This window comes from Macaca thibetana, chromosome 19 (genome assembly GCF_024542745.1).
Source record: "Macaca thibetana thibetana isolate TM-01 chromosome 19, ASM2454274v1, whole genome shotgun sequence".
Classification (NCBI taxonomy): Eukaryota; Metazoa; Chordata; class Mammalia; order Primates; family Cercopithecidae; genus Macaca; species Macaca thibetana.
This window is the reverse complement of record NC_065596.1, coordinates 45,411,472-46,367,416: the sequence shown is the minus strand read 5'-3', so window position 1 is coordinate 46,367,416 and position 955,945 is coordinate 45,411,472. Positions and strand designations below refer to the sequence as shown.

The 955,945-nt window shown below is 50.2% G+C and overlaps 27 protein-coding genes, 3 long non-coding RNA genes and 2 pseudogenes across 107 annotated transcripts; 15 read left to right on the top strand and 17 right to left on the bottom strand.

The window, feature by feature from the left end:
- The first annotated feature begins 38,659 nt into the window (after positions 1-38,659).
- POU2F2 (POU class 2 homeobox 2) lies at positions 38,660-114,481 on the top strand. Of its 19 annotated transcripts, XM_050768451.1 has the most exons (16): positions 68,153-68,236; positions 78,089-78,154; positions 78,287-78,321; positions 78,482-78,538; positions 83,239-83,421; positions 83,666-83,962; positions 100,114-100,219; positions 100,318-100,409; positions 104,386-104,499; positions 104,652-104,793; positions 104,888-105,036; positions 105,116-105,292; positions 106,688-106,754; positions 108,338-108,539; positions 108,668-108,741; positions 109,017-109,528. In XM_050768451.1, exons 1-16 carry the CDS (start codon positions 68,209-68,211, stop codon positions 109,346-109,348), a joined length of 2,121 nt encoding a protein of 706 aa, XP_050624408.1. In that variant the 5' UTR covers positions 68,153-68,208; the 3' UTR covers positions 109,349-109,528. The 19 variants fall into 19 exon arrangements, with proteins under 19 accessions (XP_050624392.1, XP_050624395.1, XP_050624408.1 ...); XM_050768442.1 differs by lacking the exon at positions 83,666-83,962 and having other exon boundaries at positions 83,305-83,421; positions 109,017-114,481; XM_050768440.1 differs by lacking the exon at positions 83,666-83,962 and having other exon boundaries at positions 109,017-114,481.
- ATP1A3 (ATPase Na+/K+ transporting subunit alpha 3) lies at positions 50,154-243,709 on the top strand. Of its 3 annotated transcripts, XM_050768413.1 has the most exons (24): positions 50,154-50,164; positions 213,286-213,443; positions 219,143-219,268; positions 219,367-219,426; positions 220,224-220,427; positions 222,133-222,246; positions 222,364-222,498; positions 223,512-223,629; positions 223,750-224,018; positions 228,479-228,677; positions 228,754-228,863; positions 228,949-229,083; positions 231,805-231,997; positions 232,265-232,440; positions 232,519-232,655; positions 234,293-234,443; positions 235,476-235,644; positions 239,962-240,116; positions 240,196-240,319; positions 240,924-241,069; positions 241,566-241,696; positions 242,799-242,900; positions 243,233-243,324; positions 243,608-243,709. In XM_050768413.1, exons 2-24 carry the CDS (start codon positions 213,438-213,440, stop codon positions 243,634-243,636), a joined length of 3,081 nt encoding a protein of 1,026 aa, XP_050624370.1. In that variant the 5' UTR covers positions 50,154-50,164; positions 213,286-213,437; the 3' UTR covers positions 243,637-243,709. The 3 variants fall into 3 exon arrangements, with proteins under 3 accessions (XP_050624370.1, XP_050624371.1, XP_050624372.1); XM_050768414.1 differs by lacking the exon at positions 50,154-50,164 and having other exon boundaries at positions 213,238-213,443; positions 219,182-219,268; XM_050768415.1 differs by lacking the exons at positions 50,154-50,164; positions 213,286-213,443 and adding an exon at positions 213,484-213,503 and having other exon boundaries at positions 219,182-219,268.
- LOC126941818 (uncharacterized) lies at positions 65,767-68,065 on the bottom strand. Its single transcript, XR_007721441.1, has 3 exons — positions 67,862-68,065; positions 67,595-67,718; positions 65,767-66,362 (listed from the first exon to the last, which is right to left on the bottom strand). It is a non-coding gene; the product is annotated as an uncharacterized LOC126941818 (long non-coding RNA).
- On the top strand, positions 111,239-114,481 carry LOC126941791 (uncharacterized; annotated as a pseudogene). Its single transcript, XR_007721429.1, has one exon. The product of XR_007721429.1 is annotated as an uncharacterized LOC126941791 (transcript).
- On the bottom strand, positions 119,675-125,128 carry ZNF574 (zinc finger protein 574). 4 transcript variants are annotated; one of them, XM_050768420.1, is made up of 2 exons: positions 124,963-125,128; positions 119,675-122,637 (listed from the first exon to the last, which is right to left on the bottom strand). In XM_050768420.1, the coding sequence occupies exon 2, from the start codon at positions 122,615-122,617 to the stop codon at positions 119,927-119,929; it is 2,691 nt and encodes an 896-aa protein (XP_050624377.1). In that variant the 5' UTR covers positions 122,618-122,637; positions 124,963-125,128; the 3' UTR covers positions 119,675-119,926. The 4 variants fall into 4 exon arrangements, with proteins under 4 accessions (XP_050624377.1, XP_050624378.1, XP_050624380.1 ...); XM_050768421.1 differs by lacking the exon at positions 124,963-125,128 and adding an exon at positions 124,780-124,842; XM_050768423.1 differs by lacking the exon at positions 124,963-125,128 and adding an exon at positions 124,639-124,704.
- On the top strand, positions 131,603-209,208 carry GRIK5 (glutamate ionotropic receptor kainate type subunit 5). Its single transcript, XM_050768403.1, has 20 exons — positions 131,603-132,567; positions 135,986-136,114; positions 136,434-136,598; positions 138,965-139,062; positions 139,168-139,333; positions 142,021-142,199; positions 144,445-144,498; positions 144,600-144,761; positions 146,968-147,120; positions 147,515-147,619; positions 147,735-147,842; positions 158,960-159,163; positions 181,582-181,695; positions 181,880-181,989; positions 182,469-182,642; positions 200,356-200,521; positions 201,204-201,429; positions 203,695-203,823; positions 203,924-204,045; positions 208,234-209,208. Exons 2-20 carry the CDS (start codon positions 136,036-136,038, stop codon positions 208,660-208,662), a joined length of 2,943 nt encoding a protein of 980 aa, XP_050624360.1. The 5' UTR covers positions 131,603-132,567; positions 135,986-136,035; the 3' UTR covers positions 208,663-209,208.
- A 7,523-nt stretch (positions 243,710-251,232) lies between the features above and the next one.
- RABAC1 (Rab acceptor 1) lies at positions 251,233-253,967 on the top strand. The gene is made up of 5 exons (XM_050768554.1): positions 251,233-251,410; positions 251,692-251,904; positions 252,301-252,398; positions 253,531-253,632; positions 253,716-253,967. Exons 1-5 carry the CDS (start codon positions 251,355-251,357, stop codon positions 253,802-253,804), a joined length of 558 nt encoding a protein of 185 aa, XP_050624511.1. The 5' UTR covers positions 251,233-251,354; the 3' UTR covers positions 253,805-253,967.
- Positions 253,968-254,360: 393 nt separating this feature from the next.
- On the top strand, positions 254,361-256,170 carry LOC126941813 (uncharacterized). Of its 2 annotated transcripts, none has more exons than XR_007721434.1 (3): positions 254,361-254,466; positions 254,508-254,843; positions 254,885-256,170. It is a non-coding gene; the product is annotated as an uncharacterized LOC126941813 (long non-coding RNA). The 2 variants fall into 2 exon arrangements; XR_007721435.1 differs by having other exon boundaries at positions 254,363-254,423.
- A 25,639-nt stretch (positions 256,171-281,809) lies between these two features.
- Positions 281,810-283,442, bottom strand: LOC126941819 (uncharacterized). Its single transcript, XR_007721442.1, has 3 exons — positions 283,224-283,442; positions 282,961-283,093; positions 281,810-282,294 (listed from the first exon to the last, which is right to left on the bottom strand). It is a non-coding gene; the product is annotated as an uncharacterized LOC126941819 (long non-coding RNA).
- Positions 283,443-283,502: 60 nt separating this feature from the next.
- On the top strand, positions 283,503-303,331 carry ERFL (ETS repressor factor like). The gene is made up of 6 exons (XM_050768521.1): positions 283,503-283,912; positions 298,041-298,120; positions 300,910-301,144; positions 301,535-301,730; positions 301,829-301,946; positions 302,353-303,331. The coding sequence occupies exons 2-6, from the start codon at positions 298,054-298,056 to the stop codon at positions 302,799-302,801; spliced, it is 1,065 nt and encodes a 354-aa protein (XP_050624478.1). The 5' UTR covers positions 283,503-283,912; positions 298,041-298,053; the 3' UTR covers positions 302,802-303,331.
- A 229-nt stretch (positions 303,332-303,560) lies between these two features.
- Positions 303,561-328,678, bottom strand: ARHGEF1 (Rho guanine nucleotide exchange factor 1). The gene is given in 30 exon segments (XM_050768416.1): positions 303,561-303,909; positions 304,209-304,263; positions 304,265-304,309; positions 304,397-304,560; positions 304,991-305,077; positions 305,189-305,256; positions 305,754-305,840; positions 305,979-306,066; positions 306,629-306,796; positions 306,900-306,975; positions 307,233-307,310; positions 307,614-307,714; positions 308,121-308,235; positions 308,363-308,488; positions 308,662-308,744; positions 308,985-309,131; positions 312,730-312,875; positions 314,686-314,791; positions 315,688-315,825; positions 316,876-316,911; positions 316,990-317,086; positions 317,228-317,327; positions 317,895-317,924; positions 318,349-318,595; positions 318,823-318,865; positions 319,073-319,171; positions 322,324-322,437; positions 322,923-323,009; positions 323,095-323,137; positions 328,555-328,678. Coding segments are annotated over 29 exon segments (2,841 nt in total). The 5' UTR covers positions 323,119-323,137; positions 328,555-328,678; the 3' UTR covers positions 303,561-303,823.
- A 1,777-nt stretch (positions 328,679-330,455) lies between these two features.
- On the bottom strand, positions 330,456-335,636 carry CD79A (CD79a molecule). Of its 2 annotated transcripts, none has more exons than XM_050768551.1 (5): positions 335,332-335,636; positions 332,809-333,105; positions 332,446-332,564; positions 331,110-331,178; positions 330,456-330,982 (listed from the first exon to the last, which is right to left on the bottom strand). In XM_050768551.1, exons 1-5 carry the CDS (start codon positions 335,408-335,410, stop codon positions 330,869-330,871), a joined length of 678 nt encoding a protein of 225 aa, XP_050624508.1. In that variant the 5' UTR covers positions 335,411-335,636; the 3' UTR covers positions 330,456-330,868. The 2 variants fall into 2 exon arrangements, with proteins under 2 accessions (XP_050624508.1, XP_050624509.1); XM_050768552.1 differs by having other exon boundaries at positions 332,923-333,105; positions 335,332-335,613.
- Positions 335,637-342,384: 6,748 nt separating this feature from the next.
- On the bottom strand, positions 342,385-789,347 carry BCKDHA (branched chain keto acid dehydrogenase E1 subunit alpha). Of its 25 annotated transcripts, XM_050768473.1 has the most exons (10): positions 789,344-789,347; positions 711,653-711,770; positions 698,395-698,574; positions 698,204-698,290; positions 692,486-692,594; positions 687,021-687,182; positions 684,015-684,221; positions 683,615-683,756; positions 683,216-683,387; positions 681,357-681,925 (listed from the first exon to the last, which is right to left on the bottom strand). In XM_050768473.1, exons 2-10 carry the CDS (start codon positions 711,758-711,760, stop codon positions 681,755-681,757), a joined length of 1,338 nt encoding a protein of 445 aa, XP_050624430.1. In that variant the 5' UTR covers positions 711,761-711,770; positions 789,344-789,347; the 3' UTR covers positions 681,357-681,754. The 25 variants fall into 25 exon arrangements, with proteins under 25 accessions (XP_050624444.1, XP_050624431.1, XP_050624453.1 ...); XM_050768487.1 differs by lacking the exons at positions 681,357-681,925; positions 683,216-683,387; positions 683,615-683,756; ... (5 more) ...; positions 711,653-711,770; positions 789,344-789,347 and adding exons at positions 342,385-342,450; positions 343,871-343,925; positions 344,410-344,593; ... (2 more) ...; positions 352,926-352,960; positions 680,279-680,282; XM_050768474.1 differs by lacking the exons at positions 681,357-681,925; positions 683,216-683,387; positions 683,615-683,756; ... (5 more) ...; positions 711,653-711,770; positions 789,344-789,347 and adding exons at positions 342,385-342,450; positions 343,871-343,925; positions 344,410-344,593; ... (2 more) ...; positions 352,926-352,960; positions 670,520-670,538.
- Positions 361,038-368,704, bottom strand: DMRTC2 (DMRT like family C2). 2 transcript variants are annotated; one of them, XM_050768516.1, is made up of 9 exons: positions 368,571-368,704; positions 366,073-366,300; positions 365,844-365,989; positions 364,878-364,954; positions 364,431-364,611; positions 364,150-364,276; positions 362,990-363,050; positions 362,662-362,836; positions 361,038-361,772 (listed from the first exon to the last, which is right to left on the bottom strand). In XM_050768516.1, exons 2-9 carry the CDS (start codon positions 366,294-366,296, stop codon positions 361,660-361,662), a joined length of 1,104 nt encoding a protein of 367 aa, XP_050624473.1. In that variant the 5' UTR covers positions 366,297-366,300; positions 368,571-368,704; the 3' UTR covers positions 361,038-361,659. The 2 variants fall into 2 exon arrangements, with proteins under 2 accessions (XP_050624473.1, XP_050624472.1); XM_050768515.1 differs by having other exon boundaries at positions 361,209-361,772; positions 362,662-363,050.
- On the top strand, positions 368,970-376,411 carry LYPD4 (LY6/PLAUR domain containing 4). Of its 2 annotated transcripts, XM_050768548.1 has the most exons (5): positions 368,970-370,049; positions 374,095-374,281; positions 374,476-374,619; positions 375,214-375,540; positions 376,140-376,411. In XM_050768548.1, the coding sequence occupies exons 2-5, from the start codon at positions 374,215-374,217 to the stop codon at positions 376,340-376,342; spliced, it is 741 nt and encodes a 246-aa protein (XP_050624505.1). In that variant the 5' UTR covers positions 368,970-370,049; positions 374,095-374,214; the 3' UTR covers positions 376,343-376,411. The 2 variants fall into 2 exon arrangements, with proteins under 2 accessions (XP_050624505.1, XP_050624507.1); XM_050768550.1 differs by lacking the exon at positions 374,476-374,619 and having other exon boundaries at positions 374,095-374,320.
- On the bottom strand, positions 382,188-383,485 carry LOC126943302 (heterogeneous nuclear ribonucleoprotein A1-like; annotated as a pseudogene).
- CEACAM3 (CEA cell adhesion molecule 3) lies at positions 388,811-400,748 on the bottom strand. 5 transcript variants are annotated; one of them, XM_050768504.1, is made up of 9 exons: positions 400,444-400,610; positions 399,028-399,177; positions 392,906-393,184; positions 392,262-392,516; positions 391,382-391,499; positions 390,337-390,407; positions 390,001-390,032; positions 389,459-389,524; positions 388,811-389,195 (listed from the first exon to the last, which is right to left on the bottom strand). In XM_050768504.1, exons 1-9 carry the CDS (start codon positions 400,505-400,507, stop codon positions 389,130-389,132), a joined length of 1,101 nt encoding a protein of 366 aa, XP_050624461.1. In that variant the 5' UTR covers positions 400,508-400,610; the 3' UTR covers positions 388,811-389,129. The 5 variants fall into 5 exon arrangements, with proteins under 5 accessions (XP_050624461.1, XP_050624459.1, XP_050624462.1 ...); XM_050768502.1 differs by having other exon boundaries at positions 388,812-389,195; positions 399,028-399,387; positions 400,444-400,748; XM_050768505.1 differs by lacking the exon at positions 392,906-393,184 and having other exon boundaries at positions 388,812-389,195; positions 399,028-399,387.
- On the bottom strand, positions 426,492-442,928 carry CEACAM6 (CEA cell adhesion molecule 6). Of its 2 annotated transcripts, XM_050768525.1 has the most exons (6): positions 442,731-442,928; positions 441,506-441,865; positions 436,631-436,909; positions 435,936-436,190; positions 431,940-432,056; positions 426,492-427,949 (listed from the first exon to the last, which is right to left on the bottom strand). In XM_050768525.1, exons 1-5 carry the CDS (start codon positions 442,792-442,794, stop codon positions 431,980-431,982), a joined length of 1,035 nt encoding a protein of 344 aa, XP_050624482.1. In that variant the 5' UTR covers positions 442,795-442,928; the 3' UTR covers positions 426,492-427,949; positions 431,940-431,979. The 2 variants fall into 2 exon arrangements, with proteins under 2 accessions (XP_050624482.1, XP_050624483.1); XM_050768526.1 differs by lacking the exon at positions 431,940-432,056.
- CEACAM5 (CEA cell adhesion molecule 5) lies at positions 469,796-489,923 on the bottom strand. Its single transcript, XM_050768572.1, has 10 exons — positions 489,759-489,923; positions 488,514-488,873; positions 483,322-483,600; positions 482,667-482,921; positions 480,834-481,112; positions 480,179-480,433; positions 478,351-478,629; positions 477,688-477,945; positions 471,849-471,973; positions 469,796-470,329 (listed from the first exon to the last, which is right to left on the bottom strand). Exons 1-9 carry the CDS (start codon positions 489,820-489,822, stop codon positions 471,885-471,887), a joined length of 2,118 nt encoding a protein of 705 aa, XP_050624529.1. The 5' UTR covers positions 489,823-489,923; the 3' UTR covers positions 469,796-470,329; positions 471,849-471,884.
- Positions 486,869-675,042, top strand: DMAC2 (distal membrane arm assembly component 2). 3 transcript variants are annotated; one of them, XM_050768538.1, is made up of 7 exons: positions 486,869-486,872; positions 666,294-666,341; positions 668,099-668,292; positions 670,685-670,765; positions 673,145-673,281; positions 673,384-673,546; positions 673,961-675,042. In XM_050768538.1, the coding sequence occupies exons 2-7, from the start codon at positions 666,324-666,326 to the stop codon at positions 674,136-674,138; spliced, it is 771 nt and encodes a 256-aa protein (XP_050624495.1). In that variant the 5' UTR covers positions 486,869-486,872; positions 666,294-666,323; the 3' UTR covers positions 674,139-675,042. The 3 variants fall into 3 exon arrangements, with proteins under 3 accessions (XP_050624495.1, XP_050624494.1, XP_050624496.1); XM_050768537.1 differs by lacking the exons at positions 486,869-486,872; positions 666,294-666,341 and adding an exon at positions 666,353-666,734; XM_050768539.1 differs by lacking the exons at positions 486,869-486,872; positions 666,294-666,341; positions 670,685-670,765 and adding an exon at positions 666,353-666,734.
- CEACAM7 (CEA cell adhesion molecule 7) lies at positions 506,311-521,494 on the top strand. 2 transcript variants are annotated; one of them, XM_050768536.1, is made up of 5 exons: positions 506,311-506,479; positions 507,359-507,718; positions 510,820-511,098; positions 517,320-517,447; positions 520,063-521,494. In XM_050768536.1, exons 1-4 carry the CDS (start codon positions 506,416-506,418, stop codon positions 517,409-517,411), a joined length of 795 nt encoding a protein of 264 aa, XP_050624493.1. In that variant the 5' UTR covers positions 506,311-506,415; the 3' UTR covers positions 517,412-517,447; positions 520,063-521,494. The 2 variants fall into 2 exon arrangements, with proteins under 2 accessions (XP_050624493.1, XP_050624492.1); XM_050768535.1 differs by having other exon boundaries at positions 520,043-521,494.
- Positions 553,355-561,390, top strand: CEACAM4 (CEA cell adhesion molecule 4). 3 transcript variants are annotated; one of them, XM_050768546.1, is made up of 7 exons: positions 553,355-553,509; positions 554,426-554,785; positions 558,610-558,727; positions 559,763-559,815; positions 560,148-560,179; positions 560,654-560,695; positions 560,971-561,390. In XM_050768546.1, exons 1-7 carry the CDS (start codon positions 553,446-553,448, stop codon positions 561,034-561,036), a joined length of 735 nt encoding a protein of 244 aa, XP_050624503.1. In that variant the 5' UTR covers positions 553,355-553,445; the 3' UTR covers positions 561,037-561,390. The 3 variants fall into 3 exon arrangements, with proteins under 3 accessions (XP_050624503.1, XP_050624504.1, XP_050624502.1); XM_050768547.1 differs by lacking the exon at positions 558,610-558,727 and having other exon boundaries at positions 560,971-561,349; XM_050768545.1 differs by having other exon boundaries at positions 560,654-561,349.
- Positions 659,804-661,574, bottom strand: ERICH4 (glutamate rich 4). The gene is made up of 2 exons (XM_050768571.1): positions 661,251-661,574; positions 659,804-660,567 (listed from the first exon to the last, which is right to left on the bottom strand). Exons 1-2 carry the CDS (start codon positions 661,422-661,424, stop codon positions 660,349-660,351), a joined length of 393 nt encoding a protein of 130 aa, XP_050624528.1. The 5' UTR covers positions 661,425-661,574; the 3' UTR covers positions 659,804-660,348.
- Positions 678,060-681,001, top strand: B3GNT8 (UDP-GlcNAc:betaGal beta-1,3-N-acetylglucosaminyltransferase 8). Its single transcript, XM_050768517.1, has 2 exons — positions 678,060-679,066; positions 679,540-681,001. The coding sequence occupies exon 2, from the start codon at positions 679,572-679,574 to the stop codon at positions 680,763-680,765; it is 1,194 nt and encodes a 397-aa protein (XP_050624474.1). The 5' UTR covers positions 678,060-679,066; positions 679,540-679,571; the 3' UTR covers positions 680,766-681,001.
- EXOSC5 (exosome component 5) lies at positions 711,997-723,570 on the top strand. The gene is made up of 6 exons (XM_050768541.1): positions 711,997-712,405; positions 716,658-716,771; positions 717,971-718,092; positions 720,034-720,174; positions 722,373-722,462; positions 723,242-723,570. The coding sequence occupies exons 1-6, from the start codon at positions 712,183-712,185 to the stop codon at positions 723,332-723,334; spliced, it is 783 nt and encodes a 260-aa protein (XP_050624498.1). The 5' UTR covers positions 711,997-712,182; the 3' UTR covers positions 723,335-723,570.
- TMEM91 (transmembrane protein 91) lies at positions 725,789-733,581 on the bottom strand. 5 transcript variants are annotated; one of them, XM_050768560.1, is made up of 5 exons: positions 732,957-733,337; positions 731,306-731,544; positions 726,906-727,055; positions 726,234-726,305; positions 725,789-726,006 (listed from the first exon to the last, which is right to left on the bottom strand). In XM_050768560.1, the coding sequence occupies exons 2-4, from the start codon at positions 731,513-731,515 to the stop codon at positions 726,246-726,248; spliced, it is 420 nt and encodes a 139-aa protein (XP_050624517.1). In that variant the 5' UTR covers positions 731,516-731,544; positions 732,957-733,337; the 3' UTR covers positions 725,789-726,006; positions 726,234-726,245. The 5 variants fall into 5 exon arrangements, with proteins under 5 accessions (XP_050624517.1, XP_050624515.1, XP_050624516.1 ...); XM_050768558.1 differs by lacking the exon at positions 726,234-726,305 and having other exon boundaries at positions 725,789-726,154; positions 732,957-733,581; XM_050768559.1 differs by having other exon boundaries at positions 725,789-726,305.
- B9D2 (B9 domain containing 2) lies at positions 745,550-756,452 on the top strand. 2 transcript variants are annotated; one of them, XM_050768555.1, is made up of 4 exons: positions 745,550-746,518; positions 746,931-747,022; positions 752,561-752,686; positions 755,875-756,452. In XM_050768555.1, the coding sequence occupies exons 2-4, from the start codon at positions 746,935-746,937 to the stop codon at positions 756,186-756,188; spliced, it is 528 nt and encodes a 175-aa protein (XP_050624512.1). In that variant the 5' UTR covers positions 745,550-746,518; positions 746,931-746,934; the 3' UTR covers positions 756,189-756,452. The 2 variants fall into 2 exon arrangements, with proteins under 2 accessions (XP_050624512.1, XP_050624513.1); XM_050768556.1 differs by lacking the exon at positions 745,550-746,518 and adding an exon at positions 746,537-746,689.
- TGFB1 (transforming growth factor beta 1) lies at positions 756,915-780,411 on the top strand. 2 transcript variants are annotated; one of them, XM_050768501.1, is made up of 7 exons: positions 756,915-758,176; positions 762,364-762,524; positions 765,645-765,762; positions 768,559-768,636; positions 768,773-768,923; positions 779,055-779,208; positions 780,115-780,411. In XM_050768501.1, the coding sequence occupies exons 1-7, from the start codon at positions 757,822-757,824 to the stop codon at positions 780,271-780,273; spliced, it is 1,176 nt and encodes a 391-aa protein (XP_050624458.1). In that variant the 5' UTR covers positions 756,915-757,821; the 3' UTR covers positions 780,274-780,411. The 2 variants fall into 2 exon arrangements, with proteins under 2 accessions (XP_050624458.1, XP_050624457.1); XM_050768500.1 differs by having other exon boundaries at positions 757,088-758,176; positions 768,776-768,923.
- CCDC97 (coiled-coil domain containing 97) lies at positions 785,609-803,047 on the bottom strand. 3 transcript variants are annotated; one of them, XM_050768511.1, is made up of 5 exons: positions 800,454-803,047; positions 794,483-794,938; positions 791,278-791,556; positions 790,671-790,800; positions 785,609-788,551 (listed from the first exon to the last, which is right to left on the bottom strand). In XM_050768511.1, exons 1-5 carry the CDS (start codon positions 800,659-800,661, stop codon positions 788,431-788,433), a joined length of 1,194 nt encoding a protein of 397 aa, XP_050624468.1. In that variant the 5' UTR covers positions 800,662-803,047; the 3' UTR covers positions 785,609-788,430. The 3 variants fall into 3 exon arrangements, with proteins under 3 accessions (XP_050624468.1, XP_050624469.1, XP_050624467.1); XM_050768512.1 differs by having other exon boundaries at positions 788,408-788,546; XM_050768510.1 differs by lacking the exon at positions 785,609-788,551 and having other exon boundaries at positions 789,450-790,800.
- Positions 803,048-803,223: 176 nt separating this feature from the next.
- On the bottom strand, positions 803,224-851,196 carry HNRNPUL1 (heterogeneous nuclear ribonucleoprotein U like 1). 6 transcript variants are annotated; one of them, XM_050768429.1, is made up of 15 exons: positions 851,110-851,196; positions 845,344-845,466; positions 840,210-840,363; positions 838,251-838,324; positions 836,362-836,501; positions 833,570-833,669; positions 831,517-831,629; positions 819,662-819,928; positions 817,715-817,837; positions 817,489-817,617; positions 809,808-809,976; positions 808,232-808,516; positions 806,927-807,216; positions 804,976-805,197; positions 803,224-804,395 (listed from the first exon to the last, which is right to left on the bottom strand). In XM_050768429.1, exons 2-15 carry the CDS (start codon positions 845,459-845,461, stop codon positions 804,279-804,281), a joined length of 2,301 nt encoding a protein of 766 aa, XP_050624386.1. In that variant the 5' UTR covers positions 845,462-845,466; positions 851,110-851,196; the 3' UTR covers positions 803,224-804,278. The 6 variants fall into 6 exon arrangements, with proteins under 6 accessions (XP_050624386.1, XP_050624385.1, XP_050624381.1 ...); XM_050768428.1 differs by having other exon boundaries at positions 804,976-805,167; positions 851,110-851,194; XM_050768424.1 differs by lacking the exon at positions 851,110-851,196 and adding an exon at positions 848,909-849,532.
- A 716-nt stretch (positions 851,197-851,912) lies between these two features.
- On the bottom strand, positions 851,913-896,280 carry AXL (AXL receptor tyrosine kinase). Of its 3 annotated transcripts, none has more exons than XM_050768417.1 (20): positions 895,750-896,280; positions 894,376-894,598; positions 893,988-894,088; positions 893,186-893,362; positions 884,008-884,088; positions 883,757-883,872; positions 876,702-876,912; positions 876,247-876,386; positions 875,536-875,686; positions 875,257-875,283; positions 871,838-872,021; positions 871,145-871,236; positions 865,872-865,967; positions 865,661-865,738; positions 861,616-861,708; positions 861,091-861,212; positions 860,352-860,461; positions 857,403-857,562; positions 856,375-856,511; positions 851,913-854,115 (listed from the first exon to the last, which is right to left on the bottom strand). In XM_050768417.1, exons 1-20 carry the CDS (start codon positions 895,832-895,834, stop codon positions 853,764-853,766), a joined length of 2,736 nt encoding a protein of 911 aa, XP_050624374.1. In that variant the 5' UTR covers positions 895,835-896,280; the 3' UTR covers positions 851,913-853,763. The 3 variants fall into 3 exon arrangements, with proteins under 3 accessions (XP_050624374.1, XP_050624375.1, XP_050624376.1); XM_050768418.1 differs by having other exon boundaries at positions 871,838-871,970; XM_050768419.1 differs by lacking the exon at positions 875,257-875,283 and having other exon boundaries at positions 871,838-871,970.
- An 11,561-nt stretch (positions 896,281-907,841) lies between these two features.
- Positions 907,842-923,447, bottom strand: LOC126942144 (cytochrome P450 2S1). The gene is made up of 9 exons (XM_050769395.1): positions 923,248-923,447; positions 921,980-922,145; positions 918,795-918,944; positions 918,095-918,255; positions 917,829-918,008; positions 913,828-913,969; positions 911,595-911,782; positions 909,271-909,412; positions 907,842-909,099 (listed from the first exon to the last, which is right to left on the bottom strand). The coding sequence occupies exons 1-9, from the start codon at positions 923,422-923,424 to the stop codon at positions 908,891-908,893; spliced, it is 1,515 nt and encodes a 504-aa protein (XP_050625352.1). The 5' UTR covers positions 923,425-923,447; the 3' UTR covers positions 907,842-908,890.
- Positions 923,448-955,945: the final 32,498 nt, after the last annotated feature.

Genomic DNA, 955,945 nt, shown 5'->3' with positions numbered 1-955,945 from the left:
TCCCAGAATTTTTTTTTTTTTTTTTTTTTTTTTTGAGACGGAGTCTCGCTCTGTCGCCTAGGCTAGTGTGCAGTGATGCGATCTCGGCTCACTGCAAACTCCGCCTCCCGGGTTCACGCCATTCTTCTGCCTCAGCCTCCTGAGTAGCTGGGACTACAGGTGCCTGCCACCACACCTGGCTAATTTTTTGTATTTTTAGTAGAGACAGGGTTTCACTGTGTTAGCCAGGATGGTCTCGATCTCCTTACCTTGTAATCCGCCCACTTTGGCCTCCCAAAGCGCTGGGATTACAGGCATGAGCCACCGCGCCCAGCTGCTCCCAGGATTTTTAATTTGTTCCGTGAGGTAGGCCAGCTACACCCAAAGCTGATGGAGCCCCTAAGTTTGGAAATGGAAAAGATAGGCAGCCAGGTGTTCTCTGCCTGGAATTCATCTCCACGTGGCTCCCTACTGGTCACACCTTCTGGACGTTGACCTTCTCTTCACCTGGGTCTCTTCTTTCGGAGGCCAAACACTTCCTCCTGCTGTTCCGTGGCTCCAGCTGAGGTTGTGGCCTCTTGCCCTTCCCCCACCCCTCGTGTAAGGGCTCAGGAACTCAAGTTTCTCTTACTCAATACTCAGGGTTTTCCTTCCTGAGGGGGAAGGGACTCAGGGGTGGGGAGTGGGGGGTAGGGTGGCAGGGATTTCCAAGGCTGCATTTCCTGCAGGGAGGGATACCACTGCCCACATCTTGGAGCCTGTCCTGGAACTTCAACCTGTCTTAATGTGCAGGAGGGGAGTGGCAAAGACTAGTCCTGAGTCCCATCCAGGAGCCAAGGCCTGGCCCAGCCAGCTGCTATGTGATCCCAGGTTCTGCCTTGACCCTCTGTGGGAGGAAGCTGAGTTCCACCGGACACCTACTCAAGGTCTATTTAGCCCTCAGCCACGCTGTGGGATTTTAAAGCCATGTTTGATGTGAAATGAACTGAGAGAGGGCAGATGATTTACCTGAGAGGTGGGAGCATTGAGATGGAGAGTACCTTAGTGACTGCAGTTAGGTGAGGCATGAGGTGGGGATTCCACTCCCTTGCCCTGACCCTTCCATTTTCATGACCTAAGGCTGAGGCTGTCCTCTAGGTGGGGTTACCTGTGTTTGGGCTCTCAACTACTGGGCTAAATTCTAGGACCTGCCATTCCCTTGAGCCCCTAGCTCCTGGCTTTTCTCCTGGCCTCATTTGAATACGGCTCCCACCTCAAGGCTGGACACATTTCCGGCTCTGCCCCCTGCTTCCGTTCCACGTTGTTGGCCCCACCCCATTCTCTGGGCCACCTCCCCCCAGCCCTGTTCAGCCCCGGACCCACCCAGCACGTGCCTGCCGGAAGTCAGGAGGGCCAACCTTGAAGCTGAAGGGATCTGCGCTGGGGAAGTGCATTTGGCGGGAACTGCGAGGCAGAGGCTCGGGCCTCCAGAGCGCAAGCGCCGTGGAGCTCGCCTGAGTGAGTCAGAGTGCCGGCGAGGCGCGCGGGGGTGAGGGACAGACCCTCGGGGCTCAGAAGTGGGTCAGATCTGAGCCCGGAGAACAACCCAGGGAGCTTCGGGGGTAGAGAAACAGGATCGTGTGGAGACAGGGCGTGCAGCCACGGGAGATCGGAGCCCACGGGAGATGTGGGAGGCCGGCGTGGCCCCACAGAGGAGCGGAACCTTGAGCTGGCCCATGCGGGCTGAGCGGGAGTTCCGCAGAGTGACGGGGCATTCCGGGCACGGGACAGCCTTTGCTGGAATTTCTCGGCCCTTGCAAAGGTCTCGGGATGTGCCTGAATGGGATATAGTCAGACGGACAGAGTAAACGGTAAGTGGGAACGTGCCACCATCACCCATTCGAGGGTCAGCAGCCATGGTCTCCACGTTTTTCCACGTGGGGAGCAGGCACAGGTGGGGACACAGGCCTGGAACCCGACAGTTACCACACAAGGAGGTCACGTGAGACAGGCCCAGCATGCCTGGGCCGGCAGCAAATGGCCCACAGGTCCCTGAGGAGACTCTGGCCTGGGCGCTGGCTCTGGAGGGTGCCTGCGATGATGCAGACACAGCGGGTCAGAGCCCAGAGGACGCTGAGGGCACCGGGAAGCTCCCTGTGCGTTCTGTTAGGAATCACCACCGCCACCGCCCAGATATATTTAGTTGTGAAATAATATTCCTAAAAGCGCAGGACAGAAACAGTTCATATTACCTGAGTTCAGGAGTTCAAGACCAGCCTGGCCAACGTGGTGAAACCCCATCTCTGCTGAAAATATAAAAACCAGCCGCGCATGGTGGCACATGCCTGTAATCCCAACTACCAGGGAGGCTGAAGCAGAAGGATCTCTTCAACCTGAGAGGCGGAGGTTGCAGTGAGCCAAGATTGTGCCACCGAACTCCAGCCTGGGCAACAGAGTGAGACCATGTCTTTAAAAAAAAAAAAAAAAGAAAAGAAAGGCGTGGGAGGGAAGAAGAAGGGGAGGAAGGGAGGGAGGGAGGGAAGGTAGAAGGAAGGAAAAAAGGAAGGAAGGAAGAAAGGGAGGGAGGGAAGAAAGGGAGGGAGGGAGGGAAGGGAGGGAAGAAAATGAAGGAGGGAACCTCCCTCCTTTCCTGTGTCACCCATGCCAAGAAATACATTAGCAGCAGGGACTCTGGGGTACATCAGGGAGCCACCTGCCTACCTTTCTGTCATGCTCTCCTTCTCTCTCTCCCTTCCTCCCTCCCTTCCTTCTTTCCTTCCTCCCTCTTTTTCTCCCTCCCTCCCTCCCTTCTTTCCTTCCTCCCTCTTGTTCTCCCTCCCTCCCTCCCTTCCTCCCTCCGTTCCTCCCTCCCTTCCTTCCTCCCTCCCTCCATTTCCTTCCCTTCCTTCCTCCCTCCCTCCATTTCCTTCCCTTCCTTCCCTCCCTCCCTTTCTTCCTTCCCTTCCTCCCTCCCTCCTCCCTCCCTCCCTCCCTCCCTCCCTCCCTTCCTTCCTTCCTTCCTTCCTTCCTTCCTTCCTTCCTTCCTTCCTTCCTTCCTTCCTTCCTTCCTTCCTTCCTTCCTTCTTTCCTTCTTTCCACCTTCCCTTCCTCCCTTCCTGCCTTTCTTCCTCCCTCCCTCTCCTTCCTTTTTTTTTTCCTTCAAGACAAGGCCTCACTCTGTTGCCCAGGCTGGAGTTCAATGGCACAATCTCCGCTCACTGCAATTTCTGCCTCCCAGTTTCAAGAGATCCTTCTGCTTCAGCCTCCCTGGTAGTTAGGATTACAGGCTCATGCCACCATACCTGGCTAAGTTTTATATTTTTAGTGAGAGACGGGGTTTCACCATGTTAGCTAGGCTGGTCTCAAACTCCTGACCTAAGGTGATCCTCCAGCCTCAGCCTCCCAAAGTATTGGGATTACAGGCATGAGACACGGCACCCAACCTCTTCCTTTCTTTCTTCCTTCCTTCTTTTCTTCCTTCTTTCTTCTCTCCCTCACCTTCTTACTTCGTTTCTTTCTTTCTCTTTTTCTTTTGCTTCTTTCAACAGGGTCTTGCTCTGTCACCCAGAATGGAGTGTAGCAGCACGATCACGACTCATTGTAACCTCAAACTCCTGGGCTCAAGCAATCCACCTCAGCCTCTTAAGTAGCTGAGACTACAGGCACACACCACCACACCTGGCTAATTTTTTTCTTTTTAGTAGGGACGGGGTCTCACTATGTTGCCCAGGCTGGTCTTGAACTCCTGGGCTCAAGCAATCCCCCTCAGCCTCCTACAGTGCTGGAATTACAGGCATGAGCCACTGCCTTGTTTTTCTTCAATTTTCTAGTTTTTCATCACTCAGTGATAGAGTTAATTTTATCTCTTCTTGAACATAATATAAATGGAATCATACCATATGTTTGCTGTTGTGTCTGGTTTCATTTGCCCAGCATTTGTGAGATTCTTTTATGTTTTCCTTGTCTGTAGTTGACTCATTTATTGGTGTATCATGGTACTCCATTGTATGAATATACACAATGAGTTCATGCACTGAACTGCTGATGGACATTTGGGTTGTTTCCAGTTTGAGGCTGTTATGAATAATGCTGCTATGAACATTCCTGTGCATGGTTTTTGGTGAACAAATGCTTGTGTTTCTGTAGGGATATACCTGGAAGTAGAATTGCTGGACATAGGTATGGGTATGCATGAGTTTGGCTGTCTATACTATTTCCTGTAACTGCTACAACAAATTACCATAAACATGGTGGCTTAACAGAATATAAATGTATTTTCTCACAGTTCAGGAAGCCAGAAATCTACAACCAGTTCCATTAGACTGAAATCAAGGTGCCAGCAGGACTGCACTCCCTCCTGAGGCTTAGGGGAGAATGTGTTCCTTGCCTATCCCAGCTTCTGGTAGCCACCACCATCCCTTGGCTTGTGGCAGCATCACTCCAAGCTCTGCTTCTGTGGTGCCTTCTCCTCTTCTGTCTGTGTCAAATGTTCCTCTGCTTCCCTCTTAGAAGGATATATATGATTGCTTTAAGGGCCCACCCAAATAATCCAGTATAATCTCTTCATTTCACAATCTTTAATTACATCTGCAAAATCCTTTTTGCCATTTAAGGTAACATTCACAGGTTCCAGCACTTCAGTCTGGACATCTTTTGCAGGAAATTTTTCTGTACACTACACTCTCCAATTATTTTTCTGAAGTGTCCGTACCAGTTTACTCTCCCACCAGCACTGAATGAGAGCTCTCTTTGCTTCACATCGTCACCAATACTATGTGTTGTCAGATGCTTTAGTTTTGCTGATCTGATGAATGTGTAGCGGTTTATCGTTGTGGTTTACTTTTCTTCTTCCTAATGATTAAATTCTGCTTTTTCTTGAATGAGGAGTAGGAGGTCTTTGAGTGTATAGAGTGGGTGAGGGTATTCCAGGTAGATGGAATAGCATGTATGAAGGTCTCAGGAAATACTTGTTTAAATTGAATAAGAGGTTTAAAAGATGCATTAGGGGCCGGGCGCGGTGGCTCACGCCTGTAATCCTAGCACTTTGGGAGGCCGAGGCGGGCGGATCACAAGGTCAGGAGATTGAGACCACGGTGAAACCCTGTCTCTACTAAAAATACAAAAAAAAATTAGCCGGGCGCAGTTGTGGGCGCCTGTAGTCCCAGCTACTCGGGAGGCTGAGGCAGGAGAATGGCGTGAACCCGGGAGGCGGAGCTTGCAGTGAGCCGAGATCACGCCACTGCACTCCAGCCTGGGCGACAGAGCGAGACTCCGTCTCAAAAAAAAAAAAAAAAAAAAAAAAGATGCATTAGGTTACTTAAAGAGAATTATTATTACCAAGGGTAAATAAGATGCAGAGGTAGACTTTTCTGTTTCCCTCAAACACCAAGTCATTCAACAAACATTTACCAGCTTAAACACCTGTCCTAGGTACTACAAGATGAGTTAGATACAACCCCTCCCTTGATAAACTCTGGCTTAGTAGGGAACATGATCACTGGGGACATCTCAAAGGGATGTAAGAGGGACTGTGGCGGTCAGATGAGGAAGACACCAACTCTAACCTGGCTTCACAGGACCTGGATTTCCTTGAGACTTATGTCCTCAGGTTCCACCAATCTCTGTCCTACTTCCCTGTTGACATCCATTGACTCCGTGGTCACTTCACCTTGTTCCTGAAGAGTAGCACCTGCACACAGACTTCCTCTCCACCCCAACCCATGTTCTCCTGCTGGGATATTTAACTGTCCCTGATAATCCATCCTTGTAATGTTCTAGCCTCACAGTCTCTTTCCACTTCATTTCTGGTGACCTTCATACCACTTTAGTCATCCACTCGCATGACCACACCTTGGATTTAGTCATTACCGGGAAGTGTAACATACATAGTGAACATTTACAGAGCAGTTATACCACATGCCAGGCACTTTGCCGAATACTTTACGTGTGTTTACCGCTGAGACAAACCTGGAAGACTGGTGTTATTATCCTCATTTTACAGATGAGGATAGACACTCAGGAAGGTGAAGTCACTTGCCTGGGTGACACATTTAGGAAAATGGCAGAGCGGGATTCTAACACATGACTTTCTGAGTTCCAAATAAAAAATCCCTGATTTTAACCACAACCCAGTACTCTTTTCCATGTTTAGAATCCAGCATCCTGCTCTCTGATCCCAGCACCTGCCTTTCAGGTCTGACAGCCCCTCACTGCCATCACACCTGTGGCGTCAACTCAAAGAGAGCTCTACTCCCTTGATCCCTCTGTTTTCTGCCAGTCTGTCAGACCCCTCCTGGCTTCTCTCCCTTCCTTGCCCAGCCAGAGTCTCATACTGGACCATCTGAGCTCTTTCACTAGCTCTCTTAATAGTCAAGGTCCCAGCAGGAAACAGAAGGCACCACAGCTGGGATTTTGAAGATAATTTAATGAAGGGACTATTTGCAGAGGTGTGGGCAGGGTTGAGGTAACCAACAAGGGAGGTGAAGGCAGCAGGAAGCTGTGACCACCCTTAGGTCTGAAGGAGTGAGGAAAGGAATGGTATTACTGGAGTGCTGTGAGAGTCATAGAACATGCCTGAGAGGAGCTGGAGTTGTGGAGGGGCACAACCACTGCCAGAACCAAGGTGCTGACACAGAGCTGGGAGTTGGAGAAGAAGTATCCAGAATGCTTTCTTTTTCTGTTCTCTGATGTCCTGCTGATGCTTCTCTTAGGGAGGAACCTAATTAGAAGTCAGAGAGCAAGGGAGGTCAGATGATGCCACCTATATGGATAGAGAAGGATGGAGGGTGGACCTGGAGGGCAAATGGAAAATGACCAGCATACGCTCTCAATTCCCCTACAACCCTAGCCACCGCCGCCGCCTTCTCCTCCTCCTCCTCCTCCTCCTCCTTCCTTTTCTTCTTTCTTCTTCTATTTATTTGTTTATTTATTTATTTGAGGCTGGAGTGTGGAGTGCCGTGGCGCAAACTCAGTTCACCGCAACCTCCACCTCTTGGGTTCAAGCGATTCTTGTGCCTCAGCCTCCCAAGTAGCTGGGATCACAGGAGGTATCCACTGGTTCCCCCTTTTTTCAGGTTACAGACTTTGCCAGACCTACGCTAAAATCCACCTCACCATTGTATTTATAAGTGTTAATTTAACCTTTTTTCCCACAGTACTTCCTTGGCCTACCCGGTACGCCTCGACATTACTCCGACTATCCTGATGCATATACCGCGTGAAATATTATCTCATCTGTAGGCTCATTTATCTCACTAACAGCAGTCATACGAATAATCTTTATAATTTTTGTATTTTTAGTAGAGACCGGGTTTCACCATCTTGTGCAGGCTGGTCTCCAATTCCTGACCTCGAGTGATCAGCCTGCCTCGGCCTCACAAAGTGCTGGGATTACAGGTGTGAGCCATCGTGCCCAGCCCCTTATACCTCCAGCCTCTGCCTCATCTGCCAGCATATCCCTGACTGTGGTCCAGGTGGTAGAACTTGGCTCAGGGAAAAATGGTGGCAGAGTAGCACATACAAGTGTCACTCAAACTTCTTAGCTAGCCCCCTCTCTCACTTACCCTTCTCCCTTGAGTATCCTTACAACCCTACCCTTTCAGTCTCAACAAATAAAATTGAGGCAAACGGACCATGATTTCCTTCAGCTTGTTATCAAACCTATATATATATATATATATATATAGGTTTTTATACATATATATAGATAGATTTTTTTAAACGAATGAAACAACCCTTCATGTAGCCACACCCATATTTATTTCACTTCTCCAGGCTCTGTTCTGGTCCCCCTCTCCACCTGTGTATTGCTCATCCCAGCATGACTCCCAGACTCTTACTCCATCTTTCTTCCCTTCCCTGTTTTCAGACCTTCCCTCTTCTCTGTCCTCCTTCTCAACCTATAGATACATTCACATTTCTACTACCTTAGAAACTAACTAAAAGAAAAAAACTCACCAGGTGCAGAGTGGCTCATGCCCATAATCCCAGCACTTTGGGAGGCTGAGGTGGGAGGATTGCTTGAGCCAAGAGTTGGAGACCAGAATGGGCAATATAGTGAGACCTTGTCTCTGCTAAAAATAAAAAAAATTAGCCAAGTGTGGTGGTGTGCACCTGTTGTAGTCCCAGCTACTCAGGAGGCTGAGGGAGGAGGATTGCTGAAACCTGGGAGATTGAGGCTACAGTGAGCTATGATCCCACCACTGCACTCCAGCCTGGGTGACAGAGTGAGACCCTCTCTCAAAAACAAAGAAACAAAACAAACTCCCTCCCACTCAAAAAAACCTCTACTTTCCTCCAGGCTTTGCTGCCCTCGTGCTTGTCCTTCGTTGTCCTCCTCATCTCATCCCAAATTCTTGAAAGGACAAGTATGAGTTAGGGTTCTTTGGCTGCAACAGCAGAGACCGACTCTTGCTAACTTAAGCAAGAAAGATATTTATTAGAAGGAGATTAAGGTGGCACTCACAACAGGGAGAGACTAAAGAAGCAGGCTTCAGAAAAGACTAGAACCAGGGCGGTAGCAGGGATTGAAGTAGCAGGAAGGAATGGCAGCTTCCTCAGGGCCCTGGGTGCAGCATGAATCAGCTCCATTCAGATTTGGGACTCCTGTCACATAAGCTTATGATTCAGATTCCAGGGAGAGCTTCTGACTGGTGCAGCTTGAGTCATGCGGCCTCCCATGACTCCCCTTGGCCTTTGGACAGCTGGGTGCCCTGACAGTCTCATGGAAACATATCCAGTAGGACATGGGTAATGGGTACTCAGTGAAAAGTCAGGGAGCCATTACAGAGGATGGCGAAATGGATGCTGGGCAGGCAGAAACATTGGTATCCATTCCTGCTTACCAGTCCTGGCCTTCACCTCGCATTTGAGTCACAGCTCACTGAAACCATTCACATTGAGCTTGTTAAGGACTTTCTCTTGCCAAATCCAGGGATATTTTTCATCTTTTTCTAAAGCTTTAACTCCATCGACCAGTACCTCTCTTTTAGAAATCTTTCCTCCCTTGGCTTCTGCATATTAAATCAACCCAAGGCCCTGCCTGCCTGCCTGCCTGCCTGCCTTCCTTCCTTCCTTCCTTCCTTCCTTCCTTCCTTCCTTCCTTCCTTCCTTCCTTCCTTCCTCCCTCCCTCCCTCCCTCCCTCCCTCCCTCCCTCCCTCTCTGTCTTTCTTTCATCTTCTTTTCTTTTTCTTTCTTTTTTTTTTTCTTGAGACAAACTCTGGCTGTTGTACCCCAGGCTGGAGTGCAATGGCGCGATCTCGGCTCACTGCAACCTCCACCTCCCGGGTTCAAGTGATTCTCCTGCCTCAGCCTCCCAAGTAGCTGGGATTACAGGTGCCTGCCACCATGCCCGGCTAATTTTTGTATTTTTAGTAGAGATGGGGTTTCACCATGTTGGCCAGGCTGGTCTCGAACTCCTGACCTCAGGTGATACACCTGCCTTGGCCTCCTAAAGTGCTGGGATTATAGGCTTGAGCCACTGCGCCCGGCCTCTTTCATTTTCTTTCTCTTTCTTTCATCTCTCTCTCCTTCCTCCGTTCCTCCCTTACTTCCTTCCCTTTCTTTCTTTCTCTTTCTTTTCTTTCTTTTTCTTTCTTTCTTTTTCCTTCCTTCCTTCCTTTCTCTTTCTCTCCTTTCTTTCTTTCTTTCTTTCTTTCTTTCTTTCTTTCTTTCTTTCTTTCTTTCTTTCTTTCTTTCTTTTCTCTTTCCTTCCTTCCTCCCTCCCTGCGTCCTTTCCTTTCCTTTTTCCTTCCTTCCTCCTTCCTTCCTTTCTCCTTCCTTCCTTGTTCCTTCCTTCCTTCCTCCTTCCTTTCTTCCTTCTTCCTTCTTTCCCTCCTTCCTTCCTTTCTCCTTCCTTCCTTCCTTCCTCCTTCCTTCCTCCCCTTCCTTCCTTTCTTTCTCCTTCCTTCCTTCTTTCCTTCTTTCTTTCTTTTCTTTCTTTTTTCTTTCTTTCTTTCTCTCACTCTGTCACCCAGGCTGGAGTACAGTGGTGCAATCTCAGCTCAACCTCCACCTCCCAGGTTCCAGCGATTCTCACCTCAGTCTCCTGACTAGCTGAGACTACTGGTGTGTGATAACACCCTTAGCTAATGTTTGTATTTTTTGTAGAGATGGAGTTTCACCATGTTGGCCAGGCTGGTCTTGAACTCCTGACATCAAGTGATCTGCTTGCCTTGGCCTCCCAAAGTGCTGGGATTACAGGCGTGAGCCACCACACCCAGCCCTGTTTTTTTTTTTTTTTTTTTTTTTTTTTTTTGAGACAGGGTCTCACTCTGTCAACCAGGTTGGAGTGCAGTGGCACCATTTCAGCTCACTGCAACCTCTGCCTCCCAGGCTTAAGTGATCCTCCCACCTCAGCCTCCTGAATAGCTGGGACCACAGGCACGCACCACCATGTCTGGCTAATTTTTTGTATTTTTGGTAGAGACGGGGTTTCACCATGTTGCCCAGGCTGATCTCGAACTCCTGAGCTCAAGCGATCCACCTGCCTTGGTCTCTGAAAGTGCTGGGATTATAGGCATGAGCCAGTGCGCCAGGCCATAGTCTTTTATAACCTAATCTCAGAAGTATCCCGTCACTTTTGCCACATTCTATTCATGAGAAGTGAGTCACTTTTGAAATGAAATATAGAATGATTTAAAAAAATAAGTGAGTCAAAAGGTTCAGCCCACGTTCAAGCAGAGGGCACCACACAAGGGTATGAGTGTCAGGAGGCAGGGGTCACTGGGGCCTCTTAAGGACTGCCTACCACAGCTTCCATAATGAAGCAGGCTCACGGTTCTCTTCTCTTCTCCCTGACAGCTTCTTCTCTGGTCCATTTAGGGACTCCAGTCCTCTGCCCACCATTTTTTTTTTTTTTCCGTGATGGAGTCTCGCTCTGTTATCCAGGCTGGAATGCAGCGGCATGATCTCTGCTCCCACTGCAATCTCTGCCTCCAGATTCAAGCAATTCTTCCTACCTCAGCCTCCCAAGTAGCTGGGATTACAGGCACCCACGACCACGCCCAGCTAATTTTTGTAGTTTTAGTAGAGATGGGATTTCGCCATGTTTTCCAGGCTGATCTCAAACTCCTGATCTCAGGTGATCTGCCCTCCTCAGCCTCCCAAAGTGCTAGGATTACAGGCGTGAGCCACCGCACCTAGCCTCTGCCCACCTTTGAAATGTGGCGCTTCTCCTGGGCTCTTTCCTGGGCTTAGAGCTCTTCACATTCGGCGTATTCTTCCTGAGGGACATCATCGACTCTTGGTTTCAGCTATCAACTCTATGCTAATAATGTCCAAATCTTCAGCCCAGAGACCTCTCTCCATGACACTACACACAACTGTATTCTAATATAACTCTTTGCTGGATCCAGGGCATGTCCCATAGGTACCTCAGATATAAAAGGTTCAAGAAAGAACTTTGTTGAATAAGTTCTGTGCCTCTATTTTTTCCTGTCTCAATGAATGGCACCTCCAGGCATCCAAGTGAGAAACGTGGGCATCATCCTTGACACAACCCTCTCCCTGACCCTCATATCCAAACATAAAGCCCTGCTGACTTGAGTTACTTCCGGGTTTTTTAAACCTGTTGCCTCCTTCATGTCCCTGATACCAATGTCAATACTGGCCATTAGCATCTCTTGCCTAGGCTATTGCAGTAGCTTCCTGGCTTTTCCTGCCTTCATTCTTGTTCCCTCAGATTCATATTCTCAAAAATGCAAAGCTGCTCTTGATGAAAACCCATCAGCCGCTCCCCATGGCCTCCTAGATCAAAAGATACTTAATGATTGGGCCCCATCTAGTCTCTCCAGCTGCATTTTTCTCTTATGGTTTATGCTTTAGCAATCCCAGCTGCCTCCCTGCACACAACCTACTCTTCCTCACTTGTGTGCTTTTGTGCATGCTTCCCTCCAATTTTAATGACCCCTTCAGAAGGACTATTTCCTCTTTAAAAGTCTTTTTTTTTTTTTTTTTTTTTTTTTTTTTTTTTTTTTTGAGACAGAATCTCTCTCTCTCACCCAGGCTGGAGTGCAGTGGCACGATCTTGGCTCACTGCAAGCTCCACGTCCCAGGTTCACGCCATTCTCCTGCCTCAGCCTCCCGAGTAGCTGGGACTACAGACGCCCACCACCACGCCTAGCCAATTTTTATTTTATTTTTATTTTTAGTAGAGACGGAGTTTCACTTTGTTAGCCAGGATGGTCTCAATCTCCTGACCTCGTGATCCACCTGCCTCAGCCTCCCAATCCCCTTTAAAATTCAAGAAAATGCCTGGTGTAGTTGTGCACACCTACAGTTCCAGCTACCGGGGTGGGCGAGGCAGTAGGATAACGAGCCCAGGAGTTCAAGTTTGCAGTGAGCCATGATAGTGCCACTGCACTCCAACCTGGGCAACAGAGTGAGACATCATCTCAAAAATAAGTAAAATTCAATTTTCCCGGTCTAGTTTTGTGTCCTAGCACACTATACTGTTGTGATTTATATATGCATTTGTGTCTCCTACTGGACCATGAGCTTTCTTGATGGCAGGAATTGCGTCCTGTTCTGCTTTGTGTCCCCAGTACCTTCTATGGAGATCATACAAGTATAGGTACTCAAGCTATGTGTATTGAATGGATGAATGGATGAACTGGAGGTCTACATTAACATATGATTTATATTAGTTGGTTCTTCAAGTCAAGTAGAAGTTAGCCAGGGTAAGAAGAGTGAGAAAGGCATTCCAGTTATAGGGAACTGCAAGTACAAAGGCCAGAAGGTTAAGGGAGGTGAATTCAAGGAAGTGGCAGTGGTTTGGTGTGGTTGGAGTATAGGGTGCATAGTGGTGCTCCCAGGAGCCAGTTACTGTGAAGGTCTGAAAAGCTGAGTAAGGAGTTTGGCTTCTGTCGTGTGTGCAACAGGGAATAAGAGTTTGAAGCAGGGGAGTGATTTGATCAGAGCCATATTGTAGAAAGATTAATTACCTCAGTAGCCAGTGTGGAGGATAGACTAGAAAGGGGGCAAGACGGGAGACTGGGAGGCCAGGTAGGAAGGACATCCATGGGCCAAGCAGGAGATGTGGAGGCCTGAACTAGGACACTGGGTGCAGGGAAGAGAAGAGGAGATGGATTTGAGAAATACTCAGTTGAACTCTATGAAATTCCCGTTTTGTAAGAAAAAGCTAGGTGATATTGTCAATTTCATATATTCATAATTTTTCATATTAATATTAATGAAGTAAATGAACTGGATGGGATTTCAAGCCTTTGATTGGATGTGAATATGAGGAAGAGGAAGGTGTCAAGGACAGGGACCGTTTTTCTGACTTGAATGCCAGAACGGATGGAGTGTCACCATGGGGAGCGGGAACCAAGGTCTGGGGGCATGGTAGGGTAGATGACATGTTTAGATTAGACATGTTGATTTTGAGGTATTTTTAGAACCTCTAGGAGGTGGCTGGGTATCCTGATGTGAAGCTTAGGAGAGAGGGCTAAACTGGAGACAAATTTAGTGATTACCAGCATAGAGAAAGCAGTTGTGGGAGGAGATGATTCACCCTGGGAGAGCAGCCAGACAGAGCTGGAGAACCAAGAGAGTAAGGTTTCTTAGACACCAAGAAGATTTTGAAAAGATATCTGTGGCTACATGCTGCAGAGGAGAGTCAGATAGGACTGGAAAATGTTTGTTGGATTTAGCAAGGAGGAGACTGTCAGGAACAGGGGTGTGTCTTGGGGGACAGTAGTGGGAGTGGCTTGGACTGGCCTCTAGAAGGGCAGGCTGGGCCTGGACTTGGAGGTGTCCCTTCATCCTTAGTAATGCATCACTTCAGCCACCAGGGGGCAGTGGCCACATGGAATCCAGGTTGGAGGGATTCACTGGGGCCCACAAGCTGTTGGAGATGTGGACAGCGTTGGGGGACAGGTCCAGAGCAGAGGATGTTTCCTAATGGAGAGAGACATCCCCATGTGAAAAGAGCAGGGAGGAAGTTCTGGGAAGGGCAGCGGGAAGGAGACCTTTCTGTGGGGCAGACAGGAGGACAAATGGAAATCCCCAGTCCTGGCTGGGTGCGGTGGCTTACGCCTGTAATCCCAGCACTTTGGGAGGCCGAGGCGGGCGGATCACAAGGTCAGGAGATCAAGACCATCCTGGCTAACACGGTGAAACCCCGTCTCCACTAAACATGCAAAAAAAAAAAAAAAAAAAAAAAAAAAAATTAGCCGGGCCTGGTGGCGGGTGCCTGTAGTCCCAGCTACTTGGGAGGCTGAGGCAGGAGAATGGCATGAACCCGGGAGGCAGAGCTTGCAGTGAGCCGAGATTGCGCCACTGCACTCCAGCCTGGGTGACAGAGCTAGACTCTGTTTCAAAAAAAAAAAAGAGAAATCCCCAGTCCTGGCCCAGTGCGATGGCTCATGCCTGTAATCTCGGCACTTTGGGAGATCAAGGCCAGTAGATCACCTGAGCCGAGGAGTTCGAGACCAGGCCATGCAACATGGCAAAAACCTGTCTCTACCACAAAATGCAAAAATTACCAGGGTGTGGTGGCGCACGCCTGTCGTCCCAGCTACTCAGGAGGCTGAGGCAGGAGAAGGTTGAGGCGGCAGTGAGTTGTGATTGCGCCACTGCACTCCAGCCTGGATGACAGAGGGAGACCCTGTCTCAAAAAAAAAAAAAAAAAAAAAAAAAAAAAAAATTCCCCAATTGTGTCTTGCACTTTCCTTCTCTCTGGGCCTTTCCAGGTGCAGGTGGGTTTTATTCAACATGGTACTTCCAATAGCCATGGGTTTGTATTTTGAACGTTAATTTTCTTTGCTCTCACTTCTTGATAGTCTTATTCTGCATTCTGTGTTCAAAACATAATGAACTTTTTTCAGTTCTCACCTGCTTCCATGTGAAAGCTCTTCTTCCATGGGAACGTCTCCTCCATCCTGACTCCTCTTTATCCTTCAGGTCTTATCTCAGGCATCACCTCCTCTCAGAAGCCTTCCCTCACTGCCCCATCCACCTCCTCTTGGCTCCCATAGAACTTTATCTTGAGTCTTAAATATTCTGGCTGGTAATAATTTATTTATTTATTTGCAATCAGCTTTATTGTGATACAATTTGCATGCGATAAAATTCACCAGTTTTAAGTATACAGTTTGATGAGTTTACACGCACACGCAGTTGTGTCACCACCACCACGATCATGTTACAAAACATTTCCATTACCCCAAAAAGTTCCCTCCGGCGCCTTTGCTGTCAGGTCCCCTCCTTCCACTCCAACCCTTTTCAACCACTCATTTGCTTTTCTGTCACAGTAGTTTTGCTGTCTAGAATTTCATGTAAATGGAATCCTACAGTGTGTGGTCTTCTGCATTTCTCACTTTGGTTGTGAGGTACATCTGTGTTGCTGTGTGTATCAATAACTGTGTATTTATTGTTCATTCCCCCCCCGGCAACAACTTCAGATGAGGGTCTCTATGAGGGCAGAGTTGTGTATCATTTGCATTTGTTTCTTCAGCTTGCAACATAGTGCTAGCCCGTGATGGTATTCGGTACGCATGTCTTAAATGGAACCAAACTGAATGCTCAGGAAGAGTCAGCCTGGGAGAGCTTCTGAACCCAGGTGTGCATAAGGCAGGACCCATCTGCAAGATGCCTCATGGCCTTTGCATCCCACTCCAGCTGCTCCTCCATTTACCCTGGCTGGTTCTGTTCAGCAGGCCCTCACTTCTCTGGCCTTCTCTAACCCGCTTCTCTTCACCTGGTCTTCGATTCCCCGCTTGTGGTCTCAGGGCCTGCTCCATTGCCTGCTCCATTGCCTGCTCCAACCTCCTCCTGGTCTTTGGAAGTCTCCACACCACTGAGCCCTGGCCTCCCTGAGTCTGCCAGTCTCTCCACTCCTCCTGCCTGTCCCAGGACCCTACCCACTTCAGATGACTCCACATGTCAGTCCAGCTCTGCGTACCTCTCTCTTTGTGCCTCCGGGTCCCTCTCTCTGGGCCCTTTCTAGGATGATGGAGACAGCTGGCTGCCCCATTCTAGGGAGCTAGGTGGTGATTCCTCTTCCTTTATCTCTTTTGCTTCACCTTCATCCTCCGACTCAAACACCTCCCCATAGGAGATCACTGGGGCAACCTCTAAATTTCATTCGACCAGAAAAGCCTTTGTCTGTTTCTTATTTCTTTCCCTTGGGTCTTTATCTCCTTCTCCCATCTTCTTTCTCCTCTCCCCAGTCCCCTTCACTCTTCCTGATACCCTCACTCCACTCTGCTCACCATTCACCTCCCTTCCTCCTTTTCCTAGCTTCCTCTTTTCTCTCCCACCCATTCTCCTCCTGTCCTTGTTCTCCTCCTTCCTCACCCACCACATCTCCCTCTGCCTGTGTCCTCAGGGCCTCCTCCCTTCCTTCTATACATCCAGTTCCAGGTCCAGGTTTGTCTCTCTCTCTCTCTCTTTTTTTTTTTTTGAGACAGTCTTGCTGTATTGTCCAGGCTGGAGTGCAGTGGCACAATCTCGGCTCACTGCAACCTCCGCCTCCTGGGTTCAAGTGTTTCTTGTGCCTCAGCCTCCCGAATAACAGGTCTCTTCTTTTTGCCCCTTCTCCTTGCACCACTTTTTTTCCTTCTCTCCAGTTTCTTCCCTTCCTGCTTTGTGCGCCTTCGTTTCCCTCATCTCATACCCTTTATCCTCAGAGGTTGGAAGGGAGCCCCAAGACTCGTAACCAAGACACCAAGATGTACACACACACACACACAGCCACAGATGTGTGAACAAATGTTTCATTAATGAGCAAATGCATCTATCTAAAGGTATGTTCAAGGCTGGGCGTGTTGGTTCACACCTGTAATCCCAGTACTTCGGGAGGCTGAGGTGGGTGGACCACCAGCTCAGGAGTTTGAGACCAACTTGACCAACATGGTGAAACCCTGTCTCTACCAAAAATACAAAAATTAGCTGGGCGTGGTGGCATGCGTCTGTAATCCCAGCTACTTGGGAGGCTGAGGCAGGAGAATAGCTTGAACTTGGGAGGTGGAGGTTGCAGAGAGCTGAGATTGTGCCACTGTAGTCCACCCTGAGTGACAAAGCAAGGCTCTGTCTCGAAAACAAAAAACAAATAAATAAATGTATGTTCAGACGCACACACGCAGTTAAAGGCATCCATAGCTTACAATGTTTTGTACTTAGTATACATCAGGTACTATTATTTGTATACATATTTCCGAAAGATGAACAGGCAGAACGAGGAGGGAATAAGAGCTGAGCTCCCTTGTACAGGAAGAGCCATGTACATGCACACCTGTACCCAGAGATGGCCCTCACTCAGACATGCACACACACATATTCCTCAAAGGAGTCTAGTACTTCTGGAATTGGGCTATTTCAGAAGCCAAGAAAGCACACATGTTTTTGCTGTGTTGTATGCAGTGTATGGTGTACATCTTTGCATGTGCCTGGTGTGTATACATATGCTGCATCAGCCTTCGTGGGATCATGACTCAGGGCTGCGCGGAGCCCTAGAAATCAGTTAGGGCAACCTGCATGTGGGGATTGCTTGAGTCTCTTATTGGATCTGACTTTTGTAAGTCCGTGAGGGATGTCAGCTTCTGCTTAATATGGATATTCTGGATAATTAAGATACCAATCATGCATAGGCTGTGGACCACAGACTCTTAACATGCTGGCAAGTAAGCACATGATATGGACTTAGCACATATCAAACGAAGTTTTTTGGATCCTTAAAATTGGTTCTTTAGCCTGGGGGAACATATGGAGACCTCATCTCTGCTAAAAAAAAAATAATACTAGGTGGGTGTGGTGGTCATGCCTATAGTCCCAGCTACTTGGGTGGCTGAGGCAAGAGGGGATTGCTTAAGTCCAGGAGTGTGAGGCTGCGGTGAGCCATGATCACGCTGCTGCACTCCAGCCTAGTTGACAGAGGGAGACCCTGTCTCAGAACAAATAAACAAACAAAAATTGGCGCTGTGTGCTTAGTGTATACTCACTGCACACACAATTATTATGTACTTGGTCATTCTTAGAAAAGATGAGCCCTCCCACCCCATCCATGTACTGGTCCTTGTAGGAGCCAGGGCCAAGAGAGGGAACAGGACATCCCTGGCCTCTGCCCTGTCCCTGCTTCCCTTCTAGTAGGTACTCAGGTTGTCCATAGCTCCTCTTGGGTCTATTGTACACGTACAGACAGAGGGACCTGGGAGTCTTCTGGGTAGCTTCATTGCAGGGTCCGGTATTCCTTTTTGCTCTTTCCAGAGTGGATAGTATGTGAGCTTTCATTATACACATCATTTTTTGAGTTCCCTCCTCACTAGTGGGACCCTATGTGCCTTTGCATGCAAGCGGAGTGGGTGTTTCTTATGTTCAGTTTTGTTATGTGCCTTCTGTGGGTCACCAGAACCTGCTCATGGGTGTCTCTTATGTTCACACTAGCTAAGTCTATTAGGTTGGTGTGCCTGCTTTGTAGGCACGGGGGATGGGGTACTTCCTGCATTCGTTTGTGTTGTGATCACACAGTATAGGTCCCAGGGAGGCTGCTTGGTAGGTGGCTATGGGGTGGTTCCGTATCCACTGTGTTCATGCCCTGTAGGCCCATGTGCCTAGTTTGTGTGCAGGTGGAGTGGGCGTTTCCTGTATTTATTTGTGTTGTGAACACACCGTGTGTATCCCAGGAGTCTGCTCTGTATGGGGGGTATTAAGTGGTCCCATGTCCATTATGTACTTGCTGCATAAGACCCATATACCTACTTTGTATGGACAGAGGGTGTTTCCTTGCATTTATTTGTGTTGCGCACACAGTGCGGGTCCCAGGAGGCTGCTCTGTACAGGGAGTAGTAGGTAGTTCTGTGTCTATTATGCACAGGCTGCACAGGTCCTGGGTACTTACTTTGTACGCCCACGGGGTAGGTGTTTCCTATATTTATTTATGTTACGCACTTCCAGTGTAGGTCTCGGGAGCATTCTCCATACACGTGGGCAGTTGGTGATTCTCGTGTTTCACACACACACACGAGGGTCCCGCATGCCCACTCAGTACGCACGGGGTAGCCTTGCTGGTAACAAAGCGAAGGGCGGCTGCAGCTGCTAAGCCAAGACCGCGCAGCGCGTGCCTGCGTCCTCCTCCTCCTCCTCCTCCCTTTCCCTCCCTGCCTTCCCCTTCCTTTTTCCTCCCTCTCACACCCCCTCCCAGGTCTGGGTACCACTTGCAACCCTATCCTCCTCTTTGCACCACTGCGCCCCTGCCAGCAGGGGGCAGGAGCCATGCACCCTCCCAAGACCCTATGCCCACCTTCCTCTGGTCGGAGCCCCTTCACCCTTGGCCTTCCTTTCCTTCCTCCCTGTCCCCAAGCCATAATGTGCCTGGCACAGGGGAGGTGCTTGGTGACTGGGCACTGCCCTCCTCTCTTTCCTCCCCTCCCCTCCCTTCCCCACTCCTCTCCTTTCTGCTATTCTTCTCTCCCCTCCTATCTGCCCTTTCCCCCTTGGTGCTTCCCTGGACCCTCTTGTCACCTTCCTACTTTCTGCTGTCACCCCAGCCTGTCCCTTCCTCCTTTACCTGGGCTCTGTCTCTTTGCCCCCCATCCCCAACCTCGTCTACCAGATCTCATTCTCTATTTCTCACTCTCCGTTTGTCTCTTCTTGTCTCTGTCTCGCATCTCTCTGTGGATCTCTGTCCAACAGAAAGCCTCTTCCAGTGCCTTTCTCCATCTCACTGTGTGTCTCTCTGTGTGTCCCCTGAGGTTCCTCTGTTCCTGTCACTTTCTTGCAGTCTCTGTCCATGTCTCTGCATTTCTCTGCCTCACTTTGACTCTCTGGGTCTCTGCCTTTGCTTTCTTTCTCTCACCATCTCTGTACTTCTTTTCATCTCTTTTTATGTCTTGATCTCTGTTTCTCTCTTTGCACATTTCTTTCTGTCTCTGTTTCTTAGGTTCTCTGTCAGAATCCCTATGTATATTTCTCTGTGTTTCTGTCTACACCTCCTTGTTTGACTCTGTCTCCTTGTTTGACTCTGTGTGCCTTTTTCTCTCTCAGTCTCAGTCTCTGTATCTTTTGGTCTCTGTCAGTGTCTGTCTTTCTGGCTTTGCATCTCTCTGTCTCTCTTTCTCTGTGTCTTTCAATGGCTCTTTCTTAATCTCTGCTTCCTCAGGTCTATCTCTCTTACCTCTGTGTGTGTCTGCCTCTGTCTCTATGTCTCCCTATCTCTGTATCTCTGCAACACTGCCTTGCATCTTCATTTGTCTCTCTTTGCATGTAGCTTTCTTCTATCTCTGATTTGTGCATATCTATCTCTTATTTCTGTGACTCTCTCTTTGTGAATTAGTCTCTTTCTCTCTTCATATATATTTTTTCACTATTTCCCTATCTCTGTGTGTCTACTTCTCTGTGGCTATCTTTCTGACTCTGCATCTCTCTCTCTGCATGGACCTCTTCTCCTTATCTCTTTGTCCCTGGGTGTCTCTGTGGTTCTTGGTACCCCTTTGTGTCCCCATCTGCTCCCTCCTCCTTCCTCTCCCCCTACTCTGTCCCTGTGTCTCTATGTTTCTGTGTGTCTCTGGACATCTCTCTGCCTCTATGAGTCTCTCTCTCTGCCTCCATGTCCCCTATACTTCCTGCCCTCTCCCTTCTCCTTTTCCTCTTTGTCTCTGGGTGTCTCTTTGAGTCTCTGGCTTTTAGGGCCTCTCCCTGCCTTTGAGTCCCCTGTGCTCCCCACCCTTCTCTGTCTCTTTTCTCTCTGTGTGTCCCTGTGTCTATTTGTTTCTATGTGTCTCTGTGTCTCTGAGCATCTCTCTACCTCTAGGAGTGTTTCTCTGCCTCTGCATCTTCTGTGCTCCCTGTCCTGTCCCCTCTCTTTTTTTCCTCTGTCTCTGTCTCTGGGCGTCTCTGTGTCTCTGAGTATCTCTGTGAGTCTCTGGACCTCAGGGTCTCCCCATACCTTTGAATCCCTCTCTGCTCCCTGCCCCTCTCCCTTTCCCCTCTGTCTCTTACTGTGTGTCCGTGTGTCTCTGTGTCTCTCAGTATCTCTGTGAGTCTCTGTGGGTCTCAAGGATTCTCCTTGTCTCGGTGTTCCCTTCTATTCCTACCCCTCTCCTCTATCTCTGTGTCTCTGTTTCTGCATATCTCTGCATCTCTCCGTCTCTGTGTCTCTCTGTGTCTCTGTGGGTCTCGGGCCTCTCCCTGCCTCCGTGTCCCCTGCGCTCCCCGCCCTCTCCCTCTCCCTCTCTCCCCCCTCGCTCTCTCACTCGCGCTCTCTCTCTGAGCATCCTTGGGCCCGGGGTTGCCATGGGGACAAGGTGGGAGCCGGGGATGGCGCGCGCCTGGGCTCGCGCCGGCAGCTCAGGCGAGGAGCAGCGGCCAGAGCAGCGCCAGCAGCAGGCAGCGAGCGGGCGCGGGAGCGGGAGCGGGAGCGGGGGTAGCGTTGGCGGCGGCGGCTCCTCCTCGGCCATCCCCTCGGAGCCGTGCAGCTGACGCGCATGGCGAAGACAGCGGCGCCTACCGATGGGAGCAGCGGTAAGGCAAGGCGGCGCGGCGCAGCCGGGCGGGCGGGCGGCGGGCAGCCTCCTCCTCTCCCCAGCTCGCCTGCGCGCCCGCCCGCCCGCCCTCCCTTCCTCCCTCTCCCCTCGCAGCCCCTGCCCGCCCGCCCGCCCGCGCCGCGCTCGCCCTTCCATTTAAAAATCTTTAAAACTTTGCATATTAATATCTGCGCTTTGCATAATCTGACCCGCGCTTTATTGATTGCAAGAAGCTTAATGCAGCCGGCTCGGCCTATTGCAGAGAGCTCTCCGGGCGGGAGCCGGGCGGGCGCCGCTCACTCCGCACCGCGCTCCGGCTGCCCGCCGCCGCCGCCGCGGCCCCGGCCCTCTCGCCTCCCTCTCGGCGCCCGGCGCCGGGGCTTTGCCCCCTGGCTGGGTATTTTTATTATTTGGGGATGGGGTGGGGGTCAGCTTGCTCTCAGTGGCAGTGAGGGAACCAAAGGAGAGGTGTACGTGGGGGCGGGGGGAAGGGATGGGAAGAAATGGGGACGGAGAGGAGGTGAAGAGGGAGAGGAAAAAGGGAGAAGGGGCAAGAAGGATGGAGAAAGGAGAGGCGTGGAGGGGGAAGCAGTAGAGAGAGGAGAGGGCAGTCGGCTGAGGACGGACCTGAAAGGACGGAGGAGCGGAGGAGCGAGAGCCGAGGCAGAGGAGAAAGGAGGGAGGCAAGAGCGCAGACTAGAGAAAGAGCCTGACGGCCGCAGAGCTGAGGAAAGAGGCAGGCAGTGGGCGCTTCGCCGCTGCTGCCCCCAGGCCAAAAAATAAAGAAAAGAAAAGAAAAAAAAATACCAATAAAAAGACGATGAAAATAAAACAAATCGCAACCGGGGCCACTGAACACAAAAACGAGCGAGGACGGAGAAGAGAGGCGAGGTGGCATCTGCTCCCGGCTGGCTGCGGCGCTTCGGAGAGGCTCCCCGGGCTGGGCGGGACCCCATTTTGACCCTGCATTTGAGGAAGGGGCGACTGTGGAGAAAATGAGGCGAGAGGGGGTCAGGGCTGGTGGCGGTTCCGCCTGTTTTTTTTTTTTTTTCCTCTCTCCTTTCCTGGGGGTGTGGGGGCCGGTTTAGTATGATGATGGTGAGGATATTGGTCGGTGATGCTCTCTGAAGCTCCGAAGCAAGCAGGGTGCATGGGGGGGAGAGGTAAGAGGGCACAGGGAACGAGAAAGGGCTGGGGGGTGGGAATGAGGGGTGAGAGAAAGGAACAGGGTGCCTTGGACAGCAGAAACGGTGAGAAATAGGAAAAAGCAGCCGGGATGGGGCACTCAGAGGCGGTGGCATCTCAGGCAGGAGGAGAGGTAGCAAACGGAGCTCCAGGGCCCCAGAGTGATGTTGGGGAGCCACGGTGCACCCCTCAGCTCTCTGGACAAAGTCTGTAACTTGGGGAACCCCTTCGATTGCCTGCTGCCTCTTTGCTCTCTTTTCTTTCCCTTTTCATGTCCTTTCTCGGCTCCTTTATTTCTATCTCCTTTACTGTTTTTTCTTTCTCCCTGTTTTCCAGTTTCTCTGTCTCTTCCTCCTCTCAATAAAAGCTTTCCCCTCCTCCCCACCCCTTAGTTTTTCTTTTTCTACCTCCCTTATCTGCACCTCCTTCTTTTTTCTCCCCCTTTTCCCTTCCCCTTTCCCCCTTTCTTTTATTCTTCCCTTCCTGCCACTCATTTCCCCTGTTGCCAGCTCTTTCTATTTCCTCCCTCAGTTTCATTTATTCATCACTCTTGCTGCTCTGGCCTTCAACAGGGTGCCAGGGAAAGGGGCTCCATGCAAAGGCAGGAATCCCCAACTTCCTACCAGAGCCTAACCCCTGTTCTGAAACCTCATATATTTCTACTCTCTTTTTTACCCTGAGTGGGGGTTTGGGTCTGTCCCCTGGGTTCCAGCGCCACCCCCTACTTCCTTGTGGCCTCCTGGAGAAGTCTTGCTCCATGCTCACTGGGGCTCTGGGAGGGGGAGGGGAAGATCTTAAGTGAGGGCTCATGGCTGTGGACTCAGCCCCACTGAGAAGGGTGTGGACAGAGAAGAAAATGACATGGATGCCTAGCGGGAAGTGAAAACGGGAGGAAATTGGGGCGGAGGTCCATTTGAGAGAGTCCTTAGAGCTTTCGAGTCCAGGTAAAAGATCCTGAGAGAAAGCCTTTGGCCTGATGACCACTCCCCACTTTCTGCCTCCTTCCTGGGGCCCCTGGAGTTGGGGAGTAGGTCCTGGATTTAGAGAAAGATTCAACCAGCCGCTTTGCTCAGTAGCTTTTAGTTCTCTTGCCATCTTGTCAGGTGGATTTGTTCTTCCACCCCCCAGGATATAAGTGGAGGGTACAGAGTCAGTGCGCAGTGGGGGGCTGGTGTGTACAGAGTCAGACCATGACGGCAGCATGCATGTGTACAAGGCCTGCATGTGTGGCGAGATGTGTTCAGGAAGGACTAACTGTGTGCTGGGCCTGGAAGCCTTGGTAGACTGAGGAGCCAAAGGTGTAGAATCGTGACATGCATTTTCTGTGAGGGGTCGGGTACTGGGGGTCCCCATCATGGGTGACATATGTGCACGAAGGAGTCAGTGCGAATTTGTACTGATGTCTCCCTCGTCTTGATGTTTATGTACCACTCGCTATGCGTGCACTCAGGAGGCCCTCTTTGCCTCCGTGCATGGAAGCCGTCCACGCGCTTGCAGGCCCGTGTACCGAGTCTGGCTTCAGCAGTGGACACGTGACACTTTGTATGTGCAGCGTGTTTGGAGTAGAGGCTCTGTGTATGGGTACTAGGTCTGAATGTAGTGTGTGCACACAAGGGTGCACATCAAAGAAAGTCACATATGTGAAAGTACGATTTCTGCATGGAGATAATATTGTTATTGCTCAGGGTCTCTGTGTGTCCCAGGTAAAAGGGAGGGTGGGTTTGTGAAGCAGGGTTGGGGTAGAGTGATGAGAGATGTGTGAGTGCACAGAGGTCATGGGCGTATGGCTGAGTTTGACAGCATGCTTGCACAGCAACCTTGAAGCTGGGTTCAAGAAAACAAAACAAGAAAAGATCCCCTCTCCCCGCAGTCTACCAGCCCATGAAAACCTTCCCTGGACCTTCTGTAGTAACAAAGCGTCCCATGTCAGGGGGTGACAGGCAGACCAGGAGTAAAGCTGATCAGGGCCATAGGCAGCATCTCCAGTTGCTGATAATGCGATTCCATATCTACTTCCTGATTTATGGGTAATGCTGGACAGAGGCCCATCCTTGCCGTTGGAGAGGTCCAGACCCCCATTTCCCTGAGGCTGCTGGTGAACCCTGTGGCAGGTTGCAGTGTCATCTTTGGGGGTCTTGGTTGCCCTCACTTCCCTCTGCTAGTCTTTGCAGGGAAAATGGAAAGTGTCTGTGTCAGGGCCATGTATGCACACACCCCTGTACCCATGCTGTGTGCGTAGAGGTTGTTAGCCTATATGTCCTAGACAACATGCTGGCCAGGTTTTTTTTTTTTTTTTTTTTCCAGCAAGTCCATCAGTGGCCACTCCAGGCCACCTCCATTCTGGTTCATATATACTCCCTTCTTGTATGCAGGGCCCATAGGCCAGAACTTGTTCCTCCACCAATGTGACAGCCAAGCAAGGGCCCCAACCTTAGCACCCCACTGGGTAGAGCTTTTCATAGCCCTGGTACATAATCATAATGTGTAGAGGCATGACTTGCAACGAGGGGAGCAGGGACAGATGGCCACACCAGGGGCTACTTGGACATCAGTGGGGGCAAGGGAGAAGTTTCCATCTCTGGCATGTGCTGGTTAATTTCCAAGATATTTCAGGATGGAGGTGGTTGAGAAGCCCAAGTGTGAAGAGTTGTTAGAAGACAGAGTGGGTGTAAGGCCTCCTCAGACTGATGTCTATTCCTCCTTCTGAATATATGTCACTTACCATTTTTCCCTTGGGCTCAACATCTCCTGATCTAGTAATAATAATGACAATGATGTCTCTTACACTCACCTCACTCTCACAGCAGCCCCAATGGTGCCCCTCTCACAGATGAGAATTCTGAGGCCCACATTATTTGCTCAGCCTGTCAGCAGCCATGCTGGCGCTAGAACCAAGGTCCTCCTCATACCGAGCCTTTTCTGTCCTTATAGGTCTGCCCTCTCCCATTAACTGCCCCAGCGCCATTTCTTTTCACTGGCTCTGCCTCTTCCCCCACTTCCTCCCTGCCCCCTGAGATGTCCATCCACAGACCTGTCTCCCAGGACTTGTCGGGTGGATGGATGCCTTATGTGGTTCAGTGAGGGCTCTGAGGACCTGGGTCTCACTTTATATCCTGAAGGGAGAGCCAGCAAATGAGCATCGTTGAGCTCATTCTGTCAGTGATGGTTTGGGGCTGGGCCTGTTCAAAGACGGGTTTGCATGAGCTTATGGTCCCCCCTACCCCTTCTAATGAGCCCTGTGTCACCTTTGCAAATCCACATGGTGGCCTTGGGAGGCAGGTGCATTTTCCCTCACTCAATCACCACCCCAACTTCATTAGATCCTCAGGACAGGCAGCTTTCCCAGCTCTGACGCATTCGGAAGGAGGCTGAAGGTGGTGGCTCCACATGCAAGGTCCCTGCATTCAATAGGTATTTATTGAGTGGTGTGAATCACTGAACAAATAAAGTCCAGTGAGTTCCCTGAGGTAATCGGGCAATGGTGGTATGATCACTCCTTAACCTAAAAATGATCTCTAGGCATGGACCATGGGCCAACACAGGCCTGGACTCTGAAGCAGAACCAATCCCAGCCTTAGGATTCTGGGCGCCTGGACTGTCAGCACAAAGGGAGTTTCCAGGTCATTAGGAATGTGGGGAATGAGGATGGCGTGGGTTTAGACAGGGAGGTGAGTCTTTGAGAATGCTCAGACATTGAGAAAAGCAGGCTGGTCGGAGGGCATAAAGATGGCAGAGGGAAGTGAGGAGGAAGCAGCCCAGATTGGAGGTGTAGTCTAAGAGTAGAGGTTGGCACAATGTTGCAAGGCCCTGTCTGTGGATGCTCAGCTGCTGCTCTGAGAAGTTTGAACTTGATCTGGCTGGCAGCGGGGAGCTGTCATGCCTGCAATCACACACACATACACATATACAAGTGCATCTCGTGACAATGTACTTTGGATAATACAGACTTGTGTGTGAGCATGAGTGTGCTTGTGCACACACACAAGGACCTTTCTCCTGGCATCCATTCACAGAAACCAACAAGGTTAGGGGGCTACTTTAGTCCTCACTCTCAGGATCCTGTAGTGTACAGGGCTGTGGCCCACACACGCAAGTATAAGAGCAGACTGGGGACCCTCCCCCATCCGGGGTGCAGACTCATGTGGCATTCACAGACTTAATCCGCCGCAGTGAGGCCAGGGAGGCAGCATCTGTCACTTTCACAAACACAAGCAACGGAGTCTGAGAGAGACACATTCCACTTGCTCACAACTGCTTCAGAAACAGACGCCTGTACTGCACTGCCCCCCATGCCCAAAACAGGCACGGCCCCTCATGGCCCCCCACACCAAGCCCAGGCCGATACACCAAGTCACTCCTGCATTAAAGTGCACACACACACACACACACACACACACACGAAGCTCAGCCCCTGACATTCCATCTCCCCATATGCACAACCGTATACTCAGGCACTCTGACTTTAAGCTAAGCTGCTGACTTCCTATCCCCTTATTCACACACAGACACACACACACACAGAGGCACAGACACAGGCACACATGCATACACACACACACACTCGTTTTGACTTAAAACATAGCTATAGCCATCCCACCACCGATACACATATACCTACAAGCGGACTTCCACACATACTCAAACACACAGCCTCACAATCCACCAGAACCACTGTGGCCAGCGGTCATTGAAGAATGACAGTCTGAGCAGTTTGCTGAGGGGAGGGTCGCCCTGAGGCATGGGCTGAGGGTCATACAACAGGGTACATCGGAATCCCTTGAGGAAAAGGTCAGGCCAACCCCAAGAGGGTTCCATTGGTCCGGACGGTTCTGCCAGGTAAGGGAGATTCAACAAATACAGGCCAGAGGCAGGAGCCGACTAATGGCCGAGGCCGCCGATGGCCGAGATGGCTGGCCAGCGAGGAGGGGAGGCTCGACAATTGATGTGACTCAGAGCTGGACAAATGATGGCGCATTTGGCTGAAGCTGGCTGGGGGCCCATGACCAGAGACCAGGCAGCCATTCTCGCCTCAGCGGGGAAGGGGCCAGATTGAGCTCTGTTGCAGCAGGGTGGGTTTCCCAGCCTGGCTCCACGGTGCATCCCGCCTGCCGTGTGTGTCTTGGGGTCTTTGTATGTGTGTGTGTTTGTGTGCATGTGTGTTCATACATTTATCTGCAGTTGTCAGCGTGTGCCTACCTTTGTAGAACTTTGTGTCTTTGGGACTCTTGGTGTGCATCTATGTATGTGCCTTTGTGTGTGTGTGCGCTTATGCGTATATGTGTACATGCCCACCCACAAAGTGTTCGGGGACCTTTCTTGTTGGACTCTGTGCATTTTTGTGTCCATGTGTGCATTTGTGTCTATTGAATGTGTAGAAACCTTTCTTACTATGAGACGCTATGCACTCTTGAGCATTTGTATTTTTTTTTTTTTTTGACGTTGGGTTGAAGGTTAGGGTGGGGAAGAAGCGATGGGTCTGGCTCTGCACTCTGAGCCGTCCATGCATCTGGTGGCCCATGAGGCCGTCTTTGTGCATCTGTTTGAGCCTCTGTCTAGGTGTCGGCGGGTGTGGGCTTGTGTGCTTGCCTGTTTCAGAGTTTGAATATCTGTGTATCCACAGCAGCATCTCCCTCTGAGCATGGATGTGGGTGGAGTGGGCCAGACCAGGATGAGGGGGGCATCTCCCTGAATCTCATCAGACCTCTGGAGGGGGTCACACAACTCATGCTGAGCCCGGCTGGGACCCAGCAGCACGGCACAGTGCAGACCACCCCTCCTCCTCCTTTTCCCCCCATGACCTTTGAGCACAGCAGCCCCAAATACATATTTATCAGAGAGGCTATGGGGACCAGCCCCTCCCCCACCACTCCCCTCAGGGCCCAGCCTGCCTGGCTGTGGAGAAATTAACCTTGTGACACAGGAGCTCGCTGACACCCCGACCCCCTCCCCATCTGCAAGGCACATATGAGCAAGAGTGTGTGTGTGTGAGAGAGAGAGATAGAGAAAAGGTACTCATCCAGACTGGGAAGGCAGCAGCAGCTAGGGGAAGAAAGACACAGGTACACACACACGTGTTTGTATCACCCCTGGCGCGCGCGCGCACACACACACACACACACACACACACACACGCACTCACTCGCCAAACTAGAGAGGCCACATAAGTCTTTAACAGATGCACAAGGCAAATACTGAAATACATAAGCATGCAGACACATGCAATGATCCTGCAAGAGACATACACAGATTCTGAAACACATGATAGCCATGTGCACCCCTGGGTCCTGAGACCCAGGTACCCATACTTTTGGTCAGAGATTCTCTAAGAAAATTCATAGATGCTAAACCCTGCAAATGCACATAGACATGTGTGTGTTTGTCCACAGAGTTGCCAAAATGGACACACCAGGTTTGGAAACAAGGATAAACACATACTCAGGCACAGGTGTGAAAATCCAGATATCTGTGCAGGCACGTAGGTGCTGAGACCTCTCAGGGCAAAACAGACACCAAAACACCAGGGTGCTCCTCGTGTGGAGGTTTGTTTTTCAATAGAAAATGTATATATAGAAATACTAAAACATGGCAGCATCCCAGCCTGTATGCCCATGGGTGCACACCGGCCATGTTCAGAAATCCCACAGGGAGGCCACACGTGGTGACCGAAAGGGCCATGCCCTGAGTTATAGCACACAAACACCCCCCAGGCTAGCCTCATCCCCTTAAAGTGAAACAAAATAGGTAGATGTTCAAGTGTGAAAATGTGCATGGAATTAACGAACTCATCACATAGGTACTGAGCCCCTATAGGAGTCAGGCTCTATCTTAGAAGCTGAGGAAACAGTGGTTTACAAGACAGACCTGGGCCTTGCTCTCTAAGAGCTCCAAGCCAACAGGACCGGCACTGATCAGACCTCAGTGTATAGTTCGTTATAAATGGAGATAGCATCTGGTACGGAGAGGAAAAAGGGGCTACAGGAGGGCATCATGGGAGCACCTGGTTTAGATTGGTGGGCTAGGTGTAACATCTCTGAGGAAGTGACATTTAAGCTTGACATCAGACACAACATACAGATTCTAAATGTGTACACATATCCCTTCTGAAACTCACAGAGGCCACACAGGCATAAATAATGCAGCACTCAGATGCCCCTACCCTCACCCTACTATGCTGCACCTTTCCCTCTAGAAACTCCTCTGGCCTGTCCCTAGGTGGGAAATGGGATCCCTTCGCCTGGGGCTCAGATTCTGGGCTCTGGATGAGGTGCAAAAAGCATTCGGGGGCAGTGCTGAGTAGGGAGCCCAGGAGGATTCACCAAGGAGGAGGCGTGGAGAGGGTGATAAGGTTATGAGAAGAAGGAAGGCAGACGATTCTCTAAATGGAGGTGCTTGCCTGGGCAAGGGCATGGACATGTGAACCAGCATAGACTGTTCCCAACAATCACGTGAGGCCCAGGGTCACGGGACCTTCAGGAGGACTGAGAGGAGACGTTACATGACTGGGAAGGGCTGTGAGGCTTGGGATTTATTCTGGGCGAGCCACATAACCACAAAAGAGTTTTAAGAAGGGACTAGACAGGGTGTGTGAGCCAGGTACCAAGTCTGGTCTCTCTGAGCCTCATGTGGGGGTGGGACAGGATGGGTAGCCCCTGGAGGAAGGGATCCAGTGAGCAGGCCACCAGTCACAAGGACTTCTGCTCTACCTGTCCAGTATGGGAACTCTGGTCAAGGCCTGGTGAGGGAGGTGGTACAGAACCACTTTCCCCTTGCTCCCAGCCCCATATCTTGGCCACTGCTACGATTTGCCCCCAAATGGAGATTTGCTAGGGAATGGGGGTCAGGAGCTATAGTCCCCCTTAGTTTCTACTGATGTTCTATTGATTTCTGAGCCTCCTGTGGCCAGGCCTGAGCTGCATGTCCGGTCACCCAGATGAGGCAGATCTTTCCATGTTCTAGAGGAGTCCTCAGTCTGGGGAGGTTGACCCTGACACAGCCCTGTCAAGGGACTCTGAGGGCTTACTGAGGGCTTCTTGGGCTTGTTCTTGGAGAATGAATGGGTCAGAAGGCTCCATAGGCTATATGGGCAATGGGTGAGGATGGAGCCTGGTTTTGTGAGGGTGAGACCAACCCATACCTGCCACAGAGAAAGCCTGTCATTTCTCCCATCATGCTTAGAACATCTTTCTTGGCCTGCAAACCCTGCATGAGCTAGCACCTGTCTGTCTATTCAACTTTTACTCCCTCCCTCCTGGCTCTGGAAGCTTAAGCCATTCTGGCCTTCTTGCTGTTCCTTAAACCTTGTTCCTGACCCAGGGCCTTTGCACTTGCTGTTTCCTTTGCCAGGAAAGCTCTCAAAACCTACCTTTTCTGATAGACCTTTCCTTTATGTTTAAAATAGCAGCTTTTTTTTTGGGAGGGGGGTGGACAGAGTCTTGCTCTGTTGTCCAGGCTGGAGTGCAGTGGTGCGATCTCAGCCCACTGCAACTTCTGCCTCCCAGGTTCAAGCAATTCTTGTGCCTCAGCCTCTTGAGTAGCTGGGACTACAGGTGCGCACCAACACACCCACCTAAATTTTGTATTTTTGTAGAGCCGGGGTTTCACCATGTTGGCCAGGCTGGTCTCGAACTCCTGACTTCAGGTGATCTGCCTGCCTTGGCCTCCCAAAGTGTTGTGATTACAGGCATGAGCCACCACACCTGGCCAACAGCAGCATCTTTTTTTTTTTTTTGAGACGGAGTCTCACTCTGTCACCCAGGCTGGAGTGCAGTGGCCGGATCTCAGCTCACTGCAAGCTCCGCCTCCCGGGTTCACGCCATTCTCCTGCCTTAGCCTCCCGAGTAGCTGGGACTACAGGCGCCCGCCGCCTCGCCCAGCTAGTTTTTTGTATTTTTTTTTTTTTTTTTTTTGAGACAGAGTCTTGCTCTGTCGCCCAGGCTGGGGTGCAGTGGCCGGATCTCAGCTCACTGCAAGCTCCGCCTCCCGGGTTTAGACCATTCTCCTGCCTCAGCCTCCCGAGTAGCTGGGACTACAGGCGCCCGCCACCTCTCCCGGCTAGTTTTTTGTATTTTTTAGTAGAGACGGGGTTTCACTGGGTTAGCCAGGATGGTCTCGATCTCCTGACCTCGTGATCCACCCGTCTCGGCCTCCCAAAGTGCTGGGATTACAGGCTTGAGCCACTGCGCCCGGCCAATAGCAGCATCTTGTAAGCCACTTTCTCCCTGCTTTATTTTCCTTCTTAGCTCTTAAATATATTTTCTTGTCTATCATATCCCTTCCTCCACTAGAAGGTGGATTCCACGATGGCAGGGACTTTGTCTTGTTCGTAGTTGTATCTCTAGTGTGTAGCACAGTGCCCAGAACACGATAAATGCTCATTGGATGTTTTGTCAAATGAACTGAAGCCGGATCCCCTGTCACCTACTTGCCCAATATATCACCTACTTGCCCAATATAATGGTGGAGGTATGTTGTCATACCTCCACCTGTGTCAGACAAGGGTGGCAGAGCTCACCTTCGGGGGCTGCACCTATCAGTGCTGGAGGGGTACATTGGCAAGTGAGTCCACCTCCTACCTGAGCCTCAGAGCAGCCAGACTACAAAACCATCATCATCCTGGGCCTGTATGCTCCCATCCTGCACCCTCATCTCCCTCACGACACTCCCCTCACTCCAACCAACTCCTCCTTACTCCCATTGTCAGATCTGCTCACCCCCCCCATGCATGCTGCTGCCCTTCCCCTCCTTCACCTCCAGCATACACTCTGATGGCCCCCGCCCCCAGACACAAAGGAGGGGAGACCACAGACTGTGGAGTCAGACACACCCGGCTTTGAGTCACATCACTCCTTTTAAGCCTCGAGTTGCCTTGCCGGCAAAATAAGGTTTTTGTCGGGATGAAGAGCAGTGGCACGTGTGATGATGACGCTAATAATAGCTGCTATTTATTGAGTACCTGCCAGGTGTTAAGCATTGTGCGAGGTGCTTTGAACTTTTTTTTTGTTGTTCATTTTTTAAAATGGAGGAAAAAAAAAAAAAAAAGACTCTGAGCATGGAGTGTCCCCAGAGCATGAGACCTGGTGTCCGGTGCTGTGAATGACAAAAGTGAACATAGTCCATCTGCAGAGCTTACTGTTCCAGTGTGTGCACACACATACCCAAAGTGTCACACAAGTCAGGTGATGGGGAGCTTGTGCTCCTGTACTCGATGCTTTTCTGCAGAAGCCCCAAGAGATAGTTTGGGGGCCATTGCAGCAGCAACTCTCAGAGATAAGGGGCCATCCCCAGCCATCCTTAATTCCCCTTTACCAACCCATTGGGAGCTTTCATTGTTCATATCTGGATTGCAGGGCCCAGCATGGGATCTGGCCTAGAATTGGCCTCAGGAAATGCTTACTGAATGAATGAATGAATGAACAAAGGAATATTTTTAGCTGAGTATCTTCATTGCATTTGTTCATTTGCTCAGGTTACCAAGACATACCTTCTCCCTTCCCTACCCACCACCTTCACTTACTACCCACAGCATTTGTGGCTGCTGACGGTAGTACTGTTAATTTCTCCCACTCATTGACCCTTTTTTGTGTGTCAGGCCTTTTGCTAAGTTCCCTATAAGCATGGGCTTGTTGGCTTCTCACACCAGCAAAATGAGGCAGCTGTTACTATTATCTTCATGCTATGTTTGAGCAAACTGAGGCTCAGAGAGGTGAAGTGACTTTTGCCCAGGGCCACACAGTGAGGAAGCGGCTGACCCCGTGTTTACCCACTGTGCTCTTCTGCCCCACAGAAGCGCACATTATCTCAGGAGTCTGCATGCACACTTGTTCTTGCAGTTGTCCCTCTCCCAGTAGTTGGATGGCACTACCCAGATCCAGGAGCCCAGAGCCCCAGCTTCTGGTCCCAGCTGTGTCATGACCAGTTGAGTAGCTCTGGGAAAATCCCTTCCCTCCCTCTGGGTCTTCGTTTTCCCTCCAGCAGTTCCTCCTGTCTGTAAGCCCTCAGCCAGTTTCCTGAAGAGGGGACAGGGGACTGTATTTGGCTTGGTGCTACCCTGCCCACTCTATTGAGAGCAGAAGTCAGAAGAGCCAGCTCTTCTCCATTCAGCAGACTTCAAATTCATTCACATTCTTGAGGGCACTGAACTCTGCTGGGTTTGGACATAAGGGAGGACATAAGACAAGCCTGGCTGGGAAAGGGAGAGGGGAGCGGAGAAACAGCACTCGTGGTGCCTCCACTGAGCACCAGGCCACAGTCTACCAATTACAGACAAACAATGTGAACGATGTGAACAAACGATGTGAACGATGTTCATTGTAGAAATAACAGAAAACACAGAAATTCAATGAGATGAGAAGAAAATGACCATGATAATCCAGTTAAACGAACAACAAAAAGGACATTACCTTTTGCTGTCTTTTTTTTTTTTTTTTTTTTTTTTTTTTGAGATAGCCTGTCACCCAGGCTGGAGTGCAGTGGAGAGATCTCGGCTCACTGCAACCTCTACCTCTGAGGTTTAAGCGATCCTCCCACCTCAGCCTCCCGAGTAGCTGAGACTATAGGTACATGCCACCACACCCAGCTAATTTTTGTATTTTTTTTTGTAGCGATGGAGTCTTGCTATGCTGCCCAGGCTGGTCTTGGACTCCTGGGCTCAAGTCCGCCCACCTCGGCCTCCTAAAGTGCTAGGATTACAGACATGAACCATTGCACCCTGACTGTCTGTCCTAGATAGCTTCCCCCACCCCCAAAGGGGATTATGCCTATGACTTTACCCAAAGAATTTATTAAAATTTAGATACCTGGTACCCAAACTCAGATTTTTTTTTTTTTTGAGACAGAGGCTCACACTGTCACCCGAGCTGAAGTGCAATGGCATGATCTCAGCTCACTGCAACCTCTGCCTCCCAGGTTCAAGCGATTCTCCTGCCTCAGCCTCCTGAGTAGCAGGGATTACAGGTGTCTGCCACCACGTCTAGCTATTTTTTTATATCTTTAGTAGAGATGAGGTTTCGAACTCCTGACCTCAGGTGATCCGCCTGCCTTGGCCTCCCAAAGTGTTGGGATTACAGGCATAAGCCACTGTGCCTGGCCTTTTTTTTTTTTTTTTTTTTTTTTTTTTTTGAGACAGAGTGTCACTCTGTCGCCCAGGCTGGAGTACAGTGGTACGATCTCAGCTCACTGCAACCTCTACCTCCTGGGTTCAAGAGATTCTCCTGCCTCAACCTCCTGAGTAGCTGGGATTACAGGCGCCCGCCACCACACCTGGCTAATTTTTGTATTTTTAGTAGAGATGGGTTTCACCATGTTGGCCAGACTGGTCCAAACTCAGAATTCTGATTTCTGTTCCAAATTTATTTATTTTTGGTGAGGGGAACCATCTGTATGTGTATTTTGTAAAAACGGAATGATATGCTACCTACTTGCTTATAACTTGCCTTTTCCTCTTCCTAACAACAGATTATGAACACAGTTTCCTTGTCAATAATTTTATTTCATGGTGTGAGCTGAGAGGAGTGTAAAAAAAAATTTATTTCAACCATGTTTTCAACAACTCTGCAGTCCTTCTTTGTATGGCCACTATACCATCATTTATTGTACCAGTCCCCACTCATAGGATATCTAGGTTGGTTTTATAATTATCCCCAGTTAACAGATGAATTATAATTATAATATAATTATCCCCAGTTAACAGATGAAGACATTGAGTCTCGAATGTGAAGCCTCTCACATGTGTGAAAAGCTAAGGCACAGTCAGAGGGGAGCTGGGGACCGCTTGGGTGCCAGCAACAGTCCCTGGCCTCCCTCAGGGAGGGTCTGAGGGACCCTGAGAGGAGAGAGAAGCCTGGGTAGAGGAAGCCCCCAAGACATAAGACATGTGACGTGTCAGAGGGGAGGCAGGGGCCCTTGAGAAGGAGACCACCCTCTTCCAGGCCCCAGAACCAGGCGCGATGCTGGCCTCAGTCCTGCCCACTCAGGCTTCCCTCATCCTTCCGCTGCCCCCCTCCTTGAGCCCACTCATCGCCTGCTCCATCTTTGCCAGCTTATCAATAGGTTAAGTGGTCAGGTCAGCGATATTGACCATTTGATTAGGACCTTGTCAGATCAATCCCTGGCTCATCTTGTGGGCCTCCTCCCCTGCCCACACACTCCCTCCTGTTCTTCTGCTCCAGGGAGCAGGTGGCCACAGAAGCCTCTGCTCTCCCAACACAGCACCCCAGAACCGGGAGCCCCATGGCCCTTTGTGGGCCATTCCTGGTCCTCTGTTCAGGTACCCAGTTCCCATACCTTCTCCTTGCATCCACCTCTCTTACTCAGAGTCATTAGATCTTGTTTGCTGTATGTCCCCTGCTCCTCGGAGTCCAATCAGATAGAGCTGTCCCCACTTGGCTGTGTGACCTTGAGCAAGTGACTTTACCTCTCTGAGCCTCCATTTTTCACAGCAGTGTCATGGGATGACACTCACCGAACAAATGTGAGATGCCGAGAGATCACACCTGCAGAGCAATGACCCAACCCTGGTGCATGACCAGCACTCAGGAAATGCCAGTACCGATGTGTCTGTGAGTGCCAGTGTTTCCATCTGTCCATCAGTGGGGTTGTATATGGGTATTCTGTGTCTGTGGGGGCAAGTGGCATCATCATTCTTAGGCCTGTCCCAAGCCCTAGCTTGGGACCACTCCCTGTGCTGGGCAATGCTTCGGACCCCCAAAGGAGCCAGGCCCTGCCCTGCCCTCAAGGAGCTCACAGTCTGCCACGTACGTGGCAAACTGACCCCGGGACACGGCAAACCATTATATACACCAGCTGAGAGGAGACTTGGGCCAGGACCAAACCCTGAGCTTGCTTTCCTTCTGTGAACACTGGAATCTACCCTTTATGTGGCACAGCTGCAGGAAATGTAGGCTTTGGAGTCAGACACATCAGGTTCAAATTCTGGCTCCCCCTCTTCCTGTGCCTGCTAACTGTGGGCCAGCTGCTGCCCCTCTCTGTTCCTCAGAGTCCCCATCTGTACAATGGGAGAAGACATCTTGTAAATAGCTCCCAGTCTTAAGGCACTGCTGGGAATACAGCTCCCAGATCCTATGGACTGTCTCTCTACTTGGAGGTGTTGTGTGCTTGGGAGAGGGGTCCTCTCCCCTCTGTCAGAGGGCATATTGGGGTTTGGGAACCCGGGAGATGGGATGAGAGTTGGAAGCAGATATGCCAGGGATGGTGCTGCCTATGAGCTTCACAGCCCCAGGTAGCAGAGGGCAGGGAGACTGAAGTGTGGGCCCTGCTGCAGGGAAGCCCAAGGTGGGGGTACTGCCTGGGGGAAGACCCCAGCCCTAAGGCGCTGTCTGACTCTGGCCCCCCCGAGGCCTGGGGATTCCCTCACCCGCCCCACCCACCATCACTTACACCAATATTGACGGTTAATGCCGTGTCGCCACCGTGTTCAACACTCAGCGCGGCTAATTGTTTTGACTGGGAATCGGCAAGGCGATTAAACGCCATCGATTTTGCCCTGCGCGCTGCATCGATTTTTAAATTTCCTATTGATCCTGGCCCTAAATCTCCTTAACCAAGACCTCACCGTGGAGATGACAGCCGCTGATTAGCTCCAGGGCGGGGGCTGGGGGGAAGCAGCCCCTGGGCGGGGAGCAACCCCAGCTCCTCCCTCCCTCCAGGGCCCAGGGGTTCTGGTCCCCTTCTGCCCCTGAAGATGAAGGCCCAGGGAGAGACAGGACAGATGGAAGAGGAAGTGGGGAGACCCTTGGCCCTTTTTACTCCCCTTTTGCTTCTTGTTTGGGCTTTTCCCTGGTCTCTCTGCCCCAGCTTCTTTCATTCCTCTCTGTCTATGTCTCCCCATCTCTTCTCTTTCTCTCTCCCCTTCCTTCTCAGTCCATCTTTTTCTCTGTCCTCCTCCACCTCTTGAACTCTGGTGCCTCCCTTAATTCCTCACTCCTCCTTCCTGCAGGGCTGTGGAGAGGCTCAGCAAACCCTCTTTGGGGATGGGCCTCCTGACCTCTTGCCTACCTCTCTGTTCTCTCCATCTTGTACACAGGAGGTAGAAGGACCTTTCCAAAGGCAAACTGGATTGTATCCGTCTCCCTCTCCCTCTCCAACGAAGCCCTGGCTGCTTGGACCAGGCACTTGAGGCCCTGCAAGGAGCAGCCCCTGCAATCTAGAAGCCTCGTCTGTCCCCAGTTCTCTTACTGAACCCTGGACAGGCAAAGTCCTGGCATTCTCGTTCCTTGCACTTGGTTCTTTCTCTGACTAAAATTTGTCTTCCAGGTTTGGCTTGGGTGTTATTTCCTCCCTAAGTCTTCTGTGATCTCATCCAGGATGCCCGCAGCACCCTCTGCTTATTCCAGCGTGTTGGCATTGGCTCTTCCTTCTGTCTCCTCAACTTGCCTGTGAGCCCCATAATAGAACAGAGACCTTGTCTAATTCATCTCTGTCCCCTGCCACCCTTGATTCAGAGCCAGAGAAGCCTCGATATTTGTTGATGAACTAAATGCACAAATGAATGGACAAATGTACAAGTCAGAAATATCATTATGACTTTTATTTTTAATCTCCCCACAGCACAGAGGAACTTAATAATGAGTAACCCTTTCAAATTTCTGTCTCATTTTATCCTCCTAGCAGTCCTTTGAGATACACAGTTTAATCAATTAATTCCTCCATCCACCCACCCATTCACTCTGTCATCCGTTATGCACTAATTGAGCATCTCAAATTTGCCAGGCCCTCTGCCAACCACAAAAGCTACAAGACACAGTCCCTGCACTTTAAGAAGCTTCCAGTCTGATGGGAAAAACGATGTTCCACAGTGGCAGGTACCAGTATGCCCATCTATGAGATGGGGACACTGAGACTCAGATGCCAGAAGTGACCACTGAAGGCAACAAGTGGCTCACTGGACCTGAGTCCCAGGCACCTGACTCCACAGTTCGCCAACTGCAGCTCCTGATGATGTGACAGGAGGAGGGTTCCTCCACTGGAGGAATGCGGAATCCCGCATGAGGATGAGACGAATTCTCCAGGATGTTGACTGCATTCTCCTCTCTCTCCAGGTTCTCGACTGGACCGGGTTGGTGGCCTGAATGTATTAGCTTCGCTGCGTCTGCCCAAGAGGTAAGGACCACGGCCTCAGAGTTTTGCTTATTGATGCACCTTCTGTTTTCTCACAGAAGTCTCTGCTTTCCCATTCTCGTCTCTGGACTCACCCTGGGTGTGTTGCTGTTCTTCTCCACTCTGCCCACCCAGAGGTTAGAATGTGACTGCTCTGTTTTCACGCTCCACGCATCCTGTGGCTTTCGGGCCAAACCAGTGGTTCTTGGTGTTGGTAACTGTGGGTGTTTCTGCTGATGAGTGTTAGGGCTCAGTAGGAGAGAGATAGGGGTAACTCGGTGGCTCAGATCACAGCTTTGGGGTCAAACCTATGTTCGAATCTCTTTTCCTGACTTCGTGGGACTTGGGAAAGTTGGAGCCTCCATTTCCTTATCTGTAAGTAGGAATACTAATAGAACCCACCTGAAGTGCCATCCTGAGAGCAAAAGGAGATAGAGGAAGAAGAACAGGTGGCTGAGTGATCCTGGGCATGGCTCAGTTTCCCCATATGTCAAAGGAAGGTAATTAATAGCATTTGCCACATGGAGGTGACGTGAAGATGAAAGTACTTATTCACTGGAATCGTGTAGCTGGAGAAGTGGGAGCTCAAAATATGGCTGGAAGCGTTCCCCTGAACAAAGAAGATTTTATGAAGCCCCTCCCTGAAGCCTACTGAGACTCCCAGGTAGAAGCCGTAGTTCTGCTGCTCACCTCTGTGGGAAGCAGGAGCTCTGGCCATTTGCCCTGGTGTTTGCTCCAGCTGGCTTGGTGAGGTCTTGGCAATGAGCATCTAGGGAGGAGGGTGGACAGGTCTTCTGGGGTGGGACAGCCCTCTTCTGCCACCCCTGTTCCCACCAGAGAAGTTTAACCCACAGGTCTCAGGACCCTGGGGAGGCCTCTGGGTGCCCTTGAAGGACTCCTACCCAGGAGTCCTCTGCTGTACCAGGAATCACAGACCTATTTTAAGAAGCAGATGGAAGCTGTAGCCCAGGGTTTACAACCCAGTATTGTAGGGACTGTGATGGACTGAAAAATGCATGAGGTCGGGGACTGCTTTTTAGCTCCTCTGACTGTTCTCATGCACAGATGCAACCTTGACTTGCCAGGGTTTCTGATTTTTCAAAAGAAGCCAGAATCCCAGACTTGTGTGTGAAGTCTTCCAACCTTTAAATGTTGGCAACTAATGCAAAACTTCCAAAATCTCCTTGTGGTCCAAACCACATGTTTCAGGCAACCTTTGGCCCATAGATACCAAGTTTCGCAACAGTATAGAGCTTCTCCTAGGAAAACACATCCCTACATATACCCAGTTGTGCTACACTTTGGGATGATCACAGACCCCCTGAAGCTCATTCATGGACCCCTGTTATCGCTGAGAGTATTCGTTCCAGGATGTGTCATTTCTCTAGTGTGCTTTCTCCAGGGAACTGAAGTTGCAGCTTTTCCAGGAATCCTCACATCCTTGAAAAGAGAGTCAAGGAGTTTCCAGGTTGCAGAATTAGTTTGGGAGCTAGAGACTGGCTTTGAGGAATGTCTGAAAGTTAGGCTGAAGTAACAGAGGGGTTTAATTATGTTTCCAGTTGGTAGAGGTTACAGTTAGGTCTATGATTTCAGTTATTTGTCTTCAAATAGGTGTTCATTAAATATCCATGATTTCACGGACATGTGGGTGACTGATTGGTAACTAGTAACAGGGCCGGTACATTCCAGTGAGGAAACTGATATTTATTAGAGGCCACCTTTGTGCGAGGGCCTGTTTTGGGCACTTTGCTTTTAATCCTCACTGCAACCCTGTGAAGTGGGCGTTGGCACCTGTTACAAGAGAAAGAAACTGAGGCACAGAGCGTGAAGGCAACTTGCCTAAGGCCACCCAACATGTAAGCAGTAGAGTCAGAATTTGAACCTGGGTTTGCCTGACCTTAAAACTCTCATTCTTTTACCTCACCAAAACCCACCCTAGTTTTTGGTATCTCCACAGTGCGGCAAATTTTTGTACTTTGGGAGTGAATTTGATTTCGGACACCACCTGAAGTCTGATTTAGCAGCAGCTCTGATGAATTTAGCAATGATAATACTGGGGCCACTTGTTGGTCTTTCAGTAGAAACTGGAGACAATTATACACTAGAGAGACGCTTTGCTGATGGAGTTTGTAAACTGGCCTTGAAGGCTGTTGCCAAAATATCAGATGGTTCAAGAAAAAGTTCAGCCTCCTGAGGAGACATCTTTGAAGGAAGCCATACTCTTTTAGGTGTATAGTTTTGTTACGAAACAACTACAATAAACATCGCCCCCACCTGCTCTGTCTTTCCTTTATAGCCACACTTGGAAGGTGAGTGATGCCCCAAACATGTCTGGAGGCCCTCAATGCTCTGTGTGGGAGCTGGAGCTCCAGGATGAGCGAGAGATCCCCTCCCAGCCCTGGGGTCGTGGTTGCCTCTGCTGCCCGCACTCCCATGTGACTCCCCCTCCTCCTCTCCCTTCTGGCCCTTCCTCCAAATCTCTTCCCACCCATGCCAGGGCCTTCTCTCCACTCTGGGTTGACTTTACTTCTCTACCTCCTCAGCTCTCCATCTAAGGCTCCTCAACTCTGAGGGCCTTTCCTGACCCCTGGGCCGGATGACGCCTCCTTTTCCCTCCTGAGCACTATCACCATATCTGATTATATTCTGTATGTTTAATGTCTGCCCCCAGAAGCCACTGGGCAAAAGGACCTCTCTGTTTGTCTAACACGTCTGTCTACACTCAGTCCCTGGCACAGTGTAAGTGCTCAGCAAGCGTGAGTTGAATGAATAAATAAGTGAGCAAACAGACACATCAGCGCAGATCCATCCATTTATTCCTTCAACCAACATTTTCTGGGATTCCTTGTGTACTAGGCCTCGTGCCACCATCTGGAGATACAGAGAGGCGGCAGACCCATGTGGCCTTTGAGGGGCTTTCAGGCTGGTGGGGGCTCAGGCACAGACACCACCAACCTGAACCAGGGGACTGCAGGATGCTGGGTTAGGGGAGAGAGGGATAGACTGGTCGGCCTAGGGGGTCCTCAGGAAGTCTTTGGGGGTAAGGAGAGAACTCCTGAAAGGTAAGGAGAAGCCGAGGGCTAAATTATGTTTCGGGTGGATGGGAAGGGGTGTGGACTGACTGGGTTCCTACTCACTATTGGGGACTGTGGATGCTGACCTGGCCTCAGAGTCCTCACAGCCAGCTACAGTCCCCTGGGCATCTGGTGCCCTCCAAGTGCCAGGGCAGGAGCAGGGCTGTGGTACTACTTTGTCTCTCCTTCCCTTCTGTCCTTCCATCCTTCCATAAAAAGACACAACGGACTTCAATGTGGAGTGGTCCCAGGGCTACAGAGGTAACTCAGACATAAGCAGCAGGGATGTGCCCCAGGGTGCTGGCACACCCCGAGGGGAGTCCTGAATGCCTCGGAAGCAGAAGCTTCGCTCTAGGTGAGCGGCTTTCATCCTGGGCTGGTGAGGTGATGTGGAAGGAACAGAACTCAGGGCTGCATGAGGAGGATGTTTAGCCGCACATGAGGACATTCTCCCACGGCCAAGAGTGTAGGTGTGGCAGGGGGCTGCCCTGGGGTCGGAGGCGCAGGCCTTAAGGGCAGTTCAGGTTCCGCAGACAAGCCGAAGAAGCCAGGGGGTGACGTCAGGGACTTGTCCGCATGCCCCAGGCCCAGTCTGCCTCCTTCTGAATTGCACCCCTGGGAGCTTTGGCTAGGGGAATAGGGTGTGTGCTGTTCCAGATGTGGCTTGAAGGATGACTGGGCTGGGACAGAGCTTCAGTGTAGAGGCCGCTCTGGGATGCTGGTGGGCTATGACTGTGGGGTGGGACCCATAGGGTGGTCTGTAAATGGCAGCTGTGTGATCTGGGTAGTGGGCAGGGGCACTACTCGCTGGATGTGGAGTCCAGATGTGAGGGTCTGTTTACCACTCTGGGGTGCTGGGAGGTGGCAAGAGATTGCTTGATCCTTTTGGCTGCCTGTGCTCTGTCACTGGGTGGGTGGAGACAGCTGTGGACTGGGAATATTTGTCAGCCATGGGGTGGGGATTATAGATGCGTAGGAGGTAAAAATGGCTTGCATCTCTGAGCTAGTTCGGGGACCAGTGGGTCCCTGGAATCCCTGACAGTCCCACAGCAAATGAAGGTCAAGTAGCCACCATCCTAGTAAGCATGGAGCCCCAGGTGCCGAGAGCAGGCACTTGGCTCTGACTTCAAATAGAGAGACATTCCTCGGGGCTCTTCGAAGCACTGGTGAGGGCTGGTAGGCAGAGAGAAGGCCTCAGAGAACAGCCCTGGATGTTTTCAGCTGTGCTTGTTAGAAATCTTGATGCGTGCCCCACCCCCACCCTGCAGTTGTTGGGCTCACGCTGCCCTACCGGGTCTCTGCTCCTGGCTTTCCTTCCTTTCCTCTTCCTCTCCCTTTGGCTCCAGCCCCAGCATCATCTTTCTTCTTTTTCTCGGTCTTCATTATAGGTCTTGGCCTCTCCATTCCTCCCTGGTCACCTCCTTTTTCTCTGAGCTGGATCTCTGTGTTGAGTGTTGCCTGTGGGCTGAGCCTTAGCTTTTGTCTCCAGAGAGAGCCACACTGAGATCTGGAGATTGGGGAGATCCAGAGATCGGGCCTGGTATGGGTACGAGGCAGGGGAGGAAAGAGAGGAGGAAAAAAGGTGATTGAGGGAAAAACAAGAAAGGAAGTATTTACCCACTCCTGGCACTCCAGGACAGCTTGAGGTCCTTTACACAGTGATCCACCTTTGCGTTTCTCAGACTCTCAAGCAATCCTCCTGCCCCAGCCTCCCATGTAGCTGGGACTACAGGCTAGGACCACTGTGCCCAACCTTGCTTTTCTTGGGGATGAGGTGGATAGGAGGGCCAGAGGGATTGTCTAAGAAAGGGGAATCCAGAATACACCAGATGGGAGTGGAGGGAGAGGAAGACCCAGAGAGCAAGCACAGAGAAACACAGAGAGGGGAATGGAACAATGGAGAGGAGCAAAGAGGAAGAGGGAACAGCAGAAAAGTCAGAGGCAGGAAAGCAGAGTGAGGGACTCAGAGACAGAAAGGAACAGAGAGAAAGAGGGAGCGTGCTTGTGAGCTGAGTGAGTGAGAGTGCTTCAGAGAAAGATGAAGGCAGCTGGGATGAAGGCAGGGGACAATAAGAAAGAAAAAAACAGTTCGGGGCAGCTGCAGCTGAGGCAGGTGGGCAGGACTGTGGGGCAGGAAGGAAGGACCTCACACCTGGCCCCTACCCCCCAAGCTGGCCATGCCTGGCAGAGTACGAGGAAATTGGCCAAGGCTCTGGTGTGTGTGGACTGTGTGTGGAGGGTGAGGTGGTGGTGTGTGGTAAGGAGGAATGTACTGCTCTCTCTGCCCCTGTGATCAGGTCCCAGTTGGCTCTGGCTGGTCCCTGAAGCTACCTGAGATCATCCCTGTCCATTCATCCTGTCCCCTCCCCACCCTGGCTCACAGGGACTCAGAGGAACATGGAAAAGGCTTGAGCATCCCTGACTTCTGGCCTGGGGAATGGGGAGAAAGGGGTGTGTGTGTGTGTGTGTGTGTGTGTGTGTGTGTGTGTGTGAGAGAGAGAGAGAGAGAGAGAGAGGTCACTTTGGACATGGTCCCCTTTCAGCTTCTCTCTAGCTTTGCCATCTCAGAGTCTCTAGTGCGTTACCAACTCCCCTCCACCACTATCTGCCGTCTGCCTTTTATCTCTCTGGTCTCCTTTCTGTCTCTCACTCTCACTCAGCCTTTCTGTTCCTCTCTGTGCATTGCCCCCTTTCTAGTTCTCCCTGCCTCTGGCCCCCGTTCTCTCTTTATCTGCATCTTCTCTCTGTGTGGCTCCATCACTGGGTTTTCCGCTCTGTTGTGTGCTCTTTCTCTGTTTCTCTCTCTGTCTCTCCAGTCTCTGTCTCTGTGTCTCTCTGTCGTGCTCTCTGCCTTTGCCCTTCCTCTGCTCTTTTTCTCTGCCTTTGCCTCCTGGTTTTGGTGTCTGTGTCCCTTCTAGTCTCTTTCATCTTCTGTCTCTGCTTCTCTGTGCGTCTCTCTGTGTGTCCCTCTGTCTCTCACTCTGCCATTCTCTTTCTCTTGTCGTCTCTCGGGGTCTCTGGCTGTCCATCCCTGCCTCTGTGTGTGTCTCTCTCGCTCCCCCTCCCTGCCCCCCCTTTTTTTCCTGTTTCTAACACCCACACTCACATCCTACCTCTGGAGTAATTGCTTTTGTCTGGGTTGGACTGGACTTGTGGTGGGGGGAGGGCGGGGGGAGCGGCTGGCGCTGGGGGGGTTGGGAGGGACGGAGGTCGCTTGGTGGAGTTGAGGTGGCATCCACCAAAGCAGGGGTGTTGAGGAGCAGAGCTACAGCCTGCCCAAGGTGTGGGGGGGTGGGGGCCTGGGCCCATCCTGGCAGGGGTCTGGGGTCTCTGGCAGGGAAGGGAAAGAAGGCAGGCAGGCCCTGACATTGGGATTTGGAGATGATGTAGTGATAAAACAGGCTAGCCAGTGTCTCCGTGGCAGCCCCTGCTGCCTCGCCACCCTCCCCCACTCAGAGACTCAGAGTTGTAGCCTCTACACACACACACCCTGCCATGTACACCGAGTCACCATGACACACACAGGGACACACCCAGAGCCTCCAGCCCACTTGTGGAAACACAGTCGACCATCGGCACACAGGGACACACAACATCACATAGACACACAGAGAAACCACATGGACTCTCCGACATTCATGAGGAGAATGCGCTTCCAGTACACACAGAGACCACCGCGCAGATCCCTGAAGCACACACAGCTGCCCACAGGCACAGGCACGGGTCCACACGGGACCCATGGAGGCTCGCGCATAGCAGCATCGGTGCTCAGACACACTCTGGCAGGGGCACGTGCACGCCAACACACACAGGCTTCCAAGAGCACATGGGAACACACAGCTACCCCATTAACTGGGGACAGAGGAGACAGATCCCTGAGGTGCTCCTGGGATACATCCCCAAGGGACAGACAGAGACATAGGGATACCCAGGGTCAAGGAAACACTCATGGAAGTGCATACACAGCCACCCAGTGCTCCTGGGACACATCCATGAACTCATGGTCACACACAGACATGACTCAAGGGCCAAGACGCTCGGGTATGTGCAGTCCCAGAGTCTCCCAGCAGAGCCTGAGGACACATGCACACCCTGCGTCCATGGCAGCTTGCACACCACAGACCTCTCGCTGGAACCTCCTGTCCGAAGCCACACAAGCCTCCCACCCCCACCACACATGTGCAGGCCAGACCCTGGGGTGAGGCCAAGGCAGCTTCTACCCATAGGGACCCAAAGGCGGGGCAGCCGGCAGCTCTGTGGGTAGGCGCAGGCTGGCCTGAGGGGTCGCCCCACTGTTCTTTGCGTCCATTCACCGTAGGCTACTCCAGCACCCCCCAGACTTTCCCCTGCCTCACGGACTCAGGACAGTGTCTCTCTGGACCCGCAGGTGCCCCCTGCCCACCTCCCAGAGCTCTGTCCGTCACACACCTTCAAAGGGCCCCATCTACCTGAGCTGCTCCCAATTGAGGGGATGCCTGCTTTCTCCCAGGGGGCTTGTCCCTCAATTTATCCCAGCCCCCTACCTGAAACTGTGGCCCCCATCCCCATCTGCTTCCTTGCCCACTCCCATACTCACCCCCTCTCCCGGCTGTCCAAGCTCTCAGCCTCCCTAAGCTCTCCTGCTGTAGGGGAGTGGTGGGGGGTGCCTGGCCCCTCAGAGGCCTGGGTAAGGGGTACATGATGGTGGGGGACCTGGGTGCGGCTCCAGGAAAAGGAAGCAAGGCAAGCAAGGGAGAGAGAGAGAGGCAGAGGCAGGCAGCCAGCCAGCCGGCTTTATATCCCTGCCGTATTGATCCACCATGTCACAGCCCCGGTCGATAGCCAGCCGAGAAAGAGAGAGGGAGAGAAGGGAGGGGAGGTTTGGGGGAGGGCAGCCGGGACCCCTATAGTCCTTGGCCCATCTGGGGCCTTCTTGGCAGGCTGTGGGGGCATGTGTGAGCCCATCCCACCCCCTCCAAAAGAGGCCCGCCTTATCCTCCCCCTCTTCCTCTTGGCTGCGGCCCGCTCAGCCAAGAGCCACCTCAGCCTTCATAGGAGAATTTAAGTACAGAAGATCTGCCTGTTTCCTTCTGTCTCTTTGGAGGCTCCTTATCCCTGTGGGCATGGGGGCTCACAGCTGTTCATTGCCTCAGCTACCCTTTGCGCCCCACAGTTGGGCTTTGTGGATGGGAGGCCCTGACGCAGTGTTATGGGTGGATTGTGACCAACCAGAGTGTGAATCCTCCTCCTTCCCTGTGGCCATGGGCCACATTTTCCCAAAGGGGAAAACTGAAGGCTTCTTCCCCAGCCACCACGAGCCAGGTACTCAGGAGCACCCTGTCTATGTTGGTTTCCCGCCCTTTCCGACGGACGTTAAGTTTCTTCCCACAGCTGTGCCAGGCCAGTGCTCGAGGTCACATTTAGACATTTTTTCTGGCTTCCTCCCCTGCCCACTGGCTTAAGAGAGGAGAACACTTAGCCGCATTTTTTCCTCAGCCTCCTCTTCCCTCTCCATAGAACCTTCTACCATCTGCCCCCACCAAACCTCCCCTGACCTGGGTGGGGAACGGCAGGAAAGGAAGACGTCTTCTCTTAGTAGGAAGAGAAGTGAGGGGCGAGACTCTGGGACAGCGCTGAGAACCCTGGGCCTGGGCTGTCTCGCCTCTCTGGGCCTCAGTTTCCCCCCACCCCCATCCGACCCTGCCCAAGCTGGAAGGTCTGTATGGCTCTGAGATCCGTAGGGATTGGTGCAGATGGGAGGCAGGGCCATCCAGAGGGTGAGCACAGGGCCAGAGGGGTGCCTGTTGCCCCTCCCTCAGCCAGGACTGCCCGGGTCCCAGGTGCGTCCCCCCAGCCCCCAACTCCCCAGGGCTCCAGTTCTTTGTCTGTCCAGATCCTCCTCTCCTCCCAGCCCAGCCTCCGAGAGGTTGAGGAATCACCTTAGCCTTGACCCGAAGGGGAGGGCAGAGGAGGGGCAGGCGGCCCCCACCCCCGCCTTCTGCCCATGGCCATCCCCACAGCCCCTCTCCTCCCCGCTTCCCTGAGTACCAGGCCATCCCGCCAGCATCAGGCCGATGCTCCCTTTGTTAGGAAGGGGGAGGGGAAAGAGACAAGCTGAGGGGACGTGGCCTGACCCCCGACCTCTCCCCCTCCCTCCTCCCATCTGGGTCCCCAGGGGCTCAGAGCCCCCTTGACGGACAGTTCTGACCATCAGCCAAATGGCTCCAGGACTGAGCAGGGGGCCAGGTAGGGGGGAGGGGAGGAAGGCCTGGCCAGGGCCCTCAGCCCACCACGGATATTTGTGTGTGGGTGCTCTGAGGTTGGAAGGAGGCCCCTAGGAGGGGTGGCAGGGGGAGATGGGCACCCACAGAAGACAGGCTTTAGGAGGAACCTGGTTGGATTGGGGGATACAGAAGCAAAGTGGGACTCATCCCAGAGCCAGCAGTTCTGGGCACCCTGTGGATAGGGGCCTGGCCCAGGCAGATGCCCCCACCCCGCCCCCACCCGGCCTGCGGCATTGGGAGTGCAGTGAGTTTTAAAAAAAATTAAAAGAAAGAAAAAAAAAACAGGAGCAGGAGAAGCTGGGGGAAAAAATATATAAGAAAAAATATAATAAGAACTAAGCGGTGGCTGCAGGAGAGAGAAAGGGCAGGAGGCGGGGAGGGGGGTGCAGGGGGGAGGGCGGCTCGGGCCCTGGTCGCTGCGAAGGCCGGCCGCCGGCCTCTGCGCTGAGCCCTCCGCGTCCCCCCTGCCGGCCCCCTCCAGCCCCGATCGATCCAGTTTCTTGGCAATAAAGCATTTTTATTGTCAGCTGCCCTGAATGCCAAATGTGAGCCTGGTCCTGCTCCCCCCCACAACCTGCTTCCTCGCCACCCCTCCCCCAGCCCTCTCTACCCCCTCCCCTGCCATTCCCCCCACCGCAGGATCAGCATCGTCCATCACCAAGACCCCCTCCTCTTCCTCCTCATCCATGTCAGCTGCAGTGCCCGCACATCTTCAATAATCCACTAAGCCCTCCACCCCCCATCTAGGCCTCTGTGCTCCCTTCCCTAACCCCAAACCTGCAGAGGAGCAGAAAGGTGGTCACGGGATGGGTGGTCTTGGGGGGCACAAGGATGGGTAGGAGGAGGTATGGGAGGGTGTTGGGGTCGCCAGGCAGGGAGACGATGGCCACAGGTTGAGGGAGGCATTGGCCAAAGTCAGGATAGCCAAAGCCTGTCCCTTAGCAGCCAGCAAGGGACAAGAACAGTAGGGTGTCTGTGGGGACCAGTGCCTGGAGAGGGGAGACAGGCTGCAGCCCCTCTGCCCCTGGTTACAGCACTTCAGCTCTCAGTCCCCCAGGACCTGTCTCTGCTCCTTCCACACTGAACTTGGCCCTTTTCTTTGGGAGGCAGCTGGGTGTAGGAGAAGAGAGAGGGCCGGGAGCTGGACACCTTCCCATGCATCAGTCTCAGCTCTGCCCAGAGCAGTCCCTTCAGGGATGGGGATGACACCACACACCCTGCTGGACTGCTAGTGTGAGGGGCAGAGGAGAGGGTGTTGGGAAGCAATTTACAGAAGGCCCTGGTGGCCCCATGTCAGCTTGCTCTTTCCCCTCCCTCCCTTTTTCTTTTCTCTCCTGTTTTCTTTGTCTCTCTTTCTGCTGTTCTCTGTCTCTGCCTCTTTATCTGCATCTTCCTGTCTCTGTCTCTCTGTTTCACTCTGACTCTCTTTCCTTTATTGCTGCCTCTCCCTCCAGGGATTTAAAAACCTCCATATACTTCTCTGTTCTACCTTGATAGTCCCCAGTTACTCTTTCCCTGCACCCCTCTTTTCTCTGTCCTGCTGCATGCTTTTCACTCTGTCTTTTTCTACCCTGCTTGCGCCCCACATCCCTTGTCTGGCTCCATCTCTCTTGGTTCATCTCCCCTCCCACAGCCATAGAAAGAAGCGGAGGCTCAGGTCCTTGGAACATCAGCAGAACATGCAGAAAAAGGGTCTTAAGCCCCTCTTCTTTCTCTTGGCAGTGTCAGTGCCTAGGGGAGTTCAAACAAGTCTACTGGGAACTGAGGGGTGGGGCCTGTCTGTCTGCCACAGACGAGCTGTGTGGCTTTGCTCAAGTCATGCCGGCCCTGAGCCTTGGTTTCCCCTGAAAAGCGAGCTGCTCCAAGGGTGTTTACAGCCTCCCCTGTGGATTATATTGCCTCGAAAGCCCAGGGTCCTCTGTATCCTAGGGAGGGAGTTCAGGGCAGGATCTTCACGCTGGGAAACATGGTTGCCCCTCTTCTCACCTTCTCATGGTGTCTTGGGAAGGTGAAGCTGCAGACGTGGGCAGGTCTAGGGTGCCGAGATTTTTCCTGTCGGTCTGGGCGGGAGAGAGGCCCGACCAGGTCATGCTTTAAGGAATATGGGGCGTGGATTCAATACGCCTGGGTCCATGTCCATTGTCAGCTCCCCAGAGCAGGGGCCGTGACATCACTGGTCCCTGATACATTGCTTGCCACACATATGGGGTTCAAGGGACATTTGTGGAGCAAGTGAGGAAGAACCCGTGCAACAGTATGGGCTGGGGCGGGGCCGGGCCGGTTGGGGAGGAGTAAGTCCTGAGTAGGAGGCACAGTGGGAGGAGCAGAGGGGTTCAGACATCTTTGGGTTGAATTGAGGAGAAGTTGACAGATGGAGGCATTTGGAGGAGGAGGAGGATCTCAGGATGACCCTGGGTGTCCTTTCCAAGCCTCTCTCCTTCACCTAGGACCAGTCACCTCCACCTCACACCAACAAGCTCTGCATTAGTGCAGCTTTCACAGTTCCCCACCTCTGGCCTCACAGCTACCTGGTTTGCGGAGGGCAGTGAGGATCTCTGTGTTAGAGAGATCCCTCTGACATAGGAGATCAGCATTTGTGTTTCAAAGGTGTGTGCAGACCCACGTATTTACCCACATGCTATGTGCTTGCTTATGCCTGAAACAGTGCTTACTTTTCACCAGTTATGAATTTTTTGGCATTACCATCAAACAAAAGTTTTCCAAGTAGTACAAGGCCTTCCTAATAGAAGACAGAAAGGCCCCTCTGGGCCATGTGGGAAAGGCCAGGGTGTGAGCATAAGAACTAGGCGTCAGCTGGGCCAGGGCTGGGTGGGTCTTGGGTTGGAGATGAGGTTGGCAGAATCAGCTGAGGAGTATAGGATTCGGGCCAAAGCCAGGAAACCTGGAAAGAGGTGAGGGCTTTGGGGGTGAAGGATGAAGAAGGGGGCAAGAGATCAGGGGATGCTTCTCCTGCAATGACCATTTCACCACCTCCCTGGCTGCCTGAGGAAGGGCCACCTGGACAGGGGCTGCTCTTTGGAGTTCAGAACATGTACAGGTTTCCCACTGCCTGCCTTGAGAAGGCAACTGGGCACAGATTTGGGAGTCCCTTTCCATCTGGCTCCGGCTGCCCCTCCTGTGAGTCCTCTCTGACTGACCGCTAGCCTCTTATCATCCTTCGCTCATGCTGTTCCCTCACTGGAAGCGGAACCATTCTGGCAGCTGCTTATGGACTGCCTTCTGTGTGCCCGGCTCTCAACCTGTGCTCCTGCTGACCTCCGACCACCCTAGGCTGTAGGCATTTTCATTATTCCCACTTTGCAGATGGGGACATTGAGCCTCAGAGAAGGGAAGTGACTTGCCCAAGGTCTCTAGACAGTGAGAGGCAGAGCCAGGACTGTGATTCTGGCTGGCCCTCTGCATTGATTCCATTCATGTTTGTCAACAGCCCACTGCTAGGGGTCAAGCTCTGTTGGAGATGCTCGGGAAACTTGCCTGCCTTGGTGTGAGGGGTACAAATCCCGGCTCTTCCACGGACCCACCATGACACCCCGGGAAGGGGGCTCCTCATGTCTGAGCCTTATTTCCTCCTCTGGGTCATAACTACTACCTCATAGGGGTCAGGGAAAGGGGAAATACAAAACGCAGTGTCACCTGACAAATGGCCATGCCCCTTCCTGTTGTTCTTCTCCTCTCTGACTCCTGCCCATCCTCTAGGTTCCAGGTCTTTTAAACTTTTATATTTGTAGAGCACTTTTTCCCAACGCACTGTCAATATTCATTGACTATTTGGATCCTCACCACTAACTTTTAAAGGAGGAATTATTATCTTTTTTTTTTTTTTTTTTTTTGAGACGGAGTCTCGCTCTGTCGCCCAGGCTGGAGTGCAGTGGCCGGATCTCAGCTCACTGCAAGCTCCGCCTCCCGGGTTCGGGCCATTCTCCTGTCTCAGCCTCCTGAGTAGCTGGGACTACAGGCGCCCGCCACCTCGCCCGGCTAGTTTTTTGTATTTTTTAGTAGAGATGGGGTTTCACCGTGTTAGCCAGGATGGTCTCGATCTCCTGACCTAGTGATCCGCCCGTCTCGGCCTCCCAAAGTGCTGGGATTACAGGCTTGAGCCACCGCGCCCGGCCGGAATTATTATCTTGATTTTATAGAAGTGGAAACTGAGGCTTTGAAGACTTAAGTACTCTGCCTCAGGTGCTTGTCCCTATGCAGGATCCACTTAATTCATTCATTCCACGTGTCTGTTGAGCACCCACTATGTGCCCGGCATTTGTTGGGCACTAAATATGTAGCAGGAAGCAGAACCAGCACAGCGTATTTTCATGGAGTTGACAACTAGAGAAGATGCAGATCTTTCAGTGTAAACATCAATCAAATACAAAATCAGAAACTGATAAGTCTGTCCCAAAGAATAGACTAGAATAGGGAGCCAGGAGAGAGGGCAAGGTATTTAAGCCAAACCTTAAAAGACGGGTAGGATTTAACGGGGCAAAGAACACAGGAGAAGTGTTCCAGGCAGAGGGAATGGCACATGCAAAGGGCCTGGGGTTGCAAAGAGTGTGGTTTAAAGAACAGAGAGGAGACAGCACGGCTTGGAGCAGGGTAGGCAAAGAGGAGAGTGATGGGGGAAGAGATGAGAGGTGTCAGCAGGGGTGGGATGACATAGGACTTTATAGGTCGGGTTAAAGCGATTGAGTTTTATTCCCAAATGCATGGGAAGCCCCTGGAGAATCTTAAGCAAGGGAGTGACACCACCTAAATTACGTTTTAGAAGGGCCCTCTCTGGGGGCCGGTGGGGGAGATGAGACTATCTGAGACAGTCATGGAAGAAGGGATACCTTCGGGGAGGAGACCACTGAAGTCACTCAGGCCAGGGGGGGTGGTGGCCTGGACTGCAGTGGGAGGAGTGGAGGAACCAGAGAGAGCTTTTGCTTTTGGAATTGGTGACAATATCAAGGCTCGAAGAAGTGGAGAGCAGAGAGTAAGAGTCTGACCCTTCCAAACCTGAGCTTTTCCTCTTACCAGGTCAGGTGCTACTTTTTCCCTAGGAGGCTGCGGGAAGCCTCCATGAGGCAGGTGCCTGCATTGCTTCTATTTAGTGTTCTCCATGTGAACCCTAAAGTGCCTGGTTGGCACTGAGAAGTTTGTTGCCAGACGGGGATCTTGCACAGATGTGAATGAGGGGCCTTCCCTGAGGAGACTTCATGGAGGAGGTGAGCTCTGAGTAAGGTGGTGTAGGGAGCGAGTAGATTTGAAGGTGTTGGCTCCTCTCACAGCTGGTCTTTCTGTGTGAGCTTGGAGAATCTGCTAGGGCCCCACAAAGTAGGGCTGGGGAGCATTGTGCAATCTGCATCCCAGAGTTGTCGTGACTCAAGGTGGGCAGGTGACGTGAAGGCACTCAGTGAATGGTTCAATATGAACCATATTGGCAGAAGGCCGTAACTGGGGACAGGGATGGGAGACGCATAAATGTCTCAGACAGCAAAGCCCAGGTCCAAGTCCAGTGTTTCCTGCTGAGCCAATGGGGCAAAGTGGGCAAGGGTTTGAGGGAGAGGAAGAGAACAGTGGATGGCAATGTGAACTTTGGAGTCCGACTGCCTGGGTGCCAATCTCAGTTCCATCTGTGTCTCCAGCCAAATGATTTAACTTTGCTAGGCATCAGTGTTTTCCTCTGTAAAATGGGGATGTTAACGATGCTTTTTTGTAGAGTATTGAGAAGATTCAGTGAGAAAATGCTTCTAAATATTAATGTAGGTGGAGGGCTTCTCTTTAACTTGTCTAAAGCCGAACTCTTTTTTTTTTTAGACAGAGTCTCGCTTTGTCACCCAGGCTGGAGTGCAGTGGTACAATCTTAGCTCACTGCAACCCCCACCTCCCGGGTTTAAGTGATTCTCCTGCCTCAGCCTCCCGAGTAGCTGGAATTACAGGTGTGTGCCACCATGCCCAGCTAATTTTGGTATTTTTAGTAGAGACGGGTTTCACTATGTTGGTAAGGCTGGTCTTGGACTCCTGACCTCAAGCAATCCACCCACCTCGGCCTCCCAAAGTGTTGGGATTACAGGCATGAGTCACTGTGCCCGGCCTAAAGCAGGACTCTTGATTCCCTTTTCCAAGTTTCTCCAGGAGCTTGTGTCCATCTCAGTAAATGGTTGTCACACCAACAACCTAGACTTCCTCCTTGATCCCTCACTTTCCTTCAAATGTCCAGAGCTCAGAGTTTGCGTCAATGATGACAGGCACTGTATCTCATGTGATCTGGGCCAATACAGTTCTGTTAAGTTAAACTCCTCTGAATCAATGTAGAGCACGTTCTGTAGGCAGGGCCCTCTGTGGATGCTGTTCAGGGTCCACACAGTTCTGAGAAAGGCACAGAGAGGTTGAGTGGCTTGCTCAAAGTCACACAGCTAGGACTCAGAAGTCTTTGCAGAGGCTGAAAGAGGCCAAGGCCACTTCTAATTCTTGAGCCTCCTAGTGTACTAAGGATGGAGGAATACTGAAATGGAATTACAGACCTGTGCTTTTATCAATGACAACAATAAAATACCACATTAACTAATATTTATAAGATCATTTCAGGATTTATTAAAACAAAATTCATAGTATCTTACAGGTGGTGTGGTCTGTCAGTGTCACTCAACTGTAAAGTAGAAAATACACATCTTGTTTTAATTTCATCCCCTTAGGAATGTGACACACGGGCCAAGTGACACATAGGCCACACCTAGCCCTGCAGCTGGGACCTAACTACCTATTTATGTGACTCCAAATTTGACACCTTTTCAGCCATCCTCAGTTGCTTTTGCAGAGAGGCAAGAGACCCAGGACCTCACAGACTTTGGAGGAAGAGAAACATGCATGTGATCAGTGTAACAGCAAGGCCTGGGGCAAGGGGAGCTGGGCTCTGGAATCGGCCTGCCCATGACTGACTCTGGGCAACTCTTTGCCCTCTCTGACCCACCTTGGGGTGCTCCTCTGAAAAGGGGGCGGATAATAACAGCCCCTGCTTTAGTGGATTGTTGGGAAGATGCCAAAAGATGATGCAAAGAATGCACGTAACACATGCCTGCACAGAGCAGGTGCCATGTAGCTGCTCTTGTTACTTAGTAGAATAGTGGGATGGTCTAGGGGCCCGGGGCATCGAGGCTTGAGAGCTCCCCAGGAGCATGGCCAAGCTGAGCCACCCTGTGTCCCCAGCTCCTGGCACAAGGTCTGGAACAGTGGGCCCTCCCTAAAGATGTGGAACTGAATGGTGTGGAAGAGGCTGTTGCCCAGGCTGAGCAGGAGTGGAGCACCAGGGGAGGACCAGGGAGCTGAGTGGAGTACCTGGCCTTTGCCTTCTTCTCCTGCCTTGTGAGGCCAGGCGGGTGCTCCCATTAGCTCCCTTTTGCAGGGTGTGGAGGTCATTGCCCCTTTGTCAGCTTCTTCTTCAACGAATCAATACCAAACACCTCCTGGGTTGCAGGTGCTGGAGACACAGCAGTGAACAGGACAGACACAGGCTAGTATGATTATTATCATGGTTCTAATCGGAATGGTGAATGTGGATTCACATTAACTCATTATTAAAAAGAAGTAAAACAATAAGTGAATGGATAGAGAAAGAGGGCTCTGTCCAGCCCAGTGACGGGAGTATGCCATGAACCAAGGATTATGATTAATCCAATTTTGTGCACCTGGGATCCTTCTAAAAGACAGGATGAGACATAACGGGACACACGTGCTCCCTGTGCTGGCATAAACATTCAGGTTGGGGGAAAAGAGGTGATAAACAAGCGTGTGAGATGAAGCTTGAAGGTGAGACAGCAAAAAGTGTTAGAAAAAAGTGCAGCCTGGTAGAGGACATAGTGATGAGAAGTGCCATGTGAGGCAGGATATCAAAAGGCCTCTCTGTGGAGGGGGTGTTTAAGTGTAATTCTGGAATAAGTAAGGGGATGAGCTATAGGAACACCTGGGGAAGGACTGCACCAGGCAGGAGGAAGGGCAAGAGCAAAAGTCCTGAGGCAAGAAGAAGTGCAAGTGTGGATTGCAGGAACAGAAAGGCAGCCAGCTTGGAGGAAGTGAGTGAAGAGGGTGGGGAGAGAGGAGTTGAGGCAGGCAGGGGCCATTCAGAATGAGGCATCTTGAAGCCGGCTCGCTTTGCTGGCCATCTCTGTGGCCTCCCAGGCTTGGGTCGTTAGTACCCTGGACAGCGGCCTTGGCCCTTCTGAGCGCTTGCCAAGATGGGCGCTCCCTACTGAACACACAACTTATATTAAGTCTGTTTCTGGGCAGTGAAATGGGGATAGGGAAACATGATATCGCAGTGATCAGCCCCTGCCCACAGGAAGCATACAGTCATTGGACAAGACGTTAATGTACAGTTTAATGAATTTTTTCTTTTTTTTTGAGGCAGAGTCTTGCTTTGTTGCCCAGGGTGGAATGCAGCAGTGTGATCTCGGCTCACTGCAACCTCTGACCCCCGGGTTCAAGCCTCAGCCTCCCAAGTAGCTGGGATTACAGGCATGCACCACCACACCCAGCTAATTTTTTGTATTTTTAGCAGAGACAGGATTTCACCATGTTGGCCAGGCTGGTCTCAAACTCCTGGCTTCAAGTGACCCAGCCTCATCCTCCCAAAGTACTGGCATTACAGGCGTGAGCCACCACACCTGGTCAGTTTAATGAATCTTGATCGAGTGAACATCTGTGCATTCACCACTTGGGTGGAGATGTCAAGAGCACCCAGAAACCCCACCCCGTGTGACCCTTTCCAAACATACTGCTTCCTCCCTGCTGGAGGTAACTACAATTCTCACTTTTGGGATCATGATTTATTTGATTTTCTGCATGTGTATCATTTGATATGTTCTAATTTTAATAATTAAAAAAAATGAGTACAGGCCAGGCACAGTGGCTCATGCCTGAAACCCTAGCAGGTAGGGAGGCTGAAGGAGGAGGAGCACTTGAGCCCAGGAGTTCAAGACCAGCCCATGCAACATGTTGAAATCCCGTCTCTACCAAAAAGTACAAAAATTAGCCGGGTGTGGTAGCATGTGCCTGTAGTCCGAGCTACTCAGGAGGCTGAGGTGAGAGGATTGCTTGCTGGGAGGTGGCGGTTGCAGTGAGCTGAGATTGCACCACTGCACTCCAGCCTGGTTGACAAAGTGAGATGACCCTGTCTCAAAAACAAAAACAAACAAAAAACCCCCAAACCCCAACCCCCCCACCAAAAAACAAGTACAATCTCATTATAAAAACTAAAGTGATGGCCGGGCATGGTGGTTCACACCTGGAATCCCAGCACTTTGGGAGGCCGAGGCAGGAGGATCACGAGGTCAGGAAATTGAGACCATCCTGGCTAACACGGTGAAACCCCATCTCTACTGAAAATACAAAAAATTAGCCAGGTGTGGTGGCATGCGCCTATAATCCCAGCTATTCGGGAGGCTGAGGCAGGAGAATCCCTTGAACCTGGGAGGCAGAGGTTGCAGTGAGCTGAGATCACGCCACTACGCTCCAGCCTGGGCGACAGAGTGAGACTCCATCTCAAAACAAACAAACAAGCAAAAACTGAATTTATTACAGAAGAGGTTATAATTAATTACCTTCCAGACCATTTTTTCTGCATTGGCTTAATACTTGTGCACCCATAGAAAAGATATAGTTTTTAAAAATAGATGTATGTGTTTCACATCAATGATATAAAATTGGATAAATTGTTCTGCAACTTGCCTTTTCACTCAACCGTGTCTTGGAGAACTTTTCATGTCCGCACCCATAGATCAGTCTCATTGTCTTTCATAACTGCAAAGTATTCCTGAGTATGAATGTATTATAATTTACTTAGCCACTGTCCTATTGGTGGCATCTAGACTGTTTGTTATTTTTCTCAACCTCAAATCATGATGTAGTTAGTGAACATGTTTGTTCTTAGGGCATGGTGGCAAGTATTTAAGATTAATTAAGTTCCTGGCCAGGCATGGTGGCTCTTGCCTGTAATCCCAGCACTTCGGGAGGCCAAGGCAGGCGGATCACTTGAGGTTGGGAGTTCGAGACCAGCCTGACCAACATGGAGAAACTCCATCTCTACTAAAAATACAAAATTAGCCAGGCGTGGTGGTGCATGCCTGTAATCCCAGCTACTCGGGAGGCTGAGGCAGGAGAATCGCTTGAACCCAGGAGGCAGAGGTTGCAGTGAGCCAAGATTGTGCCATTGTACTCCAGCCTGGGCAACAAGAGCAAGACTCCGTCTCAAAAAAAAAAAAAAAAAAAAGTGAATTAAGTTCCCGTCAGCCAGTGTTACTGCCTCCATTTCACAGATGAGGAGCCTGAGGCTTAGAGAGGGAAGTCACTTGCCCAGGGTCACACAGCAAGTGAATGGAGTAACCAGATTCCAAACCCTCGTTTGATTGACTCCCAAACTATTCATTATGTGCACCTGTATAGATGGTTAACCATCTGCAGGGCAGTTGTCCTTACCCAACAAACATTCCTGGAGCCTTGGCTAAATGCAGGCCCAGTGCTGGGCTCTGAGTCTACAAGAACATGTCAAACTGAGCCCTGTTATCAAGGAGCTCACAGTCTGTAGGGACAGCCTCACTGGGGGTGATTCAGTGCAGTACCATTAGTGCTAAAGCCCAGGGGTGCTGCCTGGAGCTGTGGCAAGACTGAGGTCAGGGAAGGCTTCCAGAGAGAGGAGATCTGAGCAGAGGCTGGTGTGTACAGAATTTGTGTCAGACAAAGCAGGCATGAGGGATGGGACACATAAGGGAGCCCAAGTTATTGAACAGAGGAGAAAGGTGAGCTCTGAGGGTGAGATAGCTGAGGAGGTTGAGAGGCACCATATCCATTTGGGTTTGGAGAGCCAGCCTTAGATTTTATTCTGTGGACCATGGGTGCCTGGAAGGATTTATTCATTCAACAAGTAAGGTTCAAGCATCAACTATATGCCAGGCACTGTTAAAGCACCAAGAATACCACAGTGAACAAGACAGAAAAGGACACCTGTCTTCAGAGAGCTTACATTTTAGAGGGTGAAAGAGACAGTAAAGCAAATAGGCGGCAATTGAATTTCAGAGTGCTCTGAAGGAAATAAAACTGGGAATGGAGCGGAGCATGACTAGGGAGGGTTTCTCTGAGGATTGGCGGAGTCTTGAGGGATGAGAGGAAGGGGAGGAGGTGGGGAACAGCGTTCACAGGGGCTGGCAAGGTTGAAGGCCCCATGCTGGGGACAAAATTAGCTTCCTCCAGTGTGTCTGGGGTGTGGTACTGCCGTGGCCAGAGGGGAAGTCCTGTAGGGCCCTGGAGGCCACAGTAAGGGGACTGGGTTTGTCCTGGGGGCAGCATGGCTGGAGGGCTATGGACCAAGGCCATGGGCTCTTGCTTTTCAGCCTTTGGACAGCTCCCTGTGCTGGGGTGACAGCAGCGGCCTCTGAGCCTGCAGAGTTGGTGCTAGGCGAGTGGGAGCTAGAGAACAGAAAGTGTGCACATGGGTTGTGGAAAGCCTGTGGGTCTGGGGGCTCCTGGGCCAAGAGTGGAGCCTCGTTGAGGAAGACCCAGGGCCAGGCGCCTGCTCCCACAGGTCATTCGGAGACCCTGGTGAGCACATGGCAGTGGATGCCAAGGGACCCTGGGGGATCTACAGTCTAAGTGAGACTCGCACAAGCCAGGTTGAGGAGCAGCGAGCTCAACACAGCAGCTGAAGCACAAACTTTGGGGTCAGCAAGCCTCTGGGTTCACCGCAGCCTCATTGTGTGACTGTGGGCCTCAGCTTCTTCATCTTTAAAGTGGGGATGATAATGGTCTCTCCATCATAAGATGACAGTGAGAAGTAAATGGGTTGCTGAGTATACCCAGCCAGGGCATCCTTAGAGTAGGCTGGCCATGCTTTACCTCCCTATTGGCAGTGGCTGGTTGAGCCATCAGTCCATCTCACCTGTTCTTGTTTCTTTCAAGCTATATAGAATGTTAGATCTGGGGCCGAGCACCATGGCTCATGCCTGTAATCCCAGCACTTCGAGAGGCTGAGTTGGGTGGATCACTTGAGGTCAGGAGTTTGAGATCAGCCTGGCCAACATGGTGAAACCCTATCTCTACTAAAAATACAAAAATTAGCTGGACATGGTGGCGCATGGTTGTAGTGCCAGCTGCTTGAAAGGCTGAGGCAAGAGAATCACTTGAACCCAGGAGGTGGAGGTTGCAGTTAGTCAATAAATAAATAAATAAATAAATAAAATGAATAAAAGAATGTTTTAGCTGGAAGCAGTCTTAGAGTGCTTCTCCAGCCCAGCTCAGACATATATCTGGGGAAACTGAAGTCCAGGGAGTTCAGGGGGCTGGCCCTAGGTCACTAGAGGGGGAATTTCAGAACAGAGATTGGTTGGTCTTCTTTTGTTTGTTTGTTTGTTTGTTTTTGAGAGACAGAGTCTTGCTCTGTCGCCCAGGCTGGAGTAGAGTGGCGTGATCTTGGCTCACTGCAACCTCTACCTTCCGGGTTCAAGTGAGTCTCCTGCCTCAGTTTCCCAAGTAGCTGGGACTACAGGGATGCGCCACCATGCCCAGCTAATTTTTGTATTTTTTAGTAGAGATGGGGTTTCACTATATGTTGGCCAGGCTGGTCTTGAGTACCTGACCTCAGATGATCCGCCCTCGTTGACCTCGCAAAGTGCTGGGATTACGGGTGTGAGCCACCACGCCTGGCCAGTTAGTCTTCTTTTATCTTCCTTGAGCCACATCACAGTGCTTCTTTTCTTACATGAGGAGAACTGGGAATTCTGGTGGATGTGGAAAATTGGCTGTGGTGGGGAGATATGATGGGGAATGTTTGTGTCCATGTGAATTTGTTAAGCATCTGCTGGCTTCCTGGTCCACAGACCTTGCTTCTTGGAAGATGCTGCTTCCTGACTTTCCCCCGGGAACTGACCCAAGTGTCGTCCCCATTCTGCTTCCCTTCTCACTGTCTTAAAGTGATGGCCTCGCATCCACCCAGCCACCCCAGCCCAGCACCCACTTCCCATATCCTGTTCCTGTAGACTCCAGCTTGAATGTCATCCTAATCCTCATCCTAATCCTCATGACTCCATTCTCCCCTCCCGCCTTGGACCACTTTCCCAGCCTCCCCACTGGTCATCCTGCTTCCAGATTCCATGCTACCAGCCTGTCCCCACATTTGTCCCCAGTAGAACTTCGTTACACAGAATGCTTCTGCACAGAAGCCTTCCACCTGCAACTTCAAATCCAACCTCAAAGCAATTTGGGAAAGCCAAATTTTGTAGTTTTAGTAGAGATAGGATTTCACCATGTTGACCAGGCTGATCTCAAACTCCTGACCTCAAGTGATCCACCCACCTCAGCCTCCCAAAGTGCTGGGATTAAAGGCATGAGCCACCGTGCCCAGCCCCAGCTCTAACTTTCTATAGCTTGAAAGAAACAAGAATAGGTGAGATGGACTGATGGCTCAACTGGCCACTGACAAAGTTTGTCCCCACCTTGGGGTATTCAACCTTGGCAACCCCCTTGAATGCTGCTTCCCACCTCCTGCCCTTCCTTTCATCCTTCAGGACCTCAGGTCCTACCCTGATCTTTCTTACCTGAGCTTAAGCTCTTCCACTTGCCCCAATCTTCTGTGGCTGGAAAGATACTTTAACGTACCTGGACCTCATTCTTGACTTCTCTGTGACTCCCATGCCCCACATTCAGCCAATCACCAATTCTTGCTTCTTGTCACCATCACCGAATGGTGATGTGGAACTCATCAGCTTCCTCACACTGACCCCCACACCCCATCCTCTGGTTCTTCACTGCGGCCTCCAAAGCAGCCAGGATTGTCACAAAAGTGTTCACAGAACCACGCCACTCCCCTGCTTGAAACCTTCTCAGGTGTCCCACTGTTCTTGAAGTCGCAAATTCTTACCTGCGTGGTCTGGCCCTGGCCACCTCACCACCTCACACCTCATCTCCTATCTTCTCTTCTTTGTTCACTCTGCTCCAGCTCTATAGGCCTCCTTTCTGGTCTTGGAATTGCCACCCTGTTTACTGCCATGGGGCTGTCGCCTCCTCTGTTCCCATTGCCTGGAGTGTCTTCCTTCACATTCTTTGCCTCAAGAATGCTGTGTCCAATTGCTATGTAAATGTCACTTCCTTGGGACAGTTTTCTGCAACATGCCACCCTTTGTTTACATCAGGTATCCTCCTTCTACTTTTTTTTTAAGAGTCAGGGTCTCTCTCTGTCACCCAGGCTGGAGTGCAGTGGCATGATCGTAGCTCACTGCAGCCTTGACCTCAAACAATCTTCCCACCTCAGCCTCTCGAGTAGCTGGGACTATAGATGCACACCACCACACCCAGCTAAGTTAAAACAATTTTTTTTTTGTAGAGATGGGGTCTCGATATGTTGTCCAGACTGGTCTGAAACCCTTGGTGTCAAGCAACTCTTCCACCTCAGCCTCTCAAAGCGCCAGGATTACAGGTGTGAGCCACCATGCCCAGGCCCTTCTCTACCTATTCTTGAAATCACTTTTCCTAACTTAGAATTACATATTTATTTGATGGCTTTTTATTTTTTTATTTGATTTGTTTATTTATTTATTTTAGAGATTGGGTCTTGCTCTGTCACCCAGGGTGGAGTGCAGTGGCGCCGTCATAGCTCATTGCAGCCTTGAACTCCTGGGCTCAAGTGATCCTCTTGCTTTACCCTCCACAGGAGCTGGGACTACAGGGATATGCCACCACGCCGGGCTAGTTGATAACTTTTAAAAATTGTTTATCCCCCAAAGTCTATAAGCTCTATGGGGTGCTTTTAACCACTGTATTCTCTGAGCTTAGCAATGGCTTAGCACATAATAGCATTTATTGGATACTTATTGAGTGATAAATTACCAAGGTATTTTTATCCACTCCAGTCTTCCTCTCAGACTGTTAGCTCCTTGAGGTCAGATTTTAGGTCTAGCTCACCTCTGGGTCCTCAGCTCCTGGCACGGGGCTTGGCACTGAGGGATATGAGGAAATGTTTGAACTGAAGGAAATGGGGAAGGGTTGGCCCACCTTCAGCCAGGAGCTGATGGGATCAGGATTACCGAATATCAAGAAACTGACTTGAAGGCTGTGGGCATTGGGCTGTGAGCTGCAGAGGTATTCCAGCATTGCTGACTGGACAAGGAGTGGCTGACTGTTACGGTTGTCTCCTGAAGGATGGGGAGCATTTCACGCCTCCAAGAAGGAGCTCCATGGCTCAATACAAAGTGATCAAGCTGTTAGGGAAACAGACCTGGGCTTAAATCCTGACTCCACCACTCACGCTGTGTGATTTGGGGCAGGAGACTTCACCTTTCTGAGGCTCAATTTGTTAGTAAAATGAGGATGATAGCAGACCTTACCTCCTCAGACTGTCATAAAGACTTAGAAGTAGGGCCGGGCGCAGTGGCTCAAGCCTGTAATCCCAGCACTTTGGGAGGCCGAGACGGGCGGATCGCGAGGTCAGGAGATCGAGACCATCCTGGCTAACACGGTGAAACCCCGTCTCTACTGAAAAATACGAAAAACTAGCCGGGCGAGGTGGCGGGCGCCTGTAGTCCCAGCTACTCGGGAGGCTGAGGCAGGAGAATGGCGTGAACCCGGGAGGCGGAGCTTGCAGTGAGCTGAGATCCAGTCACTGCACTCCAGCCTGGGCGGCAGAGCGAGACTCCGTCTCAAAAAAAAAAAAAAAAAAAAAAAAAAAAAAAAAAAAAAAAAAAAGACTTAGAAGTAATGTATTGGTTCAAATAGCACAGAGTAGGCCGGATGCAGTGGCTCACGACTATAATCTTAGCACTTTGGGAGGCTGAGGCGGGTGGATGGCTTTGAGCCCAGGAGTTCCGAGACCAGCCTGGGCAACATGGCAAAACCATGTCTCTACTAAAAGTATAAAACTAGCTGGCTGTGGTGGTGCACGCCTGTGGTCCCAGCTATCTGGGAGGCTGAGGTGGGAGGATGGCATGAGCCTGGGAGGCAGAGGTTGCAGTGAGCCGAGATTGTGCCACTGCACTCCAGCCCCAGCCTGGGTGACAGAGCCAGACAGTCTAAAAAAAAAAAAAAAAAAAAAAGGAAAGGATAGACAGCAATGCTGTGGTGGCTGCTGCTCCTAATGAAGACAAAGAGGAAGATACATTTTAAGTCTCGGAATGCTGGATATTCCTAAACAGAACTTGACTTTGACTTAGGGCTGCCGGGGAAGCAAAGGGGCTCTTCGGGTCTAGAGGGCAAAGCAGGTGTGTAAACAGAAAATAGGCTTGAGGCTGGGCGTGGTGGCTCATGTCTGTAATCCCACCACTTTGGGAGGCCGAGGTGGGTGGATCACATGATCTCAGGAGTTTGAGACCAGTTTGGCCAATGTGGTAAAACCCCATCTCTCCTAAAAATACAAAAATTAGCTTGGCCTAGTGGCGCGCACATGTAATCCCGGCTACTCGGGAGGCTGAGGAGGCATGAGACTTGCTTAAACCCAGGAGGTGGAGGTTGCAGTGATCTGGGATCGTGCCATTGCACTCTAGCCTGGGCAACAGAGTGAGACTCTGTCTCAAAAAAAAAAAAAAAAAAAAAAGCTGGGCGCGGTGGCTCAAGCCTGTAATCCCAGCACTTTGGGAGGCCGAGACGGGCGGATCACGACGTCAGGAGATCGAGACCATCCTGGCTAACACGGTGAAACCCCGCCTCTACTAAAAAATACAAAAAACTAGCCGGGCAAGGTGGCGGGCGCCTGTAGTCCCAGCTACTCGGGAGGCTGAGAAAGGAGAATGGTGTAAACTCGGGAGGCGGAGCTTGCAGTGAGCTGAGATCCGGCCACTGCACTCCAGCCTGGGCGACAGAGCGAGACTCCGTCTCAAAAAAAAAAAAAAAAAGAAAAGAAAAGAAAAAAAAGAGCCTGGACTTTAAAAATAAAGCTAAAGCTTAATTTAATTTTTTTAAGAAAGGGAAATAGACTTGAGTCCAGAAGCCAGGAAAGTGGGCAAGAGTGGCAAGCAGTGTCTAGGGTGGGCCAGAGCTGAAGCTGGGCATGGTTTGAGGGTATCTGAGGCCCACTGGGGGACCACATGGCCCTGCAGCAGGAGGAGACACACATCTCTTTGTGTATGTGTTTGTCTGCCACCCCTGTCATCCTGTTTTCCTGCTTGTTTGGGTCTCTAAGTTAGCTTTCCCTAACCCCCAGAGGTTGCCCCTGGCCTGGGTGCTGCTGAAGCCCTGTGTGCTTAGATGCAGCAAGGAGACTGGGCAGAGGGAGGTGGGTGTCATTGAGTCTTGGGCCCAAGTTCATCTCTTGGCCCAGCCATGGACTCGGAGTGTGGCCTGAGGCTTGGTCTCTCTGTCTCCTGACAAGCTAGGGGTCTGAGGGGCCTCTCTGAGCTCCCACATGCTATAGCCTTACAGATGAGGGCAGTGCCTATGGGAAAAGAACCCTTGGGTCCCTTCACAGAACAAGGATGATGCTGGGGGCTGAGTAGAGAGATCGCCAAAGCAGCAGGCATTTAGAGAGAGGCTGGGGAACTGAGCCACAGAGAGGATCCCCAGGGGTGGCCAAGAGGAAGAGGCCATGGCTGGGGGGCCCTGAGGGGTGAAGAATCTCACTCTGCTGTCCCCGGTGGGCTGGCTGCTCCCCCCCACCACTCCCCGCCGGGCCCCCGGGGGACCTCGCTCTAATAATGTATTTGATCGACTCGCCGGCCGCGTACAAGCGATTATTGTCTTGTCGGGAGTCAAACGTATCGATCCAGCGAGAAATATGAGCGGAGCAATGGGGCCCGCGTGTCAGTTACCAGCCCCGCTGGCCCTGGGGAGCCCCCTACGTCTCCTTTAATTACCGCTCAGCCCTGAGCCCAGCCTGGCCTCCCCTGTGCTGTCTCCCTCCTAGCTCCCTGCACCTCAAGTGGCCCCCACTGCTTCCCAGCTCCCATGCCCTACCTGCCTCGCTCAGCATGGCTTGAGGACTCTTCTGTGGCAACGAGGCCACCATCTCCCCCTGCCTGAGTCTCCCTGTTCCAGCTGCCAGGTTATACCCACCCAGTGTGTTCCAAACTCCGTCCCTCTATCCTCTCTCAGGCAGGCCCATCCTCCTTCAGGATGCCCTCACCAGGCCTAGCTCTGGTCTGAGGCACTGAGAATGGAGCCAGCATAGGAGGCGAGAGGTATGGGGTTGTTTCATCTTTCAGGGAGCGTATACAGCCTTCCCCGGCTCCAGGACTGAACTGCAGACCTGGCCATACTGGAAGTGGGTGGTCCTTCTCTGCCGGCTCTAGGGGGCTGGAATGGGGTCACATCCAAAACCGTGCTCCTGACATGGATGATGTTGAATCTGTCCAGGGTGGAGCTGGTGAGGTTTTGCCTGCCCCCCCCCCACAATGTCCTATAGCCCCATTTCTAAGCCCCCCAAAACAAATCCTAACTGAAAACAAAGCTTACTGCGTAAATGTCGCTTTGAGACAAGGCTCCAGTACCCACCGCCATTAGGCTGCTGTCGGGAAGACCCTCATGTATAGAAATCCTGTGGCCAGTTTCTGTGTGGTCTGTGGATCTCCTCTGTGAAATGGCCTTTACAATACGGGATGTTGTGGATTGTAGATGCCTGGAAACAGTCCCCTCTCGTGTGCATATATGAGAACTGCCAGTCCTTCCTGTTGTGCCCACCTGCCTGCCTGGGCGTGTCTGGGTGCATGGGGCACGTGTGCAGTCAGGGGAGGGCACTCCTGTAGTTCTGCCTGTAGTATGCCCTTTCCGAGTGTGCCTGTGTGTGAGTGGGTGCGAGTGGCCAGGATGCATGCCTGGGCATATATGTGTAGAAGTGCCCTTGTGCCCATGGGTCCATGTGAGGGAGTAGAGCGGGTATCAGTATATGGGAGTGACCATCGTCAGCAGGGAGGGCTGGTGTTAGGGCCTGTGCACATAGATGTGTTCATGCACGTCTGTGTGTGTACGTGTGTGTGTGTGAAGTGCTGTGCTCCATCTGTAGAAATATTTGTGTGTGGGTGGGTGAGTCTAGGCGTCTGTGCATGCACCTGTGGTTTAGGGGCTCCCCCAGCCACGGCGCGCAGCATGTCTTGCGGAGCCCAGGCGGGCAGGTGGGGTGTCTGGAGACGCCAGGCAGCCCCACAGCCTCAGACCTCAGGACCAAGAGGAGGATGAGGGCAGCGGACTCGGGCGCGCCTTTGTCTGAGCTGCGGTGCGCTGGGAGTCCTGCGCCTTTGTGTGACCCTCGCAGGTGTGCGCGCGGGGGTGTTGGGGGGGTGTTGGGGAGGGGAGTGGAGGGAGGGGTTCCCTCCTCCGCAGCCGGCCCCGCCCTCCGGGCCATTGGCTGGGCGCTGCCGCCCTCTGGCGGGCTCGGAGGGAAGCGCTGACCTGGGAGCATCGCAGCGCGAAGAGCCAGCTGGCAGCCCGGGGACCTGGTGCTCCCCTCCACCGGAGCCGCCTCGGGCGCCCGCATTTGGCCGGCGATTTATTGTAGCTCCAGGCCAAGTCCCCTATCCACCATTCCCACTACCACTGCCCACGGGCACCACTTCCTCCCAATGGTGACACCCAACAGCTCACCTGCAGATAGGCGCAGGGCTTGCTTGATCTTCCCTGCCGTGGCGTGCTTTTAAGCTTCAACGCTTCTTGGCTCTGGGCCCTTGGGAAAGCTGCTGCTCACCTCTCTGATCCTCAGTCTTTTCATCTGTAAAATGGAGCAAATAACAGTGACCACCTCATTGGAGATAGCACCTGTCAAAAGTGAGGCACAGGGTCAGGCATCGGCAAAGCCCTGTCTCCAGTGAGCTGCTGGCTAGTGTTCTAATGTTGTTACTATTGTGGACCCACCTTCTCTCTCAGACCCATTCCCTGTCCCAGATTTGTTTGCCTCCATGGGGGCGATAGAAGCCGGGGGCAACAGTTTCAGGCACCTCCCGGATCGCAGCTGTAGGAGTCGGCTCTTCTAGCCTGCTTATCCTCTGCCCCACTAGCCCCCACCCCCCAACACACACACATGATTTGGGGTGGGCCAGGCTGCCGGGGCGGGTCTGTGGGCCAGGGTATTTTCCCTTCCGAAGGGGGCGGACCGGCCCTGTGGTTTCCTCCCTGAGTGACTTCCGGCAGGGAGGGCTCGGCCCCCAGAGAGGGTGGGGAGATGACACAGTTGTTCCCCCAGCCCTGGCGGGGCGGGCAGCATGGTTCACTCCAGCATGGGGGCTCCAGGTAAGGGGGCTGGTGCCTGCGCCACTGCTCAGAGGACAGGCAGCACATTTAGGTTTGCTCTGCGGGCCCTCCCTGCCCCTCCTCCTCAGCTGTCTCCATTGTCCTTCTCTGTACTCTAGCAACTCCCTCTCTCCCATGCCTGGTCTCCTCCAACCCCCACAGCTCCTCTTTGCCCTCCCGTTCCACATCAGGCACTGGAACTTCCAACCTCTTCTCTTCTCTGTTGCCCTGTTCGGAAGGGTCTGGGGACAGGAGGGAGGGAGCTGGGTGTTGGTAGCGGGCCCTCATGTGGAGAACCAGTGGGGTGGGTGACATGGGCGATCCGTGGATAAGGGCTGCAAAGGGATTGGAATGCCAAGTTGCTGGACTTGGGGGATGTCATTCCCTTTTGAGTGTGTGTGTGCACATCTGGTATGGGTGTGTGTGTGCATGTGTGTGTGCAGTAGTTCTGAGTGCTCTGAGTGGGACTGCTCTGTGCTTGTGAGTGTGGGGGGCTGTTGTGTGTGGCATTGTGGGGTGATGATCGCCTGGCTCACTTCTTCACCTCATTCACCTCAGACGTCACCTCCTCAGGGCAGCCTTCCCTGACCTCCCCATCTAAATTGGCACTGATCCTGTCACTCTCAGTTCCCTCACCCTGCTTTATCTTTTCTTCACGGCACTTATCACTGTTGGGAATTTCATTATGTGTTTGTTTGTGTGCTTATTAAATGCCTTCTCCACCAAATGTCAGTTGACTGAGTGAATATTGCGCGCCAGGCACGGTACAAGGTGGTGATGGCTGTTACTCAGCAGTGTTGATGGGAGTCTTAAATGAGATAATACATGTAGCATGCTTAGCACAGTGCCTGGAACATGGCAAGCACTCAGCCCTACATGCCTGTTTCATTTGTGGCTGTGTAGGCATGACCATGGGCATGAGTCTTGGTTTGGTGGTATGTGCTGTCCTATATGTGCCATTGTGTGCGGGTATCCCCGTGTCCTCCACCAACATGTATCTATTGAGCAGTTCTGTCTTGGGTGTTGGAAATACAGTGGAAAGGGTAGCTCAGGTCTGTTCGCCTGGAGCTCCCAGTTTATTGGAGAAGACAGACCTGTCACCAGTGACAACACAGACAGGTCAGGGCTGGGATGGGGGAGGTCCAGACAGAGGGGTCAGGGCTGGGGTGGGGGAGGCTCAGGCAGAAGGGTCAGGGTTGGGGTGGGGGGCAGAGGCAGAGGGGTCAGGGATGGGATGGGGGGACAAAGAGGGGTTGCGGCTGGGTTGAGGGAGGCCCAGACAGAGGGGTCGGTGCTGGGGTGGGGGAGGCCCAGGTAGAGGGGTCAGGACTGGGGTGGGGGAAGCTCAGGCAGAGGGATCAAGGCTGGGATGGGGGGATGTCAGTAGAGGGGTTGGGGCTGGTATGGGGGAGGCCCACACAGAGGGGTCAGGGCCAGGATAGGGGAACATAGGTAGAGGGATTGGGCCAGGACAGGGAGGTATTAGGGGATTGTAGGAGCCCTGAAAACATGTGATTTAGTTGGTGGAATATCAAGGAGAGCTTCCTGGAGGAAGAGGGTGTCTGAGCAGGGATATGAAGGATGAGTGGGTATGAGCAAGCAAAGGTGGTGAGGAGGGGGGTGGGATGAAAAGAAGACTATTTGCAGGGTGACATGTGTTTATTTGTTGAGGTGACTGTGTATGCAACTGTGTGTATGTATGTGTGTCCATACCGTGTAGACACAGAGATCCTGGGTATCTGCTCCCACTGACTCATTCCTCTCTGGGGTTAAATGGGGACCTCAGAGGTGCTGAGCAGTAGGCTAAACTCTTTACTTGGGATTTCTCACAGAACAGCCCTGCCTGGGAAGACTGGGGTGGATTTTCCCTGCCTGGACATGAATTAATACACTGTGTGACTGTGGGCAGATCATTCACCCTGCCTGTTCTCAGACTCCACACCTGTGAACTGGGTTCAGAGGTCAGCCCTGGCCATCTTCCAGGATGAGGTGACTCTGGGTGTATGTGTGTGCACTTGTGTGTGTGCGTGTGTGTGACTCTGTGTGAACATGTGCATGTCTGGGTGTGTACCTCTGGCTGGACTGGTGTGACTTGGTGTGAGAACGTGTGTAAGTACATGTGTGTAAGTACATGTGTGCGTACACATGTCTGAGTCTATGAGTGACTGGGTATAGTATATAAGGGGGGTGTCTGTGTGTCTATCTGTATTCGACTCTGGGTGTGTGAGTTTTGTGTACTTCTTGTGTGTGTCTGGCTGGCTGTGTGTCACTCAGTGTGACAGTGTGTGTAAGTGCATGTGTGTACACACATCTGGGTGTGTGTTTTGCATATATTCCCGTGGCATCATGTATGGGCATGTGTCGTATCTGCAAACCTGTTCACATTCCTGTCTGGAATCTGTGCACATCAGTTTCTTGTAGTGTGTTGGCCAGGGCCTTGCCTGGCTGTGGCCATGGGGTGTGTACTGTTGGCAGCTCTTGCCTGCTGTCAGCGCAGCTGTGGGGCCACCTCTCTTGTTGTGTCTGCTGCCCGTATCTCCATCCCTCCCTTCTGACAGCTCAGAAATGTTCACTCCCTTGAGGCCACCCAGGGACAGCTGTGGGGTGGGGAGGGGTGAGGTGCTGCTTCTGGGGAGGACGGGGACTCGGCCAGCTGGGCCCACAGAGGTTCCCGGCAGCACCAGCCTGCCCACAGGGGCTCCCAGGCCGTACCCTTAATTGAAGCGGGCTGCGGAGGCAGGGGACCCAGGGGACAGGACAAGTGGGGCCAGGAGGGGTGAGGGGCAGTCCTTGGGTCCTCTATATTTAGCCCCATTTTCGGTAAGTGCTAACGAGAAGCTGGTCTAAGTCTGCTAAAACTGGCGGGGGGAAATGCAGAGGAGAAGTGAAAGTCCGGGGAGGGAGGAGTGGGAGGGCGGAGAGGACCCAGAGTCCTAGGCCTGGGGCAGTCGGGCAAGCGAGTGTGAGCTCAGGGCTGGGCAGCCCTAGTTGTGGAGGGTGGGGGGCTCTGACCTGAGGAAGGTGGGATTCAAGGGGCAACATGGCTCCAAGGGACCTAGTAGGGCTATGCATTGCTTTTTCTCTTCCAGTTCCCTTAAAATATTACACATTACCTATGATGAGGGGTGGAAATGGCCATACATAACCAACCAATTTTTTATGTGTGAATGAGGCTTTGAGAGGAGCTTCTGAAGGTGCCAGGGGATGGAGCACATTAGAATCACCTGGAGGGGGCTTATGCCTGTAATCCCAGCAGTTTGGGAGGCCGAGGTGGGCGGATCACTTGAGGTCAGGAGTTTGAGACCAGCCTGCCCAACATGGCGAAACTCTGTCTCTACTAAAAATACAAAAATTAGCCAGACATGGTGGTGCATGCCTGTAATTGCAGCTACTCAGGAGGCTGAGGCAAGAGAATCGCTTGAACCCAGGAGGCAGAGGTTGCAGTGAGCCGAGATCATACCATTGCACTCCAGCCTGGGCAACAGTGAGACTCCATCTAAAAAAAGAATCACCTGGAGGGACTTTTAAATATCTGGATGCCCAAGTCACACCCTGTACCACTGAAATCAGAGAGTCTAGGGTGGGAACAGGCATCAATATTTCTGTAGAGTTGAGTGACAGGCAATGGGCTTCTCTGCCTGGGCTGAGGCTAAAGCTGAGCCATTTGACGGACCCTCCAAGTCCATGGTTGCTGGTGCCCTGGAGTCCCTGTTAAGGCATCATTTGGCTTTTAGTCCACGGTGGAAATGGAGCTCCTTGTTCATTTCTGGTGGAAATAATCTGACCCTTCTCTCAGATTGAGCTCTGATAGGGGAGGTGGAAAGAGAAAGGACAAAGGGTAGCAGTTGGCCATTTTGTTGTGGCCCAACCAAGTGTAGGGCAGTGGGTATGCAGGGATATGTAGGAGTGGTTGGAAGAATTTGGGGAGAATAAGGGTAACAGAATGGTGAAAAATTTTCCCTCAAACCATTCTTGTCTTTCCAGCCACTGTCCCTGCAGAGGAAATCTTACCTTAAAGATTTAAGTTAAGATTTCTTGGGGATGTTGGGTGACAGTAGCAATAGGGGTTTGTTTTAGACAGGATTGGGCCCTGGTCAGTTAGGGGATTCTTTAATGCATTCATTCATTCCAAAGACATACTCCTAGGCCTGTGCAGCAATGACTCCAGCCTGGGCTCCTGTGGAGCCGACAGTTGGGGTGGAGGTCTCTGCCCGGGATGATCAGGATGTGATGGAGAACAGTACAGGGGCAGTGAAGCCCAGAGGAGACAGACACTGACCATCTGGGGAATCAGGGAGTACTTCACAGAGGAGGTGACATGTGAGCTGGACCTTCAAGAGGAGCAAGAGTTTGCCAGTAGAGAAGGAAAGGGTCAACCAAGTGGGAGAGGAGCAGAGGCAAAGGCCTGGGGGAGGGAGATCAGGACCTTGGGGCCACTGATCCACATGTCTTCTGCTGGGCAGTATTTAAGAAGCTGAGATCAGACCTGCCCTTGAAAAATTCCCGGTCTGATAGGGGAGACATACTGGGGCCCGGCTAGCTACAGTCAGCGTCTAAGACAGTGACAAGGGGAGGTGCTAGGGTAGGGGGAGCTGGAGAGAGACCTGGCTGGTAGCTGGAGGCATCAAGGTGGTTGTTTCATAGAAAACAGAGCTTATGGCCGGGCGCAGTGGCTCACGCCTGTAATCCCAGCACTTTGGGAGGCTGAGGCGGGCGGATCATGAGGTCAGGAGATTGAGAACATCCTGGCTAACACAGTGAAACCCCTTCTCTACTAAATATACAAAAATTAGCTGGTTGTGGTGGCACACACCTGTAATCCCAGCTACTTGGGAGGCTGAGGCAGGGAACTGCTTGAACCCGGGAGACCTCCGGAGCTTGCAGTGAGCCGAGATCGCACCACTGCACTTCAGCCTGGGCAGCACAGTGAGACTCTATCTCAAAAAAAAAAAAGAAAAAAAAGAAAGAAAAGAAAACAGAGCTTATGCTGGGTTCTGAAGGATGAGTTGGGGGTCACCATGTAGACAGATTGGGGAACAGTGTTCCAGGCAGAGGGAACAGCCCATGCCAAGGCCTCAGGAAATGTTTTAAATGGCAGAGTGCGGCTTGGTGCCTCACACCTGTAATCCCAGCACTTTGGGAGGACATGGCAGGAAGATCATTTGAGCCCAGGAGTCTGAGACCAGCCTGGACAACATAGAGACCCATCTCTACAAAAAAAAAAAAAAAATTTTTTTTAATTAACTGGATGTGGTGGTGCACACCTGTGGTCCCAGCTACTCAGGAGGCTGGGGCAGGAGGATAGCTTGACCCCAGTAGGTCGAGGCTGCAGTGAGCCGTAATTGTGCCACTGCGTTCCAGCCTGGCTGACAGAGCAAGACTCTTGTCTTAAAAAATAAATACAATAAAATAAATAGCAGGGAGACAGTAGGACAGGGATGGGGAGTAGTAGGAGACAGAGACTGCTGCAGAGAGGGACATTGAGCAAACAGTTACAACCCGTTCTGGGCTTGTGATGCTGGGGACCCAGTGATGAGTCAGACCAGGCCTGTTGCCTTGGTCTTGTGGGGAAGGAACCTGGACACAGACGGTCACAGCTGGGGGCTCAGGGATGGGACAGCAGGAGGGCAGGGGCTGTGAGGGGCTGTCTTAGTTTGCTAGGGCTTCCACAGCAAAGTACCACAGACTAGGTGACTGAAATAAGAGAAATTCATTCTCACAATTATGGAGGCTGTAAGTTAGAGAAGAGGAGAGGATATCAGCAGGGTTGGCCTCTTCCAAGGCCTCTCTTCTTGGCTTGTGGTCAGCTAGTCTTCTCCTGGGTCTTCATATGGTCTTCCCTCTGTTCCCATCTGTGACCTAATTCCCTCTTCTTCTTCTTCTTCTTCTTCTTTCTATTCTTTTTTTTTTTTTTTTTTTTTTTTTGAGACGGAGTCTTGCTTTGCCACTCAGGCTGTAGTGCAGTGGTGCGATCTCGGCTAACTGCCACCTGCCACCTCCGCCTCCCGGGCTCAAGCGATTCTCCTACCTCAGCCTCCTGAGTAGCTGGGATTACAGGTGCACACTACCACACCCGGCTAATTTTTGTATTTTTAGTAGAGATAGGATTTCACCATGTTGGTCAGGCTGGTCTTGAACTCCTGAACTGGTGATCTGCCCACCTCGGCCTCCCAAAGTGCTGGGATTACAGGCATGAGCCACTGCTCCCGGCCCCCTCTTCTTAAAAGGATGCCAGTCAGATTTCAGTAAGTCCACCCTAATGACCTTATTTTACCTTAAGTGTGTCTTTAAAGACCCTATCTCCAAATACAATTACATTCTGAGGTACCAGGAATTAGGACTTTAGTGTATGAATTTTGGGAGATGCAACTCAGCCCATAGCAGAGGCTAAGGATGAGTGTGGACTTGCTGGGCTGGCAGTGGGGTCTGAGCCTGGCCTGATCTGTGGGTGGGAGAGGGATGCCCAGCTAGCTGGGAGTGTGGAACCTGCACAGTCTGCTGTCTGTCAAGCAGAACCCCCAAGCAGGGGGAGATGCTCAACGTGGTTGAAGAGCACGGTGCATGAGCTGCAAGAGAAAAGCAGTACAGGGTGGTGGGCCAACCCCTGGAGGCCAGGCCCATCAGCCTGGTTGTTTCTCCAGGAGATAGGGAGGAGCCAGGAAAGGATTGCCCTGAGGCAATGTGGAGCTCCGCCTGAGGGAAGGGGGCCAGAGGAGGCTGGGGCTGCAGTTTTAGGAATGCTAGCAGGGGTGGGATTTAGGACCAGGTTAGAGTTAGTGGTTGTCTGAAGTAGGGCTAAGGTCTGGGTGAATTAGAGCTAGGATCAGGCAGGATTCCCTCCTTTACTGCTCCAGAGTCAGGATACATTTGCCGCCCAGCTCCCTTCTTGTCCTTCTTATATCTTGTATCAGTAGCCATTTAATGCCCTGTCCCCAGGGCCAGGAAACAGGACCTGAGCTCTGGTAGCATCCTGGGCACCCACTCCCCACCCCCACCCTCAGCAGGCTGCATCTTTTTTTTTTTTTTTTTTTTTTTTTTTTTTTTTTTTTGAGACAGAGTCTCGCTCTGTTATCCAAGCTGGAGTGCAGTGGTGCAATCACGGCTCCCTGTAGCCTCAACATCCTGGGCTCAAGCGATCTTCCCATCTTAGCCTACTGAGTAGCTGGGACTGCAGGTGCCCACCACCATCATGCCCGGCTAACTTTTTTATTTTTTGGAGAGACGGGGATTTCACTATGTTGCCCAGGCTGGTCTCAGACTCCTGGCCTCAAGTTATCTACCTGCCTTGGTGCAGTGTGCATTTAATGGGACTGTGTGCTGGCTTTTTTGCTTTTTAGCTTTTAAATGTTTTCTTGCTGTTAAAACATAATGTATATAGAGTAAAGTGTTCAAATTTTAAGTGTACAGCTTGATGAATTTTTGCATATGTAAGGACCCTGTAACCACCAAACAAGATCCTTTCTCACCTGCTGCAGGCTCATGCCCTTTCCCAGTCAGTACCCCCAAGGTGCTCACTCATCTGACCGTGATCATCTGCTATCAGCTTGCCTGTTTTTGAATTTCCTGTAATTGGAATCATAAATTACGTCTGCCTTTGTGTTTGGCATCTTTCATTCAGCCTCATGTCTCCAAGCTTCGGCCATGTGTATGAAGCAGGAGTTTGTTCTTTTTCATTACTGTGGCGTATTTCATTGTATGGACATACCACATTTTGTTTATCCATTCACCTGTTGATGGCCCCTTGGGCTGTTTCCAGTTTGGGGCTGTTATGAAAAGACTGCAGAAGCATTTCTGCCTATGTCCTTTGATGGGCAGGACACGTGTTTCTTTTGGGCAGATGTCCAGGAGTGGACGTGCTGCATCTTAGGGAGAGGGCATCTTTTCAACTTTTCTGAATGGAGCTTGTATCGATTTACACTCCTACCAGCAATGCACGACCTGTCTTTTTAATTAGGAATTTAAAACTCAAGCAGCATTTCACATTGAATAATCCTCAATTGCAAGATTTCTAGACTTTTTTTTTTTTTTTTTTTTTTGCAGTTGCTGAGTTCTTCCTATTTCCTATCCCTCACTTTAGCTCCATTCTTTTTTTTTTTTTTTTTTTTGAGACAGGGTCTCACTCTGTCACCTACGCTGGAGTGCAGTGGTGCAGTCACAGCTCACTGTAGCCTTCACCTCCTGGGTTCAAGCAATTCTCCTGCCTCAGCCTCCCCAGTAGCTGGGACTACAGGTGCATGCCACCGTGCCCAGCTAATTTTTGTATTTTTAGTAGAGATGGGGTTTCTCCATGTTGCCTAGGCTGATCTTGAACGCCTGGGCTCAAGAGGTCTGGCCACCTCAGTCTCCCAAAGTGCTGGGATTGCAGGCGTGAACCACTGTGCCTGGCCTAGCTGTCTTCTTTAAGTATCTTGGTGCAGAGCACACTAGAGCTGGACAGCTCCTTTAGTAGGGGTGGGGTCATGGTTTAGGTAGGGATTTTGGAGTGAGTTGTGGGAAGAGTTTGGATCAGGGACAGGGTCTCAGTACAGTTGGGAATCAAGGTCAGATGAAGGACTTGAACCATCTGGGCACAACTTGGGATTCAAGGTGAGTAAGTGGAGTAAGTGAACTAAGGATGGGTCAGGCTGAAGCCCAGATTTGTCCTGGGGTCGAGGACCAGGAAGGGTTGCATTCAGTTTCAGGATGAGCTTGGGCGAGGGGACTGTTGGAGATGAGATGGCTGGAAGTCAGGACTGGGGCCATTAGACTACAGTGGATCTGATTACAAGTAGGAGCCCTGGAGTCATGAAGACCAGGGGTCCAGTCAGGGCATGTCTACTGTCTTGCCGTGCTTTTGGGGAGGTGACATCCTTTCTTGGAGCCTCAGTTTCCTCCTCTGTAAAACATGGTAATATTAGCACTAACCACTAATGTGAGCTGTGAGTCATATCTAGCTCTGTGCTTGGCACTGGTGAGCACTCGCCTTTCTGTGAAAAGTATCGGAGCATTTTGAGGACAGGCATTTGTCTACGTGGGTTTATGTCTCCTGGTGCCCAGCTTGCTGCCTGCCACCCTCCCTTGGCTGCCTCCTTTCATTTCCTGGGCCTAGGGAGCTATAGAATGGGGTTGTATTACAGGGGTGGACTTAAGGCTTGAGGGTTCAAGCCTGAAGTCCCAGATCAGGTTTCGATTGGAGGACAAGCTCAGGGGTAGAGCTGAATGGGGCTGGGGTTACAGAGGATCAGGGTGGATCTGCTAGGCGGGTGTGCTTAAACATAAGAAGAAAGGCCAGGTGGGAGTGAGATGTGGACGGGGAAAGTGGTGGGGTGGGGAGAGGGCCAGAGGGTGGCTGAATCACACACACTCAGAGATCTGACAACTGCCTCCTTTGGGGACGCTGCAGCCCCATCACATCTCTGAGGCCCCACTCAGAGTGGAAAACATGTCTCACCCGAAACCTGGTAGGGCAGGACGGGAGCCTGGGCGGCCCGCCGCAGGAGGAGGCCCAAGGCTGCTCTCCCTCCTTTGGGACGTCACCAGCCTCCTCCTGGGCAGCTGATACCTTCTCACGACCACCTTCCACCTCCTGCCCTGCCCTATGCTGCACTGTGGATAACACCCCTCTGTCACTTTCTGGAGGAGTGAAAGGATAAGGCCAGATCCCCCAAGGCTTGAGGGCTGTGTCTCATCTTGCCAGAGGAGGGCAGAGGCCCAGAACGGAGGACATGTCTCTTGGGAAGAGACACTTCCAAGGTGGCTGGGGGTAAGGGGGGAATTTGGGGGAAAGGCTCGGGGAGTGTGGTGGAACGGGGGTCCGAGAGCCCTCCTGGCTTCCCCTCCTTCACCCCACTTCCATTCCTCCTCTGTCCCCAGAAATAAGAATGTCTAAGCCCCTGGAGGCCGAGAAGCAAGGTCTGGACTCCCCATCAGAGCACACAGGTGGGTGGGCAGGGAGCAGGGGGGCAGGGGTCACCATGGGCAGGGGAAGTGGGGCAGATGGGAAGAGGGCTGGGAGGGGATAGGTGTGGTGGGGGTGGCTGATGACAGCACATCCTTTCCCTCTCTTTGCAGACACTGAAAGAAATGGACCAGACACTAATCATCAGGTTAGGAGGGAGTGGATAAGCGGGAGGGGATGGGGAGGAATGGGGAGAGGGGTCAGAGGGGGCTGTGTGCCACCTGTGGTAGGAGGACAGGGAGCTGGGGTGGTCAGAAGCTGCTTCACTGCACTATTCCCATCCCCTTGCCCCTACTTTCTCTTTGCAGAACCCCCAGAATAAGACCTCCCCATTCTCTGTGTCCCCAACTGGCCCCAGCACAAAGGTAAGCACCTGTCGGAACAGCCAGGGAAGCGGGCAGCGCTTGGAAGAGGGTCCTCAGGAGGCCTGCCTCAGTCCCAGGGCTGAGAGAGCACTGAGCCTTGGTACCTTGGTAACGAGGTTCCTCCCGCCCCTTCTCACTCTTGGGCTCCCACCCCAGGCCTGTGACTCACGCAGGCTCCTTCCCCTTCCCTAGGGGGTGGGGGTGGCCAGGGAAATCCCCCCCAGAGCCCCAGGGCGATGAACAACAGGAAGCCAAAGGCCCGCCCCCATCCCAACTTCCCTGACCCAACAGGGGCCTGCACCACCCCCTGTCCCCCAATATACACATTTAGTGGCCAGCTGAGGTGGGGGTGGGGGGCTGGCACCAGTTGAGGATAGCTGTAGGGATGCAGGAGGAGAGAATGACAGGGAGGCCGGAAGCAGCCAGGCAGTGCAAATTCCACATCCAGATGGGGCCCTGTGCCTGGCATTCTGGGCTTCTTGGGGTTTGCTTGGGCCCCGGGCTCCACCCTCCATCCTGGTCCAGGGGTATCAGGCAGGTCCAGAGGCTTGAAGGTAGCACTGGATGTGCGGGCAGAGAAGGTGTGAGCAAGACTCCAGACCCTGACCAGCGGTGGCTGAGGGATGGGGTGGGAGGCTGGGAACTGCTCCCCACCCTGCTACAGCTTTGCTCTGTGACCATGGGAAAGTCACTTCCCCTCTCTGGGCCTCTCAGTTTCCTCTTTGGTATCATTGGTCAGGGGGGAGGGGGCAGTCGGATGGGATGGCCTCTGTGGTTGCCTCCATGTCTGGTGTACCCCCCTGCCGCCGTGAGAGGGGAGGACAAAAGTGCTTTGTGAATGGGTGTCCTGCTTCTGTGCTGAGCACTTTGAACGGCATCCAGTGGAGACGGGCTCTCGATCTTGACCTCCTTGACCCTCTGATGGCAGGTTTGGCTCTTGCCTTAGCCCTCAGAGCACAGCGTCTATCCATTGCCCCCACCCTGTCCTCAGTTGAATCAGATATTTCCACTCTGTTCTCAGACTGGCAGCAGGCTTTCTTCTTTTGGGGATGCCAGTGGGACCAAGGGAAAGAAGGTTTCTCCCTCCCCTTCCTGGCCTCGGGCTCTGTCCACAACTCGCCCTGTTTCTCTGGCCTTTGCCGCTCAGCTTCTCTCCATCTCTTCTGTCTCAGTCTTTCCCTAACTGAAGTGATTCATGTGCTCCTGTCACGGTCTCAGGCATAAGACCACTGTGTGCAACTATTTACATATAATTTTGTTAATTGGCTCGATTTTTTAAAAAAACACCTTATTATGGAAAATGTGAAGTGGATACAGAAATAGGGAGAAGGGTATAATGAAAATAAACCCCCTAGATAGCCATCAATCAGCTTCAACAATTACCAGCTCATGAACTGGCTTGCTTTTCAACAGCTTTTTAAATAAATGTTTTTTAAATGGAAATTTCACAAATGGAAAACCAGAATCACTTGCCACGGAAATAAATACGATGATTATTAAAATTTACCCAGAGTCTCTTGTGTGCCGAAGGGTCTAAACCTCAGAGGCCTGTTCTCTGCTTATTAAAAGAGGAGATTAGGGCTGGGTACGGTGGCTCATGCCTGTATTCCCAACACTTTGGGAGACAAAGCAGGCGGACTGAGGTCAGGAGCTTGAGACCAGCCTGGCCAACAAGATGAAACTTCAACTCTACTAAAAATACAAAAATTAGCTGGGCATGGTGGTGAGTGCCCGTAATCCCAGCTACTTGGGAGGCTGAGGCATTTTGGAGAATTGCTTGTGCCCAGGAGGTAGAGGTTGCAGTGAGCCGAGATCGCACCACTGCACTCCAGCCTGGGCAACAGAGGGAGACTCCAGCTCAAAAAAAAAAAAAAAAGAAACGGTGATTAGGCCAGGTGCAGTGGCTCAAGCCTGTAGTCCTAACACTTTGGGAGGCCAAGGTGGGTAGACTGCTTGAGCTCAGGAGTTCTCAAGACCAGCCTGGTCAACATAGTGAGACCCTGTCTCTACAGAAAATACAAAAATTAGCTGGGTGTGCACACCTGTAGTCCCAGCTACTTGAGACTGAGGCAGGAGGATCGCTTGAGTCTGGGAAGTCGAGGCTGCAGTGAGCCATGATGGTGCCAGTGCACTCCAGCTTGGGTGACACAGCAAGACCCTGTCTCAAAAAAAATTAAATTAAAATAAAAGTGGAGATTAGCTAGTATTGGAGAGATGGTAAAGACATTCAAGCACTAGTCAGAGACTGTAAGATAACCAGAAACAATGAAAAAGCACTGAAAAGGGAATAGTGTACTTACCATGGCATTCAACATTATTTTTAAAAAGCTTTTTTTTTTTTTTGAGATGGAGTCTCACAGTGTCGCTCAGGCTGGAGTGCAATGGCATGATCTCGGCTCACTGCAACCTCCACCTCCTGGGTTCAAGCGATTTTTGAGTCGGAGTCTCGCTCTGTTGCCCAGGCTGGAATGCAGTGGCGCAATCTCGGCTCACTGCACCTCCACTTCCCGGGTTCAAGTGATTCTCTTGCCTCAGCCTCCCGAGTTACTGGGATTACAGGTGTGTGCCACCATGCCTGGCTAATTTTTGTATTTTCAGTAGAGACAGGGTTTCACCATGTTGGCCAGGCTGGTCTTGAACTCCTGACCTCAAGTGACGCTCCCGCCTCAGCCTCCTAAAGTGCTGGGATTAAGGGGTGAGCCACCATGCTCAGCCTGTTTTTTAAAAAACTTTGTATTAAAATATGATACACATTAAAAACACACATAGATCTTCAATGTATGACTGCGAACTTTCAGAAACTTAGCACACCCATGTCACTAGCACCAGATCAAGAAGCAGAGCACGACCAACCTTCCAGAGGCCCTTAATACCCTTGCCAGGGATAGCCACTACCCTGACTTCTCATACTCAGTGTCATTTCATGCTGCATCTCTACAGCACTTTCTTTTTCTTTCTTTTTTTTTTTTAACCTCTCTCTCTCTCTCTCTTTTTTTTTTAAGAGACAGTGTCTTGCTCTGTTGCCCAGGCTAGTCTCAAACTCCTGGCCTCAAGCAATCCTCCTGCCTCGGCTTTCCAAAATGCTGGGATTACACCACACTTGGCCTCTGTAGCTCTTAAACTTTCTAATGCTTATATTCCATAATTTGGGACATGCCATTTACTGTCTATTATTTGGCCTTTCCTTGGCCTCTGTGTCCCCATTTCAAATATCACCCCCCTGCCAACACGCTGTGTCATTTTGCCCAAGTTGCTTTCCCTCTCTGGGCTTCCTTTTACAAAATGGTGTTGGGCTATCAGGCTGAAGGATGATCCCACTGTCCACTTTAGGCCTGAGGGTATGTAATCCATCAGGCCATGCCTTCTCCCACCACTGTGTGTGCTTCAGCCAATAGGCCTTTCGGCCAACAGCTGCTGTTGTCTGGCTTTTTACCTAGGAGCGGAAGAGGCCAGGGTGGCTCCATGCTGGTGGTCTGTTCTGTGTGTATGGTGCAGATGTGTCCATATCATATTCAGAGAGACATGGAGAGGCTTTGCGGACCTCAGGGGCGGAGGCTGAAGCCTGGCATTTCCTGGGCGACATCTGGCTTGTCCACAGTGCAGGACAAACGCTGTGCTTTGCTTATTCTGCCAGTATTTTTGTTCTAGATTTTGAAAAGAGTGGCCAGCAGGAGCTGAGTAGGAGCCAGATAAGACTTCCACTCAGGCAGGCACTCTCTCTAGCCCACCTCCATCCACCCCTACTCCTGTCGTTCATTTGTGCTCATTTCTGTGAGCTTCTGAGTTTGTAGCCCAGATTCCAAGGTGGTGGTTTTTCTTATACCCAAAAACCTTTTCTTCCAACAAAGTCTTACTTCATTGGACAAATAAGAGATGCACCTGGCTAGGTGCAGTGGCTTATGCCTGTTATCCCAACATTTTGGGAGGCCAAGGCAGGAGGATCGCTTGAGCCTAGGAGTTCAAGACCAGCCTGGGCAACATAATGATACCCTGTCTCTACAGAAACATTTAAAAATTAGCCAGGTATGGTGGCAGGCACCTGTAGTCTCAGCTACTCGGGAGGCTGAGGTGGGAGGATTGCTTGAACCTGGGAGGTAGAAGCTGCAGTGAGCTGTGATCATGCCACTGCACTCCAGCTTGGGCAACAGACCAAGATCTTGTCTCAAAAAAAAAAAAAAAAAAAAAAAAGGAAAAGAAAAGCAAGAGAGATGCACCTCTGTGTGATACAGATGAAGGGTGTAGGACCCAGAACCCGCTTATTTGACCTCCCAGGTGCCCAGTGGGACTATTTTCCTTTTTTTCTATTTTTTTTTTTAGAGATGGGGTTTCACCATGTTGGCCAGGCTGGTTTTGAACTCCTGACCTTAAGTGATCTACCCACCTCGACCTCCCAAAGTGCTAAGGTTACAGGTGTGAGCCACCATGCCCGGCCACTATTTTCCATTTTACAGACAGGGAAACTGACTCTCAGGAGTGGAAAAGCGCTCTGCAAAGGGGACTTCTCCTGTAGGGAGTTTGGGTGCAGGTGTTGTGTTAGCCCTATCTGATTGATGAGGAAACTGAGGCCAGAGGAGTGGTTTGAAGCTCCCAGCGGTCAGTGCAGGACCACAGGCCACACCCTCATATCCACACCCCAGTCTGCTCCTCCTGTGCCAGCCTGATTGCCATTGCCACACATGTGCCCTCTCTTTGGTTCACAGGTGGGCATTCTCTCTGGCCTCCACTTAACATTCTGGGGTCCCGGACCCTGCCTCTCTCCCCCCCAGATCAAGGCTGAAGACCCCAGTGGCGATTCAGCCCCAGCAGCACCCCTGCCCCCGCAGCCGACCCAGCCTCATTTGCCCCAGGCCCAACTCATGTTGACGGGCAGCCAGCTAGCTGGGGTAAGTACTCAGGGAAGGATGGGGACGAGGGGACAAACCAGCCACCCCTCATCTGTTACAGGGCTAGTGGATGAACTGTTCCACCAAGGCCATAGCCACTCTCTCACGCCTGCCTCTTGCCCTCTTCTGTCCTCCAGGAGGTCTTGTCCCCTTACTTGCTTGGCTTAGGCACTAACCCCTCTCTGCCTTCTCTGCTCCTCTTCAACCCGCTGCTCCGACTCCTGCTGTCCCCGACACCCCACAGCTCACGGCACTGATGCCAGCTCAGCAGCAGCTCCTCCTGCAGCAAGCCCAGGCCCAGCTCCTGGCCGCCGCCGTGCAGCAGTCCAGTGCCGCCGCTGCTGCTAACGCCGCTGCCGCCGCCGCCGCCTCCGCCTCCGCCTCCTCTACTTCCTCCTCCTCCTCCTCCTCTGCCTCCTCCTCGACCTCGCAGCCTCCAGCTTCCTCTGGGGGGGGTGACCTGCCACCACCACAGCCTGCCAGCCAGCCCCCTGGGACCCCACAGCTCACCTTGTCCCAACCCATCCAGCTCACAGCACAGGTAAGGGCAGCCACTGGGGACCAGGCTCCCTGCAGCGAAGGACATGCAGAAACAGTGAGTGTGCGGGAAGGGGCTGACTGGTCCACATGGACTGTTCTGACCACCAGCCACATGCCAGGCAGTTCCTAGCAACCCTAGGAAGCTTTGGGAGATGTTGCTATCCCATCTTACAGTAGGGTAAAGTGAGGCTCACAGAAAGGAATATCCCACATCATAATCCTTCCTCTGGTGGTGTGTTGGGGGCAGTGCTTGCTATGCATCTCGCTGGGAGTTCACAGCCTCCTGGGAGGTTGAGATTGTTGTCCTCAACTTACAGGTAAGGAAACCAGGAGTCACTCCCGTGAATGGTACCATGTGGATACAAAACAAAAGGCTGAGAATAAGAATGAGTGCCCTACCCTCATCGTGTCCCCTGGCTCATCCAACAAGATGCTCTTTCCAAAAAAGGGGCCTGTGATCTATGAGTTAGGAGGTTCTGCATCACCTGCCCGACTCTGGAGCTTTTGCTAGTCCATAGTTAATCATGAATTAGTGGCTGTCTCAGTTTCCTAGGGCTGCCATAACGTAATACCACCAACTGGGTGGCTTAAGACAACAGAAACATTGTCTCCAACCACAAGTCCAAACTCAAAGTGTCGGCAGGGCCATGCTCTCTCTGAAGGCTTCCAGGGAGAATCCATCCTTGACTCTTCTGGCTTCCGATGATGCTGTCAATCCTTGGTGTTCCGTAGCTTAGTAGATGGCTGACTCTGATCTCTGCCTCCTCTGTTGTCACATGGCCATCTTCTCTCTGTGCACCTGTCTCTGTATTCAAATTTTTCTTTCTTGTAGGGACACTAGTCATTAGTTTAGGGCCCACTCCGATGACCTCATTTTAACTTGGTTACATCTGCAACCCTATTTCCAAATAAAGTCACATTTACAGGCACCAGGAGTGAAGACTTCCACATATCTTTTTGGGGACACAATTTAACCCCTAACAGTGGCCAATAGAGTTCCCATAAGGACAGCCAGGGGAGCAGAGTGGGAGCTGAGTAGGCTTCCTCTTCCGAAGGGCAGCTGTCTCCAGCCCACTCCTGTCCACCCCTTCCCACGTCACCCATTCATGTTGTCTGTCTGGTTTCCACAAGCCTTAGAGTTGTGGCCACATTTCAGGGCAGTGAAGGTCCTAGGAAGCCCTACAGCAAAGCCACCTGTTAAACTTCCCTTAGCCTAGCATTTCCCTCAGTGAGTGCTCCACAAAAGGCTTTTCTCTTACTCCATCCAACTGCTTCCACAGAACCCTAGATATAGATGCTGTCCATGCAGGGAGCTGTCCAGCCCTGGTGAGGCTGTTCCCTTGATACGATTCACCCCAATAATGGCCTGTTCCATTCTTGACCAATGCTTCTATTTGGGACTTTCCTTAAAGCTGAGCTGATACCTGCCTCCTTAGAACTTCCTTCCACTGGGCCTGGTTCTTTGGAGACACTCTGTAAACTGGGCCCACGGCTCCATGATGGCTCTCGTAGATGTAGCCTTTTTTTTTTTTTAATGAGATGAGGTCTTGCTTTGTTGCCCAGGCTGGAGTGCAGTGGTGTGATTATGGCTCACTGCAGCCTCATCCTCTTTGGGCTCAAGTAATCCTCCCACCTCAGCCTCCTGAGTAGTTGGGACTACAAGTGCATGCCACCACGCCCAACTGATTTTTTTATATATACATATTTTTTTTGTAGAGACAGGGTTTTGCCATGTTGCCCAGGCTGGTCTTAAACTCCTGAGCTCAAGCGATCTGCCCGCCTTGACTTCTCAAAGTGCTGGGATTACAGGCATGAGCCACGGTGCCCGGCCCAAACGTAGCCTTTCAATACCTGACTCTCCAAGTAACAGTAACTTAGTCTGTTGGGTGCCACCTTTGTTCCAAGCACCATGCCAGTGATGGCCTCTTTGCACCCATGAATACTCCCCACAGCTGAGGCTCCAAGGGGCAAAGTGACCTGCCCCAGATTATAATGTGAGCAGGAGTGGCAGAGCCGGCCTGGAAGTCCAGGGCTCTAACCACATGATCCGCGGCTGCTGCTTTTAGCTGTCCTTCACGGAACATGGTTTCTAGCCCCTCCCACCCCGGCCACCAGAGACTCCAGCAGCAGGTGTTCCATTTGCCTCGTAGCATAGACACCCCTTTACTGAGCAACGCCAAGGGCTTGGGGCTCTTCACTGGGGCTAGGCTCTTTCACATCTCAGTGGCCCTGCTCTTGTTCTCTCTTTTCTGTGGAAGTCTGCTCCCTTCCTTTACCTGGACAGTTCCTCTTCATCTAAGCCCCAGCCCAGGAGTCCACACCTCTGGGAAGTCATGATGACTTCCCTCCCTCCAGCTGTGCCTGAATCTGTCCGAGGAAATATCAGTTGAAGGAACAAAGACTAGAGGATAGAAGGCGGAACAGGGCAGCCTAGCACAGACCCAGCCAGGCCACCACCTCTGTAAGCAGCAGACGTTCTTGCCTATGCACTCCTAGAGCCACCTCCCCCAGCTCCCCAGGGACCCAGCAGCAGCACGCTGAGCCTCTACCACCTGCCGTCCAGCCCAGGCCCTGATTGTCAAGGTCTCCTTAAACCCCTCCTCCTTTCCTCTCACTCCTCCTTCCCCAGCTCCCCTCAGCTGGGATCTTTCCCTTTCTGTCCTCAACAAGTGCGAAGCTGGGCCAAGTTTGTTTTCTGGGAATTCTTTCTCACAAACTGAGTTGCCCTTTGACATCATTTCTACAACGGCACCTCCTATGGGCACCATGCTGGGCCTAGGCTTCAGAGGGACCAGCTCTTCCTGACTTACCTACCCACTGCTCCAGCCTTCCCTGGCTCCTAGGCTTGGATGGCTCTCCCGGGCTGCATCTCATGCCCTCCACCCCCTAGTCCACTTCTCATGCCTGCTAAGCTCTGATCCTGCAGTCACTCCACAAACATTTCCTGGCCTCCTGTGTGTCAGGCCATGGCAGGAAGCTGAAGACTTAGGAGTGAGTCACAGCCATCCTTGCCCCTGAGGGGCTCCCCGTCCTGCAGTAGAGCAAGCACATCAGTGAGCCACCAAGAAATGTTCCACTTGAAAGATACTAAGAAGCCCAGGAAAGAGAGTAAAAACCACTCATAAATGCTGTCCCTTTGAAATAATATAAAGTACCAAGGAAAAGTCCCCCTTCCATCCCTCTGATGTCAGCTTCCAGAGTAATGCTGATTAAACAGTTTGGCAGGATCCTTCCCTGCAATCTCCTAGCTTGTACAGATGAAGGGGCAATTATAATACAGTTTTATAATTTGCTGTCCATTGCTCAGTATGACGTCTTCTACCGAGGGGGCTGTGTGGATATTTACCGAATCAATGAGGGGTGTTTTGCAGCAGATTTTCAGTCAAGGGTAGGAAAGATACCTCTCCAGGGAAGTATTTCAGAATGTCTGGGGTAAGGGCAGGCATTGATTGAAAACTTATGTTAACAGTTAAAACATCATTTTTTTATTGGAGAGTAGGGGGAAAAATCCTATTTTCCTAATAGGACAATGGCAAAGAAAGCTTGACAAAATCTTTTAGGCTGCTAGGACCTAGCAAGTAAAAGTTTCCCAAAGAAACCAACAAAGTGTGATGGGAATGTGGGAAAAGAAATGGGATGTGTGTCTGAGGGAATCAGGACCCACATCTGTCCAGGCTTTCAGGACGAGGTGGGATCTGAATTCAGGGGAATGGGAAAGAGTTTGCTGGGAAGGGGCTTCCAGGCCGTGGGAATGGCAAGTGCAAAGTGAGAAAGCAGGGCAGGCTGCAGCGGCACAAATAGGGATGGATGAACTGGGAAGGAGGAGCCAAAGCCCAAGTCCAGGTGGCTGAAGAAGACTCAGGAATATTTGGCTCAGGTCACTGAAAAGGCCTGGCCTGGAATATCAGGCCCAGCTCCAGGGGTCTGTCTCCCTGTTTCATTATAGGGCAGGCATAATCGGTGTCAGCATTTCCAGATTTGTAGCTATCCTGCCCAGGGAGATAAAACACATCCCCTGGGTTGGGTGGGGTGGTTCAGGCCTGTAATCCCAGCACTCTGGGAGGCCAAGGTGGGCGGATCACTTGAGGTCAGGAGTTCAAGACCAGTCTGGCCAACATGGTAAAACCCTGTCTCTACTAAAAGTACAAAAATTAGCCAGCCATGGTGGCATGCACCTGTAATCCTAGCTACTTGGGTGGCTGAGGCAAGAGAATTGCTTGAACCCAGGAGGTGGAGGCTGCAGTGGGCCAAGATCGTGCCACTGTGCTCCAGCCTGGGCAACAGAGTGAGCCTCTGTCTCAATAAAACAAACAAACAAAAACACGTCCCCTGGCTAGGTTTGAGTCCTTGCCCTCAACCCCAGAGAAGGCAAGTTCAGCCCTATCTGGACGTCGTGACTTGAAGATGGGAAAGTGTAACCCCCGAAAGAGATGGGTTCTGTTGCTTGAGTAAGTTGAAGAAAGGGCAGTGGATACCAGGCCAGCCAAAACTGCCCGCCTGGAGGTGTGTGGTCAGTTCATCCACAGGGCTTTGGAGTACAGGAGCCTGGCCCAGGCATGCCAGTTGCTCCCACTGGTTCTGGGGTTGGGATCTGCTGTTGCCTGTCTGTCCTGGAATTTTAGCATAAGGTAGCATGTGATATAACATGCAGTCCATATGTAGGTATTTTTTTTTCTCCCTGTTGAATCATTCTCCATTTGTGGTGTTCTGCCCTGATCTCCACAACTTCCTGGGTTCCATGTCACAGGGCCAACCTCTGGGGGTCCAGAGAAGAACCCACACTGGAGAATGGCCACCTCCTCGACCCCTACTCCCATCTTTAGAGCTTGCCCTAGTGGAGTGACTGTACTAATCATAGAATGGACTGCAGGGGATAGGAGTAGAAATGAGAGCCCAGTAGGAAGTCCTTGAAGGCATACAGATGGGACATGAGGGTGGCTTGAGCCAGGAGGGTGAGGATGGGTGTCCTGGTTGCTATTTTGTATTGATTGGATAGGTCAAGGATGACTCCTAGGATTTTGGCTTCAGCAGCTGGGTGGTGATGACGTGGTTTCCTGAGTTGGGGAAGACGGGAGGAGTGGGATGTTTTGGAAGGCTGGGGTAGGGAGCCAGCAGTTTCATTTTGGACATGTTAGTGTTTGGAGAGTCTATTAAACATCCACATGGGGACACTAACTAAGCAGATGCATATTTGAGGCTGAAGCTCAGCAGAGTATCGGGGCAGGAGCTGAAAGTCGTTAGTTGTCTGGAAGAGAATGAACTTGGCCAGGCACAGTGGCTTATGCCTATAATGCCAACACTTTAGGAGGCCAAAGCAGGAGGATGGCTTGAGGCGAGTTCGAGACCAGCCTGGGCAACATAGTGAGACCCCATCTCTAAAAAAAAATAAATAAATAACCAGGTGTGGTGATGCATGCCCATAGCCCCCAGGCTACTTGAGAGGGTGAGGCAGGAGGATCGCTTGAGCATGGGAGGTCAAGATGGCAGTGAGCTATGATTGCAACATGACACTCCAGCCTGGGAGACAGAATAAGACTCTGTCTCCAAAAAAAGAAAGAAAAGGAAGGACAGATGGACAGATGGAAGGAAGGAAGGACTCAGCCAGATTGGGTTCCCACTCTCAAGAGCTCACAGTCAGGTGTGGTGACATGAGGTGGGCAATGGTAGCAAATGCTCATTTTGAGGGATATGTTGTAATTTCCAAAATGCTTTCTAGATATTATTACTCAGGCCTCAGAACAACCCATTGAAGCATTAGACATTATTATCCCCATTTTACAGATAAGAAAACTGAGGCCCTGAGAAATGACTCAGTCATAATGACTGCCATTTATGAAGGACCAATTAAGTGAACAGGAATCAGGCTAAACATTCTACACATATTGTCTCAGTTAATTCCTTTAACAGCTCCATGAAGTAAGATTTATTGTGGTGTCACCTGAGGAAACTGAGGCTTAAAGAGGGTAAGGAACTGCCTGAGGCGTGTGAGGGGCAGTCAGGATTCTGGGCTCCAAGGCCCACGTCTCTGCATAACACCTTGCATTGTGATCCTATACATTTAAGGAGGCTGAGACCTAGAAAGTGGCTTCCCCCAGGCACACAGCAAGAAGCAGGTGACAGGGCCAAGGCTTAAACCCCTGAGTTTCCAAGCTGAAAGGGACCCTTGCACCCCACTAGTCTAATCTTCCCCTAGGTTAGGCGTTTCCTTGTCACTGTTGTTGCCAGGTGAGGATTTTCACCCAGGTGGCTTCCATGGCAGGCACCCCTCCCTTCCCAGGCAGTGCGTCCCACCATCCGACAGACTGAGATTACTCAGAGTGTCAGAAAGCCTGACCTCATTTTAATTTTAAGTTTTATTTTATCTATGCAGTTAATTTTTTTTTAGAGACGAGGTCTTGCTCTATTGCCATCATAACTCACTGCAACCTCGACCTCCTGGCTGAAGCAATCCTCCCACCTCAGCCTCCCGAGTAGCTGAGACTACAGGCATGCACCATCATATCTGGATAAGTTAAAAAAATTTTTTTTTTTGTTTGTGGAGATGGGGTTTCACTATGTTGCCCAGCTGGTCTTGAACTTGGGGCCTCAAGTGATCCTCCCACCTCAGCCTCCCAAAGTACAGACATTATAAGCGTGAGTCACTGCACCTGGCTGAGTTTTAGTTTATTTTTTAATTAGCAAATAATCATTGTATATATTTATGGGGTACAATATGATGTTTTGAGACATGTATACATTGTGGAATGATCAAATCAGGCTAATTAGCATACCTATCACCTCAAATATTTATCATTTCTTCGTGGCGAAAACATTTAAAATACACTTCTTGCCAGACACAGTGGCGCACTGTAATCCCAGCTACTTGGGAGTCTGAAGTGGGAGGATGGCCTGAGCCCAGGAGTTCAAGGCTGCAGCTATAATCATGTACTGCACTCCAGCCTGGGTGACAGAGCAAGACCCTGTCTCTTAAAAAACAAAAACTAAAACAAAAACTAAAACTCTCTCTTTGATATTTTGAAATATACAGTACATTATTAGCAGTAGTCACTGTGCAATAGAACACAACGGAAACTCCGTGTCCGTTGTCCTTCTTCCCTTTCCCCATCCATCCTCCCCTCCTCATTTTGAACACAATCTATCACGATATAGTTTACATAGTTCCCAGACCCCACTCATTCCTGTTCTCCCCTACTCTGGACTTAACTTGTCCTAGAGAGGGAAGGTCCAGAACTGGTCACAATTTGCCATATCAGGGATGGGAAAGGAATGTCAACTCGTGCACCAACACCATTCCAGTCATGGTGACTGCCAAAGCTTGTGTGGAGGCCCCTAATGGGGGTGCGAGAGGCCACGGGGGATGGGCCGTCTGCCTTGTGCACTGGAGTGAGGTGCAGCACCTGGGCCGTTGCAGCCGGCCGGCTCTGGGGCCCAGCCTCCTCAAGTTCACTGTTATGGCTTTCTCTTCCCCCCCTAGGTGGAACAGAGCCCAGGTGGGAAAGTGGGCAATTCACCCATGTATCCTGTAATCCACATATCCATCTTTCTGCCCCCATTCATAGCCAAAGTCCCAGCTATGGCAAAGTACTGCCAGTCTGTCCTGAGGTTTCATCTCATTCATTCATTGAAATGTATTGATCACCTATGAGGCTCCTGCACTGGGAGGGTGATCAAAATACAGCAATGAGTAAGAATCGGTACCGTCCCTTCTCAGCTTTCACGGACATGCTAGCTCTTGTGCTAGGCTTCCTTAAAGCTTAGGGACAGAGCAGCTGATCCACGAAATAAGCCAGCCAGGGTCTTTTCTCTGGCCTATCTCCACTTACTATAACTTCTCCACCATCTGACTCGGACTTAACACGCCCCCAAGTGGCTTCAGATGGCCATGCTGCCGCTAGATTGTAGAGAAATGGCGCCTCCTACCGGCTTACCCCAGTCCTGAGCCAACTTACTGTTCCTGTTCACCCAGAATCTTATCTTCTCTCTTCCTTTCTTCCTTTCTTCCTTCCTTCCTTCCTTTCTTCCTTTCTTTTTCTTTCTTTCTTTCTTTCTTTCTTTCTTTCTTTCTTTCTTTCTTTCTTTCTCTCTTTCTCTCTTTCTCTCTTTCTCTCTTTCTTTTCTTTCTTTTCTTTCTTTTCTTTCTTTTCTTTCTTTTTTTCTTTGTTTTGTTTTGAGACAGGGTCTCGCTGTGTCACCCAGGCTGGAGTGCAGTGGCATGACCATGACTCACTGCAGCCTCGACCTCCCAGGCTCAGGCCATCCTCCCACCTCAGTCTCCCGAGTAGCTGGGACTACAGGCACGTGTCCCCATGCCTGGATTTTTTGTAGAGACCCCGTCATGTTGCCCAGGCTGGTCTGGAACTCCTGGGCTCAAGCAATCCACCTGTCTCAGCCTCCCAAAGTGCTGGGACTACAGGTGTGAGCCACCTTGCCCCACCAGCTTTCTCCCCTTCTTTCATTCCTTTAGTTGGCAAATATTTAGTGAATATCACCATGCCCAAGCGCCTTTCTGGGTGAGGATATAGTGGAGAATGAGGTAGATAAGTTTGTGCCCTCTTGGAGCTGACCCCGCTGTAGTTGGGGATATAGGCAGGAAGCAGGTAATTGCTATGAAGGAAAGAAAAGAGCGTAATAGAGAGTGTTGGAGGAAAAGGAAGACTTCATCAGAGTGTGTGGCCAGAGAGGGCCTCTCTGAGGAGGGGGGCATTTGATGGAGACTTAAATGATGAGGAGGGACCACCTCTGTGTAGATCTAGAAAGGGTATAGCAAAGGTACTGAGGTGGGGACTTCTTTGTGGGTTCAGTAACAGGAAGGAGACCAGTGGGCTGGATCAGAGTTAGGGAGTTAGAGTCATGTGAGGCAAGGAAGGAGAGACAAGAGGGGGTGCCAGGCCACGCAGGGCCATGGCCTGGAGCTGGATTATACCACAAATGTGATGAAAGTCAGTAGAGACCTTGTGGCTCAATTTATATTTTAGAACAAGGACTTGGAGTCCATAGACCACCCCTAGAGGAGTCTGTGCATAGAATTCAGAGTCCAAGAACTTGGATGGGAAAAAAAATTACATCTCAATTTTTACTATCTTCTGACCAAACCATAGCATGTCCCTCTATCATGTATGTAGACAACAGACCACAGTACTCAGACTTTGTCACCAAGAGAATGTGCGCAGATTTTCTTATACTTGTTGCAGATCTCTCCAAATACTGTTTTCACTCATGATTACTTTGAAATGACAGTAGTCATCAGATCTATTGCTGGATCTTGTTGCTTAATGTGCTAATAAAGAAATGCATAAATGATTATATGATAATTCAAAATATGATGACTATATTTTTTTAAATTTTAATTAATTTTTTGGAGACAGAGTCTCACTCTGTTGCTTGAGCTGGAGTGCAGTGGCACAGTCGCAGCTCACTGCAACCTCTGCCTCCTGGGTTCAAGTGATTCTTCATCCTCAGCCTCCCGTGTAGCTGCAACTACAGGTGCCCGCCACCACACCTGGCTAATTTTTTTCTGTACTTTTTGGTAGCAGGGAGTTTCACCATGTTGGCCAGGCTGGTCTCGCACTCCTGACCTCAGGTGATTCACCCGCCTTGGCCTCCCAAAATGCTGGGATTACAGGCATGAGCCACTACACCCAGCCAAATTTTAATTAATTAATTTTTATTTTATTTTATTTTGTTTTTTGGAGACAGGTGTCTCCCTTTGTTGCCTAGGCTGCAGTGCCATGGTATGATCATAGCTTACTGCCACCTCAAACTCCTGGATTCAAAGGATCCTCCCACCTCAGCATCCTGAGTAGCTGGGACCACAGGCACTCACCACCATGCCTGGCTTATTTTCCTTCTCCTCCTCCTTTCCTTCTCCTGCTCCTCCTCCTCCTCCTCCTTCTCCTCCTCCTCTTCCTCCTCCTCCTTCTCCTTCTTCTTTTTTTTTTTTTTTTCCTGTAGAGACAGGGTCTTGCCATCTTGCCCAGGCTGGTCTCAAACTCCTGGGCTCAAAAAGATTCTCACATCTAGCCTCCCAAAGTGTTGGGATTATAGGCATGAGCCACTGTGCCCAGCCAGTTTTTATTTTAGATTCAGGGATACATGTGTAGGTATGTCACAAGGGTTATATTGCATGATGCTGAGGTTTGGGGAATAATTGTTCCTGTCACTCAGATAGTGAACATAGTACCCAGTAGGAAGTTTTTCAGGCCTTGCCCTTCTCCCTCCCTTTGGAGTCCCTAGTGATGATGACTATAATTCTATGTGATTGATTTCATTTGAAACTCTATATATCTGGCTGGGCATGGTGGCTCACACCTGTGACCCCAGCACTTTGAGAGGATGAGGTGGGTGGATCATCTGAGGTCAGGAGTTTGAGAACAGCCTGGCCAACATGGTGAAACCCCTTCTCTACTAAAAATACAAAAATTAGGTGGGCATGGGCATGGTGGGCGCACCTGTAATCTCAGCTACTTGGAAGTCTGAGGCAGGAGAATCACTTGAACCCGGGAGGCAGAGGTTGCAGTGAGCCAAGACTGAGCCACTGTACTCCAGCCTGGGTGACAGAGAGACTCCATCTTGTCTCAAAAAAAGAAAGAAATAAAGAGAGACAGAAGGGAAAGAAAGAGAGAGAGAGAGAAAAGGCAGGAAAGAAAGAGAGAGAGAGAGAAAGGAAGGAAGGAAGGAAAGAAAGATTCTATATATCTTATGTGTTTTTAATTCTGAGAAAAGGGCAATAGGGTTTTTTATTTTTTTCAGATGCTAAAGAATTCAGGGCACAAAAAAGTTTAGAACTCTATTGTTTTAGACCCCTCTCTGCCTGCCTGGGGGTGAATGGATGGTCTGGGGTAGAAGGATGGTGGTTTGGACCAGGACAGTGACTGTGGACAGGAAGAGATGTAGAGGGAACTGGGAGGACTTGCAGATGGATTGGGTGGATGGGGAGAGGAAGGGAGGTGGAATTAAGGTTGACCTCTAAGTCTCTGGTCTGAGAAACTGGACAGGGATGTGGTTAAATGTTTCCCATCTGAACTTCTCACCATGAGACCTTCTGCAAACTGGGATGCACTTTCCCCATTCTTTCCTCTCTCTGGTGATTCAGAATGAAACCCACAGACACCTCTCTAGGCTTCTGGAGGAAAGGGGAATTTTCACTGAGAGTCATGCTGAGGAGGAACAGGAGTTAACAAATACTTTAATCAGCAAGCTAAGGGTTATAGGAAATCAGAAAAACACTGGTAATAAGACTTGATTTCTGGTCTTATTCATTAGATTCAATTCAGTGGGCATTTAATGGGGGCTTACCAGGTTCCAATATGAGTTAGGGATACAAGAAGAATAAGATATGCCTCTGGTCTGCTAGAATTTCAGTCTAGCAGAGGAAAGGTACACATAGGCAAATGCATTGACTTGGGAGACGTGCAGCACAGGGCAGGTGGGTCTCGTTTTGTGGGGCCAAAAGATTATGCAACTTGGAGTCCCTTTGAAAGAAAAAGACAATGTTTGAAACAAAAATTAGGTATGGGGTCTTGAAAGGGTTCACTGTAAATGGGGGGCCATGAAGCATAAGTGTTGCGCACTTCACAGTTCAGGTGAAGCGGAGGTGGAGGTATTCCTGGGCTGGGGTAGCTGGGAAAGGGAAGGCAGGGTGGACATTGTTTCACAGGATAGAGTGCTAGGACTTCAGAACCCTTAAACTGGATTCTGAGATGATTAGCAGCAAGAGTGAGAGAGGTCAGGAGCACAGGAGTACCCAGTCCACTGCCATACACGGAATAAGCAGAGGCACCCCCAGGGGGTCAGGGAATAGCGTTGAGCCGTCGAAAAGCAGGGATATTGATCAGCAGTGACTGTTTGGGTGTGTGGGGGTGAGACACTGGGATATTTATTTACTCAGACCAGGTACGTGTTTCAAATCCCAGAGGTGTGGATGGACTTACAGTGTGGCCTTCTAGTATGGTTTTCCAGACATCAACTATGCATACCCTAGCAAATATCCAGATATACTCCTTTTTTTTTTTTTGACACAAACAGTACCACATCATATCCTCTGTTCTGCCTCTTGAGCTTTCCACTCAACAAGACATCCTGCAGATTGTTCCATATCAGGACACAAAGGAGACTCCTCATTCTTGTTGATGACTGTATAGTATTCCACTGTAGAGCTCTACCCTCATTCATCCAACCCGTCCTCTCTTGCTGCATGCCCAGCTACCTTCTACTGTTTTACCAAAATGCCACTTGCTGCTGGGAACAGCCTTCTAGAGAGGTGCAGCCTTCTAGAGTGAGAATAGATAAATTTCTAGCAGTGGAATGGCTGAGTTGAAGGCTGTGTGCAATTGTAATTTTGATAGACATTGCCAAATCACCCTCTCACCAGCAGGTACAAGAATGTGTGTTTCCCCACACTCCCCAGTGTAGTATTACACACTATTTTTATATTTGGTGATCTGAGAGGTAAAAATGATATCTCAGTGCAATTGCAGTTGTGTTTATCTTATTGTGAGTGAATCTGAGTGTATTTCCATCCAGAGCTGTTCACATTTATTTCACTGGACACTCTCCAGGCCTGTCTGTCAGCCACATTACTACTGGGTTGTCGGTTTTTTACTTACGGATTCGTAATCACTATTTTTTTCTTCTTCTTTTTTAATTATATAGAGTTATTTGCAAAATCACTCTGTATATTAAAGAAATGAGCCCCTTCTGTTGAATTGCTTATATATTTTCCCAATTTGTTCACTTCCTGGCACATCAAATTGGTCTTTGGAATAATAATAGCATTGGGAAGAATTGAGGGGCATGTCCCAACCCCCACAATTTCCCAGAAGGAAAAAAACTGTAAGTAACACGTTATAGCTTTCAACTCTACATAAAATTTGCCAAGTAAATGATGAAGCATCAGTCTCGGTTCATTAACGTATCTATGTGGAACACCTACTGGGTGCCAGGTGCTGTTCTAGGTGCTGAGGATACAGTGGTGACTGAAACAGTCAAGATCACATTTTCATGGAGCTGACGTCCCAGTGAGAGGGGCATGTCATGAATGAGTAAACGGAATAGCGATGCCTGGAGATGGTGATAAGCCTTGTGAGGGAGATGAAATGGGGTGATAAGGGGAGGCCGGGTCAGGGGCTGGTATAGACTGGGTGGTCAAAGAGGGCACCTCTGAGAGGGTGACTTTGTGTTAGGACCCAGGCATAAGTGTCAGAATTAGAACTGCCCAGTAGAGGGAACAGCATGTGTAAAGGGCCAGAGCAGGAACAGGAACAAGCTTGATGCATTTGAAAAAAACAGAAAAGGGCTGAATGGCTGGAGCACAGCCAGGGAGGGAGAGGGCGGTGGGAGATGAGCAGGGAGACAAGCACAGGCCTCAGTATAAAGGGACTTGTAGGCAGGTGAGGGGTTTTGTTTGCGTTGTTGAGGGCTATGAGAAGCCACTGGACTGTGTGTGTAAGGCGGTTTTGCTTTTTCTTTCAGAAATGTTTAAACATAAACGTAGAGAGAATTATGTCATGAACCCCATATACTCTTCACCAAGCTCAATAGATATCAACATTTTGCCAGTCCTGTTGGCAAATAGGGTTTCATCTAAACTCCTTACTTTTTTTGGTGGGTGGAGGATTGAATTTTTTTTCCTCTCCCTCTCTCCCTACCTCATCCCCCCTTTTTTCTCTTTATTTTACTTTATTTTTTACTTACCACTATACAAACAATATTTTTTTTTGACATAGGGGGTCTCACTATGTTGCCCAGGCTGGTCTTGAACTCATGGACTCAAGCATTCCTCCTGCCTCAACCACCCAAGGTGCTGGGATTACAGGCACACACCACTGTGCCTGGCCCTGTCTTTAAAAATACTTTTATTAAAATATAATACATATATAAAGGTGCACAAATCATAGGTATACAGCTATGAGCACTCCCATGGAACTGGTACCCAGATCTAGAAACAATGTGGCCAGCCCCCAGAAACCCCCTGGTGTCCCTTTTCAGTCTTTACTCCCCAGACTTCAACCATTAGAATCATACAGGATGTTCTCTGTCATAACTAGCTCTCTCACTGATGATGTTTGGGAAGTCTATGTTGTGGCACGTAACTGTGACTTGTAGGACTGCTCATTCTTGTTGCCGTAGCTTCCACTGAAACAGTTTCTTTACCCATTCTACTGTTGTGGGCACTTGGGCTATCTTCAAGTCCTGCCTATTTCAAATGGTCCACGTGAACATTGTAGTACATGTCTTGTGGTAAACACATACACATGTATGGTGGGTTACATGCAGGAGTGGAGTTGCTGGGTCATAAGGGTGGTGTATGTTTAGCTTTCTTAGATAGTGTCTATATTAGTTTGCTAGGGCTGCCAAAACAAAGAACCACAAACTGGGTGACTTGAGAGAAATGTATTGTCTCACAGTTCTGGAGGCTGGAAGTCAGAAATCAGGGTGTCAGCAGGGTTATGAGGGAAGGATCTGTCCCTTCTGAGGGCTGTGAGGGAGGGATCTGTTCCAGGCCTCTCTCTTTGGCTTGTAGGTGGCTGTCTTTTCCCTGTGTCTCTTCACATCATCTTCCCTTTATCCATGTCTATGTCCAAATTTGCCCTTTTTATAAGGACACAAGTCATATAGGATTAGAGCCCACCCTAATGACCTCATTTTAACTTGATCATCTGCCAAAGACCCTATCTCCAAATAAGGTTAATCTCTGAGGTTCTGGGGGTTAGGATTCCAACATATCTTTTTGGGGGGTGGCAGGGAGTGGGGGGAGACACTGCAACCTATAACAGTGCTAAAGAGCTTGCGAAAGTGGTTGTACTAATTTACACTGTTTGCTGGAGCATTTTAAAGCTAATTCCAGACATGATATTATTTGCCTTGGGAGTGTTTTTTTGTTTTGTTTTGCTTTTTGTTTTTTTTGTAGACAGAGTCTTGCTCTGTCGCCCAGGCTGGAGTGCAGAGAGGTACAGTGGCATGATCTCGGCTCATTGCAATCTTCGCCTCCAGGTTCAAGCGATTCTCCTGCCTCAGCCTCCCGAGTAGCTGGGACTACAAGTGTGTGCCACCATGCCTGGCTAATTGTTTGTATTTTTAGTAGAGACAGGGTTTCACTGTGTTAGCCAGGATGGTCTTGATCTCCTGACCTCATGATCCGCCTGCCTTCACCTCCCAAATTGCTGGGATTTCAGGCGTGAGCCACTGTGCCCAGCTGGGGATGTTTTTGAAGGAGGAAAGACCTGGTCTGGTTTACAGTTTATTTATTTATTTTTGTCAGCCAGGTTGGAGTGAATAGGCGTGATCTCGGCTCACTGTAACCTATGCCTCCCAGGTTCAAGCAATTCTTCTGCATCAGCCTCCAGAATAGCTGGGACTACAGGCATGTACCACCACACCTGGCTAATATTGTATTTTTAGTAGAGATGGGATTTTGCCATGTTGGCCAGGCTGGTCTTAAACTCCTGGCCTCAGGTGATCCACCCACCTTGGCCTCCCAAATTGCTGGGATTACAGGCATGAGTCACTGCACCCGGCCTGGCTTACATTTTTAAATAATTCTATTTTTTCTGTGGAAATGTTTAAACAAGGCAAATATTTCATCAAGAAAGGGTGGCTGGGCACGGTGACTCCCAAAGTAATCCCAGCACTTTGGGAGACCGAGGCGGGCGGATCACGAGGTCAGGAGATCGAGACCATCCTGGCTAACAGTTGAAACCCCTAAAAGTCTCTACTAAAAATACAAAAAATTAGCCAGGAGTGGTGGCGGGCACCTGTATCCCAGCTACTCAGGAGGCTGAGGCAGGAGAATGGCATGAACCCGGGAGGCGGAGCTTGCAGTAAGCTGAGATCCGGCCTCCGCACTCCAGCCTGAGCGAGACTCCATCTCAAAAAAAAAAAAGAAAGAAAGAAAGAAGGGGTAAATAAAGAGTGAGCCCTCCCACAACTGCCCAGTTGGGACTCTCTGGTACCCCATGGTAGAGAGAAGCCTCTGGGTGCCCTTAGCTCAGGGATGCCATTCAAAGATCGAGTGGACCATCCCTCACTGCCCAGTGCCAGATTGCCATGTGGAGCAGCTTCCTGGTTTCAGCCCCTCAGGGTTCAGTTGATGCAGAGAGGATGAAACCCAGCCAGGACTCAGTCTGTCTTTCTGTCCATCCCACTCCCTGCCAGGACATACAGCAGCTCCTCCAGCTCCAGCAGCTGGTGCTTGTGCCAGGCCACCACCTCCAGCCACCTGCTCAGTTCCTGCTACCGCAGGCCCAGCAGAGCCAGCCAGGTAAGGCCCCCCACCCCAGATGGCCTCCCTGACACCTCCACAGAACTTCCTCACCTTCCTCTCCCCCTCACCCTGTGTATTTCCCCTTGTCCCTCCAGGCCTGCTACCGACACCAAATCTATTCCAGCTACCTCAGCAAACCCAGGGAGCTCTTCTGACCTCCCAGCCCCGGGCCGGGCTTCCCACACAGGTGAGACTGTCCATTGAGTGCACCAGGCCGGGCCAGCAGCAAGGCCTGCTGAAAGCAGGGTAAACGGGGGTGTGGAGCGAGTGAGAGTCTCCTCTCCATTTAACCCAGCCACACTCTGCCAGTGATTTGCTGTGAGACCTCAGGCAAGCCCATCTCCCTGTCTGAGTTAGCCTCTTCCTCTATAGAATGAGGGGAGCTGGCCCAGACGAGTGGTTCTTAACCCTTTCAGGTACATGGGCTCCTTTGAGAATGTGATGAAAGATTTAGATCTGATCTCCATTCCCCCCAAATGCTCATGTGCAAAAACACACAAAATTGTAGGGTGTTGCGAGCCTTTAGGCTACAAATGCCTGGGGCCTCTTCCAGCACTGCGATGGAGGATTCTCTGAAGAAGGCCTTCATTAGGTGATTATTTCACATCCACTTCCCAGACTGGAGACTGAAAACAAGGCCCACAGGTGTCTTTTATTTGGCCATTGTCAACTAAATTCCCAGAAAGCACCAGATTTTCAGTTCCTCTTGATAAACCAGAAAATCTGGCAGGGCCGTACCTGTGTCTATGTGGTGGCTTGGCGCAGTGAGCAGTTGGCCTGACCACTAGCAGGAGCAGAGGCCCCTTAGCGTGCCAGCTCTCCAGACCACCTTGGCACCTGGACCCCAAGGCCTTTCGTTCAGTTTGCTGCCTGAGTTATAGACTTTAATGATCATTTTCACCACCTTTTATGAATTTCAACGTTTTTTTCCACCCATTTTTTATAGCCCTTTAAAAAAATATACGTTAACTATTTCAGAAGGACTGAAAAGATTAGAGACTAGGCCGGGCGTGGTGGCTCACGCCTGTAATCCCAGCACTTTGGGAGGCCGAGGTGGGCGGATCACAAGGTCAGGAGATCGAGACCATGGTGAAACCCCGTCTCTACTAAAAAAAAAAAATAGAAAAAATTAGCCGGGCGCAGGGGCGGGCGCCTGTAGTCCCAGCTACTCGGGAGGCTGAGGCAGGAGAATGGCGTGAACCCGGGAGGCGGAGCTTGCAGTGAGCCGAGATTGCGCCACTGCACTCCAGCCTGGGCGACAGAGTGAGACTCCGTCTCAAAAAAAAAAAAAAAAAAAAAAAGATTAGAGACTAATACAGGTCTTAGCTGCAGTTCTGAAATCCCAAACACTCTGAAAGTCAAGTTGTTCTTGCACCATTGGTATGAGAACTCATTTGACTGCAAAACCTGCCCTGCCATGATATAAGGCAGTGTGTGACTTTTCTTTGCCCCTCTTGGTATGGCATTTTTGCTGCTGCAAAACTGTTACTGTATCTGATTATGTAGTAATATCCTTGACCCCAGTGGGGGTGGGAGCTGTGCCACATTATCTATGATATACATCCTATGTTGGCTTTCTTTCTTTTTTTTTTTTTTTTTTTTTTTTTGAGATGGAGTCTCGCTCTGTTGCCCAGGCTAGAATGCAGTGGCTCAATCTCAGCTCACTGCACCCTCTGCTCCCGGGTTCAAGCAAGCGATTCTCCTGCCTCAGCCTCCTAAGTAGCTGGGATTACAGACATGCGCCACCACACCCAGCTAATTTCTGTATTTTTAGTAGAGACGGGGGTTTCACCATGTTGGCCAGGCTGGTCTCGAACTCCTGACTTCAGGTGATCCACCTGCCTCGGCCTCCTAAAGTGCTGGGATTACAGGCATGAGCCACCGTGCCTGGTTGCCTATGCAGGTTTTCTGAAAACTGAAACAGGCATGGTGGTGCATGCCTATAGTCTCAGCTACTTGTGAGCCTGAGGAAGGAGGATCACTTGAGCCCAAGAGTTTGAGGCCAGCCTGGGCAACATAGTGAGACTGGTCTCTAATACAACAGCAAAACCTGAGAGGGGTGAGAGTGGGTGGATGATGAGAAGTTACTTAATGGGTACAATGTACACTGTTGGGGTGATGGATACACTAAAAGCCTAGGCTTCATCACTACACAATACATTTGCGTAACAAAATTGCACTTGTACCCCTTAACATTTTGTTTTTTGTTTGAAACAGGGTCTTACTCTGTCACCCAGGCTTGGAGTGCAGTGGTGCGATCACAGCTTACTGCAGCCTCAGCCTCCTGGGCTCAAGTGAAGCAGTCCCCAGCCCTCCTGAGTAGCTGGTACTACAGTCACGCCCCACATGCTCGATTAATTTTTTAAAGTTTTGTAGAGATATGGCTGGATGCTTTGGCTCACGCCTGTAATCCCAGCACTTTGGGAGGCCGAGGCGGGCAGATCACAAGGTCAGGAGATCGAGACCATCCTGGCTAACACAGTGAAACCCTGTCTCTACTAAAAATACAAAAAATTGGCCGGGCATGGTGGTAGGCGCCTGTAGTCCCAGCTACTCGGGAAGCTGAGGCAGGAGAATGGCGTCAACCCCAGAGGCGGAGGTTGCAGTGAGCCGAGATCACGCGACTGCACTCCAGCCTGGGCGACAGCGCGAGACTTCGTCTAAAAAAAAAAAAAAAATTTGTAGAGACAGGGTTTCGCCATGTTTCCCAGGCTGGTCTCAAATTCCTGTGCCCAAGCGATCCTCCCACTTTGGCTTCCTAAAGTATTGGGATTACAGGTGTGAGCCACTGCACCTGTTGTCCTTAAATTTATACAAAAAGAAAAAAAAAAGAAAAAGAAAAAAAAAAGAAAAAGAAAAAGAAAAAAAAAAAAAAAAAAAAAAGGACCGGGCACGGTGGTCTCACCCCTGTAATCCCAGCACTTTGGGAGGCCAAGGTGGGTGGATCACCTGAGGTCGGGAGTTCAAGACCAGCCTGACCAACATGAAAAAACCCCATCTCTACTAAAAATACAAAATTAGCCGGGTGTGGTGGCGTATGCCTATAATCCCAGCTACTCAGGAGGCTGAGGCAGGAGAATCACTTGAATCCGGGAGGCAGAGGTTGTAGTGAGCCAAGATCGCACCATTGCACTCCAGCCTAGGCAACAAGGGTGAAACTCCGTCTCAGAAAAAAAATAAAAATAAAAATAAAATTAACAACAACAACAAAAATCTGAAAAATTCCTAAACATCTGGCCCCAGCATTTTGGAGAATAATGGATCAAGGACCTGAGTGACGGACATCCCTGCACCCACCACTTGCTTCAGATCCTTTATTTTTAGGGCAATGAATCATCCCAGATAGAGCTGTTGCTTTTTTGTAAATCTCCCTAATTGCCTCCCAGTCCTTTTTTTTTTATTTTTTTTTTATTTTATTTGCAATCTACTCATTGCTTAGGACTTAATTTCTTAAGAGCTGTCTTAGATTCACAGCAAAACTGAGTGGTAGATATAGAGATATCCCATCTATCTCTGCCCTTGCACATGCACAGCTTCCCACATATCTATATCCCCAACCAGAGTGGTACAAGTGTAACAGCTGATGAACCTACATTGACACATCACTATTACCCAAAGTTCATAGTTGACATTAGGGTTCACTCTTGGCGTTGTACAGTCCATGGGTCTGCACGACCTACTCATCTTTAACCCGGTTCTCTCAACAGCCCCGTTGGGTAGACAGAACAGCAGTGATTGTTTCCATCCCGCAGAGGGGGAAAGTGAGGCCTGGGCTAAGCAGTGACTTGGTGGCAGGGCCAGTCCTTGATTCCCCGGTTGAGATGAGGATGAACCACTGCCTCCAGCTCCAGGGAAAGAGCCCTGGCTGCTCCTACTGGGAGTTCGCAGGCGTGAAGGGACAGTGCAGAGAGTCCCAGGCAATGAGGAAACCCATGTAGGGCAGCAGAGTCCAACCTTTAAAGGGATTGACAGTACGTGTGGAGGAAGGCGGGGGGAGTCTGCAAGCGGCGGATGGAACGCAGGGGCGAAGAGGGCGGGAGGGGGACTGTGCATCCATCGCTGAGCCCACTCCTGGTCCTCCGCCCTACATCCCACCCACCTGCCCACCCCACCAGGCCGTGACCCGCCCTACGCTGCCCGACCCGCACCTCTCGCACCCGCAGCCCCCCAAATGCTTGGAGCCACCATCCCACCCCGAGGAGCCCAGTGATCTGGAGGAGCTGGAGCAGTTCGCCCGCACCTTCAAGCAACGCCGCATCAAGCTGGGCTTCACGCAGGTCTGGAGCCACCTTGCAGGCTGGGCGGTGGGCGTGGGGGCGTGGTCAGTTGATGAATGCCGCGAGGGGCGTGGCCAGCCGGTGGGCGGAGCGGGCCCAGTGCCGGAAGGCCCCGCCCTGACCTCCGCCCCTTCCACGCCGCACTGGCCCAGGGTGATGTGGGCCTGGCCATGGGCAAGCTCTACGGCAACGACTTCAGCCAGACGACCATTTCCCGCTTCGAGGCCCTCAACCTGAGCTTCAAGAACATGTGCAAACTCAAGCCCCTCCTGGAGAAGTGGCTCAACGACGCAGGTGGGACTAGGCTGGGACTCCCGCGTAGGGGGCGGGCGGTGGCCAGTGGCCGCGGGAGGCGCCTTCTAATGCTCACGTCTCCCCCGGGGCACAGAGACTATGTCTGTGGACTCAAGCCTGCCCAGCCCCAACCAGCTGAGCAGCCCCAGCCTGGGTTTCGACGGGCTGCCCGGCCGGAGACGCAAGAAGAGGACCAGCATCGAGACAAACGTCCGCTTCGCCTTAGAGAAGAGTTTTCTAGCGGTGAGGCCCTCTCCTGGGTGGCCCTCACCTGAGGGGTGGCGGGCGGTGGGCCCCAGGCTAACAAGCCCTCTGCCTGCAGAACCAGAAGCCTACCTCAGAGGAGATCCTGCTGATCGCCGAGCAGCTGCACATGGAGAAAGAAGTGATCCGCGTCTGGTTCTGCAACCGGCGCCAGAAGGAGAAACGCATCAACCCCTGCAGTGCGGCCCCCATGCTGCCCAGCCCGGGGAAGCCGGCCAGCTACAGCCCCCATATGGTACCAAGAGCCCGCCTGGGGGGTGGGAGACCACAGAACTCCGCAGGCACCTGTGTGAAGCCCACCCTACCTGGTTGTCCACAGAGCCTAGAACAGAGGCAACGAGAGTCACTCTTGGGGACAGGCCATCACGTAGATGGGCACAGTCACACAGGGGCAGTTTCCAGGGAACTGTGGTTTTACCTGGGGGATACAAGCACCCCTAGATACACACCGACATAGCCAGACACAGAGTTATTACAGTGGCATAGTCACACAGGGAGGGATATATGTCCAAGGACGTGGTCCAGGTTAGAACACACAGGCTCACAGCCACAGGGAGGCAGGGAGAGGCATTTATTGGCCATTCAGGGACATTGTCACACCCATGGGTGTACTCTCAGGTCCATAGCTACACACAGGCCCACTTGATCTCAGACACAGCTGGGACATCCTTTATCCCATCCCTTTATTTCCATTCCTGGAAAAAGCTGTGATGTTCCAGAGAGGAGCCCCCACCCCCAGTGGGGTGAAGGAGGCACTGTCTGAACTGAGTTCTAAAGGACAAGGGAGAGTTAGCCAGCCACGAGAAGGCAAAGGGCCTTCCTGGACCAGTGTGCACTAAGGCCTAGAAACCAGGGTGTGCCCAGCCCAATTTGAGAAACTCCAGTGCAATTTAGTGTGGTTGGCGCTGCAGTTTATATGAATGAGGTTGGGGAAGGGGTGGGGGCATGTACCCTAAGTTTTACAGTGAAGAGCTGGAACTTGAACCATGGGCAGTGAGGAGGTAAGGAGGGGTTTTAAGCTGGGGAAGGAGAGAAACCACACATTTAGTGAGGTTTCTAGGGCTGATGCAAAGGTGAGACTGGAGGTGGGGTGGCCAAGAAGGAAGCTGGTGATGGTCCCAGAAAATCAAGTAATACGACATCTCAACACCCTGATGCAAAGATATGCATCCATTTAGCCTCACACTTCAGATCTGCTCTTTCCCTGCCTGGGTCACTTTGATCAGTCTCTGCTGCATTGCTTGCCAACCCTACTGGTAAAAGGGTGGTGTTTGCTTGTCCAGGGAAAAGAATTTTAGTTTTGTAGAACCAACAATAGTAGGAGCATGTAGAGCAGCCACTCTTCCGGTGTAGTCACTTCAGACAGGATGCAACCCTGCAGAGACTAGCCAGACAGGGTGGTGTCAGAAGAGAGGTTCGGGGTGCTCTTAATGGAGAATTAGCCCTTCATGCTTGTGGCTCAGGATCAGCTAGGGCAAGTGTGAAGAAAGCATGTGGAATAATACAAATGCAGCATTGTGCCAAAGCCCCCTGCCCCCATCCTGGGACAGAGGAGTGGGGTCCTGCAGGGAGCATCACGGGGGCTGCTGGCAGACAGTGGCTAACCATACCTCCTTTCTTCTCTCCTCAGGTCACACCCCAAGGGGGCGCGGGAACCTTACCGTTGTCCCAAGCTTCCAGCAGTCTGAGCACAACAGGTCAGGGAGGGCAGAAGATGATGAGGGGGGCCTGGGAGGATGTGGCACAGGCTGGAGCCTGAGGTTCCCAAGTGGCTCTGGGTGTCCATGGTCCTCAAGACTGAGCCCGGGGAGTGTGGGTGGGGGAATGGGAGAGACAGTGGGAAGAGGGCAGGACTCACCCCTCCTCTACAGGAGCAACTCAGCTTTAATCTGCTTCACGATTTCATATGAGAAAAGCATGGGCCTGGTAAAAGGTGAGGCACTTGGGTTTTGTGCCTGGCCTCTGTCATTTTTAGGCTGTGTGAATTCAAGTGCTTATTTTATCCTTCTAAGCCTCAGTTTTTATAAAATTATTATAAATCTGTAATACATACAAAAGATATAAATACATGTATGTAAGAGTGTATGTATGTATACACACATACATGCATACATACATACTCTTGTACCCAGAGTTCCCCTCCCTATTCCTGGGACACGGCAGGTTTAGATGTATGGTTATACACCATATATATAAGAATAATATAAAATTGGCCTGGTGTGGTGGTTCATGCCTATAATCCCAGCTCTTTGGGAGGCCAAGGCAGGCAGATCACCTGAGGTCAGGAGTTCAAGACTAGCCTGGCCAACGTGAGAAACCCTGTCTCTACTAAAAATACAAAAATTAGCTGGGTGTGGTGGTGTGTGTCTGTAATCCCAGCTGCCTGGGAGGCTGAGGCAGGAGAATCGCTTGAACCCGGGAGGAGGAGTTTGCAGTGAACTGAGATCACACCACTGCACTCGAGCTTGGGCAACAGAGTTAGATTCCATCTCAAAAAAAATATATATATATATACACACACACACACACATATGTACACACATAATATATATACACATAATATATATGCACATAATATATACGTAATAGATATATATACACATAGATATATATATACACACATACACACACAGAACAACATACTGCCCGTCCCCAGGCTAGAAAATAGTAAGTGGAGATTTATAAAGTAGTGCTTGCCTGGCACTGTACTAAGCTCTTTGTAAACTGCATTGACTGACTTAATTCTCAAACTCATTTTATGAGATAGGTTCTATTATTATCCCCATTTTCCAGACAAGGGATCTGAAGGTCAGAGGTTAAGGCACTCGCCCCAGGGCACCCCTGGGATGAGACAGAGCCAGGAGTTTCTACCCCAGCAGTCTGGCTGAGTCTGGGCCCTCAGTCCCTGCCAGGTTGCCCATCCCTCAGCTGTGGCAATGTGCCTGGCATCCCTCGCCCCTCCCCTAGAGGGAGCCATAGGGTTCTGACTCCTGGGAGCCCCCGTTTCTAGTCAGTAAAAAAGTGGTTCAGGGCGGGGAGTGCAGAGTGCCAGGGCTCAGCAGGAAGCAGCTGCTCTGACTTCCATTGTTATGATAGGGGTCACTATGGCAGAGGCACAGGGAAATCACTCTGGGAAGAGAGGGCAGGGAGGTCTAAGGCTGTTCTGACTGAGGAGATGCTTCGTGAGCTGGGTGGGAGGACAAGTAGGAGTTGACCCCAGGTTCCTCAGTGGGGGATGAGTGGAAGCTGAAGACCCCATCTCTCTGTCTCTCTCTGGCAGTTACTACCTTATCCTCAGCTGTGGGGACGCTCCACCCCAGCCGGACAGCTGGAGGGGGTGGGGGCGGGGGCGGGGCTGTGCCCCCCCTCAATTCCATCCCCTCTGTCACTCCCCCACCCCCGGCCACCACCAACAGCACAAACCCCAGCCCTCAAGGCAGCCACTCGGCTATCGGCTTGTCGGGCCTGAACCCCAGCACGGGGTAAGTGGGTGCAGGTGGGAGGCTGTGGGGAGAAGCAGGGTCGCTGCTGCTTCTAGGGTGGGGAGCTGCACCCCAGTTATGTTGGCAGGTCCCTGCCCCTGCTAATGCCTCTGCTTTGCCTCTTGCAGAAGCACAATGGTGGGGTTGAGCTCCGGGCTGAGTCCAGCCCTCATGAGCAACAACCCTTTGGCCACTATCCAAGGTGCGTGCTGCCTCATGTCACACCCATCGTCACCAGCCCTATCCTCTGGGGCCTCGAGCCCTGCCATTGTTGCTCCAGCCATGCCATCCTGCCCCTGCTCACTGCATCGCTCGCCTCTTCATACCCATCTCACCTTTGGGGAAGATGTGAGGGGTGCTGATGGGGGTCAGCGGGACCGATGGGGAGATGGGGGGCACTCTGGGCAGGACGCTGGAAGGCAAAGGTCTCCCCTGGCCCGGCGTGCCCCCAGCCCAGCCTCTCTCTCTCCCCGCCAGCCCTGGCCTCTGGTGGAACCCTGCCCCTTACCAGCCTTGATGGCAGCGGGAACCTGGTGCTGGGGGCAGCTGGCGCAACCCCGGGGAGCCCCGGCCTGGTGACCTCGCCGCTCTTCTTGAACCATGCTGGGCTGCCCCTGCTCAGCACCCCGCCTGGCGTGGGCCTGGTCTCAGCAGCAGCTGCGGCCGTGGCAGCCTCCATCTCCAGCAAGTCTCCTGGCCTCTCCTCATCCTCTTCATCCTCCTCCTCCTCCTCCTCCACTTGCAGCGAGGTGGCCGCACAGACCCCTGGAGGCCCAGGGGGGCCCGAGGCAGGGTCCAAACCTGAGTGAGGGCCAGCCATGCCTCCCTTCCCATTCCTCTGATCCCTGCCTTGGTCCCTCACCTGGGAAGAGGGCGAGGAGGCCAGTGGTGGGGACACAGAGGGTCCTCAGAGCAGAGTGACAAGGGAGGAAAGACCAAAAAAACCAACCAACCAAAAAAAAAAAAAAAAAAAAAAAAAAGGAAATAAACTAACCAACAAAAGAGAAAACCAAAAATAATCACAACAGAAACCAGCTGCCCCAAAGGAACCAGAGGTGAAAAACAAAAAAAAAAAAAAAAAAAAAACTAACCAAAAAAAAAAAAAACCCACAAAATCAAACAAACCAAAAAACCAGTCGCGAGCCAGACCTCAGCGTGCTCACCCTCACTGCTACAACGCCAAATAAGAACCCCAGCCAGGGGCGGAGAAGCCTCCAGCAGGTCAGACCTCATGCCACCGAGCCCTGGCTGTGGGACCAACCCCCAACCCTGCCTCCCCGCATGGGGGCTACAGATGGAAAAAGAAGATGCCAGCTTCCTAGTCCCGGCCCCCAGCCCTGGACCAGCGAAGACAGGGCACAGCCTGGGCAGATGGGCTGATGGGCTGGGGCTCAGCACCACCCACCAAATGTTCTTTTCCAGAAGGTGAAAGAGAAAGGGCCTGAACAACCTTACACCAAATATTCAGTAGCTTCATCCAAAGGATGTACAGAATTTTTAGCATTGTGCTCAACAGAATGTGTCCCTACCATGTGTCCCCCTCTCCCCTGGCCCCCAGCTCTCCCCACCTGGGCAGGGGGGCTCGCTTTAACCTCCTGCCTCCCCCCAGCCAGGGGAGAGTTCAAGAGAAGGCCTGGGGACAACTTTTCATCCCCTGTTCCTCCCTCTTTTCCCCTTTGAAAGGTGGGCTAGGCCATTTTGCCAAGTTCTAGCTCTCACAAGTCCCTCCTCAACCCTGTCACCCTCCTCTGCTCTGGAATCGACCCCCTCCCCATCTTATGGGAAGGTGGAAGTTTCAGGCTAGAGGGGATGAAGGCATTCAGTTGAGGGCATTCAGTTGTCTTTTTCCATCCTGTCTGTTTCCCTGAAAAAAAAAAATTCATATTCCAGTGCCTATCCGTGGGATCCTTCACGTTCTTTGACATTAACCAGAAACCAAAAAGAGAACTCACCTTGCTTTTCCCACCCCGTGCCCCTCTGGTACTGGCGAATGCCTCTCCCTCCCCCCCACATGCACACACGCACACACCCCAGTGGTGGGGTTCCTCGAGATGGCATCCCCATCAGGGTCCATGTGGTGGGACAGTGCCACAGCCTGTGGTCCCCATCTGAGAGGGTGCGGTGGTGGCCACCAATCCCACAAGACCTCCACAAGTCTTGGCTGGACCCTGTGTTTGACCAGCCCTGGACACATCTCCACTGACGACGGACAGAGGAGAGACGCCACTGGGAGCCACCCTGCCCTCCTGCTATTGTGGAGGCCAACAAAGTTTTGAACCAAAAACCAAAAAACCAGAAACAAACAATAAATTTAAACTAGAAAAAAAGAATTTATATATATATATACGTATATATATATATAAAAGGGAAAGAAGATGAGGACTCTTCAAGAATAAGACGGAACCGCGAGGCGGAGCCAAGCCCCTGCACCGGTGGCCCTTGTTCCCCGAGGCGGACAGAAGGACGGATGCTTCTTTCTCTTCACAAATACCTCATGGACGTCGTCTTTGGGAAAGCCGGAGGGGGCGGCTGGGGCAGGGCCTGTCCCTCGGCCAGGGCAGATAGAAGCAGGTGGGTGGGGCTGAGAGAGGGTGTCAGGGACAGGGGTGAAGAACCCCAAACTCCCCCCCCAAATCAACTGAAAAAGCTTTAAAAAAAGAAAGACAGGAAAAAAGGGAGTAAGAAAGCAAAAAGAACAGATGAAGGAAAACTTAACTTTCCGGTGGTTTGATTCCTCCTTTGATTTCTTTTTCGGTTCTCTTTTGTCTGTCCTCTCTCCTCTCCTTCCTCTCTTCTCCCTCCTTCCTCTCTCCTCCGTCTCCCTTTGCTCTCCTCTCTCAATCTTGTTCTTTCTGTGTCTCTCCTCAAACCAAAGTGTTGCAGTGAAGGACACGAGCCATTGAAATCAGGGTGGGGCCTGACAGCCACAGTGTGGCCCCCGCCCCTCGCTGGGCAGGAGCAGAGAGAGGGGAGAGCCCTGAGACCACAGGGCTTTGGCCTGGGCAGCTTCCACGTTCTGCCGGACACTTTGAGGAGAGGCAGATGGAGCCCCAGGCCTCAGCGTTCTCTTTTTTCTTGTCTCCCTTCTCCCACCCGGGAAATGAAACTGTTGGGCTGGGCCACGGAGGCAGCAGAGACTCGGCCATTGCAGGGGCCTCCGGGTGCCTTGTCCGGGCAGTGGTGGAGTAGCCGCCCCTCCCACCCCTGGCACGATGGGGCCTGGCACCTTGTTGACCCATCCTCGCCGGAATGTAAGCATCTCCGCTGAATGACTCCCTGCCCTTACCCTACCTCTGAGTTTGTCCATGTTTATTTCCTGAAGAGAGAAGGGACTGGCAAGAGGGCCTGGGCCCCAGCCCAAGGGTGGAGAGGGGGCCAAGGGCTCCTGACCAAATAGGAAGGACATTTGAGCAGAGCAAAATGAAAGGAATTACAACCAAAAACCCCCTCCGAGAAGACAGGCAGCATGGAAGGCATGGTGGAGATGACTCAAACAAAAACTATGATTCTAGACCAAAAAGGAAAAAAAAAAAAAAAAAAAAAAAGGAAAGAAAATCCAGGACTCACCACCACCCACTTCATCCTGCTTCCTCCCCATCAAGTCCCACCACCTGGGACCTCTCCCCACCCCAGTATGGGGTAGTGGGGCAAACAGACGAGGAGGTGCAGGGGGCAGGGATGGGGCAGATGCCCTGACGTTGGTGGAGGGAACCCTGTGCAGCCAGGGGTGCTGGGGACCCTCCCCATCCAACCCTCACACCTAGGAAAAGAAAAACAAGAAAAAAGAAAATTCCTGGGAGGGGGAAAAATAACCAAATCCCAAGCTTTAACTACAGCTGTGAAACCAAATATTGGGAAGGGGGTAGGAGGGAAGGAGGGGCAGGTGAGCCCCAGGTCTCCCCCCTGGGCCCCCCTCCCCCGAGGACTCGAGATAAGGCACCAAATACCTCATAGAACTTTAATGTTAAAAAAAGGAAACCAAATATCGTTGGCTGGGGGCCAGCCAGGGCAAGGGGCTGGGGGGCTGGAGGGAGCCAGGGTTGGGAAGGTGATGGGGGAATTCATGCCCCCCACCCCCATCTGCCCCTTCCACTCTGGTCCCCCGTCTCGACTCCGGGAAACAAAACTATCTCATCGTTTTTATTTTGTGGTCTGTACAGAGCCTGTGTCCGTGTGTCTGTGTGTGAGCGAGAGAGTTGGAGGGCTGGGGAGCTTTATGTGGGGGATGGGGAGGGAAACCCCAGGCTAGGCTATGGGCTAGGTTAGGTGTCCGAGGTTGGGAGCTGAGGGCCTGGGCTAGAAAGAGAGGAGAGATGAGTGGATTGGAGCAGTGGGGAGCCCTCTGAATTTCTCTTCTCCCCAACCTTGACCTCCTACTTAAGGGAGGGACAGAGACTGGGTCTACCCTAACGGTGGGCCTTTTCATTGTGCCAAAAAAAAAAACAAAAACTGATGCCAGTAACTAAACCACCTCTCTCTGTTCTCTTCTGGGGGGTGGGGTGGGTGTGTGTGTGTTGGGGTGGGTAGGGATGGGGAACCCAAGCCCCAGTAGGAGTTGGGGCTGAGATCAGGAGGAGGGGAAGGATATGAGTTTTCTACCCATCTCCCCGGAGAAGGCCATGATGGGCTCTCCAAGCCCTGGGGAGATTTGGCGAGGGACTAGCCAAGTCAGGGTGACCTCTTGACCTGACTAGTTTTTCTAACCCACCCGAATACCAGGGTGCCTCTCTCTTCCTCTAGCCCAGGGTAGGGGGACCTGAGTGAGAGAGTGAGACAGACAGCAAGATTGAGACACGCGGGCCCCCACTGGTCTCTGAGTGGGAAAGGCAAGTGCGAGAGATAAAGGCCTCCAAGAGAAAAAAGAAACAAACCAAAGATTTAACCATTAAAAAAAAAAAAAAAACCCACAGACAACTCCGCTACCTTTTTATACGTTGGAAAAAAAAGTGAAAAAAATTTAAAAATAAAAATTAAAAAAAAATACACAAAAACTCCAAGCCGCAGGTCCTTCATGCGGTTTAAACTTTGACCTCAGCAGTCTCCAAAGCAAGACGACGATGACAAAGGCGGAAACAAAGAAAAAATAATGTATATTTTTAAGTATTTGTCCTTGAATTGTTAGCTCCTTGTTAAACAAACAAGAAAAGGAGAGAAAAATCCAGAGAGAAGTGTTGCTGGGATGGAGACGACTATTTACTATGTCTGTGACCCCTCCCTTTTGCCTCCCTCCCCTTCCTCTCTTTCCTGTCCTCTATCCTTGCTGCCCCTCCCCCAACCTGTCCCCCAAACCCAGGGGCTCAGTATTTATTTATTTATATAATTGCAGGGTGACTGGGGGCCTCTCTCGGCAACTCATAGAGGGCCTTTGGATCATGGTGGGGTGGGGAAAGAGTGAGGAGTCTTTGGGAAGAGCAGGGGCCTGAACTTTGATCAACTCCTTTCTGGCCTCTTGTCCCACTGCTGCCACCATCACCTTCCAAATCCAGGGCTGCACTAGGGCAAGGTGACCACCCTACCTCGTAAAGACCTGATTGGCGCAACCCGTTCTGGTGTGGGTGTCTCTCACCGCCCAGAATGACTAGGTTGGAATGGAGATGGGTGAAGTTGGAGGGGGTGGCAAGTACAAGGCAAGGGTGCCCAAGAACTGGCATCCAGAAATCAGCCCCAGAGTAGACCTGTCTTTCCTCCATCCTCACCAAGTTAGCCTCCCTTTCAGTTCCGTCTGACCCCTGTGTTGGTAGCCCCTTCCTTCCCTTCCTGTACCCCCTCCCTGTCTCTTCTCGTGGTAGCGGGTTAGCGTTTCAGTGTTCTTAACTCCAATCTGCTTGTTCATTGTACAATGTGCTTCTTTTAAGGCCCCATTTTTGTAACTTGAGTGTGTCATTCATCTGGACAACAAACATCAAAAAATAAAAAATTAAAAACTGTACAGAGAGAAATGATGCCTGCTCTCCCTTGGTCTCCTCTCTGTCCTGGGAAGAGTGGTGAAGACATCAGGGTGTGGGGTTGGAGATCTGTATGCTGGGGAGGGGAGGGCTTTACTTCTGTTCCAATAGTGAATGTTCACAGTCTGGGCAACAGAGTGAGAACTCTTCTCTACAAAAGCCCCAAAAACTCAACTAGGCGTCATGGTGTGTGCCTGTTGTCTAGTCCTAGCTACTTGGGAGACTGAGGTGGGAGGATGGCTTGAGCCCGGGATGTCGAGGCCGCAATGAACCGTGATCATGCCACTGCACTCCAGTCTGAGTAACAGAGAGAGACCTTGTTTAAAAAATAATAATAAATAAATGTTTAAAAATAGTGAATGTTTGTTTGGAAGTAAAACCTGCACAAATGTTCTTGCCAAAGAACCGTCTTTGAATTCAGGATGAATTCACATTTCCGAATTCAAATCTCAATTCTGCCGTTCTATGACCTTCAATATGTGAGTTTCTGTGTCCTCACTGTAAATTAGGGACAATACCTACCTCACAAGGTTGTAGGATGATGGTCTAAGTAAAGTGCTTAGGACTGGGCTCCAGCACACTGTCTTCAATAAATGAGAACTATGAGAAAGGCAGGAAACCAGCAAGTACCTCCCCATTTCCATCCCTGGATGCTTCCCTAGAGGACTAAAGAGACTCTTCAAAACCAGAGTTTCAATTAACACATTAAAAAGTTTCAGCCTCACAAATTGTCAAATAAATTAACAGAAGAGTTATACGTCATTTTTTCACATCACCAAAAAAATGCAAAAAACAAAACAAAACGCCAGGCGTGGTAGCTCACGCCTGTAATCCCAACACTTTGGGAGGCTGAGGCAGGCGGATCACCTGAGGTCAGGAATTCGAGATCAGCCTGGCTAACACGGTGAAACCCCATCTCTACTAAAAATACAAAAATGCTTGTAATCCTAGCTACTCAGGAGGCTGAGGCTAGAGAATAGCTTGAATCCGGGAGGTGGAAGTTGCAGTGAGCCAAGATTGCGTCATTGCACTCCAGATCAGGCGACAGAGCGAGATTCCATCTCAAAAAAACAAACAAACAAAAACCAGGCCATGTGCGGTGGCTCCTGCCTGTAACCCTAGAATTGAGGAGGCCAAGGCAAGAAGAACCCTTGAGCCCAGGAGTTCACCACCAGCCTGGGCAACATGGTGAGACCCCCTCTCTACAAAAATTGAACAAAATTGGGCCAGGTGTGGTGGCTCATGCCTGGAATCCCAGCACTTTGGGAGGCTGAGGTGGGTGGATCATTAGGTCAGGAGTTCAAGACCAGCCTAGCCAATATGGTAAAACCGCGTCTGTACTAAAAATACAAAAATTAGCCGGGCGTGGTGGTGCGTGCCTGTAGTCCCAGCTACTTGGGAGGCTGAGGCAGAAGAATCGCTTGAACCTAGGAGGTGGAGGTTGCAGTGAGCAGAGATTGTGCCACTGCACTCCAGCCTGGATGACAGAGTGAGACTCCATTTCAAAAAAAAAAAAAAAAAATTGAACAAAATTAACTGGGCATAATGGGGTACATCTGTGGTCCCAGCTACTTGGGAGGCTGAGGTGGAGGTCTTTTGAGACGGAGTCTCGCGCTGTCACCCAGGCTGGAGTGCAGTGGCCGGATCTCAGCTCACTGCAAGCTCCGCCTCCCGGGTTCACACCATTCTCCTGCCTCAGCCTCCCGAGTAGCTGGGACTACAGGCGCCCGCCACCTCACCCGGCTAATTTTTTGTATTTTTTAGTAGAGACGGGGTTTCACCGTGTTAACCAGCATGGTCTCGATCTCCTGACCTTGTGATCCACCCGTCTCGGCCTCCCAAAGTGCTGGGATTACAGGCTTGAGCCACCGCGCCCGGCGGAGGTGGAGCTCTTGAGCCCGGGAGGCCAAGGCTGCAGTGAGCTATGATAGTACCACTGCACTCCAGCCTGGGTGGTGACAGAGCGAGACCCTGTCTCAAACCAACCAACCAGAGTTGATTTTGAAGTTTTCTGGTGGTACAATGTACACACCAACCCCCTTCCTTTTTAGAGCAACATTAACTCTTACTCAAATTATTGTGCCCATCTGTCATTCGGCAATAGCAACAGCTTCTGCAGGCCATCAGGCCATGGACTGATCCCTAAGACCTCACCACTGAAAGGTAGAAGTGGTATTAATGAAAATGCAGTTAAGACTGGGCGCGGTGGCTCACGCCTATACTCCCAGCATTTTGGGAGGACCAGGCTGGCGAATCACTTGAGGCCAGGAGTTCAAGACTAGCCTGCCCAACATGGTGAAGCCCCATTCTGCTAAAAATACAAAAATTAGCCGGGCGTGGTGGTGCACGCCTGTAATCCCAGCTACTCAGGCAGCTGAGGCACAAGAATCACTTGAAGTTGGGAGGTAGAGGTTGCAGTGAGCCGAGATCATGCCACTACACTCTAGTCTGGGTGACAGAGTGAGACTCTATCTCAGGGGGGGAAAAAAAGAGCTGTTGGGTTTCCTCAACACTGTTCCATCCTCTAATGTATGCTTGGCACACAGGTGCTGGGATCCTGCAAATTCAATGGTGAGGGCTGTGGGAATCGAGGCACAGGAAAAGTATGAGTGAAAGATAGGTTTCATATGTAGTAAGACAAGAAGTGTTAGCATTGCAGTGTTTTGGCAAGACTGAAAAAACGCAAAGCTCCTCAACTCTCCAAACAAGTCAGCAGGGATGAGGCATAATAGTACACGGAGGAAGATCATTGGCTTCAGGCCCATCTTCAAGGTGGCACAGTCAGAACCACACAGAACCCAAGACCCCATCTCTACAAAATAAATTAGGCAGAAGTGGTGGTGCTCGCCTGTAGTTCCAGCAACTTGGGAGGCTGAGGCAGAAGGATCACTTGAGCCCAGGAGGTTGAGGCTGCAGTGAGCCGTGATCGTGCAACTGCATTCCAGCCTGGGTGACAAAGCAAGACTCTGAAAAATAGAAAAAAAAAAAAAACAAAAAAAAACAACAGGCCAGGTGTTGTGCCTCATGCCTCTAATCCCAGCACTTTCGGAGGCCAAAATGGGATGATCCCTTGAGGCCAGGAGTTTGAGACCAGCCTGGCCAACATAGCAAGACCCCATTTCTAATAAAAATATAAAAATAAAACCTAACACAGTAACAGAAAACCAAACACCACATGTTCTCACTCATAAGTGGGTTGAACAATAAGAACACATGGACACAGGGAGGTGAGCATCACACACTAGGGCCTGTCAGAGGGCAGGGGGCTAGGGAGGGATAACATTCGGGGAAATACCTAATGTAGATGACGGGTTGATGGGTGCAGCAAACTACCATGGCATGTGTATACCTATGTAACAAACCTGCACGTTCTGCACATGTATCCCAGAACTTAATTTAAAAAAAATCCTAGGATTTGGAACTCTATGTATATAAACATTAAAATGTATGTTTATATATGTCTATAAAGAGTGAAATAGGCCGGGCGCGGTGGCTCAAGCCTGTAATCCCAGCACTTTGGGAGGCCGAGACGGGCGGATCATGAGGTCAGGAGATCGAGACCATCCTGGCTAACACGGTGAAACCCCGTCTCTACTAAAAATACAAGAAAATTAGCCGGGCGAGGTGGCGGGCGCCTGTAGTCCCAGCTACTCGGGAGGCTGAGGCAGGAGAATGGCGTGAACCCGGGGGAGCGGAGCTTGCAGTGAGCCGAGATCGCGCCACTGCACTCCAGCCTGGGGCACAGAGCAAGACTCCGCGTCAAAAAAAAAAAAAAAAAAAAAAAAAAAAAAAAAAAAAAAAAGAGTGAAACAATAAAAATCTCTTTATATATATATCAATATTTACTATATCTATTGTATAATTTATATACATGTAACAGGTAGGATACACATACACATAACCTACTATGTATTTTTTTGTATAAACAGAACCCTAATACATTAACTTTTCAAATGTTATGTCATTTATTTTATAAGATTATTAGAATTTGTTTTGTTTTAGGCCAGACACGGTGGCTCATGCCTAGAATCCCAGCACTTTGGGAGGCTGAGGCGGGTGGATCACCTGAGGTGGGGAGTTGGAAACCAGTCTGACCAACATGGTGAAACCCCGCCTCTACTAAAAATACAAAAATTAGCCAGGTGTGGTGGCATGTGCCTGTAACCCGAGCCACTTGGGAGGCTGCGGCAGGAGAAACACTTGAACCTGGGAGGTGGAGGTTGCAGTGAGCCAAGACCACACCATTGCACTCCAGCCTGGGCAGCAGAGCAGACTCCATCTCGAAAAAACAAATAAATAAATAAAAGGAAAAAGAGTTCAACAGAAGGATTTGGAATAATCTCTGGGGAGAGGGGGTCTCAGAAGCAAGGCTAGCACAGCAGCCTAGCATCCCCCCAGTCACATACTCCTATTTTGTCTCCACCACCCTCCCCGACGTATGCAGAAGGCAGCAGAATGGAGAGAAAAGCATATGGGTGATTAAACCAAATGAAATGAAATCAGGCTTGAATTCAAGCTCTGCCCTGCCTGGATTGAATCTGACCTTGGGCAAGTCATCTCAATGCTTTTGACTGGAGATTCCTTCCCTGCAAAATGTTCTCACCTAATCAGTGTGAATATTACTGTTATATAGTACTTGAGACTAACTAGATGTTCAAACATTGGCCAGCCATTCCAACAATCCATCTCTCACAATAAAAATCTGTTGGCTGAGCCAAAGTCCAACTCCAGGGGGATTCAAGTCACCACCCCTATGTCCAGACACATATTATTCAGAATCTCCTTTAATTCCACAGCCCCAGAGATCATGCCTACCTGCATTTGCTCTTGGGGATCAATGAGAAAATCAGATGGCCTTGGGAGACAAGGCCCATATCAGGCCAGGAGTCAGGGACAGGGGTGTCAGAATCTGATTTCTCTGAAAGTTCCTGCCGCCAGCACAAGCACCCTTGAGCTTTTCCACAGAGCCAGGGACCTCTAGTGGCAAGAGTCATGCTACCTCCATCTAGCAGTAAAGTGAAGGCCCTGCTTGAGAGCCATGCCCATGAACAGCAGGTCATTCTCTTCAGCCCAGCAAATGTTTACTGGGCTTGTACTATCCCTGCTACCTGCCAGGCCCACTTCTGGGTGCTGGTGACGCAGCCATGAGAGGTAAGACCCGTGACTCCCAAATTCCACTCTATACACTGCTGGCAACTTGGTCTTTATTGATGGTTTCATTTTTGGGGTCACCAGTGCTAAGATGTGGAAGGTGGGGGGGCACCTTTTTGTGTGTCAAGGACCCCAAAGCACCCACCTCAGGAGAGAATAAATCCAATTTAGAACTTACAAGGTGGTAGGGATGGGAAGAGGAAGGGACACAGTATGTACAGATGCTTAAGGGGATGCTGGAGGGCCTTCAGCAACAGGGCATGGAAGTGCTGAAGAGGAAGTCAGGCAGAGTCAGCCACTGATCTGGACCCCCTCGGCCTCGGCCAGAGGGTAGATCTCAATGGCTTCCACAAGGGGCAGCGCCTCCACAGCAGTCTCCATCACGGCCAGGCCAACGGCAGCCTCCGCCTCTGCCAGCTGCTGCCGCACAGCTGCCTGATGCTGCTGCTGATGGGTCTTGCGGTGCTTCCAGAGGTTGGAGAAGGAGCGGTAGCTCTTGCCACAGTCAGGGCAGGAGTAGGGTCGTTCGCCTGTGTGGATGCGGCGATGCTCTGCCAGGCGCATGGAGATGGCAAAGGCCTTGCCACATACTTCACAGGCAAAGGGCCGCTCACCTGTGTGCAGGCGCCGGTGGTCTTTCAGGTGGGTACTCTGACGGAACGCCTTGCCACAGTCTGGACATGGGTACGGCCGCTCACCTGTGTGGATACGCCGGTGCACCTGCAGTGATGTCTCTGTGCTGAACAGCTTCTTGCACTCGCTGCACTCTAGACCCCGGCGGCGGGCAGGGGCTGCAGGGGCTGCTGTAGCAGTGCCTCCAAGGCCTGCTGGAGAGGCAACTGGTGCACGAGTGGCCCGTGGGGCTCGAGGGGCAGGAGGCTCCTTAGCCAGGACCTCTCCAGGCCCAGCAGCAGCATGGGCCGCCTCGTGTGCCTGCAGCCGAGCAGCTGAGCCCACTTTCTTGCCACAGGTGCCACACTCAAAGCGCCGTGGGGCCTGGGCAGCAGCGGCTGCACAGCGGTGCTCCCGGAGCCGCAGTGAGGAGGGGAAGGCAGCCCCACAGGATGGGCAGCGGTGGGGCTGGCGTCCGGCATGGACCACGAGCTGGTGCACCTCCAGCAGCCGGCGCAACAAGAAAGAGCGGGGGCATTCACGACACTTGTAGGGGTATTCACCTGTGTGATGGTAGCGGTGCATGAGCAGGCGGTAAGGGCGGTGAAAACGCACCCCACATTCCTGGCAGCGGTAGGGGAAGTGCTGGGCATGCACCAAGCGGTGCTGCCTCAGTGTGGAGCTCTGTGTGAAAGCCTTGCCACAGTCCCCACACCGATAGGGCCGCTCTCCTGTGTGTGTGAGCCGGTGGCGGGCCAGGTTGGCAGGCGAGTTGAAGGGCTTGGAACAGTCAGGGCAGGGGAAGGGCCGCTCCCCTGTGTGCGTGCGCAGGTGATTACGCACATGAGACTTCTTCTTGAACATCTTGCCACAAATGCTGCATTTATGGCGCCGCTCCAGCCGGTGCACAAAACGTTGGTGCCGGGTCAGCTGCAAGGCCTTTCCAAATTCACGGCTGCACAGGAGGCAGCGGTAGGTGCCTGGGGCAGCGGGCCCTGCTGAAGTCTCCTCAGACACAGGGGGCTCAGGGGCCTCTGGCTCTCCAGTCTCTGCAGGGGCTGGCTCAGGGAAACCAATGACAGGTTCCTCTGGTGGGACTGGTGTTGTGGGCAGAGGGACACCCCCTACCCCATGAGTACGCCGGTGATAAAGGAACTTGGTAAGGTTGACAAAGGTCTTTCCACACGGACATGAATGCAGAGGATTTGGGGTGTGGGCTCGCCGGTGGGCCAGGAGGAGGGCCTCTGTGCCAAAGGCCAGGCCACAGTCTACACACAGGAAGTGTGACTCGCTGCTGTGGTCTCCAAGGTGCTGGTCCAGACTGGAAGGGCTGGGGAAGACACGACTGCACAGGGGGCACTTAAAGACGCCCTCCCGGTGACTCCGCAGGTGCTGCTGTAGCTGGTGGGGTGAGAGAAACAGCTGGTCACAGGCTGAGCAGAAGAGTTCCTGTGTGGCTGCCCCGCCTGCTTCTCCACTGTTGTTCCTCCGGGCCCTGCGCCCCCGGCGATCCCGCCCAATGGCTTCACCATTGCGCAGCTCATAACTATGGTCAGAAGCTGGCACGGGGTCAGGCTGAGACACAGGCACCTCTGCAGGTGACGAAGCCTGCACCTCCTGCTGTAGGGCAGGCTCCTGAGACTCGGGGACAGGAGCAGGGAAGTGAGTGGCCTGGTGCTCCAGGAAATCCGCTGGCAGCTGGAAGAGCTGGGAGCACTCAGAGCACTTGTAGAGGAGCAGCTCCACCTCGGTCACCACCTCAGTGGTGGTGGCAGCGGCAGATGGGACAGTCGCCCCTTCCCCACCTTCTTCTGCCTTTCGATATGAGTGCTCCACAGCCACTCGGGCCTGGCCCACAGGAGGCCCTAGAACAACTGGGGACCCCAGGACAACAGGGGCAGGAGCCTTGGTGGGTGTAGCCCGGAGATGTGTCTGCCGGTGGTTCAGCCAGAGCTCCTGGCTGGCAAAGAGAGCCTTGCAATCCACACATTCGTAGTGGATGGTGCTGGAGCTCAGGGGTGGTGCCTTGGGTGGTGGCTCAGCTGGCACTGCCTCCTGGGGTGTCATCATCTTCAGGTGCAGCTCCTGGTGCTCCAGGAGCTGGCTGGGCGACATCAGCAGTTGACCGCACTCCAGGCACTGGTACTGGCTCTCCTGCACAAGGGTCTGATAGAGGCCCGTGCCTGAAGCTGTGTCTGTGGCAACAGTGACTCCGGGGTCAGCCACGCCCACCAGCTCAAAGTGCTGCTGGGGCACGTGGGAGTTTTGGTGCATGAGCACCTCTTCCAGGGATCCATAGAGCTGGTTGCACTCAGAGCAGACATAGCGGTGCTCAATGTACAGGACTGTCTCCTCTGATTCCTCAGTCATGGCGGCAGCAAGGCCCTGGGCTGGAAGAGGGGACAGTGGGGACAAACCAGTTAGGTCACCGATTCCTCAGCTCTTCCCTTTATCACTCTCCACTACCAATACCTTAGATCTATGCCCCCTCTAAGTTCTTCCTTCGATTTTTAAAATTCTGCTTCCCTCCTAATAATCCTTCCTCCCCTCAACATAACAAACACCAAACACAAAATCTCCCAGGCAGTCCCTTCCCCAGGAATTTACCCAGTCTCACCTCTACATCAACTTGCATCAAATTCCACCCACCAGATCCTTGTAACCTGTTCAGTCCCCTCATCTCCCACACCTCACAGTGGGCCCCACAGTTACACCCAGCACATGGGAACCTCCACTCAGACCTCCTTCCACTGACTCCTTTTCTTACCAACTCACATCACCCCATTCCTCTCCAAGGTACCCAACTGAAACCCCATATAGGCCTTCCCCAACTGTTTCTCCCAGCCACACCCCTCCCATGACCTCTGCTCCTTCTCCCAGGTTCTCAGACTTCTTTTTACACCCAGACCAAACTGCCCAACGCCCCACCACTCCACTTTCAGCACTGTACACGGTGCCACCCCTCCCCTTCACACGCAACTCCCCTGCTACCCACCAACTCTTCCTCGGGTGCCTGGATTCCTCACGTCAAACTATATCCCTTCCCCACAATCAGATTTTCTCACATTGGCCTAACTTATCTCCACACCCAGACTTTGCCCACCTTAACCACTTCATGATACCCAGCCCTGTTTAATTACTTAAACTCTTCTACAAATCAAGGCTCTCTCCAACCCTAATCCCCTATCCAGAATACCCAGACCCATTTTCACAAAGGCCTACTCCTCCCTGTTTCAGACGTAGACCCTTCCACCACCCTAACTCCTGTCTCCAGGGTATCTTTCCACTCTTTACATTCATCACCTCTTCTTTGTACCAAGACCAAATAGACAATTCTAATCCCCTTTGGGATACCCAGGTCCCCTCTTCCCATTGATTAAAACCCTTCCTATTCATACACAGCCACTCATTCAGGGACGCCCATACCCTCACTTCGTATCAACCTATGCCTCTCTTGCAAACAGACCTCCCCCTGCCCCGGCAAATCCATCTCAGGAATATCCAGATCCTCCTTCACATTATTAACCCAATCTTTTTTAATTTGCGAGAAGACCCAACCCACCCTAACACATTCTAGGGATGCTCAGACCCTCCTCTTCGTAGCAACATAACTCCTTTGTGTAAAGATCCACACACACTCAACCCATTCCAGGGATATCCAGACCGTCTTTCACAACGGCTTAAGCTCCTTCTACACACACCCCTCCTGCTGCCCAAATCCCCTTTAGGGATACCCGGACCTCCTATTCTCATACAGAACCCCCATCACCACCCTACTCCAGCAGACAGACCCCTTTTCCTCACACTCAAGCCCCTCTCACTAGCCTACTACTTTGGGGGTACTCAGACCCCCAACGTCTTAGCAACCTCTCAGTCTCATTCCAGGAATTCCCAGGCACTCGTCACTTTAGCACACAGATCTCTCCCACCCTACTTCCTCCCCTTCCAATAACCAAATCCCATCTTCACCTTGGCCTAATTACCTGTACTTAAAAAAGACTACCTTTCCCGGCTCATTCTAGGAACACCCAAACATCCTTTTAAAATACACATAACCCTTCTTTGTACAGAGACCTCTCTCCACGTATTCCAAGGGTACCCAACCTCCTGATACATGGTTTAAGGCCTCTTCACATTATTTTAACCCCATCCGTTACAACTGGACCCCTCCTTAGCTCTAAACCGCTCCCTTGGGGATATCGATTTCCTAATATTTTTTCACACCAAAACCCCTCTCACTGCCCCAGTTCTTTCCAGGAAGAACTAGATATTTTCCCCCTCCATTAACTTAATTATCTTTCTCACGCCCTAAGCCCCTCACTGGGCACCCAAGTGCCTCTAACCGGCCCAGCCCCTTCGTCCTGGACTTGCCACACCACCAAGTCCTTTACCCCAAACCCTGGGGAGCGGCGGAGCCCTTCTGGGACAGCTCTGAGGCCTCCCCTTCCCGCCCAGGTGCCCCGCCAAAGCCCCAGCCCAAGCTCCGCCCCTCCTCACTCAGCCCCGCACGCGACTCCAGGCCCCTTCCCCACCTGCCGCTCGGGCCCGGCCCCCGCCTTGCTGCCCGCGCGCCCGGTCGGCCGTTGGTGCCGCTCCGCCCTAACTGCCCGGCGCGCACCCCCTCAGGCCCTCAGTGCGCAGGCGGCCTGGCGAGAGGAGGCCGCGGCGGCAGGGAGGGCAGCCCGGCTAGGCTTTGCGCGCCCGCTCGCGCTCACCTGCTTCAGCCGTCTCGCACGCCCCGGGCCCGGGCCACGGCTCCCCTTGCACGGCCACCCTAACGCTGCGCCCGCTCTAGCTCTCGCGTCGCCTCTCGCCTGCTCCGTAGCCTCACTCTCGCCCCCAGCTACTCTCAGCAACGCCCCTCCCACCTTCCTCCTCGGCCGCCGCACGGACGGCCGGACGCAACCAATCATCGCCCGCTCGGGCCCTGCCGTTCAGCCAATCGAAGTTCATGTCTCTGAGGCTTGGGCCAATAGTGAGGAGCATCGAGATTTCCCTCAGCGCCCAACCAATCCTTTAGCGACGTTCCCTCACCGGTCAGCCCTCGGGTGGGTAGTGCCCGCCCCTTTAATCCTCCCTAGAGGATGCTCCTCCTCCTCCTTGACTCCGCCTCCGACGGCTCCAGTGGGCAACTCTGAGCGGAGGGCGGTGCGATGACGTCAGGCGGCGGAGCGCCGCCGCGGGCGCCATCTTGGGGACGCCATGAGGGAGTCAGCGTTGGGGTCAGGGAGAGGGAGGGAAAGATCCTGGGAAATTGAGGCACGCGTCACCCCGAGGGCTGGAACCGGGAAATGGAGGCACAGGAACGTTTGTGGTTTCCCCGAGGGTCAGAGGGAGAAAGTGAAACCACTTAGCGTGATGGGGCGAGGGTAAACTGCATTCAGTGCCAGTCACTGAGAAAAGAAACCAAGGCTCCAGACTCACTTTATTAAAAGGAGGGAAATGAAGGCGACAGGAAGAAACAGGGTAAAGACCGAGGGGACTTTTGGGAACTGGAGAGAGGAGAAATGTCAGAGGGGAAGCAAGGAAAGCGAGGATATCGAGAAAAAGAAGAAGCAAGGACAGACAATTTCACTGGAAGAAACAGGGAATGTGGCGGGTAGAGGACCTGAAGGACAATCGGGGTGAGAGCCTGAAGGAAGTGAGCCATTAGCGGGCGGACTCCACTCCACGTCCTTCCGGGGTGACTCTGACCCTTACACCTCGAGAGCGGGGCCCCATGTGTCCAAGGGGCTCTGGCCATTCCTACTCACCTCGTTCCTGCGCCCCTCAGGGCCTTGGGAGGGAGTTGCCCCAGTACTGTTAGAAACGTTTCCAGGCAGGGCGCCGTGGCTCACGCCTGTAATCCCAACAATTTGGGAGGCTGAGGAGGGTTCATCACTTGAAGTCAGGCGTTCGAGACCCACCTGGCCGGCCGGGCGCGGTGGCTCAAGCCTGTAATCCCAGCACTTTGGGAGGCCGAGACGGGCGGATCACGACGTCAGGAGTTCGAGACCATCCTGGCTAACACGGTGAAACCCCGTCTCTACTAAAAAATACAAAAAACTAGCCGGGCGAGGTGGTGGGCGCCTGTAGTCCCAGCTACTCGGGAGGCTGAGGCAGGAGAATGGCGTAAAAACCCGGGAGGCGGAGCTTGCAATGAGCTGAGATCCGGCCACTGCACTCCAGCCTGGGCGACACAGCAAGACTCCGTCTCAAAAAAAAAAAAAAGAGAGACCCACCTGGCCAACCTAGTGAAACTACCATCTTTGCTAAAAATACAAAAAATTAGCTGGGTGTGCTGCCTTGTGCCTGTAACCCCAGCAACTCGGGAGACTGAGGCACAAGATTTGATTGCACCCAGGAGGCTGAGGTTGCAGTGAGCCGAAATCGTGCCACTGCACTCCAGCCTGGGCGACAGAGCGAGGCTCCATCTAAAAAAAAAAGAAACGTTTCCAGACCTACTCCCTGAACCCAAGCACAGAGGAGTTTCAGTTTCTCGGATGAGGAAACTCACTCTCAGAACTCTTATTTATTTACCTACCTGATGACAAAAGCCACTATGGGATGCGTCTCACGGTGAGACCCGGGACCAATTCATCAGCTTTGCTATGGTCATTTAGTCATTAGATGTCCTAACCTCATGGATTAAATTATCTAACAGCAGGCCTGTGTAGTTAAAACAGATTGCCGGATTGGAATCCTGGTTTTAGGGCAAGTCAACTATCTTGAGCCTAAGTTTCTAATCTGTGAAATGGGGCTAATCACAACCCATCTCATGGTGGTTGTGAGGCACAGAGTAAAAGACATCTAGGAGTTACTCTTTATTTTATTTTATTTTATTTATTTTTGAGACGGCAGAGTCTTGCTCTGTCACCCAGGCTGGAGTACAATGGCGCAATCTCGGCTCACTGCAACCTCCACCTCCCGGGTTCAAGCGATTCTCCTGCCTCAGCCTCCTGAGTAGCTGTGACTACAGGTACTTGCCACCATGCCTGGCTAATTTTTTTATTTTTAGTAGAGACGGGGTTTCACCATGTTGGCCAGGGTGGTCTCAATCTCCTGACCTCATGATCCACCTGCCTTGGCCTCCCAAAGTGCTGGAATTGTAGGCGTGAGCCACTGCACCTGGCCTATTTTTTTAATTTAATTTTTTGTTTTGCTTTGTTGTTTTCTGGAGAGGGATCCTGTCGCTCATCGCCCAGGCTGGAGTACAGTGGCATGATCTCAGCTTACTGCAACCTTCGCCTCCTGGGTTCAAGTGATTCTCCTGCCTAAGCCTCCCGAGTAGGTGGGACTACAGGCACACACCACCACTCCCGGCTAATTTTTGTATTTTTAGTAAAGACGGGATTTTGCCATGTTGGCCAGGCTGGTCTCAAACTCCTGACCTAAGATGATCCACCCCCAACTCGGCCTCCCAAAGTGTTGGGATTACAGATGTGAGCCACTGTGCCCAGCTCCTAATTTTTTTTTTTTTTTTGAGACAGTGTAGCTCTGTCACCCAGGCTGGAGTGCAGTGGTGTGATCTCAGCTGACTGCAACCTCTGCCTCCCAGGCTCAAGCAATTTTCAGCCTCCTGAGTAGCTGGGATTACAGGCATGTGCTGCCATGCCCGGCTAATTTTTCATATTTTTTGGTAGGGACGGGTTTTTGCCATGTTGGCCAGGCTGGTCTTGAACGCCTGGCCTCAAGTGGATCTGTCTACCTTGACCTCCGAAAGTGCTGGGATTACAGGCATGAGCCACCGTGCCCGTTTTTTGTTTTTTTGTTTTTTGTTTTTGTAGAGATAGAGTCTTACCATGTTGCCCAGGCTGTCTCAGAACTCCTGGGCTCAAACCATCCTCCTGCCTTGGCCTCCCAAAATAGTGGGATTACATGTGTGAGCCACTGTGTCTGGCCAGTTGTGATTTTTATTAGTATCTCTAGGAGCCTAATAACTAACATCTCTTGAGTGTATTATGACGTGCTAGGTATTATGCTCAATGTTTACATGCATTATTCAGTTTAATCCTCTCAACAATCATGTAAGGGAGAAACTGTCATACTGACTTTACAAAACATCGAAGCCCAGAGAAGTAACTAGTCGTGGTTCCCATAGTTAGGAAGAGTCAGGATTCCAACCCAGGAGTTGACCTTAAGGTCTCCATTCTTGGCCCCCAGGCTCACCTGCCTGGCAGGTGGGAAGTTCAAGTGGTTCGATGTTGAAGGGATGAATGCAAGAAGTAAAGGAAAGAGCTGATGGAAATTAGTGAGCTAAAGCTAGGCTTGGCCTGCTTTGAAGCAGTCTGGGTTTGCCCTTAGGGCAAAATCACCTGGGATAGGTGCCAGAGAAGTGGAAGCCATGCTCAGTTTTTGACAGGCTGTGTGATGTTGGGCAGATTCTTGCTCCTGCTGAAACTTCCTTTTCCCCACTTGAAAATCTGAGGATCGGGCTGGGTGCGGTGGGTCACACCTGTAATCCCAACACTTTGGGAGACCCAGGCAGGCTGATCACCCGAGGTCAGGAGTTCAAGACCAGCCTGACCAACATTGAGAAACTCCGTCTGTACTAAAAATACAGAATTAGTCGGGCATGGTAGTGCATGCCTATAATCCCAGCTACTCGGGAGGCTGAGGCAATAGAATCACTTGAACCCCGGAGGCAGAGGTTGCAGTGAGCCAAGATGGCGCCGTTGCACTCCAACCTGGGCAACAAGAGCAAAACCCCATCTCAAAAAAAAAAAAAAAAAAAAGAAGAAAGAGGGCCGGGCGCGGTGGCTCAAGCCTGTAATCCCAGCACTTTGGGAGGCCGAGACGGGCGGATCACGAGGTCAGGAGATCGAGACCATCCTGGCTAACACGGTGAAACCCCGTCTCTACTAAAAAATACAAAAAACTAGCCGGGCGAGGTGGCGGGCGCCTGTGGTCCCAGCTACTCGGGAGGCTGAGGCAGGAGAATGGCGTGAACCCGGGAGGCGGAGCTTGCAGTGAGCTGAGATCTGGCCACTGCACTCCCACCTGGGCGACAGAGTGAGACTCCGTCTCAAAAAAAAAAAAAAAGAAAAGAAAATCTGGCCGGGTGTGGTGGCTCACACCTGTAATCCCAGTACTTTGGGAGGCCGAGGCAGGCAGATCACGAATCAGGAGATCAAGACCATCCTGGCTAACATGGTGAAACCCCATCTCTACTAAAAATACAAAAAAATTAGCGGGGCGTGGTGGGGGGCACCTATAGTCCCAGCTACTCGGGAGCCTGAGGCAGGAAAATGGCGTGAACCCGGGAGGTGGAGCTTGCAGTGAGCTGAGATCGCGCCACTGCACTCGTTTGGGCAACAGAGCGAGACTCCATCTCAAAAAAAAGAAAGAAGAAAAGAAAATCTGAGGATCCAGGTAACTTCTCAGGCCTTTTGCTTGGACTTCCCAACTTGATTTGGGTTGTGTAGGTCTCTCTTCTCTCCAGATGATATAGGAATAAGCTGAGGCCTGGACTGGTCTTTCTGGAGGTGGTAGCACAGGACTGGCTAGGATTTCGGGGACAGGTTAAATTTAGAGTGGATGGTGGTCATTATTATTTTTTGTGTGTGTGTGAGATAGAGTCTCGCTCTGTCTCCCATGCTGGAGCGCAGTCGCATGATCATGGCTCACAGCAACCTCTGCCTCCTAGGTTCAAGCGATTCTCGTGCCTCAGCCTCCCAAGTAGCTAGGACTAAAGGAGCATGCCACCAGGCCTGGCTAATTTTTGTATTTTTAGTAGTGACGGGGTTTTGCCATGTTGGCCAGGCTGGTCTTGAACTCCCAACCTCAGGTGGTCCACTTGCCTCAGCCTTCCAAAGTGCTGGGATTACAGGAATGAGCAACCGCCCCGGTTGAAAGGATGGTGTTCTGTGTTGAAGTCCTGCATAAGCAAAGTCCCAGAGGCAGGTGTGAGTCTGGGCTTTTAGGCCTGGCTGAAGCTGAGTGTGGTGTTTGAGGGGTGGGTGTAGATGTTGACCAAGTGGGGTAAGGAGGTGTGTGCAAAGTTGGTGGTCCTTCAGTGTCAGATATATGTGTCAGATGTGTGTCCAGGATGCCCCACATGCCAGCTTGCAGAGGGCTTCCCGTGCTAGGCTGGCATGTGGTCCAGGAGTTGCCATGTGCCAGCTGTGTGTTCGAGGCATGCGGTCACATGTGCTGTGGGCTGCACGTGAGTGTGTCAGTGTCTCCTCCCCATCACGAGCATCGGGGGTGGTGGTGAGTCACGGGCTCAGCCTTCAGTGCCAACTGTCATGTTTCTTCCCCCCAAATTTCACCCCCCCAGCCAGCCATGCACCACCCACCCCCACTCCAAGATCTGTGTCGCTTCTCTCTTCCATCCCCCTACCCTGCTCAGCTCCTTCTGAGAGGCTTAGAGTGTTCCCTGAGAAGGAGTCTCCCACTTCTCCTGGCTCTGCCCTCCAGCTCCCTGTCCTTCTCCTATCCACCTTTCCCACTGCCTCTCTGCTCCTGCGACTAGATAGTGAGGGCCCCTTCTCTCCACCCACTCATCTCTGTGGGTCCCAAGGATTTCTCTGTGCACCACAGGGAATTCCCATACTCACCACCCATCCCCTCACCTCTATAGGAGCTATTTCTATTGGGAGAAGCTTGCCCCGCATCTCCAGGCTGGCAGCTCCTGCCTCAGTGGCTCTCTTGTGTCTATGAGCCACATCCTTGTCTTTGTGGTCCCCTGGTGTCTGTAGGCCTCCCTTGTTTCTGTGACCTTCTTCGGCTCTCCTTGGCTCTCTCCCTGCCCTGTGGACCGCTCCCCATATCCGAGGAGTGGTTTCTGTTTCCAGGGGCCTCTCTCGTGTCTCTGGCTTCTCCCCTGTTTTCCTTCACGGGAGGTCTCTGTGTCCACATACTGCCCCTTGTCTCCGAGGTCCTTTTGCTTGTCTGTGCAGGCTGCTCCCTTGTGTCCATGGGCCTTTCTTTCTTATCCCTGGGCTTTTCCTGTCCTTGTGGGGTTTATGGGCCTCAGCCCACTTCTCTGGACAGTCTTGATGGCTGTCTCTCTTCTCTTCATTTCTCTTCATCTCTGTAGCCCTCTCCCCTCATCTCAGTGGCCTTCTACCCAGGTCTCCTTGCCTCCCATCTGTGTGGGCTCCTGTGCCCAGGGCTGTCTGGGCAGGGCGGTGGCATGGGGTGGTAGAGGGGGTGGCTCGGGGGTGGGCCCTCCATCCAATGCAGCTCCGTCTTCTCATCAGCATTCTCCTCGCGGGGGGGCCCCCATCCCCAACCAATACGGGCTCCCCCTCCCCCGACTCCCCTCCCTACTCGCTCACTGCCTGCCTCCCTCCCTTCCTCCTGCCCGCCCTCCTCCCTGCCTCCCTCCCTCCCTCTTCTCTCTCCCCACAACCCCCCCAACCCTACCCCCCCGCGCTCCAGGACCCAGCGCGGGCGGCAGGCGGGCAGGCAGGCGGGCAGGCAGGCGGCGGCCTCAGAGGGGAGACTGAGCGGTGGCGGCAGCAGTGGCGGCAGCCAGCGGCGGGGAGGCAGGCCCAGCCGGGGACTGGAGCCGGCGGCTTCTCCTCACAGGGGACCAGGAGTCTGTGACCAGGCCCTCCCACTGAGGCCCAGCACCGGGAGCCCCTGGGACACCCCACCCTCCTCCGCCTTTCTCTTCCACCTGCTCCTCTCCATCCTCCTCTCTCTCCTCCCTTTCTCTCCACCTCATTTGCCCCCTTCTCGGCCTCTCTGGGTCTCCCAGCTCTCCATCCTCCCCAGCCCTCCACTCCCGGGCTCTCCTCGCCCCCAGCATGCTTTTCCCGTGGGGGCTGAGGGCTTGAGGACTCCGGGCCCTTGCCTCAACCAGGGCAGGGCCCAGGCTCCAGGGGGGAGGGGGGAAGGGGGCGGCCCCCTCCCCCAGCAGGCCCTCCCCTCCCCCACTTCTCCTGATGGCCGGCTTCCTTTTCTCCACCCAGTCCTCGCCCCCTGTGGCCCCCCCAGGTCGGCCCGGCTAGGGGAGGGGGCGGGGGCCCTTTCCTGGGCCAGCTTCCCCCTCCCCCGGCTTTGCCTGTGCCCCCCCTTCCGTTTTCACCTTCCTCTCCTCCTTTCCTCTCTCCTTCCCCTCCATTTGCTCCTTCCCCTTCTCTCCTCCATTTTCTCCTTTCCCCTTCCTCCCCCTCCCTGGCCCGCCCTCTCCTCTTCCACCTGTCCTTCCTCCCTGCTTCTGTGGAGCCACCGTTTTGGATTAGTTGGGGGCCACCGCCAGCGGCGGGGGAGGGGGCCCTGTGGACTGCCCTCTCCCCCCGCCCAGCCCCACCGCCACCCAGCGCCGGAGCACCTCCCGCTGTCGGTCCTCGGGCCTCGAGGGAGCCCAGCCCTCCGTCCCACCAGGATCCGTGAGTGTCTGCAGGGCGGGGATTGGGCTGGGTTCTGGGTCCTGGAAGGCTGGGCTTGGTGCTGCCTGGCAGGGGGGCACCACATTCTCCCCGTTCTCCGGACTGGCAAGTACCCTCCCCCACTAGGGGCCTGCTCTGCGCCCTCCATCTCCTCAGTGTCCATTCACCTCCACCTCTTCTCACCCCTTATTCTGGGTACATGCTCACTGCCACCCCCAGCTTTCCAGCTTTGTGGGTCCTACTGGGCTGACTGCTCTTACTCGGGCTCTGACTTACCCCGGGCCCCTGGCATGTCTGTGCCCCTGCTGTCTCCAAGCCTCCGTCCTGGTCCCAGACTGGCTCTTTCTGTTCCTCTGAGCCTCATCCTCTGCCTGCCTTCGGTGGGCCCTGGCCCTGTCCCCATCCCATCCAGTCTCTGTCTCCTGGAGATGTCTTTCCGCTTTTGAGCCCCCATTTTCTGTGTCTCTTGGGCCCCTCTCTGACTCTGTCCAACTTCTCTCTTCGCTGTTAACCCAGGCTGCTCTCAGCATGTCTCTGTTTAGATCCCTGTCTCTGTCAGAACTCCTCCACCCTGGCTTCCCTCTCTCCGAGTCTCCCTTGGCAGGTCTCTTTCCACTTCTCTTTCCATTCTGTGCCTCCGCTCACCTGTCCTCCTCCCTCTCTCTGCCTCTGGGCTTGGAGGCTGTCTTCCCTCTGTCACTTTTCCACCTCTTTCCCCCAGATCCACTCTGGGTGCCCGGCTCCTCCGTCCCTCCCTCCTCAGCTGCTGCCCCACTGCTCCATGGTCCATGCTGACTTTTCCTGGCTGGTCCAACTCTTTCCACTCCCATTCTCTCTCCCCACTTTTGTGTTACCTCACTTGGCCTTTCTGTTCCCTTTTCTCTCCATATCTGGGGGCTTTCGGGCCCCGGGATCTCCTGCTCCCCTGCACGGCTTTCCTGAGTGTCTTGGGGTGGCTGTGCCTCTGTGTGGGTCTAGCCCCTCCTGCAGGCGCTTGCCCTGTCCCTGCCTGTGCCCCTCTAGTGCACTCACTCCATCTCCCCACCTCTGTTGCTCTCCCTGACTCCCCCTTTCTGTCTCCCAGTTGCTTTTCCCCCTTGCCCCTTCCTCTTCTATGGGCCTGCTATGCAGCTGTGACATACTGTCTTTCTTTCCGACTGGCCATCTCTCTTTGCGGAGTTTGGCCGTTTCTCTCCTTCTCCCAAGTCTTGTACCTGCTGCTATTTCTTTATCTCCCTTTGCCTTCTCCCTCACCCCGTGTGCCTTTGCTGGCCCTCCTTGCCTCTCACCTTTGCTGATGTCTCTCCTGTGCCCCCTGTTGCTCAGCTCTCTGCTGGGTTTTGACCTTTATCTGGCTTTGCCCAGTCTCTGGGGCTATGAGTCCTGGGCCTGCCTGACACCCTGCCTGCCCTGTCTCTGTCTCCTTTGATGTCTCGCTTCTAGGCCGTGTCTGTCTCTTGCTCTCTCACTTAGCCTCAGTTCCTACCTCTTGGGCTGTCTTTCTGTGTATCTGTGTCCACCTGCTGCCCCTCAACCCTGTCGTGTAGTCTTTTTCTCTGTCCACTCCCACCTTTGGCTGCCACCTGTGGGTTCCTGTCCTTCTGCCCCATCTTTCCTTCAGTCTTTCTGTCCTTTGTCCTCTACTCCCTGATTTTCTTCAGGAGTCCCTGGTGTCTCAGGATGACCCACTCCCCTCCTGCCTCTCTCCTAGCCCCGCCCTTCACACTCCTCCCACTGTGAGCGCCTCTTCCCGGTCTCCCAGCATCCCTTGCGCTTCCATCCTTGACAAGCCTTCACCGTAATCCACATTATAGTTTGCAGTCCCCAGCCTGTCCATCATGCCTTCCCACCCGGCACTCTCTCCTTCTCAGAGGCCCAGAGGGTGGTGACTTGCTCAAGATCACGCAGTGAGTCTGGGGCAGAGCTGAGACTGATCCCTGGCCTGGGTTTTCCAGGCCACTTGAGATGGTCAGAAGGACTTGTGCCTCTATCCTTCCCTCGAAGTTCTCATTCCAGTTTCACCAGCTCAAGCTGTCCTTCCATGGGGACTGAGTGGGGTCCGGTGTCCAGGCCCACCTCACAGCATTCTGGGCCCCCCACAGTAACCCTACTCCATGGAAACCCAAGCATCCCTTCCCTTGGGGCACAGCCCTCAGCCAGAGGGAGCGGAGCTGTGCGTCTGGCCGAACTGGTTGCCCTGCAGAAGGCCGGGGTGCCTAGAGGAATCCCTGACTCCATAGGAGTGGAGAGTTGTGAAGAGCAAAAATGTACCATCTTCCCCTTTACTTCTGCTCCCCAGCAGGGTGGGGGGCAGCGGTTTGGCACCAACTTCTGGCAGGCAGCTCACTCTCTGCCTTGCTAACTCCTCCCTTCCAGCTCTTCCTGTTTGTATCCAAGTCGGTTCATATCTTTTCTCCATCCTCTGTCTCCGTCTTCCTGTGTCTCACCTGTGACTTGGTTTCCACCTCTCCAGCCTGTCCCTCTCTCTTCCTCTCCCTGCTCTGTCCTTTCTTTATCTTGCCTCCTCATCCTCCTGTCTCTCCCCTCTTTCTCCCTTCTTGTCCTCTTCCTAGCTCCTTGTAACTCTCTTCTTTTCTCTCCATTTCTACCCCCATTTTCCTATTGTCTTGTCTTTGTCTTCCCTTGTATTTCTATTTATTTTGTCCTTTCTCTTTTTCTGAGTCTCTGTCTTTCACTTCTCTAAGCCTCTCTTTCACTTTCTCTGTTTCCTCCTCTCTCTTTGCTTATTTATTTATTTATTTATTTATTTATTTATTTTTTAGCTCTTTTACTGCTCTGGGTCCATTCATCTATGGGGCTCTGTGTGTGCCTCTCTCTCTTTTTCTCCATCTCTCCCGAAGTTTCTTAACTCCTGGATACTCTCCCCTCCAGACCTCGGATGTCCAGGCCTCTCTCCCCATGGGATTGTGGGAACCAGGGACGTCAGGAAGTGGCAAGTGAGGCCTGGGATGGGGTTGCCTAGCAACCACCGCATCCTCTCCAGCCGGTTTCTGTTGCCTAGTAACGGCTGCCTGCCCAGAGACAGGGGCGGGACTGGGTGGGGGGTGGCACTTCCTGGTTTCCTATTAGGGTGGGGCTGGTCCCAGGAATTCACTCCTACCTGAGAACCTTGTACGCCTCCCTCCTGTTTTGGTAGCTGGGCCCATCCTCTCTCTTGCAGCCTGTCCCACTCAGCACCTGAGCACTGTGACCTCCGCTCTCCTCTCTGAGCTGAGCTTCCCTTCTCGCAATGCCCTCAGTATTGCCAGCTTCTGAACAGAGCAGGGCTCTGCAGAGCTGTGAACTGCTTGCCAACAATGTCCCCAAGGCTTCTGTGATCACCCCATCCAGCAGGCCTCCAAGGGGTTCCATCCCACCACATAGTAATCTCCCCCTGGGCTGGGGGGTCTCCCTGTAGGTGGCGAGTGGGGGCCGCGGCAGCTGCGTCCCCATGAGGAGGGGAGGAAGATGCCGGCTGAGCTGCTGCTGCTGCTGATTGTTGCCTTCGCCAGCCCCAGCTGCCAGGTGCTCTCATCACTGCGCATGGGTGAGGCCCTCCCGCACCCTGCCCCTGTGTCCTCAGAGACCCTCCCGTCAGGCCCTGGGGTTCCTCTGGGGACCCATGCATGCCAGTCCCTCAGGACCTGGGTCTCAACTCTCTTCAGCAGCAAGGAGTCCCAGCCTCCAGTTCCTCCTTCCCCCAGGACCCAGGAGTCCAGACCCCTAGCTCCTACCAACCTCAGATCCAGGTGTCTAGACCCCTGGTCCCTACACCTACCTCACCCTAGAGCCCAGGAGTCCAAGACCCCAGCCCCCTCCTTCCTCATGACTCAGGAGTCTGGTCCCCAACCCCTGTGTCCCCTCAGCTGCAATCCTGGATGATCAGACAGTGTGTGGCCGCGGTGAGCGTCTGGCCTTAGCCCTGGCCCGGGAGCAGATCAACGGGATCATCGAGGTCCCAGCCAAGGCCCGAGTGGAAGTAGACATCTTTGAGCTGCAGCGGGACAGCCAGTACGAGACCACGGACACCAGTGAGCGGGGCCTTGGGGGCATGGGGTGAGGCAGGGCAGGCCGGTGGCCCTCAGTCCATCCCTTTGCCCCTGGCTTCTGGCCTGGTCTTGTCCTCTTCTAGCTCCATCTTCCCCCTTCCTTTGTGTTTGTCTCTGCCTTCTTCCGAGACATGGCTGCTGCTGGGCCTGGAGGTTGGAGAAGAGGGAGAGCATAAGCCCCAGGTCTGCTCTGGAGGAGCGCAGGGTGGCATTGGAAAGATAAGCCCTGTCATCCCAGCTGGCCATGGATGCTTGTTAGCCCCCAGAGCTTAATAACAAGCCCCAGGCATGGAGGGCAGGAGGCTTGCGCGAGGGTCAGCAAAGGCATTCTGGAGAAAGCTAGTCTGAAGCTGGGCTCTGAAAGGTGAACAGGATGTAGAAGGAGTGGCATGGCTCCAAGCACAGCCGGCCACATGACGGGGGTGTGGAAGTGTCTATGGAATACTAATGGGCTGAATGTTCGAAGGTGTCACTTGAACAGATGTGCTGCAGTTAGACCTTCGGAAGATGCTGCCTTAAAACATGTTTTAGACAGGTTTCTTTCCTGCAGGCCTTATCAGAGGCTTTATGGTGTTACTGCATGTTTCAGATCACTAAGAGGGAGAATGGGGTATGGCGTTTCCCAGGCTTTTTTGGCTGGTGTGGCACAGAGTATAATTTGGGAGAAGCTGGGATGGAGGGTGAGGAGGCAGATGGCATTCCAGGCATGTGCCTAGAGTCTGGAGATGGGGTGGGGATCAGGGTGGGAGCAGAGGGAAATATTTGGAGCCAAGGAATGAGGGTGTGTGGGGTTGAGCCCATCCTGAATCCACCTGGATTCAGGGCATATTTGGAGAGATTGTGAGAGATTTCAGAGCTAAGTGTGAGGCAGTAGGAAGCGAGGCTGTGCAGGCTGTCAGGCCGGCTCAAGGAGGCTAGAGTGCTGGGGTGAAAGATGCCGCCTTCACCCACAAGCACTGAGAAGCCATTGATAGGTCTATACCAGGGAGCAAGGCTTCTGGAAAGAGAATCTGGAGGCTGGATTTGGGTAATGAGTGAGAACTCTGGTATATGTCTGAGTTGAGAGTCCTAAACTAGGGCAGGGACCAAGGGGTTGAAGAGAAGGGGACAGATGTGAGATATTTGAGGACAAAGAAGAGACAGGACGTGGTGACTAATTGGCTGTCAGGAGAGAAATTGAAGGCAAGGACCATTTCCAGGCATCTGGTCTGTGTGGATGGTGGGGCCCTCACCAGTGTGGAAGGTCCAGAAGGAGCCAATTTGGAGGAAATGAGGTGTTCAGTTATGACACCTTTAGTTAGAGGTGGCAGAAACCAAACTCAGCCTGGTTTAAGGAAAAAAGAGAACATATTAGCAAATGTCACTAAAAGACCTACAGACACATTTTAGGCATGGTCGAATCCAGGTGTTCAAACGATGGCCTAGGATTGTTTCAGGCATGGCTGGATTCAGGTATTCAAATGACATCCTGGAGAATCTCTCTCTGTCTTTACTTTTGAGGCCTGCTTTCCTCTGAGTTGGCTTTATTTTCAGAAATGCTCTCTCAGCTGGTGGTGAGATGGCCCCAGCAGCACCAAGCTTACATCTCACCAGTTTAGCAAACCCAGTGATAATTGTAGCAAAAGACCTGGGGAAGGTGCTCCATGGTCTGATTTGCGCGCATACGTATCTCTGAACCAGTTGCCAGGGCTAGAAGAATGGAGTTCTGTGACTCCCCAAGGCCTGCATCAGGTGCCAGTCAATCCTGGGAACACTGGACTGAAGGGTGGGGATAGTTCCCCCAGGAGAAGTTAGGGTTCTGCCATGAAAACAGGCACTGGACAAGCAAAAACAGCAGCTTTCCACCTCCCAGTCTCGAGACACACGTGTCTAAGAAGGAAGAGAGCAGAAGAAAGAGGAGGAAGTAGGTAAAGCAGGAGAGTGGTGTTTGGAATATGAGGAGGCTCCAGGGGACCTGGGCTGCGGGGTCAGGGGAGGAGGTAGTGAGTGCACCGTGGGTTGTGGCATGGCTGAAAAGATTGAGAACAACAGCGGCTGAGGGACTAGGCACAGGCTTTGCAGGCAGAGGAGGCCCCTGGTGTCTCTTTCTCTTTATCCCTTCCTTTGATCTCCCTTGGCCTGACCTGTCCCTCTGTTGCTGTGTCCTCATCTCTCTCTGTCTCATGCCCCGTCATGTTCACTTGTTGGGTGGGGTCAGAGACTGTCCTTCTGGGTCCCGGATGGCAGAAGAGGATCAGGCAGTTGCCAGTGTCTGATCCTCTCCTGGGCCATGGGGGCTCCCTGAGAGATGGGGAAGGAGAGGAGGCAGGGGGTCCCTGACTCTGTGGTCTCTTCCCCTTCCCTTGCAGTGTGTCAGATCTTGCCCAAAGGGGTTGTGTCTGTCCTCGGGCCCTCCTCCAGCCCAGCATCTGCCTCCACTGTGAGCCATATCTGTGGAGAGAAGGAGGTGAGGTGGGGAGCATGGGCCCAGGGCTTTGCGGGGAGTGGGTCCCTGGGAGGCAAGGGCTGGGCGGAGAAGCAGGATGGAGGCCAAAGTTTCCTCTCTGTCCAGATCCCCCACATCAAGGTGGGTCCCGAGGAGACACCCCGCCTTCAGTACCTTCGCTTCGCATCTGTCAGCCTGTACCCCAGTAACGAGGACGTCAGCTTGGCAGTCTCCCGAATCCTCAAGTCCTTCAACTACCCCTCGGCCAGCCTTATCTGCGCCAAGGCTGAGTGTGAGGGAGAACTGGATGTTTTGTTTTCTGTTCCCCAGACACCCCTTCCCAAGAGATCTGGTGTCCCACATAGTGGTTCACTGCCCGCTAGTTAGAACCCTGGGGCACCCAGACACCAGGCTCTTCTCCCATCTTCAGAAACTGAGGCCTCTGGTTCCACAGACCCCTTCTCTCCTCAAAGAGATCCATTTAGTCCCCAGATGGTGACTAAGCACCTGTCATGTCAAGGCCCTCTGCTAGGCCTGGGTGTGGTCCCTGGGTGCTTGGAACTCCAGTTCTAGTGGAGGTCATTGGTCATTGAGCTGTTGTGATACAGAGTGGTACGTGTGCTGCCAAGAGGCATGTGGAGCCTCTGGTATCACATAGGAGGGATCCTAATCCATCTGGGAGGTTCAGAGCCTGTGCCTATGAGAAAGAGACATCCAAGCTGAACCTGAAGGGTGTGGGAAGAAAGAGGGAACAGGTTCTAAGCAGAGTGTGGCAAGGGCAGAGGTAGAGGGCCCAGGGAGCATGGCCCTTCAAGAGGCTTACAGATGCTCCCAGTGGCTGAAATATGGGAACAACGAAGCAAGAGATGATGGGAGCCATGGGAGGTCCCCATGCAGGGCAGGGCGAGGGGACAGGGTCAGATTCGTGTTCTAGGAAGAGTGCTTAGGCTGCAGTGTAGAGAACAGGCTGGAGAGTGACAAGAGGGGTGGCAAGGAGACAAGCGAAAGGCAGGGAGAGGCAACACTGGTCTGGGCCCAGGTGGTGGCAGTTGGAATGAGGGGGCCAGGGTGATGTGAGAGGCAGTGACGGAAGGAAGAGGGTGGGGCTAGGGATGGTGTGAGGCCTCTGCCAAGGAGGAACACTATTCATCAGGGGCACACGTTGGGCATGGTGTGTCTTTGAGACATTCATGTGAGATGTCTGGTAGACTGGTGGATTTGTGGGTATGGAGCTTGAGGCAGGGAGGGACTGTGCTCCGTAGCCTCTAGAAGGAATTCCTCCTTCAAGAAGTATTTACTGGGCCAGGCGTGGTGGCTCACACCTATAATCCTAGCACTTTGGGAGGCCAAGGTGGGAGGATGGCTTGAGGCCAGGAGTTCAAGGCCAGCCTGGGCAACATGGTGAGACCCCATCTCTTAAAAAAATTTTATTGAGCACCTGCTCTGTGCCAGGCGCTGCTCTTGGTATTAGGGGTCAGCCGTGGGTGAAGTAGTCCAAGTACATTCTGATGAGAGGACTTGGGCAAAAAACACCACAAATAAGTGTATTACATGGTTAGAAATAGTGAGTTCTATGGAAAAGTAGAAATGACTTATGAAGAAGGGTGTGGGCGTGGGGTGCAACTTTAAATGAAATGGTGGGCGAGGGCCTCATTGAGAAGGTGACGTTGGAGTAGAGACCTGGAGGAGGGGAAGGAGGGAGCCATGTTAGGATATGAAAGAAGAGGGTTCCAGGCCAAGGGAATAGCCAGCGTAAAGGCTCCAGGACAGGAGCAAGACTGTGGTGTGTGCAGAACAGCAAGGAGGCGGTGTGGCTCAAGCCCAGAGAGTGAGTGGTAGGGAGAGGAAGGGCTGTGGGCTGGGTGGTTTAAAAAAAAAGTATTTATGGAGCAGCTGCTATGTGCCAGGCCCGGCTCTTGGTATTAGGCTATTAGGGATCAGTCTGTACTCTAGTGTCTCAATGAGTCCCCCGCCCACCATTTCATTTAAAGTTGTACCCCACACCCACACTAGACTCCCAGTCTTCATAACTCACTTCTGCTTTAACGTAGAACTCATTACTTCTAACCATGTAATGCACTTATTTGCGGTATTTGTTGCCCCACTCATCTCCTCATCCTGTACCCGGTCTGCTTCACTCACGGCTGACCCCCAATACTAAGAGCAGAGCCTGGCTCAGAGCACATGCTCAACAAGCACCTTTTTTTTTTTTTTTTTTTTTTTAAAGAGATGGTGTCTCACTATATTGGCCAGGCTGGTCTTGAACTCTTGCAGTCTGGGCAGTAACAAGGGGGTGAGGTGGGCAGATTGTGTGGGGCCTTGGAGGCTGTGAGGACTTCGGCCTCAATGACTCTGACTGAACTGAGAAGTCATTCGAGGGTTTGGGGCAGAGGAGGAGCACATCTGACCCGCATCATTCTGGCTGCTGTGTATGGAACAGACTCAGGGGCAGGCTTGGGGATTGCAGCAGGCAGGAATTGGTGGTGGCTCAGGGCAGGGTGGTGACAGTGGCATGGGGTAAGGGGATCTGATGTGTTTGGAAGGTAGGGCCTTGATGGATTGGGTGTGAAAGAGAGGAAGCCAGAGTTTTGGCCTGAGCGACTGGCACACTGGAGATGCTGTTCACCAACACGGGAAAGCCGTGGTGGTTGAGCAAGGAGATTAAGCATGAGATGCCTGTCAGACCCCCAGTGAGGGGTCAGGAAGGTGGCAGAGACAGGAATCTGGAGTTCTAGGAAGAGGTCTAGGTTGGGATTTTAATTGGGGAGGGCCCAGGCTTCGAGTCCCCAAGCCCATTACCCCATGGGATCCAGCTGCCCCATGTCCTTGCACACCCTCCAGTCCTCTGCCCAGCTGCCCCATGTCCTTGCACACCCTCCAGTCCTCTGCCCAGCTGCCCCATGTTGAGGAAGAGTGAGTGTCTGTGCCATGCCTGGGTACCTAGAAGGGCTCCAACCCAAGGCCCCACCCCTCCCTCAGGCCTGCTGCGATTGGAGGAACTGGTGCGTGGCTTCCTCATCTCCAAGGAGACGCTGTCAGTGAGGATGCTGGACGACAGCCGGGACCCCACGCCACTGCTCAAGGAGATCCGTGATGACAAGGTGTCCACCATCATCATCGATGCCAACGCCTCCATCTCCCACCTCATCCTCCGTAAGGTGAGCCCCCCACCTCTAATTTCCCAAAGGACTGGGGCCAGAAACTTGGGGTGACTGAGCAAGTCACCCAATGCCATGGGCCTCAGGAGTCAAAAGGGGGCTTCAAGACCTTCTTCTTCCGTGAAGATGATAATTGTAAAGTTTGTCTCTCAGCCTGCCTGCTTCCTGGTTGTGTGGTCCTGGGCAGTCACCCCATCTGCCTGTGTATAGTCACTGTTCAGTGGGTTGTGAGGATAATGAATGAGTGGCAAGTAAAGTATGTAGGGCAGTGCCTGGCCCAGAGTCAGATCTGGCTACATCGTAGCACTGAAGGATTTTTAAACATTTTTTATTGAGCTCTGTGTTAAGGTGTTTTTGCATGTATTTTTTTTCTTTTTCTTTTTTTTTTTTTTTTTTTTGAGACGGAGTCTTGCTTTGTCGCCCAGGCTGGAGTGCAGTGGCGAAATCTCAGCTCACTGCAACCTCCGTCTCCTGGGTTCAAGCGATTCTCCTGCATCAGCCTCCCAAGTAGCTGGGACTATAGGCACCTGCCACCACACCTGGCTAATTTTTGTATTTTAGTAGAGATAGGGTTTCACCATATTGGCCAGGATGGTCTTGAACTCCTAGTAACCTAGTGATCTGCCTGCTTTGGTCTCCCAAAGTGCTGGAATTACAGGCGTGAGCCACCGCACCCGGCCAGTAACCAAATTTGTATTATTTATTTTTCTCTACTTTTTTTTTTTTTTAAATTAAAACCGTATGTCAGCCAGGTGCAGTGGCTCATGCCTATAATCCCAGCACTTTGGGAGGCCGAGGCGGGCAGATCACGAGGTCAGGAGATCAAGATCATCCTGGGTAACACGGTGAAACCCCATCTCTACTAAAAATACAAAAAAATTAGCCGGGCATGGTGGCAGGTGCTTGTAGTTCTACCTACTCAGGAGGCTGAGGCAGGAGAATCGCTTGAACCTGAGAGGTGGAGGTTGCAGTGAGCTGAGATTGCACCACTGGACTCCATCCTGGGTGACAGAGCAAGAGTTGGTCTCAAAAAAAAACAAAAACAAAAACAAAAAACCCACATATCACTGCTGGCTGTAGCCCACAGGAAGTGCGAACAGAATCCACTGGGTTCTTGAGACAGGATGACTTAAGGAAGAGGTTTCAGGTTTGGGAGCCAGGCAGGCCTGGGCTGGGATCCTGTCCCCTCCTGTGCCAGCCGTGTGAACAGTTGTCTCTTCCCTTTCCAAGCCTGCCCTTCCCTGACACCCACGTGATGAGAGCCCAACTCCTGCCACCCAGGAAATGCAAGCTGGTGCCCTTTAATTTTATAATTCTCGTGGGGGGACAGACTTGGGTGCTTCTGGCAGGAAGAATTTTTCCAGCTTTGTTTTCCTTGAGGACTATGAGAAAAGGGGCTCAAGAATGAATCTTGACATTCAAACTGGCTGCTATTATTGCAAAGCACTCTTAAAGATTGCAGGGAATCGATTTTCTGACCTTATGCCTGGGCTGAGCCCTACACATTAGCAGCCCAACCTTGGCTTTTGGAGAGTGTAGGGCTTAAAATTAAGGCTCTCCTCTCCGCTGGGCCTGGTGGCTCACACCTGTAATCCCAGCACGATGGGAGGCCAAGGCAGGAGGATTGCTTGAGGCCAGGAGCTTGGGACCATAGCAAGACCCCATCTCCACAAAAAAAAAAAAAAAAAAAAAAAAAAAAAAAAAAAAAAAAAAAAATTTTCAATTAGCTGGGCATTGTGGTGCATGCCTATGATTCCAGGTACTCAGGAGCTGAGGTGGGAGGATCACTTAAGCCTGAGAGGTCAAGGTTTCAGTGAGCTATGATCCACTGTACTCCAGCCTAAGTAACAGAGCAAGATCCTATCTTTATAAAAATAATAATTCCCCTTCCTGCCCTATTTCTGAGACTTCTTCTTACCTGTCTTCAGAAGGAAATCTTGTAAGTGCCTTCATGAGAGATGGGGGCGTTTGGGGACCCTATTCTCTCCTCTAGCAAAATCTCCATCCCACCTGGGACAGCAGTCAGCATGGCAGGACACCAGGGACTAAGGCCTCCCTCTGCCCCCACTTGTCTCCTCCTCCCTGTCTGTCTATCTCTGAGCATTTCTTACTTTACTGTGTTTCCCATGGGATGTCTTCTCACCAGGTCTGTCTCTAAATCTCTCTTCCTCTCTTGAGTCCTCCCCATCTCTGCCTGTGGGTCTCTGTCTCTCACTCTGCCTCTTTGCCTCCCTGTGTTTTCCAGGCCTCAGAACTGGGAATGACTTCAGCGTTTTACAAGTACATCCTCACCACCATGGTGCGTAGGCCTTCTGGCCCCTCTCTGCCCCCACTTCCCTCCCACCACAGCTGTCCCACTTAGGTCTCGGCCCCAGGCCTCACCACCTCTTCTGGTCCCAGGACTTCCCCATCCTGCATCTGGACGGTATTGTGGAGGACTCCTCCAACATCCTGGGCTTCTCCATGTTCAACACATCCCACCCCTTCTACCCTGAGTTTGTCCGCAGCCTCAACATGTCCTGGAGGGAGAACTGTGAAGCCAGCACCTACCCAGGCCCTGCGGTGAGCACACAGATACCCAGTCACACCCAGAGACACTCTGTGCACAGATACTTCTGGGACCCCCTTTCAGACCTCGCTCAGATCATGCTCAGAACCCTCTCGCCTCCCTGAGGCCTCGTGGTGTGGCCTTGTGATGCACTGGGGCCATGTCCTCCTCTCCCTCTACCTCCCACACCACTCTGGCCATACCAGCTCCTCGAGGTGCCTCTGATGCCCCAAGCACAGGTGCACCTCAGGGCCTCTCCACACCCTCTTCCCCCTGCTTCCCGTGAACTTTCTGAGAGAAGCAGTGGGTCGCTCCCCATCACTAGGACATTGCTCCAGTGTCCCCTCAGGTATAAGATTTTTCCTTCCTCCTACTGTTTAAAAAATGGTAAACTTGGCCTGGCGTGGTGCCTCACGCCTGTAATCCCAGCACTTTGGGAGGCCAAGGCAGGCAGATCACCTGAGGTCAGGAGTTCAAGACCAGCCTGGCCAACATGGTGAAACCCCACCTCTACAAAAGTATAAAAATTAGCCGGGCGTGATGGCAGGTGCCTGTAATCCAGCTACTTGGGAGGCTGAGGCGGAAGAATCACTTGAACCCAGGAGGCGGAAGTTGCAGTGTGCTGAGATCGTGCCATTGCACTCCAGCCTGGGTGAGAGAGTGAGACTCTGTCTCAAAAAAAAAAAAAAAAAAAAAAAAAAAAAAAAAGGGTAAACTGACCAGGCATGGTGACTTACACTTGTAATCCCAGCACTTTGGGAGGCTGAGGCAGGAGGCTCACTTCAGGTCAGGAGTTCAAGATCAGCCTGGCCAACATGGCGAAATCCTGTCTCTACTGAAAACACAAACATTAGCTGGGTGTGGTAGCACGTGCCCGTAATCCCAGCTACTTGGGTGGCTGAGACACAACAGTTGCTTGAACCTGGGAGGTAGAAGAGGTTGCAGTGAGCCAAGATTGTGCCACTGCACTCCAGCCTGGGTGACAGAGCAAGACTCTGTCTCAAAAGAAAAAATAAAAAAGGTAAAGTATCTACTTTTTCACTCCTCCCTGCCTTGTCTTTTTCCATAGCACTTATATTTGCTTATTCCATCACGATGTGGCTTACTGTATATTAGACTTACATAGAGATATGGATTTGAGGACTGTAAGTTCCATGAGGGCAGGGGGTTCTGTTTATTTTGTTCACCATTGTATCCCCAGTACTTAAAACAGCATAACTCATAACAGGTGTCTGATAATAGATGTTGAATAAATACCAGCATACAGAAGATGCATATTTATATGTATTTGTTCACTGACATCTACTCAGATACCAAGACACCAAGACACTTCTACGCAGAGTGCACATGGACACCAAGCTGTCTAGTCAGTTGGGTCCACACAGGGACATCACACGCCCCAACACAGAGGCACATTTGTGTGTACTCCTGTGCACATCTACACAACACAGATACTCAGACCTTCACACTAACACAGCTAGGGCACACCCTAACAAGCACACACACTGGTTGTGTCACAGCTTGGTGGCCAGAGTGTATGGAACGCTCACTGTGTGCCAGGTGCTGTTCTGAGTGCTTTACAGGCATTATGTCACCAGATCCCCACAACAGCACATGAAGGTAGAGATTACTATTATCCTCATTTTACAGAAACGGAAGCTAAGGTTCAGGGAGGAATGAGGACTTAGCCCTGTCACAGAATGAGAAAATAGCAGAGCCGGGCCTCTAGCTCTGAGCCACCTGCCTCCCAGGCCTGGGACCAACCATTAAATGCTCCTACCTTTCTGACACCACCCCCACCCTTCGTATAGATGAATGGGCATGGTCATCCAGCCCCACTCATGTAAACATGTCCCAGACACACTCAGATGGGGACTGTGGCCATCTTCCCTGGCCTGCATCACCCAGATTGCCGGACATACCTGCCCATGCAGGTGACACAGCTGGCTATCCAGGCACCCTCTGAGAGACACATGGCCACACAGTCTGGGAGACCTACTCCCACCAAGACACGGGAAGCACACACACCTTCCCCGCTGTCAATTCCACTTCCCAAAAAAGACACTGGAGCCACTTGCTCACTCCTGACCCACCCAGTTTCCCATTCCTGGGGAGAGGGAAGTTATTTGAGGGCTTGAGGGTGGCAGCTCAGGGGCCTTTGGGGCTCCCCTGGCTAAGCAGCCTCTTATCCATCCCACCCCCACCTCTGTCCCACCACAGCTGTCAGCTGCACTGATGTTTGATGCCGTGCACGTGGTGGTGAGCGCTGTCCGAGAGCTGAACCGCAGCCAGGAGATCGGTGTGAAGCCGCTGGCCTGTACGTCAGCCAACATTTGGCCCCATGGGACCAGCCTCATGAACTACCTGCGCATGGTGAGCCTGAGCAGGGGTGGGTGGAGGAGGCAGGGCATGGCCACCTCAGGTGGGAGCACTCACTGTGTCCACCCTGTGGCCCTCTGCCCTCCCCGCTCCTCCCACCGTACCCACTGCCTCCCCTGTCCACTCCCGGCTGCTGCTGCCTGTCTGGGTTGCTCTCTCTCTCTCTTTCCGAGTCTTGCCTTCTTCATGCCTTTTGTCCCATCTCCCCTTGCTTCCTTGCATGTTATCTTGCTGTTTTGACTGTGATCTTCCTCTTTCTTCTCTCTCTTGTCCCCTCCACCCTGGTCTGTCTGTGCCTTTCTCTGTGGATGTCTCATCACGCTGGGCCTTCCCTGCCCATCTCTGGGCCCCTGCATCCTCCCTCTGCCCTGCCTCCCCACCCTGCCAGGTAGAGTATGATGGGCTGACCGGGCGGGTCGAGTTCAACAGCAAAGGGCAGAGAACCAACTACACCCTGCGCATCCTAGAAAAGTCCCGGCAGGGCCACCGTGAGGTGAGCAGACCCAGGGCGACGCCAGAGCCCTGCTGGGGTGAGGGTGGGGGCAGGCCCAGAGGCTGCCATGACCTTGGGCAGGGCCTGAGCTGACAGTACCCTCTCTGCCCCCTAGATTGGGGTGTGGTACTCTAACCGCACCCTGGCCATGAATGCCACCACCCTGGACATCAACCTGTCGCAGACACTGGCCAACAAGACGCTGGTGGTCACAACCATCCTGGTGAGTGGCCCTAGACGGGGGCCTGGGAGTGGTAAGTGAAGGGGCCTGAATGCTGGGCCTTCCCTGACGCTGCCCTGAGCCCAGTCCTAGCTCCCACCGTGAGGTAGAGGGATGCATTGGCTGGCACAGCGCACAGGCCAGTGGGGGCCGGGATTCCTGCACCCAGCAACTCCAGGTTGTGAATAAGGCACTACCATCCAAAACGCTGCCAGAGCAGGGAGGGAGCAGACTGCCCTCAGGGCCAACTTTAACCCAGCTCTTTGCACAGTGTCTGGCCCTGGTCAATCCTGGTGAATCATGATTGCCAGAACAGTTGTTTTGCCACCTTTGATGACAACATGTATCAACAATGCCAACTCAGTGTCCATCTTGAAGTTGTAGAAACTGAGGCTTAGAGAGGGAGGCAACTTGCCCAGGGTCACACAGCAAGTACCCAGCACAGGCCAGGACTGAAAGCTATGTCTCTAATCCTTCAGAGCCCGAGTCTTGACCACTGTGTTCTGAAGCTCCAGACGTCTCAGTACCCAAGCACCAGCGAGGGGCATTGTCCTGTGGCCCTGAGAGTGCCACTCCTGCATTTCGCCAGATCAGGGGCAGAGGGGCCTTTGTACGTCAAGTATTTATTGAGCACCTGTTCTGCACCAGGCACTGTGCTAGGCCCTTTCCAAGCGTCATTCTTTAGACCTCATGGCTACCGTTGTGAGCTTCGTCTTATTTCCCCGTTTTGAGGATAAGGAAGCAGGTCACACGGTGAGTTCCCGGCAGAGCTGAGTGTCCAGCTCAGAGCTAGTGCCCTCTCTGCTGCACCATGCTGCCTCCTGCCAGGCACAATGGGCTTCCTCCGTGGCCTTAGGAGGTCAGGGAGGGGGTGATGCACAGGCCTGGCGAGCAGGAGGCTTCCCCAAGCAGCTGGCCTGGAGGCTGGACACGCCAGGCAGCCACGCTCTTCAGAGCGGCCAAGTCTGCAGCCTGTCAGCATTTGTTGTTACTGAGGGAGCTGCTCAGTAACTCTGAGCTGTGTCAGCTATTAGCTGTGGATGCTGACATTCAGAGAGGGTTACAAGAGGGTTTTACAGGATGTTAGAGGGCCCCCTAAAGCAGTGAGTCGCAGAGCAGTTCCCTCGGTCCCTAGGGAACTCCTGATCTAAAATGGACCTTGAGTCCCTCTGGAGCAAGGCCAGTGATCCTGTTGTGGAGGGACAGATGGCCTGCAGATGGGAAACCAGACACCTCCTAACAGCCTCCCCAGGGGACCATGGAGGCTTGGCTAGGAGCAGTCAGACCCTCTGTGCTGTGGTATGCGGTCAATCCTTGAAGCCTGTGGAGGCAGAAAATTTGGGGGCCTTGGTGGGGAACAGGGTGCAGAGGTCAGGGAGGGGAGGTCAGGAGAGCTGAGTCATGACCCTGGGAGCTTCGAGTGTCTTCTTCACTCTCCTCCCCGCTTCTTCTCAAGGCCTGGGAGCTTGTATTTTTCTTCCCTTCGTGATGTTCACCCATCTCTTGATGGGTTGATTCACTTATTCATTTGGTCCATAAATATTTACCAAAGCTGTATGGTGCTGGCCCTTACATTCTAGAAGCACAGAAATGAGTCAGGTGCTCTCGGGTGGCACTGGGAGGTGGTCCCAGTCTGATGGAAGAGACAGACCTGGACACAGTCATTGCCACAATGAGGGCCTCCCAAAGAAAGGAGGGACTGAGTCAGCTTTAAGAGGCTGGAAGAAGGCTTCCTGGCAGAGGTGACCTTAGATGGGGTTGCATAGGAGTTGGGTGTGCGGAAAATATCCCAGGCAGCAGGAGCGGCAGGAGGGGCAGGAGCCAGGGTTTTAGGAGGTGTTTGTCAGTTTGAACAGGGAGGCAACAGCCTCTGTGTACACAGTCAGACAAGCCCTGTTCATTCGCTGGTATTGCCTGACATGGGTTTCTTGGCAAGACCTGTGTCAGGTACTTGGAGATTCAGATGTGACTCAAACTGGGTGCCTAGGGCAAGATGTGGGTTAGAACTTGTCTCATTCGCTGCTCTATTGCCAGGGCCTAGAGCCGTGACTGACACCTAGCAAGTACAGAGGGTTGTGGTGAGTGATGGGACAGAGGCAGCCTAGGGGCTGTGGGGCAGCAGGTGGGGAAGGGGCTCTGAAGGACCTAGTTGTCCTGTGCTTTACCTTGGAGAGAGAGTGTTGAGCAGGAAGGGGCGGGGCCAGATCTGGAGTCAGGAAAGCTCCTTGTTGGCCCTTGAGGGATGCTGCTGGGATTAGAGGTGGTCCAGGTGTGGGAGCGAGGGGCTCTGGTGATGGGAGTGCAGGCTAGCGCTGCCCCTGGGGCAGGCTCAGGGATCTCGTGCGGAGACAGGATGGGCTGGCACTGAGATGGAGAGAGGCCCCAGCTGGGGTACAGAAGTCCCATGGAGTTGAGACAGTGCAGGGGCCTGCCCTCCTCAGCCCCTGGTCTTGCCCCAGTCTTGGAGAATTTCTCAGGGCCCCCAGGTGGTCCTGAGGATTCCCTTCATTGAGCTGAGACATCTCACCCTGCCCTTTGGTGACTAGTGTGGCAGTTAAGAGTAGTCTCTCTGCTGCGGACAGAGGGACCTCAGTCCCATTCCTCTGCTCTTATTAGTTCAAGTCCCTTAACTCTCCAGTCTCCTTTGCTTTATCTGTAAAACGGGTCTGCATCTCACCTTGAGGGGCAGTGAGAGGATCACATGAACTAAGAAGGCCCTTGCAGTGCCTAAGGTACGTGTGAGAGAACCTCCCTCCCTCCCTCTCCCGAGCTTGTGGTTCATGGCTTTGAGCGTTGTGCCAAGCCCTGTGCTCATGTGACTCAATCTTCACAGAAGCACTGATTTTCAGATAAAGAAACTCAGGCATGGGAGGGTTAAATGACATGCCTGAGGTTGCCCAGCTAGAAGGCAGCAGAGCCCACATGCCTGTCTTTTGCACCACGTTGCTTCTAATATTTTTTATTTTTATTTTTTTGAGATGGAGTCTCACTCTGTCACTGAGGTTGGAGTGCAGTGGCACGATCTCGGCTCACTGCAAGCTCTGCCTCCCAGTTCACGCCATCCTCCTGCCTCAGCCTCCCGAGTAGCTGGGACTCCAGGCGCCTGCCACCATGCCCAGCTAATTTTTTTGTATTTTTAGTGGAGACGGGGTTTCACCGTGTTAGCCAGGATGGTCTCAATCTCCTGACCTTGTGATCTGCCTGCCTCGGCCTCCCAAAATGCTGGGATTACAGGCATGAGCCACTGCGCCCGGCCACGTTGCCTCTATTATTTCTACTTCTTTCTGAGCCCTCAGGGCTGTGTCCTGGGCCTGGCACTGCCATCCACACACTGTGTGACCCTAGCAGGTCTCTTCTCTCTAGCCTCGGTTTCCTCCTTTAAAGTGAGGGGATTAAAGTATTCCTAGCAGTCTGAGCATGGTGGTTCACACCAGTAACCCCAGCACTATGGGAGACCGAGGCGGGAGGATCACTTGGGCCCATGAGTTCGATACCAGCCTGGGCAACATGGCGAAACCCCATCTCTACTAAAAATACAAAAATTAGCTGGGCGTGGTGGCAGGCGCCTGGAGTCCCAGCTACTCGGGAGGCTGAGGCAGGAGGATTGCTTGAACCTGGGAGGTTGAGGCTGCAGTGAGCCCAGATCATACCACTGCCAGGGTGACAGAGTGAGACCCTGTCTAAAAATAATAATAATTAATAAATACGTAAATAAAATATTCATAGCAGAGTGAGGAGGTTGGACTAGATCATTGTTGTTTAAACTACACTCCAGGAAATCCTGGACAAGCATTTGGATCCCAGGTTCATGAAAGCATCCAAGCAATCAGCTTGTAAGGAATGTCCTGGAACCTACCCTACTTTAATTTTTTGTTTTTACTTTCCAGAGATTTTCATTGAAGTGTAACACACATACAGAAATGTGCACAAATTGTGTTACTTCTCACTGAAGTTTCAAAAACTGAACACACCTGTGTAATCAACTAGCTGTCCCCAACCCAAAGCCACCCCATGCCCTTCCAATCATTAACCCTCCAAGGCTAACCCCCATCTCAGCTTCTGTCACCACAGATCAGCTTTGCCCACCCTTGAACCTCATATAAATGGCATCGTACTATGTGTTCTCTCTTGAGACTGGCTTCTTCTGGCAACATTATGAGATTCATCTGTGGCATTGCAGGAGGTATAGTCTCATTGTTGTATGTTTAATGTACTGCAATTTCCTGATTTGTCAACTCTGGATGGATGTTTGTTTCTGGCTTTTTGCTGTTAGGTATAGTACTGCTAGGAAGGTTCTCTTCCATGTCTTTTGGTGAACGTGTATTGGTGTTTCTGTTGGGTGTGTTCTAGTTGCTGAGTTGCAGGGTGTTTGTCTCAGCTTTAGCAGTTATTGTAAAAGTGTTTTCCAAAGTGGTTGAACCACTTTCACTTTCATTCCCAGCAGCAGCAAATGAATGAGAATTCCACTTGCTCCTTGTTTTGTCAGTGGTGAGTGTATAAAGGTACCAACCATATATGGTGGTTTTCATTTGCATTTCCCTGATGATCAGGGAGGTAGAACACCTTTTTGTGTTTATCGGCTACTTGATTTTTCTTTGTTTTTGTTTTTTGAGAGAGGGCCTTGCTCTGTTACCCAGGCTGGAGTGCAGTGGCCCGATCGTAGCTCACTGCAGCTTCAACCTCCAGGCTCAGGCGCTTCTCCCATCTCAGCCTCCTGAGTAGCTGGGACCACAGTCGTACACCACCACACCCAGCTAATTAAAAACAAAATTTTTTTTAATTGACAGGGTTTTACCATGTTGCCAAGCCTGGTCTCGGACTCCTGGGTTCAAGGGATCCACCCACCTTGGCCTCCTAAAGTGCTGGAATTACAGGCATGAGCCACCACACCTGGCCCTTTATTGGCTATTTGGAAACCCTCATTTGTGAGGTTCCTATTCATGTCTTTTTCTATTTTAAAAAAATTGGGATATATGACCTTTTTATTGATTTGTGAGTTATTTATACATTCTTGAGTACAAGTCATTTGTCTGGTGTATGTATTGCAAATGTCCTGTCCCCCTTTGTGGCTTACCTTTTCATTCTCAGTAGTATATTTTGGATAAAAGGATTTGATATTTAACTTTACTAAAGTTCACTCCATCAGCTTTTTTCCTTTATGGTTAATGCTTTTAGAATTTAAGAATTCCGTGGATACCCCTATATCATGAAGATATTCTAGTATTTGTGTTCTAAAAACTTAATAATTTTGCCTTTTACATTTGGGTCTGCCATCCGATTTTTACGTAGGGTAGGGGAGTCAAAATACATTTTGTTCTTGTTTGTTTTTTTTTTTCTTTTTTGTTTTCTTTTATTTACTTATTTTTTTGAGACAGAGTCTCACTCTGTTGCCCAGGCTGGAGTGTAGTAGCGTGCGATCTCGGTTCACTGCAACCTCCGTCTGCTGGGTTCAAGTGATTCTCCTGTCTCAGCCTCCCGAGTAGCTGGGATTACAGACACCCACCACCATGCCTGGCTGATTTTTGTATTTTTAATAGAGGTAGGGGTTTCACCATATTGGCCAGGCTGGTCTTGAACTCCTGACCTCAAGTGATCCACCTGCCTTAGCCTCCCAAAGTGCTGGGATTATAGGCATGAGCCACAGCGCCTAGGCCAGAATACATTTTTTTTTCCATATGGGTATTTAATTCAGCAGCATAGGCCGGGCGCGGTGGCTCAAGCCTGTAATCCCAGCACTTTGGGAGGCCGAGATGGGAGGATCACGAGGTCAGGAGATCGAGACCATCCTGGCTAACACGGTGAAACCCCGTCTCTACTAAAAACACAAAAAAATTAGCCGGGCGTGGTGGCGGGCGCCTGTAGTCCCAGCTACTCGGGAGGCTGAGGCAGGAGAATGGCGTGAACCCAGGAGGCGGAGCTTGCAGTGAGCTGAGATCCGGCCACTGCACTCTAGCCTGGGCGACAGAGCGAGACTCCATCTCAAAAAAAATAAATTAATTAATTAATTCAGCAGCACCATTTATTATAACAATCATTCTTCCCCCTTCAGGACAGTTTTACCTTTGTCACAAATCAATATCCATTTATATGTGGGTTTCCAAACACTCCATTCTACTGTCTATTGGTCTATCTTTGTTCTAGTACTACAATGTCTTAAATACCATAGCTTTAAATTAAGTGTTAATATTTGACAGGGTAAACCCCCAGTTTTGCTTTTCTTCTTTAGGATTACTTTGGTTCTTCTTGACTCTTTGCATTTCTTTTTATTTTTTGTAAGTTATTTTTATTGAGACGGGGTCTTCCTATGTTGCCTAGGCTGGTCTTGAACTCCTGGGCTCAAGTGATCCTCCCTCCTTGGCCTCTCAAAGTGCTGGGACTATAGGCATGAACCACCAAGCCCAGCCAACCCTGCATTTTCATACACACTTAAATCTCATACTTCAATTAAAAAAAAATTGTTACACTGAGCGTGGGGGCTGAGCGTGGTGGCTCACGCCTATAATCCCAGCACTTTGGGAGGCTGGGGTGGGCAGATCAGTTGAGCTCAGGAGTTCGAGACCAGCCCGGGCAACATGATGAAACCCTGTGTCTACAAAAAATACAAAAATTAGCTGGGCTTAGTGGCACGTGCCTGTGGTCCCAGTTACTCTGGAGGCTGAAGTGGGAGAATCACTTGAGCGCAGGAGGCGGAGGTTCTAGTGAGCCGAGATCGCACCACTACATTCCAGCCTGGGTGACAGAGCGAGACCTTGTCTCAAAAATAAATAAATAAAATTGGGGAAGGGACAGAAGTTAATACAAACCTATGTAAAATAGAATTCAAAGAGTACACAGCAGGTGAGGAGTGAAAAATCATTTTCCTTCCTTCCCTGGGTCTTTCATTTTCTTTTTTCAGAGGCCACCATCCTTCCAGAAATGTCTACGCGTATACAAGCACATCCTTGCTCTTTCTTTAACAAAGAGTAGCATATTGTACACGTTGTTCCGTAGCTTGTTTTTTTCCTCCTAATATATCTTGTAGACCTTGCTATTTTAGTGGTTGCCTGGGATTCTTTTATGACACCGATAATCTTTTTAACTTGGCCCAAATTAGGTTGTTTCAGTCTTTGTTCTCACTACAAGCAATGCTGCGCTGACTTTCTTGGACCTGCGTTTTTGATGCACAGCCATTTGTAGGGTAAATTCTTAGAACTGGACTTAGCAATATCTCATTGTCTGGCTGCAGTGTTGGGCTTCTGCATACAATTCTTTTTGAAGTCTGAAGACCCTGGATTTGAGGCTCCTTGAGGACCCTTCTGTTCTAATAGTCTGTGGCTCTAAGTTGAGTCCTAGATTATGGTTATCTAATTTTGAGTTCTATTCACAGACCCTAGACTCTTTTTGTCTTTCTAAGCTCAGACCCCAGTCCTGAGACCCTGAAGCCAAGTTCCTCAGTCTTGAAATTAGAGATCAGCTTGGCATAGTGAAGGAACAGGGTTCAGAGTGCACAGTGACTGGGTTGTGAAGCCCAGCTCTGCCCCGTCTCCCTTCCCACTGCCCTGCTTCAGCTGGGTGGCCTTGGGCTAGATTCTTTACCTCTCTGAGCCTTGGTTCTATCTTCTGTATGTCAAGGGGACTGTATGGGAGCCAGGCCCTTGTCTCTAGGATTCTCGATTTCTGATTCTCCAGCTTTGATACCCAGCCTGGGTCCCTCACCTCTGTCTGGCTTCTCCCATATCCACTGTCTGATTCTGTCCACTTGAGCTCAGTCTAGCACAGCGTTTAAGAGGGGAGCTTTGGAATCAGACCAACTTGTCCTTCTCAGACACTTACTACTTCACTTCTCTGGACCTCAGCATCCTCATCTCTAAAAGAGAGGTAATAATACTGCCCTCCCACGCTGACAGAATTGCTGTCACACAGCAAGCCCACAAGAAATGCTGGCTGCTGCCGCTATTATTAGTATTATCTCACATTCTTGTTCCCAGTTCCACAGTTTTGGTTCTGGAAAGGCAGCTTGATAGAGAATCACTGACTGCCCTCCATCCCATCATCGTGTAGCTGTAGGGCTCTGTGGGGTCCTGGAGTCCAGAGCCTATGACCTGGCCACATAGTAGGAGATTCCATCACTGTGTGACAAACCACCCAGAACCCAGAAACTGAAAGAATAGCAGTTGATTATTTTGCATGATTCCATGGGTCAACTCAGTGGTTCTTTGGCTGTTCTCGCTTGGGCACACTGTGGCAGCATTCAGCTGCTGTCCAGACTGGACTGGTAAGTGAAGAATGGCTGTGGATGCTGGCTGTTGGCTGGCACGCCTTGGTTCACTCACCCTCCAGCAGGCCAGCCTGGGCTTCCTTAAATGGGGGCTGCTCTGAAGGCTGAGGCTCTGGAATTCACACAGCATCACTTCTGCCATATCCAATTGGCCAAAACAAGTCATAAGGCCAGCTCAGACCAAGGAGTCTGGACTCAGGGATAAATGGACCCCATCTGCTGATGAAGAAGCAGCACAATATTGTGGCCACATCTACCATGGAGCTCAGTAATTGTGTGTTGAATGAATGAGAGGTGACAGAGGTCACTTGACCACTTTGAGCCTCCGTGTCCACATGTGTAAAAGGAATCTACTCATGCCCATTTCAATGTAAGGTCACCATGAGGAATTAAAATGATGTAATTGAGAGAATGCACAGCACAGGTTCTCAATATACAATAACCATTGTGGATATTTTATTTTATTTATTTGTTTGAGAGAGTCTCACTCCATCACCCAGGCTGGCCGGCAGTGGCACAATCTTGGCTCACCGTAACCTGAGCCTCTGGGACTCTACCGTAGCCTCCCGAGTAGCTGAGACTACAGGTGCACACCGGCACGCCCAGCTAATTTTTGTATTTTTTATAGAGACGGGGTTTTGCCACGTTGCCTAGGCTGGTCTTGAACTCCTGGGCTCAAGCCATCCACCTGCCTTGGCCTCCCAAAGTGTTAGAATTACAGGCTTGAGGCACTACACCTGGCTCATTGTGGATATTTTAACCAAAGCTCTTTCCTGGGTCTTCCCTAAGTCCTAAGTCCTTTTGTTCATTAGTCCAAAGTGACATTGTACAACCAGCCATTTAGACAATAACTGTGTCCAGATAAGTTTCCCACTTGTTACCATCTTTACATGCCTTGTCTTCCTAGCACTTAGACCATCCTTGCTGCTTTTGTGTTTCTTTTTTTTTTTTTTTTTTTTGTATTTTTTAGTAGAGACGGGGTTTCACCGGGTTAGCCAGGATGGTCTTGACCTCCTGACCTTGTGATCCGCCCGTCTCAGCCTCCCAAAGTGCTGGGATTACAGGCTTGAGCCACCGCGCCCGGCCCGCTTTTGTGTTTCTTTGGCACAATGGGGTCAGTAAAGTTTGCTCAAACCCCTCAGAAATAAGCATCAACGTGGCAAACTGACTGTAGGTCAGAGAGTGCAAACTAGAAACTGTTTGTTTTGGCCTGCAGAACATTTAATAATAATCGGTATTAGAATTTGAATTGGTTGCTGTATTAGTTCGTTTTCATACTGCTGTAAAGATCTGCCCGAGACTAGGTAGTTTATAAAGGGAAGAGGTTTAGTTGACTCACAGGTTCAGCATGGCTGGGAAGGCCTCGCGAAATTTACAATCATGGTGGAAGGCGAAGGGGAAGCAAGGCACCTTCTTCACAAGGCAGCAGGAGAGAGATGTGCTGAGTGAAGGGGGAAGAGCCCCTTATAAAACTATCAGATCTTGTGAGAACTCACTATCACGAGAAGAGCATGGGGGAAACCGCCCTCATGGTTCAGTTACCTCCACCTGGTCTCTTCCTTGACACGTAGGGATTATGGGGATTACAATTCAAGGTGAGATTTGGGTGGGGACACAAAGCCTAACCATATCAGTTGCTAACATTTATTTTATATTATATTATATTATATTATATTATTTTATTTTATTTTAGAGACAGAATCTTGCTCAGTTGCCCAGGCTAGAGTACAGTGGTACAGTCATAGCTCACGGCAGCCTCAAACTTGGGCTGAAGCAATCCTCCTACCTCAGCCTCCCAAAGCACTGGGATTTCAGGCATGAGAGTTACTAACATTTATAATCAGGAGATTTTACAAAACAATCTTAGGTTTCCAAATTCTCTTGAAATTGCACCATCTGGGTCAGGTGTGGTGGCTCACGCCTGTAATCCCAGCACTTTGGGAGGCTGAGGCGGGCAGATCACTTGAGGTCAGGAGTTCAAGACCAGCCTGACCAACATGGTGAAACCCCGTCTCTACTAAAAATATGAAAAAAAAAAAAAAAAAATTAGCCGGGCGTGGTGGCAGGTACCTGTAATCCAAGCTACTTGGGAGGGTGAGGCAGGAGAGTCACTTAAACCCAGGAGGTGGAGGTTGCAGTGAACTGAGATTGCACCACTGCACTCCTGCCTGGGTGACAGAGTGAGATTCTGTCTCAAAAAAAAAAAAAAAAAAAAATTGCACCATCTGTCATCTTCAGCCTCCCTCCCTCATGGGGCACTGGGCTGGAGCTAAACCCTGGTGAAGGATACTCTCTTGGACCCATTGGTGGCTCATGAAGTTGGTTTGGTGAGTCATTACCGGACATGTGGAAAGGTGAAGTATAGCAGAACAGAAAATATCAGTGTATTGCCCATAGTTACTAGGGCAAGGACTGTTCTGTGGAATTAAGTCTAGTTATGTGTGTTCATGTGTGGGTGACTTGGGTTGCAGGGTAAAATGTATCTTTTACTGCGAGTTGTAATACGAAATCTGAAAGCCCCTGATCCACTTTGGCACAAGCTCTACCTAGTCTGACTCACTCTAAAGTTACCTCCTCCCTCGTACGCATTTGAGCTTGGGACCAATGAGTGTCAGGTTGGCTGCTGGAGATTAAAATGGCTCCCTGCAATCTGCTAGGGACTGGCAGTGCCCATGTGTTTTTCCCTGGCTTTCAGGTCTATTCCCCACTCTGAGCATTTGTAAGTGAGAAATGTGTACTATGAATAAATCATCCCTGCTCAGCAAGCAGATTCCTGCTCTACCTGCCTGGTCCGGGCTCTAGGATCCCCAACCCAGCTCCTAGACACCCAGTCTCTGACCCTTGCTCTCTTCTGCCCACCCAGGAGAACCCGTACGTCATGCGGCGGCCCAACTTCCAGGCCTTGTCAGGGAATGAACGCTTCGAGGGCTTCTGCGTGGACATGCTGCGGGAGCTGGCCGAGCTGCTGCGCTTCCGCTACCGCCTGCGGTTGGTGGAGGATGGGCTGTACGGGGCACCCGAGCCCAACGGCTCCTGGACAGGCATGGTTGGCGAGCTCATCAACCGGGTACGGCTGGGCTGGGGCTGGGGAAGAGGCATGGACCCGGCGAGTGAGGGAGGGCAGGCAGCTGGGCAGCCAGTCGAACCTTAGAAGCAGTCAAACCTTAGAACCTTAGAAGTCAAACCTTAGAATTTGGCCGGTGGCAGAAGTGGAAGGAGCCATGAAGGGCTCCTCAGACCACCTCACTGATGTTGTGCTGTATGCCTGTGCCTGGCGGGTGCCATGGGATGGGACAGAGGAGGAGAGGTGGTACATGCATCGAGAGGTGGTACATGCATCACCACCTGTGTCCTGCTTTGCCAAATGCCCCTGTCGTGCCACCTTGGATTAGTCGGTGTGCAAAGATTTGTTAAGTGAATGAAAGAGACATGGAGTGGCGAACAGGAAAAGGTCTGAGGTGGTCAAAGACTTCCTGCAGGAGGCAGGGCTGAGAGCAGGAAGTGCACCTCACCTGTGTGCTATGCCCAGCACCTGCCAGGGAGGGCCTGGCACGTTATGGACCTGGAGGGTTGCATGTAGAACTCACACATTCACCCGTTCAGTGGGTGTTTATTGAGCACCTACTATGTTCCTTGCTCCTTGCTGGACATGGGATCCCACTATTAGTACAGTGGATCTGGACCCCGCCCCCAGGAGCTTAGAGTCTCTTTGGGGTGCAAGACAGCAAATGACCACAGCACAGAGCCATCTGGGCTTTGATGGGGGAGCTCAGAGGAGGAGCCCAGAGAAGGTTCCTGACCCAGTCAGGCATCCTGGGGGGCTTCCCAGAAGAGATGATACCCAAAGTGATTCCCAAAGGGCATGAAGGAGTCAGCAAGGTGAAGGGGGTGTGGAAGGGGAGCATATTTGGAGCAGAGGAAATAGCATCTACAAAGGTGGGGTGATACGAGGGAGTGGGGTACACTGGATAAACCAGCAAGGCCTGAGCATGGACAGGATTTGGTTGCAGCTGAGGAGGGATGGAAGGCAGGGCCATGGGAGGTGGCAGGCAAGGGTGCAGTGGAAAGGATCTTTGGGCATCAGACAATCCTGGATTTGAATCCTTAAGTGTCATTTCTCTTCTCTGAACCTCAGTTTTCCCCTCCCTAAGATGGGGATAATAATACCTTGCAGGTCTATAGTGAGGGTTACGGGACATGGGGACAAGTACCTCACACATTGCTTGGCAGATACTAGGGGACTGAAATGTAGTTCCTCTTTTTTTTTTTTTTTGAGACGGAGTCTCGCTCTGTCGCCCAGGCTGGAGTGCAGTGGCCGGATCTCAGCTCACTGCAAGCTCCGCCTCCCGGGTTTACGCCATTCTCCTGCCTCAGCCTCCCGAGTAGCTGGGACTACAGGTGCCCGCCACCTCGCCCGGCTAGTTTTTTGTATTTTTTAGTAGAGACGGGGTTTCACCGTGTTCACCAGGATGGTCTCGATCTCCTGACCTTGTGATCCGCCCGTCTCGGCCTCCCAAAGTGCTGGGATTACAGGCTTGAGCCACCGCGCCCGGCCAGTTCCTCTTTTTATTCCAGGTGGGAGAAACTATGGGCGCAACTGCCCAGAGGCAGGACTGTGTCCTGGGAGATAAGTAGGCCCCTGGTTAGGACACGCCTAGAGCTGGTGTGCAGAGCAAGAGACTGTGGCCAGAGATGGCCAGGGCGACCTTGACGTTAGACTTTACTGAGCTCATCAGAGATTCTCACCCTCCTCTCTCTCATGCCAGAATTTACAGCATCCAACCCCCTGAACATCACCAGGAAAGACACGAGAGGGCCACTTTGCTTGACAAGGACGTTTATCCCTTAGGGCACTGACTTTCAAAAGTTATTTTGATAGCAGAACTTTTTTTCCAATTGCAAGCTCCCTCAGAACCCTGGGCAAGAGCAGAGCTGCTCTGGTGGAGGCAGAGATAGGGGGGCCTCCCGCCCCACCCCACAGGCAGGCCCCGGGGCGCTGCCCCATAAAGCTGCCAGCTGGCTTGAAAACTTCTGCCCCAGGGTGAGTTTTAAGGTCAGGGTGAATTTTATTGTTATTATTATTTTATTTATTTATTTATTTTGGAGACAGAGTCTCCTCTGTTGCCCAGGCTGGAGTGCAGTGGCACGATCTCTGCTCATAGCAAGCTCTGCCTCTCTGCAACCTCCACCTCCCAGGTTCAAGCGATTCTCCTGCCTTGGCCTCTTCTGAGTAGCTGGGATTACAGGTGCACCACCATGCCTGGCTGCTTTTTGTATTTTTTGGAGCAACAGGATTTCGTCATGTTGGCCAGGTTGGTCTTGAACTCCTGGCCCCAAGTGATCTGCCCACCTCACCTCCAAAGTGCTAGGATTACAAGTGTGAGCCACTGTACCCAGCTCAGGGTGAATTTTAAAGCCTGAAGCCCAAAGAGGCCCCTGGTGAGACAGGAGATGAGTAGCCCCAGAGCTGACAGCTCTATGCCCACCTGAGGGTGTAGGCTTTCTCGTGACCTGTTTCCACAGCCTGATCTTTAGTCACGTAGGCTCAGAAATATTCTTTCATCTGGTATCCCAGAAATAAGCAGGGTCCAAGGGAGTAGCCCTGCACCTGAAGTCACTCTGAACTGGATGCCCTTTTTTCACCAACACAGAAGTCTGGAACAGTCCTTATTTACAGCTGTCTGACCTTTGTGTCTCAGGGCCTACTCAGTAGTGTGGGGTGAGAGGATTTGGGGCCTGGGGCCAGCAAAGTGTGGCAGCCAGGAGTGTTTCTGGTTGGCTGTTTGAATCTTAGCTCTGCTGTGCACTGGTTGTGTGGCTTTGGGCAAGTGCTTAACATTTCTTTAGGTTGTAGTTTGTTCTACTGTAAAATTGGGGAATTACAGTCCTTTAGCACATAGGATTGTTCTGAAGAACAACATGCAATGAAGAACTTAGAACAGGGCTTGGTGCATAGTGGGTGCTGTATGCATGTGTCCTTTTTTTTTTTTCCTTTGAGACTGGATCTCTCTCTGTCACCCAGGCTGGAGCACAGTAGTACAATCACAGCTCACTGAGGCCTCAACCTGCTGGGCTCAAGTGATCCTCCCACCTCAGCCTCCCGAGTTGCTGGGACTATAGGCATATGCCACCATGCCCAGCTAATTTTTGTGGTTTTTGTAGAGATGGGGTCTGGCCCTGTTGCCTAGGCTGGTCTTGAACTCCTGGGCTTAAGCAATCCTCCCACCTCAGCCTTCCAAAGTGCTGGGATTATACTATTTTTATTATTGTTATTATTCATACTGGCATAGCCAGCACATACATAGATTTGTGTGTTCATCCATTTTCCATTCAGCCAGTATTTGTTGGGTGTCTACTGTATACCAAGCCCTGTGCTATACCCCGGGGATACCATGGTGAACAAGCGCGATGTGCTCTTATTGAGTGGGCTAAAGGGTGTGGGCCTCAGCAGAAAGCCCATGGGATGCCCTTGAAGAGTTTTTGGGTTTTGTTGTTGTTGTTGTTTGTTTGTTTGTTTTGTTTGTTTTTCTGAGACGGACTCTTGCTCTGCTGCCCAGGCAGGCTGGGGTGCCGTGGGGTAATCTTGGCTCACTGCAACCTCTGCCTCCTGCGTTCAAATGATTCTCCTGCCTCAGCCTCCTGAGTAGCTGGGACTACAGGCGCATGCCACCACACCTGGCTAATTTTTGTATTTTTAGTAGAGATGGGTTTCACCATGTTGGCCAGGCTGGTCTCAAACTCCTGAATTCAGGTGATCCACCTGCCTCAGCCTCCCAGAGTGCTGGGATTACAGGTGTGAGCCACCGTGCCCGGCCACCCTTGAAGGGTTTTGATCTGGCTCAAGTGAATTGGCCCTGGGGTTGGGGGAAGCAGTGGTAACAGGAAGACCAGTGAGGAGATGAGGAATGAGCTGGTGGGCCTCAGGCGGGAGGAAGTCAGAGCTAGAGACTAGGGGAAGGGCTAAAGAGCACCAGGGCTTGGTAACTGCCTAGGGTGGGAGATGCAGGAGAGGACAGAAGGGAGAGTGTTCCTCCTGTGTCTGGCTTGGGCATCTGGGTGATGGCAGTGACATTTATGGGGAGAACACTGGAGGAGGAGCTGGAGCATGAAGGATAGGCGGGGCTTGGCCTTGCCCTGCTGTGCCGAGCTGCACAGGAATAGTCACCACCGTCATCACAACAGCAGCAGCTGTCATTTGTTGATTTCACACCATGTGCGAGGAACTTTTCAAGTGTTACTTAACATAATTCTCATAACAGTCCTTCATGGCCTGAGGATCACTGCCCAGTGTGAGACCTGGAGTCCCTAACACACAGGGCTGCAGCCAGGTGTGTATGACTTAAGGCCCGTGCCCTTTCCAGCCCTCCAGCCAGGAACTTGGGAAGCCTGGAGTACATTGATGGAGTGGCATGCTGTGCCAGGGCCTTGTCCGAGCTTTCTGACTATCTCCATCCTTGACTCCTCATGGCCACCCAATGAGGAAGGGACTGGTAGCCCCGTTTTCTCAAATGTACGATGAGACACCAGGGTTTCATGTCCAGGCCACATGGCTAGAGACTGGGAGAGCCAAGGTGGGCACCCCATCAGGGTGGCCCAGAGCTGATGAGGGACTTCCAGATGGAAGACAGCCTGGGGCACCAGCATCCCGCCAGTCATCCCCGGGGCCAGGCACAGGGCTCCTTGGCCAGTCTTGAATTATGACCCATTTATTCCACCCAGTGGCCATGGCTGGCATTGGCCTTCTCCCTACCATCACTGCCATGGTGTGAATTCAGGTCCCACCCCTCTCATCAGCCTCCTTACTGGCCTCCTGGCTTCCAGTCTCTCCACTCTCCAGCTTGTCCTCCAGCAGAACCTTTCTACAGTGCGAGTCTGATCTGTCACTTGTATGCTTTCACGGAAGCCCCTGAGGCCATCAGGATAAAGCTTAGCCTTCAAGGACAGAGAAGATCTTAGGTCGGGGTCCCAGGAAGCTGACTCTGAGATGGAGACGTACAGGCAGGAGGTGTGATGGCGAGCCCCTGGAAACCTGCCCCATGCGGGAGGGAAGGAAGCAGGCTTGGGCAGAGGAATTGAGCTGTGCTGCAGTCACAACTGGGCCTTAGCCGCCCCACAGGCAGCTCTGGAGCTGGACTGGCCGTCAAGGACCTCCCCCTGTGGTAAGGGTGCCAGGCCTTTAAGCACCCACTGATACGTCACTGGACGTGGGCTGCTTTTGGGGAGTCAGGACTTTGGGTGAAGGGACACTCTTCTACTGACAGAGCTGAGAGCCGTCAGCCACCTACACCCTGAGTAGCTGAGGCAATGAGTGCCCCACTCCTGAAACAGAGTCTGGGTAGCCACCATGGTGTCCACTGTAGCAATGCACTGGTTAGGAGCCAGAAGGAGCCAGCTTCAGGTCCCCAGTGCTCCCACATGATCCCTGGAAAGCCACTTATCTCTGAACCTCAGTCACTCCTCTTGGAAAGGGGCTAATGTTACCTCCCTCACTGAGGGTTTTTTTGTTTTTGTTTTTTTTGAGGCAGCGTCTCACTCTGTCACCCAGACTGGAGTGCAGTGGCGTGATCTCGGCTCACTGCAACCTCTGCCTCCGGGGTTCAAGCGATTTTCCTGCCTCAGCCTCCTAAGTAGCTGGGATTATAGGCACGCACCACAATGCTCGGCTATTTTTGTATTTTTAGTACAGATGGGGTTTCACCATGTTGGCCAGACTGGTCTTGAACTCCTGACCTCAAGTGATCTGTCCGCCTTGGCCTCCCAAAGTGCTAGGATTACAGGCATGAGCCACTGTACCCAGACAGTGAGTTTTGATGAGTTTAAATGAGAGCATATTTGCACGGAGCCTGGCACATGCCTGGCTCACTTGTGGTCACTACTGCTAGATATCTTTCTTGAGGCGGTCTGTATGTGAGTGTGGTTAGAAGCATGGGCTTTGGAGTTGGCTAACCCTGGGTTCAAATCTGGACTTACTCCTTACTGGCTTTGTGACCTGCAGGCAGGTGGCTGCCCCCTCTGAGCCTCAGTGTCCCCTCAAATGGGGAGTGGTGACCCCTAACTTGGAGGGGTATCACAGGGGACAGATGAGATCAACACAGGTCATAGATGCTGTCATGACCAAGACGATACCCACCCACCTCACCTGTGGCCTCCACACCCTGGGGATGGGAGCCTTGTCTACTTTGCTGTGTCCTCAGCTCAGGGCCTGGCACATGGCAGGTTTCCAGTAAGTTAGTGTTGAATGGGCAATTGACTGATTCTGTCAAGGAGTCTTTAGAAATGCTGTCCCCAGTTCTCTTCATCTGATAGAAGATGTACACACACGCCAGGCGTGGTGGCTCACGCCTGTAATCCCAGTACTTTGAGAGACTGAGGCATGTGGATCACTTGAGGTCAGGAGTTCGAGGCCAGCCTGGCCAACATGGTGACACCCCATCTCTACTAAAAATACAAAAATTAGCTGGGCGTGGTGGCGCATGCCTGTAATTCCAGCTACTCAGGAGGCTGAGGCAGGAGAATCGCTTGAACCTGGAAGGCAGAGGTTGCAAAGAGCCAAGATCACACCACTGCACTCCAACCTGGGCGAGAGAGTGAGACTCAGTCTCAAAAAAAAAAGGAATTAAAAAGAGAAGATGCACACACACACACACACACACACGCACACACACACACACTCAGCAGTTTTTCTTCAGCTGAGCACATAGTGGTGGATTTCAACTTTCCTGCTTACGTTCCTTATCCAACCCTGTCTCCTGGGGGGTTGCATCGTCTTCTAGATTGCATTTTCAAATGACATGTAGTATTTGTCTTCCAATTCTAAAATGGTTACTCATTGTGAAAAACACACGTCCAGGCATGGTGGCTCACACCTGTAGTTCTAGTGCTTTGGGAAGCTGAGGCGGGAGGGTCACTTGAGGCCAGGAGTTTGAGACCAGCCTGGGCAACATGGTGAAACCCTGTCTCTACAAAAAATTAGCCAGGCATAGTGGCACACACCTGTATTCCCAGCTACTTGGGAGGAGGCTTGAGATGAGAGGATTGCTTGAGCCCAGGAGTTCAAGGCTGCAGTGAGCTATGATTGTGCCACTGCATTCCAACCTGGGTAACAGAGCGAGACCTCATTTCTGAAACAAAACCAAACAAACAAACAAACAAACAAAAAACATAGGTTGGTACAGAGAAGGAAGATATTGCAGAATACTTGTTTTTTTTTTTTTTTTTTTTTTTTTTTTTTGAGATGGAGTCTCGCTCTGTCGCCCAAGCTGGAGTGCAGTGGCCGGATCTCAGCTCACTGCAAGCTCCGCCGCCCGAGTTTACACCATTCTCCTGCCTCAGCCTCCCGAGTAGCTGGGACTACAGGCGCCTGCCACCTCGCCCGGCTAGTTTTTTGTATTTTTTAGTAGAGACGGGGTTTCACCGTGTTAGCCAGGATGGTCTTGATCTCCTGACCTCATGATCCGCCCGTCTCGGCCTCCCAAAGTGCTGGGATTACAGGCTTGAGCCACCGCGCCCGGCCCAGAATACTTGTTTTTATGCTTATTTGTTATTTGGAAATTTTACATATGTTGTGTTTCAGGTTATAAAACACTATTTATACTAATTATAATCCCATTTTGCACAAAAAATAGTGGGTATATATGCATCAAAAAATTATAAACAGGTCAGATGCAGTGGCTCATGCCTGTAATCCCAGCACTTTAGGAGGCCGAAGTGGGAGGAGCTTGAGCCCAGGAGTTCAAGACCAACCTTGGCAACATGGTGAAACCCTGTCTCTACAAAAATTGAAAAAAATTAGCCAAGTGTGGTGGCATGTGCCTGTAGTCCCAGCTACTCAGGAGGCTGAGGTGGGAGGGTTACTTGAGCCTGGGAGGTTGAGGCTGCAGTGAGCCATGATTGCACCACTGCACTCCAGCCTGGGCGACAGAGTGAGACCCTGTTTTAAAAAAATAGGCTGGGCACGGTGGCTCACGCCTGTAATCCCAGCCCTTTAGGAGGCCACGGCAGGCAGATCACCCAAGATCAGCCTGGCCAACATGGTGAAACCCCATCTCTACTACAAGTACAAAAAAATTAGCCAGGCATAGTGGTGTGCACCTGTAATCCCAGCTACTCAGGAGGCTGAGGCAGGAGAATCGCTTGAACCTGGGAGGTGGAGGTTACAGTGAGCCAAGCTTGTGCTGCATTCCAACCTGGGCAACAAGAGCGAGACTCTGTCTCAAAAATAAAAATAACTAACTAAATAAAGTCCATCTCACTAAAAAAATTTTACATTATACTGTGTTTCCGGTTATAAAACATATTTGTACTAAGTATAATCCCATTTTGCACAACAATAGCAAGTATTTATGCATTAAAAAAGCATTTTTGCATACCATCAAATTTTCATAAGCAATTATTTGAGAAGGAACTCCTTTATTTTCTGTTTATATATGTAATACCAAACGATAAAACATCAAATGGTACGAATAGCAGAAACACTGGATATACATGATGGTCTCACACCTCAGAGACCATATTCATCCAATTCATTTTCTACAAATTTATTAATACAGGTACATTTTTAAATTTCTTAATTTTTTTGAGACAGAGTCTTGTTCTGTTGCCCAGGCTGGAGTGCAGTGGCACGATCTTGGCTCACTGCAAACTCCACGTCCCAGGTTCAAGCAATTCTTTTTTTTTTTTTTTTTTTTTTTTTTTTGAGACGGAGTCTTGCTCTGTCACCCAGGCTGGAGTGCAGTGGCCGGATCTCAGCTCACTGCAAGCTCCGCCTCCCGGGTTCACGCCATTCTCCTGCCTCAGCCTCCCGAGTAGCTGGGACTACAGGCGCCCGCCACCTCGCCCGGCTAGTTTTTTTGTATTTTTTAGTAGAGACGGGGTTTCACCGTGTTAGCCGGGACCGTCTCTCGATCTCCTGGCCTGGTGATCCGCCCGTCTCAGCCTCCCAAAGTGCTGGGATTACAGGCTTGAGCCACCGCGCCCGGCCTCAAGCAATTCTTCTGCCTCAGCCTCCTGAGTAGCTGGGATTACAGGCGCCCACCATCATGCCCGGCCAATTTTTTTGTATTGTTTAGTAGAGACAGGGGTTTCACCATGTTGGCCAGGCTGGTCTCGACTCCTGACCTCAGGTGATCTGCTCACCTTGGCCTCCCAAAGTGTTGGGATTGCATGCGTGAGCCACCATGCCTGGCCTAAATTTCTTAAATTTTTATTTTTGTAAAAATGATATCCTGCTATACTTACTGCTGTGTAGTTTGCTTTTTTTTACTTATGACTTGGCCATCTTCCCATGTTAGTACACACAGATCTGCCTCGTCTTTAAAAGCAGCTACCTTTAGGCCAGGCGCAGTGATTCACGCCTATAATCCCAGCACTTTGGGAGGCCGAGGAAGGCGGATCACCTGAGGTTGGGAATTCAAGACTAGCCTGACCAACATGGAGAAACACCGTCTCTACTGAAAATACAAAAAAAAAAAATAAGCTGGATGTGGTGGCACATGCCTGTAATCCCAGCTACTCGGGAAGCTGAGGCAGGAGAGTTGCTTGAACCTGGGAGGCAGAGGTTGCGGTGAGCCAAGATCGCGCCATTGCACTCCAGCCTGGGCAACAAGAGCGAAACTTCGTCTCAAACAAAAACAAAAACAAAAACAAACCAGCTACTGAAAAACAAAATCACTTACTGAATAACTATTGAGAGACTCTTCTGCGCCCACTCCATTTCGGCCACTAGGGGGCAGCAGTGTAATGAGCAGATGTGCTCCTTGTCCCCCCTCTTCCCGCCCCCCACCCGCACTGCTGATGTTCTAGTGGGGGAAACTGACAGGGGATATATTAATATCGTGTTAGGTGAAGCGAGGTAAGGAGATAAAAGTGTCTGGTGCGTGGATGCTGTTTTAGACAAGGTGGTTGGGTAGCGTTTGAGAACAGACCTAAAAGGGGTGGGGAATACAGTCCTGAGAAGACCCACCAGGGAGGGTTTCACAAGGGCAGAAGTTTGACTATTTTCCTCACTTCTGCATCCCCAGCGCCTAGAACCATCTGACACCCAGCTGGTGCACAGTAAATAATTGCTGAGTGAAAGGATGGATCTGGGGGAAGAGTGTTTTCCAAGTAGAGAGCCCATGTGTATAAAGACTTGAGGGGAAAAGTTGGTTAAGGGGAAAGAGTGAGGGGCAGAGAGATCTGAGAGCAGGGCCCACATCACAGGGCCTCACAGTCACTGCTAAGGAGTGTGGCTGTTATTTTTTATTATTTTTTAGTTTTTGAAACAGGGTCTTGCTCTGTCACCCAGGCTGGAGTGCGGTGGTGCAGTGCGGTGGTGCCATCTTGGCTCACTGCAACCTCAACCTCCCAGGCTCAAGCGATCCTCCCACCTCAGCTTTCCCAGTAGCTGGGATTACAGGCACGCTCTACCATGCCTGGCTAATTTTTGTATTTTTTGTAGAGGCATGGTTTTGCCACGTTGGCCAGGCTGGTCTTGAACTCCTCGGCTCAAGCAAGCTACCTGCCTCGACCTCCCGAAGTGCTGAGGTTACAGGTGTGAGCCACCGTGCCTGGCCTTGGCTGTTATTTTTATTGTGCTGCAAAGCCATTGAAAAGTTTTATATCCTGGCAAACACGGTGAAACCCTGTCTCTACTAAAAAGTACAAAAAAACTAGCCGGGCGAGGTGGCGGGCGCCTGTAGTCCCAGCTACTCGGGAGGCTGAGGCAGGAGAATGGCGTAAACCCGGGAGGCGGAGCTTACAGTGAGCTGAGATCCGGCCACTGCACTCCAGCCTGCACAACAGAGCGAGACTCCGTCTCAAAAAAAAAAAAAAAAAAAAAAAAAAAGAAAAGTTTTAAGCAAGGAATGTACCATGATATTTTATTTTATTTATTTTATTTTGAGACAGAGTCTCACTCTGTAGCCCAGGCTGGAGTGTAGTGGCACGATCATGGCTCACTGCGACCTCCACCTCCTGGGTTCAAGCAATTCTTGTGCCTCAGCCACCCACGTAGCTGGGATTACAGGCATACATCACCATGCCCGGCTAATTTTTATATGTTTAATAGAGACAGCATTTTGCCTTGTTGGCCATGCTAGTCTTGAACTCCTTGCCTCAAATGATCCATCTGCCTTGGCCCCCCAAAGTGCTGGGATTACAGGCATTAGCCGCCTGATCAATTTTTTTCTCCTTTTTATCGAGGTGAAATTTATGTCACATAAAAATAACTACTTTAATGAGTGCAATTCAGTGGCATTTAGTACATTCACAGTGTTGTGCAATCACTACTGCCATCCAGCTCCAAAACATTTTCATAACCTCCCAGAAAACTCATACCCATTAAGCAGTCGCTCCCCATTCCCTCCCCGCTACCCCAACCCCTGGCAACCACCCATCTTTCTGTCTCCATGGGTTTACCTATTGCAAATATTTCACGTAAATTGAATCATCCAATGTGTGGGCTACATCCAATATATGGTCTTTCACCTGGCATGATGTTTCCAACTTTTCAAAGTTCATCCACATCATGGCATATACCAGTACTGCATTCCCCGCACCTTTTTTTTTTTTTTTTTTTGAGACGGACTCTTGCTCTCTCGCCCAGGCTGGAGTACAGTGGTATGATCTCGTCTCACTGCTGCAGCCTCCGCCTTCTGAGTTCAAGCAATTTTCTCCTGCCTCAGCCTCCTGAGTAGCTGCGACTATGGGCGCACGCCACCACACCTGGCTAATTTTTGTATTTTTAGTAGAGACAGGGTTTCACCATGTTGGCCAGGATGGTCTCGACCTCCTGACCTCGTGATCCACCCACCTTGGCCTCCCAAAGTGCTGGGTTTACATGCGTGAGCCACTGTGCCTGACCTGCATTCCTTTTTACAGCTGAATAATATTCCATTGTATACAAGACCAGCAGTATCTAATTTTTAAATCATTTAAAAATGATTGCACTGGCTGCTGTCTCGAGGAACACCTTAGTGAGACAAGAGTAGAAACACAATGGTCCATTTAGGAAGCTGTTGGAGGGCGTGGATGAGAGAAGATGTTGCCTTTGTTTGAGTGGCAGCTGTGTCAGGCATGCAGCAAGCTTGGATGTGCCTAAGAGGAAAAGAGGAATTGGGGTGACTGTGGGGTTTGGCCAGGGCACCTGGCGAACGGCGAGGCCGGTTTCCACTCTAAGGAGGACATGGGAGGAGCAGTTTGCTGGGGCCAAGAAACGAGAGTTTTCTCTGGGCACGGATCATTTGAGATGCCTGCTTAAAATTCAAGTGAGGATATAAGGATTCCATTGTGTGGCTCAGCATGAATTATTTACCATATCCCATATTGATGGCTATTTGGATGGCTTCCAGTTTTGCTAGCATAGCCAGTGTTACGATAAACTTGGCCTATGGATTTGTGGGAGTGTTCCGGAGGGATACATTCCAAGAAGTGAAAGTGCTGGGTCAAAGGGTATGAATTTTTTCTAAGTGTATACTGCCAAATAGCTGTTCCAAAAGACTTCACCAATTTATATTCCTATCAAAAGTGCATGAGAATGTGAAATTTCCCATACTCTTGCTAACAGTCAGTGTCATCAGTCTTTAAAATAAAAGCTTTGCCCATCTCGAAGGCCAAATATAATATTATTGTTTTAACCTAAACAGAATGTTACCTGGCTGCATACTAGTAATCCCATGTGGATGTACCATAATTTATTTAGCCATTTTTCATAACTAGTTGTTTCCAGGTATTTTTTATTGTTTGTGCTCTTATAAATAACCATTAACAGACATTTTTTTTATTTTTGAGATTGGGGTCTCACTCAGTTGCCCAGACTGGAGTGCCGTGATGCCATCACAGCTCACTGCAGCCTCAACCTTCCCAGGCTCAGTGCTCCTTCCACCTCAGCCTCCTGAGTAGCTGGAATTACAGGTGTGCACCACCATGCCTGGCTAATGGTTTTGTATTTTGTTGCCCAGGCTGGTCTTGAGTTCCTGGGCTCAAGTGGTTAACCCATTTTGGCCTCCCAAAGTGCTAGGATTACAGGCATGGGTCGTTGCACCCGGCCAACAAGCATCTTTATGCACAAAAGCTTTGCCTGCATTGTAGCCTATTTTCTTAGGATTGGTTCTCTGGATAGAATAACCCGGGGGAAGAAGAAGACCCTTTTTGTGGCTTTTGTGATATTTTGTTGAATTATTTTCCAGAAAGACTACAACAGTTTCTATACAGGCTCCTCAGCATTGAGTGTTTTTATTGGCTTTTAGCTATTTAGACAACTCCCTGTCATTTTCATGGATGACATATCATTTTGATTTTTCCTGCTTTGACTGGTAGGCCACACAGTGGGGCTTATGTGGTCAAGTGATTGATGGAATCTGAACCCAGGTTAACTCAGAAGGGGCCTGATGGGGCCACGGTACCACTCTGTGTTTTCCCAGGTCCTGGTTGTATAACTGGAATAGACACACATGGTAGCTGGCAGAATCTGTCATTGGCGCACTGACCCATGGAGTCAGGGCCATTATGGTAGAAAAAGCCACGTGGAAGCTCCTGGAACTCCCTGTCTTTCCCAGAATAGTAATTCAAAAGCAATTCTCTAACCTTTGTGGAAATTGTGGAGATTGGTGTCACCATTAACAGCTTGGAAGAAGCAGGGGTAGTGATCCCATCCCCATTCAGCTGGTCCGTTTGGCCTGTACAGAAGGCAGATGGATTTTGGAAGAATGACTTTGGATTATTGTCAACGTGATCGGGGTGACTCCAATTGCAGTTCCTGTCCCAAATGAAGTTTCTCTACTGGAGCAAGTCAGCACAGCCGTTGGCAGCTGGTGTGAGTTACTAACCTGGCAGATGCTTTTTTCTTCATACCAGTTTCCAAGGGCTACCAGAAGGCAAGGGTTCACATCTTCACAGTCTTGCTCAGTGCAACATCAATTTTCCCACTTTCTGTCCTGATTTAGGCTGCAAAGAACTTGAACTCTGCAGTCCACATAGCCTCACACTGGTCCCCTACATTGACAACATTATGCTGATCAGATCTGATGAGCAGGAAGTAGTTGAGTAAGTACAGTTGGCATTAAACCTGGTGGATGGCAGTCTGGCAGGGTCCAGTCTGGCAGGGTCCAGAATGGATACAAAACAGCACCGGTTGCCAGGCGCAGTGGTTCACGCCTGTAATCCCAGCACTTTGGAAGGCTGAGGCAGGAGGACTGTTTGAGCTCAGGAGTTCAAGACCAGCCTGGGCAACATAGCAGGACCTTGTCTCTACTAAATATTAAAAAAAAAATAGCTGAGCATGGTGCATGCCTATAGTCACAGCTACTTGGAAGGCTGAAGTGGGAGGATCACTTGAGCCTGGGAGTTCGAGACTACAGTGAGCTATGATCACGCTGCTGGATTCCAGCGTGGGTGACAGGGCGAGACCCTGTTTCAAAAACAAAAACAAAACCTGGGCTGGGCGCAGTGGCTCGCGCCTGTAATACCAGCACTTTGGGAGGCTGAGGTGGGTGGATCACCTGAGGTCAGGTGTTCGAGACCAGCCCGGCCAACACAGTGAAACCCCGTCTCTACTAAGAATACAAAAATCCCAGCTACTCAGGAAACTGAGGCACAAGAATCGCTTGAACCCAGGAAGCGGAGGTTGCAGTGAGCCGAGATCATGCCACTGCACTCCAGTCTGGGCGACAGCGAGACTCTGTCTCAAAACAAAAACAAAAACAAAACAAAACCCAGCCCCATTTACTTGAATAGAATCATATCAGTTATTTGAACAGACAGCATTTAGTATAAAGAATTGTTAACTAAATGTAAAATTGTTAACAGCTAACTTAAAGGGTAAAAAGAAAACTAAGAGGTCATGGCAGTAGCAACGGCAGAAAGCAGCTACCACCCTTAGTCCTTAAGGGACAAGGGGAAGAGTTAGAAAGATGAAAACTTAGAAGCTCAGAGGAGGGGCCCCACAGAGCTGAGACTTAGACTGCTGAGGAGGGGTGCTGTTGGGTTGATGCTGTGACATTTCGTGGACTTTTTGGATTTTGGTGACATCTTGTACCACATTGGGATGTGCTACTTCAATCCATTTACTTTCCATACACCCCATAAGGCTTTTCATTTGGAGTGAGGTCCAGAGCATCAGAGACTCTGCAGCCAATCCAGGCTGCGTGCGAGCTGATCTGCCACCTGGGCCAGATGTAACCAGCAGATCCGGAGATTCACTCACAAAGTGTTGATGGCAAATAGGAATGCTGTATGGAGCCTTGAGCAGGCACCAGTGGCTAGCTCATTGTGCAGACCTCTAGGGGTTTTTTGTTTGCTTGTTTGTTTGTTTTAAGAAGAAGTCTTGCTCTTGTCCCCCAGGCTGGAGTGCAGTGGCACAATCTCGGCTCACTGAACCTCAGCCTCCCGAGTAGCTGGGATTACAGGCGTCTGCCACCGGGCCTGGCTAATTTTTGTATTTTTAGTAGAGACGGGGTTTCACCATGTTGGCTAAGCTGGTCTCAAACGCCTATGCTCAGCTAATTCTTAAAAGCTTTTGTAGCAGCCAGGCGCAGTGGCTCACACCTGTAATCCCAGCACTGTGGGAGGCTGAGGTGGGTGGATCACAAGGTCAGGAGATTGAGACCATCCTGGCCAACATGGTGAAATACCGTCTCTACTGAAAATACAAAAATTAGCTGGGCATGGTGGCACACACACGCCTGTAGTCCCAGCTACTCGGAAGACTGAGGCAGGAGAATCGTATGAACCTGGGAGGCGGAGATGCAGTGAGCCGCGATCATGCCACTGCACTCCAGCCTGGTGACAGAGCAAGACTCCATCTCAAAAAAAAAAAAAAAGTTTTTGTAGAGATGGGATCTCACTGTGTTGCCCAAGCTAGTCTCGAATTCCTTCTTTGGCCTCTCAAAATGCTGAGATTATAGGCATGAGCCACTGCACCGACCTAGCCAGCTTTTTCTGGCCAGAGTGTAAATATTTTCAGCTTTAAGGCCTTATTGTCACAACTCCTCAGCTCTTCTGTTGTATGGAAAGTAGTCATGGACAATACAGTGGGCCTGGCTGTGTTCCAATAAAACTTTATGTACAAAGGCAGACAGATGGGCTGGACTTGGCCCAAGGGTCATAGCTTTCCCACCCCTCACTCTCAGGTGTCATGGAAGTATCATGGCAGGAAGTGGCCACATCTCTAGTTCTGAAGGAAGAAAGGGAAGAGCTGAAACTCTTGGAAACTTAGAGGAGGGGCTCCATGGAGCTGAAAGTCAGACCCTGGGAGAGGTGCTCGCAGCTGGCGCTGGGTTCTGGAGAGAGGCTGGATGAGATGGGTTTGTAGATGTTGGGAAGCTGCACACCGGATTCATCTGCTGCCAGGAGAAGAAACGATGCTGCCAGGGAGAGGGCGGAAGACGGCTGGGGTGGGAGAGGAGACAGGAAGGAGCAATCCCTCCTCCCTCCTCAGTCTGGCAACTTCCCTCTAGCGCCCCCTATTGGCAGAGCCTGGCAGAGCGCAGCGGGCAAAGCAGGAATATGGTTTGCACAGAACAGGGTATACAGGATGGGTTGGGAGCTGGGGGACTATCACAAGTGCTTTGATTGGCTTTGGGCATTTAGATGACACCCCCCCGTCATTATGGATGACTTGTCATTCAAATTCTTCCTGATTTCATTTCAGAGATTAAATAACTGTGAGGGGGCCCATCAGGGTAGGGGCTAGAGGGTCAGGGTGGGGAAGTCATCTCTAAGAAATAGGTCTTTTACCATACATGGTGGCTTACACTTGTAATCCTAGCACTTTGAGAAGCCGAGGTGGAAGGATTGCTTGAGCCAAGGAGTTCAAGACCAGCCTGGGCAGCATAGTGAGACCCCCATCTCTACAAAAAATGAAAAAATTAGCCAGGCGAGGTGGCACATACCTGTAGTCCCAGCTACTCAGGAGGTTGAGGTATAGGAGAATCGCTTGAGCCCAAGAGTTTGAGGCTGCAGTGAACCATTTTCACACCACTGTACTCCAGCCTGGGTGACAGAGCAAAACTCTGTTTCAAAAACAAAAACAAATAAGCCTTTCTTTTAGAAATGAAAAGTGAGTAGGAGGAGGGAAGGGGGCTCCAAAGACTTTAGGAGGAGCCTAGGAGGAACTTGCAGCATTTAGGATCCTTCCATCCCACCTTCAGATGAAACCCAAATCTCACCATCTCTCTCCACCACCACTGCTGCCACTCAGTCCTGCCCCCAACACCACCATGGGCATCTGCAGTTGGCTCCCTGGTTCCCACATCCACTCTTGTGCCTGTGGTCTGATAATGTCACTCTCTTTTCACACCTTCCTATATGACATCCTCATGCAATGTCCTCCATTGCCTAAGGTGCAGAATCCAGTTCCCTTACTGTGGCCTGCAAGGCCCTGCCAGGCTCTGGGCCCCATTCTGTTGCCTTCCCTGCCCCTTCTATTCTGCTCCAGCCTTACTGGCTGCTGAAAGTCTCTTCCCACCTCAGGGACTGAAGCCACTGATCCCTCAGCCTGGAATCTTCCCCCTAGGTCTTCTCCTGCCTTTTCTGTACTTCCTTCATGTTGCTATTCAAATAAGACCCCCCTTGCAACAGTGGGGAGCAGATCTAAAACGTCATCTTCCCCCAGTCTCTCTCTAGCTGCCTGCTTGATTTTTCATCACAGCACTTGTCGCTACCTGACACTGTATGTTTCTATTCACCGCTGTATCCCCAAAGCTAGAATTGTGCTGGGCTAGTGGAGGGTGCTCTGCAAATATTTGTCAAGCAGGTAAATAAATGAAAGAATGAACAAATGGAAAGGGCAATGTGGCTGCAATGTGGGACACAGGGCAAGATGGTAGAGGGTGAGGCTGTGGGGGTTGGATGGTGCAGGACGTTTTGGGGCCAGGTGTAAGGCAGGGTGTCATAAGGGGAACAGGTGTGGGGCACAGTCTTATTGGGGTGATAGGTGTGGTCAGGGCCTCGTCGGGTTGGGTGGGGCGTTTGGATGATAGTTTAAGAACAAGATGGGGTGCGGTGGCTCATGCCTGTAATCCCAGCACTTTGGGAGGCTGAGGCAGGTGGATCACCTGAAGTCAGGAGTTCAAGACCAGCCTGGGCAACATGGCAAAACCCTGTCTCTACTAAAATACAAAAATTAGCTGGGCATGGTGGCATTCACCTGTAATCCCAGCTACTCAGGAGGCTGAGGCAGGATAATTGCTTGAGCCTGGGAGGTTGCACTGAACCAAGATTGTACCCCTGCACTCCAGCCTGGGTGATAAGACTCCGTCTCAAAAAAAAAAAAAATAATAATAATAATAATAAAAAATAGGGCCGGGCGCAGTGGCTCATGCCTGTAATCCCAGCACTTTGGGAGGCTGAGGCAGGCGGATTACCTGAGGTCAGGAGTTTGAGACCAACCTGGCCATCGTGGTGAAACCCCATCTCTACTAAAAATAAAAAATTAGCTAGGCATGGTGGCACACGCCTGTAGTCCCAGCTACTCGGGAGGCTGAGGCAGGGGAATCCCTGAAACCCAGGAGGCAGAGATTGGGCTACAGAGCAAGACTTGGTCTCAAAAATAATAATAATCATCATAGTAATAATAAAAAGAACAAGGCGCCATGTCTTATACCAGTAATCCAAGCACTTTGGCTGAGGCAGAAGGATCACTTGAGCCCAGCAGTTCGAGACCAGCCTGGGGAACATAGCCATATCCTGGTCTTTCTAAGAAATAAAATTAGTCAGGCGTAGTGGCTCGCACCTGTAGTTCCAGCTACTCAGGAGGCTGACGTGGGAGGATCACTTGAGGAGTTCAAGGTTGCAATGACTTATGATTGCACCACTGCATTCCAGCCTGGTTAACAAAGCGAGACACTGTCTCTAAAAATAAAAATATGAACAAGCAGAGTCATTGCAGAATTTATTTATTTATTTTTAGTTTTAGTAGAGATGGAGTCTTGCTACATTACCTAGGCTGGTCTCTTGGACTCTTGGCTCAAGCATTCCTCCTGATTCAGCCTCCCAAAGTGCTGGGTTAACAGACATGAGCCACTGTGCCCGGCCCATTGCAGAATCTAAGCAGGGGAATACTGTGACCAGACTGTCATATGTTGGGATCTCTGGGGCTGCAGGCTGTATGTCCTGGGAGGCAGAGACCAGCTATTCAGTCAGAGATGGTGGCGTGGGCGGGTGTGAGTGGCGGAGGCAGAAAGCAGTGACTCTGTTCCAGAGGTGTTTAGGGGTCAAAATCAGGGGGCTTGAGGATGGATGCAGTGAGGGGTGAGGGAGAGGCTGTGTACAGGACAACCCCCATGCTTCTGCCTGGGATGGTGCTGGATGGAAGACTGGATGTGGAACAGTGTCAGGGAGAGGTGGAGGCTGCTGCTGCCACCATATTGGCCAGAGGTTCAAGGACTCGCTGACTCCTCCCATCAGTAAGCCCTCATTTCTTGAACTCCCTGGGATCCAGGGAGGAGTCACCCACCTGGGCCTGACCTCAGGCACCCCCAGCCATGGAGGGACCAGGGCTGCAGGCAGATAAAGCCCCTAGGCGGGGAGTGGTTCTGAATCCAGGGGTTGACTGTGGCAAGAGGCTTAGTCTCTGTGCCTCAGTTTCTTCATGTGTAGAATGGTAGAAATGGAGGTCCCTCTGCATTGGGTTGCTCTGGGGACCAAACAGGCTACTCTGAGGAAAACCCTGGGACAGTGGCTGCACGGGGTAAGTGCTGTGTGCATGCGAGTGTCTGACTGCGTGAGGTTTTATTGTGGTACCAGGGAAGAAGAGGTCTCTGCATCTGGGAGGGCCCCAGAGGAAGCAGCAACATTCCTGGGTTTCAGCGGAGGAGGATGGGACATGAGACACAGCAGATCCTGCTCTAAGCTGGCCCCGAGCAGTGCCAGAAACACATGACATGTCCAACTGGCCTTGCTTCTGAAATGTTTGTGGTTTAGCAGCACAGGCAGAGAAGAAACAGATATTTTCCAAAATGAGCGATGTGTTGAGATCAAGTGGTGTCCAGGGAGTGGGGGTCCATGAATGGCATCCCAGAGGAGCAAAGGCATGAGGGGCCCTGGAGGGATGGATAGGATCCAGCTCTACAGGGTGGACAGGCGCCTCAGACAGAGCCAGAAAGAAGCTGGCACGAGAGAGAGGGGTGGCGAGTGGCCCAGGAATGCGGTGGGGGAGCCATCGGCTGCCTGGAATGCCAGTCAGAGAGGCTGTACTCGGTCAAACCCAAGCAGGGTCTGTTGGGAACCTGCCATCTGTGGGCTCTGGGCTGCCCCACTGAGCCAGACAGGCAAGGAACCTGTAATGGAGTGAAGACAGCCTATTACCAAGCATCTGAGCAAGGCCATCTCCAGTCGTGCTAAGAACAGGGTGATGGGGCCTGGCGTGGTGCTCATGCCTGTCATCCCAACACTTTGGGAGGCTGAGGTGGGCAGGTCACCTGAGGTCAGGAGTTCGAGACGAGCCTGACCAATTTGATGAAACCCTGTCTCTACAAAATATGCAAAAATTAGCTGGGCATGGTGGCATGCCCCTGTAATCCCAGCTACTCGGGAGGCTGAGGCAGGAGAATCACTTGAACCCAGGAGACGGAAGTTGCAGTGACCTGAGATTGCGCCTTTGCACTCCAGCCTGGGTGATAGAGCAAGACTCCATCTTAAAAAAAAAAAAAAAAAGGCCTGGGGAATGTGAGAGGACCCTAGGGTAGGAGTGAGGTGGGGTCTGGAGGCTGCTTTGGTGAGGGCTGAAGGGGTGGGTGTGATGGGAGCCTGGAATGGGGAAGAAGAGCTTGGGGGAGAGCATGTGCAAAGGCCCTGAGGCGGGCACGAGCCTGCTGCGTTGAGGAAAGAACAGGCCATCGTGGCTGGAGCAGAGCTGGCAAGACAGAAGATATGAGGGGAGGCTGGCAGGGCAGCTGAGCCCCAGGTCGCCAGGGCCTCTTGGCCATGAGAGGGTTTTGTCTTAGGTGCTGGGGGAAGCCATGACAGGTTTTAAACAGGAGACTGTCCCCTTGGCTTATATGTGAGGAATGGATTGGGAGGTTATGAGTGGCGACGGGGCGCCAGGGAGGCAGCCAGTGCTGTAGTCAGGAGTGAGATACCAGTGGCCCAGGCCCAGGCAGTAGAGTTGTAGAGAAATGGACAGATCCAAGGAGTGTTTCAGGAGCAGAGTCGCTGTCCTTGCCCGGCCAGCAAGAGGCAGGTGTCTGGCCTGAGGCATGGCCCCAGGAGTGAGTGAGGAGAAGGCCAGTGTGGGAACAAAGGATGGGGGGCCCTTAGGCTTTCAGGAGGAAGTGGGATCTTGAGCGTCTGGCCCCAGGACCGGAGCCCACCTGAAAGGCCGTTGCTTCCTCCTCTCTGAAATGAGGATGTGGCCATCAAGCAGGGCCTTGCTGGGACAGACCCCCAGTGGGTGCTTAAAATAATTAGAGTCCTATATTAGTTGTGATGATTCCCACAACGACTAACGTATTAGTCATAAAAGTGGCAAGTGTACGAGAAAGGGGAGAGAAGTTCCCTATGCTCAACACCCAGGAATTCCCAGAGAGATTCTCCAAATCCACATTCTGGGCCCCTGCCACACCGCCGCCTCTGGATGATGCTTCAGGGCTGTGCTGTCTCACTCTGCTCCTCGGTTATATCGAGGCTGGTGCCATCTCTCCCGTACCTGGCTTTAGCTGTTTAGCCTGGGCCATCTCCCTCTCTGCTTGGGGTCATCTTTGGGGTCTGTGTCCTTTCTCCCCAACCCTGGATTTCACGGTGGGCCTGTCTGCTCTCTCTTTGACCATGGGTTTTGTTTTTAGCCTGTGCCACCTCTCTCTACCTCGTGGTTATCTTTTGTGCCTGTGCCATCTCTCACCGACCTTGGGTTTGTATCTGGGTCCTGTGCCATCTATTTCTGACTCCAGGTGAAGTTTTGGGCCTGGGCCACCTCTCCTTCATCCAGGGTTGTGCTTTGGTACTGGTGTCATCTCCTGACCAGGATGCTGTTTGGGACTTGTGCCCTATCTCCCTGACTATACGCTGGGCCGGGGCCTGGGTTATGTCTCCACTGGCTGTGGACACATGCTGACCTGCACCCTTCCTCCCTACCCAGGGTCATTTCTGGGCCCTGCATCCTCTCTCCCTGCTCTGTGTTCTGTCTGGGCCTGTATTATCTCGAGTTCTGCCAGTCTCAGCCCCTTCAGGACCTTGGCTCTTTTATGGCCCTAGGGAGAAGTTGGTGCTTGAATTGGAGTTTGGGGAGAGCCCCCATCCCCAGCCCTTGATGCTGGGGCACAGTTGAGGCCTAGGGGACGGAGTCAGTGTGCCTGGAGACGTGAGATGATGAGGATGGATATGTGATGAGAGTCCGATTTCAGGCCCAAGGTGGACTCCTGCAGTCAGTCCAGGCTCCTGGCCCATTCTGCTCCCTACCTCTCTCTCTCTTACCTCCCTCAGTTGCTCACTCTCCATGCATTTCTCTCTAACTGTCTACTTCTGTCTTCCCCTCTGCCCCCCTCCGCCCCCGCCTGGCTTCCCCTCCAGCAGAAGGCAGACCTGGCTGTGGCCGCCTTCACCATCACAGCTGAGCGGGAGAAGGTCATCGACTTTTCCAAGCCCTTCATGACCCTGGGGATCAGCATCCTCTACCGAGTGCACATGGTATGGTTCCCCTGGAGACCGTGGGCTGCTTGCCTGGCATGGAGGCTCGGAGGCTGCGAGTGGGAGCCAGACTTCCCCAGGACCTCAGATGGGCCGGTCAGGCTCCCAAGTCCCTGGTGGGGCAGGGGCTGGGTGTGAGGCTCAGGCCAGGGGTGGCTCTGGGTCTCACTCCCTCTCCCCACAGGGCCGCAAGCCTGGCTACTTCTCCTTCCTGGACCCCTTCTCCCCTGCCGTGTGGCTCTTCATGCTTCTTGCCTACTTGGCTGTCAGCTGTGTCCTGTTTCTGGCTGCCAGGTGAGTCCACTGCTTACTGGGAAGGAAGGGGCTGGAGGAGGCACGAGCCGGGGCCTCTGGGACTGACCTGCCCCTTCTCTCTCGGAACTGTCCTTGGCCTCCCCTTTGGGGCCTTGGATTCCCTGCATCCTCCTTTCTCAATTTTGTACCTTGTGTCTGAGTCTCATTCTTCCCCTTGTGGCTCTGACTGCTCTGTGATTCTGTGTTTGGGTCTCTCCCCTTCCCTCCTCTCCCTTTTTTACCGCCTCCTTTCTCTATTTCTCTCTGTGCATCTCTGTGTCTGTCTCTGCCTCTTCTGTCTCCATCTCTGTGCATCTCTCTCTGCCTCTTTTCTGTGTGTCTCTGTCCATCTCGCTCCTTTTTCCATCTCTCCCCTTTTTCTTCTGATCACTGTGACTTCATCTTTTTCCTTTGCTTCTCTCCTTTTCCTCCCCACCTGGGCCCTGGGCTCCATCCACCCGCTGCACATCTCTCCACAGGCTGAGCCCCTACGAGTGGTATAACCCGCACCCATGCCTGCGCGCACGCCCCCACATCCTGGAGAACCAGTACACGCTGGGCAACAGCCTGTGGTTTCCCGTGGGGGGCTTCATGCAGCAGGGCTCGGAGATCATGCCCCGGGCGCTGTCCACGCGCTGTGTCAGCGGAGTCTGGTGAGAAGCTTTCTATCTGCCTCTGCCCGGGGAAGGGGAGGGACCCATCTGAGGCCTGGGTGGGGTTGGGGCTGTGGCATCTCCTGGCAGATTTGATTCCCTGTTTCCCCCTGCAGAGCTGAAAGACGAGGAATGGGGTGGGGAGAGCTGAGCTCTAGCTCTGCCGCTCACTGGCTGTGTGAGTTTGGCTAGGTCGCACCCCTCCCCTTGCCTCAGTGGCCTTCCCTGAAAGATGGGGAGAAAGATGCCTACGTCTCAGGGTTGTGAGGATTCAGTGAGGCTGCTATGGAAGAGTGCTCTGTGAGCCCTACAGCCTTGTGTGGGCAGGAGGGGTACAATTGTAACAGGATCAGTGTCACTGTCTTGGACGTTGCCCTGGTCATCACAGGGACATAGAATCTCCAAGCCAAGACAGCTGTCACTGCCTAGATGTTTTCTCAAAGTCCCACAGGGACCCAGTATCTCAGACAGAACTTCTTTGCCCCCGTCCCAAGCCCCAAGAAACTACATGTCAGACGGCAAACACCCACAGCTTGTGGTGTCTGGCCCACAGGTTTGATATTGTTGTTGCTGTTGTTATTTTGAGAGAGTCTCCCTCTGTCACCCAGGCTGGAGTGTGGTGGCACAATCTCGGCTCACTGCAGCCTCCACCTCCCAGGTTCAAGCAATTCTTTTTTTTTTTGAGACAGAGCCTTGCTTTGTTGCCAGGCTGGAGTGCAGTGGCGTGATCTTGGCTCACTGCAACCTCTACCTCCCGGGTTCAAGAGATTTCCCTGCCTCAGCCTCCTGAGTAGCTGGGACTATAGGCATGCACTACCACACTCGGCTAGCTTTTTGTATTTTAGTAGAGACGGGTTTCACCACGTTGGCCAGGATGGTCTCGAACTCCTGACCTCGTGATCCACCTGCCTTGGCCTCTCAAAGTGTTGGAATTACAGGCGTGAGCCACCGCGCCTGGCACACCTGGCTAATTTTTGTATTTTTAGTAGAGACAGGGTTTCACCGTGTTGGCCAGGCTGGTCTTGAACTCCTGACATCAAGCGATCTGCCTGCCTCAGCCTCCCAAAGTGCTGGGATCACAGGTGTGAGCTACCGTGCCCAGCCTTGGCTCACAGTTTTAAGAAACTGGGAATTGAATGCCAACACTTGGAGCACATTCACTCACAAATTTAGATTTCTTGCTTTCCTTGAAAATCTGGGAGATCTGGAAGCGCTTGGCTGGCATTCCTGCCTGGTGTCACCGTCTGCTCCCATCCACCCCCGTTCCCACTGCCCACTGCAGTCGCCTGCTGGCCTGGCCTCCGTAAGCATCCACGTTTGCTACCCTGGGCCTTAAATAGCAGCTGGACTTGGTTGCTGTTCCTGCAATTCTTCTCACCTCCTGTTCCTCACAAGAACCACGGAGAGCCGAGGAGAATGCTTGGAACAGGGAATATGCTCCCTGTTTATGGATTAGGAGACTGAGACCCAGAGAGAAGGAATAGCTTGCTAAAGACTGTGTAGTCAGCTAGAGGCAGGGCCGGGCTGGGGCCAGGACCAGGCTCCTTCCCCCATGCCAGTGGGCCCTCAGCACTGTCCAAGCTCAGCCTAGCCCTCAAGGCCCTTGGGAGCCTCTCCAGGGCAACCCCAGGTATCTGGCCTTCTTGAGGAACACTTCTTCCTCACCTCCCCACCACAGAATTCACTCACCCATGGTCATTCTTTTACAGGAAAAGGGTCTCGATCCAGACCCCAAGAGAGGGGTCTTGGATCTCTCACAAGGAAAAATTTCAGGGCGAGTCCATAAAGTGAAAGCATGTTTATTAAGAAAGTAAAGGAATAAAAGAATGGCTACTCCAATTGCTTGAACTCAGGAGGCGGAGGCTGTAGTGAGCTGAGATCTCGCCACTGCACTCCAGCCTGGGTGACCAAGCAAGACTCTGTCTCATAAAATATATAAATAAATAAATAAATAAATAAATAAATAAAAGAATGACTACTCCATAGACAGAGTAGCCCCGAGGGCTGCTGGTTGCCCATTTTCATGGTTATTTCTTGATGACATGCTAAACAAGGGGTGGATTATTCATGCCTCCCACTTTTAGACCATATAGCGTAACTTCCTGACGTTGCCATGGCATTTGTAAACTGTCATGGCTCCAGTGGGAGTGTAGCAGTGAGGACGACCAGAGGTCACTCTCGTGGCCATCTTAGTTTTGGTGGGTTTTAGCTGGCTTCTTTACTGCAACCCCTTTTATCAGCAAGGTCTTTATGACCTGTATCTTGTGCCAACCTCCTGTCTCATCCTGTGACTTAGAATACCTTAACTGTCTGGGAATGTAGCCCAGTAGGTTTCAGCCTCATTTTACTCAGTTCCTATTCAAGATGGAGTTGCTCTGGTTCACATGCCTCTAACAATTTCACAGATGCCTATTGAGCCTGTCCATGTGCCACGCACTCAGGTGAGGAATCAGCCCCATCCCTGCCCTGGAGAGGCAGAGGAGCTGATAATAAACTAGTAAACAGATAAATCGACACTGGACATCCTATTTTATTCAAAGAATAGGTCCCAAAGATATTATCTAATTTGTGCCTTTTTCAATTCAAGACTAACCTTAATAGGTGGCAGTTTTTTCCCTTCTCCTAAGTGGAACTAACTGCAGTATGGCAGGCATTAGCAATTCACTTGGCTTGGACACTTGCAAGTCTTGATGGTTTTTTAAAACGGTTTTGGATGGGCATCATTTCCGATGATACCCCTGTAGAGGATTGCTTGAGTCCAGGATGTTGAGGCTACAGTGAGCTGTGATCGCGCCATGGCACTCCAGCCTGGATGACAGAGCGAGACCGTCTCAAAAAAAAAAAAAAAAAAAAAGGCACAAAACCCAAAAAAATCCAATGAAAGCCCTATAGCCGTATTTGTTTCCTATTGCTACTGCAAAAAATTACCACAAATTTAGTGGCTTAAAACAATACACATTTATTCTCCTATAGTTCTGGAGGTCAGAAGTCTGAAATAGATCTCAATGGGGTAAAATCAAGTTCTTGGCAGGGCCGGTTCCTTGTGGAGGCTCTATGGTAAGAACCCGTTTCCTTACCTTTTCTAACGTTTCGAAGCCACTTGCATTCCTTGGTTCATGGCCCCTTCCTCCATCTTCAGAACCAGCAGCATAGGATCCACAAATCTCTCTCTCTAACTTCCTTCTTCCATTCATAAGGATCCTTGTGATTCCTTTGGGCCTTCCTGGATAATCCAGAGTAATCCCCCCCATATCCAGATCCTTAACTTAATCACAGCTGCAAAGTCCCTTTTGCCGAGTAAGGTCACATCTTCACGTATTCTGGGGATTATAATAGAGACTTCTTTGGTGCTGGTGGGCGGGGCCTATTCTGCCAGCCACACAGTCCAGGTGAAATGTACTAATATTTTCTATATAATGATGTTGCAGATGCACATAAAATGTGCTATTGAGGAACCAAACAGGATACAGTAACAGAACAGTAGAGCATGGGGGCTGTCAGAGGAGGGTCCCCTGAGGAGGTGAAGTGGGCTGAGTCCTAAAGGCAGAAACAGAGTCGTCCATGCCAAGGAGAGGGAGGAGCATTTTAGAGAGGGAGAGGGCCAGGTGTGTGAGGTGCTGAGAGGGCACCCAGGAGACCTGCCGTGACAAATATGGTGGCGTCCGGGTTGGGGGAGACCAGTGGCCTCCTCTCTGCTGGTCACTGCTTCTGCCGCCCGGCCAGGGGCCCTTTTCCTGAGGGTCACACTCTCTAGCCAGCTGTTTTCTGCCCCTTCCCATCGCTGTCACCCGGACAGCTCCCACTCATGTTCCCTCCCTCATCGGAGCCTTTGGCCCTGGGGCCCACTCTCTTCTGCACCCAAAGTCCTCCCACACATTCACTCATTCAGCAGATGTTTGAGAATCTTCAGATGTGACGTAGCACCATGACTCAGCAGGCCAGTCCCTGCCCTTGTGGGACTCAGGGTCCAGTGTAGGGGGTGGGATTTGGTGCCATCACCCTTGAGGACTTGGCTGGTAGCTGACCTGCAGCAGCCTGGCCAGAACCCACCAACTGGGCCCCTCCTCTCCAAGGCCCCCTCAGCCCACAGCCTCCTGCAGCCACACCCGAGGTCTTGTCACTATTCAGGGCGACTCTGCCTCCAGAGTTAACGTTTCTTTTTTTTTTTACCCCTTTTTTTTTGAGATGGAGTCTTGCTCTGTCGCTCAGACTGGAGTGCTGTGGCATGATCTCAGCTCACTGCAACCTCCGCCTCCCAGGTTCAAGTGATTCACCTGCCACAGCCTCCCAAGTAGCTGGGATTACAGGTGTGCACCACCTTACTTGGCTAATTTTTGTAGTTTTAGTAAAGATGGGGTGTTTCCATATTGGCCAGGATGATCTCTAACTCCTGACCTCAAGTGATCCACCCACCTGGGTTGGCCTCCCAAAGTGCTGGAATTACAGGTGTAAGCCATGGCACCTGGCTGGAAGTCATCTTTTCTTTTCTCTCCTTCCCTTTCCCTTTCCCTTTCCCTTTCCCTTTCCCTTTCCCTTTCCCTTCCTTTCCTTTCCTTGTCTTGCTCTGTCACCCAGCGTGGAGTACAGTGGCGCGATCTCGGCTCACTGCAAGCTCCACCTCCCAGGTCCACGCCATTCTCCTGCCTCAGCCTCCCAAGTAGCTGGGACTACAAGCACCTGCCACCACACCCGGCTAATTTTTTTTTTTTTTTGTATTTTTAGTAGAGATGGGGTTTCACCATGTTAGCCAGGATGGTCTTGATCTCCTGACCTCGTGATCCACCCACCTTGGCCTCCCAAAGTGCAGGGATGTTACAGGCGTGAGCCACTGCGCCCGGCCGGGAGTCAACATTTCTAAGGTTTCACTCTGACCGTGGACCCCATCCCTCCCGACTCTCCCTTGGTCACTTGGTGCGATGAGTCCTCTGACCTCCCTCTTCCCATTCTCTGAGCCCTTCCTGCTTTCACTCATCCATCTCTAGGTGGCTCCTAGGCTGTCTCTGCAGCCATTGTCCTCAACTTTTCCCAAGGTCCTCCTTTCCTCACGCCCTCCTGGCGAGAAAACCACAAAACCTCAGATCTAGCCAGTAGTTGGGCTTTGCCCACCTTCCCCCAACCCCAGTTGCACCAGGGGCACGTATGACCCCTTATCCATGCCTCCAGTCTCTGTCTTACCTCCAGGCAGCATTCACCAGGTTAGCCACCCTACTAGAAACTCTCTCATTGCTTCTAGGCTCTGTGTCCTCCTGGTTTCCTCCAACTTCTCTGGTCCTGTTTCATTTGCTGTGGGTTCCTTCTGCCCTTGCCATCCCTCAAATGGGGCTTCTTGCTCACACCAGTGAGTTTTCAGTGCTTGCAGACCCAACACCCTCTTTTTATAACAAATATTTTTTAATACATCCTTTTCCACCCCGAGCTGAAATTCAAGGGTAATATATCTTCCTACACGCATAATTTGTAAACAAATCAATATAACGCCCTAATTGCAATATGAAGGAGAAAAAGCAGGGAAGTGACTTCTAATAAAGTAATATTATGGCAATACACAAATGCCTGGGTGTGGCTACACCAGAAGACAGAATACAACAGTCGGCGCCTGCTTAGAATGAGTAAGTGGCATGATGAGAAGTAAGATAATTTAACAGAATTTTGTTGCCACTTGATATCTGACACATCGAAATAGTTGATGAATAAGTATGTTTGTGCAAATACAAGTCACTGTGAACGTGATTTGCTAATGCAGCTAGTGCAAGGGTCTTGACTTGGGTCTCAAGTTTGAGTGGAGTTGCTGTCAGAGACATGATTTCCCCCAACAGTGAGCAGCTCTCAGCAAAGTTCCAAACAAAACAACACCCAGTCATCCCTCAATTAAAACAAGAGGTGCATTTCTGGTGTGTACTAGGCACTGAGTAATATTTGTTGTTGTTGTTTTGTTTTGTTTTTATTTTTTTATTTTTGAGACGGAGTTTTGCTCTTGTTGCCCAAGCTAGAGTGCAATGGGACGATCTCGGCTTACTGCAACCTCCACCTTCCAGGTTCAAGCGATTCTCCTGGCTCAGCCTCCCAAGTAGCAGGGATTACAGGTGCCAGCCACCACGCCTGGCTAATTTTTTGTATTTTTAGTAGAGACGGGGTTTCATCATGTTGGCCAGGCTGGTCTCGGACTTCTGACCTCAGATGATCCACCCGCCTCGGCCTTCCGAAGTGCTGGGATACAGGCGTGAGCCACTGCACCTGAGCAAACAGTTTTGTTTTGCATGAATGACAGCATTGACCAGTAAGATGGGTTTGGAGAGACTTGGTTTCTGGAGAGGCTGAGTCAAACCCTGGGTCTTTGTGCCTTGGGGTTTTGGTTTTATTTTGCAGGAGGCTGTATAATTCATCTCTCTCTATCAAGCCCTCACTCCATCCCCATCCCAGTGCCTAGTGTAGCACTTTGCACGTGTGTTCTGCAGAGGACAGCTGCTGTTTTCATTATCACATGCTGGGAATGTGAGGGTGGGAAGTCTGGGAGGCCCTTTTCAGCATCTCCTGCCTTCAGGCCCCTCAGATCTATATGACCTACAGGGACCCTGGCCATTCTTACTTGCCAGCAGGGAGGACAGAGGGGGCCACGGTAAGACAAGCGGTTGCTCTGGGGTCCTGCAGCCAGGCTGGTGGGACCCTGTTCTCCCGGGCCGGTCCTGTGTCACCAAGACAATGAGAGCAAACACTTGCATACCACTTGCTGTGTGCCAGATGAACGCAGTCACTCTTCGCAAAACCCAGTGAGGAAGGGCCTACAATTGTACTAACTTCGCAGGTGAGGAAGCTGCAGCACAATTCCAAGGTCACCCGCAAGGCAGTGATGGAGACAGGATCTGGGGATTTTCCAGAGATCTTTCTATGATTGATTTCTAATTTAGCTCCATCATGGTCAGAGAACATTCTCTAGAAGACTTTAATCCTTTTAAATTTATTGAGACTTGCTTTAGAGCTCAGCATATGGTCTGTCCTGGTAAATGTTCTATGTGGAGTTGCATTGAATGTGTTTCTGCTGTTGGTGGGTGCAGTGTTCTATAAGGGTCAATTGGGGCCAGTAGGTTGATCACGTTATTCAAGTTTTTTCTATCGTTACTGATTTTCTACTTGTTCCATCAGTTATTGAGAGGAGTTTTGAAATCTAACCCTGTAATTGCAGGAAATTTATCCATTTCTCTTCAATTCTATCCATTTTTGCCTTATGCATTTTGAAGCTTTGTAATTAGGCACACAAATGTTTAGGACTGTTATGTCCTCTAGATGAATTGATGCGTGTCATTATATAATGTCTCTCCTTATTCCTGGTAACATTCTTTGTTCTGAAGTTAACTTTATTTGATACTAATATAGGCACTCTGCCTTTCTGATGCTTAATGTTTGCATAGCATATCTTTTCCCATTCTTTTACTCTCGACCCATCTAGATTATTATATTTAAAGAGCATTCCTTTTCTTTTCTTTTAAATAGAGATAGGGTCTCACTTTGTTGCCCAGGCAGGTCACGAGCTCCTGGGCTCAAGTGATCCTCCCATCTTGGCCTCCCAAAGTGCTGGGATTACAGCTATGAGCCACCACACCTGACCAAGTGTGTGGTGAGTATCGGGGAGTGCAATGGTGTGATCTCAGCTCACTGCAACCTCTACTTCCTGGGTTCAAGTGGTTCTCCTGCCTCAGCCTCCGGACTAGCTGGGACTACAGGTACATGCCACCATCCTGAGTAGCTGGGATTACAGGTACATGCCACCATACCCAGCTAATTTTTATATTTTTAGTAGAGGCAGGGTTTCACCATGTTGGCGAGGCTGGTCTTGAACTCCTGACCTCAAGTGATCTACCCGCCTCTGCCTCCCAAAGTGCTGGGATTATAGGCATGAACCGCCATGCCCCACCCCAAGTGTGTTTCTTATAAACAATGTACGCTTAGGCCTTAGAGCAAGGTTTGGCCAACTTTTTCTGCATTGGGCCAGATGGTAAATTTTTTTTTTGGAGATGAACTCTTGATCTGTCGCCTAGGCTGGAGTGCAATGGCACAATCTCAGCTCACTGCAACCTCTGCCTCCTGGGTTCAAGCAATTCTCCTGCCTTAGCCTCCCAAGTAGCTGGGACTACAAGCGCACGCCAGCATGCCTGGCTAATTTTTTGTATTTTAGTAGAGACAGGATTTCACCATGTTGCCCAGGCTGGTCTCAAACTCTGGAGCTCAGGCAATCCACCCGCCTCAGCCTCCTTAAGTGCTGGGATTACAGGCGTGAGCCACCGTGTCTGGCCAGTAATTTTTCTTTTAAATTTTATTTCTATGCAATAGTTGTACATATTTTTGGGAGTACAGGTGACTTTTTTTTTTTTTTTTTTTTGAGATGGAGTCTTGCTCTGTCACTCAGGCTGGCGTGCAGTAGTGTGATCACAGGTCACTGCAGCCTCAACCTCCCAGACTCAAGTGACCCTCCCACTTTAGCCTCCTGAGTATCTGGAATCACAATCACAGGCGTGCACCACCACACCCGGCTAAATTTTTTTGTTTTTGGTAGAGATGAAGTCTCACTATGTTGCCCAGGCTGGTCTCAAACTCTTGGGCTCAAGCAGTCTTCCCACCTCAGCATCCTGAAATGCTGGGATCAGGGTAATTGGGAGATCCATCACCTCAAACATTTATATTTTCTCTAAGTAAAGATGTTTTTAAATCTTTATCTTTATCCCTATTTTTTTAGAGACAGGGTCTTGCTCTGTCTTCAGGCTGGAGTGCAGTGTGACTATAGCTCACTAGAGCCTCAAACTCCTGGGCTCAAGGGATCTTCCTGCCTCAGCCTACTGAGTAGCTAGGACTATGTGCCTGACTAATTTATTATTATTATTATTACTTGTGTGTGTGTGTGTGTGTGTGTAGAGAGAGTTCTTACTTTGTTGCCCAGGCTGGTCTTGAACTCCTGGGCCTCAAGCGATCTTCCTGCCTCGGCCTCCCAAAGTGCTGGAATTACAGGCATGAGCCACTGCTCTGGCCCTAAGTAAAATATTTTGGACTTTGTTTGTCATGTGGTCTTTGTTCCAGCTACTCAGTCTTCCATTGTAGTATAAAAGCTGTTGTAGATGATACATTAAATGAATGAGTGTGGCTGTGTTCCAATAAAACTTTATTTATGGATACTGACACTGAAATTTGAATTTTATATAAGTCATGTGTCATAAAATATTCCTTTTTTTTTTTTTTTTTTTTCTGAAGCAAGATCTCTCTCTGTTGCCCAGGCTGGAATACAGTGGTACAATCTTGGCTCACCGCAGCCTCAACCTCCCAGGTTTAAGGAATCCTCCCACCTCAGCCTCTTGAGTAGCTGGAACCACAGGCACGTGCCACCAAATCTGGCTTTTTGTAGAGATAGAGTTTTGCCATGTTGCCTAGGCTGGTCTCAATTCCTGGGCCCAAGCGATCCACCCACCTTGGCCTCCCAAAGTGCTGGGATTATAGGTGTGAGCCACTGCACCCAGCCTGTTCTTTTGATTTCATTTTAACCATTTAAAAATGTGAAAACCGGCCGGGTGTGGTGGCTCACGCCTGTAATCCTAGCACTTTGGGAGGCCAACGTGGGCAGATTGCCTGAGCTCAGGGGTTCTAGACCAGCCTGGGCATCAAGGTGAAACCCCATCTCTACCAAAATACAAAAAATTAGCCTGGCGTGGTAGTGTGTGCCTGTAGTCCCAGCTACTTGGGAGGCTGAGGCAGGAGAATTGCTTGAACCTGGGAGGCAGAGGTTGCAGTGAACTGAGATCGTGCTACTGCACTCCAGCCTGGGCGACAGAGCGAGACTCCGATTTGGAGACGAAGTCTCGCTCTGTCGTCCGGGCTGGAGTGATTATACATACAGGTTTTTACATATATATAGTATATGTATATGTGTATATATACGTATATGTATATATGTATGTATATATACGTATATGTATATATGTATGTACATATACATATACTATATATATGTAAAAACTATTCTTAGCTTATGGGGCTGTACAAAAATAGACAGCAGGCCAGATTTGGCCTGTGGGCCATAGTTAGCCAACCCTTGGTTCAAACCATTTACCCTTAATGTAATTACTGATATGGTTAGGTTTAAATCTGCCAATCTGCTATTTGTCCCATCTGTTCTTTGTTCCCCTTTTTCTCTTTTTCTATGTTTGAGGGTTTAGTGGGACTTTTTATTTCCTTTTCTTTCGAGACAGGGTCTCACTCTGTCACCCAGGCTGGAGTGCAGTGGCACGAATACAACTCCTCGGCTCAAGCCATCCTCCTGCCTCAGCCTCCTGTGCAGCTAGGACCATACGTGCGCTCTACCATGCCCAGCTAATTTTTTTATTTTTTGTAGAGACGGGATCTCACTTCATTGCTCAGGCTGCTCAAACTCCTGAGTTCAAGCAATTTGCCTACCTTGGCCTCCCAAAGTGCTGGAATTACAGCATGAGCCACTGTGCCTGGCCTGTTGGGATTTTTAAGATTCTGTTGCCGGGCGCAGTGGCTCAAGCCTGTAATCCCAGCACTTTGGGAGGCCAAGACGGGTGGATCACAAGGTCAGGAGATCGAGACCATCCTGGCTAACCTGATGAAACCCCGTCTCTACTAAAAAAATACAAAAAACTAGCTGGGCGAGGTGGCGGGCACCTGTAGTCCCAGCTACTCGGGAGGCTGAGGCAGGAGAATGGCGTAAACCTGGGAGGCGGAGCTTGCAGTGAGCTGAGATCCAGCCATTGCACTCCAGCCTGGGTGACAAAGCAAGACTCCGTCTCAAAAAAAAAAAAAAATTCTGGCCGGGCGCGGTGGCTCAAGCCTGTAATCCCAGCACTTTGGGAGGCCGAGACGGGCGGATCACGAGGTCAGGAGATCGAGACCATCCTGGCTAACACGGTGAAACCCCGTCTCTACTAAAAGATACAAAAAATTAGCCGGGCGAAACCCCGTCTCTACTAAAAGATACAAAAAATTAGCCGGGCGAGGTGGCGGGCGCCTGTAGTCCCAGCTACTCTGGAGGCTGAGGCAGGAGAATGGCGTGAACCCGGGAGGCGGAGCCTGCAGTGAGCCGAGATCGCACCACTGCACTCCAGCCTGGGCTACAGAGCAAGACTCCGTCTCAAAAAAAAAAAAAAAAAATTCTGTTTATCTCTACTCTTGACTTGTTAACTATGCTTCTTTGTTCTATTTTTCTTAGTGGTTTTCTGGATTTACAATATGCATCTTTATTACAAAATATTTTCAAGTAACATTATACCATTTCACATAAGATATAAGACCTTGACAACATATGTTCCTCTCACCCTCCCATCTTTTGAGCTCTGCATATCTTATGAACCCCATAATACATTAGGTTTGTGTGTATGTGTGTGTGTGTGTTAAACAGTAAATGCAGCTGGGTGTGGTGCACCGCTCACGCCTATAATCCCAACACTTTGGGAGGCTGAGGTGGGAGGATTGCTTGAACCCAGGAGTCCAACACCAGCCTGGGCAACATAGCGAGACCTCACCTCTACAAAAAAATAAGAAACATTAGCCAGGCATGGTGATGTGTGCCTGTGGTCCCAGCTACATGGGAGGCTGAGGTGGGAGAATTGCTTGGGTCCAGGAGGCTGAGGCTACAGTGAGCTATGTTCATGTCTTTCCACCCCAGAGCGAGACCCTGTCTCAGAAACAAAACAAAATCACTAAATGCTTCATAAGGAAATTTGAAAGTGAGGAATATATCTTTTTTATTTACCCACAAACCTACCATTTGAAGAGGGTACCCTTCACCCCTTCTGGTACATCCACATTTCTATCTGGTGTTGTGTTTCTTTTAGCTGCAGAACTTCCTTTAATATTTCTTGCTGTGCAGGTCTGCTGGCAATTAATTCTCCCAGCTTTGGTTTTGTATGAAAAATGTGTTAGTGTGTCTTCTTTGAGGGATATTTTTGCCTGCTGTGGAATTCTAGGTTGACAGCTTGTTTTGATTTTTCTTTCAGCATGTTGCATCGTCTTTGGGCTTGCACACTCTCTGACAAGAAGTCGACTGGCACCCATGTTATCTTTGATTATCTGAATGTAATATGTTTCCACCCTTCTAGCTGCTTTTAAGATGTTTCTCTTTATTGCTGGTTTTCAGCAATTGATTAGAATGTGTCTTAGTGCGTTTTATAAATATGTGTGTTTAGCCTACCTGGGGTTTATGGAGCTTAGATCTGCAAGTTTATGGTTTTCATCAAATTTGAAAAGTTGTAGGCCATTACTTCATCAGATTTTTTTGCCATTGAGGCTCTGCGCTCATTTTCAGTCACTTTTTCCTTTCTGTGCTTTATTTTGGATAGATTCTATTGCAGTCTTCAAATTCTCTAATCTTTTTTTTTTTTTTTGAGATGGATTTCCACTCTTGTCGCCTAGGCTGGAGTGCAGTGGCGCGATCTCAGCTCACCGCATCCTCCACCTCCTGGGTTCAAGCGGTTCTCCTGCCTCAACCTCGCAAGTAGCTGGGATTACAGGCATGCACCACCACGCCCGACTAATTTTATATTTTTAGTAGAGACAGGGTTTCTCCATGTTGGTCAGGCTGGTCTAGAACCCCTGAGCTCAGGCAACCCATCCGCGTCGGCCTCCCAAAGTGCTAGGATTACAGGCGTGAGCCACCGTTCTTTTCTTTTTCTTTCTTTCTTTTTTTTTTTTTTTTTTTTTTGAGACGGAGTCTTGCTGTGTCGCCCAGGCTGGAGTGCAGTGGCCGGATCTCAGCTCATTGCAAGCTCCGCCTCCCGGGTTTTTACGCCATTCTCCTGCCTCAGCCTCCCGAGTAGCTGGGACTACAGGCGCCCACCACCTCGCCCGGCTAGTTTTTTGTATTTTTTAGTAGAGACGGGGTTTCACCGTGTTAGCCAGGATGGTCTCGAACTCCTGACGTCGTGATCCGCCCGTCTCGGCCTCCCAAAGTGCTGGGATTACAGGCTTGAGCCACCGCGCCCGGCCTCTTTTTTTTTTTTTTTTTTGAGACAAAGTCTTACTCCATCGCCCAGGCTGGAGCACGGTGGCACAATCTCAGCTTACTGCAACCTCCGCCTCCCAGGTTCAGGCAATTCTCCTCCCTCAGCCTCCTGAGTAACTGGGATCACAGGCATGCACCACCACACTTGGCTAAGTTTTGTATTTCTGGTAGAGACGGGTTTTCGCCATGTTAGTCAGGCTGTTCGCAAACTCCTGAACTCAGCTTATCCTCCCACCTTGGCCTCCCAAAGTGCTGGGATTTTTTTTTTTTCTTTTTAAAGATAGGGTCTCACTCAGTCATCCAGACTAGAGTGCAGTGACGATCAGGCTCACTGCAGCCTTAAACTCCTGGCCTCGAGTGATCCTCCCACCTCAGCCTCCCACGTTGCTGGGACTATAGGCAGGCACCACCACACCCATCTAATTTTTTTATTTTTTTGCAGAGACAGGGTCTGGCTATGTTGACCAGGCTTATCTCAAAGTCCCAGCCTCAAGTGATGCTCCCGCCTCGGCCTCCCAGTGTGCTAGGATTACAGGCATGAGCCACTGTGCCTGCCCAAATTCCCTCAGCTTTTCTGCTACCGTGTCTAATCTGTGTAATCCCTTTCAGTAAAATTTTTCTTTCAGATGTGTGTATTTCATTCTCTAAAAGTTCTGTTCACTTCTTTTTTATGTCTTCTGTTCCTTTCATTATGTTCATGTTTTTCTCTAGACTCCTGAGCATTCTGAACATATTTATAATAGCTGTTTTCATGTCCTTGTCTGCTAATTCCATCATCATCTATGTTAATTCTGGGTCTGTTTCAATTGAGTGATTTTTCTCTTGGTTATAGGTTATAGGTCACATTTTCCTGCACCTTTGTTTACCTGGTCTTTTTTTTTTTTTTTTTTTTTTTGAGACATGAGTCTTGCTTTGTGGCCCAGGCCAGAGTGCAGTGGTGATCTTGGTTCACTGCAACCTCCACCTCCTGGATTCCAGCGATTCTCGTGCCTCTGCCTCCCAAGTAGCTGGGATCACAGGCGTGCACTATCACACCCAGCTAATTTTTGTATTTTTAGTAGAGACGGGGTATTGCCATGTTGACCAGGTTGTCCTTGAACTCCTGGCCTCAAGCAATCCGCCCACCTCGGCCTCCTAAAATGCTGGGATTACAGGTGTGAGCCACCGTGCCCAACCTGGTCTTTTTTTAAAAAAAATTACATAATAGGCTGGGTGCGGTGGCTCATGCCTGTAATCCCAGCACTTTGGGAGGCCGAGACGGGCGGATCACGAGGTCAGGAGATCGAGACCATCCTGGCTAACACAGTGAAACCCCGTCTCTACTAAAAACACAAAAAATTAGCTGGGCGTGGTGGCGGGCGCCTGTAGTCCCAGCTACATGGGAGGCTGAGGCAGGAGAATGGCGTGAACCCAGGAGGCGGAGCTTGTAGTGGCGAGATCGCGCCACTGCACTCCAGCCTGGGTGACAGAGCGAGACTCCATCTCAAAAAAAACAAACAAACAAAATTACATAATAGGCCAAGCTTGGTGGCTCATGCCTGTAATCCCAGCACCTTGGGCGGCCGAGGCGGGCAGATCACCCGAGGTCAGGAGTTCAAGGCCAACCTGCCAACATGGTGAAACCCCATCTCTGCTAAAAATACAAACATTAGCCAAGTGTGCTGGCGAGTGCCTGTAATCCCAACTATTCAGGAAGCTGAAGCAGGAGAATCGCTTGAACCTGGAAGGCGGAGGTTGCAGTGAGCTGAGATCATGCCACTGCACTCCAGCCTGGGCGACAGAGTGAGACTCCATCTCAAAAAAGAAAAATTACATAACAGACATTGTTTACATTGCTGAATATATTTCTCTAAAGGGTATTAGAGACTTTTCCTGGAATCTAGTTAAGTTACTTGTGAATTACTTTGATCCTTCTAGGCCTGTTTTTAAACTCTTTTAGGACAACTTTAGCATTGCCTTTATTCTAGGGCTAACTTAATCCTATTTCTAGTATGTTACACTTTTGGGTCTCTACTGAATGTCTCATGTATTCAGTGAAATCTTTCTACTCTGGCTGGAGGGAACTCAAAAGGCTCTCAGCCCTGTGTGAACTCTTAAGAATTATTCTCTCCTTGAAAGTTGCTCATGTCCAGCCCCACAGAGTTTCACCCCATGCATGCACAGATTGATATTCAGTCAAAGACTCAAGGGGACCACCGGTTTCTGAACCCTCTCTCTCTTCACAGCTCCCTCCTCTCAGGCACTCTGTCCCCCAGATTCCAGCCATCTTGGCCTGCCTGATCGCCAGTCTCCATCTCTGCAACTCAGCAGGATTGCTGGGCTGTTTGGGCTTCCCTTCCTATAAATTAAATCCAGCCAAACAGCCTGGACAATGATAAGACTCATTTTGTTTCTCTTCTCAGGAATCACAGTTCTACAATGTCTGTTGTCCTATGTCTTTATTTTTATTTTTATTTTTTTAAATTACAATAATGTTTATATATCTTTGATCATTTTTATAAAGTTCTTTGAACATGTTAGCAAACTTTATCCTATCTTTTAAATTTTCTTTAAGCATTGAAAACTTTACAAACCATCAGTTATCTTAAAATGGTTGAGATTCTTTTTCCTTTTTTCCCTTAACGAGTCTACACCAGGGTGGGTCTTTTAGACACCCCTATTTTCTAAGGGCATGTAATTGATTCTCAAATCAACTTTTTCCAAATAGAAATTCCTGTACGAACAGGGCCAGTCTATGGTAAATTAATTTAGATGATGGTGTTAGTTTTCAAAACGCTTTTAATAAGTAAATAAAGGGGCGATATAAAATGTGGCAGTTTGCTTGGTAAATCTTAATTGCGAAATTTCTTCTTCTTTCGGAACTTTTTTCCTGCTGCATTTGCTGCTTTTTCAGCCATGATCTCTAAGTACTTCCTTCGGCTGTATCTTCTGAACTCAGAATCAGCCAGCAGTTCTTCCACAATAGTTCTTTTCCTATGCTTCTTGGGAATTCGTGAATGGTAGAAATCAGCTGGATTGTCAACAATGGTTCCAATCTGGAAGTACTTGGGGAAGCCATCTCTATCATTTTTCTTGTAAAATCTTTGGGTCCATGCTGGCTCTCATCTTCAGTGCTTTGAGATCATTTTTCAGTTCATTTGTCATTTCTGGAGCTTTCATACCAAACCAGCCATCCCCTGCTGTTTTTTGTCGTTCTTCTCTGCGTTTTTTCTGAAGTTCATACTTTGATTCACTATATGGTGGAACACAGTGGTTTTTTTCAAAATCAGGTGTAATGACAGCTTTCTGCAGAAGCTCATTTTTCTTTTTCTCCTTGATCTGTGTTAGGGTTCTCTTGTTAGACTGTAGTTTATCTGCATTGAAATTAATATACAAACCACCCAACTGCTTGATACTCAGACCAGGGTCTATGCTGCTGCTTGTCAACTTTAGAAGTTTAGCCTTTGTGCTATTTAGTAAGTCTTCTTCATCACTACACTCATCTTCATTTTCGTCATGGTCTGATGAATCTTCTTCACTTTTTTCACCCTCTTCCTCTTCTTTTTCTTCCTCAGTGGCAACCTCACTTGCTTTGTCTTCCTCTTCCAAGTAAAAATTTTTATCAGCACTCATTCCAGGAGTTGTGTCAATTACAAACAATGCATTGTCACATGACAGACTTTCTGTGTCTCCACTTAATGACTCCCTTTCGCCACTATTTTCAACAAAACATAAAGTATCCTCTTCATTCTCACTGTTTTCAGACTGTTGGCTTTCATCACTGCTGAGAACTAATAATATGTCTTTAAATAGTTTCCTGGTCGGGCATGGTCGCTCACGCTTGTAATCCCAGCACTTTAGGAGGCTGAGGCAGGTGGATCACCTGAGGTCAGGAGTTTGAGACCAGCCTGGCCAACATGGCGAAACCCCGTCTCTGCTAAAAATACAAAAATTAGCCGGGTGTGATGGAGGGCACCTGTAATCCCAGCTACTCAGGAGGCTGAGGCAGGAGAATGGTATGAACCTAGGAGGCAGAGCTTGCAGTGAGCTGAGATTGTGCCACTGCACTCCAGCCTGGGTGACAGAGCAAGACTCCGTCTCAAAAAAACAAAAACAAAAAACAAAAAACAAACCAAAAAAACAAAACAGGCCGGGCACAGTGGCTCATGGCTGTAATCCCAGCACTTTGGGAGGCCAAGGCAGGCGGATCACAAGGTCAGGAGATCAAGACCAGCCTGGCTAACACGGTGAAACCCCATCTCTACTAAAAAATACAAAAAATTAGCAGGGCGTGGTGGCGGGCGCCTGTAGTCCCAGCTACTCAGGAGGCTGAGGCAGGAGAATGGCGTGAACCCGGGAGGCGGAGCTTGCAGTGAGCCAAGATCGCACCACTGCACTCCAGCCTGGGTGACACAGCGAGACTCCGTCTCAAAACAAACAAACAAACAAAAAAAGTTTCGTGTATTCTATCCAGCTCTTTAGCTGTTTATGGTGGGAAGGTATTTCCAGACCATCTTACTCTTTTATATCTGGAAGTAGAAATCTCCAGATGCAATATTTACAACCAGGGAGTCTGGCTTCAGAATCCACACTCCCTGCTTCTGCACCCAGCAATCACTGAGCCTTCTGGATGCTGGGGTCACTTGGGAGGGGCACCACCAATGGGGGGCATGGCCACGGGGGCAGGGTGGCAGGGGTGGCTCCAGCCCATGGCTCACCCCTCCCACCCCTCAGGTGGGCCTTCACCTTGATCATCATCTCCTCCTACACGGCCAACCTGGCCGCCTTCCTCACCGTGCAGCGCATGGAGGTGCCTGTGGAGTCGGCCGATGACCTGGCAGATCAGACCAACATCGAGTACGGCACCATCCATGCTGGCTCCACCATGACCTTCTTCCAGGTAGGGCTACCAGAACCTCTTGGGCATGGTATTGGGATCCCTGCCATGCAGAGCAGCTCAGGATAGGTCTGGGCAGGGTCTCCTGGGTCAGAGGGACTGACTATCAGTAGCAGCTTTGGAGGCTGGGGAGCAGAAAACGTTCTGTCATGGGGATCACAGCTGGCTGGCTAGGGAACTGGGGAATGAGGGCAGGGAGGCATATGTGGTATCAAATGTCAATGTCATATGGGCCAAATGGGATCAAGGAGGCTGCTGGAAGGTTGGGACCAGGAATATGGGCTGACAGAGAGAAGGGAAGGCCCTTCAAGGTGAAAAGTGCTTGATCCTTTTTATTTTGGGGTGGTGGGAAAGAAAGAAAAGGAAAGCAAGCTTGGCAGGGAGGTCCTAGTGGTCTAAAGGAGGCCTGAGTTGGGCAGGGGTCACTGGCTGCAGGATTAAGGGGGAGGAGGTGGAGGTGCACTCACCGGGCCCCCAGATGGGTGGTGGGCACAGTGGCTGTGGGGATGCCTTGGACTTGGCCTGGACAGTTTGTCCGTCTCATCTCTCTCCTCTGCTTTGGCTCTTTCTGTCTTCCTTTGATCACCTTGAACTCTCCTGGGTTGAGGGAGACTTCCTGGAGGACGGGAAGGGCTCGGGGAAAGGAAGCGGCTGGAAAGACCCTCCCCTGTCTTCCCCTGCCCAGAATTCACGGTACCAAACGTACCAGCGCATGTGGAACTACATGCAGTCGAAGCAGCCCAGCGTGTTCGTCAAGAGCACAGAAGAGGGCATCGCCCGCGTCCTCAACTCCCGCTATGCCTTCCTGCTTGAGTCCACCATGAACGAGTACCACCGGCGCCTCAACTGCAACCTTACCCAGATTGGGGGACTCCTCGACACCAAGGGCTACGGCATCGGCATGCCGCTGGGTACGGCACAGCGTGGTGTGGAACACAGCGGGGCCATGGGCATCCGAAACCACCTGTGAGCAGGCCCAGGACCGGGCCAGGCACCCCCGAGGCAGGCTGGGTGTGTTGCATGTGGCCTCCTGGCTGTATGGTCTTGGACAGGTGACACCACCATCCTGAGCCTTTGTGCCCCCAACCTACAAAACCAGGCCTAGCAGCAATCCAGCCCTCGCAGAGCTATTGGGAGAATTCAGTGAGACTGTGTGTACAATTCAGTATATGTGGGTGGTGGAGCTTGCTGTCTTCCCTCAAGGGCCCCTTGAGGGGGTGAGGACCTGGTCTTATTTGTTTCCTATTTCCTGCATAAAACCTATAGCCTGGCTCAGAGCAGGTGCTTGAAAAATGCTTGTAAGATGGATGGGAAGGATGGAGGGATCTGGTAGGGAGACTTGTATTGCCTATTTACATTTCAGGACACTTTTTTTTTTTTTTTTGAGACGGAGTCTTGCTCTGTCACCCAGGCTGGAGTGCAGTGGCACGATCTCGGCTCACTGCAAGCTCTGCTTCCTGGGTTCACACCATTCTCCTGCCTCAGCCTCCCGAGTAGCTGGGATTACAGGCCCCCGCCACCACGCCCAGCTAATTTTTGTATTTTTAGTAGAGACGGGGTTTCACTATGTTGGCTAGGCTGGTCTCAAACTCCTGACCTCAGGTAATCCGCCCGCCTCGGCCTCCCAAAGTGTTGGGATTACAGACATGAGCCACGTCGTGTGGCCCAGGACATGTTTTTCCAGGACTCAGTGCTGGAAATCATGACCAAATTGTCATCAAATTTTGGCATTTTGACTTTTAAAATCATCCACGTACTGATGACACCTGTATTAGTTATCTATTACTGCATAGCAAATTGCCCCAGATCTTAGCAGCTTTGTAGGTGAGTCGGTGCCAGGGAAGCAGTGTAGATTAGTGCTTGGAGGACAGGCCCAGGAGTCATACCGACCTGGATTCAAATCCCAGTTCCATCTGGTCACTGTGATTTATGCCTATAATTCCAGTGCTTTGGGAGGCCAAGCCAGAAGGATCACTTGAGCCTAAGAGTTTGAGACCAGCATGGGCAACATAGCAAGACCCTGTCTCTACAAAAAATTAAAAAGTTAGCCAGGTGTGGTATGCACCTGTAGTCTCAGCTACAGGCTGAGGTAGGAGGATCACTTGAGCCCAGGAAGTGGAGGTGGCAGTGAACAATGATCATGCCACTGTATGCAAGCCTGGGTAACCAAGTGAGACTCTGTCTCAAAAAAAAAAAAAGAAATCCCAGTTTCCTCCCTGACCCAGCGCACAGCCTTAAGCAAGTGTATCGCTTTCCTCATTCAGAAACACTTGCCTCAGGTGGGAATACCTGCCCCACAGGATCATCATAAGACCTGAGTAAACCCAGGGTCTGGCACACAGTTGGTGCCTGGTAGATATTAATCACCTTCACCTGCCCATGTCTCTGATTCTGTGGTAGATGGTCAGGAAGTATCTTAGTCAATGAAGAAATAAGTATAGAATAGGGTGTGTGGGGTGTTGAAACCCAAGGATAGCTTAAGGGCAGGACTTGAGGGTGGGGAGGAGAGGTGGTCCAGGGAGAGGTGTGGATGGGGATTCGTCTGGTGTCCTACTGCATACCAAGTCCCGCACTGGATGCTGTGATACCCTGACAGGGCTGCAGATGACAGATGATAAACACATAGCCACATAATACAGTGTTAGGTGGTAACAGCTGCTCCAAAGTAAATTAAGGGGAAGACACTGACAGGGAGTGGGGTGCTTGGTGCCATTTTAAATAAAGTCGTCAGAATAGACTCCCTGGGGAGCCAGCATGTGGGCAGAGACCTGGATGAAGTGCGGAGAGGAACATTCCAGGCAGAGGCAGAGATCCTAAGACAGAACTGTGTGTGATGGATTTGGGGAGCATCCAGGAGGCTGGTGGGGCTGGAGCTGAGAGCTGTGGGGATGAGGGTGTCTGAGAGTGGCTGAGGGGAGGAGCTTGCAACAGGAAGCCACGGAGAGTCCTGAGCACAGGAAAGGCGTGGCCTGTGACTCTTCCTAACACTGTCTCTCTGGCTGCTGGGTTGAGAGGAGACTGGGCGGGGTGGGGGTGGGTGAGGGGAGGCCACAGGGAAGACCCCAGGCACGTGGTGGAAGCGGGGGAAGGCTGTGGTGAGGGCACAGTTTGGGGTTTGGGGCGGGCAGGGCTGCGGGGCTCCGATGGCTGGTCCAGCCCCTCATGTGCCCACCCAGGCTCCCCGTTCCGGGATGAGATCACACTGGCCATCCTGCAGCTTCAGGAGAACAACCGGCTGGAGATCCTGAAGCGCAAATGGTGGGAGGGGGGCCGGTGCCCCAAGGAGGAGGACCATCGAGCTAAAGGTCAGCTTCTGCGTGTGGTGTCCCCTTCCCACAGCCCCCTCCCAGCCCCCTTCCCACACGGCCCCGACACCATGACTCCCCAACTCCGTTTGCCCCCCAGGTTTGGGCATGGAGAACATTGGTGGCATTTTTGTCGTACTCATCTGTGGCCTCATCATTGCTGTCTTCGTGGCGGTCATGGAATTCATATGGTCCACACGGAGGTCAGCAGAGTCCGAGGAGGTGAGGAGGCTGGGGGCAGGGATGGGCAGGAACAGGGACCCCCAGGGGCTGAGGTGCGTGAAGATCGTGGCATTGGGAGCCATACGTGGAGGGTGGTGGGAGCCTTCGTGAGAAGGGCGGAGGAATGCAGGAGGTGGGGAAGTAAGAGAGCTGATGGGGCCAGAGAATCAGCGCGTGAGGAAGAACAGGAGGGAAAGTAGGTACAGGGAACGATGAGGATGCAGGGAGAGGAGGTGAGGGACAGGATGTGGGGAGCCACAGAGGCAGAAAAGCAAGAAGAAATAAGAGAAGAAACAGGGCCAGGTGCAGTGACTCACGCCTGTAATCCCAGCACTTTGGGAGGCTGAGGCGGGCAGATCAACTGAGGTCAGGAGTTCAAGATCAGCCTGGCCAACATGGTGAAACCCCGTCTCTACTAAAAATACAAAAATTAGCTGGGCGTGGTGGCGCACACCTGTAATCCCAGCTACTCGGGAGGCTGAGGTGGGAGGATCGCTCGAACCCGGGAGGTGGAGACTGAAGTAAGCTGAGATCGTGCCACTGCACTCCAGCCTGGGTGACAGAGGGAAACTCCGTCTCAAATTAAAAAAAAAAAAAAAAGAAGAAGAGGATAAACAGGTGAGGAAACAGTAGACGATGGAACCTGAAGGGGACACAGCCCTGGTCTGGTCCCACACCATGTTCAGGAGGGCTGCTTCCGTGTCCCTGGGGGCCGCCCAGCCACACCCCTGCATTTTCAGACCCATTTGTGCTCTTGCACCCCTGGACTGCTGGTTCCCCACTTCCCCTCTCTCTGTCAGCCTCCAGCCCTTCCTCCCCTCCTCACATCCAGCGGCTGACCTTACATCTACTCCCCAGACCCTGGCTCTGCATCCAGCTGCCTGCCAGTGTTCTGCACTTGGCTCGAGGACTCCTCTGAAGGAGCTGTCCATGCAGCTAGTAAAGGTGCCCTCCCCCTGTGTCCAGGTTGCCTTCCCAAGGACATCCCTCCAGCAAGTCTCTCCTTTCCTCCTGCAGCATCAGTTATCCTCTCTTTATTGGATTCAGGCCACCGACATACAAATGTGCTGTCATTTCTCCAGTCTTAAAGAAACCCTCTCCCGACCTCACTTTCCCTCCCAGCCACCACCCACTTTCTCCCCTTCTCTTTACAGCCTTGGCAGCAGTGGGGGGTCTCCCTGATGTTTCCAGTTTCTTCTTTCCTCCCATTTCCTCTTGCCCCCACTCCAGTCTGGCATCTGTCCCCGCCACTCCACTGAAGCCACTCTTGTCACCAACACTTCCACGTCTGAAATTCCCGGTCTCAGGCCTCATCTATATGAGGTAGCAATGGGCTTCGGCACAGCCAGTCACTCTCAGTCCTCAAAGCCCCTTCTTCCCCTTCTCCCACCTCTCTGGTCACTCCTTCCCAGACTCCCTCGTTGGGTTTCTCTTTCTCCCCAGCCTCTGTTGTGGGGCTCCAGGGCTCAGTCCTTATACTGCTTCTCTTCTCGGTCTTTCTCTACTCCTTCGGTGATCCCACCAGCCAAATGGCTCTTAAGACCCGCTATGTGCTGGTGACTCTTGTGTTATTTATTGCTATCATAAAAATGACCTTAACAGCTTTAAAAAGCCAGCTTCCATTGGTTCACAGTTTCTGTGGGTCCAGAGCCTGGGAGCAGCTTAGTTGAATGTTTCTGGCTGCCGTGGGTCTCTGGTGAGATCATAGTCATGTTTTTTGACCAGACTGCTGTGGTCTGAAGGCTCAACAAGGGGTGGAGGGTTCCCTTCTAAGATGGCTCACTGTCCCAAATGTCCCCATGGGATTTTAGTTTCTGGAAGTAGCCAAGTGACAACATGGAGAGACCAGTTTCATTGAAAGATGATTTTTGCCCAGGTGTAGTGGCTCATGCCTGTAATCCAAGCACTTTGGGAGGGCATATCGCCTGAGGCCAGGAGTTCAAGACCAGCATGGCCAACATGGTGAAACCTTGTCTCTACTAAAAATACAAAAATTAGCCAGGCATGGTGGTGCACACCTATAATCCCAACTACTCAGGAGGCTGAGACAGGAGAATTACTTAAATCTGGGAGGCGGAGGTTGCAGTGAGTCGAGATCGCACCACTGCCTCCAGCCTGGGCAACAGAGTGAGACTGTCTCAAAAAGAAAAAGAAAGAAAAATGGTTTTTATTCCTTAACATTTCCCAGGAGAAGGGGACACAAGGGAAACACTAGAAGCAGGAGCCAGCAGCCCACACCCTTTATTGGGGTTTCCTCGGGAAAGGCAAGGCAGGGCAGGGGAAACAGCTTACAACTGACCAGTTTGAATAATGTCAGTGGACTCTGGGCTATAGGGGCTGGCCCTAGTTATCTGGTACCTGGCCCCTGGGTTGATTTAGGGCAGGAAGAATATTGGCTTGGTATGTGAGAGTTAGGTAAAAGGGGAGGTTGGGGGTATAGACTCAGGATTGGTTGGTTTGCACATGAAAGGCAGCTGAGCCCTCTGCTATCTCTAAGGCTTGGCTAGTTCTGGGAGGGGTAGTCTCTCCCCAGCCTGCAAGATGTTTAAAGTGTCAAAACATCCTAAGACACAGAAAATAAAAAACACGATGAATACAGTCACATGGCAGTTGGCAGGAGGCCTCAGTTCCTCAAACAAGGGCCTCTCCAAGGACTGTTTGAGTGTCCTCATACCATGGCAGCTGAGATCCCCCAGGGTGAGTAATCAGAGAGAGCAAGGTGGAACAGAATGTGCAATTGCCAAGCCTAATTCTGTTGGTCACACAGACCAGCTCTGATACGCTGTCAGAGGGGATTACACAGGGGTATGGATGCAGGAGGTGGGATCTTGAGGGCTGCCTGCCTTAACCCACAAATATGTGTCTCCCCTGAAGCCAAGGTCTGCAACTTCACCTCCACACTTGGCATCTCCACTTGGATGTCTGATAGGTGTGCACGTGATGCGATGTGTCCAATATTGGGCTTCTGCCCACCCGTGAGGCAACTTGGTCCTTCCAGTTGCTCAGGCCAAAATATTGGACTTTTGTTTCACTATTCCCTCTCTTCCATGCCCCGTATCTGATCTCTTAGCAGATCCTATTGGCTTCACCTTCAGAATATGTCCAGAATCCAGCCCCTTCTCAGGTCGCTCTGGTCCAGCCACCCCCATCTCCTGCCCGAGTTATTGTCATAGCTTCCTCCATGGACTCCCTGCTCTTACCCTTGGCCTCCCTACAATCTGTTCTCAACACAGCTCCAGAGTGATCCTGTGAAAACACAGCAGTCCTGTATCTAAAGTTCTCCAATGGCTCCCATCTGACTCTTCCATTCTGATTGTCAGAATGAAAGCCAAAAATCCTTCCAATGGTTTATGGGCCTTAGCAGAGCCAGCCGCCTTTGAGCTCATTTCCCTGTCTTCCCTGTGCACGCCCCCCTCCAGCCAGACTGACCTGCTTGCAGTGCCTCAGACGTGCCAAGTCGCTCCCACCTGGACACTCCAGCCCTGCCTGGTTATCTGTCCAGCATGCTGGCCTCCCAGGTCTCCACGTGGCTCACCCTGTCTTTATTTAAGGATCCTTCCCTCAGTGAGGTCTTCCTTGACTGCCCTGTCTCAGAATTCATCATCACTCCCTACCCATACACCTTAGGCCTCTTCCTGATTTTCTTTCCCAAGCACTCATTGCGCCTAACATACTACATGAATGTTTGTTATCTTCTGTCTGCACACTTGAGTATAACCTCCACGAAGGCTGGGACTTCTGTCTGTTTCGTTCTCTGCCATATATCCCCAGTGCCCAGAACAGTGCCAGGCACACAGCAGGCCACGGGTAAATATGCCTTGCAATAATGAACGCATGGATGGGGGCAGAGGATGGGAAATCAGGAGGGAAGAACTGGAGAAAATTTAGAGTGAAAAGACCAGAGGAAAGAGAGGAGCGTAGGTGGAAGGTGAAGGGCAGATTCAGGAACAAACGCAGAGAAGAATGGAGACATTGGAGATAAGTGGGGAGACAGGAAGGGAGAGGTGGAGAGGGGAGGCAGAAAACACGGGGGGGGGGATAAAGGGAAGAGAAGTGGGAAGGGAAGCGAGGGCAGAAGGAAGAAAGACCCGGCCGAAGAAAGGAGGAGGAGGAGTGGGGTGTGGAGAGGAGCTGGGGGAGGCGGGAGGCGGACTGCGCCGGGACGGTGACCGCCCGCGCCGCCCCCAGGTGTCGGTGTGCCAGGAGATGCTGCAGGAGCTGCGCCACGCCGTGTCTTGCCGCAAGACGTCGCGTTCCCGCCGGCGCCGGCGCCCGGGCGGCCCGAGCCGGGCCCTGCTGTCGCTGCGCGCAGTCCGCGAGATGCGCCTCAGCAACGGCAAGCTGTACTCGGCCGGCGCGGGCGGGGATGCGGGCGGCGCGCACGGGGGCCCGCAGCGCCTCCTGGACGACCCGGGACCCCCCAGCGGAGCCCGACCCGCTGCCCCCACCCCCTGCACCCACGTGCGCGTCTGCCAGGAGTGCCGGCGCATCCAGGCGCTGCGGGCCTCGGGGGCCGGCGCGCCCCCGCGTAGCCTGGGCGCCCCCACCGAAGCCACCAGCCCGCCCCGGCCGCGGCCTGGCCCCGCCGGTTCCCGGGAGCTGGCGGAGCACGAGTGACCACGGGCGGGGCCGTTCTGGCGCCCGAACTGACCGCAGGGACGGGGTCTGCCCCAGGCCCCAGCAGTCCCCGCTCCCCCAGCGGGCGCGGGACAGGACTTGTGCGCCGGCGCCCCGGACGCCGCGATTTTGCCTTTGGTTCCCGGTGAAGTACGAGGCCCGGCTCTGGAGCCCGCCTGCGCCCCCCAGTGGACTCGCAAGAGGGTGCCGCGGGCGAGAAGGGCGCAGGAACCGAGGACTCCAGGGGCTGGGGACTTCGGGGGCCGCTCTGGGAAGCGGAAAGCAGTCAGCGGGGAGGACCCCATTCTGGAACTGCTCAGACTTCCCAAGACTTGACGCAGCCCCCCACGCTTCTGGAGGTGGGGAGGGCCTCTGGACAGATGGGTGTCCCCTGGTGCCCCTCCACTCTTCTCTTCCTCTCTTTTCTGGGGGGAGAAACCTCGGAATTTCTATGAGACCCCCCCAGGGAGGGGGTCAGTTGGGCCCCCATCCCTCCCCTTGCCACATCTCAGCCCCTGTTGGAATAAAAAAAAGAACAAAACCCCAGAACTGGGGATACCGGCTCTCATTTCCTGGGGGTGTGAGGGCATTGGAGGCTTGGGTCCCTGGGGCACCTGCCGAGAACCGGAGTGAGCCTCGATGGTTACTTCTATGCTCTCTCCACCCTCGGCCCTGCCTACAGGCTGCAGGCCAGCCGGGGTTCCAGCACCTGGCCCCTCTCCACTGACCTTCTCTCAGGACAGAGGGAGGCTGCGACAGAGACCCTGAGACAGATGGAGAGATGCAGGGATCTGGAGACGCGGAGACACCGGAAGCGGAGACACAGAAAGAAAGCAGATGGGGCTGGGGGAGGGGAGGGCCAGTGAGCTGTTGAGTGTGGCCGTGCCTGGGGTGGCGAGTGTGTGCCTGGGCCGGGGTGATTCAGTGACGTTGTGATCGTGTGTGCACGTATCCGCGAGGCCATCTTCAACTGTCTGTGACTGTGACCCCCGTGTTTCTGTTGAAAATGTACTTCCCCAGCCCCCAAGTCTAGAGGAAGTGAGGAATCCCAGTAGACTGGGGGGGTGGGCGGGCTGGCAGGGGTGGGAGAGGCTGAAGGGCTGATGGCGCAGGAGAAAGGTGGGTCCGCCTTCTGTCCCCGCCCTCCCTCGCCCCGCCGGAGGTTTCTGTGGAAACTGCAGCTGAGGAAGGACGAGTGAAGGTCACACAGCAAGAGTCAAAACGAGGCCGAGCAGAAAGGGAGAGATGGAGGGATGGCGAGAGACAGAGATGGGGAGAGACAACGAAGGGGGCAGAGTGGGCGGGAGAGGGATGGGGAGAGAGAGCTGGGGGACACAGAGCCGGCGAGACAGGGAGAGAGGCTGGGTGAGGTGGAGAAGGAATAGAGGGCTGAGACCAGAGGTGAAGCGGGAGGGTAAGAGACACCTGGAATTGAGGCAAGAGACAGGAAGCCATAAAAAACTAAATGGAGCCTGGAGGGGGCTGGAACGGAGAGGAAAACCTGACTGGAAGGGTCCCAGAGAAAGCGAGGCTGGGCCGATCCCTGGGCGGCGGCCCGGGGCTTGGGAGCTGTCCGTTCAGCACCCAGTTGGCCTGCCTCAGCCCAGCGCTCCCGACTGTCCTCCAGGGCCTGCCTGTCCTTCGCAGTCCTGGCAGGCCGGCCACACCTCGGGAGACCCCTCCCCACACACAGCGCCCCCCGTCGCCACCCGTCCCCTTCTGCGTCTCAGACCCTGGTTGCCTGTGTGCCCCTCGGACAGGTGTGGGGGCGGGCACCAGCCTCTCTTTGTTGTCTTACATCTCTGTCTCTTACACACTCCAATCAATGTTTCTGCCCTTGGCCTGGACTGTCGAGGTGACTAGAAGAACATGATTACAGACATTTTTTGTTTCTCCCCTTCTCTGTCCCAATGCCTCGAGGCCAGTTCCCTCTGGGGTCTCTCCCCCATTTCTGAGTCCCCCATCCCCTACCAGGTTTCTGCTTAGAGTCTCCCCCTGGCCTTTATCTCTGAGTCTCCCTAGTTTACCAAGCCTGTCTCTGCCTGGCTCTCTACCTCCCTCTGTCTCTGTCACCTTCACTGAACTCTTCCGTTGCTCTGTCTCCGTGTTCTCATCTCTGCATCTGCCAATCTCTCTGTCTTTTTCAATCTGTCTGTATCTGCCTCTCTCTGGTTCTGGGCTGCCTGTCTGTTTCTCCCCCTGTGTCTCTCCTTCCGCCTCTCACATCTATCTCCCCTATCTCCCTTTATCCCTGTGACCTTCCCAGTCTTTCCTCCTCACCGCCCCCCCCTCACTTCTGCAGAGCCTCACCGGGAGCATGATGCACAGTCATCAGTCTCATCAGGCTCGTGCCTGAGGAGGAAGTGCATGAGGGGGGACGTGAGCTTGTGTCTGAGGTGGGATGGGAAGGACTTGAGGCCTCCCCCGGCCCAGCTGGAGAGCAAGAGTAGAGAGAGCCTAGAATCTCCTGGAATCCAGGCCTCTCCCACCTCCCCAGGCTTCTCCATCTCCCCAATCCCATTCTCGATGGTCCAGGCCCATGCCTCTAGGCCAAGGTGTCAAGAGAAGGAACGGAGGATGTTGATAGGCTCTCCCTCCCCCAGGAAGAGGGCAGAGTTGGGGAGGGGGCATCTGGGGGCGAGGCATCTGGGTTAAAAGATGTGGCTCCTCCCCCTTTCCCAGTCTCCATGGCAACAGCCCAGTCTGCAGGCCCAACCTCCTTTGCTGCAGAGGCAGCCTCCCTGTTACCATGGCAACAAAGGACAGCGAGAAAGATGGGGACGGGTCAGAGGACGGGATTGGGATGGGGCTCTGGGCACTGGGGAAAGTCTCCATTCACTCTCTGGCCCTATCTCTGTTCATATGCTGTGGCTCTGAATCTCTGTCTCTGTTTTTGTACCTCTCTCTGGCCTTCAGCCTTTCACACATTTCCTTGCACCAGGTCCTCAACCTTCACCCACCCACCCTCACACACCAAGCTCACTCCCCATCCCTTGCCTGTGTCTCCTACATCTCCTTTCCCATAGGTGGAGAGGATACCCACATTCTGAGAAAGCTACAAGGTCAAATGCTCTCTGTGTCTCTCTCTCTTCCTCTTCTACAATCCCCAGGGAGAGTCTGGGGTGTTCCTCCTAGAACAAAGTGGTGTTGGAGTGAGTGGGGAGGCCTCAACTTCTTGGGCTCCAGTGGGGTGACTGATGGGGTGTTGTGTGTCGGCGGCAGGCCTGGGGTGTGGGTGCCGGCTGTGCGTCTGTGTGTGTACATATACTGTGATGAGGGCTGTGTGTCATGTGGGTGAGGGCGTTGGGGTGTGTTTGGAGGTGCAACAAAGATGTCTGCGATAATGCTGCAATAACGTGATGTGTGTATGTGTGGGAGATGTGTGGGTGTCGTGTGACTTGTGTTTGAATTATTGTGCTGTGTGTAAGTGTGTGCACCTTTTTGTCTGTCATTCACAGTTAGCATTGGCAATTTTGCACTGTGGGCTGTTGCTCATGCCCAGACACACTAGGGAGCAGTGTGTGTGAGGATGTGTACAACATTGTGGGATCATGCAACGATGTCCACAAAGGCTGATGTAATGTGTCTGGAGGCAGTGTGAGGCCTGTGTGTGTGTGATGGTGCTGAGTGCAGGTGTGTTTTGGTTTCTGGGTTGCACGGTGTGGGTCTCTATGTGAAATGGTGGGAGGTCAGGTGTGGTAGAGTGTGTGATGTGTGAGTCTGTGATTTTCGGAGTGTCCATGTTAGTCTGCACAGCACTTTGTGACTGTGATTGTGATTATCTTGTGGTATGATGGGTGTGTAAGGTGTGTGCCTTGTGTGTGTTTCACTCCTATATGTTTGAGACTCTGTGTGTGATGGGGTGGTATGTGTGTGAGGGCACATGCTGGCATGTGATGGAATGTGAGTGCAACCCTGTGGTGTGTGCATGTCCCTAGCGTCTGGGCTATGAGTGTGATGGTCCTGTGTAACTGTGACACTGGGCATTTTCTGGGTCTCCTGGGGCCATCCTCCACCGTGTTGTGTCTCCCGTATACCCTGTGTGGTTGTGGCTCATTGGATAGCTCAGGCGTAGTGGGGGGGCACCCACAGTGAAGGAATCTCCGGGCTCCTCCCCCCATCTCCCCTCCTCAATTGCCTTTCTTGCTCTCTTGTGTTCCCCTCCAACTTCACCTCCTGCAGGGCCCGCTCCCTGAACAGCACCACCCCCCACCGTCTCCAGGGGCCCTGGTGCCACACTGCAGTGATTCACCGGGTTTTCCTCCCACCCCGTGTCACCACCCGCCCCCCCACAGCGTACCCTTCTCGGTGATGGCACACCCCCACAATGAGAGGATTTCCGGGGTTCTCTTTCCCTGAGCGCCCCTCCTTGGAGGCCCTACCCCGTATTGAGGGGGTCTCCAGGTCCCCTATTGCGGGGGTCTCCGGGAATCCCCCCACCCCCGCAGCGCTCCTCTTTCGCGGCCGCGCCGCCACTTTGCGGAGCCCAGGGGGAGGACAGCTGCAGTACCGGGGGTGGGGCCGCCGGCCGTCCGTCTGCACGGCGGCGCCCCTGATTGGCCAGCGCCGCCCCCCTCCCGTGGACGCGGGCATATGAGGAGGCGGAGGCGGCGGCCGCCGCAGCCTCTGTGCGGTGGGACCAACGGACGGACGGACGGACGCGCGCACCGACCGAGGCGCGGGCGCTGCAGAGGCCCCCAGCCCAAGCCTGCGCCTGAGCCCTCCCAGAGGCCCCCGCCCCGCCCGCCCGGCTCTCTCCCAGCGGAGCCGCCAAGATGGGGGTAGGTGCTGGGCCGGCTGCGCGCCGCTTCCGTGTGACATTGTGGGGCCGGTGACATTGGGTGTGCGCGGGGGGCGGGGGCGCCGGAACCCTTGCCCTCCGGGGCCAGGCCTGCGAGACCCGGGAAGCCGGCTGACCCGGCCAATGCATGTGGTCGTGGGGCTGCTGCGAATGTGTGCGCGGGGCCGCAGGGAGCGGCGGGGGGTCTGTGGCGCACGTTGACATGGCTTTGTGTGCGGGGATCAGCGAGGTCGTGGGCCAGCCCTCAGCATCTCCGCCTGACCTTGTGAGGTTGCATGTGCACGGTTGCATGTGTGTATGAGAGCTGCTGGCTCGGTCAGGCCCTGGCAGCGAGTGTGTGGGGCCCGTAGTGTCTGAAAGTCTGCAGTCGCATCTGGGTGTGTCTGTGAGAGCTCATGTTGGTGCGTCTGGGGTTATTGAGGCCCTCCTGCTTCCCTGGCAGGGTGCAGATAGGTCCAGGCTTTGGGATGGACACCAGATGACCTCTCTTTCTCCTTCCAGGCCTGGATGGGGGAGCTCTGCAGTGTGTGTGTGTGTGTGTGTGTGTGTGTGTGTGTGTGTGTGCAGGCTCCGCAGTGTCGCAGCGTGGGGCTGCAGTGTGTGTGTGTGTACAGCCCCTCATGTAGAGGAGCAGGCATGGGAGGCTGGGAGGAGGAGAGGAACAAGAGAGCCAAGGTGGGGAGACTGAGTGCACAGATGAGGGTGTGCGTGTGCAACTGTGTAGTGGGGAGCGTGCATGCCTGGCTGTGTCCTTGCTTCTGTGTCCGTGTGTCCTTGTCTGTCTGTGAGTCTCTCCAGCAGATGCCGCCTCCCTCCCTGGCTGACCACCTGACCCTTGCTGCAGCCCTGAATTCCTCCCTGTGTGTCTGGGGCGGGGCTGAAGGGAGGGGGAATCAGGAGAGGAGGGGGTGGGTGGAGGTAGGTGGGATGAAGAGGGCGGGAGAGGCCAGTGGAGGGAGAATATGAGGACTAGGGAGAAAGATGGCGGATAAAAGGCTGATGGGCCCAGAGATGGAGGCGGGGGATGGGGGTGCAGCTCTGTGGGGTGGGGCAGGGTGGGCCAGGGGGGCTGGGAAGGAGGATTGGGTTGGGCCAGGACTAGGGGAGAGAAGGGAGAAAGGGGTAGTCAGTGATGGCTGTCAGGTAAGTGGGATGGAGTGAGGGAAACTGTGGATGGATTGGGAGAAGACTGATGCTAAAAGCCCTAGAGAAGGAAGTGGTGGGAGGGTGGTCTTAGGAAAAGGAGTGGGGACGAGAGGAGAAATGAAGGCAGCTTAGACATGGGAAGGAAAGACAGAGACACATGGAAAGACAGAGATGCTCTGAAAGAGACAGAGAAAGAGACATGGACATAGAGAGAAAGAGACAGAGAAGCAGAGAGACATGTCTGAGACACATGGAGAGACACTGAGAGAGAAAATGAGAAACTGAGGCTCAGAGAAAGAGACACAAGGACAGATATTTCCTATCTAGCGGCAACCACAGTCAGTCTGAGGGAAAGGAAGAAGAGGCAGAGGGCAAAGGGGGAGGTCAAGGGAGAGACAGCCAGAGATGTGGGCCAGGTCCCCTGCGAGGGGGAGGGGAGGCTGGCCCAGGCGCAGAGAGGCTGCGGGAGCTGGCGCCAGATCAGGGAGAGGCGGACAGCACGGAAAATGGCAAGGAGCTGCAGAGGCGGCCACAGCGAGACAGGCGTGGCCCCCACCCTTGGAGGTGCTCCCGCCCCACAGTGCGCCCATCTGGGCCTCCTGCCTTGACTGGGAAAGCCTCAGCTCTGCACTCCAACAGATGGGAGCCCGCTGGGGTCTGATCATGGCAAGGGCGAGCAGGAGCCAAGGCCAGGGCCAGGGTGAGCCAGGAGTCCAGGCTCCCAGTCCCTCCTCCCTCAGACCAGGAGTCCAGGCCCCAGCCCCTCCTCCCCCAGATCCAGGAGTCCAGGCCCCAGCCCCTCTTCCCTCAGACCCAGGAGTCCAGGCCCCAGCCCCTCCTCCCTCAGACCCAGGAGTCCAGGCCCCCGGCCCCTCCTCCCTCAGACCCAGGAGTCCAGGCCCCCGGCCCCTCCTCCCTCAGACCCAGGAGTCCAGGCCCCAAGTCCCTCCTCCCTCCGACCAGGAGTCCAGGCCCCCAGACCCCTCCTCCCTCCAACCAGGAGTCCAGGCCCATCCCCTCCTCCCTCAGACTCAGGATTCCAGGCCCCAGTCCCTCCTCCCTCAGACCCAGGAGTCCAGGCCCGCAGCCCCTCCTCCCTCAGATCCAGGAGTCCAGGCCCCCAGACCTCCCTCCCTCAGACCCAGGAGTCTAGGCCCCGAGCCCCTCCTCCCTCAGACCAGGAGTCCAGGCCCCCAGACCTTCCTCTCCCAGACCCAGGAGTCCAGGTCCCCAGCTCCTCCTCCCTCAGACCCAGGAGTCCAGGCCCCCAGCCCCTCCTCCCTCAGACCAGGAGTCCAGCCCCCCAGACCTCTCCTCCCTCCAACCAGGAGTCCAGGCCCATCCCCTCCTCCCTCAGACCCAGGAGTCCAGGCCCCCAGCCCCTCCTCCCTCAGACCAGGAGTCCAGGCCCCCAGCCCTTCCTCCCTCTTACCCAGGAGTCCTGGCCCCCAGCCCTCCCTCCTCCCTCAGACCCAGGGGTCCAGGCCCCCAGCCCTCCCTACTCCCTCAGACCCAGGGGTCCTGGCCCCCAGCCCTCCCTCCTCCCTCAGACCCAGGGGTCCTGGCCCCCAGCCCTCCCTCCTCCCTCAGACCCAGAGGTCCAGGCCCCCAGCCCTCCCTCCTCCCTCAGACCCAGGGGTCCTGGCCCCCAGCCCTCCCTCCTCCTCCCTCAGACCCAGATGTCCTGGCCCCCAGCCCTCCCTCCTCCCTCAGACCCAGGGGTCCAGGCCCCCAGCCCCTCCTCCCTCAGACTAGGAGTCCAGCCCCCCAGACCCCTCCTCCCTCCGACCAGGAGTCCAGGCCCATCCCCTCCTCCCTCAATCCAGGAGTCCAGGCCCCTGCCCCTCCTCCCTCAGACCCAGGGGTCCAGGCCCCCAGCCCCTCCTCCCTCAGACCCAGGGGTCCAGGACCCCAGCCTCTCTCAGGATCTGAAAGTCCGGCCCTGGCCTTAGCTTTTATGGGGCCCCAAGCATCAGCTCCCAGCCTTCACTAAGGTTTCTGGGTAGGCAGCTGATTTTCTCCCTCTCTCTCTCTCCTGACCCCCATCTCACCCCTCTCCTGGCCTCCTGCACAGGACTTGACCCCAGGCCTTTGTAGCTCCACAACTCTCCATCTCTCCATGTCTCTCCATCCCTGGGTCTACCCTGTCTGGCAAAGCTGAGACCACCCCTGGCACTGCAGGGGAGTATGAAAGATGGTCTCCCCGTCCCCCAAGCCTCTGTGCCTCCTCATCTGAGACGCAGTGCTGCTGCAGGGCTGGCATGGGGCCAAGCCTCCCTCCCACCCCCTGCACCCCTTCTTGAGGCTCCCAGATCTCCAGCCTGCTGCCCCTCCCTGCACACCCCCACCCTCCGACTCAGCGTCTGGGTCTGGGGGCAGACAGCAGGCAGCTCAGGCCCTCTGCAAGGTCACGAGGAGATTAGTGCTGAGCCGCGCTGAGCCTCGGATCCCAGCTTGGCCCTGGGCCTGCAGGACCTGTCAGCAGCCCTCGCAGCACCCAGCCTCGCCCCACCCCTCCCACCAGCCTCGGACACTGCCCTCCCCATCCGCCCAGGCTCCCAAACTGGAACTTCAGGCACTCACACCATGCGCAGTTCAAGCCAGGACTAGGGCTTCTGCCTCTCGCTCTCCTGCTGTGTCCTCCAGGGACCTGGCCATGCCCAGCCTCTGTTAAGGACGCTCCATGGGCGTCCTTAACAGAGATCCCAGAGAGAGACAGAGACAGGGAGATAGAGACAGAGATAGAGGAAGGTCCCAGAGGGAGACAGTGAGAGAGACAGAGACGGAGATACAGACAGACAGAGAGAGAGAGGCAGATCCCAGAGACAGAGAGGAGATCTCAGAGAAGCAGAAATAGAGAATAAGATCCCAGAGAGAAAGTGAGAGAAAGAGACAGAGAGAGAAAGATCCTATATATATATATATATATATATGGGGAGAGAGAGAGGGGAAGGTCTCAGAGAGAGACATTAAGAGAGAGAGGTATTGAGGAGATCCCAGAGAGAGAGACAGTGGGAGAAAGAGACAGAGATAGAGAGGAAAATCCCAGGATGAGACAGTGAGAGAGAGAAAAAGAATGAGAGATATATGGGGAAGGAGAGAGAGACAGAAAGGAAAATTCCAAAGAGAGACACACAGAGAGAGAGAGAGAAGAGATCTTAGTGATAGTGAGAGAGGAGAGATTCAGAGATAGAGAGGAGATCCCAGAGAGAGTGGGAGAGAGACAGAGATAGGCAGATCCCAGAGAGAGAGATATCAGAGAGACAGAGAGGTTGAAACAGGAGAAGAGACAGGTAGGGAGAGATGTGAGCGTCCCAGAGGAGACAGCTTGAGAGAGGAAGATAGAGACACAATGACAGAGGGAGACAGACCGAAAGGTGGAAAAAGACAGACAGAAAGTACTGATCCTTGAAACGCCAACTCAGAGGGAAATAAGAACCCAGAGAGACAGAAACTCAGCCAGACCTGGGGAGAGACAGCCAAGAGATGGAGACAGACATCATGCAAGACAGAGAGACAGAAAGAACCAGAGATCAGAGAGAGACAAAATCATAGAAAGACATATGCAGAGAGACCCAGAGACTGGGATCGGGATAGAGAATGACAGAGACAACATAAAGAGATCAGAGTGATAGAGAGAGAGAGAGCTATCGAGGGAGAGAAACAGCCTTGCAGAGATAGAGATACAGAGATGGAGAGATAAAGAGACAGGAGACAGAGAGATGATGAAACAAAACAATAAGACCAAGAGCCACAAACAGACCTGGAGAGACACATCAAGGGAGACAGACAGAGGAGAAAGAGATAGAGAGAGATACAGATGGAGACATAGAAAAGACAGATATGTAGGAAGATTGGACAGGGCCAGGGAGAGGGAAGAAGAGACAGAAGCAGAGTTAAAATGTCACATAGAGGCGGGGCACAGTGGCTCACGCCTGTAATTCCAATACTTTGGGAGGCTAAAGCAGGAGGATCGCTTGAGTCCAGGAGTTAGAGACCAGCCTGGGCAGCATAGTGAGACCCTATCTCTAGAAAAAAATTAAAAATTAGCACACACCTGTAGTCCCAACTACACAGGAGGCCGAGGTGGGAGGATCACTGAGCCTCAGAAGTTGAGGCTGCAATGAGCTGTGATCGCTGCACTCCAGCCTGGGCATCAGAGTGAGACACTGTTTCAAAAAACAAAAACAAAGTCACATAGACACAGAACACAGAAGGGGAGAGACCCGCAAAGATGGGCACAGAAACAGAGAGAGACAGAAACATAGGCAGAAGCCAGACAGGGACCTTCGGGGACAGAGACTCAGAGACACACAGAACCAGAGACAGGGAAGCCGATCGGAGCAGACGAGACTCACCGAGGCCTGAGAGTCACCAGAGGCAGAAAGGAAGTGAAGTCATCCAGAGGTGCCAGGAGACACAGGGAGACTCCGAGAGGCAGAGACCCCCACCCAGAGATGCAGGGGCACCGGCCAGGAGGATAGCCGGGGCACGGAGGGCCGGTGTCCCCCTGGAACCCCTTCTCGCCCGCAGTCTGGTGACTCTGACAGCTATCGTATCGCCACCTCGCAGGACAAGAAAGATGACAAGGACTCGCCCAAGAAGAACAAGGGCAAGGAGCGCCGGGACCTGGATGACCTCAAGAAGGAGGTGGCTATGGTAAGCCTTGCCCTCTGCCCGCACACCCTCCCAGAGAGCCTCACCAGTTCCTGGCTGGCCTAGGCACTCATCGTCTTCCCCAAACTCCTGTTCCTCAGACAGAGCACAAGATGTCAGTGGAAGAGGTCTGCCGGAAGTACAACACAGACTGTGTGCAGGTGCGGCCAGGCTGCGGGCTGGGACCATGGGAATTAGGGAGGAGGAGCTGGGGGCTGGGACTCCTGGGTCTGAGGGAGGAGGGGCTGGGGTCTGGACCACTGGATCTGAGGGAGGAGGGGCTGGGGGCCAGGATCCCTGGGTCTGAGGGAGGAGGAGCTGGGACCTGGACTCCTGGAACTGAGGGAGGAGGGACTGGGGCCTGGACCCCTGGAACTGAGGGAGGAGGGACTGGGGCCTGGACCCCTGGGTCTGAGGGAGGAGGGGCTGGGGGCCTGGACTCCTGGGTCTGAGGGAAGAGGGGCTGGGGACCTGGACCCCTGGGTCTGAGGGAGAAGGGGCTGGGGGCCTGGACCCCTGGGTCTGAGGGAGAAGGGGCTGGGGGCCTGGACCCCTGGGTCTGAGGGAGAAGGGGCTTGGGGCTGGACCCCTGGAACTGAGGGAGGAGGGGCTGGGGGCCTGGATTCCTGGGTCTGAGGGAAGAGGGGCTGGGGACCTGGACCCCTGGGTCTGAGGGAGGCAGGGTGGGGGCCTGGACCCCTGGGTCTGAGGGAGGAGGGGCTGGGGCCTGGACCCCTGGGTCTGAGGGAGGCAGGGTGGGGGCCTGGACCCCTGGGTCTGAGGGAGGAGGGGCTGGGGCCTGGACCCCTGGGTCTGAGGGAGAAGGGGCTGGGGCCTGGACCCCTGGGTCTGAGGGAGGAGGGGCTGGGGCTGGTGTCTTAAATTCTGGGGGTCTGGTGAAGGCCTGGGGTGCCAGGGTTGCCCAGGGAGGGTTCTGTGTGAGTCCTCTGTCCCTCAGGGTTTGACCCACAGCAAAGCCCAGGAGATCCTGGCCCGGGACGGGCCGAACGCACTCACGCCACCGCCTACCACCCCAGAGTGGGTCAAGTTTTGCCGGCAGCTCTTTGGGGGCTTCTCCATCCTGCTGTGGATTGGGGCTATCCTCTGCTTCCTGGCCTACGGTATCCAGGCAGGCACCGAGGACGACCCCTCTGGTGACAACGTGAGTGCCTGGACCCTGCCCTGCGCAAGGCCCTACACATTTATTTATGGATACCACCCCCCAACTTCTTCCCATCCCTCCAGGCTTTTCACAGCCCACCCTCTCCCTTTTTCCCATCTAACTCACAATCACCCAGCAGGAGAACCAAATCAAATACAAGGCAAACTGAGGCTCAGAAAAGCCAGGTAACTTGTCCAAGGCCCCGCAGCAGAATGTGTGACCCGGGGCTATGTCCCAAGGCTGTGTGACCTCAGTGGCCTTGAGAACAGGCACCAGCAGGTGGTCATGGCCTGACAGATACCCAGAGTGAGTATTACATAGAGACCCAGGCACACCCAGCTGCTGATACATCAGGGCCCATCCCCATAACACAGGGACACATTCGAGATGCAGCCTCAGATCCCATGCACGTAACACAGACCCACACACCAGCCACACAGAGATGCTCACCTGCGTAGGTGCACACACATGCATGCACGTGGAGGGTCAACACAGACACCACACCAGGATATGGATTCAAACACGGCCACCTAATTCAGAAACACAGACACAGACTCAGACATACATTGACGGAGAAGCTCACACACACACACACAGTAATGCAGGCATAACCTCATGACGGAGAGATGTGAGAGTCAGGCACAGACAGTGTCCTCAGATATTCAAATCTAAACAGTCTCAGACATAAGCTCTCACAGAGAGGCAAAGCTGGAGACACAGAGACAGAGAGCCACACACAGAGAACCGAAGAAGCTGCCTTGTAGAATGTAAAGTCAGGCATGCAGCCAGTCATACAGACACACGGACAGATAGCCGCATCCTAGACTCTTTAACATGTGCAGGAGGACAGACACACACACAAAATAGATGGACAAGTCGGGCATGGTGGCTCATGCCTGTCACCCCAGCTCCTTGGGAGGCCAAGGCAGGAGGCTTACTTGAGGCCAGGAGTTCCAGAAACCTGAGTTTCCCAGACAGACCCAGTCTCTAAAAAAATACAAAAAAATACAAAAAACAGCCAGGCCTGGTGGCGCACACCTGTAGTGCTAGCTATTCTGGAGGCTGAGGTGGGAGGATTGCTTGAACCTGGGGAGGTTGAGGCTACAATGAGCTGAGACTGCGCCACTGTACTCCAGGCTGGGTAGCAGAGCGAGACCTGTCTCAAAAAAAAAAAAAAAAAAAAAAAAAAAAGGCCAGGAATGGTGGCTCACGCCTGTAATCCCAGCACTTTTGGAGGCCAAGGCGGCGGATCACAAGGTCAGGAGATCAAGACCATCCTAGCCAATGTGGTGAAACCCCATCTCTACTAAAAATACAAAAAATTAGCCGGGTGTGGTGGTACACGCCTGTAGTCCCAGCTTACTCAGGAGGCTGAGGCAGGAGGATCGCTTGAACTAGGAAGAGGAGCTTATAGTGAGCCGAGATCATGCCACTGCACTCCAGCCTGGGCGACAGAGCAAGACTCTGTCTCAAAAAAAAAAACCAAAAAAATCGACAGACCCTTAGATTCAAACACAACTGTTACAGAAAGAGGGACTCAAGCACAGACAGGGGAGACTCAGACACACCAACCCTCATAACCAGTCTGGGGTCAGACACACAAATACAGACCCCCATTGACACAAAGCTCCCTTCCCAGGCATGCAGGGACTGGTGGGGAGCGGCGTGGGCGGCCCCTGATCAACATCCCCACATCTCCCCACAGCTGTACCTGGGCATCGTGCTGGCGGCCGTGGTGATCATCACTGGCTGCTTCTCGTACTACCAGGAGGCCAAGAGCTCCAAGATCATGGAGTCCTTCAAGAACATGGTGCCGCAGGTGAAGGGTGCCCGGCAAGGGGCCAGAGAGGGGTGTTAGTGTATGGGCTGGGGGCTGGGCCCAGTGACCCCCAGGCAGAGGGAGTCTTGGAGGTCACATTACTCCATCCCACCCCAGCAAGCCCTGGTGATCCGGGAAGGTGAGAAGATGCAGGTGAACGCTGAGGAGGTGGTGGTCGGGGACCTGGTGGAGATCAAGGGCGGAGACCGAGTGCCAGCTGACCTGCGGATCATCTCAGCCCACGGCTGCAAGGTGGGCCTGGGCCTGGGACTGGGCTTTACCCTCCCTCAGGCTGCCCCAGAGTCCATGCCCAGCCCCTCCTCCCTCAGACCCAGGAGCCCAGGCCCCAACTCCTCCTCCCTCAGACCCAGGGGTCTAGACCTAGCCCCTTCTCCCTCAGACTCAGAAGTCCATGCCCAGCCCCTCCTCCCTCAGACCCAGGAGCCCAGGCCCAGCCCCTCCTCCCTCAGACCCAGGAGCCCAGGCCCAGTCCCTCCTCCCTCAGACCCAGGAGCCCAGGCCCAGTCCCTCCTCCCTCAGACCCAGGGGTCCAGACCTAGCCCCTTCTCCCTCAGTCTCAGAAGTCCAGGTCCCAGCCCCTCCTCCTTCAGACCCGAGTCCAGGCCCCAACCCCCTCCTCCCTCAGACCCAGGAGCCCAGGCCCCAAACCCTCCTCCCTCAGACCCAAGAGTCCAGGCCCCCAGCCCCTCCTCCCTCAGACCCAGGAGTCCAGGCCCCTAAGCCCTCCTCCCTCAGGCCCAGGGGTCCAGGCCCCAACCCCTCCTCCCTCAGACCCAGGAGTCCAGGCCCCAACCCCTCCTCACTCAGACCCAGGAGTCCAGGCCCCAACCCCTCCTCCCTCAGACCCAAGAGTCCAGGCCCCCAGCCCCTCCTCCCTCAGACCCAGGAGTCCAGGCCCCCAGCCCCTCCTCCCTCAGACCCAGGAGTCCAGGCCCCTAGGCCCTCCTCCTTCAGACCTAGGAGTTTAGACCCTGGGACCCCTCCTTACCCAACAGTCAGGAGTCCAGGCCTAGCCCTCACCCTTCGGAGATCCTTAGGGACCCTAGACCTTGGCCAGCAGCCCTGTGTCCTCCCTACCTTCAAGATTCCAGCCTCTGGCCTCCCACACAGCACTCGCCCACTGGGCACCCAGGCTTCTAGCTTTGATCTCCAGGCACACAGCCTTCAGCCCCAAGCCCTCTGCACAAACACCCTCCTGTCCCAGGCCCTGGACTGAACCCTGTCTCTGTTGCACCTACCCCCAGGTGGACAACTCCTCCCTGACTGGCGAATCCGAGCCCCAGACTCGCTCTCCCGACTGCACACACGACAATCCCTTGGAGACTCGGAACATCACCTTCTTCTCCACCAACTGTGTGGAAGGTGAGGCGGGTGCAGAGAAGACACACAGCTGGGGCAGACACAGGGACGTGTCCCAAGGGGTCAGGACCTCTGGAACCTCCCTGAGCCACCCCACCTCAGCCTAACCCCTCTGGCCTGCAGGCACGGCTCGGGGCGTGGTGGTGGCCACGGGCGACCGTACTGTCATGGGCCGCATTGCCACCCTGGCCTCAGGGCTGGAGGTGGGCAAGACGCCCATCGCCATCGAGATTGAGCACTTCATCCAGCTCATCACTGGCGTGGCTGTCTTCCTGGGCGTTTCCTTCTTCATCCTCTCCCTCATTCTTGGATACACCTGGCTCGAGGCTGTGATCTTCCTCATCGGCATCATCGTGGCCAATGTCCCAGAGGGTCTGCTGGCCACTGTCACTGTAAGGCCGGGCTCCTGCGTCTGCGCGGGGAGGGCCTGGGGGCCTGGGCCCCTGAGTCTGAGGGAGGAGGGGCTGGAGGCCTGGACCCATGTGTCTGGGGGAGGTGGGACTGGGGTCTGGACCCCTGGGGCTGGGAAACAAGGGGCTGGGGGCCTCGGCCTCTGAGTCTGAGGGAGGAGGGGCTGGAGGCCTGGACCCATGTGTCTAGGGGAGGTGGGGCTGGGAAAGAAGGGGCTGGGGACCTGGATCACAGTGTTCTTGTGAAAGACAACCTGGGCCTGACTCAGAGGGCCTCATTAACAAAGCAAACAAAGAAACAAACAAAAATCTGGAAAAACACTGGCAAGCCGTAAAGAGCCAACAATCCTATCGCTTGTTAAGTTTACTTACAAAATTAAGAAGTGCACGCTCATGATGAAAAGTTCGAAGAGTACATCAAGTTAAAAAATAAAATAGGGCCGGGTGCGGTGGCTCACGCCTGTAATCCCAGCACTCTGGGAGGCTGAGGCGGGTGGATCGTGAGGTCAGGAGATCAAGACCATCCTGGCTAACATGGTGAAACCTTATCTCTACAAAAAATACAAAAAATTAGCTGGGTGTGGTGGCAGGCGCCTGTAGTTCCAGCTATCGGGAGGCTGAGGCAGGAGAATGGCGTGAACCCGGGAGGCGGAGCTCGCAGTGAGCCGAGATCACGCCACTGCACTCCAGCCTGGGCCACAGAGCGAGACTCCGTCTCCAAAAAATAAATAAATAAAAATGAATAAATAAATAAATAAAATAAAATAATGAGGCTGGGCACAGTGGCTCACTCTGTAATCCCAGCACTTTGGGAGGCCGAGGCAGGCAGATCACCTAAGGTCAGGAGTTCAAGACCAGCCTGGCCAACATGGTGAAACCCTGTCTCTACTGAAAATACAAAATTAGCTGGGCGTGGTGGTGCATGCCTGTAATCCCAGCTACTTGGGAGGCTGAGGCAGGAGAATCACTTGATCCCAGGAGGCGGAGGTTGCAGTGAGCCGAGATCACGCCATTGCACTCCAGCCTGTGCAACAAGAGTGAAACTCCATCTCAAAAATAAATAAATAAATAAATATAAAATACATAAAATAGGCTGGGCACGGTGGCTCACGCCTGTAATCCCAGCACTTTGGGAGGCCGAGGCAGGCGGATCACGAGGTCAAGAGATCAAGACCATCCTGGCCAACATGGTGAAACCCTGTGTCTATTAAAAATATAAAAATTAGCTGGGCATGGTGCTTGACACCTGTAGTCCCAGCTACTTGGGAGGCTGAGGCAGGAGAATCACTTGAACCCGGGAGGCGGAGGTTGCAGTGAGCCGAGATCATGCCATTGCACTCCAGCCTGGGTGACAGAGCAAGATGCCATCTCAAAAAATAAATAAATAAGTAAATAAATAAAATAAAATAATAAGCCTGGTGCAGTGGCTCACGCCTGTAATCCCAACAGTTTGGGAGGCCCAGGCAGGAGGACTGCTTGAGGTCAGGAGTTTGAGACCAGCCGGGACAACAGAGTGAGACCCCATCTCTACAAAAAAATGTAAAGGCTGGTGCGGTGGCTCACGCCTGTAGTCCCAGCACTTTGGGAGGCTGAGGCGGGAGGATCACCTGAGGTCAGGAGTTCGAGACCAGCCTGGCCAACATGGCAAAACCCCATCTTTACTAAAAATACAAAAATTAGCTGGGCGTGGCCAACCCCGGTGGCTCACACTTGTAGTCCCGGCACTTTGGGAGGCTGAGGCGGGCAGATCACAAGATCAGGAGATCGAGACCATCCTGGCTAACACAGTGAAACTCCGTCTCTACTAAAAATACAAAAAAATTAGCCGGGCGTGGTGGCGGGCACCTGTAGTCCCAGCTACTTGGGAGGCTGAGTTAGGAGAATGGCGTGAATCCAGGAGGTGGAGCTTGCAGTGGGCCGAGATCGTGCCACTGCACTCCAGCCTGGGTGACAGAGCGAGGCTCCGTCTCAAAAAAAGAAAAAAAAGAAAAAAAATTAGCCGGGCTTGGTGGCAGGTGCCTGTAATCCCAGCTACTCAGGAGACTAAGGCAGGAGAATAGCTTGAATCCAGGAGTCAGAGGTTGCAGTGAGCCAAGATCACGCCACTGTACTCCAGCCCGGATGACAAGAGCCAGACTCTGTCCCCCCAAAAAAATAAATAAATAAAATAAAATTTAAAAATTAGCCAGGCGTGTTGATACATGCCTGTAGTCCTAGCTACTCGGGAGGCTGACCCAGGAGGTTGAGGCTGTAGTGAGCCATGATTGCACTACTGCGCTCCAGCCTGTTTATCAGAGGGAGAATCCATCTCAAGAAAAAAATACTAATACTAATACTAATAATAATTTAAAAGTTTTCCTCTGGCTTCTTTGCTGCCTGCTTCACCCCAGAAGTCCGTTCTCTGTGAGGTCCCCCTGACAGCTGTGAGCATATTGACTAAATGCTGTCTTCAAGGTGCATGCCAGGGACTATCCTGGAAATACCATTTTCCTCTTTCATTGTTTGACTTAATGTTTTATGCAAAGTTTTACATATCAAGGCTGGACAGGGTGGCTCACGCCTGTAATCCCAGCACTTTGGGAATCCGAGGTGGGTGGATCACTTGAGATCAGGAGTTCAAGACCAGCCTGGCCAACATGACAAAACCCCATCTCTACTAAAAATACAAAAATTAGCCAGGCATGGTGGTGGGTGCCTGTGATCCCAGCTACTGAGGAGGCTGAGGCACGAGAATCGTTTGAACCTGGGAGGCGGAGTTTGCAGTGAACTGAGACTGAGCCACTGCACTCCAGCCTGGCCGACAGAGCGAGACTGTGTCCAAAAACAAAAACACAAAACGAAACAACAAAAAAAACAAGTTTACTGTTTTCCGTATTAGCTATGTTAAATGCTACCTTATGTCAAAGAGATTTTTATATGCAAAGGATTAAGCATATTGTGAACATATAGTCTGATGATTTGGGGCAAACTGAACACAATCACGTCAGCTGCATCGAGATTGCATCTCCCTGAAGCCCCCTCAAGACCTTATTTAGCCACTACACCCCCAAGCCAAGGGTAACCGCTAATCTGGCTGCTAACAGCATAGATTAACTTTGCCTGTATTGAAACTTTGTATTAATGGAATAATTCAGTATGAACTCATTTCTGGCTCTTTTTGGCTGAACATGTTTTTGACCTTCACCCATGCGGGTGCAGGCAGCGGTAATGTATTTGTTTTTATCAATGTATAGCATTCCATTGTCCACAATTTATCTTTTCTGCTGTTAGTGGACATCTGAGTTGTTTGCAGTTTTGGACAATTTTTCTTTTCTTTTCTTTTTTTTTTTTTGCTCTGTCACCTAGGCTGGAGTGCAGTGGCACGATCTCGGCTCACTGCAAGCTTCGCTTCCCGGGTTCACGCCATTCTCCTGCCTCAGCCTCCCAAGTAGCTGGGACTACAGGCACCCACCACCACGCCTGGTTAATTTTTTGTATTTTTTAGTAGAGACGGGGTTTCACCTTGTTAGCCAGGATGGTCTCGATCTCCTGACCTCATGATCCACCCGCCTCGGCCTCCCAGAGTGCTGGGATTACAAGCGTGAGCCACTGTGCCTGGCCAATATTTTTTTTTTTTTTTTTTTTTTTGAGTCAGAGTCTCACTCTATTGCCCAGGCTGGTGTGTAGCGTCACGATCTCGGATCACTGCAACCTCCGCCTCCTGGATTCAAGGGATTCTTGTGCCTCAGCTTCCCAAGTAGCTGGGATTACAGGTGTTCACCACCATGCCCGGCTAACTTCTGTATTTTTAGTAGGGACAGGGTTTCACCATGTTAGCCAGGCTGGTCTCAAACTCCTGATCTAAAGTGATGTGCCTACCTCGGTCTCCCAAAGTGCTGGGATTACAGGGCTGAGCCACCCCGTCTGGCCTGGACAATATTTTAAGACAGAGTCTCACTCTGTCGCCAAGGCTGGAGTGCAGTGATGCCATCGTAGCTTACTGCAGCCTTGAACTCCTGGGCTCAAGCGATCCTCCTGCCTCAGCTTCCCAAGTAGCTAAGACTACTGGTGCGTGCCGCCATGCCTGGCTAACTGAAAAAACAAAAAAATCTCTAGAGTTGAGGTCTCACTGTGTTGCCCAGGCTAGTCTTAAACTCCTGGGCTCACACAATCCTTGCACCTCGGCCTCCCAAAGTGCTGGGATTACAGGCGTGAGCCACTGCGCCTGGCCATTTTGCACTATTATGCATGTGGCTGCTATGAGCATTCTTGTCCCTGTCTTTGGGTATCTCTGCCCTGTTTCTGTTGGTCTGAACTTGAGGGTGGCGTTGCTGCCTCGTTCTTTTCCAGGCCTTCAGGATTCTCCGGGGGCCGGGCTGCTGGGCTATGGCCCTGGTGTCATTCATCCAACCCTGCCTGCCGGGCTTGTCCCTGTAACTTGCCTGCCCTTGCTCGTCCTCCAGGTGTGTCTGACGCTGACTGCCAAGCGCATGGCCCGGAAGAACTGCCTGGTGAAGAACTTGGAGGCTGTAGAAACCCTGGGCTCCACGTCCACCATCTGCTCGGACAAGACAGGGACCCTCACTCAGAACCGCATGACGGTCGCCCACATGTGGTTTGACAACCAGATCCACGAGGCTGACACCACTGAGGACCAGTCAGGTGAGCGCAGGCCCCGGGTGAGGACCATGGGCGCCTGGCTCCAGGAGCCCCTGGCCCTCACACATGCCTCCCCCAGGAACCTCATTCGACAAGAGCTCACACACCTGGGTGGCCCTGTCTCACATCGCCGGGCTCTGCAATCGCGCCGTCTTCAAGGGTGGTCAGGACAACATCCCTGTGCTCAAGGTGGGCTCAGCTGCTGGCCTCACCTCAGCCCCGCCTGTGTCCTGCCCTCCGCTGCCCCTGCTCTGACGACTCTCTCTCCCTGCAGAGGGATGTGGCCGGGGATGCCTCTGAGTCTGCCCTGCTCAAGTGCATCGAGCTGTCCTCTGGCTCCGTGAAGCTGATGCGTGAACGCAACAAGAAAGTGGCTGAGATTCCCTTCAATTCCACCAACAAATACCAGGTACTCTGGGCTTTCCGGGAGAGCCAGCCTGGACCTCAGGCTCCCTATGATGCCCGTAAAGGGGTGTCACAGAACCTTGATTTTCCCATCTGTAAAATGGGAATGATAATACCCACCTGGTGGGGAGAGGAACGGGGAGAACCTGGGAGTAGGAGCCAGATCTCTGTTGGAGTGAGACGCTGAGGAGTAAAGATCTTCCTGCAGGCCGAGCGTGGTGGCTCACACCTGTAACACCAGCACTTTAGGAGGCTGAGGCAGGAGGATCACTTGAGGCCAGGAGTTTGAGACCAGCCTGGGCAAGATGGCAAAACCCCATCTGTATGAATCTTTTTTTTTTTTTTTTTTTTAGTTAGCCAGGTGTGGTGGTATGTGCCCGTGATCTCAGCGATTTGGGAGTCTGAGGCAGGAGGATTGCCTGAGCCAGGGAGGTTGGGGCTGCAGAGAGCCTACATCACGCACTGCACTCCAGCCTGGGTGACAGAGCAAGACCCTGACTCAAAAAAAAAAAAAGAAAAAGAAAAAAAGTTTTCCTACAGCAGAGAGTGGGAACAAGCAGGAGACCTCTTGGGGCCGAACAGCAACTTTCAATTATTCAGCAAACTTTTTTTTTTTGAGACAGAGTCTCACTCTGTCGCTCAGGCTGGAGTGCAGTGGCGCCATCTCGGCTCACTGCAAGCTCCACCCCCCGGGTTCACACCATTCTCCTGCCTCAGCCTCCCAAGTAGCTGGGACTACAGGCGCCCGTCACAACGCCCGGCTAATTTTTTGTATTTTTAGTGGAGACAAGGTTTCACCGTGTTAGCCAGGATGGTGTCGATCTCCTGACCTCGTGATCTGCCCGCCTCAGCCTCCCAAAGTGCTGGGATTACAGGCGTCAGCCACTGTGCCCGGCCTCAGCAAACTTTTTTTTGAGACGGAGTCTCGCTCTGTCGCCCAGGCTGGAATGCAGTGGTGTGATCTCAGCTCACTGCAACCTCCGCCTCTGGGTTCAAGTGATTCTCGTATCTCAGCCTCCCAAGTAGCTGGAATTAGAGGCGTGCACCACCATGCCCAGCTAATTTTTGTATTTTTAGTATTGATGGGGTTTCACCATGTTGGCCAGGCTGGTCTTGAACCCCTGACCTCAAGTGATCCACCCACCTCGGCCTCCCAAAGTGCTGGGATTACAGGCATAAGCCACCATGCCTGGCCCATTCAGTATACATTTTTTGAGCAGCCACCACGTTAGGCGCTGTTTTGGGTGCTGGGTGTACACACAGTAGTGAGTGAAACGGTGAAGTCCCCCACTCTCTGGGACTTACGCTCTGGCTCCAGAAGACAGGCAATAACAAAGGCATGAGGAGGTAATCATAGCGGTTGTGGTGCTGAGGGAGGGAGCCCTTCAGGTGTCTGGGGGAAGAGCACTTGGGTAGCAGGCACAGCCTGTGCAAAGGCACAGAGGCGGGAGTGTGCTGGCGCATCTGAACGCCAGCCAGCCAGCCAGCCAGTGCAGAGGGGCTGGGAGCCAGGGAGCTTGGTGGGAGTGGTGGGTGCTGGCTAGATCCTGTCAGACCTCATGGGCATGGAGAGGACTTGGCTGTGACTCTGAGGAGCACACAAGCCTCCAGGGGCTTCTGAGCCAAAGAGACACAGGAGTTGACTCAGAGCTTTTAAAATAACTTTATTAAGATATAATTAACATACCGTAGCTCGTCCCTCTAAATGTATAATAGTTTTAGTATATTTGCAGATATAGGCAGTCATCCACATAGTCAATTTTAGAGCATTTTCATCACCTCCAAAAAGAAACCCCGCATCGCTCAGCTGTCACCCGCCCCCTCCTCCCCCACACTCCCAGCCCTAAGCAACCACTAACCTACTTTCTGTCTGTATGGATTTGCCTATTCTGGACATTTCATAAAAATGGAAGCATATGGCCGGGCGTGGTGGCTCACGCCTGTAATTCCAGCACTTTGGGAGACCGAGGCAGGAGGATTGCTTGAACTCAGGAAATTGAGACCAGCGTGGGCAACATAGGGACAGCACATCTCTACAAAAAATTAGCCAGGCATGGTGGTGCAGACCTGTGGTCCCAGCTACGTGGGAGACTGAAGTGGGAGGATCGCATGAGCCCGGGAGGTCAAGGCTGCAGTGAGCTGTGATCTCGCCACTGTTCTCCAGCCTGGGTGACAGAATAAGACCCTGTCTTTAAAAAACAAAACAAAACAAAACAAAAAATGGTGGGGGGAGGGGAGCACGGGTGTGGTGGATCACGCCTGTTGTCCCACCACTTTGAGGGGCTGAGGAGGGCAGATCACTTGAGGCCAGGAGTTCAAGACCAGTCTGGCCAACATGGCAAAATCCCGTCTGTACTAAAAATGCAAAAGTTAGCTGGGTGTGGTGGTGGTGCCTGTAATCCCAGCTACTCGGGAGGCTGAGGCAGGAGAATCGCTTGAACCCAGGAGGCGGAGGTTGCAGTGAGCTGAGATCGCACCACTGCACTCCAACCTGGGCAACAGAGTGAGACTCCATCTCCAAAAAAAAAAAAAGAGAAAGAAATATCCATGAGATAGACAGAAGCGGACAGGAATGAGCAGAGGTCTCTGTGAGAGTGTCCCCTCTGGGGGAGCCCCTGTGTGGGTCTGTCCTGGCACCCTTGGCTCTGGACCAGGGACAGGATGGGGCAGGGAGGTTCCTGGTGTCTGCGTGGCTCAGGCACGCCACCCTCTGCTCGGTCCCCAGCTCTCCATCCATGAGACCGAGGACCCCAATGACAACCGATACCTCCTGGTGATGAAGGGTGCCCCCGAGCGCATCCTGGACCGCTGCTCCACCATCCTGCTGCAGGGCAAGGAGCAGCCTCTGGATGAGGAGATGAAAGAGGCCTTCCAGAACGCCTACCTCGAGCTCGGCGGCCTGGGCGAGCGCGTGCTTGGTGCGAGGATGCCGGGCGGGCTCTGGGGTCCCTAGAGGGCAAGGAGGGTTGTGATGCTGCCCAAAGCCTGGCTCAGTCCAGGGCCTCCCAGAATGTAGTGTGAATGAATGAATGAATGAATGAGAGGGGAAGGCATCCTAGGAAATGAATGCTGACCGGCCGTCTTGCCGATGGGGAGATGGAATGCGGGCGATGCAGACATCTAGGGGCATGGGGCAGGGGCCCCGAGGCTGGAACCCTCACACCCCAACCCTTCCCTGCCGCCAGGTTTCTGCCATTATTACCTGCCCGAGGAGCAGTTCCCCAAGGGCTTTGCCTTCGACTGTGATGACGTGAACTTCACCACAGACAACCTCTGCTTTGTGGGCCTCATGTCCATGATCGACCCGCCCCGGGCAGCCGTCCCTGACGCGGTGGGCAAGTGTCGCAGCGCAGGCATCAAGGTGTGGCTTGGGGTGGCTGGGGAAGGCGAAGCCAGACATGGGGCGGGGGAGGCCATCCCTAAAAATCAATGCCTGCAGGTCATCATGGTCACCGGCGATCACCCCATCACGGCCAAGGCCATTGCCAAGGGCGTGGGCATCATCTCTGAGGGCAACGAGACTGTGGAGGACATCGCCGCCCGTCTCAACATTCCCGTCAGCCAGGTTAACCCCCGGTGAGCCACCCATCCCAACCAGGACCCTGGACATCCCTCTAGGGTGTTGACACAGGGGCACTGCCTCCCCGCAACTTCCCTCTGCACTGCCCGTCCTGTTCTTTCTGGGACTTCTCCATGGACCAGGCCCTGGGTCCGGCCCTCCGTCCGGTGTGGGGACATTGCAGCCACAGAGGTAGCCAGGCATAGGTTTGCTTCCCAGTCTTTTTTTTTTTTTTGAGACAGAGGCTCACTCTGTCATCCAGACTGGAGTGCAGTGGCGCAATCATGTCTCACTGCAACCTCTGCCTCCCAGGTTCAAGCAATTCTGTGCCTCAGCCTCAGCCTCCCAAGTAACTGGGATTACAGGGGCCCTCCACCACACCTGGCTAATTTTTTTTTTTTTTTTTTTTTTTGAGACGGAGTCTCGCTCTGTCGCCCAGGCTGGAGTGCAGTGGCGCGATCTCGGCTCACTGCAAGCTCCGCCTCCTGGGTTTACGCCATTCTCCTGCCTCAGCCTCCTGAGTAGCTGGGACTACAGGCGCCCGCCACCGCGCCCGGCTAATTTTTTGTATTTTTAGTAGAGACGGGGTTTCACCGTGGTCTCGATCTCCTGACCTTGTGATCCGCCCGCCTCGGCCTCCCAAAGTGCTGGGATTACAGGCGTGAGCCACCGCGCCCGGCCATAATTTTTTTTTGTACTTTTAGTAGAGATGGGGTTTCACTATGTTGGCCAGGCTGGTCTCGAACTCCTGACCTCAGGTGATCCACCTGCCTCGGCCTCCCAAAATGCTGGGATTACAGGCGTGAACCACCGTGCCCCGCCTGCATCCCAGCTTTTACTGCTCACAAACTGTGTGACATTGGGCAAGTCCTTTAGCATCCATGAACTTCAGTTGGCCCATCTCTAAAATGGGCTACTAATAATTCCTATCTCAGAGGATTCAGTAGAATCCAGTACTTCTGTGTCTGTCTCTCTTTTTTCCTGTCTGTCTCTCTTTGTCTCTCTCTTTTCTGTTCTGTTTTTCTGACTTCTTCAATTTTTCCATCCTCATGCCTATCTCTGACTCTGCCTCCCTTCCGTTTGTCCATATATCTCCATTCCTCTGAATCCGCTGCCCCTTGTCCGGGCGCAGTGGTTCATGCCTGTAATCCCAGCACCCCGGAGGCCGAGTCAGGTGGATCACTTGAGGTCAGGAGTTCGAGAGCAGCCTGGCCAACATGGCAAAACCCCAACTCCACTAAAAAATTAAAAAATTAGCCAGGCGTGGTGGTGGGCACCTGTAATCCCAGCTACTAGGGAGGCTGAGATGGGAGAATTGCTTGAACCCAGGAAGCAGAGGTTGCAGTGAGCTGAGATTGCACCACTGTGCTTCAGCCTGTGTGACAGAGCAAGACTCCATCTCAAAAATAATACATACATACATACATACATACATAAATGCACTGCCTGGAAGTCCCTCCTCAGGTCTGCCTGCATGCCCTGCTGCAGTAGCCCCCTTCTCCCCTGCTTCCCCCAGAGGCCCCTTCCCGCAGCCCCTGGTCCTCTGGCTCTCCTATTTGTGGAGCTGGCCCCTCTGTTTCTCTGTGCTTCAGGGCTCACTGTGCCACTCCTCACACACCCTGACCTCAGCCATCACCCTCTCTGCTCTTCCCAGGGATGCCAAGGCCTGTGTGATCCACGGCACCGACCTCAAGGACTTCACCTCCGAGCAAATTGACGAGATCCTGCAGAATCACACCGAGATCGTCTTCGCCCGCACATCCCCCCAGCAGAAGCTCATCATTGTGGAGGGCTGTCAGAGACAGGTGTGCTGCGCTCCCGCAGAGAGAGGGACGGGGCCTTGACTCCTGGGTCCTCACTGAGGCCGGGGCCTGGATTCCTGGGTCTGAGGGAGGAGGGGCTGGGGGCCTGGACCCTTGGGTCTGAGGGAGGAGAGCTGGGGCCCTGGACTCCTGGGTCTGAAAGAGGTGGGGCTTGGGGCCTGGACTCCTGGGTCTGAGGGAGGAGGGGCTGGGAGCCCGGAATCCTGGGTCTCAGGGAGGAGGGGCTGGGGGCCCGGACTCCTGGGTCTCAGGGAGGCGGTGGCTGGGGACCTGGACCCTTGGGTCTGAAAGAGGAGGGCTTGGGGCCTGGATTCCTGGGTCTGAGGGAGAAGGGGGTGGGGGCCTGGACCCTTCCATCTGAGGGAGGAGGGCCTGGGAGCTTGGACCCTTGGGTCTGAGGGAGGAGGGACTGGGGGCCTGGACTCCTGGGTCTGAGGGAGGAGGGACTGGGGGTCTGGACCCTTGGGTCTGAGGGAGGAGGGACTGGGGGCCTGGATTCCTGGGTCTGAGGGAGGAGGGGCTGAGGGCTTGGACCCTTGGGTCTGAGGGAGGAGAGGCTGGGGGCCAGGATTCCTGGGTCTGAGGAAGGAGGGGCTGGGGGCTTGGACCCTTGGGTCTGAGGGAGGAGGGGCTGAGGGCTTGGACCCTTGGGTCTGAGGGAGGAGAGGCTGGGGGCCTGGACTCCTGGGTCTGAGGGAGGAGGGACTGGGGGTCTGGACCCTTGGGTCTGAGGGAGGACAGGCTGGGGGCCTGGACTCCTGGGTCTGAAGGAGAAGGAGGCTGGGGGCCTAGACCCCTGGGTCTGAGGGAAGAGAGTCTGGGGGTCTGGACGACCAGGTCTGAGGGAGGAAGGTCTGGGGGCCTGAACTCCTAGGTCTGAGGGGAAGAGGAGGTTGGGGACCTGAACTCCTGGGTCTGAAGGAGGACGGGGCTGGGGTCTTGGGCTTCTGGATCTGAGGGAGGAGACTCTGGGGCCTGGCCTCTGGGTGTCATCCTTACCCTCTCTCCCTCCAGGGTGCAATTGTGGCTGTGACCGGGGATGGTGTGAACGACTCCCCCGCTCTGAAGAAGGCCGACATTGGGGTGGCCATGGGCATCGCTGGCTCTGATGTCTCCAAGCAGGCAGCCGACATGATCCTGTTGGACGACAACTTTGCCTCCATTGTCACGGGGGTAGAGGAGGGTGAGTTGGCCAGGGCTGGCCCTGGAGACCAGGGTCACTGCCAGAGGCCTGAGACCAGCAAGGGGAACTGGCCAGGGCTGCAGGGGGATGTGTGGCAGAGACCACAGCCCCCTTGGCCCTGGAGGAGCTTGAGACTGTCCTTATCTGTCTTCCTTCCCTGTGGGGTCAGAAGCTCCCCTGGGCAGGACTGAGCTGACGTATTTCAGGGTCCCCACATCATCCAGCCCAGGTCCCATCTGGTGGGTGAAGCTGACTTGGAGACTTTTAAAAAATATTATCGGCTGGGCGCAGTGGCTCACACCTGTAATCCCAACACTTTGGGAGGCTGAGGCAGGTGAATCACAAGGTCAGGAGATCGAGAACATCCTGGCTAACACCCCTGGTGAAACCCCGTCTCTACTAAAAATACAAAAAATTAGCCAGGCGTGGTGGCGTGTGCCTGTAATCCCAGTTACTCGGGAGGCTGAGGCAGGAGAATGGTGTGAACCCAGGAGGCAGAACTTGCAGTGAGCCAAGATTGCGCCACTGAACTCCAGCCTGGGCAACAGAGCAAGACTCCATCTCAAAAAAAAAAAAAAAAAAAAGAAAAAAAAATTCTCAAGCCAAACCAGAGGGAAGTCAGGGACCCTGGGGGAGGCCTCAGGGGGCCCCTCTGCCAGCCTGGGCTGCAGGTCAAGGGAGCTTCCCAGAGTGTACAGGGATGGCTGAGCCAAGTCAGGGGCCATGCTGTGGCGTCCACATAGACTAGTGCCAGGGAGTCATAGGCAGAGGAACCGGTACACAGGCAAGGCAGTGTGAGGGGCTGGGTCTGAGGCTGGTGTTGCTGCTGAGGTGGGGGCACTGGGAGCCCAGGCCACAGAGCCCACAGGCACCACCTCCTGACAGGCCCGGACGAGGCCACAGAAGGGCTGGTTCACATTCACATTTATTCTGATCATCAAATTAATTCATGATAATTATAAACAAATGCAAAAAGGCATTCAGGAAAAAATTGGAATCAAATTACCCATAACCTCGCCATCCAGAAATAATCACGATTCATGCCTTGGTGGATTTTCTTGCAATTTCTCTCTCCTATTTGAAATGTCTCTAGTGTAAAAAGCAGTTCATGGTAAAAGAGAATTCAAACAGCAAAGCTGAGCCCAGAGTAACAGATTAAATGTCCTTAGCCCTTGTTTCCTATGTCCCAGAGGAAACCATGGTTAACATCTTCTTATCCCCCCAAGAGACATCTTTTTGCGGGGAGTGGGGGCAGGGATAGGGTCTCAATCTGTCGCCCAGGATGAAGTGCAGTGGCACAATCACGGCTCACTGCAGCCTCCACCTCCTGGACTTAATCGATCCTCCTGCCTCAGGCCCCTAAGTAGCTGAGACTACAGGTATGCACCACCACACCTGGCTGATTTTTAAGGTTTTGTAGAGATGGGGTTTCGCCATGTTGCCCAGGCTAGTGTTTTATTTTTTGAGACAGAGTCTTGCTCTGTTACCCAGGCTGGAGTACAGGCGCACAATCTAGGCTCACTGTAACCTCCACTTCCTGGGTTCAAGCGATTCTCCTGCTTCAGCCTCCCGAGTAGCTAGAATTACAGGTGCATGCCACCACACCAAGCTAATTTTTGTATTTTTAGTAGAGATGGGGTTTCACCATATTAGCCAGGCTGGTCTTGATCTGCTGACCTGAAGTGATCCCGACACCTCGGCCTCCCAAAGTGCTGGGATTGCAGGCATGAGCCACCTTGCCCAGCCAGGACTTCAACTCCTGGGCTTAGGCAATCCTCCCACCTTGGCCTCCCAATTTGCTGGGATTACAGGTGTAAGCCACCATGCCTGGCCTCCCCAAGGCATCTTATGCATACACAATACACACACTGTCTCAGATACAGCCATCCGCTCCTTCCGAATCTTGTGCATCATGCTGGAAGCTGGGAGGCAGCTGTGAGCAGAGCAGGCACCATCCCTGTTCTCATGGGGCTGGAGAGACAGCCTTAAACAAGTTAACAGATACGTAATTACAAATTGTGATATATGCCCAGAAGAAAGCAGGTCGCTGCAATAGATAATAATGAGAGTCCTGCCCAGATGGGGTGGACATGGAAGGCCTCTCTGAAGGGAGGGAAGAAATGTCTAACTTCCGTCAGGGGCCAGGCACGGGGGCTCACGCCTGTAATCCCAGCATTTTGGGAGACCAAGGCGGGAGGATTGCTTGAGCCCAAGAGTTCAAGACCTGCCTGTACAACAAATTAAGACCTGGTCTCTACAGAAAATTTAAAAAATTAGCAGGGCATGGTGGCACACACCTGTGGTCTCAGCAACTTGGGGGGCTGAAGCAGGAGGATCACTTGAGCCTGGGTGGTCAAGGCTGCCATGAGCCATGATGGTGCCACTGCCCTCCAGCCTGGGAGATAGAGATCCGAGACCCTGTCTCAAACAAACAAACAAACAAAATAACTTCCATCAGAGGGCATTCCAGATATACCCAAAAGTAGAGCAAAGGCACAGTGGGCCCCTGCGCCTCCCTCCCAGCTGCAGCGGCCATCAGCGCACGGCACACCTTGTTTCTTCCCCACCCCCTGGAACACACACTGGATTATGCTGATGCACATTTAAGTCATCATTTCATCCATAAATATTTTAGGACGAGAAACCACTAGTTTGTGGAGAAGAGCACAATGCAGGGAACGAGAATATCAGGCGGGAGTGGCTCAGGCTCTTATTGCTACGCAAGAGCCATCAAAGCAATCAAAGCAGCCACACCGCAGGCAGCCTACCCCTCCCTCCCTCCCTCCCTCCCCCCTTCCTTCCTTCCTTCCTTCCTTCCTTCCTTCCTTCCTTCCTTCCTTCCTTCCTTCCTTCCTTCTTCCCTCCCTCCCTTCCTTCCTTCTTCCCTCCCTCCCTTCCTTCCTTCCTTCCTCCTTTCCTTTCTTTCTTTTTTTTTTTTGACAAAGTCTTGCTCTGTTGCCAGGCTGGAGTGCAATGGCATGATCTCAGCTCACTGCAACCTCCGCCTCCCAGCTTCAAGCAATTCTTCTGCCTCAGCCTCCCACATAGCTGGAACTACAGGCGCACGCCACCACGCCCAGCTAATATTTTGTGTTTTGGTAGAGATGGGGTTTCACCATGTTGGCCAGGATGGTCTCGATCTCCTGACCTCATGATCCACCCGCCTCAGCCTCCCAAAGTGCTGGGATTATAGGCGTGAGCCACCTCGCCTGGCCTGTTCTTTCTTAATGATTGACCTCTTTAGTTATGGGCTAATCTTTTTACTTGTTCATTTATTTAGAGACAAGGTCTCACTCTGTTGCCCAGGCTGGAGTGCAACAGTGGTTTATTCATCCCTCACCTGTTGATGGACGTGAGATTGACTCTGGGTTTTGGCTGTGATGAGTGGTGCTATGATGAACATTCTTGTACTTGCTTTTTGCTGGGCATAAACAGTCCTCCTGTCTCTCGGGTATAAAACCTAAGAGTCAGATTACTGGGTCGGTGGGGTGGGGGTTGTTTAATAGAAACTCCCAAACCATCTTCCAGAGTGGTTATTTCCAGAATGTTTCGACAAAGGTGATGTGGTTGGATGTTTACGTGGAAAGGTGGGTGGGTGAGAGGCCTGGTGTGGAGATTCGCACCTGTAATCCCAGCACTTTGGGAGGCTGAGGTGGAATCACGGCCCAGAAATTAGAGACAAGCCTGGGCAAAGTGGAGAGACCCTGTCTCTACTAAAAATACAAAAATTGGCCGGGCGCGGTGGCTCAAGCCTGTAATCCCAGCACTTTGGGAGGCCGAGACGGGCGGATCATGAGGTCAGGAGATCGAGACCATCCTGGCTAACACGGTGAAACCCCGTCTCTACTAAAAAATACAATAAACTAGCCGGGCGAGGTGGCGGGCGCCTGTAGTCCCAGCTACTCGGGAGGCTGAGGCAGGAGAATGGCGTAAACCCGGGAGGCGGAGCTTGCAGTGAGCTGAGATCCGGCCACTGCACTCCAGCCTGGGCGGCAGAGCGAGACTCCGTCTCAAAAAAAAAAAAAAAAAAAAAAAAAAAACAAAAATTAGCTGGACGTGGTGGCGCGTGCCTGTAGTTTCAGCTACACGGGAGGCTGAGGTGGGAGGATCACTTGAGCCTGGGAGTCGAGGTTGTAGTGAGCCCTGATCGTGCCACTGCCCTGCAGCCTGGGCAACAGAGTAAGACCCTGTCCCAAAAAGAAAAAAATGGTGGGTAGGCTAGGAGGTAGAAAAGGACGCTAGACGGGGGCGGAGGAGGAGCAGAGGGAGTGGAGCTCCCTGGCATGGGTGCCTGCTCTGAGCCCGCCCGTGCCACAGGCCGCCTGATCTTCGACAACCTGAAGAAGTCCATCGCCTACACCCTGACCAGCAACATCCCAGAGATCACGCCCTTCCTGCTGTTCATCATGGCCAACATCCCGCTGCCCCTGGGCACCATCACCATCCTCTGCATCGACCTGGGCACCGACATGGTGAGTCCTGGCGGCCACCCTTGGGGCCCAGGAGGGTGGAGTCCTCCCCTTCCCGGCTCACCTGGCCTCCTCCACCCAGGTCCCTGCCATCTCACTGGCATACGAGGCTGCTGAAAGTGACATCATGAAGAGACAGCCCAGGAACCCACGGACGGACAAGTTGGTCAATGAGAGACTCATCAGCATGGCCTATGGGCAGATCGGTGAGGCACTGGGGACTCCATCTCCTTACGGCCCAATGCCAGGCCTAGAGCAGTGCCTGGCCCACCGTGGGTGCTTGGGACCCTGGCGTTGACTCAGGGGAGCAGACGTGGACAGGACCAGCCAGTGAGCTATCTGAGGGCGGGGTCTGCACCCCATCCTTCTCCACCTCCTCCTCTCTGCTGCCGATGTGTGCAGAGCCCCAGAGGTGTGAAGCAGCCACACTTGGGGGCTGTCCCAGCAAGCAGTGGCTTCATGGCGGTGGTCCTAGGCCCAGGGAGGTCATTCCTGTGTTGGGAGCTCAAGCTGGGGATCCCCCAAGAATTCATGATGTTTAGGTGGCCTGGGTCGGGTGGGAGAGGGGCTCCGGGTTATCCCTCTGGGAGAGCCCCCTCTCCAAAGCCCCTGTCCCAGGTGGCCCACCCATCTCAGGGCCTCACCACCAAGTGAGACCTCAGGTCGCCCTCTGGGAACCGGTGTCCAGATAACAGGGCCAGAGGGGCACACTTCCCTCTCCAAGGGGGCTGCTGGGCCCTCCGAGGTGCCCTGGGCTGGCTGCTGGCCCCGACCTGAGCCTCTCCTCTGCTTCCTCTCTCCTCCTTCCAGGAATGATCCAGGCTCTCGGTGGTTTCTTCTCTTACTTTGTGATCCTGGCAGAAAATGGCTTCTTGCCTGGCAACCTAGTGGGCATCCGGCTAAACTGGGATGACCGCACTGTCAACGACCTGGAGGACAGTTACGGGCAGCAGTGGGTGAGTGGGGCAGGGTGCTGTGTTCCTGCCCGGGGCGAGCTGTCCCAGCCATGCATGGCCACTTCCTACGATGGCTCCTCAGTCCCCCATGGCAGTGTCAAGGCCTTTGCTGGGCACTTGGGGCTTCCTGGATGCCCCTGCCCAGCCCATCTGGAGCCTTGTCTCCCACTGCCTGAGCTCTCTGCCCTGCCAGGCCTTCTTCCCTGCCTCTGTCTGTCCCTTCAAAGTCCAGCTGCTGTCTATCCTTGGGAGGACCACAGGGTCCTCATCCTCCTGGCCCCTGGTGGACGGTGAGGTCACCATTAACCTTTCTCCTTTCTTGTACATCTCCTGCCTCCTCCCTTGGGACCATGAGCCCGCAGAAGGAAGACACACCGGAGGCCCTGGGGACCCCATGCAGGATGGGGTGGGTCAAAGAGCACCAGAACGTCGGGGTGGCGGCTAGGGCTGCAGTGCCACTGACTGATGTCCCATGCCCCGGTCACCACTCCTGCAGACATACGAGCAGAGGAAGGTGGTGGAGTTCACCTGCCACACAGCCTTCTTTGTGAGCATCGTAGTCGTCCAGTGGGCAGATCTGATCATCTGCAAGACCCGGAGGAACTCGGTCTTCCAGCAGGGCATGAAGTGAGGGCTGGGGGCACACGGCGGCTGTACAGCCATCCGTCCTGTCCAAGTGTCTGTCTGTCTGTCTGTGTACTTCCTCTTGTGTCCTTGCTTTGGATTTTTGTTGTTTTGTTGAGGCAGGGTCTCATTCTGTCACCCAGACTGGAGTTCAGTGGTGCAATCATACATAGGTCACTGCAGCCTCGACCTCCTGGGCTCAAGTGAGCCTCCCACCTCAGACTTCTGAGTAGCTGAGACTACAGGCGTGCACCATCATATATGGCTAATTTTTATTTATTTATTTATTTATTTGTTTGTTTGCTTATTTATTTAGAGACAGAGTCTTGCTCTGTTGCCCAGGCTGGAGTGCAGTGGCACGATCTCGGCTCACTGCAACCTCCACCTCCCGGGTTCAAGCGATTCTCGTGCCTCAGCCTCCCAAGTAACTGGGATTACAGGTGTGCACCACCAGGCTCGGCTAATTTTTTGTATGTTTAGTAGAGTTTTGCCATGTTGCCCAGGCTGGTCTCAAACTCCTGAGCTCAGGCAATCCACCCGCCCCAGCCTCCCAGAGTGTTAGGATTACAAATGTGAGCCACCATGCCCAGCCCATTTTGGGTTTTGCCACTGCACTGATTTTCTCTCAAGGGATCCTGTGTGTCCTTGATTCTCTCTCAGCCTCTGTGTGTGGTGGAGGTGCTCCTGTCCTTTTCTTTTTATACCAGTGCTTCTCTGTGTCTGTCCCTGTCTGTCTGTATCTGTCCCTGTCTTTGTGTCTGTCCCTGTCTGTGTCTGTCTCTGTGTCTGTCCCTATCTCTGTGTCTGTCCTGATCTCTGTGTCTGTCCACCTCTGTGTCTGTCTCTGTGTCTGTCCCTGTCTCTGTGTCTGTCTCTGTGTCCCTGTCTTTCTGTCTCTTTCTGTGTCACCATTGCTCTGCCTCTTTGTCTCTCTCTGTCGGGGCATGTCTCCCCATCTCCGTCTCTCTTCCTGTGTTTCTGCCTCTGTCTGTGTGTCTGTGCTGCTGTCTCTGGGCGTCTGCACTGTGCCTCTCCCTGTCTCTGCGGGGTGGCGTGTGCAGGGTGGGTGCTCTCTGGGCCCAGCCCTGCCCTTCTGTGCCTCCAGGAACAAGATCCTGATCTTCGGACTGTTTGAGGAGACGGCCCTGGCTGCCTTCCTGTCCTACTGCCCTGGCATGGATGTGGCCCTGCGCATGTACCCTCTCAAGTGAGTGCCCCGCTGCCCCCAGCCCTGCCCACACCAGCACCTGCCACGGAGCCTTCCCTTAGACTCAGTCTGAACCTCAGGCCCCACCTCCCCTGGTGTCCCCACTGCAGTCCCCGTTCTGATGCCCCCAAGTCTCCCCCATGGGCTGCTCCTACCACGGGTTACTCCGCAGACCCCAGGCCCCAGCCCTACCCAGGGCACCCTCCACCTGTGAGCACGAAGGGTCCTGGGAGACTGCCCCACCGCGTCCCCGCCACGTGCCCTCCTGTCCCCTGAAGCTCTGCCTCTCGTTAGAGCCCCGCACTCAAGCCCTCCTGCTCTCCCCTCCACAGGCCCAGCTGGTGGTTCTGTGCCTTCCCCTACAGTTTCCTCATCTTCGTCTACGACGAAATCCGCAAACTCATCCTGCGCAGGAACCCAGGGGGTGAGGGGGCTCGGCAAAGCGGCCAAGGGGGGCGGGGGACAGCAGGGTCTCAGGCGGCTGGTCCCAGGCTCCCCTCGCCCTGCTGGATGGCTCTGCCGCCCAGTTGCCACTCTTCTCTCTCTTCCCATCTCTCCAGGCCTCCGCTCTGTCTTCTCACGGGTCTCTGTCTGTGTGGTTTCCTTGTCTCTCTCCCTCTCTGTCCCTCTCTCTGTTGGGTGGCTCACCTTGCCTATCTCTCTCCATCTCTTACTCTGTCTCTTTCTTTCCTTCTTTGTCTCTCCAGGTTGGGTGGAGAAGGAAACCTACTACTGACCTCAGCCCCACCACATCGCCCGTCTCTTCCCTGTCCCCCAAGCCCAGGACCACCCCTGCCAGTCCCCCCCCATTTTGTATTCTGTGGGGAGGAGCCCTCTCTCCCCATGGCCCCACCTTGGCCCCCACCCCCTCCACTATCTCCTGACACCCCTACTCTGGCTGGCATCTCTCCCCTGCCCCCTGCCTCTCTCCTCTCTCTTTTCTGTGTCAGTTTCTCTCCCTTTCCTCACCCCTCTATCCATTTCTCCGGCCCCAGCCACCTCCCTGGGCTCTTTTTTACTCCCTTTCAGCCCCTCGGCTGATGCTGTCTCTGGTTCTGGACAATTATCAAATATATCAGTGGGGAGAGAGAAGCAGTGTGTGTGTCGTGCCTGCTTTCTGGACAGGGACTGTGGCCGGGATGGCCGGGATGGCATCCCCTCTGCTGGGGCGCATTGCCAGGCGATTCTCAAAACCTCAGGAAATTAGCCTGGCACTGGCTTGAAAGTCACCGAATCTCAGAGCCATCTAATCACGGAGTTTTCAACTCCACGAAACTCAGAGCAGCTTGAATTCGCCCGGCGATGGGATTGTGGAATCAGAACAGGGGAAAGGGAGGGGAAGCAGATGTGGGATGGTGACTGGGAGCCTCTCCTATAGGAGTAGGACCCAGGGGACACAATGCTGATGATGATGGTGATGACAGTGATTCACTGAGTGCCCGCTATGTGCTCTGCCCACTTCTAAGCACTCTGCACAAGGTGCACATTAAATATGCACAGAGAGGCCGGGCGCGGTGGCTCAAGCCTGTAATCCCAGCACTTTGGGAGGCCGAGACGGGTGGATCACGAGGTCAGGAGATCAAGACCATCCTGGCTAACACGGTGAAACCCCGTCTCTACTAAAAAATACAAAAAACTAGCCGGGCGAGGTGGCGGGGGCCTGTAGTCCCAGCTACTCTGGAGGCTGAGGCAGGAGAATGGTGTGAACCCGGGAGGCGGAGCTTGCAGTGAGCTGAGATCCGGCCACTGCACTCCAGCCTGGGCGACAGAGCCAGACTCCGTCTCAAAAAAAAATAATAAAAATAAATAAATAAATAAATATGCACAGAGAGGAGAAGTAATTTGCACACAGCTAAGAAGAGACACATCTGGGATTTGAACCAAGGCTGTCCAAAGTTCTAGGTCGCTACGCTATTCTCTCATTTTATTGAGATAAACTTTCATACAGTGCAGTGCACACATCTTAAGGCTACAGCTCAATGATTTTAAAGTTGCATCTGCAGGCCAGGTGCCGTGGCTCCCGCCTGTAATCCCAGCCCTTTGGGAGGCCCAGGAGGGCAGGTCACTTGAGGTCAGGAGTACGAGACCAGCCTGGCCAACATGGTGAAACCCCGTCTCTACTACAAATACAAAATATAGCCGGGCATGGTGGCACTCACCTATAATCCCAGCTACTTGGGAGGCTGAGGCAGGAGAATGGTGTGAACCTGAGAGGCGGAGTTTGCAGTGAGCCGAGATCACGCTACTGCACTCCAGCCTGGGCGACAAAGCGAGACTCTGTCTCAAAAAAAATAAAAAATAAAAATAAAAATTGCTGGGCATGGTGGTGCATGCCTGTAATCCCAGCTACTCGGGAGGCAAAGGCAGGTGAATTGCTTGAACCCGGGAGGCAGAGGTTGAGTGAGACTCCGTCTCAGGAAAAAAAAAGAAAAAAAAAAGTTGCATCTGCAAAGCTACCACCCAGATCAAGGCATAGAACCTTTCCCTCCACCCAGAAAGTTCACCGGAGCCCTCCAGTCGCCTCCCCTCCAGAGGCAAGAGCTGATCTGGTTTCTGTCACCACACGTCAGTTGTGCCTGTTCTTGAGCTTCATACAAACGAAACCTTACAGCATGTCATCTCTGTGTCTGGCTCCTTGTTCTCAGCATTATGTCTATAGGAGTCATCCATATTGTCACCTGTATCTGTGGCCCCTTCCTTATCATTCCATAACACAACTTGTCTATTCTCCTGTTGAGGGACTTTGGGGTTTCCAGTTCGGGGCTATTACAATTGGTGCTGCTAGGGACAGGAACATTCTAGTCATGTCGTTTTTTGTTTTTTGTTTTTTTTGAAACGGAGTCTTGCTTTGTCGCCCAGGCTGGAGTGCAGTAGCACCATCTCAGCTCACTGCAGCCTTCACCTCCTGGGTTCAAGCGATTCTCCTGCCTCAGCCTCCCAAGTAGCTGGGACTACAGGTGCCTGCCACCACGCCTGGCTAGTTTTTGCATTTTTAGTAGAGACTGGGTTTTGCCATGTTGGCCAGGCTGGTCTCAAACTCCTGACCTCAAGTGATCCACCCACCAACACGGTGAAACCGTCTCTACTAAAAATGCAAAAACTAGCCGGGCGTGGTGGCAGGCACCTGTAATCCCAGCTACTCAGGAGGCTGAGGCAGGAGAATCACTGGAACCTGGGAGGTGGAGGTTGCAGTGAGCCGAGGTCACGCCCCTGCACTTCAGCCTGGGTGACAGAGTGAGACCCCATCTAAAAAGAAAAAAACAAAACAGACTGGGTGCGGTGGTTCATGCCTGTAATCACAGCACTTTGGGAGGCTGAGGCAGGCAGATCACCTCAGGTTGGGAGTTCGAGACCAGCCTGACCAATATAGAGAAACCCTGTCTCTACTAAAAATACAAAATTAGCTGAGCATGGTGGCACATGCCTGTAATCCCAGCTACTTGGGAGGCTGGGGCAGAAGAATTGCTTGAACCTGGGAAGCGGAGGTTCCAGCAAGCTGAGATGGCGCCATTGCACTCCAGCCTGGGCAAGAATGAAACTCTGTCTCAAAAAAAAAACAAAAGTGGGCCGGGCGCGGTGGCTCAAGCCTGTAATCCCAGCACTTTGGGAGGCCGAGACGGGCGGATCACTAGGTCAGGAGATCGAGACCATCCTGGCGAACACGGTGAAACCCCGTCTCTACTAAAAAATACAAAAAACTAGCCGGGCGAGGCGGCGGGCGCCTGTAGTCCCAGCTACTCGGGAGGCTGAGGCAGGAGAATGGCGTAAACCCGGGGGGCGGAGCTTGCAGTGAGCTGAGATCTGGCCACTGCACTCCAGTCCGGGCGACAGAGCCAGACTCCGTCTCAAAAAAAAAAAAAAAAAAAAAAAAACAAAAGTGATCCACCCACCTCAGCCTCCTAAAGTGCTGAGATCACAGGCACGAGCCACCGCATCCAGCCCTCTAGTTGTGTCTTTTTTTTTTTTTTTTTTTTTTTGAGATGGAGTCTGGCTCTGTGGCCCAGGGTGGAGTGCAGTGGCCGGATCTCAGCTCACTGCAAGCTCCGCCTCCCGGGTTTACGCCATTCTCCTGCCTCAGCCTCCCGAGTAGCTGGGACTACAGGCGCCCGCCACCTCGCCCGGCTAGTTTTTTTTTTTTTTTTTTTTTTTGAGACGGAATCCCACTCTGTGGCCCAGGCTGGAGTGCAGTGGCCGGATCTCAGCTCACTGCAAGCTCCGCCTCCCGGATTCACGCCATTCTCCTGCCTCAGCCTCCCGAGTAGCTGGGACTACAGGCGCCCACCACCTCACCTGGCTAGTTTTTTGTATTTTTTAGTAGAGACGGGGTTTCACCGGGTTAGCCAGGACGGTCTCGATCTCCTGACCTCGTGATCCGCCCGTCTCGGCCTCCCAAAGTGCTGGGATTACAGGCTTAAGCCACCGCGCCCGGCCTTTTTTTTTTTTTTTTTTTTTTTTTTGAGACAGAATCTTGTTCTGTCGCCAGGCTGGAGTGCAGTGGCACGATCTCGGCTCACTGAAATCTCTGCCTCCTGGGTTCAAGTGATTTCCCTGCCTCAGCCTCCCGAGTAGCTGGGACTATAGGCACGCACCACCACGCCCAGCTAATTTTTGTGTTTTTAATAGAGATGGGGTTTCACCACGTTGGTCAGGCTGGTTTTGAACTCCTGACCTTGTGATCTGCCCGCCTTGGCCTCCCAAAGTGCTGGGATTACAGGCGTGAGCCACCGCGCCCGGCCCTCTAGTTGTGTCTTTTAATGACAGATGTGCATTCTGTTGGGTACGCACGTGCCTGGAAGTGGAATCGCTGGTTCATGGGATAGACTATGTTTAGCTTTCATGGACGCTGCCAGACCTTTTCCAAAGTTCGAGTGCCATTCTGCGTCCAACAGCGTAAGGAAGCAGCAGCTGCTCCACATCCCCTCTCCACTGGGAATTGTCAGTCCTTTTCATCTTCATTTTCGCCACCTTGGTGGGGCAGCGAATCCATTTCTCTCGAGGCAGTCTTCCTAACACAGCCCAGGGAGGCAAATCAGAGGAGGGGCTGGGGCCAGGCCTGGGCCTACCTGCCTTCCAATGCCAGTGTCTGGGTGGCCGGGATGCTGAGCGCAAGTGTGAGTGGGTGAGTGTGCAAGTGCATGTACACACCCACCGCACAAGACAATGGCTGAGGGAGAAGCTTCCAAATCTGAGGGGGAAAGGCAGTTGGAGGGCAGCGGCCACGTGCGCTGGACACCCCTCATGACCCCAGGGTACAGTCTGATCCCGGTAGGGGCTACATGAGCCCAGACCTCTCCTAGGAAACCCACAAATACTGCTTTATCTATCTGGTGCAAGGGAAGAGACGCTCCCATAGACAGGTGGGGAGACTGAGGCCCAGAGAGGGGAGGGCCTTCCTTGAGGTCACACAGCAGGGACAGTGACCCCAGGTTTCTGGCTGAATGCACTAAGGTCTTTCTGCTCTCCCAGCACCACTTCCTTGGGGATCCCAGGAGGCAGGGAGGAGACCTCAGGCTGGAGGGATCCATTTTTTTTTTTTTTTTTTTTTTTGAGACAGGGTCTCATTCTGTCACCCAGGCTGGAGTACAGTGGCACAGTCACAGCTCACTGCAACCTCTGCCTCCTGGGTTCAAGTGACTCTCCTGACTCAGCCTTCCCAGTAGCTGGGATTACAGGCGCGCACCATCACGCGCAGCTAATTTTTTTTTTTTTTTTTGTATGTTTAGTAAAGATGGGGTTTCACCATGTCGGGCAGGCTGCTCTCGAACTCCTGGCCTTAAGTGATCCGCCCACCTTGGCCTCCCAAAGTGCTGGGATTACAGGCGTGAGCCACCACACCCTGCCTGGAACTCACAATCTTCTTGGGTGTTCCCTCATCTCCCAGCACACCACCCGCCTACTCCCCTAATTCAGGGCCCATCTGCCAAAGGCCCCTTCTCTCAGGGACCCCATCTCTCACCATCTCTCATGATGTATCTGCCTTAGGCCCTCCTCTCCCACATTGCCCCTGTGTCCAGGCCCCATCTCCTGAAATTCCCTTATTCAAAGTCCCCCCCCCGACCCTCCCACTCCTAGGGCCCCTCCTGCAATGTCCTTGCCCCTCAGACTCCACTGTCCCCCACCCCATCTCCCACCATGGCCCATGCTGTTCGATACCTCCAGGCCTCTGCCGCTATGTTCTCTGCTCAGAACAAAGACCAGTGGGTTTTGGAATGAAATTGCTTTCATTCCGTTCCTATAAGGAAACCCAATAGCTCTCATATCAAAAGTTAATCCTGGATCTCCCACAGCCGGCCATGGAAGAGGCAGCTGGAGCTCTGTCCCAATTCTATTCTCCAAGCTCTGTCTTTCCATGGAGGTTCTTCCAAGGGCTACCTCTGTTGCTCTGGCCCTTTGAATTCAGATGCTGCTCCCCTATTCCTGCTCGGGGGTAATCGTGCAATTGCACTCCTCATTTGGCGTTTTGTTTTGAGATAGGGTCTCACTCTGTCGCCCAGGTTGAAGTGCAGTGGCACGCTCTTGGCTCACTGCAACCTCCGCCTCCTGGGTTCAAATGATTCTCCTGCCTCAGCCTCCCAAGTAGCTGGGATTACAGGCATGTATATTTTTTTTAGTGGAGATGGGCTTTCGCCATGTTGGCCAGGCTGGTCTTGAACTCCTGACCTCAAGTGATCCACCCGCCTGGGCCTCCCATAATTGCTGGGATTACAGGTGTGAGACACCACACCCGGCCCCGCAGTCAAAGGAGTAGGATTTTCAAGTTTGAATCCTAGTTAGAAAACCTGATTCCAGGCCAGGTGCGATGGCTCACGCGTGTAATCCCAGCACTTTGGGAGGCTGAGGCTTAGGTGGGCGAATCACGAGGTCGGAGTTCAAGACCAGCCTGACCAACGTGGTGAAACCCCGTCTCTACTGAAAATACAAAAATTAGCCAGGCATGGTGGCACGCACCTGTAATCCCAGCTACTTAGGAGGCCGAGGCAGCAGAATCGCTTGAACCCAGGAGGCGGAGGTTGCAATGAGCAGACATTGTGCCACTGCACTCCAGCTGGAACAACAGAGCGAAACTCCGTCTCAAAAATGAAAAAGAAAACCCGATTCCACTAAAAGCCTGGGGGTGACAAAGAGGAAATAAATAGTAACTAGCCAATCTGATCTTCAAAGTGTAACTCTTCCATCTTCAGTGTGGGGCCCTTGCAAAGGGCTTCCCTGCCTATTGCGCCACCAGCCCCTTGGACAGGGCCATCTTCCCCCCACCTCCTGGGAACGCCTTCCAGCAGGCTTCCAAGCACAAACCCTGAAGTGCCGTAGATCTTGGAAGACAAGACCTGGGCCTAAAAGAGTCACTTGGGGCCAGGCACAGTGGCTCATGCCTGTAATCCCAGCACATTGGGAGGCTGAGGTGGACGAATCCCAAGGTCAGGAGTTCGAGACCAACCTAGCCAACATGGTGAAACCCCGTCTTTACTAAAAATACAAAAAATTAGCTGGGCATAGTGGTGCACGCCTGTAATCCCAGCTAGTTGGGAGGCTGAGGCAGGAAAATCGCTTGAACTCAGGAGGCAGAGGTTGCAGTGAGCTGAGATTGTGCCATTGTACTCCAGCCTGGGCAACAAGAGTGAGACTCCATCCCAGAAAAACCCACAAAACTTCCCAACCTTTTCTCTTTCCCAATTTCACTCCCTCCTGTCCAAAGGTGTGTGTGTTTGCAGGTGGGGGGGGGGGGGGGGGGGTGGCGGTGCGGAGGTGTCCCTAGTCCCAACTCATTCATCTTTGGGACTCCACAAAGTGGGGCAGGGGGCAACCTCAGATACCCCTCCAGCAACCATGACCCACTCACTAGCCTCAATCTCTTGAGGAAGGAATCAATTCCCACAAACTCTCTAAATCTTTCTACTCAAAATGTGGTCCATGGACCAGCGGCATCAGCATCACCTGGGAACTCAGAAATGCGAATTATGGGCTCCACCCCAGACTTGCTGAATGAGAACATCTGGGGTGGGGCCCAGGAGTCTGCTTTAGCAAGCCCTCTAGTTGTTTTTTTATGCCCTCTAGAGTCAGAACGACAGCTCTGCACGGTCCCCATTGTGCCCTGCCTGGGATAGTACACAACACCCTCTTCTGCCATTAGAGCTCCCATAACGCCCTCTTTCCTGACAGCGCACCTGCACCCTCCTGAAACTACAGGTCCCACAATGCCCAGAGGTGCGCGCCGTCACTTTCTGGGATTGTATCTCCCAAGGTGTCTTGCGAGTCAGACCGCCATCATGGCGCCCACCCTCCCAGCCACCGTCAGGACTACAACTCCCACAATGATCGGCGGCAGAACTACAGTCCCCAGCTGCTCCCGAGCGGCGCCACGTCGACTCCGCTGGGTGGGGCCGGCCTCGGGCGGGGCCGGCGGGGTCTGCAGGGTACCCGGCTGGTTACAGCAGCTCTACCCCTCACGACGCAGACATGGCAGCCCAGAAGGACCAGCAGAAAGATGTCGAGGCGGAAGGGCTGAGCGCCACGTGAGCGAGCCGGCTCTAGGCCCTCGGACCCGAGGCCCGGGAGTCCGGGACCCTGGCCCCCTCCTCCCTCGAGTGCCCGGAGTCCCAGCCCCGAGACGCACAAGCGCTGGCCCCGGTCTCCTCTAATGGGACCCTGGCGTCTGGGCCCCTACCCCCCTCCCCGCCTGCGATTCAGTAATCTGGGGTCCCGGGAGGGAGTCCAAGCCCCCTTAAACCCCTTCTTTTGCGGGGGTCTGAGGCTCCATCCCGGTCCACCACTGACCCGGCCCCACCCCTCGCAGGACCCTGCTGCCGAAGCTGATTCCCTCCGGTGCAGGCCGGGAGTGGCTGGAGCGGCGCCGCGCGACTATCCGGCCGTGGGGCACCTTCGTGGACCAGCAGCGTTTCTCACGGCCCCGCAACCTGGGCGAGCTGTGCCAGCGCCTCGTACGCAACGTGGAGTACTACCAGAGCAACTATGTGTTCGTGTTCCTGGGCCTCATCCTGTACTGCGTGTGAGTGCATCCCGGGCCCTGCACCCGCACTAGCCCCGACCGGGTGGACCCCTCCTCTCACAGCTCAGGCCCCGCCCTTCAGCGCCCGGGCCCTCCTCTCACCACCCAGGCCCCCCTCCTACTGCCCAGGCCCCTCCCCTCACCGCCCAGGCCCCTCCTCTCACCGCCCAGGCCGGCCCCGCCCCCAAGGATTGGCTCTGCTAGACCTACTTTGTCACCAAAGGGCCAGGTCCCTACCCCACCATCACCCTGGCCAGGATGCAGTGTGACTGAATGTCACCTGGCCCTCCCTGGTCTCCAGAATGTAGCTTGCCTCCCGCCGGTGGAGAAGGCCAGGGCTCCCTGGCTGACCAGCCCCAGCTGCCTAACCGCTGCCTCCCTGCACTCCTCCTCCAGGGTGACGTCCCCTATGTTGCTGGTGGCTCTGGCTGTCTTTTTCGGCGCCTGTTACATTCTCTATCTGCGCACCTTGCAGTCCAAGCTTGTGCTTTTTGGTGAGAAACCCCCTGCCCAGATGAATCCTTGGTCCCTCGAATCTTGGTCTTTTGGGATGCAAACCTCAGACCCCAAATCCAAGTCCTTCAAAACCCAAGTCCGCCGAAGCCTAGATGTACACTAGATCTCCCAAACCTGATCCTTTAAAAATCTCAGACACAACCGATGCTCCCATCGAGTCTCAGCCCCCTCAAATTGCTATTCCTCAAACCTAGGCTCCACCTGGCTGCTGTGCCTTAAACCTACTCCTCTTCAAACCACATGACTCCTCCCCTCTCTCCTCCCCTTGCCGCTTTCTGCGGCAAGCATCAGCTGCAGGTGCCCACACTGGACACCAGGTGGCGAACTTACACTGGCCTAGATCTGTTCCCGTTTCTTTTCCTGCTTTCTGGGATGTGACCAGAAAGAACTTGGAACTTGGGGAAGCTGAGGAGTGTGTTTCATGTGGTTCCCAGACTAGTACCAAGGACCACTGGGAGAACAAAATGCCAGGGGAAATTCCCCCCAGGGGAAAATCAAGGTTTGGAGTGGGGTCAGGGAGTTGGGATTGGGCTGTCAGGTAGACCTGAAGGCCAGGCTCTTCAGGGGCCTGCAAGTTATGTGCATGACGGGCTTAGGGGGAGGGAGCGCCTGCAGCACAGGCACCAGAGCATGCAGACCCCATCCCTGAGACTTCTATGGGAAGCGTGAAGTTGGTATTTTTATGTGAAATCATTCACTTTGCCAGCCACAAATCACATCCTTGTAAAACATCTCAAAACAAACACACATCCACAGGTCAGATTTGGCCCTTGGGCCACCAGTTTGAGACCCCTGGTCTGCGTGAGGGTTGCAGCAGGAGAGCCCTAGTCTAGGGAGCAGGAAGCTGGGATCCCAGGAACTTCCTGGAGGATGTGGGGCAGAGGGCAGAGCGTGGGGCTGAGGCAGGCGAGGATGGTGTGCTGTGTTCTGGAGGGCAGTGAGGACACCAGGGGAGCAGGGTGACCCCAGGACCTGGAGGGCCTTGGCATGAGGAGTTTGGATTTGATCCTGAGGACCTGAAGCTTATACAGATTGTTGGGGGGCAGCAGGGGTTACTCTGGGAGAGGGCATGAAGGGTCGGAACAGCGCCCCAATGCCATCTGCTTTCAGGCCGAGAGGTGAGCCCAGCGCATCAGTACGCTCTGGCTGGAGGCATCTCCTTCCCCTTCTTCTGGCTGGCTGGTGCGGGCTCGGCCGTCTTCTGGGTGCTGGGTGAGTACAGGGTCTGAGCAGCTGGGGTGGATGGTGGGGGCCAGGTACAGGAGCATGGCCCTGAGCTGCCGGCTTTCCTGCAGGAGCCACCCTGGTGGTCATCGGCTCCCATGCTGCCTTCCACCAGATTGAGGCTGTGGACGGGGAGGAGCTGCAGATGGAACCCGTGTGAGGTGTCTTCTGGGACCTGCCAGCCTCCCGGGCCAGCTGCCCCGCCCCTGCCTACTCCTGTCCTGCACAGCTCTGCTGCTCGGGCCCATAGCGCCGTCCCATCACAAGCCCGGGGAGGGATCCCGCCTTTGAAAATAAAGCTGTTACGGGTGTCATTCAGGAAATACTCCCCTAGCATCTTCTGTGGGTCTCTATGGGTGCAGCTGGGAATACTGTGCAGATCAGGGTTGGGGTGGAACCTGGGGTGTGGGCAAGATGATAAGGTAAACAGGTAAAATATTAATGGGATGCCCAATGGTGGTGAGTGCTGAGGAGGAGAAAAGAGTTGAGAAGGACAGTGTGCCGGGGGTCCCCGAGACCACCCCCGGGTTTGATGGTTCTCTAGGACTCGGGAATCAGAGAGCACCCCAGGTTTGATGGTTCTCTAGGACTTGAGAATCAGAGAGCACCCCAGGTTTGATGGTTCTCTAGGACTTGGGAATCAGAGCACCCCAGGTTTGATGGTTTTCTAGGACTCGGGAATCAGAGAGCACCCCAGGTTTGATGGTTCTCTAGGGCTTGGGAATCAGAGCACCCCAGGTTTGATGGTTCTCTAGGACTTGGGAATCAGAGCACCCCAGGTTTGATGGTTCTCTAGGACTCGGGAATCAGAGAGCACCCCAGGTTTGATGGTTCTGTAGGACTTGGGAATCAGAGCACCCCAGGTTTGATGGTTCTCTAGGACTTGGGAATCAGAGCACCCCAGGTTTGATGGTTCTCTAGGACTCGGGAATCAGAGAGCACCCCAGGTTTGATGGTTCTCTAGGACTCGGGAATCAGAGAGCACCCCAGGTTTGATGGTTCTCTAGGACTCGGGAATCAGAGCACCCCAGGTTTGATGGTTCTCTAGGACTCGGGAATCAGAGAGCACCCCAGGTTTGATGGTTCTCTAGGACTCGGGAATCAGAGCACCCCAGGTTTGATGGTTCTCTAGGACTCGGGAATCAGAGAGCACCCCAGGTTTGATGGTTCTCTAGGACTTGGGAATCAGAGCACCCCAGGTTTGATGGTTCTCTAGGGCTTGGGAATCAGAGCACCCCAGGTTTGATGGTTCTCTAGGACTTGGGAATCAGAGCACCCCAGGTTTGATGGTTCTCTAGGACTTGGGAATCAGAGCACCCCAGGTTTGATGGTTCTCTAGGACTTGGGAATCAGAGCACCCCAGGTTTGATGGTTCTCTAGGACTTGGGAATCAGAGCACCCCAGGTTTGATGGTTCTCTAGGACTTGGGAATCAGAGCACCCCAGGTTTGATGGTTCTCTAGGACTTGGGAATCAGAGCACCCCAGGTTTGATGGTTCTCTAGGACTTGGGAATCAGTATGCAATTGCACTGATAGCTCTGATTTACTCTCATCAAAGGATATGGAGCCAAGTCAGCCAAAAGAAAAGGTACATGGAGTGAACTCAGGAAACCAGGCATGCACTTCCAGAGGCCACACCTGATTCCTCCAGCAGTGGATCATGGTGACATGTGTGAAATGTCAGCCAGGGATACTCTGATCCTAGCCTCGGCACCCTCGGTTTCATGGGGGCAGCTACAAGAGCACCTTTTCTCCAACACATACCAAAATGCCAGGCTCCCAGAAGGAAGGCCTGGGCCTGCACAAACAGCCTAGATAGACACAGCGAGCCACTCTATCAGGAAGTGATAAGACCCCTCCTGACACCCAAGTTCCCAGCCAAGGACCAGCTGTGCACCCAGGCCTGTCTAAAGACAGCAGTCTGGGGTAGAACCTGCCAGGTTAACTCTTTTCTGCACAGAGAAAGTTCTGGAGTGAGTTGCAAGTTAAAGAGGGTGACCAGAAAAGGCCTCCCTGATGTGACATTCACCAAAGACCTAAATTGAGAGAGGGAGCAGCCCAGATCCTTTGGAGGAAGAATAATTGGGGCAGAGGAAGCCACAGGGGCATAGCCCAGGAGATGGCAGCAGCCGGGAGGCTCAAGGGCAGCCAGGAGGCGGGTGTGGCTGGGGCAGATAAGCGAGAGGGACAGAGGGGGAGGCCAGGGAGCCTTGTGGGCCACGGTGAGGGCTCTGGGTTTACTCTGCATAAGATGAAAGACATACAGTTTGCTTTTGTGAGACGGGTTTTGCTTTGTTTCCCAGGCTGGTCTCAAATTCCTGGGCTCAAGTGATTCTCCCCCTGCAGCCTCCCAAAGTTCTGGGAGTACTGGTGTGAGCCACTATGTTCAGCCCAGTTTGCTTCTTGCCTTTTCTTTTTTGAGACAGAGTCTCACTTTATGGCCCAGGATGGAGTGCAGTGGCGTGACCACCACTCACTGCAACATCTACCTCTTGGGCTCAAGTGATCCTCCCGCCTCAGCCTCCTGAGCAGCTGGGACCACAGGTGCACGCCACCACGCCCAGCTAATTTTTTAAAAAGTTTTCGTTAGACAAGAGTCTCACTAAGTTGCCTGGCCTGGTTTCAAACTCCTGGGCTGAAGCAATCCTCCTGCCTCAGCCTCTCAAAGTGCTGGGATTACAGGCATGAGCCACCGTGCTGGGTCCAGTTTGCCTTTCATCATGAGGTGAAGACTGCCACGTGGTAGCAGTAACAAAAGAGAAACACACTTGGGAGGGAAAGTGCCAGGCAGATGAATACAACGGAGGTGGCTGAGAGGGCCTGAGAAGTGATTTTATTTTTTATTTTTATTTATTTTTTTGAGATGGAGTCTGTCTGTGTTTCCCAGGCTGGAGTACAATGGCACAATCTCGGCTCACTGTAACCTCCACCTCCCAGATTCAAGCTGTTCTGCCTCAGTCTCCCGAGTAGCTGGGATTACAGGTGCCCACCAACAGGCCTGGCTAATTTTTGCATTTTTATGTTTTAATTTTTTTGAGATGGAGTTTCGCTCTTGTTGCCCAGGCTGGAGTGCAATGGTGCGATCTCGGCTCACTGCAACCTCCGCCTCCTGGGTTCAAGTGATTCTCCTGCCTCAGCCTCCCGAGTAGCTGGGATTACAGGCGCCCACCACCGCGACTGGCTAATTTTTTTGTATTTTTACTAGAAATGGGGTTTCACTATGTTGCCCAGGCTGGTCTCGAACTCCTGACCTCAGGTGATCCACCCACCTTGGCCTCCCAAAGTGCTGGGATTATAGGCCTGACCCACCGTGCCTGACCAATGACTTTAGATAGGGGTGGTCTGGGAGGGCTTTCTGAGGAAATGCAAGAAGAGCTGTGGGTGGAGTTTCCCAAGAAGAGGGCCAGCAAATGCCAAGGCCTCTGGGATGCAGCCCCCCAGCCTCTCCAACCTCGTGTCTCCTCAGCGAAACCCACCTACTCATCGTTGATGCAGCACATTGGTGCTCACCCAGGGCCCGCTGATGCCCAATGTTGTTCTGGAATTCTCCTGTCAGATATGGTGGCCAGCCACACGCGGCTGCCTCAAACACAGCTGATCCAAACTGACACATGCTATGAGTGTGAAATGCGCACCAGACTTCAAAGATTTAGTGTGAAAATGGAGTAAAATATCTCATTAAGAATTTTTATAGGCTGGGCATGGGGGCTCACACCTATAATCCCAGCACTTTTGGGAGGCTGAGGCAGGCAGATCACTTGAGGCCAGGAGTTTTAGACCAGCCTGGCCAATATGGTGAAACCCTGTGTCTACTAAAAGTACAAAAATTGACCAGGCACGGTGGCTCACACCTGTAATCCTAGCACTTTGGGAGACTGAGACAGGTGGATCATGAGGTCAGGAGTTCAAGACCAGCCTGGCCAAGATGGTGAAGCCCCGTCTCTACTAAAAATACAAAAAAAATTGGCCGGGCATGGTGGCGGTCGACTGTAATCCCAGCTACTTGGGAGGCTGAGGCAGAGAATTGCTTGAACCCAGGGGCAGAGGTTTCAGTGAGCCGAGATTGCGCCACTGCACTCCAGCCTAAGCAACAGAACAGGAATCCATCTCAAAAAAAAAGGACGAAAATTAACCGGGCGTGGTGGCACCCGCCTGTAATCCCAGCTGCTTGGGAGGTTAAGGAAGGAGAATTGTTTCAACCTGGGAGGCAGAGGTTGCAGTGAGCCAAGATTGTGCCACTGCACTCCAGCCTGGGTAACAGAGAAAGACTCTGTCTCAATAATAATAATTTTTATGTTGATTATGTTGGAAGGATAATTTATTGATATAGTGGATTAAATTATTATTCATTTCACCTTTTGTTTTTTACTTTTAAAAACATGATTAAAGAGCCGGGCACAGTGGCTCACGCCTGTAATCTCAGCACTTTGGGAGGCTGAGGCAGGTGGATCATGAGGTCAGGAGATCGAGACTATCCTGGGTAACACGGTGAAACCCCGTCTCTACTAAAAAATACAAAAAGTTAGCCGGGCATGGTGGCAGGCGCCTGTAGTCCCAGCTACTCGGCGGGAGAATGGCGTGAACACGGGAGGCGGAGCTTGCAGTGAGCCGAGATCGTGCCACTGCACTCCAGCCTGGGCGACAGAGCAAGACTCCGGCTCAAAACAAACAAACAAAAAAACCATTATTAAGCCTGGGCACCATGGCTCACGCCAGTATAATCCTAACACCTTGGGAAGCGTAGGTGGGAGGATTGCATGAGCCCAAGAGTTTGAGACCAGCCTGGATAACACAACGAGACCTCCATCTCTGCCAAAAAGTTGAACAGTTATTTGGGCATGGTACTGTGGGCCTGTAGTCCCAACTACTTGGGAGGCTGAGGTGGGAGGATCACTTGAGCCCAGGAGTTCAATCCTACAGTGAGCCATGACTGTGCCATTGCACTCAGCCTGGGCAACATAGAGAGACCCCATCTCTTCAAAAAAACAAACAAGAGTTGCTGGGTGTGGTGGCTCATGCCTATAATCCCAGCACTCTGGGAAGCCAAGGTGGGTGGACTGCATGAGCTCAGAACTTCAAGACCAGCCTGGGCAACATGGCAACACCCAGGCAACACCCTATCTCTACAAAAAATACAAAAACTAGCCAGGCATGGTGGCGCATGCCTGTGGTCCCAGCTACTGGGGAGGCAGAGGTGGGAGGATTGCTTGAGCCCAGAAGGTCAAGGCTACAGTGGGCCGAGACTGCACCACCACTGCACTCCAGCCTGGGTGACAGAGCGAGACCCTATCTCAAAAAAAAGGCGGGGGCGGGGGCGGGGCGGGGTGCAGATTAAATAGAAAATTGCGGCCGGGCGCCGTGGCTTACACCTGTAATCCCAGCACTTTGGGAGGCCGAGACGGGTGGATCATGGGGTCAGGAAATCGAGACCATCCTGGCTAACACGGTGAAACCCCATCTCTACTAAAAATGCAAAAACTAGCTGGGCGTGTGGTGGGCGCCTGTAATCCCAGCTGTTCGGGAGGCTGAGGCGGGAGAATGGCGTGAACCCAGGAGGTGGAGCTTGCAGTGAGCTGAGATCGCGCCACTGCACTCCAGCCTGGGCTACAGAGCGAGACTCCGTCTCAAAAAAAAAAAAAAAAAGAAAATTGCAAGTTAGCCTGGGCTTGATGGCTCACTCCTGTAATCCTAGCACTTTGCAAGGTGGATCACGAGGTCAGGAGATCGAGACTATCCTGGCTAACATGGTGAAACCCTGTCTCTACTAAAAAATACAAAAAATTAGCCAGGTGTAGTGGCAGGCGCCTGTAGTCCCAGCTACTCGGTGGGAGAATGGCGTCAACCTGGGAGGCCGAGGTGGGCGGATCACCTGAGGTCAGGAGTTTGAAACCAGCCTGGCCAACATGGCGAAATGCTGTCTCTACTAAAAATACAAAAATTAGCCCGGTATGGTGGCATGTACCTATAATCCCAGCTACTCGGGAGGCTGAGGCGGGAGAATCGCTTGAACCTGGGGGGCAGAGGTTGCAGTGAGCCAAGGTCGTGCCACTGCACTCCAATCTGGGTGACAGAGGGAGACTCCCTAGAAAAAAAAAATTGTAAGTCACCTCTATGGCTTATATTCTGTTTTATTGGACACACTGGCTTGCTTAGATGCTGGGGAAATGGCAGTGCCGGAAACAGACAAGGCCCTGCCATCTGGGAGCTCACATTCAGTGGGAGACGTGCAGGAAACACAAATAGAACCACCAACAATCAGGACACTCAGAGAGGGGTAAACGCTCCAGAGCCAAACAAACTGGAGAGCTGCTCAGCGCGCAGGGCCTTGCTGGGGACTGAGGGGCCGCTTGCCCCCTGGTGCAGGTCTGTCTCGGGGAAGAGTGTTGGAGCCAGAGGGAACAGCAAGTGCAGAGGCCCTGAGGTCAGATCTGCTCAATAACAGGGCGGTGCCCCTGGTCAGCCCCAGAGACCATGCTGGGGAGGATACTGGGGGCCAGATCACATAGGACCTGTGGGCCATGGTAAGGTCTTTGGATTTTGCCTTAAAATGTGAAACTATAGAAGGACATTGAATAGGGAAGAGGCAGGGTCTGGTGAGAATGTTAGAAATATCCCTCTGGAGGCTGGGCGCGGTGGCTCACACCGGTAATCCCAGCACTTTGGGAGGCTGAGGCTGGAGGATTGCTTTGGCCCAGGAGTTTGAGACGAGCCTGAGTAACATGGCGAAACCCCGTCTCTACTAAAAATACAAAAATTAGTGGGGCGTGGTGGCACACACCTGTGGTCCCAGCTACTGAGGAGGCTGAGGTGGGAGAATCGCCTAAGCACAGAAGGCAGAGGCTGCATTGAGCAGAGATCACGCCACTGCACTCCAGCCTGGGCAACCAGAGTGAGATCTTGTCTCAAAAAGAAAAAAAAGAGGCCGGGCGTGGTGGCTCATGCCTGTAATCCCAGCACTTTGGGAGGCCGAGGCGGGCGGATCACAAGGTCAGGAGATTGAGACCACGGTGAAACCCCGTCTCTACTAAAAATACAAAAAATTAGCAGGGCGTGGCGGGCGCCTGTAGTCCCAGCTACTCGGGAGGCTGAGGCAGGAGAATGGCGTGAACCCAGGAGGCGGAGCTTGCAGTGAGCCGAGATCGCGCCACTGCACTCCAGCCTGGGGGACAGAGCCAGACTCCGTCTCAAAAAAAAAAGAAAAAAAGAAAAAAAAAAGAAAGAAAGAGAGAGAGAAAAGGAGGAGGAGGAGGAGGAGGAGGAGGAGGAGGAGAGGAAAGGAGAGGGGAAAAGGGAAGGGAAAAAGAAAAGGAAAAGAGGGGAAGGGAGAGGAAAGGAGGGAAGGGGAGGGGAGGGGAGGGGCGGAGAAGGGAGGAGAGGGGAAGGGAAGGGTAAGGGAAGGGTGGGGAGGAGAGGGTTATCCCTCTGAGGTTGTGTGGCGGATGGGCTGGAGGGAGGGAGACCAGGGAGGGTGATCCTAACTGGGGAAGATGGGGCAGGGAATGGGGTGGAGAGGCGGGACAGGGAAGAGTGATTCAGGAGGTTGAAGGACAGGCCTTGGTGGCAGACCTGCGTGGGAGGTGAGTGGAAGGAAGCAGGAAGACCCCCAGGCTTCAGACTTCCCACAATGGAAAGACCAGGGGGAGCCCAGGTGTCTTGACTCCACACAGGAGTGCACTTCCAGAATCTGCCACCAGAGGGCGGTCAAGTGCTTCTGTCAGGGAGGGAGCTAGAGATGGACTCCTGGGGGACCAGGCAGGGTGGGGACCTGGAGTGCCCCCAGCCAAGTCAGGTCACCTGGGTAGGTGGCCAGGGTTCCAATCCCAATTTTGGAGCAGCAGAGGGTGTTTGTTGACCTCAATGCCAGTATTCCCTGGGGGAGACTGCGTGTCCGTGCCAATGTTGGTGGGTGGATGCTAGGTCCAGTCTACATCACTGGGTTTGCAGTGAATATGGTCGAGATGCTTTGCTTGGAGGCTACTGATGCCAAGGACCCAAGGACCCAGCTCTGAGATCACGGAGGCAGCAGGCTAGAGCTGCGGGTCAGGGGGAGGTTGATACTCAGGTCAAAGGCTTATTCTGAAGGCAACTGGCTACAGGTCTCAAATTCTGGTGTTGAGTTATTGAGATGCTGAGACCAGAAGCTTCCATCTGGGGTGATCAAGATTAGGGTCCCAGGGTCAGATGTGGTGGTTCATGCAATGTTGTTCATGTAATTCCAACATTTTGGAAGGCCAAGACCAGAAGCTTCCATCTGGGGGGATCAAGACTAGGGTCCTGGGGCAGGACGTGGTGGTTCATGCCTGTAATTCCAGCACTTTGGAAGTCTAAGACACTTGAACCCAGGAGTTCAAGATCAGCCTGGGCGACATAGTGAGACTCCATCAAAAAAATGAAAACCTGCCAGACGCAGTGGCTCACGCCTGTAATCCCAGCCTGGCCAACATGGTAAAACCTGTCTCTACTCAAAATGAAAAAATATATATATATATCCGGGCATGGTGGCGCACGCTTGTAATCCCAGCTACTCGGGAGACTGAGGCAGGAGAATCACCTGAACCCAGGAGATGGAGGTTGCAGTGATCTGAGATTGTGCCATTGCACTCCAGCCTAGGCGAAAGAGTGAGACTCCATCTCCAGAAAAAATAATAAATAAACTAAATAAAAATAAACTAGCTGGGCATGGTGGCATATACCTCTAGTCCCAGCTAGTCCCGCTAAGGCAGGAGGATCCCTTGAGGGCAGGGGTTCAAAACTAGCCTGGGCAACATAGTGAGACCCCATCTCTACAACAAAAAACAAAAAAATTAGCTGGGCACGGTGGCAACTGCCTGCAGTCCCAGCTATTCAAAAGGCTGAGGGAGGACCTCTTGAGCCCAGGAGTTTGAGGCTGAAGCGAGCCATGATCGCACCACTGCACTCCAGCCTAGGTGACAGAGCAAGACCCTGTCTTAAAAAACAAAAAACAAAACAAAACAAAAACCTAGTTTGGGGGCAAATGGTTGGTTGTGGTAGTCAAGATGCATTGTTTATGGGTGACTAACACTGAGGACTCAGATTCTCACTTTGACAAGATGGATGCTGGGGCTCAAGATCCTGACAGAGCAAGACTCTGTCTCGAGGAAAAATACATTAATTAATTAATAAAAATAAAAACCAAAACACTAGGGTACCATTTCTCTGTCTCTCCTGAACAACCTTGAGATTCGAGGTTTGGTTTGGGGTAGGAGAAATTGGAGGGCTTGGTGTTTCATCAAGGGGACAGAGACCAAAGGTCTTGTCTATTTTGGTGACAATCTGGGATCCAGCTGGCTGGTTGGAAGTGACAGATTGGGAATCTGGTTGTCTTGTTTGGTGGCATAGCTTGGGGTCCAGTTTCTGATTTGGGGTAACAGTAATTGGAGATCTGTTTGGGAGGCTGAGGTGAGAGGATTGCTTGAAGCCAGGAGTTTGAAAGCAGCTTGGGTAAAGTAAATGAGGTCCCATCTCTACAAAAAAAATGAAAAATTAGCTGGGCATGGTGGTGCATGCCTGTCGTCCCAGCTACTTGGGAGGCTGAGACGGGAGGATCACTTGAGTCCAAGAGTTTGATGCTGCAGTGAGCTAGGATCATGACACTTCACTCCAGCTTTGGAGACCCTGTCTTTTTTTTTTTTTTTTTTTTTTTTTTTTTTTTTTTTTTTTTTGAGACGGGGTCTCGCTCTGTCACCCAGGCAGGAGTGCAGTGGCCGGATCTCAGCTCACTGCAAGCTCCGCCTCCCGGGTTCACGCCATTCTCCTGCCTCAGCCTCCCGAGTAGCTGGGACTACAGGCGCCCGCCACCTCGCCCGGCTAGTTTTTTTTTTGTGTTTTTTAGTAGAGACAGGGTTTCACCGGGTTAGCCAGGATGGTCTCGATCTCCTGACCTTGTGATCCACCCGTCTCGGCCTCCCAAAGTGCTGGGATTACAGGCTTGAGCCACCGCGCCCGGCCTGGAGACCCTGTCTTTAAAAAAGAAAATGAGGTGAGTTCTCAAAAAAATAAATTTTTTTTGAAACAGACTCTCGCTCCGTCACTCAGGCTGCAGTGCAATGGCGCAATCTCTGCTCATTGCAACCGCCGCCTCCCGGGTTCAAGCGATTCTCCTGCCTTGGCCTCCCAAGTAGCTGGGACTACAGGCGCCCGCCACCATGCCCGGCTAATTTTTTGTATTTTTAGTAGAGACGGGGTTTCACCATGTTGGCCAGAATGGAGTCAGTCTTCTGACCTCGTGATCCGCCTGCCTCGGCCTCCCAAAGTGCTGGGATTACAGGTGTGAGCCACCGTGTTCGGCCTTATTTTATTTTTTTAGACAGAGTCTAACTGTGTCACCCAGGCTGGAGTGCAGTGGTGCGATCTCAGCTCACTGCAACCTCCACCTTCTGGGTTCAAGCGATTCTCCTGCCTCAACTTCTCAAGTAGCTGGGATTACAGGCACCCGCCATAACACCTGGCTAATTTTGTACTTTTAGCAGAGAAAAGGTTTCACCATGTTGATCAGGCTGGTCTCAAAATCCTAACCTCAAGTGACCTGCCTGCCTTGGTCTCCCAAAGTGCGGGAATTACAGGCCCGAACCACCACACCCAGCCTATTTTATTTATTTTTATTTTATTTTTATTTTATTTTTGAGGCAGGGTCGTACTCTGTTGCCCAAGCTGGAGTGAGGTAGCATGATCATGGCTCACTGTGGCCTTGACCTCCCTGGGCTCAGATCCCACCTAGGCCTCCTGGCACGTGCCGCCATGCCCAGCTAATTTGTTTTGTTTTGTTTTGATAGAGACAGGGTCCCACTATGTTGCCTAAACTGATCTCGAACTCCTGGGCTCATCCACTTGCCAATTTGTGGTGACAGTTTAGATCTCGTTGTCTATTTTGATGTGCCAGACATTACTTATCCATGTCATGTTTGGGGTGACAGAGACTACTGGTCTTGCTTTCTAGTTTGGGGTGACAGTGACTGGGGTCCTTTTGTCCAGTTTGGACTGACAGTGATTGGGGTTCAGTTGTACATCTGGGGGAGGCAGAGACTCAGATCAGTCATCTAGTTTTGGGTGATGAGACCAGAAGTCAAGGCCTGCCTTGGGGTAACAGAGATGGGGATACAGTTTCCCGGTTCTGGGTGGCAGAGACTGCCTGGTTTGGGGAACTGAGACTCAGGGCGTAGTTGTGCAGCTGGAGGGATGAGACTGAGAGGTGCCTGTTTTGGTTTGGGGCGGCAGGAGCTGTCATTTCAGTCCTCTAGCCTGGGGCGCAGAGTCCAGGGTGCTGGTCCCTTCTAAACATGGCTGACCCTGAGAGTGCTGATGCCTGAATGTTCCTGGGACAACTGAGTCAAGGGTTTCCTGCACTCAGGTGTAGGCTCTCTGAGTGAGTGTGGCCAGAGGTGTGGAGCTTCGTGTGCAGGTCACTGAAGCTGGGAGTCTGGGCATTTGGAATGGAGGTGTCAAGAGGTCAGGGCCCCAGGACTCAGAACCCACTTGAAGGGTGCTTCATGTCTATGACATGGAGGGCCAGTGTTTTCAAGGTACCTCCACAACTGTGGGTGGCAGTGATAGAGACCCCTGGGGGAAGATGGAGACTGAGGCTCTAATGTCTGACCTAGGGGTCGCTATGGCCAGGGTACACGTAACCTTGGGATTTCTGGCCCTGGAGACCCAGCTGCCCTTTACTGGACACAAGAGGATCCTGTGGGTCTAAAGCCTAGTCTGGGCCGGGTGCAGTGGCTCACGCCTGTGATCCCAGCACTTTGGGAGGCTGAGGCAGGTAGATCGCCTGAGGTTAGGAGTTTGAGACCAGCCTGGCCAACATGGTGAGACCCCATCTCTACTAAAAATACAAAAATTAGCTGGGGTGGTGGTGTGCGCCTGTAATCCCAGCTACTTGGGAGGCTGAGGCAGGAGAATCGCTTGAACCCAGGAGGTGGAGGTTGCAGTGAACCAACATTGCGCCACTGCACTCTAGCCTGGGCAACAGAGTGAGACTCCATCTTCAAATAAATAAATAAATAAATAAACTAAATAAAAATAAACTAGCTGGGCATGGTGGCACATACCTGTAGTCCCAGCTAGTCCCACCAAGGTAGGAGGATCCCTTGAGGGCAGGAGTTCAAGACCAGCCTGGGCAACATAGTGAGACCCCATCTCTACAACAAAAAACAAAAAAATTAGCTGGGCACGGTGGCAACTGCCTGCAGTCCTAGCTATTCAAGAGGTTAAGGGAGGACCTCTTGAGCCCAAGAATTTGAGGTTGCAGCGAGCCATGATTACACCACTGCACTCCAACCTGGGTGACAGAGCAAGACCCTGTCTTAAAAAACAAAAAACAAAACAAAACAAAAACCTAGTTTGGGGGCAAATGGTTGGTTGTGGTAGTCAAGATGCATTGTTTATGGGTGACTAACACTGAGGACTCAGATTCTCACTTTGACAAGATGGATGCTAGGGCTCAAGATCCTGAATTTGAGGCACCTGGAGTTTTTCTTGCCCAGTTCTGGGTGTGTGTGAGCCCTTGTTACTGTTTTGGGACACCTAACACCCGGCTCTAGATGTCCGCAGTTGTGTGGCTTCGTTACTGAGGGTGGGGACAGGGGCTACTGACACCCACGTTAGTGACGACAGTGGGGGCCTACTGTCTGGATTAGAAGTGACTTCCTGTGGCATTTCACCTGTCATGTTTGGGGCGAGTCAGTTCAGAGACTCAGGTGTTAAGTCTAGGGTGACTGGTTTTGAGGTTTAGCGGTGACCGAGGTTGGCAGCCCACATGTTGATTTGGGGGTCCTACTGATTACCTTAGGGCTGACTGAGGTTTGGAGCTCACTTGCCTAGTTTGGGGGTCACTGAGCCTGGGTGCCCCAGGCCCTCGTTTTGGGGACATCTGATACTGGGAGGCTATATGCAAAGTATGTGGGTGGCTGGCTGTGGAGCTCAGATGCCTATTTTGAGAGTGACTCGCTGTGGTTTTGCTGACCTTGAGCCCCTGAAGGTTAATTTAGGTGTAAGGGAAACTGTGGGTATTCTTTTTTTTTTTTTTTTTTTTGGAGATGGAGTCTCGCTCTGTCGCCCAGGCTGGAGTGCAGTGGTGCAATCTCGGCTCACTGCAACCTCTGCCTCCCTGGTTCAAACAATTCTGCCTCAGCCTCCTGAGTAGCTGGGACTACAGGTGCACGCCACTACACCCAGTTAATATTTTGTATTTTAGTACAGACGGGGTTTCACCGTGTTGCCCAGGCTGGTCTCAAACTCTTGAGCTCAGGCAATCCACCTGCCTTGGCCTCCCAAAGTGCTAGGATTACAGGCGTGAGCCACCACGCCCGGCCTGTGGGCCTGTATTCTAATTTGGGGACAGATTAAGGCTGGGGCCCTAAATCCAAAATAGAGGTGACTTACCATGATGTTCAGTTAGGGTGTTCTGAACCTGGGGGCGTGGTTCAGAGCCCAAGTTTGGGGCTCAAATCCAAAATGCCTTAGTTTGTGGGCAGCTGTGGCAAAACATTCAGATGTCTAGTTTAGGGGTGTGTAATGCTGCCTGCCCAGATGTTGAGGTTGGGATGACCATCTGAGACCCCAAACACCAATATGGGGTGACAGCTGGGGCCCAGATGTCCCTCGGCAGATCCAGTGCCAAGCTAGGTTGTGTCGCCAGATGCCTCCAGAGGGTGTGACTCTTGTGTATGAGAAGCCCATCTTTGGGGGGTTAAGAGAAGGCAACTAGATGTCTGGTTTGAGGGCTACTAGTTATGAATTTCTAACATTTATATACAATTTGGGGCTCACTGGGCCTCAAGACCTAGTTGCCAGGGTTTGTGGTTCTTTGTACCTAGTTTGGGGTGTTGTTCCTTTTTTTTTTTTTTTTGAGACAGAGTCTTGCTCTGTCGCCCACGCTGGAAAGCAGTGGCAAGATCTTGGCTCACTGCAACCTCCGCCTCCTGGTTCAAGCCATTCCCATGCCTCAGCCTCCCGAGTCGCTGGGATTACAGGCGGCCGCCACAATGCCCAACTAATTTTTGTATTTTTACTAGAGACAAGGTTTTACCATGTTGGCCAGGCTGGCCTTGAACTCCTGACCTCAGGTGATCCGCCCGCCTGGCCTCCCAAAGTGCTGGGATTACAGGCGTGAGCCACTGTGCCGGTCCCAGGTGTTGTTCCTTAGTGTGGGAGTGTCTGAGGCTAACACCCAGATACCTAGTTAGGGGTGACTGACACAGAGACTCAGACCCTGGGGGGGGCCTCAATGCCTGGATTAGGAGTGGCTTAAATTGTTTCCTTTGTTTTGTTTTGTTTTTTAGACAGAGTCTTGCTCTGTCACCCAGGCTGGAGTGCAGTGGCATGATCTCAGCTCACTGCAAGGTCTGCCTCACTGGTTCATGCCATTCTCCTGCCTCAGCCTCCCCAGTAGCTAGGACTACAGGCGCCTGCCACCATGTCTGGCTTTTTTTTTTTTTTTTTTTTTTTTTTGTATTTTTAGTAGAGACGGGGTTTCACCATGTTAGCCAGGATGTTCTCAATCTCCCGACCTCATGATCTGCCCGCCTCGGCCTCCCAAAGTGCTGAGATTACAGGTATGAGCCACCATGCCTGGCCCCCTTTTTTTTTACTTTTGAGATGAGGTCTCACTGTCGCCCAGACTGGAGTGTAGTGGTATCATCATAGTTCACTGCAGCCTTGATCTCCCAGGCTCAAGTGATCCTCCCGCTTCAGCCTCCCAAGTAGCTGGGCACTACCATGCCTGGCTAATTTTATTTTTTGTAGAGATGAGGTCTCAGTATGCTACTCAGGCTGGCCTCCAACTCCTGGGCTGAAGGGATCCTCTTGCCTCGGCCTCCCAAAGTGCTGGGATTACAGGCGTAAGCCACCACATCTGGCCTCTTCTTGTCTGTTATCAGGTCTCTTAACGGATTGAGAGCGCACCCCGGAAACCCAGGATAATCCCATCTCAAGATCCTTCATTTAATGCATCTGAATAGACTCTTCCTGTAAGGTCACATTAGCAGGTTCTGGGGTTAGGATGTGGACATACCTTATTAGGGGGCCACCATCCAACCTCCTATGAGGGTGTTTGAGGCAGGCACCCTAAATCCCAAGTCTGATTATGGACTTCTTGGTGTTTGGATTAGGAAGATTGACCTTGAGGGTCAGCTCCATACACCTGATTTGGGGGTTCTTGACTTGCCTACTTCTGGGGGTAACAGCCTATGGGGTGCTTAGTGTAGGGTGACTGAAGTTTGGGGCACCTGTAATCCCGGCTACTCGGGGGGCTGAGGCAGGAGAATCGCTTCTACTGGGAGGCAGAGGCAGAGGTTGCAGTGAGCCAAGATGGCACCATTGCACTCCAGCCTGGGCGACAAAGTGAGACTGTCTAAAAATAAATAAAATATTTTAAATTAAAAAAATTTAAATTAAAAAAAATTTAAATTAAAAAAATTAAAAAGGCCGGGCGCGGTGGCTCACGCCTGTAATCCCAGCGCTTTGGGAGGCCGAGGCGGGCGGATCACAAGGTCAGGAGATCAAGACCACGGTGAAACCCCGTCTCTACTAAAAATACAAAAAATTAGCCGGGCGCGGTTGTGGGCGCCTGTAGTCCCAGCTACTCGGGAGGCTGAGGCAGGAGAATGGCGTGAACCCGGGAGGCGGAGCTTGCAGTGAGCCGAGATCGCGCCACTGCACTCCAGCCTGCGCGACAAGAGCGAGACTCCGTCTCAAAAAAAAAAAAAAAAAAAAAAAAAAAAAAAAAAAAAATAATTTAGTAGTTTGGAGATCTGAGCTTCAATGCCACAGAGCCCTCCTAACGTTGGGGGTGTCTGAAGTTGGGAGGCTAGCTGCTGAGTTTGTGGGGTAACTTAGAGGGGTCTCTAACTCTTATGAGTGGGGGTGAAAGCTCAGATGTGTATTGTAAGGGCAGGTGATACTGGAATTCCAGGTGCCAAGTTGGGGGGCTTCTAAAGCTGGTTGTTGACTGGGCGTGGTGGCTCATGCCTGTTGTCCCAGTTACTTGGGAGGCAGAGGCAGGAGGATCACTTGAGCCTGGGAGGTCGAGGCTACAGTAAGCCGAGATCACACCACTCCAGCTCCAGCCTGGGAAACAGAGTAAGACCCTGTCTTTTTAAAAAAAAAAAAAAAAAAAAAAAAAAAAAAAAAAGGGCCGGGCACAGTGGCTCACACCTGTAATCCCAGCACTTTGGGAGGCCGAGGCAGGTGGATCACGCACGAGGTCAGCAGATCGAGACCATCCTGGCTAACACGGTGAAACCTCGTCTCTACTAAATTAGCTGGGCGTGGTGGCGGGCGCCTCTAGTCCCAGCTACTCGGGAGACTGAAGCAGGAGAATGGCGTGAACCCGGGAGGCAGAGCTTGCAGTGAGCCGAGATCGCGCCACTGCACTCCAGCCTGGGCGACAGAGCGAGACTCCGTCTCAAAAAAGAAAAGAAAAGAAAAGAAAAAAGTTGGTTGTCCACATGCACAGGTTAGGGTGACCAATGATTGGGTCTGGATGCAAGGTTTGGGGGTAATGCTACATAGAGACGTACATGACTAGTGTTAAGGTGACTTGCTGGGGCATTTCTGAGGTTCCTTGGTTTAGTGGAAACTGAGTCTGGGGAGCCAGATGTCTAGTTTGGGGGAGTCTTAGGGTGGGTGGGACCCAGATCCTCATTTTGACTTGAGTCTGAGGATCCAGTTGTCAAGTTTGGGGTTGCCCAGTTTAAGGGTGTCTGAATTTCAGTCCCATTTTCTAGTTTGTATGTGTTGAGAATGCGGTCACATGCTTAGTGGGGTGATAGCAGCTGGGGGGTGATAGCAGCCTATTTTTGTAGATTGTGGGTGATGTATCTGGGGGTCCTGATGAGGTTCAATGAGGAAAGTCTAGTTTAGGTGTGCCAAATTTGGGGCCCCAACGTCTAATTTGGGGGTGACAGTATGCGGGAATAAATGCCTAGTTTGGGGGGGCTTGTGGTTACTTATGCTTATTTTGGGGAGACTGAGCTAAGGTCAATTTCCCTTATGGAGGACTTGTTTGGGGGTGAATGGACCTGGGCCCCAGAATCTTCATCTTGGGGTGTCTGGGGCTAGGCTGGGTTACCACCTTCTGTGTTTGTGAGTCCAGGTAGCTGTTCACTTGGCCTCGGGTGATCCAGGTCCATGTCTAGGTCTGATCCCAGGGGTCTTCAGTCAATGTGAGGGCTTCAGAGGGAGGGTAGGCGTTCGAAGGCCTGGTTTGTGGGTATCTAGATGCCTCCTTTAGAGGAATCTCAGACTAGGGTCCTGAGGTCCTAGGGGTCTAGTCCCAGGAGCTGGGGGAGCCAACCCTGGTGCTACCCCCCAAGGCTGGGCCTCTCCTGGGGGTGTTCGGGGGGGGCAGTCCATTTGTGGGTGACCGACTTGGGGGAATAGGTGGCCCTGGTGGGGACTGAGCAGGGCCAGGCGTGGTGGGGGTGGGGGCGCTGCTACGCTGAGATGGCTGAGCCCCCGGGCTGGCTGCAGCGGGGGTTCCCGCGGGAAGCGGAGCGCGGCGGGGCGGCCGGCGGCGGGAGGGCGAGCGCCGGAGTGACAGGAGAGGAAGAAAAATGGGCCGAGAAATCAGAGTGGACGCGCGGGGGGCGAGAGTCCGGGAGCGGGCGGCGGCGGTGGCGACGGGCGGGGGCCGCGTTCTCTGCCTCGGGGGACGCCGCCCGCTCGCCTTCCCAGATCCACGCCCTTGGAGGCTGGGCCGGCGATCCGACCCCCTCCCCTAATTCCAATCCTGCACCCTCTCCCGGTCACTCCCGCCTTGTTCCAGTCCCCGCCACTCCCATATTCCAGGTCCCCTCTCGCGTCCCCGACGGCCCCCTCCCGCGTTCTCTTTTCCTTCCAGGACTTCACTTCACTTTCTCCGCGTTCCGAGCCCTCCCCACCGCGTTCTCCTGCCCACTCCGCCTGCGTTCTAGCTGATCCACCCACGTTCTAAACTGGCTCTGCGACCGAACCCCTGTCCCCTCCATGCCCTGGGCCCCTTCCCCTTTCCTGAATCTGTCCCTTTCTTCCAGTCGCCTCTTTTTCAGCAGCCCCCGGGATCCCCCCCACGTCCCCTCCAAACGTTTGAAGCGGAAATGGGGCGCGCGGCGGCGGGGGGGAGGGGCGGGGCGGGGCGGGGGCGGCGGCCAATGGAGCGGGAAGCAGGACAAATGAGGCCCGGCCCGCGCGGCCGACAGGCCCCTCCATCTTCCCATTAGCGCCTAATGGCCCCCCCGCCGCCGCCTGATGAAGATTTATCGGCCCCGGAACCCCCGCCCCTCCGCCCCCGGGCTCCCCGCGCCCGCCAGGCCTCGCCCCGCCCCCGCCCGCGCGGACACCTGATGAAGCCGTCACCGCTGGGGAAGAGGGCGAGACGTCTCTCGGCCGAGACCCGACGAGACAGGCGCGCAGAGACGCCGAGGGGCGGCAAGGAGAAAGTTTCGGGGCCGCGGAGTCAGAGTCCTCGAGAGGGAGTGGAGGGGAGGGTCTGACCCGCAGCCGAAGGAGCCCCCAACTGTCAATCCGACCCTAGTGTTGCGTCCGAGTCCGGCGCGGGTGGGAGAGGGGGCGGCTGCACCGGAGGACCGGGCAGGGTTTTCAGGCATCCTAGGGAGGCTAGAGGTGGGGGCCCGGAAGCTGGGGCCTGCGACAGAAGTGGACTCCGGACCAAGCTGGGACCAGGAGGGGCGGGGACCTGGACTCAGGGGTCAGAGGAAGGAAGCTGCGGGGTGGCCAGGACTCCTGGGTCTGAGGGAGGAGGGCGGGCTGGGGGCCAGGACTCCTGGGTCTGAGGGAGGAGGGAGGGCTGGGGGCCAGGACTCCTGGGTCTGAGGGAGGAGGGAGGGCTGGGGGCCAGGACTCCTGGGTCTGAGGGAGGAGGGAGGGCTGGGGGCCTGGACTCCTGGGTCTGAGGGAGGAGGCTGCAGGGGTGCCTGGACTCCTGGGTCTGAGGGAGGAGGGAGGGCTGGGGGCCAGGACTCCTGGGTCTGAGGGAGGAGGGAGGGCTGGGGGCCAGGACTCCTGGGTCTGAGGGAGGAGGGAGGGCTGGGGGCCTGGACTCCTGGGTCTGAGGGAGGAGGCTGCAGGGGTGCCTGGACTCCTGGGTCTGAGGGAGGAGGGAGGGCTGGGGGCCAGGACTCTTGGGTCTGAGGGAGGAGGGAGGGCTGGGGGCCAGGACTCCTGGGTCTGAGGGAGGAGGGAGGGCTGGGGGCCAGGACTCCTGGGTCTGAGGGAGGAGGGAGGGCTGGGGGCCTGGACTCCTGGGTCTGAGGGAGGAGGCTGCAGGGGTGCCTGGACTCCTGAGTCTGAGGGAGGAGACTGCTGGGGGCCTGGACTCCTGGGTCTGAGGGAGGAGGGGCTGGGGGCCTGGACTCCTGGGTCTGAGGGAGGAGGGAGGGCTGGGGGCCTCGACCCCTGGGTCTGAGGGAGGAGGGAGGGCTGGGGGCCTGGACTCCTGGGTCTGAGGGAGGAGGCTGCAGGGGTGCCTGGACTCCTGAGTCTGAGGGAGGAGACTGCTGGGGGCCTGGATTCCTGGGCCTACTGGAGGAGGGGCTGGGAGCCTGGACTCCTGGGTCTGAGGGAGGAGGGGCTGGGGGCCTGGATTCCTCGGTCTGGGAGAGGAAGGTCTGGGGGCCTGGACTCCTGGGTCTGAGGCAGGGAGGGCTGGGGGCCTGGATTCCTGGGTCTGAGGGAGGAGACTGCTGGGGGCCTGGATTCCTGGGCCTACAGGAGGAGGGGCTGGGAGCCTGGACTCCTAGGTCCGGGGGAAGCAGCAGCTGGGGTTTTAGACTCCTGGGTCTGAAGGAGGGGCTGGGGCCTGGAATCTGGGACCTGGAGTCTGGGGCCTGGGGGAAGGAGGAGGCTGGGAGCCTCCACTCCTGGGCCCTAGGCAGGGAGCTTGGCTCTGGGGGGGCTGGGTTGGGAGGCCCCTGATTGATTTCTGTTTACCGGCTGTCCCCGCAGGCGGAAGAGCGAATCGCGCCCCATCCATCAACAGGCTCGCAGCCTCCCTAATAAAAACATTTTACTCCTAAATGATCTCGAACTAATTAACTCAAAGTGTTAATTAAAGTTTGCGCAGACAGCATTGTCATCAGGGAGGGCGGTGGATCCATCTTCCTGAGAGAGAGACAGTGTTTGGGGGGGCTCCCATCCCCCTCACTGCTGAGCCCTGTCCACTGCTCCACCCTGTGGCCTCCAACCTCCCCTGGGGGCTCTCCCGCCTCTGTCCCCACCCTCAAGCTCTTCTCTGAGCTCTTCACTGGTCTGTCTCTGAGTTTCTGTGTCTCTGTCTCTTGCCAGAATGCTGTGTCCCCAGGGTTCCCACCTCCGGTTCATGTGGTGCTTTTGTGTGTGTGTGTGTTGGGGTTATGTGTGTGGAGCACATATGTGTGTCAGAGTTTGTATGTGGACACGTGCATGTCAGAGGAGATGCATGGCGGTTTGTGTGTGCACATGTGTGTTTGAACCCGGGGTGTATGTGTTAAAGTTTGCATGGGCACAGGCATATATGAGCCCAGAGCTATGTGTGTGTCTGAACATGTGGTCCATGCGGACAGGTAGGCTGTGGGACCTGACCAGGTGTCCCTGAGACAGTGTTTGAGGACCTCTAGGGGCCCCTTGCTCGGCAGGCCAGGCAGGAGCAGGGGCCGTAGGTGCACTGGGTGGGCGAGGGACCAAGCTCAGGTTCACTGGGCCCCTATCCCCTTCTCCCATCTCCCACAGCCCATCGCCAGCAGGGCCAGGGAGCCCAGGCCAGGACAGGCCACCAGGCCATGGGCACTGGTGGGGTGGCTGGCTGGGCGGCCCCAGTGTGAGCTCATACATCAGGGCTGACAGGCTCCGAAAGCCCCGGAATTAAAACCTAAATCGAATATTGATCACCCGCTCCGGCCGTGGCGCCCACGACGGCCCCCCCACCTCCCTCGCGCTTGCTCCCTGCTCCCTGGTTCTCAGGCGTCACCGCTGTCCTGTCTTTCCGTCTTTCTTGCCTCCTCTCTCCCCGGCTTCTCTGCACCCAGGCCTTCCTCTAGTGGCCCCAGCAGGTGCCCCCTCAGGCAGAGACAGAGACAGAGGCTGAAAGAGACACAGGGACATGCAGGCACAGAAAAGAGACCCAGACACGGAAACAGTTCAACACAGACCTGCAGACAGACCCAGAGCAGGCAACACACAGACAGACAGACACGGCACACAGTCACCCACAGACTTATGCACGGGGAGTCACGCACAGCCACACCTCAAAAGTCACACTGATATACCATTGCACAAAAATGCTGCCCACAGGACACACATACAGAAAGTGCCAGACACAGACAGGCAGACAGACAGACACCCACAGGCCCACAGAGTTACTGCCACACTCAGGATCACTGAGACTTGAGTGTAGTGATACAGGGACAGTCGCAAAGCAAGTTACACCAACATGGGCAGAGTGAGACAGAAGATACGCAGTCATGGATGCAGGTAGATACACAGACACACTGAGCTCCCCAATGGCAGGGAACACACTGCCTGTTTGCCCGACTGCACTCATCCTGACACAGCAGCCACCTCCCTCTGACTCAGCCCCCAGACACCACCCCCACTCTTGGATCGAGAACCCAGAAAGGCCCCGCTGCACAGGGAGGAGCCTCTCAGACCTCATCCCCCAACTCTGAGCAGTCCCCTCCATGCCCCAAAGTTCCGGGCTGATCCAGGAAGGTAGCTGGAGAGATGGACCCCAGAGAGGGCAAGAAGGATTCTCCGGCCAGAGACGGGCAGGGACAGGGCCAAGGTCATGCTGTCCAGGGAAGGCCCAGGGATCCAGGGTTCTAGTCTCTGAGACCACCTGTAGGATTGAGGTGAGACAGCGGGAAGAACTTCCCGAGACCACTAGGGCTGGGGCTCCCCAGAGCGGGCAGGGGTGCTGCCCCACTCCCACCCCCACCCTGAGGCTTCCCGGCTAGGGCGGGCAGCATCGGAGGCAGGCGGTGGTGGCTGCCTGGGAGAAGATGAATCTTTCATGAGTGATTTGCGGCCGCCTCTTCTCGTCCCGTGTTGTTTAATGTTTCAATTTGGGCGAAAGCAAAACATTCAATCAGGCGGATTAAGTGCGTAATGCGTCTCATCGCTCAATCTGTCGCCTCCGCCGGGCAGCCCGCCGGGTGGGGGGGCAGGCTGGGAGGGGGTGGCGGGCAGAGACCCCGGCCAGGGGAGCCCGTTCCCCAGCAACTCTCCAACGCTTTGCCACAGGGAGCCCCTCAGCCTGGAATCCCTGCCGGGCTCCAGGCTCCCCCCACATACCGATCTCTGCTTCATCTCCGGGTGTCCACTTGGCTTGGGGAGCCCTGATTTCTCCGCAGCCCTCTGTCTGTCTGTGTGTGTCCACCTGTCTCTCTGTCCACCTCTGTCTTCTGGGTGTGTCCGCTGTTCCCTCTGATATCCGTCTGTCTCTCCATGAGTGCCTGCCCTTGTCCCTGTCCACCTGTCCTCTCGCTGCCTGTTCTCTGGGTTTTCTCCCTTTAGACCTAGCCCCCATCCCTCTGTCGCTGTCCATCTGTCCATATGGCTCCCGTCCTGTCTCTTGTATTGTCCGTACCCAGGTCTCGCCAGCCCAACCTCTGTCTGTTCAAGAGTCTCTCTGTTGCCCTCACCCTCTGCCTGCCATCTGCTGCAGACCCCCTCTGTCCTCCATATTTCCCTATCTCCAGTTCTAGCCCTGAACTCACGCCCCGGTCTCTTTCTTCTCCACCAAGGTCTCAGTCCTCAATCCTGTCAGCCTGACCCCAGCCCATTTCTCTATTCATCTTTGTCCCTGTCTGTGTCCACCTGTCTGTTCGCCCATCTCCATCCTTCTTTCTCTCTCCCTCTCCCCTGTCTCTGCTCCCACTTGGGTCAGTGCCTCTGGCTTCCCTCCTTGACCTGTCAGTTCCCTGTCCCTGGTCTGGCCTAATCTCCATGTCCACTAGGGGGCAGCAGGCACAGGCTTTTCTGGAGGGGAGGCTGGCGATGGCTCAGGGGCTTCCCAGCCAGCCCTGTTACTTACTTGTCTGCTGACCATCCTGCCCATGGGGTGTCCCAGCCCCACCCCTTCCTCCCTCAGACCCAGAAGTCCAGGCCCCCACCCTCCTCCTCCCTCAGACCCAGGAGTCCAGGCCCCCAGCCCCTCCTCCCTCAGACCCAGGAGTCCAGGCCCCCAGGCCCTCCTCCCTCAGACCCAGGAGTCCAGGCCCCCAGCCCCTCTTCCCTCAGACCCAGGGGTCCAGCCCCTCAGCCCCTCCTCCCTCAGACCCAGGGGTCCAGCCCCCCAGCCTCTCCTCCCTCAGACCCCGGAGTCCAGGCCCCCAGCCTCTCCTCCCTCAGACCCCGGAGTCCAGGCCTCAGCCCCTCCTCCCTCAGACCCAGGGGTCCAGGCCTCAGCCCCTCCTCCCTCAGACCCAGGGGTCCAGGCCTCAGCCCCTCCTCCCTCAGACCCAGGGGTCCAGGCCTCAGCCCCTCCTCCCTCAGACCCAGGGGTCCAGGCCTCAGCCCCTCCTCCCTCAGACCCAGGGGTCCAGGCCTCAGCAGCCCCTCCTCCCTCAGACCCAGGGGTCCAGGCCTCAGCCCCTCCTCCCTCAGACCCAGGGGTCCAGGCCTCAGCCCCTCCTCCCTCAGACCCAGGGGTCCAGGCCTCAGCCCCTCCTCCCTCAGACCCAGGGGTCCAGGCCTCAGCCCCTCCTCCCTCAGACCCAGGATTCCAGGCTCCCAGCTCCTCCTCCCTCAGACCCAGTGGGTCCAGGCCCCAGCCCCTCCTCCCTCAGACCCAGGAGCCCAGGATCTGAGACCATCCTCCATCAGACCCAGGAGTACAGGTCCTGGGCCATCTTCTCTCTCACAACCCAGGGGTCCTATCCTCTACCCACTTCCTCTCTCTTCCTCCCAGAGAGCCTGTGACCTGCTCAGGGATAAATGGAGATTTCAGCTGGGGACTGACAGGCACTAACCAGAAATGTTGTCACCATTGCGCACGAACAGGGACACAAACAGATTGTGTGTGTGTGTGTGTGTGCGTGCGTGCACATGTCCAGGAAACACAAACATAATGGGATATAGGATTCAGTCAACACACAAGGACACACACAGACACCAGCTAACATGCATGCACACCAGAACTCAGGGACACACGCCGAGCTTCTGCCCATTCAGGGCAACTGACTTTGGGGACAGCAGGGTAGGACAGGAGGGTCTCCCCAAAATCTCATCTCCAGATCTGCCCTCAGCCCCAATCCCTCAGCCTCTGCCCTTCTCCTGGCACCCTTGCCCTTCCTCCCCGCTTCCTAGCAGGTTCTCAGCCTTTTGGCCCCACTCCTACCCTCTGCCCCCGACCCCTCCATTCTGCCTCTCTGGCCTCTCCTCTGCCAGGCTCGCTTTTCTCTGTTGCTCATGTTCCCCACACCCCTCAGCCCCTCTCCCCAATTCCCTAAGTTCCTGTTTCTCAGCCTCTCACTTCTGTGTGTCTCTCTGTGTGTCATCAGTTTCTCCTGCCCCCTCCTCCATCTGTCTTTTTCTCTGAATTGTCTTTGTCCATTTCTTTGCTCCTCTGTAGCCAGTTAGTAACATCTGGGGCTTTCTCTCTGAGCCACTCTCAATCTGTCTCTCTGTCGCCCTTTCTTAGGGTGTCTCTGCTCTCTGAGTCTCTCGGAATGTCTCTGTCAGTCCCTGTCTCTCTCTATAACTCTAGGCTTTGCAGTCTCCAAGTTTCTCTCCGTGTCTCTGCATCTCTGCATCTCTCTTCTCTCTCCCATCTCTCTCACTGTCTGTTCTTCTCTGTCTCCCTGTCTCTGTCTCTCTGTCCATCCATCTCTCTCTCCCCCAGCCCCTCCCTCCCTCCCCCTCTCTCCCTCTCTGTCTCACTCTTCGCCTCTCTCTTTTCTCTCTCAAGTGTTTTCAATTTTATTCTGAGTGGAATTAACTACCCCTGATGTCAAATTGCCGCCGAAATCGATAATAATATCTTTACAAAAGAGGATATTCTTCTCTCGGAGAACGGCCTCTGAAAAATGGAAAATTTAGTCGAAATTGATTCATTACTTGACACTTTATAGAACGGCTGCGTATTGATCGCACCTGTCATGTCCCATCTCCCCTAATCGAAGCTGAAGGCCGGCTCCGATGCCTGCTATTTTTCATAATTCCACCGCAGCCGACAGCTCCACAAACACCGCCGCTCGCTCAGCCTCCGCCTCCCCGGGCCGGCCGCCACCGAGCGCCCTCGGCCTGGCCCTGGCCCTGCCGGCCGCACTGCACGGCTGTCCCTCCGTCCATCTGCCCACCAATTCTGCAGATGCCCTCTGTCCGTCCTCCCCTCCCTCCTTCTGTCTGTCTGTCCCTCCTGCCCCAGCCCCAAGCCCTAAGTCTGTCTGTCTGTCCTTTTCCTGGACCAGCCCCCACATCTGTCCCCAGTCTTCCAACACCCTTGCCGCCCATCCTTTCTCTCACCCTTGTCTGTCTGTCTGAATTCCCACTCCCAGGCACACGCCCTGGCTGGCTGCCTCCCCCTGCTCTCCTGGCTCCCATCTGTCTTGTGTCTGTCCGTCTGCCCTCCTTGCACCTCGTTCATCCTGGGCCTTCATCCTTCCACCCACCAGGCCCCTCTCGGTCCATCCTCTCCCACCCGGGATAGGCGGTGGGGTGAGGGAGGGGTGGCCATACTGTTTGTTTGCACCCCTTTCCCAGCTGACTGGACTCCCCCATTCCCTCTGCTCTCCCAACATCCACAGCAGCGTGGCTTGGCCCAGCTCCAGCCCCGTCTCCCCTGGGACTCCCCGTCCTTCTCCCCAGCCCCTCTCTGCCCAGCTTCTCCTCGCCTCCCTCCCTGCTCTCTTTAGTGTCCTCTCCGTGCCTCCCTCCTCCCCTTTCCCTCCCTCCCTGCCTCCTCCCCAGGCCCTGTGGGCTTGGCTTTGCCCTCAGCAGGGACCCAGAGATGAATCAGGCACAGGTCCTGCCCACAGGGAGCCTCAAGCCCCGAGGGATGGGGGATGGCCGGCGGTCATACTGAGCCAGAGGACACAGTGGTAGGGTGGGCCCTGCTCTGGGAGGACGCAGAGCCGTGTAGGCAGGGCGCTTGTCTGCACAAGCTCCTAGTCTAATATGGGGGCAGGGGGGAGGGCAGGGCAGCCTGGTGGTTAAGAACACAGACCCCTTGGCCAGGCTGCTTGGCTCCAGGTCCCCTTCTAATACTAACTAGCTGTGTGCCAATCGGCAAGTGATTCTGTGGCTCAGTTTCCTCATCAGTAAAGTGGGGGTGACACTTATAAGAGCACCTACCTCTTAAGAGTTGTGCCGTGAGACTTGCTTGAGTTAATCTGTGTATAGAGTTTAGGCAGTGCCGGGCACCAGGCAAATCCCATTAAAGGGTCATTGTCATGACTACTGACATGCTGGGATTTGGGCCCCATTCAGCCTCCCCCGCCCACACCACCCCCACCTCCCCTTTTGCTCTTGTGGTTCTGGGAGGGCTGCAGTGGTGGGGAGGGAGTTAAGGAGATGGAAACTTGGGGTGGGGGCTCCTGGTTTCACCCTCTGTCACCTTTAGTGCTGTCACTGCACCAGCAGGCATCTTTGTTAAAAGCAATCTCGAGACAGCCAACAGCCCTCACGGAGGGGTCCTCTTGCTCCTGGGGCTTTCGAGAGTCTAGCGGATATTACAGACCCCAGAGGTATGCTCTCTCCTTCATGGGTAATAAATTCAGTCCACTGGGTGTTACAGGCTGGTGAGGGTATTCTCCTGCTCCCTCTCTCCCAGTCTCCCCCTCTCCTAGGGGGCATTAAACACCCTGAGGGCGTCCTCTCTCAGTGGGGTATTAACTACAGTCTTCTGCTGCTGCAGCCTCCCTGGGGATGTTAAGTACAGCTTAATGATCCCCCTCCTGTGAGACGCTTCCTTCAGCCAAGTAGGCAGTGTTGGCAACACTGCTAACGAGGGAACGTGTGCCCCTGCCGGCCGCGGGGATGCTGTGCAGCGAGGGGTCTCTTTCACTGAGCACCTACTATGTGCCTTACGTGGTGCTGCACGCTCTGACATCTTCTTCTCATGAATCCTCCCGAACCCTAGGACTCAGAGAGAGAGCATCAATTTTCCAAAATGCACAGCTCCAAAAGGTGTTCCAGAAATCAAGACGATGTCTTCTGGGGGTGGGGGATGCTGAGGGTGTTCTGAACAGTCAGATGGTGCTGTTCCCATTCCCACCGGTGTGTAGGATGCACAGGGCAATGGGTCCTGGCCCCTCCCCTCCCAGAGCATCAGAGCTCTCCTTGCGGGGTCCTCCCCACCCTCTGATTGGGACTGCCAGCCCCTCAAAGGTGTTAACATTACAGTCTGGGACATTTTCCTGTCTCCCAGAGGGGTGTGGTTTAGAGATAAAGTCTTAAAGCCCTCTTGACTGATGGTCTTCGCTATCTTAAGGGTGTCCCTCACATTCCAAAGATGTTCTGTTTTCCAATAGGGTGTCGTGTATGGTGTGATAAACTGTATCTCTCCAGAGGGTGTCCAATCTTACTGAAGGGTGTTATCTACAGTCAATTGAGCTCTTTCTGCTTAGGTGTTCCGTCCCTCTTCACAGGGGTTTAATGGTCATGAAATGCATTCCAGTTGGTGGACGTGAAGCCTTGATGGTGTCCCAGCTCTCTTGAAGGGTGTAGCCAAGGAGTCATATCTACCTAGAGGGTGTCACCTTTCTCCCAAAGGGGTCCTGTGTGGGAGGAGTCCTGCCCCACAGAGGGTGTTCTAGAACCTCTTCCTTGGCATTCAGAGCCAGGCACTGGGCAGGTAGAGGAGGAATGCTCTCTGTAGTATGCTGGGTGTTACACACACACTCAGAGACAGACACAGATACACATACACAGACTTGCCATCTGCACACGCGGCACACACGTGCGTACCATAATACAGGAAGTGGGAACACACGACCCGTACATGGAGACATTCAGGCACATGCACAGAAACATATGCACAAACACTGTAGCTGGGGAGCTGTGTTCAAGTAGGCTGTGGACAGTCCCAGGGCTGTTGTGGACACGCAGAGGACCATGGCCCTGAGGGAAAGGGTCGTAAATGGAGCCCAGTGAAGCCTGTTGGCTCCTTGAAAGAATGTTCCCTACAGTCCAACTGCAGAAAAGGTACAGACAAGTGAAGGAATTCTTGTTTTCTGGTAAAATTCTTAGTATTTTAATGGGATTATTCAGAAGCAGCAAGTTCACAGCAAATGTGTGTTTATTTGGTACTTGGTGCGGTACCAGCTGTGCTCCATGCGCCCTGCGGTTTAACCCTCCCAACCACTCTAGGAGGGAGGTCATTATTGTCCCATTTTGCAGATGAGGAAACTTGAGGCTGGGGATGTTTAGCGACTTGCCTGAGTGAGTGGTGAGTGGGAGTGAGGCTGAACCCTGTCTGTCAGGCAGGGCTGAAGTTCTCTTCTAGCCTCTCAGCACCTTGGTCTCAGCACCTGGGCGCTGGTGGGGTTGGTGAGATCCCACAGAGCTGTCCTGGCCCCCACATATCCACCTGGAGACTGCTGTCTTGCTGTGAGACCTACTTTCTCCTCTGGGGGTAGGAGCCTCCAGGGGCTGCCCTGGTGAGAGCTGCCTTTCTCCAGAGAAACTGGTGTGGGGCTTGGCGGGGTGGAGCCTGACCTGGGAATGGGACGTAAAAGTGGTTGCGGGGCAGTGGCAGTGGGAGAGAGGGCAGGGTGAGGGGCAAGGGGCAAGGGAGGAGATAGGAAGGTTGACAGTGAGGGTGAGGGTCAGGTTGGGCCAGGAGGAGGAGGTCCGGCCAGGAGCTGAACTGTGGGTCTGACCTGCCCTGAGGCTGGTCGATATTGACTTGTTATTTCAATGGGAACAGATCTGGCTGGGCGGGGCCGTTCCCTGTCACTGCAGGTGTGCATGTGTGTGCAGGTGACCTTGTGGGCGTGTGAAGGGGAGTGTCAGTGTGCCAGCCCTGGGTTCTGCCTATGTGTCAGTGAGGGCTTGTGTGTCCAGGCTGTGTTTTGGGAGTGGAGTGTGGCTGTGTGTCACCGTGCATCTGGGTGTCTTTGTGTCCAGTTTGTGGGTCAGTGGATCAGGGAGTGGCTGTGGGTTGGAGAAGGTGTGGTGTGCAGGCTGTGTTTGTGCATATGTTTCTCTGTGTGTGCCTGAATGTCTCCGTGTACGGGTTGTGTTTCCACTTCCTGTATTACGGTAGGCATGTGTGTGCTGCGTGTACAGAGGGCAGGTCTGTGTATGTGTGTATGTGTGTCTGTGTCCGTCTCTCTGTAGGGCTGTGTGTCCCTGAGTGTGTGTTTGCACTGTCTGTCTTACTGTATCCATATGTCCCTCTGTCCGTGTGTCTCCTATCCAGGCTGCCTGTGTGCGGGTCCGTGTTCCAGGCCGGGGCCAGGTTTGCGTGTCCAGCAGAGGTCCTGGCCGCATCGTCCCCACCTCCACCTCGCGCCTGTCCGTTTGTCCGCGCGTCCTCCTAGGGAGGAGCGGGGCGGAGGGGAAGGAAAGGGGAGAGGAGGGGGTCTCTCTACCTCTCCACCCACCCCCGCCCCACCCCCACTCCCTCAGTCCCGGGATCGAACCTTATTTAGAGTCGCGATTCGACATCTGTTTTCAAATTTGATCAGCTCTGAACTTTATTTTCCGAGTTTGAGGAAAATTATATTCCATCGATCGCGCCCCCGCCCCCTCCCCCGCGCCGCCGCCGCCGCCTCCATATATCTGCGCGCCGAGCCCGGCCGGGCGGCCGCGAGGGCGGGAGGCGCGCGGCGCGCAGAGGAGGAGTGGAGGGAGGAGGAGGAAGAGGACGAGGAGGAGGAGGAGCAGGAGGAAGAGGAGGACGAGGAGAAGGCGCAGGAGGCAGGGCCGCCCCGCGCCCCCAGCCGGCCAGGCTGTCCCCGGCGCGCGCCCACCCGCGCTCGCTGCGCGGCGCTCCCGCCCGGAGCTCCGTCCTCAGCTCTCCGCGTCTCTGCTCTCTTTGCGCGTCTGTCTCGCTGTCTCTCTCCCTCTCTGCATGTCCCCGTCTCTGCTCGTCTCCCCGTCTCTGTTTCCCTGGCTGTCTCTCCGTCTCTGAGTCTCTCCAGTCCTGGCGTCTCAGAGACTACCTCTCCTCGTCCTCTGGGTCTCTGCCTCCCCGGGGCTCTGGGCATCTCCCCCTATCCCGCCCTTCGCCCCGGTGCCCCCTCCCCAGGACGCCGCGGGGGCCATGGCTGCGGGATCCGAACTTTAAACACTTCTCCCTGGACCGGAGCGGATGCGCAAAGCCCAGAAAGTGAGTGAGCGCGGCGGCCGGCGCAAGGGCGGGGAGGGGGCGGGGATTCCCGCCAGAGGAGGGGGCGGGCGCGGGGGTGGTCCTGGGAGGCCTGCGAAGCTGGGCCTCCGAGCCCGTGGAGGGGCAGGCTGATGGGGTCATCCGCCCCAGCTGTGGGAGGCAGGTGGGGCTGCGCCCAACTCTGGGAAGGTGGGAGGCGGGTAGCACTGAAGGTGCGGCCTAGGGACAGGGGTGCGAGATTTGGGGGCGGGGATGGAGAGCGAGTGAGAGCCACGGAGATGGGGTCTGCGAGAGACTGGACTGAAAATCTGGGAACGGGGGTTGGTGTCCGACCTGAAGGTGGATTTGGATGTTTGGGGCTGAGGAGTCTGGATATTTGGGGCTAGATTCTGAGTGGGGTTTAGAGGTCAGGGCTGAGGGCTTGAATATTTGGGACCTAGGGGCTCAAAGCCAAGAGACTGGACGCTTGGGGCCGAAGATCTAGATATTTGAGGTTGGGAGCTGACGGGGGCTGGGAGTCAGGACTGGGGGTGTGGATATCTGGGACTGGGGATCAGCACAGGAGTTTGGACTGGAGGGGGCCAGAAGTCTGGATTTGGAATTGGAGTTCAAGGCTGAGGGCCTGGTAATTTGGATCTGGATATCTGGGGTCTGGATATTTGGTGTGAAGGGTCACAGGGTCTGTGGGAAGGACATTTGGGCCAGTTCTGGGGTCTGCACACTTCGGGGCAGGGAGTAGTGGCCTGGCCTTGACCTTCGTGGGGCTGGGGCCCTCTGGGACACCTTTTCTATCTATCATTCCACCACTGTCGCAGGGCCCTGCTGGGCCACTTCTGTCATCTCTCCCCTGGCTGGGTCTCTCCTCACGGTCTCTCTGTCTCTGTCTCTCACAGCATCTCTGTGTCCACTTCTAACTCTCCCAGGATCTGTCTCTCTATCTCTGTCTCTCCCAGCATCTCTCTCTTCCTTTTTGGGTCCAACTCTTAGCCTATCTCTCTCTAAATCTCTGCTTATCTCTCCCTGTGTCTCTCTGTCTCTCAGCATCTCTGTCTGTCTCTCTCTGTCTCTTACTGTCTCTCCATCTCTGTCTCTCCCAGCATCTCTGTCTCTGTCTCCCCCTCACTGGTTTCCGCTCAGATTAAGCCGGGGACCTAATTCCAGGCCCAGGATCGAATTTTCTGGCAACAAAGGGAAATAGCGAATCGATCGGTCGCTCCGGAGATTAAGAGACAAGCGGCGCGCGGATCTATCACGGCTAAACGGCCCCCCCCCCCCCCCGCCCCCGCTCCCCCCGCCCCGCCGGCCCGCCGAGGCCCAGACGCGCTCCGCATCGCCAAGCAGCCTCAGGAGCCCTGGCAGGCCGGGCCTCGACCAGCCCAGAGCTAACTGTGTGCCCCGCCAGGGCCAGAGCCATGGGAGGGACCCAAGAGCCAGAACTGGCTCCCCAGGGAGGGGAGGACAGGGGAGCGAGAGAAATCGAGGCAGCAAACCATCTGGCAGAGTCATACTGCACCCACCTGTGGCCTCAGGTAACTAACCTTTCACTCACACCTGTCTATCAATGCACCTGTCACACGCATGTTCCCCCTTCAACTCCCCAAATCTGGACTTCCAGGTAACATCTATCTCCTCATAGCTGCCTGCGCGCAATACCTGTCCTCCATACCTGTTCCCTTCATCTGCCCTGGAGGTAACACCTATTTCCTCTCACCTGCCCCTCCAGGTAACACTTGTCCCCCTCACACCTGCCCTTAAGATGTCTGATTTCTCGGGGGAGCATATGTCCCTTCTTACCTGCCCCTCCAGGTAACACCTGTTCTCTAAAATCTGCCCCTTCCACTGGAATCCCTGCATTCTATCTCATTTCATGCCACACTGGCCCCTTCCTACCTGTAAATGAGCCATCCCACCTGTCCCCTAAAGCTCTAAACTCACCTGTTCCTCACACATTCGTATTTCTTCACCTCTTCCTCCTCTCAAGCAGTACCGAGCCACCACACGTGCACACACTCAAACACACATTCCTTCCTTTGCAAACAAGCACTCACACGTGCAACCTGCTAACCTGTCCCCTCAGGTAAGGCCTGCCCCCGCCAGTCCCCAGCCTCCTGGCCCTCACCCATCCTCCTCCGTGACAGTGCTGCACCTGCCCAACACCCCAACACCTGCCCTTCCAGAAAAGCTGGCCACAGACAGGTCACCTGAGAGCACAACTGCCGCTCACACCCCTCTCTACCTGTACCTGACACCGTCACTGACTTCCAAGGACTCCCCCGTACCTGTCTTTCCTACTTGTCATTTCAGGTTACTCATCACAGACAACAGAAGCACCTCACCTTCCCCACCTGTGTCCTAACCCCAAGCACCACCTGATCTCCAACTCACACACTGGTACCCTCCTCATGGCCTTCCCTGCCATCATGCCTTCCTCCAAGCCCTTGTCCCCTCAGAGTTTCCCTGTCTCACCTGCACACTTGCTCACCGGTGTCTCACTCCTAGCGCTGTCTCTGCCTCTCTTGGTCTCTCACTGTCTCTCACTATACACACCACTACTTCACACAGACACACGTTTGGGGCAAGAATCTGTCCTTGGCCACAGGTATCTGCGTCACCTGTATACCTGTTTTCCCACACCTGTCCCTCAGGTACTCTCTATCCACTTCTCTTCTTTCCTACATACCTAATGTCTCATGTTTCTCTCTCTCTCTCTCTCTTTTGCTGCACAAGGTCACACCAGTAACCCCCTACACCTGCTGTTCCTCACCTGTTTATCCTGGGGAATCCTCTGCCCCTGGTAACACATTCAATCATTTCCTCAGCAAACAGGTACCGAGGCCTCCACACCCCCTACGCATACCCCCACCTAATCTCTCTTTGCTTCACATCTCTTCAGCTGGGTCTAGGGGACACCTTCTCCTGGACACAGCCCTGTCCCGTGGACATGCACCTGGCTCCCCACACTCAAGCCACCTCTCTCCTTTTCCTCCCCCCAAACATCCATGTGACCGGAGTCCCTTTGCACCTTTTGCAAGCATTGTGAACCCACTGCACACCGCTGCCTCATTCTCTGCTACGTTCACTTTCGCTACCTGTCCCTGCAGCCTATCACCCCCACATCTTTAGGAACAAACTTTCAGATCCCTCACACCTGTCTCCAACCTGCTTCTCTCCAGAAACACCGGTCCCCTTTGTTAGCACATGTCTCTAACCAGCTCTCTCCTCGAGGAGCGCCTTCCTCCGTGTGCATAACACCTGTAGCATGTGTTAGACACGTGTCGCCTGTTCCCAGCCACCCCCACACCTGCTCCCCGCACTGCACAGCATCTTAAGTCCGAGGCTCTCTGACTTCAGTGTGCATCAGAAACACCTGGTCCAGGTATCACTGTCTGAGTAGCAGGTGCTTGTAATATGTGCCCCACCTGTTCCACCACGTAACACCTGCCCTCCCCATATATACTGATGGCAACACGAGGATGAGGATGAGGGTGATGGTGATGACAAATCCCGATTACTAAGGCCACCATCCATCTCTGTGGCAGACACTAACTTCTTCACACCCATTGTCTCATTTGTCCTCACAGGGCCCTCATGAGGCAGGTACTTGCCTCTTGTCCCCATTTTACAGAGAAGGAAACTGAGTCTACAGAGTTTCTTTGAGGTCCCAGAAACAGGTAGATGTTAGAGATTTGAGTCAAATCAAGGCTGTCTGACTTCAGAGACTGCCCTCCTAGCCATCCAGGTGTCCTTGCCTCTCCCATCTGCCCCTAAGGTGACCTCCTCCCTCCACAGACACACCTGTCCACCTAGTGACTTTGGTGACACTTGCTTCTCCATTACCTCCCAACCCCATCTCCCCTATACTCCAGGCTCACTTTCTCACCCTCCATTGACTCCTGGGGCTAAGGCTGTCATTCCACATGCTCACCCCCACCTCCCCCACAAGCTGTTTGGGGCCAGCACAGCCCCCTCCCAGCGCACCCCCACCTCCCCAGACATACCCCCAGCACAGCCCCCTCCCAGCACCCTTGCCTCCCCAGACACACCCCTGCCTCCCAAACCGCCCCTCCCTGCATGCTGGCCTTTCCTTTCCGCACACCCTCACTTTCATTTCCTTTCTCCATTTCCACCTTTGCCACCACCTGCCCCTATCTCCTTGTCCCTGTCCATGTCTGCCAGTCTGATTCTGAGTCTCTCTGTCGCTTTTGGTTTCTGGCCTCTCCACCCCTCTGTCCCGCCCTGTCTTTGTCTCTGTCTGTCTCCCAGTCTCTCTTTGTTCTCTGTATTTCTCTGGTTGTCTATGTCTGTTTCTCTCCGTACAGGGTCTTTACAGCTCTCTCTCAGTTTCTCCATATCCTGGACTCTGTGTCTGTCTTCTTGTCTCGTCTCTTTCCTCCTTTTCTGTCTCTGGCCCTTGCCCTGTCCTCTGACAGTACAAATATTGGGGGGCGGTGTCATACTGACCTGCATTCAAGTCCAGGCTAACTTCACCCCTGTGGGACTTTGGCCAAGTTACTTTTCCTGTCAGAGCCTCAGTTTCCACATCTGTGAAATGGGCATCCATCATGGCAGTTCCTACCTCACAGGTGGTGGCGAGGATGGGGTGCTGAGGGAAGCAAAAGACCTGGGTCAGAGGGGGCGCTGAACTTCCTTCTGTGGGTTCCCCCTGGCCCCTCCTGCCTCTCCCCTAGGCTGCTCCTCACATTCCCTTCACCTGGCTGTCAGTGGGAGTGAGTGTGCACAGGGTGGAGAATGGAGGGAGAGGTGGGCAGAGGCATCCCCGCCAGCCCAGGCCTGGGCATGGGACCCGGTGTGGGGCTGGGGACAGGGATCGATCCGCCTCGGCGGCAGTGCGCGGGCCAGGATTGCATCTTGTCACAATAATTTATTGCTCTCATCCCGTCTGATCGATGGCGTTGAATTAGCGCCGCGCCTGATGCCCCTGGAGCCCTAAGTCCCCCCGCAGCCCGGCTGGACCCCGGCCCTTGTGGGATCCCCGGTGGCCTGGCACCCAGCTCCAGCCTCAGCCCGCCCAGGCCCCGCCCCTCGCCCGGGCCCTCAGGCCTGCCCCACTGCCTCCGGTCCCTTGTCCCTCGGTCTCTCCGGTTCCCAGTTCTCTGCCCCTCATGTTTGCCCTCCTGGGTCTTTGACCCCATTTCTCTGTTCCTCCTTTTCTCTGACCCAGGATCACCCACTTCTCCCCATTTTTGTCCTCAGTTCCTTGTCATCTGATTCCCTGTCCCTGTCTGCTCCCGCGTCTCAGTCCCATCCATCTGCCCCTCTAGCTCTCGGCTCCATCCCTATTTCCCCAGCCCTCTGACCCTGCCTCTTTGCCCTCCTCATTTCTGTGCCTTGATCTCCTGCTTTCTGTCCCTTTGATCTGCTATCTCTGCCTCTCTGATTCCCTGCTGAGCACAGTTTCATCTGGATTCCACCTCAACACCATTTCCTCAGTACTCTTGGTGCCAAGCCCCAGCCTCTGTTGGGATGCCTGAGCCCTGGTTCTTGGTGGTTGCCGTCTAGAAGGATTCTGGGTCTCTGGGCTCCCTGAGTAGCTGGTTCTGGTGTACACCACACCCCACTTCAGCTCTCTGCCCACACCCCTCCAGCATCACCAAATAACGGTCATTTCCCTCCTGTCTGTCACTCTGATACAGGGGTGGGGCCCGTGTGGAGTGAGGCTGGGGGTGGAGGTAGAATGAAGGCAAGGGTGGGGAAGGGGCGGGAGTTGGGGATGAGGACCAGGAGGAGAGGTAGAAGATGGAGCTGGGGTCTGGGTGGGGTGGGACCTGGTGGAGGTGAGGAGGAGGGGTAGGGTGGGCTTTGGAGTTGGGGTGGGTCGGAATCCCAGGGGACACCAACCTCCCAGGACTGAAGAAGGGTGAGGTAGGGCAGAGGACAAGGAATCCACACCTTAGGTCTGCCCACCGCCAGGCCCACACCTGAACCTTCTGCTCCTACCTCCAGGGCCGGGCTCGCTTGCATCCCTCTCCTGCCTCTGCCCTAATCCCTCAATTTTCCGCATCTCTGCCCCCTCCTCTCCTTCCTCCCAACCCGGGGTCTCGGGTGCAGCCCTCGCTCTCCCGTGACCTCCAGCTTTCTAATCGACTTTGTTTCAGACTCTCTGGTTCGCTCCTTCTGCCGTGTTTCCCCACCTCGATCTCCCCTGCCTGTCTCTCTGTCTCTGTCTGTCTCTTCTCTCTGCGTGTGCATGTGGCTCCCAGTCCACTTCCTGTTTCTGTGGGACCTGTCCTCGTCCTCTGTCCCTTTCCGTCTCTGTGCCTCCCCCGTGGGGTTCCCGACTATCCCCCTCCATCTCCCTCCGAGTCTCGCTCCTGCTTCCTCTCTGTTCTCCATGTATCACGCTCCACCCCCTCGGTCTCTCTTCCTCCCTGCATGTCTCCCCTTCTCTGTGCCCCCCACCCCAGCCTCCAGCTCCTCCATCTCTCTGGGTCTCTGAGGGGAGGCAGGGTCCATGGGTGGGGTCGGGGAGCAGCCAGAGCTCCCTCCGCCTGGCGGTGGTGCCTCTGCCCTCCCTCTCCCCTCCCCCAGAGCTGTTTGGTAGGCGGGGTGCGTGGCACTGCGGCTCCCACCTCCCCGGGGACGCTCCCTCACCACCCCCCAACTGACACCGTTCGGAGCGCTGTCCGCAGCCCCAGGGACATCAGGCAGAGACAGATTCAGGGAGAGAGACAGAGATGCAGAGACACACACACAGGGCCCGAGGCAGAGACAGAGACAGAGAGGGAGAGAGAGAGGGAGTGGGGTGTGGGTCTCTGCCCTTGCCCTCACCCACAGGCCTCTCTGTCTCTGGCCTGGAGCCTCCTCACCTCTCAAGTGAGGGTCACAGACACACCTTCCCCAGCCTGGGAAGCCAGCCCTGTCTGCCATTCTGTCCCTCTGTGTGTCCTGCACAGTGCAGTCGAGGCAGAAGACCGTCTGTCTGTGTGTGTGTGTGTGCGTGCGCGCGCGCAGGTGCACGTGACTGTGTGACTTGTGTCACAGTGTCTGTGAATGTGACCTGTGTAGACATGCATGTTCCTGGGCACAGGTGACTAAGTATGGGTGCTGAGTGGAGCCACACATGTCCTGTCTGTGAGCGTGTCATGTCTGTGTGACGTGTGTCATGTCTGTGTGACATGTCTGTGTGACACGTGTGTGGTGTTCAGCTGTGTCTGGTGCGACTGTCCAAAGCTCTGGAGTTGTGCCGTGTCTGGTGTTTTCACGTGGTGTGGCTGTGCAGGATGGGCCCCAGGGACCTGGGGCAGCTCTCATCTCTGAGGGCAAGATGAGGAGGTTCAGTCCCAGAGAAACAGGGTGGAAGGACCGAGCGCGCGCGCCCCTGAGAGGACCCTGGCAGCTGGGCTGGTGAGTGTGGGTGTGAGGGATGCAGCTAAGAGCCCCCCAGATCTTATGTGTCACAGACCAGCTGTGTGTTTGTGTGGCGCTGTGTTGGTGTTCAGGGGTTGCTGTTGCGTCTGAACTTGTGGGCTTGTGTCTGAGTCTGGATTCAGATGTGGACGTGTGTGTGTGCGTGTGTGTGTGCGCGTGCGTGTGCGTGCCTGCGTGGCAATTTTCGGGAGCTGAATGTACCAGCTTGAGTGTTGGTTCATAACAATTGATACTGTGTGTCCAGCCCTGAAGAGCACTGATGACTGTTTGTGTATGTTTGTGTATGTTTGTGTGGTTGCATGTTTCTGTGTGGCTGTTGGATGGCGCATGTGTGTGCAACTTGTATGAACTTGAATCCAAGTCTGTGTGTGAAGCTGTTTCTGGTGTCACCCTGTCTGCTGTGTGTTTTCTGTGGGTCTCTGTGTTAAGGGTGACTGTGGTTTTGTGTGTGTCCAGGTGGGGATTACAATGTGTGGTATTGAGAGAAGTAGTAAGCTGCGAGTGGTGTGTGAGTGTGGTGTGTGGTATGTGGGTGATGTGTGTGGTATGTGTGTTGTGTGTGGCATGTGGTGTGGTGTGATGTGTGCGGGTGTGTGTGTTGTGTATGTGGTGTGATGTATAATAGTGTCTGTGGTATGGTGTGTATGTGATGTGTGTGGTGTGTATGGTGTGTGTGTGTGTGGTGTGTGGTGTGCATGTGGTATGTGGTGTGTATGATGTGTGTGTTGTGTATGTGTGTATGTGGTGTGTGGTGGATATGTGGTGTGTGGTATGTCTGATGGGTAGTGTATGTAGTGTGTGTGGTGTATGTGAGACTGATGTGGTGTGTGTGAGGTGTGTATGCAGTGTGTGGCATGTGTGTGGTGGACGTGGTATATATGGTGTGGATGTGTATAGTGTGTATATGTGTGGGGTGTGTGTGTGATGTGTATGTGGTGTGTGGTGTGTATGTGATGGGTAGTGTATGTAGTATATGTCAGGTATGTGAGGGGTAGTGATGTGTGTGTGTATGGTGAGTATATGGTGTGTGTGGGGTGTGTGTGGTGTGTATGTGGTGCATGTGCATATTTATGTGTGTGTGTGATATGGTGTGCGTGGTGTATGTCGTGTATACTGTGTGTGTGTATGTGGTGTGTGGTGTATGTGGTGGGTATGTGTGTGGCGGGGGTGTGTATGTATGGTGTGTTTGTGGTGTGTGTATGTGGTATGTGTGGTGTATATGTGGTGTATACGTGTGGGGTGTGTGTACACCCCAGGCACAAAGTCACCCCCAACCAGGGTCAGGCCAGAGTATTTGATGTGGGCAGTGTGGGAATGGGGTGGCGTCCGGGATGAGGGGGGCATGCCCATGCAGGAAACCCCACATCACCCCTGAACCCCCTCCTCTCCAGGACAGGCACAGGGTCTCCTGGTACCTGTCGAGGGCCGGCCCCTGAGCCTGCTCTGTGTTCACGTGGACGTGGCCACAGTCAGGACGGACGGGTGTGTGAGCACACACACAGTCTGTGACCACAGAGAGCCGGCTTCGTGCACCCAGATGGGACGGTGTTGGGGGCTCGTTTGTGTGGCAAGAGATGGGTGGGGCTGGCAGCGGGCCCATGGCTGGGGCTGTGCATGGTGTGTGTGTGCCTACTAGAGGGTGTCGCTGTGGGTCTCTACTATGTGCACAGATGTGTCCTACATGGGTGTGTGGCGTAAGGAGGGACATGTCCCCAGATTGTGCCTGAACATGTGGCCATGGGTGGGTGCAGTCGGGGTGTGTGCGTGCGTGCGCGTGTGTGTCAGGGCATGGTGTGTGCATGCGGGGGCGGCGGTGGGAGAAGGGTCTTGGGCCGCGTCTCTCTCCTCTTTAGACAGAGCCCCGGAGAAGATATGAAATTTAAAAAAAAAATCAATTTTCATTCCACTTGTGCAGATTGTGTTAAGGGGAGGTGGGGATGGGGGGCCTGGGTGAGGGATGAAGGGGCTGGGGGGCGGTGCGAGGCCCGAGGCGGCTCCCGAGGCCGCAGGCGCAGCTTAGAGAAATCAAAACAACTGGTTAAACCCCAGCCCGGGGGGCCAGGGTGATGGGGGGTTAGGAGACAGAGGCAGAGAGAGATGACAGAGAGCCCAGAGACAGAGGGACAGAGACAGACAGAGACAGAGAGAGGCACCCAGAGAGAGAGATGGGGGAAACAGAGACACTCAGAGATGGAGATATTTAGAAAGAGAGGCAGGCCAAGATGAGCAGCAAAGACCCTCAGTTACAGAGACAGACAGAGACTCTCAGTGACAGAGACAGAGACCCTCAGTGACAGAGACAGACAGAAAGACACGCCAACACCCGAAGGAGTTGAGAGAGACCGGGAGACCTTTGTCTCGAGAGACAGCCACAGAAGCGGGTCTGAGACAAGGGCACGTGTCACATACACGCACACACACACACAGATCACGGACCCATGCAGAGACATGCTTGGGAAGTCCACAGACGGAGAGACAGGCAGACAGATGGGGATGGTGGGAGCAGGAGTGGCAGGGGCCTTGGGTTGGGGTCACCGCTGAGTGCCCACCCTACCCAGTGTGTCTGGGTGTGTCTGTGTGTACCTCTGCAGGGGCCGCTGTGTCGGTCGTGGGTTTGGGTCCGTGATCTTGGTGTGATTGTGACTGTGTCTGTGAATGGCTGTGTGTGTGGCCGTGTGCGTTGGCTCTCTGGGTTGGTGCTGGTGTGTGTATCTCTACGGCTCCATGCATGACCAAGTACATATGTATGCGCTGGAGGGTCGGTGGCGCTTGTTTGTGTGACTCTGTGTCTGTTTCTGTGTGCTGTTGTCTCAGTGTGTGATTGTGTGCTTGGGAATCTGGGTTTCCATATTTGATTGCGAGCCTCAGTGTGGGTTTATGTGTCTACACAGTGTGTCTAGGATTTGTGATTGTGTGTCTTTGTTTCTGTGTGAGTTTGAATTGGTGTGTGTCGTATTTGTGTAAAATTGTGTGTCTGTTTCTGTGTGTCTGTGACTATGCTGTGTGTGACTGTGTGATAATGTTGGTGTGTGACTTTACTGACACATGCAACTGTGATGTGGGTTGTGTGTGGCAATGGTGGTGTGTGTCTCTGTGATGTGTGGGATGTGATGCTGTGTGTGACTTTGTTGACATGTGGGCTCCTGCGGTGTGTGATGGGGTGTGTGTGTGCTGGTGTGTGCATCTGTGCGATATGTGCTGTGTGGGACGTGGCGGTGTTCGTGCCTGGGTTGGTGTGTGGGTCTGTGTGGTTGTGCTTGGCAGGGAGAGAAGGGAGGAGGGCCCTCGCCTGCCCAGCGCCTCTGCACACCGCTTCGCTCACATGCGCACACACATTCGGTGCCATGGCTGCGGGCGGTAGAGATGGGGGGTGAAGGGGGGGTGGAGGAAGCAAAATAAAATTAAAAATTAAAGCTTGCCTGGAGTCCCCATCCGCACCGCGCCGGCCGGCAGGGAGGGGCGGGGGGTTGTGGCTGCTCCCCCTCCACAGCCACTGGGGCTGGGGCCGTTTGTCCATCTGTCTGGCCGTCCTACCAGGCCCTGTTCGGCCCTGCAGCCCCAGGCCCCGCAGGCCCTGCTCCCTCCATCGGTCGATCAGCGATCAATGGGGCCAGGGGGGCGCCAGGGGCAGGGTGAGATCAAAGGGACCCCAAGAGACGGACACCGGGACAGAAACAGAGACAGAGACATGGAGATGGAGACATGGAGACAGAGACACAGAGACAGGAAGATGGGGCATGGAGACAGATGAGACAGAGATGGGGGACATGGGGACAGGACAGGGACTTGAGGAGGAGGAGATATGGAGACATGGAGACAGAGATGGGGTGTGGAGACTCTAGATATCAAAACAGAGCCATGCGGAGACCCAGAGACGTGGGGACCCAGAGACGTGAGGACACAGAAGTGGAGACGACGTGGGAACCGAGAGACAGGGAGGCATGGAGACCCAGAGACGGGAGGGACAGACGGACGGGGACAGGGCGGCAGAGGTGATGGACATGGGCAAGAGGTCCAGGTCCCTGTGGAGCCTGACACAGGACCAAGGCTGGGCACAGAGACGGGGAGAAGTGGCCACAGAGACCGCGAGATGGCAGAGATGCGTGTGAGACACGGCGGGGGGAGCGTGGGAGCAGGGCCCGGAGCGCCGATCCCACGGCTCCTCGTTATAACGTGTCCGGAGGAGGCGGCGGGGAGTTGAAAGCGTCGGGAAGAGAAATCAAAACCAACACGGAAATGAGAGGGGCCAATAGGGGGTGGGGGCGGGGGGAGGAAGGAGGGGACCCTGAGAGGCAGAGAGAGCGGGGAGGTGGGAGAGCGATGGGTGGGGGAGAGGTGTGGGGGAGCGGGGCTGCTGGAGAGACGACGCGGGACAGGGAAAGGGTGGGGGCAGAGACAGGAGAGAGAGAGATGGTGGAGGGGGAGGGAGAGACAGAGACAGAGACAGAGATAGTGGAAAGGGAGGGAGAGACAGAGACAGAGATGGTGGAGGGGGAGGGAGAGACAGAGACAGAGATGGTGGAAGGGGAGGGAGAGACAGAGACAGAGATGGTGGAAGGGGAGGGAGAGACAGAGACAGAGATGGTGGAAGGGGAGGGAGAGACAGAGACAGAGATGGTGGAAGGGGAGGGAGAGACAGAGACAGAGATGGTGGAAAGGGAGGGAGAGACAGAGACAGAGATGGTGGAAGGGGAGGGAGAGACAGAGACAGAGATGGTGGAAGGGGAGGGAGAGACAGAGACAGAGATGGTGGAAGGGGAGGGAGAGACAGAGACAGAGATGGTGGAAAGGGAGGGAGAGACAGAGACAGAGATGGTGGAAGGGGAGGGAGAGACAGAGACAGAGATGGTGGAAGGGGAGGGAGAGACAGAGACAGAGATGGTGGAAAGGGAGGGAGAGACAGAGACAGAGATAGTGGAAGGGGAGGGAGAGACAGAGACAGAGATGGTGGAAGGGGAGGGAGAGACAGAGACAGAGATGGTGGAAAGGGAGGGAGAGACAGAGACAGAGATGGTGGAAGGGGAGGGAGAGACAGAGACAGAGATGGTGGAAGGGGAGGGAGAGACAGAGACAGAGATGGTGGAAGGGGAGGGAGAGACAGAGACAGAGATGGTGGAAGGGGAGGGAGAGATGGACAGCAGAGATGGGGAGAAAGTAAGAGAGAGACAGAGATGGACACCCTGGGAAGACGGAGAGACAGACGGGAAAGAAGCAGGGGTGGGAGACGTAGAAACAGGGAAGAGACTGAGTGGTGGAGGAGGAGATGGAGAGAGGGGGAGAGGGCAGTGAGGTGGGGAGAGAGACCCCCTAGGTGGAGGAGAGAGTCAGAAATGGAAGGGAGATGGTGGGGGGAGACCGAAGGCAGAAGAGACCAAGTGATGGGGAGAGACAGAGATGGAGAGGGAGAGATACCGAGAGACGGGGCAGATGGAGAAAGATGGGGAGACAGGTGTGAGAACAGAGGGGGCCTGGGACAGGGGAGGCTCCAGGAGGCAGATGGGAGGTGGGGGCATCTGGGGTTGGGGCCTCTGTGGGGAGACCGGGCGAGTCTGAGGGGACATGGGGTGTCTGAAAAGTCTTGTCGTGTCCAGGGGGTAGGTGGGGCTCATGGGGGAACACAGTGTGGGCTGCCAGGGTCTGAGGGGTTTGGGGGGGGCATGGGAGCAGTGGGGAGTATCAGGGTGTCTAAGAGGAGTGGGTTTTTGAGAGCATCTGGGGGGTCTCCAGGAAGAAGGTGCTCCAGAGGTGGGGTCTGAGGGTGGCAGTGAGGGGCTGAAGTGCCTGGGGGGAGGGGTCTCGGGAGCGCGAGGGCAGCGTGTGTCTGCGGAGGGGTGTGAGAGGGAGTGGATTCCAAGGGTGTGTGTGTGGAGGGGAGGCGCCGCATGAGGGGGAAAGGTGCGGGGAGACTGGAGTGAGGAGGGGACGGAGTATCTTAGGGGCGTAAGATATCTAGGGAGAGGGAGTGTCTGAGCGAGGGGGTCTGAGGGGGAGGCAGATGCGAGGGGAAGGGGTGTCTGAGGAGGGAGGCAGATCCAAGTGGCAGGGGTCTTCAGGGTGAGCAGCAGGTCTGGGGTCTGTGGAGGCCTCCTGCGGGGCGCTGGGGGCTGCCCTGTGGGGTAGGGGACTGGAGGAGGCGGGGCTGGGCCTGCCCCCTGCAGCCTGTCCTGGGCCGCTGCGGGTCGGAGCTGCGCAAGGGCTGGAAGAGTCCGCCTGCGGGTCGTCCGGGTGGGGCCGGTGTGGGGGCAAGTTTCAGAGCAAGATAAATCTGGGGCAGCCAGAGAGAGAGACAGAGGGAGACCCAGAGACGCAGGGACCGACCGACCCGGGAGGTCAGGCGGGAGAGCGGGGACGGGAGACGGCAGCAGAGACTGTGCGGGGCGCGAGCGAGCGGGCGGGCGGGCGTGAGAGCCAGCGAGTGTGAGAGCGTGAGCGAGTGGCGGGGAGCGGGGAGGGAGGCTGGGAGCGGCGTGGTTAGTGATGGAGGCACCGAGTGAGGAGGAGGATGCGGGAGGAGAGGCTGGGAGGGAAGGAACGGGGTGCTGGGGGCTCGGGGCTTGGAGCGGCTGGTGACAGAGCGGTGCCTGCGGGAGGGAGTGGGCAGAAAGGATTGCGGGGAGAGGGCAGAGGGCTGGGGTGGGGACATGGGAGAGGGGGAGGCCCCGGGCAGCGCCCCGCTGGCTGACCTGTGTCTGTCTCTCCTGCCCACCCCGTCCCCGTGTGTCCGTCCCGGCCTCTGCAGGGCCGGCTCCGCCATGGACTGTAGCTGCGTCTCCGACCTTCTCTTCGCCCCGCCCGCCCTGCCGGCTCTCTGGACCCCTGGTAACTGGCCCGGACCTCCCCCATTCCTTCCCCCACCCCTCAGGCCTCCCCAGTGAGCCGCACCCCCTTCTCTCCGTGTCTCCACGTGTCTCACTCTAGTCCGTGGGTCCTTCTCTCTCAGTCTTGGTCAGAGTCCCCCAAATCAAACCCCTTCGGAGAAAGTTGGCTAAAAACTTCGCAGCCAGATTACCCTGCCACCTGCCTGCTGCGATATGTGGGTCTTCTGGGAGGGTGGGCAAGGTAAGGAGGTGAGTGAGGGGTGAGGACAGAGGGGCCCGAGGCCCGGGCATCCCTGCCATGCACCTCTCAGCCTGCTCCCACGCAAGTCCTGCGCGGAAAGAGAGCAGGGACTGGGCTGGAGCGGGCACTGAGGGGTTTCCGGGGAGGGGGAGCATGGATGGACAGATGGACAGATGGCCCTGCCCAGTCAGGGGGACGTGCAGGCATGACCCAGCCAGCCCGAGACCCAGGAGAGAGGACAGCTTGCTCAGAGTGGAGGTTTGGAACTGGGGGTGGTGGCCGGTGAGGCTGGTCAGACACCATGCCCATGTGCAGCGGGAGGGGTGTGTGTGTGAGAGAGAGAGCAGAGACTCTGTGCTTGGTTATTTGGGGTCTCATTTCAGAGTGTGTCCCTGTGTCACACTTCAGTGTTTTTAGAAGGGGTCACACTGGGAGAATGTGTCTGCACAGCCTGTCTTTGTGTGAGCTTGTGTATTTGCTTGTACGTGCCCATCTGAGGCTACTTGAGTGTCTCTGGGCTGGGCGTGTCTGCATTTTGGGATGGGGGTGTCTGCCGGCTCGTGACTGTACCTCTGACTGAGTGGGGTGAGGAGGCTTTGCCTGTTTCTTGCGGTCTGTCTCGTGGTGTATGGCGTTCCGAATGGATGTCTTGGTGCATTTGGTGCTGTGGGGGGATGCGTCCATGGGCCTGTGTTGGGGGCTGTGTCTGGTTCTCAGTGTAGGGTCCATGTGTGCATGAGTGAATTCTGGGGGTTTGTCTGTCACATGTGTGTGTCTGCCTACTGAGTTTGGGGGTCTTCTCTCTAGTGTGCCTGTGCCTCATAGGTACGACATATTTGAGGGTGTGCATTCAGAGACAGATGGAGTGTCCGGGTTGGGTGTCCCGTTGTCACCTTGGGGTCCTGTGGGTGTGTCTGTGATATAGTTGCATCCCCAATAGGATGTGTTCTGGGTGTGGAATGGGTCAGAGCTGGAGTCTGGATCCAGCCCTGTCATGGGAGGTGAGAAAGACCCAAAAATGAATTCAGATAAAAATTATCCCTCAAGAAGGAGACTACCTGGAGCTCCCCGGGAGGAACAAGCACCCACTTTTATACACCAGGCAGCCTGCGTGTGACCCTGCGCCCCCTTGCCTTCCACCTCTGAAGTTCTAAACCAGAGAGGGTAAGGACCTGCCCGTAATCACACAGCAAGTGGACACGGCGATGCTGGTCTCCCCTGCCCTGGCGCGCCGCAGCCTCCCCTCTCCTGCACTGCTGCCAGCTTTGTATGGACTCACTCTGCCTTCTATTTTCATGCCTGGGTCTGGGGTCTCTAAGGAGGGGGAAGGGGGCATAGGATGTGGCACAGGAGTGAGCACAGAATTTGGACCCAGGGCTTGGGGCCTTCTGCATGGGAGGCGAGATTTCAGGGTGCCCAGTTCCTGGGGGTATGTGGACAGTGGGGTACCCCCCTCTGCATGGAGACATGATGTGAGCCGTGGGTGTCAGTGCTGACACATGGGTACCTCTGTGTGCGGGTTTGGGAAGTTGCTCTATTGACACGCTGTCACCCTCTGTGTCTGGGGACATGAATATCTTGGTGCTGTGTTCACCGTCTCCATTGTACAGTGTGTTCTTTGGGTATTTGGGGTCCTGTGTGTGTCTTTTCATGCATCTGTGTTGTTAGCAGGTTCCAGTCTTGAGATGTGTAATTGTGTGTTGTGCTGGGTGTGCACTGTGGGGTTGTTGAGATGACGTGACCTTGTCTTGGGCAGCCCATGTCTGCCATGTCAGCCTTGGTGGCCCCCAGCATGCGTATGGCACTCCGGTGTGCCTGTGTCCCAGTGTGGCTGTGTGTTTCAGGCAAGTGAACTGATGTCTGTGTGACATGTCCTCCGTGGGCATATGTGTGTGCATGCGCGCACACACACCCTGTTCTGGACTGTTCTTGGACAGACATGGGCATGGATATGGGGTGGAGGGGACACAGGGATGGGAAAGGTACAAATACACAGGCAGGTACAGACATGCACACAGCCCCAGCCTGGATATGCCTGGATATGCCAGGGTGGGTCAGTGGGGGGCTCTGGGGAATGCCAGAAGGTGGAGCAGGGGACAGGGAATGGGGAACAGAGACAGCAAAAGCTGGGGGCAGTGCAGGGTACAAGAGGGACCAGAGACCTCCTGGGGCTGGCTGGGGGCAGTGGGAAGACTAACGCTGTTGGGGAGGGGGTGCCCCTCTCTCCCATTCCTCCTAACTGTCATGGGTGCAGGAAGCCAATCCCTCCTACCTCCACCTCTGGATGCTGAGCCTGGGGGAGCTATGCTAAGGTAGGGGATCAGACTGGTACCAACACAGCGTCCCTGGATGACTGGGTTCTTGCCCATATTTGGATAATTTGGGGACCAGACACCAGGGGAGGAGGTTTGGAGAGTGGAAACCAGGTCCCTAAAGATGCCTGAGGCTGGAGGAGAACTAGATGCCTCTCAGGTTACTGAGTCCAGCAGGACCCAGAGCCCTGGACTTGGCATCCTGACTCCAGGCCACTCCCTCTCTCCCGTCCCCAGGGTTTGCCTTCCCGGATTGGGCCTACAAGCCAGAGTCATCCCCTGGCTCGAGGCAGATCCAGCTGTGGCACTTTATCCTGGAGCTGCTGCAGAAGGAGGAGTACCAGGGTGTCATCGCCTGGCAGGGGGACTACGGGGAATTTGTCATCAAAGACCCTGACGAGGTGGCCCGGCTGTGGGGCATTCGCAAATGCAAGCCCCACATGAATTACGACAAGCTGAGCCGGGCCCTGCGGTGAGGAAGGGCTGGGGGCTGGATCCCAACTTGTCCTTTTCCCCCCCGCTGTCCCTCTGGTGGCCCCTCTGCATCCTGGGGCAGGTTCCTGCTGGATCCCACAAGGCACAGGGCTGTGCGTGAGTAGCCACCATAGCTACTTGTGAGTGGAAGGGAGGCAAGGAGGAAGGACCCCTAAACCTGGGCTTTGGAGTCTCGCAGGGCAGGGTCCCCGCTCCTGCCTCATCCCTTCCTTGCCTTGTGATCCCTGTTAAGGGACTTGTGAGCCTCAGTTTCCCCAAGTTCTAGTGCTCTGTGCATCGTGCCTGGGACAGCACACGCATTAAGAAACCCCAGATCCCTCCCCAAGGCTCCCCCTGCACCTCCCCAGCACCACCGCTCTCCCCACAGTTACTACTACAACAAGCGGATTCTCCACAAGACCAAAGGGAAGAGGTTCACCTACAAGTTCAACTTCAGCAAAGTTGTGCTTGTCAATTACCCGCTGCTGGACATGGCGGCAGCTGCCACCGGCTCCCCACTCTTGCTGACCCCCAGTCCCTTCGGGGGGGCCCCAGGGCCAGATGCTCCTCCCCTCACCCCTGAGGTGAGTCTGGGTATTGGGGTCCTGGAACTGAGGCACTTGGTGCCCACTCTGGGGAGGGGACAGTCTGAGCAGGGCGGCTTCCCCCACTCCCTCTCTAGACCCTGCAAACCCTGTTCTCTGCCCCACGCCTGGGAGAGCCAGGGACCCGGACGCCCCTGTTCACCTCCGAGACAGATAAACTGCGTCTGGACAGCCCTTTCCCGTTCCTGGGCTCTGGTAAGAGCCTGGAGGTTGTGGGGTGCTGGGGGCATGGTGGGAGAAGCTGCAGGCTTGAGGGAAGAGGATGAGAAAAGACAAGAGAAGGGATGGGGAAGGGGGCCCAGAGCCAGGCTGTAGGATGTGTGTGTGTGCATGCGTGTGTGTGTGTGTGCGCGTGTGTAAAACCCAGAAAAGGATGTGAGGTGAGGGAGGGGAAATGAGAGGGGGACAAGGGCTTTCAGGGGTGCTTAAGGAATGGGAAGACAAGTGGGGGAGATGGAGTTGGGGGAAGCTGTGTGAGGGGGTGAGATGCCATGTAGGAGGGACGCAGGGAGATGGGGTGGGATATGGCAGGGAGACAGCCCCCTTTGCTGGTCCCCAGGTAGGCAGGCGCCCCAGCCTGACCTACCTCTGTGCCCCCCAGGTGCCACCAGCTATTCCAAGCCCCCTGGCCTGCTGGGTCCTTATGGCCGCGCCTTCCCTGAGTACCCCTGGAACTTCAACCCGTACCTCACGGGCCCCTTCCCCAAGCTGCCTCCCTCTCTCTACCCCCCGCACTTCTACCCCAACCCTCTGGCCAGTTCCCTGAGCCACCTGCCCTCGGCAGGGGCAGGGGGAGGCCCCACAGCCGTGCCCCTGCTGGCCTCGACAGGGGAGGGCCTGGGCCCCGAGCGCCCCTCGGGCCTGGCAGCGGCCCCTCGCCTGGCACTGCCGGGGGCTGGGGGTCCAGAGGCTGCCCTTGGTGGGAAGGAGGACAGCGACTCGGAGCTGGAGATTACCGACGTCAGCGGCTGCAGCTCTGACAGCGAGGGCGATGAGGGTCTCCTGGTGCCCCCCAAGGCAAAGGCAGGCAAAGGGGGGACTGGCAGCTGAGCCAGCAGGGGGCAATGGATTCCGCTGAGGCGGGGACCAGGGCAGCCGCCCGTCTGCCCTTGATGCCTGGCCCAAGGCCCAGGACCAGCCCTCAGCACCTCCCGGGTCTGGGCATGTTGCTGCACCAGTCTCCTTCCCCAGCCCCAGAGTTGGGGTCTCACTTCCCCCTCCACAGAGGACAGAGGGAACGTGATGGCCTCCAGCCTCCTCCCCAGGCTCCAGTTTGAGGGGGGTCCCCGCCTGGACCCACTCCCAAAGTGCAATATGGCGCCCAGCCTTCCCCACCCGCCCACCCCTGTGCTGTGCCCCAAGTGTTTGTGTGGCCATGTCTCCAACCCCCCTGTGCTGGCCCCAGTCCTGACACCCCCCACATAGGCCCCCCTGGGGACAGGGAGCTCAGAGCAATAACCCCGCCCCCAGCCCCCACCCAGGAGGGGCCCCCTTCCCACCAGCTCCCCATGATCCCGACAGTCACCTCCAGAGAGTTTACTACAGAAATAAAAGAACAGAGAGTGAGACTCGGGGTGCCCAGTGCTGAGCATGGGGGATTGGGGGTGGGAGCTGGAGGGCGGTGTCAGGGGGATGCCTCATACCCAGTGTGTGTGCAGAGCGCCTGGGGAGTAACGGTTCAAACAAAGGAATGAATGAATGAATGAACAACTAGAGGCAGGCGCAGAGGCACAGACCCAGGAAGTCGACGCCAGACAGAGAGTTCCAGATGCCACGCCAGGCCCCACCACACCCTCACACACACAGATCTCTTCTTAGATAATATATATTAAAAAATAAACCTCCAATTCAGGGTATAAAAACAGAGCGAAGGCACTTGGGGGTGGGGAGTGGAGGGGTGGCCCCCACAGGCAATACTGAGATGGCCCGGGTCACCGTGGTGCCCTCCGGAATGAAGCCCTGAGTCCCCCAAGCAGAGGGCAGGAGGGAGAGATGGCCGAGGCTCATGCAGGGCCAGTGACCCCAGCTGGGCCCCTCCCAGGCGTGGCCCACAGCTCCCTCTCCTCAGGCCCTCAGGGTGTGAGATGCTGCGGCAGCTGTGTGGGTGGGGGTGGTCCCTCACGTCCTCTCCCCCATTCCTCTCCTTCTTGCAAAAGGCCTGGGGGATGTAGGAGAAGACGGGAGATGGGGAGAGATGGAGAGAGAGACAGGGAGAGACAGACACACAGACAAGACAGGGAGAGCGGACAGAGAAGGGGAGGTGGGGAGAGGCAGGCAGGCACAGAGACAAACAGAGATTATCAGAAAGAGAGACACAGAGATGAGAAACACGAGGTGGAGTGGGGAGATTCAGAAAAGACAAAGAGGGAGATGGACAGAAGGGGCTGTAGGGATGCGAGCTCTGGAGGGGGACCCTCCTTTCAGGACAGTGCCCTGGCCCCCAGATCCCCCACTCACCTTCCTGGACAGGGACCTCAAGTGCAGCCAGGCTGGGAGACAGAGTTCCCCCCAAGCTGAGACAGGAGGGGTCGCAGGCGGCAAAATTCCTCCTCCAGCTCCTGGTGGCATGGGGGTCATGGATGAGGGGGGCCCCCTCCTTCCCCGGCCCATTCAGGGCACTCCTGGTCCGCCCTGCCCCGCCCCACCTCCAGCTGCTTCATGGTCTCCTCCAAGCTGAGCAGATTCTCCTGGATTTCCTGGGTCCGTGCTGGGCTCAGGGGGCCGCCCCCTGGGACCCCATCCCCATCTCGAGGAGGCCCCGCCCCATTGTCTTCCTCCGCCGGAAACAGAAGCTGCTTCAGGGACAGCACTGGCCAGGGGCAAGGGGGGCGGAGTCAGGAGACCAGGGGGCCAGGATGGGATCTGGGATGGGGGATTCCGAATGGCATGTGTAGGGGCTGGAGGTGAGGGTGGGTCCCAGGCAAGGCTGAGCGGATGGGGTTGGGGGATCCAAAGGGAGGTGAAGAAGTGAGGCTGGGTTTAGGGTTGGGACAGGGCAGGAAGGCACTGAAGACAGAGATATGATCAGGGAGAGGGTGAATATAGAGTCAAGGAAGGGATGGCGGCTGCAGAAGAAGGACATGGGCACCCAGGACAGTGGTGCAGGCCGGGTGGGTTTGGAGCATTTGTTTTCTGGCAGCTGGGCGTAAGGAAATTTTTGACAGGGAGAGCCTTGTTCTAGTTGGAACAGAGGCACTGTTTGGGCCGCTGGCCACCCTGGAGGGGCAGGGCTGGGCTACCTTTCCGAAGGGCCGTGGCAGCGAGCTGGCCCTCGGGGCCTGGTCTGCAGAAGGGCAGGAGGTCACTGAGGATTCTCTCGGTCCGGGCTGGGTGGGGGAACAGGGAGGGCGCTCAGATCCTGCCGGGCCTCCTGTGGATGCCCCTCTTCACCCGTGAGCCCCAACCTGGCCCCTCACCCAGCATCCCTCTGGTCTCACCATCAGCCGGAGACGTCTCTCGGCCACCATTGCCGTTCTCAGAGCTGCTGAGGAGGGGTTCTCGGGTGCTGAGGGGAGGAAGTGCTGGGTGACCCCACACTCCTGGCCCTGGGGGGCCACGGGGGCAGGGAGACAGAGAGCTGGAGGTGGGGAGGCAGGGAGGTCCGGAGAGAGAGACAGAGGTCGAGGCCGGGAGACAGGGAGACAGAGAGGCCCAGACAATGGAAGACACAGAGGCCTGGAGACAGGAGACAGACGGGGCAGTGGTGGGGTCGGCACACACACACGCACACACATGCATGCACATGCTCACACGCACACACACCATACATGCACACACGTACACACACACATGCATGCATACATATACTACACATGCACGCACAGTCACATGCTTGCGTACAGGCACACATGTATGTACACACATGCATTCACACATGTGCACGCTCACACACATGCACACTCAACAGGACTGGGGTTTGCATTCTGGAGCTGTGGAGGGAAGCCAGCCCTGCCTTCCGGCCCCCCTCCCTGAACCTCCAGCTCTCTCCATGGCCCCCCTCACCTGCTCGGGCTGGGCCGGGGCTTAGGGCGAGAGGCAGGGGCAGGGACTTTCAGGGATCCGGCAGTCTCGGTGATGAGGGCACACCAGCTGGGGAGAAAGGCCAAACCCCTGGGCAGTCAGAGACCCCAGACCCTATGCCGGGGCCTCCCCACAGCCCTCCTGTACCCGGGAACCCAGAGGCTTGGGCCTCCTCAACCCACACTCAGAACTCAGAACCCCCCTCACTTCTTCCGCTCCGACACAGTCTGTGCCACCAGCTCGTATATCTGGGCCTCCTGGTCCCAGGTAAAAAGGACGTAGAAGGCTTTGTGATCTGCAGAGAGAGGGGGAGATGGGACTCAGAGCCCAGGTCCCCCCAGTGCATGCCCCTTCGTGAGCACAAGCTGGGGAAGTCACTCACAGTAGCGCTGCTCTCAGGGCTCCCATGACTCAACTCACAACTCACTGTCCACTAATATCCAGGGCCTGATGTGTCCTCCTGAGCTCCCCCCTCACACCTCCTTAGGGAACCAGGCAAGTCCCCTGGCCTACCTAACAAAACCCTGCCAGCCACTCCCACCCTCCAGCTTCTCCCAGTGTTTGTGGCCCTGGTGCAACTTCCCAACTGTGTGTTTACAAATTCCCCCTCACTGGGCTCCTGGCCTTTCTTCTCATTTATACAAGACACGCCTCTGTGCAAACACCTGCAGCAGCTCCTACCTCACTTATAAAACCTACTAGGCCTAGCCCCGTCCTGCCCACCTCCACCCACTTCCCAACCTCTTTGCCAGAATGCTGACTCCCTGGCTCTGTAGAGGGTTCTGCTCCCCACTCCACAGGCAGCTCTGCCCAAAAGAGACACCCTTTGCCCTGGGCCATACAGTGGCTGTGCTCACCGGTGGCCACCTCGCGGGTCATGGCAGAGGTGAGCCGCAGCACAGGCCGCAGCATGGTCTTGCCGTCGGGCGTGGGCGTCAGCGTCCGGCTATGGGACTTGAGCAGCAGCCGCTCATCCTGGCGCTGGAGCAGCAGCAGCAGGTCATCCAGCAGCAGCACATGCACCTCTACGGGGCGAGCAGTGCTCACACAGCGCCCCCATGCAACCCCGTCCCCGCCCTTGGCTCACTGCCCCCACACCCTGCACTAGGTGGCTGCCCTGGCACTCACCCACAGCCTTGTCCTTTGTCACCCGCCACGTCAGTGGGCCCTCGTGGACCAATTTCTTCTTGGTGATGTCCAGGTTCTGAGGCAGGAGGGGGTGATGGTTCGTGCAGGTTGGCGGGGGGTGATTGGGGTTGGTGGGGAAGGGAAGGGAAGGGCAGGGCAGTGACCAGGGATGACCACAGGCTGGGGATCATGGGATTGGCATGAGGTGGGGGCCAAAGCTCTCAATCCCTGCGTATAGTATGGGATGGGGAGGACAGGCTGGGGACTGTATCACAGAATCGCCTGGGCCAAGTAGAGTAGCGGGGCAGGGGAGGCAGGAGGGTAACGTCACACCTTGAACTCGCTTAGCATGGGGTCGCTGCTCTGCCGAAGGTGGGACAAGTCCAGGCGCCGCTGATAGTCCTTGAGCCTCTGGGGCAGAGACGGGAGCGTTATGGGGACAAGCTAAGTGCTGGGGCTGACCCGCAGTGACCTACATTGGTAAGGCGAGAGCCAAGACCAACTTCTGATGGGAGCAAGCTGAGGGTCGGGCCTGACCTCCAATGACCCTCAGAGGGAGGTGCTGAGGGCCAAGCCAACCCCCAGACACACAGTGACCCTTGAGGGAGACAAGCCAAGGGGTAGGGTGTGACTTCTGGACAGGCTGAGGTAGGGTCCACGCCCTGCTCTCATACCACCCACACTGTCCCAGGTGTGGGGTCAGCCCAGGCTCACCAGCAGGTCCTCCATGTCACGCACGGCTTGGTTGACGTGGTGCAGAATTTCCCGGCAGCACTCAGCTGCCAGCTCTACTTTCTCCCGTTCCGTGGGCTCTTCTGCAGGCAAGGGAGAGAGCAGCTCTGGTGAACCCCTGCCCTGGAGGCTCCAGATTCAGCAGCCAAGGTTAGACAAAGGACAGCTGGCTGGGCATGGTGGCTCATGCCTGTAATCCAAGCACTTTGGGAGGCTGAGGCAGGAGGATCGCTTGAGACCAGGAGTTCAAAGCCAGCCTGGGCAACATGGCGAGACCCTGTCACTACAAAAAAATAAAAAAAATTAGCCAGGCACGGTGGTGTGCCCCTGGGGTCCCAGTTACTCGGGAAGCTGAGGTGGGAGGATGGCTAGAGCCTGGGAGGTCGAGGCTGCAGTGAGCCGTGATGGTATCACTGATGAAAATGAGTGAGAAAAAAAATTAAAAAAAAAAAAGGAGAGCCGAGGCCCAGAGAGGCGGGCCTGCGGTACCTGTGTTCTGCCCGATGCTCTGCAGAAGCAGGGGGTACTTGGTCAGCCGCTGCATCTCCGTGGGAATCATGTCCTTCAGCTGCAGACGGCGGCACCGTGGGCGGCTCTCAGCTTCCTGCAGGAAACTGGTGCTGGCGCTGTGATGGCCCAGGCTTCGGGCTCACCCCAGGGCGCAGGCACCTAGGAGTCTGGGTTTCCAGGCCCCTCCTCCCCAGGAAGCTGGAGTCCAGACCCCGCCTCACCTGCACGAAGGCACAGAACCGAGGCTCCTTGCGTTGCTTGGCTTTGAGCTGCTCTAAGGCAAACGACTGGCGGCTGCAGAAGCGGGAGGAGATTTTCTGGAACCAGGAGCCCTCAGCACCATCAAACTACAGTAAGATTCAGGCCAGGCAGGTGTCTCAGTGGGGATGGGCAAGAACAGGGCCTAAAGTACGACACGCTGGAAGCCCAGACCCTGGGACTCGATTAGGGTGGGCTCAGGACCCGCTCCGGGCTTGGATTCCAAGTGTCTAGCTGGGAGGGGGAGGGCTGGGCATCTCACCCGGGCCAGCAGCACGTCTCCAATCTCCTCGATGAGGTAGCCACTCTCCTGCCTCCGCTTCATCAGGCGATCGAGGAACAGGGCTGTGGGGGCAGGAGGAAAGGGATCCTCCATCAGGGCGTGGAATATGCTGTGCGTGGCCTGCTGCGGCATGGTGGGAATAGGGCTGCAGGTGTATCTGTGTCTGCTCTTCAGGGCCGGATGGCGTATCTGCCCCCACCTCATGTGAACCCTGGGGTTCCCGAGCAGGTTGAACCCAGGGCTAGAACAGAGCTGCCCGTGGGGCAGTGGGGTACACAGAGGGACCCTGGCCCTGCACTCACAATGCACCTCGATGAGCTCGTCCAGGCTGGGGAAGATGTTCTGCAGCTCCTCCAGGGAGAAGAAGAGGCCGTCCGCCATGGGCTGGAAGAAGAGGTCGTGCAGCACCCGCAGCATGCGCACGTGGGCCGCTTCTGTCACCAGCAGCTCTGCAGGGCCACCAAAGCAGGAAGCACGTTGGGGAGGGTGCAGACTAGGGGGCATGACCTCAGGGGCAGGCTAGAGGAATGAGGCAGAGCAGGGAGGAACGCTTCCTAGGTTGGTGGGAAAAAACTCTCTCTGGCTAGCCACGGTGGTTCACACTTGTAATCCCAGCACTTTGGGAGGCCAAGGCAGGAGGACTGCTTGAACCCAGGAGTCCAAGATCAGCCTGGGCAACATGGTGAAACCCTGTTTCTACCAAAAATTAAAAAAAAAAAAAAAAAAAAAAAGCCCGAGTGTGGTGGTGTGTGCCTGTGGTCCCAGCTACTTGGGAGGCTCAAATGGGAAGATCCCTTGAGCCCAGGAGGTTGAGGCTGCAGTGAGCTATAATGGCATTACTGCACTCCAGCCTGGGCAACAGAGCGAGACCCTGTCTCAAAACAAAACGGCTGGGCACAGTGGCTCACGCCTATAATCCCAGCATTTTGGGAGGCTGAGGAGGGTGGATCACAAGGTCAGGAGTTCGAGACCAGCCTGGCCAATATGGTGAAAACCCGTCTCTACTGAAAAAACACAAAAATTAGCTGGGTGTGGGGGCAGGCTCCTGTAGTCCCAGCAACTTGGGAGGCTGAGGCAGGAGAATCACTTGAACCCGGGAGGTGGAGGTTGCAGTGACCCAAGATCATGCCACTGCACTCCAGCCTGGTGACAGAGCGAGACTCCATCTCAAAAAAACAAAAGAAAACAAACAAATAAAAAAAACTTCTCTTGGTGGAGTCATTTGCCCTCTTAAAAGCCATTGAGGAGCCAGGTGCGGTGGCTCATGCCTATAATTCTAGCACTTTGGGAGGCCGAGGCGGTCAGATCACGAGATCAAGAGATCGAGACCATCCTGGCCAACATGGTGAAACCCCATCTCTACTAAAAATGCAAAAATTAGCCGGGCGTGGTGGCAGGCGCCTGTAGTCCCAGCTACTCAGGAGGCTGAGGCAGGACAATCGCTTGAACCTGGGAGGCAGAGGTTGCAGTGTGCCGAGATCGCGCCACTGCACTCCAACCTGGCGACAGAGCGAGACTCCGTCTCAAAAAAAAAAAAAAGGCCACTGAGGAGTCCTCAACCCACCGTCTTGCCTTTCCCTTTTTGCTGTGCCAGCCAGCCAGAACGACCAATGGTCCCCGTTTGCCTGCGTGGGCTTTCAGTAATAAAACTGGGAATATCCTTAGCAAATGGGGACAAGCTGGTCATCCCACCCACCAGCAAGCTTGCAGCTGTGTTTAGTGTCTAACCATCAAGCCACATTATACAGTGGTTGACAGCCTCAGATCCAGGGACCCCCGCAGAGGGCGTATGTGTGAGTTTCAGGGGTCCTAGAAATCCCCTGAGTCTAAGTGCACAATTTTGTATGTTACGCATATTCTTTCTGGGGAGAGAAACTGCTATCCTGTCCGACATGATAGTCACCAGCCACGTACAACTCTTTACATTTTCGTTAATTGAAACGAAATTTTTAGTGCTTTTTTTGCTTTTTTTTTTTGAGACAGAGTCTTGCTCTGTCACCCAGATTGGAGTGTGGTGGAGTGATCTGGGCTCACTGCAACCTCCGCCTCCTGCTTCCTGGGTTCAAGCAATTCTCCTGCCTTACCCTCCCGAGTATCTGGGATTAGAGGCATGTGCCACTACGCTTGATTAATTTTTTTTTTTTTTTTGAGACGGAGTCTTGCTCTGTTGCCCAGGCTGGAGCGCAGTGGCCGGATCTCAGCTCACTGCAAGCTCCGCCTCCCAGGTTCACGCCATTCTCCTGCCTCAGCCTCCCGAGTAGCTGGGACTACAGGCGCCCACCACCTCGCCCGGCTAGTTTTTTGTATTTTTTTAGTAGAGACGAGGTTTCACCGTGTTAGCCAGGATGGTCTCGATCTCCTGACCTTGTGATCCACCCGTCTCGGCCTCCCAAAGTGCTGGGATTACAGGCTTGAGCCACCGCACCCGGCCCGCTTGACTAATTTTTGTATGTTTAGTAGACATGGGGTTTCACCATGTTGGCCAGGCTGGTTTTGAACTCCTGACCTCAAGTGATCTGCCCACGACTTCCCAAAGTGCTGGGATTACAGGCGTGAGCCACTGTGCCCGGCCTAGTGCATTTCGAGTGCTCACCAGCCACAGGTGGCCGGTGGTCCCCATGGTGAGCAGCACAAATACAGCACATTTCCATCTTCCGGAAAGTCCTAATGGATAGCACATGGCTCATGTGGTTTTTTTTTTAATTTTTATCATGTCCTTAGAAGGATCTGTGACTCAAAAAGTACTCAACCACTCCCCTAAAATTTTTGAGTAAGTACCTTTTTTACTAGGAAGTAATCTGTAAATAAGCTTTCAATCAAGTCCAAAAGCTTTCTCTTGGGCCGGGCAGTAATCCCAGCACTTTGGGAGGCTGAGGCGGGCAGATCACCTGAGGTCGGGAGTTCGAGACCAGCCTGACCAACATGGAGAAACCCCGTCTCTACTAAAAATACAAAATTAGCCGGGCATGGTGGCGCATGCCTGTAATCCCAGCTACTCAGGAGGCTGAGGCAGGAGAATCACTTGAACCTGGGAGGTGGAGGTTGCGGTGAGCTGAGATTGTGCCATTGCACTCCAGCATGGGCAACAAGAGCAAAACTCTGTCTCAAAAAAAAAAAAAGCTTTCTCTTTTTGCCACCAGCCTCCCCAGCCACCGCACAATTAGCACAGGAAAAAAGGAAAAAGACAAAAATGATACACTCATCATCTCTCCATGCAGAAGCAAGCACTGTGAATATACTGATCATTCTCCTAAACTTTCCCCCGTGGGGATCTTTTCTCCCCTAAGCAATTAAGATCAAACAAATAACAACTATCTCATTAAAATGCTCTTCCTTGACTGGGCCTGCTGGCTCATACTTGTAATGCCAAGCCTTTGGGAGGCTGAGGTAGGAGGATCACTTGAGCCCAAGAGTTCGAGACCAGCCTGGCCAACATGGCGAAACCCCATCTCTACAAAGAATACAAAATTAGAATACAAAGAGTACAAAAATTAGCCAGGCATGGTGGTACATGCCTGTGGTCTCAGCTGCTCGGGAGGCTGAGGTGGGAGAATCAGTTGAGCCTGGGAGGGTAAGGCTGCAGTGAGCTGTGACTGCACCACTGCACTCCAGCCTGGAGACCAACTGAGACCCTGCCCAAATAAAAATGAAAAAAAAAAAAATGCTCTTCCTCTGTGCCCAGCACTATGCTAAACATTTCACACAAATTGTCTCATCTTCATGACAATATCTGAGGTAGGAACTATTAGTACCCACATTTTGCAAGTAAGCAAATAAAGGCTTGCACCAGAAATGCAGTGTTCTTAACATCAGCACTGTCTTGCACTACTCGAAATTTTTGGAAACGTCCCTTCCACAGTGGCATTCACATTCCATCGAAGTGGTCTCTGTTGGAACAATCTGAACTTGGAACAAGAGGGAATTTGAAGCTGCCTTCAAGTGCTGCCTATGGTAAATAACACCAAGATGAACATGTCTCTGCACCTGCCTTGGCCAGAGCTGGACTGTGTCCTTGGTCACAGTGGGGCAGACCGGGGCGGTACTCACCGCTGATGACCTCCTGCCGCTTCACCTGGCTCTTGGGCAGGCTATGCAGGGTGTCTGGTGGGACAAGTTCCCGCCAGCCAGGAGGCTCTTCTGGTTCAAGCTCCAGTCCTGACCGCCCCGGCTCCCCCTCATCTCCAGGCTCAGGGCTGTGGACGGAGGCCTTGTTAGGGCCCCAGCTTGGGCCATCCCAGGAAGCAGCCTTCAACCTCTTAGAGCATTCAACCCCGGTCAGTGGCCTTGGCATTCGATGCCCCCAGGGTGGCCCGTGCAGCAGACCAGGTCTCTAGATCTGACTACACTACAGTCCCCAGATCTCTAGAAGCATTCTACCCCTCCTCCTCCAAGGTCTGTGACCACAGTTGGCCTCAATGACCTCAGCCTCCAACGCCCATTCCTGTGACTCTGATAACAATCCCTCCCTGATTCTCCAGGCTGCCTTAGTGGATGGGGGAAGGGAGAGGGTTGACATACGTGGCTCGTCGGGCAGGGCCAAGCACTGCCGTGGCGGAACTGGGGTCCATGTCCACGTCGCTCCGGGAGCGGCCCCCACCCCGGCCCTTAGCCCCGAGGCTGCCCCGGGAAGGCCGGCGGCGGTCACTCACCCGCAGGCTCTCTGAGCGCCCCAGACGCCCTGATAGCCTGGACCCCGAGGCCAAGGATAGAGTCAGGCAGAGGCCGGGTACAGAGACAAGGAGAGACCAAGACAAGGACAGAGACGAAGAGAAACCAGGACAGGGACAGAGACGGGGAGAGACCAGGGTAGGGACAGAGATGGGGAGAGGCCAGGACAGGGACAGAGATTGGGGAGAGAAGAAGACAGGGACAGAGACAGGGAGAGACCAGGACAGGGAGAGACAAGGAGAGACCAGGACAGGGACAGAGACGGGGAGAGACCAGGACAGGGACAGAGACGGGGAGAGACCAGGATGGGAGCAGGGGTGACCAGGACAGGGATCAAACATGCAACAGAAGAGAGAGGAGAGAGTCAGAGGAGTGGTGGGATTTTAGGGGCACTGGGGTAGTGGGGGGTGTCGGTGGGGGGATACTGAAATTTGATAGGGGAAGGGATGGGGAACCCAGGATGGAGAGTAGGACTGACCCCCTCCCTTCCCTGAGGCAGAGGGATGGCAACAGAGGGGCGTTTATGGGGTGGGGAGGATTTCCATACTTAGCTCTTCAACTGGGAGGGTGATGTCCCCACCCACCCCTCACAGGGAGTGAAGGGGAGGGAGTGGCCATGGGGAGAGGGGAGGGGCTGGGAGAAATGGGGGAGGGGCTAGCCCTTCCCCCACCCAGGGCCCAGGCACCCACCTCTTCCACCTTCTGGGGAGAGAGGGGCACAGGGTCAGAGGTGGGCCCAGATGGCACCCGACCCACCTCCCCACACCCACCAAAGGGTCCCCAAAGCAGCGGCACAAGGACGGGCAGGGGGCAGAGCCTGCCCCCCAGCTGTAAGGGGGACAGGGCCCCCGGGGCACAGAGCAGAGGGGTGGGGGGTTGAGGGACGGGTACCAGGAGGCAGGAGCGAGGCGGGGTGGGGTGGGGGGGCTTGAAAGAGAAGGGGAAGAAGGGCTGAAAAAATGGAAAGTGGCAGGGAGATCGGAGGGGGATGGAAAGTGGGGAAAGAAAACCCAGGTGAGAAAGGAGGGGGGAAATAAAGGAGATGGAAGGAGAGGTGGAGAGGAAGGGAGGAGGAGAAAGATCAGTGAAAAAAGGAAGGAGAGGAAGGAGGAGAGGAAAAAGTAAGGATAAAGGAAAGGGGGGCAATGAGGAAGCAGGAGGGAGATGAGAAAAGGAAAGAAGAAGGGAGAGGAATGGCGAGACCCAGAGAGCAGCAGAGGAGCAGGCGGAGCGAGAGGCTGGGACAGGCAGGCGCAGATGGCAGCGGCGACCCTGCACCCACCCACCAGTGCCCAGTAAGCCACGGCCCCCACCCCTGCACCCCAGCCTGGGCACCTCTCGGTTTCGGCCCCCTCATCGGTACTCTCTGGGGGCGCCGGGGGCTCCAGGCTCATTGGGCCCTGCGGGGATAAGTCCCCCAGCTCCAGGGGGGCGTCGGCACCTGTGGGGTGGAGGGAGCAGGGCTGGCTGGAAGGCCTCTGAGGCCCGGAGACCCACACTCTGGGGGCCTGGAAATGTGGGGGCTAAAGCTACCCAGTGCCTGGCAGACACCACGAGGCTGCAATGGACTTCAGCATGGGACAGAAAGATGTTAAGACCTCTGAGAACACGACCGTGGGCCACTAGGGGCAGGGGCGTGAAGATGCAACAGAAGTGGGTGCCCCTGTGTGTCCTGGGGGGATGGGGACCCCAGGCCTAGCATGTAAGTCACAAACATCTCTCCCACCCAACCAGACTGCAGCCCCCTGAGGTCAGGAGGGCCTGAGTTCTGTGCTGCCTCCATGTCCATTCATCCTCCCCACCCTCTCATACTCCTTTAGAGACAAGGAAACGGAGGCTAATAAACGGGAGTCATATCCAAAACACTAAATAAACACGAGGAGTCAGCAGAGCCGGTGTGTGAGCCTGGGCCTGGCCATGCAGAGATCCAAGGGCCTGAGGCCACAGAGGTGTAAGGACGGTGAGGGATGAAGCTCATGGGGCTGGTGGGCTTCCCACCTAGGGGGCTAGCAATGCAGCTCAGAGGGTAGATTGGTCATGTACGCAGGGAAGGTTCTGGAAAATGAAGGGCTGATGGAAAACGTAGTCCAAGGGGGTGGGAGACACGGCACCAGCAGAGAGGTCAGAGCCTGGGAGGAAAGTCGTGGAAAGGGCAAACTGAGGGAAGGGGAAAGTTACGAATGACAGTGGTGACCAGGAGCAGGGAGGAGCGGATGCTAAGAGCAAAGGGGAGGTGTTGCTGAGGAGTGGCTTCCATCTGGGGGTGCCAAGGGGGCAGGCAGCACCCCCGCCCTGGATCCCTGGGCCTCACAGAGCCCTGGCCCAGGAAACTCTCACCTGGTTCCCGGTCTGGGCTGTCCAGGGACAGAGGGTGCAGAGAGACTCCAGGGGTGTCCTGCCCAGGAGCCCCAACATTCCGGTCCCGAGAGGGCATCCCCAGGCCTCCCTTCCGGTCTGTAGTACCTGGCTTCTCAGCTGGGGAGATAGTGAGGGAGAAAGAGGGAGATGAGAGAACAGTAACTCAAATCTACAACAACCGGGGGATGCAAGAGGCTGTGCTCAGGCCCTTCCCCACCATGACTAGGAGGCCCTCCTGCCTCAGACCCAGGAGCCCCCATCCCCTCCTCCCTCAGACCCAGGAGTCCCCCATACCCTCTGCCCTCAGACCCAGGAGTCCAGGCCCCCAGCCCCTCCTCCCTCAGACCCAGGAGTCCCCCATACCCTCTGCCCTCAGACCCAGGAGTCCAGGCCCCCAGCCCCTCCTCCCTCAGACCCAGGAGTCCCCCATACCCTCTGCCCTCAGACCCAGGAGTCCAGGCCCCCAGCCCCTCCTCCTCCCTCAGACCCAGGAGTCCCCCATACCCTCTGCCCTCAGACCCAGGAGTCCAGGCCCCCAGCCCCTCCTCCCTCAGACCCAGAGGTCCAGGCCCCAGGCCTTTCTCCCTCAGACCTAGGAACTCTCCCAGCCCCTCCTCCCTCAGAACCAGGGGTCCAGGCCCCAGCCCCTCTTCCCTCAGACCCAGGGGTTCAGGCCCAGCCCCTCCTCCCTCACACCCAGGGGTCTAGGCCCAGCCCTTCCTCCCTCAGACCCAAGAGTCCCAGCCCCCAGCCCCTCCTCCCTCAGACCCAGGGGTCCAGGCCCAATCCTCCTCCCTCAGACCCAGGGGTCCAGGCCCCAGGCCTCCCTCCCTCAGACCCAGGAGCTCCCCCAGCCCCTCTTCCCTCAGACTCAGGGGTCCAGGCCCCCAGCCCTTCCTCCCTCAGAACCAGGAGTCTGAGCCCCCAGCCCCTCCTTCCTCAGACCCAGGAACTCCCCCAGCCAAGTGCAGGCCCAGTCCCTCTTCCCTCAGACCCAGGGGTTCAGGACCAGCCTTTCCTCCCTCAGACCCAGGAACTCCCCCAGCCCCTCCTCCCTCAGAGCCAGGGTCCAGGCCCAGCTCCTCCTCCCTCAGACCCAGGAATCCAGGCCCCAGCCCCCTCCCCCACAGGCCCCAGGGATGGATGCTCTGGCTACAGGTCCATTACCATCAACCTCTGCTTTGAGGTGTCGAAAATCTGGAATTGAAATGAGAGAGAGTGAGACAGTGAGTGGGAAGAACTGGGGAAGACAGGGGAGGGCAGAGGCCAGAGCCGCTTTACCCTGGGGCTCTCCCCGGTTCCAGCGGGCGGCATCCAGGATGCTGCTCAGCCCCTTCTTGGTCTTGGCAGGCTCGTCCGACCGCCGGTTCCCCATCACCTGCAAGACGGCAGGGAGGAAGACCAGGCTGAGCATCTCTGAGACAACCAAGCAGAATTTGACGCCAGGTGTCCAGAGTCATGGGGCTCCCAGGGGGTCTCTGGAGAGGAAAGGGTCAGGACAGGGCACTGAGGGAAGCACCTTTTTCCGGAAGAAGTTCCTCCCTGACTTCTTGTCCCCACTCTTGGTCCGCACCCCAAGGTGGCGCATGTACACGCCAATGGCGTTGACCACGGCAGCACTGTAGGGAGGAGACAGTGAGGGCTCAACACACACAAAGACACACACACACACACACACACACACACACACACACACACACACACACACAGAGCCACTAGAGGCAGAGGCCCGGCCTTCCCATCCTGACTCCACAACTACTTCCCGTGAGACTCTGAGGAGAGATGAGAGGGTTCAAAAGGACGGGGGCAAGGGCTGTTACCCAATACCCAGGACCCAGGTGTCCAGGTCCCCAGCCTCCTCCTTCCTCAGACCCAGGAGTCCAGGCCCCCAGCCTCCTCCTCCCTCAGACCCAGGAGTCCAGGCCCCCAGCCTCCTCCTCCCTCAGACCCAGGAGTCCAGGCCCCCAGCCTCCTCCTCCCTCGGACCCAGGAGTCCAGGGCTCCAGCCTCTTCCTCCTCCCTCAGACCCAGGAGTCCAGGCCCCAGGCCCTCCTCCCTCAGACCCAGAAGTCCAAGTCCCCAGCCCTCTCCTCCCATAGACCCAGGAATCCAGACCCCCAGCCCCCTCCTCCTTCAAACCCAGGAGGCTGCACACCTCTCCCTGCCGCCCTCCCTGCCCCCCTCACCTCTTTTCTTCATCGGTAGAGATGGTATGTCTGTAGGAGGAAGAGAGATGTTTGTGACATATTTGCTAGGTCTGGGGTCCCCGTCCACCCAGGACACATCTCAGGGTTGCTGTCCTGGGATAGGCAGGGGGAAGAGAGACAGAGAGGGGACACTGCGGAAGGGATCGGGAAGGACCGTCACAAGAGGGAGGGAGGTCTCTCATCCAGGAGGACGGGATCCAAGTGCCAGATCATGGACAAGACCCAGAAATGACAAGGGAACCCCAAAGTTGGAAAGGGAAGACTCAGGTCCAAGGTGAGTTAAAACGCCAGGGCAGAGGAAGAGCCCCAGTGCCAAGAAATGAACCCTGACGCTGAAGAGGGAACCCGCAAACGGGATGGAACATGCCAGAGGTAGCAGGGGTGCCCCGGCGCTAGGGAGGGGCAACGCTCCCACCAGGGCTGGCCCACTCACTGCATCTCCTCCAGGTGCATGAGCAGTCGCTCTGCCACGTGCCGCTCCCGGGCCTCGTAGCTGGCTCGGTCTCGCCCAACCCAAGCCTCCAGCTGGGCCAGCTCCTGCTCCCAGGGCGTCATGCCCATGAGCCGCTTGGAGCGGAAGTCCTCCAGCTGCCGGCCCACGGCTGTCTGCTGGCTTTGCACCACCTCCTGCACGAACCGCCGCTGGACATCCTCAGAGATGAGGTCAGCCCGAGTGCGGTCTGCAGGGACACACGTGGGGGCTAGGGTCCACTTCCTGGTGGCTTGGACCACGGCCCCCACCCACCTTTGGCTCCAACAGCCACTCTTCCTGAGGCCGCTGCCAGTAAGGAATGAATGAATCTCGGCTGTCCGAGCAGAGCATGGGAGTGCGGCCTCCCTCCCCTTGGCCTCCTGGGAGGTGTAGTCCCTGCTAGACACCTCTCCCCCATCCCATCCTTCTCCTTACCAAGTTCAAAGGCGACATTGGGAGGGACCGGCACCCGCAGAACCTGCTCAAGAGAGAGAATGGGGTGAAGAGGAGGACTTGGTGTGCTGAGATGCAGGCCGGGAGGACTGCCAGGAACCCTGACATAAGTGAGGGTGCTGGGGAAGGCCTGGGTCAGCAGCTGCCCTCAGGGCAGAGGTTGGGGACCTCATGGTGACTCTGCAGGCCCAAACAGGGATTGCGGGGTTGGGGCAGCTTGAAGATCTCTCACCGCTGTCTTCTCCAGGAAGCTGTGATAGAAGTCCAGGAAGGCCTTCTTGGCCTCCTTGGGGCCCAGTGAGCCCAGCATGTCGGCATGCAGACAGCAAAGCTAGGGGAGACACACAGTGTGACTCTCCGCTCCCCCACCCTGCCTCAAACCACAGTCTCCCTTTGAAGAGGGCCTTCCCTGCCTCCTGACCACCCCATGGTTAAGGGACTCAACTGCCACCTCCTCCGGGAAAAACTCCCTGACCTCCACCCCTAACACCAGGCCCTGGGTTCCCCTGCAGGCTCCCTGGGGCCGCCATTCACATTCTCTAATTTTCCATTCTGTGCTGTGGTCCTTTGTGGTTCTTCATCATGGTCTCCTCCTGGCAATAATGATACCTACTACTACTGTCTATACTGAGGGCTTACTGTATACCAGACGCTGCTCTACACCCTCTACGTGCATTAACATGTTCAAGTGTAGGGACCGTGAGTATCCCCATTTTACAGATGAGAAAACGGAGCTCGACAAGTTTATTCAAGCTTAGTGACACAGCTAGGCCGGGCATGGTGGCTCACACCTGCAATCCCAGCACTTTGGGAGGCCGAGGCAGGTGGCTCACATGAGGTCAGGAATTTGTGACCAGCCTGGCCAACATGGCAAAACCCTGTCTTTTTTATTTTTAGTAAAATAAAACAATTAAAAAATTAGCCACGTGTGGTGGTGGGCACCTGTAATCCCAGCTGCTTGGGAGGCTGAGGCAGGGAGAACTGCTTGAACCCAGGAGATGGAGGTTGCAGTGAGTGGAGATTGTACCACTGCACTCCAGCCTGGGTGACAGAGCGAGACTGTTTCAAAAATAAATAAATAAATAAAACCCAAAATCACACAGCTACTAAGTGGCAAAGTTAGGATTCGAATCCAGGCAGCCTGTCTCCACTACACTCTGCTGCCTAGAAAGACTGAGCAGCTCAAGGGTTTGTGTGTGTTGAGGGGTGTTGTAGGTTGATCCATCTGTGTCCCAGATGGTGCCCTGTGCCTACTGAGGGCTTGTAAAGAACAGGTGGACAAGCGGGGCTCACTGTGTCATTCGTCACGCATTTCCTGAGTGCCAGCCCCTGTGCTGGGTGACAGTGGGGACTCCAGCCTGCCCTGGCTCCTGGGCGCTCTCATCTGGGAAATGGACTCACTCCAATGGGAGTGGGACTTTTTCTCCTTTTTCTTTTTTGAGATGGAGTCTGGCTGTGTCACCCAGGCTGGAGTGCAGTGGTGCGATCTTGGCTCACTGCAACCTCCTCCTGGGTTCAAGCAATTCTCCTGCCTCAGCCTCTGGAGTAGCTTGGATTACAGGTGCCTACCACCATGTCTGGCTAATTTTTTTTTTTTTTTCGCCTAGGCTGGAGTGCAGTGGTGCAATCTTGGCTCATTGCAACCTCCATCTCCCAAGATCAAGTGATTCTCCTGCCTCAGCCTCCCGAGTAGCTGGCATTACAGGCGTGTACCACTGTGCCCGGCTAATTTTTGTATTTTAGTACAGATGGGATTTCACCATGAGGCTGGTTTTGAACTCCTGACATCAGGTGATCCACCTGCCTCGGCCTCCCAAAGTGCTGGGATTATAGGCGTGAGCCACTATGCCTGCCCCATTTTCATATTTTTAGTAGAGACAGGGTTTTACCATGTTGGCCAGGCTGGTCTCGAACTCCTGATCTCAAGTGATCTACCCTCCTCGGCCTCCCAAAGTTCTGGGATTACAGGCATGAGCCACCGTGCCCGGCCCCACCTTTTATTTATTTATTTCAAGACAGGGTCTCACTCTGTCGCCCAGGCTGGAGTGCAGTGGTGCAGTCACTGTAACCTCGACCTCCCGGGCTCAAGCCATCCTCCTGCCTCAGCCTCCCAAAGCATTGGGACTACAGTCATGAACCACCAGGCCTGGTCCTCCTTCTCCACTTTAAACAGTTTTAACAAATCTATATCCACTCTCCACACTCCCCAAATATAGCAAAATTCTAAGAGAGGCCAACAGGAAGCTGCCCAGGGGACCATAGCTATCTCCGATCGGCTCCCCACAAGCTGATGAGGTGAGGGAGCTGTGTGAGGATAAACCTCAAAATGCTCAGAGGCTGCTGGGGTCACCTCAGGCTAGTCCCTGACCCTCTCTAGGCCTCAGTTTCCACATCTGTAAAAGAACATAGTAGTCAGCACGATCCCTGGGCTGATGTCCATGATCTGGTGGTCTAGAAACCCCAAGGCTTGAATGGGGGACCCCCTTGCTCAGAGGGCCAGAGTCTCCATGCATGTGGTTGTGCGGGGAGCCACTCTTCTGGAAAGAGAATGCAGACGGCGGAAAGACTGCAATTTCCTAAATTTCTGCATATCTGATGCTTTGGTGTCAGGATGACCAGCCTCTGGTCTTGCAGCTGACGTATTCTTCTTTCCGCATGCCTTGGGCGCTTCTCCCCACTCTATCGATTTTCTCGTTTTCTGGAGGGGTCTACTACGCATGTCCACATGGTGCAGTGCCCTGGCTGTCCCCAACTCCTATGCTGTGCTGGGCTGGACCGGGTTTTCTTGGGACGAGACCCTTGTCTACAGATCCACTGCCAGCCAGCACTGTGGCCTCTCCCTTTCTAAATCACCTGCTGGTTTTTCTAGACTCTGCAGGTGTTTCTGGATGGCACGGTTGTCCATCCACACCTCCCAGGTATCTTCTGCCTCATACGGAGGCTTCTGGATCCACAATTTTGTGGTCTCCTTTGTGAGCTGTGTGTGGTAGTTTTCTTGTTTCTGGATCAGGGCCCGCTGTGCCCCCTACACCTGGGATGGCTAACAGCCTTCTCTCAAGCACCAACCCTGAATGACTGCGTGCTGGCATCTGCCGAGAAGGCTTTGGAGAGAAGGATTCGGTACCCCAGAGTCCACGGAAGGGCGCTGCCACAGGCTGATGGGGAGCGCTGCCACAGGCACAAAGTGGGACGGGATGTGGTTTCTGCCAGGCTGCTGGACTCTCTGTGGCTCTGCGGGGTCCTGCCATGTGTACCCTGCCCGCTGCGCACTGAGATCTACCCTGGGCACCTGTAAGCCTGTTGAGGTCACGTGGCGTGCTTTCTGGCTCTTGTCTAAGGCATTCTCTCTTTCTAGATTTGGCACTCTGTTTTCTAGATCTGCTTTTCCAGACCCTCCCAGCACTAGCTCACTGGTTTAATTCGCCAAAAGCTGTGCCTGTCCCAGCCCCACCCCTCCCTGTGCCCACCCAGCCCTGCCCTCACCAGGGGTCCTGGCTCAAACTGCAGGGCCACGTGCTGCAGGAGGGCCATGAGGTGGGCTGGGCGCCGCTTCACCTGCTCCAGGCTCTGGAACTGGCTGTTTTGCTCTTCTGAGTTCTGGGGGTTCAGGCAGGGGTGAGTACAATGGGGAGAAGAGGAGGGGCCTTGGGGTTGACCCTACCCATTCCTGATACTTCACAAGGGATCCAAGTCAGGGTTAGCTCCTGGGAAGTGGGGAGTGGTGACAGTGTCCATGAAATAATGATGACAGCAAGGGCAGGTGGTCAGGGAGAATGGATGAGACTTAATATTATAATGGTGGATGATGAGGACAGAAATTAGGAGAGAAGAAATTGGGGTCCCTGCTGGGAGAGGAGAGAGCAATGATAAGAAATGGGGTTAAGAGTAAGAAGGGTGGGCGTCCATGCTGCTGTGTGGGCTCCGAGTATGGGGTCGGCGAGGTGAGGAGGGAGGTACCACAGAGATGAGAGGATGGGACAGACCGTGGGAAGAGGCCGAGAAGACACATCTACAGGTGGGAGGGGACCCGGGGCGGGATGCTGAGCCTGGGACAGAGCTTTTCCACCCTATCTCCCACTCACCGTCTCCAGCTCGTTCTCAAAATCCTCATCCTCTGCCCCGATGATGCTGACGGGAACCAGGCCAGGCCGGGAGGGGCCTGGGGAGGCCTGTGGAAGGGGAGGGCGGCTTCAGTCCACAGAACTCCCCACCCACAGCCCCAGAGTCCCCTCACCCCTTGCTCTGTCCACTCACCGCCCCTCGGGCAACGTCTTCCATCTCCCTGGGCTCTGCAGGGCTGGGGGAAGAGGAGGGGCTGCGGTTAGGAGGGTGGGAGGAGGCGGCCCAGGGTGGTTACTCACAGATTCCTGGCCCAGGTGTGAAGGTGAGTAAACAGCCTCCCCCATCCCGGCCTCCGCAGCTCAATGGGGCCTCTGTGTGGCCACAAAGAGCCCTTCAGAGACCCGCCAGGGGGCGGGAGCCCAAGGACGGGAGCCTTGCGGGGGCAGGCATTGGAGGCTCAGGAGCCTGGGTCCATGGGAAGGCTGAGTCTGAGAGCCTGCAATCTGGAGTCCCTAACGCTCTCATGGAAGAGGGGGCTGGGGGACTGGACTCCCAGGTTGGAGGGATCAGAGGCCTGGGGGCTAATTCCTGAGAGCACAGCCTAGAGGCAAGCTGGGATGGGAGCGTTAGAGGAGAGGCGGGAGAGAAGTGGGGTGCAGGGGTCTCCTCTGGTCTGTGACAGGCCTGGGGCAGGATGTTGCTTGGAACCCACCAGCCCCACTTCCTGTGACAGGAAGTCACAATGACAAACCCCCAACCCCCAACTCTCCACATAAGAAAACAAAACTCAGAACTCTCCTCCCTCAGGGACCAGGAGTCCCCAAACCCAGTTCTTCTTTCCCCCAGGGACCTCATCGCTTCCAGTCCTGGAAAATAAGTGATGGGACCTCAGACAGCCCATCTCCAAGGTGCGTCTGTCTCCTCCACCCTACGTGCACCTTGGTCTGTCTGCAGCCGGCTCTCCTTGGCTGTCTGTCCCTCGAATCTGTCTCATGTCTTGGTCTCTCTTCACCCTGTTTCCTGATTTTTCTCCTTGCCTTCCTCCAGAACTGTCTCATTTTCCCCACCGTCCCTGCCTCCCCTCCTTCCATCTGTCCTTCTCAGAGGTGACACCCCCTTCCTGCTTCTGTAGCTCTGTCTGTCCTGTCCCCGTCTCTGTGCCTCTGTCCTCCCGCATCTGGTTTCTGCAGCCACCATCCCCACACCTCTCTGAGTCACGGTCTCAAGAGATGTCTCTCATCTCTCTCCATCCCTTTTCCTCCCCCATTTCTTGCTGTCTTTCCCATCTTTGTCTCTCCTTGAGTCTCCACTTCTCTCTGAGTCTTTCCACCGACATCTTCTGTGTCCTTAATTAGTCTGACTAATGCCACGGAGCCCGTGTCAGGCGGGAAGGAGCTGTGGAAAGAGGGGTGGGGTGGACCAGTGGGGGGGGCTCCCCACAGCCCAAAGCTATTTATAACCCTAGCTGGCAGAGACCCGCCCTTCTCCTGCTTTATGGGCCTCCTCCCTAGCTCCCCAGTAAATGGTAACCAGGATTTTGATGATTAAACAATGATGCTTTCTGGAGTGTCCAAATGCCACCTTGAGGGTCCACCTGGGGAAGGCATCATTTTTACTCTTTCCCATAAAGAGTATTTGTCCAATATCTAAGCTCGGGCAATTCAAGATTCAAGCACTGCTAAACATTCACTTTAATAAATTTGCAAACTGGCCAGGCGAGGTGGTTCATGCCTGTAACCCCAGAACTTTGGGAGGCCAAGGTGGGAAGATCGCTTGAGCTCAGGAGTTCGAGACCAGCCTGGGCAACACAGTGAGACCCTGTCTCACTATGAAACATGACCACGGACGTGGAGGGTGCATGCTCATCCCACTCACAGGCAGAAATGCTCAACTGAGGCAGGGAGATTTAAAAAAGGCAAAGGAGGCTGGGCGCGGTGGCTCACGCCTGTAATCCCAGCACTTTGGGAGGCTGAGGTGGGCGGATCACGAGGTCAGGAGATCGAAACCATCCTGGGTAACATGGTGAAACCCCGTCTCTACTAAAAAAAATACAAAAAATTAGCTGGGCATGGTGGCGGGTGCCTGTAGTCCCAGCTACTTGGGAGGCTGAGGCAGGAGAATGGCGTGAACCCGGGAGGCGGAGCTTGCAGTGAGCAGAGACCATGCGCCACTGCACTCCAGCCTGGGTGACAGAGCAAGACTTGTTCTCAAAAACAAAACAAAACAAAACAAAAGGCAAAGGAGGGGATGCTCATTATCTCTGCAAGTGCTCGGTGCCAGGTCTGGAACTGTGTGCTTGCCAAGTTCTTATCTCCTTATTCCTTTCTTTTTTTTTTTTTGAGACGGAGTCTCGCTCTGTCCCCCAGGCTGGAGTGCAGTGGTGGCTGGATCTCAGCTCACTGCAAGCTCCGCCTCCCAGGTTTACGCCATTCTCCTGCCTCAGCCTCCCGAGTAGCTGGGACTACAGACGCCCGCCACCTCGCCTGGCTAGTTTTTTGTATTTTTTTTTTTTTTAGTAGAGACGGGGTTTCACCGTGTCAGCCAGGATGGTTTCAATCTCCTGACCTCGTAATCCGCCCGTCTCGGCCTCCCAAAGTGCTGGGATTACAGGCTTGAGCCACCGGGCCCGGCCTCCTTATTCCTTATCACAATGATAATGAAATGATAGCTGACACATAAGAGACACTTAGTAAGTGCCAGGCATGGCATCGCTGGTTTACAGGTAATAACTCATTTAATCCTCTCAGTGACTCCAAGAGATTATTATTATTCTCATCTCCATTTAGCAAAGAAGGAAACTGAGGCACAGCTCATATGAAGCAGAACCAGGACTCAGACCTAGGCAATTGGGCTACAGAGTTTATGCATTTAAAATAAACTGCATTTGGTGGGCCCAGTAGCTCACATCTGTAATCCCAGCAGTTTGGAAGACCAAGGCAGGTGGATCACTTGAGCTCAGGAGTTCGAAACCAGTCTGGCTAATATGGTGAAACCCTGTCTCTACAAAAGATAGCCAGGTGTGGTGGCTCATGCCTGTAGTCCCAGCTACTTGGGAGGCTAAGGTGAGAGGATCGCTTGAGCCCAGGAGGCAGACGTTGCATAGAGCCAAGATTGTGCCACTGCCCTCCAGCCTGGGCAACAGAGTGAGACTTTGTCTTAAAATAAAACAGGCCGGGCATGGTGGCTCTCGCCTGTAATCCCAGCACTTTGGGAGACCGAAGCAGGCGGATCACGAAGTCAAGAGATCAACACCATCCTGGCCAACACAGTGAAACCCTGTCTCTACTAAAAATACAAAAATTAGCTGGGCATGGTGGCGCGAGGCTGTAGTCCCAGCTACTCGGGAGGCTGAGGCAGGAGAATCGCTTGAACCCGGGAGGTGAGCTGAGATCGCGCCACTGCACTCCAGCCTGGTGACAGAAGTGAGACTTCGTCTCAATGAATAAATAAAATAAGACAAAATAAAACAAAACAGAGGGCATTGCTTCAGAGCATGGGGAGCCCCCACCCTACCCTTCACAAACTAAAATGTGAATCAAAGCTCTGAGACACATCACATCTTCTTATGGATGCCTGGAAAAGCCACCGGTATGTGGTCACTGTGGCCTAGGCAGGAGTGCAAGTTGGATACGGCTGCTCCACAGAGGCCTGGGGGCTGGAGATGATGGAGGCGAAGAGTGTTGCTTGTTTAGGACGAGGGGTTGGGGGGCGTCCCACAAAGGCTGGAGAATTATAGGTGAAGCTGTCAGAGAATAGATGGATCTCTACAGGCAACTGACAAGGCCTGGGGGTGGGGGGTGGCGGGTCCAGCAGAGGGAGCACTACGTGCATTGGGCGCTGGGGGGTTAGGACTGGTTTAGAAGGTCCCTGGGTTGGGGGGCTACATGGGTGCTTGAGTTCTATGGAAGGCTCAGGGTCTATAAGGTATTGAGCAGGTGACTCGGGGTCTCCAAGAACTTCTGGGAGCCTTAAAGAACCTAAAAGGAGTCATTGGAATGTGTAACTCCCCAGATTCTATTTGACACACAGTGGGTCTAAAGGATCCAGGGATCATACAGGATCATGATTCTACAGGGACAGCTGCCAGTCTGTGGAACCTCCGGAGACTTAAAAGGGGCTCAGAATTCCATAGGGGTGCGTGGTGGGTCCCGAGACCCATGGTCTGTAGAGCCCCGGATTCCAGGGGATGCTCCTTATCTATGAGGACCCCACGTCTATGAGAAACCAGTTATCCATGGGGCGCTGGCAGGAACCTGGAGGGTCTGAAAGACTTTGTAATCTATACGGAATGTGGCTGGTCTACACGAGCCCCAAATCTTACATGGACGTGGCCGGTCTTACGCGGGCCCTAAATCCTACGGGGGACGTGGCAGTGTGCACGGCTAGGGATGCCGGGGAGGACGTGCAGAGTCAGGGTCTGACGCCCGCTGAGGACCGCGTCCCTCACCTGCTCCAGGTGGAAAGAAAAGCCACCACCGCCACCGGAACCGAAGCCTCCGCGCGCCGGCTCCGCACTCTCCCCACCCCTGCCGCCGCGTCGCTCTAGCCGCCCTGAGTCCACCTTTGCGCCCAGCTCCACTCCTCCTGCCCGCCGCTCTAGCCCGGCTCCTGCCAGGCTCCGGCCCCGACGACTCTACTCCTCCCGCCGGCCGCTCTAGCGCTGCATTGCGCCACGCAGGCCAGATACGGCCGCTCTGGCCTGTCTTGGAGGGCCGGCGTTTCCGTATCTCGACTGCCCCCGTCACTCCCCGGGCCCCGCCCCGCGCCCGGAGGTGCAGATGGGTGCAACTCCTCCCGAGTTCGATCCGAGATCTCCGAGTCACCCCGGCGCTGAGCACTCGGACCGCGGATTGGGGCTCCCCGTCCTATTAGTCTCCCCACTTAGGGAAATTTAGCGCTGAATTTCCAACGCTCGTACATCAATCCCCTCCGTCCCCCACCCCACCCCCCTTCCTTTGGAACTGGAAAAGCAAAAGTCTTGAGTTCCAGCACATCTTTCCCTGTGACATGCAGTGTAATCTGCAAAAAGTAATGACTACTCTGCAGGCCTCAGTCTTCCCATCTGTACAATGGGAGAAGGCCTCCAGCTCTCTCCCTACACTTGTCTCCCACGGTATAATTAATGACCTAGAAAAGAGCTTTCCTAAAACTCTTTCAAATGCACTCTGCAACTTTCAGCTTCACAGCGGCCCTCGTCGCTGTTATTGTTGTTTTTCTTTTTTAGGTGGCCCTAAAGCATGCGGAGGTTGGAGGATGGCGCTTTGCGGAAAGCACGTGCGAGTTCAAATCCCAACTCCACACTGTCTCATGATGTGCGTTCCCTGGGACGAGTCGGTTTGGCTCCCCGGGCCTCGGTTTCCCCACCCGTACAATGGGAGTGATCGTCTGTCCTCCACTGAGCAGGTGGGAGGCCTTGGCCCCGGCCTTGCACCGTTCGTCCCCACCTACGGGGTACTCGTCAAGTGTGAGTTCTCCCCTCTTTGCTCCCTTTAACAGATGGGAAAACTGAGGCCCGAGGAGGTGCGGCCGCTGGCTCCGTGGGGTCCGAAGGAGGCCCCTCCGCTGGCGGCAGCGCCCCAGCCCCTCCCTCCTCCTCCCCACTTCCCCCAGCAGCCGAGGGGAGGAAGCCGGGCGGGGCCGGGGACCGAGTACCTGGTGTCCGCGCGGAGGTGACCGGCGGGGCGCCCGAGGTTGGGCTCGGCAATCCCGGGCCCTGGGTCCCGGCTCCCGCTTCCTGGCTCTGGCGGGGCAGGAAGTCGGGGCGTTTTTCCGGAGGCCCCCGCCCCGCCGCCCCTCCCCGCTTCCTGCCCGCGCCCCGCGCCCGCCCGGCACCTCCGCTTCCTTCCCCTTCTCGCCGCTTGCCCGCCCCTCCTTTCCCCGCTGCGCCCGGGTCCCCGCGGGCACCGGCCCCGCCCCGGCCGCGCCCGGGCTCTCCCCGGCTTTGTCCATCGGTCCGTCCGCCGGGCGCGGGCTCCGCGGGGCTCGCATCTCCTGGCTGCGGTCACCTCCCCGGAGGTGCTGGGAGGCAAGCCCTGCTCCCCGTGCGCCCCACACCGAGCCACGACCTCCCCGGCTTTCCGCGTCTGTGGTTCTCTTGGTCTTGCGCCCTTCCTTCTGTGGGTATGCTCCCGCCTGCGTCTGCGTCCCCTTCTCTGTCCCTCTGTCTTTCTCTATTGGGGTCTTTCCCTCCTTGGCCTCCACCTCTCCTCTGTCCCTCCATCACTTTCTCCCCGAGAGCTCTTCTCTATCCTCTCCGGGTCTCTCTGTTACCTTTCTGCATCTCCGTCTCAGTCTCTGTCATTTCCCCAGCTGTTGCTGTGCCTGGGCCTCTTCGTGCCCTTTTTCGGTTGCTCCTTCTCCCTTGTGTTGCTTCTTTTCCTTCTCGCTCTGTCTCTGTCCCTCTTTCTCTCCACGTCCCTGTCTCTCTGCCGGATTCCCAGAGTCTCATCCTCTTTTCCTTCACTTGCTCGTCCCCTTCACAATCCCTGGGTCTCAACCTCTCTCCTCTTCCTTTCTCAGGAAATCCGTGTCCCTGTGCCTCTCTGTCGTTGCCCCTGGATCTCCCTGCTCTCCCCAAGTTAGGACTACAGACCCTCCAGAATGCCCCTTCTGTAAGTCAACCCATCGGGAAAAGGCTGCAGTCTGAATTCTGTACTAGCCCCACAAGATAGTCCCTGTGTTTCCAAGGCTTAAATACGCATAAAGTGCCTCACGCCTGTAGTCCCAGCACTTTGGGAGACCGAAGCGTGGTGGATCACTTGAGGTCAGGAGTTCGAGACCAGCCTGGTCAACATGGCGAAACCCTGTCACTACTAAAAAATTAGCTGGGCGTGGTGGCACATGCCTGTCATCCCAGCTATTCAGGAACCTGAGGTACAAGAATCGCTTGAGCTTGAGAGGTGGAGGATGAAGTGGGCTGAGATTGCGCCACTGCACTCCAGCCTGGGCGACAGAGTCAGACTCTGTCTCAAAAAAAGAAGAAAAAAAAAAAAAAAAAAAAAGCGGCCAGGCGCAGTGGCTCACGCCTGTAATCTCAGCATTTTGGGAGGCTAAGGCGGGCAGATAACCTGAGGTCAGGAGTTCAAGACCTGCCTGGCCAACATGGTGAAACCCCACCTCTACTAAAAATACAAAAATTAGCTGGGCATGGTGGCAGGTGCCTATAATCCCAGCTACTTGGGAGGCTGAGGCGGAATTGCTTGAACCCAGGAGGTGGAGGTTGCAGTGAGCATATCAACCTGGGTGACAGAGTGAGACTCTATCTCAAAAAAAAGCATAAATAATTTGGTAGTCACACCTATGTTGATCTTGTCCCCTTCTTGCTTAAGGACATGACCCTAGGGTGAGGCCTTGCAAAGAGGGCCAAACCAGTCCTTCAGCTGGGCTGGGGACCTTCCCAAGAGACATCCTGTTCTCCCAGGAAGGCAGCCCAGACTGGCTGCCTGGTTTCAGGTGTGGGGAGTGGGTAGGGGGTGGCTTGGGCTGGGACTCCTGGGTCTGAGGGGCAGGTGGGAGAGGCAGTTCCCATAAGATCCACGACTCCTTCCAAGGTCTGCAGTTGGGAAGAATTTATTATTACTAAGTGGCCCTGACAGATCATGGAGAAGGGGGTGACACTGACAGATCATGGAGGAGGGGGTGACAGGGGAGCTGCTACAATCAGCTCCCCTGGAGGCAGTGATTAAGGGCTCATTACCCACTGGGGTGAGGGGAGCCTGGGAAAGGCAGCAGGGGGGGATTAGGTTAGGAGATGGGGCAGTTTAGAGGGAAGAAGAGTGGGACACCCCCGGGGGAGTCCAAGGAGGCCTGGCCTGGAGAAGAGTGAGATTACCCCCCACTCCCCACCGAGGGAAGATGACTAAGGAAGCCCCCAGAAGGGCTGAAGGGAGAATGTCCCAGGGAAGCGAACTGAGACACTGGAGCTGGGTCCACAGCAGGCAGGGGCAGCCTGGCAGGAGTAGGGGTGTCATGGCTTCTCCAGCTGGACATCTCCTATGTTGAGGCTGCCCACATCCTGGTAGGTGCCCTGGAGGCCCCGGGAGATGTCCTCATACATGGAGCAGTCGTCCAGGTTCAGGCCCTGGGGTGGAAACAAGGCAGCGAACATCAGCACCCTGACACCTGGGGTCCCTGTCCCCAGCCACCCCCAGAGGGAACGCCCCCACCCCTAACACAACTGCCCCCCCCCGTTGCCACCCTTCACTCACTTCATAAAGGTTTTCGTCTTCATATTCATCCCCAGCATCCAACCCGAGCTTCTCATTCTGCCATCGTTTCTGTGGGGGTGTGTGGGGTGGGTGCCTCAGTGAGCGGGGGGAGGTGAATATTTCAGACCCTCCTAGATGCCAGGAAGTGCTTTTCCAGAAAGGGTAAGAGATGTCCCCAAGGCCACATACTGGTAGCAGTTCTCTGTGAATCTACAACCAGTGTCCTTCCCTCCTTCCTTCCTTCCTTCCTTCCTTCCTTCCTTCCTTCCTTCCTTCCTTCCTTCCATTCCTTCCTTCCTTCCTTCCCTCCTTCCTTCCTTCCTTCCTTCCTTCCTTCCTTCCTTCCTTCCTTCCTTCCTCTTTCTCTCTTTCTTTTCTTTCCTCTTTCTCCCTTCCCTTCTCCTTCCCTTCCCTTTTCTTTCCCTTCCTTCCTTCCCTTCCTTCCATTCCTTCCTTCCTTCCTTCCCTCCCTCCCTCCCTCCCTCCTCCCTCCCTCCCTCCCTCCCTCCCTCCCTCCCTCCCTCCTCCTTCCTTCCTTCCTTCCTTCCTTCCTTCCTTCCTTCCTTCCTTCCTTCCATCCCTTCCTCCCTCTCTCTTTCTCTCTTTCTTTCTTCTCCCTCAGCTGCCCAGGCTGGAGTGCTGTGGCAACATCATATTTCACTGCAGCCTTGAACTTCTAGGTTCAAGCGATCCTCCCACCTCAGCCTCCTGAGTAGCTGGGACTAGAGGTTAGCCATACCTGGCTAACTTTTTTTTAAGACTTTTTTTTTTTTTTTTTGATAGAGATAGGGTCTTGCTGTGTTGCCCAGACTGGTCTCAAACTTGTGGCCTCAAGTGATCCTCTTGCCTCGGCCTCCCAAGTTAGCGTCGTCTTGACTCTCCACTCCCTTACTATTCTCCATGAATAATAACAGTAACAGTCACACTTTCTGTGGGGGCTAAGGAGAGGCCGGTATAGATCACAGATTCTGGGAGGACCCCCAGGCCCCACCTTCCCTGGTCTTGGCTATACCTGGAGGGTAACCACACTCTGGGGTGAGGGCAGGAGGAGAGTGAGGACACTCTTAGGGGGAAGAATGAGACTCTTTTTGCAGGGAGGTGGACGTGAGGACAGCCCAGGAGGGGAACTAAATTGAAGACACCCCCTGGGTCCAGCGCCAGTTCAGGTCCCTTCTTTATATTCTTTCATTTAACTTCTGCAGCCCCTATGTGGTGGGTGCTTTCATTCTCCCAAGTTTTGGATGGGAACCTCAGGCTCTAGAGGGCTACCTGGGCATCGGGGGGTCCCTCAGTCCAGGCCCTCGCCCGGTTGACTCGGGGGTCCGAGGAGGCTCACCCTGAACAGCAGCAGCGTCCCAGGCACCACTGCGCAGAACAGGAGGATGATGCCCTCGGCTGTGATGATTCGGTTCTTGGTGCCCTCCCCCATATCCAGGAAGGGCCTGGGGGGCGGATCTGCAAGGGGGTGGTGTGGCTCAGAGCCCTGGCACCTCCTGTTCTCCCTAGCCTCCTGGACCCGCCACCCCCTGCAAGGCCCCAGACCCCTCAGAGCCCCGACTCTGCAGAGGAGAACTTCAGTCCCTCTGTCCAAGCCGGTTTGAAACCCACAATGAAAGTACTGGCTCTATCCCCACTTCAAAGAGAAACCGAGTGTCCCCAGTGGGAAAGTGGGAGTAGGGACCAGGGCTGGGCCACTCACGGCGCACACGGAGGTAGGTGCCGCAGGACTGCTGGTGTGGCTTATTGCCCTCCTGGACCCGGCACAGGTATATGCCCCCGTGGCTCTTGTTCACGTTCTGGATGGTCAGCGTACCATTGTAGCCCTGGCCCTTGCCCACAAACTGAGGGGGCCACGTGTAGTTGCCATGGAGGACGCGCCACCAGGTGACGTTGGCGTTGCTGCCATTGTGCAGGCATTGGAAGTGGGCCTCTTCCCCCAGGCTCACCATCAATGATGTTGGGCCCCCATCTACCCACAGGGCCTGGCACCCAGGACCTGTGGAGAGGCAGGGTGGGTGGGTCAGGGACTAGGGATGGCGACACATGCCCCCAGCCCTGGCCCCTGCAGCTCCAGCACTCCTGGGAAGAGGGTGAGGACATGCCTGGGTGAGGAGGGGAGGAGGGTGAGGACATGCCTGGGTGGGGGGGGAGGAGGGTGAGGACTCTCCTGGGTGGGGGGGGAGGAGGGTGAGGACTCTCCTGGGTGGGGAGGGGAGGAGGGTGAGGACTCTCCTGGGTGGGGGGGGAGGAGGGTGAGGACTATTCTGGGTGGGGAGGGGAGGAGGGTGAGGACTCTCCTGGGTGGGGGGGGGGGGAGGGTGAGGACTCTCCTGGGTGGGGGGGAGGAGGGTGAGGACTCTCCTGGGTGGGGGGGGAGGAGGGTGAGGACTATTCTGGGTGGGGGGGGAGGAGGGTGAGGACTATTCTGGGTGGGGGGGGGGGGAGGAGGGTGAGAACTCTCCTGGGTGGGGGGGGGAGGAGGGTGAGGACTCTCCTGGGTGGGGAGGGGAGGAGGGTGAGGACTATTCTGGGTGGGGAGGGGAGGAGGGTGAGAAACTCTCCTGGGTTGGGGGGGAGGAGGGTGAGGACATGCCTGGGTGGGGAGGGGAGGAGGGTGAGAACTCTCCTGGGTGGGGGGGGAGGAGGGTGAGGACTCTCCTGGGTGGGGGGGGGAGGAGGGTGAGGACTATTCTGGGTGGGGAGGGGAGGAGGGTGAGAACTCTCCTGGGTGGGGGGGGAGAGGGACAGCCCCTGACAGGGGCTGATGCATCCTGGGGAGAGGGGGATGCGGGAAAGTGAAGAGGCCCCTGGGGAGGGAGAGAGGACAGAACTGGTTGGGGTGGGTGAGGACATCCTGGGGGAGGAGAATGAGACTCCCTGGGATGGTGAGACCCCTGGGAGGCCCTTCTCACCTCTGCAGCGCCATCTCTTGCCCCCCTCCCACATACCCACTTTGTGCTCTGGGCCCTGTGAACTCTCTGGATTTTGGATGTTTGTTCAAGGCACTGGAGGACCGCTGTCCAGACAGCTCCTTCCAGAAGCAGTGCAGGCATCCCCTCCTCCCGCAGCCTTCCCGGTCTATTTTTGCACCCCAGCCTCAGCCAGGCCCTGCACCTGGCGCTTTTTCTTGTGTAATCATTCACAGAACCCTAGAAGTAGGTTATCTCCTTAGCCCCATTTTACAGGAGGGATGGCTGAGGCCCTGGGAGGGCTGACGGTTTGCCAGCATCACCAGGCAGTCAGGAGTGGCACTGGGTTCAAACTCATGGCTCCCTGGCCTCTCCCTGCCTGGGCTGAGGAGCCAGTCTGTGGCCTGCCCTGGCCTGTGACCCTGTGCCTGGCCCTCATTCTCTGTAAGTTGTATGTGTCAACCTAGGGGTCAGGGGTGAGTTCAGTCCTCGGGCTGGATTGCTGGTGAGCGAAGGGGGTCAGAGCGGGGTGGAGACTGGGGGTGTCTCTGAGTGAGACCGGGCTGCTCAGGCTGGCTGCAGTGTCCAATCTGGGCTCCTCTGGGAAGTCCCAGCTCTCAGCCAGGCCTCCCACATGGCCGGCCCCCTCTTCTGGAGGTAGGCGGAGGAGGGAAGTGAGGAAGAGAGAAGGAGGAAGAGGTGGGGAGAGGGGCCGAGCACCCTTATCATCATGGGCTTAAGACTCAGACGTGAACTCCAATCCTTGCTCCCAGTGTCCGCTTGGGTGGGGAACCTTTTACTCTGAACTCCTGGGTTAGCGTGGCCACAGCCCCTGCCAGCTGTCCTTGAGCGGGTGAGGAGGAATCTATGAGACATCTGTTCCCCCAGTGCTCAGAAGGGACTCCCAACACAGAGAGGCACCTGAGGTTTAAGGCAGATAAAGCTTTTTCTCCCCTTGACAGACGCTGAATGCTACTACCCTCAAGTCCCCTTCCTGTCCCCAGCCCTCGTGCTCAGTCAAGAGCAACTTTAGTTCCTTATTTTGGCCTGTGGGGAGCAGGAGGTGGGGGAGGTGACTCTTGCTCCTGCCTGCCTCCGTGAGGCTGTGGACGCCCCTTCTTCACTGGGCTCCCTCCAGCCCCACATTGGCCCAGCTTGGCACAGATACGATTTCTATAGGCATCTTCCCTGGCTCCCCTACCCGCTGCCTCCTCTTCCCCTTTCCCTGAGCCCCCTTCCCTCTGCCTGTGCCCTCTCTGCAGCCTCCACATCTTCCCCCACCTCCCACCAGTTCCTGCCCTTTGGCCACATACCCAGGTAGGCAGCAGACAGCAGGAAGAAGAGGAAGATGGTGGCAGGCAGAGCTTGGAGGACTCCTGGACCCCCAGGCATCTTCTCCTAGTGGGTTGGTTAGTTTGAGTTGCAGCAGTCCCCGGGTACCAGATCCCTACCCCAAACCCCACCCTACTTCCTGCCCAGCCCCCCGGAGATGGGCTCCAGTGGCCCTCGCTGCTGGGCCCTTTACTTGTTGGGCCTGGGGACAGCCCCTGCCGGGTAGGCTTCAGGCTGTGAGTGGAGAGGAACTGCTCCCTGCACCTGTGGTGGCCACAATTCCCCTGAGAGGTGGCTGCTTGGGTGGGGGAAGAGGCTGGTTCAAGGGCTGGCTCGTCACTGCTGAGCCTTTGGAAGGAAGCCTAGGGAACCTGAGTCCTGGGCATGTGCTGTGGGCAGGTGATGGTTCTGAGCTTGACCTCTGCCCCTGCCTGGACTTGGGGAAACCTTGTCCCTTCCCTGACCCCATTTCCTTGCTTCTTGATTAGAAACAAGGACTTAAAAGGGGTTGTTGCATGCACAGAAATGGCCCATAGTAGGCGCTCAGTAAATGTTAGTCACTATAAATGCTCATGAAGAATAAATAAGGCAGGCTGACCTGTGGCTGAGTACCCGTGTGACTAGGTGGGCACTTTTATCCTTTGAACCTTGACATTTTTCATCTGTGAGATGAGGACCAGAATGTCTCCCTGTCTCATTATGTGATATGAGATGGTGTTTCTGGTATTCCAGGAGTTAGAGCCACGATCAGCTCTTTACTGGAATTCTTTGTTAAAAAACAGGCCAGGTATGGTGGCTCACGCTCAGGCCAGGTATGGTGGCGGGAGGTGGGGAGAGATGTGGAGGCTGCAGAGAGGGCACAGGCAGAGGGAAGGGGGCTCAGGGAAAGGGAAGAGGAGGCAGAGGGTAGGGGAGCCAGGAAAGATGCCTATAGAAATCGTATCTGTGCCAAGCTGGGCCAATGTGGGGCTGTAGGGAGCCCAGCGAAGGAGAAGGGGCGTCTACAGCCTCACGGAGGCAGGTAGGAGCAAGAGTCACTTTGAGAGGCTGAGGTGGGAGAATCACCTGAAGTCAAGAGTTTGAGACCAGCCTGGCCAACATGGTGAAACCCCATCTCTATTAAAAATACAAAAATTGGCTGGGCGCGGTGGCTCAAGCCTGTAATACCAGCACTTTGGGAGGCCGAGACGGGTGGATCACGAGGTCAGGAGATCGAGACCATCCTGGCTAACACAGTGAAACCCCGTCTCTACTAAAAAATACAAAAAAAAACTAGCCGGGCGAGGTGGCGGGCGCCTGTAGTCCCAGCTACTCGGGAGGCTGAGGCAGGAGAATGGCGTGAACCCGGGAGACGGAGCTTGCAGTGAGCCGAGATCCGGCCACTGCACTCCAGCCTGGGCGACAGAGCGAGACTCCGTCTCCAGGAAAAAAAAAAAAATTAGCTGGATGTAGTGGCACATGCCTGTTATCCCAGCTACTCAGGAGGTTGAGGCAGGAGAATCAGTTGAACCCAGGAGGGGGAGGTTGCAGTGAGCTGAGATCACACCATTGCACTCCAGCCTGGGTGACAAGAGTGAAACTCCATCTCAAATAATAATAATAATAACATATATTTTTCTTCTTTTTTTTTTTAGAGAGATGGGATCTTGCTATATTGCTCAGGCTGGTCTTGAACTCCTGTCCTCAAGCAATCCTCCTGCCTTGGCTTCCCAAAGTGCTGGGATTACAGGCATGTGCCACTGCACACAGCCAGAAGTTGTTTTATATTGACCTGCCATGACTGGGCAAGGTAGGCCATCCCCCATTTTACAGATGGGGAAACTGAGGCCAGAGAGGGGAGGTTGTTACTTGCTGGTGTCATACAGTCTAAGGGTGGTGAACAGAGATTCAAAGTCGTCTTTGTGTTGCTCCCAGTTTCCTTTGAGCATGTCTGGTAGGAGGGAAATGAGGTCTGAGTGGGGAGGGCGGAGTTGCTGAGATATTTGTGAGCAGTTAGGGGACCCTCACACACACATACGAGGGATATATAAAATAAATTCATTGCAGGGAGATTTTTGGTAGCAAACATTGAGAAACAAATGAAAAGTCCATTCATGGGAGAATGGGTGCATACACTGTGGCAAAATGAGCCAACAGAATGCTACAGAATAGGGGAAGGCGTCATAAGGCTGTCTCAGAAACAGCACAAACATCAGAAAAATATTGTAGCATGATACAGTTGACTTGTTTTCAAAAGGCATGCGCTGCTTAGGGACACACGTTTGTAGTAGAGGTGTAGACCCGTGCAGGGGAGTGGCAAACGCCCATTTCCTGGGAGGGGTTACCTCTGGGGGACGCCAGGGTTGGGTCTGGGGAGGGACACACAGAGAGCTCATCTTGTCTTGGTTTTATTTCCTGTGTTACTTTTTTTTTTTTTTTGAGATGGAGTCTCACTCTGTCACCCAGGGTAAAGTGCAGTGGTGTGATCTTGGTTCACCGCAACCTCCGCCTCCCGGGTTCAAGCGATTCTCCTGCCTCAGCCTGAGTAACTGGGATTACAGGTGGCCACTACCACGCCTGGCTAAATTTTGTAGAGACCGGGTTTCACCATGTTGGGCAGGCTGGTCTCGAACTCCTGACCTCAGGTAATCCATCCACCTCAGCCTCCCAAAGTGCTGGGATTACAGGCGGGAGCCACTGTGGCTGGCCACTTTTTTTTTTTTTTTTTGAGACAGAGTCTCGCTCTGTTGCCCAGGCTGGAGTGCAGTGGCGCAATCTCGGCTCACTGCAAGCTCTGCCTCCCGGGTTCACACCAGTCTCCTTCCTCAGCTTCTCAAGTAGCTGGGACTACAGGCGCCCGCCACCACGCCCGGCTAATTTTTTGTATTTTTAATAGAGACAGGGTTTCACCGTGTTAGCCAGGATGGTCTCTATCTCCTGACCTAGCGATCCACCCGCCTCAGCCTCCCAAAGTGCTGGGATTACAGGCGTGAGCCACCGCCCCCGGCCTTTTTTTTTTTTTTTTTTTAAGAGATAGGGCCTCTCTCTGTCACTAAGGCTGGTGTGCAGTGGCACAATCATAACCTTAAACTCCTGTGCTCAAGTGATTCTCTTGCCTCAGCTTCCCAAGTAGCTGGGATTACAGGTGCACACCAACCACGATGCCCGGCTATTTTTTTGATTTTTTTTTCTTTTGAGACAGAGTCTCACTGTGTAGCCCAGGCTGGAGTGCGATGGCACGATCTTGGCTCACTGCAACCTCCGCCTCCCGGGTTCAAGCGATTCTCCTGCCTCAGCCTCCTGAGTAGCTGGGACTACAGGCACATGCCACCACGCTCGGCTGATTTTTGTATTTTTAGTAGAGACGGGGTTTCACTTTGTTAGCCAGGATGGTCTCGATCTCTGATCTCATGATCCGCTCACCTTGGCCTCCCAAAGTGCTGGGATTACAGGCATGATCCACTGCGCCCAGACTATTTTTTAAATTTTTTGTAAAGATGGGGTCTGTGTTGCCCAGGTTGGCCTGGAACTCCTAACCTCAAGTGATTCTCCTGGCTTGGCCTCCCAAAGTGCTGGGATTATGGGCACTGCACCCTGCCCTGCCGGTGTTACTTAAACTGGGTGGTGCTTCATAGGTTTTTGTTACATTATGAATACTGAATGCTGAATACTTGCATGCCTGAAGTATTTCAGATTTTTTTTTTTTTGAGACGGAGTCTTGCTGTGTTGCCCAGGCTGAAGTGCAGTGGCAGTGCAATCTTGGCTCACTGCAACTTCTGCCTCCTGGGTTCAAGCTGTTCTCCTGCCTCAGCCTCCCAAGTAGCTGGGATTACAGGTATGCACCACCATGCCCAGCCAATTTTTTTTTTTTTTTTTTTTATAGACACAGGATTTCACCATGTTGGCCAGGCTGGTCTCGAACTCTTTTTTTTTTTTTTTTTTTTTTGAGATGGTATTTCACTCTTGTTGTCCAGACTGGAGTGTGATGGTGCACTCTCTCTGTGACCTCCGCCTCCTGTATTCAAGCGATTCTCCTGCCTCACCCTCTGAAGTAGCTGGGATTACAGGCACCTGCCACTACACCCGGCTAATTTTTGTATTTTTTAGTAGAGACGGGTTTCACCACGTTGGCCAGGCTGGTCTCGAACTTCTGACCTCAGGTGATCCACCTGCCTCGGCCTCTCCAAGTGTTGGGATTGCAGGTGTGGGTCACCGCTCCAGGCCAAGGTCTCGAACTCTTGACCTCAAATGATCTGCCCACCTCGGCCTCCTAGAGTGCAGAATTTTAAAAAAGTGCAATTGCCACCCACGCAGAAGAGCCTGGGCCTCAAGATTCCAGGATTCTTTTACATCTCAGCTCTGCCAACTGACTGATCATCTGAAACTCAGTTTATTCTCCTGTAACGTGGGTACAAACCCCCCACTTGGTAAGACTGTAAGAATATTCTGCAGTGCATTTGGCACAGTATCTAGGACAGTTCTGTAGCCCTGGGGACCAGGACCCCAGGTGTTCTGCTGGGGTCAGTAGACCCTCTGCACTTCAATTCCCCGTTACCACCCCCTCCCAGGAATAAGCCTGGCTCCAGACCTGGAAGCCCTAGGAATTCACCTTCAAGAGCCGTAGGTGGCTGAGCCTCTTTCTAGGCCCTCGACTGCCCCCCAGTGGCTGGAGCGGTGCGGCTGCGGGATTGCAGGCCTGCTCTGGACACCTCCACCCTGCTACCTACCTACCTGGGATGCGCAATGCCCGCTGCTGCGCAAATCGGACGCTTGGCATTGAGTTCTCATGTCAATTCTGGGAAATGTTTTCATCCTTAATGGTCAAAAGAGGAAACTAGAGCCCAGAAAGAGGAGTGACTGGCCTGCAGCTACAGTGCAACCCTTTGGGCCTCTTTTCTGAGGCACAGAGCCCTGGAGTGGCTAGGTCCAGGCTGCAGCTGCGTTGCTTGGGTTCAAACGATGGCTGTAGCTGTGGGACATCTGGCAAGCTACCCACCCTATGGCTTACTTTACCTACCTCCAAAGCACTTTTAGGCACTTACTTCACAGAGTTGCTGAGTGTAAACAACGATGCTTTTAACATTTGTGTTTCTTTTTTTGAAATGGAGTTTCGCTCTGTTGCCCAGGCTGGAGTGCAGTGGCGTGATCTCTGCTCACTGCAACTTCCACCTCCCAGATTCAATTGATTCTCCTGCCCTCAGCCTCTTGAGTAGCTGGGACTACAGGCGTGCACCACCATACCCAGCTAATTTATTTTTTGTATTTTTTTTTTATTTGGAGACAAGTTTCACTCTTGTTGCCCAGGCTGGGGTGCAATTGCACGATCTCAGCCCAACGCAACCTCCGCCTCAAGGGTTCAAGCGATTCTCCTGCCTCAGCCTCCTGAGTAACTGGGATTACAGGCGCGCACCACCATGCCCAACTAATTTTGTATTTTTAGTAGAGACAGGGTTTCTCCATGTTGTTCAGGCTGTTCTCAAGCTCCCAACCTCAGGCGATTGGCCCGTCGCAGCATCCCAAAGTGGTGGGATTACAGGTGTGAGCCACTGCCTGGCCAATACCTTTTTTTTTTTTTTTTTTTTTTGAGACGGAGTCTCCTCTGTCGCCCAGGCTGGAGTGCAGTGGCCGGATCTCAGCTCACTGCAAGCTCCGCCTCCCGGGTTCACGCCATTCTCCTGCCTCAGCCTCCTGAGTAGCTGGGACTACAGGCGCCCGCCACCTCGCCCGGCTAGTTTTTTGTATTTTTTTAGTAGAGACGGGGTTTCACCGTGTTCGCCAGGATGGTCTCGATCTCCTGACCTCGTGATCCGCCCGTCTCAGCCTCCCAAAGTGCTGGGATTACAGGCTTGAGCCACCGCGCCCGGCTCAGGCCAATACTTCTTAAACTCTTATGCCTTACATTTGGGGACTGCCAACTGACTGTCCAGCAGCAGAGCTACTCAGAGCCAAGGCTCTCCATGGCATCTTGTCCAGTCTCTCAGGAGTTAGCAGAGTTACACACGAGAGGAAGGCTTAGCGGGGAGTAAGGTGCACAGGGTTACATGGGATTAGGGGCAGAGTTGTGATTTAAACTCAAGTAGTTTCAACTTTAAAACCCAGGCTCGGCCCTTTTCAGGAAATGGGTCAGATCCCAGGAATAATTTGGACAGGGGAATCCTGGGAGGTATTGGCCAAACCAGTTTAGTCTTCCCAGCTGGGAGGGACATCTGGTCACAGCGGGCCCTAAGAGGTTCTTTCCTGGCTTGCCCCCCCAGGGGTTGGACAGCTAGCTGCCCACTGGGCACCATTTGGATCTGCCAGCCTGACCAGGTGCCCAATCACGGGCAGAGACCACATCCTACTTGTGTGCAGGACTGCCAAGGTTGGGCAGCCCCCATGTGGCCACCCTAGGAACTCAACTGATGCAGAGGGATCCGCTTCCACCAGCTTCCTACTACTGCCACTCTCAGTGGGCTGGAAGACTGCCCAGATGCGGAGTGAAGGCTCAAGGAACATCCAGCCAGTGCAGGCAGCGAAGGTCAGTTTGCAGTGGAGGCTCCCTGGTGGTCTGTCCTTTTCCACCTTCCAGGGAATAACATGAACCCTGGGCCCTCTTGCTTTACTCCAGCGGAAGCCACCTCTGCAGCCCAGGCCCAGCTGAGGTCACAGCTTACACAGCCATCCTTTCGTTTCTCACTTTCTGAGAATTGCAAAGACAGGATGTGGGGGGAGTGAGCCGCAAGGGCCCCTGGGTCCTTCCTTCAAACCCAGATGGGAACTGTTTGACCTGGGAAGGCCCTACTGGCTGCCGGGTACACAGCCACCCAATCACCCTGCACCCTCTCACCCAAGGGAAGGGAGGAGGCGCCTCTTCCTCATGCCCCTAAAGAAAATCAAAAGACCCAAACCAGACCAGGCGCAGTGGCTCACACCTGTAATCCCAGCACTTTGGGAGGCTGAGGCAGGAGTTATCACTTGAACCCAGAAACCGGATATTGCAGTGAGCTGAGATGGCGTCACTGCACTCCAGCCTGGGCAATAGAGCAAGAGACTCAAAAAAGAGACCCAGACCAGGATTACGAATGAGGCAATTTATTAATCCAGCATGGTTTGTTCTAATGCTTCTTGTTGGCAGCTGCCACCTGTGGGAAAAGATGGAAGAATAAAAGTTAGTCAAGGGGGTCTCTGCTGGGGCACACTGTAACAGCTACCTACTACCCACCAGAAGTGGGCACCCTGATTTGTGGTTTCAAATGCATCTATGCCATCTAATTCTCACTGTGGGTATTTCCCCATTTCACAGACGCGGAAACTGGGTCTCAAGGGAGTGGCTGGGCACAGTGGCTCACACCTTTAATCCCAGCACTCTGGAAGGCTGAGGCAGGTGGATCACCTGAGGTCTAGGGTTCAAGACCAGCCTGACCAATATGGTGAAACCCTCTCTGCTAAAAATATAAAAACTAGCTGGGTGTGGTGGCATGTGCCTGTAGTCCCAGCTACTCGGGAAGCTGAGACAGGAGAACTGCTTGAACCCGGGTGGCAGAGGTTGCAGTGAGCTGAGATCGCGCCACCGCACTCCAGCCTGGGCGACAGAGCAAGATTCTGTCTCAAAAGAGAAGGGAGTGGCGGAGTGGAGTCCACTGGGAGAGCTTCTCCTCCTTCCAGGCCACCCCCAACTCCTAGAGAGCTGACACCTTCCATTCTTTTGTGACACCTGACTAAAATACTCCAAGGCTCATAGCATGCCTGAGTCAGTGATACAGAATTGAGCTCATGCCAGGCTCTGGGTACTCCTGCTGTACTATAGCTCGCTGACTCCTCACTACCATGCTTGAGGCGGCCAAGGGTAGATTTTGGCCGCAGGGAGGCCAAGACAGGAGACTGTGGCACCGGGGTGTGGCCGCTCTGCCCCAGGGTGTCAGCCAGCCAGGATCTGAATGGAGACCTGGGTTCTGAACCTGCCCCACTATCTCCACCTCTCCCAAGCAGCCCATGTGATGCTCAGTATGCACGAGGACTAAGGGGAAACAGCGCAGGCTGACCCGGGGAGGGGGAGTCATCTGCGGGTACAGCTATGCCCAGTGGCACCTAGGCTGGAGTTCCCTCCGAGTTTTTTTTTTTTGAGACTGAGTTTCGCTCTTGTTGCCCAGGCTGGGGAGCAATGGCGTGATCTTGGCTCACCGCAACCTCCGCCTCCTGGGTTCAAGCGATTCTTGTGCCTCAGCCTCCCAAGTAGCTGGGATTACAGGCGTGTGCCATCATGTCTGGCTAATTTTGTATTTTTACTAGAGGCGGGGTTTCTCCATGTTGGTCAGAATGGTCTTGAACTCCTGACCTCAGATAAATCACCTGCCTCGTCCTCCCAAAGTGCTGGGATTATAGGGGTGAGACACCGCAGCCAGCCTGCCTCCAAGTTTCTAAGCAGCACCAGCAGGGAAGTCAGAACTCTCCTTTCTCCTGTCTTTGGGCAGTGCCCTCCGGAGGAGTCTGACAAAGCATGGGCTTTGGAAATGCTTGGGCAGCGACTAAGGGACCCAACCCCGCCCCAAACGTAAGCCTCACCTGTCCGGCGATTCTGTCCAGATCTCTCTGTCCCTGAGGTGTCAGTTTGCGGCCCCTGTGGGGAGGGAAGGGTCATGCAGGCCCCCGTGAGCACAGGTCCTGTTTTCAGCCCTCTCCCTCCTGGTTGTGAGCCAGGCTTCTCAAGAAGCCACCTGCCGCCAGCCAAGTCCCAGTGAGGGCCCTAGTCAGGTGCATTCTAACGAGGTGGGGGCAGTAGTGGGAGCCCCCCTGGGAGCTGACGGGGTGTCGTTTGTGCAAGCATTAGATCAAAAGCCCCGAAAAATCAATTGGGAAAAGTTAACGAGCAGGCTAATGAAAGCAGACAGTCGCTAAATTACCTTCCTGGAGCCTGGGCTAGTGAGCCAGAGAGGTCGGGGTGAGGCCCCTCGCTGTTCGCTTTTCTGCAGAATCCCCTGCTGCCAGCCTCTGATAGGAGAGGCCTGAGGGGCTGGGCAGACTATGCAGGACCAATTCGTTGGGGAAGTGATGACTGGGCCCCAAGGCTGCTTCATCAATGTAGCCCTCCCCACCCTGCTTACCCATCTTGGTCCTTTTCCACCATTTTCAGCCCCTCCAGGGCTTGGAGGACCCGACGAGCCACACTCTTGGAGCCTCGGCTGAAGTGGCTGGGCATGACGCCGTTTCTCTGACGTCCCCCATAGATCTTGGTCATGGAGCCAACCCCAGCGCCACCCCGGAGGTACAGGTGCCGCGCTGTGGAAGCTGGGGGTAGTGTGAGAGACAGATCTGAGTTAAGGGTCTTGATCAAGGTCTCAAGTAAACAATTACTTGTGTATAAACAGCTAATTCTCACTGTTTTATAAGCGAAACTGAAAACACACACTAACACCCAGAAACTGACAGCTCCCTCTCCTCACCCACCCCCCAGCTAGTTCTTCCTTGACAAGCAGCCCTGCACCCTGGGCGGGCACTCCCACCATCTCCAGGACCAATTTCTTTAGTGGTTACTGTCCCAGCAGCACTGCTATTGAATTGAACCTGAGGTTATGTAGGGGTGGAGCCTAGCTGTGACCATCTCCATGGGCCCCAGAGAAGCAGGAGTGAAGGGATCTATGGCCACTCTCTGGGCCACCTCAGTCTGGAGAGCTCAGGATAACAAGGGCAGGGCAGACACTCCGTGCAGTGGATATCCCCAGCTTGGAATGTGTACCAGCCCCTCTGCGGACACAGGGAAGGCTGGCTTGGGCAAGTCCCTGGTCCACCCCAGCCAGCCTCCTTGCCTGCAAAAAAAGCTCTGTAAAATCCAGTTGAGACACCAGCCTCCCCAGAAATGCTTGCACGCTTCTATTAACTGGAGCACACATCTGCCAGGCCCCGTGCCAAGTGCTTTTCAATCTCTCCACCCCGCTTCACCTGAGGGCCAGGAGGTTACTGTGAGGACTCAACGGGTGTGTCAACTGCTACTCTCCTTTAAAGACGGAAACCAAGGCGCCAGAGGGTACTCACTGGCTCCATGTCACACAGCTCTGGAGGCACTGCCCTGTCCTGCCACTGTGATGGCACTGGGGCCCACATGCAGGAAGCATCCAGATTTCAGCCACCACATGGTCCTACCTAGGTCTGGAGCTCAGAGCAGTCTGGTTTGTTCCTGGGACCCAGAGATCAGGCAAGTTGGTCTGAGTCTGCTCAAGTGACTTCTGTCCTCTAGTTCTAAAGATCAAGTGGGGGGAATTGGGGGTGCTTCCGTAATTGCCAAGTGCCAGGCAGTATTCTGTGTGGGGTGGGCTGCTCCTGCCCAGAAATGGTTCTTGCACACCGCTTGTTACCAGCCCCCTCCTGCCCTAAGATCAAGTCTAGATATGGCCAGCCCTCCATATCCACAGACTCAACCAAGGGTGGATCAAAAATATTCAGGGGAAAAACACTACAATTAAAAACAGTGTAACAATTATTTACATGGCATTAGTGCTTTTTATTTCTTAAATAAAAAAAAAAAAGGGCCTCATTCTGTCACCCAGGCTGGAGTGTTATGGTGTGATCATAGCTCACTGCAGCCTCGAACTCCTGGGCTTAAGCAATCCTCTTGCCTCAGCCTCCTAAGTAGCTGGGACTACAAGTGTGTGCCATGTCTGGCCTGTATTAATCTATAAGTAATCTACACATGATTTAAAATATATGGGATCAGGCCAGGCGCAGTGGCTCACGCCTGTAATCCCACCACTTTGGGAGGCTGAGGTGGGAGAATCACTCGAGGTCAGGAATTCGAGACCAGCCTGGCCAACATGGTGAAACCCCATCTCTACTGAAATTACAAGAAATTAGCCAGGTGTGGTGGCACACCCCCTGTAACCCCAGCTACTTGGGAGGCCGAGGCAGGAGAATCACTTGGACCTGAGAGGCAAAGGTTGCAGTTAGCCAAGATCATGCCACTGCACTCCAGCCTGGGCGACAGAGTGAGATTCTGTCTCAAAAGTAAAACATCTACATAGGATATATGCAAATATTATACATTTTTTTTTTTTTTTTTGAGACAGAGCATTATTCTGTCACCCAGGCTGGAGTGCAGTGATAATAGCTCACTGCAGTTTTGACCTCCTGAATAGTCGGGACTACAGGCGCCGCCACCATGCGCAGCTAATTTGTGAAGAGACCCGGTTCTGCCATGTTGCTCTGGCTGAACTCCTGGAGTCAAGTGATCTGCCCATCTTGGCCTCCCAAAGTGCTGGGATTACAGGTGTCACTGTGCCGGCCCCGATATCATTTTTTTGAGATGGAGTCTCTCTCTCTTGCCCAGGCTGGAGTGCAGTGGTGCCATCTCAGCTCACTGCAAGCTCCGCCTCCTGGGTTCACGCCATTCTCCTGCCTCAGCCTCCAGAGTAGCTGGCGCCTGCCACCACGCCTGGCTAATTTTTTTGTATTTTTAGTAGAGACGGGATTTCACCGTGTTAGCCAGGATGGTCTCTATCTCCTGGACTCGTGATCCGCCCACCTCAGCCTCCCAAAGTGCTGGTTATATAGGCTTGAGCCACCGCACCCGGCCTCCAGCCCTGATATTATACCATTTTATATTAAGAATGAGCATCTGTGGACTTGGGTATTAGGGTTCATCCTGGAACCAATCCCCAGCTGAGACAGTACAACCATGCTCTGCCGGGGGCCAAGAGCACAGCCCTGCTGCTGTCTCACTACCTCTGGCATCTGCTCACTTTAAAATCCCCACCTCACTCCAGGACCTACTCCCTACGCCACTGCCTGGTAATAAGTGCCCATAACCAGGACCAATAGACAGACTCACTTGGCATAAGCCACCCCCCACAATCTTTCTGCCACAGAGTGACATCACTGGAAACCTCCACCCTTTCAGACCAGCTCAAATGCCCAGCAGCTGCTGCCATCCCTCTGGGCCCTATAGTTGGTTGGCTGTGCCCTGGGGCTCTGGGCGGAGAGCTGCTCTCCCATTTGAACTACAGTACCCAGGACTGGGGAAAGCAGAATAGCTTTTCCTGTTATCTTGCCTTTTTTTTTTTTTTTTTTTGGAGACGGAGTCTTGCTCTGCCCAGGCTGGAGTGCAGTGGCATGATCTAGGCTCACTGCAAGTTCCGCCTCCCGGGTTCACATCATTCTCTTGCCTCAGCCTCCTGAGTAGCTGGGACTACAGGCACCCGCCACCACGCCCGGCTGATTTCTTTTTTTTTTGTAGTTTTAGTAGAGATGGGGTTTCACCATGTTAGCCAGGATGGTCTCGATCTCCTGACCTCATGATCTTCCTGCCTTGGTCTCCCAAAGTGCTGGGATTACAGGCATGAACCACCGCACCTGGCCCGTTATCTTGCTTTTTAAGAGTAAGGCACACACTCCTAAACACAGAGATGCCCAAAGAAGCTGTGCACCAGAAATGGGACACTCACCCTCAGTCTTGTTGGGTTGGGACCAGCATCCAGAGCTGTCAGACAGGGGCTTGAATCCTAACACTGTTCTTCCTCAGGAGGGACACAGGACCCACCCATCCTCCAGGTGGTTTGTGTTGTGGTACTAAAGGAGACACTTAAAGCTTGAGCATAGTGACTGGCAGAGAACAAGCTCTCATAAAGCCTATTAGGTTTTTTTTTTTTTTGAGACAGAGTCTGGCTCTGTTGCCCAGGCTGGAGTGCAGTGGTGTGATCTCAGGCTTACTGCAACCTCTACCTCCGGGGTTCAAGCAATTCTTCTTCTGTCTCAGCCTCCCGAGTAGCTGGGGCTAGAGGCACCTGCCACCACACCCGGCTAAATTTTGTATTTTTAGCAGAGATGGGCTTTCACCATGTTGTCCAGGAGGGTCTTGATCTCCTGACCTCAAGTGCTCCGCCGGCCTCGGCCTCCCAAAGGCCTATTAGGTTCTTTAATGGAGGTTTAAATTTTTCTTAAGGCTGTATAAAAACCTTTTAGCACGGAGAACCTTGGTCAGATAGTACAAGCGCCTCCCTTGCTATCCCAGTTCATGCTAATTATTTTTTTCTGACCCACTAGAAGGGAGAGGGTTATTAACTTCACAAATTGGAAAATGTAAGAGTTGAAATGCTGCGTTCTATTAAAACACTGACCTTTTTCCTCAACCCCTAGAGACCCAGGTTCCAGCATCACCTTTTGAAGTGGAGCTGCACAAATCCAGGCCACCCTAGCTGGTACTCATGAGGGCCAATTGCGAGCAAGGTGCTGTCACAAATAGGCTCTCCTCCAGTTCCTTCACACTAGAGGCCTTCTGCTCCTCTGCAGTGTGCATTCTTGGGATGGCAACCCACGCCTCTCAGGAACCCCTGTCCAGGAATCACCCCGTACCTGGAACTGTAACGGAGGCTGCCCCTCTCCACTCTACTGTGAGTTCACAGTCAAGGGAGAGCAGTTGTGTTCCTGCTACACCAAGAGGGAGGGTCCCTCTGGACTTGAGCATGGGGCAACCACCAAGCACAGCGTCTCAGGAGTCATCACAGCTCAGCAAAGTCCAGACCGTGGTCCCATCCCGACCTACTGAGTCAAACGCAGGGAAGAACTCCTCCCCCAGCACAGTCTAGCTGACCCTTCTCTGCCGAACTTGTAAGAAACCACTTTCCTGACCTTGATTCACCTCTTAACTCACTTCTGCGATGCCTCCCAGATCTCATTATTTCTACTATCACAGCACAAGTGGGTGCCCAGCTCCACGAAGGAGCCAGAGATGGACCAGCCTCCAACCTACAAGAAATATTTTCAGGCATCCCAATTCAGTGGCTGCTCTCAGACGCACACCAGGACACCAAACGTCCCCATCTTCAGCAGGTCCTTCAGAGAATTAAGACAGCAAGAGGCTTGTCCAGACAGATGTGGGAGCTCATGCCTGTAATCCCAGCACTTTGGGACGCTGAGGCAGGCAGATCACAAGGTCAAGAGATCGAGAGCATCCTGGCCAACATGGTGAAACCCCGCCTCTACTAAAAATACAAAAATTAGTTGGGTGTGGTGGTGGGCGCCTGTAGTCCCAGCTACTTAGGAGGCTGAGGCAGGAGAATTGCTTGAACCTGGGAGGAAGAGGTTGCAGTGATCCAAGACGGCGCCACTGTACTCTAGTCTGGTGACAGAGCAAGACCCTCTCTCAAAAAAGGCTGTCCCAGGGCTACACTGCACCACCCCCTTCACAAAGACCCATGGCGGCCATCCCTTGAACGTCCAGTGAGAGCAAGTCTTTGCGGTTCTTCCTCTACCTTGCCCTGCCCCTACAGCTCTGCTCCATTTCCAGACCACCCTCAGGAGGGCCCCATCTTCTGCCATGGGCCTCTTTACCCCTAAACCCCAGGATTAAGACCTGTCTACCTCACACTCATTCCTACAGGTCTACATAATTTGGCCCTGCTCAGCAGGGCCACAGCTTTAGCACACTGTAGCCTCAAATCTGACGGAGCCAGACTCTGTGAGTAGAAAAAAAGGGAATATAGCAGGGAACCTAGTTTTGGACAGAGCCGCCCTGCCAAGCCCTCCCAGGGTGACTTGCTGCAAGTCACTTTGCCTGTCTGCACCTCACCTTCCTCTTTGGTAAAACAGATCACTCCCATGACTAGTATAAGCTGATTGCCAAACTGGGTGGAACATGTTAAACTCTAGAATAGAGGCTGGTAAACTTTGCCTGTAATCCCGGTGCTTTGGGAGGCTGAGGCAGGAGGACTACTTGAGCTTGGGAGTTCAACATACCGAGACTCCATCTCTACAAATAAAAAAAATTAGCTAGGCATGGTGACTGGTAGGCACCTATAGTCCCAGCTACTTAGGAGGGTGGGGCAGGAGGATCACTTGAGCCCAGGAGGCTGCAGTGAGCTATAATTGTGCCACTGCACTCCAACCTGGGTGACAGGGCTAGACCCTGTCCCTGAAAATAAATAATAAAGGGTCAGGTAGGAAATATTTCAGGCTTGGTAGGCTACAGCTTCTGCCACAACTACAATTCTACCCTTGTGTATGTAAATACACGGGGGTGGCTATATCCCAAACATGATAAGCCTCTGGTCTACCACACAACCATCCTATGCTGCAAGGCCAGCTTGGGCAAGTGAGGTGAAAAAGGGGCTTTTGGGGTACTCCAAGTAACAGAGACCAGTAGGCAGGCAGAAGATGCACATCCTGCCTGAAGTTTCCAGGCAGGGCCACTGTGGGCTGCAACCGACCACAGCAACTCTACCATGACCAGCAGATGCAACTATGTTTATTATCCAAGGTCTTAATCCCTCCCCAGGTTAACATATACAGTCCTACTTTGGAGGTATTTGGTATGTGCAAAATATGTGTCTTCATCCCAGCAAATGAGAAATGCTATGAGATTATTTTTCCTAATCCTAGATCCAAAGCTGCTTTGACCTACTGACCCTTGAGGCACTGCCAAAGCAAGATGGGGGGACAGGTGGAAGGGATATGTCTCTTCCAGGCCTTGTCACTGCTGTGCGCCCAGGAAAATCAGCTTCTCTCCATCAGCCCCATCTTTTGTCTAAAAAGAACGGTGGGTAGGTGAGATGCCAGCAACCCTACCCACCGCAGCAAGTTCATCTTTCAGTCCTCAGAGACCGTGGCTTGAGTTATGCTGGTCCTCTGTGCCCTCTCCATGGCCTGAAAGACTGGGCTGCATGGCCATTTGAGGCACAAGTGTACCACCGATCTACAAAATGCTTCATATTCTGAAGGGCCAAGCAACCTGTACCAAGGCCAACTCTTCAGGGTCACTGAGGACTTCCAAACCCTGCTTCTCACCTACTCCTGCTTCCAAACCCTGCTTCCACCTATCTGGAGACAAGCCGCGGTCAGGATGGAGCCCCCACTTCACAGAGAGAGGTTTAAGATTGGAGAGGTGGAGGCCCCTCAGTGGAGGTCCGCGCTGAAGCTGTCACCTTGACATAACACAGTACTACCACCGCCCACCCTGTTGGGTCTTCCTGACAGTTAAGATTTAGTGAGTACTGAAACGTCAAGACACGTGAGAACTAACACTAGTCAAGGACTAGTGTTGTTACTGGAAGATCGAAAAGAGATGGGGCTGGCACGAGGTCGCAGAGTGTCCATAAGGTCAGAAGTCAAGATTTAAAGTGAAGACTGACCTGACCAGATGTCCAACCATTTAGTTAGCAACAACCTGTTCGAGACATGGAGAAGGCCATGTCTGAGCAATAGTAAAGATAACTGACTTTTTCCTGAATAACTGTTATGCAACAAACACGTTCTAAACACTCTGTTTTAAATTCATTCAATCCTCGCAATACTCTCATACTGGTACAATAATTGGTCCCATTTTGGGGATGCGAAAGTGGAGGCACAGGCAGGTTAACCAACTTGCCAAAGGTCACACAGCCAGATGTAAAAGACGGACCCACACCCACGGGAGTCTGACTCCATGTATATAGGAAGGATTAAACCTTCTGTAAGCAAAATATGAACACTCATCTGTCTCTGGATTTCCCTGAAGCTCAAAGCCACAGGTCCTCCTCTAACAAAGCTCTTAGAATGTAATAAAAACTTGGAGTCATCAAGTTATTGAATGTCATATCACACAAAGCAAGTGACGACCCAACCAAGGGTTTCTCTCCCTCCTGGGGCAGGAAAGAACAGAGGAGACGGGGAAGTACGGTTGGTGCCAGGGGTCACCCAGTTCCCCACTCTCCAGCCAAAGACCCAAGTTCCTCACCAGCTCGTGTGTAGAACCAGTTCTCATCGTAGGGAGCAAGCTCTTTGTGCTTGGCTAGCTTGACGGTGTCGACCCATTCGGGGACTTTCAGCTTCCCGGACCTAAGACCAAAACAGCCAGAAAAGCAAGATTCAGTCATCTCCACAAACTACCCCATATCTCAAACGCCCTCCCCTCAACACAGCTATGGTGTGTCCAGAGTACAGAGAGAGGCTGGAACCGGAACACAAGCCAGGCCTGATACTGAAATGAGCCACGGAGGCCCCAAACAAGCCTCCCCTGCCAGGACCGGCAAACACTGGGGCCCGACGGGCAGGGCCAAGGCGATAGCCTCCACCCGCTTTGAACCTCAATCCCCAAACTCACTTTTTGAGGAAGGCTGCCAGAGCTCTGACGAACTCCTGCTGGTTCACGTCTTTTACAGTAACTCCAGGCATCTGCGGGAGAAGGTCAAGCATGTGAACACAAGCCTGGCGGAGACGACTGCCAAGGACCCGGACCCCACCCCACTTCTTTCGCTCCAAGGCATCCTAAACCGGGTTACCCCCGTTACTTCCCACAGCCCCCTCAATGCCGGGCCCCAGCTCCTGCGGGTCCGAAGGAGCTCACCGACGTCCACGGCCGCTTTGGATCGTACTAACAAAGCCCAGCCCCCACGTGTGAGGATCCTGCGCGAACCCACTCTTCAGCCCTTGGACTCCGCACGCCTCACGCACCCCGCCGCTGCCCCCCAAGGCCCACGCTCGGTTCCCGGACGGCGCTGACCGGGCATGTCCGGGCCTGCCGCTCGCACGTGGCCGCGGCTCCAGGGGGCGGGACGGGCCCGCGCCGGGCGCCTCCGGGCCCTCAGGCACGCGCTCTGAGACTGCGGCGTCCGACCCTGACGCCTCGCACCCGGTCCAACTCGGAGCACCCGCTTACCGTGCGGCCTCCGCGCTGCCAGCCAGGGGAAAGGGAGCGACGGGGTTTCCCGGGCGCACAAGTCGGGCGTCGGATCTCGCGAGAGTTCCGAAAGCTCGCGAGAGCGGGGGTGGTGGGCGTAGAAGCTGAGGCTCCGCCTCTCTCAGGGCGAATGTGGATTCGTCCCCGCCTAGAGGAGAGGGTGTGTAGTGAGAGGTGGAGAGGTAAAGGGGAGGGCCAAGGGGTCGGGCGTGGAGGCCTGGGTTTCCTCCCGCCTTTCCTTCTCCAGGAGTGTAATAGAGAGAGGATAGAGAGCTCCTGTTCGGAGCTGGGGGAACTTGGCTTCGTTTGTGTCGTTCGTAGCTGGAAGGAACAATGGTGGAGAAGACTATGAAGGCGAAAATACGGCCCAGGTTGGGTGGGCCACAGCCGGCGCCCCCAGAGGAACAACCCCTTTTCCGGGTGGAAGTGGCTGTTCCCCGGCCGGAAGTGGGAGTAGTAAGGGCGGAACTGTGACAAGGAACCTAGGGAAAGGGCGAGGAAGAAATGTGGCTGTTATCTTCCGTCCTTCACCTCCAGGAGTCGCGAGAGCGGGAGACGGAAGCCCCACCCTTCTCAGGGCGGAAGTTGCTTCAGCACGGCCGAGGCGAGCGAAAGGGGAATGAGGCGCTGGACGGGGCGGGCAGATAAGGGCGGGACAAAGTGGCAGAGGCGGGACCTTAGCAGAAGTTAGTTCAGCTCTGCCTTCTAGTGTCGGAGTCTGTTTGCTCAGCCGTTAGTCTAACTTTGCCAATTTAGATTTACCTGCCCTGCTGCTGACCTGTGTAGCTTTAGGTGGTCCATTTGCCCTCTCAGGGCTTGTCTCACCATTAAAAAAAAAAAAAAAGAGGGAGATCCCCATTTGCTCATTTAAAGTCGCTGCTCTGGTTCATGGCGCATCACATGCTCTAACAAATATTTTTTGAGTGCCTGCTCAGTGCCAGGCACAGGTACATATTATTGGGACATATATCATGTGGCTGTTCCCGTAGTGCTACATGCATGATCTCATTTAATCCTTACAAGGCCCAACAAATAAATAACATGTAGTCCAATAAAATTATGCTAACTTGTTGCACGAAGGAAACACTGAAATGTGTGTAGCTATTTTCTTATGTTGGAAAGACTTTGAGAATTTAAAACAGAGCAAATATTAGAATTTTCCCCCACACTGATACTGTGGCTGCAAAATGTGTTAATTATTAATAAGCCAATACTCATATCTATTAGAAAAATTAAAACCGGCCGGGCGCGGTGGCTCAAGCCTGTAATCCCAGCACTTTGGGAGGCCGAGACGGGCGGATCACGAGGTCAGGAGATCGAGACCATCCTGGCGAACACGGTGAAACCCCGTCTCTACTAAAAAAATACAAAAAACTAGCCGGGCGAGGTGGCGGGCGCCTGTAGTCCCAGCTACACAGGAGGCTGAGGCAGGAGAATGGCGTAAACCCGGGAGGCGGAGCTTGCAGTGAGCTGAGATCCGGCCACTGCGCTCCAGCCCCGGCGACAGAGCGAGACTCCGTCTCAAAAAAAAAAAAAAAAAAAGAAAAATTAAAACCAACCATGCTTCTAGCATAAGATCATATATTTAAATCAGAGTTTTACATTCATGTAGACTGTTGTTGAAACCTATCACATACTGTTTCTAAAACCGAGAAAATATTTTCATTATCTCAATTATTTTTCCAGAACCAGCACATACGTATTTGCATATGTATTCAAAGTGGGTAATATATGCATGTCTAACTAGAAATCTCCATGTACTTGGGTAATTTATATTCACTTTTTATAATTTAATTAATTATTATTTAATTTTTTTTGGAGATGGCGTCTTGCTCTGTCGCCCAGGCCAGAGTGCAATGATGTGATCTTGGTTCACTGCAACCTCCGCCTCCCAGGTTCAAGCGATTCTCTGGTCTCAGGCTCCCAAGTAGCTGGGATTACAGGTGCCTGCCACCACACCTAGCTAATTTTTGTATTTTTATAGAGACTGTTTTTCATCGTGTTGGCCAGGCTGGTCTAGAACTCCTGACCTCAGGTGATCCAGGCCTCCCAAAGTGCTGGGATGACAGGTGTGAGCCACTGTGCCTGGCCCCCACTTTTAATAATTTCTAATGTCAGTTCTGAATCATTTACACATAATTCATTTGAGTCATTTCATTAATTTTTTTTTTTTTTTTTTTTTTTTTGAGACGGAGTCTTGCTTTGTCGCCCAGGCTGGAGTGCGGTGGCTGGACCTCAGCTCACTGCAAGCTCCACCTCCCGGGTTTACGCCATTCTCCTGCCTCAGCCTCCCGAGTAGCTGGGACTACAGGCGCCCGCCACCTCGCCCGGCTAGTTTTTTGTATTTTTTTTAGTAGAGACGGGGTTTCACCGTGTTCGCCAGGATGGTCTCGATCTCCTGACCTCGTGATCCGCCCGTCTCAGCCTCCCAAAGTGCTGGGATTACAGGCTTGAGCCACCGTGCCCAGCCTTTTTTTTTTTTTTTTTTAAAGCTCTCCAGAGGAACTCTGGAGTGCCTGACCAAGGGAAGAGACGGTGAATACAAGATTTTGGGAAGAGTGAAGTAAAATTTATATAAAGCAGAGTTTTGATGGACATAAGGCAAAGCAGGCATGTACTTATGCAATGGAGTTAACATCATGCCTGGGCTAGGAGCAGACCCAGGATTCTGTTTCCTTGGACATTAGAAAGTTTAGATAAACGTACAATGTCGTTTCCAAAAACCACTTCTCTGAAGCTCTCACCCAAGTTAGAGATCATGATTGCTTCTCTGTGTCAAAGTGACTTAGACTTTCCAGGTAAGAATGAGATGTCCCATTCTCACCATTGTTATGATTTTAAAGAGCAAAATTCTGGCAGTCTGTGATTTTAGAGAACACAGTTTCTTAGCACTGTGTCCCTGGTATTAATTTTTGTACGTTAGTTTTTACAGGTTCATAATTTGACAACTCTGTGAGGTGGTTATAGACCAGTCAACTGAGCCTTAGAGTCAAGTCATTTGTCCAGGGTCACATAAGGTTAAAGCCTGAGCTCGAATTTGAAGCCACAGCTGAAGATGCTCAAGCTCTTTCAATAAACTTTTATTTTTTTTTTTTTAATTTTTTATTTTTTTTTAGACAGAGTCTCGCTCTGTCGCCTAGGCTGGAGTGCAGTGGCGTGATCTCAGCTCACTGCAAGCTCTGCCTCCTGGTTTCATGCCATTCTCCTGCCTCAGCCTCCCTAGTAGCTGGCACCACAGGCGCCTGCCACCATGCCCGGTTAATTTTTTGTATTTTTAGTAGAGACGGGGTTTCACCGTGTTAGCCAGAATGGTCTTGATCTCCTGACCTTGTGATCCACCCACCTTGGCCTCTCAAAGTGCTGGGATTACAGGTGTGAGCCACCGCACCTGGTCTCAATAAACTCTTTAAACACAGTTTTAAAAATGGGTTGAGGCTGTAGTACCTACAAACAGTGGGATATCATTCAGCACTAAAAAGAAATGAGCTGGTCGGGAGCAGTGGTTTACGCCTGTAATCCCAGCACTTTCGGAGACTGAGACGGGTGGATTGCCTGAGCTTAGGAGTTCTTGAACAGCCTGGGTGACACGGTGAAACCCTGTCTCCACTAAAACACAAAAAATCAGCCAGGCGTGGCTGCCTGTGCCTGCAGTCCCAGCTACTCCAGAGACTGAGGCAGAAGAATCGCTTAAACCCAGGAGGCGGAGGTTGCAGTGAGCTGAGATCGCGCCACGGCACTGCAGCCTGGGTGACAGAGTGAGACTCCATTTCAAAAAAGAAAAAAAGAAAAAAGAAAAAAAAGAAACTATTAAGCCATGAAATGATATGGTGGATTTGGGAGGCCGAGGTGGGCAGATCACTTGAGGTCAGGAGTTAGAGACCATCCTGGCCAACATGATGAAATCCCGTCTCTACTAAAAGATACAAAAATTAGCTAGGTGTGGTGGTGCATGCCTGAAATCCCGGCTACTCAGGAAGATGAGGCACGAGAATTGCTTGAACCTGGGAGGCAGAGGTTGCAGTGAGCCAAGTACACTGTACTCCAGAGCAGGACCCTGTCCGCCTTGCCTCCCCACCACCCCGCCAAAAAAAAGATATGGTGGAACCTCAAATGCCTTACTAAGTGAAAGAAGCCAATCCAAATGTATGATTCCAACTATATGACATTCTGGAAACAGGCAAAATTGTGATGACAATAAAATGATAAAATGATAATTGGTTGTCGGGTTGGAGGGATGGAGGGATGAATGGGTGTTGTTTAGGGCAATGAAACTATTCTCTATGAAACTGTAATGGTGGCTATGTGTCATTACATATATGCCAAAACTTGCAGAACATACAACAAGAGTGAACACTGATGTACACTGCGGACTTTGGGTGATAAATATTGTGTTCCTTGATTGTAGCAAAGGTACCACTCTGGTGTGGAATGTTGATAGAAAGGGAGGCCATCCCTGTGTGTCGGCATGGGGAATATGGAAATTCTGTACTTTCCACTAAATTTTGCTATGAACATATGTAATATATATATATACACACACACAAACACACATAGGTATATGTGTGTGTGTTTATATGTTCTCCACACATATACACACACACACATATATATGAGACAGTCTTGCTCTGTCACCCAGGCTGGAGTGCGGTGGTGTAATCATGGCTCACTGCATCCTTGACCTCCTGGGCTCAAGCTATTCTCCCACCTCAGCCTCCTGAGTAGCTGGGACTACAGGTGCACGCCACCATGCCTGGCTAAGTTTTGTATTATTTGCAGAGAGGGGTTTCGCCACGTTGCCCACGCTGGTCTCGAACTCCTGAGCTCAAGCAATCCTCCCACTTTGGCCTCCCAAAAGTTCTGCGATTAGAGGTGTGAGCCACTGCATCTGGCCCCCGTTGTTTTTAATAAAGTTTTTTTTTTTTTTTTTGGTTGGGTACGGTGGCTCACAACTCTAATCCTAATATAACAACAAGAAACAAAAATACACACACACAAACAAAACAACTCTAATCCCAGCACTTTGGGAGGCTGAGGCAGGCGGATCGCTTGAGCTCAGATATTCAAGACCAGCCTGGGCAACATAGTGAGACACTGTCTCTACAAAAAATAAAAATTAGCCTCACATAGAGGTGTATGCCTGTAGTCGCAGCTACTCAGGAGGTTGAGGCTGGAGGGTCACTTGAGCCTGGGAGGTTGAGGCTGCAGTGAGCCATGACTGTGCCACTGTACTCCAGCCTGGGTGACAGAGACTGTCTTAGAAAAAATGGTTTGAGGTCAGAAAGTTCATATTTTGATGAGCAGAGGGGCAGCATTGGAGTGTGTTAACTCAGGAGGAAAAAAACAATTCCTAAGGAATCAGGCAGAATGTATTTTACTCAATCATTTATTCTGAGCTCCCAGGGAGGAGCTGCAGGCAGGCCCTCTGATCTGAGAGTGCTTATTCTCTGAGGGGGAGACATAGATAGACATAGATAGGTACAGCTCAGGGTGATCAGGGCTATGAAGTAGGGACCAGTGGCCTCTTGGGAACATAGGGAACTCTCCCTGAGAGGCTTAACATATTATTTTGAGTTGGATGAAAAGGATGAACCTTGCTTTTGTGAAGAGTTCAGGATCTTGTGAAGGCCCATGCAGGGTAGGGGTTATAGGACTGTATTTATGCAAACGTGTCAGGGCTGCAAAGCCAGCTACGCAATGGAACAGGGGTGCAGAATGAGGCCTATGTGGACCAAGCAATGAGGGTCTACGTATAGGCTGGATGGGGATAAGTGTATGATGTCAGTTCGATGTTGGACTAGAATTGAGGTCAGGAATGGAGCAAGTTAACATAGGGCTGAAGTGAAAGGAGCATGGACTCCCAAAGGGCAGAATGTGAAATAAGCTCCTGAAATAAAACCTGGGTGGCTGTGGGGAGGAGTCTTGTGAGGAGAGAGAGCAACAGGGACGGTGCTTCATATTTGGGACCTCATTGGTTAAGTCTGCAGAGTGCCAAGAGGGTACACAAAGAAAGCTTAGGAGGCAGACGATTTACTCAGTACTTTATTGGACCATGGCAATACCTTTCCCTGCCTGGCACTGGGAAGTGGGAAAGGGGGCGATATAGGAAACAGTGCTCACAGTCTATTATATTTAATCCCTCAGAGCTGAGAAGAGGCCAGGAGCCTACTGGCTCCCTACAACCACAGGTGAAGAGTGCTGCACTTGAACAGGCAACAGCTTAGAAGCATGAGCAACTCTTAAATCTGCCCCTTTCCCTAAGACTGACATCTGCAGAAGCTCTGGCCCTTTCCCTCGGGCACTAATGGGGGACCCTAACAATTTGAAAGACAAAGCTGGCCTGGCCAGTGGTGTGAAAAGCCTTGCCCAGGCCAGGTACTGAAGGAGAGGTGGACTGCAGAGAAATGAGAAGGGCCTGTAAAGAGGGGCCTGCTCTCTAGTCTACTCCTTCCCACAATCTCCATCACTTCCTCTTTTCCTCCCCTTTTCATGCCATCCTTTAACCCCAAATTATACTTTCTCTTTTACCCTTCTCAGCTGTGTGACCTTGGTGTACAGAGGACCCTTGGTCAGTGCTGAGTAGCAGAGTCTCAACCATGTTGCATGTTCCAGTGCTTCCTTTCTCTGTGACTTTGTGGCCTTGGTCATCTGTCACTAGGAAAGCATGGGACACCGAGTCTTAGGCAGGTCTATTAAGGAGCAATCATATGTCTAAGTTGTAGCTAAGGGGAGTGAAGACGACTTTGGTCTCCTGATATCTCAGTACCTTCTGAGAAGCGCTGCAGGTTACTCTGTAATCTATTAGGGAGAAGAAGAAACCCATCCTCTCAAAATCCCAAACAAGAAAGAATAAGTTGTAATTGGATGTCATCACCATCAATCATCTTGAGTAAAACAAGGGGTGTAGATAACATCAGGAAAAAGAATCAGTGATCAAGCACATCCCTTGAGCCCCTTCTAAGGGTGGGAAGGGGGTCTCCAGGTCTTCACATCTTTCGAATAGCTCAACCGGTTTTCCTGTGTACGGAATGGTTCAAGGAGAAGGACTTGATACCAGAGGACTAAGAAACAAATGCAGGTAAGATCTTATTCTTCATATATCCTTGAGGAGAAAAATAAAAGACTTTTTTGAAAAACTCTTGACTTGTATCTGTCTTCTGGAGTCCTGATTGGGGAAAGGAGTGGTGTATCTTTCACTCTATGCTTTTATTTATTTTTTTATAGAGACACGGTCTCCCTGTGTTACTCAGGCCGGTCTCAAACTCCTGGGCTCAAGCGATCCTCGGGCTTCAGCCTCCCAAAGTGCTGGGATTACAGGTGTGAACTACCACACCTGGCCCAATGCTTTATAAACATTATTAACTAATTTGGAGCCTGGCAAAGAGAAGGAACACTCCTCTAATCTCTGCCTAGAAATTTCCCCTAAAACGCTTGGGCAAGTCACTTTACCTCTTTAAGCTTGTTTCTTCACTTGTAAAATGGGAACATCATGCATAGCTTCCAGGGTTGCTGTGAGGATATGTGAATCAAATAGAGTGGGTGCTCAATAAATGGTAGTAAGTGTTTCTTAACCTTTTATGGATCCTTCGAAACTTAGACACATGAACCTCCCTAGTTGAGGAAAAACTTGTGATAAAGACTAACTTGATTCTTTCTCTTCTGGTTAGCCTCAATTTCCCCATCCGGAAAATGTCATGTTAGATTAGTATCAAGTTGGTATTCCACTGGCCAAAGCTAGCCTGAAAATATGTTTTATTTGGCACGTATAGAATTTAAAGAAGAAAACTGAGCCAACATTTGAAAATTAAGATGTTTTACATGGAAATCTAGTTTTCCGGTTTCTCTTGAAAAAATCAGAAGATGAAGCAACACTGAGTCCACATTCCCACCTGGCAGTAATCTGCTAGGGCCAAATGGAGGCTGCTCCTTAGTCAGGGCATCCATTCTCAGTTTGCCAGGGTCCATCTGGCCTTCTTTACTCATTTATTTGATCTGCTCAGCCCTGTAGGCATTTCGATTTGTAGCCCCTCTAGACAGCTGGAAACTGTCTATGCCTGGCACAGAACTAGAAATTAATCAGTGAATCCCCCGCTATTTCTTTACATCATTTTTTCTTATTTGGACAAAGAAAAAAATCCAAGTTTGTGTTTATCTATGGTAGCTATTGGATAACTGATTTTTCACTTTGAGAAGTGAATTGAACAAGTCCTTTCTGTCAGTCCGGATAGACTAGGTTAGGCTGTGGTAACAATCCCCAAATCTCAGTGGCTTAAAACAACAAAGGTTTATTTCTTGCTTACTCACACAAACCTAGACACAAAATGAAAACACTCTACTGTTTTCACATGCATGGAGACAGACATGAGTGCATAGGTACGTACAGAATCATGGAATCCTGGGATGTAAACTCATGCAAACACGTTTATAGATACTGGTCAGCCTAAATAGCACAACTCTCTCTTTATTGGGGATTTCAAGAGATCCCAGGACCCAAGAAGGGTACAAGAATATCCACCGTCAGCCAAGGAAATACCCACACTACCAAAGGAACTGAAAACTAATGAAGCACCTGAAAGCTTAAACAAACAAACAAAAAAGCCCAAAGCTTGTACTACATTAAATTCCATGCATAAATCCCTAAGTAAAACACTAAATATACAGTGCCAGCAGGCTGTCACCTCCCTGCCACAGCAAGGCAGCCTCCATCTCCAGGTTTCTAGCTCAGGAGGGAGATGGACCCCAGACGGCCAATATGCAGAGCAACGGAGGGGGCTGGGCTGGGTCGAAGACAGGGGCCAACAGGCTGGAATCCTCTTCCTCCAGCAGGAGCTACAGGCAAGAAGGAACGGGCAGGATCAGGTCACATCCGTTTTTCCTCCTAGCAACCCCCTCTTTTTACCGAATCTAATCCAGGCCTCATCATTGTTCTCCTGGATGATTTCACAGACCTCCTTGCTAATTTTTCCACCTCTAGTCTTGCCTCCTCCAAACCCTTCATCAAAGCCATCTACTTGTCTTTCTAAAGCTCAGGGTCTCTGAGTTTGTCCTTGCTTAGTTCAGAAATGTTCCCTGGCTCCCCTTCATGTACAGTTGCTGGTCTAGACACCTAAGCCTGGCATGCCGGGTCTCCAATATCAGAAGCCTCTCCAGCCTCCTTTCCCTCTGTTCTGGCAGTTGCTCCAAGCCAGTTTGTCCGATTCACTATTTGGACAGGAGAATTCGCAGCTTTCCCTGTCTGTCCCCCTAGGTGTTTCTCACTCTTCAAGGTTCCTCCAGTCTTCTCCAGGTTTGTCACTGAGCCTTGTGAAGGCATCCAGGTTCCCCAACTAGAACGGAAGCTCCTTGAAGGCACTTATCAGACCTCCTCCCAGGCCAGACCCCACTCCAGACTTCAGCAGGCAGCCTGGGTCCAGAGACAGAGTGTTGGGTTCCCTACCACTGTCTTGCTATATGCCCTTAGGCAAGTCCCTGCCTTTCTCAGGGCCCCACTTTCCTTGATATCAAGAAATTTGCTGTCAAGTGCCAAACTGATAAAAGTGATTCACTGAATAACTCTCAACTGCAATCCCAGGGGCCACGCTGAGGAGCTTGGGGTCCTGGGCCTGAAGATGTTCAACCTGCTGACCCCCTCATCTCCTTGGTTAGTCCCTGTGTACTTCAGTGACCTCCATTTCCCAGCCATCCCTATCCCATCCTCTCCTTTCATGGAACACGTTACCTGGTGGGCCACAGGGGTGAAGCAGGGAGATCCAGGCAGGGTTAGGGGGCACAGAAGGGGTCACACGAGGAGCCTGGGATGAATCTTTCAGCCCCACGAGGGCTTCAGCTGCCTCTTGCTGCAGCTGCCGCTCTGAGGGGGCAGATGTCCGGGCCAGGCGAGAGGCTCCAGAGGCCTGCAAGGGAAAGGGAGACAAGCAGACTGGGAACCCCACCTTCTGCCTACCCTCTAAGTGTTCCTCAGCCCCTGCTTCCTTCAGTTTCCTGCTTTTCCCTTCCCCAGGCTCAACCTCCTCCCAGGACCCTAGATCCCACTTCTTTCCCAGGACCTGTGGCTGTAGCTGAAGAGGGTCTGGGGTGCCACAGGGCTGGAGTATCAGAGTTGAGTGTCTAGAAACAAGGATAGAAGATGCCAGGGTGATTAAACACATGAACAGACATGCACACATTGAAAGAGGGGCAGGATTTTGCCATGTTTTTATCTGGGAATCTGAGAGCCTGCTGGGCCATTAAGCTGTGTCTTGATTTATTTTGTTTTCAGTAAAGTAAAAATCCTTGCCAGCTTTTTCCTCCCAGGGCTACTGTGAGGATTATGGGAAATCACTGGTGTCTTTTTTTCTTTTTTTTTTTTTGAGACAAGGTCTTGCTCTGTCACCTAGGCTGGAGTGCAGTGGCGGTGTGATCATAGCTCACCATAAGCTTGAATTCCTGGGCCTACACCATCTTCCCACCTCAGCCTCCTAAGTAGCTAGGAAAACAGGTGTGTACCACCATTCCTGGCTGTTTTTTTGGTAGAGACGAGGTCTCACTCAGGTGGTCTCAAACTCTTGGTGCGCCCCCATATCAGCAGGCAATCTTACCCCATCAAATCTGTCTAAGCAGATATAACAGCTACCATTAAAGGGTCTATTCCATACATTATTGCTAATTCTTTTGTTTGTTTGTTTTTTGAGATGGAGTCTTGCTCTGTCGCCCACCCTGGAGTGCAGGTGGCAATCTCAGCTCACTATAAGCTCCACCTCCCGGGTTCACGCTATTCTCCTGCCTCAGCCTCCCGAGCAGCTGGGACTACAGGCACCCGCCACCACGCCTGGCTAATTTTTTGTATTTTTAGTAGAGACAGGGTTTCATCGTGTTAGCCACGATGGTCTGGATCTCCTGACCTCGTGATCTGCCCACCTCAGCCTCCCAAAGTGCTGGGATTACAGGCTTGAGCCACCGAGCCCGGTCCATTACTGCTAATTCTTACAACAACCAGAAAGGTAAGTAATAGTGTCTCCAATTTACTGATAGAAAAACAGGCTCAGAGAGGTAAAGATAATTGTCCAAAGCATCACAGCTAGGAAATGGCAGTACTAGGAGAGCTCTGCCTTGCCTATTAGTCAGAAACCTTTTCATTTTTATTATCCACTGTGGTTGGACACCAGCACTGTGGTTGGACACAGCACAGGCTTAGGCTCATGATAAACATCCTTCTCTCCCTACTCACGTGCGGGGTTGGCTAGGGGGCCCTTGGGGCTCTCCAGAAAGAGGAGCTGTCAGTACTGGGTGAGATCCTGGGCAGGTGGTGAAGGGCCCATGAGTGGGCAGCTGGAGGGAGGTGCCAGGGTCAAAGCCTAATGACAATAAAAGAATGCAGAGTGTATAGGGGTCACGGTCATAGTTTCTTTCCTCCCTCTCCCCATGTGTGCTTTCTTCCTCTTCCCTCTCCAATATGTGGCAGATTGGCACTCAAATATCTGTTGAATGAATGTTGAATTATCATCTTACCAGGGAAGGGAGGCAGAGAGAGAGCAGGTTCTTGGTACAGCAAGCGGCACACCACTGGTGGTGGCATGGAGAGGCCTGGAGGCAGCCAGTGTCCAGGAACCCAAGGGCCAGGAGGCACCGGAGTCCAGGACAAGGGCAAGGCTTCCGGGGGACGGCTGAGCAGCAGAGGCCCACAGGAGTTCTGTAGGGGCAGAGGGCACATGCTGGAGTTGGGTACAAGGCTGAAGAAGGATTGAGTGTATTCTGGGATGCGGGCAGAACCCCAAAACTTTAGAGCTGGGAGGCCCTCATTTTCCCCTCATTTTGCCTAGAGAAGAGCAGTGATTTGACCAGATTACACAGCAAACCAGGGCTGGGGCTAGAACCCAGGTGTTGAGGGCACAGAAGAAAGGGTCCGGGTAGGAACTAGGGTGGGAGATACTTTCTCAGGCCCCAGCCTCTCCTTACCTTCCCAGGAGGTGTTGGTGCCAGCAGGACTGCCCCATGGGGGGTCTGAGGCTGGGGTGCTATGTTCTCCTTTCCAGCTGTGAAGGACCAGGGAGAGCTCTAATAAGCCCTTTCTCCTGACTCCTATCCTACCCCAACCCCAGACAGTTCTCATCTTCCCCATTAAGCCCTTTTTTTTTTTTTTGAGATGGAGTCTTGCTCTGTTGCCCAGGCTGGAGTGCAGTGGCGTGATCTTGGTTCACTACAACTTCCACCTCCCAGGTTCAACTGATTCTCCTGCTTCAGCCTTCTGAGCAGCTGGGACTACAGGCATGCGCCACCAAGCCCAGCTAAGTTTTGTATTTTTTTTTTTTTTTTGAGACGGAGTCTCGCTCTGTGCCCAGACTGGAGTGCAGTGGCCGGATCTCAGCTCACTGCAAGCTCTGCCTCCCGGGTTTACGCCATTCTCCTGCCTCAGCCTCCCGAGTAGCTGGGATTACAGGCGCCCGCCACCTCGCCTGACTAGTTTTTTTTTTTTTTTGTATTTTTTAGTAGAGATGGGGTTTCACCGGGTTAGCCAGGATAGTCTCGATCTCCTGACCTCGTGATCCGCCCGTCTCGGCCTCCCAAAGTGCTGGGATTACAGGCTTGAGCCACCGCGCCCGGCCCAAGTTTTGTATTTTTAGTAGAGACGGGGTTTCACCATATTGGCCAGGATCTCGATCTCTTGACCTCGTGGTCTGCTTGCCTTAGCCTCCCAAAGTGCTGGGATTACAGGCGTGAGCCACTGCGCCTGGCCTCTAGCCCATTTTTGACACATAGAACTTGCTGCAGAACTTCTCTCAACGCTGGGACAGCCGAGGCTGAGGGAGTAGAAACCCTTAGTTCAAGGTCGCACACCAATTCAGCAGCAGGGCTGGGCCTCTTTTCCCCACATCTGCCTCCTACACCCAAACCCCTGCCCCGTCGCTGGTCAGAGACACTCACAGGGGACCTGTGGTCGAGCGGTTCCCTTTCTGAAGTGGTTGGGAGCTTTGGGAGAGGCTTCCCCTCTCCTCATCAGGTGCTTCTTTAGCTGCGCCTCCTGCTGCCTACGCAAGGCCACCTGGGCAGCCATGACCCTGCGGCGCTCCCTAAAAGTGGGGAGTTGCGAGTCAAAGGTCAGCCACTCGTTGGAGGAGGCCCATCCTCCTCCCCTCCCAGACCTCATACTCACAGGATGAGGACACATTTGTGACACTCGCAAGCCTGGAAGAGGCAGAGGCGCTTGTGGCCCTTGAGGTGGGCGGTGACACCGTGGTTGCGGCAGCGGGCGCAGGTTGGAGAGCGGCTGATGGCTCTCCTGGGGATGAGCTCTGTGCCCTGGGGGTCTCTGGTCTCATTCTGGGGGGCAGAGTCTGACGGGCAGTGGTAGCCAGCAGGCATGTCACTGGGTTCCATGGATCTAGGGGCAGGAGTGGAGGGTGAGCATAGCCAGGTGGGCCCGCCCCTAACAACCCTCCTGCCTTGGAGACTACACCTGCAGGTCTCCATTCTGCCCCTCTTTAGACCCCGCCCTGATCCTGGCTTCTTCCCCGGCTTTCTCCCCTCTTTACCCCATGACCTTTCTCAGGTATCTTCCTTCTTCAGAAACCCCTCTCCTCTTCCTCTTTTTTTTTTTTTTGAGATGGAGTCTCACTCTGTCTCCCAGGCTGGAGTGCCATGGCACCATCATCTTGGCTTGCTGCAACCTCCACCACCCAGGTTCAAGCGATTCTCTTGCCTCAGCCTCCTAAGTAGCTGGGATTACAGGCATGAGCCACCATGCCTGGCTATTTTTTTCTTTTTTTTGTATGTTTAGTAGAGATGGTGTTTCACCATGTCGGCCAGGCTGGTCTTGAATTCCTGGCCTCAAGTGATCTGCCTCTCGGCCTCCCAAAGTGCTGGAATTACAGCCACTGCGCTCTCCTCCCCCTTTTTTAAATTAAAAATTTTTTAGGCCGGGAGCAGTGGCTCAAGCCTGTAATCCCAGCACTTTGGGAGGCGGATCACGAGGTCAGGAGATCGAGATCATCCTGGTTAACACGGTGAAACCCCGTCTCTACTAAAAATACAAAAAATTAGCTGGGCGTGGCAGTGGGCGCCTGTAGTCCCAGCTACTTGGGAGGCTGAGGCAGGAGAATGGCATGAACCCGGGAGGCGGAGCTGGCAGTGAGCTGTGATCGTGCCACTGCACTCTAGCCTCAGTGACAGAGCAAGACTCCGTGTCAAAAAAAATTTATTTTAAAAAATTGTTTATTTTTATTTTCATAGAGACAAGGTCTCACTATGTTTCCCAGGCTGGTCTTGAACTCCTGGGCTCAAGCGATCCTCCTGCCTTGGCCTCACACAGTGCTAGGATCACAGGCATGAGCTGCCGTGCCTGGCCTTCTGTATTCTTTCAATTCAAACATTCTTTTCTTTCAGTCCAAACACCTTCCCACCCACACACACATCCCAGGTTCTGGCCTACTCATGTCCTCCCACACCGCTTCAGCGAGTACTACACCCCCTTTTCACAAGCACCCTGTTCCATCCCAACAGTGTTTCCTGGCATCCTCTTCAATAACACTCACCCCACTGTCATGCATTTATCCAATGCCTACCAGTAGTTTTATGCCCTTTTCAATTCTTAGTTCAATTTCAATTCTTAGTCTCATCTATGCCCTGCAAAGCAACTGCCTCCTTGCATTCCTTCAGTCTTTTGTTCTTGTACCCCTTTAAATCAGAACCCTCTCTTACACCCCCAATAATTACGTTCTTCTCATGGATTCCCTGCTCCACTTTTTTTTTTTTTATTGACAGGGTCTCGCTCTGTTGCCCAGGCTGGAGCGCAGTGGCCCGATCATGGCTCACTGCAGCCTGCACCTCCTGAGCTCAAGCAATCCTCCCGCCGCAGCCTCCCGAGTAGCTGGGACCACAGGCTGGAGCCACTGCGCTCGGCTCCCCTGTCCCACTTTCTTTTTTTTTTGTTTTGAGATGGAGTCTTGCTCTGTAGCCCAGGCTGGAGTGCAGTGGTGTGATCCCGGCTCACTGCAACCTCCACCTCCTGGGTTCAAGCAATTCTCCTGCCTCAGCCTCCCAAGTATCTGGGATTACAGGCCTGGGCCACCATGCCCATCTAATTTTTGTATTTTTAGTAGAGACAGGTTTCACCATGTTGGCCAGGCTGATCTTGAATTACTGACCTCAAGTGACCTGCCTGCTTCGGCCTCCCAAAGTGTTGGGATTACAGGCGTGAGCCACCACACCCGCCACCTGCCCCACTTTCAAGTTATTTTCCTTCATTCCTTCATTCATTCCACAAATGGTTACTGAGCCCCTGTCATGTGCTAGGCCCTGATCTGGGCCAAAAACCTTCTCCTCGGGGAACTAATGGCTCTCTTGCGCCCACACATTATTCAGGTTTTTGCGTAAACCCGTGCAGTTGCTGTGTCCAGCACTTCCTGCTCCTGTGCCCACTCCTAACAATTAATTTCATGCATTCCCCCCTCCCCCCTTCCTGTGCCCCAGGGAACGAGTGGAGCACGGGGAACGCGCCAAGGGGCCCGCGAGGCGGGGAAGGGGAGAGGGGGCGCGAGGGCGGGAGCGGCGCGAGGGGGAGGCGAGGGGATGTCTGGGGTAGGGAGTCCAGCTAAGAGGGAGGAGGACGGAAAGGCAGGAGGGGCCGTGTTCGTGCAGCTGGTTCACGGTTACCACAGCCTCCAATGGAGTCAGATTCAGTCAAGAAGACGCCAAGGACACTGCGAGAAAGTGGCCAGAGGAACGGCCAAGCTCGCGCTGCTTTTCTTGCCCTGTCTCACAAGGACCAATGAACTTCAAGCATCGCCTCTGTCCGCCCAGGCAGACGACCAATGCGGTTTGAGATCCTGAACTGATGTCCCGCCCCTTCCCTTCTGCCAGCTTCTTGGCGCGCAAGACTATCAGTCCTGCCAATAGCGCTTCGAGTTGAGCCTCGCACCACCCCTGCCCCTCCCTCCGCGCGTCATGCCTGGCCAGACTGTCTTTCCTCTTTCAAGGCAGGTGGCCAATGGGGCGTCGAGTACCCCCTCTTGGACCGAGGCTGGCCCCGCCCCCCAGGAACGGCCCGCCTGGCCCCGCCCCTGGGGCGTTGACTAAGCCCGGTCTGCCCAGTAGCCTCGCTTCTGGCCTTCGCTTGCCTTCTACCTAAACTTCGCGAGTGGCTTGTTTTTGCTGCGTGGACGCCCGCGTTTTCTATTATTTCTATTCCGGTGCCCCACAACTCCTGAGCTACCCTTCTTTTATGCGTTCTCTCCCAGCCCTGTGATTTCCCTGCTTGCTTAGCGGGCCCTCCTTCCTCAGATTGCACTCCTTTCCTTGTGTCTCCCCAGCTGCCTTTGTGTCGGTTGTGATTTTCCTACTCTCTGATTTTCCCTTTCTCTCGGACCTATTTTCTGCCGTGCTTCATTCCCTGATAGCCTGGCCCCTTCCCTGCTTCCTTCGCTAGGGACGCCTCTAGTTTTTCTGAATTTCCGGCTAGCTCCACCCTCCGCGTTCATCTTCCTCAAGAGTTCACCCCTCTGGGGGCTCCTCTGTGTAATCGTCACCTTCTCTGGGTATCTATGTGAGCTCCGCCTCACGCCATCCCGCCATCTTCTCTGCCTTGGCCCCTTTTCTCTGTGCAGCCCGCTGTGTCCCTTTTTCCCCCCTCTGAGATCGACTCCTCTTCTCCCTGAGAACCCCGCCTTTGTGCCCCACTCCTCATTTTCCTACGCCTCCCTCTCTCTGCTGGTCCTCTGTTTCCCTGCAAGGTTCCATTCCATCAATTTGTCTTTTGTAGGGGTGGCATCCCCTCTTGACTACTGCTCCATCCTTTTTTTTTTTTTTTTTTTTTGCTTGAGAATTTCATTTCAGTCTTTTCTGGTTGCGTCTCCACTTGTACTCAGCTCGTTGAGTCCAGTTGTTCTGCATCTCAGGCTGGCGTGTGCCATCTTCTCTGATTGGCCTAGTCCCCGCCGCCCTGAGATCCTTTGTCAGCCTTCGTTTCTCTTACCTGTGTCCCAGCTTTTCTGTGGGTCTTAGCACCTTTCTTGGCCACAGATTTATGGGTTACAGAGCATGTGTGTCTGAGGCACTGCAGACAGAAAAGGGTGGCCGACGTGACCTCTAGCTGGACTGCTGGGCAGGGGAGCTGTCCTAGATAAAATTGGAAAGGTTGGGTGGCGCTGATCTGGGGTGGGGTGGCGTCGGGGGAGGCTTAAAGGCCAGCTAAAGAGGATGAACTTGATCCTTTAGGTAGTGGAGAGAGAGAGTGAGAGGAAGTGGGTGTGGGAGGGAGGGATGGTGGTGGAGGAACAGGGTAACTAACAATTATAAAGAGCTTAGCATTTGCCTAACACTTATGATAATAATTTTATTGATCTTCACAATGACCCTATGAGATGTATTATACTCCATTTTATAAACAAGGTAGTAGGCTCTGAGTTCAACAAATTGGACAGCTAGTAAGGGAAGGGGTAAAGATTCCAACCTGGGTCTCCGAGGCCAAGGTGTGTGATCGTTGTACCCCTCCTACGCTGTTATTTTCCACCAATTCCCCACTTTCATTCCCTAACCTTCTTATAGGCAGTTCTCATTCTTAAGTGGTTAATAATATGTATCTTTTGGTTTATGTGTGTGTTCTCCCAGGATGCGTGTAGTGTTTTTTTTTTTTTTTTTTTTTTTAAAGAGATGGGGTTTTCCCATATTGGCCAGTCTGGCCCCAAACTCCTGGCCTGAAGTGAACTGCCTGCCTCGGCCTCCCAAAGTGCTGGGATCACAGGCATGAACCACCACACCCAACCTGTGTTTGAGTTTTTAATTTATGCAAGTGATACTGTGTTATCTACTATTTAAAATAATCAACATTCTGCTTTTACAATCTATCCATGTATACACTCTGTCATTCTGTCATCATGCGTACATTTTTTTTTTTTTTTTTTGAGACGGAGTCTCGCTCTGTCGCCCAGGCTTGAGTGCAGTGGCCGGATCTCAGCTCACTGCAAGCTCCGCCTCCCGGGTTTACGCCATTCTCCTGCCTCAGCGTCCTGAGTAGCTGGGACTACAGGCGCCCGCCACCTCGCCCGGCTAGTTTTTTGTATATTTTTAGTAGAGACGGGGTTTCACCGGGTCAGCCAGGATGGTCTCGATCTCCTGACTTGGTGATCCGCCCGTCTCGGCCTCCTTACTGCCCAGGCTGGGGTGCGATGGTGTGATCTTGGCTCACTGCACCCTCCACCTCCCGGGTTCAAGTGATTCTCCTGCTGCCACAGCCTCTTGAGTAGCTGGGATTACAGGCTCCCACCACCACACTCGACTAATTTTTGTATTTTTAGTAGAGTCGGGGTTTTGCCATGTTGACCAGGCTGGTCTTGAACTCCTGACCTCAAGTGATCGGCCCGCCTCAGCCTCCCAAAGTGCTGGGATTACAGGCGTGAGCCACTGCGCCCTGCCTCACATCCTATGTACGTCTAATCAACTGCTTCCAACTCCTGTGTGATATTCCATAGTGTACATCCGCAGCATGTTTTGCATTCACTTGGTCTCAGAGAGGGAAGCTCCCATTGTCTCAACCTACCATCACCACAATAATGCTGCATTCACTGGGCACGGGAGCTCATGCCTGTAATCCCAGCACTTTGGGAGGCCTAGGTGAGTAGATTGCTTGAGCCCAGGAGTTTGATAACAGCTGGGGCAACTTGGAAAAACCCCATCTCTACAAAGCTAGGTGTGTTGGCGCAGACCTGTAGTCCTAGCTATTTGGGTGGCTGATGTGAGAGGATTGCTTGAGCCTGGCAGGTGGGGGCTGCAGTGAGCACAACTGCTCTCCAGCTTGGGCAACAGAGTGAGACCCTGTCTCAGAAAAAAGAAAATTCTGCATTATTGTGCATGTTCCTTTGTAGATGAAGGTGGAAATTTTTGTAATACCTATGTAGGGCACACTAGAAATGGGTATTCATAAACCCAATTTGATCATGTAGTGTCAGACCCCTGCAATGCTGCTTTGGGCCCGAGATCCTGGTCAGAACTCTAAGCTCCTGTGTTTCTCAGAGTCCAGAAATAGTGTCTTATTCCCCAAACCTCCACATAATCCCATGAGCAGCAGGGGCCAAGGATTGCTTTATCCCCACATTCCTGCCAACACTTGTCTTTTCCCAGCTTTCTGATCCTTAGCAGTATGATAGATGTACAACTTGATAGATTGCATTTCTCTGGTTATTGTTGGGTTTGTGCATTTCTTCACTGTTTTTGTTTGTTTGCTTGTTTTGTTTTTTTTTTTGAGACAGGGCCTTGTTCCGTTGCCTGGGCTGGAGTGCAGTGGCATGATCTCGGCTCACTGCAACCTCCAGCTTCCGGGTTCAAGCGATCCTCCCGCCTCAGCCTCCGTAGTAGCTGGGACTACAGGCATGCGCCACCATGCCTGGCTAATTTTTGTATTTTTAGTAGAGACAGTGTTTCACCTTGTTGGCCAGGCTGGTCTCGAACTCCTGACCTTGTGTTCTGAGGCTAAAGCGATCCTTCAACATTAGCCTCCTGAGTAGCTGGGACTACAGGTACCTCCATGCTTGGCTAATTTTTAAACTTTTTTTTTTTGTATAGACAGGGTGTTGCCCAGGCTGGTCTCAAACTACTGACCTTGAGCAATCCTTCTGGCTCAGCCTCCCAAAGCACTGGAATTACCGGCATGAGCCACTGTGTTGCCCAGGCTGGTCTTGAACTCCTGACCTCAAGGGATCCTCCTGGCTCAGCCTCCCAAAGCACTGGGATTAGAGGCATGAGCCACTGTGCCGGCCTGCATCATCTCCCTTGATCAGATTTGCCAGGGAACTAACTCAATCTTTTCATAAAATGGATCTTTTTTGTAATGATGTTTGTTGTTGTTTACTATTTCATTGATTTCTGCTATCATCTTTATTTCCATTTTTTATTGGCTAGGAGAGATTTGTTTTGTTGCTCCTTATACAATTTCTCGAACTAATTCGTGAACATATTTATTTTTTAATGCTTCGTATTTCCTGATACATGTATTTAAAAGTATAAATTTACTCCTAAATACTGCATTAGCTGTGTCTCAAATTTCGATGTATATATTTTAAAAACCCTTTAATTTTGAAATGATTATTGGTTTACAGGAAGTTGCAAAAGTGGTACATAGAGTCCCTTGAATCCTTCCTCCAGCTTCCCTATAGGGGCATCTTATATAACCATAGTATACAAGCAGGAAATTGACATTTGTACAATACTGTTTGTACAATCTCTACTCACTGCAACCTCCATCCCCGGGGCTTGAGTCCTCCCACCTCAGCCTCCCAAGTGGCTGGGACCACAGGTGCATGCCACCACGCCTGGCCAATTTTTGTGTATTTTGTAGAGATGGCGTTTTGTTGTGATGCCTGGGCTGGTGTACAGTACTCTTTAACTAGACTTCAGACCTTATTTAGTTTTCAGCAGATTTTACATGCACTTATGTGTGTGTGTGTGTGTGTGTGTCTGTGTCTATGTCTGTGTGTGAATGTGTGTGTTGTGTAGTATGTTTATTATTATTAAGTTCTAAATACTTTTTTTAAAAAATGGAGTCCCTGTCTGTTGCCCAGGCTGGAGTGCAGTGGCACGATCTTGGTTCACTGCAACCCCCGCCTCCTAGGTTCAAGCGATTCTCGTGCTTCAGCCTCCTGAGTAGCTGGCACTATAGGCTCGTGCCACCACCCCTGGCTAATTTATATTTTTTAGTAGAGACAGGGTTTTACCATGTTGGCAGGCTGGTCTTGGACTCCTGACCTCAGGTGATCCGCCTGCCTCAGCCTCCCAAAGTGACGGGATTACAGGCGTGAGCCACCACTCCTGACCTCAGTTCTAAATACTTTTAAATTTCCATATTGAACCAAGGGTTATTTAGTGGTATGTTAACTTACACACACACACACACACACACCCCCACCCACCCACACACACGAGTTTGAAGCATCTATTTGTTGCTCTGATCTCATTGCCTCTGGCTGGAGAACAGCCTGCATTATCAATAAGCCAGGATTCTCTGCTCAGCACCTTGTCCAATGGGAGGACGTAAGTGGGAGAGTGAGAGTCCTGCTTTGAGAAGCTAACATGGTGGGTGGTGCAGGTTAGACTGGAGGGCAGATAGTGGAGATGGGAAGACCTGTGATCCAGAAGGTCTGAGGGAGCCGATGTCCCAGAAGCTGACGCAATCAACTTTCTGCTCCAGAAACAGTGACCCAGAGACAGGTGGACAAAGAATTTGGGGACTGACAGGAACTGAGCTTGGGATCCAGACTGAAACTGATTTCAGACTGACCTCTAGCACCCAGGACCCAGACACAGGACCATGGGACCCCAGCATTTGAGACTTGTGCAGCTGTTCTGCCTTCTGGGGGCCATCTCCACTCTGCCTCGTATGTCCTGTGGGGCTGGATGCTATAAGACCCAGAAAGGTGGGAGGCTGGATTCATGTCACTGGTGGAAGGAGGGCTGGGTATCTAGGTTTCGCTGGGGACAGGACCTATGGGGACTGAACTCTTGGTTGGCAGTTCAAGGGCTCAGAAGGTGATGTGAGGGGCCAATGATTGGGAGAGCATTCTCTTTTTAGGGGTTGGAGCTCTTTTGTGCTATGAAGCAACAGCCTCAAGATTCAGAGCTGTTGCTTTCCATAACTGGAAGTGGCTTCTGATGAGGAACATGGTGTGTAAGCTGCAAGAGGGCTGCGAGGAGACGCTAGTGTTCATTGAGACAGGTGAAGCAGGTTAAGTTTGATCCATTTCCTTTTGCTTGCTCTTCTGACCCCCAGCTCTCCTCCCAGCACCCAGGGACTCTAGACTGGAATTCCACATAGTTACTAAATATATAAACAATTTTTTTTTTGAGATGGGGAGTCTTACTATGTTGCCCAGGCTGGTCTCAAACTCCTGAGCTCAAGTGATCTGCCCACCTTGGCCTCCCAAAGTGTCAGGATTACAGGCATGAGCCACTGTGCCTGGCCATTATTTATGTTCTGGATAATGTCAGACACTGGCAGGAGCGGAGCACAGCTCCACTGGTTGTGGTGTGGGCTGGATAAGTGGGTAGAATGGAGGTGGACAGATCCTTGGAGGAGGGCACAAGGGAGAGAGGAGTGGGGGCGGGGGTTGTCCTGCACAGGAAGAATGAGGAGATCAAGATGGAGACCCCAGCATCTGAGCCCTGTGCAGCTGCACTGAGTGGACACGGGTTGGGGAGGGAGGCAAAGATTGTGACAGGCAGGGTGGGTGCAGAAAGAGCTAGGGGGAGGGAGGACTCTGGATGAGGCCAGTGACACTGATCCGAGCTCTCTCAATCCTCTGCTCCTCAGGGACTGCAAGGGGAGTTGTGGGCTTTAAAGGCTGCAGCTCATCTTCATCTTACCCCGCGCAAATCTCCTACCTTGTCTCCCCACCGGGAGTGTCCATTGCCTCCTACAGTCGCGTCTGCCGGTCTTATCTCTGCAACAACCTCACCAGTTTGGAGCCTTTTGTGAAACTCAAGGCCAGCGCTCCTAAGTCTATCATATCTGCTTCCCGTAGCTGCCCGACCTGTGTGGGCGAGCACACGAGGGATTGCCTCCCAAATTTTGTCACCACTGATTCTTGCCCCTTGGCTGCCTCTACGTGTTACAGTTCCACCTTAAAACTTCAGGCAGGTGAGAAGAAAGGAATTTTATTTATCAAATGCCTACTCTGCCAGGTGCTGTCCAGCACCTTCACATCTCAGAGAGGCTGGTGGGATCCGGAGATGGGATTGGGGTTGCAAGGGACAGGGCGCATGAATTCCAAGGAAGAAGGGGAAGGTGCCTGGTGCCTAAGTCTCTGATGGGAGAGCAGGTGTTCTGGTTTGTGAGGGGCCTCTGGGAAGAAGGCAGGGGTCTTTATTTATTTATTTATTTATTTATTTTGAGATGAAGTCTTGCTCTGTTGCTCAGGCTGGAGTGCAGTGGTCCGATCTCAGCTCACTGCAACCTCTGCCTCCCAGGTTCAAGTGATTCTTATACCCCAGCCTCCTAAGTAGCTGGGATTATAGGCATGTGCCACCATGCCTGGCTAATTTTTGTATTTTTAAGGGAGATGGGGTTTTGCCATGTTGGCCAGGCTAGTCTGGACCTCCTGGCCTCAAGTCCTCTAGTGATCCACCTGCCTCGGCCTCCCAAGGTGCTGGGATTACGGGGTGAGCCACTGCGCCTGGCTAAAGGCAGGGCTCTTGAGTCTTGAAAGTGTTCCTGACTTCTCCCTGTCTTCCTTACAGGGTTTCTCAATACCACCTTTCTCCTCATGGGCTGTGCTCGTGAACATAACCAGCTTTTAGCGGATTTTCATCATATTGGGAGCATCAAAGTGACCGAGGTCCTCAACATCTTAGAAAAGTCTCAGATTGTTGGTGCAGCATCCTCCAGGCAAGGTCCTGCTTGGGGTGTCCTCTTAGGCCTCCTGTTTGCCTTCAGGGACTGACCATCTAGCTGCACCCGACAAGCACCCAGACTCTTTCACATAACAAATAAAATAGCAGAGTTCCCTTTCTGCGTTGTCCTGTGGTCCATGAGAGTGCAGAGGTGAGGAAGGTGTGAGGAAGGCCAAGCATGTCCAGGGAGGTGGGGACCCAGGAAGAGGAGCCTGGCAAAGTGACAGTGTCCTGCCCAGCAGCTAGGGGAGCTGAAATATTCCTTTTCTCCCTCCCCTTCCTCTGGAGGCTTGAGCTCCAGTCTGGGTTCAGCTACTGATCAGGGTCTGATTTCCGAGACCCTGGCCAAATCTCTCCCTTTTTATGGGCCTCAGTTTCCTCCTCTTTAAAAGAAAGGGTCTTATGAGTTAGATAAGAGTCTCCTCAGGCCAATTCTTTTTTTTTTTTTTCCTTTTTTTGAGGTGGGGGTCTGTCTCACTATGTTGCCTGGTCCGGTCTCGAATCTTTGGCCTCAAGTGATCCTCCTGCCTCAGCCTCCCCAGTAGCTGGGATTTCACATGGGAGCTACTGTGTTTGGCCACCAGGGTGATTATTATCTGGGATTACTTATTGAGTAGCTACTCTGTATGCCAGACACTGTGCTAGTATCTGTGCTAGTGTTTTACATACAGGATATCATTTAATCCTCACAAGACCTCAGTGAGGCAGCTTTTATCTCTATTTTGCAAAGAAGAAACTGGCTCTAGGAGGTGAAACCTGCTCAAAGTAGCATCTCCCTTACCTCCCCTGCAGATCTGCAGATTTCTGTCCCTGCTGAGGGAATTTCGTTGAGAGATTGGAGAACTGAGATGATATTATCTGCTCAGTAGTTTTTTTTTTTTTTGGTAAGTTGGGAAATATGGAAGAGAGAAGAAAGAGCAGGGCTAGCGTGGTGGTTTTTCACCCGGAGTTCAGGTTCTGGGCTCCTAGGAAAGGAGAACAGTGTGATTCTTGTCTCTGGCCGTAAGGGGGCAGCAGATACACTCACCCTGCAACTTCATGCCTTTTAATGAGTGTGTGAGTGTGTGTGTGTGTGAGTTTGTGTGTTTAGGGGTGGGAAGTAGGGAATGGAGAGTCTCTGTGTCAGGCCATTTATGTGCGGAAACTCAGTTTATTTCTGTCTACTATCTTGTGAGGTTTAAAGGCGGTGACTTAGGGTACCTTTACCGTGGGTTAGGCATTTTCTGTGCATTACCTCATTCATCCTTACTACAACCTTATTAAATAGATGTCGTCGCTTCTGTGTTTGCATTTTACAGGCGAGGACACAGGCTTAACTCCTCAAGGCCACGAAGCCCACCTTTGTTAGTGGCTTGAGCAAGTGGGGTCTGAAGCACAGGTGGCCTGCACCTGGCCTCAGAAGTGGAACTGGCATGAGGTTTTGGTTACCATGGACCTCCATGACCCCCATGACCAATCTAGGTTCTGGAAGGGGTGATTAGGAAGCCAGAATAGTCACAGCAAGTGGGACAGGGCTGGGTGGAGACCAGTGAGCCTGTGACAAGAGGCCTTAGGTCACAGAGGGAGGTTTTAGTAGATGAGTTTTATCAGCAGGCTTCGCCCACCTCTTCCTAACATCTGACCAACTGGCCTGTTAGTTTTAGAAGGCTGAGCTGAGGCCTGGGTGGGCCGAGGTATACTTTCACAGATTGTCTTCAACCCACTAGCCAAGGTGGTTGAAGACATCAATGACCTTCAAAGGGAATTGACAAGTCAAAGGAAATGGTGTCCTAGGTGTCCCAAATGGATGGCTTAATCCTGATACCAGGGACAGGACATATTAACTACATACAAAGGGTTATATGTAACAAAAATATTGGATATAGAGTGTGATTTAACAAACCCCAAGGACTCATCACCTAGTCCAAGAAATGGAGCATCAGGAGTAACTTGCTTTTTACCTGTGTTCTTTTCCCCATCCACTCCTTTGCCTCCTCCCACAAGGAGGCAATATTTTATTTAGTTTGACTTGGATTGGATTTTCATATACTTTGATCATGTATGTATTATACATTTAAATAATAAATATTGTTTAGATTTGCCTGGCTTTGAGTTCTGTAAAAATGGTATCATAGGTAGTTTTCTGAAACTTGCTTTTTATTTTTTTTATTGTTATTTTTTGAGACAGGGTCTTGCTATATCACCCAGGCTGGAACTTAGTGGCAGGATCATGGCTCACTGCAGCCTTGACCTCTCAGGTTCAAGTGATCCTCTCACTTCAGCCTCCCGAGTAGCTGGGACTACATGCATGTGCCACCACACTCTACTAATTTTTTAAATTTTTAGTAGAGACAAGGTCTTGCTATGTTGTCCAGGCTTGGAACTTGCTTTTAAACAACTCATCATTAAGTTTCTAACATTCACCCATGTTCTCGTGTGGGACTTTGTTCTTCCATTTCACTGTTGTATTACATCCTACTGTGCTATTGTATCACAATTGATCTATTCTTTGTCAATTGTGTGTGGATTTCTTCCCCAGTTTTTGGATACCCTGGCTATTGCTGCTATGAATATTCTTATGCATGTCCTCTTGTACATGTCTTGTACATATGTGTAAGAGATTCTCATAGGTATACACCCAGGAGTACAATTGCTTGCTGTAGAGTTTGTTCAACTTTGGGAGTAAATGCCAAATTGTTTTCCAAAATGGTTGTAAAAGTTATACATTACTGGTGAAAGAGTAAAGAATTTTTGTTGATATACATGCCCTTCAACTTTTCACACTTAAACATTTTTGCCACTCTGTTGGGTATGAAATGATATCTCACTATGGTCTGAATTTGTATTTCCCTGGTTACTAAGTAGATTGAGCTTCTTTTCATGTATGCATTGACTGTGCTGCTTTTGTAAAATGCCACTTTGGCAGGGGCTCTTATTATGCTATAGGGTTGTTTATCTTTTTCTTCTTGATATGTAGGCTTTCTTTTATATTTTATATATTATATACTAACTCTTTGTTAGATTATTTGTCTTCATTCCTTGTGGGTTTTTTTTTTTTTTTTTTTTTTTTTTTTTTGAGGCAGAGTTTCCCTCTTGTTGCCCAGGCTGGAGTGCAATGGCAAGGTCTCGGCTCACTGCAACCTCCGCCTCCTGGGTTCAAGCGATTCTCCTGCGTCAGCCTCCCGAGTAGCTGGGATTAACAGGCATGTGCCACCACGCCTGGTGAATTTTGTATTTTTAGTAGAGATGGGGTTTCTCCATGTTGGTCAGGCTGTTCTCTAACTCCTGACCTCAGGTGATCCGCCCACCTAGGCCTCCCAAAGTGCTGGGATTACAGGCATGAGCCACTGCGCCTGGCCTGTCTCTCAATTTTTTAAGGTCTTTAATATTTTTCAATAAAGTTAAAAAGTTTTCTGTATTAGGATTTGGCACAACTTGTGTTATATTTAGTCTAAAATAATCTGTAGTATTCATTGTTATTATAATGATGTCTCTTAAAAGTTGTATTTTCTATTTGTTTCTAACTTACAGACTTGCAATTTTTTTTTTTTTTTTGAGAGTCTCACTCTGTCACCTAGGCTGGAGTGCAGTGGCATGATCTCGGCTCACTGCAACCTCTGCTTCCCAGGTTCAAGCAATTTTCGTGCCTCAGCCTTCCTAGTAGCTGGACTACAGGCATGAGCCACCATGCCTGGCTAATTTTTTGTATTTTAGTAGAGATGGGGTTTTACCATGTTGACTAGGCTGGTCTCGAACTCCTGAGCTCAGGTAATCCACGCACTTTGGCTTCCCAGAATGCTAGGATTACAGGCGTAAGCCACCATGCCTGGTCACAATTGATTTTTGTACAGTATATTGATCTTAAAGCCAGACATCTTTCTAGACTGTTTTATGACTTCTAATAGTTTGTTTGTAGGCTTTATTGGGGTTTTCTGGGCAGATAATAATAACCGGTTAATAACAACAGCTGGCCTGGGGTGGTGGCTTACACCTGTAGAAAAATAAAAATTAGCTCAGTGTGGTGGTGTGTGCCTGTACTCCCAGCTATTTGGAAGGCTGAGGTGAGAGGAGCTATGATCATGCCAGTGCATTCCAGCATGGGTGACAGAGCAAGGACCTGTTTCTAAAAATTAAAAAAAAAGTACTGACAGCTGATCTGTGTTGGCTGGGCCATCTCGGTACAATATTGACAATGCTGGGCATCCTTGGATTATTCTTTTTTCAAAAAATATATTTTGTAGAGCTGGTATCTTGCTATGTTGCCCAGGCTGGTCTTGAACTCTTGTTCTCAAGTGATTCTCCTGCCTTGGCCTCCCAAAGTACTGAGATTACAGGTGCCTGGCCCGCCCCTTGAATTATTTTATTTTATTTTATTTATTTATTTGTTTATTTTTTTTTAGACAGAGTCTCTCTGTTGCCCAGGCTGGAGTGCAATGGTGTGATCTCAGCTCACTGCAACCTCTGCTTTCTGGGTTCAAGCAATTCCCATGCCTCAGCCTCCTAAGTACCTGGGACTACAGGCACCTGCCACCACACCTGGCTAATTTCTGTTTATTTATTTATTTATTTGAGATGGAGTCTTACTCTGTGGCCCAGGCTGGAGCGCAGTGGCACAATCTTGGCTCACTGCAGCCTCTGCCTCCTGGGTTCCAACAATTCTTGTGTCTCAGTCTCCCGAGTAGCTGGGATTACAGGTGTGTGCCACCAAGCCTGGCTGATTTTTGTCTTTTTAGTAGAGACGGGGTTTCACCATGTTGGCTGGGCTGGTCTCGAACTCCTGACCTCAAGTGATCTGCCCACGTTGGCCTCCCAAAGTGCTGGGATTACATGCATGAGCCATCACACCCGGCCTTAATTTTTGCATTTTTAGTAGTGATGATGTTTCGCCATGTTGGCCAGGCATGTCTTGAACTTCTGACCTTAAGTGATCCACTCACCTCAGCCTCCCAAAGTGTTGGGATTACAGGCATGAACCATTGTGCTTGGCCCTCTTGGATTATCCTTGATTTTCCGTGGAATGTTGCCATTTTCCTATTAACAATGATTTTTTTTGGTGTGTTTTTTTTTTTTTTTTTTTTTTTTTTTTTGCTCTCTTTTTTGGGGGTTGGGGAGTAGGTGTGCTTTAGCGGAGTAAGGAAGTTCTCTTCTATCCTAGTATAATATTTTTAAGAAATGGACGGCAAAAGTTATTTGTTGTTTTTGGATTTTTTTTTTTGTAGAGACAGAGTCTTGCTATGTTGCCCAGGCTGGTCTCAAACTTTTGGCCTCAAGCAGTCCTCCTGCCTCAGACTCCCCAAATGCTGGAATTATAGTCATTAGGCCCCACGCCCAGCTCAGGAAATATTACATGATTTTTCTGCGTGTATTGAGATAGTCACGAGTTTTCCCTTTATTCTCTTAATATGGCAAGTAATATGTACTTTACTTAAAAATGGACACATTATATATAGAAAAGTGCATAAATTATAAATGTATTGTTGGATGCCTTTTCAAAAATTGAACACACCCATGTAAATAGTAGCTAGATCAGGAAACAAAACCTTCCTAGCACCCTAGAAGCTCCCTCATGCCTCCTTCCACTTATAGATTTCTTTTTTTTAAAAAAAAAAGACATTTATTCAGCATCAAAATCAGACTATTACATTTAGCAATCAACAGCATGGATGCAAAAAAAAAAAATTGACATTAAAACCCTTTGTTGGAATGCTTTACACTTTCCACAGAAGAGAGACTAAAATAACCCGTCATACAATTAGTTGCAAATACAGTCCTCGAGTTTTTTGCCCATACACATGAGTATTTGTCTAAAACATGTCTTCTTTGTAGCAGCTAGGTCCTGCCACCTGTGCTTGGCTGAGTTCACAAATCTGTTGTAACCTGTAGCTTCCCTGTCACTTCTCTGGCTCTCCTCTCCTGCTAAGCTTTGTTTCCTAATGAAAATCTTCTGGCACTGCCATAGCTACTGCTGCTACTGGAACTGCCTTAGCCACCTTGGTTTTGTGGTTTGGCAAATATTGGCGTCCACCACTATAGGGGCCAGAGCTTCTGCCTCCAAAGTTTCCTCTCTTCATGGGTCCAAAATTTGAAGACTGATTGTTGTAATTGCCAAAACCATTGTAGCTTCCACTACCTCCAAAGTTGCTTCCATCATTACAAAATCCATTATAGCCACCCCCACTGCCACCATGTCCACCACCAACACAGCTGCCACCAAAGCCACCACGACCACTGTAGTTTCCTCCATGACCAAAGTTGTCATTCCCACCGAAACTACCTCCATGACCACCACCAAAGTTTCCAGAACCTCTTCAATATCTTTGGCTGGATGAAGCACTAGGCATCTTTTGCTTTGATAGGGCTTTTCTAATTTCACAGTTGTGACCATTCACAGTATGATATTTCTGAATGATAATCTTATCCACGGAGTCATAGTCATCAAAGGTTACAAAGGCGAAGCCCCTTTTCTTGCCACTGCCTTGGTCAGTCATGGTTTCAATCACTTCAATTTTTCCATACTGTTCAAAATAATCTCTTAGGTGATGTTCTTCAGTGTCTTCCTCCTTTTCTTTTTCTTTTTTTTTCCTTTTAGATGGAGTCTCACTCCGTCGTCCAGGCTGGAGTGCAATGGTGCAATCTTGGCTCACCGCAACCTCCGCCTCTCAGGATCAAGCAATTCTCCTGCCTCAGCCTCCCGAGTAGCTGGGATTACAGGCATGCGCCACCACGCCCAGCTAATTGTGCATTTTCAGTAAAGACGGTGTTTCTCATGTTGGTCAGGCTGGTCTCGAACTCCTGATCCTCGGGTAATTCGCCCACCTCGGCCTCCCAAAGTGCTGGGATTACAGGCGTGAGCCACTGCACCCGGCCTTCAGTGTCTTCTTTAATGCCACCAACAAATATCTTTTTCACAGTTAAATGGGCACCTGGTCTTTGAGAATCTTCTCTTGAGACAGCTTTCTTTGGTACAACTCTTTCATCCACCTTGTGTGGCCTTGCATTCATGGTGCATCCGCCTCCTTCACAGTGGCATACATGACAAACCCGAAGCTCCTGGAACGCTTGCTGTTTGGATCTCTCATTACCACACAGTCCGTGAGCATTCTCCATTGCTCAAAATGGCTTCTCAGGCTCTTATCAGTTGTTTCAAAGCTCAACCCTCCAATGAAGAGCTTCCTCAGCTGTTCGGGCTCTTTAGGACACTCTGACTTAGACATGGCAGGGAGAAGAGAGACTTTAACAATGCTTCTTTGGCGGCGTCCATGGGCAGAAATGCCCACTTACAGATTTATAATGTTAAATCACCTTTGCTTTTCCTGGAACAAACAAAACCCAGTCGTAGAGTTTCATTTTTTAATATACTCTTGATTTGATTTCCTAATGCCTTTTTTAGGTTTTTATGTATCTCCGTTCGTGAATGTGATTGACCTGATAATCTCCTCTTTCGTACCTTTTTTTGGTTCTGGTTTCAATGTGAAGTTTATGCTAACCTAATAGAATGAGTTGGGGAAATAGTCCTTCTTTTTCTTCCCTATGGAAGAGTTTGTATAAGATTGAGACGATCCATCATGAAAGTTCTGTAGAAACCACTGATAAAACTTCTGGGCTGCACGAAGTCAAGGCTATAGTGAGATGTGATCATGCTACTGCACTCCAGCCCGGACAACAGAGTGAGACCCTGTCTCAAAAACACAAAACCAAAACTAAAACCAAAAACTTTGGGGCTATGTTTTTTTCTCTCCTCTGGGCTAGATATTTTTTTTTCTCTCTTTTAAAAAACTTTTCATATAGAAAATTTCAAATTGTATACAAAGAGAGTTTGTACACAAACATATACACACAAACTTTAGTTTATTTATTTATTTTTATTTTTTGAGATGGAGTCTCGCTCTGTTGTCCAGCATACATACTGTACAATTCTGTTGTATGTAAAAAAAGCATACATACTTTGTATGTAAAAAAAGCATACATACTGTATGATTCTGTTTATGTAACATTCTTGAAATAACATAACTATAGAGATGTAGACTAGATTAGTGCTTGCCAGAAGTAGGTATGGGAGAGGGAGGGTATTGTGGTTATGTAGGGGTAGCAACATATAGTGCTGTGATTGTGGTAGCGGCACAGCATAGAGACACACACTTGCACATGCACACCCACACACAAATGCACACATGCATGCATGCACACATACGCATGTATAACTGGTGAAATCTGAAAAAAGCTCTGTGGATTGTACCAATGTCACTTTCCTGGTTTTGACATTGAATTATAGTTATGCTAGATGTGAACATTGGTGGAGGCTGGGTGAAGGGTGATGGGCCTCCAGGTACATTTTATTTTTTCAAGTTTCTGTGAATCTACAATTATTTCAAAATTCAAAGTTAAAACAAATGTAGTTAGTTTGCGGACCTCTGACACTGATCCTGTGAATGTTCACTGAAGTGCTCTTTGAATGTGCGTCTTTGCATGTATGGTTTTACATTGATATTTCGTGACTGCTCATAGCAAGGAAATTAAGGAAATTAGCAGTAACACAGTTTTTGGTTTGTACTTTTTTCCACATCAGTGTCCAAGACCACAAACTGTATTTTTTTGATGTCTGGAAACAAAGTGGGTTAGGAGAACTGTACCCTACCTTAGTCTTTTTCTTTCTCAGTTAGGCTATGGCCCCTCCCCCTTTAGGTGTTTGAAAGGAATATATTGGTTTTGTCTTTTTCTCTGCACCACGTAAAGTCCAGAAGTGTCTTTAGAGGCCTGGAACTTGCTGCTGTTTCAAAAAAGAGCTTTCTCACTGGTCTCCAGGGTTTCTGCCTTTCTCTCCTATACATTAGGAGTTTCAGTCTGGTCACATAAGTGAGGGAAGTGGGCAGGGTGTAAGAGGATCTCGTTCATTCAACATGTATTTATGAAGCATGCTTGTGCCAGACTGGGTGCTTGTCACTGGACTTAGCAGATACCAGGACAGGCCTCCTTAGAACTCACGGTTCAGGATAGGCTCTTCTTAATGTGACTAATTCATGATCAAAGGGTGTGCACATTAAAATTATGAGGTAGGCCGGGTGCGGTGGCTCAAGCCTGTAATCCCAGCACTTTGGGAGGCTGAGGCGGGTGGATCACGAGGTCAGGAGATTGAGACTATCCTGGCTAACATGGTGAAACCCTGTCTCTACTAAAAATACAAAAAACTAGCCGGGCGTGGTGGCGGGCGCCTGTAGTCTCAGCTACTTGGGAGGCTGAGGCGGGAGAATGGCGTGAACCCGGGAGGCGGAGCTTGCAGTGAGCCGAGATCACGCCACTGCACTCCAGCCTGGGAGACACAGCGAGACTCCGTCTCAAAAAAAAAAAAAAAAAAAAAAAAAAAAAAAAAAAAAATTATGAGGTAAACATACAAATTGTATGCTAATTTCACATAACAGGCAAGACCTGAGAAGCCCCCAGAATCATGGTCCTATGTCTTAACTCTATCTGTCAGGAGCCTTAACCCCACCCGTTAGGAGCTGTGGCTGTGCTCAGAAAAGATGACGAGGATGACCAGGACAGACAGTAGGTGCGAGGACAGGGCAGAGAGGACCTTGGTGACTGCCCAGATGTGGGATGTGATGAGGATTCTGATCCATCCAAAGCAGGGGAGACTCTCGGTGGGGACCTGGGTGACCCTTCCACTGAGCACTCTGAGTGGTGTGTGTGTGTGCCCTGCAGGGACACTGACTGACTGGACCTGAGCTCTTGGGAAGGGCAGGGGTGGGTCTGTAGGACCAGACTTGCCTCTGTGGGTGGGAAGTGGTGGGAATGAGGAGGGTGAGGGTGACTGGGAGGACTCTGGTCTGTTTTTGTCTCCTGGGGAATTTGGGCCCTACCCTGGGAGACAGATGTTCAGGCCCCCACTTGTCCCTCAGGAGGATTGTGTGTGAACGACTAGCAGATGGCAAAGGCCTCTGATATGTGGCATGAGGCTTGGCCTGGAGTCACTGAGAGGATTGTTTAGGGGCTCAGCACAGCTCAGCTTTCCAGGGGCTTAGCTGAGCTCAGGGAACAGGATGGTGTCCTCAAGGGGTGCTCCAGGCTGGGTGATGGTAGTGGTTCCAAGGTCAGGCACTGGGGTCGGAAGTTAATCATGAAAAGTTCCCACTGTGTTGTAGGCAGAGACGATGGCTTGAGTCTCAGAGGTAGGGACATTCACTGTGAAGCTGGAGCAGACTCAGCCTCTCCAAGGTCATACTTTGGCTACAGAAATCAGCCCTGCCAGGGGTGTCAACAACCCTTGCCAACAACCCTAACATTTAGTCATGTGCACAGGGCTCATGACAAACACATTATAAAAGAATCAGGTTCTCCCTCATTGCGTCTTTCTCAGGCAGAACAGATGGGGCGGCTTTTTCCGGTAGTTTCTTCTTCCCATCTGTGTGCTCCCTGCAGCAGTGTTTGCAGATGACCCTTCCAGGGTCACTATCCATGGTGCTGATGTCCATGAACTATTGAAGGGCTGGTGAGTTGTGATCTTCCAGTCACATCTCTTTTATTGTTTGTTTTTCTTTTCTTTTTTCTTTTCCTTTCTTTTTTCTTTTTCTTTTTTCTTCTGAGATGGAGTCTCACTCTGTCAACCAGGTTGAAGTGTAGTGGCATGATTTTGGCTCACCGCAACCTCCACCTCCCGGGTTCAAGTGATTCTCTTGCCTCAGCCTCCCGAGTAGCTGGGATTACAGGCATGTGCCACCACCCCTGGCTAATTTTTGTATTTTTAGTAGAGCCAGAGTTTCGGCATGTTGGTCAGGCTGGTCTCAAACTCGTGACCTCAGGTGATCCACTCCCGTCGGCCTCCCAAAGTGCTGGGATTACAGGTGTGAGACATCACACCCGGCCACATCTCTCATTCTTAACAACTGAGCTTGTCACTGAGGAGAAGGTGGAGAGGTACTAGGGGCATGGAGAGCCCTCCGTCTCCCTCTCTCAGGACTTGGATGATGCTGGGGATGTCACTACAAAAACTGACGCAACAGTCAGGATAACCCTATCCAGGTGCCCATGTGTAGTTTGTAGTGAACAATCATGATAAAATGGCTTTGAGAGGAGTGATGGATAGAACAAGCACCTCTCAAAGATGCACACATCCTCATCCCAAGATGTGTGAATACAGCACATGGTAAAAGACACTTAGCAGATAAATGAAGGATAATGACATGGAGAGATTATTGCGGTTTATCCAGGTGGGTCCAAAATAACCACAGGTCCCTTCCTTACAAGAGAGGGAGGCAGGGAAGTCAGTGAGGATGGAGGCACAGCACAGAGACGTTTCAAGATGCTGTACTTCTCGCTTTGAAGATGGAGGAAGGGGCCAAAGTTAAGGATGCAGGCAGCCTCTAGTAATTGGAAAAGGTGAGGGAGCAGACTTTTCCCTGGAGCTGCCAGGAAGAACACAGCCAAGTGGACACATTGTTGTTGTTTTATGCCACTAAGTTTAGCAATGGAGTTGTCATCTCTGTTGCCCAGGCCGGCATGCAGTGGTGTGATCAGAGCTCACTGCAGCCTCAACCTCCTGGGCTCAAGCGATCCTCCCGCTTCAGCCTCCTGAGTAGTTGGGACCAAGGCACACACCAACATGCCTGGCCTGTGGGAATTTGTCACAGCATCAACAGGAAACTGACACAAGAGATGTCACCTTGTCTCATCTGACGACGTGTGCAGGCGGGCTAAGGAGTCATTTAGAGCTAAATCCTGATGTAAATTTACAGGTTGTTTTTCCTTTTCCCATCTCATGGCAAACAACCCTGGGCAGTGGCAGAACATCCTCAGGAACCATGGCTCTGTGCTTTAGTGCAGGGACCAGCCTGATTGTGGGAAGGTGGCATCTGGTCTGAGTGAACCTCCATGAGATCATTACACTCCCCGGGGCCCTCAGGAAGGACAGAGAACCTCTGGCCCAGGTATGTGGTGGAGCTGCAGGTGAGGCCTGAGTGGAGGGCCCTGCAGGCCAAGGAGAAGAGGAGACAGGTGGTCCCATTGCCACGGGAGACTGCGTGAGCTTTAGGTGAGACAGCCCTGTGTCTCTGACCTGGAAGCCCCTGTGTGGAGAGGAGGATTGCAGTGAGATCCATGCCAGGGGGTAAAGTGGGAACCGATGGGAAATGATGGGCTAGAGTCCCAGGTAGTGTCTGGGAGGATCTTACTCCAGGACTAAATTCTGGGTCTGTCCTCCCCTTGATTACTCTGACAGCCCCTCTGTGTATCCCCTAAAATGAGTAAAGATGTCCTGAGCTCTGGCCTTTTGGACAGAGAGTAAACCCAGTGGCCAGGGCTAGGCACTGTAGGTCCCTGGGGCAGTGTGAGGACAGCCGAGAGCTCGGCTGGCTGGGCAGTGCTCCTGTGAATCCCGCCCTTTCCTGTGTAGGGTCCCCCCCATTCTGACTCCCAACCCCCTATTTCTGCCTCCTAGGGAAAGAGAGACTGGGGTTGAAATAAGTTGGAGATGACATTTTCCCTGTGTGACCAGGAGAGAATAGATATGGAGTTTCAGGTGAATTTTTGCAAAGTTCCCATGAGCAGAAAAAGAGCCAATGAGAGGAAGGGTCTTGTTTATTGAGATCCTTTCCAGGTGACCCTGGGTGACATTCACTTACTCTGCAAGCCTCTGCTTCCTGTGGTGATGGGAGGCCTTTGTCCTGGCCCACCCAGAGCCCAGGGCAGCCTGTCGGGGTCCTCGGATATTCAACAGGGACCCTCCATCCCTCCCTATCCCCAGGCCCCAGTGTCTTTTCAGGACTCAGAGCTGGTTCTCTGGCTCAGGCTCCATGTCCTTCCCCATCCCCAGGGCTGGGGGGTCGGGATGCTCCATCAACCCACAGGAGCAGCTCCCAAAGGAACCTAAGAAGCCACATCTCCTTTGCGGTCCATCCGGCAGTAAACATTTGTGTCATGTTTTAGCATTTCCTGCAAAAACAGAGAAGAGGCCTAAACCCCTGTAGCCTTCTCAGAACAGGGTCTGGTGTCTCCCAGGCTCTGGGCCCAGCCATGGGGCCCATGGCTGTGCTCAGGGGGTTCCTGCTCCCAGGCCCCTCCCTCTTATGCTCACCACCCCCTGTTCTTATTTTCACAGCAATTTCCTAGATCTCAGAGCTCAGCCGGTGCCAGTCGGGACAGATCCTGGGTCCCCTGGGGCCTGTGGGACCAGAACATCCGTGGCCCACACTCACCTCATAGATGGGAGCAGCTGTCCTGGGGCCAGGTCGGGGGGCCTGGGCAGCGGAGAGGGAGGACATCTGTGGACAGGGATGGAGGGTCATGGAGGCCAAGCCTGCAAGTTTCCTGTCTCTGATTGACCAGGATTTACTTCCCTGTGTCTATTTCTGGTCATTTCCCCTCAGGAGTGACCAGCTCTGCCCCTGAGCTCAGCCTCCCAGTGTGGACACAGCACCCTGACCCTTTTCCTGGCTGGGCCCACCCCGCACCCTTGTTAATGTGGGCCCCTGACTGACGGTCCCAGTGTCCACTCTGCACCTGCCAGACTCCAGGGGTCTCCTCAGGCGATGGAGGGTCCCAAGGAGGGGTCAGCACAGGGCGTGGGTGGTCCCGGCCCTATAGGGAGGCCGAGCTCCTGGGCAGGGCAGGGCTAGCCTTGTCCTGTGTGTTCTGGGGAAGGTGGGTCTGTGCTGTGCTCGGGGGCTGATGGTCCCTCTGCCCAGAGCCTGCACAGCTGGGACCCCAGTAGAAAGGGGCTGGGAGGGGACAGGCTTACCAAGAAGGCAGAGCTGTGGGAGGGACCACGGCCTGGAAACAGAGACAGGAGTGAGCAGCAGGGTGGGAGGAGAGCCTTTCCCCCTCTCCAGGAAGGTGTGGGGTGTCCTCAGCTCTAAGATACCTGAGCAGCTGAGGTTGGGGAGGTGACCCCTGACCCAGAGCCCACAGGTCAGGGTGACCCAGCCAGTTGGGGCCCCCTGTTTGATGTTTTATGAGATCCTCTTTGCAGCCCCCGGGAAAGGATCAGAGCCTCCCTGGGAGTGACTGGCAGGAGCGGACACTGTGGGGTTGGCCTAGGGGTTCCCAGACACACCTGGGCTGAGAGGACACTCACCAGGGGCAAGGACTTGGGGCTGCTGCTCCTTGAGGTCATGCTGGATGCTGGTTCTAGGAAAGGTCAGGGTCCTTTGGGAGGGTACCGGGTTAAAAGCCACAATTTTGGAGTTAGAACAGGGGACAAGAAGGGAACCCCATTTTCAAGGACGGGCATGGAGACCTCCTGTCTCCCTCAGGTTTGTGTTAGGGGGAGCCCAGCAGAGGGTAGCTGAGGAGAGGCTTTAGGAAGCCACATCTGTCCTGAGCAGAGGGGAAGGACCCTCAGGCAGATGCTGGGCCAGGAGAACATTGACCCAGGGACCCAGGAAAGGGACTGAGGACCCAAGGAAGGAACCAGACCACGCGGGTTTGCCTGAGAGGAAGGGTCAAGGCCCCAGAGGGAAAACAGGGCCACTTGTGCAGGACACGGAGGGGACTGCAAGTGTCTTGAATTCTCCTGGAACTCAGTGTCCTGAGTGGTGATGCTGAAATGGGACAGTGTCCTTGTCCTCTCTCTCAACCGCTTGGCAAGAGACACAAAGGATGCTCCAGGACATGCTGGTGTGAGGCCCAGGTTCTCCCATCTCACACCTCAGGGCCTATGGTTACTACATCAGCCATGGGGGGCACTGACCCCACCCAGCCTGTCCAGGCTGGTCCACTCCCCATTGTGTGACGATGCCCAGGATCTGGAACCAGGAAATCCCCATCACTGTGTGGGTGGATTCAATGAACAGCGGGAGGTACCAATTACAGACCCCCCCTTCCTCCCTCCCTCCTTCTCTCCCTCCCTCCAGGCAGCTGTGGCTTTGCTGTGTGAGGGAACTAGGGCCACACTCAGGGGTGGGGCCTTAACTAGGCCAAATTCACAGAGGAGGAAGCTGTTGAGACAGCAACCTAGGGTCAGGAGCTGACGAGGGGGGAGCTGTGGAATAACAGGGAAGGATCCCTGGGGACTTGGGAGGCCATGGAGAGCCTGGTCGTGAATACGGGACAAGGTCTCCTTTCTCCTGGCCTAGAGTCAGCCTAGGGGGTGGGAGGAGGATGGGAAAAAGCTACGGTACCTTCTAGTTTTGGCAAGGAGCAGGAAACACACCAAGGCGGCCACCAGCGCCACTCCGACCAGGACCCCGGTCACCATGCTGGCGACGGCCCCCACAGGAAGGCCTGGGGCATTTTCTTCTGCAGAAAGAAGGCGGCAAAGTCTATCCCAGAGGAAACCACCGGGGCCTTGCGGGGAAGGTGTGCGGTCAGGGGAGAAGGAGATGCCACGGGGCCTGAGTGCGGTCTGTTGTGTTGTCCTCATCACGGATTCCCTTGCTTTCCACAGTGGCACAATTTTCAGTGGGCTTCCCACACTGGGCAGCACCAACTCATACATTCTCCCAGATGTGCTTACATCTCACCCTGTTCTTGTGCCTTTTAGTCCCTCCTTCTTCTCGCATCATGCCTCTTCCCTCTGTTTTTCCTTTTCCATCCCGTAACACTCACAAAGGGCAGGCCCTCGCCATCAACTCAATGCTGATGAGTGGGGATGCTGTTCATTGACTGTTTTTGGGGGAATTCCATGTACCAGGCACAGTGGGTACCAACGTACCTACAGCTCATCTCATCTTCCCATCACCTTGAGGGAGAGGAGCATCACCCCCAGCTGCAGAGTTAGCATCTAAGACTTATAGCACCTCAGTAAGTCAAGGAAGGTCACAGAACTTGTGATACAACAAAATTTGTACAGCATTCCAGGCTGGCCCCAAGGTCAGCTGTGAGAAATCAGAACAACAAGGGGAGGAGGGGTCCTGCAGAGATGGAGTGAGAGGGCTCAGGGTAGAGTTTGGAATTTGCTTGTGTCCAAGACATGGGCTGGGAAATAAGCTTCCAGGCTCTTTCAGAAAACTGACTGTCTCTACCAAGGGCCTAGGGCCTGTGCCCCAGGGATCCACTTACCAGGGACTGTGATTGTCTTGACTGTGATTGTACTGAGGCCAGTGGCTGAGTTATGGGCGAGGCAAGCATAGGATCCACTATTATCCACTGTGATGTTGGCGATAAGGAGATTTTGTGTGTGTTGCTGGAGCATTCCACTGACAAACCAGGAATACTGTGTGGGTGGGTTAGAGGCCACGTGGCAGGAGAGGTTGAGATTTGCCCCTGGGTGATAATAGGAGTCTGGGGGGGAAATGGTGGGAATGCCTGGTCCATCTGGAGCAAAGAGAATAAAGCCATAGATGATATCATCAGAGGGAAGGGGAAGCTGCTGGTCTGTGGAAGAGCCACAGTGTCCCTCTAAGCCAAGTCACAACCTTGAAGTCCTAATGAAACCCACTCTATCCACTGAATCTGGGTCTGAGACATTCACCTGTTTCTCCCATCACAGGCTGTGGACCCTGAGCCTCCCAGGACAGGAGCAGCCCCTCCTCTCCTATTCTTGGTCAAGGCTGGGTCTGCCCAGGTTTGCTCGGGACAGGAAGTCATGGCCAACCTGGGTGAGAGTCTGAGTCCTTGGAGCTGAGAGGGACTGAGAGGCCTGGCCTCTGGCTGTGTGGATTTGGGCTGGTGGCCCGGGCCACAGAGGAACAGAAGATGCTCACAGAGGACATCCAGGGTGACTGGGTCACTGAAGTTCACACTTGCTGGGTTCTGTATTTCACACTCATAGGGTCCTGTGTCATTCCTTGTGACACTGAGTAGAGTGAGGGTCCTGTTGCCATTGGAGAGCTGCAGCCTGGGACTGACCGGGAGGCTCTGACCATTTACCCACCACAGGTAGGTTGGGTCCTGAGCCTCAGATCCACAGGTGAAGGCTACAGCATCCTTGTCCTCCACAGGGTTGGAGTTGTTGCTGGTGATGGAGGGCTTGGGCAACTCCGCTGTGCAGATAACAGAGAGAAGATTGCCCTGTGTGGCACCTGTGATTCCTCCACAGGCATATTTTAATCAGAATCAACATCTCCTATTTTTTGGCCAACCCCACTCCTTAAAAGACTAAGACAGGGCTGGGTCGGTGGCTCACGTCTGTAATCCCAGGACTTTGGGAGGCCGAGGCGGGTGGATCACGAGGTCAGGAGATTGAGACCATCCTGGCTAACATGCTGAAATCCCGTCTTTCCTAAAAATACAAAAAATTAGCCAGGCGTGGTGGCGGGTACCTGTAGTCCCAGCTACTTAGGAGGCTGAGGCAGGAGAATGGTGTGAACCCAGGAGGCAGAGCTTGCAGTGAGATGCGGTTGCATCACTGCACTCCAGCCTGGGCGACAGAGCGAGACTCCATCTCTCAAAACAAACAAAACAAAGAAACAACAACAAAAAAGACCAAGACAGACATGTGTGTCACAGACAGATGCATGACCATCTGAGGGCTCAGAGCCTGTGAGGCTGCCTGGCTGTGAAAGAAGCAGAGACTTTCCCAATTGTGAATTGAACAGCAGCATTGGGTGGTGGACAGACAAGGACCAGGAGTCACATCCCCTGGCACCTCTCCTGTTCCTTCCCTGATGGCTGACTGCCTGGCTGACCTTAGGGTCCTCACCTAGAACACGCAGGTGCTGAGGTCTCAGAATTACAAGGTGAGGTTGTTCCTTCCAGGTGTGTCATGGTGACTGATATGATACAGTGAGTAAATAAAAGTTATAGTAGAAGGCTGGGCACGGTGGCTCACGCCTGTAATCCCAGCACTTTGGGAGGCTGAGGTGGGCAGATCACCTGAGGTCAGGAGTTCGAGACCAGCCTAGCCAACATGGAGAAACCCCGTCTCTACTAAAAATACAAAAATTGCCTGGGTGTGGTGGCACGCCTATAATCCCAGCTACTTAAGAGGCTAGGGAGAATTGCTTGAACCTGGGAGGCGGAGGTTGCAGTGAGCCTAGATCACACCATTGTGCTCCAGCCTGGGTGACAAGAGTAAAACTCTATCTCAAAAAAAAAAAAAAAAAAAAAAAAAGAAAAGAGAAAAAAATAAAAGAGCAGAATGGTGATTTCCAAGGGCTGGGCGGAAGTTGTTCCTTGGGTGTGCAGTTTCAGTTATGTAAGATATGGAGGTTCTAGAGATCTGCTGTACACCTTGGTGTCTATAGTTAATAGAGTTTGGGTATCTCTTATGCATAAGAGCAGAAGTGTTTTGGATTTCTGATTATTTTTTATTTTGGAATATTTGTATTACAAGTATCAGCTTATCATCCCAAATCTGAAAATCCAAAATTTCAAAATGCTCCAGTGAGCACTTCCTTTGAACATCATGCCAGTGGTCAAAAAGTTTTGGATATTGGAGCATTTTGCATTTTGGATTTTTGGATTTGGGATTCCCCATCTGTAATAGTCCATTTTGCCCTTAAAAATTTGTCAGGAGTTTAAACAAAGGAGTTATGTTCTTACTGTAGTGAGAAAAAAGAAATTTGGGGGAAATATTAAACCTTTTTCTATCAGTGGAAATTATTATTAACGGTCTAAAGATCTAAGGCAATTGCTGGCTGTAGTATTTCTCTTGATAACACAATAAGGTTTTGGCCTGCTAAACGCTGAAGACCAGCATAATCATGTTAAGCTCAAAGAAAGATGCTGACTTTGGTTTGAAATCAGTGACTCTCTGGGTAGAGAGAGAATTGTGAGTCCTGTTAGGAAGACAGAACTGGTCAGAGGGAACGTCTGAGATGTCTCAATAATACATAGAGAAGAATAATCCCAAATTAGGAGATGTGATGTGTGTTATGTCAGTAAATTTAGAAAGAACACTCATCTCAGTTTCCTGTGCAGAGTTAGGCAAAATGGGAAGGGGTCCAAAACAGTCATATGAAACGCCTTCTTCCTTTTCTCTAGACCTCAGGAAACACAACTAGAGTTTGATTAAATTATCTCGAATTGGGCAGAGTCTAAGTGCGATGCCAGCGGCTTGTGCATCTCCCCACCTGAAGACCCCATCTTATGATAATGGCATCATTACGAGGGACACAGGTGTGTGTGGAACAGGCAGTGAGTCCATCAGACAGCACAGGGCTGGCCAGCTCCACCTGGTCCCAGGAACCACCAGTATCCCATTACATGTATGTTACAGCTTTTATAGTTGTCCCACAACTACAAAATATAAAACATGCCATTGTCAATACAAAATATTGAATATGAAGTTGGATATGCTGTTCCACATTTTTTCCCCACTCTTTTTTTTTTTTTTTGGGAGACAGAGTTTCGCTTTTGCTGCCCAGGCTGGAGTGAAATCGCACTATCTTGGCTCACTGCAACCTCTACCTCCTGGTTTCAAGCGATTCTCCTGCCTCAGCCTCCTGAGTAGCTGGGATTACATGCGCCTGCCATCATGCCTGGCTAATTTTTTGTATTTTTTGTAGAGACGGGGTATCATCATGTTGGCCAGGCTGGTCTCAAACTTCCAACCTCAGGTGATCCACCTGCCTCAGCCTCCCAAAGTGCAGGGATTACAGACATGAGCCACCACGCCTGGCCTTTTCCCACTGTTTTAAAACTTTGCTGTTTCAGGCCGGGCCTGGTGGCTCATGCCTGTAACCCCAGCACTTTGGGAGGCCGAGGTGGGTGGATCATGAGGTTAGGAGATCAAGATCATCCTGGCTAACACGGTGAAACTTTGAAGCAAGGATGATTATAGTCCCTCCCTAAAACTAACTCCCTCTTTGTCAGGGATTGCCTTTGTAAAACTAATGAAACATTACGAGATTAGCATTATGGGAGGGGCCCGAATTGTGCTAAAATGTAGGCATAGTTTCTGCAGTCCCTGACTCCTCAGGACGCATGTGTCCAGAAGTCACAAGATTTGTGACTTCCCTAATTGCTCCCATAGATAACATCACTATTGTAGAACCTGAGATTGGTCTTTTGAGATGTTTCTCAGACTTTTGCATTCTGGCAACTGACTGACTCCACCTGGACCAAGACCCATGATTCAGTCAGTGGTCTTGTGGCCCCCACTCAGAGGCAGTTTCAGCACACCAGGATCAGTTGCCACATCCCTATGATTTTATCCCCAACCAATCAGCATTCCCCATTCCCTAGTCCCCTGCCATCAGACTAGCCATGAAAAACTCTAACCTCAAGCCTCCAGGGAGGCTGATTTAAGTAATAATAAACTCCTGTCTTGCTGTTTGGCTCACTTAGCATTAATTAAACTCGATCTTGACTGCAATATCGTGGTCTCGGTGAATTGGTTTTGTCAGTGCAGTGGCAGGAAGAACCTACTGGGCAATTACAAGAGTAGGTGGAGGAGTCACTCGTCCCTGTCCTGTGGCCTGTTCCATGTGTTGGCCTCATGGAGCCCTGGGTGGGGACACAGTGGAAGCTCGTTCTCCTGGTGACCTGGGGACACTGGCTCATGATGAAGCCTGGCAGGGGCTCTGATCCAGCTGATTTCTGTGCCTTTTTTTTTTTATTGTCCCGGAGTTGGGCCAGGCCACAGTGTGAGTGGGAAGGGAACAGAAGAGGGAGTTACTGGGGAATACCTAATGGTGGAGGAAGCGGTGCAGGGCAGGGGTATCCTCACTGTTGTGAAGGGGGATGAAGATAAGGGACAAGGGGGAGCAGAGATAGTCAGAGATTACATGGCAGTGAGCTGTGGGGACTACAGTGACCTCATGGACCCCAGGGGCCAGGAGACCCCTGGTTATTCTGGAACCAGGACCAGGGAGCCCTGAAAACCTTCCCACAGATGAGCTGTGCCAGAGTCCCATGAGATGTGGTTCTTGGGGTAGCTTTAGGGGCAGGGGTTAGAGGAAAGCAACAAGGATCCTGGCCCCTGGAGGGACAGGAAACAGGTGTGGCCAGAACCTTCTAGGATTCTGCATCCAAGATCCGGTCTCTGAAGAGTTTATGAATTATTCATCATTCATTCCTTCCCTCCTTCATCAGAGAACTACTGAGTGTGTGTCTCTCACTGGGCCCTGCGCTGGTGCAGGGTGTGAGTGGGGAGTGAAAGCAAGGTTGTTTCTTTATCCTCTCGTAGGGGTGACACTGACACACCAGGAAACACAGGATTTCGGGTCGAGTGAGGGCAGTGGTGCGCATCTGAGAGGGAGGCCCGGACATTCCTGGCACTGACTCTGTTGACACAAGGGATTTAGTTCCAGGTTAGGCTAATGTGTTAGGCTACTTTTCGTTACTATAAGGAAATGTCTGAGGCTGGGTAATTTATAAGGAAAAGATATTTAATTGGGGCAGGGATCTGCAGGCTGTACAGGCATGGCACCAGCATCTGCTTGGCTTCTGGTGAGGCCCAGCAAGCTTGCAATCATGGTGGAAGGAGAAGGGGGAGCAGGTGGTGTCATGTGGCAAAAGCAGGAGCAAGAGAGAGTGTGGAGGTGCCACACACTTTTAAAGAACCAGATCTGTGAACTCAGAGTGAGAACTGACTTGTCACCAAGGGGATGGTGAGAAACGGCCCCCATGATCTGAGTGCCTCCCACCAGGCCTCACCTCCAACGCTGGGGATCACATTTCAACGTGAGACTTGGAGGAGATAAACATCCTCACCTCCAATGTTGGGGATCACATTTCAATGTGAGATTTGGAGGGGATAAACATCCAAACTATATCAGGAAAAATTGATTAATTTTCCACTTGCCCCTCACTCTCCAGACCAAAATCTCCCCTTCTGAGTTGTGGATGCCCAAGAAAAAAGAAAGAGGACTTACGACAGGTCTCAGGTCTGCAGATGTCTAATGATAGCCCCAGCCATCCCCTGGTGGAGAAGAGGCAGCTGTGGCTGCAGAGACCTCGTATGACTCTAATCTGACACCTATGACTTGTGTGACCCTAGTTGGTGGCTGTGTCTCCCTGTTCCTCAATTTTTTTTCAATAAGTAGGATAAGTGCTATTTGACTGTGAGGTTGTTTGTGAATTAATCTCAAAATATTTAGAATTACTTGACCTCAGCTGTGTATAGAGGAGCTGCCCAAATGAACAGCATCTGTGCTTATTTGCCTCCAAAAGAGAGGTCCCTGGGCCTGATCCCTTGTGGAAAAGGAGCTGCCGGGAGCATCTTCTCTCTTCTTTTTCTCCCCCTGGGGATATTGAACTTCCCATGGAGTCATCTAAGTTCCCCTGGGCAGTGGGCTCATGCCCTAGTCATCTCGTCCATCTGTTCACTCCATGCTGAGTCTAAGGTGAAGGATGAGGCCCTGTCCTTGCCCAGAAGAGGTTCTTGGGGCTGGACCCTGGCTGGTGACCAACTCCAGGAGCCACGACCCTCAGACAGCTGGTAAAATCTTGCTCCCAGTCAGCCCTGTCCAGGAGGTCTCACCCAGCCCTGGCACAGGATCCCTAAGGTCCCCAGGGTCACCTGGAGTCAGGAATCTGGGACAGGGATTTGCACAGGGGCTCAGCTCTGGGAAGAGCTGAGCTTCTCTGTGACGATCCTAGGGGGCCCCGTAGGCCAGGCCCTGACCCAGTTCTCCAGGGTCTTTCCTAGGGTCAGGTCCATGGAGAGGGCACGGGGTGCTTGGCTGACACTGACCTCCCCCTGCTGAGTGCCCCCATCAGACTGTCCTTCTTCTGCCCTGAGTGTCTGTAGGGTCTGGATGCAGGAAAATAATTCTGATCTGTTGAAGTTTATCTCCCCTGTGTGTGTCCTGCACTAAATGCCCAAACCCCAACACAAGATGTAATGCAGAGGGGACACAGGCACAGCCCAGGCCTGACAATCCCGTATGTGGGAAGTAGAACTGACCCCAACACCCAGAGGTCATGGGGAATCACTCACGGTATACCCGGAACTGGCCAGTTGCTTCTTCATTCTCAAGATCTCCCTTTATGACTTGTAGGGTGTAGGATCCTGTGTCATTCTGGGTGACGTTCTGGATCAGCAGGGATGCATTGGAGTATATCATCTCTCGACCGCTGTGTGCGGGCCCTGGGGTAGTTTGTTGAGTTTCTATTACATATGCTACAATTAGACGTTTGGCATCCACTCTTTCCCCTTTGTACCAGTTGAAGCCAATTAGATTCTGGGGCAGATTGTGGGCGAGTAGAAGAACCTCCTTCCCCTCTGCGACATTGAACGGCCTGGATTCAATAGTGAGCTGGGCAGTGGTGGGCGGGCTCCAGAAGGTTAGAAGTGAGGCTAGGAGAGAGAAGAGAGCATCGGTCAGTATTAGGACCTACGTATTGGGGTGGAAAGATGGGGCCCTGGGTCCTGAGAGAGTCTCTTCACCCCTCAGCCTTGGAGAGTGTATGTGTGTCCACTTGGTCAAGGTCGGTAGTGTGACCTTTCTCCCTTCAGCACCTCTGACCTTGGCATTTTCCTGTTTGGAATCCCCTTCCCCAGAGGTCTGCACGGCTCCCTCCCCGCTGGCCTCAGGTCCTGCTCACATCAGGGCATCTTAGGGAGACCCCTCCCCTGACACCTCCTCTAGAGACCCTGGGTCTTCCCTTTCTGACCTTTTTCTGCTCTGTTCCCTCCGGGGCTCTTGTCAACACCTGATCTCACATTCTAGATCTCTTTGGGTGTCTGTCTTCATCCTCGCGAGAGTGTGAGCTCTTTGAACACAGAGACTTGTCTGATATTTGTTGTATGCCAGTGCCTAAAATTTGATTGCAAATACTCGTGGGTGAGTTAATGAGTGGTGGTTATTTTGCAACTTGTGGTTGGTGGTTGAGGATCTCAGCAGTGGCCGGATCTCAGCTCACTGCAAGCTCCGCCTCCCGGGTTGACGCCATTCTCCTGCCTCAGCCTCCGGAGTAACTGGGACTACAGGCGCCCGCCACATCGCCCGGCTAGTTTTTTTGTATTTTTTTAGTAGAGACGGGGTTTCACCGTGTTAGCCAGGATGGTCTCGATCTCCTGACCTTGTGATCCACCCGTCTCGGCCTCCCAAAGTGCTGGGATTACAGGCTTGAGCCACCGCGCCCGGCGATTAATTCTTATTCTTATCATTTTCTACTTGTAGTGACCAGTAATGATTAACTTGGAAAACATGATGAACTGATTTTCCTCCGTCTTATCAATCCCAGCTCAATGTGATTGTCTTGTTGTGACCCGTGTCCCTCTCTGATGTTCTCTCCCCTGAGGCTCCAGCAGAAGCCCTCTGTCCCCTTTCAGAGCCTCGTCCTCCCCAGGAGACCCCAGCCATTCTCTGTGATCCCTCCTCCTGCCCACTCCCAGGAATCCTCCACTCACCTGCGAGCAGAAGCCCCTGCCAGGGGATGCATTCTCTGTGGGGAGCAGCCAAGGGGGGCCCCATGGTCTTTGCTGCCTGCTCTTTCCTCCTCTGTGGAAAAGAGCCTGGGCTCCAGGAATGCTCCGTCAGGGCTGCTGTGACTGTAGGCTCTGCTTTCCTTCCTCTTTCTGTGCTGAGCTTCCTCCCAGGGCAGGAGCACTTTCCAGGGTCATGGGTGAAGCTCTGCCCCGGTCACTTCTCTGTCCCCTCCCGTCTCAGTTTTGCCTCCTTTTCTGTTCTTCCTTTTTCCCTTCTGTCTACATTTGATTGCCCCAGACCAGGCTCTGAGAAGCAAGGCTTATTTGGACCCCTGTCTCGTAGCAGGACGATCCTCCCTCCCCAGCGTGGACCTCTGCTATGCCTTGACTGTGGGTCTGTCAGCACCATGGAGAGTCCCTGGGGGTCCCTGAACGTGGTGTTATTTTCTCAGTGACAGAGAAACCCCTTTGTGTGTGCAGGGTCTTCTCACATGTCTGGGAAGATTGGATTTACTCCCAGCAAGGAGGTCACAGAGACGTCCGGGGTCCTAGAAATGGACACATCTAGGGCTAACGTCCGAGTCTAAGATTCTGAGTTGTTCTTTCTGCAGAGCTATGTGACTCTAATTTCTTTGGAGTAACTGAGAATGAAGCTGCATGGTGCTGTAGCTTTATGTCATCCACACACCAGACATTTCTAGGCTGACTTTATGATTTTCTCTCCAGCTTGTACCACCTTTATTATTATATATTTCATCATTTTTTCTAAATACATTTAGTTTACAAAACCTCCTGTCCTAGTAGGGATCGGTGACTCAGATCTGTGATCGCAGCTACTCAAGAGGCTGAGGTGGGAGGATGGCTTGAGGCCAGGAGTTGGAGACAAAACATCCTTGTCTTATGCAATATTGTCCATGAAGTTACAGATTTGATCTGTGCTTAATTTTTTTCTCAACGTGTATTAAAATAAGCACATAAGTATTAAAGGTTTTAAAAAGCTCACTTACATTTCGCCTAAAATCAGTTTTTGGAGATGCTGACACAGTGGCATAAGCATGGACTTTATGTCCAGATGTACCTGGGGACAGCTAATGGTTCTGTCACTTAACTATGTCGACTTGGACAAGTCATTTGGCTTCTATGATCCTCGATTCCCTGATTTGTAAAAGGAGGATGGTAAAATCCTCCTTGCAGAGTTGTTGGGAATAAGTGAGCTGCTGTGGGAGCCCAGTGCCCAGGCGGATGTTGAGTACATGATGGTTATCATTGTGATTATTGCTGTGGAATTCTAGTTTTCAAAGAGAGTGTCTACGCTGGAATATTGGGCTTGTGGCTTTCTGCTGATGTGGATGTGTGAAAAAGCTACTTTTGCTTGTTAGGATTTGTGGTGCATCTGTCATTATTTTCATTTCCCAGTTCCGCTACCTATTTTCTCTGTGATGTTAGTCAAGTTGCCTAAGTTTTCTTTTGCCTCATTTACCTAATTTGTGAAATGTGGGTAACAATACACTAGTGTGTGTGTGTTATTTCCCACCTCTGACCACTAGAGGGCATAGAAGGACCGGCACCTACTAGCAATGGGCATATAGGTGCCTATGGTCTGTAAACATCATTCTCCCATGAAAGGAACCAGGGTTCCCCAGAGAAATGGCCGATTCCAGGGCTAGGGCAGGAAAGCACAAGAGGAGACTGGAGCATCTTGCGGGGCCTGAGAGTAAGGCACAGCTTGAAAAATGATGGGGATGTGTGGAAAATATCACAAATGCCAACTAGAAGAAGCTCCCAATGGCCAATTTGGGGACAATACAGCAATATAATCAATAATAATAGTAATGTAGTCCAACCAATAAATACTTCAGAGTCCATGCTGATATATATAAATAAGTGAATACATACATAAATGAGAAAGAAAAAATAGCTCTTTCCTACAGCAGCTTTCCAGTTAATCAATGTAGAAGCAATGATGGAAATAGAAAATCACTGTTTGGCTAACACCACAGTAAGAATTGTTTATCGGCTACAATTATCTCTGGATTCTAGAAATTAATTGGTAAAAGTATGCTGAGAACAAACAGGCTGTTTGTGTATTTCCAAAGCATCTGTCCACAAGATGCTTATTAATTACAATGAGATGAATAGTAACTTTACAGTAGAGAAACCTGGCAGACACCACCTGAACCAAGGGCTTAAAGTGAACCCCATCAGTAATGAGAGATACCGACATCCTGGGGCTCTGGCTGGGATGTCCTGAGAAAGACACATCACTTCTGTGCCAATCTTGCCCAAAATACACAACCTGAAACATCCCAAGGGAATATGAGACAAACACAAATTGAGGGGCATTCTATGAAACAACGGACCAGACCTCCTTAAAAGCGTCAAGGTCCTGAGAGAGGGAAAGAGTGGGAACCTCCCCGAGGCTGGAGGGACCTGGGAGATGTGATAATGTTACTCAGTGTGGGATCCAGGGTTGGACTCTGGAGCGGAAAAAGGACAGGACTAGGATGATTAGCAAAATTTTATTTTATTTTTTTTATTTATTTTTTTGGAGACAGAGTCTCATTCTCACTACAACCCCTGCCTCCCGTGTTCAAGCGATTCTCCTGCCTCAGCCTCCCGAGTAGCTGGGATTACAGGTCCTCACCACCACGCCTGGCTAATTTTTGTATTTTTAGTAGAGATGGGGTTTCATCATGTTGGCCAGGCTGATCTCCAACTCCTGACCTCAGGTGATCTGCCTGCCTGGGCCTCCCAAAGTACTGGGATTACAGGCGTGAGCCACCATGCCCGGTCCAAAATTTTAATATTACTCTCTCTCTCTCTCTCTATATATATATATATACACACACACACACACACACACATATGTATGTATAAATATGTGTGTTTTTTTTTTTTTGAGACAGAGTCTCGCTCTGTCGCCCAGGCTGGAGTGCAGTGGCATGATCTCCGCTCACTGCAAGCTCCGCCTCCCGGGTTCATGCCATTCTCCTGCCTCAGTCTCCCGAGTACCTGGGTCTACAGGTGCCCGCCACCACGCCCGGATAATTTTTTGTATTTTTAGTAGAGACGGGGTTTCATCGTGTTAGCCAGGATGGTCTCGATCTCCTCACCTTGTGATCCGCCTGCTTTAGCCTCCCAAAGTGCTAGATTAAAGGCGTAAGCCACCATGCCCGGCCCCATATTTCTATATTTTTAAATTTATTGTATCAACGCTAGTTGACTGATTTTGATAATTGCATTAGAGTTCAGGTTATTTGAAAAAGCTGGATGAAGGATATACTGAAACTCTGACTGTTTTTACAGTATTTTTGAACATTTGAAAAATGAAAACTAAAAAAATGTAAAATGCATAAGATTTTTGTGAGGATAAGATGAGATAAATGTGAAGTGCTTAGAACAATGCCTGAGACACAAGAGTTCTTAAAACATATCAGCTATTATTATAAGTAATTTTATGATAAGTAATATTATAAGTAATGAGTCATCTATTATAAATCATATAAAATACGATTTATTTCATAATATCCTCATATATTTTCACCCATTTCTTTTTTTCCCTCTCCCCTTTGAAAAGCATATTGAGCATGTATGTCATGAAAAGATAAAATAGGATTCGATTTTATTTTCAGAATTATTGTCGGAGATGAGGAGGAGCTATTATTTCCTCCAGCCACTGAGTAGCTCAGACTCAGGCCCGCATTGCAAACTTTTGCTTGGCTGGGAAACAAGGCTTGAGCCTGGCCGCCGCCCACCGACATGGTTTGTGTTGGCGCCCCCTGGCGGCACAGTGAGCTTTCCCCAGTTCCTCACCCTGGTGCTTTAGGAGCCACTTAGAAATTCTACACAGTTTATTTATTAAACCCTTTCTAGGTCACGCTGCGGATCATTTAATCTTCACAACAAGTCGGTGTGAGAAGGGGCATTTATTCATCTTAAGACGATAAAACAGGATGAAAAAAGTGAAGCGACTTGTCCAGGGTTGCAAAGGGAATGACAGGGCCAGGATTTGGATCTAGGTCCCCCTGGCTTCCAGGCTGATTGTAAATGTTCAGATGAGTCTGAATGTGTGGCCAGGTGAAGAACTGTTGGTATAGAGTAGTGGTTGTCGACAGAGGGTGGTTTCCCCGCAGGGGACATTTGGCAACGTTTGGAGATATTTTTGGTTTTCATACCGGGGTGGGGACGGGAGAGAGGGAAGGCTGCTATTGGCATCTAGTGGAAAGAGGCCACGTGGATGCTGCTGAACGTCTCACAATGCACAGAACAGCCCCCACCACAAGGAACTGTTCAGCCCCAATGTCAATAGAACTGCTATGAAGCCCTGGTCTGACTTAGAAACATGAGGATGCATTCTTGCGGTTAGCTAATGTTTGCCAAGTGCTGAGTGGATAGCATGAGGGATGTGGAAACAGTGCACCAGTCTGTGCTGCCAAGGAGTGTGAAGTTTAGAAGGGCAGGGGGTGGAGGCAGGAGAGGCATATGAAAGCCTTCAATATAAGGCAGCAGACGATAAGTGCAACAAGACAGCGTCCAGTAGGGCTAAGCAGGCTCTCAGGAGGGAGAGCGCTCATCTGGCTGTGGGAAGAACTGAGCAGTTGTCTGGCCTGTGGGAAGGTGGTTTTGAGCTGGGTGTGTGAGCAAAGTTGAGCTGATGGGAAAACACAAACCCCATTCAGGGAAGGGCAAACAGGCTAGTTTGAGTGGAGAGAGAGTGATTTTTAGTGAGTAGAAGGGCTTGCACTGGAAAAAGAGGTTGCAGTTAGAGCTTTGAGTTCAATCTGAGGACTCTAGCCTGGGTGTCTGTCAAAGTGATGGAAGAGTCTTCCCTTTTGGAAGAGTGGTCTGGGCCCTAGGGCTGTGGGGCTCAGCAGCTTCCAGAGTGCTCTTTCTACAAAGGAGGGAATTTTGGAAATTGGGGTGGAGAAGGGTGAATGTCTCCTGATTTTAGGACCAAATTGATGCAGAGTATGTAAGAAAGCCATTTCACCTCAAAGTGGCCTTTGGGGAGATGGTGCTCCCAAGTGGAAATATACATGGAGCTCTCTCTCTCTCTCTCTCTTTGAGATGGAGTCTTGCTGTGTTGCCCAGGCTGAAGTACAGTGGCACGCGATCTTGGCTCACTGCAATCTCTGCCTCATGGATTCAAGCTATTCTCCTGACTCAGCCTCCCACGTAACTGGGACTACAGGCATGCGCCACCATGCCTGGCTAATTTTTTTGTATTTTTAGTAGAGATGTGGTTTCACCACGTTAATCAGGTTAGTCCCGAATTCCTGACCTCAAATCGTCTGCCTGTCTTGGCCTCCCAAAGTGCTGGGATTACAGGTGTGAGCCTCTGCACCTGGCGGGCTGAGCTCTCTTTTAGGTGGTTTCTTTGCAAAGGTCTGGGTCACTTTGCTTGTAGTGAAAACTGGAGTAGATTCAAAACCTTTTACCAAAGGTCTGCTTCCCAAAGGGTGCGCTGTTGCAGCAGGGCTTGGTGTGGCTAAAGCTTTAAATATGGACACTATCTGGTGATAGGATTTTCTTCAGTTTATTACATTACCTTCAAATAGCATTAAAATGTGTGCGTGCTTGGTACACTCTAAAGAATTCAAGTGGGCCGGGCGCTGTGGCTCATGCCTGTAATCCCAGCTGGGAGGCCGAGGCAGGTGGATCACAAGGTCAGGAGTTTTAGACCAGCCAGACCAACATGATGAAACCCTGTCTCTACTAAAAATACAAAAATTAGCTGGGCATGGTGGCCCATACCTGTAATCCCAGCTACTCAGGAGGCTGAAGCAGGAGAATCACTTGAACTTGGGAGGCGGAGGTTGTGGTGAGCCGAGATTGCACCACTGTAATTTAGCCTGGGCGACAGAACGAGACTCTGTCTCAAAAAAAAAAAAAAAAAAAAAAAAAAAAAATATAAGCAAAGTTTGAGATCTGCCTGAGCAACTTAGTGAGACCCCATCTCTACAGAAAAAAAATATTAGCCAAGCATGTGGGGTACACTTCTAATTATACATACTTGCGAGACTGAGGCAGGAAGGCTGTTTGAGGCTGCAGTGAGCTGTGATGGCACCACTGTACTCCTACCTGGGTGACAGACTGAGGTCCTGTCTTTACAAAAAGGGAATGAAAGCAAAGAGTTCCTTATCTTTAATGAATGTGCAGTTGCCTTTAACATCCTCCCACAACTGCCACCAAGTTTGACCCTGGGGAAATGCATTACTCTTCTGGGAAAAGCTGGGGAGAGAAGGCAAGGAAGCAAATCTTTGTTGAACCAGTATGTACATATATATATTTGCCAGCTATAGTTGCAGACACTGTCACATACAATATCTCATTCAACCCTCGCAACCCTGGATGTAAGTACAGTTTGCTTCTTTTAGTAAGTGAGGAAACTGGCACTGAGAGAGGCTCACTTGCCCCAGATCCCTGTAGCTGAAAGGGCTACATTTTGGTGCACATGTGGCCTGTTTTGCCCCATTTTCTCCCCCAGTTTCCCCTTCACAGACAGTCTTATTTCCCTGGATTCAGGCTGCTAGAGACCATGGATATCAGCATTAGTAGCAGCAACAGAAGGAGAGAAGAGATTAGAACTTTATTTTTTTATTTTTATTTTACTTTTTTTGAGACAGAGTCTCACTCTGTTGCCCAGGCTGGAGTGCAGTGGTGCGATCTCAGCTCACTGCATCCTCCGCCTCCTGGGTTCAAGCGATTCTCCTGCCTCAGCCCCTGAGTAGCTGGGATTACAAGCACGCGCCACCATGCCCGGCTAATGTTTGTATTTTTAGTAGAGATAGAGTTTCACCACTTTGGTCAGGCTGGTCTCGAGCTCCTGACCTCATGATCTGCCCACCTCAGCCTCCCAAAGTGCTGGTATTATAGGCGTAAGCCACCATGCCTGGCCGAGATTAGAACTTTAATTGTGACTGTTGGTGCAGCTGTACGTCGCTTGGAGATTGTATGGAAGCTGTCCCGTTGGAGGCTCCTGATCTCTGGGGATGGCTGAAGCCAGTGTACATGGCCTGGTAGTCTGTGCTTTAGTCCCACAACACTGTTTTCATGTGAGGGCAAAAGCAGTGAAGTGACACTGTCTTGCTGTTAGGTAACAGGTTAGACTGTGTACTTTATGAAAATCTGGGAGGTGAAACTTGTTAAACAAAAGAAATGAAGCATTCTTAAGAAATAAGGTGACTAACTTGGCAGCCGTGCCAGTTTCATCCCTGTACTCCTTCCCACCTCCCCACACCCCGGTGCTTCATGATTTCTTCCTCAAGTCTTTTTTCTCATTTGGATTTCCTTCCTTCCTCCTTTCCTCCCTTCCTCCCTTCCTCCTGTCTTTCTTTCTCTTCCTTCCTTCCTTCCTTCCTTCCTTCCTTCCTTCCTTCCTTCCTTCCCTCCCTCCCTCCCTCCCGTCTTTCTTTCTTTCTTTCTTTCTTTCTTTCTTTCTTTCTTTCTTTCTTTCTCTCTCTCTCTTTCTTCCTTTCTTTCCTTTCTTTCCTTTCTTTCTTTCTTTCTTTCTTTCTTTCCTTTCTTTCCTTTCTTTCCTTTCTTTCCTTTCTTTCTTTTCTTTCCTTTCTTTCCTTTCTTTCCTTTCTTTCCTTTCTTTCCTTTCTTTCCTTTCTTTCCTTTCCTTTCTTTCCTTTCTTTCCTTTCTTTCCTTTCTTTCCTTTCTTTCCTTTCTTTCCTTTCTTTCCTTTCTTTCCTTTCTTTCCTTTCTTTCTTTCTTTCTTTCTTTCTTTCTTTCTTTCTTTCTTTCTTTCTTTCTTTCTTTCTTTCTTTCTTTCTTTCTTTCTTTCTTTCTTTCTTTCTTTCCGAGAGAGAGTCTTGCTCTGTCGCCCAGGCTGGAGTGCCATGGTGCCATGTTGGCTCACTGCAACCTCCTCCTCCTGGGTTCAAGCAATTCTCCTACCTTGGCCTCCCGAGTAGCTGGGATTACAGGTACAGGCCCCCACGCCTGGCTAATTTTTGTATTTTTAGTAGACACAGGGTTTCACCATATTGGCCAGGCTGCTCTTGAACTCCTGACCTCATGATCCGCCCACCTCGGCCTCTCAAAGTGCTGGGTACAGGCATGAGCCCCTGTGTCCGGTCCCACCTTATACCTTTCAATGACCCTTTCTAGCTGAGTATTTGGCAGGAAAGTGATGCTATGTATTGGTAGAAGAGACATTGACAAGGTCTGTTTCCCCTCTATGCTCCTGCTCCCATCTTTGGCAAAATATTGGCAATAGTAGTGTTGTTGCCTGGAAAGTTGCCTTGTTCTGGCTCTGTTCACAATTCCTTTCCGTTGTCTGGCTTAGTCGTTCTGGTCCAAGGGAGAGGGAACTGAGTTAGGGGAAGAGACCCAGAGCTGCAGGTCCCAGAGGTTCTGAGAAACAGGAGCGACAGGAGGGAAGGAGCCCTGAAGGGTGTTTGCCCAGCTGCTGGGGTGCCTGGCTCCAGCCCTTGTTTGGAAATGGCCCCAGGGAAAAGAAGAAAGGTAATAATACTTTAAGTAAACATTGGGGCATAGAATATCAGCATTCACTAAACTTGACATTTATTTGAGACTTCAGGAAATGTGCTCAAAGGGAGAGGAGACGCTGGGCTTGAACGCTGGATGATATTCGTGGGTGCTGAAGGGAAGGCTAACAAGGGAGCCCTTTTTTGGAAGCCTCCAGGCAGGAGTGAGAACAGGTGATATGACTGTTTCCCTGAGAAAAGGGAAGAGGCAAGGCATGAGTCAAAGCCCTTTGATTTTTGTTTGACTGTTCTTCTCTGCATTTTCAAATTATCCCAGCCTGTTGACTGACACAGAGTTGATTGTGGACTTTGCTACTGCAGGGTTTATAAAGGGACTGTGCTAGGCAGTGGAGCCTGTGTCTAAGTTGAAGGTTCAAGCAGAGTCTAAACTTTTTCTGATGCAAATTACTGATGTGGCTTTTTTTCTGGAAAATTCTAAAAATGGTCTCTGCCTTCAGGAGGCTTATGTCTAACCAGGGAGATGACATCCACTTCATAAAGCCTAGAAACATGAGTGCAGTCATCTCTCAAAGTGGCAGGTGTGCAGGGGGACTGAGAGGAACTTGGTCGGGTGGAACTTGAGCTGGAGATGGGGGAGGATTTGGGTTGGTGGAGGGCAGAGTGGAGGGCCGTGCAGAGCAGGGGCGTGTTGTAGGAGAGGTGCCCCCCGGAGCTCAGTGGATGGGGATCTTAGAGGACAGGAGCTGTTTGTGTTCATTTTTGTATTCCTGAACTCACACAGGGCCTGGCACTTTGGGGTATTCTATAAATGACTGTTGCATGGAATGATCGTTTGTAACCTGTTAACTTGTCCTGATGTGTTAGAAAGTGTACAAAAGCGCAGCCCATTAGCATAAAGAAAATCTTACTGAAAAATGATCCCATGTATGCATAGAGCCTGGTGCGGCCACTTTACTTATGCTGCTGAGTTCTCATGAGTCCACACTGAGGCCACCGCGGGGCCGGGAGCTCCTCCTCAGACCTTCCTCCGGGTGCCTCAGTCTCTTTACCCCTCTGTTCTCCCAAGTCCTGCTCCCTGTCAGTTCACTCCATCTAGTTTCCCCTCCATGCACTTGGGGTGGGTGTCACATCCTGTGTCTCATCGAGGAGGGGGGGCTTCGGGTCCGCAGGTCCATTGATTAAAACATCCTCAAGACAAGTGGACTTTCCTCTTGTTAACGTGACTACTTATAATGCATCCTGAGAACATTATTTGTGTCAAGAGTCTCTCTGATGTACAGAGGCCCTCCCTCCCCCAGGAAGGAGGTGAGGGGAAGTTGGGAGAAAACACCATTCTGCCTGGGTTACTTATTTCCCTATTCTACTGTGTACTTGGTAGACATTCAAAAATATTTGTTGACTTTGTCCATGATCCACATGGCTCGCATATAGTCATTTATTCACACATATATTCAGTGAGGCTTTGAGCGCCTAGTGTGTGCCTGGTATTTGCCAGACGGTGGATGCTGAGATCAGGTGTGCTGCTGCCTCTGAGGAGCTCTCACTATACAGCTGCACCTAGGGTGACTGAATCCACCTTCCCCACTTTACAGACGTGGAAATTAAAGTTCAGGGAAATTATAGGATTAGTTCAATGTCACAAGGTCACCAGCCTCAAAGTTAAGGGAGTAAAGCAAGTTTCCTGACTTGCTGGATTTTCTGTTAGTGTACAGCCACCTGGCTACTGCAGGTGCAGACGTGGTGAGCTCCCATAGGAGAGAGGACGTTCAGAGTGAAGTGGGAGCCCTGAGCACCCTGGATTAGCCAGGAGGACATGCTGGGTCCAGCTGTGACCGCACAAAGGACCATCGGGGACATTTGCATTCTCTTTTTCACTTTGAGCTTGAAATGACGAAATCTCAGCTCAGAAATGATCCCATGTATGCATGGAACCTGGTGAGAAAACCAAGAGTGGGAGATTTTTCACAGGGCATTGGTGAGGTGGGTCAGAGAAGCCTGTGCTGATGTCTGTCACGGTGTTTCTCACTGAATGGTAATGGTCTGGCTTTGAGTGGGTTCTGTCCACAGCCTGGAGCTCTGTGAGGCAGGACCAGGTGTGATTCACCTTTGTCTCTCCAGTGACAGTGCACAGCAGGCTCCGATAAATATTCCTTACAAAATAAAACTGAATAAAAAGTAGACACCTGCACACATGTGGGATGATTGAGCAGCAGCAGAGGCAGGAGAAGTCAAGTGTCCCCAGATCAGCTGATACGGGGTTCGGCTTCTAAATAGGGGTGAGGTGCCAGGACGGGGATGGGGGTCCTGTGGCTCTGCTGCTCTGGGGAACACCCCTGTGATTTGGAGTGTCTGCTGTGGTTGCTGCACTTCACTTGCCAGTGGGAAAGGGACTGGAGGGTGTGGGGCTTCAGGTGACTCCACGTGGGAAACCACCAAGGGAATCTGGGATGAGAGGCACATTTTTTTTAACCCAATATTTCAAGGTGGGTTGTACAAAGAAGTGTTAGACTTATTTCAGCCAATGGAGGACATAGGACAAGGATTGGTGAGTGTGAATCAGACATATTTTGGCTCAGGATGAAAAAGAACTGTCAGAGTAAAGTAAGTTTCCTTGGGGAATTAACTGTTTACTGGTGGAATTTAGGCTAAGGCTGATGTTGAAAATACCCATTACAGTGGCTGGGAGTGGTGGCTCACGCCTGTAATCCAGCATTTTGGAAGACTGAGGTGGGCAGATCACTTGAGGTCAGGAGTTCAAGTCCAGCCTGGCCAACATGGTGAAACCCTGTCTCTACTAAAATTACAAAAATTAGCCAGGCATGGTGGAATGCACCTGTAATCCAAGCTACTCGGATGGCTGTGGCAGGAGAATCGCTTAAACCCAGGAGGCGGAAGTTGCAGTGAGCCAAGATCGCGCCAAGATCGTGCCACTGCACTCCAGCCTGGGTGACAGAATGAGACTCCGTCTCCGGAAAAAAGAAAAGAAAAGAAAAGAAAAGAAAAGAAAAGAAAAGAAAAGAAAAGAAAGAAAAGAAAAGAAAAGAGAAAAGAAAAGAAAAGGAAAGAGCCATTATAATGATTTTTAAGGTTACAAAGGCAGAACTTGGCTTGGAACCGTTTCTCACTGATCACATATTGTTATAACAACTGTTTTTTGCAATAGGTTATTGCTCTGTGATGCAGGCTGAGCTCTCTCTGACAGTTACTTCCAGTCTTTGTGGGCAGTTATGATTCTTTTACCTCATCTGTGACTTGGACTTCATCTCCTACACCCTGCCGCTCCAGCCCCATCCCCTCCATGACTGGTGAGACCGGTAAGAGTTAAGTGCATTTGCTGATGATCGTCACAAGGTGGCAGCACAGACATTCGGGTGTTTTCTAAATCTCTACCTGGGTGTGGGCGCGTCTAAGAGGCTGTTTTAAGAAAAGGTCAGGAATGAGGCGAAGGTCAATGTTATTTTCCTTCTTTCTCCTGTGAGGTGATGGAGTCCAGATGACTGTGAAATCATTGCATTTTAGAACTGGAAGACACTTCAGTAAACTGTGCTCACAGATCCCCCAAAGATCTTGTTTAAATACAGATTCTGATCCTTCTGGTGGGGTCTGAGATTCTACATTTCTTTTTTTTTTTTTTTTTTTTTTTTTTTTTTTTTTTTTTTTTTTTTTTTTGAGACGGAGTCTCACGCTGTTGCCCAGGCTGGAGTGCAGTGGCGTGATCTCGGCTCACTGCAAGCTCCACCTCCTGGGCTCACGCCATTCTCCTGCCTCAGCCTCCTGAGTAGCTAGGACTACAGGCGCCCGCCACCACGCCCAGCTAATTTTTTTTTGTATTTTTAGTAGAGACGGGTTTCACTGTGGTCTCGATCTCCTGACCTTGTGATCCGCCCGCCTCGGCCTCCCAAAGTGCTGGGATTACAGGCTTGAGCCACCGCGCCCGGCCGAGATTCTACATTTCTAAGGTGCTTTTGGACATGTCATTGCTGTTGGCTGGTGGGTCACACTTTGAGTAGCAAGGGTTGAGGGTCATTTAAACATTAATTCTCACTGCACCTCATTATAGATGAAGAGAGACCGAACTGCAGAGAAAGAATGTAACTTGCCCCACCCTGCCATGCCCTTACTGCATGACTTTTTGTATTTAAACCCACAGCTTTAGCCTCTCTGACTGGTTCTTACTCCATACATCATGTGGTCCTGTCACTGTTGTTGGCGGCATCTCTCTAGCTTAGGAATCCAGAATCCCCTTTTCAACACCTTCTTTGGTCTTGGCTCAAGGTTTCACTTTGGCCGGTTCTGTCCTCTCAAAACCTTCAGTGACTTTTCTGTAATCAGATCAAGTTTGAACGTCTGTCTAGTGTTCATTTCTCTGCAGCATATTATCCTCCTTTAGCAAGCTTACCTAATTCTCTGTTTTAAAATGGTTTCTTTCTGCTTCAGCTCTCCCTGCTCCTTCCTATTCTCTACACATACCCTGTTCAGGTCTCTCGGTGGCGGTGGTGGTGGCATGGGCTTCGGTGTTAGACTCACTGAGGTTCTAATCCCACATCCACCAACAGCCTTGGCAAGTTACTTCCCCTTTCTGAGGATCAGTATCCTCCTTGTGAAATATCCCCATATCCTGTGTGAGAAGAGTAAATAAAATAACATCTGCAAACACACTCTTATTCCTGGGAGGCTCTTCAAAACTAGCATCTCTGGTGGGGCCTGTGTGCATCTTTGTGCATCTAGAGTGGTGCAAAGTGTGCATCTTTGCATGCTTTGTGTATTTCTATCACACGATTCATCATTTCCTTCACATCGGTGGCAATTAGGAGCTCATCTCAGGCTTAGGATAGTAAAATTATATGGCATGTGTTTTCACTACAATAAAGGTCTCTCTGAGATCTGAGGAGGAAATCGGCCAGGAGGGTTGGATGCTTTACTCAGGTTCCCTTGGCTTCTGTTTCTCTTTGTGTCTGCTTTCCTAAGCCCGAGTCTTTCAGGGCCTAACCCAAATCCTTCCTGTTTTGTGAAATTTTCAACCATTTTTGACCCAGTCGATCCCACCCTTCTGTAACTTATTTCATCTATGTATTGGCATTTAATTATGTGCCAGCCCTCCCAGTGAGACCTCCATAGAGAGGCTGGAAGGGTACTGGCTGTGTGAGAATTGAAGGTTGAGTGAGTTCTTTTCTTACTACGCCCTGAGTGTTAGAGCGGCCTTCTATTTTTTTTGTTTTTTTTTTTGAGACAGGGTCTCACTCTATCGCCCAGGTCGGAATGCAGTGGCATGATCTTGGCTAACTGCAAACTCCACCTCCAGGGTTCAAGTGATTCTCTTGCCTCAGCCTCCCAAGTAGCTGGGATTACAGGCGCCTGCCACCATGCCGGGCTAATTTTTGTATTTTTACAAAATACGGGGTTTCACCGTGTGGGCCAGGCTGGTCTCGAACTCCTGACCTCAGATGATCTTTCTGTCTCAGCCTCCCAAAGTGCTGGGATTACAGGCGTGAGCCACTGCGCCTGACCCTGCCTTCTCTTTTTTTCCAGCTATTGCCAGTAGCAGTTCCTCCTGCACCAGCAGCACCAGACCCTGGCAGGCATGTGAATACCCTAGGGATTGCTCTTGTCAGGGTCCTTCCTGCCTCTGGGTTTTGGTTACAGTGGCATGTTTTTTTTGCATGTTATCAGATGGCCCCTCTGATGAGGGCACTGATGATATCTTTTAATAAAAACCTCAGGGTAATAACTCGGGAAGTTGAACACAGTATCCTCTTGCTTAAACAGCCGGTAAACAGGAGATGTGTACATTTTCCTATTTTGTGAAATTTATAACAGTCTTTATTCTCTTACTTCAAAAGAGATTAAGGACAAAGGACCAAGTGGGGAGGACAGGGTTGTTTAGGGAAGGTTTGTGAATTTTTCCTTCAATTATACCCGGAAGTGTGCATCTTGGCACATGTGGTCATATATTTCCATGACATAATTCATAATTCCCTTCCTGTCAGTGGCAATCAGGAGCTCACATCAGGCTTGTGATAGTAAAATTTTATGGTGTGGGCCAGGCGCCGTGGCTCATGCCTGTAATCCCAGCACTTTGGGAGGCTGAGGTGGACGGATCACGAGGTCAGGAGACTGAGACCATCCTGGCTAACACGGTGAAACCCCGTCTCTACTAAAAATACAAAAAAATTGGCCAGGCATGGATGCGGGAGCCTGTAGTCGGAGCTTGCCAAGATCGAGCCAAGATCGTGCCACTACACTGCAGCCTGGGCGACGCAGCGAGACTCCTTCTCAAAAAAAAAAAAAATTATATGGTGTGTGCTTTCATTACAATACATGTTTCTCTGAGATCTGGAGAGAAAATAGTCCGAAGGGCTGGACACTTTACTTGGTATCCTGCCTCTCTCTCTCTCTTGTTTTTCTTTTTTTTTGAGACAGGGTCTTTCTCTGTCACCCAGGCTGGAGCACCGTGGTGCAGTCATGGCTCACTGCAGCCTCAGCCTCCTGGGTTTGAGTGATCCCCCCACCCCAGCCTCCCAAGTAACTGGGACTACAGGCGTGTACTACCATGCTTGGCCATTTTTTTTTTTTTCGTAAAGATGGGGTTTCACCATGTTGCCCAGGCTGGTCTTGAACATCTGAGCTCAGTTATTTGCCTGCCTTGACCTCCCAAAGTGTTGGGATTACAGGCATGAGCCGCCACACCTGGTGCTGCCTTCTCTTTTTATTGGGTAGCAGTCTACTCACCCATCATTTTCCCAGTTAGGAGATTTCTGGCCTTCCATTCCCCTTCCATGGGTCCATGCCAAATATTGTGTCTGGAACTGGATGTTGGGCCCAAGGAATGGTTTCCTGACTGATTTCCAGGATTCTAATCTTCACGCTGTAAGCTTTAGGTTTCCTACCCTGGAAGCTGGTTAGAGTCACCTGTAGGGCATTTAAAACCTACCAGTGCCTGTGTCTTCCCCCAGGAGAGTCTGATCTGATTGGTTCATCATGTGGCCCGAGTATTGGTCACTTACAAATGCTTCTGCTATTTTACAGTGGAGGAACTTTAGCCCAGTGCTCAAAGTTAACATCTCCAGTAATCAGAGATATCGACATCTTAGGAAATATGATCGATGGAGAAGGTGCAGCATCACCTTTGTGGTATTCTTGTCTAATGTGTACAGCCTAAGTTTAATCATGAGAAAAATAATAGATGCCCAAACTGAGGGTTATTCTACAAAATGACTCCAATACTCTTCAAAAATGTTAAGGTCATGAAGGCAAAAGAAATTCTGAGGAACTCTCCCAGTTCAAAGGAGACTGACAGGACAAAAAATGAGATGCAATGTGTGATCTTGGATTGGATTCTGGTCTAGAAAGAGGACATTAGTGGGGAGATAGAGGAGATTTAATAAGGTCTGCAGATTCATTCATTGTACAATGTCAGTGATTAATTTATTTATTTAAATTTAAATTTAAATTTAATTTAATTTATTTTTTGAGACAGAGTTTTGCTCTTGTTGCTCAGGCTGGAGTGCAACGGCATGATCTTGGCTCAACACAACCTCCACCTCCCAGGTTCAAGTGATTCTCCTGCCTTAGCCTCCCAAGTAGCTGGGATTACAGGCATGCACCACCACACCTGGCTAATTTTGTATTTTTAGTAGACACAGGTTTCTCCATGTTGGTCAGGTTGGTCTCAAACTCCTGACCTCAAGTGATCCTCCCACCTTGGCCTCCCAAGGTACTGGGATTACAGACATGAGCCACCGCACCTGGCCCATGTATTGATTTTAATGATTACACTGTGGTTATCTAAAACAATATTTTGGGAAATTAAGTGAAAAGTATATGGGAACTCTGACTATTTTTGGAACATTTTTGAAAGTGTGAAATTGTTTCAAAATGAAAAGTTTAGAAAAAGAAAAACGATTCCAGATAATTCTATTAAGTTGCCAGAGTTCAGAACTACTTCTCTAAGTTATCTTGCCTGACACTGTTGTAACCAAGTACCCCTGTTTTTCTAGAGGTGGCTTAATTTTTTTATTGTTTTAACAGAAATAATTATTTCATTTCTCATAACCCCACATGATTGCTGACCAATGGTTAGCATCCTGATTTGGGTCAGGACCATCCTAGGAGCAAAAGCTGCTTGTAACATTGGCCCTGCTTGCAAGGATAGGCATATCCCTCTGGTGTGGAGCTTCCTGACATTACAACCTGTGTATAAAAATACAAGGCACGCTTTCCCGGAGACCTTCTAGACCTCACACCATAATGCTCCAACCAATATAATCTATAAGTCTGGGTACTCATAAGTATTTCCAACTCCAGGTAGACCAGTTTCATTCTGATACTCAATGACTACGCCCCTTCTCAGCAAAAAGTACTCAGAACAAATATGGCAGCCAGATCCCACAAAGATAACAATAAAGCTTGGCAGTGGAAAATGGTAACTGAGTACCCCCATTTTTCTAGAGGTGGTTTAACTATTTTTTTTCTCCCTCTATCTCTTTTCTAATTTCCCTGGCTACCAGTTTCCTACTTAGTCCTTCAGAAATGCACACATAACCTTCCACCTCCACCATCACCAGACATTCCTTACAGGGCAAGTTCCTCTAGCTATATGCTCCATGATTAATCTCTCAAGAGTTGACAGTTCATTAGTGGAGCAAAGAATACCTGCCATGGAACTTTCACCTCCAGAGGGTTGCCTCAGAGCTTCCATCCTGGGTCACCTCAGAACTTACACCCATTAGGGGGACATGTCAGAAGCATGCCCGCTTGGCCATTTTTACAACTTACCTCTGTCCAGGAAGGCACCATCTCAACTGTCCAGTAGCGGGAGGACCCTTGTTCTTGCTCATTTTCTCCTTTACTTATAAAAAAATGCCTGCTTTCTGCTCCAAAGGTGAAGCAGCACATTTAAAGGGAGAATGCTTTGTGCCCCTTCCTCCAAGCTATCTTTCGAATAAGTTCACTTTGTTTTGTATCAGACCTCGCTCATGTTAATGGGACTCTACATGCAGCATGCGACTAACCTGGTTTTCATTACACAGGTTTTTGGTTACACTGTCAGAGTAATCTTCCTGAAAAATGCTGTTTGTTATGTTACTGAGCTTTCTCAAAGCTTTCCAGTGACTTCTATCATCCATAGGATGAAATTCCAATTCCTTAGGCTGCCATTCAAAGCCCCCATAACACAGCCCCAGTCTACTTCCTTGGTCTGTGTAGAAAGACTTGACCCACATTTTATGTTTTCATGTCTGAACTTATTCTAATTCTTTCACTCCTTCCCACAATACCTTCAACTGTCTTCTTAGCCTCCTGAGCTGTTCTTTGTCTAAGGCTCATTTCAGACCCTGACTCTTCATTGAAGCCCGTGTGGTTATTTCTATTAGAAGCAGTCATCCTGTCTTTCTTTGAATTCATGTAGGCTTTCATCTGCAGTGAAACATGACCTTTAGATTCAGAAATATGTGAGTCGGAATCCTGGTTCCACCTTTGACCAATTCTGAGATAAAGGACAAGTTAATTGATGTCTTGGGATAGGGAGATAATAGTGACTACTTAAAGTGTCATTGGGGGCATTAGATAAGGTGGAAATATAAAGGTCCCTAGCACATAGCAGGTTCCTTCCCCAACATTTTTGTAGCTCCATGCTCCCCAAAGCTACTGTGGGTTGTGCAAAGGCTCTTATCAACATTTTCTGGAGAGCCTTTAAAAAATATTTGTGCCTGGTCATCATTAAAATGAGAGACACTCTTGAACTGTATTGAATGCTTGGGGCTTTAAGGAGTTCAACTGAGATTTTTTTTTCCCCTGGAAAACAACTCAATAAATACGTGATCTATGGACAGAGGAATGTAACCCAATAGGGGGAGAAGGAAGGGACAATGGGCTTCTAAATGGGAGAAAGCTGCGATGCCTTCCACACCCATCCCTTTGACCTCAGTTGAACAGCATTGAGGAAGTATGGCTCTTTTTTTTTGAGATGGAGTCTCGCTCTGACGCCCAGGCTGGAGTGCTGTGGCGTGATCTCGGCTCATGCAAACTCCACCTCCCGGGTTCATGCCATTCTCCTGCCTCAGCCTGTTGAGTAGCTAGGACTACAGGCACCTGCCACCACACCCGGCTAATTTTCTGTATTTTTAGTAAAGACCGGGTTTCATCGTGTTAGCCAGGATGGTCTTGATCTCCTGACCTTGTGATCCACCCGCCTCGGCCTCCCAAAGTGTTGGGATTACAGGCGTGAGCCACCGCACCTGGCCCCTTGACTCTTAAAATTATGTAAAGGAAAGTAAAAATCTCAGGACTGTCAAATTCATTACACCAAAGGGATAGTTCAGGCTGGAGACGGAGTCACGTGACTCCACCATCTTTTCCCCAGATGAACAACGGTTATTACACAACCTGTGTCAAAGCATTGTACATTAGCCAGACCCCCACAGGAAGGTGAAAAGACCTCTGACATCTGTGGATGACTGCCCTCACAAATTGTTCTTTGCTGGCCTTGGAACTTTTCAAGATGTATATGCTCCCATAAAACAAAGACAAAGCAATTGTAACTATAGGTGTGCAAGCTAAATCTAGCTTCTAAAACTAAAGCCTGTTAGATTTCACAATGATAATGCTTATATTTCCAAGTACAGAAGAAAGACTAGATGAGACCAATTATTCTTCCCTCTATTTGTCTCTTCCTATCTCCCTTCTCCACTTTAAGCAGATGTATAAGTATCAGGCCTCCTGAAAACCTCTTCAAAGATGAGACAAGCTATGGAGGATTTCTATGACTTACGTTTTTCTAGGGCGTGTCCTCAAGCTCTGGCTTAATAAACCTCAATGGACTCAGTCACTTAACCCCAGTCACTCATTTTGGTTAACATTCTGGTGACCATGAAGGAACCTTCTGAGTGGAGCTTAGCCCTTTAGGCCTGCAGCGATTTTCCTGTTTATGCTCGGTACCAACTAATGAGCTTTAGCTTTGACTGATTTTGTGACTTTCTGAGGATCAGATGCTACTCTGTCTTGAGGTCCCTGCTCTCCCCAATTGATTGTTTGAGATCTCAGTTTTGTTTTGCCGTGAAACTCCTTTACTCTTGGAGTTTTGCTCACGTCCTATAAGGAAGGTGAGTTTTCTTCTGCTGTGCCAATGGAGAGCAGCCTTCCGCTTGGTCCCCTCCCAGGTAAGGAGCTGGGTTGGGGTTTTGTTTTAGAATTTGATAGCTGCAGGTTAAGGTTTATTGCTAGTTGGCTTTAACCTCTCTCTCTCTCTTTTTTTTTTGAGACGGAGTCTGGCACTGTCGCCCAGGCTGGAGTGCAGTGGGCGGATCTCGGCTCACTGCAAGCTCCGCCTCCTGGGTTCACGCCATTCTCCTGCCTCAGCCTCCCAGGTAGCTGGGACTACAGGCGCCCACCTCTCTTTTTTTTGAGATGGAGTTTCACTCTGTGGCCCAGGCTGGAGTGCAGTGGTGCAATCTCGGCTCATTGCAACCTCCGCCTCCCGGGCTCACACCATTCTCCTGCCTCAGCCCTCAGCCTCCCGAGTAGCTGGGACTACAGGCGCCTGCCACCACGCCCGGCTAATTTTTTGTATTTTTATTAGAGACGGAGTTTCACTATGTTAGCCAGGATGGTCTTGATCTCCTGACCTCATGATCTGCCAGCCTTGGCCTCCCAAAGTGCTGGGATTACAGACGTGAGCCACCGTGCCCGGCTGGCTTTAACCTCTCTTTATGCTTAGAGTGTTCAACAGTACATCATTTGTGTGATCACTTGTGTTTTTGATTTTTGTCACTCTTCCTTTGGGTTTGACCAACTCTTGACCCTGCATAGTGTCCAAAACACTTTCCAACTTGGTCAAATCCAGCAGAAGCTCTACATTATGGTGAACCATCCTTAAAATTAACTAAAACTCCAGCAACTGCAGAACACCAAGTTCAACCTCTAGAAACATGTGTCAGTTGAAGGAAATAAGATGTTTAACCCAAAATATATCTTTTTGACATATTTTGAGATGTCTGTCGGAGGGCCAGCGAGCAGAAGTGGCCCTGCAAAGCTGTCTTTCATGAGAAAATTGGCATCTGTAGATAATCCCCCATTAATACAGGCAGGCTTTCTCTTGTCTGGATCCAGGAAAAATGAACTGAGCCTGATACCTTAAAATCTGAAATAAATATTTACCATCTACTCTCTCTGAGAGTCGCTACCTGTGAAGTTTCGACTATATAACAAGACCATCTTTGTTAGCCGAGCCTCCTCCTTTCTCCCTCCCATAACCTGTCTTGCTACTAAAACCCGACGTACAACCATAACCTGTTTTGGGCCATGACGGAATCCAGGAAGATGATCATCTAGCAACAGGGTAAGAATTTATTTCCAGTGAGGCTCCTGGCTTCTCTTTCTCTGTGCAACCTAGTCAAGCAGACAATAAAAATCACCATTTCCTCTGGAAAATTTTGGTTAATGAGAGAAGATTTGTGTATGACTAGTCTTGATGTAGTGACTCTGTTGTACTTTTTGGTACATTTTAGTGTATCAAAACTAACATTTTCAAAATTTTCTTCCATTTTTCTGACTCGGAATCATTAGAAATTAAAATGGTGCTTTTTCTTGAAGCCTTGCAACCTGAAGCTAGACAATTTAAGTAAACTTCAGGAGAAAACACAGCAAATTATATATCAACAACCTTCATGCCTACAGATATGTGGACTACTGAAAAGGTTCAGTTGTACACCTGATTCAGACTACAATCCAGAGGAATCTGCCACTGGAATTTGAAGATGCTTCGGAGACTCTAAAAATACAAAAGCTAGCCTATAGTCTGCTCCACAAATTACAAGTGAGCCAACATATAACTGAAAGGGTTAGAGTGATGATTGCCCAAATAATTGCTTTAGTTGAAGAAGCAATTATTCAGCTGTGTAGCCTGAATGGGGTTCCAGGACTACTTTCCCTTTGTTCCTGTAACTTGACTTTGGTCTTTTTCTAATGAACTTCATGCCCTTCTCCATGAACACAATGTCCTAAGAATGAACCTTCCTAGTGATGTAGGATCAGACAAAACATACAGCCCCAAACTCATGTTTTCTACAATGCTTTCTGTGAAAGATTTTGAAGAATAGGTGCTGGCCAGGTGCAGTGGCTCACGCCTGTAATCCTAGAACTTTGGGATGCCAAGGCGGATTGACTACTTGAGCTCAGGAGTTCAAGACTAGCTTGAGCAATGTGGTGAAACCTCATCTCCACAAAAAATAATAATAAAAAAAATGTAGACAGGTGTGGTGGCATGGACCTGGAGTCCCAGCTGCTTGGGAGGCTGAGGTGGGAGGATTGCTTGGAAAGTGGAGTTTGCAGTGAGCTGAAATTGTGCCACTGCACTCCAGCTGCCTGGGTGACAGAGCAAGACACTGTCTCAAAAAAAAAAAAAAAAAAAAAGAAAAAGAAAAGAATAGAAAAAAAAAGGGTGGGGGTGGGGATAAATGTAAAGGGAAAAAAAAATCTCAAAACTCCCAAACTCTTTATACCAAAGGGAAGTTCAACCTGGAGACTGAGTCATGCAACACCATGATCATTTCCTAAAATGAATAGCTGTTACTACGAGACCTTGTGGCAAGGCATTGTACATTATCCAGACCTCCATGGGAAGGTGCAAAGGCCTCAGGCATCTCTGGATGAGTGCCTTCACACAGTGTTCTTTGCTGATCTCAAAACCTTTTTTTTTTTTTTTTTTTTGAGACAAAATCTCTCTCTGTCGCCCAGCCTGGAGTGCAGTGATGAGATCTTGGCTCACTGCAAGCTCCGCCTCCCGGGTTCATGCCATTCTCCTGCCTCAGACTCCTGAGTAACTGGGACTACAGGCCCCTGCCACCACACCCGGCTGTTTTTTTTTTTTTTTTTTTGGTATTTTTAGTAGAGATGGGATTTCACCGTGTTAGCAAGGATGGTCTCAATCTCCTGACCTTGTGATCCACACGCCTCGGCCTCCCAAAGTGCTGGGATTACAGGTGTGAGCCACCGCGTCCGGCTTCAAAATCTTTTAAGATGTATATTCTCCCATAAAACAAGAACATGTCGATTGTAACTTTAGTTCTGCAATCTAAGTCTAGCTCCTAAGAATAAAGTCTGTTATATTTCAGACTGATAATGCTTACCTTTCCAGGTACAGAACAAAGGCAAAGTTAATCATTCTTCTGCCTACCCCACCTCTTCCTATCTACCTTCCCTGCTTTAAGGAAATGTATAAACACCTGGCATCGGCCAGGTGCGGTGACTCATGCTTGTAATCCCAGCACTTTGGGAGGCCAAGGTGGGTGGATCACTTGAAGTGAGGAGTTCGAGACCAGCCTGGCCAAGGTGGTGAAACCCTGTCTCTACTAAAATACAAAAATTAGCTGGGTGTTGTGACACGTGCCTGTCATCCCAGCTACTTGGAAGGCTGAGGCAGGAAAATTGCTTGAACCCAGGAGTTGGAGCTTTCAGTGAGCTGAGATCATGCCACTGCACTGCAGCCTAAGAGACAGAGTGAGACTCCATCTCAAAAAAAAAAAAAAGAAAAAAAAAAAGAAAACGTGGTCTCTTGAAAACCACTTCAGAGAGAATGCAAGCCACAGAGGTTTTCTAGGACTCGTGTTTTCCCAGGGTGGGCCCTCAAGCTCTGGCTAAATAAACTTCAATTGAGTCAGACCCTTGCCTCAGCCACTCATTTTGATTAATCACCATGAGTCCTGCACAGGTCTTCACTAATCCACTTCCTGCCCAGGTGATGTGTACCTAGATGAGTCAGACGCCCGTAAGTTAAACACGCTTCTCCCTTTTCAGTTCCTCCACCCTGACCACTCAGTGCTATGTGCTCTGGTATGGCCCCAGCTCCCAGGTGGTTAGTATTGGTGTAAGAAAGCAAGGGCAGGAGGGGCAGTCTGAGAAGGAAGATAGAGGCCACCAGGCATGGAAAGAGACAGGTGGGGCTGTCATTATTCAAAGGCCATACTCTGGGTGTGTTTTGTGACTGCTTCTGGATTTGAAATCTTCTCCTCTTTGGGACCATTCCAGGAAGTCACCCTCCTCCTACTTCCCTCTCATTACACTTTCTGTCCCTAGCGTCCCTCATTTGTGGCCAAGGAATGGCTGTGCAAGTAGTTGACAGTGGAGTAAAAATGACTTTTTATGTGACTGGGAACCTGGTCCTGTTTTCTTCCAAAAGAGATTGAGGTTCATAAAAGCCAGGTTTTATGCAGGTCTGCGCAGTTGTGAGTGTGGTGTTAGGGAACAGGTGCATAAGTGGAGGGTGAGACAGAAAACAAAATGCTGGCTGTTTGTCAAATCCTGAGAGTAAAGGGGGCAAAAATCATTCTGAAAGGTGGATGTCATTCAGGAGACCTTGGAAATCTTAGGGTGTCCTCTGCCCCATGGGGAGGAGAATGAGGTTAAATTATGGGGCTGGGTGACAATGGGTGCAGTACTTCACTTCTCTGCCTCAGTTTTAAAAGTCTGTAAAAATGGGGATGGTGGCACTCAGCATGTTTTGTGAGGATTGTAGCTAGCTGGAGAGCTCTTAGGATAGTGCCTGGTACATAGTGAGGGCTGCATCAGTCTGAGCTATTATAATTATGGGAATAGGCAAAGGTGCCACCCTGGCCATCCAGCGTGGGAGGTATTTTCCAGCCAGAGTCCTGGCAGTCCACCTGGAGATGAAGATGGTTAAGGAGGAAGTTTAACTTCCAGGAAGGACTGGGGAGGAGTAACTTGTGCTCAACATTCTGTGAAAATACATTTATCCAACAGCAGGAATACACGGAGTGAATGTGGCTTCTGTGGTAATTATTATCTCCTGGTTGGGGAACACCTAAAAGTGTGTTGTAGGCGCAAATGATTTTCCCAAAAGCCAAGCCTAAAAACAGCCTTCAGGGGTGCCTTGCAAATTAGCATTCCTTTTGCCGAAAAAAAGCATTAATTTTTTAAATGGAAAGCATTCATCTTGCTAAAAACATCCCCTCTTGTGGCTTAGGTCATTAGCTTTGTCTCTGTGCTATCCTACATTACAAGGTATAAAGGGAAAGACTAAAGAAGAATGATTAAGGAAGGGCACATACAAATTAACAGGGCAGAATTGGGATGGGTATATGTAACTTAAGGGGAAGTATGTATAAATATTTTTTTTTTTTGAGACAGAATTTCACTCTTTGTTATCCAGGCTGGAGCGTGGTGGTGTGATCTTGGCTCACTGCAACCTCTGCCTCCTGGGCTCAAGCAATTCTCCTGTCTCAGCCTCCCGAGTAGCTGGGATTATAGGTACCTGCCACCATGCCCAGCTAATTTTTGTATTTTTAGTAGAGATGGGGTTTTACCATGTTGATCAGGCTGTTCTCAAACTCCTGACCTCAGGTCATCCACCCACCTCAGCCTCCCAAAGTGCTGGGATTACAGGCGTGAGCCATTGCATCTGGCCATATGTATACATTTTATGTGAACATAAAAAGGACCTCTTGTTCTTTTTTTTTTTTTTTTTTTTTGAGACGGAGTCTCGCTCTGTCCCCCAGGCTGGAGTGCAGTGGCGCGATCTGGGCTCACTGCAAGCTCTGCCTCCTCGCCTCCTGGGTTCATGCCATTCTCCTGCCTCAGCCTCCGGAGTAGCTGGGACTATAGGCACCCGCCACCACGCCTGGCTAATTTTTTGTATTTTTAGTAGAGACGGGGTTTCACTGTGTTAGCCAGGATGGTCTCGATCTCCTGACCTCATGATCCACCCGCCTCAGCCTCCCAAAGTGCTGGGATTACAGGCGTGAGCCACCGTGCCCAGCCAAGGACCTCTTGTTCTAAACAGACCTCTCCATATAAATAATGTGGGCTTTCTTGAGTGGATAGCAGACTCCATCACAAGACCATTCCAGCAGAATCATGAGAAAATGGGTAGTTGGCTTCTTTGCTAACTGGTAGGGTAGACTGTGTAAGTCGTTGAAGAGAAAGAAGATGAAGGAGCAGATGGGTGAGGATGAAAGAAACGGGATGTTAAAAGGAAGGGACTGAAAGGAGTGTTTACCGAGGGCTCATCGGGTACAGGCTGTGTGACTAATACCTTACACATCTTAATTTACTCTTGCACTGTCATTTTCTGATACAGTAAGAATCATCCTTGTGCTGCAAATGAGAAGAGGCTGTGGGAGGTGAAGTGAGTGGTCCAGGATCATCCAGGCAGTTCACAGCAGAGCTGGTGTGTTTCACCTTGAAGTTTGTGCTCTGGCCTGTGATTCAGACAGCAAAGTAAGACGTAGAAGGCAGGCCAAGCAAATTTTTGTTGTGGGTGATGTTTATGAAAGTTACTTGTGTTAGGCAGAATAATGACCTCCTAAAAATGTCCACATCCTGATCCCTGGAACATGTGCATGTTACTTTATTTGGCAAAAAGACTTTGCAGATAAGATAAAGTTAAGAATCTTGAGATGGGAAGTTATTCTGGATAATCTGGGCGGGCTCAGTGTAATCAGAAGGGCCCTTGTAAGAGAAAGAGGAAGGCAGGAGGGTTAGGGAGAGAATGATGCAGCCTGAGAGACTCCACTGGCCATCGCTGGCTGTGAACCCACGTCAGGAGACATAATTACAACAAATTTAGTTATAGATCTAATTGGCTTTTATTTGTGACTTATGAATTAAGGCAGCTCCACTCTACAAGTACAGTAATCGCTCCCCCTGGGCAATACAATAAAAGAACAGTGGATTTTGTCAAATCGGAACAAGGAAACAGAACCACAGAAATAAATACGTTGGTTAACATCACATTACTTCACATTACTTTTTTGTAAAAGTTAAAGTAGAGGGGACCCCCATAGTATGCTAACTCAAGTAAACTGGAATCTCTGTTTTTTTTTTTTTTTTTTTTTTTTTTTTTTTAAATTGATGTGTTTTGGATCTGCTTCCTCAAAATTTCAGTTGGAGTATGTAGCATTTAGCATGACTGGCTCTATGCGCTCACCTAGGTGACAGTGGGACCAAACCTTAAAGCATTAGTGCTATTATAAGTTACCACCATTTGGGGCTTTTATCCTTCATAGGTTTTTTTTAATTATTATTATACTTTAAGCTCTAGGGTACCTTCATAGGTTAGGATGTTCTCCTGATGACGCATTTCTTTGAGGTTTGTAATTCCAGCCAAAGAGACCATTCACTCTTCGATGGCTGGCTGCATGCAAACATTTAAAGCTTTTAGAGATTACACTACACCAGGGAGTATGACTACTAGTATGACTATTAGGAGGGTAATACCAAGAGTTGGATAGGCAAGATGCAAACCAACTAAAATAGAATAAAGAACGATCCTGACGAGTCTAGCCATTTTAACCAAGCAGCACATTTGTTAATTTCTACAACTTAGTCTCAGTGATACCCGTTGTATTTAGCCATGTTCAACAAGAAGTGTCAGAAACTGCACAGACTCCTCCCTGTTCAGTTGGTAGGGAGCAATTCCATTATTTGGCATTGCATGGCTGGGTTAAACTAAAACAGGGAGTGAGAACAGGTGAGTCTAGAAGTCCAACTCTGAAAAGGACCCCACTGTACATTTGAACAAACAGTTGTGTTAAAGATGCTGCTAATGTCAGCCATTGGGTGGACTAAAGGATCTCTCATGTAAAACACTGGGATTGACAAGGTAGATCTGACACTCTGTTAAGTCACCCTCTGAAGCTACTTCTTGTGAAATACTAATGACAGCATTATCCTGACAAGTAAAAGAGGCAGGCATAAGCAAGGACAAATTAAAAGGAGTAAGAGCCTTATCATGATGGGGAGTCTTGTTTGACATCTTGGGAAAAGCTGTCCACAGCATGAAGTTGTCAATTTCTTGTCATGGTTTGCAGTTTGAGTGTCTCTAGTTACGTGAAGTCTCTGAGTGGTCCACACCTCAAGCATGAAGGTTTTCCCTTTAAATTTCCATTGAGTTGTCCATCTCCAGCATATAGGGCTTCAGGAACAGAGCAGACCTTGTTCTTAGTGGTTCGATGGGATAAAATGGGATTGGAGGAGCTAGAAGAATTCAGGGTCCAGTCCAATCTATGGGATAATAAAAACTAAAAAACAATAAGCAGAGCTGTGATGTCATAACAGATGTACTATAGTTTTTTTCAACATATTTTTTCTCTTTGTAGGCATCTCTATTTCTACCAAAGATAATCCCAGTAAGACATATTTGTTTTCCAAATAAGTTTAGTCTAATCAAACTTGGCCTCATTATTTTTATTATTATTATTATTTTTGAGATGGAGTCTCACTCTGTTGCCCAGGCTGGAGTGCAGTGGCGCGATCTCGGCTCACTGCAAGCTCTGCCTCCCGGGTTCACGCCATTCTCCTGCCTCAGCCTCCCAAGTAGCTGGGACTACAGGCGCCCGCCACTTTGCCCGGCTAGTTTTTTGTATATTTTTAGTAGAGACGGGGTTTCACCGTGTTAGCCAGGATGGTCTCGATCTCCTGACCTCGTGATCCGCCCGTCTTGGCCTCCCAAAGTGCTGGGATTACAGGCTTGAGCCACCGCACCCGGCCGCCTCGTTCTTTATATAAGTGCAGCAAGAGTAGCAGTTGACCGCGTCGTCTTTCTTTTTTTTGAGACGGAGTCTCACCCTGTTGCCCAGGTTGGAGTGCAGCTCACTGCAACCTCTGCCTCCCAGGTTCAAGCAATTCTCCTTGAATGGGAGTATAGGCCTATGTATGGGCCTATTTGCGCACATGAATGGTACAGGCCTATGTATGCACTTCCAGGCTGGAGTGCAGCTCACTGCAACCTCCACCTCCTGAATTCAAGCAATTCTCCTACCTCAGCCTCCTGAGTAACTGGGATTACAGGCGCCCGCCACCACGCCCAGCTTTTTTTCTTTTTTTTTTTTTTTTTTTTGTATTTTTAGTAGAGATGAGATTTCACCATGTTGGCCAGGCTAGTCTTAAACTCCTGATCTCATGATTCACCCACCTTGGCCTCCCAAAGTGCTGGGATTACAGGCGTGAGCCACTGCGCCCAGCCTGGAGTCTTTTTAAGTTTGCTTTACTAGAAGTTTTTATAAGGAATTTCAGATTAAACTTTTAGAAACCTCTTGACACGAGGAAGCCAAACCAAGGGCGACTTCAGACTTCGCCAGCAGTGCCTATGGGTTCATTTGTGTATATTCCCAAATATAACATCCCAATCAAAGGCTGGGTAATATAACCAGTGATTTCAAATGTATCCTGTTATAAAAGGAGCAGATTTTTGTTGAGCAAATAACTATATTATTATATTTATTATTTAATATAAATATTGATTAACAATTATAATTAATCATTAAATAATCATTATTAATAAAATCAATTAAGCAATCCTTAAATAATAATAATTAATAAATATTAATTAATAATAATATTTTATAACAATTAACATTAATAACTATATTTATTGTGCAAATAAAGATACTATTACAAAAATATAAATGTTCATGAATAATTTCCAAATTCTGGAGCAGTCAGGTAGGGAGAAAATGTAGATGTTTCAATTTTTGTTCACAAAAATCTACTTTACCAAATTGCTGAACACTGTAGATAGCTTAAAAGAAAGTGTTTCCTGAAATCTGGGAAACAAAACACTTAAAGAATCCACAAAAGTTCAAATAAAAAATCATAAAAATATTATTTTCATTGCTATCATTTAGTCCCATGAAATTAATTCTTTTCTCTGCTTGCTCTTGGCTGGCAGTTTCATGAAGCTATCAGTTTGTTAAAATTTTGGAAATTCTTAAATCGTCCAATGATATGATTTTAATGTTATCAGAAACTTGTATTCAAGACTACGTGTCAGAGTCTTTTCTGTAAATACCCTCAATGAAGAAGAAAGTTTGGATGGTAGCTGATTGCAAATGCTTTAAGCAAGAATCAAAACAATTGTCAGGGCCTGGGCGCGGTGGTTCATGCCTATAATCCCAGCACTTTGGGAGGCTGAGGCGGGCGGATCACTGAGGTTGGGAGTTTGAGATCAGCCTTATCACCATGGAGAAACCCCATCTCTACTAAAAATACAAAATTAGCCAGGCATGGTGGCCCATGCCTATAATCCCAGCTACTCGGGAGGCTGAGGCAGGAGAATCGCTCGAACACAGGAGGCAGAGGTTGTGATGAGCCGAAATCATGCCATTGCATTTCAGCCTGGGCAACAAGAGTGAAACTCCATCTCAAAACACAAACAAAAACAACCCCCCCCAAACAAAACAAAACAAAAAACAATTGTTGTGAATGACAAAGATTGAAAATGAGTATGGTTAAACATCTGATGCTGATAAGAGTTCATTATGATAAGAATGCATCTCCCATAGACATTTAATTACTTCTGTGGCATATGACATTATGGCTTATAACCTATTAGATTTCTGGGAATCTCTTATAATTTTTGGAACACTCACATCAATAACATATCCATAAATATAACTTAGAGAAGGTTTAGCATCACTTATCATTTGATAGTGCTTCCCATATAATGGAACATATCAAATAAGGCGGCTTTTCCATTTAGTTTCTGTTTCCCAGTTAGATGACTGAGTTCTTGGTGGAGCCCATTAATGGATAAGGCCAACAAAGTATAGGCCTATGTATGTTGAAAAAGCTCCAGAGGCAATTCTAATCCTCCTAGCTAAAAACCATGAGTTTAGCCCCAAGTCCTACCTATTAGAACAGGGGTCCTCCATCCTGGCTACACATTAGTAGCATCTGGAGAGGCTTAAAAATTACCAATGCCTGGGTCCCACTCCAGACCAGTAGATCAGAAATGATGGTTGGGGCTTGAGCATCCATTTTTAAAAATGTTTCTAAGTGATTCCAATGTGTAGCTATATTTCCTATCAGATTTCTCTGATTTCTTGTGGCCTTCACTCCTTTCTACTTTGGTATCATGAATCTTTTTCAGGTCTTATCTCCTGTCTTGGGCTTTCTGTTCCCTGGGGGTAGGGACCTTGCCTTCTTCATTTCTGTATCTGTTATGAACACATGATTTGATCGTCAGGAAAAGGTTCTCAGCCACATGCAGGATGTGTCCAAAGTTCACATGCTAATACGACACAGTGTTTGTTTTCCATGAAATAAGAGGTTGCCTGTGATGAAGGGTGTGGGTAAGTCCACAGTGCGGGTGGTGGAGGGGAGATCACCCTGTTTTTAGGTGTAACATTGAAACTAAGAATTCTATGTGCATCCGGGGTAAAGGGGCAGGGATGTGTAGAGAGTCAGATTCTAGTTAAGATGGAGGAATTATACTAGGAAGTAGAGGTAAAGAGAAGGAATTTGAACTTATCTAGCAGGCCAGAGCAGGCCCCTTTGGCTTCTTCTTCTTTTTTTTTTTTTTGAGACAGAGTCATGCTCTGTGCAGTGGTGAGATCTTGGCTCACTGCAAGCTCTGCCTCCCAGGTTCACGCCATTCTCCTGCCTCATGCCCGGCTAATTTTTGTGTGTATGTATGTGTGTATGTGTGTATATATATATATATATATATATATTTTTTTTTTTTTAGTAGAGACAGGGTTTCACCGTATTAGCCAGGATGGTCTCGATCTCTTGACCTCATGATCCACCCGCCTCGGCCTCCCGAAGTGCTGGGATTACAGGCGTGAGCCACTGCGCCCGGCCCCCTTTGGCTTCTTAAGTAGGCGAGTGAACTAGATTTTAGGAAGGTAATGAGGCAGTCATATGCCAGAAAGATTCCAACCTTACAACAAGGGATCAAGCAGGATGTTGAACAGTTATTGGAGTTTATGGGATTGGAGAGAACGACACAAGTGAGCGATGTTAAAAAAAGGATGAAGAGGCTTTGACAATGTATTGACTCTAGGAAGCAAATGAACAGAGGCTGGAGATAATTATGTCTAAGAGACAGTGGGGTCCAGGGAGCATGCAGACCAGGAAAAAAGAGACCTGCAGGAATTAGTGGGAGACGCAGAAATTTAGGGGTAGAAGGAGGAGATCCAGTCCCAGATATAAGTGAAGAATTTTCTTCCTTTTCCCAAGCATGGTGGTCAACCCTGCAGGAAACATGACAAGAGGAAAGGACATCATACCTGCCAGTCTTCCTAAAACACCGAAAATACACCAGGGCTGCTATATTAGAGCCACCCTGGCCAGCACTCCAATCATGATGCCGACAGTGGCCACAGCTGAGAGGCCAGGAGCACTTCCTTGTGGGAAGAAAAGAGAAGGAATGAAGGTGATGTTATTCTACAGTGGGGTGCCCCAAGAACCAGCTGTCAACATGAAGTAGTCTCGACTTGTTCCTTCAAGGAATACACTAGTTTTGTGGGAAGGTTGCAATTTTTTCTCTCTCACCATGTTTCTAGGTTGGTGATCAGTCTTCTGTTAATTTCATCCTGGTCTTTCTGCACTTGGACATTTTTGAAGGCTTTGAAAATTTGAGAAAGTCTTATTGCTGTTTTTGCATGTCATGAATAAGAGTCTGTTGGATCTCTATGGCAGGGACTTGACTGACAGAAGGCCCAGGCTAGTGCATTCTGAATTTACCATGTTCTTTTGCCCAGATAACTCACTTCTCATGGGCTCCCACCAGGGGAAAGAAAGCAAGCCCAGGCCTGTGAGACCCTGCTTCACTCTCATGGATGAGGGGTTCAAGGACTCCCCAGCGGTCTTGAGGAAACTCAAAACTGCACCGCTATCTGAAACTTCCCTCCTTCTCTTTCTCCTTCTCAGGAATCAGATCTGCATCGTTGTCTAGGGGCTCTCTTAGGCTCTGCTCTCACTGCTGCTCCACTTTCCCTCATGGCTGTTTTCCCTGGTGAATTATCTTGCACCTCTAATCCCATCTTGGCTGCAGCTCAGTGGATGAAAGCTAACATACTAGGCTTGATTTTTTGCAGGGTTTTTCCTCTCTCTCATGTTTAGCCAGTAACCATGTCCTAGTGGGTTTCCACTTGGTGCTTAGCCCTCACCAGTCAATAAGGGTGATGATTAATGCTATGTTAGCTGCTGTTGAGGGGCACGTCCTAGGTGCCAGGCCGTGTGCTAAATACTTAACCTGTATCTCATTTGATTTATACAATAACCCTCTTGGGTAGACATTATTTTCATTTTACAGATGAAAAGACAGAGGCTTAGAGTGATGAGAAAACTTATCCAAAGTCATACGGTTAGTGACAAGTGGATTTAGAATTTGACTCTAGGACTACCTGACTTCAAGGTTAATGGTAACAGTAGTAGTAATAATAGCTAATATTTATGAAGCTTTTCTCTGTGTGTGGCATTTTGCTGAAGGCTTAATCAAATATTACATTAAATCTTCAAAACAATACTATGAAACAGGCACTGTTATTTCAATTTTCATTTTTTCCATCCATTTCCTAGTGATGAAAATTATTGTAATTTTCAGTTAAAGAATTGAAGGCTCAGAGAAGTTAAGAATCTTGTACAAGAAACTGATAGTGGTAAATACCTACATGAAAATAAAGAGAGACCTCAAATTAACAACCTAACTTTACAAATTCAGGATATAGAAAAAGAACAAAATCGACCCAAAGATAGTGAATGAAGGAAACAATAAGAATTAGAATTGAAATAAATAAAACGGAGGCTAGAAAAACAATAAAGAGAGTCGATGAAACCAAAAGTTGGTTCTTCAAAACAGATCAACAAAATTGACAGTCATTTACTAGGTTGATTAAGAAAGCAGAAATGAAAATGGGGGCATGGTGGCTCACACCTTTAATTCCAGCACCCTGGTAGGTCAAAGGAAGAGGGTTGCTTGAGGTCAGAAGGTCATGACCAGCCTATGCAACATAGGGTGACACAATCTCTACAAATTTTTTTTTTTTTTAAACTAGCCAAGCATGATGGGACATGCCTGTAGTCCCAGCTACTCAGGAGGCTGAGGTAGCAGGATCACTTGAGCCCAGGGGGTTAAGCCTGCAAGTAAGCTATCATCAAGCCACTGCACTCCAGCCTGGGTTGGGTTACAGAGTGAGACCTACTCTCAAAAAATTGATGACATTGCTACCAATTCTACAGAAATAATAAAGATTAAAAGAGTGCGATAAAGAATTGAATGCCAACAAATTGGATAACCTAGATGAAATGGGCAAATTCCTGGGAACAAAAAAAAATCTATAATTAGTAATAAGATTTAGCCAGTAAAAACATTTGACAAAATTCAACATTCTTTTATAAATAAAAACACTTTGGGAATGGAGGGAAACCACCTCAACATAATAGAGGCATACTCAATGGAGAAAGACTGAAAGCTTTCCCTGTAAGACCAGGAACAAGACAAGGATGCCTGCTTTCACCACTTCTCTTCAACATAATATTTAAAGTCCTAGCTGGAGAAATTAGGCAAAAAACAAACAAACAAACAAACAAACATCCAAATCAGAAAGAAGAGGTAAAATTATTTCTGTTCACAGATAACTTAAACTTCTATGTAGAAAACTCTACAGGGTTGGAGTTGTTGCTGGTGATGTAGAGCTTGGGCAGCTCCGCTGTGCAGACAACAGAGAGAAGATTGCCCTGTGTGGCACCTTTGATTCCTCTGCAGGCATCTTTCAATCAGAGTTGGCATCTCCCATCCCTCAGCCCACCCGAGTCCTTAAGATCCCAGGGCAGGTGTGTGTGTCAGAAGATGGATGCATGACGATCTGAGGGCTCAGAGATCATGAGGCCACCTGCTTTGTGTGGGAGAAGCACAGACTTTCTCAACTGTGAATAGAGCAGAAGCATTGAGTCATGGGTAGACACAGGACTGAGAGCCACAGCCTCTGGCACCTCTCCTGTTTCCTCCCTGACTGGCTGACTGCGTGGTCTTTTGGGGTGCTCACCTGGAACATGCAGGTGCTGTTTCTTTCAGCTGTACAGTCCCACACCACCCAGCCAAGATGTGTTTTTTTCTGAGGCTTTGCTATTTAAGGACATCCTGGAGATGGGTGATGATGGGGATGGGGGTTTGAGCAGGAGATCAGAAGCAAGTCTAGAGATGAGTTCAGGGGTCGGCTGTGGGTCACAGGTGGGCAGCTCTGTCCAGGAGTTTGATGGGAACAGAGTTTCATTTTGGGAGGAAGAAAAGAGTTCTGTGGGTGGATGGTGGTGATGGTAGCAGAACAATGGGAATGTGCTTAATACTATGGATCTGCACATGTGGAAGTGTTAAAATGGTAAGTCCTACATTAGATATATACAGTGGCTGGTAGTCTTACCCTCCCTATAAATACACACTTTTTGGCACTGTCCCTTCCCTGCCATGCAGAGTCCCCAAGGCTGAATCTCCCTATGTCTCCAAGTGTGCATCACTTGCTGTCCTCTGTGCTGTGTCCCATGTGCTGTGCCCACAGCCTTATACAGCCAGTGACTTCAGAGCCAGGACACAGCTCAGCAGTTTGCCATGAGGCTCCTTGTCTTCCCATTTTCCTGCAGCCTGATCCAGGGGAGGCTTTGGTGTTGATTAGCAGCTTTATTTAGCCTGATTCAGGACAGACACCTGGGCACCTTCTCCATATGCCCTGGTTTCACCTTAGGTGGCTTCAGGGCAGGGTCAGTCAGTCACTGGGGGCGCTGGGAGCAGAGATGGGGGCAGAGTTTGAGCTGCTCCTCCATCATCCAAGGGGCTTCCTCTTCTCATTTAAGGAAAAAGTGTGAGCTCATTTCAAAGCCTCCTTGTCCCTTATAGCTTATAGAGTAGGTAAAAGAACACAAAGAAGTGACAGAAAGGGAACTGTTGGTGACAGAGAGCAGCAACTTGACTCTGAGGACTCTTCCTCTTTTTTCCTCTGTGAATCCCCTTTCACTACACAGGACTCAGGGCTGAGGGAGCCCCCTCCTCTCATTGCAGGATGGACCCAAAGTCAGACATGAGAAATCAGAAAGCAAAAACAACAAAAACCAAAAGTAGACAAGGGGAAGAGAGTCTGCAGAGGTGAACTGGGAGGGTTCAGGGGAGAATTTGGGATTTGCTTGTGCCCCTTGGACACAGGTTGGGAAAGAAAATTTCTTCCTGGCTCTTCTCTGAGAGCCACACTCCACCTGAAAATGTGATGCCAGTGCTTCGTGGATCCACTTACCAGAGACTGTGATCATCATGACTGTGGTCCTATTGAGGCCAGTGGCTGAGTTATAGGCTTGGCACATATAGGATCCGCTATTATTCACAGTGATGTTGGGGATAAAGAGCTCTTGTGTGGATTGCTGGAACGTCCCATTGACAAACCAAGAGTACTGTGCAGTTGGGTTAGAGGCTGCGTGGCAGAAGAGGTTCAGATTTTCCCCTGGACGGTAATTGGAGTTTGAGGGGGAAATGGTGGGGACATCTGGGCCATCTGGAGGAAAAAGAATAAAGCCACAGATGATGTCGTCAGAGAGAAGCGTAAGTTCCTGGTCTGTGGAGGGGCAACCGTGTCCCCTGAGCCATGTCACAACCCTGAAGTCTCAACCAAACCCCCGCTATGTCCCCTGAGCCAACGTCTGAGACATTCACCTGTTTCTCCCATCAGAAAATGTGAACCCTGAGCCTTAAGGACATCATGGAGATGAGTGATGATGGGAATGGGTGTTTGAGTAGAAGTAGCACAGGAGACAGCCCCTCGCCTCCTATTCTTGGTCAAGGCCTGGTCTGCCCACGTTTACTCAGGGCAGGAAGTCACGGCAAGCTTGGGTGAGGGTCTGAGTGCTTGGACCTGAGAGGGACCGAGAGGCCTGGACTCTGGCTGTATGGATTTGGGCTGGGGGCCCGGGCCACAGAGGAACAGAAGATACTCACAGAGGACATTCAGGATGACTGGGTCACTGAGGTTGGCACTCACTGGGTTCTGTATTTCACATTCGTAGGCTCCTGCATCATTCCTTTTGACGCTGAGTAGAGTGAGGGTCCTGTTACCATTGGACAGCTGCAGCCTGGGACTGACTGGGAGGCTCTGACCATTTACCCACCACAGGTAGGTTGTGCTATGAATGTCAGGTTCACAGGTGAAGTCTACAGCATCCTTGTCCTCCACGGGGTTGGAGTTGTTGCTGGTGATGTAGGGCTTGGGCAGCTCCGCTGTGCAGAGAACAGAGAGAAGATTGCCCTGTGTGGCACCTGTGATTCCTCCGCAGACATCTTTCAATCAGAGTTGGCATCTCTCATCTCTCAGCCCCTTGGAGTCCTTAAAAGCCCATGGCAGGTGTATGTGTCACATGACAGATGCATGATGATCTGAGGGCTGAGATTGTGTGAGACTGCCTGCTCTGTGTGGGAGAAGCACAGTCTTTCTCAAGTGTGAATTGAGCAGCAGCACTGGGTCATGGACAGACACAGGACCCGGGGTCACAGCCCCTTGTGCTTCTTCTGGTTTCTCCCTGACCAACTGCCTGCCTGGCTTCCCTTGGGGTCTTCACCTGAAACATTCAGGTGCTGGGTCTTTTCAAGCTTTAGTCCTGCTTTGCCCCCCCGGCTGTATTTTCTGTGTGGCTTCCTTTTCTTTTCTTTTTTTTTTTTTTTTTTGAGACGGAGTCTCGCTGTGTCACCCAGGCTGGAGTGCAGTGGCGCGATCTCGGCTCACTGCAAGCTCCGCCTCCCGGGTTTACGCCATTCTCCTGCCTCAGCCTCCGAGTAGCTGGGACTACAGGCGCCTGCCACCGCGCCCGGCTAGTTTTTTGTATTTTTAGTAGAGACGGGGTTTCACCATGTTAGCCAGGATGGTCTCGATCTCCTGACTTCGTGATCCACCCGCCTCGGCCTCCCAAAGTACTGGGATTACAGGCTTGAGCCACCGCGCCCGGCCTGTGGCTTCCTTTTCTAAGGACATTCTAGAGATGGGTGATGATGGGACTTCTTATTGTTCTTAAACCCCGAGGATACTGTTCAGCCTGGCCTGGGATTGGATGTTTCAGCAGAATTAACACAGGGGACACCAGGGGCAAGCCTGGAGGTCAGTTCAGTCATCAGGCAGTGGAACCACAAGGTGGGCAGTGTTTCCCAGGTGTTTAATAACGACTGACTTGAGCCTGTGACCCCTAAAGATAGAGCAGAATTCAGAGAACGATCTAGAAGACAGTGAGGGGGACAGGTAGGAGCTGCCTGAATTTAATAGCAGAACCATGTTCCTTTTCTTTGACCTTTAATGTTTCTTCTCCCTCTGCGGAGGGCAGGTGAGGACTCCGTGGATCTCTCCATAAATACATGTGGATGTTTGCAAATGCAGAGCTGAGTGGTGGAAACGGGGAGCATGAACTGCTGCAAATCTGACCCTCAAGGACCATGTGTTGTTTGACAGATATGAGACAGAAATTTGGGAAGAAGTTTTGGAAATATTTTCTCCCATTGGACATTACGTTAAATGAAATGAGTCACTCACAGGACAGATACTTCAGGATTCCAGTTATATGAGGTCCCTAGAGTAGTCACACTCATGGAATCAGAGTAGAATGGTGATTGCCAGGGGTTGCGAGAGGCAGAATGGGGAGTTGGTCAATGGATGTGAACTTTCAGTTTACACAGGATGAGGTTCTAGAGATTTGCTGTTCAGCTTGGTACCTATAGTTCATACGGACTGAGTATCACTTATGCATAAGGCTTAGGACCAAAAGTGTTTTGGATTTCTGACTGTTTTTGGATTCTTGAACATTTGCAGTAGACTTACCCGTTTAGCATCCTACATCTGAAAACCCAGAATCCAAAATGCTCCAGTGAGCATTTCTTTTCAGCATCGCTTTAGTGGTCAAAAAGTGTTGGATTTGGGAGCATTTCAGATTTTGGATTATTAGATTTAGGATGCTTGACCTGTAGTGCCGTAATTTGCTTTGAAAAATTTGCCAGGAGTTTAGACCTCATGTTATGTTCTGAATACAGTAAAAAATGAAAGAAATTTGGGGGAAACATTTAATTTTTTCCATAAGTGGAGATTGTTACTAATGGCCTAAAGATCGAAGATCAATTGCTGGAAGTAGTACTTTTCTTGATAACATACTAAGGGTTAGGTGTGCTGTAAATTCCAGTAGGATCACATTGTCCTCAAATGAAGATGCTGAAGTTGGTTTGAAATTAGCAACTCCCTGAGTAGAGAGAGGCACATGAGTCCTCTTAGGAGGATAGAACCAGTCAGTTAGGAAGTCTTAGGTGTGTCAGTTACATAAAGGAAGGAACGATGCCAAATTAGAAGCAACGTGTGTTATGCTAGTAAATTTAGAAAGAGCTCCCTGCCCCTAGTTCCTGTGCAGAGTTAGGCAAATAGGGAAGGAGCCCAAAACAGGCATGTGAAATGCTTTCTTCATCTCCTCTTAACCTCAGAAAACACAATGAGAGTTTAAGTTCATCTAAACTGGGCAGAGTCTATGTGAGACTCCAGTGACTGATGCACTTCTCAGTCCAAGAGATCCCACCTTATGACAATGGCATCATCACGAGGACACAGGTGTATGTGGAATGGGCAGCAAACCCATCAGACAGCACCTGCCTGGCCGGCTTCCCCTGGGGAAGGTCCTGGGGAATGACTGGAGGGTGTGAGCCTCACATCAAGATGAGTCTGGGAGTCAATGGGTGAAATTAGCCTCTGGGCCTTGGGGAAAGCGGACCTGTCATCCTGCCTCTGAGCCCCTGGTGAGTCAGTAGAGTCGCTGAGTCGCTCATCCCTGTCCCGTGGCCTGTTCCACATGTCAGCCTCACCAGAGGAAAGAGCCCTGTTATGGGGACACAGTGGAAGCTCGTTCCCCTGGTGACCTGGGGACAGTGGCTTGCAAGGGACCTGGCAGGGGTGGCTGCTCCAGCTGATTTCTGTGCCTTCCCTGTTGCCTGGGAGGTGGGCCAGGACTCAGTGTGAGCAGGAAGGGAACAGGACCGTCGGCCTTGTTAGAGGGGCTTTCTGGAGAAGGCCTAAGAGTGGAGGAAGCTGTGCAGGGCAGGGCATCCCAGCTAGAATGAAAGGGGAGGAAAATGAGGGACATAGAGGGGCAGAAAGAGCCAGAGATACCTATGGCAGTGAGCAGTGGGGGCTACAGTGACCTCAGAGACCCCAGGGATCAGGAGCCTCTTGGCTGCCCCAGGCCAGGACCAGAGAGACCTGAAAACCCTCTAATGACCAAGGAACCCCAGAGTCACATGAGATGGGGTAGGTTTAGGGACAGGGGTTCAGAGGGATGGAATATGGGTTTCAGCCCCTGAGGGACAAGAAACAGGTGTGGCCAGAACCTCATAGGATTCTGCATCCAGGAACTGGTCTCTAAAGAGGTTATGGGTCCTTTTTTCATTCCTTCTTCCTTTCTTCCCTTCTTCATGAGAGAACTCCTAAGTGAGCGTGTGTCTCACTTTGGGCCTGTGCTGGTGTAGGGTGTGAGTGGGGAGAAAAAACAAAGTCCTCTCCTTTATCCTCCCGTGTGAATGACACCAACACATCGGGAAACACAGGATTTCAGGTGCAGTGAGGGGACTGTGGGTCGGAGGGAGAGACCTGGACAATTCCAGCACTGACTCTGTTATTTGAGGCAGGTGATTCAGTTCTAGAGTAAAACTGAGTAATTCTCTGTTTGCTTCTTACTTTCCAGACCAGAATCTCCACTTCCGAGCTGTGGATGCACAAGACAAAAGGAAGTGAACCCATGACTGGTCTCAGGTCTGCAAATGCCTGACAACAAACAGCCCCGCCCACCCCGGGTTGAGGAGAGGAGGCGGTTCCGGCTGCAGACAGACCTCATATGTCTCTAATCTGCCATCTATGGCCTGTGTGACCCTTGTTAGTGACTGTCTCCCTGTCCCTCAATTTCCTTTCAATAAGTAGGATAAGTGCTATTTGGCTGTGAGGTTGTGAGTTAACCTCAAAATATTTACAGTCATTTGGTCTCAGCTCTGCACAGAGGAACTGCCCAAGTGAACAGCATCTATGATTATTTGCTTCTGAGAGAGGGCCCTGGGCCGGATCCGTGGTGGACATGGAGCTTCCGGGAGCATCCTCTCTTCTCTGTTCCTCTCCCTGGGGACTCTGAACTTCCCAGGGAGTAACCTATGTCCTCTAGGGCAGTGGGCTCATGCCCTAGTAATTTTTTCCATTCTGTCCTTTCCATGCTGAGCCTCAAGTGAAGGAGGAGGCCCTATCCTTGGCTAGATGAGGCTCTGGGTGCTCGGCCCTGGCTGGTGACCAACTCCAGGAGTCATGGCCCTTGGATAGCTCACATCCTTGCTCCCAGCCAGCCCTGCCCAAGAGGCCACCACACAGCCCTAGCACAGACTCCCTAGGATTACCTGGGAAGCAGGAACTAGGGACAGGGCTTTGCGCAGGGGCTCAGTTCTGGGAAGAGTTGAGCTTCTCATGAGGATCCCAGGGGTCCCCCCTCAGGCCAGGCCCTGACCCAGTTCTCCAGGGTCTTTCTCAGGGTCAGGTCCATGGGGAGACCATGGGGTGCTTGGCTGACACTGACCTGCCCCTGCTGAGTCCCCCCATCAGACTGTCCTTCCTCTGCAGTGAGTGTCTGCAGGGTCTGGATGCAGGAAAAGAATTCTGATCTGTGGAAGTTTGTCTCCCCCATGTGTGTCCTGCACTAAATGTCCAAACCCCAACACAGGATGTAATGCAGAGGGGACACAGGCACAGCCCAGGCCTGACAATCCCGTATGTGGGAAGTAGAACTGAACCCCAACACCCAGAGGTCATGGGGAATCACTCACGGTATACCCAGAACCGGCCAGTTGCTTCTTCAGTCACAAGATCTTCCTTTATGGCTTGTAGGGTGTAGGATCCTGTGTCATTCTGGGTGACGTTCTGGATCAGCAGGGATGCATTGGAGTATATCATCTCTCGACCGCTGTGTGCGGGCCCTGGGGTAGTTTGTTGAGTTCCTATTACATATGCTACAATTAGACGTTTGGCATCCACTCTTTCCCCTTTGTACCAGCTGAAGCCTAAAGTATTCTGGGGCAGATTGTGGGCGAGTAGAAGAACCTCCTTCCCCTCTGCGACATTGAACGGCCTGGATTCAATAGTGAGCTGGGCAGTGGTAGGCGGGTTCCAGAAGGTTAGAAGTGAGGCTAGGAGAGAGGAGAGAGCATCGGTCAATATTGGGACCTATGCATTAGGGTGGAAAAACGGGGCCCTGGGTCCTGAGCAGGTCTCTTCACCCCTCCACCTTGGAGCACGTGTGTGTGTGTCCTACTGGGTCAAAGTCAGCAGTGTGACCCCCACCCATTCCTTCAGCACCTCTGACCTTGGCATTCCCCTGTTTGGAATCCTCTTCCCCAGAGGTCTGCATGGCTCCCTCCCCGCTGGCCTCAGGTCCTGCTCACATCAGGGCATCTTAGGGAGACCCCTCCCCTGACACTTCCTCTAGAGACCCCGGGTCTTTTCCTTCTGACCTTTCCCTGCTCTGTTCCCTCCAGGGCTCTTGTCAACACCTGACCTCACATTCCAGATCTCTTTGCCTGTGTTTTTTCCTCTTCATGACAGTATGAGCTCTGTGATGACTGAGACTTGTCTGATGCTTGCTGTATGCCATTGACTAAAATTCATTGCAAATACTTGTGAATGAGTTAATGAGTGTACCTGGTGGTTATTTTTCAACCTCTGATTGGTGAGTAAGGGCAGTGTTTAGTGCCCTGGTTATATTTTTATTTGGAGTGTAACCCTGATGCAGTTCTGATTTCTGTCATTTTTCAAATTGTAGTGACCAATGATGATTAACTTGGAAAACATGATCAATTGATTTTCCTCCTTTTTTATCAATCCCAGTTTAGTGCGACTTTCCTGTTGTGACCTCTGTCCCTCTCTGGTGTTCTGTTTCCTCAGGCTTCAACAGAAGCCCTCTGTCCCCTCTCAGAGCCCCGTCCTCCCCCAGGAGACCCCAGCCAGTCTCTGTGCTCCCTCCTCCCATCCACTCCCAGGGAGTCCTCCCCTCACCTGTGAGCAGGACCTCCTTCCAGGGGACACATATGCTGCAGGGAGGGGCTGAGGGGGGCCCCATGGTCTCTGCTGTCTTCTCTGTCCTCCTCTGTGTAGGGGAGCTTGAACTCCAGGAATGCTGTAGTCAGGGCTGCTGTGACTGTTGCCTCTGCTGCCCTTCCTCCTTCTGTGCTGAGCCTCTTCTCAGGGTAGGAGCATTTCCCAGGGTCACGTGGGTCATGGGTGCGGTCTCTGTTCAGGAATCCTCTATCCCCTCCCCTCTCATTTCTGTCTCTTTTGTCCCTCCTCCTCTTCCCCTTCTGTTTATATTCAGTTCTCCAGTAGACGCTCTGAGAAGCAAGCATGTTTGGACCCCTGTTCCATAACACGACGACCCGCCCTCCCCAGCGCAGACCTCTGCTGTGTCTGGGCCTTGGGTCTGTCAGTACCACACAGAGAGTCCCCAGGGTCCTCAAACCTGGTGTTATTTTTTCTGTAACAGAGAAACCCTTCTATGTGTGCAGGATGTTGCTAGTGTTCTCACACATCTGGGAAGGTTGGATTTACTCCAAGCAAGGAGGTCACAGGGATGTTTGGGGTCCTAGAAATGGACACATCTAGGGCTAAAGCCCAGGTCTAAGATTCTGAGTCATTCTTTTTGCAGCGCGGTGTGACCCTAATTTCCTGGGAGTAACTGAGAATGAAGCTGCATGGTGCTGTAGTATTATGTCATCCAGACCCCAGACGTTTCTAGACCAACTTTATGATTTTCTCTACAGCGTTACCACCTTTATTATTATTTACTTCGTACTTTTTTTGTAATTAAATTTAGTTTACAAAACATCCTTGTCTTAGCAGGGCTCAGTGGCTCACACCTGTGATCCCAGCTACTCAAGAGGTTGAGGTGAGAGGATGACCTGAGGCCAGGAGCTGAAGACAAAGTATTTTTGTCTTACACAATACTGTCCATGAAATTAGAGATTTGATGTGTGCTTATTTTTTTTTTTCCTATCATGTATTAAAATAAACACAGTTAAACAAAGTTTATGTTTCACCTAAAATCAGTTTTGGGAAATGCTTATATAGTGACATAAGCATGGAATTTATATCCAGATAGACTTGGGCTCAGCTACTGGCTCTGTCACTTAACTACGTTGACTTGAACAAGTCACTTGGCTTCTTTGATTCTTGAAACCCCGATTTGTAAAAGGAGGATGGTAAAATCCACCCTCCAGAGTTGTTGGGAGTAAGTGAGCTGCTGTGGCATCCCAGTGCCCAGGCGGGTGTTGAGTACATGATGGTTATCCTTGCAATTATTGCTGTAGAATTCTGGTTGTTTTCCAAAGACAGTATCTATGCTGGAATATTGGGATGTGGCTTTCTGCTAATGTGCATGTGTGAAGATGTTACTTTTACTTGTTAGGACTTGTGGTGCATCTGTCATTATTTTTATTTCCCAGTTGTACTACCTATTTTCTCTGTGATATTGGTCAAGTTGCCTAACTTTTCTGTGCCTCATTTACCTAATTTGTGAAATGTGGGTAACAGTAAACTAGTGTGCGTGTGTGTTATTTCCCAGCTCCGACCACTAGAGGGCATAGAAGCACTGGCACCTACTAGCAGTAGGCATATTGGTGACCATGGTCTGCAAACATCTTTTTCCCATGAAAGGAACCAGGGGTCCCTGGAGAAATAGCTGATCCAGGGCTGGGCAAGAAAGCACAAGAGGAGCCTTGTGGGGCCAGAAGTAAGCATCTTGTGGGGCCAGAAGTAAGGAACTGCTTGAAAAATGATGGGGTTGTGTCAAAAGTCACAGAAACCAACTAGAAGGAGCTCCCAATGGCCAAACTGTGGACAATATCAGCGACATAATAAATAACGCCAGCCCCTGGGGGCGGTGGTTTATGCTTTGGCACTTTGGCAGGCCGAGGTGGGCGGATCACTTGAGGTCAGGAGTTCAAGACCAGCCTGGCCAACACAGCGAAACCACGTCTCTACTAAAAGCACGAAAATTAGCTGGGTGTGGTGGCGGGGACCAGTAGTCCCAGCTACTAGGGAGGCTAAAGCAGGACAGTCGCTTGAATCCAGGAGGCGGAGGTTGCAGTGAGCCGAGATAGTGCCACTGCACTCCAGCCTGGACAACAGAGCAAGACTCCATCTCAAAAAAAAAGAAAAAAAAAGATATAAAATAAGATTAGATTTTACTTTGAGATTTATTTTGGGAATGGAGGAGCTATTATTTCTTCCAGCCACTAAGTAGCTCAGACTCAGGCCCGCATTACAAACTTTGCTTGGCTGGGAAACAAGGCTCCAGCCCGGCGCCACCCACCAACGTGGCTTGTGATGGCGCCCCCTGGCGGCGCAGCGAGCTTTCCCCCAGTTCCTCACCCTAGTGCTTTAGGAGCGACTTTAGAGATTCCACTCGGTCCATTTATTGAACCTTTTCTAGGTCACTCTGCGGTTCATCTAATCTTCACAACAAGTCGGTGTGAGCAGTGGTATTTATTCATCTTAAGACGATAAAAAGGCTAAAACAAGTGAAGCGACTTGCCCAGGGTTGCAAAGGGAGTGACAGAACCAGAATTTGGATTTAGGCCCCCGTGACTTCCAGCCTGAGGGTAAATGCCTAGATGAGTGTAAATGTATGGCCAGGTGGAGAACTATCGGTATAGAGCAACGGTTGTCGACTGGGGGTGGTTTCCCCTAAGGAGACATTTGGCAATATCTAGAAATGGTTTTTGCTTTCACAAAGGAAGAGGGTGCTTGGGGGAGGGGGGAGGCTGCTATTGGCGTGTAGTGGAGAGAGCCACGCGGATGCTGCTGAACATCTCACAGTGCACAGAACAGCCCTCACCACAAGGAATCGTTCAGCCCGGATGTCAGTAGAGCTGCTATGAAGCCCTGGTTTGATTTAGAAACCTGAGGGTGCATTCTTGCGATTAGCTAATGTTTGCTGAGTGCTGAGCTAGATAGCGTGAGGGATATGGCAACAGTGCACCAGTCCGTGCGGCCAAGGAAGCTGCAGCCTCGAAGGGCAGTGGGTGGAGGCGGGAGAGACACAGGAAGGTCTTCAGTATAAGGCAGCAGATGATAAGTGCAGGAAGAGAGTGTCCAGTAGGGCTAAGCCGGCTCTCAGGAGGGAGAGTGATTGGGTGTGGGAGGAGCTGAGCACTTGTCTGGCCTGTGGGAAGATGGTTTTTGAGTTGAGTGTATCAGCAAAGTTGAACTGGTGGGAAAACACAAACTCTGTTCAGGGAAGGGCAAACAGTCTAGTTTGGGTGGAGAGAGAGTAATTTTTAGTGAGTGGAGGGGGTTGCAATGGAAACGGAGGTTGGGGCTAGAGCTTTGAGTCCAGGCTGAGGACACTAGCCTGGGTGTCTGTCACAGTGATGGAAAAACCTTCCCTTCCTGAATGGGGGTTTAGGTCCCAGGGCTATGGGGCTCAGCAGCTTCTAGAGCGCTCTCTCTACAAAGCTAGGAACTTGGAGTGGAGAAGGGTGGAAATTGGAGTGGAGAAGGGTGAACATCTCCTGATTTTAAGAGACACTAAATATGTAATAAAGCTGTTTCGCCTCAATGTGGCCCTTGGGGAGATGGTGCTCCCAGGTGGAAATATACATGGGGCTAACCTCTCTTCTGCATTGTTTCTTTGCAAAGGGCTTGGCCACTTTGGTTGTAGTGAAAACTGGAGCAGATTAGAAAGCCTTAGCCAAAGGTCTGCTACCCGAATGGTGCACTGTTGCAGCAGGGCTTGGTGTGGCTAAAGCTTCAAGTATGGACACCACCTGGTGACAGGATTTTCTTCCGTTTATTAGCTACCATTAAATAGCATTAAAATATGTGCATGCTTGGTGCATTCTAAAGAATGTAAAGAATACAAGCAAAGTTTGAGATCTGACTGAGCAACATAGTGAGACTTTGACTCTAAAAAAAAAAAGAAAAAGAAAAAAAGAAAAACTAGGCAGGCAGAGTGGTGCACACTTCTAGCCCTACTTGCTTGGAAGACTGAGGCAGGATGACTGCTTCAGCCCAGGAGTTTGAGCTGTAATGAGCTATGATTGCACCATTGTACTCCAAGCTTGGGTGACAGAGTAAGATCCTATCTTAAAACAAACAAACAAACAAAGAATATAAGCAAAGAGTTCCTTATCTTTTATGAACATATGGTTGCCTTCAATACCCTCCCACTACTGCCACCAAGTTTGACCCCGGGGAAATGCATTACTCTTCTGGAAAAGGCTTAGAGGCAAAGGCATGGGAGCAAATATCTGTTGAACCAATATGTACATATGTATATATTTGCCAGCTGTAGTTGCAGACATTTTCACATACAATATTTCATTTAACCCTCACAACACTGGATGTAAGTACAGTTTACTCCTTTCAGTAAATGAGGAAACTGGCACTGAGAAAGGCTCAATTGCTCCCAGTCCAGTAGCTGAAAGGGCTACATTTTGATGCCCCTGTGGCCTGTTTGGCTCCATTTCCTCCCCACGTTTTCCCCTTCATAGACAGTCTTATTTACCTGGATTCGGGCTGCTAGAGACCATGGACATCAGCATTAGTGGTAGCAACAGGAGGAGGGAAGAGATTGTAATTTTTATTGTGACTGTCGGTGGAGCTGTGTGTTGCTTGAAGAGTGTATGAAAGGTTCCCAGTTGGGGGCTCCTGATCTCCGGGGATGGCTCATCCTGGTGGTCTGCGGTATAGTCCCAGGGCAGTGTTCCTATTCGAGGGCAAGAACAGGTGAGATCATGCTTTCCTGCTGTTAGGTAACAGATTAGACCATGTGCTTTACGGGAATCTGGGAGGTGAAACTGGTCAAACAAAAGAAATGCAGCATTCTTAAGAACATGAGAAGGTGACTGATAACTTGGCAGCCGTGCCAGTTCTCTCCTGTACTCCTTTGCAGCCTCCTCACACCCCAGTGCCTCATGGTTTCTTCCTCAAGTCTTTTTTCTCATTTGAATTTTCTTGGACCTTTCAATGACCTTCTCTATCTGAGTATTTGGCAGGAAAGTGGGTGTTACGTGTTGGTGGAGGAGACATTGACAAGGTCTCTTTCCCCTCCTACTCCCATCTTTGGCAAAATATCAGCAATAGTAGTGTTGTTGCCTGGGAAGTTGCTCTGTCCTCTCTCTCTTCACAATTCCCTTCAATTCTGTAGCCACATAAGGTAGCAGCAGAGCAGGATCCCGGACAAGAGGCAGCTCCCCTGCCCAGAACACCGCCCCGGAGCAGTGGGTGACACCGGGCCTCCTTGTGTGTCCATCAGGAAGGTGGCCATGGCTTAGCTGTTCTGGTCCAAAGGAGAGGGAACTGGATTGGGGGAAGAGACCCCCAGAGCTGCAGGTCCCAGAGGGTTTGAGAAATAGGAGCCACAGAAGGGAAGGAGCCAGCTGCTGGGGCGCCTGGCTCCAGCCCTTGTTTGAAAATGGCCCCGGGCAAAAGAAGAAAGGTAATAATACTTTAAGTAAACATTAGGGGCATAGAATATCAGCACTCACTAAACTTGACATTTATTTGAGACTTTAGGAAACGTGCGCAAAGGGAGAGGAGAGGCTGGGCTTGAATGCTGGGTGATATTCATGGGGGCTGAAGGGAAGGCAAACAAGGGAGCCCTCCCTGGAAGCCTCCAGGCAGGAGCGAGAACAGGTGGCATGACTTTGTTTCCCTGAAAAGAGGGAAGAGGGAAGGCATAAGTCAAAGCCCTTTGATTTTTGTTTGACTGTTCTTCTCTCTCTGTGTTTTCAACTTGTCCCAGCCTGTTGACTGATGCAGAGTTGATTGTGGACTTTGCTACTGCAGGGTTTATAAAGCACTGCAGGGGCCAGGGACTGTGCTAGGCAGTGGAGACTGTGTCCAAGCTGAAGACTCAGGCTGGGCCTAAGATTGTTCTGATGCAAATCACGGATGTGGCTTTGTTCTGGAACTCTAAAAATGGTCTCTGCCTTCAGGAGGCTCAAGTCTAAGCAGGGAGATGACATCCATTTTATAAAGCCTAGAGATATGAGTGCAGTCATCTCTCAAAGTGGCAGGAGTGCATGGGGACTGAGAGGAACTTGGTCGGGTGGAACTTGAGCTGGAGATGGGGGAGGATTTGTGTTGGTGGAGGGCAGAGAGGAGGGCCGTGCAGAGCAGGGGTGTGTTGTAGGAGAGGTGCCCCCTGGAGCTCAGTGGATGGGGATCTTAGAGGACAGGAGCTGTTTGTGTTCATTTTTGTATTCCCTGAACTCACACAGGGCCTGGCATTTTGGGAGTATTCTATAAATGACTGTTGAATGGAATGATGGTTTTGTAACCCATTAACTGGGCCTGATGTATTAGAAAGTGTGTGAAAATGCAGCCCATTAGCAGAAAGAAAATCTTACTGAAAAAATGATCCCATGTATGCATAGAGCCTGGTGCGGCCACTTTACTTATGCTGCTGAGTTCTGCATCAGTCCACACTGAGGTCACTGCAGGGGCCAGGAACTCCTCCTCAGACCTTCCTCCGGGTGCCTCAGTCTCTTTACCCCTCTGTTCTCCCAGGTCCTGCTCCCTGTCAGTTCACTCCATCTGGTTTCCCCTCCATGCACTTGGGGTGGGTGTTGCACCCTGTGTGTCATCAGAGGGGGCTTCGGGTCCTTCAGATCCATTGACTAAAACATCCCCAACACGAATGGAGTTTCCTCTTGTTAATATGATAGCTTCTTACAATGCATCTTGAGAACATTATTTGTGTTAAGAGTCTGTCTGACATACAGAGGCCCTTCTTTCCCCATGAAGGAGGTAAGGGGAAGTTGGGAGAAAACACTACCCTGCCTGGGTTACTTATTTCCCCTTGTACAGTGTACTTGGTAGACGTTCAAAATATTTGTTGACTTTGAACATGATCCACATGGCTCTCATATAGTCATTTATTCACACATATATTCAGTGAGGCTTTGAGTGCCTAGTGTGTGCCTGGTATTTGCTAGACGGTGGATGCTGAGATCAGGTGTGCTGCTGCCTCTGAGGAGCTCTCACTATACAGCTGCACCTAGGGTGACCGAATCCACCTGCCCTGCTTTACAGACGTGGAAATTAAAGTGCAGGGAAGTTACAGGATTAGTTCAATGTCACAAGGTCACCAGCCTCAAAGTTACAGGAATAAAGTAAGTTTCCTGACTTGCTGGATTTTCTGTTAGTGTGCAGCTACCTGGCTACTGCAGGTGCAGATGTGGTGAGCTCTGATGGGAGAGAGGACGTTCAGAGTGAAGTGGGAGCCCTGAGCACCCTGGATTAGCCAGGAGGACATGCCGGGTCCCCCTGACTGCACAAAGGACCATCAGGGACATTTGCATTCTCTTTTTCACTCTGAGCTTGAAATGAGAAAAACTGATCCCAGAAAACCAACAGCAGATTTTTCACAGGGCACTGGTGAGACACATCAGAGAAGCCTGTGCTGATGTCTGTCACGGTGTTTCTCACTGAATGGTAATGGTCTGGCTTTGAGTGGGTTCCGTCCATAGCCTGGAGCTCTGTGAGGCAGGGACCAGGTGTGATTCACCTTTGTCTCTCCAGTGACAGTACACAGCAGGCTCCGATAAATATTCCTTCCTTCCTTCCTTCCTTCCTTCCTTCCTTCCTTCCTTCCTCCTTCCTTCCTTCCTCCTTCCTTCCTTCCTTTCCTTCCTTCCTTCCTTCCTTCCTTCCTTCCTTCCTTCCTTCCTTCCTCCTTCCTTCCTTCCTTCCTCCTTCCTTCCTTCCTTCCTTCCTTCCTTCCTTCCTTCCTTCCTTCCTTCCTTCCTTCCTTCCTTCCTTCCTTCCTTCCTTCCTTCCTTCCTTCCTTCCTTCCTTCCTCCTTCCTTCCTTCCTTCCTTCCTTGCTTGCTTTTTTTCTTTCTTCTTTCTTTTTTGATGGAGTCTTGCTCTGTCACCTGGCTGGAGTGCAGTGGCCCGATCTCAACTCACTGTAACCTGGGATTCAAGTGAACCCTACCTGCTGGGTCCAAGCGATTCTTCTGCCTCAGACTCCCGAGTAGCCGGGACTACAGGCGTGCGCCACCATGCCCAGCTAATTTTTGTATTTTTAGTAAAGATGGGGTTTCACCATGTTGGCCAGGATGGTCTCGATCTCTTGACCTCGTGATCCACCCGCCTCAGCCTCCCAAAGTGCTGGGACTACAGGTGTGAGCCACAGTGCCAAGCCTCCAATAAATATTTCTTACAAATAAAAAGGAATAAAAAGTAGACACCTGCACAGGTGTGGGATGACTGAGCAGTGGCATAAGCAGGAAAAGTCAGCGTCCCCAGGATCAGCTGATGTGGCATTTGGCTTCTAGGTAGGGGTGAGGCACCAGGACAGGGACGGGGGTCCTGTGGCTCTGCTGCTCTGGGGAACACTCCTAGGATTCATAGTGTCTGTTGTTGTTACTGCGCTTCACTTGCCCATGGGAACGTGATCAGAGGGTGTGGGGCTTCAGGTGACCCCACATGGGAAACGGCCGAGGAATGGTGGTATGGGCGGCACATGGTTTTTTTTTAAATTTTTTAAACCAATATTTGAAGGTCGGTTGTATGAAAAGCTGTTAGACTTATACAGCCTACAGAGAGTAGGATGAGGTTCAGTGACTGTGAATCAGACACGTTTTGTCTCAGGATGAAAAAGAACTGTCACAGTACAGTAAGTTTCCTTGGAAAATTACGAGTTTACTGGCGGAGTTCAGGCTGAGGCTGACGTTGAAAATACCTGTTAGGGTAAGTTTTAAGGTTACAACGGCAGAGCTTGGCCGGGAACCATTTCCTACTGATATCACATAGTAAGTATTATAAAAACTGTCCTTTGCAATGGGACATTTCTTTATGATGCAGGCTGAACCCCCTCTGACAGTTACTTCCGGTTTTTGTGGGTGGTTATAACTCTCTCATCTCATCTGTGACTTGGAGTTCATCCCCTAAACCCTCCCTGCTCCAGCCCCATCCCGTCCTTGACTGGTGAGACCGGTTAAGAGTTAGGTGCATTTTCTGATGATGGTCACAAGGTGGCAGTACTGCCTCTCTGGCTTTTCCTGAAGCCTCTACCCGGATGTGGGCGAGTCTAAGAGGCTGTTAGGATTAAGAGAAAGTCACGAATGAGGTAATATGTATATGCTATTTTCCTTCTTTCTCCTGTGAGGTAACAAAGTTCAGATGAGAGTGAAATCATTGCATTTTAGAACTGGAAGACATTTCAGAGAACTGCTTCACAATCTTTAATGTGCTCACAGGCCCCCCCAAGTTCTTGTTAAAATACAGATTGTGATCCTTCTGGTGGGGTCTGAGATTCTGCATTTCAAAGGAGTTTTTGGACATGTCGTTGCTGCTGGTTGGTGGGCCACACTTTGAGTAGCAAGGCTTGAGGGTCATTTAGAGATTAATTCTCACTCCATGTGATTTATGGAGGAAGAGAGACCAAACTGCAGAGAGAGAATGTAACTTGCGCTCCATAGCCATGTCCTTACTTTATGACTTTTTCCATTTAAACCAGGGCTTCAGCTTCTCCATCCAGTTCTTTCTCCACGCATCTCATGGCTCCTTCACTGTCGTTGGTGGCATCTCTTTAGCTTAGGAACCCAGAACCCCATTTTCACACCCTCTTTTGTCTTGGCTCAAGGTTTCACTTTGACTGGTTTTGCCCTTACTCAAAACCTTCAGTGGCTTTTCCGTAATCCAAAAATCAAGTTTGTATGTCTGTCTGGTGTTCATGCCTCTGCAACATATGATCCCCCTTTAGCAAGTTTACCTAACTTCCCTGTTTTAAAATCAGTTCTTTCTGTTTTAGCTCTCTCCACTCCTACCTGTTCCCTACACATACCCTGTTCAGGTCTACGGCGGTGGCACGGGCTCCGGTGTTACACTCACTGAGGTTCTAATCCCACATCCACTAACAACTGTGGCAAGTTACTTCCCCTTTCTGAAGATGAGCGTCCTCCTGTGAAATATCCTCATATGATGTTTGAGAAGAGTAAATAAAATAACATCTGCAAACCCACTCTTATTCCGGGGGCCCTCTTCAAAACTGGCATCTCCGGTGGGGCCTGTGTGCATCTTTGTGCATCTAGAGTGGTGCAAAGTGTGCATCTTTGCATGTGTTGTGTATTTTTATCACACGATTCGTCATTTCCTTCCCATCAGTGGCAATTAGGAGCTCATCTCAGGCTTAGGATAGTAACATTATATGACATTTGTTTTCACTATGATAAAGGTCTCTCTGAAGTCTGAATAGAAAATCCGCCAGGAGGGTTGGATGCTTTTCTTAGGCTTCTGTTTCTCTTTGTCTCTGCTTTCCTAAGGCTGAGGCTTTCGGGGCCTAACCCAGATCCTTCCCGTTTTGTGAAATCTTCAACCATTTCTGACCCAGTTGATCCCACCCTTCTGTAAATTGTTTTACCCATGTATTGGCATTTAATTATGTGCCAGTCCTCCCAGTGAGGCCCCACAGGGAGGATGGAAGGCTGTTGGCCTTGTGAGAATTGAAGGTGAATTGAGTGAGTTCTTTTCTTACTACCCCCTGAGTGTTAGAGCTGCTGTCTCTTTTTTTTTCAGCTAGTGCCAACAGCAGTCCCCTCTGCACCAGCAGCACCAGACCCTGGCAGGCATGTGAATGCCTTAGGGATTGCTCTTGTCAGGGTCCTTCCTGCCTCTGGGTTTTGGTGAAATTGGCATTTCCTTTTGCATGTTATTAGATGGTCCCTCGTAGGAGGGGATTTATGATATTCCTTTACGGAGAACCCAAGGTAATAACTCTAGGGAGGCTCAGCACACTATCCTCTTGCTTAAACAGCCAGGTGACAGGAGATTTGTACACATTCCTAGTTTGTAAAATTTACAACCGTCTTTATTCTCTTACTTCAGAAGAGATTAAGGACAAAGGACCAAGTGGGGAGGGCAGGGTGGTTTAGGGGAGGTCATGTACCTCTGACACGGATTCCGTGAATTTTTCATGCAACTATACCCGGAAGTGTACATCTCTGCATATGTGGTCATATATTTCTATCACATGGTTTATAATTTCCTTCTTCTCAGTGACAATTAGGAGTTTACATCAGGCTTATGATAGTAAAATTATATGGGTGTGTGCTTTCTCTACAATGCAGGTTTCTCTGAGGTCTGGAGAGAAAATACTCCAGAAGGGCTGGACACCTTACTCAGCATTTTGCCTCTCTCTCTCTCTCTCTCTCTTTCTCTCTCTTTCTCTCTCTCTTTTTGAGACAGGATCTTGCTCTGTTGCCCAGCCTGGAGCACAGTGGTGCAATCTTGGCTCACTGCAGCCTCAACCTTCTGGACCCAAGCAATCTTCCCACCTCAGCCTCCCAAGTAACTAGGAGTACAGGCACGTACTACACATGCCTGGCTATTTTTTTTTTTTTTTTTTTTTTTTTTTTTTTGTAGAAATGAGGTTTCACCATGTTGCCCAGGCTGGTCTTGAACACCTGAGCTCAAGTTATCTGGCTGCCTTGATCTCTCAAAGTGCTGGGATTACAGTTGTGAGCACCTGGCGCTGCCTTCTCTTTTTATTGGACAACAGTCTACTCCCCATCATTTTCCCAATCAGGAGATTTCTGGCCTTCCATTCCCCTACCATGGGCCCATGCCAAATATTGTGTCTGGAACTGGATGTTGGGCCCAGGGAATGGCTTCCTGACTGATTTCCAGGATTCTAATCTTCGCTGTCTAAGCTGTGGGTTTCCAATCCTGGATGCTGGTTAGTCACCTGTAGGGCATTTAAAACCTACCAATGCCTGTGCCTTTTCCCAGGAATGTCTGATTTGATTGGTCCATAGTGTGGCCCGGAGTATTGGTCACTTAAAAATGCTTCCAAAGAAAATAGCCATTTTACAGTGGAGGAACTTTAGCCCAGTGCTCAAAGTTAACATCTCCAGTAATCAGAGATATCGACATCTTAGGGCATCTTAATATGATGCATGGAGAAGGCGCAGCATCACATCTGTGCTATTCTTGTCTAAAGTGCATCATCTGAGTTTAATCAGGAGAAAATATTAGAAAAGCCCAAACTGAGGGCCATGCTACAAAATAACTCCAGTACTCTCCATAAATGCGAAGGTCATGAAGGCAAAAGAAATTCTGAGGAACTGTCCCAGATTAAGGGAGACTGAGAGGACAGAACAATGAGATGCAATGTGTCATCCCGGATTGGATCCTGGTCTAGAAAGAGGACATCACTGGGAAGACAGAAGGGATTTGAATAAGGTCTGCAATGTATTTACTGTACAATGTCAGTGATCATTTATTGATTTTAATGTTTGCACTGTGGTTATCTAAAACAATATTTGGGAAAGTTGAGTGAAAAGTATATGGGGACTCTATGGGGACTCTATTTTTGGAAAACTTTTGAAAGTCTGAAATTATTTCAAAATAAGAAGTTAAAAAAAAGAAAAGAAAAGATGAAAGCTTCCAGATAATTCTATTAAGTTGCCAGAGTTCAGAACCACTTCTTTAAGTTATCTTGCCTATGACCATTGTAATCGAGTACCCCTATTTTTCTAGAGGTGGCCTACTTTTTAAAATTATTTTAACAGAAACAATTATTTTATTTCTCATAGCCCCACATTGTTGCTAGACCAATGGGTAGTGTCCTGATTTGGGTTAGAACCATCCTGGTGGCAAAAACTGCTTGTAACATTGGCCCTGCTTGAGGGATAGGAATATACCTCTGTTTTGGAGCTTCCTGCTTTTACATCCTCTATATGAAAATACAAGGCAGGCTTTCCCAGAGATCTTCTAGACCTTATATCATAATGCTCCAAACTGTATCACCTATAAGCCTGGGTACTCATAAATATTTTTAACTCCAAATAAATCGGTTCCATTCTGCTGTCCAATGACTATGCCCCCTTTCAGCAAAAAGTAGGCAGAACATATGTGACACCCATATCCCATAAAGATAAAATAAAACTTGGCAGTGGAAAATTGTAACTGAGTACCCCCATTTTTCTAGAGATGGTTTAATTATTTCCCTCTGTCTCTTTTCTCATTTTTCCAGCACCCCGTTTCCTATTTAACCCTTCAGAAATGTATATATACAACCTTCCCCATCACCAGACACTCCCTAAAGGGCAAGTTCTTCTACATAGGTGCTCCGTGACGGGTCTGTCCTCAAGAGTTGACAGTTGATCAGCAGACCATAGCATACCTGCCATGAACCTTTCATCTTTAGGGAATTGCCTCAGAACTTCCATCCTGGGCTGCCTCAGAACTCAGACACTTTCAGAGGGCGCGTCGGAAGCATATCCAGTTGACCATTTTTGTAACTTACTTCTGTCCAGGAAAGTGCCAACTCAGCTGCCCAGGAGATAACTGCCTGGTAGCAGGAGGACCAGACAGTTATCTACTTCTCATTTCCTCTCTTCCTCATTTGTTAGTCATTCTTGCTCATTTCCTCTCTTACCTCATAAAAATACCTGCTTTTTGCTCCAAAGGTGAAGCAGCACATTTAAAGGCAGAATGCTGTGTGCCCCTTCCTCCAAGCTAGCTTTGGAATAAAGTTACTTTTTTTGTATCAGACCCTGCTTTTTTTTTTTTTTCAGACGGAGTCTCGCTCTGTCGCCCGGGCTGGAGTGCAGAGGCGCGATCTTGGCTCACTGCGAGCTGTGCCTCCCAGGTTCACGCCATTCTCCTGCCTCAGCCTCCTGAGTAGCTGGGACTACAGGCGCCCGCCACCACGCCCAGCTAATTTTTTGTATTTTTAGTAGAGACGGGGTTTCACCGTGTTAGCCAGGATGGTCTCGATCTCCTGACCTCGTGATCTGCCCGCCTCATCCTCCCAAAGTGCTGCGATTACAGGCGTGAGCCACCGCGCTCGGCCCAGACCTTGCTTTTGTTAGTGGGACTCTACATGCAGCCTGCAACTAATCTGTTTTTGGTTTCACTGTCAGAGTAATCTTCCTGGAAATGCTCTTTGTCATGTTTCTGACCTTCTCAAATATTTCCAGTGACTCCTATCATCCATAGGATGAAGTTCCAGTTCCTTAGGCTGCCGTTCAAAGCCCCCATAACACAGCCCCAGTCTACTCTCTTGGTCTGTGTAGAAAGACTTGACCCACATTTTATGTTTTCATGTCTGAACTTATTCTAATTCTTTCACTCCTTCCCACAATACCTTCAACTGTCTTCTCAGCCTCCTGAGCTGTTCTTTGTCTAAGGCTCATTTCAGACCCTGACTCTTCATTGAAGCCCGTGTGGTTATTTCTGTTAGAAGCAGTCATCCTGTCTTTCTTTGAATTCATGTAGGCTCAATCACTCTGCAGTGAAACATGACCTTTAGATTCAGAAATATGTGAGTCGGAATCCTGGTTCCACCTTTGACCAATTCTGAGGTAAAGGACGAGTTAATTGATGTCTTGGGATAGAGGCATAATAGTGCCTACTTAAAGTGTCATTGGGGGCATTAGATAAGATGGAAATATAAAGGTCCCAGCACGTTGCAGGTTCCTTCCCCAATACTTTTGTAGCTCAGTGCTCCCCAAAGCTACTGTGGGTTGTGCAGAGGCTCTTATCAACATTTTCTGGAGAGCCTTTAAAAGATATTTGTGCCTGGTCATCATTAAAATGAGAGACACTCTTGAACTGGACTGAATGCCTGGGGCTTTAAAGAGTTCAATTGAGATTTTTTTTTTTCCCCTGGAAAACAACTCGGTAAATAAGTGAACTGTGGACAGAGGAATGTAACCCAATAGGGGAGAAGGAAGGGACAATGGGTTTCTAAATGGGAGAAAGCTGCGATGCCTTCCACACCCATGTCTTTGACCTCAGTCAGACAGCATCGAGGAAGTACAACTCCTAAAATTATGTAAGGGAAAATAAAAATCTCGGGAGTGTCACACTCATTACACCAAAGGGATAGTTCAATCTGGAGGCTGAGTCATATAATGCCACCATCTTTTTTTTCCAGACGAACAACTGTTACTACACGACCTTGTGTCAAAGCATTGAACATTAACCAAACCTCCACAAGAAGGTGAAAAGGCCTCAGGCAACTCTAGATGACTGCCTTCACAAATTGTTCTTTGCTGGGCTTGAAACCTTTCAAGATGTATATCCTTCCACAAAACAAGGACATGTCCATTGTAACTTTAGGTTTGCAATCTAAGATTTCACACTGATAATGCTTATCTATCCAAGAAGAAAGACAAGATGAGACCAATCATTCTTTCCTCTACTTGTATCTTCCTACCTGCCTTCCCCCCTTTGAGGAGATGTATAAATACCAGGCCTCCTGAAAACCTCTTCAAAGACAACACAAGCCACAGATGGTTTCTATGACTTATGTTTTTCCAGGATGCACCCTCAAGCTCTGGCTCAGTAAACCTCAATGAACTAAGACACCTGCTTGCCTCAGTCACTCATTTTGGTTAACATTTTGGTGACCATGAAGGGATCCTCTGAATGCAGCTTAGCCCCTGAGGCTTGCAGTGATTCTCCTGTTTACGCTCAGTATCAACTATTGAGCGTTAGCTCTGACCAAATATGTGACTTTCCAAGGACTGGATCCTCTCCCTCTTGAGGTTCCTGCTCCCCCCAATTTTTCGTGTGAGATCTGAGTTTTGTTTTGCCATGGAACTCCTCTACTCATGGAGCTCTGCTCACTTCCTATAAGGAAGGTGAGTTTCCTTCTTCTGTGGCAATGGAGAGCAGCCTTCAGCTTGGTCCCCTCTCAGATAAAGAGCTGGGTTGGGATTTTAAAATGTGGTAGCTGCAGGTTAAAGTTTATGGCTAGTTGGCTTTAACATCTCCTCGTGCTTACAGTGTTTACTAGGATGTAATATGTAAAGTGCAATTGCTTTTTGTGTTTTTGGATTTTGTCATTCCTCTTTTGAGTTTGACCAACTCTTGGCCCTGTCTAGTGTCCAAAACACCTTCCAACTTGGTCAAACCCAGCAGGAGCTCTACATTATGGTGAGCGGGCCTCAAAATTGGCTAACACCCCTACAACTGCAGAACATCAAGTTCAACCTCTAGGAATCACCTGTCAGTTGAAGGAAATAAGAATATTTTACCCAAAATTATATTTCTTTGACACATTTTGAGATGTCTGTCGGAGGGCCAGCAAGCGGAAATGGCCCTGCAAAGCTGTCTTTCATGGGAAAATTGGCATCTCTAGAGAATACCCATTAATACAGGCAGGCTTTCTCTTGTCTGGATCTGGGAAAAAAGAATGGAGCCTGAGACCTTAAAGACCTGAATGAAATATTTACCATCTATTCTCTCTGAGGGCTGCTACCTGTGAGGTTTCATCTATATAACAAGACCCTCTTTGTTAGCCAAACTTCCTCCTTTCTCCCTCCCATAACCTGTCTTGCTACTTAAACCTGATTTACCACCATACCACCAGCATGTTTTTGGCCATGCAGGAATCCAGGAAATCAACCACCAAAAGGGTAAGACTTTATATCAGCGAGGCTCCTGGCTTCTCTCTCCCTGTGCAATTTGGTCAAGCAGACAGGAAAAATCAGTTTTCTCTGCAAACTTTTGGTTAACAGGAGAAGATTTGTGTATGACTAACCTGGGTGTAGTGATTCTGGTGTAGTATTTGGTGCATTTTTCCATATGAATATTTATATTGCCGAATCCCTTTCCTTCCAGAAACAGTCTTTTCCTTTATCTCTTTCCTTCTGTGTTGTTCACAAAGAAGGTACCAAGTAAAATTCCCTCTCATCTTGTTTTATGTCATCGACGGTTTGATTTGTGACCAAGTGGCCAAGTGGGAGCACTTGCTCTTGGTCCCCACCATCTGGGAGGTGTGATTTTTGAGTCACATTCAGGTGGTCAGCCTGAAAATGACTGGGACCTGAGATGTTTTTGTTTTGCTTTGTTTGTTCCAAATAAGTTGAACTCCCAGGAGGATTTGTTATAAGAAGTCCCATCTATAAGGGGTTTTTGTTGTCCCAACCCTTGTTGCCTGGTTAGTGCTGTAGAAACAAGAGTCTTTTGCTGTCCTGTTCTATTCCTGGGAGGGAATCTTTTATTCTGTTGGGGGGCAGATCTTTGGGATTGCTTCATCACTGAAGAAACTGCTGGATTGAGTCATGATTGGGATCAGTACACCACTGGAAATTCTAATTGCTAACGGCCAGACGATGGATCCTTTAAATTGGACTCCTACATTAAAAAAAGATTTTGGAGATCTTTTATTTCAAATAAGTGATGGAAAGATAAAACTAAAAGAAAAAGACACATCATAGTGTTATGGCTAGCTTTAAAAATTCCTCTTGAGTAAATTACAAAAATTTGACCTAAAACAAAGTTAAAATCCTTTGTGAGCTCAAACTACTTGCTATAGATCTTCTGAGAGAATATGAATAAAAGCCACTCCACGTTCTCTTCTAATAGTTAAAAATCTATGATTTAACTACTGCAGCCTGGGTTTAATTCTAGGTCAGGAAACTAGTCCCTTTTAGTTTTATATTTGTGTGATTTTTTACTTTTTTTGGGGGGTACTCATTCATCTCTTTGGATATGCCTTGCACATCTGTGGTTAAGTCACAACCCTGGCTAAGGCTTATTAGTTTTAATTGGGAGTGTGGCTTTGGTAAAACAAAATTCAAAAAATCAGAAATACCAGTTGTTTGTCCCAGCTAAAATCTGATAACAAGGAACCTAAAGGAATTTTTTTAAAAAAGAGATCTATGGTTAAAAGTCAGCTTAATTAAAAACCAACACTCAAGACCTTCTCACTTTTTCTTTTTTGTGTCCTTTTAAAAAATTCTGTCTCCAGTTGACTGAAATATTTTGAATTATGTGTTTTCGCCTTTCTTTTTGCTTCCTTTCTTAAAAATTATTCTTCCATTGATTTCTATGTGCCCCTCCTTCCTGTTGCTACCCTGGATGCCACATGAGTGGACCTAAACAATTTCTAACAACTTGAGACCCCTTAGGGAAAACAGAAAAGATGCCACAGGCTCCTAGTTTTGGGAGAAACCTCTGTTTTCCCTCATGGAGCCTCAGGAATTTTAAATAAACAGATTTCTGTTAGATCTCACACTCTTTTCTGTTGTGTTATCTGATGTTTTTTGGCTTCTGGAGGCATCAGAGATTACTTCATACTGTAAAAATATTTGAGCTTGAGTGTGTGATGGTTGCTGGGTCAGGGGTGAGAGCTACAGTTTTGGAGATGACTGACAGTGGTTACAATAAATATGATTACTTCAGAGGGCTACTCATTTCTTTGCATGTTTAGATAAGAAAGACACGGTTTAAACAATTAGAAAAATGCCTTTGCAGCAAAGTACACTGTGGAAGCATTGTACAGCATGGTCATTTTTGCATTTTACTTTTTTGAGGGGGACCTGGGATTCAGTGGAATCCTTAATGTTTAAAGATCTAAATACTCTGCTTTCCAACTGTGCCCACTTTTCCCATATTTAAATTATTAGGCCCCACAAACTGCAAGTACTTTTTTGGCCCTTCTCCTTAATGGGCTCCATCCTGAGCTCAGTGGTCCAGCTGGAAAACACACACCTATCTAAAGAAAATAAATCTCCTCGTAAAATCCTAACGTAAATATCTATCATTTTGTGTTACCTTGGTGTCTATTTTTTTCTAAGCTAATTAACACAGGTGGCATCTATTTTTAATGTTCCTTTAACACACCTTAATTCCTTGAAGAGGCTTAAATTCTCTCTCAGTGCTTTGAGGTGTAAATTTGTTACCCATTTTATCTTAAAACTTGGTGAGGACTTCTCCAGATAAATGTTAACTATTTCCATTTCCAAAGGTACTATCTGAATCCAACTGCTCTTTTAAACCAGTGAGTTCTACTGGTCCCATGGCTAAAGAAAAGCAAAACTCTGAAGTCTTTGTGTCTGTCTCTGTCTTTATGTGTGTATGTGTATGTTAAATGTTGTGTCAGACATATAAACATATGTCCGTACATATGTTTATACATTGTCTACACATGGTATCAAATTAATATAAAGATAAATGAGTACTCATAAATTAAACAAGACCAAATGCTTTTCAAGTTCATGCGATTTTAGCAATCTTTGGTAAACAAGAATAGTTTCAGAATTGTTGGTAAAAGAAAGTAGAAATGTCTTCAGAATTTAATGTAGACACTTTTGCCTGGGTCTATTGGACAGACAGGCCTATACTCTCTCTAATAGATGTTTTAAAGTCATAAAATTGTTGCTTCTATTATGTTTATATACATATATACATAAAGCAAAATATATATAAAACAACAATTATATATAAATTAAGCAACAGTTACATATATTACATATTTATATAATAAATTGCTTAATTTGTCTGTGAGTGTACGTATTCGGATACAAAGGACCGTGATGAGGTCTGCGGGCAATACCGGGCCTATCTCCCAGCTGTGCCTCTTGCCCATGCTGAAAGAAATTAGACCCTCCAGGCATGATCATCAGAGGTCTGACATTTGTCCTGCATTCATTCTACATCTGGTACATGACTAAGATTGCTTACTTCCTATGTTTTTCACTGAAAATAAGGGTGTCTAAGAGTTAACAATGTAATGTAGGTATTTAAGACTGTTAGATATAAGAGAAACAATTCTATAGCAGTGTATAAGGAAAGTTAGGATGTGTTTTTGGTCAAACAAAATGTATAAGAAGTGATAAAAGTATAATATTTGTTAAAGGAAGAGTAATTTTGCCTAGTTTAGAGCTTTTTAAGGATTATTTTAAATTGAAGGAATAAAAAGAATGGTGGGTAATACTGAGTGGAGTCAGAAAGTTGGAGAAAGAAAGAGAATGAACAAAATTATAAAGGCTATAAAATGTCTTATGGAAATCTTACATTGTAGTCAAAACTGATACAAATTAAATAGACTTGTTTATAAGGTTTTATTAAAATTAGCTTCAGCATTAATGATACATTAAAACAAAGGTAACACTTGTTTTTTTTCTTTTGAACAAGATTTTCATGTAGCATTAATAGGAGATAGTAAATTCTTTTTGTTTACCTTTTGAGAAAAAAGCGGGGGCAGAGACAGATTCAGTTTGCCTCGTGATGTCTTTATTAAGCCTTATGATTATTTGGGAAATAAAATCTCCTGTCAGAGTACATTTTCCTCAAAGAATGAAAGTTTTTGCCGGTCAGGCATGGTGGTTCAATGCTTATAATCCTAGAACTTTGGGAGGCCAAGGCAAGGAGATGGTTGGAGTGCAGGAGTTTAAGATCAGCCTGGGCCACAAATAGAGACTCTGTCTCTAGAAAAAACAACAATAACAAAATTAACAAGGTGTGGTAGCATGCACCTGTAGTCTCATCTACTCAGGTGTCTGGGTTGGGAGAATTGCGTAAGCTCTGAAGGTCAAGGCTGCAGTGAGGTATGATGGTGCCACTGCGCTCCAGCCTGGGTGACAGAGCGAGACCCTGTCTCAAAAAATAAACATAAATAAATAAATAAATAAAATAAAGATTTTTCCCTCTTAAAATTTTTGAACTATCACTTTGACTAAATTAATAACTATTATTTTACAGTGACCTATGACCAATTTTGAACAGGTGTCTTAAACCTTTGATATTTGACAAACTTTCCAAAATCAAAATTTCAGGCCAAGTATAAGACTAAAACTTATTTTGCAAATAATTTGGGTCCTACTACAATTTGCCTTTGGTACAAATGGGGAACTGGCGAGAGAAAACATTATGTTTCAGAAGAAACTACAGTACAGCTGTTATTAAATTCTGGTGTTGCTCATTGTTTTTGAGTTTTGTTATTTCCTTACAATTTGTACTGAATCCTGAATTCTTTCCTGGATACAAGTCTTGAAACTAACATTTTCTTTTTTCTTTTCCTTTTTCTTTTCTTTTCTTTTTTTTTTGTGAGACGGAGTCTCGCTCTATCGCCCAGGCTGGAGTGCAGTGGTGCGATCTCAGCTCACTGCAAGCTCTGCCTTCCGGGTTCATGCCATTCTTCTGCCTCAGGAGCCCGCCACCACGCCTGGCTAAGTTTTTGTATTTTTAGTAGAGACGGGATTTCACCGTGTTAGCCAGGATGGTCTCGATCTCCTGACCTGTGACCCGCCCGCCTTAGCCTCCCAAAGTGCTGGGTTTACAGGCGTGAGCCACCACGCCTGGCCGAAACTAACATTTTCAAGTTTTTCTTCCATTTTTCTGACTTGGAATCATTAGAAATTAAAACTGTGCTTTTTCCTAAAGCCATGCAACCTGAAGCTAGACAACTTAAGTGAATTTCAGGAGAAATTACAACTTATATAGCAAGAACCTTCGTGCCTGCTAATATATGGATTACTCAAAAGGTTCACTTGACATCTCATTCAGACTACAATCCAGAGCAACCTGCCACTGCAATCTGAAGGTGCTTCAGAGGCTCTAGAAAAACTAGTCTGTAGGCTGCTCCAGATATTACAATTGAGCCAACATACAACTGAAACGGTTAGGGTGATGATTGCTCAAAGAATTGCTTTAATCGAAGAGGCAGCTGTGTAGCCTGAATAGGGCTCCACAATTACTTTCCCTTTGTTCCTGTAACTTGGCTTTGGTCCTTTTCTGAGGCGACTTCACTCCCTTCTCCATGAGACACAACTTCCTAGGAATGAGCCTTCCTAGTGATGTGGGATCAGATGAAACATACAACCACAAACTCATATTTTCCATAATGCGTTCTCTGAAAGATTTTGAGGAATAGGGGTTGGCCAGGTGCAGTGGCTCACGCCTGTAATCCTAGCACTTTGGGAGGCTGCAGTGGGTGGATCACTTGAGCTCAGGAGTTCAAGACTGGCATGGGCCTGTAGTCCCAGCTTCTACTTGGGAGGCTGAGGTAGGAGGATTGCTTGAGCCTGGGAAGTGGAAGTTACAGTGAGCCATGATTGCACCACTGCACTCTGGCCTGGGTGACAGAGTGAGACCCTGTCTCAACAACAACAACAACAAGAAAAAAAAAAAAAAAAAGAAAAGAAAAGAGAGAGAGAGAGAATAGCAGATCAGGGAGCGGGTAAATGTAAAGGGAAAGAAAAACTTCAGGACCCTCTTCAGGTCACAGGGAAAGTTAAGCTTTGAGACTGAGTCGTGAAACACCATCATCATTTCCGCAGATGGATCGCTGTTACTACAAAACCTTTTGTAAAAATGTTGTGCATTAGCCAGACCTCCATAGGAAGGCAAAAGGCCTTAGGTATTTCTGGATGACCGCCCTCACAAATTGCTCTTTGCTGGCCTTAAAACTTTCAAGATGTATATCCTCCCATATAACAAGGACATGTCGATTGTATCTTCGGTTCTAAAATCTAAGTCTGGTTCCTGAGGCTTCAGTCTTAGTCCTTAGGATTTCAGGCTGATAATGCTTATCTTTCTAGGCACAGAACAAGGACAAGAGCAATCATTCTTCCACCTACCTGCCTCTTCCTACCTGCCTCCCCCACTTTAAGGCCTCCTGAAAACTTCTTCAGAGAGAACACAAGCCACAGAGGTTTTCTGTGACTTGTGTTTTCCTAGGGCGTACCCTCAAGGTCTGGCTCAGTAAACAATTCATTTAGACGCTTGCCTCAGTCACTTATTTTGGGTAACCACCATTAGTTCTGCACAGCCCTTCAATAAACCATTCCCTGCCCAGGTGATGTGTACCTAGGTGACTCAGGTCTCCATAAGTCAAACACGCTTCTCCCTTTTCAGCTCCTCCACCCCACCACTCAGTGCTGTGTGCACTGGTCTGGCCCCGATTCCAAGCTGATAGTATTGGCTTAAGAAAGCAAGGCCGGGTGGGGCGGGTTGAGAAGGAAGTCAGAGGCCACCAGCCATGGAAAGAGGCAGGTGGGGCTGTCACTGCTTAAAGATCTCACACTCTAGGTGTGTTTTATGACTGTTTCTGGATTTGAAATCTCCTCTTTGTGACCATTCCAGTGACTCATGCTTTTCCTACTTCCTTCTCATTACACTTACTGTTCCTAGTACACCTCATTTATGGACAGGAATGGCTGGGCAAATAGTTGACAGTGGAGTAAAAATGACTTTATGATGACTGGGAACCTGGACCTATTTTTTCTCCAAAGAGACTGAGGTTCATAAAAGCTAGTTCTTATTCAGGGCTGTGCAGTTGTGAGTGTGGCGTTAGGGAACAGCTGCATAAGTGAAGGGTGAGACAGAAAACAAAATGCTGGCTGTTTGTCAAATCCTGAGAGTAGAGGGGGCAAAAATCACTCTGGAAGGTGGATGTCATTCAGGAGACCTTGGAAATCTTAGGATGTCCTCTGCCCCATGGGGAGGGGAATGAGGTTAAATTATGGGGCTGGGTGACAATGGGTACACTACTTCACGTCTCTGCCTCAGTTTTAAAAATCTGTAAAAAACGGGGATGGTGGCACTCAGGATGTTTTGTGAGGACTGTGCTAGCTGGAAAGCTCTTAGGATAGTGCCTGGTGCATAGTGAGGGCTGCATCAGTCTGAGCTATTATAATAATGGGAATAGGCAAAGGTACCACCCTGGGCATGGAGGATGGGGAGGTATTTCCCAGCCATAGTCCTGGCAGGCCAGCTGGAGATGAAGATGGTGAAGGGGGAGGCTTAACCTCCAGGAATGGAAGGATTGGGAAACAGTAACTCATGCACAACATTCTGTGAAAATGCAGCAGGTATACTTGGAGTGGGTGTGGCTTCTGTCACAGTTATTACCTCCTGGGGTCTAGAATGTGTCCTAGAGTCAAATGATTTTTCTAAAAGCCAAGCCTAGAAACAGGTTTCTGGGGTGCCTTGCAAATTAGCATTCTTTACGCCAAAAGAAAGCATTCATCTTTTTAAAGGGAAGCATTCATCTTGCTAAAGGAATCCCCTCTTTTGGCCCAGCTCGTTATTTTTGTACTATCCAAATGTATAAGGTGTTAAGAGAAAGACTGAAGAAGAGTGAAATAAGAAAGTGCATGTATAAATTAACAGGGCAGAATTGGGACTGGTATGTGTAAATTAAGAGGAAACATGTATAGGTTTTACATGAACATAAAAAGGACTTGTTTTAACCAGACATCTCCATATAAATAATGTGGGCTCTCTCTCATGGATAACAGACTTCATCACGAGAACATTCCAGCAGAATCATGAGAGAATGGGAAGTGTGGCTTCTTTCCCAACTGGCAGCTTAGACTGAGTAAGTCACTGAAGAGAACGGAGATGAAGGAGTAGATGGATGAGGGTGACAGAAATAGGGTGGTGAAAGTAAAGAACTGCAAAGAATGTTTACCAAGGGCTCATCAGGTACCAGGCTCTGTGTCTAATGCCTTACACATCTTAGTTTACCCTTTCATGTAAATTTTCTGATGCAGTAAGAATCACTCTTGTGCTTCAGATGAGAAGAGGCTGAGAGAGGTGGAGTGAGTGGTCCAGGGTCATCCAGCCAGTTCATAGCAGAGCTGGTGTGTTTCACCCTCAACTTTGTGCACAGACAGAAAAGTGAGACACAGAAGGCAGGCAAAGCAAATTTTTGTTGTGGGTGAAGTTTATAAAAGGTACCTGTGTTGGGCAGAATAATGACCTCCTAAAAATGTCCACATCCTAATCCCTGGAGCCAAGGCATAATACTTTTATTTGGCAAAAAGACTTTCCAGATGTGATGAGGTTAAGAATCTTGAGATGGGAGGTTATTCTGGATTATCTGCGTGGGCTCAGTGTAATCAGAAGGGTCCTTGTAAGGGAAAGAGGAAGGCAGGAGGGTCAGGGTGAGAATGATGCAGCCTGAGAGACTCCACTGGCCATTGCTGGCTGTGAACTCATATCAAAAGACAAAATTACAGCAGCTTTAGTTATAAATCTAATTGGCTTTTATTTGGGATTTATAATTTGGGGCAGGTCCCACTTTACAAAAACAGTGATAGTTCCCCTTTGGCAATACAATAAACAGAACAGTGGGTTTTGTCAAATTTGAACAAGAAAAGAGAGCAGTAGAAATAAATGTATTGGTTAACATCAGGTTAATTCAGGTTACTTTTTTATAAAAATTAAAGTAAGGGGGACCTCAAGTAGATTGGAATCTCTTTTTTTTTTTTTTTTTTTTTCTGAGGTGGAGTCTCACTCTGTCATCCAGGCTGGAGTGCGGTGGCGCAATCTTGGCTCACTGCAATCTTTGCCTCCCAAGTTCAAGCAATTCTCCTGCCTCAGCCTCCTGAATAGCTGGGATTACAGGTGTGTGCCACCACACCCAGCTAATTTTTGTATTTCTAGTAGAGACGGAATTTCACCACGTTGGTCAGGCTGGTCTCAAACTCCTGTCCTCGTTATCCGCCTGCTTCGCCCTCCCAAAGTGCTGGGATTATAGGCGTTAGCCACTGTGCCTGGCCATTTTTTTTTTTATTGGTCTGTTTTGGGATCTATCTGCTTTCTTAAAATTTCAGTTGGAGTATGTAACATTTAACATCAGTGGCCCTATTTTGGAGTCTTTATACACTCACTTAGGTGAGAGTGTGACCGAAACTTAAAGCATTGACATTACTCTCAGCTACCATCATTTTGGGCTTCCATCATTCATAGGTTGTGATGTCTTCCTGATCACACATTCCTTTGAGTTTTGTCACCAGCCAAAGAGAGACCATTTGACATTTGATGGATAGCTGCATGCAAACATTTAAAGCTTTTAGAGATTACAGCACACCAGGGAGACTACTAGTGTGACTATCAGGAGAATAATACCAAGAGTTTGGAGTATGCACCTTAGGCAAGATGCAAACCAACTAAAATGGAATAAAGAATGAGCCAGATGAATCTACCCATTTTAACCAAGCAGGATGTTTGTTAATTTCTGCAACTGAGTCTCTGTATACCCATTGTATTTATTTATGTGCAACAAGAAGTGTCAGAAACAGCACAGGCTCTTTCCTGTTCAGCTAGTAGGTAGCAATTCTATTATCTAGCATCTCATGCCTGGGTTACATTAAAACAGGGAGTGAGAACAGGTGAGTCTAGAAGTGTAACTCTAAAAGGGACCACCATACATTTGAACCAACAGTTGTATTAAAGATGCTGCTAATGTCAGCCATTGAGTGGACTAAAGGATCTCTTATGTAAAAATTTGGGAGTGATATGAGAGATCTGATACTCTGTTAAGCTACCCTCAGAAGATACTTCCTGTGAAATTCTAATGACAGCATTATCCTGCCAAGTGAAAGAGGCAGCAATGAGCAAAGACAAATTAAGAGGGGTAGGAGCCTCATCATGGTGGGAAGCCTTGTTCTGACATCTTGAGAAAAGCTGTCCACAGTGTGAAGTTGTCAATTTCTTGTCCTGGTTTGCAGTTTCAGTGTCTCTAGTTATGGTGTTGAACATATTGGTGAGCTCTGAGTGGCCCACACCTTAGGCATGAGCGTTTTCTCATGAAATTTACATTGAGTTATCCATCTGTAGCTTATAGAGCTTCAGGAACAGAGCAGACTTTGTTCTTAGTGATTCCATGACAGAAAATGGGATTGAAGAAAGTGAAAGAACGCAGGGTCCACTCTAGCCTACAGGTGGATAATAAAAACTCAGTAACAATGTACAAAGTGACAGCCTCATAACAGGTGTACTATAGTTTTTCTTTTCAACATAATTTCTCTCCATAGGCATCTCTATTTCTACCAAAGATAATCCCAATAAGACAAATTTGTTTTCTTTTAAATAAGTTTATTTTCATCAAACTTGGCCTCATTCTTTTCATAACTGCGGCAAGAGTAGCGACTGACCACATAGACTTTTTAAAAGTTGCTTCGCTGGAAGTTTTAATAGGGAATCTCAGATTAAACTTTTAGAAGTTTAGTTGACACTAGGAAGCCAAACCAAGGCTGACTTCAGACTTTGTCTGCAGTACCTATGGGTTTATTACCTATGGGTTTATATCCTCAAATAATGACATTATAGTCAAAGTCTTAGTAATATAATCAATGTTTTCAAATGTATTCTGTTATACAAAGAGCAGAGTTATTGAACTTGTACAATAAACATATTACCATACAATATAAATATTCATGAATAGTTTCCCAAGTCTGGAGCGATCACATAGGGAGAAAATGTAAATGTCTCAATGTTTATTCACAAAAGTATATTTTATCAAATTGTTGTAAGCTGTAGATAGCGCAAAGGAAAAAAAGTTTCCTGAAATCTGGGAAACAAGACATTTAAAGAATCAGCAAAATTTCAAAAAAAATTTATGAAAATATTATCCTCATTAGTTCATTTGGTCCCATGAAATTAATTATTTTCTCTGCTTGATCTTGGTCGGCAGTTTCATGAAGCTGTCAGTTTGTTCATTACGTTTTGGAAATTCTCAGACAGTCCAGTGGTATCAGAAACTTTCATTCAAGAGTACAGGTCAGAGTCTTTTCTTTCATATATATATATACTTTTTTTTTTTTTTTTTGATATGGAGTCTTGCTCTGTCGCCAGGCTGGAGTGCAGTGGCGCGATCTCGGCTCACTGCAATCTCTGCTTCCCAGGTTCAAGCGATTCTCCTGCCTCAGCCTCCCGAGTAGCTGGGACTACAGGAGCACACCACCACGCCCAGCTAATTCCGTAGAGATGGGGTTTCACCATATTGGCTAGGATGGTCTCGATCTCTGGTCAGAGTCTTTTCTATAAATATCCTTGGTAAAGAGGCAATTTTAGACTGTAGCTGTTGCAAATGCTTTAAGGAAGAATCAAAACAACTGTCTGTGAATGACAAAGATTTAAAATGAGTATGGTTAAAAATCTGATGAGAATTTATTATAGTAAGAACACAACTCACATAGAAATTTAGTTACTTCTGTGGCATATGACATTATGGCTGACAACCTGTTAGATTTCTAGAATTTCTTATATAACTTTTGGAACACTCACATCAATAACATACCCATAAATATAACTTAAAGAAGGTTTAGCATCACTTATCATTTGACAGTGCTTCCCATATAATTTAACATGTCAAATAAGATGGCCTTTCCATTTAGCTTCTGTTTCTCAACTGGATTCCTGAGTTCCTGATGGAGCCCATTAATGAACAGGGCCAACAAAGTATAGGCTTATGTATGTTGAAAAACTCCATAGGCAATTCTAATACTCCTAGCTGAAAGTCATGGGTTTAGCCCCAAGTCCTACCTATTTAGAACAGGGTTTCTCCACCCTGGCTACACATTAGTAGCATCTGGGGAGGCTTAAAAACTATAAATGCCTGGGTCCCACTCCAGATCAGTAAATCAGAATTTAGGAGTGGGGCTTAAGTATCCATTTTATAAAATGTTTCTGAGTGATTCCCACGTGTAGCTATATTTTCCATCAGATTTCTCTGATTTCTCGTGACGTTCACTCCTTTCTATTTTGGTATTACGATTATTTTTCCGGTTTTGTCTCCTGTCATAGAATTAAGGACCTTGCCTTCTTCATTTCTGTATCTGCTATGAACACATGAATTGGTTATCAGGAAAAGGTTCTCAGCCACAGGTAGATTGTGTCCTGAGCTTAAGACTCATATGTTAATGCTACAGTCTTTGTTCTTCATGAGGTCAGAAGTTGCTTGTGATGAAGGGTGTGGGTAACTCCACAGTGCAGGTGGTGGAAGGAGGTCACCCTGTTTGACATGTTTTTAGGTGTAACATTGGAACTAAGAATTCTATGTTCATATGGGGTGGAGAGGCAGGGATGTGTAGGGAGATAGATCTAATTCGGATGACGGAATTATACAAGGGAGTGGTGGTAAAGGAATTGAGAAAGCTTAGTAAAGAGAAGAAATGTGAACTTATCTAATAGACCACAGTAGGTCCCTGTGTCTTCTTGAGTAGGCGAGTGAACTAGATTTTAGGAAGGTAATGAGGCAGTCATATGCAAGAAACATTTCAAAGACTGGCAACAAGGGGTCAAGCAGGACTTTGAGCAGTTGTTGAGGTTTATGGGAATGGAGAGAATGACACAAGTGAGAGATGTTAAAAAAGGACCCAGAGGCTTTGACAATGTATTGAATTTGGGAAACAAATGAGCAGAGGCTGGGGATAATTATGTCTAAGAGACAGTGGGGTACAGGGAGCATGAAGACCAGGGAAGAAGAGACCTGCAGGAATTAGTGCTGAGAAGCAGGAGCTTGGGGGTAGGAGGAGGAGATCCAGTCCCAGATACAGGCGAAGAAGTCCTTTCTCTCTCCCAAGCATGGCAGTCGCACTGCAGGAAACCGAACAAGAGGAAAGGCTGTCATACCTACCAGTCTTTCTTAATTGCAGAAACTACACCACGGCTGCTACATCAGAGCAACCCCAACCAGCATTCCAATTATGATGCCGACAGTAGCCCTAGCTGAGAGACCAGAACTTCCAGGTGCTGAATCGCCTGTCATGGAAAGAAAAGAGAAGGAATGAATGTGATGTTATTTTGCAGTGGAGTGCCCCAGGTTCCAGCTCTCAGCATGAAGTAGCCTCTACTTGTTCCTTCAAGGAATGCATTCGTTTTGTGGGAAGGTTGCAACTTTTTTTCTCTCTCACTGTGTTTCCAGTTGGTGATCAGTCTTCTGTCAATTCCACCCTGGCCTTTCTGCACTCAGATATTTCCGAAGGCTTTGAAATTTGAGAAAGACTGATTGCTATTTTTGCGTGGCATTGGAACTTTCTATCTTTTCATGGTTGCATCTTTTTCTCAGTGTCTCAGTTGTGGTAGACAAAAATAAGAGTCTGTTGGGTCTCCATGGCAGAGACTTGATTGACAGAAAGCCCAGGCTAGTGCATTCTGTATTTACTGAGTCCGTTGCACAGAGAACTCGCTTCTCATGGGTTCCCAGCAGGGGAATGAAAAGCCCAGTTTTGGGAAACTCTGCTTCTCTCTCATGGGTGAGGGGCTTGAGGATGCCCCACCAGCCTTGTGGAAACTCTGAGAACTGCATCACTATCTAAAACTCTCTCCTCTTTCTCCTTTTCAGGAATCAGATCTGCATCGTGGTCTGAGGTCTCTCTTAGGCTCCTCCCACTTCCCACTTTTCCTCATGGTGGTTTTCTCCAGTAAATTATCTTGCATCTCTAATTCCATCTTGGTTGCATCTCAGTGGATGAAAACTAACATACCAGGCTTGATTCTTTGCACTTAACTTTTTTTCTCTCCCCCATTTTTAGCCAGTAACCATGTCCTAGTGGGTTTTCATTTGGGGCTTAGCTCTCACCAGTCAACTCAAGCTGGTGATTAATGCTATGTTAGCTACTTTAAATGTTTTTCTGGTATCTCATTTGATCCATACAATAACCCTGTTGGGTAGGCATGATTTCCATTTTACAGATGAAATGACAGAGGCTTGGAGTAGTGAAAAAACTTATCCAAAGTCAAATGATTAGTGAGAAGTGGATCTAGGATTTGGCTCTAGAACTGCCTGACTTCAAGCTAATAATACCAGTAGTGATAATAGCAGCTAATATTTATGAAGTTTCCCTCGGTGTGTGGCATTTTGCTGAAGGCTTAATCGAATATTACGTTAAATCTTTAAAACAATACTATTGAACAGTCACTCTTATTGCAATTTTCCTTTTTCCCTCCATTTCCTGGTGATGAGAATTATTACAATTTTCAGTTGAAGAATTGAAGGCTCAGAGAAGTTAAGAATCTTGTGTGAGAAATTTAAAATGGTAAATACGTTAAAAATAAAGAGAGATCTCATATTAACAACCTAACTTTACAACTTCAGGATATAGAAAAAGAACCACCTCAAACCACAGATAGTACATGAAGGAAATAAGGATTAGAGTTGAAATAAATAAAATGGAAAATGGAAAACAATAGAAGGAATCAATGAAACCAAAAGTTGGTTCTTCAAAAAAGATCAACAAAATTGACAGTCATTTATTAGACTGGCTAAGAAAAAAGAGAGAAGATTCGAATTACTAAAATCAGAAATGAAAATGGAGGTATGGTGGCTTACATAATTAATCCCAGCACCTTGGGAGACTCAAACAGGAAGATTGCTGGAGGTCAGGAGGGCGAGACCAGCCTAGGCAACATAGGGAGACAGTCTCTACAAAATTTCTTAGAAAACTATCCAGACATGGTGGCACATGTCTGTAGTACCAGCCTCTCAAGAGACGGGGATAGGAGGATCACTTGAGCGCAGGAGTTGAGGCTGCAGTAAGTTGTGATGGTACTACTGCACTCTAGCTTGGGCTGGGCTACAGAGTGAGACCCTGTCTCTTGAAAAAAAAAAAAAAAGAAAAAATATTGAGATATTGCCAGCAATGCTACAAATTCTACAGAAATATTAAGGACTACAAGAGTGCTATGAATAATTGCATGCCATCAAACTGTTGAATGACCAAGATGAAATGGACAAATTCCTGGAAACACACAAAAAATTTAATTTTAATAGACCTATAATTAGATAGAACCAATAAAAGCATTTGACAAAATTCACCACTCTTTCATAACAAAAACACTCCAATTATGAATGGAAAGAAACCACCTCAGCATAATAAAGGCAATATGTGGAAAGCCCAATGCTAACATGATGCTCAGTGGAGAAAGACTGAAAGCTTTCCCTGTAAGACCAGGAACAAGACAAGAATGCCTGCTTTTGCCACATCTATCCAACATAGTATTAGAAATCCTAGCCAGAGAAATTAGGCAAGAAAAAAAAAGACATCCAAATTGGAAAGAAGAAGTAAAATGATCTCTGTTATCAGATAACTTGAACTTACATATAGAAAACCCTAAAGATTAAAAGAACCTGTCAGAGTTAATAAATAAATTTGGTAATGTTGCAGGATACAAAATCAACATGCAAACATCAGTTGTACTTCTATATATTAACAATGAACAATCTAAAAGGAAATTAAGAAAAAATTTCCAATTTACATTAACATAAAATAGTATAAAATAGTTAGAAATAAGTTTAACCAAGGAGGTGAAAGGATTGTACCCTGAAAACTATAAAACATTGCTGAAAGAAATTAAAGACAACATCAATAAATGGAAAGACATTTTTTTCATGAATGTGAAAACTCAATATTGTTAGGAGGACAATACTGCCCACAGTGAGCTGCAGGTTCAATGCAATTCCTACCAGAGTCCCACTGACATTTTTTGCAGAAACAGAAAAACCTATCCTAAAATTCATATGGACTCTCAGGACTCTAAATTGCCAAACAACCTGGAAAATAAAGAACGAAGCTGGAGGACTCACACTTCCTGATTTCAGCATTTGCTATAAAGCCACAGTAATCAATACAGTGTGGTACTGGCATAAAGGAAGATATTGAAACCAATGGAATAGAATATAGAGCCCAGAAAGAAACGCTTGCATATATGGCCAAATTATTTTTGACAAGGGTGCCAAGACCATTTAATGGGGAAAGGATATTTGTTTCAATAAATGATATGGGGAAAGCTGAATACCCACGCACAAGAACAAGTTGAATCTTTGCCTGACACCATATATGAAAATTAACCTAAAATGGATCAAAGACCTAAATGTAAGAGTGAAAAGTATAAAACTCTGAGAAGAAAACAGGGAAAAAAGCTTAATGACATTTAATTTCATGGTGATATCTTGGTTATAACAAGTAGGCACCAAAAGAAAAACATGGATAAACTGGACTTCATGAAAATTAAAAACTTTTTTTTTTTTTAATTGGAGTCTCGCTCTGTTGCCCAGGCTGGAGTGCAGTGGCGTGATCTTGGCTCACTGCAAGCTCCGCCTCCCGGGTTCATGCCATTCTCCTGCCTCAGCCTCCCGAGTAACTGGAACTATAGGCACCTGACACCACACTGGGCTAATTTTTTTTTGTATTTTTGGTAGAGATGGAGTTTCACCATGTTAGCCAGGAGGGTCTTGATCTCCTGACCTGATGATCCACCCACCTTGGCCTCCCAAAGTGCTGGGATTTACAGGCATGAGCCACTGTGCCCAGCCTAGAAAATTGAAAACTTTTATATATCGAAGAACATTATCGAGAAAGTGAAAAGGCAACCTATGAAATGGGAAAAATATTTGCAAATCATATATCTGATAGGGAATTAATTTCCAGAATATATGAAGAACTATTACAAATCAACAACCACAAAAATCCAAAAACCCAATTAATAAATGGACGAAGGACTAAAGTAGAGATTTCTCCAAGGAAGAGATACAAGTGGCCAACAAGTACATGCAAATATGCTCAACATCACTAACACTTAGAGATATGCAAATCAAAGCCACAATGACACTCCACCTCACACACATCAGGATGGCTACAAAACAGTAAGTGTTTTCAAGGAGGTTGAAAAATTGGAACTCTAGTGCATTGCTGAGAGAAATGTGAAATATTAGCACCTATGGAAAATGGTATGGTGGTTCCTCAAAAGATTAAAAAAATAATTAACATTTGATCCACCAATTCCACTTCTGGACATACACCAAAAAGAATTGAAAGCAGCAATTTGAACCGACATTTGTATACTGATGTTCACAGCAGCATTACTCACAATAGCCAAAAGATGGGAACAACTGAAAAGTCCATTGAAAGATAAGTGGATAGAAAAATGAGGTATGTCCATACAATGGAATGTTATTCAGTCTTAACAAGGAATAAAATTGTGATACATGGTGCAAAATGGATGAACCTTGAAGACATTATACTAAGTGAAATACAGCAGATACAAAAGGACAACTATTATATAATTCCATGTATGTAAGCTCATTAGAATAGTTGATTACCTAGAGACAGAAAGTAGAATGGAGGTTACCAGGGTTTAGGGGGAGAAGGAGTGAGAGTTACTGTTTATCGGGTACAGAGGTTTAGTATGTTTAGATGAAAAAGTTCTGGAAATGGATAGTGTGGTTACACAAGAGTATAAAGATACTTGATTTATTTTTCCTTTTTTTTTGTGACAAGAGTATCACTCTGTCACCCAGCCTGGAGTGCAGTGGCACAATCTTGGCTCACTGCAACCTCCGCCACCCAGGTTCAAGCAATTCTCCTGCCTCAGCCTCCCTAGTAGCTGGTATTACAGGCATCTGCCACCATGCCTAGCTTTTTTTTTTTTTTTTTTTTTTTTTTTTGTATCTTGAACTCCTGACCTCAAGTGATCCACTTGCCTTGGCTTCCCAAAGTGCTGGGATTACAGGCATGAACCACCACACCGGGCAATATACTTGATTGATATTTATGCTGTGTCACTTAACTGTACACTTAGAAATGGTTAATGGTAAGTTTTATGTTAGATATATATACTGGCTGGTAGACTTACCCTCTCTATAAATCCACACTTTCTGGCACTGCCCCTTCCCTCCCATGCAGAGCCCCTGTGGCTGAATCTCCCTATTTCTCCAAGTGTGTGCCACTCACTGTCCTCTGTGCTGTGTCCCATGTGCTGGGTCCACAGCCTTATACAGCCAGTGACTTCAGAGCCAGGACACAGCTCAGGAGTCTGTCCCGAGGCTCCCTCTTTTCCCATTTCCCTGCAACCTGACCCAAGGGAGGCTGTGCTGTGGATTGGCAGCTCGATTTAACCAGATTCAGAACAGGCCACCTTTACACCTTCTCCACATGCCCCGGTCCCACACCAAGTGGAGCCAAGGCAGAGCCAGTCACCAGGTGAGCCGGGCGCAGAGCAGGGAGCAGAGTCTGAGTTGCTCCACCTTCATCCAAGGGGCTTCCTCCTCTCATTTGGGGAAAAAGTGTGAGCTTGTTTCAAAACCTCCTTGTTCCTTGTAGCTCGTAGAGTAGGTTAAAAAAACACAAAGAGGTGACAGAAAGGGACATATTGGTAATAGAGAGGAGAAACTCGACCTTAAGAACGCTTCTTTCTCCTGGACTATGAAGCCCCTTTCACTATAGGGGGCCTTCTGGGGCTAAGGGAGCCCCCTCCCCACATTCCAGGCTGGACCCGAGGTCAGCCATGAGATATCAGAGAAGCCGGGGAGGAAAGAGTCAGCCGAGATGGAGTGAGAGGGCTCAGGGTAGAATTTGGGATTTCCTTGTGCCCATGGAACACAGACTGGGCAAGAAAATGTCTTCTTGGCTCTTTTGTGAGAACCAGATAGACTCCACCCCAAAACGTGATGCTGGTGCTCTAGAGAAGCCACTTACCAGAGGAGACTGAGATGTTCTTGACTATGGAGTTATTGCGACCAGTAGCCAAGTTAGAGACAAAACAGGCATAGGCCCCGTTATTGTTTGATGTGATTTTGGAGATAAAGAGAACTTGTGTGTGTTGCCGCAGTGTCCCATTGATAAGCCAAGAATACTGCGGGGATGGGTTAGAGTCCGAGTGGCAGGAGAGGTTGAGGTTTGCTCCCGAACGGTAAGACAAGTCTGGGGGGGATATGATGGGGGTGTCTGGGCCATCTGGAACAAAGAGAACAAAACCACAGGTGATGTCATCAGAGGAAAGGGGAAGCTCCTGATTGTAGAAGGGCCACAGTGTCCTTCTGAGTCCTGTCCCAATCCTGTGTTAAAAAGTCCAAACCATAACCCTCATGTTCCCTGAGTCTGGGTCTGAGACATTCACTTGTTTCTCCCATCACAGGCTGTGGACCCTGAGCCTCCCAAGACAGGAGCAGCTCCTCCCCTCTTATTCTTGGTCCAGGCTGGGTTTGCCCTAGTTTTCCCAGGGCAGGAAGTTATGGCCAGCCTGGGTGTCCAGGAGTGGCGGTCTGAATCTTTGGACCTGAGGAGAACTGAGAGTCCTAACCTCTGGCTGTATGGATTTGGATTGGAAACCAGGGCCACAGAGGAACAGAAGATACTCACAGGTGACATTCAGGGTGACTGGGTCACTGCGTTTTGCACTCTCTGAGTTCTGGATTCCACATTCATAGGGTCCTGTGTCATTCCGTGTGACACTGAGTAGAGTGAGGATCCTGTTGCCATTGGAGAGCTGCAGCCTGGGACTGACCGAGAGGCTCTGATTGTTTACCCACCACAGGTAGGTTGTGTTCTCAGCCACAGGTTCACAGGTTAAGGTCACAGCATCCTTGTCCTCTATGGGGTTGGAGTTGTTGCTGGAGATGTAGGGCTTGGGCAGCTCCACTGTGTAGATAACAGAGAAGATTGCCCTGTGTGGCACCTTTGATTCCTCACAGGCATCTTTCAATCAGAGTTGGCATCTCCCACCCCTCAGCCCACCTGAGTCCTTAAAAGCTCAGGGCAGGTGTGTCACAAGACAGATGCACAATGATCTGAGGGCTCAGAGACTGTAAGGCCGGCTGCTTTGTGTGGGAGAAGCACAGACTTTTCTCAAGTGTGAATTGGGCAGTAGCGTTGGGTTGTGGACAGACACAGGACCGGGGGTCACAGCCCCCAGCACTTCTGGTCCTTTCCTGACTGGCTGGCTGCCTGGCCCATTGGGGTCCTCACCTGGAATTGGAAGGAGCTGAGTTTCTTCCAGCTGCACAGTCCCGCACCACCCACCCAAGGTGTGTTCTCTCTGAGGCTTTGCTATTTAAGGACATCCTAGAGATGGGTGATGATGGGGATGGGTGTTTGAGCAGAAATAGTGCAGGAGACTAGGAGCAAGTCTAAAGGTGACAAGTCAAGGGTCAGACTGTGGGCCACAGGTGGGGCAGCTCTGCCCAGGAGTTTGATGGGAACAGAGTTTCATTTTGGGAGGAAGAAGAGTTGTGTGGACAGATGGTGGTGATGGTAGCAGAACAAGGGGAATAGATTTAATACCACTGAACTGCACGTGTAGAAAGGTTAAGATGGTAAGTCTGTGATAGATATGCACTGTTACCTTCTGTATAAATACACAATTTTTGACACTGCCCATTCCCTGCCATGCAGAGCCCCTGTGGTGCATCTCCTGATTTCTCCAAGTGTGGGTCGCTCGCTGTCCCCTGTGCTGTGTCCCATGTGCTGTGCCCACAGCCTCATATACCTGGTGACGTCAGAGCCAGGACACAGCTCAGGAGCCTGCCCTGAGGATCCCTTTCTTTCCATTTTCCTGCAGCCTGACTGGGACGACGGGAGGCTTTGGTGTTGATTGGCAGCTTGATTTAGCCTAATTCAGGACAGACCACCCGGGCTCCTTCTCCACACACGCGGGTCCCACCCCAGGTGGAGTCAGACAAGGCCAGTCACGGCGGGGGGGAGCCCAGAGCAGAGCAGGGAGCAAAGTCTGAGCTCTTTCTCCCTTACCCAAGGGGCTTCCTTCTCTCATTTAGGAAAAAAGTATGAGCTTGTTTCAAAGCCTCAAATGTTCCTTGCAGTTCACCGAGTAGGCAAAAGAACACAAAGAGGTGATAGAAAGGGACAGATTGGTGACAGAGAGAAGCAACTTGACCTTGAGAACCCTTGCTCCTTCCCACTCTGTGAAGCTTCCTCCACTATACAGGGCTCGGGGGCTGAGGGAGCCTCCTCCCCACATTCCAGGCTGGACCCGGGGTCAGCCATGAGAAATCAGAACAACACAGAGAAGAGAGTCTGTAGAGACACACTGGGGAGGTCCAGCGGGAGAATCTGGGATTTGCTTGTGCCCATTGGACACAGGCTGGGATAGAGAATTTCTTCCTGGCTCTTCTCTGAAAACCAGACAGACTCCACCTCAAAACGTGATGTCAGCGCTCGTGGATCCACTTACCGTAGACTGTGATCGCCGTGACTGTGGTCCTATTGAGGCCAGTGGCTGAGTTATGGGCTTGGCACATATAGGATCCGCTATTATTCACGGTGATGTTGGGGATAAAGAGCTCTTGTGTGGATTGCTGGAACGTCCCATTGACAAACCAAGAGTACTGTGCAGCTGGGTTAGAGGCTGCGTGGCAGGAGAGGTTCAGATTTTCCCCTGCTCTGTAAGGTGTGTTTAGAGGGGAAATGGTGGGCGCATCCGGGCCATCTGGAGCAAAGAGAATAAAGTCACAGGTGATGTTGTCAGAGGGAAGTGGAAGTTCCTGGTCTGTGGAAGGACCATGGTGTCCCTCTAAGCTGAGTCACAACCCTAAAGTCTCAATCAAATCCCTCTTGTATCTACTGAGCCTGAGTCTGAGACATTCACCTGTTTCTCCCATCACAGGGTGTGGACCCCGAGCCTCCCCGGACAGGAGCAGCCCCTCCCCTCCTATTCTTGATCAAGACTTGGTCTGCCCAGGTTTTTCTGGGGCAGAAAGTCACAGACAGTCTGGATGTCCAGGGGTGACGGTCTGTGTACTTGAACCTGAGAGGGACTGAGAGGCCCGGCCTCTGATCCTGTGGATTTGGGCCGGCAGCCTGGGCCAGAGAGGAGCAGAGATACTCACAGAGGACATTCAGGGTGACTGGGTCGCTGCGTCTGACACTCACTGGGTTCTGGGTTTCACATTCGTAGAACGTTGTGTCGTTTCTTGGAATATTGAATAGAGTGAGGGTCCTGTTGTCATTGGACAGCTCCAGCCTGGAACTGACCGAGAGGCTCTGATTGTTTACCCACCACAGGTAGGTTGTGTCCTGAGTCTCAGGTTCACAGGTTAAGGTCACAGCATCCTTGTCCTCTATGGGGTTGGAGTTGTTGCTGGTGATGTAGGGCTTGGGCAGCTCCGCTGTGAAGATAACAGAGAGAAGATTGCCCTGTGTGGCACCTTTGATTCCTCACAGGCATCTTTCAATCAGAGTTGGCATCTCCCACCCCTCAGCCCATCTGAGTCCTTAAAAGCCCAGGGCAGGTGTGTGTGTGTCACAAGACAGATGCACAATGATCTGAGGGCTCAGAGACTGTAAGGCCGGCTGCTTTGTGTGGGAGAAGCACAGACTTTTCTCAAGTGTGAATTGGGCAGTAGCGTTGGGTTGTGGACAGACACAGGACCGGGGGTCACAGCCCCCAGCACTTCTGGTCCTTTCCTGACTAGCTGGCTGCCTGGCCCATTGGGGTCCTCACCTGGAATTGGAAGGAGCTGAGTTTCTTCCAGCTGCACAGTCCCGCACCACCCAGCCAAGGTATGTTCTCTCTGAGGCTTTGCTATTTAAGGACATCCGAGAGATGGGTGATGATGGGGATGGGTGTTTGAGCAGAAATAGTGCAGGAGACTAGGAGCAAGTCTAAAGGTGACCAGTCAGGGGTCAGACTGTGGGCCACAGGTGGGGCAGCTCTGCCCAGGAGTTTGATGGGAACAGAGTTTCATTTTGGGAGGAAGAAGAGTTGTGTGGACAGATGGTGGTGATGGTAGCAGAACAAGGGGAATAGATTTAATACCACTGAACTGCACGTGTAGAAAGGTTAAGATGGTAAGTCTGTGTTAGATATGCACTGTTACCCTCTGTATAAATACACAATTTTTGACACTGCCCGTTCCCTGCCATACAGAGCCCCTGTGGTGCATCTCCTGATTTCTCCAAGTGTGGGTCGCTCGCTGTCCCCTGTGCTGTGTCCCATGTGCTGTGCCCACAGCCTCATATACCTGGTGACGTCAGAGCCAGGACACAGCTCAGGAGCCTGCCCTGAGGATCCCTTTCTTTCCATTTTCCTGCAGCCTGACTGGGACGACGGGAGGCTTTGGTGTTGATTGGCAGCTTGATTTAGCCTAATTCAGGACAGACCACCCGGGCTCCTTCTCCACACACGTGGGTCCCATCCCAGGTGGAGTCAGACAAGGCCAGCCACGGGGGGGAGCCCAGAGCAGAGCAGGGAGCAAAGTCTGAGCTCTTTCTCCCTTACCCAAGGGGCTTCCTTCTCTCATTTAGGAAAAAAGTATGAGCTTGTTTCAAAGCCTCAAATGTTCCTTGCAGTTCACGGAGTAGGCAAAAGAACACAAAGAGGTGATAGAAAGGGACAGATTGGTGACAGAGAGAAGCAACTTGACCTTGAGAACCCTTGCTCCTTCCCACTCTGTGAAGCTTCCTCCACTATACAGGGCTCGGGGGCTGAGGGAGCCTCCTCCCCACATTCCAGGCTGGACCCGGGGTCAGCCATGAGAAATCAGAACAACACAGAGAAGAGAGTCTGTAGAGACACACTGGGGAGGTCCAGCGGGAGAATCTGGGATTTGCTTGTGCCCATTGGACACAGGCTGGGATAGAAAATTTCTTCCTGGTTCTTCTCTGAAAACCAGACAGACTCCACCTCAAAACGTGATGTCAGCGCTCGTGGATCCACTTACCGTAGACTGTGATCGCCGTGACTGTGGTCCTATTGAGGCCAGTGGCTGAGTTATGGGCTTGGCACATATAGGATCCGCTATTATTCACGGTGATGTTGGGGATAAAGAGCTCTTGTGTGGATTGCTGGAACGTCCCATTGACAAACCAAAAGTACTGTGCAGTTGGGTTAGAGGCTGCGTGGCAGGAGAGGTTCAGATTTTCCCCTGCTCTGTAAGGTGTGTTTAGAGGGGAAATGGTGGGCGCATCCGGGCCATCTGGAGCAAAGAGAATAAAGTCACAGGTGATGTTGTCAGAGGGAAGTGGAAGTTCCTGGTCTGTGGAAGGACCATGGTGTCCCTCTAAGCTGAGTCACAACCCTAAAGTCTCAACCAAACCCCTCTTGTATCTACTGAGCCTGAGTCTGAGACATTCACCTGTTTCTCCCATCACAGGGTGTGGACCCTGAGCCTCCCCGGACAGGAGCAGCCCCTCCCCTCCTATTCTTGATCAAGACTTGGTCTGCCCAGGTTTTTCTGGGGCAGAAAGTCACAGACAGTCTGGATGTCCAGGGGTGACGGTCTGTGTACTTGAACCTGAGAGGGACTGAGAGGCCCGGCCTCTGATCCTGTGGATTTGGGCCGGCAGCCTGGGCCAGAGAGGAGCAGAGATACTCACAGAGGACATTCAGGGTGACTGGGTCGCTGCGTCTGACACTCACTGGGTTCTGGGTTTCACATTTGTAGGATGTTGTGTCATTTCTTGGAATATTGAATACAGTGAGGGTCCTGTTGTCATTGGACAGCTCCAGCCTGGGACTGACCGGGAGGCTCTGATTGTTTACCCACCACAGGTAGGTTGTGTCCTGAGTCTCAGGTTCACAGGTTAAGGCCACAGCATCCTTGTCCTCCACGGGGTTGGAGTTGTTGCTGGAGATGTAGGGCTTGGGCAGCTCCGCTGTGCAGGTAACAGAGAGAAGATTGCCCTGTGTGGCACCTTTGATTCCTCCACAGGCATCTTTCAATCAGAGTTGGCTCTCCCAACTCCCACCCCTCAGCCCACCTGAGTCCTTAAAAGCCCACGGCAGGTGTGTGTGTCACAAGACAGATGCATGATGATCTGAGAGCTCTGTGTGGGAGAATCACAGACTTTCTGTGAATTGAGCGGCAGCACTGGGCTGTGGACAGACACAGGACTGGGGGGAGTCACAGCTCCTGGTGCCTCTCCTGGTCCCTCCCTGACAAGCTGACTGCCTGGCCCACCTTGGGGTCCTCACCTGGAACGTTCAGGTGCTGAGTCCCTTCCACCTTCAGTTCTGCTTTGTTTCCCTAGGTGTATTTTTTCTGCAACTTCCCTGTCTAAGGACATCCTAGAAATGGATGGCGATAGGACTTCCCATTGTCCTTAAACCCTGTAGATATTGTACAGGCTGGCCTGGGACTGGATGTTTCAGCAGAAATAAGACAGGGGACACCAGAGGCAAGCCTGGAGGTCAGCTCAGTTGTCAGGCAGTGGAGGCACAAGGTGGGGCAGTTTTCCCCAGGTGTTTGATGATGACTGACTTGAGCCAGTGACCCCTAAAGATAGAGTGGAGTCCAGGGAATGATCTAGAAAAGAGTGAGGTGACAGGCAGGAGCTGCCTGGATTTAACAGCAGAACCATATGTATGTTCTTTGTCTTTGGTCTTTTTTTGTTTGTTTATTTTTCAAGACGGAGCCTTGCTGTGTCGGCCAGGCACGATCTTGGCTCACTGCAACCTCTGCCTCCCGGGTTCAAGCAATTCTCCTGTCTCAGCCTCCCAAGTAGCTGGGACTACAGGCGCCCACCACCATGCCTGGCTAAATTTCATACTTTTAGTAGAGATTGGGTTTCACCATCTTGGTCAGGCTGGTCTTGAACTTCTGACCTCAGGTGGTCTGCCCACCTCAGCCTCCCAAAAGGCTGGGATTATAGGCATGAGCCACTATGCCCAGCCTGTCTTCAGTCTTTAATGTCCCTTCTCCCCTTGCAGAGGGCAGGCGAGGACCTGTGGATCTCTCCATAAATACATGTAGACATTTGCAAATGCAGAACTGACTGGTGGAAAAGAGAAAGCATGAACTGCTGGAAATCTGGCCCTCAAGGACCACGTGTCTTTGACAGTTATGAGATAGAACTTTGAGAAGAAATTCTGCAATTATTTTCTCCCATTCGACATTATGCTAAATGAAGTAAGCCACTCACAGGGCAGATACTGTAGGATTCCACTTATATGAGGTCCCTAGAGTAGCCACACTCGTGGAATCAGAGAGTAGAATGGTGGTTATCAGGGCCTGGGAGGTGGGGGAATGGAGAGTTGTTCATGGCTCTGCAGTTTCAGTTACTCAGGATGAAGAGGTGCTAGAGATCTGCTGTTCAGCTTGGTGCCTATAGTTCATACAGATTGAGTATCTCTTATGCGTAAGGCTTAGGACTAAAAGTGTTTTGGATTTTTGACTGTTTTTGAGTTTTGAAAATATTTGCAGTATACTTACCAGTTTAGCATCCCAAATCTGAAAATACAGAATCCAAAGTGCTCCAGTGAGCTTTTCTTTTTTTCTTTTCTCTTCTTTTCTATCTCTCTCTCCCCTCCCCCCACCTTTTTTAAAATTTGAGATGGAGTCTCGCTCTATTGCCAGGCTAGAGTGCAGTGGCACGATCTCAGCTCACTGCAACCTCCACCTCCTGGGTTCAAGCTATTCTCCTGCCTCAGCCTCCCAAGTAGCTGAGACTACAGGCACACGCCACCACACCCAGAAAATTTTTGTATTTTTAGTAGAGATGGGATTTCACCATGTTGGCCAGGATGGTCTTGATCTCTTGACTTCATGATCCTCCTGCCTCGGCCTCCCAAAGTGCTGGGATTACAGGCGTGAGCTACCACTCCCAGCCTCCAGTGAGCATTTCTTTTGAGCATCATGTCAGTGGTCAAAAAATGTTGGATTTTGGAGCATTTTAGATTTTGGATTTTTGGATTTGGGATACTCAACCTGTAATACTATAATTTGCCCTTAAAAATTTGTCAGTAGTTTTGATCTCATGTTATTTTCTGACTATAGTTAAAAAAAATGAAAGACATTTGGGGGAAACATTAAATTTTTTCCAGAAGTGGAAATTGTTGTTAATGGCCTAAAGATCTAAGATCAGTTGCTGGAAGTAGTACTTCTCTTGATATTATACGAAGGTTTAGGTCTGCTCTCAATTCCAGTGGGATCACATTATGCTCAAAGGCAGATGCTGAAGGTGGTTTGAAATCAGTGACTCCCTGAGTAGAGAGAAGAGTATGAGTCCTGTTAGGAGGACAGAACTGGTCAGAGAGGAAGTCTTAGGTGTGTCAATTACATAAAGGGAGAAATGATGCCAAATTAGGAGAAGCGATGTGTGTTATGTTAGTAAGTTTAGAAAGCGCTCCCTGCCCCTGGTTCCTGTGCAGAGTTAGGCAAAAAGAGGAGAAGCCCCAAATCAGGCATGTGAAAGATTTTCTTCCTCTCCTATCAACCTCAGAAAGCACAACTAGAGTTTAAGTTTGTATAACTGGGCAAAGTCTAAGTGAGACGCCAGTGGCTGGTGCACTTCTCAGTCCAAGGGACCCCACCTTATGACAATGGCATCATCACGAGGACACAGGTATATGTAGAATGGACAGCAAACCCATCAGACAGCACCTGCTTGGCCAGCTGCACCTGGGGGAGGCCCCAGGATCCACTGGAGGATGTGAGCCCCACACCAGGATGAAGATGGAGTAGGTAGTGAAATGGGTGGAATAAGCATGTGGGCTTTGGGGACTGCAGACCTGTCCTTCTGCCTCTGACCTCCTGGTGAGTCAGTGTAGGAAGTGGATGGAGGAGTTGCTCATCCTTGTCCTGCTGCCTGTTCTGCGTGTTGGCCTCATGGAGGTAAAGAGCCCTGGGCGGGGACACAGCGGAAGCTCATTCTCCTGGTGACCTGTTGACATTGGCTTGTGATGGAGCCTGGCAGGAGCGGCTGCTCCAGCTGATTTCTGTGCCTTCCCTATTGCCTGGGAAGTGGGCCAGGCCACAGTGTGAGCGGGAAGAAAACAGGACAGCCAGCCTTGTTCGAGGGAGTGTCTGGGGAAGGCCTAAGAGTGGAGGGAGATGTTCAGGGATAGGCATCTCAGCTGGAATGAAGAGGGAGGAGCACGGAGGAACAGGAGACAGTCAGAAATGCCCATGGCAATGAGACATGCGGGGTATAGTGACCTCAGAGACCCCAGGAGCAGGAGTCCCTTGGCTGTCCTGACCAGGACCAGGGAGCCTTGAAAACCCTCCCATGGCCAAGGAACCCCAGAGTCACATGAGATAGGGTTACTTTCAGAACAGGGAGTCAGAGGAATGGTACATGGATCTTAGCCCCTGATGGACAGGCAACCGGCCAGAACTTCCTAGGATTCTGCATCCAGGATCCAGTCTCTATAGAGATTATGGATCATTCCTTCATTCATTCCCTCCTTCATGAGAGAGCTACTGAGCAAGAGTGTGTCTCACTTTGGGCCTGTGTTGGCGCAGGGATGTGAGTGCGGAGAGAAAGCGAAATCCTTTCCTTTATCCTCCCATGGGAGTGACACTGACAAATCGGGAAACACAGGATTTCAGGTCCAGTGAGGGAGCTGTGGATCTAAGGGAGAGGCCTGGACAATCCTGGCACTGACCCTGACAGTTGAGGTGATTTAGTTCTAGAGTAAAACTGATTAGCTCTCCATTTACTTCTCACTCTCCAGACCAGAATCTCCACTTCTGAGCTGTGGATGCACAAGACAAAAGGAAGTGAACCCATGACTGGTCTCAGGTCTGCAAATGCCTGACAACAAACAGCCCCGCCCACCCCGGGTTGAGGAGAGGAGGCGGTTCTGGCTGCAGACAGACCTCATATGTCTCTAATCTGCCATCTATGGCCTGTGTGACCCTTTTTCGTGACTGTCTCCCTGTGCCTCAATTTCCTTTCAATAAGTAGGATAAGTGTTATTTGGCTGTGAGATTGTTTGTGAATTAACCTCAAAATATTTACGATCACTTGATCTCAGCTCTGCACAGAGGAACTGCCCAAATGAAGAGCATTTATGTTGATTTGCCTCCAAGAGAGAGGGCCCTGGGCCTGATCCCTGGTGGACAAGGAGCTGCCGGGAGCATCTTCTCTCCTCTGTTCCTCCTTCTGAGGACACTGAACTTCCCATGGAGTCACCTATGTCCCCAGGGCAATGGACTGATGCCCTAGTAACCTTGTCTATCTATCCTCCCCACATTGAGTCTCAAGTAAAGGACAAGGCTCTGTCCTTGCCCAGATGAGACTCTGGGGACAGGGAACAGGTGTGGCCAGAAACTCCAATTCTGCATCCAGAATCCAGCTCCAGGAGCCACGGCCCTTGGACAAGCTGGTAAGTCCTTCCTCCCAGTCAGCCCTGCCCAGGAGGCCACAACCTAGCCCTGGCACAGGCTCCCCTGGGTCACCTGGAGTCAGGAGCCCTGGGGCTGAGCTTCTCTGTGAAGATCCCAGGAAGTCCTTCAGGCCAGGCCCTGATCCAGTTCTCCAGGGTCTTTCTCAGGGTCAGGTTTATGGGGAAGGCATGGGGTGCTAGGCTGAGACTGACCTCCCCCTGCTGAGTCCCCCCATCAGACTGTCCTTCCTCTGCAGTGAGTGTCTGTAGGATCTGGATGCCAGAAAGGAATTCTGATCTGTGGAAGTTTGTCTCTTCTGTGTGTGTCCTGCACTAAATGTCCAAACCCTAACACGGCACGTAATACAGAGAGGGCACAGGCACAGCCCAGGCCTGAGAATCCCGTATGTGGGAAGTAGAACTGAACCCCAACACCCAGAGGTCATGGGGAATCACTCACGGTATACCCGGAACTGGCCAGTTGCTTCTTCATTCACAAGATCTTCCTTTATGACTTGTATGGTGTAGGATCCTGTGTCACTCTGGGTGACATTGTGGATCAGCAGGGATGCATTGAAGTCTATTGTCTCTCGACCGCTGTGTGCGGGCCCTGGGGTAATTTGTTGAGTTCTTATTACACATGATCCAATTCGACGGCTGGCATCCACTCTTTCTCCCTTGTACCAGATGTAGCCAAAAAGATTCTGGGACACATTGTGGGCAAGTAGAAGAACCTCCTTCCCCTCTGCAACATTGAACGGCCTGGATTCAATAGTGAGCTGGGCAGTGGTGGGCGGGTTCCAGAAGGTTAGAAGTGAGGCTAAGAGAGAGGAGAGAGCATCGGTCAATATTGAGACCTATGCATTAGGGTGGAAAAACGGGGCCCTGGGTCCTGAGCAGGTCTCTTCATCCCCCAGCCCCGGAGTGAGTGAGTGTGTGTGTATATGTGTGTCCTACTGGATCAAGGTCAGCAGCATGACTCCTATTTCCTTAGCACCTCCGACCTTGGCATTTCCCTCTGTGGAATGCTGCTCCCCAGGGGTCTGCGCGACTGCCTCCCCACTGGCCTCAGGTCCTGCTCACATCAGGGCATTCTTGGGAGACTCCGTCCCTGACACCTCCTCTAGAGACCCTGGTTCTTTTCTTTCTGACCTTTCCCTGCTCTGTTCCCACCAGGGCTCTTGTCAACACCTGACCTCACATTCTAGATCTCTTTGCCTGTCTGCCTTCCTCCCCATGAGAGCATGAGCTTCATGAGGGCAGGGACTTGTGTGATCTTGGGTGCACCTCAGTGCCTGGGACAGGCTGCAGACTCCTGTGATGAGCTCATGAGCCTTCTTAGGGCCCTCAACGGCCTGGGGTTTATTTTCCAATGTCTGCGGTAGGCAGGTGAGGACAATGTTTCATGCCCTGGTTATGTTTTTATTTAAAGTGTCATCTGATGCAGTTATTACGACTTTTAAAAATGTAGTGGCCAGTGACAATTAACTAGGAAAATAGAACGCTTGAGATTTTCCTGCCCCGTTCCAATTCCAGTTCAATTTGATTTTTCTGGTGTGACTCCTGTCCCTCTCTGATGTCCTCTTCCCTATTCAGGCTCCAACAGGAGCCCTCTGTCCGTCTCAGAGCCCTGTCCTCCCCGGGAGACCCCAACCAGTCTCTGTGCCGCCTCCTCCCACCCTCTCCCAGGTTGTCCTCCCCTCACCTGTGAGCAGGAGCGTCTGCCAGGGGATGCACCATCTGTGAAGAGGGGCTGAGGGAGGCCCCATGGTCTCTGCTGTCTGCTCTGTCCTCTTCTGTGGAGAAGATCCTGAGTTCTAGGAACGCTCTTGTCAGGGCAGCTGTGACTGCCTGGTCTGCTGTCCTTCCTCCCTCTGTCCTGAGTCTCCTCCTACAGCAGGAGTACTTCTCGGCATCATGTGGGTCATGGGTGTGGTCTCTATTCAGGTGTCCTCTGTCCCCTCCCCTCTCATTTCTGCCTCTTTTGTCCCTCCTCCTTTTTCCCTTCTATTTTCAGTTCCCCAGACAAAGCTTTTTGGCAAGGTGGATGGACTCCCATCCCCTGGGAGGACAACCTGCCTTCCCCAGTGCTGAACTCTACTGTGTTCTGGCCTTGGGTCTGTCACACCAGGGGGATTATTTTCCTTTGTCACAGAGAAACCCAGCTGGGCTCCGGGTCTCCCCACGCTCTCCAGTGCTCTGGGAAGGTGGGATTGATGTTCAGTAGGAAGGTGACGGAGGTGGCTCTGGGAGATAGAAAAGGGCTCACTGGGTGGTGACTGGGGAGGGACCAGCCCTCTGTCTCTAGTACCACCAGCCCGGCCTCTGACCCAGGGATGGAGACCCAGGCCCAGAGGTCTCAGGAGTCCCCAGCTCTGGCGTGTGGAGAGGGAGGTGTCTTGTGTGTCCTGGAAAGAGAGGACTGTGGTGGAGGGAGATGGGTGGCTCTGAGCTCTGCTGTCCTTGGGGAAGGCTCCAGGGGGACCCTCCCTCTCCGTATCTGTGGGCTGAGCTGTGACTTAGGGCCTGTCCGTGTTCTCCCTGACTGTCCTGGGTGGTCTCCGTCCTCTGCGAGGCTGACTGTCCTGTGGTCACCCCACGTTCCCCATGGTGGTACCAGGAGGGAGTCGGGAGTTGCACAGGGACCCCTGGCAGAACATGGTACTCATAGAACCCAGAAAGGTACGAGAGAGAGATCAGAAGGGTCTGTTGGAGCAAGGGATGGAAACCAGGCTCCACCTACACTTCCTTAGCAAAGCCAGGTTCCTGTCCAGGGGAATCCATTTTCTGAGTGTTGTCTGTCTGCGATGTCGCCCCCTGGAGACCTGCGGCCTTGTCTGGAACTGCCCTAGGGATGCTGACCAGGGTCCACGTGGTGTGAGCTGACCCTGAACCCTGGATTAGGCTGCAGGGTCGGGGCGGCCCAGGTTCTATTCCATGCAGGCCTCTGTCCTCCCTTCTGAAGCTCCGGGAGTTGAGGACTCGTCCCTGGGGCAGCCGTGGGCACTTGCTGGCCTCCTCCCGAGCTGGTGCCAGTGCCCCTGTGTCCACAAGGAACAGACTCTGACTTCCGGGGGCCACACGGAGGTGATATGCTTCTTTTTAGATATCTCCCACACAGTTAACCAGTATTTATTGAGCATCTGTCTCATGTCAGGCACTGGACTGGGCCCTGGGATTCCACAGAGAGCAGGACAGGCGTGGACCCTGCATCCACAGAGTTTTCCTGTAACAGGGAAGCAGGCGCTCAGTGAACTTCGTGGGGCTGAGGAGTTAATGGTAATGAGAGAAGGGCTGTGAGATGACAGCATTGGGGGCGTCGGAGCCTGTGAGAGACTGAGCTGTCCGGACATCACAGGGAGCTGCCCTGGGAAATGCCCTTTCAGCTGAGCCTTGGGAAGAAGGGGGTGTCGGGGACAGGAGCTGCCTGCAGAGGGAGCGGCCTCAGGTGGGCGGCCGCCGGGCTGCAGGGAGGAGCTGACAGAGTCTGTGTGGGGAGCTCGGAGGGCGAGGAGGACGTGGGCCGAGGTGACCCTGGTGAGGGTGGACCCTGCTGGGCTGTGGGACCGGTTGAAGGAGGTCAGCAGCCTCTGGGGAGGCTCCAGGTTGGGAGGAACTCTGCCGCCCTCTGGTGGACGGGGAGGGAAGTGGGGACAGCAGCGACCCCAGACCAGGCTGTTTTACTCAACACTGATCTGTAGACGTTGAACACGGGTCATGCACGTGTTGTGACTTTGTTTTTGTCTGCAGGAAGCTGCACTGTGCATGCCCCCAGGGGCAGTGATGTCTGGGGCTGAGCGCTGTGCGGGGATCTGGGAGTAGAAGATTGTATTAGTCTGTCCACGCATTGCTATCAAGAAATACCTGAGACTGGGTAATTTATAAAGAAAAGTGGTTTAATTTGCTCATCATTCTGCAGTTGTACAGGAAGCATAGTGGCTTCTGCTCCTGGGGAGGCCTCAGGAAACTTACAATCATTCTGAACGGTGAAGGGGAAATAGGAACGTCTTACATGGCAGAGCATGAGTAAGAGAGAGAGAGAGAGAGGGGAGAGGTGCTACACATTTTTAAAGAACCAGATCACGTGAAACCTCTATCACAGAAACAGTGTCAAAGCAGAAAATCCACCCACATGATCCAATCACTTCTCACAAGGCCCCACCTCCAACACTGGGGTTTACAATTTGACATGAGATTTGGGCGGGGACATAGATCCAAATCATATTAGAGAGGGAAGGGCATGAGGGGAAGGTGAATGTCAGGGGAGCAGAGAGGAGCAGGGGCAAGTCAATCTCACTTCTTATTCCCTGGGGACCAGAACAGGGGATCCCGACTCTGGGGGCACAGCACCACACACTCTCTGTGTCCCTGCATCAGGGGAGGTGAGAGTTTGTTCCCTGTTCATGGGACCTGGCCTCACCTGCTGAGTTGTCTTCACACTTACAGTCCCACCCTGGGCTGCAGCCACAGACTGGCCTGTGTCCTCCTCTCCTCTCCTGCCCATTCCTGGGGTTTTCTTCCTGCGCCATCTTCTCCCATCTGTGGCTTCATCTGCCCCTGTTCCAGGCAGCTACCCCTGGATCATTGCCCTGTCACCATATCTGGGCTCACTGGCCTCTGCCATTTGTTCTGAGCCATGTGCCCTGAGCCCTGTGAGCGAGGAAGGGTGAAGCTGGGGGGGTGGGAGCTGTCCAAGGTGCTGCCCTCTCTGGATAGCCTGAGTAAGGGACCCTGATGTGTCAGCAGGGAGGAGGCTCCGGGAGGGAGCTGTGTCAGGGATGCCTGGATCAGGGGGTGGGGGCACCTACGCCAGGGTGAGCTGGACCTGTGAACTGCAGGGACCCCGTTCTGTGTCATCCATCAGCTCCTCCAGCCCATCTTCCTCTCTGTAGCTGATTCTCTGGTGTGATCCCTGAGCCCATGCTAGAGTCCTCCTCACAATGCCTGATGGTTAGAGCTGTGTGTGGAGACTTAATGGGGCGGGGGGTCTCGTGTGCTCACACAGAATGCCCCGGGAACAGGCTTCATGACCTTCCTTGTCCCAACCCCACAACAAGATCTGGACAGTGGGCTGGGTCAGATAAAGTCAGAATCCATGAGAAGGGGGTATGTCCTGGCAGTGCTGAGGTTTGTGCCTCAGTCTCTTTGCAGATATATTTGTGTTGTGCATCTGCAGTTGGCTGGGAAGCCTCATGTCCTTACATCCTCGGTTATTGCTGTGCAGAAGGTCATGAGGGGCCTGTACATGGGTACAATGAGGACCGTCTGATTAAGACGGATGTATTTTACATGGTGGACTTTCCCTCTCCCAGTGTTTTTTAGATGTAGTAAAATATATAAGATAAAATATGCCACATTAATCACGTTAAGTGTACAATTAAATGCCATTAATTACATTCACAATATTCTACTTTCTCACCGCTATATTTTTTTCCAGAAAATTTTCATCATCTCACATAGAAACTTCATACTATTAATCAATAACTCCCCACTTTCCCCTGCCCCTAGTCCTTGGTAGCCACTGATGCTACCTCTATTTTTTTTTTCTTGAGGCAGAATCTCATTCTGTCACCCAGGCTGGAGGGCAGTGGTATGATCTCGGCTCACTGCAACCTCTGCCTCCCAGGTTCCGGCAATTCCCCTGCCTCAGCCTCCAGTGTAGCCAGGATTACAGGCATGTGCCACCATGGCTGGCTAATTTTTGTGTTTTTAGTAGAGACGGGGTTTCACCATGTTGGCCAGGCTGGTCTCGAACTCCTGACCTCAAGTGATCCACCCACCTCCGCCTCCCAAACTGCTCGAATTACAGGTATAAGCCACCGCGCCCAGCCATTGATGCTATCTCTATGAATCTGCATAGTCTACATGTTTCATATAAGTGAAATCATACACAGGTATCATTTTGCTTCTTGGCTATTTCTCTGAGCATAATGACTTTAAGGTTCACCCACATTATAGCTTCATTCCTCTCTATGGGTGAGTAATATTCCAACGTACCTCATTTCTTTACCCATTAATCAGTTGAAGGACATGTTTTTTTTTTTTTTTCCTACATTTTTGCTACTGTGAATAGTGCTGCAATAAACATATACCTAGAAGTATCTTTTTGAATCTTTGTGATTATTTCTTTGGGGTATACTTAGGAGCAGAATTGCTGGGTCATATAATTCAATGTTTAATTTTTTTGAGAAACAGCCAAATTGTTTTCCACAGCTTGCTGCGCAATTTTATCTTCCCACCAGTAATGTACAAGAGTTCCATTTTCTCCACATCCTTGTCAACACTTGTTATTTAACATCTTAAAAAAGTACAGCTGTCCTTGTAGATGTGAAGTGGTATCCCACTGTGAGTTGGATTTTGATTTCCCTGATGGCTAATCAAGTTGAACATGTTTTTGTGTGTTTATTGGCTATTTTCATATCTTTTGTTGGATAACTGTTTATTCCAGTTGTTCACTCATTTAAAAAACTGGTTGGCCAGGTGCGATGGCTCACACCTGTAATCCCAACACTTTGGGAGGCCAAGGCGGGTGGTCTGGAGTTCAAGACCAGCCTGGGCAAGATGGTGAAACCCCTCTTTACTAAAAATACAAAAAATTAGCCAGGCATGGTGGTGGGCGCCTGTAATCCCAGCTACTCGGGAGGCTGAGGCAGAGAATTGCTTGAACCTGGCAGGCAGAGGTTGCAATGAGTTGAGATCATGCCACTGCACTCCAGCCTGGGCGACAGAGTATAACTCTGTCTCAAAAACAAACAAACAAGCAAAAAAAAAAAACCCACAAAAAACAAAAACAAAAACAAACCAACAACAAAAAAACTGGTTATCCTTTTATTATTGAGTTGGGGTAATTCTTTATATATACTTGATACAAATCTCTTATGAGATATATGATTTGCAGATTTTTCTTATTCTGTGGCTTTTCTTTCCACTTTATGATATCCTTTGAAGCACAACACATTTTTAACTTTGATGAATTTCATTTATCTATTTTTTCTTTTGTTAGTTGTGCTTTCGATGCAATATCTAAGAAATCATTGCCTTATCCAAGGTCATGAAATTTTACCCTTATTTATCTGTTCTTCTAAAAGCTCAATACATGTTTCTATTACATTTTCATATTTGATACAGTTTGAGTTAATTTTTGTATGGGCTGCAAGGGAAGTGTCCAATGTCATGACTTTGCATGTGGTTATCCACTTGTCCCAGCACCATTTGAAGGGAGTATTCTGTCCCCATCGAGTAACCTTGCCACTCATGTCAAAGATCAATTGACAGCAGTTGTAAGGGTTTATTTCTCGTCCCTTAAGTCAATTCCATTGGTCTATATGCCCAGGCTTATGCCAGCACCCACACTGTTTTAATTAGTATAGATTAGTAGTCAGATTTGAAACTGGGAAGTGTGAGTCCATCGCTTTTGTTTTTTTCTCCCCAAGATTATTTCAGTTATTTTGTTTTTTTTAAAAAAATTGTGTAGCTCAAGTTTAATGGTTTTTAATAAGGGGCCATTTCCCCCTTTCAGGAGAATTTGGCAGTGCCTGGAGACAATTTAAGAAACCTTTATCTAAGTAGATAAAATATCTTCCGTTTATTTGCTGAGTTGCTAGGTGAAAGCGTGCATTGCCTCCCATGGAAGAATTGAGAGACCCTGGAAGCACTTGTCCACATGGTGAGGGACAGTCAGTTTCATGATGATGGGCACAGAGGACATTGTTTGGGACACAATGTTGTTGGTGGAGCTGTACGCATCTCTACCCCTTTGTTTCTCCTTATTGCCTGTGTCTCCACTAGACATAGTAGATGCTGAAATCCTTGTTTATCTTCTGGAGTCTGGGTTTTGTTCGATCTGTCAGCTGGAGCTGGAGGAGGCACCTGGCAGGGCAGTGACCCCTGTAGGGAGAAGGGCTCTGTGGTGTGAAAGTAGCTGGGACCCAGAGGCACCTAGATGGCCTAACTGTTAAGAGCCTTGGCCAGCAGGTAGGTGTCCTAGGCACAAATGTGCCCACTGGACTGGAGGAAGGTGAGAGGCCATGGGTATTCCATGTCCTCTCCCAGCTTCCCAGCTCCTGGGTTGGTGCTGTCCTGCAGTAGGCAGGGGGTAGATGGGAATGGCCGCACATTAGGCTGGAAAACATGTGGTTCTCTCAGGCACTGTCACTGCAGAGGCCCGGTATGGGCACATGGGAGAGACCACCCTGTTCTCATCAGGGGCTTAGACACTGGTGTTCCCGCTCCTGGTGCTGCCTGGCCCTCAAGGAAGAGTGGCTCCTGGTCAAAGCTCCATCTCTCTCTCTGAGGCCTCAGCATGGTTTCACTGGTGCAGGGGTCTGGATACACCTCAGAGAGAGAGGCTCTGCAAAGCTTAGACACTGGTGTTCCCGCTCCTGGTGCAGGGGTCTGGATACGCCTCAGAGAGAGAGGCTCTGCAGAGCTGGACACCTGCTGGGGATGCAGAGGGGCCCCCACCACGCTCAGGGGGAGTAATCCTGAGGGTCCCAAGGCTCCTCACCACTACCAGGTGCCAAGAAACTCCCAGCAAATTGGGGCTGCCTTGTGGCAAAGCACCTCCAAGCCTCGCTGCCTGCCATGTGCAGTGATTGGTGGATCCCAGTTGGGGGCTTCTTAGCAGGTGGTCACAGATTCAGGGCTGGACCAGGTGCTCACAGTCTCTGTGTAAAATATGTGTTGTAGACCCCAGGCAGGGTTCTGTGGTGCGGTTTCAGATGTTCACGGATATCTGCCCCAGAGGAGTGGGCAGTAATTTGACTTCCAGAAATTCCTGACGTCTGCAGATCTGGGCGACAGCCAAGTGTTCAAGATTCCAGCGACCATTGGTGTGAGGGCACAACGTAAGCATCAGGGGCACTGCTGAGGCTCACCACCCTCCAGGTTGGTGCCCCTGGGAACAGGAGCGACATTCTGGGAACACAGCTCTACTAAGGTTAGGCTCCCTAGCCCCCTACTTTAACCAGGGAAGTTCAGGCCTCTGCTCTTCGTGATGCTGGTTGCAGACAGCTAACTTTGGGGAGAGGGCCCAGGAGCTGCCTTTAGTTTTGCATTTAAGATTTAAAGGGAGAAAGGACAATACATTCTGCCAGGGAACAAAAATTACAGGCAGCATATTGACTGAAGGGCACTCCTGTCATCACTGCAACACACATGGAATGCTTTTTCTAAGAAAAAAAATATCTGATTTAGTTTTACCAGCAACTGTGATACATGCTTTACTATTCTGGCTTGCTGTTAATGTAACTTTTGTAGTTTTAGCACTGGTAATAATTTTTTGTGGGCTGTCTTAGGATTTTAGACTCTCATTCATTCACATAAAGGTCTTCTTCTCTCTGAATAGTAATGCAGAGTCTCTTTTTCTATTTTCTCTGCTTATTCCTATACACAGATTACAGTCACATTTTCCCCAAGAGGTGGAAAGCATCTGACTACCAGAAAAAGGGTCCAAATGCCGGTAAGGTAACGATGATGGGGCCACAGGTGGAGGTAATTCAAAGAGGTGTGACAAAATTTATCTTGAGAACCTTCTCCTCAAAGTCACATGCAGAAGGCACCTCTTAGGCCTGTCACATTGTTGGAACGGATAAGGGACAGAAATTCAAGGATCAAATCCAAGAGTAGGCAACAGATTCTTCTCAGTGTCTAAGAGGTGGACGGGTGAATGGTGAGAATGTTAAAAACACCCTTCTTCTCTTCCTCCTAATGAGGGAGCACCCAAGGCTCTCAGGAAACAGAGAGGGACCAGGGCTGGGGACGCAGGACACTGTCACCACACAGGGGCTGGGAGTGAGATGCCAACACTGTCCAGTCAGTGATTACATTTATTTAGGGGGATAGATTCCTCTTTAAGGAACAATATAAAAGTATATGAATTTGAACTTAAAGAGAAAAAAAGCATAAAGCATTTCTAGCCTATATTTTTCCTCTTAATAAGACATGTTTTCTAATGACAGATGTGGTTATGTTCATGTCTGAGATGTCTCCTAGATGGTGAGAGCATCAAAGTGGACAGTCCACTGCCTTGGACTGTGGGCTCATGTCACACATTTCTCTTTCCAAAGTCTACAGAATTCCCCACATCCCACTTTGTAATGTAACCCAGTGAGTGTCATTCCAGTTTGTGGTTACAGGCCCTTGGAAAACCCACTCTGTTCCTGTTGTGAGGTACAGGCAGCTGCGTGGCATCAACTCTAAATATGTCTTCTCCTGGGACACCAAACTGCTGATTAAGTAAAACTGTTTTGAAAGATGTTGAAGTCTTCAGTTTCTACCCCTCTCACACTTGTGATTCTTCTCCCAAGAGGTGAAGGATTTTGCTGGTGAGTCACTTTTAGAGACTGATGTAGATCGGTGATTCCGCCAGAGGCAATTTCGCCCTCTAGGGGACATTTGGCAAAGTCTGGAGACATTGTTGGTTGTTAGAGCTTGGGGAGAAAGTCTTGCTGGCATTCAATGGGTAGAGTCCCCAGATGGTGCTGAACACCCTACAACTTACAGAACCCCACTAGCACGACCACCCCAAATGTCAATGCTGAGGAGTGGAGAGCTCTGCCGTACCCTCTCCCGGCCTCCCTAGGGCTTCCCCTTACTTGCTCCTCCCATCTCTCCAGACCACTCCCCTACCTCAGCCCCCTCTTTGCACCTCAGTCCTCTCCACCTGAGCCTTAGTACAAGGCCAGCCCTGATCTCTCAGCTCTCCAGGTCCCTTTTTGCTCATTAACAGGAGGCGCCCACTAGAGGGCGCCCTGGCCCTTCTTGGAGCACACGTCCTCCCTTTCCTTCCTGAGACAAATGTGGCTGCTTTTACTGCCACAATCCCAGCCCTCCACACTCTAGATTTGCTCAGGGGGCAGCTCCTGGACAGGCATCAGGGACTCAAGGGAGGACCCTCAATCTGGAGATTTTGGTGGCATGGACTGGAGACCCGGAGCCACCCCAGAGCTCATGTCATTGGGGGAGGGGCTGGAGCTACACACTCAGGGTCCAGATGCCCCTGCTCTGTGTGGGCACTGCAGACATAGCCGTGCGCCTGTGTCCCTAAAAATTCTGTCACTCAGGATCTGTGTCCAATGGCTTTAGCTAGGCTGCTGTGGAAACCTTCACACTGGGACTTTCCCAGTGGGAGATGAGTCTTCCCTGGGATTTCAAGGTGGGCCCTCAGCTGGAAGAATCAGGAGGTATGTGGCAGCCTCCAGGGTGCAGGATCCCCTCAGGGACAGAGGGAACCGGTGGCCTCCAGGCCAATCCGTTACCCCGAGAGTCAGGCTCCTGGGCATGGGGGCCGTGTGATCCTCCCGACCCCACCTCCACAGGACCCCGTTGCTGGGTGGTCTGTGGGAATGTGACCTCCACTCCTTGCAATGCAGGAGAGGGACCCCAGAGGCCCTTTTGTGTGGAGTGAGACAGGAAGGATGCACTCTGGGGCAACAGTTGTGTCCCTGGAGGTGGGAGCTGTGAGAGGATGGGCAGCAGGGAGGCGCACAGCCCACCTAGTGCTGCAGGCTTCATCAGGGGTGGGAGCATTTCCTTGAAGCACTCAGCCTTGTCCAGAACATTCCAGAACTTCCCACTTCAGTACTTCTTTCCCACTGAGGCTCCTCAGGTCTGTCCCTGAACTCTCAGCTGAGCCTCCTGACCCGTCTGAAGCCCTGAGCCCTGTGTCACCCTCTGCCCCCGTCATCTTGTGAGGCTCTGTGGGACTCCCAGCTCTCCTGACACCCCTAGTCTTCAGAATGGAGGCCGAGTCCTGCCTTCCTGTCAGTCATGGCGCCAGCTCTAGGCTCCCTCGTCCTGACCATCAGTCACCCCCAGAAGGGGCGACAGTTGTGCTGAGGGGAGGAGCAGGGACAGATGTCAGCCACCCTGTGCACCTGCAAGTCAGAGTGGGGGAGTGGGAGGACCCCAGGAGTGACTGAACTTCCTGATTTAGAGGGTGCTAGCCTGTGCTTAGGGAATTTGAGATTTAGTAGAAAAAGGAGGGTTATTTCCTATTTCGTAGGCACAGTAGTTTAAGTTTGGAATCACAGATTCCCCTTGTATGTCACTGTCAACCGCAGTCCCACCCACTGGGGCACGAAATTCGGAATCCACACCCTGGCCCAGGGCGGGCACAGGGGCTCCTGTGTCTGTGCAGCTGCTGCAGGAAGATGTGCTCTCTGTTGGGAAGAGTGCTCTTGCCTCCCTGGAGGGCAGTACCCAGCTCCCTGCAGCCCCCTCCCTGGAGGCCCCACCTTCTCTGAGTTTACCCCCTGCCTAGCCCCATCTCAGCCCACCCAGGGTCTCTGAGTTGATGGGGCCCAGGGCACTGTGTGGGTCATTCACGCTGTTTGCTCTGCCCGTGAAGCCTGCCTGGTGCTGTCCAGGATCCTGCACTTTCCCTGAGTGTGTGTGTGTGTGTGTGTGTGTGTGTGTGTGTGTATGTGTGATGGGCCTACACACAGGTGAGCTCTCAGGGTGAGGGAATTTGAGTCATTTAACAAACATTTATGTAAATGCAGGAATCATGGAGCAGGGCTTCTTCTTATGATAGACGATAGTTTGTGCTGTAGGTTGGACCACCCTTCCTAACTGCTCATGGCCTCTCTTTGCACCGACTTTGGGTCCCATCACTAAAGGGGATGCTGTTCCCCTCCTTCCACATTGGTCTTGGGCTTGGCCACGTGACTTACCGAGGCTGATGCATGCAGAGGAATGGTCTGGGTCAGTCACAGCCTTGCCATGGGGGCCTGGCATGGTGTCCCCACTCTCTCATGATCTGCCACGAGAACAGGGTCCCCTGGTGGCCCCTTCATCTCGGGTGCATTCAGGGATCCTGCTGTGTGTCACATCCCTGAGGTCCCCTCAGAGTCACCCTAGGAAAGGCCTAGAGTGCCGGCTCTTCCCATGCGGGCTCTGAGGTCGGAGCCTGGTTGCCCCCATTCAGGGAGCCGCCTTCCCTTAGGCCTAGGTGTCCTCAGGAAACTCTGACCCCAGCAGCTCTGCTCTCCAGCCCCCATGTCTCTGGCCTCAGCTCCTGCCATGTGTGGGCATCACAGGGCTCTGTCCTGACCTCATGCTCTCCCCACGTGGTGGCCAAAGGAGAGCCTCTGCGGGAGGTTGAGGCCCATGGGTTGGAGCCTGTGTGGCCATCACAGGCAGCCTTGCCTGGGGCTGACTAAAGGGACGTTATGGTGATTCACTGGGAAGATGGGTGCTTGCTGGAGCTGTATGGACATGTTTACCAGGTGACAGAGGTCCCTGTTTTCATTACTTGCCATTGGCGCCTGCACTGTCTCCGTCATGATGGAATGATGTGGAATTTCAGGCAAGGCCAAATTGCTTCCGTTCTGCTAGTTGTATTTTTTTCTAGCTAATCTGTCTATGTAGTAAAGGCAATGACTGATTTTCCGGTGTTAAAATCATCTTGCATACCTGGGGAATAAACTCAACGCAGTAAATCCTGGCTCCTTTTGGTCATGTTTTGTTTGTGGATTTTCCCTCTGTTCCCAGGTAGGGCCTGCAATTTTACTTCCTCATTGTGTCCTGGTCTGCTTTTGACATGAAGGTTTTACTGCCACAAAAGTGAGTTAATGAGTATTTGTGTTTCCTGTCCTCTGGGAGAGTTGTGTAAGTTTGATAAGAGCTGGTGTTTGTTTTGTGGATCTTTTTTTGTTTAACCCAAAGAGATTTTATCCTTTTTTTTTTTTTTTTTTTCCTAGTCTGGCTCTGTCGCCCAAGCTGGGGTGCAGTGGTGCAATATGCTTATGCAACCTCCGCCTCCTGGGTCCAAGTGATTCTCCAGCCTCAGCCACCCTAGTAGCTGGGATTACAGTCACACACCACCATGCCCAGCAAATTTTTGTATTTTTAGTAGAGAGAAGTTTCACCATGTTGGCCACGCTGGTCTCGAACTCCTGACCTCAAGTAATCTGCCCACCTCAGCCTCCTAAAGTGCTGGGATTACGGACATGAGCCACCACGCCCAGCTGATTTTACACTTCTTTTCCAGTGAAGTAAAATGAACATAGCAGTAATGTCTGCATTCCTTTGTGCTCATGAAAGCCCTGCCCAGATTAAGATATGGCACATTGCCTGCACTAAGTGACACTCCCATGACCCTCACAGCCATTGCAGGGCACAGGTCACCTCCACTCTGATCTCTAGCAGCAGAGTTGGATTTTCCTCTTGGAAACTTTATAGAGGTGGAATTGGTGATCATTTTCTATCAGCGATTGACTCCTTTCTTTCAACTCTATGTGTGAGATCATCCATGTTCTGTGCAGCTGCAATCCCTTCCTTTCTCATGTTCTTTTTTTTTTTTTTTTTTTTTTTTGAGACAGAGTCTCGCTCTGTCACCCAGGCTGGAGTGCAGTGGCCGGATCTCGACTCACTGCAAGCTCCACTTTCCAGGTTTATGCCATTCTCCTGCCTCAGCCTCCCGAGTAGCTGGGACTACAGGCACCCGCCACCTCGCCCGGCTAAGTTTTTGTATTTTTTAGTAGAGACGGAGTTTCACCGTGTTAGCCAGGATGGTCTCGATCTCCTGACCTCGTGATCCGCCCGTCGTGGCCTCCCAAAGTGCTGGGATTACAGGCTTGAGCCACTGCGCCTGGCCCCTTTCTCATGTTCTAAAATATCCCTCAGTTTGAATGCACCACAGTTTTATCCCCTGCACTGTTGCACATTTGGACTGTTACACTTTTTGATTCTTCTGAACCATGCTGGAATTTGACACAGATTCGCCTGCCCGATAGCTGAACACATCTAAATTTCCACAAGCAACATCTCCACGTCCAGTTGTTCCAACTCTTGGTGTTGTCAATTCATTGAGTTTTAAGCTTTCTCATATGGATGGATGAAGATTTGATGATGAGATTTGAGACATCTGTTTGTTGGTTGAGATTTGGGAAGGAGGAGGAAGTCAGAGGAGGGGCAGGAGCTGCTTTCATCTCTGGATAGAAGGATCCTTGCTGTGCCTCACAAAGCAGAGACCCTCAAGGTCCTGAGTTCTCAAGGACAAGCATGTGCTGCCCCTGCCTGCCCCAGGCACAGCCTTGAGGCCTGGTCTCCCAGGAAGAAAGAACTGGCCTCCCCTGGGTAGGGACTGTCCGCACATGTACTGTACCTGCAGGGCCTAGGGCTGGGGTTTTGTTGTGGTTTCAGGGTGACTGGGACGGATGCAGAAGTCACTGTCACCACCCAGTGTCGACCCTCTCAGTGGCAAAGGGAGGAGCTGGGGTTCTGTCCTCATTGCCCAGTCCTGGAGACCCGGGGTGTTTCCTGATGTGCCTTTCAGACTCTGATGAGAGTGTCCCCAGAGACTCAGCTTCTCCCAACACCTCTCAGGGAACAGGTCCAGGCCAGGGCTGTCCAGGGCACCTGGAGAAAGACCCAGAGTGGCTGGAGCAGAGAGGGTAGGAGGTGGGCAGAACCAGCAGCATCTGGCTGGGTAGAGGCACCCCTTCTTGGGCAGTGCCGCTAGGTTGTGACTATGGGAGGGAACGCGGCAGAGCCCAGGGAATCCCATGTGCCCACTCCCACAGACCCCCCATTCCTATCCCCCTCTCTGATGGGGCAGCCTCTCCTGACATCCATCTCCCCATCTGGGCTCCTGTGCCTCTTCAGACCAGGTCCTGCCTGCCCTTAGGCTTCTCTCTTGGGTGCCCCCAGCACATGCCATGACCCCTCCCGGCAACACAAGCTCCTGGCTTTACATGGACTCCCCAAAACCCACTGGGTAGATGTGGTCGGATTCCGGATGTTCCTTGAGGGAATCCCAATGGACAAAGGCAGAGGCCAGCCCAGGTGGGCCCTGCACGCCCATTCATCAGTCACCTGTCTGGGTGGGACACTGGGGTCCTCCTATCCTGGGATCCCCTGTCCTGCTCCTTCTCTAGCTGAACCCCGGCCAGCTGGTTCTATGGGGCATGGAATCCCCTACCCCATATACAGAGCAGGAAGCCACATGTTCCCACTCTCGTTCGTGGGACCTCATCTTACTTGCTGAGATGGCTTCACACTCACAGCCCCACCCTGGGCTGCAGCCCCACAGAGCCTGTGTCCTCCTTTCCTGCCCATTTCTGGGTTTCCCTTCCTGCATCACTTCCTCCCTGTGGCCCCACCTGCTCCTGCTCCGGGCATCTGCCCCTGGGTCACTGCCTGTCACCATCTCTGGGTTCACTGGCCTCTGCCATTTATTCTTTGCCCTGAACCCTGTGCGGGAGGAAGGGTGAAGCTGAGATGGGTGCTGTCCAAGGTTCTGTCCTTTCCGGACCGCTTAACAGTGAGGGACCCTGATGTGTCACCAGAGAAGAGGTGTGTGTCAGGAGTGCCCAGATCATAGGGGGCAGGAAAGGCTCGGGGAACGAGGGAGAAATCTATGATGGGGGAGAATCAGCGTCCTATTTTGGGAAACATATGCTGCTTGCAAGAGACTCTACTTATTCATAAAGATACTAACACACTGAAGGTAAAGGGGTAGAAAAAATATTCCATGCAAGTGGAAACCAAAAGTGAGCAGGAGTAGCTATATTTATATCTGTCTCTGAGGATGGGTGTGGGGAGACTTGAGGGGTGACAGGTGGCCCTGAAACCTGATGTCTCTGCTAAAAAATCTCTGGGTGGGTCCTTAAGGAGGCCCAGGAATTCTGCTGAGGAAGAGGAGGGGGAACTCCCCAGAGAGAGGGAGGAGGAGGAGGCACAGAGCCCCAGCCCCATCCCTGGATTCTGATTTCATCAGCCTCTGCTCCCTTATTCTGAGGACTTTTGGGGTCAAGTGGAGCTTTATCCACTCGGACACCCTGCCTCTTGTGAGGATACACGGACACGAATCCTCCCTTCTACCCACACATGCTCCAGCCAGCCCTCAGGTGTGAATACTGTGCAAGATTCCCCTAAGTGCACACAGAACTTGGCCTGACATAAGACTACAAATCTGATTTTGATGATTCGTTGGGGATAGACTAGAGAAGAGCTTGCGTGAGAGACACCTAGAATGTAAAGCATGCAGCAAACATGTGATCAACGCTTAAAGATCACGCTGAGTTAAACCCATCCTTTTTCCGTCTACACTTTCTTCATTGTCCACCAGAGGGCGGCAGAGTCCCTCCCGGCCTGGAGCCTCCCCAGGGTCTGCTGGCCTCCCTCAGCTGGACCCACAGCTCCCCCAGGGTTCACCCTCATCAGGATCACCACCTCGACTCACCTCCTCCACGCCCTCCAAGCTCCCCAGACGGACTCTGTCAGCTCCTCCCTACAGCCCCGCAGCAACCCAACTAAAGTCACTCTTTCTGCAGACAGCTCCTGCCCCTACATCCTCTCCCCCCCAGGGCTCAGCCGAAAGGGCATCTCCCAGGGCAGGTCCCTGTGATCCTCAGAGCACATTCACAGCTCTACTCTCATTATCGTTAGCTCCTCAGTCCCACGACGTTCACTGAGCGCCATGCCTTGCTCCAACAGACCCTTCTTGTCTCTCATGTTCCTGCTGTGTCCCACCTCTTCCTTCCTGGGGCCTCTGAGGACCCCGCTTTGCCAAGGGTTTCTGTGCAGCTCCCCATTCCCTCTTGGCACCACCCATGGGGAAGGCGGAGTGACCACAGGACTGTCAGCCAGACAGAGGCTTCCAGGTCAGGTAGAACATGGAAAGGACCTGAGCCACAGCTCATCCAAAAGACAGGGAGAGGGACAGTTTCCCTGAAGCCTTTCCCAAGGACAGCAGACCTCAGAGCCATACACCTCCCTCCACCACAGCCCTCTCTTCCCAGGACACACCAGATGCCTCCCTCCACACCCAGGAGCTGTAGCTCCTCCTGAGACCCCTGGGCCTTGGTTTCTGTGCCTGGGCCAGAGGCCAGGCTGGTGATACTGGAGACAGAGGGCTGGTCTCTCCCCAGTCATCCCCCAGTGAACCCCCTTCTATCCCCCAGAGCCACCTCTGTCACCTTCCTGCTGGGCATCATCCCAGCAGAAACCCAAGGCCCAGCTGGGTTTCTCTGTCACAAGGGAAATAATCCCCCTGGTGTGACAGACCCAAGGCCAGAACACAGCAGAGGTCAGCGCTGGGAAAGACTGGTTGTCCTCCCAGGGGACAGGGGTCCATCAGCCTTGCTTCTCATAGCTTTGTCTGGGGAACTGAATATAGACAAAAGGGAAAGAGGAAGAAGGACAAAAGAGGCAGGAATGAGAGGGGAGGGGACAAAGGACTCCTGAGCAGAGACCCCACCCCTGGACCATGTGATCTTGGAAAGTGCTCCTGTCCTGGGAGGAGGCTCAGCACAGAGGTAGGAAGGACAGCAGAGCTGACAATCACAGCAGCCCTGACAAGAGCGTTCCTGGAGCCCAAGCTCTTCTCCACAGAGGACAAGCAGGCAGCAGAGACCATGGGGTCCCCTTCAGCCTGTCCACACAGAGCATGCATCCCCTGGCAGGGGCTCCTGCTCACAGGTGAGGGGAGGACTTCATGGGAGTGGGTAGGAGGAGGGCCAGAGAGACTGGCTGGGGTCTCCTTGGGGGAACGGGGCTCTGAGAGGGACAAAGGGCTTCTGTTGAAGCATGAATATGGGAGAGGACACCAGAGAGGGACAGGAAACCAGAACAGGAAAATCACATTGAACTGGAATTGGAAAGGGTCAAGAAAATCTCACGTGTTCTCTTTTCCTGGTTAATTGTCACTACTTGCTACATTTTGAAACATGGTAATAATAACTATATCAAATGACACTTCAAATAAAAACATAACCAGGGCATAAAACATTGTCCCTTGCCACCAACCTCAGACATTGGAAAATAAGCCCCAGGATGTGGAGGGCCTTGGGAACTCTCATGAGCTCATCCACTGGAGCCTGCAGCCTGTCCCAGGCACTGGGGTGCAATCCAGATCACACAAGTCCCTGCCCTCACAGAGCTCACACTCTCATGGGGAGGAAGACAGACAGGCAAAGAGATTAGGATGTGAAGTCAGGTGTTGACAAGATCCCTAAAGGGAATAGAGCAGGGAAAGGTCAGACAGGGAACACCCAGGGCCTCTAGAGAAGGTGTCAGGGGAGGGGTCTCCCAAGGATGCCCTGATGTGAGCAGGTCCTGCAGTGTGGAGAGAGCCATGCAGATCCCTGGGGAAGAGGATTCCAAACAGGGAAATGTGAAGGTCAGAGATGCTGAAGGAATGGGGTCATGGTGCTTACATTGACCCAGTAGGACACACACACACACACACGCGCACACACACACTCTTCAAGATGGGGGTGGGTGAGGAAACCTGCCTGCTCAGGATCCAGGGCCCCATCTTTCCACCCAATATTGACTGATGCTCTCTTCCCCTCCTAGCCTCACTTCTAACCTTCTGGAACCTGCCCACCAGTGCCCAGACTAACATTGAAGTTGTGCCGTTCAATGTTGCAGAGGGGAAGGAGGTCATTCTGCTAGTCAGTAATGTGTCCCGCAATCTTTATGGCTACAACTGGTACAAAGGGGAAAGGGTGCACGCCAACTATCGAATTATAGGATATGTAATAAACAAAGGGGAAAATGCCCCAGGGCCTGCACACAGTGGTCGAGAGACAATACACCGCAACGGATCCCTGCTGATCCAGAACGTCAGCCTCAGTGACCCAGGAATCTATACCCTACACGTTATAAGCGAAGACCTTGTGACTGAAGAAGTAACCAGGCAATTCTACGTATTCTGTGAGTGATTCCTCCACGACATCTGGGTGCTGGGGGTCAGTTCTACTTCATACACACGGGATTGTCAGGCCTGGGTTGTGCCCGTGTCCCCATCTACACTTTATCCTGTGTCGGGGTTTGGGCATTTAGTGAAGGACACATACGGGGGAGACAAACTTCAACAGATCAGAATCCCTTTCCTGCATCCAGACCCTGCAGATACTTGCTGCAAAGGAAGGACAGTCTGATGGGGGTCGGGGGACTCAGCAGGAGGGGATCAGTCCCAACCAAGATTCTGTGCTCTCCCCCTGAAAAAGACCCTGGAGAACCGGGTCAGAGCCTGGCCTGAGGGGTCCCCTGGAATCCTCACAGAGAAGCTCAGCCCTGGAAGCACAAGTCCCAGATCCCTGTCCCAGGGCTCTTGACTCCAGGTGACCCTAAGGAACCTGTGCCAGGGCTGGGTTGTGGCCTCCTGGGTTGAACTGACTGAGAGCAAGGATTTGAGCTGTTTGAGGATCATGGCTCACGGAGCTGGTCACCAGCCTGGTCAACCCCAGGGCCTCATCTGGGCAAGGACAGAGCCTCATCCTTCACCTGAGACTCAGCCTGGAAAGGACAGATGAACAGGATTACTAGGACCTCAGCCCCCTGGATGAGGAACTTAAGAGAGGTCCTAGGGGAGTCAGTGTCCTCAGGGGGAGAAAGGGAAGAAGAAAGATTCTGCTTTAAGTTCCTTGTACACCAGGAATCAGGTCCAAATAACCCACTCCTGGGGGCAAACAATCAGAGATGCTGCTTATTTGGGCAGCTCTTCTACGCAGGGCTCTCGTCCAGGTAATCGTGATTATTTCAAGGTGAATTCACAGACAACAAGGCAAGCCAGAGACCATTTACGCTTTATCTCATTTTGTTAAAGGAAACTGAGGCAGAAGGAAATACAGCCACTGAGGCAGGCTCTCACAGACTGGACAGACACATCAGAATCCCCAGGTCTGTGTCTGTAGCTACAGAGCTTCCTTCCTAGGCATCCATGCCAGAAGTGGGAGATTCCGGTCTGGAGAGTGAGGAACAAATGGAGGATTAGTTTTTACTTAGAACTGAATCTCCTGCCTCAACTATCAGAGTCAGTGCTGGGAATGTCCAGGCCTCTCCCTTAGATTTACACTCCTACCCGCCCTGGACCTGAAATCCTGTGCTTCCTGATGTGTTGGTGTCACTTCCACAGGAGGATAAAGGAAAGGACTTTGCTTTCTTTCCCCACTCACACCCTGCCCAAGCCAGGGCCCAACGTGAGACACAGTAGTTCTCTCATGAAGGAGGCAGGGAATGAATGGAGGAATGCATGATCCATAATCTCTTCAGAGACTGGAACCTGATGCAGGATCCTAGGAGGCTCTGGCACCTGTTCCCTGTCCCTCCAAGGGGCTGAGGCCCATGTTCCACCCCTTTTATCCCCTGCCCCTAAAGCCATCCCAGTGGGAGACTGAGACAGGAGGGTGTCTTGAGCCTAGGAGTTCAAGACCAGCCTGGGCAACATAGCAAGATCCCTGGCTCTTAAAAAACAAAGAAGCAACCCAGGTGTTGATTCTTATGACTGTGTAAATGCTTGGTCATGGGACGGGGATGAGCAACTCCTCTCTTCGCTCTCTACACTGACTCACCAGGGGGCCAGAGGCAGGACAGGTGTGCAGTCCCCAAAGCCCATAGGTTCATTCCACCCATTTTACTACCAACTCCATCCTCGTCTTGCTGCGGGGCTTAGGTGCTCCAGTCATTCCCGGGACCTCCTCCAGGTGCAGCGGGCCAGGTGTGTGCTGTCTGATGGGTTTGCTCCCCATTCCACATACACCTGTGTCCTCATGATGACACTATCATCATAAGGTGGGGTCCCTTGGAATGGGAACTGCACCAGCCCCGTCTCACTTAGACTCTGTCTAGTTTGGATGAATTTGATCAAACTCTAGTTGTGTTTCCTTAGGTTGAGAGAAAAGGAAGAAAGTATTTCTCATGCCTGTGTTGGGCTTTCCTCCGTTTTGCTGACTCTGCACAGGAGAACTGGGGACAGGGAGCTTTTTGTAACTTTCCTAATATAACATACATCTCTTCTCCTAATTTGCCTTCATTTTTCTTTTTCTTTTTTTTTTTTTTTTGAGACGGAGTCTCACGCTGTTGCCCAGGCTGGAGTGCAGTGGCGCGATCTCGGCTCACTGCAAGCTCCGCCTCCCGGGTTCCCGCCATTCTCCTGCCTCAGCCTCCTGAGTAGCTGGGACTACAGGCGCCCGCCACCGCGCCCGGCTAATTTTTTGTATTTTTAGTAGAGACGGGGTTTCACTGTGGTCTCGATCTCCTGACCTTGTGATCCGCCCGCCTCGGCCTCCCAAAGTGCTGGGATTACAGGCTTGAGCCACCGCGCCCGGCCTTGCCTTCATTTTTCTTGTTATGTCATTGAGAATCCTCAGATTTTCAGCCAGCCCCTGCTTGCCTCACTCACCCTTTATCTTCTTTTGGACTCTGCTGTGCTTTCCTGGCGGTCACTAGCTCTTGTCAGTCACCATCAAACACCCGGGCACTATCAAACACCTGCCCCACCTGGAGGCCCTGCAGTCTGAGTACTAAACTCACCTCTAGACTTTTTCCTGGTTTCCTCTGCTATGTCTCCTCAAACACCCATTGTTATCATCACCCGTCTCTGGGATACCCTTGAAAAAAAAGGCTCAGAGAAACACGCCATGGCTGGGTGGTATAGGAGTGTTCAGCTGGAAGGAACTCAGCTCCTGCACATTCCAGGTGAGGACCCCAAAAGGCCAGGTAGGCAGTCATCAGGAAAGGACCAGGAGAGGCACCAGGGGCTGTGACTCATGGTCCTGGGTATGTCCATGACCCAAAGCTGCTGCACAATTTACACTTGAGGAAGTCTGTGCTTCTCTAAGACAAATCAGGCAGCCTCACAGTCTCTGAGCTCTCAGATCATTGTGCACCTGTCTTGTGATACACACACCTGCCATGGGCTTTTAAGGACTTGAGTGGGCTTAGAGGTGGGAGATGCGAACTCTGATTGAAAGATACCTATAGGGAAACCAAGGGTGCCACACAAGGCAATCTTCTCTCTGTTATCTGCACAGCGGAGCCACCAAAGCCCTCCATCTCCAGCAACACCTTCAATCCGGTGGAGAACAAGGATATTGTGGCTTTAACCTGTCAACCTGAAACTCAGGACACAACCTACCTGTGGTGGGTAAACAATCAGAGCCTCCAGGTCAGTCCCAGGCGGCTGCTCTCCGTTGACAACAGGACCCTCGTTCTACTGAGCATCACAACGAATGACAAAGGACCCTATGAATGTGAAATACAGAACCCAGTGGGTGCCAGGCGCAGTGACCCAGTCACCCTGAATGTCCGCCGTGAGTATCTTCTGTTCCTCTGTGGCCCAGGCTGCCAGCCCAAATCCACGCAGCCAGAGGCCAGGCCTCTCAGTCCCTCTCGGGTCCAAGTACACAGACCCTCACTTCTAGTCACCCAGGCTGGCCATGACTTCCAGCCCCAAGCAAGCCTGGGCAGACCCAGCCTTGACCAAGAGTATGAGAGGAGGGGCTGCTCCTGCCCTGGGAGGCTCAGGGTCCACAGCCTGTGATGGGAGAAACAAGCGAATGTCTCAGGCTCTGCCTCAGTGAACACAGTCGGGGTTTGGTTGGGACTTCAGTACTGTGATTTGGGTAAGGGGGATACCACGGCCCTTCCACAGACCAGGAGCTTCCGCTTCCCTCTAAGGACATCACTTATGGCTTTATTCTCTTTGCTCCAGGAGGCTCGGACACCCCTGCCATTTCTACCCCAGACATATCTTACCAGTTAGGAGCAAACCTCAGGCTCTTCATCCCACCCACACAGTATTTTTGGCTGAGTGATGGAAAGCTTCTGCAACACATGCAAGAGCTCTTTATCCCCAAAGCACTGCAAAGAATAGTGTATCCTATACCTGCCATGCCCACAGATTGGCCACTGGCCACAATAGGACCACAGCCAAGATGATCACAGTCTGTGGTACATCGACCCCTGGACCATTGGCATCGTATTTTGAGGTGGGATCTCTCTGGTGTTAAGGAAGAGCTGAAGAAAATTTTCTTTTCCAGCCTGTGTCCCAAGGGCACAAGCAGATCCCAAATTCTCCCCTCTGAACCCTCTCACTGTGTCTCTGCAGACCCTCTTCCCTGTGCTTCAGTAATTTCTCATGGCTGATTACGGATCCAGCCTGGAATGTGGGGAGGGGGCTCCCTCAGCCCCAAAGCCCCATGTAGTGGAAGGAGCTTCACAGAGGGGAAAGCAGGAAGGGTCCTTAAGGGTTCTCTCGGCCATCAATACGTCCCTTTTTGTCACCAATTTGCGTTCTTTTGCCTAATTCATGATCTACAAGGAACAAGGAGGCTTTGAAACAGGCTCACACTTTTTCCCCAGATGAGAGGAGGAAGCCCCCTTGGATGAGGGAGGAGCAGCTCAGACTCTGCTCCCTGCTCTGCTCTTGGCTCACCTGGTGACTGGCCCTGCCCTGACTCCACCTGGGGTGGGACCTGGGTGTGTGGAGAAGGTGCTTGGGTGACCTGTCCTGAATCTGGCTAAATTGAGCTGCCAATAAAAGGCAGAGCCTCTCCTGGGTTAGGCTTCAGGGAACTGGGAGGAGAGGGAGCCCCGGGGCAGACTCTTGAGCTATGGCCTGGCTCTGAAGTCACTGGCTTTATGAGGCTGTGGACACAGCATAGAGCACAGCTAGTGATGAACATTTGGAGAAATAGGGAGATTTAGCCACTGGGGCTCTGCATGGGAGAAAGGGGCAGGGCCACAAGATGTGTATTTATAGCGAGGGCAAGAGTACCAGCCACTATATATTCATAAAGGTGAAACCCTCATAACCTGAAATTTACCATATTAGCCATTTTACATGTACGGTTTAGGGCTGGGCGCAGGGGCTCACGCATGTAATTCCAGCACTTTGAGAGGTTGAGGTGGGTGGCTCGCTTGTGCTGAGGAGTTCAATACCAGCCTGCACAACATGGTGAAACCCTGTCTTCACAAAAAATTAGCAAAACATGGTGGCACATGACCTGTGGTTCCAACTACTTGGTAGGCTGAGGCGGGAGGACCACTTCAGCCCAGAATGTTGAGGCTGCAGTGAGCCTTGATTGTGCCACTGAATTCCAGCCTCAGTAACAGAGCGAGACCCTGTCTCCAAAAAGTATGGTTTAGTGATACCAATTATATTTATACTGCTGTGCAACCATCACCGCTATCCGTTTCCAGAACTTTTTCAACTTACCATACTAAACCTCTGCACTCAATAAACAATAACTCTCCACTCCTTCTAACCCTAGTCCCTGGTAGCCATTATTCTACTTTCTGTCTTCCTGTAATTGACTATTTTATTAATAAGTACCTCACATCAATAGACTTATACAAAATTTGTCCTTTTGTGTCTGGCCACATTTCACTTAGCATAGTGTCTTCAAGGTTCATTCACGTTGTAGTATGTATCAGAATTTGAGTCTCATGACTGTGTAAATGCTTGGCATTTTATTTTATTTTAATACTTGTTAAGATTGAATGAGTTTCCATTGTGTGAATATATTTCATTTTGCCTCTTGACTTATCATTCAGTGTACTTTTGGGCTGTTTCCACATTTTGGCTATTGTGAGTAATGCTGCTATCAACGTGGGTGTATGAATATCTTTTCAAATCCCTACTTTCAGTTATTTTGGGCATATGACCAGCAGTGGAATTGCTGCATCAAATGGTAATGCTTTGCTTAATTTTTTTGAGAAACGGCTTTGCCATTTTCCACTGTGCCTGCACCATTTCACACTCCCATCAGCAATGCACAAGAGTCCCAATTTTCCTACCTCCTCAAAACACATGTTTTGTGTTTTCTTTTCTTTCTTTTTTTATTAAATCCTAATGTGTGTGTGGTGGTGTGTCATTGTGGTTTTGATTTGCATATCTCTAAGTATTAGTGATGTTGAGGATCTTTGTGTGGGCTTATTGGCCATTTGTATATCTTACTTGGAGAAATCTCTGTTTTAGTCCTTTTCCCATTTTTAAATTGGGTTTTTGGAATTTTGTTGTTGAGTTATATTAGTTCTTTATATATTCTGAGAATTAATCCCTTATCAGATATGTGATTTGCAAGATTTTTCTCCCATTCCATGGGTTGCCTTTTCACTTTCTCAATAACGTCCTTTGATATAGAAAAGATCTTACTTTTTATGAAGTCAAATTTATCTATTTTTTTTTTGTTGCCTGTGCTTTGGGTGTCATAGCCAAGAAATCATTGTGAAATCCAATGTCATGAAATTTTCCCCCTATGTTTTCTTCTAAGAGTTTTACAGGTTTAGCTCTTACATTTAGGTCTTTGATTCATTTTGGGTTAAGTTTTGTATATGGTGTTAGGTAAAGATTCAACTCATTCTTGTTCATGGATATCCAGCTTTCCCAATATCATTTGTTGAAAAGACAACTCTTTCCCTATTGAATGACCTTGGTACTCTTGTCAAAAATAATTTGACCATATATGCAAGCATTTGTTTCTGGGCTCTCCATTCTATTCCATTCATTTCTATGTCTTCCTTTATGCCAGTACCACACTGTGTTGATTACTGTGGCTTTGTAGCAAATGCTGAAATCAGGAAGTGTGAGTCTTCCAGCTTCATTCTTTCCTATTGTTTGACTATTTAGAGTACTGATATTCCATATGAATTTTAGGATACATTTTTCTATTTCTGCAAAAAATGCCACTGGGATTCTGGTAGGGATTGCATTAATATTGTCATCTTAATGATATTAGATCTTCCACTATGAAAATGGAATTTCTTTCCATTTATTAATATATTCTTTAATTTCTTTTGGCAACGTTTTATCATTTTCAGCTTACAAGTTTTTCACCTCCTTGGTTAAGTTTGTTCCTAAGAACTTTATTCTTTTTGATGGTAATGTGAATCAATTCTTTTCTTAATTTCTTTTCAGATTGTTCATTGTAAGTACATAGGAATACAACTGTTTTTTGGCTGGACGCGATGGCTTACACCTGTAATCCCAGCACTTTGGGAGGCTGAGGTCGTCAGATCATTTAGGGTCAGACGTTCGAGACCAGCCTGACCAACATGGTGAAACCCCGTCTCTATTAAAAATACAAAACAAAACAAACAAACAAAATTAGCCAGATGTGGTGGCACATGCCTGTAATTTCAACTACTTGGGAGGCTGAGGCAGGAGAATCATTTGAACTGGGGAGGCAGAGGTTGCAGTGAGCCGAGATCGTGCCACTGCACTTCAGCTTGGGCGTTAAAATGAGACTCTGTCTCAAAAACAAAACAAAACAAAAAAAAAGACAGAGGAAAAAAAGAAAAAAGAAATACGGCTGATTTCAACTGATTTTTGCTTGTTGATTTAGTACCTGCAGTTATACTGAATCTGTTTATTAGTTCTAAAATTTTGTTTTAATCTTTAGGGTTTTCCACACGCAAGTTCCTGTCATCTACAAACAGAGTTCATTTTACTTCTCTCTGATTTGGATGTCATTTCTTTCTTCTTGCCTACTTTCTCTTACTAGAACTTCCAATACTACATGGAATAGAAGTGGCAAAAGTAGGCATTCTTGTCTTGTTTTTTGTCTTAGAGGGAAAGCTTTCAGTTTTTCTTCCTGGAGTATGATGTTAGTGTTGGGCTTTTCAGATATTGGCTTTATTATGTTGAGGTTGTTTCCTTCTTTTTACAATCTCAGTGTGTTTATTATGATAGAATGTTGAACTTTGTCAAATTCTTTTATTGGTTCAGTCTCCCTAGTAGTTATTAGTCTATTCAGATTTTCTGTTTCTTCATGGTTCCATTTAGAAGGTTTTATGTTTCTAGGAATTTATTTTATCCAGGTTCTCTAACTTGTTGGCACATAATTATTCATAATACTCATAACACTTACTATTTCTGTAAAATTGGTAGTAATCACTTTCATTTCTGATTTGAGTAATTTCTATCTTCTCATTTTTTTTTCTTAGTTGATCTAATTAAAGGTTGTGAATTTTGTTGAACTTTTTTGAAGAACCACCTTTTGGTTTCATTGCTCTTCTCTACTGTTTTTCTAGTCCACTCGAAACTTTATTATTTCCTTCATTAGCTATCTTTGGGTTTCATTTGTTTTTCTCATATATCCTTACGTTGTGAAGTCAAGTTGTTGATTTGAGATCTTTCTTCTTTTTAAATGTAAGTATTTATAGTTATACATTTCTTGCACAAGATTCTTAACTTCTATGAGCCTTAGATTCCACAATTGAAAATTGCAATAAGGTGCCTGCTTCACAGTACTGTTTTGAAGATTTAATGTAATGATCAATGAAACATTCAGCAAAGTGCCACATGCAGAAGAAATGTTTCATAAATGTTAGCTACTGTTAAAGCTACCATTATTATTAGCCTTGAAGTCAGGTAGTCTTAGAGTCAAATCCTAGATCCACCTGTCACTAGCTGTATGACATTGGGTAAGTTTTTTCACCACTCTAAGCCACCTCTGTTTTCTACCTGACACTGTTATTTTACAGCTCAAATGAGATACATGTAAATAATTTAACATAGGGACTGACACATAGGAAGTACCCCTCAACAGTAGCTAATATTAGCGATTATTAATCATCGGTCTGAGTTGACTGATGACTGATGAGAAATTAAGCCCAAATTATTGCAACAGAAATAAAGAAGAAACAGAGGCAGAAGGTATTATATATACATTATATATATATTCACATATATACACACATATATACGTATACATATACATGGGAGAAAGAGGCATTTACACAAAAAATCCACTTGGATATGGTTACTGATTGATATGGGAGAGGGAAAAGAACAGAGTTAAATATGAAGTCTCAAGCCTGGTATGTGAGTTTTCATTCAGTGAGATGCAGCCAAGATGGGATTAGACACACAATATAATTTTGAGAGAAAAACACCTGTGAGGGAAAGTGGGTTGGGAGGGGGAGGAACCTGGGAGAGTCCTCAGATCATGATGCAGATGTGATTCCTGTGGAGGAGAAAGAGAAAAAAAAGAAAGTTTTAGATTGCAGTGCAGTTCTAAGAGAGTTTGTGCAAGACTGTTGGGAATTCCTCAAGCCCATCGCCTTTCAGAGCAAAACAGAGTCTTACAGAACTTGACTTGCTTTCACACACCTGCTGGGAGCCTGTGGGAAGCGAGGTCTCTGTGCAAAGGAGGTGGTGAATTCAGAATGCACTAACTGCCACAACTGAGACACGAAGAAAAAAAATGCAACCATGAAAAAGTGGGAAGTTTTAATGACATACAAGATTAGCAGTCAGTCTTTCTCAAATTTCAAAGCCTTCAAAAATATCTGAGTGTAAAAAGGTCAGGATAGAATAGAAAGAAGACAGGTCGTCAACCTGGAAACCTGGTGAGATGAAAAACCTGCAAGAATTTAGTTGGCAAATCATCTCCCAGCAACCTTCCCACAGAAATAATGTATTCCTTGAAGGAACAAATAGAAACGACTTCATGCTGAGAGTTGGTCCCTGGGGTACCCCACTGTAAAATAAGATCACCTTCATTCCTTCTCTTTCTTTCCATGACAGATGAATCAGTACCAGGAAGTTCTCCTGACCTCTCAGCTGGGACCGCTGTCAGCATCATGATTGGAGTACTGGCTGGGATGGCTCTGATATAGCAGACCTGGTGTAGTTTCTGCATTTCAGGAAGAGTGGCAGATATTATGACCTCTCTTCTTATCCTATTTCCTGCAGGACTGACTGCCGTGCTTGGGAGAGGGAAAGGACTTCTTCACCTGTATCTGGGACTAGATCTCCTCCTCCTCCCATTACACTCCTGCTTCTCAGCACTCATTCCTGCAGGTCTCTTTTTCCCTGGTCTTCATTCTTCCTGTACTCCACTGTATCTTGGACATGACTACTTCCAGCCTCTGCTCATTTGTTTCCCCAGTTCAATACACTGTGAAAGCTTCTTGGTCCTTTTTAAAACATCTTTCACTTGTGCTTTTCTCTCCACCTCAACAACTGCTTGAAGTCCTGCTTGACTTCTTGTCTCCAGTCTTTGAATGCTTCCTAGCATATGACTGCTTCATTACCTTCCTAAAATCTCCTACTCAAGAACCTGCAGGGGCCTACTATCTCCTATTAGATAAGTTCACTTTTCTTCTCTTCACGAATCCTTTTTACTTCCTTTACCACTACTCCCGAGTATAATTTCTCCATCCTAATTAGATCTGTCTTCCTATACATCCCTGCCCCTCTGCCCCATATACACATAGAATTCTTAGTTCCAATGTTATGCCTAAAAATGAGGTAACCTTCCTCCACCACCTGCACTGTGGAGTTACCCACACCCTTCGTCACAAGCAACCTCTGACCTTGTGGAGGACAAAGACTGTAGCATGAATATGTGAACCTGAGAGGAAACAACCTAAGTGTGGCTGAGAATCTTTTCCTGATAACCAATTCATGCGTTTATGAAAGATGCAGAATTGAAGAAGACAAGGTCCTTACTCCTGGGAATATAAAGCCTAAGACAGAAGATAAGACAAATGGCCAGGTGCATTGGCTCACAACCGTCATTCCAGTGCTTTGGGAAGCTGAGGTGGGAGGATTCTCTGAGCCCAGGAGTTCAAGGCTACGGTGAGCTGTGATTGTGCCTCTGCACTCCAACCTGGGCAACAGAGCAAGACCCTGTCTCCAGAAAATAAGATATGAAAAAGAACTGTAATACCAAAATAGAAAAAGATAAATTCCATGAGAAGAAAGAGAAATCTAATGGGAAATATGGCTACACACTGAAATCACTAGGAAAGAACAACTGATTCCCAGGCTCCACTCATACATTTTGATTTAATGGTCTAGAGTGGGACCAAGGCATTGTTATTTAAGCTTTCCCACATGCTACTAATGTGCAGACAGGATGCAGAAACCCTGCTCTTATAGGGAGAACTTGGGCTTAAATCAATGGTTTGTAGCTGGGGTTATATATCAAAATTACCTCTGGCTTTTTCAACATACATAAGCTTATACATTGTTGGTCATGTCTGTTAATGGGCGATGCCCTGAACTCAGTAATCCAGTTGAGAAACAGAAGCGAAATGGAAATTCACCTTATTTGATTTGTTAAATTATATGGAAAACACTGTCAAATGACGTGATGCCAAACCTTCTGTAAGTTATATTTGCGGGTATGTTATTGATGTGAATGTTTCAAAAATTACATGAGATTTCTAGAAATCTAATATGTTATCGGTCATAGTATTACATGCCACAGAACTAACCAAATTTGCTTGCGAGTGGTGTCGTTATCATCAAATCTATCAAATCTGAAGTCCCATCAGATTTTTAACCATTGCCATCTTAAGTCTTTGCCATTCACAGACAGTTGTTTTGACTCTTCTCTAAAAGCATTTGGAAATGGTTACAGTCCAAAACTGCTTCTTTTCCGAGGATATGTATGGATAAGACTCTGACAAGTTGTCTTGAATCCGGGCTTCTGATAACTGTAGAATCATACCGTTGGGCTAAGAATTCCCAAAACTTTAATGAAGAGTCGTCTTCATGAAACTGCCAACCAAGGTCAAGCAGAACAAAAAATTAATTTCATGGGACTAAATGAACTCATGAGGGTAATGTTTTTATGAATTTTTAGTTGAAGTTTTGATGATTCTTTAAATGTTTTGTTTTCCGGATTTGAAGAAACATCTTTCTTTTAAGCTATCTATGTAGCTTACAGAAATTTGGTAAAATACAACTTGTGAACAAAAATTGAAACATTAATTTTTCTCCCTACGTTTTCCATCCAGAATCAGGCAACTGTTCATGGCTGTTCACATTGTTATGAGAATAGTTGTTTTCATAAGTTCGCTAAGAATCTGCTCTGTTTATAACAGGATACATTTTAAAAATACTGGTTATATTACCAAGACTTTGGCTGGGATGCCATATTTGGAAATATACGTAGAATGAACCCATAGGTACTGAGATGCTGCAGGCAAAGTCTGAAGTCAGCCTTGGTTTGGCTTCCTAGTGCTGAGAGGTTTTTAAAAGTTTGATCTGAGATTCCTTATCAAACCTTCCAGCAAAGCAACCTTAAAACGATCCTATGTAGTCAATCGCTATTCTTGCTGTACTTCCTATATAAAGAATCAGACCATGTTTGATGAGGCTCTACCTATTTTGTAAACAGGTTAGTCTTACTCTGATTAACTTTGGTAGAAACAGGGAGAGATGGAGAAAAGTTATGTTCAGAAGAAAAACTGTAATACAACTGTTATTGAATTGTAGCCCTGTATTTTGTTTTCAAGTTTTTATTATCTACTTGTAGACCGGACTGCCTGTTCCTTCAATGTCGTTTTCTCCTGTGGAGCCACTAATTATAAGACCTGCTCTCATCCTGAAGACTTATAAGCTGGAGGTGGACAACTCAATGTAAATTTCAAGGGAAAACCCTCATGCCTGAGATGTGAGCCGCTCAGAGCTCACCAAAATGTTCAACACCATAACTAGAGACACTCAAATTGCCAACCAGGACGAGAAGTTGATGACTTCATGCTGTGGACAGTTTTTCCCAAGATGTCGGAACAAGACTTCCCATCGTGATGAGGCTCTTATCCCACTCAATTTTTCCCTGCTTATGCCTGCCTCTTTAATTTGGCAAGATAATGCTGTAACTACAATTTCACCATCAGTGCCTTGTGTAGGTAATTTGACAGAGTGTTGGATCTGTCATGTCATGTCAAACCCAAATCTTTACATGACCTAACGGATCCTTTATTCCACCCAGTGGCTAACTTTAACAGCATCCCTAATACAACTGTTTGTTCAAATGTACGGTGGTCCCTTTTAGAGTTAGACCTCTAGACTCACCTGTTCTCACTCACTATTTTAATGTAACCCAGCCATGGGATGCTAGATAATAGAATTGCTCCCTATTAGCTGAACAGTGAGGAGTTTGTGCAGTTGCTGACACTTCTTGTTGCACATGGATAAATACAGCAGGTACTATAGATACTCAGTTGCAAAAATTAACAAACATGCTGCTTGGTTAAAATGGGTAGGCTCCTCATGTGGCTCATTCTTTAATCTATTCTATTTTATTTGGTTTGGCTCATGGGGTCTCTACCTATGGATCATACTCCAAACTCTTGGTGTTATCCTCCTGATTGTCACAATATTAGTTACCCTGGTGTGCTGTATTCTCTAAAACCTTTACATGTTTGTAGGCAGTCATTAGTCAAATGTCAAATATTCTCTCTTTGACTGGAATGACAAAAACTCAAATAAATGTGTAATTAGGAGGACATCATAACCTATGAATGATGGAAGTCCAAAATGAGGGTAACTGACAGTAGTGTTAATGCCTTATTTAGTCAAACTCTCATCTAGGTGAGAGCCTAGTGACTCCGGAATGGAGCCTGTCATTCTAAAGGCCACATACTCACACTGAAACATTGAGGAAGCAGGTAGATCTCAGAACAGACAAAGTTTTCCTAAAAACAGGACAGTCCAGGCTATGTCAGCACAGTAAGAAAGTCCTTTCTGCTTTAACTCTTAGAAAAAAGTAATATGAAGTATTTTGAAATTAACCAATCAGTTTATTTAAATGAGTTTATTTATATTCTTCTGTTCCTGGATTCCCATTTTACAAAACCCACTGTTCCACTATTGTATTGCCCAGTGGAAGCTATCACTATATTTTGCAGAATGGAAACTGCCCTGACTCATGAATCACAAATAAAAGCCAATTGGATCTATAATTGATTGTGTTGTAATTTTGTCTTCTGATGCATGTTCACAGCCAGGGACAGCCAGTGGGATCTCTCTGGCTGCATCATTCTCACCCTGACCCTTCCGCCTCCCTCTTTCACTTACAAGGACCCTTCTGACTACACTGAGCCCACCCAGATTATCCAGAATAACCTCCCATCTCAAGACCCTTAACTTCATCTCACCTGCAAAGTCTTTTTTTTTTTTTTTTTTTGCCAAATAAAGTAGCATGCACAGGTTCCAGCGATTAGGATGTGGATATTTTCAGGAGGCCATTATTCTGCCCAACACAGGTACCTTTTGTAAACTCTACCCACAACAAAAAAAATTGCTTTGCAGGCCGGGCGCGGTGGCTCAAGCCTGTAATCCCAGCACTTTGGGAGGCCGAGACGGGTGGATCACGAGGTCAGGAGATCGAGACCATCCTGGCTAACACGGTGAAACCCCGTCTCTACTGAAAATACGAAAAACTAGCCGGGCGAGGTGGCGGGCGCCTGTAGTCCCAGCTACTCGGGAGGCTGAGGCAGGAGAATGGCGGGAACCCGGGAGGCGGAGCTTGCAGTGAGCTGCGATCCGGTCACTGCACTGCAGCCTGGGCGACAGAGCGAGACTCAGTCTCAAAAAAAAAAAAAAAAAAAAAAAAAACAACAAAAAAAAATTGCTTTGCCTTTCTTCTGTATCTCACTTTTCTGTCTGAATCACAAAGAGGTGAAACACGCCAGCTCTGCTATGAACTGGCTGGATGACCTTGGACTTCACTTCACCCCCTTCAGCCTCTTCTCATCTGCAGCACAAGGGTCACTCTTACTGCATCAGAAAATGACAGTGAATGGATACATTAATATGTGGAAGGCATTAGACACACAGCCTAGTACCTGATGAGCCCTTAGTAAACTTTTCTTTCAGTCTTTTCCTTTTGGCATCCCACATTCTCTCACCCTCACCCATCTTCTCCTTCACCTCCTTTCTCTTCAGTGACTTACTCAATCTAACCTATTTAGCAAAGAAGCCACACAATCCCTTCTCTCACGACTCTGCTGGAATGTTCTGGTCATGCAGTCTGCTATCCACTTAAGGCAGTGGATATTATTTTTATTTTTATGCAGAGGTCTGTTTAAAACAAGAAGTTCTTTTTTTTTTTTTTTTTTTTTGAGACGGGGTCTCGCTCTGTCATACAGGCTGGAGTGCAGTGGCGAGATCTCCACTCACTGCAAGCTCCGCCTCCCGGGTTCACACCATTCTCCTGGCTCAGCCTCCGGAGTAGCTGGGACTACAAGCGCCCGACACCATGCCCGGCTAATTTTTAGTAGAGACGGGGTTTCACCATGTTAGCCAGGATAATCTCGATCTCCTGAGCTCGTGATCTGCCCGCCTCGGCCTTCCAAAGCGCTGGGATTACAGGCGAGAGCCACCGCACTGGGCCAACAAGAAGTCCTTTTTATGTTCACATAAAATATATACATGCTTTGCCTTAATCTACACATACTAGTCCCACTTCTGCCCTGTTAATTCATACATACACTTCCTTATGTCACTCTTCTTTGGTCTTTCTCTTTATAATTTATGAATAAGGATAGTACAGAGGCAAAAAACACTGACCCAGACCATAAGAGGGGATTTCTTCATTAAGATGAATGCTTTCCTTTAAAAAGATGAATGCTTTCCATTGGCAACATAAATGCTAGTCACAAGGCACCCCTAAAGCCCATTTCTAGACTTGACTTTCAGCAAAATCATTTGATCCTAGGACAAATTCCTAGACTACTAGGAGACAATATTTGTGACAGAAGCCACACCCACTCTGGCTGTTCCTGCTGTTGGGTAAAGGTATTTTTCACAGAATGTTGTGCGTCATGAATATTGCTCAAGATTCCAAATCCAGAAACATATAAAGAGGGCGAGTCCCTGGAATGATCACAAAGGGGAGAAGATTTCAAATCCAGAAACAGTCATAAAACACACCCAGAGTGTGTGGCCTTTGAGCAATGACAGTCCCACTGGCCTCTTTCCATGCCTGTTGGCTTCTGAGTTCCTTCTCAGCACTGCCCCCCAATCCTTCCACTGTGGAGTTTAAGCCCCCTTAACCATCTTCATCTCCAGCTACCTGCGGGGACCCTGACTGGAAGGCACTCTGAATGCTCCGGGTGGCACCTTCGCCTATTTCCATAATTCTAATAGCTCACACTGATGCAGCACTCACTATGCACCAGGCACTATCTTAAGGGGTTTTCAGGTAGCTACAGTCCTCATAAAAAATCCTGAGTGTCAGCATCCCCATTTTTACAGACATAAAAAAACTGAGGCAGAGAAGTGAAGTCATGTGATGAGTGTCATCCAACTCCATAATTTAACCTCATCCTCCACTTCATTTGTGCAGAGGACACCCTAGGGCTTCCAAGGTCTCCTGAATGACATTCACCTTCCAGAATAATTTTTGGATTATTTTAGGATTTGATCTACTTTCAGGATTTGATGAACAGCCAGCATTTTGTTTTCGGTCTCACTCTTCACTTATGCACCTGTTTCCTAACACCACACTCACAACTGCACAGCCCTGCATTAAAGATAGCTTTTATGAACCTCCAGTCTCTTCTGGGAAAACACAGGGCGGGCCTGGCTGCCAGTCAAATTACTCACAAAAAGTAACTTTTACTGAATTGTCATCTAGTCACACAGCCAGTCACTGGCCATAAAAAGGGTGCACTAGGGACAGAGGGTGCACTAGGGACATAAAAAGGTGCACTAGGGAGAAGGAAATAGGAGGAGGGTGAGTCCCTGGAATGGTCACAAAGGGGAGAAGATTCCAAAACCTAGAAACAGTCATAAAACATACCCAGAGTGGATGGCTTTGAGCAATGACAGCCTCACCTCTCTCTTTTCATGCTTGGTGGCCTCTGACTTTCCTCTCAGCTGCCCGTCCTGGCCTTGCTTTCTTAGACCAATACTAATGTCCTGGGAACTGGGGCCAGACCAGAGCACACAGTAGTGAGGGTAGGGGAGCTGAAAAGTGGGAAGAGTATCTCACTCATGGAGATCTGACTCACCCATGCACACATCACCTGGGCAGAGAATGGATTAGTGAGGTGCTGTGCAGGACTCATGGTTTAAGGGATTGTACTAAGGAGTTGCATTTCTTTGATCCTGCCTGACTGAGAGCAAACAGGTAGGTTCAGAAGGCATCACAGCTTTTTCCTACGAAGGCATGGGTGTTATTTGAAACCATTGTGCTTCCCTTCTCCCTCTCTTGGGTTACATTTTTCTATCCACTTGTTTACTGAGTTGTGTTCCAGGAAAAACAAATCTCTGTTGAATTTTTTAAAGTCCCAAACATTCAGTTCAGTTCAGTTCAAGGTTGTCTCTCATCTTAGTGATGGCCAGGCACAAGACTTTTTAAAAGGCCCTGCAGAAAATTTTGATAAAAGCCTTTGCATCACCCATAACACCTTTGGGATCACTGAGCAACAAAAATGATGAAGAAGAAATCTGTTATGTGCTGGAGACCTTTATGTTTGCACCTCATCTAATGCTCACAACGACCCTTTAAGTAGGTACTATTATCCCTCTATCCCAAGACATCATTAACTAGTATTTTATCTCAGGATTGGTGAAAGGTGGAATCAGAATTCAGACTCACATATTTCTGAATCTAAAGCTTATATTTCAGTCCACACCACTGTACCTCCCAGAATTCAAAGAAACAAAGGATGACGGCTTCTAACAGAAATAACCATACCAGCTTCAGTGAAGAGACAGGGACTGAAATGAGCTTTAAGATGAAGAACAATTTAGGAGGCGAGCAGGCAGGTAGGCATTTTATATGAAGGAGTCAAATAATTGGAAAGTGTTTAGACATGAGAAAGTCAAATGTGGGTCAAGTCCTTCCATGTAGATCAAGGAAGTAGATAGGGGTCGTGTTATGGGGGCTTTGAATGAGAACTTAAGAAATTGGAATTTCATCCTATAGATGATAGGAGTCACTGGAAAGCTTTGAGAAGGTAAGTAACATCACAAACAATATTTCCAGGAAGATTACTCTGACAGTATTGGGCAAGATGACTTAGGGAAGTGGTCTTCAACTCTGGGGACTCAGGATTATCTGGAAGTTTTTCCACTTTCTTTTTTATAACTTTCATTTTGAAATAATCTTACACTTCCAAAAATGTTCCAAAAATAGTCAGAGTTCCCATATTCTTTTCATTCAACTTTCCCTAGTATTAACTTTATAGATAACCAGAGTATAATCATCAATATTAGTAAAATGATCACTGACATCTTACAACGAATGAATCTGCAGACCCTATTCAAATCCTCTCTGTCTTCCCACTAATGTCCTTTTTCTGGATCAGGATCCATACAAGAACACACACTGCATCTCATTGTTCTGTCCTTTCAGTCTCCTTCAGTCTGGGACAGTTCCTCAGAATTACTTTTGCCTTCATGACCTTAACATTTTAAAAGAGTATTGGCGAGTTTTTTTGTGGAATGACCCTCAGTTTGAGCTTACCTAATATTTTCTCATGATTAAACTCAGGTTATCCACTTTGGGCAAAAATGCCACAGAGGCAATGCTGCACCTTCTACATCTGTCATATTAAGATGCCCAGAATTTCTTTATCTTTGATTATTGGGAATGTTAACTTTGAGTACTGGGCTAAAGTTCCTTCACTGTAAAATGACTATTTTCCTTGGAAACATTTTTAAATGACCAAATCCCAAGCCACACCATGGGGCAATCAAATTAGACTCTCTTTGAGGAAGGCACAGGCATTGGTATGTTTTAAATTCCCACACGTGGCTCTAACCAGTAGCCACAGTTGAAAACCAACAACTTATTCAGTGAAAATTAGAAACCTAGAAATCAGCTAGGAAACCGTTCCTCAGGCCCCTCTTTTAAAAAATAACATCAAGTTCCAGGCACAAGTAATTGTATCTGGACTTCAGTAATTATATCTGAACCCACGGTAGGAGAATGGGAAGGTCAAAAATGATGGGTGAGTAGACTGCTGCTCAATAAAAAGAGAAGGCAGGACATCAAGTAGTGTCCAGCCCTCTTGTCCCATTGTTTCCTTAAACCTCAGAGAAATCTTTGCTGCAGTGAAACAACACACCATATAATTTTACTATCCTAAGCTTTATGTGAGTTCCTAATTGCCACTGACAGGGAGGGAATTATGAAGCATATGATAAAAATGTATGACTGCACATACAAATATGCACACTACCAGGTGTGATTGAATGAACATCACGGAATCCAGGTCAGAGGTACACAACCTCTCCTAAACAACCTTGTCCTCCCCATCTGGTCTTTTGTCCTTCATCTCTTCTGAAGTAAGAGAGGAAAGACTCTGGTGTAAATTTCACGAAGTAGGAAAGTGAACACAATTTCTATCACCAGGCTTTTTAAGCAAGAGGATACTGTGCTCAACTTCCTTAGAGTTATTATCCTGAGGTTTTCATAAAGAAATACCAACAATCTCTCCCAATCTCTCCCTTGGAAGAATGTTTAGAAAAACTCTAAAACCCATTTTATCTCATTTCACACCAAAACAATCATCAACACAGAATAATTCTTTGACCAAATATGGGTGTCCAGGCACTATGCACCAGGCACTATCTTAAGGGGTTTTCAGGTAGCTACAGTCCTCATAAAAAATCCTGAGTGTCAGCATCCCCATTTTTACAGATATAAAAAACTGAGGCAGAGAAGTGAAGTCATGTGATGAGTGTCATCCAACTCCATAATTTAACCTCATCCTCCACTTCATTTGTGCAGAGGACATCCTAGGGCTTCCAAGGTCTCCTGAATGACATTCACCTTCCAGAATAATTTTTGGATTATTTTAGGATTTGATCTACTTTCAGGATTTGATGAACAGCCAGCAGTGTTGAAGTGTTCCCTTTTCACCGCATCCACAGCAACATCTATTATTTTTAAATTTTTTTATTATGGCCATTCTTTGGGAGTAAGGTGGCATTGCATCATGGTTTTGACTTGCATTTCCCTGGTTATTAGTAATGTTGAACATTTTTTTCCGTTGGCCATTTGTGTATCTTCTTTTGAGAATTGTCTATTTATGTCCTTAACCCACTTTTTGATGGGATAGTTTGTTTTCTTCCTTCTAATTTGTTTGAGATCCTTGTAGATTCTGGATATTAATCCTTTGTCAGATGTAAAGATCGTGAAGATTATCTCTCACTCTGTGGGGTTGTCTGTTTACTCTGCTAACTGTTCCTTTGGCTGTGCAAAGGCTGTTTAGTTAAATTAAGTCCCATGTATCTATCTTTGTTTTTGTTGCTTTTGCTTTTGGGTTCTTGGTCATAAAATGTTTGACTAAGCCAATGTCTAGAAGGGCTTTTCTGATGTTATCTTCAAGAATTTTTGTAGTGTCAGGTCTTAGATTTAAGTAATGATCCATCTTGAGTTGATTTTTGTATAAGGTGAGAGATGAGAGTCATTTCATTCTCCTACATGTGGCTTGCCAATTATCCCAGCACCATTTATTGAATAAGGTGTCTTTTCTTCACTTTATGTTTTTGCTTGCTTTGTCAAAGATCAGTTTGCTGTAAGTATTTGGGTTTATTTCTGGGTTCTCTATTCTGTCCATTGGTCTATGTGTCTACTTTTATACCAGTACAGTGCTGTTTTAGTGACTATGGCCTTATAGTATAGCTTGAAATCAGGTAATGTGATGCCACCAGATTTCTTCTTTTTGCTTAGTCTTGCTTTGGTTATGTGGGCTCTTTTTTGGTTCCATATGAATTTTCAGGTTGTTTTTTCTAGTTCTATGAAAAATGATGGTGGTATTTTGATGGTGATATGGTTTGGCTCTGTGTCCCCACCCAAATGTCAACCTGAATTGTACTCCCATAATTCCCACGTGCTCGTGGTAGTGAATAAGTCTCATGAGACCTGATGGTTTGATAAGGGGAAACCCGTTTCACTTGGCTCTCATTCTCTTTTTGCCTGCTGCCATCCACACAAGGTGTGACTTGCTTCTCCTTGACTTCTGCCATGATTCTGAGGCTTCCCCAGCCATGTGGAACTGAGTCCAGCTAAATCTCTCTTTTGTAAATTGTCAAGTCTCAGGTATGTTTTATTAGCAGCATGAAAACTGGCAAATACAGTAAATTGGTACCAGTAGAGTAGAGTAAGGCACTGCTGAAAAGATAGCTAAAAATGTGGAAGCGACTTTGGAACTGGGTGACAGATAGGGATTGGAACAGTTTGGAAGGCTCAGAAGAAGACAGGAAAATGTGGAAAAGTTTGGAACTTCCTAGAGACTTGTTGAATATCTTTGCCCAGAATGCTGATAGCAATATGGACAATAAAGTCCAGGCTGAGGTGGTGTCAGATGGAAATGAGGAACTTAATGTGAAATGGAGCAAATGTGACCCTTGTTATGCTTTAGCAAAGAGACTGGCAGCATTTTGCCCCTACCACAGAGATTTGTAGAACTTAGAACTTGAGAGAGATTATTTAAGGTGTCTGGTGAAAGAAATTTCTAATCAGCAAAGCATTCAAGAGGTGACTTGGATGCTATTAAAAGGCATTCAGTTTTATAAGGGAAGCAGAGCATGAAAGTTCAGAAAATTTGCAACCTGACAATGTGACAGAAAAGAAAATCCTGGCTGGGCACAGTGGCTCACGCCTGTAATCCCAGCACTTTGAGAGGCTGAAGCAGGTGGATCACGAGGTCAGGAGTTTGAGACCAGCCTGGCCAACACAGTGAAACCCCACCTCTACTAAAAATACAAAAATTAGCTGGGCCTGGTGGTGAGCACCTGTAGTCCCAGCTACTCAGGAGTCTGAGGCAGGAGAATCACTTGAACCTGGGAGGCAGAGGTTGTGGTAAGCTGAGATCATGTCACTGCACTGCAATCCAGCCTGGGCAACAGAGTGAGACTGTCTCAAAAAAAAAAAAAAAAAAAAGAAAAGAAAAGAAAAGAAAAGTAAAGAAAATCTCGTTTTCTGAAGAGAAATTCAAGCTGGCTGAAGAAATTTGAATAAGTAATGAGAAATCAAATGGTAATCCCCAAGACAATGGGGAAAATGTCTTCAGGGCATGTCAGAGGCCTTCATGGTAGCTCCTCCCATCACAGGCCTAGCCTAGGAGGAAACAGTGGTTTCATAGACTGGGCCCAGGGTCCCTGTGCTGTGTGCAGCTTAGGGACTTGGTGCCCTACATCCCAGCCGCTCCAGCCATGGCTGAAAGGGGCCAATGTAGAGCTCAGACTATGACTTCAAAGGGTGAAAACCTCAAGTCTTGGCGGCTTCCATGTGTGTTGAGCCTGCAAGAGCACAGAAGTCAAGAATCGAGGTTGGGAACCTCCATCTAGATTTCAGAGGATGTATCAAATGTATGCCTAGATGTCCAGGCAGAAGTTTGCTGCAGGGGTGAGGTTCTCATGGAGAACCTCTGCTAGGACTGTGCAGAAGGGAAATGTGGGGTCAGAGCCTGCACACAGAGTCCCTACCAGGGCACTGCTTAGTGGAGCTGTGAGAAGATAGCCATCATCCTCCAGACCCCAGAATGGTAGATCCACTGACAACTTACACTGTGTGTATGGAAAAGCTGCAGACACTCAACACCAGACCATGAAAGCAGCCAGGAGCGAGAATGTAGCCTGGAAAGCCACAGGGGCAGGGCTGCTCAAGACCATGGAAACCTGTCTTTTGCATCAGCATGACCTGGATGTGAGACATGGAGTCAAAGGAGATCATTTTGGAGCTTTAAGATTGGACTGCCCCACTGGATTTCGGACTTGCATGGGCCCTGTAACCCCTTTGTTTTGGCCAATTTATCCCATTTGGAATGACTGTGTTTACCCAATGCCTGTACCTCCACTGTATCTAGGAAGTAACTAATCTGCTTTTGATTTTACAGACTCATAGGTGGAAGAGACTTTTCTTGTCTCAGATGAGACTTTGGAATTTGGACTTTTGAGTTAATACTGAATGAGTTAAGACTCTGGGTGGCTGTTGAGAAGAAATGATTGGTTTTGAAATGTGAGGACATGAGATTTGGTAGGAGCCAGTGGTGGAATTATATGGTTTGGCTCTGTGTCCCCACCCAAATCTCATCTTGATTCATACTCCCATAATTCCCATGTGTTGTGGGAGGGACCCAGTGGGAGACAATTGAGTCACGGGGGCAGTTTCTTTCATACTGTTCTTGTGGTAGTGAATAAGTTTCATGATATCTGATGGTTTGATAAACGGAAATCTGTTTCTCTTAACTCTCATTATCTTTTTGCCTGCTGCCATCCCCATAAGATGTGACTTGTTTCTCCTTGACTCCTGCCATGATTCTGAGGCCTCCCCAGCCATGTGAAACTGTGAGTCCAATTAAACCTCTTTCCTTTTCTTTCTTTTAAAAAACTTATTCTTTACATTCTGGGATATACAAGCAGAACTTGAAGGTTTGTTACGTAGGTGTAAATGTGTCATGGTGGTTTGCTGCACCCTTCAACCCATCATCTACATTAGGTGTTTCTCCTAATGCTATCCCTCCCCTACCCCTCCACCCCCTGACAGGCTCTGGTGTGTGATGTTTGCCTCCCTGTGCCCATATGTTCTCATTGTTCAACTCCCACTTATGAGTGAAAACATGCAGTGTTTGGTTTTCTGTTCCTTTGTTGGTTTGCTGAGAATAATGGTTTCATTTCGTGTCCCTGCAAAGGGCATGAACTCATTTTTTATGGCTGTATAGTATTCCATGGTGTATATGTGCCACATTTTCTTTGTCCAGTCTATCACTGATGGGCATTTGGGTTGGTTCCAAGTCTTTGCTATTGTGAATAGTGCTGCAATAAACATACGTGTGCATGTGTCTTTATAGCAGAATGATTTATAATCCTTTGGGTATATACCCCATAATGGGATTGCTGGGTCAAATGGTATTTCTGGTTCTAGATCTGTGAGGAATCACCACACTGTCTTTGACAATGGTTGAACATTCCTGCCAACGGTGTAAAAGCATTCTTATTTCTCCACATCCTCTCCAGCATCTGTTGTTTCCTGACATTTTAATGATCACCTTTCTAACTGCCATGAGATAGTATCTCATTGTGGTTTTGATTTGCATTTCTTTAATGACCAGTGGTGGCTTAGCTCTATGTCTGTGCATATGTTTGTTGGCCGCATAAATGTGTTCTTCTTTTGAGAAGTGTCTGGTCGTATCCTTCACCCACTTTTTGATGAAGTTGCTTACTTTTTTCTTGTAAATTTGTTTAAGTTATCTGTAGATTCTGGATATTAGCCCTTTGACAGATGGATAAATTGTAAAAATTTTCTCCCATTCTGTAGGCTGCCTGTTTATTTTGCTGATAGTTTCTTTTGCTGTGCAGAAGCTCTTTAGTTTAATTAGGTCCTATTTGTCAATTCTGGCTTTTGTTGCCATTGCTTTTGGTGTTTTAGTCATGAAGTCTTTGCCCATGCCTATGTCCTGAATGATATTGCCTGGGTTTTTTTCTAGGGGTTTTATGATTTTAGGTCTTATGTTTAAGTCTTGAATCCATCTTGAGTTAATTTTTGTATAAAGTGTAAAGAAGGGATCCAGTTTCGATTTTCTGCATATGTCAAAGATCAGATGGTTGTAGATGTGTGGTGTTATTTCTGAGGCCTCTGTTATGTTCCATTGGTCTACATACCTGTTTTGGTACCAGTACCATGCTCTTTTGGTTACTGTAGCCTTGTAGTATAGTTTGAAGTCGGGCAGCATGATGTCTCCAGCTTTGTTCTTTTTGCTTAGGATTGTCTTGGCTATGTGGGATCTTTTTTGTTTCCATATGAAATTTAAAGTAGTTTTTCTAAGTATCTTTTTAGTTATCTAAGGACTTGCTTTATGAATCTGGGTGCTCCTGTATTGGGTGCATATATATTTAGGAAGTGCATATCATTGAAGAAAGTCAATGGTAGCTTGATGGGAATAACATTGAATCTACACATTACTTTGGGCAGTATGGCCATTTTCACAATATTGATTCTCCCTATCCATGAACACGGGAGGGTTTTCCATTTGTTTGTGTCCTCTCTTATTTCCTTGAGCAGCGGATTGTAGTTCTCCTTAAAGAGGTGCTTCACATCCCTTGTAAGTTGCATTCCTAGGTATTTTATTCTCTCTGTAGCAATTGTGAATGGGTATTCACTTATGATTTGGCTCTGTTTGTCTATTATTGGTGTATAGAAATGCTTGTGATTTTTGCACATTGATTTTGTATCCTGAGACTTTGCTGAAGTTGCTTATCAGCTTAAGGAGTTTTGGGGCTGAGATGATGGGATTTTCTAATGTGTAATCATGTCATCTGCAAACAGAGACAATTTGACTGCCTCTCTTCTTATATAAATACCTTTTTTTTCCTTTCTCTTGCCTGATTCCCCTGACCAGAACTTCCAATACTATGTTGAATAGAAGTGACAAGAGAGGGCACCTTTTTCTTCTGACGGTTTTCAAAGGGAATGTTTCCAACTTTTGACCATTCATTATGATACTGGCTGTGAGTTTGTGATAAACAACTCTTATTATTTTGAGATATGTTCCATCAGTACCTAGTTTATTGAGTGTTTTTAGCATGAAAGTGTGTTGAATTTTATCAAAGGCCTTTTCCACATCTATTGAGATAATCATGTGTTTTTTGTCACTGGTTCTGTTTCTGTGATGGATTACATTTATTGATTTGCATATGTTGAACCAGCCATGCATCCCAGGGATGAAGCTGACTTGATCGTGGTGGATAAGCTCTTTTTGTGTGCTGCTGGATTCGGTTTGCCAGTATTTTATTGAAGATTTTTGCATCAATGTTTATCATGGATATTGGCCTGAAATTTTCTCTTCTTGTTGTGTCTCTGCCAGGTTTTGGTATCAGGATGATGCTGGCCTCAGAAAATGAGTTAGGGAGGAGTCCCTCTTTTTCTAGTGTTTGTAATAGTTTCAGAAGAATGTACCAACTCCTCTTTGTACCTCTGGTAGAATTCAGCTGTGAATCCATCTGGTCCTGGGCTTTTGTTGGTTGGTAGGTTATCACTTACCACCTCAATTTCAGAACTTTTTATTGGTCTATTTTTTTTTTTTTTTGGTTGTTAGGCTATTAATTATTGCCTCAATTTCAGAACTTGTTATTGGTCTATTCAGGGGTTTGGCTTCTTCCTGATTTAGTTTTGGGGGTGTATGTGTCGAGGAATTTATCTATTTCTTCTAGATTTTCTACTTTATTTGCATAGAAGTGTTTATAGTATTCTTTGATGGTAGTTTGTATTTCTGTGGAATCAGTGGTGATATCACCTTTATCATTTTTTATTGTGTCTATCTGATTCTTCTCTCTTTTCTTCTTTATTAGACTGGATAGTGGTCTATATATTTTGTTAGTCTTTTCAAAAAACCAGCTCCTGGATTCATTGATTTTTTGAAGAGTTTTTCGTGTCTCTATCTCCTTCAGTTCTGCTCTGATCTTACGTATTTCTTGCCTTCTGCTGGCTTTTGAATTTGTTTGCTCTTGCTTCTCTAGTTCTTTTAGTTGTGATGTGAGGATGTCGATTTTAGATCTTTTGCACTTTCTCTTGTGGACATTTAGTGCTACAATTTCCCTCTAAACACTGCTTTAGCTGTGTCCCAGAGATTCTGGTACGTTGCATCTTTGTTCTCATTGGTTTCAAATAACTTATTTATTTCTGCCTTAATTTTGTTACTTATCCAGTAGTCATTCAGGAGCAGATTGTTCACTTGCCATGTAGTTGTGCAGTTTTGAGTGAGTTTCTTAATCCTGAGTTCTAATTTGATTGTACTGTGATCTGAGATACTGTTTGTTATGATTTCCATTCTCTTGCATTTGCTGAAGAGTGTTTTACTTCCAATTATGTGGTTGATTTTAGAATAAGTGCTATGTGGTGCTGAGAATAATGTATAGTCTATTGATTTGGGGTGGAGAGTTCTGTAGATGTCTATTAGGTCTGCTTGGTCCAGAGCTGAATTCAAGTCATGAATATCCTTGTTAATTTTCTATCTCTTTGATCTGTCTAATATTGACAATGGGGTGTTAAAGTCTTCCACTATTATTGCGTGGGAGTCTAAGTCTCTTTTTAGTTATCTAATAACTTGCTTTATGAAGCTGGGTGCTCCTGTATTGGGTGCATATACATTTAGGAAAGTTAGCTCTTCTTGTTCCATTGATCCCTTTACCATTATGTAATGCCCTCTTTTGCGTTTTTTGATCTTTGCTGGTTTAAAGTATGTTTTATCAGAGATTAGGATTGCAACCCCTGCTTTTCTTGGCTTTCCATTTGCTTGGTAAATCTTTATCCCTTTATTTTGAGCATATATGTGTCTTTGCACGTGCAGTGGGTCTCCTGAATACAGCACACCTGTGGTTCTTGATTCTTTATCCAATTTGCAATCTATGTCTTTTAATTGGGGGATTCACCCCATTTATATGTAAGGTTAATATTGTTATGTGTGAATTTGATCCTGTCATATGATGCTAGCTGGTTATTTTGCCCATAGTTGATGCAATTTCTTCATAGTGTCAATGGCCTTTACATTTTGGTTAGTTTTTCCAGTGGGTGGTACCGGTTTTTCTTTTCCATATTTAGTGTTTCCTTCAGAAGCTCTTGTAAGGCAGTCCTGGTGGTGACAAAATCCCTAAGCATTTGCTTGTCTGTAGAGGATTTTATTTCTCCTTCAGTTATGAAGCTTAGTTTGGCTGGATAGGAAATTCTGGGTTGAAAATTCTTTTCTTTAAGAATGTTGAATATTAGCCCCCACTCTCTTCTGGCTTGTAGGGTTTCTGCAGATAGATTTGCTGTTAGTCTGATGGGCTTCCCTTTGTGGGTAGCCCGACCTTTCTCTCTGGCTGCCCTTACCATTTTTTCCTTCATTTCAACCTTGGTGAATCTGATGAATATGTGTCTTGGGGTTGCTCTTCTCAAGGAGTATCTTAGTGGTGTTCTCTGTATTTTCTGAATTTCAATGTTGGTCTCTCTTTCTAGGTTGGGGAAGTTCTCCTGGATAACATCCTGAAGTGTGTTTTCCAACTTGGTTCAATTCTCCCCATTACTTTCAGGTACACCAATCAAATGTCTTTTCATGTAGTCCCATATTTCCTGAAGGCTTTGTTCATTCATTTCATTCTTTCTTCTCTAATCTTGTATTCATGCTTTATTTCATTAAGTTGGCCTTCAATCTCTAATATCCTTTCTTCCACTTGATCAATTCATCTATTGATACTTGTGTATGTTTCATGAAGTTCTCATGCTGTGTTTTTCAGCTCCATCAGGTTATTCATGTTCTTCTCTAAACTGGTTATTCTAGTTAGCAGTTCCTGTAACCTTTTATCAAGAGTTTTAGCTTCCTTGCATTGAGTTAGAACATGCTCCTTTAGCTCAGAGGAGTTTGTTGTTACTCACCTTCTGAAGCCTACTTCTGTCAATTTGTCAAACTCTTTCTCTGTTCAGTTTTGTTCCCTTGTTGTGATCCTTTGGAGGAGAAGAAGCATTCTGGTTTTTGGAATTTTCAGCCTTTTTGTGTTGGTTTATCCTCATCTTTGTGGATTTATCTACCTTTGGTCTTTGATATTGGTGACCTTTGGATGGGGCTTTTGTGTGGGCATCCTTTTTGTTGATGTTGATGTTATTGCTTTCTGTTTGTTAGTTTTCCTTCTAATGGTCAGACCCCTCTTCTGCAGGTCTGCTGGAGCTTGCTGGAGGTCCACTCCACACCCTGTTTTCCCAGGTATCACCAGCAGAGGCTGCAGAACAGCAAAGATTGCTGCCTGCTCTTTCTTCTGGAAACTTCATCCCAAAGGAGCACTCACCAGGTGTATGAGGTCTCTGTCGACTCCTGTTGGGAGATGTCTCCCAGTCAGGTGGTATGGGCATCAGGGACCCACTTGAAGAGGCAGTCTGTCCCTTAGCAGAGCTCAAGTGCTGTGCTGGGAGATCTGCTGCTCTCTTCAGAGCTGGTAGGCAGGAATATTTAAGTCTGCTGAAGCTGTGCCCATAGCCACCCCTTCCCCCAGATGCTCTTTCCCAGGGAGATGGGAGTTTTATCTATAAGCATCTGACTGGAGCTGCTGCCTTTTTAAAGGTATGTCCTGCCCACAGAGGAGAAATCTAGAGAGTCACCCTGGCTACAGCGGCTTTGCCATGCTGCTATGGGTTCTGCACCCAGTTTGAAGTTCCTGGAGCCTTTGTTTACACTGTGAGGGGAAAACTGTCTACTCAAGCCTCAGTAATGGTGGACGTCCCTCCCTCCATCAGGTTCAAGCTTCCCACATAGACTTCAGACTGCTGTGCTGGCAGCGAGAATTTCAAGCTCATGGATCTTAGCTTGCCCGGCTCTGTGGGGGTGGCCTCCACTGAGCAAGACCACTCAGCTGCCTTGTTTCAGCCCCCTTTCCAGGGGAGTAAATGGTACCATCTCCCTGGTGTTCCAGGCACCACTGGGGTACCATAAAAACTCCTGCAGCTAGCTCAGTATCTGCCCAAACAGCCGTTTAGTTTTGTCCTTGAAACCGAGGGCTCTGGTGGTGTAGGCATCCAAGGGAATCTCCTGGACTGTGGATTGTGAAGACTATGTGAAAAAAGGAGTATTTGGGCCAGATAGCACCATGCCTCACAGCACAGGCTTTCATGGCTTCCCTTGGCTAGGGGAGGGAGTTCCCCAACCCCTTGTGCTTCCTGGGTGAGGTGGTGCCCCACTTTGCTTCTGCTCACCCTTCGTGGGCTGCACCCACTGTCTAACCAGTCCCAATGAGATGAGCTGGGTACCTCAGTTGGAAATGCGGAAATCATCCACCTTCTGCATTGGTCTCACTGGGAGCTGCAGACTGGAGCTCTTCCTATTTGGCCACCTTGCCATGCCCTCAATTAAACCTCTTTCTTTTGTAAATTGCCTAGCCTCAGGTATGTCTTTATCAGCAGCATGAAAATGGACACATACAGATGAGAATTGCATTGAATTTGTAAATTGCTTTTGTCAGTATGGTAATTTTCCTAATATTGATTCTATCTATTCATGGGCATGGGATGTGTCTCCATTTGTTTGTGCATTCTGTGATTTCCTTCTTTTAGCAGTGCTTTGTAGTTTTCCTTTCAGAGATATTTCACCTCCTTGGTTAGGTATATTCTTAAGTATTTTATTTTTTTTAATTTTTGCAGCTATTGTGAAAGGGGTTGAGTACTTGATTCAGTTCTCAGCTTGGTCACTGTTGATGTATCAGAACTAATGATCTGTGTACATTGATTTTGTATCCTGAAACTTTGCTGAATTCATTTATCAGTTCTAGATGCTTTTTGAAGGAGTCTTGACGTTTTTCTAGGTGTACAATTAAATCATCAGTAAACAGCAACAATTTTATTTCCTCTTTATTGATTTGAATGCCCTTTATTTTTTTCTCTTGTCTGATTGCTCCGGCTAGGATTTCCAGTACTGTGTTAATAGAAGTGGTGAGAGTGGGCATCATTGTTTTTTTCCCAGTTCTCAGAGGGAATGCTTTCACCTTTTTCCCATTCAGTATTATGTTGACTGTGGGTTTGTAATAAATGGTTTTTATTACATTTTGGTATGTCCTTTGTATGCTGATTTTGATGAGGGTTTTAATCATAAAGCAATGCTGGATTTTGTAAATGACTTTTCTGCATCTATTGAGATGATCATGTAATTTTTGTTTTTAATTCTGTTTATGTGGTGCATCACATTTATTGACTTGTGAAGGTTATACCATCCCTGATCCCTGGAATGAAACCCCTTTGATCATGATAGATTATATCTTTTTGATAAGCTGTTGGATTTGGTTAGCTGGCATTTTGTTAAGAAATTTTACATTTATCTTCATCAGAGATATTGGCCTGTAGCTTTTTGTTTTGTTTTTTTTTGGTTGTTGTTATGTCCTTTCCTGGTTTTGGTATTGCAGTGATACTGGCTTCATAGAATAATTTAGAGAGGGTTGCCTCCTTCTCTATCTTGTGGAAAAGTGTCAGTAGAATTTATACCAATTATTCTTTGAATGTTTGGTAAAATTGTGCTGTGAATCTGTCTGGTCCTGGACTTTATTTTTTGTTGGTAATTTTTTGGTTACCATTTCAATCTTGCTGGTTGTTACCGGTCTGTTCAGGGTTTCTAAATCTTCCTAATTTAAGCTAGGAAAGTTGTATCTTTTGAGGAATTTATCCATCCTTTCTAGATTTTCTAGTTTATGCACATAAAGGCGTTCATAGTAGCCTTGAATGATCTTTTGTATTTCTGTGGTGTTGGTTGTAATATCTTCTGTTTTATTTCCAATTGAGCTTGCTTGGATCTTCTTTCTTCTTTTCTTGGTTAATCTTGCTAATGGCCTATCAATTTTATTTATCTTTTCAAAGAATCAGGTTTTGTTTTATTCATCTTTTGTGTTTTTTTTGTTTGTTTGTTTCAATTTCATTTAGTTCTACTCTGATCCTGGTTATTTCCTTTCATCTGCTGGGTTTGAGTTTGGTTTGTTCTTGTTTTTCTAGTTCCTTGAGGTGTGACCTTAGATTGTCTATTTGTGCTGTTTCAGACTTTTGATGAAGGCATTTAAGGCTATAAACTTTCCTTTTAGCACCACCCTTACTGTATTCCAGAGGTTTTGACAGGTTGCATCACTACTGTTCAATTCAAAGAATTTACAAACTTCCTTATTGATTTTATTGTTGACACAATGATCATTCAGGGGCAGGTTATTTAATTTCCATGCATTTGCATGGTTTTGAAGGTTCTCTTTGGCATTGATTTCCAATTTTATTCACTGTGGTCTGAGAGAGCACTTGACATGATTTCAATTTTCTTCAGTTTATTGAGACTTGTTTTGTGGCCTATCATATAGTCTATCTTGGAGAACGTTCCATGTACCGGTGAATTGAATGTATATTCTGTGGTTGTTGGGTAGAATGTTCTGTAAATATCTGTTAAGTCTATTTGTTCCAGGGTATAGTTTAAATCCATTGTTTCTTTGTTGACTTTCTGTCCAGATGACCTGTCTAGTGTTGACAGTGTAGTATTGAGGTCCCCACTATTATTGTGTTGCTGTCTATCTCATTTCTTAAGTCCAGTAGTAATTGTTTCATAAATTTGGGAGCATAAATTTAGGTGCATATATATTTAAGATTGTGATATTTTCCTGTTGGATAAGATCTTTTATCATTATGTAATGTCCCTTTTTGTCTTAAACTGCTGTTGCCTTAATGTTTGTTTTGTCTGATATAAGAATAGCTACTCCTGCTTGCTTTTCATGTCCATTTGCATGGAATGTCTTTTCCCACCCCTTTACCTTAAGTTTATGTGAGTCCTTATGTGTTAGGTGAGTCTTTTGAAGGCAGCAGATACTTGGTTGGTAAATTTTTATCAATTCTGCAATTCTGTGTCTTTTAAGTGGAGCATTTAGGTCATTTACATTCAATGTTAGTATTGAGATGTGAGGTGCTATTCTATTTATCATGCCCTTTGTTGTCTGTATAGCTGGGTTTTTTAAACTGTATTTTTGTTTTATAGGTCCTGTGAGATTTATGCTTTAAAAAGGGTTTTGTTTTGATGTGTTTCCAGGATTTATTTCAAGATTTAGAGCTCCTGTTAGCAGTTCTCATAGTGGTGGCTTGGTAGTGGCAATTCTTTCAGCATTTGTTTATCTGAAAAAGACTGTATATTTTCTTTATTTATGAGACTTAGTTTTGCTGGATACAAAATTCTTGACTGATAATTTTTTTTTTTAAGGAGGCTGAAGACAGGGCCCCAATCCCTTCTAGATTGTAGGATTTCTGCTGAGAAATCTGCTGTTAATCTGATAGGTTTTCTTTTATAGGTTACCTGGTGCTTTTGCCTCACTGTTCTTAAGATTCTTTTCTTTATCTTGACTTTAGATAACCTGATGACAATGTGCCTAGGTGGTGATCTTTTTGCATTGAATTTCCCAGGTGTTCTTTGAGCTTCTTGTATTTGGATGAGTAGGTCTCTAGGAAGGTCAGGGAAGTTTTTCTTGTTTATTTGCCCACATATGTTTTCCAAACTTTTAGATTTCTGTTCTTCCTCAGGAATGCCAATTATTCTGAGGTTTGGTTGTGTACCATAATACCAAGTTTCTTGGAGGCTTTATTCATTTTTAAAATTCTTTTTTCTTTGTCTTTGTTGGGTTGGATTAATTTGAAAACCTTGTCCTTGATATCTGAAGTTCTTTCTTCCTCTTGTTCAATTCTATGGCTGAGACTTTTCAGTACATTTTGCACTTCTCTAAGTGTCTTCTTTATTTCCTGAGTTTTTATTGTTTTTCATTTATGCTATCTGTTTCACTGATGATTTCTTCTCTCATATCTTGTGTCATTTTTTGGATTTCCTTGAATTGAACTTCGCTTTTATCTGGTGCCTCCTCAATTAGCTTAATAATCTATGGTCTGAATTTTTTTTCAGGTAAATCAGGGATTTCTTCTTGGTATGGATCCATTTTTGGTGAGGTAGTGTGATTTTTTTTGGTGGGATGGGGGGAGGTTGTTAAAGAATCTTGTTTTGTCATGTTACCAGAGTTGTTTTTCGGTTTTCTTTTTGTTTGTTTGTTTTGTTTTTGTTTTTTGTTTTTCCTCATTTGGGTAGCCCATGTCAGAGGAAAGATCTGGGACTCAAGGCCACTGTTCAGATTCTTTAGTCTCACAGGGTGTCCCTTGATGTAGCACTATCAGGGATGTGGCTTCCTGAGCACTGAATTGTAGTGATTGTTATTTCTCTTCTGTATCTAGCCACCTAGCAGGGCTACCAGGCTCCAGGCTGTTACTGTGGTATCTGCACAGAGTCCTGTACTGTAAACCATCTTCAGGTCTCTCATCTATGGATATCAGCATAGTATTTGGGCTGTCTCCTGGGTCCTGCAGGAGCAATCTGCTTCCTTCAGAGGGTCTGTGGATTCTCTCAGCTTTCCTGGTATATTCCTGTAGTTGTTCTGGAGCAAGAGTTCCCAGCGTGATTCTCCACACACTGCTCTGTCCCTCTGAGCTGGAGCTGCAATGTAGTCCTGCTTCCTATCCACCATCTTCCCATAAATACCTTTTAGTGACAGATAATATCTGGGGATTTTTTTTTATTCTGGCACGAAGAGCCCAAGTGGAAAATATGAAAATCAATAGATAGGTCAGAATCTCTTCTTTCAGATTCAAATCCTGCTTGGCTCCTTACATGTACATCTCCTAGCACATGACGTATAATGCAGTGGGGTCAGAACTGGCATAGGAGATAGCTCCACACCTCTGAGATAGCTGCCAAGAATTGGGACAGCTGAAGAACATGGAGCTGGAGCTGAAGCTGATGGCTCCTCCGTGGCTGAGGATGTGCTGGAGGACTGTCCTGTCCAGGGACAGCACTGACAGCATTTTGGGGCATCCCCTTCAGTGCTAAACTCTTGTGTTTCAGCACACTGAGGGTGTGCAGTGGGCTCAGCCCACTGGAGAGGTGCTGTTCTGGCTTGCCGACCACAGAAACCCAAAGCTCGCAGTGCACTCGCTGCCTTCAGCCCTGATCACGGGGTCACTGCCGGTTTTTCCCTCCCTTCTTGAATTTTTATTCATCTGTCTTTGTCTTGTTATGTACATTTATGTTTATGAAGGGGATTCCCTGAAGGACTTGTTATCAGAAGCTCAGCAGGCCTAATTCTGGGAGCTCTGTTTGTCTGGCTAGTCACATTTGGTGAGCCCTGAAGGAATCGCTAGTGGAAACTCAGCCAGCCTAACTCAGGGTGACAGTCACTTTTCCATCTTTCCCAGAGACCACCCATTGAACTCCTGGTCAGAGGTCATATCCTCATACCTTGAATGGATCAAAGATGATAGGGGCCAACATGGGCAAGTTTGAGCTTTGTCAGGTTGATACGTGGGTGCTGAGTTGGGTGACTAATGTCTGTGTTTTGTTATGTGTGTACCACTTCAGCCAGAATGGGAAAGGTTAATTTGTCTCTCCTGTGACTGCATCTTGCAAAATTGGGAGGCCTTTTGCTTATGATTCCATGAAGTGGAAAAGGATGATTTTCTTTTACAAAGTAGCTTGACCCCAACTCTGGTCTTCTGGAAGCCACAGACAAAGGGAACCCAGGAGAAACCTGACAAGCTGGCAAAAGGGTAAGATTTTTTTTTTTAACCAGTCAGGCTTCTGGCCTTTATCTCTGTGTGCAAATCAATTGAGCAAATGGTAAGAACAACTGTTTGTCTCCTCTATAATGTTTTAATTAATAAAAAATTTTAGAAAAAAATCTTCTGTAAGCTGAACACTGCCTGCTTTGGATTCCTTCTGGGAATAGCGATGGAGACTGCCCCACACTGTAGCTCAGGAGCTAAGGTTTGCCCTCTCACTGCAGTGGCCTGGGTTTGATGTCTAGTTCTGGCAGATTTTTCTGGTTTGATATCTGTGTGCCTTTTGCCATTTATTGATCTTATCCCCTTTCATGGACAGCTTCTGATTTCTTGGCTTGAATTTCTCTTTCAGTGAGCTATCTTTGGAATGAGCAACCTGCATTCAGAGATTGAAGTTGACTTATAGAGCCAATAAAAGCCCCTTGGAAAACCTGGTCTTGTACCTTGTCTATGTAGTCCCTTTACAGGATTTCTGATGTGAGGTAAGTAAAGAATGCCACTTTCTGACAGGCCCAGGAACCCCAAGTTACTTTGGGACCCTGCAATGGAGGAATTCACCCAGTTCATACAGGTATCTGCAGGCTCTGTTAGGATGAGCCCACCTATGTCTCAATAGCCTGCATATCAAGGGCTCCTGCTTACTGGGACATTTTGTAACTCCCTTCTCAGCCTATCTTCACAGTGAAAAATTATACCTATTTCCCCATAGAGCAAAAAGAGGACTTCAGGCAGATATCAAGATACCTGGTGGCAGAGCCTTCTAGGGATATTTGTTCCTAGTTATGGAGTTTAAGGCAACAGAGACATGATCAGGAATTTGTCTGCTACCTTTGGATTGATTGTTGAGAAGAAACTGCAAGAAGCCTTAGGGTTCAACAAAGGTCCCTCAATTTGCTAGCTCGCGTAGTCCTAGACAATCTGTTGGCTACACAAAGGGGAGTTTGTGCAATTTGAAACATCACTTGCTGCACCTACATAAACACCTCAGGAGAAGTTGAAATCTGGATAGAAAGAAATTTCCAAGAAACTTGATGGCTACCGCAGGTTTCTACCGGTGACCCCATGTCTGATTGGTTGGTTCTTGGTGTTATTTATCTGGATGCCTTAAAACTTCAGATCACTTCCACAAGAACTCTTGAGACTTGGGCTTTCACTCCCTATATTAGGGCTCAATACTTACAGTCTGCTGTTCACTTAAGTACTATGCTGGGGCTGGGGATGTGAATACTAATATCCTTGTCATGCAAAACTTGGGTCCCCAACCAGGCATTCATGAATATAGGAAGAAAACAGCAAGACAGTTTCATTTCTCCTATCCTGGAATAAACCCCAATGATGTCCCCTATCATCAGGAAGAAGTTAGAGCGGTTATCAACCCCTCCCACCTCATCATCTGCTCACACCTCAGGAATGAGGAATGCTGAAGCCCAGGGGGGACTGAAACCACCCTTGCAAAATTATAATAGCGAGAGAAATCTAATGTAACTGGCTCCATCTTGCTTCTAACTTCACACACTATCCACCTTTGCTTATTCCTGTACATAGGCCAGCCTAACTATAGAAGGAATTTATAGTTTAACTAATCCCCTTCTTGTTCCGGAATTGAAACCAACTTTGTAAAACAAATGAAATGTCGCAAGGTTAGAATTATGGTAGGGGCCTGAATTCAGCTAGGATATAGGTAGAGTTAAACAGGAAACAGTCATTGCTCCCCATCTTTTGTTTTGTTTTGTTTTTATAATTACCTACTGCTCAGGAGTCACGTAGCCAGTGGGCACAAGATTTATATGTTCTTTAATTGCTCCTATAGATTCTATTGCTGTTGTGAAATTTAAGTCTGGAGTTTGAGATGTTGTTTAGACTTTGCATTCTGGTGGACCAATTGACACCACCCAGACTGTTGACCTATGCTAAGAAACTAGCTCAACTTGTCCTGTGAGCTCCACCCAGGAACTTCCTTAGTGCACAAGACAATTTTGACACCCTCTGATTTCATTTCCAGCCCAACCAATCAGCAGTGTCCATTTCCTAGTCCCCTGCTCGCCAAACAATCCTTTAAAATCTTAGTCTCCAAATTCTTGGGGAGGCAGATTTGAGAAATATATCCCATCCTCTTTGCTTGGCCACCTTGCAAGTATTAAACTCTCTACTGCAACACCTTCTGTCTCATTTTTTTGTTTGAGAAATTTTATCTCCCACATTTCTGGAAAACACACGATCTAATTTGTTACTTAACAGGAAGGCCAGCATCACCTCACCTGTTCTCGCCCTCAGATGGAAACACTGACCTGGGACTAAAGCGTAGACCACCGGGCTGTGTACCCTGGCCTGAGCCATCCCCAGATATCAGGAGCCTCCAACCGGGAAACTTCCATACACTCTCCAAGTGACTTACAGCTGCACCAACAATTGCAATGAAAGTTCTAATCTCTTTCCTCCTTCTGTTGCTGCCACTAATACTAATGTCCATGGTCTCTAGCAGCCCAAGTCCAGGTGAATAAGATTAATTGCCTATGAATGGAAAAAAGGGAGGAGAAAATGTGGCACAGTGGGCCACATATGCATAAAAATGTAGCCTCTTTCAGTTACAGGGGTTTAGGGCAAGTTAGCCTTTCCCAGTGCTAGCTTCCCCTTTACCAAAAGAAGTAAACTGTACTTATATACAAACGGTGTTAAGAGAGTTAAATAAGATAATGTGTGGGAAAGTGTCCACAACTGTAGCTGGCAAATACACACACACAGCAAATCTTTGGCTCAACAAAGATTTGCTCTCTTGCCTTCTCCTCTAACCCCCCAGAAGAGTAATGCATTTCTCTGGGGCCAAACATGGTGGCAGTGGTGGGAGGGTGTTAAAGGCAACTGTACATGTATAGAAGGTCAAGAAGTCCTTGCTTATATTCTTTACAGTGCACCATACATGCCGCAAACATGTCTTAATGCTATTTAATGGTAAAGTAATAAACTAGAAAAATCCTGTCACCAGGTAGTGTCCATATTTATAACTTTATCCATAGCAAGCCCTGCTGTAGCAGCTCACATTTTGGGTAGCAAACCTTTGCCTAGGGGTCTCAAATTGCTCTGGGTTTTCACTATAAAGTGGTCCAGCCTTTCACAGAGCAACCATGCAGAAGAGAGCTCACCCCATGTATATTTTCACCTGGGAACACCATCTACCCAAGGGCCACTTTGATATGAAATGGGTTTGTCACATACTCAGCATGAAATTGGTCCTAAAATCAAGAGATGTTTGCCCTTCTACACTACGATTTCCAACGTCCCCTTCTTTGTAGAGAGAGCACTTGGGAAGCTGCTGAGCCCTGTAGCCCTATGGCCTAGACCACCATTCAGAGAGGAAAGGCTTTTCTATCTCTATAACAGACACCCTGGCTTGAGTCCTCAGCCTGGACTCAAAGCTCCAGCCCCAATCTGCTTTTCCAGCGTGTCCCTCTCTACTCACTAAAAAAATACTCTCTCCCCACCCAAACTAGACTATTTGCCCTTCCCTCTACAGGTCTTGTGTTTTCCATCAGCTCAACTTTGCTCACACACCCAGCTCAAAACCACCGTCCACAGCTTCCCTCAGTTCCTCCCATAGCCAAACATGTGGTCTCCCTCCTGAGAGCTGGCTTAGCCCTACTGGACGCTCTGTTCTTGGCACTTATCATCTGCTGCCTGATGTTGAAGGCCTTCATGTGCCTCTCCTGCCTCCACCCCCTGCCTTTCTAGGCCGCAGCCTCCTTGGCAGCACAAATGGTGCACTGTTTCCATATCCCTCATGCTGTCCAGCTCAGCACTTGGCAAACATTAGCTCACTGCAAGAATGCATCCTCAGGTTTCTAAGTCCAACCAGGGCTTCATAGCAGCTCTACTGACATTTGGGCTGAACAATTCCTTGTGGTGGGGGCTGTTCTGTGCCTTGTGCATTGTTCAGTAGCATCCACATAGCCTTTCTTCGCTAGATGCCAATAGCAGTCTTCCATCTCTCCCATCCCCACCCCGGTTATGAAAGCTAAAAATATCTCCAGACATTGCCACTTGTCTCCCCGGGGGAAACCACTCCCAATTGACAATACCTGCTCTACACCAATACTTCTCCACCTGGATACACATTTAGATTCACCTAGACATTTACACTCAGCCTGGAAGTCAGGGGGACCTAGATCCAAATTCTGGCTCTGCCACTCCCTTTGAAACCCTGGGCAAGGCAAGTTGCTTTACCCTTTAGAACTTCAGTTTTCTCATCTTAAGATGAGTAAATGCTCCTTCTCAGTCAGTTTTGGTGGCTCAAACTTGTAATCCCAGCACTTTGGGAGACTGAAACAGGAGAAGCATTTGAAGCTAGGAGTTTGAGACCAGCCCTGGCAACAAAGTGAGACCCTGTCTCTAGAAAATTTTTTTAAAAATTAGCTGAGTGAGGTGGTGTGCCCCTGAGGTTCCAGCTATTGGAAGGCTGAGGCAGAGGTTTATTTGAGCTGGAGGTGGTTGAGGCTGCAGTGAGTATAGTAACACCATTGCACTCCAGCCTGGGTGACAGAGCGAGGCCCTGTCAAAATAAATGAATAAATAATAATAATAAATAATCGATAAAATAAATGCTAAAAACACCACTTCTCAAGTCTCAACAGAGACATGTTGTGAAGATTAAAGGATCCACAATGTGAGCTGGAAAGGGTTCAATAAATAGACCGAGTGGAATTCTAAAGTCACTCCTACCAGCCTAAGTGCCCGTCAACCAACAAGTGGACAAAGAAAATGTGGTATATATACAACATGGACTACTAACTCAGCCATAAAAGGGAAAGTATGTCTTTTGCAGCAACTTGAAGGGAACTAGAGGCCATTATTCTAAGAAACTCAGGAATGGAAAAACAAATATCATATGTTCTCAATTATAAGTTGGAACTAAGCTATGAGAATGCAAAGGCATCGGAATAATGTAATGGACTTTGGGGACTTAGCCGGAAGGGGTGGGAGAAGGGTGAGGGATTGAAGACTACACATTGAGTACAGCGTACACAGCTTGGGTGATGGGTGCACCAAAATCTCAGAAACGACCACCGAAGAACTTATCCATATAACCAAAAACTATTGAAATAACAATAAAATAAAATTAAATTAAATTAAAAGTCGCTCCTAAAGCACGAGGGTGAGGAACCGGGAAAGCTCGCTGCGCCGCCAGGGGGCGCCATCACAAACCACGTTGGGTGGGTGGCAGCCTGGCTCAAACTTTGTTTCCTAGCCAAAGTTTTGCAAACCGGCCTGAGTCTGAGCTGCTATTAGCGGCTAAAGGAAATAATAGCTCCTCTATCCCCAAAATAATTCTCAAAATAAAACCCAATCTTATTATATACATATTTTTTTTTCTTGAAAAGGAGTCTCACTCTGTTGTCCAGGCTGGAGTGCAGAGGTGCCATCTCTGTTCACTGCAACCTCTGCCTCCCACTTTCAAGTGATTCTCCCTCCTCAGCCTCCCAAGTAGCTGGGATTACAGGTGCGCGCCCACCGCACCCGCTAATTTTTGTATTTTTAGTAGAGGCGAGGTTTCACCATGTTGGCCAGGCTGCTCTCCAACACCTGACCTCAAGTGATCTGCCTGCCTTGGCCTCCCAAAGTGCTGGGATTACAGGTGTGAACCACCATGCCAGGCCTAATCTTATTTTATATCTTAAAATAACCACGTACATGCTCAGTATGGATTTCACAGCAGAGAGGAAAAAATATGAGAATATATGAGGACATTAGGCAATAAATTACTTAGATTACTCATTCCTTATAACCTTACTTATTAATTATAAAAGTACTTATAATAATAGCTGACATGTTAAGAAATCCTACGTCACAAGGATTGTTCTAAGCACTATACACTCATTTTGGCCTTACAGAAATCTAAAGCATTTAAAAATTTTTTTGACTTCTCATTTATCACGTTTATTTCTAACAAAAATCTTTAAAAATAGAGTTCCAGTTTATCCTTTATCAAGCTTTTTTTTTTTTTTCAAACAACATCTTACATAACCAACATAATTGTTCAAATCAGGGAACTAGCCTTGGTGCAATAATATTAACTAATCTGCAAATATTCAAATTTTGCTAATCATCCCACTCATGTCCTTTTTCTGGTCCCGACTCCAATCCAAGATCTGACACTGAATAACATTGTCACATCTCCTAGGCCTCCTCTAACCTGGGGGAGGTTCCCACTCTTTCCCTCTCTCAGGACCTTGACAGTTTTGAGGAGGTCTGGTCCGCTGTTTCATAGAATGCCCCTCAATTTGTGTTTGTCTCATGTTCCCTTGGGATGTTTCAGGTTGTGTATTTTGGGCAAGATTAGCACAGAAGTGATGTGTCTTTCTCAGGACATCCCAGCCGGATGCGCAGGATGTCCATATCTCTCATTACTGATGAGGTTCACTTTAAGCCCTTGGTTCAGGTGGTGTCTGCCAGGTTTCTCTACTATAAATTTACCATTCATCTCATTGTAATTAATAAGTGTCTTGTGGACAGATACTTTGGGAATAAGCAAGTAGCCTGTTTCTTCTCACCATACTTCCTTCCACCCCTCCTTGGTACTCAATACTTACAGCATCATTTTACTATTACCCATTAATTTTTAGAATCTATGGATGTTTCTTGATTCTTGCCTATAAACAATTATTACTGAGATGTTAGCCAGATAGTGATTTTTTATTTCCATAATTCCTTCTACATTTATTAATTGGAATTCTGCTATAAGAAAGAGCTATTTCTTCTTTCTTATCTATTTCTTTGTTCAATTATTTATATCAGCATGGACTCATGGATAATTATGGGTTGGAATCCATTGCTATCATTATTTATTATGTTGCTCATGTCCCAAAATTGGTAATTCTAAGCTCCCTGTTGACATCTGTAATCTTTTGAAACATTCCCATAATTTTTCCAGTGGTTCCTTACTTTCTGGCCTCACAAAAAGCTCCAGGCTTCTCTTGTGCTTTCCTGCCCCAGCCCTGGATCAGCTAATTTCTCCAGGGAACCCTTTCATGGGAGAATGATGTTTGTAAACCACGGGCACCGACACGTCCATTGCCAGTGGGTGCCCGTGCTTCTAGGCCCTCTAGTGGTCAGAGCTGGGAAATAACACACACTCACACTAGTGTACTGTTATCCACATTTACAAATTAGGTAAATGAGGAACAAGAAAAGTTAGGCAACTTGATCAAAATCACAGAACACATAGGTAGTGGAACTAGGAAATGAAAACAATGACAGATGCACCACAAGTCCTAACAAGTGGCAGTAACTTTCTTTCTTTCTTTCTTTCTTTCTTTCTTTCTTTCTTTCTTTCTTTCTTTCTTTCTTTCTTTCTTTCTTCTTTTTTTTTTTTTTTTTTTTTGAGACAGTCTTGCTCCGTCATCCAGGCTTGAGTGCTGTGGTGCCATCATAGCTCACTGCAACCTCCACCTCCCGGCTGAAGCAATCCTTATTCCTAACAGCTCTGCAAAGTGGATTTTACCATCATCATTTTTAAAATTGTGGAATCGAGTATCAAAGAAGCCAAGTGACTCGTGCAAGATGGCACAGTTAAGTGACAGAATCAAGCGAGTCCCAGGTCTCTCTGGATATAAAGTCCAAGGTTATTCCACTGTATCAGTGTTTCCCAAAACTGACTTTAGGTAGAACATAAATAAGCTTTTAAGAAACTTTAATAGTTATATGTTTATTTTAATGCATGTTAGAAACAATTTTAAGCAAATCCACAAAACCTCTAATTTCATGGACAATATTGCAAAGGACAAGGATGTTTTGTTTCAAACTCCTGGCTTCAAGTGATCCCCCCACTTTAGCCTTTCAAATACCTGGAATTACAGTGTAAGCCATTGCACGCTGCTGGGACAGGATGTTTTGTAAAGTAAATGTATTTAGAATAATGTATGAAGTCAATAATAATAAAGGTGGTACAAACTGTAGAAAACATTATAGAGATGGTCTATAAGTATCTGAGGCTTGGAGACATAATACTGTAGTACCAGGCTTCATCTTCAGTTACATCTGTAAAACTAAAGTCTCATAGTGCTGCAGAAAGGAAAACTAAGAATCTTAGACATGGATGTTAGCCCCATGTGTCCATTTCTAGGAACCCTCTCCCTGGACATCTCTGTGACCTCCTTGTTGGGAGTCAATCCAACCTTCCCCGCCATTAGAGAACACTAGGAAGACTCTGAATGCACAGAGGGGCTTCTGTGTCACAGAGAAAAAAACTGGGTTTGGGGACCCTAGGGACTCTCTGTGTGGTGCATAAGAGATCCACACCCAGGACACAGCGGAGGTCAGCACAGAGGAACGCAGCTCATCCTGTTATGGGACAGGGATCCAAATAAGAGTTGCTTCTCAAAGCATGTTCTGGGGGAGCCAAAATGTAGACACTGCACTTGTGGGAGGAATCGAGGTCTTGCAGATGGAGGATGCCCTGGGCACACAGCCTGGGACAGTTCTGATGCCCAGAGCAGGAGGTGCTCCAGGTTTCTCAGTGGGCTTATGGTGTGCAAGGAAGTCTGGTGGACAAAGATTGACGCCGTAGGAAGTGTGAGGTGTCCTGGTGTCTCTGGATGACTGAGTGGCCCTAAGAAGACGGGACTTGTTGATGTCTTCGCAACTGGTGCCATTGTGGCATGCAGGAGGGGATGATCTGATTCTCTGTCCTCCTGGACTTGGGACGTCAATTCTGTGGGCTGTACATGGCCTCAGTGGGACCCACCCACAGGGGCTGGAATCTTGCTTTAGAGTGGTCCAAGGGCAGGGCTGGAGCAGACCCTTAATAAACTCTATTTGCATTAACGTAGATAAATGACACAAGAACAGGGCTTTTACCCTAGTAGCATCGGGAGGGAATTCAGGGTCTTTCTAACAGTGAGGGGTCAAACCCAATTAATTCCCTGACATCATTCACTGACATCCCCTCCAGCCTCTAACATATGTCCTTCTCACAAACACACTGAAACTGGCACAAACTCTGGATATTCGATCCCAGGTGGATCTTCCACCAGGGCAGAATGACCACAAGAAAGTCAGGGAGTGACTCCCCACCCTCAAGGTCCCCAGTATTTGGGACATCTGCCTACGGTCCTTGCAGACATTTCACCAGGGGATCCAGGGGAACTTCTCCTGCAGGAGGGGACAGGATAACCCAGGATCTGCCTTTGTTTCCATCTCAGAGGGACTGAGGGTCATGGGGCCTCCCCTGTTCTAATAGAGGAACCAGGTATCCCTTTGTGGAGTCTCCAGGTGGGAACTGCCCCAGCTCCTGGGCCCTGTGGGGAGGCTTGGGGCAGACGACAGACAGGGACACAGACGACCTGGAGGCGGAACCCCCAGTGTTGTGATGGAGGAACACAGGGCACTCTGGGGACCACCTCCCAGGCCAGTGTCTTCTCTCTAAAGCCCCCAGAGACAGCTTCCTGGGCCCTTCTTTTGAAACCTTGGGGACGGATGGCTGTTTCTGAGGCAGCCCATCTGCCTGCAGGACAGTTCTCCCAAATCAGGACCAGGAGTGCTCTGGACAACTCTCGTCCTCTCCCTGAGCTCATTCTGCACTGCGTGGAGTTGGGCATCCTGGGGACCCGCAGTGAACAGGACCAAGGGTAACCTGACCCTGCAGTCTGGAGGTCAGAGCCCACCTCTGCCCAGGGGCCAGGGCCACTCCTACCACATGAACCCTGGTCAGCATCCCTGGGGAAGTCTCTGACTTTTACCACAGGTCTCTTCTTGCCCTCCAGGGGGCAACACTGCTCACAGACAACACACAGGAAATGGGTTCCCCTGGACAGGAAGCTGGCTTTGCTAAGGAGGTGGAGGTGAAGCCTGGTTTCCATCCTTTGCTCCAGCAGGCCCTTCCAGTCCCTCCCATGTGTCTGCTCTGTCTCTCCCGCTCCTTCCTGGAGCCTCTGAGGATCCTGCTCTGCCGGGATTCTCTGCTCAGTTCTCCACTTTCTCCTGGCACCATGCCTGGGGAAGGCACAGTGACAACAGGACGGTCAGCTTCGCAGAGGACAGAGGCCACCTGGGATGGTCAGGGAGAACATGGACAGGCCCTGAGCCACAGCGCAGCCAACAGACACGGAGAAGGAGGATCTCCCTGAATCCCTCCTCGAGGACAGCAGAACCCAGAGCCACCCACCTCCCTCCACCACAGTCCTCTCTTCCCAGGACATGCAGGACATCTCCCTCCACATCCAGGAGCTGGGGATCCTCCTAAGATTCCCAGGCCTGGATCTGTGTCCCTGGGTCAGAGGCAAGGCTGGTGACACTGGAGAGAGAGGACTGGTCCCCCACAGTTGCCCCCCACTTTCTCTCCCACAGAGCCACCTCTGTCACTTCCTTGCTGGGTATCATCCCACACTCCCTGAGAATTGGGGAGCATGAGGAGACCTGAGGGCCCAGCTGGGTTTCTGTGTCACAAAGGGAAACAGTTCCCCGAGTTTGGGAGACCCCAGAGTACCTCTGTGTGTGGTGACATTCCCAAAGGGTCAGTGCAGGGGTGACAGGTCACCCTCTCTGGGGACAGCGGACTCCATCAACCCTGCTTCTCAAAGTATGGTTAGGAAACTGTAATGTACACAGAAGAGAAAGGGGAAGGAGGGACAAAAAAAGGCAGAAATGAGAGGAGAGGGGGCAGAGGGGTGACCTGGGCAGAACCCCGCCTCTGGCCCTGGCCCTGGGAAGTGCTTCTGCCCTGGAGGAGGCTCAGCACAGAAGGAGGAAGGTCAGCAGACCTAACAGTCACAGCAGCTCTGACAAGAGCATTCCTGGAGCCCAAGCTCCCCTCCACGGAGGACAAGCAGGCAGCAGAGACCATGGGCCCCCCCTCAGCTGCTCCCCATGGAGGGCACAGGCCCTGGCAGGGGCTTCTGATCACAGGTGAGGGGAGGACTCTCTGGGAGTGGGTGGGAGGAGGGAGCACGGAGACTGACTGGAGTCTCTTGGGTAGGAGGGGACAGAGGGCTTCTAGCTGGGGTCTCCTGGGGCTCTGAGAGGGGACTGAGGGCTTCTGTTGGAGGCTAGATAAGAGAGAGAACACCATAGAGGGGCAGGGGTCACCACAGGAAAATCTCAGTGAACTGAAATTGGTAAAAGGCAGGAAAATCTCAAGTGTTCTTGTTTCCTAGTTAATCATCACTGACCACTACATTTTGAAAAATGAGAATAACAACTATTATCAGATGACACTTCAAATAAAAACACAACCAGGGCATAAAACACTGTTCTTAGCCAACAACCTCAGACACTGGGAAATAAACCTCAGGACTTGGAGGCCCTGGGAATGCTATGAATTCATCCATAGGAGTCTGCAGCCTGTCCCAGGCACTGGGGTGCAACCAAGATCACACAAGTCCCTGTCCTCACGGAGCTCACACTCTCATGGGGAGGAAGACAGACATGCAAAGAGATCTGGAATGTGAGGTCAGGTGTTGACAAGAGCTCCGGAGGGAGCAGAGCAGGACAAGTTCAGAAAGGGAAGACCCAGGGTCTCTAGAGGAGGTATCAGGGGAGAGGTCTCCCCAAAACACCCTGATGTGAGCAGGATCTGAGAGTAGCGTGGAGGGAGCCATGCAGACCCCTGGGGAAGAGGATTCCACACCAGAAAATGCCAAGGTCAGAGGTGTTGAAGGAATGGGGGTAGTGCTGCTGACCCAGGGGGGGACACACACACACGCGCGTACACACACACACTCCAAGACTGAGGGAGGAGGAGACCCGCTGAGGACCCAGGGCCTTATCTTTCCATCCCACTACCTAGGTCCCGGTATTGACTGATGCTCTCTTCACCTCCTAGCCTCACTTTTAACCTTCTGGGACCTGCCCACCACTGTCCAGTTCACTCTCGAAGCCCTGCCGTCCAGTGCTGCAGAGGGAAAGGATGTTCTTCTACTGGCCTGCAATATTTCAGAGACTATTCAAGCCTATTATTGGCACAAGGGGAAAACGGCAGAAGGGAGCCCTCTCATTGCTGGTTATTTGATAGACGTTCAAGTAAATATCCCAGGGACTGCATACAGCGGTCGAGAGACAATATACTCCAACGGATCCCTGCTGTTCCAAAACGTCACCCTGGAGGACGCAGGATCCTACACCCTACGAACCATAAACGCCAATTATGACTCCGACCAAGCAACTGGCCAGCTCCACGTACACCGTGAGTGATTCCCCCATACCTCTGGGTGTTGGGGGTCAGTTCCGCTTCACACACATGAGATTGTCAGGCCTGGGCTGTGCCTGCATTCCCCTCTGCATTTTGTGTTGAGATTTGAGCATTTAGTGCAGGACACACATGTAGGAGGTAAACTTCAACAGATCAGAATTCCTTTCCTGCATCCAGACCCGGCAGACACTCGCTGAATGGAGGCGGAGTGGGGGGGCCTCAGCAGGGGGAGGTCAGTCTCAGCCAAGCACCCCGTGCCCTCCCCATGAACCTGACCCTGAGAAAGACTCTGGAGAACTGGGTCAGGGCCTCGCCTGAGGGGGTCCTGGGATCCTCACAGAGAAGCTCAGCCTCAAGGCTCCTGACTCCAGGTGACCCCGGGAAGCCTGGGCCAGGGCTTGGGCGTGGTCTCCTGGGCAGGGCTGACTGGGAGCAAGGATTTACAAACTGTCTGTGGGCTGTGGTTCCTGCAGCTTCTCACCAGCGCCGGCTCAACTCCCAGAGTCTCATCTGGACAAGGACAGAGCCTACCACTTTACCTGGGACTCAGTCCGGAGAGGACAGGTGGACAGGATTACTAGGGCATCGGCCCTCTGAATGGGGAGCTTAAGAGATGCCCTTGGGCAGTCAGTGGCCCAGGGGTAGGAACAGAGGTGAGAAAATGTTCCTGGCAGCTTCTTGTCCACCAGGGATCATGCCCAGGGGTGCTCTCTCATGGAGGCAAATAATGACAGAGGCTGTTGATGTGAACACCTCCTCTGTGCCAAGCTTCATGTCAGATCCTGTGAATAATTTAAAGTTCATCCACAGACAAAGTGGCAAGCCACAGACCATTTCCCATTTACATATTGTATGGAGGGGAAACTGAGGCACAGAGAGATACAGACACTGGCCAGGGTGGGCAGATCGCAGCTGGCAGAGTCACGGGAGGACTGTCTGCAGCTACTGCCACGTCCTCTCCTTCTTCCCTGGTGCCTTATTAGGTGTCCGTGGACCTCAGAGCAGCCACCGGTTCAGATGTTTTCTTCTTAGGTGTCTACAGCTCAAAGGGGGAGATTCTGGTCTGGAGAGTTACGAGTAAATACAGAATTACTCAGTTCTTTCTTGACTAAATCACCCGCCTCAACAATTAGTCAGTGCTGGGGAAGTTCAGGCCTCCTTGCTCAGGTCCACATCCCCATCTCTGGACATGAAATCGTGTGTTTCCTGATGTGTTGGTATCATTCCGATGGGAGGATAAAGGGGAGGACTTTGCTTTCTCCCCCTTTCACACCCTGCACCAGCCAGGGCCCAGGGTGAGACACATACTCCGTAGTTCTCTTATGAAGGAGGGAGGGAATGAATGAAGGAATGATCTATAACTTCTTCAGAGACACAGACCTGGATACAAGATCCTAGGAGGTTCTGGGCCCAATGTGAGACACACACTCTGTAGTTCTCTTATGAAGGAGGGAGGGAATGAATGAAGGAATGATCTATAACTTCTTCAGAGACACAGACCTGGATACAAGATCCTAGGAGGTTCTGGCCACCACACCTGTTTTCTGTCCCTCTAGGGGCTAAGACCCATGTCCCATTCCTCTGGCCCCTTTCCCCTAAATCTGCCTCTGGGAGCTGAGTCTCATCTGACTCTGGGGCTGCAGGGCTGTGGGAAGGTTTTCAGGGGAGAGATCGGGCTTGCGGGGAGCCCCATACTTTTGCCTTCCGTCCTGCAGCTCTACCTGGTTCTCACTGTGAATATCCCATAATAATCCCCCCCATCCTTTCTGGGGAGCAGAAAAAAGTAAATATTTAAAATATGCCAGAGCATCTGTTCTTCTTAGCAAGTCCAGATAGTTACTAGCTGGCAGGAAAAAATTGTTATTTTACCAGAGTCTAACCTGCTGGGGGTTTATGGGAGCCTAACTGACCGAGGGGAGGGGAAATATCCAACTTCAGTCCCCTCAAGCCATCATGTCCCACCTAAGGGGGAGAAAAAACCAAGAGGCACTTGTGACATTCACAGCCCAGGGCACAGACTCCATCCAGGACCACAGAACCCCTCCCTCCCGATACTCACCACCGCTTCACTGAACGTCTGCTCACCCAATTTCCTGTTGCCCAGTATATCATGTCCTGGCTTTCAACAAAAACTACAAGACAAACTAGAGCAAAAAGAAAAAATAATAATTCAGTTTGAAAGACAGAACAAGCATCAGAACCAGATGCAGAAGTGGCAGGGATATTGAAATTATCAGACCAGGAATTTAAAACAACTCTAGGGCCAGGAGCGGTGGCTCACGCCTGTAATCCCAGCACTTTGGGAGGCCGAGGTGGGCGGATCACCTGAGGTCAGGAGTTCGAGACCAGCCTGGCCAACATGGCGAAACCCCGTCTCTACTAAAAATTAGGCAGGCATGGTGGTGGGAGCCTGTAATCCTAGACACTCAGGAGGCTGAGGCAGGAGAATTGCTTGAACCGGGGAGGCAGAGGTTGCAGTGAGCCGAAATCACACCACTGCACTCCAGCCTGGGCAATAGAGCGAGATTCTGTCTCAAAAACAAGTAAACGAATGAAAAGGCAACTCTAGCTAATATGCTAAAGGCTGCAATGGAGAGCATAGACAATGTGCAGAACAGAGGGTGATGTGAGCAGAGAGATGGACAGGCTAAGAAAGAATAACAACAACATACATCTATCTATCTATCTATCTATCTATCTATCTATCTATCTATCCGTCTATCTATCTGTCTATCTATCTATCACCTATCATCTGTCTCACTACACATATGCTAGAGATCAAACTCACTGTAACACCTGGATCTCAGGGTGGTTGTGAGGATGTTTATTAGGAGATTAAAGAGATTAAAGCAGAGTTACACACAGGGTGTGAGCTCCCTTGATGCTGTCAACTAGGGTTCTTATTTTTTGATATTGTTGTTATTAGCGATAAAATCAGGAACAATGCAGTAAAAATTTGGTTGTATCATGTACGAGTTCTGTGACCTTCCTTGGCTTACTGAGGCACCGTAAGTCTCAGATGCTAACTCTGCAGCTGGAGGTGACGCCCCCTCCCTCAAGGTGATGCGAGGATGAGAGGAGCTGTAGGTAGGTTGGTGCCCACTGGGCCTGGCACATGGAAGTCCCCTGAAAACAGTCAAAGAGCATCATCCCCGCTCATCAGCATTGAGTTGATGGCGAGGGCTCGCTGTCTATGACAATCATGGCATGGAAAAGAAGAAACAGAAAGATGACTGGGCATGGTGGCTCATGCCTGTAATCCCAGCACTTTGGGAGGCCAAGGCGGGCAGGTCACCTGAGATCAGGAGTTTGAGACCAGCCTGGACAACACGGTGAAATCTCTACTAAAAATACAAAAATTAGCCTGGCGTGGTGGCACACACCTGTAATCCCAGCTGCTTGGGAGGCTGAGGCGGGAGAATCACTTGAACTTGGGAGATGAAGGTTGCAGTGAGCCAAGATTGCGTCACTGCACTCCAGCCTGGGTGACAGAGAATGACTCCGTCCAAAAAGAAAACAGAGGGAAGAGGCATGAAGTGAGAGGAAGAAGGGATTTAAAGGCACAGGAGCAGGGCGAGGTGCAGGCACCTGTGGGAGAATGTAGGAGTCAGTGCATCCCAATGTTTCAAGCCTGAGACACAGAAAATGGTGCAACCGTGGAGAGCAAGGGAGTCAGCTATGAGGACAGCACAAGAGACCGCACTCAGGCTCTGGAGCATTTCCTTCCTCCCTGACCGTGCCCCTGCCCTGCAAGGCCCCTCATGGTTTCCCTTGGAACAGACTTGGGCCTTGTCCCCTTTGCCTTCCCCTTTCTGCAGAAAACAACGTCCCAGGCCTTCCTGTGGGGGCTGTCGCTGGCATCGTGACTGGGGTCCTGGTCGGGGTGGCTCTGGTGGCCGCCCTGGTGTGTTTCCTGCTCCTCGCCAGGACTGGAAGGTATCACAGCTTTTCTGCAGCCTCCTCCCACCCCCCAGGCTGATTCCAGTCCGGGAGGAGGGAGACCCCGCCCTGTATTCAGGGCCAGGCTCTCCTTGTCCTCCCAAGGGATCCTTCCCTCTCATTCCATGGCTCCTCCCTTGCCAGCTGCTGATCCTAGGCTGCCTCCTCCTTTATGAATGTGGCACCATTAAGTTTGCACCCCTGAGTGTGGTCCTAGTTCCCTAACACAGCAAAGTCACAGCTGCCTGGAGGGAGGAAGGAAGGGAGGGAGATAGGACGGGAGTGCTCAGAACCTGGTACCTCCTGCTGTTCATTGAATTTACCCACCCAGTGAGAGGGCGATTTGCAGGCTTGAGATCCAAGGTGGGGGTCCTGGAAACGGTCATGCAAAGCCTGGACAGGCTGGGTGGGGTCAGCATCCTGCCGTGATTGATGCTGTAACTGCTGTTACATGAGGTGTGAGACGGGAGAACCTGGACCTAAGGACCTGCTGTCCTTTATGTCTCTTGCCAAGGGGTGGAGAGAGACAGGAAAAACCCATTGCCCCATTTCAGCATCTCCAAGCCCGAAAGGAGGGTCTGGCCACGGCAGAGACACTGAGTTCTAGGAGAATCTAATGCATGCTCCTTGCCTCCTCGTGCCCCCAGCTCCCCCAGTGCCCTGCACACACGGACGGCCCTGCACACACGGACGGCCCTGCTTTCCTTCTGGGGCCTTGACCCTTCCTCTCAGGCAAACCCCCCCGGTGGTCTGATTCCCTCCCTGTATCCTCAGTCCCTTTCCTGGGTCTCTGGGTCAATGTTCTCCTCACCCGGAGTCTGCCTGGGGGTCCTTCCTCTCTGGCCAGGACAGATGTGGCTGCTTAAGGCCTTTCCTCAGCTCCCCTCCTCAGCCGCTCCTACCACGAAATTGATGGAGACAGGAGGCCTTCACTCCAGTCCTTGAAAATGGAATCCCTTCCTTGTCCTTATTCTGTCCCTAAACGTGTGATTTCTCCCTGCACCCTCATCAATAACCCTTGACCTTTCCTAGGGCCAGCATCCAGCGTGACCTCAGGACGCAGAGGCCCCCAGCCTCCACCCCCGGTGAGTGTCCCTTCAGCCCAGGTGTGGAAGCCCCTAGGTCTGCCCTACAGTGTCCACTCCTGCCAGTCACCCTCTGGGGGCCTCTGACCCTTTCCTTGGGGCTGCAAGGAGGATATCAGGAAACATGACACGGAGGACCCCGACTGGCTTAGTCAGACTGATCTGTGGGCTCTGGGTCGTGGGTCACCTCCTCAACCTCAGCTGCTCAGGTCTCCCCTGGGAAGAGGTTCCCTCTCCCTGATTCTCTGGGAGCTGAGGACCCTCACATCCTCCTGCAGGAGGGGTCCAGGCCCTCCTCCCACCCTGCTGCTCACTCCTGTCTCTGTCCCCAGGCCACGGTCCCTCTCACAGATCTGCCTTCTCGGTAAGCCTGTTCCCTCCCCAGCCCCTTTCTACTGGGGTCCCAGTAGTGCAGGCTCAGGGCAGGGGGACCATCAACCCCACAGCACAGCACAGCCCCACCTTTCCCCAAACAGTCAGGTCAAAGTGAGCCCCTCTGGCCAAGGTCCCGGCCTCCCTACAGGGCCAGGACCACCCACACCCTGTGCTGACCCCACCCTGGGACCCTCCATTGCCTGAGGAGACCCCTGGAGTCCAGCAGGTGCAGAGTGGACACTGGGAGCATCAGTCAGGGGCCCACATTCACAAGGGTGTGGGGTGGGCCCAGCCAGGACAGGGGTCGGGGTACTGTGTCCACATTGGGAGGCTGAGCTCAGGGGCAGAGCTGGTCACTCCTGAGGGAAAATGCCTGGAAGTAGAGGCAGGGAAGTAAGTCCTGGGCTGGGCTTCCATGGATCTCCCTCGCTGTCCCCTGACATCCCCTCTCTCCCCTGCCCAGGCTCCCCTACCTGGCCCCAGGACAGCCACTCCCCTGTATGAGGTGAGTGTGGGCCATGGATGTTCTGGTCCCGCAGGCCCCGGGGGACCCAGGATCTACCCCCAACAGCACCTGGCTGAGCTCTGAGATTCAGGAAAACGCAGTGAAAATGAGAACAGGGGGTGGTGAGCAGAGGAGGGAGGGGCCTGGGAGCAGGAATCCCCTGAGCACAGCCAGGTTCAGCACCAGAGCAGCCCTGGGTGGGCTCAGAGCCTGGGAGATGCCAGACCCTGTTTTAGAAGGCCACAGGGGTCGAGGCCTCTTCTCTGTTTTTACAGGAATTGCTACACTCTGACGCAAACATTTACTGCCGGATTGACCACAAAGCAGATGTGGTCTCTTAGGTTCCCCCAGGAGCTGCTCCTGTGGGTTGACGGAGGTACCCAAAGACTCCAGCCCTGGGGACAGGGAAGGACATGAAGCCTGAGCCAGAGAACCAGCTCTGAGTCCTGAGAAGACACTGGCCTGGGGACAGGGAGGAAAGGGGCCTCTCCTAGATATCTGGAGACCCTGACAGGCTGCCCTGGCCTCTGGATGGGCTGGGAAAAAGGCCTCCCATCACCATAGGAAGTGGGGGCTTGCAGGGAAAGTGAATGGGCCTGTGGCCCACCCAGAGTCACCCGGAAAGGATCTGAATAAAGAGGACCCTTCCTCTCATTGGCTGTTTTTCTGCTCATGGGAACTTAGAAACTCACCTGAAACTCCATGTCGTTCTCTCCCGGGTCACACAGGGAAAATATCATCTTCACCATATCTCAACCCCAGTCTCTCTTCCCTGGGAGGCAGAAATAGGGGGTTGGGGGTCAGGCTGGAGTGGACCCTACACAGGAAAGGGTGGGATTCACAGGAGCCCTGCCCAGCCAACCGAGCACTCGGCTGTCCTCACACTGCCCCAGGGACCAAGGCCATGCACAGCCCCAGCCTGGCTCCCTCTGTGAATGCACGAGGTGTCTCAGGAGCGCGGAAGTTGGGGCCATCTGATGTCCACACAAAGGTGAGCAATGCAGGAGCGTCCATGGGTGGTGCAGATCATGGGTGTGACCCCCACATAGCCTCCAGTGTCCTGAGCCCTCCTGCCCTCTTCACCCAGGCCCTGGTGGCCCATCTATCACTGTCCTCTGCAAATGAGCTTGCCTGTCCCCAAATCCAGGATCCTGTGTGCTTAGCCCTGGCCACCAGGTTCTCCTCTGTCCCAGTGGCTTTGGCTCAGGACATCTTTATCCCTGGTGGGACACAGAGAGGGGCTGTCAGAGTAACCAAGGTGAATACAGACCCATAAGTCAGTCCTTGAACACTACCAAGGACTCTAGCCCCTCATTGCCCATCAGTTCCCACTTTACCCCCCGGCATGGATCTGACTGAGCAAGCCTCCTCTCCACACAGGAGCGCCCAGGTCAGAGGAGCAGGGCTCCCCCATCTAAAGCTCGTGCAGGCTTCCATGGGGATGGGACAAACTGTCTGCTCCTCTCCCTGGCCCACAGCCCTGCCTCACCTGCAGCTCCTCCACACACCTGGGCCAGCGGTTCTCAGCCCTTCCCTGAGGGCCCCTAGAAGGATGATGGTCTCATGTAGGTTCACTTGAACCAAGTGCCACCTTCCCACAAACAAGCCAGTCCCTGCACTAAAGCACAGAACCACATGGTTCCCAAGGGTGTTCTGCCACTGCCACGGGTTCTTCATCATATGAGACTTAAGAAAACAATCGGCAATGGGTTGTTTTACATCAGGATTTGCATCGGGATTTAGCTCTAAATGACCCCCGATCCCACCTGCACACAGCATCAGATGAGACAAGATGAGGCCTCTTTAGTTTCCTGTTGATGCTGTGACAAATTCCCACAAGCTTAGTGACATAGAAACCTGAACCAAGGTGCCCACACGACTGTGTTCTTTCTGAAGAGCTCGTTTCCTCTCCTTTTCCACCTCCTAGAGGCCCCCTGCAAACTTGACTGTGTCCTCTTTCTCCATCTTCAAGGCCAGCAGTGCAGCATCTTGAAACCGTTCTGTGCCGTTTCCAACCCCACATCTCCACCTCCTCCTGCCTCCCTCTGTCACTTAAAAGGAAGGAGCCTTGTTATTTTGGATGCACCTGGGATAAACCACAATAACCTCCCCATCTCATGATCCTTCCTTTAATCTGTAAAGTGTCCTTTACCATGTGACATGTCCACAGATCTGGGGATGAGGATGTGCACATGTTTGAAATGCCCTTGTTCTGTCCATCACTCCTCTCAAGGCCATCTTCTCATCATCGTTCACCACAAACCACACATGGGCACCTGGATGGGGTCATCCTGACTGTGGCGTCAGTTTCTGCAGTGACATCCCCAGCACCGTCCAGGTCCTGAGAGAGGGAGACGGAGGGCTCTCCATGCCCCTAGTACCCCTGCACCTTCTTCTTGGTGACATGCTCGGTTGCTAAGAATAAAAGAGAGCAGAGGTGACTGAAAGATCACAACTCACCGGCCCTTCAGTAGTTCCTGGACATCAGCACCACGGACAGTGACCCAGTGAGGCTCTTTTCCGGGGTGGCAGCAGGGAGCTTGCAGATAGGAAGGAACTGCAGGAAAAACTGCCCATTCTATTCTATATGAGAAGGACTGTAAGAAAGAGGACGCTATTACAGAGATAATGCTATTATTCTCCAATCCACAAATTGCAAAACATTTGCATGTCTGGACATCATGGTTGTTAGCACATCTGCTGCCACTCCCTGCAGGACTGATTGCTGCACCCAGGATGTGGTCTCTGAGGGGCTGAGAGCCTGCTTTGGCCTCAGGGAGGGTCTCTCTGCCCTTGACATTTAGGCCACTGTCTCTGCCTCCAACATGGTGGGAACCTTCCATGATTAACGTCTGATTCTCTGTGCCTGACCTTTGAAGCACATCCATCACTCAACCTGGAGCCTCTGCTGAGCTCAGCATCCTGCTCCTCCATCACCAGCTGAGCCCTTGGGGAGATGCTTGAGGGGATCTCCTGGGCTCCTCTGCCAGCTCCTCCAGGCTGAGTCTTGTGCTTGGTGTCAGAGGCCTTTGCCATCTGCTTGTTCTTCCCATAGGCAAATAATCCTCCTCAGGGACAACTGGGGCCTGAAGATCTATCTGAATATCTATCTATTTATCTATCTATATATCTATCTTTCTATCTATCTATCTATCCAAATATATATATACATATATATATATAATGAGAATACTTTATTAGGCAAAACCACATACTATGAAAATGTTTTAAAATGCAATAGGAGGAGATGTGAAGACACAAAGAACAAGTGTGTAGTGACACACGGCTATCAGAACACACTGAAGAATCCACACCGCGTCCGGGGGCAGTGGGTCACGCCTGTAATCCCAGCACTTTGGGAGGCCAAGGAGGGGCAGATCACTTGAGGACAGGAGTTTGAGACCAGCCTGACCAACATGGTGAAACCCCATCTCTACTAAAAATACAAAAAAATTTAGCTGGGCTTGGTGGCACATGCCTGTAGTCCTGGCTACTCGGTGGGCTGAGGCAGAATTGCTTGAACCCAGGAGACACAGGTTGCAGTGAGCCGAGATTGCACCACTGCACTCCGGCCTGGGAGATAGAGCGAGGCTCTGTCACACACACACACAATCCACACCGCATCCCCACTTCACTTTACCCAGAAAAGGAATGTTCTAGGCCACTTCCTCCTCAGCACACATCCCCAGGGAACTAAAATATGTTCATAGTCACCCTCATCTTCCTCATTCCCATCACCTCCTACCCACAGAGGTATCTCTGGTCCTACAGACCCAGCCTTGCCTTCAAGAGGCACAAGTCCAACCCTTCCAGTGTCCCTGCTGGTCACACACAGCACTCAGGGTACACTGGAGGGCTTCTGTGCCTTGGACGGGAACAAACCCCACCTAACATCCCACACCTGAGAAGTCACCAGGGTCCTCTCTGCCCTGTCCTCACACTCAATGTCTGTCCTGGGTCACCCTTGTCATCTCTCCTGGAAACAGGCATGGCCCTTGACAGGTGAGGTTGAGGCTTTGTCTTTTCCGGAGTCCCTCCCACTCTGAGCTCAGCCCCACGCAACCCTCTCTCACCAGGGGCCTTGTTCTCTGGGTCCCTGGATACCTGGGTCCCTGCCATGTACATTTCAAAAAATAATGACAATGACTCTGGCCCTGACATCCTCATCCAAGGCATGTGTCTGACGAGAATCACCAGGTGAGACACCTGTGACTCCACACACTTGAGGCTTCACTGCACAGGGGTGCCCTCATCCCTCTCCTCCCACCCCTAGGGACAGTGAGCACCACAGGCTGCCTTGGACCACCAGCTCCCCCTCCCATACACAGCCTCAGATCTATACTGACCTGCTGCATGGAGAGGCTCTGATGAACAGCAGGCATTAGGAAATCCCACCGAACCAGGGGCCACTCGCGGCCCCACCCCTCCTCATATCTATGACTGGGACAGACACACGTAACACACCTGTGCTCACCGCCCAGCCCCCAAGGTCAATCACAGTCTGCTTCTCCCCTAGACCCACTGCTCCCCACATCTTCCCTCCCCAGCTGCAGTCTGGGTGGCCTCCCTGCTGTTCTAATAGGCAGGTTCCAACCTTTGTGTTGTTGCCTGCAATGTCCACCTTTTCCCTTCCCCTTCCCTTTCCCCGTCCCCTTCCCCTTCTCTTTCCCCCTCCCCTTTCCCCCTCCCCTCCGCCCTCCCCTTTCCCTCCCCTCCTCTGTCCCTTCCTCTTCCCTTATCTTCTCTTCCCTTCCCTATAAACCCAAACATACCCACCCACCTACCTTGTGGTCAAAGTCATCAGCCTCCTGCTCCCCTCAGTCTTCTCTGACCCTGCATATGGAGGTGATGACCCCTCCTAGAACACCCACCACTCACTGTCAGCCTTGCGTGTTAATCACAGGTTCTGCAGGGGTTACCTGTGTTCGGGGGTGTCACCTGTGGAACCAGAACTCTTGGAAGGACTGGCAGAGGGAACTGCTTAGGATATCTCAGGGATCCTGGCATCTGGTCTACCACAGAAATATTAACAACAGCACTTAGGGACAGGTGGAGGATGGACAGTTAAGAGGGTAAATATGGTTGATGTATGGGCAGAGAAGAACACAGGAACACATGCAGTACTCAAATAATTATGCCAAGAAAGGTGAGGACATGGAGATGGACATTCCCATATACTTCTGATGGGACTGCAGTTTAGTCCCTACAGCAACATTGGCCTCATCATGTTTAATGTGCACACTCTGTGACCACTATCCTACTTCTGAAGACCTCCCTGTGCTGTGAGCTCTGAGAAGTCCGGGCTTGCCTGTTCTGTCTCTGCTAAAGCCAGAGACCAGCCAATAGCCCAGCACAGGGTACTTCATAAATACATGTTGAATGAATGAGCTCCGGGAACAGTACTCCACATGGTAGAGATATGTGCACGGGGATGTTCACTGCAGAATGTCTTGTCAATGTGACAAGTGAGGAGAAGCCTCAAATCCAGCAACAGCAGTGTGGGTAAAAGATCATAGTGTAGCCATGCAATGAAACCAATGGAAAAACCACAATTAGAGCAAATCCACATGGATTAATGAAGGAGGTGCCCTCCACACATGCTGTACCTAACAGAATGTTGCCAAGTAAGAATGAAAGTTGATGATATTTGGGCCGTAAAAACTAGAAATCATCAAAATAGGAATGCATAGAAAGTATTTGAGAATGTTTACAATTTTACAATGCCTTGGCATCCGTTTTGGATAGAAGTTGGACTTTCTCCTACCAGAAGCAGGGCTCAGTCACCCTTGAAATGGCTTCCAGTTCTCCACCTCCTTCCAGTTCCTCAATGCGACGGATCAGATATCTGCTTTATACAACTGCCTCCTGGTGACTTTCTCCCTATGGGACTTCCAGATATAGCCTGTGTGACTGCCCCACTGACTCCACACCCTCCATGCTGCAGTGACCACCTCTAATCACCTGGATCTCGTGTCTGCTTGCATTAAACCCACCAATTAAAACTCTGAGAAAAATCTGTTTGGATAATACTCTGTACCCCAATAAAGGCCTTGGCCCTTGGGTTTCCCCTCTGTCCTCCCCATACTGCCCCTGAACTCTGTGTGTGTGTGTGTGTGTGTGTGTCCTCCAGACAGGACCTATATCCCCCAGGACCTGTAAGTAATAAATCTTTATTTTTATCTTATGTCTCTCACAATCATTGGCAAGAGCTCTGCATCTTAAAGATTGCAAATTTAAGCAATTGGTGTAGTCGGCACAATAGAGAGTACCTCTTCTGATTAGTACAAGATATCTCAGAGATACTGAGGCTTTTAACATCCTAGCTGGTGTGGCCGCCTCACTGGTGAGGCTGTTCTCTCCAGCGCAATTCAGTTGCTCCGCTTTGTGCTGCTGTGTTGCTGCTGTAGAGTGCAGCCAGGTTGTTCTCCCCAAATTGTTACTGAGTAGGAACTTGTAATGTGCTTTCAAAGTGGTCTACCCCATGCGAAGGGGGATTCTCCATCTAGGGCAAGGGCTAGGTGTGTTCCTGGAATCCTAATAGGGAAGGCATCCACAGAGGGTGAACTCCACTCCTCCTTGGAATGAGGAGTGACATTTCCCATTTATTTTCTCCATGGAGGTGCCATGTATTGACTTTTTCTTTCACTGTCCCAAGGTTGAGCCAAGGTGAGCTATTGGGACCAGGGCAGGGTACCATTACTGTTAGCAAAACAAATGGGTGACAGCATGTGGAGGAGCTGTGGTTCTCCTTTAAGCAAAATCTTTAAAATGGCTTGTATTTCTAGATGGCTAATGTATATATATGTCTTTTCCTTTTTCTCCTTTTTCTTCTTTCTGTCTTTGGATTCTGGGGTACAGAATATTATCCAAACAGATTTTTCTCAGAGTTTTAATTGGTGAGTTTAATGTAAGCAGACCTGAGATCCAGGTGATTAGAGGTGGTCACTGCAGCACGGAGGGTGTGGAGTCAGTGGGGCAGTCACACAGGCTGTATCTGGAAGTTGTAAGATTAAAACAACAGGGGGCTTTGGGTACCATCAGGAACTTGTCAAAGAAACATCCAAAGACAGAAAGAAGAAAAAGATAGATAGATAGATAGATATAGATATAGATATAGATATAGGTATAGATATAGATATAGATATGCTGTCTAGAAATACAAGCCATTTTAAAGATTTTGCTTAAAAGATGGGCCTGGGTTGGGAGCAGTGGCTCACACCTGTAATCCCAGCAGTTTGGGAGGCCAAGGTGGCTGGATCCACTGAGGTCAGGAATTCAAGACCAGCCTGACCAACGTAGGGAAACCTCGTCTCTACTAAAAATACAAAAAATTAGCTGGGCATGGTGGCAGGTGCCTGTAATCCCAGCTACTCGGGTGGCTGAGGCTGGAGAATCGCTTGAACCTGGGAGGCAGAGGTGACAGTGAGCCAAGATCACGCCACTGTACTCCAGCCTGGGTGATAGAGTGAGACTTTGTCTCAAAAAAAAAAAAAAAAAAAAAAAAAGACGGGCTTGTTTCATTGTTGTTGTGGAGTCATCCCAGAGGGAGGCTACATCCTCCTCCCTCTTTTCCTCTTATCATTCTAGAGACAGAAAACTCAGCTTCAGGTGGCTAACCCCACCCCCCAAGAAAAGAAGCTACCACTTTGATTGACTACAAATCCAAGAAAAATAAAAGAGAAAGTTTAAACTTTAAGTACTGAGCAAACCACAGGTCTAGCAAACATAATGCTAGCCCTAGGTTACTTATCCATTTACAACAAACCCCTAGATATAGGAGGAAAAAATAAAAGGTAATTAAATATATACATATACAATATTTTAATATAAATATATACTAAATAGTTAAATTATGTATGTATAATATGTAACTAAATCAGAGTAAAGTTTCATACTTTGATTCTATTGGAAATTCAAAATTCATTTATTAACTTATATATTAAGGAATTTATGTAAAAAAAGATTTTTAAAAGGGCACCAATTTGCTTTTGTGCCTCTACAACATAGGATCTAATTTAACTTCACATTTGCTAAATACACTAATTGACAAATATTCATGGATTTAATCAATGCTGGGGCTCAAACTGTAGCTAGCTGAAGACAGCAAGCCCTGATGGACAGTCAGCAGACCTACACATAAAAGATGTTGAAGAGGGAGGCTGTTCTGATGGTTAGGTGTCAGAGCAGGCTGGGTGTTGTGATGTGGTCACCTGCAACTCCAAGGAGGTGTTCACTTGGTGTCCTACAGCCCCACTGCAGCTGGAACATAAGATTCTTATTCTATCCCTGAGAGCAACACTGTGAATGCATCCATTTTTATCCCCTCTCCAGCCAGATGGTGTCACCTCTTGTATAGTGAAACACCACTGCGGTTTGCCATGATAGTCCCTGGGTTTCTGTGTTTTATGTCCAAGTGAAAACTGGAAAGTTCCTGAATTCTCCTTTATGGAGCACCACTCATGAGATCTACACCAAGTAACCTTCTCTGAGTGGAACTAAACCCATTTTATATGATATTTTCTACAGCTGCCAACTGATTTTCTATTTACACCCATTATGTAAGGTCTTCTCTATTGGAAAACAAAGATTCAGCCTCCATCATGTCCGGCAGAATAAAAACATATCCTTCCATTTCTGTCTTTCCAATATTTTCCTATGACCAATATTTACTTATGAATGTCTATGTAATGTTATTCATATTCCAGTTAATTAGCTGTGATTTCTTCTGCCTGTACCCTACTTGTATTGTAGGTTCAAAAATGTGTATCCCTGAAGCACATCATGGCTCCAGAAGAGACTGCTCTGAGCTCCCAGGGGGCAGTTTACAGACTCATAGTGACACAACACTGTAGAACAGCCAGTCATCCAGGATGAATAACGGCCACTCCAGATTGCCCTGATGGGCTGCCTCCCTCTGGTGACCAAAGACCAGATTGTAGCCCTGTAAAGCCTCCGACTTTTCCATACTCGAATGAAGCTCATCCATCCAGTGACATTCTTACAACTTGAATTAGCAACCTACTGTAAAGTAAAATAATAGGACACAGGGCAAAGTGAACATACACGGCTCCTTGTCAAGACTCATTAATGATCTTAAAATGGCGAAACCCAGTGGTAAACTAAGCACACACCTTTCAAAGTGACTTTGTGACGGCACAATTTGCCAGCTCATGATTCTGCCATCTCTGCCTAAAAGGACAAATGATAGCTTGATCTTCCATGCAAATAGCATGTCAAACTCAAGCCATGGGGCACCTATGGAAATGGTGAGCTCCGACTGTTTTAAACTCTAAAAGTAGGGCTTTCTTCCCTTTGAAAATTTTACATTTTGGTGTCTGAAAATTATGAATTTTAACCTCGCTCTCAACACTCCATTCCTTCTCTCATACCCACTTGCACCTGGAAGAGTGGCTGGTCAACTTCACTCTGCCAGCTTGAGTTACTCTCCCAGGAACAGGTAGGTCATCCCCCACTCAGAGTCCTCAGCCCTTCCTAGGATTTCCCCAAAGCCACTTACTTGCCAATCTACATTCTCCTCATCCCCAATCATGCCAAACACCAAAATTCTTCACTCAATCCTTATGATTTGATTTGCATCCACTGCCTAGGATCCCAGACCTCCAAGACATCCTACACTTGTTGCCCGCCTCTAGTTTCCACACCTCACCTCATGGGCATGTCTCTCAAGAATTCATTAAAGCACCCTGAGCTCAACACGAGAAGTCACAACAGCCGGTGAACCCAGATGGTAGATTCTATTTCCTACATCCCCTGTCCTGTTCATATACTTGGTTTCACAAAGTCACACTGAGTTTGTGAAAGTGATAAAGAAAGCAAAAGAATGAGAATGTAAAGTCAGAACTGAAGTGGATGACCCTGGCAGGAACCAGAACACACCCCGGGCAGTGACAGTGTGGCTCAATCTTCACTCTCTGTTGGTGCAAGCGAGGTTGCGCCTCCCATGTCCCCAAAAATTCATCTCTTTCTTTTTGCTTTTTTTCTCCTTTGCTTTCTTTCATTCTTTTCTTTCTTTTCTTCTCTTCTCTTTTTCTTTTCTTCCTCCCTCCCTCCCTCCCTCCCTCCCTCCCTCCCTCCCTTCCTTCCTTCCTTCCTTCCTTCCTTCCTTCCTTCCTTCCTTCCTTCCTTCCTTCCTTCCTTCCTTCCTTCCTTCCTTCTTCTTTCTCTCTTTCTTTCTTCCTTTCTTTTGTCATCCTTGTTTGTTTTCTTCTTTTTGTTTCTGTTTGTTGTGTTTTTTATCATTATTATACTTTAAGTTCTAGGGTACCTGTGCACAATGTGCAGGTTTGTTACATATGTATACACGTGCCATGTTGGTTTGCTGCACCGATTAACTCGTCATTTACATTAGGTATTTCTCCTAATTCTATCCCTCCCCCTGCCCCCCACCCCAGGAAAAACCCTGGGGTGTGATGTTGCCCACCCTGTGTCCAAGTGATCTCATTGTTCAGTTCCCACCTATGAGTGAGAACGTGCAGTTTTTGGTTTTCTGTTCTTGTGATCGTTTGCTCAGAATGATGGTTTCCAACTGCTTCCATTTCCCTGCAAAGGACACGAACTAATTCATTTTTATGGCTGCGTAGTGTTTCATGGTGTACATGTGCCACGTTTTCTTAATCCAGCCTATCATTGATGGATATTTGGGTTGGTTCCAAGTCTTTGCTATTGTGAATAGTGCCACAATAAACATACGTGTGCATGTGTCTTTATAGTGGTATGATTTATAATCCTTTGGGTATATACCCAGTAATGGGATCACTGGATAAAATGGTATTTCTAGTTCTAGATCCTCGAGGAATCGCCACACTGTCTTCCAAAATGGTTGGACTGGTTCACACTCCAACCAACAGTGCAAAAGCGTTCCTATGTCTCCACATCCTCTCCAGCATCTGTTGTTTCCTGACTTTTTAATGGTCGCCATTCTAACTGGTGTGAGATGGTATCTCATTGTGGTTTTGATTTGCATTTCTCTGATGGCCAGTGATGATGACCATTTTTTCATGTGTCTGTTGGCTGCATAAATGTCTTCTTTTGAGAAGTGTTTGTTCATATCCCTTGCCCACTGTTAGATGGGTTTGTTTGGTTTTTTTCCTGTAAATTTGTTTAAGTTCTTTGTAGATTCTGGATATTAGCCTTTTGTCAGATGGATAGATAGCAAAAATTTTCTCCCATTCTGTAGGTTGCCTGTTCACTCTTATGGTAATTTCTTTTGCTGTGCAGACGCTCTCTAGTTTAACTAGATCCCATTTGCCTATTTTGGCTTTTATTGCTATTGCTTTTGGTGTTTTAGTAATGAAGTCCTTGCTCATGCCTGTATCCTGAATGGTATTACCTAGGTTTTCTTCTAAGGTTTTTATGATTTTAGGACTAACATTTAAGTCTTTAATCTGTCTTGAATGAATTTTTGTATAAGGTGTAAGGAAGGGATCCAGTTTCAGCTTTTTGCATATGGCTAGCCAGTTTTCCCAGCACCATTTATTAAATAGAGAATCCTTTCCCCATTTCTTGTTTTTTCCATATTTGTCAAAGACCAGATGGTTGTAGATGTGTGATGTTATTTCTGAGGCCTCTGTTCTCTTCCATTGGTCTATATATCTGTTTTGGTAACAGTACCATGTTGTTTTGGTTACTGTAGCCTTGTAGTATAGTTTGAAGTCAGGTAGCGCGATGCCTCCAGCTTTGTTCTTTTTGCTTAGGATTGTCTTGGCAATGTGGGCTCTTTTTTCATTCCATATGAACTTTAAAGTAGTTTTTTCCAATTCTGCGAAGAAGTCATTGGTAGCTTGATGGGGATGGCATTGAATCTATAAATTACCTTGGACAGTGTGACCAGTTTTCATGATATTAATTCTTCCTATCCATGAGCATGGAATGTTCTCCCATTTGTTTGTGTCCTCTTTTATTTCGTTGAGCAGTGGTTTGTAGTTCTGCTTGAAGAGGTCCTTCACATCGCCTGTAAGTGGGATTCCTAGGTATTTTGTTCTCTTTGTTGCAATTGTGAATGGGAGTTCACTCATGATTTGGCTCTCAGTCTGTTATTGGTATATAGGAATGCTTGTGATTTTTGCACATTGATTTTGTATCCTGAAACTTTGCTGAAGTTGCTTATCAGTTTAAGGAGATTTTGGGCTGAGACGACAGCATTTTCTAAATATACAATCATGTCATCTGCAAACAGGGACAATTTGACTTCCTCTTTTCCTAATTGAATACCCTTTATTTCTTTCAGTTTTCCCAGCACCATTGCCTGATTGCCCTACCCAGAACTTCCAACACTATGCTGAATAGGAGTGGTGAGACAGGGCATCCCTGCCATGTGCCGGTTTTCAAAGGGAATGCTTCCAGTTTTTGCCTGTTCAATATATTGACTGTGGGTCTGTCATAATTAACTCATATTATTTTGAGATACGTTCCACCAATACGTAGTTTATTGAGAGTTTTTAGCATGAAGGGCTGTTGAATTTTGTCAAAGACCTTTACTGCATCTATTGAGATAATCATGTGGTTTTTGTCATAGGTTCTGTTTAGGTGATGGTTACGTTTATTGATTTGCATATGTTGAACCAGCCTTGCATCCCAGGGATGATGCTGACATGATCGTGGTGGATAAGCTTACTGATGTGCTATTGGATTCGGTTTGCCAGTATTTTACTGAGGATTTTCACATCGATGTTCGTCAGGATTATTGGCCTAAAATTCTCTTTTTTTGTTGTGTCTCTACCATGCTTTGGTATCAGGATGATGCTGGCCTCATAAAATGGGTTGGGGAGGATTTCCTCTTTTTCTATTGGTTGGAGTGGTTTCAGAAGGAATGGTACCAGCTCCTCTTTGTACCTCTGGTAGAATTCAATTGTGAATCCATCTGGTCCTGGACTTTTTTTGGTTGGTAATCTATTAATTATTGCCTCAATTTCAGAGCCTGTTATTGGTCTATTCAGGAATTCAACTTCTTCCTGGTTTAGTTTTGAGAGGGTGTATGAGTCCAGAAATTTATCCATTTCTTCTAGATTTTCTAGTTTATTTGTGTAGACTTGTTTGCAGTATTCTCTGATGATAGTTTGTATTTCTGTGGGATTGGTGGTGATATCCCCTTTATCATTTTTTATTGCATCTATTTGATTCTTCTCTCTTTTCTTCTTTATTAGTCTTGATAGCAGTCTATCAATCTTGTTGATCTTTTAAAAAAGCCAGCTCCTGGATTCATTGATTTTTGGAAGGGTTTTTTGTGTCTCTGTCTCCTTCAGTTCTGCTCTGATCTCAGTTATTTCTTGCCTTCTGAGAGCTTTTGAATGTGTTTGCTCTTGCTTCTCTAATTCTTTTATTTTTGATGTTAAGATGTCGATTTTAGATCTTTCCTGCTTTCTTTTGTGGGCATTTAGTGCTATAAATTTCCCTCTACACACTGCTTTAAGTGTGTCCCAGAGATTATGGTACATTGTGTCTTTGTTCTCTTTGGTTTCAAAGAACATCTTTATTTCTGCCTTCATTTCATTATTTACCCGGTAGTCATTCAGGAGCAGGTTGTTCAGTTTCCATATAGTTGTGCGCTTTTAAGTGAGCATCTTAATCCTGAGTTCTAATTTGATTGCACTGTGGTCTGAGAGACAGTTTGTTGTGACTTCTGTTCTTTCACATTTGCTGAGGAGTGCTTTACTTCCAACTATGTGGTCAATTTTGGATTAAGTGTGATGTGGTGCTGAGAAAAATGTATATTCTGTTGATTTGGGGTGCAGAGTTCTGTAGATGTCTATTAGGTCTGCTTGGTGCAGAGCTGAGTTCAAGTCCTGGATATCCTTGTTAACCTTCTGTCTCATTGATATGTCTAATATTGACAATGGGGTGTTAAAGTCTCCCATTATTATTGTGTGGGAGTCTAAGCCTCTTTGTAGGTCTCTAAGGACTTGTTTTATGAATCTGGGTGCTCCTGTATTGGGTGCATGTATATTTAGGATAGTTAGCTCTTCTTGTTGAATTGATCCCTTTACCATTATGTGATGGCTTTCTTTGTCTCTTTTGATCTTTGTTGGTTTGAAGTCTGTTTTTCCAGAGACTAGGATTGCAACCCTTGCTTTTTTTTACTTTCCATTTGCTTGGTAGATCTTCCTCCATCCCTTTATTTTGAACCTATGTGTGTCTCTGCACATGTGACAGGTCTCCTGAATACAGCACACTGATGGTTCTTGACTCTTTATCCAATTTGCCACTGTGGATCTTTTAACTGAGGCATTTAGCCCATTTACATTTAAGGTTAATATTGTTATGTGTGAATTTGATCCTGTCATTATGATGTTAGCTGGTTATTTTGCCTGTTAGTTGATGCAGTTTCTTCCTAGCATCGATGGTATTTACAATTTGGCATGTTTTTGTGGTGGCTGGTACTGATTGTTCCTTTCCATGTTTAATGCTTCCTTCAGAAGGTCTTGTAAGGCAGGCCTGGTGGTGACAAGATCTCTCAGTGTTTGCCTGTCTTTAAAGGATTTTATTTCTCCTTCACTTATGAAGCTTAATTTGGCTGGATATGAAATTCTGGGTTGAAAATTCTTTTCTTTAAGAATGTTGAGTGTTGGCCCTTACTCTTTTCTGACTTGTAGGGTTTCTGCTGAGAGATCCACCGTTAGTCTGATGGGCTTCCCTTTGTGGGTAATCCAACCATTCTTTCTACCGGCACTTATCATTTTTTCCTTCATTTCAACCTTGGTGAATCTGACAATTTTGTGTCTTGGGGTTGCTCTTCTCGAGGAGTATCTTTGTGGTGTCCTCTGTATTTCCTGAATTTGAACATTGGCCTGCCTTGCTAGATGGCAGAAGTTCTCCTGGATAATATCCTGAAGAGTGTTTTCCAACTTGGTTCCATTCTCCCCATCACTTTCAGGTACCCCAATCTAATGTAGATTTGGTCTTTTCACATAGTCCCATGTTACTTGAGGCTTTGTTCATTTCTTTTTACTCTTTTTTCTCTAAATTTCTCTTCTCACTTTATTTCATTAATTTCATCTTCAATCACTGATACCCTTTCTTCCACTTGATTGAATCAGCTGTTGAAGTTTGTGCATCTGTCATGTAGTTCTCATGTCATGGTTGTCAGTTCCATCAGGTCGTTTAAGGTCTTCTCTACACTGTTTATTCTAGTTAGCCATTAATCTGATATTTGTTAAGGTTTTCAGCTTCCTTGTGATGGGTTCAAACATCCTCCTTTAGCTCAGAGAAATTTGTTATTACTGACCTTCTGAAACCTAGTTCTGTCAGCTTGTCAAAGTCATTCTCCATCCAGCTTTGCTGTACTCCTGGTGAGGAGCTGCAATTCTTTGGAGGAGAAGAGGTTCTCTGGTTTTTAGAATTTTCAGCTTTTCTGCTCTGGTTTCTCCCCATCTTTGTGGTTTTACCTACCTTTCATCTTTGATGTTGGTGACCTAAAAATGGGGTTTTGTTGTGGATGTCCTTTTTGTTGATGTTTATGCTATTCCTTTCTGTTTGTCAGTTTTCCTTCTAACAGTCAGGTCCCTCAGCTGCAGGTCTGTTGGAGTTTGCTGGAGGTCCACTCCAGACCCTGTTTGCCTGGGTATCACCAGTGAAGGCTGCAGAACAGCAAATGTTGCAGAACAGTAAATATTGCTGTCTGATCCTTCTTCTGGAAGCTATGTCCCAGAGGGGCACCCACCTGTATGAGGTGTCACTCGGCCCCTACTGGGAGGTGTCTCCCAGTTAGGCTACACGGGGGTCAGTGACTCATTTGGAAAGGCAGTCTGTCCATTCTCAGAGCTCAAACACCATGCTAGGAGAACCACTGCTCTCTTCACAGCTGTAAAACAGGGACTTTTAAGTCTTCAGAAGCTTCTGCTGCCTTTTGTTCAGCTATGCCCTGCCCCCAGAGGTGGAGTCTACAGTGGCAGCAGGCCTTGCTGAGCTGCAGTGGGCTAAGCCCAGTTTGAGCTTCCCTCACTGCTTTGTTTACCTATTCAAGCCTCAGCAATGGCAGATGCCCCTCTCCCTGCCAGGCTGCTGCCTTGCAGGTAGATCTCAGACTGCTGGGCTAGCAGTGAACAAGGCTCCATGGGCATGGGACCCACCAAGCCAGGCATGGGATATAATCTCCTGGTGGGACATTTGCTAAGACCATTAGAAAAGCACAGTGTTTGGGTGGGAGTGTCCCGTTTTTCCAGGTACTGCCTGTCACAGTTTCCCTTGCCTAGGAAAGGAAAATTCCCTGACCCCTTGTGCTTCCTCGGTGTGGCGATGGCCCACCCTGCTGCAGATTGCCCTCTGTGGGCTGCACCCTCTGTCCAACCAGTCCCACTGAGTTGAACCATGTACCTCAGTTGGAAATGCAGAAAACACCCATCTTCTGCATCCGTCACGTTGGGAGCTACAGACTGGAGCTGTTCCTATTCAGGCATCTTGGAACAGAGTCATCTTGCTTTTTTTTGAAACACTATCCCTTCTTGTCATCCAGGCTGGAGTGTGATCATAGCTCACAGTAGCCTCAAACTCCTGGCACAAATCATCCTCCTGCCTCAGCCTTCTGAGTAGCCTGGATTATATGCAAATGTTTCCATGCCCAGCTAATTCATTCTTTATTTTTCTTTCTTTCTTTCTCTTTCTTTCTTTCTTCCTTTCTTTCTTTCTTTCTTTCTTTCTTTCTTTCTTTTTTTTTTCCTTTTTTCTTTCTTTCTTTCTTTCTTCCTTCCTTCCTTTCCTTCCTTCTTTTCCTTCCTTCCTTCCTTCCTTCTTTCTTTCTTCTTTCTCTCTCTCTCTTTCTTTTTTTTCATTTTCTTCTTCTTTCCTTCTTTCTTTCTCTTTTTCTCTTTCTATTTATTTTTTGTGGCAGAGATGGGGGCTCACTATATTGCCCAGGCTGCTCTTGAACTCCTGGCATCAAACAATCCTTTCATACTTGTCTCCAAAGCATAGGAATTACAGGTGTGAACCACCATGACTGTACTGAAAAATGTGATATTTAGCTTTCTACGTCTGGCTTATTTTACTGAAAATATTGACTTCCAGTTCCATCCATGTTGCTGCAAAAGACAATACTTTCTACTGTTTTATAACTGAATAGTATTCCATTGTGTATATATACCACATTTTCTTTATTCATTGACCTGTTGTTTGACAGGTAAGGTGATTCCATATCTTTGTAACTGTGAATAATGCTGTGGTAAATATATGTGTGCAGCTGTCGTTTTGATCTATTCCTTTGATTAGATATCCAGTGATGAAATTGCAGGACCGAATGCTAGTTTTGTTTTGAGTTCTTTCAGAAATCTCCATAGTGCTTGCCATAAAAGTTGTGCTAATTTATATTCCCAACAACAATGTAAAAGAGTTCTTTTTTCTCCACATTCTCACTAACATTTGTTATGTTTTTATCTTTAATAATACTTATTGAGGAGTAAGATATCTCATTGACATCTCATTCTGCTGTAAGATATCTCATACTGACTGGAGTAAGATATCTCATTATAATTTTAATGAGCATTTCTCTGATGATTCATAGGGTGGAGCATTTTTTTCATATATCTTTTGGCTATTTGTATGTGTTCTTTTAAAAAATGTCTCCTCTCCAGGCACGGGAGCTCACACCTGTAATCCCAGAAGTTTGGGGGGCAGAGGCCAGTGGATCACTTGAGGCAAGGAGGTCGAGACCAGCCTGGCCAACAAGGCAAAACCTTGTCTTTACTGAAAATACAAAAAATTAGCCAGGTGCAATGGCACCTGCCTGTGGTGCAAGTTACTCAGGAGGCTGAGGCTTAGGAATTGCTTGAACCCAGTAGGCAGAGGTTGCAGTGAGCCAAGATCATGCCAATGCATTGCAGCATGGGTAATGGAGCAAGACCTGTCTCAAAAAAATAAATAATTCTGCCGGGTCTGGTGGCTCATGCCTGTAATCTCAGCATGTCGGGATGCTCAGGTGGGCAGATCACCTAAGGACGGGAGTTTGAGACCAGCCTCACCAACATGGAGAAAACCCATCTGTACTAAAAATACAAAATTAGCCAGGTGTGGTGGTGCATGACTGTAATCCCAGCTACTATGGAGGCTGAGGCAGAATATTAGTCCTTTGTCAAATGAAGAGTTTACAGATAATTTACTCCATTCTGCAGGTGATCTGCTCACTTTGTCGAGAGGATTATTTCTTTGGCTGTGCAGCAGCTTTTTGGTTTAAACAAAGCTTTTGAATTTAATTAATTAAATTTTTCAGTTTTGTTTAAATTTGCATGGGTCTATTTTTTTATTTATTACCTGTACTTTTGAAGTCTTAGTCATGAACTCTTTACTAGACAATGATCAGAAGACTTTTCTCTAGATTTCTTCTCATATTGTTACCATTTCAGTACATATATTTAAGTCTATAATTCATCTTAAATTGACTTTTGTAAGTATGGTAAGAAATAGGAGTCCAGCCTTATTCTTCTGCATATAACAATTCAATTGTCCCAACACCAATTATTAAAAAGGGTGTGTTTCTCCAATATATTTTCTTGTCAGATTTGTCAAAGATCAGTTGGCTATAAATGTGTGGTTTACTTCCTGGGTTTTCTAGTATGTTACATCAATCTGTGTGTCTATTTTTAAACTGATACCATGCTGTACTGGTGACTATGGCTTTGTATTATAATTTGAAGTCAGAAAATTTGATGCCCCAAGATTTGTTAATTTGCTTCAGCTGGAAAGACTGAGTTGACAATTGCAGAGATGGTAGCTGCCCCTCCCTGCAGGGGCTCCATCTCAGAAAAACATCCGGGTTCCCACGACCACACAACCCTGGCTGCAGTTACTGAAATTCCCAAAGGAAGGCCCCACCCAGTGAGGAAAGATGAATCAAGGTCACATTTAAAAAAACAGTCTGGCCACAATCAGGCACAGCAGCTGTGCTGCCTTGTAAGGGACCAGACCACCTAGACTCCTTGGAGCCTGCAGGCTAGAGTGTTTGAGTCCATAGAAACACAAGGATGGTGGCCGCTCTCACCTCCCCAGAACACTGTGGTCTCAGGTAGTGTCCATCCTATTGCCTCTGATTGGTTGGTATTCCAAGCCAGTGGGTCTTAACATGACAAGTACCTTGGAAGTGGGGCCCACAGAATTGGCTCCCTGGATTCAGGGGCCTTCCTGAGGGAAAGTAGAGATGGAACTCCTGACTTGCCCAGCTTTTCAAGGCCAGAGTGTATATTCTTCCTGGGTCTCTGTGTGTGTCTGAGTGGCTGCTCCGCCAACACCTAACACAGCTCTGTCTATCAAACAGAAGGCCCTTATAGCATGAGCTAATGGGACGATCTTTTGAACCCTGGGTTGCAAAGATCCATGGGAGAAGCATGGTTTCTGGGAGGGGTCACACACTCGGTAACTGCTTCCCTTGGCTGTGTGTACAGGTTCCTTTGACTCTGTGCCAAAGAGTTCTCTAGCCTTTTACAATGATCTGTGTGTCTGTTTTTATACCAGTAACATGCCATATTGGTGACTGGCTTTGTGATATAATTTGAAGTCAGAAAATGTGATGCTGGCAGCTTTGTTCATTTGCTTCCGCTGGAAAGATTGAGTTGACAACTGTACAGATGGCAGTTGACCCTTCCCCCAGGGCCTCCATCCCAGAAAAAGATCAGGCTTCCCACCAACCATATAACCCTGGCTGGAGTTCCTGAAATTTCCACAGGAAGGACCTATCCATTGAAAAGGGATGAATCAACGTCAAACTGAAAGAAACAGTCTGGCCACTACCAGGCACAGCAGCAGTGCTGCCTTGTGGGGGAATCCTTTCTGCTGCAGACCAACTGGACTCCCTGGAGCCCACAAACTAGAGTGTCTGAGTCCAGGGAAACACAGAGATGGTGGCCGCCCCAACCTCCCAGATCTCGGTAGTCTCAGGCAGCCTCCAACCTATTGCCACTTGTTGGCTAGTATTCCAAGCTAGTGGGTCTTAACCTGAGAGGGGTCTTGGAAGTGGGGACAGTAGAATGAGGCTACCTGGCTCCCTGTAATATGGCTCCGATGAGTGCAGGAACACCAGGGCTGTTGTTTCACACATTGAATTGAAGAAAATTACACAAATACACGTGCAGTGGTTTTAATGAGCACAGAGTTTAACAGGCAAGAAAGAAGGAAGATGCTGTCCTCATACAGAGACAAAGGGAGTGGGGTCTCCGAAGCCTAAAGAGGAAACCCGGAGTGCTGGGGATACCAGCCAGTTATATTAAGAGGCTGCGGGAGGTGGTGTTTGATTTGCACAGGGCTCAGGGGATTGGTTTGACCAGGCATGTCATTTAAGTAAGCCGGCCTAAAAATTGGCGCTCCCACCCTAGCCTTTGAATATGCACATGCTTGGGGAAATGATGTCCTACACACATGCGGATATGTGGCGCAGCCTGTTGCCAGGTACAGGTTGGGAGAAGGGCCAGAAGAGGGCGGGAATCGCCATGTTTAGGTGGACCCAGTTTCCAATGGCCGGCATTTGCAGATCAAAGATTCCCAGAGGGCTCTAAGAGCCCGGGCTTTCCTGCTAGACAAGAATCCTTTCTGGAGCTGCTTCAAAAAGAAAGGAAACTTCCCAAGGATATCTTTTGCTCTGTATCTGCCTAAAATAGTTTCTTAACAACTCCTATAACACGTGAATTCAGCCCCCTTCCTGGCGGAATGTACAGACAGAACTCCCACCTTTCCCGGCTTCCCAATGCCAGAGTATGTAAAACTCCTGGGTCTCTGTGTGTGTCTGAATGGCTGCTCTGAAAACACTCCACACAGCCCTGTGTACTGGGCCCAAGGCCCTTATGATTTGAGCTCATGAGGGGATCTCCTGATCCACGGGTTGCAAAGATTCATGGGAGAAGCATAGTTTCCAGAGCGGGGTTACATAGTGATTCAATGCTTCTCTTGGCTAACGGAGAATGTTCCTTTGGCTGTGTGCCAATACCAGGTGGCTCATCACTCACCTCCCTTTTCTTTGTTCTGGTGGGACAAGTTGTTTGCCTAGTGAGCCCCAATGTGAGAACCTGGATATTTCTGTTCACACACTTATTTCAAAATTCACAGCGCTTTTCATTCACAGGAAGGCAGCTGCTTCTAATCGGCCATCTTGGCACGTGCCCTCCACATCACCTTCTATAAAATGACGCCTGCTGTCCAGGGATAATGCCATTATATAACTTTGCCTGAAACCAACAGAACTCTCATTATACTTATGATGGGCTCATTTACTTCACTTCCAATGAATGTGGCCATGGAAATGCAAGTGGATGAAGTGGTCCATTCTCTTAAGGATGAGATAGAAACATGGTGTACTGACCAATTAATGACGTATGTCTGAAAACTAGCAAATGAGAACCTCAATCACCGTGTTTACATTTCTAATCAAGAAGATGCTCATCTATGTACTCAACAACCCAGGTTTCCTTGCATCTGAGCTGCTGAAGCGCTTCAAAAACAACATCTCATGTTTCCTAAAGAAGATGATGCCTGGACAAGCAGCACAAGTCGTTCAGGTTTATTTTCGGTTCATAAATTCAGCACGACATTTACACAATTGTCAGGAAACCTTATCAGCTAACGAGTCCTGCATGTTTCCTTTCATTTCAGGAGGAAGAGGGTAATTCAGTTGAGTTTCCTGAGCTACCCAGCTGCCGTGATTCAATAACCACCAGGAAATTTTGATGATGGTGCTCTCCTGAGCTCCTCCCTGTCCCAGGGAAGACAAAATCATTGAAACTGTGCAAATAAAGTGCTGCTTCGCTGGAATGAGGTCTCATGGCTGTTTATGCGGTGGCTGGCTGCTCAGGACAGGGTAAGTCTCTGGGCTGTGTACTGAGGAGGGGAAACTCTCAATCTGGAGAAAACCCATTGCAGGGGACACCTCCATGGGATCTGAGGGACTGAGGATGAGGAGCTGGACTGGGTGTAGGGAAGGAGGAGGTTTCAGAGGGCAAAAATCTGGAAGTAAATCCTGGACCTGTTTGAAAATTTTCTCCCTCAGAAGAAGATTCAGGGAGGAATAAGGACAAACTGTGGGTGCCATAAGGGGCATTTACTAATTTGAGATAACTCTAATGGGAAGCACAGTGACATTGGCCTCCTTGAGGTTTGAGGCCCCAGAGTAAATGAGGCCCAGATCCAGTCCATGGGGGTTGAGACCTTCAAGGGACACATTTTGATTGGGACAGAGTAAAGCGTAGCTGCAGAGGAAGCCCTGGCAGTGTGAAAGCGACCTTGGAGGGAGCCGGTGCACTCTGAATGCTTGGGAGCCCCCATCCCCTGTCCCTGCCTCTTTTTCTGGATTGTTTGGGCTCCGTGGTCTCTGCCATCTTCTGAGCTCTCCACGCTGCCCTCTTCAGGTTTCTCTTCTGGGCTCCAAGTACTCCAAAATCTTTCGGATCTGTATCTTTACTCCTGTTTTTAGCATGTGTGGGGCCCCAGGTTCCAGAAAATTTCTGGCCTGAAATCCACCTCCCCAGTCGCGGCGGATTCCACTTTAGCGAATCCGCACTGGGCAAGATCTTTCAAGCCCTTGGGGCAACTGACAACAACTCTATGTGATTTGCCTTAAATAAAAAAAAAAGAAAAGAAAGAAAGAAAAGAGAAGGAAGGAAGGAAGGAAGGAAGGAAGGAAGGAAGGAAGGAAGGAAGGAAGGAAGGAAGGCAGGCAGGCAGGCAAGCAAGAAGAAAACTAGTAAAAACGCTTTTCCTTAACTTCATCCTACTGTTTTTTAATTTGTTGTTATTTCTATTTATATCTTATTGTATTGTCTATTTCTTCAAGAGTTGCAGCAGTTGGTATTTTTTTTCTTGGTTCATCATTTAGTCTTTTTACTTAGAATAACAGTAGTTCACACACTACAGTTAAAGCGTTATACTCTTCTGCATTTTTCTGTGTACTTATGATTTCCAGTGAGATTTGTACCTTCAAATGATTATTGATTGCTCACTGATGTTTTTATTTTCCTGATTAAAGTGTTCCCTTTAGCATTTCTTATAGGACATGTCTGGCATTGATGAATTCCCTCAGTTTTTGTTTTGTCTGTAAAAGTATTTATTTCTCCTTTATATCAGAAGGATGTTTTTGCCAGATATTCTATTGTAAGGTAAAAGTTATTTTCCCTGAGCACTTTCAATATGTCAGGCCTGTCTCTCCTGTCCTGTAAGTTTCCACCAAAAAGACTGCTGCCAGATGTACTGAAGCTCCACTGTATGTTATTTGTGTCTTTTATTTTGCTGCTTTTAGTATCCTTTTCTTATCCTTGACTTTTGGGAGTTTGATTATTAAATGCTTAGAGGTCATCTTTTTTGGGTTAAATCTGCTTGGTGTTCTATAACCTTCTTGTACTTGGTTATTGATATCTTTCTCTTGTCTTGGGGGGTTCTTTGTTATTATCTTCTTAAATAAACTTTCTGCCTCCATCGCCATCTCTACCTCTTCATTAAGATGAATAAATTTTAGGTTGACCCTTTTGAGGCTATTTTCTAGACTCTATGGGCATGCTTCATTGTTATTTGTTCTTTTTTCTTCTGTCTCCCTTTACTGTATTTTTCAATTAGCCTGTTTTTTATTCAGGTTGATCCATTCTGCCTTTGAAGGACCCTGCTGCATTCTTTACTAGGCCTATTGCATTTTTCATCTCCAGGATTTCCGCTTGATTCTTTTTAATGATTTCAATCTGTGTGTTAAATTTATCTGATAGAATTCTGAATTCCTTCTCTGCATTCTCCTGAATTTCTCTGAGTTTCCTCAAAATGGTTCTTTTGAATTCTCTGTCTGAAAGGTCACATACCTCTGTTTTTTCAGGATTGACCCCCAGTCCCTTATTTAGTTCATTTGGTGAGTTCCTGTTTTCCTGGATGGTTTTGATGCTAGTAGATGTTCCCCAGTGTCCAGGCACTGGAGGGTTACGTATTATTGTAGTCTTCCCTGTCTAGGCTTATGTGCAGCCATCTTTCTTGGAATGATCTTTCACATATTTGAAATGACTTGGGTGTTACTGTAAAGGAAAACTGAGGCTGGAGTCGAACCAGGAACGAAGACACAAGGCAAATGGCAGTGAGAACAGCTTTTATTAGGGCTTGCAGGCGAGGTTCCTCGGTCCAAAAGTGTAGCCTGAGGAAGTCGCACTGAGGAAGGAGGGTAGGGGCTTCTTATAGCCTGAGAGGTAGGGAAGCTGGTTGTGCAAACAGGGCCTGGGAGGTCTTGAAACTACTAAGGCAGGAGTTGAGTAAGGGTCATGAGGAAGGGGTCTTTGGAAACTGTTAACCAAAACTGCTGTTTACAAACTTGTGGAATGCAGGTGAGCTGCAGGTCATGGGGGAGTGTGGTTGCCCAGCTGGAACCTCTGACCTATGTAAGTCTGAAGGCGTGTTCAAAGAGGAAAGGAAGTCTCAAACAAAGGGCCTGCTCGAACAAAGGGCCTGCTACGCCAACTGGCGCCGCCATGTCGGGTCTAGATCCCTGCCTAACATTCCAACCTCTTTCTAATAAGAAAAAAGGGGCGATGTGTTCATCTGGCTGCTTCCTGCTATTATGGGTCGTCGTGGGGTTTTTCGGAGGTCGGAACTTGGGTATAGGGGTGGAGCAGCATCTGATTGACAGTGATCCGGGAGACTTCTTTTATGCGGTTCTGGATGAAGCGGAGGATACAGGGAGCTATGAGCAGTAAGAAGCCAATGATTAGTAAGGGGCTTAGGAAGGGTAGGACCAGCCGGCCATGGACGACAGCCACTCCCTGAGTGGGGACTCTAATCCTGAGGTTTTTTTGTGGAGTCCTTCTCGGACTTTTTCTAGAGTGAAGAGGTTGGTTTCTACTAGTCCTGACTCATTGATGTAGTAGCAGCATTCTTCATTGAGGAACATACAGGTCCCGCCTTTGTCAGCCGTAAGGAGATCGAGTGCTCTGTGATTCTGGGCTGCCACCTGGGCCACTGAGGTGATCTGTCGTTGGAGGGAAGCCAGGGATTCTGCCGAAGCTTCGATTGCTACCTGTAATCGGGCTGAAAGGTCTTGAGAGGATCGGACAGAATGAGTTAAGGCTCCGGTTCCAAGGCCAGAGGCCACGAGGGATTCAGCTAAAGAGACTCCATTAGCAGAAGGAATACTGCTCTTGCCTGGCGGGGGCGGGTAACAGGCAGAAGAGAGGATAGCTCAGCTTCACTGTACAGGGTGAGGCTGGGGACTTGGGAGATGGGAACACATAAGGTAGTGTTGGAAGCCTTGAGAGTTTTTGACAGGGTGGAGTTGCACCAAAAATACCCGCCTGGGGGTGCAGTGAGATTTGGAGGCGCCCATCCTGTCCAATTGCACCAGGAAGCATTAGGGGTGGAGTAGCAAAAGGGGAGTTGTAGTCTAAGCGGGTCTTGGAACAAAGAAACTTCCCCCAGGGTTTGGCCGGGATGGGGAAAGGAGGGGGTTAGGTTAGAGGAGTTAAAAGGGCTAGGTAAAGGTACCACAACCAGTGGGGGCTTATTTAATGCTGCGCACAAGAAACAACGGGAGATGTTGTGCACTCTGACTATATGTACTACCTGGGCCCCTTCTCTGACTAGGGTTAGCCAAGAAAAAGGGTTACCAGTGCCCTGAGGCTTGTTGTCTGAGTTGGCTGTGTTGTCTGGGTTGGCTAGAGCTGAGATGACTTTTTCTTGTTTGATGTTGGAGGCCAGGCTGATGAAGCTGCTTGTGACCCTGACATAGGCTCTATAAATCTTGAGTCAGGCTACGGGATAAGATTCGTAGCCGTGCCGGTAAAGGTGAGCCTCTATACCTGATGCCCACCGAGGGTCCCACGGGTCAGGAATGGTAAAGAAGAATGTAGGCACTTCTCCTCGTCCGTATGATCTGACTAACTGAACTGTTGATGCCGGTTGCTGCCACTTGGTGTATGACATGTCAAGGTAAGTAAAATGCATGTTACAATAATGATATGGACACCCGCCATTGGTTTCTACCCAGTAATTGAGACAGTTATATTCTACCTGATCATAGAGAAAGCATATGACCGGGTTCCACCAGTCGGGGCAACTGTTAAAGGCGGAGAAGTTAAAGGTAACCTGACTCTGGCACTCTTAGGACCGGTAGTCAACTGTGGTTAAGATGTGGGAACTTATGTGATTGTTTTGGGTCCAGGTCTGTGACAGATAGAATCTCCAGAGGAATGGATTGACGGGGGAAGTTTGGGTAGGAGTCTTACCTAGGCTCAGGAGTACTGGATAGCCGAGGAAGGTTAGGCAGAGGGTCGTTACCAGCACGCGTAAGTCGTAGTTTAGTAGGGGCAACAGCCTGAGCTGTCCACCTGGAATCATGCTGGGTAGGTGCTTTTTTCAGCTGGGACAGATGATACCAGGAGGGAAGGCCGAGGAGCTTGGCAGCAGTGGACGTGGTAAGGATCATGGTATACGGTCCTTCCTACCGGGGAGATAAGGCTCGGGGCTGCAGCTGCTTGACCAGTACCAGGTCTCCTGGTGCTACAATGGCGGGATTTTTAGGGTTTGGGGAAGCGGGTGTGGGGAGACACGGGTCCGCATGTTTTCTTAGAAGCTCGCCTAGGAGGGTTAAGTAAGGGAGGTAGAAGCCTAAGGGAGGGGAGAGGGCTGGCAGCTCCTGGAAAAGGAACAGGCGTCCGTACAGTAGTTCAAAAGGGCTGAGCCCTGTGGGGGCCCAAGGAGCTGTCCTGAGAGGAGTAAGAGCCAAGGGAAGGAGAGTTATCCACGAGAGGCAGGTTTCTAGAGTGAGCTTGGTTAGATGAAGTTTAAGGAGGCCGTTTGCGCGTTCTACCTTACCAGACGACTGGGGATGGTAGGGAATGTGGAGCTTCCGGGTAATCTGGAGTGCGGCTGCCCCCTGCTGGGTGAGTTTGGAAATGAAAGCCGGACCATTGTCTGATTGGATGGTTCGGGGGAGACCGAACCTGGGGACGATGTGCTCTAGGAGAATAGTTGTCGCGACTTCTGCAGTCTCTCGAGTGGTGGGGAAAGCCTCAGTCCATCCTGAGAAGGTGTCAACTAAGGTCAGCAGGTAGCGAAATTTTTTATGTTGGGGCATGTGGGTAAAATCAGGTGGCCAATCTTCTCCTGGCTGGTGGTCTCTTAGCTGATGAGTAGGCCCTGGGTGTCTGGGCCTACCTTGGGGGTTAGTGGTTGAACAGGTGGCACATTGCTGATGTACTTTCTTAATTTGGGCCTGCAGTGAGGGAAGGTGAAAGGTGGGTTCTAGGAAGTTCTACATAGCCTTGGGTCCTATGTGGAGAGAGCGGTGTGTGTCGGTCAGTATATGTACTGCCTGAGTCTGAGGGAGTGTCATTCAGCTGTCAATGAACACCTACCCATCCTTGTTTCAGGTAACACTGGGGTGGGCCATCAGGGTTTGAAGTTCCTGGGAAGAATAGTCGGGGGAATATGTGGGGGGAAAGAAAGAGTAAAGGCACTCGGGGAGGGGAGGAAGTGAGGGCAGTGGCCTGTGCGGTGGAGTCAGCTAGGCTGTTACCTTGCAACACAGGTCTTTAGAATGCTGGTGGCTTTTGCAGTGGATGATGGCTACCTCTTTGGGGGCCTGGAGAGCATCAAGAAACCTCTTTATATGTGGTCCATTGACTACTGGCGTCCCTTTGGTGATAAGAAACCCGCACTCTTGCCAGAGAGTGGAGTGAGTATGTGCAATAAGGTAAGCATATTTAGAGTCTGTATAGATATTAACCCTCTGCCCTTCGGAGAGAAGTAAGGCACGGGTAAGGGCAGTGAATTCAGCCTTCTGGTAGGTGGTGCCTAGAGGCAAGGGCCTGGTTTCAACCGTTTGGGTTGCTGTTACGACAGCGTATGCCACCTGTCTGCGGCCACTGGGGGTTAAGACAGAGCTCCCATCTATGAACAGGGTACGGTCTGTGTGTTCTAACAGCTGTTCAGAAAGACCGAGGCGGGTGGATGGCAAGGTGGTGAGAAATTCCGGGCAGGAATGTGTGGGGGCGGAATCGTATCCTGGAGTGGGCAAGAGGGTAGCAGGATTTAGAGGGGGTGAGGTGGTGAGAGTGATGTGAGGGTTTTCAATGAATAGCAGGTGGAACTGTTGAAACCGGGACGGGGTGAGATGGCTGAGACACGTGTGTGATGAGATCTGACAGTCAGTGAGAAGAGTAGACTGTGAGAGGATGTCCTAGGGTAAGGTTGAGGGCCTCTTGGGTAAGTTCTGTGGCAGCTGCCAGGGCTCGCAGACAAGGTTGCCAGCCCTGGACTGTGGGATCTAACTGCTTGGAGAGATAGGCCACAGCCTGGTATGTGGATCCAACCGGCTGGGCTAGGAGGCCAGTGGCTACCTTCTGGCGCTCCTCGGTAAATAGATGAAAGGGCTGAAGGGGGGTGGGGAGAGAGAGCAGGGGCAGAAAGGAGACAGTCCTGAAGCTTCTTGAAAGAGTTGGCAACCAAGGAGAGGTTGGACAGCTGTCCGGTGGGTGTCTCCTTGGAAGCCTGGTAGAGGGGCTTGGCTAGGACCCCGAAGTTGGGAATCCAATGCCTGAAATACCCTACCAGTCCTAGGAAGGACAAGATCTCTTCCGCATCCTGAGGAGGCTGGAAAGTTTTAATGAGGCTTATTCTATCTGCCATAAGGCTTTTTGTAGTGGGTGTGAGTAGTACACCTAGGTAGGTGACAGAAGGGGTGCAAAGTTGAGCCTTAGCCGGGGTAACCCGATAACCTCGGTCACCTAGGAAATTTAAAAGTGTAGCAGTGTCTGCAAGGGAGCACTCCCAGGAAGGACTACATAGTAACAGATCATCTACGTATTGTAGAAGGGTGCTATGGGTTAGGGGACAGAGGAGGATGTCCCCTGCCGATGCCTGTCTGAAAAAATTGTGGCTATCTCAGAACCCTTGAGGCAAGACAGTTCAGGTCAGCTGGGAAGAAACATGAGTGTCTGGGTCTTCCCATGTGAAGGCAAACAGAAAGTGGCAGTCTGGGTGTAGAGGGATGGTAAAGAAGGCATCTTTCAGGTCAAGGACAGTGAAATGAGTGGTGTCGGGGGAACACGTGAGAGGAGTGTATATGGATTAGGAACAACTGGAAAGGTAGGGACTACTGCCTCATTGATGAGGTGTAGGTCCTGCACGAAGGGACAGGCCCCAGAGCTTTTCCGTACAGGCAGGATAGGAGTATTGCATGGTGAGTTGGCGGGAACTAGAATGCGCTGTTGGAGCAGGTGTGTAATGATAGGTTTTAATCCCTATCGATGTTCAAGGGAGATAGGGAACTGGGGTCTAGAGGGAAACTTGGAAGCGTCTTTTAGCTGGATGCGGACCGGAGTATGGTGCCGTGCAATGATTGGGGTGGAGATGTCCCACACCTTAGGGTTAATGGGGACTGGAACGGGAGTAGGAGGTCAGCCTGGCGGGGTTTGTCAAGTGACAGGAGGGGGAAGAGGAATGCGAGGTGTGGGGAGGGGTTGGGTCAGAAGTGAACTGAGGCCCCTAGCTTGGAGAGGAGGTTTCATCCTAACAAGGGGACTGGGCATGAAGGAATGATAAGAAATGAGTGCGAGAAGAGGGAGCCATCCAGGCGGCAAGACAGAGGAGGAGTCTGGAAGTAGGTGGAGGGAGTGCCATCAATTCCCATGACTGTGACAGTGGAGGGGTGCCTGGGGCCACTGAAGGAAGGCAAAACAGAGTAGGTAGCCCCCGTGTCCATAAGGAAGGATATGGACTTACCTGCTACCTAGAGCATGACCCTGGGCTCAGCGAGAGTGAGAGGGGTCCCCGAGTCCAAGTCTGGGCCTCTTCAATCTTCATCAGTGTCAAGGAGTTGGAAAGCGCCTCCAATACCTGGAGGAGGGTCGTCACGTGGAGGTGCAGCGACCATCCTTAGGTTGGGGCAGTCTGACCTCCAGTGGCCCATCTGCCAACAGTTCGGACAGGGGCGAGTTGGCTCCTCTGGGTTGGGGCACTGCCTGGCCCAGTGGCCTTCGTTGCCGCACTTGAAGCAGGCACCAGATGGCGCTCGGGGAGTACCTCCTTTCTGGGAACTCCTGGAGCCAGCCAGCCTCAGGGCTGCAACCAAGGCCTGGGTTTGGAGTTGTACCTTCTGTTTCAGCCTGGCCTGTCATTGGGCCTCAGCTGCTTCCTCCCTGGAGTTGTAGACCTTGAAGGCCAGTTTGACTAAATCCTGGATGGGAGTTTGAGGGCCTTCCGGGTAACACCACCATGTTGCATCTAGATTCCTGCCTAACAGGGATCTCTTGATCCATGGGTTGCAAAGATCCATGGGAAAAGCATGGTTTCCAGGGTGGGATCACAGGCTCACTCACTACTTCCCTTGGATGTGGGTGAAGATTCCTTTGACTCTGTGCCATACCGGATGGATCATCACCCACCCCCCTTTTGTTTGTTCGCCTGGGTCAACTTGTTTGCCTAGTCAATCCTAACGTGACAAACTGGATATTTCAGGTCATGTGCTTATTTTGAAATTCACCACGCTTTTCATTCAGCAGAAACGTCTTGCTTCTAATTGGCCATCTTGGCTTGTGCCCTCCATGTCACCTTCTATAAAATGCCCCGATCTCCAGGAAGGATGTCATTATATAACTGCCTGGAACCAACAGAATGCTCATTTCACTTATCGCGGGCTCTTTTACTTCACTTATAATGAACGTGGCCATGGATGTGCTACTGGATGTAGTGGTTCATTTTCTGACAGATAGAAAAATGGTTTGCTGACCAATTAATGACATATGTCTGAAAACTAGCAATGAGAACCTTAATTGCCATGTTGAGGTTACTAATCAAGAAGATGCTTATCTATGTACTCAACAATGCAACTTCCCTTGCTTATGAGCTGCTGTAATGCTTCAAAAACAACATCTCATATTTCCTGAAGAAGATGATGCCTGGACAACTGGCACAAGTTGTCAAAGATTACTTTCTCTTCATAAATCCAGCATGATATTCGAACGATTGTCAAGAAATCTTATCAGTTAATGAGTCCTGCACCTTTCCTTTAATTTTAGAAGGAAAGAGTAATCCGTTGAGTTTCCTGACCTACCCAGCTGCTGTGATTCAAAAACCAACAGAAAATTTTGATGATGGTGATTTTCCAAGCTCCTCCCACTCCCTGACAAAGGAAAAGGCATTGAAAATATGAAAATAAAGTGTTATTTGGCTGGAGTGAGGTCTCATGGCCGTTTATGTGGTGGCGTGCTGCTCAAGACATGGTGAGTCTCTGGGCTGTGTGCTGAGGAGAGGAGCCTCTCAAACTGGAGAAAACATTGCTAGGGACACCTCATGGGGTCTGAAGGGCTGAGGATGAGGAGCTGGACTGAGTCTAGGGAAGGAGGAGGTTTCAGAGGGTAAAATTCTGAAAGTAAATCCTGGGGGTGTTTGAAAACTTCCTCCCTCAGAAGTAGAAAATTCAGGGAGGGGTAAGGACAAACCGTGGGTGACTTAAGGGGCATTTACTAATTTGAGAGGACTCTAATGGCAAGCAGAGTGACAATGGCCTCCTTGAGGACTGAGGCCCCTGAATAAATAAGGCCTAGATCCAGTCCATGGAGGATAAATGCCCCCATGGCATTTATGCCCCCATGAGACCTTCAAGGGACATATTTTGGTTGGGACAGAGGAAAAGTACAGCTCTGCAGCCCTCCAACCCCTCTTTTTCCCCCATGCTGGCTCCAGGATCCTTCTGTGCTCAGACAACCTCCTCTGTGTCCCACTCTGATTTTTAGGATGCTTTGGGGCTCCCTAAAGGTTTCTGGCCTGAGATCCACCTGTTTCCAGGCTCCCTTCTTCTCTTGAAAGCCTTCCTGACTTTAGCCCCACTTCTGCCTCCGAGGTATGGACACCATCCTCTTCATCCTCATTCTTTTGACCCCCAGCTTCTTCAAAATCCTACCCTCTGTCTCATCTCATGAATCCCGTCCAGGTGTTTCTTGGCTGCTTCATCTGATACCCCTGACCTCACATGGCCAAAAGTCTACCCCTTCCCCAGCAACATGGGAAATAGACAAAATCCCAGGAATTTTACCTCAAAAGTGAGTGTGCCCACAGGGGCTCTTTTTATTATTATCATACTTTAAGTTCTAAGGTACATGTGCGCAATGTGCAGGTTTGTTACATATGTATACGTGTGCCATGTTGGTGTGCTTCACCAGTTAACTCATCATTTACATTAGGTATATCTCCTAGTGCTATCCCTCCTCCCTCCCCCAGGCCCCGGTGTGTGATTGTTCATTTCCTATGAGTGATAACATGTTTTATTTGGTTATCTGTCCATGTGAGAGTTTGCTCAGAATGATGTTTTCCAGCTTCATCCATGTCCCTACATGAACTCATCTTTTTTATGGCTGCATAGTATTCCGTGGTGTATATGTGCCAAATTTTCATAATCCAGTCTATCATTGATGGACATTTGGGTTGGTTCCAAGTCTTTGCTATTGTGAATAGTGCTGCAATAAACATACGTGTGCATGTGTCTTTATATAGCATGATTTATAATCCTTTGGGTATATGTCCAGTAATGGGATGGCTGGGTCAAATGGTATTTCTAGTTCTAGATCCTTGAGGAATCGCCATACTGTTTTCCATAATGGCTGAACTAGTTTACAATCCCACAAACAGTGTAAAAGTGTTCCTATTTCTCCACATCCTCTCCAGCACCTGTTGTTTCCAGACTTTTTAATGATTGCCATTCTAAGTGGTGTGAGATGGTATCTCATTGTGGTTTTGGTTTGCATTTCTCTGATGGCCAGTGATGATGAGCATTTTTTCATGTGTCTGTTGGCTGCGTAAATGTCTTCTTTTGAGAAGTGTCTGTTCATATCCTTCACCCACTTTTTGATGGGGTTGTTTGATTTTTTCTTGTAAATTTGCTTAAGTTCTTTGTATATTCTGGATATTAGCCCTTTGTCAGATGGGTAGATTGCAAAAATTTTCTCCCATTCTGCAGGTTGCCTGTTCACTCTGATGGTAGTTTCTTTGCTGTGCAGAAGCTCTCTAGTTTAATTAGATCCCTTTTGTCAGTTTTGGCTTTTGTTGTCACTGCTTTTGGTGTTTTAGTCATGAAGTCCTTGTCCATGCCTATGGCCTGAATGGTATTGCCTAGGTTTTCTTCTGGGGTTTTTATGGTTTTAGGTCTAACACTTAAGTCTTTAATCCCTCTTGAATTAATTTTTGTATAAGAAGTAAGGAACGGATCTAGTTTCAACTCTCTACATATGGCTAGCCAGTTTTCCCAGAACCATTTATTAAATAAGGAACCCTTTCCCCATTTCTTGTTTTTGTCAGGTTTGTCAAAGATCAGATGGTTGTAGATGTGTGGTGTTATTTCTGAGGGCTCTGTTCTGTTCCATTGGTCTATATCTCTGTTTTGGTACCAGTACCATATTGTTTTGGTTACCGTAGCCGTGTAGTTTAGTTTGAAGTCAGGTAGCTGATGCCTCCAGCTTTGTTCTTTTGGTTTAGGATTGTCTTGGCAATGCGGGCTCTTTTTTTATTGCATATGAACTTTAAAGTAGTTTTTTCCAATTCTGTGAAGCAAGTCCTTGGTAGCTTGATGAGGATGGCACTGAATCTATAAATTACCTTGGGCAGTATGACCATTTTCATGATATTGATTCTTCCTATCCATGAGCATGGAATGTTCTTCCATTTGTTTGTATCCTCTTTTATCTTGTTGAGCAGTGGTTTGTAGTTCTCCCTGAAGAGGTCATTCACATTCCTTGTAAGTTGGATTCCTAGGTATTTTATTCTCTTTGTAGCGATTGTGAATGGGAGTTCACTCAAGATTTGGCTCTCGGTCTGTTATTGGTATATAGGAATGCTTGTGATTTTTGCAAATTGATTTTGTATCCTGAGACTTTGCTGAAGTTGCTTATCAGCTTAAGGAGATTTGGGGCTGAGACTATGGTGTTTTCTAAATATACAATTCATGTCATCTGCAAACAGGGACAATTTGACTTCCACTTTTCCTAATTGAATATCCTTTATTTCTTTCTCTTGCCTGATTGCCCTGGTCAGAACTTCCAACACTATGTTGAATAGGAGTGGAGAGACAGGGCCTCCCTGTCTTGTGCCTGTTTTCAAAGGGAATGCTTCCAGTTTTTGCCCATTCAGTATGATATTGGCTGTGGGTTTGTCATACATAGCTCTTATTATTTTGAGATACGTTCCATCAATACATAGTTTATTGAGGGTTTTTAGCATGAAGTACTGTTGAATTTTGTTGAGGGCCTTTTCTGTGTCTATTGAGATAATCATGTGGTTTTTGTCTTTGGTTCTGTTAATGTGATTGATTACATTTATCGATTTGCATATGTTGAACCAGCCTTGCATTTCAGAGATGAAGCCAACTTGATCTTGGTGGATAAGCTTTTTGATGTGCTCCTGGATTTGATCTGTCAGTAATTTATTGAGGATTTTTGCATCGATGTTCATCAGGGATATTGGTCTAAAATTCTCTTTTCTGGTTGTGTCTCTGCCAGGCTTTGGTATCAGGATGATGCTGGCCTCATAAAATGAGATAGGGAGAATTCCTTCTTTTTCTATTGATTGGAATAGTTTCAGAAGGAATGGTACCAGCTCCTCTTTGTACCTCTGGTAGAATTCAGTTGTGAATCTGTCTGGGCCTAGACTTTTTTTGGTTGGTAGGCTATGAATTGTTGCTTCAATTTCAGAGCCTGTTATTGGTCTATTCAGGGATTCAACTTCCTGGTTTAGTCTTGGGAAGGTGTTTGTGTCCAGGAATTTATCCAATTTTTCTAGATTTTCTAGTTTATTTGCCTAGATGTGCTTATGGCATTCTCTGATGGTAGTTTGTATTTCTGTGGAATTGGTGGTGATATCCCCTTTATCATTTTTTATTGCATCTATTTGATTCTTTTCCCTTTTCTTCTTTATTAGTCTTGTTAGTGGTACATCTATTTTGTTGATCTTTTCAAAAAACCAGCTCCTAGATTCATTGATTTTTGAAGGGATTTTTGTGTCTCTGTCTCCTTCAGTTCTGCTCTAATTTTAGTTATTTCTTGCCTTCTGCTAGCTTTTGAATTCGTTTGCTCTTGCTTCTCTAGTTCTTTTAATTGTGATATTAGGGTGTCAATTTTAGATCTTTCCTACTTTCATTTGTGTACATTTAGTGCTATAAATTTCCCTCTACACACTGCTTTAAATGTGTCCCAGAGATTCTAGCACATTGTGTCTATGTTCTCATTGGTTTCAAAGAACGTCTTTATTTCTGCCATCATTTTGTTATATACCCAGTAGTCATTCAGGAGCAGGTTGTTCAGTTTTCATGTAGTTGAGGAGTTTTGAGTGAGTTTCTCAATCCTGAGCTCTAATTTGATTGCACTGTGGTCTAAGAGACAGTTTATTGTGATTTCTTTCCTTTTCCATTTGCTGAGGAGTGCTTTACTTCCAATTATGTGGTCATTTTTGGAATAAGTACAATATAGTGCTGAGAAGAATGTGTATTCTGTTGATTTGGAGTGGAGAGTTATGTAGATATCTATTAGGTCTGCTTGGTAGAGAGCTGAATTCAAGTCCTGGATATCCTTGTTAACCTTCTGCCTCCTTAATCTGTCTAATACGGACAGTGGGGTGTTAAAGTCTCCCATTATTATTATGTGGGAGTCTAAGTCCCCTTGTAAGTCTCTAAGGGCTTTCCTTATGTATCTGAGTGCTCCCATATTGTGTGCTTATATATTTAGGAGAGTTAGCTCTTCTTGTTGAATTGATCCCTTTACCATTATGTAATGGCCTTCTTTGTCCCTTTTGATCTTTATTGGTTTAAAATCTATTTTATCAGAGACTAGGATTCCAATCCCTCCCTTTTTTTTTTTTTCTTTTCATTTGTTTGGTAGATTTTCCTCCATCCCTTTATTTTGAGTCTATGTGTGTCTCTGCATGTGAGATCAATCTCCTGAATACAGCACACTGATGGGCCTTGACTCTTTTTTTTTTTTTTTTTTTTTGAGAGGGAGTCTGGCTCTGTCGCCCAGGCTGGAGTGCAGTGGCTGGATCTCAGCTCACTGCAAGCTCCACCTCCCGGGTTTATGCCATTCTCCTGCCTCAGCCTCCCGGGTAGCTGGGACTACAGGCGCCCGCCACCTCGCCCGGCTAGTTTTTTTTGTATTTTTTAGTAGAGATGGGGTTTCACCGTGTTAGCCAGGATGGTCTTGATCTCCTGACCTCGTGATCCGCCCGTCTCGGCCTCCCAAAGTGCTGGGATTACAGGCTTGAGCCACCGTGCCCGGCCCTTGACTCTTTATCCAATTTGCCAGTGTATGTCTTTTAGTTGGGGCATTTAGCCCATTTACATTTAAGGTTAATATTTTTATGTGTGAATGTTATTCTGTGATTATGATGTTAGCTGGTTATTTTGCCCGTTAGTTAATGCAGTTTCTTCCTGGCATCAATGACCCTTACAATTTGGCATGTTTTTGCAGTGGCTGGTATCAGTTGTTCATTTCCATGTTTAGTGGCCTGGTGGTGACAAAATCTCTCAGCATTTGCTTGTCTGTTAAGGATTTTACTTCTCCTTCACTTATGAAGCTTAGTTTGGCTGGATATGAAATTCTGGGTTGAAAATTCTTTAAGAATGTTGAATATTGACCCCTACTCTCCTCTGGCTTGTAGAGTTTCTGCTGAGGGATCCTCTGTGAGTCTGATGGGCTTCCGTTTGTGGGTAACCTGACCTTTCTCTCTGGCTGCCCTTAACATTTTTTCCTTCATTTCAATCTTGGTGTATCTGACAATTATGTGTCTTGGGGTTGCTCTTCTTGAGGAGTATCTTTGTGGTGTTCTCTGTGTTTCCTGAATTTGAATGTTGGCTTGCCTTGCTAGGTTGCAGAAGTTCTCCTGGATAATATCCTGAAGAGTGGTTTCCAGCTTGGTTCCATTCTCACCGTCACTTTCAGGTACACCAATCAAACGTAGATTTGGTGTGTTCACATAGTCCCATATTTCGTGGAGGCTTTGTTCATTTCTTTTTACTCTTTTTCCTCTAAACTGCTCTTCTTGCTTCATTTCATTAATTTGATCTTCAATCACTGATATCCTTTCTTCCACTTGATTGAATCAGCTACTGAAGCTTGTGCATGTATCACGTAGTTCTTGTGCCATGGTTTTCAGCTCCATCAACTCATTTAAGGTCTTCTCTACACTGTTTATTCTAGTCAGCCATTCATCTAATCTTTTTTCAAGGTTTTTAGCTTCCTTGCCATGGGTTCAAACATCCTCCTTTAGCTCAGAGAAGTTTGTTATTAAAAACTTTCTGAAGCCTACTTTTGTCAACTCATCAAAGTCATTCTCCATCCAGCTTTGTTCCATTGCTGGCGAGGGCTGTGATCCTTTGGAGGAGAAGGGGTGCTCTGATTTTTAGAATTTTCAGCTTTTCTGCTCTCGTTTCTCCCCATCTTTGTGGTTTTATCTACCTTTGGTCTTTGATGATGGTGACCTACAGATGGGGTTTTGGAAAGGATGTCCTTTTTGTTGATGTTGATGCTATTCCTTTCTGTATTTTAGTTTGCCTTCTAACAGTCAGGTCCCTCAGCTGCAGGTCTGTTGGAGTTTGCTGGAGGTCCACTCCAGACCCTGTTTGCCTGGGTATCACCAGTGGAGGCTGCAGAACAGCAAATATTGCACAACAGCAAATATTGCTGCCTGATTCTTCCTCTGAAAGCTTCATCTCAGAGGGGCACCTGGCTGTATAAGGTGTCAGTTGGCCCCTACTGGGAGGTGTCTCCCATTTAGGTTAGACAGGGGTCAGGGACCTACTTGAGAAGGCAGTCTATCCATTCTCAGAGCTCAAACACTGTGCTGGGAGAGTCATTGCTTTCTTCAGTGCTGTCAGACAGGGACGTGTAAGTCTACAGAAGTTTCTGCTGCCTTTTATTCAGCCGTGCCCTGCCCCCACAGGTGGAATCTACAGAGGCAGGCAGGCGTCATTGAGCTGTGGTGGGCTCCACCCAGTTGGAGCTTCCAGGCCATTTTATTTTCCTATTGAAGCCTCAGAAATGGTAGATACCCCTCCCCCAGCCAGTCTGCTGAGTTGCAGTTTGATCTCAGACTGCTGCACTAGCAGTGAGCAAGGCTCCATGGGCATGGGACCCACTGAGTCAGGCACAGGATATAATCTCCTGGTAAGATCATTGGAAAAGCACAGTATTCAGATGGGAGTGTCCAGATTTCCCTGGTACAGTCTGTCATGGCTTCGCTTGTCTAGGAAAGGGAAATCCCTAGACCCCTTGTGCTTCCCGGGTGAGGTGATGCCCCACCCTCCTTCAGCTAGCCATCCTTGACTGCACCCACTGTCCAATCAGCCCAATGAGATGAACCAGGTACCTCAGTTGGAAATACAGTAATCACCCATCTTCTGCATGGATCAGGATGGGAGCTGTAGACTGGAGCTGCTCCTATTCGGCCATCTTGGAGTGGCAATCAATGTTTGCTTTTTACATTTGAAAAAACTGCTGTCAGCTACCTAGGTATTAATAATTATTGCATCCTCTTGCTGATTCACCTCTTTATCATTAACTAGTGACCCTCCTTGTCTTTTGTTGTTACAGTCTGTGGTTTTAGTCTATTTTATCTAATATGAGTATAGCTACTCCAGCACTTTTTTGGTTTCCAGCTTCATGAAATATCCTTTTCCATTTCCCTGTTTTCATTTCCCTTTCAGTGTCTGTATAGGTGAAGTAGATTTCTTTAAGACAGCATACAGTTGGGTCTTATTTCTTTATCCATTTAACCATTTAATTGGAGAATTTAGAACACTGTCAGCTTTACTATTCATAAGTAAAAACTTAAGACTGGGCTTAGTGGTGCACACCTGTATTTCCTGCAATTTAAGAGGCTCAGACAATCTGATCTCCTGGGGTCAGAAGTTCAAGACCAGCCTGGTCAACATGATGAAACCTTGTCTCTACTAAAAATACAAAAATTAGCCGAACATGGTGGCATGTGACTGTAATCCAGTTTACTTGGGAGGCTAAGGCAGGAAAAGCTTGAACCCGGGAGGCAAAAGTTGCAGTGAGCTGAGATCACACAGACAAGTCATCTCCACTCTCCTCATCAGAACCTCTAGTTTACAGAATTTGTGAGCACAAATCAATGAAGGTTATTTTTCTACTAATTAGGGATATTTTATTACACAGCAATAGACGTCAGCCAAAGGACTCATCGTATACTTACATGTCCCTGTCTGACAGCACTGAAGAAAGCAGTGACTCTCCCAGCACAGTGTTTGAGCTCTGAGAATGGATAGACTGCCTTCTCAAGTAGGTCCCTGACCCCTGTCTAACCTAAATGGGAGACACCTCCCAGTAGGGGCCAACTGACACCTTATACAGCCAGGTGCCCCTCTGAGATGAAGCTTTCAGAGGAAGAATCAGGCAGCAATATTTGCTGTTGTGCCCTGCAAGTTGACAGGGCTGGAATTATCACGGAAAAACTAAGGTGGCTATACTTGATTCCAAATGTCCAATTTTTCACAAATAAAGAAATTTATCTTGTTTTTCCCCCCGAAATGAAGTTTTGCTCTTACGCCCAGGCTGGAGTGAAGTGGCACAGTCTCAGCTCACTGCAGCCTCTGCCCCCCAGGTTCAAGAAATTCGTCTTTTGAACAAGGAGACATTAAGGATACACTATGTGTATGCTAATGGTGTTTACAGGGGACTCAGAGAAGAGAGAAAGTCACTGGCCTCATGCAACTGATATTCTCAGGAGAAGAGAAAGGCAGTCAAGAAGGAAACATGTTGTATTTCAGAGAGTTGTAAGTCCTCCACAAGAAAAGAAAGCACGTGAGGGACATAGGGAGTATGTCAACCATAAGGTTCCTGCTAATTCTATAAGTTGGTCAGGGATATCCTCCAAGAATAAGTGGCATCTGAGCAATCACCTGAAGGGAAGAAGGAAGGAAGGCTGTGCTTGGTGGCTCATGCCTGTAATCCCAGTACTTTGGGAGGCTGAGGAGGGCAGATCGCCTGAGCTCAGGAGTTCAAGACCCCCCAGGGCAACCTGGTGATACCTAGTCTCTACTAAAAATACAAAAAAAAAAAAAAAAAAAAATTACCCAGGTGTGGTGGCGTGCAGCTGTAGTCCCAGCTTCCATTCCAAACTGATTTCTCTCTCTCTCTCTCTCTCTCTGTCTCTTTTATTTTTTGTAGAGATGGCATCTCACTCTGTCACCCAGTCATCAAGTAATTCTCTCATTCTTTCCTACTGTTTTCCAAAAGCATGGGAATTACAGGTGTGAACTACCCTGCTGGTCCTGAAAAATGTGATATTTGGGTTTTTCTGCTTGGCTTGTTTTACCCAAAATAATGACCTCCAGTTCCTTACAGGTTGTTGCCAAAAACATGATTTTCTACTGTTTTATAACTGAATAGTATTCCAGTTTGTATATATACCACATTTTCTTTATTCATTCTTCTGTTGATTGACATGTAGGGTGATTCCACATCTTTGCCACTGTAAATAATGCTGCAGCAAATATATGTGTGCAGTTGTCGTTTTGATCTATTCCTTTGAGTAGATACCCAGTAGTGCAATTGCAGGACTGAATGCTTGTTTTATTTTTTGTTCTTTCAGAAATCTCCATAGTGTTTGCCATAAAATCTGTCCTAATTTACACTCCCAACAACAGTGTATAAGATTTCCCCTTTTCTCCATATTCTCACTAATATTTGTTATGTTTTTGTCTTTTTAATAATACCCATTCCGACCGGAGTAAGATATCTCATTGTCGTGGTTGTTGATATTTTTGAGACGGAGTCTCACTCTGTTGACAGACTCGAGTGCAGTGGTGCCATCTCAGCTCGCTGCAACCTCCACCTCCCGGGTTCAAGCGATTCTATTGCCTCAGCCTTCTGAGTAGCTGGGACTATAGGCGTGTGCCACCATGCCCGGCTAATTTTTTTGTATTTTTAGTAAAGACAGGGTTTCACCATGTTGGCCTGGATGGTCACAATCTCTTGAGCTAGTGATCCACCTGCCTCAGCCTCCCAAAGTGCTGGAATTACAGGCATGAGGCAGTGTACCTGGCCTCATTGTGGTTTTAATGAGCATTTCTCTGTTGACTCATGGTTTGGAGCATTTTTTTGAAATATCTTTTGGCCATTTGTATGTGCTCTTTTAAAAACTGACTCCTGTCCAGGAGTAGTTGCAAACACCTGTAACCCCAGAACTTTGGGAGGCTGAGGCCAATGGATCACTTGAAGCAAAGAGGTAGAGACCAGCCTGGCCAGCAAGGCAAAATCCCGTCTTTACTAAAAATACAAAAAATCAGCCACGTGCTGTGGCTCGTGCCTGTGGTGTGAGTTACTCAGGTGGCTAAGGCACAGGAATTGCTTGACCCCAGTAGGCACAGGTTGCAGTGAACCAAGATGATGGCACTGCACTGCAGCATGGGTTATAGAGCAACACCTGTCTCAAAAAAAAAAACAAATGAATTAATAAATAAAATAAAAAATTTAAAAATTGTCTCTTTGTGTCCTTTGCCCACTTTTTAATGGGATTCTTTGGAATTTTCTGTTGTTTACTCTGGGTATTAGTCCTTTGTCAAAGGAAAAGTTTACAAATAATTTATCCCATTCTGCGGTTGGTCTGTTCACTCTGTTGAGAGGATTATTTCTTTGGCTGTGCAGCAGCTTTTTGTTTCAGTAAAGCTTTTGAATTTATAGAATTAAAATGTTCAGTTTGGTTTAAATTTGCATTGGTCTATTTTCGGTTTTGTTGTCTTTACTTTTGAAGTCTTACTCTTGAACTCTTTACTAGACAATAACCAGAAGAGTTTTCTCTAGGTTTCTTCTCATATTTTTATTATTTCAGTATATATATTTAAGTCTATAATTCATCTTCTATTGATCTTTGTAAATATTGTGAGAAAGAGGAGTCCAGTTTTATTCTTCTGCATATGACAATTCAATTGTACCAGCACCAATTATTGAAAATGATGTGCTTTCCCCAATGTATATTCTTATCAGCTTTGTCAAAGATCATTTGGCTATAAATGTGTGGCTTTCTTCCTGGGCTTTCTAGTTTGTTACATCAATCCATGTGTCTATTTTTATACTACTACCATGCTGTGTTGGTGACGATGGCTTTGGAATACAGTTTGAAGTCAAGAAATGTGATGCTCCCAGCTGTGTTTATTTGCTTTGGAAAGGCTGAGTAGACAACTGCAGAGATGAAGCTGCCCCTCCTCGCAGCAGCTCCCCCTCCTCGCAGGAGCTCCTTCCAGAAAAAGATCACGATTCCCACTGACCATATAACCACGTCTGGAGTTCCTGAAATACCCAAAGGGAGGCTCTACCCAGTGAGGAGGGATGAATCAGGGTCCCACTTAAGGAATCTCTCTGGCCACAATCAGGCGCAGCAGCTATGCTACCTTGTGGGGGACCAGACCACCTGGACTCCCTGGAGCCTGCAGGCTAGAGTGTCTGAGTCCTTGGAAACACAGAACTGGAGGCTGCCCTCACCTCCCCAGAAAACTGTAGTCTCAGACAGTCTCCAGCCTATTACCACTGGTTGGCTGGTATTCCAAGCCAGTGGGTCTTAACTTGAGAGGTGCCATGGAAGTGGGGCCCACAGAATGAGGCTCCTTGGCTCCCTGGATTCAGCTCCTTTCCTAAGGGAATGTACAGTTGGAACTCCCGCCTTGCCTGGCTTTCCAAGGCCAGAGTATATAAAACTCCTATGTCTCTCTGAGTCTCTGAGCGGCTGCTCTGGCAACATTCTACATGGCTCTGTGTATCTGTCCCAAGACAGACCCTTACGGCATGAGCTAATGGGAGGATCTTCTGATCCATGTGTTGCAAAGATGCATGGGAGAAGCATGGTTTGCGGGTAGGGGTCGTGCACTCACTCGCTGCTTCTCTTGGCTGTAGGTCAAGGTTTCTTTTGCTCTGTGCAGATACCAGGTGCGTAATCACCCACCCCCTTTGTTTCTTTTCCTGGGTCAACTAGTTTGCCTAGTCAGTCCCAGTGTAGGAACCTGGATATTTCAGTTCAAAGTGCTGAATTCACCACACTTTTCACTCAGTGGAAGGCAGCTGCTTCTAATTGGCCACCTTGGCCTCTCCCCTTCAAGTCACTTTCTATAAAATGCCTGCCTCTCCAGGAATATCCATTACTTAACTTCACCTGAAACAAACAGAAGGCTCATTTCACTTATCATGGGCTCACTTACTTCACCTATAATGAACGTGCCATGGAAATGCTAGTGGATGACGTGGTCCATTTTCTTAGGATGAGATAGAAAAATGGTGTATGGCTTTTGAATTTAATTAAAATTTTAGTTTGGTTTAAATTTCCATTGGCCTGTTTTTTGTTTTGTTGTCTGCACTTTTAAAGTCTTACTCATGAACTCTTTACTAGACAATCACCAGAAGAGTTTTCCCTAAGTTTCTTCTCACATTTTTACCATTTCAGTACATACATTAAAGTCTACAATTCACTTTAAATTGATTTTTGTAAACATGGTAAGAAATAGGAGTTCAGATTTATTCTTCTGCGTATGACAATGCAATTGTCCAAGTACCAATTACTGAAAAGGGTGTGCTTTCCCCAGTGTATATTCTTGTCAACTTTGTCAAAGATCAGTTGCCTGTAAATGTGTGACTTTCATTCTGGGTTCTCTCGTCTGTTACATCAATCTGTGTGTCTACATTTATACTTGTACCATGCTGTATTGGTGACTATGGCTTTGTCACATATTTTAAAGTTAGGAAACGTGACTCTCCCAGATTTGTTCATTTGCTTCAGCTGAAAAGGCTGAGTCCACAATTACAAAGATGGCAGCTGCCCATCCCTGGAGGACCTCCAACCCAGAAAGAGATCAGGCTTCCCACCAACCCTGTAACCCTGGCTGGACTTCCTGAAATTCCAACAGAGAGGACCTTCCCAGTGAGGGGGGATGAATCAAGGTCAAATTTAAAGAAACAGTCTGGCCACTGTCAGGCACAGCAGCAGTGCTGCCTTGTGGGGGACCCCTCCTGCTCCAGACCAGTTGGACTCCCTGGAGCCCGAAGGCTAGATTATCTGAGTCCACGGAAACAGAGATGGTGGCCGCCCCAACGACCCAGAACTCGGTAGTCTCAGGCACTTAGCTTGGTATCTTGCCACTGCTTGGCTGGTATTCCAAGCCAGTGGGACTTGAGAAATGCTGTGAAGGTGGGGACCACAGGATGAAGCTCTCTCGCTCCCTGTGATATGGCTGTGATGAGTGGAGGACCACCAGGGCTCATGTCTCACACCGAATTGGAGAAAATGACACAAACACATATACAGTGGTTGTTATTATTATTATTATTATTATTATTATTATTATTATACTTTAAGTTCTAGGGTACAAGTGCACAAACTGCAGGTTTGTTATGTATATATACACGTGCTATGTTGGTGTGCTGCACCCATTAACTCATCAGTTACATTAGGTATATCTCCTAATACTATCCCTCCTCCCTCCCCACTCCCCATGATAGGACCTGGTGTGTGATGCTCCCTGTGTGCATCTCCCTGTGTGATGCTCCCTGTGTGATGCTTCCTGTGTCCAAGTGATCTCATTGTTCAATTCCCACCTTTGAGTGAGAACATGCGGTATTTGGTTTTCTGTTCTTGTGATAGTTTGCTGAGAATGATGGTTTCCAGTTGCATCCATGTCCCTACAAAGGACACCAACTCATCCTTTTAAATGGCTGCATAGTATTCCATGGTGTATATGTGCCACATTTTCTTAATCCAGTCTGTCACTGATGGACATTTGGATTGATTCCAAGTCTTTGCTATTGTGAATAGTGCAAAAATAAACATACGTGTGCATGTGTCTTTACAGCAGGGTGACTTATAATCCTTTGAGTATATCCTCAGTAATGGGATGACTGGGTCAAATGGTATTTCTAGTTCTAGATCCTTGAGGAATCACCACACTGTTTTCCACAATGGTTGAACTAGTTTACAGTCCCAACAGTGTAAAAGTGTTCCTATTTCTCCACATCCTCTCCAGCACCTGTTGTTTCCTGATTTTTTTTTTTTTTTTTTGAGACGGAGTCTCGTTCTGTCGCCCAGGCTGGAGTGCGGTGGCGCGATCTCAGCTCACTGCAAGCTCCGCCTCCCGGGTTCCCGACATTCTCCTGCCTCAGCCTCCCGAGTAGCTGGGACTACAGGCGCCCGCCGCCCCGCCCAGCTAATTTTTTCTGTATTTTTAGTAGAGACGGGGTTTCACCGTGTTAGCCAGGATGGTCTCGATCTCCTGACCTCGTGATCCGCCCGTCTCAGCCTCCCAAAGTGCTGGGATTACAGGCGTGAGCCACCGCGCCCGGCCGTTTCCTGATTTTTTAATGATTGCCATTCTAACTGGTGTGAGATGGTGTCTCATTGTGGTTTTGATTTGCATTTCTCTGATGGCCAGTGATGATGAGCATTTCTTCATGTGTCTGTTGGCTGTATGAATGTCTTCTTTTGAGAAGTGTCTATTCATATCCTTTGTCCACTTTTGACGGGGTTGTTTTTTTCTTGTAAATTTGATTGAGTTCTATATAGATTCTGAATATTAGCCCTTTGTCAGATGAGTAGATTGCAAAAATTTTCTCCCATTCTGCAGGTTGCCTGTTCACTCTGATGGTAGTTTCTTTTGCTCTGCAGAAGCTCTTTAGTTTAATTAGATCCCATTTGTCAATTTTGGTTTTTGTTGCCATTGCTTTTGGTGTTTTAGACATGAAGTCCTTGCCCATGCCTATGTCCAGAATCGTATTACCTAGGTTTTCTTCTAGGGTTTTTATGGTTTTAGGTCTAACATTTAAGTCTCTAATCCATCTTGAATTAATTTTTGTATAAGGAGTAAGGAAAAGATCCAGTTTCAGCTTTCTACTTATGGCTGGCCAATTTTCCCAGCACCATTTATTAAACAGGGAATCCTTTCCCCATTTCTTGTTTTTGTCAGATTTGTCAAAGATCAGATGGCTGTAGATGTGTGGTATTATTTCTGAGGGCTCTGTTCTGTTCCATTGGTCTATATCTCTGTTTTGGTACCAGTATCATGCTGTTTTGGTTACTGTAGCCTTGTAGTATAGTTTGAAGTCAGGTAGCGTGATGCCTCCAGCTTTGTTCTTTTTGCTTAGGATTGTCTTGGCAATGCAGGCTCTTTTTTGGTTCCATATGAACTTTAAAGCAGTTTTTTCCAATTCTGTGAAGAAAGTCATTGGTAGCTTGATGGGGATGGCACTGAATCTATAAATTACTTTGGGCAGTATGACCATTTTCACAATGTTGATTCTTCCTATCCATGAGCATGGAATGTTCTTCCACTTGTTTGTGTCCTCTTTTATTTCACTGAGCAGTGGTTTGTAGTTCTCCTTGAAGAGGTCCTTTACATCCCTTGTAAGTTGGATTCCTAGGTATTTTATTCTCTTTGAAGCTATTGTGAATGGGAGTTCATTCATGATTTGGCTCTCTGTTTGTCTGTTACTGGTGTATAAGAATGCTTGTGATTTTTGCACATTGATTTTCTATCCTGAGACTTTGCTGAAGTTGCTTATCAGCTTAAGGAGATTTTGGGCTGCGACAATGGGTTTTCTAAATATACAATCATGTCGTCTGCAAACAGGGACAATTTGACTTCTTATTTTCCTAACTGAATACCCTTTATTTCTTTCTCTGGCCTGATTGCCCTAGGCAGAACTTCCAACACTATGTTGAATAGGAGTGGTGAGAGAGGGCATCCCTGTCTTGTGCCTGTTTTCAAAGGGAATGCTTCCAGTTTTTGCCCATTCAGTATGATATTGGCTGTGGGTTTGTCATAAATAGCTCTTATTATTTTGAGATATGTTCCATCAACACCGAATTTAGTCATGCAGTTTAATAGGCAAGAAAGAAGGAAGAGTACCCCATACTGAGACAGAGGGAGGGTGGCTCCAAAGCCAAAAGAGGAAACCCGGAGTGCTGTGGATACCAATGAGTTATATGAAGAAACTGGAAGACGTGGTGTCTGATTTGCATAGGGTTCAGGGGATTGGTTTGACCAGGCATGTCATTTATGTAGCCCACAAAAACACTGGCCCTCCCACCCTATCCTGTGAATAGGCACTTTCCAGTCACCCTGATTTCCTACACACATGGGGATATGTGGGGGTGGCTATATTGCCAGGCACACGTGGGGGCAAGGGTCAGAAAAGGGCGGGAATCGCCATGTTTGGGTGGATTCAGTTTCTAATGGCCGGAATTTGCAGATCAAGGTTACTGGAGAACTCTAAAAGTCGGGCTTTCCTGCTAGACAAGACCCATTTCTGGAGCTGCTTAAAAAGAAACAAAACTTCCTATGGACCCCTTTTCCTCCCTGTCTGCCTAAAATAACTTCTTAACGACTCCTATGACACCTGAATTCAGCCCCCTTCCTGGGGGAATGTACCAACAGAACTCCTGCCTTCTTTCCTGGTTTCTCAAGGCTGGATTGTGTAAACCTCCTGGGTCTGAGTCTGTCTGAGCGACTGCTCTGCCAACTCACGAGAGTTGTGACATCAGCTCATGCGAGAATCTCCTGATTAATTGGTTGCAAAGATCCATGGGAAAAACATGGCTTCTGGGGCGGGGTCACACACTCACTGCTTCCCTTGGCTGTGCGAGAAAGTTCCTTTGGCTCTGTCCTGATATGGCGTGGTTCATCACCCACCCCCGTTTTCTTTGTTCTCCTGAGTCAAGTTGTTTGCCTAGTCAGTCCCAATGTGAGAACCTAAATATTTCAGTTCAGGCGCTTATGGTGAAATTCGCTGCGATTTTCATTCAGGGGAAGGCAGCCGCTTCTTATTCGCCATCTTGGCCATCCCCTCCATGTCACCTCTGCACTTCTAATTGGCCATCTCGGCCACTTCCTCCACGTCACTTCCTACAAAATGGCCACTTCTAATTGGCCATCTTGGCCCCCCTCTTCCACGTCACCTTCTGTAAAATGGCCCCCCTCTCCAGGAATGACACCATTATATATCTTTACACGAACCCAGCAGCACGCTCATTACACTTTTCATGGGCTCATTTACTTCACGTATAACGAAAGCGGCCATGGAAACGCTAGTGGATAAAATGGTCGATTTTCTGATGGATGAGATAGAAAAATGGTTTGCTGACCAATTAATGACATATGTCTCAAAACTAGTAATGAGACTCTTAATCGCTGGGTTGAAGGTTCTAATCAAGAAGATGCTCTTCTATATATTGAACAAAATAGCTTCCCTTGCTTCTGAAACACTTCGAAACATCTTACGTTTCCTGAAGAAGATGATGCCTTGACAAGCGGCACAGGTAAGGTTTACTTTCCGTTCATAAATATAGCACGATATTTGCACAATTGTCGGAAACCTTATCAGAAAATGAGTCTTGCATGTTTCCTTTAATTTTAGGATGAAGAGGGTGATCCGGAAGAGTTACTCGGCTTTGGTGTTTAAACAACCACCAGGAAATTTTGATTACCGTTCTCTCCGGAGTTCCTCTCTTTCCCCGGAGAAACAAAAGCATCAACACTAAAAAAATAAAGTGTTATTTGTATAGAATGAGGTCTCATGGTTGTTTATGCAGTGGGTCGCTGCTCAGGACAGGGTGAGTCTCTGGGTTGTGCGCTGAGAAGGGGAGGCCGTCAAGCTAGAAAAGAATCCATTGCAGGGGACACCTCCATGGGGTCTGGGGGGCTGAGGATGAGGAGCTGGACTGGGTCTAGGGAAGGAGGAGGTTTCAGAGGGTGAAATTCAGTAAGTAAATTCTGGGGGTGTTTGAGAACTTCCTCCCTCAGAAGGAGAAGATTCAGGGAGGAATAAGGACAAACCGTGGGTGCCTTGAGGGGCATTTAGTAATTTAAGACGACTCTATCAGGAAGCAGAGTGACAATGGCCTCCTTGAGGACTGAGACCCCTGAATAAATGAGGCCCAGATCCAGTCCATGGGGGATGAGACCTTCAAGGGACATATTTTGGTTGGGACAGAGGAAAAGTGCAGTTCTGCAGCTGTAGAGGAAGCCCTGGCAGTGTGAAAGCGGCCTTGGAGGGGCCCTGTGCACTGTGAATGCTTTTGAGCCCCCATCCCCTGTCCCCGCCTCTTTTTCTGGATTTTTCGGGCTCCGCCGTCTCCGCCATCTTCTGAGCACTCCACGCTGCCACCTTCACGTTTCTCTAATGGCCTCCAAGTACTCCAAAATCTTTCGGATCTGTGCCCCTACCCCTGTTTTTAGCATGTTTTGGGACTCCAGGTCCCTGAAGGTTTCTGGCCTGAAATCCACCTCCCCAGCCTCATGGATTCTGCTCTAGAGACTCCGCACTCCGCAGGGTTCCCAGGCCCCAAGGGACAAAAAAGTGATCTGTGCACTTCAGGGCTCCACACTCGGCAAGGCCTTTCAAGCCCTCAGAGTCCCCTCCTCAGGTTTCTTCACATTTCTGGACTGTAGTCACTCCATAAATGCCGGGATCTGATCCCCACCCCAGTGATTTGTTTTAGTTCCATGAGTGATGCTAACTGAATAGTCATCCTGAGAGTGATGAGAGCTTTTGAATTTGCGGCAAGTTTTAGAGTAGTGTGAGTGGCCTGAGATTGCGAAATTGGGGCTAGCGTTGGATGTGAGGTTAGGCTGGTGGAAAAATTTGCCCAGAACCAGAGGAGTGTGGGCTCACTGCGCGTGGTTAGGATCAGAACAGAATTGTACGGATGTATAGCTTTGGGGTAAAGAATAACATGGTTCAGAAGTGCATGTATTAGTCTGTTCACGCATTGCTATAAATAGTTACCTGAGGCTGGGTAATTATTTATAAAAACTCAGGTTTAATTGGCTCATGGTTCCACAGGCTGTACAAAAATCATGATGCTGGCCATCGCCTCAAGTTCTGGGGAGGCGTCAGAAAACTTAGAGTAATGGCAAAAAGTACAAGGGAATCAGGCTCATCTTCCATGGCCTGAGCTGGAGAAAGTGGTAGGAGAGGTGCTACACACTTTCAAACAACCAGATATTTTTAGAACTCTATCACCAGGCAACACCTGCAGTATGGTGCTAAATTATTCATGAAATATCCACCCCCATGATCCTCTCAATTCTCACCAAAGTCCAACCAGCCCCACCTCCACCACTGAGGATTACAATTTCACGTGAGGTGTGACTGGGGACACAGATCCTAACTCGATCAGTGGCATCCTGGATAGGGTCTAGTATAGAAGAAGAACCAGGAGCTGACTATGATCCTTAAGACTGCCCACAATGGCCAGGCAGGGTGGCTCATGCCTGTAATTCCAGCACTTTGGGAATCCAAAGTGGGTGGATCACCTGAGGTCAGGAGTTTGAGACCAGCCTGGCCAACATAGTGAAACCCTGTCTCTACTAAAAATACCAAAAAAAAAAAAAAAAAAAAAAAAAGACAAGTGTTATACTAGATGCCTGTAATCACAGCTACTCCGGAGACTGAGGCAGGAGAATCGCTTGAACCTAGGAGGCGGAGGTGGCAGTGAGCCCCAATCGCACTACTAAACTCCAGCATGGGCAACAATACCAAAACATCATCTCAAAAAAAAAAAAAAAAGACTGCCTATGACCAGTGAGAGGGACACCAGCATCGCTGACACGCAAGTGCTGGACATTCTTCATAGGTCAGAGCTCAAAGCAGGCCACACTGTTACAGAGATGGGCTCCATTCATAGCACCGAAGTGGTGAGAAGATGTGGGAATGGCAGAGGCCAGCACTTTGCCATCAATGCAAGGTGGGTATAAGAAGCTGGCACCAGTGCTAGAGTGCATCAGGGGAGGACTGCTTTGCAATATCTAGCACTTACCTCTTAGAATAGGTTTCATTAGGGACAACAGATACAAATGGCAGATAACTATGTCCCTTCACTAACAAGAAATAGAAGTCATCAAGATGAACAGAAAGCAGATGTCAGCAGCCCTCATATAAAGTCATCATACTTCATCCAGGTAAAACCTGAGACAGTTCTCACACAAGAAGGCCTAACCCAAAGAGACTGGGTTCTCATGAGGCAGGTTCATGCAAAACCAAGGGAAGCTTACAACTTTGGGATTCTCCAGTTTCCCTTGGAAAAGACCTACAATCATTTGCTTAAGTAAATGAGCACTGAACAAAGGTGAGTATTGTTATCTTTCAGAAGCTCTTGGCCATGAAGGTCTTGTTGGCATAAAACCCATGGTTTGGAAACATCACCATGACCCCTGTTAGAGTAATGGCCTAGGGCGATGGTCAGGAAACTGATGTATTCCTTGCCAACTTCTGCCTCTAAGTGTGTGCACTCTGTTCATGAACCTCTCTCCTCTATAGTTATGTTCCCAGGATCTCATGTACAATCAGGAGTCATAGACTTAGAAAAGGCAAAAATACAGTGTTTCTGTGGCCTGTGAGATATGACTTATAATTCTAGGAAAAAAAGAATTGCAGATGGGAAGCCTAAATCTGTCAATGCTCACCCAAGACAATATAATCAATAAAAATCAGTATCAACTCCCAAGGCAAATTATTTCTTGTATATAGATGGCAGAGATGATCACCACCATCAAAAACTCAAGGACCAGTGCTGTTGGTCCGGTCATCTCTTTCATGGAATTCACCAGTCTGGTATCTTCAAAATCCAGAAGGATGATGGCAGATGGCAGGAAACTAATGTGAACACCACCAGTTGTACCTCCACTGTAGCAGCAGTAATGGATGTTATCTCTTCATTATAATATCCAGGGAGAGGGAGAGGATGATATTATTCCCAATACTCTAAACACCCTGAGTGTACAGCCTCTGTGATATTTTTTATAATATCTGGGGGGGACAGAATTGTATTACTCCTAATATCTCAGGGGACGTGCCCCTCTGTGATAATGTTCCCAATACACAGGAGGGGAGATGATATTACTCTTAATATCACAGGGAGTGTACACCCCACTGTAATATTGTTTATAATATCCGGGGAGGGGGAGAGAATGATATTACTCCCAATATCACAGAGTGTACACCAACCTGTGATATTATTTGTAATATCCGTAAGGGGAAGAATAATATTACTCTCAATGTCACAGGAAGTGTACACCCTTCTGTGATATTGCTCAAAAGATCCAGTTATGGAGAGGATGATATTACTCTCAATATCTTAAACACCCTGTATGTAAACCCTCTGGGATGTTCCTCATAATATCCAGAGGGAGAGAGGATGATATTACTCCCAATATCGCATGAGGTGTACACCCTTCCTGTTATATTGTTTCTGATATCTAGGAAGGGAGAGGATGATATTACTCCCAATATCGCAGGGGGTTTACACCCCACCAGTGATGTTGTTCCTAATATCCTGGATGGGAGAGGATGATATTACTCCCAATGTCACAGGGGATGTACACCTTCCCTGCAATATTGTTCGTAATATCTAGAAAAAGAGAGGATAATATTATTTTCAACATTGCAGTAGGTGTACACCTTCCTTGTTACATTGTTGCTAATATCTAGGGTAAAAGATGATATTACTACCACTATTGCAGAAGGTGTACACCCCCCCCGTGATATTGTTCCTAATATCCAGAAAAGGAGAGGATGATATTACTCCCAATATTGCAAGGGGTGTACATTCACTCTGTGATATTGTTCCTAATATCCAGGAAGAAAGAGAATGATATTACCCTTAATATCAAAGGGAGCGTCCCCCGCCCATGATATTGTTTCTAATAGTCAGGAAACGGAAGGATGATATTACTCCCAATATCTCAGGGGTTGTACACCCTCCTCTTGTGATATTGTTCCTAACATCCGGGGGAGGTGAAATAGTATTATTCCCAGTATCACAGGGGGTGTACACACCTGTCGTGATATTGTTCCTAATTCCCATGGGGGAAAGGATGATATTACTCTCAATATCTCAGGTGAATGTACACCCTCCCTGTGACATTGTTCCTAATATCCAGGGTGGAAGAGGATGATATTACTCCCAAAATCACAAAGGGTGTACACCCCTCTTGTGATGTTGTTCCTAATATCCAGGGGGAAGCGGATAATATTACTCCCAATATCACAGGGGATTTACACCCCCCTTGTGATATTGTTCCTAATATCCAGGAAATGAAACGATGATATTACTGTGAATATTCCAGGGGGTGTCCTCCCCTCTGTGATATTGTTCCTAATATCCAGGTTGGGGAGACGATGATATTTCTCCAAATATCGCAAGGGGTGTACACCAACCCTATGATATTGTTCCTAATACCCATCGGGGGAGAGGATGATATTACTCCCAATATCAAAGGGGGTGTACACTACCTTTGTGATATTGTTCCTAATATCCATGAAGAATGAGGATGATTATTACTTTCAATATTGCAGGGGACGTACACGCTTCCTGTTATGTGGCTCCTAATATTCAGGCGAAAAGAGGATGATATTACTCCCAATTTCGAATGGTGTGTACACCCACCCTGTGATTTTTTTTTTTTTTTTTTTTGAGACAGAGTCTTGATCTGTTGCCCAGGCTGGAATTCAATGGCACAATCTCGGCTCACTGCAACCTTTGCCTCCCAGGTTCGAGCAATTCTCCTGCCTCACCCTCCGGAGTAGCTGTGATTACAGGTGCCTGTCACCACGCCCGGCTAATTTTTGTATTTTTAGTAGAGACACGGTTTCACCGTGTTGGTCGGGCTGGTCTTGAATTTCTGACTTCAAATAATCCACCCGCCTCGGCCTCCCAAAGTCCTGGGATTACAGGCATAACTTTCCCTGTGATATTCTTCCTAATATTCCAGAAAAAAAGAGGATATTACTCCCAATATCGCAGGAGGTGTACACTCCCCCTGTGATATTGTTCCTAATATTCAGAGGGGGAGAGGATGATATTATTTTCTGTATTGCAGAAGTTGTACACCTCCCCCGTGATGTTTTTCCTAATACCCAGTGGGGGAGAGACTATTAGTCGCAAAATCACAGAAGGTGGAAACCCCCGTTTGATATTGTTCCTAATATTGGGGGGTGGGGAGAGAATGATATTACTCCTAGTATCTCAGGGCATGTACACCCCCACTGTGATATCGTTCCTAATATCCAGAACGGGAGGGAATGATATTACTCCTAATATCACAAAGGGTATACACCCCTGCTGTGATATCGTAAATATTCTGTGTGTACACTCCCCCGTGTTATGGTTTGTAATATCCAGGGGGGAGAGGGTGATATTTACCCCCATATTATGGGGGATGTACACCCTTCTGTGATATGGTTCATTATATCCAGGGAAGAAAAAGGTAATATTGCTCCCCATATCGCGGAGAGCGTACACCCCCATGTAATATGGTTCGTAATATCCAGGAGTGGAAAGGATGATATTGCTCCTTATATCAAGGAAGGTGTACACCTTATTGTTATATGGTTTGAAATATCCAGAGGAGGAGAAAGTGATATTGCTCCCCATATCGCGGAGGGTGTAAATCCCCCGTGATGTGATTGGTAATATCCAGGAAAGAAAAGGGTGAAATTGCCCCCAATATCGCGGGGGGTATACTCCCTTCTTTGATATGGTTCATAATATCCAAGAGGGGAGATGGTGATATAGCCTGCCCTATCGGGGAGGGTGTTCACCCTCCTGTGATATTTTTCGTAATATCCAGGGAAAGAGAGGATGATGTTACTCCCAATATCGCAGAAGGTTTACACCATTCTGTGATATTGTTCGTGATATCCAGGGAAGGAGAAGATGATATTACTACCAATATCGCAGGGGGTGTAGAACTCCTGTGATATTTTTTGTAATATCCAGGAAAGGAGAGGGTGATATTACTCTAATATTGCAGAAGGTTTACACCCCTATGTGATATTGTTCATAATAACCAAGGAAAAAGAGGATGATGTTACTCCCTATATCACAAAGGGTGTATACCCATTTGTGATATTGTTCATAATATCCAGGGGGAGAGAGGATAATATTACTCCCAATATAGCAAGGGGTGAAAACTCCCCTGTGACATTGTTCATAATATTTAGGGAAAGAGAGGGTGATACTACTCCGAATATCACAGTGGGTGTACACCCCCCTATGATATTGTTCCTAATATCCAGAAGGGGACAGGATGATATGATTACCAATATCGCAGAAGGTGTACACCTTCCTCTGATATTCTTCGTAATATCCAGATGGGAAGAGGATGATGTTACTCCTAATATGGCAGGGGGTGTACACCCCCTTGTTTTATTGTTTGTAATATTCAGGGGAAGAGACGATTGTATTACTCCCAATATCGCAGGGTGTGTACATCACTCTGTGATGCTGTTCATAATATCCAGGGGAGAAGAGGAAGTGTACACCCTCCCGGTGATATTGTTTGTAATATCAAGAGGTAAAGAGGATGATATTACTCCCAATATTGCAGGGTGCATACACCTTTTTGTGATATTGTCGTAATATTAAGAAGGGGAGAGGATGATGTTACTAACAATATCACAAAAACTGTACACTCCCTGTGATATTGTTCATAATATCCAGGAGAAGAGAAGATATTACTCTCAATCTCGCAGAAGATATATACCACCCTGTGATATGGTTCATAATATCCTAGGGGAAAGAGGATGACATAACTCTCAATATCGCAATTCCCTGTGACATTGTTCATAATATTCAGTGGGAAAAAGGGTAATATTACTTTCAGGCCGGGCGCGGTGGCTCAAGCCTGTAATCCCAGCACTTTGGGAGGCCGAGACGGGCGGATCACAAGGTCAGGAGATCGAGACCAGCCTGGCTAATACGGTGAAACCCCGTCTCTACTTAAAAAATACAAAAAACTAGCCGGGTGAGGTGGCGAGCGCCTGTAGTCCCAGCTACTCGGGAGGCTGAGGCAGGAGAATGGCGTAGACCCGGGAGGCGGAGCTTGCAGTGAGCTGAGATGCGGCCACTGCACTCCAGCCTGGGCGACAGAGCGAGACTCTGTCTCAAAAAAAAAAAAAAAAAAAATTACTTTCAATATCGCAGGCGGTGTACACATTCCTGTGATATTATTTATAATATCCAGAGTGAGAGAATATATTGCTCCCAATATCACAGGAGGTGTACACTCCTCTGTGACATTGTTTGTAATATCCAGGGAGGGGAGAGGATACTATTACTCCCAATATCTCAGGGGATGTACACCCCCCCTTTGATATTATTCCTAATATTCAGAAGAGGAGAGGATGATATTACTTCCAAAATCGCAGGGGGGTGTACACTCCCTCTGTAATATTGTTTCTAATATTCATGAGTGGAAAGAAAGATATTACTCCCAATATTACAGGGGGTGTATACCACACTGTGATATTGTTCACAATATTCGGGAAGGGAGAGAATGATATTACTCCCAATATCAAAGTAGGTGTACATCTCCCTGTGATATTGATCGTAGTATCCAGAAGTAAAGACGAGAACATTACTTCTAATATCACAGGGGATGTACACCTTTGAATACTGTTCATAATATTAAGGGGGGAGGGGATGATATTTCTCCCAATATCGCAAAGTGTGTGCACCACCTGTGACATAGTTCCAAATACCCAGAGGAAAAAAAGGATGTTATTACTCTTAATATCTCAGGGAGTGTACACCCTCCTGTGATATTGTTTGTAACATCCAGAAGAAAGAGGCTGATGTTACTCTTAACTTCACATGGGGTGTACTCCATGGGATATATTATTCATAATATCCAGGGGGGAAGTGGATGATATTAATTTCAATATTGCAGGGAATGTACACCCCTTGTACATTGTTCATAATATTTAGGGAGAGGGTGGAGTGTACATCCCACTGTGATATTGTTCGTAATATCAGGGAAAGGAGAAAATGACATTCCTCCCAATATGGCAGGGGGTGTACACCACCTATCATATTGTTCAAAATATCCAGGAGGAGTCCCAGCTACTCGGGAGGCTGAGGCAAGAGAATGGCGTAAACCCGGGAGGCGGAGCTTGCAGTGAGCTGAGATCCGGCCACTGCACTCCAGCCTGGGCGACAGAGCGAGACTCCGTCTCAAAAAAAAAAAAAAAAAATCCAGGAGGGGAGAGGATATGTCTCCAAGTATCACAAGGGATGTACACCCCGCTGTAATATTGTTCCTAATATCCAGGGGGTAAGAAGATAATATTACTCCCAATATTGCAGGACATGTACACTCCCCTTATGATATTGTTCTTAAAACTCATGGGGAGAAAGAATATTTCTCCTAATATCACAGGGGGTGCACATCCACCCTGTGACATTGTTGCCAATACCCAGCAATGGAGAGGATGATATTACTTTCAATATCGCAGAGGATGTACATCCTTCTGTAACAATGTTCATAATATCCAAGGCAAGAGAGGATGATACTACTTCCAAAATTGCAGGGCGTGTACACCTCCCGATGATATTGTTCCTAATATCCAGTGGGGAAGAAGATGATAATACTCCCAATATCGCAAAGGGTGTACACACCCCCTGTGATATTGTTCCTAATATAAAAAGAGGAGAGGATGATATTATTCCCAATATCACAGAAGGTGCAAAACCCCCTGTGATATTGTTCACAATATTTTGGGGGAGAGGATTATATTGCTCCCAATATCATAGAGTGTGTACATCCCCCTATGATATTGTTTGTAATATTCAGTGGAAAAGAGGATGACATTTCTCCCTATATCACAGAAAGTGTACACCCCCCGTGATATTCTTTGTAATATCTAGAGGGGAAGAGGATGATATTACTACCAATAAAACAGGGGGTGTACACTTATTGTTATATTTTTTGTAATATTAAGGGGGGTAGAGAATGATATTACTTCAAATATCGCAAAGAGTGTACACTCCCTGTGATATTGTTCCTAATATCCCGAGGCGGAGAAAATGATGTGACTCCCAAAATCGCAGAGGGTGTACACCACACTGTGATATTTTTTGTAATATCAAGAAGAGAACAAGATGATATTACATAATATCCACGAGGGGAGAGAATGATATTACTCTTAATATTGCAGAGGGTGTACACTTTCCTGTGATATTGTCCATCATATTTATGGTGGAAGAGTAGAGTATGATATTACTCCCAATATCGCAGGAGGTGTACACCCCCTTGTGATATTGTTTGTAATATCCAGGGAGGGAGGGGATAATATGAGCCTCAATATCACAGGGGGTGTTCACCCCGCTGTGAAATTGTTTGTAATATCCGGAAGAAAAGAGGATATTATTTCCAATATCCTAGAGAGTGTACACCCCCCTGTAATATTGCAGAGGGTGTACACCCCCCTGTGATTTGGTTAAGGGGGTGTACATGCCCCTGTGATTTTGTTCATATTATCTAGGGGGAAAGAGGATGATATTACCCCCAATATCACAGGAGGTGTAGAACCCCATATGATATTGTTCATAATATCCAGAAGGGGAGAAGACGATATTACTCCCAATATCATAAACACCCTGTGTGTACATCCCCCTGTGATATTGTTTGTAATATCCAGCAGGGAGAGCATGATATTCCTCCAAATATCACAGATAGTGTACACACCCCCATGATATTGTTTGGTATATCTGGAGGGGAAAGGATGATACTACTTCCAATATCACGGGGCCTGTACACCTTCCAGTGACATTGTTTCTAATATCTAGGGGGAAAGAGGACATTACTCCCAATATCACAAGTGTGTACACACACCCCCGTGATATTGTTCCTCATATTTGGGAAGAAAGAGCATGATATTAATCCCAATATCACAGGGGATTTACACCCCTCACTGTGATATTGTTCCTCATATCCAATGTGGGACAGACCTATATTACTCCTAATATTGCAGGGGGTGTACACCCCTCCTTTGATATTGTTTTAATATCCAGAGGCAGAAAGAGTATCACTTCCAATAATGCAGGGTGTGTACACACACACTGATATTGTTCTTAACATTCAGGGAGAGAAAGGACAACATTACTCTCAATTTGCAGAGTGTGTACCCCCTCCCTTGATATTGTTCCTAATATTCTTGGAGGAGGAGATGATGATATTACTCCCAACATCACAGGGTGTGTACACCCCCTTGTAATATTGTTCCTAATATACAAGGGGGAGAGGATGGTGTTACTCCCAATATTGCAAGGGGTGTACACCCCCCTTGTGATATTGTTCCTAATATCTCGAAGGGGAGAGAATGATATTACTCTCAATATAGTAGCAGGTGTACTCGTCCCCTGTGATATTGTTCCTAATATCCAGGTGACGAGAGAATAATATTACTCCCAATACCGCAGGATGTGTACATCCCCCTGTAATATTGGTTTTAATATCGGGGGTGGGGGAAGGATAATATTACTCCCAATATCACTGGGTATGTACACATCCCTTGTGGTATTGTTTCTAATATCCAGTGAAGAAGAAGATAATATTACTTTCAATGTCATAGAGGGTGTACACCATCTCTGTGATATTGTGCCCAATATCCAGGGGGGAAAGGATGATATTACTTATCAACGTCCCATGATATTGTTTTTAATATCCAGGGGGGGCCGGGCGCGGTGGCTCAAGCCTGTAATCCCAGCACTTTGGGAGGCCGAGACGGGCGGATCACGAGGTCAGGAGATTGAGACCATCCTGGTTAACATGGTGAAACCCCGTCTCTACTAAAAAAAAAATACAAAAAACTAGCCAGGCGAGGTGGCGGACGCCTGTAGTCCCAGCTACTCGGGAGGCTGAGGCAGGAGAATGGCGTGAACCCGGGAGGCGGAGCTTGCAGTGAGCTGAGATCCGGCCACTGCACTCGAGCCTGGGTGACAGCGCGAGACTCCGTCTCAAAAAAAAAAAAAAAAATATATATATATATATATCCAGGGGGAGAGAATAATATTACTTCCAATATCACAGGGGGCATACACCTTCCCTGTAACACTGTGTTTAATATCCAGAAGGCAAGAGGATGATATTACTCCCAATATCAAGAAGATGTACACCCCCCCAGGATATTGTTCCTAATATCTAGGGGAGGAGGATTATATTACTCCCAGTATTGTAGGGGGTTTACATGCCCTTGTGACATTTGTTGTGGGAAGTCAGGGACCCTGAACAAAGGGACCTACTGAAGCTGCTGCAGAAGAATATAAATTGTGAAGATTTCATTGACATTATTAGTTCCCCAAATTAATACTTTTATAATTTCTTACACCTGCCTTTACTGCAATCTCTGAACATAAATTGTGAAGATATCATGGACAGTTATCACTTCCCCAATCAATACTCTTATAATTTCCTATACCTGTCTTTACTTTAATCTCTTAATCCTGTCATCTTCATAAGCTGAGGATGTATGTCTCCTCAGGACCATGTGATGATTGAGTTAACTCCACAAATTGTTTGTAAAACATATGTGTTTGAGCAATACGAAATCTAGGGACCCTGAAAAAGAACAGGATAACGACAATGTTCAGGGAACAAGGGAGATAACCATAAGGTCTGACTGCCTGCAGGGCTGGGCAGAACAGAGTCATATTTTTCTTACTGCAGAAAACGAGTAGGAGAAATATCGCTGAATTCTTTTCCCAGTAAGAAATAACCCTGGGAGGCCGGGCACGGTGGCTTACACCTGTAATCCCAGCACTTTGGGAGGCCGAGGCAGGTGGATCACGAGGTCAGGAGATCGAGACCATCCTGGCTAACATGGTGAAACCCTGTCTCTACTAAAAATGCAAAAAATTAGCCAGGTGTGGTGGCGGCGCCTGTAGTCCCAGCTACTCGGAGGCTGAGGCAGGAGAATGGTGTGAACCCGGGAGGTGGAGCTTGCAGTGAGCCAAGATCGCGCCACTGCACTCCAGCCTGGGTGACAAAGCAAGACTCCGTCTCAAAAAAAAATAAAAATAAAAATAACCCTGGGACGGGAATGCATTCCCAGGGGAGGCCTATGGACAGCCACTCTGGGAGTGTCTGCCTTATATGGTTGAAGATAAGGGATGAAATATGCCCTGGTCTCCTGCAGTGCCCTCAGGCTTGCTAGGATTAGGAAATTCCAGCCTGGTGAATTCTAATCAGACCATTTCTCTGTTCTTGAACCCTGTTTCCTGCTAAGATGTTTATCAATGACAATGCATGCACAGCGGGACATGGAACCTCATTAGTAATTCTAATTTCACACTAGCCTTGTGACTTTGCTCTGCCCTTCTGCCCTTGTGATCTTTTATTGCCATTTGAAGCATGTGATCTCTACGACCTACTCCCTATTCATACCCCACTCCTCTTTCGAAATCCCTAATAAAAACTTGCTGGTTTTACAGCTCAGGTGCACATCATGGAACCTGCTGATACGTAATGTCACCCTCGGAGGTCCAGCTGTAAAATTTCTTGCTTTTATACTCTTTTTCTTTATTTCTCAGACCAGCTGACACTTAAGAAAAATAGAAAAGAATCTACATTGAAATATTGGGGGCTGGTTCCCCGATAGACCTTGTTCCTAATATCCAGAAAGAAAGAAGATGATAGTACCCCCAATATCACAGGGCTTGTGAACCCCACCTGTGATATTGTTTCTAATATCCAGGAAGGGAGAGAATGATATTACTCTCAATATTGCAGGGAGTGTGCACATCCCCTGTGATATTGTTCTTAATATCCAGGGAAAGAGGGGATGATATTACTCCCAATATTGCAAGGGTTGTAAACCCCTCCCCGTGATATTGTTCTTAATATTTAGTAGGGGAGAGGATAATATTACTCCCAGTATCACAGGGGGTGTATACACCCTCTTTGATATTGTTCCTAATATCCAGGGGGGAGAGGATATTATTTTCCATATTTCAAAGGGTGTACACACCTCCCCATGATATTGTTCCTAATATCCAAAAAGGAAGAGGATGATATCACTCCCAATATCACAGGAAGTGTACACCCCCTCTTTTATATTGTTTCTAATATCCAGGGAAAATGAGGGTGATATTACTCTCAATATAGCAGAAGGGGTACACACCCCTGGGATATTTTTCCTAATATCCAGGGGAAAAAAGAAGTTGATATTCTTCCCAGTAGAGCAGGGAATTAATTACCCCTTTGTGATATTGCTTCCAATATCTAGGGGAAAAGAGGATGATATTACTCCGAATATCACACTGAGTGTAAACCTGTGACGTTGTTGCTAATATCAAGGGGGGAAGAGTATGATAGTACTCCTAATGTCACAGAAGGTGTACACTTTCCCTGTGATATTGTTCCTAATATTTGGAAGGGAAGAGGATGATATTACTCCCACTATTGCAGGGTGTACACCGCCCCTGTGATATTGCTCCTAATACCCAGGAAAAAGGAGAATGATATTACCCCAATATCTAAGGGGGTGTATACCTTCCCTGTGATATTACTTCTAATATCCAAGTGGGGAGAGGATGATTTTACTCCCAATATTGCAGGAGGTGTACACCGCTCTCCGTGACACTGTTTCTAATACTCAGGCTGGGAGAAAGAGTATTACTCCCAATATCACAGTGATATTGTTTACCTGTGATATTGTTTCTAATATCTAGTGGGGGAGATAATTATATTACTCTCAATATCACAGGGGGTGTACACCCCCTGGGATATTGTTTTTAATATCCAGAAGGGGAGAGGATGTTATTACACTCAATATCACAGAAGTGGTACACCCCCCGGTGATATTGTTCCTAATATCCAGGGGTAAAGAGGATGATATTACTGCCGATATCACAGGGGGTGTACACCTCTTTCGTGATATTGTTCCTAATATCTGGGGGGCAGAGAATAATATCACTGTCAATATCACAGAGGGTGTACACCCCCTCTGTTATATTGTTCTTTATATTCGGGGGGTAGAGGATTATATTACTCCCAATATTGCAGGGGTTGTACACCCCTCCTGTGATATTATTTCTAATATTTAAGTGGAAAGAGAATGATATCACTCCCAATATCAAAGGAAATGTGCACCTTTCCTGTGATATTGCTTTTATTATGTAAGGGGGCAGAGGATGCTATTAAGAACAATATCACAGGGGATGTACACCCACGTATTGATATTGCCCCTAATATGTATGGGGAAAGAGGATAGTTTATTTCCCAGTATCGCAGAGTGTGTACACCCCCCTGTGATATTGTTTCTTATATATACAGGGGGAAAAGATAATATTTCTTCCAATATCGCAGGGGGGTGTACAAACCCCTCTGATATTGTTTTTAATATCCAGTGGGGGAGAGAAGGATATTACTCCCAATATCGCAGGGCGTGTACACAACCCCTGTAATATTTTTCCTAATATCCAAAGTAGGGGGACAATGACATTACTTTCAATATCACAAGGGTTGTACACTCCCCTGTGATGTTGCTTCTAATATCCACGAGGAGAGAGGATGATTACTCCTAATGTGGCAGGCTTTGTACACCTTCCCTGTGATAAGGTTTCTAACATCAAGTGGAGGAGAAAATGATATTACTTCCTATATCACAGAAGGTGTACACTTTCCCTGTGATATTGTTCCTGATATCCAGAAGGGGAGAGGATAATATTACTCCCAATATCACAGCAAGTGCACATACACCCTGTGATATTGTTCCTAATATACAGGGGTGGGAGATGATACTGCTCCCAATATCGCAGGGGTGTACACCCCCCAGTGATATTGTCTCTAGTTTCCAGGGGGGGTAAAGATGATATTACTCCCACTATCACAGGGAATGTAAATCCCCCCGTGATATTGTTCATAACATCCAAGGAAGAGAAGATAATATTACTCCCAATATCACAGGGGTGTACAACTACGTGTGATTTTTTTTTAATATCCAGAGGAGTAGAGGATGATATTACTCTCAACATCGCAGGAAGCTTACTTACAACTCCCTTGTGATATTGTTTCTGATATCCAGGGAGGTAGAGGATGATATTACTCCCAATATCACAGGGGATGTATGCCCCCCCGTAACATCGTTTCTAATAACCAGAGGGTGATAGGATGATATTATGCTTAATATGAAAGGGGGTGTATACACCCTTGTGATATTCTGCCTAATATCCAGGGGGGAAGAAAATTATATTAATTTTAATATTTATGGGGGAAAAGGATGATATTACTCCTAATATCACAGGGGCTGTACACCGACCTTTTGATATTGTTTTTAGTGTTCAGAAGAGAAGAGGATAATATTGTTCCCAATATCAGAACAGGTGTAAACTCCTTCTGTGATATTGGTCCTAATATCCAGGGAGGGAGAGAATAATATTACTACCAATATAGCAGAAGCCGCCCACCCCCCACTGTGATATTGCTCCTAATATCCAAAGATAATAAAGGTGATATTACTCCCAATATCACAGGAGGTGTACACACCCCTTGTGATGTTGTTTTTTAATATGCAGGGAGGGGAGAGGATGATATTACTCCCAGTATCGCAGGAGGTGTATACCCCTGTGTGATATTTATTTTAATATTTATGGGGGAAGGATGATATTACTCCCTATATCACAGAGGGTGTACACCCTCTTTAATATTGATCCTAATATCCACGGCGGGATAGGTGAGATTACTCCCAATATCGCAGAAAGCCTACACATGCACACACACCGGTAATATTGTTTTTAATATCCAGGGGGGAGAGGATGACATTGCTCCCAATTTCGCAGAGTGTGTACACCCACCTTTTGATATTGTTTCTAATATCCAGGGGTAAAGAAGATGATATTACTCCCAATATCACAGGAATTGTACACCACCTCTGTGACATTCTTGTGAATATCCAGGGGAAAAGATAATAATATTACTCCCAATATTGCAGAGCGTGTACACCCCTCAGTGATATCGATACTAATATTTTTCAAAAGAGGTTGATGTTACTCCCATTGTCACAGGATATGTACACTCCCCCTTGTGAAATTGTTCATAATATTCGGGGGGCAGAGCATAATATTACTCCCTATATCAAAAAAGGCGTCTGCCCTCCTTATAATATGGTTCCTAATATCCAGGATATTACTTAATCCAGGATATTTGTAATATTCTAAATATTAGGAACCACATCACAAGTTCCCGTGATATGGGGAGTCATATCACCCCTTCTCCCCCACTCCCCGGATATCACAAACCATATCACAGGGTGGTGAACACCCCCACGAGATGGAGAGTAATATCACCCCCCTCTCCCGCAGGAGGGTGGACACCCAGGATCTTTAAGATATATTAAGTAATATCATCTCCCCTTCTGGATATTACGAACAATATCACATGGGGGTGTATGCTTTCTGCGATATTGGGATTAATATCATACTCTCCTCTTTTGGATAATATTAGGAACAAGATCACAGCAGTGTGTACACCCTTTTCGATATTGAGAGTAATATCTTCTTTTCCCTGCCTGCATATTAAAAACAGTTTCAAAGGAGGAGTGTATGCCACCTTCAATATAGGTCGCAATATCATTTTCTCCACCGCTGGATATTAGGGACAATATCACAGGGGAGTGGACACTTCCTGCGATATTGGGAGTAATGTCATCCTCTCACCCTCTGAATATTAGAAATATTATCACAGGGTGGGTGTGCACTCCCTTCCATAATGGGTGTAATATCATCCTCTTCCTTTCTGGATATGGGAACAATATCACATGAGGGTGTACATTCCCTTGATTTGGGGGTGTAATATCATTTTCTCCCCCTCTGGATATTAGGAACAGTATCACAGGTTGGTGTACATTCCCTGCGATATTGCGGGTAATATCGTGCTCTCCCCCTCTGGATATTAGAAACAACATCACAGGAAGGGTGTATACCTTTTGCGATATTGGGTGTAATATCATCCTCTTCCCCATTGCTATTAGGAATAATATCACAGGGAGGGTGTACACTCCCCTGCAATATTAAGAATAATATCATCCCTTCCCTACATGGATATTAGAAATTATATCAGAGGGGTGGTGTACACTTCCTGCGATATTGGGAATAATATCATCCTCTCGCTTTATTAATATTAGGAAAAATATCACAGGGATGGTGTACACCCCCTGCGATTTTGCAAGTAATATCATGATCTCCCCCCACCACTGGATATAAGCAACAATATCACAGGGGGTTTGTACATTTTCTGCGATATTAGAAGTAATATCCTCTCTCTCTTGAATATTAGGAACAATATTACAAGGGGTGGGTACAACCCCTGAGAAACTGTAATATCATTCTCGCCTTCCCTGTATATTAGGAAAAATATCACGGTGAGTGTACACTCCCAGCGATATTGAGGGTAATATTATTTTTCCCCTTCTGGGTATAAGGAACAATATCGTGTGGGGGGGGTGTACAATCCCTGCGATATTGGGAGCAATATCTTCTTCACCCCCTGGATATTAGAAACAATATCACAGGAGGGGTGTACATTCTCTGCGATATTGGGGGTAATATCATCCTCTCCCCCGCTGGACATTAGAAACTATATCACAGGGGTGGTGTACATCCTCTGCGATATTAGAAGTAATATTATCCTATCCCACCGTGGATATTAAAAACAATATCTAGGAGGGGGTGTTCACCCCTTATGACATTGGAAGTAATATCATCCTCTCATTTCCTGAATATTGGAAACAATATCACAGAGGGCGTGTACACTTCTCTGATAATGGGAGAAACATCATCTTCTCCCCCTCTGGATATAAATAACAATATCACAGGAGGGTTTACACCCCCTGCGATATTGGGTGTAATATAATCCTCTCCTTCCCTGGATATTAGGGACAATATCACAGGCGCGGTGTACACCCCCTACGATATTGGGCATAATATCCTCGCCTTTTCTGGACATGAGAAACAATATCAGAAGAAGGGTGTACACCCCCTGCGATGCTGAGTGTAATATCATCCTCTTTCCCCCCAGATATTAGGAACTATATCACGCGGGGGTCTACACCCCCTGCGATACTGGATGTAATATCATTTTCTCCCTTCATAAATATTAAAAACAATATCACAGGGGCGGTGTACACCCCCTGCGATATTGCTCATAATATCAACCTCTCCCGCCCTGTGTATTAGTAACAATATCACAGGGGGGTTGTACACCTTCTATGATATTGGGAGTAATATTATCCTCTCCCCCGCCAGATACAAGGAACAATATTACAGGGAGTAATATCGTTCTCTCTTTTACTGGATATTAGACACAATATCACAGGGGTAGTGTTAACCCCCTGCGAAATTGGGAGCAATATCCTTTTTACCCTGGATATTAAAAACAATATCACAAGAGGGTGTACACCTTTTGCAATACTTGGAGTAATATCATCCTCTCGCACCCTGAATATTAGGAACAATATCACTGGATGGGTGTACACTCCATGTGGTATTGAAGGCAGTATCATCTCCTCCTCCCCTGAATATTAAGAATAATATCACGGGGGGATGTGTACACCCCCTGCGCTATTAGGAGTAATATCACCCTTTCCCCTCTAAATATTAGAAATAATATTCCAGAAAGGGTATACACCCCCTGCGATATTGGGAGTAATATCATCCTCTCCCCGACTGGATGTTACGAACAATATTACAGAGGGCGTGTAAAGAAAGTAATGTCATCTTCTCCCCCTCTAAATATTAGGAACACTATCACAGGGTGGGTGCACACTCCCTGCGATAATGAAAGTAATGTCATCCTCTCCCCCTCTAAATATTAGGAACACTATCACAGGGTGGATGTACACTCCCTGAGATATTGAAAGCAGTATCATCCTCTTCCAGCCTGGATATTATGAACAATATCATGGGGGGGGTGTACACCCCTTGCGATATTGGGAGTAATATTATCCTCTCCCTTCCTGGATACTAAAAGCAATATCACAGGGAGGGTGTTCACCCCCTTTGATACTGGAAGTAATATTATTCTCTTTTATCCTGGATATTAGGAACAATATCACAGGGGGTGTGTACACCTCCTACAATATTGGGAGTATTATCCTCTCCCCTTCTGGATATTAGGAACGATATCACAGGAATGTGTACACTCCCTGCGTTATTGGCGGTAATATCATCCTCTCTTTTCATTGATATTGGGAACAATATCACAGGAAGGGTGTACACTCTTCCTGCGAAATTAAGAGTAACATCTTCCTCTCCCTCCGTGGATATTAGGAACAATATCACACAGTTGGTGTACACCACCTGCGATATTGAGAGTAATATCATCCTCTTCACCCACTGAATATTAGGAAAAATATCACAAGGAGGGTGTACACCTCCTGCGATAGTGGGTGTAATATCACCTCATTCCGCCTGGATATTAGGAACAATATCACAGGGGGACGGGACATCCCCTGCGATGTTGGCAGTAATATCATCCTCTCTCTTTCTGGATATTAGGACAAAATCACGGGGGTGTACATTCTTTGCGATATTGAGAGATTGGGGTGTACACCCTTTGCGATATTGAAAGTAATATCATCTTCTCCCCCTCTGGATATTAGGAACAATATTACAGGGGAGGTGCACACCCACTGCGATATTAAGAGTAATATTATCCTCTCCCTTCCTGGATATTAGGAAAAATATCACAAGGGGATGTACACCCTCCTGCGATATTAGAAGTAATATTATCCTCTTCATCCCTTCATATTAGGAGCAATATCTTGGGGAAGGGTGTAAACTCCCTGTGATATTGAGAGTAATATCATCCCTTTTCCCCCTATATATTGGGAACAATATCACAGGGGGTGTGTACACCCCGTGCGGTATTGCAAGTAATATTGTCCTCTCCCAACCTGAATATTAAAAACAATATTACAGAAAGGGTGTACATGCCCTGCCATATTGGGAGTAATATCATCCTTCCCCCCTCCCACCCCGGATATTAGGAACAATATTACAGAGGGAGTGTACGTCCACTGCGATATTAAGAGTAATATTGGCCAGGGGCAGTGGCTCACGCTTGTAATCCTAGCACTTTGGGAGGCCGAGGCTGACTGATTGCCTGAGCTCAGGAGTTCAAGACCAGCCTGGACGACACGGTGAAACCCCATCACTACTAAAATACAAAAAATTAGCCAGTCGTGGCGGCGTGCGCCTGTAATCCCAGCTACTCAGGAGGCTGAGGCAGGAGAATTGCTTGAACCTGGGAGACGGAGGCTGCAGTGAGCCAAGATCGCACCACTGCACTCCAGCCTGGGAAAAAGCGAGACTCCATGTTTAAATACATATACACACATATATTTACATAACAATATTACAGGGGTAGTGTACACCCATTGTCATATTAAAAGTAATATTATCCTCTCCCTTCCTGGATATTAGGAACAATATCACAGAGGGAGTGTACACCCCCTGCGATATTGGGAGTAAAATCATCCTTCTCCTTCTGGTTATTAGGAACAATATCATGGAGGGGTGTACACCTTCTGCGATATTGAGAGTAATATCCTGTCCTCCCCTGGAGGAGAGGAACAATATCACAGGGGTGGTGTACACCTTCTGCGATATTAGGAGTAATATCATTCCATCCCCCTCTGGATATTAAAAACAATACTACATGGGCGGTGTACACCTTCTGCAATATTGGGAATAATATCATCCCATCTCCCTCTGAATATTAGGAACAATATCACATAGGGGGTGTACACCCCCTGTGATACTGGGAATAATATCATCCTCTCCCCCTGTGAATATTAAGAACAATATTACAGGGGCAGTGTACACCCTCTGTGATTCTGGGAATTATATCATCTCCCCCATTAATATTGGGAAAAATATTACAGGGGCGTTTTACATCCCCTGCGATATTTGAAGTAATATCATCATCTCTCCCCTTAAATATTAGGAACAATATCATAAGGCAGTGTACACCCTTTGCAATATTTGGAGTAATATCATCCTCTCCCCTTTGTATATTAGGAACAATATTATATAGGGGGTGTACACTCATGCGATATTGGGAGTAATATCATATTCATCCACCCTGGATATTTAACACAATATTACAGGGGGGTGTATGCCCCCTGCAATATTGGGAGTAATATAATCGTCTCTTCTTCTGTATATTAAGAACTATATCACAGGCGGGGTGTACACACTGTTTGGAAAAGCTGAGTGTTTGGAGAAGCTGAGGCAGGGCTTCCATGTCTGACATAATGTAAAAAAGTCTTGGAACATGTCCGGGGTCCAGGGTCTAAAACCCCTTGTGGTCTTTGGAACACCAAGCTCTGTGCTAAAGGGTGGAAGGCTACCCTGATACACCATAACCTAAGCCCAAGGCATAAAACCCCTTGTGGCTTGGATAGAATCCAGGGCTCGTGGCTCTGGAATAGACTTGCTGGCTCCTTGCTCCTTGCTCTCCCAGGATCCATTGTATCTTGAGTTAAAAGAACCTGCTCTCCATTAACTCATGTGCAGAACATATGTTAAACTGTCACAACTGTCAATCATGTGCTTACTGCAACATGCCCTTTTGACCCCCACCTTCTCACCACCTGTTTCTTTGTTTGATCACCAATAAATAGTCTGGGCTTCCAGAGCTCAGGGCCTTCACAGCCTCCACACTCGCGATGGCCCCCTGGACCTACTTTCTCTCCCAAACTGTCTTTTCTCATTCCTTTGACTCCGCCAGACTTCCGTCACCCCCACGACCTGGTGTTGGGTCCGATCACCCCCACACACACCCTGCAATATTGGGAATAATATCATCCTCTCCCCTCCTGAATATTAGGAATAATATCACAGGGGTGGTGTACACTCTCTGCAAAACTGGGAGTAATATCATTCTTTCCCCTCTTGATATTAGAAACAATATCACAAGGGGGTGTACACCCTTTGTGATATTTGGGTTATTGCCATACTCTTTTCCCCTAGATATTAGGAACAATACCAAGAGTGGGTGTACACTCTCTGTGATATTGAAAGCAGTATCATCCTCTTCTCCCCTGAATATTATGAACAATATCACACGGGAGTGTACACCCCCTGCAATATTGTGAGTAATATCCATCCTCTCCCCCTCTGAATATTAGGAACAATATCATAGAAAGGGTGTACACCCCCTGTGATACTGGGAGTAATATCCTCTTCCCTTCTGGCTATTAGAAACAATATCACATTGAGAGTGTACATCCCCTGCAATATTGGAAGTAATATCCTTTTTCCCTCTGGATATTAGGAAAAAGATCACGGCAGGGGGGTGTACGCCACTTCGATATTGGGATTCATATCATTTATTCCTCCCCTGAATATTAGGAACAATATCATATGAAGGGTGTACACCCCCTGCGATATTGGGAGTGATATCATCATCTCCTCCCCTGGATATTAGCAACAATATCAAAGGGGGGGTGTACACTCCCTGGGATATTGAGAGTAATACCACACTTTCCCCCTATGAACAATATCACAGGGATGGTGTACCCCCTCTGAGATATTGGGAGTAATATCATCCTCTCCAGCCTCTGTGTATTAGGAACAATATCACAGAGGTAGCGTACACCCCCTGTGATATTGGGGGTAATATCATCCTCTCCACCCCTGGACATTAGGAAATATATTACGGGGGGGGGTGTAAACCCCCCGCAAGTAATATCATTGTGAGTAATATCATTTTCTTTTCTTTTTTTTCTTTTTTTTCTTTTTTTTTTTTTTTGAGATGGAGTCTCGCTCTGTCTCCCAGACTAGAGTGCAGTGGCCTGATCTTGGCTCACTGCAACCTCCACCTCCCAAGCTCAGGAGATTCTCCTGCCTCAGCCTCCCTAGTAGCTGGGACTACAGGTTCGTGCTACCATGTCTGGCTAATTTTTTGTATTTTTAGTACAAATGGGATTTCATTATGTTAACCAGGATGGTCTCGATCTCCTTACCTCATGATCCACCTGCCTCAGCCTCCCAAAGTGCTGGGATTACAGGCATGAGCCACTGCGCCCTGCAAGTAGTATCATTTTTTTTCTACCCCCCGGATATTAGAAACAATATCAGAGGAGGGTGTACAGTTCCTGTGACATTGGGAGTAATATTATCTTCTCTTCCCCTGGATGTTAGGAACAATATCACAGGGTGTGTACACCCCCTGCGATATTGAAAGTAATATCATCATCTCCTTCATTGGAAATTAGGAACAATATCACAGGGGTGTCTAAACCTTCTGCAATATTGGTAGTAATATCATCCTCTCCCCCGCTGGATATTAAAAACAATATCACAGGAAAGCTGTACATCTGCTGTGGTATGGAGAATAATATCATCCATCCTCTCTTCCCTTGGATATTAGGAACAATATCACAGAAGAATGTACACCTCCTGCAATACTGGGAGTAATATCATCCTCTCCCCCACTTGATATTAGAAAAACAACACAGATGTGCACACCCCCTGTGACTTTGGGAGTAATATCATCCAATTCCTTCTGGATATTAGGAACAATATCACAGGGTGGGAGGTGTAGGCCCCCTGCTATATTGGGAATAATATCATCCTCTTCTCCCGTGGATATTAGAAACAATATTACAGGGGCTGTGTAGACCCTCTGCGATATTGGGAGTAATATAATCATCTTCCCACCTGGATATTAGGAACAATATCATAATGGGGGTGTACACCCTTTGCGACATTGGGAGTAGTATCATCCTCTCCCCCCCGGATATTAGGAACAATATTATGGGGGCGGTGTACACCCACTCTGATATTAAGAGTAATATCGGCCGGGCGCGGTGGCTCACGCCTGTAATCCTAGCACCTGGGGAGGGTGAGGTAGGCGGATTGCCTGAGCTCAGGAGTTTGAGACCAGCCTGGGCAACACCGTGAAACCCTGTCTCTACTAAAATACAAAAAATTAGCTGGTCGTGGTGGCGTGCGCTTGTAATCTCAGCTACTCAGGAGGCTGAGGCAGGAGAATTGCTTGAACCTGGGAGACGGAAGTTGCAGTGAACCGAGATCATGCCACTGCACTTCAGCCTGGGAAACAGAGCGAGACTCTGTCTCTTAAAACATAAAAAATTATTTAAAAAAAAAAAAAGGCGGGCACGGTGGCTCACGCCTGTAATCCTAGCACTTTGGGAGGCCAAGGCGAGCGGATCATGAGGTCAGAAGATCGAAACCATCCTGGCTAACACTGTGAAATGCCATCTCTATTAAAAATACAAAAAATTAGCCGGGCGTTGTGGTGGGCACCTGTAGTCCCAGCTACTCGGGAGGCTGAGGCAGGAGAATGGCGTGAACCTGTGAGGTGGAGGTTGCAGTGAGCCAAGACCGTGCCACTGCTCTCCAGACTGGGCCACACAGCAAGACTCTGTCTCAAAAAAAAAAAAAGAAAAGAAAAGAGTAATATCATCTTCTCCCTTTCGGGATATTAGGAACGATATCACAGGGGGAGTGTACTACACCCCCTGGGATATTGGGAGTAGTATCATCCTCTTCACCCCTGGATATTAGGAACAATATCACAGGGGGTGTACACTCCCTGCAATATCATCCTTCTCCTTCTGGTTATTAGGAACAATATCCTCCTTCTCCATCATCCTCCTAATAAGGAACAATATCACGGGGGGTGTACACGTTCTGCAATATTGGGAGCAATATTATCCCATCCCTCTCTGGATATTAGAAACAATACCATGTGTACACCCCCTGTGATACTGGGAATAATATCATTCTCTCCCCTCATGAATATTAGGAACAATATTATAGGGGCGTTGTACACTCCCTGCGATATTGGAAGTAATATCCTTTCCCCCGTAAATATTAGGAACAATATCACAAGGGGGTGTACACCCTTTGCGATATTTGGAGTAATATCAACCCCCCTGGATATTAGGAACAATATTACAAAGGGAGTGTACACTCCCTGCGATATTGGGAGTAATATCATCTTCACCCACCGTGGATATTTAACACACTATTACGGAGGGGGGGAGGTTGTACACCCCCTGCGATATTGGGAGTAATATCATCTTCTCTCCCCCTGTATATTAAGAACAATATCACAGGTGGGGTGTACACCCCTGGCAATATTGGGAGTAATATCATTCTTTCCCCCCTCCTAAATATTAGGAATAATATCACAGGGGTGGTGTACACCACCTGAGATATTGGGAGTAATATCATCCTCTTCCCCCTAGATATTGAAAACAATATCACAGCAGGGTTTACACTCCCTACGATATTGGTAGCAATATCATCCTCTCTTCCACCTGATTCTCTGTAGGACACGCACAGGGACTTTGTGAGAACAACAAAGAAAGCCAAGAGGTGAGAACACAAATGTCTGCCTTTAGGAGGATGCCCAGGCCGGTGCTGGGGCAGGGAGCCTAGGAAGGCCATTCGGGTTGACAGCAGCCAGGATCTGTGTGTCCAGTAGAGGGCGACCCTTCACACTGCTGGCTTTGGAAAGACTCCTTCCATTTTACAAAAGTGTAATTAAAACAAGGCTGCCATTAGGGGTTGCTAAGGTGATGAGCTCTCGCCTCTTCTGGCTTGTGGAGGCTATGACATTCCTTGTCTCATGCCCACATATCGCATTGCCCTTTCTCCCCAAATTCAGGCTCACATCACCTTCTTGTGAACTTAATCTCTCTCTGCCTCCCCCCTTATAAAGACACTTGTAGGCCAGGCGCAGTGGCTCATGCCTGTAATCTCAACACTTTGGGAGGCTGAGGCAGGTGGATCACCTGAGGTCAGGAGTTCAAGACCGGCCTGGCCAACATGGTGAAACCCCATCTCTACTAAAAATACAAAAAATTTAGCCAGATGTGGTGGCAGACGCCTGTAATCCCAGCTACTCGGGAGCCTGAGGCAGGAGAATCACTTGAACCCAGGATGCAGAGGTTGCAGTGAGCCGAAATGCACCATTGCAATCTCGCCTGGGCGACAAAAGCGAAACTCCATCTAAATAAATAAATAAATAAATAAATAAATAAATAAATAAATATTTTTATAAAGGACATTTGTGATTCCATTAGGGTATAGCCAGATAATCCAGGAGAATCTCCCAACCCTGAGATATTTAACCTAGCCAGGCATGGTGCTGCAATCCCAGCACTTTGGGAGGCTGAGCTTGGAAGATCTACTGAGTTCAGTTCAAGACCAGCCTGAGCAACATGGTGATACCCTGTCTCTACTAAAAATACAAAAATTAGCCAGGCATGGTGGCATGAACCTGTAGCCCCAGCTACTCAGGAGGCTGAGGCACAAGAATCGCTTGAACCCGGGAGGTAGAGGTTGCGAGAGGAAATCACCCCACTGCACTCCAACCTGAGCAACAGAGGCAGACTCCATCTCAAAAAACAAAACAAAACAAAAAAAGGTATTTAACCTTATCACATATGTGAAAGCCCTTTTGTCATAGAAAGTCACTTTCACAGGTCACAAGCTATAATTCCCATTTATGTGGGGGGCCCTTATTCAGCCCACCGCACAAGAGAAACTTCAGAATACTCAGTCCATACACAGAAGCATTTGAATAAAAGCCTCCATTTCCTGCCCTGCATACTAGAGCATGGTAAAGTCTTTTCCTCTTAGTCATACCTCCTTCTGCTGCCCCGGAAGTAGATGGGTTCCCTTGCCCCTCCCCAGCTCTAACGTCTGAAATTGGCGCCATTTTACCACATCGTACACTCATTGACAGGCCACTTTCTGTCAGATCGACGTAAATCCCACGTAACTTCTCTTCAGGGGTTAGTCATAACGTAACTTGGTGTGAAACCAACAAAACCGCCTATTATGTTTTCCATGGATTCATGTATGTCATATATACAGAACAGGATCATGGAAAGTTTAGCAGAGTTGGGAGCTGATTATTTCACCCAAGAGATAGGAAAATTGCTAGAAGATAAATTAATGGCATATGGAATGATCGAGGCGACTATCTTAAGGCGGATGCTTATGTTTCCAGTCAAGAAGATACTGGTATATGTACTAAGGAAAACAGCTTCATTTACATGCAACCTGTTGTACATGCATTCTAAAGACGACATACATTTCTTCAAAAAGATTATGGGACACCAACCAAAACAAGTAAGTGTTGCTTAATTTCTGTTTATAAATCTAGGATGATCTCTGCATTATAGTAGGGAAATCTTAAAAGACAACATCACATACTAATGGTAAAAAAATGATGCGACATGAAAAAGTAACAGCATGAATACATCCAATTGCTATTTGTGAATTGAAAAACTAAATTTTAAAAAAATTAGCAGATTGTGAATGCATTACTAATGATAAATTCTGTATTTTTTTTTTTTTTCTGAGACAGAGTCTTGCTCTGTCACCCAGGCTGGAATGCAGTGGCACGATCTCAGCTCACTGCAACCTCTACCTCCCGGGTTCAAGCAATTCTCCTACCTCAGCCTCCTGAGTAGCTGAGACTACAGTCATACACCAACAGGCCTGGCTAATTTTTGTATTTTTAGTAGAAACAGGGTTTCACCATATTGTTCAGGCTGGTCTCAAACTCCTGACGTCTGGTGATCCACCCATCTCGGCCTCCCAAAGTGCTGGGATTACAGGCATGAGCCACCATGCCCAGCCAAATTCTGCAACTCATACCCATCTTTCTGCGACTACACTAAAGTTTTTCTTCCTGAATTGACGATGTTTCTGTGGTCTTACATATCACCGCAGAGCAATTTACATCGTTACTATTACTTTCATCTCACTAACTCCTCCTCCAGTCAAAAAAAAAAAAAAAATTGTCTTTAAGCTATGGAAATGAAGTGTTACTCAGCTGGGGTGACGTTATGTTGTGTTTCTGGGGTGTGACTTCCTGCTCATGTTGGGGTGAGACTGTGGGCTGTGGGCTGTGTGCTGAGGAGGAGGTCTCTCGATCTGGAGAGAACCCATTGTTGGGGAGACCTCCACGGGGCTGAGGGGCCATGAGCCTGCCCGGGTTTAGAGCGCAGGATTCTGGGGTTGAATCCTAGGAATATTTGAGAACTTCTTGCCTCAGGAGGGGAAGATGCCTGGAGAATAAAGACAAACTATGGGTGTCTTGAGGGGCATATCCTAATTTGAGAGGAATCAAACCAAGGATGGAGTAGCTATGGCCTCCTTAAAGACTGAGGTTGGGGAATAAACAGGATTCACAACGAGTTCATTGAGGAAGAAGCCATGAAGGGACAATTTTTGGTTGGGACAGAGGAAAGCTGAAGCTCTGCAGCTGGGGAGAAAGCCCTGGCAGGGAGAAAGTGACGCTGGAGGGGCCCTGCACACTCTGAGAGGCTGGAACTTCTAACCTGCTCCAGCACACCCATTTTCTGCAACCTTCTGCATTCTGAGCATTTGAACCCTCATTTCTCACTCCCCTTTTCTTGATTCTTCTGGGCAGCACATACTCCAAGGTCTTCCAGGCCCTCAATTCCCGACCCCCACTTCTGCAGTCATGGGGGACTCCAGGCACTGCAAGAATTTGAGTGGGAGCCTTGTTGCCTCTGATTGATTTATTGGATTTTTGGAGCTCCCCGCTGTCAAAGTTTAGGGTCCTGGATGCCCGTCCTCCCCAACCTGTCCTTTCCATTCTTGGAGCTAAGCTCTCTCCCACACCTCCCACCCTGTCAGGGCCCTCGATTCCCTCCTCCTTCCCATCCCCATGCCCAGGCTCCTATTTAGCCTCTTGCTAGGATCTGGTATTTTCATGAACCACCAACTCACCTGGAGTCCTACTAAGGGGCAAGCAGGACTGAAGGAGGTCTTAGAGAGTGATAGTGGAGATTTTGTTTTTCCACAGCATCCCTCATCCACCCCCATAATGTTGCCACAGCCCCACCCAGACCCCTTTTTCAGAGCAAACTGCCCAAATCGCTCCCAGGTCATTGTCAGACAAAGGAAAACACCAGCCTTCACTTTGGAAACCTCTTTCCCCCATGTCTAATTCCCACCCAAGTCGCCCTGCATCTTCTTCCCTTCCCCCAACCAGATGTTCATAACCCTCCTCTGCTCAGACACCACCTCCCACCCTCCTGCTCTCAAACTCCCTTCCTCTTTTGCAGGTTTCCTGCCTTCAGCTCCACTGCTGCCTCTGCAATATATGCATGCCCTCCACTTCCTCCTCATTCTCACAATATTCTGCCCTGGTGGGATTCTAACCTCCCTCTCCACTGTGTGCCAGCTCATCTGCTGTCCCTGATCTAACCCTTGGATGCTTGAGCCCCAAGATCTTTCTGTCTAAAAATCTATGAGCCTGGCTCCCTGAAAAGACAGAGAGGGTCGGGCATGGTGATGGACACTTGGAAGGTCGAGGTCGAGTAATCACTTGAGCCCTGGAGGTCAAGGCTGTGATTGTGCCACTGCACTTCAGTCTGGGCAACAGAATAAAACCTTGTCTCAAAAAAAATTTTTTTTAATAAATAAAAATTTTATTTTATTTTATTTTATTTTTATTTTTATTTTTATTTTTTTTGAGACAGAGTCTCGCTCTGTCGCCCGGGCTGGAGTGCAGTGGCCGGATCTCAGCTCACTGCAAGCTCCGCCTCCCGGGTTCACGCCATTCTCCTGGCTCAGCCTCCCGAGTAGCTGGGACTACAGGCGCCCACCACCGCGCCCGGCTAATTTTTTGTATTTTTTAGTAGAGACGGGGTTTCACCGTGTTAACCAGGATGGTCTCGATCTCCTGACCTCGTGATCCGCCCGTCTCGGCCTCCCAAAGTGCTGGGATTACAGGCTTGAGCCACCGCGCCCGGCCATAAATAAAAATTTTAAAAATAAAGCTCCAGGCCTTCTTCCCATGGCTCTGAGTAGGCTTACAGGGGCCCTCCTTAAACCCACTTCTTTCTCAGCTGGATCTGGGGAATCCTTCTTTCCCTTAATGAACTCATTTTCACAGGCACTGTGCTCCAGAGCTCTCACTGTCTCCTATCTCCCCTCTGCCCAGCACCCTTTCTCTCCTTGCCCTCACTCTCCACCTCTAACTTCCCACATCCCAGAGATTCTCTGGAGGCTAAAGCAACTCCATCTTGGATGCTGACCCACCATGTTCACTTTTTTTTTTTTTTTTTTGAGACAGAGACTCGCTCTGTTACCCAGACTGGAGTGCAGGGGCATGATCTCAACTCACTGCAGCCTCTGCCTCCCAAGTTCAAGTGTTTCTTCTGCCGCAGCTTCCTGAGTAGCTGGGACTACAGGCACACATCACCACAACCAGCTAATTTTTTTTTCTTGTATTTTTAGTAGAGACGGGGTTTCACCACATTAGCCAGGCTGGTCTTGAACTCCTGACCTCGTGATCTGCCCGCCTCAGCCTCCCAAAGTGCTAGCATTACAGGCATGAGCCACTGCGCCCAGGCCGGAAAGAGGATGCTCTATAGATTTCCCCCACAAGAGATGGCCTTGCAGGGCCATTCCAAAATATGTCAAAGAAATACATCTGGGGATAAAATACTTTGATTTCCCTTAGGGCATGTTATCTATTATGTGATGCCATACCAGAGTCAGGTTGGAGTCGGTTATCTTATTGCTACAAAGAGTCTGTTCCATCAGTCTTGGGATCTCTATTATTCCTTCTTATTTCTTGAGACATGGTCTCACTCTGTCACCCAGTCTGGAGTGCAGTGGTGCAATGTCCATTCACTGAAACCTCTGCCTCCTGTGTTCAGGTGATTCTCGTGCCTCAGCTCCCTGAGTAGCTGGGATTACATGTGTGCCCCACCACACCCAGCTAATTTTTGTATTTTTAGTAGAGACGGGGTTTTGCCATGTTGGCCAGGCTGGCCTTGAACTCCTGGCCTCATGTCATCTGCCCACCTCGGCCTCCCAAAGTGCTGGGATTGCAAATGTGAACTACTGTGCCCAGCCAGGAGCTCTGTTTTAATGTTAACGCTGGTCACTTGTGCCTGAACTCCAAAGGGAAGAAATATAATGAGGTGTGTCTGACCCCCTCCCTTCTCATCATGACCTGAATTCGTTTTTCAGGTTTAGGTGGGATCCCCTTGGACAAGAGGGGCTCTATTCGGTTGGTTGGGGGGCTTAGAATTTTACTTTTTGTTTACAATATTTCTCCTGAAAGAGTTAGGGGCTCACAAGGAATTTCCTCGTGAACAACTTGTGAGGAAAGTCATCTGGGAAGATATGTGGCCTCTGTCACTGGGGTATTCTGCTTTACCCCAATGATAAGGCAATGACACAGGGTTGTGAAATCACAGCTATGTGTTTGGGGAAAAAAAGGAAAGCAGTATTGTGTGACTATGTTCCCAAACTTCACTTGCCCTTAGCCATAGTGACCGGGAGATTTGGGGCTGGGAGATTCTGTTTTCTTTCACAATGAAATAGATACAATTAAATGTATAGAAAGGAAAAAAATAAAAAGATGGAAATGAGGAAACTCTGATTCCTGGGTGGCCACGTAGTTACCCATGGCACAGAGCTGCAGTTACTGAAGGTAAAGTTTGCAGTGGAATTTAGAAATGGATCCAAATCTTGGAGGAGTCAGTTTACTGGATGCCTAAGAAAACACAAACAAAATAAGAAAAAGGGGTAATATTCAATGCCATAGTTATTGTTACCTATCACAGCTAAAGCAAAATTAAAACAGAATGCTGGCTTCAATCTTGACGCTACACTAAGATTAGATTTCAGTGAATGTAAGTCTTAACCTCTAGCTCAGAGCCACCTCCCAAGGATGAAATCATATAGGGACAATAGAAAGTACTTCTGAGAATTGTGGTTACCAAAAACCTAGTAACTGTGGTGGAGGAGCAAAACAAAGTAGAGAAACCAGAGGGTACAGTCTGAAGGAGACTGCTATCAGCAGCTTCCAGAGGAGCCTTTACTAAAATGAATGATGAGAGTAACTGGATGATGAGAGTGTACAAATGGGGTGTACACTGCCTTCGAGTGTACTAATGGATGATGAGAGTAAAATGGATGATGAGAGTAACTAATGGATGATGAGAGTAAAATGGATGATGAGAGTAACTAATGGATGATGAGAGTAAAATGGATGATGAGAGTAACTAATGGATGATGAGAGTAACTAATGGATGATGAGAGTAACGATGAGAGTAACTAACTGGGGGGCAGGGCTTTTGGTTTCCTTTTCTTTCTTTCTTTTTTTTTTTTTTTTTTTTTTTTTTTTTTTCTGGTTTTTTTCTTTTTTTTTTTTTCTTTTTTTTTTGAGCGGAAGTGTCACTCTTGTCGCCCAGGCTGGAGTGTAATGGCATGATCTCGCCTCACTGCAACCTCCACCTCCCAGGTTCAAGCAATTCTCCTGCCTCAGCCTCCTGAGCAGCTGGGACTATGGGCACACAACACCACTCCCGGCTAATTTTTGTCTTTTTAGTAGAGACGGGATTTCACCATCTTGGCCAGGCTGGTCTCAAACTCCTGACCTCAGGTGATCCACCCACATCAGCCTCTGAAAGTGCCGGGATTACAGGTATGAGCCACCGAGCCTGGCCTTTTTTTTTTTTTTTTTTTTTTTTAGACAGAGTCTTGCTCTGTCAACCAGGCTGTAGTGCCGTGGCACAATCTAAGCTCACTGCAACCTCTGCCTCCTGGGTTCAAGCAATTCTCCTGCCTCAGCCTCCCAGGTAGTGGGGATTACAGACGCCCACCACCATGCCCAGCTAATTCTTTGTATTTTTAGTACAGACAGTTTTGTCACGTTGGCCAGACCTCTTTCAAAAATTTTGTAAGTAACTAGAATTTCTATAGATCTCCGGAATGCACACCTGCTGAAACTCATTGGGAAACTCTTGCTGCATGAAAGCTCAAAATGTCTACAAATGGAATCATTTATCATAACCTATGTTAATATGGAAATTATCCTTAAGCTTCCTTCCTAAGGTCCATAAGTGCCCCTAAGGAAAATACACCATGGTACACTCAGTCCTCTCTTGCTGAGGTGCCCCACTGCACTCTTCTGTAGTGTTCCTTCACTCTAATAAAACTTCCCTTTTTCACAGGCACAGTGGCTCACGCCTGTAATCCCAGCACTTCGGGAGGCTGAAGTGGGTGGATCACTTGAAGTCAGGAGTTTGAGACCAGCCTGGCCAACACGGTGAAACCCCGTCTGTATTAAAACTACAAAAATTAGCTGGGCGTGGTTGTGGGTGCCAGAGATCCCAGCTGCTCAGGAGGCTGAGGCAGGAGAATTGCTTGAACTCGGGAGGCAGAGGTTGCAGTGAGCCGAGATTGTGCCACTGCACTCCAACCTGGGTGATGAGACTGAAACTCTATCTCAAAGAAAAAGAAAAAAACAAAAAAACAGAACTTCCGTTTTTCAAACCTATACTGTCATCAGTAAGTTCTTACCAACCCCCAAGTTGGCCACTTTCCCATGCTGGGACTCTGGCACCTAGCTCAGCAGAACTGTTTTAGGGCTAACTTATATAACAGATATTGTAAACCAAAAAGCGTCTCATACAGGTCTCAATCAACTTAGGGATTAATTTTGCCAAGGTTTAGGACCATGGCTCATAACAGCCTCAGGAGGTCCTGAGAACATGTGCCCAAGGTGATTAGGCTACAGCTTGATTTTATACATTTTAGAAAGACAGAAGTTACAGGCAAAGACATAAATCCATACTTGGAAGGTATACATTGGTTCGGCCTGGAAAGACAGAACATCTCAAAGTGGGAGTTTCCAGGTCACAGGTGGATTCAAAGATTTTCTGATTGGCAATTGATTGAAAAACTAAGCTTTGCCTGAAGAGGTAAAGTCAGTGTAAAGAAATGCTTGCGTTTAGATAAGAACCACTGTGGAAGTAGAGGTTGTTTTTATGTAGATGAAGTCTCCAAGTAGAAGGCTTCAGTGAGAATAGATGGTAAATATGTCTTATTCAACCTTAAAAAGTGTCATATTCTCAGTTAAATCTCTCCTGGATCAGGAAAAGATCTGGAAAGGGAAGATGATTCTCTTTTTTTTTTTTTGAGATGGAATCTCCTCACTCTGTTACCCAGGCTGGAGTGCAGGGGCGTGATCTCAGCTCACTGCAACCTCCCAGGTTCAAGTGATTCTTCTGCTTCAGCCTCCCAAGTAGCTGGGACTACAGACACACATCACCACACCCAGCTAATTTTTTTGTTCTAGTATTTTTAGTAGAGATGGGGCTTCACCATATTAGCCAGGCTGGTCTCAAACTCCTGACCTTGTGATCCACCTGCCTTGGCCTCCCAAAGTGCTAGCATTACAGGCATGAGCCACTGCGCCCAGGCAAGAAGAGGATGCTCCACATATTTCCCCCACAGGAGATGGCTTTGCAGGGCCATTCCAAAATATGTCAAAGAAATACATCTGGGGATAAAATATTTTGATTTCCCTTAGGGCATGTTATCTATTATGTGATGCCATACCAGAGTCAGGTTGGAGTCGGTTATCTTATTGCTACAAAGAGTCTGTTCCATCAGTCTTGGGATCTCTATTATTCCTTCTTATTTCTTGAGACATGGTCTCACTCTGTCACCCAGTCTGGAGTGCAGTGGTGCAATGTCCATTCACTGAAACCTCTGCCTCCTGTGTTCAGGTGATTCTCGTGCCTCAGCTCCCTGAGTAGCTGGGATTACATGTGTGCCCCACCACACCCAGCTAATTTTTGTATTTTTAGTAGAGACGGGGTTTTGCCATGTTGGCCAGGCTGGCCTTGAACTCCTGGCCTCATGTCATCTGCCCACCTCGGCCTCCCAAAGTGCTGGGATTGCAAATGTGAACTACTGTGCCCAGCCAGGAGCTCTGTTTTAATGTTAACGCTGGTCACTTGTGCCTGAACTCCAAAGGGAAGAAATATGAGGTGTGTCTCACCCCCTCCCTTCTCATCATGACCTGAATTCGTTTTTCAGGTTTAGGTGGGATCCCCTTGGACAAGAGGGGCTCTATTCGGTTGGTTGGGGGGCCTAGAATTTTACTTTTTGTTTACAATATTTCTCCTGAAAGAGTTAGGTGCTCACAAGGAATTTCCTCTTGAACAACTTGTGAGGAAAGTCATCTGGGAAGATATGTGGCCTTCTGTCACTGGGGTATTCTGCTTTACCCCAATGATAAGGCAATGACACACGGTTGTGAAATTATAGCTATGTGTTTGGGGAAAAAAAGGAAAGCAGTATTGTGTGACTATGTTCCCAAACTTCACTTGCCCTTAGCCATAGTGACCGGGAGATTTCGGGCCGGGAGATTCTGTTTTCTTTCACAATGAAATAGATACAATTAAATGTATAGAAAGGAAAAAAATAAAAAGATGGAAATGAGGAAACTCTGATTCCTGGGTGGCCACGTAGTTACCCATGGCACAGAGCTGCAGTTACTGAAGGTAAAGTTTGCAGTGGAATTTAGAAATGGATCCAAATCTTGGAGGAGTCAGTTTACTGGATGCCTAAGAAAACACAAACAAAATAAGAAAAAAGGGTACTATTCAATGCCATAGTTATTGTTACCTATCACAGCTAAAGTAAAATTAAAACAGAATGCTGGCTTCAATCTCGACGCTACACTAAGATTAGATTTCAGTGAATGTAAGTCTCAGCCACTAGCTCAGAGCCACCTCCCAAGGATGAAATCATGTAGGGACAATAGAAAGTACTTCTGAGAATTGTGGTTACCAAAAACCTAGTAACTGTGGGGGAGGAGCAAAACAAAGTAGAGAAACCAGAGGGTACAGTCTGAAGGAGACTGCTATCAGCAGCTTCCGGAGGAGCCTTTACTAAAATGGATGATGAGATTAACTGGATGATGAGAGTGTACAAAGGGGGTGTACACTGCCTTCGAGTGTACTAATGGATGATGAGAGTAAAATGGATGATGAGAGTAACTAATGGATGATGAGAGTAACTAATGGATGATGAAAGTAACGATGAGAGTAACTAACTGGGGAGCAGGGCTTTTGGTTTCCTTTTCTTTCTTTTTTTTTTTTTTTTTTTTTTGTTTTTGGTTTTTTGTTGTTGTTGTTGTTGTTTTTGTTTTTTTTTTTTTGAGCGGAAGTGTCACTCTTGTCGCCCAGGCTGGAGTGTAGTGGCGTGATCTCGCCTCACTGCAACCTCCACCTCCCGGGTTCAAGCAATTCTCCTGCCTCAGCCTCCCAAGTAGCTGGGACTACAGGCGCACAACACCACGCCCGGCTAATTTTTGTGTTTTTAGTATTTTCTGGTGGGGTCCAGGTTTCTGAAAACAACTCAGAGACATATGTTAAGATGTTATCTTTCTTTAGTTTTCATAGGAAACCAAATACGTTAGGACTCCAATTTCCTTGGCTATTGTTTTAAGCTACCATTACCTTCTTGTTGATCAAGTTGCTCATATACTTCTCAAGGCTAGCTAGATGCCTGGAATTTCCCTTGAAGGAAGTCAAGATTTTCCTTTATCTCCATACTGGCTGATGGGGACCGAGTAAGCCCGCAAGAGGGGTCCCTGCTCCATCTTAAGGAGCTGCTGGATTCTACAAGTGCCTAATAAACAGCTCTCGCCTGACCGACAAAGAGCTGCTTGCTTTCTGCATAGCAATTCCAAAGTGAACAGACAATATCCTGTTTGGAAGACTGCCACTCTGTTAGAAGCAGCATCAGGAAAACCTTTCTTTTGAGCTATTTATAACTAACAACAATTGACCAAGTATACTTTTGTGAGTGAAATTGACCTTTCTCCCTACAAGAATTCTCCAACATTTGGAAACTATTTGTGAGTATTTTCACTTATGGCAATATAATTATTGGCACAAGCTCAATCAGATTCGGTTTTCTTTTGTAACAGGAACCATTGGAGATGCTCGTTACTCTTTGAAGGCTTACAGCGGAATGAATTCAAATACGACTTACTTGAGGAATTGAAGTTGACTTTTTTTATTTTTATTTTTTTATTTATTTATTTATTTTAAGTTGACTTTATGGAGCTGATAAGAATCTTCTTGGAAAAAAAAAAAGACTGGGTATATTTTCAATACACTTTCCTTTTAAGGTCCCTTACCTGTGGAAAATAAAGAATGTCACTTTCTGACAGGCCCAGGAACCTCAAGTTATGTGGGGATCTCAGGAAGATGGGGGAATTCACCCAGTTCGTACAGGTGAAATTGTTGTTGCAAAGATTTTGAATATGAGAGAAGTCTAGCATGGCTGACTTCATCTCATGTCTGGCCTCAGGCCGGCTGCCCTTGCTCACTCTTGGGCATAGGCCAAGCTAGCCATGGGAGGAATTTAGTTTATAGTTTAACTTTGAAGCAAGGATGATAATACTTACTCCCTAAAATGAACCCCTTCCTTGCTCAGGGACTGAAACTACCTTTGTAAGACAAATGAAAGCCCACAAGATTAGGATTATGAGAGGGTCCTGAATTATGCTAAAACACAGGTGTAGCTGACTGATAACCAGTATTGTCCCACAGCTTGCCTTTCTATAATCTCTTGCTCCTCAGGAGTCACATGGCCAGAGGTCCTGAGATTTCTGGTCCTGTGACCCCCACCCAGAGACGGACTTGGTGCATGAGGACCATTTTCCACACCCCTATGATGTCATCCTCAAACAATCAGCAGCACCCATTCCCTAGCCCCCTGCCTGCCAAACTATCCATAAAAATCCTGGCCCCTGAGTTATTAAGGAGATTGATTAATAATCCCAGCCCTGCCCCTTGGATTGCTCTGATTTAATTAAACCTCTACTGCAATACCACAGACTCCGTGAATTGGTTTTGTCTGTGCAATGGGCAACAAGAACCCGTTGGGTGGTTATACAGGTACTACAAGCACAGGCTGATGGCAAATTATTGGTTTTGCTTCCTGCCCTTGGTGTTTCTAAACATCTAGTCCAAAATTACTCGTGAAATGTCCAGCAAAGCCAATTTTAAAAGAGGCTATCTGGCCAATCACTATTCTTTCTGCACGTCATTGCAAATAATCAGGTTATGGCTGGGCACGGTGGCTCACGCCTGCAATCCCAGCACTTTGGGAGGCTGAGGCAGGTGGATCACCTGAGATCAGGAGTTCGAGACCAGCCTGGGCAACATGGTAAAACCTTATCTCCACAAAAAATACAAAATTAACCAGGCATGGTGGCATGCACCTGTAATCCCAGCTACTTACGAGGCTGAGGGAGGAGAATCACTTGAACCTGGGAGGCAGAGATTGCGGCGAGCTGAGATCACACCACTGCACTCCAGCCTGGGCAATAGAGTGAGACTCTGTCTCAAACAATAATAATCAGACCAAGTATAATGAGATTAAAATTTATTTTGCAAATAAACTGGTCCTACTATAATTTATCTTTTGTAGAAATGTGGAAACTGAAGATAAAAAAATTAGGTTTCAGAAGAAAACTCTAGTACACCTGTTATTAGATTCTAGCCCTAAACATTGTTTTTGAGGTTTTTATTATTTACCTGCAATTTGGACTAAATTCTGAATTATTTCCTGACTACAAGTATCCAAAGAATAAATGGGTTTTCATTTTCTTTATGATAGTTTTAGTTGGCTTCTAATGCAACAACAATTTTTATTGTATCCTGTGTGCATTCTATTCCTACCATTCAAATTATTAATGTTATAGATCTTTCATTGTAGTACTTCTGAATTAACCAAAATCACAGTATTCTGAAGATGATTCTACAAAGCCTGCTGATGATTTCTACAAAGCCTGCTGTATTGTTGCTGTAGAAAACACATTGATGCAACATGTTCACCCCAACCTCCTCCCTAAAGGCTCAGGGCCCATCGCGGAAGAGGAAGGCGCGTGAGATTGTAAGAGCCAAATTAGGGGGATGGAGTGTGGAGGATAAGGACACTTCATCTTGGTTACTTACCTGCCAAATTGACTTCTGATGAAAGCCAACTCCAGAAATGTGCCTACAGTTTCTCCTTTCACCTAAACGCTGCCCTTGGTCAAATCCTTCTCTTCTTCTAAGCAATCAACTTCAATTCCTTGTATAACCCACAGTATAAAAGGGCTTTTATACCATTCTATCCTATTGCATGTAAGCCTTGGGTCTGGGAGGTAACAGTGTGGGACTCCACCATCTCATCTCCCTGCCACCCAAACATGCCTGTTCTTCCCTAAGCAACATTAAATTTTTGTACTTCAGAAATTTGATTTGTCAGCCTCTTTCTTCAGATGCTCAGCTTCTTTGGCCTTTGGGAGTAGTTTTGCATAGGCCTGTTCACAACGGGATGTTCTGGGGGGTTTGGGGGTGTTGTTTTGCTTTGTTTTTTGTTTTGTTTAGAGACAGGGTCTCACTCTGTCACCCAGGGTGGAGTGCAGTGGTGCAGTCATGGCACACTGTAGCCTCAAACTCCTAGGCTCAAGCAGTCCTCCCACCTTGGCCTCCCAAAGTTCTGGGATTACAAGCATGAGCCACCATGCCCAGCCCTGGTACTTTTCTTTAAAGACATTTACACAGTGTAGGAATTACTGTGGGTGCACTGCTCAGATCCCCTTCCCCAGGATGCTCATTCCTACGATGATCTTTCTGCAGAGATTTGACCTCAGCTGCAGGGCAGTCACCTGGTCCAGGTGGTTGCTGTTCAGCTCCTTCCCGAGAACAGCCAACAGCCAGGGACGTGCTAGCACAGAGATCTAAGGGCGACCAAGGCAAGGCCACTTCTGTGCTGTGGTGCATGCTCCAGAGCCTCCCTGGGATCGGACTTGAGGGTCTCCAGCCAGATCTGGTCTTTGGTGCTTTCCTTGAACTCCCCAGCACACTCCTGCAATGCACCTCTTTTTTCTTTTTTTTTTTTTTTGAGATGGAGTTTCACTCTTCTTACCCAGGCTGGAATGCAATAGTGCAATCTCAGCTTACCGCAACCTCCGCCTCCCGGGTTCAAGTGATTCTCCTGCCTCAGTCTCCCAAGTAGCTGGAATTACAAGCATGCACCACCACGCCAGGCTAATTTTGTAGTTTTAGTAGAGACGGGGTTTCTCCATGTTGGTCAGGCTGGTCTTGAACTCCTGACCTCAGTTGATCCTCCCGCCTTGGCCTCCCACAGTGTTGGGATTACAGGCATGAGCCACTGCACCTGGCCCAATGCACCTCTTGAATCACCTCCTCATGCTTTGCTTTCAGAGAGCATGGTCCCCAACATGTGATGCCAGCAAAGATTCTAGAAAGCCAACCATGACCATCACTTCTGGGTTTAGATGACTCCCCCAGTCCCCGCCACAAGATGGCAGTGACCACCTCATCACAGAGGTGCTGAGGGTCTGCACTGTGCTGATGGTGTGCAGGGCATGTGTCTACTGTGAGGTCACTGATATTTCACCTGGAGTAAACCGAGGTGAGCTACAGGAGATGTTCCACAGGCACATAGTCTCTGCGGTTTTGAACATCGTGGGGGAAATGAAAGTAATAGGAGTGTGGAGTTGAATGGCCACCAACAAGTGCCGCTGATGCATGGAAGAGAGAAAAGGACAGGCTCAGACCTATAGCTCAGCAATTTAAAGTACATATGAGAGCCGCAAGGGATGTTCATCTCCTGAAGCCAAAGGACAGGTAGAGCTCAGGGCCAGGAACAAGACTTCATCACAAAAAGGCAAAACTTCAAAAAAGGCGGGGAAGGGCTGCACCCTCACCCCACGATAGGTAAACAATAAAAGCTTCCTATTTAGGACCCTTTCTGACCCAGCCCTATGCATGTCTTTCTCTCTTCTCTTTCCTTCCTTCCTTCCTTCCTTCCTTCCTTCCTTCCTTCCTTCCTTCTTGCCTTCCCTTCCCTTCTTTCCTTTCTCTCTATTTCTTTCTTTCTTTCGAGTTTCACTCTTGTTGCCCAGGCTGGAGTGCAATGGCACAATCTCGGCTCACCACAACCTCCGCTTCCCAGGTTCAAGCGATTTCTCCTACCTCAAGCTCCCGAGCAGCTGGGATTACAGTCATGTACCACCACGCCTGGATAATTTTGTATTTTTAGTAGAGACGGCGTTTCTCCATGTTGGTCAGGCTGGTCTCGAACTCCTGACCTCAGGTGATCCGCCCGCCTCAGCCTCCCAACGTGCTGGGATTACAGGTGTGAGCCACCGCGCCCGGCCTCCTATGTATCCCTTCCTATTGCTCATTCTGATTTGCATCCTTTTGCTCTAATAAAACTTTAAAAAATAAGTATAGTACTATCCTGAGTTCTGTGAGACACAGTAGCAGACCATCCATCCTGAGAGGGTCATGGGAACCCCAGAATTTACAGCAAGTTGGTCAGAAATGTGGGTAGCCTGAGATCCTTAAACCTGGGGCTTACATATGATGTACTCAGTGTTGTGACAGAATTTTTCCATAAAGAGCGGACTCCGGGCTAACTCCGGGTTATCTTTACTAGTCAGCATCAGAAGTGAATTGCACTGCAATACAGCAGTGAGGTAAAGGATCAAAAAGTTCAGAGATGGGCATTTTGGAACGTGGCTTTTTATTTTTTTTGAGATGGAGTTTCACTCTGCCGCCCAGGCTGGAGTGTAGTGGCACCATCTCGGCTCACTGCAACCTCCACTTCCCAGATGCAAGCGATTCTCCTTCCTCAGCCTCCCGGGTAGCTGGGATTACAGGCATGCACCACCACGCCCAGCTAATTTTTGTATTTTTAGTAGAGATGGGATTTCACCATATTGGTTAGGCTGGTCTCAAACTCCTGACCCTGGGATCCGCCCGCCTTGGCCTCCCAAAGTGCTCGGATTACAGGTGTGAGCCACCGTTCCCGGCCAGAACGTGTCTTTTATAGAAGAAAATAACCCAGCAGTAGGCCGGGCGCGGTGGCTCAAGCCTGTAATCCCAGCACTTTGGGAGGCCGAGACGGGCGGATCACAAGGTCAGGAGATGGAGACCATCCTGGCTAACACGGCGAAACCCCGTCTCTACTAAAAACACAAAAAATTAGCCGGGCGAGGTGGCGGTGCCTGTGGTCCCAGCTACTCGGGAGGCTGAGGCAGGAGAATGGCGTGAACCCGGGAGGCGGAGCTTGCAGTGAGCTGAGATCTGGCCACTGCACTCCAGCCTGGGCGACAGAGCGAGACTCCGTCTCAAAAAAAAAAAAAAAAAAAAAAAAAAAATAACCCAGCAGCTGAGTAGGATGGTGAGGAGGGTTGGTGAGCACTGCAGTAGTGAGAGGGACATGAGCATCACGGAGATGCAAGTAATGGTCATGTTTCATAGGTCAAAGTTCAAAGCAGGGGACAGTTACAGGGCAGGGCTTCATAGTACCAGTGTGATGAAAGTATCTGGGAGTGGCTGAGGCCAGCACTATGCCATGGGAAGCAAGGTGGGCCTCAGGAGGAGGCAGCAGCAGCAGCCTGCAGCAAGTGGGGCTGCCCTGCAGAGACCTGAGTCATGTTATAGAGCACAGTGTCTGTAAGGCCAAGAAATGTGGACAACCAAGTGTGTCAATTACTAGACATACTCAAGAGGAGCAGGAAGGGCAGGGCACGGTGGCTCATGCCTGTAATCCCAGCTACTCAGGAGACTGTGGAAGGAGAATCGCTGGAACCCAGGAGGTAGAGATTGCAATGAGACCAGATCATGCCACTGCACTCCAGTCTGTGCGACAGAAGCGAGACTCCATCTCAAAAAACAAGAAAGAAAGAAAAAAGGAAAAAAGAAAAGCCTATGTATACTTCTCAAGAAAATACAAATAATCAAAACCAATATCACATGCCTGGGCACAAATTTCATATATATAACAGATTTAAGCATATAAGGGTGATCATCCTCTCATATCTCAATTTTTTTTTTTTTTTTTTTTTTTTGAGACGGAGTCTCGCTCTGTCGCCCAGGCTGGAGTGCAGTGGCGCGATCTCGGCTCACTGCAAGCTCCGCCTCCTGGGTTCACGCCATTCTCCTGCCTCAGCCTCCCGAGTAGCTGGGACTACAGGCGCCCACAACCGCGCCCAGCTAATTTTTTGTATTTTTAGTAGAGACGGGGTTTCACCGTGGTCTCGATCTCCTGACCTTGTGATCCGCCCGCCTCAGCCTCCCAAAGTGCTGGGATTACAGGCGTGAGCCACCGCGCCCGGCCATCTCAATATTTTTTAGTTTTCCATTTTTTTTAACTAAAAGAAGTTAATGCCAATTATATACTTTTTTTTTTTTTTTTTTTTTTTTTTTTTTTTTTTGAGATGGATCTCACTTCTTCACCCAGGCTGGAGTGCAATGGTGCGATCTCGGCTCACTGCAAAGTCTGCCTCCTGGGTTCAAGCAATTATCCTGCCTCAGCCTCCCAAGTAGCTGGAATTACAGGAGTGCGCCACCATACCCAGCTAATTTTTGTATTTTTAGTGGAGACAGGGTTTCACCATGTTGGCCAGGCTGGTCTTGAACTCCTGACCTCAAATAATCTGCCTGCCTCAGCCTCCCAACTTTCTGGAAAGGTAGTCGTGAGCCACTGCGCCCTGCCTATGTATGATTTTTTAAAAAATTTATTTGCATAGGTTTTTGGGGAACAGGTGGTATTTTGTTACATGAATAATTTCTTTAGTGGTGATTTGTGAGATTTTGGTGCACCCATCACCCGAGAAGTATACACTGAACCCAATTTGTGGTCTTTTATCCCTCACCCCCTTCCCACCCTTTCCCCCTGAGTCCCCAAAGTCCATTGTATCATTCTTATGCCTTTGCATCTTCATAGCTTAGCTCTTGAACCCTTACTTTCTGTTTGGGAGAGAAGACATATCATCTATAAGTAGATACTGTGTAAACATTCCATTGCATGAATATCCCATAACTTGTCTATTATTTGTGTTTGGTTATTTGCTGCTATGTAACAACCCCACTCCCAACTAAATGGTGTGACGATGTCATGGTTCTGTGAATCAAAAATTCTGAGAAGTCAAAACCAAGGAGTTTTGTCTCTGCTCCATGATGCCGGAGCCTCCGCAGGGGTGAGGCAAATGGCTCAGGGTAACTGAAAAGCTCAGGGTTGGAACAGCTGGGGATGAGGCCTCTATGTATAAGATGATTCTTCACTCACAGGTCTGAAACTATGGTGGGGACAATCAGAAGGCTCGGCTCAGCTGCGACGGTCGCCTGAGTCCTACACATGACCTCTCCAACGTGGTGATCCTGAAGCAGTTGGATCTCTTACACAGCAGCTCATACTTTTTTTTTTTTTTTGAGATGAAGTCTTGCTCTGTCACCTCCAGGCTGGAGTGCAGTGGCACGATCTCAGCCCACTACAGCCTCTGCCTACCAGGTTAGGTTCAAATGATTCTCCTGCCTCAGCCTCCCAAGTAGCTGGGATTGCAGGCACACGCCACCAAGCCCAGCTAATTTTTGTATTTTTAGTAGAGACGGGGTTTCACCTTGTTGGCCAGGCTGGCCTTGAACTCTTGATCTCAGGTGATCCGCCCACCTCGGCTTCCCAAAGTGCTGGGATTACAGGCGTGGGCCACTGCGCCCGGCCAAAGCTCACACTTTTTATGATTCAGCCTTAGATGTCACATCGGGTCACTTTCCCCACACTTGTTAGTGTTAGAAGTCACAAGCCCACCCATACTCTGGGGACCTGGCACACAGACCCCACTCTCAGTGGAAGGGGTGGGAACACCACCATTCTCCTGCTGATGGGCATTTGGGTAACTTCCTGTTTGAAGCTATTAAGATTGGGCTGTGTGGCCGGGCTCGGTGGCTCACGCCTGTAATCCCAGCACTCTGGGAGGCCGAGGCAGGCGGATCACGAAGACAGGAGATCGAGACCATCCTGGCTAACAAGATGAAATCCCTTCTCTACTAAAAATGCAAAAAAAAAAAAAAAAAAAAAAAAAAAAAAAAAAAAATTAGCCGGGCGTGGTGGCGGGCGCCTGTAGTCCTAGTTACTCAGGAGGCTGAGGCAGGAGAATGGCGCTAACCCGGGAGGCGGAGCTTGCAGTGAGCCGAGATGGCGCCACTGCACTCCAGCCTGGGAGACAGAGCAAGAATCCATCTCAAAAAAAAACCAAAAACAACAACAACAACAACAACAAAAAAAAAAAAAAAAAAAAAAAAACTGGGCTGCTGTAACTATTCTAGCAGGTGTCTTTGGTGAGCACCTACTCGTGTTTCTCTTTAGTATATGCCCAGGAGGGGAACTGCTGGCTCCTAGATACTGTATGTTCAGGGTCACACACACTTCTGCGGGATTTTCCAAAGCACTTGTACCAGGGCATACTCCCAGCACCTGTGTGACTGCTCCAGCCGTCCCACAGTCTCATCAGTTCTATTGCTGATATTTTCATTTTAGCTTAAGTTATATTTAATAGGAAAATTACCATTGCCTCCACGCCTCGTTCCTGCCTGTAGAAGTTTCTCACAGCTGTTGCTACAAGTGGTCACAAATGTGTCACTTAAACCCACACGAAATGATGTTCTTGTGGTTTTGGAGTCAGAAGTGTCAACGGACGGTGCTGGCAGGGTTGTGCTGACCTGGAGGCCTCAGGGGAACATCTGTGCTGCTTCTCCACCTTCTAGAGGCTGCTGCCTCCCTTGCTCCAGCCCCTTCCTGACACCACTCACCCTCGTACTTCTGTTATCACATCCTCCCCTTCTCTGTGTTCAGGGCTCCCTCTGTCTCTCTTGCAAGCACACTTGAGATTCCATTGAGGGTCACCCACATAACCCAGGAGAATTTCCCCACCTCAACATCCTTAACTTCATCCCATCTGCAAAGCCCTTTTGCCATAAAAGTTACCATTCACAGGTTCCAGGGATTGTGACATGGGTAGCTTTAGGAGTGATTATTCAGCCCATAACACTGCCTGTCTCCTGCTCACCAGAACTCGGAGTTTCTGTCTCAACAGGATCCCCCTGTGTGGGAATAGCCTGTCTCAACGACGCCCGCTATAGGGACCGGCTTCCTCAAAGGACCTCACAGTCCCGTCCCACCCCTGTGTAAGGTCTTCGCCTTGGCTGGAGGGGCTGCAGCGGTGTGTCTTGGCGCCACCTTGTGGAGATAGGGCATCACAGCAGGTTGGGGCCCAGTAGAAGCACAACCAAGCCCCATGGGTAATGTTTAAAATTGTCTGGCCGGGCGCTGTGACTCACGCCTGTAATTCCTGCACTTTGGGAGGCCGAGGCGGGTGGATCACACGAGGACAGGAGTTTAAGACCAGCCTGGCCAACATGGTGAAACCCCCTCTCTACTAAAAACTACAAAAAATTTAGCCGGACAGGTGGTGCACGCCTGTAATCCCAGCTACTCGGGAGGCTGAGGCACGAGAATCGCTGCAACCCGGGAGGCAGAGGCTGCAGTGAGCCAAGATCACGCCACTGCACTCTAGCCTGGGCGACAGAGCAAGAATCTGTCTCAAAAAAAAAAAAAAAAGAGAGAGAGAAGAGAAAACAATGGCGAGTTTGTTTCTGTTTGAGCTGAGACATCCATCTTCTCCTGACTTCGGATATTTGCCCTCCTGGTTATGAAACTTGAACTGAATACACCACCAACTTTCCCAGTTTCCAGCTTGCAAATGGCAGATCGTGAGACTTCTCAGTTTCCATAATTACATGAGCCAATTTAAATACACAAATGGGGTTCTCCAGAAAAACAGAATAAACTATATAGATACCTAACTTATTGGTATATATACCGAAATTATACGTATAATTAAATTAAATTATACTTTAAATTATACATATAATTATATATATAATTTATTCTGTTTTTCTGGAGAATCCTTACTGATACAAATGTTGAGCGTCTTTTCATCTGCTTATTGACTTAATAACGTGTATATCTTCTTTGGGGAAATGGCTATTCAAGTTCTTTGCCCATTTTGTAACTGAACTATTAATATTTTTCTTTATATTGTTGAGTTGTAAAGGTTCCTTATATATTCTAGATATTAGAGCCTTATCAGATATATTTGTGCAACTATTTTCTCCTAATGTATAGGTTGCCTTTTTCTTTCTTTTCTTCTCTCTCTCTTTTTTTTTTTTTTTTTTTTTTTTTTTGAGACAGTCTCACTCTGTCACCCAGGCTGGAGTGCAGTGTGGCATGATCTCGACTCACTGCAGACTCGACCTCCCAGGCTCAAGCAATCCTCCCACTTCAGCCTCCTGAGTAGCTGAGGTTACAGGCACTTGCCATCGCACCCAGCTAATTTTTGTATTTTTTAGTAGAGCCGAGGTTTCGCCATGTTGCCTAGGTTGGTCTTGAACTCCCTGACTCAAAGTGATCTGTCAGCCTCGGTCTCCGTAAGTGCTGGAAGGGTGAGCCACAGTGCCCGGCAATCTATTTTCAATAGGGTTTTTTTTTTTATGTATACACAGGTTTGGAATTTTGATAATGTTCAATTCATCCAATTTTTTTTTTTTTTTTTTTTGGTTCTTTCTACTGGACCACCACTCTTGAGCCCTCTAATCCAACCTCCACTCGGCAGCCAGAGAGAGCTCTCTAAATGTAATTACTGTTTCCCTGCTCCACCTGCTCAAAGCCGTGTCACATTTGTGATTTAGAACAGTATTTCTCAAACCTAATTTGCGAAGGCAGCAGCTGGAACTCTTCTTATGCACAGAAGCTGATTTGGTTGGTCTGGCATGGGTCTGGGAGTGAGCACATCTACCAAGCGGCTGCTGGGGTAGCTTGTGTTTTCCACTGATGATCTCAGCAGTGTTTCCTGTCCCACATGCTCCTCCAGAACGTTGTACTCGCCCATGAAAAGGTGGAGTCTATTTCCCCTTCCTTTATTTATTTTTTTGAGATGAAGTTTTGCTCTTGTTGCCCAGGCTGGAGTGCAATGGCACCATGTCGGCTCACCGCAACCTCCGCCTCCTGGATTCAAGTGATTCTCCAACCTCAGCCTCCCGAGTAGCTGGGATGACCGACATGTGCCACCACGCCCAGCTAATTTTGTATTTTTAGTAGAGATGGGGTTTCTGCATGTTGGTCAGGCTGGTCTCGAACTCCCGACCTCAGGTGATCCGCCTGCCTTGGCCTCCCAAAGTGCTGGGATTACAGGTGTGAGCCACCACACCCAGCTATTTCCCCTTCCTTTGAACCTGATCAGGATTTTGCAATGGCATCAACATGGTGAGAGTGACCCTGCATGGCTGATGAGGCTGGGTTACACAAGGCGATGTGGCTTCTGACTGGCTCCCTCTCAGGATACATGCCCTTGGAACCCATTCTCTAAGCTCCTTGGGAGCCCAACCTAGCCCATATGGAGACAAGACAAGAAGAGAAACAGAGGCCCCCCAGCCCTCAGCCAGCATCAGCTGCCAGACAGGAGAGCAAATGCACCTTCAGTGATTCTAGCTGAAGCCTCAGACCGCATGGAGCAGAGATGAGCAAAATGCACACTGTCACTGTTTTGAAACAACAATGTTTGGGGGCTGTTTGTTATGTAGCACTAGATAGCTGTAACAATGCTATTACTGCTGTGTTCCATGAATGACTGCACTTTGAGTAGCAGGGGGCTAGATCACTAGATAACCCCCATGGCTTCTGTATATGCTATTTTTCTACTTTTATATTCTTTTCTTTCACTTTTTTTTTTTTTTGAAACAGAGTCTCACTCTGTTGCCCAGGCTGGAGTGCAGTGGTATAATCTTGGCGGACTGCAACCTCCACTTCTCCGATTCAAGCAATTATTGTGCCTCAGCCTCCTGAGTAGCTGGGACTATAGACATGCACCGCCACGCCTGGCTAATTTCTGTATTTTTAGTAGAGACAGGGTTTTGCCATGTTGGCCAGGCTGATCTCAAACTCCTGACTTCAGGTGATCCACCCGCCTTGGGCTCCCAAAGTGCTGGGATTACAGGCGTGAGCCACCATGCCCAGCCCCATTCCCTTTCTTTACTTGGCTCATTTTTCCTTGTTGCCTCAGTTCTCCTCTAAGATCACTTTCCTGACATTTCAGCCTGGGCCTGTTGCCTTCTCTGGGTCCCCTCAGCCTCCTGCGCCTCCATCATCACAGCCCTGATCCCTCAGATTATACTTCCTCTGTCCCCACTCTGACCATCTTCGCTGTCCCTGGGTAGGGATGGGTATCTTCTCCCACTGGTCTGGGAGACCCAGTCTGCCTGGTGCAGACTTGGTCACTGCTGGAAGGAGCTCAGTTAGTGTGGTGCTGAGGACAGCACTGGTGGGGCTGGCCCCCTTCACCCAAACTCCCGCTCTCTTCCATAGATTTCACCTCTGTGGCCCAGGCCATGGCTTAGGGCAACTCTGCTTAAACATCGAGTCCATCCTCCATTCTGTTCTTGAATAGGGAGCAGCTGTTACACCAGTCTCTCCCTTGTACCCTCCACTCATGTCTTTCTCCCCAAGAGACACGGGACCCTGGCACTTGTGAAGCATGACCCAGACCCTGGGGCCGTGGCATCCAACATCTTCATTCCCTATGACTCCTACTGTCTAGATGTAGCTGCCAAGAGACCCCCAGACTCCCCAGGCCTCTGTCTAGAATGCCAAGAGAAGGCGAGAACGCCGTGCCACTGCATGCTCTGTGGGGTCTCCTTCCCCCTTCCCTGGCTGCTGGGCGTGACTTCAATGTTCTCCCCAACCCCCAAACAGCAGTACTGATAAAAGCTGCAGACCTGGCTCAGGTTAGCTAATGAGGACCAGGCTGGGAATGAAGCCTGAATCCCTAAACCCCAGTCCTGCACCCCACCCCAATCCTGGGGTCTCCACTGGACAAAAGGAAGCAGCTTGGTTTTCCGTTGGTGTTGTTTTGAGATAGAGTATCTCTCTGGCTCCCAGATTGGAGTGCAGCAGCGTGATCTTGGCTCACTGCAGCTTCCGCTTCCTGGGTTCAAGCAATGCTCATGCCTCAGCCCCCCCAGTAGCTGGGATTACAGGTGTGAGCCACCACACCCAGCTAATTTTTGTATTTTTAGTAGGGACGGGGTTTCACCATATTGGCCAGGCTGGTCTCAAACTCCTGACCTCAACTGATTCCCCAGCCTCGGCCTCCCAAAGTGGAAGCGGCTTATTTTTAAGGAGAAAACTCCCATGGAAAGGAATCAGCACCTCCTCTGTCAACATTTCACTTCTCTGAAAAGACCCGCACTTCCAACTACAAAGTGCTTTGTAAACACAAGAATGAGGCTGGGCGAGGTGGCTCATGCCTGTAATCCCAGCACTTTGGGAAGCTGAGGCAGGCAGATCACGAGGTCGGGAGTTTGAGACCAGCCTGACCAATATGCTGAAACCCCGTCTCTACTAAAAACACAAAAATTAGTTGGGTGTGGTGGCGCGTGCCTGTAATCCCAGCTACTCAGGAGGCTGAGGCAGGAGAATAGCTTGAACCCAGGAGGTGGAGGTTGCAATGAGCCGAGATCATGCCACTGCACTGCAGCCTGGGCAACAGAGCCAAACTCCATTTCAAAAAAAAAAAAAAAATGAGAACACATGGACACAGGGAGGGGAACAGCACACACAACAAAATTTAAAAACAGGTGAAAATAATTTTAGTAATATTTTTACTACTACTGATATGATCAAAATATTATTTCAACAAGTAATTAATCTAAACATGATTGAGATGTCTTATGTTATTTTCATCATACTAAGCCTTTAATATTTGTTGTGTATTTTACACTCACAGCACATCTCAATTTGGACTCCCCATGTTTCAAGCACTAAATAGCCATGTGTGTCTGCTGTCCGTCTACCACACTGGACAGCGTTGATCTGAAATCCCATCTGTATGCATCACCATCACATTTGCAGAGACCCCATCTCAGCAGCACAGCTGAGGCTCATCTGCAAAAGCACCTGCAACTTCTCTACAACCTCCCACATCACCTCCAAACACATCCTCATGTCATCTGCCAACACACCCATAGCTCACAGGCCAATGTCTAAATCTCATTGCAGGCATCTTCAGAGAAAGCACTTACTAAAGGGGTATACTTGATTCCACATCTGATTTGACCTGCAAATCTCCCCTCCCCTTTGCATACATTTGCATCTAATTTGTATGTCAACCTAAATGCACTGGCAGAGCCTCAGATCATCATCTCAAAGTCAGGGGGGTGTGGAGCTGGGCAGGCCTCCAGGTGTTCCTCCTCCTGCTTCCACTGGGGCTCTTGATCCTCCTCCTCTTCCTCACTGCTCTCCTCCTCCTCCTCCAATATGGTGACCAGTTCCTCCCGCAGCGCCCCTATCTCCAGCCCCAGGCTGCACAGCTGTCCCAGCAGCTGGACATCAACTCGGCGCAGGTTCTCCTGCCGGTAGGAAGGGGACGTCACAGGGATGCCACCCCAGAGAGCAAGGGTCTCGCCAGGGCCTGGATGAGAGCAGGTCCCAACTCATGTCCTGGCCATGGTGCCTGGGCAGGATCCTCACTGTGCCAATGGATCCTAACTGCCTTCCTGCTTCTCAGAGTGTATCTTGATCTCTAACTCTGTCCCTGTCTTTGTCTCTCCATTTCGTTGTCCCTGACTTCTCTCTCTGTTTCTCAGTAATATGTCTCCTCCCTCTCTTATCTATCTCTGTCTCTGTTTCCCTTTGTCTGTCTCTGTCCCCATTTATTTTTTGTCTTTCCATGCCCCTGTCTCTCTGTCTCTGTTTTGCTATTTCTCTGCCCCTGCCTTTGGCTCTCTTTCTCTCGCTTGCCCTGTCTCCGCCCTCCTCAACTTTCTCAAATTCAGTCTGAGTCCCCCGTCTCTGTTCCCGCTCTCAGTCTCTGCTTCCCACCTCTGCCCCTCTCTTTTGGGATCTCCCTGTCCCACCTCTGTTCCTGTCCCTCACTCTCTGTCTGTCTTTCTGTCTGTACATGCCTCTCATGTCTCTGCTTCTGTCTCTCAGATTCTGTCTTTCAATCTCTGGCCCTCTCTATTTTCCTTCATTTCCATTCATTCTCATTTACTCTCTCTCTCTCTCTTTCCCTTCCAAACCCCTCACTCACCAGCTCCTCCCTGATCCACAGCAGACTATCCCAGGCACCTCCAGTGTCTGTCCCTGCAGTCCTGAGGGTCTGCCCAGGGATTTCCACTGGTGGGACCTCCCTCAAGGCCTGGGGGGGTGGGCCCAGCCCCGGAGGCACCAGTCCAGCCTGACTCAGCTGCCTCCACAGCTCCATGGTCTCTGAGCTATGGCTGCCAGGAGCAGGAAGTAGCAAGGTCCAGGGTGGCCCAGTCCCCCGGGGAGCTGTGTGCGTGGTGGAGAGTAAAGGGCAGAGGGAGTGGGATGGGGGTTCCTGGCAAAGGTATCCCAAAGTCCACTCTTCAGAGAAAATCAGCTGGCCTTGTGCTTTTGTTTTTCCTTCTGAAGTCTGACCTCAACTCTGCTCAAAGGGTTCAAACACAGCCTCTTGCAGAGGTCAAACTCTGCCCCTCCCTGCCTATCTCAGGTCTGACCCCTCAGGGGCGCTCAGTGTCTGTAGATGCCTGGCACCCTCTGTCCTTCCACCTGCCCCCCACCACCACCACCTCTCCAGCCTCTCCTCAGCCTCCATTTGACCTCTGGCTTCCCCATAGCTTGGTTCTTGCTTGTCCTCCCAGCGCAGGTCATCCCAGGGCTTTCCCACCAGTGTGCCTTTGGGGGCAGGAATGGCTCCCAGGGGCACCAACAGAGCAATCCCTCAGCTGGAGTGCCTGTGTCCAGGCTGCTGGCCTAGGGCCGAGCAGCCAATTCTGCTGACCCTGGACTTGCCTATGGGTATATCATCCTTGCTGAGGGTGGGGCTTCTGCTGTGGAAAAGTCTGGGAAGCACTGCAGGCCTCTCTCGGCCTTGAACCCTTCCTTCAGACCCAAGGTGCTTATATATATATATATATAATGGTAGATCACGAGGTCAGGAGATCTAGACCATCCTGGCAACAGGGTGAAACTCCGTCTCTAGTAAAATACAAAAAATTAGCCAGGCATGCTGGTGTGCGCCTGTAGTCCCAGCTACTCTGGAGGCTGAGGCAGCGGAATAGCTTGAACCCGGGAGGCAGAGGTTGCGGAAAGCCGAGATCACACCACTGCACTCCAGCCTGGCGACAGAGCAAGACTCCATCTCAAAATAAATAAATGAATGAATTAATTAAATTATATAGATAATTTTTTTTTTTTTTTGAGACGGAGTCTCGCTCTGTCACCCAGGCTGGACTGCAGTGGTGCAATCTTGGCTCACTACAACCTCTGCCTCCCGGGTTCAAGCGATTCCCCTGCCTCAGCCTCCTGAGCAGATGGGGTTACAGGTGCACGCCACCACACCTGGTTAATTTTTGTATGTTTAGTGGAGACGGGGTTTCACCATGTTAGCCAGGCTGGTTTCAAACCCCTGACCTCAGGTGATCTGCCTACCTCGGCCTCCCAAAGTGCTGGGATTACAGGCGTGAGCCACCAGTCCCAGCCAATTTCATGTATATGTCACTGGCTTCCAAATGTTTGGTCTCAGTCCTGATCTCTCCCTTGAGTTCCACACCCTAATTCTGCAGCCCTGATGAAGGGCAGGTGAGTCCCCAAATTGGGGCTTAGCCCTGGAGGTTTCTTGGCTCCACTCAGCCAAGAATTCAAGAGCAAGGGAGCAAGCCGTGGAAGAAAGCAGGTTTACTGAAGCGGCTGTGTACAGCAGAAGGACAGCTCCTGGCAGAGTAAGGCTACCCAGAGTAGCAGCACGTGGGCTGTGGGCTGGCAGTATTTATACTCACTTTTAACTACACGCAAATTAAGGGGTGGGCTATTCAGAAATCTAGAAAAGGGGTAGTAACTTCTGGGTGTTGCCATGGCATTTGTAAACTGTCATGGCGCTGGTGGGAGTGCCTTAAGCCGATGAGCAGTGAGGGCAACTAGAGGTTGCCTTTATGTCATTTGCTGGTTCCGGACACTTTATTTATTCTATCCTGTCAGGACCAGGAAATGAGTCCTGCCGCTCCTCTACTTCAGCTCCACCAGGGTGTCTCAGACACCTCAACGTGAATGTGGTCAACACAGAACTCTCAGTTGGGAGCCCCATCATCGGACGCATTTCCTGTTGCTGCTGTAACAAATGACCACAATCGGCCGGGCGCGGTGGCTCAAGCCTGTAATCCCAGCACTTTGGGAGGCCGAGATGGGCGGATCACAAGGTCAGGAGATCGAGACCATCCTGGCTAACATGGTGAAACCCCGTCTCTACTAAAAATACAAAAAACTAGCCGGGCGAGGTGGCGGGCGCCTGTAGTCCCAGCTACTCGGGAGGCTGAGGCAGGAGAATGGCGTAAACCCGGGAAGCGGAGCTTGCAGTGAGCTGAGATCCAGCCACTGCACTCCAGCCTGGGCGACAGAGCGAGACTCCGTCTCAAAAAAAAAAAAAAAAAAAAAAAAAAAAAAAAAAAAAAAAAAAAAAATGACCACAATCTTAAAACAACACAAAGTCACCGTTACAGTTCTGGAGGTCAGAAGTCTAAGGTGGGTGCACAGGGCTGGGTCGCTTCTTGAGTCTCTAGAAGACTGCCTATTTCTTAGTCTCTTCCAGCTTCTGCAAGCCACCTGCCTTCCTTGGCTCTTAGCCCCTTCCTTCATCACCCCAACCTTCTCTATCTATGATCATCACATCTCCTGTTGATGCTGACCCTCCTGTCTCCCTCTGAGAGGCCCCTTGTGATTATATTGGACCTACCCAATTGCCCATGGTAAGGGTAATCTCCCATCTCAAGATTCTTAACTTTGTCACGTCTTCAAAGTCCCTTTTGGAGACAGAGTCTCACTTTGTCACCCAGGCTGGAGTGCAGTGCACAATCTCGGCTCACTGCAACCTCACTGCAACTTCCACCTCCTAGGTTCAAGCGACCCTGCCACCTCAGCCTCCAGAGTAGCTGGGATTACAGGCATGCACCACCACACCCAGCTAATTTTTGTACTTTTAGTAGAGACTGGGTTTCACCATGTTAGCCAGGCTGGTCTCGAACTCCCGACCTCAGGTGATCCACCCGCCTCGGCCTCCCAAAGTGCTGGGATTACAGGCGTGAGCCACCGCGCCCAGCCCCAAGTCCCTTTTACCATAGAAAGTAACACAGTCACAGCATCCAGGGATTCACAGGTATGAGTATCTGGGGGAGAGGGTCCGTTATTCAGCCGCCACACTCACCCTCCTAAACCTGCTGCTCTTTCAGTTTCCTCATGTGCACAGCCATGCCAGTCTGCTTTTAGTTTCTCAATCTATTGGCTTAACCTTCAAAACAGATCCAGGATTTGAGCACTTCTCACCATTTCCTCTGCCCCATCCCCATTCATCTCTTGCCTAGACTGTTACAGTAGCCTCTTGTACTGGTCCCCTGCGTCCACCCTTGCCCTCTAAGACAAGGTTCTCCTATCCCTGGGCCGAGAACCAGTACCAGCCCCTGGCCTGTTACGATCTGGGCTACACAGCAAGAGATGAGCAGCAGGTAAGTGAGCATTACCGCCTGAGCTCCGCTTCCTGTCAGATCAGCGGTGGCATTAGATTCTCATAGGAGGCAAACCCTACTGTGAACTGTGCCTGTGGGGGATCCAGGTTGCCTGCTCCTTATGAGAATCTAATGCCTGATGATCTCAGGTGGAACAGTTTCACCCCAAAACCATCCCCACCCCACATCCTGCCCCCTGGTCTATGGAAAAATTGTCTTCCACGAAACCAGTCCCTGGTAACAAAACGGTTGGGGACCACTGCTCTAAGGTACATTCTCCACCTGGCAGAGAGAATCTTTACAAAACGTAAATCCGATTTTAACACTCCCTTCTTCCCACTGTGAATAGAATAAAACCCTACCAGGCCTGCACCGTCAGCCCCTGCCCACTTCTTAACCCAGTCTCGTATCTCTGTCTACAAGCTGGTTCCCACCTCAAGGCCTCTCTGCTCTAGAGGCTACCTCTCCCTGCAGCTCTTTTCCCTTAGATCTTTGAATGGCTCTTTCCTTATCATTCACTTCCACTTCAATGTCACCTCTTCAGAGAGGCCTTTGCTGATGGCCCTACGCCCCAGTCACTTTTTTTTAATCTGCTTATTATCAAAATTATCTTGCTGATTCCTTTGTTTCTTATCCATCCTCTCCCATATCCATGTGTCCCAGCCCAGAATGTTGACTCCCTGAGAGAGGGACTGGGTCTGTCCTGCTCACTATGGTAATCTCAGCACCTAGAACAGTGCCTGCCATCATGTGGTAAGTGCTCAGTAAATATTCTTGGAATGAATGAATGAATACTGCTATCCACAAGACTTCACAATGGCTCTGCATGCTGCTATCTAGCTTTGAACTCCGAACTGGTCTTGAGATCTCACCTCAGTCTCTAACCTTGAAGTCTAACCTCTTCACCCACTCTTTCTCTTACCTGACCCTAATTTTAAAAAATGACGTGGTCAGCTTTTCGGCCCCCTCATTCCCTGTTTTAAAGAGGAAGCTGGAAGAACAAGAAAGCTCAGGGAGACTGCAATTGCAGTCACGAAAGAAAGAGACTCTGCCGGGAAGGACACCCCATCTTCTCCTAGGGAAAGATTGTGGAGTCCTGTTTTTTTGTTTTGTTTTGTTTTTCAACTTTTTGTTTTAAGAGACAGCGTCTGCTGTGTCGCCCAGGCTGGAGTGCAGTGGCGCAATCACAGCTCACTGCAACTTCGACCTCCCTGGCTCAAGCATCCTCCCGCCTCAGCCTCATAAGTAGCTGGGACCACAGGCATGCACCACCATGCCCGGCTAATATTCTATTTTTTGTTTCCCTATTTTTTTGTGGAGATAAGGTCTCCCCTATGTTGCCCAGGCTGGTCTTGAACTTCTGGCTTCAAGCGATGCGCTCGCCTCAGCCTCCACAAAGTGCTGGGCTCACAGGTGCGTGAGTCACCGCGCCCGACCTGTGTCTGGTTTTGAAGCTCAGAGAGAGGGCGCTGTGAGCAATCCCTAAACCCTAGGAGAGTAAAAAGTGCGTGCACCTTTAAGAGGACGGTTAGAAAACGCGGGGCGTGGCCACAGGAGAATAAGTTCGCCCTGGCCCAGGCTAGTCGGATAAGACCGACCCCTTCCGGTTACGTAATCTTAGCAAGATGGCGGCTCCCTGGGTGGTAAGTGACCGGAGTTCTAGAGCCCTAAATTTGAAGTCCGCTCTGCAGCCTCCGCATTCAAGCCTCTGTTGGCGGCCACGAGAGCAAAAAGCCGTGAGGCAGCGGGCTAAGACTGGCAAGCCCCGTACTGGGAGTGCAAACCTGTGGCTATTGGGGGCCAGGAAGGATCTGTGGGGGTCGCAGGCGGAGGAGACGCTTTAGCGAGGCAGGGACTTGGCTGAGTGTATCCAGTGGGGATGAGGGAGTGACCTCCGAAGAGCGACGCGACTAACCAATCAGAGGGAGGGATGACACAAGGAGCTAATGGACAGGCAAGGGTGGGGCCTGTAGGATAAGAGGGCTTGAAAGGGATTAAGGATGTGGGATTTGGTCCTAGGAGACCGAAGGATAAATGTAAGAAAAGTTCGTGGGAAATTGCCTAATTTTTACAGAAAACTCAAAAGCATGATGGGCGGGGGAACCAAGAGGTCAATTTGGGGGTTCCAAGGGCATGATCTGGGTGAAATTAAGAGCAGAATTTGAGATATTCTTTCAGAGGATTTAGAAAGAATTGGGTAAAATCAAGGAATGAATTTAGGGAAAATTAAAGAGGTTGGCAGCTTCAAATTTTTAAGGAAAATAAGGGTGTGGGTAAAATTATCGACAGAATTTGAAAAAAAAAAATTGGTTAAAGCAAAGAGAAACTGGGGTAGATTAAGAGGAGACCTTGAAAGCAAAATTGAAGCGTGTGGGGGCTTCTTCCCTGTGGCCACACCTCTCCACTTTCTTACTCTCTTCTTCAAAGCTCATGCTTTTTTTACCCTTCTCGGTTCGGGGTGTCCAATCTTTTGGCTTCCCTGGGCCACGTTGTTCGAAGAAGAAGAATTGTCTTGGGCCACACATAAAATACACTAACCATAACTGCTGAGTCAAAAAAAAAAAAAGGCCGGGCGCGGTGGCTCACGCCTGTAATCCCAGCACTTTGGGAGGCCGAGGCGGGTGGATCACGAGGTCAGGAGATCGAGACTATCCTGGCTAACATGGTGAAACCCCGTCTCTACTAAAAATATAAAAAACTAGCCGGGCGTGGTGGCGGGCGCCTGTAGTCTCAGCTACTTGGGAGGCTGAGGCGGGAGAATGGCGTGAACCCGGGAGGCGGAGCTTGCAGTGAGCCAAGATCACGCCACTGCACTCCAGCCTGGGAGACACAGCGAGACTCCGTCTCAAAAAAAAAAAAAATCACACAAAAAAATCCTCCTAATGTTTTAAGAAAGTTTGCATATTTGTGTTGGGCTGCATACAGGCGGCGGATTGGACAAGCTTGGTTGGGTTTAGGGATTGCTCAGAGCGCCCTCTCCATGAGGTTTGGAGATACGTTTTTAAGATTATATTTTGGTGAAAGAAGTCATTTGGGAAAACGGGAAAACCCCAGGAGAAGAACTGGGTAATTAAGGGGCAAATCTATGGGAAATTAAGAGGTCAAATAATGCAGGTTTTGAGTAATAAGAGTTTGGGGGAAAGTTAGAGGAAGAATTTAGGAAAATCAACAGTATATGCCTAGTCAAGGAGAGAATTTAGGGTTGACTAAGGGGAGGAGGAACTTGGAAAAAACATGGGAAAATTTTTGGAATCTCAGACAATTTTGAAGTTTTGAAGGAAGAACTTAGGGCGAGTTGGGAATCAGAGGGATTGAGGTTCATGGAGCAAGAACTGGGGGATCCAGCTCTGTGTCTCCCAGGAGGCTCCAGGCTCAGCTCCTTTCCTCTCCCCCTCCCCAGTCCCTGCGCCTGGTGGCCCCCATGTGGAATGGGACCAGGGGCATCCATCGCCTGGGTGGGGCAGTGGTCCCAGAGGGCAATCAGAAGAAGGAAAGGAAGATGCTCCAGTTCCTGAACAACCATTTCTACGATGTGGAGGCTCTGAGGGGTTACTTGCTCCAAAGGGAGATGTCCAAGGTGCATCTGAAAAATCGGTGAGAATCCCTGGCCTGCAAGACCCTGCGGAGACCCTGGCCCACCAGAACCCAGGTCCTGTCCTTGCCATTCCCAGGCAGCACTGTGGCTTCCAGTGCCAGCCTTGTTGTCTCTTGCAGCTCTATCTCCAACCTGTACCCTTCTCAAGGACTCCAGCTCACATAGGCAGCTTGCCACCCACCAGCTCCACTCAGAGTCTAACTGGCATCTCAAACCTAACATGGCTAAAACCAAACCCTGATTTCTCCCCAAAAAACATCTGCTCACTCCCAAGCCTTCCCATCCCAGTAAACACTAGTGCTGCCCACCCAGTTGTTCAGGCCAAATTCTTTTTTCTTTTTTTTTTTTTTTTTTTGAGACGGAGTCTCTGTCACCCAGGTGCAATCTCGGCTCACTGCAAGCTCCGCCTGCCGGGTTCACGCCATTCTCCTGCCTCAGCCTCCCGAGTAGCCGGGACTCCAGGTGCCCGCCACCACGCCCGGCTAATTTTTTGTATTTTTAGTAGAGATGGGATTTCACCATGTTAGCCAGGATGGTCTCGATCTCCTGACCTTGTGATCTGCCTGCCTCGGCCTCCCAAAGTGCTGGGATTACAGGCCTGAACCACCGTTCCTGGCCTGTTCAGGCCAAATTCTAAGGATTCATCCCTAATTCCTCTCTTTGCTTCCCTGCCCTCCACATCCAGACCATCAATAAAATACTAGAATATCTCTGATTTGACCAGTTCTCACTGCCTTCACCATTCATAACCTGATCCAAGTCCCTTCATTTTATAATTGAATCACTCAATAACTGGTTTTTTGTTCCTATACTCTTTTTTTTTTCTTTTTTTCCCGAGACGGAGTCTTGCTCTGTCTCCCAGGCTGGGGTGCAGTGGCACAATCTAAGCTCACTGCAACCTCTGCCTCCCGGGTTCAAGCAGTTCTCCTGCCTCAGCCTTCCGAGTAGCTGGGATTACAGGCACCTGCCACCAGGCCCGGCAAATTTTTATATTTTTAGTAGAGACGGGTTTTCGCCATGTTGGCCAGGCTGCTCTCAAACTCCTGACCTCAGGTGATCAGCCTGCCTCGGCCTCCCAAAGTGCTGGGATTACAGGCATAAGCCACCACGCCTGGCCAAAATTTGTTTTGTTTGAGACGGAGTCTCGCTGTTCTCCCATGCTGGAGTGCAGTGGTGTGATCATGGCTCACTGCAACCTCCGCCTCCCGGGTTCAAGCAATTCTCCCGCCTCAGCCTCCCAAGTAGGTGGGATTACAGGCACACGCCACCATGCCTAATTTTTCTATTTTTAGTAGAGCTGGGGTTTCACCATGTTGGCCAGACTGGTCTCGAGCTCCTGACCTCGAGCTCCTGACCTCAGATGATCCACCTGCCTCAGCCCCCCAAAGTGCTGGGATTACCGGTGTAGGCCACAACACCTGGCCTGTCCCATACTTTTTTATAATCTACAAAGCAGCTCAAGGAATCTTATCATCACCAGCTCAAAACCTTCAAATGAGAACCAATCTCCAAGGCCTAAAACATAGCCCCTACTGAGCTTTGAGACCCCCCCGACCAGGACTCCACTGGCCCCCTGTCAGCATGACATCCCAATTTCTTTTTTTTTTCTTTTTCTTTTTTTTTTTTTTTTTTTTTGAGACCGAGTCTCGCTCTGTTGCCCAGGCTGGAGTGCAGTGGTGCAATCTTGGCTTACTGCAAGCTCCGCCTCCCATGTTCACGCCATTCTCCTGCCTCAGCCTCCTGAATAGCTGGGACTACAGGTGCCCGCCACCGCGCCTGGCTAATTTTTTTTGTATTTTTAGTAGAGACGGGGTTTCACTGTGGTCTTGATCTCCCGACCTCGTGATCCTCCCGCCTCAGCCTCCCAAAGTGCTGGGATTACAGGTGTGAGCCACCGCGCCCGGCAACATCCCTATTTCTTATTTATTCAGCCATCCTAATTTGAGTCTCTGAGCCTTTATACTCTGTTCCTTCTCACCACTCAAATCTCTGCTCAAATGTCACCTCCTCCAATTAACACCCAAACTCAGCCTCCACCGTCCCCACCCCTCTGCTCCCCACCCCTCCCAGTCAGCCTCTCTGCTTTATTTAGTCATGGAATTGACATTCTCTGCAATTTGCTGTTATTTCCTGGGTTGTTATCTGTTTCTCCCTGTATAATGGCTTGGATTACTGCACTAATCTCCAGACTGGGCAGGGATGTTATCTGCCTTGGTCACCACTTTGCCCCCAGTGCCCAGCACTTAGTAGGTGGGCAATATATATTTTCAGCCTGACTCTGTCTGTCTGCATGCCTGGTTTGCTGGACTCTGCCCCTCTTAACAGCACTGGGGCATCGTGAGGGCTGTGATGCTCCCCAGGCCTCACCCTTAGCTACCGTTTTTTCTGCAGATCCCTCACCTGGCTGGAGGAGCAACATGGTCCATACAGTGCAGGTGCCTTTTTCATCCTGAAGCAAGGAGGCGCAGTCAAGTATGACCGCTAAGGCTGGGGGCAGGTGGTGGGGTATCTCTCTAACGTCCAGGCTCTGCAGTCACACAGGCTTCAGAGTCCCCTGGTCTCTGCCGCCTTCTGGCTGTGTGGCTTGGGACTTGTTCCTGAGTTTTGTCATGTGTAAAATGGGATGGTGATCATTTCTAACCTACAAGTTTTGCTATAAAGACTGAATGGGGGCCAGGCATGGTGGCTCACGGCTGTAATCCCAATGCTTTGGGAGGCCAAGGTGGGTGGATCACCTGAGGTTAGGAGTTCGAGAGCAGCCTGGCCAAAATGGCAAAACCCCGTCTCTACTAAAAACACAAAACTTAGCTGGGTGTGTGGTGGTGGGCGCCTGTAATCCCAGCTACTGGGGAGGCTGAGGCAGGAGAATCGCTTGAACCCAGGAGGCGGAGGTTGCAGTGAGCCGAGATTGCACCACTGCACTCCAGCCTAGGGGACAGGGCAAGACTCTGTCTCAAAAGTGTCAAAAAAAAAAAAGACTGAACGGAGCTGGGCACAGTGGCTCATGTCTGTAATCCCAGCACTTTGGGAGGCCGAGACAGGAAGGTCACTTGAGGCCAGGAGTTTGAGACCAGCCTCAGCAGTTTTGTGAGACCCTGTCTCTACAAAAAATATTTTAAATTAGCCAGGTGCAGTGGCACATGCCTGTGGTCCCAACTACTCAGGAGGCTGAGGCAGGAGAATCGCTTTAGCCCAGGAGGCTACAGTGAGCTATAGTCACACCACTGAACTCTAGCCTGGGCAATAGAGTGAGGCCTTGTCACAAAAAATAATAATAGGCAGAGCATGGTGGCCCACACCTGTAATCCCAGCACTTTGGGAGGCCGAGGCTGGTGGATCATCTGAGGTCAGGAGTTCGAGACCAACCTAGCCAACATGGTGAAATCCTGTCTCTACTAAAAATACAAAATTAGTTTGGCATGGTGGCGCACGCCTCTAATCCCAGCTACTTAGGAGGCTGAGGCAGGAAAATCCCTTGGAAGCCGGGAGGCAGAGGTTGCAGTGAGCCGAGATCGCGCCACTGCACTCCAGCATGGGCGACAGAGCAAGACTCTGTCTCAAAATAATAATAATAATGGCTGGGCGTGGTAGCTCACGCCTGTAGTCCCAAGCACTTTGAGAGGCCAAGGCAGGTACAGCACTTGAGCCAGGAGTTCAAGATCAGCCTTGGCAACATAGTGAAATCCGTCTCTACCAAAAATACAAAATTACCCAGGCATGGTAGTGCATGCCTGTAATCCCAGCTACCCAGTGAGACCCTGTCAGAGAGAGTGAGAGATTGACTGTGATTTTGCGATGTAAGAGGCCTAGCAATGCATATGTGCTCAATATATTTTTTTTTTTCTTTGAGACAGAGTCTTGCTCTGTCGCCCAGGCTGGAGTGCAATGGCACAATCTTGGCTCACTGCAACCTCCTGGGTTCAAGCAATTCTCCTGCCTCAGCCTCCCAAGTACCTGGGATTATAGGCGCATACCACCATGCCTGGCTAATTTTTTGTATTTTTGGTAGAGACAGGATTTCACCGTGTTGGCCAGGCTCGTCTCCAACCCCTGACCTCAAGTGATCCACCCACCTCAGCCTCCCAAAGTGCTGGGGATTACAGGCTCACGTGAGCCACCGGCAGCACCAATACTGTTTTTCTTTCTTTCCTCCTTCCCCGCCTCCTTTCTCCTTCCCTTTCTCTTTCCTTTGCTTTTTTCTTTTTCGGAAAAGACAGTTCACATAGACTTCATCTACCCCTCCGTCTGGTTTGAGCACTTCCTCTGGCAACTTCCTTAGAAACAGTATACATGTTTGAAAATGTCCCTTAACTTTTGCCCATCTACCAGGATTCTTGCATTTACCTTTTTGCTCTTATGTTATCTGTAATCTCGCTGACCCTCAGTTTCTAGGTATGTAAAATTGGCAAAACATTCTTTTTTTTTTTTTTTTTTTGAGACAGCGTCTCCCAGGCTAGAGCACAGTGGCATGATCACAACTCACTACAGCCTCGACCTCCTGGGTTCAAGCAATCCTCCCACCTCAGCCTCCCAAGTAGCTGAGACCACAGGTGCAAGCCACCAAGCCCAGCTAATTTTTGTATTTTTTTGTGAAGACGAGGTCTCACTATGTTGCCCAGGTTGGTCCTCAAACTCCTAAACTCAAGTGATTCTCCCACCTCAGCCTCCCAAAGTGCTGGGATAACAGGCATGAGCCACTGCGCACAGCCAGATGGAGTCTTTTTCTAAGATGGAGTTAGTTATGTCAGGGGTGACCTATACATATTATATAGGGCTGGGGAAGGTTCCGAAGAGGCTGGAGGCCTGGGGCAGGTTCGGCTGCCCTACTGACACTCCCTCTCCCGTTTCCAGGTTTCGAGACAAGGAGTGGATCAGGCCAGATAAGTATGGCCATTTCTCTCCAGAGTTCTGGAATTTCCGGGAAGTGCCTGTCGAAGCTGTGGATGCCAGTGACTGTGAAATCAACTACGAGGGCCTGGACAACCTCCGTGAGTGCGGTGGGGTGGAGATGGGACAGGCCTCCACGTTTTCCCTTTGGTGATGGGCTTCAGAAAGGCCCCTGGTGCCATCCTGCCCTCTCCCTACCACAGTCCTCCTGAAGGAGCTCCAGTCCTTGTCGCTGCAGCGCTGCCCCCACGTGGACGACTGGTGTCTCAGCCGCCTCTACCCACTGGCCGACTCGTTGCAGGAGCTCTCGCTGGCCGGTTGTCCCCGCGTCTCCGAACGGGGCCTTGCCTGCCTCCACCACCTCCAGTGAGACCTCAGCTCAGGCTGGGCCCCATATGCAGGCACCTCTCCCACCTCACACAGATGCAGGAGAGGAAGTGGGGAGGAGCAGTGTTGGGCAGTTCTCATATCCCCCTACCTCCATCACAGACCTAGAGTATTTGTGGTAGATGAGCAGTCACAGTGAGTCTCTGGAAGAATTAAATGACTCCTGGTTTTTCTTCCTTTTTGTTTTAGTCAAAACTCTATGATATCGATGCTGTTGCAGAACAGTAGGAGCTAGAGTTGCGTATTTGCAGTTAACACACTGGGCTTCGTGTGCCTGGACAGCTATAAAGATTTTATTTTAGGAAGCTAAGGTTGAAATTTGGGGCCAGTACCTCCCTATACACACACACACTGTCCTTACACTGGCTTCCTGTCCTTCTCCCCCTTTTTCAGGAACCTCCGCAGGCTGGACATCTCGGACCTCCCTGCCGTGTCCAACCCAGGCCTCACTCAGATCTTAGTGGAGGAGATGCTGCCCAATTGCCAGGTTGTGGGGGTCGACTGGGCCGAGGGCCTGAAGTTGGGGCCGGAGGAGCAGCCTCAGGACACAGCCAGCCCTGTCCCTGCCTAGCCTTCAGCCCTGTCCCCACTCGAGTGGCTTCTCAGCGGGCTGCATGGAATGTCTGGTAGCTCGCCACACTTCTGGCTTCCATTTGTCTTCACTCAACATGGGGGTGGGGGAATGGTGCTGGCCAATCACAGGGAGAGAGCATGAAGTCCAGTATTTATTCCTGGCTGCCCTTGGCTAAAGGTCACAGCTCCTGTCACCCTCAGACAGCCCTTTCCATGCCCCTCTTCAGGCCTGGGGAGGTAAAGTCTCAGGCTGTCAGTAGCTGCAGAGAGCCACACTCACCTTGTCAAGAGACTCTTCTCAAACTGTCCTTATGTGAGTGCACTGCCATTTCTTGCAGGGCCCTTGACTGACACAGGAGCTGCTACTGACACTTTACAGGGATGGTTCTCCCCCGTACAGAGCCTCTCTGCTCACTACAGGACGTGCAGCATCCTTTGCCCCACTCACTAAAGGCCAGCACACCCCGGGCCCCATGGTATTGCTGGTTATGGATTTATTGACTTTATATTCCAAATTCAGCTTTTTTGGTCTGCGTTTCTTTAGAAAGGGGATAAGCTTTGTCAGTAGAGGGCACCAAACAGGCATTACAGGAGGAAAGGCGCCTCCTTCCTGGTTCCTGTTGGTTGTGCTTCCGCCTCTGGACCCCGCGGTGCGTGTGGCTTCCCCAGCACCCAGCTCCTGAAGCACCAGGCGGTCAGCAGATGCCCTTGGCACCCTCCAGCCCCCAGAAGTTGCGTAGGAGACACAGCACCTCCACTGAGGCACCTCTCTGGGAGTAACATTCCCCAGCACCCCAGATGGATTTCCAGTCAATTCAGAAGCATTTCACCAGTGAAGCCCTCATTCCAGTTCACTGTTAAAGCCAGTAATTCTCTATATTAAACTTTCCCTGTTCAAGTTACTCTGTGGTTTTTCTCTCCTGACTGCATCCTGATGAATACAGAGTTGATACCTGGAGTGTCCCAGGAATAGACTATTAAGATAGGATTCCAGGATTGGTTTGGTTGTGCCTTTGGGCTTGGGCGCAGTGCTGAGCTCTTGCTGATGGGAAACCAGATGCCAGAGGCCCAAGGCATGCAATGGCATCATAATCCCACAAGCGCCTGTGGTTGACAGAGATGAGGCACGTGCCTTGGGACCCCCTGTGGCTGCTGTGCTCAATAGCTGTGGTAGTTGTGACAATTCTAAAGACTGGGTATTGGATGGATTCTCCAGAGTGCCCCGAGTGCCCACAGACAGTGACAAGCGTGGGTCTGCTAACTCAGCTCAAGTCACAGTCTGAGAACTAGACAGCTTCCATGACAGCCCCCACATTTTTGTTGTTTTTTGTTATTTTGTTTTTGATACAGTCTCACTATGTCGCCTAGGCTGGAGTGCAGTAGTGCGATCTCTTGGCTCACTGCAACCTCCACCTCCCGGTTTCAAGCGATTCTCCTGCCTTAGCTTCCCAAGTAGCTGGGATTACAGGCGTGCACCACCACACCAAGCCAATTTTTGTATTTTTAGTAGAGACAGCATTTTGCCATGTTGGCCACGCTGTTCTCAAACTCCTGGCCTCAGGTGATCCACCTGCCTCAGCCTCCCAAAGTGCTGGGATTACAGGTACGAGCCACCATGCCTGGCCCAAAAGTTTTTACTTCTTTGGAATGGGGTCATCTAATTGGACCCAGAGTAAACAGGCAATCTTGAACCCCCAAGTCACTTCAAGCGAGTGACTTATCAGTGTCTGAGGAACCTACCAGCCTTCCTTTGCTTAGAAACCCTGTGATGTGACCCGGCGCAGGGGCTCACGCCTGTAATCCCAGCACTTCAGGAGGCCAAGGAAGGTGGATCATGAGGTCAGAAGTTCAAAACCAGCCTGGCCAACATAGTAAAACCCCATCTCTACTAAAAATACAAAAAAATTAGCTAGGCGTGGTGGCGGGTGCCTGTAATCCTAGTTACTTGGGAGGCTGAACACTCCCGAGTAGGAGGATTACTTAAACCCAGGAGGCAGAGAGGTTGCAGTGAGCTGAGATCACACCACTGCACACCAGCCTGGGCAATAGTGCAAGACTCTATCTCAAAAAAAAAAAAGAGGCCGGGTGCGGTGGCTCATGCCTGTAATCCCAGCACTTGGAGAGGCCAAGGCGGGCAGATCATGAGGTCAGGAGATCAAGACCATCCTGGCTAACATGATGAAACCCCATCTCTTCTAAAAATACAAAAAAATTAGCCGGGCGTGGTGGTAGGCGCCTGTAGTCCCAGCCACTCGGGAGGCTGAGGCAGGAGAATGGTGTGAATCTGGGAGGCAGAGCTTGCAGTGAGCGGAGATCACACCACTGCACTCCAGCCTGGGTGACAGAGTGAGACTCCGTCTCAAAAAAAAAAAAAAAAGAAGAAATCTTGTGATGACCTCACCAGGGGCAGACACCTTGAAAGTGGTTGTCCATTCTTTTTTTTTTTTTTTTTCTTAATTAGAGATAAGATCTCACTATGTTGCCCAGGCTGGTCTCAAACTCCTGGGCTCAAGTGATCCTCCCCTCTTGGCCTCCCAGAGTACTGGGATTATAGGGGTGAGCCACTGTCCCACCCCAGTTTTTTTTCTCATGGCCAGCTCTTACACAGAAATAACGGATACACCCCTTTCTTCTTAAGACTCACCACAAGCGCCCCTTGCTGCCTCTAGACCCATAAATACCTAGGGTCAAATCGGCTTGCTCCAGGTAGACAGGTGCCAGCTTTTACACGATGAGAATGACAAGGCTTCGCAAATATACAGAGTCAGAAACTTGGGGAGTGCATGCAGAAGTGGATTTTAAGCATGTGACACCAATGAGGGTGGATGTAACACTAGCTCAGGCCAAATTTACTGGCATGAGTGCGCTTTCCAGAGCTTCTGGATTTCATGGGTTACCTTGTGCAGCTGGACGTGGTTCTAATAGCTTGCTTGGGTACCTAACCGGAACTTGGATCCAACAGTGGCCTAAAGTTAATGAGGCAGAGAGACCAGAACTGCCCTAGCGTAAGATGGATGAGGGGAGTCCCAAGGCTTGGGGAGATGGAAGTGTTGGATTGGAATGATCATGTTCCACCAGCATGTCCACCCTCCAACCATGTTCCCCAAGAAGGCACCCCTTACTGGCCAATCCCATGGTAGAGTTAATCATTCTGTATATTGAACTTTCCCTATTCCCATTCCTGTGTGGTTTCTCTCTCCTGATTGGACCCAGGCTGAGGCACATGGCAAAGGCAAAAAGAAAGGCACCCTCCGAAGCTTCCTAATGCTTCCAGGAAGAGCAGCGCCCCCTGCCCCCAGAAGCTAGATGAGCCCAGGGGTCTGGAGTCCCTCTCTCCCAGCCCCAGGGTAGAGTGAACTTGCAGACTCCCTCAGGAGGTGCTCGGGCTCCTGCCCCCAGCCCCTAGCTGTCATTTCCCACTCCAGCTATTATTCCATTAACATTCACCACTTCCTCCCCACTCTCTTCCTCCAGCTGTTCCCACAGGCTCCATTATTCAAACTTGGGGGGAGGAAATCAGGGCTGGACAGATCAACTGCTGCTGCTGACAGACTGGGTTCCTGCCATGATGGGGACAGGCCTGCCCCCAAACAAGGGTGGAGTGAAGGGGTCAGCCCAGGCTTAGTGGGAGCCCCTTAGTCCCACCCCATGTCTTGGGAGGTCTTCAGAGAGCTGATGCAGTACCAACAGCAGGGACCTCTGGAGGGCAGGGACGCAAACACAGGCAGACACCCTCTCCTGCCCCAGGGAGCTGGATGTGAGTGTTCCCAGAGTCACAGCGCCCCTGGGGGAGGGGCGGGGCCCAGGGCGAGGCTGGCTCCAGGGCTGGAGGTTGGGGGTAAGGTAGGAACGGATTCCCACCCTGCTGGCAGGCAGCCCGGGTGGAGGAGGTACAGGGGTCAGCTTAGGATGGAGGAGGTACAGGGGGTCAGCTTAGCTGCCGGAGTTCCCTGTGGGCCCCACCCTGTCACCCTCTATTGCCCTTGAAGCTCCAGTCTTTTCCTCTCCTGTTCTTCCCCTTGGCTCCCTCTCCGCCACTCACTCCCCAGGTCTGGCTCAGAAGCCTGAGTCCCTCCCCTCTGCCCTCCTCCACCTGCCTCTCTCAAACTCTCTTTCCCCCGTGAGCACCCCACAGGGCTTCCGCAACCCCTTATCTTTCTCGGATCTCCATTTCCCTCCCCCTCTCCCTCCTGGCCACCTTCCCACTTTTCCTGTCTTCTCTCTCTCCCCCTCAGCTCTCTCCATCGCCTGTCTCACCCCAGTTCTCCTCTCTCTGCTCCCGGGCCGTCCCTTCCCTCTCCACAATGTCTGTCTCTCCTCCTCCTCACCAGCCCCTTCCCCCCACCACCCTGACTGGGCAGCTACAACAAACATCCCTCTCTCTGGCGGGCCCGCCGATCCCTTCCCACTCAGCACATTCACTGCCGCCTCCTGGCCATGGGCGCCGCCGGGTGCCAGCCTCTCAGCCTCCCCATCTCTGCCTCAGTGGGACCCTGCCTCACCCTGGTCACTCTGACACTCCCCAGCCCAGGCCCAGCCCTCAGTCTCACCCTCCCTGGTACCCCCTCCCTCCCCAGGCCCTGGTTCTCCCCTCCTAGGCCTCGCAACGCCCCCGTCTTGTTTCTGTGGCTGCCCCCTGCACCCTTCCCAGCTGTCTTACCAGAAACCAGCCCTAACACGCCAGAGCTCCATCTCTCAGGTCGGCCTCCTGCCCTCCTCCCTCCCTCCCTCCCTTCTGCCTCAGCCCCGCCCCGGCCCCTGGGGCCCTCCCTGCTCCCGCTCCGCTCCCCTCCCCGCCCCTCTGGACTGGCTGGGCAGGGCTGGGCCTGGCCGGTCGACAACGCAGGGGCTGGGGCAGGCAGATCAGAGGGAGCTGAGGCCTGACCTGAGGCCAGCACCCGGAGCTGGTGGGAGCCAGACCCAGAGGTAAAAAGGCGTGGGATCCCTGGTTCCCCTGTCCCTGGGGTGGGGATGTTGCGGGAGGCACGCTGGGTTTCTAACCCCAGGGAGCTAGGAATCGTGCTCCTGATTTCCTGGTGAGGGCGATAAATGGAGGGAGAGGGAGGAGATAGACGGCAGGGTCCCTTGTCCTGGATGGAGACAGGGAAGAGGTAGACCCTTGGGCTCTTAGGAAGGTGGAAACATTTGGACGGAGTGAGAAGAACAGGGTGCTGGAATGGGATTGGAATGGGGGATTCCTAGGTCTAGGAATAAGGACCAACGGGGTCCCTGGGTCAGGGGAGCTGTTTAGGATCTGGGACTGAGAGAAGCTGTTACGGGGGTTGGCAGGGACTATGGGAGATTGTGAAGCTGTCTGCCTGGGCCCTGGCTGGGCCCTCTCTGGAGGCCCATCCCCACACCCCAATGGCCTCTGTGGCTCCCCTGTGGCTCCCTTGTAGCTCCCGCGGCCGCCCCTTCCCTGGGCCAGGTCATGCGCTGCCCCAAGTGCCTTCTCTGCCTGTCAGCACTGCTCACACTCCTGGGCCTCAAAGTGTACATCGAGTGGACATCCGAGTCCCGGCTCAGCAAGGCCTACCCCAGCCCTCGGGGCACCCCGCCAGGCCCCACGCCAGCCAACCCCGAGCCCACCCTACCTGCCAACCTCTCCGCCCGCCTGGGCCAGACTGGCCCGCTGCCCTTCGCTTACTGGAACCAGCAGCAGTGGCGGCTGGGGTCCCTGCCCAGTGGGGACAGCACAGAAACGGGGGGCTGCCAGGCTTGGGGGGCCGCCGCCGCCGCCGAGATCCCTGACTTCACCTCCTACCCCAAGGACCTCCGCCGTTTCCTGCTGTCAGCAGCCTGCCGGAGCTTCCCACAGTGGCTGCCTGGAGGTGGTGGCGGCCAAGTCTCCAGCTGCTCGGATACTGATGTCCCCTACCTGCTGTTGGCCGTCAAGTCAGAACCAGGGCGCTTTGCAGAACGACAGGCCGTGAGGGAGACGTGGGGCAGTCCAGCTCCAGGGATCCGGCTGCTCTTCCTGCTAGGGTCTCCGGTGGGTGAGGCAGGGCCTGACCTAGACTCACTAGTGGCCTGGGAGAGCCGTCGCTACAGTGACCTGCTGCTCTGGGACTTCCTCGACGTCCCATTCAACCAGACGCTCAAAGACCTGCTGCTGCTGGCCTGGCTGGGCCACCACTGCCCCGCCGTGAGTTTTGTCCTGCGAGCCCAGGATGATGCCTTTGTGCACACCCCTGCCCTGCTGGCTCACCTGCGGGCCCTGCCACCTGCCTCGGCCCGAAACCTCTACCTGGGTGAGGTCTTTACGCAGGCCATGCCTCTCCGGAAGCCAGGAGGACCCTTTTACGTGCCCGAGTCCTTCTTCGAAGGTGGCTACCCAGCCTATGCAAGCGGGGGTGGCTATGTCATTGCCGGGCGCCTGGCACCCTGGCTGCTGCGGGCGGCAGCCCGTGTGGCACCCTTCCCCATTGAGGACGTCTACACTGGCCTTTGCATCCGAGCCCTGGGCCTGGTGCCCCAGGCCCACCCAGGCTTCCTCACAGCCTGGCCAGCAGACCGCACTGCGGACCACTGCGCTTTCCGCAACCTGCTGCTAGTACGGCCCCTGGGCCCTCAGGCCAGCATTCGGCTCTGGAAACAACTGCAAGACCCAAGGCTCCAGTGCTGACTCTCGGTGGGGAGGGCGGAGGTGCTGACCTGGCCCGGGCCCTGGCCTGGGCCTCTGGGGCCTGCCCCTGGCTCAGCCCCTCCTTCCAGGTCTTGATGGGAGGGAGGAGGGCCTAGAAGCTGGACAACTTAAGCCACTCCTTGGCCTCCCCAGCCAGGGGCCTGGGCAGGAAAGATGGGCTGGTGGGCTGTTTTTGCCTACTTTTGTTTTTGAAAAACATGCACTCCCCACTCTGAGGCCTGGGGTTGTTTTTTCACTGTGGGGCCCTGGAGTGGTAAGGAGCAGGGCTTGGCCACACCCTGACCTTCATCCTGGACGCTCCCCTGCACCCTTGCTGGGCAGGGCTAGCTCTGCTGGGCTCCCCGTCACTCTGCTGGACAGCAGGCTTGCCCCATTCTGTGAGAGAGCAGGAGACCATCTCTGGAGGATCCCCCCACCCCCATCCTGTCTGCTGGAGCTAACCTTCCAGCTTGCGAAAGCTTCCGGGGGAAGTAGGTATCTCAAGGGCCTTGACCTTATTTATCTAAGGTGGAGAAGCTGGGGGTGGCCTCAAATCACCCCCAAACTCCAGGAAACAGAGACCAGAGGTGGTAGAGAGCCAGGCGCAGAGATGCAGTTTATTCGTGACCTCTGCTGGCCACTCGCACCTGCGCAAGTTCCACAGGCTGACCTGCCTGCCATGTCCACCCCATACCCAGAGGGGCTTCTAGTCCTGTACACCCCCTCACCCAGCCCCTGGGAGAAGGCACTGTAACAACAGGTGAAAAGGGGGGCTGACGGAGCCCCAGCAACTGCAGCAGATACTATCCCCCGACAATGTAACAGCCTGGAGGAGCAGGGGTGAAGAGCGGCAGCCGCCCGGGCCGCCGAGTGTTTTAGAGGGAGCTGACTGGGGAAGAGGGTAGTGTGCTGCCAGGTCCCCCTGCTCCTCTTAGAGTGGGCTACCTCTCGGGGTAGCTGAAGGCGGGTGGGGGTGGGCTGAGCAGGCCTCACTTATCAAAGTGCTCCAGTGGGTAGTGCTCCCCGTAGGTCTGCAGGTGGCGGGCCAGGGACTCCTGCTGCTTGCGGAGCTGGGCGGGCATCTCCTGATACACGTCTGAGAAGAGCAGGTTGGGGTTGGGTTTGGGCTTCCGCTCTGCCTGCTCAAAGGCCTCCATCACCTGTGGGGACATGGGGCAGTGGGCAGGCAGCCGGCCTCCCATGCAGAGCCCTGCCTCCTCCTGCGGGGCCTCGGCAAGGAGTTAACCACTCCAAGCCTTTGTGTTCCCACCTGGACAATGGAAATGATCATCCTAGCAGAGGTGTAACGAAAAACCCCAAATCCTAGCAGGGATCAGGTGCTATGCAAGTGTGTGGATTCATTTAAGGCTTTCAGCAGCCCTAAGAGGTAGGCAGCTGAGCAATGAGGAAACTGAGGCACAGAGAAAGGCAGGGACGGGACGCACAGTGCTGCCCTATGCTGGGTGCTGCCCTCACTGCTGGGTTGCAAGGCTCCTGGCTCCTAATGACCAGGCCAGGGAGGGTGGCACACTGATTCTGGGCAGGGCACATACACTGCACACGGTTCGCCACCTACTCCTCAAACCAGCTTCTTCTTTTTTTTTTTTTTTAAGAGATAGTCTCACTCTGCTGCCCAGGCTGGAGTGCAGTGGCGCCATCTCGGATCACTGCAAGTTCCGCCTCCCAGGTTCAAGCGATTCTCCTGCTTCACCTTCCCAAGTAGCTGGGACTACAGGTGCGCATCACCACACCTGGCTAATTTTTTTTTTTTTTTTTTTTTTTTTTTTTGAGATGGAGTCTCACTGTTGTTGCCCAGGTTGGAGTGCAATGGTACGATTTCAGCTAACTGCAACCTCTGCCTCCCAGGTTCAAGCAATTCTTCTGCCTTAGCCTCCCGAGTAGCTGGGATTACAGGCACCCGCCACCATGCCCGGCTCATTTTTGTATTTTTATTAGAGACAAGGTTTCACCATCTTGGCCAGGCTGGTCTCAGACTCCTGACTTCAGGTGATCCGTCTGCCTTGGCCTCCCAAAGTGCTGAGATTAAACGCATGAGCCACCGTGCCCAGCCCTAATTTTTGTATTTTTAGTAGAGACAGGGTTTGACCATGTTGGCCAGGCTGTTCTCGAGCTCCTGACCTCAAGTGATCTGCCACCTCGGCCTCCCAAAGTGCTGGGATTACAGGCGTGAGCTACCAGGCCCAGCCTCAAACCAGTTTCTGAAATGGGCACCACCAGCATCCCCCTTCAAAGACAAGGAAGTGGAGGGCAATGTGCCGAGGACACAGAGCCAGGACACACATGGCCCCAGCAGCCTGGCTCCACAGGCCACATCTGAGACATCACTGGGGTTATCCCTGAGCCTCCCAGTTCAGTGTCCCGCAAATCCTTCCCGAGCTCTGCAGGCCACAGCAGCCCCCAGCACACCCTCCCGGGCGGGGTGCCCTCACCTTCTTGCGGGACTGCTTCCTCCAGGCCTTCTCTTGCTCCTCATCCCACCAGCCTTGGCTCAGCAGGTAGTGCCGCAGCCGGGAGATGGGGTGGTCCTGCTTGTCCCAGTAATTGACCTCGTCCACCGAGCGGTACGCTGAACTGTCGTCACTGGTGCTGTGGTGCCCGATCCTGCATAGGGGCAAAGGGCCCCAGGTCAGTGTGGGGCTCCCTGGAGTGGGGGTCAGGAGGGAGGATGGGGGATGGACTAGGGAAGGAGGAGTGGAAACGGAATAAAGGCAAGGGGGAAATGCAACATCAGGTGATAAGGCCATGTTTTGGAGACAGTGATCGATATGAGGAAGGTGCTACAGTGGCTGTCAGCGTTGTGGGGGTGCTGATGGGGGAGCGGCGGGTACCTGTAGGTCATGGCCTCGATGAGGAAGGGCTGGTTCTCTGCCACAGCGCGCCGTCGGGCCTCCTTTGTGGCATTGTACACAGCAAACACATCATTACCATCCACGCGGATTGACATGATGCCATACCCGGGGCCTCGTGCCGCTGTGGGGACACAGAGAAGGCGGGTCAGGCCAGGGCTGAGATGAGGAACATGCACAAGGCCAAGGGGACGAGCAGGGAGAGGACAGAGAGAGCCAGGCTGAGTGCTCAGGACCTCGACTCCTGTGGCTGACCAAGTGCCAGACACCACAGGACACAGGAAGGACCAGGAAGGAGGGCAGGGGTGGCAGGAAGGTGGGGGGATGGGGGAGGGAAGGAGATGATCCCGGCGGGGTGGGGAGCAGCCAGTAGAGTCCATACCGATGCCATCGCCGCGATACTGCTCGGAGGTGGGCGTGGAGATGGCGTAGCCATTGTTCCGGCAGAAGAAGATGATGGGGCACTCAAGTGTGGCCGCGAAGTTGAAGCCGGCGTGGGCATCCCCCTCGCTGGCCGCCCCCTCACCGAAGTAACAGATGACGACCCTGTTGGCATTGGCCCGCTTGGCTGCGTAGGCTGCCCCCACCGCTGCAGGGGATGAGAGGGTGGTGAGCAGGGGCGAAGACTTACACGCACTCACTCACACTCATTCACACTCACACGACCCAGGGCTCTGAGGCTCAGGCCAGCAGTCACCAGGCTTCAAGGGGAAAGAAAACACCTGAGCTCCTGATGCCCCCAGCATCTGCCCATCCAGGTCTCCTCCCGCTCAGCTGAGAGCAGCTCCACCCTTCCAACTGCTCAGGCTGAAGACTCCAGCATCATCTCCAACAAGACTTCCCACCATCCCCCACATCTGCTCCACCTTCAGAACCTGACCCCTCTCACCTCCTCCTCAGCACCACCCTTGTCAAGCCCAAGTTACCGAGCAGCCTCCTTACTAGCCCTTCACACACTGCCCAATCTGTTACCCACATGGAGGCCTGCGGATTCCATGAAGAGGTGAGCCAGGCCAAGGAGGAGCAGACTCCTCCCCACCCACGGCTCCTGTCCCAGTGTAAGTAAAAGTCAACATCCCTGCAAAAGGCAAAGGCCTTGAGGCCCCACCCAACCTGCACCATCTGCACCCCTCCCACCACCTCTGGACTTTACCTCCAACCACCCCACACCTGCTCACCCCATACCCGCTCACTCCACACCTGCCCCTCTGGGCTCCTCCCTGCTCTTCAAACACACCAGGCTCACACCTGCCTCAAGACACCACACAGCTCCCTCCCTCACTTCCTCTGGTCCATACTTCAGTGTAGTGACGGCCCCCAGCTACCCCCACAGTGTACCACGCCCCACTGGCTTGGCTGCTCCCTACAGAACCCCCACCCTCATATACTCCAGGCATTCCCTCTCCATCTTTGTTACTGTCCATCTCCCCCACCACGATGGCAGCACCTGGAAGGCTGAGGTTTGCGTTGCTTTTGTTCCCTGTACTTGGAGTGGCACCAGCACATGGCAGGAACTTCTTACATTTGAAGTGACTTAGCAGGGACCCAGAGGGAAGGTTAGGGGCAGGTGCCAGCCTTGTGGAAACCCTATTACCTTTAGTTCAAATGCCCCCTAAATGCCTCCTCGTCTGAGAAAGCTTCCCTGCCCACGTCCCACCTAAAAGGCTCAAACTGCTTCTTGTTTCCCAACAGAACAGTATGAGCTAAGGGGTGTGGAGCCTTCTACTGTGCCGGGCACAGTGCTGAGGCCTGGAGAGACACAAACTCATGCATCTCAGCTGCCCTAGGGCAAAGAAGCCAGAGCCCAGACCAACCCTAGATCAGGCTACAGGCCCCAGAGGGCAGGAAGGGGCTCTGATTCCTTGTTCTCCACGCTATGAGGGTGCAGGCCTGGCACCCGGTGGGTTTGCTTCCCAAACAAGCCTCTTATAAGGGAAGGGGCTTCAGGGCACCTACAGTAAGCTTTGGGGAAGCTTGCTTGACTCTAAGGACTGAGGAAGACAAAGGTCAGGGCCAAGAACCCAGGCTCTGGAGGTACACAGTCCATGACTTGGGTCCCTGCTCCTCTCCCTCTGTGCTATATGACCGTTAGTGAGTGACTTCCCTCTTTGACTTCAATTTCCTTTTTTTTTTTTTTTTTTTTGAGACAGGATCTCACTTTGGCTAGAGTGCAACGGCACAATCTCAGCTCACTGCAACCTCTGCTTCCCAGGTTCAAGCGATCCTCCTGCTTCAGCCTCCCAAATAGCTAGGATCACAGGTGTGCATCACCACACCAAGCTAATTTGTGTATGTTTAGTAGGGACAGGGCTTTGCCATGTTAGCCAGGCTTCCTGCACTTTTTTTTCCCACTCGCTTGCTCTCTCTCTCTCACACACAAAACATGGGCCTCCTGCTCTTGAAAACAGGAACAAGAGCAAATAATAACCTCTGTCCCCATGGCCACAATGAGGGTCCTATTGGACGATGAATGTGAAGCACTGGCACAGTGGAACCTGGTGCACATGTTGGCTGTGTTTGTGAGCAGACAAACGCAGTGGGCATGTGGTTGGGAAATCCAGAGTGTGGTCGCACAGGCTTCAGGCCCCTGAATGGGGTGGGGACAGCAACAGAGCCCTCTTCTGAAGGGTTCCAGACAAGAGGTGCATTCCAAGTCTGGAACACAGGCCGGGTGCAGTGGCTCACATCTGTAATCCCAGCACTTTGACAGGCCAAGGCAGGCAGGTCACTTGAGCTCAGGTTCAAGACCAGCCTGGCCAACACGGTGAAACCTTATCTCTACAAAAAATACAAAAAATTAGCCAGGTGCAGTGGCATATGCCCATAATCCCAGCTACTCAGGAGATTAAGGCAGGAGAATCACTTGAGCCTGGGAGGTGGAGGTTACAGTGAGCCGAGATCACACCATTGCACTCCAACCTGGCTGACGAGAGTGAAACCCTGTCTCAGACAAAAAAAAAAAAAAAAGTGGGCTGGGCACAGTGAATCATGCATGTAATCCTAGCACTAGCTGAGGCAAGGTGTTTGAGACCAGCCCGGCCAACATGGTGAAACCCCGTCTCTATTAAAAATACAAAACTTAGCTGGGCGTGGTGGTGCACACCTATAGTCTCAGCTACTTGGGAGGCTGAGGCAGGAGAATTGCTTGAACCCGGGAGAAGGAGGTTGCAGTGAGCTGCAATCGCACCACTGCACTCTAGCCTGGGCAACAGAGCAAGACTCCGTCTCAAAAAAGAAAAAAATAGTAATAAGTCTGGAGCACAGACCAGGGCTCTGGTGGTGTCACCAACCCAGAATTCCACCCAGAAGGGAGGCAGAAGAGCTGAGGCCTGGACAGGGGTGTGACACTGGTCTGCATGTGTGCAAGGTCCAGGGCATGCATCCTCACCCTGAGGGATCTGTGTGGCCAGTGGAGAGGAGATAGTGACGAAGTGGCGTTCCTTGCAGCCGTAGTGGACAGGCATCTGGCGCCCCTTGCCCAAGTCACTGATGTTGCCATAGCACTGGGCCATGAATAGTTCCAGGGGGTAGTCGCGATACATCAGCACACCTAGGAGGGGAGGAGGCAATGGTTAGCTGAGTGGGCAGTGCAGGGGGTCAGATCGGCCCCGTGGGTGACCCGCAGCATGCCGGCAGACAGACAGGAAAGCTCGGGCTTGTTTTTAAGAGGGAGACGGATGTTCAGACTGACTGACTGCCCAGCAAGGCCAATCTGATTTTTCAAAAGAAAGCAGAAATCTAGCCTTTTTCTTTCTTCCTCTTAGTGAGACACTGTCTGGTCTTTAAGTGCTTTCAACTAATTCAATTACCTTTAAGAAATATTCTAACCATAAATCATCACTATGGCCAGGCATGGTGGCGCATGCCTGTAATCCCAGCACTTTGGGAGACTGACGTTGAAGGATCGCTTCAGCCCAGGGGTTGGAGACCAGCCTGGGCAACATAGTGAGGCCTTGCTTCTACAAAAAAAAAAAAAAAAAAAAAAAATCCAAACATTGGCCAGGCATGGCGATGTGCGCCTGTGGTTCCAGCTACTTGGGAGGCTGAGACAGAGGACTGCTTCAGCCCAGAAGTTCAAGGCTGCAGGCAGCTGAGACTGTGCCACTGCACTCCAATCCGAGCCACAAAGCAAGACCCTGTCTCGAAAAAAAAAAAAGAAAAACATCATCGTTATGAACCAAATAACAGCATAGACCACTAATTTACAACTTCTAGACTACAGAAGAAGTGCTCTAACCCACGTACGGCAGTAAAACCCTTTCTTCAAACAAAACCTCTGGTGAACGCCCACCTGCCCATCAAAGGGAACCGCTCCAGGTGAAGGCGGCCCTTCCTCCTGAGTTAGAAGACAGAAGGGGGTTTGGGATTGCCCTCGGACAAGCTCTTTGCCCCACCTGGATAGTGAGACAATCTTCACATCCACACCTTAGGGGCAGCGCTGTGGATCAATGCTGCAAGCACTCAGACCAGGAACATTATTCAGAGGGAGCTCTCTAGTACAGTGCTTTCCAAACCCTTTCTTTACTGCAGAACCCCGTCTTTAGATACAAATTTAATGGTGATCACATTACACACAGCAGTTACCGGTTTTGTTTTGTTTTTTTTTTAAGACAGAGTCTGGCTCGGCCACCCAGGCTGGAGTGCAGTGGTGCAACCTGAGCTCACTGCAACCTCCGCCTTCTAGTTCAAGCAATTCATGTGCCTCAGCCTCTCAAATAGCTGGGATTCCAGGTGTGCACCACTACACCTGGCTTTTTTTTTTTTTTTTTTTTTTTTTTTTTTTGAGATGGAGTTTTGTTCTTGTTGCCCGGAATGCAATGGCACAATCTTGGCTCACTGCAACTTCTGCCTCCCGGGTTCAAGCGATTCTCCTGCCACAGCCTCCTGAGTAGCTGGGATTACAGGCATGCGCCACCACATCCAGCTAATTTTTGTATTTTCAGTAGAGACGGGGTTTCTCCATGTTGGTCAGGCTGGTCTCAAACTCCCGACCTCAGGTGATCCACCCGCCTCAGCCTCCCAAAGTGCTGCAATTACAGACATGGGCCACCGCGCCCGGCCCACTTGTTAATATTTTAGTTAGAGTTGAGGGTGATTAGCATTACTTCAACATTCAACTTTAATACAGGTTTATTGGTATTTTCTTTTTTTTTTTTTTTGAGACAGAGTCTCGCTCTGTCGCCCAGGCTGGAGTGCAGTGGCCGGATCTCAGCTCACTGCAAGCTCCGCCTCCCGGGTTTACGCCATTCTCCTGCCTCAGCCTCCCGAGTAGCTGGGACTACAGGCGCCCACCACCTCGCCCGGCTAGTTTTTTTTGTATTTTTTAGTAGAGACGGGGTTTCACCGTGTTAGCCAGGATGGTCTCGATCTCCTGACCTCGTGATTCGCCCGTCTCGGCCTCCCAAAGTGCTGGGATTACAGGCTTGAGCCACCGTGCCCGGCCTATTGGTATTTTCTGACACATGCTTTTGAATGGACATAACACAAATCCACATAACATGTGGCTGTGGTGCATATGTAACAGATGGAAACAGGAGTTGCTCTGGTTAAAGAGGGAAAGAAAGGCCTTGTAGAGGGCCAAAGAAGGTCCAAGGCACTGATACAGGATCTTGGAATCAGGCTTTCTCAGAATGTGGTACTGGGTCCACCCACATGAGAAGGACTGGGTAGGGGCGAGGAAGGTGCTAAAAGTACAAACTTGCCAGGTGCAGTGGCTCATGCCTGTAATCCCAGCACTTTGGAAGGTTGAGGCAGTGGATCGCTTGAGCTCAGGAGTTTGAGACCAGCCTGGGCAACACGGTGAAACCCCATCTCTACCAAAAATAAATAAAAAAAAAAACAATTAGCCAGGTGTGGTGGTGTGCACCTGTGGTCCCAGCTATTTAGGAGGCTGAGGTGGGAGGATCACTTGATCCTAAGAGGCAGAGGTTGCATGAGCCGAGATCATGCCACCGCACTTCAACCTGGGTGACAGAGTGAGACCCCGTCTCAAAGAAAAAGAAAATACAGACTCACAGGCTGATTTGCACCAGGAAACTCCAAGTCCAGTGGGAACTGCTGCTCTTGCTTGACACCTGCCACCTCTTTTCTTGTTGGTCTCAGAGACAGGATCTCACTCTGTCACCCAAACTGGAGTTCGGTGGTGGAAACATAGATCACTGCAGTCTTGAACTCCCGGGCTCAAGCAATCCTCCCACTCAGCCTCCTGAGTAGCTGGGACTACAGGTGTGCACCACCACGCCTGGCTAATTTTTGAATTTTTCAGCGATGGGGGTCTCGCCATGTTGCCCAGGCTGGTATCAAACTCCTGGGCTCAAGCAATCCTCTCACCTCGGCAACCCAAAGTGCTGGGATTACAGGCGTGAGCCACCACACCTGGCACCTGCTTCCTCTTAACACTCCTTTTCACTGGGTGCCACTCCCTGCCGGTGCCACCACTGACACACCACGTATAGCTCTGGGAGGACAGCCAAGAGCTATCTCTGGGTCAGACAGCCATGCAAGGACTCAGCTCCACTCCTTAGGAGAACATGGCCTGAGCCCATGACCTCACCTCTGTTGACTCAGGTTCTTACCTGGCTTTTAGAGTTGACAGTAATGCCTGCCTCTCCTGCCTCACATGGATGCGGGAGGTGCCTCAATGAGGCAACACCATCGGGGCCTGCCCTAACCTCACCCAGTGTGCCCTTGCTCTGCAGTGTGGTGAGGGGAAATGACAATCTCCAAGGCTAAAGAGCACTTATAACAGCACCTTGGCTGGCTGGGCATGGTGGCTAACGCCTGTAATCCCCAGCACTTTGGGAGGCCAAGGCAAATGAATCACTCGAGGTTAGGAGTTTGAAACCAGCCTGACCAACGTGGTGAAACCCCGTCTCTACTGAAAATACAAAAATTAGCCAGGCATCGTGGTGCGTGCCTGTAATTCCAGCTACTCAGGAGGCTGAGACAGAAGAACCACCTGAACCTGGGAGACAAGAGGCTGCAGTGAGCCAAGACTGCGCCATCGCACTCCAGCCTGGGTGACAGAGTGAGACTCCACCTCAAAAAAAAAAAAAACTGCCGGGCACAGTGGCTCATGCCTGTAATCCCAGCACTTTGGGAGGCCAAGCAGGGTGGATCACGAGGTCAGGAGATCAAGACCATCCTGGCTAACACAGTGAAACCCCATCTCTACTAAAATTACAAAAAAGTTAGCCAGGTGTGGTGGCGGGCACCTGTAGTCCCAGCTACTCGGGAGGCTGAGGCAGGAGAATGGCGTGAACCTGGGAGGCGGAGCTTGCAGTGAGCCGAGATCACACCACTGCACTCCAGCCTGGGTGACAGGGCGAGACTCCGTCTCAAAAAATAAATAAATAAAAATAAAGGAGAAGAAAAAAAGAACAGCACTCTGGTGTCAAGAGCCCAGGGAAACGCTACCTATCATGATGAAGACCACTCTTCTCACTTCACAGATGACAGACAGCGTCACCAAGGCAAGCGGCCTGCCAAGTGAAGCCTAGAGTGGGTCTGACTCAACTCCTTAGCCTGCACCATGCTGCCTCTGCACGAGTCCCATTTGCAGCTGCCCAGACACTTCTGCTGACCCTCAGTGCTGGACAGTCACTCTCTCCCGTGTGGAGAGCTCAGCGGCTCCCATGATTCCCATGAGGCTTGCTCGGTCCTGCCTGGTGCCCTCACAAAAGAGACCCCTTCAGCAAAAACAGGTGCAGTGCTCAGCACAGCTGGTGGGGCCCCAGCTTGCTGCCCGGCGTCTGGAAATCTCATTTTCCGCATGGATGACACTCAACCTGACAAACATCACAGGGCGTTTGCCCTCCTAGAGCATGTGGGGCCAGGGGCCTGGTCCAGCTGTGAGCAGTAGACAGTCCAGGAGCAGGCTGCAAGTCATGCTGGTCCATGGGGGCTCTGGACAGCCACGTGGTCTGGCCTGGCGGAAGGGCTGTCCCAGGGTGAGGCCCCAATCATGACACCAACCCCTGCCCCTGAGCGCTCACTCTGTGCTGAGGGCACTGTGCCAACTGCCCCAAGACTCCCCTCAACAGCTGTCTTGGGAAGGGCTACCATCCCCCTTATGAATGAGGAAACAGAGGCACCGGGCAGTTAAGCAACTTGCCCCAGGCTGTGCAGCGTCTAAGACAAAGGGTTAAGATGTGCCTTCCTAGCCCTATCAGTGCTCGCTGACACTCAGAGGGTAGTCCCCTTGCAGGGCCCCACACCAACAAGCTCCCTGGAACACCCCACTCACTGCTCCCTGGGCTCACTCCTTCGCTCCCAGGCACTCATTCCTGCTCAATGATTTTCTTCATTCCTGGTCTTTGACCCTTCCTTCCTTTCACTCATCCGGGCCTGCCGGGCCCCTCTGATCTTGCACCGCACTCAGGTCCGTCAAGGTTCTTCCACCTGCTCCTGCTCCCTGAAGGATATAGCACCTGAGGAGGGGCCAGAGGATCCCTGCACCAGGCAGACAGGGTCTCCAGCACAGACCATACCCACAGCGAGCGCCGACCTCACTGCATCCTCCCAGCGACCCTTGGATGCAGGCACCATCATAATTGCTCTTCTGGAGATTAGAAAACTGAGGATCAGAGAAGGGAAGTGATGTGCCCGAAACCTGACAACTGGTAACAAAGGGTTAAGAGCACAGACCCTGAGCCACTACACTTTCCAGCCTTCAGAGTGGGAAGACCGCCCCCTCCAGAGTCCTGACCCTGGCTTGTCTCTTTCTGGCTTGGAAAGCTCTTCTTCCAGCTCCTTAGACCTTCCTGGCACTGTGCTGCTCCTGGAAGAACACTCAGAAAGACTAACTTGTACACCTCAATGGGGACCACAGGGCCAAACCACAGACAGACGTACCTGCCTCCCGGTACTGGCCAAACACCAGGTCTGTGTTGTCCAGGGCGGCGGCACTCCCCACGTGCGTGCCCTCCTCGCCATAGTTGGTCATGTAGAAGGAGATCCGGCCCTGGGGGTGGAGGGGGGACCGGGGGCCCACACTTGGTTATGCTGGGCAATGACAGAGAGCCATCCAAACCCTACCCAGCTTCTGACACCTCCGTGAATTTGCAGCCTGCCTGAAGGCCCGTCCTGGGCCAGGCCATGCTAGGGTTCCTGCCTTTATGGAGATGCTGCCAGACTGCTTAGAACTGCCAGAGGGATCGAGGTGCTGTGATAGGAGCCCAAAGGAAGCACCTTTTCCACCAGGGAAGGGCATCAGCAAGGACCAATGAACAAAGATGGGGTGGGTGGAGGGTTCCAGGCAGAGGGAATGCTAGACCGTGAGGACCGAAGGGCTGGGATGTATAGTGGTAGGGGTGGGGAAAGATGAGGAGGGAGAGGAAGGTGGTACCCAGATAACAAAGGGAACGATACATTGATTTTACTCTGAGAATGGTGGTAACCTGCCAACAGGTCTTCTCAAGGGAGCAATGTGGTCAGACCTGTGTTTCAGAATTGCTCTCAGGCTGCAGTGAGGGAAATGGATGGAACCATCAAGGTTGACTGCAGTGAGCCAGGAGAGAGGGGACAGAGGCCCAGCTTGGTAGTAGGGGGAGGCGGGAGAGGAGCAGGTGGATGTGTCTGAGGAAGCTGAGTTGGCTGTGCTAGGGGGCAGCAGACCCTGTCAGCTGGCCACATCAATGCCCAGCTTCCTTCTCCCAAATCCCCTATTCTGAGCCTCGAAAAGACATGCGCTCAGGTTACTGGCCTCCCTTGCAGCCAGAGGTGGCCGTGCGACACAGTTTTAGCCAGAGATTTCAGTGGAAGTCTGCTTTTGCTTTCTGGATAGAAGAGACCACTGCTGCTGGTGCCAGCCCCATCCACTCCCAACTTCTTCCTGCCTTGCAGACAGCCAAGAAGCCTGGACATGCAGCAGCCATGCTGAGAACACAAGGCCACAAGCAGAGCACGAAGACCAGCTCACCAACAACAGTGAAGCAGAGAGAGGACGGGGCTGGGTCCCAAAGTGTGCTGCTGAGCAGCTGAGCAGTTCCTAAGGAAGTTATCTACAGACAGGCTAGGCGTGGTGGCTCACGCCTGTAATCCTAGTACTTTGGGAGGTCACGGCAGGTGGATCACTTGAGGTCAGGAGTTCGAGAGTAGCCTGGCCAACATGGTGAAACCCCATCTCTATTAAAAATACAAAAATTAGCCAGGTGTGGTGATGGGCGCCTGTAATCCCAGCTATTTGGGGGACTGAGGCAGGAGAATCTCTTGAACCTGGGAAGTAGAGGTTGCAGTGAGCCGAGATTGCGCCATTGCATTCCAGCCTGGGCGAAAGAGGGAGATTCCGTCTCTAAATAAATAAATAAAAATAACATAAAAGAAAGGAAGTATCTATAGCTTGGTGCGGTAGCTCATATCTATAATCCTAGCATTTTGGGAGGCCGAGGCGGGCAGATCACCTGAGGTTGGGAGTTTGAGACCAGCCTGACCAACATGGAGAAACCCCATCTCCACTAAAAATACAAAATTAGCCAGGTGTGCTGGGGCATGCCTGTAATCCCAGCTACTCAGAAGACTGAGACAGGAGACTCGCTTGAACCAGGGAGGCGGTGAGCCGAGATTCTGCCATTGCACTCCAGCCTGGGCAACAAGAGCAAAACTGCGTCTCGAAAATAAAAAAAAAAAAGAAATATCTACAGAGGGAATGAGAGGGGAGAAAGGGATAGCAAGGGGAAGGGAGGAGACAGGGATGAGATGAGGTTTCTGGTGTGGGCGAGCGGGTGGATGGTGGTGCCCTTCACTGAGAAACGGACTAGGTGAGGCAAAGGAGCACGCCTGGGAGGAAGATGTCGAGGTCAAGTTCAGACAGGATTAGTTTGCTGTGGGACATCCAAGGCGAGAAGCCAAGCAGGGCTCTGACAAGCAGTCTGGACAGGGCTCTGGGCAGCCCTGGCATACGGATGCACATGAGATCACACAGGGCCATGTGTAAAGCGCAACAAAGGCAGCCTGGACAGCACCTTAGGGACACCCCGGGGTCAGTGCACCTCACGGCTCGGCAGTGCCCTCCTCCGTGTGTTCCCAGGCCTGGCTTTCCCATTGCTGTGGGGGAAACTGATGAATGTGTGCTTTCATCCAAGTGGGGAGCCAATTAAAAGTTAATGCACATTCCAGTGCCAAGTGAGTGGGCGGCGCTGAGTACTGAGGGCCTGGCAGGACTGTCCAGGTTAGCGTGGGGAGGAGCCTGCAACCAGCCCACTGAGGATCAGGACTCCGGGCTACTGGCAGAGGCTCCTGATTGCCTTCCCAGTATCCTATTCCCCTCCTCTGTTAACAGAGGTCTCAATCTCCCGCAGGCAGCAACTGCCTGGACTAAAGGATTATTAATACATTTCTCAGTCTCCCCTGCAGCTACGAGTGGCCCATGAAATGTATGCAGATGTTACTAGGTGGGACTACCCAGAAAGCTCTAAAAAGGTAGGGGGGTGTGATGGCTGGGATGTGCCATGTCTGGCCTTCCACCTTCCCTCTACTTCCTGCCTAGAATGAGGCGTGATGGAGAGAGCTTCAGCAACCATTTTGGCTCATGAGGGGACCTCAGAGAAGGTAGAAGCCAATGCTATGAGTGGCAGATCTAAGCAATGAAAGAAAACTGGGTGTCCAATGACATCATGGTGCCACCAGACCTGCCCCAGACCACCTGTTTCCAGAATTTTTTTTTTTTTTTTTTTGAGACAAAGGCTCACTCTTTAGCCCAGGCCGGAATACAGTGGTGTGATCTTGGCTCACTGCAACCTCTGCCTCCCAGGCTTAAGTGATTCTCCCACCTCAGCCTCCTGAGTAGCTGGGACTACAGGCATGCACCACCATGCCCGGCTATTTTATGTGTTTTTAGTAAAGATGGGGTTTTGCCATGTTGGCCAGACTGATCTCAAACTCCTGACCTCAGGTGATCCACCCACCTTGGCCTCCCAAAATGCTGGCATTACTATGAGCCACTGGGCCCGGCCCAGGTTTCTTTCATTCAAAAGAAGAAATTACTCGTCTGTATAGGCTACTGCTTTTGTTTTTATTTGTTAGGGTTTGGGGTTTTGTGTGTGTGTGTGTGTTTTTGTTTTGTTTCATTTTTTGTTTTGTTTTGTTTTGTTTTTGGAGCGGGAAAGAGGTCTGTAACTCACAGCTGAACACAGTCCTAACAGAAGCAGGCCGCACGGTGACGGGTGAGGTGACCTTACTGAGAGCTTCCTCTGTGTCAGCCAATAGGCACGAACCCTACTTGCTATGTCTCACAGAATTTCTACCCCTGCCCTTTAGGGTGGTTTTATCGTTAGCCTCATTCTTTAAAACAATGAGGAAACTGAGGCAAAGACAAGAAAAATCACCTGTCCGAAGTCACAGGTGTGACTGGACCCAAGCCCACTGGACTCCAAAGCCCGTGTGTGCAACTCACAGCGGGGCAGGAGGGAGCCTATGCGTGCAGGGGTGGTATGGCCTGGCACTGAGGCTGTGGAGAGAGGAGCAGAGAGCACCAAGCCACAGGAGAACAGGCAGGCAGGGTGGCCAGGAAGGGCTGGACTTGCTCCTGTGGCCGCTGGACGCCCAGGGAAGTTTCTGGGCAGGGTGAAGACACTACCCTAACTCGGCGAACCCATGCATAGGATTCCTGTGAATGAGAAAGTCTGGGAGTGGGCTGCCTGCCCGAATCCACGCAGTGTCCACAACAGGGTCACCTGGGCACTTGACACAAATGCAAATTCCCAAGCCCTGGAGAGGTCCTGACCCCACGAGAATGGCGGACATCCAAGGGCCTGCCTGCCCAACAAGCTTCCCACTTTTCTCAGAGGAACCCCCAGCCCCGCCCTCCATCTCTGTGGCCTGGGAGATGGACTCTACTCCTCTTCTCCCTCAGTTCCTGGCGGGGCACATAGCCTGGGCTTGGCCAATCAGTCACAGTTATTGGTTCATAACAGGGTCTACAACCAAAGCTTGGCCAATGAATGCCAGCTCTGGGCCTTGTGCTGAACTGTCAAAGACGATTCTCTTTCCACTGCTAAGTGGAAAGGATAATAATTGCAAGATGGATAGGATCATCGTAAATAAGAAGAAGCTAATATTAAGTGGTAGCTAAATGCCAGTTTTGCTGTTCCTAAGGCCATATTCCACCATCAACCCTCATGCCAACCTCATGAGGCAGGTGCAGATAAGAAAACCAAAGCACTGGCTGGGCGCGATGGCACTTTGGGAGGTGCCAAGGTGGGAGGCTCACTTGAGCCCAGGAGTTCAAGACCAGCCTGGGCAACAACGCAAGATCCCATCTCTACAAAAAATTAAAAACATTAGCCGGGAATGGTGGTCCATGACTATAGTTTCAGCTGTTAGGGAGGCCAAGGCAGGAGGATCGCTTGAGACCAGGAGGTCACGGCTACAGTGAGCTACAAGTGCACCACCACACAACAGTCTGGGAGACAGAGTGAGACCCCGTATAAACTAATAAAATAAAATGAAATAAATAAAATAAACTAGGCCGGGTGCAGTGGCTTATGCCTGTAATCCCAGTACTTTGGAAGGCTGAGGCAGGCAGATCACCTGAGGTCAGGAGTTTGAGGCCAGCCTGGCCAACATGGCGAAACCCCATCTCTACTAAAAATACAAAAATTAGCTGGGTGTGGTGGTGGGTGCCAGCTACTCAAGAGGCTGAGGCGGGAGAATCAACCCAGGAGGCAGGGGTTGCAGTGAGCCAAGATCGTGCCACTGCACTCCAGCCTGGGCAACACAGCTAGACTCTGCCTCAAAAAAAAAAATAAAATAAAATAAAATAAAATAAAATAAATAAAAATAAACAAAATAAAATTAAATAAATAAAATAAGAAATAAATACAATTTAAAAAATAAAATAAAATAAAATAGAAAACTGAAGCACTGAAGTTCTAAACAACTTTCCCAAGACCACAGAGCTAGAAAGGGGCAGAACTAGGACTTCAGTCTTACAGACTTGCTTCAGAGCCTGTACCCTACACCCTTTCTCTCTGCCTACCTACTCTGCATGAGCCAGGAGCTGCCAGAGCCTACCACCACCTGGAGAGGAAGAAAGCCAAGGCAAAGGAGAACAGAGCGAGAGAAGGTCTAATGACAGCTTTTGAGCCCCCTGGATCCAGCTGTGCCCCAAAAGAGGACCCTCTGGAGGTATGGTAATTTGAGTCAATAACTTCCCTCTTTGTTGACACTGGCTTGACTGGATCCTTGTCCCCTGATACTAGGATTTATCAGGGGATCATAGCACATTCCACATGGGCCTAGGGTGGTCCCCTGGAGCACTCCAGGAAGCACTGGGGACCCACCCTGTTTCTCAGGACCGTGTGTTTCCAAGAGGAAGGGCTGTCAGGCCTTCTCCCCGCCCTCTCCCAGCACAGGCAAGCCCCCAGCCAGGCACACAGTAGGTGTTTTTAGTGATCAGGTCCATCCTTCTGCCCTAGGGCAGGACTGCTCTCACACTTTTCCTCCAGAGTCCTGAGAGAACCCTCCGAACTCTATGGAACCCCCCCAAAAAAGAATCTCTCCTCCTTGAGAGCCATCCTTTGGCCCAAACACAGGTAGGGGACCTCAGGTAATTCCAGGCCTGTCCCCACGCACCTGCCGCTGAGACTCATAGAGGATGCGGTCCATGGTGTTAAGCAGTGTCATGCTCTTGTAGAGCTTCAGCACCTTCTCCTTTGGCAGCTGTGGGTGGAGGCAGACAGACGTGGGGCGGTTGGGACCAGAGAGGAGACAGGCAAGGGGCCTGGGCATGGGGGGCATGGGAAGTGGGGAAGGTCGCCTCTCACGTGGGGGTCCTCGCTGGGGTTGATGATCTGGCCTTGCCGGTCCATGACACGGTAGATGGGGATTCCAGAGATAACATTGGGCTGGATGAATTCCAACTTGTCTATAAACTCAGCCGAGGCCCCTGGGAACTGGGGCTTGTCATCCAGAGATGAGAACTGCTGCTGCTGCCTGTGCGGGTGCTGGGAGAGAGAGCAAAGGAGAACACCCACATCAGAAGCAGCACCCAGGTTTCAGCTGGCTCAACCCCGGCAGCAGGCAGGCGGCATGGTGGTTGAGCACATGGCCCCAGTGAACTCTGGGGCCTGACTCGCAGGGTCTGAGGCCCAACTCCAGTACTTTCTCACTGCGACACCTTGGGCAACAGACTACAACTTCTGTGTCTCAGTTTCCCCATCTGAAAAACCGGGATGAAAACAGTAACACCTATCCCATAGAACTGTTGTGAGATTAAATGACTCAATAAAGTGGCCGGAAAGTCAATAACTGGTACCTATTACTATTCTCATTACCATAGGCCCAAACTCTTCATACTGGCAGCTACTTCTATTCTCATTATCATAGGCCCAAACTCTTCATCCTGGTATTCAAGGCCTCCCCATTCTGGCCACAGATGCCCGCTCCTCTCTCTCTCCCACTGTGATCACAGACACACACGCCCACTGCAGGATGCCCTCTAGGCATCCAGACAGGCTCTCTTCTGACCCCTATACCATACACCAGCGAAGCTACTCAGGACAGAGCTTAAGTCTTTGAGCTCTTAAGAGTCAGACTGCCTAGGTTCAAATCCCTTACTGGCTTTGGGAGGCCGAGGCAGGTGAATCACTTGAGGTCAGGAGTTCGAGATCAACATGGCCAACATGGCGAAACCCTGTACCCACTAAAAATAGAAAAATTAGCCGGATGTGGTGGCACATGCCTGTAGTCCCAGCTACTCAAGAGGCTGAGGCAGGAGAATCACTTGAACCCGGGAGGCGGGGAGTTGCAGTGAGCCGAGATTGCGCCACAGCACTCTAGCCTGATGACAGTGAGACTCCATCTCAAAAAAAAAAAAAAAAATCCCTTAGTGGGTGATATGGCAAAGTAACTTCCCTCTTTATGTGTCCTCTTCCTTGTCTATAAAAATTGAGAACCCCTCATGGAAATGAGGGGCTTCAACAAGATCATGTGAATAAAATGTTCAGCAAAGTATCTGTAAGCCACATAACAAATGCTCAAAACAATCTTAGCTATTCTCATTTCTCCCTCTCATCTCTGCTTGCTTCACGAGAAGGTCTCTTTCCCTATTGCCTGGCAAACTGCTACACATGCTTCAGGGTCCACTCTACTCTGGTCCCAGCTCCCTCTGCGAGCCCAGACTGACTCATTCAACAAATGTTGGAGCACCTGACATGTTCCAAGCCGTGTGCTGGGTTCTGGGGACCTAAGACAGGCAAGATATCTGTCCTTGCTGCCTAACAGGGAGGGCGGACGCTGAACAAGTAACGATGACAGTGGTTCATATTATCCTACAGCAGAAGAGAGGGAGGGTAAGGCTTCCCTGGGGAAGTGATGTTAGAGCTGAAACCTGAGGGATAACCAGGAGGCAGCGAAAGCGCATTCCAGGCAAGGGGATCAGAACACGCAAAAGACAAAAGTGGCCAGGCACAGTGGCTCACGCCTGTAACCCTAACACTTCAAGAGGCCGAGACCAGCCTGGTCAACATGGTGAAACCCCACGTCTACCAATAATACAAAAATTAGCTGGGTGGGCTTGCGCACACCTGTAATCCCAACTACTCAAGAGGTTGAGGCAGGAGAATCACTTGAATCTGGGAGGCAGAGGTTGCAGTAAGCCCAGATCGCACCACCACATCCCAGCCTGGGCAACAGAGACCCTGCGACATACACACAAAAAAAGACAAAAGGCGAGGAACAGTGTATCCTTCATGGAAGACAGAAGGAGCTCAGCGCCTGGCAAGGTGGCTCACATCTGTAATCCCAACACTTTGGGCTCAACAATTACTTGAGCCCAGGAGTTCAAGACCGGCCTGAGATCATATCTCTACAAAAAATTTTAAACATTATCCAGGCATGGTAACGTACACCTGTAGTTCCAGCTGCTTGGAAGGCTGAGGTGGAAGACTCGCTTGAGCCCAGGAGGTGGAGGTTGCAGTAAGCCTTGATCACACCACTGCACTCCAGCCTGGGCAACAGAGCAAGATGCTGTCTCAAACAAAAGAAAAGTTCAGAGGGGCTGGAGGAGTCCTGCAAGGACATCACACCTCCTCAGGTCAGATGAGGAATGGCTGAAAAAGTCCAGGGGACCTGTGAGAAGCCTATAAATGCTCAAAGGGATATGAACTCACTGGGACTCTTAGCTCTGGAGCTAGGCAGCCTAGAACTTGCCAAGACGTTGCAACAGCTCCCCCTTATGAAGCACCTGTTGTAAGCCAGCTGTGTCTGGCATGCACAAGCCTACTGACTCCCCGGGGAATTTGTGAGGGGGATTATCTACCATTGCCCTTGAGTAGATGAGGAAACTGAGGCCTGGGGAGGTAAAATAACCTGTACCAGACCACAAATTTAAAAAAAAAAAAAAAAAATTGGGCTGGGCACAGTGGCTTACGCCTGTAATCCTGGCACTTTGGAAGGTCAAGGCAGGAGGATCACATGAGCTCAGGAGTTTGAGACCAGCCTGGGCAACAGTGAGAAACCTGGTCTCTACAAAAAAATACAAACATTAGAAAGGTGTGGTGACACACACCTGTGGTCCCAGCTACTTGGGAGGCTGAGGCAGGAGGAATGCTTGAACCTGGAAGGACGAGGCTGTAGTGAGCTGAGAGTGTGCCACCACACTCCAGCCTAGGGGACAAAGTGAGACCCTGTCTCAAAAAAAAAAAAAATTACATCAGGACTGGGCTTCTAACCTGGGCGAGGCTGAGATTCAGGCTCATAGACGTCCATGCTCCTCACCCCAACTACCCCTGCAGCCTGATTTTCAAATATCTGCGACTTTTCTTCCCACTACTTCCGGGATTCCTCCGAGGTCAGTAATGGTGGCTTCACTTCCCACAGACGTTAAAGAAGGGCGGGGTTTGCCACGAGCTGGATCTCACACATGGGTGCTCAAATGTGTTCCTCCATCTTCCTTTAACTGCAGTGAACAAGCCGTCAACAGTTCCAGCGGGGTAGCATGTTCAGTGTGTGTGTTTATTTGCATTTGTAGTCGTGAGGAAATTACACTCCCAATGGCAGGGCAGATTCAGGCCTGGCAATGTCACCATAGGCCTCCCCTTGTGAGGAGGAAGCAGCCGGCCTCTTGCAGCACATCGCTTCCCCCTTCTGAGTACCCAGCAAGCCAGACACTGACTTAGAAGATTCTTTTGTTTCGTGTCTCTCTCCTACACACACCACAATCCCAGGAAGGCAGAGACAGCGTCCAGGTTGCCTTCACAGCAGGCACTCAAGAGGGAATTCCTGAGTGAATGCATGAATGGGCGGTTAAGTTCCCTGGCTCTGGAGTTCAAATGCCCTGGGTTCCAATTTCTTAGCTCATCGTGTGGCTCTCTGCAAAAACACTTCATCTCTCTGAATTTCCTTATCTGTAAGAAGGCTGCAGAACGCCACATGAAAAGCTGTTAACTCACACAAGGGGTTCAGCACTGATCTGGGATGTATTACATACTCAAAACTTGGTAAGAGAGAAAAACAAAACCTAGGAAGGTGAGAAGTGGGAGAAAGGGAAGTGACTACGCTTTATGAGGATGGGGAAAAGAGGAGCTGGGGAGAACTAATTGTACCTTAAAGTGGATTTTAAAATCAAACTGTGGCAATGTGCAGCAGCTCATGCCTGTAATCCCAGTACTTTGGGAGGCTGAGGTAGGAGGATCACTTAAGGCCAGGGGTTCGAGACCAGCCTAGGCAAAACCCCTGTCTCTGAAAAATTGTAAAATCAGCCAGGAAGGCTGGGCATGGTGGCTCACGCCTATAATCCCAGCACCTTGGGAGGCCAAGGAGGGCGGATCACCTGAGGTCAGGAGGTCGAGACCAGCCTGGCCAATGTGGTGAAACCCTGTCTCTACTAAAAATACAAAAAATAGCCGTGCATGATGGTAGGTACCTGTAATCCCAGCTACTTGGGAGGCTGAGGCAGGAGAATGGCTTGAACCTGAGAGGCAGAGGTTACAGTGATCCGAGATGGTGCCATTGCACTCCAGCCTGGGTGACAAGAGTGAGACTCTATCTAAAAATAAATTAAATAAATAAATAAATAAACAATAAATAAAATAAAATTAGCTGGAAATGGTGGCATGTACGTGTAGTCCAGATACTGGAGTTGCAGGAGCCTGAGGTGAGAGGATGGCTTGAGCCCAGAAGGTCAAGGCTGCAGTGAGCCATGACTGCACCAGTGCATTCCAGCCTGGGCAACAAAGTGATACCCTGTCTCAGAGAACAATAAAACCAAACTATGGCACCAGCAGATACTCCAGAGAGGGAGACTGAGGCACAGGGGAGACGGCATGCTGATGGAAGAAGACCGAAGGCTGAAGTCTTCAGATGGGCACTAAGAGGGGAGGCCAGAGTCTGAAAACAAACCAGGGTGTCAGGGCAGGACTGTCAGCCTCTAGAGGCTGGACGGCTATCTTCATGGCACCCCAGTGTGCTCCATATACTGGAGCTGGACCTTGGCTGTACCCTCCTCCCCTTTTTGCTGGGCTGGTGGAGATGACGGTAGTCCCCAGCCCCAGGGTTGCACCAATTCAGTGAGCTATGCAAAGGGCTCCGCACCGCCCTGGTCCTGAGGAAATGCTCCATAATGGGAGTGGGTGGTCAGATGCCTACAGAGGAAGGATGCGACTCCACCCATCCGTTCTTCTAGTTTTGGGTAGGGGATGGGGGTAGTCTGTCCTGGTGGCCCAGTGATTTACAACGGCAGAGGCTGCACAGATTTACACAAAGCTTCATGCCATGTCCTCTCCCACCACGCAGGAAAGCACAACCTGCCCACCCTGGATGGTCTGGTCTGCCCAGGAAGTACTGGGGTGGCCCTGGTGGAGTCATTTGAAGGCACCATGGCTAAGCGCATGGACTCTAACTGAGCAGACCGCTGACTGATTGTGTGACATACACTCCCTGAGCCAAGAGCAGTGGCAGACGCCTGTAATTCTAGCTACTGTGGAGGCTGAGGCAAGAGGATCACTTGAGTCCAGGAGTTCGAGGCCAGCCTGAGAAACATAGTGAGACCTCATCTCTACAAAACAATTAAATAAATAAATAAATAAATAAATAAAATTTAAGGCCGGGTGTGGTGGTTCACGCTTGTAATACCAGCACTTTGGGAGGCCAAGGGGGCCCTACAAAAAATTAGCTGGGCATGGTGGTGCACACCTGCACTCCCCAACTACTCGAGGGGCTAAGGTGGGAGGATCCCTGAAGCCCAAGAGGCTGCAGTGAGCCAAGATCACGCCACTACACTCCAGCCTGGGTGACAAGGTAAGACCTGTCTCAAGGAAAAAAAAAAAAAGAAAACTTTTTTTAAAGAAAAACTCCGAGCCTCAGTTTCCTCCTGTGTACACCGAGGGTGGTATAAGTACTTACCTCATGGGTTGTCATGAGGATTAACTGAGGTGACCTGTGTGGACTGCTCAGCCCAGTGCCTGGCACATAACGAGTGTTTCATAAACACAAGTAGCGAATATGTATTTATCATGATTGTTCTTATTAAACAGATACTGAACATTTGCTCCAAATCATGCCCTGAATTGAGGGCTGGAGACAGGGAGGGATGAATGACAAACACTGAACACACAAGTTACAATCAAGAGGTGATCTTACTCACATTGCTTCACCTGAGTAGCCTAAAAAAATAAGTAAGTGTCAAGCTGACAGATAAGCCAAATGAAAATAAAGAAATAATATGGCTGGGCGCGGTGGCTCACGCCTTTAATCCCAGCACTTTGGGAGGCTGAGGCAGGTGGATCACTTAAGGTCAGGAGTTCGTGACCAGCCTATCAGACTGATCACGATGGTGAAACCCCATCTCTACTAAAAATACAAAAATTAGCCAGGTGTGGTGGCATGCACCTGTAGTTCCAGCTACTCAGGAGGCTGAGGCAGGAGAATCGCTTGGACCTGGGAGGTGGAGGTTGCAGTGAGCCAAGATGGTGCCACTGCACTCCAGCCTGGGTGACAGAGTGAGACTCCATCTCAAATAAATAAATAAATACATACATACATAAATAAATAAATAATGAAATTTTGGCCAGGCACAGTGGCTCGCATTAATCTCAACACTTTGGGAGGCCAGGGCAGGCAGTTCGCTTGAAGCCAGGAGTTCAAGATCAGCCTGGTCAACATGGCGAAACCCTATCTCTACTAAAGACACAAATATTAGCCAGGCATGGTGATGCATGTCTGTAGTCCCAGCTACTCGGGAGACTGAGGCACGAGAATCGCTTGAGCTGAGGTGGCAGAGGTTGCAGTGAGCCAAGATCGCCCCACTGCACTCCAGCCTGGGCGACAACAAAGCAAGACTCTGTCTCAAAACAATAACAACAACAGCAAATAAATAAGTAAATACATACATACACACAAAATTTTAAAATTAAAAAAAAAAACAAAAAAAACGGAGATTTCAGAGGAGGCAAGATGTATAGTGGTTACCCAGGTGGGAGGTAGGATGAGGGCCTCCAGGGCTAAACTGACGGTGTTTGAATTGGGTTCTGTCTCTTTCCAGTCACGTGGCCTTGGACAGGAGCCAGTCTCTGTGGACCTGCGTGCCCTCGTGGAGATGGCATCCACCTCACAGGCTGGTGGAGAGGTGGGGAAAGTATCTGCCGCAGCTCTGGCAGGAATGCCTCACCAGCTAGCATCAGATAGTACCCCTCCAGCAAGCACCAGCATCAGATGGCACACCTGGGAAAGCTTCCTAGAGAAGGGGGAGCTGAGCCGAGGGGTCAGAACATTTCAGTCCTAGGGAACAACAAACGCTCCAAGACAAGAGAAGAAAGCCTGGCAGCCTGGGACCCTGAAGACTGACACGGCTGCTACAGGTCAATCAAAGAATAACTACATGCCGAGGTGCCACTCAACACTTTATTTACGCCTATGTGCTCACTGACCCCATAAGGTATCCAGGCAGGGCAGGCACTGTTATCACAACTCCATCAAAGACAGGTGGTAGGTGAGGCTCCGAAGGGCTAAGCGACTTGTTCAGGTCCAGTGCATGCAAGGCTTTGTGGATGGTGCCAGTTAACTCCAAGTCCTCTGTATCGAGGGTAGCTAAGGCCATCCAAACCCACTCTCTCCAGAGCTCAAAGGCACTCTGCCCTAAAACAGAGTAAAGAGTTGAGCCCCCCTTCCCAGGATATCTCATGAGAAGGGAAAGGCGTGCAGATTAGGCAGGTACCACTGTCCCTGTTTCACAGACAGAGACCTGGTGTTTGGGGTCTGGAACGCTTCCCTGAGGAATTGTCATGTCAGCCATCATCTGAAGGCCCTCATACCTACAAAGGCCTCCAGGCAGGAGGAGGCACATTCAAGGAAGGGAAAGATGGCCAGGGGGACTGAAGTGGAAAGAGGGAAAGACAAGAAAAATCACCTGCCTGGCCACATGTGGTGGCTCACACCTGTAACCCCAGCACTTTGGGAGGCCAAGGCGGGTGGATCAGTTGAGGCCAGGAGTTCGAGACCAGCCTGGCCAACATGGTGAAACCGTGTCTCTATTAAAAATACAAAATTTAGCTGGACATGCTGGCATGTACCTGTAGTCCCAGCTACTCGAGAGGCTGAGGCAGGACAATCGCTTGAACCCAGGAGGTGGAGGTTGCAGTGAACAGAAATTACGCCACCGCACTCAGCCTGGGTGACAGAGCAAGACTCCATCTCAAAAAAACATAAAATAAAATAAGCCAATACTGGACTAAGAAGGATGCTGCAAGACTTGAATCTAAGCTCCATCCTTTCTCCTCCTAGCAGCCTGGTACCATGAAAAGAAACTGGGCTTTGGAGTCCAGAGCTCCAAGTTCAGACCTCACCTCTGAGCCTCAGTCTCTCCACCTGTAATAGGCGAGTACTACCAATAAAGGCCTTGCACTATTGGTGTATTAAACATAATAAAAAATTAGAGTTGGCATTGTAAACCATACAGCACTTCAAGATGTGAAAAAGGAGGCCAGGTTTCTTAACACACTACCAAGTAAGAGATGGACCCATCATACACTTAGAAGACCGTAATGACCATCTCCATTCATCCCCAATACACACTGATATGGTTTGGCTGTGTCCCCACTCAAATCTCATCTTGAATTGTAGCTCCCATAATTCCCACATGTCGTGGGAGGGAGCCAGTGGGAGGTAACTGAATCATGGGGGTGGATCCTTTTTTTTTTTTTTTTTTTTTTTTTTGAGACAGAGTCTCGCTCTGTCGCCTAGACTAGAGAGCAGTGGCCGGATCTCAGCTCACTGCAAGCTCCGCCTCCCGGGTTTATGCCATTCTCCTGCCTCAGCCTCCTGAGTAGCTGGGACTACAGGCACCCGCCACCTCGCCCGGCTAGTTTTTTGTATTTTTTAGTAGAGACAGGGTTTCACCGTGTTAGCCAGGATGGTCTCGATCTCCCGACCTCGTAATCCGCCCGTCTCGGCCTCCCAAAGTGCTGGGATTACAGGCTTGAGCCACCGCGCCCGGCGGGGGTGGATCTTTCATGTGCTGTTGTCGTGATAGTGAATAAGTCTCCCAAGATCTGATTGTTTTATAAAGGGGAGTTCCCCTGCAAACACTCTGTCTGCCTGCCACCATGTAAGATGTGACTTTGCTCCTCATTCGCCTTCCACCATGCTTGTGAGGCTTCCCCAGCCATGTGGAACTGTGAGTCCAATAAACCTCTTTTTCTTTATAAATTACCCAGTCTTGGGTGTGTTTTTATTAGCAGCCTGAGAACGGACTAATACACAAATTGAGTACCTACCACTTAGAGATACTGCACAGGGCACTGGAACCCCCAGATAGGCTGCCCCTGATGAGCTGGGTCACAGAAATAAAGTCACTGATAATTAGCACAGACCGAGCTCCAGGTGCTTCCTGACTTCCAACAGGATAGGGACTCTACTCACCGCACTAGCCAGGGTCAGAGAGGTGAAATGACTTAGCCAAGCCCAGGCCTGGGGTGGTGGCTGAGAAACTGACTCACGATTCCTTGACAATCTGAGTTTCCTTCCTCCTCCTTTCCCTGAGCACTAAAACATCTGCTATGATAACAGAGACAGGAAGGGAGGTGAAAATCAGGCAAACACATCTGCAGGGCAGCATGGTATTCAATGAAGGAGTGGGCAGAGGAGGGGCAAGAAGTCAGGGACAAGTAAAGCAGCCCCACCCCTCCTTCTAATCCGACCTTCCTCAGTGAACCCAGTAATTCAATCCAATCTGTCCACAACTATACAGCCTCTCAACCTTTCCCTGACTATTTCTTCATCTCCACCTGGAAAAAATTGCATGATCTTAACCAGGCGCAGTGGCTCACACCTGTAATCCCAGCACTCTGGGAGGCCGAGGTGGGTGGATCACCTGAGGTCGGGACCAGCCTGACCAACATGGAGAAACCACATCTCTACTAAAAATACAAAATTAGCCAGGCATAGTGGTGCTTGCCTGTAATCCTAGCTACTCGGGAGGATAAAGCAGGAGAATCGCTTGAACCCAGGAAGAGGAGGTTGTAGTGAGCCAAGACCCTGCCATTGCACTCCAGTCTAGGCAATAAGAGCAAAACTCCATCGCAAAAAAAAAACAAAAAACAAAACAAAACAAAAAACCCTGCACCATCTAATATGGCAGCCACCAACCACTTGGGCTATTAATTTTATTTTTGAGACAGAGGGCTGTTCTGTCACCTAGGCTGGGGAATAGTGGCGCGATCTCAGCTCACTGCAACCTCCGCCTCCCAGGTTCAAGCAATTCTTCTGCCTTGGCCTACCAAGTAGCTGGGATTACAGGCACACGCCACCATGCCAGGCTAATTTTTTTGTATTTTTAGTAGAGACAGGGTTTCACCATGTTGGCCAGGCTGGTCTCGAACTCCTGACCTCACGCAACCTGCCCACCTTGACCTCTCAAAATGCTGGGATTACAGGCGTGAACCACCACGCCCAGCCCACTTGTGGCTACTTAAACTCATAATTGAATAATATGCCCAGACAAGGTGGCTCACGCTTGTCATCCTGCATTTTGGGAGGCTGAGGCAGGAAGATTGCCTGAGTCCAGGAGTTCGAGATCAGCCTGGACAACATGGCAAAACTCCATCTCTACAAAGATTTAAAAATTAGCTGGGCGCGGCCGGGCGCGATGGCTCATGCCTGCAATCCCAGCACTTTGGGAGGCCAAGGCGGGCAGATCATCTGAGGTCAGGAGTTCAAGACCAGCCTGGTCAACATGGTGAAACTCCATCCCTACTAAAAATACAAAAATTAACTGGGTACAGTGGTGCACGCCAGTAGTCCCAGCTACTCAGGAGGCTGAGGCAGGAGAATCACTTGAACCTGGGAGGTGGAGGTTGCAGTGAGCCAAGATTGTGCCAGTGCACTCCAGCCTCGGCAACAGAGCAAGACTCCATCTCAAAAAAAAAAAAAAAAAAATTAAAAATCAGCCAGGCATGGTAGCATGTGCCTGTGGTCCCAGTTACTTAGGAGGCTGAGGTGGGGGGATTGCTTGAGCCCAGGAGGTTGAGGCTGCAGTGAGCCATGATCATACCACTGCACTCACTCCAGCCTGGGCAACAGAGTGAGACCTTGTCTCAAAAAAAGAAAGAAAAGGCTGGGTGCAGTGGCTCATGACTTTCAAGGCCAAGACAGGCGGATCACTTGAGGCCAGAAGTTCGAGACCAGCCTGGACAACATAGTGAAACCCCATCTCTACCAAAAATACAAAAATTAGCCAGGCGTGATAGTGCACGCCTGTAATCCCAGCTACTAGGGAGGCTGAGGCAGGAGAATTGCTTGAACCCAGTGGGCAGAGGTTGCAGTAAGCCAAGATTACACCACTGCACTCCAGCCTGGGCAAGAGAGCGAAACTCTGTCTCAAAAAAAAGGAAAAGAAAAAGAAAAAAAAAAAAAAAAAAAAGAAAAGAGAGAAAGAGGTACAGAAAGAAAGAGAGCAACAAAAGAGAAGAGACAAGACGAGACAAGAAAAGAAAAAGGAGAGGGGAGGGGAGGAGGAGAGGAGAAGAGAAGGAGAGGAAAGAAAGAAGAGAGAAAGAACAGGTGGGAGAAATAAAGGGGAAAAAACAATAACTCTAAGATAATACAAATTTAAAGATACATTAAAAAATTAAAAGTAGGGACTTCTTCCCTCCCCATTCCTCACCACAAATGAAGGAGGGGAAGCAAGAGGAAAGGTAATCAGGAAATTGAGACAGGAGAGAAAGATTTAATCAGCCTTAAATGACCTTTCCCTACCCTGCCCCAGTCCTGCCCACTTCCTGCCCCAGTTGCCCAGCCAATAGGCTCCTGGGACTGAGATCAGCTGTGGAGGATATGAACTGCTCCAAAAAAAAAAAAGTGAAAAGGTCTCCAGCCCAAAGGCAGGAGACTGCCCTACCCACATCTTGCTCCTGCAGCCCTTCTGCATTTACCTGTTTCAAGTGACTCCATTCCTAGATACCTACTACGTCCTACTCCTGGCCCATCCTCTTCACCCTCCTCCCGTTTGTCCCCCTACCCAGAGCTTCTTTCTACAGATTCCATCTTCTCCTCCTTATGGATTGGGGATCAGAGGATCAGACTCAACCTCACAAGATCTTTTAAGATTTTTTTCCGCAGGGCCTCACCAGTCCAGGCCTTCCCAAGGTCACCCCTTTCTTCTCCCCATCTCCAACGTCAGTTTCTGTCCTTTCCCTCTACCCTCACTATCAACAATGACCAACATTCCTACTGCCCTTATGATGTGCCAGGTCCAGTCCTTAGCATTTTACATATTAATTTTTCACAGTCCTATGAGGTGGCCACTGTTAATATTTTAGAGAGGGAAATTAGGTCCATAGATCCAGAGAGGTGCAGTCCGTTGCCCAATACACAAGTGGAAAGTGGCAGAGCAAGGACATGAACCCACCCATGTAACCACTACTCTCCTATCTGTCAAATGTAGTTCAAAGCTCTTCTGCAACCCCTTGCCTCTCCCCCTCTAAAGAGAGGCTTCCACCCAGGTTTTTTGCAGTGTAATTTTGACAGCATCCACCTGAAGGGATTGTGACCCTTTTGACAAGAAACAAAGCCTTCTCAAGTGTTTCTAAGAAATGTGGGCAAAGTGCCCTATCTGTACCTCTGTCCCTCCGTTTTTCCCCTCATTAACTCAACAAATATTAATCATCTCCTCTGTACAGTGTCCAGAACACACGAGTTCCCTGTCTTGATATTCGATCAGGAGACACAGGAACCAAACAAAATTTTTACACAATTCATTTTAAAATCAGAATTGTGGCAAAGGAGCAAAGAAATACAAGGCCCTATGCAGCCTGCGATAAGGGGACTTGCTCTCTTCTTTCTTCTTCTTGAAGAGGGATCTTTGCCCAGAAGAAAGTCTCTCCTTTATAAAGTCAGTTTCATTCTCCAAACTCTGAGGGAAAAGGTCTCGCGGTCTTCCCCGGTCCCTCCAAGGAACCTCCCCTGAATACGAGTGGCAGTTAATAAGGAACCCCCGGCCGGGCGCGCTGGCTCACGCCTGTAATTCCAGCACTTTGGGAGGCCGAGGTGGGCGGATCACGAGGTCAGGAGATCGAGACCATCCTGGCTAACACAGTGAAACCCCGTCTCTACTAAAAATGCAAAAAAAAAAAAAAAAAAAAAAAAAATTAGCCGGGCGTGGCGGCGGGCGCCTGTAGTCCCAGCTACTCGGAAGGCTGAGGCAGGAGAACGGCGTGAATCCGGGAGGCAGAGCTTGCAGTGAGCTGAGATCCGGCCACTGCACTCCAGCCTGGGCGACTGAGCGAGACTCCGCCTCAAAAACTAAATAAATAAATAAGGAACTCCCATCCCTCTCTTCAAGTCGTCTCCCTCCCTCAGGGCCCACAAAGAAGTTGCAAACGGGTTTTGTCCTCTCCTGAAGAAGTGGAAGTTCTTTTCTTCTAAGGAAGTGGCAGATCTTCCCTTCGGTGTCTTCTCCAAGGGGTCTCCCACTCTTTTTCCCTTCTGTGACAGCCCTTCCTTCATATCCTTCAGGGACCCCACACCCTGAAGATAGCCTTTACATCCCTAATCCCCTTTGGGAAAACCCCCTGGGGCCCAGGTACTCACAGATCTAGCCAGTCCCCGAGCCCCAGGCCGCCACAGCAGCAAGAGGGCAGCCTGGCTCAGGCCTCGGTTTGGCCGCCAGACCCTCGCTGCAGCGATCGCTACCGCCATCTTGGCTAGCAACCACTCAGCGGTCGGGCACTCATGTAGGCTAGATTCGGGGCTGCCCCTTTATGTGCCTGACACAAACTCCAGCACCATCTGACAAGAAAATCACCTTCTTCCCATTCTGTTGTAGATAGAATGCACAGAGATTTGGAGAAGAAAACCTATCTACCCAAAATTTTCCCCAGTCGCCTCATTGTAGTTACTCCTGTAACAGGCAAAGAAGAGGGCAACCTGACCACGGCCTCAGGGATTTAGGGCCCGGGGGCCCAGAGTAAAACAGGTCACTGCCAAGGCCTGCCTCCTGTTCTCAACTGTCCAATGGCGTTGCCAGAGTTAGGAGGTGGGACTGGGCGGAGCCAGATTGTTGGTAAACGCTAAGCCACGTGCGGACGCCAGGACTGACGGCCGAGCCCAGCGCGTGCGCAATGGTTACGCAGAGTGTTCGCAGCGCGCGCTGCCGGGCGGAAGTGATCATCGCAGCCGCACGTGGGGTCGGCGCGATGGAGGAGGAGATGCATACTGACGCCAAAATCCGCGCTGAAATTGGAACAGGGTGCAGCCCTCGGGGTCCCGGCTGCAGCCTCCGGCACTTTGCCTGCGAACAGAACCTGCTGTCGCGGCCAGATGGCTCTGCTTCCTTCCTGCAAGGTAAGAACTTACCCAGGTCTTTTGGAGAGGGACTACCATGTACCGTGCAACGGAGTGCCCATCTCCCCACGATACCAGCTGGTAAATGTCACTCCTGCGTTGATACATGATTTCTTGTCCGATTGAATACTACTACATACGCAGGGATACATACATCTCTCACTCACGACTAGAAAGGAGAATATAGCTCCATCTTTGTAAATATGTCTGAGAATGACAGGCGGGGCAGACCGTCCCCGCAAGAATTGATATTTCAGAATAGGGAAAATCACCTCACCAGGGTAAATATCGCCCTTAACTAGATTCCTCCTCCTCACCCCCGCCCCCGCCCGCCCTACACACACGCCCGCTAGGTCCCTGCATCCCGGACTGACGCAAACCTGTCAATTTGCATACTCTGGACTGTGGCGGATCTTTCACCCACGTAAATACTCCTCAAATTGAAGATAATGTCACTGCCCTGGGTTGAAAAATACATCCCCACCGCTACCTCACTGCATCTCTCCACAGGAGTAAATATCCCTAAGATTAGGGCAAGTCTTACCTATAGGGCAAATATCCCCTTCCCCTAGCTAAATAACTCTCAGAACCAGATTAACTCCAAGAATATTTCTCTTTAACGTTTGAGACAGGAGGCTGGGCACGGTGGCTCACGCCTGTAATCCCCACACTTTGGGAGGCCAAGGCGGGTGGATCACCTGAGGTCAGGAGTTCGAGACCAGCCTGGCCAACATGGCGAAACCCCGACTCTACTAAAAATACAAAAATTAGCCAGGCATGGTGGTGGGCGCCTGTAATCCCAGCTACTGCGGAGGCTGAGGCAGGAGAATCGCTTGACCCCAGGAAGCAGAAGTTGCAGTGAGCCAAGATTGTGCCATTGTACTCCAGTGTGCGCGACAAGACTGTCTCAAAAAAAAAAAAAAATTTGAGACAGGGTCTCACGATGTTGCCCAGGTTGGTCTTGAACTCCTGGACTCAAGCAGTCCTCCTCCCAAAGTGCTCATATAGGTACCAGCCACCACGCCCAGCCCCAATACATTTTAACAAAATCTGGCTGCTGTGTTGATTGTGGGGAGTATGGGGGAAAACAGGGAGGTGATGGTGGCTCCAGCCAGAACAGGAGTAGTGGAGGTGATGAGATTCTGGATGTAGTTTGAAAGTAAAACGGACAAAACTTACCTATAGTTTGGTTTGAGTGCGAGGAAAAAGAGTCAGGCATAACTAAGGTTTCTGCCCAGATCTGTACAAGTCTGGAAATCAGGAGAGAGACCCAAGCTGGACATAGGCAATTTGGAACTCTCTGGCTGTATATATGGTATTTCAGCCTATTGACTGAACGAAGTCAGTGTAGATGGAAAAGAGGTCCCAGGACCAAGCCCTAGGCCTTCCAACTTGAGCAGTCAGGGACTTGTGACAAGCAAGCTAAAGGAGACTCAGAAGGAACGCCCAGAGACTTAGGGGGAAACCGGGAGAGGGTGGTGACCTGGGGCCAAGAGAAGAGCGTGTCTGAGATGTGAGGGCTGACAGCTGTTTCGGCCTTACTGACAGCCGGGTCAATGGAGGGTTGATCATTTGGAGGTCAGTGGTGACGATGTTGAGCTGTCGCAGTGGAGTGGTGGGGTCACAGGAAAGGAAGAATAGACAGCTGTTCAGGAGTTTTGCTGTAAGAGGATCAGATAAGTGGGGCAGGAATTGAAGATGGTTGTGGGGTCAACAGGGGAGAGAATTGCTGGAGCCACGTCTTGAAGAAGGTGAGAGGGGAGGGACTCTTGTGCTCAGGCGAAACACAGGCAGTTCATCTGGAGCCAGAGGCGAGTTCTATTTTGGTTTCTCCAGTCCTCAGGGCAGTTTTTCCTGGAACTAAGCACACCTTCCGTGTAAGGGCAAATTGGGCATCCCAGGAAATACCGCCTTAACCAGGGACCTTCCCGGACCCTCCCTCAGGCTTAGCACTTATGCTGAATTGAGATACCTCAAGTTTCTTCGAACCTAAGAATTAAGAAGGGGCCGGGCGCAGTTGCTCACACGGGTTGCTCACACCGGTAATCCAAGCACCTTGGGAGGCCGATGAGGGTAGATCACCTGAGGTCAGTAGTTCTTTTTTTTTTTTTTTTTTTTTTTTTTTTTTTGACACAGAGTCTCGCCCTGTCACCCAGGCTAGAGTGCAGTGAAGCGATCGTGGCTCACTGTAACCTCCACCTCCCAGGTTCCAGCGATTCTTCTGCCTCAGCCTCCCGAGTAGCCAGGACCACAGGCGCGTGCTCCCACGCCCAGCTAATTTTTGTAGTTTTTAGTAGAGACGGGGTTTCACCATGTTGGCCAGACTGATCTTGAACTCCTGACCTCGTGATCCACCCGCCTCGGCCTCCCAAATTGCTGGGATTACAGGCGTGAGCCACCTCGCCCAGTCGAGGTCAGGAGTTCTGAGACCAGCCTGGCCAACATGGTGAAAACCCGTCTCTACTAAAAATACAAAAATTAGTCGGACGAGGTGGCACGCACCTATAATCTCAGCTACTCTGGAGGCTGAGGCACGAGAATCACTTGAGCCTGGGAGGCGGAGGTTGCAGTGAGCTGAGATTGCACAACTGCACTCCAGCCTCCTGGGTGACAGAGGGAAACTTTGTCTCAAAAAAGAAAATAGAGACAGGAGTCTTGCTATGTTGCTCAGGCAGGTCTCAAACTCCTGGCCTCGAGCAGTCCTCCCACCTGGGCCTCCAGAGTGCTGGGATTACAGGTGTGAGGCACCATGTCTGGCCTCAAATGTTTTGGTTTTTTTTTTTTTTTTTTTTTTTTTTTTTTTTTTTTTTTTTTTTTTGAGACGGAGTCTCGCTGTTATTGTCCAGGCTGGAGTGCAATGGTGCCATCTCGGCTCACTGCAACCTCCGCCTCCCCGGTTCCAGCAATTCTGCCTCGGCCTCCCGAGTAGCTGAGATTACAGGCACCCACCACCATGCCCAGCCAATTTTTGTATTTTTAGTAGAGATGGGGTTTCACCATGTTGGCCAGGATGGTCTCAAACTCCTGACCGCAGGTGATCCACCCACCTCAGCCTCCCAAAGTGCTAGGATTACAGCAGACAGTACTAGAAGCCAGGCTATTTATTTCTTCGGTCTTACCTCCTGTACCCCATTTATAGCTTCTGGGGAAATAAGCAGGAATCAGGATTCATTCCAGATATTATTCCTTTCTCAGGTGTCCAGACTGGACTGGTGCAGAATTTGGGGACCAGTGCCTAAGGGAAGAGCTGGGCTGGGGAACCTTTGGAAAGAGAAGTTGAGAGCAGCGACAGTAAGAAGGAGGATGGTTAGCTTTCAGGAAGAACTTCCTATTAAAAGTTACTAATACTGGCCGGGCATGGTGGCTCATGTCTGTAATCCCAGCACTTTGGGAGGCCGAGGCGGGCAGATCATGAGGTCAGGAGTTCGAGACCAGCCTAACCAACATGGTGAAACCCAGTCTCTGCTAAAAATAAAAAAATTAACTGGGCATGGTGACTTGAACCTGTAATCCCAGCTACTCAGTAGGCTGAGGCAGGAGAACTGCTTGAACCCGGGAGGCGGAGGTTGCAGTGAGCCGAGATCACGCCACTGCACTCCAGCCTGAGCGACAGAGCAAGACTCCGTCTCAAAAAAAAAAAGAAAGTTACTAATATCAGGGCTAGGCATGGTGGCTCACGCCTGTAATCCTAGCACCTTGGGATTACAGTTGCCCAGGAGTTCGCAACCTGCCTGAGCAACATGGCAAAATCCCCTCTTCACTAAAAATACAAAAATTATCCAGGCATGGTGGCACGTGCCTGGAGTTCCAGCTACTTGGGAAGCTGAGGCAGGAGGATCGCTTGAGCCCAGAAGGTTGAGGCTGCAATGAGCTGTGATGGCACCACTGCACTCCAGCCTGGGCAATGAGAGTGAGACCCTGCCTGAATGCCTGAATGGATGAATGGATGAATGTTAATAATATCAGCTAAAGTCTGTTGCGCACTCAGCATGAGCCCCGCAGTGTTCTAAGTGTTCTCTTTGAATTGTGTCCTTTGATCCTCACAAGACGCTAGCGGGGAGCGACTGCTATTTTCCCCATATTACAAATGAGGATACGCAGGCAGAGAAATGAAGTGAGTACTCAAAGAATCACTGCCAACAAATGGCGGGGGTGACATGGGGAGCCCTGGCCATCATGCTCAGTGCCACGAATGGGGCCCCAGGAGCAGGGAAGCTGTGAGTGAGGCCCTCCCGCCCTGCTGTCTCCTCAGGTGACACCTCTGTCCTGGCGGGTGTGTACGGTCCGGCCGAGGTGAAGGTCAGCAAAGAGATCTTCAACAAGGCCACACTCGAAGTGATCCTGAGGCCGAAGATCGGGCTGCCTGGTAATTGGGCCCTGCTGAACCTCTGAATAGTGCCCAGTTTGTCATAACCGGCCCCCAGCTCTTCCCTACCAGCTGCCCCGAGTCTCCACTCCCCGCTTTGGTCCCCACTCAGCTGTTTCTGTCTTTAACTCTCTGCCCTGTATCTCATCTTCTGTTGCTTCTCTCTCTGCCTCTAATTTCTCCCTCCTTCTTTCTCCCTCTCTCTGCCTCCACTCATTCATTCTATTAACCTGTTTTTCTTTTCATTTATTTATTTATTTATTTATTTTGAGATGGTGTCTCGCTCTGTCACCCAGGCTGGAGTGCAGTGGCGCGATCTTGGCTAACCGCAACCTCTGCCTCCTGGGTTCAAGCAATTCCCCTGCCTCAACCTCTCGAGTAGCTGGGATTACCGGTGCACGCCACCATGCCCACTAATTTTTTGTATTTTTTTAATAGAGATGGGGTTTCACCATGTTGGCTAGGATGGTCTTGATCTCCTGACCTCGTGATCCGCCCACCTTGGCCTCCCAAAGTGCTGGGATTACAGGCATAAGCCACTGCGCTTAGCCATTTTTTAAAAATTTTAATTTCATATTTTTAAGACGGAGTCTCGCTCTGTTGCCCAGGCTGGAGTGCAGTGGCTTGATCTCGGCTCACTGCAACCTCCGCCTCCCAGGTTCAAGCAATTCTCCTGTCTCAGCCTCCCGAGTAGCTGGAATTACAGGCGTTAGCCATCACGCCTGGCTAATTTTTGTATTTTTAGTAGAGACAACGTTTCACCATGTTGGTCAGGGTGGTGTCAAACTCCTGACCTCAAGTGATCCACCCGCCTCATCCTCCCAAAGTGTTGGGATTACAGACATGAGCCCCTGTGCCTGGCCCATTAACCTGTTTTTCCACCCTTTTACCCTCATATCCTTCAATCCCCACTGGCTGGGCCTACTAGGGTGGGAGTGGGCGTGGGTAGCAGCATAGACATGGAACTACCAGGTCTTCTTCCCCTGGATGGTTCCTTTGGTGGATGCTGGAGGTAGCAGGGGTCGGTGGACAGCAGTCAGGCCTTGCCTTCTTCCTACTGGAATCTTCCATCATCCCAGGTACCTGCAGCATCCCAGGCTGAGACTGTGGGCCCTTTCCAGGGGTTTGGGTGGGGCGTATGGAGGAAGGTGAGTCACATGAAGGGGAAGACCCTGACAACCGCTCTTCAATTTCCCCAGGTGTTGCAGAGAAGAGCCGGGAGCGGCTGATCAGGAACACGTGCGAGGCGGTGGTCCTGGGCACATTGCACCCCCGCACCTCCATCACTGTGGTGCTGCAGGTTGTCAGCGATGCTGGCTCTGTATCCTTTCTCCCAGGCCTCCTCCTCCAGGAAGTCTCCTGATTGCTTCCCTTCTGGTGGCTATATATATGCTGTCTGCTAGCCAGAAAAACTTCAAACACTTAACAGGTACCAGCTCACTGAAGAAGGAGAGCAAACACCCTGGGTGCTTACTTATGTGGCAGGCACTGTTCTGTGTGCCTTACACACATTAACTCATTTAATATAGCACATGCCCTTAATGATCCCCATGGAAGTGGCAGAGCCAAGACTTAGACCCAGACCATCTAGTTCTAGAGCCCAAGGACCCTGGCAGATGAGTGTTCTTATGTTCGCATATTTTTGGTGACAAAACTGAGGCCCAGGGAGGGGAAGGGGCTTGCCCAAGGTCACACAGCTGGAAGGCCGCACAGGCGGGACTTAAGCCCAGGCCCGTCTGACTCCAGAGCCTGTGCCAATCACTTTTGTGTTTTTGGTTTTTTTCTTTGTTTGTTTGTTTTTGAGACAGGCTCACTCTGTCGCCTAGGCTGGAGTGCAGTGGTGCAGTGTCAGCTTACTGCAACCTCTACCTCCCGGGCTCAAGCGATTCCCATGCTTTAGCCTCCTGAGTAGCTGGAGTTACAGGTGCCCGCCATCACACCAGGCTAATTTTTGTATTTTTAGTAGAGATGGGGTTTTGCCGTGTTGGCCAGCCTGGTCTCGAACTCCTGACCTCAAGTGATCAGCCCACCTTGGCCTCCCAAAGTGCTAGGATTACAGGCGTGAGCTACTGTACCCAGCTGGCAATCACTTCTACTCGCCACCACAGTGGATTTTAGGCCCTCAGTGCTGGGGGCACCCTGAGCAGACAGCAGCTGAGTCAGGAGCTTGGCCTTGAAAGATCTCCCTGTCTGAGGTGAGGGAGGTTGAGGTTGAGGACCAGAATTAGGCACTGTAGAAGGCTTTACTGGAACATGGCCCTGAACTGGACAGACATTTTATGGATAGGCAGAGAGAGAAAGTATTGTGACCCCATTTTACAGAAGGGGAAAGTAAAGCCCAGAGGAAGTGGTAGAGGATCAGCATCAGAGCTGGAAGCGGTTGACTCTAAAGCTGGCCTTTGTGTGGCCTGCTCTGCCTGGAGAAGACACACATGAGGAAACTGAGGCAGAGTCAACTGACTCCCAACCTGTGCTGTCTTTCCACTGTGAGCTCCCTGCAGGCAGCAGCGCGATGGCTCTTCTTCCATTGCCCTGCCAGCTCTGTCACCGCTGAGTGGCTGCTACCCAAGTTTTGAGCCTGGCTTTGCCAGTGCCTCCCCCATGTGACTTTGGAAGGTTTCTTCCCTTCTCTGACCCTACTTGCCAACAAATGTGTGGTACGTACTTCAGTACATACCTATTGAATATTATATTCCCCGTCTAACAGATGAGGAGATTGAGACTCTAAGTCATTTGTTCAAGGTCACACAGCTGAGAGAGCAAAACTGGGTCTGGAACCCAGGGCTACTTGATCCCCAGACCACTTTTAAGCACTCTGCCATACTGCCCTTCTGTGACCGATTAGTGATGTCTGCCACAGGCATCAGCCTGGTCGGGGGAGGCATGGATCTGCTCTGCTGGCCAGGCCTACAGTAGAAACTTCTTAGGCTGGGCACAGTGGCTCATGCCTGTAATCCCAGCACTTTGGGAGGCCGAGGCAGGTGGATCACCTGAGGTCAGGAGTTTGAGACCAGCCTGGCCAACATGGTGATACCCCGTCTCTACTAAGAATACAAAGATTAGCCGGGTGTGGTGGTACATGCCTGTAATCCCAGCTACTCAGGGGGCTGAGGCAGAAAAATCGCTTGAACCCGGGAGGTGGAGATTGCAGTGAGCTGAGATCACACCATTACACTGCAGGCTGGGCAACAAGAGCAAAACTCCATCTCTAAAAAAAAAAAAAAAAAAAAAAGAAAACTTAACCATTGCCTGTGGTGCTCAGCTCCTGGCCTGTTGTCTGAATGCCGCCTGCATGGCATTGGTGGATGCAGGTGTGCCCATGCGGGCTCTCTTCTGTGGGGTCACCTGCGCCCTAGACTCTGATGGGACTCTCGTACTGGATCCTACATCCAAGCAAGAAAAGGTAGGTGTGAAGATCGGGGTGGCTGAAGGGCAGAGGCCAGACAGCTCCCCCTCCCTTCCTCCAGGCCTCACTTCTCTGCAGATAATAGGCTCATGCCACCTCGATCCCACTTAGCAAGGGCTGCTCTTATCGTCGTGGTTCATTTAGCAGCAAGTGCTAGAAACCCAGCTTAAACTTGCTTAATTAGAAAGGAAATGTGGGGCCGGGTGCGGTGGCTCACACCTGTAATCCCAGCACTTTGGAAGGCCGAGGTGGGCAGATCATCTGAGATCAGGAGTTCAAGACCAGCCTGACCAACATGGAGAAACCCCGTCTCTACTAAAAATACAAAATTAGCCAGGTGTGGTGGTGCATGCCTGTAATCTCAGCTACTCAGGAGTCTGAGGCAGGAGAATCACCTGCATCCGGGAGGTGGAGGTTGTGGTGAGCTGAGATCGCACCATTGCACTCCGGCCTGGGCAACAAGAGTGAAACTCCATCTCAAAATATAAATAAATAAACTAGAAAGGAAATGTATGTCCGGGTGTGGTGGCTTACACCTGTAATCCCAGCATTTTGGGAGTCTGAGGCGGGAGATCACCTGAGGCCAGGAGTTCGAGACCAGCCTGGCCGACATGGCGAAACCCCATCTCTACTAAAAATACAAAGGTTGGCTTGGCATGGTGGCACGTGCCTGTAATCCCAGCTACTCGGGAGGCTGAGGCATGAGAATCACTTGAACCCAAAGGGTGGAGGTTGCAGTGAGCTGAGATCGCGCCACTTCACTCCAGCCTGGGTGAAAGAGTGAAACTCCATCTCAAAAAAAAATAAAACCAGGACTTTAAACAGCATCAGGATGTCCTTGCTTCACTTCTCATCCCTGCCTTTCTCTCCACGTCAGCTTCATTCTCTCGGCCAGCATCTCTCCTGAGGCTGGGACTGACCCCTTACGTTCCATTTCCATCTTAAGAGGCTCAAAAGCAAACAAGAAGACAAGAGAGCTTTCCTCGTCGGCTCAGGTCCAGTGTCCTAAGCTCAGGTTATTCTGAGTTTTCTGCCCAGTGCTATAATGGTCCCCTCCAGTCAAGAAGACAGAAACCACTTGGAGAGTTTCAGATGGAGGGAGTTAAATGCAGGGACTTTGTAACAACAGTGTTGGAGGAGCTAGAGGAGGAAAAAGGAACCAGGAGTGACACCCAAAGATGAGAAACCCCTCCCAGACCTGGGCTGAACCTGCGAGCCAGCTCCTGCTCTGTCATGTTGGAGACATCATCTCAATTGGTTCTGCATGCACATAGCATGTCCTGCCTCTGCCCTGGCCACTGAGGTCCAGAACCCACCCCACCTCCATGGCTGTCACACAGCCACGGCCATCAGCGCCTGCCATTGTCAGTGAGGACCAGGGTGCTGCTCTTCTTCCATTCTCCCACCTCATTACTGCTGGAAACTAGCTGGTAAGGGAGTCTGGGACATACAGCTTGCTGGCTTCCAGCCCCTGTGGGGCAGAGCATGGAAGGGTGACTGGGAGGCCGAGAGGCACCAGATAAGTGAGTGGCACTGTGGCTAGCCCCTTGGGGCAGGAATACTAAGCTTGAAAGCCCCTGTCAGAACCACGTGGTTGGAATAAGGGGCATGGAGTACAGTTCTACAAAGGAAAGGCAGAGGGCTATACCCGGGGAAATAGGGAAGGAGTGGTGTAGACAAAAAATGACTGCGCTTCATGCTTGATAGGTGAGCACCTGGCTGTGGAAAGGGAGAGGCCTGGAGGCCAAGGGTCCGGAGTCCCCTCAGTGGGACTGGCTGCAGGTGTGTGGTGGGAAGCGGGGTGTTGAGACAGGGTCTCACTGTCGCCCATGCTGGAGTGTAGTACGATCACAGCTCACTGAAGCTTCAAACTCCTGGGCTCAAGCAGTCCTCCCACCTCTGCCTCCTGAGTAGCTGGGAACTCAGACATGCACCCCCATGTCCAGCTACTTTTTTTTTTTGTTTTCTTTGTTTTTGTTTTTGTTTTTTGTTTTGTTTTGTTTTTTAAGAGATGGGGTCTTCCTCTTTTGCCCATACTAGTCTTGAATTCCTGGCCTCAATCAGTGTCCTGCCTCGGCCTTCCAAAGTGCTGAGAGTATTGTCATGAGCCACTGTGCCTGGTCAAAGCACTGGCTGAGATTTTATCTGGGGGGAAGGTCCTAGGTCCCCCACCACCTTCTACCCCTTGTACCTAGGAGGCCCGGGCAGTCCTGACCTTTGCCCTGGACAGCGTGGAACGGAAGCTGCTGATGTCCAGCACCAAGGGGCTCTACTCGGACTCTGAGGTACCAGCATGGGGATGAGGCGAAAAGCCAGAACCTTCCTTCCCACTGATATACGGTCTTGTCCCAACTCTGCCCTGGATTCTGAGAGGCCTCAGGAGAGCCTCTTACATTTCTTCTTGTAAAAAAGAGGGAGTTTTCAAACTTCATGGTCCCAGAAACCTTTGCGGAAATGTTTAAGGGAAGCCCAATTTATGAGACAGGCGAAAAGAGGATGAGCTCTGTTTGAAGTCAGAAGAGGGCCTGTGATGGTCCCCCAGCTCCCAGCTCAGAGTGGTGAGCCCCGGGAATTCTGGGTCTCAGGCTAAGAGACAGAGCCTGGAAACTCTTGGACCAGACTGTCTGCAAAAGCATGTCCAACCTGGACTTCAGGAATCTAGGAATACATGGCAGTGAAGACTGGGAGTCTCTTGATTCCGTGGCTCTTAGATTATTTAGGCTCAAGGGGCCCATGGCTGTAAAATCCCAAGACCACTCCAATTCTGTGCACTCTCCAATTCCATAGCTCTGCAAAGCTGGGGCCTCCAAGGTCTGAGGATACCTGATTGGTCTGAGTCCTGTTGCTGTCAGAATCTGATCTTAAAGCCCTTCGCCCTTTTCCTGATCTCTAAAAAACAGCTCATGAAATGGGAAATAATCCCTCACCACCTGCCTCACTTGGGGTTAGGGGAGTGATGGGAGGTTAAGGGAGTCAGGTGGGGTCAGCAGAAACTCCTGGGTCAACTAAGTCACGTGTGCATGCAGGGCTCAGCCCCCAGCACTGACCGGTCTCTCCCGCACAGCTCCAGCAGTGCCTGGCTGCGGCCCAGGCCGCTTCGCAACACGTCTTCCGCTTCTACCGGGAATCGCTGCAGAGGCGTTACTCCAAGAGCTGAGGCAAGCTGGGGCAAAGGGCCGCTCCCACTGCCTCCACCCACTCACCCCCTGTAGCCTGAAGCAAACCAGCGGCCCAGCCTTGCCTCTCTGTCCTGTGGGCTCCTGTGAGCCTGCAGCTCTGTAACCACAGGGCTCCTGTGGGGAGGCCTTGGCCTGTGACAGCCCCCAGCAAGGATAACATTCAGAGGAGCTCACATTTATGGAATAGATGAGTCAATAAATTAATTCACTTTAACAAATGTCTGTTGAGCACCCATTGTGTGCAGGCCCTGCTAGTGAGATCCCAGAGGAGCAGGGAGGTAAACTGGAATTTGTCAGATGGTAGTAAATCTATAACAAAGTAAAAAGCAGGGAACAGGAGTTTGGGAGAGTCCCTTTATGGAGGGCAAATTCAGTACATCAGGCATCAGTGCCTCCACAGAGCAGGGCACCTCAGAGGGGCCCTGAAGGAGGAAAGGGCATGAGCTCTTGGATAACGTGGGGAAGGAGCCCCCAGGGACTGGGGACCAGCTTGGTGAACAGGGTGGCCAGAGCCAGTGAGCAAGAGCAGGAGAGCAGATGGGGCTGCGGGGAACGGGCAAGCATGCAGGTGGGACCTTGTAAGCCATGGGGGGAATCTCACCCACCAACCCTGTGAGATGGGGCTGTTGTTACAGTCTCTGTCTTGTTTTGTTTTGTTTTGCGACGGAATCTCGTTCTGTTGCCCAGGCTAGAGTGCAGTGGGGTGATCTCGGCTCACTGCAACCTCCGCCTCCCGGGTTCAAGTGATTCTCCTGCCTCAGCCTCCTGAGTAGCTGGGATTACAGGCGCATGCCACCACGCCCGGCTCATTTTTGTATTTTTAGTAGAGACGGGGTTTCTCCATGTTGGTCAGGCTGATCTCTAACTCCCGACCTCAGGTGATCTGCCCACCTCTGCCTCCCAAAGTGCTGGGATTACAGGCATGAGCCGTCGTGCCCGGCCTAATTTTTGTATTTTTAGTAGAGACGTGGTTTCACCATGTTTGCCAGGCTGGTCTCGAAATCCTGACCTCAGGTGATTTGCCTGCCTGGGCTGCCCAAAGTGCTGGGATTACAGATGTGAGCCACTCTGCCCAGCCTAATTTTTGTATTTTTAGTAGAGACGGGGCCAAACCCTGCCTGGAGTTGGAGGCAGTCCCATTCAAACCAAATGGCCTGCGATAGGGAAATGGATGCATCCTTAAGGAAACATGGAAGTGTTGGCACCTGGACAGGGAAAACACATCTGCCACAAGCACTTAGCAGAGGCACATAGGAAGTGCTCACTAAGCACACTAAGAGGGGCTAGATATTATCAAGCAACAAAGGCCAGGCTCGGTGGATCACCTGAGGTCAGGAGTTCGAGACCAACCTGACCAACATGGTGAAACCCCATCTCTACTAAAAAATACAAAAATCAGCCAGGTGCGGTGGTGCGTGCCTGTAATCCCAGCTACTCAGGAGGCTGAGGCAGGAGAATCGCTTAAACCAGAAGGTGGAGGTTGCAGTGAGCCAAGATTGTGCTATTACACTCCAGCCTGGCAACAGAGCAAGACTCCGTCCCCCCAAAAAATAAAAAATACAAAAAATTAGCCAGGCATTGGGGCACACGCCTGTGGTCCCAGCTCCTTGGGAGGCTGAGGTGGGAGGATCACTTGAGTCTGGAAGGTTGAGGCTGCAGTGAGCCAAGATCGTGCCACTGCACTCCAGTCTGGGTGACAGAGGGAGATCCTGTCTCAAAAAAAAAAAAAAAACTCAGAGGGAGACAGCAACAGCAGTCATTTCCATATATGATGCCTTTAATCCTCACTACAGCCCGAGGTGTGCAGAAAGTCCCATTTTACAGAGGAGAAAAAATGAGGCTTCAAGAGAAGTCACTTGGGCCAAGCTTACATAGCTAACAGAGGAGTAAAGGCTTGGAACTCAGCTCTCTCCAGTTCTCTGCTAACCACCAATATTGGAATGAGAAATCCTGCTGTTTAGAAACCGGCAGGCATGGTCGCTCATGCCTGTAATCTCAGCTTTGGGAGGCCAAGGCGGGAGGATCAGTTGAGCCCAGGAGTTTCAGACCAGCCTGGGCAATGTAGCGATGATGCCTTGTCTTTACAAAAAAAAAAAAAATTTTTTTTTTAATCAGCTGGGTGTGGTGGCAGGTGCCTGTAGTCCTGGCTACTTGGGAGGTTCCTGGGCTCAATCAGGAAGATTGCTTGAGCCCAGGGGTTCAAGGCTGCAGTGAGCCGTGATTGTGCCACAGCACTCCAGCCTGGACAACAGGGAGACCATCTCTCAAAAAAAAAAAAAAAGTCTTCTTCCCCTTTTCCAGCTCTGGTCTCAGGGGGCAAGCACCCTGGGGATGCCCACCACAGCCCGTCACCCTGACCAGTCAGTCCCCTGTTGGTCTCAAGCACCCCCAACCCCTTCCATCCTCCCACACACATGAACAGACTCTGGTTTGCTGCAAGAGTGTCTGGTGTTTAATCTCACGTTGCTGCCGCCCGATGAGCGGTGGCCAGGAAGGGGAGGGGGTTCCAGTCCAGCTCGCTCCCGTTTCTAGATGCTCCTGCCGCTGCCGCAGCCTCATCCACCAAGATTCTCCACTCTCTGCCCACAGATTTGCTGGGCTGCCGGCCTCAGGGTTCACAGTGAGGGCTGTAGGGGCAACTAGGGCGGGTCTCGGGAGGCAAGGTAGGCGGCCAGGGTCACCAGGGCAGCCGCATACGTGCACACGCCCAGCCCGACGGCGAGGACCCCCAGCAGGAAGGCACGGCGGGAGGCGGCCCCTGCCCCCTGGATGTCCCCCTTGGCCCAAGCCTTGTTGGTCTGTAGAGGCAGTGGGCAGCAGTGACCCAGGCATCCCCTCAGTCCCAGACCCTTCCCCTGGTCTCCCCACCCAACATACCCATTCATTCATTCATGCATGTATTCCAAAAGCAGATACGTAGCACCTACTATAGGTCAGGCACTGGGGATGCTGAGTGATTAATAAAAACATTAAAATGGTATATGCCACTGTTCTAACTCATTTGATTCTCACATTGGCCTAGAGGTAGCAATTATTCCCACTTTACAGATGAGGAAAGTGAGGCACAGGGAAGTTAAGTGACTTGCCCAAAATCTTGCAGAGATCTGGGCACCGTGGCTCACGCCCGTAATCCCAGCACTTTGGGAGGCCAAGGTGGGAGGATCACTTGAGGTCAGGAGTTCGAGACCAGCATGGCCAACGTGGTGAAACCCCGTCTCTACTAAAAATTCAAAAATTAGCCGGGCATGGTGGCGCGTGTCTGTAATCCCAGCTATTCAGGAGGCTGAGGCAAGAGAATCACTTGAACCCAGGAGGCGGAGGTTGCAGTGAGCCGAGATTGCACCACTGCACTCCAGCCTGGGCAACAAAGTGAGTCTCAAAATATATATATATTGCAGAGAGTGGCAGACTCAGGATTTGAGTTCAGGTTCTTAACTAACACTCTGGGCTGCCCTCCACCTTCCCGCCTCAGGTATATGGCTCTTTGTTTGTGTGGGGCATTTTTCTCTTTTATGCCCAGTCCCCTCCAAGTCCCACACACAGACTGACCTTCTGGGCTAGACAGAAGGCAGCGATGCCCACAGGCCAGAAACAACACAGCATGGAGAAGACAGCCAAGCCGAGGTGGTCGTGGGGTAGAAATGGTGAAAGACGGCTGCCGCCATCCCAGTCCGAGTCACTGTCACTGGATGACATGTCCTATGGGCAGGAAAGTGCCCAGGTGGGCATCTCCAGCCACCTTTCCTGCCCCATTGCTCTGCTCTCCATAGCCCTCAAAGGCCAATACCTGCCCCCAGGGCTTCCCCAGAGATACAAAGAGAAAAAAATGTTCAGAGATGGGCTTTTGGTGTTTGAGACAGGGTTTCGCTCTGTCACCCAAGCTGGAGTACAATGGCACAGTCTCAGCTCACTGCCTCCCAGGTCCAAATGATTCTCCTGCCTCAGCTTCCCGAGTAACTGGGATTACAGGCACGCGCCATCATACCTGGCTAATTTTGTATTTTTAGTAGAGACGGTGTTTCACCAAGTTGGCCAGGATGGTCTTGAACTCCTGACCTCAGGTGATGCACCCGTCTCAGCCTCCCAGAGTGCTGGGATTACAGGCATGAGCCACCACATCTGGCCAGAGATGGACTTTTGACATTTGTTTTCTGGAGCCCTTTGAAGGGAAGCTATGGACCAGGTCTCCAGAGAAGAGCCCCAACCACACCCAGAGTTTTCAGTTCATTTTCAAGGGGTTCACGGATCCAATCATGGATGCTACAATTGTTTATAATGTCTGAGTGAAAAGCCCCTGAATGACCGGGTGCAGTGGCTCATGCCTGTAATCCCAGCACTTTGGGAGACCAAGGTGTGTGGATCACCTGAGGTCAGGAGTTGGAGACCAGCCTGGCCAACATGGTGAAACCTCGTCTCTACTAAAAATAAAAAAATTAGCTGGGCATGGTGGGGTGCCCCTGTAATCCCAGCTACTCAGGAGGCTGAGGCAGGAGAATCACTTGAACCCAGGAGGTGGAGGTTGCAGTGAGCTGAGATGGAGCCACAGCACTCCAGCATTGGCGACAGAGCAAGACTGTCTCAAAAAGAAAAGCCCCTGAATGGGGACAAACGCCACTGAAACAAGGAAACTGCAAAAAGATGGAGATTATTGGCCAGGCACAGTGGCTCACACCGGTCATCCCAACACTTAGGGAGGCCAAGGCAGGAGGATCATTTGAAGCCAGAAGTTTGAGACCAGCCTGGGCAATATAGCAAGACCCCATCTCTACAAAAAAATTTAAAAATTAGCTAGGCATGGGCCGGGTGCAGTGGCTCACGCTTGTAATCCCAGCACTTTGTGAGGCCAAGGATGGCAGATCGTGAGGTCAGGAGATGGAGACCATCCTGGCTAACACAGTGAAACCCCACCTCTGCTAAAAATACAGAAACAAAATTAGCTGGGTGTGGTGGCACGCACCTGTAGTCCCAGCTACTCGGGAGGCTGAAGCAGAAGAATGGCATGAACCCGGCAGGCAGAGCTTGCAGTGAGCCGAGATTGCGCTACTGCACTCCAGCCTGGGCGACAGAGTGAGACTCCATCTCAAAAAAAAAAAAAATTAGCTAGGCATGGTGTCTTGTGCCTACAGTCTCAGCTACTTGGGAAGCTGAGGCAGGAGGATGGCTTGAGCCCAGAAGTTTGAGACTCCAGTGAGCTATGATCACATGTCTGCCCTCCAGCCTGAGCAATGGAGCAAGACCCTGTCTCTAATAAATAAATAAAAGATTGAGATTATAAAATGCTCCAATGGCCTAAATGATTAGGGCAAACCTGCCTGCTGGAAACTAATGTAGAGTCTAGATTTTTAAACCTTTTTTTTTTTTTTTTTGAGACGGGAGTCTCGCTCTTGCCCAGGCTGGAGTGCAGTGGCTCGATCTCCGCTCACTGCAGCCTCCACCTCCCAGGTTCAAGTGATTCTCCTGCCTCAGCCTCCTGAGTAGCTGGGATTACAGGTGTGCACCACCACACCTGGCTAATTTTTGTATTTTTTTATTTAGTAGAGACTGGGTTTCACCGTGTTGGCCAGGCTGGTCTTGAACTCCTGACCTCGTGATCCGCCCGCCTCAGCCTCTCAAAGTGCTGGGATTACAGGCGTGAGCCACCGAGTCCAGCCTAATTTTTGTATTTTTAGTAGAGATGGGCTTTCACTACATTGGTCAGGCTGGTCTTGAACTCCTGACCTCAAGCAGTTCATTTGTCTTGGCCTCCCAAAGTGTTGGGATTACAGGCATGAGCCACAGCGCCTGGTCCCACATGCTTTTATTACCATGTGACTTTGATATCCCTCCCATCAAGGGATGAGTTCTGTGTCCCGTCCCCTTGAATTTGAGCAGACTCATGACTCACTTGTAATTAATAGAATGTGGTGGAAGTCATGTTACGTGACTTCCAAAGCGAAATCAGAAAAGGTGAGGCAGCTTCTGCTTTGCTGCAACATTCATGCTGCAGGCTGGAGGTACATAAGCAGCCTGACTGCCCTGAAGCTGTTATGCTGTAAGGAATCCCAAAGCAGCTTATATGGAGGGGCCACATATGGAAGCTCTTAAGACTCGGCTGGGCACAGTGGCTCACGCCTGTAATCCAGCACTTTGGGAGGCTGAGGTGGATGGATCACCTGAGGTTAGGAGTTTGAGACCAACCTGAGCAATACAGTGAAACCCTGTCTCTACTAAAAATACAAAATTAGCTGGGCATGGTGACACAAGCCTGTAATCCCAGCTACTCGGGAGGCTGAGGCAGGGGAATTCGCTTGAACCCAGGAGGCGGAGGTTGCAGTGAGCTGAGATTGCACCATTGCACTCCAACCTGGGCAACAAGGGCAAAACTCCATCTCAAAAAAAAAGGAAGCCCTAAGACACCATGAAGAAAGAGAAAAGTACCCAGCCAGCTCCTGACTGTTCTAGTTCCACCCACCAGCTGAATGCAACCTCATGAAAGACCCAGAGGCAGAACCATGCAACTGAGTCCCAAATTCCTGACCAACAGAAACCATAAGAGTTCATCGTGATTGTTGCCTGCCTGCCTGCCTTGCTTCTCTTCCTTCTCTCTCCTTTCTTCCTTCCCTTCTTTCCTTCTTTCTTTCTTTCCTTCCTTTCTTTCTTTCTCCTTCCTTCCTTCCCTTCTTTCCTTCTTTCTTTCCTTCCTTCCTTTCCTTCTTTCTTTCCTTCTTTCCTTTCCTTCTTTCCTTCCTTCCTTTCCTTTCCTTCTTTCCTTCCTTCCTTTCCTTCTTTCTTTCCTTCCTTCCTTTCCTTCTTTCTTTCCTTCTTTCCTTCATTCCTTCTTCCTTCCTTCTTTCTCTCTTTCTCTCTTTTCTTTCCTTCCTCCCTCCCTCCCTTTCTCTTTCTCTCTCTCTCTCCCTCTTTCTCTTTCTTTCTTTCTGTCTGTCTCGCTCTGTTGCCCAGGCTGGAGTAAGGTGGTATGGTCACAGCTCATTGCAGCCTCTACCTCCTGGGCTCAAGTGATCCTCCCACCTCAGCCTCCCGAGTAGCTGAGACTACAGGAACGCGCCCCCACACCTGGTTAATTTTTTTTTTTAAACGGGGTCTTGCTAATTTTCAGAGGACAAAATGAAAAATTAAATAAAAATAAAGATGGAGTCTCGCTATGTTGCCCAGGCTAGTCTAGAACTCCTGGGCCCAAGCAGTCCTCCTGCCTCGCCTTCCCAAAGTGCTGGGATTACCAGTGTGAACCATTGTGCCTGGCCTGGAATGAAAAATTATAAAAAGTGACATTAACTTTAAAAAAAAAAAAAAAAAGGGAAGGCTGGGCATGGTGGCTTACACCTGTAATCCCAGCACTTTGGGAGGCCACGGCAGGCAGATTGCTTGAGCTCAGGAGTTTGAGACCAGCCTGGGCAACATGGCAAAACCTCTTCTCTACAAAAAATACCAAAAAATTAGCCAGGCATGGTGGCACATGCCTGTGGTCCCAGCTACTCAGGAGGCTGAGGTGGGAGGATTGCTTGAGCCCAGGAGGTCAAGGTGGCAGTAAACTATGATCGCTCCACTGCACTCCAGCCTGGGCAGCAGAGCGAGACCTTCTCACACACACACACACACACACACACACACACACACACACAGAAAAAAAGAGAGAGCAGAGTGGACAAAAGCCAGAGGTTCATGCACTCTGAAGACACCAAGCAGCAGAGTCAGAGATCAGAGGGAAGACAAAGCCAAAGGCCAGGCAACAAAGATGAGAGACAAATCTGGAGAGAAAAAGGTAAAGAAACCAGGAGAGACATAAAACAAGAAGAACCGTAACTGGAAATCTCAGAAGCCCACGCACAGCTGGGAAGTGAGACTCCAGGCCTAAGGCAGATCGGCACAGCTGTCAGCCTGCCAGATGCTGGCCGTAGTGGGGCTCACTCCAGCCCCCTCCCATGCCTTCCACTAAGGTCTGCTGTTCCTACCTCAACATCAGGGGGCCTTGGTTCCCCCAGGCCAGCGCTCACAGAGGGAAGAGGCGGTGACAGGAACTGCAGACCCCTCAGGGACTCCGCAAAGGCTATCTCTCTTAAGGCGGACCCCAGCTCATGCCTGCCAGGCTTCTGGGCAGGGGTCTCACATTCTGTGCTCTCCAGCAGAGGCTGTTGAAGCTCACGAAGACTAGGACTGTCCATGGCTTTGGGAAAACTCCAAGAGGGGTTTCCTAGGGGTAGGGGGAAGAAAAAGACAAGTTGTAAAAGTCTCACTTCACTCAACTTCTGACCCCTTGCTTTAGAGAGATGCAGGCAGAGACCAGTGAGTGCAGTGGTCCTCAGACCCATTTTACAGATAGGGAAACTGAGGCCCAGAGAGAAAAAAAGATTGGCCTCAGGTTACAAAGAGAACTTAGGACATTCAATTTTGGGCATTTCTCTCTCTCTTTTCTTTTCTTTCTTTTTTTTTTTTTTTTTTTTTTTTGAGACAAAGTCTTGATCTGTTGCCCAGGCAGATCCACCACTGCAGATCCGCTAGAGTGCAGTGGTGCGATCTCAGCTCACTGCAGCCTCTGCCTCACAGGTTCAAGCCATTCTCCTGCCTCAGCCTCCCAGGTAGCTAGGATTACAGGCACCCACCACCATGCCCGCCTAATTTTTTAAAAATTATTATTATTTTTAGTAGAGACAGGGTTTCACTGTGTTGGACAGGCTGGTCTCGAACTCCTGACCTTAGGGAATCCACCAGCCTCGGCCTCCCAAAGTGCTGGGATTACAGGCATAAGCCACTGCACCCAACCAAATTCTGGGCATTTCTCTCAGACAAAAGCCACATACCCATCACACTTATCCCAATAAGTTGCACCTGTTGAACCATGCCTTACACACTTACCTGCCCTATGAACACCCCCAACACCCATCCCAGGTTCATACCCTGTGGCCACCTATCCAGGTCCACACACCCCTCCCAGTCACACACACACCCATCCCCTACCCTCAGTGCTGCCTGGAACTTCACTGTAGTCTACATTCCCCCTCCTCTGTCCCCTAGACCTGCCCCCTGATGTCCCCTGCCACACAGCCCCATCTAGGCAAGCCCAGCCTCCACCTCCACACATTCATCTCCCAAAGGACTCCTTGCATATTTGCCCCAAACGTCAGCATCCCTTTCAGGCCCCCAACCTCCTTACACATTTATCCCAATTGACTCCATGCACAACCCTACTCCCCACTGCATCACAAACCACAGACACCTGTGCACACACACGCACCCTGGCCCTTTCCCCTATTCTCATGACCTCTTGCATGCCTGCCTCACTCATCAGGCCCAGGCACCCCTACTCCACCCACACACCCATGACTCCACACAACTCCCACACACGCACCAGCTCTCCAGAATCCTTGGCACACCTGGCCCCACAAACACCCTCAACCCCAGCACACATACACGTACACACGCAACACAACCAGAAAGAATATTCTTCTTGTCCTACGATCCCCCTGGGAGGTCCCCAAGCCTCCTGCCCGCTCATTCCAAACCTTGACTGAGCCGATTTCCTCGCCAAAGCTTTGCCCTCTCATCCCCAACGCCAGGACCCAGAGGAGGGACTGTGACCCCCACCCACCTACGCCCCTCGCTCACCGCTCACGATCAGAGGCCGGGGGCCTCCTGAACCCCCGCAATGTCACCCGCCCAGACCCTGCCACCGAGGGTCCGAGGGTCGCGGGGACCTGGCGCTTTGCTCTTGGCGGGTCTCGGCGCCCCGGGCCCGCTGCGTGCGGGGGCGGGGACGGGGCGGGGCGACGGCCTCCCAGGCTCTGTCCCTCCGCAGCGTCCGGCGAGGGGGACCTGAAAGCCGACTTCAGCGTCCAGGAGCGGGTTCCTACGACTCCCGGGGGTCTGGGAGCAGGCGGGAATCCTCGGAGAACGGTAGCCCCTTCCTCGTGAGTCCAGGGCCAAGCTCTGCCGGAGCAGAGGGCACCCCTGATTCTCCAGGGCCTTCCCGGCTTGGCCCCGCCTCCCTTCCCCTTTGCGCAATAATAGCCAATAATAATAACAGCAACAAGGACAGTGCGCCCTGTTCTAAGTGCTTTGCAAATAAACTTACATGCACATGTATTCCTCAGCAAAACCCTAAGAGGCATAATTGTTTATTGTCCGTTTCACGCGGGAGTAAACTGCAAGCCGAGGTTAGGTAAATTGCCTAAGGGCATATCATTGGTTCATTGAGAGCAGACTGTACCCAAGCCCTGTGTGAAACGCTTTACATTCATCATCGCATTCATTCCTCCTCTCAGTAGCTCCGCGTTTTGTTGTTGTTGTTGTTGTTGTCGCTGCTATTTTAGTTTGGGGTTTTTGTTTGTTTGTTTTGTTTTGTTTTTGAGACGGAGTCTTGCTCTGTCGCCCAGGCTGGAGTGCAGTGGCATGATCTCGGCTCACCGCAACCTCCGCTTCCTGGGTTAAAGCGATTCTCCTGCCTCAGCCTCCCGAGTAGCTGGGAGTACAGGGGCAAGCCACCACGCCCAGCTAATTTTTGTATTTTTAGTAGAGATGAGATTTCGCCATGTTGGCCAGATTGGTCTCGAACTCCTGACCTCAGGTGATCCGCCCGCCTCAGCCTCCCAACGTGCTGGGATTACAGGCATGAGCCGCTGCGCCCGGCCAGGTTTCTTTTATTTTTTAAAAGACGGGGTCCTGCTCTGTTGCCCAGGAATGCAGTGGCACGATCATTGCTCACTGTAGCCTCAGCCTCCCAAAGCGGTGGGATTACAGGTGTGAGTCACCGCGCCTGGCCTATTTTGTTTTGGTGTGTTTTTTTGCCGGGGGGGCGGGTGCTGAGGGGGTGTTGGCTTGTTTTTCATCCCTGTTTTGCAGATAAAGAAACAGGCTCACGGGCCAGGCCGGTGGCTCATGCCTGTAATCCCAGCACTCTGGGAGGCCAAGGCGGGCGGATCACGAGGTCAGAAGACCCAGACCATCCTGGCTAACACGATGAAACCCTGTGTCTACTAAAAATACAAAAAATTAGCGGGGCGTGGTGGCGGGCGCCTGTAGTCCCAGCTACTCTGGAGGCTGAGGCAGGAGAATGACATGAACCCAGGAGACGGAGCTAGAAGTGAGCTGAGATCGCGCCACTGCACTCCAGCCTGGGAGACAGTGAGACTCCATCTCAAAAAAAAGAGAAAAAGACTCACCTGTATGCTCACTTGGCCACAGTAAACAGCTGGTACCAAGCCCAGCAGACTGTAACCCAGGGCTGTGTTCCTGTGGCCCTTGCTAAGCCAATGGGCGAGGAGGAAGCAGAGACAGGTGGGGTGGGAGTTTCTAGGGAAAGAAGGCTGAGGAGTGGGGTCCAGTAGGGGGTGATGCTTCGATTGTCAAGTGGTACAGTGATGTTCATGAGTCAACATTTGGACCCACATAGACCTGGTTTCCTTTCCAGGCTCTTTTTGTTGTTGTTGTTGTTGTTTTGAGACAGAGTTTCGCTCTTGTTGCCCAGGCTGGAGTGCAACGGCGTGATCTGTGCTCACCTCAACCTCCGTCTCCCAGGTTCAAGCGATTCTCCTGCCTCAGCCTTCCGAGTAGTTAGGATTACAGGCATGTGCCACCACGCCTGGCTAATTTTGTATTTTTAGTAGAGACAGGATTTCTCCATGTTGGTCAGGCTGGTCTCGAACTCCCGACCTCAGGTAACCCACCAGCCTCAGCCTCCCAAAGTGCTGGGATTGCAGGCGTGAACCATCGCTCCCGGCCCCTTTCCAGGCTCTTTTTTTTTTTTTGAGACGGAGTCTGGCTCTGTTGCCCAGGCTGGAGTGCAGTGGCCGGATCTCAGCTCACTGCAAGCCCCGCCTCCCGGGTTCATGCCATTCTCCTGCCTCAGCCTCCCGAGTAGCTGGGACTACAGGCGCCCACCACCTCGCCCGGCTAGTTTTTTGTATTTTTTTAGTAGAGACGGGGTTTCACCGTGTTAGCCAGGATGGTCTCCTGACCTCGTGATCCGCCCGTCTCAGCCTCCCAAAGTGCTGGGATTACAGGCTTGAGCCACCGCACCCGGCCTTCCAGGCTCTTTAAGGCACTGAGCGTGTGGCCTCTAGACAGTGCCTTTACCTCTCTGACCCCCAATTTCTTCACCTGCAAAATGGGGATAATGCTCCTTGCCTCTTATGTGATACTCTATGTACTTAGAGTTGCTGTAACAACAAATGTCCAACATTGGGAGCCTCTCTGAACCTATTTTGGTTCAGGTGCTGCCTAGGAAATAGAAAAATAAAAAATGAACAAATATCCAACATTTATCCAAAGCCAGGCAAAGAAAGCACTCTGAACACATTTGATGGTGTTTATTAATATTATTATTTACATCCATCTCCATCGGACTGATTACAAGACTCTCCCTGTCTTGCAAGCTTCCACCTCCTTCATGGAGCCTTGTATAGGCCTCCCTTCCCAGAAGCCCTCCGTCTCACCAGACTGGAGGATTCCCTGGCCTTTGTGGGGCCGGAGTTCCCTCGCTCCAGGGCTCCAGGGCTCGGTGCCAAGAGTCCAGATGCTGGCGCTGGCACTGGCCCCACTCCCGGGGAGAACAGATGGTGTCTGCAAGTGCACTTGGCTCAGCCAGTTTCTGGCAGACGACAGAAGCAGGGAGGGTAGACAAGAGCGTGAGGGGGCAGGATTGTTTCACCCAGGAGGGATGCCCTGTTACTGTCTATCTCAACCTTGCTCTCATTCTTTTCATATTTCTATGAAGTATACTATAGGCCGGGTGTGGTGGCCCACGCCTGTAATCCCAGCCCTTTGGGAGGCCGAGGAGGGAAGACTGCTTGAGCCTAGGAGTTCGAAACCAGCCTGGGCAACATAGCAAAACCCCAGTCACCGAGGCTGGAGTGCAGTGGCATGATCTCAGGTCACTGCAACCTCTGCCTCCTGGGTTCAAGCCATTCTCCCACCTCAGCCTCCCAAGTAGCTGGGATTATAGGCACTCGCCACCATGCCCGGCTAATTTTTGTACTTCTGGTAGAAATGGGGTTTCACCATGTTGCCCAGGCTGCTCTTGAACTCCTGACCTCAAGTGATCTGCCCGCCTTGGCCTCCCAAAGTGCTGGGATTGTAGGCATGAGCCAGCGCGCCTGACCAAAAACGATTTTTAAAAAAAAAAAAAGAAAGAAACATACCGGCCAGGCATGGTGGCTCATGCCTATAATCCCAGCACTTTGGGAGGCCGAAGTGGGCAGATCATAAGGTCAGGAGTTCAAGACCACCCTGACCAACATGGTGAAACCCTCTTTCCACTAAAAATACAAAAATTAGCCAGGCGTGGTGGTGCGCACCTGTAATCCCAGCCACTCGGGAGGCTGAGGTGGGAGAATCACTTGAACCCGGGAGGCGGAGGTTGCAGTGAGCCAAGATCATGCCACTGCACTCCAGCCTAAGGACAGAGCGAGACTCTGTCTCAAAAAAAAAAAAAAAAAAAGAAAAGAAAAGAAACATACCACATATTTTTCTTGTTTGTAGTTTGAATCCTGCCACATCAGTGTCGACACAACAAGGGCTGAGATTTGATCTTGTTTTTTTCACTACTGTGCCTCAGGGCCTAAAACAGTACCTGGCAGAAAGTGGGCCTTTATTACATATGTATGGGATGGGGGCATGAATTACCACCAGCCTCCAGCCTCAGTTTTTCACCAAATCATTGAGCTTTGGGTCCTCTTATCCCTCTAGGCCATCCTGGAGATTAATTCACTTCCAGTTAGAGCTCTCTGGCTGCTGTTAGCCTCGTACAGTCTAAGAGGCTACACCTCTTAGTGTTTGCCGTGGGTCTGGAATATTAAACATGAGATTCCAGCTGGGCACAGTGGCTCAAGCCTGTAATCCCAGCACTTTGGGAGGCCAAGGTGGGAGGATTACTTGAGCCCAAAAGTTCAAGACCAGCCAGTGCAACAAAGTGAGATTTTGTCTCTACAAAAAATAAAATCAGCTGGGTGTGGTGATGCATACCTGTGGTCCAAGCTACTCGGGAAACTGAGATAGGAGGATTGGTTGAGCCCAGGAGGTAGAGGCTGCAGTGAGCCATGATTGTGCCACTGCACTCCAGCCTGGGCAACAAAGTGAAACCCAGTCTCAAAACTAAAAAGACAAACAAAAAATCATGAGATTCCAGCAAGGATTGTCAACAGAGACTGAAACTATTAATTTGATTTGATAAAGAACAGGATATTTATTTAGTCTCAAAGTATCTTCCCCTAGATTACTTACTATAACAAAAAAAGTATTCATGGAGAAAATTGGCAAACATCACGTTAACCAGATGATACAAGTTAATATCACCATTAACAGGACAAATTGACCTTAGTTGCCTCTGACGTGAAGCAAAGAGGGAGACACATATCATTTCTTTGGTTTTCCTGCCAAAATGCATAACTTAAATCTAATAATAAGAAACATGAGACAAAGCCAAAATGAGGGACACTCTACAAAGGAGGTGGCCTATAACCTTCAAAACATCAATGTTATGAAAAAACAAAGTAATAATAATAATAACAATAAAATAAAGTGCTTGTCAGGTACAGTGGCTCGTGCCTGTAATCCCAGCACTTTGAGAGGCCGAAGCAGGAGGATTGCCTGAGCCCAGGATTTCCAGACAAGCCTGGGCAACAAAGTAAGATCGATCCCCATCTCTCCAAAACTTTTTTTTTTTTTTTGAAAGGAAGTCTCACTCTGTCGCCCAGACTGGAGTGCAGTGGCACGATGTCAGCTCACTACAAATTCTCCCAGGTTCAAGTGATTCTCCTCCCTCAGCCTCCGAGTAGCTGGGATTACAGGCACACACAACCACGCCCGACTAATATTTATATTTTTAGTAGAGACAGGTTTTCACCATGTTGCCCAGGCTGGTCTCGAACTCCTAGCCTCAAGTGATCTCCTCCTCCGACCCCTACTGCCTCAGCCTCCCAAAGTGCTGTGATTATAGGTGGGAGCCACTGAGCCCGCCCCGTCTCTCCAAAACTTAAAAAAAAAAATTAGTCGAGCATGGTGGCACACACCTGTAGTCCTAGCTACTTGGGAGGCTGAGGTGGGAGGATCACTTGAGTCCAGGAGTGGCTATGATGGCCACTCCACTACAGTCTGAGTGACAGAGCAGGACTCCAAGTCAAAAAAAGGGGGGCCAGGAAGGAAAAAAATCCTGTTGTATGCTATGACCTGGATGACCCTTGAGGACACTATACTAAGTGAAATAATCCTGTCATAAGACAAATACCGTAGGATTCCACTTACATGACGTACTTAGAGTAGTCACATTCAGAGAGATAGAGAATAGGATAGTGGCCGGGTGCGGTGGCTCACATGTGTAATCTCAGCACTTTGGGAGGCCGAGGCGAGCCGATCACAAGGGCAAGAGATCGAGATCATTCTGGCCAACAGGGTGAAACCCCGTCTCTACTAAAAATACAAAAATTAGCTGGGCTTGCTGGTGCACGCCTGTAGTCCCAGCTACTTGGGAGGCTGAGGCAGGAGAATTGCTGAAACCCGGGAGGTGGAGATTGCAGTGAGCCAAGATTGTGCCACTGCACTCCAGCCTGGAGACAGAGCAAGAATCCATCTCAAAAAATGAAAGAAAAAAGAAGAGAGAAAAGAAAGAAAGAAAGAAAGAAGGAAGGAAGGAAGGAAGGAAGGAAGGAAGGAAGGAAGGAAGGAAGGAAGGAAGGAAGGAGAAGGATGGAAGGAAGGAAGGAAGGAAGGAAGGAAGGAAGGAAGGAAGGAAGGAAGGAAGGAAGAAAAAGAAAGAAAGAAAATAGGATAGTGGGCTAGGCGCGGTGGTTCACACCTGTAATCCCAGTACTTTGGGAAGCCAACCAAGGTGGGCAGATTACCTGAGGTCAGGAGTTCGAAATCAGCCTGGCCAACATGGCAAAACTCTGTCTCTACTAAAAATACAAAAGTCAGCCGGGCATGGTGGCGCATGCCTGTAATCCCAGCTACTCGGGAGGCTGAGGCACAAGAATTGTTTGAACCCGGGAGGCAGAGGTTGTGGTGAGCTGAGATCTCACCACAACACTCTAGCCTGGGTGACACAGCGAGACCCTGTCTTAAAAAAGCAATAAAAAACAGGCTGGGCACGTTGGCTCATGCCTGTAATCCAGCACTTTGGGAGGCCAAGGCAGGCCGATCACCTGAGGTCAGGAGTTCGAGTACAGCCTGGCCAACATGGTGAAACCCTATCTCTACTAAAAATACAAAAATTAGCCAGGGGTGGTGACACATGCCTGTAATCTCAGCTACTTACGAGGCTGAGGCAGGAGAATCGCTTGAAGCCAGGAGGCAGAGGTTACAGGGAACAGAGATCACGTCGCTACACTACAGCCTGGGCAACAGAATGAGACTTCGTCTCAAAAAAATAAATACGCAGCCGGGCACAGTGGCTCACGCTTGTAATCCCAGCACTTTGGGAGGCCGAGGCGGGTAGATCACAAGGTCAGGAGTTCGAGACCAGCCTGGCCAATATGGTGAAACCCCGTCTCTACTAAAAATATAAAAATTAGCTGGACGAGGTGGCATGCGCCTGTAGTCCCAGCTCTCAGGAGGCTGAAGCAGAAGAATTGTTTGAACCCGGAAGGCAGAGGTTGCAGTGAGCTGAGATGGAGCCACTGCACTCCAGCCTGGGCAATAGAGCAAGACTCCGTCTCAAAATAAATAAATAAATAAATTAATTAATTAATTAAAAATAAATAAATAAATAGGCAGGGTACGGTGGCTCACACCTATAATCCCAGCACTTAGGGAGGCTGAAGCAGGCGGATCACCTGAGGTCAAGAGTTCGAGACCAGCCTGACCAACATGGAGAAACCCCGTCTCTACTAAAAATACAAAATTAGCCGGGCGTGGAGGAACATGCCTGTAATACCAGTTACTTGGGAAGCTGAGGCAGGAGAATTGCTTGAACCTGGGAGGCAGAGGTTGCGGTGAGCCGAGATCACGCCATTGCACTCCAGCATGGGCAAGAAGAGCGAAACTCCGTCTCAAAAAATAAATAAATAAAGTGAAATAAATAAACTGAAAGAAAATAGGATGGTGATTACCACGAGCTGGGGAAGAGGGGGGCATAGGGGAGTTGTTTTGTTTCAAAAATGTGTTTAGTTTGCAAAAATTTTAGTTTTGCAAGATGAAAATGGTTGTGGAAATTGGTTGCACAACAATTTAAATGTACTTAACACTATTGAACAATACAGTTTTAAACAGTTAAGATGGTAAATGTATATTTTACTACAATTAAAAGGCTTATTTTTTTATTTTTTTATTTTTTGAGACAGAGTCTCACTCTGTCACCCAGGCTGGAGTGCAATGATGCAGTCTCAGCTCACTGCAACCTCCACCTCCTGGGTTCAAGTGATTCTCGTGCCTCAGCCTCCCAAGTAGCTGGGACTACAGGCGCTCACCACCATGCTCAGCTGATTTTTTTTTGGTATTTTTAATAGAGACAGGGTTTCACCATGTTGGCTAGGCTTCTCTCGAACTCCTGACCTCAAGTGATCCACCTGCCTCGGCCTCCCAAAGTGCTGGGAATACAGGCGTGAGCCACTGCACCCAGCCTGTTGGTTTTTTTTTTTTTTTAGAGGTGCCCTCTCACTTTGTTGCCCAGGCTGGAGTGCAGGGTGCCATCATAACTCACCGCAGCCTGGACTTCCTGCACTCAAGTCATCCTCCCGCTTCAGCCTCCAAACTAGCCGAGATGGCCAGGCGCAGCCATACATGGTGAAACCCCATCTCTACTAAAAATACAAAAATTAGCTGGGCGTGGCAGCAGACACCTTCAATCCCAGTTATTTGGGAGGCCGAGGCAGGAGAATCACTTGAACCCAGGAGGCAGAGGTTGTGGTGAGGAGAGATGGCACCATTGCACTCCAGCCTGGGCAACAAGAGTGAAACTCTGTCTCAAAACAACAACAACAACAATAAAAAACAAAGTAGCTGGGACTGCCAGCTGTATGCCATACTTGGCTTAAAAGCATTTTGTTTTTGCGACAGGGTCTCACAGTTAGTTGCCCAGGCTGAAGTGCAGTGGCACAATCACAGCTCAGTAGCCTCCAACTCTCAGCCTAAGCGATCCTTCCACCTCCCCCACCAGAGTAGCTGGGGCTACAGGGGCATGCCACCACACCCAGCTAATTTTTTGTAGTGATGGGGTTTCATCATGTTGTCCAGGCTGCTCTCAAACTCCTGGATTCAAGCAATCTGCCCGCCTTGGCCTCACAAAGTGCTGGGATTACAGGTGTGAGCCACTGTGCCCAGCCCCATATTCTATTGGTTAAAGGCAAATTACGAAAACTAGCCACACTGAAGTGAAGGAGAATTAGGCTCCACCTACTAAAAGGGGGCTGCCCAAGAATCTGTGGATATATATATACACAGACATATAAATACACACACATATACACATACACACACACACACACACACACACACATATATATATATATATATATTTTTTTTTTTTTTTTTTTTTTTGAGGCGGAGTCTCGCTCTGTCGCCCAGGCTGGAGTGCAGTGGCGCGATCTCGGCTCACTGCAAGCTCCGCCTCCCGGGTTCCCGCCATTCTCCTGCCTCAGCCTCCCGAGTAGCTGGGACTACAGGCGCCGCCACCACGCCCGGCTAATTTTTTTGTATTTTTAGTGGAGATGGGGTTTCATTGTGTTAGCCAGGATGGTCTCGCTCTCCTGACGTCGTGATCCGCCCGTCTCGGCCTCCCAAAGTGCTGGGATTACAGGCTTGAGCCACCGCGCCCGGCCTATATATTTTTTTTTGAGACGGAGTCTCGCTTTGTCACCCAGGCTGGAGTGCAGTGGCGTGATCTCCGCTCTCTGCAAGCTCCGCCTCCTGGGTTCACACCATTCTCCTGCCTCAGCCTCCTGAATAGCTGGGACTACAGGTGCCTGCCACCATGCCCAGCTAATTTTTTGTATTTTTAGTAGAGACGGGGTTTCACCGTGTTAGCGAGGATGGTCTCGATCTCCTGACCTCGTGATCCGCCCGTCTCAGCCTCCCAAAGTGCTGGGATTACAGGCGTGAGCCACCGCACCCGGCCTCTGTAGATAGATTTTAAAACAGCTTCAGGCCGGGCGCGGTGGCTCACGCCTGTAATCCCAGCACTTTGGGAGGCTGAGGCAGAAGAATTGCTTGAGCCCAGGAGGCAGAGGTTGCTGTGAGCCAAGATCCCACCACTGCACTCTGTCCTGACCCACAGAACGAGACTCTTTCTCAAAAAAACCCAAAAAACAACAAAAAAAAAAGGTGACAGGTTTTCACTCTGTCACCCAGGCTGAAGTACCTTGGCATGATCACAGCTCACTGCAGCCTCAAACTCCTGGGCTCAAATGATCCTCCTGCGTCAGCCTCCTAGGTAGATGGGACTACAGGCATGTGTCACCACACCCTGCTATTTATTTATTTATTTTTCTAATTTTAAATGTTTTTGTAGAAATGGAGTCTCAATATGTTGCCCAGTCTGGTCCAGAACTCCTGGCCTCAAGTGATCCTATTGCTTTGGCCTCTCAATGTTTTGGGATTACAGACAGGCATGAACCACCAGGCCTGGCCAACTTCCGACAATGTGGTTAGATAATTCAAACTTAAAGCTGCTGGAACTTTAAATTATTCCGAGCCTTGAGAGGAATGTTGCTCTGTAGCCTGAGTCACGTAGCATGCAGTTACAACTTCTGCTTTTTCCTGTAAATGATTAAGAATGACCAAGCAGTGCCAGAGATAAGATCGCCTCAGAACATTACTCCTAGGCCGGGCGTTTTGGCCTCACATCTGTAACCCCAGCACTTTGGGAAGCAGAGGTGGGAGGATCACCTGAGCCCAGGAGTTTGAGACAAGCCTAGGCAACATGGTGAGACCACGTCTCTACAGAAAAATTTATTAAGAAATTAGCTGGTCATGGTGGCACACGCCTGTAGTCCCAGCTACTGGGGAGGCTTAGGTGGGAGGCTTGAGCCTGGGAGTTGGAGGCTGCAGTGAGCTGTGATTGTGCCACTGCACTCCAGCCTGGGTAACAGAGCAAGATCTTATCTCAAGAAAAAAGAAAGAAGAAAGAAAGAGTACTCCTCCTCACAGAATGTTAACGCAATCTTCCCTGCAGCATAGCAAGATGTACTAATGAAATCGCTGTAACATATGTACTGGCCTTGTAGCCTGGAATAAACTCTATAGTTAATCATATTTTCTTTCCTTTTCTTGTTTTTTTTCTTTTCTTTTTTATTTATTTGTTTGTTTGTTTTTGGTGAGATGGAGATTTACTCTTGTTGCCCAGGCTGGAGTGCAATGGCGCAATCTCGGCTCACTGCATCCTCCGCCTCCCAGGTTCAAGCCATTCTCCTGCCTCAGTCTCCCGAGTAGCTGGGATTACAGGCATGTGCCACCACACCCAGTTAATTTTGTATTTTTAGTAGAGACGGGGTTTCACCGTGTTGCCCAGGCTGATCTCGAACTCCTGACCTCAGGTGATCCACCCGCCTCTGCCTCCCAAAGTGCTGAGATTACAGGCGTGAGCCACTGCGCCCGGACTTTTTTTTCTTTTTAGAGAGTAGAAGTCTTGCTCTGTCGCCCAGGCCGAAGTGCAGTGGTGTGATCTCGGCTCACTGCAACTACCGCCTCCCAGGTTCAAGTGATTCTTCTGCCTCAGCTTCCCAAGTAGCTGACACTACAGGCATGTGCCACCACACCCATCTAGTTTTGATATCTTTAGTAGAGACGGGGTTTCACTATATGTTGACCAGGCAGGTCTCGAACTCCTGACCTCAGGGTATCCACACGCCTTGGCCTCCCGAAGTGCTGGGATTACGGGCATGAACCACTGAATCCAGCCTCAATGATATTTTCTGAATCTCGTTATTTATGGTTGACAGTAATTTTTTTTTCTTATTTAACATGTATACATGGGAGCCTTCAGAATGAAGACCCCAGCTGGGAGCAGTGGCTCATGCCTGTAATCTCAGCACTTTGGGAGGCCAAGGTGAGTGGATCACCTGAGGTCAGGAGTTTGAGACCAGCCTGGCCAACATGGCGAAATCCTGTCTCTACTAAAAATACAAAATGGAGGCAGGAGGTGCCAGCCAGGTTGTGGAGAGCCTTGTCATGCATGGTAAGACTTTGGCTTTTACCCTGAGTGAAATGGGGACCACTAGAGGGGTTTGAGCAGATGGGACCTGACTTAGGTGTTCACAGGGTTCCAGATGCATGTGGGCTGCAGACTAGGAGGGTTGGGAAAGGAGACCCCAGAGACAAGGTCCCTGTCATAGTCCAGGTGATAGATGAACTTGGACAGATGAAGGTGTTGGGCGACAAAGAGGTGAGAAGTGGATTTTAGGGTGCATTTCAAAAGTAGAGACAGTTAAGATTTCCTGATGGACAAAATGAGGGCTTGAGAAAAGAGAGAGCAAGGCTGGTGCCACCACTAGGGGACCAGAGGCCCCAAGAGCTGAAAGGTTAGAGCTGTCTTCCTCACCCACACAGCATCCAGAAAGATATAAAACACCCATCTCTACTAAAAATACAAAATTAGCTGGGTGTGGTGGTGTGCGCCTGTAGTCCCAGCTACTTGGAAGGCTGAGGCAGGAAAATTGCTTGAACTGGGAGGCAGAGGTTGCAGTAAGCTGAGATCGCGCCACTGCACTCCAGCCTGGGCGACAAGGCGAGGTTCCATCTCAAAAAAAAAAAAAAAAAAAAAAAAAACTAACAAAAATCCAAAATTATAAGGAGGGGGCAACATTTCAGTAGGATAACATTTATATTAAACAATTCAATGGAATATTTCACTAGTTGATATATGCATTATTTTGTTTTTTATTTTTGTAGAGATGGGGGTCTCACTATACTCAACCTTCTGGCCTCAACAGCTCTTCCCGCCTCAGCCTTCCAAAGGGCTGGGATTACAGTCATGAGCCTAGCCAAGGGTGGCTTTTAAATACTCGTGTCTATTGGCCTGGCTGGGTGGCTCAGGTCTGTAATCCCGGCAGTATGGGAGAGCAAACTGGGAGGCTAGCTAGAGCCCAGGAGGTCAAGACAAAGGCTGGGCAACACAGCAACACAGCAGGACTCCATCTCTTAAAAAAAAAAAAAAAAAATTAGCCAGCCGTGGTGGCGCATGTGTGTGATGCCAGCTACATGGGAGGCTGAGGTAGGAGGATCCCTTGAACCCAGGAGTTCAGAGGCTGCAGTGAGCTGTGATCAAGCCACCGTACTCCAGCCTGGGTTACACAGTGCGACCCTTTTATGGAGTCTTGATGGGACCTGATGACTGGCTTGATGTGGGAAATGATGGCATCTATGATGGCATCCAGGGACATCTCCATTTCTTGATTGAGAAATCAATCAATAGAAAAGAGGATTTTCTGCAAATAAGGGGATCCCAGTTCCTCATTTCTCTTCGCTACCCCAACGGTTCCTTGCTCAGACTCAAGCAGTTTAACAGTGAACTTGGTAGTAGCTTGGTAGAAGTTGGGTAAGTCCAACTTCCTTCCTTGTCCTTGAAAAACCTAGGGGAACTCTAAAACGGAAGCAGAACCCACTCCCCAATTTCTCCACTCTCTGAATGAGGAGTGATTTTTTTTGCTTTGTTTTCCAGTTACGAGGTAGGGGATGTACATGAGGTCCTGGAAGGAATTCCTCCTTGGTCATAGTTCAGTCTCTGATTTGTGATCCCGGACCATAGAGAGCTCTTCGGTGGGGTCCTCACGCAGCACGGAGCAGTTACGGATTTGCTTTTTTTGGTAAAGAGGACATCTGGGAGAAACTGCACTCAAACTTCCTCAGCCACACTCAACATGGCAGCTTCCTAGCCACGGCCAAAATGGCGGAACCCTTTGCCGTAGCTGGAGAGACGCTATTTTCCCAAAATGGAGCGAGAGGAGGAAAATGTCCATCACAGTTTCACCCCGCCTCCCGGGGACGGCTAGCACCAATCAGTGGCGCGGAGGGCGAGTACAAAGCCAGGGGAGGAGCCTGCTGTTGCTCCAGCAACAACCACGGAACCCAAGGCGAGCGCGGACGCGGAATATCGCGGATTCCATTTCTCGCAGCCGGGAAGGTCCTGGGAAAGGCGCGAGCCAGGCCTGGTAGGCGCCCGCGGAGAAAAAAACGAGTCAACTCAACCCCATGAACTACAACCCCCGTTGCCGCTTTCGCCCCTCCTAACCGTTAAGTGCGCTAAGGTAGGAATAACGCATGCGCTGCGCTTGGAGGCGTGGCTAAGTCGGCCCGGAACTCAACGCATGCGCCTTATAGAGCTTGCTGGGTGAGGGAAGCGGGGTGGCTGACATGACGCGGAAGGCGGGTCTTTTCGCTCGTGGGCGGGGCTTTCCGCCGACCTGAACCCAAAGAAGGTATTTTAGACCTCGCAGAGTTAAATGCTGGTTCCCCAGACAAGGGTCCCCCCATTTTTTCCAGGCTTTCATGGGTTGGCAATTAGGATCTGTGGTCAAGACCTCAGCCTCAGGGGTGTGAGGAAGCTAGCTTGGAATCCTAGTACTACCCTTTACTTGCTGGGCCTCAATTTCCCCTCCTGTCAAATGGAGATAATATACTTACCTCACAGGGTTGTGATTATATTTTTTCCCATCCCAGGGCCATGGCTGAGGTGCACGTGATCGGGCAGATCATGGGGGCCAGCGGTTTCTCGGAAAGTAGCCTGTTCTGCAAGTGGGGCATTCACACAGGTATTCCCCCAGGCCTGGTTAATTTCCACACCAAGACCCCTAGCCTAGAGGCTGCATGCTCCTTCCTCGACCTGTTAACGCAGCGCCTTAACCTCATCTTCCATCAGCTCTCTGTACTCCAGGCTTAGCCCACACCCTGTCCACGTGAGTCTCAAGCTCCCATCTGTTTTTTCGTTTGTGCAGGGGCTACGGACAGGGTCTCTCTCTGTCGCCCAGGCTGGAGTAAGGTGGTGTGATCATAGCTCACTGCAGCCTCGAACTCTTGGGCTCTAGTGATCCTCCCACCTCAGCCTCCTGAGAAGCTGGGCCTACAGGCACGCACCACCAAGTGTGGCTAATTTTTAAACTTTTTGTAGAGACAGGGTCTCGCTATGTTGCCCAGGCTGGTCTCAAACTCCTGGGCTCAAGCAGTCCATCCGCTTCAGCCTCTCAAAGTGCTTGGATTAAAAACATGAGCCACCACATCCCAGGAAAGTAATTTTGTTCATGCTTCCCCAACTGAGGCCCTGTAGAGTCATGGTATAGTGTAATGGTTAGGGCCATGGGCTGCCAGATCTGGATTTAAATACTAACTCTCCCTTCTATTAATTGGACACCTTTGGACTTGACCTCTCTGAGCCTCAGTTTCCTTGTCTGAAAGTGAAGCTAATAGCAGCCAAGAAGCAGCACAGGTTTGAGGTTAAGAGCACAGACTGCCTGGGTTCAAAACTAGTTATTGCTTGTTAATGCACCCTTGGGCTGATTATGTGACCTTGGGCACTTCTCTTCACCTCGACTTCTCTGTTTGTACAATGAGAGTAATAGAAATATTTACCTGTTGAAGTTGTCATGAGTACTAAACAAATATCAACAGCACTTAGAATAGGAATAGGGCTGGAATATGAAGTGCCCATTCAGTGTTTGCCTGGCTCATACAAGACTTTGATGGGGTCTTGTTTGTAAAGCCTGGGGTATGTTGTTGCCTGGCACAGATAAATGTCCATGAAACAGATGTGGCCATTTGGCATTATCATGTCTTCAGGCCTGAGTCTTAGTCCCTTTTTTTTTTTTTTTGAGATGGAGTCTCTCTCTGTTGCCCAGGCTGGAGTGCAGTGGCGCAATCTTGGCGCACTTCAAGCTCTACCTCCCAGGTTCACGCCATTCTCCTGCCTCAGGCTCCCATGTAGCTGGGACTATAGGCACCCGCCACCATGCCCGGCTAGTTTTTTTTGTATTTTTAGTAGACAGGATTTCACTGTGTTAGCCAGGATAGTCTCGATCTTCTGATCTCGTGATCCACCTGTCTCGGCCTCCCAAAGTGCTGGGAGTACAGGCGTGAGCCACCGCGCCCGGCCGTTTTTTTTTTTTTTTGAGACAGAGTCTCACTCTGTCGCCAGGCTGGAGTGCAGTGGCACGATCTCGGCTTACTGCAATCTCTGCCTCCTGGGTTCAAGTGATTCTCCTGCCTCAGCCTCCCGAGTAGCTGGGATTACAGGTGTCCACCACCACACCCAGCTAATTTTTGTATTTTTAGTAGAGATGGTGTTTCATCATGTTGGCCAGGCTGGTCTCGAACTCCTGGCCTTAAGTGATCCGCCCGCCTAGATCTCCCAAAGTGCTGGGAGTACAGGTGTGAGCCACTGCCCCTGGCCTCTGGTCCTTTTTGATTCTACAGGTAAGTGAGGTAGAAGTTGAGATTCCCAGGAAATCAGGACCCTCCAGTTGATGGAAGAGAGGCAGACTCTGGAGTCAGACTTGGTTTCCAGGTTCCACCCCACCACTCACCTTCTCTGTGACCCTGGGCAGATGCCATCCCCTCTTAGAACCTCAGTTTCCTCATCTGTTCTTCATAGGGCTGTTGGGAAATCTTGCTTTTAAGCAGCCTGACTGAGGGCCTGGTGCTTCCCTCACTGAGCCCAGAAGGGAGTAATGACTAACCTGATTTTTATTACTTCAGGGAGTTGCTGGGGGTGTTGACCCAGCCAAGAATACTGAGGCAGTTGGATGAACGGCTTGGGCTCTGCAGTTAGAGCTGAGTCTGAATCCAGTTCCATGATGGGACCTTGGTCTGCTATAGTCACAGCTATGTCACCAGCATGGAAAACAGTGCTTGGCACACAGCAGGTGCTCAATAAATGTTCATGAACTTACCTTTTCAGAGCCTGTTTCTTTACCTGTTAAATGGGGATTATATTAGCTCCCAACTCCTAGGATCACTAATTTGTCCAAGAAACATTTATTGAGCACCTTCTGTATACCAAGAGCTGGGTTTGTGGTCTTGGAGATCCAGCAGTGTACAAGGTCCCTGTTTTCCTGGGCCATACGGTAGGGGAGACAGAAAATAAATAAGCAGGCCAGGCACGGTGGCTCATGCCTGTAATCCCAGCACTTTGGGAGGCTGAGAAAGGCAGATCTCCTGAGGTCAGGAGTTTGAGACCAGCCTGGCTGACATGGTGAAACCCCATTTCTACTAAAAATACAAAGAATTAGCTGGGCATGGTGGCATGTGCCTGTAATCCCAGCTACTTGGGAGGCTGGGGCAGGAGAATCACTTGAACCCGGGAGGTGGAAGTTGCAGTGAGCTGAGATGGTGCCGTTGCACTCCAGCTTGGGCAACAGGAGCAAAACTCTGTCTCAGAAAAAAAAAAAAAAAAGAAAAGAAACAGATAAACGAGTGCAGTTGGGTGTGGTGACTCACCCCTGTAATGCCAGCACTTTGGGAGACTGGAACAGGAGGATCACTTGAGCCCAGGAGTTTGAGACCAGCCTGGGCAGCATAGTGAGACCCCCGTCTCTACAAAGAAATCACAAATTAGCAGAGCATAGTGATGTGTGCCTGTGGTTCCAACTACTCGGGAGGTTGAGGTGGGAGGATTGCTTGATCCTGGGAGGTTGATTGCAGTGAGCTGTGATTGTGCCACTGCACTCCAGCCTGGGTGACAGAGGGAGATCTTGTCTCTTCCTCCTCAAAAAAAAAAAAGAAAGCAGCACCGTGATTACAGACAGTGGTAAGTGCTAGGATGAAAAGAAAAGATGTGACAGAAACTAGTGTTTGGAGAAGAGGGTCAGGGAGAACCCCTCTGTGGAAGTGGCACTTGAGCTGGGCCCTGAAGGATGAAAACAAAAGCTAGGGATGGGGACATCCAGGAGCAGAGCTTTCTAGGCAGAGGGAACAGCCAGTGCAAAGGCCCTGAGGTGGGAAGACAGAAGTGGGACAGTGAGGCCAGAGGGTGATGAGGGATGGGGAGAGTGATGGGAGATGAACTCAGGGACGGGAGCAAGAGCCAGGCCATGTGGGCCATGGTGGAGAGTGTAAACTGGGGAGTGAGGAGGGAATTAAGAGTCCTAGAGGGTAAATTAAATGAATGCATTGCCTAAAGTGCTTAGCATAGCATCTGGGATTTAGTAAGTACTCGGTGTATTTTCTTATTTTTTTCTGAGATGGAGTTTCACTCTTGTTGCCCACACTGGAGTGCAATGGGAACATCTTGGCTCACTGCAACCTCCGCCTCCTGGGTTCAAGCGATTCTCCTGCCTCAGCCTCTTGAGTAGCTGGGACTACGGGCGTGCGCCACCATGCCCAGCTAATTTTTGTTATTTTTTTTAGTAGAGACAGGGTTTCAGAATGTTGGCCAGGATGGTCTCGATCTCTTGACCTCATGATCTGCCTGCCTCGGCCTCCCAAAGTGCTGGGATTACAGGCATGAGCCACCACACCCGGCCATACTCAGTACAATTTCTTTCTTTCTTTGATTTTTTTTTTTTTTTTTTTTTGAGACAGGGGCTCACTCTGTCGCTGAGGCTGGAGTGCAGTGGCACGATCATGGCTCACTGCAGCCTCAACTTCCCTGGGCTCAGGTGATCCTCCCACGTTGGCCTCCTAAGTAGCTGCTACTACAGGCATGAGCCACCATACCTGGCTAATTTTTATATTCTTTGCTTGGCTTGGTTTGGCTTGGGTTTTTGTTTGTTTGTTAGTTAGTTTTTGAGACAGAGTCTTTCTCTGTTGCCCAGGCTGGAGTGCAGTGGTGCGATCTCAGCTCACTGCAACCTCCACCTCCTGGATTCAAGCGATTCTCCTACCTCAGTGTCCCGAGTAGCTGGGATTATAGGCGTGCGCCACCATACCTGGGGCTAATTTGTGTGTGTGTGTGTGTGTTTGTGTGTGTGTGTGTGTGTTTTTAGTAGAGATGGAGTTTCGCCATTTTGGCCAGGCTGGTCTCGAACCCCTGACCTCAAGTGATCCACCTGCCCTGGCTTCCCAAAGTACTGGGATTACAGGCATGAGCCACTGCACCCATCCTAATTTTTGTATTTTCAGTAGAGACAGGGTTTCGCCATGTTGGCCAGGCTGGTGTCAAACTCCTGACCTCAGGTGATCTGCCCGCCTCAACCTCCCAAAGTGCTGGGATTACAGGTGTGAGTCACTGCACCCGGCTTGTTTGTTCATTTTTTGAGATGGAATCTTACTGTGTCACACCAGCTGGAGTGCAATGGTGCAATCTCAGCTCACTGCAACTTTTCCCTCCCAGATTCAAGCAATTCTCGTGCCTCAGCCTCCTGAGTACCTGGGATTACCGGCACCTGCCACCACTCCAGACTAATTTTTGTATTTTTAGTAGAGATGAGGTTTTGCCATGTTGGCCAGACTGGTCTTGAACTCCTGACCTTAGGTGATCCGCCCGCCTCAGCCTCCTAAAGTGCTGGGATTACAGGCATGAGCCACCATGCTCACCGTGCTCAGCCTTAATTTGTATATTATTTGTTTTGCCATGTTGGCCAGGCTGGTCTTGAACTCCTGGACTCAAACGATCTGCCTGCCTTGGCCTCCCAAAGTGCTGGGATTACAGGTGTGAGCCACTGTGTCTGACCACTCAGTGCATTTTAGCTATCATTATCACCCCTCAGTAGGATCGAAATTGTTGTGTGTGTTTCAGGATGTGCTCCTGGAGGGTACCCTTGACCTCCTCTTAATCCTTGGACTAGGCTTGTAAATGTGGGGTGCGAATAGTAATAAAATGATATTGAAGACTTACCCGTGCTCACTATGCTCATTATCCATTCATGGATTAATGGGTTAATGGATTAGTGGGTTATCATGGGAGAGGAACTGATGGCCTTATAAAATGAGAGAGAGATGTGAGTGGCATGTTAGCACACTAGCCTTGGGACTCTTCAGAGAGTTCCCCCAGCAAGAAGGCTCTTACCAGATGGGGCCCCTCCACCTTGGTCAGTCTCCCTTAACTGTGAGATAGAAATTCCTTTTCTTTGTAAATTACCCAGTTTCGAATATTAAGAGTAACAGAAAACAAATGAAGACAATGGGGAATGCATTATTAGCCCTTTTTATAGATGGGGAGACCAAGTCATAGATGACTTGCCCAAGGTTGCAGAGGCAGGAAGAGGTAGTGCCAGGATTTGAACCCAGATACTTGGTTCCAGAGTCCACGCTTCATAACCCCTACCAGTAGATGCCACAGAGCAACAGTCCTATAGCCACAGTGGCTTCCCTTCCCAGTGGCTGCCTCCCACCCCTCTATGTCCCCGCTGTCACTGCAGGGGCGGCGTGGAAGCTCCTGTCAGGCGTGCGGGAGGGCCAAACGCAGGTGGACACCCCCCAGATAGGGGACATGGCCTACTGGTCCCACCCCATCGATCTGCACTTCGCCACCAAAGGTCTTCAAGGTGGGTACCACACCTGGTCCCGGGGCCAGGCTGAGGGGAGGGGACGAGTAGCCTCTGAGGCCCCTCGGTCTGGGAACACCAAGACCTGTCCCTGCTCCCCATACCACGTGGGTCCCTTTTGCAGCACGTCTGGCCCTGGAGAGGCTGAGCTAAGACTTTCCCAGGCCTGCTCAATAGGCGATCCCAAGTTTGTAGGATTAGGGCAGAGTCCAGGGTGGAGCGGGAGATGGGAAGGTGGGGGTCAGGGTGGGAGGGAAGGTGGCATTCAAGTAAAGAGACAAACTGAGAGTTTCCAATAAAGAGGAAGCCGGGAGGCAGGGTCTGAGAGAGGCAAGGGCTGTTTCTCCAGGAAGGGGCTCCTCGGCTTGAAAGTAGAGCCACTGCTCAAAGGGGAAATCAGTACTGGGGGAGGAGCGGCATCAGAAAACCTTTTGGTAGGAAATGTGGGTTCCTGAAGATGAGTCGATTCTGAGAAATTGCCTAGGTAAATGTGCCGTATATTTCACCAATATAAAGAATGTTTACCTGGTGCCTGCCCTGTGTCCAGCCTGTGTTGGGTGATGCCAGGGAGACACTGGGGATCAAGGCAGTGCCCCTTAGCCTTCTCCTCACAGAGTTCACCATCCTATGGAGGGGACACACCTCTCTCCAGACAGTGGCACCTGAGTGGGCAGGACTAAGATAGGCAATTTGGAGAGGCCGTGGGAGCCCACAGGAAGTGCCTGACTCTGTCAGGGAGGTCACAGAGGGCTTCCTGGAGGAGGGGGCTTCTGCGCTTTGCTGTGAAGGGCCAGTGGAAGCTAATAAGGCAGAGGGATAGAAGAAGGTTCTAGGCAGAGGGAGCTACATGTGGAAGACTCAAAGGGGAGAGTGAACCAAGGGTGTCTAGCGCACTGAGGGAGAGCGGGACGGCAGCAGGGAAAGGTAGCAGGGGACAGTTCATGCAGGACCTCGAGTGCCAGGCTGAGGAGCTGAGGCCATCTCCTGAAGGCACTTGGGAGCCAGAGCAGGTAATGGACAAGTGAGATTTCACTTTTTTTTTTTTTTTTTTTGAGACAGTGTTGCTCTGTTACCCAGGCTGGAATGCAGTGGCAAGATCTCAGCTCACTGCAACCTCCGCCTCCTGGGTTCAAGCAATTCTCCTGCCTCAGCGTCATGAGTAGCTGGGACTACAGCTGTGTTCTACCATACCTGGCTAATTTTTGCCTTTTTTTTTTTTTTTCTTTTAAGTAGAGATGGCATTTCACCATGGTGGTCAGGCTGGTCTCGAACTCCTGACCTCAGGTGATCCGCCTGCCTCGGCCTCCCAAAGTGCTGGGATTATCGGTGTGAGCCACCGCGCCTGGCCGAGATTTCACTCTTAAATAATCTTTCTGTCCTTTAAGCTGGAGCTGGGGAAAGAAAAACTTTCCGGTGCTGTGCGGGTGAGGTGGGCAGCTCTAATCTTTCAGCTCTTGGGGCCTCCGGTTCCCCAGTGGTGGCACCAGCCTTGCTCTCTCTTTTCTCAAGCCCCCATTTTGTCCATTAGGAAATCTTACTGCCTCTACTTTTGAAATACACCCTAAATCCCACTTCTCACCCTTTTCTCGCCCAGCACCTTGATCTGTCCAAGTTCATCTCTCACCTGGACTATGACAGTAATCTTTTCTCTGGGGCCCCCTTCCCCAACCCCCGCTAATCTGCACCCCACATGCAGCTGGAACCCTGTGAACACCTAAGGTCCTGTCTCCGCTCTGCTCAGAACCCTCCAGTCGTCCCCATCTCACTCAGGGTAAAAGCCAAAGTCTTAGCATGCATCACAAGGCTCTCCGCAACCTGGCTGGCACCTCCTTCCCTTCTCCTCACCTCATTCTGCTCTAGCCATGCTATCCCCACCAGGCACACTCTGTCGGGGCTCCGGCCATGCCGTCCCCACCAGACACTCCCCTCTCAGGGCCCTGGCACTTGCTGTTCCCTCTGGCTGGGAACACTCTTCCTCTAGATGGCCACATGGCCTACTCCCTTCCTTCCTTTTAGCATTTGCTTAAATGTCACCTTCTTAGTGAAGCTTCCTTGATCCCCTTCTACAGCCATATCCCCACCCTCACCCTACCCAGCTCTGTTTTTCTCCACAGCAATTACCCCCATCCGATCTAACCTATAATTTGCTTATTTACTGCATTTGTTGTCTAGGATATCAGCTTCACGGGGGCAGGAATTTTTGTCTGCCATCCATGTTCATGTCCGCCGTGTCCCCAGCTAGCTAGAACAGGGCCTGGCACAGGGGAAGGGGTCAGCATGAGATGAGATGAGCTGGATCTCCAAGGGTTTTGACTACTAGACTGAGGAGCTGAACTGTGTTCTGAGGACATGGGCAAAGCTATGGAAGGAAAGATGTTTCCAGATGCCAGGTGGAAGGTGGATTAGAGAGGGGCAAGAAAGAAGGCCCTGGGCCCAAAGAGAGCAGGGCAGGAACATGAGGAGGGAAGGCAGGAGGTGACCCTGACAAGACCCACGATGGTTACCTGGGGACTGGAGGAGCAATGGGCTGCCCTGACATGGGGTCATGGAGGAGGATAACACAGAGAGGAAATTCAGCAGAGGTCTGATTAGAAGGGCCTTGAATGTTGAAGAGGTTGGACTTTTTTTTTTTTTTTTTTTTTTTTGAGACGGAGTCTCGCTCTGTCACCCAGGCTGGAGTGCAATGGCGCGATCTCGGCTCACTGCAAGCTCCGCCTCCCGGGTTCACGCCATTCTCCAGCCTCAGCCTCCCGAGTAGCTGGGACTACAGGCGCCCGCCACTGCGCCCGGCTAATTTTTTTCTATTTTTAGTAGAGACGGGGTTTCACCATGGTCTCGATCTCCTGACCTTGTGATCCGCCCGCCTCGGCCTTCCAAAGTGCTGGGATTACAGGCGTGAGCCACTGCGCCCGGCCGAGGTTGGACTTTATAGTGAGGGCACTGGGGAGCTATGGAAGGATCCTTAGCAGGGGAGTAACATGGATTTGGAAAGATCTCTGGCAGTTGTGTGGGGATAGATGAGAAGATGGGAGTCTAGAAAGGAGGCTGGGTTGGAAACCCTGGGACAGAAACCCAGAAAGGAAAGGACTGGGCCTGGGGTCTCCGGTGAGTATCAGGGAGGGGGGAATCAGGAGCAGGAGTCTGGTCACCACCCATCCCTCCTTTCCCCTCTCCCTGCTTTCCTGCAGGCTGGCCCCGGCTCCATTTCCAGGTGTGGTCCCAGGACAGCTTTGGCCGCTGCCAGCTTGCAGGCTATGGATTTTGCCATGTGCCCAGCAGCCCGGGCACACACCAGCTGGCCTGCCCCACCTGGCGGCCCCTGGGCAGTTGGCGAGAGCAGCTGGCACGGGCTTTCGTGGGTGGTGGGCCACAGCTGCTGCATGGGGACACCATCTACAGTGGGGCCGACCGCTATCGCCTGCACACAGCTGCTGGTGGCACCGTGCACCTGGAGATCAGCCTGCTGCTCCGCAACTTCGACCGCTATGGCGTTGAGTGCTGAGGGACCCTGTCTCCAACGCCACCACCATCCACACCCTGGACACCCAGTGAGGCACAGTGGTCAGGAGCACGGACTCTGGAGACCATCAGAGCTGGACCCCAGCTAAGGACTCCTGTCCTTGCTAGGACCTCTGGGTCCCTCTGGGCCCAGTTTCCCTATCTGTAAATTGGGGAGAGTAAATGTATGGGGTCGCAGGATGTTGGATGACAAGAGGCTGCTTAGCCACATGGGAGGTGCTCAGTAAAGGAGAGCAATTCTTACAGGTGTCTGCCTCCTGACCCTTCCATCCCTCAGGTGTCCTGTTGCCCCCTCCTCCCACTGACACCCTCCGGATGCCCCCATCTTGACAGACCCTCTTCCCCTACCCTGTGTCCCAGCCTCACACTGTCCTCCCGTTCTGGGTCCCCCTCCTCTGGTCGGCTCCCCTGTGTCTCATCCCGCGGATTAAGCCTTCGCCTGGTCCTCTTTTTCTGGTGACCCACACCGCCCGCAAAGCCACAGCGCATCTGGATCACCTGCTTTGGTGGCTCTTGGCCGCCAGGAGGCAGCACCCTGTTTGCGGGGCGGAGCCGGGGTGCCCGCCCCTTTCCCCCAGGGCTGAAGGGACCCCCCTCAGAGCCCGCCCACGCGAGATGAGGACTGTGGCCCAGCCCCCCCATGCCCTCCCCCTGGGGGCCGCCCGCGCTCCCGCCCCGTGCGCTTCCTGGGTGGGGCCGGGGCGGCTTCAAAACCCCCCGCCGACCCAGCCGGTCCCCGCCGCCGCCGCCCTTCGCGCCCTGGGCTATCTCCCTCCCACCTCCCTCCGCGGATCAGCCAGACAGCGAGGGCCCCGGCCGGGGGCAGGGGGGACGCCCCGTCCGGGGCACCCCCCCGGCTCTGAGCCGCCCGCGGGGCCGGCCTCGGCCGGGAGCGGAGGAAGGAGTCGCCGAGGAGCAGCCTGAGGCCCCAGAGTCTGAGACGAGCCGCTGCCGCCCCCGCCACTGCAGGGAGGAGGGGGAGGAGGAGCGGGAGGAGGGACGAGCTGGTCGGGAGAAGAGGAAAAAAACTTTTGAGACTTTTCCGTTGCCGCTGGGAGCCGGAGGCGCGGGGACCTCTTGGCGCGACGCTGCCCCGCGAGGAGGCAGGACTTGGGGACCCCAGACCGCCTCCCTTTGCCGCCGGGGACGCTTGCTCCCTCCCTGCCCCCTACACGGCGTCCCTCAGGCGCCCCCATTCCGGACCAGCCCTCGGGAGTCGCCGACCCGGCCTCCCGCAAATACTTTTCCCCAGACCTCGGGCGCACCCCCTGCACGCCGCCTTCATCCCCGGCCTGTCTCCTGAGCCCCCGCGCATCCTAGACCTTTTCTCCTCCAGGAGACGGATCTCTCTCCGACCTGCCACAGATCCCCTATTCAAGACCACCCACCTTCTGGTACCAGATCTCGCCCATCTAGGTTATTTCCGTGGGATACTGAGACACCCCCGGTCCAAGCCTCCCCTCCACCACTGCGCCCTTCTCCCTGAGGACCTCAACTTTCCCTCGAGGCCCTCCTACCTTTTCCCGGGAGAACCCCAGCCCCTGCAGGGGCGGGGCCTCCCCACCACACTAGCCCTGTTCGCGCTCTCGGCAGTGCCGGGGGGCGCCGCCTCCCCCATGCCGCCCTCCGGGCTGCGGCTGCTGCCGCTGCTGCTACCGCTGCTGTGGCTACTGGTGCTGACGCCTGGCCGGCCGGCCGCGGGACTATCCACCTGCAAGACTATCGACATGGAGCTGGTGAAGCGGAAGCGCATCGAGGCCATCCGCGGCCAGATCCTGTCCAAGCTGCGGCTCGCCAGCCCCCCGAGCCAGGGGGAGGTGCCGCCTGGCCCGCTGCCCGAGGCCGTGCTCGCCCTGTACAACAGCACCCGCGACCGGGTGGCCGGGGAGAGTGCGGAGCCGGAACCCGAACCGGAGGCCGACTACTACGCCAAGGAGGTCACCCGCGTGCTAATGGTGGAAACCCACAACGGTGAGCTCGGAGGGGCAGGGGAGCCGGGAGGGGGGCCCCCAGGGGGCGCCGGAGTGCCGGGGCCACGGGTAGGAAGTGACTGGCAGAGGAAACTGGCTGGAGGAAGAGGACCCCCCGGGGCAAAGGGAACGTGGGATGGTGGGAGGGGGGTGTCCGAAAGAGGATGGCACTGAGTCCCCTACCCCCCAGGTATCTGATCTTGGAGAGGAGGAGATAGCGAAGTGGACCGCTTCTAGAGGGCGACAGAAACATGCGGGGTCGTGGGGGTAGTGCCCTAGAGGGATAGAAGCAATAGGGGGACGGTAGAAGGCTCCCTCCTCCAGGACGCGTTGAATTGGGGAGGGGGTCGTGGGGTAGGAGAGGGGGGAGAGGGGAGCCCGGTGTGGGAGAAGCGAAGACCTCAGCATTTGGGAAAGGAGAGGCACTGGGGCAAGTTGACCCAGAGCTTGGGGGTCCTGAGGTGGAAAGATTCAAGGACAGAAAAGCTGGATGAAGGCAACCCTAGGGGGTGCGAGAAAAGTGAGAGCGGACCCATTTCCAGAGGCTGCGAGGAACACGCGGGATGCGGGGGTGGGGGAGAGTCGTAGAAAGAGAAACAGAGGTGGGTGTGATAAATGTGGGGAGAAAGGGACGGGAGGTTATTGGAAGGAGGAGGCAAGCGGGAGAGGAGCGGAGACCCAGGAGTGTGCCCGGGATGCAGAGGTGTCCTCGGTGTTTCACACGGGGATGTGAGGGACAGAGTGGGGAACCCAGAGGAGGAATTGAGCTTCCAGAAGACCTAGAATCCTGGGTCATGGGAAGAGCTTTACCGAGAGGGGAGACAAGCGTGGGAAAGGTGGTGTGAGCGGGGCGGAGGAGAGATACCCAGCGCCATCCACGCCGCGAGCACTGAGCGCCCCCCGCCCGTCCCGCCACTCGCCGCAGGATGCAGGGGAATGGGCTGAGCGGAGTCCAGCCGCAGGGGAAGTGCTGGGTGGAGAGTGACTCTACAAGACCGAGGTGAGAAAACCAAGCTGGGAGGAGTGAGAAAGCCCCACGTGGGTGCCACGCGCGGGGGGAGGAGCCTGCGCTTCCACCAAGGGGCAGGAGGACCCCGCTGCGCTAAATGCTGGCAGTCTGGACCCCAAAGCCCCAGTTCCTCTCGAGGTGGCTGGGGAAACCCCAGCGTCCGGCCGCCTCACTCTCCTCCCTTCCCTTTCCTTCCCATGCCCCCGGCGGGGGCGGGGATCGCGCGCGGAGCCCGGGGCGAGACGGGGCAGGTCTGGTCCCCGCCCTCCTGGCTGCGGCGCCTCCCGCCCTCCTCACCCCAGCTACGGGCGGGGCTCCCACTGAGCCGGCCCCGTCCATCCATGCGAGGACCCAGGCGTCCTGCGTGGTTCAGAGCTTTGGGAAAGATCCCTTAGGTTTCACTGACTTTTGGGCGGTGTGGGCTTGCCGGTCGCCGGCCCATTCTTGCGCCAGTTTACGGCTCCAGCCCAATGACGCGCACACTGCACCCAAGTCTCAGCCTTGCCTTATCTTCCGTGCTTCACCTTCGTTGTAGAGGCTCCTTTAACACTGGCACCTCCAATCCTCTTCTCCCCAACAAATGCACATGTGTCTTTTCTCGCACGTGTGTCCCCATCTGCCTCTTTCTTTTCGTCTCCGTTAGTCTCTCTGTCCACGCATGGTTTTTGTCTCTGCGACTATTTTCTCTCCCTTTCTATTTTTCTCCTCCACGGTCCTCTCTGTCTCTAGCATCTGACCGCCTCTCCTTCTCCGCAGCACCCTCCAACCCTTCCTTTCCCTCCTCTTTCTCTTCCTCCCTATCTGTCTTCCCCAGCCAAGGCTCTGCCTTTCCTTTGGGGTTTGCTGAGTAACCTCCGGGCCAAGAATAGGGCTTATTGGGGCTGGGTGGGGAGGGAGACTGGGGAAGAGGAGGAGGATCTAAGGGCGCCCTAGGAAGCTGTTTCCTCTGGCTTTCTCACCAGTCTCTTTTCACACCCCCACTATAGGAGGCTGGAAGCAGTTGCCCCAGTTGATCCAGGAGTTCATGGCCTATTCCCTCATCCTCAACCCCAAACTTTTCCTAAACTAGAAAATAACTTGGCTGGGCGCCGTGGCTCACGCCTGTAATCCCAGCACTTTGAGAGGCCAAGGCGGGTGGATCACCTGAGGTCAGGAGTTCCAGACCAGCCTGGCCAACATGGGGAAACCCCGTCTCTACTAAAAATACAAAGATTAGCTGGGCGGGGTGGCGGGCGGCGCCTGTAATCCCAGCTACTTGGGAGTCTGAGACAGGAGAATCACTTGAACCTGGGAAGCGGAGGTTGTGCCACTGCACTCCAGCCTGGGCGACAGAGACTCCGTCTCAAAAAAGAAAAGAAAACACCTTAATTCCTTTTGTCCCCACTACAGCCGTTCCTACCCAGAATGAACTTCACTTTCCCTAACCAGCTGGGGAAGGGAGTTAAGGGTGGAAAACGAATAATAAAAAGTAGAACAATCACTTAGGGGATAAGAGCACAGTCTCTAGCTGGGTGGGTGCGGTGGCTCATGCCTGTGATCTCAACATATTGGGAGACTGAGGTGGGAGGATCCCTTGAGCCCGGGAGTTCCAGCCTGCAGTGAGCCATGGTTGTGCTACTGCACTTCAGTTTGGGGGACAGAGTGAGACCCTGTCTCTTGGTGGGGGGGATGGGAAAAAAAAAGCACAGTCTCTGGAACTAGACAGCTTGAGTTTGAATCCCAGTCTGCAGCTATGTGACCTTGGGGCAAATTACTTAATCTTGGTGCCTCAGTTTCTCCATCTATTAAATGGGTATAATAATAGTATAAGGTTGTGAGGTTAAATGTCTTCATCTTTGTAAAGTGCTTTAAATAGCATCTGGTAAATAGCGCTGTTTGTGGTTTTTTTTTAATTGTTGTTGCTTTTTTTTTTGAGACAGAGTCTTACTCTGTCACCCAGGCTGGAGTACAGTGACTCAATCTCGGCACACTATAACCTCTGCCTCTCAGGTTCAAGCGATTCTCATGCCTCAACCTCCCAAGTAGCTGGGATTACAGGTGCCCGCCACCATGCCTGGCTAATTTTTGTATTTTTAGTAGAAATAGGGCTTCATCATATTGGCCAGGCTGGTCTCGAACTCCCGACCTCAGGTAATCCATCCACCTCGGCTTCCCAAAGTGCTGGGATTACAGGTGTGAGCCTCCGTGCCCAGCCAGTGCTCTTAAATGTATACATGATTGAGTGACCAGTGTATACAGAATTGGTGCCACATGGCTTGACCTGGGTCATCTAATTTCCCACTATAATCCTGGAATGGGTTCTAGAGTCGCTCTGTCTTGCCTTACAGATGAGCACCTGGCTCAGAGAGGAATTCATTTGCCCAAGGTTACACAGAGTCTGGGTGGGAGTGCAGGGAGCTTAATGTTATTGCTGGTTTTCAAAGAATAACAGGAAACTGACTTCAGAAAGAGGGTGTTAACTGCCCATGGTCAGACAGCCGAGAGGGAGCAGAGGCACTATCTGAGTCCAAAGCCTGTGCCCTTGATCCTTACTCTGCATTTTAGGGGCTCTTGCATTTGGGGCAAGGAAGGCCAGAGCAAACAGAGTGGTTCCCCTTAGTGCCAGCCTTAGTCGACTTGACAGATGATGCTACATGAGAGAGGAGTGTGGTTAGGACCCATTTTACAGAGGAGGAAACAAACCCCCAGGGGGAGAAACCACTTCCTCAAGGTCACACAGCTAAAAAGTATCACAGTCAGGGCTGGGCGCGGTGGCTCACGCCTGTAATCCCAGCACTTTGGGAGGCCAAGGCAGGTGGATCACCAGGTCAGGAGATCGAGACCATCTTGGCCAACATGGTGAAATCCCATCTCTACTAAAAATACAAAAATTAGCTGGGCGTGGTGGCATGCGCCTTTAGTCCCAGCTGCTTGGGAGGCTGAGGCAGGAGAATTGCTTGAACTGGAGAGGCAGAGGTTGCAATGAGCAGAGATCACGCCACTGCACTCCAAGCCTGGGTGACAGAGCGAGACTCTATCTCAAAAAATAAAATAAAATAAAGAATAAATAAATAAATAAAAGGTATCAGTGACTGACTCCACCCCAGAGTTGTCAGCTCCAAAACTCCTAGACTTGGGAGCACCAGCTCCCCTCACCTCTGCCAAACCCCTGATCACCTCCCTTCATTTCTCCCTGCTAGAAATCTATGACAAGTTCAAGCAGAGCACACACAGCATATATATGTTCTTCAACACATCAGAGCTCCGAGAAGCAGTACCTGAACCTGTGTTGCTCTCCCGGGCAGAGCTGCGTCTGCTGAGGCTCAAGTTAAAAGTGGAGCAGCATGTGGAGCTGTACCAGGTGAGGACATGAGCCAGAAGGAAGGTCAGGGCATGGGCTGGAGAGGGTGAGCTGTGACCAGCGGGGCGGCTGTGGGTGTGCTGGCTACAAGGTCCACCTAGATGGTCCCTGAAGGATAGAGGAATACAGACCATACAGTCCTAGGACTCTTTTTTTTTTTTTTCTTTTTTGAGACAGAGTCTCGCTCTGTTGCCAAGCTGGAGTGCAGTGGTACGACCTCAGCTCACTGCAGTCTCCGCCTCCTAGGTTCAAGTGATTCTCCTGCCTCAGCCTCCCAAGCAGCTGGGATTACAGGCGTGCACCACCATACCCAGCTAATTTTTGTATTTTTAGTAGAGACGGGGTTTTACCATGTTGGCCAGGATGGTCTTGAACTCCTGACCTTGTGATCCACCTGCCTTGGTCTCCCAAAGTGCTCAGATTACAGGCGTGAGCCACTGTGCCTTGCCTTTTTTTTTTTTTTTTTTTTGAGATGGAGTCTTGCTCTGTCGCCCAGGCTGGAGTATAATGACTTGATCTCGGCTCACTGCAGCCTCCGCCTCCTGGCTTCAAGTGATTCTCCTGCCTCAGCCACCTGAGTAGCTGGGATTACAGGCATGCACCAACACACTGGGCTAATTTTTGTATTGTTAGTAGAGATAAAGTTTTATCATGTTGGCCAGGCTTGTCTCGAACTCCTGCCCTCAAGTGATTCTCCTACCTGAGGCTCCCAGAGTGCTGGGATTACAGGCATGAGCCTCCGCACCAGGAATCTAGAGCAATTTTAAACATTCAGACTCTTTGCATCCTAGGACGTTAAACACTTAGAAGGCTGGAATCTTAGGAGTTGGACTCTTTAAGGACACAGGATTCTTGAAAGTTGGGATCTCTGAAAAGGTTGGGGACTCTAGAATCATGCTGTCCAATGTGACAGCCGCTAGTCACATTTAATTTTATTAAAATTTAAAGTATTTAAAATTAAATTAAAAATTTAGGGCCAGGCATAGTGGCTCACATCTCTAATCCCAGCACTTTGGGGAGCCGAGGCAGGCAGATTGCTTGAGCCCGGGAGTCCAAGACCAGTCTGGGAAACATTTTGAAACTTGGTCTCTACAAAAAATACTAAAATTAGCCTGTTAACGGTGATGTGTGCCTCTAGTCCCAGCTACTCAGTAGTCTGAGGTGGGAGGATTGATTGAGCCCAGGAGGTCGAGGCTATAGTGAACTGTGATTGCACCACTGCACTCCAGCCTGGGTGATGGAGCGAGACCCTGTCTCAAAAAATATATATATAGGCCAGGTATGGTGGCTCATGCCTGTAATCCCAGCACTTTGGGAGGCCAAGTGGGTGGATCACTTGAGGTCAAGAGTTCAAGACCAGCCTGGCCAACATGGTGAAACTCCATCTCTACTAAAAATACAAAAATTAGCCAGGTGTGGTGGCGGGCACCTGTAATCCCAGCTACTCAGGAGGCTGAGACGGGAGAATCGCTTGACCCTGGGAGGTGGAGACTGCAGTGAGCGGAGATCATACCATGCATTCCAGCCTGGGCAACAGAGCGAGACTCTGTCTCAAAAAATAAAAATGAAAAACAAATCCTCATTCTCACTGGTTGTATTTCTAGTGCTCTATAGTCACATGTGGTTAGCAGCTACTATTTTGGATGTTGCAGAAAAAGAACATTTCCAGAAAGTTCTTTAGGACAGCACTGCTCTAGAAGATAGGGAGCTTCCAAGAGGACTGGGGCATCTGGAAGGGCTGGAGGCTCTAGCAGTTTCTATGAGCTAGAATCCACATCAGAGGGAATGTTAAACTCATACGATGGTAGATTTCAGACTTTCATAGTGAGAGAACTTTGTCCTATGTTAGCTTGGCCTCTTGGAGTCTGGGGAATTCAGCTTTATTCTGCAGGCCCTGGAGTGGTCTATCCAGCCCCAGAAAATTCTTTTTTTTTTTTGTGGTGGAGTTTTGCTGCTGTTGCCCAGGCTGGAGTGCAATGGCACGATCTCAGCTCACTGCAACCTCTGCCTCCCGGGTTCAAGCGATTCTCCTGCCTCAGCCTCCCGAGTAGCTAGGATGACAGGCGTGCACCACCACGCCCAGCTAATTCTGTATTTTTAGTAGAGACAGGGTTTCTCCATATTGGTCAGGGTGGTCTCGAACTTCTGACCTCGGGTGATCTGCCTGCCTCGGCCTCCCAAAGTGCTGGGATTACAGGCGTGAGCCACTGCGCCCAGCCCAGAAAATTATACTACACAGATGTTGGGTGCCTCCAGCATCTAGGTGCGGCTTGGCAGACTCTTGGGTTTATAGAACATTAGTCTTCTAAAGCTTCTCAGGCTCATTAAATGTGGAAATCTTGGGATATTATCAAACATTTGAATCACAAAATGACTTCTAAGTTACTGACTTAGAATTCAGGGTGTCACATTTGCAGAACTGCATGCTCAGCAAACCCCAGAATGTTTGCAGCAGAATTTTATTGTATTTGTTATTTATTTATTTATTTATTAATATTATTTTGAGACGAAGTCTCATCCTGCCACCCAGGCTGGAGTGCAGTGGCGGGATCTTGGCTCACTGCAATCTCTATCTTCCGGGCTCAAGCAATTCTCCTGCCTCAGCCTCCCAAATAGTGGGGACTACAGGCGCACGCCACCATGCCTGGCTAATTTTTGTATTTTTAGTAGAGATGGGGTTTCACCATGTTGGCCAGGCTGGTCTTGAACTCCTGACCTCAAGTGATCCACCGCCTTGGGCTCCCAAAGTGCTGGAATTACAGGCGTGAGCCACTGTGCCCGGCCCAGAATGTTAGCAGCAGAATTTTAGCATTGTGGGCTGTCCATGCTGAGTGGGGCTTAGCATTTCACCAATGAGGAAACAGGCCGGAGAAGGCAAGAAAACACGTTCGACTGAGCTGTGTGAAGGTGTCTTGACCGCAGCCTGGGCGTTTTCTCCACCCTTCCTCTCACGGGTGCTGTGGGGGAGGATGGGTGCCACAGGACCACACAGCGTGGCTGTCTGAGAAGGTAGTGCGTGGGAACTTTCTGGAAGCAGATGGGGTGAAGGGTTGAGTTAGTATATGAGGGGGCGTGGCAGCATATACCCACTGTCTCTCTCCCAACTTCATCATCCTCTAGAAATACAGCAACAATTCCTGGCGATACCTCAGCAACCGGCTGCTGGCGCCCAGCGACTCGCCGGAGTGGTTGTCTTTTGATGTCACCGGAGTTGTGCGGCAGTGGTTGAGCCGCGGAGGTGAGGATCACTTGTGTGTCCCACCCCTGTTTCTCAGTGGGGTGCACCCCATTGTGTTGTCTTGGGGTCACTTTACCTAGGATCCCTCTCCGCCCCATACTGGTGTGAAAGTACTGAGACCTGGCTCCCCTCTGTGGCCTGGAAACCCGAGTGATTGGCTAATCTGTTTCCTGAGCACCTCTCTGCCCTGCCCTGTGATGGGTGATGCTAAGGACAGAGCAATGACCAAATCAGCCCCATCCTTGCCCTCATAGAGCTCATATAGTTCATTGGGTGGGTAGCTGGGGAACAGATCTGTAAGGCAGTGATGACCCAGAGTGGGTGGGACCGGGATGGGGAGCCCAAAGAAGGTACCTGACCCAGCCCAGAATCAGGGAGGGCTTCCTGGAGGAGGGGCACCATAGCTGATGTTGAAGGGATGAGTAGAATGGTCAGGAAAAGGAGAGGTGTAAGAGTATTCTGGGGCTGGGCACGGTGGCTTACACCTATAATCCCAGCACTTTGGAAGACTAAGGAGGATGGATCGCTGGAGTTCAGGAATTTGAGAGCAGCCTGGGTAACATGGCAAAACCCGGTGTCTACAAAAAAATACAAAAATTAGCCATGCATGCTGGCGCGCGCCTATAGTCCCAGCTGCTTGGGAGACTGAGGTGGGAGAATCACCTGCGCCTGGGAGGTCGAGGCTGCAGTGAGCCATAATCACAGTACTGCAATCCAGCCTACACGAAAGAGTGAGATCCCATCTCAAAAAAAAAGAAAAACAAGTGTTCCAGGCAAGGGGGAACAGTCTGTGCAAAGGCCCAGAGGCCAGGGAGCCTAACTCATTTGATCTGTCCCAGAGATGACTGTCTCTGTCCAGTTCCTGGCCGGGGCCATGGTGCCCATATCTCTCTCCCTCACCTCCCTCTCATATATGCTTTTATTCAATCATTGCCCACAGGTTCCTGCTGTGTGTCTGGCCCTCTGGCCCTGTGCTGGGTGGTGTGGGGGACATAGTGGTAACCAAGACAGCCCTCAGTTCTGCCCTCATGGGGCCCACAGTCACTTCTGGACACCGAAGAGATCTTGCCCCACCAGGCAGGAATGACCTAGAATGATTGAGGATGGGACGGGGAGGCACGGGCCGAGAGGACAAGGCTGGGACAGAGAGGCATGCAGGATGGGGGATGCCCTAAGCGCTGTTGGGAGCCCAGAGAAGGCTCCCAGACCCATCTGGGGAGTCTAGGAGGGCTTGCTGGGTGAGCGTGATTATGTGGAGACTCACAGGATAAATAGTAGTTTGGCCACATGAAAAAATAGGGATTGGGGGCACGGTGACTCACGCCTGTAATCCCAGCACTTTGGGAGGCCAAGGAGGGTGGATCACAAGGTCAGGATATCGAAATCATCTTGGCTGACAAGGTGAAGCTCTGTCTCTACTAAAAATCCAAAAAAAGAAAAAGTTAACCGGGCATGGTGGTGGGCGCCTGTAGTCCCAGCTACTTGGGAGGCTGAGGCAGAATGGTGTGAACCCGGGAGGCGGAGCTTGCAGTGAGCCAAGATCGCACCACTGCACTCCAGCCTGGGCAACAGAGCAAGACTCAGTCTCAAAAAAAAAAAAGAAAGAAAAAATAAGGATTAGTGGGCCAAGCACAGTGGCTCACGCCTGTAATCCCAGCACTTTGAGAGGCCAAGGTGAGTGGATCACCTGAGGTCGGGAGTTCAAGACCAGCCTGACCAACATGGAGAAATCCTGTCTCTACTAAAAATACATTAGCTGGGCGTGGTGGTGGGTGCCTGTAATCCCAGCTACTTGGGAGGCTGAGGCAGGAGAATTGCTTGAACCCAGGAGGCGGAGATTGCAGTGAGCCAAGATCGCGCCATTGTGCTCCAGCCTAGGCAACAGGAGCAAAACTCCATCTCAAAAAAAAAGAAAAAAAAGAAATGAGAAACAAAAAATAGGGATTAGGGAGCAGGTGGGCACCGAGAGGAGTGTCCTGGGCTGTTCGATAAAGGTCTAGAAGGATTTCATCTGTCTTGGTCGATGCTGAGTCCCAAGCACACAGCATAGGCTTCGGCACATCGTGGGAGCTTAGAAAATATCATTCACTCATTCATTCAAGAGATTGATGCTGGCCGGGTGCAGTGGCTCATGTCTGTAATCCTGGCACTTTGGAAGGCCAAGGCGGGAGGATTGCTTGAGCCCAGCCTGAGCAACATAGCGAGACCTCTGTCTCTACAGAAAATTTAAAAAGTAGCCGTGTAGGCTAGGTGCAGTGGCTCATGCCTGTAATCCCAGCACTTTTGGAGGCTGAGGCCAGTGGATCACCTGAGGTCAGGAGTTCAAGACCAGCCTGGCCAACATGGTGAAACCCCATCTCTACTAAAAATACAAAAAATTAGCCGGGCGTGGTGGTGCACGCTTGTTATTCCAGCTACTTGGGAGGCTGAGGCAGGAGAATCGCTTGAACCTGGGAGGCAGAGGTTGCAGTGAGCTGATATCATGCCACTGCACTCCAGCCTGGGCAACACAGCCAGACTCCATCTCAAAAAAAAAAAAAAAATTAGCCATGCATGATAACACGCGCCTGTGGTCCCAGCTACTCGGGAGGCTGAGATGGGAGGATTGCTTTGGCCTGGGAGGTTGAGGCTGTAAGACCTTGTCTCAAAAAAAAAAAAAGCTGCAGCGAGTGGGCAGAGTGGGGTGGGTGGGGGAGGCAGGAAGGAACCCCCTGGGCTTTGCTCCTTCCTTCCTCTTCCTCCAGGGGCTGGGTAAGCTGCACTCTCAGACTGGCTTCCCTCTCCCCACTCCTACAGGGGAAATTGAGGGCTTTCGCCTTAGCGCCCACTGCTCCTGTGACAGCAAAGATAACACACTGCAAGTGGACATCAACGGTGAGGCTTGCTTCCCTGGCCGTGCCCAGCTGTGACGTGTGTGCATGTGTGTGTCCCCATCTGCCCCACGCCCCACTTATCTATCCCTCTGAGAGTGTGTGTGTATGTCCTCTATCCCCTGACTCCCACACCAAAGCAGGGTTCACTACCGGCCGCCGAGGTGACCTGGCCACCATTCATGGCATGAACCGGCCTTTCCTGCTTCTCATGGCCACCCCGCTGGAGAGGGCCCAACATCTGCAAAGCTCCCGGCACCGCCGAGCCCTGGACACCAACTACTGCTTCAGGTGAGCCTTGTATCCTTGAATGGAGACCTTCCAGGCTGGGGGCATGACTGCCATCTGCTGACCAGGTGCTCCAGGTGGGACACCTGGCTGGGCGTCTGTCTCCTTTAGCTTGGAGGGCTCAGGGGATGAGGTCTGGGTGTAAGAACCGAGAGTCTTGTGCTGGGTGCGGTGGCTCACGCCTGTAATCCCAGCACTTTGGGAGGCCGAGGCAGGTGGATCACCTGAGGTCGGGAGTTGGAGACCAGCCTGGCCAACATGGTGAAACCCGTCTCTACTAAAAATCCAAAAATTAGCCAGATGTGGAGGTGGGCGCCTATAATCCCAGCTACAAAAAACAAAAAGCCCCACCCCCCCCCAAAAAAAAAAAAAAAAAAGAACTGGGATTCTTGTAAGGTTGGGATCAGGTTGCTTTTTTTTTTTTTTTTTTTTTTCATTTGAGACAGAGTCTTGCTCTGTCACCTGGGCTGGAGTACAGTGGTGCAATCTTGGCTCACTGCAACCTTTGCCTCCCGGGTTCAAGCGATTCTTCTGTCTCAGCCTCCCGAGTAGCTAGGACTACAGGCATGTGCCACCATGCCCAGCTAATTTTTTGTATCTTTAGTAGAGACAGGGTTTCACCATGTTAGCCAGGATGGTCTTGATCTCCTGACCTTGTGATCCACCTGCCTCAGCCTCCCGAAGTGCTGGGATTACAGGTGTGAGCCACCATGCCCAGCCTTGCTTTCTTTTTGGAGTGTTGGAATCACAGAATGTTAGAAAGTTGAACCCTGAGGTTGTTGGAATTCAAAGTTGGAAGGTCACCATCGTGAATCCCTAAACTGTTGGCAGGTTGAGGTTCTAGAATGCTAGAATTTGGTGTTAATTACGGAAATGGAGAATGTCGGACTCAAGGGAAGCTGAAATATTGGGATCCTAGAATTTGGGAATTCGGAATGGGAAGATGGCCCATGTGGAATTCTGCACTGCTGGCCGATTGTGGATACCAGTGTTGGCGGGTTGGAGTCCTGGAATATTGGGCTCACAGCGGTAGAATTCTGTTTTGAAACATTCACATCCACAAATGTTGGAATTGGAGAAAGCAGAATATTGGTATCCCAGCATGCTGGAACTCAATGTTGGAATGTTAGAATATTAGTATGCCGGGATTTTATTAATAGAAAGTGGCAGCAGGCTGGGCGCGGTGGCTCACGCCTATAATCCCAGCACTTTGGGAGGCTGAGGTGGGTGCATCACCTGAGGTCAGGAGTTCAAGACCAACCTGGTCAACATGGTGAAACCTCATCTCTATTAAAAATACAAAAATTAGCCGGGTGTGGTGGCGAGCACCTGTAATCCCAGCTGAGTAGCTCTGCAGGTACCCAGGGTGGGGCAGGAGAATCCCTGGAACCTGGGGGGCGGAGGTTGCAGTGAACTGAGATCACACCACTGCACTCCAGCCTGGGCAACAGTGCGAGACTCTATCTCAAAAAAAAAAAAAAAGAAAAGAAAGTGGCAGCTTGAACCTCTTGAGTGATGGCTCGGAACTTTGGAATGTTGGGATGCAATATTGGCATACTGGAATTCAGGAATGCCAAGATCCTCAAAGGTTGAAAAGTATGAATCCTAGAGAGTTGAAGATGCTGTCAGAATGTTAGAATCATAAGATGCTGGAATGCTAATACTGCAATCTAAGAAAGCTGAAATGTGGTCAGGCGCGGTGGCTCAAGCCTGTAATCCCAGCACTTTGGGAGGCCGAGACGGGCGGATCACGAGGTCAGGAGATCAAGACCATCCTGGCTAACACGGTGAAACCCCGTCTCTACTAAAAAGTACAAAAGACTAGCCAGGCGAGGTGGCGGGCGCCTGTAGTCCCAGCTACTCGGGAGGCTGAGGCAGGAGAATGGCGTGAACCCGGGAGGCGGAGCTTGCAGTGAGCTGAGATCCGGCCACTGCACTCCAGCCTGGGCGACAGAGCGAGACTCCGTCTCAAAAAAAAAAAAAAAAAAAAAAAAAAGAAAGCTGAAATGTTGGATTCCTAGAAAGTTGAAATGGAGAGTTAGTATGTTGTAAATTTAGAGTGATCATCTGACTTTATTCCTCCCCTGCTTAAAATATTTTGGTGGTGTCTCTGGGCTTTGTTACCTGCTGTTTTCCTGCCAGAAAATCAGCCCTGCTTCCAGGCTCCTTCACCACCAGATCTTACCGCCATCAGCCCAGCAACCCTGTGAATGAACAAATTGAGGTCTTTTTTGAGACGGAGTCTCTCTCTGTTGCCCAGGCTGGAGTGCAGTGGTGTGATCTTGGCTCACTGCAACCTCTGCCTCCCAGGTTCAAGCGATTCTCCTGCCTCAGCCTCCTGAGTAGCTGGGATTACAGACACGTGCCACCACAGCCGGCTAATTTCTGTTTTTTTTCAGTAGAGACTGGGTTTCACCATGTTGGTCAGGCTGTCTCGAACTCCTGACCTCGTGATCCACCCACCTCGGCCTCCCAAAGTGCTGCGATTACAGGCATGAACCACTGCACCCTGCCACAAATTGAGGTCTTGAGTGCCAACAGCAGCTGACATTACAAAGGGAGACAGCCAGCCATGTGAGCCTCTGTAGGGAGGAACCCAACGTCGCCTGGGAAGTCTTGCCGAAAAATCAAAACTGAAGGCCGGGTGCAGTGGCTCATGCCTGTAAGCCCAGCACTTTGGGAGGGCAAGGCAGGCAGATTGCTTGAGCTTAGGAGTTCAAGACCAGCCTGTGCAACATGGTAATCCCCGTCTCTCTACAAGAAAAACAAAAAACTAGCTGGGCTGGGTGGTGTGTGCCTGTAGTCCTAGCTACTTGGGAGGCTGAGGCAGGAGTGCTTGAGCCCAGGAGGCTGTGATTGCAGTGAGCCAGGATCACGCCACTACACTTCAGGACAGAGCAGGACCCTGTCTCACACACACACACACAAAAAATCAAAATCAAACCTGAATCTGATCAGGACTGTAGATGCTAACAGTTTCCTAGAAAGACAAGAACAGAGGAAATGGTCAGCAAAACTCAGACTGCGAGAAACCTGACCCAGTTTCTTCATCAAATACAATGCAAATAAGGGGAAAGCGTGCACACACACACACACACACACACACACACACACACACAGTGACCCTGGAACAATAGGGGTTTGGAGTGCTGACCCCCCATGCAGCCAAAATTCACTTTTTTTTTTTTTTGAGACGGAGTCTCGCTTTGTCTCCCAGGCTGGAGTGCAGTGGCGCGATCTTGGCTCACTGCAAGCTCCGCCTCCTGGGTTCACGCCATTCTCCTGCCTCAGCCTCCGAGTAGCTGGGACTACAGGCGCGCACCACCATGGCCAGCTAATTTTTTGTATTTTTAGTAGAGACAGGGTTTCACTGTGTTAGGCAGGATGGTCTCGATCTCCTGACCTCGTGATCCGCCCGCCTCGGCCTCCCAAAGTGCTGGGATTACAGGCGTGAGCCACCGCGCCTGGCCAAAATTCAACTTTCGACTCCTCAAAAACTTAACTACTAATAGCCTAGTGTGGACCGGAATTCTGCTTTATCCATAACATAAACAGTTGATTAATACTTTTAAAAAAAATTTTTGGAGATGGAGTCTCACTCTGTCATTCAGGCTGGAGTGCAGTGGCGCCACCTTGGCTCACTGCAACTTCTGCCTCCTGGGTTTAAGTGATTCTCTTGCTTCAGCCTCCTGAGTAGCTGGGACCACAGGTGACCACCGCCATGCCCGGCTAATTTTTTGTATTTTAGTAGAGACAGGTTTTCACCGTGTTGCCCAGGCTGTTCTCGAACTCCTGAGCCCAGGCAATCCGCCTGCCTCAGCCTCCCAAAGTGCTAGGATTACAGGCATGAACCACTGCGCCCGGCTGAATAATACATATTTTGCATATTTTATGTATTATGTCCTATATCCTTTTTTTTTTTTTTTGAGACGGAGTTTTGCTGCTGTCACTCAGGCCGGAGTGTCATGGCACAATCTCGGCTCACTGTAATCTCCACCTCCCAGGGGTTCAATTCTCCTGCCTCAGTCTCCTGAGTAGCTGGGATTACAGGCACCTGCCACCATGCCTGGCTAACTTTTGTATTTTTAGTAGAGGTGAGGTTTCACCATGTTGGCCAGGCTGCTCTGGAACTCCTGACCTCAAATGATCTACCCTCCTCGGCCTCCCAAAGTGCTGGGATTGCAGAGTGAGCCACCGTGCCTGGCCGTATTCTTTGGTTTTTTTTGTTTTGTTTTTGTTTTTGTTTTTGAGACAGAGCCTAGCTGTGTTGCTCAGGTTGGAGTGTAGTGAAGTGATCTCGGCTCACTGCAACCTCCGCCTTCCAGGTTCAAGCAATTCTCCTGCCTCAGTCTCCCAAGTAGCTGGGATTTCAGGCGCATGCCACCACACCCAGGTAATTTTTGTATTTTTAGTAGAGACAGGGTTTCACCATGTTGGCCAGGCTGGTCTCCAACTCCCTAGGTGATTCATTAGCCTTGGCCTCCCAAAGTTCTGGCATTATAGGCTTGAGCCACTGCTCCCGGCCTATGCCTGTATTTTTTAAATAAAATAAGAGAGGAAAGAAAATGTTCTTAAGAAAATCATGAGGAGGAGGAAGTATATTTTCCATTCATTGAGTGGAAGTGGCTTATAAAGGTTTTCACGTTGAGTAGGCTGAGGACGAGGAAGAAGAGGTGTTGGTCTTGCTATCTCACGGGTGGCAGAGGTGGAAGAATAATTCACCTGTCAGTGGTGAATTGTGTAATTGGACCCATGATGTCCAAGGGTCAGTCTATATATAGTTGACCCTGAATATATATAGAAAGAGAGAGAGAGATGATTCTGTAGATTTTGAAAAAAGTTCTAAGAGAGGCCAGGCATGGTGACTCATGGCCGTAATCGCAGCACTTTGGGAGGCTGAGGCAGGTGGATCACTTGAAGTCAGGAGTTGGAGACCAGCCTGGCCAACATGGTGAAACCCTGTCTGTACTAAATATACAAAAATTAGGCCGGGTGTGGTGGCTCACACCTGTAATCCCAGCACTTTGGGAGGCCGAAGTGGATAGATCACCTGAGGTCAGGAGTTCAAGACCAGTCTGGCCAATGTGGTGAAACCTCGTCTCTACTAAAAATACAAAAATGAGCTGGGCGTGGTGGCGGGGACCTGTAATTCCAGCTACTAGGAAGGCTGAGGCAGGAAAATCGCTTGAACACAGGAGGCAGAGGTTGAGGTGAGCTGAGATCAAGGCCCTGCACTCCCACCTGGGCAACAAGAGTGAGGCTCCATCTCAATAAATAAATAAATAAAATAAAAATACAAAAAGTAGCCAGGTATGGTGGCAGGCACCTGTAGTCTCAGCTACTTGGGAGACTGAGGCAGGAGAATCACTTGAACCTGGGAATCAGAGGTTGCAGTGAGCCGAGATTGCACCACTTCACTCCATCCTGGGTGACAGAGTGAGACTCCATCTCAAAAAAAAAAAAAAAAAAAAAAAATTCCTAAAAGAGATATCAACCAATTGCAATGTGTAGACCTTACTTGAATCTTTATTTACACAGGCTTTTAAAGAAATAGATATTTATGAGACAGTTGGGTAAACATGAACTCTGTCTAGACATTTGATGATATCAATGAATTGTTAATTTTCTTACATGGTATTGTGACTGTGTTTTAAAGTAGTCTTAATTAGAGATACATTTGAAATATTTATGGATGAAGCAACATTGGTGGATTGCATGTGCTTTGAGATAAACCAATGTCGGCTGGGTGCAGCGGCTCACAGCTATAATCCCACCACTTTGGGAGGCCAAGGCAGGAGGATTATTTGAGCCTAAGAGTTGGAGACCAGCCTGGGCAACATGGTGAAACCCCATCTCCCCAAAACAATATATATATCTCTCTCTATATGGTGGGCCTGGTGGTGTGTACCTGTAGTCCCAGCTACTCAGAAGGCTGATGTGGGAGGTTGGCTTGAACCCCAGGAGGTGGAGGCTACAGTGAGCTGTGATTGCACCACTGCACTCCAGCCTGGGTGACAGAGTGAGATCCTGTCTCAAAAAAAAAAAAAAAAAAAAAAAGAGAGATAGTGGATAGGGGTAGAGATGCAATGGAAATTGGCCATGAGTTGATCGTTGTTGAAGCTGCTTTTGTGTGCATTTGAAACTTTCCAGCCTGGTGTGGTAGCTTACACCTGTAATCCCAACACTTTGGAAGGCCGAGGCGGGTGGATCACATGAGGTCAGGAGTTCGAGACCAGCCTGGCCAACATGGTGAAACCCGGTCTCTACTAAAAATACAAAAAAAGTAGCTGGGCATGGTGGTGCGTGCCTGTAATCCCAGCTACTCGGGAGGCTGAGCCAGGAGAATTGCTTGAACTTGGGATGTGGAGGTTGCAGTGAGCCAAGATTGCACCACTGCACTCCAGCCTGGGCAACAGACCAAGACTCCATCTCAAAAAAAAAAAAAAAAACTTTCAAAGGAAAATTTGTTCTTAAGGCAGCTCGAACACTACCTCCTTCCTAACCCCTTTCTCCAACATCCAAGGTGAATGTGAGGCCTCTGGGCCTCCCCTGGGGCCCTAAGTAGATCTTTTACTCAACAGTCTCTGTTGGGACTTTTATTTTAAAAAAGTTTTGTAGAAACAGGGCTCATTATGCTCCCCAGGCTGGTCTTAAACTCCTTGGGCTCAAGCGATTCACCGGTCTTGGCCTCCCAAAGTGCTGAGATTACAGGCATGAGTCACTGCACCCAGCCTAGGTCTTGTGCGACTGGACGGAAGAGGCTTGGCACGGGCAAGGGCTGTGCGTATCCCAAGGCCCAGTGCAGGGTAGGCCCCAAATGCATCCTGAGAAAATAAGTCAGAGGATCACCTAGAGGGCTTGTTCAACACAGACTGTTGTTCCCAGTCCCACACACAGTTTCTGATTTCAGTGGCCTGGGGTGCCGCCTGAGAATCTGCATTTCCCACAGTTCCCAGGTGATGCTGCCGCTGGTCCTGGGAGCCCATGTGGAGAGCTGCTGACTTGGATAACAGTATCACAGACTGTTCAAATCCTAGGACCTCAGAACGCCAGCTAGGGTTGAACTAGGCATTAAAGATGATTCTGAGCTGGGCGCAGTGGCTTATACCTGTAATCCCAGCACTTTGGGAGGCCGAGGTGGGTGGATCACCTGAAGTCAAGAGTTCGAGACCAGCCTGGCCAACATGATGAAACCCAGCCTCTACTAAAAATACAAAAAATTAGCTGGGCATGGTGGCGCATGCCTGTAATCCCAGGTACTTGAGAGGCTGAGGCAGGAGAATTGCTTGAACCCGGGAGGCGGAGGTTGCAGTGAGCCAAGATCACACCATTGCACTCCAGCCTGGGCAACAGAAGTGAAACTCCATCTCAAAAAAAAAAAAAAAAAGATGATTCTGGACACTAGTTCTTCCCCTTTCGTGAGTTCAGAACCTCCTGTGAGAAAGTGAAAACCAGGAACCTTTTCCCCAGAAATACATGCACACATACATGCATGTGCATATGATCTCAGGCACTCAGGACCCTCCTCAAGCCTGCCCATGATGGTCCCTTGGCCCTCAGGTTAACACCGTATTTGATCTGGTAGCACCTACCTCTGAACAGATGAGGAAACTGAGGTCCAACCAAACTGGGTGGTACAGGCTGAGTTCACAGGGATCTCAGTTTCTTGACTTCCTTCTCAGGCTTCTGTGGCTCTTGGAAAGGCTTTATCTTGCCTCCAGGTTATCCGATGCCACTTGAAGTTGGGTTCAAGCAATTCTGCTACCTCAGCCTCCCGAGTAGCTGGGATTACAGGTGCCCGCCACCACGTCCAGCTAATTTTTGAATTTTTAGTAGAGACAGGGTCCTCAAGTCCGCCTGCCCTAGCCTCCCAAAGTGCCGGGATGACAGGTGTGAGCCACCGCACCTGGCTGGCCCCACTAATCTATGAGTGGAGGTTGCAGTGAGCCAATATCGCGCCACTGCACTCCAACGTGGGTGACCGAGCGAGACTCTGTCTCACAAAAAAAAAAAAGCACTGTCAACTTTTTCTTTCATTTTCTCTTTTCTTTTTTTCTTTTGTTTTCGAGACAGAGTCTCACCCTGTTGCCCTGGGTGGAGTGCAGTGGTGTGATCTTGGCTCACTGCAAACTCTGCTTCTTGGGATCAGGCGATTCTTGTGCCTCAGCTTCCTGAGTAGCTGGGATTACAGACAAGCACTGCCACGCCCAGCTAATTTTTGTATTTTTAGTAGAGACGGGGTTTCGCCATGTTGTTCTCAATCTCCTGACCTCAGGTGATCCACCCGCCTTGGCCTCCCAAAGTGCTGGGATTATAGGCGTGAGCCACCGCGCCCAGCCTCTTTGACAGTTCTAAGAAGTAAAACAAATCAGAAGAAGGCAGACAGAGAGTAATAGATATTGGGAACTATTATTTTTCCTATTCTGATTTAAATTGCTTTATTATGGAAAATTTCAAATGTATACAAAAGCAATGAAGATAATGAACGCCTGTAAACTCTCATCCAGCGTCATCGGTGATTAAGATTTTGCCCCATTTCAAATGCATGCATTTTTATATTTTCTTACATAACTGCAATACCATATTGCACTAAATGGAACTAACAGTCACTTGGATATTTTGGAAAGGATGGCTCAGAATGGTATCTCCGAGGAGGTGATGTTCAGTCATGTAACTGATATTTACTGAGTACCTACTGCATTCCAGGCACCGCTTTAGGAGTTAAGGGTCCTTGAGTGAAGGATATTTGAGCTAAGGTTTAAATGAAGTGAAGGGGCCAGGTGCGGTGGCTCATGCCAGTAATCCCAACACTTTGGGAGGCCAAGGCATGCAGATCGCGTGAGCCCGAGTTCGACACCAGCCTGAGCAACAGAGTGAGACCATGTCTCTAAAAAGAACAACAAATTAAAAAGAATAAATGGGCCGGATGCGGTGGCTCAGGTCTGTAATCCCAGCACTTTGGGAGGCCGAGGTGGGCGGATCACGAGGTCAGGAGTTCGAGACCAGCCTGGCCAACATGGTGAAACCCTGTCTCTACTAAAAACACACAAAAAATTAGCCAGGTGTGGTGGCACACGCCTGTAATCCCAGCTACTCGGGAGGCTGAGGCAGGAGAATCGCTTGAACCTGGGAGGCGGAGTTGCAGTGAGCCGAGATCATGCCACTGCACTCCAGCCTGGGAGACAGAGTGAGATTCTGTCTCGAAAAAAAAAAAAAGAAAAAAAAAAGAAGTGAAGGAACAAGCTGGAGTGGGTATCTGTGGGACTAGCAAGATGGAGAGGGAACAGCAGATGCAGGAGCCCTGAGATAAGACTGTCTGAGGAACAGACAGGATGCCAGTGTGGCTGGAGTGGAGTAGGCGTGAGAGAGGGAGTTGAGATCAGCCAGATTTGCTAGCACCTTGTGGCTCACGGTGAGGACTTGGGCATTTGCCGTGAGGTGGAGCCAGGTTCAGAGCAGAGGAGTGACATGACAATTTATAGCATGACCCTGGAGGGCAGAGATTTCTGTCTCTTTTTAAAAAATTGAAAAACAATTTTTTAGAGACAGGGTGTTGCTCTTTGTTGTCCAGACTGGCATGCAGTGGTGTGATCCCAGTTCACTGCAACCTCGAACTCCTGGACTCCAGCGATCCTCCCACCTCATCCTCCCAAAGTGCTGGGATTAAAGGCCTGAGCCACCATGCCTAGCCTATTTCTATCTATTTCATTTGTCCTCAGCCCCCAGTAGATCCCAGCCCAGCACACAGTAGTAGCTCAATAAACATTTGTTGCACAAACAGAGCAGATCAGTTTACATGGAGCCGTGTTATTTTGTATGTTCCAGGGTGTGGGCATGCCATGATTTATTTAGCCCCCCGGGGGATGGTCATCTGGCTTCTTACAGACTTGTCTTAAGCATTGCATGAGATTATTACATCGCTCTTAGCACAGTGCTTGACTGGAGGAAGTGCTTAATCTGTGTTAGTGATTATCATGACTATTTGTGTTGTTATTAACATGGGGTGCAAGGGAGACCCAGATGGAGATAGGGCTGGGGGGGCAACTTAGGGTGACACACACCTGGGGAGGAGGGGCACAGCGCTCCTGTGGTGGTAGCCCCTCCCTACCCCTGACGCGTCTCTCCTGCCTGCAGCTCCACGGAGAAGAACTGCTGCGTGCGGCAGCTGTATATTGACTTCCGCAAGGACCTCGGCTGGAAGTGGATCCACGAGCCCAAGGGCTACCATGCCAACTTCTGCCTGGGACCCTGCCCCTACATTTGGAGCCTGGACACGCAGTACAGCAAGGTACGTCTGGCCCACCGGGCTAGGAGGTGCGCTTGGGGGGAGCCAGGACAGAGGAAGAGGAGAGAGAAAGAGAAGTCAAGTCAGAGAGGTGAGTTGGCAGGATGGGGAGAAAGAGGGATGGGGTGGGAAAGGGAATGGATAAAGAGATGGGGAGAGAGGCAGGAAGCTAGAGAAGGGCTCTGAGCAGGGGGCAGAGGGAGATGAGATATGAAGGCCCACAGAACTGAAGTAACAGAGGGGTGGGGGTAAAGGGGAGAAGACAGGGAGATGGAAGGAAAAAGGCAGAGAGAAATGGAGAGACAAAATGAGAGAGGCAGATACAAACACAGAGTTAGAGCAAGGAGAGACAAAGACATACAACAAGGCAAGAGGCGACGACGAGGAAGGGTAGAGACTGAGAAAGAAAATCAGGCGGGCACGGCGGCTCACGCTGGTAATACCAGCACTCTGGGACACTGAAGCAGAAGGATCGCTTGGGCCCAGGAGTTCGAAAATAGCCCGGGCAGCTGAGTGAGATCCCATCTCTACCAAAAAAAAAAAAAAAAGAAAAGAAAAAAGCCAGGAGTGGTGGCGCTTGCCTGTGATTCGAGCTACTCCGGAGGCTGAGGCGGGAGGATGACTTAAGCTCAGGAGGTTGAGGCTGTAGCAAGCCTTGATCGCGCCCCTATACTCCAGCCTGGGTGGCAGAGCGAGACCCAGTCTCAACACAAAAAGAAAATCAGACAGATGGGGAGAGACAGAATAAGATAGGATGTTAGAAGATAAGAGAGACCGAATTGGAGATGGGAAGAGGGGGACAGGGATGCGGGGAGAGGCTGGCGCGGTAGGGGGTGGGGGATGGGGCAGTGGAGGGCCATCTTCCTCCCTCCACTAGCCCTGAGCCCTGACCCCGCCCGCCGCCCGCAGGTCCTGGCCCTGTACAACCAGCATAACCCGGGCGCCTCGGCGGCGCCGTGCTGCGTGCCGCAGGCGCTGGAGCCGCTGCCCATCGTGTACTACGTGGGCCGCAAGCCCAAGGTGGAGCAGCTGTCCAACATGATCGTGCGCTCCTGCAAATGCAGCTGAGGCCCCGTCCCGCCCCGCCCCACCCCGGCAGGCCCGGCCCCGCCCCGCCCCGCCCCCGCTGCCTTGCCCTTGGGGGCTGTATTTAAGGACACCCGTGCCCCAAGCCCACCTGGGGCCCCATTAAAGATGGAAAGAGGACTGCGGATCTCTGTGTCATTGGGCGCCTGCCTGGGGTCTCCTTCCCTGACGTTCCCCTACTCCCACCCCATCTCTGTCCCTCTCTGCCTCCTCCTGCCTGTCTGCACTATTCCTTTGCCCAGCATCAGGGCACAGGGAACCAGTGGAGAACACTACTGTAGTTAGATCTATTTATTGAGCACCTTGGGCACTGTTGAAGTGCCTTACATTAATGAACTCATTCAGTCACCTTAGCAACACTCTGAGATGCAGGGACTCTGATAACACCCATTCTAAAGGTGAGGAAACAAGCCCAGAGAGGTTAAGGGAGGAGTTCCTGCCCACTAGGAACCTGCTTTAGCGGGGGATGGTGAGGAAGACAGTAAAAGATGGTAGTTCAGGCCAGGCAGGGTGGCTCACGCCTGTAATCCTAGCACTTTTTGGGAGGTCAAGGTTGCAGTGAGCCCTGACTGTGCCACTGTATGCCAGCCTGGGTGACAAAGCAAGACCCCACCTTTTTTCTTTTTTTGAGACAGTTTCACTCTTGTTGCCCAGGCTGGAGTGCAATGTCGAGATCCTGGCTCACTGCAACCTCTGCCTCTTGGGTTCAAACGATTATCCTGCCTCAGCCTCCCGAGTAGCTGGGATTACAGGCATGCGCCACCACGCTTGGCTAATTTTGTATTTTTTTTAGTACAGATGAGGTTTCACCATATTGTTCAGGCCGGTCTCAAACTTCTGACCTCAGGTGATCCGCCCTCCTCCTCGGCCTCCCAAAGTGCTGAGATTACAAGCATGAGCCAGTGCCCCAGCCAAGACCGCATCTTAAAAAACAAAAACAAAAACAAACAAAAAAAGGCTGGGCATGGTGGCTCACACCTGCAATCCCAGCACTTTGGGAGGCCGAGGCAGGGGGATCACTTGAGGTCAGGAGTTTGAGATCAGCCTGGACCACATGGTGAAAACCCGCCTCTAATAAAAATACAAAAAAAGGCTGGGCGTGGTGGCTCATGCCTATAATCCCAGCACTTTGGGAGGCAGAGGCGGGCAGATCACAAGGTCAGGAGTTCAAGACCAGCCTGACCAACATGGTGAAACCCAGTCTCTACTAAAAATACAAAAATTAGCCATGGTGGCGCACGCCTGTAATCTCAGCTACTCAGGAGGCTGAGGCAGGAGAATCACTTGAACCCAAGGGGTGGAGGTTGCAGTGAGCCAAGACCGTGCCACTTTACTCCAGCCTAGGTGACAGAGCGAGACTCTATCTCAAATAAATAAATAAAAATGCAAAATACAAAAAAAAAATTAGTCTGGCATTGTGGTGCACACCTGTAGTCCCAGCTACCCAGGAAGCTGAGGCAGGAGAACCGCGTGAACAGGGGAGGCAGAGGTTGCAGTGAGCCAAGGTCGCGCCACTGCACCCCAGCCTGGGCAACAGAGTGAGACAGCATCTCAAAAAACAAACAAACAAACAAAGAACTTGTACTTGAGGAAGACAGGAGCCATGGCAGGGTTTGACCTAGGTGCTCAGAGGGTTCGCCGTCTGGCTCATGGTTGGGAGTGGACAGAAGTGTCAGGGTGAGGGTGAGCACAGAGAGACCAGCTGTCCAGGCAAGAAACGGCAGCAGCCATGGGTGGGTCTGCCTCTGCAGTCTCTGTTTCTTCCCATCTGCTATGGTCCTGCTCGTGAATTAATTCCCTCCCGCTTCCTCCTTCTCCTGGCTCTCAATTTCTGCTCTTTCTCCCAGGTTTCACTTCCCCACACCCAGTGATTGTCCTGGGAGGGAGGACAATGTGAGTGCTGCCGTTCCTTTGCCTGTGGGCATGAGAGCTGTTGGTAGCACTGGGTCTGGGTGCCAGGGACCTGAGGCCCTCCCAGCTCAGGGTAGGGGTAGAAATGTGGTTACTCCTCTGGCCTCAGGTCCAAAAGCACAGAGGGCTGAGGGAGGAGTGGGGAGGCAGGAGTTCACTATACAAGGACATGCCAACAAATGGATCGCTATAGAGATGCTGAGGCCTGGCCCAAGAGGCAGAGTCACAAGCTAGGACACAGTGACTTGGCTGTGATCGCTGCAGCCCTGCGAGGATGTGGTGTGTGTACACACGCAGACACACAAGGGGGGAAACACGGACGGTGCCCCACACTACACAAACATTCACCTCTCAAAGCCGCCGTGGACACACAGAGACTCCTGCAGGGCCCATAACACATGGGCTGTGTCATTTGGCAGCAGCTACAGCCCACATATACACAGATACAAACAGAGAAAGTGTCAGCCCATCACATAAACACCACCCAGCCTCGGAGCCTCACTGGGACACAACAGGAGCAGAGACTTCAATAGGGACCTGGCACAACACAGTCATATACAAATATATTCCATAGGGTCATGGTCGCAACCACCGCACACCAGACACTGATTCAGTGTCATGCACGCACACGCATCACGGCATCAGAGCCCGGACAGGAAATGGATCCCCCAACAGTTACCTCCTCCCCCACGGGGTCACAGTCACAAACAGGTCCAGGGTGCATGTCCACGGTCGGACCTGTCACAGTCCCACCAGACACACCCCACACGGAGGTCTGACACGTCACAACCGCACAGACGGCAGGTCGGTCTTACCCACTCAGTCTGACATCCCACACCCTCCACCACACACGCACAACTCCAGCCTGGGGAGTCCCACAGGGCCCCATAGACTGCAGCGACCCCGTCACACCCAGACACACTGTCACACCCAGGGTCCCAGACGGAGCAGACACACCCCTAGGGTGGCAGACGCGGCCCTCACACGCCCAGCCCCAGCTCGTGCCTCGGCCTGAGGACAAGTGCTGGCTGCACACTCGCGGTGTGGTCGGCCTGCCCGACACGCCCTCGTGACACACCCCGCCCACCTGCCCCGGGCTGCCGGGTGAGCTGGCAGAGCCCCACAGGGTGGGGAGGGGAAACTGTGGGCTCAGCACCTTCCCCTGGCCGCGTGCGCACTGCCCCTGCCCTGCCACCCTGGCACCCAGGCCCGATGGGTGGCTTAGCCCCGTCGGGACAAGTCTGCCCCCACCCGTGGCCGACCACAGGGGCAGGGCAGGGGGTTTGGGGCTCCCCGCTCCCTCCCCCCGCCCCGCCCCTGCCTCTGCAGGCAGCCGGGGCCACGGAGGGAAGTCGTGGGGGGAGCCTGGGTTCCGGCTGGAGCCCCAGCTTCCTGTGCAGTCCCCGTGGGGCAGGAAGCCGCTGGGGGAGGCCAGCTTAGGCCTTCCTGCCCCCTCCCCCCGGCCCCCAAGACGGGCCTGGGACCCGGGTCCCCAAGGGGGAGTGGGAAGGTTGGGGGGTGAAAGAAAGCCCCTTTCTCCTCAATCTCTGGATATGCAGAGTATTTGAGGTTCCAGTGTGGATTTGTGTGTGTTCAGGACCTTATTGTGTGTGTGTGATTCCAAGCTTTGTGGTGTGAGTTGCATCTGGCATGGGTGTTCTGGGGGCCTGTGTGCTGTTTGGTATGGATGGTCTTGTCTGTGTGTGTCCCCAGCACGTGTTCGCTCCGTGTGTTTGTGGCTGCGCTGCATTTCTGGGGTGTGCGTCTGCGTTTTGTATTTCTGCTGGGCAAGCTGTTGTATTTTCTGTGGGTTTTATGCTCTGGCACTGTTTGATTCTCCAAGTCGGCCATCTATCTGGGGCATATTGTGTGTCTGATATTTTTCTCAACATCTTCACTGTTCTTCTGGGTGTAAATTTGTGCATTTTTTAGTGTAAGTTTGACTTGAAATGTGGTGTTTTCTGCATATGTTAATCGATCTGTGAGTGATGTTTTTTCCAGGAGAGGGGAGTGTGTGTGTGTGTAAGAGTGTGTGTAAGACGGGGTCTTGCTCTGTCGCCCAGGCAGGAGTGCAATGGCACAATCTTGGCTCACTGCAAGCTCTGCCTCCCAGGCTCAAGGGATTCTCCTGCCTCAGCCTCCCGAGTAGATGTGATTATAGGCACCCACCACCATGCCTGGCTAATTTTTGTATTTTTAGTAGAGATCGGGTTTTACCATGTTGACTGGGCTGGTCTCAAACTCCTGACCTCGTAATTCGCCCACCTCGGCCTCCCAAAGTGCTGAGACACAGGCGTGAGCCATCGCGCCCAGCCGTATGTGTGTTTCTTACATATGAGGTGGGTGAGTTGTGAGTTGTTTCTGGGTTGCACTGTGATCAGTGCATGTGTCGCTGGTATTCTGAGCATGCTTGTCTACGTGGTGTGCATCCAGCATGCTTCCTGTGGTTCTGGGTGTGTGTGTGTGAGGGAGGGCTGTACTTCGGGGCTGTGTGTGTTCGTCTCAGGGACTGGTGTTCCCAGCTGTGAGTGCTGTGAGCAGGTGCTAAGTGGTGTCTGCGTGCTGTGTTCCCACATGCAGGCTGGTGACTGCAGTATGTGGAGTTGTGTGGGTCTGTTTTGCATCACCGTTGAGGGCATTTCGCATTCTCAGGTTCTCAGCAGGGGTGGATGTGTGTTCCCAAGTGGCTGCGAGTGTGGGTCCACATTGTGTGCTGGTGTTTTCAGGGGAGGGGAACAGGGTACATCCATGAAGCCGCCTGCGTCGTGAGCGCCCAGTGCCTGTTGGCCTCCATACCCAGCGCAGGCTGTGTCTGTGGCGCGTCCCCTTGCCGGCTGGTGCCACGCTGGCTCGGAGCTGGCTGTGGCAGCAGGCAAAGCAGGGCAGGGCAGGGGCTGTGGTGGGCACTGGACCCACGCCCAGCCTCGGTATAAATATCCCAGGCTGCCGGCGGCTGTGTTTGCTGTGTTTACTCGGCCTCAGCCCCGGCCCAGGGGCGGCAGCAGCCCAGCAGGTCCTGGGGGCGGGGGTGACCAGGCCACAGCACAGACATTTCCTTCTGGCCAGACAGGCCCCGCAATCTTGCTGCCCCCTCCTGCGCCCTTTCTGGGTGGGCGAGAGGCAGTGACCCCTCATTCTGGACTTCCAGGGGCTGCCAGTGAGGCTCCGACCTGGATATCCCAGCTGGGCTTTCCAGAGTGTGGGAGACAAAGGAGATAAGGGGCACGGGGGGGGGCAGGCCAAGACACACAGCAGGGAGAGGGAAAGGGCAAAGTGAGGGGAGGACAGAGCCCCCCGGAGGGAGGCTCCAGCAGAGAAAGGGACGGGGAAACGAAGTGACAGGAGCTGAGAATGAGATGGAGAATGGCTGGGGACATGGAGTGGAAAAGGTGGGGAGGAGAGGGAGGGAGGGAGGGAGGGAGGGAGGGAGGGAGAGGCATGGGAAAAACAACGGAGGAGAGGGAGGAGAGACGGAAAGTCACGGGGAGACACCGACAGCCAGAGGTGCGGAGACAGAATGAGAAGACAGAGTAGTGGCGGCAAGGGAGGAAGGCAGAAGGCTGGAAAGAAATGCAGAGAAGCAGGGAGAAGGGACTAGGGACAGAGGGATGGAGTGACTGGAGCTGGAGGGGGACTGTGCAGGGAGGCAGCTCACTTTGGCAGGACGCATGGAGGTGTCAGACGTGGGGGGCGGGGTGGCGGCCAGGCCAGCGAAGGAGGCCAGGGCCTGTCAGACGGACAGGAGACACGGGGGTGGGGGCCGGATGCCCACCTAGGGGCTCTCTCCCAGCGGGGCCCGCCCTCCCTGACTCAGCCTTTCCGCCTATCCCGACCCCAGGAGAACTGGGAGGGGGATGGGAGGCGCCCGCCCTGGGGGCCCACCACCCCCAGGTCTCAGAGGCTGTGACCAGGGGGTGTGTCTCCCGCCATCCCTGCCCCACTCTGTCTCCACCTCTCTTCCTGTCTCCCCATCTAATCCCTGTCCCTGGGACCGGCTCCACCTCTGTCAGCTAGACGCTCACGTCTTGACCATCTGACTAACCCTAATTCTGACTCAATTTCTGTGTCTCTCATTGCTTTTTAAAAACCTACACAACAAATGTACGTATTGCAAAGTATATCGTAAACAAATTTAATGACCAAGTGATACACTGGTCAAAAATGTGCCTATCACCAAGGATTGACCCCTTTCCCGTGGCCCAGGCCCTCTGCTCTTACAAATGGGGCACAAATACAGGCAGGTAAGAGACACACAGCTCTCATCTCGCCAAGGTCCTGGAGTCTAGCTGCCGCTTCCTCCTCTGGGAAATAGAGGAGTGACATTGATAGTGCCTAGCGCATAGCACTGCTGAGACAACGCAGTGATTCGGGGATCGATCTCTGAATCAAGATGACCGGATCCCGTCTGTGTGCGGGACAGTGGCTAGCACGGAACGTTTGTTAGGCCTGCCCGCCATCTGACCCTTCTCAAACCTTCCTGTCTGAGGACATCTGCGTGCACACTTGTCCCTCCAATGCTGTCCCACTCTGGATGGCCCTGACACCTGACAGGCCAGACAGCTGGGTGGTTTCTAGGACCTTCGTGATTCCAGGCCTGGGTTCCTGTTTCATTTCTGCCTCTGATAGCCGAGTGCCCTTGAGGAAGCAACATCTTTCTGGGCCTCCCTTGACCCATTTCACTAGTTCACAGGGCTGAGGATCCAACCTGGTGTCAGGCACTTAGCTCGGGCCTGGCAGAGGACAGAAGTGCTCGGTAGCAGAGGCTTTCATTCTTTAATAGTTGCTCTGAACATCTTGTCTGCCTCCGTCCAGCTCTCACTTTCCCTGTCTGGCTCTAATTCTGGTTGACCCAGAGGACATAGCTGAGGCTCAGAGGTCAGGAACCGTGGGCTCCAGGAGGCAGTTCTGAGGGTCCTTCAGGCTCAGCCACGGCAGGATACCACCATTCCATCTCAGAGGCATGAGGAGTCCCTAGGCCCCATCTTGCTGACCCTTGGCCTGTGCGCCCCCTCAACAGTGGCCAGGCCCTTCTGTATGTGTGTCTGCTGGGGGAGCAGGCGCTGGGTGTGGGGGCATGGGAAGGCGGGACGCCTGGGTTCCCACAGGCACGGTGGCTGAGTCACCAGGCGGCCATCTGGCTCCCATTAGCCCAGGGCGGCAGGGGGCTCCATGGGGCGGGCCCTGCGGCCAGCTGGGGGCAGGGATGCTGGGGCAGGCTGTGTGTGGGATGACTCAGGACCCATGATAACAGCCTGTGCGCATTTGGGGAGTGTAAACAGCAGAGGGAGAGGAAGGCGGATGAAGGGAAAATTGTGGTTGGGCAGAGGGGGGCTGGTGGGGCTGAGAGGGGTAGAGTCCCTCTCCCTCTACACTCAAGCTGGCAGGCCCCGTGACTCCCAGCCTGGGTCCTGGGGAGAGAAGAGAGCTGCCCCTAGCCTCCCTGCCTGGGGTCTCCTCCCTCCCCTGGGGCTGCATTACTCAGTGGTCAGGGTTCTGCTGCCTATAGCAGCCAGGTTTGAGGGAAGGGGGAAGAAGGGGCGCAGAGCCTGGAGCAGGGGATCAAAACCCAGAGATAAAGGCTGAGAGACAGATAGAGAGGGACAGTGACAGCAGAGGCCTAGAGAGGTGGAAATGTACAAGCAGAAAGAAGAAGAGGCCCAGAGTGAGGCAGGAGACATGGGAACCTAACAGAAGCAAGGAGGCTCTGAGTGTGAGACACAAGGCAGACATAAACAGAGAGGGGGAGACAGACAGCATGGGAGGCAGCCGCGCTGGGGCCCAGGGGTCAGCACCGGAACCAAACTGGCCACTTCCAGCCACGAAAGGCCCTGCCAGCTGGCCTCCGGCAAGGGGAGGACTTTCACCTTGGGCCCTGCGGTGGAGACAGAGCCTAAGGCAGAGAGAGAGGGGGAGAAAGGGAGAGACAGCCAGCCAGAGCACTGGAAAGAGGGAGCGGGGGTAGGGAGAGAGACAGAAAGAAGGCCAGACAGACACCAACAAAGACAGAGGCAGGAGACAGGGTGGGAGACAGGAGAAAGATAGGGAACTCCAGAAACAGAAGGGGTGGGGGTTGTCTGAGATGAGACTAGACCCAGTGAGATGGTGGTGTGCGTGGGTTGTGGGACGCTGCCCTGGTGTCCCCCTAGAGAAAGGGTCACTGAGCCGGCCTGGAATCAGCTGCCTTGCTGGGGTCAGGGATAGGGCAGGCGGTGGGAAGGGTGGCAGCCATCAGTCCCCATCCAGCTCTGGGCTGGGCGCGTCCTCAGGTTCTTCCTCATCGAAGTACCTCTCCTCCTCATCCCGTGCCACAATGTCCAGGTTGTCAAAGTCGGGGTTGTCGTCTACTGTGCTGCAGGGGGAGGAGGCTGTCAAGGACTGGGTCTTTCTGGGACCCTAGGATGCCCAGGTCAAAGGCCTGGGGCACCCTGATGTCAAAGGCCATGTGCTGGCAGCCATCAGAGCTGACCTTCCCAAGGGGGATGGTGTTTATAATTCTCAGGGTTTAAAACTCAAGGAAACATTTTCCAAATCAGAGTCTGCACAAAAACTCTGGGCTGGGCATGGTGGCTCATGCCTGCAATCCCAGCACTACAGGAGGACAAGGCAGGAAGATGGCTTGAGCCCAGCAGTTGGAGCCCTGGGCAACATAGGGAGACCCTGACTCTACAAAAAAAACTGAAAAAGTAGCCAGGCGTGGTGGCAAGCACCTGTAGTCCCAGCTTACTCAGTTGGCTGAGGCAGGAGGCTTACTTCAGGCCAGGAGGTCAAGGCTGCGGTGAGCCATGATCAAACCACCACATTCCAGCCTGGGTGACAAAGGAGACCCTGTCTAAAAAAAACCCCAAAGCTCTAGTTTTTCTTAAAAAGCTGTAAAATGTGGCGACACACGGGCTTACATTCTCAAGCAGGCAGTGGCTCTCAACAGAGAACCACCTGGGGGTGATTTTGCCCCCATGGCATTTTGACATTTTGACATCATCACTGGGGGCTTGCTACTGCCCTCCAGTGGACAGAGGCTGGGGATCAGCCAGAGCTGACCACAGGCAGGACAGCTGCCCATGCCCTAAGGCAGCAAGTAAACCCAGTAGCACTCACTTGGGTCGCCAAGCCTAGCTTGATCTGGCCACGCAGAGATCTCCTACCCCCGTGACCCCTTGCGACTGCTCCAGCCCCTTCTGCCCCTCAATGCTGTGGGGGGCTCTGGCACCTACGGTGGCCTCTGCCAGGAATGCTCCTCCCCCCACTTCCTGCAGGCCTTTGCTGTTACCCACTTAGAGAGGCCTTCCCTAGCCACCCTGTCACTCCCCGCCTGTTGCTTCACTTTTCCTCATGGCCCAATCACTATGAAGTGCTAGAAGATTCTAGATCTTCCTCACTAGAGTGGGACCCCTTTCCAGGCAGGAAGCCTCTCACTGGTTTTGGTTCCCGCCTTATCCCCAGAGCCTGTGGACATCACAGACGCTCAGCACATGCCAACTGAATGCACAGATGGGGGACATGTCGGAACCACTGCTGCCCTCCCGAGGCGATACACTGTGGTCCCTGCCACCCCCAATTTCCTCCTGGGCCCCTGGCTTGGGAACAGCAGTGATGCCTGCTGACTGAGGGTCCCTGTGGTCCAGGCCCTCTGCTCACCACTTTGCATGCAGGAACTGGGGCTCTGAGCAGGCCTGCCTGGCTGGAAGTGGAGCAGCCAGATTCCATTCAAGAGCTGGGGATCCCAGAACGGGAGGCGGCTCCGGTGACCATGGCTGGGCCTCATGGCAGTGGCAATCACAATTCCCACTTTCCTGATGAGCCCCCCTCAGGACGGACGTAGGGTCCGCCTACGTGTGGTCACACATTTCACATGTCATCAGGGCTGGATGTGAAACCAAGGAGGGTGCTCTGCTGCTGGGCCCAGTGTTGGGGACCACAAGGCAAAACTACCTTAAATGACAAAACCAATCTTTGACTGACACATCACTCTTCTGGGTCCTTTTCCAAAGCAGGTGGCTCACATGTCTCAGCCCTGGGGTGCTACTGGAGAAATGAACAACTGTAACTGTGGGGGCTGCCAGCACAGGCCCCTCCATGCCGGGCATGAACCCTGCCAGGGGTTACTTCCTGCAGCACGAGGAGGTCCAAGGTCAAGCGGAAGAGGCTGGGCTTCCTAGGTAGACTTGGGGTAGTAGCCTCTGCCACTTGTCAGGAGGGAAGTGTTTCAGGGTTTCATTGATACTGAGCTATATGTCATCCCTGCCCACCCCCTGCCTTAGAGGTGAGGAGACTGAGGGTCTGAGATAGACCAGGCTAGTCCAAGGTCACCCCGTCTCTTCTTTGGCTGTTCAACCACACATCCTGGAACTGTTCTGGGGCCTTCTAGCTCCACGAAGGGAGGCCCCCACAGTTTGGTTAAGGGTTCTGCATGTGGCCAAAGGCCGTGGGATGCTGGGATAGGGGATGGGAAGGTGGGGGCACAGGAGCACCTGTAGTCAAAGTCCCCATCCTTGCCATCTAGGAAGCGCTGGTGCATGCGGCTGGTGAACTCCTCTCGCAGGATCAGCCTCTCCTCCGAGTCGGGGACCCAGGCCTCCGAGTCCTTGCCTGACCTCTGGTCTGCAGAGGGAGAGCAGAGGGGGTGTGAATGCGGGTGCACTCGGGCAGGCACTGAACAGAGTCCACAGAGAGCTGCTGCTCCTGCGCCAGCCTTGTGCTGGGTGGCTGTGGGAACACAGCAGTGACAGAGATGGCCCGGGTCCCTGTCCTCCAGGGACACACATAAAACACATGACCATACAGTGACCGTATCCTCAGGTCAGGATCTGAGACCTGAAGGGTGGGAGGAGAGGCATTCCTGGCAGAGGGAACAGCCTGAGCAGACCTGGAGGCGAGGGGTCATTTGGTGTCTTGGAGTGGGGGATGGGGATGTTGCAGCGGTTGGAATGGCACACAGGGAGAGTCAGGCCAGGCAGGGGAGGGACACAATGTCGGCTTTTGCAGGTTGGGGGCCCAGCCTGCTGCCATGAGGTGGAGACAGACAAGCCTGGGGCTGGGGTGTCTGGAATCTGGGGTCTCCCTGCTACTGGCCCTCACCTTCCTCATCACTGTCCTCCTCCTCCTCTTCTTCCTCCAAGCAGGCCTCCTCCTCCTCCTGCTGTTGGAGCAGACGCTGCTGAAGCTCCCGCTCCTCGTAGGACTGAAGCAGCAAGTTGGAGAGTGGGCAGGCAGGTCTCCCGGGGGACCCGGGCTTAGGGGGCTGGTGGGTTGGGGTGCGGGCACTGAGCTCCTCCTGGGTGAGGTACTGTCCGATGTACTGCTCGTATAGCAGGGGGGCCCGGAAACGCATCTGCTCATCACTGAAGTACTCGCCCCCTGCAGAGGAAAGACAGGGTGGGCATGGGGTGAGCAACTGAGCAGACGTGTCCAGGTAGGTATGCGTGTGATCATGCTTGTGGGATGATGTGCACACACCCAAAAACACAGGCAAATATGCAGGCACCTGAGGTGTGCGCGAGTACTCATGCAGGCACCTGAGGTCATGTGCACATGATTACTCGTGCAGGCGCCTGAGTGTGTGTGTGGCCCGGCCTGTATCTTCCTGTGTATTCATGCATCCAAGCATGTGTGTGCACAGGCAGACCTGGCTACATCCTGGCCTCTGAGGCTCTGATGGTCCGGAGCTCATGTACAACCATGTCAAGGCACGATGCGCAAGCTCCTGCCCATGATGTGTGCATGGCCCATGTACACACACATCTCCCGTCAGGCCTAGCATATGCCCATGGACACCTGTCTGTCTGGGTGTCAGCATGCAGGACAATGCAGCAGAGGTTGTGTGTCTCTAGGTTGCGCGCCTGTTTGTAGGGCCCCAGTCTGGCTGGCAGTGGACATGCCTGCACTGTGAAGCGTGTGTGTGCATACATCCACATGGATCTGGCATGTATGTGCAAGGGATCAGGTCAGGTGGGGCATCTGCCCATGTGAGTATCCCTGAGAAAGCCAGGCCGTCCTGGTGGTGGAAGGCCCCAGATCCATCCTCTCAAGTGCTCCTCTCTGCAGCAACCCCTTGGTGGGCCTGGCTTCCCCACTGCCCCAAAACCTGGGTTCCTTGCATCACCCCTGGCTGCCTGTTCCTGCAGGAGCGACTCTGTCCCTCAGATAACAGTTAAACCTGCCCTGGTCCCTGCCCTCCACTGGTCCTAGCCCTGTCTTCAGAGCCCAGGGCAAAAAAACTGCTCAGACTCCTGGCCTCTGCAGCACTGTAGGCTGTGACTGTCCCTGTCCTGCTCAGCTTCCCAACTCCTGCCAGCTCTCTTACCCTCAGCTGTTTCTGGCATCCTCTAGCAGATTCAGTTTTTTGAGATGGAGTCTCACTCTGATGCCCAGGCTGGAGTGTAGTTGGCATGATCTCCACTAACTGCAACCTTTGCCTCCTGGGTTGGAGTGATTCTTCTGCCTTAGCCTCCTGAGTAGCTGGGATTACAGGCACCTGCCACAGTGCCCGGCTACTTTTTTTTTGTATTTTTAGTAGAGACGGGGTTTCACTATGTTGGCCAGGCTGGTCTTGAACTCCTTATCTCAAGTGATCCGCCCGCCTCGGCCTCCCAAAGTGCTGGGATTACAGGCGTGACCACAGCGCCCAGCCTCTAGCAGATTCAGTTTCTATCCCTCCTTCTCCCCAACTTGGATTATCACCCACCCTGGCTCTGGATCCCTCTCCTTCTCTTATCTCCATCTTTCTATCTTTCCTGCTTTTCTCAGTTTCTGTCACCTACCCCCACCTCATTCATCTTCCTTCTTTTTTTTTTTTTTTTTTTTTTTTTTGGCAACCACCACCTCCCAGATTCATGTGATTCTCCTGCCTCAGCCTCCCAAGTAACTGGGATTACAGGTGCCTGCCACCACGCCTGGCTAATTTTTTTGTATTTTCAGTAGAGATGGGGTTTCACCATGTTGGCCAGGCTGCTCTGGAACTCCTGACCTCAGGTCCACCCCCACCTCGCCCTCCCAAAGAGCTGGGATTACAGGCTTGAGCGACCGTGCCCCTGGCCCATCTTCCTTCTTTCTTCATCCTCATTTCCACATCTGTGTTTCATTTTTTTTTTTTTTTTTTTTTTTGAGACAAAGTCTGGCTTTATTGCCCAGGATAGAGCTTAGTGGCGGGATCTCAGCTCACACAACTTCCACCTCCCAGGTTCAAGCAATTCTCCCATCTCAGCCTGTAGAGTAGCTAGGGCACTACCACACCCAGGTAATTTTTTTTTTTTTTTTTTTTTTGAGAGGGAGTCTCGCTCTACCCAGGCTGGGGTGCCGTGGCCGGATCTCAGCTCACTGCAAGCTCCGCCTCCTGGGTTCACGCCATTCTCCTGCCTCAGCCTCCCGAGTAGCTGGGACTAGAGGCGCCTGCCACCTCGCCCAGCTAGTTTTTTGTATTTTTTTTTTTAAATAGAGACAGGGTTTCACTGTGTTCCCCCAGGATGGTCTCGATCTCCTGACCTCGTGATCCACCCGTCTCGGCCTCCCAAAGTGCTGGGATTACAGGCTTGAGTCACCGCGCCCGGCCGGTAATTTTTGTATTTTTTGTAGAGACAGCATTTCGCCATGTTGCCCAGGCTGGTCTTGAACTCATGAGCTCAAGTAATCTGCCCGCCTTGGCCTCCCAAAGTGCTGGGATTACAGGCATAAGCCACCGTGCCCAGCCTCTCATTCTCTTTATGAACCTCTCTATAATTTGTGCCTTCTCCCTAATGACAACTTAACTCACTCTCTGCTTCATTCACTCTCATCTTTTAACTTTGGTTCTGGTGTTGTGGTCACAAGGATGCTTTAATTATGCCATGGTCAAAAAGCTGTCTTTTTTTTCCGTTCATGGCTTTCACAGTGTGTCTTGTTCAGAAGGCTTCTGTGTCCCCAAGGTCATGCACATACTCCTTTTGGTTTCCCCTGATGCCTTTGTATATGGTACGAGGTAGGGATCTCATGTTTTGTTCCTTAGGTATGACCAATTATCACAGCACTGTATACTCTGTCCTCAGCCTACCAATCTGAAATGCCGCTTCTGTCATCCACTAAATTCTGATCTACTCTCATTGTCTGTCCTATTCTCTTCCCTGGGCCCCTATCTCTCTACCTTACTTTACATTTCTGCTTCAGTCTCTTCCTGTGTCCCTATCTCTGTCTCAAAACTTCTCTCTCAAGACCCCTGCCTCTGCTTTTGTATTCTTTTCTCTAATTCCCTCTGCCTCAGTCTCCCCTCCCTCCCCATCTGTACCCACTCTCGCCCATCTGGCCCCCACACCTTGGATCAGCTCTCGCAGGGCAGCATAGCGCCGGTTACGCAGGCGGGTACGCAGGGTGCGGGGCCGGGCAGTGCCCTGCCGGGCCACCTCAGCACAGTAGAAATCTGCACGGTGGTCGCCACGCACGTGGCCAAAGCAGGCCAGGTGCTCCTCACGGAGGCCTGTGCGGAAGCGCTCTAGGAACACCAGTGGCTTCTCATGGTACAGCTGGGCCAGGATGGCCACTTTCTCACGCTCTGTCAGATCAGGTTCACCCTGCTGCTGGCTGCAAACAGGCAGGCGGCTGGCGGCTACAGCGTGCAGCATGGCACTCACTGCTGCATTTTCAGCACCGGAGGTGTCACTGTCCAGGGCCACTGGTGTTGCCTCAGCTGCTTCCACTTTGTCCTGGGGTTTAGATGGGACTGGTGTCCGGCTCAGCTCACCCCAGTGCCCAGGTCCAGGCTCTGTGCAGCCTGAGGAAAGGAGAGATTTGTTAGTTCAGAGGTGGGAGTGTGGGAAGGGACTGGGGGCTTAGTCACTCACTCAGCTCACATTTACTGGGCACTGACTATATTCTGGGCACTGTTCTGGGCACTAGAGAAACCACAGTGAGCAAAAGTTGACATTTTAGTAGGGGACACAAACAATTAGCAACATAATTACCGAAAGCATAATGTGGTAGGTGTTTCCAGGAGTTATGCGGAAAAATAAAGAGGGAAGGAAGTGGAGGAGGCTGCAATTTTATTTTCCAGACAGGGTCTTGCTCTGTCACCCAGTCTGGAGTGTAGGGTGCAATCACGACTCACTGTAACCACCACCTCCCAGGTTCAAGCAATTCTCTGCCTCAGCCTCCCAAGCAGCTGGGATTACAGGTGCCTGCCATCATGCCTGGCTAATTTTTATATTTTTAGTAGAGACGGGGTTTCACCATCTTGGCTGTGCCAGTCTCGAACTCCTGACTTTGTGATCCACCCGCCTTGGCCTCCTAAAGTGGTGAGATTACAGGCGTGAGCCACTGCACCCAGCCTACACCCTGCCAATCTTTAAATTAAAAAAAAAAAAAAGTTTCAGTAGAGATAGGGTCTCACTAGGTTGCCCAGGATGGTCTCCATCTCTTAAGCTCAGGCGATCCTCCCACCTCGACCTTCCAAAGTGCTGGAATTACAGGCGTGCACCACTGGACCCGGCCTAAGTTTAATTTTTTTGGTAGAGACAGGGTCTTGCTGTGTTGCCCAGGCTGGTCTTGAACTCCTGGCCTCAAGTGATCCTCCTGCCTCAGCCTTCCAAAGTGCCGAGATTACAGTGTAAACCACCATGCCTGGCCAAGGCTGCAATTTTAAATGGAAGGCTCAGAGAAGGCTTTGCCAAAAAAAAAAAAAAAAAAAACCTGACATTTGATTAGAGACCTCAGGTGGTGAGGGATTACGCCATGAGATCTCCTGAAAAAGAGAATTCCAGGCAGAGAGAACAATTACTGCAAAGGCCCTGAGGCCTGACTTATTGATCCACTCAATTCTTTAAATCATTAATTCACTCTCTCACGTATTCATGCATTCACCCAACCACTCTTTAGTAACTCTAAATCTTAGGCCGGGCGCGGTGGCTCACGCCTGTAATCCCAGCACTTTGGGAGGCTGTGGCAGCTGGATCACCTGAGGTCAGGAGTTCGAGACCAGCCTGACCAACTTGGACAAACCGCGTCTCTACTAAGAATACAAAATTAGCCAGGCGTGGTGGCACATGTCTAATCCCAGCTACTCAGGAGGCTGAGGCAGGAGAATAGCTTGAACCCGGGAGGCAGAGGTTGCAGTAAGTCAAGATTGTGCCATTGCACTCCAGCCTGGGCAACAAGAGCAAAACTCTGTCTAATAAAACAAAGCCAAACAAACAAACAAAAAACTGTAAATCTCTGAGAGACCCTAAGTCAGGCAATGCTGAGGATCCATAGGATGAATCCAGTCCGACTCCTGCCCTCAGGGAGCACCCAGTCTGATATGGGAGATAGTCAGGATCAACGATAATACAGGCAAAGAAAACAGGAAAGGTGGCTGGGTACTGTGGCTCACGCCTGTAACCCAGCACTTTGGGAGGCCGAGGTGGGCAGATCACTTGAGGCCACAAATTCGAGACCAGCCTGGCCAACGTGGTGAAACCCTGTCTCTACTAAAAATACAAAAATCAGCTGGGCATGGTGGCGGGCGTCTGCAATCCCTGCTACTCAGGAGGCAGAGGTACAAGAATCGCTTGAACCCAGGAGGTAGAGGTTGCAGTGAGCCGAGATCAGCCATAGCACTCCAGCCTGGGTGACAGAGTTAAGACTCTGTCTCAAAAAAATGGAAGGAAAACAGGAAAGCGGAGCGCTGGGCAAACCTTAGTGAGAGCTGTTTCCCAAGAGTGGAGGGAGCAAGCCTGTGGCAAGCAGGAAATACGTGAAGACAGAATATAGAGACAACTCCTTTAGGCAGCGTGGCTGGGTTGGGAAGGAGAGAAGTCACGGGTGACGTTACATGTGTAGTGTGTATCAGGGAGGATTTAAATCACTGATGCAGCTGAAGACTGAGCTGGACAAGGGCAGGGGCTGTGGAGGAAGGAACAGGATCATGAGTGAGCGAACTGGAAAGATGTCAGGAGGCTGAGTGGAGGAGCCACGGGGCTGACGTGCTGGGAGGTAAGGGAGGCATCCAGGGGAATGGTCCGACTGCTGCCACACGGGCCTCCAGACTCCTCAGGAGAGAAATGCTGGGCTGGAGACAGAGCTGTGGGTGGCATCAGAGTCAAGACAAGAACCAAAGCCAAGAGAAATGAGAGGTAGGGATGGGGGAGTGGAAGAGGGATAAGAGGGTCCAGGAAAAAGCACTGCACGGATGTGTGGAGGACATGCCTCTGAAGCTAAAAACTGGCTGTGCTAAAGATAGCTACATCTTAATCCCTGGAGCCCATTACTGTTACCTTAAAAAAAAAAGAGGCCAGTTGCAATGGCTCACCCCTGTAATCCCAGCACTTTGGGAGACCGAGGTGGGCAGATCACTTGAGGTCAGGAGCTCAAGACCAGCCTGGCCAACATGGCATGGCGCTCTACCAAAAACACAAAAAAATTAGCCAGGTGGGGTGGTGCACGCCTGTAGTCCCAGGTACTCAGGAGGCTGAGGTAAGAGAATTGCTTGAACTCCGGAGGCAGAGGTTACAGTGAGCCGAGATCATGTACTCCAGCCTGGGCAACAGAGCGAGACTCTGTCTTAAAAAAAAAAGAAGGCAATGTCAAAAGGGGAAGTAGAGATTGGAGTGATGTAGCCAAAACCCACGGAATTCCAGAAGCCACCACTAGCTGGAAGAGGCAAGAAATGGGTTTTCTCCCAGAGCCTGTGGGGGAGCACGACCCTGCAGACACCTGGATTTCAGTTTAGCAACACTGACTTCAGTCTTCTGGCCTTGAGAACTATGAGAGAATAAAGTTCTGTTGTTTGAAGCCATGCAGTTTGTGGTACTTTGTTACAGCACCCCTGGGAAACAAAGTCAGGCTGAGAAGGAGCAGCCCGAGAGACAGGCAGGAAATCAGGCACTGTGGTGTTGCAGAAATCAAAGGAAAACATGCAAGAAGGATGGAAGGGTCAACAGCATTTAATTCTAGTCCAGTCTAGTAAGAAAAAAACCTGAATGGGCCGGGTGTGGTGGCTCACACCTGTAATCCCAGCACTTTGGGAGGCTGAGGCAGCAGGATCTCTTGAGGTCAGAAGTTCGAGACCAGCCTGGCCAACACGGTGAAACCCCATCTCTACTAAAAATACAAAAAATTAGCTAGGCATGGTGGCAGGCGCCTGTGATCCCAGCTACTTGAGAGGCTGAGGCACAGGAATCACTTGAACCTGGAAGGCGGAGGTTACAGTGAGCTGAGATCATGCCACTGCACTCCAGCCTGGGCAACAGAGTGAGACTCTCTCCAAAAAAAAAAAAACCCAACCTGAATGAGGTGACTGGATTGAACAACATGGAGGAAGTCAGTGGGGACCCTAATCAGAGCAGTTTCTTAGGAGAAAAGTCAGACAGTCATGAGCAGGAGAAGAGGAAATGGAGACCAAGTATACATGACTCTCTGAAGGAGACAGATGGGGCCAAGAAACAGATTTTTTCTTTTTCTTTTTTTGAAACAGGGTCTTGCGCTGTTGCCCAGACTGCAGTGCGATAGTGCAAACAAAGCTCACTGCAGCTTCGACCTCCTGGGCTCAAGTGATCCTCCTGCCTCAGCCTCCTGCGTAGCTGGGACCACAGGAATGCACCACCAAACCTGGCTAATTTTTTTTTTTTTTTTTTTTTTTTTGAGACAGAGTTTTGCTCTGTTGTTACCCAGGCTGGAGTACAGTGGTGCGATCTCTGCTTACTGCAACCTCTGCCTCTTCGGTTCAAGTGATTCCGGTTGGTGCCTCAGCCTCCTAAGTAGCTGGGATTACAGGCACACACCACGACACCTGGCTAATTTTTGTGTTTTTAGTAGAGATGGGGTTGCGATATGTTGGCTAGGCTGGTCTCCAACTCCTGACCTGAGGTGATTTTCCTGCCTCGGCCTTCCAAAGTACTGTGATTAAAGGTGTGAGCCACCGGGCCTGGCCTTAATTTTTAAATTTTTTTGCAGAGATGGGGCCTGGCTATGCTGCCAGTGCTGGTCTCAAACTCCTGGGCTCAAGTCTCACTCTGTTGCAGAGGTTGGAGTGCAGTGGTGTAATAATCTTAGCTCACTGCAATCTCAAAGGGTTCGAGTGACACTCCCCACCTTAGTCTCTGGAGTAGCTTGTCCTAGCTACTCCCTAGCCACCAGGCCTGGCTAATTTTTAAATGTTTGTAGAGATCAGGTTTCTCTCTGTTGCCCAGGCTGATCTCAAACTCCTGGGCTCAAGCAACCCTTCTGCCTTGGCCTCCCAAAGTGCTGGGACTACAAGTGGGAGCCACTGCACCAGGCCTTAAGACTTTTTTTTTAGGTTAAATTTTTTATCTTTAGAAAATTTCAGCCGGGCGCGGTGGCTCACGCCTGTAATCCCAGCACTCTGGGAGGCCGAGGCGGGCGGATCACAAGGTCAGGAGATCGAGACCACGGTGAAACCCCGTCTCTACTAAAAATACAAAAAATTAGCCGGGCGCGGTTGTGGGCGCCTGTAGTCCCAGCTACTCGGGAGGCTGAGGCAGGAGAATGGCGTGAACCCGGGAGGCGGAGCTTGCAGTGAGCCGAGATCGCGCCACTGCACTCCAGCCTGGGCGACAGAGCGAGACTCCGTCTCAAAAAAAAAAAAAAAGAAAATTTCAAACGCACACAAACGTAGAAAGTACAACGACACCTCTCCCCCTACCTCCATATACCGATCATCTCCATCTGGTTTCCACAATAACCAATTCTTGGCCAGTGGTGGTTGAGCCACCCTTCCAACCACACCTCACCCGACATCGGATTACTTTGAAGGTTGTGGGGAAGCACAGAAATTGACTAAGGACTTTGAAAGGAGCCTGGCTGGATTTCGGGCTTTGGGGGAAAGGCGAGTTACAAAGAAATGAGGGAATCGTTAGATTGGGATAAGTTAAGTTTGCATGAGGCAGGTAGAAGTTTAGCCTGGAAAAGTCGGAGGATTCGTCTAGAGCGAGGGAAGGCTCAGCGTGGTATAGGGAAGGAGATAATTTGAGAAGGGCTGGTCTGAGGCAGTGCGGAAATTAGGCCGGGATAGAGAGGTTTCTGTTAACTCACTGCCTGGTAAGGAAACGAGTTAGTCAGGGACATGGAAAGGATTGGTCTGGAACTGGGAAGAGGTTAATTTAGGGAGGAAGGAATGGAGGTCAGCCCCCGACAAGGGAGGGGATAATCCGGGCAAAGTGGTGAAGAGGACCGGTAAGGCTGAGGGGGGCGGGCGTCCTCCTAAAGCGAGTCCTCCTTCGCGTTCCTGGGGGAATCATTTCCTAGAGACACCGCAGCCGCACCCACCCGCCGCCTCCGCGTGACCAAGATCTCACCCTTATCGGGTTCCTTCGCCGCCGCCGCAGTCGCCACGGCCTCCATCCTGATTCTCTCGGACTTGTCAACCGCCGGGCGGGCCCCGCACACCAACTTCCGGCCCACGCACGCAAGAGACATTTTCGCCTGCGAATGTTCCGGGTCCGGGTGCGCCGCTGCGCCCAGGCACCAAAGTTCCGGGCCTAAGGCAGAAGTTGCATTGCTCATGCGTGTCTCTCTCGGGCTCCGCCCTCCGCAGCCAGGAAGGAAAGGGGCTCCCCGGAGAGTGAGAGGCCCTTGACTCTGCTATCAGTCAGTAGGAACCAGAACCGTTGTTCGTTTGTTCACTGATGTGACTCCAGCTCCCAGCGTGCTTAATTTTGGGATGGTTAAAGGACTGTCCCCCGGAGCCTGGAGCTGACATTCTCTGAGGGTTCGTGCTCTGGTTTAGACCCCCGCCTACCCTTTTCCTTTCTTCACCCCTTCAGGAATTCAGGAATATTTACTAAGCCTTGACTCTTTTTTTTTTTTTTTTTTTTTTTTGAGACAGGGTCTCGCTTTGTCGCCCAGACGAGTGCAGTGGCGCCATCACAGTTCACTGTAATCTCACATTTTTGTGCTCAAGTGATCCTCCTGCCTCAGCCTTTGGAGTAGTTGGGGACTACAGGCGCGCACCACCGCGCCTGGCTAATTTTTAAGTTATTTTGCAGAGTCAGGGTCCCACTTCGTTGACCAGGCTGGTCTCCAACTCCTGGCCTCAAGCAGTCCTCCCGCTTCAGCCTCTCAAAGTGCTGGGATTACATACGTGAGCCACCAGCCTGGCTTACTTCCATCATCATACCCTGTCTCTGGCTGGCATGAGATGGGTGATGAGATAGAACTTCCCATTTTGTGTTCCCAGGACCTGGAGGAAATCCGCAGGCGTGAAACAAGACAACTGTGGTCCTTATTTCCCTGTGGGATGGGTGGGGCTCTATTTAGGTGTTACCAGCATAGTAGACAGACATGTCACCAATAACCATTCAGTGGCCAGGGCTTTGATGGATCCAGAGGGCTGAGGGAGCTGCCCACCCCAGGCTGGAGGGTCAAGGAAGGCTTCTTTCTGGGAGGGGACCCTCAAGCTAAGACCTGAAGAACGAGTAGGAGCTGGGTAAGAGGAAGGTAAGGAAGAGTCTTGAGGAGGATGGCAGGTATGGACAGTTCTGGTTGCTACAAGCACTTCAGTACCGTCAGGGCGTAGGAAACGAGCTCTAACTTGAAAGCCATGATTGGGCTGTGGAGGTTTTGAGAACCTCATGAATTTTTATGCAATTCCATGTGCCTCTGTATTCTCCAATGCAGTGGTTCATGGCATCATTTGCGGGTTCCAAAAAGGATTTATGGCTCCTCAGAACTAAATAACCACTGATTTGATATTCAAAGGGGGAGCAGAAGAAGATGGAGCCAGCGAGGTTACCAGGTGCTAGGCCATGCAGGACCTCCATAAGCCATAGTAAGTGGCTTGACTTCTGTATTCTGAAGGGAGTGGGCAAGGGGATCAAGGGACTGGAGATGAGATGTGTGTGAGGACGACTGTGGCTGTGAACAGAGGAAGAGCTTCCTCATTTGCATTCCCTTAAGGTCTGGCGATGTGGAAGAAAGCCAAGGAGGTCCCTATTTACCACCCCAGATACCTAGGCACGGTGCCTAGGCATTACCAGGAGAGACCAGCAGAGGGCGCTGTAGCCCAGCACATGGACATGCAGGGAAAGGCTTCCCAAACGAAAGGCCCTAGCCTCTCCCGGCCACCTCCTCTCTGGGGCACTCTAGGGTCCTTTTAGCCACCAACCTTGGTTCCTTCTCTCGTTCTGATGCCCTACCCGAGATTCTGAGACTAGTCAGCTTCCCTCCCTTGTTTTTGTTGTCCATCTCCCCTTCACAAGGCTCTGAGCTCCCACCAGGGAAGATTGGGGCTGAATTGGCTTCTCCTGTGGCCCAGCATTGTCTCCCACAAGGAGCCAGGAACACAGCATGTACTGAGGGAATGAAGACGTAAGGTTGCTAAGGAAGGAGGACGATGGGCCATAGGGATGCAAACTGGAGTCTTTTACCCTGGCTCACTCCTCCAGGAAGCCCTCCCTGCACACCAGCCCAGGCTCTCACAGCTGACCACTTCGTGCTGGCAGGTCTTTGTTCTCTCTGGAGTGGGAGCTCTGTGAGAACAGGGTCCAGGACTGCCGTGGCCATACTGTGTCCCCAGCACTGTCCAGGGCAGCTGAAGAACACAGCAGGTGGCTCACACACACTGGCTGAAACATGAAGCTCCTGGAATCCTCATGAGCCCCAACCACAGAACAGGCAGTAACTGTCCTCCATGCTGCACACAGGCCAGGTCTGAGGCAGGTGGTCTGTGGATGCCCAGTGATGATCCTGAACAAACCAGCCCTGGTCTCTGCCCCATCAGTCCCACCCATCCCTCCACCTACAGGCCTGTTCCACGTCCTTTACTCAAAAACTCCTGGAGGGATTTTAGACCGTGAGAAGTAGAGAACCAGAGAAGCACTTTAAAAATGAACCAGATGATTGTAAACCAGGGACCCTTAAGTGTGCATTTTTGGCACCAAAATTGGGGCCAAGCATATGAATCCCTCAGTAAGTTGGTTTAATGAATGAGTAAATAATTTCCCTTTAAAAGGCCCCCACCCCAATTAACGGCCAACTGCAGTTAACACTTCAGGGTTTTAACCCTGCTTCCTTCCTGCTAGGAGGTGCTATGTCATTTATTCAAAGAAAACAAAACGAAACCAAACAAAACAGGGCAAACACATTTCTTAATAAGTGCAGTTTGTTAAAATCATGTTAAAACATATGAGTCAAGGGGAAGTAAAAATAAAGGGTATCACTGTAGGAAAAGCTTTTGGGTCTGGCACCTGGGAGACCACTGGAGAGGAGGCAGTGGGAGAAACTTCAAGTTCTGAAGGGAAGGAGCCCCCCAACCTCCCCTCCTTCCCTCTCACCCACTGAATCCCACCAGAAACTACCAAGACGCCCGGAATAAAAGGTTTCAAGTTCAATAGTCACACTCTCTCCAAATACAAAAAGCAGTTACAATTCAACTGAACACAGAAGCTTGTGTGCAAAGTTATGGGGAACTGGGGCATCGTATAAAAAGTCGGGTTAAAGATGATTCTGTGGTTTGGTTTTGTTGTGTTTTGTTTTGTGGCTCTTCCTCAGTCACCTGAACTCAGGAAAGAAATGCTTATCTTGATGAAATATCAACAGCCGACCCACAGTAAAAACAGACAAATTCTAAAAATTAAAAAAAAGCGCATAATTACCAAAAAAATATGTCACTGCTTCCTCCCTCCCCATTTTGCTTTTTAAACTTTTTTTTTTTTTTTAAAGTTTTGATTTTTTTTTTTAATCCTGAAAAGTAGACAGTAAAACAGCTCCTGGGAGAATTTACAACCAACTGCATGAGGGTCTGGGAAGCTGAGGGGTTGGAGCAGGGTTGGGAGAGTGAACAGGAAGGGATTCTCCCCTCAGTCACTGTAGCCTCACTGTATGACCAAGGGAGGCGGGGATTATTTAGTCAAAAAGGAAGAAGGTAGGAAGAACAGGAAGTGGAAGGTTGGGGAGGTGGGGACAAACAGAAAATAAAAGGTCATTGTTGCCTGTTTGAATCCAGAGAAAAATGCCTGGCCCTATGGAGGCGAAGGAAGCCCCTCGGAGGGGAGGCAGTGGGCTGGAGGGAGGCAGCCCTGGGATGACCCCATCCCCAGCACCACGGGATCTGGCGGGGGCAGAGGAGGGGCAGAGGCAGGCGCTGGTGGAGGAAGCCGGCAGGGGCCTCTGGGTCACACTGGCTACTGTGTGCTTGTGCCACCCTGTGTGTTCCCGGAGTAGCTCCCATAGTCGTAGTTCCCGTAGTATGGCGGCCACTGGCCCTGGTTCTGATAGTACTGGTTCCACTGCTGGGCATACTGGGGAAAGAAACCAAGAACACCAAGTTGTCCTGCATCTAACCCACATTTAGCCTCCCCACCAGCCCACTCTCCTCTAGGGCAGAGACAGGTGCAGTGACAACAGTTGAACACGGGTCCCCTGGCAGAGAAATCAAGGCACCTCGGGAAGACCTGATGCCACACAGGTAGGCAGTTAGGGACTGAAGCCCAGGTCTCAGCTTATCAACCCAGTGCCTTTTGGGTATAGCTAGATATCATAGTCAAAAGATTTAGTAACAGGTATGGGGGCCTGGGCACCAACCTGCAGCAGGATTTGGAGCCCCCTGGCTATGGTGCTGAAAGAGGACTCTGAGGCCACTGCTACTTAGGCCAGCCCTTCCCCTTTGCTCGCTGGACTGCGGAGGGGGCTAGGATACCAATTACCTAGCAACCAGTGCAGAAGTGTTGACCAAATGGAATGGCTGCACCAAATGAATGCCAGGCCAAGGCCAGCAGGCTGTCTTTTTAGGGATAACCAGGCACTTGAGTCTGGGAATACACACCCAGGAGGGGCCCATGGAAGCCTCTCCATCCAGTTGGCCCCCGGTCTGGCACCTACCTGCTGATACTGGTTATAGCTGGGCTGAGGGTAGGTCTGTGCGGTGGGGGGTGGCGGTGGGGTATAGGGAGCTGGGTTGTAACCGCCGTAGCTCCCATAGTTGTAGGCAGGTGGTGGTGGAGGTGGAGGCGGTGGGGCTGTGTAGCCCTGGCTGTAACCTCCCTGGTTGTAGGGTGGCTGGCTGTAACTCGGCTGGAAAGTGGAGGGAAAAAAGCCAAAGCTCTGTGAAATAGAGGAAATCTGCAGATGTGAAATGCTGGGATGGAAAAAGGGCCTTTGTAAGTGGTTGGCCCACAGGGGCCCTTCCCTTGCCTGGTGGACATTGTTTGTGGGGCTGAGAAGGAGGAGAGTCAGCTCCATGCCACGGCAGGGCAGGATGAAGGGCAAGCCCCAGGGCTGTGATCTGGACTCTAACCCCAGCTCTGAGACCCCCAGGGAGCAAGGTACACGGCACTTCTTGAAATCCCAGTTTTCTTTTTTATAAAATGAGAATCACAATAGAACAAGAACAACCCCTTCAGCTTGCCCTGAGTATCCAATAAGCTTGTGTGTATAAACCACTGGGCACTCAACAGGTGGCGGTAGTTGTTACTGGAAGATCTGCTGAGAAATAGTAATGGCAATTTACTAAGTGCTTCCCAAGTACAGGTTGGATCATTAAGTCGTTTGATCTCCATATAGAATCTGGGGGTAGATCCCACTAGCCCTGTTTTAAAGAGAAAGAAACTGAGGCTCAAGATGATGAAATTTCTGGGCCAAGGTCACACAGCAAAAAGGACCTGACCCCAGGTTTGCCTAGTCCCAAAGCTAGAGTGCCACCCATTCCTCACAACAAACCTTGGGAGTGAGTTTTTTTTTTTTTTTTTTTTTTTTTTGAGACGGAGTCTCGCTCTGTCACCCAGGCTGGAGTGCAGTGGCCGGATCTCAGCTCACTGCAAGCTCCGCCTCCCGGGTTCACGCCATTCTCCTGCCTCAGCCTCCCAAGTAGCTGGGACTACAGGCGCCCGCCACCTTGCCTGGCTAGTTTTTTTTTTTGTATTTTTTAGTAGAGACGGGGTTTCACCGTGTTAGCCAGGATGGTCTCCATCTCCTGACCTCGTGATCCGCCCGTCTCGGCCTCCCAAAGTGCTGGGATTACAGGCATGAGCCACTGCGCCCGGCCGGAAGTGAGTTTTACTAACACCTTTATGAGGAAAACGAGGCCCAGAGACGGGAAGCTATATGTCTAAGCTCACAGAAACAGGATGTTGTGAGGCTGGGGTTTGGATCTGTGCCCACCCAACTCGTTCTAGGAAATATTCTAGTTAGAATATTCTAGTTAGACTGGGCCTGGGAACCATCCATTGGTCTCCGGGCAGCTGATTCCAGGCCTGGCATGAGGAAAGTGCTCAGGAAATGGCTGTGAAATAACTGAAGACCTTTCTGGTTTACAGGAGGCTGTGCATACCAGAGCCAGGGCACTGGCTTTCCAAGAACGGGAACTGAGCCTGGAGCTGCTCAGGACTGAAGCTCTCTGTGCAGAGGGCAAGTCCTCAGCAACCTTAGAGCCCTGGTTATTATGTCCAAAAGACAAAGAGGTCAGCCAGCCTGGGCAAGGGTGACTCCAGTCAAGTGCTTTCTTGGGGATTCAGTGAGGTTACTGACACAGCCAAGAATAATGTACTTGCTGGAGGGATCAGTGCTTATAACCCATCCCCTTGAGGGTGGTGGGAGAAGAACAGGTTCTGGGAAGGTCTCCATTTACTCCTGGGTTTGGAGGGGATCTGGGAATGTGTAGCATTCATCTGAGTCAAGATCACGGCCAGGGAGAAAGAAGGGCAGGCTAGAGGTAAGACTGAAGACCAGTAGCTGAGGCACGTGTTGATTTCCCCAGATCCGCCTCCACTTAACTTGCTCAGGTTCAAGAGCACACATGCGATTCCTACATACAAACATACACCCGTTCTCTCACCTGTGGAGGGCTGTAGCTGCTGACGGTGGGGGTGCTGGTATTGGCGCTTGAGCCAGGGATGTTGCTGTTCTTGTTGTAGGTGCTGGCCCCTGGGGGGTTCCGAGCAGGGCTGTAGCTGGGTGGTGGTGGTGGCTGCTGGGGTGGCGGCTGTGGTGGCGGAGGCTGCTGTGGTGGCGGTTGTTGCTGGGGAGCCCGGTTGTAGCTGCCTCTGTTGTTGGAGTTGTTGTTATCCCGGTTGTTGTTACCCCAGCGGTTCTGGCTATAGCCACCACCTCCGCTGCGGTTGAAACCTGCATTGGAGAAATCCAGATGAAAGGCGCCATCATTCCCAAATTGCAACCCCAGGGAACTGGGCTGTCTTGGTGACTACTATGAGCTGACATGGCCAGGCGCAGAGCCAAGAACTCAAGGTGAACAAACAAAGCATGTCCTCTGGGATTCTCTAGACCCCCGGGCATACTCCCGTCCCAGCCCTTAAGACAGGTTTGTCTCATCCACTGGACTGCGAGATTGGTGAGGCAGAGACCAGGGCAGTCTTGGGTTTCTGTATCCCAGCATCTCAATAGCTGTTGAATATGCAGGAAGGAGATGCTCAAGGAGATGAAGCTGGCAGGGCGCAGTGGCTCAGGCCTGTAATCCCAGCACTCTGGGAGGCTGAGACGGGTGGATCACCTGAGGTCAGGAGTTCAAGACCAGCCTGACCAACACGGAGAAACTCCATCTCTACTAAAAATACAAAAGTAGCCGGGCATGGCGGTGCTTGTCGATAATCCCAGTTACTCGGGAGGCTGAGGTGGGAGAATTGCTTGAACCCGGGAAGCAGAGGTTGCACTGAGCCGAGATCACGCCATTGCACTCCAGCCTGGGCAACAAGAGCAAAACTCCGTCTCAAAAAAAAGAAAAAAAGAGAGGAAGCTAAGCACTGGGGACATCCATGAACGAGTCACATCTAGTCCTTTTCAGACTTGGCCAAAGATGTAGCCCCCATTTCTAATAGATTTTGATCTAGACCCTATTTCCAAGGAGCTCATGGTCAGATGGGGGAAGGTTCACAAAAATGACAGCAACGTGACAGAATGTGCACTGTGATATGCAAATGGGCAAAGGGCTTCATAAGCAATGTCCGGGGAGTGGGACAGTGGGAGCGTTTCTGAGATCTCCGTGTCTGACTTGTTTCAGTTTTCTACCAGAGTTTAACTCACAGCTGGAGCTCAGAAAACTTCTGTTGCTGATTCAATAAGCACTCGAAGCCCAGCCCCAACCTGGGAACAGAAAGTGGAGAGTGCTGTGTGTGAGATGTCTCACCTCCTCGGTAGTTGCCTCCTCCACCGCTGCCTCCCCCTCGGTTCTGGAAGCCGCCACGGTTGCCTCCAGGGGGTCCTCGGTTGTCATAGCGCTGGAAGCCACCGCCACCCCCGCGGCCCCGGAAGCCACCACCACCTCGGTTGTCAAAGCGCTTTTCAGGGGGTGGCCCAGCCTTGCGGCCTTCCTCGTTGTACTGCCTCACGAGCTTGTCTGCTTCCTCCCGCTGCAGCTCAATGAATAGAACCTCATCCAGGAAGTCCCCAACATCTGGCAACGTGAAGTTGGCTAGGAGGAAGGGAGCGCCCCAGAGGGAACAAGAAGAAGAGGTCAGTACCTTCTGAAGTCTGGTCCCCTCCACCCAGAAGAGTGGCCTTCCAGAAGGGAGAAGGTAAAGAAAACTGGAGTAGTGAATAAGAAAGAGGCAGACAGAAGGGCCGGCGCGGTGGCTCACGCCTGTAATCCCAGCACTTTGGGAGGCCGAGGCGGGTGGATCACCTGAGGTGAGGAGTTCGAGACCAGCCTGGCCAACAGGGCAAAACCCTGTCTCTACTAAACAAATACAAAAATTAGCCAGGCATGGTGGCGGGCACCTGTAGTCCCAGCTACTCGGGAGGCTGAGGCAGGAGAATTGGTTGAACTCCGGAGGCGGAGATTGCAGTGAGCCAAGATCGTACCACTACACTCCAGCCTAGGTGACAGGGCAAGACTCCATCTCCAAAAAAAAAAAGAGAGAGAGAGAGAAAAGAGAGAGAGAAAGAGGTAGAAAAAGCCCCAACTCCTCAGCCTGCTGTCAGGGGCTAACAAAGACTCCTCCCTTTTCTGAAGAGGTGGCTAAGACCCACCTAGCCACAGTGCTCAGCTCCCTCAGGCCTCATCCCAGGGAATGGGTCAGATGGATGGCATCACCATCCCTATTTTTACTGAGAAACAAACTGAGGCTTGCCCACAGTCAGCCCATCTGGGGCCAGAGGCAGGGTGAGCACGCAGGACTTTCAGCTTTAGCTCGCATACATCCTTTCCCTCATGCTGTCCCCAGTCCCATCCCACCTGAAAACCCCGACACAAGGCCAGGCGCGGTGGCTCAAGCCTGTAATCCCAGCACTTTGGGAGGCCGAGGTGGGCGGATCATGAGGTCAGGAGATCGAGACCATCCTGGCTAACATGGTGAAACCCCGTCCCATCAATACAAAAAATTAGCCGGGCGAGGTGGCAGGAGCCTGTAGTCCCAGCTACTTGGGAGGCTGAGGCAGGAGAATGGCGTGAACCCAGGAGGTGGAGCTTGCAGTGAGCCGAGATCGCGCCACTGCACTCCAGTCTGGGCGACAGAGCAAGACTCCGTCTCAAAAAAAAAAAAAAAACCAAACCAAACCAAACAAAACAAAACCCCCACACAAGAGAAATGGGTAGCTTTTCCATTCACAGCTGTGGTAGACAAGGAAGGGACAAAGTAGAAGCAAAGAAAGAATAAGATCAAAAAAGAAATCATTAGGGAGCCAGGGAAGGGCAAACTGAGTAAAGAGCTTCTTCTCTCCAGGACCCTGCAGTGATGTTCCTCTGGGAAGCACTCATTTCCTACCTTTCATTTCTAAGACCGCATGATCTGGGACATCCTTCCCTTCCTCGTCGGTTCGCTTTATTGTTCGGTCTTTCAGGTCCTCGTCAGTGGGACAAATCACAATGGCTTTGCGCTGGAAGCCTTCAAATGGTCTCATTTTTCGTCTCTGGGCTGACCCATAAACATTTGTCTAAGGTAAGGTAACAGAAGAGGCAAGAGATGGTACATTAAGAGTTGGTTTTTTCCTCTGAGGGGTATTATGTAGGCCAGGGACTGAGAAAAGGATATTAGTGCTCCTTGTAAGCAGAGAAACTCAGGAAACAGCTCTTCTTTACTTTGAAGATTCCTGAGTCACCCTCAGCAAATGAACTGACTTAGGTAAGTGGCTGCAGACAGGCACAGGGCAAAGGACTCCTAATGGTTGGGACTTTGCTTTTTAATCCTATTTGTTCTTGGTACTGGGCCTTACAATTTCTTTCCCCTATTCTAAAAGTTAATACATACTCTTGGTAAAAAATTCACAGTATAAGGCATAAAGTTTAGAGGAAAAACCCCTGCATTCCCTTAGTGCCAGCCCTACTTCCCAGACAGAATGAAGAATGAATTTCTTCTGTGCGCTTTTAGAAGTATCTGTGTGATTTTACACAAAAAGAATTGTATTATGCACATCCTCCTAAGGCTCTTTTTCATGTAACATGAAACTTTCTCTAAAGTTTTTCTGTGCAGTATTCTTTTTTAATGGCTGTATAATACCTATAGATTAGCTATGCTGCTAATTAACCAGCTCCTTTGGACAGTTTTGTAGTTTGTTCTCATTAACATTGGTACTTTTATTCCCTCAGTCCTTCTCTGAAACATCAGCCTCACCCACAAGCTTCTAACCAGCAAGCTCGACAGGTCAGGAGTCTCTGCTTCTCACAAGTGCAGTTTTGCTCCTAATGTTTCCTTCTCTTCCTCTAAGTGATGGCAGGTGTGTCCTGGGCTGGTGCTGGCAGAGCGGTGCTCTAGCACATACGTGGTTGAGAGCAGTAACAACATCAGCTTCCATTTACTGAATACCTCCTTCATGTTGGGCCCTTTGGGAATGGGGTCTACCTCTGTTGGACTCAGGGTTCCATAGACTCAGCCTGTATACTTGAATCATGTGGACACTACTTAAAAAGTGAGCAGCCCAAACTTCATTTGAGACTTCCTGAGCCTGAACCTCTAGAATTGAGACCCAGGCATCTATACAGGTACCCTCCCTATGGAAACTCGGGAACTCAGCAGAAACGGAGTAAGGAGTTTTTAACTGCATTTAGACAATTTTTTAGTGGCTCTAACAGACACCCAAGAAAGAAGCTACAGATGGGGAAAACAGTCTGTAAAGGGGCACGTACAAATGAACAACAAAAGAAATGTATTCTGAAGATACGGCCTAGTTGGGTGCAAAGAGTCTAGGGTCAAGTCCTGGTGTGGCTACTAACGCACCTTGGCCAGTCCTTACGGTTGCCTCATCTGTAATACGGTGTTGAAAAGCCTCCCTTCCTGGGCTGGCAAGAACTGAGTAAGAGAATGTCCATAAAGCAACTGACAAAGTGCAAGAAACTACCCAAGTAGGGGGACACAGGTGGCCTCCAGGGCGGGAGACACCTTGATGGGGAGGAAGGCAGTGCACTGGGATGGCCCAGCCTCAGCCTCTGTAAAATCAAGCTCTGAAAAGGGAAAACGGCATGGATGTCTTATGGTTGCTGTGAAGACTGAATGAGTCCATGTGAGTAAAAGACCTCATCTAAGCCCAGGCCCTGGCTCACAGCCAACACTCCACAACTGTGAGCTGCCACTGATGTAGTCATCACTGGGTAGATATTTATACTGTCATGTTGACTTGAAGCAACTCAGACCAAAGAAAAGGTTACGCTTATAGTGATCTCCCAAGCAGATAGACAGGGACAGTGAGACAGGGTGGAAAGAACACAGGCTTTGGGGAAGAAACTTGGGCTTGAAATCCCCGCTGTGCCCTTTACTATTTGTGAGACTCCAGACAAGGCCTCAAGTAGCCTGAGTCTCAAATTTCCTCGTCTGAAAGACAAGGATCATCACCCTCGTCCTGGCTCTGGAGAGGATTTGCAGATGTAAAAATCTCTGGCAAGTGCCAAGGGGGGTGGGCAGTGAAACAAGTCAACACCCAGAGTGGATCTGAAAATAAGGCCTATAGGACTGACTATCCAGGAGAGGCTTCTCAGTGGAAAGTACCAAGGAAAATTGAAGCTTGAGGAAAAAACAAGGTTACAAGAGATCCTCTTCTTTTTTTTTTTTTTTTTTTTTTTTTTTGAGACAGAGTCTCGCTCTGTCGCCCAGGCTGGAGTGCTGTGGCCGGATCTCAGCTCACTGCAAGCTCCGCCTCCTGGGTTCCCGCCATTCTCCTGCCTCAGCCTCCCGAGTAGCTGGGACTACAGGCGCCCGCCACCTCGCCCGGCTAGTTTTTTGTATTTTTTAGTAGAGACGGGGTTTCACCGTGTTAGCCAGGATGGTCTCGATCTCCTGACCTCCTGATCCGCCCGTCTCGGCCTCCCAAAGTGCTGGGATTACAGGCTTGAGCCACCGCGCCCGGCTAAGAGATCCTCTTCTAAGACATAGGAACAGGGTGCTAGATGTGGATTAGCCAGGGGCCAGGGACTCCAGCACAGATCTGTTGGAAGTTCTGGGCCACGGGTGCAGCTGCTTAAACTAACCAGATCCTCTGGCCCTGAACCATGCGCCAGGAAAAAATGTTCTTCCCTGTGCCCCAGGCAAAGTGTCCCTACCCCCATGAAGGAGGCTGTGGGCAGTCATGTGGGTGACAGGCACACACATACTTGTTCTTGGGGTCTTGGACACTGGCCCACAAAGAGCCCTTGGGCCACAAATGGTTTGAAAAGGAACATCATGTTACAGAGGAAAAGTTAAGTCCCCCTTCCCCGCTACTCTTCTTTGACTCCATTCCTAAAAGCAAAGCAGAACGTGGCATCTGGTCACAGGAAGAAAGAGTTTGGCTTCCTCAGCTAAATATAATTTTCTTCTGACACAAAAGCCCACCATAGGTAGGTGCCAGGGTGAATATGACCCCAGACCATTCTGCCTTTTGTTTTGTTTTGTTTTGTTTTGTTTGCTCCTAAGTGATCCTACTTTGATTCCTCTGAACTGCCAGGGCATGGAGTGACACGTCCTGAGGTCTTCCATGTGGTACAACCGCCCTGTCAATGCACTGATGAGGAGACAGAAAAGAGAAGCAATTCTGCCAAGACGGCTAGTCCCTGCAGCTTCATGGGATGGGAGGAATGGAGGCGGAACAGATTGGACTCATAAATAGCTGGCCTTTGTCCTTGGAAGTGGGCAGACTCTGAGAGATGGCTTCTCAGGCACTTCGGAATTGAGGTGCTGAGAATCCTCAGCAATGATTTTTAAGACTGCGCCTCCCTCCACTTACTCCTTGGCTTAGGGAAGGGAAGAAGAGTATCTAAACCACACCAGCAGAAATGCAAATACTTGGCTTTCCTGGAGGAAAGGGAATTAGCTGCTGGTGGCTGTTGCCACAGCAAACACAGTGAGGTCACAGCCCCTGGACCAGCCCAGCACTTCTGTGGTCGCTGGGGGCTGCTGGCGGCTGTTGCTATGAGACCAGCACAACAGCTAGGTCAGCTTTTCCAGTTGCTTTCATTCCCTCTGCCTAGCTCCTGCTTCTCCCAGTCCCACCCTGCTTGAAGATGTTGATTCTGAGAGAAAATGTGGCTGGCTGTGTTCCCTGGCCCCTGTGACATAGACTAAGGGACAACAGTTAGGTTTCTCAGAGAAACTATATGGGGAGTTTTGGTGTGTAACAGTCTGAGGGAGAGAGGAGGGAACACAGCAGGTACGAGTGATGACGTAACAGCCCAGGCTGTCTCAAGCCCCACTGTCCCTGTCTACTTTCACTTGTCACAGCTCACCAGGGTCATACTGGCAGCAGGAGAAACCTAGCTAGATCTGAGGAGCAAAGTGAAGGCCATGATGAGTAAAGATTTGCTTTGGACTCAGAGTGAGGTGAATTCCAGTCAAAAGAACCACATTTATAGGAAAAGAACTGGCTAGAGTATGAAAAATAGAATGGGCTTCAGGCTCTAGGGATGGTTGGTCAGGGGTGAAGGAAAGAAACATCCCTTTTCCAAGGCCTGCAAATAAGACGCAGGTTACTGTGGGATACTGTTCTAGCCCTGGGTTTCTGTTTCAGGCAAAAGTGTGGCACCTGCTGACCAGGATGCAAATGAGGACTAGAATGACATGTTCTGACTGTGATGTCAACCCATCCGGCCCTGATTCTAACTGATGCCTGGCCTGGCTCTGGGCTGCTAGAGCCCTCTAATGGAACTCCTAGGCAACAGTGCCCTACTCTGGGGTGGGTTTGGGCAACATGGCCCTGCGGAGGCTCCCCAGAAGCCTCCAGAAGGGCAACTTGTTTGCCTCACAGCAGGCCAGTCAGTTCCTGTTCTGTACTCCATTTTGAGGCCCTCTGGGACAAGGCCAGAAAGCATCTCATTCCAGAGGCTTCCCACCTCCAAAAGAGGACCCCAAAGAGCCACCTGAAGTAATGTGGCCTTCCCCCTTTCTCTCTCCTCTGCAGCCTTTTACTAGCCAGGCAAATTTATCCATATTCCTCCGGATGAAAACCTAACCATGACTCCCCACTCTCCTCAGAACAAAGCCCCAACTCTTTTAATCATCCTCTGTGCCCTGACCCAGACATTCCACCTCCAGAAAGCTTCCCCAAATTCCCACCATGGCCCCAACCATTCTAGACTATGGCTGTTTGGGAAGTCAGCAGGGCTGTGATCTATCAGCATACTGAGTGTGTGACTTAGCAGTCCAACAGTCCTCTGTAGAGGCCTCAGTTTCCTCTCTGGTCCACCTCTTTTTTCTCCTCTGATGTTCCACAGCTGTGATGCCCACATGACCTGAAGAGGCTACTCAGGTTATCATAGAATGTAGGTCAAAGCCCCCATATACCTGAGAGTTTGTGCCCAATAACATACATCCCAGGGTAGGCGTTAGAGTCCTGGCCAGACAAACGCAGAATCCTGGCTTACACGGGGCCCACCTGGTTTCTGCGGACAACCTCTCCTTCCCTCTCAAGGATGAGCATTTCTGAGGCCAACCTACATAACATGAGGCCGGAAGAGCCAAATGTGGGGAGGTCTGACCACTCAGGAAAAACTAGTGGAGGCAAAAGATGGTTCTGGGCTGAGATCCAGGAACTGCAGGGACTTTGCCTGTAGTATGGGTTTCCCCTTTGGAAATTCCACCTAGCCCAGGAGACAGCTATGCATCATCAACTTACCTGTCACTGCCAAAGCTAGTGGAATGGAAGTGCCAGGATTGGCCAGGGGCCTGCTCTGAACCTTCTATACACAAACACACAACTTCCCTCTCCCTCTTTCTCATACCCAGAGTTTTCTGGAACCCACTTTTCGGGTTTAAGCCAAAACAGGTGAAACCACTGGCTTTATACTCCCTCCCTCAGCCTGAGTAGCCTATGGCTTCAGGCCCCGAGTCAATCCTCCAATCTGTGGTTAACCAGAGAACTCTCCTCCCCAGCCTTCAGAGTTTAGGTTCTCTGTCTCACTGTTGGCCCAGATCACTTGGCCTGACCCACATGTCCCTTAAGCAGGAGGCTGGTAGCCCCAAAGACCACAGGCATACCCGGTACAGCCCTAGACCCTGTCCCTGAACAAGCCGGCAGCAGCCAAGAAGGCTGACAGTAGGTCTTCAGAGTGCAAAGCTGTCATGGGCCTGGCTTCCAGAGAAAACCCACTTCAGCATCCTGGACAGAGATGTTAGACGATCCACTCTAGACTATAATCATTCTACCCTGGGCCACGTATTTGAAATGGGTTTCATAGCTGATTTAACCAGCAAACCAAGAAAAAGACAGGCAGGAATACTGGCTGGGGTATCCAAAAGAGGTATGTATCCTCAGAGTATTAAAATGGTATTACTGCTCTCCCTTTCACGACAATGAGTCCAAATGGGGTCAATTCAGACTAAAATTCTAAAATGCCCTGACAAGGAGGATCAGGCAAAGTGAGGCCAAGGGTTTAAAAGACAAATCTTCAAAGCGGAGAGAACACTGATTGTATACAATACTGATGGGGCCGAGCTGGGGGGATAACCACGGATGGCTTTTAGACTATCCTGTGCTCAACTGTTTTGTGCAGGATCCTCATTCCTATGTGAAGGCAACTTGGTCCCTGGTGATTTCCTTCTAACAAGCCCACTACAATTCTGACAAAGCCAAACACTGTCACCACCTCCACTCTTATCAGGAGCCCTTTAAACTTATGGTCACCAGGCCGGGCGCGGTGGCTCAAGCCTGTAATCCCAGCACTTTGGGAGGCCGAGACGGGCGGATCACGAGGCCAGGAGATGGAGAGACGATCCCGGCTAACACGGTGAAACCCCGTCTCTACTAAAAAATACAAAAAAACTAGCCGGGCGAGGTGGCGGGCGCCTGTAGTCCCAGCTACTCGGGAGGCTGAGGCAGGAGAACGGCGTAAACCCGGGAGGCGGAGCTTGCAGTGAGCTGAGATCCGGCCACTGCACTCCAGCCTGGGTGACAGAGCAAGACTCCGTCTCAAAAAAACAAACAAAAACAAAAAACTTATGGTCACCAAGCACCCAGGCCTACACGTATGGAAGGCACTTCAGGAAGGCTACAAGGGCAGGATGTGACTTAGTTTACATATTTACTCACTCATAGGTTCTTAAAAAAGCACAAATGCAAGGCTAAAGGGAACAGAGGCTCATTCACAGATCCCCAAATACAGAAAATAAGGAAACACCCTTTGTTACTTGTGAAAGCCTTCAGGACAAATGTTAAGTATGACGTTGCATAGGAAATAACCATGTCGAACTCATTACTCTGAGACAGGAATCTCTAATGAGTTTTGGGTCACTCATCCTTTTGAGAATGCTGAAAGATAGGGACAAAAACATTGTCTAAGGTTTTTTTTTCTTCTTTTTTGTAAAAAGGATACACCTGCACCTGCGTACAATATTTATGTTCAATTGCAAAGCTTCCAAGGTCCCTGATGTTAAGAACTCCACCATTAACTGAAATGTAGGTAGAAAATATGACTTAGGTATGTACCTGCCAGTCATGAGTATTTGTGAAGAGAATATGATGGAAGCAATAATAGCATTTACCTTACAGCACTGCTGTTGGCATGAAAGCTACTCTACCTATTCTGTAGAGTATTTAACAATAATCACCAGCTACTAAGTGCCAGGTCCTGTGTTAGGTGTACAGATGCTATTGAGATCCCTGTTTTATAAACCAAGAGATGGAGATTCAGAGGATAAAGTCAGCTGCCCAAAGGCACAGAGCTAGGTAGTAGCCAAGCTGGGATTTAAGCCCCAGTCTGTCAGGCTCGGAAATCCATACTCCTTCCATTTTGCTAAACAGTATTTACGTGATGTTCTTTGGGGCTGCTGCTGAGTCTGAGTAGTAAGTAGGCCTAGATCATGATCCTAGTCTGGGCTCAGCTGTGTGCAGGACCATGTCATCATGTATGACAAGGTCTGACCCCCCCGACTAGCACAGCAGTCCATCATCATTATGGGGAAAAAAGAAAGGGACCCGAGGGAGATTCCCAGGCATGCAAGGGGTCCCCTCCCTTTTCCTGAGGACACAATGGTTATCATTAAGTACCTGATCTAGGATATAGTTGCGTTTCTTGCGGGCAGCAATCTGGATGAGGCGGTTGAGGCACTGGGTGGCCTGCTGGATCAGGACGTCCCAGCGGCCAGCATAGTTCCGCTGCCGGCGTAGGCCCATCACCTGCAGGCAGGAATTGGTGAGGGGTGAGTGGTTTTAGTTGCACGGCAGCACTCAGTAGGTGGGAGGTAAGTAAGGAGAGTCCAGTGGCTGTCCTTACCCGCATCTTATCCATGATGGCATTGGTACCCAGGATGTTGTACTTCTTGGAAGGGTTGGAGGCTGCGTGTTTGATGGCCCATGTGGTCTTGCCAGCAGCAGGCAGGCCCACCATCATCAGAATCTACAAGATCAAGACAGAGAAGGTGTTGCGGCGTGGTGGTGTGGCACCACTCACCTTGTTGGTGACTGTTTTGAGTGTGACTCTGGACCTCTGAGCTGTGGCTGCCTCTGCAAAGTGGAAGCAATAATAGCATCTACCTCACAGTACTGGTTTTGGGATTCGAAAAGATAGGGCTTGTGAGACTCTGAGCACAGTGCCTGGGACAGGGTGAGCATTAAGTCAAGTGCTGGCCAGGCACGGTGGCTCACGCCTATAATCCCAGGACTTTGGGGAAAAACAAAAACAAAAACAAAAAACCAAGTGCTGTCATCATTAACATTTATAGGATTTTGTTTTTTTGAGACAGGGTCTCTCTCTACTGCCCAGGCTGGCGTGTAATGGCCCAATCACAGCTCACTGCAGCCTTGAACTCCCAGGCTCAAGCAATCCTTCTACATCAGCCTCCAGAGTAGCTAGAACTACAGGCACAAACCATCACACCCAGCTAATCTTTTTCTCTCTTTTTTTTTGGTAGAAATGAGGGTCTCCCTATATTGCCCAGACTGGTCTCAAACTCCTATACTCAAGGGATCCTCCTCCCTCCTTGGCCTCCCAAAGTGCTGGAATTATAGGCGTTTGCCACCAAACCCAGCCCATTTACAGGATTACGTGACCCCTCCCCGCCAACAGCCCAGGGCTGCGTACTGGGACTGGCCCCATGGAGTGGGTAGAAGTGGTACAACTTTCTTGAAGTATGAAATAGGAACAGAGCTGCACACACTAGGACATGAATTGCATCTACTCAGTACATTTAGAATTTGGTAAACGCAGATGCATCTTAAATGCCCGACTAGAGGGGAACGGTGAGTAGTTTGTAAGGCCATTAAGAAAGACGTTCATTTCCTTGAAGGATCTTTAAAGAAGAAAAAAAGAATGATGTTCAAAGAGGGGTTTTCATGTGATGGGATAAAGCTCACAAAATAATGTGAAGTGAAAAGGGCAGGGCATCATAATGCTTATACCATGAAATCTCAATGATAAATGTTTGTGAGCATAAAACAGGCACTTAGCACATTAAAAAGAACGGATGACCTCCAAAACTCTGCAAGTAAACTTATTTGTAGATGATGGCATTATGAAAATTTAAATTTTTTTACTTCTTAATTTTCTAGAACAAGCATAAATAACTTACACATACAAGAAAAATATTGTTTTAAGAAAAAAGACACTAGTATAGCTCTTGGAATCAAATCATCCCAAAGGCCATTTATCTCTTATGATAGCTCTGGGTGAGAGGTGGAACTTACTCAACCTCCTTCAAGAACACTCGGTGGGCCAGGCTCAGTGGCTAAAAAAGTTAGCCGGGCATGGTGGCATGTACCTGTGGTCCCAGCTACTCGAGAAGCTGAGGTGGGAGGATCACTTGAGCCTGGGAGGTCAAGGCTGCAGTAAGCCGTGATCGCACCACTGCACTCCAGCCTGGGTGACAGAGCAAGACCCTGTCTCTAAAGAAAAAAAAAGAACACTTGGTGGCACAGTGCACTCCCCAAGAAGCGCCTAGTGTCCTTTTCTGCTGTAAGAAAACCTTCCTTTTCCCATATTCTGGCCTCGCTTAAGAAGAAGAGGGAATCTTTCTGAGATTTAGGTAGCCTCTCTGACTTCAACTTAGATCACACCAACAACCCTCACCTCACACTCAGAGCAGTTTTTCAGCTCTGAGTCCAACCCTAAGGAGCTGGACAAAGCGGCCTCTTGCCCCAAGGCTACTCACGCAGTAAGTCTGTGTGTGTGTGTCTCCTCTGTCTTGGAGCAAGGTGGCCACCAATACATTCTGGCCCCACTCACCTCACATTCTGCTTTGCTCTTTGGTCCAACGGTGCCCCGGATCCGCTCACTAAGGGGAAGATGCTGGATGAAGGTAAACCCCGGGAGGACAGAACAGTAGGGCTCTGCCCTCTGTCCAAAGTTGAACTCCACTGCGCAATTCTTCACCAGGACATGAGGATAGAGGGCCTGACCCCCCAAGGCTTCTTTCTGGATTCGGAAGGCAATGCCCATCCACTTTCCATTCTTGGTAAAGGACAGTTCCACGTCATTTCCACATTCAAAGTCCTAGCAGAAAAAGCCAAAGGAATATGATTGCCAACTCTTGCCGTAGGCACTGGGAGTCACACGTGGGAGACAGTAGATGCAGGGAGTAGAATATGGAGAGCTTTCCAGATAGAAGTGTATCCTTCCCCAACATACAGGTAAGCTGGGCAGCATCAGTGAACATCTCAGAGAATGTCCAGCCCAAAGTCCTCCTTGCCTAAGACCCCAAAGTTGGTGGATATGAAGCAAGTAAACAAGAGTTTTTTTTTTTGAGACAGGGTCTCACCCTGTCCCCCAGGCTGAGTGCAGTGGCATAGCTAGCTAGGGCTCACTGCAACCTCAAACTTCCAGGTTCAAGCAATCCTCCCACCTCAGCCTCCTGAGTAGCTGGGACTACAGGCATGTTCCACAACACCTGGCTATTTTTAAGCTTTTTGTAGAGACGGGGTCTTGTTATGTTGCCCAAGCTGGTCTTGAAATCTTGGACTCAAGTGATCTTCCCACCTTGGCCTACCAAACTGTTGGAATTATAGGCTTGAGCCACTGTACCCATCCTAAAGCAGGTAATTTTATGAAGCTCTGGCCGGGCATGGTGGCCCAAGCCTGTAATCGCAGCACTTTGGGAGGCCGAAACGGGTGAATCACGAGGTCAGGAGATTGAGACTATCCTGACTAACACGGTGAAACCCCGTCTCTACTAAAAAATACAAAAAACTAGCCGGGTGAGGTGGCGGGCGCCTGTAGTCCCAGATACTCGGGAGGCTGATGCAGGAGAATGGCGTAAACCCCAGGAGGTGGAGCTTGCAGCGAGCTGAGATCCAACCACTGCACTCCAGCCTGGGCGACACAGCGAGACTCCATCTCAAAAAAAAAAGAAGCTCTAAGTATTTGAGTCTTGTGCCTAGACTGAGATGAAGACGAAGGAAAAGGTGATCCAGTCCTGTCCTGAAAACTGATGAAGAGCCAGGTGCAGTGGCTCACGCCTATAATCCCATCACTTTGGGAGGCCAAGGCAGGAGGATCACTTGAAGCCAGGAGTTCAAGTACAGCCTGGGTAACAGAGAGACCCCATCTCTACAAAAACAAACAAAATAAACCCAAAAAGGGCAGTCTATGAGTATAACAGTGGAAGAAAAGCCATAGCAGGGCCTTTTCGAACTGAGTTCAGCTTGTTCAACATGTTCCCTGAGTTCATACTCTTTCTGATACGTATGTCTGCGTAATCTGGGACCGACAGAGCTTAGGGACCAGTGGGGAATGAGGCAAGGACACTCTATCATAATTCAGTAAGATGACCTACCTAGAAGCAAGTTTCTGAGGAGGTTTCTTAGTTGCTTGTATATAAGCCTAGCAGTGACAGAACATAACGTCAGGTTGGCTGAGGCATAAAAGATGAGGGGGAAGTAATTCAGGAACCGCTGAAGAGCCATGCAGGGACCACATTCATTTATTCTGTAACAACTACTTATTGAATTGCTGAAGTTAGTAATTAAGATTCCCCTCTTTTTGTTGAGACAGAGTTTCGCTCTTATTGCCCAGGCTGGAGTGCAATGGCACAATCTCAGCTCACCACAACCTCCACCTCCCAGGTTCAAGCGATTCTCCTGCCTCAGCCTCCCAAGTAGCTGGGATTACAGGCATGTGCCACCATGTCCAGCTAATTTTGTATTTTTAGTAGAGATGGGGTTTCTCCATGTTGATCAGTCTGGTCTCGAACTCCTGACCTCAGGTGATCCACCTGCCTCAGTCTCCCAAAGTGCTGGGATTACAGGTGTGAGTCACTGCGCCCAGCCCATTTTAGAAGGTGGATGGCTTCAGTTCTACCATTTACTAACTTGTGGCCTTTGTTACTTCATCTTGTTTCTTTATCAAAAAAGGGGGGAGGTAATAATATTTTATACAGCCTATGTTTATTCTGCTAAATGGGCTAATACATTTAATACACAGTGAGCACACAAGGAATGTTAGCTATCACCGCAAGATGCCAGGCACTGTGCTAGAAATTAGGGGCTGGGACTGAAGTGCTGGGAGGGGACATGGCCTACCTTGGCATGTGAGGGATTCTAAGTTACCACAGGAATTTGAACTTGATGCTGGTGGCAGAGCAGAGTCTCTGACTTATTTTGAATAGTGGAGCAGCCTGCTCAAAACTGTGTTTTGGAAACATCGCTTTGGCTGCAGGATATGAGAGGCTCTTTTTTTTTCTTAGTGTTTTTGTCCTCTTTAAAATTTATATTTTTAAAACTTTTGGTAAATATTTTTCTAAATGCCCATCTCAGAGAAGAAAAGACTCAAAATGTGAGATTAGATAGCAGACAGAAGCAAAATACAAGGTTCAGTCTCTGATATAAAAGTACAATTTCTTTCTCTATTCAGGTGACCACCTTGGGAATTGCCCTTCAAGAATCGACAGAAGCACCCTCCCTTGACCAGCTCCCCCATTAACCTCCTCAGTGCTCACAGGGCGCAGCTCTGTGTCAGACACCCTCATGCTTGTTCATCTCTAAGCATGCGCCCACGTCAAGACCATGGAGAGCGGCTGGGTATAGTGGCTCACGCCTGTAATCCCATCACTTTGGGAGGCCGAGGCGGGCGGATCATGAGGTCAAGAGATCAAGACCATCTTGGCCAACATGGTGAAACTCCACCTCCACTAAACATACAAAAATTAGCCAGTCATGGTGGCGAGTGCCTGTAATCCCAGCTACTCAGGAGGCTGAGGCAGGAGAATCGCTTGAACCAGGGAGTTGGAGGTTGCAGTGAGCCAAGATCGCGCCACAGCACTCCAGCCTGGCAACAGCTAGACTCCTTCTCAAAAAAAAAAAAAAAAAAAGACCATGGAGAGCAGATATGACTGTGTAAAGGTGTTAGCCTTCCTTATGGCCACCAGCTTCACTATATGAACTTACCATAATGCACAAAACCAGCACCCTCAACCAACTAATCTACCACCAACAGAGCCATCTGACCAAGAGGCAAGCGGAGTTGTGTTGTTCCTGCTAAAACACTTCTGTGTCAGTCTCAGGCCTAAAGACCCAAACTCCTGAAGTCTGGCATAATTCAGAGCCTGCCATTTTTACAGTCTGGCGTCTCACACCTCTTTCTGTTATCCCGAGGCTCTAAGTATCATACTCTTTATGGTTTGCTGAAATGGGTTATTCTGTTCTTCACTTGGAAGGCTGTTTTGCCTTTTTGTTTTGCAAATTGAGAACTTGAGATTTGACACCAATGTCCTCCCGTCTTGTTCCAGGAGACCAATGATTTTTACACTGCCACCAACTCCTCACTCTGAGCCTTTTTAAAGTTGTGGTAGCTTCTGAACAAAGAAAACTATACAAGGAATCTTAAGACTGGATGAAGAGATGTTCTGGTTGAAGCAAGAGTCAAGGCCTAGGTTCCATACTGCCACATACCCAAAGAACCTCATACTCTGAAAGAAAAGACTTTGGCAAACACTGTCACACAGTGACAAGTTAAATTACTGTAACGTGTTTGGAGTGTAGTCTTGGTGGTAGCCATCAAAATTTAAAAATATACCTTTGACTCAGAATCTAACTTTCAAGAAGAAATACATTCCCCAAGAATGCAAAATTGTATGTGCCAAATGCTCATGCCAGCACAGCAAAATGTGCTCCAATGGGGAAGTAGGAGTGGCTAAATTGCACAGGAGATCCATATGTGGGGCTACAAAAAGATCTCCAAGTTACTCCAGTAAATGGAAAAAAGATGAGCAGCATTATCTGTTCCAGGAAACAACTTTCAGAGCCACTAACAGGAAGATGGGCTAAATTAAAGCAGGGTACCCAGACCCCTGCATCAGAATACTAGACAGCCATTAAACAGTCACTAAATACAAAGCTGCAAAAGTAATGACATGTCCACTAAAGGAAGGGACTAGGTTAAATCAATTATGGTAGTTACACAATGACTACAGACAATATAAAAGTACAAAGAAGCTCTCTTGGTAGTGCCATAAAAAGATCCCCACCAAGGCTGGGCACGGTGGCTCATGCTTATAATCCCAGCACTTTGGCAGGCCAAGGAGGGCAGATCACCTGAGGTCGGGAGTTCGAGACCAATCTGACCAAAATGGTGAAACTAAACTACAAAATTAGCCGGGTGGGATGGCACATCCCCGTAATCCCAGCTATGTGGGAGGCTGAGGCAGAATCACTTGAATCTGGGAGGCAGAGGTTGCTGTGAGCTGAGATCGTGCCGTTGCACTCCAACCTGGGCAACAAGAGCAAAACTCCATCTCAAAAAAAATTAATTAAATAAAAAGATCCCGGCCGGGCGCGGTGGCTCACGCCTGTAATCCCAGCACTTTGGGAGGCCGAGACAGGCGGATCACAAGGTCAGGAGATCAAGACCATCCTGGCTAACACAGTGAAACCCCGTCTCTACTAAAAAAATACAAAAAACTAGCCGGGCGAGGTGGCAGGCGCCTGTAGTCCCAGCTATTCGGGAGGCTGAGGCGGGAGAATGGCGTAAACCCGGGAGGCGGAGCTTGCAGTGAGCTGAGATCCGGCCACTGCACTCCAGCCTGGGCGACAGAGCGAGACTCTGTCTCAAAAAAAAAAAAAAAAAAAAAAGATCCCCAAGACATATAAGTTTAAAAAAGAAAAAAGAGAGAGATGAAAAAAAAGAGTGGGGAGGGTGTATGTGAAAAATGGGTGGGTGGGGTGCGGGGGTGGGTATCTAAAGAAGACTTTACACTGTATCCCCTTTTACATTCCTTGATTTTTTTTTTTTGGAAACCCTATTCTTGAAAAAATCAATTCACAATGATTAACTATTAAGAAACAATTTTGACTGAGCTAGATCTATATATTGTCTATGTGGACAGGGAAAGATGGCCAAGATTTACTGTTACATGGGAAAAAAATCCAAGGTTTAAAACCAAACAATTTGTAGAGTATAAACACAGTTTTCATTTTAAAAATGTTTTATTAAAAACATATTGAGGGCCAGGCGCAGTGGCTGACACCTATAATCCCAGCACTTTGGGAGGCTAAGGCAGGTGGATCACCTGAGGTCAGGAGTTCGAGACCAGCCTGGCCAACACAGTGAAACCCTGTCTCTACTAAAAATGCAGAAATTAGCCAGGTGTGGTGGTGCGCACCTGTAATCCCCGCTACTCGGGTGGCTGAGGCAGAAGAATCGTTTGAACCTGTGAGGTAGAGGTTGTGGTGAGCTGAGATTGCGCCACTGCACTCCAGACTGGGTGACAGAGCGAAACTCTGTCTCAAAAACAAAACAAAAAAAAGATATTGAGATCCTGCAACGCAAAGAAAGGCTGAGAAACTGTTTCAGGCTAAATGACACTAAAGACACATGGCAAGAGAATGCAATGTGATCCCAAATCAGATCAGATCTAGAAAATCAGCTGGACGAAAGAATATTGTTGGGACAAGTGACAAAATTTGAATGTATAGTAGATAATAGCATTATATCAAGTTTTAAATGTAATAACTTTACTGTCATTAATATCTTTACTCTTAAGAATCAGCCGGGTGTGGTGGCTCACGCCTGTAATCCTAGCACTTTGGGAGGCCGAGGCGGGCGGATCACAAAGTCAGGAGTTCGAGACCAGCCTGACCAATGTGGTGAAACCCCGTGTCTACTAAAAATACAAAAATTAGCTAGGTATGGTGGTGTGCACCTGTGATCCCAGCTACTTGGGAGACTGAGGTAAAAGAATCACTTGAACCTGGGAGGCAGAAGCTGCAGTGAACCGAGATCACGCCACTGCACTCCAGCTTAGGCGACAGAGCAAGACTCCGTCTCAAAAAAAGAATACACACCAACCAGGAATGGTGGCTCATGCCTGTAATCCCAGCACTTTGGGAGGCCGAGGCGGGCGGATCATCTGAGCTCAGGAGTTGGAGACCAGCCTGGCCAACATGGTGAAACCCCGTCTCTACTAAAAAATACAAAAATTAGCCGGGCGTGGTGACAGGCGCCTTAATCCCAGCTACTTGGGAGGCAGAGGCAGGAGAATCGTTTGAACCCAGGAGGCGGAGGTTGCAGTGAGCCGAGATAAAGCCATTGCACTCAAACCTGGGAGACAAGAGCAAGACTTCTCTCAAAAAAAAAAAAAAAAAAAAAAAAAAAGCAGACACCAAGCCTGGCACAGTGCCGTGCACCTGCAGTCCCAGCTACTAAGTTGGGATGGATGGCTTGAGCCCAGTTCTGGGCTGTAGTGCACTATGTCGATCGGCTAAGTTTGGCATTGATATGGTGACCTCCTGAGAGTCAGGGACCATCAGGTTGCCTAAGGAGGGGTGAACTAGCCAAGGCAGGAAACAAAGCAAGTCAAAATTCTCATGCTGATCAGAAGAGGGATCACTGCCTGTGAAAATGCTGCAAGACCCTGCCTCATTTATTTAAAAAAAAAGGAGGAAGGAATACAGACCGAAGTAAAGAAGACACGATATATGCAACCTCCTCTCAAATGGGTCAGATGAAAACACAGCTGACTCTGAACAACACTGGCTTCAAGCTGGGCAGGTCCACTTACATGCACACTTTTTTCATTCAATAAATATACTGAAAATATTTTTTGGACACTCGCAACAATTTGAAAAAACTCTCAGATTCCTATGACTAGAAATACCGAAAAAAAAAAAAATAAGGAAAAGTTAGGTATGTCACGAGTGCATAAAAATTGTAGACACTAGGGTCTGGCACGGTGGGTCAAGCCTGTAATCCCAGCACTTTGGGAGGCCGAGACGGGCGGATCACGAGGTCAGGAAATCGAGACCATCCTGGCGAACACGGTGAAACCCCGTCTCTACTAAAAAACACAAAAAAAAACTAGCCGGGCGAGGTGGCGGGCGCCTGTAGTCCCAGCTACTCGGGAGGCTGAGGCAGGAGAATGGCGTAAAACCCGGGAGGCGGAGCTTGCAGTGAGCTGAGATCCGGCCACTGCACTCCAGCCTGGGTGACAGAGCGAGACTCCGTCTAAAAAAAAAAAAAAAAAAAAAAAAAAAAAATTGTAGACACTAGTCTACGTGTTAATTGACTGTTTATGTTATCAGTAGGCTATTAGTTTGCTTTTTTTCCCCCCCACCTCAGTCTCCTGAGTAGCCGGAACCACAGGCATGTGCCACCAGGCCCAGCTAATTTTTATTTCCATTTTTGGTAAAGACAGGGTTTCCTTGCATTGCCCAGGCTGGTCTTGAACTCCTGGGCCCAAGTGAACCGCCCAGCTTAGCCTCCCAAAGTACTGGGATTACAGGTGTGAGCCACTGCACTCAGCCAGTAGTTAAGTTTTGGGGAGTCAAAAACTATACGTGGATTTTTGATTACATGGGGGTTGGTGCCCCAACCCCTGCAAAGTTCAAGGGTTAGCCCATTGTTTAGGGACAAGTAAACCACTTTGACCCCTTTTGTACTAAACTCATGGGGTTCTTGGTGGCATTCTCCAACATCAAAAGAACTTTAAAAGGGAACCACATATTGGAAAGGTATTTCCTAACTTCAGAAACAAAGCATCAATGGAACCAATCTAGAAAAAGTATTTTCATTGTCCACACCTTCTTGTAGTACAACCAAAAGACTGGCAACTGGTGTTGAGGATTCAGGGCTTGAGAGTTACCAGCTTTACAAGTAACAACAGTCCTGATCGTAAATCTGACAGAATTTGCTGGGCGTGGTGTCTCCGGCCTACAATCCCAGAACTTTGGAAGGTCAAGGAGAGCAGACTGCTTGAGCTCAGGAATTTGGTGAAACCCCATCTCTACAAAAAATACAAATATTAGCTGGGTGTGGTGGCGCACATGTGTAATCCCAGCTACTTGGGTTGCTGAGGTAGAATAGCATGAACTGGGGAGGCAGAGGTTGCAGTGAGCTGAGATCATACCACTGCACTCCGCATTAAAAATCTGTTCAGGCAGATGTCCTTTCTCTTCAATTATATCTTAATGATGCCTGGGAACTTGTTTGTTGCCTCTTGATTGGCAGAAGCTGCCTTTCCTGTTAACAATTTTTAAGCCACACCTCTTTCTAAAGTTATTAAACCATCCTTTGCTGGCATTAAATTCAGCAGCTTTAGATCTTTCACCTTTCTTTTGCTTTATGTTGTCATATAATGACTTCACTTTTCTTGAATTATAGCCTATAGGTATGCCTTTCTTTTTTTTCTTTTTTGAGAAAGAGTATCGCTCTGTTGCCTAGGAGGGAGGGAAGTGGCGCGACCTCGGCTCACTGCAAGCTCCGCCTCCTGGGTTCACGCCATTGTCCTGCCTCAGCCTCCTTAACAGCTGGGACTACAGGCGCCTGCCACCATGCCCGGCTAATTTTTTGTATTTTTAGTAGAGATGGGGTTGCACTGTGTTAGCCAAGATGGTCTAGATCTCCTGACCTCGTGATCCGCCTGCCTCGGCCTCCCAAAGTGTTGGGATTACAAGCGTAAGCCACTGCACCTGGCAGGTATGCCTTTCTTATAGCCACCCTGTACCTACACAAAACTGCAGTATTTATTTATTTATTTATTTTTGAGGCAGGGTCTCATTCTGTCATCCAGGTTGGAGTGCAGTGGGACAATCATACCCTACTGCAGCCTCAACCTCCTGGGCTCAAGCGATCCTCAGCCTCCTGAGTATCTGGGACTACAGGTGTGCACCACCACACCCAATTAATTTTTATGTTTATAAAATACTAAAAGTTTGTTTTCGCCGTGATGCCCAAGCTGGTCTTCAACTCCTGGGCTCAAGCGATCTGCCCACCTTGGCCTCCCAAAGTGCTGGGACTACAAGTGTGAGTCACAGTGTCCGCCCTGCATTCTCAATATATGATAAAAAGTGCAAGGTTTTAGCGCCTGCTAGCATAGCAGTAGTGATGGCTTCGGGAATGTTTTCTTTTTTTTTTTTTACAGTGGTCCTTACGCTGGATTAATCTTGAAATGGCAGGCAACTACAGCTGTAGACCTCAACCTACAGTGCATATCAAGCAATTCAAGTTTTTCTTGTAATGTCATAACTTTTTTCTGTTTCTGAGAAACACTTGCAGCATCACTAGTGGCACTTTGTTTGGATCCCATGGTGTTACTCAAGGCTTACACAATATTGCAGTAAACATAATTAAAAAATACACAAGAATTGCGAGAGATCACTTTTTACTGTGATACACAATTTACTGAAAAGAACTGCTCACATGAAGATGTACAACACACAGTGCCAGCTTGGCCAACACGGTAAAACCCCATTTCTACTAAAAATACAAAAATTAGGCCAGGTGCAGTGGCTCACACTTGGTAATCCCAGCACCTTGGGAGGCCGAGGCGGGTGGATCGCCTAAGGTCAGAAGTTCAAGACCAGCCTAGCCAACATGGTGAAACCTCATCTCTACTAAAAATACAAAAATTAGCCAGGCATGGTGGTATGCGCCTGTAATCCTAGCTACTCAGGAGGCTGAGGCAGGAGAATCTCCTAAACCCGGGAGGCAGAGGTTGCAGTGAGCCGAGATTGCGCCACTGTGCTATACAGCCTAGGCAACAAAGTAAGACTCCGTCTCAACCATCCTGGCTAACACGTGAAACCCCGTCTCTACTAAAAAAATACAAAAATTAGCCGGGAGCGGTGGCGGGCGCCTGTAGTCCCAGCTACTCGGGAGGCTGAGGCAGGAGAATGGCGTGAACCCGGGAGGTGGAGCTTGCAGTGAGCTGAGATCCGGCCACTGCACTCCAGCCTGGGGGACAGAGCGAGACTCCGTCTCAAAAAAAAAAAAAAAAAAAAAAAGACTCCGTCTCAAAACAAAACAAAAAATCCCAGCTACTCGGGTGGCTGAGGCACAAGAATCACTTGAACCCTGGAGTTGGAGGTTGCAGTGAGTTGAGATCGTGCCACGAGACTCCAGGCTGGGTGACAGAGAAAGAATCTGTCTCAAAAAACACAAAACAAAAAACAAAGGAAAAGCAATTATGATTTAATACTGTGCTATTATGTTTGTTTACATTTCTCTCAACTGTGAATGGTACCATGTAGTCTGTGTTTGTGTGCACAAGTTTTGATAAGTTTTAACTTTTTGTAATAGATTTGTGGATATTTTATGCTAGTAAATGATGAAATAGACTAGTATCTACTTATATTTTATGCATTCATGACATGCTTAACTTTTTCTTAATCTTACTGATATTTCTAGGCTATATGATTTGTCTGTTTTTTCAAATTGTTGCAGATCTCCAAAGAAGTTTCCAATATATTTATTGAAAAAAATTTGCACATAAGTGAACCAGAGAAATTCAAACACGTGTTGTTGAAGAGTTAACTCTATGTGTATGTACACCATAAACATGAAAATGGTAAAGCAAATGTGGCAAATGTTAGAATCTGGATAAGGCCCTATAAGAATTCTTTATTCTCAAGCTTTTCTCTGAGTTTGAATTTATCTCAAAGTTAAAAAAAGAAGAAGGGCCCCAGAGTGGTGGCTCACACCTGTAATCCCAGAACTTTGGGAGGCTAAGGCGGGCAGATCATCTGAGGTCGGGAGTTCAAGACAAGCCTGACCAACATGGAGAAACCCCGTCTCTACCAAAACTACAAAATTAGTCGGGCATGGTGGTGCATGCCTGTAATCCCAGCTACTTAGGAGGGTGAGGCAGGAGAATAGCTTGAACCCAGGAGGCGGAGATACTAGTGAGCCGAGATCGCACCATTGCTCTACAGCCTGGGCAACAAGAGCGAAACTTCATCTCAAAAAAAAAAAAAAAAAAAAAAAAGAGTATGTGTGTACAAATATGAAGGAAGGCAAAAGAACAAGCCTCAGAGGATGAATCCGTCTGGGTAGTCACTTCCTCTGGGGCCTCAGAGCACATTTTACAAACATCTCTTATAACTCCTAATGTTAACAGTATTAAGTCATATTTACTGAGCACTTACTGTGTGTCAGGCATTATTATAAGTGCTTTTAAAGGATTAACTCAATGACTCCATACGAAATTCTGAGGTAGGGGCAAAGATTCTCATTTAGAGGGAACTGAAAAACAAGGAGTGTAAATTGCCCAGGGCTTGAGTGGAAGAACAGAACTGGGTCCAGGGAATCCAGCCCAGAGCTGACAGCCATATTGCACAGCATGGTGACTGCTGGTCACTGCTCTCAAAGACTGAAGTATGGCAGCAGCAGCTGTTCTGTTTTGCATCATCTCTACTCTTCCAGAAGGCAGTTCATTGTAGGAAGCCTGGCTCAACCAATGTGAGATGAAGAAAGGGAGAAGTTTTGGGATAAGATGATGCCAACATGGGGCAAGAGCCAATACCACTGCCTTCAAGAGCAGACAGGCTATTTCCTAGCAATGAAAGATAAGAAATTCCTAGGTTTGTTTAGAAAATGTCACTCTGGTACCTAGGAATGGAGGAAGGCTATGCACACCTGAAGTCTGCAAACCTCTTCAGAGTGTCATCCGAAAACTTTGCACACGAGACCAGAGGAGATGGAATGACAGAATTTCCCACAAAATGACAGTAAACATTCCAGTCTGTCAAGCAGAGACAAAGAAGTATGGCGAGAGTGGCTGGATATGGGGCAGACAATGGATAGAGGTATCCTGAAAAAGAAGTCTGTAGCCCAACATCTGGTTCTGCCAACTCCCACAGGCTGCTAGCACTCACCGCAAAGCAGCCAATCACATCGTTCTCTGCAAACTTGTCTCCGTAGTTTTCAAACCGGCTATTGGTGGACTTCTTCCCAGTGCCTCCATAGCCATAGGAGAAAGGCTCTTCGCCTGACGGAAGAAATAGGCAAAGGCAGGTTAAACCTGCGATGGTCATAACAGCCTCAATGGCTGCCACATACTTTTATTTTTGAAGAAAAAAATAATTTTCTTTACTGGTTTTATTAATTAAATGCCTTTTTAATATAGGGATGGGGAAGGGTGAAAGGAAGCCCTTAATGATGAACTTTGGAGGGCTTGATGGGTTACGTTGTCCAGTCTGGGAGTAGCTCAACTGAATTACTCTGCACAGAAGGGAAATTTGAAAAGAAAGGGAGGAAAGGAAGACAGGAGCTGGGATGGAGGAGAATTGTATGCTGAGATGCAACCCTTCCTTGTGACACCCAATATTCAGTCCAGTCTACTCGTGGTAGAAATCAGTGAAGGGGCTGGATTTTGCTCCTCGAGACCATGAGGACTGACCCCTAGGAAAGGTACTGTATTTCCTCAGGTTACAGAATTGGGTGCTGATGTGATATAACTGAGAGATTCCAAGGGCTCTGGCTGACACCTGACCTAGAGATTCCTGGGCAGAACCCAAAGAATATGCTGCTAGAAAAGCAGGGGCCGACAAGCATGAATACCAGGCCTGGTTCTCCTATGAACCAGCTGTGTGACCCTGGATATGGTGCTTGACCCTTCTGGGCTGTTTCCCATCCCTATCAACTGCCACCACCTACATCTCAAAACGGAGACAGAGATAAAATGAGATGACCTATGAGTCTTTTTTTTTTTTTGTGGTAATATATCTACCTTTTTGAGGAGGTACCAATTTGTGGGGTACATGTGCAATTTTGTTACATGCACAGATTGCATAGTGGTCAAGCTTTTAGGGTATTCATCACCTAAAAAACGTACATTGTACCCATTAACCAATTTCTCATCCTCCTCCCCCTTGCTACCCCCTAACACTTCTGAGTCTCCATCATCTATTAATCCACTCTCTAAGTTCATGTGAACACATTTTTTAAACAAACACTTATGAGTGCGAATATATCTACTTTTCAAGATTAGTCTTAAGCGGTCAGGCAATTACGGACCAGGATAATGGCTCAAGTGTTAAAACAGCAAAAATTTGCAATGAATTTAAATGAGCTACAGAAGGGGACTGGTTTAATAATGCAATTATAAAATGGAAAATTATGCAGTAGTCAAAAAGCTGTATTTATTTACAAAAATATGCCCATCATATATTAAAACAAGGCTATACAAGGTAGTCCTAGTGTGATCCAGTTTGAATATGTACAAAAAAAAAATGTCCAGAAGACTACAAATGGAATGTTAACATTGGTTAGTTTATCTCACAAGTTTAGGAAGGATTTTCATTTTTCCCTTTCCGTATGGCCTGAATTCTTATAAGCAACACATATTATTTTCATAATTGAAACATTTGTATGATCATAAATGGAAGGCAGAAGGTGTCAGAATTGGTCAGAATAATCAGTTACTTAGGACCAGAAGGTCACTGAAGTCTGAGGATGGGGACCCACAAAATTCAAAATCTTTCAATAGGCAGCCCCTACCCCTCTCCCAACTAGCCCTGGCCTCACTGGTCTCTGCTCCCCTTTTTCCTCTAGGTTAGGCTCTGGACAGAAAATACAGACAGAACTTAATGGAGCTTGGGAATTTATTTGCAGCTTGGTTTAAGGGCAGGAGACACTGATCCTTTTTACAGAAAGGGAATAGATTCCTAAAGAGAACTTTGGACCCTCCCCTAAAAGATGAAGGATAAGAATTGATTCTTCACAGAAAAGTTGTTTCATGACCATAGTCCTCTGAGTTGAATACAGCATGACAGAGAGAGTGGCATATACCTAATCCTTGTACCTGTTCCACTTCACTCTAGTTCTATTCTAAGTCTGACACTAGAAAGGGAAGCTTAGGAGGCTTGAGAATCCAAGGGTAGGGACAGTCACTCTCTTCTCTGGACTGCATAGCTGACCCCTCCTTACCTAGCTGGGTGCTGCAGGAGTCCAGGGACCAGCCGATACGGACCACATGGGGGTCAGGCTCTGTAGACGGAAGGTGCTTCACAGAGATTTCCTCATTGATCTAAGGAAAGAGGACAAAAGGGCTCAGGGTTGCTTCTCTGGAGGCTGTAGGTTATGAGGCAATATAGGAAGGAAGCACATCAGGCATTAAAAGAAAGTAATGGCTTTTCTTGCTGGAGAAGCATTTAAGCAGCTCTGAAGAGCCTACTGAACAGAAGCCAGGGCCTCCAAAGGGATCAGCAGAGTACAGGGCCACAGAGACAGGCATTTCAAAATACAGTTATCTTTTAGTGTAAGAGACTCTCGTAACATCTGATAGAAAGATAAACTGGTACAGTGTCTTTAGAGGGCAATCTAGAAGTCTGTCAAAACTGTAAATGGCTGGGGATGGTGACTCACACCTGTAATCCCAACACTTTGGGAGGCCAAGGCAGGAGGATGGCTTGAGGCCAAGAGTTAGGAATCAGCCTGGCCAACATAGCAAGACCCCATCTATACAACAACAACAAAACCCTGTAAATGCACATGCTCTATAACTCAGTATCCTACAGAAACGCTAATATGTGTACAAGTATGTCTATGTATATGTGAATATATTTGTGTATGCAACATTCTGTGCAGCATTAGATGTGTGTGTATATGTGTGTATATATATTTTAACATTAGAAAAATATCAATAAGGCACCGATTATGGTATATCCATGCCACAAAATATGATGCAACAGTTAAGAAGAGTGAAGCAGGCCAGGCATGGTGGCTCACGTCTGTAATCCCAGCATGTTGGGAGGCTGAGGTGGGTGAACACCTGAGGTCAGGAGTTCGAGGCCAGCCTGGCCAACATGGCGAAACCCTGTGTTTACTAAAAATACAAAAAATTAGCCATGCGTGGTGTCGTGCACCTGTAATCCCAGCTATTCAGGAGGTTGAGGCAGGAGAATCATTTGAACCCGGGAGGCAGAGGTTGCAGTGAGCAGAGATTGCGCCACTGTATTCTAGCCTGGGTAACCAGTGAAACTCCATCTAAAAAAATAAATAAATAAATAAATAAGGGAGCAAAGCAGTACGTTGGGCTAATGTACTGCCATTGAAAAAATGTCCAAGATACAGTATTAAGTTAAAAAATAAAAAAAAAAAAAAGCCTTCTGACTTAATTTCGTATTAAGAGACTACTAGACTGCCGAATATCCGTGTCTACCTATGGCCTCACTGGCTTTTCAGATACACATTTCAACATCTTTGAAATCAGGATCCATCTCAAAATAAATGTGATGAGAAAGCACTGTGTAGGCTAGGTGCGGTGGCTCACGCCTGTAATCCCAGCACTTTGGGAGGCCGAGGCGGGCAGATCACCTGAGGTCAGGAGTTCAAGCCCAGCCTGACCAACATGGAGAAACTCCATCTCTACTAAAAATACAAAAATTAGCTGGGCATGGTGGCACATGCCTGTAATCCCAGCTACTGGGGAGGCTGAGGCAGGAGAACTGCTTCAACCTGGGAGGCAGAAGTTGCAGTGAGCCAAGATCATGCCACTGCACTCCAGCCTGGGAAACAAAAGTGAAACTCCATCTCAAAAAAAAAAAAAAAAAAAAAAAGAAAAGAAAACACTGTGTAGTTTATTTAGTTGGCAGTGTTTCTCTATGAGAGGGACATAAAATAATGTGCAACTTACATCAGTGATGTCGTGGTCAATAAAATATAACCCTCTGTGTTTCAGCTTCTACCTCTAAAAACTGGGGCTAACAGTACCTGTTTTCAGACGGTACTATGAGGATTAATGGAGATAATCCATGTAAAGAGCCTGGTGCTGTATCTTGTGCATGCAAAGAGCTCTATAGTATTAGCTATCATCTGTAAGTATGGATACACAAATAGATAAGAAATTGTTAACACAGAAGTTCCCTCCAGGGAGTAGGATGGAGACTGAGAGGACATGAGAATAACCTGGGCTTTTTTTTGTTTTTAGACAGTCTCACTCTGTCGCCCAGGCTGGAGTGCAGCGGCATGATCTCGGCTCACTGCAACCTCCACCTCTTGGGTTCAAGCAATTCTCTGCCTCAGCCTCCCGAATAGCTAGGATTGCAGGTGCCCACCACCACGCCCGGCTAATTTTTTGTATTTTTAGTAGAGACGGGGTTTCACCATCTTGGCCAGGTTGGTATTGAACTCCTGACCTCGTGATTCACCTGCCTCAGCCTCCCAAAGCGCTGGGATTACAGGCGTAAGCCACCGCACCCGGCGAGAATAACCTGTTTTATACTGTACTCTTCTGTGCTGTCTAAACTTTTGTTAAACATGAGCATGTATTATTTTCATAAACATAACTTGACATGGAACGGTGCAGAGATCACAGCAGATGCTGGCCTAAGCTGGCAGTTCTTTGCCGTTTTCCCTCTGGCCTCCCTTTACTAAGTGACACCTGAGTCTATTCTTTCTAGATCACTTTTCTTCCAAACAATGTATTTTCTCAGTTCTACAAACATGTCATCACTACACTGGTTGACTATACAATACCTGGGTCAACTCTCACCAAGGAAATATCTGCTTGATGAAGCAATGTATGGTTGGCCTGCTTTTCTGATATGATATTTAGCAATGATGTAGTTCTCTTGAGTTCATCACAGTTTTGTCTGCTTGGACACAGTATTGCACGATCCAGTCTCTTTTCCAGTTGTAGCTCTGACCAAGGTGGCTGGTGTCAGGATATTACAATGGATGGACCTCTCTGACCTTCCCCTTCTCTTGTTCCTACTCACCTTCATCTCGAAGCACACACGGCCCCTTCTGACCCCATAGCTGGCACGGGCTCCTGACCACAGGTAGGCAAAGCCCTCAATTGTGAGCGGATAGCCACTACTCCGATCTCGGGCCACTTTGAAGTGGAGGTCGCAGTTATCTGTGAAGGAAAAAGCCCAGTTGGTTCATGTTTTTGTTTTGTTGAGACGGAGTTTCGCTCTTTTTGCCCAGGCTGGAGTGCAATGATGTGATCTTGGCTCACCCCAACCTCTGCCTCCCAGGTTCAAGCGATTCTCTTGCCTCAGCCTCCTGAGTAGCTGGGATTACAGGCATGTACCACCACACCTGACTAATTTTGTATTTTTTAGTAAAGACAGGGTTTCTCCATGTTGGCCAGGCTGGTCTCGAACTCCTGACCTCAGGTGATCTGCCCGCCTCAGCCTCCCAAAATGCTGGGATTACAGGCGTGAGCCACCATGCCCAACCTGGTTGATGTTTTAAAAGTCCTAAGAAACAGGCAGAGGGAAGTTCCCCAAGTGCTGACCAGGAGTACACAAGTGAACACATCTTGGGGGCTTAAGCCATCCTCCCACTGCAGCCTCCTGAGTAGCTGGGACTACAGGGATATGCCACCATGCCCGGGTGATTTTTATATTCTTCGTAGACAGGGTTTTGCCATGTTGCCCAGACTCAAACTAGATTTTAGAATACAAAAAGGTTGATCACCACCACCATATATTCCCACCGCCCTCTGTGCTAATTCTATCAAGTTGGGAACCAGACTTCTGTTTCCAACAGCTATACAGGGATCTGACCCTGATCCACACCTGCCACCCAGGAACCAATGCCCAGGTGCCCCATAGGCTCCTAATTCCTCTCATAGGCCTAGGATTTTCCTACTGTTGCTCTTACCCTTCTCAATATTCAAGCAACCAGTCATGCCTCCAAGAAAGCCTTTCCTGACCATCCCTCCCATGAGGCACTCTCCTTTCTCTGAAGGCTGACCACTGTGGTCGGTACATTTCCATTTCATCAGACACTGCCTCATGAACCACTGCCCCCCAACACTTTTTAAACAATGTTTACCTCTACTCTGGGTAGATTTTGTCTTTGAGAGCTTGCGATATTAGAGACCGTATATATCTTTATCTCTTACAAAAGCATGTAGCCAGTGCTTTATAAACATAAGCTTCTGTAGAAACAGATGAATAAATTGCTGCTTATCTTCTGCTCTGTTGAGAAGTGCAGTGTTCTCAGACCTGACTGGGCTTCTGGGTGCATATAAAAATTTAGATTCACAGGCTCTTCATTAGACTCTGACTAGGAGGTCTGAGGAAAAGGACCTTTATAAGAAATCCTCCAAATGCTCAGATGCGCAGCAAAGGTGAAAGCCACTTATCCAGTGGAAAGAAAGCTGAACTGGAGGACAGACAGCAGGGTGGGCCAGGTTTGTGCCTCAGAGGACACAGTGACATTGGTTTCACCAAGAACGTGAGCAGCTGATGGAAACGGGAACTAGTTGTCAAAAGAGTTAAGTTTCCCCAGCAGCACTCAGATTCCCTTCCTGATTAGATGACAACCTCTGTGTGTACAGGGCAGTTCAGGGTTTTCCAAATTGCTCCTGTATCCACTGAGGAGTCTCCCTGAAAGTCCTCTGAGGTTATTACGGCAGAATTAACTGAAGGGAAGCTCAGAGAAGTAGAATGACTTGCCCAGGGTCCCACTGCTAGAGTTGGGAGTAGGTCTTCTGCCTCCAAACCAGGACTCTTGCTCCAGAGCTAAGCTGTGTGTCACATGTGGACTAACAATGTCTTTGGACGGTGCCAGGCAGGGATTCTGGTGAAGGTCAAGACACAATTTCCCCATACTGACTATAAGGCAGAATTAGATGGGCACTCCAAAGACTTACAGGTGTCAATAGCAACAAGGGTATCATCAAAGTCATCTTCATCCTCTTCAGCAGGAGGCTGAGGAGAGCGGCCCCTGTGTTAGAAACGGGGGTTAAGTCACACAAGAACAATACATGAGCACAAAGGAAAGAAAATGAATGTTCTGCTATAATCTACAAGTGGCCTCCAGACTGCTTCCTGAATCTCCATTTCTTCCCACAGAAGTGGGCAAAAGAACTCTGGAACCATACATCCTTGCAATGAGAGCAATGACCATCAACTCCTAGGGTGGAGACAGGGATTGGAGAGGGCATGCTCTGCTGAAGGGGGCATCAGAATCATTTAGGGAACTTTTTTGCTCTTTTTTTACACCCTAAGATTCTAATCTATACCCTCTGCATGTTGACAACCACTTCCACACTGATCTCTGTTACTGTTTGGAGGCTGTGGTATCTCAAAAGGGTGCTGTCCAGGAAGGGGCATGTGCAAGAGCCTAGATAAATCCCAATAATTACTATCTATCCATGTACCAGGCTTCTTAAAATCCTACATCTGAGAGAATTTGAGATGACCCATTTTTTTCAGTGTCCTAAATTATAAATGATATTCATTTTCCTACCAAAACACTAAAAAAGGGACTTAACACTGTTGGTTTCTGCTGTACAGGAATGAGGAAGAAGGGTAGAAAGGTAGAGTCTAACTAACACTCAGGGTCCTGCCTGGACAGTCTGGGTGGTCACAGTGCACTGCATGCACAGATGGGGAGCCCATGCCCATTTGGCTGCTGACTCTCCCAGCAGCAGCCTTCCCTCTGGTGGAGGGCCCCTCTGGCCTCGCCAGGCCAGGGCTAACACAGATGAGTCTCTTTCCTGAAGAGCAGCTCAGAGAAGCAGAATGACTTGCCCAGGGTCCCACTCATGAAGGAGACTCATGAGACTCATCTCATGAGTCTGTGCTCATCACATGTTAAGTCCATTCTACGAAACTTTCCCTGCCAGCCCAGGATCAGAGCGAGTGTTCTTCCTCTGCTCTCCATCAGCAAGTAGCTTCTAGGCCTCTGCTCTGTGGCAAGCAGTAGAAGAACACCATATGAGGTGGGCTCCATGTCCTAACTTAAGTCATAGCCTGGGACATCCAGGCCCTGTCTCAGAGAGTAACAAGCTAGTAAGAAGGTGGACTCTGCCAGATAGGAAACAGAATGTGTCAGATGACTAATCCAGGTGAGTACAGTGGCCATTGCTAGTTTTCATAATTGCAAAAGGCTTCAGATAGGAGCTGAAGGAAGGAATGAAGGAAGGAAGGAAGGAAGGAAGGAAGGAAGGAAGGAAGGAAGGAGGGAAGGAAAGGACTTGGTCTGGAGGGAAAGGAAGGAAGGGCTTGTTAGGGAAGAGAAATGACCAAAGCAGAGGCTGCTGCCTCTTCTGAGCTCCTGAAACTTACCTGCATCCTGACTACTCACCTCAGAGGTTGTGGCTTACTTATGTATGTGTCTGAGTCCCCATACTGGAACAACAGAAGGCAAAACTCACTGCCCATCTTTATGTTGCTAGTGTCCAGCCCAAGAGTGGGCACTTCGTGACAGCACTGTGAGAGCTGACTGAACGAGTGGATGAATGGGAAGAGGATGTGTGTTTGGGAGTAGTGTTAGGAAACAGATCTTTCTTTCATTACAGATATCAAGCAGCTGACTGCAGGGGCAGTAAGGCAAAGGACAGAAGAGGCAGGCTGGCATCTCACACATGAAAAGTCTAAGATATTTACAAGTTACCCTGCAGGTAAGAAGGGAGGAACTGGGGGAAGGACCAAAAGTTTAGGAAAGTTGAATCTGGTAGTAAGCACAGGAAGGAACAGAAAGAGTGTGAAAGCAGAGGGAATCTCTACTCAGCCCCTCTAGATTAGTGCAAATGTCCCCAGCAAGCACGAGGCTATGGATATAGAGACCTACCAGAGCAAGGGTGACTGCTGCCTCATACACCCACCTCCTATCCTCTCGGTGCTCAAAGTACCCCCGTCCCCGGTTTTCTTCATAAGGCCTCTTTCGACTCTGGAATTGCTGCCTGTCTGGCTTGAGTTGAGAAGCTTCAGGCGGGAGGAAGCTGGTGGGTGCTCCTTGCTTCATCTCTGTCTTCATTTCTATTGTCAGGACAAATTCAGACGGTCAAGACACTTGCAAGCTCCCCAGCTATCACTTTTCTGGTCCCTTTTCCCTTGGGAGATGTGAGCAGGATCCTCACTACAGTGATGAAGGGCTGGGCACAGGCAGCTTGCTGAGTTCAACAGAAGCCTGTTGAGCCAACCAAGGAGGCCGTACTGGAGAACAGGGCTAGGATCTGAGATGCCATGACCCTACATTCTCCAATTTCTCCTCCCGAAGAACCTCAGTTCTTACAAAGCTTCTTCAGTGTAGCAAGGGAGGGGGAGAGGATGAATTCAACAGGGTATTGTGGTCCTGCAGCTAACTCTACGGGCTTTAGTTGCCCTACCCACAGAGGCCAGAATCACTCCAGTTAAGCCATCCTATAGGTGCAATAACCTCTTTAAGTCATACCACTAACAGAAAGTCAGGATGGGATACCGTGCTGTGGACCATGGGTAAGTCCTAGTCTCAGGCAGACTCCAGGAATCAGTGCCGAACCAAGAACAAACATCCTAATTTCTCCCACAGCGTTAATCCCTGATGCCGAGGCTCATTCACATCTACTCATTTCTGCATTCAACCCCAGACCATTTTGGATCATTCCCCAGCTTTGGCATGTGGATCACATCACTCGGAAGAGGCTCCTGGTCCTCTAGGGCAGGGATGGTGCTCAGCCATCCTGAAGAGAGCCTCCCTGGTTCTCAGCAATAGGTTGGGCTCACACAGGGCTCCTGATGAATGTCTGTGGATAACGGCACAGAAAATATTCTCCTGGGGCTGAATGATCCTACAAGTCTCACAGAGCCTGACACAAATCTGCAGTTTAACCTACATTCATTAAAGTTCTGAGCCACCCACAAGAAATGTCTGGGGATTTAACTTTGTGGATGAACCAGAATGGCATTAGACAAAATCAACCAGATACACTAAGAAAAGGCACTGGGGGGCCACAACACAGTAAGAGCAGCACAAAACTGGGGGTCAGTACGGGCTCCATCAGTTCTCAATAGTGGGACCCTGCTTTCCAAATAGTAAGGCACAAATGATAAGGAATGCTGCTTATTTACCAAAAGGACTAGCCTGGGAGCAAGTTTCCTAGGTTCTAGCCCCAGCTCTGCCATCGGACAAGCCAACTCCTCAATCTATAAAATGGGGAGGAGAGGCCAGGCGTGGTGGCTCACACCTGTAATCCCAGCACTCTGGAAGGCCGAGGTGGGCGGATCACGAGGTCAGGAGATCGAGACCATCCTGGCCAACATGGTGAAACCCCATGTCTACTAAAAACACACAAAAAATTAGCTGGGCGTGGTGGCATGCCTGTAGTCCCAACTACTCGGGAAGCTGAGGCAGGAGAATCACTTGAACTTGGGAGGCGGAGCTTGCAGTGAGCCAAGATCGTGCCACTGCACTCTAGCCTGGGCAACAGAGCAAGACTCTGTCTCAACAAAAAAAAAAAAAAAAAAAAAAGGAAGGAGAGAGTTGGCAACATGGGGAACTTTGTTCTATAAAAATATATACTTAACATGCTTGGGAAATCCTAAGTTTAAACAATACAACACAAGGTTTTTTGTCTATTTTTTTTTTTTTTTTTTTTGAGACGGAGTCTCGCTCTGTCTCCCAGGCTGCAGTGCAGTGGCCAGATCTCAGCTCACTGCAAGCTCCGCCTCCCGGGTTCACGCCATTCTCCTGGCCCAGCCTCCGGAGTAGCTGGGACTACAGGCGCCTGCCACCTCGCCCGGCTAGTTTTTTTTTTGTATTTTTAGTAGAGACGGGGTTTTACCGTGTTAGCCAGGATGGTCTCGATCTCCTGACCTCGTGATCCACCCATCTCGGCCTCCCAAAGTGCTGGGATTACAGGCTTGAGCCACCGCGCCCGGCCGGGTTTTTTGTCTATTTTTTATTAAAAAAAATATTTTCGGCCGGGCGCGGTGGCTCAAGCCTGTAATCCCAGCACTTTGGGAGGCCGAGACGGGCGGATCACGAGGTCAGGAGATCGAGACCATCCTGGCTAACACGGTGAAACTCCGTCTCTACTAAATATACAAAAAACTAGCCGGGCGAGGTGGCGAGCGCCTGTAGTCCCAGCTACTCGGGAGGCTGAGGCAGGAGAATGGGGTAAACCCGGGAGGCGGAGCTTGCAGTGAGCAGAGATCCGGCCACCGCACTCCAGCCTGGGTGACAGAGCGAGACTCCGTCTCAAAAAAAAAAAAAAAAAAAAAAAAAATATTTTCAGCAACACCAGCCCAAGACGACACAAGGTTTTTAAATTTAATTAAAAAAAAATTTTTTTTGGAGACAGAGGCTTACTGTTGCCCAGGCTGGAATGCAGTGGTGCCATCACGGCTCATTGGAGCCTCAACTTCCTAGCTCAAGCCATCCTCCCACCTCAGCGTCAAGAGTAGCTGGGACTTGGCTGGGCTCAGTGACTCATGCCTGTAATCCCAGCACTTTGGGAGGCCGAGGCGGGCAGATCACCTGAGGTCAGGAGTTTGAGACCAGCCTGGCCAACATGGTGAAACCCCATCTCTACTAAAAATACAAAACTTAGCCAGGCATGGTGGTAGGTGCCTGAAATCTCAGCTACTCAGGAGGCTGAGGCAGGAGAATCGCTTGAATCTGAGAGGCAGAGGTTGCAGTGAGCCGAGATCGCGCCATTGCACTCCAGCTTGGGGAACAAGAGTGAGACTTTGTCTCAAAAACAAACAAACAACAAAAAAGAGTAGCTGGGACTATAGGAATGTGCAACCATGCTCAACCACGCTCAGGTAATATTTTTATTTTTTAAAGAGACAGGGTTATGTTGCCCAGGCTGATCTTGAACTCCTGTACTCAAGCAATCTTCCCAAAGTGTTGGGATTACAGGCATGTAACAGCCATCACACTCGGCCTGTTTTTATTTTTGAGGCAAAGTCTTCCTGTTGCCCAGGCTGGACTGCAGTGCACAATCATAGCTTACTGCAGCCTCGAACTCCTGGGCTCAAGTGATCCTCCTGACTCAGTCTTCTGAGTAGCTGGGACTACAGGCATGTCACCGTGCTCAGTCAAATTTTAATTTTTTCTAAGACAACAGGGGTCTCACTATGTTGCCCAGGCTAGTCTTGGATTCCTAGGCTCAAGTGATCCTCCTGCCTTGGCCTCCTAAAGTGCTAGGATTACAAGCACGAGCCACTACGCCCTGACCTACTTTTTAGTTTTTTTTTCCTTTGAGACAGGGTCTTACACTGTCACCCAGGCTGGAGTGTAGTGGTGCAATCATAGCTTACTGTACCCTCAAACTCCTGGGCTCCAGTGATCCTCCTACCTCTGTCTCCTGAGTAGCTTTAACTATAGGTGTGTGCATGTACGCAGTCATAGCCACGCCTGGCTAATTTTTAAATTTTTTGTAGAGAAGGGGTCTCACTATGTTGCCCAGTCTGGTCTGGAACTCCTGGTCTCAAATGATCCTACTACCTTGGCCTTCCAAAGTGTTGGAATTATAGGTGTGAGCCAGCACACCTGGCTTGAGGCTTGACACACAGCTGTTTTTTTTTTTTTTTAATTCAGGACTTCTCAGAGCCTTTAATGTTCTAACGAGCATAGTGAATTTCCAAGAGATGATATAGCACATGCTACATTTTCCAGACACATTTGGCTAAGGGACCCTTTTCTGAGAATCCCCTAATAATATCCCCTGGAACAATAATCTTCAGAACATGAGAAATACCAGATTAGACTTAGAAGGCTCTTTCTGGCTCCGCCATTCTAGGATCCTAAATAAGATTCAAACATTAGTCTAGGGGGTCTCAACTCTCCAGGGTCCTGATACTAACATCTTTTTTTTTTTTTTTTTTTTTTTTTTGAGATGGAGTTTCACTCTTGTCACCCAGACTGAGTGCAATGGCACGATCTTGGCTCACTGCAACCTCTGCCTCCCGGGTTCAAGTGATTCTCCTACCTTAGTCTCCCAAGTAGCTGGGATTACAGGTGCCCGCCACCACACCTGGCTAATTTCTGTATTTTTTTTTTTTTGGAGACAGAGTCTCACTCTGTTGCCCAGGCTGGAGTGCAGGGGCACAATCTCTGCTCACCACAAGCTCCGCCTCCCGGGTTCATGCCATTCTCCTGCCTCAGCCTCCCAAGTAGCTGGGACTATAGGCGGCCACCACCACGCCCGGCTAATTTTTTGTATTTTTAGTAGAGATGGGGTTTCACCGTGTTAGCCAGGATGGTCTCCATCTCCTGACCTCGTGATCCGCCCACCTCGGCCTCCCAAAGTGCTGGGATTACAGGCTTGAGCCACCGCGCCGGGCCTAATTTTTGTATTTTTAGTAGAGACGGGTTTCACCATGTTGGCCAGGCTGGTCTTGAACTCCGAACCTTAGGTGATCCGCCCACCTCGGCCTCCCAAAGTGCAGGGATTAGAGGAGTGAGCCACCGCACCGGGCTGATACTAACATCACTTTTTTTTTTTTTTTTTTTTTTTTTTTGAGAGACAGAGTCCTGCTCTGTCACCCAGGCTGGAGTGCAGTGGCCGGATCTTAGCTCACTGCAAGCTCTGCCTCCCGGGCTCCCGCCTTTCTCCTGCCTCAGCCTCCCAAGTAGCTGGGACCACAGGCGCCCACCACCACACCTGGCAAATTTTATTTTTTGTATTTTTTAGTAGAGACAGGGTTTCACCGTGTTAGCCAGGATGGTCTCAATCTCCTGACCTCATGATCCGCCCGTCTCAGCCTCCCAAAGTGCTGGGATTACAGGCTTGAGCCACCGACTAACATCACTTTCATACAGATACCATGGAACCTCCCCTCTCCCAACACTTGGAAGTAGGACTGAGATCTTTCCTTTAAACAATTCTTGCCAGAGTGACAAAGTCTAGATGAATTCCCCAATAAAAAAGATGCATAGTTTCTCTGGGAAGACACACTCTAAGCAGAGGGTAAAGGTTCCACGTAGATTCTGTTTCCATCCAAAGAGATGAAACATGTGTATTTTCCTACCTGGGCGATAGACCTGCTGCTGCTCCATTTCCAGTGGTCTCCTCTCGTAGCCGGACTCGTTTTCTTGTTTGATGACTTGGGTATCGTAGAATTGGTTCTGCCTGGTAATATTGTCCATGGCATCTTAAAACAAAATAAAAAATGGCCAATTAGAGGGGCAGTTCATGGAGAACCCTGGACCAAAGGGTCCAGAAGGCATCTGCGGGCCCAGGAGCTCAACTTAAGAGTGGTAAGAATAACAATATTAACTATTCATGGAGTGCATACTATACTCCAGAGCCTGGGATACAGCTGAAGACAAACTTGCCCCCACTGAAGCCTTCAGTTTAGGGAGACAGACAAATCTTAAAACAAATACATGCAAAAATTTAATATGATTGTGTTGAAGGCTACAAAGTAGTACCAGGAGCTAAGAAAGGGACCTGGAAAATAACAGATAAGCCTTGACTCAAAGGATACATAGGTGATGACTCAGTGATGAGAATGGAGAATGTTACTGGGGTTGGGATAACACATGTGAAAGCTCAGAGGTGGAACTAAGACCAGAGATTCCCTCAAGAACCTAGCAGCCCAACCCAGAGAGAATTTTAGAAAGCTAGGATGGGCAGCATACAGGCTCTCCTCCCCAGGGGCTAGCTCTCAGTCAGGGCCCCAAGGGCCCTACTACTGGCTATGCCAGGAGCCATGGGACAGAACCAAAGGGAAGGAGAGACTATTCTGCCACTTGCTAACTGACTGGATACCTTCTCAGAGGATAAATACATCTGGGCACAAACCAGGTGCAGCCCAAAGCGAAGAAAGTCACAGGTCACGTGGTTTGCTACAGGTCTGTTGACCAAGGTTGAAGGAGGGCTTAAGGAAGGCATGAAGGGGGCTCAAAGGACTTTGTTGTAGCAAGTAACGGAGAGAGGAAGAAACAGCATTATCTCCTTAATTGGAACACAGGGCCCTTTCAAACTATTCTGCTGCTTCCAGGCTCCAAGCGCAGTACTCCGCTTCCCACAAAGCCTCTTTTCCTGAGCATCTCTCCTGTGTCCACAGAGGCAGCCTCTCCTGGAGAGGCTATGATTCTAGGGTCCTTCTCCACTCCCTAAAACATCCCCCTTCTAACAAAAGGCAGGCCCAGTGCTAAGCCCCTCACACATGCGATTTCATTCATAACACCCCCGGGGGCTAGAGCGAACACACTATTTGTTGATTAACCCCATTTTACACGTAAGGAAACCAGGCTCACAGAGATGAAGTGACTTGCCAATATCTTTAAGCCAGATTTGAAACGAAGTCTGTCTGAGTCTAGAATCTACGCTCCAAAGCACCTAATTCGCTTTCCTCTCAGAGACGACTCTCTGGCCAGACCACCAGGTAACTACTACCCCACTACCCTTTCTTGCTAGGCATTCCTGCCATGGTCCCTCCTGCTCTAGACACACACACACAGGCCCACTCCTTTCTTCACAAGTCTCTGCAATGGGAAGTTCTCTTTCCAGCACCTGGATCCTAGATAATCTCTAGGCCATTGCCTATCCCAAATCCACACTCGAGTTATCTCCCTCCGGGAAACTCTATCTCTTATGAACAAGTATCCAATGCCAATCCCAAATCTTGTCTCCACTGTTACCTCATTTCTGTCCTCATTCCCTTAGCCCCAAGTCCCATGGTGCCCTCTTTTCGGAAAAACTCCACAAATTCTTACGCCAGAATCCCTTCTACTTACTCCTTAACCTTTCCAGTCCCCCCATTTCCCAGTCCTACTAGAAACCTGCCCTGAGGCCTGGTGCAGTGATTCACGCCTGTAATCCCAGCACTTCAGGAGGCTGAGGTGAGCAGATCACTTGAACCCAGGACTTCAAGACCAGCCTGGGCAACATAGCGAGACCCCATCTGTATTTTTAAAAAAGAGAAAGAAAGCAAGCTCCTTTTCCTTTTTTGAGACAAAGTTTCACTCTTGTTGCCCAGGCTGGAGTGTAATGGCATAATCTCGGCTGACCACAACCTCCCCCTCCCAGGTTCAAGCGATTCTTCTGCCTCAGCCTCCCAAGTAGCTGGGACTACAGGCACCCACCACCACGCCCGGCTAATTTTTGTATTTTTAGTAGAGACGGGTGATGGGGTTTCACTATGTTGGCCCGGCTGGTCTTGAACTCCTGACCTTGTGATCCGCCCGCCTCGGCCTCCCAAAGTGCTGGGATTACAGGCGTGAGCCACTGCACCCGGCCCTAAAGTTGCTTTTTTCTAACTGAAGATTCACTCCGTCCTATACCAGGGTTTCCTCTCCTCAGACAACCGCAGATCTACCCGAACCCATTCCCAGAGTCACACCTCCTGGCTGATGCAGAGTTCTGTGCTTCCCGCTGAAGGCCCCCACTCCCTGGGTACACAAATAACTGCTTCTGGGAACCGACCATATCTCTGGGAGACGCTCAGGTCCAGAAACATTCCCCACACTCCACTCTGAGGCCTCCAGTGAAGTCAACAGGTTTTCTTTCTCGTTGCTCCCTACAGCCTCCCCCCTCCCCATATTCGCTAAGCCAGATACATACTCCTTCTGTGCTGGACACAGGATCCTCTGTCTCCCGCCACATATTTCATCCACTTGGAATGTTACCAACTCATCTGCCCCCATCCCACCCGCAGCTACCCCGTTCTCCAAAAAGCCCACAGTTAGCTCTAGACCATTCAGCAGCAGCCTCAGAGTTATTTGTCCTCAGTCTTCTTAGCTCTAGACCCCCAGATCCTTTGTTGAGGGAAAAATCCTCTCCCCCTCCAGCCTCTGGACACCAGGGCTCCCTACCCCTCTTCTAGAAGCCAACCAGAAAGTCCCCAGATCTCCCAGCACCAAATGTCCAGGCTGTGCCTGCTTCAAGGGTGGCCTTCCAGCCCCGGAAGAGAGATGGGGGTGCCCCCTCGTTCAATCTCCCGCAGCCCCTAAATGCTCACCAGCCAAACTCCAAAGCACTGAGTCCATTAGACCCTCCCCAGCCACAGACACCAGCGCCTCCACCTCACCCACCCACCCCCGAAGCAAATAGGAGAACTCCCAGGATCGCATCCAGCGGCATACTCCAGGATTCTGCTTCCTCAAAACTCTCGCAGCCCCGCACACCTGGACATTCTTTCCCCACCCTGGAAACACGGCTCACCACCCCGCAGCCCACACGCTGGGCTGGCCAGGCCGCCAAGCCCAAGGAGCTCCGAACCCCGAGATCTCCATTTTCGAGACCCTCCCAACCCAAATGGAAAACCTCTTGTTCTTCCGACTCTCTTCGGCTCCAGAAACCAGTTTCCGGTCTCCGATCCCTACGGTAAGGAATCCTCCCCGCCACCCCCGTCCCTCACCTCCGAAACCCAGAGGCCCCTCCCCCAGTGTGCCCCCTGCACCGAGCGTCTGGATCCACCCTCCGGTCGTGCCGGGGCCCTTGTCCCCAGATCCTTTTCGGTGGCGGGTAGCGGGATCCCCCGATCCTCAGGTCGTCTCCCCGACCTCAGGCGCTGGACTCCCGCGTCCCACAGCCCTTTCCTCGGCCCAGGCTCCGGGCTCCCCGGCCCCCGCCCCGCGCACTCTCACAATGTCCGTCCGGCCCCGAGTAGCCGCCGGGCTCCGCGTGCGGCTGCAGCCCGGGCGGCGGTGGCTGCGCGGTCCCCTCCAGCTCGGAGCCCCCCTCGGTCTCGACCTCCTCGTTGATGTGCCCGGGTCGCCCCGGTTCGTCGTCGGCCTCGAGCTCCCGCTCGTCGTCAGGCTCCTCGGCCTCCAACGCTGCCTGCAGCCGCTCAGCAAGCTCGGCCTTGAGGCCTCGAGTGTCCAGGCCGCGGCGCTGCAGCTCCTCGCGAAGTTCGTTCACCTTCAGACGGCGCACATCCATGGCCCGGGCCCCCGGGGTGGCCCCCGAGCCCGGCCCGGCCTCCCAGGGCTCTGTCCCCCTTAAACCTTTCCTGTCAGGAGGCGAAGGGGGAAGGGGGGGGGCCCACTCCAATGGCGGCGGCGGCTCAAAATGGCCGCCGCCACCGCCTCCCCCTTCACCCGTGCCTCGTCCGATGTAATACGAGTGCCAATTGGTCAGTGCATGGGGCAACGGGCGCGGGCCCGGAAACCTAGCCAATCAGAGTGCGGTTTTCAAAACAACGGCAACGAGAAGGCCTAGGAGCTACCGGGTAGGAAGCGTTGGCCTACGTCGAAGCCGAGGCCGGAGCGGAGGGCGGGAAAAGGCAGGAGGCGGAGCGTGCGCTGATTGGGTAGCTCTCGCGCGCCGGCTGCAGTAAAGCCCAATGAAAATAAGGGAGTAACGCTTTGGACCAATCAGCGGTGAGATCTCAGAATGAGCGTCCGACGGCCTTTCCTGCGCAGTCCTTTCATCAAACTAAGTGTCTCTGTAACACACATTCCGATTGGTGTATATCTCCCGCCCCTTGAGGAGTCCGAGCGGGTAAAACCACTAGAACCAATCAAATGGAGGGTCGTCAGAAACCCCTCCTTCCTGTTGCCTTTAAGAAACCGGAAAGAGATGAATTCACCAGGGGCCCGCCCCTTGCCGTTAGGGCGGTTTCAAAACAATCTGCCCACCAATCGCAGTTATTGTCTTAGCTCACTAAAGCGTAGAGATGGCTCGTTTTAGGAAAAATGCCCCAGATTGGCCGTGCTTCAGAGGACTGCCTCACAAATTTCGCTGTAGGAGGAGGTATACGAAATAGATATTAAGTGGATATACAGTTCGTAATCTGGAAGGAACCCAGTTGCCTTTAGTAAAAGCAAAATTTTGACTTTAGAGAGTCCCGAAGGTTTGACTATAGAGACTAGACTAACAACGGGAGGCTAGTTGTAAAGGACACGGCCTCCCCTTCCCTTGGGTAGTCCGCGGCGGCCTTGCTCTATGGTCGGTGCCTGACGTGGAACGGGCGCTCTGCACGCGACCATAGAGCCTTCCCCTTACGAAAGACATCCAGAAGTTCACCGACCGCCCTCTCCAATCCTCTAATCGGCTGTTCCCGTAAATCGGGCTGTCTGGCGTCTGTATTGACAAGCTCAAACCCACGGATCCGTCATTAACCTTCGCGCTCATGAATACAAAAGCCACAGAGCTTCCCTGTGTCTAATGCTGCACCACCTGTCGCCTCTAACTCAGAAAACAAAACTCGAGTAAGACGCAATCGGGATACATGATGCAGACGCCGACTGCCTCCTGAGCCACACGTTAAGCCCGCAGAAGCCACACACCATCTCTACTTAGACAAAGGCACACCCCGCAGACGTAAACAAACAGGCGTGCGTCAGATCAGACGCATCCAGTTCTTTTGTTTTGTTTTGTTTTGTTTTTGGGACGGAGTCTCGCTCTTGTTGCCCAGGCTGGAGTGCAGGGCCTCGATCTCAGCTCACCGCAACCTCCGCCTCCCGTGTTCAAGCGATTCTCCTGCCTCAGCCTTCCGAGTAGCTGGGATTACAGGTCCCCGCCACCGCGCCCGGCTAATTTTTGTATTTTTAGTAGAGAGAGGTTTCACCATGTCGGCCAGACTGGTCTCGAACTCCTGACCTCAAGTGATCCGCCCGCCTCGGCCTCCCAAAGTGCTGGGATTACAGGCGTGAGCCACCGCGCCCGGCCCCAATTCTGATCTGCTTTGGGTAAGGTACCCAGCTGCAGTGTAGAGGTGCCCACTACGGTCCGCAGAGGCAGGCGGCATCGAATGATAAAGATAACACAGGATAGTTGCACTACAAGCGAACACTACAGCAACCCAGACACACAGCACCCACTCAGCAGCGGGACAGACACTCACGTGGGCCCAGAGGTTCCAGTCCAGACACCCCGCCCCTCGCCCACGTCCGACTTCCTCTCTCTCTCCTCCCAGCTTCCCACAATGATTTGTTCTAAAAAAGTTTGTGGCCCGGATTGAACTGTCCCTGGTTCTCAGGAGTCGCCACTGGAGGGCGTCCGGGCGCTGCCAAGGGTTTCTCCATTTGCTGCTGGCCACACCCGCGAACGCCTGCTCGCCAGTGCATGCCAGACACGGTGGGTTGGTTTTGGCTGGAGGCCCCTTGTGGGTCCGTGATGGTCGAAGGTGTTCTGTGCCTGTGTTTCTATGTCAGTCTGAACGTTCGGGGCTGTGAGTACCTGTTGTAATCTCCACGTCTCTTGAGTATTTGTGTCACTTGACTCCGGGTCTGTGTCTCTTCCTATTCGTGGCAGGTATCTGCCTGAGCATGTTTGTAAATATGTTTGTGTCTGTGTAATTCTGTGTGTCTGTGTTACTCTATGCATCTGAATTTCAGTCTTTTTATTTGTGACCAGGTCCTCCCGGGTGTGTCCATTAATTCATGTGTCTGTTACTTTGCGGGGCACAGGTGTGTGTGTGTCTGTGATGCTGGATCCGTATGTCAGTTCCTCACTGGGCGTTTCTGAGAGCATGCGTCTCTTGCTTGTGTGTCTTTTTGTCTATCTGTATGTTCATCTCTACCCTCTTTAGTGAGGAGAGAATTCCAAGACCCCACCAAGCCTTCTTTTTTCTGATGGGGGAAACTGAATTGCCAGGGAACGGGGCCACATCACAGCTAAAAGGAGACAAGAGGAGACAGAAGCTCATTGATATACAAACTTTTATGTGACCTGAGCCCCTCTGAAGGCACCAGAGTCCACACTGTATACTCAGAAGATGAAGGATTGGCTCAGGGGGGCAACATAACCCGGAAGGCGGGAGATCGTCCATCCCCTGCGGGAAAGGAGGCATCCCTAATGCATTGCACAGGCTTGAAGGGGGCACACCCCCACAGGAGGGGAGGAGGAAGCAATGGTGGCTAAAAAGGAGACGGGCATCCCAAAGAATACTACAGTATAGGGTTAGAACCTTGGAATTGCACTTAATAGTCTAGACCTGTGGACCTTTAGACTCTTAGAAACTTAGAACATTTGAGCCTTAGAATTACAGTGCTTAGAACTGTAAGATTTTAGAAATGTGGATTCTTGGATGCTTAACCATGGTCCTAGAGAGGCAGAATGCAGCAAAGAACCTAAAGGTGTCCAACATTAGAAATGATTAGAACTTGGTGTCTAGTTAGTCACAACTGAGTGTGAGAGTCTTATAACTTAGATACTTAGGATCCAGAATCTTGGACCAATGGAATCTAAAGTGCCTTGAAACAGAACAAACCATTAGAATCTTATTTAATCGTCTAGAATCTTGGAGCATCTGATCTAGAATCTTAGACACAGAGAATCTAAGATCTTAGAGTAAGTCTTAGACTATCACATCTTAGAACACTGGACCTTAGAAACTCCATCTTTAGACTCTTAAAACTTTTGAATTACAGATTCTAGAGCTTTTGACCCTTAGGATGTAAGATCTTATACAAGAGAATCTGTTATCATAAAGCCTCAGAAACTATAATTGATCATCATTAGAATCTTAGAACTTGAGAAGATAAAATTTTGAAGGCTTATGGTCTAGAGTCTTACAGCCAGAGTATCTAGACTCTCAGAGCCTTAAAACATCATATTTTAGAACACTAGGCCTTAGAACCTCCATGTCTAGAATTAAAGAATCTTTAGAATCTAGAATCTTACATTCTAAGGACTCTGAACCCTAGAAAAATAAAAATCTAGAATCATAGAGCCTTAGATCCTAAAATCAGAATCTTAGAGCTTTAAAACCTAAAACCTTGAGGCCTTATCAAAAATATTAGAACCAGAAAATCTAAAACCACAGAATCTCAGAGCCTTACAATAGTAGGTCTTAAGGTTGAGTGCAGTGGCTCACACCTGTAATCCCAGCACTTTGGGAGGCCGAGGTGGGTGGATCACTTGAGGTCAGGAGTTTTAGACCAGCCTGGCCACCATGATGAAACCCTGTCTCTACTAAAAATACAAAAATGAGCCAGGTGTGGTGGCAGGTGCCTGTAATCCCGGCTACTTGGGAGGCCGAGGCAGGAAAATCATTTGATCTTGGTAGGTGGAGGTTGCAGTGAGGCAAGATTGCACCACTGCACTCCAGCCTGGGTCACAGAGCGAGACTCTATCTCAAAAAAAAAAAAAAGAAAAAAAAAGTAGGCCTTAAAACCTTAGCATTTTAATGGAATTAGAGACTTTGGAATTTCAGGTCCTTAGAACCAAAGACTCATAGCATCTTTGAAACCCAGAACCTTTGAATCTAGACTCTTTAAACTTTAGACTCTAGAGTCTTGGAATGTTAATACCTGGGAAGACTTCACATATTGCAATCCAACCCCTTCCTTTTACAGATGGTGATGCTACTGCTTTCAAGGTGATGCTACTGTACAGAGAAGGGGAGGGACCTGTCTGGGATGGAGGTGGGATAGGTAGGAAGATAGGGCTTCAGGTGGGGATAAGGCCTGGGGTGGGAAAGTGGGGAGGTGGAGTTTCCCCCAGTGGCAGTGCCTAGCTTGGATCCTGAGAGGGAGTCCCAGGTGGAGGGTTGTCTCAGGCGCCATCCTCCTGCCCTGGGGCTGCTGGGGAGCCCCTATCAGCAGGCTGAGCGGGGCTAGGGGCTGTGGAAGGGCAGAGGACATAGCGTCCAGCAGGATGGACCTCAGCCGAAGTGAGGCAGCTACAGGAATCCTTAGGGTCTAGCTGGGTTGGGGGGTCAGCTCCTCCAGCAGCGCCGGGAGGTTCAGGATAACCTCCACCCTCATCCATGTTGACATAGAGGATTTCGTCAGGCTCCTGGGCAGGAGGCAAGGCCTTCAGTGTGTTCTCCAAATCTTCCCGCAGCTCTGTAAAACTTGGCCGGTCCTGGGGATTTAGCTCCCAGCACCGCGACATCAAGGCATACCTAGGGCAGCAAAATGAGGGTTGGGAGATTGAGCAGGGACTCAGAAGGGGGGCATTCTGGGAGCCTGGGGACGTTTTAGGACACTCAGGGGACTGGGGGCATTTTAGGGGACTGGAGGGAGCCTCAGCAGTTTGAAGCCATCTATGGGGATTTGGGAATTCCCAAGAGTTTCTGAGTTGGGTCCTGGGAGACTCAGGAGCTGGGAAGGGTCTTGGGAAACCTGGCTGGGTATGGAGTAGTATTCTGATGAGGGTTTGCTAGAACAGACTTTCCCAGCTCCCCAGAGCAGACTTGCATCAAAGCCTGGCTATGCCTCTTTCAAGCTGTGCTGGTTTAAAATAGATCCATAAATTCTTTGACCCTCCTCCCCGCAAAAGATGGAGAATAAATCGTCTCCTCTTGAGCATGGGCAGGACTTAGTGACTTGCTTCTGATTTGGCAGAAGCAATGGCGTGTGTGACTTCTGAGACTAGGTCATAAAAGGCATGCGGCTTCCTCACACTTTGTCTTGCCACGTTGTGAGTAAGATCAAGCAGTGCCACCAAGGGTTCCACCTGGCAACGAACTGAAGCCTCCTGCCACAGCCATGTGAGTAAGCCACCTTGAAAGCAATCTTCCAGTCCCAAGCTTCAGATGACTGCAGCCCCCAATGATATCTTTGTAACTTCGTTAGAGATCCTGAACCAAAATCACTCTGATAAGCTGTTCCCAATATCCAACTTTCAGAAACCATGGGAGATAATAAATGTTTGTTGTTTTAAACTACTCGATGTGGGGATATAGATAATAAACACACCAGCTGTGCAACCTTTGACAAATAAATCGCCCTCCCAGACTGGGCACAGTGACTCACGCCTGTAATCCCAGCACTTTGGGAGGCTGGGGCGGGTGGATGATGACGTAAGGATATCAAGACAATCCTGGCTAATGCAGTGAAATCCCATCTCTACTAAAAATACAAAAAAAAAAAAAAAAAAAAAAAAAATTAGCTGGGCGTGGTGGCACGTGCCTGTAGTCCCAGCTACTTGGGAGGCTGAGGCAAGAGAATCGCTTGAACCTGGGAGGTTGCAGGGAGCCAAGATCAAGCCATTGCACTCCAGCCTGGGCGACAGAGCGAGACGCGAATAAATAAATAAAAATAAATTACCCTCCCTGTAGGACTGGATTTTCTCATCTGCAAAATGGGAATCGTAATGATACCTCTCCACACCATATGGCTGTGGTAAGGACCAAATGATCTAACACATGCCAGGCACCTAAAACAGTGCCTTCTAGTCAGTTCTATAAAAATATTAACTGTTGGCCGGGCACGGTGGCTCAAGCCTGTAATCCCAGCACTTTGGGAGGCCGAGACGGGTGGATCACGAGGTCAGGAGATCGAGACCATCCTGGCTAACATGGTGAAACCCCATCTGTACTAAAAAATACAAAAAACTAGCCGGGCGAGGTGGCAGGCGCCTGTAGTTCCAGCTACTTGGGAGGCTGAGGCAGGAGAATGGTGTAAACCCGGGAGGCGGAGCTTGCAGTGAGCTGAGATCCGGCCACTGCACTCCAGCCTGGGCGACAGAGCAAGACTCCGTCTCAAAAAAAAAAAAAAAAAAATGTTAACTGTTATTTTTACTCCTCTCAGCTCTTGGAGTACCCAAGGTGGACTGAGGAGTCTGAAGCCCCAGGCTGTCTCCTCTTGACCCAACCAGGCTCCTCTCTTTACCCTCAAAGTGCTGGCTAAATGTCACGGCCTTCTCTGCATGCTCTAATACTGCAGAGTTTGATAAGCATTCCCTAAAGGATCCTGCAAACATCTCAGAGGAGACCTGAGTCTGCAGAAGGTCAATAAAACAAACTGGAGGGTTTTGCAGAGAGTCCTGGGTGTTGAGGAGCAGGTGGGGGAAGCATGGTGTGCTTGGGAGTCTGGAATGAGAAGTCTCTGGGAGTGCATGTTCCAACAGCAGGGCCGCCAGGTAAGACTGTGCTGTTCTTCACTACCCAAGGATACCTGGCTTGGGGATGGGGAGCCAGGGGACTGATTCAGCCCGCATTCCAGACACAGATAAAGGAAGAAAGGGTGTCTTCAGCTGATTTGCACCCCACTGGCCAGTGGTGGCCCTACTCAGAGCATTGGTGAGGGGCAAGTGGGTCATTCAGCATTCTCAGGGATTCTGTCCGGGTTATAGAGAGTACTGGACCTGTGAGGGCCATGTGGGGGTAGTCAGGGGTTTGGAATGAATTCTGGGTTGGGGGAAACCTAAGGGTCCTCACAGTCCATCCAGACAGTCCGCAGGCTGCTTCAGGCGATTTCCCTGGCGCAGATAGTCATAAATCTCGCTGTTCTCCACGCCTGGATATGGGGTTTGGCCTCTTGTGGCAATCTCCCACATTGTCACCCCGAAGGACCACTGTATGGGGCAGAGGGGAGGGAATTAGACGGTCTCTCCTGCACAGAATCACCCGCCCCAATACCCAGGTTCATGGGTACACCCACACTTATGTACACATGTTCACAACCATCTTCTGGGAGCGTCACAAGTATTCACAGAAACATAATACTTTAGCTGGGCGCGGTGGCTGACGCCTGTAATCCCAGCACTTTGGGAAGCTGAGGTGGGTGGACCGCCTGAGGTCAGGAGTTTGAGACCAGCCTGGCCAATATAGTGAAACCCCATCTCTACTAAAAATACAAAAATGAGCCAGGCGTGGTGGTGGGCGCCTGTAATCCTAGATACTCGGGAGACTGTGGCAGGAGAATCGCTTCAGCCCGGGAGGCAGAGGTTGCAGGAAGCCGAGATCATCATGCCACTGCACTCCAGCCTGGGTGACAGCATGAGACTCCATGTCAAAAAAAGAAAAAAAAAAAGAAAAAAAGAAAAAAATATATATGTAAAGTATTTGACACAGGTATACACATGAATAAGTAACTTTTGTGGATGCATACACATGCTCACCATCACACGCATATACACACTTCATGGACACATGAGCTCATGTGCCACTCTGCACACCCTGGCTGTCCACATTCTACGAGTGTGTGCGCATGCACACATAATCACTGCAGCTTCTTCTAACCTAAACTGTCTACACTGCTACCATGCACACATGGGCCTGTATTTATCCTGGGCATGTATGCACCACTGTTCAGAGATGCCCACCATACTCCAAGACATGCCTAGCCCATGTAGACAAGCCCCTGCAAAGGGAAGCCAACATGTCCCTGTGACCCTTGCATTCACAGCCGCCCAGTCAGGCCATGCCCTCCCATGGCTCCCCACTCTTGGTGGGGATGCACGTACCACATCACTCTTGCTCGTGTAGACACGGTCAGCTAGACTCTCAATGGCAATCCACTTGACTGGCATCTTGGCGATACGTCCCTGGCGGTAGTAGTCCCCGTTGTAGATCTTCTTGGAGAGCCCGAAGTCCGCCACACACACGGACATGTTCTCATTCAGCCTGTTTGGATTGGGGAAAGGAACAGGGTCAGGGCATCGGTCACGTCCACCAGGAAGTCTGCCCTGGCTCTCAGACACATCTGCACCTCCTCCCCTCACTGTCCTGGCTGCGGGGTGGGGATATGTCTCCCAAATCTTCACCCCATTCCAGAAGGGAACTGCTTTACTTCTTGTTCACTCTGTCAAATGAGGATGGGACTTCCTCATTTGGGGACTCCTGAGGGCTTCCTCAGGCCTTCCCAACTTTGGCTCTTTGCTAGATTCTAAGGTCCTTCCTTGAGTTTGATTCCTTGATGAAAAAGCATTTTTTTTTCTTGAAGTATAGTGTACATACAGAAATGTGCACAAGTCGTAAGTGAGCAGCTCACTGAATTTTCACACACACACCCGTGTAACCAGCAGCCAGATTAAAAAACAGAACATGGCTGGGCACGGTGGCTCACGCCTGTAATCCCAGCACTTTGGGAGGCCAAGGCAGGTGGACCACTTGAGGTCAGGAGTTCCAGACCAGCCTGGCCAACATGGTGAAACTCTTGTCTCCACTAAAAGTACAAAAATTAGCCAGGTGTGGTGGTGTACACCTGAAATCCCAGCTACTTGGGAGGCTGAAGCAAGAGAACCAGTTGAACCCAGTAGGCGGAGGTTGCAGTGAACTGAGATCGTGCCACTGCACTCCAGCCTGGGCAACAGAGCAAGTGAGACTCTGTCTCAAAAAAAAAAAAAAAAAAAAAAAAAAAATGGCCAGGCACAGTCGCTCAAGCCTGTAATTTCAGCACCTCGGGAGGCCAAAGTGGGAGGATCACTTGAGGCTAGGAGTTCAAGACCAACCTGGAAAACAAAACAAGACCCTGTCTCTACAAAAAAAATTAAAAACTAGCTGGACATGGTGGCACATGTCTGTAGTCCCAGCTACTTAGGAGGCTGAGGCAGAAGGATAGCTTGAACCAGTAGTTGGAGGCTACAGTGAGCTATGATCATGCCACTGCACCCCACGCTAAAGGACAGAGTAACACTCTGTCAAAACAAAAAAGAAAAGAAAGAAAGGGAATGAAAGAGAAAGCAAGGGAAAGAGAGAGAGGGAGGGAGGGAGGAAGGAAGGAAGGAAGGAAGGAAGGGAGGGAGGGAGGGAGGGAGGAAGGAGAAAGAAAAAAAGAAAGGAAGGAAGGAAAGAGAAAGAAAGAGAGACAGAAAGAAAGAAAAGAAAAAAGAAAAGGAAGAAAATCCATGGGACAGGACATTCATACGATGGAATACCATACCACACAGCAAAGAAAAAAAGCAAACTACTCCTACACAGATTCATCTCAAAAACATCATGCTGAGCCATAGAAGCCAGACACAAAGCAGTACAAACTGCATGATCCCATTTGTATGACTTTTCAGAACAGGCGAAACTAACACTGAGAAGTCAGGATAGTGGGTACCACTTGGCGGTAGTGATTGGAAAGAGGAAGAGGCATGAAGGAGCCTGCTGGGGCTAACAAATATTCTTTACCTTGATCTAGTGGTTACATGGGTCTATACCCATAAAAATTCATTGAGCTGAGCTTGCACATATACGATGTGTATATTTTAGTGTATGGAAAATATACATCAATTTTTTTGGAGATGGGGTCTTGCTCTGTTGTCCAGACAGTAGTGAAGTGATAGCATCATGGCTCACTTCAGCCTCAACCTCCTGGGCTCAAGCAATCCTCCCACCTCAGCCTCCCAAGTAGCTGGGACCACAGGCATACACCACCATGCCCAGATAATTTATTTTTTGTAGAGGCAGGGTTCACTATGTTGCCCAGGCTGGTCTTGAACTCCTGGTTACAAGTGATCCTCCTGCCTCAGCCTCCCAAAGGGCTGGGATCATAGGTGTGAGCACCTGGCTCGGCACCTGGCCGAGATTAATATTCTAACTCTGTGGTTCCATTCCCTCCACCCTCTACCCTCCCCTTACCCTCTATTCTGGCTTTTGGGGGATTTATTGTTCTTTCTTTTTTTCTTTTTTTTTTTTGAGATGGTGTCTAACTGTTGTTACCTAAGCTGGTCTCGAGGCTCAAGCAATCCTCCCACCTCAGCCTTAGGAATGGCTAGGATTACAGGTTACTATTTTCTTTTTTCTTTCTTTCTTTTTTTTTGAGACAGAGTCTCGCTCTATCACCCAGGCTAGAGTGCAGTGATGTGATCTCGGCTCATTGCAACCTCCGCCTCCCGGGTTCAAGCAATTCTAGTGTTGGGATTACAGGCACACACCACCACATCCGGATGAATTTTGTATTTTTAGTAGAGAGGGGGTTGCGCCAAGGCTGGTCTCGAACTCCTGGCCTGAAGTGATCTACCCGCTTCGGACTCCCAAAGTGCTGGGATTACAGGCGTGAGCCACCGCGCCCTGTCTGGCATGTTTTCTGCTTGTTCATTGGTGGGGAATTTGGTTTCCTTATACAGTGTGGCCGCTTCCAAAGGGCAGCCCCAGGCAAGTCACCCAGCATGGAGCGGGACAGAGATGGGGCTCACATGTCCCCACCCCCATCGGTCACCTCAGCCCCTTTGCTCACCTCATGCTGTGCACTGAGCCCACCTTCTGGTCTCTTCCCTCTCCACATCCAAATGCTCCTTCCAGATCTCAGTTCAGGACCCACCTCGTCCAGGAAGCCTTCCCAGACCCCCTTACTGACTTTCCTGGCCCTGAGTTCTGACCTGCCCTTCGTGGGTGTCTAGCCCCGCTTCCATCCTAAGAAGGGGGGAGGGAGCTCCCTCAGGGAGTGTGGGAGCAGCGTGGGGGTGTCCCTGAAAGGCACTCACATGCAGTTCCTGGCCGCCAGGTCCCGGTGTATGAATCTCTTGGTACTCAGATATTCCATGCCACTGGCGATGTCCGCCATGAACTTCACTAGCATCTGAGTGGGCAGGTACTGGGGAGCCAAGGCAGGTGGGAGGAGAGGTCAACAGAGTCCCTGATGTGATCCCTCCTCCCTCTATCCCTTTGTGCAATTCTAGCTCTGCCCGAGTTGGTTTCCCATGGCCCTGACAATTCAACCCAACCCCTCTCCATGGCCTGCAAGGTCCTATAAACTTGCTCCAGCCTTCCTTTCGGACTTGATCGCCTATGTTCTTGCCCTTGACTGACACTCCCCAGACTCCCCTCTGGTCTTCAGACAAACAATGATCATTCCCACCTTCCAGCCTTTGCCTATGCTGTGCGCTCTGTTGGGATCGCTTCCTGCCCAGATCTCCAGACATCCCCCCAGCCCCAACTCCTTCACAATCACCTCCTCAGCAAGATCTTCCACGTCCACCCAAATTCACTGCCTGGCCTCCTTATCATCCATCCTAGTGTATTTCCTTCCTAGCACTGAAACACTTAAATCATCTTGCTCAGGTATTTATTAGCTTGTTTATTGTCTGCCCCTCCCCTGCTGGAAGACATGCTCCAGGAGAGTAAGCTCCTGGTCACCATGGTCTTCCCAGGGTCTGAGCAGCCCTGGGTACCTGATAGATACTCAGTTAATATTTGTAGACTGGATGACTAAATGCCCCTTACCACTGGCTGGTCCCCAAGCCGGGAATAGAGGAGGAAGCTGTGTAGGTCTCCATGCTTCATGAAAGGTAAGATGACCACAGGTGCTGGAAAGCTCTCTCGTTCAGAACCCTGGAAACAGACACCTGAGCCCCCCAGATAGCCCTGTCACTCCTACTGGGCAGAAGGGGAAGCCAAGCCCCCTCCCAGCCAGCCTCCAGCGTCTCCTTCTCACTCCCCATCCAATCTGGCCACCATATTGTCTGGGGGGTACTGGCAGTGGCAAGGACCGAGCTGCAGAGAAGCCGTTTCCAGCACAGTTCCCAGGGACATTTCCGGAGCCCTCCTGGGGACCTCAGCTATTTCTGGGACTGGTCAGAGGTCACATTCCAAGCTGAGGGAGAGTAGGAGGGGGAAGCTTGCTGACCCTGAAGGAGCGGGGAACAGGAAGCCTGGAAGTTTGATCTTCCCATGGCCAGAAGAAGGGGTCTTCCCTCTGCAATGGCCCCCATGGGGCCTGTAGACCCCTTGAATCTGCTCCTCTCTCACCGATGAGCCTCATGACATTGGGATGGTCGAATTCCTTCATGCAGACTGCTTCACTCAGGAAATCCTCCAGCTCTGACCTTGTGCAGATGGCAACTTGAGGGAGAGAGAAAGGTGGGTGTGGTGGAGGGGAGGAGAGGGAGGACTCTCTCTCCACCTCCTCTCCATCATCATCATCATCATCATGATCACTCATCTTCATCAAACATGATTAGTAAGTACCAGGTGCCATACTCAGCATTTTATGTGTGTGTATATATATATATAGAGAGAGAGAGAGAGTGGGGTTTTTTGTTTGTTTGTTTGTTTTGTTTTGTTTTTGAGATGGAGTCTCACTCTGTCGCCCAGGCTGGAGTGCAGTGGTTCGATCTCAGCTTACTGCAAACTCCGCCTCTCGGGTTCAAGCAATTCTCCTGCCTCAGCCTCCCGAGTAGCTGGGACTACAGGCGCCCGCCACCACACCTGGCTAATTTTTTGTATTTTTAGTAGAGACGGGGTTTCACCATGTTAGCCAGGATGGTCTCGATCTCCTGACCTCGTGATCCGCCCGCCTCGGCCTCCCAAAGTGCTGGGATTACAGGAGTGAGCCACTGCGATTGGCCAACTTTGTATATATTAACTCATTTAATCTTCTCAGGTGCTACTATTATCATTCCCATTTTATTGTTTTGTTTTTTGTTTTTGAGACAGGGTCTTGTGCTGTCACCCAGGATGGATGTGATCACAGCAATCACAGTTCACTGTGGGTTCAAACTCCTAGGCTTGCCTTCCTGAGTAGCTGGGACCACAGGCACGCACCACCATCCTGGATATACATACATACATATATATATATATTTTTATACATACATATATAAAATATATATATTTATACATACATATATAAAATATATATATTTATACATACATATATATAATATATATATTTATACATACATATATATAATATATATTTTTTTTTTCTTTTTTTTTGAGATGGAGTTTCGCCCTTGTCCCCCAGGCTTGAGTGCAGTGGCGCAATCTTGGCTCACTGCAACCTCTGCCTCCCCATTTCAAGAGATTCTCATGCCTCAGCCTCCCAAGTAGCTGGGATTACAGGCATGCACCATCACGCCCGGCTAATTTTTGTATTTTTAGTAGAGATGGGGTTTTACCATGTTGGTCAGGCTGGTCTCAAACTCCCCACTTCAAGTGATCTGCCTACCTTGGCCTCCCAAAGTGCTAGGATTTCAGGTGTTAGCCACCATACCCGGCCAATTTTTTAAGAGAGGGAGTCTTGCTATGTTGTCCAGGCTGGTCTCAAACTCCTAACCTCAAGTGATCCTTCCATCTCGGCCTCCCAAAGCACTGCGATTACAGGCATGAGCCACTGTGCCTGGCCTATCTCTACTTTAAAGATGAAGAAAGCAAGGCACAGAAAGGTTACAGAGTCTGCCTAAGGGAACGAACACACGGCTTGGAGGTGGAAGAGGCAGATCTCAAACCCAGGCAGTCTAGCTCCAGGGTCCACCTGTTCACAACCACCCAGGCTGCTCCCTAGCACTTCCCTACCTGCCCTGGGGACCCATACAAGTATCATCCCATTTAACAGTTCAGAACACTGTGGCTCACAGAGGCAAAATGACTTGCCCAAGGTTGCACTGCTGGGATTCAGACCCAGGCCAAGACTATAACCAGTGAGAGGTTGTGTGGGAAGGATCGCTTGAGCCTCAGAGGTTGAGACTACAGTGAGCTGTGATCCTGCCACAGCACTCCAGCTGGAGCAACGAGTAAGACTCTGTCTCAAAAAACAAAAAACGTAGGCCAGGTGTGGTAGCTCATACCTGTAACCCCAACACTTTGGAATGCTGAGGTGGGTGGATCACGAGGTCAAGAGATCGAGACCATCCTGGCCAACAGGGTGAAACCCCATCTCTACTAAAAATACAAAAATTAGCTGGGCGTGGTGGCGTGCACCTGTAGTCCCAGCTACTTGGGAGGCTGAGGCAGGCGAATGGCGTGAACCCGGGAGGCGGAGCTTGCAGTGAGCCGAGATCATGCCACTGCACTCCGGCCTGGTGACAGAGTGAGACTCTGTCTCAAAAAACAAAAACCAAAAAACAAAAAACGTAAACCTGAGGCTGGGTGCAGTGGCTCACGGCTGTAATCCTAGCACTTTGGGAGGCCAAGGCAGGCAGATCACCTGAGGTCAGGAGTTCAAGACCAGCCTGGCCAACACAGTGAAACCCCGTCTTTACTAAAAATACAAAAATTAGCTAGGCGTGGTGGCGTGCGCCTGTAATCCAACTACTTGGGAGGCTGAGGAAGAAGAATCGCTTGAACTCAGGAGGGGGAGGTTGCAGTGAGCCGAGATCACGCCACTGCACTCCAGCCTGGGCAGCAGAGTGAGACTCCTTCTCAAAACAAAACAAAGCAAAACAAACAAACAAACAAAAATAACCTGGTACACAGGAGGTGCTCAATAATGAATGAGTGGGTAATGACTTCATAGCCCAAGCTTTTAAGCCCTGTAGTTCAGAAAGGATCATTCTCTACTCACCACCAGCCCCAATCTGAACCCCCTATGCTTCTCCTTCCCTGTGTGTGAAGAACTTAGCCCTGGACTTCCTCTGCTATGTAACCCTGAAATGGCTCCTGCCCTCTCTGATGATGTAAATAATATAGTCCTAGTCCACATTAACAAGCATGTCCTACTTGCCACCCTCAGCATGAAGTGCTTTGCCTCACAGCTTTGGAAGGTGGGGACATTAGGGTCCTTTTTTCCAGATGACAGGTGGGAGGCTCAGAGAGGGAAAGTCATTTGCCTAAGATCGCATGGCTGGTAAATGATTCAGCCAGGTATTCCTCATTCTAGAGCTTCTCCTGCTCTGCTATGTATCACAGCAGGCCAGCCCCTGAAAACTACATTTCCCTGGCTCCCTTTCCTAGTGGTTTCCTCTTGGGATTTGCCAATGAGAGGTAGGCCCTGATGGGAAACTGGCAGGTAGCGTGGAGGAAGGGAGAAGTCAGGGTATTTCACCCTCTCTCTGCTTCTGGTATTCCCTTGGTGGTGGTTGTGTCTCCCGTGTGTGCATGTGTGTGTTTCAATTTTTTTTTTTTTCAGACAGAGTCTTGCTCTGTCGCCCAGGCTGGAGTGCAGTGGTGCAATCTCGGCTCACTGCAAGCTCCATCTCCAGGGTTCAAGCGATTCTCCTGCCTCAGCCTCCCGAGTAGCTGGGATTACAGGTGCCCGCCACCACACCTGGCTAATTTTTGTATTTTTAGTAGAGGTGGGGTTTCACTATGTAGATCAGGCCAGCCACGAACTCCTGACCTCAGATGATCCACCTGCCTCAGCCTCCCAAAGTGCTGAGATTACAGACTTGAGCCGCCACGCCCAGCCATGTGTGTTTTATTTTTTTAAAACAAAGTCTCACTCTGTCACCCAGATTGGAGTGCAGTGGCATGATCATAGCTCACTGCAACCTCTGCCTCCCAGACTCAAGCGATTCTCCCACCTCAGCCTCCCAAGTAGCTGGGACTGCAGGCATGTGCCACCATACCCAGCTAATTTTTTGTTATTGTTATTATTATTTTTTTTTTCATAGAGATGTGGTTTCACCATATTGCCCAGGTTGGTCTCGAACTCCTGGACTCAAGCGATCTGCTGCCTCGGCCTCCCAAAGTGTTCTTCTGGGTTTTTAGCTCCCACAGAGCAACCTCTAACTTTGTGATACCAGCTCCTGCCTGGTGTCCCTAGCTGTGGATTCTGGTAACACCACTTGCTCCCTCTGTCCTTCAGGCCTAGGGATGGAAGTGACTTCCTGCTGCTGCTCATCTCTGGTTTCCCTCCCTGCCCCAGATGTTCCTTCAGCCCATTTCCCACCTTTATACTAATCTCCCCGTATTCAATTCCTTCTGTTGAAGTACCTGGCAGGGGCTCCATTGCCTATCTGGAAACAACAGAAGTTCTAGGCTATGGTTAACTTGCTGTTAACTTTTCTGCTCTCTTCTTTCTCAGGGGCATAGGGAAGGGGCTGGGGGTCCCACACATGTGCATATAACTCACTCTTCATTGTCTTCACAGCCACCTTGAGGATGGAGTCGTCCTGGTTGAGCTGGCCTTCCATCACGGCTCCAAACTCTCCTGTGGGGGGCCAGAGGGAGACACTGACCTCACATGGCCTGTGGGGACTGTATTTCCTATAGTTGGGTGGGAGTGTGGAAGTGCAGGATCTCAGAAGTTCAGAAGGATGTGTGTATGCTGCAGGGGGACTCACCTTCTCCCAGAGTCTTCCCCAGGGCCACCTTGTGCCGGTCCACCATCACATCCCGCAGCTTCTCCTTCAGCTCTTCACTGATGCCCAGGCTGTTCACTGCATGCAAGGTTGGGGTGGACAGAGCCATGGGGCAGGGCTGACATTCAGGTGACATTCACCCACCAGTAGGGATAGACCCATTATTGAAACACTGATATACTTCTGCACTGATTCAAAATTAACTACTGCCCTCAGCACCCGCCACTTCCACCCCAGCTCCTCCTCTGGACCCCCTGAACCTTCTCTCAAAGGGAACTAAAGGCGTAAAGCCTGGCCACACTCTTGCTCCAGTGGGCACCCTGATGGGTCAGTGCCCTGCTGTACCAGTTGTTAAAAATATTTTGTTTGCCGGGCACAGTGGCTTACGCCTGTAATCCCAGCACTTTGGGAGGCAGAGGCAGGTGGATCACTTGAGTCCAGGAGTTCAAGGCCAGCCTGGGCAACAAGGCAAATCCCTGTCTCTCCAAAAAAATACAAAAATTAGCCATGTGTGGTGGTACATGCTTGTAGTCCTAGCTACTGGGGAGGCTGAGGCAGGAAAATTGCTTGAACCCAGGACACAGAGGTTGCAGTGAGCTGAGATCACACCACTTCACTCCAGCCTGGGTGACAGAGCAAGACTCCGTCTCAAAAATAAAATAAAATACAAATATTTATTTTGCCGGATGCAGTGGCTCATGCCTGTAATCCCAGCACTTTGGGAAGCTGAGGCTGGTGGATCACTTGAGTCCAGGACTTTAAGACCAGTCTGGGCAACATGGCGAATCCCCGTCTCTAGAAAAAATACAAAAGCTAGCCATGTATGGTGGCACATGCCTGTAGTCCTAGCTACTCAGGAGGCTGAGGTTGGAGGATCACTTGAGCCCAGAGGTGGAGGTTGCAGTGAGCTGAGCTCATGCCACTGCACCCCAACCTGGGTGACAGAGCAAGACCCCATCTCAAACAACACACACACACAAAAATATTTCTTGCTATTGAAGTATAACCTGCACAAATTGTAAATAAGCAACTCAGTGTATTTTCTTTTCTTTTTCTTTTCTTTTTTATTTTTTTAAGATGGAGTTTCGTTCCTGTTGCCCAGGCTGGAGTGCAATGGTGCAATCTCAGCTCACCGCAACCTACGCCTCTCAGGTTCAAGCAATTCTCCTGCCTCAGCGTCCCGAGTAGCTGGGATTACAGGCATGTGCCACCACGCCTGGCTAATTTTGTATTTTTAGTAGAGAGAGGGTTTCTCCATGTTGGTCAGGCTGGTCTGGAACTCCCGAACTCAGGTGATCTGCCCATCTTGGCCTCCCAAAGTGCTGGGATTACAGGCGTGAGCCACCACGCCCGGCCAACTCAGTGGATTTTCACAAATCAAACACAAATGTGTAACTAGCACTCAGGACAAGAACAGAACATGACCTGCCCTCCTAGGGGTAGCCACTTTCTTGATTTCTGTTACAATAGATTAGTTTTGAAATGTTATAAAAATGGAATCACATAGTATATTCTCTTTCGTGTCTGGCTTCTTTCACTCAACATGATATCTATGAAATAGTTATAATCTAGTTGTTGTTGGGTGTAATTGTAATTTATCCATTTTCATTGTTATATGATCATTCTCAAACAAATTGACATCAGGACACCTTTACATTGTTAGAATTATTGAGGACTAGAAAGAGCTTTTGTTTATGTGAGTTACATATATATATGTGTGTGTATATATATATATCTCAATATTTCTGTATTCAAAAATAAAACTAGCTGGGCACAGTGGTTCACGCTTGTAATCCCAGCAATTTGGGAGGCCAAGGAAGGAGGACCACTTGAGGCCAGGAGTTGGAGATCAGCATGGGCAACATAGCCAGACCCCATCTCTAAAAAAAGAAAAATTTTTTTTGGAAACAGAGTCTCACTCTGTCGCCTAGGCTAGAGTACAGTGGCACAATCTCAGCTCACTGCAACCTCCACCTCCTGGGTTCAAGTGATTCTCCTGCCTCATCCTCCTGAGCAGCTGGGATTACAGGCGTGTGCCACCACACCCAGCAAATTTTTGTGTTTTTTTTTTTAATGTAGAGGTGGGGTTTTGCCATGTTGCCCATGCTGGTTTCAAGCTCCTAGGCCTCAAAAGAAAACCTATGAGGTTTATTTAATTTTTTTTTTTGTTTTTTTTTTGAGAGAGAGTCTCACTCTGGTTCTCCAGGCTAGAGTGCAGTGGTGCGATCTCGGCTCACTGCAACCTCCGCCTCCCAGGTTCAAGCGATTCTCTTTCCTCAGCCTCCCGAGTAGCTAGGATTACAGGCATGCACCACCACACACATACAAAAATTTGTATACTAAAATTTTTGTATTTTAGTATACAAAAATACTAAAATTTTTGTATTTTAGTAGAAATGGGGTTTCACCATGTTGTCCAGGCTGGTCTCAAACTCCTGACCTCAAGCAATCTGCCCGCCTTGGCCTCCCAAAGTGGTGGGATTACAAGCGTGTGCCACCGCGCCCAGCCTGATAGATTTTTAAAACAAGAATATACAAGGTCCATCAGCTGTCAGAGTGATGGATGACATCATCCCACATCAGGGAGCCTCTGGAAAACTGCACTGAATGCTCGTGAGAGAATGAGAAAGCAGAAGAGCAAATAATGTCTTGGTAATAGTATGAAAATAGATTTGACCTTATGGGCCCCCTGCAAAGGTCTCGGGGACCACAGGGGACCAGGCTCACACCCTGAGAATGGCTGCTGTATGTTACTCAGTTAAATCACCGGAACATCGTTGCTTCTTCCTTCTCTTCTTAAATAAATGTCTTTCCCAGCCCTTTCCAAACATCCCCCTGGGGCCCTGGCGGCTTTCTCATTGTGTGCTAGGAAGAGACCTAGCTTTTTCTTTCTGAATTTCTGTTTCCCTAACTGAAAGATGAGCTCCTTTTTTTTTTTGAGACAAAGTCTTGCTCTATCACCCAAGCTGGAGTGCAGTGGCCCGATCTCGGCTCACTGCAACCTCTGCCTCCCAGGTTAAAGCAATTCTCCTGCCTCGGCCTCCCAAGCAGCTGGGACTACAGGCGTGCACCACCACACCTGGCTAATTTTTGATGGGGTTTGACCATGTTGGTCAGGCTGATCTTGAACTCCTGACCTCGTGATCTGTCCGCCTTGGCCTCCCAAAGTGCTGGGGATTACAGGCATGAGCCACCGCGCCTAGCCTGAGATTCTTTTTTTTTTTTTTTTTTCCTGAGACAGAGTCTCTCTCTATCGCCCAGGCTGGAGTGCAGTGGCACCATCTCGGCTCACTGCAACCTCCACCTTCCGGATTCAAGTGATTCTCCTGCCTCAGCCTCCCGAGTAGCTGGGATTACAGATGTGCACCACCACGTCTGGCTAATTTTTGTATTTTTAGTAGAGACAGGGTCTTGCCATGCCGGCCAGGCTGGTCTCGAACTCCTGACCTCAAGTGTCTGCCTGCCTAGACCTACCAAAGTGTTGGGATTACAGGCGTGAGCCACTGCGCCTGGCCAAAAGAAGAGATTTGACTGGGCCTCTGAGATCCCCTCCTTAGCTGAGACCTTCCATGACTTTCCAGTCTTCTAATGGAGAGTCTATAGTTCTAAGATTTTATTATTTCAAAAATATAAGGGTGTAGAGTATATGCATATAACTTTTCAGGCCAAGATCGATTCTATCTCTCTACCAATCTATAATTCCAAGAGGTAGTAGAGTGTGGCAGTTAAGAGTATAGACTTCAGGCTGGGCGCGGTGGTTCATGCCTGTAATCCCAGCACTTTGGGAGGCCAAGGTGGGTGGATCATGGGGTCAGGAGTTCAAGACCAGTCTGGCAAATATGGTGAAACCCTGTCTCTACTAAAAGCACAAAAATTAGCCAGGCGTTTTGGCATGTGCCTATAGTCCCAGCTACTCGGGAGGCTGAGGCAGGAGAGTCACTTGAATCCAGGAGGCGGAGGTTGCAGTGAGCCGAGATCATGCCACTGCACTCCAGCCTAGGTGACAGAACAAGATTCTGTCTAAAAAAAAAAAGTATAGACTTCAGAGCAAAAGTGCCTGGGTTCAAATCCCAGCTATCCAATTTACAAGCTGTGTGGCCTTGGGCAAGTGACTTAATCACTCTGCTCCAAAGCTGCCTCATCTGTGAAGTGAAGGTGATAAGAAACCCACCTCCAGCTAGGCGTGGTGGCTCACGCCTATTCTCCCAGCACTTTGGGAGGCCAAGGCAGGTTGATCACTTGAGACCAGGAATTCCAAGAACAGCCTGGCCAACAAAGACGGGGTTAGTAAAACCCCATCTTTACTAAAAATGCAAAAATTAGCCAGGCGTGGTGCCATGTGCCTGTAATCCCAGCTACTCGGGAGGCTGAGGCATGAGAATTGCTTGAACCCGGGAGGTGGAGGTTGCAGTGAGCTGAGATTGAGATTGTGTCACTGTGCTCCAGCCTGGGTGACAGAGCGAGACTTTGTCTAAAAAAAAAGAAAAAAGAAACCCGTGTCCTTGGGTTGCTCTGAGGGTTAAATGATACATGTAGAATGCTTAGAATGGAGCCTGTCACGTAGGTAGTGCTAGGGTTGCCTGTGATTATTATCACATCATCACCATCTAATCTCAACATTATTTCATCATCATCATTTCTTCGTGATTGTCATTATCTTCATCATTATCATCATCATTGCATCTTCTAAGATCCAATGGCTCTGAGGTTTGGTGTTTCTTTTCTTTCATTTATTTATTTATTTTTCTTTCTTGAGACAGGGTCTTGCTCTGTCACCCAGGCTGGAGTGCAGTGGTGTGATCATGGCTTACTGCAGCCTCGACCTCCCTGGGCTCAGGTGATCCTCCTACCTCAGCCTCCGGAGTATCTGAGACTATAGGGGAATGCCACCATACCTGGCTAATTTTTTTTTTTTTTTTGGTAGAAACAGGGTTTCGCCATGCTGCCCAGGCTGGTCTCGAACTCCTGGGCTCAAGTGATCCTCCCACCTCGGCCCCCCAAAGTGCTAGGATTACAGGCATGAGCCACCACACCTAGCCTTGGTGTTTCTAAGATTTACTGTGTCTAAGATTCTATTCCTTGAAAGTTCTCTGTGGTTCCACAAATCTGTTATTTCTAGGGGCTATGATTCTGCCATGCTAGTATCCCAAGGCCTTCAGAAACGTTTGGCTGACACATCTATAGAAGCCCAGCAGGTCAGATTCTCTATAGCCTTTAGCTCCAGGCCAGGGCAGTGGGGCACAGGGTTCACTTACAGGTAGCTTCAGTGGTCCGGCGACTGTAGGACTTGCGCACGCGGTACCTGACTACCAGTTCACCTCTTTCCACTGTTGGCTCGAACACTTCTCTGGGGGGGAGCGGGGGAGTAGGTGAGGGCAAGGAAAAACCATGTGGAACCCCCTCCCCAACCAGCAGTTGAGCAAGTAGCATCTCAGCCTCAAGCCCTGCCTGCCCTCTCTGCTAGCATTTGCTGAGCATGTCTTGGACAGCTACCTTCCGCCTTCCGTTCACTCCACACACCCCCTTGCCCTCATTCTTTTTTTTGAAACAGGGTCTCACTCTGTCACCCAGGCTGGAGTGCAGTGGTGCGATCTCAGCTCACTGTAGCCTCCATCTCCTGGGTTCAAGTGATTTCTGTGCCTCAGCCTCCCAAGTAGCTGGGACCACAGGCGTGTGCCACCACGTCCGGCTAATTTTTGTATTTTTTAGTAGAGACAGGATTTCGCCATGTTGGCCAGGCTGGTCTCAAACTCCTGACCTCAAGTGATCCACCCGCTTCAGCCTCCCAAAGTGCTGGGATTACAGGCGTGAGCCATCGCGCCTGGCTTCCCTTGCCCTCATTCCAATTCTTGGTCATCACTCCTCCTGCACCAGCCTCCTCACTGGCCTCCCTGCCTCCAGCCTCTCCATCCCAGGCCACACAGCCTCCCCATGTGGTTCCAACTTACCCATAACGGGTCTCCTTCTTTCGCCGGTGGACAAGGAAGAGAGCCAAGATGAGGACACAGGCAGCGGCCACGACTGCTCCTAGCAGTATATACCACCAGGGCCACGAGAAGGCAGGAGCTGAAGTTTCCTTCACTATCGGGGGTACGAGGAACAGGTCATGGATGAGGCCTTGGATCCAGCTCTCTGGGACCCAAAGGGGTGATGTTGGAGGGAGGCAGAAGGCCTCGGTAAAGATGTGCACATACTTGATGCGGTGTGTGATGGATGCATTCACATATCTGAATAGGCTGGGCTGGACAGGGTATGCAATGGATGTGATACAAGTGCATGTTAAGGCAGGAGTGTGTGAAAGTTGTAGGATGGGTGAGTTGAGAGTGGGATGGAGGCCAGGTGCAGTGGCTCACGCCTGTTATCCCAACACTTTGGGAGGCCAAGGCGGGCGGGTTACTTGAGGCGAGGAGTTCAAGACCAGCCTGGCAGACATGGTGAAACCCTGTCTCTACTTAAAAGATATATATATACAAAAATTAGCTGGGGTGCTGGTGCACACCTGTAATCCCAGCTACTCAGAAACTGAGGCAGGAGAATCGCTTGAATCTGGGAGGCAGAGGTTGCAGTGAGCCGAGATCGCGCCACTGCACTCCAGCCTGGGTGACAGAGCGAGACTCCATCTCAAAAAAAAAAAAAAAAAAAAAAAGAGCGAGTGCCAGCACAGCTCAGTTGGTAGAGCATCAGCCTTTTAACCTGGTGGTCCAGGGTTCAAGTCCCTGTTTGGGCGTTTGTAGTTTTCCTTACTTTAAGTTACCACATATTACCCCACCAAGATCCAAAAAAACAGAAGAGTGGAATGGATATTTGAGGAGTGTGCATTGAGTGTGGAATGGGAGAGAGAGATGTGTGGAACGGGTTATGAGTGTGCCAGGAGGGCTAGATGAACATGAGATGGGTGTGGAGAAACCTCAAGTAGCATAGGTTAGTGTGAGAAATGTGATGATTGTGCAAGGAGGGTGGACTAGAGTATAGATAAACAGGTGAGTGGGGAAGGAGATCCTTGCAGTGTAGGACGGTGCATGAAGCGTGTGCACGGAGGGCGAGGCTGGTGAATGAAGGACTAAGGAATATCTTTTTTTTTTTTTTTTTTTTTGAGACAGAGTCTCGCTCTGTCACCCAGGCTGGAGTGCAGTGGCCGGATCTCAGCTCACTGCAAGCTCCGCCTCCCGGGTTCACGCCATTCTCCTGCCTCAGCCTCCTGAGTAGCTGGGACTACAGGCGCCTGCCACCTCGCCCGGCTAAGTTTTTGTATTTTTAGTAGAGACGGGGTTTCACTGTGTTAGCCAGGATGGTCTCGATCTCCTGACCTCGTGATCCGCCCGTCTCGGCCTCCCAAAGTGCTGGGATTACAGGCTTGAGCCACCGCGCCCGGCCAGGAATATCTTTTGAGGAGAATGCAATGACTACAAAAGGATTTTCTTTCTCTCTTTTTTTTTTGTTTTTGTTTTTTTTTTTTTTTTTTGAGACAGGGTCTCATTCTTTCACCCAGGCTGGAGTGCAGTGGCCCAATCTCAGCTCATTGCAACCTCTGCCTCCCAGTTTCAAGCAAATCTCCTGCCTCAGCTTCCAAGTAGCTGGGATTACAGGTGTGCACCACCATGCCCGGCTAATTTTTGTATTCTTTTTTTGGTAGAGACAGGATTTCACCATGTCTCCTGAGTAGCTGGGACTGCAGGTCTGTGCCACTTGGCTAATTTTTTTTTCTTTTCTTTCTTTTTTTTTTTTTAATTTGAGACAGAGTCTTGCTCTATTGCCCAGGCTGGAGTACAGTGGCGTGATCTTAGCTCACTGTAACCTCCGCCTCCCAGGTTCAAGCAATTCTTGTGCCTCAGCCTCCCGAGTAGCTGGGATTACAGGCTCGCACCACCACGCCCAGCTAATTTTTGTATTTTTAGTAGAGATGGGTTTTCGCCATGCTGGCCAGGCTGGTCTTGAACTCCTGACCTCAGGTGATCCACCTGTCTCAGGCCTCCCAAAGTGCTGGGATTACAGGCGTGAGCCACTGCACCCGGCCACAAGGGTTTCCATAAAGCAAGGAATGAGGGTGAAATAAATATCCAAAGGGATATGATAAGCATATACAGGGTTGAATGGCTGCTGGAAAAGTTGGGGGTGTGTGAAGTGGGAAGAGTATTCATGAAGTCTTAGATACAAGGAGTGAGCAAGGAACTTTAAGGATGTAATTGCAGTGTGACAGAAGTGTGCAGTGAGCATGCAAAAGATGTGAGAAGGGCAGATGAGGAGTATGGGGTGCACAGAAAGGGGGTATAAAAAGGGCAGGGGTGGAATGGAGTGTGTAAGAAATAAAGATCGTTATGTGCTGAGTGTGCAAGGGGTTCAGGGTGAGTGTGCAGAGTGAGATGGGTTGGGATTAGTGAAGGGTGAGGGAATGATGTCTATGGAGTGTGGGGTAAGCATGCAAGGAGAATCGGGTGTGGGAAAGTTGTGGACAATGTTTTTCAGTGTTTGCAATGTGAAAGGTATGGTAAGTGCGTACAAGGTGTGCAGAGTTTGTGAATGAGAAGTGTGGTTGTGCAATGGGCCTTGGGATTCATGTGGGAGGAATGGATTATAATGGGATGTATGTGAAAGGAGGGTGGAATGAGCTTGGAAAGGGTATGTGAAGAAATGCAGGAAGGGATGTGAGGAATACTGAAGGCTAGTGGGTTGAGTTACAAGAGCGGGCTGTAATAGTGCCCAGAGGATACAATGAGTGTAGGAGGAATGTTTGAGAATTGTTAGAGAAATATTTGAGAGGGATGGATGTGAGGAGGATACCTCATTCCTCCATCCATCCACCTTTCTACTCATCCCTTCATCCATTCATCCACTCACAAATCCATCCATCTGTCCATCCATCCATTTATCCAACCATCCATCCATCCACCCATCTACCCATTCATGGATCCACTCACCACCCAGTCATCTTTTATTCATCCACCTATCCACCCCATCTATTAATCCATTGACCCACCCACCCATCCACCCTCTATATATCCATCCATCCATCCACCCATCCGTCTACCCATCCATTTATCCACTCACCATCCAGTCATTTATCTGTTCACCCACCTATCCACCCTCTATTCATCCATTGACCCACCCACCCATCCACCCTCCATATATCCATCCATCCATTTGTTCATCCATCCACCCACCCACCCACCTGTCATTCCCTGAATACCTACAATGTGCTATGCTAGGCCATTATAGGCACCTCCATCAAGGACCACACAAACTCAAGAAGTAAGTTAGAGTGATGAGTTCGAGAAACATGAAAGGGATGTGCAATGAGTATGTATGGTGACAGCACCCCCACTAGGTGTTGAGGGGAGGGAGGGAGGAGACGGGGTGTGGAAGCCCTTACCCAGCTGGTGGACTGGCTGTGCTTGCCCTGTGAGAAGAAAGGACAGAGGAGACGTGCTCAGAGAGGACAAGACTGGCGTGGCACAGGTAAGGGAGTGAGGGTGTGGCACGGGTAAAGGAGTGAGGCCATGGCATGGGTAAGGGAGTGAGGGCGGCTCTCGGTAAGGCTCGGGGTAGGAACAGGGCCTAGGTTGCGGTAACTCTGAAAGGTACAGGGAGTAAGTCAGGGCTGTCAGGGAGAAATAGGGTTAAAGCAGATTGGGCATGGCTTTGGACTTACCTGGGCGCCAGGCCTCCAGGGGTACTGGGAGGCTCCAGGGTCCATCCCCAGCAGCAGTGTAGGCTGCCACACACACTGTCAGATTGGACACAGACCCGTCCCCCTGCAGCTCCAGGGTCACCTCTTGCCTTAGCCCTATGTCCATTAGCACCTAGGGGGTCCAGAAGTGGCATCAGGGTAGAGCCTCACCCCCAGCTGTTAAGCCTTCACTCTTGGGCTCAATGCCCCATCTCTTTCTCAAAGCCCTCTCCCCATCCTCCAACTCCTCATCCTTCCTTGTCCTCCCCTTCATCTCTCATCCTCATCCTTTAACCTGTATCCCTCCATCCCCTTCTAGCTTCCCTTTCCATCCTCTCTCCCTGCGTCAGGGTATTGCTAGCCCTGATAGCAGTGCCTTTGTGCAAATTGGGAAAAGGTACCCCTTCCCCAAGGTGCTATACAACTATCTGCTGTGAAATCGTTATAGTAAATACAAGTCTGCTCAAATGCTTTTGCAGTGGTTCAAAAATAGCCATTCCCCATGCCCTCCCCTAGACCCCCTTATTCTCCCCAGAATGTGAATATGAACCTTCCCTGAACGTGCCCCTCTAGGCGTAGAGCAATTGCGTACTACCCAACGTGCACAACCGTCCATGTCTGCCCTGATATCTTCTCCTCCCTGTCTCCCTCCCCCGCCAGCCACTCCACTCCAGTCCCACCAGCAGCACCCACCTCTGGGGTGTCCTGGCCTTGATACGCCAGCCGGTACCCTAACAGGGTACCCTGCAGGGGCGCCCGGGGCTCCTGCCAATGCACGAAGGCCTGGCTCCCATTCCGCGTGGCACTAATGTTCTCAGGGGGGCCCAGGGGCACTGGAGGACAGGGAAGAGGGGAAGCTGGCACCCCCACCTCTTCCTGACCCCCTCCCCTGTTCCCAGGAAATGGGTGCAGGGTGCCAAGGGCACGCACGTGGGCAACTCGTGGAGGCCTCCCATGAGCGGAAGCACAGGGGACAGAAGGGCTGGGAGAGAGGCCAGTGGGCAGTGCTGCTGAGGGGTCAGAGATTGGACGGGAAGGAGATTGAGGCCATGAGGGGTAAAGGGGTGAAAGGGGACAATGGGGGTGGCACTGATGTAAGCAAAGTCCAGTGGGGTAGTGGTGACGTCTCCCTCCCCAGCCTTTCTTACCTCCCTCCGGCGTCTCCACAGGAAGCCAGTGTGTCCAGGATGAGGGGCCCTGGCTGCTGGTGCATGCCACACGGATGTGATAAGGGGTGTGAGGATGGAGGCTGCCCAGCCGAAGCTGGTGGGGGGGCACAGATGCTTGCAAGGTGAGGGGTTCCTCTGGGGGGTCTGGTTCTCCCGCCTGGATGCCCACCTCATTGTCTGACAGCATAGCCTGGGGAGAGGGAAGGGTGTGAGGACAGAACGACCAAGCAATCACATGAGATGGTCACACAGCTCCCAGTGGTGGTGGTTCTAGTGTGACTACACAACTTTGCAAGGGTGTGTGTGTGTGTGTGTGTGTGTTGCAGCGCCATGCTGGGATAACACAGGCACCTGGATTTGCAAACCAAGGAGATCATTTGGTTGTATACGACGCGGTTCCAAAAGCCACCTCTGGCAAGACTCTTCCCTCTCTGAGCTTCGGTTTTCTCCTCGGGCAAATGGGGCCTTAGAGGATCAAATGCCTTACAGGATTGTTTAAAGATTAAATGTAGTTATGCCCAAAGGATGCCACAGTACATGGCGGGTGGTCAGCACCGATAATAATGATGCATAGTGTGATGACAATAATAATGCAAATAGACTGGGCACAGTGGCTCCCGCCTGTAATCCCAGCACTTTGGGAGCCCGAGGTGGGCGATCACTTGAGGTTAGGAGTTCGAGACAGGCCTGGCCAACGTGGTGAAACCCTGTTTCTTCCAAAAATATAAAAAATTAGCCAGGTGTGGTGGTGCTCGCCTGTAATCCCAGCTACTCAGGAGGCTGAGATAGGAGAATCACTTGAACCTGGGAGGTAGAGGTTGCAGTGAGCTGAGATCACATCACTGCACTCCAGCCTGGGTAACAGAGCAAGACTCTGTCTCAAATAATAATAATAATAATAATAATAATAATAGCATGATATTGTGAGATTCCATTTATATGACATTATACTACAGGCAAAAGCATGGTTCTAGAAGCAGAAGTGTGGTCATCTCTGGGGCCTGAGGGAGCCTTGTTGGGGACTGGAAGGGTCTATGTCTTGATTGGGACGGTGGTTACATGGTGAATATGTGTATTACACAATCTCAAGGGTGTCCAATCTTTTGACTTTCCTGGACCATAGTGGAAGAAGAATTGTCTTGGGCCATACATAAAATACACTAACACTAACGATAGCTGATGAGTTAAAAAAAAAAATTCACAAACAAATCTCATAATGTTTTAAGAAAGTTTATGAATGTGTGTTGGGCCTCATTCAAAGTCATCCTGGGCCACATGTGTTAGACGACCTTGATCTAGATGTAGACTGAAGATTATGCATGTCATATGTCTCATTTCTTTTTTTTCCTTTACTTTTTTTTTTTTGGAGATGGAGTATTGCTCTGTTGCCCAGGCTGGAGTGCAGCGGCGAGATCTTGGCTCACTGCAACCTCCATCTTCCAGGTTCAAGTAATTCTCCTGCCTCGGCCTCCCAAGTAGCTGGGACTACAGGCACCACCACGCCCGACTAATTGCTGTATTTTCAGTAGAGACAGGGTTTCACCATGTTGGTCAGGCTGGTCTTAAACTCCCGACTTCAGGCAATCCGCCCGCCTCAGCCTCTCAAAGTGCTGGGATTGCAGGTGTGAGCCACCATGCCTGGCCTATGAGTCTCATTTCATCACCCGAGCTGGAGTGCAGTGGCATGATCTCGGCTCACTGCAGTCTCCACCTCCCAGGTTCAGGCAATTCTCGTGCCTCGGCCTCCCAAATAGATGGGATTACAGGCATGAGCCACCACGTTTGGCTAATTTTTTTTATTTTTTTTTTATTTTTTAGACGGAGTCTTGCTCTGTCACTCAGGGTGGAGTGCAGTGGCACGATCTCAGCTCACTGCAACCTCCACCTCCCAGCCTCAAGCAATTCTCCTGCTTCAGCCTCTCGAGTAGCTGGGGCTACAGTAATGCACCACTATGCCTGGCTAACTTTTTTGTATTTTTAGTAGAGACGAGGTTTCACCATGTTGGTCAGGCTGGTCTCAAACTCCTGATCTTAAGTGATCTGCTGCCTCGGCCTCCCAAAGGGGCTGGGATTACAGGTGTGAGACACCACACCCGGCTTTTTTTGCATTCTGTGTAGAAAAAGCGTTTCACCATGTTGCCCAGGCTGGTCTCAAACTCCTGACCTCAGGTAATCCACCCGCCTCAACCTCCCAAAGTGCTGGGATTACAGGCGTGAGCCACTGTGCCTGTCATGTCATATATTATCTTAATTAAAAAAGAAAAACATGTCCAACATTTACTGAGTGCCATTCTTAGCCCTTGACAAATCTGAATTCATTTGGCCTTCACATCAACCCTGTTGTCCTGTGGTAAGTATTATGCTTATTCCCACTGTACAGATGACAACACTGAGGCCCAGAGAGATGGAATCACTTGCTCAAGGTCATCCGTTTGTCAGTGATGAAGCAGGGACCTGAACCCCATCCTGTCCCCATAGTCTTCACTCTACTGGCGGTAAGAATATCAGTAATGGTAATAATACCTCTTGTCTGTGCACAGAGGCAGTTTAGCCTAGTGCTGAGGAGCACGGGTGCTGGATCTGGGGCTCAAATCCAGGCTCTACCATTCCCTAGCTGTGTGCCTCAGTCTTCTCATCTGTAAAATGGGATGACAGTGGCTCCCTACCTCATGGGGTTGACTGAATTGGGGCATATAAGCATTTAGAAGACTGCTTGTGCATACGGAGTGGCATTTATTATTTTATTTATCTATTTATTTATTTATTTATTTGAGATGGAGTTTCACTCTTGTTGCCCAGGCTGGAGTGCAATGGCGTGATCTCAGCTCACTGCAACCTCCGCCTCCCAGGTTCAAGTGATTCTCCTGCCTCAGCCTCCTGAGTAGCTAGGATTACAGGCGTGCACCACCACGCCCGGCTAATTCTGTATTTTTAGTAGAGACAGGGTTTCTCCATGTTGGTCAGGCTGGTCTCAAATTCCCAACCTCAGATGATCTGCCCGCCTCAGCCTCCCAAAGTGCTGGGATTACAGGCGTGAGCCACCACGCCTGGCCTGACACTTATTATGTTATGTGTGTTTCCTGGTAACAAGTGTCAAGCTCTGCATAGCAGCACAAGTTCCCATACCTATTCTGCCCCAGGAATGGCACACTCAGGGTGGAGGGGGCCACCGCTGGTGTACACATCTGTATAGCCCTGCCACATGGAACCACAAAACCCCCATAACCACACAACTCACAGCCACGCACCTCAGGAATGCTGCAGCCAAGGACTTCCCCTTCACCCTGGAGACCCCAGCCATATAGCCACACAGTATGTCAGGAAGGAGTTTACTGCCACAGGGTGTGGGATCTAAAGCCAGATTCCTTGGATCTAAGTCCTGGGTTGGATGCTGTTTGCTGTGTGATCTAGAGTGAGTGTCTTAACTTCTCTGAGTCTCAGTGTCTGTCTCTGGAAAATGGGCATCACAGTTCCTACTTGTCAGGGTATAAGGTTTAATGACATGATGCATATAAACTGCTTTGCACGTTATAATTATCAACAGCTAACATTTGTTTTCTTTCTTTCTTTCTTTTTTTTAGGCAGGGTCTCACTCTGTCACACAAGCTGGAGTGCAGTGGTGCAATGACAGCCCCACCTAATTTTTTAATTATTTGGAGAGATGGGGTTTCACCATGTTGGCCAGGCAGGTCTCAAACTCCTAGGCTCAAACGATCCACCTGCCTCGGCCTCCCAAAGGGCTGGTATTATAGGTGTGAGCCATGGCACCCGGCCTACAAACATTTCTTGAGTGCCAAATATGTACCAAGCTCCCTGTCAAGCACATTCCTGGATGAACTCATTGACTTTGCACTACCACCCTATGGGGTCCATTTCTTTTCTCATCCCCATTGTACAGACAGGGAAGCCAAGGCCCAGAGAGGTTCAGCAACTTGCCCAAAGTCACACAGCCCCCATGGGGGGAGATGACACCACCACGAGACCTGGGGAGGACTGGGGGCAGATGGTGGGTACAAGGAGGGGGTGAGGCTGTCACCATGCCTGCTCTCTGACCCACAGTGACAAACAGGAAGAGGAACCTCTACCAGGACAGAGGGGAGATGGGTACAGACAGTTGGTCTCCCCATGCCTGCTCCCACTTCTCTTTTCCCTGGGACGGCTGTGACCCTCCCACTGGAACTCTTCAGCCCTAGCCCGTGTGCAGCAGGAAGTGAGACCTGGAGAGGGAAGAGGACACACTTCTGCTTTCCTGGGAACACTTGGTGGATGTGGGCAGGGGTGCAGCTGATGCCTGACCTGGCATTTGAGGTCTCCCAAATCCGGCTGGCCTCTGGGATTGAATCTCAACTTAGGCTTTCTAGCCCCTGGGAGGGGTGGAGGGTAGGGAAAGGTCACTTCCCCTCTCTGGGCCTCAGTTCCTTACCTTGAAAAAGGGAAGATTAATAGCCACTATTTTTTTTTTTTTTTTCTGAGACTGAGTCTCACTCTGTCACCCAGGCTGGAGAGCAGACGTTCAATCATGCCTCACTGCAGTCCTGACTGTCAGGCTCAGGTGATTGTCCCACTTCCGCCTCCCGAGTAGCTGGGACTACAGGTGCGTGCCACCATGCTCAGCTAAATTTTTTGAATTTTTTGTACAGACATGCCTCAGCCCCATGAAGTTCTGGGATTACAGGCGTGAGCTATCATGCCCAGCCAACAGCCACTATTTTCTAGGTTTAAAATGACAAGCAGATGGGGTTGTGCTCAGGGCATGTAAGTATAAGACAATTCCTGTTTAATCAAGCACTGACTCTAAACATTTTCTCAGGGCCCGGCATGGTGGCTCACGCCTGTAATCCCAGCACTTTGGGAGGTCGAGGTGGGCGGATCACTTGAGGTCAGGAGTTCGAGACCAGCCTGGCCAACATGGCGAAACCTTGTCTCTACTAAAAATATAAAAATTAGCTGGGCATGGTAGCGGAAGTGGGACAATCACCTGAGCCTGACAGTCAGGACTGCAGTGAGGCATGATTGAACGTCTGCTCTCCAGCCTGGGTGACAGAGTGAGACTCAGTCTCAGAAAAAAAAAAAAAAAATAGTGGCTATTAATCTTCCCTTTTTCAAGGTAAGGAACTGAGGCCCAGAGAGGGGAAGTGACCTTTCCCTACCCTCCACCCCTCCCAGGGGCTAGCTACTCAGGAGACTGAGGCAGGAGAATTGCTTGAACCCAGGAGGCTGAGCTTGCAATAAGCTGTGATCATGTCACAGCACTCCAGTCTGGGTGACAGAGCGAGACTCTGTCTCAAAAAAAAAAAAAGAAAAGAAAAGAAAAAAACAAAAAACAGTTTATAAGGAGGTTAGGAGCATGACATGGGTTTGCTATGACCTTGGACAAGCTGGTTAACCACTCTGAGCCTTAGTTTCTTCATCTGGAAAATGGGTGTATCCATAGACCCTCCTTCACAAACACAAGAGGAGGTGTGCGTAAAACTTTAATGCAAGGCCTGGTGCACAGCGGACACTCAGTAGAAGTTGGTCATTCTTCATTACTGTCATCTACCACCATAGGCACTGTCCACCCCCTATCTCCAACATTCTAATCTCAGAGAACTTCAGACCAGAATTCAGCCTTATATTTACAGATCTGTGAGTTTGGTTTTGGTTTTGGTTTTGGTTTTCTTCTTTCTGTCTTTTTTTTTTTTTTTTGAGACGGAAGTTCGCTCTTGTTACCCAAGCTGGAGTGCAATGGCACGATCTCGGCTCACTGCAACCTCTGCCTCCCAGGTTCAAGTGATTCTCCTGCCTCAGCCTCCCGAGTAGCTGGGATTACAGGTGTGTGCCACCACACCTGGCTAATTTTTTGTATTTTTAGTAGAAATGGGGTTTCACCATGTTAGCCAGGCTGGTCTCGAACTCCTGACCTCAGGTGATCCACCCGCCTTGGCCTCCCAAAGTGCTGGGGTTATAGGTGTAAGCCACCACAGCTGGCCTGGTTTTAGTTTTCTTACTCTAGGAGGAACTTGAGGGCAGAGTCTGGGTCTAGCTCATCTGGGTTGTAATATATCCTTCTAGCAAATATTCCCTACTGTATGTCTGGTCCTGTGCTGGGCAAGAATGAGGAGGCAGTGGTGACTGGGACAGCTCCAGCCCTGCCCATCAGAGCTTACATTGCAGTAGGGGACAGACCCATCCCTGGACAGTGACCACACAGAGTAGTCAGGGCTGGGATGGGAGAAGTGGAGGGTTCTGGGTACCCAGTGGTGACAGAAATGGCTCCAGATCCTGCTGTCTCAGGGCTCCCACTCTGGCTAGAGTTAATATCACTAATACTGAAAATAATTTAGACAGCTGATCATTTTCATTTTGTTAAATTTGTTTTTTGGTTTTAAGACAGAGTCTCGCTCTGTCACCCAGGCTGGAGAGCAGTGGAGTGATCTTGGCTCACTGCAACCTCCGCTCACTGCAACCTCCGCCTCCCAGCTTCAAACAATTCTCCTGTCTCATCCCCCTGAGTAGCTGGGACTACAAGCCCATGCCACCGGGCCCAGCTCATTTTTGTATTTTTAGTAGAGATGCGGTTTCGCTATGTTGGCCAGGCCAGTCTCGAACTCCTGACCTCAAATGATCCGTACACCTCGGCCTCCCAAAGTGCTGGGATTATAGGCATGAGCCACTGTGCCTGGCCAATTTTGTTAAGTTTGTTTCCTATGTTCGATATACCATTTTAAGTTGGTAATTTGCATTCACTCATTGAATTCAATTCACTCATTGAATTTTCACACTAAGCATTCCAGGTAGGCACTACCATTATGTCCAATTTGTAGACGAGAGAACTGAGCCCCAGAGAGATTAAGCCTCCTACTCAAGCTCACACAGTCAGAAGGTGGTGGAGCTAGGATTCGAACCCAGGACATCTGGCTTAACCCCCCCCCAGGCTCTACTGCTTCTCAACAGTGGCGGAGAAGTGGTGGATTCCCAGGGAGAGGATGAGGGTTGTGGATGTGGGTGGAAGGAGGCCTGAGACTGAAATGAACCAAGTTTGGGCGTCTCACCTGCAGGGTGCAGTGGGTCAGGGGGTAGATGCCGCTCAGGCCTGGAGTCCAAGCCACCTCCAGCTCCGTGGGTTGGCGGGAGACCAGATGGAGGTTACGGGGCTGCTGGGGGAGCACTGTGGACAAACAGGAGGGATTGACCCTGGGGAGCCTTTGCTCAAAGCTCCCTACCCTGCTCTCTGCCCCCACTCTGACCCCAGACCCAAGCCCTACTCTCTGATGCCCAGCTCCCCACCTCCCAACCCTGTCACCTGTGATGGTGGCCGTGCGGGATGTGGTGACCCCCTTGGCGTTATGGGCTTCGCAGGAGAAAGAGGATGTCTTGTTCAGCCCTAGGGAGTCACATGAGGGAAGGGCCCAGTATCAGAGAGGGGCAGGAAGGGCTCCCGGGCCATGCCGGGCCACTCCTACCACGGTCAGTGCAGCCCACACAGGCACTTGCCTGAAGGGAGAATTAGCGGAGTTGAGGGCAATGAGTTAGGAACACAGCCTCCATCCCCAAACGCAAGGATGGCTTGGCTTCAGCCCTAACCTCCCGCCACACAGACACACATAGTACAGACACACACAGCCACACACAGGCACAGGCACACACGTTCTCACACACATTCTTACACCTCAGAGACACACTTATACACACACAGACATATACTCACACAGACACACATAAAGACTCACACAGCCACACACAGGCACACACACTCATACACACACATAGACACACATACACAGACACACACACAGACACACAGCCACACACAGGCACAGGCACACACACTCATACACACACATAGACACACATACACAGACACACACAAAGACACACAGCCACACACAGGCACAGGCACACACACTCTTACACCCCAGATAGACACACACTCATACACACACATAGATACATATGCTCACACAGACACACACACAGCCACACACAGGCACACACACACATTCTTACACCCCAGATAGAGACACATACTCATAGACACACATATAAACACACATGCTCACACACATGCACAGCCACAGAGACACAGCCATACACACACACAGTCTGTCTCACACACACAGATTCTTACACCTAGATACATACTCATATATACATATATAGACACACAGAAACACACATGCTCGTATATATGGACATAGACACATATATACATACACATAGACACACAAAAGCATACACAGACACACACACACAGGAGACACACAAACATGCACACACACGCACAAACACAGGCACCCTAACTCACAGGGTCACATGTATGGGCACACACACCTGCTAGACACACTTAAGGAAACCGGCCCATGGCTGTGCATCAATGGAGACGTGTCTGTTCATCTCTAAGCTCGCCTCCTACCAACCCCTCTCCCGCTCTCCCCGTCACACGCTCTGCTCCGGCCACACTGGCCTCCAGGGTCTCTGGAACGAATACATGAAGCATGTTTCCACCCCGAGAACTGTGCACTGTTCCCTGTGCTCAAAACAGTCTTCCACAAATGTCCACGTGACTCGCACCCTCTTCTTTCATTTTTGTTCCTCAACAACACCTCTCAGTCCGCTGGGCCTGGCCACCCTGTTAATATTGGAGCTTGGCCATGCGTGGTGGCTCATGACTGTAATCCCAGCACTTTGGGAGGCCGAGTCAGGAGGATCGCTTGAGGCCAGGAGTTAGAGACCAGCCTGGGCAACATGGTGAGACCCCATCTCTACTAAAAAGAGAAAAATTATCCGGGTGTGGTGGTGCACACCTGTAGTCCCAGCTACTGGGGAGGCTGAGGTGGGGGGACTACCTGTGCCCAGGGAGGTGGAGGCTGCAGTGAGCTGTGATCGTGCCACTGCACTCCAATCTGGGCGACAAAGTGTGGCCCTGTCTCAAAAAAATTAAAAATAATAAAATGAAATATAAAGGCTGGGCACAGTGGCTCGCGCCTGTAATCCCAGTCTTGGGAGGCCGAGGCAGGTGGATCGCCTAAGGTCAGAAGTTGGAGACCAGCCTGGCCAACATAGTGAAACCTCGTCTCTACTAAAAATACAAAAAATTAGCTGGGCGTAGTGGCAGGCCCCTGTAATCCCAGCTACTCAGGAGGTTGAGACAGGAGAATTGGTTGAACCCAGGAGGCAAAGGCTGCAGTGAGCTGAGATCACGCCATTGCACTCCAGTCTGGGCAACAAGAGCGAAACTCTGTCTAAAAAAAAAAAAAAAAGAAAAAGAATAAAATAAAATAAAATAAATAAATAAAAAATAAAATAAAATTGGAGGTAACTGGAGCTTCCCCTGCAAATCTACCCCCTTCTCGCTTTACTTTTCCTCTTTGGTTCTTCTCATAGCCCAGCATACTTTACCTGTTATCCAGGTACCTTGTCCATTGTCAGTTTCCCCCACTAGAATGTCAGCTCCAGGAGGGCAGGGGTTGTGTCTGTTTCGTCCCCTGCTGTGTCAGGATGGTCTGGCACACAATAGATGTGCCATAAATGCGTGTTGAACGAGTGAGTGAATGTGCGTTCAGCTGTGTACTTATGAGTATCCCTGGGCATAGGTGCAGAAATGTGAGTGTGTGTAATTCCACAGGGGAGTTCATGTATTGTGTCTTGACTGTTTTTTTCTTTTCTTTTCTTTTTTGAGAGTCTCGTTCTGTCACCCAGGCTAGAGTGCAGTGGGATAATCTTGGCTCACGGCAACCTCCGCCTCCCAGGTTCAAGTGATTCTCCTGCCTCAGCCTTCTGAATAGCTGGGATTACAGGAGCGCGCCACCACACCCGGCTAATTTTTGTGTTTTTTAGTAGAGATAGGGTTTCACCATGTCGGCCAGGCTGGTCTCAAACTCCTGACCTCAAGTGATCTGTCCGCGTCACCCTCACAAAGTGCTGGGATTACAGGCATGAGCCACCGTGCCCGGCCTTGAGTAACTGTTTTTGAGTGAAGGTGGATTGCCTTCACTCCCTAATGTGGTGGTGGTGGTGGCGTTGGTATCACAGGCGTGCACACACAGAAGCACATACAAGTACAGAGACAAACACAAGAGACACAGACCTGCAAGCACACATAGGTACCCAACACACACCGCTATACAACATGCATCAGTCCCCCTTTATCCGAAGTTTCACTTTTTGAGGTTTCAGTTACTCTTAGTCTAAAAATATTCAATGGAAAATTCCAGATATAACTCCTAAGTTTTAAATTGCACGCCGTTCTGTGTACTGTGATGAAACCTCATGCCATCCCACTCTGGTTGGCCTGGAACATGAATCCCCCCTTTGTCCAGCATCTCAGTGCTATAGCTGATACCTGTCTGTGGGTCACTTAGCTATCAGATCGACTGTCCTGGTATTGCAGTGCTGGTGTTCAAGAAACTCTTATTTTTCTAAATAATGGCCTGGCCGGGTGCTGTGGCTCACGCCTGCAATCCCAGCACTTTGGGAGGCCGAGGTGGTGGATCACTTGAGGTTAGAAGTTTAATACAAGCCTGGGCAACATAGTGAAATCCCCATCTCTACTAAAAATACAAAAAAAAAAAAAAAAAAAAAAAAAAAAATCAGCCAGGCATAGTGGCGGACGCCTGTAATCCCAGCTATTCGGGAGGCTGAGGCACGATAATCACTAAAACCCGGGTGGCGGAGGTTGCAGTGAGCCAAGATCCAGCCTAGGTGACAGACCAAGACTTTGTCTTAAAAAAAAAAAAAAAAAAAGCCCCATTGTGCAAAATAATGATGGCTGCAATTCGGATAGGCCAAAGAGAAGCCTTAAAGTGCTTCCTTTTAAGTGAAAAGGTGAAAGTTCTCCACTTAGAAAAAGATAATCAATGGCCGGGCGCAGTGGCTCACGCCTGTAATGCCAGCACTTTGGGAGGCCGAGGTGGGTGGATCACAATGAGTTTGAGACGAGCCTGACCAACATGGTGAAACCCTGTCTCTACTAAAAATACAAAAATTAGCCAGGTATGGAGGTGCACACCTGTAATCTCAGCTACTTAGGAGGCTAAGGCAGGAGAATTGCTTGAACCCGGGAGGTGGAGGTTGCAGTGAGTGGAGATCGCACCATTGCACTCCAGCCTGGGCAACAGGAGCTAAACTCCGTCTCAAAAAAAAAAAAAAAGATAATCACGTACACTGAGGTAGGTAAGATCTACAGTAAGAAAACAATCTATCTGCGAAATTGTGAAGGAAAAAGAAAGTTATGCATAGTATACATAGGGCTTAGTATTATTCATTGTTTCAGGCTTTTGCGGGGGTCTTAGAGAATGTATCCTGGTGAATAAGGGGAACCCCTCAACACAGATACACATAGAAACATAGTCAGCCCCCCAACACACACACACACACACACACACAATGTCTGTGCTAGGGTGTAAGAAGGATCAAGTTTTTCGTTTTGTTTTTTGAGAGAGGGTCTTGCTCTGTCACCCAGGCTGGAGTGCAGTGGCACAATCACGGCTCACTGCAGCCTTGATTTTCAGGGCTCAAGCGATTCTCCTGTCTCATCCTCCCGAGTGGCTGGGACTACAGGAAGCCACCACACTTCGCTAACTTTTAAATTTTTTTGTAGAGAAGAGGGGAGTCTCACTATGTTGCCCAGACTTTTCTCAAACTTCTGGCCCCAAGCAATCCTCGCGCCTCGGCCTCCCAAACTGTTGGAATTGCAGGCTGAGCCACTCCGTGCCTGGACCCGGGACCAAGTCTTGTAAGTGCAACTGCAGTTCTCCGTGTTGTTTACGCGTGTGCCTGTGCATCTGCGTCTGTTTCTGAGACGGTATGTTTGTGATCCTGCGTGTATCTGTGGATGGCATGTATGTGCGTATGTTGAGTATCTGTGTGCGTGTCTCTCGTGTTTCCTCCGTGCGTGTACGCCTGTGTTCCCACCGCGTTCGCAAGGGAGGCTCTCCATCCGCAGACACAAAGTTTCCTTTTCTCCATCAGCGGAGGGAGTGGAATGGGGCAAAGTCTGCAGAGGCCGGAAGCGGGTGGGTAGGGGAGCTCCTCAGTCGCCGCTTCCTAGGTGGCCGTTCCCAGCCAAGGTCAGGTGCCCGCTCCCACAGCCCCCGCGCCCCGAAGGCCCCGCGCCCGCAGCCCCCGCGCCGCCAGGAGGAGAAACAGTACAGTCCCGGGCTGGCGGCCCGAGAGGGGGCGGGGAGCCTGGGTCGGGTCCAGCCACCTGGCACGTGGGGCCCCGCCAGGGTCAGCGCGCGGGAGCTGGCGCCGCCGGCCGGAGAAGCCCTGGGGCGGGAGGTGGGTTCTGGAGCCGGGTCCCGTTCCGACCGCAGCATTCCTGCCCCCGCGTGAGTCACCGGGGGCACCTCCCCACCCCAGCGCTTCCGGCCGGCTTCGGGGGCGCGGAGCCAGAGCCGGGATACCCCTTCCCAGGCCCCAACGGCCGCACCTTGAGTGAAGGGGACAGGAGGAACTGGGACCCCTTCCCTTCCAGAATTCTCTTGCTTTACCGCAGGAGGACAGGAGCAGGCCGACTCCAGATGTGCTTTCCAGATGTCCTGACCATCCCCCCCCAACCCCTGCTCTCCGCCCCAGCTTTTCCAGAGAATGAGAGGGATGGAAGGAGGAGGGGCACGCCCTGAGTCAGATAGAGGGACAGAAGCACACAAACGGACAAAATTCCTTCACACAGCAACCCCCCCAACACACTCACAATGACTCACACTTAAACACACAGGGGCTGTTATTAGCACAGAAAACGCAGCACTTGGTAAGTTAACAGCACACAGATATGCAAGGGCTGATGTCACAAACACAGTGACACAAAAACACCGTGACTCACACATATACACACGGACTGACACTGATGTACGTTCATAAAGAGACATGTATGCATACAAGCCAACGTGGGACAAACACATCAACACAAACAAATCAATTTGTACACAGTCGCACGTGTACAAATTGATTACAAACACCTAGCAGCGCAATATACATCTAGGCTGATGCCAACACACACACAAAACTAAATGTCCCTGTATATTGAGAGACACACACCACACAACAGCATACATGGAGTTGAGGTGGACAGATGCACACCAGGACACAATGAAGGGTTACGGTGACCTGCTCAGACACAGACACACTGATACGTACCAATACATAGCCTTTATCTATGCCATAAGATGGAGCTGGATGCACCCAGGTTTCATGTTCACCGAGACACAGACTGATACAAAAACACATTTGCGCTGGGTGCAGTGGCTCACGCCTGTAATCCCAGTACTTTGGAAGGCCGAGGCCGGTGGATCACTTGAGGTCAGAAGTTCGAGGCTAGTCTGGCCAACAGGGTGAAACCCTGTCTCTACTAAAAATACAAAAATAAGCTGGGCGTGCCTGTAATCCCAGCTACTCAGGAGGCTGAGGCAGGAGAATTGCTTGAACCCGGGAGGCGGAAGTTACAGTAAGCCAAACTCGTGTCACCGCACTCCAGCATGGGTGACAGAGTGCGACTCTGTCTCAAAAAAAAAAAAAAAAAAAAAAAAAACCAAAAAACAAAAAACAAAGAAACACAGTTTCGTAGATGCGCAGGCCTGATGCAGACACAAGGATGGAGACACTGCCATGGACACATAGATTGACACAGACACACATGTATACGCTGGCTGGTAAGCATCCTTGGGTCATGTACTCAGAGGCAGCAGGGGCCAGTGCACACACAGGGAGACCAGAGAGAAGCAGAGAGGGCTGTTGCACACACACACACAGATCTGTGACGACAGTCATACACCAACGTGCCTTACCCTGTGACATATACACACATGCCACAGACACATCTATGGACACACACAGAAAGCTGGTAAGAGGCTGAGGGTTGAGTGCAGTGGCTCACGCCTGTAAATCCCAACACTTTGGGAGGCCGAGGTGGGGGGATTACTTGAGGCCAGGAGTTCAAGACCAGCCGGGGTAACATGGCAAGACCCCATCTCTACCAAAAAATATAAAAATTATCCAGGTATGGTGGCGCATGCCTGTAGTCCCAGCTGCTTGAGGGGTGGGTGGGTGCTGAGGTAGGAGGATTGCTTGAGCCCAGGAGGTGGAGGCTACAGTGAGCCATGATCACAGTACTGCACTCCAGCCTGGGTTACATAGCGAGAGCTTGTCTTGAAAAAAATAAGGGAAAAAAAAAAAGCTGGTAAGAAACACAAGTTATCCATGGATACATGCTGATTCTGCAAGGGAACAGAAGCTCTCACTAGGACACGCTCACACCCATAGCTGCACACCTGTGGGCTGACACTACCACCTGCATACAGAGAGGTGTGCAGCATAGCCCCAAACCCACTACCCTCCATGCACACTTTACTTTCATACAGTGAGTCTCAGCTGTGAACACACAAACACAAAAATGAGGGACAGACACAGGCTGACACTGGTATACTCAGTCATGCACACATACACAGACACCCATACACGGGCAACCCCTAAGAAACGTATAGAGAGAGACATACTATGAAGATCCAAACACACACTGGGACAGAACCCAAGTTGAAGGAAATATACTTAGTCACACACACACACACACACACACACACACACAGGACATCCGCAGAAGCCCACCCTCGCCAAGGCACACGCTCACACAGAGGTTGTGCTGACGGATACACTAACACTCAGATCCAGAACACACGGATATCCAGACACCCCACCACACCACACAGACATGCACAGACCCTCACACCTGTGCAGCCCCCATTTCTCTCCCTTCCCTCCCCTTCTTATGGGACCTGCCAGGCTGACTCATGCCCCATCCCCAACCCTGGTCCCTACTCAGGCACTCGAGCCATGGGCCTGAGTCACTCCTCTGGGGTCAGCATGCTCACCAGGTCTTCCTTGCAACTCAGGGTCCCAGGAATGCTAAGAATGTGAGCTCCTCCCTCCACCCTGGAGACCCCCAGCCAGGAGGCCCCTCCTCATTCCAGCAGAGAGAGGCAGCAGGTTGGGAATGTGGGAAGCTGATGCCCTCAAGGCTGTAGCCTCCTTCCTCTATGGAGCCTCTGCCATCTGCTCCTCAGTCTTTCCTCCTTCAGTAGGGAGAACCCCCTGAGTCCAGGGTCCCCCAGTGATGCCTCTGGCCACTGTGTAACCCTGAGCTCTGTCCTGCCTTGTCTGCATGGTACAGAAGGGAATGGTCACCAAGAAGGAGAGGGTTTCTGTCACTCAAACTTCCCTGTCCTGTCTTTTGTTTGGTTTGGTTTTTTGTTTTGAGACAGAGTCTTGCTCTGTCACCCAGGCTGGAGCGCAGTGGTGCGATCTTGGCTCACTGCAACCTCCACCTCCTGGGTTCAAGCAATTCTCCTGCCTCAGCCTCCCAAGTAGCTGGGACTACAGATGCCTGTCACCACGCCTGGCTGATTTTTGTATTTTTGGTAAAGATGGGGTTTTACCATGTTGGCCAGGCTGGTTTCAAACTCCTGGCCTCAAGTGATCCACCTGCCTCAGCCTCCCAAAGTGCTGGAATTACAGGCGTGAGCCACCGTGCCCGGCCTCTCTGTCCTGTCTATGTACAACTTGGGTCACTGTGGCCTGTCCCTTCCAGTGTCTTTCTGTCTCTCTCTGTCTCCCACTTTTTTTTGTTTTGTTTTATTTTGAGACGGAGTCTTGCTCTGTCGCCCAGGCTGGAGTGCAATGGCGAGATCTGGGCTCACTGCAAGCTCCGCCTCCCGGGTTCACACCATTCTCCTGCCTCAGCCTCCCAAGTAGCTGGGACTACAGGCACCTGTCACCACGCCCAGCTAATTTTTTTGTATTTTTAGTAGAGACGGGGCTTCACCATGTTAGCCAGGATGGTCTTGATCTCCTGACCTCGTGATCTGCCCGCCTCGGCCTCCCAAAGTGCTGGGATTACAGGAGTGAGCCACTGCGCCCGGCCTCTGTCTCCCACTTTCTTCCTGTTCTCTCTTCTTTGGGTTCAGTTTCCCCAGTGGGGACCGGGCTGGACATCCTCCCTTTGACCGAGGTCAGCAGGGCTTGTTAGGGCAGGAGGTGGGCCGGTTGTGGAGGGAGGCGGAGGAGAGGAGGGCACAGTTGATTCTGGTGCCCTGCTTGGGTCACGGGCTGACAAAGGGGCACCAGGCCCACACACACTCAGGCCATGGAACAGCTCAGAGGGAACCCAGGACAAAGAATTCTATTCAGAGAGAGGCTGGGGTGAATGGAGGGAGAGAGAAGCAGAGAGAGAGAGAAAGAGACACATACAGAGAGAGACAGAAGGACACACACACCGAGAGACAGAAAGACCGAAAAAGGCATTCGGAGAGAAACAAGGTTTAAGTAGAGACAGAGAGGCAGAGACAAACTCAGAGGGAGAAACAGAGAGACAGACAGTGAGGGACAGAAGGACAGTCAGACACCCACGCAGAGGTAGCAATGCTCTCTTGCTCCTGACTCCAGCCCTGCCCGGCCCCCTGTGCAGAGCTGACCCACATCCCCGGACTCACCTGGAACATGCAGGTTGCGCTGGGGACCATGACCTGGAGCTGTGGCCAGGGGGACAGCATCCTGGAGCCAGAGTAGGTCCACGGGCTCTGGAGGTCCCTGGGCTTGGCAGCTCAGGTTGAAGGGGGTGTTGGCGGCCACAGTCCTGTCCTCAGGCTCCTCCAGGAAGTAAGGCAAGCCTGTGGGGGTGGGCAGTGGTAGAGGCTGGGGTCCCTCTGAGCCCCCAAGATGTCTGACCCACACTAGGATGCTGTAGGCTTTGGGCAGCAAACTCACCCTGCAGGGTCATTGACCTGCCTGTATCTGATCCCCCGAGGGCACCTGAGCCATACCCAATACACGTGACTCCAATATATGATTCCTCCCATGTCAGACCCCCCAAGATAGCTGAGCTCCTCATGTCTCTCTTCCAGAATGTCTGACAGCTCATCCTCATCTCACTCTACAGATGAGAAAAATGACACCGCTGGGATCGTGGGGAGAGGGGTACGTTGCGTGCCTCTGATGCCTTATCTGATGCCCAGAATGGCGTCCTGTGACCTGATCATGTCTGATGCCTAGGACATCCAACCACCCCCAGGAAGTCTTTTCACCCAGAGCATATAATCCCCCAGCCCTGGCCCCGTAACTTATATGGACTCCCAGCTTCTTGACCCCCCAAAACTCTGACATTCTTACTGTATGTCGCCTACGGTCATCCCAAATCCTCCAGCACCCTTTGACCCCTCAGGATTCCTGACTTCCTGCAACTTGTGAGTGCCACACATCCTCTGACCCCTCAGGACCCCTGACCCCAGAGCTCACCCTCCAGCCCTACGTAGCCAGGCTGGGACACGAAGTTCTGATGTCCCAGAAACACCAAACACTGGTACTGTCCCGCGTCGGAAAGCTGTAGGGAGGCGATTCTGACAGGGCAAGAGGAGAGACAGAGAGGTTTGGGGTCAGAGTTGGACACTGGGAGGGGGTCTGTCAGAACGGAAAGAGGGTGTCCAGCCTGGAAGCTCGTGACAACCAAGAAGTAGCTCCTATTATTAACTCATTTTGCAGAAGAGGAAAACGAAACCTAGAGGTTCCATCACACACTCCAAGCCGCACAGCTGACAAGTGGTCGAGCTGGGGTTCCCACCCAGGTGGGCTTTCTGCCCCCTGCGTGACGGAGGTGAGGGTGGGATTTGGGGATATGGCCACACACCTGAGCTGGCTGACCACTATCCAGTCATCCTGCTCATCTTCACCCAGGGGCACCTGGGTCTGGGTGCTGTCCGCGAGCTCCAGGATCTGTCCGTCCCGAAGCCAGTGTACCTCGGGGGGCTCTCCCTGAACCTGGAGCTGACACCGAAGGGTGCCCGTGAGTCCCCGGGCACCTGTGATATTCCCTGGGTTACCCACGAAAGGACTTTCTTCAGCCTGTGTGCCTGCAGGGGCGATGGGAAGAGTTAGCTTAGGAACCCCCCAGCTCCTTCTGGCCCTCAGTTCCACCCTGTCCCTGCCTGCCCACCGGCCGCCAGGACCCCGCCAGGCCCTTAGGCCCACATAGTTGCAGAGTGACCTCAGAGCGGGGTGGAGGGCGGAGGCTCTGAGGGGAGGATGGGAGTCCTCCCAGGGGACTGGGATCCAGCGTCCATCCCATCGGGAAGGAGGCTCGGGATCTGGCAGCCTCCCACGCCCTGCACTGCCTGGCAGGGCCAGCCCCTGCCCCCTTCGTCCTCTCTTAGGTCTCTAGAGACTTAACAGATCATGCTGGTGCTGGTGGATGGAGGGGAAGAATCAGGGGTCGGGGGAGGGAGATAAGGGTGGTGGAGGAGAGAGATAAGGGTGGCGGAGGAGTGAGAAGCCAAAGAAAGTCAGGCAGGGGAGACGAGACAGAGAGGAGCAGAGATACAAGGAGTGACAGAAACAAATGAAGAAACAGCCCTCAAGAGAGAAGACAAGGTGGGGGCGAAGGGGGGATACAGTCACAGAGGGAGGCTGAGAAGAGAGAGAGACTTAGAGAGCAGGGAGAGAGAGAGGCAGAGACTGTGAGAGAGAGAAACAGAGACCCACAGAGGTAGCAGAGCTGGAGGCAGAGACAGAGACACGAAGTGAGAGCCTCCTCCCCAGAGATGGCGTGGACTGGTGGGGTAGGGACAAGTTGGAGGGGGGTGTTGGCAGGGAGAAGGGTTTCCCCCAGGGCTCCAGAGCCCTCCTCATCCCGCCGCCTGACTCGGTCCACTTGGGAAAGATTTCTTCCTTCTCGGCAACCCCCAGCTCAGCCCCTCTTCCCATGGCCCCCTTCTCAGGTCCAGCCCCCACCCCTGCCCTCAGCTTCTCCTTGTCTGTCTGTCTCTCTGGGTCCTCTCTTCCGTCCCCCCTGCCCTTCAGTTCCTCTCTCTGTCTTTCTCTCCCTCTGCCGCACTTGGTGTCTCTGAATCTGTCTCCTTCTCTTGAAGTCCCTTTTCTGTGGTCCCAGGGAAACTCCCTAAGCCAGCCCAGCACCCCCCCCCACACCTGCCATCATCCCCCACCTCCTACCCCTGCCCCAGCCCCTCCGAGGGGGTCCCTGCCCCAAGGAGCCCCCATCACTCACCCCTGGGGGCCATGCACACCCAGCCGCACAGCGCCAAGCACCAGGCCAGCGGGACCCTGCCCATCCTGGGGCACCGCCACGCCATGGGTGCCAAACTTTCCTCAGAAGTTGTTGGGCTCCCAGCAGGGGAGGGGGCAGGGCCGGGCTGTCCCCGGCCCTCCCCCCAGCTCCGGGCTCTCTGGATTTGGCACTGCCTGCCTGGCACAGCGGCAGGGGAGGCCCTCGCCACCACCGGCTCTGCTCAGCAGCCGCCTTCTCAGCACCCCTGCCTCTTTCTCTCACTCCCAGACTTGGGCAAACCCTTTCTCCGCCCCTGGCTCCCCCTTTGCCTCCTCCCACCAGGGCCAGAGCCCAGGGGCCACCTGGACAGTCAGGGGTTAACTCAAGAGAGGAGAGGATCAGCCCTTTCTTAAAGGGGCCAGGGAGGGAGCTGAGGAGGGGGAAGGGGACCCTGGTGGCTGTGCCCCCAGTCCTGGGCCAGTGAGGCCGTGTCTCTCTATCCGGGCTCTGGGCGCTGTCCCTCTGGGCTCTGTGTCTGGTAAACATTCCTCCAGAACTCCACTCCCCTCTCAGCTCAGGCCGTGACGCCCCTCTCCCCGCCTCCACCCCCAGCCCAGCCCCAGCCAGGCCTCCTTGGCCCTTCACTCCCCCTCACTCTCACGGCTCCTCAGACAAGGACACACACACACACACACACACTCTTAGACGTCATTGACACGCAGAGGCTAGGACAAGCAGAGACACGCAGAGAGACCCAGACGGGCAGGGGCATGCTACTGGCCCACAGACACACAGACAAGCCGGGCCAGGAGCTCAATTCCTGGAGAAACCTCAGAGACAGGAGGACACTACTGGGTGGGCGTCCATGGGGGACACTTACTTAGGGAGACACAGATCTTCAGACACGCCAAAACCTGCGTGGACGCCTAAATGAGACACCAATATACAGGCGACACGGAAGGGGACCCAAGTTGGAATCCCAGTGCTACCACTAACTGTGGGCTACTGGCAAGTGACTGGCCTCCTGAGCCTCAGTTTGTCCATCTGTAAAATGGGAATAAGAATAGTTGTTGGCCGGCAGTAACTCACTCCTGTAATCTCAGCACTTTGGGAGGCCAAGGTGGGAGGATCACTTAAGCCCAGGAGTTTGAGACCAGACTGGTCAATGCAGCGAGACCCCCATCTCTACAAGAAGTTTAAAAATTAAAACTTGAGGCCGGGCGCGGTGGCTCAAGCCTGTAATCCTAGCACTTTGGGAGGCCGAGATGGGCGGATCACGAGGTCAGGAGATCGAGACCATCCTGGCTAACATGGTAAAACCCCCGCTCTACTAAAAAATACAAAAAAAAACCTAGCCGGGCGGGGTGGCGGGCACCTGTAGTCCCAGCTACTCGGGAGGCTGAGGCAGGAGAATGGCGTGAACCCGGGAGGCGGAGCTTGCAGTGAGCGGAGATCTGGCCACTGCACTCCAGCCTGGGTGACAGAGCAAGACTCCGTCTCAAAAAAAATAAAAATAAAAAAATAAAATAAATAAAAAAATTAAAATAAATAAATACATAAATAAAAATTAAAACTTAACTGGATATCATGGCATGTGCGTGTGGTCCCAGCTACTAGGGAGGCTGGAGTGAGAGGAACACTTGAGTCCAAGAGATCGAGGCTGCAGCGAGCCCTGATCATTCCACTGCTCTCTCCTTCTGGTGGGATTGTGTATCCTGGTTGTTGCAGACCTGCTGCCTACGTATCGGCTCTGCTGCACCTCCATTTCTCTGCCCTGTGTGTTTGGCATGTGGAGGGCTCTGCATGTCTGGACGTCTGTGAGGAGGAGGCTGGGCATCTATCCCTCTGCTCTTGGCCACCTCTGTTTGGGTACTGGTATCCCTATGGTGCATCATAAAGTCCTATCTGTTTGACCTCCTGATGTCTCTTCTGCCTGCCCCTTGCCAGCACCCCTAGTCTGATCCTCCCTTCTCCTGCCTCTATATTCTCACTCCTTTCTCCCATTTAGCAACCAGAGGACTGTTTCTGAAAGTCACATCCTACCCCGTCCCTTCTCTGCTTGCCCATGGCCTCCTGCTGCCCACAGGGCAAGCTCCCAGCTCCTTGTCACTGGCCACTTAGGGCCCTTCACCATTGTCTCCCTGGGCTGTGTCTTTTTTCTTTTTTGAGACAGAGTCTCGCTCTGTTGCCCAGGCTGGAGTGCAGTGGCTTGATCTTGGCTCACTGCAACCTCCACCTCCTGGGTTCAAGTGATCCACCTCAGCTTCCTGAGTAGCTGGGATTACAGGCGTGCACCACCACCCCAGGTTAATTTTTGTATTTTTAGTAGAGACGGGGTTTCACCATGTTGGCCAGGCTGGTCTGGGACCTCAGGTGATCTGCCTGCTTCGGCCTCCCAAAGGGCTGGGATTACAGGCGTGAGCCACCGCGCCAGCCATGGGCTGCTGGCTTCTGTTGCTCCTTCGAACCTGTCTCCCACTCGACAGTCAGAAGGCTTCTTTCCAATCTCAAACCAAACCCTTTCCCACCTCTGCCCCAAACCTTTCAGCAAAACCCTAAACTCCTTATGTTTCTGTGACCCTCCCCTCGCCTCCCCAGGCTTCTCTCGCTTTCTCACCCAAAGGACCCCCTCAGAGGCCTTGGAGCAACCTCCTGCAGCACTTTGTCCCCAACTCTATCTTCCCTTCTCCATCACATCACTGCCTGGCCCCCACAGCCCAATCTAGGGTCCTCGTGTTGTTCCCTCCCCAACACGCTGTCCCTTTCCTTGGTAACACTTTGCCTGGGTTGTCACTATATATTTATTGGCATGATTATGTGTCTCACATCTGTCTCCTCCCACTGGTCTGTGGGCTCTGCGGGGCAGGGACTGGTTATATTTTGGGCACTGTTGCATCTTCGCCACTGTTGCCATAAAGGGGACAATTCCTTATTGTGGCTTTTTAATTTTTTTTTTCTTGAGACGGAGTCTCACTCTGTCGCCCAGGCTGGAGTGCAGTGGCTATATCTCAGCTGACTGCAAACTCCACTTCCCAGTTCAAGCACTCTGTCATCTCGCTGTGTCGTCTTGCTCTGTCATCCAGACTGGAATGCAGTGGCACCATCATAGTTTGCTGAAGCCTCAAATTCCTGGGCTCACGCGATCCTCCTGCCTCAGCCTCCCCGAGTAGCCAAGACTATGTGTGCAAGCACACCTGGCTAATTTTAAAAAACTGTTTTAGGGGCCAGACGCGGCGGCTCTCATGCCTGTAATCCCAGCACTTTGGGAGGCTAAGGCGGGCGGATCACGAGGTCAGGAGATCAAGACCAGTCTGGCTAACACGGTGAAACCCCGTCTCTATTAAAAATACAAAAAATTGGCTGGGCGCGGTGGCTCATGCCTGTAATCCCAGCACTTTGGGAGGCTGAGGCGGGCGGATCACAAGGTCAGGAGATCGAGACCATCCTGACTAACACAGTGAAACCCCGTCTCTACTAAAAATACAAAAAAATTAGCCGGGCGTGGTGGCGGGCACCTGTAGTCCCAGCTACTCGGGAGGCTGAGGCAGGAGAATGGCGTGAACCCGGGAGGCGGAGCTTGCAGTGAGCCAAGAGCGCGCCACTGCACTCCAGCCTGGGCGACAGAGCGAAACTCCGTCTCAGAAAAAAAAAAAAAAAAAATACAAAAAATTAGCCAGGCATTGTGGTGGGTACCCGTAATCCCAGCTACTCCAGAGACTGAGGCAGGAGAATGGCGGGAACCCGGGGGGCGGAGCTTGCAGTGAGCTGAGATTGCGCCGCTACACTCCAGCCTGGGTGACAGAGCCAGACTCCGTCTCTAAATAAATAAATAAATAAATAAAATAACAACAACAACAACAAAACTGTTTTAGGCCGGGCACAGTGGCTCATGCCTGTAATCCCAGCATTTTGGGAGGCTGAGGTGGGTGGACCACGAGGTCAGGAGTTCAAGTGCAGCCTGGCCAAGATGGGGAAACCCCGTCTCTACTAAAAATACAAAAATTAGCTGGGCACGGTGGCGGACGCCTGTAATCTCAGCTACTCGGGAGACTGAGGCAGGGAACTACTTGAATCCGGGAGGTGGAGGTTGCAGTGAGCCAAGATCATGCCACTGCACTCCAGCCTGGGTGACAGGGCGAGACACAGGGTCTGGCTATGTTGCCAGGCTGGTCTTAAACTCCTAGCCTCAAGCATCCCACCTGGGCCTCCTAAACTATGGGATTATAGGCGTGACCCACTGTGTGACCCACTGTGCCCAGGCCGATCTCTTTTTTCTTTTTTTCTTTTTTTTTTGGTTGCGGGGATGGTCTCTTGCTGTCACCCAGGCTGGAGTGCAGTGGTGCAATCCCAGCTCACTGCAACCTCCACCTCCCAGGTTCAAGATATTCTCCTGCCTCAGCCTCCTGAGTAGCTGGGACTACAGGAACCCACCACAATGCCCGGCTAATTTTTGTATTTGTAGTAGAAACGGGGTTTCACCATGTTGGCCAGGCTGGTCTCGAACTCCTGACCTCAGGTGATTCTCCTGCCTCAGCCTCCCAAAGTGCTGGGATTACAGGTGTGAGCCACCACGCCTGGCCTATTGTGGCATTTTTGAGGGGTGCAAATATGTGCAAAGGTCTCACATATTTGTTGGGGGGCCCCTGTCCACCCAAGGGCTCAGTGGACCCAGCTGGTTGATGGCCTACTTGAACCTGTGAATTCATTCACTCATGAACAATATCAAACATTTGCTGAGTACCTGCTATGTGCCTGCAATTTACTTTGAAATGCATTTTAAAAAATGAGACGGGGGCCGGACGTGGTGGCTCATGCCCGTAATCCCAGCACTTTGGGAGGCCGAGGTGGGTAGATCATTTGAGGTCAGGAATTCGAGACTAGCCTTGCCAACTTTTAAAAACTTCATCTCTACTAAAAATACAAAAAAAAAAAAAAAAATTAGCCAGGCATGGTGGTGCACGCCTGTAGTCCCAGCTACTTGGGAGACTGAGGCAGGACAATCTCTTTAACCTGGGAGGTGGAGGTTGCAGTGAGCCAGGATTGCGCCAATGCACTCCGGCCTGGGTGACAGCAAGAGACCATCTCCCCTTCCGCCCAAAAAAGAGAAAAAGAGATGGGGCTGTGCCCAGTGGGTCGCACCTATAATCCCACACTTCAGGAGGATCACTTGAGGCTAGGGGTTTAAGATCAGCCTGGCAACATAGCCAGACTTTGTGTCTTCCAAAAAAAAAATTTTTTTTTAAATTTTTTATTTATTTTTATTTTTTGAGACGGAGTCTCACACTCTCACCCAGGCTGGAGTGCAGTGGCGCCATCTTGGCTCACTGCAAGCTCCACCTCCCGGGTTCACACCATTCTCCTGCCTCAGCCTCCCGAGTAGCTGGGACTACAGGTGCCCGCCACACCCAGCTAATTTTTTGTATTTTTAGTAGAGACGGGGTTTCACCATGTTAGCCAGGATGGCAATTTTTTTTTAATTAGTCAGGCGTGCTTGCACACATAGTCTTGTCTACTCGGGGAGGCTGAGGCAGGAGGATTGCTTGAGCCCAGGAGTTTGAGGCTGCAGCAAGCTATAATGGCACCACTGCAGTCTAGTCTGGATGACAGAGCGAGATCCTATCTCCAAAAAAAAAAAAAAAAAAAAAAAAAGAAGAGGAAAGATGGACAGGTGGGGCTGTCCATTGTAGAAGCTACGGGTGGGGCTTCTACAATGAGCAGACAAGTCCACATCCTCCTGGAGTTTCCATTCAAAGGGGAAGAGAAATAACACTCACATAAATACTTATCATGTTGCAAGATGTGCAGTGAAGAAAAATAAAGGAGGGGCCGGGCACAGTGGCTCATGCCTATAATCCCAGCACTTTGGGAGGCCAAGGCAGGAGGATCACCTGAGGTCGGGAGCTTGAGACCAGCCTGGGCAACATGACGAAACCCATCTTTGCTAAAAATACAAAAATTAGCCAGGCACCATGGCTCACACCTGTAATCCCAGCACTTTGGGAAGCTGAGGCAGGTGGATCACGAGGTCATGAGTTCGAGACCAGCCTGGCCAACATGGTGAAACCCTGTCTCTGCTAAAAATACAAAAATTAAACTGGTGTGGTGGCACGTGCCTGTAGTCCCAGCTACTCGGGAGGCTGAGGCAGGAGAATTGCTTGAACCCAGGAGGTGAAGGTTGCAGGCAGTGAGCTGAGATCATGCCACTGCACTACAGCCTGGACAACAGAGCAAGACTCCATCTAAAAAAAAAAAAACCCAACATTTATCTGGGTGTGGGGGTACATACCTGTAATCCCAGCTACTTGGGAGGCTAAGGCAAGAGAATCGCTTGAACCCCGATGGCAGAAGTTGCTTTGAGCCAATATCGCATCATTGCACTCCAACCTGGGCAACAGAGCAAAACTCCATCTCAAAAAACAAACAAACAAACAAAAAAAGAAAAAGCAGGGGATAGTGAGAGGTGTGGGTGCTGTTTTAGGATGTTGGGGGAAGGCCTCTCTCAGGTTATGATTGAGATCTGAAGTAAATTAGCAAGTGAGCCCTGTGGGGAAGAGTATTCCAGGTGGATGGAACAGCCAGTGCAAAGGCCCAGAGGCAGGCGTGTGGCAGGCGTGTGAAGAACTGTGAAGAGGCCTGTTTGTGGCTGGAACAGCTGTGGGCAGGGGTAGAGGGAAGGTAGGCTTGGGGTGAGGGTGAGCCTTGGACTGGCAAAGACTTCGACCTTTGTTTTAACTATGATATGAACAGGAGTAACACCATCTGATCTAGGGTTTAAAGGATCCCTCTGCTAAGGCAAGTGAAAGGTTGACACGTTCTTGCTCTGTTGCCCAGACTGGAGTGCAGTGGCATGAATACAGTTCATTACAGCATTGACCTCCTAGTCTCAAGCGATCTTCCCACTTCAGCCTCCCGAGTAGCTGGGACCACAGGTGTGCGCCACAATAACTGGCTAAATTTTTTAGTTTTTCGTAGAGACAGGGTCTCACTTTGTTATCTGGGCTAGTTTTGCACTCCTGGGCTCAAGAGATCCTCCCGCCTCAGCCTCCCAAATTGCTGGGATTACATGCGTGAGTCACCGCACACCTGGCTGGTTGGCAGAGTTTCTAACAGAGGGATCAGGACCTGGACACATTAATTTTAAGTGTCACTACACATGGGACCATCAGTTATTGCAATGCGATGCAACGAGATGTGGCCTAGAACCTCCAGTGAGGATCTCTTGCCAGAATGAGCCTGAATCTGATCTAATTCCCAGTTTGCAGGAGATCCTGGGAACAGAATGACATCTTGAACAACACCACAAAGATACTGTCAGCCTAATCCAGAATGTGAAAAATTGTACAGGGCCAATGACCCAGTTGATTGAGGAAATCAATGGCATATAAAAGAATGGGTAACAGTTACAGATTTAAAAAACTTCAAAGACATTTCAAACAAAATTCAGATTCTGATTTGAACAAACCAATCTTAAAAGACATTGATATCCCAGCACTTTGGGAGGCCAAGGTGAGAGGATTGCTTGAGCCCAAGAGTTGGAGGCCAGCCTGCAAAATAAAGGGAGACCCCATCTCAAAAAAAAAAAAAAGTTTTTTTAAATTAGTTGGGTGTGGTGGTGTGTGCCTGTAATCACAGCTACTCAGGAGGCTGAGACAAGAGGATCGCTTGAGCCTGGGAAGCAGAGGTTGCAGTGAGCAGAGATTGTGCCACCGCACTCCAGCCTGGGCAACAGAGCAAGACCCTATCTTTAAAAAAAAAAAAAGGACAGCCGGGCGCGGTGGCTCACGCCTGTAATCCCAGCACTTTGGGAGGCCGAGGCGGGCGGATCATGAGGTCAGGAGATCGAGACCATCCTGGTGAACACGGTGAAACCCTGTCTCTACTAAAAATACAAAAAATTAGCCGGGCGTGGTGGGCACCTGTAGTCCCAGCTACTTGGGAGGCTGAGGCAGGAGAATGGTGTGAACCTGGGAGGCAGAGCTTGCAGTGAGCTGAGATCGCGCCACTGCACTCCAGCCTGGGTAGCAGAGCAAGACTCCGTCTCAAAAAAAAAAAAAGGACAGGCAAGGCACAGTGGCTCACACCTGTAATCCTAGCCTATTGGGAGGCCAACGCGGGCGAATCACCAGGTCAGGAGTTCCAGACCAGCCTGACCAACATGGCGAAACCCCGTCTCTACTAAAAATACAAAAATTATATGGGTGTGGTGGTGCACACTGGTAGTCTCAGCTACTTGGGAGCTCATGAGGCTGAGGCAGGAGAATCACTTGAACCTGAGAGGCGGAGGTTGCAGTGAGCCGAGATCGCGCCACTGCACTCTAGCCTGGGCAACAGAGCAAGACTCCGTCTCAAAAAAAAAAAAAAAAGGACATTTATGAGACTATCAGAGAAATGTGAAAATGTGAACACTGATTATGAATACAATGAATGAATAACAGAATTGTTCATTGTGATAGGTGTGAAAGTGAGTATTGTAGTTTTGACTTTTAAAAAATAAACTTTAACAGGGAGTTATTGTGTTTGTTGTTGTTGTTTAAGATGGGCTCCCTCTGTCACCCAGGCTGGAGTGCAGTGGAGTGATCATAGCTCACTGCAGCCTCGTCCTCCCAGGCTCAGGTGATCCTCTCACCTCAGCCTCCTGAGTAACTGGGACTACAAGTGTGCACCACCACACCGGGCTCACTTTTTGTAGAGAGAGGGTTTCCCTATGTTACCCAGACTGGTCTTGAACTCTTGGGCTCAAGAGATCCATGTGCCTTGGACTCCCAAAGTGCTGAGATTACAGGTGTGAGCCACCACGCTCGGCCAGAGTTATTATTTAATGGGTAGTTTTTGTTGGAAACAATGTAAACATTTTGGGCATAAATAGTGGTGATGGTTATACAACATTGTGAATATATTTTTTGTTTGATTTTTTGAGACAGAGTTTCGCTCTCGTTGCCCAGACTGGGGTGCAGTGGCATGATCTCCGCTCACCGCAACTTCCACCTCCCGGGTTCAAGCGATTCTCCTGCCTTAGCCTCCCTAGTAGCTGGGATTACAGGTGCCTGCCGTCACGCCTGGCTAATTTTTGTATTTTTAGTAGGGACCGGGTTTTACCATGTTGTCCAGGCTGGTCTCGAACTCCTGACCTTAAGTGATCTGCCCGCCTCAGCCTCCCAAAGTGCTGGGATTATAGGCATGAGCCACCACACCTGGCCCCATTGCCTTAATTTTAAAAGAAGAAAACCTTAAACTTCATTCCTTTTCAAAGTACACTGACATATAAAAAAATAGTAATATTAAATCCAAGAAGAACTTAGCACATATTTATTTCCTATGAAGTTCTAAAATTTTTTCACATTTCTTTCGGGATTTTTTTTTTTTTCCTTGAATCAGAGTCTTGCCCTTTTGCCCAGGCTGATCTTGAACCCCTGGACTCAAGCAATCCTCCTGCCTTGGCCCCTCAACATGCTAGGGTTAGAGGTGTGAGCCACTGTGCCTGGCCCACATTTCTCACATCTTATCAATTTATTAAGACTTTAAGATGGTAAAGCCTCAGCCAAGGTGTGGCCAGCTAGGAGGTGGCAAAGTTAGGATCTGATTCCAATCTCATCTTTCAGTTCTCTATTATTCTGTTTTGTGCTACCTCTGTAGAACTTAAGCCAATAAAGTGTTAATATCTTGGAATTTTTTTTAAACTTTAGCTAATGATATATGCATTGCTTAAGTTTTTTGATGAACTGATAGGTGCAATTTCGTCAGAAATGCCTAAAAAATCCTGAACTGGTCTGGGCACAGTGGCTCATGCCTGGCCAACATGGCGAAACCCCATCTACACTAAAAAAACAAAAATTAACCAGGCGCTCGCCGGTAATCCCAGCTACTCAGGAGGCTGAGGCAGGAGAATCGCTTGAACTCGGGAGGTGGAGGCTGCAGTGAGCCAAGATCATGCCACTGTGCTCCAGGTTGGGTGACAGAGTGAGACTCCGTCAAAAAAAAAAAAAAAAAAAAAAAAAAAAAAAAAATCAGCCAGGCGCAGTGGCTCACACCTGTAGTCCCAGCACTTTGGGAGGCCAAGGCAGGTGGATCACCTGAGGTCTGAGGTCAGGAGTTTGAGGCCAGCCTGACCAACATGGAGAAATCCCATCTCTACCAAAAACACAAAAATTAGCCGGGCGTGGTGGCGCATGCCTGTAATCCTAGCTATTCGGGAGGCTGAGGCTGGAGAATTGCTTGAACCCGGGAGGTGGAGGTTGCGGTGAGCCGAGATTGCGCCATTGCACTCCAGCCTGGGCAACAAGAGCAAAACTCTGTCTCAAAATAAATAAATAAATAAATAAATCCTGAGCTGGTGGCCACGTGGGTAGAAATGTTAGAAAGCAGTGTAGCGAAGTGCTAGTGGGAGAACCCTGGAGGTGCACAAGGTGTTCCTTGTACAATTCCCTCAACTTTGCTGCATGTTTGAAAACTGTCTTCATAAAATGTCAAGGGCAAAAATGTCCTTAACTCTTAGAAACGTGTATTAAATTACTTTCTGTAATTTGCCTTAAAATAATCTTTAAAAAGCAATAGGTAGCCAGGCACGGTGGCTCACACTTGTAATCCCAGCACTTTGGGAGGCCAAGGCAGGCAGATCACCTGAGGTCAGGAGTTCAAGACCAGCCTGGCCAACATGGCGAAACCCCGTCTCTACTAAAAATACAAAAATTAGCCAGGCTTGGTGGCAGGCGCCTGTAATTTCAGCTACTCAGGAGGTCGAGGCAGGAGAACTGCTTGAACATAAGAGGCGGAGGTTACAGTGAGCTGAGATGGTGCCACTGCACTCCAGCCTGGGAAACGGAGTGAGACTCTGTCTCAAAAAAAAAAAAAAAAAGATAAATAAATAAATAAAAAGCAATAGGTAAAATAAAAATATCAGGACAGGGTACAGTGACTCACACCTGTAATCCCAGCACTTTGGGAGGCTGGGATGGAAACTCTCGAGGCCTGGAATTTGAGACCAGTGTGGGCTATATAGTGAGAACTTCTCTATAAAAAATAAAAATAAGAAATTTAGCCAGGTGTGATGGCATGCATCTGTAGTCCCAGCTGCTTGGAGGCCGAGGCGGGAGGATCACTTGAGTCTAGGAGTCCAAGGCCAAGGCCACAGTGAACTATGATCATGCTACTGCACCCCAGCTTAAACAACAAAGCAAAACCCCATCTCAAAAAAAGAAGAGGCAGAAAAGGATATAGATGAAGTAAAAGCTGCAGAAAGTTGATGACTATTGAAATGAGGCTGGGTGCTGCGCACCTGAGGGCTCACTGTATCATTCTACTTTTGTGTATGTTTGCAAACTTCTTTGCTAGATAAGAAATTCATCTAGCAGCGGCTCACGCCTGTAACCCCAGCACTTTGGGAGGCCGAGGCGGGCAGATCACCTGAAGTCAGGAGTTCGAGACCATCCTGGGCAACATGGTGAAACCCCGTCTCTACCAAAAATACAAAAATTAGCTGGGCGTGGTGGCACATACCTGTAATCACAGCTACTTGGGAGGCTGAGGCAGGAGAATCGCTTAAACCCGGGAGGCGGAGGCTGCAGTGAGCCAAGATCACACTGCCATACTCCAGCCTGGGTGACAGAGTGAGACTCCGTCTCAAAAAAAAAAAAAAAAAAAAAAAAATTTAGAAGTGCGTCTGGTTTCCTTGTGAAGAGGAGGCAAGAGAAAAAGTGTGGAAGAAGTGGGAGTGGGTTTAGGGTCTGTGTTGCAAGCTAGTTCCTGTGCTCAAGTTTGAAGAGTTCTTGTGCTTTCAAGTTTGAAGAGTCTCTAGGGTCTGGATCTAGTTGGCTTCAGGCTTTCCCTGACTGAGGAAGCCCCCAAGGTCCGCAGTCCAGCTTGGGTTACCCTCTCCTTCCCCACTTCTCACCGCCGGACACCTTGGCCCTTTTTGAAAGTGAGGCCCAGGGCGGCCCCAGCCCTGCCCCTCCTCCCAGCTCCACATCTGGTCCTGATGTCAACAGCCAGGGTGGGCGGTGGCCATGTTTTTCAGCTCCCGCCCAGCCTCAGGGGAGGGGTGGACTGCCCTGTCCCCACCCCTTACTCACAGTGACTGACACGGGTCACACACGCAGTAGGCTAAAGGCCAGGAACAAACTTTAATTCCCAAACCGGACCCTTAAATCACAAGGACATCAGATCTGGCTCAATCCCTGACAGGGTGAATTGGAACCTGGCCCCTACTTGGCCTCTAACCCCTTCCACTGGGTCTAGTGGGGACTCTGATGCCGAATAGGGGCTGTAGATCAGTGAGGACGTATGTGTGTGTGGAGGGGTAGCAGGAGCCGCTTGGTTACATAAGCACGTGTTGGGGTGGGGCAGGTGTCCCTCTGGTCTGAGGGTCCTCGTATGTCCAAGGTCTCCGTGCATAATTGCAGACCCAGATGTCTCTGCATTTGGGAGAATCAGGGTGCTTAAAAAGGGGTGACTGAGGGCTGCACTTGCGAAGGTGGCTGGGGACTGTGCCTCCGTGGGAGCGGCGTGTCTAAGTGGGAAGATACTCCGGGAAGCCAGGACGATGTCATATGTGGGTAGCTGTGTGGACCAGTGGTTGGGGGTATGTGGACATCGGTGGTCACAGGCTGGGAGAGTGGTGCAGCCACGAGAGGGAGCATGTGTCAGGGCCATAGACAGTGACGGTCTCTCTGTGGCATGGCTCAGGAGGGGGCATGATGTTCCCTGTGCCAGGCACCAGAGACAGGGACACTGAGAAGTTCGATGAATGGAGAGGGCGTGTGAGCTGTGAATATGTGTGGCTGTTTCTGTGGCTTATAAAGGTGACAGGCAGACTCCCACATTTTGGGTGAAGATCCAGGGGAGTTGGTGGGTTACCTGGCTATGTGCTTGTGATTGCAGATGGACTATATTTATGTCTGTGGAAAGCTAACGCAGCAGTTGCTTTGTGGCTCTTGTAGTTGTGTATGAGTGTGTGGTTGTGCATCTTAACAGCAGCATGAGTCAAGTAAGTGAGTGTGTGGGCCGTGGGACAGTCTCTGGAAAACAGCTGCAGGTGTGTAATGTGGCTGCCTGCAGTGTACACTTTGGAGACATTAACCCTGTCCATACCCACTGTTGAGGCTGGAGGCACCGTCCCGGGCACCCACCACCTCCAAGTTGCCTTCCTTCATGTGGTCTGCATGGTGGAATGAAGGTCAGTGGGACGGACTTGCAGTTGGAAGGCTGGGGGGATGTTGAAAAGGCCACTGATGGTGGGCTTGAGGCTCAGGGAGTCCAGTGGGCACGGGCTCTCCAGGGAGAAGGCTTGCAGGATGGTGGTGAAGAAGAGGAAGAGCTCTGCTTTTGCCAGGCCCTCTCCAAGGCAGACACGCTTCCCTTGTGAGGAGAGAGAGAGAAAGGGCTGAGCCAGTCCTCCTCACACCTAGGCCCATGGGGAGAACAGGGGGGCCAACAGTAAGCCCAGGGTGCAGAAGGGTGCCCCCAGCTGGCACAGATGCCTGGAGTTTGCCAGCGCCTGCTCGTGATACCCAAGGCTGCAACAGATACCTAAAGAGAAGGGCAGGAACGCCTCATGCTTCCTGAACCGTCCATCTGCATCCAGGAAACGGTCTGGGTTGAACTCTTCTGGGTGCTTGAAGATGCTGGGGTCATGCAGGATGGAGCCAAGGAGGGGGAAGACCTCCATGCCCTGAGGGGAAATAATAATCAGGCTACAAATCCCTTCCCACCCAAGTCTATTCGGTCCTCGAGTATGGAGCACAAGTCTGGGGTGCCAGGGACACGAGTTTACAAACATAACGGCATCAACATTTGTTGAGTGTTGAGTGGCATGCAGCAGCTCATGCCTGTAATCCCAGCCACGTGGGAGGCTGAGGTGAGAGAAGCATTTGAGCCCAGGAGTTTGAGACCAGCCTGGGCAATATAACAAGACCTTGTCTCTCCGAAAAATGAAAAAATTAGCCAGGCATGGTGGCGTGAGCCCATAGTCCCAGCTGCTCAGGAGGCTGAGGTGAGAGGATCACTTGAGCCCAGGAGTTCAAGGCTGCTGTGAGCTATGCTTGTACCACTGCATCCCAGCCTGGGAGGCAGAGAGAGACCCTGTCAAGAAAGAAAGAGGAAAAGAGGAAGAGAGGAAGGGAGGAAGGGAGAAAAGAAGGAAGGAAGCAAGGAAAGAAGGAAGAGAGGAAGAGAGAAAGAGGGAAAGAAAAAAAAGGAAAGAAGGAAGGAAGGAACGAAAGAAAAGAAAAGAAAGTTGGGCGCAGTGGCTCAAGCCTGTAATCCCAGCACTTTGGGAGGCCGAGGCGGGCAGATCACGTGGTCAGGAGATGGAGACCATCCTGGCTAACACGGTGAAACCCCGTCTCTACTAAAAATACAAAAAAATTAGCCAGGCGTGGTGACGGGCACCTGTAGTCCCAGCTACTCAGGAGGCTGAGGCAAGAGAATGGTGTGAACCCGGGAGGTAGAGCTTGCAGTGAGCCGAGATCGCATCACTGCACTCCAGCCTGGGTGACAGAGCAAGACTCCGTCTAAAAAAAAAAAAGAAAAGAAAGAGAGAGGGGCAAAGAATACTATATGCGGGCTGGGTGACCTTGGCAAATCTTCTAGAAACTTTTCAAGTTCTCAGTTTCCTTATCTGTAAGATGGGCATGATAATGGTATAGGGTTGCTTTAAAGATTAAATGAGATAATAGATATGGAAAGCACTCAGAATAACCCCTGGTGCAGAGCAGGTCCTCAAGCCTGGATACCTGTCATTATCATCACTCAAGTGTTGCTGCCTGGTACACAGGACCGGCTCCCAAGTAGCTGAGCTGGTGTTTGTTTTACAAGCATTATCTTACAGCTCCAAGTTGATACTATTATTGTTTCTAATTTAGAGGAGGGATATATTGAGGTTCAGAGGGAGAAGTGATTTGCCCAAGGCCCCATTTACAAAACAGGAGGGGGTAGGCCAGGCGCGATGGCTCACACTTGTAATCCCAGCACTTTGGGAGGCCGAGGCTGGCGGATCATGAGGTCAGGAGTTTGAGACCAGCCTAACCAACATGGTGAAACCCCGTCTCTACTAAAAATACAAAAATTAGCTGGGTGTAGTGGCACGCACCTGTAATTGCAGCTACTCAGGAGGCTGAGGCAAGAGAATCGCTTGAACCCGGGAGGCGGAGGTTGCAGTGAGCCGAGATCGTGCCACTGCACTCCAGCCTGGGCAACAGAGCGAGACTCCATCTCAGAAAAAAAAAAAAAAAAAGGAAGAAGAAAAAGAAAATAGCCGCAAAGCAGCACTGGATCCTAACAGCCGCAGATTTGATTCTGCAGTGAAGGTGGAGGGAGCTGCTTGCACTAAACCGCTGGGGTTTCTGGGGAAACATCGCCCCCTTTTGGTTCTTCATCAGAGCTGCTCTCCAGTGAAGGGCACTGAGATTGAGGGAGAGAGACAGAGGAGAGAATGTGTCTGCATCAGGGGCTAAGGGTCGAGAGGGCTTCCCTTAGTCCTGGACTTGCTCCTCAGTTTTCAAGCTGCTTCTCTGTATGTTACCTCATTCGACTGTCCCGACCACTTTGGAAGGAGATAGAATTAGGAGATCTCTGGGGCAGATGGGGCCCAGAGATAGAGTCAAAGGGCAAGAAAACATAAACCAAAAAGAAACAGAAAGAGTTAAAAGATGCAGAAAGGGAGGGAGTGTCAGAGAAAGAAGGAGGAGAAAGATGCAGTGGGGAGTAGAGGAGGAAGAGAGAGAGAGAGAGAGAGAGAGAGAGAGAGAGAGACTGACTAAGATCAGAGAAAGTCAGGGAGACACTGATAGCAGCCAACCCGGGCTCAGGCCCCGAGGCAGAGAGCCATGGGCCGCGGCTGCACGCATACCCACCTGGGGCAGGGTGTAGCCTCGGAAGCGGGTGGTCCGCATGAGGGTGCGGGGGATTCCCATGGGCACCAGCGCCAGCAGCCGCTGTGCTTCATGTAGAACCGCGTCGGTGTAAGGGAGGCGGGTACGGTCCCCTAGGCTTGGTGCCTGGCCAGACCCCAGCTCCTGAGTCAGCTCCTCACGTACCCGCTCTGCAAGCAAGAGGAGGGCGGGAGTCGGACAGCAGGTAGGGCCCAAGGATCCTCCCCTCAGAAGCCCATCTGCTTGCATAGCTGTAGTTTGGGGTGAGGCTGACAGGTGGGGAGGAGTAGTCCCCCAGCCCTCACTGAGCCCAAAGACCACACATCTTGTGTGTTGGGTGTTCCATCTATCTTCTCTCTCTCTCTTATTTTATTTTATTTATTTATTTTTTGAGACCGAGTTTTGCTCTGTTGCCTAGGCTAGAGTGCAATGGCGCGATCTCGGCTCACCACCTCTGCCTCCCGGATTCAAGTGATTCTCCTGCCTCAGCCTCCTGAGTAGCTGGGATTACACACTCTGTCACCCAGTCTGGAGTGCAGTGGCGCGATCTCGGCTCACTGCAACTCCGCCTCCTGGGTTCAAGAGATTCTCCTACCTCAGCCTCCCGAGTAGCTGGGACTACAGACGCCTGCCATCATGCCCGGCTCATTTTTGTATTTTTAGTAGAGACAGGGTTTTGCCATGTTGGCCAGGCTGGTCTCAAACTCCTGACCTCAGGTGATCCGTCCGCTTTGGCCTCCCAAAGTGCCGGGATTACAGACGTGAGCCACCGTACCCAGCCTTCTCTTTTTTTTTTTTGAGACAGGGTCTTACTCTGTTGCCGAGGCTGGTGCAGCAGTGCAATGATGGCTCACTGTAATAGCCTTCACCTCACCTAATGGGCTCAAGTGATCCTTTCACCTCAGTTTCCTGAGTAGCTATGACCACAGGCGCACACCACCACGCCCAGCTAACTTTTCTATTTTTGGTAGAGACAGGACCTCACTATGTTGCCCAGGCTGATCTTGAACTCCTAGCCTCAAGTGATCCTCCCACCTCAGCCTCCCAAAGTGCTGGGATTACAGGCATAAGCCACCATGCCTGGCTCATCTATACTTTCTTAATTCCCATAGCACCCTTGTGAGATAGGTATTGTTATCTATCCCCATTTCCTAGATGAAGAAACCGAAGACTCAGAGAACCCAAGTCATTGCCAGAAGTCACAGCTGGTTCCACTCCTGCAACACTACCAGGACCTCAACTCCCAGGTCAGCCCATCCCCATGACCCGCAGCAGCTGCCTAACCCTAAAATGCTGGAGTTGGGCCGGGCGCCTTGGCTCATGCCTGTAATCCCAGAACTTTGGGAGGCCGAGATGGGCAGATCACTTGAGGTCAGGAGTTTGGGACCGGCCTGACCAACATGGGGATACCCTGTCTCTCCTAAACGTACAAAAGTTAGCTGGGTGTGGTGGTGCACGCTTGTAATCCTAGCTACTCGGCAGGCTAAGGCAGGAGAATTGCTTGAACCCGGGAGGCTGGAGGTTGCAGTGAGCCGAGATCACACTACTGCATTCCAGCCTGGGCGACACAGGGAGACTCTATCCCCTATAAAAAAATAAAAAATAAAAATAAAAAACCAATTTGACCCTGCCCTTCCCTGCTCAGAGTCATTCCATTGCTCCCCATGGCTCAGCATAAGGCACCTAATGTATCACTAAGGCGGCGAGGCCCACAGACACCTGCCTTGTCTTTCACTATGCCTCATACTGCAGTCAGCAACTCCTGAACCTCCTCTGGCTCCCGGACATCCCAAACGCCGTGCCCATTGATGCCTCAAAGATCTAGCTCAGCCTGTCTGCTCGGCCTGCCCACTCTTCCCTCTAAAACTCTCACTTTTTGTTTTTTGAGACAGTGTCTCCCTCTGTCACCCAGGCTGGAGTGCAGTGGTGTGATGTCAGTTCACTGCAACTTCTACCTCCTGGGCTCAAGCAATTCTCATTCCTCAGCCGCCCGAGTAGCTGGGATTACAGGTGCATGCCACCACCTGTATTTTTAGTAGAGATGGGGTTTCACTATGTTACCCAGGCTGGTCTTAAATTCCTGTTCTCAAGTGATCAGCCCGCCTCAGCCTCCCAAAGCTCTGGGATTATAGGCGTGAGCCACCTTGCTCAGCCGAGAACCCTCACTTCAGCCGAGAACCCTCACTTCTGTTCCCAAGGTGGAAAAGGCTCTTACTTTGGACATGAGGGTATTTCATCAGGAGCAGGAGGGTATAGCCGACCGTGGCGCTGACCGTCATCGTCCCAGCAAACAGCAAATAAATGACTGTCATCAGCATGTTCTTGTTGGTGAATTCTGTGTCTGGGTTTTGTTCCTCCTGAAAGAAACCAGGCAGAGGGGCTGAGAGAACACAGCCTTCGGGAAGTAAATGTCCAGAACAGCCAAGCCTGGGGTCAGCACTACGAGTTTTGTCACGGGGTTTAGATAAATTTTGGGGAAGGTTGGGAAGTCGACTCTTTTTTTTTTTGAGACAGAGTCTTGCTTTTTCGCCCAGGCTGAGTGCAGTGGCACGATCCTGGCTCACTGCAACCTCTGCCTCCTAGGTTCAAGCAATTCTCCCACCTCAGCCTCCTGAGTAGCTGGGATTACAGATGCGTGCCATCACGCCCGGCTAATTTTTGTATGTTCAGTGGAGACGGGGTTTCTCTATGTTGGCCAGGCTGGTTTTAAACTCCTGACCTCAGGTGATCCACCTGCCTCTGCCTCCCAAAGTGCTGGGATTACAGGTGTGAGATACTGTACCTGGCCGAGAAGTAGACTCTTGATGTTAGTTCTCTCTGGTTGGAATATTTTTTAAAATGAAAGAGAATACTACTAACAAAAACACAGAAAGTTATAAGCATTGATGAAGATGTGAAGACTTTGAAACCCATGTACACCATTGGTGGGAATGTGAAATGGTGTAGCCCTGTGGAAAACGGTACAGCAGTTCCTGAAAAAATCAAAAATACGGATGGGAGTGGTGGTCACATCTGTAATCCTGGCACTCCGGGAGGCTGAGGCAGGTAGTTTGCTGGAGCTCAGGAGTTTGAGATCAGCCTGGGGAACATAAAGAGACCTCATCTCTCCTAAAAATAAAAAAAATCAGCCAGGTGTGGTGGGGCACACCTGTAATTCCAGCTACTCAGGAGGCTGAGGCAGAAGGATCGGCTGAATTCAGGAGATCAGGGCTGCAATGAGCTATGATTGAACCACTGGACTAGAGCCCGGGCAACAGAATGAGACCCTATCTCAGAAAACAAACAAACAAAAATTAGAATTATAGAATTACCATATAATCCAGCAATTTGACTTCTAGGGATATAACCAAAAGAATTGAAAGCAGAGGCTGGGCATGGTGGCTCACGCCTGAAATCCCAGCACTTTGGGAGGCCTAGGCAGGTGGATCACCTGAGGTCAGGAGTTCGAGACCAGCCTGGGCAATATGGTGAAACCCTGTCTCTACTGAAAATACAAAAACAAAATTAGCTGGGTGTGGTGGCGGGCACCCGTAGTCCCAGCTACTTGGGAGACTGAGGCAGGAGAATCACTTGAACCCTGGAGGTGGAGGTTGCAGTGAGCTGAGATCGTGCCACTGCACTGTAGCCTGGACAACAGAGCAAGACTCCATCTCAAAAAAGAAAAAAAAAAAAAAAAATTGAAAGCAGGGACTTGAAGAGATACACTCATGTTAATAGCAGTATTATTCACAATTGCCAAGAACTGGAGGCAACCTGTGTCCATCAGTGAATGAATGGATACAGAGAATGTGGTATATACACACAGTTGAGTATCACTCAGGCTTAAAAAGGAACGAAATCCTGTCACAAGCTATAACATGGATGAACCTTAAGGACATTATGCCAAATGCAATGAGTCAGTCACAAAAGGACAAATACTGTATGAATCCACTCATATGAGGCACCTAGAATAGTCAAATCTATATAGACAAAGTAGAAAGGTGCCAGGCACAGTGGCTCACGCCTGTAGTCCCAGCACTTTGGGAGGCTGAGGCAGCTTGGTCACTTGAGGCCAGGAGTTTGAGATCAGCCTGGCCAACACAGTGAAACCCCGCCTCTACTAAAAATACAAAAATTAGCCAGGCGTGGTGGCGCACGCCTGTAGTCCCAGCTACTGGGGAGCCTGAAGCAGGAGAATCGCTTGAACCCAGGAGGCAGAGGTTGTTGTGAGCCAAGACTGCACCGCTGCACTCCAGTCTGGGTGACAGAGTGAGATTCTGTCTCAAAAAAAAAAAAAAAAAAAAAAAAAAAAAGGGTGATTGCCAGGGGTTGGGGAAGGGAGGAGCAGGCAGTTGTCTTTTTTTTTTTTTTTTTTTTTTCTCTCCTTTTTGTGGAGAACGGGGTCTCGCTATATTACCCAGGCAGGTCTCGAACTCCTGGGCTCAAGCTATCCTCCCGCCTGGCAGTTGTTTAATGGGTATAGAGTTTCAGCTTCACAACGTGAAGAGTTCTGGAGACTGATTGCATAACAATGTGAATGGCCGGGCGCAGTGGCTCAAGCCTGTAATTCCAGCACTTTGGGAGGCCGAGACGGGTGGATCACGAGGTCAGGAGATCGAGACCAACCTGGTGAACATGGTGAAACCCCGTCTCTACTAAAAAATACAAAAAAAAAAAAACTAGCCGGGCGAGGTGGCGGCGCCTGTAGTCCCAGCTACTCGGGAGGCTGAGGCAGGAGAATGGCGTGAACCCGGGAGGCAGAGCTTGCAGTGAGCTGAGATCCGGCCACTGCAACTCCAGCCCGGGAGACAGAGCGAGACTCCGTCTCAAAAAAAAAAAAAAAAAAAAAACCAATGTGAATGTACTTAACACTACTATACTGCATACCTAAAAATGGTTAAGATGGTAAATGTTATGTATATTTAACTATAGTTAAAACTAAAAAAAAAATGCAATAAAAGAGAAAAGAAATGGGGCAATAGAGTTAAGAAAAATTTTTCTTTCTCCACAAACAGGGAGGCTGCATTTAATTAAAGAATGTGGCCCCATTCTTCCAAAGTTCGTACAATTAAAAACTATTTATTTCCTTAGGAGTCCCCTTAATTCTAGTTTTCTTACAGGGCATGGTGGCTTATGCCTACAGTCCCAGCACTTTGGGAGTTCAAGGCGGCAGGAAGATTACATGAGCCCAGGATTTCAAGACCAGCCTGGGTAACATAGTGAGAGTCCGTCTCTACAAAGAAAAAAAAAATTTGGCCGGGCGCGGTGGCTCAAGCCTGTAATCCCAGCACTTTGGGAGGCCGAGAAGGGCGGATCACGAGGTCAGGAGATCGAGACCATCCTGGCTAACATGGTGAAACCCCGTCTCTACTAAAAAATACAAAAATCTAGCCGGGCGAGGTGGCGAGCGCCTGTAGTCCCAGCTACTCGGGAGGCTGAGGCAGGAGAATGGTGTAAACCCGGGAGGCGGAGGTTGCAGTGAGCTGAGATCCGGCCACTGCAGTCCAGCCTGGGTAACAGAGCGAGACTCTGTCTCAAAAAAAAAAAAAAAAAAAAAAAAAAAAGAAAAGAAAAAAAAAATTTAGCCAGGTGTGGTGGTGCGCACCTGTTGTCCCAGCTACTTAGGAGCCTGAGGCAGCAGGATTGCTTGAGCCCAGGAGTTCAAGGTTGCAGTGAGTTATGATTTTGCAACTGTACTCCAGCCTGGGCCACAGAAAGAGATCCTGTCTCTTTAAAAAAAAAAAAAAAAAAAAGAAAGAAAAAGAAATATTGTTCTCATATAATTAATAAAGTGGACTTTACTAACATAAATTGATATTGCAAGGCTTCCTAATAAACCACCATAATTCACATAAAATTGTGAATTTACATAAAAGTCTGGGGAGGCTGCAGGGGGTGGGATGAAGTGATCCTGGGGATTGATGGTGTGGGACCGTGGGCATGGGGCCTGAACACAAGGGCCGAGGTGGGAGGGAGAAAGAGGAGAAATGCTGGAGAGACAGAGAGCCCGGCACAAATGCCCAGGTTGGGGGCGGGAGAGGCAGTGAGAGCAACTCCCTGAAAGAGACAGAGATGTGCAGAGAAGGGACGCACACGCACACAGACACTCATACTCACAGAGACATGCAGAGAGAGAAAGAGAGAGGGACCCAGTCGAGGTCCCCAGGGACACCTGGCTGGGGACCTACCAGGTTACCACACCCATTCAGAGAGGGGGTCCCTGCACCCTTCCCGCACCTGTGCCATCTTCAACAGGAAGGCATCGACCAGGTCACGTGCGGGACCCGAAGCATCCAAGTTCCCCTGGTGCTGCTGCACCTGCCGGACTGTGAAGGCAGCTAGGGTGCTGACGTGGTGGAGGAGCTGCTTGTGGGGGCCTGGCAGGGGCCACAGGAACCAGGAACACATCTCATAGGTCTGTGGGGAGAAGGACGGCTAGTTCTCATGGGACCTTGGCAGGAACCTTCAGGGAAGGTAGTTGGAAAGGGGTCCCACCCACTCACCTGACCCCCCCGGGAGCTGACTCCCAGCAGGGTACCACCAGCTGCCCGGACCATGGCCTGGAACTCCTTATCCTCATAGGAGAAGCGGAGGCCAAAGAGGAGGGAGCAGACTACGTTGGAGGTGGCCTGGGCCAGCAGCAGGGAGGGATCGAATGGGCGTCCTGGGTGGAATGGGGGCAGTGAGGTAGGCTGTGATGGAGCCAGGCAGAGGGGAGCAGGTTGGGGCTGAACCCAACCAGAGAGAGACAGGGAGGCAGGGAAAGACAGATGGACAGACAGTGCAGGGAGAGAGCTAAACAGGCAAAGAAGGAGACAGACAGACAGGGACAGAGAAACAGACAGGGAGAAAGAAACTGAGTGACCATCACACGGACAAGGAGAGAGAAACAGAGGTAGACTTAGGGCCCGAAAAATAGAGGAAAGGAGAGAGAAAGAAAAGAGACAGAGAGAGTGAGATGGAGACCCAGGAACAATGGGATGATAGCACCAGGGACACACAGAGAGATGTCGTGACAGCCTTGGAGAGACAGTGGGACAGAGACAGAGGGCGGGGGTGAACAGAACCCCCAGCCCAGCCCTAGAGTCCAAGGCTTCCCCTCCCGCCCATTCCAGGACCTGGGTTGGGGCCACCCCCAGCCACAGTAGGAGAGTTTTCCTTTTCACTTGGCTGGAGACCCTGGGGTGACCCCGCCATGCTGACCTTCTGTCCCCTGGAATGCCTCCACCAAACACCGGGCCTCCGCCTGGATCAGCTCCTCGCCTTCTCGCTTCCCCATGCCCAGGTCCCGCAGAGCAAGCATGGTAAACTTCCTCAGCTGCCTCCACCGCTCCCCGTTGGAGAAGAAAACCCCTGCGCAGAAGGCTAGACTCAAAGAGGGAACAGCACCTCTGCCCATTCCCCCTTCTTTCTTTCTTTCTTTTTTTTTTTTTTGAGACAGAGTCTCGCTCTGTTGCCCAGGCTGGAGTGCAGTGGCGTGATCTTGTCTCACTGCAACCTCTGCCTCCCAGGTTCAAGCAATTCTCCTGCCTCAGCCTCCTGAGTAGCTGGAACTACAGGTGCATGCCACCATGCCCGACTAATTGTATTTTTAGTGGAGATGGGGTTTCACTGTGTTAGCCAGGATGGTCTCGATCTTCTGACCTCGTGATCTGCCCGCCTCAGCCTCCTAAAGTGTTGGGATTATAGGCGTGAGCCACTGCGACCGGCCGATTCCCCCTTCTTTCTAGTGAGGTTCTCTGAGGGGGACTCTTCAGGCTCCATCTGAGTCCATTCCAGCCTAGCCCAGGGATGAGGATTTAGTAGGTGTTCAATAAATGCATAATCAAAGTGGTTCTCCCATCCTTTGGCCTTGGGTAAGGGAGTACATTCTCCTGAAAAGTAGGCAGCTGGGATGACCCAGGCTCCTTCTGTTTTGTAATTATTATTATTATTGAGACAAGGTCTTGCTCTGTCACCCAGGCTGGAGTGCAATGGCACGATCTCGGCTCATTGCAACCTCTGCCTCCCAGGTTCAAGTGATTCTCCTGCCTCAGTCTCCCAGCTAGCTGGGATTACAGGCATACACCACTACACCCGGCTAATTTTTATATCTTTAGTAGAGATGGGGCTTCGCCATGCTGTCTAGGCTGGTCTTGAACTCCTGACCTGAGGTGATCCATCTGCCTCAGCCTCCCAAAGTGCTAGGATGACAGGTGCGAGCACCGCACCTGGCCTGCTCTGTAATTAACCAGGATGAATGAAGAGTTCTTTCCTCCTTTCTTCTTTCCTTGCATCCAACCATCCCATCATTTATGGAGTCCCACTGGGTCCTGGGTCCTGTGCCCCATGTAATTCGGAGGTTGAATCCAGAGGGAGGATGGAACTGTACCGTTTTCCTCCTTTATCCAAGACACTTGTTCCAGACAGACCCTCCCTGTCCAACGCCAGCCTGTCGTGGCCTCTTGGGCACCTCCCCTTGGGCATCTCCTGCCCTGGCCCCAGTGTGTTCCAAAGTGATCTCAGCATCTCTCCTTTCTCTGTTTCAGCCCACCATCCATTCCCTGGCCAGAGCCCCAGGCCTCTCCCAATTACTCCTTCCTCCCCATCCCCTGGCCCCAGCCCTGGTCCATCACCCTGGGCTCCTAGCCTCCATTTTCATCCCCTTCAGGCAGCAACCACAGGATCTTCCCAACTCTGACTACAGCTGTTCCCTGCTTAAAACCGACTGCTCCCAGGAAAAACAAAAGCCCAAACACTCTGGCATGACTCACAGACCCCGCATGACCAGGGATTTCCCTGGCTTCTCAGCTTTGTTACTTAGCCCACTACGACTGCACTGGTCTCTCACTTCCTCAAAGGGGTCAGGATCCCCTGTCTAGGCCTGTGATCCTGCAGTTCCCTCTGCCTGCATCACTCTCACCCCCTTCCATCCCATCCTTGGTGAACTAATTTGTTCATCCTTCAAGGCCCAGCTCAAATGCTACCTCCTCTGAAAAGCCTTCCCTGATTCCCTCTTTACCCTCGTACAGGTGCCTGTGCCCTGTGTTTGCCCTCAAATCTGTCCCTCTCATTTTAGGATTATATTCCCTCCCTCTATTATCTTACTGCAGTACAAGCCCGCCTCTCCCACAGTAGGAGAGGACACCACACCTGTCTGAGTCATCTCCGTGTACCTGGTACTCAGTATAGGACCGGGCATAATGATCATTTTTATGTTTGTTTGTGTTTTGTGGAGGCAGAGTCTCACCATGTTGCCCAGGCTTGTCTCAAACACCTAGGCTCAAGTCATCCTTCCAATTCAGCCTCCCAAAGTGCTGGGGTTACAGGCATGAGCCACCATGCCCAGCCTGAAAATTCACCAGTTGAATGAATGAATGCTTCTCTCAAAGTCATGCTTTTGTAGGTGCTGGTCTTTCTGCCTGGAACACCCTCCCCACTCATCTTATGAGTCTCAGCTTTGACAGCCTGTCTTCAGGAAGACTTTCTGAATCTCCCTCGCCAAACGAGCTGGGTCAGGTACCTCCTCTAAATTCCTACAGTCCTAGGGCTTCCTTCAGCCTGGCCCTGATCCCTCTTGCCCTGACCCCTCCCCATCCCACCCTGACCTTTCCCCCTGTGCTTCCCCGTCTTGGCCCTGACCACTCTGGGCTGGCACCGTGTCGTGAGTCTGTTTCCCCACTGGCCTCGGTGCTCTGGGGAAGCAGCACCAGTGCTGTCTTAGTCACTGTTGAGTTCCTGGCAGCACCCAGCATGGGCCTCCTGCTTTCTGTTGTAACACAGAGAACTGCCTCTATCATTGGAGGGCTTACCCACCCATCCTCAGGACCTTGAAAGCGCTCTGGAATCTTTCTGAACCCTCAGGGCTTTACCTGGATCACTGATGGTTATCACTGATACCACAACCTGGTGGTTAATGAGTGCTCACTCTGCACAAGGCTCAGTCCTCACTCAATCACTCAGTCCTACATGATGGGCACTGCTTTTTGCTTGTTCGTTTGTTTGAGATGGAGGCTCGCTCTGTTGCCCAGACTGGAGTGCAGTGGCATGATCTTGGCTCACTGCAACCTCTGTCTCCCGGGTTCAAGGGATTCTCCTGCCTCAGCCTCCCGAGTATCTGAGATTACAGGTACGCGCCACCATGCCCAGCTCATTTTTATATTTTTAGTAGAGACATGGCTTCGCCATGTTGGCCAGGCTGGTCTCGAACTCCTGACCTCAAGTGATCCACCCACCTCCGCCTCCCAAAGTGTTGGGATTTCAGGCATAAGCCACTGCCTCCCAGCCGATGGGCACTGTTATCACTCCATTTTACAGATGAGGAAACAGGCATTAAGCCATGTGCAAAGGTCACACACCGGTTAGTGGTGGCAGGCTGTGAGTGGAGGGCCTAGCAGCCCTTGACTTACCATGGCCATCAAAAGTCCGTTCCAGCATCGCTATGGTTCCCCGGCCACTGAACTCTTCAGCCTGACCTCCCAGGGCCTCTCGCACAGCCTCCTGCCCAACCAGGACCACCACGGGCCGCCAGGGTCCCAGGTAGATGGTGAACACCGGTCCGTACTTCTTACTCAGCTGGGCACAGGGAGGAAGAAAGAAGAGGATGCTGTGACCTCTTCCAGCCAAGTTGTCTCCATCATGGCCCCTGTCACTGGAGGAGCCACCGAGTTTAGCTTCTACACCCTTTACCAGGAACCTGCCCCCACTCCAGCAGAAATAGCTGAGGCTCAGTTCTCTTTTTGTACTAGGCTCCCGGGCCTCCTCCCTCAGTACGTCCTTCAGTGGCATCCCCCAACTTCCTGTCATTCCCTTGCTTCCTGCTGAACCTTAACTTCTGACACTGGGCAATCCAGAAGCAGTTTGGGTCTCCCCTAATTCCTTAGGGCCCCCCTACCTACCAAATATCCAGCCACCCTTTTCAGTCACTGCAAAACCCTCAAATTCTAGAGCAGACACTGCTGAGTATCTGCCCCATCTCTTCCCCCACGACCCCACCCCTTTTTCTATGTCCTTGAAGTCACCCAGAATCCTTTTGAATGGGAAACTTCAGGCCTCTTCCCGCTCCGACCCGCTATCCCCTAAGGCTGGGGCTGCCTCTGCCTTCTTTCTTGCTCTCCTTCCCTCCCCCATCCCAGGAACTCCCAGCTGAGCTCCACCCATCCTCCCATCCCGCATTCTGAGCAGACAGATTCCTTCAGCGGGACCCCCTCTCTGAGCCTGCAATCCTCCAGCCTCTTCTTTGCCTCCAACTCCCGCAGGGACGCCTCCCCCTTTTCTTCTTTGTGCCCTCTTCAGCATGCCCCACCTGTATGGCTCCAGCTACCTCTCCCTCTGGGGCAAGCCCAGCCGCATCAGCTTCTCCTTGGCTGGAGGACTCCTGTCTCTCTCAGCCTCGGTCCCTGCCCATCACCTTCCCAGGATTCTCTGTAGGCAGAGGTCTCTGCCCCTCCTAGCCCTGGTCCCCCACCCCACGATCCTCTCTCCCGGGCACCTCTCCGGTTCTCAGCCCTGGACAACCTGCTGCAGCCCCCACCCCAGGAAAGCTGCAGCCCCTTTGCCTTGGGACCGCTGCCCCTGCCTCCTCCCTAGGATACCCGAAAACCCCCTCGCCCTGGCAATCGGGTTTCTCTCCCAGGGACTCCCAGCCCTTAGCCAGGACGTCCCCTGGGCCCCTCACCCGCATGAGCCCCGAGTACAGCGCCCCGGGCCGTAGCTGCAGAAGGTTTCCCAGCAGTGGCAGCGGCGTGGGCCCGGGGGGCAGCTGGCCTCGGGCCCGGGTCCCAGACAGCGCCAGCGTCAGCAGCAGGAGCAGCGCCAGCGCCAGCAGCAGCGCCCAGGTGCCGGTCGCCTCCATCTCGGCAGGTCGGCTCCTTCTCCTCTCCCAGGCGCTCCGCGCGGCTGGGTTAGTTAGGGGCGGGAGCCGGGCGTCTCCCTCCCCAGCAAAGTCAGGCGCGGGGCGGGGCAGCTAGCCCAGCCCCCTGCCTGCTGGGCAGGCTTATCTCCCCGCCGCCAGGTTTCTCCCGGACCACCGCCGCCGCCTGATGTCTGGAGCTCATGCTCCAACGGATGTCTCGGAGGTCACCCAGGTTTACGCGGGGCTCGGGCGGCGGAGACAGCGCCTTGGGCCCCCGGGTAGGGAGGAAGCAAACAGAAGAACCTGGAAGCCAGAGACTTTGGCCGCCTAGAGGTTGCCACACCCTGCATCTGGCGTTGACCCCGCGCCACCCACCCCAGCTCTACCTCCCTCATTCATTGTTCGGGAGTGGGTTCGTGTGTGCGTGTGTGTATGGGGTGTCTTTCAGCCAGTTTTCTCCAGCATCTTACATCTTCACGAACCGAGAGGAAGGACTTGACCTTTAAGGATAAACAATCTGAAGTCCAGGGAGATAAATCGGTTGGTCCCAGGTCAACTCGGCTGAGTGGCAGAGTTAAGATTTCGACTTGGGCGAGTCAGAATGATTGAGTCATTCATTCATTCACTTAGAGGCAGTTTGCAGAGCGGTTAGGACGGTGATGGCTGAAGCCAGACTGCTTGAATTCACAGCCTAACTCCTCTGTGCCTCTGTTAGCCTTGTAAAATGGGGCTAGTTTTCAGGATTAAATAGTACATCTGTGCACACAATTTAAAGCAGACGCAGGTGCACATGTAACAAGCACTAAATAGATGTTAGCTAGTATTTCTGCAACTAATTGTTATTGAGGTCTTACTGTAAACAAGACTTTGTTCTAGACCCGAGGATGCAGCTATGAGCGACGGAGAGAAGGGCTCTGACCTTCCTGAGCTCATATCCACATGCAGATGAAGTCGAGATGAAGACAATTTCAGGAAGTGAGAAGGCCGCCCAGGGGAATGCGCTTCTTGAGAAGGAAGAATGTTAGAGCCATTTGTGCATGAATTATTACAGGTTTGGTTCACTGCTGTATCCCCAGCATGTAGTGCAGTGCCTGACACACAGTAGGCGCTCAATAAAGATTTGTTATATCTTCAAAGATTGAATTTAGGAGACAAGATTCATGAAGTCTGCAGGGGCCACCTTGCAAGGTCTTGGAAAAGACTGCATTTTATTTCTATTGCAAACAGAAGCTGTCTGGAGGGGTTTTCAGCGGGCAGTTACTTTGTTTGATTTGCATTTTCATTTCATATTTTATTATAAAAATATTAAAATTTCAAACATACAGTGAACACCTGTATACCCATCAGATTCCACCATTTTATTATCCTTTCTTTGTTGCCTATTCTATTTTTGTTTGTTTGTTTTTTGTTTGAGATAGAGTCTCACTCTGTTGCCCAGAGTGGAGTGCAATGGCATGCAATCTCTGCAACCTCTGCCTCCCGGGTTCAAGCAATTCTCCTGCCTCAGCCTCTCAAGCAGCACTGGGATTACAGGTGCGCACCACCACGCCTGGCTATTTTTTGTATTTTTAGTAAAGATGGGGTTTTGCCATGTTGACCAGGCTGGTCTCAAACTCCTGACCTCAGGTGATCTTCTCTCCTCAGCCTCCCAAAGTGCTGGGATTACAGGCATGAGTCACTGTGCCCGGCCCATTTTTCATTACATATCTATTAATTTTACCTATCTATTCATTGATTTGTTTTAAGCATTTCAAAGTCAGTTGCAGACACCAGTACACTTCACTCCCAAATACATCAGCATGCATATCAGTAGCTAGAGCTCAGTATTTGTTTGAAGATACTTTTTGTTCCTCAAGGTATCCTATATACAATGAAATGCATACCTCTTAAGTGTATAATTAGATGAGCTTTGACATGCATATGCTGGAGTTTTAAAATATTAGACTCTTAGAATTTTCACAATTTTTTTTTTTTTTTTTGAGACAGGGACTCGCTATGTTGCCCAGGCTAGAGTGCAGTGGCACGATCTTGGCTCACTGCAACCTCTACCTCCCGGGTTCATGTGATTCTCCTGCCTCAGCCTCCTGAGTAGCTGAGATTACAAGCACCCGCCGCCATTCCCAGCTACCTTTTGTATTTTTAGTAGAGTTGGGGTTTCACCATGTTGGCCAGGCTGGTCTCGAACTCCTGACCTTGGGCGATTTACCCGCCTCGGCCTCCCACAGTGCTGGGATTACAGGCATGAGCCACTGTGCCCGGACTTCAATCTTGCAATTTTTATTCTAGTCCAGAGCCCTTTCCCTCAAGAGCATAGCAGAATGCTCCCTGGAGTCTAGGGAATCCTTGACTGCGGTCTTCTCTAGCATCGATTCTATCCTCTGACACCCAGGGGTGCCCCGAAGCCAAAGGAGGAGGGGTGGGGAGGCTCATATGCTCTTGCTATGAAGTAAAAACCAGTTCTCAGTTCCTCCTTTGCCTTGTTCTGGAAGGTTTCTAGGACGTTCCAAATCCAACCTGGAGCCTATCTGCTCACTCTGTTCGACCCCTGGGAGAACTAACAGACATCTCAAACTTCATGGATCCAAAAGAATTCCTGATTCCCCCACCTCCTGCAAAATGGGCTCTACCAGCTTCCCACCCCATCTGGGAATACTTTCTCTCATCTCCTTTCTTACCTCTGTAAAAGGTATCATCATCTTTTCACTTGCTGATGACAACAAAATATAGGAGGAGAGGCTGGGCACGGTGGCTCATGTCTGTAATTCCAGCACTTTGGAAGGCCGAGGTGGGCAGATCACCTGAGGTCAGGAGTTCGAGACCAGCCTGGCTAACATGGTGAAACCCCACCTCTACTAAAAATACAAAATTAGCCAGGTGTGGTGGCGCATGCCTGTAATCCCAGCTACCCGGGAGGCTGAGGCAGGAGAATCGCTTGAACCTGGGAGGCGGAGGTTGCAGTGAGCCGAGATCGCACCATTGCGCTCCAGCTTGGGCAACAAGAGCAAAACTCCATCTCAAAAAAAAAAAAAAAAAAAAAAAAGGAGGAGGGGAAAAAATTAGTTTCATTAGACAACACATCCTTCTGGGTTATCAGATTCTGGTGTTGTTCATTGTTTTTACAGCCATCTTTCCCCCTGTTGCAATAGTCTTTTTGCATAATGTCTCTACTCACCTGAGACCACATCTGTTTTTATTCATTTGTTAACCTTGATTTCTCTCTTTGACTTTAAACCCAATTTGTCAGCAAATCCTGCTGGCTCTACCTCCAAATACATTCCAAATGTATCCATTTCCTCCTTTCCCTATCACCCTGATCTAACTGACACCAGCCCTGATCCAAGGTACTGTCATTGCTTGCCAGGATTTTGCAGTAGCCTCCCCACTGAGCTACCTGCTTCCTCTCTCCTTCTCCCACTCCTCCACAATTCATTCACTGGGTGCCAGCCAGAAAGGTCTTTTTAAATGCAAGGAGAAAACTAATGTGCCGTGAGAGGGAGGAGGGATCAGTACAGACTCCAGGGAGCATTCTCATTTTGTTCTTGAGAGAAAGGTCTCCAGCCTAGAATAAAAATAGCAAGAATGTTGACCAGGCACAGTGGCCAAGGCAGGTGGATCGCCTGAGGTCAGGAGTTTGAGACCAGCCTAATAAGCATGGTGAAATCCTATCTCTACTGAAAATATAAAAATTAATCGGCCGGGCGCGGTGGCTCATGCCTGTAATCCCAGCACTTTGAGAGGCCGAGGTGGGTGGATCGCGAGGTCAGGAGTTCAAGACCAGCCTGGCCAAGATGGTGAAACCTCGTCTCTACTAAAAATACAAAAATTAGCCAGGCATGGTGGTGGGCGTTTGTAATCCCAGCCAGTCGGGAGGCTGTGGCAGAGAATTGCTTGCTTGAACCCGCAAGAAGGAGGTTGCAGTGAGCCACGATCTCCCCACTGCACTCCAGCCTGGGCGACAGAACGAGACTCCATCTCAAAAAAAAAAAAAAAAAAATTAACTGGGTGTGGTGGGTGGTGGTGCACTCCTGTAGCCCAGCCACTCGGTTGGCTGCGGCAGGAGAATACTTGAACCCAGGAGCTGGAGGTTATAGTGACCCAAGATTGTGCCACTGTACTCCAGCCAGGGCAATAAAGTGAGACTCAGAGTCATATATACATATATATGCATATATATATATATGATTCTTGGATATATATATAAAGATTCCAAGTCTAATGTTTAAAGATGATGATGATTGCAACATCCTATAGATAAGAAAACTTAAAAGTTCTTGTGGGGCGCAGTGGCTCATGCCTGGAATCCCGGCACTTTGGGACGCTGAGGCGGGCGGATCACAACGTCAGGAGTTTGAGAGCAGCCTGAATATGGTGAAACCCCTTCACTACTGAAAATACAAAAATTAGCTAGGCGTTGTGGCATGCACCTGTAATCCCAGCTACTTAGGAGGCTGAGGCAGGAAAATCGCTTGAACCCAGGAGGTGGAGGTTGCAGTGAACTGAGATCATGCCATTGCACTCCAGCCTGGGCGACAGGGTGAGACACTATCTCAAAAAAGGCAGGATTGCTTGAGCCCAGGAGTTCAATATAGTGGGAAATATAGTAAGACCCCATCTCTCCAAAAAGAAAAATTATTCGGGCATGGTCGCACATGCCTGTAGTCCCAGCTACTCAGGAGGCAGCGGTGAGAGAATCACTTGAGTCCAGGAGGTCGAGGCTGCAGTGAGCTGTGATGGCACCACTGCACCCCAACCTGGACAACACAGTGAGACCCTGTCTCTCAATAAAATAAAATAATAAAGATTTCAGGCTGGGTGTGGTGGCTCACACCTGTAATTCTAGCACTTTGGGAGGCTGAGGTGGGCAGATTACCTGGGGTCAGGAGTTCAAGATCAGCCTGGCCAACATGGTGAAACCCCATCTCTACTAAAAAAGTACAAAAAGTTAGCTGGGTGCAGTGGCACATGCCTGCAATCCCATAATCCCAGCTACTCTAGAGGCTGAGGCAGGAGAATCGCTTGAACCCAGGAGGCAGAGGGTGCAGTGAGCCGAGATCACGCCGTTGCACTCCAGCATGGGCTACAGAGTGAGACTTCATCTCAAAAAAAAAAAAAAAAAAAAAAAAAAAAGAGTCCAGAACAAGACTTTCCACTATCCTGGTAATAAAATTCAAGCCCCTCACGGTGACCTACAAGGCCCTTCAGCATCTGTCCATTGGTTGCTGAGTTTGACATCATCTTGGCCCACTGTCTTCTCTGCTTATAATACATCACTTGTTTCTGTTTCTCCAATGTCTAGCCAGCCTCAGGGCCTTTGCACTTGTCCTCTGTCTGAAGTGCTTGTCCTGGAAATTGAGGTTGGCTCATTCTGTTCCCTTCTCAAAGACCAGCCCCCTTGCAGCAGAGACCCTCCCAGACCACGCGAGCTGAATTAGTTTAACTCCCTTCCCCATCCCAGGCCCTGCTTTTTTTATTAGAGTACTGTATGCATATTAAATTAGTTAACATTGTAAACACTTAATAGTGCCTAGCTTATACTAAACTTTTCTTTAGAGGCAGGGTCTCATGTTGTCTACGCTGGTCTCAAACTCCTGGGCTCAAGCAATCCACCCATCTCGGCCTCCCAAAATGCAGGGATTATAGGCTTAAGTCACTGCGTCCAGCCTATGGTATGCTTTAAATTGTTCGTTAAATATATAAAACATTTTATTTTTTCCTTTTTTTTGTTTTTGAGATGCAAAACAGCACCACACCACCTGGTGTGGTGGCTGGCACCTGTAGTCCCAGCTACTCGGGAGACTGAGGCAGGAGAATTGCTTGAACCCAGGAGGCAGAGATTGCAGTGAGCCAGGATCACGCCACTGCACTCCAGCCTGGGCGACAGAGTGAGACTCTGTCTCAAAAAAAAAAAAAAAAAAAAAAAAAAGAAAAAAGAAAAAAAGGTTCATTAATATCCATACAGCTGGCTCTGGATTGCTAATTTTAACGCCTGGGAGGTGTTTCAGAGAAGGCTTTGGCACAACATCTCCATCCATTTAATCTCCCATCTGATCAGATCTCTAGGTCGTTTCTGATCTTTTCCTCTTAGAATCAGTTCTGCATCTATCTCTGGGTTGAGAATTCCCTCATTTCAAACACCTGAGTCATGGGGTTCTGTTTTCTTCTGCCTCTAGCATTTGGCTTTGATCTGCCGGCTTCTGCCCTCCGTACATTCTATTCTGGCTCTTTCCCCTCCCATCTAGGCCCCACCCATTCTCCTCTCAGAGCCCCAGGCCTCCACGTTCAGTTCCCCTCCACCCTCTTCTCTGCAGCCAGAGGATCTTGAAACAGCGGGCATCTGAGATTATTTGTCTGAGCTGGTTTCCTCTCCTAGCCCAAAGTGGGGTGAGTGCAGGGACAGGGCTTGTCTGCCTTCCCTAGGCCTGCCACGAGATGAGGAAGACACAGTCATTAAATGGGATGAAAATGTACCTGTCTCAACAACTGGCTTCTTGCTTATAGGTGGAGAGCCATCTTGGCTGATGAAAATATGTGGATTGGCAGGTTAGTGGAGACAGGGGGAGTGGAAGAGGGGTGGTGGGTAGGTAGTGGGATAGGCAGGAACTAGAGTTTAACAGTTTAGCAGGAACATGTTTGGGGGATGGAATGGAGAGGAGCGTGGATGCCGTGGATGCCGTGGATGCCGAAGCTTGAGGTCTGGGGGCTGGAAGCTCTGTTCTGGAAACACAGGGGAACCAGAGTTACTGGAATTCAATTCATTTCCCTGCTAACACCACTGCCTTTTTCTTTTCTTTTCTTTTCTTTTTTTTTTTTCGGAGAAAAAATCTTGCTCTGTCGCCCAGGCTGGAGTGTAGTGGTGCAATTTCAGCTCACTGTAACCTCCACCTCCTGGGTTCAAGTGATTCTTCTACCTCAGCCTCCCGAGTAGCTGCGATTACAGGCACGCACCACCATACCCAGCTAATTTTTGTATTTTTAGTAGAGACAGGGTTTCCCCATGTTGGCCAAGCTGGTCTCAAACTCCTGACCTCAGGTGATCCGTTCGCCATGGCCTCCCAAAGTGCTGGGATTTCAGGCATGAGCCGCCGCTCCCGGCCTCAAAGCAGACCAATTTAACCAGCGTTCCACCGATGTCCATGCCGAACCATGGGAATGCCAGCCTGTTCTTTCTCCTGGAGTCCATCCTCCTCTGCAGCCAGATTTCTTGGCCGGAGAGTCGTGCTGAGGGAGCACCCCACTGCGTCTATTACGTAACTATAGCCAAGTTGTCCAACCTCGGTTTTCCTCATCTGTAAATGAGGCTTATAACTGTACCTAGTCCTCCTCTGAGCGCAATACTAATATATCATCTTCATCTTCAGATGAGGAAACTGAGGCTCAAGGACCCTAGGTCACCTGCCCAGACTCACACAGCCCCTAAGTGTCTATGGCTCTGGGATGCTCCTTCTCTCCTTCTCTCACTACTCTCTTCATCTGGGGGCATTTTTTTGCTCCACTCCTACCCCCCAACATGCCCAGAACAGAGTGGTCCCTCTGGGCTGTGACGATGAAGAAATGAAAGAGTGCACTCTTCTCTGACGCCCACCTTTCCATATCTCGGTGGGACCGAAACCACTCCCACACTGTTATCGGCCTCCACCCTGTACCGCCCTGACTTTCTGTACCAGGCACACACACACCAGGGGGTGCCCCCAGCCTACAAGTCACCCCTTTGGGTTTTTGGAGAATGGGGCAGGGGAGAGGAGGAGGATGGTCCAGAGACAGACTGAAAACCCTGGAGGCGAGGGGTGTGCGGAGAACCAGAGAGAGACGGACAATAATCCTTTCTCTCCTTCCCCTCCTCCTCCTCCTCTCCTCCGTGGCTTCCAGTCTTAGGCTGGCTTCATTTGTGACCTTGGGCCTTTGACGGAACTTCTCATCAGCAGGTCAGGGATGACATGTGAGTACAGCCCTCGGAGGCTTATGGGAATCATATGATGAATACCTGCGCAGCATTTAGGGAAATCCTGGCACGTAGCCAACCTGTGCCGGCTGGCGTTCACTGCCCTCCTGTTCTCCATGCTTTTTCTGTGCCAGGTGTGGCACCGAAACCTTACAACAGCCTGGAAGTCGGCACCTTTATGATCTCCACTTTATTATGCTTTTCATAGGAATTCAGTTACGTAAGTAATAGATGATTATGGGTCGATTACAAACTTCAGCTGGGTGCAGTGGCTCAGGCCTTTGGGAGGTCAAGGTGGGAGGATCGCTTGAGTTCAGGAGTTCAAGACCAGCCTGGGCAACATAGCGAGGCCCCCATCTCTATAAAAAATTAAAAAATTAGCTGGGTGTGGTGGCAGACGCCTGAAGTTCCACCTGCTTGGGAGGCTGAGGTGGGAGGATCACTCAAGTTCAAGGCTGCAGTCAGCTATGATTGTGCCATGGCCCTCTAGCCTGGGCAACAGAGCAAGACCTTGTCTCCAAAAATGAAAAGAGAAAAATAAAATTTCAAAGACTACAGAAAAAGAATTCCCTTTCTCCCTTCAACCCACTACTCCCTGGTTGCTGTCAATTTCAGTCCCACCCTCAGCTGTCCATCACCGGCCACTCCTGCCATTACTATTGTTCTCCTAAAGCTGCCGGAGTCAGCTTGGCCTGGTTCTATTCTTTTCTATCTTTCTAGCAGGTAAGACCCACTCTGAGTGAGTCAGGAGGTTAGTGCGTTACTTTTTTTTTTTTTTTGAGACTGAGTCTCGCTCTGTCACCCAGGCTGGAGTGCAGTGGCGTGATTTTGGCTCACTGCAACCTCTGCTTCCTGGGTTCAAGTGATTCTTTTGCCTCAGCCTCCGGAGTAGCTGGGATTACAGGCACGTGCCACTACGCCCAGCTAATTTTTGTATTTGTAGTAGAGATGGTGTTTCACCATGTTGGCCAGGCTGGTCTCGAACGCCTGATCTCAAATGATCTGCCTGCTTCAGCCTCCCAAAGTGCTGGGATTACAGGCGTGAGCCACTGCACCTGGCCTCTATGTGTCACTTTGGAGAATAAATAAATAAATACATAAAATAGTAGCATCTGGTACAGATAGGAGTTTAAAATATAAATAAATATATTAGCAAACAGAATCTTACAAAATATAAAAATGTTAATAAATCATAGTTCAGTTGTCGTTATTCCAGGAAGAATAATTTAACATCTGAAAATGACTCAGTATTATTTAGACTAAAGGAGAAAAGCTGTATGATGATCTCAATGGATCTAAAAAAGTATCTAACAAAATTCAACACCTATTCATGATTAAAAAGAAAAAAATGGCTGGGTGCGGTGCTTACACACTTTGGGAGGCTGAGGCAGGCAGATCACTTGAGGTCAGGAGTTTGAGACCAGCCTGACCAACATGTGAAACCCCATCTCTACTAAAAATACAAAAATTAGCTGGGCGTGGTGACACGCACCTGTAATGTCAGGAGGCTGAGGCAGAAGATCGCTTGAACCTGGGAGGTCGAGGTTGCAGTGAGCTGAGATCGCGCCACTGCACTCCAGCCTGGGTAACAGAGTGAGACTCTGTCTCAAAGAAAAAAAAAATTCCTAGCAAACTAAGAATAAAATGCCTTAATCTAATCAAGTTTCCTACAGCAAACTTATACCTAATAGTGAAACACTGAAAATGTTCCATTTCAGAATGGCAACAAGACAACATGTCTACTCTCACTACTTGTATTGAACATGGTACTGGAGGACTTAACCCATTTACAGATGAGGAAACTGAGGCTTGGGCGTGTTCTGTCACTTTCCCGAGGCCAGCCAGTCAGTACCTCCCAGGCTTTGGGCCCGAGCCGCGGCTCTCTCTGAATCCAGAGTCGGTGCCACACTGCCCGGAGACTCTAGACGCTCAGAAATGAGAAATTTTCATCTTGGGACCCCATTGGAGACCCTCTGACCCATCCCCTTTGTTTTACAAAAGAGCTTTTAGGGCCAGAGTCAGGAAGTGACTTGCACAGAGTCGTCTGCCTAACAGGTGCAAGGTGCGAGGGGAAACGCGAGGCATGGGTGGGAACCTCTCCCTGTTGACATTCTGATATCTAGGACTTTGGCACAATTTATTTTGAAGATAAAGAAATACCTAAGGCAACCAAGGTACGTGACAAGTTGAATGAGTCCCTTAATCTCTTGAGAAATTTCTCTAGGAGACAGGGGTATGGCTGAGATGACCTCGGGGAAACCTGAACCAGAGGCTCCAACAGTTTGCATTCTTTTCCAGCGCCTGAATGAGCAGGGGCCGGACAGAGTCACAGGATCAGTAGACATTCCAGGAAAGTGAAAGTTATCAGTCCGTGTCCTGACCACAGGCAGGGACTAACTGCTGATCCAGGCCTTGGAACGAATCTTAACCCTGGACCAAGAGTGAACCCTAACTGCAGCCACAGAGGGAGCCGGGAGAGCCTGGGCAAAGACCAAGAGAAAGACAATATATAGTATATTGGGGGAGTCTGAGTTGTTTAGGCCAGAGGGATCTCTGACTCTTGTTGCCACATAAAAGCCACTCCAGGGCCGTGTGCGGTGGCTCAAGCCTGTAATCCCAGCACTTGGGGAGGCTGAGGCAGGTGGACCGCTTAAGTCCAGGAGTTCGAGACCAGCCTGGTCAACATGGTGAAACCTCATCTCTACTAAAAATACAAAATTAGCCCGGCATGGTGGCACATGCCTGTAATCCCAGCTACTTGGGAGGCCGAGGCAGGAGAATTGCTTGAACCCGGGAGGTGGAAGTTGCAGTGAACCGAGATCGCGCCATTGCACTTCAGCCTGGGCAACATGAGCGAAGCTCCATCTTAAAAATAAGTAAATAAATAGGCCAGGCACAGTGGCTCATGCCTGTAATCGCAGTGCTTTGGAAGGCTGAGATGAGAAGGTAGGAGAATCGCTTGAACCCGGGAGGCTGAAGTTGCAGTGAGCCAAGATTGCACCACTGCACTTCAGCCTGGGCAACAAAAGCAAGACTCTGTCTCAAAAAAAAGAAAAAAAAAAAGGGGGGGGGTCCGGATGCGGTGGCTCACGCCTGTAATCCCAGCACTTTGGGATCAGCTCACTGCAACCTCCACCTCCCGGGTTCAAGGGATCCTTTGTCTCAGCCTCCCGAGTAACTGGGACTACAGGCATGTGCCACCACACTGGGCTACTTTTTGTATATTTAGTAGAGACAGGGTTTCACCATGCTGGCCAGGGTGGTCTCGAACTCGTGGCTTCAAATGATCAGCCTGTCTTGGCCTCCCAAAATGCTGGGATTACAGGCGTGAACCGCTGCACCCGGCCGATGGTGTTATTATTTTTCTATTGCTGCCATTAACAAATTTCCACAAACTTAGTGGTGTAAATCAACACAAATTTATTCTCTTACAGTTCTGGAGGTCAGAAGTCTGAAACAAACCTTAATGGGCTAAAGTCAAGTGTCAGCAGGGCTGGATCCTTCTTGAGGTTTCAGTGGAGAATCTGTCGCTTGCTTCTCCCAGCCTCTGGAGGCTGCCTTCATGCCATGGCTTCTGACTGCATCACTCCAGTCTCTGCTTCAGCGGTCACATGTTCTCTGACTCTGAACTTTCTTTCTCTCTTTTTTTTTTTGAGATGGAGTCTTGCTTTGTCACCCAGGCTGGAATGCAAAGGCACAATCTTGGCTCACTGCAGCCTCCACTTCCCAGGTTCAAGTGATCCTCGAGCCTCAGCCGTCCGAGTAGATGGGTCTACAGGCACGCGCCACCACACCGGCTAATTTCTATATTTTTAGTAGAGACAGGCTGGTCTTAAACTCCTGACTTCAGGTGATCCACCCACCTCGGCCTCCCAAAGTGCTGGGATTACAGGTGTGAGCCACCGCGCCTGGACGTTTATCACTACGTCTAGTTAAATCAGTGTTGAATGTTTGCATGATGACTCTGCAATAGATGAGTCCACAGTTAGGCCGTGTAGTAAACTATTCAGTGATGACATTTCCTTTCTCATACAGGCTTGTTTATCCTAAAGTCAATAACTGTCTCGTCTTTCATTTACTTACTCTTCCAATCACTTGTTAGTATTTTTTTTTTCACTTGTTGGTATTTTATCACTAGATTCTGACATAGCCATACAACTCTCACCGTGATCCAACACGTCAGGGAATCAGCATCTTTTTTTTTTTTTTTTTTGAGATGGAGTGTCACTCTGTCACCCAGGCTGTGGTGCAGTGACATGATCTTGGCTCACTGCAACCTCCACCTCCCAGGTTCAAGTTATTCCGCTGACTCAGCCTCCTGAGTAGCTGGGATTACAGGCAGTAGTAGAGACGGGGTTTCACCATGTTGGCCAGGTGAGGTCAAACTCCTGACCTCAAGTGATCCACCGGCCTTGGCCTCCCGAAGTGCTGGGATTACAGGTGTGAGCCACAGTGCTCTGCCAACATCTCGATACTCAAAAGAACCTCACAGGCCACCTTTGAAGGATGCTAAGGAACTAACTCATTGTGAAAACTAATAAGGAAAAGAAAGAATCAGGCATGTCTCTTGCTTTTTCTTTTCTTTCTTTTTTTTTTTTTTTGGGACAGGGTCTCATTCTGTTCACCGAGGCTGGAGTGCAGTGGCGCAGTCATGGCTCACTGCAGCCTCAATCTCCCAGGCTCAAGCGATTCTCCTGCCTCAGCCTCTGTAGCAGCTGGGACTACAGGTGCCCACCATCATACCTGGCTAATTTTTAAAATTTTTTGTAGAGACAGAGTCTTGCCATGTTGGCCAGGCTGGTCTTGAACTCCTGGGCTCAAGCAATCGGCCCGCCTCAGCCTCCCAAAGTTCTGAGATTACAGGCATGAGCCACCACGCCCTGTTGTCTCTTGCCTTCTGTATAAAAACTGTACATTAGGACCCCATTTTTCCCAAGCCGAAGATCTCAGTACTTAAAGGTTTTTTTTTTTTTTTTTTGGAGACGGAGTCTCGCTCTTTCTCCCAGGTTGGAGTGCAGTGGCATGATCTTGGCTCACTGCAAGCTCCGCCTCCCAGGTTCACGCCATTCTCCTGCCTCAGCCTCCAGAGTAGCTGGGACTAGAGATATCCGCCACCACGCCGAGCTAATTTTTTTTTGTATTTTTAGTAGAGATGGGGTTTCACCGTGTTAGCCAGGATGGTCTCGATCTCCTGACCTCGTAATCCGCCCGCCCCGACCTCCCAAAGTGCTGGGATTACAGGCGTGAGCCACCGCGCCGGCCAGTGCTTAAAGATACTAACATAATTATGTATCTGCTTTTTCCTGTCTGTATCATCTATATCCATTTCTATATTCGTATCACATGTCTATACTATATTTATATCATTTATATTTGAATCATCTATATACCATTTATGTCTATATAATTTATCTTTTTATTTATATTATCTATCTAAATCATCTTTTTTTTTGAGATGGAGTCTCGCTCTGTTGCCCAGGCTGGAGTGCAGTCGCTTGATCTCAGCTCACTGCAGCCTCCGCCTCCTGGGTTCAAGCGATTCTCCTGCCTCAGCCTCCTGAGTAGCTGGGACTACAGGCATGCGCCACCACACCAGACTAATTTTTGTAATTTTTTTTTTGACACGGAGTCTCACTCTGTTGCCCAGGCTGGAGTGCAGTGGTGCGATCTCTGCTCACTACAAGCTCCACTTCCCAGGTTAAAGCAATTCTCCTGCCTCAGCCTCCCGAGTAGCTGAAACTATAGGCACCCACCACCACGCCCAGCTATTTTTTTGTATTTTTAGTAGAGGCGGGGTTTCACCGTGTTAACCAGGATGGTCTGGATCTCCTGACCTTGTGATCCGCCCACCTCGACCTCCCAAAGTACCGGGATTACAGGCGTGAGCCCCCAGGCCTAGCCCTAAATCATCTTTTTATTGTATAAGCATACATCATTTATCTGTACATATATGCTAATATATTCATATTCTATATTTATATCTAATATTTCAGAATAACTTATCCCTGTTGTATTGCTGAGAGACTCATGCACAACCACTCCTTTCCATTTTCCAAAGACTTCAGGTTCCAGAGTCCAGCCATCCCAGACTTTTAACTGCCTTTTACCTACAAACACACACAAAAGTACCCATGCAGATGTAACTCGCACAGGGGAAACCCCTCACCCCCCCACCAGGTTAAATGTGCCTCTGGTCTCCTCCAGTGATAACAGGTAACATCCCAGGACTCTCCAGCCCTCTCCAGCTCAGCACCCTACCCCTTATCCACTCTCCCATTCTTGTGCCCTCTCCGAGGGTCAGACCCTCCAGGCCTCCAGGTGGTGCTGTGAGCTGTAGCGGAGGTGGGAAGGTTTAGGAATGGCGGGGGCAGGGAGACAGAAATGGCTTGAGTGGAAGAAGGAAGACATAGAGGGAGAGAGAATAGTAATGGATCCCATTTAATTCTCAGAAATCCTGAGGGAAATGTACTTATGATTCCCACTTACAGATAAGGAAACTGAGGCTCAGGAAAATGACACAATTGCTTAAGTTCACACAGCTCGGAAGCAAATGAACTAGGACTGAACTTATACGTTGTGGCAACAAAGCCCTTTCTCTCTTTTTCTTGAGACGGAGTTTCGCTTTTGTTGCCCAGGTTGGAGTGCAATGGCCCTATCTCGGGTCACCGCAACCTCTGCCTCCGGGGTTCAAGGAGTCTCCTGCCTCAGCCTCCTGAGTAGCTGGGATTACAGGTGCCCGCCACCAGGCCCGGCTAATTTTTGTATTTTTAGTAGAGATGGGGTTTCTCCATGTTGGTCAGGCTGGTCTCGAACTCCCGACCTCAGATGATCTGCCCGCCTCGGCCTCCCAAAGTGCTGGGATTACAGGCGTGAGGCACCACACCCAGTCAGCCCTTTCTCTTAAGCACTGACAATACATTGCTCTGGGTTAATGTGTATGGAGGTGGGTGGTGCTTTCAGTTGATCAAAATTATCTGTGTGAAAATAATGATAATATAAATAACAACAATAGCTAATATTTATTAAGGGCGTCCTATAAGGACTTGTGTTCAGCCCTTTGCCTACACGTCTTGCTAAATCTTCACATACCACCGAGAGGCAGGTAACATTTTCTTTTTCTAAAATTTAAAAATTTTTTCCTTGTATCCACAAATTAGTTTCATTTCATTTAATTAATTTATTTCATTTTTTTTTTTGATACAGAGTCTGACTCTGTCACCCAGGTTGGTTTGCAGTGGCATGATCTCGGCTCACTGCAACCTCTGCCTCCTGGGTTCAAGTGATTCTCTTGCTTCGGCCTCCTGAGTAGCTGGGATTAGCACCACCACGCCTGCTAATTTTTGTATTTTTAGTAGAGACCGGGTTTCACCTTGTTGACCAGGCTGGTCTTGAACTGACCTCTTCCTTCCCCTCCCCTCCCCCCTCCCCTCCCCCTCCCTCCCTCCCTTTTCCTTCCTTCCCTCCCTCCCTCCCTCCCTTTCTTTCTTTATCTCTCTCTCTCCCCCTCCCTCCTCCCTCCCTGCCTCCTTCCTTCCTTCCTTTTCTTTCTTTCTTTCTCTCTCTCCCTCCCCTCTCCTCCCCCCTCCCCTCCTGGCCCTTCCCTTCCCCCCTCCTCCCCTGCCCTCCCGTCCCCCCCCCTCCCCTCCCTCTCCCCCTCCTTCCCTCCTTCCTTCCTTCTTTCCCTTCCTTCCCTCCCTCCCTCCTTTCCTTCCTTCCTTCCTTCCTTCCTTCCTTCCTTCCTTCCTTCCTTCCTTCCTTCCTCCCTTCCTTCCTTCTTTCTCTCTCTTCCCTCCCTTCCTTCCTTCTTTCTCTTTCTTTCTTTTCTTCTTTCTTTCTTTTTCTTTCTTTTCTTTTCTTTCCCTCCTTCCCTCCCTCCCTCCCTCCTTCCTTCCATCCTTCCTTCTTTCCTTCTTTTTCTTTCTTTCTCCTCTCCCTCCCCTCTCCTCCCCTCCCCTCCCCTCCCCTCCTGGGCCTTCCCTTCCCCCCTCCTGCCCTCCCCTCCTCTTCTCTTCCTTTCACAGGGTCTCAGTCCATCACAATAATCACAGGCTCACTGCAGCCTCTAACTCCTGGGTTCAAGCAATCCTCCTGCCTTAGCCTCCTGAGTAGCTGGAATTACAGGTGCACCACCACAACTGGCTAATTAAAAAACTTATTTTATTTTATTTTATTTTATTTGAGATGGAGTCTCGCTGTGTCGCCCGGGCTGGAGTGCAGTGGCCTGATCTCAGCTCACTGCAAGCTCCGCCTCCTGGGTTTTTACGCCATTCTCCTGCCTCAGCCTCCCGAGTAGCTGGGACTACAGGCGCCCGCCACCTTGCCCAGCTAGTTTTTTGTATTTTTAGTAGAGACGGGGTTTCACCGTGTTAGCCAGGATGGTCTCGATCTCCTGACCTCGTGATCCTCCCGTCTCGGCCTCCCAAAGTGCTGGGATTACAGGCTTGAGCCACCGCGCCCGGCCTTTTTTTTTTTTTTTTAAGAGAGGGAGTCTCACTATGTTGCCCAGGCTGGTCTTGAACTCCTGGCCTCAAGTGATCCCCTTGCCTTGGGCTCCCAAAGTGCTGTGATTACAGGCACGAGCCACCTCACCTGGCCAGTCTTTTCCTTTGTTTGGTGAGATGCCCCAGGGCTCTGGTGTGCATTCTCCCTCATTGAAATGGGTCAGTGAACCTGGCTTTGTTAGACTACAAGTTAGTTCCTGGTCACCTTAGATTGATGGGTGAAGGGGTTGAGAGTGTGTCACCTCAAATTTGCCATCCTGGCATAAACATTATTTTGAGCTGAAGACGATCGAGAAATAGCAGACACATGAAAGAACTCTGCCCGCCCCTTCTCTTCCAAGAAGAGCAGGATGATTAACAGCCAGTACAATCTCTAGATTCTTATCATCCCAGAGATGGCAGGAGAGGAATCTATATAACAAGCCTTACTAACCAGCCCTTATCTTCCACTACTTGTCGGATATATTTACCTTCCCACACTTTGCTGTCCCCGGAAGCTCAAAGTTCTTTTCCTGTGTCTTGTCATTCTCTACAAATTTATTGTTCTTTTTGTTGATCTGGAATCCAACTCTGTCGCCCAGGCTGGTTTCCAGTGGCATGATCTTGGCTTACTGCAACCTCTGCCTCCTGGGTTCAAGCGATTCTCCTGCCTCAGCCTCCCAAACAAATTTATTGTTCTTTAATAAGATGCTATGGCTGGGCATAGTGGCTCATGCCTGTAATCCCAGCACTTTGGGAGGCCGAGGGGGCGTTGGATCACCTGAGGTTGGGAGTTCGAGACCAGCCTGGCCAACATGGAGAAACCCTGTCTCTACTAAAAAATACAAAATTACCCGGGTGTGGTGGCACATGCCTGTAATGCCAGCTACTTGGGAGGTTGAGGCACGAGCATTGCTTGAACCCAGGAGGCGGAGGTTGCCATGAGCCAAGATCCTGCCATTGCACTCCAGCTTGGGCGACAGAGTTGGATTCCAGATCAACAACAACAATAACAACAAAAAAAGATGCTATGTAAGCTCCACGTTCATCGGCAGAAGTCGGGCCATGTGCAGTAAAGCCTTAACTCTACAGGCATGGGTGCTTAAGTCTTAAACGTTCCAAAGAAAAAAAGTGGCCCCTGACCAGCTCCTTAACCTCTAAGCCTTTGGAATATCCTGCCTGATAACACTATCTGGGCCTTGGGCAGGACGCAGGGATAATTTATGCTAACAATATGACTCATGGTAAGTGTCTGTGTTTGCATGCCTAGGGCTTTGGGCAACACTGTATTAGTTTGACCTCTGCAGGCTGGAGACTGAGGAGCTAAGTCACTTGGGTGCTCTATGCCTGTGTAACTGACCCCCAGTGAACACTTTGGGCACCAAAGCTTGGGTGAGCTTTCCTGGTTGGAAGTGCTCCATGCTTGTCATACCTTCTTGCTGGGGAATAAATCCCTGTCCACATGAGCCCACCGGAAGAGGACAGGTGGAAGCTCATGGGATCTCCCTCGGACTCCACCCTGTGAACCTTTTTTTTTTTTTGCTGATTTTTTTTTTTTTTTTTCTGTTGCCCAGGCTGGAGTGCAGTGGCACAATCTTGACTCACTGCAACCTTTGCCTCCCGGGTTCAAGCGATCCTCCTGCCTCAGCTTCTTGAGTAGCTGGGATTACAGGCATCTGCCACCATGCCTGGCTAATTTTTTTATTTTTAGTAGAGATGGGGTTTTATCATATTGGTCAGGCTGGTCTTGAACTCCTAGCCTCAAGCGATCTGCCCACCTTGGCCTCCCAAAGTGTTGGGATTACAGGCGTGAGCCAATACGCCTGGCCCAAAGGTTCTTTATGAACCTTAATGTGGTCCTTAATGAGAACTTGATTTCCTCTGAACCTGTTTACCTCCCATTTATCTTGGTAAGTGATATTACCACGCCCTGATTGCTGGAGTCATTAGAGATCTAGGAGTCATTCTTTTTATTTTATTGGAATCTAACTTTTTTTTTTTTTTTGAGCCAGAGTCTTGCTTTTGTCACCCAGGCTGGAGTGCAGTAGTGCAATCTCAGCTCACTGCAACATCTGCCTCCTGGGTTCAAGCAATTCTTGTGTCTCAGCCTCCCAAGTAGCTGGGACCACAGGCATGTGCCACCACGCCTGGCTAATTTTGGTATTTTTAGTAGAGATGGGATTTTGCCATGTTGGCCAGGCTGTTCTCAAACTCCTGGGCTCAGGCGATCTTCCTGCCTTGACCTCCCAAAGTGCTGGGATTACAGGCATGAGCCACCACGCCCAGCCTGTTTCTAACTTTATTATGAAAGTGACATTCAGATATCTACGAAAGTAGGGAGAAGAAAGCAATAAACTCCCATCACCTAGTTTCACCAATTACCAGCATTCTCCTCAGCTTATTTTATCTATTCCTGTTTTCCGAAGAATTTTAGACAATCCCAGATATTTGCCCCATAAATATCTCAGTATGCATTGCTTAATGATAAAAAGTTTAGCAGTACCATCATGCCATTATTCCAGCTAGCAAAAATAATAATCCTTTAATTTCATCTAATACTCAGTCCATATTCATACTTCTCCAGTGATCTCAGAAAAGTCATTTTTGGTTACTTTGTTCAAAACAGAATGCAAAAAAGTCCTGAGATTGCGTTTGATTGCTATATTCCCAAAGTCACTAAAAAAACTTTATCAAAGTATAATTGACGTAAAACAAATGACTCATGTTTATTTATTTATTTATTTTGATTCTCTCACCTCAGTCTCCCAAGTAGCTGGGACTACAGGCCTGGCTAGTTTTTTTGTTTGGTTGCTTTTTTTTAGAGACAGGGTTTCGCCATGTTGCCCAGACTGGTCTCGAACTCCTGGACTCAAGCAATCCTCCCCACTTGGACTCCCAAAGTGCTGGGATTACAGGTGTGAGTCACCATGCCCATCCGCTGCTCGTATTTAAATGAGCATTTCCATAATCTCCCCAACATTTCCTTGTATTTTTTGTAATCTCTCCCACTTATACTCCCATCCCTATTTTCCAAGCAACCACTGATCTGTTCTCTATTGCTATAGATTAGTTTGTATTTTCTTGAGTCTTATATAAATGGAATCATATAGTATGTTCCTTTTTGGGGGGAGGAGTTCAACATAATTATTCTGAGATTTATTAATGTTGCTGTATGTATCAATAGCACATTCCTTTTTATTGCCAAATAGTATTCCATTGTGTGGATGTACCACAGTTTGTTTATCCATTTACCTATTGATGAACATTTGGGGTGTTTGCAATTTTTGCAAATGGCTATTAAAAATGCAGCTTCTATGAACACTTGTATACAAGTTTTTGTTGTTGTTGTTTGAGACAGGGTCTTGCTTTGTCACCCCAGCAGGAGTGCAGTGGTGCAATGACAACTCACTGTGGCTTTGATCTCCCGGGCTCGGGTGATCCTCCTACCTCAGCTTCTTGAGTAGCTGGAACTAGAGGCAGGCGCCACCATACCTGGCTAATTTTTAAATTTTCTGTAGAGATGAGGGTTTTGCCATGTTGCCCAGGCTGGTCTCTTGAGCTCAAGCAATCCACTCGCCTCATCTTCCCAAAGTGTTGGGATTATAGGAATGAGCCACCTTGTCCTGCCACAAGTTTTTATATGAACATATAATTGCATTTCTCTTGAGTAAATATCTAGGAGGGAAGGGGCTGGATCATAAAGGTATGTTTAACTTTTTGAGCAACTGCCATACTGTTTTCCCAAAATGGTTGTACCATTGTACATTCCCACCAGCAGTGCATGAGAGTTCCAGTTCCTCCCTCTCCTGGCCAACACTTGATATGACAAGTCGTTTGGATAGTTGTGTAGTGGTATCTCATTGTGGCTTAAATTTGAATTTCCCTAATTACTTATGATATTGAGCATTTTTACATGTGCTTTTTTCTATCTGTGTGTCTTGTTTGGTGAAGTGTCTGTCAAATCTTTAATTTCCTATCTTTTGTCCTGGAACGTATCATTCCAGTTGAAATCAGGGAACCCATTTCAGTGGCTGAAACGAGCCATCTGAATTTTTTACTTCTATACCAGCCATTACAGGGCTTTTCAAAGATGGTAGTTCTTCTGATGCCAGTATATTTCTCAATGTCATTGTGAAAGGCATATTTCCTTAGGAGATATTGTTAGGACATGTGTGATCTTCTAAACTTAACAGATACTCTTCAACATTTATTATTTCAGTCTTTGTTTGTTTGTTTTGAGACAGAGTCTTGCTCTGTTGCCCAGGCTGGAGTGCAGTGACACGATCTTGGCTCACTGCAACCTCCGTCTCCCAGGTTCAAGTGATTCTCCTGCCTCAGCCTCCTGAGTAGCTGGGGTGACAGGCACGTGCCATCATGCCCGGCTAATTTTGTATTTTTAGTAGAGATAGGGCTTCTCCATGTTGGCCAAGCTGGTCTCAAACTCCTGACCTCAGGTGATCCACCCACCTCAGCCTCCCAAAGTGCTGGGATTACAGGCGTGAGCCACCATGGCTGGCCTCAGTCTTTGGATTTCTTCCTCTACATTATACCAACAAATCTATAGTGTAACAGCTTCATTTAGTTTAGTCTAACAGAGCAAATAATTAGAACCACTTCTAGAAAGTTGAGCTAGCAATATATCTAGGATGTGTTTCCATACCAATACACACAGCCTTACAAAGCACTATGTGACAAATTATCTGGTTTAGCAGGTGCAGAATCCTTTCCCACTTAGAATCAGCTTTCTTAAAAGGGTATAATTTACATTCCATGAAATGCACAGGTTTACAGTTTAGTCAGTTATGACAAAGGTGTACACCCATGTAACCCAAATCTCTCTCAAGACACAGAACATGTTCATCACCGTAGGAGCATTCTTAATGCCTTTTCCCAATTAATAACCATTTGAAAAGCAATCACTGTTGTGATTTCTATAACCACAGATTAACTTTATCTTTTCTAGCACTTCCTGTGACTAGAATTCTATATAATATACTCTTTTTTGACTCTCACTTAGCAAAATGTTTGAGATTCACTCACGTTATTAGTTAGTGTGGTAGTAGTTCTTTCCTTTTAGTAGTTAGAATGTGAGTAGTTCATTCCTTTTAAATTGTTGAGTAGGAGTCCGTTGTATAAATAAAGCACAGTTTAAGTTTGTTTATCCATTCTCCTATTGATGGACAGCTGAGCTGTTTCCAGTCTCTTGCTGATAATAGAGCTGGGGTGAACCTTCTTTTACAAAGTTTTATGTAGACATAAGTTTTTATTTCTCTTGGATAAATACCAAAGGGAGAAATGGCTGGCTCATAGGATAGATGTCACTTTCTCCCAACACTATTAGGAAAAAATTTCAAACATAAAGAAAAGTTTAAAGAATTGTATAATAAACACCCATATACTCATCACTTAGATTCTACAATGAACATTTTCTCATGTTTGTTTTGTCATATCTATCCTTCTATCCTCCCACCAAACCGCCTTATTATTTATTTATTTTATTTGTATTTCTTGCTTTGTCACCCAGGCTGGAGTGCCGTGGAGTGATCACAGCTCACTGTAACCTCAAACTCCTGGCCTCAAGCAATCTTCTCATGTCAGTCTCCCAAAGCACTGTGATTACAGGCATGAACCACTGCGCCTGGTCTATTTATTTATTTTTGATACAGAGTTTCGTTCTTGTTGCCCAGGCTGGAGTGCAATGGCACAATCTTGGCTCACTGCAACTTCAAAAAGTGATTCTCCTGCCTCAGCCTCCCAAGTAGCTGGGATTACAGGCGTGTGCCACCATGCCCGACTAATTTTGTATTTTTAGTAGAGACAGGGTTTCACCACGTTGGTCAGGCTGGTCTTGAACTCCTGACCTCAGAAGATCTGTCCACCTTGGCCTCCCAAAGTGCTGGGATTACAGGCATGAGCCACCGCGCCTGGTCTTTTTTCTTTTGTTTTTGAGACAGGGTCTCTGTCACCCAGGCTGGAGTGCAGTGGCATGATCTTGGCTCACTGCAACTCCCGCCTCCTGGGTTCAAGCGATTCTCCCACTTCAGCCTTCCAAGTAGCTGGGACAACAGGCATTCTCCATCACGCCCGGCTAATTTTTGTATTTTTTGGTAGAAACGGGATTCACCATGTTGGCCAGGCTGGTCTCGAACTCCTGACCTTGAGTGATCTGCCCACCTTGGCCTCCCAAAGCGCTGGGATTATAGGCGTGAGCCACTGCGCCCGGCCGGATATAGTCTTTTTTTTTTTTTTTTTTTTTTTTTTTTTGAGACAGAGTCTTGCTCTGTCGCCCAGGCTGGGGTGCAGTGGCCGGATCTCAGCTCACTGCAAGCTCCGCCTCCCGGGTTTAGACCATTCTCCTGCCTCAGCCTCCCGAGTAGCTGGGACTACAGGCGCCCGCCACCTCGCCCGGCTAGTTTTTTGTATTTTTTAGTAGAGACGGGGTTTCACCGTGTTAGCCAGGATGGTCTCGATCTCCTGACCTCGTGATCCGCCCGTCTCGGCCTCCCAAAGTGCTGGGATTACAGGCTTGAGCCACTGCGCCCGGCCCGGATATAGTCTTATATCTACTCTTTTGTCTGTTTGAAATCATCCACAAATAAAATAATTTTTTCAAATGAAAGTAAAAATGAAGGACATGAATAGACAATTCTCAAAAGAAGATATACAAAATGGCCAACAAACCTATGAAAAAAATGCTCGACATCGCTAATTATCAGGGAAATGCAAATAAAAAACACAATGAAATACCACTTTACTCCTGCAAGAATGATCGTAATTAAAAAATCAAACATACAGATGTTGGCCGTGGATGTGGTGAAAAGGGAACTTTTACACGGCTGGCGGGAATGTACACTAATACAATCACTATGGAAAACAGTATGGAGATTCCTTAAAGAGCTAAAAGCAGAACTATCATTTGATCCAACAATCCCACTACTGGGTATCCACCCAAAGGAAAATAAGTCTTTATATGAAAAAGACAGCTGCATGCACATGTTTATAGCAGCACAATTTGCAGTTGCAAAAATATGGAACAAACCTAAATGCCCATTGACCAGTGAGTGGATACAGAAAATGTAGTGCAAGCGTAGTGGCTCATTCACGCCTGTAATCCCAGCACTTAGCGAGGCGGAGGCTGGTCTCGCTATGTCGCCCAGGCTGGGATTGCAGGCAGTAGCCACCGCACCTGGCTTCAGAGTGATTTTTCTACAGCACAAATTTGATTGTGACTTACCCTACTTTAAATCTCCCATGGTTCCAAAGACCCTAGAAAAAGTCAAAACTCCTCGGTGGGACATTCAGAGATTTTCCTAAGAATCCGAAGGACCTCTCATGGTCCATGTCCCAAAATTTTCCCCGATGGACCCTCTGGGCTATTTTTTTCCTCTTGTTACCTCTAGCCAAACACAGCACAGTTCCGAGCCTCCTGCCCTCCACCCTGAGGTGGCTTTCATGGTTCCTCCTCCCTGAGGTGGCTTTCATGGTTCAGGCTATGGCCAGGACCAGTGTGGAGTCAGTAGCTTGGATGGCTGGTCCGGGTCCAGTGCTCACTGAGTGACTAGGATCTGGTCTCAGAATGTGACAAAGATCTGGGGTCAGCGTTCAGGCGGAAGCGAGGTTTCGGGTTCAGGTTGCCCTTTTTTCATTTTTTCAGAGTATTTACTGACCTATTGTCAGCTGATATTTTGAGATATCCAAGCCCTGGCCCATTCTGGCGCCAGAGAGAGTCCAAGGGCTAGGCTAGGATGGCTCCTGGGTGTTAATAGTCAGGGAAGGGGTTAACTGTTGTATTAAAGAACCCAAAATCTCAGTGGGGTTCACAGTCATGGGCCTCCATGTCAGATCTGAGCATCTGAGTCCCCTGCCCACCCCTGGAGCCCCAGGATCCCCTCCCTGCTCAGCTATCCCTGTGCCTCCCCGTGCCATCCCACAGCTGCATTTGGTTCATTAGAAGGGTGGGGAGCAGTAAATGTGTTTGACCAACTCCTACGTGCCAGGTCTAGGACACACATGTCCTCCCTGAATCTTCAAAACAACCCTGTGGGCCAGGCACGGTGCCCCACACCTGTAATCTCAGCACTTTGGGAGGCCAAGGCAGGCAGATCACATGAGGTCAGGAGTTTGAGACCAGCCTGGCCAAAATGGCGAAACCCCATCTCTACTAAAAATACAAAAATTAGCCAGGCGTGGTGGTGCTCACCTGTAATCCTAACTACTCGGGAGGCTGAGGCAGGAGAATCGCTGGAACCTGGGGGGTGGAGGCTGCAGTGAGCCGAGACGTCTCCATTGCACTCCAGCCTGGGCGACAGAGCAAGACTCTGTCTCAAAAGAAGTTCAGAAGAATTCCTTGGGAGATTAAGGGCCCACACCTGCTTTGTCCACAGAGTTTATGTCCTCAAGAAGGGTGTGAGAGAGATACACAGAGAAATGTCTACAGATACATGGCTCTTTTTTTTTTTTTTTTTTTTTTTTTTTTTTAAGATAAAGTCTTGCTCTGTTGCCCAGGCTGGAGTGCAATGGTGCGATCTCGGCTCACTGCAACCTCCGCCTCCTGAGCTCAAGTGATTCTCCTGCCTCAGCCTCCTGAGTAGCTGGGATTACAGGCACGCACCACTATGCCCAGATGATTTTTGTATTTTTAGTAGAGACGGGATTTCACCATGTTGGTCAGGCTGGTCTCAAACGCCTGACCTCGTGATCCACCCGCCTCAGCCTCCCAAAGTGCTGGGATTACAGGCATGAGCCACCGCACTTGGCTCAGATACAGGCTCTGATGCAAGAGCTCTACTTCTTCCCCATTGCCATCCCAGTTCCCTCGGTCACAGTTTGCTGCGGATCTTGCATGAGGCCTTTCTTTCTCTGGTCCAGGTAGGTGAGGTGATCCCTTCCTGCTCTGAGGTGGACTTTGGAGAGAGACAACAGTCTTGGATTCAAGCCACACCTTGGGCATTCTACTTGCTGGTGACTTTGGGAAAATGGCTTAGCATCTCTGAGCCTCGGTTTCTTCATCTGTGAAATGGGGGCCAAGCTGTACAATGCCTGTCAAATATTTAGGTAGTGCCGGCTGACAGCAGGCTCTGTAATGAGAGCTTTTTTCTGAGACAGAGTCTTACTCTGTTGCCTAGGCTGGAGTGCAGTGGTACAATCTTGGCTCACTACAACCTCCACCTCCTGGGTTCAAGCGATTCTTGCCTTAGCCTCCCAAGTAGCTGGGATTACAGGCACCTGCTGCCACACCTGGCTAATTTTTGTATTTTTAGTAAAGACGGGATCTCACCACGTTGGCCAGGCTGATCTCGATCTCCTGACCTCAAGTGATCCGCCTGTCTTGGCCTCCCAAAGTGCTGGGATTACAGGTGTGAGCCACTGCACCTGGCCTGTAATGAGAGCATTCTTGCTGTGACTGTTGTTGAAAGTGTAAGGAAAGCTCTTGCTTAAGGGTTTTGGAGACGGGCAGACCTAGGGTCGAATCCAAATCTGTCACTTTCTTTTTGAGACAGTCTGGCTCTGTTACCCAGGCTGGAGTGCAGTGGCGTGATCTCACCTGCCTTGGCCTCCCAAAGTGCTCGGATTACAGGTGTGAGCCACAGTGCTCTGCCAACATCTTGATACTCAAAAGAACCTCACAGGCCACCTTTGAAGGATGCTAAGGAACTAACTCATTGTTGTGAAAACCAATAAGGAAAGGAAAGAATCAGGCATGCCTCTTGTTTTTTCTTTTCTTTCTTTTCTTTTCTTTTTTTTTTTTTTTTTGAGACAGGGTCTCATTCTGTCCACCCAGGCTGGAGTGCAGTGGCGCAGTCATGGCTCACTGTAGCCTCAGTCTCCCAGGTTCAAGTGATTCTCCTGCCTCAACCTCTGAAGCAGCTGGGACTACAGGTGCCCACCATCATACCTGGCTAATTTTAAAATTTTTTTGTAGAGACAGAGTCTTGCCATGTTGGCCAGGCTGGTCTTGAACTCCTGGGCTCAAGGAATCTGCTCGCCTCAGCCTCCCAAAGTTCTGGGATTACAGGCATGAGCCACCACACCAGGTTGTCTCTTGCCTTCTGCATAAAAACTGTACATCAGGACCCCTTTTTTTCCTAAGTCGAAGATCTCGGTACTTAAAGATACTAACATAATTATGTATCTGCTTTTTCCTGTCTGTATCATCTATATCCATTTCTATATCCATATCACATGTCTATACTATATTTATATCATCTATATTTGAATCATCTATATACCATTTATGTCTATATAATTTATCTTTGTATCTATATTATATATCAAAATCATCTTTTTTTTTTTGAGATGGAGTCTCACTCTGTCACCTAGGCTGGAGTGCAGTCGCTTGATCTCAGCTCACTACAGCCTCCGCCTCCCGGGTTCAAGCAATTCTCCTGCCTCAGCCTCCGGAGTAGCTGGGACTACAGGCATGTGCCAACACACCAGGCTAATTTTCGTATTTTTTGTGGAGATGGGGTTTTTCCATGTTGGCCAGGTTGGTCTCCAACTCCTCATCTCAGGTGATCCATCCACCTTGGCCTCCCAAAGTTTTGGGATTACAGGCATGAGCCACCGTGCCCGGCCAGCTCCTACCTCTTAAAGTTGTGGGAGGGAAATACAAGTTAAAAATCACAATGAAGGCCAGGCGTGGTGGCTCACGCCTGTAACCCCAGCGTGTATTAGTCCATTTTCATACTACTCTGAAGAAATACCCAAGACTGGGTAATTTATAATGAAAAAGAGGTTTAATAGACTCACAATTCCACGTGGCTGGGAAGGCTTCACAATCATGGTGGAAGGTGAAGGAGAAGCAAAGGCACGTCTTACCTGGTGGCAGGCAAGAGAGCGTGTGCGGGGGAACTGCCTTTTATAAAACCACCAGATCTTGTGAGACTTATTCACTATCATGAGAACAGCATGGGAAAAACCCACCTCCATGAATCAGTCACCTCCCACCGGTTCCCTCACACGACACATGGGGATTATGGGAGCTACGATTCTAGATGAGATTTGGGTGGGGACACAGCCAAACCATATCTCAGCACTTGGGTAGGCCAAACGGGAAGGAATGCTTGAGCCAAGGAGCTTGAGACCAGCCTGGGCAACATAGTGAGACCCCATCTCTAAAAAAAAAAACAAAAAAACTTCAGGGTAGACACCTATAGTCCCAGTTACTGGGGAGGCTGAGGCAGGAGGATTGCTTGAGCCCAGGCAGTTGAGCCTGCAGTGAGCGGTGATCGTGCCACTGCACTCTAGCCTGGGTGACAAGAGAGACACTGTTTCAAAAACAAAATAAAACCACAATGAGATACTACCCTATTTCAGCCAGAATGGCTATTATTAAAAAGTCAAAAAACAATAGATGTTAGTGTAGATGTGGTGAAAAGGGAACGCTTACACACTGCTGGTGGGAATGTAAATTGGTGCAACTTCTATGGAAAACGGTATGTGGATTTCTTAAATAACTAAAAGTAGATCTACCATTTGATCCAGCAATGCCACTACTAGGTATCTACCCACAGGAAAATAAGTTGTTTTATCAAAAGGACACCTGCATGTACATCTTTATTGCAGCACAATTCACAATTGCAAAGATATGGAACCAACCTATGGATTTTAATCTACTCAGCCCATCAACCCTGAGTGGATTAAAAAATGTGGTATATGGCCGGGCGCGGTGGCTCAAGCCTGTAATCCCAGCACTTTGGGAGGCCGAGACGGGCGGATCACGAGGTCAGGAGATCGAGACCATCCTGGCTAACACGGTGAAACCCCGTCTCTAATAAAAAATACAAAAAAAAAACTAGCCGGGCGAGGTGGCGGGTGCCTGTAGTCCCAGCTACTGGGGAGGCTGAGGCAGGAGAATGGCGTGAACCCGGGAGGCGGAGCTTGCAGTGAGCCGAGATCTGGCCATTGCACTCCAGCCTGGGTGACACAGCAAGACTCCGTCTCAAAAAAAAAAAAAAAAAAAAAAAAATGTGGTATATATTTTTTATGGAATACTACTCAGCCATAAAAAGAAGGAATAATGTATTTTGCAGCAATTTGGATGGAGCTGGAGGTCATTATTCTAAAAGAAGTCATGCAGGAATGGAAAACCAAGTACTGTATGTTCTTTATTATAAGTGGGAGCTAAGCTATGAGGATGCAAAGGCATACAGATGGGTCTAATGGATATTGGAGACTCAGAAGGGGGGAAGGTGGGAGGGGAGCAGAGGATAAAAAAACTACATACTGGGTGCAATGTACACTACTCAGATGACAGGTGCACTGAAATATCAGACTCCACCACTATACAGTTCATCCATATAACCAAAACCACTCATACCCCCACAAAGCTACTGAAATTAAGTAAGTAAGTAAATAAATAAAAAGTTGCCCCAAAAAGTTGTGGAAAGGTTAAATGAGTTAGCAACTGCGAAACGTTTACGACATTGCCTGGCACAGAGTAAACAGTTAATAAAGGCCAGTTTTTTTTTTTTTCTTTTCTGTTGTTGTTGTTGTTGTTTTGAGATGGAGTCTTGCTCTGTAGCCCAGGCTGGAGTGCAGTGGCTCACTGCAACCTCTGCCTCTGGGTTCAAGCAATTTTCCTGCCCCAGCCTCCCCAGTAGCTGTGATTACAGGCACCTGCCACCATGCCTGGCTAATTTTTGTATTTTTAGTAGAGACGGGGTTTTGCCATGTTGGCATGTTGGCCAGGCTAGTCTCGAACTCCTGACCTCAGGTGATCCGCCCGCCTCAGCCTTCCAAAGTGCTGGGATTACAGGCTTGAGCCACCGCGCCAGGCTGAAATTCACAATTCTAACATTCAACCTATTTATGACGTTATTTACTCTTTGAAGCTTGTAAATCAACTTTTGGGGGGATATAATAACCGGGCTATAAGATCAAAGTGAATTACAATTTGAGATCATGTAATTTATAGTCCACACCAGGATTGTTTTGAGAGTCCAAGAGGTGCTGTTAATAATTAAGCCAGGACAGGTGGCGTCATCTGAACTGAATCCTGAAGATCCAGATTGGAAGGACCATCCTTGCTATAAACTCACCACTCCACAGGGAGGCAGCAGAGAGCAAATCCTGCCGCTGATGTTACCAAACAGGGATCTCTGAATTACCCACTGCGCAAGCTCTCCCTGCATCACCGGTCTTACTCAAGGACTGAGTTGGGTAGAAGCCAGGTGAACGCTGACAGTCCTCTCCCCTACATTCTGGGCTCAGAGCCTAAAGCATGGGTGGGAACCCAAGCCTGTCACCCTGCTCCTGTGGGGACTGGAGAACATAACCTTTGGGGCCCCTCCCCTGCCCACACCTGCCTCAGAGGCTGCCTGGGCACAGACAGGTCTGCAGCTACAGACATCTTTTTAAAACATAAATCAGAGCGAGTCCCTTCTCTGCTCAGAATTCTTCCACAGGCTCTGTCTCCGTCACCTCTCCGTCCTCATTCCCGGGCAACGTATTTTCATACATTCTCTAATACATCTGCCTTTCTTTATCTACAACTGTTTTGGTACAATCTTTTACCCCCGTGCCACCAGCCCAAATAGTTGTGGCTCCCCTGTGACATCTACCACTTACTCCCCCCGACAGACGCAAATACCCTACTCAAACCAAACCAGACAGACACTCCCCTTTAAATTGTGTAACTAGTTGTGCATATGGGGGCCAGGGAAGGGCTCCTCTGAGAAGGTGACTTCTGAGCAAGTTCTGAAGGAGAGAAAGAAGAGAGTTGTGATGAAGTCTGAGGGAAGAGCATTCCAGGCAGAGGGAACAGCCGGTGCAAAGGTGCTGAGGTGGGAGAAATCCTGGAATCCGCAAGGATATGGAGGAAGCCAAGAGTGCTGGAGTGAGTTAGGAAGAGAGTGTAGGAGATGGGCTCAGAGAGGGGTTTGGGGCTAGGCCAAATGCTTTTGGCTTTTACTCCAAGTGAGATGAGAGCCAATGGGGGAGTTTTGAGTAGAGGGGGAATGTGACCTAACGGGTTTTATGAGATCATTTGGGCTTTGGCACTGGAATAGACATCTGGTTGTAATAATCATCAAAATAGCTAAAATTTCTGTTTACTATGTACCATCAACTTCCTGGATCCTCACAACCACATAGCTTAGGCAGTATCATTATGCCCATCATATAGGAGACTGAGGCTCAGAGAGATTGAGCCAATGGTCCAGGGTCACACAACACATAAGTGGAGGTGCTGGGATTTGGGGTGACTTTAGTCTCAGTAGTTGCACTATGGTACTGATGTAGTTTGAATATGTGTCACCGCCCAAATCTCTTGTTGAATTGTAGTCTCCGATGTTGGCGGTGGGACCTGGTGGGAGGCATTTGGGTCATGGGGGCAGATCCCTCATGGCTTGGTTCTGTCCTCTTGATAGTGAGTTCCTGCGAGATCTGCTTGTTGTAAAGCGTGGCCCCTCTCTGCCACTCTCTGTCTTGCTTCTGCTCTCACCATGTGACCTGCCTGCTCTGCTCTGCCTTCTGCTGTCAGTAAATGCTCCCTAAGGCTTCCCCAGAGGCTGAGCAAATGCCTGCACCATGCATGTATAGCCTGCAGAATCATAAGTCAATTAAACCTCTTTTCCTCATAAAATACCCAGTCTCAGGTATTTCTTTATAGCAAGACAAGAATGGCCTAGTATAGGTACTCTGTCCAGAAAACTGCAATCTCAGCGCTACTTGAGTTAAGGCCAGGCAAATCAGGACGAGGAATTAATCCCTGCAAGCTCCCACAAATCTGGGGAGAGGCAGGAGGAGGCCTGGGAGGTCCAGCTTTGATCCTTCATGAAGCATTTCCCTCAGCTTCTCAGCTGGCTTGAGCGATTCCTGTTTCCTCAGCCCTCTTTAGCTCCATCAGCCCATCTCTAGCTCCCTGGCCTATCTCTAGCTCCCTGACAATCTCTACCTCCCCGGGCCAGTCTCTAGCCCCCTTGACATGTCTCTAGCTTCAGCAGTCCATCAGTAGTCTGTAGCTCCCCTGGCCCATGTCCAGCTCCCTGGGCCTGTCTCTAGCTCCCTCCACCTCTCTCTGAATGTCTACGTCTCTCCCTGTGTCAATTACACTTCATCAGACACTTACAATGTCTCCATCCCCCGGCATATTGAGTCTCATGTCCATCCCCACAATGACTCTATAGGGTTGGTGTGTTAGTTCATTCTCATGCTGCCAATGAACACGTATCTGAGACTGGGTAATTTATAAAGAAAAACAGGTTTAATGGACTCACAGTTCCACGTAGCTGGGGAGAGCTCACAATCATGGCAGAAGGCAAATGAGAAGCAAAGACACATCTTACATGGCGGCAAGCAAGAGAGAGAGTGTGTGCAGGGAAAACTGCCCTTTGTAAAACCATCAGATCACGTGAAACTTGTTCACTATCACAAAACAGCATGGGAAAATCCACCCCCATGATTCAATTACCTCCCACTGGGTCCCTCCCACGACATGTGGGGATTATGGGAACTATATTTTGAAATGAGATTTGGGTGGAGATACAGCCAAACCGTATCATTCTACCCTGACTCCTCCCAAATCTCATGTCCTCACATTTCAAAACAAATCATGCCTTCCCGACCACCCACCAAAGCCTTAACTCATTTCAGCATTAACTCAGAAGTCCACAGTCTCAGAAGTCCTCATCTGATCCAAGGCAAGTCCCTTCTGACTATAAACCTGTAAAATTAAAAGCAAGTTAATTATTTCCTAGATACAAAGGGGGTTCAACCACTGGGTAAATGCACCCATTCCAAAAAGGAGAAATTGGCCAAAACGAAGGGTCTATAGGCCCCATGCAAGTCCAAAATCCAGCAGGGCAGTCAAATCTTAAAGCTTCAAAATGATCTCCTTTGACGCCATATCTCACATCCAGGTGGCGCTGATGCAAGAGGTGGGTTCCGGTGACCTCAGGCAGCCCTGCCGCTGTGGCTTGCAGAGTACAGCCCTGCTCCTGGCTGCCTTCACGGGCTGGCATTGAGTGTCTATGGCTTTTCCAGGTGCATAGTGCGAGTTGTTGGTGGATCTACCATTCTGGGGTCTGGAGGACAGAGGCGTAATAGGTGATCTTTTGTGTCTGGTTGCTTTCACGTTGAACGCTATTTTTGAGGGTCGTGC

Bases quoted from the DNA above. Each gene is read 5' to 3' on its own strand.
- AXL (XM_050768417.1), bottom strand. From the start codon at position 895,834: ATGGCGTGGCGGTGCCCCAGGATGGGCAGGGTCCCGCTGGCCTGGTGC. The intron at 875,687-876,246 runs GTGGGTGCTGCT...TGGACCCCCTAG, and splicing joins AAGGCCAGGACACCCCAGAG to GTGCTAATGGACATAGGGCT. The intron at 860,462-861,090 runs GTAAGGGGCATT...TTGGCTCCCCAG, and splicing joins GGCTTGGGGACCAGCCAGTG to TACCTGCCCACTCAGATGCT.
- CEACAM3 (XM_050768502.1), bottom strand. From the start codon at position 400,507: ATGGGGCCCCCCTTGGCTGCTCCCCACAGAGAATGCATCCCCTGGCAG. The intron at 393,185-399,027 runs GTGAGTGATTCC...TTATCTGCACAG, and splicing joins TGGCCAGTTCCGGGTATACC to CGGAGTTGCCCAAGCCCTCC. The intron at 389,196-389,458 runs GTGAGTGTGGGC...CTGTTTTTGCAG, and splicing joins CAGCTGCTCCCATCTATGAG to GAAATGCTAAAACATGACAC.
- TMEM91 (XM_050768558.1), bottom strand. From the start codon at position 731,515: ATGGACAGTCCTAGTCTTCGTGAGCTTCAACAGCCTCTGCTGGAGAGC. The intron at 727,056-731,305 runs GTAGGAACAGCA...TCCTGCCCATAG, and splicing joins CAAGGCCCCCTGATGTTGAG to GACATGTCATCCAGTGACAG. The intron at 726,155-726,905 runs GTCAGTCTGTGT...CTGCCTCTACAG, and splicing joins CCTTCTGTCTAGCCCAGAAG to ACCAACAAGGCTTGGGCCAA.
- ZNF574 (XM_050768420.1), bottom strand. From the start codon at position 122,617: ATGACTGAGGAATCAGAGGAGACAGTCCTGTACATTGAGCACCGCTAT.
- CEACAM4 (XM_050768545.1), top strand. From the start codon at position 553,446: ATGGGCCCCCCCTCAGCTGCTCCCCATGGAGGGCACAGGCCCTGGCAG. The intron at 558,728-559,762 runs GTATCACAGCTT...GACCTTTCCTAG, and splicing joins CTCCTCGCCAGGACTGGAAG to GGCCAGCATCCAGCGTGACC. The intron at 560,180-560,653 runs GTAAGCCTGTTC...TCCCCTGCCCAG, and splicing joins CTCACAGATCTGCCTTCTCG to GCTCCCCTACCTGGCCCCAG.
- B3GNT8 (XM_050768517.1), top strand. From the start codon at position 679,572: ATGCGCTGCCCCAAGTGCCTTCTCTGCCTGTCAGCACTGCTCACACTC.
- ATP1A3 (XM_050768413.1), top strand. The intron at 240,320-240,923 runs GTGAGGCACTGG...TCCTCCTTCCAG, and splicing joins CATGGCCTATGGGCAGATCG to GAATGATCCAGGCTCTCGGT. The intron at 242,901-243,232 runs GTGAGTGCCCCG...TCCCCTCCACAG, and splicing joins CTGCGCATGTACCCTCTCAA to GCCCAGCTGGTGGTTCTGTG.
- CEACAM7 (XM_050768536.1), top strand. From the start codon at position 506,416: ATGGGGTCCCCTTCAGCCTGTCCACACAGAGCATGCATCCCCTGGCAG. The intron at 507,719-510,819 runs GTGAGTGATTCC...TTATCTGCACAG, and splicing joins CAGGCAATTCTACGTATTCT to CGGAGCCACCAAAGCCCTCC. The intron at 511,099-517,319 runs GTGAGTATCTTC...TTTCCATGACAG, and splicing joins AGTCACCCTGAATGTCCGCC to ATGAATCAGTACCAGGAAGT.
- ERICH4 (XM_050768571.1), bottom strand. From the start codon at position 661,424: ATGGAGCTGTGGAGGCAGCTGAGTCAGGCTGGACTGGTGCCTCCGGGG. The intron at 660,568-661,250 runs GTGAGTGAGGGG...TCCTACCGGCAG, and splicing joins TGTGGATCAGGGAGGAGCTG to GAGAACCTGCGCCGAGTTGA.
- CEACAM5 (XM_050768572.1), bottom strand. From the start codon at position 489,822: ATGGGGCCTCCCTCAGCCCCTCTTCACAGATGGTGCATCCCCTGGCAG. The intron at 480,434-480,833 runs GTGAGTATCTCT...TCTTTGCTCCAG, and splicing joins AGTCACCCTGAATGTCCTCT to ATGGCCCGGATGCGCCCACC. The intron at 471,974-477,687 runs GTAAGTGGCTTC...TTTCCATGACAG, and splicing joins GAACATCTCAGTCTCCTCTG to GCGATTCAGCACCTGGAAGT.
- POU2F2 (XM_050768451.1), top strand. From the start codon at position 68,209: ATGGTTCACTCCAGCATGGGGGCTCCAG. The intron at 83,963-100,113 runs GTAAGGGCAGCC...ACTCCCTGCCAG, and splicing joins CCATCCAGCTCACAGCACAG to GACATACAGCAGCTCCTCCA. The intron at 106,755-108,337 runs GTCAGGGAGGGC...TCTCTCTGGCAG, and splicing joins CAGCAGTCTGAGCACAACAG to TTACTACCTTATCCTCAGCT.
- ERFL (XM_050768521.1), top strand. From the start codon at position 298,054: ATGGACTGTAGCTGCGTCTCCGACCTTCTCTTCGCCCCGCCCGCCCTG. The intron at 301,731-301,828 runs GTGAGTCTGGGT...CTCCCTCTCTAG, and splicing joins CTCCTCCCCTCACCCCTGAG to ACCCTGCAAACCCTGTTCTC. The intron at 301,947-302,352 runs GTAAGAGCCTGG...TGTGCCCCCCAG, and splicing joins TTTCCCGTTCCTGGGCTCTG to GTGCCACCAGCTATTCCAAG.
- HNRNPUL1 (XM_050768424.1), bottom strand. From the start codon at position 849,203: ATGGATGTGCGCCGTCTGAAGGTGAACGAACTTCGCGAGGAGCTGCAG. The intron at 819,929-831,516 runs GTGAGTGCTAGC...TTTTTCTGCTAG, and splicing joins ATGTGATTGGCTGCTTTGCG to GACTTTGAATGTGGAAATGA. The intron at 807,217-808,231 runs GTGAGACATCTC...TCTCCAATGCAG, and splicing joins AGGAGGCAACTACCGAGGAG to GTTTCAACCGCAGCGGAGGT.
- BCKDHA (XM_050768473.1), bottom strand. From the start codon at position 711,760: ATGGCGGTAGCGATCGCTGCAGCGAGGGTCTGGCGGCCAAACCGAGGC. The intron at 698,291-698,394 runs GTGAGAGGCGAC...CTCCACCCACAG, and splicing joins ACCCCAGCGAGGACCCCCAC to CTGCCAAAGGAGAAGGTGCT. The intron at 692,595-698,203 runs GTGCGTGGGGAC...CTCCACCCCCAG, and splicing joins TCTATGAGTCTCAGCGGCAG to GGCCGGATCTCCTTCTACAT.
- TGFB1 (XM_050768501.1), top strand. From the start codon at position 757,822: ATGCCGCCCTCCGGGCTGCGGCTGCTGCCGCTGCTGCTACCGCTGCTG. The intron at 768,637-768,772 runs GTGAGGCTTGCT...CCCACACCAAAG, and splicing joins ACTGCAAGTGGACATCAACG to CAGGGTTCACTACCGGCCGC. The intron at 779,209-780,114 runs GTACGTCTGGCC...CGCCGCCCGCAG, and splicing joins TGGACACGCAGTACAGCAAG to GTCCTGGCCCTGTACAACCA.
- LOC126942144 (XM_050769395.1), bottom strand. From the start codon at position 923,424: ATGGAGGCGACCGGCACCTGGGCGCTGCTGCTGGCGCTGGCGCTGCTC. The intron at 918,256-918,794 runs GTCAGCATGGCG...CATTCCACCCAG, and splicing joins GGCATTCCAGGGGACAGAAG to GACGCCCATTCGATCCCTCC. The intron at 911,783-913,827 runs GTAAGAGCCTTT...TCTTGCTTGCAG, and splicing joins GAAATACCCTCATGTCCAAA to AGCGGGTACGTGAGGAGCTG.
- GRIK5 (XM_050768403.1), top strand. From the start codon at position 136,036: ATGCCGGCTGAGCTGCTGCTGCTGCTGATTGTTGCCTTCGCCAGCCCC. The intron at 144,499-144,599 runs GTGCGTAGGCCT...TTCTGGTCCCAG, and splicing joins AGTACATCCTCACCACCATG to GACTTCCCCATCCTGCATCT. The intron at 181,696-181,879 runs GTATGGTTCCCC...CTCTCCCCACAG, and splicing joins TCCTCTACCGAGTGCACATG to GGCCGCAAGCCTGGCTACTT.
- DMRTC2 (XM_050768515.1), bottom strand. From the start codon at position 366,296: ATGGAACCCAGTGACATGCCTGCTGGCTACCACTGCCCGTCAGACTCT. The intron at 364,955-365,843 runs GTGAGTGTCTCT...GGTCCTTCACAG, and splicing joins CGCTCGACCACAGGTCCCCT to CTGGAAAGGAGAACATAGCA. The intron at 361,773-362,661 runs GTAACGTGTTCC...TCTTGCCTGTAG, and splicing joins TCACCCCTGTGGCCCACCAG to CTCCTGCTGGAGGAAGAGGA.
- DMAC2 (XM_050768537.1), top strand. From the start codon at position 666,699: ATGTGGGATTTGGTCCTAGGAGACCGAAGGATAAAT. The intron at 668,293-670,684 runs GTGAGAATCCCT...TTTTTTCTGCAG, and splicing joins AAGGTGCATCTGAAAAATCG to ATCCCTCACCTGGCTGGAGG. The intron at 673,282-673,383 runs GTGAGTGCGGTG...TCCCTACCACAG, and splicing joins CGAGGGCCTGGACAACCTCC to TCCTCCTGAAGGAGCTCCAG.
- LYPD4 (XM_050768548.1), top strand. From the start codon at position 374,215: ATGGGACCCCAGCATTTGAGACTTGTGCAGCTGTTCTGCCTTCTGGGG. The intron at 374,282-374,475 runs GTATGTCCTGTG...TTCTCTTTTTAG, and splicing joins GGCCATCTCCACTCTGCCTC to GGGTTGGAGCTCTTTTGTGC. The intron at 375,541-376,139 runs GTGAGAAGAAAG...TCTTCCTTACAG, and splicing joins CACCTTAAAACTTCAGGCAG to GGTTTCTCAATACCACCTTT.
- RABAC1 (XM_050768554.1), top strand. From the start codon at position 251,355: ATGGCAGCCCAGAAGGACCAGCAGAAAGATGTCGAGGCGGAAGGGCTG. The intron at 251,411-251,691 runs GTGAGCGAGCCG...CACCCCTCGCAG, and splicing joins GCGGAAGGGCTGAGCGCCAC to GACCCTGCTGCCGAAGCTGA. The intron at 252,399-253,530 runs GTGAGAAACCCC...ATCTGCTTTCAG, and splicing joins GTCCAAGCTTGTGCTTTTTG to GCCGAGAGGTGAGCCCAGCG.
- CD79A (XM_050768551.1), bottom strand. From the start codon at position 335,410: ATGCCTGGGGGTCCAGGAGTCCTCCAAGCTCTGCCTGCCACCATCTTC. The intron at 333,106-335,331 runs GTATGTGGCCAA...GCCTCTCCACAG, and splicing joins GCTGTCTGCTGCCTACCTGG to GTCCTGGGTGCCAGGCCCTG. The intron at 331,179-332,445 runs GTGAGCCTCCTC...ACACCCCCACAG, and splicing joins GGACGCTGCTGCTGTTCAGG to AAACGATGGCAGAATGAGAA.
- EXOSC5 (XM_050768541.1), top strand. From the start codon at position 712,183: ATGGTTACGCAGAGTGTTCGCAGCGCGCGCTGCCGGGCGGAAGTGATC. The intron at 712,406-716,657 runs GTAAGAACTTAC...CTGTCTCCTCAG, and splicing joins CTCTGCTTCCTTCCTGCAAG to GTGACACCTCTGTCCTGGCG. The intron at 722,463-723,241 runs GTACCAGCATGG...TCTCCCGCACAG, and splicing joins GGCTCTACTCGGACTCTGAG to CTCCAGCAGTGCCTGGCTGC.
- CEACAM6 (XM_050768525.1), bottom strand. From the start codon at position 442,794: ATGGGGCCCCCCTCAGCCCCTCCCTGCAGCATATGTGTCCCCTGGAAG. The intron at 441,866-442,730 runs GTGAGGGGAGGA...CCTCTCTCCTAG, and splicing joins GAAGGAGGTCCTGCTCACAG to CCTCACTTCTAACCTTCTGG. The intron at 436,910-441,505 runs GTGAGTGATTCC...TTCTCTGCACAG, and splicing joins TGGCCGGTTCTGGGTATACC to CGGAGCTGCCCAAGCCCTAC.
- CCDC97 (XM_050768510.1), bottom strand. From the start codon at position 800,661: ATGAGCAATGCAACTTCTGCCTTAGGCCCGGAACTTTGGTGCCTGGGC. The intron at 794,939-800,453 runs GTGAGATCTTGG...TCCTTTCCTCAG, and splicing joins GGCGAAGGAACCCGATAAGG to GCTGCACAGAGCCTGGACCT. The intron at 791,557-794,482 runs GTGTGGGGGCCA...TTTCCTCTGCAG, and splicing joins CCTGCGAGAGCTGATCCAAG to GGGGCGAGTACTTCAGTGAT.
- B9D2 (XM_050768555.1), top strand. From the start codon at position 746,935: ATGGCTGAGGTGCACGTGATCGGGCAGATCATGGGGGCCAGCGGTTTC. The intron at 747,023-752,560 runs GTATTCCCCCAG...CTGTCACTGCAG, and splicing joins CAAGTGGGGCATTCACACAG to GGGCGGCGTGGAAGCTCCTG. The intron at 752,687-755,874 runs GTGGGTACCACA...GCTTTCCTGCAG, and splicing joins CGCCACCAAAGGTCTTCAAG to GCTGGCCCCGGCTCCATTTC.